This window comes from Schistocerca piceifrons, chromosome 3 (assembly GCF_021461385.2).
Source record: "Schistocerca piceifrons isolate TAMUIC-IGC-003096 chromosome 3, iqSchPice1.1, whole genome shotgun sequence".
Taxonomy (NCBI): domain Eukaryota; kingdom Metazoa; phylum Arthropoda; class Insecta; order Orthoptera; family Acrididae; genus Schistocerca; species Schistocerca piceifrons.
Genome location: NC_060140.1, coordinates 291,048,529 through 292,201,961, shown reverse-complemented (window position 1 = coordinate 292,201,961; position 1,153,433 = coordinate 291,048,529). Strand labels below are relative to the sequence as shown.

General features: G+C 41.3%; 4 protein-coding genes, 1 long non-coding RNA gene and 2 other non-coding genes across 20 annotated transcripts; 3 read left to right on the top strand and 4 right to left on the bottom strand.

The window, feature by feature from the left end:
• The first annotated feature begins 3,471 nt into the window (after nt 1-3,471).
• Nucleotides 3,472-136,665, top strand: LOC124789558 (arf-GAP with dual PH domain-containing protein 1-like). The gene is made up of 8 exons (XM_047256962.1): nt 3,472-3,604; nt 16,548-16,773; nt 43,114-43,303; nt 55,951-56,181; nt 63,344-63,478; nt 97,395-97,617; nt 107,053-107,113; nt 136,050-136,665. Exons 1-8 carry the CDS (start codon nt 3,523-3,525, stop codon nt 136,138-136,140), a joined length of 1,239 nt encoding a protein of 412 aa, XP_047112918.1. The 5' UTR covers nt 3,472-3,522; the 3' UTR covers nt 136,141-136,665.
• Nucleotides 22,361-22,435, top strand: Trnas-cga. The gene has a single exon. It is a non-coding gene; the product is annotated as a tRNA-Ser (tRNA).
• Nucleotides 136,666-140,117: 3,452 nt separating the features above from the next.
• LOC124789556 (N-acetyltransferase 9) lies at nt 140,118-227,344 on the bottom strand. Of its 6 annotated transcripts, XM_047256958.1 has the most exons (7): nt 226,819-226,882; nt 190,759-190,882; nt 187,329-187,438; nt 178,329-178,385; nt 164,143-164,283; nt 140,570-140,664; nt 140,118-140,456 (listed from the first exon to the last, which is right to left on the bottom strand). In XM_047256958.1, the coding sequence occupies exons 3-7, from the start codon at nt 187,423-187,425 to the stop codon at nt 140,346-140,348; spliced, it is 501 nt and encodes a 166-aa protein (XP_047112914.1). In that variant the 5' UTR covers nt 187,426-187,438; nt 190,759-190,882; nt 226,819-226,882; the 3' UTR covers nt 140,118-140,345. The 6 variants fall into 6 exon arrangements, with proteins under 6 accessions (XP_047112914.1, XP_047112912.1, XP_047112911.1 ...); XM_047256956.1 differs by lacking the exons at nt 190,759-190,882; nt 226,819-226,882 and adding an exon at nt 227,277-227,344; XM_047256955.1 differs by lacking the exon at nt 190,759-190,882 and having other exon boundaries at nt 226,819-226,999.
• On the bottom strand, nt 191,239-191,310 carry Trnat-agu. The gene has a single exon. It is a non-coding gene; the product is annotated as a tRNA-Thr (tRNA).
• A 39,684-nt stretch (nt 227,345-267,028) lies between the features above and the next one.
• On the bottom strand, nt 267,029-387,568 carry LOC124788108. Of its 4 annotated transcripts, none has more exons than XM_047255229.1 (8): nt 387,457-387,568; nt 355,611-356,352; nt 349,788-350,197; nt 324,366-324,428; nt 300,960-301,064; nt 288,240-288,341; nt 279,971-280,081; nt 267,029-267,447 (listed from the first exon to the last, which is right to left on the bottom strand). In XM_047255229.1, exons 2-8 carry the CDS (start codon nt 356,339-356,341, stop codon nt 267,245-267,247), a joined length of 1,725 nt encoding a protein of 574 aa, XP_047111185.1. In that variant the 5' UTR covers nt 356,342-356,352; nt 387,457-387,568; the 3' UTR covers nt 267,029-267,244. The 4 variants fall into 4 exon arrangements, with proteins under 4 accessions (XP_047111185.1, XP_047111184.1, XP_047111186.1 ...); XM_047255228.1 differs by lacking the exon at nt 387,457-387,568 and adding an exon at nt 387,288-387,325; XM_047255230.1 differs by lacking the exon at nt 387,457-387,568 and adding an exon at nt 387,149-387,281.
• Nucleotides 387,569-387,731: 163 nt separating this feature from the next.
• Nucleotides 387,732-1,025,287, top strand: LOC124788188 (DNA ligase 3). 6 transcript variants are annotated; one of them, XM_047255349.1, is made up of 24 exons: nt 387,732-387,811; nt 434,445-434,493; nt 647,380-647,706; nt 682,689-682,931; nt 746,410-746,516; nt 750,241-750,372; nt 752,976-753,055; nt 753,208-753,285; nt 758,977-759,163; nt 771,197-771,352; nt 771,476-771,607; nt 772,252-772,331; nt 772,433-772,520; nt 774,025-774,102; nt 791,926-792,049; nt 796,845-796,957; nt 811,176-811,286; nt 832,269-832,415; nt 834,028-834,162; nt 859,845-860,054; nt 937,113-937,201; nt 968,774-968,849; nt 997,792-997,929; nt 1,024,736-1,025,287. In XM_047255349.1, exons 3-23 carry the CDS (start codon nt 647,382-647,384, stop codon nt 997,897-997,899), a joined length of 2,799 nt encoding a protein of 932 aa, XP_047111305.1. In that variant the 5' UTR covers nt 387,732-387,811; nt 434,445-434,493; nt 647,380-647,381; the 3' UTR covers nt 997,900-997,929; nt 1,024,736-1,025,287. The 6 variants fall into 6 exon arrangements, with proteins under 6 accessions (XP_047111305.1, XP_047111308.1, XP_047111310.1 ...); XM_047255352.1 differs by having other exon boundaries at nt 997,792-997,933; XM_047255350.1 differs by lacking the exon at nt 387,732-387,811 and adding an exon at nt 388,818-388,835.
• Nucleotides 506,596-518,906, bottom strand: LOC124788189. The gene is made up of 4 exons (XR_007016067.1): nt 518,612-518,906; nt 507,143-507,147; nt 506,738-506,742; nt 506,596-506,606 (listed from the first exon to the last, which is right to left on the bottom strand). It is a non-coding gene; the product is annotated as an uncharacterized LOC124788189 (long non-coding RNA).
• Nucleotides 1,025,288-1,153,433: the final 128,146 nt, after the last annotated feature.

The window sequence follows — 1,153,433 nt, the reverse complement described above, 5'->3', positions numbered from 1 at the left end:
TTCTACTTCTGTTGCACATACTTCCATATGGTATTCCAGGCAAAATTTATGAATGTCTATGTTCTTAAATTTATGACAGTTCCTGATAAATGTGGCACCTCCTCCCTTCTCGATTGCTGTTCTACAAAACTGAGATGCTAACCTAAACCCTGTTCCACACCTAAACCTTGTAAAATCGCATTGTCAACTGACAATAATATTGATGGTACCAGTATGTGGTTTGTTTACCACTATTGGGAAAGTCATTGATTTAAATCAGGAACAGTATTGGCGCTAACATGCTACCTCTTCTGTATTAATGTATTTTGCTTCTGGTAACTGTTTTGATAAAAGCTTAGACATATATGAATTATGTGTCATCTCTACTCTTTGTACCCTCTCTGTTAGGTATGACTGGAACCAGTAATTAGCTACATCTCTTATTCCTAATGCTTCTAGCTTTTATAGTGGAGTCTTACAGTCAAAAGTGTCCAAAGCCCTAAAAAGATATAAAAATATGCATGTTGTTGTTGTTGTGGTCTTCAGTCCTGAGACTGGTTTGATGCAGCTCTCCATGCTACTCTATCCTGTGCAAGCTTCTTCATCTCCCAGTACCTACTGCAGCCTACATCCTTCTGAATCTGCTTAGTGTATTCATCTCTTGGTCTCCCTCTACGATTTTTACCCTCCACGCTGCCCTCCAATACTAAATTGGTGATCCCTTGATGCCTTAGAACATGTCCTACCAACCGATCCCTTCTTCTAGTCAAGTTGTGCCACAAGCACCTCGTCTCCCCAATTCTATTCAATACCTCCTCATTAGTAATGCGATCTACCCATCTAATCTTCAGCATTCATCTGTACCACAACATTTCGAAAGCTTCTATTCTCTTCTTGTCTAAACTATTTATCGTCCACGTTTCACTTCCATACATGGCTACACTCCATACAAATACTTTCAGAAACGAATTCCTGACATTTAGATCTATACTCGATGTTAACAAATTTTTCTTCTTCAGAAATGCTTTCCTTGCCATTGCCAGTCTATATTTTATATCCTCTCTACTTTGACCATCGTCAGTTATTTTGCTCCCCAAATAGCAAAACTCCTTTACTACTTTAAGTGTCTCATTTCCTAATCTAATTCCCTCAGCATCACCCGACTTAATTCGACTACATTCCGTTATCCTCGTTTTGCTTTTGTTGATGTTCATCTTATACCCTCCTTTCAAGACACTGTCCATTCTGTTCAGCTGCTCTTCCAAGTCCTTTGCTGTCTCTGACAGAATTACAATATCATTGGCGAACCTCAAAGTTTTTATTTCTTCTCCATGGATTTTAATACCTACTCCAAATTTTTCTTTTGTTTCCTTTACTGCTTGCTCAATAAACAGATTGAACATCGGGGAGAGGCTGCAACCCTGTCTCACTCCCTTCCCAACCACTGCTTCCCTTTCATACCCCTCGACTCTTATAACTGCCATCTGGTTTCTGTACAAATTGTAAATAGCCTTTTGCTCCCTGTATTTTACCCCTGCCACCTTCATAATTTAAAAGAGAGTATTCCAATCAACATTGTCAAAAGCTTTCTCTAAGTCTACAAATGCTAGAAACGTGGGTTTGCCTTTTCTTGATCTTTCTTCTAAGATAAGTCGTAGGGTCAGTATTGCCTCACGTGTTCCAACATTTCTACGGAATCCAAACTGATCTTCCCCGAGGTCGGCTTCTATCAGTTTTTCCATTCGTCTGTAAATAATTCGCATTAGTATTTTGCAGCTGTGACTTATTAAACTGATAGTTCGGTAATTTTCACATCTGTCAACACCTGCTTTCTTTGGGATTGGAATTATTATATTCTTCTTGAAGAAGAAGAGAAAAATATGCATGTGACACACTTATCTTTGTCAAGCGCATGTAGTATCACTTGTGTGTACTTACGAGAGTGCTCACTAGTTACATTTATGATACTTGTGTTTATGTTTACGCCTCAACACAAAATTAACTAGTGTATGGTATTTTTATTGATTGCATGTTCTGATGAAGGGTCGGTAAGTTTGTGAAATGTACTGTGTTACGTTTCCCAACAGTTTATTTTTCTTTATGATGTGTAGCAAGTGTGTCATTTGATGTGTTAAAATCTATCTTGTCAGTGATTATTTCAGAATTTTTTGGTCTGCTGGAGATTTAGCCAGTGGAAAAATAACTATGTCTGTTACGAATGACAACAGGTATTCAACCAAGCATGGCCCAAGATCCACCTACTATACTTTCATGAATCTTCTCTTCCCCATCCTGTTTACATGTAGGCCTAGGCTAGTGAAACTCCATCTATTGGTAGTTCTGACTGGTATCAGAGCAACATGTCAAATGCCACCAGTGCCATCTCTAACTGTGCATTAATCTGCCTCAGAGCTCCATTAAGGAATTGCTGATCCTGATACCAGAAAAGGTTGACAAAGTGTACATTGGCACCACAAGTCATCGACTCTATCTTATTCTCATCACCACCTGTCATGAGGCTCATCCTTGTCCAAACAGTTTCCAGCCCGCCCACTATCACTATATGGTCCTCTATGATAAAAAATCTCTATATAAAGACCCAAAGTCCTATATCACTTCATTTAGCCCTGAATTTGATTTGTAAATGCTGGTAGACTGGTATGCTGCTCGTAAGCTTTCCTGCAACTGAAGGCCTATACCTTGCTTATGGCTACTACCTAGCAGCAGCACTTTTTTCTTCCTAACACTTTTGCATATTCATGGGCTTCCTGATCTTAGTTGAAGTGTGTCACATACTTCCTACTCCTGATCCTACCTGAGGCTCTTCTCCACTGACCTCTGGTAGTTGTAGTGCCTGTTTTTGGTGTTGAAAATCATACTCTCATTTAATGTTCTCTTTCTCCCTGCCAGATCTCAATCACTCCCCTCCCCTCTACCCCACTGATCCTGATCAGTTCCTCCATTGCTTCCTTCAACTGCGCCTGAAAGTTACAAAATTTCCCTTCCTGCTAGTGAAAATGTTCCTGCCGCATACTGTGCAGTTCCAGAACGGAGCCTCTTCTGTTCTCCCCACAACATCACCCCCCCCCCCCCCCACCCAGTGAATACGTTTCCCACAATATTGGTAACAAAGCCCCCTACTTTAACAGCCATTTTAGAAAACAGTGGACATGAGAAGACGATAAACACCAGACCGATCGTACAGCTGACTAAAGCGGGTATCGTGCGCTAGATTTGCGGCTATTTCTAGTCTACAAGCTATGATTTGCCTGTACAGTTGTGATCTGCGCCCACAGATCTGATCAATTTTGCTCAAAGCTGCAAATTCAAGGTTTGTGTAATTGTCTGGTCTACAGATTTAATGTACGCAGCCAATTGTGGCGACACAATGTGGTTACAGGCTGGCCTGCACGCGAAATTTGTTGCGAAAGATGTTTCGAATCGACTCGTAAGCAAAGATGTTATGTTCGTGCAGAATTGTATGTTTCAATGGTAGTCGTTGACAGTGTTTAGTAAACAAACAGTAAACACGGAAAAGTGGTTATGGCGGATAGAAATGAGAAGTTGCTGCTAGAGCTACTGAAACGACCAGGAAATGGTGAATGCGTTGACTGTGGGAGTAAAGGTACGCACGTTTAGAGATGTATGAGTTGTTAGTGCTACGAGTTAAAAGCGGAAATGATAATGTACCATGTTAAGTTACGCGTAATAATTTTATAAACGTTTTGTAACCAGAAGTTTAAGTATTAAACGTTTCTTCATCCGTGCTGTGAACAGTCAGTGCAAATGAAAGGACACTCTTCTTTACTGGACGTGTACGACTATGCTTATAATCGTGTTTCATATTATGTTCTATATGTTCACGAAACTCCCGGGTGTGGTGAGTAATGCGTTTTTACTTGTCTTCATGCTATCACCAACTCCTGCTAATAGAAAAAAGGAAACTGATACTTCCGGTGCTTACGAAGTTTTATGAAACCAAGAAAATATCTAGTAGTAATTTGCATGTCACAACCCCCGTAATCAGGCTACCTGTGGAGTCTTCACTTTCCAGCATTTTCTGTAGTTCCTCAAGAATTGATTAGAAGATTTTGTCATTGTCCAAGTTATTGCTAGATTGTAACTGACGAATATAAAATTGTAGTTGCAGGAGCATGTGCTTAAACACTGCTGTTCCAGCAAGCTATCTTCATTACAGCACTTGGTCTTCTGTTCCTACTGAAGTCTGGTGCCCAAGCATTGGTACTAGGATATTTAAACATGTCTTTATAATGAGAGATGTGTCAAGCAGCTAAACCCTCACCAACAGACCTTATGTACTTACTGACTGTGACTGCAGAGCATTGTGGAAGGTGGTTGTAAAAAGTCACATTAAATTAGTGCAAGGAAACATCATGGGTTCCAAAATGCTACCAACAGTCCAGATAACATCATGACTGTACATACGGGGTTAAAAAGAATGGGGTATAATGGTTGAGCAGCTCCTGATAAGCCACACATTTCTGTAGCCAATGCTAAATGGTGCTTGAAGTGGACAGCGGATGACTTGAAATGAATGATTTGTAGTGACGAATCATGCTATGTAATAGGAAAGTCTGATAGAAGGGTTTGTGTTTGGCAAATGTATGCAGAATGTTGCATGCCAACATTATGTTATGGGGATGTTTTTTGTGGTTACAGTGTGGTCCTCTAATTGTGCTTAATAAAACGCTAAATGCAGAAAAATATGAACATATTTTAAAGCATTGTGAACTGTGTACAGCAGAGGAACAGTTCAGAGATGACAGTTGTTTGTATCAGCATGGCAACCCTGTCATAAAGCAGCATTGATGGGGCAGAGGTTTATGAACAATAACATTCCTGAAATGAAGTGGACTGCCCAGAACCCCAACCTGAACTCAGTGGAATACATTTTGAATGAGGTAGGATGTTGACTTCACTCCGTACCGTAGCATCCAGCATCACTACTTTCTCTGCTTTTAGTTCTTGAAGAAGAATAGGGTACCATTCCACTACCAACATTCTGACTCTTCACTAGTAGTTGCCGAGGTGCTCTTCATCATATGGGTCTAGTGTATATGTGAGGTTTGGCACTCAAGTAATAAATGATCCACTGCGGCTAGGTAACTTTGCGTATCAGCAATTTTCCCATATTGTGGAGAAATTACAGAAATAAATAAACCACTTGTAAATATATATGCACTAAGTATAATGATGACACAGTGTGTGAAGTCAGTAAAGCAGTAAAGAAACACTGAAGAACAAGAAGTTTACAGGTGTAGATGAAATATACATCTGCATGCTGGAAAATGGAGCAAGGAAGGAAGGCAATGCAGAAAGTATAGAAAACAGACAGTTTTCCTTCTCTAATCACTGTCAAAAGTAATAGAATCAGTTATAAAAGACAAATTAATGCACTTTTTAAATGAGTACAAACTTCTAGGTGCATTACAGTTAGTGTTATGAAGTGTTAGAGGTAGGGGCCTACAGAATAAACCATAGTAGAATTTTCAAAAGTGATAGTTGATGCTTGTGGGAAGGATAAGTATATCACAGGCATATTGTTAGATCTCTCTAAGGCTTTCAGTAGTGTTGACTATAAAATTGTATTAAATAACTGAGAATCATTAAACAGAAGAGATCTAGCTAAAGAAGTGTACCTAGCAGGTAGGATACAAAGAACAGACATAACACAGTCATCAAATAAGACTATGAACTTTTAGTGAAATACTTATAAAAAAGAAAATACATTATTATAGGAGCTCATCAGGTTGCATATTAGTTTCCTACAATGCCAGTATCAATTCTGAGGCTTAAACCTTAGCAGTATCTGAGTTCACACCTTCAAAATTCTGTATAGGCCTATGTGAAATTTTTGATTTGTGCCATTATAGTTCCAGTACAATGACCTGGTGCTCTTATTTTGGATTACACTTATGAACTTCTCTCTTGTTGCTATAGACTTGGCATTCGATGACTTGGTCTTGGTTTTGCTTATCATTTATCCTACTGATCTACATCCATGTCTGCACTCTGCAAAACACCCTGAGGTGAGTGGCAGAGAATACGTCCCATTCACATATGGAGCATGAGAAGTATGAGTGAATGCCTCTGCACATGCAGGAATTATTCTAATCTTATCCTCATGATTCCTCACGATGTGAGTGATATGTAGATGGTTTTAGTATATTTCTAGAGTCATTATTTGAAGCTAGTTGTTGAAACTTTAGTAGACTTTCTCTGGATGGTTTACGTCTATCTTAAAGAGTCTTCCAGTTCAGTTCCTTCAGTATGTCTGTGTCACATTCCCATGGATTAAACAAATCTGTGACCATTCATCGTGCCCATCTCTGTAGTCGATCAATACCCCTGTTAGTCCTATATTGTATGGGTCCCACACACTTGAGCAATATTCCAGAACTGGTCACCTGAGTGATTTGTAACCAATCTCCTTTATAGATTGATTGAACTTCCCTAGTATTCTACCAATAAACTGAAGTCTACCATTTGCTTTACCCACGACTGAGCCTATGTGATCATTCCATTTCATATCCCTACAAAGTGTTACACCCAGGTATTTGTACGGGTTGGGTGATTCCAACAGTGTCTCATTGAGGTTACAGTCAGAGGATACTACTTTTTTCATTTTGCGAAATGCAAAATTTTACATTTCTGAACATTTAGAGCAAGTTGCCAATCTATGTACCACAGTGAAATCTTATCAAGATCTGACTGAATATTTATGCAGCTTCATTATAGACAGCTACATTATCTGCAAAAAAAACCTGATTTTACTATTAATATTGTCTGCAAGATCACTAAAATACAACATGAACAGCAAGGGTCCCAACACACTTTCCTGGGGCACACCCAAAGTTAGTTAACTACTTCTGATAATGACTCTCCATCCAAGATAACACGCTGTTTCCTCCCTACCAAAAAGTCCTCAATTCAGTTACAAATTTAAATTGATATCCCATATGGTCATACTTTTGACAGTAAGTGTAGGCGTGGTACTGAGTCAAATGCTTTTTGGAAATCAAGAAATAGTACATCTGCCTGATTGCCTTGATCCAAAGCAAGTATGAGAAAAGCGCAAGTTGTGTTTCACAATGTCGGTGTTTTCAAAATCCATGCTGGTTGACATTGAGGAGGTCGGTATGTTTAAGGTACCTCATTTTGCTTGAGCTCAGAATGTGTTGTAAGATTCTACAACAAATTGATATCAAGGATAGTGGATGGTAGTTTTGTGGATCTAGCGGGTCGACAGAAGTATCCAATCCCACCCGTCGGCTTTGACCCGTGATGTAAGGGTGTTGTGGTGTGTGACGTGAAGACGGCACGGAGTTTGGTTTGTGAGTGTGGCGTGTTTGTAGATGTCGTCGTGTTGTGGTTTGTTGTGCCCTCTGGTGGTATGTTCAGGGCTTTCGCTTGTGTGGTGTAATGGGCTCAGTTTGGTCTTGCTCATTATACAGAATTGTTCGAGTGTTAGCTGTGTTTGTAGTGGATTTTGTTTCAGTGAGTTAACGATTTAGTGGTTTTGTGTGAAGGTTAATTTAGTGTTGTCCGCTGTAGGTCATGTGGTAATTTTAGTAAATTAATCGGTTGTTGTTTTTGTTCAGGAATGGATATGAAGGATAAAATTAATAGTGCGCATCTGCGGGAAATGATGGGAAACACTGCTTTGGAACTGATAAAGTTTTTACAGCTGTTTGGTTTAATTGCGGAGATCATGAAGTGCTCTATTTGTGGTGAAGAAATGAAGTTGGCTAAAGTTCCGGCATCTTGGACCAGAGACGGTTATATGTGGCGCTGTCGAAAGGATAACATTTGGCGTTCCATACGGTGTGGTTCCTGGTTCGAGAAGCCTAGGTTGGGCATGTGCGAGATTGCACTGGTGACTTATTATTTTTATTATAGAGCCCCACACAGTTTTTGCACGCATGAGACTGGTGTGAGTGAGAGGAGTGTGCTTGATTGGTTTTCTTTTTGCCGTGAAGTGTGTTCTGAGTTTATTAAGTACAGGGGTACGTTGGAGGGCATACGGTTGTTGTGGAGGTGGATGAGTCACAGTTTGGGAAAAGGAAGTATAGGAGGTGTAAGTCTGTGGTTGGTGTCTGGGTGTGGGGGGCTGTTGTTCCGGGGGGGGGGGGGGTGGGTGTTCTGAATGTGTTTTTAGGGTTGTGGAAGGGAGGTCTAAGGCGGAATTAGTGAGGTTAATTGAGGAGTACATAGAACCGTGGTCCATAGTAGTTTCAGATGCTTTTTCTTCATAGAGGGGGTTGGGTGAGAGGGGATTCAATCATTTAGTCATTAACCATAGCTTGGAGTTCAAAAATTATGAGACAGGGGCTTGCACAAATACAATAGAGGGGATGTTGGGGGCTGTTAAGTCAGTTCTTGGGAGGGGGAAGAGGTGCTCTTCCAACCTTCAGTCTCATTTAGATGAGTACTGTTGGCGGAAGTGTGTCCCTGAGGACTATTGTGTTTTTTCGGTTTTTTTTACGGGCTGTTAGTAAAATGTATAGGCCGAAAGTGGTTAGTTAGGGTGGTTTGGATGAGTGGGTGGGTGGCTGTGGCTCAGGGTGGGGTGGGTGGTTTATTTCGTGTTAGAGTGTTTGTGAGAGGGGGGGGGGGGGTAGGGAGTGTGTTGGTTTGTGTTTTAGTCGTGGAGGATCTATTTTGTTGAGTTGTAGTGTGTGATTGAGATATTTTTATGTTGCATTTGGTTTTTGTTTGTGGGTTTTTTATTTTGGGGTGAGGGGGGAGGTTGTTTTGGTTGGGGGGGGGGGTGAGGTGTGGGTGGGTTGGGTCTTTTGGTTGAGTATTTTTTCATTGTGTGTGTGTGTGTGTGTGTGTGTGTGTGTGTGTGTGTGTGTGTTTGTGGTGTCCAACCTAGTTTGTGGCACCGGAACTTTTTTGTGGTAAGTTTTTATTTTTTTGTTTTGTTTTTAGTGTATGTGTTGTGTGGTAGGAGTTGAGGGAAGTGTTTTATTGAAGTGTGTGGCTGTGAATGTTGGTATTGGTATTGGGAGATGTTTTTGAGCTATATAGGTCAAGGGAAGTGTTTGATCCTAATTTATGGGATCGGGAGTTGCTGTTGAGCTATATAGGTCAAGGGAGGTGTTCAATCTCAATTTATGGGATCGGGAGCTGCTGTTGAGCTATATAGGTCAGGGTAAGTGTTCGATCCCAGTGTGTGGCTGTGAATGCTGGTATTAGAATTGGGAGATGTTTTTGAGCTATATAGGTCAAGGGAAGTGTTTGATCCCAATTTATGGGATCGGGAGCTGCTGTTGAGCTATCTAGGTCAAGGGAACTGTCCGATTCCAGATGATATTGTGTTTTGTGATGCTGTTTTTTTTGTCATGTTGCGTGGTTTTGTATTGGGGTGGGTGTCTAAATTTGTTTATAATTAGTTTGCCTCCACCCAAAAACCCCCAATTTCCCACACTTGTCCCGTTAGTGTCATTAGGCATTTTGTGGAACGTGTGTGTGTTTGTTTTTCGATGTATTTTCGTCTTTATAATGTGTACGTAAGGACTTTATATGTGCCATATTGAAATCGTGGTTTATGGTCGTTTCCGCCATATTTGTGACGTCATGGATCAAAGCAGACAGGTGGGATCGGACGCTTCCGTATTTCCGATCTAGCCTTGTTGTAGACGGGTGTGACCAGTGGCATTTTCAAAGGACTGAGCACAGTTTTGTGTTCAAGCGATCTACAATAGATTGTAGTTAGAAGAGGGGATAACTCACCCACAAATTCAATGTAGAATCTGACAGGAATTCCATCAGGGCCTGGAGCTATAATGGCACACAATCGAAGGTTTCACATACGGAAAGTAAGGGGTGGCTTGAAGAGCTGCAGGAAAATTTAAAGCCACTTGCTTAGGGCAGTACTTGGCTAACACTTGCTGGCTTGTCTACCTGAGCTCTGCATTTTGTGCTACCATGATTTGATTATTTCAGCCTGTGACTTATGCAGCTTTGGTGCTCTTCACAGGTCACTAAATGCAAGTGTTTCTGTCATGAATTATAGAAAATTGGTGGCAAGGAACATCATCAGATAGTTTTCAGTTCAATAAACTTTACCAACAGCCGTATACTTCAAGATATTTTATTTTATTCCGAAAGCAACCAGTTTCCGCAATTCATTTTGCCATCTTCAGGTCCCTGCATAATAAGAGTATACCTGTAGTAATATAAGGGAATAAAAATCCAGTTTACAAGAAGTGACAGGTAATCATAATGCCGCTTAAGCTTAAAAATGATGTTACTACATGTATACTCTTTTATTATGCAGGAGCCTGAAGATGACAAAATGAATTGCCGAAACTGGTTACTTTTGAAATAAAATAAAATATCTTATAGTGTACAGCTGTTGGTAAAGTTTATTGAATTGAAAAGTACTTACCAGCCAATGTCCCCAGGCCATAATGGATCAACAGAGGTCATCATATAGTGTCAGTAACATTTCCCCATTCGCTGTCCTCAACAAATCAAAGAAACCATTTATTCGTGGCGTTTCATACTGTCTTGTATTGCAAGTGCGATTTCTGATCCAGTTTGTCAGTGTGCTATATTGCTTACTCCCAGTAGCCTTTTACACAATTGTTTCACAATTTACAGCCTCTTGCTGACTGAGTGAGGCAGCACTATGGTTAGCACACCAGACTCGCATTCAGGAGGATGGTGGTTCAAAGTCCCATGCAGCCATTCAGATGTAGATTTTTAGTGATTTTCCTGAATCAAATAAGGCAAAATCCAGGGCAGTTCCAGTGAAAGGACACAACCCATTTCTTTGTTCAGTTCGAGCTTGTGCTCCATCTCTAATGACCTTGTTGTCAACAGGGTGTTAAACTCAAATCTTCCTTCCTTCCTTCCTCTTGCTCATTCCTATTTGCAAGACTTACAGCCATTATAATTTCATGTGTGAATCTTGCAATGTGTCTTATGCACAATATATAATTTATGATTATATTGTCAGGTTGATACCAGTTAAACAAGTTAATGTGAAAGCAGCATCATCTTCAGGCCCATCACTTGATGAGGTCCTACAAATAAGCAAGCATTTGAAATAGATACTTACACTGCTGGTAGTTACCAACAGCAACTAACATATTTGGACTATATGATTTCAGTTTATTAGAGTTCCAAATCAGTGACCAAGTAACATCAGTGTGTGTGTGTGTGTGTGTGTGTGTGTGTGTGTGTGTGTGTGTGCAGTAACCCCATTTAAGTGATTTGGAAAAATTTTACACTAGTCGTACACAGTTGTTTGAACACACTCTTGTGAGGAAAAGATATTAAGGTGCATATTACTTTAAAACCTTAAGGTTAGCAGTGCATCTACCAAGTGTGCATGATCCCATGTGCAGTGCATGGAGGGGCTCAAACAGATCTACAAATATTGTAGGAAATGGAGGGTGTTGTTGTTGTGGTCATCAGTCCTGAGACTGGTTTGATGCAGCTCTCCATACTAATCTATCCTGTGCAAGCGCCTTCATCTCCCAGTACCTACTGCAACCTACATTCTTCTGAATCTGCTTAGTGTATTCATCTCTATGATTTTTACCCTCCATGCTGCCCTCCAATGCTAAATTTGTGATCCCTTCATGCCTCAGGACATGTCCTACCAACCGATCCCTTCTGCTAGTCAAGTTGTGCCACAAACTTCTCTTCTCCCCAATCCTATTCAATACCTCCTCATTAGTTACGCGATCTACCCACCTAATCTTCAACATTCTTCTGTAACACCACATTTCGAAAGCTTCTATTCTCTTCTTTTCCAAAATATTTATTGTCCATGTTTCACTTCCATACATGGCTACACTCCATACAAATACTTTCAGAAACGACTTCCTGACACTTAAAACTATACTCGATGTTAACAAGTTTCTCTTCTTCAGAAACGCTTTCCTTGCCATTGCCAGTCTACATTTTATATCCTCTCTACTTCGACCATCATCAGTTATTTTGCTCCCCAAATAGCAAAACTCCTTTACCACTTTAAGTGTTTCATTTCCTAATCTAATTCCCTCAGCATCACCCGACTTAATTTGACTACATTCCATTATCCTCATTTTGCTTTTGTTTATGTTCATCTTATATCCTCCTTTCAAGACACTGTCCATTCCGTTCAACTGCTCTTCCAAGTCCTTTGCTGTCTCTGACAGAATTACAATGTCATCAGCGAACCTCAAAGTTTTTATTTCTTCTCCATGGATTTTAATACCTATTCCGAATTTTTCTTTTGTTTCCTTTACTGCTTGCTCAATATACAGATTGAATATCATCGGGGAGAGGCTACAACCCTGTCTCACTCCCTCCCCAACCAATGCTTCCCTTTCATGTCCCTCAACTCTTGTAACTGCCATCTGGTTTCTGTACAAATTGTAAATAGCCTTTCGCTACCTGTATTTTAGCCCTGCCACCTTTAGAATTTGAAAGATAGTATTCCAGTCAACATTGTCAAAAGCTTTCTCTAAGTCTACAAATGCTAGAAACGTAGGTTTGCCTTTCCTTAATCTTTCTTCTAAGATAAGTCGTAAGGTCAGTATTGCCTCACGTGTTCCAACATTTCTACGGAATCCAAACTGATCTTCCCCGAGGTCGGCTTCTACCCGTTTTTTCATTCGTCTGTAAATAATTCGCATTAGTATTTTGCAGCTGTGACTTATTAAACTGATAGTTCGGTAATTTTCACATCTGTAAATACCTGCTTTCTTTGGGATTGGAATTATTATATTCTTCTTGAAGTCTGAGGGTATTTCGCCTGTCTCGTACATCTTGCTCACCAGATGGTAGAGTTTTGTCAGGACTGACTCTCCCAAGGCCGTCAGTAGTTCTAATGGAATGTTGTCTACTCCCGGGGCCTTGTTTCGATTCAGGTCGTTCAGTGCTCTGTCAAACTCTTCACGCAGTATCGTATCTCCCATTTCATCTTCATCTACATCCTCTTCCATTTCCATAATATTGTCCTCAAGTACATCACCCTTGTATAGACCCTCTGTATACTCCTTCCACCTTTCTGCTTTCCCCTCTTTGCTTAGAACTGGGTTTCCATCTGAGCTCTTGATATCCATGCAAGTGGCTCTCTTTTCTCCAAAGGTCTCTTTAATTTTCCTGTAGGCTGTATCTATCTTACCGCTAGTGAGATAAGCCTCTACATGCTTACATTTGTCCTCTAGCCATGCCTGCTTAGCCATTTTGCACTTCCTGTCAATCTCATTTTTGAGACGTTTGTATTCCTTTTTACCTGCTTCATTTACTGCATTTTTATATTTTCTCTTTTCATCAATTAAATTCAATATTTCTTCCGTTACCCAAGGATTTCTACTAGCCCTCGTCTCTTTACCTACTTGATCCTCTGCTGCCTTCACTACTTCATCCCTCAAAGCTACCCACTCTTCTTCTACTGTATTTCTTTCCCCCATTCCTGTGAATTGTTCCCTTATGATCTCCCTGAAACACTGTACAACCTCTGGTTCTTTCAGTTTATCCAGGTCCCATCTCCTGAAATTCCCACCTTTTTGCAGTTTCTTCAGTTTTAATCTACAGTTCATAACCAATAGATTGTGGTCAGAGTCCACATCTGCCCCTGGAAATGTCCTACAATTTAAAACCTGGTTCCTAAATCTCTTTCTTACCATTATATAATCTATCTGATGCCCTTTAGGTTATCACACCCATATTGGCTGGCTACTGGGTGACGTCAATAGTTACTATTGAAAAAACCTAACAGATCAGTCCACATATGTGATGATTTTAAAGTGTTGATGTACATATAATCTAATCTTTTATTGATCTTTATTCATTATCATAACCAGAGGAGGTGCTTGCAAAGTTATTTCAGGGCCAGTATTCTCCAAAATCAATTTTGCAGATGATGTATAAATACGGTCATTTGCTTCTGGGAGTAGCAATTTTGCTTGCTATATTCCAAAGGTATCTTAATCGTTTCATTCAGACATCCTTAATTGTACTAATTATTTAGATGATGATGATGTGGTACCGAGGCCTACATGGGAATAAGAATTGTTTGACCACTGGCTGAACATTGGTTAAACTATCAGTTTCACAAGTGCACTTACTACCTAGGACACATCTTACTTAAAAAATGGTTCATGCCCATGGTGAAACATGTAGCTGCCTTAGACAATCTGTCAGTTTTGAGGAACAGAAAAGACTTACAGTTGTTCCTCAGTAAACTAAACTATTATGGCCAATATATCATGCATCATCCATGTCAACAAGCATTCCTGTGACTAAAAAGAATGTACGCAGTCAGCACCACACCTGGAAACATTTCCAACCATTAAGTGCATCACTCTAGCAACTAGTGCACACAGCACAGCATCAGGGTCATGCTGTTGCATATAAATGCAAGTGGTACAGAACAATCAATCATGTTTTTATTAGAACATCTCAACAGATGCACAGTGTAATTAATTCCAGATTGAATAAGAGGCACTGCCAATCATTCACAGGAGTTAAAAAGTCACTTGTATCTCTATAATGCAAAGTTCCACTTAATCATGGAAAATAATCCACTGCTTATTCTGTTTGGTCCCCATGAAAAAGCTCCCCAGATGAGCAGCATAGGGCCACCAATGATGGGCCCTGTACATTAGCTATTACAATATTCATTACAGGTCCAACACACAGTGTGTAAGTGCAGACTTCCTATCCCTTCTACCAGTGGACCACAACAAAGAGTTCGACTTTTGTGAGGCTTAGTGCTTTACACATGATGGCAACTACACCAAACTGTAGACTAACTCTCAGTCATGAAAAATGAGGTAGGCTCAGCCACAAGGCAGGAACCAGTTATCTATAGGATAATGTCATTTATCCAACAAGTGTGTTCATAGCAGCTGCAACAAGGCACCACTCTACAGTACAAATATTATTTTACATCATCACTTCAATACTGTGGATGGTGTCATTCCACTGATGAAACAAGAAGAAGAAGAAGAATGCCATTACTCTGCTCCATATTCTCTCGTTTCTTCACACATGGCACTAGATGTCCAGAATGAAGGCACTAGCTTGTGAAAGAGGTCCAGAATCGACAAGACAGAAGGACATGCAGTCTGGTCCTGTCACACTGTGCCGAACACGACTGTGGCACATTGTTTCTCACCTTGGCATAAATTTGAGCAACCATGGGAGATATCATCTAGCTTTTGTCAGTTCTATTCAAAGAGCAGTGTGGTTACATATGGTTTACACACCCTCTAAGTTTTCATAAAAGGCATGCTTGTCCAGCAAACTCTGCAACAGCTGTAATCTGGGCACTGGTCTCAGTTTTTGCAATGGCCTCCAGGCTTATAGACAACAGTTCTGCCAACACAGTGTCACAGAACACATGACCATGCTCCCTTTCACCAAGCACTTAATTCAAAGATGGGGGGGGGGGGGGGGGGCATGGTAAATCACACTTAAGACTCAAAGTGGAACTCTGTACAAACCATGTCATCTGAGGATGCCATCACCAGCTTCCTTGATACCTATAGACATTGTGAGCCCACAGCTCGTACTGACAGGCACCTTACTGTCACGCAAGCCACCAAGTCTGGGCTGACACCACCAGCTGAGTTGTGGAGTGGCTTCAATAAATCGTTACCAATTTCTGCGGCCGCCATCTTTTCAAAGTTGTGGCAGGATGGGAGTGGCTGGTGTGTTATAGGATCCAGTTATGCCCATGACATCTATCACATACAGTGTCCCCACCTTGACCAATCAGCAACAAATGAACACAAGGTATCTGAGACATGTATAGTTTTGCCAGAGCATATAGGCCAACCCACCCCCACTGATTCCCACACCAATGCCTTTGCAGTGGTGGTGGTGCAACCCCAGACTCTAATGTGAGCCGCAGTGGGCCAAGAAAGGTATGATGGAGTGATAATGGGTGTCAAAAAAAATGTAACTCTGCCTACCATCCTGACTTTCCCAGCACCCATCCATCCATGTGTGGTCCCAAGCTACACACTGCAACCAGTGGATCACCCAGGGCCATCCTGCTCACCTGTACCAACACTAGCTGGTTCCATCTCTCACATTATCAGGCAGGAGGTGAAAGGTGAGGATATCAGCATCACTACTCCCCTCCCACACTGATGGTCCTTGTCATTTTCATCGCTATGTGCTGATTAAAAGGGTGAGGGATCTAGTATCCAATGATAGTATTGGAGATATAGGTCTTAATGGTATGAGGTTCCTATCCTTTGTCTTGTAGTGACTTCGAGTACTCACATGTTACTAGATATATTTTTTGTAAATAATTTAGGAGTACATTATTTACATTGTAAATTATTTAAATTCTGCTAGAACTTTCCTTGAAATAGGTCTTATTTTTGTTTATTGAGTTTCACTTGAGCTCCTATTTCATCTCTAACTCACGGAATTGTGATTTATGAAAGATGCCGCTGCACTTCATTCTAGCGAAGTTTTTAATCTCAAAAGCAGATGTAGATACAATAGTTTTAGCTAACACTGTTATTCAAACTATTTCCAGGAAAAATGAACAATTTTTAAGTGCTTACATTTTCTTGTTACAGGTCCAGAATGGGCGTCTTACAACATCGGAATATTTGTGTGTACTCGTTGTGCAGGAATTCACCGCAGTCTAGGAGCTCACATTTCAAAAATAAAACATTTAAAACTTGATAGGTGGGAAGACTGTCAAGTTGAAAGAATGAAGTCAGTGGGAAATATCACTGCCAAGGCAAAGTACGAAGAAAATGTACCTCCTTGTTATCGACGTCCAGTTGAAGGTGATCCACAGTGAGTTTATATGTGTAGCTTTATAGATGAACATACAACTAATAAATGGTTATTTATCACTAGCATGCTTGACTAACCAAATTACGTGGGCTGATTTGGTCTTACTCGCAATGATTAGTTACAGCTGTGTAATATTAGGCTACTGTGGCTCTAAAAACCCATTTCATCTTCATGGATAGTTTTCTTAGTGTTGGTTTGAAAGACTTCTAAGCACAGATGTTTGTGTTAAAATATAGCCTTCATTTCATACCACATTACAAAGTTAATGTCTTCTAATTTTGTCAACAGAAGAATAATGCATTAGACTATTGTCAGCAAATGGTTGAATTTTATGGCTACTGTTTATTTGAAGAAAATACAGCAACAAAAATATCAGATATCTAAATTAATACCAATGAGAGACGTTGCTCATTATATGTCAGTGAATGCTGTCGAAAAAAGTACCCCTGCCAATTTTATAGATGTTTGCTGCAATTTGGTTGTTGGTTTCTTAACTTAAAATTGCTACATTGAATATTTTGGTTTGTGAAATGTGGGATGTCTAACATGTAACTTCCTGGCTGCCTGTGTTTCACATAATCATGGGTTCAAGACCAAGCAGGTATTCAGCTCTCTGTATGCAGTTTATTTCTCACTGTCAGCCTCCTTCTTTTTGCCTCTTCTGCATGGGTTTAAACATTAGTCAACAGTTAGGTAATTATATAATGAAGTCCATATAAATATTCCATGAAATGTTCAGAAAGAGTAGTGGGCCAGTATTTTAAATTTTAAACCAGGCTCTCATAAATGCAATAAATGTAGTTGTCAAGAACCTTCACAGAATTGATTGAAACTGTGTTTTATCGTTGTGTCTTCTGTTTTCAGTCAGTTATTTGGTTTATGATTTGGATAACAATTTTAGCTTAAAAACCCAGCAAACTGACCACATATATCGTACATGACTTGAGTGGTTGGACAGTATTCTATAGTAATTGTTGTAACACCATGGTATGTGACTTTGTATGCTGCATTATGTTGTTTTGAACTGTAATGAGTAATGATACAATTCCTGGTCAAACAAAATTGCCATACCTAATTCCTCCATGAATAAGCAACTTAACTCATTTTTGTGAACTTTCAACAACACAGGGTAAATTTCTATTGTTGGCAGCATTACACAAAAGACTGGTGCTTATCCTTCCCATTTCTTGCAGATATGTTGCACTCATTCATGCTACCTTTCTCTGCTTCCTACTGTACATGTATAAAAGTGACAACTAATAAGATGTCCCTGATTATTTGTTGACCTAATAGGAGTTTCATGTTCCATCACCTCTCCTATAAATATTAAAATAATAGTTTTCTTATCATCATAATGAAAATTTTACATTGACTGAAATCAGTATCATACTTTTCGCTGCTGCATACATACACACTATATTCTGTGCCGAGGGCGGCTTTTGATATGGCTGTACTGCTCACCAAATGCTGGTGCCTGTGCTGAGAGATGGCATTCTGACCAATATGAAATAATTTTCATCTGATTTTTCAAAAACTGTTAGATGAAAAAAACTTGATTTTTCACATCTTACAGACTGACATAATCACTTCATAAAGAACTGAATTTCTTTTCATTAGCCATCATACGTACTACACTGCATCAAGGTGAAACATTGCACACAATTTTAAAGAGTTTGCTTTGTGTAAACTTTATGTACGGTTGATTTTAGCTCATACATTGCAAGTGAAATGTAGATAAGATATCGACATTTTATTTAAAATTGGGAACAGAATGATATCTCATTCCATTCTGCACGTGTGAGACACCTATTCACTTTCTTGTGCATCATGAACCTTGTGGTCATAACAGTCATATGTCATAAATAATTCAAAACATCAAAACGAGGTTTATTCCAAGTGACAGCATGCAATGAGGCTCATATGTTGTATGATAAATAATCAAAACATTTTTATTTACCAAGTTATGGAAGTAACCCATCTGAACCAGTGAGAGGTCAGCGGCTAGGGATTCATACTACAAATGTCCATTGCACTGTAGGAAAACCTAGGTGGTGCAATGTACATGTCCACAGCACATGGGGACCTTGATCTTGGAGGATTGGAACAATGGTCTCATCCCATACTTCTAGAGCATTCATTTACTTATTGTTAGCTGGTATTCAGCCCTGTTCCCTGTTTATGTATCAATATTTATTTAGGTTGAAAAGATGAGATCTGGTCCAGGTGCAACTCGTGGTTTCTGTACTGGGGAACATTTATCAATAGGAACTAACCTAGACCTCAGGCTACACTACAGATAAGTCTTGTCTCCACATCTAAGATTTCAGGAGAGTGGTGGGGGGCAATATCACACTCTACCCAAATGGTTACATATTGTATCTTCTTTCTGTTTTATAACCAACTACTAAATAATATCAAAAGCTAACTCCAAAATAAAATCTATAGATAGCTTATTATCCGCAATTTCAGATTTCCTGACAGTTTACCACAACAGAGAATACTAAAAGCCACATTTTGGAGAGATACTTAATGCAGTGTATGTTAGGTTCATTGCATGCTTATAGTTTTTGGTATTTTTGTGTCTAAACTTCAAATGTTTAATGTTTCATGCGCTCAAACTGTTTTTGTTCTTGATTCATGTTTACATTCAATCTGGGCACTCCAAGTTCCTTCACTTTCATCCTAATTGCATGCTCCAAAATTTTACCTGATAAATTGCACATTGAATTCATATTGTGTAGTTTTCAAATTTGTGGAATGCAGCTGGTATTCGCAAGAAACTAAAACTCACTAAATTCATGTATAATACCCCCACGAAAAGAAATTTGCTAATAATGCATGTTAGCCGCAGTCAGCAAGCAAGGAAACTAAAGTAATAGGACATATTTTGCACAATGGGTATTTTTCACTTGCTTTTTCTTCTATCATTCATGAAACTCCTGCTGGGTGGTGATACTTATGTTACCGTAGTCTAGTGCACTCTGGGTGAGACATTTGCACACTTACTCTAGCGGTGAATAGAAAAGCCAAAGACGGAAACAAAAAAGCTGTCTAAAACGCCATCAAAACAGTTACACTAAACATCAATTAAAGACATATCTAAGCATAATAAAGATATAACGAGACAATGATTCGATAGCAAACTTTCAGCAACTGTGTTCATTTCCTTTTGTTGTAAGCAGTGGAATGTGAAAATTGTGTGCAGATTGGTAGGACACCCTTAAGCAGAAACACCAGAGCCTTTGGTGGGAGAAATTGGGAACTGTATCATTATATGAAGGACAATCAGAGTCCACTAACAGTACTGCACAACTGACAATACTGCAAATTGCAGCTTAATGTCATCAGACAGGTGGAAATGCTGCATTACGTGAAGAGAATGGAAGGCTTACAGAATAAAAAGATGTATCAGGACAGAATGTGGGTGCTCAAGATATTACACCCATCTAGTATGAGAATTAAACTGTTAGTGATCTGTCTTAGTTGTGCAAAATCTATACTAATAATCTGTGTGTAAAACCATCATGGCTGTCTATTTGTCTTCTGTGACACCGTATATGCTTTAGTTCATCAAAACTGGATCACAGAAAAAAAGACATTTTGGTTTAAAATTTTACTATTAAACTTTCTTTGTCTGTGTGCCTGTCTGACATGCTAAACTCCAAAACTAATAGAAGTATGTCACACTTTGGGATATCTGATGTCATAAACACAGAGATATGTGAAAAACTGCTGCATCATGCATGACGTTTATTATTACTGGCTCACTGAACTAATTTCAATGAAATTTGGCAAGGAGACAGCTTGAACCCTGAGGAAGAACATAGGCTACTTTTGAATGTGTGTAGTACAAGATATGCATTGATTTGAAGAACATTGCAGAAATTAGGGAAACACATTTATTCTCGGAGAAAGGTTTACTCCTTGCTTCCAAACTATATCATAAAGTGAAAATGCTTTTTATGGTTGGTATGTGCTATGTGATATGATTCAAAGTAATGAATATGCTTATACCATCTTCAGTGTGTTTATTCCGTACTTCCACACTATTTGTTGCGTAATGTACACGTTGTATAATGTATAACTATGAAACTTCCTGGCAGATTAAAACTGTGTGCCCGACCGAGACTCGAACTCGGGACCTTTGCCTTTCGCGGGCAAGTGCTCTACCAACTGAGCTACCGAAGCACGACTCACGGCCGGTACTCACAGCTTTACTTCTGCCAGTACCTCGTCTCCTACCTTCCAAACTTTACAGAAGCTCTCCTGCGAACCTTGCAGAACTAGCACTCCTGAAAGAAAGGATATTGCGGAGACATGGCTTAGCCACAGCCTGGGGGAGGTACTGGCAGAAGTAAAGCTGTGAGTACCGGCAGTGAGTCGTGCTTCGGTAGCTCAGTTGGTAGAGCACTTGCCCGCGAAAGGCAAAGGTCCCGAGTTCGAGTCTCGGTCGGGCACACAGTTTTAATCTGCCAGGAAGTTTCATATCAGCGCACACTCCGCTGCAGAGTGAAAATCTCATTCTGGAAACATCCCCCAGGCTGTGGCTAAGCCATGTCTCCGCAATATCCTTTCTTTCAGGAGTGCTAGTTCTGCAAGGTTCGCAGGAGAGCTTCTGTAAAGTTTGGAAGGTAGGAGACGAGGTACTGGCAGAAGTAAAGTTGTGAGTACTGGCCGTGAGTCGTGCTTCGGTAGCTCAGTTGGTAGAGCACTTGCCCGCGAAAGGCAAAGGTCCCGAGTTCGAGTCTCGGTCGGGCACACAGTTTTAATCTGCCAGGAAGTTTCATATCAGCGCACACTCCGCTGCAGAGTGAAAATCTCATTCTGGAAACATCCCCCAGGCTGTGGCTAAGCCATGTCTCCGCAATATCCTTTCTTTCAGGAGTGCTAGTTCTGCAAGGTTCGCAGGAGAGCTTCTGTAAAGTTTGGAAGGTAGGAGACGAGGTACTGGCAGAAGTAAAGCTGTGAGTACCGGCCGTGAGTCGTGCTTCGGTAGCTCAGTTGGTAGAGCACTTGCCCGCGAAAGGCAAAGGTCCCGAGTTCGAGTCTCGGTCGGGCACACAGTTTTAATCTGCCAGGAAGTTTCATATCAGCGCACACTCCGCTGCAGAGTGAAAATCTCATTCTGGAAACATCCCCCAGGCTGTGGCTAAGCCATGTCTCCGCAATATCCTTTCTTTCAGGAGTGCTAGTTCTGCAAGGTTCGCAGGAGAGCTTCTGTAAAGTTTGGAAGGTAGGAGACGAGGTACTGGCAGAAGTAAAGCTGTGAGTACCGGCCGTGAGTCGTGCTTCGGTAGCTCAGTTGGTAGAGCACTTGCCCGCGAAAGGCAAAGGTCCCGAGTTCGAGTCTCAGTCGGGCACACAGTTTTAATCTGCCAGGAAGTTTCATATCAGCGCACATTCCGCTGCAGAGTGAAAATCTCGTTCTGGAAACATCCCCCAGGCTGTGGCTAAGCCATGTCTCCGCAATATCCTTTCTTTCAGGAGTGCTAGTTCTGCAAGGTTCGCAGGAGAGCTTCTGTAAAGTTTGGAAGGTAGGAGACGAGGTACTGGCAGAAGTAAAGCTGTGAGTACCGGCCGTGAGTCGTGCTTCGGTAGCTCAGTTGGTAGAGCACTTGCCCTCGAAAGGCAAAGGTCCCGAGTTCGAGTCTCGGTCGGGCACACAGTTTTAATCTGCCAGGAAGTTTCATATCAGCGCACACTCCGCTGCAGAGTGAAAATCTCATTCTGGAAACATCCCCCAGGCTGTGGCTAAGCCATGTCTCCGCAATATCCTTTCTTTCAGGAGTGCTAGTTCTGCAAGGTTCGCAGGAGAGCTTCTGTAAAGTTTGGAAGGTAGGAGACGAGGTACTGGCAGAAGTAAAGCTGTGAGTACCGGCCGTGAGTCGTGCTTCGGTAGCTCAGTTGGTAGAGCACTTGCCCGCGAAAGGCAAAGGTCCCGAGTTCGAGTCTCGGTCGGGCACACAGTTTTAATCTGCCAGGAAGTTTCATATCAGCGCACACTCCGCTGCAGAGTGAAAATCTCATTCTGGAAACATCCCCCAGGCTGTGGCTAAGCCATGTCTCCGCAATATCCTTTCTTTCAGGAGTGCTAGTTCTGCAAGGTTCGCAGGAGAGCTTCTGTAAAGTTTGGAAGGTAGGAGACGAGGTACTGGCAGAAGTAAAGCTGTGAGTACCGGCCGTGAGTCGTGCTTCGGTAGCTCAGTTGGTAGAGCACTTGCCCGCGAAAGGCAAAGGTCCCGAGTTCGAGTCTCGGTCGGGCACACAGTTTTAATCTGCCAGGAAGTTTCATAGCAGTGCACACTCCGCTGCAGAGTGAAAATCTCATTCTGGAATGTATAACTATTTTGCACACTATCCACTATTTTGGAATGAAAGAACTCAGTGGCTTGCAAGAAACTTTACACATAATTTCAAACCTTTGCAAAACTTTTTCACATTGACAACGCCCACAAAACAGTGAATAGAAAAAAAAAGTTTATCACTTACTATGTTATTGCTGTTCATGCAGTAAAACGGTTGTTTTTCCGTTATTGAACTGTATTGTTTGCCGTCGTTGTTCATTGCTTTTGCAGTTAATGTTCAACATAGCTAACGAAAGGTTTAAAGTTCCTTAATCAGAGGAGGTCACCAATTATGTAGGCGACTTGCCTACAACAAATAATTGCATAGCCGTCCGGTATAATGTGTTAACGAAAAAATATTTATTCGCAAAAACTCACAATGAGAAGAAACTAAAAAACAACAGAGAAGTAACAAAAACTAGGAGACTCTATAGTCTTACAGCAAAGATAAAAAACAACACATGACCAGAAAAAAACTCTCACGCATCACGCACTTTTGATATCGCTTTGCACCAGACATGAAAAATATCACTGCCACACAGCCTCCCCCCCCCCCCCCCTCCCCCTCCCCCTCCCCCAAGCGCGGAGCCCCAGGGATATCTTGATACTTGAATTTTATTCGACGTCCAGCTCTTGTGTGCGTCGGGTGTCTCGGGGGCGGTGATGTTGTTATTTGTGGTGGTGATTCACCTGTCTCGGACGATGTACTGAGCGGTGTTTCAGTATGCTCTGCATCCCTCATGTGTTGATGCACAGGCGTGGTGTCAGAGGTCGGAGAGAGTAAAACCCATACTGGCTTGACACGTTCAATCGATACCTTTGTCGGAACACCATTGTACATTATATTCACGGTATGCTTATTTCTACTCAGCACCTGAAATGGGCCCGTATATGGTGGTTGTAAAGGCGATTTGACTGAGTCTGTTCACAACATTACGTGAGAGCAATTGTATAAGTCTTTGTGTACAAACACCTTACGGTTGCCATGGCGAGAAGGTGGTGGGCAACGTATATTTGTGCAGTGACATTTTAGCTGCTGCACCCAGTGTGTGAATTTTAGCTGCTGCACCCAGTGTGTGAGGCCCTTTGATCCAGGTAGTGAGGTTGGTACTAAATAATCTGCAGGAATCCGTAGCGGCTCGCCGTAAACCATCTCGGCAAATGATGCACCAATATCGGGTTTGTGAGCTGTCCGCAGGCCTAACAAGACTAATGGTGATGCTTCCGTCCATCTCTCTTGATGACACAACAATGCTGCTTTGAGTGTTCTGTGCCACTGTTCGACCATACCATTACTGGCAGGGTGATAGGTAGTCGTGTGGTGGCGTCAGAAACCGCACATTTTGGATAGCTCGAGGAACAACGTAGATTCGAACTGATGTCCTTGGTCAGTTGTGACATGAAGGGGGCATCCAAAACAGGCAACCCACATACACAGAAACGTCTTCGCAGTAGTTTCGGCTGAAATATCACTATTGGAGTTGCTTCTGCCGATCTTGTGCACCTATCTATGGCCGTAAACAAATATCTGTAACCCTCTGACTGTGGGAGAGGTCCAACCAGGTCCACGTGAACGTGTGCGAATCTAGCAGAGGTACCTTGAAAATCTCCAATATCAGCTCGCACATGTCGTCTTACTTTGTTGACAAAGAATGCAGGAACACACTCAAAGGCGCGCAGCTCTTTTCATAGAAGGCGACACATAGCGGTCTGTCAGCAGCTTGATTGTAGCGTTGGCTCCTGGGTGCGATAGTGTGTGGACACTGTCGAATGCCATCTTGCGCAATATTTCTGAAATGAATGGTCTTGGTCTGCCTTGAGAAAAGTCGCACCACAGCTTCAGCTTAGAGTGAAGCCCGTATTACATGATGTGCCTAAACCAGACATCTATGCACCAGTACCCCTAATGTGCATACCTGTAGCTACAGACTGGTTCACTTCCGACCTATTATACCATCCATGCCGGATATACCTAGCGTGCATGCGCAGCAGCAGACTGTACGTGCGAAAAGAAAATAGATGTCTTATGTCCCGATGTCTTGTAAAGTCGTTCGTTCTACCACGCGCAACTCAAGGGTGACTGTATGATATCCTGTAGCGTTATACGTTCAAATTATTTGTGAACTCAAGGTTCCTATTTATAAAGAAATTGTTTTCTACCATTATGTATTAAGTAATAGTTTTTCTCTAATGTAGGTTAGTATTGTTCTGAATTAAAGACGCAACAGTTTTATATTGCGACACTTGACTGCACAGGTATATGTATATCGAAATTTACATTTATACATCATATTACACATGGAGGATCCACTTGTTTTTGGAGCTATTGCCCTGGCAGTGACAGTAAATCTTCGGATTAGGGCAAAGCGGTGACGAAAACGAAAAGTCAAACGTTGTTGGGATCGACTCTGGCTGACAAGGAGGGGGGAAGACAGGGAAATATATTCACTGTTAATGAAAGAACTGAGGCCCGAAGATCCGCAAGAATTTCGGAACTTCGTTAGGATGGACATGGCCTGTTTCGGGAAGCTGCTGTCTATGATAGAAGATGGAAACAGAAAGTGTGACACAGTCATGAGGGAGGCTATCTCACCTTCCAGAGAGTAAGAATTATATGGTTATGTTTTGTGATCATACCAACCTAGATCACTAATAAAATACCGGTGAACGCCCTGTTATGTTGCTGGCTGGTTGTAACATTACGTTTCCTGGCGAATGGGGAATCTTTTAAGAGTCTGGCTTTTAGCCACAGAATAGTACAGCCCACCATTTCAAAAGTTGTTGTGGATATATGCACTGCAATTTGCAACACATTAAATGACCAATACTTAGGTGACCTTGTGTTATTTTTCCAAGTTTGGACTATACTCAGAATTTTGCAGTCCTTGTCTATCGCACTGGGGCAAACTGCAAGGAGTTTCTCCCTTTCACTGCCAGTTTCTCTTTTCTGGCATGTTGAAATCAAGCAAGAGGTGCAATTAAATCAAACCTGAACTTTCGTAAACTAAGGCATTACGATACAAATCAAAAATCACCGTATAACATTATATGCTCCATTTCATTTCTAGAATACGAAGCTATCAATAGAAAAAAATAATTTAACAAACAGCTAATATATAAGAGTCTACTGCAAAAAAAGTTTCTTTTCTGCAGAAAACACTGTGGTACACCCTTCTGCACATGCGCGAATTATCGCTGCCTACTGCGCATGTGCAGATTGATGGCAGTTTAGAACTGCTCTCTATTCCTGTGTGCAGATAATGTGTGTGCTAATTTTCGTAGTTTCACCTGTTCTACCGCTAGATGGCTGTCGCGATAGACCAGTACTGTTCGCGATGGACCGTTGTGTAATACCAGCTTTAGGCACCAGAATTTGCTCGAACTTCAGACCTATAGACGAGTCGTTTAACAGCTGTCGTAGCTCTGCATCCTTGGTCTGTTCCACTGCAAGTTTATCATTGTCTGTAATTTCTGAAATCCCGTAAATATGTGAAAAACAGTCGGCCACTAAATTTTCTGCGCCTCTTAAATGACATATATCTGTCGTGAACTGACTTATGAACTCAATATAACGGATCTGTCTTGGTGAGCACTTATCACTGGTGTTTTTAAAAGCCGATGTTATGGGTTTGTGGTCTGTAAACACAGTCACTGGTCTAGCCTCTATTTGTGGGTGGAAGTATAGAATTGCTTCATAGATCACGAACAATTCTCTGTCATACGCGCTCCACTTCTGTTGTGCAGTCTGTAACTTTTTAGAGAAAAACCGTAGTGGTTGCCATTGCCCTTCTACACGCTGGTGCAGCGCTGTCCCTATTGCTGACTGGCTCGCGTCTACAACAATAGCTAGCTGTGCGTAGTGAACTGGATGAGCGAGCAACACTGCTTTGCTGAGGCTTGCTTGAATATCATTAAATGCTTTGTCCTTTTGTGCTTGATATTGCACTGTTGTCTGTCAGATTTAACAAATGTTTTCCTTGTAAGTCGACCGCCAACTCGAAATGTGCCAGAAAATCGGCACCCAAAATAGGTTCTGATATACCAGCTATCACAAAAGGACCAGGTAAACTGTTTGGAAAAACCCACATCATTCTTGCACACTTTACATCCATACGTGTTAATCACCGGAGTTATTCAATGCTTTCAAACGTGGCTGTATGTCTTTTGCGTTGTGCGGCGCGTGGCTGACAGGAAGCGAACTAATGTCTGACCTGGTATCCACCAAAAACCTTGTACCCGTAAGTACGTCTGATACATACAATCTTTTCGAAGCAGGAGGCATACGTGTTGACGATTGCTGTCGCTGACATGAAAACACTGCACTGTTTCTGTACATACCTTTTTGTCTGAGTAGGCGCACGGTGATGTACATCTTGTAGCATCTCTCCCAAAACGTTTATGGTACCAACACACCTTACGCTCGTCCTCTTGTTGATTTCGTGTTTCACGCCCAGCCCGGTCACTCTTGCGCTTAAAGATAACTTGTGGTTGCTGTAGCGTGCGTAGCTGCGTTCGTAAATCCTCTATTGCAGTTTTTAAATCTCTAATTTCGTTTGAACTTTTTGTTGTTTGTCGTGTTGCGACCGCGGCACAGTTTACTGTTATATCATCAGTTTGGTCTTGTTGGTAATGGTAGTTATCGTACGTGGCATCTGTCAACGTCATTGCGACTGTTGCAGTAGGCTCGTGCGTCTCATAGATTCTGTCTGCAGCGAGCAGCAGTTTGTCAACTGATCTTTCATCGTATATAGCTACTGTAGTTCTTGCTTGCGTTGGTAGCTATTGTTGCCATACGTGGAGTAACAGTCTATCAGAGACTGTCGAACTATCTACCAGGCTGTGTTAATGACGCCAGTATTCTGACAGGGTCCTGTCTCCCCGTTTCTCTTGGTACAGTACTTGTTTGACTCTGATGTCGACTGACTTCACACACCGAGAAATTAATTTTTCTTTCAGTCTACAGTATGCTCCTTCTGTAGGCGGGTTCACTATAATGTCAGATATCAAAGCCGAGGTCTGATGGTCCAAATTACTTATCACCAAGGTGAACTTCTCGTGATCACTGACTATTCTTTGTTGCAGAAATATATTTTCGATTACCGCAAACCGTGTGTGTGGTTGAGAAGGCATGAATGGGGGCGCTCGTAATTGCAACCGTTGAGTTGGTGAAGCGTTGAAACCAGCGGGTAGTTCCATTGCTGTTACTTGCTGTGGTTGTGCTGCAGTAGTCCCAGTTTCCGATGATGTTGCCTTGCTGGTGTGTGCCATGGTTGTTGAACCAATGTCATTCCTTTGGTCCGGTATATGCTTGAAGTTCATATCTTTCGAAATATGCAACTGTAAAGTTTCTATCTCATTCTGAAGCCTATGAATTTCTTCCGTTATTGAACCGTATTGTTTGCCGTCGCCGTTCACTGTTTTTGCAGTTAATGTTCAACGTAGCTAACGAAAGGTTTAAAGTTCCTTAATCGGAGGAGGTCACCAATTATGTAGGTGACTTGCCTACAACAAATAATTGCATAGCCGTCCGGTATAATGTGTTAACAAAAAAATATTTATTTGCAAAAACTCACAATGAGTAGAAACTAAAAAAACAACAGAGAAGTAACAAAAATTAGGAGACTCTATAGTCTTACAGCAAAGATAAAAAAACAACACATGACCAGAAAAAAACTCTCACGCACTTTTGATATCACTTTGCACCAGACATGAAAAATATCACTGCCACACTGTCACATCAGGCATCACATCATGACATTTACCTTTATTGCTTCTTTGTCACAAACTCTATTCACAACACTTTCAGATGAGAGTATGCACATATACTGCTGAATGTACTTACAAAACTATATTGTTGTATGACACATAGTTCAGGAGATATGAAGGAAGGAGGAGATGGGCAGGAGGAGATGGACAGTGTGTTGGATGGGTAGGGGGCAGGGGGTGGACAGAGATAAAGGGAGAAGGAGATGAACAGAGAGTGAGCACAGAAGATCATCTACACTAGACTCACTAATCTGGCCATTCTATGCACGTACAGGTGCCACATAAGCGAAAGTTTTGGATTACTGAGTGCATCTGAAGTTCATGTTAAAACCTTCGTTCAACTTATCTGAAATTTTGAGTTTCTCCTTGGGGTTCAGCATATGTGTTTGATAATTCATTGTTATGTGCCATTTTGATTTTGGATGTGAGTTAGATTACTGAGACACTGGTCTACTGAAGGCCAGATTAGCGAGAGTTTAGTGTAATAGAATTGAAATAAATACATACCAGGCCAATGCCGGGTACTTAGCTAGTTGTTAATAATCACTTCTTGCCAGTAGTTGGCAAGTTAAATCAAAATTTTATTGGTCAGGTAAATATGCAAAACTCTTGGAAGTTGCTTTTCCATATCAAGAGCCCTGGGGAGTGGCCGCATGGTTTGAGGCGCCATGTCACGGATTGCGCGGCCCCTCCCACCAGAGGTTTGGGTTCTCCCTCAGGCATGGGTCTGTGTGGTGTTCTTAGCATAAGTTAGTTAAAGTAGTGTGTAAGTGTAGGGACCGATGACCTCAGCAGTTTGGTCCCTTAGGTATTCACACACATTTGAACATTTTCCATGACAATATGCAACTGCAGGAAATACGAGGGCTATTCAGAAAGTAGGGAACGTTTCCGTCTGATGCAGCTAGGCGTGTAACGATTGCATATATTTTGGTGTGTGTTTGCTCGGCAGCTCAGTCAGCATCCATCCGTGACAGTGGGAATGTCTGTACGTGTCTGGTTTTTTTTCGATATTCGAATTTGAAATGTGTGGTGCAGTTGAAAATCCCACCAATTGTGAGGTGCGGTCTGTGATACAGTTTTTGTTGGCAAAAAACCTAAAACCTATAGAAATTTATCGTGAACCATGCAGAGTGTATGGAAACAATGTAAAGAGTGAATTTTCTGTCCTGAAATGGTGCTTTCAGTTTAAAAATGGTCGAACCAACATTCATGATGAAGGGAAAAGTGGACGCCCGAGCATTGTGATTGACGATCTTATCTCTAAAAGTTGATGAAACAATTCATAAAAACCATCACTTCACAATAACGGAGCTTTCACTTTCTTTTCCACAAGTTTCATGGACTTTGTTGTTTGAAATTGTCACTCAAAAGCTAGGTTGCCACAAATTTTGTGTACGATGGGTGCCCAAAATGCTTACAGAGCTCCATAAAGAACAGTGAATGGGGGAAACGTTGACATTTCTGGAGGCCTACCACAAGCATGGGGATTCATTACTGGATCGAATCATAACCGGTGACGAGGCTTGGGTGAAACACGTCAGTTGTGAGACAAAATTACAGTCCATGGAGTGGGGCACACAAAGTCCCCCCAAAAACCAAGAAAATGTTTGCAAACCTTTTCAGCAAGGAAGTTGATGGCAACAGTGTTTTGGGAAAGGCAAGATGTGCTTTTTATTGATTTTCTCGAACATGGAGCAACCATAAATTCTGCCCGGTACTGCACAGATTTAGAAGAGCGGTTCAAAACAAACACTGAGGAAAGCTGACATCCAAAATTTTGTTTTTGCACGACAATGCCCGACCTCACATGACAAACCACACTAAAGAACTCCTTAATTCATTCAAATGGGAAAATTTCCCTCATCCGCCCTACAGCCCCAATCTTGCACCAAGCTACTTCCACTTGTTTCCCAAGGTGAAGAACTGGCTTGCAACACAGCACTTTGATGATGATGATGATGATGATGCGGAACTCCAGGCAGACGTGACTCACTGGCTGAAGTCTCAGGCGGCAGAATTTTACGACGAAGGTATTTCAATTCTTGTCCACTGCTATGATAAGTGCCTCAATGTGTTTGGTAGCTATGTGGGAAAGTAGTATGTCAGTCGCTCTTTTAGATGTATATAATAAAATGTATTTATTGTACTTAGTTTTTTTTTTAATGTCAATACATTCCCTACTTTTTGAATAGCCCTCATATGCAAAGATAAAATTAAATTAACTATTACATCAGTAAAGAGTAAAGATCCTCTGAGTGTGGTGATATTTCATATAGGATTATGAAGATCAGTGCACCATATATCAGTTCTGTACTCTGTTGCCTATGCAGTATGTTTGTTGGATGAGGTCAGTTTCCTGACATATTGAAATGCTCATTTAGCGATATCACTTTTTGAAACGAGTGAAAGAGATAATGTAGACAATTACCAGCCAGTGTCTTTGCTACCAGTGTTTTCAAAGGTTTTTGAGAAAGCAATGTGTAGCAGGACAGTGGCACATTTCAGTACCCATTATTTGCTGTCAGATTCACAATTCGGCTTCAGGAAAAGAGTATCCACAGAAAGTGTGATTTATTCTTGTGCGTGTCATACGCCATCAGGGCTAAACAATCAGTTGAGGACAGTAGGTGTTTTCTTTGATTTAACAAAAGCATTTGATTTTATGTACCATATAATAATTTTCTGTAAGTCGGATCATAATGGGATTAGGGAAACAGATCAACAATGGTTCAAATTATATCTAGAAAGTAGGAAGCAGAAAGTTGTCTTCCGGTATAAAAAGTTTTAATCTGATTGGGGTCATGTAAAGTAGGGGCAAGCCACAGGATTCAGTTTTGGATCCAACATTTTTCTTCATTTACATCAATAATCTGACATTAAACGTGACAGTTGACTCAAAAATTTTACTTTTTACTGATGATGTGTTATGGCAAAACAGGAGGATAGTAATTAAAATGAGATAACTAATAGTATACTCAGTAACATCAGCATATGACTCTCAGAGAAAAGAGTAACACTTAACTGCAACAAAACACAATGTGTACAATTTCTGCTTTGGAACTCTTGTAAAACTGAACTATTATTGAAACTTCCTGGCAGATTAAAACTGTGTGCCAGACCGAGACTCAAACTCGGGACCTTTGCCTTTCACGGGCAAGTGCTCTACCAACTGAGCTACCCAAGCACGACTCACGCCCCATCCTCACAGCTTTACTTCCGCCAGTACCTCGTCTCCTAAAGTTTGGAAGGTAGGAGACAATGTACTGGTGGAAGTAAAGCTGTGAGGACGGGGCGTGAGTCGTGCTTGGGGAGCTCAGTTGGTAGAGCACTTGCCTGCGAAAGGCAAAGGTCCCGAGTTCGAGTCTCGGTCCGGCACACAGTTTTAATCTGCCAGGAAGTTTCATATCAGCGCACACTCTGCTGCAGAGTGAAAATATCATTCTGAACTATTATTGTTGCGAGGTGGTCAGGCAGTCGACAAATAACTATTTTAAATTATTAGGACTGAGAGGAGATGGCATGCTTTCTTGGAATATTAGCTTCAAGATCTTGTGCATAAACTGAATGCTGCTGTCTTGACTATAAGAATGATTTCCAATGTCTCTGCACAGAAATATGAAGGCCTGTTTATTTTGATTACTTTCAAGGTATTGTCTTGCATGATGACATATTTAGGGGCAAATCTGTGCACTCACCGAGAATATTCTTGTTTCAGAAGATGGTGGTCAAACTGGATGTGCATTGTAAGTTTGCAAACTTCGAGTAAGCCATTGTACAGATCTCTCAAAATTCTAACTCTGCCATCCGCGTAAATATATTCCATCATGGGTTTTGTTGCTGACAATATTGATTAGTTCAGAACAAACTACAACATTCATTCTGTTATCACTACATGGAAAAAAAATACACTCCTGGAAATTGAAATAAGAACACCGTGAATTCATTGTCCCAGGAAGGGGAAACTTTATTGACACATTCCTGGGGTCAGATACATCACATGATCACACTGACAGAACCACAGGCACATAGACACAGGCAACAGAGCATGCACAATGTCGGCACTAGTACAGTGTATATCCACCTTTCGCAGCAATGCAGGCTGCTATTCTCCCATGGAGACGATCGTAGAGATGCTGAATGTAGTCCTGTGGAACGGCTTGCCATGCCATTTCCACCTGGCGCCTCAGTTGGACCAGCGTTCGTGCTGGACGTGCAGACCGCGTGAGACGACGCTTCATCCAGTCCCAAACATGCTCAATGGGGGACAGATCCGGAGATCTTGCTGGCCAGGGTAGTTGACTTACACCTTCTAGAGCACGTTGGGTGGCACGGGATACATGCGGACGTGCATTGTCCTGTTGGAACAGCAAGTTCCCATGCCGGTCTAGGAATGGTAGAACGATGGGTTCAATGACGGTTTGGATGTACCGTGCACTATTCAGTGTCCCCTCGACGATCACCAGTGGTGTACGGCCAGTGTAGGAGATCGCTCCCCACACCATGATGCCTGGTGTTGGCCCTGTGTGCCTCGGTCATATGCAGTCCTGATTGTGGCGCTCACCTGCGCGGCGCCACACGCATACAACCATCATTGGCACCAAGGCAGAAGCGACTCTCATCGCTGAAGACGACACGTCTCCATTCGTCCCTCCATTCACGCCTGTCGCGACACCACTGGAGGCGGGCTGCATGATGTTGGGGCGTGAGCGGAAGACAGCCTAACGGTGTGCGGGACCGTAGCCCAGCTTCATAGAGACGGTTGCGAATGGTCCTCGCCGATACCCCAGGAGCAACAGTGTCCCTAATTTGCTGGGAAGTGGCGGTGCGGTCCCCTACGGCACTGCGTAGGATCCTACGGTCTTGGCGTGCGTCGCTGCGGTCCGGTCCCAGGTCGACGGGCACGTGCAACTTCCGCCGACCACTGGCGACAACATCGATGTACTGTGGAGACCTCACGCCCCACGTGTTGAGCAATTCGGCGGTACGTCCACCCGGCCTCCCGCATGCCCACTATACGCCCTCGCTCAAAGTCAGTCAATTGCACATACGGTTCACGTCCACGCTGTCGGGGTATGCTACCAATGTTAAAGACTGTGATGGAGCTCCGTATGCCACGGCAAACTGGCTGACACTGACGGCGGCGGTGCACAAATGCTGCGCAGCTAGCGCCAATCGACGGCCAACACCGCGGTTCCTGGTGTGTCCGCTGTGCCGTGCGTGTGATCATTGCTTGTACAGCCCTCTCGCAGTGTCCGGAGCAAGTATGGTGGGTCTGACACACCGGTGTCAATGTGTTCTTTTTTCCATTTCCAGGAGTGTAGTGTACACTTGGATAACACTTCCTTAGGCTTTGTGCAGGAAGGTGTGAACAATTCAGCAGGTTACCTTTTCAGTAGGCTTCCACTGAAACTGAGAAGATTAAGTCATAAACCTCTGGTATTCAATCTAAGATGAAATGTTTCCTTGTGGCACACTCCTGTTCTGTACAGGTGTTCCTCACAGTAATCGAGAACGTTCCTCAGTAATGCGTTATTTGTTCATATACTCTTACTATTTTTTGTGAACGATTGATTCTTTTGCTTATAAATTTTATAATCATCATCCTATGATCTATGTACTGACTCATTCTATGAGAAATTATCCTTGGCTCCCATGTCTGTACACAACCTGAATGGTAATTAAAATAATTCTGTAAACAAACAGCAAGAAACAAGGAAGGATGCTTGGCACTTATAAGCAGGTGGGAGAGCAGTTTCAAGTGTGGCACCAGCTCCTTGAGTTGTGTCAGAACAGTGCACTCTCTACTGTAAAGTGGAAAATAACTGTTGGTATTATCCTTAGTCTGTAGGTTAGACATTTCTCAGCGAGAAGTGCCTTACAGGGTATTATACAAGACCTTGCAGGGTATTATAAAAGAGGAGCATGCCTGGGTAGTTCATTACAAGCATCATTGCCTGTGAAAGGCAAGGTTCTGGGTACCAGTTCCGAACCAGCAAACAGCCCCTCCCCCCCCCCCCCCCCCCCCCCCCCAAAAAAAAGTCTGGAAATTTCAAAACTGTACACATCCTGCTGCAGAATGAAAGATTCATTCTGAAGATCCACAAACACCTAACAAAAGGTGGTCCCCAGGACAGGATAGATTCTCTGAAACCATCTATACCATGGTGCAGGTTGGAGTCCCAGGTATCACACCATGTGGCCATGCATCAAAGTGGGCTCTCGTTTGAGAGTAATCAACAAAACAACAATTTTACATATTGCTATAGAGCAGTGGTGTCCATCCATTTAGGTTATGTGGGCCACATTGGAACAATATGAGTATTTTTGGGCTGCACCATGTAATATACAGTGGAACCTTGCGTAGCAAGAATAATTCATTTGAGAATCTTACTCATAGTGTGAAATACACTCCTGGAAATGGAAAAAAGAACACATTGACACCGGTGTGTCAGACCCACCATACTTGCTCCGGACACTGCGAGAGAGCTGTACAAGCGATGATCACACGCACGGCACAGCGGACACATCAGGAACCGCGGTGTTGGCCGTCGAATCGCGCTAGCTGCGCAGCATTTGTGCACCGCCGCCGTCAGTTTCAGCCAGTTTGCCGTGGCATACGGAGCTCCATCGCAGTCTTTAACACTGGTAGCATGCCGCGACAGCGTGGACGTGAACCGTATGTGCAGTTGACGGACTTTGAGCGAGGGCGTATAGTGGGCATGCGGGAGGCCGGGTGGACGTACCGCCGAATTGCTCAACACGTGGGGCGTGAGGTCTCCACAGTACATCGATGTTGTCGCCAGTGGTCGGCGGAAGGTGCACGTGCCCGTCGACCTGGGACCGGACCGCAGCGACGCACGGATGCACGCCAAGACTGTAGGATCCTACGCAGTGCCGTAGGGGACCGCACCGCCACTTCCCAGCAAATTAGGGACACTGTTGCTCCTGGGGTATCGGCGAGGACCATTCGCAGCCGTCTCCATGAAGCTGGGCTACGGTCCCACACACCGTTAGGCCGTCTTCCGCTCACGCCCCAACATCGTGCAGCCCGCCTCCAGTGGTGTCGCGACAGGCGTGAATGGAGGGACGAATGGAGACGTGTCGTCTTCAGCGATGAGAGTCGCTTCTGCCTTGGTGCCAATGATGGTCGTATGCGTGTTTGGCGCCGTGCAGGTGAGCGCCACAATCAGGGCTGCATACGACCGAGGCACACAGGGCCAACACCCGGCATCATGGTGTGGGGAGCGATCTCCTACACTGGCCGTACACCACTGGTGATCGTCGAGGGGACACTGAATAGTGCACGGTACATCCAAACCGTCATCGAACCCATCGTTCTACCATTCCTAGACCGGAAAGGGAACTTGCTGTTCCAACAGGACAATGCACGTCCGCATGTATCCCGTGCCACCCAACGTGCTCTAGAAGGCGTAAGTCAACTACCCTGGCCAGCAAGATCTCCGGATCTGTCCCCCATTGAGCATGTTTGGGACTGGATGAAGCGTCGTCTCACGCGGTCTGCACGTCCAGCACGAACGCTGGTCCAACTGAGGCGCCAGGTGGAAATGGCATGGCAAGCCGTTCCACAGGACTACATCCAGCATCTCTACGATCGTCTCCATGGGAGAATAGCAGCCTGCATTGCTGCGAAAGGTGGATATACACTGTACTAGTGCCGACATTGTGCATGCTCTGTTGCCTGTGTCTATGTGCCTGTGGTTCTGTCAGTGTGATCATGTGATGTATCTGACCCCAGGAATGTGTCAATAAATTTTCCCCTTCCTGGGACAATGAATTCACGGTGTTCTTATTTCAATTTCCAGGAGTGTACTTGTTAAGTGAAACAATTTATCCCTTATAAATTAATGTAAAATACGATAATGTGTTCCATACAGAAAAAGTACTAAAAGTTTTATCTTATTCATGCCATTTATTCAAAGAAAATTATACTTACAGAATTATGTACTTTATTATTCATGATACATAAACTAATTCTTTTTTACTAGGGAGCTATCTACAGTCATTTGTTTCTGCCATCCTCTGTGCAATATCGCTTTCTGTGCTATTGACAATAATCGACTTCTTAGCTGATTTGCACCTCATATCTAGCATGGTAGCCAGTCCGTTGTGGTGAGGCCGCCATGTACCCTGTTGTTTGTAGCCCCCTGACCACACAGGGATCGCTCTGCTGATGCCTGCACCATTAACTCCCCACGTATGCCAAGGAGTAGATGCCCATCAACCTGGGGCATTGGGACTCCCGGCAATGGCCATCCTGCCAGGTGGCATGTGGTGTGGCTGGGTGGCGCCTGTGGGGAGGGGGCCCCTGCTTGGAGGGGGTGGCATCAGGATGGATGACAGGCCATGAAATGTACATCATCTCTTGCTGGTGGCCAAACACCAACAGTCTCTAAGCAGTCAAGGTCTAACTTGTATCATATTTCACATGGACCTTCTTTTGCAGTCTGACGATAAGCTGTGCACCAATTTAGAGGGACGAGGTGTCCATTTCATCCGGTACGTCCATTGGGGTCTGAGGGGTAATCAGGTGGCTACCGGGGCCTTCGTCTTGGCGTTTGAGGGTGACATATTACCCGAGTAGTGGTAGTGACTGCTTCCTGTCACTCCCCCGGCGTCATGCCCACTGACGCCTACCCAGATGGGCTTCAAACGAGGCAGACTGGGAAGCCTTCACCTCAGCTGTCACCACTGTATCTCCTCCACATGGTGTCATCGATGTTGTCATTGAGCAGGTCACTACAACGATTGTTTCTACAGCGGAAAACGTGGTCCCTCGTTCTTAAGGTGCCCTCGGCAAAAGACAGTCCCTCGGTGGTCGCCGGAAGTCGCTGAGGCAATTAAAGAGTGTCGGCGAGCTCTACCGCGACATAAGTGGCACCTTTCCCTAGAACACCTAATAGCCTTTAAGCGGCTCCATGCCTGCATTCACTAGCTTATAAAACAACAGAAACGGGAGAGGTACGTACGTGTTGACCATTGGGTGACATATGTCACCTACCCGAGTCTGGATGAAGATCAGACATCTTTTTTGGTACCAGACCCCTACTGGTGTCCCTGGCATTAACATCAATGGTGTGTTATATACTGATGCAAACGCAATTGCTGAGCACTATGCTCAAGCCTCTGCGTCGGAGAACTACTGCCCAACCTTTCACACCCTCAAACGGCGGATGGAAAGGAAAGTCCTCTCAATCACTATACACCACAGGTGAACTCTATAACGCCCTATTTGCAGAGTGGGAGCTCCTCAGCGCCCTTGCACATTGCCCCGACACAGCTCCTGGGCTGGACTGGATCCACAGTCAGATGATTAAACATCTCTCGTGTGACTACTAGCAACATCTCCTCGTCATCTTCAACCGGACTAGTGCGATGGCATCTTTCCATCACAATGGTGGGAGAGCACCATCATTCCGGTGCTCAAACCCGGTCAAAACCCACTTGATGTGGATAGCTAACAGCCCATCAGCCTCATCAACTTCCTTTGTAAGCTGCTGGAACGTATGTTGTGTTGGCAATTGGGTTGGGTCGTGGAGTCATGTGGCCTACTGGCTCCATGTCTGGGCAGCTTCCGCCTGGGTCACTCTTACCACTGACAATCTTGTGTCCTTGAGTGTGCCATCAGAACCGCCTTTTCCAGTTCCCAACATCTGGTTGCCGTTTTTTTTTTTTACGTAAAGCATACGACATGACTTGGCGACATATCCTTGCCACATTGTTTGAGAGGGTTCTCCAGGGTCCACTCCCGATTTTTATCCCAGACTTCCTCTCGTTGCATACTTTCCGTGTCCAAGTCAGTGCCTCCTATAGTCCCCCCCCATATTCTGGAGAATGGGGTTCCCCAGGGCTCCGTATTGAGTGTCTCTCTATTTTTAGTGGCTATTAACAGTCTAGCAGCAGCTGTGGCATTGTTGGTCTCACCTTCTCTGCATTTCGCACTACTCCTCCAGTACTGGTGTTGCTGAGCGGCCCCTACAGGGAGCCATTCACAAGGCACAGTCATGGGCTGTAGCACATGGCTTCCGGTTTCAAGCCGCGACATCATATGTCATGCATTTCTGTCAGCATCACATCGTTCATGTAGAACCAGAACTTTATCTTAACGACAGTCCTCTCACTGTAGTGGAGACATATCGATTCTTAGGACTGGTTTTCGACTACTGATTGACTTGGCTACCTCACCTTCATCAGAAGTGCTGGCAGTACCTCAAGGCCCTCCGCTGCCTGAGCAACATTAACTGGGATGCAGATCGCTCTATGCTGCTGCAATTCTACATAGCCCTTGTTCAATCCCGCCTTGACTATGGGAGTCTGGTTTACGGTTCAGTGGCACCCTCAGCGTTGCGTGTACTCGACCGAGTGCACCACTGTGGCGTTTGCCTAGCAACGGATGCTTTTAGAATGAGTCCGGTGACCAGTGTCCTGGTGGAGGCTGGAGTCCCTCCATTGAAGGTTAGGCTTTCACAACTGCTCACCAGTTACATTGCACACATTCGTAGTTCTCCTGTGCATCCTAATTACTATCTCCTTTTACCAATCACAGTGGTTCATTTCCCACATTGGTGGCCCAGGTCAGGGCTTACGATTGCGGTTTGTGTCCGATCTCTTCTGTTGGAAGTGGCATCCTTGCCTTTACCACCTATACTCAAGGTCAATTCATGTACACCTCCATGGTGTACATCTAGGGCCCAGATTATTCTGGACCTTTCGCATGGCCCTAAGGACTCCGTTAACCCAGCGGCTCTCCATTATTACTTCCTCTCGATTCTCAACATGCATTGGGACAATGAAGTGGTTTACACCGACGGCTTGACGACTGATGGTCACATAGGCTTTGTGTACATTCATGGTGCACATATTGAACAGCATTCCTTGCCAGATGGCTGCAGTGTTTTCACTGCAGAGCTGGCGGCCATATCTCGTGCTCTTGAGCACATCCACTCATGCCCTGGCGAGTCGTTCCTCCTGTGTACTGACCCCTTGAGCAGCCTACAAGCTATCAACCAGTGCTGCCCTTGCCATCCTTTGGTAGCGTCCATTCAGGAGTCCATCTATATCCTGGAACGGTCCCGTTGTTCAGTGGTGTTTGTGTGGACACCAGAACACGTTGGAATCCCAGGCAACGAACTTGCTTACAGGCTGACCAAACAGGCTACGCAGAAACCGCTTCTGGAGATGGGCATATCCGAAACTGACCTGCGTTCTGTCTTACGCCACATTTCGGCTTTGGGAGACGGAATGGCATAACATTACGCACAACAAACTGCAGGCCATTAAGGAGACTGCGAATGTGTGGAAGTCTTCCATACGGTCCTCTAGCAGGGAATGAGTTGTCTTCTGCCAGCTACGCATTGGCCATACATGGCTAACACATGGTTACCTTTTCCGTCGTGAGGACCCACCTCGGTGTTGCTGTGGCTCACAAATGACGGTCGTCCACCTCTTGCTGGACTGCCCGCTTTTGGGTGCTCTGCAGCAGACTTTTAACTATTACAGCACCGTACCTTCAGTGTTGGACGACAATGCTTCAACAGCAGCTTTAGTTTTATGTTTTATTCATGAGGGTGGGTTTTATCATTTGATCTGAGTTTTAGCGCATGTCCTTTGTCCCTCTGTCTCCTCCACCCTAGTGCTTTTAGGGTGGAGGTTTTAATGTGTTGCAGTGTGGCTGGCTTTTACTCCACCCTTGTGGAATTATTTTAATTGGAACGAGGGACCAATGACCTAGCAGGTTTGGTCCCTCCCACCCTCTTTTCAACCAACCAACCAACCATCCCATGCTCTTGGCCAAAGACACAATCTCATTGACTTCATGCTTCACAGATACTGACTCAAATGCCTCAGACTCACATTCAACAGCACACACTGGCCAAAGCATTGTGTTCATTCACTTTACCTTGTGTCGTTTCTCTTTCTTTTGTGTCCGTCAGTATATGTATTTTAATTATATTTGTCATCTTCTGAAAGCTGCTCCTTCTTGTTAATCTTACGAAAATATGACTGTGGACTTCCTCTCCTACATTTCAAATGTAGATTCAGGCAGCCGACTCCAAGGACACCAGTGCCTCTCAGGATGATATAAAACGCAAAGGAAATCCTCCCGACCTGGCTCCACTTCACTTCAATAAAAATACTTAATACTGTTATTAAGTCTTCTCTTATTCAGAATCACATGTAATACAAAACACTCGTAGCACGTCGTACTCTGAGCAGTACGATTTTAACCATCCTTCTACATACAAGGCAGTGAAACAAAATCATGTACAAAAAAGTGAATGATATATTTTTGTTCATTTGTCTGTGCCTTACTGTGCATTCATAATTAATGTCTTTGCCAATGCTTATGATGGGTCTTTGATTCTGTCATTATCGTTGTTTCATTTTTTAATAAATTTTAACTTTACCATATCCGGCGGTCTTTCACTATGTACCTACACAACGTGCAGTTGTGGTATGTGTGTGAGAATTCCAGCCTTTGTTGCTGATGCACAGCAGTCAACCTCCTGCAGAGGCCCATATGCAACAATGTTTGCTGAACGATCATTGAGGAGAAACTGTTGGTAGTTGCTCAGTTCATTTAGATGGTCTGCTGCATGTCTATTTGCCTGTACACATCTCCACTGCCCCTGTTCACCTCTGTTGTCTATGGCCTGTGATGCACCACAGTTGCCTTGGCACTGACTTTGGATAGTGCTATTTTGCCATGCATGGTATACTTTAACCATAGTGAAAGACAAACTGTTGGAAACCTAGCCATTACAGAAATGCTTCTACCCTTCTCCCTAAACACCGTGATCATGCCATTTTGGGTGTCAGATATATTGTTCAGTTTCCTCATTATGATGACAACTGCACTGCTTTCTGTGTCTCTCCAACTTGCTTTATTATATCCTCTACTGCTACTGCTGCCACCTGCCAGTTGTGAGAGGTTATTGCACGTTGATGTCGAACATAGTCGGTGGTCACATTAATGTGACTGGGTCGTGTATTATGGAGAGTGGTGGTGTGGTATAGCGATTAAGATACATTCCTGATGTGCAGAAGGTTCCCGTTCGAATATCATCAGATGGTTCTGATATTTTTTATTTGTAAATCTTTGTTGAAATGACTTTGATAATTTTTTTTAATTTCAATTAATTGGTTTAAATGGAATATTTAAAATTTGTAACTCTTTGTCGCAACATTTTAATCATTGTATTAACTTTCAATTTGCTTTCAGGTTTTCTTCCTACCATACTTTTCCTATTTGAGATAATTGTGAATGTGATTTTAATTACTCGTATTTGTTTATCATAATATATTTAAATGCTGATCTATTGGTTAAAAAATGAAAGATGAAATAAATTATTTATTTTAGCCAGTAGTGTCAAAAATTTATTTTTCATTACAAGGTGTACATTCTTTGGATAGTAATCATTGTACAAACGTTTAAAACATACATTGTTATACTATGGACAAAATAATGGAGATGTAGATTTAAACAAAACAAAGGATTACAAATAAAAAGAAATAAAAGCAAAATGAAGAACAGAAATAATGAATGCAATAACGCCAAAGAAAATATAAAAAGATAAAACAGAATAAATTAAATAAAAGTTAATACATAAAAATAAATAAAATCACATGAACAAAGATTCCAAATGAAGAAAGAATGATTGAAAGATATAAGCAACCGAAAAATATATATGATGGTTCAAATGAGAGGGTCAAGGATTAGAAATAAAAAATACAGTTAAACCAATTAATTCAATTAAAATAATGATCAAAAGCAATTCAATAAAGATTTAAAAATAGAAAAATTTCAAAGCATGTGATTAGAATCCACAGCCTCCTGCTTGGCGTGAATGTATGTTACCACTACAGTATGCCACCACCCTGCATAGCGATATTATTTTTAAGGCTCTAGAGCATTCATTTTCATTGATTATTCGCAAACATGACTTCATTTTGATGAATGGCTGCAGTGTACGATACCTGGGATCCTAACCAACACCACGGTATAGGTGCTTTCAAAAAGCTGATCTGCCCCTGCGGATCTCCCCTTGTAAGACAGTAGCGATATTTTTACATTTGTTACGCTGCAGGAGAAAAGTTTAAATTTAGACTTATAACAAAATCAACAAAATGTAGTTGATAGCGTACTGGTAGTACAAATTTCCTTTGATGAATGATAGCACAACAACTTACATTTGGTTTTAATTTTCAGAGTTCTTGTTGAACAATGGATACGTGCAAAATATGAGCGAGAGGAGTTCAGTCATCCTGGCCGACAAAAATATGTATCAGGTTATATGGAAGGATATTTGATGAAACGAGGGAAAGACGACAACCGTTATCATCCTAGAAAATTTATTCTTTCAGAAGCTGAGGATACACTCAGATATCATGTAAAAGAGGTAAACTGTGCATGTAATTTTGATGCATATGATTCAACCAAGTTGTAGCCCTCACATATTTACTAAATTGTGAAATACTTCAAAGGTTTTTTTTTCTGAGTATGAGTTGAATTTATAATTCAAAATGACATTAATTTGTGAATGGTAAAACTGTCTTTCATGCATAATCAGCAGTTTTGTGACTCAGTGCATACATGACTAAGATGTTAACAGATATCAAGTTACAGAAGAAAAATATTTACACAGAATTCATAATCAAAATATAATATCTCAACAGTTAATGGTGCAATATACAATATCTTTTCACTGACAGAGTGATGGTATGTGAAATGTTGCCAGTATTGTGATAGTATTGGAAGTAAGTACTTTCTTTGAATAATTCTGGATTTCAGATTGTTGTCACATTTATCATTTCATTAAGTATTCAATAATTTAAATTTGTCGAACAAAAACTGCTACAACCCACAGGTATTGGGCCTATTATTTGTTGCTCTTCATTAATCACTAGTAATACAGTCCATGCATCAATAAATGCGTATTGCTGACATTTAATGACTTCAACACACATGAGATGAGCTGTTCTAGTATTGATTCACAGACAGTTATTGAGAAATTCACAGACAGTAGAAAATTACAGCACATTGTAGTTCCCGATAGAGATGTATCTCTAATATTGAGAACTTCAGGACGGAATCAAATGAGTGATTGTGGATTAAATTAAGTTGTTTACTACAGGGAAAAATTAAGGAAGTCTTTCATATGTAGATTTATAAACAGGTTCAAACATTAAAAAAAAAAAAAATGCAAAAGAAACTTCGTGCATGCTGAAAGAATTTGAGTCACTCAAGAAGCACATGTTTACTAGAATTGAACCAACACAATTGTCAAAATGCTCGTCTATAGAAGAGTGTGTTTAATAAATGTTTTTGTATCTGACAAGTTGTAAGTTTCAAGGTAAAATGGGTTGGTTGCTCCATTTTACTCAGTGATTTACTTTATTACTTTATGATGAACATTAAAGACATGAATAGTTCGAGTAGCCTAGTCACAGTAGATTCTTGTTAAACTAAATTATTTCAAACTGGTAAGAAAGGTGAAGTTCCTTATATCCTCAGCAGAGAGTGATGTCAAAATTTTATAATGATACATAGACTCTTGTGCATTTGCACATATATGAAAGCATTCTTGTGGACTGTATTTGTTCCTGACAACGCTTTATTGATAAGTTATTGTAGCATTCAGTGTAAAATCTTGCAGCACCCACTTAGGATGATGCAAAGGGAATGAGTAACCCTTTTGCAGCGTGTTGGGCTGAATGGCCTGCCTGGCTAAATGGGGCAAACATGTTCTGTGCCTCAGCAGTGGGCAGCTGACTCAGGCTTACAACAGATGCAGGATATGGCCACTTTCCGCTTATCGCATGTTCCAGCATTGATAGAACCACTCTTAGATAATATTCTTTACAAAATAAGTCTCATACTGCATGGGCACAGTGGTTGCATATTTTGATATCCATGATGGAGAACTTTAAAACTCATCCAAGGCTTCTGTTATAATATTATCATGGGCTGAGAAAAAGTTGGTTTAGAAAAACAACAACTTATAAATATGTGATTGGATACTTCTGTAATTTGAAATGCACTACCTATATATGTGCCTGTAATGCATTTAAAATCTCATTAATATTGGAAAAATATATTTCAAGATATACAATTTTAAAGTGAACATTTCCTAGGGCAGACACCCAAAACTCTCACTGGCTTGTGCACCACATGGCACCAAGTGTTGCTGAGAAACTGCACTTGTTTTGCTGCAGTGTTCACCATTTGAAACATCTGATACATCAGTTCTATAGGATAAATCATGCCCTTTCACATTGTATAGGTTTGTATCATGTGTACTTCTTAGATTAGAAAAATCAAATTACTGTTACTTGGTCGTGTATGCTGCTTTTTGTTCCATACACCCCAAATGTTGCTAAGAAGCTGCAGATATTTTGCTGCACTGTACTCATTTTGTTTGCCCTTTCAAAATCTACTACACTAGTTCTGTGGGATACTTCATGCCCTTTCACATTATATTCATTTGTATTGTGTACTTCGTAGATTAGGAAATCAATTTACAGTTACTTGGCTGTGCATACCATTTTCTGTTCTGTGCAGCCCCAAGTATTGCTAAGAAAGTGCAATTATTTTGCTATACTCTACTCATTTTGTAACATCTGATATGCCAGTTCATTAGGATAATTCATGCCCTTTATATTATATATGTTTGTGTCATTTGTCTTGTAAACATTAGAATATCAAATTGTATTTATTAGATTGGTTCCTAAGCTGAAAGGGAAAAGGAGCAGGTGAAAGCTGTAGTGTTTTCCAACATTAGAAAGGAGAGCAGATAATGACGGCATTGGCAGGAATGTTGAAGCATGGACAACAGCGAGCCAGTATTCTGTTGTGCACATTTACCATCTCCCATGCCTAAGCATACGTGAATGGCCTAACCTGTCAGGCCTTCCCACCTGCTCAGTGTAAATGGATACCAGTAGCCATGTGGCCATACTACCTGCTGGGGATACATGTATGCCCATAGATGTGGAAGGATTAAACTAATGATCATTCTTTAAGTACTAAAATTAAGTTCAAGTTTTCTCTCTGTCAGCAAATACAATTTTTAAAAAATATATATATTTAAGGATGTTGTCTTCATGGTGTGCATAGGGTCTTGTTGCCATAGCATCGGTTCTCAGTGGATATGCATTCTGAACTGAGCATTGAAATTACTTGCTGAAGCTAACTTGGTATTTTTTTAAAAAAATATTTTTTATCTATGGTATTACCTACTAGGTCATTTAAAGTATATAGAATATATTCTCTACTCAAAGTTTTTGTCACAGGTGTAAAGTCTAAATGAATTGACATCCTGTACACAACACACGTAGAAGGCAAGGAAACCAGACTACAGTTTCAATGTTCCACGTCTTATGCTAAGAGAAGTATTAAATTAAATTATTTGGAACTGTTTGGACTGGTGTGAACAGCATCAGTAGGAGCACCTAGGTATTTTCTAACTCTAATTGAAGTTTATTGTAGAAAGTACACTTCATAAATGTGTAAAAAGATTACTCCAGAGCTTTATATTCTCAACGTACACTGAAGAGCCAAAGAAACTGGTACACCTGCCTCCGCAAGCACACGGAAGTGCTGCAACATGTTGTAGCGTGGACTTGATTAGTCTGAAGTAGTGCTCGAGGGAATTGACACCATGAACCCTGCAGGCCTGTCCATAAATATGTAAGACTATGACGGGGTGGAGATCTCATCTGAACAGCATATTGTAAGGCATCCCAAATATGCTCAATAATGTTCATGTCTGGGCAGTTTGGTGGCCAGCAGAAGTACTTAAACTCAGAAGAGTGTTTCTGGAGCCAATTTTTAGCAATTCTGGACATGTGGGTGTCGAATTTTCCTTCTGGAATTATCCAAGTCTGTCGGAATGCACAACGGACATGAATAGTTGCAGGTGATCAGACAGGATGTTTACGTATGTGTTACCTGTCAGGGTCGTATGTAGACATATCAGGGGTCCCATATAACTCCAACTGCACAGGCCCTACTCCATTACGCAGCCTCCACCAGCTTGAACAGCCCCCTGCTGACATGGAGGGTCCATGGATTCACGAGGCTGTCTCCTTACCCGTACAAGTCCTTCCACTCAGTTCAATTTGAAACGAGACTCGTCCAACCAGGCAACATGTTTCCTGCGATCAACAGTCCAATGTCAGTGTTGATGGACCCAGGCGAGGCATATAGCTTTGTGTCATACTGTCATCAAAAGTACAGGAGTAGGCCTTCGGCTCCAAAAGCCCACATCGATGATGTTTTGTTGAATGGTTCACACGCTGACACATGTTGATGGCTCAGCATTGAAACCCACAGCAATTTGTGGAAGGGTTGCACTTCTGTCATGTTGAATGATTCTCTTCAGTTGTCGTTGGTCCCGTTCTTGCAGGACCTTTTTCTGGCTGCAGCGATGTTAATGATTTGATATTTTACCTGATACCAGATATTCATAGTACACTTGTGAAATGGTCGTATGGGAAAATCCCCACTTCATCATTACTTCGGAGATGCTGTGCCCCATTGCTTGTGTGCTGACTACAACACCATGTTCAAACTCACTTAAAACTTGATTACCTGCCATTCTAGCAGCAGGAACTGATCTAACAACTGCGCCCGACACTTGTCGTCTTATATAGGCGTTGATGACCGCAATGCTGTATTCTTCCTGTTTACATATCTCTGTATTTGAATATGCACAGCTGTACCAGTTTCTTTTGCGCTTCAGTGTATGAGACTTATTGGAAATCAGTTTTATGCATCATATGATTTTTAAATGATAATTTAACAGATTTTCTTGGAAAAGGTAGAAATAAGCATCAGAAAAGTGTATCCAATAGTGTAGAACTAAAGGGAATATCTAAGTGTTATAGTAGTAGCATTCTTGAGAAGGCCCTTTCCCAGCCTTTGAAATTAACTTACAAAGATTAGCAGAGCTGTTGCATTTATAGTAATGTTTCTTCTTAACTAATCATCTGTGATGGATTTACACAAGTTATGAAGAAAGCAGAAAAACATTTCGCATTTCTTAATATCATGAAGCGAGCCATGGCCATTTTTTAAAATCAAAAAGTCACATATAGGATGATAAAGTCTTTGAGTGAATATCAGTTGAGTATCGATGCAAAACAATGGCACTTATATTTAAATCCACTTGCCAAAAAAAAAGTTATTTCCAGTGAGAGTAACAAAATAAAAGATGAGATGTTAAAGGAGCTGAATCAGAAGCAGAAAATGCAGGAACCTGTAGTAATATACAATACGTTTCCAAACTTGAGCTGACTTCCCTCCACCCTGTTGAGAGATGTACAATCACCTTAGCAGATCCATCCACTGTGAACAGCTTCGACAATACATACATTCAAGAAAACTGAGTGTTTTATTTATGGCACTGAATAGATCAGTGATTCAGAGCCACTGGTGCTGAAAGAAACGTTGAAGACAGATGATTCCAACAAATATCTGCTTGCCTTACAAGAAGAATGTGAAGGGTATTGAAAACACTGAATGTGGGAATGACCAGTGCTAAATGGATTTTCAGAACAAAGGAAGGTTTGGAAGGACTTATTTCATGCTGAAATCATGCGTGGTCAACAAATGGAAGAGTGATTTAATCTTTAAAGAAACTTTCACAGACTAGGTAAAATTTATTCTGGCATATTTTGAAGTTGATGCAATGTATGAGGCGCATCTCAAAAGTAAAGGCTAATTATATAGAACTGTATGTCTGCAATGGTCATGTTATACTTAATATTACATACAGATGACTATGCCTGAGCAACTCAAGTTCTTCATAATGTTGCAGTTTTCTATTTGTGTGACAATGGGTTAAATAGGTTCAGAAATAAACAATACAGTCACATGTGAATTGCAGTCAGTAAGATTTCTTAATGCAAGCAAGCATATTGCATCTGAAATTCACTGTGGGGTGTGGGTTTTCAGCAAGGGTGAAGAAAAGAATAAAACATTAGTGTACAAATATACACGAAGAGAAATGTGCACACCTATCATTCAGGTACATGTCACATTGGTGTTTTATGGGATTTCCACAAATATTTGTGACAACATTGCACCAAATTGTTACCAGGAAATTTAATTACCAGAAGCTGTGTATAAGATATGAACCAAGCAACATAGGTGCTCACAGAACACGTGTGTTTTTGAACTTCTGGTCATTTTTATCTGCAATAGCACTGTATGCTTCAGATATTGCACAAGTCAGTACTTTGAAATTACAATTTAGTAATTCCTTAAATAACCATCAGTTGAACATGTAATATAATTTTAGACCTGCTATACATTTTAGCTTGAAGATTCAAATAAATTGTACTGAGTTAGAAATTGAATGTGAACACACTGCTTTAGGTACCTCAGTGTTCAGTGATTAAGATAGAGAGACTTTTATTTCTCATTTTAACTGGTTTACTACTGATGAGATACCTGTTTCTTCACCCGTTCAGTCTAAACAGCATCATTTAAATTCATCAAAGTAAAGTCAAAAAAGTTCAGAAAAATGTGTTTCATGGAGTTGCAAACATACATAACTACTGAAGTGTTCTATAAATATTTTCAGAGTTGACAATGGGGCAAGCAGAGATCTTGAATACTCTTGATTTATAACAACAATGATGCCCACATATTGTGGCTTGACTGCCTGGACGTTTCACAATCTGTTGCACCCTCCCCCTCCCCCCCCCCCCCCCCCTCCCCCCTGTGCACTCACTCCAGTCTGTCAGAACTAGTCTACAGCCTTATACTGCGTACAGAAAACATTGTATAATATCAAACAATACTCATGATAATTAGCTATTAAAACTTTACAATTAATTGTGAATAAGTTAACTAACAGTGAAGTGGGTGCTGCGTACTTATCTTAAGGGGAAATAATTAACTTTTTACATTATAACACACCCCTGAATCACTTACCTGTATGCCGAATTTTTGAGGCTTGTAAATTATGAAAATTCTTGTAGTCTGAAATATGTTGATTGGTTTAATTCTACTTATAATCATGTAATCTGTGTTGCAATGCATGATGGGTATGGATGTAGCTGTAGGTCGTCAAACATGGACTGATAAGTGTAGATTGTGGGCTGGATTTCACTGGGACATATGCAGTGGGGAACTTGACAAGTCTCTTCCATGAAACTGTAAGCTCTTCAAGAAAGACAAAAGAATCTTTGAACAGGAGGCAAAGATTTGCACCCTTCAGGTTGAATTAGAACGTGTGAAATTTGAATGCAATAGGATAAAGGGAGAAAAGATTGTGGGCACTGGGTAATGGTAACATGCAATGGGTGAAACAGGAACAGCTCTGCCACTTCTTCATCTATATTTGAGATTACAGTATTGAATAAGTTTGACTTGTTACCTGAGGTAGGATGGGAAGAGCCTCATCCAGTTGTAGGTGACAGTAGGGTGCAGCAAACTACCAGCAAGGAAAGTTGATGTGGGTCAGTACCAAAAGAAAGTAGGAAGAAAAGTGTCATTCTGCCAGGTAGTACTCATGGGAGGGGTGTAGGCCAAATGGTATAGGACAAATCAGGAACAGAGCACGAGGTCGCAAGTATTGTCAAGTCAAGTGCTAGCCTGTATTTTACCACCTGTCACTTACTGTACCATCTTTCCACACCTCATTCCACAAAGAACATGGCCACGCAGACTTGCAACCTCAAATTCAGCACTGCAGTTGTAAAATCGCACAGTGTCATGGCAGCATCCCCATTTCCTTCTTCTCCAGCTGTGCAAAAAGCCATTAAATTTTCGCCTCACATGATGACATCACCTACTACACAACCAGCAGGCTGGAAAGGACAGGAGTAGTACTCGCGTGAAGATTTCCTATGTCCCTCCAGCCAACAAACACCTGAATCAACATTAGCCAACAGAGGCTCCAAGAAATCACACAAAGGCAAACGGTCTTCTCCTTTACCAACTTGGAGATCTTCTTCAACAGTATCTCTACATGATACCACCACCCAGCCAAGCGCTGTGTCGCTGGAGCACACTGACAACTACTTTTTTGCCCTGGAGTCTGCAGATCAATGGAGAATGCCAACCGCTCTGTAGATCTCATGGAGCAGGATCCTCCAGCCTCTGCACCCTGTTGCAGTGTGTGTTTGAAGGCTAGCACTTGGCAGCCACCGAGGTGACATCCCTTCTTTTTTTTTCCCCTCCTCCATCCCTTTCCTCGCCATGACTCTTCTCCAATGGAACATTTGCGGCCTTAGATCCAACAAGGAGGAATTATGGCTGCTTTTGGCATCACAGTGTCCACTTGTTCTCTGCCTCCAGGAAACAAAATTGCATTCTCACGACCACTTTGACCTCTCGCAGTTCTTTCCAGTCCATTTTGACATTCCCCCAGAAGACGGCATTCCTTCTCATAGGGAAGTCATGCTGCTCATCTGGGATGACATTCATAGTCCAACCATCTGCATGAACACCCGGTTGCAAGCTGTTGCAGTCCGCATTTTTCTTCCTCACTTTGCCTTTTCCCTTTGTAACATTTACATCCCTCTGTCATTCGGTGTCACCAAGGCATACTTCTTCCAGCTTATTGGTCAACTCCCTCACCCCCTTATTGCTGCTTGGTGACTTTAATGTGCTTTGGGGCTCTCCCAGAACCTATCAGAGAAATGTCCTCTTAGCTGACCTTCTCAGTCAACTCAACCTCATCTGCCTTAACTCTGGAGCACCTGCATTCCTTCAGACTCCACGCACACCTATTCCCATTTGGACCTTTCGTTCTGTATAGCCCAGCTTCTCACCCTCAATTTTATGAAAGCACAACATATTCAGTTCTGCGCATCTAAAGATGCTACACCAGTGATGTGTGTATCACATGGTGGGGAAATAATAAATAGGATAAAAACTTCATAAATTTTAGGTGTCCATCTTAATTAAAATTTAAACTGGAAAAAGCCAAATTTAGAACTCCAAAAACAACTTAGTTCAGTCACATTTGCACATTGAGCCATTGCAAATCTTGAGGAGAGAGAAATCAATAAGTTGGCATATTTCATTAAATAGTGTCATATGGAATAATGCTCTGGGGTAACTCATATTTAATCCCTTAACATAAAACACCAAGTTATTTAGTTTTTATTATTTTGACAGAAACTTAAAATCATGAGTATACTCGAGCATATTAAGAACAGACCTTCAAAGAAATAAAACCCCACTTACATCCATTTCAGCCCTGATAGTTAAGTGTTTGGCCAATAGAGAGCATCTGTTCCTGCATTTGTAGCCTGGCTATCGTGGTTTGTTTTGAGTTGGTTGCTACTATGTCATCTTTACTATGTGCAGCTGTGGATACTCGACAACAGAACACAACATTCAGCCTCTCTCCTGTATTATTGTTTGGGCAGTGCTTTCAAAGAAGGATGGCTATAGTGATCCTGAATTTGACATTGATTTAGTGGCTCAGAAAGTGAAGGAGGATGTGTTGTTACTTCATTAGAGACTGAAAGGGACAACAGTTTGTCAGTTGAGTGTCAAGCTCTCGGCAGTGGTATGAGATAAATACATCCACTATGCTCCAACCAGCTCCCCCAAGATTTATGGTCACAGGAAACCATACTGAAATATTAGACTTCATGGCTACACAGAAGCTAAAAAAGATTTCAGGTTTCAGGATATTGTAGTCAAAGTCCATTGCAGGTGTATACACGGGATTTTATTGTTCATAATCTTAAAAATTTTGTAACTTATTGTATTTAAAAGCTACCTTTGTGTATCTATATGTAATGTAATTAATTATAGGACTTTTTCATGAATAAAAAATATTAATTTTTGGAATGTAATTTGAAAAAAGTCAATATGTTAAAGGATTAAAGAAAAAAGTCTTCATTGCTCAAAAATGTGCTGTAAGAATAATACATGGTGCTCACTCACAATCATCTTTTAGACATCTGTTTAAAAACTTGGGCATTCTGACTACTGCTTCACAGTACATTTTTTTTCTCGTGATGTCTGTTGTAAACAATCCATTGCAGTTCAAAGGAACAATGATATACCAGAAGGAAAAATCACATTCATTACTCCACATTAAGGTTGACACAAAAAGAGGTGCACAATACTGCAACTAAAATTTTTAATCACATGCCCAGTGATATAAAATGTCTGAGAGGCAGTGATGTAAAATCTGAAAACAAACTGAAAAAGTGTCTCCTTGACAACTCCTCCTGTTCTGTAGAAGTACTTTTGTTATTGTAATGTATAAATGTTGGAGGGAGGAGGGTAGAGATTACTATTTTACATTGCACATTTAATACTAATAAAAACAAAATTACAAAGAGGATAGATTGCCACTCACCATGTAGCAGAGATGTTGAGTCACAGACAGGCACAACAAAAGGACTACTAAACCACAAACTTTCAGCTAGAAGACCTTATTCTGAAACACACACACACACACACACACACACACACACACACACACACACACACGACCATTGTCTCTGGCTGCTGATATTTTCCATTGTTTATTAATAACAATATAAAAAGCAATAAACTTAAAAATGTTCAGCATGTAGCCTTATTTACAAATTAATTTGCAATGTGAATGTAAAAATGTAAAATGACTCATTCCACATCATTATAATATTATGCTTATCCATTACGGATATTTTAGAACCGTGACTGTATATTGAATGTAAATAAGTTATACACAACTGCAACCAGTCACTTTTTTGAATAATAATGCTTTATTCCATAAACCGGTTTTCGAACTTGCCCTTATCTCGTGCTCTCATGTTATCGCCATTAAAATACTTGCCCTTATATCGACTTTAACACATGTAAAGAACAACAAATTACATCTCTGTACAAAGTAGCTTATGCCGTATCTTTCTGTCAAGATCTTTGTTACAAGCAACAGTTGTAAAGCGCATGCTGGATGCTGGTAATGTTTAAACTGATATAGTTCGTGTGAAAGTGTTCTGGACATCAAAATGGAGGCAGACAGATCCGAAAAAAGCCGCCTATACTGTCACAGTAAGTAAAAACTAAATTTACATCCATATCGACAGATAAGCTATAGTCATGGCGATACATTAAAGTGTGACCCATCTTTCTGCCATAGAACCAGCACCCAGCATTATGCTACTACCAGTAATGGTGTAACTTCCCGGATCCTCCCGAAACCATCTGAAGATGAATCTGAATAGGTTCAAAAACCGGTTTATGGAATAAAGCAGTATTATTCAAAAAAGTGACTGGTTGCAGTTGTGTATAACTTATTTACATTCATTATAATATATTGTGCAAATGATTCACGGAACATAACACGACTAACTAACTTAAGTAAATTCTCCCTAACATCTCAAGAACTGGCTTGCTTCACAGCTTAGTGATGTGTTGAAAAGTTCAGATATAGGCCATCACAGATGGCAAGAGTTCTGCAAGTTTGTGTAAAAATGTGTTCAGTAATACAGTGAGAGTGTGAAGAATAATGTGAAGAATGAGCAGAAAATATATGTGCATCGGCCTCATTCCTAGCGTACACTATATATAATTTAGGTATTGGTATTTAGCTGCTGTTGTTGTATTCTTTAAGAGAGGTTCAGAAAAAGCTAGACGAGACGATGATAAAAGATATATTTACAAGTGTCCCTTTGGGTTGGCAATTACACTTTTCCACATATTATTTTTGCAGCTTACGTACTTATTAACATTTTTTGAGACTCAAAGCACATAGCACAGAAAAATGGAATTATTAGCCTCATCATTGATGGGATGCTACATTCTAATCTTTCTTGAAATGGTCAGTCTGGTTGAATGCCCTGAGTTGTAACTCCAAAACTGAACTCTACAAATAATTAAAAAATGAAACATGTTTTTAAAGAAATCTAAATGAAAACCAGACCCAACTGCTTTCAAAATGGTTCTATTGCATAGGCATCATATATGTAAGAGACTGCAGATGAGGACTTCCATGGAAGAAAATCAAGCGGGGACAAACATTCCATTGCAAGAAGTTATTTTGTGTCTCATGTTCAAATAGCAGCCAGACCAGGTCTCACATGTAGGGTCTGTAGATAAAGTAATGAGATTTTCTCCTGGCAAAAGAATACTAAAAAGATTTTCTCCTGGCAAAAGAATACTAAAAAGTTCAAAAACTGGGTTATTCACCCCCTCCAATTATCGTAAATGTTAGTACATCTATAAATCCTCCGTTACAGTGGCTGGTAAGTTCTCCTCCTTGGCTCTGAATATATTTAAATTACTAACTTTAATGACATGAATATAATAGAGGGAAACATTCCACGTGGGAAAAATATATCTAAAAACAAAGATGATGAGACTTACCAAACAAAAGCGCTGGCAGGTCGATAGACACACAAACAAACACAAACATGCACACAAAATTCAAGCTTTCGCAACAAACGGTTGCTTCATCAGGAAAGAGGGAAGGAGAGGGAAAGACGAAAGGATGTGGGTTTTAAGGGAGAGGGTAAGGAGTCATTCCAATCCCAGGAGCGGAAAGACTTACCTTAGGGGGAAAAAAGGACAGGTATACACTCACAAACACACACATATCCATCCGCACATACACAGATGCAAGCAGACATTTTGAAAATGTCTGCTTGTGTCTGTGTATGTGCGGATGGATATACGTGTGTGTTTGTGAGTGTATACCTGTCCTTTTTTCCCCCTAAGGTAAGTCTTTCCGCTCCCGGGATTGGAATGACTCCTTACCCTCTCCCTTAAAACCCACATCCTTTCGTCTTTCCCTCTCCTTCCCTCTTTCCTGATGAAGCAACCGTTTGTTGCGAAAGCTTGAATTTTGTGTGCATGTTTGTGTTTGTTTGTGTGTCTATCGACCTGCCAGCGCTTTTGTTTGGTAAGCCTCATCATCTTTGTTTTTAGATATAACTTTAATGACATGTTGAGTTAGGATAATTTTGATCTGATGGTGGCATTTCACATGCAGTTATTTTTTGTGTAGTATTTTGTATGTATATCACAGAATATTTCTATTATTTAAGAATAATAAGCTGAAACTGTGTCATTTGTGACTTTCAGAAGAAGGACCCAAAAGCAATAATAAGACTGTCGGAACTAAATGTAGCATTCTCACCAGAAAAAATAGAACATGCCAATTCTCTTCAGTTAACCTATCTTAAAGAAGGAACTACTAGACATATTTATGTGTACCATGACAGCTCACAAGTAATAGTTGATTGGTACATGGCAATACGATGTGCCAAACTGCACAGGCTGCAAGTTGCGTATCCTGCAGCTAGTGAATCAGAGGTAAGCTGTACATAAGCTAAGTAAGAAAGTAAGTCAGCATTATCACTGTTCCATATGGACATTGATATCAACTTATGAGCATATTTTTAGCTTCTCCAAGTTCTTAAAAGTAATCCGTGTGGCTTCAGCACTTGAAAAAATTAATAATTTAAGGACTAAAGGAATAATTCAGCAGGTGCTGAGCATATTCATTATAATATTAGTTTTGTTTTATTCATGACTATCATTGTAAAAGCATTGATGAAATATTTTTCTTGTAAGTATTCTGAGTGCTAACTAAGACTTGGACACATGTTATAGGTTATGTTTTTGTGTAGCATACTCTATAAAAGATATCTAAAAACAAAGATGATGTGACTTACCAAACGAAAGCACTGGCACATCAATAGACACACAAACAAACACAAACATACACACAAAATTCAAGCTTTTGCAACAAACTGTTGCCTCATCAGGAAAGAGGGAAGGAGAGGGAAAGACGAAAGGATGTGGGTTTTAAGGGAGAGGGTAAGGAGTCATTCCAATCCCGGGAGCGGAAAGACTTACCTTAGGGGGAAAAAAGGACGGGTATACACTCACTCACACACACACACACACACACACACACACACACACACACACACACATCCATCCACACATATACAGACACAAGCAGACATATTTAAAGACAAAGAGTTTGGGCAGAGATGTCAGTCGAGGCGGAAGTGCAGAGGCAAAGATATTGTTGAATGACAGGTGAGGTATGAGTGGCGGCAACTTGAAATTAGCGGAGATTGAGGCCTGGTGGATAACGGGAAGAGAAGATATATTGAAGAGCAAGTTCCCATCTCCGGAGTTCGGATAGGTTGGTGTTAGTGGGAAGTATCCAGATAACCCGGACGGTGTAACACTGTGCCAAGATGTGCTGGCCATGCACCAAGGCATGTTTAACCACAGGGTGATCCTCATTACCAACAAACACTGTCTGCCTGTGTCCATTCATGCGAATGGACAGTTTGTTGCTGGTCATTCCCACATAGAATGCGTCACAGTGTAGGCAGGTCAGTTGGTAAATCACGTGGGTGCTTTCACATGTGGCTCTGCCTTTGATCGTGTACACCTTCCGGGTTACAGGACTGGATACTCTATAAAAGCATATCCTGTGTTGTGAGATCAAGGGACACATCTGTTCTGTCGTTTTAATGAACTGATTGTTCGTATGAGTTTTAGAGAACACATGTGTTCTTAGAATTTTGGTTTTTGAAGCTTGATTGCAAATTCCTTTGACATTTTTTGAAAGGTGATGTTATTTCCACCAAGACTATATTTGTATAGAAGAGTATGTCTCTAACTCATGGTTGGTCAGTTTGATTATTTAGTTATTTTCAAGTAAACAGGTCCATGAATACATATGATATAAATTCCTAACAACAACCAGGGAGTACAATATTGCAAGATATCACAGAATCAGTAAACATGTAAGTGGAAGTCCTGCAAAACAGCACAGCACATGTTCTCACTCATTCTGATGAACAGTTAAATGATGAAAGGAAACTGTGTATAAAATGTGTTATGTGCAGGAAGTGGACATTTCTATTTTTTTCTTTGAGAATTTTTTGAATAAAAGTGAGCTAAATGTAGATAAAGTGCCAAAAAGAGCCAGAATATTGACTGATCCACTGTGGAATATCGTAAGCAAATAATACACGAAATTTGGAAGTTCCTTCTTGTGCAGTATGTTTACAATATATAAGTGAATGCTAGTACAAAATTTTAACTACTGAGTTAAGATAATTATCACCATTGGTCTCAGAGAATTAAGGGTCTACTTATCAGTAAGCATTTTTGTTGGCCTTGGCATGGGAAATTTATCCACAGCAGATGAATGAAACGCAAAGAACAGATGGTGGAAATTCTGTGAACAATAGATGACTATTCTCTGTATGACATACAAGACTGCAAACCAGTGAAAGAAATACAGGATGCACTTGAAAGATTCCCATGCACATTTGGATTTGTGGGAGGGAATACCTGTGTTAAAGGAATAAATGAATGTAGAAAAGAAAACAGGTGAATCAGTGTAGCTTATCTTGTGAGACGCAACACACTGCTGTTCAAGTTCCGGGGTCCTGGTGTAGAATTATCTGGTAAGCATGCAACTGTGCATGCCTTACCTACTGAATACAAAATTTTTACAAGAAGTATTTGATGTGATGAGATGGATTTCTCTTCAGAAATTCAAAAACCTTTTGCCAGTTTACTAACACAAAATTAAAAATGAAGTGAGAGCAGTAAAATATTCGAATTATATGACACTGTTATGACGTGACTAAACTACAATCATCTGATTATAACTGTGGGTTCTTTGAGTGCTTCGGGAGATGGTTGATTGGAACAATCACGGGCTTGCGTGCGTGTGTGTGCATAGACTTTATCTGTTTGTGCTGTTTTTATTTGTAAAGTTTCTTTAATGCAATACATAGTGTGCCCTTGCAGAGTGTAGTGTATTCATTTAAGACATGTTTTCCTTCTGCGATTGCCTTCTGTATATGGAAGTTTTCCTCAAAGGTCAGTTTGCTGTATTGGCTGTGGCTGGGTTTTAGTATTTTTAAGTCTGTTTCTATTGTGGTTGGGTAGTGGTTGTTAGCTATAAGGTGGTCGGCAAATGTGCTATGAGTGCTGTTGCTTTTTAAAGCTCTGAGATGTTCCGAGTATCTTGTTTTGAAGTGTCTGCATGTTTGCCCTATGTATACTGACTGGCCGGTGTTGCATGTGAGTTCATATATTCCTGGTCTGTTACATTTTTCATTGGGTGTTTCTTGTGTTCTGATCTTTTTCTATGTTGTGTTCTCCATCCTGTATCCTATTTGGAATCCCTGTTTCTTTAGTATGTTGCCTATTTTGTGAACAATCTTGTTATTGTAGGTGAGTATGTGCCATTTCGTTTGTGTGTGTGTGTGTGTGTGTGTGTGTGTGTGTGTGTGTGTGTGTTCTTACTCTGTTGTGTCTTGTGTGTGGTCATTGTTTGTGTTTTGTGTTGTTCTGTGCTGGGTGAGGATTTGTGTGTGTGTGGTGTGTTCATTTTTGTACTGTTTGCATACTTTTTGATTTAACTTGTCTACCATATGGGTAGTATAACCATTTTCTACTGCTATTTGTTTTATTGTGTTTAGTTCTTGTGTGTAGTTCTGTTTGTTCATGGGTGTTCTGTTTAATCTGTGGAGCATGAATCTGAAGTTTGCATGCTTAGTGTCAATGGGTGGTTTGATAGGTTGTGAATGGTGGTGCTTGTGGTTGTCAGTTTCCTGAATATTGTGAAGTTGTGTGTGGTGTTTGCTTTTTGTATGGTGAGATCTAGAAAGTGTAGTGTGTGTGTTAGTTTCTGTTTCTAATGTGAAATTAATTTTTGGGTGTAAGTTATTTATTTCATTGTGTAGTTGTTCTGTGTGTGTATGTGGTTCATGAATCAGGCATATTATGTCATTGACATAATGGTACCAGTATATAACTTTGTAGTTCTTTGGTTTTATTATGTGTCTGAAGATCATGTTCTCCAGGTTGTTCATGAATATGTTAGCTAGGAGGCCACTGATTGGTGATCCCATTGGCAGTCCTTCGTGTTGAGAATAAAATTCTTTGTTGAATACAAAATAATTTTGTGATGTTATGGTCTTGAGTATGTTTGTTATTTCATTGATTTGTGTGTCTGGTATGTTTCCTTGTTTTAAACTTTGTGTGATGATGTTCATTGTTTCATTTATTGGAATGCAAGTGTACATTGATGTGACGTCGAATGATATGAGGGTTGCTGTGTCTGGTATGTGTATGTTCTTGATTCTGTCTATTAACTCCTTTGAGTTTTCCAGATTCCTGTTGTTATCAGACGTGTACAGTTTTTTCAGTAGAGTGTGTGTGTTTGTTGGGCTAGGTGGTAGGATTGAGCATTTCGGTAGTTAATGATGGGTCTTAATGTGATATCATCTTTGTGAACCTTTATTAGGGCATTTTGGGTGGGTGCTTTTGGATTTTTCTGTGTCATCCTCTTTACCTGGCCTTTTGAAAATGCATTATTCATGTTTTTCAGTGTCTGTTGAATGTTTTTCTGGTATCTTTCTGTTGGGTCACTGATCAGTTTTTTGATGTTGTTGTCTTTGAGAAAATCTAGTGTTTTCTCTATGTATTCCTTTTCATCCTTAATTAAAGTAATGTTGCCTTTGTCTGCTCTTGTTACTATGGCATTGTTCCGTTTTAATTTTTGCTTAAGTTTGCTGGCTGTGATTTCCTATGATGTTTTATGATTAGAAATAATTGTGGATTTGTGTGTTCTGATTATCTGTGTTACTTCTGCAGCTACTAATTCTCTTGTCAAGTTTGCATTAAAATTAGGTGTGTTCAGTCTTTCTTGTTCCTGTGTAATGTGTTCTGACTCCTTTATGAGCTTTTCTATTGTTTTGTGTGATATGTTTGTGTTAATGTTGTGTTTTGGCCCTTTTTCTAGTAGGCTCTTTTTCTTGTTGGGTAAGATTTATGTCAGTTAGGTTAATGATTCTTTCATGGAACTTATGTTGTTGGTTGAGATTGTTTTTAGTAGGTGTGTTTGTGCTGTTGATTATTCTGTTGAGTTTTCTGTTTTGTTTCTCTCATTTTTCTTGCATTACTTTCTGAATATATGCTTTTTCTCTCTCTGTTTTTTTTCCTCAAAGTGAGCTGGTATTGTACATTTGTTGGCCGAATCTAAATATGTTTGGTAAATTTCACTGTTGAGCAACCGCTTTTTAGTATATAATTCCCTAATTTCTTGCTTTAGCCACAAAATCTCCACTTTCTTTGGTGCAGATGACATGCTATTCACAGAGTTTTTGATATAATCTGGAATTACATTATTAGCTAGGCAATTTTTATTAAACTGTATATTGATAGTTGTCTTCTAAAGCTTCATTAAGGTGTTGTAGAGCTTGCTACCAAACCTTAAAATACTCTGTAATGCATGCTTCAACCCCCCCCCCCCCCCCCCCCGAGCAGATCATTGCACAGTTTCTGGAAGGGGGGGGGGGGGAGGTAACAACACCAAATTACTTGCAAAATAGAGGCCCAACAACAGCAAATAATAATGAGAATTCCTGTAAATGGTTGCCATGGAAGAGAATCAAAAATTGATCATCTGAGATTATTTAGATGTTGTGCACGAGATTATTGAGATGTGCATGTGCAAAAATGAAAAAATTTGATCTGAAAGAACAACTTTACGTAACGGTTGGATATTCAGAAATTATGAAAGCCTACATTCTATGGCGTCCAGAACAAGGAACATGATGATTGCCAGAGATGTATTGGATGAAAATGTCATACATGAAAAATTGAACAAACATATTAAAAAATGACCACAACCATCACGAGTGATGGATCATTACAGAATTTAGAAGTTACGGAAACAGAAGCAGCACCTGATGTTGAACAGTGTGAAGATTTGGAAACATGCCTTTGTTCCAAATACATCGATGTAGAAAAGAAATCTGAAAGGGAGAACAATAACTCAACAACAGATGATAATGACTGAACTATAAAACCTCCACTAAAACCTATATCCACATAAAACCAACCAATGAGAAACAGTATCTACGCTTTGACAGCTTCCATTCTTTCCACTGAAATGCCCTCGTCCTCATAGTGTAGACAGAAAAGTATGTGTTCCATCACTGAATCCCTTAGTATCTATACCAACCGCTTCACCTAGGCTTTTCTATCCTGCAACTATCCCACAAATCTTATTTGCAAATAGTCTTCTAGGTAGTATCCTCCTCTCACCCTCTGGCTTATACAGTTCCTGCTTAAAAAAAAACTCAGCAGCACCACCTGATCACCCTTGATTGCCTCAATACTTTACTCTGCCGAGACTATGACTTTCTCAAGTCAAGCCCTGAAATGAGATCCTCTCTCCCTGATATTCTTCTCACACCTTTCACTGTAACCTTCAGTCGTTCTCCTAACATCCCAGTCAAACATTTCTCCTAACATCCCAGTCAAACATTATGGCATTTCCAAACCATTACTCCTATCCCAAGGTTCCCACCCTGCAATCATCCCCACTGTAAAACTTGCCCTATGCACCCCACCCACCACCACCCATTCCAGCCCGACCACTGGTAAATCCTAAAATATCAAAGGCAAAGCAACATACAAAATAACACGTTGTTTATCGACTAAATTGTATCCACAGCACAGTGTCTTATGTAAGCGTGACCGCCACTAAACTGGCAGAGTGCATGAATGGGCATAGAACAACTCAGTACCATTTGCTTAACACACACTACAAATGGCTCAAGGGACATGAGTGCTTGCTATTTCATATAGGCTATTTTGATTCTTCGAGCCAATACTACTTTCCCTGAACTTCATAAATTGGAATTTCCTTTCCAACATGTCCTTGTGTCCCAACACTCTACTGACCTTCATCTCTGTTTGCAAATCACTGTTATCGTGGTGAGTGCTTATCAGTGTCAGACACTAAACACCAATTGTACATTTATGTAAACAGATGACATTTTTATCAAAATCTCCAGAATAATAATCATCTCACAGCAGTTTGAACACATTCTGAATGTCACAAGTGTCAAAACCTTATGGATCCTTAGTGGGGAAATAGTGCACCTCTTACATATTTGTCACATAAACGAGAGTTTCTTTTTACTTCTTCTAAACACTAAGGAACTTGTTCCAAAACCTAGGTAGTGTGTCTATTTTCACTTTTATATGTGTCTCCCTTCTAAAGGTACGTGCTGGTCAGGAATTCCATCTCATAATTTACTAGTTTTCTCAATTTAATTTCCTTTAATACAAAACATGACTTATTTTTTGAGGTTTCTCACATTAAAGAAAGGATCTTGTCGGAATTGTTATATTTTGTCCAGGTGTAATAGAGTACAAGGAACATTATTTTAATTTGAACAACCTGGAAATCCGACCAGATGCAAAACAAAACAGTTATTACTTTTCTGTTCAGCAGCTGTACACAGTAGATGTAATCACTGTAAACTTTTGGTCTTATAACAAAAGTAAATGTTGTAATCTTGCTATAATTAGGTGTCACCTAACTTTGAAGATGGGACATTAAAATGCTTGTATAGAATAGTCAGAGCCACATTAATAGTTAACAATAATCTAAATTATTGTGTATTATTTCAAGCTGGTAGATCATCTAACCAAGGACTTTGCAAGAGAAGGTTGGCTGTGGAAAACTGGTCCAAGAAGTTCAGATTCATACAAAAAACGTTGGTTTACTTTGGACAACAGAAAACTTATGTATCATGAAGACCCTATGGTATGTATAGCTTATTGTATGTTACATGTAAATCAGGTTTATTATATGTAATACTTGAAACAATTTTTCTGTGATTGTCATGTTTCTATTATTGTACGAAAAACAAGGAAATGTGTACAGAAGAAGCTAGAACACAGTAAATCGTCATTGATTTAGAAACTTTTGCGCTATTAGTTTGCTTACATACAGTTTGCATACTTTAAATTTACATTAAAAGTTATATTCTATTGTGATTAACTTAATTAACAGATACTGCTCCTAAGGAAGTGCAGACTTCTTCATGTAAGCAGAAATAATTAACTTTTTACATTACATACACTGGAAGCTCTAACCTGTAGGCCTAATCTCTGCAGCTTGTAAATAATGAAAATTCATATAGTGTAAAGTGCGGTAAGTGATTTTCTTCTATTGTTAACCATGTAATGAGTGTGGCAATGCATAACGAGTGTGGATGTTGCTGAGTACAGCCAGCCAGAAGTGTAGATTGTGGGCTGGATTTTCAGTGGGATGACTTTAGTGGAGAATTGAATGGGGAATGTAATGAAGCTCTCCCATGGAACTGCCAGGTTTTGGAAGGAGGATGAGACAGACACTGAACAGGGGGCCAAGATTTGTGCCCTTCAGGCTGAATTAGAACACACCAAATTTGAACTCAGTAGGTTGAAGATCATGGGAACTGGGTAAAGGTAACTAGCAGTGAATGAAAGGGAATTTGAGCTTACGGTATTGAATAATTTTGACTTGCTACCTAAGGTATAAGGGGAAGAGCCTCATCCAACTATAGGTCACAGTTGGATGCAGCAGAATTTTAGCAAAGGAACTTGGTGTAGATCAGTACCAAAAGAAAGTAGGAATAAAAGTGTCTTTCTGCTAGGTAGTAGCCATGGGAGGGGCGTTGGCTAGATGGTACAGGACAAATCAGGAACAGGGTAGCAGGTCACAAGTATTGTCAAACAAAGTGCTAGCCATAGCTAGATGACAGAAGACATAGGTAATTTTTCAAAGCTTGTGACGAAGAGGATCGGGTTATTGTAGTTGGTGGAGTGGGGAACAGCCTGACTGATGACAGGAATTACAGCGTTAGAGGTGACCTAAATGAAATAAAAATAATAGCTACACATACAAATGTGAGTTTTGTGGAGGTCCTATAGCACCATGACCAGCTGTGGGTTAACCCTGAGTTGAGTCGGCTGCTGCTAACTGAAAGGAAATATCATATGGATGCAGTGTCTGTTTCTACATTTGAGAGATGGGGATAGGCTAGACATGGCCTACACCCAAGTAGTAGTGGTAGTAGTAGTAGGAGGAGGAGGAGGAGGAGGAGGAGGAGGTTGTCTGAGCTTGTCGCAGAAAATGTACAGTGTGTCACCCTTACACAAAGCGATTACTGATGTCAGAGAGGTATCATTTTTTTTTACACTAAAATCAACATTCAGGCACCTTGCTTTGAAAGAAGTTAAAATAACAGAAGGGTTACACAAAACACACAAGGCTGCACAGAAAAGCAACGGTAGCTTATTTCATCTGAATATTAGAGGACTGAGTAATAAGTTAGAAGAGCTTCTTGTCTGTTTGGATAATTTAGAGATCTCTGAAAAGATAGACGTCTTGTGACTGAGCACCACATAACCATGTGGGTAGAGAAGGTAAATATAAAAGCTTACACTCACCATCTGACTCGTGTATGGCTATTATGGGAAAAGGAGGAATTGTTACATATATTAAGGCAGAACACAAATTCAAATGAAAAATATTTTACTCTAGAGTGTAACTGAATATGGGTCTTCCTTGGGAAATTTTGAACTGTTTGTGAGGAATCTTGATTCCTTACTACGCTGTCTATCAGACAGCACATTTTCTAAATGATTATGATAGGATAAATGATCTGGATACCGTATTTGGATCCTACAATTTGATCTCAGTAATTGACTTTCCAACACTGGTGGATAAAGACAGTAGGATGTTAATCGATGTTTTCTTTCATTAATGTCAAAGTAAGGAAATAACTGTATACCCAGTAACAAGAGCTCTCTCTGATCAAGATGTAAACTTAGGATAAATGAGATAGTGCCTCATAGATACCCCTCAGTGGCAGTTAGAATAATTAGTGACTCATAAAAAATATTTTTGAGAATAGTTTACAAGAGATGAACTGGGATGAAATTTATAACGAACCAAATACTGACATAATTTTTAATCTATTCCGTGATAAATTCATACCATTCTTTGAAAATAACTTTCCGCATAAGCTGATCAGAAAAATCATAAAGAGTCTTGTAAAAAACCATAGATCATTAGAGGGATTAAACTACCCTGTGACGGGAAAAGGGAATTGTATCTGTTGGCAATAACAAGTAAAGATCCTACAGTAGTTGTGCACTACAGAAACTACTCAAATTTACAAATAAAACTTATTAAAAGATCAAGGAACATGTAAACTACATCAGAAGTCAGTAATTTTGATTCCAGACTTTATAGAATGTAGTGAAATGAGAGGTAGAACAACCAGCCAAAGGACAGAATAACGTCACTACTGACTGAAGTAGAACTGCTATAAAAGTAGAGCCAGAGGTAGCAAATGCACTTAATAATCATTTCTTATATGTAATAGAAAATGTAGTGACAAAAAGTTCAAGAGAAAACAGCAGTATCTTGGAAAAAAAAACCCTCATAAAATTCTGTTATATGAACATATCACCAACCTCTGCCTCTGAAACTAAGAAATAATATATTCCCTCAAAAATATAAGCTCATATGGATTGTTCCCAACAAGTACTAAAGATTTGTTGTGATTTACTAAGCTGTCTTATCTGAAATACGAGTATGTAATGCATCACTTACTTAAGGCATTTCTCTAGATAAATTGAAATATGCCATTGTAAAATACTTCTATAAGGAAGGTGATAGTAGATATCTCAATAATTACCAAACTGTTTCCTACACATTCATCATTTCATAACAGTCTCTGTAGCTCAGTTACGATAAATTTTGAATAACTTATATTTTAGCAACAATGAAACTGTTCTTTTTTATTCCCCGTAGTCATCACAATAAAGTGAAACATCATTTGAATGTTAAAAAACTTTTATTACCCCAGGCACACATGACAAAAAAAATTAATGCTTTCAGGCATGTCACAGTAATTACTCGTTTTGTTTAGCCAGAACTGAGGTGAAGTAGGAAATGTTTGTTCTTTTTGTGCTGCATATTGAGAATTCTTAAAGCAGTTCATAAAATGCGCAGATGCAAACCCATAATGCACAAATGACTGAAATTTAAGAATACAATTCTCCTGATGAACCTCAGGTGACAAGGAACTACTGGAAATTATATTGTCCATCAATATGTATAAAAATACATTCCACAGTCAAAAAAATTCTTTATTGAGAGTCACATTGGCTGTTTGAGGTGTAAACTGAATTACATCAACAGCCTTTTTGTAACCCTTCTGAAAGAGAGAGAGATTGTTACGTCCAGGTCAAGAGTCCAACAAAAGCAATTAATTAATTTCTGAAACTGGTTGGAAACTGTTACAAATGGAATGTTAAAAATTATTCTTTTGTATTTTCCCAGCTTTCGATTGCTCGATTAAAGGATTTTTGCCACCAAAACACACTCCCCCCCCTCCCCCCCCCTCTCTCTCTCTCTCTCTCTCTCTCTCTCTCTCTCTCTCTCTCTCTCTCTCTCTCTCTCTCTCTCCCCCCCCCCCTCTCCCCCCTCCTCCCCTCCCTCCCCCCCCCCCCTCCCCCCTCCAAATGATGTACCATGAGGTCCCTGAAGAAAGATATGAAGTTGGAGAAACAGCAATACACTCATACTTATTACTGTCATTGTTGTATATGAATGTGCCATTCCATCAGTCACAACAGACTCTGCCTTTTTTCACGTCAAAGTGACAGTGTGGTTTTCTTGCAGTTCTTTCAGTGTTAGACATAGCAGATGTGGGGATAACAGCAAGCTTTGTCTTCACATCAACCATGACTTAATGGCATCTCCTTTACACTTCTATTTGAAATAAACTTCATTGTTGTGTGACTTCCTATGATTTCTTGAATCCGTGTAACCAGATTGAAGAACATTTTGAATCAGTAGTGTTCATCTGAGCTGTGATTCATAATACCCAACCTCATAGATATCTGCCAGTAATGGTCCATTATCTCTCATGAGTGATTCTACATGGTTCCTACCACAAGAAAACTCCTCTGAAGAATGTTGTTCATATTATTTATTCAAATTTGGGGGTATGTGTTGGCTATTAATGGCAGATAATGGGACTTTGTGGTCACTCTGTGCAGCAGATAGATAGTTTTTCTTTAACAATTTTGACAGTAAGATTTTATGAACCAAACCTGGCATTGCACACTGCTTTAACATTAAGCATTAAACACAATAATATTAATTCAGTTTAATCTCCATTGTTAAAATGTACAATACTGCAAAAGCAAATGATATTTATTATGGATATTAAATGAGTTGCAGATTCGAGTGTACAGTAACTGTGAACAGGTGCTTCAGAGAAACTATCAATGAAATTAAAATTAACTCTACAAATTACAGTTGTGCTGAGTCATGGTATTTGTTTACCCATGGCTGTCAATCAAGGATATGCGCCCATCATGTGCAGTGTGCCAGAGCACGGTGGCGGTGTACCTTTCTCCAGCCGCCTGAGGAGCTAAAAATTTGGCAATTTTCAACATTTTTTTTAAAGCTTGCAGTGCATCCTACTTGTTAGTCACTAAAATTTTGACAGGGTATTTCTTTCAGTGTATTCATCCTCTATAAAACACTTCAGGGCATATTAGAAAAGTTATTAAAAAGTCAATGTACATGCACATATCTCAGAAATCAGTAATTCCAACAACAGACTTAAGGCTATATGGCATGTAGTGAAAAGAGACACATGGCGAGCAGCCACAGAACAGGATAACATCACTAATGAACTGATTGGAAAGGCTATATGATGAGTCATGGGTAGCAAATATATTTAATAATCATTTCTTGAATGTGGTAGAGAGTATAGGGACAAACAATTGAAGAAAAAATTACAGCAGTATGTTGAGAAAGCAAACCTCCTAACATACAGTGTATGAATGTGTCAACCATTTTCATTCTGAAACTAAGAAAATTATATATTTTCTCAAAAATAAAAGCTCGTCTGGTTTTGATGGTGTTTCCAATAGAGTATTAAAGATTTTTTCCCATATAATAAGCCTGGTCTTATCTGAAACATGCATTGCATCCCTAACTCAAGGCATTTTTGCAGAGAGATTGAAACATGTTGTCAAATACGTATTTAAGAAAGGTAACGGGGGAGATTTCAGTAACTACTGACCTGTTTCACTGCTGACATCATTTTCCACAATTCTGGAGAACATGATGTATTCTGGAATATTATCTCATCTGAGCAACAATAATATCCTCAGCAAATCACAATCTGGTATTCAGAAGAGTTGATCTACTGAGAATTCCTTTTGCATGCTCCCTCACCAAATTTTACAAGCATTAAATAACAAAATGGTGTCAGTTGGTATTCTGTGACCTATCTAAGGCATTTGATTGTGCAACCCACAATATCTTAGATAAACTGAGGTATTACGGAACTGATGGAATAGCCAACCAGTGGATAGTGTTATATCAGATTTAAACAACACAGAAAGTTGGAATTGGGAAAGATTCCTCTCACTGGGGCGAAATCACATACGGAGATATCCAAGGCTCAACTGTTGGTCCAATACTGTTCCTCATATATGTACAATGATCTTCCATCCAATATATGGCAAACAGAATTAATTATTTTTGTGGGTGGCACTAGCATTTTAATCAATGCAAGCATACATACAGCAACACAAGAAATGGTAAACAGCATTTAAAAAGTGTCATTGACTGGTTTTCTGCAAATGGTCTCACTCTTAGTTTTAAGAAGACATAATGTATTCACTTCTACCACAGCTAGAGGTACTACACCAGTGATAAGTGTATCACACAGTGGGGAAACAATAAATAGCGTGGAAACTTTAAAAAAAATTAGGTGTCTAAAATGATGAGAATTTCACCTGGAAAAAGCGCATTTTAGAACTCCTAAGACTACTTAAATCAGCCACATTTGTGTTTTGAACCATTGCAAAGCTTGAGGAGACAAAAACCTGTAAGTTGACACATTTTGCATGTTTTCATTCAATAATTTCATATGGAATAATGTTCTGAGGTAACTCATCATTATGAAAGAAGGTATTCATTGCTCAAAAACGTGCTGTAAGAATAATATGTGGTGCTTACCCAACATCATCTTGTAGATATCTATTTAAGGAATTGGACATTCTGACTACTGCTTCATCTATTGGTGAGTAGACAACTGCGGAAGAACCCAGGTGCATTAGTGATATTTATGCCGAATCCTGCACATGCAAAATGTGCTGGCATCTTTTGGTACATGCGTCAGGTGATGACGTGTGGGACAACTGAGTTGTGTGTGCTGCCCTTAGTGGTGGAAATGAGAGATGATATAATTGAGTACTGAACAACCTCCATTGATTCCACTGTGACTGGATAATTTTGATTATGGAATTCCAATTTTTATCCAGTTGAAAGCTGTTGTCACGATTTATAAGATTGTAAGCAAAATGTATTTCTACAGATTCTTTGATTACTGAATCGCAAAAACTGGAAAATAGAGCTAAAATTTTTGCTCTGTTATATTCCATTGAGCATCCCATGGAAATACAATGTTCTACTATTGCTCATTTTAACAGTTGCGAAAGACAGGTGTATCTTTCATATTCTGTGCAATGCTCCTGGAGAGCTCGTGTTATCTGGCATATATTTGCAGCACCATTTTCAAGGGAATTTTGTAAATACCCACTTTTCTCAGTTGTAGATTGTCTGTAATGGATCCAAACAGGACCAAGCTCTTTGCTGGTGGGTGGAAGAAAATCTTTATTTTATTTTTCCTAAGCAATGTGTCTATTTTAGAAGACACATTCTCAGCATTTGGAAGGATACTCTAAGATTAGATCATCTCTAATTTCCACCATTGAGGGCAGCACACACAACTCAGCTGTCCCACACAAACTCAGCTGTCCGACACATGTCATGAGCGCAGCTGGCTCTTCAGTAGTCGTCTACTCACCTAAAGATTGCTGGATGTCTCTGGGCCGAAATATCGTGGCAGAAGGTCGACAGGATGTGGCTGCACACCCGAAAATTATTAGAAGAAAAAATGATGTACATAATTACAACACCAGAAGGTAAAATGACATTTACAACTCCACATTAAGTTTACTTAGTGATATAAAAGTCTGACAGATAGCAAAGTAAAGTTTGAAAACACACTGAAAAAGTTTCTTCTTGGCAACTCTTTCTGTTATGTAGCAGAATTCCTATTATTGTAATGTGTAAAATGCGAATGGTGTGAATTATTAACTCACATCTGTAAAAAAGAAGAAAGAAAGAAAGTTATAAGTGTTTAGCATGTTGCCATACACTTGTACACAGAAGAGCCAAAACATTATGACCACCTGCTTAATAACTTGTTTGCCCGTCTTTGGAACGAAATACATCACTGATTCTGTGTTCACGGATCCAACAGTTCATTGATAGGTTTGTGAAGGTATGTGGCATTGGAAGTCATATAGTTAACTTAAATAGCAGACCACTGACTTTCAAACGTGGTGATAGCGCCCGATAGTGACCAACATGGGTTCCATAGGAGTTAAGTCAGACGAATTTGGTCACCAAGACATCTTTATGAGTTTACTGTAATGCTCCTCAAATTACTGTAGCATGATTGTGGCTCTGAGATACTGACATTGATGCTGCTGGTAGATGACATCGCTTCAGGGAAGGTATCAAGGATGAAGGTATGAAGGTGGTTCGCTGCCGTCAGCCACTCCGATGAGCCTACGTGCATGGTGTATTGCAAGTTCTGAGCCACCATTTGCCTTGATGATGGCATTTGTGGAGACTACCATCAAACTACTGTAGCAAAAATGTGATTCACCTGAAGAGCCGACATGTTTCCATTGATCAATGGTCAAATCCTGGTGGTCCCATGCCCACAGCAATTTTAATTGACGATGTGATTGGGTCAACATATGAACACTTAAGGGTGATCTGTTTTGAAACTCCATGTTCAACAATGTACAATGAACAGTGTGCTCTGAAACAATTGTGCGTCCACCAGCATTGTGCTCTTTCGGCAGAGATGCCACAGATCACCATCTATCCTATTTTACAGAGTAGGCAAGCCTCAGAACCCCACATACAGTGAAGAGTCATGGATGTCCAACCATTTAGCACCTGGTGGTAGTTTCACTGCCCTTCTACCTCCTTCCATAGAGGCTCATGACAATAGCTTGTAGACATTCAACCAGCTTTGCCATTTGTGAGATACTTGTTCACAGGCTTTTTGTAATAATAATCTGTTCTTTGACGAAGTCACCTATATCAGTGGATTTCCCCATTTGCAGCCCATGTCTTTGCTAGGGTGATTCCCATCCATCTCTGCTGAATCTACATACTTTTCGTAGTGTGTCCTATGCCTGCAGCATCATCAGTCAGCATCCTGCCTCTCAGTGGGTAGTGGTCATAACATTTTGGCTGGTCAGTGTATTTACAAATTAATTTGTGATTTGATTGTAAAATGACTCGTTGCACAGTGTTATGATTTAGCATGCAGAGTGATCTTTTGAACACGAAACTAACCAACATAGGTATCACTATTCTTTTCCTGGACTCCTATTCAGGAGGATAGCAGTTGAAATACTGATACAGTTTTCTGATTTCCCTAAATTGCCTAGAGTAATTGCTAGGATGGTTCCTTTGAAAGGCATGGCCATTTCTTTCTGTGCCCTTTTCCAATCTGAACTTGTGCTCTATTTCTAAGACCTCATTGTTGAAGAGATGTTATATGCTAATCTTCCTTCTTTCTTCCTAGGTTTGATGCCCCATTGGTGCATTGTGACAGACTCTTTTCTTCTGTGACCAATGGTCTCTTTGCCTTTAATTGTGCCCACATTCCTCTGAGCTGAAAATACTCTGTCTTGGTTAATAATGAGTCCCAATGAGTTGAGATATGGACAAGTGTATCTTAGTCTCTCATTAATTCATGCTGTCTCTCGTAGTTGCCATCAGCCAGCTACCTAGTCTGGTGTGACAAATATGTCCATTGCATCTGTTTTTAATTATGTAACATGTCTGAACAGTGTATGGGCCCAGAGGATGGAAGACAAATTTACTGTTTCATGAAAAGTCTACTGACTTGAATGACATGCAACAAACATAAGTCTGGAAAATCAGTCTAGCAGAGAACTCCTATATATTCTAGCTGCTCACAATATTTTGTGTGTGCTGGTCAAATGCACAGTGGAACTGATTTTGAGAATCCCTATTTGAACATAGGATAGATAGAGATGTAAGCTCTGCTGACTAGCTTTCAGAATCAGACATAGCTTGTGTTCTATGGACAAGTGTCATAATACATTGTTGTGTTGAGATGGGTGACAATAGTTATGAGCTCATAAATACAGTTAACTATTTGCTACTTTGTTATACACACTCTAACCCAAAGGACGATAAACTTTTCCTTGAAACATGACCTCCATACAAGGAAGTTCTCCAGTTATTTCCCACTTCCATAGTAAAATAAATGCTAAGATGGAGACTGGATGATTTATAAATAAATGAAGTGTTGCAATCTCAGTGCAGCTTGTCTGGACATTGTATGGTGTCCCACACAGACATGGAATCCTTAACACTCTGTATTTTCATAGCCTGAGGTTGTCTTTTATAAATGTCCGTCAGAGGATGGAAGACACACTACAAAGAAATTACCTGCATATCTCCAGTATTGTCGGACTGACACATTTCTTACACAACTCACTACTTGGTTCTCTGACATCAGTGTTAGTTCGTACTATTGTCTTTTCCTAGTGCTATTTAAATATTATTTTTGTGTATAATTTTTCAGGCCAGCTTTCAGCCTATCACTAACAAGTTTAAAAGTAAACAGTACAGTGTCATAATCAAAATAAAAGTGAATGATTCATTGACATGTATTCCTTCTGTAATATTCCAGTCTAGGGGTCTGTAAACTTTAAGACTGTCAAGAAAAGTTTTATTGATATGGAATCTCCTTTTCTGCCTTGTCATAAAATTCTGATGAAGTTTAGTGGAAGCTGTAGTGTTGACATGTATGTTCTTCAGTGTGCTAATATAGGCTGGGTCATTGTCTTGTTTCCCTAGTGCTGTTGCTACAGAAACTGAATCAGTAATTTTCTCAAAATGTATGAATCCTAGAAAAAGTAATGATTTAAATTCATTGCTTTCTCACGACTTGTAGATTATTATCCATCAAGCTATATCCATCTCTAAACTTAATTTTTTGTGTTTGGTTAAAATCCAAAGTCTTTTGTATATGGTTGGTGATAATATTAGTGAGTAAGTAGGAGATTGTCATCTCTGACTTGTTACTTGTGAAGTAGAATAATTAAAACAGTGTTGCTGTTGTGGGTAATTTTCTTCCTCTACAAACATTCAGTAATTAAATTTGAAAATTCATTTTGTATGATTTACTTTTTCTCTATTTATAACCATTTCTATTGAAAAACTATCGTCTCTTGATGACTTGCGTTTCTAATTGCTTTGTCACACTATCAATAATTAACCATCTTTGTTTCTGATATGTCTCACACGTTAGAAAATATTTTTTTGACGTATTGTAATTCTTGAACAATTTCTTTTACTTGGTTGCTTTTACCACTAGCTTCCGAGCTCCTGCTCTTTTTCTAATAAGAATACACATTCTCACACATACACAGCCACACACACGCCTAAATGTACATGCTCATGGTAGCAGTGGTTGCATGTGTGAATGTGTATACTCATATCAAAACAAGAGCAAGGGCTCAAATTTTATAGTTAACTGTTTCCTATTATGTGTTTGCGCACCACGCACCTGTCCTCTATAGGTAAATGGTTGCCTTTGCCTTTTTTTCGTATTTTTTTCATCCAGGAATTTCCATTATTATTTTACCTATTGTTTAACGTTGTTTCTCATGAAAAACTTTTGTTATATGAGGGCGGTTCAGAAAGTAACCTCCGATTGGTCACAGTGCGGGTTGTGGGGGGGGAGTAGCAACACCATCTGTGCGTTCACGCACTCAACAGGTCAGTCGGCATCAAGCCGTGGTCGAGTGAATGTCGTACCTGCGCTAGTTTAGTTTTTGTGGCAGTTTGAAATGTTTGCTGCAATAGAAAACCCCGCCAAATGTGAAGTGCGTGCTGTCATAAGGTTTTTTACAGCCAAAGGATATTCTGCAGCAGCTATTCATCGTGAGCTTTGTGCCGTGTACGGACCAAGAGTTATGAGTGAAGGAGTTGTCCGTGAATGGGTACGTTTATTTAAAAGTGGACGAGAAAACGTTCGTGATGAAGAGAGGAGTGGTAGACCATCATTGGTGACTGACGAACTCGTTCAGACAGTTGATGCAAAAGTTCGTGAAAATCGACGTTTCTCAATGTTGGAGTTGTCTACTGGTTTTCCACAGATTTCTAAGACTCTCTTGTACGAGATAGTGACAGCAAGATTGGGTTACCGTAAGTTCTGTGCACGATGGGTGCCCAAAATTCTTACTGACCACCACAAAACTCAAAGAATGGCCTCTGCATTAGACTTTCTGTCACATTATGAGGACGAAGGAGAACCATTGTTAAACAGAATCGTGACCGGTGACGAAACCTGGATTAAGTATGTGAACCCTGAGACAAAAGAACAATCAAAGATGTGGGCACATTCAAATTCGCCTACCAAACCAAGAAAAGCCTCGCAAGATTTTTCTGCCAGAAAACTGATGGCAACGGTGTTTTGGGATGCCAAAGGAGTGTTGTTAGTTGAATTCATGGAACGTGGTATGACCATTAATCAAGACGTGTACTGTGAAACAATAAAAAAGTTACGACGGGCTATACAGAACAAACGCCGTGGTATGCTGACTTCCGGTATCGTTTTTTTGCACGATAACGCCCGTCCTCACTCTGCTCGCAGAGCAATGGCCCTTCTTGAGTCCTTCAAGTGGGACGTTATCAACCATCCACCTTACAGCCCAGACCTGGCGCCAAGTGATTATCACCTCTTCATGCATTTGAAGAAATGGCTCGAGTCACAGCGGTTTGATGATGACGAAGAGCTCAAAGATGCGGTCACAGGCTGGCTCCAGGCACAAGCGGGTGATTTTTATGCAGAAGGAATTTCAAAGCTTGTGAAGAGATACGATAAGTGCCTCAATCGCTATGGAGACTATGTAGAAAAATAGTGCAAAGATGTAGTTGTAAGATGTATATATTAAAATATTTTTATTTAACTTGGTGTATTTTTTTAAATCAACCGGAGGTTACTTTCTGAACGGCCCTCGTATAAGGTTGGTGCATAAGCTCATAGTGTTTTTCCATAAGTTTAATAAACACGACAGGTACACATAACGGAGACGTAAGTCACCGATAATATATTATCAGACCTCCATATAATGAATTTCATGGGACCATGAAAATTAAGTTGTTGTACCACGGTTAGTGTTATTATGAGGCTTTGTTGTCGTGACTCAGTGCAAGGAGCTATGTTTTCGTGGCTGAGAAGTACTTTTCTGATGAAGAATAACATTAAAAGACAAATAATGAAACACATTTTGTTCACTTCGTGTACAGAAAATTTCACATATTTTCCTTTGTTTATTTTTTGCTTAAAGATTCTCTAGTGAATATTGTCTTTATCTCCTCTAATGAAATCAGTTGCTGCACTGAAACACTGGGGACTGAAGATGCTACTTGCTGAATGGTTTCCAACTGACCTATTAGCGCCATCAGAGAAGGGGATTCGCACTTATCACATGACTGTCATCATCAGTTTCTTCAACAGGCAAATTACCCTTTAACTCCTCGATAATAGATTCGTCGATATATGCTTTAAACACCAATGCCTCATCATCCACTGACAAGTATTCAACTACTGAAGCATCTTTGGTTTAACCAGTAACTGCTGAACAAATCTCCAGATCACTTTGAATATCATCTTGCATCATTTTATCCACCACAACATTCTCACCAACATCTTCAGTTTCAGAAATTCTTGCATTTTTCCAGCAGTTTACGATCACATTCAGCTGTACACTGTTCCAGGAAGTAGCAATCATGTCACAAGCCTGCTTCACATTGAAACTGTAGGGATTGCTCATCTTTCTTTCAGTGTTTGTGATCACATTTTGAACTAAACGTGAATGGTATTTTGTTGTCAAGTTCTTAATTATCTCCATATCTAGTGGCTGAAGATTCGAAGTACGGTTCGGGGGTAACATAGTTCAACATTCTTCAGTGCTGGCATGTTTTTATGCGCACTACAATTATCAACAAGCAATGAAATTTCCTTATTCTTCATTGACATCTCTTTATCAAGCAAAAGCAGCCATTCACTAAAAAAAGTTGACGTTTTCCATGCTTTTTGATTTGCCATGTAATTGACTGCAATAAAAGAAATCACATTTACAATACAACTGTAGCAAAACATTACAGCCGAAGCTGTAGTGTACTGAAATTACTTATAAATTAAAGGAGGGTGAAATAAAATGTATGTACCCTCTTACCTGGTAAATTTCTTACATTTTGAAGCACCATGGGTTTGCTGATCATCCAGTCACCAGTGGTGTCAATTTGTGTGTCCCTGATGTGTTGCTGCAGAGAACAGCAGTTAGCTGCACTTTAGGTTGCTTACCTCATTTACACTTTTCTCCTCTAAAGGCACCAGTTGATAAAACAATTCCGGCTCATCCGTGATGTACAAGTTTTCAGGACTGTATTTTTCTAACAGTTTACTCACGGTGTTTTTTCTCCAAAATTCTGCATCACCTAAAGGTACTGATTTTTCTTCTCCTGAAATCACTTTAAAAATGATCCCACACATATCCTTAAATCTTTGCAACCATCCGTTACTTGCCTTCAAATTAGAATCGCCAAGCAACTTAGTGAAATCTAAGGCTTTTTGACATATCGACAGACCATTAATTGGTACATTCTGCACACACATCTCATTAAACCACCACAGTGTTGCACTGTCCACATCATCATCAGCAGCATTCTTTTTCTTGAAGGGTTAAATTTGCCAGCTGCAAAACTTTCTTCAATTTCTTTTTGTTTTTAAGGAATGTAGCTGATGTTGATTGTATAAGTCCATATTTCGTCGCCATGTCCACTTGTTTCATTCTGTTATCAATGTCTTTGAAAGTTTGTGAGTTCCAGCCATTGGCCAAATCTTAGTGAAGTCTAAAGCGTTTATATCAACTAAAAACATTTACAGATTGCAAAAATCACAGAGATAAGCTGCATATGAGCCCAACGAAACACTTCTGTCTGCTACTGAAGCTCAACAGTGGACAAACTAAACACTCGTTCAAACAAAGGAGCTCTTTGACATTTGCCGCTCAGCACAGCTCGCCCGTGTTAGAATAAATACAGTACTGTAGTATGCAGTGAAGCTTCTGGAAATAAAGCGCTGGAAGTCTAGTAGCGAAATAAACAATACCTATCGCTATAGTGAGCTTCTTAGAAGTAGGAAATAGTAAATTCCTTGAAAATTTGTCTTCATTATAACACGGTATTACTAAATTTCCTTCATCAATGTAATGAGGGGGTAATTAACATAGTACATAAGGAAATCAGCTGGGACCATATAAAGTTATCACTGTACCCAGCTTTATAGTTGCATTGGTAATTTTTATATGGAGGTTTGACTTCACTGTGTACTACAGTCTGCCAGCACTGGAATAACTTTTTGATTCCACAACCAAAGATAATTTTTCTATTCCACAGCCATAAAAGTCATGTGGTTTTGAGGTGGAGAATTCCTCAAGCCATGTTCAGAGTGCTTTTTCACTCAGAAAGGAAGTTCCTTGAATAGAGAGTGGAAAAGCTGAAAATGTGAGGGCACAAATCAGGTGATGGCTGCAGGAGGACTTCCCAACCCAACACCTGTGTAGTATTTCTTGTCAGTCTAGCAGAAAGCGAGCCGGTGTTATCATTCAAACAGTCTTCTTGGTCACTATTCTTGGATTTTGTCTGCAAGACTTCTCAGTTTTTGACAATAAATGTCAGTAGTGATGGTTACAGCTTGAAAAAACAATTCGTAGTACCTCACATCTTCACTGTTCCACCAGATGCATAAAATTACCTTTTGTGGATGTGTGCAGGTCTTTGTATGGAGAGTTGCTGCTTTATTTGGGCTCAGTCATTCTTTTCTTTTCTATATGTTAGCAGAAAAACATCTCTCATCACCAGTAATGACACGGGATAGAAATGGTCGGAGCTGTTCATAAGCCAATTGATGATGAGCAAGCAGAGATGCACATAAGGCCATCCACTGATTTTTATGATATTGGCTTAGAGCCTGGGTACCCATACACTCAATTTTTGAACCTTTCACATTGTATGCAAATGTCACATGATGAGGTGGGATGATCACAGTTAATCACATTTGCAAGTTCTCAAGCGCAATAGCATGGATCATTGTGGATTAATGTGTTTGAACAGTCTTCATCAAACCCCAAAGGTCTTCTTGAATGTTCACTAATGTCAAAATGATCCTCATTAAAATGAGAAAACTATTTTCTTGCTGTGCTCTAGCCAGTTGCGTTGTCCCCATACATAGCACAAATGTTCCTTGCTGCATCCACGGCTGTCACCTCTCTGTTGAAATCAAACAAAAGACTATGTTGGAAATGTTCCGCTCACTATCTACAGATTACAAAATGACAATATATAAACTGTCATAGCAACAGTGAACTGCAAATAAAAAATGACAACCAATAAATAAACTCAGCAACTGGAATACCAACTTGCAAAACAAAAACGCTACAAACTTATGTGCCAACCTAATACTTCTGACTTCATCCTCATGACATTTCTGAATAGAGTCATGTAATTCAGCATATTCTGCTGAATTCCTGCAATGGCTGGATTGAGATTATCACCTTTCCTCTGATCTTTGTGTTTAAAGAGATATCAATATGGAACATTTACACAATCTCAAACTTCCAAAATTAATAGTTGAATGTTGTAGAGCCAAGGAAACAAAAAATTTGAAAATAGTGCTCAAAGAAATCACCATGAAATTCTGGGCACAACAGAGCCTAAATTACTTTACATATTTATGTAGTGTATATAGACATAAAACGGAATAAGGTGATCACTCTTATCAAATTGTGTAGGACCACCTTTGGCATTCTAAACAGCCTGCATTCCTTTGAAATCAGTATATTTAAATCCACAGTGGTGCTCAGTAGGATTTTATTCACATTCTCGTTGTTCTGATTGTGATGGTGGTGGTGATGGTAGGAGGATAATGAGCATTTGCTTTTTCAATTCAAGCCACAACAGGTTAATAACATTCAAATCTTGTGACCCTCTTGTTAAGTTCAGCCACATATGGCACACAGGTTACTTTCCTGACTCATATAGGAAAGCGATTTCACTATCTTGACACTAGGGAGGAGCCATTAATACATAAAATAAGGAGAAAGGCAACCACTCATATATAGTGTATGAGTGCGTGGAGCACAGATACATACACTCCTGGAAATGGAAAAAAGAACACATTGACACCGGTGTGTCAGACCCACCATACTTGCTCCGGACACTGCGAGAGGGCTGTACAAGCAATGATCACACGCACGGCACAGCGGACACACCAGGAACCGCGGTGTTGGCCGTCAAATGGCGCTAGCTGCGCAGCATTTGTGCACCGCCGCCGTCAGTGTCAGCCAGTTTGCCGTGGCATACGGAGCTCCATCGCAGTCTTTAACACTGGTAGCATGCCGCGACAGCGTGGACGTGAACCGTATGTGCAGTTGACGGACTTTGAGCGAGGGCGTATAGTGGGCATGCGGGAGGCCGGGTGGACGTACCGCCGAATTGCTCAACACGTGGGGCGTGAGGTCTCCACAGTACATCGATGTTGTCGCCAGTGGTCGGCGGAAGGTGCACGTGCCCGTCGACCTGGGACCGGACCGCAGCGACGCACGGATGCACGCCAAGACCGTAGGATCCTACGCAGTGCCGTAGGGGACCGCACCGCCACTTCCCAGCAAATTAGGGACACTGTTGCTCCTGGGGTATCGGCGAGGACCATTCGCAATCGTCTCCATGAAGCTGGGCTACGGTCCCGCACACCGTTAGGCCGTCTTCCGCTCACGCCCCAACATCGTGCAGCCCGGCTCCAGTGGTGTCGCGACAGGCGTGAATGGAGAGACGAATGGAGACGTGTCGTCTTCAGCGATGAGAGTCGCTTCTGCCTTGGTGCCAATGATGGTCGTATGCGTGTTTGGCGCCGTGCAGGTGAGCGCCACAATCAGGACTGCGTACGACCGAGGCACACAGGGCCAGCACCCGGCATCATGGTGTGGGGAGCGATCTCCTACACTGGCCGTACACCACTGGTGATCGTCGAGGGGACATTGAATAGTGCACGGTACATCCAAACCGTCATCGAACCCATCGTTCTACCATTCCTAGACCGGCAAGGGAACTTGCTGTTCCAACAGGACAATGCACGTCCGCATGTATCCCGTGCCACCCAACGTGCTCTAGAAGGTGTAAGTCAACTACCCTGGCCAGCAAGATCTCCGGATCTGTCCCCCATTGAACATGTTTGGGACTGGATGAAGCGTCGTCTCACGCGGTCTGCACGTCCAGCATGAACGCTGGTCCAACTGAGGCGCCAGGTGGAAATGGCATGGCAAGCCGTTCCACAGGACTACATCCAGCATCTCTACGATCGTCTCCATGGGAGAATAGCAGCCTGCATTGCTGCGAAAGGTGGATATACACTGTACTAGTGCCGACATTGTGCATGCTCTGTTGCCTGTGTCTATGTGCCTGTGGTTCTGTCAGTGTGATCATGTGATGTATCTGACCCCAGGAATGTGTCAATAAAGTTTCCCCTTCCTGGGACAATGAATTCACGGTGTTCTTATTTCAATTTCCAGGAGTGTATAACAGAAAATGGCATTCGTACTAGCTTCTGAGCAATACCTCTTTTTCTAGAAATATTACACACATTATGTGAATGTGTTTACTATTCCTAGAAAAAGAGCCACTACTTGAAAGTTAATGTGAATGCTGTTTTCTGTTATGTATTTTTGTGCTCCACACATCGATCCACTGTAGGCAAGTGGTTGCCTTTCCTTTACTTTACTTATTGCTCCATCCAGGAATTTTCATTATTGTTATAAATTGGCTTTTATGAGTTTATTTCTGTAAGTTCTCAGACCTGGCCGGCTTAGATGCTTTGAGTTGCTGGGGATGGGGGCTATGTGACAAGTTTTTTCCTTCAAGAGCAACACCTCATAGACTTCTTTTCTGACCTTGACTAGGCCGGTATAGTAGTTGGAGATATAATATCCTTGGAAAATCGTCATATGTGATAAGGAGACCAAATCACTGCTCTTTATTTATGAAAGTTTTGAAAAATCCAGTGTGCATGTATTTCTATTTATGGAGGCATATTAGCGGTTCACCTATATTTAAAGTGTATTACTCTGTTCCTCAAGTTTTCAATGGCCCAGCATCTGATGCTGAAATCCCTCATGGCACTTAGTATCTTAAAGTGTGTCTATTACAAGTCTTGAGGAATAGACAGTGTGTCTGCCCAGATTCTGCAAAGCATTCAGGTGGACCTAGCTGAATTACAGGTATCAGGTAAGTGGATCAGCAAGGTCTATGTGGCTGAAGATAATTAATGATATACTGTGGGAGGTTAGGCTGGTTGAAGAAGCCTATGGAGTTTTCTCTAAAGGCAGACTTTGGACTGAGGCTAATAAATTACCAGTAATAACGATGTGGAAACAGCCCTTTATGGTGTGATAGACCTCCAGATTCTTGTTTGATCCACAATCACTAGCATTACAGATGGTCCGTCACCCTACTAGTCAAGTGGTATTTATATATAGCCTGAGACCCACAAAGCAAATTGGATTGCTGCTCGCCACATAGAGGAGGCATTTAGGGGATGACACATCTGTCTGCCTCTCGTTGCCTCCTCTGTGTAGTGAGTACCACTCTATCCTTTCCATACTGTTGTTCTATCTTGGATTTTTCATTGTTTGACAAAGCATATTAGGTTGTGTTTTATTCAAGACTTTATCGATTTTGCTATTGGCCAGGATTTCAGGAATGACTGACATCCCCAAGATTTACTGTAAAACTGTTGAGTACAATGGGAAATGTACACAAGATTATGTTCCCCAAATCTTATTTGATATAATCTTAGTTAGCATTGAAATAACTTGTCATAACCCAGTCAACAAAGACCAAAAAAGTCGATTAAGAGGGGGGGGGGGGGGATGGTGTATTTGCAAATTTTTGCACATTGCTAGGAGGGAGTGCCTAGAACAATATAGTAAAAATCCTGACCAGCGGGTTGTGAGCATTGGAGTGGGGGTGGGTTTGAAGGTGGCTTCTAGTGAAAGTTTTTCCCAGTACAAAATTAAATTTCCTACACAAAAGGTCCTATTAATTTTTTCTCTGGGTGTAATAGTTTTCACATTCAGGGGATGGAAAAATTGCGATTTACTAAAATATTATTCTAAAAGTGTAAAATTAATGTTTATCTTTATATGAAGTGTGTTACAAACAAATATTAAATGTGTGTACCATGTTTAAGTGCAGTAGAGCTGTATTAAGGGATAAATTGTGTTCTGGGGGTGTAACAAAGTGGAGGGCGGAGATGTGTGGGAAAGAAGAGTGAGGGAGGTAGGTTACTGGATTACAGTGATGCGATTCCCTCTTTCATAAATGTGCAAATGGATGGTGGAAATGGTGATTCTCACTCTATCTAACCCACTACACCACACAACATGTCTTATGAATCAGTGGTGACACAGTACACAGACATGCCCAGGGAGTGTTTATTTTGCACAAAATGCATTAACACTGTCTGTAAATCAGATGTTGCTAACAGCTCCAAGGCAGGTAACAAATGTGGACAGAATCACGTAAATTTCTGCATACTGTTCTAACTACTAAAGGAGAAATTGATTCTTAGTTATCCCGTACTGCAGCTGTTGTGTTCTTCCGGGAAGGCAGCTTCCCCCACCATGAGTGACGCTCACGTTTCAGTTCACAGGCTGACTATACATCCCCAGCATTTCCCGTCCAATTCTCTTATGTGAGTTGATTAAATCACTGAGCTCGTATTTATATAGTGGAGTTATTGTCAGTTTATTGAGTGAGTACTTATTTGCTGTTGTTAAGTGACCTGTTACATGAAATACATTCCTTTGTGTTTAATTTCTAAGTGAGATGTTGTCAGTGACCTATGTTGTGCTGGTGGGAAAGGGATTGGATTGGTAAATATGACACCTCGCTGCTCTCTCTCGTTAACAGCTTATTGTATAGCTGTGTAATTGTGTTTTAGTCACCTGGTGGTGACCAAAAAGTTACTACACTTCTCTCACCATTAATTCTGTTACTGGAAAACTGCACAAATCTTTTCCATTCAAGAATTTCTGGTGCTTATAGACTGGACCCACTTACACACATCTGCAGTATATCTTCCGAGATGGGCGTGGATATTTTTGATGGATTGGGACTGTTGATGTTCAAGTCTAGAACAGTATCTGCAGCAAGATATTGCTTGACTTTTGTTGAAGTATATGAAGTTCTATATTACCTAGGTGACCTACTTCTGTTACAGATGGACACAATTTAAGTCTCTGGGCTTCCTCAGATGTAGGGAGCGCTGAGGCAGGCATGAGGCATTTGATACCCCTCATGTTGTGAAAAGAATTCCAGAGAGTGACAGTAGATATGCAAGAAAGCAACATTGTCGAATACATATAGACAGCATGTTACACTTGGAAAAGACTCTTCAGTGTGGTGGGCAGCTGACAGCTCCAGCAGTTTAGCTTTTTTGCATAATAGCTCTCTTAACAACTCCAAATAATTGCCCACTTAAAATTCTCACTTAAAGAAACTGTACTATAAAACATGCATTCAGAGAAGTTATTTTGTTTACTCACATAAGAGAAATGGACAGGAAATACTGGGGAAGTATAATCTGTTTGTAAACTGAAAAACAAGCACCACTCATGGCAGAGAAAGTTTTATTTCTTGGAAAGGGATTGGCTTGGTAAGATGGAAAGATAATATGGAAAAGATAATAATAAAAATAAAATATGGAAAGATAATATTTTCTCTTCACACACTTGTGGCATTTTCTGAGATATTTTGGTTTTGGTTTGCATGCTAAGTCCATGATGCTTCATAAATCTGTAGCACCAACCAACTCCACCCTCAAAGTCTGTTAAGCTGCTGCACCGGATGACTAAGAATAAAATTCACCTCTGGCAGTTACCGTGTTTTATGGACTATAAGACACTACAAGCTATAAGACACACCTAATTTTTAAGCAGCTAAAAAAATTACCGTTTTTATTATTAGACTGCCAAGCTGGACTAAAAAAAAGTTCTTAGTTTATAAAACCAAACTGCCCTTTAAAATCGTCATCTGAACTTCTTCTTCTTCTTCTTCTTCTTCTTCCTCCTCTTTGTTGTCATCTTTGTCCTCTTCACATATAAGTTGGTCTTCATTGCCATCGAGAGAATTACTTATGTCACACTTCTTGAAATATTTAACAATACTGTCTTCTCTCACTCTAGACCACAACTGTTTTATCCTCTGGTGAAACAGTCATCATTTTAAAGCTCCCTTCAGTGTGAATTCACATAGGGTTTCATCCATCATCCTTTTGTTCCATTCCTCTCTCATATACACTTTAAATGGTTTATTTATTGGACAGCAAGAGGTTGCAATTGTGAAGTATGTCTTTCCTGAATAACAGCAAGCTCTGTGTTTTCCTTTCTCAATTTCCCTTTTAAAAAAAGTTTCAAATGACTACTAAACTGATCTAGCACAAGAAGAGAACTTTTCTTCAGTAAAGCACATCTTTATCTCTCCGACATTCTGTTAATCAATAACTTATTAGCAGCCACTTCGATCCAACCCTTATCAAGTATGTGAACAACAACACCTGGCAGTGTTTTGCTCCTGAAAATCATCATTGGTTTACGTTTAATACTGTCAGCACAACCTGAAAGGACAATAGTGTAGTGCATTTTTTCATGTCCGCTTGTTTTTATGATTACAATTTCAACACCTTTCGTGGCAGCAGTTCTGTTACTCAGCACATCAAATGTCATAGAATTTGCATCAATATTCACTTTTTGGCTTAGTTCTACACTGGTCTTCTTTCAGTGTTAAATAATAAAGCGACGGAAAGATAATATTTTCTCTTCACACTCTTGTGGCATTTTCTGAGATATTTTGGTTTTGGTTTCCATGCTAAGTCCATGATGATGCTTTATTAATCTGTAGCACCAACCAGCTCCACCCTTAAAGTCTGTTAAGTTCCACAGTAATGCTAGCTTATGAGCGTTTATTTGAACCATAAATTCCAGTGCCATTTTGACAGTGTCTCTGAATAAATTTCAGTATGTCATCTTCTAGTTTAGGCCATTTTGCATTCAGTCCTCTATTTGCACATTTAGTCGTCCTCATTTTTTTTTTTTTTCAGTTCTGCTGTACTAGCCTACCAATCATGAATGATTTTTTTCTGTTGGTGGAAGTCCGAAATGCTGCTCAGTTGCTCTGTTTCCATGTTCTTCTGCATATGCTATTACTTTTAATTTAAAGCCTGCATCATAGGAATAGTTTTTATTTTTTTCCATTATGAAACTAGCTGAAATGCTGCTCAGCTGCTCTGTTTCCATGTTCTTCTGCATATGCTATTACTTTTAATTTAAAGCCTGCATCATAGGAATAGTTTTTATTTTTTTCCATTATGAAACTAGCTGCTAACAAAAATATTGTAGCATTACCGAGAACACAAATCACTTTCAAGTTCAGTGGCACCACAGACTGAAATGGTGCATCATAGGCTAGACAGTGTTCTGGGTTTGTGGTGGTTGGGTGAGAGGGAGGCAGTGTTAGGAAGCTTGTGAATCCTTGCAACTCATGTTCATCACATCAGTGAGCTGCTGCTGTCAGTTGAGTCCAGTGTTGCCAGATAGTGGTAGGTTTCCTGCAGCATCGAATATATGGCCATTTTTAAGACTGGCAGGAACTGCAAATCAAACACTGGACATTTTTATATTAATTTTGAGTATAAGACGCACCTTAATTTTGGAGGTAATTTTTCAAAGAAATAAAGTATTCTTATAGTCTGTAAAATACAGTAGACCAGAGTACACAGATTTACATAGATTCTATCTGTATGTGTTATCTGCCTTGGCATTATTAGTTACCGTTGCATTCCATGTAGTGTAACACATTTTGTGCAAAATAAAACTCGCCTGGCATGTTCTGTGGACTGTGCTGCAAGTGATTAATAAGGTGCACTGGAAGTGCCATATGAACTTTTGAAACACCATTTAGTTGGTTCTTAGTAGTAGTAGTAGTAGTGGGCTAGACAGTGAGAATGATCAGTTACATCTCCAGTTTGCAGATCTATGAAAGAGGGAATTGCATCAACGTAATGTGGCAACCTACCTTCCCTCATGCTTCTGCTCTACGTATCTCTGCCCTCCACTCTGTAACATTCTTGGATCATAATTTATCCAATTTATCCAATAATATGGCTCTACTGCACTTAGACATGATATTTATTTAATATTTGTTTTTAACCCACTTCATTTGAAGATAAACATTAATTTTATACTGTTAGAACAATATTTTTAATAGTCTGCAATTTTTCCATCTCTAGACTGTGGAAGCTATTAGTCGTAGAGAAAAAATGAGTAAGACCTTTGTTTAAGGAAATTTAATGAAGTTGAATTTTATACTGGGAAACAGTTTTGCTAGAAGCTGTGGTTTTTTAGTTATTGGAGAAAAACATGAAAAAGATACGTTTAAACACATCCTCACCCCAAAGCTCATACCCACCAGTCAGGATTTTTAGTATTTTGTTCGTGATTCTCTCTCATAGCACTCTGCAAGGATTTGTGACTACATGATTTTTCCCCCTAGATTTCTTTCATTGACTGGTCTATCAAAGTTGACAACAATGACCATTTTGTGGTTTGTCCTATTGTGCCCTCAGGAACTACTTATCAAATGAATTCAGTGTCTGGTTTTTTTTTGTCATCAGTCTACTGACTGGTTTGATGCGGCCCGCCACGAATTCCTTTACTGTGCTAACCTCTTCATCTCAGAGTAGCACTTGCAACCTACATCCTCAATTATTTGCTTGACGTATTCCAACCTCTGTCTTCCTCTACAGTTTTTGCCCTCTACAGCTCCCTCTAGTACCATGGAAGTCATTCCCTCATGTCTTAGCAGATGTCCTATCATCCTGTCCCTTCTCCTTATCAGTGTTTTCCACATATTCCTTTCCTCTCCGATTCTGCATAGAACCTCCTCATTCCTTACCCTATCAGTCCACCTAATTTTCAACATTCGTCTATAGCACCACATCTCAAATGCTTCGATTCTCTTCTGTTCCGGTTTTCCCACAGTCCATGTTTCACTACCATACAATGCTGTACTCCAGACGTACATCCTCAGAAATTTCTTCCTCGAATTAAGGCCGGTATTTGATATTAGTAGACTTCTCTTGGCCAGAAATGCCTTTTTTGCCATAGCGAGTCTGCTTTTGATGTCCTCCTTGCTCCGCCCGTCATTCGTTATTTTACTGTCTAGGTAGTAGAATTCCTTAACTTCGTGACCATCAATCCGGATGTTAAGTTTCTCGCTGTTCTCAGTTCTACGACTTCTCATTACCTTCATCTTTCTCCGATTTACTCACAAACCATACTGTGTACTCATTAGACTGTTCATTCCGTTCAGCAGATCATTTAATTCTTCTTCACTTTCACTCAGGATAGCAATGTCATCAGACATCAGTGTCTGTTACGCAGAAGTATATGTGGTTTTAAAGCCACTATAACTTCAGAGATGTTTTGGAACTAGAAATTCCACATTCACTCAACTTCTTGAATGTCCTACAAGCCATCTAGTGCATGTAACTGACAAAGAAACAAATCAATATTTTGCAGAACTCTGTATCCTCCACCTTCTGAAACTGTAAACACAAGTTGGTGAGTGAGTGGAGCAGCAAAGGAGGCTATTAAGATACATATTCTGTCAGAATACATTGTTTTCATACATGCAGTAGCCTTGTTGTAGAGCTACAGGGCCTGTTGTTATTAGTCAAATTTTGGAAGTGAGGAACAGGAAACTACAGCAATGAAAACAACTATCTTGCTGTGGAAGAGTTCTATGTGCTACAGACACAAACTGCAGTACTGGTAACTTGCCTCTGGATTGGGCACTGCTTGTGACAAATGAATGCTTTTTCTGGCTCCATTTGTGAGTGTAGTTTGATACGGTACAACAATCTCTGTGTTGTCTTTTTAAAGAGTACAGGGAGGGTGCCAGATATGAGACACACTTTTGTAAACCCATTTTAAACACCTAGAAGTAAATGCAGTTATATTTTGTATCATGGTAATAATAGCTTGCATTATTTAATTTTACCATACATTTATCATATTCACAATAATAAACACTCTTCCAATGTAATTATTAAATCTTCACAAACTATGCATTTCATAGAAATAAGGTGGTGGTAATAATTTTTCTTACTACTATATAATGAAATATTCATACAGTTTTTACAGGCTCATTGGTTTCTGTTGTTCTTCACTCATTTCACACTACTCACATTTATTTTTATGACATTGCTGGTATACAAAATTGTCTTCTGTGACACTGCAATCTTCATGAGCCTAGTGATACAATTTCGTGCACTGTGCCCGTTTTTCCCTGCGTTGTTGCCAAAAAATCGCCCTGTATAGAATAGACACTACGCGTCATCACCACTGCTGTCTGAATCACCACTCTCATCAAGATGACTCTGGATGCTGAGTCACTAGATGATTCTTCTGCTTTAAGTCAGTGTTTAGATGATGTCCAGCCTTCTCCCTGAATAACCTTTTGGCTGCTTTATTGTTAGCTGCAGCTGTTGATTTCTTATTTTTATGTTCTTATAATTGCTTCACACAAGATGATGATGTTATTAACTCAGGGGAGCACAAGTGTGATGTTAGACCTATTTGAATGGCCGGATCACAGGTGGCTTTGTGATCTGTGAAGAAGTCTGTGGAGTGGAGTGCTTGACCAGCATCACAATCACTAATTTTATTTTTGGTTTTGGCATCTCCTTCTTGATGAGGGTTAGCATGGTGATTAATTGAAAATTCATGCTGTCTAAAAGATGCTTCTGTTGCACAGGATGAGACTTATTTTTGTGAAGGCATTCGCAGACGCTTTCATTGTAGACATAGTCCTCAAAAGATATCAGCTTCTATTATTTTATTTGTTAGATTGTTTTTTTATAAGTACTGTGTACTGATTGCTTTGAATTTGGAGAAACATTGATTAACTTATGAACAAAATACTGCCCTAACAGAAAGGTCCACAAAACAAGTCAATTTCAATCATAGGACCAGTCAGAGTAATCCCCATTTATGGTAATTTAATAAAATTAAAATAAACACAGTTGTCAATATTTTACTATAAAATGGTAAAATACTGTTATCTTATGGTATTATTGTATCAGTTATATATAACAAACTGCAAGAGATCGAGTTCCCCCAATATGTCACAGGTATCTTAATATGCAACACTATCGCATATGGTAACAATGTTTGTTAGAAAATGAACCTAACTGTCAATAATTATAAGTAATTCCATCAGAAATAACAGCAAAAGGGAGTACAGTAATGTCCACTCACTTTTAAGCAGAAATATTTTCTTAGCACCAGTGTCACAAAAACCTCCAAACACTATACATTTTACAACAGCTTCTATGTACTCTGTCTCAGCAACGGTGTCCTATAGTCTTAGACGTGCTTGAGATGTTTAAGAAACTCTTTTTCAGAGTTTAGCACCTACTATGAGCACAGTCGAGGAGCCTTGCATTAGGAAACTATCGTACAATAAGCGCCTTTCCTGTACACCCAGTTTCTACTAATAAGACAGTCTGTCATTCGGGTAGGATTACTGTTTATGTTTTGGGCAGTAACACATGGTGAGCCAAGTGCTTACTAAATATTTGTTCATCTTCTGAGCTTTTACGTCTACATCTGCATCAGCATGATTATTTTGCAAATCACAATTGAGTGCCTGGCAGAGAATTCATCGAATTACCTTCTTCAAGCTATTTCTTATCATTCCTCTCTTGAACTGTATGTGGGAAAAAATGAACGCATCTTTTTGTGCAAGTTATAATTTCTCTTATTTTATTATGTTAATCATTTCTCCCAGTGTAGGTGGGTACCAACAAAATATTTTCATGCTGAGGAGAAATTTGGTAATTGACATTTCTTGAGAAGATGCTGCCACAATAGAAAATGTCTTTCCATGATTACCACCCCAATTCGCATATCATAGCCATGGCACTCTCTTCCTTATTTTGTGATAATATAAAACTAACTGCCCTTCTTTGAATTTTTTCGATATCTTCTTTCAGTTCTGTCTGATGTGGATCCCACATTGTACAGTAAAACTCCACAAGAGGGTGGACAAGTATAGTGTAAGCAGTCTCTTCAGTAGACCTGTTGCATTTTCTAAGCGTTCTTCCCGTAAAGCACAGTCTTTGGTTTGCTTTCACCATAACTTTATCTACATGATGATTCCAATTTCAGTTATTTGTAATTGTAATCCCTAAGTATTTAGTTGAATTTACAGCCTTCAGATTTGTGTGATTTGTTGTATATCCAAAATTTAGCAGATCCTTTTTGGTACTTACATGGGTGATGTCACACTTTTCATTATTTAAAGTCAATTTCCACTTTTTACACCATGTACATATCTTGTCTAAATAATTTTGCAATTGGTTTTGATCATCTGATGGCTTTATGAGACAGTAAATGACTGCATCATATGCAAACAATCAAAGAGGGCTGCTCAGACTGTCTCCTGAATCATTTATTTAGATCAGAAACAGCAGAGGGCCTGTAACACTATTTTGGGAAATGAGCAGATATTCTTCTTCTTTACTTCTTTTTTCTTCTGTTTTACTTGATAACTTCCTGTCATTCTGTTATCTGTTATTGTGAATTATGATCTTTCTACAGAAAAATCATGAATCCAGTTGCACAATTGAGACAATACCCTATAGGCAAGCAATTCGAACACACACAGTATTTGGTGAGAATACTTAGTGTGGTCATCAAAGTAATTTTCAATAAGCTTCCAGTATCAGTTTATGTATTAAGATATGTTTATAGGATATAATAGAGGGAAACATTCCACGTGGGAAAAATATATCTAAAAACAAAGATAATGTGACTTACCAAACGAAAGCGCTGGCAGGTCGATAGACACACAAACAAACACAAACATACACACAAAATTCAAGCTTTCGCAACCAACGGTTGCTTCATCAGGAAAGAGGGAAGGAGAGGGAAAGACAAAAGGTTGTGGGTTTTAAGGGGGAGGGTAAGGAGTCATTCCAATCCCGGGAGCCGAAAGACTTGCCTTAGGGGGAAAAAAGGACAGGTATACACTCGCACACACACTCACACATACACACTGTGTATGTGCGGTTGGATATGGGTGTGTGTGCGAGTGTATACCTGTCCTTTTTCCCCCCTAATGTAAGTCTTTCCGCTCCTGGGATTGGAATGACTTCTTACCCGCTCCCTTAAAACCCACAACCTTTCGTCTTTCCCTCTCCTTTCCTCTTTCCTGATGAAGCAACCGTTGGTTGCGAAAGCTTGAATTTTGTGTGTATGTTTGTGTTTGTTTGTTTGTGTGTCTATCGACCTGCCAGCACTTTCGTTTGGTAAGTCACATCATCTTTGTTTTTAGATATGTTTATAGGCTTTGATTTATTTTAATTTACTATGACTATTCTGCAGAAACATGACTATCCAAATACAAATTACTGAAGCTTTTAATTATAAGTGGTGTTTTGGCTTCCAATTATCCAAAGTTTTGATTTTGGGATTTAGTGACCCGTTACTGTTTATCTAAAGGTTATATACAGTGTGCTATAAGGAGTGGTCAGTACTCAGGTACATGATAGGAACAATCATTCGACTGAGCGAGGTGGCGCAGTGGTTAGACACTGGACTTGATTCGGGAGGATGACGGTTCAATCCCGCGTCCGGCCATCCTGATTCAGGTTTTCCGTGATATCCCTAAATCGTTCCAGGCAAATGCCGGGATGGTTCCTTTGAAAGGGCACTGCCGACTTCCTTCCCCGTCTTTCCCTAATCCAATGAGACCGATGACCTTGCTATCTGGTCACCTTCCCCAAAACAACCCAACCCAACAATCATTCAAAGTAAAAAAGTCTTGTAAACATGAGCTCTAAAATGCATATCTTAATAGCTGCAAGGTGTGATCAAAAAGTAATGGAAATTTTTGTTTTTCTTAAATAATCTTTATTTATTCATCATCATCATCATCATCATCATCATCATCATCATCTTCAAGATCCACTTTGTCCCTTTCATAGTATACCCTATTAGATGTACTACACTTGTGCCTGCACTTTTTCCAATCTCAGGAGAACTTCTGGAACTCACATTTGATTATGGTGTTCATTTCCTTCATCAGTTCTGTTTTTATCTCATCAGTGGTGGCAAAACTATGTCCTTTCATAGTTCTCTTCAGCCTTGGAAATAGAAAGAAGTTGCAGGGGTCCATGTCCGGCAAATGTGGTGGCGGCAACATAAAGGTTTTGCTTTTTCCAAAAAGTAATCAATAACAACTGAGGTGTGAGCGCGAGCATTATTGTGTAGCAATTCCCATGAGTGGTTTTGCACAATTCTGGTATTTTCTTCAGATTGCTTCACACAAATGACGTTTGGCTTCCAGGCAGTTTTCCTTATTGACTGTACAACCATAAGGCAGGAACTCGTGATCAACTATCCATGCCCAAAACATTTGAAAAAATTGTTTTGCATAAGTCAAAGGATATTCCGATATCATCAGTAATCTCTCTGATGGTGATTCGGTGTTCCCCAGAACAGTTTACTTATTCCACACTGTCGTAAGCAATTGATGTTCTACGATGTCCATGGCTGTCATCATCTCTGTCTTCTCGACCCTCTTTTAAAAGTTTACACCACTTGTAAACTCACATCTTATTCATAGTAGATTCACCAGATGCCACAGTCAACATTTCGAATGTGGTGCTGCACTTTATTCCCTTTCTCAAGCAAAATTACATGCAAATTCTTTGATCCATCTTTTTCGAAAGTAAAAATTCACTGAGAACTCAAAAAATATCTATAACCTTTTTGGCTGTCAGCAGTAAACTAAATACTTAAAAAAACTGAAAATTCAAACATTAATCAGGAATGTGTACCAACTGGATTTTTTTTTTTTTTTTTTTTTTTTTTTTTTTTTTTTTTTTTTTTTTTTTTTAAAAAGAATCGGATCTTCAATGACCACAAGATTAAAAAAAGTCCTGTTACTTTTTTATCACACTTGGTATGCGCAATTCACCTTTGATGCTGTGGAACAAATCTCATCTGCTGCAAGCTCTTCGCTCTCCACCGTGTTTTGAGAGGTGGTAATATGGCATATAGAAGAGTATGTGGTAGGGAAGAGGTGGCAAGGGAGCAAGAGATTTCAGATCCTGAAGGACAGCACATACACTGGCATTAAGAAGGAAGCACTGGATCGTATGAAGTGGAGATGCAAAGAACCTGCTAATATAGCAGAAAACTGATGATGATGATGAGTATGGACCGAAACAAGAAGAAAATGTCCAGTAAACAGGGCTTTATTGTGTGTACCTTAAGGACTATGAGCACTTGTTCATCTTTGTTATTGTGAGACACGTCTCTTCTACTGAATAAGTGATCATATCTCTTAATGTATGCATTTTAGAGCTCATGTTCTGCAGACAACTTTTTCTTGTTTCAGTCCATACTACTGTCTCCCAAAATATGGAAAGCGAAGAGATCTGTTTCACAGTATCAAAGATGAGGAAGTGTTCATAGCTCTTAAGGTATGCATTTTAGAGCCCATGCTTACTAACTCTTTTGCTTTGAATGACTGTTTCTTTTCATATCCCTATTCCTCCTGTAGAATACAAGTAAAGTTCAATCTGCTGTTAAACTTTTACATGAGTTGATATGGTTGTTATATTGATGTTAAAGGATTCATTATCATTGTCATTTCTGCACAATTGTACATAAATCCCTTAGTGACACTTGGTTCCTCATTGTGTGTTAATGGTGCTAGTAGATGCTTTCTACAATGGTAAGCATTCACGTCTGCATTTACAAGCAACGGCATCATTCTAGTTCATGCTTGTTTTAGTTTTAGGCAAGTATTCAAAGAGAGCACTACCAAATTAGGACATCCCAGCTTTAAAACAGAAATATGTATTGGTTTCACCATAATCACTACATTTTTCTGATAATGGTAATGTCTGCAGTTGCTAGTAAGCATGGCGTTTCAACTCGAACTCTTGGTAACATAGCTCATGAAACAGCTGACCTTCCCAAGAACAGCTAATCGTGTCTGGTTTCAACAGCAGTGTAGTAGATTTATGTGGATTTTACACCGTATAATTATAGGCAAAATTATTGGAAAATGGAGGTGGGTTATGTAGGTGGAAAACATGAAAAGGTACAGCAGTTACAATAATAAAACGTTACTAGCACATGATGTAGCAGCTATTCCCTTTTTGTGAAGAATTCAAAGATTTGGAGGAGAAAGGGGTTACAACTTTGATCAACTATATAGTGATGATGAGATGGGCTTACATTTTAAAATGTTACCCTTCGAAACATTACTTTCACAAAAAGACAGGAGTGCTGTAGGTGCTTAAAAGAATAAAGAGCAGTTGACTTTAATAGCATGTGATAAATCTGTTACACCAACAGCACTGGAAAAAATTGATCCTGAAAATACCCAGTCTACTACAAAAATATTCAAAGCACATGGAGTACATAGAGCTCCTTCATGATTTGTTTCGGGAGGACGACGGTTCAATCCCATCTCCGGCCATCCTGATTTAGGTTTTCCGTGATTTCCCTAAATCGTTTCAGGCAAATGCCGGGATGGTTCCTTTGAAAGGGCACGGCCGATTTCCTTCCCGATCCTTCCCTAACCCGAGCTTGCGCTCCATCTCTAATGACCTTGTTGTCGACGGGACGTTAAACACTAACCACCACCACCACCACCATGATTTGTTTCACAATGAGTTTGTCATAAGAGTTGAAAAATATTTCACACCTAAGTGCCAATGAAAGCTCTTTCTTTTTTGGACAGTGCCTTTTCTCACCCAGTGGAAACTCAGTGGAAAAATGGAAAATATTTGTGAAGTTGCTACCACTCAGTGTTAAAAGCCTAATCCAGTATGTGAGACAATAAAATATGTGATTTTATCATAGACTGTTCCTTCAAAAAGTGCCTCTGAATCACAGTGATGATGCATCTGTGCAAGAACATATACCTCCAGTATCAAGAATGCTATTGACTGCTTGGAGTACAGTTTGAGAAAATTCCATAAAATTATGGAGTAACTTGTGCAGAATATTGATGATGATCCTGAGGATCTGGCAGCAGGTGGATAACCCATTTTCAAATGTAGCAAACTATATTCCCAAACTTTAAAATGCTGCTCACAAAGATGCCAACACCTGGACTCAGGTACAAAAATCCTGCTTAATGATGAGCTGGTAGAGACAGCCAAGAAAACTGTTGATGGCAAAACCCTGGAAGACAAAGAGTCTTGATCATGATGAAAGTCTGCAGAGGAACTTATTTCTTCAACAAAAGGTTTTGAAGCACTTGAAACTCCTTTGTAATTAGGAGAGCAGCATCTTCAGCCTTCATTTGTGTAATAGTCAAAAACTATTAAATGAAATGGTTTTGCAGCTCACCTGTCACGCTCTACTCCCCCCCCCCCCCCCCCCCACACACACACACACACAAATAATATATCACCAAGTTTTTAACTCAAAATGATTTTGTAATTTAAATCATCAAGGTTTTTAATCTACAATAATTATGTTTTTTAATACTTTGAAGACAGCTACTCAGTAGAATTTTGGGCTAAAAAAAACAGCCATTTGTGCCATTATTTAAAGTGTTACTGGCATGTATGTAATTTATATTTATTAAAAAGTAATACATAGTAAAAAAAGAATACACTTCAACAGTTATTTTTCGTGTTTACTTTAGTTCTTCGGTAGGTTACAAATTTTAAAATAATGATGACAGAAAGTATAATTACCCTTCTGGGAAAAAAATAAATATCACAAGTTGAGTTACTATGAAATTTCTTCCTCTTGAGCTTCCAAAATTTCTTTCTTACTCAATGAATGTGATATATTTGTAACAAAATTACAGCTGACTGCAAAAGCTAACAAGTTCATACATGAAATTATGTTAGTGCAATCACATATTGGCCCAACCATTTGTGACAGCAGCTGTTCAAGTTCACTGATGTTTCTTTTGAAATAATTCTAGAAATTGACAACAGAGGGCAGCACCTGTCAAGGGCAGGTAGCAAGATGTCCATACATTATAAGTTCAGTTTTCAAGCAATAGGTGGCTTGTGTCCAGAAAATCGTGACCTGAGTGGGTGTGGTCTTTCAGACACAGCATTGTGTCCAAGTTATGTTCGGGTGTGGCCACCAAAGTGTTACTCTTGCTTATAATGTTGTATGTCTGTGTGTATGCATCAGTAGTTCATTATATAATTTAACAACTTATCTTTAAAACTATTTTTACTTGTTTGCAGCAGCTATTTATAGTGCTGCCTGAATCATTTGACTTTCTTTAGTAGATATTAAGATTTTTTAAACAGTTATTTGGAAATAAAAAAAAAATGTAATCTGTTGAATTCTAGGATGCACATCCAAAAGGTGAGATATTCCTTGGGCATATGTTAGATGGCTATAGTGTGAGAGTAGGTGTTCCACCAGGTGCAAAGGACCTGAAATTTTCGTTCACCTTACGGACACCAGAAAGAGCATATCATCTGTCTGCAGAAACTGAGGATGACAGAGATGAATGGATACAAGTTATAACGAAGGTCTTGGAAAGGCACATGACTCCTCAAGATAGCTCAGGTATGCAATAATAGTTTAATTTAAATTTAATTGGCAAAATAATTTGTTCAATGCTGAAGTATTACAGCATGCACAGTCTTCAGTGTGACTTTTTAAAGTAAAATCCAAAATGCTTAATACTTTGTGTGATGCCTGCTTTATTTCATTGTTGATTGTCCTTGGTGTCGACGTACTGTGTTGCTATACTGGCTGAAAAATGGGGGGGGGATAGTAAGTTCAACATTGACTACTTAAAATGATGTAGCCAACAGGTGCACATTTGCATTTCACAGTTCTTTACTTTCACTGTTCCCAACCCCCAATAATACACAGTTATTTGGCCAGCACACTATTGTTTAACTTCCGATAAGCCTCATTAATAGTTTGCAGGCAAACATCCACATACTGCTACAATAGCTTACTGTTGAACATCTACGAGCAATAAAAGCCTAACCACACATTACTCAGTTCTTCAAGAATAAAAAGGTACTATGGAACAGACACTGTCATTGTTTTAACACACAGCCTAATTGTGTTACACTTATTCCACAGTTAAGTGGATGCCTTGTTGTTGATCAAACCATTACAGGTTTCTCGTCTGAAATTCGGCCATGGACTGACAGTCTCGGGACCAAAAATTGGGCCCTTATATATATATCCTCACAGTAATAGGCACTGAAACTACACATTGTTTGATGTTAAAGTTACAGAAATTACAATTAAAACTTAACTCATTAAATTAACTGAGTACATCAAAAAATTGCATCTTATTAACAGTTTCTTCTACTACAAGAGTTAGGATGAATGATTTGTTTAAATGATGAAATTAACAGATATCGTTACGCAAAAAACACTTTTGACAAAACTGTTAATTACTTTGGAATTAATTAAGAGCTGGTGTTCTTAACATGTTTTTGAATCGAGCCAAATAGATCCTTCTAGAATACTATTGGTGGTTCTTCCACATGTTTATAATTATTACAGAATTTATATTTGTTTATGAGTCAACAATAGAATTTAAGTTACAAAACAATTACTGATTTCACCCTGTAACAAAAGATACTAACTACGAATAGTCAAAATAAATTAGAAAATCAGTTACATACAAAATTAGACCTGGTGTTACATTCTTTAAAACTGAGGGCCATCTTTCTCTTTTATGAAAATGCAGATTATACTCACATATGTTAATGGTAATTAGTTAAAAAAGAAAAAATGAATTTTAAGGAGGTAGATGGCAAAACAAGAAGGGAAGTAAAAAATATCCCAGCTTGCTTTGTCACATTGGAGAATATTGATAGCATTTGAGAGTATTGATAGCATTTAAATTTCATGGACTGATATATTTCAGCCTACATGTGAATGACATATTGTAAGAAGAATGAGTTAGAGGTATTTATTTAAGTAGTGCCTAAATTTGGGACATACAGTGTGCTACTGCCTGCACTCACATTTTGATGGATATTTTTGTATAGAATGATGATAATTTTGATTTATTTGTGGAAGCTGTGGACAGCTGTTTTTAGTAGCTCAAAATTCATGGCTGCTTTGTCATAATTATTTTCTTTAATAATATATCATTGTTCATCAACAAGTCTGATTTGTAGAAGAGAGTATGATGCAGACTGACTGACAGGGTTAAGATATATGGGTATGAAGTGTAGTTTATAAGACCATCGTCTGAAGAGCATAGTAAGGCACAGTGGGTCACTAGTTATTTCTGCTATGAAGTAGTACTATTTCAGTACTCTGTTCCTGTCTGACTCAGTTATTTTGTTTCTATTTATTAATAGTTCAGTATTTTTCTCCCATGAATAATTTGTCTCAGTTGTCTGTCCATTCTTAGGTCTCCTGTCAGTATATTTTAGCTATCTTTGCGTTTACTATTTCCTGTACCAATATACTGTCTTTTCCCCATATTTTTAATAGTCTTTATCATCATCTGTGTAGCACTCTATATTTCATTGTTCTGTTGTCTATCCCCCCCCCCATGCAAACTATATTTCTTTCAGGATTTTTCTTGTCGTTGTCCACTGTTTTGCTGGATTGCTATCATTATTTAGCCACTTATGGATTGGGATTTCTATTACATATCATATTTTGCATTTTCAGAACTTAACTCTTGCTCTTCGAAAACTATTTGTCATTTGGCATCTCCCTATGGGTGTAGTAGTGAAAGTGAATATCTAAAAATGCGTTCCCACAAGCCACTTTCACACTTACAAATGGAGCAATCTTCTACCTTAACCTACCTTGTCCTCAATTTGTTTGGGGGTTATCCAGAACTGAAAGATAAAAAGCACAGGAAATATTCCTGGAAAACTACTATTTTCATATTAACTGGTGTGTGTTAAGAACATATTACACACACATTTTTTCCATGTAATCACCCCAGCTATTCTTACATTTTGTGAGCTTGGATGTGAGCTTTTCCTTTCAGCACTTATCATACTGATAATAGAGAAAACACGAGTGCTGCCTTCGCTAATAATACATCATAGTTACAAAATCTTGCAGTCCTTTTGGGAAGTGGATTTTACATTACAATGTTATACATTGAGCAAACAGTAACAGAAACCAAGGCAACATTTCAAAAAGAAATTAAAATTATTTTCTTTCATTTTTATTACACTCAAATCTTTTCTTTTTGCTGTTTCGTACACATATTTGATCAGCCTCTTATCATGCAGACAAACTTCCATACTTATAAGAGGCAGTCAAATGAAAATGAGACAAATGGAAGAAAATTAAGTAAATGGTTTATTATTTAAAAAATAATCACAATATCTGTTAATACATTTATCCCACTGTGAGACAAGATGGTTGATGCCTTCACGGAAAAATTTTGCTGCTACCTATGGAACAATGATTGAACTCAGGCATGCACCTCTTCGTCCGAAGCAAATCAGTTGCCACAAATGTCTTTCTTTAGGGCTCCAAAAATAGATCACTTGGGGAGAGAGCAGGACCATATGGGGGATGTGGGACCACCCCACATGTTGCCGAGGTTCTTAGAGTACAGCTCTTTCCGAAGAATTTTTCATGCTATTGCTAACCTACATTTTATCTCTCTCTACTTCACCTATCCTCAGTTATTTTGCTACTCAGATACCAAAACTTGCGTACTACTTTTAGTATGTGATTCCCTTCAGCACTGACTGATTTAATTCGACTACATTCCATTACATTTAATTTACATTTGTTGTTATTAATCTTATAACATCTTTTCAAGCCACAATTCATTCTTTTCAACTGATCTTTTGCTGTCTGTGACAGAATTACAGTGTCATCATCAAACCTCAAAGGTTATACCACAGTCTAACATAACAGTCGCGACACTTACTGCTGTAAAAGTTGTTGCCGTTTGACAGATGGAGCGACACTAGCTCTCCAAGCGGCAGGTAAGGTGAACGTCAGACGCGTCGTAAGCATAATGTTTGTTTGCATCCATTTCCTACGTAATTTCCGAATTATTCGAGCTATTTTCTTGCCTCCAAGAGTTTGTTTAGCATCAGAAGGCATATATGTTTCTATTAATGATTCTAAAATAAGCGCAAGTATGGACAAAAACCATGAATAGAGTGGCAAGCTACAACACATTCGTGAAGAAACACTTGTGACACTGGACAGAATTGCAGCTTACCATGTTGATGTCAAAAGAATATAAACACACAGATTCACATGTAAGAAGCACAGACATGTACCTCTACATGCAAAAGCGATCGACAGCTCGTTTATCGTTCTGTAGGCCTACTGTGTGTGTCATTGCCGCCTGTTGCCACGAGTACGACCTTAATCTTTATATTATTCTAAGTGGGTCAAGCAACTGCCAAATAGTGGCAGAAATATGCTGAAAACATTATAATGAGCTGATTACATTACATTTCACGAAAAACCAAATATTTGAATAATTTTCAAACAATGTGTCTGTAGGCACTTTCCTTGTCCCGTAATAGTTTCGCTCGATCTGCACAATCTGACACTTCACACGCTTTTGTAAGACACGAACAGCTGCACTTAATCTAACCACTTTATCGTCAAAGCACGTCTGTGGTAACGATTCGCACGAATCTTGCACTGATACATGGAGAGCTGAACTGGCTGCTTCTGTGACATACGATTGTTCTACAGCTTTAGATTGACTGTCGAATCTTTGTGGCAGTTTCCTCTTCATCGTCAGTAGAAGTGGCTTATTTGGGATGTCAAACACTGTGGGTACTGCATTCCACACGAGTTTGTTATTGTCTGCGTTCATGAACTGGTTTTCTTCGAAATGTAGCGGACAAAACCTAATATTATTATACAGGTAAACTGGGTGTTTCTTCATAAGGTCTTCTCGTCTGCTATTAACTAGCCATTTTCTGCTCCTAAAACGAAACATTTATCATTTATACACATACAGTTTGCAAGTGAATCCTGACGATACAATTTAGTAACATGATGGTATATACCTCTCAGGATCCTTAGGAAACCTAAAAAGACACAGCTGTGGTGTCTTCTTCCTGTTGTTGCTGCAATTTATTGCGCTACAAACGCTCTCGATGGTAAAAATCATTGTATAAATCAAAATAAACAATCACTATTTGCTTTCACGATCGCGCCGAACTCACAGTTCAACCTACCAGCCGCTTGGGGCGCTGCTGGTGCTGTAAGCAACAAAATCGAGGCGAAGTGTCGCGACTGTTATGTTAGACTGTGGTTATACTACTTCTCCTTGAATTTTAATTCCTTTTTCAAATTTCCCCTTGGTTTCTGTTACTGCTTGCTCGATGTACAACATTCTAATGCAATATTCACTTCCTAAAAGGATTGCAAGATCTTGTAACTATGATACAAACAGAAAAATGTCTCTTGCTTCTTTGAATTCCAGCATTTAATTTAATGATGTTCGTCATAGGGTAACAAGAACTGGTTCTTCAGCTTAATTTGTTTGAGACATCCACTTAAAAGAATTTACATTTTTATTTTGATGTATTTCCAATACAATTCACCCTTCAGTGCTTTAACATTATTTGATCCAATAAGTAAAGTAAGAGTAAAATAATACACCCATTTAAAGATTTGTTTATATATTATTTGTATTTTGGTGATATTTATATAGTTCAAGAGTGTGATCAGAAGCATACATAGTTAATAATGAAAATACTAGCTTACGGAGTTATGTGGGATGAAGTGCATAAAGTGATTCAATGTGCCTGGAGATAACTGCGTGTCAATAGAAATAATAAAGGTAAAGTTGTCCTCCTCCTAGTGCTTAACTTGCTTAACAAGACATGTTCGTATTGGAAGTGGTATGGCATAGCCCTTGTCCAACCTTTGTACTGAATTACCCAAACTCTTGAGAGAGGGAACTGCTGTTTCATGTTAACTCCCAGGGCAACCATCTTTCACATGTACAAGTCACTGCTAGAGTTGTAAGAAGTGATAAGTGATTGAAAATAATTGGAACCAACTGAGGATTGAACCCGGACTTCCAGATTTGTAGCCAGACACTTACTCATTGAGCCACACAGAAATAAAAGCTGTAGTAAATGTAATCAAAATTAAACTTAAAAAGTTATTCACAGAATGTTTTTGAAGGAAGACAATCCCTCAAAACTGGCACAATGGTGTATTTATTCTTCTTCGCAAAAAGAGACAGACAATATATAAGACAACTATACACCTTTGGACCTAAAATTACTGCCAACAATTGAGAGAGAGAGAGAGAGAGAGAGAGAGAGAGAGAGAGAGAGAGAGGGGGGGGGGGGGGGGGGGGGGGGGGGAGAGAACCCTTCCTGGTGTTAAAAGTGGATACAACACAGTGGATATAAATGAAGTTGTGGAATGGAGCAATTTGTGTGAATTACCTCTCAACACGGGTTGTGTAAATTCCAGAAAAGTTTTTAACACATAAGAAAGAAAATTGTACAAATTAACAATTACCCTGTACAGCCAGATTATCAGTTTTTATAATAGAATACTTCACGACAACTACAGGAAGAGGAGCAGAAGAAATAAAGAAAATTAAAAATAGCTTGCGTTGATGTCTATAAATGAAACATAATTTTGAAAACTAATTTTCTAATATGCCTGTTATGGAAAGCTTACAGTCTGTATAGAAAAATCGTTCAAAAGCTAGAGACAGACATTTTGGAATTTACAAGGATTGACAGGAAAACAAATAAATGGATTGGAGCTCAGAAATAACTAGGCAAAATAAATAAATTATGACTGTTATCAAATTATAATGCTGAATGACAGAATATTTAATTAGGCAATTGATGGTAGATGGACCAGGGTAGTTCTTTACTGTATACCAAGACACAAGAAAAGACCAAATGGTAGGTGGATAGATGATATTAGGTAAGTAGTAGCAAGATGATTCCACAAGACTGAAGATCATAGGGCATACAGAAGTCTTAAGGAGACATTTATTCAGCAGTGGATGTCAAATGAGAGATGGTGGACATCATCATCTGTTTAATACATGGACAAACATTAGCTGTACAATTTTCTGCATGCTCAACATGTTTAAACTGAATTCTATGTATCATACTTGGTGCATTATATAATATTTGATGTTAGAAAAATAACAATATTTTTTCGAACCTTCAGAGATACAAGCATCATTCGTGGTGTTGTCATCTGCATAGTCATCAGGTGTTGTTCTCCCTGCGGTGATACAAAATGACTCAAGTGATCATGCAAGCCACAGGACATAGCAGGCAGCAGTAGCCTTGTGTGAGATGTGTTGCCATCAGCCTTGTATAAGACAACCTCCAAATATATAACATATTTACGCAAGACTGGAAAGAGATGTGGGTCTGCTTCTAGTGTTAAAAACAATGTGATATGTGAGCTACATTTGGTATGCAGCATTGTATGACCTAAAATGCACCAGACGTAAATTAGCCAGTGACTACATTTTTTATTGCATTCTTTTCAAAATTTATACTGTGGTTTACTTAATTTTGAAGTATCACAGTAACTGTGAGCATTACTGAAAAGAAAACCAGTTCACTATCAAGCTTTGATATCAAACTATAAGATACAAAAAAAAACTATTTGTATTTTTATTTTTTCAAAAATAGTTTTCTTAAAACCAAATATTGGAGATCATATTAAAGATTTCCCAAGAAACTAACTCCAGAGATGGATTTGCTTCCTTTACATAAAACTACTTTTTTTATCACTTTAAGTTTCCCCTGCTATGCACTGTGTACAATACGGTTGCATGGAGCAACCTGCAGTCTGTGGTTTGCTGATGTTATACCGCTGTCATCCCAGTGTGAACCAGTTAAGTCACTTCAGTTACATTTCTACATGCTCCACCAATGTAAGTTGCTTTTGTGTTGTATCGCGAGTTACATCGCATATTGCTGCAGTGGTAATTACACCTAACACTTGCTGAAGATCCTTTCCAGCATATAAGGCTGTATAACTCAAGTGTCATGCCATATTTGCATGCTATGAGAAATATCAAAAGTCAAGAGAGTTATGTTTCTTTGTAAGTAATAAAAAAAAGTGGCATTACTTGTTTTGGAAATGAATTTTCTTGTATTACTGACTACTGAATGACTTCAATGCAGCAGCCCATCCTTCTGTACTGTTCTGTTGAAACTGTTGTGCAATTAGAGAAAAACATGAAATATTGAAGAAGTGTGTCTTCAGAATTGTATCTGCAATTCCCTATGTAACTGATTTGTCGTAAAAGAGTACTTATACATAAAATAAGAATATGAATTTCTGGTGGAAGCACTGACAAAATTGTAAGAATGCTAATACACACATCAAAAAAGTTTTGCATCACCCTGGTTCCCAGAACTCCTGAAGATAGATGTTGACTGTAGATATTGTATCACAGACACAGTCCCTTTGACTGTTCAAAGATGTCACTAAACCCACCCAAAGATGTAAACAACCATGCATGAGCAGTGTCTATTAGATGGAGGGGTTCTACCAACCGATCAGTTCCAATTATTCCAAGAGGAAGGAGGGACGTGGTCCATGTTGGCTGTAGTTCAACCATGCCTAGACGGTCAATACCACAGTTCAATCGCATCTGCATTGTTACTTTGTACCAGGAAGTGCTCTCAACAAGGTAAATGTCCAGGCATCTCGGAGTGAACCAAAGCGATGTTGTTCGGACATGGAGGAGATACAGAGAGACAGGAACTGTCGATGACATGCCTCGCTCAGGCCACCAAAGGGCTACTACTGCAGTGGATGACCACTACCTACAGATTATGGCTCGGAGGAACCCTGACACAACGTCACCATCTTGAATAATGATTTTCGTGCAGCCACAGGATGTCGTATTACGACTCAAACTGTGTGCAATAGGCTGCATGATGCACAATTTCACTCCCGACGTCCATGGCAAAGTCCATCTTTGCAACCATGACACCATGCAGCACAGTACATATGGGCCCAACAATATACTGAATGGACCGCTCAGGGTTGGCATCACATTCTCTTCACTGATGAGGTTCGCATATGCCTTCAACCAGACAATCGTTGGAGACATGGTTGGGGGCAACCCATTCAGGCTGTACACCTTAGACACACTGTCCAGTGAGTGCAGCAAGGTGGAGGTTCCCTGCTGTCCTGAGGTGGCATTATGTGGACCGATGTGGTCATGGAAGGCACCGTAATGGCTGTATGATACTTGAATGCCATCCTCCGACTGATAGTGCAACCATATCGGCAGCATATTGGTGAGGCATTCATCTTCAAGGATGACAATTCATGCCCCCATCGTGCACATCTCGTGAATGACTTCCTTCAGAATAATGAAATTGTTCGTCTAAGAGTGGCCAGCATGTTCTCCAGACATGAACCCTATCAAACATGCCTGCAATGGATTGAAAAGGGCTTTTTAATGATGATGTGACCTACCAACCACTCTGAGGGATGTATGCTGAATCACCATTGAAGAGTGGGACAATCTGGACCAACAGTGCCTTGATGAACTTGTGGATCATATGCCACGATGAATACAATGCATGAGGACATGCTGCTGGGTATTAGAGGTACCGGTGTGTACAGCAATATCGACCACCACCTCTGAAGGTCTCACAGTATCATGGTACAACATGCAACATGTGGTTTTCATGTACAATAAAAAGGGCGGAAATGATGTTTATGTTGATCTCTATTCCAGTTTTCTGTACAGGTTCCGAAACTCTTGGAACCAAGGTGATGCAAAACTTTTTTTGATGTGTGTAGATAGATACTGGTTAACACTGCAAATCATTGCAAACTTACTCAGGACCTGTGTTTCAGTCAAATTACCAGTACCAATCAAATTACCAGTACCATGGGTTTCAGTATATTAAGAGCATGTTCCTACTGCAGAATTTTGAAGTTAATTATCATAATTCCATTACAGGTCACATCACATGTAAAAGTAATAAATAATCAAATACCTGTATGTAGAATATAATTAAAAACAGGCTGTATTGCAATTTCTAGTGGCATCACGTCTCATCCGTAAACGGGCATCTGGAGCTGGAGTACACATTTTTTCAAGCAGGTGAGACATCCATTGTCACTTAATTATTAATTATTTATTTATTTATTTCAGAATTAGTTTCTTAACTTGCTTATTTCTGACTTGACCATAAGTGGATTAGTGTTTGAGTATTGCAGATGCCCACTTGGTGTGAAGTAAAAATAGTGAATAGGATTGTTAAGTCTGTTATATTCATCCCGACCAACATTTCAGGCAAACCTGTTTTTCATCTTTCATCAACCAACCATTACATAATACTGTGTCATACTAACCCAAACTTGAAATCCAAGATTAACCTGTACTCACAGAATGTCGGAAATAAAATAAATTATCAAGACAACAGACACAAGCCTTAGGTTATGGTACTCACAATAAAGTAGTAACAGCAAAAACTTATGTATCATACAATTTCTGAGATAAACTTGTATACCTTGACAGTCAATAGCTTCTTTTTGGCGGGGAGAGGGGGGGGGGGGGGGGCTCAGAAGTCTTGTGAGTTCAGTTGTGAGTCACTTTTTATTTAATCATGTCAGAAACCCGCACTATAGCTTACAAGTTATACAAAATGTTCCAAAACACGGTACTATAAGTATTACAATTAAAATTAAATGTGTCTTGACCAGTATGCAGCAACTTCGCATCCTTCCTTGGTGGCATCAATGACATTCTGTGGCATGCATGACATTGGATATAGGCCTCAGACAAGATGATGACTCATTGTCTGGTCTTCAACACATTCACATGCTGTGGAGTCGCATGCAAATCCCCACTTTTTCAGGTTGTCTTCATTCTTCCAACTCCAGAACGCAGCCTGTTGAGGGTGTTCCATATTGACCAGCTTTCTTTGTGACCTGATGGGAGGCTTTCGGTCAGGATTATCCACCCTGCAAGGTGGCTGGATCTGGAACACCATGAGTTGACTCTGATGTTCAAAGGTGGTTCAGTGAGGCTTTCAGTTGAATGGAGAAAGCTTTTCCTTGATTTGAGTCTTGGTACTGGTGTCTGATACCCATGTAGTGTGTGGGTCTTCAGATTCAATTCCTTAGACTTTTCCAGTGTGGATGCACATTCACTACGGGTATTTGGAGGTGGGATGCCGGCTAGACAGTAAACTATGGTAAGTTGAAAAATGACATCATAATATTTACAAATGACTCAGTAAAGCAGAAATGAATTTTTAGAACAGTGTGTGACAAAATAAATTAATTAATATACTTTTACTGTTGTCATCTGTTATGTAGTGATCATTATCATTTTATAATCAGGACGCCTATATTGACTTCCCAATTTGTGTCCTGTAGACATCTGTATATTCACAGAGGTCCCTGTCACCATTGGTTACTGTTGTTCACTAGCCAATTGTAAAGGCACAGACAAGAATTCTGATTTGTGGTCTACCAGCAGTTACTGACTGCTCATTCACGGGGAGTGGTCAGGGTGGTGTTAGTGAAAACAGTGATGAAAAGGACTACATAAACACAATAGTGAAGCTGAGGTTGGCCCTTTTCCTGGCTCTCCATCATGGCTAACAAATTTGAGCAGAGTAAAATTGCAGACGGCCATTAGTGGCTCTTAAAAAGCACTTCTAAAAATTTTTGATAACTTTTCATGGGCTGCACCCCCCCCCCCCCCCCCCAACTCTCCCCCATTCCACATACGAATGTTCTGTGTGGGTTTTGGACTCTATAGGATAAAGAAAAAGGGCACCCCCAAGCCTTCAAAATAAGAACAACCTGTCGTGTCCTGAGAGGGAGTTAAAAAGACATGAAAATGCGACAAGGAAACTTACCTTGTTCGAAGACTTCGATGAGGAACTACTTATGGGCCACCTATTGCAGCCCCAATCTTGGCTGAAAGTAGACTGTTGAATAACATGTTTTATAGGACGGGCAACCACAGCCAAACTTCGATATTTTTTTCATAGAAAAATCTGCACTGGCTGTATGAATGATTTTTATTAAATCTGTGACCGGTTTCGCACCACTTATCGGTGCATCCTCAGGCAATATACGCTATTTATAACATAGTAATGTTGAAGATTGCCCTGTAGCCGCTCCCCACCATTCACGTCCAGTATACCGTCATCTGGTGAAAGTGTTAGTTAAAATTTAAAAATCTTTTTTAATAATTTTAACTACCATTTTCACCAGATGATGGTATATTGGTTGTGAATGGTGGGGAGTGGCTACAGGGCAATGTTCAACGTTACTATGTTATAAATAGCATATATTGCCTGGGGATGCACCGATAAGTGGTGCAAAACCGGTCGCAGATTTAATAAAAATCATTCATACAGCCAGTGCGCTTTTTTTTTTTTTTTTTTTTTTTTTTTCCCCCCCCCTCGTGAAAAAAATAATAATAATAATAAGGGGGGAGGGGGGGGGGGGTAGAGAGAGAGAGAGAGAGAGAGAGAGAGAGACTGTTGAGTGGTGTAGAGCATGGAACTCAGTATGATTTGGTCGGAAACTGCATGTAAATCATATACTGGTAGGAAGGAATACATTCCCTGGCAGGAGCCCCCCCCCCCCCCCCCACCACATTCCGTATGTACATGTTACTGCTTACAAGTATGCAGAAGTGCTCATATTAGATTGTACTACTCTTGTCTTCAAAGTACAAGTCATACTGTGGCAAAGGCTAGTGAATCTTTCCAAGTACTGCCTGTTCCAAATAATACAAGTCCAGACCTTGACCCTGAGCAACACAGAGGTAGTGTCCCAGACGACTATCAATCTGCTCTCCTCTCCAGTCGGTAGTTGGCTTATTTATAAGAAGCCATTGGACACTGCACCACCCTTCTGGAGTGTTCCATGATGATTGTGTCGATTGCGATTGTCATGCGGTTGTCGCATGACATCTGCCGTACTTTTCCATCATATACTTGTCCGTGCTGGCGCCTATCCATTCAAGAATCAAATTGCTTATCTGGCTGCCAGCCTTGCAATGCTCAAAGTTCACTTCTTGTTACCTGACCAAACATTGGATAGCGGCATCTAAGTCGTCTTCACAAATATTTCACTTCTTCTCACCAAGAAATGATTTCCCAACTTTGTTACTAACTTAAACTGAATACTTTACTATTGAATATTTTATACTTCGTGACACCTCCGTTTCCCATGGGAAAAATTTGTAAGCTCGGACCTCTGAGGTAACAAAATTTTCACCTAGTACTGTATGCCAGTGGACCTTGCCAGCTTTTATTTTCAACATTATGTTCCACATTGTAAAGTTTACAGGTTCTTTATTTTGCAACAACTTCTTTGAGAGCATCCAGTTTATAAACAGGATTATACATTGGTTGTAGTGTAAGGTACATTCAACAAAACTCTGCTATTAGAGTTCATTGACCTCATTCGTTTTGTTGCTTTGTGTGAGTACACTCCTCTTACTCACCTTAGGTTGGCTTATAGGTCACACTTTTCATTTCACCACATCAGTATTCAAAGCATTACATATTTATACATGGACTGACACTAATATAACTCACCTAAAGACCTCGATACATTGCATTTATAGCTAAGAAGTTGGTGGTAATTTATCTCTTGTTAGACTGTAGTGCTAGCGACTCCAACACAGGCATATTTGCCTCCATCTTTGTGGTGAGTTGTGGCATCTGATTACATGCCTTTCTCAACAGTCAGAGAGAGGAGTGTGCTGTACGGACCTCAAGTCGTACTCTCCTACATCTTCCTCCTCTCCAAGTTGTTCAGACTGGTGTTAGGGAGTGTACCTCACACTGTCCTTAGGGTTACTTAACGTCACACAGACTCTGACACAACAGTTCCCCCCCACTTCACAAAGCTGTTTTCCACACCTTCTACAACACTTACAATAAACACACAAACTACGTGTTATAACTACTAGACAGATCGGTGCCAAACCATTGTATCATCACATGGAATATACTCTCCTTGAACATCCCCTGAAGGTCTCTCATTGTTGGTATTCTATTTCATCTTGTAAGGCATCTATATTATGACATGCTTCTTTTAGATCATCTAAATGCCTAACTATGTGTTCTAATGGTAAGAGTATGTGAATTTGAGTCAAGTTTTGTTTTTCTTCCTCTATTACACAACATACTATATACACAGGGCGAGTCAGGAGGAAAGATACATGCTTTTATGAATGATACTACTGGTGATTCTGAACAAATAACTTCGAATAAACATATGCCCTTTTCTTAACCGTCTCTGGGTAAACCAATGAAAGCAGCTAGGAATGGGAAACGTGCAGGTGATGGAAAATGAAGATACTGTTATGTTGCGGTTTGTTTGATTGTGTACATTTCCTCACAGAAGATGTTCAAACAGCCCACCTTCAATTTCAGTGCATGTTGCTTCTGTTGTAGACAGGGGTTGTGTCATCGAGCTCAGTTTTGCATTCCTTTATCTGGGCACAAGCATGTAAAATACGAGCAAGAAGTTCCTCTCTTGTGACCACTCTGCACTTGTAGACATAGTTTTTCAGCCACCCCCACAAACAGTAATCCAATGGGGTAAGATGGGTGACCTCGGTGGCTAAGCAGTGACTCCATGGTGACCGATCCAATGACCAGGATACGTTGTGTAGGAGCTCGATCATGCTAAAATACATATGAGCTCATGTTGCCAAAGGGATATCGTCCACATATTCTGGTAACACATTTTGAAGAAACTCAAGATACCATGTCTCAGTAAGATGGTTATCTAAAACAACTAGACCGATGAGTTGGTCATGACTGAGAAACATCATTGAAAATTCATTTCCACAGTAGCGTGCACGTTTTCATTTGCCCATACATGAGAGTTCCATGTGTTGTTGATTGCGTTGCGGGTAAACGTTGACTCATTAATGAACAGAATACGTGGAATCAATCAATCATTGGCAATGATCCATTGACAGAATTGTTGCCTTGTGGCACCTTCTCTATCATGCCAATGAAACTGTGCCAACGAAAGGGCTACAGACCATGCTCGTGTAATCACTTGTGTTTGTGGGACACCAAGCTGGGCAGCAATTCTTCTAGAGCTAGTAGTAGGGTTGCGTTCCACTGCTTGAAGAATGTTCTCAACTTCATTAAAAGTTTGTTGTATGGGACATTCAGAGACAACATTTACACTGGGTAGCGTACCATTCTCACGCAATCCGTGAAACACCCTACTATCTGGCACTCTAAAATTCGGCAATCATTGTTGATATTCTCACACAGCAGCTCTGGAATTCCCATTGGACAAACAGTATGTCAGCATACTCTGCATGTATGAAGATCTGTTTTATTTTCACTACACAAAACTATATTCACTGTTCACGTAACAACACTGTAGTACTGTGCACTATGACAAGCACTGTTGGACTGAGACTTCAGGTAATCAACTGCACCATGCGCAAGTGAACTGCGTAGTGACAAAGTTAGTAAGGATGACATCACATGTTTCCCATTCCTAGTTGTTTTCATTGGTTTACCTGGAAATGGTATTAAGGGCATATGTTTATTTAGGAGTTTTTTGTTTCGAATCATCACTAGTATCACCCCCTCAAAGTATGTACCTTTCCTCCTGACTCCCCCTATATGTGGTAACTTAGGAACTATGTCTATCTTAGTGATATCTGTACGAATGATATGGTCGACCTGCAGGTAATCTGTGCACCATATCCCTTATATTTACTGACAAAACTTGCCAGTGCACGATATTGTTAAGCCTTCATCTTTTGGGGCTACGTACAACCATTCGTTGTCTTGTATCTTCATCCAGATACATCAGGAATTTCTCTTACTGGTTGTAACATATGAGTTTCACATCACTTGTGATTGTAAGTGGACATTAGGATGAAATTTTGTTTACATATCTGGTTTTTTAAAGTGACCTTCTACAGCATAGCTGGTCACTGGACAGTTGCATGTACAGTTGTTTCACATCATCTATAATTAGGAATTCCTTTTCTTGTCCTAAGTAAGAAAACAATTTCTTTGTCTGATACTCTGTTGGTAGTGGCCATACCTTAGTGCAGGGGCGGGCAGGAATCCTGCACGTGTGCAGTGCACTTGCACGCATGCAGTTAACAGGTGTTCTGCGTGCACACAGGGGCAAGCTGGCCACCCACTTATCTCCCCTCCCCACTATACCTTCTGTCCGCTCCTTCCTGTGCAATGCATTTTGTTTCCTAGCTTGCTTTATTGAATTAAGGAATAAGGTTAGTAGGAGTGCTTGAAAGATATCGTGGTTTGAAAGAGTACCTATTACCTACGATACGTTTTATTTAATTATCACAGGTGGAGTGGAACAAAATTTCTACATACAGACAAACGCAAACAGTTACTCAAATTTTCATCTCTGATGTTTGCTCTTAACCGACACTTACTAATTCAGCAAATGGTTTTCCAGCTCTCAGTATATTAAGTGCAATCTTATAACTGTACGTACCACTGGGTTATTATTGTTGTCATCCTGAAAACTGAAAACAGTGTTCCATAAAATGTTAAATCAGTTAGATGAGAGACATGGGGAAAGAAAGTCGCAGATCTCTCATGACAACAGCAACTACAACAGATTCATCTAGTATTGTCAGATCGCTCTTCTTAAGCTCAGTCAATTTCCCCATCTGCTCAGAGTCTGACAGTAAATTGTACTCGTCCTTCTGAAAATTGTTATAATGGCCTTCAATACCAAACTTCCGCTGACCAGCGAGAATACTGCCACATATTAAACATTTCGAATTTTTACATTTTTGCACGAAGAAAAAATGATTCTCCCATTACTTTTTGAAAGATAGCAAATCTCCACTTCTCTGTTTCCTTGTTTCACTCTGCATTTTCCGGTTCTTGAACTACAACGTTCACTACGTAGTGGTCGCTACGCATCAACGTCCGCAGCTTAGCCTGGCACTACACTGCCGCAACCTGCCGGCTGTCGTCACTGCCCCAGTCGACGATTGCACGCGAGCAGCACACGTGCAGTGCTGTGCGCTTATGAGCTGCGTGCAACGTTTGCCCGCCCCTGCCTTAGTGCATAGACATTACTGTCAACTAGTGGTTAAACGTATTGCCGGCTAAAAATATGTCTAAATTTATTGCGTGTGGTTCTAACAGGTATGGTTCTAAGAGACCTTCAGCAAGTTCACAATGGTAGAAACTAACAAGTCATATTTTTGTTCCAATTTATTAAACATGGCCATCATTTACACTAACTGTTCCATGATAGTTATTAGAATCAGGGCCGGTTGTACCTTCTTGCTGGTACTGTTTTCGCAATCTTCCATGTGTTTGCTTAACTTTCTGATCCCATCAGCAATAATGTGAGCATTCTTGGTTATTGTATTCAGCATTTGATTTATCACCGTTGGTGATGCCCTTACTATTGCCACTTGCTCTTTGGATAACTGCAATGGCTCCCTCTCTTGCTCCTCTAATACACCTATTTTAGCTTTAAAGAACACCACATCATCTTCATCTAATGTACCAAATAGTACCTTGCTTGTCTCAACAATAAAGTTCAGTATTCCTCGTGCCTGCCTAACTGCTCAATTAACCCTTTTGCCCCCGTAATTTTACCCACATGCCATTTTACCATTTTCTGAAGATTCTCACACCTTCCAGCACTCACACTTGCCTGAAGCAAGTTACTCACGCAATGAGCTACTGATCTATTGGTTAATACTTGTATTTGCTCAGATTTTTCATGCTATTTTTGTAGATTAAAATAACTCACAATTCCCCAAGTTGTACTTTGCAAACTAATTGTACCATGCTTGTTGTAATGTATCCCTGGTGTCAACTTAAACTGTTGCACTCATATGTCCAGCGGCAGTGTGTCTCATTTCGTGAGGCTGGGCAGCAATATACTCCTCATAATGGTTGTCACACACAGTGCCTTCACTCCTGGCATCTGTAATGGAAAAGGCATTCCCAACCTCCCAATTCCATTCGCGCAGATTGCGTTTGCTGAACACTAATTCACCCTGACATACATTACACTTCATATTGCTAATCTAACCATGAATATCTTCTGGATACTTTTGTAACTGTCCCAAGGACTCAAAAAAACCTTTGGGTGATTTGCATTCACTTTCACACATTTATTTCCTTTCAGTCTAATTATTACTTTTTGTCCCTGTACATCAACCATAGTGAACGGTTCTCGCCATTGACTGTCCAGCTTCTTACTGTATCCTCTATGTACACTCTCATCATACAATAACATGATCATGCTTTCTAAATTCCTTTGGGTTTTGAGTTTTGCGTTAATTTACCTTACTTCTCTCCTTGTTTGACTGTGTTGCCATGCGGGCATCCTGATGCAACATCTGTATTCATTTTTGGATCTTGGTCACGTTATCATCATAGTTATAAACTACATTTGCAAGTTTTTTCTGTAACCATAAGGGTAAGTTGCTTCTTCTCCTGAAAAACAATTTGAACGGAGTGCACCCTGTGGTACTGTGCAGGGTCATGTTGTACACAAATGTCCCAAAGGGACCCATTGGTCCCAATTGTCATGCCCTCGGCTAATATAGAGCTGTAACATTTCAGTTAGTGTAAGATTTGTGCACTCTAGTGCGCTGTTTGACTGTGTACGGTAAGCAGTTGTCTGCATTTTGTCTATTCTCAACAGTTTACAGACCTCCTTCATAGAGTCGCTTGTGAAATTACTGCCCATGTTGCTGAGCAGGTCCGTAGGGATTCCAAAATTCAGAATCACATTTTCTACTAACTTACATGTGACCGTGTCAGTCAATTAGCCTGGTGAAGGCAAACTTTGTGAGTGAATCCTGGATTGTGTTCATGGTAGTGGACCTCCATTATCAGTATCACATCTTTCAAGTATGAGTTTCGAGGTCGGAGTTAATTCTAACGATTAATTCATCTTCGCCTGGGTTATTTTTATTTTATTTTATTTTTTTCTGACAACTCTCGCATGATTTTATAAATTTCTCTGTATCTGCCTCCATTCCAGGTCATGTACAATACTGTTTCAGCTGCTCATAAGTTCTCCCCATCCTCTGGTGTCCACCTATAGGGGATATATGCATTAACACTGTCAATTTGTTCGCAGGACTCATCACCTTCTCTGTGCTTATTTCTGGCATGTCAGTCATATCTCTCCTGTCCGGTGCTTCAATGGCCGCTACTGTGGCCGCTATCACTGCTCCAGCTAACTTGGCTTGTGTCTCTACTGATGCGGCCTTGTCTTGCTTATCTCGATGCTCGGCCTTTCTCTTCAGCAGGCTCTTCAGTACTCTGTTCCACCTGTGAATCCCTATCAAGTATGCTTTGGGTATGGGAAAGTGTATTGTCTACTCGATTCTGCTTACCCTCTTTGTACAGTATCTGATAGTCGTATTACTCTAACTTTAGATGGAACTTCGTCAGCCTAGACTACGGATCAGAAATACTGCCCAACCACACCAGTGGTTTATGGTCCATAATTATCTTGAACTTCCTCTCTAATAGGTATGGCCGAAAATTATTTGATGGCCCATACTATACAGACGTATTCAAATTATTATACTAAAGACTTTTTCCCAAAACTTTACATCTATTACACATTTACATCCACATACAGATTATATTTGTACATTCAATACTTTGTATGCATGCCTTTGTTTTTAATCAACATTTTCATCCTGTTTAGCACAGTTATTGTTAACTTTTCACATGACATTTAAATATCATTGTCATGGTACCAGATTTCCTCTAGTTTCTCTGTGAGATCTTGTTTGGTGGTTATTGTAAATTTCTTTATCCTCTGTTTTGCAACAGCCCGTAAATTTTCAGTTGAGTTCATATCAGGGCTATTCTCTGACCAGGCCAATACTTTCAGTTGTTTTTCTTCCAAGTAGCTGGAAACAGTTTTGGCTTTGTGGCAAGTTGCTCCAACATGCATAAGAATGCCATCTTTTATTGGGAAACCACTCATTTATTGGGGGGAAAAGTTCCTTTCCAAGGATTTCTTTATATTGTTCTTGCCTCATTGCCCCTTCAATAATGTGTAATCTGCCAGGACTTTCATGGACATCTACTCCAGACCATAACGGAATTGTGATGCTTCACACATTGCTGCACACACTCAGCTTTGAACTGTTCTCCAGGTCTGCGATGAACATACTGCATGCATTTTCCATCACAGTGAATACAGACTCATATCTGAAGCATGCCTGAAGCATGTGTACAAAATTGCATGTTAGAAAAGTTGGTAATAGTAACATAGGAAACCTCAACAGTCCCAACATTCAAATGTGCATTTCTTACATATCAATAAAACATCACAATTTCAAGCCAATGCCCCTCACTTAAGAGATAAGACACACTTAATTTACCATATCATTGCACATACCTTAGCCCAGTCCTCTCTTGTGTACACCTGAAGTTGTTAAGTCCACTGCAATCTTTTGGTTTTCATGGTAGGTGTGATTTTCTGTTTTTTCCTTGGTCGGCATGCGTTTAAACCACATTCAAACAGTCTCCTCCTCAGCGTCACAGGTGAAACTTCAACAGCCAAACCTTTCAGCTGATGGCTCACGTCTGAAGAAGTAAGTTTACAGTTCATTGTTGCCATGTTTGTAAGTCTTCTCATTGTTGGAGGACCCATTTTTCTTTTACGTCCACGTTTTGCTTTCCTGTTTGACTCGTGTTCACCACCTTTCTGCACTGAAAGTTTGATTCTGCTGACATTTTCTTGTGATATTCTCATCCTGTCAGCAATTTCTTGCTGTGTATAACGACTTTCAGCAAGAAGTGCTACTGCAGCCGAAACTTTCCAAGGTGAAACATCTTTTGTCTTCCCCATAACCTCATTTTCGTTGGAAACTCCATGATTTTTTCTTATAGCTAAAAACATGCAAGTTCACAAGCTATATAATGTCTTGTTAATGTAGCAAGAAGTTGATAGAATAAATAACAAGCTGAAGCACACCACAGAAACATAAAACATTACTGTAAACACAGTTTCAAAGCATATACACAGACAAATGTTACCAACTGTGAAAAATTCAGGGATCTGTGAGTTGCTTGGAAGGGAAATTTTGTGGCATCAATCAAACCTTTCAAACAAATCAATTATTACACTTTTCTCTCCTCTGTTTACACCAGAAAACTTAATAGCATCAAAAATAATCATTTAGTCTAATAATTTTAACATGTCTGTAGCTAGCAACTCATGCTCTACAGTACTATCATTTTGTTCTGCTTTGTTAAGCGTCCTGAATATATTCACGATCAGCAAGTCTTTTTCCATTGGCCTGTGGCAGATATATGCACCTAGCAAGCAACCACTTGTATCAGTCCTGATCTAAAAGTCTTTATTGAAATCTGGACACTTAGGATCGGAAGGCTAATTACCTTCTCTTTCAGCTGCTGGAACACTTCCTCCTGGGATCTGCCCCATTGATACAAAACTCCTTTCTTCAACAGTTGATCATGAACCGTCAGTAGTACAATATCATTCCTTTGTTGTCTTTGGTCACAGATATTTTTCTTTTGCTTCCACCTTGGTAAGATTGGATTTTAAGCGTTCTGCCATTAGTATGTGTCCCAGAAACTTTACAGAGCAATTCATATTTATCAACTTGTAAATTTAAGTTTCCATTCCACAGGCAGTCAAATGCCTCTTCGAGGTGGTCATTGTACTCATCTAGCAATGAGCCAACTACTACGATATCATCAAGATACAGGAATACTTTGTTTCCTTGCCATGCCTGTCAGTAAGGTATTAATTATATGCTGAAACATGGATGGAGCTGCCTTCGGGCCCGTCACCATTTTATTATATTCATAATGTCTCATTGTTGTGCTGAATGCTGTCTTCCCTCTGTCCTTCTGGTCTATTAGTATTTGAAAGTAGCCTTTTGTGAGTTCTGGTGTCATAAGTTCTTTGCCTTCCCTAGGCTATCGAGTATCTAATCTATTCTGGGCAATGGATAAACCATATTTAATGACATTTCCGGTAGTCTGCTATCACTTGCTATTTTTGTTTCCCACTTGCATCTGGTTTCTTTGGTAAGACGATGAGAGGGAAATTCCATGCACTAGTGCTGGGAGAGATTATGCCATGGCCAACATTCCCTTTATCTTTTGTTGCAGTGCTTCCTTCTGTGTTTGTGGGATCCGGCAGGACCTCTAGATTATTATTGTGCCTTCCGCCTCTGGTACCAATGGAATTTTATGCCTTGCCAGTGTAGTGTGAGTGAGCACATCTCCCGATAAATGGAATACATCGTTATAAGCTCGAGCAGAGCTCCTCTAGTGTTACTCATTCTTTATGATTCAGATGTGTGGTATGCATATTTTCGCTTAATAAACTCGGGGATGATTTTATTCTCCTTTCCCTTTCTGGCAGTGTACATCGGACATTGTAATTGCTCGGCGCTGGGACTCACTCCGTAAATACCTTGGGGTATCAGCAACCTGACATCCTGTTATCTGGTGTTCAATGTACTTGTAATCTACATTCTGTCTCAAACTGTCACTAGGGCTTTGGGTATATATACCCTGGTCTAATCTCCTGTCTCGAAATAACCACTTCGGTGTCTAGCCTACTCGACACTCAGACTTTTAAAATCTTTTCTTCCAGTGACCCGATAACTACTTTGGCTTCACCATGGTTATTATGTGGCCAGTTAATCTTCAGCCTCCATTTGAATAACTTCTTGTTGCTTCCCGGACTTTTAGGCTATTGACAGCTATCCGTTCCTTGTTCACTTGAGGCAGCAGGTGATTTTAACTTATGTGTTTGTCCAGCGGTTTGAGTCACACATTTGCCCTTACGCCAGGCTGTGTGGCTATCACCTTTGGTCTTGTGTTTTCTCTGTGACTTGCCACTTCTTTTCATGATGCCACCGTACCGTGGTTACTACCATATTTTGTTGCTAACACATAACTCTCTCATTCTGCCTCTTGGTTTCTATTATTTTGTACCATGATTTGACTGATAGTTGCGTCTTCTGTAGCTTCTCTCAATTCAATCGATTTGCCCTGTACCCACATTTCTCTGCTTGCATAATCCAACACGACCTTGTTCTTTTGCAGGAACTCTCTTCCCAATAATCTGTCAAAAGGTAAATCAATTCGAGCATCCACAGCCTTTAATTGTATGACACATTTGGGCCCCATTCTAGTTTGCAGCCGTACTGACACTTGCCTTTCTGTTCAGATTGCTTGGTTTGCAATACTCTTTATTGTTACTGCCTTCCTGGAGTCCCATTTCACATGTTTGTGAGGTTTATGTGAGTGCCGCTATCAAATAATAACTTCATTTCTATGCCGTTTACATCTACGCTTTGTGACCATACAAAGTCATTCTTTCCACAGCAGTCATCAGTTCTTATTATCTCTGACATATCGTAATGGGACTGTTGCATTATGCTCATTTCTCATTTCCCAGTGTGTTTTTCCTTCATATATTGGTGCACCTACTTTCTTGGCATTTGAGAGAGTAGTGTCCAGGCCAGTGATGTGTGAAGTGTCTCTCTCACAGGTTTTGCCTTGATGCACAGTGGAGTGTGCCCAGTAAAATTGCACAGCTTGCATCGTATGGGTGCAGGACACTAGGATCATGAAACTTTTCCCTTGAGCACGCCCTGACATCTATCTCTTTAATGGGTAGCCATATACGCTTGGATCCATGGGGAACCTCCCTCACAGTGTTTGCCCTCCATATGGTATATTTCTGCCTACAGTCTCATGCTATATGTCCTCTTCCACTGCAACTGAAACATTTGGTTGCTATCTTTCGCTCTGGCTGGAGCATGTACGCCACATGGTGCTTCTATTTCTCGGACATATTGCACATTCCTCGGAAACAGCTAAATCAGTGGAGTCCAGTAAAGTTAACTTCTTCCCCTGAACTCATAGTATAATGTTTATTTTACTGTCATATAATCCTTCAATAAAGACCACTCTTCACAGTTTCCCAATTAATGCATTAGTACCTACCATCTCCTCATCTTCCATGACTTGTTTTATGGTTTCTCTGAAATGGAATTGTATGGTGTCCACACAAGAGCCCCTTTGAACCACACTTTCTTCTTTCCTTTGCCAACTATAGAACATCTGATGCATGAAAAAAATGAAGAGTGTGTTTGTTCTCATAATTCTCTAATAATATTACCCCCACTTCGGGCCATTTCTCCGAATGATCTCATATTAATAACTTACTGTGAGCAGAGCCCATTATCCATTTAATGATATATTTTGAAAATACTGTCTTAGCTTTAGATTCTACTAATTTATAGGCACTGTCACAGTTTATCAACAAATTCTGATAACTGTTGTCACTCTCCATCATGTTTAGTGGTCTCACTGTAATTCAAGTATAGCCTATACCTGTCGGGGACTGATGAACTTTGGGATCATTTTCTGATGCCATTAGAACTAAGCTTGTCAATCATTGTTATGAGGTGAACTCAGAACTCACATTGACAGCGCGATGTGTTTTCTCTTGCTAGGGTGAACCTCCTGCTCACGGCCTGGTACCATGATGGCGTGGTGCTACACCCCCTTGATGCTGCGATGGTGCAATGCAATGCCTGTCTGCCTATTCCTGCACACCAAGCTGCCTATTCCACCACTGAATTTAAATTTGACCCCACACCTGGCACCACTTTTAACACCTGAGATGGAATTAGAAAGACATGTGCAAAGTGCGACAGGGGAACTTACCTCGTTCTAGACTGTGGACCACCTACTGTTGTCCCGACCTTGGCTGAAATTAGACTGTTGAGTGGCATAGAGCACAGAACTCTGTAGGATTTGGATGTAAATCATATCTGGTAGAAAGGAATACATTCCCTGCCACATTCCCTACATGCAAACCACTTATAAGTATGCAGAAGTGTTCATATTAGGCCGTACTACTCTTGTCTTCAAAGTACAAGTTGTACCGTGGTGGAGGCTAGTGAATTTTTCTAAGTACTGCCTATTCCAAATAATAAAAAGTTCAGCCCTTGACCCTTAGTGACACAGAGCTATTGTCGTGGACAACTGCTGTTCTGCTCTCCCTTCCAGGCTGTGGTTGGCCTATTTATAAGGAGCCATTGCATGCTGGACCACCCTTCTGGAGTGTTCCATGATGATTGTGTCGATTGCGATCGTCATGCGTTTGCTGCATGATGTCTGCTGTACTTTTCTGTGGTATCCTTGTCAACACTGGTGCCTGTGCTGTTGAAGGCTCGAGTTGCTTATCTCACTGCTAGCCTCATGATGCTCCAGTGTCCGCTTCTTGTTAGCTGGTTAAACACTGGCTATCAGCATCTAACTCATCACACAAATATTTCACTTCCTCTCACCAATAAATGGTTTCCCAACTTGGTTACTAACTTAAGCTGAATACTTTACTGTTGAATATTTTACCCTTCGCAACAATCCAGCAAAAAAAAAAATCAAACCACAAAGTTCACAAAATATTATTATGTGATATATTCATTCATTGCCTAATGTAAACAGGTTGTTTACGTCACTTTCTTTAAATAACTGCATTCTCATTTCACAGATCTCATAGGTCAGTTTAGGTGACAGGTCAGAGAGGTAGAGAGAGGACAGAGTGAGATGAGTCCTGACATTTCTTTTTGCAACCCAACCTGGACCACCCCAGTAGCTTTTAACTTTCGAAGAAAGGTAGCAGTGATAGCAAGTACATTGTCTTCTTCTTCAGTTTGTTAATATTGCTCAAGTATTACTCAAAAATAAACTGCTGTATATAAGTCATTAATTGTATGAAAGGAAAATGAAGGTACTCAATACCTAGCTTTCAGAAGTAACAGTTCCTTCATCAGGAAGAAGAGAGAGACAATAATTTGCTTTTACACTTTGTGGATATGTGAACTAGTGTACATTAATTTGATAATCCCTACTAACAAGGAAGATAGCCAGTAACTGGTCAGTTAATGACTGAAAGGAGGGTAGTATTTCATGAAATGAACACCATTTATTTAAGAAAAAGAGTGTCTGAACTAGAGGCAGAGGCAACTGTGAAGAGGCTAGAGTGGAGTGATTATGAAATCAACAGTTCAAAACATTATGTACTCATATACTTATAATACCTATTTTACAGGCAAAAAATGTTTATGAACCTCTTGCTGCAAGGTGTTTTCAGTCCTATTAAAAACATTAGTTTTTAGACAAAAGTCTCAAATACAAGCATTTTAGAGGTAAGTATATTTTGAGTGAAAACATTTTCGAAAAATACTCTCTGTATGTTATCTCCGGGCATCAGATATACAAAGTGTTTTTGAGGAAAAAGATGTACTTTAGAAACACAGGTCAGTTATCCCAATCTTGGGGGACAAAAATGCAAAGCACTTGATATGTAATCAATGTTATTAAATCCTGTTCTGGAATTTAGCACAGAATCCTCAGTTTTATTCGAGATAGTTTGAGAGAACAGATATCTAAACAGGATTATACTGAAGTTTCAATATCAAGTAGGATCTTTCCTCTCAAAGTGCCACATTGTGGTATTGCTTTCTGCTTCCTGGGGACTGTCGATCATGCAATGTGGAAGCACTTTATTGCTTGAAAATATTTACGTACTGTGATGAATTTGATCTATGATCAAAAGAAGATAATGCAGATTGTGATATTTTTATTTTCCTCACCAATTTGTGTCAAAGCGTTATCATATCTCCTTTCTGAAGCCAAAGAATTACATTTAGATTTTTCAGTCTTTATATATAGAAATTCAGCCTCTGTATGTTTGAGGTCACAAAACTCCAAAAGTAATCAATTGACTAACTGACTGCAAGGTTATATTCAAATAAGTGTGTGTTTTATAAAGAAATTTTTAATATAAATAACAACAAAAATAACCAATTATCGATAATATAATGTAAATGGATAGATACAAAAAATGTACTCACCATGCAGCAGCAGGGGAACACACATGAAAGGATTTAACTTTTACAGCTTTTGGAGCCAGCGGCTCCTTCTGGCAGAAGAGTTGAAGGGCAAGAAAGAGAGGTCAAGAAAAAGGACTGGAAAGTGTTACGGAAAGGGTACTGTTTAGAAAAGTCACCCAGAATACCAGGTCAGGGGAGACTTACCAGATGGAATGAGAAGGTAAGATCAATTGTTGGGGACCACACCAGACGAGATTTGGAAAGCTGGAGCTTAAAGGTGGAAGACAGGGTAATATACAAGACAGAGATTACTACTAAAATATCATGCATGACTTAAGAGCATTGTATGTAACTGAGGTGGGAGGGGGGATGGCTAAAAAATAAAGTCAGAAAATGAAATATGTAGAAAACTGAAATGGATTGAAGAAAGGAGTAGTTATTGTGAGTAAATGCTGAGACACAAGGAATTAGCATAAATTAAGGCCAGGTGGGCGGCGAGAACCTAGGACATGTTGTAGTGCTAGTTCCCACCTGCAGAGTTTTGAGAAACTGGTGTGCGGAGGAAGAATCCAGATGGCGCATGCGGTGAAACAGGCACCGAGGTCATGTTTGTCATGATGTACAGCACATTCTGCTACAGGATATTGTGTGTTGCCTGTATGCACCCTTTGCCTATGCCCTTTCTGACTGAGAACTGGGTGGCAGTCATGCTGATGTAAAAGGCCGAACAGTGTTTACGTAACAGCTGGTATATGATGTGTCATTTCACAGGTGGCTCTCCCTTTGTTAGTATATGTTTTGCCAATTACAGGACTGGAATAGGAGGTGGTAGGAGGGTGCATAGGGCAAGTCTTACAGTGGAGACGGTCAAAGGGTAGGGAGATAGGTGTTGATGGAGCATTGGGTCTGACAAGAATATTGTGGAGATTGTGAGGGCGATGAAAAGCTATTCTAGGCGTGGTGGGCAAAAATCTCAGACAGAATACATCTCATTTTAGGGTATGATTTTAGGAAATTATGGCCTTGTCGAAGTAGCTCATAGATGTATTCAAGATCAGTATAATACTGGGTGAGAAGTGGTGTGCTGTGTAGTTGTTTTTTGGAGGGATCAGCAGTACCAGCATTGGATGTGATGGCCTGGGAAATCTGCTTTTGAACTATACCGTTGGGATAATTATGTCCAGTGAATGCTGAAGTGAGAGTGGTGGTTTATTGCTGTAAAGAGTCTGCATCCAAACAAATACGTTTGCCTCTAATGCCAAGGCTGTATGGGAGGGAACGTTTGACATGGAAAGGATGGCAACTGTCAAAATGTACAGGTAAGCGCTGTTGTTTGTTAGTAGAGTTGATGTGGATGAAAGTGTGATGCTGGCCTTTAGTGAGGATGAGACCAACATCAAGGAAAGTGGCATGGGATTCGAAACAGGACCATGTGAAATTTAATTGGGAGAAGGTATTTACAGATTCCAGGATTTTTAACAGGTGAGCCTCACCATGAGTCCATACCTGCATAGATGGCATCAATAAATCTAAACCAAACCAGGGGCTGAAGATTTATGGCTCCCAGGAAAGCCCTCTCCAAGTGACCCATGAAAATGTTGCCATAGGAAGGAGCCATCCTGGTTGCCGTGGGTGTACCCCTTGTCTGTTTGTATGTCTGTCCCTCAAAAGTGAAGTAATTGTTGGTATGTATAAAGTCGATCAAGATGAGCAAGAAGGATGTCATATGCTTGGAATCAGGTAGGTGTTGACTAAGGAAATGTTGAGCTGCAGACAGACCATGTACATGGGGGATGTTGGCATAGAGGGAGATGGCATCTGTGGTGACAAACAAGGTGTGTGGTGGGAGTGAGACAGGCACGGATTTCAGATGATCTAGGAAATGGTAGGTTTCTTTAATATAGGAGGGAAGTCTTTGTACTGTGGGTTGCAGGTGTTAAACAACTAAGGTAGATATATGTGTTCAGTGGGTGCTTTTAAACCAGCAACTATAGGACGACGACGATAATTAGGTTTGTGGATCTTATGAAGAAGATAAAAGGTGTGGGGTGCGTGGTTTGGGCGGCATAAGAAGTTCTTTGGATTGAGGTGTAAATCCATGTGAGGGGCCTGAGGTTTTTAGGAGGGACTGCGGGTCAGCTTTGTTGGTCAAATACCACAGTGGTCGATCCTTTTGCTGGGAGTACAATGGTGGAGTCATCAGCTTTTAGGGAATGTAGAGCCTGGAGGTCTGCAGAGGACAGGTTAGAGCCATGTTGTATGAACCTGAGGAAGGGTTGTGAAGCAATGCTGGATGTGAGGAATTCTTGGAAGGAATGATTTTGAGGTAGTGGTGGTGGATCAAATTGGGATCGTGGTCAGAACTGTTTGAGGAAGGGTTCAATGTCAGGTTTGCTGTTGGAAAGGTTTTGGTATTGGGTTGCAAAGTGACATTTCCAATGGCTATTACTTGTTAAGGAAAGTAGGTCCTTCACCAAAGCAGCATAATCAAATGCAGGTTTAGGGCTGAAAGTGAGGCTCAGATAATTCAGGAGGGAAGAGTGCTTTAGATGAGAGGTTAAGGACACTGGACTGTTGTGACTGGTTCTTGGGATTATGGGTTATTCTTGGTCTGGGAGGCAGTGGTGAAGGCTGTGGGATGTTAAGGAGGTTGGCCAAGCTCAGTTTGTAGGAGCGGAGTGGTGGTTGATGGTGTGGCTGTTTAGGGAGCTGCAGAGGGATTGGAAGGGAAACACCACTGTTCAGGTGGTTTAGGAGAAGGTGGGACAGCTTTTTGAGGTGACGTCTAGCATGTTGTTGCAGTTTGATGTTGGCTTGGTGGATGATACCATTCAAGGAAATATGAGGGGCAGATAACTACAGGATTTTGTAGAAGAATGGAAGTTTGGTAGAGTGGAAATTTGCTGGTGAGGCATATAGGTCGCAGATTAGCTGGGTAAGAGCAAAAGATTGCTGTATTTGAAACTGTAAAAGAACCTGGTGTACGGCAGGGTTGCATCCAGAAATGGGGACTTTCAATGTTAGGCCTTTTGAAGTAACTCCAAGGGACAAGCAGGTTTCAAGAAAAAGAATGTGGGACTTTAATTTTAATAGCGCAAAAGCATATTTTCGAAACGAACGGTTGTAATATGTGATGGATTCATCATTGCAAGAGAGGACGGTTTGGAGTGTTAAAAATGGTGGGACTGGCAAAAATGAGATGCAGAGGATGGAAAAATATAGAAAAATGGAAGAAAAGCTGAGAAAAAATTTGGAAAAATCAGAAAAATTTGCACGAAAATCTTGAGAACAGAAAATGGTTAACAAGAGGCAATGAGTGGGCGAGAACTTCTCGCCACAAGAGTGGTCTATATGATCCAAAAAAACTGATTGGAAATAAAAAAAAAGATAGGTAATGACATGAAAGGAGACGAAATTTGAAAAAACTGGCCAGATAATGTAAACATGCCGTCTTTGCGGGTATGGACACATGGTGAGGCTGACCTGTGTAAAACTCCTGGAATCTCTAAATACCTTCTCCCAATTAAATTTCCCATGCTCCTATTTTGAATCCCACGCCACTTTCCTTGATGTTGATCTCAGCCTCACCAAAGGCCAGCTACACACTTCGGTCCACATCACACCTGCTAACAAACAACAGTACTTACCTGTACATTTTGACAGTTGCCATCCTTTCCATGTCAAACGTTCCCTCCCATACAGTCTTGGCATTCGAGGCAAACATATTTGTTTGGATGCAGACTCTCTAAAGCAATACACCAAGACTCTCACTTCAGCCTTCACTGAACATAATTATCCCAACAGCCTAGTTCAAAGCAGATTTCCCAGGCCATCACATCCAATCCTGGTACTGCTGATCCCCTGGTATTGAATGTATCAATGAGCTATTTCTACAAGGCCATGACTTCTTAAAATCATGCCCCAGCTGTTATGTTAACACTGTTCGGCCATTTACATCAGCGTGATTGCCACCCAGTTATCAGTCAGAATGAAAGGGCGTAGGCAGAGGGTGTATACAAGCAACACACAATATCCTGTAGCAGAACATGCTGTACATCATGACAGACATGACCTCGGTGCCTGTTTCACCGCATGCACCATCTGGATTCTTCCTCCGCACACCAGTTTCTCAGAACTCTGCAGGTAGGAACTAGCACTACAACATGTCCTAGATTCTCGCCCCACACCTGGCCTTAATTTATGCTAATTCCTTGTGTCTCAGCATTTACTCACAGTAACTACTCCTTTCTTCACTCCATTTTAGTTTTCTACATATTTCATTTTCTGACTTTATTTTTTAGCGATCCCCGCTCCAACCTCAGATACATACAATGCACTTACCTTTTCACTCTTAACTTGTGCATGATGTTTTAGTAGTGATCCTGTCTTGTATATTACCCGTCTTCCACCTTTAAGCTCTCAGGTTTCAAATCTCGGCTGGTGCAGTCCCCAACAATCAGTGTTACCTTCTCATCTCATTCAGTAAGTCTCCCCTGACCTGGTGTTCTATGTGACTTTTTTAAATGATACCCCTTTCCCTAAAACTTCTCAGTCCTCTTCCTTGACCCCTCTTCCTTGCCCTTCAACTCTTTTGCTAGAAGAAGAGCCACTGGTTCCAAAAGCTTGTAAAAGTTAAATCCGTGTGTGTGTGTGTGTGTGTGTGTGTGTGTGTGTGTGTGTGTGTGTTTTGCCCTGCTGCCACTTGGTGTACAGATATTTTATCTATCCATTTACATTATAATTTTTAACCTATGTAATGTATGAAGGGGAAATATTAATACCAAAAATTACGGAAAGTTCTTGAGCAATTTATTTCAGGTTTTTACATAATACTTTAATGTTCATTTGGACAGACATAGGCTATATGTTTTAATATATGTAACATATAAATGTACATTTGTTATGAACAATGGGGAAACACTGTTGCCAAAAATCTCAAAACATTCTTGACAGATTTCCTTGAAATTTTACACAAATGAACATTCAGATAGACTTTTTTTAGTATATATGTAAAATCTCAAAAAGTACTCAATTGATTTACTTCAAATTTTTACGCATTACTGTAATAAATGTTTGGACACATGTAGGCTACATATTTTCAATATTTATGTAACATGTAGTAGAATCAGAATTTGCAATAACAGCAAACAAGTCTGAATGTCAGAGAGAGAAGGGGTGGGGAATGGGGGGGGGGGGGGGGGTTGATGGAGAGGGGGAGGGGCTGAGCAGAAGATGAGAGGGGGAGTATGATGTGGACAGGGACATGGAGGGAGACAGAGATTAGAATGTACATCCACTTCCCACAAATATTTAGCAATTTCCCATTTAACCCGACTGAGCCACAGCCATGTCTGGCCCGGGACAGCTAGTACTTTATAAATATCAAGTTGTCAGTTGTAATATCTGCCTGCCACCTTGGTCATCATTGATTCCAATTAGGCTTCTGAATGAAAAATGAAAGTGCTCAAGGCATTGCATTGTGATGTGGAACTACGAAACAAAAATATTAACACCATGAAGCAGAAATAATTAAATTCTTGAAATTAGTGATAATGATATTGAACAGTTTATTTCTAATAAAAAAGTATTTTTTGCCCAATTTGGTTTGAACGTCATCTACTTGACGACAAATGCTTTATGATGCAATGGAAATTAAAGATTTTGTCAGGGTTCTACATCTAGTTAATAAACTGCCAGTTGTAAATGTTCTGACTGAGGCAGGTATTAAATTCGTGGAAAATTAGAATGAATTATTTAAAAAAAAAAAAAGAAGGAAAAGAGGCATTATGTTCTTCAGAATGTATATGCATATCTCCATAAGTTTTCAAGGCAAAGAAAGAAACTATGAAATTATAGGAAAATTTAAAAGGAAATTTTGTTTTTGTGTCATATTTGCCTCTCAGACTTTTTACATGGTACCAGAATGAAATTTCACTCTGCAGTAGAGTGTGCAGCAATTTGAAACCTTCTGGTAGATTTAAACTGTGCCAGAATGGAACCCGAGCGTGGGAATTGTTGTGTTTTGCAGGAAGATGCTCTATCGACTAAACTATCTGAACTTGACTCACTGACGAACCTCACCACTAAGCCAAATCTCCACAGTAACCTTTCTAAAGGAACAAGAAGAAAGGAATATTGAGTTTAATCTCCTGTCAACGTCAAGGTCATTAGGAAAAGAGCACACACTCAGATTGTGTCAGGGATGGGGAAGGAAATTGGCTGTGCCCTTTGAAAGAAACCATCCCAGCATTCTTTTGGAGTGATTTAGGGAAATCATGGAAAACCTAAATCTGGATGGCCCGATGCAGGTTTGAACAGTTGTCATCCCAAATGTGAGTCCACTGTGCTAGCCACTGCGCCACCTTGCTCAGCAATATCCTTTCTTCCACGGGTGCTAGCCCCACAAGATATGCAGAAGAACTTCCACGAAGTTTGGATTGTAGAAGATGAGGTAATGACAGAAGTAAATCCGCCAGGGCAGGTTTTGAGTCATGCTTCAATAGCTTGGTCAGCAGAACACTTGATCAGCAATGGAAAAGTACCAGGTTTGACACCTAGTCCGGCACACAGTTTTAGTCTGCCAGTATGTTTCAAATCAGCGTACACTCTGCTGCAGAATGAAATTTCATTCTGGAAACAAACACCTTGGCTGTGGCTAAACCATATCTCTGCACTAGTCTTTCTTCCAGAAGTGCTATTCCCACGAGGTTTGCAGGATAACCTTTGTGAAATTTGGAAGGTAGGATATGTACTGGTGGAAATAAAGATGTAAGGGTAGGTCGTGAGTAATTTTTGGATAGCTCAGTCTGTGAGCACTTGCTAGCGAAAGCAAATATTCCTGGTTTGAATCCCAGTCTTGCACACAGTGTTAATCTGTCAGGAAGTTTTTGTGTATAGAAATTTTACAGATTGTAATTCTTAAAGTTAATACAGCAATATTGATAATTAATGTGAAAGTTATAAAATTATCAGCTAATCAGCTACTTCTGAAGCATATTTTTTGACATAAGAAAACAATGAGTTTTTATGCAATATTTTTGTTTTTTCCAAATTAATAGGCCGAGCTACACCCCTTTCCCAATTGTGCCTAGATTACATGCTTTATTTTTTTTATTAAATGGGACCAAAGTGGGAGCTGGGAGGGGCAGGGGAGGGGGAATAAGGGCAACGGCAACCCTTAGGGTCATTACTGATTGGCCATTTTTGAACCTTCTCATGGGACTTCAGTTTCTACTTGGGATCTGAAAGGGTGTGGTCAGTGTATAAAACTATTTGCTGACATTTTATCCTCATGTGTGGGAGACATCTTCTGAGATAAGCCTAGCATCTATGAAGATGTATCCTGCGGATGAGAACAAAAGTCAGTAAATAGTTTTATTCATCTGCCACAGCCAATCAGTCCAAAGGTTTTAATTGATGTTAACACCAGCCCTGTAAGCCTTCATAGTACTACTACTTGTAGAATAATTTCAGTGCTCAGTCAAATTCTTCACACAGCATCATACTTCTCATCTCATCGTCATTTGCTTCCTGTACCCTTTTTATAATACTGCCTTCAAGATTTTTCTCTTGTAGAGAACTCCTGTGCATTCCTTCCACATAGCTGCCAACTATTACGGATTGTCCATAATTATTATTGATTTACCACCTTCATTTCAGAGTTACAGACAGGTACACTAAAAAGTTTTGGAAATGAACATTATCGATTTCATGTTCTAAAAAGAATGGGAAAAGATACTGTTTGTATTCTGCTTGTTATATGCAACTGAAATGTTTTATGGATTGTAATGATTTCATTGCGGAGACATACAAGTCTTATGTGACAGCCATCTAATGGTGGAACTAAGATAATTGGTAGACATATCATCCGCGTGCAAAGTTGTAACCACCTGTGAATGGACGCATGCGTACCAGGTAGCGTTGATGTGCACACGCCCCTTTGAGTTTCGGACGGTATTTCCAGTATTTCTGTATAGAGCGCATGTGCGGAAACAGGCCAGGATTATACCGCACGCATTAGACTGATTGATACCTTCACTAATCGTTACGTAGTGTTTGATGGTAATATTCATCCATTTAGAATTTGAAAACACTTCAGCAACTGTTAATAGTGTCCGTAAAGGAAAGCCTGACAAAAATGACAATTCAAACTTAAACAGTGCGAAAGATATCTTAAGTGCAAATGTGAAAAAGACTGTACTGAATTTAGACAGTAATAATGTGGAACACCAAAGTGTCAGTACAGTAGATGGCAGCATAATGAAAAAATGGAAAAGTGGAAAACTGGACAGACATTTTGGAAACAGTATAGTGAAGAATGGCCATGTTTGGTAAAATCAGACCAACATGTGTTTTGTACAGTGTGTTCATGACACATTTCTATAAAGCATGCTGGTCTTGATGATTGCTGTCATCATGTTATGTCTGAAGTATGTGTAGACCTAACAAAACTGAAGTCTTCAAATGGGCCATTGTTATCATTTGGAATAAAACATGATGAGGAAGACTCTGTCATGAATGTGGAAATGCTGTTTAAGTTCATTTAATGTTGAACATGAACTGCCGGTTTCTTGAGCAGATTATATTTCACAGTTGTTCAAAAAAATGTTTCTTGATTCTCAGATTGCTAAAAAAAAATACATTTGTGGAAGAACTAAAACAACAGAGGTTATAAATTCTTTGTCATTTGGTAAACAGTACAATGTAACAGAATACTTAAAACCCCTTTTCTCTTGCAACTGATAGTAGCATAGACATTAGAGATGTGAAACTATATCTAGCTGGCATTACTTACTTTGATATTAAGCAGGAAAAGGTGTGCACCACAACACTATTCCTTGCTGGAATCAAGTTTAAATATTAGCAAAGAAATTTTTAATATCTTGAGTGGCGAACTGCTAAGAAAAGGAATTCCCTAGAAAAATTGCATTTCAGTTGCATATGATAATGCAAGTACAGTAGTGGAACATATGAAAGCTCCACCACACACAAGAATTCAGTCTTGTTCCTGCCATCTACTTCATTTAGGTGGATGAGAAAGTGTGAAAAGCCTATAACATTATGATACTGAAGAACTGGTACTAGACATTTGTACTTTCTCCAGAAGAGTTCAAAAAGAAAGTCTGCTTTTAAACTTTGTCAAAATATGTATGGCACTAAACCCCATAAAGTACTTATGTATGTTTATACAAGATGGCTCTCTCTGCTCCAGTCAATAGAAAGATAATTGAACAGTGGGAAACTGTTGTAAAATTTCAATGTGAGAAAGCTTAACAAAACATAAACAATGTTCACTTATCTAGAGTGTGCCCTGTTCTAAATGATCCAGTAACTAAGCTGTATCTCCTTTTCTTGTGTAATATTGTTTTGTTATTTACCAAAGTGAATGTAGTCCTTCAGAAAGAAGAGTCAATAAACCACAGACTTCATAGCATCCTAAATAACTTATTTACAGATTTGATTGTGAGCTTTGTACCTGCATCTCGTAGTTTGCTGGAATTGAAATTTCAAAAAACAAATATCACAAAGGGGATGAAGATATTGTCATTGGTGTAGATACTAGAAGCTATATTCGTCACAGCAAGCTTGAAAAATCTGTAGTTACAAAATTTTCTGAAGCTGTCAGAAAATTTTTCATCAACTCACGTATTCTGTCAAAGAAATATTTCCACTACACGATGACTTCTTAAAAAAAAAAAAAAAAAAAAAAAAGTACCAGTTTGATGAGTTTGGAATGGTGGAAGAAGAGAGAGCTGATAGTACTTCGTACGATGCATCAGGCATTGAAAAGCATCAATCCCTGAGCAGGCTTATGCTTGTGTTACTGATTATTGCTTGTAGTAATGCTGCCTGTGAGAGAGTTTTTAGTACTGTATTTCGATCTAGTATGAATACGAGAACCTTGAGTGCTTTGATCATCAGTAAATGAACCATTTATCTTCAGGAAGGACATATTACCAAAATAATTTTACAAAGGATCATATTCAGGCTGTGAAGAATACGACAAGATTATCAGTCAGGAGAAAGTATAGTCAGTCACCAGTGAGGAGTCTGTATTATACAAGTAGCAGGTCCAGCAAGAAGAGACAGTGGATGAGAAAGACTTGTCAATATTTTTATATAAAACACTGAAGATGTAAATTGATAATTTTGTTTGCATATTTTACTTTCTTTTTAATTAATAATTTTGAGAGATGTACATGTATTGATTTTGCGGTATTTGTAAATTACAGAAATGTTTCTAAAGCAGCTTCACATTTACTAAACTGAGTTTTAGCTTTTCCCGTTTAACCTGATTTTTTTTTCATTTACAGTTGCTTTACTCACTGGAAAATCATTTTTATTTAGAGCCAAAAGTGTATGAAGTACAGTGTTTAAAGGCTCAAAACAGAATTCTTACTTTAAAAATTTTCCAATTAAATTTAAATGAAAGGGCGCAGCCAATTTCCTTTCCCATCCTTGACACAATCTGAGCTTGGGCTCCGTCTCTTAAGAACCTCAATGTCAATGGGACATTAAACTCTAAGCAGCCCCCCCACCCACCAAAAAAAAAAAAGGGAGAGCCCACAAACCCACTTCTATATTTGCCATGCAATTACTGACAGCTACATCTCATGGTTGGCAGCTATGCTTCCATCTTTTTGCCTCCTCCTCCTCCTCCTCCTGCTCCTGCTCCTTATGTGTAGCAACAGCTTGCCATCGGAGGTTGTAATATCCATAAGGGTACTTCTCCTTTCTCCAAACTTATTTTCAGTTTTCCTGTAGATGGCATCTGCATTTAGATGGCATTCGCATTTGGGTTTCTCTTCTAGCCATTCCTGCTTTCTTACTTTTTACTCTTCATAATTCTAATTTTTTAGCCCCTGTATTACTTTTTACCTGCCTCGTTTGCCTCTGTGTTATTTTCAGTTACATTCATTAAACTTATTTTCAACATAATGAATAAATTAATGCTTCTATTCATCATAATATAAGTATGAAAAAGTAGTATTTATTCTGCTGATGTGTTCTACCAAAAACTCTGATGAATTTACTTTTTGCTACAGTTTGTCTCGGATGATGCACACAGTCAGCTTGCTAAATTAATATATGTGGTTTGGCTACTAATATTTCATATTCTTAATAAAAACTTAATGTAAAAGAGCCACTGAAACCTTCATGGTCTTTTAACAGATCATTTTTGATCATATTTTTTAATAGAATATCTATAATTAACATACCTACACATTCACACACTGTCCTGCCTGTGAACTTGATCTGTTTCATTGGATACTCAGTGCATTACTGTATTTACGGTCAATCAGTATAGTCAAAAATACATTGCGAAAACCAGTCATCACTGAAACTGCTGTGCTGCGTGTTTATCAGACAGTTATGAATCCTTGAATTACAATATTAAATAGTGGTATTTTATCATTCTCAACTTGATGCCTCGTCATTCTCCATCTCTAACTTCATTAACCCACTCCCAGAGCAGTCTGCACTAGCTTTCTTGAGACCAACCACATAGGTTTTTCCTGATTACTTGTTTGTGTAATATGCAAAATCAGATATTTGCTGTAATGAAGGAAATTCCAGGTTGGAAACAATAAACAGAAATGGTGAATGGCAACCGCTCCTCCATAATTGACTGATGCGTATAGTGTAAATAAGATCACAAAATTACATAATATCACAGCAAATTTTTTATTCGTGTTGTTACAGTATGTAATGCTGCTACAGAATCTTCTTGAAGATGAACATGTGCACATGAATTTTTAAGTGATGACCATTCAGCAAACATTTTCTTTTGTTCTGGAGTATGTCTGTAGTATACTTGTAAGATGCATCTTGATGGCTGAGTTCATTTAACAACCCTTTCCCAACCATTTAAGTTGTTTCTGACCATCTTATGATTTAAGAGAACTTGTAATAAGCATGGACAGGGTGATGTTTTATGCTATGCCATGCACATTGTCATAGCTGTTTTCATTCTCTTACTCAGTTTTTCCTGCTTTAAGCAGATTATACTGCATGTAAACTTAAAAGGTATTTTGCATGATAGTAAACAGAACCATTAATTTCTGTGCTAATAAAATGTTATTCTCATATGCAAGCTTCTGGCAACTTGGATTTCTCACAGCATTCGTTTGTGGCTTTGTTTGTGCAGATCAAGGCCGGAATCGCACAATTCACCAAAGTCAACACCAGGACGAGACACTCCTCTGAGCCATCACAGTACATCAGCTGATGGACAGTGAGGCCTGTCATGACAATAGTAATAACAGAACACCACCATCTCATAAAATTATACAGTGTTTTTAATTACATAATTTTAATTGAATGTACTGCTGCAGTATGATGTCACTCTTAGGCAATAAGTATTCTGTTCCATTCTTTAACAGAGAGAATTGTGATATAATTGCAGTGTAAGGATTTTACCTGATGAGTGATGGTATTCAGAATATATAGTATTAATAAGCAGTGGTCACACTTTTAGGTGCCTTGAAATATTTTGCTTGAAATAATTTTTAAAAGATCATTTGGCACAGTTACACTTCTTATTAGATTTATGTTTTATGCCATTTTCACTGCCACTTTGTAGAAATAAATGAAGATTTTTTAGGAAATCAAACTTTAGTACCTATGCAAAAGGTTGTTGAAACAGTTTATATTCATGTAGGAAACAAAATACTGTTGTTTTAAAGTAACACATCTCTCGAGTCTTGAAGATGAAAATTTGGTCAGTTTTAGTTGCTAACTGTACATTTTTTATACCTTAAACAACTGACAATTTTGTATTTATTGTAGGGAGGATTTGTGTATCTCTCTCTCTCTCTCTGCGTGTGTGTGTGTGTGTGTGTGTGTGTGTGTGAGAGAGAGAGAGAGAGAGAGAGAGAGAGAGAGAGAGAGAGAGAGAGAGAGAGAGAGGGAGGGAGGAGGGGGGGGAGTGTCGGGGCCCCCCTTTTTTTTTTCCTCAAGCAGGATTTGCTTATCTGTCCAACCATTACTCAAGATGTGATGCAGCTGCATTCATATTTCAGATGATAACTAAGTATGACTCATTAATTGTGCTACAATAGTATTTGGGCATTTCTCATTTTCCAGTTCCTGTTTTAGATGCCAATTTACCGCAATAGAAGTACTTATGTACTTCAGTCAACATTGCTCTCTATTTGCCTTATTCGGAAGTAAAATCATCCATGATTCTACACTTCAAACAATGTTGTAGTTCATTTTCACATTATATTTGTAACTAAATATTAATAAAATATTGTTATGTCTTCAGTGAAACTTAGGTCTTGGATTTATGCCTCCAGATTTTCTTTGGTTGCATTTTCAGTCTGCATTTTTCCATTACATCAAAAGTCATGTGTGCAACATTCATAATAACAGAAACCGATATCATAAATGTGTTACTGTTAACAGAATATTCAATTCATACAATATTTAGCAAACATTCATTTTCAAAACTTACCAATAAATTTGATACATTGCTGTGAATCCCACAATATTGTTGCTGTTTTGAATTAAAGTAAATGCACCCAGAGCAACTTTGTACTTCATTACTGTTGATGCCTTTATTGGATTTGACATGGTTAACAACATATGTTGAAGTCTGTGGGTTTATGCCTGTGAATCTGAAACATCAGATCACAAAAGGTACCAGTTGGCCAGAGCTGCAAAGCCAGTTAATGACTGTGTTACAATGTTCAGTTTTGGCCAAGATTCACATTTTTGGATTAAGTCATGGGCTCTGAGTGGTTATGTATCTGTTATACAGGGGGAACCAAAATTTGCAAACTTGGATCCCACACTGCAATTCCTTGCAGTCCAACAGTGCAAAAATGTCTCAAGCAGGATTTTGTCCTGTACATCTTTTCAGAAAGAAAAAAAGGTGTTAATGAAAGACAGGTTGGCATGAATGACAAGTATCTTCATTCAATACTGCAAAGCTGTATCTCCCAGTTAGTGCAGTGGGCAGAGTTTTGCATTACAATATTCCAGTCTGAGAGGTCAATTCTGAACTAAGTTCTTTTTCTTATTTTCTAATTTTGATCTGTCCAATAACGCTGTGGAATACTATGTTTATTAAATGATATATATATCCTACAACTAGTTTTTTAATGTGCAACATAATACTATTGGTCAAACATTTGAGAAATATTCATACTCAATTAAAGAAATTACTTATTATAGGACAGAAATTCTATTTCAGTATTAAATAAATGCACTTGTTTTGTATAAGATTTGCTGTAATTGCTGCATGATAATTAAGACGCCAAGTACCACATCATGCTGTCTAAAATTAGAACATAAAAAGATTTACACCTAAACCCAGAAATGAAATCTTGAACTTGGGTATTATAATGTAGTAACTGGGCAGCCTATTCACATAGTATTGAATGAATATACTTTTCATAGATGTGATTGCAGTGTTGCCAAATTTCCATTCTTTGACATCCATTTTCTACTGAAAATATGGGTGGGATGAAATTTTGTTAGATGCCTTTTTGTACTGTTAGAATGCAAGGAATTGTCCTGTAGTATCCAATTGCACAAATTTTGGTTCACCTTGTATATTGTGCACTGATAGTGAATGTGTTACACACACACACACACACACACACACACACACACACACACACACACGGACACAGACACGGACACAGACACAGACACACATGTATCAGAAGCCAAAGACTGTAGTTTCATTTGTTTCTGATTTCTTGTTAAGTAGGGTTACCGATGTAAGCATATATTGCTTAGCTGCTTGAACATATCTATTTGATGTAATTTCATTCTGTAAATTAAACAAAACAGCTTCATCATCATACTACTACTACTACTACTACTAATAATAATAATAATAATAATAATAATAACAAAAATAATAATAGTAATAGGCGTCATCGTCGTCAGGTGTGCTTTCTGTATCCTTGCTCTGAATTGTGTGTTTTGTTGTTCAAACAGAAAGAGGGGAAAAAAAACAGCGTGAACATACAAGTTCTTCATTGACAATATTCTATCCTGGATTTTCCATTGGCTTTTCCTTCCATAAGCTTGAATCATTCTCATTGTGGAGAAGAATACATCTTCTCTTAAGAATCCTTTAACCTTGGGCTTAAGTTCATTTTATAAATACATGTATACCAGCTACATATGTAAAATTTATTACAGACGAAGATAATGTTCCTTATAACATTGTCTTACACTTGAATTATAAAGTAGATGCTTACTATCTATCCAATAATGCAACATATGAGTTAAATTCATTGACTTCTTGAGAGATGGTTGGACACTAAAACCAAGTACGCAAGTACCATGTTTCAAATTTAGTGTGCAGTTCATTACATTATTTTTTGCTGTTATTAATTATATTTGCTTTTTATGTACTGTTGTAGAACTAAGTATCATTGTACCTGTGAAATATTGACATTAGTAACACTTCTACCAATGAAGATTCTTGCTGTAATGTTCAGTGCCTATAAAAATCACACCATTTTAATTACTTATGAGTAAAAAAGTTAATTGATCAGGATTCTTGGTTCCTCTCCATACATTTTCAAGAACAACTATTATTTCATTTTTGCTGTTGTAATGAATAGCCCTAGACAAAGAATAGTTACCCAGTTCTTGCCAGTGTACTATAAATAGAGATTTTTGACATCAAAATAATATATTGGTGCAATATAATACTATTTTGTAGGTCTAAGTATCAGATACTGTACAATTAATTAATTTTAATGTGGCTGTTGAGTTTAAGGTGTTAATTAAGAATATCTCAGAGTGGTGTGTGTGTGTGTGTGTGTGTGAGAGAGAGAGAGAGAGAGAGAGAGAGAGAGAGAGAGAGAGAGAGAGAGAGAGAGAGAGAGAGGGGGGGGGGGGGGGAGAGAGGGGGAGAGAGAGAGAGAGGAGATGCAATGAAATGCAACAAAGGCCTATCAATTTGTATATGTGCTATTCTGAAAGAGTGGATTTAACATACATTATTGTGCTCTTGTAAACCACCAGGACTATATTTTGTTTTTAAATGAATTTATTACAGTTACCTTGTACATAAGTCATATAATTTTAATTTCAAAAGCCCTTGTATTTTTTTAGAGAGTCTGGAAAAAATTAGTACTGTTTGTATGTGTAACAAGTATTTTTTGTGAAAAGTATATATTACTCTGTGTCATGAGTGTTGTCCACATTCCTCTAAGAGCTGAACAAATCATGAAATATATTTTTGTCATTTATTTCTATTACATACTTTATATAGTTTACATTAAAATACTTTTGTTATCTTATACAGTATACAATAAAATATTTAAAAAAAAAGTTTGTCCTTCAGTGATGCAAATGTAACTCTCAGCTGTGATTCCCATTTCTTAATTGTAAATCAACAATTTTGAGACAACACTGCAGTTTTAACCTGTTCTCAGTCACTATCCACATGCAACTATTGGGACAAAGATAGATACTAATCTTTCACTTGTTCTGAGCCTTGTGTTTGTTCCAGGAGCCAGGTCTTCCAGCCATTGTCAACTATCCTTTCCATGGTAACTTCTTGAAAGATGTTACTTTCACTAACCTGAAACCAAGCAGCTTTATAAAAAAAAGTGTCCATTACATCATCGGCAGTACAACACTGTTGTTTTTCGAAGCAGAAGATTACATTGTAGAATTTTCAGTTTTGTTACTTACTTTATTAAATCCCATCTTGGAGAACATGGATATGCTTTTAACATTGTCCAGACCAATTTTGGCTTGGAACTTTTTAATTCCAAGGACTTCACACCCTGAAAAGGGTAATCATGTATGAATATTTCACTTATATTACTTGTTAACTAAAGGCCACAGTACTTTACAAAACATGTTCCTATTTGAGAATATAAGCCATTGTCTCCTTCTAATCTGTAAAACAGTCAACCAAGTCAGCTCTGACCTGGGGCGAGGGGGGACAGGGGCCTCATATTTTAACATTAAATAAAAACCATTTTTGTCTGTCAAGAAAGATATTGCTGAAGGGCCATGATAATGATCAAACTTGCTTGTAAAATTTGCTCTTTTTTTCCTACAGGCTTGTCAAAGAAGCAGGCAGCTATACCAACCAAATTGTTAAATGTAACTTCACTTTTGAAGTAGCTGTCATGCTCACACATTAGGAAGTATTCTGACGCTATTAGTGGGAACAGATACCAATGCAGGTAAGGCATTCCTCACATTAATTTAAGCAATGTGTGTATAAAGAAGTATAAAATGGAAATGATTGTATGGCATTGTTGGCCGGGAGGCCCCATTTGAGGGAGTTCGGCCGCCGTATTGCAAGTCCTTTTCAGGTGACGCCACGTCGGCGACTTGTGAGTTGATGATGAAGGACACACAACACCAGTCTCCTGCTGGGAATTGATACCGGGCCCCCTGCGTGGTAGGCGGTAATGCTACTGCTATGCTATGGAGGTGGACTATAAAGAAGTAAAAGAAAACAAAATGCTGGTTCAGGAAGTGGTTGAAACTGAGAGATAAATATGCTCATGAAAATCTAATGAAGGAAATATTACACTCAGAACCTGATGATTACATCAACTTTCTCCAAAGAAACAGTCAAACTATTAAAAACTTGTTAGAATTACTTCGCACTCACATTGAAAACGAAGTGACAGTTATGTAAAAATCTGCTGTCTTCGCCGGATTCCTCTAATGGAAGTTCATTAAAATTCCACAACACAGGATTTTAAATAGTTAATAAGGAGACCAGTCACCAAAAAGCAGAGTTATTGTGTCATTGAGAGGCTTGAGAGGCACCCACAAAAGTGAAAAGTTTATGCGCACACACCCACACATCCAAATACATAGTTGGTAGTTGAGGTTGTGTTGGGTGGGGGGTGGGTAGGGTGGAGGGAGAAAGAGCAAGAAGCAGGAACAGTCAGGTATACAGCATAGGAATGGGTGAGGGAGGGGTGGCAGATGCAGAGGCTAGGCATGTGACACACAGGTGCTGGATGCAGTGACATGTAGTGCTGATGAAGATGGTGTGAGGTGACAGTACAGAGGAATAGGAAACTGTTGAGTAGAGAGAGAGAGTGGAGACATTGGGTTAGCAGAGGCTGAGGCTACATTTGTGGGAGTGAAGGATGTGCTGCAAGGATAACTCCCAATCAGAAAAGCTGATAGTGGAGGGAATAACCCAGATGGCACAGGTTATAAAGCAGCCATTGAACTCGAGCATGTTATGCTCAACATAATGTTGTGCCACTAGTTGGACAATTTTGTTCTTGACCACAGTTTGTCGGTGGCCATTCATTCTGGTGGACAGCTGATCAGAGGTCATGCACACACAAAATGTTGTGCAGTGATTGCAATACAGCTGGTATATAAGACAGCTCGCTTGACAGGTGGTGCTGCATCTGATGGTATAGGATAAGCCCATGACAGGACTGGAGTAGGATATGGTGAGTGGAAAGACTGAGCAAGTCTTGCAACTGGGACTTCCGCAGGGATAAGACTCCTGTGGCAAGGTTTTGTGAATGGGAGCGGTATAGGGATGGGACAGATACATCATTTTTGGAAGAACTGGAGAGCTCTGTTTTTATTTTATTGCACTCTTGCTTGTATGCTGTGCATAGAATATTGATTGTCTTTTTGGTATCTTTCTTCATAACGTAACGGCTGGGAAAGATGCAACACCTCTATTTTTCGGTAATTGCCAGTGCTCTTTCATTTTCCATGATTGTGGAAACTCACGATAAAGAAAGAAAAATTCTAACAAAATCAATGTTCGCCACCTTGTAAAATTGGCTGTCAGTCCAAATCTCTCTCAAACATGGTGTGGGTTTGCAAATCTATCAAACAAAACAACACCCTGACAAAATAATCATGTACAGGGGGCATTAACAGTTGAAGTTAGTTTTATCAAACAATTCACAACTTTAATTACATTCTAAGAGCAGCTCACATTTGGATGAATTATTGTTTATAATGTCATATCAAAGATCAGCAGAAGAAACTGCTAACCCATAAGGGCATATTTTGAGATGCCATGTATTACATGTTTGGTTAAATTAAAAAACAATAATGTAATTTCTGTAAGACAAAAACACATTATGTAGCAGACAGCAATACATGTGGAAGTACTTCTGTTGAAAACACATCAGATAGTGTGATCAAAGTAATCCCTACCAAATTTAATGGTAACATTTCCTTTCCCTGTCACCCTCAGTTGTCAGGTTCAGTGAAAAATTTTAATTTTGTTTTGAAGTTCTGCAAAAGCTTTTACCACGCACGATACGTTTCAGACACTAAATATTGTAATATAAAGTACTAATGGAATCTTGAGTCATGCTGCAGTACTGTCACAATGTAACTGCACAGGTTAGGTGTGTGTGGATGGGCTAGTATGTACAGTGTGCATACTCTCTGAAGAGGATTTGTCCAAAAGATAGCCAAGTTCTCTCTCTAGTTTAAGTGTCTTTCGTTTCAACACTCAACCCGTCTGTACTATTTGATGATATGTTACCCTTACTACCTAAATTATTTGCATTTCAGATAGTGATAACAGCTAAATCACACAGCAGAAGGAACAGATTGAAGAAAGATAAATGATTTGTTGATGTGCTGAGTTTTCCAGCACATTCTGAAATTTACTGCAACAAGGATTAATACTAACTTAAAGAGTACAGTTGTTTTTGTGATACATTTTATAGGTTACATTTTGCTGGGAACAAACACAGCTTGTATGCTGTCTCCATAAAACAGTCACCAAAATTATTTAAAAAAATTATTCGGAAACACGCATTGTGAATGTTGCTATCAGGCTTCAAATTACAGCAGCATGTTAAACTTTATCACAAGAAGATTCAGTTCTCCAGTAACAACACCAAAGTCTCCAAAATATTGAATCGATTCATCAAATTGAGTACGGAAAATCAATGTACAAGGGATATTCATAATGTTTTTTATCATCACTGGAAAAAAGTTACATAATGAATTTTTTGTTCGCAGATACATGTCTGCAGTCCTATTATACTTAGAAATCGCCATGCCACAGTACTATAAAGAGCTATCAGAGGAGGAAGGGGAACAAAGCTACAATAACAGGGTGTATATAACCCGGGAATTTTTCATTGTTTTAGTTTGATTTTTGTAATTTTGACTGGTAAGAACCAATATTCTAACAATGTATATTACTGTATCCCGGTACTGCAGTAATAAAACATGAATGACAGGAAAAAAAAGAAGCTGCAAAGGAAGTGTGCTGTATACAATAAGAAAACATAGTGCTCTTACAAGTGCCTGCCATCAGCAAAATGTGTCACAGGCTTTAGGAAGACTGCAGTGCTTCAGAACAACAAATTGCCTCTGATGAACGTGATGCCACCACTGTTTACATTAAGCCTAGTTTACAAGAAGACATTGGGTTGCGCCACTCATTGCGTGGAATGAGTAAGCACACAAATGGTTTCCTATTTGACTGTAGACATGGCAAAACCAGTATATACTTCAGTTTCATCGTTTTGCGAGTTCCTGAGTCGTGTCTGAAATGAAAGTTTTGGCAGCTGCACGTCACATGAGTTGTGAGTTAAAGCTTGTTGCGTGGAATTGTTGCATAAGAAAAAAATAAGAAACGTGTTTCGATTTGTGACTCGATGAAGAAAAGATGTCAGCTCAGTTGCTCAGCATCCTTGCTGAAATACGAAGGCGGTTCAGAAAGTAACCTCCGATTGGTCACAGTGTGGGTTGTGGGGGGAGTAGCGACGCCATCTGTGCGTTCACGCACTCAACAGGTCAGTCGGCATCAAGCCGTGGTCGAGTGAACGTCGTACCTGCGCTAGTTTAGTTTTTGTGGCAGTTTGAAATGTGTGCTGCAATAGAAAACCCCGCCAAATGTGAAGTGCGTGCTGTCATAAGGTTTTTTACAGCCAAAGGATATTCTGCAGCAGCTATTCATCGTGAGCTTTTTGCCGTGTACGGACCAAGAGTTATGAGTGAAGGAGTTGTCCGTGAATGGGTACGTTTATTTAAAAGTGGACGAGAAAACGTTCATGATGAAGAGAGGAGTGGTAGACCATCATTGGTGACTGACGAACTCGTTCAGACAGTTGATGCAAAAGTTTGTGAAAATCGACGTTTCTCAATGTCGGAGTTGTCTACTGGTTTTCCACAGATTTCTAAGACTCTCTTGTACGAGATAGTGACAGCAAGATTGGGTTACCGTAAGTTCTGTGCACGATGGGTGCCCAAAATTCTTACCGACCACCACAAAACTCAAAGAATGGCCTCTGCATTAGACTTTCTGTCACGTTATGAGGACGAAGGAGAACCATTGTTAAACAGAATCGTGACCGGTGACGAAACCTGGATTAAGTACGTGAACCCTGAGACAAAAGAACAATCAAAGATGTGGGCACATTCAAATTCGCCTACCAAACCAAGAAAAGCCTCGCAAGATTTTTCTGCCAGAAAACTGATGGCAACGGTGTTTTGGAATGCCAAAGGGGTGTTGTTGGTTGAATTCATGGAACGTGGTACGACCATTAATCAAGACGTGTACTGTGAAACAATAAAAAAGTTACGACGGGCTATACAGAACAAACGCCGTGGTATGCTGACTTCCGGTATCGTTTTTTTGCACGATAACGCCCGTCCTCACTCTGCTCGCAGAACAACGGCCCTTCTTGAGTCCTTCAAGTAGGACGTTATCAACCATCCACCTTACAGCCCAGACCTGGCGCCAAGCGATTATCACCTCTTCATGCATTTGAAGAAATGGCTCGAGTCACAGCGGTTTGATGATGACGAAGAGCTCAAAGATGCGGTCACAGGCTGGCTCCAGGCACAAGCGGGTGATTTTTATGCAGAAGGAATTTCAAAGCTTGTGAAGAGATACGATAAGTGCCTCAATCGCTATGGAGACTATGTAGAAAAATAGTGCAAAGATGTAGTTGTAAGATGTATGTATTAAAATATTTTTATTTAACTTGGTGTATTTTTTTAAATCAACCGGAGGTTACTTTCTGAACGGCCCTCGTAATTTGTAATGGAAGACCCAAGAAGTTTTTTAAATTATCTTAAAATGTCACCAGAATTGTTAACATTTCTTCTAAATAGAGTTAATTATGTGATAAGGAATAAAAATATTGTAATGCATGAAGCACTGTTACCAGGACTGAAATTATATATCACATCGCATGGATTACAGTCGAGAACATCCGGCATGCTATAAGATGCGGTTTTAGTTGGTGCTGACACTTTTTCATTAACACCAATAATTATTAACAGTAATGATTATTAACATTAACAGCAGTACTTATTCGAAGCAGGCTGCATTAAGTAAAGAATGGTTTGCAAACTACTCTCTTGAAGATAGATCTGTACAGTGGCAGTATTTCAAAATTCAAACATATGTGAATGGGGAGCAGGGAGCACTGTGCGATGTTTTAAATAGATGAATATTGAATTAAGAATGTAGCTTCTTGATTTGTGTGGCCCCTTCTCTCCTGTCAACAATATTCCTTAAAAAAAAAACTCAGCCAACTCAAACAATGGGATTTTAGTCTTGTAGACAAGAGTATTTCTACAGTTAGAATTATATTTGCTTGTATTTTTCTTAATTCAGTTGTATATGTGCTCCTAATTCAATAAATTGCCGTGCAGCTCAGATATTGTCAAACTATCTATGTTCTGATCGTACGTGAAGGTCTCAGGAGCAGCAATATGTTGCTTATTTTTGTAATCAGCATCACTGAAATCCCACAAACACCTATGCGAAGTATAGATATCCAAAAATCGAACATTATTCTCCATTCCCCACTTCTTATTTCAGTTTGTCTACACTCTAATAACACACACAACCTCAAAACCCATGCAACTAGTGCCGCCAAAGTTAGAACATGGCAAAACTGTTTAGTTTCATCAACGAGTTGCCCGGCGCGCATGCAAAGTGGCTGGTAGTGCAATTGCCTGCGACCTAGACCTAGACCTAGATCTTCTAAGGTCAACAGTCCCCTAGAACTTAGAACTACTTAAACCTAACTAACCTAAGGACATCACAGATCGAAACACATTTCTTATTTTTTTTTCTTATGCAGCGATTCCACTCAACAAGCTTTAACTTCATCACAACTCATGCCAAAACTTTAATTTCAGACACGACTTAGGAAACCATGAAACTGGAGTATACACTGGTTTCGCCGTGTCTACAGTCAAATATGAAAACATTTGCGTGCAACTCATTCCACGTGAGTGGCACAACCCAATGTCGTTGTGTAAACTAGGCTATAGATTTGTTTGAGCAGTTGCGAGCGGGCTCATGCGCACGCGCAGTTAAGTCGCTTATGAGTAGTACCTTCTCCCACTTCTGGCAGCAGCAGCAGCAAGCAGCCAGATGCTATCCAGAAAAATTATACTGGTGCGCCCAAACTTCCTGATTCACGCATGCGCAATAGGCCCGGACCTAGGTGGCAGGGACAAATGGGGGTATCTGCCCCGGGCGGCAAGTTCAAGGGAGGGAGGGGGGGGGGGAGGGGGATGGCGGCGGAAAATTGATATTCTTGAGGAAAAAAAATCTTTTTTTACAAAGCACCTAGCAAGCAGCGCACTGTGGTCTATCGATTATTCATATGATTTTGAAACGCATCCGTGTCGCTTTTTGAACACATGCATAGTGTACATGATGGCTGCCAGGTCATTCCCGTCGCATCTAGAAATAAACTTTCCAGCAGCAAAACGGGACAGGGCTATACGAGCTGATCGGAATAAAGCCGAAGGGATGAATGCCAATCGCTGTTTGTTTATGTGTTTGACTGGGTTTGCGAATGATCAGTGTTCTTATAATTACTAGTGAAATCCATAGATTCAGACTATCAAAATGGAAATAAACGAATAACAGTTAAGTAAGATTACATGTTATCTTCTTGGTGCATCCAAGAAAATGAAATTTTGACAAAGTATTTGACCAGACCACTACCCTAGTAATGGCCAGTTGTACAGTCCCGGCTAGCACACACGTAAGATCTATTCTGGGAGTAGCACGGGAAACGCGTTCTATGAACATGTAATAATGCCTAACCGGAGAAGAAACGTGGAAAAGCTAAACTGGTGATTGTGGCAGGATTAGTGAAGTTAACCGGAGAATAAGTTTTGACACTGGCAGGAATAGTTACAGAATTAGTGATGACAAGATTGATTGTTAGAACAAGGGAGGAGAAGAAACGGGGACATCACACAAATTATGGAAGAATACGATGATTCCAAATTTATATAAAAATTTCGTACCACTAATTTTCGATCTCATGCTTGAGACGCTGCAGCCTATGAATGAAATGTGAAACTATTTCCTGACGTAAAGTGTATTGCTTGTAGTAGGCCTTGGCATTGGATATTGTTATTTCGTGAATTATATGACCATTTGTTCCAAAACAGTCTCGTTTATTTGGTATGTATTACAATTGCTGTAATGAGAAAATATATGTAATCAACTCAAGAAACCACGTCAGTCTTGGGTACTATTTGTATTAACAGTTTTTTCAGTATTAGACAATGAGATTTCGTTTTTTCGTGTAGCGTAACATTTGACGAACTTTGGTGAGGTAATAGATTCTTTCGCAGAAAGGAAAGCACATCATGTCAAGTTGTAGCAAGCGGAGAGAAAAAAAATGCTAGGACTTAAAGGATTCAAGAAATGTGTACTGCCTTGCTTGTCTCTTGTCTTTACTGCTTTTATGTAACCTACATTTAATTTTATGTCACACAAAAGAGAACGTTATTAGCTAATAGGCAATAAAGAGTGCAAATTTTCTGAAGATTTCTTGTTATCCAATTTACAAATAATCCCATCCAGTATTAATTGCGAGGTTTTGTTTCATGGGAGCAGGAGAAGCACCGCAGGACATTTTAATTTCCACTGTCCTGAATATAGTTTGATGGCATCCATTACAAAATATAAATGGCTGGATTCTACAGAGCGAAATACAGTAATGTGGGACAGAATAATGCTGTGTGAAGAGGTGTGGCACTGCACTTTTGCACACTTACAACCAAATAACATGGATTTCATTTCCTCGAAGACATATGTGTTATGTATGAGATTCTTCAGAATGATGTGCACTACAAAATGAACATTTTTTGAAAAGTCGATTAAATATTTGGCATCCTACCTCAAATGCAGGTGGGATGGGGGCGCCATTACCTAGTATTGCCGTGATTTGGAAATATCGTAGATCCTGGACTGATACGCAGAGCAGTCTGAGTTGTTGTTGTTGTTGTTGTTGTTGTTGTTGTTGTGAGGTGGATAGTCTCCACATGGCCTGTGTATACCTTTAGTGACTTTGCTGTTTCCTCTTAGTTTATTGCTGTCATGTCAAATGAAAACAACACTGATTTCTGTAGCCGGGAGCCATCAAGTGAATTAAAAAATATTCACATAATTACGGATGGCTAAAACAAGTTATTAGTTTCAGATTTTATTTTATTTCCACCTTTCTGACAGTTGAGCATTATCGCCTTGCAGAACAATGGAGCTATTTTTTTCGGTTTGCTAAAGAAACTTGGCTGTTATTAATTTTTTCCACTGAGGGCAGTCAGTTTATTTGAAACAAAGTACTTAATTCCACACTATCGGCTAGTTTCAACTGTTCGCTGCATTTCAAGTGCACGATTCATCTTCTAGCATGTATGACATTATGCCATAATAAAGAACCAAACATGTGGCAATCAGTACTGGTAACTCCAAGAAAATTTACATCCGAATCTGGACATACGAATGTTCACTTTAAGCCGAATTACACATTTTAGTATCGTTCACGAAATTCCAATAATCCTCTGATGTCTTGTTTCTTTTATGATATGCGAGATCTTTTAATGTTTTACACGTACGAACATACGGGCTTCCTGCATCATCGTAGCTGCACAAGCGCAGTGACGTCTATTATCTGGCCCTCTGGCAACTGCTAAAAGGAACCTATTTCTAAAAGGTCGTGGGAAAATATTGGGCACGGTAGTTTGAAAAGCGTGTTACTTTAAAAGTAAATTTCCTTTTCGCGAGAATGTACGATGAATTTCTTAAATTACATAGCGTTTGACTCTCAAAATCAATTATTATTTTAGGATGACCATTAGAAGAATTTCAAGCAAGATATTAATCATTTATGTCATTATTAAAAATGTTACTGGTACATTTGTGTGATGTATTTTAAAGTGAAACAGCGCAAAAAAGATCAACATTATATGTGAAAGCTTAGATTCTGTTGCAGCTTGTTAATCTTCAAGGCCAATATTATAAGCGAAAGCTTTGCTTTTCTTGTAGCAATACTATGTTATGTTAAACCATTAACTTTTCCTACTTGTGTGGTCGTGCTACTTAACAGTGAAGTTGCATTTGGCTGTCTACATCAAGTGTCCTGTGCTCTGAATATCCACCATCATTGGCTGGCAAGATCACGTGAAATGAGCTATGGCTGGCTTACAGAAGCACATCGAAATCACGATTTTAATGCTTCCGAAAGTAACATGTGATGTTTGGTGAAATTCAAATTTATACTTCCTTAATACGAAAATATGCAGCATACTTGTTGCTGCACGTCACAGATCTTCCCAAAACATGTTTTTTTTCCCCTAAGTTTCATTTTGTAAAGTGCCGGGAGATTCTACGCCAGTGTATAAAACCATAACAATGCAATGAATTGATAAATATTACAGTTTCAGGGAAAAGTAAACTGTCACTTAACATGGAAAAAATGTATTTTCACCTGAGAGAACATGTAATTTTAACTGGGAAATCCAGGAATTTTTTTCCTTGTCCGCATATATATGTCCTGAATAAATTCATCGTGCATTGGAGGAGGTGTACTGCAACTATTTACTCTCAAATGATGCAGTAGCTAGATGGTGGAGACAGTTCTAGTGTGGTCAACCAAGTCTGAATGACAAAGAACAAAATGTCGGACCATTCATGCATCAGTTTTCAACAAGTGCACAACTTTTTGAACACAACAAAGACTGCTGCCTGCCTGGTTTCATAACTACTCATGACCATTCGGAAAGCTTGCAGACTTGAGGTAAAAAAAGGAAGACTGAAGCAGTTGTGTCAGTCCGATCCAGATGGCTTCTTTAACAACCTAATCACCATTGTGCTGGGTGTTTCACTGTGACCTGAGAGAAAGGTGCAGAATAAGATGTGGAAACATGGATTCACCACCACTGAAAAAGGTGAACTCCCACCAACCATCACTGGGCAAGGTGACATTGAGTATTTTTGGCCCTGCCATGGTATAATACTAATCGATTATATTCATAGCTGACAAACCATCATACAAGTATCCTACCAAAATGTCCTCAGTTTACAAAACACTACAGGGACAAAGTGTGATGGGAAACTGTCCAAGGATGGTGTTGCCCCACTACAAGACCTCAGCCCATTCGACACAAAACACAAACATGCTCCTTCTTTCAGCTATCAAATTTTGCCTCATCCCCCCATATTCTCCTGAAGTGCCCAGTGATGTCTTCTTCTTCTTTCCTTGACTGAAGAAACCATTGTGTGGTGGCAGGTATTTCCTGAACAGGCATATGCAGACTCCTAAAAATCAAGGTCTCCTCCAAGTCATACATCAGTCATCAATGTGTAGCCCTGAAAAGTGAATATGTCATAAAGAACTTATAAGATCATGAAGTTTCATGGTCACAGGTCAACTTCTTTGATGTGATCACCAAAATTTTGGAATTTTGTCTACCCCCTTGTATTTGTGGTATAGAGGTCCATTCATGATCAAAAGAGTGTGTGTGTGTTTAATATTTTAAGTGTACTTGTGTATTGTTTGTTTCAGGTAATTTTCTTTTCTCATTTTTGGGAAATGATCCAAATGGGATCACATATTCAAAGAGTTCAGCAGAAAAGGGCCTAGCACCTTTAAATTGTGATATTTATTTTTTGTGCTTACTGGAGTACTGTTGTTGTTAAAATACAATAACTTTATCTCTATCGTACAGCTAAAAACTTTACAAGTGATCCTTTTCACCATCCAGATAACTTGTCTGAGACCATTAATTTCACTGAACTGTGAACTGTGTTTTGTCACTTACAATGTGGGTGCACTTGAATCAATAGTTTCATGAGCAATATTAATGACAAATGCATAAACTGAAAGACAGTTATGAACACACAATAAAATGTAACATGAAAGGGGAAATAAAGACAATCAGCACATGCCATTCCTTCAGTTCTGTGGAGCAACATCCAATAAAATAGAACACATTTTAAACAAAGTTTTTCTATTTTGGACTGCCTGAGAAAATCCTTGAGATGATGTGCTGATGAGTGAAGGACAGTCACGGTCTCGAGAGTTGTGATAATGACCTTGTGGGACAGTCTATTCAGTTTCACAACATTCCACCAAGTGCCAACAGGACATTGAGTACAGAAACATGTAAAACTCAGTGGATGCTAAGCACTGCCATATGAACAGATGCAAAATCTTTGGTAAAATTTTCTGTTTTTGTGTCAATTTAATGATACAATATCTGCTAAAAATAAAAAATAAATCTGTTCACATTGCCAAGGAACAATTTTTGTCACTACACATTAGTGCATTACTATTTTATAACCTTGAACTGCAGTTCTGAAATGGAATGACCATGAGTTTCAAACTGCTATTTCACCAATTCCATTCTTTACATTTGCCCTCAAACAATTATCTTTTGTTCAAAAAAGTAAGAAAATGCCTATGGAAGGAAATTCATATTGCATTAAATGTCCTGTTTTGCAGAAATTATAAAACCATAATTTTTATAGGTTCAAGGAAGTTAGAAAACTAAGCACAAAGTGTACAGTGCTGAAAGAAGCAAATGCAGAGAAATACATTATATAGTGTGCTTCACAAAGATTCATCTGAACATGTGAGACACTATTTTTATCCACGATGAAGATATAAACTTGGAGTAAATTTTAATGTGTTCATTGAAACTACATGTTTACCTTTGTGCCAGTTGTAAGTTGATGGTTTATGTTATTGGTGGTAGAGACATTGCTGGTGCAGATAGTTTGCTTACTCGTTACCCAGTGTGTGCTGAGTCAAGACTACAGTGCTGCACCTACTACAACATAAGAGGTGTATGGATCTCTCATTGTACCAGTGAGCTCCGAGGATGCCTGACCTCACTCCATGTTCACAAAATTGTGGGACATGATTGACAATCATTTGGATGTTTGTTGTGCATCTGTTGGAGGGCACATTGAACGTACATCAAAGGTTAACAAAAATTTCGACCCTAAACCTTATTGTGAAAAGTTCCCCACCGTTTCATGAGCATGCATGTAAAACATATATCCTTGTAATATCAGATGGTTCTTTCAAAAATGAAAAATTGTTAGCCTAGGTGGAAGTTTGGTTTCCCTCGTTCTATCTTCATTCATGTAGAAAGTATAATCTAGTAAAATCAGATTATTATTTTTGAAGAATTCTGTATTTTAGTTGGGGGAGAAAAATCATACTTTACAATAAACAACTAATAAGATAACCGATAGTGCTTATTACTAACCACAGTAATGTCCATTCCTTATATGTCTTGGGAAATTCATATAATTTGGGTGGTTTTATCACTGTCTATGGATGGTTACGATATCTATCCCTACATTTGTACTCCGCAAACCACTTTATGGTGTGTGATGGATGGTGCTTTGTGTACCACTGCCCCCTGTGGGCTAAAATCTCTATTTTTCTTTCTTGGACTTTTGCGAGATACTTGCAACAGGAAGCAATATATTAGCTGACTTTTCTAGGAAAGTACACTCTTGGAATTTTAATAGTGAACCTCACCATGATGCAGAACGCCTCGCTTGTAACGTCTCCCACTGCAGGAGGCTGCGCATCCTCATGACACTTTTGCTCTTATTAAATGTATCTGTAATGAAACATGATGCTCTTTGGATATTCTCTACTTCTTTTATCTATCCCATCAGGTACAGATCCCAGACTGATGAGCAATATTCAAGTGTTGGTCAAACAAGGGTTTTGTAAGCTACCTCCTTTGTGGATGGACTAACTTCCTGAGGAATCTGTGTGGATCTGACTTACCTGTAATTAGTTTTATATGTGGTCATTCCACTTCACTCCTCTGTATGTACACCATGCAATATTCAAATATTGGTCAAACAAGGATCTTCCTTTCTACTTTAATCAGCTCTCTACATATACTCTACCGTCTGGTGAGCAAGATGTACGAGACAGGCGAAATACCCTCAGTCTTCAAGAAGAATATAATAATTCCAATCCCAAAGAAAGCAGGTGTTGACAGATGTGAAAATTACCGAACTATCAGTTTAATAAGTCATAGCTGCAAAATACCAACGCGAATTCTTTACAGACAAATAGAAAAACTGGTAGAAGCTGACCTTGTGGAAGATCAGTTTGGATTCCATAGAAATGTTGGAACACGTGAGGCAATACTGACCCTACGACTTATCTTAGAAGAAAGATTAAGGAAAGGCAAACCTACGTTTCTAGCTTTTGACAATGTTGATTGGAAAACTCTCTTTCAAATTCTGAAGGTGGCAGGGGTAAAATACATGGAGCGAAAGGCTATTTACAATTTGTACAGAAACCAGATGGCAGTTACAAGAGTCGAGGGGTATGAAAGGGAAGCAGTGGTTGGGAAAGGAGTGAGGCAGGGTTGTAGCCTATCCCTGATGTTATTCAATCTATATATTGAGCAAGCAATAAAGGAAACAAAAGAAAAGTTCGGAGTAGGTATTAAAATCTATGGAGAAGAAATAAAAACTTTGTGGTTCGCTGATGACATTGTAATTCTGTCAGAGACAGCAAGGGACTTGGAAGAGCAGTTGAACGGAATGGACAGTGTCTTGAAAGGAGGGTATAAGATGAACATCAACAAAAGCAAAATGAGGATAATGGAATGTAGTCAAATTAAGTCGGGTGATGCTGAGGGAATTAGATTAGGAAATGAGACACTTAAAGTAGTAAAGGAGTTTTGCTATTTGGGAAGCAAAATAACTGATGATGGTTGAAGTAGAGAGGATATAAAATGTAGACTGGCAATGGCAAGGAAAGCATTTCTGAAGAAGAAAAATTTGTTAACATTGAGTATAGATTTAAATGTCAGGAAGTCTTTTCTGAAAGTATTTGTATGGAGTGTAGCCATGTATGGAAGTGAAACGTGGACGATAAATAGTTTAGGCAAGAAGAGAATAGAAGCTTTCGAAATGTGGTGCTACAGAAGAATGCTGAAGATTAGATGGGTAGATCACATAACTAATGAGGAGGTATTGAATAGAATTAGGGAGAAGGGGAGCTTGTGGCACAACTTGACTAGAAGGGATCGGTTGGTAGGACATGTTCTGAGACATCGAGGGATCACCAATTTAGTATTGGAGGGCAGTGTTGAGGGTAAAAATTGTAGAGGGAGACCAAGAGATCAATACACTAAGCAGATTCAGAAGGATGTAGGCTGCAGTAGGTACTGGGAGGTGAAGAAGCTTGCACAGGATGGAGTAGCATGGAGAGCTGCATCAAACCAGTCTCAGGACTGAAGACCACAACAACATATACTCCTAGATATTTAATGAATGGGAATGCTGCCAATGATTGTTCTGCAATCTTATAATCTTACAATAATGGGTCTTTTATGCACGATACATTACATTTGTTTATGTTAATGGCCAACTGCCAACTCCTGCACCAAACATTGATTCTCTAGTGTCTTCCTGCATTTCACTACACTTTTGTAGCACTATGACTTCTCTACATACAGAGTGATTCAAAAAGAAAGAAAAAAGTCCATTTTTTTGTTAAAGACAAACAATGAAAGACAGAAACACATGTCACTGGATAGAGGAAGGCCCAGAGTTTTATGTTTGCACAGACACTAATACCATGCACTCAACACATGTACTTCATTTCATTCCACACCCAAATCAACAGGTCCCAGTTTATTGAATCAACAGCTTCAACAATTTGATGTTTCAGCACTTGAAGAGTAGCTGCTATAGATGGGACAAAGACTGTCTTTTATTTACCCCAACAGAACAAAATCGCGAGGTGTGAAGTCTGGTGACCTGGCATTTTGCAGCCTATCCAGGTACGACATTCCTGTCACAGTTTTCTCCACAAAAGGGAAAGTCTATAAACTTTGTGAACAGAAATGGCAGAAAATGCATTCAATTTCTGTGAGTCTCGATGACAATGCCAGGATTTTGTGACACCCATATTCTTACGATATGTAGGTTTACTTTACATTTGTCCATGGGTCATTTGGAAAAAGTGTCTTCCTATTTCCTGCAGAATTGAAATGCATAATTTGCATCTTCTGTTATGGTCATGGATGCAATTGCTGCAGTAACTGCAACTATCAAGGAGTCATATGTAGGTGTTGTTTCAGAACACAACACACTGTTGTCTGAGGAAGTTGAAGCTCCTGGCCTGCCTGTCTTGTGGCCTTCTGAGGACTCTGTGTGAATGCATCTCAGATACACTCAACATTTTCATCAGACATGAGTGGCTGACCAATGCTCCTCTCTTTGCATATGCAACCAACTTACAAGAATTTTGTATGCCAGTCATAAATCTGTTTGTGCAGAGGCGGCTTCTTGCTGAATTGATGGCAGAATGCATGTTGCGTTTGAGCAATGGAATGACTTTGTGCAAAAATCCAACACACAAAAATGATTTTCTCTTGTGGTGTAGTCACCATGTAGCTACAAACAAACAGCAGCACAGCTGTGTCAAAACTTTGTATTTCCCTCTATCCAGTGACATGAGCAATGTGTTTGTATCTTTTATAGTTTATCTGTAATAAACAACTGAAATGTTCTTTCATGCATCACCATCAAAAATCCTTCTGGAATTCTAACATTATCAACTAGGTCATTTATACATATTGTGAAAAGTAGCAGTCCTATAATATGTTTGAAGGTGTCTCTGCTACTGACATGCTCTTTCCCCTCTCCCTCCCTCACTATACTGTCCCGTGTACTGAATGGATGGTTTCAGATACTGAGGTTGTCAGCCATCCTAAAGCATTACACATTAGTGGGGGGGGGGAAGACCTTGAAGCAGTGGTCCAATACAGATCAATACAGATGAATATGTTATACATGTTGTATAATGTATACAATCATAATCATAAGATCATGCAGGAGTGGATGGATCATCTTGAGTAACAATTTCAGTATCTTGTCACTATCTCCAGGTACAATGCAGTGTTGAAATTGTGCATAGAAATGGTCACAGAACTGTCATCATCTTGAGAGACATTGTTCCTGCTACTTCTACTTATCATCACAACTGGTTGATGAATGTTGCTAGTAATGCAGATCATACCACATGTCATCCTGTCATTCCCCTCAACCTGCTAAATGGGGAACAGGACTACTGATTGTGCTGACCATTGGAGCTACAGGACATCTATGGAAGATTGTTGGGTAGTATGAGAAGTGTGTGAATGAACATTGTTCTGCTAGAAGACACCTCCCAGACATTTTAGAAATTGCTACAGAATGGACTGGGTGATCATGTTGCATTCAGCACTGTTCAGTGTTTCACAAACAAACATCAGGTGGGGATGGTCACTGTAGACTTTACCTCCCCACAACACACTGCTCAGAGTTGAAACTGTATATTTCTTTAACACTCCAGTAGCTATTATTCTCTAGGTAACAGTGCATTTGAAAATAACTTTCAATAGGCAGATTCGGCTCTCATGAAAAAACAAAAACTTGCTACAGTCATCTCTTAAATCATATAGTAATGAAAGCTTTAGCAGTGGCAGCTGACCACAGTACTCAGTTTGAGTAAATAATTTTTGTTTACTGATTGTATTACCTATCTGTGAGTGGAAAAACAAATCAGCTTAGGGACTTGCATCAGGAAGTTGAGCCAATCACAATTATTATTACAGTGGAAACACACATCCCATGTATGTTGTCTCTGTGCATTAGTGTCAACCGCTCATTTCTTTTATTCTTTGCTTGTTTATGGAAACTAAGCTCTTGTGTATGAATTTTATAGCATAGATTCATGTTGTCATAAGTGCTACTTGTACCAATAGGTGAAGTTATGAATTGTGAATACTTGTGGAAGGTGGCTACTGGTCACAAATAAAAATTTGTTTCACAGGGCCAGTTGCTGTGAATTAGGGAAGTGGTAGAGTGGCAGGATAGTGTCCTATGGTTACAAATTTCATGTTGCCTGTGGTGTTAACATATCAATTTGGTAAAGTGGTACATTACATAATGTCTACTTGACTGATTAATGATGGTTGTGACAGTTACAAGTATTTTTCTTAGCTAAATACTTTCAAATCACAAACTGTTCGGAAGTTTTGTTATTGTTTGTGCATATGAACTGGTATGGATGGATGCCACATGTCTTCAAGGTGAGATGATGATAGTAGTTTTACTGTGACACTGTTTCCTGCTGCAGCATCCCAGCTTGGAGTAACGGAGTGGGGGTTTGAGCAGCACCACTGACAATCTAGCTGACATCATCTTTCAGGTTCATAAAGAACTATTTTTAACTAGTGCCAAACAGAATGGATATAATGACATAGTGAATAAATAAACACGAATAGTATATGAAGTGATATTGTAACATAAGAAGCAATGTAATATATAGTAGAAAGCTGAAAACATCAAAGTTTACAGAATTCATCATGTTGCTGCAGCAGTGATGAAGTCCATATTGATTAAAACTACAAAGTTTATGTTAACATTATTTCAGGATGCAGAAGTTCACAACATAAGGGTAACATCACTCATAGTCTGAAATTAAGCATTTCTCACACAAAAGCAAACCAGAGAATACTACATGCCACTGCTGTCCATGTAATACTTTGACTTCTCACCACATGATGGCAGTAAGTTGATCATGCTTGGTATATAGAACTGTCATGCACACAAATGCACATGAATGGGTTTGATGCACTGCCAGATGGTGATACGATACTGACTTGGAGCCAGTGGTCATTGCCTATTTCGCTCTAGGAAAGCAGCTTAATCTTTAACTATGTAATGGCCTATTTTCGTGAAAGAATTCAATGTGCACTCTTTATGTAGTTTGGGAGGAATCTTCTGCCAAATACATGAGGCCATCTATGGAACAATCAGAAGTACGGACTGCATTTAATTGCAAATAATAGCTCAACAACAACATCAGTTACCTTGGAACTGACACTGTCCTCAGTTCTTTCTGGAGACTAGCAGAGGTAGTGAAGACAGCTGCTTATCTCACTCATACACCTAAGCACAGCTGATAATTTGCAGCATTCTTCCGAGAACTAAATGATGCTCTGTGGCCAGGTAACAAGTGTAGGACCTAAACAAGACGCTTTGTTTTGTGACAAGCAGGGCTGGAGACTCACGGACATGCATTACCCAGTTGCCAATTGAAGAGTTATCCCAAGTAAGTCAAAAAAGCTTTTGATATCTCAAGTAGAATTCGAAATCTGAGAAACCAATTGTTAAAACTGAGTGGATAACAAATGTAGAGTGTGAGTATACTAAAATATCAGTTGTTAATGCTAAAGGTTTTACAGCAAACACTCAGAACTATGCCTAGCTTCTTTGCAGGAAACAATCTCACTCACATAACACTAACATACAAGAGTTGATTGAAATACAGAGAAGAAAGCAGGGAAATTTCCAACAATATGTGGAGCATACATAATGAAAGATAGATTAGACTTCCTAAGAGATACAGTGTTTACAGCAACAAACAAAAACATTAGGACTAACAAGGTCCAAAATGATGCCAACTATGAACTCGTATGGACAAGAGTAACCAAAGGGTGGAATCACGTTATTAGTCATATGTTTCTACTTATCACCAGATTAAGTCACAGAGTTACTTAAAGACAGCCCAAAATTCACAGTATAGAAAACACCCTGTATATATATTAATGTTACAGGATAAATTTAATATACTGGGAAGACTGACTGTATTGTATGCATAATCTTGCAAAGTACTGCTTAACACACAAGATAACTGCCTTGAAAAACTAGTCCAGCAATCTGCATACAACATAAATATTTTAGAACTCCTACTTACAAATAGGCCTGATCTTTCTGAACCATTGAAGAGTAAGGGATTAGCTACAAATAATCCTTATATTGTAAAGAATGTAAGTCATTTTTTTTAATATAAATACTGTAAGAGAATAAATACACAGATTTACAATCCAGTATCACTAATTCTCATTGGTTGCTGGAAGGAAAGAAACCTATGTCAAAGAATCAGCAAGTATTCAGGTAAAATTGTTTGTGTGAAACACAGGCTGCTGTTTTCACACATGAAATATTAGCTGCACGTGAAAAAATTGATGCCGTTTGAAATATAGAAAGATGGAAACTAACACAAAACCACAATGTCAGCAGGTAGACAAGACATGATCACATACATGATTTGCTCAAAGAATTTTAAGAAACTATATCCATTATGTTATAATGGACAGTGAACGTTCAACAAAACCAAAATTGACATTGGGTGTGCCCCAGAAAAGTGTAGTAGGACTGCTCGCTAGTATTTGCAGTTTGTGATTAATCAGGTGTACCTACCAGAATTTTTAGACTGTCAGCTGATGATGAAGTTATAAAAATTAAAGTAAAATAGCTGTCTGATCATAAGAAAATGTAGAATGGCTTTAATGGTATGTCCACTTGGTATGTTGAATGAGCATAACTAGGGGTCACGTTACGAGATGGTATTTGCTGGTAGATTCTGGGAACAATGAGCGTTCCATCTCTATAATCAACAACATACAAGACATCTGGGTGAACAGATGAATTCAAATACTGCTAGGATCAGTAAATAACAATACAGCCTATACAAAAGTGTAAGAGATGCTCAGGGTAATTACACGAAAATCTTTGGGGGGGGGGGGGGGGGGGGGGGGGGGTAGGAGGCTGATGTTCTTACAAAACACTCTTGAGGAGTAAATTTAGAGAAACAGTGTTCATGGAAGACAGTGCAACAATTGCATCTCTTACATAAGAATAACGATAATAAGATAAGAGCCTATAGGGTGTGTATTGAGGCATATAGACAATTATTTGACAGGTGTAACATGTATGCATGATAACCTGTGTACTGTGAGATCAACAATGCTCAAAATAACAGACCATGTCTTCAAGAACTGAAATTCTGCTGTTACTGGTTTAACAGTTTCATCCTCAGTATGTGGTTCTTGTTTAATTCATAATACGTTGCTCTGAATTTTTGCCTTTATTATGAAAAGGATAGATTACTACTCACCATATAGTGGAGATGTTGACTCGCAAACAAGCAAAACAAAAGACTGCTAAGCAGGTACGCTTTCTATCAAAAAGGCTTCTTCTGAACTAGATAACATACACACCACTGTCTCTGGGTGCCAAAGCCAGACAGAGCAACAGTCCACGATACGAGAAGCTATCTGCATGAGGGGGGGGGGGGGGGGGGGGGTTGGGACAGGAAGGGGGAAGTATACAAAGTAGGGGTGGGGAACGGTAAAGTGAAGAGTGAAGTGCTGGCTGTGGGAGCATACAGGGCTGAGATGGGAAGATGACAGGGCAGCTAAGAACAGTCGGGAGGTTAAGAGGTTAGAAAGACCGAGGGGGGATGGGGGGTGGGGTAGGAAAGAAGACTGGCTGCAGTGGTGGAATAGAAGACTGTGTAGTGCTAGAATGAGAACAGGGGACAGGATAAGTGGGTGAAGGACAGTGACTAACGAAGGTTCAGGCCAGTAGGGTTACAGGAATGTAGGATAGATTGCAGGGAGAGTTCCCAAAGTGTAACTCAGAAAAGCTGGTGTTGGTGAAGCAGTCATTGAAATGAAGAATTTTATGTTTGCCAGCCTGCTCGGCAAGTGGGTAGTCTAGCTGTTTCTTGGCACAGTTTGTAGTTTGTCGGTGGTCATTCATGCAGGCAGGCAGGCAGCTCGTTGGTTGTCATGCCCAGGCAGGTCATGTGACTCGTTTCACAGGTAGCCCTGCCTTTGGTGGGATGGGTGATGCTTATGACTGGACTGGAGTTGTTGGTGCTGGGAGGCTATATCAGATAGGTCTTGCATCTGGGTCTATTATAGGGATATGAGCCATGAGGCAAGTTGTTGGAGCAAGTGTTGAGTAGGGGTGAACAAAGGGTGGGTGGAGGAATACCACTGTGTGGCCAGCTATACCCTCACCCACAATTACTTCTCCTTTGAAGGCATCATCTACAAACAAATATGTGGTAAATCAATGGACACCCACATAGTACCATCCTATGCCAACCTACTCACGGGGCATCTAGAGAAATCATTTTTAACCACACAGAATCCCAAATGCCTCACCTGGTTCGGATTCACTGATGACATCTTTACGATCTGGATCAAGGGTGAAGACACACTGTCCAGACTCTTCCACAACCGCACCACTTGCCTCCCCCCCCCCCCCCCCATTATTCACTTCACCTGATCCTCCTCAATTCAACAAGTCAACTTTCTAGATGGTGACCTCAACCTCAAAGATGGCTACATCAGTACCTCTGTCCATATGAAATCTAGCAACCACTAGCAATACACCCACTTCGACAACTGCCTACCATTCCATACCAAGAAGTCCCTTCCATACAGCCTAGCTACCTGTGGCCATCGCATCTAAGGGAATGAGCAGTTCCTTTTGAAATATACAAAGGGTCTCACTGAGGCTTTCACAGGCTGTAATTACCCTCCCAACCCTGTAAAAAACAGATCTCCCATGCCTTATCTCTCCAGTTACACACTACTTCCCAAAGTCTCACCACGCAGCCACAGAGGAAAATTCCCCTCATGACTCAATACCATCCAGAACTGGAGCAGTTGAATCACATTCTCTGCCAGGGTTTTCACAACCTTTCATCGTGCCCTGAAATGAGAAATGTCTTACCCACAATCCTCCCAACCCCTTCTGCAGTGGTATTCTGCCACCCACTGAACTTACACAGTATCCTCATCTATCCCTAGTCAACCCCCTGCCCTCAAGCCCTTGTCTCATGTCTCATATCCTTGCAATAGACCTAGAAGCAAGACCTGTCCCATACAGCTGCCCACTACCACCTACTCCCATCCATTCACGAGCATCACCCATCCCATCAAAGGCAGGGCTACCTGTAAAACCAGTCATGTGATCTACAAGCTAAGCTGCAACAATTGGGCTGTGTTCTATGTGGGCATGACAGTCAACAAGGTGTCCATCCAACATGAATGGCCACCGACAAACTGTAGTCAAGAAACAGCTGGACCAAACTGTTGCTGAGCACACGGTCCAACACAATGATCTTCATTTCAATGACTGCTTCACAGCCTGTGCTACCTGGACCCCCTCCCACCAATGCCAATTTTTCTGCATTGCACATGTGGGGACTCTCCTGCAATTGATCCTACAGTCCTGTAACCCAACTTGCCTCAACTTTTGTTTGTCATTGCACTTCACCCACCTGTCCTGTTCCCTGTACCCAATCTAGCAGTACACATTACACAGCTTTTCTATTCCACCAATGCACACAGTCTTTTTATTTCTCTCCTTTTCTACACCCTGCCCCCCTCCCCCCTACCCAGGAGTCTGCCAGAGACAGTGTGTGTGAGTTGCACTTGCATGAATGAGTGTGGGTTTTTTGTTTATTTCAGAGGAAGGTCTTTCAGCTGAAAACTTACTTGTTTAGCAGTCTTTTGTTTTGCTTGTCTGTGAGTCAGCATCTCCACTATTTGGTGAGTAGCAAGCTATCCTTTTCATAATACTGTCATTATTCCATTCTGCATTTTCCTTTGTTTTTTATTGCCTGTAATGCTTTACATCAGTGACCTGTCTAAGTATATGGTTTAGAGGTATACATTTTTACTATCCACTAGAAAGGAAAGAGGTAAAACATCATGTGCAGACACAAAGCCTTTTGAAGATATAGATGAATTGTTTAAATACTGTGCCACATCAATGTAGTTCTTCACTTCAAAACTGAGAGCTCATCAGTATTATATGCCAAGTGAATATAATTTTGTGAATGTCTCACTAACTGCTAAGAATAGGGGATTTGTAAATGTGATCATGCATATTTATTAATGATACTGGCACCAAAATGGCAGATTCTTCATGGATGGACTCTGAACTTGCAATCAAGTGATTTCCTGTTTATAACTTTTTATTATTCATTTTTTAGTTTTATCAGTTCCTGTCACATTTTATTCACAATGAATTCATATTCCCACCCAACATCATATTATTTTCAGTAATATTAATAGTAATAATAGCAATGCTTAACATGTGAAGTAAAATAGCATACCGTAACACAGCATCAATAAAGTTGCTTCCCAGCCATATTTCTTGCCTCTGGCTTTTTCTTCAGCAATCATTATTTCAATTTCTGCTGACTGACTGTCTTCAGGTTCTTGAAGAAACAGATTTGTATCTCCTACCATGGAACCTAAGTGAGAACAAAGTTAAATTATTTAAAACTAGCACTGTAAATAGCTTTATTTACATGAGCATATAAAATATACATTCAAGTATTTAGAACTTTTTACAAATATCACACATATTTTATAATTCATGTTGAAGCACATGAATTAATATGTATTAAGCGTCAGAGCTGACAATGGGCAAATATAAAAGAGTGATATTCCAAGAAAAAGTATGAGACTAATTGGTTTCACTACCATCTTAGCATGCATCTCCTCAACCCTTCTTTATCTGACAAGCCATACCAGTCAGGCTTTCAGCTCAGAAAAGTGAAGATGATGGTTCTAATGCATCAAGTGTTATATACTGCAAACCCTCCCCCTCTGCCCATTTGGGTACAATGCACAGCCAAAGCGTTGAGCTTTCATGTTAATTTCTGCACTTTGTCATTTTGTGGTGTGAATTATTTCATCCTTTTCAAAAATTCATATCTTTGTTCACTATCAATGTTGAAATTTTTACAGTATTATACTCAGTCCCACCTGAGATAACCAACCCCAAACTTTTCAAAAAATGAAAATTTTCATATTTCAAAAATTCATGAAAAATTAAGGAAACATTTGTAAGTGTTCTTGCTCTATATGGGGCTAGTAGTGTATGATATCTAACTATAGGGAAAAAAAGGTCTGCATTTGGTATTTCAATCAAGATGGATTGACCCGGTAGGTTCGTACTGAAAACACCAAGTCTTGTTACCCTTGATTTTTTTCCGGAAAAGAATTGTCTGCATTTGGCATTTTAATCAAGTACTGGAAGGTATCTATGCTTTGTTGTTTTTTAAAACATTCTGAAGAATGTCTTGAACAGTTTATTTAGAGAGGTTTGTGACACAACATGGTTATACTATTGTCATACATCTACTACTTAACACTGCTTGCTCGCAACTGACTCGTCAAATGCATAACTGTTGATAGCCCAAGCTGCCATCGTAGTTACTGCCCTCACATTGCTTATACTTCATAAAATCAATTTATCACCTTTTTGGACAGAAGCTCAGTCACCTTCAGTCTTCTGTAAGTCACGAATGTGATGGCCATTGAACGAAATGTAGAGAAATCGATGAAGGATGGAAGTTTCTCATTATTTACGAAGTTGAAAGTTTAAGATTAGGCAGTGAAATTAGTCAGCGAAAACTTTTCACACCTTGCAAATTCATAAAGTACAAGGTTTTTCAGTTTCAATATTTTTTTGACCGGGGCCCAGAAAGTTTATTAAATTTCTTAAAGCATTTATTAATGAGTCCATCAACAGCTGCAGTATTTGTATTAGGTGATTAGATTCAAACCTTACAAGTTCCTTTTCAAAGTCTGGCCTACTGAGGCTACATTGATAGTGCCTTATCCTTAATAATAAACATCAAAGTGGCAACACATGCTTTTCAAATGTTTGAGAATGAATGTCACAATGGACAAGTGCCTCTTACCAAGTCAAAATCAAACTAGTTTGCTCCTACTAGACACATGATGTGTATAATTATATTATAAATTTTAAAATCGTAGGCAAAACTCAATTTTTCTCTCATTCAGTCAAATCAAATAGTTATCATATAACATGCAACACACAATAAAAGACTGTGACATATGTGACTTGTCGATTTTATTTTTATTTGCTGGTATAGAAATTTGACCTGCTGCCTAGATAGCGTACTGTAGCAGATCATTTAACATTTGTTTCTGCATTAAAATTTTAGCTGATAATACATCATCTAGGCATAAAGGAGACAGCTCATTGAATGGTAGAACCACTGAGTCATGAAGAGGCACACAGAAAACAATAAAAGCTTTTGCTAGCATTTGAAAAAAGCCTTTAATGAGCTATAGCACACATAAATTCCCTCCCCTCCACCCCCCCCCCCCCCCACACACACACACACACACACACACACACACACACACACACACACACACACACACACACGCGCGCGCTAGGAAGCTAGGAAAAGTTTTCATTCTTTTTTGTGTGCCTCTTGATTACTCAATGCTTCTACTATTCAGTGAGTTGTCTTCTTGATGGATAGGTTATGCAGTATCACCGAGAACTTTAATGGAATGACAAATGTTAAGTTAAAAGCGTATCTGAAAACTAGCAAAGAGTTCATTCTTTTTTGTATGCCTGCTGACAACTCTACAGTTTTATTATTCAGTGAGCTGTTTCCTTGGCTCCTACATTGTTACACTTGCCTGAGCTTTCCAACCATATTTATAACTGATGGTACACATATTCAAGGCTCAAATACCATGAGGATCCTATTCAGGTATGTCATGTTAATGTGTTAGAGTAAAGCAGTAACATTTATCATGATCATGTATTTGTATGCTATACCTAAGTTAATATTAAATGGTGAGTTTTAGCTAATATGAATGATTATTAAAATAATAATATACTAAATTTTACATTGCTTGAATGTTCTGTGTTCTTGGTAGAATATTTTATACATTATGAATGAAACACACCCAACACTGGCATAATATTCTACAATATTAATGTTTTGTTACACAAACCTGTTTTCAGTTATTATGCTATCATCACATACAAAGATGTGTATGTGGTGCAGTGAAATTTTGTTGAATCAAAGATTTTAAACTAGTGCATCTACAGAATATCTCCATTTCCAGAGATAAAAACTGTTAATTTTAGAATTAGGAATAAAACGAAAGGGATTGTTTCAGTGTAAATGCAATGGAAGATTATTTAACTAAGATAAAAGATGTGACACATTAACTAATGAACTATAGACAAACTACAACTGTTGCACACAAGAAAAAAACTGAACAATAAACTTTGGTGATGTATTCCAAAGATTTGGCTAAACAAAATAATCTTGTCTTTTATAGGTCGTAACTTACAAACAGGTAAGATATAAAAGAGATATTATATAACAGTGGTATTAAGCAACTGAGAGAAGCAGCTGTGATTACACAAAGTAATTTTTTTTTAACATGACGAGAGAAATTATTGTAACTGGAATAAAGGCAAATAGGGTATGTGAGTAAGAGTGGTAATATACAACATGGCCTGGATGGGATTATGAGTAGATTCTGCAGTTAGAAGTGGCAAGTAAGGGAACTATGTCTGGTCATTGATACTAAGCTTGGGTTGACAGATGTGTGTTTATTAATTTCCATTATTTCCATTATTCATATTCCTTCCTTTATGTATGTGATGTAATGCTTCATGCTTCACCTTGTAACTATGGCCTTCTTTAAGCAGGTAGCACCCTTTTCTAAGTTTCCAAATTCTGTAGTGTTCCTTTAAGTGGGTACTTATTGCCCTGCAAGGCTGATCTATATAGAATCTGCTACAGTTACATGTTATTTTATATATTCCTTTATTTTCCAAAGCTGGAGTGCTGTCTTTAACTTGAGCAAAAAGTGCCCAACAATGTTGTGCACATAAAATGTTGTTTTTATGTTCCTGGAGTTAAACTTTCTGACTACGTGCAGTGAGATTTTTCTGAAGGATGGAACTGTGCACCATTTATTTCATTCTTGAAGTGGTGGGTCAAGGACAGTGTAAATAAGAGCATGCACCTGTTGTTTCTGCTTTTTGTGCATTATGGAGGATGGCCATGTTTTGACACTATTTTTTTATATTCCATTTCGTTTTATTTGGAGGTTGCCTTCACTCATGGGGATGGATCATTGAGTGAAAGGCAGCAAGAGTATGAGTCACTGGATGTTGAGAATTGACCAGGATTACTGTATCTGTGGTGGTAAGTTTCCTATAAGTCTTGAAAGCAGGAATACAGTCTATGGTTAGATCTAAATAAACTCTAATGTGAATTTGATACTGCTGTGTTTCAAAAATTCCTCAAGCAACTATATTCGAAACACAACATTAACATTTTTCATCTCTGGAATTGGAGATACTCTGTAGATGTACTGATTTAAAATCTTTTGATTCAACAAAATTTAACTGCATTACAGGTGTAAAAGCCAAAAATTGGTTCATGTAACAAATAATAAATATTGTAGAATATTACATCAGTGTTGTATGTGTTCCATTCATAACACTAAATTTTAGGTTCTCTTGGGCCCTGGGGCTTTGAGTTTAAGCAATGTAGCTGATTATAAATGTTAATGGAGAAGTTACACTGACAGAAAAATCACACCACAATGAAATAATTAACAAGGAGTAACGAAATTTTGGGAACACATTTGTGTAGGTAAGTGATTAATGTCGCAAGGTCAATTGTAAGAGCAACAAAGTCATTGCAAATGTGAAATACCGGTACATTAATAAGCAGTGTAACTGCCAGAATGTTGAATGCAAGCATGCTAATGTGCGTGCATTGTGTCATACAGGTGCTGGATGTCAGTTTGTGGGATGGTGTTCCATGCCTATTGCACTTCGTCAGTCAATACATGGGCAGTAATGCTGGTTGTGGATGGCACTGGAGTTGTCGTCCGATGATGTCCCATACGTGCTTGATTGGAGACAGATCTGATGAACGAGCAGTCCAAGACAACATGTTGATATTCTGCAGAGCAAGATTATCAACATATGTAGACAACTCCTGACTCCCACAACAGATGCGGTGCCCATGGATGCCAGAGCTGTCATGGATGGGACTTTTTGATGTGTAATAGGTGACAATTGTCAAAATTGAGATACTACTGGTAGATGGTACATTGGATATGAACAGAAATTTATTTGGAGCTGTTGAAGAGATAGAAATTAACATCCAGGAAAGCAGCTAGGTAATAATGAGTAGGTTCATGTGAAGCAGATCCGAGGTTTGTATGAAAGAGCATAAGTTGTCTTTTGGTTCAAATGGTTCTGAGCACTATGGGACTTAACATCTTAGGTCATCAGTCCCCTAGAACTTAGAACTACTTAAACCTAACTAACCTAAGGACATCACACACATCCATGCCCGAGGCAGGATTCGAACCTGCGACTGTAGCAGTCCTGCGGTTCCGGACTGCAGCGCCTAGAACCGCACGGCCACTGCGGCCGGCAGTTGTCTTTTCATCAGGATGATGATGATATCATCAATGGATCTGAACCAGATGAGAGAGTTAACGTGTTAAGGCAGACAGGAGAGTGTCCCATTAACAAGGTGACACAGGAAAGTACTATCCATATATCCATAGTAGCTTCACAGATTTTATTCTAGATTTGGTGTTCGGAGATGATAATTATGAGTGAGAATGTAGATGGCCAAAGAGATTAGGAAGGAAGTTGTGGTTTTAGAGCCACTGCAATTTACAAAAGATAACGAATTTGATATGTTCTTTTCGACTGGAAGTTGGCGACTTTGTTGCTCTCTCTGAGCACGAGAACAGATATCATGACTTTATCCAGTTGCTTATTGATGAGATTGCTAACAGCCGATTTGTATTCTCCTAAGGGTACTTATTGGAAAGGTCCTGAAACTTGAACTTCTGTCCCATCAAGCATTAGTCTTGCCCCAAAAAGTGCCATCAATCCACTTCTCAGTGTGTGGGGCAACAGCAGCTGTTAACACTATATGCACCAAAAGAAGTTTCTTGTCCTTCATCTGGCAGGTGCAACACATCCTCTCTCAAACTAGTGTGATGCTAGTGCATCATTTGGTGCTAATTTAGTGATTCAGGGCAGTGAATGCTGGAATGAAGTTTTTGTCATGAGAGCTCAGTAAGAGAAAAGTGCTCAGTAAATGCCTTCTCTTGTGCTGGAATTTTTCAGCATGACAAAATGGCTTATAAATCTCCTTCCCATAGAAGAAAACAATTTGTGACTGAAGTCTTTTTTGGCAGACATCTAGAAGGAAAAAAATCATCTGACATCTAGCCAGATGTGTGTGTCAAAGTGGCATGATATTTTGATGTTACACCAAGCTACCATCATCAAATGATATGATATGTACAGAGGTGCTAACTGTGCTGTCCATTCCATGTTTGTGTGTCTTTTTCCTCTCCCCTCCCACCCCATTCCTGGCCAGTGACATGGTGCAATAGTTGCCATTTGTCACCTGTAGCAGCAGATGATGGGCTGTGTAGGCCGGAAACCAGCACCACAACATCCTCACCAGCCATTTCCACCAGAGGGAGAATGGCCACCATTTACGGACACTAGGCACGCCAAACCATCACTCAACCAGTCCCTTAATTCTACTCCGATGAGGCAACATCCCCGGCCATGCTCTCAGCAGCTAGCATGTGCAATGCCATGTGGCCCACATCATGGTCTGCCACATTTCACCGGGGTTTGCGTGAACCACAGAATTGTCATCCTGCGCTCATCGTCGTCATCCTCTCACAGTCCATTTAATAAGAGGAGTGCTATGGCATTTTTTTCATGCTGCCTTCCCAATCTGCATCTTCTCGAGACAGTTATACCAATTACAGGAATACAAAGCCTGTTGTCCAATGCCCCATTTGTCCTACCGGTATCAGCAATTGGAATACTGCGTGCAATGTAGTGCAACTGGTGCAGTGAAGTGCAGTGTGAGCCAGGGCTACCAGGCAGATTTATTACTATCCTATCCCTGGCCGTTTTGGCACTCCTTTGCAGCCAAGCGTGCCACTGAAGCAGTTTTCTCGCACCACCGGATGACCCCGAACAAAGGTTGCAAGTCACCCATGGTTTGCCCGGTCCAGACCCTCCTTGATTAAGACATATTACTCCATTTTGAATGTTACTGTAAGTCATTAGCTTTTGGGTTAACATGTTAGAACCAGCCCGTGCAGCTATACTAGCATAGCCTGTCTTGTATTGCCGTTTTCGTAACTAACAAACCACTTAGGCATGTGCACCTCTTAGGTGTATAGAAGGGGACATAAATTGTTCTGGCACTACCTTCTCAAACTGCAAGGACCAAGACAATGAGTAGACCATCAGTGAAGCGTGGGATTCTGCATTGAAATTGTTATTTACTTTATGCCAGTGTTCTTCTGACTGGAGGTTATCATGTGACATGGAACCTAGTGGAGCATTTGCAGACACACACCCGTGATGGAAGGCTACTGTTGTGTACTTCATTATGCATCACCACCTGAAGATATCCTCTTCATTAGACATTAAAATAATGTACCACTTTGATACACTGATCCTGTGTCATTCCCGAGAAGTTTTCTTTTAAGACATCCACAAAGATATACTTCAATCTTATTTGTGGTTTGCAGCTGTGAAAAATGATATAATGCCCTTTGTTGGAAAGCTCTGTAAATGGAAGTGGGACACAGTTGACAATCAGAGAGGACATCACAACAAAGGAGGCATAGACTTGTTCCAGAACAATAAGCATTCAGGTTAAGCATGAGTTCACATGAAAATGTTAAAAGTTGAGAATCTTATAGAAATCTGAATCTGAATTCCTATCACTTTAGGCTCTTAGGATGTGTAAGAGTGAGCCATGATCATTCTCATTCCTGCACACATGTATCTTTCTGTTGTTTTCTTTGTGTGTGCAAGGATGATATAATCAATAATGGTGTTAAAATATATTAGCATGAAACATGAACAAAGTTACAACTTTTCTAAAATTGTAATTGGTGTGTTTTCCTATTGGTAATCCACCTTCCCCCCCCCCCCCCCCCCCCTCCCATCTACTTTGCACTTCCTTTGGACTTGCATTAAGATCTCTCAAATTTGACAACAAAGTAAATCAATTGTTGAATGCAAGGTGCAGGAACCTCATTGGATCTTTCGGAGCTAGAAGATTGCTTATTAGATATAGGTCAGATGCATTTAAAAACACTGGAAGGATGACTAAAGCTGACACAAAAAATTTCCCTCTGCTTAAAACAATTACATATGTATGTGGCGTCCATTCTTTCCAGTATGTCCAAAGGAACAGACACCATTTTTGATCCAGCAGCCATTATGAATTAAGACACAACGGAATTACAGACACCAAATATATGTATAATTAAGGTGAGATGACCATGATCTCTTCAGTGCAGATGTACACCAGTCTCAAACACACAGAAATTGGTGAAATGCTGCAAGTAATGAGAATAAAGGGAAGGGGGCACTACATTAGTAATGTGAGGACAAGTTGAGAATGTTGGTCTGATGAGAGACATGCTACAGTAGTTTGTGCAGTTGCAATGGCCATTGTGTCTGGATGGCTTAGTGATCAGAGCATCCGAAGGGTTCAAATCCCAGTCTGGCACAAATTTTCAACTTTCCCCACTTATTCCAATCAATGTCCACTCATAGCCAATGTCTGTAATTCCTTTGTATCTCAAAGTACTGACCTCATAGCGCTGCACACCTATTCAGTCTTCAAAGTGCAGGTGTGATATTTTGATGAAGTGGCCATAGCAAATTGGAACAGAACAATATTCACATCTGATTAAAAGTCACTTTCAAGCAGTCCAATATCAAACCTCAAATCAATTACATTTTCAAATGATGGTATTGGTATGTCAATGCCATAACTTGCCTTTTGCCAAGAGTATTATAAAATAGGCTTGTTCTTTGGAACAGAAAGTTGATTGTACATCACAGAGTGAAGTCTGATAATGAAATGATGATTGTTTTACTTTACTTATGGTTTTTCACATTTCATAAAAACATTTTCACATTTCATAAAAACAACATCCTTCTCTTATAGAGCTTACCAATATCTTGAGCATAATATCCTTTATCAGAAAACCTTCATTTAACAGAGTGTGATTTTTATGGGCTGACCAGAAATCAAATAGCAATAGACTCTTCGCATCATGTCGAACAAGGACTGTAGTCAGAAAACTGTTCTTGTGCTCTTTTGTCATTTGTTCACTTTTGCTCGCCTCCACACGAACATTTTGTGGACATGTTGTTTCAAGTTTCTTTGAAACCAACTGTTGCACCTTCTTACTAGTACTGTGATCTTATTGTACATCTTTACATATGATGAATGTAGTAATATGCCTGGCAAGCTTCCAGTTTGTTGATAAAAGTAACAAAGTTGTGAAATTGTCCAGGGCAACCATTTTACGAATTTCTAGTGCCCACATTCACTGATTCCAATAGTGAATTGCAGATCCAATGCTCTTGCCCAATCAGATTGTGACATTGCATATTCTTTTAAAGTTTTTTATTGTATCAGCCTGTTTCCCTTGAAGTGAGCTCGCTCTCACCTTTCGCTAGTCACAAGATCTAATATTACCTTGCAACCTGATTTACTTTGAATGCGCTTGTAGTTTCTCATACATTTGCTTTAGGAGTTGAAGCCATGATTGCAATAGTATTCATAAATGTTCTCGAGTATGTTGTCATTAATACATTTTAATAAACTTGCCCTTGAGATTTTGGATGGAGCCGGTTCATACTCACTCCCACATTGAAGGTACCCGTTGCTCTGGAGATAAAGTCTTGTATTGCTGGCTGAGCCAACTTCAGGTATGGACTCTTCCTGTCTTCCAAAATTATTATATTTATCTAGCATATCACCTTGCATTTCCACATCATCCTCATTGTATTTGTGAATTATTATGCATATTTATAGCTTTAAGTCCTCGATGCTGATTATGTTTCCATAATCAGCATGTTCCAACTTTGCCTTTACCTTTTTGACAACATTCATGGCATTAATTTACCTTATGATACTGATGTACACACTTTACACCCCACAACCAAACACTCCAAACGATGGCTTCCTGCTGCAGCTACACAATTCACACAACAAGAGTAAGTACTTATTAGTGCAGGTGCAATGGGCCACCGTCGGATGGCACTAGCAGATGAATGGCTCATGCCACTGCTTGTGGGGTGACCGATTTATATTTCAAGCACATTTTTGTACAGTTCTGAGTGTTCAAGGTCATATACTTCTCTTTTGAGTACAAAATACTATTAATACCAAAGACAAAAATGATGATTTAAGTTTCTGCTTACCTTAGAGGCATTTGTCTGTTGAATAACACAACATAAAAATGCATCACTATATGCTACTAATTTAGAAAGAACTGCATTTAAATGTGGCAACATTCCAGAATCCGCATCCAAGCAGTCATTTCAAAATGTTGTAACACTATCACACATATTTTCCCAATAATAAATATGAGGCATGATTTGCATAGGAAAGATTCTACTATAGTGGCTTGTTTCATTCAGGTTGTTTAGGGTAGAATTATATCTTCATAATCCACACTTGAAGTTACTCAAAAGACATCCTGTTTCTAGAACCTATACAATATTTCATGATCAAGAGTCTTCTCCATACTAACTGCTAAAAGCGACACTGTGATAACAGTTCGCTTATGCAGAGCAACTGGGGTAGCTTCTTGCCTGAAGTAGTTAGAATATTGTTCTTCCAAACAGACTGTATTCAGACATTTGAAAAGAATTTCTTCTGATTGGAAATTCATTTACTATATCATGGCTTCACCAGATGATGTGTTTTTTTGTTACATACTGCCTATATTTTTACTCCCATATGGTAGAGGGAAAATTATACAGGACTAGAATGTGTGACCTTCTCCCAGATGAGATGTTGTATTATAAAATTATTCCACAACTGTCTGTACTATAATGTATAGTGATGTGATGAGAATACCAGTTGCTGTACTTCTAACCACCTGTATGTCCACCCCCACTCCCCCTTTTCTTCATCCAAAAATACTCCTCAAACTCTCTCATACTTCCGTGGCTTGGCAAGGAAGAGGGTGGTGCGAGAGAAATTAACAGGATGTATAGTAAACTATTTCCAATTTTTTAAAATTATTCATTAAGACTTCAACATAACTGTCAAAAGGCCACTAATTTATCTCCCAATGTTTTGAAAGTTTCTCTTACCACATGAGATGAATGGTCCCCATGGTTAGCATTATTGGCTACGCTGCAGACAGGCCAAGTTTAATTCCCAGATTTTTATGAGGCTGAAGTGTTTGGAATGGGGTACACTTGGGCTTGTAAAGCTAAATGAAGAGCTCCTTTAAAAAATAAGCAAGCCCTAGTAACATCAAATTGAAAGGCCAGTATCAGTCTGGAAATCATGTTAATTTATTTACTTTTACTTGAAGTGAATGCCAGGAAAGTCCCTTACGGCAGGCTGTCTGTTTTTGCGTCCCCATCCTGTACAGATCGATAATGATCTTGACACCAATGGGATCTTAAGCACTAACCAAACAACCTTCCTTCCATCAGTCCCAGTGCTCTGGGTTTGAATCTTCAGCTCTTATAAGGTAGCCAATTTAGCCATGTACTTCATTTTAATGTGTACATATGACCAACTGGACACATAATATCCATATTGTCCACTGAGCACCTATTTTCGTAGTTTAATTTTACAGGTGGTTTTTGTGGTAGATGTAACTAGATCGGGAAGTGGCCACTTAAAATGGAGATGGGTGCCAAATTTCAATTGAGCAGTGTGTGCAATGACAGTTAAGCAAAAGAAAGGATTTAAAAGCAAAGAATGACCTTGTTGTTGAGCTGAAGAGGATCACTCGACCTCACTTCAAAATGCAAATTTTTCCTCTTAGGAAACAGTTGGGAAGTCCTTGACTCACAAGGCAGATGTCTACAGAGTCACAAAGAGCATTGTGGACTTCAAAAATCCCCAAAGATATGACATGGCCAAGGAGCTGTTCAATGGATTGTCAAATGTTGTATGAAGTATATATTGGAAGATATAATGAACAAAATTAGATCAGACAGTATATGAATAACAACAGGAATGTCTTGTTAAAAGATGATGAGGGAGTAGAGATGGAGTGGCTTGTCTTGTTAATGAGCAAAGCCACACCACTTTTGTCCTCTCACCACCAATAACCTTTCCTATATAATGCACAAAATGCATCTCTTTTATGTAAATGCATCATGATTTTTTCGTATTAGGAATGTTGTCCATCCCACTGCACTGCTATTTAGAAGTGAGGATTTATTTACTCTCTTTACTCTCTGTGAGCTGAATTTCACTCTTCAGAATTGTGAGAAGAAGAGTGACATTTTGCCTCTTCCATACAAATATCTACCAATCCACATTTGTCTTAACCATCAATGAGATGAGAGTATTGTACACTCAAGTGGTTTGACATAGCTGCTTTATGCTTGCATCTATTTTCTTCTAGTAAGTTTCACTTTATGTTAAGAAAATGTTATCTATTGAATGGGATGCTATTGTGCAGTTTTCCTTAGATACTACAGCAGTGTCAATTTGACTATCTGCTGCTTTCATTGACAGTGCGAGACTGAATCTTTGTTGCAGTGTTAGCTTCAGATACAGGCTTTCCCACAGCTGTAGTAGAGGAATATGCAAAACTTGGAAGCTGAAATGCCTTGAACACTTTTTTAGCTTCACTGTATGCAATTTTCTTGATTACAACTATTGAACTCAATACAAAAGGTATATTTTCTTCACACAAGATGATTACCTAAACAGTTAACACACTAAAATGTGGTTAGGTATTGCAATTCTGATTATCAACATCTATCACAAATAGGTTCATCTATACACATAACAGACTGAGCGAGGTGGCACAATGGTTAGCACACTGGACTCACATTCGAGAGGATGATGGTTCAAACCCGCCTCCGGCCATCCTGGTTTAGCTTTTCTGTGATTTCCCTAAATCACTTCAGAAAAATGCCAGGATGGTTCCTTTGAAAAGGCATGGCTAACTTCCTTTCCCATCCTTTCCTAATCTGATAGGACTGATGACCTTGCTTTATGGTCCCCTCCCCCAAATCAAACAACCAACCAACATATAACAGTGGTTTGCCCAACAAACGTGTTTTGATGCGTCGCATATTGTTTGGTGTGGACAGCCAGGCCTTCATAGACTCCTTAATATAGGTGTGTGTAATGTTAATACAAATGTCATTGATTTCTCTAACACACAACTTCTTTTTTCACAATGTTCTTTATTTCAGTTATCCCTGTACCTTCTGAATGTTCATGTAATTCTTTTAAGTCAACATCACAGCACATCACAACAGTAAATAAGATTACTGTATAGTTTAGAGAAGATGAGATAGTCTCCCAGCTTATGCGAGCTTAGATGGTTTGCTGTTTGTCATGCCATAGAATTTGTAATCAGAAAGGAGACATTTCACTACCTATAACACTTTTCAAGGTACCTGTTATTCCTTCTAATCTGTTTTCAGTACTAAACAGAAAAACTTTTTCTCATAATAACAGTAAATTGTATCTGACACAGTTCTTGGATTTAATTTGATTTGACAGCTGATCAGGGAGATTCCCTTCTCAACTGTCTTTGTTAGTATATCTTAGCAGTCCACTCAAAGCAGTAGTAGTGTTGAAAAGTTCTCAATGTTTTTCACAAAGCTCCCATGAGAAGCTTGGTAAACAACAGACCGCTCACATGTCTGAGAGTGTTTACTACACCTGAGACTTGACATGCTGTGTGATATTAACTATTTTGTCTCTACAATCATTCACCACTTCAGTGCACCATACCCAGTGAGACTGAGGTTGGTTTCATAATAATTTCTCCATTCTAGGCTACTGTGTCAAAACATTTTGGATCAGTCAAAGCAAAATTAATAAAGGGAGATTTGAAGTCAAGCCAATGGCCTAATCACAAGGGCAGTTAGGTTTTGTGTATATTCAGGATAAGGCAGAAAGTGGGTTGCAGAGGAAAAGGTATTATGAATTTCCAGGAGTGGTTAATGGATTGATGTACTAAGCACTGTAGTGGATTCACAATAATTCTGGCAGGTGCTTAGAGTTCTGCATTGGTCAGTAAATACAGGGCTGTGAGATTGTACTCTGTATGTTGTGCTGCAGATACTTGATGGAAATCCTCAATTACATAATTTATTTATTTTTTACGATGTCTTATAACAGATCTAATAATTCTGGAATATAAATAAATATTTTAAATAATCTGTAGCCTATCAACAGCCTTACAGAAAACAAACAGTATGTTTTGAGTTTGCATGGCACCCTGCATCAAATTTCTTTTCTAGGTGTTGAATTCTTGTACTTGGTTATTGGATTAAAAAAAAGCAAAGCTTGTGGCTGTCTTTCAGAGTACTGTCTCCTTTCCATAATCTAAAATTGTTAGAATACTTAAAAATCATATTTGATTGTGAAAATGCCACAGCAACTCTTTTTGTAGGTGTACTTACCAATTTCATTGCCACTTCTTTTGAATTCTTGTTTTTCAATTATGATGAATGTGCATTCTAGAATAAAATAAAAGAAACAGTATATGAGAACTTGCATTTCATGTGCTCTCTGTAACATTATGTTAAGTATATCATTCTGTTGACATGAAGGCAAAGTTTACTCGAAAATAATAATGCCGGGAGATTTGTGTGTAAAAGTGGGTTATTTACGTAATTCGTTCAGAGGTACTGAAACTATTGGATATGAGGTGGAGGAGCAGAGGGTGGTTTAATTATAGAAGTAGAGATGCAGTCAACAAGAGAAAAGTGGCCAAGTATTATGGCCAACAAAGCAACAAGATGAAAGAACAAGGTTGGGATACTTTGAAACAGCTAAAGAAGCAAGAAAACTCCTCCGCACAGAAAAGCAAGAGTGTATAAAGTAAACATCAAGATAACACTGGCAGAAAAAGATCGAACAGTAGGCCTTACAAGATACTTTTCCATGATTCTCAAATTTTTCAAGAAAGGATATAATGCAAGAATTGGTGTGACCTGCACTCCAGCTGTAGGTCAAGTGTGTCTAGTGCCCAGATAGGTTGGTTGCAGGTCCTCAACTAGGCTCCTCACTAGCACTGAGCCAAAGCCAGTTTTCATCAGAAAGCACAACAGACCTCCAATTTGCCCTCCAGTGAGCTGTCACTTGGCACCACTGAATTCACAAATGGCCATAGTTTGGGATTGGTGCAATGCACACTACAGGGTCTCTGGCTCAGAGCTGTCCTTGACATAACTGAGACTGAAGTCTAGTGAGTTCTGTTTGCGAGAGTGTGTGTGTGCATACGTGTGTCTATTGTTGACAAAGGCCATTGGCCAAAAGCTTTAAGTGTGAAAATCTTTTTGTTGTGCCTATCTGCGACTCAGCATCTCCGCTGTATGGTGAGTAGCAACTTTCCTTCTCATAATATTATAACAGTTCATTGTGTCACTGTTGTGCCAACTGTTGCTCAAATTGCTGCTGCAGATACAGTATGATGCACTAGAGCCAGTCGCCAAACATGACAGTTTTTCCCCTCCTGATAGTGCCATGTGGGCATCTGGAGCCTCGTCTTTCTGCAACCATACATTCTCATGACAACCACTGCCAGCAATCATGCACAGTGGCTACATTCCTGCCACGTCTTCCTGCAATATCACAGAGGGAACATCCAGCTTATCACATCCCTATTACATGACGTCATTCGATTTCAGTGAGGTGTTGATAATGGCATCTTTTACATCATAAATCATTCTTGACTAACATCAAGTCACCATGTCCAATCTCAAAAGTAACTAACACCCATGACCTTTACAGTGTGTATTTCAAACAAATCTGATGTGCATTCCTTTAGTGGTGCCACTAGTGCCACCTATATGCGACTGCCCCAAAATCTGAAAAGAAATAATCTTTCAGATGTAGAAACATGGGTACTAACTTTCATTCGTGTCACACACCTCCTTCTTGTTGTTGCAATTTTTTTTTCCACCAGCGTGTTATAGCTGACAAATTGTAGAAATAGTGGCTTATGAAATATTCTTTTATTTTGTTTTTAAATGCCCATACACTTTTTCACCAGAAAATAAAACTTCATTCTGAACTTTAGAGTTGCATAGCCATATGACAATTATTTCTACTTTTAGTATTGGTGTCACGAATTTGCAAGTTTATCCTACCTCCACTCTTGTTATTAACTACAGTGGGAATATATGCATTGACATGCAAGGGTAAGAATCCCCGAGTCTGTGAAGATGGTCCTGCAACATGTTTGGTTATCAACTTTACACAATACTTTTACTGCTCACTTGTTTAGAGTACATACTTTTTTCACCTTGGCTGCAACAGCCCTGAAGCTCATGCCATACAACAGAACTGAGGGAAAGTATTCCAGAAATACTGTCTGCATGATGACACAGAGAGAAAGATATTTGAGTGCAGAGCAAGCAGGAACAAGTGTTGTGGTTTACTTATCTACAGTCTAGTACTACCTCAGTTAGTTATCCATGTGGACACCCAGAACTATCATACATGAAGCATCATCCAGTGTATGCCCATTAATCTCTACTTCTGATACCTGTAAATGATTTTTATTTGTTTGGAATTGCATAATATTAGTTTCAGAAAGATTAAGGTGAAGCTATTGGCTGGGAACCAGTTGTAACCATGTTCCATTATTCTCCTGGCTACATCTGGTATGGGTGTGTTTGGCCCTATATCAATACATTTGTATCATCACTAAATGTTACAGTTCTCAAAGAGTGTTCCAATGGCCTGGGTAAATCATTTATTCAGGCAACAAATAAGAGTGGGCCAAGATCTGAAACATGTGCTACACCATATTTAATGTTTTTCAACTCTGAAACTTAATCTTATTCCTGTTGTATCATTTGAATAATGTGGCCCACCATTTTCTGTTGTTAAGATATGACTCATTCCATGCAAGGGGAAACATCATGCAAAGCAGGGCTCACCTCAAATGGTGGTCAATGTGGGATCACTGAATTGGTGATCTGGCTATCATTAGGTAATAACTGCTTTAACCTTTGGCATGACGAGATCAGGGGTTGGGGGTGGGGGCATAGGAATTACAATTTATCACCAAATTATGCCTGTTGCATTTGTCATTTCTATGATTTCACATGGCTGAATACTAAGGACTCATTCTGGTTTTTAAAACTCCAGGAAAGGTTAGATTGCAATGTTTTCAAAATAAATTATACTATTATATCAATAATTTCTCATATCATAGCAACACACAAAGTAAATGTTTATTTGTGAAACTTAAATTGGTGAAAGCTCAAAGAATATTACAACAAATACTCAAATTCCTCTCAACAGATTGCACACCAACTTCTACAATATCTGGATAATCAGTTGAGGGATGACTTGGACTGCCTGACTGCATTGATACAACACTGTCACTGTGCAACTTTTTAATATCAACATGACACTTGTGCAAATAACTACTTGTGTTCTCTCATCCAGATTTAATTGCCTACAGAAGTGTTGTAGGGTGAGGTCATTGTTACTTTTTCATATCTCTACTATATTTCATTACTTCATCATAATAAAAAGATACTTATTTATACATTTACCCTCTTATCTCACTAGTTTCTAAATATTTGTTTACACTATTCTGTCTGTCTGTTCCAGCATCAACTTAAATGACTCATTTCAACAGCTATCAAGTGACCACTAATTGCAAGTGATAACTGACTTAGCAACAGAAACAAGTCAGTGATTCAGGCTCCACTTCATCAGTAGTCATTACTGAATTCTTTGTTGAGTCATATAAATTAGGTTTGTAGCAGATTCTCTATAACAAAATTATAGATACTACAGTAGAGCATCAGTTATCTGAACTAACTGGAAGACATGGGTTATCAGAAAATTGGTTTATTTAGAAAAGTGAACTGCATACCTCTATTTACCAGTTTACCAATAAAAACTAAATATATTTATAATAATATGGATCTCTTTTATTATTACAAAGGCAAGTACAGTAGAAACATATGTATTACAGCCTAGTAAACAAAAAAACAAAAAAATTACATAGGATATACGAATTTGGGTATACAGTACATATGTAAAGAATTAACACTTTAAAAATCCTTAATTTTGATTCACACACTTTTTTCATGACAGGTTTCTGATACTGGTTGCTTTTATCTAGAGCTCCAAATCACTGGAAGGTAGTGTCTAAACACATAAATGCTTCAGAAGTGGGCAGTACATATTCACTTTTTCTTCCAGACCACTAGATGATGAGATGGTGGCAGTGTCAGCTCTATATGCGATGAGATTTACAATCTTCCTATCCTGTATGACTTGGTACCCTGGATCTGCATCGTCGATAGTCATCCATTCTGGAATTTTTTCTTCATCACCACATTCATGGCAGACATACCAGTCCTTATTTCCTTTTCAATTAGACTTTGAGAACTTTCCATTGTACCCTAAATTTTATTCCAAGATTTTTTTTAAAAATCTGTTCCTTTACACTATCCCATGCTGTTTTGATCTTTAAAATCAATATTTATATGATTTCTTAACACACTTTTGTCTCTGCCTTCTTCTTGTTCAAACAATAACGTTTCTGTAACACAGTTTGAAACACTCAATAACAGCTTGATCCATGGGCAGTAATAAAGAGGCTACGTTAGGTTGAAGAAACATCACTTTTATGAACTTGACATTTTCATTTAAGATATCACTTGATGAATGAGTTATTGCACTTTTAAGGAGCAGTGATGTTTTCTCCCTTTTGCTATTCTTTAACTGATGAGCTTTTACAGAGGGTGCAAAAACTTCCATAAACCATTCCATGAAAATCATATCATCCATCCAGGCACTCTTTTATGAGAGGTAAGCTATAATCATCACAGATATTTTAACATGCTTGAAACAACAGTTTTTTACTCTTACCAGTGATGAGCATAGGCAATTGGTGGCTACCAGTAGTATTAGACACAAGCTAAAGCAGTAATACGATCTCTGCTTATTTTAGGACCAGGTACTGCCAATCACAAAGTGAACCGTACTGCCAATCACAAAGTGAACCCAGATTTTTCTTGGCAAAGCATTCCAATTGAGTCCAGTTTTATCGGCATTATAAACGTTTTTCAGAGCATAATCTTTGTCCCTAAGTATGTCCCTTAGTTTTACTGTCTGCTGAAGAATCAACAGACAGTTTTTCTCCTTGTATTTGAAGCTCAAGAATGCCATGCCTTGACTATAAGTGTGCTTGGTTTAAATTTGATGGCCCACCAAGATTTTTATTAAATTGAATTGCCTTTTCGCACATAATGGGACCTTCATATAAATCTGTGTTCGTTGCAAGCTCCATAGTTTTATGACATGTTGATACATTGATAGAATCAACTTTAGATATAAAATTTGTGATCCTCATCTTTTGCTTTTAATATCCATAACTGTCAACTTACCACCTTGCACTCATAAGAGAATTTAATTGCAGATTCACCTTACTCAAACCTTTTATTTATCTCTTACTTAACTGTCGAAGAAAGGACAACATATTTAAATTTATGCATTTTACATCACAAATTTACTTTACATGGCTAAGTTGACACAAGTGATCGTAACAGAGTGCAAATGGTTACTAATGTCAGCAACTCAGCAATGGTGCAGGGTAAGGGGGGGGAGGGGGTGCACCATGACCTTTGAGGAGGGGTGGGGGGTGGGGGGATGGCCTAAGTGAATAACAGTTCGGTTAAGCAGGCAATTAGCTGAATGACTTTTGGATAACCTATGCTCTACAGTATTGCAAAATATCTGAATGATTATGTAGAACTCTACAAAAGTTTTGTCCCATTTCACCTCAAATTACAGTATTGAATATTTCTTGAATGTTGTAACTTCATAATGGACTGACTTACTAGAATATGAATGAGCACTTTCTTGTTGCATTTTTCATGTTTTGGTATATCTGTAGAGCAAAGGGGATAATGAATGGTATCCAAATGCAACACAAATGCAACACAATAACATATGAGATTAGCAACCAACTGCACCTTTGTTTTCAAGAAATAACATTTTTCAGTATAAATCTACATGTACTCCATTCCACATCATGTCACTCAGCTATCAATAATAAAGGGTGGTGACTACAATGAAAAAAGCGAGATGTCGTACTTACAAAGGAGGTACCCAGAATTTCAGAATTTCTTGTAATCCACGAGAGAGTTGAAAACAGTAATAATTTCAAAGTGGCATTTTAGCCTGATGGTTAAGTTATTTGGTTGTTGTGTTGAAGGCTGTGGTTTCAAATACCATTGGATGCAATCCACTTTCTTTCTTGAAAAGGCTGCAATCATTATTTTAATTCAATTAATTGGTTTAAATATGTATATTTTTTCACTTCCAATCCTTTGTTGTTTCATTTTAATCATTACCTAAAAATTTTAATTTTCTCTCATTTTTTCTTCCTTTTATTTATTTATTGTTTCTTATTTGAATGTTTAATTATTGAAACACCTGACAAAGAACAGGGAAGTGCAAATTGGAAATGTTCTGAAACACATTCAAAACCTGAGGCAGCTCCACTTTTAAACTGCAGTCATCTTCTGGCAAGTTTCTTATAACCTGTATTTTTATTTCTTCCTACCATAAATGCTTGTATCAATTTTCTTTATGAACAACATACCAGCAGTTGGTTCAGTATAGATTTATGTAGGCCAAGGTGTGAAACACCCATCCATGGCATCCTACTCCTTCATGACAGTGTGCAGCCACACACTGCTGCAGCTCCAAGACACAAAATGGAACAATTACATAGTACCAAATGACATGGCAAAATATTTAGTACTCTGGACTCACATTCTGGAGGACAACTGTTCAAATTTGTGTCCAACCATCCAGACGTAGGTGTGCTGTGATTTCCCTGTATCATTCCAGGCAAATGTCAAAATGATTCTTTGAAACGTCATAGCCAATTTCTTTCCCCATCCTCGAAATTATCCAAGCTTTTGCTCCGTCTATAAGATCGTCATTGTCAATGGGACATTAAAACATAACCTGCTGAGCAGTTACATTGTCCAGAAGATCATCCTCCTTTCATTTCACTCTTGTCATAAGGTAACTATCTATTTACTAGATTTAGATGGGAGTACATTTTTGGGTGAGAGAGAAGCACACATTTTTATGTACAATAATAAGAAGTGTTGATACAGATGGAGGTTAAATAGATTAACAGTTTATCTCAGCGACGAGTTATTAAACATTTATCATTTACATTCTGTCATTGGCGCATTTTTTGAATGTAGCTTGTACAGATTAACGATTACTTAAGACAGTGAACACATGAAGATGGACTATTGAGTTTGTGCTGTGTTTTTTCTAATTTTCACATGTTTATTTTTCTCTTTATTACCACTCATGTTCCATAAAATCTTCACTTCCCACTTTTTCCTCTTCAGTGACTCATGAAGTAAACTATGGTTCTGAAACTTTGTGGATCAGTGTCACATTCTTGTGACAAGTATGGATCACGGCATAAATATGTGATAGCAATACGATGAGTATAGTGGATATAGAAGTGTCCTATGATGCATGGAGTATAACATCTGAATTAATACTTTGTCACATGGGGGCTTGGTATTGACTGGCAGCATTACTTATTTCTTCTGACCAATTTTGCCTTCTTAGCTAGGAAAGAGAATTACAATTATTCAGCAGAATGTGGGATGTAGTTTATTCGTCTCACAACATAAAGTTACAAATCAAAGAGTTTTGTACTGGAGACACATCAAATTACTTTAAAGAAAATAAGGTTATAATAATTAAACAATGGAAAATCCAGGATGGAATGTAACAATACCAGAGAAGGAAAGTTGCTACTCACCATATAACAGAGATGCTGTCATGATAGGCACAACAAAAATTAATTGTGTGAATCTTTTTGTTGTGTCTATCGTGACTCAGTATCTCCGCTATACGGTAAATTATAATAATTAACATATTTAAGCAATAATTTCTGAATTTTTAGACATGAACAATTTAACAAGAACATTTATAACACTTACGGTCATTTTGCAGCTTACAACACAATTTATACAATATATTAACAATTTATTATACTGTATATAATATTTATTGTTTCTTTTATTTTCAAATTGCCAAACTGTCCTGCATAAATTCTTCAAGTGAATAATATCATTTTTCCACTAATGTATTAAATAAGAATCTTTTAGTGAGCCAAACTCCATATTTAACAGATTTGTGTTATTTAATTTATTGTAAATCCTGTTTACAATGGTGTTTGAGCCTAAACTTTTAAATTATGTGAGGGAAGTTTGTACTGTGTCTGTGACAAGTACTGTAATTGTGGTTGAAATGAAAATTGTCAAGTGAGTTTTGATTTTTATATATGAAAATAAATTTTTTTTAGATGTACAGAGAAGGAATGGTTAGCATTTTTAATTTTTTAAATAATGGGTGACATGGTCAAATAATATATAATGTCTGATGGACAACAAAGTTAAATTTGAAAACAAACTGTAAAAATGTCTTCTTGTCAACTCTGTCTATTCTATATAATAATTTATATTTTTGTAACCTGTAAAAGGCAGTATGTGTAACTAACCCATACCTGCACTAAAAAAAAATTTTTTTTAATCTTGTAACTGGTCAGCAAGTAACCATATATACAAATGAATGTGTAATATCAGTGTAAAATGTTCTATTCTACATCCTTAGAATTAATCATATAAACAGTCAACTACCACACTAGCTAGGTCTGGCAGCTAGAAAGAGCCCTCCATCAGTCCAGTGGAAACCAGGAACTGAGGGGAGTAAGTTTATGCAGTATGCTTGATTTTGCTTTTCTTCCATGGCATGGTGAAACAGAGAAATGTTTTGAGCCATAAAATTCTTGGTTAGAGCATACAGCTCTGTCTCAAGAGAGTGGCAGAGCCTCACTTGCCACCAGGTGATAACTTTTTAATTTGTGAGATATCTGTCATGGTGCTGTGCCCTATGAGCAGGGGCTCTTCCTATGGGCATCACCCAGTGAGAGTAATGGTGACATGGCTTGATGGCTATTGCCCGGAGTCCTGGTGCCCACATACTCCTCAGAATATGTGGGGAGATAACAGCTCAGGCATCAATGGGTGACCCCTGCGTTGTAAGGGTGTAACCATATGGGTATTTACCATGCTGGATACTGTGCGTAATTTCCTGCACGTCCCACACTTCTGTAAAAAAACATATGAAAAGGGTGGAGGTCAAACCCAGATATGGGGACCGAACATGAGTTAAGTGAAGTAAGTGACGTAAAATAAATAAAGTGGGAAAGGTCATAATTCACACCTGAGAAAAGGTACAGTCAGAGAGTAAGATTGCAGCACTTGCCTTCCATGATAAAGTTCATTCACTACACATCTACTCCCCTAAACTAAAAAAATAAACAATCAATAATTTCAGTATGTGACTTGTCTGTTTAAGATCCCAGAAACTGAAGTTCTTACTGTTGGCATCATGAAGCCAGCTTTGTTGCATTGAATATTCTTCTTCGAGTGTTAATGGTTCAGAGGCAGTGAGATGCTGAAGCTCTTCAGATTGCATCCATCCATGATATCTAAAAATAAAATATAGGAAAAATATTAGGAAATTTAATGTTGTTACATATAATTCCAAAGCTTTCAACAATTTAATGCCATGGACATAGATATAAGTTCTCACTAAAACTTTGTCATTCTTGATACTATAGACTCTACATCCCATGAAATATGAGATCAAGAAATGGCATTTCTGCTCAGTTCAAGACAATGCAAAAGGAGATGAAACATACAAAAGTGACAGACACAAAAGAGTTCAATTTTGTTTCATTTAGATACATGACATAATCCAATTAGGCTCTTACGAAAGGACTGCAATAGTGCTGGATATTCACAAGTAACACTTCACCTGTGGAACATGTTACAGTCCAGTCTGTTATGTATTTAAGAGCAGCGAAGACATTCCATATATTGTTACATCTTAAACAACATTGGCAAAAAGCTTTGAATATGAATTTAGAGAGAGAGAGAGAGAGAGAGAGAGAGAGAGAGAGAGAGAGAGAGAGAGAGAGAGAGAGAGTTCCTTCTCAGTGCTAAATGTCAAAATGGCATGTTATAGCTCTAAATATTGTTCCTCAGGCATTAATAAGAAAAGAAGTTACTGTGTCGAAAGCATAAATCCTCTTGATAAAATTTTAAAACTCCAAGAAGACTGAATGACTGGACAATGCTTATATTCAACAAGCAAAATTCCAATTACTATCATACACAAATGTAAAAAACTATCCTAGTTTCAGAACTGTTAGATCCTTCCTTGGGGATGAAAGTACAATATGTTGGGGAAGATTGGAAAGCTGGAGGTAACTATGACCACAGTTTGAGAGGAACTCCCATGTCAGGATTAGGGGAGACAAAAGTGATGGGAAGGTGTCAGGAAGAGTAGGAGGTCAATGATAGTTTATTGGTAAACACAGTGCCATCTTCAGCCCAGAGATACCAGAAGAGCAATGAGAAGTAAAAATGGATTAAGAGGGAGAAAAGTGAGAAATGAAATGAATACTGCAATTAAGAATTACAAGGAGAGCATAAAAGGAAATGAAAAATGATAAAGAAATAAAAAATAATAAAGTGAATAATTGATTAAATAAACACACACATAAATTTAAAAAAAATAGTGGGATGGACTGTTCTACATGGCATTACCAAATTATTTAATTCATAACCTCTAGATTCCTACAACATGAATTAAGAGAGCTGAGTGCATGCTACACCACATGGGCCATTTGGATCTTCCCTCCCAGTACTAGTTTCCCTTAACTATGGAGATGGGATTTTACTCTCCAGCATGTCCTCGTATCCTTCAATCTTTCTGGACTTAAACCTTCATTAACAACCCACTTCCTTTTTTTTAGTATTTCTTTATTTATTTAATCCCTTATTTACTATATTTCTTCCATATTTTCATCTTCTCCCTTTCTTTTTGGGTTTTCCCCATCACTGCCCTGTTTGTTCTTAAATGGACTATTCTTTACATTTCTCTGCCTCTAAACCCATCCTTGCTACTAACGTACTGTTTTATGTGGAGCTCCTAGATTCAACTTTTGTAAACCAATTTCCTAATTCTGCTTTTGGTTGGACATTTAAACACTTCAATATTGAGTCTGGAAATGTGATTCTAGGTGCCAGATTTCCTCTCCCACAATCAGTATTCATGCCAATAAAAATGCTTTGATTTTAAAAATGTTGGTTAAAACAAAGCAATTTTATTTGGAGAGAAAGCTGTACCCACCTATTCCTTTAATGCCAAAGGCTCTCCTACACAATCAATGAATAGTGAGAAAACATTTGCTAATTCTATGTGCAGAAATATGAATATGTCCAAAAGCTAGGGCTGTCTTTTCTACTTTTACATGTGTCCCTTGGCAGTAATTGGAATTTGGCTCCTGAAAGTAAATATTTGCAGTTTTGGTTCCTTACAGTTTTAAAACAGTTAATGTGTAATATGATGGTTATCCAGACAACAAACATGGTAAACTTGTACAAGAGACAAAAAGCCAAGAAAAAAGTTATAAATTCTCGTAAATGTGAAATTAGAAATTATCATAGGTAAACGGTGATTAAAGAAATAATGGGTAAAAGAATTCTGACAGTGGTACTGTTGGAATGAAATGAGCTGAAGTTTTCTGGATTGTAATAGTGAAAAACAATCAGCAACTAGCAATCTTTAAGTTCCTGGCTGCTGATTACCTACAGGTATGTATCGTCATGGAGTTTTCCAAGCCATTTCAATGTCGATAACATTTACTTAAAACATACATACTCTGGAAGTCATTGTGAAGTGCGTGGCAGAGGGTACTTCTGATTGTGCCATATATTAGGATTTCTTCTCATTCTATTTGTCTATGGAGCACAGAGGAACAACTCTTTAACTAACTCTGTAATTAGTGTAAACTTGTATCCACGGGCCCTATGTGAGTGATATATAGGGGACTGTGGTATATTCCTAGATTCTTCAGTTAATACTGGTTCTTGTAACTTTGAAAGTAAAGTTTCATGAGACAAGTAGTATCTTATCTTCAAGCATCTGCCAATTCAGGTTTCCACTTTCCAATGAATCAAACAAACTTATGACCTTCTGTGCTGCCTTTTCTCGACATATTCAATACCCTCAGTTAGTTCCATTTGGAATGGCCAACTACTTTACTCACAATTGAGCTTGTGTGATCATTCCTCTTCATATCACCACAAATTGTTACACCAGGTATTTGTCTGAGTTGATTAATTCCATCTGTGGTTCAATGATATTGTAGTCATCTGACACTTCTTTATGTATTTTGTGAATGTACAATTATATGTTTCTTTAGATTTTACAGCAATTAGCAGTGTATATCTCAAGAGTTTTCAGGTTCCACAATGGACACAACCAATACACCATTTCGCACACACTGTAGACTGTTTAGTAGGCTGAAATGACATTTATTCAGAAATTCTGAAGTACACATTAACAAAGACAAGCATCTGTTACAAGCTTCATTAATAATCAACTGTCATTAAAGAACCACACTGTATTTGTGATTATTTAGGATAAATTTAATATGTGTAAATCTACAGGAAAGTTGCTATTCTGGAAAAAAAAAAGTTGTTGCTTCCTCAGTTATATGAAACGGCTCCCATTTATCTTCTAGCATTAGGTTAATACCTGTATAATAACACTGATGTGGGCACACGTGGAAGAGTCCCTTTGCAGAGCTATGAACAGGTTTAAACAAAAATACATTTCAAGCTAAAGTCCTATGCTACCTTGTCACCACTGTGAGTTCAGCAATTTCTCTGATGGTATATTTCTGGTTTCTAGATAAGTTAGCAAATCCATTTTGCACGCAATATTTCAACAACTGACCTAGTTACTTCCTTCAGGTCCTCTGAATAGTGGTCTTACATATGCTCTCTGTCAATCTTGAAACCACATTATCTAGGCAATAAGCACATTTTGACCAGTACTTGGGGTCTAAAGGCGAACAAAACTGTGGACAAAACAGAATTGTAAACCCAGTTAAAAACCTTAAAATATGCTATTAAGAAGTCACGTTAAACATAACTGTGAAAGCATAGGAATACCACTGACTGCTTTTTTCAGAATGTTTCCTGTAATGAAACTTAAACCTACTATCAGCTGTTAATACTGGCATAATGAATTGTTTTCTTATTGTTTGTAACAGTAAATTTGTTACATACAAAAGGGTGGACTTATTGTACAATTAAGAATGATAGTGAAGAAGAATTATTTTAATCAAATGAAACAACATGATTCCAGAGACCTTTTCAAGTCTCACACATTTATGATGTATATAAGCAAACTGAAGCTATGAATAAAAGTTTGTACTAAGGCTGGGATTTGAACCCAGGTCTTCTACTCACTAGGCAGGTGCACTAACCACTATGCCACCCTGGCACAGAGACCTTTGCACAACTGCACAGATTACCCTAGGATGTCTTGCCTCCTCCCCTGCTGCAGTTTTGTTAGACTTTAAGGGGAATACCAGCTAGGCTGAGGTGCGACTGGGAATTTGAATGGTGGAAGGAGGCAATCTAGCATAGTTCATGCAGTTGTGCAAAGCCATTGTGTCAGGGTGGCGTAATGGTTAGTGCATGTGCCTTCTGAGTAGGGGACCCGGATTCAAATCACAGCCTTGGCACAGATTTTCATTTGTTGCTTAAGTCTGCATGTACACATCATAAGAATTATTTTTACATATAAAGTGTAATATGGAAATTGAGTTGTGTGTTAAGAACATAATCATCTTACATGTGGTCATTGTTACCTGCTGAATGAGGGAATAAGGGCACCCACAGTTTAACGCGCACTCTGAACCAAGGTGCAACTTGTCATGTTTCACGTTAACAGATTATTCCCAGAGTTGAAAAAAGGAATAAATGACAAAAAAATCCTAAGACCAACTGAGGATCGAACAATACACTTTTTGATTGGTTGTTTTGCACTTACTCCCTGACAAGGGAACATTCCCAAGGGTCAGTAAATGATCTTGATAAAACTTGGCTGTGTCTATAGGTGGCAAAATAGTTCAACATGTCTTTTTTTGTGTTCAGTTTCACTTTTATGGACTGAAACACACCCTGAAAAGTAATTTGGCATTTTAGGTTTACAGGGAATTTCTTTGAAACAGTGATACATAACCAAGGTTTTTCATATACAAGTTGATATGTAATTAAAGTTCTTGAAACCTGTTTAATCAACTTTTCTAATAATTTGAAATTTTGCAAAATACCCCACCACCATTAATTAATTTTGAAAAATGAAAACTTTTGTTACAACAGAAATTAAAGAAGCTTTGAAGCCACATACATCCCTATATAATAAAGCTGGATCCAGAAATGCCTTTTTGGAAAATAAGCTGTACACAATCAGCTATGAGAGTACTTTCAACATCTAACCATTCACTACTATTCTATTTATTTTACTTATACCAGATTTATGTTTAATTGTTATTCTACATTTTACATTCATGATTTTTTGCCATTTCACATACATGTATTTTGCAATTGAAAATAATAGCTAGTTCATTATTATGAAAGAATATAATTACACAGATCTGTAAGCAAATATTTAACAACATAACTTTTTTTTACACAATACACATAAAATGACTGAAATATCTTCACACAATATACACAGTGGAGAAGACAATACATAAAGAAAATTCAGCAGGATTTCAAAATCTCATAGGTGATTCTCTTAATATCCTAATTTGTATCACGCATATATCAGTGCATTGGTATGTCTTGGCAAAGAATTGATTATGTATTATTGACTGCAGCTTAATTTTATCGTGTCCCAAGTGGAGATTGACATCATAATCATTCAACAGAACTAGATCTGAAAATCTTCTCGAAAAGTTCTTCCAACATCCAAAGCCGTAAACATGTATATGTTCCATGTCTCTGCCTGTGCCATCGAGCCCTCTGAGATCACCGGATGCCTCTTATTATTGGGTAAAATGCTCACCATCCTTTTTTCCATAGTGAGCACCTGCCTTTTAATAGTTTTAAGAGAAACGAATGGTGGATTTGGATCGAGAATCTCATTTTGAAGCCCCAAATGTACTTGTAACAGTAAACAAACATCTGAGCAGTCGAAAGATATTTGAAAGATGTTTTCTTTTCCAGTGAGGGAGAAATATCCATATTATTGTTAGATTCTTGAGGTGGTCAATGTGAAAGAACCATTTAGAGCAACATATCTGAGGACACGCAACATGTTCGCCTGGTGATCCCAAAGGGTTGAAAGCACAGGTACAGCCGTGGAACATACACACAGCTTTCAGTGTTGGAAGAACTTTGCAAGTAGACTTTCAGACCTAGTTTTGCTGAATCATTATATGTCAGTCTCCACTTGAGAAACAATATAATCAAGCTGTCGTCTTTAGTGCGTAACCAATTCCCTTTGCCAAGGCTCACCAATGTACTGAAATATGCATGATACAAAACAGGATATTTAGAAGATCACCAGTGACAATTAGAACTCCCGCTGAATTTCATTTTATATTATCTTCTCCGTAGTGTATATTATATGTGCATGACGTAAAAAAAAAAGTTCCATTTTAAGCATTTCTTCACAGATTATCATTATTGTAATTATTTTCTATTGTAATATTGAGTTACTTATTATTTTCAACTAACAACATGCAGGTATGTGGAACGGTAAACCAAAAAACAAGAAAACCATGAATGTATGAGGGTAATCCCAAAAGTAAGGTCTCCTATTTTTTTGTAAGTACATAGACCTGTTTATTTCTACAATGGTCTACATCAGTTTACAGCTTGAACATTTAGCTATTTTTCAGCATAATAACCATTTCTGTCGATGCATTTTTGTAGATGTTGTGGCAGTTTTTGTATGTCCATGTCATACCAGCTTGCCTCCATGCTGTTCAGAAAGTTATGAACCTCTTCTTTCACCTCCTCATCAGAGCTGAATCGCTTTCTGGCCAAATGTTCTTTTAACCTAGGGAACAGGTGATAGTCACTGAGCACCAAGGCAGGACTATAGGGTGGGTAGGTGATTATGTTCCACTGAAACTGTTGCAGGAGAGTTTTTTCAGAGTCTGACAGTACCTCTCAGCGTTAATTGTGGTCCCAACGACTCAGCTCCGATGACCAGGTGAAAGAAGAGGTTCATAACTTTCTGAACAGCATGGCGGCGAGCTGGTATGACATGGGTATACAAAAACTGCCACAACGTCTACAAAAATGCATCGACAGAAATGGTTATTATGTTGAAAAATAGCTATATGTTCAAGCTGTAAACTGATGTAAACCATTGTAGAAATAAACAGGTCTAATCCCCCCATGAATCATGGACCTTGCCATTGGTGGGGTTGCTTGTGCGCCTCAGCAATACAGATAGCCATACCATAGGTGCAACCACAATGGAGGGGTATCTGTTGGAGGCCAGACAAATATTTGGTTCCTGAAGAGGGGCAGCAACCTTTTCAGTAGTTGCAGGGGATGACTGACTGATCTGGCCTTGTAACATCACCAAAACAGTCTTGCTGTGTGGTACTGCAAGCAGCTGGAAGCAAAGGGAAACTCCAGCCATAATTTTTACCAATGGCTAGCAGCTTAACTATATGGCTAAATGATGATGGCCTTCACTTGAGTAACATATTCTGGAGGTAAAATAATCCCCATTTGGACCTCTGTGGAGGTACTACTCAGGAGGATGTCATCATCAGGAGACATAAAACTGGCATTCTAGGAATCGGAGTGTGGAATGTTAAATCCCTTAATCGGTTAAGGGAGACAAAAATTTAATAGTGATGGGGAACTCGGATTTGATAGTAGGAAAAGAGGAAGGAAAAATATTAGGTGAGTATGGACTGGAGGGGGGTGGGGGTGGGGGTGGGGGTGGGGGGTGGGGGGGGGGGGACAGAATGAAAAGGGAAGCTGCCTGATAGGGTTTTGCACAGAGCATAATTTAATCATTGCTAAAACTTGGTTTAAGAATCATAAGAGTAGGTTGTATACATGGGAGAGACCTGGAGACATCGGAAGGTTCCAGATTGATTATATAATTGTAAAACAGAAGTTTAGAAACCAGTTTTTAAACTGAAGAACATTTCAGGGGCAGATGTGGATTCTGACCACAATCTATGGTCATGAACTGTAGATTAAAATTGAAGAAACTGGAAAAAAAGTAGAAAATTAAAGATATGGGAACTGGATAAGAGGAAAAAACCAGAGGTTGTGGAGATTTTCAGAGGGAGCATTAGACAATGGTTGACTAGAACAGGGGAAAGGAACACAGTAGGAAATGAATGGGTAGCTTTAACAGATGAAATGGTGAAGGCAGCAGAGGAACAAATAGGTAAAAAGACAAGACATAGTAGGAATCCTTGGCTGATACAAGAGATATTGAATTTAATTGATGAAAGGAGAAAATATAAAAATGCAGCAAATGAAGGAGGCTAAAGGGAATACAAACATTTAAAAAATGAGACTGACGGGAAGTGCAAACTGGCTCAGCACAAATGGGTGGAGGACAAATGTAAGGATTTAGAAACATACTTCATTAGGGGGAAGACAGATACCACCTTGAGGAAAATTAAAGAGGCCTTTAGGGAAAAGAGGAGTAGCTGTATGAATATTAAGAGCTCAGTTGGGAAACCAGTCCTAAGCAAAGAAGGAAAAGGTAGAAGGTGAGCAGAGGGTCTATACAAGTGAGATAAACTTGAAGGCAATATTGTAGAAAAGGGAGTGGATGTAGATGAAGATGAGATGGGAGATATGATATTGCGAAAATAATTTGACAGAGCACTGAAAGACCTACTTCTAATCAAGGCCTCAAGAGTAGATAACATTCCATCAGAACTACTGCTAGCTTTGGCACAGCCAGCCATGACAAAACTGTCCTGTCTGGTGAACAAGGTGTATGAGACAGGTGAAATATGCTCAGACTTCAAGAAGAATGTAATTATTGCAATTCCAAAAAAAGCAGTTGCTTACAAGTGTAAAAATTATTGATCTATCAGCTTAATAAATAATGGCTGCAAAATACTGACACAAATTCTTTACAGAAGAATGGAAAAACTGGTAGAAAACAACCTCGGGGAAGATCAGTTTGGATTCAGGAGAAATGTAGGAACACACAAGGCAATAATGACCCTCGCACTTATATTAGAAGACAGGTTTAGAAAAGACAAACCTACATTTATAGCATTTGTAGACTTGGAGAAAACTTTTGACAATGTTGACTTGAATACTCTCTTTGAAATTCTGAAGGTGGCAGGGGTAAAAAAGAGGGAGTGAAAGGCTATATACAACTTGTACAGAAACCAGATGGGAGTAATGAGTTGAGAGGCATGAAAGGGAAGCAGTGGTTGAGAAGGGAGTGAGATAGGGTTGTAGCCTATCCCCGACATAATGTTGTAATTCTGTCAGAGACAGCAAAGGACTTGGAAGAGCAGTTGAATGGACTAGACGTTGTCTTGAAAGGAGGAGATAAGATGAACATCAACAAAAGCAAAACAAGGATAATGGAATGTAGTCGAATTATATCAGGTGACACTGAGGGAATTAGATTAGGAAACAAGGCATTTAAAGTAGTAGATGAGTTTTGCTATTGGGGCAGCAAAATAACTGATGATGGTCGAAGCCGAGAGGATATAAAAAATTGACTGGAAATGGCAAGAACAGCATTTCAGAAGAAGACAAATTTGTTAACATCGAATATAGATTACATGTTAGGAAGTCTTCTCTGAAAGTTGCCAAATATGGAAGTGAAACATGGACAATAAACAGTTTAGACAGAAAGAGAACAGAAGCTTTCGAAATGTGGTGCTACAGAAGAATGTCAAAGATTAGTTGAGTAGATCATGTAGCTAATCAGGAGGTACTGGATAGAATTGGGGAGACAAGAAATATGTGGCTAACTTGACCAAAAGAGGGAATCGGTTGATAGGACACATTCTGAAACATCAAGGGATCTCCAATTTAGTATTGGAGGGAAGTGTGTGGGGTAACACAAGAGATGAATACAGTAAGCAGATTCAGAAGGATGTCTGTTGCAACAGTTATTCAGAGATGAAGAGGTTGATACAAGATAGAGACGCATGGAGAGCTGCATCAAACCAGTCTTCGCACTGAAGACCACAACAACACAAGAAAAAAAAATAATTAGAATAGTAATAAATGTTTAGATAATTTCATTAGGTATGCTGAAAACACTGACAGCACATTGTATACAACTTTTTTTCCAAAAATGGTTTTTTTCAGGATTCAGCTTCAGTACATTGGGATGTATGTGTCTTGAAAGTTTCTTTCATTTACGTTGTAACAAAAGTTTTCATTTTTCAAAATTGATTGACAGAGTATTTTGCAAAATTTCAAATTATTAAAAAAGTTGATTATGGTTTTCAAGAACATTAATTACATTTGAAGTTTTATATGAAAGATATTTTTTACATATGATCATTTTGAAGCTATTCCCTCTAAACCTAAAATTCCAAATTATCTCTCAGGGTGTTTTACCCTTTAAAAGTGAAACTGGATACAAACAAAAACATTACAGATTGCACTATTTTGTTGCCTCTAACCCCCCCTCCCCCTCGCAAAGTTTGATCCACATTTATTGATATTTGAGAATGTTCCTCTCTGTGTAAAAATTAAAAAAATTAAAATATTGTGTCATAAGAGTGGATGTGTGGAGGCACAGAACTAACTGCCATAAGGGCACTTTGTGTCAGTATGTACACTAATTATCAGGAATTACAGCCGAATGGCATAATAAGTTTATGTTCACATATTACACTAACATCTGGGATAAATGGACTTCAAAATATTTTGTTATCTGATGTTATCCTTGATCATGACCAATACTTGTTAGACTGCCATCTTCAATGAAGGCGAAACGGGTTTGAAGAGATAAAATTCAAGCAGCATACAAAATATAATAGAATAGGTAAAAATTCTACTCACATAGGGGCAGAAAGAGTAAAACATAAAAGATGTGGAAACACATCTACTTTTGGACACAAAGTTGTTGTAGATGGAGCAAGAAAAATATCAGATATACAGATGTTGACAACAAACATGCCATATGACTTCTGTAACTCTTCCTCTCAGTATTCAGTGTATGCAACAAGCCATTCTTTCTTGCACACATTTTGTCTCAGTTATCATTATTTTTATCCCATGATGAGATGGATCCACCTGTAGTGAAGTGGGTCCTTCTCACCCTGGGGCCTGATTGACTTGCCCTTCCCTTTTAACCTTCCCTAAGCAATACACCTCTCCTCCCTGAGGAAAGAGCTATCCATTCTGAAAGCGGTAACAGTGTAATTACTTCTATATGTGTGTATCAGCACTGCTGACATTTCTCCTGAATGTAAGCACTGGACAGAAATTTGTATCGTAACTTTATAATTTTCTTGAGAGAATTTTCCTAAATTTGGATATTCAGATAATCCGTAAAAAGAGTGGCCAGAGAGATATGTATTTAATTTTTTTTTTAATTGTTTGGGATTCCCAATTTCTTGTTTCATGTTGGATGAGAGTTTGTTGAATATCTCCCTAGCAAAGTACATATGACAGCACAAAAATAGACAGCTCTTCAAAATTCTAAGTTTGGCCACCTGCATGACGTCACAAAACTGTATAATGCGAGGAAGTATTGTCTCCTCCTCAAGCTGTTATAGTCCAGTATCTGCTCATGATGATGATGATGATGATGATGATTTGTTTTGGGGCACTCAACTAAGTGGTCATCAGTGCTCGTACAAAGTCCCAATTTTTTCACAGTCCAAGTGTATTTACTCATGGTATAGTAGTAAACGTCATGCATTGTAGATGTATATTTGTGAGTTCGAGTTCCCTCATTTTCTTCTTCTTTCTTTTCCTTTTTTTTCCAATTGCATTTCAGTGGTCTACTAAAGGTACCAGTCTGATGGAAACTCAAAGATAATTTGCTTCACTTTCCAACCCACCAGTTATACCAACACCTTCCATGAAACAACTTATGGCCATGTTGAGCTCGAAACAATTTATGCTAGAGTGCTTCCTTGTACTACAGCTGCCACCAGCAACTTGCCACCCATCATCATATACTTGACGCTTGCTGCTCGACCAGGAGAACATGCAGTGCATCTTGGGCACATTTCTGCTGTTAACTAACAAATATAATTTTTTTTCTTATTGTAGTTTGATTTTCTGCACAAAGCAACTTTTATAAACCCAGTGAACAGCGAGTAATTACACAACATATGTAGGTTACTATGGGTCTTTTTATCAACTGTCATTTTCTTATTTGAAATTCTAGTATCTGTATCACAGTTATGAAATGGATTTTGCATACTTGACTGTCACAAACATTGTTCGAGCATTATAAAATAGTATTGTAAGAAGAAAAAGGTCTAACATTTGTGATATATTTTTCACTTTAGGTTTAACAGATGGGTGAAGGCAGCAGATGCAGCTTGAAACATTTGTGCCATGTGGGGCAAGTGCTTTATTGGACAAACCATGACAGAAAAGGATTTTCCTGTTTCAATACATTGTTTTGGTATGAATGATTTTCCACATTCAAGAATTCTCAATAACAGATGTATGTGATTAACTGTAACTGTTTAACCTACGACGTTTGCACTCAATATGCAAGGTTCAGGAGTTTCGGTATAGGAGCACTGCAGGCACAAAACTCAGAGAGGTGATTATATTACTGCATTTTTGTTTGAACATCATAATTTTGCTTGTTTAGCATTATTAGCAACAAATGCCAGCTTTGACGGATGCACTCCTGGAGAGGAGTTCGTAGTGCACAACACCCTTTTTGTGCCACCAGATGCAAAATATTGTATGTTCACACTTCCCTTTGATTGAGGAGCTGTATCTTCTTAGGGCTCAGCGATTAATTTCTTCTTAAGAAGCTAATGTAAAGACATCATAACTCTTCAAGAGTAACAATACTGCATAGGAATGCTCAAGGAGCAAACTGATGATATTCAAACAAAAATTGAGACTTCTTGAATGTGGAAAATTATACAATCCAGAACAATCTATCTTGAAACAAGAAAATCCTTTTCTGCCATGATTTTTCAGGTAGCACTTGTCTCACAGATGATACAAGCTGTCTTCACCCCTCTATTAAACAAAAAGTGAACAATATGTCACAAATGCTACACATTTTCCCATCTGCAACTCTATTTTATAATGTTTAACCAACGTTTGTAAATCAAGTATGCAAAATGCAATTCATAACTGCAAGACAAATGCTACAACTTCAATCCATGGGTGTTGTGTAATTGCGTGGTGTTCACTTGGTTTATCAAATTTACTTTGTGTGGAAAATCAAATTACAATAAGAAACAATTTTATTCTTACCAACATGAGAGCAGAAACGTTCACAAGATGTGCTGAACCCCATTCACCTGGTTGTATGGTGGCTGGTGGCAGGTGACCAGTTACCTGTGACTGCTGTAGTACAAGGAAACATTCTATTAATGTAAACTGTTCTGATCTTCACACAGTCTCATGTCATTTCATGGAAGGTGTTGCTATTACTAGTGGGTTAGAAAGTGAAGCAAATTATGTTTGAGATTTCATCAGAATGTTACCTTCAGCGTTAAAAAAATTAAAGGAATGAGTGGACTTGGACTTGCTATTTTGCATCTATACTGTGTGACGTTTACCACTAGACCAGAAGTAGGTACAGGCAACAGCTCGAGCAGAGGTCAACACTTCCTCCAAACACTTCCCCATCCTACAATGTTGCTAGTTAGTGCAAATGGCTGGATTTAGAATTTGAGGGGTGGTCAATTATTGTGATGCCAAGTGTACATAATTCCATTCAACAAGAAGGCAAAGTCTACACGAAAATTCTTTTTGTGTCTTGGATTATTACTAGTTAAATCACAAATCATCTGAAACTAATTTCTATTACCAGCAAAAAAAAAAAAAAAAAAAAAAAAAAAAAAAAAAAAAAAAAAAAAAAAACCACTAGGGAGTAAACATACTGGAAAATGAGGGTAAGAATTCCGAGATCTATAAAAAGGCTTCCGCAAGATGTACAGATATCTGCTTTTTTTACTTACTTTAGGCACAGTGCCGCAGAAGATACTTTCACAAGAAAATAGGGAGTGAAAATACATAAGCCAGCACTCTTGTTTTACGTGAGAGACGCACAATGAGAGATGCTTCTACGAGCGTAACATACTGAAATGATTGTGTTGTTTAGTTGATCCATGTGTGGACTACATTTTAACTTGATATCCAAAAGGAGCCCAAGAAAGTTTACACGGTGTGTTTCATTTAGTGTGTCACCATTAATGTATAATTAATGTGCTAATAGGTCATTCTGCTCATTTGAAGCTGCATAGGATGAGTCTTTGTTAGGTTAGATTAAATGTTAGCTGCAAATCACCTTTTAATGTAACTGGAAGATCATTTGTGTAGGTAAATAACAAGGGCGGGCCCAATACTTTGTGGCACTCCCCGTTACATAACAAGACTCTTTGCTTCCTGTTTTGAAAGTAAGACTCCATCAATGCAAGAGGAATGCCGTTAATGCTATAACATTTTGGTTTACTATCCTGTGAAACTCAGCCTGCCCTTTCTTGCACAATATCCTGAGAGCCATGGCAGATTTCATATTCATAGATTTCCTTAAAGCATTTGACATGGTGCCCCACTGCAGACTGTTAACAAAGGTAAGAGCATACGGAATATGTTCCCAGATATGAGGGCGGCTTGAAGACTTGTTAATAGAACCGATATCTGATGGACTGGATGAGCAGTGATCTGTGGTTGTTTGCTGATGACACTGCGGTGTACGCAAGGGTGTCATCATTGAGTGACTGTAGGAGGATATAAGATGGCTTAGACAAAATTTCTAGTTGGTGTGATGAATGGCAGCTTGCTCTAAACATAGAAGAATGTCATGAGAATGGAAAACATTCCTGTAATGTTCGAATATAGCACTAGTAGGGTGCTGCTTGACACAGTCACCTCAATTAAATATCTGGGCGTAACAATGCAAAATGATATGAAATGGAACGAGCACTTAAAGACAGTAGAATGGAAGACAAGTAGTCAGCTTTGGTTTATTGGTAGAGTACTAGTAAACTGTAGTTCATCTGTGAAGGAGACCTTGTGTAGAACACTAGTGAAACCTATTCTTGAGTGCTCCTTGAGTGTTTGGGATCTCCAACAGATTGTATTAAAGGAAGACATCAAAGTAGTTCAGAGGCAGACTGCTAGATTTGTTACCAGTAGTATACAAGTATTACAGAACTGCTTCATGAACTCAAATAGGTATCTCTGGAGGGAAGATGGTGTGTTTTTAGTGAAATACTATTGAAAAAATTTAGAGAAACCGGCATTTTAAGTTGACTTCATAACAATCCTACTACCACCAGTGTGTCTTTCGTATAAGGAGCACATAGGTAAGATAAAAAGAAATTAGGGCTCGTGTAGAGGCGTATAGACAAGTGTTTTTCCCTCACTCTATTTGTGAATGGAACAAGAAAGGAAATGACAAGTAGTGGTAGGAGTATCCTCTGCCATGCACCACACGGTGGCTTGCAGAATATGTATGTAGATGTAAGTAAAATTTTGTAATCCACACAAGCAAAGACTTTGGCTAGGTCACAAAATATTCCCAAAGGTGGATTTTTCTTGTTTGTAATGTACTGTATTGCTTTCTCTATGAATACTCCTTTACAAACTCCAACTTGAAGGTAGTTAACAAGTTCTACTCCTTTAAATGAGTCAGTATCTTACAATTAGCAACTTTATTAAACACTTTTTAAAAAGACTGGAAGAAATATGTGTGTGTTTGGAGCTTACAGATTATTAGCCCCCTTCCACATATTAAATGAAACGAATGTGGGGAAAATGACAAAAATAGGAAAATGACAATCATTCAATCACCCCCACATCTCTTGCATTGATCTGTACAATCACTCTACCTCACACTCCTTAAGACAATGGAGAAATGATGAAAGGTGCTACACATGGGATTAAAACAGAAGTAAAACCACAGAATAGCTGAAAGAAAAGCTGGTTGAACACTTACAAAAAAACTTGGTGAGCCAGTCACCCTGTTAAAAAAATAACAACATTGCCCTAAAATTTTAGGAAACAAGTTGGACAAATCATAGAAGCTTAAAACACTCGCCACATTTGTTTGAACGTTACTTAAAATAGAGCACAGACCTGTCAGAAAATCTGCTGCTGCCCTCTGTTCGGAAAATAAAATCACTCTTAATAAAAGTGGTATACAGTAATTTACACACCACCAGCATCACACATTGGAGAGACCTCTCACCTGAGCAAGAAGCCATGTGTCATAGGGCAGTGGCCTATGCATGGACATATAAGGAGGGGTGCTTCCTGTCAGTGTGGCTAGGAGGTGGTATGCCATGGCCCTGTTGTGGGCTTTACTAGATGGAGCTTACTGTCTGGCACTTCCAGCCACTGATCCTCCCATCGACATGAGACTACATCTTAAAAGCGAGATGATAGGATGCAGGTGGATGGAAATCTGAAATAACTGAGTATCACAACACTCCTCCTTAGCTGCTATATCTGCCCTTTCATTCCTAACAATACCCAAAAGCCCTGGTACCCAGCAGAAAGAAACCTCCTTCCTCAGCCGTTGAAGTTGGAGGAGGGTGTCCTGGATACTATGGACTACTTTATCTTTCGGGTATAAGTGTTCTTGAGAGTGAAGTGTACTTCAAATGGTTCAAATGGCTCTGAGCACTATGGGACTTAACATCTGAGGTCATCAGTCCCCTAGACTTAGAACTACTTAAACCTAACTAACCTAAGGACATCACACACATCCATGCCTGAGGCAAGATTTGAACCTGCGACCATAGCGGTCACGCAGTTCCAGACTGAAGCACCTAGAACCGCTTGGCCACAGTGGCCAGCTGAAGGGTACTCAGAGAATTGGGACAAAGAATTTAGCACTCGAAGAATGTATCATCTGCTCCAGTGCCTACAACATCCCGTATAATTCTGTGTTGAAGACAGTAAAGTCTTGAGGCAGTTGGATCTTGAAGACACAATCTGGGAAAACAATAGAGCAACCAAAAGGGGCTCCCTGTTTATATCCATCTGTGAAGACAGCTACATAGTTGTGGTGCTCATTTTAAATGTCAGGAAAATCACAGTAAAAACAGAAACAGGAGTGCAATCTCTCCTGCACTACAGTAAAGCTAAAATTACTCTGGGCCTCTGTAGTAAACAGGATAGCAGTTGGTTAAAACTCCATATTTGAGCCTGTATGTGCCCCACAATAAGGGACTCCAGCACACACTTCGGACAAATCCCAAATGGCCTCGTTGCCTGTGGATGATTCATAAAGATGCGTTCCATAGATGGATGAGCAACAGTATGGTATGGTGGGAAAGTGAGAGTAGTGGGAAGCTGACACATCTGACACACCATGAAAAGCTGCTGCCGCATGGTAAGTGGTGGTTCACCAAGCCTCAGCACAAATACTGGATATGGGGGTGGTCCTGTAAGTATTGTGGCCAACCTGATTCCCTCATGGTGCACAGTGTCAATGATCTTCACGTATGAAGGCCTCACTGACCTGTACACTGAGCACCCATAGTCCAGCCTGGAATGAATGAAAGCCCTATAAAATTGGAACAGACACATCCTATCTGCTCTCCAAGACCTTTGGCTAAGACACTTCAAAAAATTCAGGGCCTTGTGGGCCCTTGCCTTCAGGTCCTTCAGATATGGTAACAAAGACAGTTTGGATCCAAAAATGAGGCTGAAAAACCACACAGTCTTTAAAAAGGAGAATGGTGTTCCACTTACGGACGTCGAGTACACTAAAAATATGACACGAATGATTAAAATGGAAACACACACACACACACACACACACACACACACACACACACACACACACACACACACACACACACAGAGAGAGAGAGAGAGAGAGAGAGAGAGAAACTGTCACTTCATCCGCAAATAAGGAGCATTGTGCAGAACTCTTTACTGTAGATGTGATACTGTTTTTGGCTATGGCAAAGAGGGTAACACTTAAAACACTGCCCTGAGAAACTCTATTCTCTTGCTTGAAACTATTCGGCAGCGAATCACCAAGTTGGTACCGAAAAAAGCACTTAGAGACGAAGCACCGAACAAAAATGGGGAGACGCCCACGCAAGCCCCACTGGTGGAGCTGCCCTAGAATACTGGGTCACCAAGTAATATTGTATGTCTTACCAATGTCAAAAAATATACCCATACAATGCTGTTGACACAGGAAAGCCTGGTGAACAGCTGCCTCTGGCAGGGTTAGGTTGTCGAAACTGGATTGAAATCCCCTTAGTACCCGACATGAGCAACTTAGGAGCTGCCTGGTCTCTAACATCCAGACCAGACAATGGTTAACCATTCATTCCTAGGTATTTCCTATGCAGCTTGTTAAATGACACTCTGGTATCAACTAGGACATATTCAGTCCTTTTCCAGTTTGAGAAGAGGTATCAAAATTGCCTCCCTCCATGAGTTGGGATAACTGCCTCACTGCCACATCAAATTAAAATATCATAAGAGGAATTACTTTGATGCTGGTTGCAAGTTCCACAGCACACTGTATCAGATTTGGTTAGGACCGGTTGCAGTATCACGAGCTGCACACAGTGTCGAATCCAGCTCCCATATGGAGAAAGAGCAATTATAGGTCTCTGAATTGTTAGACCTGAAGTCCATATCACCCCTTCCCATAGTGATATGGTAATGACAGAGTACTGAATCCTGACTAGAAGCAGCAGAAGTCAGTGCAAAATGCTCTGCCATTGTCTGTGCAATGTCTCCAGGTGTTGCTTGGAGACATCCTTGATTCGATAATGCTGCTATAGGTAACCAACTGCCTTCATCAGAAATCCTCCTGAGGGTTTCCCATATTACATTAGAACAAGCGGAATGGTTGACAGAGTCCAGGAACACTTGCCATGACCTTTTCTTGCACCCCTTAATGACGCATCAAGCCTTTGCTCTCGTTAATTGAAAGGCTGCGAGGTTTTCCGCCACTGAGCAGCTCTTAAACTGCCATAGAGATGCGCGTCTGACCTGAATGGCACTCATCAGTCCACTAAGGGACAGGTGGCCTCCAAGAATGATGAGACAACTTTGGGATGAAGACATCAGCAGCATGGAGGATTACTTGTGGGGTGAGGTCCACCCATTTCTGCATGCCGTCACAGCACTCAGCCACAGCCAGCTGGCTGAAAAGTGTCCAGCTGGCTCCGCTAATCATCCATCATGGTTGTGTCCTTTCAGGGAGAGTTTCATCCAGCAGGTCAATAAGGTGTGGGAAGGGGTCACTGGAATGAAGGTTGTGAGTGACTTCCTACTGAACAGTCTGCAAGATCTGAAGAACACAAAAAGAGGTTGATGGCTGAGATGACCCAGCAGCAGCTCAGAAATGAGTGGAATTGCGTCTGTTGAGAATGTATAGCTCGTGGCACACTATGAAGCTCTCCAAACCCCATCCCCAACAGCAAGTAGAGGTCTAATTCCACAATATATGATGAGCACTGAAGTCTCCCAGTAGGAGAAATGGTTAGGGGAGTTGTTCTGTTGTTCTACGAGACCCATTAGAGCCTACCTCATGTGGAGGTAAATACAGTGAGCAAACTGTGATCATTTGACATACTTGAACTGCATCTGAAACCACTTGCAAATCAGTAGCTAAGGGGAGATCAGAGAAGTGGTGCACTTTATTGACAAACAGAGCGACCCTTTCCTTAGTTTTTTCCTGTCAGGTCATCTTTGCAATAGAGTGTATGTTCCTGTAGAATGGGGGCATCAGATGCTTTGAAATGCATTTCCTGCAAACACAAGGTAGCAGTTTCAGTTCCTCCACATGTTCTGAAACCATTAAGGCCAGGTTCTCATTGAAACGAGCAAAAAATAGGTGAAGTTTGGAATTTTTTTATTTGAGACAATGAAAAGACTTACAAAGGATCTATTCAGGTATTAAGATTGATCATATTTTGAACTTTACTTTAGATTTTCAATAAAAAAAAAAAAGAAAAAAGGCGCATGTTGTTATGGAGTGAACAAGGTCCTGCGAGTATGAAGTACACAAACTGCATGCAGTGTAGCCCCCCTGGAGCTATCTGAAACCAGGAATGAATAACTTCAGTCAATACTACATTAAATTTAACGACATGGTGCTAAGTCGAGCTTTGAGGTCCATTTTTGAGGATTTGTTTCTCTCTTTGTGGCTTTACAAAAAAATAGTTAATATTAACAAATTTCATGACTATAGGTCTAACCTCCTAAGAAAAGTGTTTACTTCTCACAGGTCAAAGGTAGAAGTTAATAGGTTGAACTGCTTTTATTTTATGCTGCATTCAGTTCTGACAAATTGTTTCTCGAGAAAAATCTGTTTAAAGTTTAGGGAAAACTTTTATTTGTATTATTGGTTCAACTTGCATAAAAAACTACTACTTATATACCTTTGACATTGCTGAACACAAATCTGAAGTTTGGTTTCCAAAATTCAAAATGGCTGATCCAATATGGAGGACCAAAAATTATGTTTTGACAAAAAAAAGTGTTTTCATTATTTACGTTTAGTCTGCAATTTCAGGACTGTATATCACCCCTTCCTCTAACTCGAATTGTTCCTGGAGAGCAATTTGCTTGTTCTTAGTGAGAAAAGCCGATCTGGCTGAGCTGGATATGCTGCATTCGCCAGCCTGCACACGTTTTTCGTCAGCTTTTTCGACAAATATGCTTGCTTGCATACTGCGATATAAACCATTCTGTGAACGTGCTTCACGGAATGACATGTTTTCTACCTGAGCTGGGCGTCTCTGGCTGAGAGCATGCCACATAGGCCATGACATTGCTTTGAACAACAGGCTACAGAAACTTTTTGTAATGCATGGACTAATAAATCTTTTCGTCCCAACATTTAGACAAGTACACCTTTCAAAAAATGCAATAAAAATCGAATTTCCAACTATTTGGAATAAGTACCTGGCCTTAATGTTTCACTGTAGGATGGGAGCCATCTATCTCAGGGGAAATACTTTCATTCTAACTTTTTGCCCGCAATGGGTGGAGGCTCTGTCTTGGGGAGAGGTGACTGCCCCAGTCCAACATCTAGGTCTTCACCTCTAAAGAGCAATCAAGAAAGACGTTATAGAGGATGATGCCAGCTTTGTTGGACTGTTTACTTGCCTACTCTGTCAGTGGCAGATGCTTCGCCTTTGACTTTATGCCCTGCGTAGACTTCAGAACCACAACCGCACAGTAGTTGTTGCAGCATTTGACGGTGTACCAGACTTAATCTTAGGAGGGGTAGGGAGCTCTGCAACATTGCCTTTTCTGAAATTCTGATGTGTGTGTGTGTGTGTGTGTGGGGGGGGGGGGGGGGGGGGGGGGGTAGGAGTACAGGTGTCAAAATAATTGCAGCAGCACAACTGCACTGACAAATTCAGGTAATAGTGCAAACACTAGCAACCGCTGTTTGCACCATCAGCTTTCTGCACTGGCTGTTTAAGAACTGAAGCAAAGGAGGTTGTGAAAGTTGGGGGCAGCATAGCTTTATACATCTTTTTAGCCTCACCATATGGGATGTACGTTGTAATCTCAGGCTCTTGTATCTTCTGTTCTTCCAGATATATGCTGGAGTCCCAATCACAGACAGGGCGAGCCCCAGAGTAATTCACACAGCTCAAAAGAGATGAACAAGCGACTCGGTCATGGTTGGCCATACCACATTTGCAACAAGTGGCTTCTCCTTGACACCAAAGAAAAATATGCTCAATGTGCTGGCATTTGAAACAGTGCATGTGCCTGGGACAGAAGGTCACACACTTAGGTGAAGGAAACCTCTCTAAATGTGCTCAGGAAGTTTTGTGCTTTTAAACATCAGGATCAAGGAGTCGGATTTTACAAGATCCCCCATCCACCCTCTTCATGATGTTTTGCACTTTGACTACCCTGTCTGCAGCCCACTCATCTTTCAGTTTCTCCTTAGGAATGTACACCACATCCCTGCATGTAACGATACCTTTGCTGTAATTCGAGGTGCTGTGTAGTTTGTTTCGATGGTATATTACCCAAAGCATTGAGCTTTCTGGAAGTTCTTAACTATTTGGGAACCAGAAGTTTCTTCCAATAGTGTCCCCATTACACTATTGCTTAAGTGATTTTCAAGTGCTAGCAATACCAAAAAAATGTTCAAATGTGTGTGAAATCTTATGGGACTTAACTGCTACAGTCATCAGTCCCTAAGCTTACACACTACTTAACCTAAATTATCCTAAGGACAAACACATACACCCATGCCTGAGGGAGGACTCGAACCTCTGCCGGGACCAGCCGCACGGTCCATGACTGCAGCGCCTTAGACTGCTCGGCTAATTCCACGTGACCCAGCAATAACGTCTATGCCTTTCTGAATATAGAAAGTGAAACTCTCAAAGCTGCACTCTTTCCTTTCCACTGTTAAAAACATATTCTAATTTCCAGCATGCATTCTGTTACTATAAACAAAACTTTTGGAGGGAATTCTTTTGAATCAGGACTGGCTACATGAGACCTGTTGTTGGATTGGGTGTTAGTACCCATCAGCAGTCCACCCTTTCTGCCCATAAGCCATATACAACTTCAATCCTTATACAACTGAGTGTCGCATGTTTCCCAGAGGTTGTCTGCTGACTGTTCCACCTCAACAGCTATGCATCTCATTGGTGCACAGCATCTGTATGTGGTTGTTTATGGTTAGATGCAGTGTTTGTTGGCACTGTGAGGAAGTAATCATTGAATTTATTGGCCAAAGATTTTGAAAGTGTCACCGTTTCTGCCAGAGCTATGTTACAGGAACTCTGATTCACCTGGGTCACTATTTTTGATAGTTTCTTGTTTTATAATGTTCCTAATAGTTTTTGCCATATTCTTAGATTTTCTTGTTTTATTTTAGTTGTTTTGCTTTTTTTAAATACAGCCTGGGGGATTTAACATACTGATGGTAATGGAGTTTCGAAACTTGACTGCAGGTTGTTCTCTTCCTAATACAATATACTTTAATCACAGGAGTTATCCACCCCTTATACTCACTTTCAATTTTGTCCTTATTTGTCTTAAGAGAAAACAAGACATGAATTGTTTTAAAATGATGATTAAGAAAGAGTCACAATTTGATTAACACTGTCTGCTTTATAAACTTCTCCCAGCATTATTCTCAAATTTCTTCCTAAACACTGTTATCAGAAAATTGTTTTTGATTGTACAATACAATACTTTTAAACCAGATTTTCACCCAAAGAAGTAGCCACTGCCCAACTGTGGCCAAAATCAAAGTAAATCACTTGGTGGCATAACGTGTCCCCCTCCTCCCTCCTCAACTGTTCACCACACTTCTCCTTAGTGTGATTCATTCCTCTATTAACTTGCACACTCACTGTTATCTTTGATATCATTCCCTTCCTCTATTTCACACTGATTTCTCCCTCTTTAATTCACACCTCCTTTTTCATCATGTAGTATAGTCACTTTGTTACGTGTTCCACAGATTATTTGAATAATTATTTACTGAAATGATGTGGAACAAGTCACTTTACAGGATATGTATACATGATTTGTGTTTACTGGTAGCCAGTTTCTAAGTATAAATTCATCAATGGAATAAAAGCTGTCTAGGAAAAATGATTTTCAATTAGATTTACAACTTGCTTCACTACCTGTCAGACATTTTATTTTATTGGACAAATGATAAAAAAATTGTATTGCTGCACACTGAACTCCTCTCTGAGCCATTGAATGCTTTAACAATGGGTAATAAAGGTCAATTTCACGTCTAGTGTTTCAGGTATGTACATCACTGTTATTCTCCAATTGCAATGATTATATATGGCAAACTTCATAAGCAAAAATACGTACTGTGATGCCGCAGTTATAGTGTCTAGATCCTTTAAGAGGTGCCTACATGACATTTGTGGGTGAACACCACATATGATTCTTACTGCTCACTTTCGTCTAATCAATACTTTCTTTACCCCATAAAATTATTCCGTTTGACATTACTGAGAGGAAATATGCTAAATATGTCAGGAGGTTGATACGTTTCTTTCCAAGATTCACAATTATACGATGAGCAAAGTAGATGAACTTAATTGTTTGAAAAGCTCAATAATATGCTCCTTCCAGTTCAAGTATTCATCAATGTGTACACCCACAAATTTGGAGCAGTCTATCCTACTTACTGACACTTGCTCATGTGCTACATCAATTGCTGGCATGACCATTTGTTGTACAGAATTGAATGTAGTATTTTTCAGATTTCAGGGAGAGTCTATTTTGAGAGAAACACTTAATAATTCTATGGAAAAATCATCTACTAACTCTTTGTAGCTTTCTCTCTACTGGGATTTAGTATGACACTGGTATCATCTGCAGAAAGTATAGAAGTTCAGCTGCCTACAATAGAATAAGCTCCATGGTGCCTTAGACTTATACTGATCCCTTGCTCCTCCCTCACTTGGATCTCTCTTCACCACACCACTGTTCTCTCTCCCTTTTACTCCTCACCTATTCATAATTGTTTGCTAACTTTGAAGAGAGACATTGTTAGAAAGATTAGCCTAAGATCAATCTTCTTTATGTGCCTGTCTACCACTCAAAACCTCAACCATACAGTGAGTCTTTATTTGCCCACTTTCCTTTGTTTAGCTCATGATCTTCACCAATAGATTTTCATCTTTCATATTTATACAGAATTTACTATATTTTGTAGTTCACATATATGATCCATAACCACATTTGATACGAGCATAATGACTTACAAAAGTAATGTCAGCTGAGTACACAGTATTTAACATGCCTCACTTCACTACACACGATCATAGTACTGCATCAGAACCATCTGCTTGTTCTACTTTCACAAATATACAGGCAGCAGTAAATGCCATTTTAAATTAGGCAATGGAATAATATTAACAACAGGGAGTCTGATTTCACTGAAGCAATAAAATTGTGATCCTTCAACAAAGAGAGCTACTGGTTCATTCCAGAACAATCCACTGATGATGAAATTTTACATAGTACCATTATGACTGCAGTGTGTATTTGGTAGTGAAGCATATAAAAGAGAGTTTTTAAGTAAGTGGTATTTCATTAAAGAAAAAGATACATTTCTGAGTGACGCATGTGTTCTAAAATATAATTTGAGGTCGCATTCTGATAAAACTTGCCTGAGAAAAAAGTAACTCTTTCGATAGTACTGTAAGTGAAAAAAGTAGAAATTAAACTGTAGTTAACACTCTTAATAAACATGGAGAGCAGCAGATGTGTATGATGTGGGACCTAACCCTTATGAGGCTGAAACAAGCACAGCAAATTAGGAAAGTAAACAAGGCTTAAAATGAAAATGGAGTACAAACTAGTGGTGTCACAACCAGAAGCACAAAGTTGTAAGGGTAGTACTATTATCCATGTAGCCACAAGTAGCTACTACAAGACAATAACTGTTGAGTGAGTGATGACAAGCTCAGAGAGTTTAATAACTGGGGCAAATGATTGCCCAAGACGATTTGATAAAAATGTATTGCCACAAGATGAAGTTTCAAGAACTAGCTTTAAATGATGACTCTGGAAATATACTACAAGCCCTCTCGTGTAGCTGCTGTACGGATCATGAGGACAAGGTTGGATTAAGCACAACATGCTTGGAGACATTTAAACAATTGTTTTTCCTGTGCCCCATATGTGAATGGACTGGAAAAAAAAAAACCCTAATAATTGGTACAATGGGACATACCCTCTTCCATGCACTTCACAGTGGTTTACAAAATATAGCTGTAGATAGGAAGACTTAGTCTTGTATGAGTAGACTATTCATTGATAGACAAAACAGTGCAGAAGTAAAAATTTATTGTCTTGTAACAATTTTGTATGAACCAAACATGAGCTTACTGTACTCATAAATTTTGCATACAATAATGTTAATTTCTTTCTCATCCTATGCTGTTTTGTGTCTCTATTTACTTGAGATTTTGAGTACTTTTTCCTTAGTTAACAAACAGTCCTGTGTCCTTCAATAGTTTCCTCTCTTTGCCAGATGACAAACCTTTGCATGAAAAGTTAATTCTGTGTCACATTATCTCATACTTACATCTTTTGACAGGAAGACATTACTTCAATTTTTATTTGAGTGTAGTTTCATTTTGGAAACCCTTTTCTTTAGAGACAATAAATATATAGTAAGGCTTCTCTTTTTCAAATGATTTATAACTGATCAAATAACATGTAGCTCCAAAATTACCTAGACTATATGTTATAATTGGATTGATGAAAAATCTACTTACCAAGTGATGGCAGGAGAAAACACATATAAGAAGTACTGAGGTCTTAAAGTTTGCAAGCTTTTGGAGCAAGAGGCTCCTCCTACTGGCAGAAGGGTTGAAGGGGAAGGAGGAGGGGTAACAGAAAAGGACTGGTGAGGTTTAGGAAAAGAAAGGACTGTGAGTTTTAAGAAAAAGGGTAGAGTTCAGCCAAATTACCTAGCACCTTGGCTCAGGCAAGACCTACCAACAGGGTGAGAAGGAAAGACTGATTGTTGGGAACTGCACAGGATGTAATTCGAAACTCTGAGAGCTTAAGATGGGGTAATACACAAGACAGAGATTACTGCCTAAACATCAAGCACAAGTTAATAAAAACAAAACAGTAAGTGCACTGTATGTGATAGAGCTGGAAAACGGTGGGGGTAGAGTGAAAATTCGACATGTCAGAGACTGTAAGATGTAGAAAACTATGAGGGAGTGAAGAAAGAAAGTTACTCAGTTATGGTAAAGAATTGCTGAGACTGAAGAAATTAATGTAAATTAATGCCAGGTGGGTGGCGAGAACCAAGGACCAGCAGAGTGCAGTTTTCAACATTCAGTCTCTCCTTCTCATCCCATCCAGTTAAGTTTCCCTTGACATATGGTTCTGGGCAACATTTCCGAACACTACCTTTTTTCTAAACCTCACCCGTCCTTTTCCTTTATCCTTCTTCCTTCCCCTTCAACCCTTCTGCCAGAGAAAGGAGCCACTGGCTCCAAAAGCTTGCAAACTTAATTAATATGGGTGTTCTCCTGCCACCACTTCGTGAGCAAATCTGATTCCACAGGTGATCAAATTTTAAAAGCATACAAATCTGGCAGCACAAATCATTGGTACCTCACTATTATGCAGCTGTGGAGGATATTTTATAATCAAATGCAGTTGAATTCCACATCCCAAATTGTATTCTCATACACTGGGGTCTGTGAAACTTCTAGTTTAAATCTATGAAATGGTGGAAAAACTATTACCTGTACACAAAAAGGAAAAGAGAGTTCAACATCTGCATGAAATAATACTTCTTCAAATGTTTCAAATGGCTCTGAGCACTATGGGACTTAACATCTGAGATCATCAGTCCACTAGAACGTAGAACTACTTAAACCTAACTAGCCTAAGGACATCACACACATCCACACCCGAGCCAGGATTCGAACCTGCAACCATAACAGTCGCGCCGTTCCAGACTGAAGCGCCTAGAACCGCTCGGCCACCGCGGCTGGCAATACTTCTTCCAAACTGGAAATACTACAGAGTAATGTGAAGTAAGACATATAGCTCATCACTGAAACACTTTCAATATTTTCCTGTGCTATTATTTGATTACTGAAGAACTTTCTTATCTACAGACTTGCTGGAGAGATGCTACACTGTGAGCATTATCCTGTTTGGATGGGATTCAGAATGGAATGATAACTTCCTAAACAATACTGGACACCACAAAAGAGTTTTCTTGTTTCCAGCATACACACAAAGCAACTTTTGAACATCTTTCCCACTGCACTGCAATGTCCCTCGTCCATTAAACTTATTAATCAGAAATCCTGTAGGAGTTCTGAAGATATTTGTGCATTCACACTGAAATAAATATATCTTTTTTCAGAAATGTATATATCTGTACTGTACTGTAATGTACTGTACGGTAAAATGATGATGGCGTCCTCTTGGGTAAAATATTCCGGAGGTAAAATAGTCCCCCATTCGGATCTCCAGGCGGGGACTACTCAAGAGGATGTCGTTATCAGGAGAAAGAAAACTGGCATTCTATGGATCGGAGCATGGAATGTCAGATCCCTTAATCGGGCAGGTAGGTTAGAAAATTTAAAAAGGGAAATGGATAGGTTAAACTTAAATATAGTGGGAATTAGTGAAGTTCGGTGGCAGGGGGAACAAGACTTAGAGAAAGCTTTTGACAATGTTGACTGGAATACTCTCTTTCAAATTCTAAAGGTGGCAGGGGTAAAATACAGGGAGCGAAAGGCTATTTACAATTTGTACAGAAACCAGTTGGCAGTTACAAGAGTCGAGGGGCATGAAAGGGAAGCAGTGGTTGGGAAGGGAGTGAGACAGGGTTGTAGCCTCTCCCCGATGTTATTCAATCTGTATATTGAGCAAGCAGTAAAGGAAACAAAAGAAAAATTTGGAGTAGGTATTAAAATCCATGGAGAAGAAATAAAAACTTTGAGGTTCGCTGATGACATTGTAATTCTGTCAGAGACAGCAAAGGATTGGAAGAGCAGTTGAATGGAATGGACAGTGTCTTGAAAGGAGGATATAAGATGAACATCAACAAAAGCAAAACGAGGATAATGGAATGTAGTCAAATTAAGTCGGGTGATGCTGAGGGAATTAGATTAGGAAATGAGACACTTAAAGTAGTAAAGGAGTTTTGCTATTTGGGGAGCAAAATAACTTGTGATGGTCGAAGTAGAGAGGATATAAAATGTAGACTGGCAATGGCAAGGAAAGCGTTTCTGAAGAAGAGAAATTTGTTAACATCGAGTATAGATTTAAGTATCAGGAAGTCTTTTCTGAAAGTATTTGTATGGAGTGTAGCCATGTATGGAAGTGAAACATGGACAATAAATAGTTTGGACAAGAAGAGAATAGAAGCTTTCGAAATGTGGTGCTACAGAGGAATGTTGAAGATTAGGTGAGTAGATCACGTAACTAATGAGGAGTTATTGAATAGGATTGGGGAGAAGAGAAGTTTGTGGCACAACTTGACTAGAAGGAGGGATCGGTTGGTAGGACATGTCCTGAGGCATCAAGGGATCACAAATTTAGCATTGGAGGGCAGCGTGGAGAGTAAAAATCGTAGAGGGAGACCAAGAGATGAATACACTAAGCAGATTCAGAAGGATGTAGGTTGCAGTAGGTACTGGGAGATGAACGAGCTTGCACAGGATAGAGTAGCATGGAGAGCTGCATCAAACCAGTCTCAGGACTGAAGACCACAACAACAACATATATCTGAATGGTGGCTTCTGTCAAACATGTCCGGCAGAACACACACCACTCAGATACATACAGCTACAAAACACTTATCTTCTGCAATGAAGTAACAGTACATTCAGATTGTCACACTCAGTACTATTATGAGTGACATTCCACTGCTTTATAATGGTGACATGATGAATGAAGTTGACAAAATCTAATACTGGGAACAAGTTCAATACAGCTACTTTTATGATCACAAAATTGTTTGCCATATGCACTTTACACTGTTTACTTTCCATAGTTTCTTTGAAATCACACAGGGTTGCATTTTGCACAAAGAGTATCTTTTATTCAAAAGTGTGCCCCTTCTATTATATATGGTGGTAATTCACTCATGCCATGTTGCCCACAGTTGGAGACTATAACACAGTACATTATAACTTTGTTGTTGACCTAATCAAAATAAGGAAGTATTTAGTTAAAGACTGCATACATGGTATGATGATGATTTTCACTTATGGACCGTCTGACAGCAACTGAATAAAACACAATTTTAGTGCCATACGCGTTTCGCCTTTATTTTCTGCAAGGCATCATCAGTGGCAGGTTGCGTAGACAGTTTCTTACATTGCATTAAAACAAGCGTTCAGTGCATAGTGCTGTGGAATGCAGAAAAAACAGCAAATTGGCGCTCATAGGAAGAAGAACAAGACCAAAAATGCAACAGGAGCGTAATATGTAAGAAACTGTCTACGCAACCTGCCACTGATGATGCCTTGCAGAAAATAAAGGCGAAACGCGTATGGCACTAAAATTGTGTTTTATTCAGTTGCTGTCAGACGGTCCATAAGTGAAAATCATCAACATACCGTAGTATTACGCGCAACTGAGGAGGACAGGACCAAAAAATTGAAGATGTCAATACTGCATACATGATTTATTTCTGTATAAAGCCGCATATTATAGTCATCCCCCCCATGAACCATGGACCTTGCCGTTGGTGGGGAGGCTTGCGTGCCTCAGCGATACAGATAGCCGTACCGTAGGTGCAACCACAACGGAGGGGTATCTGTTGAGAGGCCAGACAAACGTGTGGTTCCTGAAGAGGGGCAGCAGCCTTTTCAGTAGTTGCAAGGGCAACAGTCTGGATGATTGACTGATCTGGCCTTGTAACAATAACCAAAACGGCCTTGCTGTGCTGGTACTGCGAACGGCTGAAAGCAAGGGGAAACTACAGCCGTAATTTTTCCCGAGGGCATGCAGCTTTACTGTATGATTACATGATGATGGCGTCCTCTTGGGTAAAATATTCCGGAGGTAAAATAGTCCCCCATTCGGATCTCCGGGTGGGGACTACTCAAGAGGATGTCGTTATCAGGAGAAAGAAAACTGGCGTTCTACGGATCGGAGCGTGGAATGTCAGATCCCTTAATCGGGCAGGTAGGTTAGAAAATTTGAAAAGGGAAATGGATAGGTTGAAGTTAGATATAGTGGGAATTAGTGAAGTTCGGTGGCAGGAGGAACAAGACTTCTGGTCAGGTGACTACAGGGTTATAAACACAAAATCAAATAGGGGTAATGCAGGAGTAGGTTTAATAATGAATAGGAAAATAGGAATGCGGGTAAGCTACTACAAACAGTATAGTGAACGCATTATTGTGGCCAAGATAGATACGAAGCCCACGCCTACTACAGTAGTACAAGTTTATATGCCAACTAGCTCTGCAGATGACGAAGAAATTGAAGAAATGTATGATGAAACAAAAGAAATTATTCAGATTGTGAAGAGAGACGAAAATTTAATAATCTTGGGTGACTGGAATTCGAGTGTAGGAAAAGGGAGAGAAGGAAACGTAGTAGGTGAATATGGATTGGGGGACAGAAATGAAAGAGGAAGCCACCTGGTCGAATTTTGCACAGAGCACAACATAATCATAACTAACACTTGGTTTAAGAATCATGAAAGAAGGTTGTATACATGGAAGAACCCTGGAGATACTAAAAGGTATCAGATAGATTATATAATGGTAAGACAGAGATTTAGGAACCAGGTTTTAAATTGTAAGACATTTCCAGGGGCAGATGTGGACTCTGACCACAATCTATTGGTTATGACCTGTAGATTAAAACTGAAGAAACTGCAAAAAGGTGGGAATTTAAGGAGATGGGACCTGGATAAACTAAAAGAACCAGAGGTTGTACAGAGATTCAGGGAGAGCATAAGGGAGCAATTGACAGGAATGGGGGAAATAAATACAGTAGAAGAAGAATGGGTAGCTTTGAGGGATGAAGTAGTGAAGGCAGCAGAGGATCAAGTAGGTAAAAAGACTAGGGCTAGTAGAAATCCTTGGGTAACAGAAGAAATATTGAATTTAATTGATGAAAGGAGAAAATATAAAAATGCAGTAAGTGAAACAGGCAAAAAGGAATACAAACGTCTCAAAAATGAGATCGACAGGAAGTGCAAAATGGCTAAGCAGGGATGGCTAGAGGACAAATGTAAGGATGTAGAGGCCTATCTCACTAGGGTAAGATAGATACCGCCTACAGGAAAATTAAAGAGGCCTTTGGAGATAAGAGAACGACTTGTATGAATATCAAGAGCTCAGATGGAAACCCAGTTCTAAGCAAAGAAGGGAAAGCAGAAAGTGGAAGGAGTCTATAGAGGGTCTATACAAGGGCGATGTACTTGAGGACAATATTATGGAAATGGAAGAGGATGTAGATGAAGATGAAATGGGAGATATGATACTGCGTGAAGAGTTTGACAGAGCACTGAAAGACCTGAGTCGAAACAAGGCTCCCGGAGTAGACAATATTCCATTGGAACTACTGACGGCTCTGGGAGAGCCAGTCCTGACAAAACTCTACCATCTGGTGAGCAAGATGTATGAAACAGGCGAAATACCCTCAGACTTCAAGAAGAATATAATAATTCCAATCCCAAAGAAAGCAGGTGTTGACAGATGTGAAAATTACCGAACTATCAGCTTAATAAGTCGCAGCTGCAAAATACTAACACGAATTCTTTACAGACGAATGGAAAAACTAGTAGAAGCCAACCTCGGGGAAGATCAGTTTGGATTCCGTAGAAACACTGGAACACGTGAGGCAATACTGACCTTACGACTTATCTTAGAAGAAAGATTAAGGAAAGGCAAACCTACGTTTCTAGCATTTGTAGACTTAGAGAAAGCTTTTGACAATGTTGACTGGAATACTCTCTTTCAAATTCTAAAGGTGGCAGGGGTAAAATACAGGGAGCGAAAGGCTATTTACAATTTGTACAGAAACCAGATGGCAGTTATAAGAGTCGAGGGACATGAAAGGGAAGCAGTGGTTGGGAAGGGAGTAAGACAGGGTTGTAGCCTCTCCCCGATGTTGTTCAATCTGTATATTGAGCAAGCAGTAAAGGAAACAAAAGAAAAATTCGGAGTAGGTATTAAAATTCATGGAGAAGAAATAAAAACTTTGAGGTTCGCCGATGACATTGTAATTCTGTCAGAGACAGCAAAGGACTTGGAAGAGCAGTTGAATGGAATGGACAGTGTCTTGAAAGGAGGATATAAGATGAACATCAACAAAAGCAAAACAAGGATAATGGAATGTAGTCTAATTAAGTCGGGTGATGCTGAGGGAATTAGATTAGGAAATGAGGCACTTAAAGTAGTAAAGGAGTTTTGCTATTTGGGGAGCAAAATAACTGATGATGGTCGAAGTAGAGAGGATATAAAATGTAGGCTGGCAATGGCAAGGAAAGCGTTTCTGAAGAAGAGAAATTTGTTAACATCGAGTATAGATTTAAGTGTCAGGAAGTCATTTCTGAAAGTATTCGTATGGAGTGTAGCCATGTATGGAAGTGAAACATGGACGATAGATAGTTTGGACAAGAAGAGAATAGAAGCTTTCGAAATGTGGTGCTACAGAAGAATGCTGAAGATTAGATGGGTAGATCACATAACTAATGAGGAAGTATTGAATAGGATTGGGGAGAAGAGAAGTTTGTGGCACAACTTGACCAGAAGAAGGGATCGGTTGGTAGGACATGTTCTGAGGCATGAAGGGATCACCAATTTAGTATTGGAGGGCAGCGTGGAGGGTAAAAATCGTAGAGGGAGACCAAGAGATGAATACACTAAGCAGATTCAGAAGGATGCAAAATTATGGGATGGGTTGTGCAGAAAGTGTCGCCGCTTCTTTCGCAAAGCTGATCACAGGTGATGCTCCAAAAAGGAACAGTAATCCTATGCACTGATGGTCTTCTGTGGAAGAACGTAATGCGTCAGGATAACACCATCACAGTCGTACACAAGAATCACCATAACTTTAGACCGCTCCATCCGCACCATCAACAGAACAGGCTCCACTTACGGTATACTACGCCTTCCACATCACTGGCAACGGGTACTACAAAACGCTGGTGATTACTTTGAAGGATAGTAACAGGTGCAAACATGTAACACTTTTGTATCGGTTGTGAATAAATAGTTGCCAGTATTTAATTTCCAACCCTCATATTATGGCGCATACAGATGCTTATATACGTCTTTCCCTCACCCTACTTGTGAGTGGAACAGGAAAGAAAATGACTAGTAATGATGGAAAGTACCCCCTGCCACGCACCGTATGATGGCTTCCAGAGTATGTATGTGTACAGATGCACTACACACAATGACAACATAAGTTTTATACCTTATGTAGACATGTGAGCCTTGATACAATACATACAATTGATCAAATTATGTGATAGTGGGTAGCACCCTCCTCCATCCTGATGTTGGACATGACATGGCTGGACTCTTCAGAAGCATCCCGATCCATGACTGCTCAGTCCATCCATATTCCATGGAGCTTAGGTCCAATGCATGAATATCTTACCTAATGGCATCAAGATAAGCTCCATAGGATAGGGGTCTGTTCAGCACACTGCATCTTTCGGAGCCATTGAAAGTTTTAGGAATAAGTACTGAAGAGTTTTGTAATTTTTTTTTTAAATTGTGCACACACATTACTATTCTTTTTAGTTCATGATAAATCATTTATGAAGACCTTTATCATCAAATAGATGTGCTGTGAATTCAGGGACAGAATGCAAAATGCTTTACTCTCAGTACTCACTTTTGCGCAATAAACATTTCCTTTATTTCTTTCTAGTGACCATTCTTTGTTCAGTCACTTTGGGTCACATAAAAAATTAAAAAAACTAAAGATTGTGGTCACACAAAATCTGACAAAAATAAAATAAATAAAAATTTAACAAGCCTGGTCATTAATGGCATGTGTGATGCATCAACTGTTCATAATTCAGCTTAGAACTTTATTAACTATGTGAGATTTAGGTTTTGAGAACTGCTTGTACAACTTCTATTCACTCAAATATTTATGGAATGACTTTTCAATATATTCTATTGCTTCCCCACCTGAACATTTTGATTTTTTTTTTCTCCGACAGTTAAAAAATAATGATTAAAAATTTGTAAACTGACAGTCATCTACTTTAAATATTCGATTACGTAAATACCTATGGATCAAAGGAGACCACTCATGGAAAAGTGTTGAGCTGTTGATAAGGATACACAAAAGAAAGAAAACGTGCTGACTTTCGGAGTTATCCTTTGGCGAGCTGGTGGGGACTATGCCCCTATGTGGTGCCAACTGGTCTCCTTTAATGCAAAGGTTGCAAAGGGACACACTACATGAAATTTCCTGAAACAAATATTTGACTTCCACAGGTGGGGGAAACATGTTCTTATTTGCTGTTCACCAGAATTTCTAGTGGGTAATGTTGAAACCCACATTATGTTTAAATTTTTCTTGGAGAAGTCCTTTTTCTCTGCAGGTATACCGAAGCACGAATAAATTCTGGATGGTATTACCATGAAACAAGACATATTGTTTTCATAATGAGTACCTACAACAGCTGTCTGGTACAGCTGTCCTTGGGGTTTTCCCCAAATCATTCCTGCCAACTTCCTCATTTCCTGTCTATAAGAGTAACCTAAAATTATTTAACATATTTACATTGTTATTCAGTAGATTTAACTATTGTTCACTTTATGGGAAATACGGAAGCGTCCGATCCCGCCCGTCTGCTTTGACCCATGACGTCACAAATATGGCGGAAACAACCATAAACCACGATTCCAATATGGCGCGTATAAAGTCGTTATGAACACATTATAAAGACAAAAATACACAGAAAAACAAACATACGCACGTTACACAAAAAGCCTAATGACACTAACGGGAGAAGTGCAAAAATTGGCGGGGTTTTGGGTGGGGACAAACTAAATACAAACAAATTTAGACACCCATCTCCATACAAAACCACGCAAAATGACAAAAAAAAATGACGTTACAAAACTCCCTAAATTCCAATAAACACAATATCATCTGGAATCGGACACTTCCCTTGACCTATACAGCTCAACAGCAGCTCCCGATCCCATAAATTAGGACCAAACACTTCCCTTGACCTATATAGCTCAAAAACATCTCCCGATACCATAACAACATTCACAGCCACATATTGCAATAAAACACTTCCCTCGACCCCAACACACAACACATACAATAAAAACAAAAAAATAAAAACTTACCACAAAAAAGTTCCGGCGCCACAAACTAGGTTGGCCACCACAATCTCTCTCTCTCTCTCTCTCTCTCTCTCTCTCTCTCTCTCTCTCACACACACACAAACCAACGTAAAAATACTCAACCAAAAGAAAGACCCGACTCACCCACACCTCACCCCCCCCCCCAACCAATCCAACCTCCCCTCTCACCCCAAAATAAAATAACCACTAACAAAAACCAAATGCAACATAAAAAAATTTCAATCACACACTACAACTCAACAAAAACTTCAACAAAATAGATCCTCCACAACTAAAACACAAACCAACATACTCTCCCCCCCCCCCCTCCTCACAAACACACTAACACAAAATAAACCACCCACCCACCCAAACCACCCTAACTAACCACTTTTGGCCTATACATTTTACTAACAGCCCTTAAAAAAAAAACGAAAAACACAATAGCCCTCAGGGACACTCTTCTGACAACAGTACTCATCTAAATGAGACTGAAGGTTGGAAGAGCACTTCTTCCCCCTCCAAAGAACTGACTTAACAGCCCCCAACATCCCCTCTATTGCATTTGTGCAAGCCCCTGTCTCATAATTTTTGAACTGCAAGCTATGGTTAACGACTAAATGATTGAATCCCATCCCACCCAACCCCCTCTATGAAGAAAATGCATCTGAAACTACTATGGACCACAGTTCTATGTAGTCCTCAATTAACCCCACTAATTCCGCCTTAGACCTCCCTTCCACAACCCTAAAAACACATTCAGAACACCCCCCCCCCCCCCCCGACACCCAGACACCAACCACAGACTTACACCTCTCATACTTCCTTTTACCAAACTGCGACTCGTCCACCTCCACAACAACCGTATGCCCCCCAACGTACCCCTGTACTTAATAAACTCAGAGCACACTTCACGGCAAAAAGAAAACCAATCAAACACACTCCTCTTTCTCACACCAGTCTCATGCGTGCAAAAACTGTGTGGGGATCTATAACAAAAATAATAAGTCACCAGGACAATCTCACGCATGCCCAACTTAGACTTCTCGAACCAGAAACCACACCGTATGGAATGCCAAATGTCATCCCTTCAACAGCACCACATATAACCGTAGCTGGTCCGAGATGCCGGAACTTTAGCCAACTTCATTTCTTTCCCACAAATAGAGCTCTTCACGATCTCGGCAATTAAACCAAAAAGCTGTAAAAACTTTAAAAGTTCCAAAGCTGTGTTTCCCATCATTTCCCGCAGACACAGGCTATTAATTTTATCCTTCATATCCATTCCTGAACAAAAACAACAACTGATTAATTTACTAAAATTACCAACCTACAGCGAACAACACTAAATTAACCTTCACACAAAACCACTAAATCGTTAACTCACTGAAACGAATTCCACTACAAACACAGCCAACACTCGAACAATTCTGTATAATGAGCAAGACCAAACTGAGCTCATTACACCATACAAACGAAAGCCTTAAAAATAACACCAGAGGGCACAAGAAACCACAACACAACAACATCAAAAACACGCCACACTCACAAACCAAACGTCACGGGTCAAAGCCTATGCATGGGATCGGACACTTCTGTCGGCCCGCTTTATGTTATGAACTGCTCCATAACTAAATGCTGCATATAGCACACATTTTCTTGTCTCACTGTCAACTTTCTCTATTTAAATGCAGCAAGATTATCAAACAATGACTAAAATCTGAAGCACTTGTTTTAAAATATTTTAAACCATAAACTGGCACTAAATAAGGAAACTAATCCGAAGTGTCACAAGTCTGTTGTGAAGACAGTCCCCGGGCAACTCTGTTGAAGATTATATCTGCAAAATAATCATATTATTTTATCTTTTCCCCTTGTGCTAGTTTTGAGCTTAATAAAGTAACGGCTCTTTGCATTAACTCCCCCCCCCCCCCCAATCAATCTGTATCGCCTCATATAGTGTAACACATTTAGACAGATAAAAAAATCTACTCACCTAGCAACAGCAGCAGAAAACGCAACATAAAATGTTAAGGAAATATGATAGTTTTTCAAGCCTGTTTCCTTCTTCTAGCAAAAGGATTGAAGGGGAAGTAATAAGGATGAAGGAAAAGGACTGGCAAGGTTTAGGAAAACGAGAGAGTTACAGCAAATTCACCCAGAAACACAGGTCAGGGGACAGGAAGTATTTCCTTTTCATCCTCTACTTTCCAATGGGGAGTTAAAAATTTCATAACAAACTTCCAAAATAATAATAATAATAATAATAATAATAATAATAATAAAATACTGAGATCAAAATCTTTAGAAAAGCTTTAACATCATGTTTACAGCATCACCACTTATACTCCACTGAATAGTATTTAAATGTTTGACATGTTATTTCAGTGTATGAAGTACATTCTTTGTAATTTTAAATATATATGCCTAGAAATCATTTTCGCCTGCATGCATCTAACATCTGACTTGTCTAATGTCTTTTGAATAAACTGCTCTTGTAGACAACAGGGCCGATAAATATACAATACAGCACAATACTTGGGGGATTAGTTAAAACACAGTACCTCACCAACATAGCCTATCGACGATGTGGTTAACAAGGCAGAGATGTCCCATGAAACAACTACTGGAGGACATACCTAACAAGAAAATATTTGCAAAGTACAAGCCAACAAAGTACCAGGAGTTTCAAAGCAATAGGAGTTTTTGAAAGGTTAATTAAAACCTTCAAACATATTAAAATCTTTAAAATGTCACATCCCAGAGGTTCCCATTAGGAACATTAATGTAATTATGATAAGGAAGAATGTAGACAAAAAGAAAAAGAGTGTCATGATACATTTGTTGCCATCACCAACTCACAACCCCACTTTGAGGGCCTTCAAAAACTAAGTTAATGCATGTTGTCCATTAAGACCACTGATAACAATAAGAGGTGCAATGTCAGAAGAATATATGTCAGGCGCAAGGTCAGAAGAGTACATGCCCTTGGTTTCCTGCAAAGACAGTTCTGCTACAGTGCAAATAACAGGTATCCAGACAATCAAGGAACTGGTTCACAGTAATCCCAGATTTTTCCAATGATGAGGACATTCACACAACAGTTCTGAAATGGCTCCATGCCCAAGGAGCAGATTTCTATCATCAAGGAACTAAGCAACTGGTAGAGCATTAGACCATTGTTCACAGAGGCTTGGTGACTATGTTTAAAAGTAGTGTCTCCTGCATCTGCCACTTTGAAGTGTGGCACAGCATTCAATAAAAGTTACTTGGCCTGCCATAATAATGTGTCTCACTCTTTGAAGATCCCTTGTATCAACTTCCAACATAACCAGTGCCATGGATTACATTGCTGATCATTCTGTCACAACAAACTTCGTTTGACAAAACTAGCTTTTTGTCATGTCACATTCACTGGCTTCACCAGCTGACAACCAAACAGTAAAAACTTCCACCCTAACCTCTACCTCTGGTACACCAGAGTTACAGATCTAGTATACAACAGATTCTAAAACATAGTTCCCATTTTCACTATACCTATATAGGTATACACAATCTAAGCCCCAATTATAATACTTAGTTCAGTTTAAGTGTACTCATCTAACATAGCAAACAATCCTATCTCTGAAATTTTGTGGATGTTAATGACATAGTGATATGTAGCGTAGCCCAAGATTAAATTTTTGTAGTTCAAAACATGTCAATATTTCTGTACAATTAAGTATTACATGTCTCAGTGTAGAACACAGGAACGTTATATTATGAACTAGAGTAATTTAATGGTACTTCCGGTCAATAAACAAATAAAAGAAAATAACCGATGAAAATTTACAGTCGAAAATGTATTTCAAGCAAAATAAGTTATTGCCACAGAAACTGCATGAACTTCGGGATCGATTATTTAATTTTTTAATGTGTTTAGAAGGCTGTTTGGAACCAAACATTGTGTACTCATCATTCATTAAACAATACGAACACTGAAAATTATCTACCGTAGGCTACGGTATTATCAAACCTCTGTAAATCTATACAATTACTTTGGTACATGTTCTGCCCTGTATGGCACTAAAATAACATTTTTCCCAATAATTTTTGTATTAGCATTTATCTTCATTATTCGTAAGCGGATAATTCCGTGGCACAACTCAATAACATATTTGGATACTAAGTCCTTGTTTTCTGTTTGGACAATTTGATGGTTGGATACAATTCGTATACATTTTTCAAAGCTCTTGGTAAACAAGACCTAACTATGCACGAGCCACAACCAAGGATGTTAGAACCTGTTTCTAATGTTGCCACCTACGATTTTGGTTTTACCCTAATTTCCTTTGGAATTATCTCTATAATACCGTAAAAAGATCTAGAAAATATCTACATTTAGAGCCTACAATAATAGTAAAGAACAACGTATCATTTCAAGTACTTAATAACATAAAATACCTACAGTACACAGTCAAAACATTCATAGATTTACAAAATAAAAAAGCAATACATTGATATTAAACTTTTTCGAGGCATTTAGCATGACACTTTGTGTTCTGGTGCCTTAAACAAGTCCAGCCAGCCGGTATGTTTAAATGTATCCACGAAGTGGTCGGTTCGTGACGTCATCAAACGATTGTAGTGATGGGCTAAACTGCGATTTTCCGATATCAGTGATTTCTGTGAATGCTACTTTTCAGTATCTGTTATTCTTAACTGTGATTTGTTGCGACTTGTCACGGAAATCGCAGTTGGACTCAATAGTGTATCGCAGAGATGGGCGTAGTACGAACTTTGACCCACAGATGGCACTGTTAACGGCGCTTTTTATTTGCTACTTGCGACTCTTACAAGGGGAGGCCGCCAATTGTGAAATTCAGATTCGATTCATACTGCGCATAATAAAAGCTCATGGCCAGAGGTGTAATGTGGCAAAGCACCAAGATGCACTTCTCAACCGTTGTCGAGAAAATCGACAGTTAAAAGAAACCGTTGCGGTGAAATACTCTCTACAATTAAAGAACTTCCGCAGCCTCATAGCGCAGCAGTAAGCACTGGAGTTCGTAATCCAAAGGTCGCCGGATCGAATCTCGCGCCGTGCAATATTTTTTTTATTATTAGTTTTTTGCAATTCAAATATATATATATATAAACTATTAATGAATTGCTTGTGAAGGCGGATCGCTCTCCAATTGTACCGCCTCCATTTTTCCGTTTGTTTAACAGGGTGTACCAAAGCTGTCCCGTCCGCACTGATTTTCGACGATGTTATAAGTTGCGCTAGGGAACGCATCTACCTTCTTTCGAAGTTAGCAGGCAACTACGCTGTTATGGGGCGGTTCGTTTCGGCCCATTCAACATCTGTCCTTCAAGTGTAACGAGCGAGTAACGGAGTTTATATTTCATACCTGGCACTGCAAGTTTGTGTTCGTGGGGTTTCTATTCTAATTCGAACGTTTGACTTACGCTATACGTATTCGTTTCTACGTCTTCCGTTAACTATACGTGGTTAACATTATGAGGACAATTAATAACATTTGTGAAATACAACTTTGTTTGCGGAAAACATGATGATGTTCGAAGTCGCCAGTTTTTCCACGACAAACGACTTTCAACAACTTATTATATGCATAATTGTTGCAACTGATTGCCGGGAATTATATATATATATATATTTCAAAAAACAAATACTAAAAAGAAAGTTGCATGGAGCGAGATTCGATCCGGCGACCTTCAGATTACGAACCCGAGCGCTTACCGCTGCACCACCATGCTGTAGAACACTACTAATCGTAGAGAGTATTTCACTGCAACAGTTTCTTTTAACTGTCGATTTTCTCGACAACAGCTGAGAAGTGCATCTTGGTGCTTTGCCACATTACACCTCTGGCCATGAGCTTTTATTATGCGCAGTATGAATCGAATCTGAATTTCACAATTGGCGGCCTCCCCTTGTTAGTTGCGACTTGTCATGGAAATCGCAGTTGGACTCCATAGCGTACCGCAGAGATGGTCGTAGTACGAACTTTGGCCAACAGATGCCACTGTTAACGGCGCTTTTTATGTGCTACTTGCGACTCTTAGTTGCGACACAGTCTAATATAACAGTCGCGACACTCACTGCTGTAAAAGTTGTTGCCGTTTGACAGATGGAGCGACACTAGCGCTCAGAGCGGCAGGTAAGGTGAACGTCAGACGCGTCGTAAGCATAATGTTTGTTTGCATCCATTTCCTACGTAATTTCCGAAATATTCGAGTTAGTTTCTTGCCTCCAAGAGTTTGTGTAGTACCAGAAGGCATATATGTTTCTAAAAATGATTCTAAAATAAGCGCAAGTATGGACAAAAACCATGAATAGAGTGGCAAGTTACAACACATTCGTGAAGAAACACTTGTGACATTGTACAGAATTGCAGCTTACCACGTTGATATCAAAAGAATATAAACACACAGATTCACATGTAAGAAGCACAGACATGTACCTCTACATGCAAAAGCTATGGACAGCTCGTTTATCGTTCTGTAGGTCTACTGTGTTTGTCAGTGTCACTTGTTTCCACGACCTTCATCTTTATATTATTCTAAGTGGGACAAGCAACTGACAAATAGTGGGAGAAATATGCTGAAAACATAATGACCTGATTACATTACATTTCACAAAAAACCAAATATTTGAATAATTTTCAAACAATCTGTCTGTAGGCACTTTCCTTGTCCCATAATAGTTTCGCTCGAAGTCTAGCGATCTGCACATTCTGACACTTCACACGCTTTTGTAAGACACGAACAGCTGCACTTAACCTAACCACTTCATCATCAAAGCAGGTCTTGTGTTGATGATTCTCACGAATCTGGCACTAATAAATGGAGAGTTGAACTAGCTGCTTCTGTGTCATAGGACTATTTTACAGCTTTTGATTGACTGTCGAATCTTTGTGGCAGTTTCTTCTTCATCGTCAGTTGAGGTGGCTTATTTGGAACGTCAAACAGTGCGGATACTGCATTCCACACGAGTTTGTTATTGTCTGCGTTCATGACCTGGTTTTGTTCGAAATGTAGCGAACAAAACCTAATATTATTATACAAGTAAACTGGGTCTTTCTTCATAAGGTCTTCTCGTCTGCTATTAACTAGCCATTTTTTTCCTCCTAAAACGAAACATTCATGATTTATACACATACATTTGCAAATGAATCGTGACGATACAGTTTAGTAACATGATGGTATATACCTCTCAGGATCCTTAGGAAACCTAAAAAAGACAGCTGTGGTGTCTTCTTCCTATTGCTGCTGCAATTTATTGCGCTACAAACGCTCCCGATGGTAAAAGCCATTGTATAAATCAAAATAAACAATCACTATTCGCTTTCACGATCGCGCCGAACTCACAGTTCAACCTACCGGCCGCTTGGAGCACTGCTGGCGCTGAAGGCAACAAAATCGAGGCGAAGTGTCGCGACTGTTATGTTAGACTGTGGTTGCGACTTGTCACTGAAATCGCAAAAAGCAGTGCTAAATTCGACCAATAGATGGCTCACGTCTTTGAATGTGAAATACTACTTGCGACTGCTAACTGTGACTAAAATCGCAGTTAGATTCTATAAAGTTGCTACTGTGATATCTGTGACTTCTCAGTCACTGTGATTTCTAACATATACGCGATTTCCTGCCCACCACTTGACTAAACGATTGCCTGAAGAAAGTGGAATTGCTCCCACGTATGTTGGAGAAACTAATTTGGTGGTTCCCTAGTACGAGTGCAAGATCTTCTACTGCTGATTTACTCGTCTTGCCCAGACGACAGTTGTTCTTGTGTTCCTTGCGGGGGTGTTAATGCTTATTTCTGCAGCCGAAACAATCTTGGAAAATGTTGGCCTGCCCACATGTTGCCAAGGTTGTTTGAGTCCGCTGAAGAAGTTGCACTGGCCTGCCTTTACACATCCTCCATACAGTCTCGATCTCTCGCCATGCGATGTACATATTCTTGGAGCAGTGAAGAAATACATTCGTGACCATCGGTTTGCTTAAGACGAAGAGCTGCGTGCATGGGTAGAATCATGTTTCCGTACTCTGTAGGAAACCACATCATTTTTTGATGAAGGTATTGACAATCTTGTCACACAGTGGGCTAAGCGTATTAGCAGTTCTGGCGATTACTTTTGAAATAATAAACAGTTTACTTAATGTACTTTTTTCAATGTCTCGTTTTTATATGACTGTCCCTTATATTGTGAATGAAGAGCAAACTACGAAGAATATCTGGTTAAAGATAAGAGAGGACTTTATAGCAAGACTCTTACTAAGTTAAATAAATACATAAAAATCTACTTATGTACTTTGTAAACCAATGTGAAGTGCATGGCAGAGAGTGCTGCAGCCCAGGGAACATGAACCTATTGTGCCCTGCTTTGCAAGTAAGGTGGGAACCACTAGTTGGCCAATCCTCTTAGACAAAGTACTTCTAGGTTATTTAGTATTATTTTCTAATTAGCAGTTACTGACTTCATTCTCTGTGGTAGGAAGTAACATCATTGTATTTAGTGCAACATTATTTACAGATGTTATATTTGTTTGGGGGAATTTTTGCTGTAGCTTCTCTGCAATACCTGAAAACTGTTCGTCAACTAGTTTGCTAAGTGCTGTCGATCATTTATTTCTTTATCCCCCTCCCTTAGCAGTATGTTATTCTGCATTTGTTTGCCTCTCCTCGTTTCCTTTTTTATAACTTCCCAGACCGCTTTGCTTTTATTCTTTGGATTATATATTATTTTGTCATTAAATGACTTTTTTGCAGCAATCAGCACATTCCTATAGATCTTTTTGTACCTATAATAGAAATTTAAGAATTATGGATCGTTGCGAATCTTTTTCATGGAACCGAGGTGTTTAAGTGTTTGGGAGGACTTCTTAATACCTGCTGTTATCCATCTGTTTTTGCAGGATGTTGATACAGACATGCATACTTTTGGAAACGCCTTTCCAAAGTTCAATTTGTACAATGTGGAGAATTTAGAGAATTTCATATTCACATTGGTTTCCTTATACACTTCATCCCAGCTTTGTTTTTCTGGTTCCTTTGAAAAATCTGTTATTTTGATTTCTGATAGATGTCGTTTGCAGGCTTGTAGTTTAGGGAACGATTCGATGCCCGACTTTACTGTTGTTATTTGACAGAGATGGTCTGATAGTCCGAGATCCTTTACAGCTTCATCACATTTTTCCCTGTGCGTATTTGTGGCCACACGGTCCGTTACTGATGAAGACATTGTGGTAACCCTTGATGCACTATTGACCAATAGGGATGTGCCAAACCGCGAGACCGCTACGGTCGCAGGTTCGAATCCTGCCTCGGGCATGGATGTGTGTGATGTCCTTAGGTTAGTTAGGTTTAACTAGTTCTAAGTTCTAGAGGACTAATGACCTCAGAAGTTGAGTCCCATAGTGCTCAGAGCCATTTTTGATGTGCCAAAACTTTGAAAGATGTTTATGAAGCTGCTGCTGGATTCATTTATTATGTTAGTGTTGATGTTAATGTCCCCACACAGAATTATGTTGACCTTGCACGTGAGACTTTATCTAGAACTTCTGTTTATTTATTGAAAAAAGTGTCCACACTACCACTGGGAGATCTATACATACACAAAATGATCAGTTTCTTGGTGGTATCAAGCCATGTTAATTCAATAGCTGATATTTCAAAGTGTTTGTCTTCACTTACAGTATTGAGATAATGTCTTGATTTGAACTGTGTTCCTTTTTTTATATAAATGCATGATCCTCCAACTGTTGAAGTAGTTCTGTAGTAAGAGTTTGCCTTTTCATACAATGATAATACTATATGTTGGATTTCTGAGTCTCTACACCAGTGCTCAGTAATACAAACTACTGTGCAGTTCAAAGATTGGAGCTAAACTTCTAATAGTTGTATTTTATTTTTTATTGATTGCATGTTTTGATGGAGGATTGAGAAGTCTGTGAAATGCCTCATGTTACTCTTTCCAGCGGCTAGTTTTTCTTTGTGACATCTGGTATATGTGATATTTGAGGTGTTAAAATCTGTCTTGTGAGTGATTATTTCAGTATTTTTTAAAGACATATTCTTTAAGCAGAGGAACCTGTTGTCTGCATTTATCCTAAAAAAGACCTACTTTTCCTACCTATGTCAACAGGTATTTGACCATGTATGGCCCGAGATCCACTCCCTATACTTTCATGAATCAACTGTACCAGTCTTCCCTTCCCAGTCCTATTTAGGTGTCTAGTGAAACCTCATCTGTTGATAGTCCCGGCGGGCACCAGTGAAACATGAGCAAAGTTGGCTGTCCTCAGAGCCATCCCTAACCCTGCATTGATTGGTCTCACAGCTCCATCAAGATGTAGTCGATCATGACACCGGAACAGCTCAACAAAGTGTACGTTGGTGCCATGAGTCAGGGAAGCTATCTTGTCCAGGTTACCACCTATGTCATATGCCCCATCCCTCTCCAAACTGTTTCCTGCCCCACCCACTATCACTATATGGTCCTCTTCTGTAAAGCCTGTACATAAAGACCCTAGGTCCTCTATTACATGACTTAGCCCTGCATTTGGCTTGAAGATACTGGTGGCCTTGTACGCTGCCCCCAAACTTTCCTGTAGCTGAGGGCCTACACCTAGCCCATGGCTACTACCTAGCAGCAGCACTTTCTTCTTCCTAAGACTTTGTACATTCCTAGGCTTCTTGGCCTTGGTTGAAGTGTGCTGCACATTTCCTGCTCCTCGTTCTACCTGAAGCTCTTCTCCACTTAACGCTGGAAGTGGTAGATATCTGTTTTTGGTTTTGATGATAAAACTGTCAGATCACGTTCTCTTTCTTCCTATCCTCCTACCAGCTGCCAGTTCCCAACCACCCTCTTCCCTTCTACCTCCCTTGCTTCCTCCAACAGTGCCTGAAGGGCACAGATTTTCCTTTCCTGTTCCCCAATCAAAATGTTCCTACTGCATACTCTGCAGTTCCAGGAGAAAGCCTCTTCTGTTCAGCCAGCACTCTCCCCACTGCTGTGAGTACAATACTGAAGTAACAGATACAGGATTTTATGACCATATGGCTTTAAAAATAAGGAATGAGAACAATAAGAAATGCACAGTCATTGAAAAATATGTACAAAGAATGCAAACAGCATAAGGGTATTTAATAGCATGCTAAAAAGGCTGCAGTGGGGCGTAGAATGAACTGATGATGCAGAAAAAAAGTTTGACAGTTTTCTCGCTGATTATAAATAATGCTACGATGTAGTGTTCCTCCTAAAAAGAATTAAAGTCAGTGAGAGGACGAACACATGGGTAAAACAAGGGATTAAAAAAATCAGCAATCACCCTTAGAAACCTAATTAAACATGCCAAAATAAATACAAGAATAAAACCATACTATAGAAAATATAGAAGGGTCTATAAGAAAGTTTTACAGGCAGCAGAAAGGCTAAACAATGATTCATACATTAACGAGGGAAGCAATAAATCAAAGTCGTTTGGAAGATTATAAAGAATAGCACAGGAAAATGTAAAACCAAGATCCATAATTTCAAAATTAAAAGTGAGGGAAAAGTGATAAAAGATGCTCAAAAGATAGCCATTATATTCAATAAAAATTATGTGTGAGCATAGCACCGAACCTAATTAAAAGTCTGTGCAATTCGAACAACAAAAACATAAAAGGACCGACTTGTGAAAAGATAATGTTTCAGTACCCAGTAACTGAATGTGAAGTTACAAATGCTACTAATAAACTAAAAAATAAAATGTATAATGGTATTGACAGAATTCCAGACAAGGTAATCAAACATAGTTCTACCAGCATAAATTCTCACCTAACTGAAATTATTAATATTTCTTTCAGGACAGGGGTGTTCCCATCAAAACTAAAACTCTCCATAAAAAAGCCACTTCACAAAAAGAATAGTGCAGCTGACATAAATAATTATAGGCCAGTGACATTATTGTAAGGTTTCTCTAAAGTGATTGAAATAGTAATGTATGAAAGGCTAGCTGACTTCCTGAATAAAAATTAAATACTGACTAATGCTCAAAATGGGTTTAGAAAGAACAGATACACAGAAACGGCAGTCTTCCAATTGATGAAAATCGTCCTAAATGCCTTAAACGAAAACGAATTAAGCTGTGGGATATTCTTAGATTCATCTAAAGCGTTTGATCTAATCAGCCATAACTTTTTGCTTATGAAACTAGAATTGTATTGGGTCTAGGGACTTGCCATCAAGTGGTTCAAGTCTTATCTCTCTGATAGACAACAGAAAGTACAAATATGTCATGTTGCAAAGAGTATCTATCAGATTAAAAAAAAACTAGCTATGAAGTGTCCCAGGATAGCGTGTTGGGCCCTCTGTTGTTCTTGGAGTACATAAACGATATTCCAAACCATCTGACAGTTGCAGAGGACACTAGCATTTTTGTACACGTATACGAAGTGCGGCTAGAAAAAAACCGGACTGATGCTGGAAAAAACATTTATTTACAATTATTTACAATTTCATGTTATCTCCTTCAATGTACTCTCCTCCTCGGTCTCTACACCGCTCCATACGAATTTTCCACTGTTCATAGCAATGCTGCAGATCATTTTCGGTAAGTCCATACATTACTTCCGTCGCTTTTTCTTTTACTGCTTCAACAGTCTCAAATCTAGTTCCTTTCAAAGCTGACTTGACTTTAGGGAAAAGAAAAAAGTCACAGGGGGCCAAATCAGGTGAGTAGGGTGGATGATCTAAGATGGGAATGTTGTGTTTTGCCAAAAACGTCTTCACTGACAACGCACTGTGAGCTGGGGCTTTGTCTTGGTGAAGGATCCATGACTTTTTTCTCCACAAATCGTTCCGTTTTCTCCGTACTCGCTCACGTAGGGTAGCCAGGACGCTAATGTAGTAATGCTGATTCACTGTTTGTCCCTCTGGTACCCAATCAATGTACACAATCCCTTTGATGTCAAAAAAAAACAATCATCATTGCCTTGAATTTCGATTTTGACATTCGTGCTTTTTTTTGTCGTGGAGAACCAGGAGTTTTCCAATGCATCGATTGGCGTTTAGTTTCGGTATCGTAAGTAAAAAACCACGATTCATCGCAAGTAATAACATTTTGTAAGAAGGTGGGATCACTTTCAATGTTTTCCAGGATGTCAGAACAAATCATTCTTCGGCGTTCCTTCTGTTCAATTGTGAGACACTTTGGAACCATTTTTGAACACACTTTGTTCATGTTGAAACTTTCATGAAGAATCTGCCTAACACTTTCCTTGTCAACTCCTGTTAACTCAGACACTGCTCTTGTTGTTAAACGGCGATCTTGTCGAACAAGTTTACCGATTTTTTCAATGTTTGCATCAGTTTTTGCTGACAATGGTCTGCCAGTGCGAGTGTCATCACTGGTGTCTTCTCGGCCATCTTTAAATCGCTTAAACCACTCAAACACTTGTGTTCGCGATGAACAATCATCGCCGCACATTTGTTGTAACATTACAAACGTTTCACTTGCAGATTTTCCTAGTTTGAAACAAAATTTGATGTTAACACACTGTTCTTTCTGTACACTCAACATTTTCCGACGCACAGACAAAACGTCAACTACTTAAAACAGACGCCACGGGCAGACTGAGTGCAGGAGGCAGATGAAACTCGAGCAGTAGGCGGAGCGAGAGTCACGTGACAGGCCACGCGACTTTCAGCCTTATTGCATTCGTTTTATTGTTTCACCAGTACTAGTCCGGTTTTTTTCTAGCCACACCTCGTACATGAGGATAATCTACAGCAGAGTATTTCTAGGCGAATAAATGAGACAGGAAAACGGTTTAGCGATGATGCTTTGATCATAAATAAGGATAAAACGGTATTTATGAATTTCAGTAATATTAAACGTAAAGTTAGAAGAAGAGTATAAGCTGAGTTAGGGAACTATGTTGATGCACAAGCTCCATACACAAAATTCCTAGGTATATGGGTGGGTGAGCAATTGAGATGGGAAAAGCACTTAGAAGCTTTTAGTAAAAAACTAAGTAAATGCTGGTATGTGCTAAGAATGCTTCAGGAATGTTGCAACACTGAATCATTGCTGTGTCCCTGTTTTTGCTTAGACAGTGTGTGATCTTCTGGGGAAATACAGGTATAGCAAAGCAAGCTTTCAAACTACAAAAAAGGGCTGTTAGAATAATGAAAGGGGCGCCCTGCAGAGTGTCATGCAGGGAAATATTTAAAGACTTTAAAATAATGACTCTTCCTAGCTTATACATCTATGAATGTGAATGCTTTCTGCAAACTCACCAGGAATTTTAAAAATTAAATAATCAGGTTCATAACCATGAAACAAGGAACAAAGACTATTTTCAGAGACACCCACAAAGGAGTGCTCTACCAAAAAAGTGTAAACTACCAGCTCTAAATACTTTTTAGTGTATTGCCTTCTACAATAACGAAAATTAAAGAATTTCATAAATTCAAGGTAGATCTTAAACAATTTTTACTACCACATAGTTTTTATAGCATTGAAGAATATCTGAATATGGAAAAGTGATATTATTTATATATACTGATATAAAACATTTGTATTTATTATTCAAGTTTTTGAAACAAATTAAATATAAGAATAAAGAGATTGAACTGAATTGAATTGAACTCAAGCTATCACAGATGTCAATAATTACTGGCCAGTATCCTTGCTCAGAGCATTTTGAAAAATTGTAGAGAAAGTAATATACTCCTCAGCAGTTAGTCATCTCAGCAGTAATGGGATACTCAGTAAATCACAGTTTGGATTTCAAAACTGCTATTCAACTGAGACAGCAATATACAACTTCACTGCCCACATAATGGAGTCTGTAAATAGTAAAATGTCACTAACAAGAATTTTCTGTGACTTATCAAAGCATTTGATTGTGTGAACCATGACGTTATGAAACAGAAATTACAATTCTATGCTATAAATGGAACAGCATATGAGTGGTTTAAGTCATACCTATAGAATAGGAAGCAGAAAGTTTCTTTATATGGTTTAAGGAAGTTTCCCACTTCATCTAACTGGGGTGAAAATACATTAGATGTTCCACAGGGTTCGATCAAGGGTCGCCTTCTGTTCTTGATATATGTGAATGACCTCCCATCTTATCTGAAAGAAGAAGCTAAACTGACATTGTTTACTGATGATACAAGCACATTATTAATCCAGTAATAGAAACTCCAATTGAAAATGATACAAATAATATCTTTGGAAAAGTTATTGATTGGTTTTCTGTGAATGGGCTGGTTCTGAACTTTGAAAAAAATAAATCCAATTTTCTACTGCAGGGAGTACAGTTCCTTCATTAAAATTAACACATCAGCAGAAGTCTGTAGCCAGGCTAGAGCACACTAAGCTTTTGGGTGTACATCTATAGTTGAGAATCTTAATTGGAAAATTCACATTTTGGATCTCCTAAAGCGACTAGGCTCAGGAACTTTAGCAATCAGAACAATTGCTAATTTTGAGGATATAGAAATTAGCAAGCTAACATACTTTGCATACTTTCTGTCTCTGATGTAATACAGAATATAATTTTGGGGAAACTCAACACTTAGGCAAAAAGAATTCACTGCTCAAAGGAAAGTAGTTAGAATACTGAGTGGGGCTCGTAGTCACACATCTTGTAGGCATCTCTTTAAAAGGTTAGGAATTCTTACAACAGCCTCACAGAACATTTTCTCTGTAATGAAATTTGCTCTCAACAAAATGGATGAGTTTAAAAACAACAGTGACATTCATGATTATAATACCAGAAGAAAGAAAGACTTAACACTATCCTCTACTTAATGTATCTTTGGCACAGAAAGGGGTAAAATATGCGGCTGTAAAACTTTTCGATAAATTACCGGATGAAATAAAATGCCTGAAAGACAGCAATGTCAATTTCTAAAAAAATTGAAATCATATGTCCTTGACACCTCCTTCTATACCATGGATGAATTCTTGAATAGTAATAAATAAATCTATAGGTATAATATATGCATTTTGTTCCATTTAAGGGAATGGGTTGGATAATAAAAATTTTAAGCTTAAAAAAAACAAAAAAACTTCATTCATACCTGCATTTTTTATGCACTTGACACATGCTAAATCATAATGGTTACTGTGAGATTGATCAATGGAACATGTAACTAACCAGCTAACTCTCATTGAAGAATGGGAACGGATATCACAGGGTGACCTCTGCAGCCTTATGCGAAGCATGTCACATAGGATTCAGGTGATGATTAACGCTCATGGAGGACACACATCTTATTGAAGTTCTCAAGTCAAATAAAAATATGGGATGAATTATTGCTTCTAATTTTTTCTTGACACCCTTTGGATATTTTAGTTCTTGTTATGTAAATTAACGAGAATTTAATGATGTATTGTGGTGTACTTAATTTGTGAAAGATAAATGTATAATTTGATAACACTCCCAGTCCTCAATTATTGGACATTGCAGTATGGCAGGTGCCGAAAGTGATGTTCCCCTAATTCTTTTGAGCTGTGTATAGGGTTAGAATAGTAGAAAATCCTCTTGGCTTAGTAAGTTTTGAAACCAATAAAATATTCCTAAAACACAAGCAGCACTCACAATATCTCACACACCAAGCACAGTGATGTTCTCCTCAACAGGAATTGTAGTCAGGAAGACAATACAGACATTTAAAAGAAGGGCTTTGGCAGGCATAGATGAGGTTTCAGCCTTGGTTCTGAAGATGAGCATAGACAGCATACAAGCTCCATCAACCAACATAGTAATTGAGCCCTTAAGTTTAAATATTTTTCTGGAGTAGTGCCCTTACTAATGGAAGGTAATGTGGAAAATATTGAAAACTACAGCCCAGTTTCACTTTGTCTGCATTCTTGAAAATAACTGAACCATGAACCACAGACTAATCCAGGGGCGAGCAAACGTTGCACTAGGCTCATGAGCGCACAGCGCTGCACATGTGCTTTTCGTGAAATCGTCGACTGGGGATGAGGCGACAGCCAGCAGGTTGCGGCAGTGTAGTACCAGGCTAAGCTGCGGACGTTGATGCGAAGCAACCACTATGTACAGAACATTGTGTTTCAAGAACCGGAAAATGCAGAGTGAATCAAGGAAACGGAGAAGTGAAGATTTGCTATCTTTTAAAAAGGAAAAAAACGTGACGATTCGAAATGTTTAATATGTGGCAGTATTCTCGCTGGTCATCAGAGGTTTAGTATTGAACGCCATTATAATAAATTTCACATGGACGAGTACAATTTATTGTCGGATTCTGAGTGGATGGGGAAATTGACTGAGCTTAAGAAGTGTGATCTGACGATACTAGATGAATCTGACGTAAGTTGCTGTTGTCACAAGAGATCTGCGACTTTCTTTTGTCATGTCTCTCATCCAACTGATTTAACATTTTATGGAGCACTGTTTTCAATTTTTCAGGACGACAACAATGATAGCCCAGTGGCACGTGCAAGTTAAAAGATTGTGCTCAATATAGCGAGAGCTGGAAAACCATTTGCTGAAGGTGAGTTTGTAAACGAGTGCATCAATGACGCTGATGATTTACTTTGCCCACTGAAGGCAAATCAGTTTCGACCTATCACTCTTTCTCAGCGGACTGTAAGTCGTCGTATAAGTGCCATGGCAGGTGATGTTTACAGTCAATTAAGGAGTGCAGTGCAGGAGTTTATTGCATTTTCCATCGTACTTGATGAGTCCACAGATATTTCAGACACCACGCAATTAGTGATTTATGTTCGTGGCGTAGACACTGCCCTGCACATAACAGAGGATTTTTCAGATATGATACCTTTAAAAAGCACGACCACCGCTGTGGACATCCTAAAAGACGTTGAAGAACATGTCGATTCAGCTGGCTTAAACTGGGAACGTTTGGTGTCGGTGACAACAGACGGAGCACCTGCAATGAAAGGGGAACAAATGGGATTTGTTGGATCACTAAGAAGAAAGCTACAGTGTACAGAAGAATCATATTACAGCATCTACTGCAATTTGCACGAAGAAGTACTCTGTGTAAAAGCAGCAAAACTGGGGACATCATGCAAGTGGTTATGCCGGCAGTTAATTATTTGTCATCCCACGGGCTTAACATAGACAGTTTCACACATATTTAGTTGAAATTGGGTAAGAGTACAGTGACATGCCATACCACAGTGAAGTTCGCTGGCTTAGCCTCAGTAATGTGCTCAAAAGATTTTTTGAGCTGAGAATGCCAATTAAATCAGTTTTTAAAGGAAGAAGGAAGGTACGACCCCAAGTTAGAAGATCCATAGAGGGTTGCCGACCTTGCATTTTTAGTGGACATTACTGGACACATAAATGCATTGAACACAAGTTTGCAAGGAGAAAATCAGCTAATTTGTGAAATGGTTGAAAAGGTGCAAACTTTCACTAACAAGCTTGAGCTGTGAGAACGACAGCTCTTGTCAGGGAACACAGTGCATTTCCCTACTCTCTCTACCGTGCGAGAACAGAATTGCAGATAATATGTTTCCGCGCTTAGTTCAATAAAAGAGGAATTTCTCAAGCGATTTGGGGATATATCATATATTTATCTCAATTTGCAAATGTAATTAATAGATCTACAGTGTAATTCTCGTCTGAGAGACAAATTTCTTTTGGCACGATGTGTAATAGACTTTTATGACGTCTTTCCACAGCAAGAGTTTCCTCATCTCCTTCGTGAAGCTGCGAAGATAACATGAATGTTTGGCTTGACATACGTTTATGAGAGATTTTTTTTCTGTTATGAAAATTAATAAGTCTCAGTTAAAAACAAACATCAGTGATGAAAATTTACGTAACTGTTTGTGTTTGTCTGTCTAGAAATTTTGTTCCAGATATTAAACGTATTGTAAACGCCACCTGTGATAACTAAATAAAACGTATCGTAGGTAATAGGTACCCTTTCAAACCATGATTTCTTTCAAGCACTCCTACTAACCTTATTCCTTCATTCAATAAAGCAAGCTAGGAAACAAAATGCATTACAGAGGAAGCGCCGGAGAGTCGGTATGGTTGGGAGGGGAGAGAAGTGGGTGGCCTGCTTGCCCCTGTGTGCACGCAGAACACCTGTTAACTGAACACGGGCAAGTGCACCACACACATGCAGGGTTCCTGCGTGCCCCTGGACTAATCAGTTACTGGAATAAAGTCAACCTTTTTAATAAATCACAGTTTGGTTTCAGAAGTGAGAGAAGTACAGTATTGGCCTTTACTGAGGTAACAAAAGTGTTTCTTGAGGTTACTTACAAGAATGACTGTAATGCATACATATTCTTAGACTTGCCCAAGGCACTGCCGACCATAAAATACACTCCTGGAAATGGAAAAAAGAACACATTGACACCGGTGTGTCAGACCCAAAATACTCGCTCCGGACACTGCGAGAGGGCTGTACAAGCAATGATCACACGCACGGCACAGCAGACACACCAGGAACCGCGGTGTTGGCCGTCGAATGGCGCTAGCTGCGCAGCATTTGTGCACCGCCGCCGTCAGTGTCAGCCAGTTTGCCGTGGCATACGGAGCTCCATCGCAGTCTTTAACACTGGTAGCATGCCGCGACAGCATGGACGTGAACCGTATGTGCAGTTGACGGACTTTGAGCGAGGGCGTATAGTGGGCATGCGGGAGGCCGGGTGGACGTACCGCCGAATTGCTCAACACGTGGGGCGTGAGGTCTCCACAGTACATTGATGTTGTCGCCAGTGGTCGGCGGAAGGTGCACGTGCCCGTCGACCTGGGACTGGACCGCAGCGACGCACAGATGCACGCCAAGACCGTAGGATCCTACGCAGTGCCGTAGGGGACCGCACCGCCACTTCCCAGCAAATTAGGGAAACTGTTGCTCCTGGGGTATCGGCGAGGACCATTCGCAACTGTCTCCATGAAGCTGGGCTACGGTCCCGCACACCGTTAGGCCGTCTTCCGCTCACGCCCCAACATCGTGCAGCCCGCCTCCAGTGGTGTCGCGACAGGCGTGAATGGAGGGACGAATGGAGACGTGTCGTCTTCAGCGATGAGAGTCGCTTCTGCCTTGGTGCCAATGATGGTCGTATGCGTGTTTGGCGTCGTGCAGGTGAGCGCCACAATCAGGACTGCATACGACCGAGGCTCACAGGGCCAACACCCGGCATCATGGTGTGGGGAGCGATCTCCTACACTGGCCGTACACCACTGGTGATCGTCGACGGGACACTGAATAGTGCACGGTACATCCAAACCGTCATCGAACCCATAGTTCTACCATTCCTAGACTGGCAAGGGAACTTGCTGTTCCAACAGGACAATGCACGTCCGCATGTATCCCGTGCCACCCAACGTGCTCTGGAAGGTGTAAGTCAACTACCCTGGCCAGCAAGATCTCCGGATCTGTCCCCCATTGAGCATGTTTGGGACTGGATGAAGCGTCGTCTCACGCGGTCTGCACGTCCAGCACGAACGCTGGTCCAACTGAGGCGCCAGGTGGAAATGGCATGGCAAGCCGTTCCACAGGACTACATCCAGCATCTCTACGATCGTCTCCATGGGAGAATAGCAGCCTGCATTGCTGTGAAAGGTGGATATACACTGTACTAGTGCCGACATTGTGCATGCTGTGTTGCCTGTGTCTATGTGCCTGTGATTCTGTCAGTGTGATCATGTGATGTATCTGACCCCAGCAATGTGTCAATAAAGTTTCCCCTTCCTGGGACAATGAATTCACGGTGTTCTTATTTCAATTTCCGGGAGTGTAATACTTAACAACGTAGAAGTACTTGGTGTAAGAGGAATGGCCAACTAGTGGTTCCAGTATTATCTGCAAAGCAGAGTACAATAGGTAGTAACAGTTCACTCATTTGCTGAGGATAAATTTTTTGGAACAACAGTTGTCTCCCAAGAAACATAAACATAGATGTTCCTCAAGCTAATGGATTGGGTCCAATTCTGTTCTTAATATATGTCGATTACTTTCTGGACAGTATAAGGCACGGAGAAAAAGTTCTAACAACAACATCATCATCATTATCACTGAAAAAGTTCTGGAACTTCCATTAGAGAAAGCAAATGAAAAAAACAAAGAATGTTTATGATTGGGCTATAAGTAACAAATTAATGCCAAATAAGAGTATTATGTGGTTCAGCATACAGAGGGATACAATTCTGTCATATTATCTATCGATTGTGTAACAAAAACGAGGTTCTTAAGGACGAATATTGTCAATTAACATGAAATTAACACAGAAAGATGGTAGCAGAAAGAATGTTATCAGTATATTTTGACCCTAAGGTTATATCATCGGTTTGTGACTGCTAACATCAGTATGTAACTGCCAAGGTCCTGTAGCGATATATTATTCCCACATACACTCATTTATTAGCTATGGGATTTTTTTCTGTGGATAGAAGGCACAACACATAGACCCAATTTTGAAACTGCACAGAAAGGCCATAAGAATAATAACTAGAAGTAGTAGTGTAGAGAACTTTTTGCAGAACTGGGTATCCTTAATACACCAAGAGAGTGCTTCTACCAAATTGTTGTGTATAAAAGGGCGAACATAGTTTTATACATAATCAAGGAACAAGAGGCAGATTGTACTAACATTTAACCAGGAAAAAAAATCAAGACAGTATTTTTTTCTAGGAATAAAACTGTACAGTAAACTGGCCAAGGATGTGTAAAAGATTACTAAAATACATCTGTTAAAAATAGCAGCACAACACCCTGTCACATTACAATACTTGATCACAATGCAAAGCTTTTACAAGAAAATCAAGTGCCAATATCTATAGTACATAAGTGCAATGAAATGAATTCACAAGCTGTCACCCCACCATTAGGCTATCCAAGCATTCTTCACGCCCAGTTCTAGATTTCCATATTGTGAGCCATGTGTCTATAACCTGCACTTATAGATCTAATATTCATATTTCTGTACAGGAAACAACACAGCAGTGCAATATTGTGTTTATCTGCTTATACTAGGCAAGCAACTTACCATTAAAATGTCTCCTCTGTTCAGGAATGTACATAATGGGTGTATGAGTGCAGGTCGTAGACAAAGGGATGGCAACATGCAGAAGTTTGGGTCTGGCCATGAACTGTACTTAGATAGCCTAATGGCTAGGCAAGTGGGAAATCTAGGTTCAAGTCCCAGTCCGACACCAATTTTCATTGTTGTCATTCTGTTATACAGCTGATGGTTGTTCATATTTGTAGGTGCTAATACATTTGATGTATTTCATAATAGCTGTGGTTGCCATAGTACTTGTTTCTTTGAACTTGCATGCAGGTGCGAAGGAACACTGAATCATACTTCTGAACAACACTACGACATCACATGATAATAATGTGTTGTTGTTATCCTCAGCTATACACCACACTCATCACGAGGGTATGCTGACTTAGTTTTTGAGACAGACTCAGAGGAGGACATGACGACATTCATGGTGCGTAGTTACATGTCTACAGGCCTGGAGTCAGTTTTTAAAACAGATTGGAGTTAGTGCAATAGGCACAACTGTGCTGTTGGTGGTCCAAGGTCATCAACGTGGATGTCCTTACCTGTGCAGCAGTCAAGTGCAAAACTATGTTTTAACCTGTAAGTCATCTGGAGCAAATTTTCTGTTAACTTTAGAACTCTGTACAGTAGAGAGTAACCGAAATAAAATAGTGCAGTTGTTAAAATACTGGTCTCATATTCAGGAGGATGGGGTTTGCTCTGTATCACTTCAGACAAATAATGAGATACCTCCATCATAAGTGCCTCCGGCAACCAAGTGTCCTTTTCTTATTAAAGCATAGTTACATATTCTGTGTTAATGTATATTTTGAGTAATTTATTTTCACTGTGTTATGTGACAAATCTTATATCAGTGAGGTGATTACTGAATGAATAAATAAATAAATAAACAAATGGTACCACATGTTATGGTATCTTCCCCTTCCAATCACATAAGCAGCAGGAAGAATGAATGTTTAAATGCCTCTGTGTGTGCTGTCATTAGTCTGATTTTGTCTTCAAGGTCCATACAGGAGTGATATGAGTGTCATTCATTATTGATTTACACTTCATGTTTTCCCACCATTTACGATGCAACATTTGACTCATTACAATTATGTATTAAGTATGCAGTACTTTTGTATAATTTTAGGTGTGGCACAACAATCATTAGAAGTGTAATCACTGTACAGAACAGACCAGTTTCCCAACTGCTGGTATTATGTGAGTGGACAATATGGATTGTGATCATCAAGGATAGCACTGGATGACATGGGTTCTGTGGAAGAAGAGTATAAATATTGTGGATATTCTCAGGTGAGTGGTGGCTGTGTGGAGAGTGCGCGCCATCATGAAAAGTGCTCTTGCAATATGAGAATGCTACTGTCCCCATATAAGTCAGAAAATCTTGGCTGTCATCACTGAAATGGGGTTCCAGGTACCACCACACACACTGTATTCCCCTGAGGTGGTTCTTTTAATTTCTTGATGCCCTCCTCAAACCGCTTTTGCTGGAGTGCAGTCATAACACAATGGCAGTTCACAGTTCCTGGAAGTCTCAGAAATGAAGTCTGAGCAGAGGTTTTTTCATAGTCACCAGCAGATGGTATAAGAAGGGCCAAGTCAGGAGAATACAGCGGTTGTAGCAGTACCTGGAACCACATTTCAGGGATGACAGTCATGATTTTCCGACTTGTATGGGGATGAGCACTGCTGTGTTGCAAGAGCGCTTTTCGTGATGTGGCACAATCTCCACACACTCCCACCAAACGCTTGTATATATCCACAGTGTCTACACCCTCCTTCCACCAAAACCAAGCCATCTAGGCCATCCAGCACATTCCATGTTGTCTGCTTATGTAACAGTATCAGTTGTGAAATTGGGCTGTACCATGCAGGGATTACAACTGCAGCGATTGTCCTGCCACCTATGGTTAGGCCAAAGAACTACATACTTGCAGCTGTAATAGTGAGTCTAATGGTTCATCATGTATGATGGGAAAAAATGAAGCGTAAATCAATATGGAATACACCGCATACATAGGGACCTGAGCTGCCTCTCTAGATTCTTCACTAATACTGTTCTCAATATTTTGTAAATAGGTCTTTCCAGAATAATTTGTGTCTGTCTTTAAGTATCTGCTGCGTCATGATTTTTTAACATTTCTGTAATTCTCTCCTAGGAGTCAGACTTTTGACTATTCACACTTCACTTCTTAGTACTCATTCAATATCCCTTGTTACTTCTATTTAGTGTAGATCTCACACACTTGATCAATATTCAAAAATGGGTTGCATGAGTGATTTGTAAGCAGTCTCCTGAGCAGATTGACAGCATTTTCCCAAGGATGTAACAATGAGCCTGCCACCTGCTTACATACAAATGAGCCTATGAAATCACTCTACTTCATATCCTCAGAACTGTTACATCTTTTACGTGTATGAACTGACTGACTGTATTTGTCAGTCTCTGATGTAGTAAAATATACTACATTTTTTCGATTTATGTAGCCAGAGCAAGTTTTCAGTTTTTGCACCTCTCTGAAATTTTGTCAAGATCTGAATGATATTTCTGCAGCTTATTTTCAGGTACGGCTACATTTATACAGAATCATCCAAAAGTATCCTTACAATTCTGATCCTGTGTATTTTAGAAATGGGGATAGGTAGGGGTTGTATGTAGCGTAATGATCATGTACATCTTCAGTTTTAGTAGCCGCTTAACACAGATTCAACATGTGCACCATCTCCAGGAGGCAGGATTTCTAAGTGATATTTCAGTTCCTCTTAAGTGTTGGTTTACCTTCCTGGACATATAAAAGCAAGGAGCAAGCTTCAGCACATTTGATTCTATGAGGAAGCAGTTGTACCCAGCGACTGTATTTATTTCAAGTAGTACGGAGTAGAGAAATCAGTAACAAATAATGTTTACTTCATATCCAATTTGGTCACTGTGTATCCATCTTCAGTGCTAACTGATGTTGAAAAATAAACATCACAAAATAAACATCATTAAACGTAAGTTAAAATGTTAAAACCACTTATACATGCACATAGTCCCAACTGGGCTATTCATATCCAAAGCTGAGTTCACACTGAGGCCACTGTTTACAATTATAGCACAGTTTCCTTCAGTGTATGTCTTAACAATCTATAGTGCCCTCTTTACATGTGTGATGTGTTGACAACATGTATTAACTTTGGTTTACAATTTGTATGTAATCGTTATACTTTTTAAAACAAAAGCAAATAAGGTGGTTGTAACTGAAAACAATGAATAATATTTTATAATTATTCATGATGGTAATTGTGTGAACTTGGATGCCCAGAACTCATTCTCTTCACAGCACTTCTGGATTCTTTTACCTTGTTTAACGTTCTCCGATGGTCAGATGTGATGATGGACTTGGTGGTCAGATCTGGTCTCCGTCAATGATTCGACATGCTGTGGCAATTGTGGAGTATTGCCTCTTTTAGCAATAACTAACATTGTAAAAGAAACTTTACACATGTGAACATTACGCCACACCTTTCCACCTATCCTCATTCCTGAAATATATGTGATCAATGTTGTAAATATCATTTTGGAACACCTTGTGTATAGGTACACCATATGCAAAAGACGTGATATTGCTAGTAATATTGTATTCAAGGTCAATAATACACAAAGAACAATCAATAAGAGTGCCAAGAAACTTCCCTGGGGCCTGCCTTAAATTACTTCTACACCTGTCTATTACTTCTATTACTGTTTGTTCAAATTAACACGCTGCATCCTGATTAAAATGGAATTCTCAACTCAATCATTAAGTTTAGTTTCACACAACATATAATCATATTTCTGTTAATACACTAGACTCTCGCTAATGCAGCCATTCCTTGCATTTGTGTGTGCTGTATTTGTGGAAGTAATGGATTACAGTATGTCTGAAATAAAGTTTAAGTACATAGAGGCTATACTTCCTGAAGATTCATTTTCATGCAAAATTTAATTCTTGAGGGTGCACATATATAGTAGTATAACTCACTATGAAACATGTCCTGAACTCGTAGTTGTTGCAATAATCATACACGATAGTGGCATGGCCATCACACAGCAGTTTTACAAGCATTACATTGGGACTTCATCTATTGGGCTTCTCCATGATGATGTATGTAGTTACAGCAACAGCACTGTGGGAAATCTTCATACTCTCCATGTCCTCTTCTTCATCACTTGCATCATTACTTTCCTGCATGCTTTTGATGACTTCGTGATCTGTTTATGTTTGGTCTCCTACCAGCATAATCTCCATCAATTTCTCCTCCTCCTGGGTGCTTACGGAAGATGTCAATGTACAAAGGGTCAGCAGTTGATGATTCTGAATCACCATTTTTCAGTATTGGCTCCAACTCGGTGCAAATGGATGGCCACACTTTTTTTCAGCTCTTCATCATGACAGTGTTCTCCCCTTTCGCATGCTCCTGAAGTCTGGAAAACATCATTGAGTTGATAGCTATCCACACCTTCGACATAGCCTTGTTTAAATCATTATCACATCTGTTAAGCAATGAGACAAGAATTGCATGTCGATTATGACATTTAATTGTTTCTGAAGTTCCTTGGACTGAAGCAGGGCTGTCACAGTGGATGGAAGAAAGGGTCATTGTATAGCAACAGACTTGAGAGTTTCATCAAATGAATCACTAGAGCATTGTCATTTATAAGGATAACTTTTTCTTCTTCAGTTCTTCTCTCACAGCTGGTACAAATGTTTCATGGTACCACTCAGAAAATATTCCTCTGTCCATCCCTGCTTTCTTCTGAGCTCAGTTCTGCATTGGTAGCGTATTTCTGCCACTGTGTTGAAAACAGTATGGATTTTGTGGTTTCCTATCACCATGATCAGTAGTTTACTACTCTCATGTGCATTACAACACACCATTAATGTTAAGCAGAGTTTCTATTGATTGTATCAACTGTCTTCTTTCTCGTTCTTGGTAACTAATACTTTGGAATGAAACATATTGTAGGAGAGGCCTATTTCATCAGCATTGTACAAGGCATCAGCAGTCAAATCTTTTTCTTCATTATCGTCCATATCTTCTTTAGAGTCTCTTCTTTAACTATCTTCTTCAGTATCCGAGCGAATTCCTCAATGACTGTCAACTGCTTGACGTAATGTCTTGTTTTGCAGTTTAATAGCCAACCCTTGCTTGTTGCATACAATCTATTGCCAATATGTTATTTGCTAAATGCAACTAGTTTTTCATTTATTATTGGAGCACCATCTGAAATTGCTTTTTGCGAATGATCTTTATACAGCTATGTCCATTTCTTCACTCCTTCACATAAATTGCCATTTTCTCAACTTGATCTCCATTTGGATTGCGCATTACCAAATAATTTTTTCTTTCTCTTTGATGTCATAACGAGTTTCCTTTAAGAAGCAATGATACTGAACTGTAAAGAATGCCACCATTTCAAATATGTATAGCATTGCTTAACATGGTAATTCACTAACAAAACCATTGCACATTATAATTCATTGTTGTATGCATCATTTCTGCTTCAGTGACTAGAGGATGGATGAAGACTGTATGGCTGAAGGGTCGAATCACAGAGGGCTGGATTAATGAGTTCTGTGTAAACATTGGTGTGGTATCAATTGAATACTTTCCAGGTGTAGACGAATTTCCTTGATTCATAGCTTTCAAGATGTCATGTGAGAGAAGTGGGAGTTGGGTTTGACATAATGTACATTTTCATAAGCCATGCGAAATGTGTGAAATGCGATTTATTAGTCTCGTTACATATAGTGGGCAGATCATTAGATCTGCTGATTTACAGAATATCTTTTTACATTGTATATAGCAGAATTTTTACTTAAGCTGGTCTAACAGACCCTGTTAAGATATTCATCTATGGAGTAGAAGGAGTTGTCTGTTAAAAAGTCTTTCTAACTCTCTGTAATCTGTGCTTTATCTGAAACGAAGTTTTTAATGGTTGCTGACTTGTTGGCAGTTTATTGAAAATGTATGTTCCTGAATATTGGACCCCTTTCTGGGCCAAGGAAAGTGATTTTAGGTCTTTATGTAGATTATTGTTCTTATTCCTAGTACTGATATTATGTATTGAGTTACTGGCTGAAAATACTTGAAACAAATTTAATTAAGGAATATATATACTAGGAAGCAGTGGTTAGGATACGAAGTTCCTTGGACAGGTTTCTATATGACCTTTCGAATTTATGCAACAAATGATGTTTATTAGACACTTTTACATGCTACAAACATTTGCTCGGTTTGACGAGTTACCCCAGAATATGATCCTTTATGACATAATAGAATGAAAGTATATAAACTTTTTTATATTTATGTCTTCTACATCTGACAGCATTCTCACGGCCAACACAGACTTGTTTAGGTGCTTCAGTAATTCTGTGGTATGCTTTTCCCAACTGAATTTATTATTGAGTTGTAATCCCAGAAATCTAACACTGTCAACATCTTCGATCTGCATGTCTTCATATGTTATACACATGCTGTAGCTGGAGAAATCGAGCAGTTTTCCAAATTTAAAATAAAACTTGGATTAGTGTTTCACACTTTCCCCAATAGGACTATCTTGTACAGGAGTGAACAAATCTACACATTACGTATATTTTTATGTTGTATTACTAGGCTGCACACTTATCCTACAAGAGGAACTGCACAAGAAATTAAGCTTCGAATTTAACTTACAGTATTCAGTTTACATATTACTTCATATTTAAAAACGTAGTGCTGTGGCGAAGTTCCTTGTACGTTCTGTTGCAGCTGCTAGGATAATATGTCTAATAGAGACTGTTAACCTAAACACAAATAATACGAAGCAATAATAATCGTTCAAACATCAACTGAAATGTACCTGCAGTTAATTAGCTAAGGTTATGTCACGATTCACACGACATTCCTGCCATTTCGTAGATGGATTCCACCTATGCCGTTATTTAACTGTAGCCCTGTCAGAGTATCGGTAGTGGTGAGCAAGAAATCGCGTAAGTGTTAGAAGTCACAGATATCACAATAACAATTTTACAGAATCTGGCTGCGATTTCACTCACAACTAGGAGTTGCAGGTACCCGTCAACTTTCTTCACCGTGTGCCATCTGTTGAACGAATTTCGTACTTCTTTCTGTGAAACTTTCGTCTACCTGCGATTTCAGCGACAAGTCGCAAGTAGCAACTGAAAAACGCAGTTAACATTCAACGTCTAGATTTCTGTGACAAATCGCAGCTAGAAGTTGGTAAAAAGCGCAGTTAACGTTAAATGCCGTATGCCATTTGTTGTCCTACGTCCGTATTTCGTTCCAAGGGCCTTGTGTCTCGCCATATTGATGTATTACATGCATATGGCCGAAGAAATGAACCAAGAAGCTAATTTACTCTGAGAAAAATTTTATACTCGGTTAAGAATTGGCGCAGTCAAGAAACGTGAAGACCAAATAAAGGTTGTGTTACTAGACAGACCTGTAGCACAGCCTTCATCAACTAAAACTGCAGGGTAATTTCAAAAACAGGAATGTATAAGGCTCCAATGAGTATTTTGATGAGTATTACACACACATATATAACACATAAACTACTAAAAATGTAGTCTAGTGTCTGTTATGTAAGTTTTACCAAATGTCTAAACACTGTACTCAAAGGATGGATATTTTTCCCGACAGTACATTAGGTAGTGAAGCTTTTGTCTGCATTTTCAAATACTGGATTATTGATACTATTCCCAATGTCAACTTGCAACTGTAAGATCAGTTCTTTCCACTGTTTTCTTTTGCACATCACCACCTTAAAACATGCAACCTTCCATCCTAACCAAGACCTTGGGTTACACTACAAGTTACTCTGTCATCACAACCAACATTCAAGGCAGGAGAGGTGGACGGATAAGAATCCCACTCTAGCAAATTTTTATCACTAAATACACGGCAGAAAATTTTGGGGTATGGGATGAAAGGTCAGAATAGAATTTTCATGATTCACTCACAGTGTGGTTCACATTAATTAATCACCCATTCAAATCACATAATGACTTCAATGACACGCTGTACCAATACCTATTTTGTGAACTTATGTTATCGATTGTGGCTCTTATACAATGTGAATTGTTCAAGGGTCGTTTTGAATTTTCACGATTCTCTCTTATAGAGGTGGATGGGTACATAGAGCGGTCAGTAATCGAAATGGGAACTACGTCTGGAAACTTCCACACTGCTACTTATTACTAGCAATATAATTCACATCATACAACCCCTAATACTTCTGGGAATGAAAGCAGTTGAATGGGGGGAGGTTTCACACTTTGCATAACCGAAGCCCTTACATTTATTCAATAACTTAGACACTAACCTTACTTCTGACGAAAACGGTGTAAACACCCGATGTGGGAATTTTTCCAGTTCTGTTGTCACCGATATTTTGAATTATTGCTATATCGAGTGACTGACCCTGTGATTCAGAAACTCGTGAACGTAACAACGTGGTTAGAATCCATATTCTAAACACGAACGTCTATGGTACTGAGTACTATTTGTGTTACGATTCTCAACATCACACTATCAATATTTTCTCACTTGTTCCATTAATATAAAACTAAAGAAAAAGGAAGAACATACGTAAAATATACTTGACACTGACTGTTTTGTTGAGACGAAATTTTGTCTGTGGACAAGCGTTCTTTCGTACATCATGAAACAACTAAGGAAGAATCGTTGGAAATATTAATAATACCATTTCAGGTAACTTTTGTCAGTTGGGATGCTGAAAAGTTACATTAGGCCCTCACAAATAATCTCTCGGTTGCATTGACACAGTTCACTTCTTACTTGCGCCTAATGACAGTGTAACATCTATGCCGATAAATCGCTTAAAGCGCAGAAGTCACAGAAATCGCGCAAGTCGCAGAAATAGCGGGAGGATACAAGTTATGATTCGTTAATTGCGATTCTTAACTGCGACAATTCGCAGTTAAGAATTGCAATTACCAAAAAGTCAACATTTACAGAAATCACTGATATCGAAAAATCGCAGTTTAGCCCATCCTTACTCTGAGGTAATAGCCGTATTCCAAGGGGTTTACAATTTTTATGACAAATGAATTTCTATTAGTTTCAATTATTACATTATAAATGAATAGAGAAATAAACATAATAAATAGTACTAGATTATGTAATTAATAATAGAAATTTAAAGTGTGCAAATAATTCGTAATTTTAAACTTTTTTTTTAAAGTTAGCTGTACATTCTGAGCTAATACATATCGATTGTAACAACGAAAACAAAGTAATTCCTTTTCATAAACTTGAGCTTGAAATAAGGCATATTGTGTATACAATTATAAGAAACTTTTCAGAAAAGCAGCTTAGATAATATTGACCTGTCTAAAATTCGAAAAATATTTCTGGTATAGAATATTACTGTTGAGGGAAAGTAATGCTACAGGAGGATGTCCCTTTACAAGTTCTTATTTTCGGTCGCCACTTTTGATTTATCATTCCCTTCGGAAATTATCAGTGCCTCTTGCTTTCCATGATTCTACAGCCGCCTGCAAGAATATTGCTGAAAGTCAATGAACCTAATCTCTTCACCTGTAGCCCATCCTTTTTCCAGACATGTTCAGATTAAAAAAGTGAGTCAATGAATATTGCTCTCAGCAATACTCCACCAACAGCAATTTTTGAACTTGTAGAAACAGGTTTAAAGCAAATCGTTTCGAGTTTCACTACTTATTTCTTCCTCACTGCTGTCAAACAGAATCTGTCACAACATGAATTACAACACCTAAGTGCTCGCCATTTTTTTTCATTTTCGCTTTGAGTTACACTTCGTTCCGTATTCAGGATGTTTTGAAAATGTCTAGTCATCTGCCGCGATCGGATTCCGAGCCGAACATCGATTTCATAGCCTGGCACTGTAACATTTTTCAGTATTGAATCGCCATCATAATGGAATTCACTACTTTCAATCGGCTTTTCTGCGATACTTCGACGTTCGCCCTCTTTGTACGTCACTTTTTTCCATTTATATTTATTTACAAATATTCCAGTGAATAGGTTCTGTATGTTATCGACCACATTTCGCGCAAGTGTGTTTTTAAAAGTTTGTGGCGACTACCGCACATGTCGATCGCAGCCGACGGGTAAAATTCGCGTCAACCACAGAGATTATTCTCCACAGTTCGCACCGGTGTCACAGAGAAGAGAGCCGTCGACTGTGATTCTAATACATACCTTTTTACGCTTTGTTGTTGATTCTCTTTTATTTATTCTCTTACTTGACAACCTGTTATATGTGAAAGAAATAAAAAAGAAACTTGAGTTGAGACTCCGTTAGTTTCAGATTTCTAACTGGGTTTGCGTGGGTACACACCTACTTACGTAACAAGTTTTATTCCCTACTTGCCAAAGGTTTTTCACACACGCCGGATTGTTGCACTTAATTCCATCCGATGGATTCCACGTACATAGGACTACTTTTCTTATATTAGTTTATCATTTTCTTTCTTTGTAGTCATCAATTCGGTTTTGAATTCCTCAGTTTATTTTTGTTGCAACTTGATAATTTTGTTGCCTGAATCTTGTATTTCCGTTTCACACGCACAGAGCTGAGTCTTGTATTAATCTATAATTTTCTTTCTTTATAGTCACTATTTGGGTTTTTAGTGACAATGCTATTTTGTAACAATGTTATAATTTCCTTTTTTGAGTCCAGTGTACTTAGGAAATGAGCATTTCGACACGTAAACGTGGCATGTCGACGGAATATCGTCATAATGAATTTGAGGTCAAGTTCCGCGCACTTTTCATATAACCACAAGTTGTACTTGACACATAAAATTCCTTTCATCACTTGCTTTTCACATTCTGTACACGAGTAACTTTATTTGTTGCCTTTTTGACGAGAGCTAAGTGTTTACCTTCATGTGGCGCCATCTTGAAAATTTTTGATGGTGCGGAGCATAATGTTTGAGCTTAGATGATGTTCGCGGATCCTACAATAGACAGATGAGAATGATGGGTGCTAGTTTTGTAGATCACTTCCATTACCCTTCTTGTAGACAGTTTTATTTTCCACCAGTTATGTATTAATTTCCAGTTACTGGGCAGAGTTTTTTTTCTCACGGTAGCTGTGGTATATTACGGTTGAAATGGAAACAAATCAGCAGCAAATTCTTTAGAGAATCAAGTAGGGGTCCCATTGGGTCATGGAGCCATGTTTAGTTTTAATTGCCTAAATACCCCTGAGGCTGATTTCTGTAGCATCTCTCTTCACAGCGGTTCAAGAAATTAACTGAAGCACTACATCCGTGTCGTCTTTAGGAAAGGAATATTTGAAAATCGAGTTGAATAATTCTGCTTTTGTTTTGGCACCCTCAGTTTCAGTTCCTGTGTCGTCCACGAGTGTCTGGACTCAAACTTTGGTTCTATTGATAGTCTTCCTATATTATCAAAATTTCTATTGTTTTTGGGAGACATCTTTTGATAAGATTGGGCTTCAGTTGTTATTAAAGCATCACACATTACTCTCTTGACAGCCAAAGACATTTCATTCAGTTTCTACATATGGTTCTGTCCTTTTGTAGTTTCTTTACACCTGGCTGTATAAATGGAGTGCCTGTCCCATCATGAACTGCTTCAGGTACATATCTATTCAGTGCATTTTTTAAAACTTCAGCCACCGTTCTTCTGTGTGTTTCCTGCCCAGAAGTAAATGTTTAAGATTTGTCTTCGGCATTTGACAAGACTGTCTCTTTATCTGACGTACTTTGTACTTGGTTAGCTACTTTTTGTACTTAATTAATCATTGTTGTTGCAGTTGTCTCTTGGTCACTCATACTAGTGGACATCCTCAAAGAGATCAAATGTGTCTGTTGCCATTAGGTCTATTATATTCCCACCATGAGTGAGCTCCTAAATACACAAGATGTCTTGTCATGCTCGCCACTATACGTATCCCAACTGATTTTTGGATGCTTATAAAATCTCTGCCAATTATTGGTGAACTGAGCGGTACTGTTATATCTGGGGACAAATCTAGTGGTCAGTAGAAAGACCCAGTTACAAGTTCATCTTCTTCCTCAGTATTGAGTATTGCCCAAACAATTTCTCATGCATTTTTAATGTCTGTCTGGATGGATTTAAGTTTATGCGGACGTCTTCAAACTCTTAGTTATGAGTGATTTGACAGTTGGTTGTAAGGGTTTTTCGTCATTAACTTTATTGGGACCATTTCTTTCACTTTTACCCTGATACCTTGGGGTCTCCTACAGCTGTTTTCTGAAGTGGATGGAAAGTCACCCAAACTGAAGAACTGTGAGAGCACTACACACACACACCCAGTCATGTAAGTAGCAGGCTGTGATGAACAATGTGATCCAGACCCATACGGAGGGACACTAGTACAGTTCTCAGCCATATGGTCTCTGGTTCAAGCCTTCTACTCATCTGAGACCCAGGGAGGCCCATTCAGTTATGGGTATGATGCATTGTTGAAACTCTGTGAGCAAGGGTGGTTTACTCACCTCTCTCTGCCAGTCACTGCAAGGTTCCTTTTATGGCATAAGGCCCCAGACAACAGGCATTATTTGCTCCAATGTGTACCACAACCTGCAACCGTTTGCACTCTATAACTCCAATGGCTGCCAGAATAGCCTCTTCAACATGTTGAATGAAGTGTCCAGGCATTTGCATATAGGGCACAAGGTGACCCCTCCCATCAAATGTCGCCATTTCCCCGACTGCCTCCACTATTCCCCTTACATTTGAACTGATTACGGTTAACAGACCCCCACCGTTTTGTGTTTGCGCTTATTGCCCCGGTATACAACAGATTTCCCCACAAGTGAAGTGTGTCTCACTGACTCAGTTTCAGTGGAAATCTGGAACTTGAACTTGTTAGGTAGCAGGGTGGCTGTATCATCCTGAGTTCTTCCTAGGCCCAGTCTCACCTGTACAAGTCTCCTAGGCCTATCATAGGAAAGCTACTCACATTCAAGCAAATGACTGGTGATAGATCATGTACTTTCTGTAGCAGCATCCATCAGAAAAATGGTATACCTTTGAAATATCTGGTACACGACACTCAGCATTTCAGACAGCACGCACATTCCAAAAGAAAAACCTGGGATAAAATTTACACATTTCTTGAAGATAGCTTGGTTCACCAAGCATTTTTCGGAGTTATGCTCACTAGAAATGCTTGTAAAATATATAGAAAATGATGTTAATGTATGACACATCAACAATGTTAACTACTGTTGAAGTGGGAAACTAAATGGAACTAGTTATAACCATAATAATATGCACAAAAAACAATATTGCAAAACAGAGGTTGAATTCATAACAGCTAAGTTTACTAACTTAGATGAAATAGGTAATTATATGAACCAAATGGTAATATCGTATGATTACATATAACGTAGTACTGTCGTAAGTGGGAACTGATTTTCTAATAAGATGTTATTGTCTAAGTTTACAGAATACACAACTATAGCTGACAATTTACTACAGAATGTTTACACGCGAAAGTTAGAAGCATCTGAAAATTCTCAAAAATATGCCTTTTTTGCATAAATGCACAATGAAATAAGGTAATGATTGTTTTTTAATGTGTATACTGCTGCAAAAATTTTCCGAAAAGCACAAATTAAATTTACAATTTACAATATAGTATGGATGACGCACAGCACCTGCATATGACCAAAAGTATACACTGTATCATGTAAGAAGCAACCCTTGACACATTCAATGAAAGATTATCTGAAAGTATCAGTAACAGTAAAATACTGAAGTCTATAATTTTGAATTGGACCTATCGAGCACATGTTGTTTCACAGAAAGAAATAAATGGAAGCTGACTTACATACTTACATACATACATACATAACCATGTGAAATGCGCATATTTTTTACTTACCTGAATTTGTGGCACATTCTACACTAGTGCGTACCAAAGATGAATCTTGGTGTGTTAGTTGGATAAAATCTTAACAGGTTTCTTGCCACATAAGATTGCAGTGAGTGTGTGACATTTTGGAAAGGCTGTCCTCTCTTGGAAATCAAATAAGGGAAACTCCAGGTAGGAATATCAACAATGTAGGAAAAGACAGATTGCTACTTACCGTAAAGAAGACACATAATGTTGCAGACAGGCACAACTAAAACTATTTAAATAAAGCTTTCAGTCATAGCAATCATCACTAAAAGAGAGACACACACCGTTCACACACACACAAGCCAAGAACACCTCACACACACACGACTGCCAACTCCAGGATATTGGCGGTCGTAAGTGCTTGACGTGTGCTTGCTTGGTGGTGTGAATGGTGTGTGTTGGTCTTTCAATTATGAAGGCTGTGGTCGAAAGCTTTATGTATGTGGCTTTTAATTGTGCCTGTCTGCAACTTGCCAAGCCTTCTTTACTGCAAGTAGCTATCTATCCTCCCTTTGCATCTTTTGGCAAGGTGCCAGCATGTCAGTCTCTCTCCTCATATAGGTATTGACAGTGAGCATTTAAATCTCACAATTGGCCTTTTCACAACAGTTAAGCAGTGGCCTGACCAATTATTTACGTAGATGTCAAAGTGCATCCACTGTCCACTGTTACTCTATGAGATGAAGGCTGCTGCCTCTTCTGCTTATTGCCCCAAAAGCTCATTGCCAAGCTACGCTGACGGCTAAACCCTTATCCCAATTAATGAGATTTCTCGATGCTCGTGTCTCTATTGTTTCGTTAATAATGCTGTGCCAGAAATCATTAACTGAGCCGATGATGGACATCTTCAAAATTGAAAATGTGCTTTTCCATTAAGCTGTGCTCAGTGTAATGAATTTGGCAGGGGGAATACTGGAATAATGGCAAAAATACAACAAAAATAATTATTGTAAGGTCATTTGATTAAACAGAGAATTTGAAAAGTTCGTTGTTATACTTCTGTTCCAATGATATCAAGAACGTGTGATCATGGGGTTGTCTTTGTTACTGTCTGCAGCTCGTGGTCTAGTGGCTAGTATTGCTGCCTCTGGATTACGGGGTCCCGGGTTCGATTCCTGGCCATGTTGGGGATTTTTCACTATTTGGGGACTGGGCATTTGTGTTCTCCACATCATTTTATCATCATTCATGACACTGGCGAGTATGGACTGTGTAAAGATTGGATCTTTGTACAGACACTGATAACTGCGCAGTTGACCACCCCAAAAATCAAATATCATCATCATCATCATCTTTGTTACTAATCTCACTGGCCTCACCCTTAAAAGAAATCTTTGAGACAAATGCGTATGTTTATTGCTAGAACAGTTTCCAAACATTACACTTTAGTAATTAGTTCTGCAGTGACATATAAAGTTTAGTTCATTGCTTGTACATACCTTAGTTTGGTGTAACTCGGAGTAATCTGCATCCTACCGCTGATGCTGAAGTCGCCGTCCAGTCCATTTCATCTGCAAACTGGATCTAGTTACATGAATTCCATGGAGTAATCCAATTACCAAGTCATTTTACAGTGGTTTATTAATCACAAGCTGCACAGCTTGTTCTTGGTGGGAGCCCATCCCGCAAAACAGGCTACAGTCACAAAAGCAATGTAGTACAACAATTATTTTATTACATTGATGTGCGACGCAGTGGTCACGTCTGTGAACTGTTTCCAACTGAGCCTCCTCTGAGCCTTCTGCTCCCCCTATTTATATGTTCTTAACAATAAAGTTAACTTAACTATAGTGCAAATTTATAAAATTAGCAATTAAAAGTTCCAAGTTATTACGAATGACTACACACAAAACCTTCCGTATTTTACGCCCAATCTGGAGTATACAATATAAAAGATTTTTACACAAGACACATATCACATTATACAAAATAATGAAGAACAACAATGCCAACCTAATTTTTCTTAATTATGGCTTAATTAGTGAATGCAAAATTGGGCCAGTATGTATTGGATGAACATGACATACGAGTAAACAAATGAAATAATAAATTTTATGAAATTTAATGTATTATATGAAGTCACTTATTTTGTGCAGGTATACTAGATACAATTTGAATTAAGAAACTTTCAATAAATTGCCTCTTCAGATAGTATTTCATTAGGGTACCGAAAAAGGAATGTAAAACGAGGGGTTCTTTTATTTCATCAGCCAGTGCAGATTTATTTTCCTGCTTGAGTTGTACATTGCATATTTGTTCCCTGCAACACAGTGTCACATGCTGCTGCATTTGTCCATTGTAAGACTTTCCACATTTGCACATGATGTGATAGACTTCAAGTGCATAAAGTCTGAAGTCACCTTCCACACTGCCCAGAAAGTTCCTTATTTTTGTAGGTGACAGAAATATGGGGCTGATACATTGCTCAGACAAAGGTTAACCTATTTTTGTGGAGGCTGTACCAGTGTATGGCAGAAACGCAAATTTCTGTTCTCTTTCATGGTTTTCTCCTTCTCTGCTCTTATCATTGCACCTGTGTGCCCCAGTGCCTTCTTGATTTCATCACTTCTACAGCCACTGGAAGCAAAAGTCTTTTTCAGGGCAGTCCAGCTCCATTAGTAAGATGCTTTCATCACATATTGTCTTTGCTCTGTGGACCAGCATCATCAGGCAGGAGTTTCGCTGTCCTGCATATTGGCAGCTAGTTATTGTAAGATATAGGCCCATTGCTACTGCCGATTATGGGTTTAAAAAGACTAAACATCTAAGATTATCAGTCTCCTGTTCACACGCCAAGACGGAGCAAGTGTATCCCATTTTCCTGTGCCTTGAGTAAATTCTGTGTGCAAGTGTTCTAAAATTTTATGTAGCATGTAACTCAGGTAGGATGTGGGTACCAGCCTGGTATTCACCTAGTGGGATGTTTGAAACCACCTAAAAACCATATACAGGCTGTCTGGAGATTCAGACTGGGGCTGGCATATCTCCCTGACCTGGAAGCAGATGCTTCAACGTCAGACTCACACTGAATTCTTAGGTGGTAAGCAGGCCTTGATTTTATTGCAGTGATAAGCAATGAAAACCTTCATAGACATTATAGTGGCAGTTTATCTCAGTCAAAATAATGAAAACCGTTTGATCTCCCTCAAAGCATATCTTTCACTTGGTGCGACTAACTACTATGGAGAACACAATGTGAAGGAACTCTCAAAGGAAAAATATCAAAGTCCTCATTAATCTTTTGCAACATGTCACTAAAACCAAGCACTATGATAGTCTGTTTATAACATAATTGACACTGTTCTTTCCCCATGGGCCTGTTTCAAACCTGGGTTTTATTTAATTTATCATCTCTTATTTCACCATCATCTTGCACAGCTTCCTGCTACTGGCAGGGCCTGCTTCAAATATAAGCATCTCTGTCTTCTCTGGTTCTCCACCACATCTCTGTTGATTCTCTGGCCCAGTCTTCTCCTCTCTTCTGGGTGTTTTCTTCCAGTCGTTTTAGACAATTGTCACTTTGCATTCCCCTTCATCTTCTACCCTCCACCTTAATTTCATTCATCTTCTTAGGCATCCTCGTTGTATTTACCTAATGTAAACACCTCTGGTTAGTCTTATTTACGTACTTAATGCAAACATCTCTGGGTAGTCTGTCTGAAGATAAATAGGGAGACTACATGATCAACAATAATCATCAAATTTGTCTCTATCTTCCTCATGCCATTAAATGTAATGGCTATGAAGATATCTTCTTAATTAATGTCCTCTTTAGTCACCAGAAATATATTTAGGAACTAAACAAACTGAAAACTTGACTTCACAAAGAGGATACACACAGTATTTGGAAACATGCAACATTTAAAATCAGTCAGGAAAATCAAAAACAAAATAAAAGAGTGCCTTATTAGTCACAGTTTCTACAGTATCGTGCCTCTTATTTGGCACTTTTTAATTTTTTTAAAATAATATTTCTTGAGCTACTCCCGAGTTCGGTTTCATTTCATGTGAAAATGAGCAATGTGTAATTTGGACTCAGTTGAACAGTGCGAAAGGGTATTCAGTTTATTTACCATTGACCACACACAGCTAGGTTTGAACATTAAATGTACAACTAAGAATAATTTTTACAGTGAAGTTTTTACAATTTAGTTCCGTATTTTTTTTAAATATCCTTAAGTAGTAATGTCGATCATATTTTCAAATACTTTGGCTATGTAGTAAAATAGGTGTTTGAGTAACAAGTCATAAATATTAACTTTGTAAATATTACAGGGAAATGTCCAAGCAGGTATTGGAAGTTTATTAAGAAATTTTAAGCATGTTATTTTGTTTGAGTTTGCAGTCTTAGTGAGTCTATGTCTCAGTATATCAAGATTCAGTTTGTGTCTGGTATTGTGGGGTATATGATCTCTCTGGGTTGAACGCATTTAAACTGCTTTTGACATAAGGCAGTGCTTTGTATAAGTATATATTAACAACAGTTAATATGTGGAGTTTGACAAAGAGTGGATGGCAGTGCCCTTAGATGTAAGTTTGCTCATTGCTCTGATTACTTTTTTGACTTCTCAAAATTTCACTGGCAGATGGACTGTCCCTTTAGCAGTATGCCATAGTAAATGTGTGACAGAAATAGGCCAAAATATGAACCCTTCGGATACTCAACAGTTACTGCCTCAGTCAGTTTCCAGGTGAGATAGCTTTCTCTTGCTATTGCTTTGCAGACATGGCTAATATGTTCCCCCCAGTTAAATTTCAAATCAATGTCAAAGCCTAACAGCTTTACTGATTTACTTTCCGCAGCTGTAGCCAGACCCAGAATTAGTTCCTGTGTTTTATCACGATTGCTTAGGAGTTCACTGGAAGAAAACCAATTCATTGCTAGTTGTAATTTTTCCTGTGTTGCCAGATGCAGTCCTGTCATGTCATGGTGGGTACTGAGCAGTGTTGTGCCATCTGCATAACACACTATGGAATCTGCTCCTCCATTGTTACACCGACCGTTAACTGTTACAATGGACAGAAAGGGACCTAGGACTGAGCCCTGAGATGCTCCAGTTCAAACTTCCTTCAAAGAAAAGCAACTGTTTCTGACTGATACAAACTGCCTTCTGTTGCTTAAATATGATTGTGATTATATCTAAAGATGAATTGCGTATGCCATAATACACCAGTTCTGCAGGTAGGGTGTTAAACAGTATACAGTCAAAGGCTTTGCAGAGACTAGATTCTTAGATGCAGTTAACATCTGATCACAGGTGCTGACAACCACGCAGTTGAGTGCCCCACAAACCAATCATCATCATCATCCACGCAGTTGAGTGCCCCACAAACCAATCATCATCATCATCATCATCTGATTAACAACTTCAGTGACAGCTGTTGTGGTAATTTTTGTCCTCTTGGGATCCAAACTATGTGTTGAAGAGGAAATCATGTTTCTTGAAACAGCTATTTAGCTGGTTGTACATTAGATGTTGAAAAACTTCAGAGAAAATTGGGACATTAGAAATTGGTCAGTAGTTTTGGGGCAGATTCTTTCTCCCTTTTTTAAAACTGGTATCACTTTAGAAATCTTGAGCACTCCAGGGAAAAGTCCATATTCTAAACACACATTGAAAAGGGCGGAAAGAGGCTAACAGTTAAGATACATTATTTTTTACTTAAATAGTTGGAGAACCAGTAACAGTCCATTCTTTTGGAGTTTGAGAATCTTGACACAGCTTTTATAATATCCTTGAGGGTGATAACATTCCAGTAGAAGGCATACCCCTCAAGTGGCTCAGCACCAAGATGATCTAAAGCACTGGTGCCATTTTGATTAATTTCTCTTTCAGCACAGGTTATAAAATAATCATACTACTTCTTGGTCCAGTGCCGCATACTGGGTGTGGTTCGGGACTTTCTGTCACTGATGATTTGCCCATGGACCTTCAAAATAATAAAATCCAGAAAGAAAGATAATCATAAACTTAGAAAAATATTATTTCAGCAAGACAAATTCATTCACTAACCAATGTATGCAGCTAGTTTAGCTCTGTTCTCTTAGCTGAATGCATTCTCATGCCACAGACTGCACTAGTTGGGCGACACGATGGGTCCATGACCCCCAAGAAAGGTAGAGTGTGGGGAGAGTGAGCTGAGCTGTTTATTTTCATGACCCAAGCTGGACTACATGAACAGCCTTTTATTTTTGTATGTAGGCAGCAGTCACAGCAAGGGCAGTGACTTTGTCTTCACCTTGTTTAAGGGAGAAAGTTTGTTTACTTGGTTATTAATCCAATGAAACAACGGGAAACAAACTGTCACCTTGCAAATAAACAAAGGTTTTGTTTTACAATCTGCAGATGTGTAAATTAAGTCTGTCTCAAAGTGCCACACTTGTTCTTTGGGAAGAGATGATTTGTTAGGAAAAAAGTACATATTGCAACACATGAGTTGACAGATTGCATACCAAAATTAAAGTATTAATAATAACACTGGAGGCAGCTAGCAAGATATGCTGTGACATCATTGCATAATCAGAGGGAGACCATTGGGAATTCATAGGTGGAAAGAAACAGGTTTCATTTAAAAAAAACCACCTTGATGAAACTTTTGACAATGCACAGGCAAATGCTTTAAATACCATTACTTTTGAATAATATAAACAGTTTTAATTAACTAATGGTTAAAAGGATGGCCAGGGTACCCGCACAGAATCGATCTCCAGCTATCTGAGAAAGAAAGAAGAGTTTCTGAATAAGCAGAAGCTATTGGGAAGAAACGGGAGTGAATCGAGTAGGAAACTTAACAATTTGGTAGGCAAATTAATTTATTAATTTACAATATAAAAACAGTTGAAATAATTTTTTTTCTCTGACCAGCTTGCCAAGTATGTGACACCAAGTTGAAGTGGTATTGAACCAGAGGTACATGAATTTCAGGACTTGCCAGGAACACTGTCTGCTAATACTGTCTCAAAAATTCCTTTGCACAAGTAAAACGAGAAGAACCACACTATAATTGATGGTCTGGCTCAAGATATCGAAGATTTTGCTATCAATAGGTATTCTATTGCAAAATTTCTGAGAGAAAAAGACTACTAAAATCAAGAAACAATTTAAGGATAAGAAATTGATGGCTGATAGCGTTTATTGGGATGGTAAATTACTATTACCATTAACAAGTAACAATACAGTAGAAAGACTTTGTGTGATTCTTTCAACTAGTGGTACTCAGCAACTTCTTGAGTGTCTGCTTTGTGATCATGGATTGGGAAAGAGCAGGTTTTAGTCTTATGGTAAAACAAAAATTTTTAACACAACAGCATCAAATATGGATAGTTGTAGAGAGGCATGTGTTTTGGTTAAAAACTTTTTAAATAAAGACCTCTTGTACTTCCCCTGCAGGCATCACATGCATGAAATTACTCTCAGAAATATTTTTGAGGAAAAGATGACTTACAGTAATATAGGTCCAACTATAACAATCTTTAAAAATTTTCAAAATGTGTGTCCCAGAATTGTTAATAAATTTCAAACTGGCATTCATTGTAAAAAAAAGTCAATGAAATCTTGGATTGAGTAGAAGAAATTTGTAATATTTTTATTATCCGTGTTTATGTCAAAACACAGTTCTCTGGCCCTTCTGCAGCCAAAGCAGCATATATGGAGTTTATTTATGGTACCAGTCTCCAGAACCTGTTGCATTTACATTCTTATCTTAATTTGTTTTCTGATCCAAAATTTAAAATGGTCAATACAATGAACCATCAGATGCAAACATCATACGAAAATATTAAAAACGTTCCTAAATCAGTCAAATCCAAGACATCAGCAACACTGGGATCAAATGTTTTGTTTCTAATAAAATGAGACTGTTCTCTACCAGATTTGACTTGTGTGATGAGTTTCTTAAGACTGGTCCTTCATAGTGGCATGAAAATAACTTTATCAACTCTCTACACCTAGTCAGTAAGCTGAAAGCTGTAAATGATGTGGCAGCATGAAGTGCAAAGCTCATGGAGGATTACAATAAATTATTTTTAAAAAAAATGTTCAGTTTTTCCAATTTGGTGGCCAGCTGTCAAACATAATGGGATAATGGGCATAGAGAAAAAGTCTGTTTGATGGAGACAGTGAGTGATCAAAGTGCCCCAAGAAAAACTGAAGAATTCTGTCTTATGGTGGGATGTTTTTCAAATGAACCTGCCTCATTAGATGACTGACCAGCACATTCATTATAAATAGACTCCAAATACAATTTTAGTATTTGAATAAAGAAATGAAACACACAAATTGCAAAAATCAAGTGTTTATTAATAACAACATATGTGCAATAATTATATAAAGTGAAATGTAGATAAGTTTATTACAATTAGATCTCTCAGTGTATGAATTTTGAGGATGTGATTCTATTATACAATCATTAAAACACTTTCTATGCAATTTATTATTTGATGATTATGTACAGAAAATGGCTTATGGCTTGAAAGGAAGGAAAAAAACTAGTTTTTATCTGGAACTAGTATTGAATGGTCTAATATCAACAACACGATAATTCATTTTCTTTCCTTTCAAATGAGGTTCCAGAGAGAAGTTAGCTGCATCCTTCAAACACCAGTTTTGTCTATTGCCACCCTTTATAAGGTGTTTGAAGGAATCCCAAACTCTTTTTTGAAAATCTTCATTCCTGATGAACTCCTGAGGTTGGCAGCCTGAAAGTTGGGGCAGAAAGATCAGGATCTTTAGTACTAACAATTACAGGTATCATAAACAAATAAATGTCCATTGCCAGGCCACAATATTATCTGCAGCTTACCATTTAAATAAAATACATTCTATTATAATATGAATGCCCTCCCTACATACTTTGCATACAATCATTAATTTAAATCCAATTCCAAAAGTAATTGTAGCTACTGTTCTGTTACAAAAATTATAAAAAAGAAGTAAAACACAAATTGCTTTTTTAGGGCTACAGAAATTCCACACACATAAAAAGGGCTGATGAAGTGTGCATTGTTTGAGTGTGTTTAAGCACACAGTTTATTATATGATTAGGCCAAAAGTTAACATCATCAAGCGATTCAATATTCCTTGCAAATATGTATCTGTGAACCAGACTTAGTGGATCTGCTATTTTGAAGGAACACATTTGATTTGCATTCCATGCTGCTTCACCTGCAACACTTTCACCTTCTGAAATATCATCTATTATCTCGTCTATGTCTAGAATATGAGCTGTAATAATGTTATCAACCAAACTGAGTTTTAAAAGTGGACATCAATGGAATTCTTTGCAAGCTATCAGCCAGACTTCATCAAAGATCATTAACACGGACATTTGCCCCTCCATATGTCTACAGCAAAAACTATATCCACTCAGCCATGTAAACTAGCATGACATCAGTAAACCCCTGATTCTTTTAACAATCAAACTGTCACGTATAAAATAGCTACAGACATCTGATTACTTTACAAGTGAGTTATTGTGTTACATGTGTGACATTAAGCATGAAAAAGTTTGGAGAAGGTTTGAAATTATGTATGAAGTTCACTGGAAGACACTAAGTGCTCTCATTCTCAAATAATAGATGAATATAGCCTCAGTAATTGATGTGCCATGAGCTACACTGCCTCAAGACAAATAAACAGTTTCTAACTGTAATACTTGTCATACTACATTTAACTTTTAATATAAGATTATACCTCTTAATTAGAGATTATGACAGCATTTTACATTTTTAACTTCGATCAGTGATTATATGAAACACGGAAAATTAAATTTTTGTTCCCCCTGGAAGCTATTAGATAGTCTACCTGCAACTGTGGACCACAAACGATGAACCATGAATTGGATTAGCCATTTAGTAATATAGCTATCCTCAAAAATTCCAAGGGACTGACATACACATTTTGTTACTTGCCCTTCTAGGAACACTTGACAATGATTTAATGTTCCACATCCCAAACAGCTGAAGTAAAACTCAGATTATCCCGGAGATTCAGCAACTTCACAGAATCTGTTGTAGAAACTGTTATAAAACAATTTTGTCACATTCAGAATTCCTTGATCCACGAACTGAATTTTGCTGGTTGTGATGAGAACAAGGCAAGCAAGTTTAACATTTTGCAGAGATGCATCTTTCCGGTGGGCAGGAAAGTTGTCTGCAAGAAACACAATCCTGCAGTTTTCTTTCATATTGTGATGAAATGCCTTCAACAACGTGACAAATTGTAGTCTGGGCTTCCAGGCTAGATGATGATTCATGAGCTTGCTTAGCAGTTTCATACATTTTTGAAGCAACTGAAATGACATGAAACTTCAATTTCTCTATATTCTCAGCATTAGCACAAGCTAGTACTGTTGTTCTGTCTTTTTTGTGATTCCCAGCACGTAGAGTGTAAGTTTCCAACACCAGCTTACAATATAGTCCAAATTTGCCTGCATTAAATATGGCACGACTTTCATTCTATTCCCTGTTGCCTACTGTGATGCCATTTTTCCAGGCTTTAACATAATCTTTGTTCATGCATTTGGCCACACCACTGATAGGTAAATAATTACAGTGTGTCACTTAAGCAAGGTGAGCCACCCCATAGACACAGTAAAATTCACTGTTTTCACCTTACTCACAATTTTTAAAGCCTTGGCTTAAATTACTGGTCCACATAGAGTAATTGACACAACCCTTGTTGTGTGAATTGAATTAAAATGTTTTCCAACTCAGCACGTCTCTCAGCTTTTATCTTCTGGCACTTACTTCCTTACCAAACAATTTGTTAAAGGTTCTCTCGTTTTCTAATAACACCTCTCAATGTCAAAGATGGTCGCCCGAGATGCTGGAGTTGTGTGCATGAGGTGTGCTTGCTTGTGTGTATGAATGGTGTGTGTGTCTTTTTTGCTGATGAAAGCCGTGGACAAAAGCTTTATGTAAGTGTCTTTTAATTATGTCTGTCTGCAACTTAATGTGCCTTCTTTATGGTAAGTAGTAATCTGTGTTTTCCTACACTGTTGAGAATAAGTACATCAGAGGAACCAATGACTGAGGAGAGACTCAAGCCTCATGAAACAGTCCAATTTTACTCAGCCCAAAATATTATTTTGGTTGTATTAGATTACAGAATGGATTTCATTTGATATTGCAATATAAAAAGCAGGAAGACTCAGAAAGGAAAAAAAAGAGGGGGGTAGGGCAGGAGGAGAAGTGGTTGAACATCTTTCTGTGGATAAAAAAGTCAAAATGAAGAGAGACATGAAGGTAGAAAGAGGGAAAAGGAGTACAAAATTATGAAGCATTGAAGTAGAAAGTAAAAGTAGTGTGGAAGAAATTGCATGTTCCAAGCAACACTTAACTTTTAAGGAGAGTTATAGTTAAAATAAAATGACTTCATGAATGAAAGTTTGCAGTGGTAGAAGGCAATACTGCCTGCATGCAGGCACCATGCTTGACAACATTCTACATGTTTCAACAGACGAGGCAACATGCAGGCATTCAGGACCTGAGGAAAAACTGTGATGCACCAAGTTTCAGCATACTAGTTGGGGCCACAAAACAAACTCCTGTGACAGAAATCAGATCACTTCACTTCCATTTGCAAAATAATACAGATGAAAGGTCATGACACACAGGATCCATTTCAGGGAAGATGGAATTTGTTACAACACCCGAAAATGATGCAATTTTATTTATATACATCACATCTACATCTAATTGTTTCACAGATGTCATAGAATAGGTGATGTTGATCCACTGGAGGTGTACTTGAGAAGGAAAGCCGTGCTAATTAGGGCAGTGGCCAAGTGATAGAAGATGTATGTTCTGAGCCTGGAGAGATTCTGTGTGCTCGGATTCAAATGGCACTCTGGGTAACATTTCTTACTCTTTGTTGGGAGCATAGTCTTTACATCAAACACAACAAACTTTATTATGAGCAATGAAAAAAAAGGGGGGGCAGCAATGTATACTTGATGACACGTGTTTCATCCACAACGCAGACTGTATAATTATATATTCTCTTTGAGGGTATGTGACAATGAAATGTGACCATATTATTGCTGGAATATCACCCCAGCCCCCACCCAGAAAAAACCCACATCCTGAGCTCCCCTCCCCCCCTCTCCCCCCGCCCTCGCTCCCCCTCCCCCTCTCCCTCCCTCCCTCTCTCTCTCTCTCTCTCTCTCTCTCTCTCTCTCTGTGTGTGTGTGTGTGTGTGTGTGTGTGTGTGTGTGTGTGTGTGTGTGTGTGTGTGTGTGTGTGTGTGTGTGTTTTTGCTAAAGGCTCACTTATTTTGTTCCTGTAATTGTAATCATCGCAGTGTGTTGGATGATATTCATCACATAAGTAGGGAAAGCAGAGAAATCTTCATCATCAAGCACACTGGGTGCTTGATGTAACAACCCAGAACATAGCTACAGTGCAGAGCCATAACTAGGGCTCAGTCATCAATGACCTGCCTACTCAGCAGCAGCAAGACATTTACACATGGAATACTGTGCGCCAATGGCCTGGGATGTGGACTGACCTCTAGGAAACTTACGCAATTTGATCTACTGCCATGTGACGACAGATGGACCTTGATCATGCTGGTCCAGAATTAGACACTGGGTGATGCTGCGACCTGCGGCAAAGTCAGGAGACATCACTGGTTGCCTTGTATCTGTAGCAGAGCCTCATTCAGAACCCTGGCCACCACTGCTGACTCAGTGCCCAGCATGCCAGCAACACTAGGCCAGATGGCTGCCTCCCTGACAGCGTGTGGATGCCGCATTCCACGTGCTGTGTCCACCTTGCCTGCCACTACAAGTGGAAATATTATAAGCTGATACCAAACTGTACCAGATATGATGGTGCACCTGAATGACTGTTCAGTTCTATAGTGATTCAAATGGGACAGCACCATAGATGAATAGTAGTGCAGGCTCTTGATTTTTGCTTGTTGGATGCATTCCCTTGGGTATATTTGTTATCTTGTATTCTTATACTCATGTAGTCTTGCCTTCCACTAAGTTGAGTTTAGACTCAGATGATGTTGTTGTTGTGGTCTTCAGTCCTGAGACTGGTTTGATGCAGCTCTACATGCTACTCTATCCTGTGCAAGCTTCTTCATCTCCCAGTACCTAATGCAGCCTACATCCTTCTGAATCTGCTTAGTGTATTCATCTCTTGGTCTCCCTCTATGATTTTTACCCTCCACGCTGCCATCCAGTACCAAAATTGGTGATCCGTTGATGCCTGACAACATGTCCTACCAACCGATCCCTTCTTCTAGTCAAGTTAAGCCACAAACTCCTCTTCTCCCCAATTCTATTCAATACCTCCTCATTAGTTATGTGATCTACCCATCTAATCTTCAGCATTCTTCTGTAGCACCACATTTCAAAAGCTTCTATTCTCTTCTTGTCTAAACTATTTATCGTCCATGTTTCACTTCCATACATGTCTACACTCCATACAAATACTTTCAGAAATGACTTGCTGACACTTAAATCAATACTCGATGTTAACAAATTTCTCTTCTTCAGAAACGCTTTCCTTGCCATTGCCAGTCTACATTTTATATCTTCTCTACTTCGACCATCATCAGTTATTTTGCTCCCCAAATAGCAAAACTCCTTTACTACTTTAAGTGCCTCATTTCCTAATCTAATTCCCTCAGCATCACCCAACTTAATTTGACTACATTCCATTATCCTCGTTTTGCTTTTGTTGATGTTAATCTTATATCCTCCTTTCAAGACACTGTCCATTCCGTTCAACTGCTGTTCCAAATCCTTTGCTGTCTCTGACAGAATTACAATGTCATCAGTGAACCTCAAAGTTTTTATTTCTTCTCCATGGATTTTAACACCTACTCCGAATTTTTCTTTTGTTTCCTTTACTGCTTGCTCAATATACAGATTGAATAACATCGGGGAGAGGCTACAACCCTGTCTCACTCCCTTCCCAACCACTGCTTCCCTTTCATGCCCCTCGACTCTTGTAACTGCCAACTGGTTTCTGTACAAATTGTAAATAGCCTTTCGCTCCCTGTATTTTACCCCTGCCACCTTTAGAATTTGAGAGTATTCCAGTCAACATTGTCAAAAGCTTTCTCTAAGTCTTGTTCCTCCTGCCACCGAACTTCACTAATTCCCACTATATTTAAGTTTAACCTATCCATTTCCCTTTTTAAATTTTCTAACCTACCTGCCCGATTAAGAGATCTGACATTCCACGCTCTGATCCGTAGAACGCCAGTTTTCTCTCTCCTGATAACGGCGTCCTTTTGAGTAGCCCTGCCCGGATATCTGAATGGGGGACTATTTTAACTCCGGAATATTTTACCCAAGAGGCTGCCATCATCATTTAATCATACAGTAAAGCTGCATGCCCTCAGGAAAAATTACGGCTGTAGTTTCCCATTGCTTTCAGCCGTTCGCAGTACCACAACAGCAAGGCTGTTTTGGTTAGTGTTACAAGACCAGATCAGTCAATCATCCAGACTGTTGCCCCTGCAACTACTGAAAAGGCTGCTGCCCCCCTTCAGGAACCACACGTTTGTCTGGCCTCTCCACAGATACCCCTCCGTTGTGATTGCACCTTTGGTACGGCTATCTGTATTGTTGAGGTACGCAAGCCTCCCCACCAACGGCAAGGTCCATGGTTCATGGGGGGTGGGGTGGGGGGTTGGACTCAGATGTATTTCTTAAAGGCCAAAGGGCTCGCACTCAATGTAATGCAGTCCCATGCATCAAGTCACACAATGCAACTTGTTGGGCGTGTCAATGGGTAGGGCATTACGTTGGCATTTGCCAGGAGTGCATCTAACTTAGACATGGGAAACCAAGGATTCTAAGAGGACTTAGGAATAGGCCAAAATAGCCATAAGTTTCTCTTGTAAATAGGAATTTTGTAAGTACTGTAAATAGTAAAGTTTAGGTAACAGATTAGAAATGCTTTTAGACTGAACTTATATGTGAATAGTTATTGGGACATTGCACATTTAGTAGTAAAGGTAAATGTAACCAGTGGTAGTTCAGCACTGACATGGTCTGCACAACGGAATCAGATGGTTTCCTGTCTTCGTATTACGTGACTCTGACTCAAAGCAGCAATATGCTGAGACACCACATGGATACAAGATGAGCCATTGGTCCTGGCACCACCAATTAAACTGCTCCATGTCTGTGAGGACACTGTGCACATAAATGCAGAGAATTAGGCTTAGATATCTGTAGTGTTTTAACACTACAGAACGTATTGAGTACTAGAGAAAGTTTTGTATGTTTTTGAAAGGTGTATTATGGGCATAGGAGTGTAACTGCAAAATGACCTGCCTACCCAGCAAAAGCCAGATAATTCCCTGCAGTCGATATGGTGGTCATAGCCTCCATCACAGAGCTGGCAATGTCCTAGCCAGCAATGTCCTAGTGATGTGATGGCTGGCAGTGTCACCATGGAGATGAACCCTATAGTTTAGTCTGTGGCACCTGTGGTTGTGCCATTACTCTACTGATAACATTTAGACACAATGGTTGTAGAGTCATTCAAAGAGAGCCTAAACTCAATAACACTGATACACCCCAGTCATACGATAGATTTAAATGGTGACTTTAACCTGGCCAGTATTGACTGGCAAAACAGTGCACAATGTACACTGTATGGCAACTGACTCAAATAACTGGTTCTACAACTGATATGCGAAAGAAATATTTTAGCTGTCCTAGTTATTAAAAGACGTGATTTTCTCAAGAATAATGAAAGAGGGATTAGTGACTGTGACGCTATTACAGGAAGCTGATCATGAAATTTGGGAGTGCATTTGTGTTAGGTCAAACTGACTGTCACTCTCAACTTATTTGAAGGATGAAATGAGAAAATTTAGTTCAGATCTGTCATAAGTAGAACAATTGTGACCAAAGCTGAAAGATGTCATCAACTGTAGTCTGGACAAGTACTTTCCAAGTGAAGGAATAAAAGATGGTCAAGAGACACCCAGGTTTAGTAGTACTATTTGGAGAACATTGTAAAAACAGAATTGTTTCTCCCTTATACAAAACAGGCTGCCAGGAAAAAGTTAATAACAATTTTTTGCATCTCTGTAAAGTCAATGGATATGCCCAAACCTTCCATTCAATCTCTCATGTATTTGTCTGACGTCAGCAGACAAAAATTCTCAAGAAACTACAATGTGACAAAGTGTGTGTGTGTGTGTGTGTGGAGGGGGGGGGGGATAGAAAAGTTCTCTGTATCACAGGCCTTAATCTCAATGTAATGTTCTGAGAACCCACATTCAGATATAAGTCAATAAATCTATCTCTCACATAACGAACTTTTCACATGATATAACTACAACATCAAAATTGGAGGAATTTGGGCAAATACATAAAGATACCAATTGTGGTATCGGCCAAAGAGTGAGGTGCGAAATCGAGGTTGGTAACTCACAATGCAACCACAAGAGAAGATATTTGTTGCAAACCGCACCAATGAATGAGCACACCAGTGTATCAATGCCCAGAAATGTTTTGCTACGCCGTCACAACCACTTTTACTTAAGGCCTAGAACAGTACCACTCAGCCCAATCCAACATCAACTAAGACAACATGGTTGACAGCTGTAAACATAAATACATTTTCTATATATAAAGTATACAGACAACCATATGCATATTTAATGTAAAAAACCTTGATCAGGTTTCGATACACCAATGGTATCTTCGTCAGAAGGAAGTCACATAAATTACATGATATTAAAATTGTAAACATACATGATGAGCTAAGGAGATCAAATCAAATAGGCTGCAAATAGGCTGCAACAGATACAGCTACTAATGTCTGCTCTTTTAACAAGCTGTACCTATTGCAACAATTTTCACTGTTTCCTTGGAGGACTTCGTCATATTTTCTACTGTTTAACTTGAGCTCCTTCACTCATCATGTACATTTACAATTTTAACATGTTGTATCTGCTCCTGCTATTTTTCAACATTTCCTGGAAAGATTAATGGCAAAGGTCACTTCTTGTACAAACTATTGGATGATATTGTTGTCGTGAGGTCATACGTCAACATTTGGCAAATTTAGACTACTTGTTGCAAGTTTTTTCCGTGGTTGGTTTAACGTGCAACAAGGAAAAGTGCTCTTTCTTCCATAAACATCTTGACTGATTAGGACACATAATAAATGCACATGGAATTCATCCTACTACTTCGCACATCAAAGATCTGCTGGCATCCCATAACATTAAGGATCTCCAAGCTGCAATGTGGAAGCTTATCTTTGACATCAAATTCATTGCCAACACTGCACAAATTGCTGCTGCACTGAACCAAACGTGCCAGAAAAATGTTCCTTGGTGTTCTTTCAAGAACTTCAGAAATTAAAGCATGTGTTATTAAGCCATCATTGTTTGATGCATCTTCTTACAGAACTGGAGCTGTGCTTTCCCATACAATTGGTTCTCGCGGTAGGTCTATCTCTTTTGCTTCAAAAAACTCGGTGCAGAGTAGTTACAGTCAGCTTGAAAAAGAGGCATTCGCCATTATCCTGGTGTTACCAATATGCGCCAAAATTTGTACTGGCAGAAGTTATATTTGATTACAGATTATCAGCCTTTAATGGCCTTGTTCAATCCTGTTCCATCACAGACAGCACAAAAATTGCAATGTTGGGCTTTAATATTGTCTAATTATCAGTATGAGTTTTAGTACAAGCACCAACATTTGAATGCTCACTTGTTTTGGTTACTGGTCAGTAGTGACACAGCATTTGATTGATATGAAGAATCAGGTTTTCAAATTTGTACCCAGTATTCTGAAACTCTTCAAAATTTTTCTCTCAATTTTTGGTGTATAGCCACAGCAACTGCTGCTGACCAGCTCTTCAGGTTGTTCTGTAAAATGTGTGCCACTGGTGGCTGCATGGTTTGAAATAATTTCCCCACCCAATGGTGCATTGCTATTTTTCCCATTGTTACATGCTATGCACAGTCAGGTGTTCAATTTTTGCATATGGGGAATGCTGATGGATGTGTTCGTAATTCCTCACTCCCTCAGTGGGAAGTTTTTCCTTTATTGGATCAACATCATTGGGGCATAGTTTGCACAAAGCAACGCTAAACATCACTGTACTTGGCAAGCCATAGATGCTCGGATTGAACAAATGACCTCTCCTTGCAATATTTGTGGAGACCATCTATCAGCAATATTTGTGGAGAACATCTATCAGCAATATTTGTGGAGAACATCTATCAGCTCTGCCCCAATGCTGTTTTGAATTGCCATGCCTGTCCAGACCATGGCAATGCATGCAAATTGAGTTCATAGGTCTGTTCTGGAACATGCGATGGTTGCTGGTGGTAGATGGATATATTAAATTTCCTTTCGTTGTCCTCATGACATCCACCACTACTGCGAGCACAGTATCAGCTTTGTTTTCTATTTTTTTTGTCTTGAAGGTCTTCCTAAGGGCATCGTCTCAGACAATGCACCACAATTCATGTCGTCTTCCAGTATGCTATCTGTGTGATCACTGTATTAAGCAGAATTTTACATGAAAGCTATTGTTAAGTGTACTCTTGAGTGAGAGGCTTGTATTTTGTGTGTATCAAGAGCTACATTAATGTTCAGAGACAGTTGTAAATACTCATGTCATTCCTGTGGAAGTGGATTGTACAGTTGAGTAATTCTTCTTATCAGTGTTATTATTAAGTGAAATAATATTTTGTGTGTTGTAGTGCCCATACGTTCTTCTCCTGGAGCAAAACAAAGAGCCCACCATTGTACTGATGAGTGTATTTTCGTCCAGTACAACACCAACAATTTTTCTTTGTGTGTTTCTGCTCTGGATGGAACAAGAATGGGGGAAATGTTTCTGATACATCATTTGCCCAGTGCTGCAAACCATACATTGGCTTGTGGAGCACGATAACTGACTATTAACTTACAAGGTAAAATTCACAAATGAAAAATTACAACCGATTATAAAAGTTTTACAGCAAATGATCATGGTAATAGAAATGTATTAAATATAAATCACCATTTTCTTAAGCCTGTGATTTTTTAAAGGAATATAATGAAAGTGAGAGGGATGGTACAGTGATCAGAGAGGAGGAAGTACATAGCAAAGAATGTTGGTTTGAAGGGCACTTATGGTTGTAAAGGAGGAAAAACATACTTACTGTATTTACCCGAGTATAAGACAACCATGATTACAAGATACACACTCTTTTTCAAGAGGTGTTTTGAGAAAACATTATTTTTAAAATGTTCTTATTAATCAAAATTATGAACTGTTTTACTGACATAAAAGAATCTGCCAAAAACTTAACGTTATACCTATTCTAAATTTATGTCATTTATTGATTGCCTACATTTTGATAATATAAGGAGAAATAAAATAAACAAAAAAAGTCACTTACTTAATTTGCAGACCATTTTCTTCTCTACATTTTTCACTTACTAACCCTATCATTATTTTTAATCACCAGGATTCTCGTAGCACAGCTGTGAAATTTGTATCTTTGTTGTCACAAATACTTGACTGTTTCTTCTAAATACGTTGTGATTTCTGAGGTTTTGGCTACTGTGGGACCTGAGATCAGAGCTGTTTCTTTTCAAATACATTTGGATTTCCCTCCTATATTGACATGGGAATAGTTTCTTGCTTCCAAACATATTGTCTGCCCACTGCTCTCATTGGCTGCACAGTAACAGCAACTGATGTAAACCCTTTCGTTCCTGACATATGTTACAGTGAGCATCGACAACATTGCAGTACGAAACACATAAGTATGCCATTGGCCCCCCTCTGGACTTCTACCGCCTCCTGCAGAAATGAATACTCTTGTTGAGTATGCGTCCAATTTTGAAGTCAGTTCAATTCAACTACAATTGGACTCAAGCAAACTGCAGTTTAAACTTAGTTCATGTTCCTAAAAAGCCAAAGTATGCAACACAGATTCCCCTGGTTGGCAACATGACATAATTTGCTGCCCGCTCACTACTCCCCTCCCAGCACACATCTAGTTCTCAGCCAAGCTGGTATCACAGTTCCCCCTCCAACCCTTCCATAGTGCTGTGCAGGAGCAACTGCGAAATACTGACTGCAATATCTTCTAGGGTGCAAACATACTAACAACAACAAGAACAACAAATACAAATAAAAGATCGCAACCACAATTCAATCTAATTCTTGAACTTACGTTCATTCCGCCTTCTACAGATGTCTGTTAGTACTATCTCCATGGCAGATCTCGCTGCTGTAATTTATTCTTGTGACAATAATTGCAGTCTGTTTAATATAATTTATTTCATTTGTTATACATTTCATTCTCAATAAGTTTTCTTTCTTGTTTTACCTGAATGTCAGCATCATGTTCTAAAGCTGATTACATTTTTATCTGGTACTCTAAAACATGAACATGACCGAATTTCTCATTTGAACCCACTCAGTAAATCATTACAGTCTCGCATGATCAAATAAAATATTGATCTGGATTTAGAATCAAGTAATGTTATAACATTTCTGCTTTTGGATGTTATCTTTAGCTTTTCCTGCAAACCTGTTCAAACACACCAAGTGTGTGTAAGATGATAGAATTTGGTGCTATGTCCACCAGTGTTTAAGCATGGTAATAAATAGTTGTAGTGACTAGTACATAGTTTCTTGCATATCCCTTGCACTATTGCTGTGTGGGTTAAATGTCACGTCAGGAAATCTAGGGCTTGTTCGAAGGTATCATTTGCCAATCCTGCCCTTCTGAATTCTTCAAAATAAACCTGCATGAGACCAAAGCTTTATCTCTAAATGTAAGACAGCTCTACAGACTCTATTAAACATTGTAAAAATGCTGCAATAGTTTAATCTTTGATTATAAGATGACCCATATCTTTTGAATGAAGAACTGGGTAAAAGCCTTGTCTTATAATCAGGTAAATAGGGAAAGTATACATAGAAAACAAACAGTTCTTATTTATCTTTTATTGCTTATGGCATCTTACTATACCAACATTCCAGCATCGACAGAACCTCTCATAGTTCTTCAGTGTCCTTAATGGAACTAATGATCATTCTGATGCTAAAATAACTGTAATTTACTGTCTACTGATAAAAATCTGTGTCACACATGCTGTGAGTTGTTGCCAAACTATCCCAGAAGTTTGTTCCACAAAGGATAAATAATGAAATAAGCATACAACAAATAATGGGAAAATCAATGCAGACTCAGTGCTACTAGCTCCAAAATACTTACCAAATAGTTTTGTTGCCTGATCACCAGCAAGAGCTACTTTCATCGTCTCTTGGGTCTCATCATATATTTCAAGCTCAACATAGAACATTAACTTCAGAGATTTCTGAGAATCTGAAACAGTATTTATCAAATATACACATACCCTAGAAATAATATTTTCCAATATTTAAAACACATTTTTCTTGTGCTGCATTATTTTTACAGGCGGAAACATTTACATTAGCTCATTTTCGGAAAGTGGTTTTGGTAATACATATGTTGTAGAACTACAGTACCAGAATCACTATAAAATGAGTACCGGAAAAATCCACAGGATACTTGCATCATCATCTTAGTTCTTGTCACAAACTAAATGTAACTTTAAATATGAACAGTGTAGGAGAAAAGGCAGACACTCCTACTTACCGTAAAGAAGACACGCCAAGTTGAGACAGGAACAATTAACAGACACTCACATATAGATTTTTGCCAGAGCCTTCATCAGTAAAAAGAGAGGTGCACGCATGCACGCACACACACACACACACACACACACACACACACACACACAAGCAAGTGCATCTCACCTCACGCAGATCGACTGCCAATCCCACCATCTCAGGCTGGAATGCAGCATCACATGGGATGCAAGCAGCAATCTGGGTGGGGTGAGGAAGGGGAATGGAAATGAATAGTAGTGCAAGGGGTATCGGCAGAGACAAACGCTGTTTGGCGGAGTGTTCAAGGACTAGATTGTCGACAGACGTAGCGTTGGGAGGTTGTGGGGGCAGGGAGGTGGGGGGGAAAAAAAGGAACAAAAAAGGAGAGGAGTGGGGAAACATGGGTGGCTGCATTGGCAGAGGGCTGCAAATAAACAGGGTGGGAGATCAGAATTGGGGGGTGGGGGGGAGTGATGGGGCAGAGGGTGGAAACTGTCGGGTGGCGGGTGTCGGAACAGTGTGTTACATTAGGTTGAAACTGGGATAGTTACAGGAGTGGAGAATGTGTTTTAAGGATAACTTCCAGCTATGCAGTTCAGAAAAGCTGGTGGCGGAAGGGAGGATCCAAATGGCTTGGGTAGTGGAGCAGCCATTGAAATCATGTGTATCAACGATTGTCCGTGCACAACACTGACTTCGTGATGGCGTGAATTGTTGATGCATCTTCTATTGCCCCAGATTACTTCCTCCGACAGTTATAATTACATTTATTCCTACTGATCTCACTTCACCCTCATCCTGACATATTTGGGCGTTTTGTTGTCCACACCTGGTCCTGCCACATGAACTTTTGATCCTCGATATAACGCATCCTCCACCACCTGTCTTCGATTAATGCAACATACACACTCTCCCATACTTCATTGTACATTATTACCCATGTTTCTGCGTGTTTTTAACATATTTGTGTGTCATGTCACACGGTTTCAAATATTTTTTATGGATCAGTGCATACTTTTGCGTATCTGTTGGGGGTTTCTGTGTCTTTACATATTTTATATGCATCTTTTCGCTTATCCAGCTCCTTTCATATCACCTATTTTGCCCTTTTCTGCGTCATTCCTATTTCCATTACATCATTTCTGCCACAATGGACTCTTGCTCCATCTTTCTGCACCAGTTCAGAAGAGTATCCCTCTCCCTAGCTAAAGCTCAGTCCAACATCCTGTTTCTCAAATACTGCCTAAACCATGGAATCTCCCCAAACGGCCTAACTGTAAAAACTACTTTCTCTGGATACCACCCCCATTTCAGTATCACCTACATATTTTCAAATTCCGACAATCCCTTGCCCTCGCAAACCTGTTGCTGCAAAAACACATCTCCATGGCACAGGCATCCCACAACCACCGCCTCTGCTCGCTCCACAAGATACTATTACTCTGCAATCCCTACACCATACATCACAACTCTGACATTGAATCCCTTGCTCTCTAGCACCTAGGGGAGCATTCCAGACACCACTTCTGTAAGTTATCCAACCCGCTGGCAGCCTATTGCTGCCTCGGGGCACCACAATCCAACCCGTATCATATCCACATTGTTTCACCTCATCTGTCCCACATAGCAGCTAAACCCTGCCTAGCCGACCTTTTCAACTTGCCACATCCTCCAAAACTCCCTACCAACCCTCCACCAAATCCATATCCAGGGCCAAAACATTCCCATAACAGAGTTGTTAACCTCTCCACCAAAACCCTCAGCTCCACAGAAGTTTCAGTCATATACAAAGGCATTATCTTTAGCCCTACACCCAAATTTAACCATGCTAGACTTGTCGAAGACCTACTCTCCTTCTACCGATGGCCACAGTGGAACCACTTCTTTGCCACCAATCCCTCCAACCAAAACCACCCTAATTCCAACACTGAACCCTGCATCTTCCAGTTCATATCACCATCCAACCATGATCCTACTCCTGTTCCACCTAACCACCCACCTTTCCTGGAATTCCTTACCTCCAACTTGGCCTCACCATCCTTCCCCAGAACATCAACATTTTAGTAGAAGAAAGAACAGCCACACACAACCTTAAAACAAATCCTGACTTAATCATCTTGCCTAAAGACTATGGTTCTACCACTGTTGCTATGAATCACAGTGACTATCTCTCAGAATGCCTCTGTCAATTATCTGACTCCTCCGCCTATAAACTCTGCCAGAGTGATCCCATCCCAAAAGTCCAACACAAACTCCAGTTCCTGCTTAAAGTCATAGGCCCTTCCCAGAATATTTCCTCTGAATCCATTTCCCTCCTCACCCCTATAACAACCCAACCACCCATCTTCTAGATGCCCCCAAAAATACACAAATCCAACAATCCTGGACACACCACTGTGGCTGGTTATTGTGCCCCCACTGGAAGAATTTTGGCCCTCACTTGCCAACAGCCCTAACCAACTGCCCGTAATGTAGCCTCCCACATCAAAGACACCAACCAGTTCCTTCACCAATTCTCCATCATCCCCACCCCTTTACCTTCTGAATCCCTACTCATTACTGTTGATACCACCCTCCTATAAACCAACGTCCCTGATGCCCATGGTCTTACCACTATTGAAACTACTGTTACCAACATCCTTCAGTCTCCTAACCTTATCCTAACCCACAACTACTGCTCCTTTGAAGGGAAGGGTATACAAACAAAACCATGGCACAAACACGGGCATCTGCATAGCAGGCTCCTATACAAACCTTTTTATGGGCCATCCCACAACACCAAATCCCTAGTCTGGTTCAAGTTCACAGATCATATCCTCATGTTTTGGACCCAGGGCCAAGACACCGAATCTTCAATCCTTCACAACCACACCACCTGCTCTCCCGTCTGCTTCACATGCTCCTCCTCATCCCAGTGTGCAACCTTCTTAGATGTTGATCTCCACCTCTCTCGTGGTTCCATCTGCACCTGTGTCCACATTAAACCCACCAACAGTACCCATATTCAGTCATCTCTTTCACACCAAAAAAATTGCTCCCTTACAGGCTTGCTACCTGGGGACGGCATATCTGCAGTGACGAACTCCCTTGCTCAGTATGCTGTGGGTCTCACCAAGGCCTTCACAGGCAGGCACTATACCCCAGACCTAGTCTGCAAACAAATCTTCCCCTCACCCCAATCCTCCCACCACTCCCAAAAACCAGCCACAAAGGAGTGTCCCCTTCATCACGCAATACCACCCCAGACTGGAACAACTGAACCACATACTTCACCAGCACTTTGATTACCTATTATCGTACCCTGAAATGAGGGGCATCCTACCCAAGATACTTCCCACCCCTCCCTAAAGTGGTGATGCCCACCCTACCTCCACAACATCCTAGTCCATCCCTATGCCACTCCCAATCCCAAACCCTTACCACAAGGATCGTGTCCCTGTGGAAGTTCCAGATGCAAAACTTGCCCAATCTACCAACCCAGCACTTCCTATTTCAATCCTGTCACAGGTTTATCCTACCCCATCAAGGACTGGGCCACCTGTGAAAGCAATCATCTCATTTACCAGCTCTCCTTCAAATATTGCACAGCTTTTTATATTGGTATGACTGCCAACTCACAATCCACCAGGATGAATGGGCACTGCCAAACTGTGGCATGGACCAGCATGCAGCTGAACATAACACACTTGATTTCAAATGCTGTGAATCACACAATTTAAATCACTTCCCTCATTCCCTGCAGCATCTGGCAGTTAATTTCCTCTTACTGCCATGTGGTCTGGTTCCCAGCACAACAACCTTCCCCATTACTGTAATAGGAAAACGACATTGCCTGTAATCTAGCCTCCTACATCAAAGACACTGACCACTTTCTTCACTGACTCTTGACCATCCCCATCCCTTTACCTCCTGGATCCCTAGTTGTCACTGCTGATGCCACCTTCCTACATGCCAACATCCCTTATGCCCAAGGTCTTACTGCTACTGAACAGTACTTTTCCCAACATCCTTGACACTCCAAACCCACTACCTCATTCCTCATACACCTTAGTAACTTTACTCTAACCCACAACTATTTCTCATTTGGAGGGAAGTTATATAAACAAATCTGCGATGCAGCCATTGGCACACTCATGGCACCATCCTCCCGAAACACCAAACCTCTAGTCTGGTTCAGGTTCATTGAGAATATCTTCATGATCTGGACCCAGGGCCAAGACACCCTACCTCGAATTCCTTCATGACCTCAACACCTCCTCTCCAATCTGTTTCACGTGGTCCTCCTCAACCCAGTGTCCCACCTTCCTAGATGTTGACCTACTTCTTCACTATTATGGCTCCATCTGCACCTCTGACCACATTAAACTCACCAACCACTGACAGTACCTGCATTTTGACAGCTGTAATCCCTTTCACACCAGAAAATCCCTCCCACACAGCCTGGCCATCTGGGGGTGGCCTATCTGCAGTGACAAAAACTTCCTTACTCAGTATGCTGAGGTCTCATCAAGGCCTTCAGAGACAGGCAGTATCCTTCACAAACCTAGTCCACGAAAAGATCTCCAGTGTCATTTCCTCTCATGCCCCCAATCCTCAAATCACCATGAACCAGCTACAAAGGTGCATTCGCTTTGTCCCAGTGCCACCCCGGACTGGAACAACTGAACCACATCCTTTGCCAGGGCTTTTATTATCTGCCATTGTACCCTGAAGTGAGGGACATCCTACCCAAGATACTGCCCACACCTCTTGAAGTGGTGTTCCATTGCCCACCCAACCTCCACAACATCCTAGTCCATCCATATGCTACTCCCAATCCCAAACCCTTCCCCACAAGGATCATATCCTAGTGGAAGGCCCAAGTGCAAAACCTACCCAATCCACCCACCCAGCTCGTCCTATTGCAGGGTTTATCCTACTCCATCAGGGACTGGGCCACCTGTGAAAGTAGCCATGTCATTTACCAGCTCTGCTGCAATCATTGAACAACTTTTTATATTGGTATGATTACCAACCAGCTGTCAACCAGGATGAAGAGCAAAGTAGACCACCCTGTGGCAGAATATGCAGCTGAACATAACATGTCTGATTTCAATGGCTGCTTCACTATCTGAGGCATCTGGATCCTTCCCTCCACCACCAGCTTTTCTGAACTGCATAGATGGAAGATGGAAGTTATCCTTACAACACATTCTCCACTCCTGTAACTATCCCAGCCTCAACCTAAGGTAACACACTGTTCCCTCACCCTCCACCCAACAGTTTCCACCCTCTCTCTCCCATCATCATCCTCCCCCTCCCCCCCCCCCCCAATTCTGATCTCCCACCCTGTTTATATGCAGCCCTCTGGCAATGCAGCCACCCGTTTCCCCACTCCTCTCCTTTTTTCCCCCCACCTTCCAGCCTCACAAACTCCTGACGCTGCACCTGTTGGCAGTCTAGTCCTTGCACACTGCACCAAACAACATTCTTCTCTCCCCCCACCCACACACTACTACACCTTCCCCTTCACCTTCACCTTCCTCTTAACCTTCCCCACCCCCTCCAGATTTCTGCTTGCATCTCATGTGATATTACATTCTGGCCTGAGATGCTGGAGGTAGTGGTGGTGGTTGTTGTCGTTGTTTTTGTGTGTGTGTGTGTGTGTGTGTGTGTGTGTGTGTGTGTGTGTGTGTGTGTGTGTTTTACAGACGAAGACTGTGGCTCAAAGCTATATATGAGTGTCTTTTAATTGGGCCTGTCTGCAACTTGACGTGTCTTTTTTACAGTAAATAGCAATCTGTCCTTTCCTACATTGGTGCTATCTGTACTTGGAGTTTCCACTGTTTGACTTTAAATATCAAATTGACTTAAAGGCCTCAAAATTAGTGTGGTATGATGTATAATCCAAAGATATACACTCCTGGAAATGGAAAAAAGAACACACTGACACCGGTGTGTCAGACCCACCATACTTGCTCCGGACACTGCGAGAGGGCTGTACAAGCAGTGATCACACGCACGGCACAGCGGACACACCAGGAACCGCGGTGTTGGCCGTCTAATGGCGCTAGCTGCGCAGCATTTGTGCACCGCCGCCGTCAGTGTCAGCCAGTTTGCCGTGGCATACGGAGCTCCATCGCAGTCTTTAACACTGGTAGCATGCCGCGACAGCGTGGACGTGAACCGTATGTGCAGTTGACGGACTTTGAGCGAGGGCGTATAGTGGGCATGCGGGAGGCCGGGTGGACGTACCGCCGAATTGCTCAACACGTGGGGCGTGAGGTCTCCACAGTACATCGATGTTGTCGCCAGTGGTCGGCGGAAGGTGCACGTGCCCGTCGACCTGGGACCGGACCGCAGCGACGCACGGATGCACGCCAAGACCGTAGGATCCTACGCAGTGCCGTAGGGGACCGCACCGCCACTTCCCAGCAAATTAGGGACACTGTTGCTCCTGGGGTATCGGCGAGGACCATTCGCAACCGTCTCCATGAAGCTGGGCTACGGTCCCGCACACCGTTAGGCCGTCTTCCGCTCACGCCCCAACATCGTGCAGCCCGCCTCCAGTGGTGTCGCGACAGGCGTGAATGGAGGGACGAATGGAGACGTGTCGTCTTCAGTGATGAGAGTCGTTTCTGCCTTGGTGCCAATGATGGTCGTATGCGTGTTTGGCGCCGTGCAGGTGAGCGCCACAATCAGGACTGCATACGACCGAGGCACACAGGGCCAACACCCGGCATCATGGTGTGGGGAGCGATCTCCTACACTGGCCGTACACCACTGGTGATCGTCAAGGGGACACTGAATAGTGCACGGTACATCCAAACCGTCATCGAACCCATCGTTCTACCATTCCTAGACCGGCAAGGGAACTTGCTGTTCCAACAGGACAATGCACGTCCGCATGTATCCCGTGCCACCCAACGTGCTCTAGAAGGTGTAAGTCAACTACCCTGGCCAGCAAGATCTCCGGATCTGTCCCCCATTGAGCATGTTTGGGACTGGATGAAACGTCGTCTCACGCGGTCTGCACGTCCAGCACGAACGCTGGTCCAACTGAGGCGCCAGGTGGAAATGGCATGGCAAGCCGTTCCACAGGACTACATCCAGCATCTCTACGATCATCTCCATGGGAGAATAGCAGCCTGCATTGCTGCGAAAGGTGGATATACACTGTATTAGTGCCGACATTGTGCATGCTCTGTTGCCTGTGTCTATGTGCCTGTGGTTCTGTCAGTGTGATCATGTGATGTATCTGACCCCAGGAATGTGTCAATAAAGTTTCCCCTTCCTGGGACAATGAATTCACGGTGTTCTTATTTCAGTTTCCAGGAGTGTATTTACTGATAAGACAGCAAAACACGACTACTTGGTATTACCAACAGCAGTTGAAGAAGGTGTTTGTTGTGCCACATTGCACTGGTTACACAGCTGTGTCACACAGCAACCATACTTTGTCCCTGCTGCAAATACTTCATGCTTTAGTTTTTCATCACTGTTTTTTTTTTTTTTTTTTTTTTTTTTTTTTTTTTTTTTTGACTGGACACACAAGATTATATTTTAGACTTGATTATTTTGTGCAGTGAGAACCACATTACTGTTTCCTGCTGACATTGAGTATAGTATGAAACACTATGTCCAGCCTGATTCAATCTACACATCACAAAAATGAAACTGAAAATATCTTTAGAAACATCAAACAAACAAACAGTTCTTAGTAGTGACATCCAGTATCTTTATAAAGATGAATCAAAAACAGAAAATCCACTTTCTTAAAGGAAGAAATTATTACTGTAAGTCTGTTAATCTATAACAATGTATTAATAGATTACTTTTATACTGAGTGACACACAACCAGAAATACTCACCTACTACACGCCTTGAACACAAGTGATTGGATTCATTCTCATCATGACAGTATTTTTTATGACAATCAACACAGAATTTTATCACCAAATTTGTTGGAGGCCCTGTAAAAAAAATAATAGGACTACATATCCTTCTTCTAATTTTCTTCCTTACCCCCCCCCCCCCCCCTCTATCACACACACACACACACACACACACACACACACACACACACACACACACACACACACACACACACAGAGAGAGAGAGAGAGAGAGAGAGAGAGAGAGAGAGAGAGAGAGAGAGAGAGAGAGTATATGTAAAAGATTGAAGCCAAAATATTTCTCAATTGAAGGTGACCGGTGAGATAGACGTGTTGAAACCTGTATTTTTTAGATTCTTGTGGCTGGCTGACCACTTGTGTAAAGGGACAACTACACCATTTTGAAACTCGTGCTACATTTGTTCAATCTTTGTTTAAAGTCTGAGGTAACTGTAGGATTATCAAACAGCAAATAAGGAACTAAAATATGGGATACCACAATTGGTATTCACAAGCACTGCATACTGGTTGGGCCTCTCACTGACGGAGAAATAATACGTGAATTATTATTAATGAATCATGGGGCAATGTCTACTCAAAATTTAATTATGTGATTATGATGTAGAGTACAGCTTATTGTAGTAGTACTCAGAGTCTCATCGATGCACAGCACATCTTCGCAAATATTATAACAACAGTATGTAAGGGTATGGCACAGTGAATTACACAATTTACACCACTTTCCTCATTGCCTGCCGCATCTAGTGGTTAATTTCCTCTGATTGCCATGTGGCCTGGTTCCCAGCACAACAACCTTCTCACATTGTTGTAATAGGAAAAAGACATTGGCCATAATCTAGCCTCCTACATCAAAGACACCAACCACTTTCTTTACCGACTCTGCCCCATCCCCACCTATTTACCTCCTGGATCCCTAGTCATCACTGTTAATGCCACCTCCCTATACACCAACATCCCTTATGGCCAAGGTCTTGCTGATACTGAACACTACCTTTCCCAACGTCCTTCACACTCCAAACCCACTATCTCATTCCTCATACACCTTACTAACTTTACCCTAAACCCACAACTACTTCTCATTTGAAGTGCAGTCATGGGCAACCTCATGGCACCCTCCTATGCCAACCTTTTTATGGGCCACCTAGAGGAGTCTTTCCTTGCCTCTCAAAACACCAAACTTCTAGTCTGATTCAGGTTCATTGATGACATGTTCACGATCTGGACCCAGGTCTAAAACACCCTGTCTTCATTCCTTCATGACATGAACACCTTCTCTCTCATCTTCTTCATGCGGTCCTCCTCAACCCACTGTCCCACTCTGCTAGATGTTGACCACCTCCTCCTCCTCCTCTATGATGGCTCTATCTGCACCTCTGTCCACATTAAACCCACCAACCACCAACAGTACCTGCATTTGGCAGCTGTAATCCCTTTCATGCCAAAAAATCCCTCCCATACAGCCTGGCCACCTGGGGACAGTGTATCTGCAGTGACAAAAACTCCTTTACCCAGTATGCTGAGGTCTCACTAAGGCCTTCACAGACAGGCACTTCCCTTTGAACCTCATCTACAAACATATCTCCTGTGTCATTTCCCCTCACACCCCCAATCCTCTAACCACCCCAAAGAACCAGCCACAAAGGTACATTCTCCTTGTCATCCAGTGCCACCCTGGACTGGAAGAACTGAACCACATTCTTTGCAAGGGCTTTTACTACGTATCATTGTACCTTGAAATGAGGGACATCCTACCCAAGATACTGTCAACACCTCAAAGTGGTGTTCGATTGCCCACCCAACCTCCACAACATCCTAGTCCATCCCTATGCCACTCCCAACCCCAAACCCTTCTCACAAGGATCATATCACCATGGAAGGCCCAGGAGCAAAACTGGCCTAATCCACCCACCCAGCATTTACTATTCCAGTCCATTCATGGGGTTTCTCCTAGTCCATGAGGGGCCGGGCCACCTGTGAAAGTAGCCATGTCATGTACCAACTCTGCTGCAATCATAAGACAATTTTTTTATATTGGTATGGTTACCAACCAGGATGAAGAGCAAAGTAGATGACCCTGTGGTAGAAAATGCAGATGAACATGACATGTCTGATTTCAATGGCTGCTTCATTAACCAAAGCATCTGGAGCCTTTCCTCCACCACCAGCTTATCTGAGCTGCGCAATGGAAGTTATCCTTACAACACATTCTCTGCTCCTGTAACTAACCAGGCTTCAACCCATGGTAACATACTGTCCATCCCCACACCCTCCACCAAACAGATTCAACCACCTCTGACCTATCATCTCCTCCCCATTCTCATCTCACGCGCTGTTTGTTTGCCACCCTCTGCCAACGCATCTGCCCATCTTCCCCTGCTCCTCTCCTTCTTTGCTTATTTTTTCCCTACCTCCCTGCGGCACAACTCCCAGATGGTGTGCCTGCTGGCATTTTTGTCCCTGCACACTCCACCAGACAGTGTTCGTTTCTCTCCCCACCCGCACACTACTATCCTTTCTCCTTCCCCGCCACCTCCAGGTTGCTGCTTGCATCCCGCATGATAGTTGCATTCTGACACGAGATGCTGGAGTCAGTGGTCGAATGGCATTTGTCTCTCTTTTACTGATGAGAGCTGTGGCTGAAAGCTATATGTGAGTGTCTTTAAATTGAGCCTGTCTGCAACTTAACATGTCTTCTTTATGGTAAGAAGCAATCTGTCTTTTCCTACATTGTTGTTATTCTAGCAGGAGTTTCCATTGTTTGATTTTGCCAACCTTTCTTCCATCCTACAACACTGTGATCTTTTCCTTTGTTATTCTTCTCTACAGCATTACTTTTCTCAGTGTCCATTCTTTCAATTCTTTCCTGTGTTTATTGACTGCCTTCCAAACTACATCACTTCTGAGCCACACTGTATCAACGATTGTCCGCACAAAACACAGACTTCATGACTATGCTGATTGTTAAAGCATCTGATGCCCCAGATTGTTTCCTCCGATAGTTGTAGTTATATTTATAACTACTGATCCCATCCTGACAGACTGTAGCATTTTGTTTTACCATATCTGCCCGTGCCACATGGACTGTTGATCCTTGAGCTAACCCATCCCCCTCCATCTCTCTTCACTTACTGCAAAACACACACACACACACACACACACACACACACACACACACACACACACACACACACTCTCTCTCTCTCTCTCCCCCCCCCCCCCCCCCCAATAACTCATCCTTTCTTTTCTCCCACATTTCTATAAGTTTTTAACATAGTTGTGTGTATTTTTAAATGGTTTTACACATTTTTACATGTCTGTGCATGTTTTTGTGTGTCTTTACATATTTTTTTACGTACCTTTATGCATCTTTTTGCTTATCCAGCTCCTCTCACAACCATCAACACCTATTTTGCCCATTTCTATGTCATTCCCATTTCCTTTACACCATTACTGCCACAATGGGCTCTTGGTCCATCTTTTTGCACCAGTTCACTTGCTAAAACCCAGTCCCACATCCTGATTCTCAAATGCTGCCAAAACCATGGAATCCCCCCAAACAGCCTAACAACTGTAAAGATTCCTTTCTTTGGATCCCACCTCTCTTTTCACAATGACCTACACCTTTTCTGATTCCGCCAATCCCTAGCCATCACAAACCTGGTATTGCAAAAACATATCCATGGCACAGGCATCCCAGAACCACCTCTGCTCCCTCAGCGAGATATCACTACTCTGCAATCCCTACTCCATACACCACATATCTGAAACTGAATCCTTTGCTCTTTGCTCTCCAACACCTGGAGGAGCATTCCAGACACCACCACCTTATTTTATCCAATCTGCTGACATCCTACTGCCACCTTGGGGCATGACTATGCAACCCCCACCAAACCCACAGTGTTCCTACTCTTCCACCCCTCATAGCAGCTAAGCCATGCCTAGCTGACCTTTTCAACTTGCCACACACCCCCAAACTCCCTACTGACTCTGCACCAAATCCAGAGCCAAAACATTCCCGTAACACTGCTGTTAACCTTCCCACCAAAACCCTCAGCTCCACAGAAGTTTCAGTCCTCTCCAAAGGCCTCACCTTTAGCCCTACACCCAAATTTAACCATGCCGGACTTGTAAAAGAGCTACTCTCCTTCAACTGATGCCTTCTTTGCTACCATCCCTCCCACCAAAGCCACCCTAATTCCAACACCGAACCCTGCCTCTTCCAGTTCATATCACCATCCAACCATGGTCCTACTCCTGTCCCACATAACCACCCACCCTTCCTGGAATTCCTTACCTCCAACTTAGCTTCATCCTTCTCCAGGTCCCTTCCTCAGAACATAAACCTTTCAGTAGATGAAAGAACAGCCAAACAAAACCTTAAAACAAATCCTGACCTAATTATTCTACCTGCAGGCAAAGGTTCCACCACTGTTATGAATTGCAGTGATTACCTGGCAGAATGCCTCCAATAGTTATCTGATTCCTCCATCCATAAACTCTACCAGAGTGATCCTATCCCAGAAGTCCAACAAAACCTCCAATCCCTGCTTAAAGCCTTAGGCTCCCCTGAATCCATTTCCCTCCTCACCCCATGACACCCTGCACACCCATCTTCTACATGCTCCCCAAAATCCACAAATCCAACAATCCTGGGCACCCCATTTTGGCTGGTTATTTTTACCCCACTGAAAGAACTTTGCCCCCCCCCCCCCCCAACCAATTACCCGTAATCTAGTCTCCCATATCAAAGACACCAACCATGTCCATCACTGGCTTTTCAACAACCCCACCTCTTTACCTCCTGGATCACTACTTGTCACTTTTGACACCACATTCCTATACACCAACATCCCTAATACCCATTGTCTTATCACTATTGAACACTATCTTTCCCAACATGCTTCAGACTCCAAACTCACTACCTCAGTCCTCATACACCTTACTAACTTTATCGTAACCTACAAGCTACTGCTCCTTTGAAGGGAAACTGCATGGCACCTTCCTATGCCAACCTCTTTACGGGTCACCTAGAGGAGACCTTCCTAGTCTCCCAAATCACCAAAGCCCCAAAGCCCTAGTCTGGTTCAGGTTTATTGAAGATATCTTCATGATCTGGACTCAGAGCTAAGACACCATATCTTCGTTCCTTCACAACCTCAACACCTTCTCTCCTGTCCGCTCCCTCCCTATGTCCTATCATCTCCTCTCCATTCTCATCTCACACCCTGTTTACTTGCCACCCTCTGCCAACGCAATCGCCTGGCTTTCCCTGTTTCTCCCCTCTCTTGCTTCTTCTTTCTCCACGACCCTGCCCCACAAGCTCCTGATGCTGCACCTGTTGGCATTCTAGTCCCTGTACACCACCAGACATCATTCATCTCTCTGCTCACCCACACACTACTATTCCTTCCCCTTTCCTGCCTCCTCTAGATTGCTGCTTGCATCTCATGTAACAGTTGCATTCCAGTCTGAGATTCTGGAGTTTGAGGTCATGTGTGCATGAGGTAAAATTTGGAAATTTGTGTTAAGTTCCTATGGGACCAAACTGTTGAGGTCATCTGTCCCCTAGGCTTACACACTACTTAATCTAACTGAAACTAACTTACACTAAGGACAACAAACACACCCATGCCCAAGGGAGTGCTTGAACCTCTGATGGGGGGAAGCTGCGCAAACTGTGGCAAGGCACCTCAGACTGCGCGGCTACCCCATGCAGCTGTGCATGAGGTGTGCTTGTTTGTGTGTATGAATGGTGTGTGTGTGTCTCTTTTAACTGTGCCTGTATGCAACCTAATGTGTCTTCTTTACGGTAAGTAGCAATCTTTTTCCTACACTGTTGATGTTCTGAGTGCGTTGGACTGACTTGTCAGTTTGGTCCAGTTGCTAACTGGTCTGCACAATGTTCGGAGTACACAAAGAATTTTTACCTCTGACTGCATCTGATGTGCACCAGTGATCAAGTTTACCATCAAACACTATAGTAACTCACCAGGCATATTCTGATGCTGGGACTACAGACAGAGAAACAACAAAGGCGCAACCAACATTATTCCTCTCTTTGGATCCATCAGTGATGACTACCTTATAATTAAGGTATCTTCTTAAACTATCAAAGCAATTTCTCTTAAAAATGTAGTCTGTGCAACAGATTGGAAATTTCTTCCAGTCTTGTAACAGAACATTCATGTCTGCCAACCTCAGTTTTGTCAGCTGCTGCTTTAGTCACTCTCTGAATGGTCGCATGGCTCATGCTCTCCACATGGTTACTGGTGATGGTAGTGAAGGTAAGTGATATCAGGGTGTGCTCAAAACTTGCTGCTGTCTCTGCACTAAGAACAATTGTTGCTTCGGCAACTCAGCTGGTTAAAGGGCTGATATATAGGTTCTAGTAGCTAAAGAAATGTTCTCTTGGTGGAACAAGTCAAGTATTTTAAGGTAAGATGATCGTGCAGATCCACAGACAATGCAACTACCATCTAAGAAAATGAACAAAGCTCTTACAATATGGAACAGACATGTTCTGTCTGTCCTCCAGTTTCCCTGTTTCAGACACTTTGAAATATTCATGGGTTTGAAGCAACTTAATTTCTTATCCTCCAAGCAGGGTAAGTGATCAAAGTTTTTCATCTAATATACGACCCAGAAGTATTACTGTCTCCTTAAAACTGTCTCTTAGTTGAAACTGTGGTCAGAATGAAACAATACGACTAATAAAACAAATGCATAGTTATGATGAAGCTAATGGTATATTTGAGCATACGACATCATGCACTACAAATTCACAGTTATGATGAAAGTAATGAATAATATACCTCAGCATACAACATCATGGACTTCAGTTCCTGTACTAAAATGTCTCATGAGATTAATGTGGTTAAAAGAAAACCATAAAAGTTTTGACGTGAATGAAAATAAAAAAAAAAAAAAAAAATAATATCGCTATCATCTCCCCCCCCCCCTCTCTCTCTTTCAAAAGAAACACACACACACACACACACACACACACACACACACACACACACGCACGGAGGGAGGGGGGAGGGAGGGGGGGAGGGAGGGGGGAGGGAGAGCAAGAGAGAGCACCACTTTGCAGTACATTAAAACCTCCAAACCAAGTGTTTCGGCCGTAGTCTGAACAAGTCACAACATTTTAAAAATAGTTAATATACAAAGTGAATCAGGAGGAAAGGTACATGGTATGATAGGTGATACTACTGGCGATCCTGAACAAAAAACTTCTAATAAACATATACCCTTTTCTTAACCGCCTCCATGTACACCAATGAAAACAGCTACGAACGAGAAAGGTGCAGGTGATGGTAAATTAAGATACTGTCATGTTATGGTTTGTTTAATTGTGTACGTTTCCTCACAGATGATATTCAAACAGTCCACCGTCAACTTCAATGCATATTGCTGCTCTTGTAGACAGGTGTTGTGTCACCAATCAGAGCTCAGTTTTGCATTCCTTCACTTGGGCACAAGTATGTAAAATATGTGCGAGAAGTTCCTCTCGTGTCCACTCTGGACTTGTAGATGTTGCTCTTCAGCCACCCCCACAAACAGTAATCCAATAGGGTAATATTGGGTGACCTTGGTGGTCAAGCAATGACTCCACGGCGGCCGATCCAATGATCAGGATACCTTGTGTTGATATACCATGTCACTGGCTGTACAGAATGTGTAGGAGTTCCAGCATGCTAAAGTACATACGAGCTCATGTTGCCAAAGGGATATCCTCCACACAGTCTGCTAACACATTTCGAAGAAACTCAAGATACCATGTCCCAGTAACACGGTTATCTAAAACAACTGGACCGATGAGTTGGTCATCAATAATACCGCACCACACGTTGACTGAGAAACGTTGTTGAAAATTCGTCTCCACAGTAGTGTGCATATTTTCATTTTCCCATACATTAGAGTTGCGTGTGTTGTTGATTCTGTTGCAGGTAAATGTTGACTCATCAATGAACACAATACATGGAATTATCGCTCACTGGCAATGATCCACCGACAGAATTGTTGCTGGACGACAGCATCTCCTTCATGCAGATGTTGTACACACTGCCGATGAAAGGGATAAAGACCGTGCTCGTGTACTGTGCATATCACTCAAGTTTGTGGAATACCAAGGTGCGCAGCAACTCTTCTAGAGCTAGAAGTAGGGCTGAGTTCCACTACTTGAAGAATGGAGTCAACTTCATTAAGAGTTTGTTGTATGGGACACTCGGAGACAATATTTACACTGGGAAGGGTGTCACACTCATACAATCCATGAAACACCCTGCTATCTGGCACTCTGTGATTTGGAAATCGTTATTGGTATTCCTGCACAGCAGCTCTGGCATTCCCATTGGACAAACTATAGACAAATACTGTGTCAGCATACTCTGCAGGTGTGAAGATCTGTGGCATTTTCACTACACAAAACTGTATTTGTTGTTCATGTAACAACACTGTAGTGCTGTGCACTGTTGGACTGAGATTTGAGGGAAACAACTGCACCATGTGCAAGTGAATGGTGTATTGACACCGTTAATAAGGATGACACTACATGTTTCCCGTTCCTAGTTGTTTTCATTGGTTTACCCGGAAATGGTTAAGAAAATGGCATATGTTTCTTAGGAGTTTTTTTGTTCAGAATCATCAGTAGTATCACCCCCCCCCCCCCCCCCCAAAGCATGTACATTTCCTCCTGACTCACCCTGTATAGTGCAGATTCCCACTTAAATTTACTGTTGCCCTCGCCTCAAGATATAAAATGCAGTCTATTAAAATAAAATATACTGATAACAACCCCAGCTGGCTGTAAAATGTCCAGTTTGTCCTGCTGAGTACCCATTTTGTCCAGCTTTCTCTTGTGTAGCACTATGTTTGGTGGACATATCAAGATTGGAAAGTTGTCACTGTAGTGTAAATCATCATCCAATTCCTGCTGAGCAGGCCATAAGTGCTGAAGAGTATAAGGACAGACTGATGGCAGAGAACAACTGTGTGATAGTGCTGAAGTGCACACACTGCTAACAAGTGGCTCCCCGCAACTAAAGACTGATATAGGTGGTAGGAATGCATCATAGAAAAATTAATGGCTTGGCAAAAAGAGGACAGGAGAGTTATGCATAAAGCTAGCAAGAGTCTCTTGGCCAACTAGATAATGAGGTGGCAGAGAAATGTGACACACAGTAACTCTATGCTGCATACACACTGTAAAAGCAACTGTTTGTAGGCTGCTGTTGATAGAGGGAAGGAATGCCACTGGACTTATTACGCAAACCTGTGAAGAAATGCACTGCACTTTTTTGGACCTTTTCTATTTCATTTATCAGTTTTATCTGTAATGGATCCCACATTTATAAGAGATACTCAAATATCAGTCAAAAGAAGGTTTTGTATGCTGCTCCTTCATGAACAACCTACACTTTCTGAGGATTCTTCCATAGCCTACACTTCCTAAGGACACTTCTGTCTGGCATCTGCCTTTCCTATGACTATTTTTATGTGGCCATTTCACTTTAAATTGCTCCACATGCATGCTCCAAAACATTTAATCAATTTTATCTCTTCCAGCAACTGTTCAGTAATTCTATTATCATACAATAATGGGATTTCCACCTAGTTCTGTAAAATATATTACATTTGAGTATACTGAGGGTTAATTGCCAATCCCTGCACCAAGTGCCAATCCACTGCAGGTCCTTTTGCATTTTGTTACAATTTTCTAGTGTTATGACTTCTCTATATACAACAGCAACACCTATGTACAGTCTTCTGGAGCTTCTGGCATTATCCAACAGGTCCTTGGGATCTTTTGCAACAGTATGCCTGAATAAAATCCTCTCTGTTTTCAAACTGCATCAGTTTGAATAAAGTTTTATTCTATCTGTCAGTCTGGCATTTATTTATATTGTGAACAGCATTGACCTTAAAACACTCAATTGGGGTACACCCAAACTTGTTTTTATGTTGAAAGATTTCTCTCCATTGGACTTGACATACTGTGGTCCCATTGCTAGGAACTCTGCAATCCAGTCACAAAGCTGGTCTGAAGTTCTATGCACTCATATTTCATTCTTTAGGCAACAGTGTGTAACCGTTTCAAATGCTTTCCAGAAGACGAGGAACATGGCATCAACCTGACCACCAATATCGGCCACCTTCTGGGTCTTGTGGATGGACAGAGTGAACTGGTTTCACACAATCATTGTTAGAGGAATCCATGGTGATTCCTACTGTACAAACTTTTGATGTCCAGAAAGGTCGTAATGTATCAGCATAAAACATTTTCAAAAATCTACAATAGATGTCAGCAATAAAGTCCTATAGTTTTGAAAATTGTACCAACCTGCACATTTTTCGCATCAATTGCAACCTTTGTTCCTGCAATAACCTACAGTAAACAGCTGTTAGAAGAGATGCAAGTTCTCTTTTGCATTCACTATGTAGAACTGTACGGGTGTCCCATCAGCTCCAGTCACTGTAGTGATCAGAGAATTTCTGTGTAAATTCTAGAACCACTTAGCCTTCTACCATCTCGAACACATGATATTGTGGATATGAGTGTGAGATGGCAGAATCCTACCTACTGCGTGTCACATGTTTGTGTGTGCAGGTTTAAAATCAGTTGTGGAAAGAAAGTAGACGTGGTGGACGAACGGCACCAACAAACACCTGTCGGGCAATCCATAGATGTTTTAGTGTGTGTGTGTGTGTGTAAGGAAGAACCATGGAGCTTATATGCAGCTCTGTGCTTATTGGGTCATTGACTTTTTTTATTAAAACAAAGACTGTTGAAAAAGAACTCTTGACGTAAGCTTGCTATAGGCAAGACTCATTTTCTGATTCATATTAAGAAAATTTATGGTCTCTAAGCCAACTTTCTTTTAACTGTAACTCAATTTGGCCATACGAGAGACTTTCAGGAAGTTACATATTTATGTGGAAAGTGAGAGTTTTATTGAGTGTGGAGATCAAATACATCGTTAACGGACGAAAAGTAAAGTTTGTATGTCTACCTATTTCATAAGTAGACTGAGTCTAAATATTCCTGTACCTAGCGTTCTTTGACGGGGGAGAAATCTAAAGAGTTTCCAGCAGGCAGCTAGCCAGGAAAGAAGAGTGGCTGCAAGTTCCAAGTAAGTCACCTCGTAAAGATGTGGAAAGGTGGTTTGGGGGAAATAAACTGATACAAACCAGATTAACACTCACACTTTAAGTTGTTTGAATGTTAGATCACCTTACCTTTATTAAGTGATTTTCAATCATGCGGTCACTTATTTCAGTATCTCTCATTTTGACATTTGTGTACTGATTTAAAGGAGGAATCTCAGTTCAATCTTCACCAGTGAAACAATTTTGCAAAGATAATCTAATATTTTGGCCTTTTCTCAGTTATCCTCCTTTTCAATACAATTAGTCACAGAGTGTCTGGCCTGATGGCTTTACTGATTTAACATAAGGTTACAACTTCTTAGGACTTTGTCAGCTTGATAGAATTGTACCATAAAATTCACTTTACACTTCATTTGTTGCCCTCCATGGCTACTTTGGGCTTCATTTAGTTAGGGATGAATTTACAGTGCTGAGGGTAAGTTTGTCTTTTAGGTTTACTTGTTGGGTAGTGGTGAAAATTGCCTTTATGGCAACTCCCCACCACTGCAAGTGTGTTTGCATATTCAGGTGTTTCTGGCAGCTGCAGCTGATAAAGTCTGAACTGAAAAATCCTTTTTTGAAATGATGTTCTGGCTACAGAAGCAAATGACATTAAAAAGCTTGGTAGTTTCTGAACAATGCTTGACAGTTTGTGAACAACGTAACTTGAAAAATAGGGCTTTCACCTTGTGACTTTGATCTCATTGATTTTTTGCTCCTGAATGATGTAATACCATACAAATTGAGTGTCATCACTCAGGACATCTCTTTGTAGTCTTTGTTAACACTTTGTTGTTCATTCATCTGTCATGTGAACAGTCCCATCATTGGCTAAAAACCACCTTCCTGATTCCAACACTTTTGAGGAAATGCAGAATGGCTGATGGGATACAGAATACAGGTCGTAAGGTTCTCCTTAGGAAACACTGTTTTTCAACCTCCACAGTATCACCAGTCTGTCCATCTCTCAACCAAGAGACAGGCTTTCTTCTTATGCAGTCTTAAGATGTGTGTAATGACAACCTGGCAGCTTTGTGGATATCTTGTTTATATGAAGGAGAGACTTCAAGGATGTATAACATGTCATGTTACACATTAACAGTTAGAAGCAACCACTTCTGTCTATTTCTGTAAAGTATAACAACAACAAATTATGACTAGCACTAATCTACTCAAACTGATAACCCCCTCCCTCCTCCAATAATGAACATGACATGAAGGTAACTTTTTAAAACTACAAACCAAATGATTTCTTCAGGTGTGCAGCTGATAAAAGATACCAGTACTGGATGATGATGTGCACACTGCACATAGATATGTTACTGATTTTTTAGTATCTTCTTTATATCACAATGTGTATCAAATGAAAAATATTTCACATCTGTGCAGCAATCTAGCACTGTAATGGTCAACATCAAAGTGCAACTTTATACTTCTGTGGAAACTGACCGGCAATACAAAATTTGTACACAATAACTGCATGTTATCTGTAATATTTTTGTTGAGCCTTGTGCAAATACAAACCTGATATGGGCGGGTGAATTCCCTTCACCCACGCCTTGACAACATACCGTGTAGCAACTTCCAACAATTCTCCTAAGTCTGAAGGCTTGCCTCTTGGAAAATATTCTATGACAAGAAAAGAATAGTAAATTAGTGAGAATCTAACATCTGGAAAACACTGCACAGAATTTCATCTATGGGGAGAACAGAACAGATCAGAACAATGATAGCAATGAGGGAGACAATTGAGGAAGCAATACATATTCACATACAGTTGACAGCTCACATTTATGACAAGGCACTGCTAAATAATGCTTTCCAAAATACTAACTAAGGAATAGGAATAATTTCAAATTATGATTATTGGAGTTGATAGTTTCCTGTCAAAGAAAAATACAATCTAATACTGAACTAGCAAAGTTTAATTCTATTCCTGGAATTAGCTTTGTGAAACACACATCATTCAATATCCAAATGTTTCCTTTTTTTCATTATGAAAGTGCTAGTCACTTGTCCATTATTCAAAATGGTTCAAATGGCTCTGAGCACTATGGGACTTAACATCTGAGGTCATCAGTCCCCTAGAACTTAGAACTACTTAAACCTAACTAACCTAAGGACATCACACACATCCATGCCCGAGGCAGGATTTGAACCTGCGACCGTAGCAGTCGCGCGGTTCCGGACTGCGCGCCTAGAACCGCTAGACCACCGTGGCTGGCTGTCCATTATTGGTAAAACATGAAGAACCTCTCTCTATTTCAATAGTGAGTGATAAATATGCAGGTCATTTGCTGTAAATTTACACATTGTTATCAGTCAGTGTTCAGAAACAGTGTCAAACAATGGCTGAGGCTTCAGTACTTGAGACAGTAGTGTGTGTGTGTGTGTGTGTGTGTGTGTGTGTGTGTGTGTGTGTGTGTGTGTGCGCGCGCACACCCAGTAGTGAATGTAGACTTTCCCACAGCATATTAACAGATCAAATTCTTGTTGGGTCTTCAGCTGGATCGAACTGTCATCTGCACACAACATTTCCATGGTCCACCTGTAAGGCAATGCACAAACGCTCAATTGTTGCTGCTGCCCCTTCGTGCACGAAGAGTTGCAGTGCCTCCAGTGGTGAATATTGTTAAGAATCGTTAAAAATCATTACTCATAGCTGGCTGATTCAAATCCAGTTGTTTCTCCGTATCTAATAACTCAGGATTCCAAGTTTTACTTAACAGGTATCCATTGTTATGGATAATGATATTATCTGTTAATGATTCCAACATATTCTTTTAAAATACAATCCTAGTAACATGCAGTGTTTGCTACCACTTGTGTCTCATTGTATAGCATCCTATGTCCATCTGTAAGACAGTGCTCAGTCACTGCAGATTTGTCAGGTTGTAATAATAGCTTATGGTGATGATGCAACACATCTGTCATTGACGGTACTAATAGTTTGGTCATTGTATATTTTACCACTCACACATGGTATTTTGTAAATGCCAAGCTTCCTCAAACCTGAATCATCCATAACAGAGCCAAGAAGTGCTCTACTCTTAGCTGGCAGATGGAATACATGTGTGACTTCATGTTGCTTCAAACCCTACCTATCTTGGCAGACATGCTCCCAGAATGTTGAAGGAAAGCCGCAGAACTAAAACTGCCTTCAGCTCAAATCTGTCTGACCACGTAGCTGTTATGATAAAACACGCCCTTAAGATGTTGCAGCTCTTGTGGTAAATTCTCAGCATCCGAGATGCATATGCTCTTTTGACCAAGACCTGAAGGACTCCTGTACGTTGAAATGGTGGATGACAGCTGGTAGCATGTAGATACCTATCAGTATGTGTTGGTTTCCAATTAACTCTGCGTCCAAAAGTTATCATTTTTTTTTATAAATTAGTACAATCTATTCCATATGGCCAGACAAGAAACATATTGTCAACATACCTAAAAAAACAAGCAGCCTTCAGAAAAGAAGTTTTCAGGGCCACGTCCTCAAAGTCCTCCATAAAAATATTAGTGACTATGGGGATAAAGAACTCCCCATACCCACGCCGTCAATCTGTTCAGAATATTTATCATTGAATAAAAAATAGGTGGACATCAGTATACGACAGCAAAGCATCATTTCCACATCTAGTTTCCTATTAATTAAAATCAATGACTCTTCAAGAGGGACCTGACAAGAAAGAGAGACCACATCAAAACTAACAAGTAAATCAGAGGAATCAAGATGACGAGACTTTAAATACTGAATAAAATCCATGGAATTGGAAATATGGTGTTCACATTTACCCACATGAGGGGGCTGAGGACCGATGCTAAATATTTTGCAAAGTTGTAAGTTGGTGCACCCAAATTACTAAAATTGATATCGGGAGACAATACTTGTCAACAGACTGTGATAAATATAACAAGCAAAGAACTGGATGATGTCACGGTTTCAGTATTACTAAAATTGATACTGGGAAATGACACTTGTCGATGGACTGTGATAAATCTGACAAGTAAAGAACTGTATAATATCACAGTTCCAGTATTGGGAAAAGGTTTAAATTTTGCACCCAGATCTAGCAGTATTTCCACCATGGAATTCATTTCTTCCATTGAGCAAGCAGTGTCATATCTTCTGGAAGAATGGACGAAAGAGATAAGACAAAACATTTCTCACCTCTTGTGTCAGGCTCAGCCTCCACAGAGTAACATTTCCTCAGCTTTACGGGCAGCTATTTAGTCTATTAGAGAGGACTCTTAATTATTAATTTTACCAGCACACAAAGGTAATACTACCATTCTAATCTCCAGGACAATTATGTGAATAAGATGTACGATTTACTTAAGGATCCATCGTACCATAAATTACATAAGGATCACACAAGGATCGCATAAGAGGGATGATGACTTTACTTCTGAAGAAGAGCTCATGAACTGAATACATTATTAAAAAAAAAAACTTTGTCCTGGTACAGCTGTTCCACCCGCATTATACGGACTGCCAAAAGTCCATAAAGGTGAGGTCCTATTACACCTGACTGTTATTAATTAGGGTACAGCGACTTACAACTTGGCCAAACACTTAGCATCGGTCCTCAGCCCTCATGTGGGTAAAATGAGGACACCTATTTCCAATTCCATGGATTTCATTTGGGGTTTAAGGCTGCTTAGTCTTGGTCCCTCCGATTTATTTGTCAATTCTGATGTAGTGTCTCTTTCCTTTTTTAATTTGGGTACCTCTTGAAGAGTCACTGATTTTAATGAATGAAAAACTAGATGTGGAAATGACAAAAGTCTGCCATCATGTGCTGACAGCCACCTAATTTTTATTCAATGACAAATATTTTGAATAGACTGACGATATGGCTATGGGGAGTTTATCGTTTATACTCACTAATCTTTTTATGGAGGACTTTGAGAATATGGGTCTGAAAACATCTTTTTTGAAGCCTACTTGTTTTTTTACGTTTGTTGACAATATGTTTCCTGTTCGGCCACGTGAAATAGATTCTTTGAACCAGCTATTGGCCCATTTTAATTGTCTTCATCCTAAAATCAGATTCACAATGGAGACTGAAAAGGAGGGAAGTTACCCTTTTTTGGATGAACTGATTTATAAAAAAGATGATGGAAGTCTTGGACACAGAGTTTATATGAAACCGACACATACTGATAGGTATCTACATGCTACCAGTTGCAATCCACCATTTCGACATACAGGAATCCTACGGGCCTTGGTCAAGAGAGCATTTGCTATCTTGGATGCTGAAAACTTACCACAGGAGCTGCATCTTACGGACGTGCTTAATCATAACAGCTATACAGACAGACAGATTCGACAAGTGAGTTTGGACCATTACCTAAACCAGCTGAAGACACTTTTAGTTCTGTGGCTTTCCTAACATATGCTGGGAACTTCCATATGCTAGGCACGGGTTTGAAACAGCAGGAAATCAGATGTGTATTGCGTCTGCCAGCTATGAGTAGAGAACTTCTTGGCTCTTACAAGAATGATTTAGATTTGAGGGAGTCTGGCATTTACAGAATACCATGTGAGTGCAGAAAATATACACTGGCCAAACTAGTTCAATGACAGGTGTGTCGATCATCATCGCCATACGTGATTATTACAAACTGACAAATCTGTGGTGGCTGAGCACTGTCTTACAGAGGGACATAGGGTGCTATACAATGAGACACGAGTAGTTGCAAACACAGAGTTTATATGAAACCGACACATACTGATAGGTATCCACATGCTACCAGTTGTAATCCACCATTTCAACATACACGATTGTGTTTTAAGAGAATCTGTTGGAATCAGACTAACAGGTAATATCATTAACCGTGATAATGGATACCCACTAGTAAAACTTGTAATCCTGTTTTATCAGATATAAAGAAACAACTGCTTGAATAATAATTTTTAACGATTAACAATATTTTTTCACCAGTATTCACCACTAGAGGTGCTGCAACTCTTCTTGTGCCAGGGGGCAGCAGCAACGATTGAGCACTTGCGCATTACCTTGGTGCGTACAATTTCGTATTTTTGCTGTATATAAAGGTTCCGTCATTCATAGTCTGAATCAGTTATTGGTGAGAGCAGCTTATCTTTTCTTACTTGATGATGGCAGCCAGGTGGACTGTGGAAATGTTGTATGCAGCTGACAGTTTGATCTGGGTGAAGACATGACAAGAATTTGATCCAGTAGTCAACCTTTAAATGTGCTTGTCTACTGTTCGATGCCTCCTCTACATGGTGAGTAGCAGCCAATCCTAATTTATATTGGAAATGTTTGAAACAGTGTGTTATAAGATCTTTAAAAAATTGAACCAAACAGCATATGCACACACATGCTTGTTCACTTGCGTGTTCTAGTAATTAGCACATTCACCATCCTGGGGCTGAACCAGAAACCATGTCAAAGCTATTTCTCTGATTTTACAGAAGAGAATTCATGTTACAAATTTTTCTTTTGCTGGTTATAATACATCTCACCTTTGAACAGAACGCTTGACATTTGGGGTTTTACTGGCAGATTCTTCAGCATTAACATTGACATTGTAACCGATGACAAAATATTTTTCCATCAAATTACCCTGAGATAAATTATGAACCATATCAACTGATCTTATCTGACACCACCATAAAGAGGACAAGATATATGAGAATGAATTATGTTTCTTCACAGTAAAAAGCAAACTTTGTCACATTTAATGAAGTTAGCGTAGTAATCAAAGATAGGTAAGAAGAACTACACTTTTCTTTCAAGACACTGTAGGAGAAACAGTCAACAGCAGCCATATAAAGAACATTGTTGTCTCATGACAGCACATCTGTTAACAGAGTATCCAGTTCTCAAGATTTCTAGAGGAATTGAAAATACACACACATTTCTGTATCTACCTTCAATGTAGAGTTAGTCATTTCACTGTAGTGACAGAAAGCACCTATTGGGACACTGAGTCTCCAGCAACACATAACAACTGAAAGAAAAGTAGTTTGGAAAGATAAGAAGTTTGAGTTATCAAACAAGTGGGAATTGGCATTACTTTTTCAAAACATGTTTAAAGTGACCTTCATACATACATAAGTTTATAAATAGCAATACTGTTTGATCTGAGGTTAATGATATTACGAAAAAGCAGATGTATGTGGCTCTTACATTTTTTCCTTTTTAAAAAATCATATTTTGTTCAACAAATACAGGGGACCATTTTTCAGTGTTTCTCATTGTGGAAAGGCATGCAATAATATAGCCAGGTTAATTTTTAATAACTATTCATACACACAGCAAACAGAACTGTCGATTCATGTGTGTAAGTTGTTGCTTGTATCAGCAAGTCATTCAGTAGGCCCTAAATCAAACAATCTTTAGACTGATTTCACATATGACGTGACAAAGATTGTTGATGAGATATTTAGACTGAGCACAAGCTCAGAGTGGGAACCAAATGGATCACACTTGCCAGTGTCCTTTCCAAGGGAATCACTCAGCTACAAGGGTCGGTCAGATAGTAATGCTTCCTATGAGGGGTGCTCAAAAGAAAAAGCACAGTGGACATAACTGAAAGCTTTATTCAAAAGTAATCACTAGAGGCCTCAGCACAAATATCCCACTGTTTCATGAGACTAAGGATTCCCTGTTCCCAGACTTCCTGTGTCTGTGATGGGAGCCAGTCCTCCACTGTGTCCCTCAATTTGTCATTTAAGTTGAAGCACTTCCCTTAGCTATTTTTTTTTTTTTTTTGAGCAGACCTCACACATGAAAGACACAGGGCAACATGTCCAGGATGTACGGCAGATGCTCAAGTTGCTCCCACTTGAAGTTCACTATTACACTTTGTGTGACCTTGGAGACATTTGGATGCACATTACTGTGGAACAGACTCCCTCCCTCTGTGAGCAGCCCAGGCTGTCTGCTCTTGATGGGACTTGCTTAGGCTATGGAGTAAATGCCATGGAGGAATTCAATGAGTATCAGACATTGGACATTAAAAAAAGACAGTGAGTAGTGCCTTGCCTGCTGAGGGCACAAATTTGAATTTTTTAGGGGGAAATGTCAACACATGTTTTCATTGCCTAGGTGTCTCAGTACATTATCCCAAAGTGGCATATGCAAAATTCAAGCAGTTCGGTTGTTCACATTTCGTATCTTTTCATTTGAACACTCCTTTTTAATTTGTCAAGAATTCTACATGCAGTTACACAGGTCGAAAACCACAACATTGATGGTTAATTTATGATATGAATGGATGGTGACTGTATTTTCAGACACGTCCAAAAGAACAGACACCACACATTCAAATAACTAATTTACCTGATTTCCACAATCTTCAGTGCGGAGGCACACTTATGTTTGATCTCCAGTGGGAATCTAAAATATATCAGCCTGGAGGACATCGACGGAGACTGCGGATAGGTGGCGCTAGGTGGGAGTGTGGCTCAGCTGGGGATTGTGCTGAGATAGTCCGTGCATTTGCAATAAACATTGTCTGGGTGGCACATTGGTTAATGCAACTACCTATCATGCAGGAGATCCCAGATTCAAGTCCTGGTCCGGCACACATTTTCACTCATCGTCGCTGATTCTGCATAAGGTCCTGAAGCAGCTACTACCATTAGTTCCTCCCCTTTCCTTTTCTTTCTCCCCCTGCCACGATCAATTTACGTAATATGTATCACAGCTGTATATTATGCGTGGTCTGTTCTTTTGGATATATCTGAAAGAACAAGACAGCATTCATATAACTGATTCACCTTGATGGGCAACAAATCCACAACCTTCAGTGTGGATGCACTTTTACATTTGACCTCCAGCGGGAATCTAAAATTAGTGAGCACATAGAACATTAGCAGTGATTGCAGACGGGGGGCATTAGATGGAACTGTGAGTCAGCTGGGCAATGTGCTGAGATAGTTTGTGCATTTGTGATAAACAATGTGTTCGGGTGGTGGAACAGTTATCGCAACTGCCTGGTGGAACAGTTATCGCAACTGCCTCATAAGCAGGAGATGCTAGGTTTGAGCCCTGGTCTGGCACACATTTTCACTTGTTGCTGCTGAGTTGTGTAAAGTCCTAATGCAGCTGATATCATTAGTTCCTTCCTTTTCTTCTCCCTCCACCTTCAGTTTACATAAAACTAATTTATGATTTTTCAGTATAATCTCTGTCCAGTTTCACAGTTTTGGTCCATCTTTTAATAAGTGCATGTATCCAAGTGGGGTAAAATGCATGGTCCTGCTTCTGAAGCCATTTACACATATGACATCTTCATGCCCTCCTCATCTTCAGTGTGTGTGCCACATTGAGCTTCTCTGAGCAGCTTGAGCAGATGGACAATGGATGGTGCCGGGTCAGTGCTGTATGAGGGAGGAGGCAAGACTTCATTGAATGTTGTATGGAGTCAATGTAGTCACTAACCTGCTGCTTCGCATTTAGCCAGCCAATGGTGCTTGCCCTTCAGCTTTGTTACAGTGATGAACCCATCGTCTAACAATGCTGATAACCTCTGTTGCATCACCATTCATATTTTCCAGTCTTTTATGAATTCAAATGGCCGTTTCACATTTTGCATTCAAGAATTCATCTCAGAACGTCATGCATACAAACTTTAAAGTTGGCCATTTTGCAAGTGACTGCAGTGCTGGCATCAGCTGACACAGGAAGTTACTCCTGCAGAAGATTAGAGAAGAAGCTTTGCAGAATAGTACTAAATTCCAGTGTTGCACTTAACAACTTTATTTAAGCAGGAAAAAATAGGATACATTATTTTTTGAGTGACTCTTGCATGTGAATTAAGCAATTTGTGTAAACCACACAAAACCTAAATATGGATGGCTACACAAGGAACCACCGTCCTCCAACATGAGAGTCCAGTGTCTTACAACTGATTAAGAGATGAAACCTAATCAATTGTTGAATTTACTTATCTTTCCATTTCTGTGCATGAACATCTAAACTATCTTCATACAAAACTCTACAGCTTTAATAGCCTTGTCATTGCATGAAAACAGGTCTTCAACTGTGCAAGCAAACTCCATCCTTGGAGTACATGAGCAAATATTTAAATACTTGTGTTTCTCCACATTCACACTGATCATCTTCAGAGCAGCTCCACTTAATGATGTTTACTTTATATTTTGGGAGTCCTGTCCTTAGTCTACTCAGTGCCCTCTATCAACTATACTGCAGGTGTTGCCCTAGTGTGATTTCCTCTTTGGGGTGCAGTTTGTATTGAGCAGTGTCCAACCACAAAGGTATGCCAAGGGTCTCAGGTCAGCCTTCTGGAGACAGGAGGAGGCACTGTCTGTTGGGTAAAACTCTTCCTTGACTTAAGGTACATGAATGATCTGATGGACATTGTGAGCAGTAACTGTGGCTGTTTGTTGATGATGCTATAGTATATGGTAAGGTGTCACTGTTGAGTGACTGTTGGAGGGACAAGATGACCTAGACAAAATTGCTAGTTGTGATAAATGTCAGCTAGCTCTGACTGTAGGAAAATGTAAGTTACTGCAGATGAGTAAAAAACAACAATCTCAAATAATGTTCAAATATAGCATTAGTAGTGTATTACTTGAGATAGTCAAGTCGATTAAATATATTGGCGTAACAATGCAAAGCACTATGAAGTGGAATGAGCATATAAGGATTGTAATGGGGAAGGCGAATGGCTGACTTCAGCTTATTGGAATAGTCTCAGGAAAGTGTGGTTCACCTATAAATGAGACTGCATATAGACCACTAGCGCGACCAGTCATGAGTACTGCTTAAGTGTTTGGGGTCCCTAATAGCTCAACTGAAGGAAGACAACACAGTTCAGAAGTCGGCTCCTAGGTTTGTTGGTGGTAGATTTGATCAATATGCAAGTATTACAGAGATGCTTCAGAACTCAAATGGAAATCCCTGGAGGGAAGGTGCTATTGAGAAAATTTGAAGCTGACTGCAGAATGATCCTACATTCACCAACATACATTTCATCTAAGACCACGAAGATATGATAAATTAGGGCTCATACAGAGGCATCTAGACACTCATTTTTCCCTCGCTCTATTTCCGAGTGGAACAGGAAGAGAAACGACAATCAGTGGTACAACATACCCACTACTGTGCAGCTTGCAGACTATGTATGTAGATGTCGAGTAGAAGATGAGCTGGAACTGTCTTGTGGTTATACTTGAAGTATTATGCGTCAATTTGTTGATTTTTCTTCTTTATTTCGCTGGCTACTTTGCAGCTGATATGTGGTGGTGTTACAGCTGCAAGTGGGTAAATTTTGTGGGCAGGTATAGGCCTCAGACATCTGGTGACAATCCTTACAGTTTTGTTCAAAGCGAGTGTCTATTTGTTTGGAATGTCAAGACACGTCCCATCCTGGTGCTGCATATTCTCCAGCTGCAAAACAGAGGTCCATTGCTGATGATCTAAGAGCTTCAGGCTGCTCTCCCCATCTTGATCCTGTTAGTTTACGTATAATATTGGTTCCTGCACATATTTTTCCCTTAAGCTCAGTGCCGCATTTTTTAAAGGGCAGCATACGGTCTAGCCTGACTCCCATGTATTTTGGGTTGGTGCAATGGTTTAATGTAATCCATCCCCATTATATTTCCAGCTGTCTTGTGACATTCTAATGCAGGTGAAATGCACATACCTGAGGTTTTCCAGGATTAGATTACAGTTGATTTTCCTCACAGTAGTTCTGAAGGTTTCAAAAGTCTGCGTCAGTTTTCTTTCAACCTCTTAAAATGTTCTTCCTTGAACTGTGGTGGTGGTGTCACCTGCATACACGAATCTTTTTATTTCCGACTGGTATGCTGGTCATTTGTGTACCATAAATATTGTACAGTATAGGGTAAAGAATGCTCCCTTGTGATATTCCATTCTTTTGGTATCTCAATCTACTATTTTTTCTTGGAGGGTTACATAGACTCTTTGATTTGCAGCATATCTCTTAACATGTAAGTCAGTCAGATGTCCTGAGTTACTTCACACACTTTCGTGAGGGGTCGTTGGTTGTTTACTGTATTGTACACAGTGAAGAGGTCAACAAAGACAGCAGCAGTCATTAATTCTTTTTCAAAACTGTCTTCAATGTGTTGAGGCAGAATTAGTATTTAACTACAACATGATTTTCCTTGTCTGAAACCAGCTTGTTCAAGGATAAGCTTTGTGTCGATTTTGGTTGGTATTCTTGAGAGAATCGTTGTTTCAAATAGCTTATTTTTCAAATAGATTATTTAGGTGGAAGGTTATGGAAACAGGATGGAATTTTTTTGGTTCAGTTGGCTCTTTGCCAGGCTTTAGTAAAGCTATTATTTTTTCCTCCACAGTCTGGGAGTCTGAAATGTTTCCAAACACCTGTTCATCATCCTCATAAAACAATCATTGGTTTTTGGACCAAACTGTTTTATTTGTTCAGTTCATATGTTATCAGAGCATGCTGCTTTATTTTCTTTCAGTTCTCACAATGCTTGTCAGGTCTTCAGGTGAAAAATGGGTTTTTCTAGAGATTCACTCTCTCCTTCTATGCTTTACTTGAGATTCAATCTAGTCGCCCCCTTTGTTGTCTTTTCATTCCGTAGCAGTTGATGAGCCATCTGGTTTGGACTGATGTTTGTGCTCTATGGTGATCCTGTAGGATCAATGCTATGATTTTTTTATCAGTTTCCACACTCTTAAGTCATTCTGTTTCATGTCCGGATCAGGCAGTAATTTAGCCCATCTTTTCCTTCTTTTCTCAGCTATGTTTTGGAGTAGTTGTTCGCCTGCTTCAACCGTATCTGCTGAGAAAGGGTCTGCATTGTACTTGCTACGACAGCCATTCACGACGTCTTGAGAGCCTGAGTCAAGATCAGATATAAATTAAGATCCTACATCCATGTGGAATATGCCTCCTTGATATTTTCTTTACAAGTCTGACAAATTCTTTGTAGTTTTTTTGGTCTGCCTCTATGTTTTCAACTATGAGATCCAATTCTTCTCTGAATACCTTCCATTTCACTTTCTTGAAGTTAAAATGACATTTGAAGGGTACATTTTCTTACTTGGACAAATCCATAAACTGTCCAAGATATGGGTCAATGTTTCATACTTGGGACAGGTTTTCCTACTCTTCCTGTAACATGGCGCACAATGTTCTCACTAATGAAAATATTGTCATGATTAATCTCTCTCTGCTATCTGCCACTATTAACTGATGAACCATTGAAGTGGGAAATGCTAAATGAAAGACTCTTGGTATGACCTTCCGAAAATCACAAAGAATTCAATTATTCATTGGTACTTTTGGTTTCCAGTCACCTTGGAAAGCATATACACATAACATTAGTACAAGATGTACACACATTAGTATGGCTGACATTATGTCAATACAAAAAGAATTGAGACTGCTTGTATTTTTAAGGAATTGTTTGTTGTGACTTATTATTTTGTAACTGTTTTTGTCTTAATCTGTGTGACCAACTTCATCAAAACCTTTCAACTCTGTACCAGTGTTCAGATGCTTTCACACTTCTAAATTACTGTCTTCCTTTTTCCTAATTACCGTAGACAGACAGTTTCCAATCAAGTTATTCCCGTCATTTTTCATTGCATGGTACTGAGTTGGCAGCAAGCATAGTTCTTGGATCTTCTCTCTTTCACATAGAAAAAGAAAAGTTTTTTTAAAAAAATTCTCTCGGCATTGCAGTATCAAACAAACGGAAGGACCACCTAAAAACCTCCCTAGTCTCAGACAGAATAATTTCCTTGCAAATCTGAAAAAAAAAAAAAAAAAAAAAAAAAAAAAAAAAAAAAAAAAAAAAAAAAAAAAAAAAAAATTCTGATAGAAAAAGGATTCCATAGTGGGTGGAGTATATGTGAAACAATAAGTTGAAGTTACATAAAATGAGGGAAAGGCAACTACTCACTTGTGATAATGTATGGTGCACAGAAACACACAACAGAAAACAATTCAACTAGCTTTCAAGCTCTTGCTCCTTTATTCTAGTAAAAGACCACACAATCACACACATGAAACCACACAGACCCAAACATAACTCCCACGGTAGCTGAACTTACATTTTGAAACTCTGTAGTAGCTGTATTATCAGAGATACCTATAGAAAAAGATACCTACATAGAGATACTTGTGTACATTGTGTCTTGTGTATTGTATGTGTGTTTCACAACATTTTGTGTTATACAGTGTGTCCCAGGAGGAAAAGTCAATATTCAGGGCCATGACAGGAATGATCTGTTGTGGGTGAACTTAGGATATAATATCATAGCAAGAACACAACACTTTTAGGAATAGAGATCTTCTTCCTCTAATATCTAAAAGATGACTTATAGCAACAACAAAAATCCGTAGAGTAAAATAATGGAAAAGAAACTCTTAGGAGCAAAGAAATACACACAACACAAAACCAAGCACCACCATAGGAAAGGAGAGGCGTAGAGAGGAAACACACTGTTATGATTTATTTACTTTAACACTTCCCCCTAAATCAAACTGTGGTGCACTGAACAACTTTTAAATAAAAAACAAGAACTCAAAACACATTAGTTATGAAGTCATATCTTGGTACACATTGCTTTAAATTTGTTTGATTTTAAAGGCTTTGTAGACATGTCACCAAGTTGATTTTCAGACCATATTCTACACTGATATCCCCGTTTTGATTGAGTTCCCGCACAAAATAGCACTGTACTTTGATGTGCTTAGAGCATTTGTGGAACACTGTGTTTTTCAATAATTTAATGGTACTTGCATTGTCAATTAACAAATGGGCATTTCTTAACAGCAGTATGTTGAGCCAAACTAATTCTCAATCGAACGCAAATTCTCAATAAGAAGCTTTGTCGTCTGCTCAGATTTAGGAACATGATACCCGGCCAACCTGTAAAACTGATATTCGGGTCCTAACATTTTGAAAATACGATGGTGGAGCAATGAAAGGGCAAAGTTGCATTTGAATTAATTTTGTTCAGTTCACGCACAAATAATGGAAAATGTTCGCAAGTAGCGACACGTGTTTTGTTATAGACGTGGCATCATCTTTTGATGTTTCAAAGAAACAATCGAACAACGTATATAGTCACTGCAATGAAGAAAGTTCATATACTGACATAAGGGTATCTCAAATTTCTTTTGAATCTTCTTTGTTACATGAATAGCAGGTTTCTCATCAAGCACTGTTCCAATGATACAAGCTGCCCAAGCATTGTCCCGTTGCCAGTGCTGATACACATCGGATGGTTCATCTTCTTCCACTAATGATGGACACTGATGTGCACCATCTATAATCGAATAAAGAGAATGTTTCTTTAAACAAAGTTGAATCTGTCATATCCATGTTCCCCATTGATCTTCACTTGACAATTTGTGAATGTTTGTACGACTACTATCATCACTCAACTGGAGCGCTGTGTCTGCCATTCCAAAAGTTTTGCAGTCTCATAAATATCCTAGCAAATGAAAAAATAGTCTGATGAACAAATACTATAATTCTCAGAACCTGAAGTGTTCAAATCTGGGCCATAGCCTGTTGTGGGTGAAGTTACGATATAATTTTACTGCAAGAACATAACACTTTTAGGAATAGTGATCTTCTTCCTTTAATATCTAAAAGATGGCTTATAGCAACCCAAAGTTTGGTACAGATTTATTGATGATAGCTTCATGATCTGGTCTCACGGTGAAGAACAACTCCAGAATTTCCTCTCCAACCTCAACTCCTTTGGTTCCATCAGATTCACCTGGTCCTACTCCAAATCCCATGCCACTTTCCTCGACGTTGACTTCAATCTGTCCAATGGCCAGCTTCACACATCTGTCCACATCAAACCCACCAACAAGCAACAGTACCTCCATTATGACAGCTGCCACCCATTCCATATCAAACGGTCCCTTCCCTACAGCTTAGGCCTTCGTGGCAAACAAATCATCTCCAGTCCTGAATCCCTGAACCATTAGACCAACAACCCGAAAACAGCTTTTGTATCCTGCAACTACCCTCCCGACCTGGTACAGAAGCAAATAACCAGAGCCACTTCCTCATCCCCTCAAACCCAGAACCTCCCACAGAAGAACCCCAAAAGTGCCCCACTTGTGACAGGATACTTTCCGGGACTGGATCAGACTCTGAATGTGGCTCTCCAGCAGGGATACGACTTCCTCAAATCCTGCCCTGAAATGAGATCCTCCCCACTCCAAAAACAGTGTCTTTCCACCATCTATCTAGCCTTCGTAGCCTCTTGGTTCATCCCTATGAAATCCCCAAACTACTTTCCCTACCCTCTGGCTCCTACCCTTGTAACCGCCCCCGGTGTAAAACCTGTCCCATGCATCCTCCCACCACCACCTACTCCAGTCCTGTAACCTGGAAGGTGTACATGGTCAAAGGCAGAGCCACGTGTGAATGCACCCACGTGATTTACCAACTGACCTGCCTACACTGTGAAGCCTTCTATGAGGGAATGACCAGCAACAAACTGTCCATTCGCATGAACGGACACAGGCAGACAGTGTTTGTTGGTAATGAGGATCACCCTGTGGCTAAACATGCCTTGGTGCACAGCCAGCACATCTTGGTACACTGTTACACCGTCCGGGTTATCTGGATACTTCCCACTGACACCAACCTATCAGAACTCCGGAGATGGGAACTTGCCCTTTAATATATCCTCTCTTCCTGTTACCCACCAGGCCTCAACCTCCGCTAATTTCAAGTTGCCGCCCCTCATACATCACTTGTCACTCAGCGACATCTTTGCTTCTGTACTTCCACCTCGACTGACATCTCTGCCCAAACTCTTTGCCTTTACGTATGTCTGCTTGTGTTTGTGTATGTGCGGATGGATATGTGTGTGCGTGTGAATGTATACCTGTCCCTTTTCCCCCCTAAGGTAAGCTTGAAATTTGTGTGTGTGTGTGTGTGTGTGTGTGTGTGTGTGTGTGTGTGTGTGTGTGTGTGTGTGTGATTTTTATTGTGTCTATCTACTAGTGCTTTCTCGTTTGGTAAGTCACGGCATCTTTGTTTTTTTAATATATTTTTCCCATGTGGAATGTTAACAAAGATGATGTAACTTACCAAACGAAAGCGTTGGTATGTTGATAGAGACACAAACAAACACACACACAAAATTCAAGCTTTCGCAACCCACGGTTGCTTCATCAGGAAAGAGGGAAGGAGAGGGAAAGATGAAAGGATGTGGGTTTTAAGGGAGAGGGTAAGGAGTCATTCCAATCCTGGGAGCGGAAAGACTTACCTTAGGGGGGAAAAAGGACGGGTATACACTCGCGCACACACACACATATCCATCCGCACATACACAGACACAAGCAGACATTTCTAAAGGCAAAGAGTTTGGGCAGAGATGTCAGTCGAGGCGGAAGTACAGAGGCAAAGACGTTGTTGAATGACAGGTGAGGTATGAGTGGCGGCAACTTGAAATTAGCGGAGGTTGAGGCCTGGTGGGTAACGGGAAGAGAGGATATATTGAAGGGCAAGTTCCCATCTCCGGAGTTCTGATAGGTTGTAATATCTGACATATTTAAAAATGTTAGTATTATTTATGCAATCTAATGCTAATTATTAAATTTATTTCTGTTCATTTATAAAATAATGTTATATCTTGGTGATAATTCTTCTTTTGTCAAGAAAGTATGTAAACTCTTTTGATTTGTAAACCCTTTGGAATATTATGAGTACTGCAGAATGTAAGTAGTGGTGGGCATTCCTCTGATGGAGATAGACGTAGTTTTATAATTGGCATTAACATTTATAATCAACATTAACAATGTATTTTCAGGGTGTTTTAGAAGTGGAAATTGTAAAGACAGTGTGACATTGAACAACGTGACAAAGAATGAAATTCAAGAGTAAAACAGGCAAATCTTCACATATCATTCAGATCAACAGGAACCTGAAAAATCAAAATTTCAGCCTCAAGAGTGTACCACTACACGTGAGAACTGCAGCCAACAAGAGAAAATGAAGATAAGTAAAAAGTTTTTCTTTTTGTATATCTGAGGCTTCTCGAAGCTTTCGAAACTTTATGGCGATGTGTGGGAGGGTAAGAATACAAGTGTGAGTGTCAGCTGGGACCTGTTGACTGATGATGACGATGATGATCTGCATTATGTGGGTGCTCGACATCACGGTCATCAGCGCCCTGACGTAAAATCAACAGGAAATCTCATGGGTGGGGATGAAGGCAGAGCAGAGCAGTTTATAACATACTAAAGTCTGCCACCCTTCCCCACCAGTTTAGGAATGTGAGTGTTGACTGATAATGAAGTTTTGTCTGTTGCAGAAGAAGAAAGGACAATCATTTGTGTATTTGCAGTTTATATAAAATTCCAGTTACTTTAAGAAAGAAGACCGAGAGCTGTCCAACAAAGTCGTATCAACAGTGATGAGATACTATCAACAACCATGGACCAGATGAACTGAAAGATGACTTTACAACTATGATGAAGGACATCAATAAGAAAAATTAGATAAGCACAAACTATTTTTGCTGCTAGAAAAATGAATGGAGAGTAACAAGTGTAGTGGTGAAGAAGTGAAAGCTGTAGGACCCAACTCAGACATATTTGAAACAAGTGAAAGTGTAGGCAGCAAAGAAACAGTTAAAACTGATGTTATGAAATTGATTTTGGCAAAATTGAGTGCAGTTAATGATCAACTAACAGAAATTAAAACAAATAACAATAGCAAATTTCATGCAGTTAATGAGCAGTTAACTGAACAATTTACTTCACTACAAGGACAATTAAATGACCTAAAAACTAATGGACAGGGTATAACACCGAATAGACCCAACTTAGTAATCAGGCTTCGGAACTAAAAAATGAGTTGTCTGAGGGATTAAAAAGTGTGAATGAAAAAGATAATGTATTAGAAAATAAATTAACTGTTTTGGAAAATGAGTTCGTTGCACAATTTGGACAACAAATGAAGAATGTTGATGACGTCAGAGTTGAACAGAAAGCTGTTGCAAAAAGATGGAACAGAGCTTTAGTAGTTTAGATCAAAAAATTTTGAATGCTGAAAACAGTATGCTAACTAATGTAAATGTTTTAGATCAAAAAATTTCAGCAGTTCAGGAAAACTGTATTCACAACAATCTGTATTCAAATAATGATGTTGAGTGGTCCAACATTCCAATCAAAAGTTTTCCATCAGACAATTTACATCCAGTGGATTTTCTACACCACTGTAGAGATAGTTTTGTGTCAGGCATTAGTGATGACCAAAAGATTAAGTTTGTTAAAAGACATCTTGAAGGCAAAGTTCTGTCTTGGGTAAATATAAATTTAAGTCAGTGGGAGATATATCACAGTTTTGAAAAAAGTTTTTTAAATAAATTTTGGTTGGAAGCTGAACAAGGGAGAATTAAAAGTGAATTTCTGAAAGGTCCAAATTATAAGAATAGGGATGGTACACTGAAAGAGTTTTGTAAGAATCAGCTCAAGAAATTAGAACGCCTTGACAGGCCATTTGACGAAATGACATTGATTGATGCACTAAAAAGGAGATGATCAGAGACGTTGCAGTGGGATTTAGTAAACAAAGCTGATGATTGCCTTGAACAATTTTTATGATATGTTGACAGGCTGGATAGGGCAGTAGAAAGGAGCATGAACCATAATAATCGAAATGATAGAGATCACATTGGTAATAACTACAGAAACAGAGATAATGGTAATTTCTATCAGGGTCAACATGGTAAAAGAGACAGAAATTTTGAACATCAGCAGAATAGGAACATGGTCAGTTTAATAGCAGAAATAATCATAGAGGCAACTATTCGGGAAACAGCAGTCTGCCTAAATGAAGGTCCACAGTTTTGGGGTGAGAAAACACAAGTAGTTCAGGACCCCCAATTTACACTTACAATTAGACAATAACAATGGTGTTAATAATGTGGCACAGGTATCTGAAATTGGACAGAAGGAAAATCAGATTTCTCATTTATGTTTTGATCAAAAGTTTTGGAATACTATGTTTAATTATAGTAATGCAGATACTAATTACAAACCAGAATGTGAGAGTAATGAGAGTTTTGATGTAGTGTGTACTAATGATTTTTTCTCTTGGTCAGAAAACAGTATCATTGGGATATGTAAAACAGGTGATGATTGTATTGGATCTAAATTAGGTGGTATTTTTGATGTAGATGTGAATGAGAGCTGTGAAATGACTGAGGTTGGTAAGTGTGAGACTGGTAGCTTATTGCAAATGAATCTAAGTGAGGAGTGTGACTTTGATGGTGATGAGACTTGTGTTGTTAATGATGTTATTGATGAAGTAATTTTGGAAGAGTATGGTGATGGTGGTGATTATCATGTATTTGTAGAGTTTAAGAATAATGAAGTTTCAGAGTTATTTGTGAATACAGGTAAGGTAAGTGGAGTATGTGATGATGTCAATGACACTCATGGAATACCAGTCGAGTCAAAGCAGTTTTTCATTAATGTCATGGGGAGTAACGATCAAAAAAGTAGAGGTGAGTTATCTGTAAACCTAGAGAATAAAAGTGAAAACTTTTTGAAATTTGTTTCAGACTAGATTGAGGATAACACAGATAAATGTGCATTCTGGAATCAGTTAGCTGTGGTTAGTCAAAATTTGTATCAAAATTGGTGGAATGAAGTGAAAGGAGATCTAAATAGAAAACATAATTTTGACAGTAATATATTTTGTGCCCCTTCTGTAATAAGTGATGCTTGTTGTGCTATGGAATCAGTTTGTTCAGTCTTTACCTGACAACATGAGTAACCAAAGTAATTCTATGATACCAGTAAAGTTGATAATACCCTGCAAGAACAATATGGATGTAGCATTTGATGAAATTGAAAGTGATCTTTTACAAGAGATGTCTAATAACAGAGATGATGATTCGGACTTTGGATGTCCTTACATTAAGATTAAGATTGATCAGTGGGATGGGAACTGTTTGTTTGATACAGATAGCAATCTATGATATTGTAAGCTTTTCCATAATAGTTTATCAAATATCTTGCCAAGAACATTCAAAAGACAAATCAGTCAGTAGGATTTGGGTATTGTTGGATTCTTATCTTGCCCTTTACTTGTTATTACAATTTCAGTGTTCTTCCATGGTGCAGGCACTCTTCCTTACAAGAGACACTCATTGTACAGTCTGTACAAGTAACTATTTATTACTTCGGCAAGGATCCCATCTGGTCCTGGAGATTATTTCTTTTTCATTCTTAAAATTATTTGCCTAATTTCTTCTTGCATGATGGGGTCCACAGGTTTATTGATTCTATAGTTTTCCCATAACGTTTTTCATAACTTACACTGATCATCTGCCTCACCTCCTCCTCCATCATCAGGAAGTAGTGTTTCCACTAGCAGGTGACTATTCACAACTTTCTGTTACCGTACCATCATTCCTTTTGAGTGTGGCTGTTGGCATCTGGAGCGGAGTCAATGTTCTGACTCATTCTAAAGATATTCCACTGGGATTAGTTTGGGACTCTGGGCAGTCCAATCAATTTCAGGAATGTTTTTGTCCATAAACCGATGCCTCATAAATCCTGCTTTATGACAGGGTGTACAGTCATGTTCATTCAATCAATCATTTCCTCTGAACTGCTCCTCTATTGCATACAGTACACAATGCGGTAAAATGTATTCATATCCTTCCACATTGAACATTTTCTGAAGCACAATAAGGGGACCAGCCTCTAACTGTGAAAAACAGCCCCACAATATAATACCACTTCCTCTATATTGTACTGTTGACACTGCACACGGTGGCATGTAATGTTCTCTAGGCACTCACCAAACCCAAATGCTTCCATTTGATTGTCACATGGTATAGCACAGTTCATCACTCCAAAATTACTCATTTCCAGTCATCCATTGTCCAGTGGCATTGATGTTTACAAAAATGTCAAGTGTCATGTAGCACTGACTACAGAAATGTGTTATTTGTGAGAAATTGCTTTACCATTGTACTTGATTCTTCTTAATGCCATATGAACAGTCATTGTGCTAATTTAACTGCTTTAGCAGTTTGGAACTCATAAATAATTCCCTCTGCTGATTTTTGTAGTGACTTTCTACAATAATTGACAGGTCCTGTCCATCAGTACATGAGGTGTGCCTGGTTTTGGTTTGGCTATGATTCTTCCTTCGCATTTCCACTACAAAGTTATATCAACAACAGTCACGGATGAAATGTCTCGATGGGTTTGTTACTCAGATAATATCCAATGACTAGTTCACATTTTAAGGGGCTCTGGAAAGGCTCAAAATCATGAAAAGTTCAATTTTTACTTTTTTGCGTTTTCTGAATCTGCAGACTATTACCTTTTAATAGATATATAATTTATTCAATTCCGAAGACTACAACTATTTTTAAATTGTTTTTGAAATGTGTCCTACATGGGCGTGACCCACTGTGGCGCTGTTAAACTGCTGTCAAATGGTGTTATTATTAACGTCCGTGTTCATCAGGTACATTTTAGTGATGTGAGATAAAGTATGTGTTGTGGCTAACCTGTGATGATTCAATATATATCGCTGGTGTGATTGTCGATTGTTTCATGTTTATTTACTCTGTCGTTATCTCGAAAATATTCGTAATTAATTCTGTTTCTTTAGTCTCTGTTTTGTTGAAGTATAATAATGAATAAAAGTAAAGTTATTAGAAATCCTCTGAAGGCTTTTAAGAAAAGGAGAAATGTTGGAAAGCCAAAGGTATGTGTTATTACTGTAAACAATAAAGACGATAACCAAGTGAGTGAACCTAACCTCTCAAGTACACCTGCCCATAGCAGTCAAAGTGGGAAAGAAAATACTTCACAGAAGAAGCTTGGTTCAATGAGTGAAAACTATGAATGTTTTATGGGTGAATAGGATGTGAATGAAATATTTGATATGTCGGTTCTCAAAGGAATTTTTTCAAACTGTGTAAGATGTATTCATTGTAGTGAAGTTGGTCTGGAACTCTCCATAATAAAGCACGTAGGACTTGCTAGTGAAATACAACTGAAATGTGATAAGTGTTCATACATGACCACCTTTTGGAACAGTGTTGCAGTAACTGCAACTGAAGAAAATGGTAGCAAAATCTACGAACACAACAACGAGCGATGCTTGCTTTAGACAAGGGACGCCTTCGGGCTGCAGACAGGGCTGTAAAGAGTCTAGAAACACAAGCAAGAGTAAACAGGAGGAGGAACAAGAGGAAGTTGGAGGAGGAGTTTGCAGAGGATGAAGATAATCCATCCTATGGACCTGGAATGCACTAAAAAGTTAATCCAATCTTTGTCGCTCGATTCCCAAAACTTTTATTTTCTCATACTAATTACATGTTTTCTAAGGATCTTCCAAACATATTTGTTTCAAACTTTCAGTAAATGTTACACAGTACCTTCTGCATAATTTAACACAGCCTATTTCCAAAAAACTGTATATTTTTGAACATATAAATAAAAATTGCAAAAAAATGTTGTGAATTTTTATTACAATTGAAAAAAATCATCTTTAATAACTGAACTAAAATTTTGTAAAATCCATGTGTTAAGTTGTAGCCCATATTCCAATAAATAATCTGTAAAAAGTTCAACTTCCTACCTCAAATACTTTGTGAGGAAAGATGTAATTTATAAGTGTTATTTTAACATTGCAAGTATAGGGCGTTCCGGAGCCCCTTAAGTCACTGAGCTCTCCTGAGCGACCCATTCTGCTGTTACTGTTTCTCTATTCACAACATAGTACTCCCCACCTCATTTCATACTTCTGGGTCTACCTTTGATGACATCTAGAAGCCCATTCCACATAACGTAAGGGTGTCCAGATGCTTTTCATCAGATAGAGTATGTAATAGTAGACTTTCAAAATGACTATTGGTTCCTTTCCTCTTTTGTATTTGACAGTGATTCAGATTCCAAATACAGCCCAAATATTGGTACAGACATGCAGTCATATATCCTTGGGTTAGATAGCTATCAAGTTAACTCACAGACCCATGCCATATGATCATCCAGAGCTCAACCTTGTCTCTTTATGTTTCTTGATTTAGAATATTCTCTGCGCAGATTTATCACATTTTGTAACAACCTCCACTGTGTTCTCGAAATTGCTTCTGGTAAGCCATTCACTATGTGACCTCTGTTGTTACTGACCACATACAACTGCCTGTTTGTTCCCCTGGTTTCCATGTCACTACTTGTACATGTGATCAAGAGCTTTGAATCTCCCTACATCTGAGTAGGATAGAAAAGCTTTGGTCCACGAGAAAGCAGGATTGCTGCCACTTCAAACACAACAATTTATATTCATATACCCAGTTTAGTGTAGGTATCCGGGGCAATGAAGTCTTCAAGAAAACAAGCACAAGTATTCATATGAATTATGTAAGCAGCAAATACTTTAACTGCATTGGTTGTCCAGTGTAGTGGAAGATGGTGCAAAATTCAACATCTGTTAATCCACCTGCTTATCCTGTTTGACAAGTTACTAACAAATTTTCAGCTGTTATTATTATTTCCATGCGCACACTACAGTACAAAAATCATATTTCACACACGCTAAGCCCCTTTTAGTTGGTCTAAGAATGTTTTCTACCACTGCTTGGTGGCTCTGAGCACTATGGGACTTAGCCACTGCTTGGTGAACCACTTGTTGCTCGCTAGCATTGTTCAGTACTTGTCTAATAATCCAGCAACCCCCTATTCATCTACATCACAGAGTTGTTTAATTTTCACTGAGTGCACTTATCCTGCACACTTTCTCAAGTTAGGATGCCTCCTCCATTCCCCAGCCTCCCTTCCTCCTCTCACTCATTTCCCAACCTCTAGGCCCCGTTTCATTCTATTGTAATGCTGATTGTTTTTAAGGAACATATGTGTATAAAAAGGGGGGGGGACAACGTAAGCATCATCTCCAAAAAAATTATCAATTACCTGACTGAGCTTCTGACCAGACTGACAGGGTCTGAGCTGATCCACCACCATCCTCATTTTGTCCTGTAACAGAAAAAAATGAAGCTGCTATAATATAATAATACTTGCTGTAACATCAAGTGATCAGTTAAAAAAAAAAGACACAAATATTGCCAAGTCTGTGCGAATGTTTGTATGCTAAAGTTGGAATAAGAATGTATGTTGGAAATCTAAAAATGAATGTCTAATACTTTTATTGTGGGACTATGCACCACAGACAGTGAACTGTGGGTAACTAGTGGTATGTTATTTTTTTGGATAGATGTCAATTTAACATGTATAGTCATAAGCTTCATCATCATGGATTATAGGAGAGAGATGTCATTTCTCACTCTATGTTCGGAGCTACACAGCATACTTAACACATTTCATTTGCACATAGCAAGGTAAGAGATGCAATAATGCATAAAATAATTACAGTGTGTTATTATCGACAGCAAACTGTTTTCTTCCAATTATTCAAATGTCATCTGATTGACATATAATCCTCCAATGGCCACTGAAGTCCCTAAGTTCATTTCAGTTGAACTAGTTCTTTACTTGCAATTGGCCACATACTGAATCATTCCACATCATCGTCAGGCTCACAATTATGATAAAAAAAAACAACAACAAACTAATTAACTGACAACAGAACAGGCTTCATCATTAAAAAACTATTTCTTCCCCCCCCCCCCCCCCCCAATAGGATTCTTATAAAAAATTAGTTTTATGTATTCCACGAAGTTTCGGGTTTGCAGATGGATAATGTCAACTTCCCATCATGATATTTCAGCTGACAACCATTCAGCCATCTTCAGGTGAATGCTTTGCACTGGAGATTGCTAGATCACATCACTATCTTTATATAAAAAACAGACCTGGAGACGCATGCACAAAGGCAGCCGCTGCATGAGTGACCTATGTGGACATGCACATCCTCTCCGAATATTGGCCCATCTATGGCACACAGACATGTGCATAGTGGTGATAGTACATGCACATTCTCTGTCAGAATGTGCACTCATGGAGCCAACATTCAGATGTCAAAATTTCAATATTAACAAAATTAACTATTACGTGATGTGTCGTTGGTCATAAAATGTTTTGTTTCTGAAGAAATTAAAGCAATCACTGGGTCTCACACCTTAGCCAGGTGAAAGCCACCATCACGATTAATAAGATCTTGCAATAAATGTATTTCCACAAATTCCTTAATAACAGAATCCCAGAAGGATCTTGTTGAGGTCAAGATTTCCTTGGACCGTCCTGTGGAGATACAATGCTCACCTATGGCTGACTTACTGGGTCATGAAAGATGCACTGAACATCACTGACACACATGCCTTCCACAGCCAAGTAAGTCAGCCATAGCTGAGCAGTGTATCTCCACAGGACAGGTTCATGGCTTATTTTTCCACAGAAATCTTGGTCTCAATTAAATTCTTCTGGGATTCAATTATTTAGGAATTGGTGGAAACACGTTTAGCACAAGACCTTATTAATAGTGATAGTGGCTTTATACTGGCTAAGCCATGAGACCTGGTGATTTCTTTAATTTCTTAGTAACAAAACATTTTATGATCAATGACATGTTTAGCGATAGTTGATTTTATTAATTTTGGCATCTGAATTTCAACTCCACGAGTGTGCATTCTACAAGAGAGTGTCACCATTACGCATGTGTCTATGTGCCACAGATGGGGTAATATATGAAGATGGCACGAAACTTGACAGAGGCTGCTCATGTAGTGGCTGCCTTGATACATGCATCTCTGCACCAATTTTTGGTACAAAGTTAGCAAAGAGATCTAGCAATCTCCAGTGCAAAACACTCACCTGAAGATGGCTGAATAGTTGTCAGCTGAAATATTGTGGTAAGAAGTCGATGTTACCAAGCTTCAAAATCTGAAACTTCGTCGAATACTCTTTACGCAGGAAAATTTCACGAATCACAAAGTTTTATTTATCACAATGAAAAAATCAAGATGCAGCCATAAAACTTGGTGATGGTAGTGGTTCATCCCTGCATACTCATATTTCAAAGCAACAATATTCCCACTGAAGAGTGACTTGGCCAAGACCCGGATTGTAAAAGTCTGCATTTTGGCTGTCCAGGAAATGTTTCACCTTGAAAATCATATTATCATTCTGGAAATGTCTGCCACACAGTGGATTCTTATTTCTTTGTCCAAGGAAAGAAGATGAAGTCACTGGGTGCTGCATCAGCAGAACATGGATTGGCGTAGAGGGGAGATGAAGCAACATTTTATAGCCCAAAGAATCAGCATATGTGACTGTACCCTGAGCAGAATGAGCTAGGGCTCTGTCTCAGAGCAAAAGCAGCCCCATGGACAGCTTGGCTTGCCATGATGCTTCATCTTAACAGCCACCCATAACCTCATCAAGTGATTCAGACAGTATGCATCTGTAGTGGTTTGCCTCTTATAAGCCTAATCTGCCAATACCTCACCATGGCAGTCCCAGAAACACTCAGCATCATCTTGCCCAATAACAGTAGGGTCTTTGTCTTTCTTGGTGGGGTCAAATCCATGATTCCACTGCTTACTTTGTTCCTTTGTCTTGGTGTCACAGTGAAACACCCAGCACTCATCCGTGGTGCTTAGGCACCTTGATTGAGACTGATACATCTTCAACATTCTTGCTCCTGACTCAGTTCAGTGTGCTTTTTGAATGGGTAAGAGTAGTTGCAGAACCTAAGAGGTGGCAAACTTTGTCAGGTGCAAAATGTGTGCAACATGTTTAAAATTGATCTAGGACTGATTGTCATTTTTTATGATATTGTCTCAACAGTGATACACTGGTCTTTGAGTACCAGAACCTCCACTTCTTTTGTAATTCACAGTTCTTCACAGAGAGATGGTATGCCCCTTCGTTCATCATCATTCAGATTTGTCTGACCATACTGGAAGTGCTGCTTTTTTTTTTTGGCTCCTCTAAACCTGTGCAATGATACTGTGGTGCAGGGATTTCAATATGTACCAGAACTGTAAAAATAATAACAATCTGGAAAAGGTGGATTGCTATGCACGATACAGAGGAGGTGTTGAGTCACATGCAGGCACAGTGACAAAGACTGCTAAACATTTACGCTTTTTGGAGAAAAGTACTACTTCTAAATAGAAAAATACACATACATTCACACAAGCACAACTCACACACACATGGTCACTGTGTCTGCCCACTGGACCTCAATTGCAGTGAATTTGTCTGGTGTGGTTTTGGGGGTAAGGAGGAAGCATGGGCTGGGGAAGGGGAGGCATAGCAGGGTGGGGGTGGATGCTGTGCTGCCTGTGGGAGAGTGCAGGGATGTGGTGGGGACAGGATAGGACTACTAGATGCAGAGCTGGGAGGCTGTTCTGGAGGAGGAGGGGGGGGGGGGGGAGGGGAGACAAGCAGCACTGTAGTGGGAGCAGGGAGGTGGATACTTACATGAGGGACAGAGACTAGGAAAAGTTGGGGCCAAGGGGACTGTGGGAACAAAGGCTATGTTGTAGGGAGAGTTTCCACCTGCATAATTCAAAAAAGCTGGTGTTGGCAGGAAGAATCCAGATGGTGTTGGCTGTCAAGCTGTCATCAAAGTGAAGCACTTTGTGCTGTGCAGCATGTTCAGCAACTGGGTGGACCTATCCCCTTCCTTGCTTCCAATCCACCACATGTCTTCTATCCAAGTAACACACCTACTTGTCTTCCCCTTCTCTACTTTTCACCCCCCCCTGCTCTCCCCAAGCACAGACTCCCAACACTGCACTTAGCAGCCCTATTCTGTCCCCATCATGTCCCTCTATGCTTCCACAGGCAGCACACCATTTTCCCGAGGGAAACATTCCACATGGGAAAAATATATCTAAAAACAAAGATGATGTGACTTACCAAACTAAAGTGCTGGCACGTCGATAGACACACAAATATACACACAAAATATTAGCTTTCACAACCAATGGTTGCTTCGTCAGGAAAGAGGGAAGGAGAGGGAAAGACGAAAGGATGTGGGTTTTAAAGGAGAGGGTAAGGAGTCATTCCAATCCCGGGAGCGGAAAGACTTACCTTAGGGGGGGAAAAGGACGGGTATACACTCGCGCGCGCGCACACACACACACACACACACACACACACACACACATATCCATCCACACATATACAGACACAAGCAGACATATTAAAAGGCAAAGAGTTTCACTTAATGGGGTCATTGTGGGGGTGTTGTGAGGTTGACATGGTATTAGAAGGTGGAAAGTGTAACATGAGGCTGAAATGAAAATGAAAATAAAAATATATGGGGAGAGATAAAGGTGAACTAGAAAGTAACTGGAGATCTGTTGTGAAAAAAAGGCGAAAAAGTGTTGGTTAAAGCTGGGCTATGTTGATCCTGTGGTGAACTTGGGTTGGTAGACAACGATGTGCACAAAGGATAGGTGGTTGTGTTGCCGCCAAAACACGTTAAAGGATGGAGAAATTCGGGAAAATTTCGAAAAAACTGCGTGTAAATGTATTAAAAGGAGTGGTTTTGTGGTGGCAGATTATGAAAATGAGGCTAACAATTGTCTGGCGCAGAAATAATGACGTTAAAACCTGTGGGAAGCGGCTAAAAATTATCAGTGATGTGGGAAAAACGGAAATGGATATAAAGTGAAAGTTATCAGAACTAGCCGAAATGGTTGTTAAATAGATGAAAGGAACTGTTCGTGAACCAGAAACGGTGGATTTTATGGCAGCGGTAGTGTTGAAAGCGTTTTTTTTTTTTTTTTTTATGGTTTGGAAGTGGGTGACATATTATTGAGTATATATAGGCGGGATGAAATTGTATAGTAGACTACGGTAAAAAGGAGAAGGTGAATACAAAGTGAAACTACTGGCAAAAACAGAAAGAGAAAATAAGACGACAGAAAAGATTTCGAAATGCAACAGTGACAATAACAAACGTAATTGTTGGGTTCAGATTAATGATATGAATATAATAGAGGGAAACATTCCACGTGGGAAAAATATATCTAAAAACAAAGATGATGTGACTTACCAAACGAAAGCGCTGGCACGTCGATAGACACACAAACACAAATATACACACAAAATTCTAGCTTTCGCAACCAACAGTTGCTTCATCAGGAAAGAGAGAAGGAGAGGGAAAGATGAAAGGATGTGGGTTTTAAAGGAGAGGGTAAGGAGTCATTCCAATCCCGGGAGCGGAAAGACTTACCTTAGGGGGAAAAAAGGACGGGTATACACTCATGCACGCACGCACGCAGACACACACACACACACACACACACACACACACACACACACACACACACACACATCCATCCACACATATACAGACACAAGCAGACACATTAAAAGGCAAAGAGTTTCGTCTTTCCCTCTCCTTCCCTCTTTCCTGATGAAGCACCTGTTGGTTGTGAAAGCTTGAATTTTGTGTGTGTGTGTGTGTGTGTGTGTGTGTGTGTGTGTGTGTGTGTGTGTGTTTGTGTTTGTTTGTGTGTCTATCAACAAGCCAACATCCTTTCGTCTTTCCCTCTCCTTCCCTCTTCCCTGACGAAGCAACCGTTCGTTGCGAAAGCTAGAATTTTGTGTGTATATTTGTGTTTGTTTGTGTGTCTATCGACGTGCCAGCGCTTTCGTTTGGTAAGTCACATCATCTTTGTTTTTAGATATATTTTTCCCACGTGGAATGTTTCCCTCTATTATATATAAAAACAAAGATGCTGTGACTTACCAAACGGGAAAGCGCTGGCAGATAGACACAATAAAAACACGCACAAACACACACACAAATTTCAAGCTTTTGCAACCCAAGGTTGCTTCATCAGGAAAGAGGGAAGGAGAGTGAAAGAGGGAAGGATGTGGGTTTTAAGGGAGAGGGTAAGGAGTCATTCCAGTCCCAGGATTGGAAGGACTCCTTAGGTTTGAGGAAATATAAGACATGTTATTTGATCTTAAGTGAGCCAAAGTGCAGCGTATTTCACTCTGGGGAATTCAAATTTGTATTTTTTGTAATGGAAGCCATCAAATCCATATTCAGAACAGTGGACATTAAAATGTTCTGTGGTGTCTCTCTAGCTCCCTGTTGGCTGGTTTGACATCCTACCTCCCTTGGAAAGAAAAAAGCCTAACAATTAATACAGGGTGGGATTATTTGCGAGTGGGAGAATAAGAACTCTTCAGGAAATTTGCACTCTTCATTGCCTATTAGCTAAAAACTTTCTCTTTTGTGCGACATAAAATTAAGTATAGGAAACCTAAATCCAGTAAAGACAAAAGACAAGCAAGACAGTCTGGTACACATTTCTTCAATCCTTAGGTCCCAGCATTTATTCCCTGTAATCTTACTAAAGCTTTACACGGCATGCTTTTCTTTCTGTGAAAGAATCTATTACCTCACCAAAGTTCATCCAATGTTATGCTACATGAAAAATTAAAATCTCCTTGTCTAATACTGGAAAAGCTGTTAATATGTATAGCACCCAAGACTGGTGTGGTTTCTCAATTTGATTACACCTACTTTGTCACTGTCTGCTAGATAAAATGAAATAGACCTTTCTAATATTGCAGCAATTGTAACACATGCCGAATAAGCGAGACTGTTTTGGCACAAATGTCCATTTTTATGTACGTCTTTTACATAAATAACATGACAGAATATAATTCAAGAAGTACCAATATCAAATGTCTATAGGCCTACTACAAGAAAAAAGTTTTATGTTAGGAAATAGTTTTGCATTTGATTCTTATTCTCCAGTTTCTCAAGCATGACATCGAAAAGTAGTGGTACAAAATTTTTGTATAAGTTCGGAATCTCCATATTCTTCCATATAATTTGTGTGATGTGCCCATTTTCTTTTCCTTCCTCATTCTAACAATCAATCTTGTCATCACTAATACTGTAACCATTCCTGCCATTGTCAAAACTCATTCTCCGGTTAACTTCACTAACACTATCACAATCACCAGTTCAGTTATCCTATGTTTATTCTCCGATTAGGCATTATTAGATGTTCCTACAACGCATTTTCCACACTATTACGAAAATAGAACTTTAGCAGCTGCTAACTGGGGATGGTACAACTGGCCCTTAGTGGTGTAGCAACCTGGCAAAAATTTTGTCAAAAATTTCATATTCTTGGATACACCAACAAGATAATATGTGCTCTTCCTTACCTGTTACTCCTGTTAGTAATTTATTTTCATTGTCGTAATGTGAATCTATGGATGTCACTAATAATTATAGCAATGTTGAACATTCGCACACCCACTTAACCACAAACTGCGATTGGCATTCACCCATTCGGGTTTATTTGGCTCAGCTCGTATAGCCCTATCCCATTTTGTCTGCAGGAAATTTTTTTATTTTAGCATGCGCCGGGGATTCCCCAAGCAGAGACAGCATGAACACTATGCACACATTCAAAAATCAACTTATGATTCATTCAGACATCAATGTGTAGTGTGTTCAAAAACCAACAGGGATGAGTTTCAAAATCAAATTAATAATCGATAGACCAATGTTCGCGAGATGCTAGGTGCTCTGGTTAAAATGGCTCTAAGCACTATGGGACTTAACATCTGAGGTCATTAGTCACCTAGACTTAGAACTAATTACATCTAACTAACCTAAGGACATAACACATATCCATGCCCAAGGCAGGATTCAAACCTGCGACCGTAGCAACAGCGTGGTTCCCGCTGAAGCGCCTAAAACTGCTCGGCCAGTGGCTGGCTAGTCGCTCTGTGAAACAAGGTTTTTCTCTCCAAGAATATGAATTTGGCACCCCTGAAATCGCTTCCTGGGTCGGATACCCTGGTTTGACATCCCCCCCCCCCAGATCCGGGCCTGCTTCAACCAATTTCCACAGATGCTCACAACAGAAGCATATGACAAGCACCAACCATGATGTTTTCCGAGATGATTTTTTGCTGGTGGCAGATGATAACAATTTGCTCTTTGTCAAAGTTGCTTATGTCAGGGGATTTCCTCATTTGCAGCCTCTATCATTGCTAACATGATTCACAATTTGTCTCTGCTCTGTTTATATGCTTTCTTTACCATTCAGTCTAGTGGTGGGCATGGTCATAATATTTGTGTCATCAGTGTATTTAAACACAACAGAAGAAAGAATGCATTGCTGCTAATCTTATACAAGTCATGACTATGGTGAAGTAACTAATGTATAATTTAGAAAGATGTACTTCTAATCGAGTCCTCTAGTGGGAAATAAATGGCTGCTAGTCATTCCTACAGATATCTGCTGAAATTTTCTAAGACTCTTCCATTACTCTTTTCCAGCCACTCATGTGGCATTAAGGAATTTTTTCAAAAGTTTCAATGGAAGTGATAAGAGAATTTATTCTTTGAGACAATTCTCTAGTATTGAGCACTTTGTGACACAATGTTAAATACACGAGAGAACAAATACCAGCCCTCTGGGGCTTCCAAGTCCTTACAATCAACTATCTCAGATAATTGATTCCTACTAGTGTGAGAGTCAGGAGATTAATCATCGCACAGATTATTTACTCTACATAAAAGGTATACCACTAAGAAGACTGAACTGGCTCTATTCTAGTGAATAAAATCGTTACTGTTCGCTGGCAACAGAATAAAAGACTTGGGGTTCATTGGCTTATATAAGGAATAAGACAACAAGGAAACTTCATTGCAAAAAGGAATGACATTGTGTTATCTGAAGCACCATACTGCCACAAATTTACCAGAACAATGTAAGAGAGTGCAACAATTGATATTTAGTCAACTGTGCTGTAGCATAACTATTGCTGACCCCAAAACCCTCAATAATAACTGTATTCACCGTGAAGAATATCTTGTCTTAGAACAAAGATATAACAACAGTAATAAATAAAATTATAAACAGCCGACCAGTTGCAATGGATAAAGAAATCTTTACCCAGGTTTCAACAAATTTAAATTTGTCTTCTTCAGAAGGTGGCCTAAGGACAATGAACATCATAGCTTACATTAAAAGGTATGAAACTTGTCACGGTTATCCTACACAGACAAGTCAAAGGGCGTAGACTAGATCTGTGGGAAGAGTTACAAATTTTTAAAAATCTAGAGCTCAAAGACGGTAATATACTGAACGACCAGTTGAATCTTGCTTGTAGACAATTTTTCGAAGGCTTTAAACCTGTACTGTTTATGGTATAACATTAATGCTGGTAACCTCAGTGGTCTATTTTCTCAGGAAGCTATGATGCACTTTCAAATCTTTAAGCTCACTACCCTTTATGTAATGTGGTTTTCTCACGATGTATGGCTGCCACTACATCGGCCCTTATGTGATTTTCTCTGGCTCTAAAACGTTGGCTCCCTGAGAATGTGTATTAACTGGATTGTGGACCAGGGTTCGTAATTTTGTCTTAAGAGCCATTATTGTTAATTTTAAAGTTCTGACATATATACGGTGTGTGCGCTTCACTAATATTGTAATGTAATTTTTTATATTCTGGCTGTATATGCCACTGTACGTAACTCTCAGCGTAAGCGCCACCTGCCTTTTTGATGTATAACTACATTAATGCTACCAAGGCTCCCATACTGTTATAAGGGGAGTGTTAAACGCTTTCCTTCTCTTTAACGTTACTTTATCTAAAGACGCTATTAATACTGATAATTTACACGTTGCTTTTGTACGCCAATCGGCACATGGTTCGCGCCATGAGTGCCACCTGCCCTGGCCGCAGTGTAACTACGCTGGCCGATTACACTCAGTCGCTTGTGAGCTCTGCAACATCCATGTACTAATTTACATATACATGACAAACCCTATTTTTAGGGCTATATTTTAATTTGGACAAATGGATCTATGCAGAAATTTGTAAAAACGGCGATGATACATCAGTCCATACTAATGTAAAATTGTAAGTACCAGGCGTCCTTCTCATATTTTTGTAATACAAGAGCTCTCTAATATGTGTTAAAATCTATTCTTGACTTAAGTTTCATACCTTTTAATGTAAGCTATGATGTTCATTGTCCTTAGGCCACCGTCTGAAGAAGACAAATTTAAATTTGTTGAAACCTAGGTAAAGATTTCTTTATCCATTGCAACTGGTCGGCTGTTTATAATTTTATTACGTGGAACCGTTGCTGTTGTGCAGCTATGTTTAAAAAAAGACAGTAATAAATGATGGAACAAATGTTCTTCATTTTGTGATTCTTATAAGAGGTTATCTAAAATTGTGAAAAAAAACACAGTTCAAATAACTTGCAAATGGGATTATTTGCAAAGCTTCTTGGATTAAATTATTTATTGTTTCACCCACTGATCAGCTGACTATTGATTCAAATGTGTAATGGTAGGAATAAGTTAAAGCACATCTCTAACTGTCAATACCCCCACTGCCTTGTCTATCTCTGTAACGAGATATATGACAAAGGGGAATGGCCTGATGACTTTCTTGCAATTGGTCATGATACCAACTGAGAAAAAGAGAAATGCCAAAAAATGTGAAGAGTGTAGGACTAGTGGCCTAATTTCTCAAGCAGCTAAAGAATTACTGAGAGCGCTGAAGGCTATATGGCTAGCTGGACAGATGGATTGGGGACAAATAGTTCGGATTTAGAGGAGGAAAAGGAAGAGAAGATGCTATTGGTTTGATAAGAATCATAGGCGAAAGATATATGGAGAATGGTAGAGAAATTTATGCTGTTTTTATTGATTTGGTTGGTTGGTTTAAAAAAGGGGGAAAGGGACCAAACTGCTACGTCATTAATCCCTTGTTCCGAATAAAACAATGCCACAAGGGTGAGAATAAACAAGCAACACCGACGGCACAAAATGGAGAGAAAGAAAAAACCACAAGAACGACTGAAGGGCAACAAACACTTAAATGGAAAAAAGGGAAGAAAACCACAGAAATGCAAGAAACAGGTAGAAGAGATTAAAACAACAAAACAGATTAGCATGGCTGGCTGATCATGAGTATAAAAAGAAGCCAGCCACTCTGCAACACATTAAAACCGCCATCCTAAAAGCACTAGGGTGGAGGACACAGAAGGACAAAGAGCACATCTAAAATTTGGATCACATGACAAAACCCATCCTCACGAATAAAATGTAAAACTAAATCAGCCAATGAGGCGTTGTCAGATAAAATTAGCGACAACGAGTCTGGTAACTGAAGATTACATCACAGGTCAGTCAAAGCGGGATAGTGCACAAGAATATGGGCCACTGTCAACCGGGCGCCACATCGACACTGAGGCAGGTCTTCACAGCACAGGAGGTAGCCGTAGCCACGGGTCGCCCAAGCATGGCCAATGCAGAGCCAGTAAAGAACCACAGAGACCCTGCAAGAGGCGCGCATGGAGGACTGCCACACATTCGTAGTCTCCTTAATGGCATGCAGTTTATTGTGCATACTAAGACTATGCCATTCCATCTCCCAAGCCGAAATACCTGGTGACGTAAAAACGAATGCAGGTCAGTTATTGGAATGCTGATCTCCAAAAGCGGTTTCCGTGCAGCGTGTTTGGCCAGGAGATGGTAATTCGGATGAGCAGGAGAACTGTGAATGTGTGCAACATAGCTGGCAAGCAGTTGTGCACGTCCGACCTGCAATAGAGGGACTCCAGCTTCCGCAAGGATGCTGGTCACAGGGCTCGTCCTAAAAGCTCCCATCGCTAGTCGAATGCCACAGAGGTGCACTGGGTCAAGTAAATGCAATGCTGAGGGTGCCACCGAGCCATAAACCAGACTCCCATAGTCAAGGTGGGATTGAACAAGGGTTCTATATTGTTGCAGCAGTTTAGAGCGATCTGCACCCCAGTTGGTGTTGCTCAGGCAGCAGAGGGCATAGAAGTGCTGCCAGCATTTCCACTTAAGCTGACGAAGGTGAGGAAGCCAAGTCAACTGGACATCAAAAACCAGTCCTAAAAACTGATACATCGCCACTACAGTGAGGGGATTGTCAGTAAGCTAAAGTTCTGGTTCTGGATGGACGGTACGACGCCAACAGAAGTGCATAACACACGACTTTGCGGCCAAAAACTGAAAGCCGTGGGCTAGAGGCCATTACTTCGCCTTGTGGATGGCTCCCTGTAGGCAACGTTCAGCAACACCTGTACTGGTGGAGCAGTGCAAAATGCAGAAGTCATCTGCATACAGAGAGGGTGAGATGGACGGCCCTACAGCTGCTGCTAGACCATTCATGGCCACTAAAAATTGAGATACACTCAATACAGAACCATGCGGGACCCCATTCTCCTGTATATGGGGGAACTATGGGAGACACCAACTTGGACATGGAAAGTACAAAGCGACAGGAAATTCTGTATAAAAATCGGGAATGGGCCTCATAGACCCCACTCGTATAATGTGGCAAGGATATGATGTCGCCAGGTGGTCTCATACGCATTTAGTAAATCATAAGAGATGGCAACAAGGTGTTGGTGTCTGATAAAGGCTTTTCGGATGGCAGCCTCGAGGGACACAAGGTAATCAGTGGTACAGTGACCCAAGCAGAAGTTGCCCTGGCACAGAGCCAGTAGGCCATCTGATTCCAGGAACCCAACTGCCGAGACACCATACTTTCCAGTAGCTTAGAAAGAATGTTGGTGAGGCTGATGGGCTGATAGCTTGTAGTCAGACAATCATCTGACTGTGGAACTGATCGGGCCCAGGAGCTGTGTCTGGGCAATGTACAAGGGCACCGAGGAACTCCCACTTTGTAAATGAGGCATTATAGTTTTCACTGTGGTGTGTCGTGAACGAGAGGACCTTTCCCTCCATCTGCCGTCTGAGAGTGCGAAAGGCTGGGGGGGTAATTCTCCGATGCAGAGGTGCGAGCATAGTGCTCAGCAAAGTGCCTGGCAGTCGCGTTTGCATCGGTAGATAACACGCCATGTATGTTAACACCAGGAACACCTGTTTGGGTCTGATACCCAAAAGCTCGTTTGATCTTTGCCCAGACTTGGGAACGTGATGTATGTCACCCAATGGTGGAGTCGACACATACCTCTCCCAACACTCCCGTTTCTGTCTGTTGATAAGCTGGCGAATGTGGGCACAGAGCCGTTTAAAGGCTATGAGGTGCTCCAGGGAAGGGTGCCGCTTATGCCACTGTAGAGCTCGCTGACACTTCTTAATTGCCTCAGCAACTTCTGGCGACCATCAAGGGACTGTCTTTTGCTGGGGCATCCTAAAGAACAAGGGCTCACATTTTCCGTTGCAGAAATGATCATTATAGTTACCTGCTCAACCACAACATTGATGTTAATATGTGGGGGTGATTCAACAGTGATAGCAGAGGTGAAGGCTTCCCAGTGTGCCTTGTTTAAAGCCCATATGGTTAGGCGTCTGTGGTCCTGATGCTGGGGCAGTGACAGGAAGATGGGAAAGTGGACACTACCACACAGGTCGTCATGTGCTCACCAATGGATAGATAGGAGAAGGCCAGGACTCCAAACTGAGAGATCAATGGCCGAATATGTGCCTTGTGCCACACTGAAATGTGTGGCGGCCCCAGTATTTAAGAGGCACAGGTCGAGTTGTGACAGTACATTTTCGACAACTCTGCCTCGGCCAGTAAGACCTGTGCCACCCCACAAGGCGCTACGAGCACTAAAATCTCCCAAAAGTTGGAAAGGTTTAGGGAGTTGATCGATCAGTGGAGCCAATGCATTCAGGGGTACTGCATCATCTGGAGGAAGATATACGTTGCAGACAGTTATTTCCAGCGTCTTCCTTATCCTGACAGCCACAGCTTCAAGAGGGGTTTGTAGGGGCACGGGTTCACTGCATACTGAGTTCTGGACATAGACGCAAACTCCACCTAGCACTCTATTATAGTTGCTACGGTTCCTGTAATATTCCTTATAGCTTCTAAGGGCAATGTGGAAAGCAGATGTAAAGCTTAACAGTTATTGTAGCTCAGCCAGGTGGTGGAAAAAAAACACAGTTCCAGTGGAGGATGACTTTATTGTGAGGATGGGAAGGCATAAAGCACGCAAGGAGGCAGGTTATGCCTGAGGGTCACCTGCTACCTCCGACTGAGTATTTGTAGCCATTTCTATGGTGGATGAGGCATCAGTGAGATCCAGGTCCGCAGGGGATGCTAAGATGTCCACTGCATCCTCAGATGAGGAATTGATAGGGAGTGGTGGTATTGGGGCCACCAGAGGGTCCTGTTTCCTCGCAGACTTTTTCTTAGTTTGCTTGCGCTCTTGCTTCTCTTTAGGGGATTGCTGGAAAGATTTTTCCAAAGCAGCTTCAGGTATGGAGGAAGACCGTGAAGCTCTTCGTCCAGCAGCTTTTGGCTTCTTTATCCACTGGTGAGTGTCCGCCATGGCATTAGTGGAGATCTTGGGAGAGAGGGCCCAAGGGACCCCTTCCACACGAGAGGAGCCGGAGGAGGCTGTTGCTTCTCTGGCAGGGGGGAGGGGACCAGTGATCTCTGTGTTTGGGAGGAGGGGGGGGGGGGGCGCTTGCACATGAAGTAGGTGCTTTGGAGCAATGGAGGAAGATTTTCCCCCTACCACCAAGGGGGCGGATGTATTCTGGTGGCCCGGAGGGCCCACTGTTCGTGGCACAGAGTGAGGAACCACTGGCACCTGGAACGGCGATGGTGACGTAGCTGCAGTGTATGTCGACGTCAACCAAACTGGGTTTAATCTTTCGAATTTACATTTAGCCTCTGTATAAGTCAACTGGTCCAGGGTCTTGTACTCCATGATTTTCCGTTCCTTTTGAAGTACTGGGGAGTCTGGTGAGCACGGGGAGTGGTGCACTCCACAGGTGATGCAAGTGGGAGGTGGAGTATCAGGGCTCAGTGGACCTCCGCAGTCTCGACATGTGGCGTTAGAACTGCAGCAGGAAGACATGTGCCCAAACTTTCAGCATTTAAAGCACCGCATAGGAGGAGGGACGTATGATTTCACGTCACAGCGGTAAGCCGTCACCTCGACTTTTTCAGGCAATGAATCGCCCTCAAAGGCCAAGATGAAGGCACCGGTAGCAACCCTGTTGTCTTTGGGTCCCTTGTAAATGTGCAAGATGAAATTAACACCATGACTTTCTAAATTAGCGCAGAGCTCATCGTCAGACTGCACTAGGTGGTCACGATGGAAAATAATTGCCTGGACCATGATGAGGCTTTTATGGGGAGTGATGCGAAACAGGAATATCACCCAGCTTGTAACAGGTGAATAGTGCTCGGGATTGGGCAGGGGATGCTGCCTGAATCAAGACTGCACTGTTTCGCATCTTGGGCAGCGCTGCCACTTCTCCAAATTTATCCTCAGGGTGTTCAACGAAAAATTGAGACTTCAAAGGTAGAAAAGAGTCTCCATTGGTTCTGCTACAGATTAAAAAATGAGGTGAATGTGGCTCTCTCCGTTCTGTAGCTCTACATTCCTCCCATGGTGTAGTGAGGTAGGGAAACAATTTAGGGTCATACTTGTTGGCATTATATTCTATCTTGTCTTTCTTAGAGACTGCTGGTGCCATACGGTCACCAGCAGGAGATGACTTAGTCTGCTTCATTGCAGGTCATCCACCCTTATACCACCCACTCCTATCAGGGGCTCTCCCCACGGGCACCACACAGCCATAGCAAAGGCCAACTGGCGTGATGGCCGTTGCCGGGAGTCTTGATGCCCCAGGAAGACAGGCATGTACTCCTTGGCATACTTGGGGAGTTTACAGCTCAGGAATCAGCAGTGCAATCCCTGTGTTGTCAGGGGGCTACCACCAAATGGGTACATGACAGCCCCACCACAATGGACTGGCTACCGTGCTGGATAGTGGGTGCAGAGAAACCCAATATTGTCATGGGGGTGAAAGAGGACAGGAGACAATGGGAGAAGATGACATACCCCAGAAAGTGTCCTCGCCCAAACAGTTGAATTGCAGGTGGAGATGGAAAGCCATGACGAGAGATTCAGGAGAATGAATCTAAGGGCACTTGTGCACCACATAAGGAATCCTTCCCCATATGGCCCTCACTTCTGTGGAATTTTGAAAGTGGCAGATCAAACTACAGAATGGGACCTGAACTTGGCTAAAAAGTGAGAGACTTCTTTTAGTTGCCTCTTACAACAGGCAAGAATACCTCGGGCCTATTCTAACCCTTGGACCCGCAGAGGGATATTGATTTGGGAAAAGCTTTCAACAGAGTACAATGGAAAAAGCTGATTGATATTTTGAAGAGAAAAGGAGCAGATGGGAAAGAGAGAGGATTGATACAGAATCTATAGTTACAACAGACAGCAAGAATAAGGATTGGAAATTAAATGTCTGAAGCAAGTAGCATTCGAAAGTGTGTTAGGCAATGTTGTTGCCTCTCTCCTTTATTGTGCAAGTTATATCTAGAAGAGATTATTGCAACAGGTTTAGATGGAAAAAGAGGAGTGTGTACTGGTAGAAAGAGAACAGAATGTATACAATTTGCTGGTGATATGGTATTAGTGGTAGAAAGTGAACAAACTGTAAATAAAATTCTTAAAGATCTGAATGATGCTTGCGTGGAATATAGGATGAGAATCACTATTGCAAAAACAGAGAGTATGGTGATCAGCATAGGAAGAAGACTGAAATATATCAAGATAGGACAAGTTGTTATTAGCCAAGTAAGAGCATGTAAATATCTTGGAAGTATGATTACTGAAAACTTGGAGATTCCATCAGGAAGTAAGAACTCAACTGCTACAGCTAAAAAGGCATTCAATAGAATGTTGTTGTTGTTGTGGTCTTCAGTCCTGAGACTGGTTCGATGCAGCTCTCCATGCTACTCTATCCTGTGCAAGCTTTTTCATCTCCCAGTACCTACTGCAACCTACATCCTTCTGAATCTGCTTAGTGTATTCATCTCTTGGTCTCCCTCTACGATTTTTACCCTCCACGCAGCCCTCCAATACTAAATTGGTGATCCCTTCATGCCTCAGAACATGTCCTACCAACCGATCCCTTCTTCTGGTCAAGTTGTGCCACAAACTTCTCTTCTCTCCAATCCTATTCAATACTTCCTCATTAGTTAAGTGATCTACCCATCTAATCTTCAGCATTCTTCTGTAGCACCACATTTCGAAAGCTTCTATTCTCTTCTTGTCCAAACTATTTATCGTCCATGTTTCACTTCCATACATGGCTACACTCCATACGAATACTTTCAGAAATGACTTCCTGACACTTAAATCAATACTCGATGTTAACAAATTTCTCTTCTTCAGAAACGCTTTCCTTGCCATTGCCAGCCTACATTTTATATCCTCTCTACTTCGACCATCATCAGTTATTTTGCTCCCCAAATAGCAAAACTCATTTACTACTTTAAGTGCCTCATTTCCTAATCTAATTCCCTCAGCATCACCCGACTTAATTAGACTACATTCCATTATCCTTGTTTTGCTTTTGTTGATGTTCATCTTATATCCTCCTTTCAAGACACTGTCCATTCCATTCAACTGCTCTTCCAAGTCCTTTGCTGTCTCTGACAGAATTACAATGTCATCGGCGAACCTCAAAGTTTTTATTTCTTCTCCATGAATTTTAATACCTACTCCGAATTTTTCTTTTGTTTCCTTTACTGCTTGCTCAATATACAGATTGAACAACATCGGGGAGAGGATATAACCCTGTCTCACTCCCTTCCCAACCACTGCTTCCCTTTCATGTCCCTCGACTCTTATAACTGCTATCTGGTTTCTGTACAAATTGTAAATAGCCTTTCGCTCCCTGTATTTTACCCCTGCCACCTTTAGAATTTGAAAGAGAGTATTCCAGTCAACATTGTCAAAAGCTTTCTCTAAGTCTACAAATGCTAGAAACGTAGGTTTGCCTTTCCTTAATCTTTCTTCTAAGATAAGTCGTAAGGTCAGTATTGCCTCACGTGTTCCAGTGTTTCTACGGAATCCAAACTGATCTTCCCCGAGGTTGGCTTCTACTAGTTTTTCCATTCGTCTGTAAAGACGACGTGTTAGTATTTTGCAGCTGTGACTTATTAAGCTGATAGTTCGGTAATTTTCACATCTGTCAACACCTGCTTTCTTTGGGATTGGAATTATTATATTCTTCTTGAAGTCTGAGGGTATTTCGCCTGTTTCATACATCTTGCTCACCAGATGGTAGAGTTTTGTCAGGACTGGCTCTCCCACGGCCGTCAGTAGTTCCAATGGAATATTGTCTACTCCGGGGGCCTTGTTTCGACTCAGGTCTTTCAGTGCTCTGTCAAACTCTTCACGCAGTATCAAATCTCCCATTTCATCTTCATCTACATCCTCTTCCATTTCCATAATATTGTCCTCAAGTACATCGCCCTCGTATAGACCCTCTATATACTCCTTCCACCTTTCTGCTTTCCCTTCTTTGCTTGGAACTGGGTTTCCATCTGAGCTCTTGATATTCATACAAGTCGTTCTCTTATCTCCAAAGGTCTCTTTAATTTTCCTGTAGGCGGTATCTATCTTACCCCTAATGAGATAGGCCTCTACATCCTTACATTTGTCCTCTAGCCATCCCTGCTTAGCCATTTTACACTTCCTGTCGATCTCATTTTTGAGACGTTTGTATTCCTTTTTGCCTGTTTCACTTACTGCATTTTTATATTTTCTCCTTTCATCAATTAAATTCAATATTTCTTCTGTTACCCAAGGATTTCTACTAGCCCTCGTCTTTTTACCTACTTGATCCTCTGCTGCCTTCACTACTTCATCCCTCAAAGCTACCCATTCTTCTTCTACTGTATTTATTTCCCCCATTCCTGTCAATTGCTCCCTTATGCTCTCCCTGAATCTCTGGTTCTTTTAGTTTATCCAGGTCCCATCTCCTTAAATTCCCACCTTTTTGCAGTTTCTTCAGTTTTAATCTACAGGTCATAGCCAATAGATTGTGGTCAGAGTCCACATCTGCCCCTGGAAATGTCTTACAATTTAAAACCTGGTTCCTAAATCTCTGTCTTACCATTATATAATCTATCTGATACCTTTTAGTATCTCCAGGGTTCTTCCATGTATACAACCTTCTTTCATGATTCTTAAACCAAGTGTTAGTTATGATTATGTTGTGCTCTGTGCAAAATTCGACCAGGTGGCTTCCTCTTTCATTTCTGTCCCCCAATCCATATTCACCTACTATGTTTCCTTCTCTCCCATTTCCTACACTCGAATTCCAGTCACCCATGACTATTAAGTTTTCGTCTCCCTTCACAATCTGAATAATTTCTTTTATTTCATCATACATTTCTTCAATTTCTTCGTCATCTGCAGAGCTAGTTGGCATATAAACTTGTACTACTGTAGTAGGCGTGGGCTTCGTATCTATCTTGGCCACAATAATGCGTTCACTATACTGTTTGTAGTAGCTTACCCGCATTCCTATTTTCCTATTCATTATTAAACCTACTCCTGCATTACCCCTATTTGATTTTGTGTTTATAATCCTGTAGTCACCTGACCAGAAGTCTTGTTCCTCCTGCCACCGAACTTCACTAATTCCCACTATATCTAACTTCAACCTATCCATTTCCCTTTTTAAATTTTCTAACCTACCTGCCCGATTAAGGGATCTGACATTCCACGCTCCGATCCGTAGAACGCCAGTTTTCTTTCTCCTAATAACGACATCCTCTTGAGTAGTCCCCGCCCGGAGATCCGAATGGGGGACTATTTTACCTCCGGAATATTTTACCCAAGAGGACGCCATCATCATGTAATCATACAGTAAAGCTGCACGCCCTCGGGAAAAATTACGGCTGTAGTTTCCCCTTGCTTTCAGCCGTTCGCAGTACCAGCACAGCAAGGCCGTTTTGGTTATTGTTACAAGGCCAGATCAGTCAATCATCCAGACTGTTGCCCTTGCAACTACTGAAAAGGCTGCTGCCCCTCTTCAGGAACCACACGTTTGTCTGGCCTCTCAACAGATACCCCTTCGTTGTGGTTGCACCTACGGTACGGCTATCTGTATCGCTGAGGCACGCAAGCCTCCCCACCAACGGCAAGGTCCATGGTTCATGGGGGGGGATTCAATAGAAAGTGGAGATTATTATGTGGCAAACTAGACAAAAGTCTGAGGAGAAGACTTGGAAAGGATTTTGTCTGGAGTGTAGCACTCTATGAAGCAGAAACGTGGACACTGAGACAAGACGGTGAGAAAAGGTTAGAAGCACTTGAGATGTGGATGTGGAGGAGAACGGAGATGATAAGCTGGATTGAAAGAGTATGTAATGAAAGAGTGTTGGAAAGTGTTGGTGAGAGGAGAAGATTGCTGTAGGTTATAAGAGAAATGAATAAGAACTGGATGGGTCATACCAGGAGATGGGAGTGCCTGCTAACAGACACTTTGGAAGGTGGAGTTCATGGGATGAAATTGAGAGGAAGGAGGAGATACAAGATGAAAGATGACATAAATAAGTGGAAATTATCTGGACCTGAAGAGTGTGGCAGAAGACAGACCACATGAAAAGCTGCCTTTGGCCAGGACAGTGATGACAATGACTGTATCGTGTGGTTTCATTTGGAAGTAAAGTCTGGAGCTAGAGCTTCAATGTGAAAGACTTTGATTTGTGACAAACAGTTTATGGTTACATACCGGCGTTTGGACATGAATATGGAAACACGAGAAACACAACACTTCACCTAGCCTAATTCATGTTAGGAAAATTGTTTGCACTCCTAAAAGCTTCCAGTCATCTCCAAACGGACAAATACAGGTCCTGTATGATTTTCAAATAGTGGCAACTTTACATACCAATGATGGAGATAGACGGTGATCACACACAATTCACCCCATACTAAACCACAAAGGCTCAATAATATTGTGGTCTGGTGACTGTGGTGGCCAGGGGAGATGCAAGAACTCATCCTCATACTCACAAAACCAATTCCAGATGGTGAAAGCTGCGTAAACAGGGGACCTGTTATCATGGAACACAACATCACCACTGGGAAACAAACATTGTACCATGGGATGGACATGGTCAGCCAAAATTGTCATGTTGTCCTCAGCAGTGATGTGGCCTCACAGAGTAACCACGGCACCCACGGAGTAACACAATATGGAAGCCCAAACCATCACTTAACCACCCTGGTGCACTCTTGTGACATAATCTTGTCCAGAAGTTGGAAACAGTGTGAAATAACTCATCTGTCCAAATGACATTTTTCCATTGCCCCACAGCCCTGGTTTTATTGCTTTGGCACCTTGTTTTCCAGTAACAGGGATTTGCATAACTGACGAGTGGGTCTGGAATTCCAGCTCACCCTGAAATTCACTACTTCTGGTGCTCCCTCATTGTTGTTTTGATGCTGAAAGAGTTCGCGAATGTGACATCCAGTTCTCCAGTGATTTTTCTGTTGTCCTCTATTTTTCGTTTAAGTCATATTCTGTGATGGCCTATCACGATCACCTAACACACTTTTGTCCACATTGTGACTTAGCACATGATATTTTCCTTCTGTTCTTGGGTGTGGTATAAATCTTCGATATGGTGCCTCTTGAAACACCATGCAGTTCGGTTACCTTGGGTACGGAAGCACCCCATCAAACAAGCCCAAATTCGAATTCACTTACCTCTGACAGAACCACACATAACATCGTTCTGACTATGACTGACACTTGCAATGTATTGAGGACATCACACAGGTGCTGTTCATGGTGAAATAAAACAGCACAACCTGCAGGCTTGGCTAGCATCTGCACTTGTGTTCAAGTGTCCATTTCTCACGGTGTTTCCATATTTTTGTCCATCCCTATACTGTTATTGCCTGTTGAGTTCCTTTACTAATTAATGGCTAAACAAAACACATTCATTAACCACAATTAATTTTTCCATTTTTGCATCTTCGTTAATCATGTAATACTTTGTTTTCTTTGAACACTGCTCCACAGTTGCATCCGCAACTCTCAGATTTTAGTTTATTTTTCATAGTAAGGTTAAAACTGCATAACAGTGTCAAAATAAACTAAAAATAGGCTGCTTTGCAACTTTACTCAATGATGGATTAGAAAGCAGACGACGATATTTTTGACGACTCTATTCCACATGCAGCTGACAACTTTTGATTTATTTTCCACGCTAGTGTATAACTTCAAGTTTAATATGAAAAATAAACCAAAAACTGACAGATGCATGTGGTATTCACTCATAAAAGATGTCACTGCTTTCTCGTCTACAATTGAGTAAACCTGTACAGGAGTAATAGGCAAGAATAGAAATCCAGAAGAGGAGTAATCAAATCAGGGCAGATATGATGAAATAAGAATGTTACACAAGGGGGCTCATGACAAGGATGAAACTTTCTGAAACACTCCTCAGACCTGTAGCTCAACTGCCATCATCAAGATGCAGTGAACTTTTTTTTTTATTTTTATTTTTTATTTTTTTTTAAACTGTGGTGTTCTTTTCCGACAAGCAATGCTATGTTAAGATGTTAAGGGAACTTACTTTGGTCTTGCTGTACTGCTTGGGTTTTCTGCCTATTTGATTTCTTGAGAATTGGCAATTTAGTAATTTTTTCATTTTAATAGATAGTAAAATACCTATTCCCTGACTACGGAGACTCCTATTTTTTAATCATGTAGTAATTATTTTGCTTTGCTTAGTCTGACTGGAATTACTGACATTCCCATAGAGCAAACAGGACTCCTATTTTGTGAAAAAATATTGTGCCAACAATTAAACTGATTTATTCAAGTAAAAATTAAAATAGTTTTGCTTCAGAAGATGAGGTGAATGAGTTTCTGGACAATTTCAATTTAGCCACAGAACTTAAAGAGTCATGGAATCTTGAAATGCATAAAAACCAGAATATTAAGACTTATCCATTTAAAGATAATTAAGATGGATTTAATCACCAGCTGGGATGACACGCAAAACTTGCCAATGTTACGTGTCCAAGATGTCAAGTAATTAGGAAATCTCTCACTGGATAAAAAGTTTGGATGCACTGCGATACCTGTTTCACAAAACTGTTTCCAGAATGATGGAGACAACTGAGCTAGCCAAGAAATTAAAGCTTGTGTTAAACTCAGCAGTGCTCTGTCTAAGGAAATAATGAACCAAAAAGCTGTTTTATGCTTGCATTGCCCTTAGAAAGCTCCCGCATTGTGTTGATCTCCAGGCAGAACTACTGGACTTTACACATTCTCCCTCAATACTGTCCTATGGTCTAAGCTCCTGGGACAAAGAAGCTAAGGTCAAAAAAGAAACTATTTACAAAAGCATGCAGTAAGAACATTGTTTGAAGTTGAAAATCAAAACATCTTGTATACGTCTGTGGTTAATAACAAGTGTGAAATTAGGGTGAATTGTGCAATTCAAAAGCATAACATCATAAGTAAAATAATTTCCATATGGAATGTGGATCCTTATCTATGGTTCAGAACAGAGTTTCATACTCTGGTGCCCAAATCTATAAAATGTTAATGGCAGGAAATTGAAAATTCCCAGATATTAAAAACTGAATAAAAGAATACCACATTAGCAACACCTTTTACAGTTCATCAGGATATCAGAACTTGGGGAAGCAAATTCCATATACCTTGTAACACCTATTTTTGACCTATTTTGTATATGTATCAATAGTTCTACGTCATTTTGTAGTGTTGCTTATGTGGAGTGTTGTATTTATTATTGAAATTCTTTGACTCTGTATACATATTTCAATTATGCGAACTTTTTGAACGACAATGTTTAAACTGTGCTTGTGGATTTAAATAACTACTGGAATGATTGTTACATAATGTACTATAAATGACTTGGTCCATAGCTAGGGAATGTAAGGTTGAATTTAAAATATGTGGGGAAGCCCCGCACCTACAGAAGTAGCCTGGCGGAGTGGAAAAGGTGAGGTTGGCACGCAAGTGGCAACTTGTCCTTTGTGCTGGGTAAGAGTTTGACCTGAGCAAAGCTGTGGTTAACATCTCATTAGCAGTAGTGGATTATTGTGGCTCATATTCTTGGAGTTTTGAGGCCAGAGGAGTTTAAGAGCAGTATTTATGGGCCTCGGATGCTGCATCTGGTGATAACATTATCATGGCATGGGTATTGGCCATATAAAAATATAATTCCAATGCCAAGAAGATCTGTAACAGGGAGAGGCCAACAGTACTGCCATGACTGTATCACCATGAATGTTAACAGCCTTGGCAAATTACACCACCAGTATCACCAGCCTTCTATTAAATTGTTTATATTTGGCACTCTGTAAATGGACCAGGTATTTGTGAAATTTGGTTGATTTTAATAATAATCATGGTGCTACTAAAAACTCTATCTTACACCCCCAATTATCCCAAATTGCAAATCTGGACAGTAATCCTACCCTACTGAATTTAATTCTGAGTGTCCTAATTTATTATGGAAAGACTTCTTCAGCAGTTGTAAAAATAGCTACGATTGCTTTCTAATGTGTGGAGTTGTAGGGTTTAAAGTTCAGTTTTATAGTTTAAGAAATACTCCACCGCCAGTGCATTTTTAAATCAATCTGCAGTCATTTTCTTAAATAATTTGCCTTATTTGAAAAACTTTCTGAAAATAGTAAAGTTGATCTGAAGTAAAAAAGATGATTAATTGTTGCATTTATGCACTTCGATCAGAATTATAAAGTTTTATCAATGTTCACTTTGCGAGAAAGTGTTTGAATTTAAATTTAATGTTGTTTTGGCATTTGCACAGCCAAATAATTTTAAGTATGTTAAAAGATTGCTTATCAAAGCACATTTGTTATTTAAAGATTTATAGGTAATGCCTCATACATTCCAAAAACTCATGAATTCCGTTCTGGTGGGGCTGTAGGAGGAACCTAGCAGGAGCCTTACATTGAAGAAGGATGTGATTGTGAAAATCCAGGCAGTGTTCTTGTATTTCTAGTTTTCCACTTCTTTAACAATTGTATTATGTTGTATCTGCTACATATTATGGTGAGACCTACCCCCTTGGGAGTAATAAATAACTGGGTATTGAAGCATAGGTAGATCCATAGATTACATTGTTAATCTAACTGCACTCTGATCAAGTCCTCTAGAATTTTGCATTCCAGTCTTAACATTCACATTTTACATTTCTCATGACCATATGTGGAAAGTAAAATGAAGATTTAGTCGCAAACCTTGTGATAGATCCAATATTCCTGAACTGTAGTTGTTTCTTGTGCACTCTGGCACAGCAGCATTTGGCCTTTCTTAACAGTATAAGCTCTAGGACTAACCTTCACCTCCTCGTGTCAATTGGTAAACAGAAATACCACATAGCTGTACAGGCAAAAGAAAATCCTTATCATTTCACAAAGCCCAAAGCCAACAGAGTGTATGTTCTACATTTTCTTAAGGGGAAAGGGGTGGAGGGAGAGCACACAGACTAGTTTCAGAATGCGTAGGAAGCTTTTCCTGTAGGGCTACTTTCAGCAGTGAAAGAGAGTTTCACATTACTTACTTCCTCTATTTTGTTGTTCCACAAATTCTGGTGATTCACGTATCACGGAGTCTTGACGACTGAAACGGAATCCTGTAAAATTAGGCCGGTAAAGCTGGAAACCAGTTTTACTTGTAGAAGGCATCTTTTTTCCAACTGGAGGTAAAACATAGTTTGGCAACCCCTGTCGATCAGATACAAGTATTTGCCTTCGTACCCCAATATCTTCAGGACAGCTATGACTGATAACAGTAAGAGAATGCCCAACTGGAGGAACATCATGGTTATTTGATATGATCACATCTTCAAGTTCTTCACCTTCTGCCACACACTGCCCTGTTTTTTGAGAAGCACATATCTTACTCAGACTGAAGTTTTCATCATTATGTGGCCTTTGGGAAGTTATGGAACTTCTTGGTTCTCTGGAAGTCCTGGAATTTATAAGAGAATAAAAAATTTAACACTAAAAGAAATCAAGTAAGTAGCAAGAACAAGTACATAGAAAGAAAAGATAATATCTTGAAATGCATATATTCATTATTAACTTCTTATGTCACTATCAGAACAAAACCATTTTCATTAACACTGACCAATAATTTGAAACATGGGCATGAGTGCAGAAGAGAGAGAGAGAGAGAGAGAGAGAGAGAGAGAGAGAGAGAGAGAGAGGCGTTAAAGTCTTAAAGATAGTAACTTTTAGTGGGATGAAAAATGAAATTATATCTGCACACTACTGAATGTTCTGGAAGTTATAAGATAATGTTAAAAAAATGGCGGCTTTGAAGTTCTATCTTTGTTTCATGTTATATCACTTTACGAATAAAATCAGACAGCTCTAAGTGGGTGTATGAACTTAAAACACTTACACATCTTGGTTCTATAATGTACTCTGGGTCTATAGTCCGATACAGGAACAATGGCAGTTCATGCAGACCAAAATAAGGATGGGGATAGCATTGTTGTTGGTTCCAAGAGACATACATGTACTTTGCACTTGATAAAAGAATGTACTTGTATACCGCGAATAATGCCTCTCGCTTGCTTGTGTAGAATTTGTCGTTCAGCACCATCATCAGCAATGAAAACTCACAAAAAGAAATAAAAATTCACTAAATAACTCACTATGACCACATATAATGCTCGTATACATACATTCACAGCAGAGCACTCAGAACACTACTGAATTTTCACTGCCTGTTGGAGAATGTGTGATGTAAGCATGCAGAACAATTCTGAACTCTCTCACCATCATTACAGACTCCAACTATGGCAGACAATTGTACTACTTCTTTACAATTGGTGAATTTGAGAGAATTTATAGCCATATTGATTGTTTTTTTCTATGCATACAAAATTTATAAGAATGTTTTGAAGGAAAATTAGCCGAGAAATCTGTTATGTTCGGGAAGATTAAAAAGAAAAGGCAGGTTCCTCTGGGCTCAGAATTAGATAGACCCACCTGTAGTGAGGATCAGGGTTCACGAAGATGAAGCAGAAGGCATCAGAGAAAGTAGGTCACAGATGGTATATTGGTAAATGTTGTACCAACTTCATCCTGGGGATGATGATAACACAGTGAGAAGTAAACACAGATTAAGGGGAAGAGAGACGAACAGTTCAATTAAGAATTAGGACAGTAGAAAGGGTTATGTAACAATTAAAAATACAATAATGAAAATGAAAATAATAATAATAATAATACCCCGTGGAGGCCCGGGAAAAGAATAGGCCTCCGGTATGTTCTGCCAGTCGTAAAAGGCGACAAAAAGAACAAACCACTAATAGGGCTAACCCCCCTTTTGGTGTGACTAGTTGGTTCAGGACAGAACTAATGAAGCCTCGGACAAGCGCTGTCATGGTCGGGGACAACGCTTGAACCCTATGCCCGTCCACAATGGTAACGACACTGCTAGCCACACGGAAAATGATTTAAATGCAAATAGAGGTGTTTTGCAGGATATGCTTCCTGCAACCACACTAGAAGGAAAACAAAGACAGAGGATGAGATGGTCAGATGAAGTTAACCGACACCTCATGTTCTGTTATTACCAAGCAACAAACTTAGGAACCAACACAACTGGATACAGATCACAAGTATACACAACATTTATTACCAGATACCCAGAATTAAAATTTTTAACAGAACAATGACTAGCTGATCAGATCTGTGTAATAATCAAAAATAACAGGATACCCCAGTCAGAATTAGAAAACATCAAAAACAAGTACAACAAATACTGGAACAAAATAATGTGCAATCAGAAGAAGAAGAAGAAAATACAGTAATGAATTCAAACATCCCAGAGCAAACAAACAGAGAACAACATGCATCAATTAAACAATCAGAGGAAAACAAAATCTTAAGACAGCCATCAGAACAAGCACAAATAGAACGCGAAATGACACACATGTTAGATATAGAAGAAAAATTTCAGCTGACATATATAGAATACAAAGACACAAATACAGACATTAGACCATTCTTGCATAGACCCCCAAATAACCCACAAGCTGAAACAACAGCAACAACTATCAACACAATCATACACAACAAAATAAATGAAAATCCGCCTATGGAAGAGACACAAGTAATGTCTGCTTGTGACTGTATATGTGCAGATGGATGTGTGTGTGTGTGTGTGTGTGTGTGTGTGTGTGTGTGTGTGTGTGTGTGCGCGCGAGTGTATACCTGTCCTTTTTTCCCCCTAAGGTAAGTCTTTCCGCTCCCGGGATTGGAATGACTCCTTACCCTCTCCCTTAAAACCCACATCCTTTCGTCTTTCCCTCTCCTTCCCTCTTTCCTGAAGAAGCAACCGTTGGTTGCGAAAGCTTGAATTTTGTGTGTGTGTTTGCGTTTGTTTGTGTGTCTATCAACATGCCAACGCTTTCGTTTGATAAGTTACATCATCTTTGTTTTTAGATATAAATTATGGATATAATATGACTGGAACATACCAACACAAAATCACACATTTGCTATACATGGATGATCTAAAACTACTGGCAGCAACACATCAACAACTCAACCAATTACTAAAGATAACAGAAGTATTCAGCAATGATATAAATATGGCTTTCGGAACAGACAACTGTAAGAAAAAGAGCATAGTTAAGGAAAACACACTAAACAAGAATATTACTTATTGGATAACCACAGCGACTGCATAGAAGTGATGGAAAAAAACAGATGCCTATAAATATCTAGGATACAGGCAAAAAATATGAATAGATAATACAAATATTAAAGAAAAACTAAAAGATAAATGTAGACAAACACTAAAAAAAAATACTGAAAACAGAATTGACAACAAGAAACAAGACAAAAGCTATAAATACTTATGCTATACCAATACTGACCTATTCATTTGGAGTAGTGAAATGGAGTATCACAGACCTAGAAGCACTCAATACACTTACAAGATCACAATGCCACAAATACATCACATACATTCTGCAACAGAAAGATTCACATTGAGCAGACAGGAAGGAGGAAGGGGATTTATCGACATAAAAAACCTACATTATGAACAGGTAGACAATTTAAGAAAATTCTTTATAGAACGAGCAGAAACTAGCAAAATACACAAAGCAATCACTCATATAAATACATCGGCTACACCATTGCAATTTCATAACCATTTCTACAACCCTTTAGATCACATAACATCAACAGATACAAAGTAAGTAAATTGGAAAAAGAAAACACTACATGGCAAGCACCCGTATCATCTAACACAGCCACACATCGATCAAGACGGATCCAACACATGGCTAAGGAAAGGCAATATATACAGTGAGATGGAAGGATTCATAATTGCAATACAGGATCAAACAATAAACACCAGATATTACAGCAAGCATATTATTAAAGATCCCAATACCACAACAGATAAATGCAGACTTTGCAAACAACAAATAGAAACAGTAGATCACATCACAAGCGGATGTACAACACTAGCAAATACAGAATACACCAGAAGACATGACAATGTAGCAAAAATAATACATAAACAACTTGCCATACAACATAAACTAATAAAATAACACGTTCCCACATACAAGTATGCACCACAAAATGTACTGGAGAATGATGAATACAAATTATACTGGAACAGAACCATTATAACAGATAAAACAACACCACATAACAAACCTGACATCATACTCACCAATAAAAAAAAGAAATTAACACAACTAATCGAAATATCCATACCCAACACAACAAATATACAGAAGAAAACAGGAGAAAAAATTGAAAAATACATCCAACTGCCTGACGAAGTCAAGGACATGTGGCATCAGTATAAAGTTGACATTATACCAATTATACTAACAACTACAGGAGTCATACCACACAATATACACCAGTACATCAACGCAATACAGCTACATCCAAACGTATACATACAACTACGGAAATCTGTAATTATTGATACAGGTTCAATTACCCGAAAGTTCCTAAATGCAATGTAACATATACTGTACAGTTAAAAGGAAGTCACGCTTGATCAAGGTCCGCGTCACTTTCCATTTTTAACCAGACATAACGTCTGAGAAAGGAAAGAAATAATAATAATAATAATAATAATAATAATAATAATGTAATAATAATAATGAAAAAAAGAGAGGGAGGGGAGTGTTAAAAGGAGATTATGTCCAGGAGGGTGTCAGGTTGCAACGATGTGTCAGAGGGCAAGTTCCCATCTCCACAGTTCACGGAAATTATTATCAAGTGGAAGAACCCAAATAGCCCATGTGGTGTAGCAAGCACTGAAGTCACTCAGATCTTGCTGTATAGCACATTTAGCAACTGGGTAATGGCATCCTCAAAGTGGACTGGTCTCAATCTTCCCCGGAACTCTGGGGATGGAAGCTTACCCTACAACACTTCCCTGCATTCAGGCATACTCCTGGTCTTAAGATTTGTTAACACATCCCCCCTCCCCTCTCCCACTCATATAATGTTCACCGTGTCCTCCTCATATAGTATCGGAGCTGGAGCTGGCACAATGCTTACTATTGTACCATCTCTGATATACTCCCTTTGATCCCCCACACCCTTTCATCTTCATTTACACTCACCTTCACTTCAGGTGAGTCTCTCTCATTCTGAGATTCGAGTGACCTGCCCTTCCTTTTTTCATACTGATAAATACAATTTACAGTAACTGGAACTTAGTAATATCTTATTGCCATCTTTCTTAAATTTACTTTGTGGACCATGTTTTGAACTTAATTAAAATGTATTATTATTTATATATTTAAGCAAAAACACAACAAGCTACAACTAGTACAAGTTAATGTGAAACATACATACTCATTTTGAAAGACAGACAACAGTATAACTAAAAACCACTATTTTCTTCTGCACACCTTCTGAAATGTGAATATTCTTATGTATCCTATCATAAGAACTTAGGCACATCTTACCACTATGTGACAATAGAGTCACACTGAAAAGTGTGTGTGTGTGTGTGTGTGTGTGTGTGTGTGTGTGAGAGAGAGAGAGAGAGAGAGAGAGAGAGAGTTTTAGCACGACTACAGTTAACAAGGAGTCCAAACCACTTGCCATTTTTCACACAGATAGTGCGTTATTGGATGTGAAAGAAATAATAAGTGAGGGAAAAAAAGGTCCTAGGACCAACTGGAGATACAACATTGGACTTCTGGACTTTGAGTCTGGCACTTACACCATGAGTCACCAACATCAACATTAAGCTACATTAATTCACAGTTTCTTATTTTCTTGAGGGGAATTTGCCATATACAAATCAATATCAGACTGCTGCTTCATTGTAATCAAAAAGGTAAGAAATAATTAGAAAACTAATCAGTTTTACTAACCCAACAAAAATTTCAGTTTCTGAGCTGTCAGCATGACCACTGTTACTTCTTTCTGCACATGCAGTACAGGCAGGCAGTTCTAATTCAGTCCCTTTATCTGACACCTGTGATGTAATGTTCACTATCCGTAGCAGTTGTCTCATTGACTTCTCTGAATCACTGTCATTTATGTATGCACTTGGAGCATCTGTTTCAACTAGTTCAATTGCTGTATTTGGAGGGCTCTCTGGTTCTTGTGAGGAGACATTAACTTCTTTTGAAGACTCAGCTGCCTTCTTCGAAAAGTCTGTTTCGAGATGTTGCAAGGCTTTATTTGAAGAACACGCTCTTTCTTCTGAGGAGACATTTGCTTCTCTTAGAGTGTCACCTGAACCTGTCTTCTCTGAGGATTCACCTGTTATTTCTGGATGACTGGATTCTGAGGAGACATTTGCTTCTCTTAGAGTGTCACCTGCCTTTGCCTTCTCTGAGAAGTCACCTGTTATTTCTGGATGATTATTTTCTTCCAAAAACCCTTGTCCAGTCGCCAGGGGGTCTTTTTCTTTTATTAGACAGCTGTTCCCTGCCTGTGGCAACTGCCCATCATTTTCTCCTAGTTCGCTTTCTCTATGAAGATTTCCATCTTGAACACAGGTTTCCTTCTGTATTAATTCTGCATCCTTTTCTGGCACAGAAACACCCAAGCCACTGTCAGCAATAGCCTTTCGACGTCTCTTCTTTTTGGGTGCCATTGAGATAATACCTGTAACAATATCAAACAATATGAAAAGGATAGATTGCTACTCATCATATGGAGGAGGCATTGAGCCATAGACAGGCACAGTGAAAAAGATTGCTACACATTTAAGGTTTTGGACAAAAAAGCCCTTGTTCTAAAATAACGCAAACACACACACACACACACACACACATACACACACAGACACAAGCGTGCGGCCACTGTCTACAAGGGCTCGACTGGCATTTACATAATATATTACGTACTTACTTACTTACCTACAATCTTTTCTTCAAAATTGACTTAAAAGTTTATAATTAATAAATTTAATGTTGATGACCTCAAATAGTAATGAAATTGCACAAGTAAATTTCAAAATAAATCCAACACTTTAAAAATAATTAAGTTATTGGAAAAATAGTGATGTTAATATTATTCGTGTTATTAAATCTATATGAAATGTGAAATAATAAATTTGAATTTTTTGTATAGTATAACAAATTTATGATGTGTATCTTGCGATCCTTTCCTTAACTATATCAACAAGTACCATACTGAATGAAAGATGAGCCACTGATCAGTTCCGTTACAACACAAAACTAAAAATTGGGAAACATTGAATTCAAACAGAAATTAAAAACTCATTGTCTACAAATTGTCAGATTATGTACAGTATTTAAAAAACTTTAGCTCAATTTATGTTTCTTTGATTGGAAACATCTTTCTAAATACTCATCTGACCACAAAAGATCTCTGTGTAAAGCTAATGTCTTCTGGTGACACTCTATTCCTACATACACTCAATTCTTAGTGATGGAATTCTTTTCTAGGGATTATACGTAAAAAAAATATGGAGTCAGTTTTTAAACCGCAGAAAAGGGCTGTAGCAATAATAATCAGAAGTAGTACTCCGGCACTGTAAAGAACTGTTTGAAAAATTGTGTATCCTTACTGTACAAAATGAGTACTGTATTCACCAAATAAGTTTGGTACCCAACATAAAGGTAACAGGAAGCGAACCCCCTACCACAGAAAGCAGTTGCTGTATTAAGGTGCCATGCTTGCACACAGCATCTGTCTTGCCACAGTGCAAAGTAGACTACAATGAAAATAAGGTACACACAAATACCAGCTTAGGTGTTATGATCATTAAGGTGAGGTGTGGCAAACTATGTTAAAGGTATGAACTCTTCTGTAAAACTAACTCAGCGGACAACGACTGACTAACCTAATAGTAAGTCTGGTCTGGCTCTGGTGTTGGTGAAGTTCTAACTCTGTTACTAATACAGCTGCAACACTCAACATATCCTGCAATATGGTGCATGACTGCAGCAACATGACAACTATCAGATGACTGTTGGGTGACTGATGGCAACTGATGATTGATGGCAACTGTACGCAATCGGTGACTGGCCAACTCATGTTACATCCACGGTTGGTGGATGAATCTCAATTTGCGAACTATTTGTCTGTCAGGCAGAATCAGGATGTAGGCCCCGTTATCAGTGCCCTCTATGGCGTCAAAGCTTAACTTAGGTGTATGGATGGGATTATCTGCATGAGTTACAGCAGAAGCATAATATGGTTCCCTGTTACGCATACCCTCTGTGGCGATTAACCACAACTATGCAACACCACATGACTGACCCTGCCATGTGGCGCTCTCTGTGTATATAGCTGTGTACCATATCTGTTGGTAGACACAAAAGCAAGCATTTCAGGGAAAACATTACGTAATATTTCACGAACAGGTCTATTCAAAATCATGGAACAAGAGCCTGTTAAGACAGACTTCTTGCACTTATCGAGGAAAAAACAAACAAAAAACTCAAAGCAGTATTTTCTTCCACAGAATAAAACTGTAAAATAAAATGCCAAATCAGGTGAAAAAATTACTAAAAGAAATCTCTTAACAGGCAGCAGCTACAATATTCTTCATAAGTAGTGCATACTACACAATTAAAAATTACTTAGAAGACTCAGAGTATGGATTAATAATAAAAGGGGCCAACTACAACACCCTGTCACATTACAGTACATGAACACAATGTAATGCTCCTGGAAGAAAATCATGTGGCAAGCTCTATAGCACACGTCAGTAATATCTTATCATTCTCAACCTCTCTCTCATCAAGGGGGGATGCTAAATCTGTTTTTCAAGTGGACTGAGGGGAGGATATGAAGATGTTCACAGCACTGTATGTTTACAGACCTTGTGTCAGTTTTCTGAAGGGGCATACCAGCAGGTTCATGGTTTAAGAATCATCAGTGGGCACCCTAAATGTGCACAGCAACAAAGAGAAAAACTGTGTTTTTTTCTTTTTTTTAACATTAGAAGTAGTTGTTGTGGTGTTTAGTCCAAAGACTGGTTCATGCAGTTTTCCACACTACTCTATCCTGTGCAAGCCTCTTCATCTCTGAATAACCGTGGTAAACCAAAATCATTTGAACCTACTTACTGTACTTGTCTTTTGGTCTCCCTCTGTCATTTTTACCCTTCAAACTGCCCTCCAATACTAAACTGATGATTCCTTGATGTCTCAGAATGTATTCTATCAGCTGTCTCTTCCTTTAGTCAAGTTATTCCACAATTTTTTTTCTTCCCAATACTGTTCAGTACCTCCTCAGAAGTTAAGCGATTTCTCCATCTAATCTTCAGCATTCATCTATAGCTCTACATTTCAAATGCTTCTATTCTCTGAACAGTGTATCATCGACATTTCATTTCTGTACAAGGCTACACTCCATATAAATGCCTTCAGAAAAAGACTCCAGCACTTAAATTTATTTTTGATGTTAACAAATTTCTCTTCTTCACAAATGCTTTTCTTGTCATTGTTATTCAACATTTTATACCCTCTGTACTTCCATTATCATACATTATTTTGCTATCCAAATAGAAAACTTCATCTACCACACTTTACGGACTGTAAGATGCACTTTTTTCTTCAAAAAGTTCTGCAAAATTCAGGTGCATCTTATAATCAACATTAATATAAAAATGTCCAGTTTTAAAAATGGCCATATATTTGATGCTGCGAAAAACCCATCTCTATCTGGCAACAGTGGATTCAACTGGCAGCAGAACTGTACTGATGCAATGAACATGAGTTCAGGGGATTCACAGGTTGCTAACACTGACTACCTCCTGCCCTGCCATCACAAACCCAGAAAACAATCTAGCCTATGATGCATCACTGCAGCCTGTGGTGCCAGTGAACTTAAACTGAAAGTGATTTGTGTTACTGGTACCAGTACAATATTTTTGTTAGTAGCTAGTTCTGTAATGAAAAAATAATGAAAGTTATTCATACGATGCGGGCTATAAATTGAAAGTAACAGCACATACAGAACAACAAGGAAACAGAGCAACTGAGTGGCATTTTGACCCTCCACCAACACAAAAAATCATTTGTAATTGCTGGGCTAGTAAAGAAGAACTGAGAAAAGTGAGGAAGACTAAATGTGCAAATACAGGACTGAATGCCAAATAGCAGAAACTGGAAGATGATAATTTTAGAAATCAGTTCGGTTTTATAAATGAAGATTTTTTAAAAATTGGCTTTGCAATCTAATATTAAAAATAATAAAAATGTTATTTTTTTTTAAAGAACTGTTTAAAAATTCAGGTGCATCTTTTAATATGTACAATACGGTACTACTTTTAGTATATCATTTCCTAATCTAATTTTGTCAGCATTTTCTGATTCAATTAGACTACATTCCATTACCCTTGTTTTGCTTTAGGTAATGTGCACTTTATATCCTCCTTTCAACATGCTCTTTATTCCTTTAAACTGGACTTCCAAGTCCTTTGCTGCTTCTGGCAGAATTGCAATCTCCTATGCAAACTGTGAAGTTTGTATTTCTTCTCCTTGAACAGTAATTACTACTTCTAATTTTTCTCTGGTTCCCTTTACTGGCTGCTCAATGTACAGATTGAATAACATCAGGGATAGGTTACAACCCTGTCTCACTCCCTTCTCAACCACAATTTCAATTTCACTTTCATGCCCTTCAACTCTTCTAATACCTGTCTGGTTTCTGTACAATTTGTAAATAACCTTTTCGTCCCTTTATTTTACCTCCGCTACCTTTACATATTTTAAGATTGTATTCCATTCAATATTGTCAAAAACTTTCTTCAAATCTACAAATGCTATAAATGTAGGTTTGCTTTCCTTGGCCTATCTTCTAAGATAAGCCATAGAGTCACTATTGCCTTGTGTGTTCCAATATTTCTCAGGAACCCAAATTGACCTTCCCTGAGGTCGGCTTTTACCATTTTTTCCATTCTATTGTAAATAATTCATGTCAGTATTTAGCAACAATTATTTATTAAACTGATAGTTCGAGCACCCCCTGATCTAGGGGTAGTGTCTGTGACTAGTAATCGAAAAGTCCTCGGTGGCGGCTTCTAACCTCACTACTACTTAAATTCTGAATAAAAATCATCAGCAATTGTGGCTAAAGACTTCTGGCATAAGAAGTCACCCTCATTCTGAAATGGCCTTGTCAAAGAGGGCATAGGAGCAGACAGAGGTTAAGGGTACTTTTTGTACTTAGGGTGCAAAACTGTCCCTAAGGGCAGAAGAATCGGCAATGATCAATGACATGAGGATGCAGAAGGCAATGGAAACCACTGCATTAAAACACACAACATATATCCACAGGACATGTGGCCTATAACTGAAAAAGTATCATGAGAATGCCAGAAGTTTGACCATGGTAGAGAAGCTAAAAAATCTGGAAAGGGAAATACTAAGGCTCAATCTAGATATAGTGGATGTCATCATAGTGAAATGGAAAGAAGACAGGGATTTCTGTGTAATACTAGCAGCTGCAGAAAATGGTATATTGGGAGAAGGATTAATTATGAATAGGATGGTGGGACAGAGAGTGTGTGACTGTGAAGTTCATGATAGGAGTTTTCTCATTGGAATCGACAGCAAACCAGTATTGACAACGATAGTACATGTATACATGCCAATGTGGTAAGCAGAAGATGAAGAGATAGAGAAAGTATATGAGGATAATGAACAAGTAATTCAATACATAAAGAGAGTTGAAAATCTAATAGCCATGGGAAATTGGAATGCAACTGTAGGGAAAGGAGTAGAAAAAAGGAATACAAGAGAATATGAGCTCGGTAATAGGAATGAGAAAGGAGAAAAACTAACTGAGTTCTGCAATAAATTTCAGCTAGTAATAGCAAATTCTCTCTTCAAGAACCACAAGAGGAGAAAGACTTATCCTTAGAAAAGGGTGGGAAATATGGATAGATTCCAGTCAGATTACATTGAGGTCAGGCAGAAATTCCAAAATAAGATACTGGATTGTAAGGTGTACACAGGTGCAGATATAGACACAGACCTCAATTTAGTAATGACGAAAAGTAGGCTGAAGTTTAAGAGACTAGTCAGGAAGAACCAATGCACAAGCAAGTGGGATAGAGAGATACTGAGGAATGAAGAAATATGCCTGAAGTTCTCAGAGGCTACAAATACTCCAATAATGAATAACTCAGTAGGCAGTTCAGTTGAAGAGGAATGGACATCTCAATAGGGCAAACACAGGAGTTGGCAAGAAAAACTTAGGTACAAGAAAGGTAATTGTGAAGAAACCATGAGTAACAGAAGAAATACTTCAGCTGAGCGATGAAAGAGGGAAGTACAAAAATGTGGAGGGAAATTCAGCAACACAAAAATATGAGTTACTTAGGAATGAAATGATTAGGAAATGCAGGGAAGCTAAGGCGAAATGGCTGTATGAAAAATGTGAAAAAATAAAAAAAGAAACGATTGTCAGAAGGATTGGCTCAGCATATAGAAATGTGAAAATAACCTTCAATAAAATTAAAAGCAGGGCCATAACATTAAGAGTGCAATGGGAATTCCAGTGTTAAATGCAGAGGAGAGAGTTGATACGTGGAAAGAGTACACTGAAGGCCTCTATCTGGGGAAGAACTTGTCTGATGATATGGTAGAAGAGAAACAGGAGTCAATAAGGTATGCAGTATTAGAATCAGAATTTAAGAGGGCTTCGAATGACTTTAGATCAAAAAAGGCAGAAGGACCAGATAACATTCCATCAAATCATGGGGGAAGTGGGAACAAAATGACTATTCACACTGTCGTATAGAATTTATGAGACTGGCGACATACCACCAGACTTTTGGAAGAAACATCATCCACACAATTCTGAAGATAGTGAGAATCATTGCACAATCAGCTTAACAGCTCATGCATCCAAGTTGCTGACAAGAATAATATACAGAAGAATGGAAAAAGATGTTGGGAATGATAATGGAAGCAAGACTGAGGAAAAATCAAGCCATGTTCATATGATTTGTTGACCTGGAAAATATGTTCAATGATGTAAAATGGTACAAGATGTTCAAATGTCTGAGAAAAATAAAGGTAAGCTTATAAGGTACCCTTTATTTACAGATAAGAACACATTTCCAGTTTTGCTATTTCACATACACTGCAATATGTATGGAGTAAGGAGCAAGGGGTAGGTTCCCACACTGGCTAGCAGAGATGGTTGGCAATCTGGCACTTTCAGAGCCAGCGGGATGAGGTGCCAATGCAGAAATCGCTCATGATGTCAGCAAAGAGATACATTGGGAATGTACATTTATTTTGGTGCAAATCAAGTGATTGTTATTAATATTTGCTAAAAAAATGTTGTTGATAGGATGCCTTTCGATCTAGTCATGCGGTAGACCATGCTCTCATACTGTTAATAGTTAGCTTATAATCAGTGTGAACAAGTCCATTTTACGGTTTTCGTAAATAAATGTACCATAATGGTACCCTGTGTAAAAATTATTTGCACAAAAAACCTATTCCTGTTTCACTGCATAAAACATGAACAGTAGTATTGCACTTTTAGAATATGATGGCACTGCTACGGCTTTGCAAGTGGACATAAAGCTAAGAGTGTACCTCCACATTACAGGTAGGAAAAATTCCTACATGGCGGCTCACTAAGTCAGTTCAAGGATGGACTGGCTTAATTACTGCAAAACTCAGGTGGGAAAGTGTGGCCAGTTATACTGTTCACCCGTTATACCACCATCTATCAACTCACAGGCCAATCACACACATTTCTTGAGGTTTAGGAAGAGAAGAGAGCTCAAGCACTTGAATTGTGGTACACAGAAGAATGTTGAAAATTAGGTGGACTGATAACGTAAGGAATGAGGAGGTTCTCCACAGAGTCAATGAGGAAAGGACTACGGGAAACGGTAACAAGGAGGAGGAACAGGATGACAGGGCATATGTTAAGACAAAATGAAATAACTTCCAGGGTACTAGGGGAGCTGCAGAGGGTAAAAACTGTGAGGAAGATATACACTCCTGGAAATTGAAATAAGAACACCGTGAATTCATTGTCCCAGAAAGAGGAAACTTTATTGACACATTCCTGGGGTCAGATACATCACATGATCACACTGACAGAACCACAGGCACATAGACACAGGCAACAGAGCATGCACAATGTCGGCACTAGTACAGTGTATATCCATCTTTCGCAGCAATGCAGGCTGCTATTCTCCCATGGAGACGATCGTAGAGATGCTGGATGTAGTCCTGTGGAACGGCTTGCCATGCCATTTCCACCTGGCGCCTCAGTTGGACCAGCGTTCGTGCTGGACGTGCAGACCGCGTGAGACGACGCTTCATCCAGTCCCAAACATGCTCAATGGGGGACAGATCCGGAGATCTTGCTGGCCAGGGTAGTTGACTTGCACCTTCTAGAGCACGTTGGGTGGCACGGGATGCATGCGGACGTGCATTGTCCTGTTGGAACAGCAAGTTCCCTTGCCGGTCTAGGAATGGTAGAACGATGGGTTCGATGACGGTTTGGATGTACCGTGCACTTTTCAGTGTCCCCTCGACGATCACCAGTGGTGTATGGCCAGTGTAGGAGATCGCTCCCCACACCATGATGCCGGGTGTTGGCCCTGTGTGCCTCGGTCGTATGCAGTCCTGATTGTGGCGCTCACCTGCACGGCGCCAAACACGCATACGACCATCATTGGCACCAAGGCAGAAGCGACTCTCATCGCTGAAGATGACACGTCTCCATTCGTCCCTCCATTCACGCCTGTCGCGACACCACTGGAGGCGGGCTGCACGATGTTGGGGCGTGAGCGGAAGACGGCCTAACGGTGTGCGGGACTGTAGCCCAGCTTCATGGAGACAGTTGCGAATGGTCCTCGCCTATACCCCAGGAGCAACAGTGTCCCTAATTTGCTGGGAAGTGGCGGTGCGGTCCCCTACGGCACTGCGTAGGATCCTACGGTCTTGGCGTGCATCCGTGCGTCGCTGCGGTCCGGTCCCAGGTCGACGGGCACGTGCACCTTCCGCCGACCACTGGCGACAACATCGATGTACTGTGGAGACCTCATGCCCCACGTGTTGAGCAATTCGGCGGTACGTCCACCCGGCCTCCCGCATGCCCACTATACGCCCTCGCTCAAAGTCCGTCAACTGCACATACGGTTCACGTCCACGCTGTCGCGGCATGCTACCAGTGTTAAAGACTGCGATGGAGCTCCGTATGCCACGGCAAACTGGCTGACACTGACGGCGGCGGAGCACAAATGCTGCGCAGCTAGCGCCATTCGACGGCCAATACCGCGGTTCCTGGTGTGTCCGCTGTGCCGTGCGTGTGATCATTGCTTGTACAGCCCTCTCGCAGTGTCCGGAGCAAGTATGGTGGGTCTGACACACCGGTGTCAATGTGTTCTTTTTTCCATTTCCAGGAGTGTAGATAGGAATACATTCAGCAAATAATTGAGGATGGCAATTGCTACTCTGTGATGAAAAAGTTGGCACAGGAGAGGAATTCATGGTAGGCTGCATCAAATCAGCCAGAAGACCAATAACTAAAAAAAAAATCGGTGGTATTCACACCTGTCAGCACCTGCGTTCTTTGGAATTGGAATTGTTACATTCTTCTTGAAGTCTGAGGGTATTTCCCCTACATATCTTGCACGCCAAGTGGAATAGTTTGGTCATGGCTGCCTTCCTAAGGATATCAGAGGTTCTGAGGGAATGTCGTCTATTCCAGAAGCCTTGTTTCAGTTTGGGTCTTTCAGTGCTCTGTCAAATTCTTCCTGCAATGTATCTTCCACGTTATTTTCATCTACTTCCTCTTCCCTTTCTATAATACTGCCTTCAAGTTCCTTTTCCTTATACAGCCCTCCTCCTATGAATTCCTCTCACCTATCCTTTCTTTGCTTAGTACTGGTTTTCATTCTGAGCTCTTTATATTCTTACAGCTGCTTCTCTTTCTACAGAGGCATCTTTACTCTTCCTGTAGGCAGTATCTTTATTTTGCCAAGTTATACTTGCTTCTATAGATGTACTTTCATCCTCTATCCAGTCTTGCTTAGCCATTTTGCACTTCCTATCAATCTCAATGTTTAGACATTTATATTCTCTTTTTCCTGCATCATTTGCTGCATTTTTATATTTTCACCTTTTACGATTTACATTCAATATCTCCTGTGATTATCCAGGGAGTTCTACTATAGTTATCTGGTGCAAATCGAAGAATTCTGCACAACACTGAGCAGCCAAATGAAGCAGTGAGGTTGTTAAGCCTCTGACGTCGTATTTCGGAGAATAGAGTTTGCTCTGTCTGGCCACGCCAGTTTATGCTTTCCGTGGTTTTCCTACATAACTTTAAGCAAACACCAGGATGATTTCCTCATCAAGGCAACAATTGACCACCCATCCTATATTCATAAAAGCATACTTATACACTGAAGTACCGTAGAAATTGGTATAGGCACGCATATTCAAATAAACAGATATGTAAACAGGCAGAATACCGCACTGCAGTCGGCAATGCCTATATGACAACAAGTGTCTGGCTCAGTTGTTAAATTGGTTACTACTGTTACAATGGCAGGTTATCAAGATATAAGTGAGTCTGAACATGGTGTTATAGTCAGCACACGAGCGATGGAACACAGCATCTCCGAGGTAGCGATGACGTGGGGAATTACCCATTCTACCACTTCACAAGGGTACTGTGAATATCAGGAGCCCGGTAAAACATCAAATCTCAGACATCACTGTGGCCAGAAAAAGGACGGGACCAACCATGACTGAAGCGAATCATTCAACGTGACAGAAGGGCAACCCATCCGCAAATGGCTGAAGATTTCAATGCCAGGCCATCATCGATATGGGCTTTTAGAGCCGGAGGCCCACTCGTGAAATCCTTGATGACTGCGTGACACGAAGCTTTACGCCTCGCCTGGGCCCGCCCGACATTGGACTGTTGATGACTGGAAACATGTTGCTGGTCCGACGAGTCTCGTTTTAAATTGTATTGAGTGGATGGACGTGTATGGGTATGGAGACAACATCATGAATCCATGGAACCTGCATGTCAGCAGGGCACTGTTCAAGCTGGTGAAGGCTCTGCAATGGTGTGGGACGTGTGCATTTGGAGTGAAATGGGAACACTGATATAACTAGATATGAGTCTGACAGCTGACATGTACGTAAGCATCCTGTCTTATCAACTGCATCCATTCATGTCCATTGCGGATTCTAATGGACTTGGGCAATTATAGCAGGAAAATGCAACACTGCACACGTCCTGAATTGCTACAGAATGGCTCCAGGAACACTCTTCCCCAACATGAACATTATTGAGCATATCTGGGATGCCTTGCAATGTGCTGTTCATAAGAGATCTCCACCCTGTCACACACTTATGGATTTATGCACAGCCCTGCACGATTCATGCTGTCAGTTCCCTCCAGCACTACATCAGATATTAGTTGAGTCTATGCCACATCATGTTGCGGCACTTCCACATGCTCGTGAGGCAGGTGTACCACTTTCTTTGGTTCTTCAGTGGATGATCTGTGTGTATGTGCATTTTTGAACTATTTGGTTTCATTGTACGAGGGTCAGTCAAAAAGTAATGCCTCCTATTTTTTTTTCTACGTTTAATTGTCAGGAAATTTAAATGCAATTACATAGGTTGAAAACCACAACATTGAGGATCATTTTGTCATTTTTCAATGTAATCTCCGCCCATCTCTACAGTTTTGGTCCATCTTTGAACAAGGGCATGTATCCCAGCACGGTAAAAATCACAGCTCTGCTTCCTAAGCCATTGACGCACGGATGTTTTGACGGCCTCCTCATCTTCAAAATGAATCCCACGATGAGCTTCTTTTAGTGGCCCGAACAGATGGAAGTCTGATGGTGCCAGGTCAGGGCTGTATGGGGGATGAGGCAAAACTTCCCATCCAATTTTGACAATCTCGTCAGAGGTGTGACGACTGGTGTGTGGTCTTGCATTGTCATGCAAAAGAAGAACATCTGCCATTGATTTTGTTGGGCGAACTCGCTGAAGACGTGCTTTAAGTTTGTTGAGGGTTGTGACGTATTGAACAGAATTTATTGTGCATCCCTGCTCCAAAAAATCAACCAGAATCACACCCTCTGTATCCCAGAAAACTGTTGCCATAACTTTCCCTGCCGATCGCACAGTTTTGAATTTTTTCTTCCTCGGCGAGCTTGTGTGACGCCACTCCATTGACTGCCTCTTTGATTCGGGTTCAAAAAAATGCACCCATGTTTCGTCCCCGGTCACAATTTTTTTCAGAAACTCATCTCCCTCCAAACGGAAGCGCTGCAAGTGTTGGGAGGCTATTGTTTTCCTTGCCTCTTTATTCTGATCGGTTAACATTCTTGGAACCCACCGTGCACAAACTTTTGAGTACCCCAATTGTTTAATAATCGTGATCACACTGCCTTTACTAAGAGAAATAATGCGACACACTTCATCTGCAGTCACCTGACGGTCACCACGAATGATGTCATCAACTTGCTGAATGTTGTGTGGAGTCACTGCACTCACCGGCCTGCCGCTCCGCTTTTCGTCAGTCAACGGTGTTTGCCCTTCAGCTTCCTTACAACGACGAACCCATCGTCTAACAGTGCTGACATCCACTGTCACAACACCATACACCTTCTTCAGTCTTTCATGAATGCGTATGGGCGTTTCACCTTCTGCATTCAAGAATTCAATCACACAACGCTGTCTCAAACGAACATCGATGTCGGCCATCTTACAAACTTCTGCTGTGCTGCCACCTGTTGACACAGAAAGTTACTACTGCAGTGGATTGCAGAAGAAGGTTTGAGGAATGGCGCCAAATTCAAATTTTTCACTTAACTTAATTTCTTTAAGTAGAAAAAAAATGTGAGGCATTACTTTTTGACCGACCCTCGTATTACAATGACAAATCCTATGTCATTGTACAATGATCCCTGGCTGAGTGAATAAATATCTGAGTAATGGAGTTAAAAGTAAATCTGCAAACTTGTAGCAGATCAGTAAGAGCGCTCTGTAATGTCAATCATGAACAAGACAGTGTGTCTTTGTCCAGTGTTCCGCCTATAAACATGCTTTTGAGGGTCATTTCAAACTTAGGTAGTCTGAGCACATTACAGCAAGAAGTGTTCACAACAAAGGTAGTTCCCACCAAATTGGTGTACACTACAGTGAAGTCATTCAAACATTTAACCACTTTTGTGACAGGCAAACTTTATAGGATCAGCCTTGCAGTGGGTGCCCATGGTTAGCAACACTAACTGAAGACATTACCTACAAATTATGACTCACAGGTACCCAAGTAGAATGCAGCGAAAATGTGTACTGCCTGCTAGGAGACAATTAGGATAGCTGTGTTACTCCAGACAATTTGCAACCAACTCAACATGTTCAATACGGCTTCTAGGCATCCATTACGAATAACAGTATGAAACCTCCAGCACTATGGTGTGTGAGAGAACAGCTAAATGGAACCTGGATCAGTATCAGGTTATTTTCATAGATGAGTGCAGGACTTATTTGCATCTGACCACCATCAAAGGTTGTGGAGGCAACCAAAAACCAATGTCTGTTGTGGACATGCAGCTCCACACGTTCCATACGGAGGTGGATCAGTCACGTTTTGGGACAGTATGTTTAATGCCTCCTGATCATTATTGAGAGTAATTCAAAGGTCAATGACAGCATTGGTAATAAATGGTATACTATGATAATTCATAACCACATCCATGCCTATATTCCTCACTTAATACTGGTTCTTAAAGCTCTGTAACTAAGCTATTTGGGGTAGCTGGCATGTATCTTCAAGTGTCTACTACTTCAGGTTTATCCCCTGTTAGCTCTATTTGGTATGGGTTCCACACTCATGAGTAATACTGCACGATGTGATGTGTGAGTGTTCTTTAAGCGATCTTCTTTGTAGACTTATTGCATTTTCCCAGTATCCCAGCTATCAATTGGAGTATCTGACCTGTTTCACCTATAACTGAACCTATGTGAACAATTCATTTCCTTTTTTACAAAGTTTTAAATGTAGGTAATTGTATGAGTTGACTGATTCCAACTGTAAGTCACTGGTATTGTTATCAGAGGGTATTATGCTTCCGGGTTTTGTGAAGAGCATAACTTTACATTTCTGAAGCTAATCTTTGTACCACTTTGAAATCTTATTAAGGTCTGACTGAGTATCTATGAAGCTTTCCTTTTCAGATAGTACTCCAATAATGATAACTGTATCATTGGCAAAAAGTCTGACGTTACCATGCATATTATCTGCAGAGTCATTAATATACACCATGAGTTACAAGTTTCCCGATTCACTTTCATATGGCACATCTGTAGATACATCAGGTGATGATTCTTAATACAATGTAACTTGCTGTGTCTTCCCTGTGTTCCTGCAGAACGCTTCACAGACGTATGCATGAACAGTACCATCAAATCAGAGAACTTGAAAGAGGGTGCATTATTGGCTCACGAGTTTTCTTCAATACCCCACGACATTGTACTTTCAGTAATAACTGTTGGTGTGCTACTGAATCAAATGCTTTTTGGAAGTCAACAAATACTGCAACTATTTGTTTGTCTTGATCCAGGGTTTTTCAGGTGGTCATGTGAGAACAAGCCAAGTTGGATTTCACATGAGCAATGTTTTTGCAATTGGTGGTGGTTGGCGTGCAGGAGGTCACTGGGTTTGAACTGCCTCTTTACGTCAACTCTGAATATGTTCTAAGAGACAACATCTAAAGGATGTCAATGATATCAGACAGTAGTTTTATGGACTTCCAAAAAGCATTCAGCATAGGTGCCCCACTGCACTTTGTTAAAGCAGGTATGAGAATATGGAATAGGTTCACAGATATGTGAGTGGTTCGAAGACATCTTAAGTTATGAAATTCAGTATGTTGGCCTTGAAGGTCAGTGCTCATCACAGACAAGGGCATCGTCAGGAGTGTCCCAGGGAAGTGTGATAGAACCACTATCATTCTCTATATACGCTCATGTTCAGGAAAAACAGAATGCCTTGAATAACTAGAGGTAGGACATTCATATTCACACAACATGTACATTTGTGTTTCTGCAGAAATGATTAGCACTTGAACTGTGTCGGTCCGCAGGTTCAGAGTTGACGTCAATATCCCAGTTCAATGCCACCTACCAGTAAAATGTGCCTGTGGCTCTCGTTGTCACTATAAACTGAAGGTAATGGATCAGTGTGACTTGAGCAGACATGCAGAACGCTTCACAGATGTATGCGCGAACAGTACTGTCAAATCAGTGAACTTGAAAGAGGGTGCATTATTGGCATGAGAGAATGTGATGCTTCCATCCGGGAAATTGGTGCTCATGTGGGACGAAGTGTTTCAGCAGTGCAACTGATGTTGCAGAATGGTTCATGGAAGGTCTTAGAACAAGGCGAGATGGGTCAGGTCACATCAAACAGACCACTCCCTGAGTAAACTTACACCTCATATGAATGCCATTAGAGGACAGATCAGTGTCGTCCTCCGCTCTGGTGCAGTAGTGGAACAGTGTAGCACATTGTACACTATCAGGCATGCCAGTCCATCAACATTTATTACAGCATGGGTTATGTGCATGTCATCCATTTCTCTGCCAACTTTTGATGAATGTGCAGAAACAAGCTAGATGACAATGAAGTATGGAACGACATCACTGTAGCCAGGAATGACATCAGATAGTGTTTTCAGATGAAGCCAGGATCTGTTTGAAAATTATGGAGGCAGTTTGGTTCACCACTGACTGGGGGTGGGGGGCGAGCTGCATCACAGTGACTGCATTTACACAAGACATACAATGCCAACTCAGGGCTTTATAGTGTGAGGTGCTATTGGGTACAACCACAAATCACAGTTGGTGTGTGTTCTGGGCACTGTGACCAGTGTGACCTATGTGAATGACATGTAGCCATATCCTTACTGCAAAACACCCCATATGTCATTTTGCAGCAAGACAATGCATCGTCACATGTTACAAGAACATGGGCTTTATTGGTGTCACAGGATGTCAGCCTTTTGTCCTGGGCCACCAGATCACCAGACTTGACATCAATCAAAATTGTGTGGGATATGGTGAAACGGAAGGTGCAGTGCTGTGACTCAGTGCCAACCACCTCAGATGAACTTTGGAACCTGGTGAATGAAGCATAGACTACTATAATACAGGACACCATTTGCGCCTTATATGCGCCAATGCCATTACGCATGGAACAAGTTATCAGGGCATGCTGAACTGAGGTGACTGAAATGCTAATTATTTCTGCAGAACACACTAGTGTACATGTCCTGTGAATATGAGTGTCCTATCTCTAGTAGTTTGAGGTGTTCTGTGTTTTTTTTAACATGAATGAACACAAATGATTTTGCAGCAAAACGGGCATAAATGTTAATTAAAAGTAACACCAGAACTATGGAGCACATCAAAAGCATAACTGTGAGTAACTGACACATGTTGCTTACACAGGAAATTTGGTAGAGTGACAGAACCTCATACCAAAGTCCCAGGTTCAAACGCCAATGACAACAAATTTTTACTGTATTATATGTCAAAGTGTTAAATGGGACAACATGTTTATGGCATGTAAAAGGGCTGTTTGGAGTTTACAGCAATGTTCTTTCAAAGTGGAAACATATTGAGTACATTTGTAGTTGCACAGAATATATAATCATAACAGAAAAATAAAGAAACAACTGCATCACACTTGCGGAAGTAATAATAATAAACAAAATAATAAGATCAGTAATAAGTACATAACATTCAACTAACGAAAGGAAAGCAGATTGCCAAAAGAACACTGCTACAAATTCTGTAATATCCTTTTACATGTCAGGAATTTGTTCTCCAATATACTAGTGTCACGCATAAACAGTTAAAAAAATTGTCATCAATGGGATTTGAACACAGGACCTATGGTATGATAACCATATGCTCTACCTTCTCACCCACATGAGATCTACTATATAATCACTCACAGATAGGTTTTTCCTGTGCTCCGTAGCTCTGGTGATACTTTAAATTACCATTTACACAAGTTCTACTGAACAATAGCACACAGCATGAACTAAATCGGTGTTTTAGTTCATACTATATTGACATACAACATTTGGTACCGATCTGAGTGTCTGACATCTGAAGGTTTGTGTGTGAGCCAAAAATTCTTATAGAATCCAACAGCATTACAATCTGGTTCTGGAGCCTTGTTCAGCTTTAGTGATTTCAATTATTTCTCAACAGTGCTGGCACTGATATCTAGAGTACTCACCTTTAAAGTCATGTTAGAATTAAATTGGAGCAGCACTGGATTTTCCTTTGTAAAGGAGCATGTTAAAGCAGAGTTCAGCATTTCGGCTTTTGCTTCCCTATCTGCAATTTTAGTCCCTGTGTTATTCATTAGTGTACACACATTAACTTCAGTTCGAACAATAGCCTTTACATAGGCCAGAATTTCTTTAGGTTTTATGAGAGATCTATTGATCATAACACACTAATGAAGGTAATCATTGTAAGCTTCTTGCACTGCTCTTTTCATCACGAAACACATTTCATTCAGCATCTTCTACCTATATTCCCAAGCTTCCTACTTTATTTTATGCCTACTATGCAGAAGTTGCTTTTCTTCAGATGTTTCTTTATGGACACTGTATACTATTCCCATTTAGAACTGTTCTGCTAGGTACATACCTACACAGTGATTGGACAACTATTCTTCTAAACTTGAGACACATTTCTTCTGTGTCTTCCAGTCTAGAACTGAATATTTTAAGTTCGTTTTATCTAATTTACTGGTAATGTAGATTTTTATACTTGTTTTAGTTGCACTTTGTGCTTTGATAAGCACCGTTGCTAGAAATATGCATCATGAGATGTCACCAATTACAAGGAACACATCCACAAAAAGGTCAGGTCTATTTGATGCCTATTGATATATTTCCATAGTGAGTGGGTTTCTGAACTATGTATTCAGTATTCATATGATGTTTAGCTGTGCCATCACATCAGTCAAAATACCTTTAGACTTTCCTTTCTGATAATGGAAGCTAATCTTTCTTATTTAACAGGCTATTTACACTTAAGTGAAAAATATCAAAATGTATTTTTACAGCATGCCTTGATTGTCATGTTCTGTAAAAATTTCAGAACATTTTATTATGGTGAACGAGAAATTTACAAGGGACTAAATCACTTTAAAGGTGGATGTGTACCTGTTGCGATGTAGATCGTTCAGGTAGGCCATCTATGTCAAAAAAAGACAGGACCATTGAGACACCTGCATAAATGATTTGTAGTGCGAGAACTGATGTTAGTACTGGGGTTCAGTACATATAGATAAAACAGAAGTCAAATAGGATACAGTTACAGGAAGAAATAACATCATCAAGCAACTTACAGTCTATGTGGGTTTCAGGAAGACACAACAGTTAGTAAGTAACCACCTACGGAGTTACTAAAGGAAATATCACCAATGTGATATCTTCAGTTGAAGGTGCCTGATGAGAACCTACAGTGAGAGTAGATTGTAGGATTGCGAGTCGGTGTCCACTGAGAGACGGATTCTACTAAGATGACTGGCTAAACTATTTTTGGTTGTCCTCTTCTTGAGTGTTCATGTGCAGTATGGGATGCGTATCAGTGATGAAAAAGTCGAAAGAAGGGGAACTCGTTCTATATTGTTGTGAAATAGGAGAGAAAGTGTCACAAATATGGAAAGTGAGATGGTGTGGTAATCACGAAAACAAAGGCGTTTTCCATTGCCGCAAGATTACAATTGCTAACTTCCTCCTCTGAATTCCAAATCATTTTATTGATTTCCATCTACACAGGGAGAAATGACTATTGTGAGAAAATAAGAGAAGTCAGAGCTTGCATGGAAAGAGTTAAGTGTTCATATCTCCCATGTGCTACCTGAGAGTGGAATGGCTGTAAGTGGTTGTATGAACCATCTGCCAAACACATATGTGTGAAATGCAGAGTAACCATGTAAACTACACGTTTAGAAATTCTTCTATGGGGTAGAAAGAGTTGTCAAGTAAATATACGATTTTGATCTGTGCTTGAAATCATCTATTAAATTTTCTATACAAGTGGATACAGAATCAAAGATTTTTATGGTTGAATACCTCATATCTTCCTGTGCTGCAATAGGGCTGAGTGACGGACAGTGTAGATCATTCCTCCTCCTAGTATTATATTTACTTATGTTACTGTAGTTTTCAAACTATGTGATTGATTGATGACAGCAAAAATTTATAAGGGAATAAATGTATTGTGAGGCTGTTGTCAATATACTGAACTGTTTCAAGAGCTATCTACAAGAGGTTATGGAGTGGACATCACATACGTCCTTATTACAGGCTTCTGTGCAATAAAAACAATTTTCCTCAATGAGTTACAGCAAAATGCCTTAAGATATTAGTGAATGAAAACAGGACAAAAAAGGCAACTTTCTGACATTTTCATCTCCAAGGTATCTACACCTACATCTAATTCTGCATAACAATGATATGCATGGCAAAGGGTACATTACATTGTAGGAGTTATTTGTGTCTCTTCCTGTCCCAGTCAAATACTGAGTGCAGGAAAAATGCCTCTGTGTGTGGTGTAATTAATCTAATCTTGTCCTCATTATCCCTGTGTGAGCAGTACGTGGGGGTCTGTAGCATATTCCCAGAATCACCATTTAAAACTGGTTCTTGAAACTTTGTAATTAGGCTTTCTTGGGATAGTTTACATTTATCTTCAAGAGTCTGCCAGTTCAGTTCCTTCGGCATCTCTGTGACACTTTCCCACAAGCCAAACAAACACTTGACCATTTGTGCTGCCATTCTCTGTATACATTCAATATCCTCTGTTAGTCCTATTTGGTATGGGATCCACACACTTGAGCAATATTCTAGAACCAGTCACATGAGTGGTTTGTAAGCAATTTCCTTTGTAGACGGATTGCATTTTCCCTCTATTCTACCAATAGACCATAGTCTACCACCTGCTTCACCCACAACTGAGCCTATGTGACCATTCCATTTCATATGCCTACACAATGTTACACCCAAATATGTCGGAACCTAGTAATTCTATAGGTAAGGGATCTGATGCAAGGAGCAGACAAGAGGTGAACACTTCAGACCGTAACTTTGAGGAAACTGTGAGCAGACGGTTGGATGAATCAGACGACAGTGACTGTGATGATATTCCTGAAGAAGCTGAACCCATTGTGAGTGAGCATTTACTTTGTCACAACAAAGTGCAACAGAAAATTACTCTGATGAAAGTAGTGATCCATGTGACGAGCAACGGAGTAGCAATTACTTCTATGGCAAGAATCGTTACAAATGGCCCAAAGCACCTCCGAGCTGAGCTGTTAGAACTCCTCGCCATAACATCATCATGAAATTTCCTTACACCACATTGACTACAGGAGATCCAAAAGACCCATTTTCATTATGGCACATCTATTTTGATGATGAAGTTCTCAATCACATCCTACTATGGAGAAATGCTAAAATAGATTGCGTCAGGCAGGTGTACTCTGACAAAAGCAAAGCTGAACTTCAGAACCTGGATTTGGATAAACTTCTGGCTTTTTTTAGGACTTCCAATATATTCTTCTGTTTTTAAATCCAACCAAGAAAATGTAAATTATATATTTGTAACTGATGGTTCAGTCAGGAAACTTTCAAATGTGTCATGTCTAGGAACCAGTTCCTAATGCTGCTGAATTGCTTACGGTTTGATGACTTTTGAACTAGAAAAGAGAGTCTCAAAGCTGACAAAATTAGAAAAATTATGGAACATTCTCAAAAATATTTCAATTTAGGCACATGTGCTACTGTAGATGAGCAACTAATTTCTTTCGATGGTAAATGCTCATTTGTGGTCTACATGCCAAAAAAGCCTGCTAAATACGGTTTAAAAATAATGTCCTTGTGTGATGCCAGGACCAGTTACTTTTATAATGGGTATATGTACACTGGAAAAGGCTCTGATGGTGATACTTTGCCGGACAATGACAAGAAACTGATGATACCAATGCAGTCTCTATTGTGATTGTGTAATCCAAACTATGGCAGTAATTGCTACATTATTGCTGACAACTGGTTCAGCTCAATACAGGCTGTAGCAGAGCTAAGGAAAAGAGGATTGACTTTTGTTGGAACTCCAAAAAAGAATAAGAGAGAGATTCCACAAGCCTTCCAATGAAATAAGCATAGGTCAGTTGGTTCGTCTTTGCACGGTTTTACGCAAGGCACCACTCTATTGTCGCATATGCCACAGACAAAGCAGGGTTCTTCTTGTCTCTTCCATGCATCATAGCCCTGCTGAGGATCTGACTTCTCAGAAACCAGAAATAATATCATACTACAATGCCACTAAAGGAGGTGTTGAACTGGCCAAAAAGTGCTCCATATACTCCTGCAGTCGAAGAACTCGACATTAGCCGATGTGTTTATTCTACTGTTTATTGGACCTCAGCACAGTAAATGCATATGTTCTTCAGAAGAGTGGATCAGATGAAGCTCCTGTTGACAGAGGTATCTTCCTAAAAGAGCTGGCCCATAGTCTTGTGCTGAAACATATGCTAAAGCGAGATTAGAACCCACGACTTCTGCAGGAGTTACAACCAATGATCCGCTAGATTTTAGGCCCCGACGCTCCAACAGAAGAAGCAGGGGAAGCAGAATTAGGTCCTAGGAATAGGAAAACGTGCAGAATCTGCCCAGCCAGCAAGAAAAGGAAGACTTCATATGTTTGCTACATCTGCAAGAGACCTATGTGCATGCAGTGCTGTTCCCAGGTGTGCAAGCACTGTTGTGAAAAATTGTGATTTTGAGGGCTCTGATTTTTCATTGGGTATTTTTTCAGGTTAAAAACGTTACATTTTTTGTTCCAATGGTTCTTCAAGAAGAAATACAAAATCTATCCAAGCATTAATTTTGTTATTAGCTTATGAAAAACATATAAATGTATTATTTTATGAGATGCGCAGTAAAAATATCTGAATGCCAGTTTATCAATAATTATTTAATGTTAATGTTTTGCATTTTCATGTTTATTTACATTGTATTAAAGACTCTGCCATATGCAAAACAGAGAATTTCAAAGAGATTCAAATTGTTAACATTACACCCATCTAGAATTAAGAGGTCAGATTGACCGTACCATAGTGTTAGTGTCCCATGTTTGCCACTATGTTAGTTAAAGGTCAGGAACCCCACCCGTGATGGAAATACAGGCTGGAGAAAAATTGTGTCACGAAAGTTTAACCCTGGATAACTGATGCCAGTAGGAACCAAAATTACTAATGTTAATGCACAATTCTTAAACTATGGAAACTTGGCGTCATGCACTCCGATTGACCGTGGGATTGCTCCGTTGCTGGATGCTCTGGACAACGCATGACCGTGAATGCTTTACCTGCTGGAGATTGCAATGTATCCAAGGCGGCCTGCACACTTGGTGGTAGTGCACCAGCCTTTCACTCTCAGGGCCTGGTGGCAAATCCACTGGGGCCCCTACACATCCATTGTAGTTTCATGATAAGATGTACCAGGAACAAACCCATCAACAGCTGTTAGTTCATGTTCAGAAAGTCTTTCACAAATTTTGTCAGTCCTGAAAAAGGCCATTTTTGTGGCTAGAACATTGTTTCCTTTACGCATGTGCTTGAACTGGTAATCCTCTTATGCAACATAAGCTTGGTAACGTCGAACAGTGTTTTGCCGAACTCTTTCAAAGATTCTTGGCATTGCCTTGATGTGATTGGTGGCATGTTAAATGCGATCCTTAATTCCTCTTCATTTCTCAGTGGTTCGCATCCGGGTGGGTGAACTAGAACCCTGAAGAATCCCCACAGGAAAACGTCCGGTGGCGTGAGGTCTGGTGATCGTGGTGGCCATGTCCTATGAGCACCTCTGCCGATCACCCAGCCATCAAAGAGTTCATTTAAATATCCACGCACAGCATGACTGTTATGCACGGGCACCTCATCATGCTGCAACCACATGGGTAGCTGTATGTCCAGGGGAACATCTTCCAGCAGGCTGGGTAGAATTTCTTGCAAAAAGTGGATTTAATTTGCCCAGTAAGTCGAGGAGGTAGACAGACCGGCCCAATCAGATGACCACCCACAACGCCTGCCCAAACATTGAGCGAAAATCATTCCTTGTGTCCATGGACGTATATGATGTGAGGATGTCCCCTTACCCAGTAATGAACGTTTCGACTGTTGTAAAGACTATCCTGATGGAAGGAGCACCTGTTGGTAAACAACACAATGGTGGGGAAGTCGGGATCTCATACAACACGTTGCAGAAACCACAGGCAAAACCCTAGCCTGTGTTCATAGTCCGCCACAGGATTTAGGTCTTGCACAGGGTGGAAACTAAATGGATGTTGGCCATCATCCCTCAAAACCACCCAACTAAATGATAAGTGACCTCCATGTCATGTCCAACCACTCAAGAACTTGTCATAGGTGCTTCCTCGAAGCACTCGAGAACAGTCTCTTCAAATGCAGCATCCTGTCATGTTCAACGTCTTCCAGCATCACCATGATATTTCCCTAATGAGCCTGTTTCGCCAAGTCACTGGCGAATTGCTGTAAATGTTAGCAGGTGTGGGTGGTCTCTCGCTGGGTAACGTTCCTCTTACAACTGTCGAGCTTTGTGTTCATTACTGTCAGCTAGTCCATAAACAAAAACCATATCTCGTTGTTCTTCAAACAAATACTGTGCCACCATGCTTACTGTATGACTAAATCACAGGTGACGTGTGTGCTCCAAAGCGAAGCTGACGTGCAAATGCTTCTGACGTGACAATATTATGAGAAGGAAAGTTGCTACTCACCAAGAGTTGTATGTGTGTGTGAGTTGTGTTTGTGAGAGTGTTTGCATGTGTGTATGTGTGTGTATTGTTGACAAAGGCCATTGGCAGAAAGCTTTAAGTGTGAAAATCTTTTTGTTGAGCCTATCTGTTACTCAGCATCTCTGCTATATGGTGAGTAGCAACCTTCCTTCTCATAATATTATTACATTCCATCCTGGATTTTCCATTGTTTGCTTCTGATGTGAGAGTGGAGACAAACAGCAAGATCTATTCGAAATGTGTGCATATCACAACGGGGCAGTGATGGGGCGAGGGACATTTGTATGTGTGAACCGACAACCATAGCGCTGCCTGTCAATCGACAAATGGAAACAGGGCAATCCCACGGCCAATCGGAGTGCATGGCACCAAGTTTCCATAGTTTAAAAATGGTGCGTTGTTGACCTACACAACATTAATAATTTTGGTTTCTACTGGCATCAGCTATCCAGGGTTAAAATTTCGTGACACAATTTTCTCCACCCTGTATATTGGATCTAACAGCAAAAACAGACCTGATGTCTTTGGGGATGTCCACATTGAAACTGGTATTTGTGACCAGGACACAGTTGTGGTAACAATGATTAACAAACTACAAAGGACAACTAAAACAAGCAGAAAGGTATGTATGTTCAGTAAACTAGATTTAAAAAAATCAGTAGGATCATATCTCAATGAGGAGCTTGAAACGTTCAGCACAGGGCAGGAGAATGTAGAGGAACTTTGCCTCGTTTAAAAGAATAGTTGACCATGCGCTGGAGGGATATGTACCCAGTAGAACAGTTTATAAAGGAAAGGACCGTCCGTGGTATACAATCATTGTAAAGAAACTTTTAAAGAAACATAGATCACTGTGTAATAGATGTAAAACATAGCTTAGGGCTACAGAAGGAGAGATGCTGAATAAAATGTGTTTGGCTGTCAAGAGAGCACTGCATGATGCCTTCAATGTATACCGTATCACAATATTGTCAAGTGACCTTTCACAGAACCCAACGAAATTCTGGTTCTGTGTACTGTGGAGGAGGAGGAGGATATTGGTGTTTAACGTCCCGTTGACAATGAGGTCATTAGAGACAAAGCACAAGCTTGGATTAGGGAAGGATGGGGAAGCGAGTCGGCCGTGCCCTTTGAAAGGAACCATCCCGGCATTTGCCTGGAGTGATCTAGGGAAATCACGGAAAACCTAAATCAGGATGGCCGGATGCGGGATCTGTGTACTGTAAAGTCTGTTAGTGGCACCAAAGTTAGTGTCTAGTCCCCAGCGAATGAGACACGAACTGAACTTGAGGGTAGCAGAGCAAAAACTGAAATGCTTAACTCTGTTTTCAAATGTTCCTTTACAGGGGAAAACCCTGGAGAACTGCCCCAATTTAATCCTTGTGCCACTGAAAATATGAATGAAATAAGTATTAGTGCCAGTGGTGTTTATAAACAGCTGAAATTGTTAAAACTGAGCACAGCTCCAGGACCTGGTAGAATCGCTGTCAGATTCTATACTGAATTTGCTGCCAAGTTCACACCTTGTCCACCTATAATCTATCATAGCTGTAGCAGTAGTAGTAGTAGTAGTAGTAGTTGTTGTTGTTGTTGTTGATGTCTTCAGTCCAGAGACTCCTTTGATGGAGATCTTCATGCTACTTTGTCCGTGCAAGCCTCTTCATCTCCGAGTAACTAATGCAACCTACATACTCCTGAATTTGCTTATTTTATTCACTCCTTGGTCTCCCTCTATGATTTTTACCTTCCACACTTCCCTCCAATACTAAATTGGTGATCCCTTGATGCCTCAGAACATGTCCTACCAACCGATCCCTTCTTCTAGTCAAGTTGTGCCACAAACTCCTCTTCTCCCCAATTCTATTCAATACCTCCTCATTAGTTATGTGATCTACCCATCTAATCTTCTATAGCACCAGATTTCGAAAGCTTCTATTCTCTTCTTGTCTAAACTATTTATCGTCCACGTTTCACTTCCATACATGGCTACACTCAATACAAATACTTTCAGAAACGACTTCCTGACATTTAAATCTATACTCATTGTTAACAAATTTTTCTTCTTCAGAAACGCTTTCCTTTCCATTGCCAGTCTACATTTTATATACTCTCTACTTCAACCATCATTACTTATTTTGCTCAAAAATAGCAAAACTCCTTTACTACTTTAAGTGTCTCATTTCCTAATCTAATTCCCTCAGCATCACCCGACTTAATTCGACTACATTCCATTATCCTCATTTTGCTTTTGTTGATGTTCATCTTATATCCTCCTTTCAAGACATTGTCCATTCCGTTCAACTGCTCTTCCAAGTCCTTTACTGTCTCTGACAGAATTACAATGTCATCGGCAAACCTCAAACTTTTTATTTCTTCTCCATGGATTTTAATACCTACTCCAAACTTTTCTTTTGTTTCCTTTATTGCTTGCTCAATATACAGATTGAATAACATCAGGGATATGCTACAACCCTGTCTCACTCCCTTCCCTACCACTGCTTCCCTTTCATGTCCCTCGACTCTTGTAACTGCCATCTGGTTTCTGTACAAATTGTAAATAGCCTTTCGCTCCCTGTATTTTACCCCTGCCACCTTCAGAATTTGAAAGAGAGTATTCCAATCAACACTGTCAAAAGCTTTCTCTAAGTCTACAAATGCTAGAAATGTAGGTTTGTCGTTCCTTAATCTTTCTTCTAAGATAAGTTGTAGGGTCAGTATTGCCTCATGTGTTCCAACATTTCTATGGAATCCAAACTGATCTTCCCCAAGGTCGGCTTCAATCAGTTTTTCCATTCGTCTGTAAAGAATTCGCGTTAGTATTTTGCAGCTGTGGCTTATTAGACTGATAGTTCGGTAATTTTCACATCTGTCAACACCAGCTTTCTTTGGAATTGGAATTATTTTGTTCTTCTTGAAGTCTGAGGGTATTTCGCCTGTCTCATTCATCTTGCTCACCAGATGGTAGAGTTTTGTCAGGACTGGCTCTCCCAAGGCTGTCAGTAGTTCTAATGGAATGTTGTCTACTCCGGGGGCCTTGTTTCGACTCAGGTCTTTCAGTGCTCTATCAAACTCTTCACACAGTATCATATCTCCCATTTCATCTTCATCTGCATCCGCTTCCATAATATTGTCCTCAAGTACATCACCCGTATATAGACCCTCTATATACCTCCTTTGCTTAGAACTGGGTTTCCATCAAAGCTCTTGATATTCATGCAAGTGGTTCTCCTTTCTCCAGGGGTCTCTTTAATTTTCCTGTAGGCAATATCTATCTTACCCCTAGTGAGATAAGCCTCTACATCCTTACATTTGTCGTCTAGCCATCCCTGCTTAGCCATTTTGCACTGCCTGTCGATATCATTTTTGAGACGTTTGTATTCCTTTTTGCCTGCTTCATTTACTGCATTTTTATATTTTCTCCTTTCATCAATTAAATTCAATATTTCTTCTGTTACCCAAGGGTTTCTACTAGCCCTCGTCTTTTTACCTATTTGATCCTCTGCTGCCTTCACTATTTCATCCCTCAAAGCTACCCATTCTTCTTCTACTGTATTTCTTTGCCCCGTTCCTGTCAATTGTTCCCTTATGCTCTCCCCGAAACTCTGTACAACCTCTGGTTCTTTCAGTTTATCCAGGTCCCATCTCCTTAAATTCCCACCTTTTTGCAGTTTTAATGTGCAGTTCATAAACAATAGATTGTGGTCAGAGTCCACATCTGCCCCTGGAAATGTCTTACAATTTAAAACCTGGTTCCTAAATCTCTGTCTTACCATTATATAATCTATCTGATACCTTTTAGTACCTCCAGGGTTCTTCCATGTATACAACCTTCTTTCATGATTCTTAAATCAAGTGTTAGCTATGATTAAGTTATGCTCTGCCCAAAATTCTACCAGGCGGCTTCCTCTTTCATTTCTTAGCCTCAATCCATGTTCACCTACTATGTTTCCTTCTCTCCCTTTTCCTACTGACGAATTCCAGTCACCCATGACTATTAAATTTTCGTCTCCCTCCACTACCTGAATAATTTCTTTTATCTCATCATACATTTCATCAATTTCTTCGTCATCTGCAGAGCTAGTTGGCATACAAACTTGTACTACTGTAGTAGGCATGGGCTTCATGTCTATCTTGGCCACAATAATGTGTTCACTATGCTGTTTGTAGTAGCTTACCCGCACTCCTATTTTTTTATTCATTATTAAACCTACTCCTGCATTACCCCTATTTGATTTTGTATTTATAGCCCTGTATTCACCTGACCAGAAGTCTTGTTCCTCCTGCCACCAAACTTCACTAATTCCCACTATATCTAACTTTAACCTATCCATTTCCCTTCTTAAATTTTCTAACCTACGTGCCCGATTAAGGGATCTGACATTCCACGTTCCGATCCGTAGAATGCCAGTTTTCTTTCTCCTGATAACAACGTCCTCCTGAGTAGTCCCCGCCCGGACATCCAAATGGGGGACTATTTTACCTCCGGAATATTTTACCCAAGAGGACGCCATCATCATTTAATCATACAGTAAAGCTGCATGCCCTTCGGAAAAATTACGTTTGTAGTTTCCCCTTGCTTTCAGCCGTTCGCAGTACCAGAACAGCGAGGCCATTTTGGTTAGTGTTACAAGGCCAGATCAGTCAGTCATCCAGACTGTTGCCCCTGCAACTACTGAAAAGGCTGCTGCCCCTCTTCAGGAACCACATGTTTGTCTGGCCTCTCAATAGATACCCCTCCATTGTGGTGGCACCTACGGTACGGCTATCTGTATCGTTGAGGCACGCAAGCCTCCCCATTAACCTTAAGCATTCTTCTGTAGCAGTACATTTCGAAAGCTTCTATTCTCTTCTTGTGTGAACTGTTTATCGTCAATGTTTCACTTCAACGTGGCTATACTCCATAAAAATACTTTCAGAAAGGACTTACTGACACTTAAATCTATACTCAATGTTAACAAATTTCTCTTCTACAGAAACACTTTCCTTGCCATAGTCACACTACATTTTATATCCTTTCTACTTTTACCATCATCAGTTATTTTGCTTCCCAAATAGCAAAACTCATTCACTACTTTAAATGTCTCATTTGCTAATCTAATTCCACCAGCATCACATGATCTAATCTGAATAAATTCCATTATCCTTGTTTTGCTTTTGTTGCTGTTCATCTAATATCCTCCTTTCAAGACACTGTCCATTCCGTTCAACCGCTCTTCCAGTTCCTTTGCTGCCTCTGACAGAATTACAATGCCGTCAGCAAACCTCAAAGTTTTTATTTCTTCTGCATGGATTTTAATTCTTACTCCATATTTGTCTTTTGTTTCCCTTACTGCTTGCTCATTATACAGATTGAATAATATCGGGGATAGGCTACAACCCTGTCTCACTCCCTTCTCACAACCACTGCTTCCCTCTTGTGCTGCTTGGCTGTTATACCTGCCATCTGATTTCTGCACAAATTGTAAATAGCCTTTCACTCCCTATATTTTACACCTGCCACCTTCAGAATTTGAAAGAGAGTATTCCAGTCAACATTGTCAAAAGCTTTCTCTAAGTCTACAAATGCTAGAAACGTAGGTTTGCCTTTCCTTAATCTTTCTTCTAAGATAAGTCGTAGGGTCAGTATCGCCTCATGTGTTCCAACATTTCTACAGAATCCAAACTGATCTTCCCCGAGGTTGGCTTCTACCAGTTTTTCCATTCGTCTGTAAAGAAGCGTTAGTATTTTGCAGCTGTGACTTATTAAACTGATAGTTCGGTAATTTTCACACCTGTCAGCAACTGCTTTCTTTAGGATTGGAATTATTATATTCTTCTTGAAGTCTGAGGATATTTCGCCTGTCTCATACATCTTGCTCACCAGATGGTGGAGTTTTGTCATGGCTGGCTCTCCCACAGTTATCAGCAGCTTTAATGGAATGTTGTCTACTCCTGGGGCCTTGTTTCGACTTAGGTCTTTCAGCACTTAGTCAAATTCTTCATGCAATATTACATTTCCCATTTCATCTTCATCTATGTCCTCTTCCATTTCCATAATATTGCCCTTGTATAGACCCTCTAAATACTCCTTTCACCTTCCTACTTTCTCTTCTTTGCTTGGGACTGGTTTTCCATCTGAGTTCTTGATATTTCCTCCAAAGGTCTCTTCAGTATTCCTGTAGGCAGTATATCCCTCCCCTAGTGATATATGCTTCTATAACCTTACATTTGTCCTCTTAGCCCTCCCCGCTTAGCGATTTAGCACTTCCTTTCGATCTCATTTTTAAGACATTTGTTTTCCTTTTCACCTACTTCATTTACTGCATTTTTATATTTTCTCCTTTCATCAATTAAATTCAATGTCTCTTCTGTTATCCTAGGGTTTCTATTAGTCCTCATATTTTTACCTACTTGATTTCCTTTGGTTTGGATCAAATCACTATCATAGTTACCTCGAACAAAAACCTGTGCCCAGTTCTTGGAGAAAGGCACAGGTCACACTGTCCTTGACATCAATTTGTTGTAGAGTCTTAGAACATATTTTGAGCTCAAATATAAAGAGGTATCTTGAACAAAATCACCTTTTCAATGCCAACCAGTATGCATTTCAAAACCTTGATCATGTGAAACACAACTCGCACTTTTCTCACAAGGCAAACTGAAAGCTTTGGATCAAGGCAACCAGGTAGATGCAATATTTCTTGATTTACAAAAAGCATTTGACTCGGTACCACACCTATGCTTATTGTCAAAAGTATGATCACATAGGGTGCCAAGTGAACTTTGTGACGGGATTAAGGACTTTTTGGTAGGGAGGACACAGCGTGTTATTTTGGATGGAGAGTCATCGTCAGATGTAGAATAACTTTGGGTGTATCCCAAGGACCTGTGTTGGGACCCTTGCCGTTCATGTTGTATATTAATGACCTTGCAGACTATATCAATAGTAACCTCAAACTTTTTGCAGATTATGCAGCTATCTATAATGAAGTACTATTTGAAAGAATCTGCATAAATATTCCGTCGGATATTAATAAGATTTCACTGTGGTGCAGAGACTGGCAACTTGCTTTAAATGTTCAGAAATGTAAAATTTTGCACTTCACAGAATGAAAGGACGTAGGCTAGTACCCTATGACTGAACATCAATAATTACTGATGGTATCAGCCACCTCATACAAATGCCTGGGTGTAACACCCTGTAGGAATACGAAATGTAATAATCACATATATACAGTTGAGGCAAGGCAAGTAGAAGACTCTGGTTTGTTGGCAGAATACTGGGGAAGTGCAAGCAGTCTACAAGGGAGATGGCTTACAAATCACTTGTGCGACCGTTTCTAGAATACTGATCAAGTGTGTGGGATCCATACCACTTAAGACTAATGGGGGGATATTGAACGGATACAGAGAAGGCAACACAAATTGTCAAAGATTCTTTTAATCCATGTGAGTGTGTCACAGAGGAGCTGAATTGGAAGATTCTTGAAGATAGACATAATCTACACAGAGAACGTCTGTTAAAGTGTCAACAACCGGCTTTAAACGATTACTCTAGGAATACACTACAATCACCTACGTATCTCTCACACAGGAATCGTGAGGGTACTATTGGAGAAATTACTGCACGCACAGAGGCATTCAACGGTCGTTCTTCCTGTACTCCATACGTGAATGGAACAGGATGAAACCCTAGTAACTGGTACAATTGGACGTACCCTCTGCCATGCACCAGTCGGTGGTTTGAATTGGATAGATGTAGACCAATTACTCATCGATCTAAAAGGTTAAAAAATGTAGCACAAACAACTAGGTTTTAGTTGAAGAGTTTATGTAGACAGCAACACTATTAAAGAATACAGCAAAAGTTGACGAAATAGCAAATACCTTTGTTTCATGTCATTCCCTCTTTCACGGTTCCAAACTCGCGCTAAACAGTGTGCATTTTACTTCACTGAAAGTCGCCTATCTCTCAGTCAAAGAAATTCAGAGCAGTATTGCAAAAAAAAAAAAAAAAAAGGTGTTTGAAGATAGGAAATTATTTTTCTTGATAATAAGATTCTTTTTACACCGTTGGCTATATTGCAATAGCTTTTAGCAGTAATGGATATTTAGAAGCAGATATAAATTGTTTTACGGGTTTACGGGAGCGTAGCTGTTATGCGCACCGAAACTGTCATTTGTCTTGCGGTGGGCGCTGTGTGTTTACAATACATATACTGAGCAATTTGAATTCGCACAGGTTGGAACTAAAAGCAATTTTCTCCCACTTGAAGTTTTGGAATATTGTCATAGTCCTTTATATTGTAGAAAGAAAACATTAATTTTGCCGTAACGTGTAATGAAGTAAATTATCATTCAAAGCTAATGCAAAATATATGAAGTCATTAGTTACTTAGGTCGTTAGAAAACGACACTGCTAAAATTCATAACCTCCAATCTTACGATATAAGGATACACAAAACCGCTATAGTAAATGAAATTTTTGTCGTATCACGCAATATTCCATGGTTTTAATAAAGTTCGGGGCATAATTAACAACTGCTTATAGACTCAAAACGTAGATCAATGTCACCAATTATACGATCTCACGCGAAATTTTAACCCCAAAGTTGGCAGATTAATATCTTAGAAGTGAAGGATATTTATTGAAACGTAAATTCACAGTTATGAATTAAGTTGTATTGCGTGGCAACTTATTTCGAGTTATTAATGTGATTTACAAATAGGGCCTAAATTTTTATATTGCCTTTCAAAACATAATCTACTGTTTACAACGCGGTATAAATAAAACATCACGTACAACAAAGTAAAAAAGCGACATTTACTGCCACATTGATCAGGTGATGCCCTTTATTTTCTAGATTGCATCGATATCATTAAAGAAAATAATTACTGCATGTATAAATAGAGGGTGATTTTCATTTGACTTTACGAAGAACACTGCTATTTGTCTTATGGTTGACATAACTTTTCAATCCTTGACCTAGATATTCAGAGAATTTTTTGATGTAGTTGCTGATTAGGTTTTTTTTTTTTTTTGAGATTCATAATTTCTTACGTAGGCTAGGTGAGAGCATGCTGATTGCCTTTACAACAAAATATTTAACTGCATTCTGAACGCTAGATAAGTAGGCAAAGCCTACTTGAAAATTATTTTTGTGTCTTGTATTATGACTGTGTAAACCACAATTCAGATGAAATTCATTTTATCATAAGCACCGTAAAACTTCAGCTCTAAGAAGAAAGTGAAGCTGAAAATGAGTGTAAGAATTCCAATATCCTTAAAGAAGCCTCAGCAACATGTATGTGTATCTTTGTTCCACAATATTCTTACTGCTTGCTTCAGCTGAATAAGTGTTTTATTTATGGATATGACACCAAAAGAAAATTCTGTATGACAGCAAGCAGTGAAAACATGCAAAATAAGTTCACATACTCATCTTCAGGTCAATGCAATGAGAGATACTTCCAAGAGCAAAAGATATCCAGCTGTAAGCTGCTTTGGTAGTTTATCTTTGTGCTGACTCCTTTTGAACTTGTCATTCATGCAGAATTTTATACCATGTGTCTCATTTATTGTATGATCATTAATGTCTTGTGCTATCAGTCAGTCTGTCTCATCATGTACTGAGATTTACTATCATTTTCTCATTTTTTCAATTCATCATAGAAGTCTTCTATCCTCTCAATGGTTTGAGCACCCTTTGGCGCAAAACTTTCAGTGATTCTCGTGGAACACATTTTGTTTATTTTAAGAGCAAGTCTTGATATTCTCACCCAGATTCCTTTAGTATCTGTAATGAGTAACCTCCCACTTGGTTCTGTAAAAAATGAACTCCCACATTTAAAAGAGCTTCAAACATCTGATTATTTTACAAATGAATAAATGTGTTAAATACTTGATGTTAAACTGGTTTTCTGTACAACCTGGTGTTTCTGACATCATATCTCCTGAACTGTGTGTTGTACATTGATTTAATTTTACAGGTAGTTTGTGTGGTGTCTGTAAAATATGATGTGAAAAGAGTTAGTAGTAGAGAAGGAATAAATTAAAAGTCATTTCTTATACAGAAATTTTACTGCATGAACACCGAAAATGTGATTAACTTTTTCCTTTTAATTATTTTGTGGGGATGTAATTAAAATGAAGTCATATGGCATGATTGGCTGGGAGACACTGAAGGGCAATTTCAGCTACCTGAGTTTCCTGGGACTTACATGCTGCAACAACTCCTCCTGTCCCCTCTGCTATGAAGGCAAAGGGAAAGTTATCATCACACAACATATACCCACATGGTCACTCTTCCAAATACTGGCCACTGCTGGTGTTGCTTAACTTCAGTGACGGGAACCATTGTAGCCACTATGTCACAACTATTGGTGGGAGGTTTTATTGAGAATGACAGAATTGGAGTAAAGTTTATTGGATGTCGCTAAATGCTCTCATTCTCAAATTTTGGTTGAATATAGTCTTTTGCATACCACGAGTTACACTGCCTCAAGACACATACACATTTTCTAACTTTCATACCTGACATACTGCATTAAACTTCTAACTTGACTGTACCTGTTAATCTAATCTACATCCATACTATGCAAACCACTGTGAAGTGCATGGCAGATGGTACTTCCCACTGTACCAATTGTTAGGGCTTTTTCCTGTTCCATTCACATGTGGAAAGAATGACTGTTTAAATGCATCCATGCATGCTGTAATTAATCCACTGTAGTTTTAACAACCCCTATGGAAGCCATCTATAGGGAGTTGCTGTAAATTCCCAGATTAATCATTTAAAACTGTTTCTTGAAACTTAGTACATAGGCTTTCACTGTATAATTTGCATCTATTGTCAAGTGTCTGCCAGTTCAGCTTCTTCGGCATCTCTGTGACACTCTCCCATGGGTCAAGTAAACCTTCTCTGTACACATTCAGTAATCTCTGTTAGTCTAATTTGGTACAGGTCCCACACACTTGAGCAATATTCTAGGATGGATCACACAAGTGATTTGTAAGCAATTTTCTTTGTAGACTGGTTGCCTGTCCCTAATATCCTATCGGTAAATTGAAGTATGTCACCTGTTTTATCTGTGACTGTACGTATATGAGTATTCCATTTCATGTGTCTACGAAGTGTTACATCCGTGTATCTGTATGAGTTGACATTTTCTCATTCTAGGAAGCACAGAATTTTACAGCTCTGAATATTTAAAGCAAGTTGCCAATATTTGCACCACTTTGAAATTTTTATCAAGATTTGCCAGAATATTTGTGCAGATTTTCTCAGATAGTTCTTTATTATAGATATCTGCAGCTATGAAAGCCAAGTTGCTGTTCAAATTGTCTGCAAGGTCATTAATATACAACACGAATGACAAAATAACAATGATACCAACACACTTCCCTGAGGCACACCTAGAATTACTTCTACATTCTTTGTTAACTCTCCATCTGAGATAACATGGTGTTTCCTCCTTACCAAGAAATCCTCAATCAGGCTCCAACTCTCAGCTAATATACATCTACAAACAAGCAGGTTAAGCGTTTAACTTTTTGTGTGTTTTCGTCATACTATATTTATTAAATTTTGTGCATGTTTTTCTGTTTAAGACTTTAATCTCTCGTTTTTGTTAGTTGTTCACTCTGCAGTGCAATAGTTGCTTACTGAACAGTCAGCTACATAGCTCATTAATGCATTAGCATCCATTGGGGACACATCAGGAGGGTAGCAAGTTGCATATTTAGGATTCTGTTTGCTTTACTCCTGTGGTTAGTCTTGCTAAGATGGTTAGGATGTGGGCATACTGTGTGAAGATGCAGGAGGAACTGGCTGCAGTTCATGAACAGCTTGAATGCGCTTTTGGCAATGGACAGTCACCTACAGGGAGTAGCGGTGTTGGAGAATCTGGCACATTGCATGGGACAGCTCAGGTGTCACTTGTTTTGCCTATGGGCTCTACTTCCAAGACACCTCTTAGTGCATGCGGCACAGTGGATCTGCCTCCACAAGAGTGAGTGGCGGGTGGTAATGCATTTGCATTGCTGGAGGCAGAGAACCAATGTGGAAACTGGCTGCTTGGCCTTGCCCATTTCTCCTGTGAGTGGACAGGGAGTCGCTCCTTCAGTAGGGTCCAAGCAGGCCCACGGCGGGAGCTCCAATGTTAGGCACATTATGGAGGCCCTTTGGCAGATAACATTCAGGGATGGAAAGAAAGCCAATGTGCACTCAGTATGTCTGCCAGGGACCTCATCCGAGATGTGGAGGCAGCCTTGCCTGTGGCTTTCGAGTGTGCAGGGTACAGTCATCTGCAAGTTGTGGGTCATGTTGGCACCAGTGACGCGTTTTACATGGGCCCTGAGGCTATCCTTAGTTTGTACAGGTGGCTGGCGAAGGAGGTGAAGACTGCTGGCCTTGCGCATGGGGTGCAAGCAGAGCTAACAATTTGCAGCATTGTTTCCAGAGCTGATCGGGGTCCTTTGGTTTGGATCAAAGCCTTTGTTGACTTCATGACAGTCTTGGTTGCAGATTTCTAACCCTGCATTATTGTGTGGGGATTTGTAGGACTCCTCTTGCTAGGTCAGGGGGACACTACACAAGGGAAGCAGCCGCTTGGGTAGCAGGATTCTGGTGGAGTGCACATGAGGGTTGTTTGTACTAGATGGTAGTTTGAGGTGCTCCGATGAACAATTGTCAGCCAATACACAGCAAGGGAAGTCAGATGACATTCAGAATAAAGACACTTTGACTGTCAAAATTTTATCAGTAAACTGTCGAAGCATTTGTAATAAAGTTTGAGAATTTATTTCCCTCCAGGAAAGTTCTCACTCTAAAATTATTTCTTGGGATTGAGAGCTGGCTGAAACCTGAGATGTATAGCGAGTCATGGAATGTATATCAGAAAGACAGATTAAAGGCAGTAGGAGGGGGAGTGATCACTGCAGCTAACAAAAATATTGTCTCTATTGAGCTCGATGTTGAGTGTGACAATGAAGATGTTGAGTCACATATAACAGGTCTAGGTGAAACAAAGTCGATTGTTGGATGTTTTTACTGGCCATCCAATTCTGCTGTGACTGTTATAAAGTCATTCAAAGAAAGTCTATTGTCAGCAGCATGTAAACACCCAGATCATGCAATACTAGTTGGAGGCAACTGTAACCTGCCATGTATAGACCGGGATGTCTATGGATTCATTGCGGGGGTACAGACGGACAGACAGTCACGTGAAATACTTTTGAATACTTTTTCTGAAAACTGTTATCAGCAGCTAGCTCGGCAGCCCACATGTATTGGAAATATCTTAGACCTTGTAACTGCAGATAGACTTGATCTTATTGATGATTGCAGTGTAGAAATGGGGCTTAGTGATCATGATGACATTATAACAACTGTGATTACGAATGTTGATAAATCAGTCAAGGAAGCTAGGAAAGTGTTTCTGTTACGTAGAGCAATAAGTAGTTGTTAGCATCTCTGTTAGACACTGAACTGGCATCGCTTAGTTCCAGTAAGGTGGATGCAGAGGAATTACGGGCAAAGTTTAAACTGATTGTAAATCATGGTCTGGAGTGTTATGTGCCTAGTAAGTGGATGAAGGATGGAAAAGATCCACCATGGTTCAGTAATGAAATTTGGAAGATGCTGAGGAAGCAGAGGCTCTTACAATCTTGGTTCAAAAGAGAACATGCAAATGATGACAAGCGAAGGTTGGTAGAGATTCGTGTGTCTGTGAAAAGGTCTATGCATGAAACATGCAACAACTACCATCATCATGCCGCAGCAAAAGATCTGGCAGGGAACCTGAGAAAATTTTGGTCCTATGCAAAATCTCTAAGCAGGTCTAAGACTCCCATTCAAGCCCTTATTGAACAGTCTCATCTCGCAGTTGAAGATAGCAAAATGATTAAATTTCATGGTCAAGAAATCATTTGCACAAGCGACTTGTGCAAACATAGTGTCATTTGACCATTGGACAGACTCCCGTATGGTCATCATAGTAACAGGCATCCTGGCTTAGAGAAACAGTTGAAAGATTTGAAAGCAAATAAATCACCAGGTCCGGATGGAATCCCAATTTGGTTTTACAAAGAGTACCCTATGGCATTCGCCCCTTACCTAGCTTGCATTTATTGTGAATCTCTCACTCAATACAAACTCCCAAGTGAACAAAAAAAGTGCAGGTGCCTCCAATATACAAGAAAGGTAAAAGAACAGACCGACCATATTACACAACAATATCCCGTACTTCAGTTTTGCTGCAGAATCCTTATATTGTCAGTTTAAATGTATTAAACTTTGTTGAGACTGAGAAGCTAGTGCCCATGAATCAGCTAGGTTTTAGAAAGCATCACTTGTGCAAAACTCTGCTTTCCCTTTTCTCACGTGATATATAGTGTGAACTATGGATGAAGGGCAACAGGCAGATTCCATATCCCGAGATTTACGGAAAGCATTTGACACGGTGACCCATTAAAGGCTGTTAACAAGCATGTGGAATAATTTCACATATACGTGACTGGCTTGAAGATATCTTGTTCTCGACGGTGAATGTTCATCAGAGACAAAAATATCATCAGGAGTGCCCTGTGGAAGTGTGATAGGATCGCTCTTGTTCTTTATATTCATAAATGCTTTGGTTGACAGGGTGGGCAGTGACCTGCGGTTGGTAGCTGATGATACTGTGGTGTATGGTAGGGTGTCAAAGTCGAGCAACTGTAGAAAGTAACAAAACGACTTAGACAAAATTTCTAGTTGTTGTGATTAGAGGCAACTATCTCTAAATGTGGAAAAATGTGGGTTAAAGCGGATGAATAGGAAGAACAAACCTGTAATGTCCAGATATAGCATTACTAGTGCCCTACTCAACACAGTCAAGTCATTAAGTATCTGGATGTAACATTGCAAAGCAATGTGAAATGGAATGAACATGTGTAAACTGTGGTAGGGAAGGTGCACGGTCAGCTTTTATTGTGAGAATTTGGAAAAGAGTGGTTCACCTGTAAAGTAGACCACATGTACGACAATGGTGCAACCTATTTTTGAGTAGTGTTCATGTTTTTAGCATCTGTACTAGGTCAGATTGAAGGAAGACACTGAAGCAATTCAGAGGTCTGCTAGCTTTGTTACCAGTAGGTTCAAACAACACGTAAGTGTTATAGAGGTGCTTTGGGAACTCAAATGGGGATCCGTAGAGGGAAGGCTGTGTTCTGTTCACAAAACGCTATTGAGAAAATTTAGAGAACTGGCATTTGAAGCTGACTGCCAGGCGATTCTACTGCCATCAACATACACTGTGCATAGAGACCACAAAGGTAAGATATGAGAAATTACGGCTCATGTTGAGGCACGAAGACAGCTGTTTTTCCCTCACTCTGTTTGCAAGAGGAACAGGAAAGGAAATGACTAGTAGGGTGCAGGGTAGCCTCCGCCACACTCCGTACAGCGACTTGCGGAGTACCTGTGTGGATGTAGATGCAAATGTAGAAACAATCAAAAATTTTGCTTGATACCCCATATGATCATACTCTTCTGGTACTGAGTGAAATGCTTTTTGGAAATTGAGAAATACTATGCATCTACCATACGGCTTTGGTCCATAGCTTGTAGGATGTCATGTGAGAAAAGTGTGAACTAGATTTCACATGATCAGTTGTTTTCGAATCCTTGATGTTTAGCATGGAGGAGGTCAGTTTGTTCAAGATACTGTGTTACATTTGAGCTCAAAATAAATTCTAAGATTCAGCAACAAAAAGATGTCGAGGATATTGGATGGTAGTTTTGTAGATCACTTTTTATAGAGGAGTCTAACCTGTGCTTTCTTCCATCTATTGTGCCTAGATTTTAATTTGAGGGATCTGTGGTAGATTTTGTTTACAAGAGGTGCTAACTTAGCCACAAATTTGGCATGGAATGTGATAGGGATTTATTGTGCCCTGGAGCTTTGTTCAGTTTTAGCAATTTCAGCTATTTTTCAACAGCACTGATACTAACATCCATATCATTCACCTTTTCAGTGGTGTTAAAATGAAATTAAGATAATACTCCTGGATTTTCCTTTGTAAAGGAACATTTAAAAATGGAATTCAGCATTTCTACTTTTGCTTTGTTATCCACACTTTCAGTTCCTACCTCATCCATGAGTGTCTTGACGCTAACTTTGGTATCATCATCAGTACGTATATAATGTTACATATTTTTTTTGAGAGGTCCTTCAACAATAATCTGCTATTGTAGTCTTCAAAGGTGTCATGCAATGCAATGCCCTCTTCACAGCCAAATGTACATCATTAAGCATCTCCCATCTATGCCTAGTTTTATACCTACCACACTCCCCCTGCAGGTCCAGGGGTTAGAATAGGCCTGAGGTATTCCTGCCTGTTGTAAGAGGCTACTAAAAGAAGTCTCACCCTTTTCGGCCCTATGAGTTCAGGTCCCATTCTATGGTTTGACCTGCCACTTTCAAAATTCTACAGAAGTGCGGGCCATATGGGGAAGGACGCCTTATGTGGTGCACATGTTATCCATAGTGCCCTTAGATTCGACCACCTGAATCTCTTGTCATGGCTTTGCATCTCCACCTGTGATTCAACTATTTGAGTGAGGACACTTTATGAGGTATGTCATCTTCTTCTGTTGTCTCCTGTCTTCTTTTGCCCCCATAACAATATTAGATTTCTCTGCGCCCAATATCCAGCACAATAGACAGTCGGTTGTGGTGGGGCTGTCATGTACCCATTTGGTGGTAGCCCCCTGACAACACAGGGATTGCACTGCTGATGCCTGAGCTGTAAACTCCCCATGTATGCCAAGGAGTAGATGCCTGTCTTCCTGGGGCATCAGGACTCCCGGCAATGGCCATAATGCCAGTTGGCCTTTGGTGTGGCTGGGTGGCACCCAAGGGGAGAGCCCCTGATCAGAGTGGGTGGCATCAGGTTGGATGACCTGTAATGAAGCTGACTAACTCATCTCTTACTGGTGACCGTACGGTACCATTTGTCTCTAAGAAGGGCAAGATCGAATACAATGCTGACAGGTACGACCCTGAATTGTTTAATTGTTTCCCTCCCTCACTACACCACGGGAGGAACGTAGGGCTACAGAATGGAGAGAGCCATACTCACCTCAATTTTTAGTCTGTGACAGAACTAATGAGTACTCCTTTCTACCTACAAAGCCTCAGTTTTTTGTTGAACACCTTGAGGATAAGTTTGGAGAAGTGACAGCACTGTCCCAGATGGGAAATGGCGCAGTCTTGATTCAGACAGCATGCCCAGCCCAGTCCCAAGTGTTACTCACCTGTGACAAGCTGGGTGATATTCCTGTTTCCGTCACTCCCTATAAAAGCCTCAACATGGTCTAGGGGATCATTTTCCGCTGCGATCTCCTCTTTCAGTCTGACAATGAGCTCCACGCCGATTTAGAACAGCTGGGTGTTCATTTCATTTACAGGGGACGCAAAGACAACAGGGTTGCTACTGGTGCCTTATCTTGGCCTTTGAGGGTGATTCATTGCCTGAGAAGGTCAAGGTGATGGTTTACCTCTGTGACGTTAAACCATACGTCCCTCCCCCTATGCGGTGCTTTAAGTGCTGGAAGTTTGGGCACATGGCTTCACACTGCACTTCCAGCGCCACATGTCAAGACTGCGGACGTCCACTGCACCCTGATATTCCATGTGCACCACTTCCCACTTGCATCAACGGTGGAGAGCACCACTCCCCCTGCTTGCCAGACTGCCCCGTATTCCAAAAGGAGTGGAAAATCATGGAGTACAGGACCCTGTACCTGTTGAATTACATAGAGGCTAAACATAAATTTGAAATAGTACACCCCATTCGGTTGATGTTGACACATGTACAGCTACGTCACCATCACCGTCCCAAGTGCCGGTGGTTCCTGACTCTGTGCCACGAACAGTGGCCCCTCCGGGCCACCAGAATACATCTGCCCCCTTAGTGGTAGGGGGAAAATCTTCCTCCATTGCTCCAAAGCACCTACTTTTGGTGCAAGCCTACCCCAGACGCAGGGGACATCAGTCCCCTCTTCCCTGCTGGAGAAGCAACAGCCTACTCCAGCTCCTCTCATCCGGAAGGGGTTCCTTGGGGCCCGCTCTCCCAAGGTTTCCACTAATGCCACAGTGGGCACAGTTGATAAAGAAGCCAACAGCTGCTGGACGAAGAGTTTCACGGTCTTCCTCTGTGCCTGGAGCTGCTCTGGAGAAATCTTCCCAGCAAGCTGCTAAAGAGAAGCAAGAGAGCAAGCAAACTAAGAAGAAGTCTGCTAAGAAACATGACCCTCTGGTGGCCCCAGCACCAGCACTCTCCATCAATTCTGCATCTGAGGATGCGGTGGAGATTTTAGCGTCCCCTGCAGACCTGGATTTCACTGATGACTCATCCGCCATAGAAATGGCTACAAATACTCTATCGCTGGCAGCAGCTGACCCTGAGGCATAACCTGCCTCCTTGTGTGCTTCGTGCCTTTCCAGCCTCACGATAATGTCATCTGCCCGTGGAATTGCGGCGGTTCTTTCCACAACCTGGCTGAGCTACAGCAACTGTTAAGCTTTAGCTTTCTGGATTGCCCTTCAGGAAACCTGGTTCCTCGAAATGCAGACTCCTGCCCTCCACGGCTATAGGGGATATTATAATAACCGCAATGACTATAATACAATGTCAGGTGGAGTTTGTGTCTATGTCCTTTCCTACTTTTGGAAGATTTTAACGCTCATAACCCATTGTGGGGAGGCACCGTGATTACTGGCCGAGACAGAGATGTCGAAAATTTACTGTCACAACTTGACCTCTGCCTCTTAAATACAGGTGCCTCCAATCATTTCAGTGTGGCACATGTAACATATTTGGCCATTGATCTTTCGGTTTGCAGTCCTGGCCTTCTCCCACCTATCCACTGGATACCACATGATGACTTGTGTGGTAGTGACCACTTCCCCATCTTCCTGTCACTGCCCTGGTGTCAGGCCCACGCACGCCTGCCCAGATGGGCTTCAAACAAGGCAGACTGGGAAGCCTTCACCTCTGCTATCACCATTGAATCTCCCCCACATGGTAACAATGATTTGGTGGTTGAGGCGATAACTACAACGATTGTTTCTGCGGCAGAAAACGTGATCTTTCGTTCTTTAGGGTGCCCCCAGTGAAAGACATTCCCTTGGTGGTTGCCGGAAGTTGCTGTGGCAATTAAGGAGTGTAGGCAAGCTCTACAGCGGCATAAGTGGCCCCTTTCCCTGGAGCACCTCATAGACTTTAAACAGCTCCGTGCCCAAAATTCGCCAGCTTATCAAACGACGGAAACAGGAGTGTTGGGAGAGATACATATCAACCATTGGGTGCCATACATCACCTTTCCAAATCTGAGCAACAATCAAATGAGTTTTAGGGTACCACACCCCAACAGATGTTTCTAGTGTTAACATAAATGACGTGTTATCTACCGATGCAAACGCTATTGCAAGCACTTTGCTGAGCACTGTGCTCACACCTCTGCATCGGAGAATTACCTCCCCCCCCCCCACCCCCCAACCTTTTGCACTCTCAGACGGCGCATGGAAGGGAAAGTCCTCGCATTCACTACATGCCACAGTAAACCCTATAATGCCCTATCTACAGAGTGGGAGATCTCAGTGCCTTTGCACATTGCCCCGACACAGTTCCTGAGCCTGATCGGTTCCACAGGCAGATGATTAAACATCTCCTTGTGATCTTCAACCGGATCTGGAGAGATGGCATCTTTCCATTCACTAGCGGGAGAGCACCATCATTCCAGTGCTCGAACCCAGTAAAAGCCCGCTTGATGTGGATAGCTATTGGCCCATCAGCCTCACCAACGTTCTTTGTAAGCTGCTGGAATGTATGGTGTGTCAGCGGTTGGGTTGGGTCGGGTCCTGGAGTCACGTGGCCTACATGCTCCGTGCCAGGGCGGTTACTGTCTGGGTCGCTCTACCATTGATAACCTTGTGTCCCTTAAGTCTGCCATCCGAACAGCCTTTACCAGGCGCTAACACCTTGTTGCCATCTCTTATGATTTACGAAAGGTGTGTGAGACCACCTGGCGACATCATATCATTGCCACATTATATGAGTGGGGTCTATGAGGCCCATTCCCAATTTTTATACAGAATTTCCTGTCGCTTTGTACTTTCCGTGTCCAAGTTGGTGCCTCCCATAGTTCCCCCAAATCCAGGAGAATGGGGTCCCGCATGGTTCTGTATTGAGTGTATCTCTATTTTTAGTGGCCATTAACGGTCTAGCAGCAGCTGTAGGGCTGTCCGTCTCACCATCTATGTATGCAGAAGACTTCTGCAATTTGTACTGCCCCACCAATACAGGTGTTGCTGAGCGGTGCCTACCAGAACTTTACCTTACTGACAATCCCCTCACTGTAGTGGAGATGTATCGATTTTTAGGACTGGTTTTCAATGTCCGATTGACTTGGCTTCCTCACCTTCGTCAGCTTAAGCGGAAGTCTGGCAGTACCTCTATGCCCTCCACTGCCTGAGCAACACCAACTGGGGTGCAGATCGCTCTACGCTGCTGCAGCTCTTCAGAGCCCTCTTTCAATCCTGCCTTGACTATGGGAGTCTGGTTTATTGTTCAGCGACACCCTTAGCGTTGCATTTATTCGACCCAGTGCACCACTGTGGCATTTGAATAGTGATGGGAGCTTTTAGGATGAATCTGGTGACCAGCGCACTGGCTGAGGCTGGAGTCCCTTCATTGCAAGTTAGGCATGCACAACTGTTTGCCAGGTATGTTGCACACGTTTGTAGTTCCCCTGTGCATCCGAATTACTGTCTCCTTTTCCCACCCATGGCTGTTTATCTCCTGTATTGCCTGCTTATGGCAGGGCTCACAATTGCAGTTCGCGTCCAATCCCTTCTATCTGAACTGGAGTCCTTGCCTTTACCACCTATACTCGAGGTCCATCTGCGTACACTTCCACGGTGTACACCTAGCCCGCGGCTTCGCGTGGACCTTTCACATGGCCCAAAGGACTCAGTTCACCCCACAGCTCTCCGCTGTCACTTTCTCTCGATTCTTGATGTGTACCAAGGCCATGAAATGGTTTACACCAATGGTTTGATGGCTGCTGGTCACGTTGGCTTCGCATATGTCCATGGAGGAATACTGAACAGCATTCCTTGACCAATGGCTGCAGTGTTTTCACTGCAGAGCTGGTAGCTATATCTTGTGTTCTTGAGCACATCCATTCATGCCCTGGGAGTCATTTCTCCTGTGTACTGACTCCTTGAGCAGCCTACAAGCTATTGACTAGTGCTACCCTCATCATCCTTTGGTAGAGGCCATCCAGGAGTCCATCTTTGCCTTGGAATGGTCCGGTCGTTCAGTGGTGTTTGTTTGGATCCCAGGACACGTCAGAATCCCAGCCATTGAACTTGCTGACAGGCTGGCTAAACAGGCTACATGGAAACCACTTATGGAGATCGGCATTCCAATAACTGACCTGTGTTCATTTTGACACCACCAGAATGTTGTGTTTTACAATGACACTTTGAAATCGGCATCTTAATTATCCAGATTGATACACTGAGGAGATTTTATGGAATTCGATGCTTTTGTACTTTTGTGATAATGCATTATGTAGTTGCCTGTTATAATTGTGTGGTTTAGTATGACTGTTTGTATTTTAAAATATTGTAGTGTATGTACAGTACTTTCACAACCTTTGGCATCAGGATATTAATTTAACCCTGCACTTGGAACTTCTAAGAGTTTTCTAATAATTATACACTCAATCACTGCAAATGGAAGGAGAAACCTAGTTTTTTAGAGTCTATGTTTTCAAAATGTTGCCATGTATGTTTTGCATCGTGTGGCCATCTAACCAGTTATTCTGCACTTGGGAAGGGGTGGGGGAGGAGGGGGGTGCAGTCGTTCAGATATTGGATTTATGTAACAAAAGAGCAGGGTCATGGCAAAATTTTTTCCATATCTACACTCATGCTCATAAATTAAGGATAATTGCAGAATGTGGTGCCACACAACATGGCACTACAGAAAACTGGCACTAATAACGTAGGCACATAGGGAACACACACGGCACAGATATGTAAGTCCAAAGTATTGGTGATAAGTTAGAAAACCGTCCCAAAACACATGTGCTACAAAACGCCACTGTTTCCTGCACATGTACCCTGATATCAATATGGGATATGATAACCATGCACATGTACACAGGCCGCAAAATGGGTTGGCATACTCTGGATCAAGTGGTCGAGCAGCTGCCGGGTTATAGCCTCCCATTCTTGCACCAGTGCCTGTCGGAGCTCCTGAAGTGTCGTAAGGGTTTGAAGACGTGCAGCTATACATTGACCGAGAGCATCCCAGACATGCTCAATGGGGTTTAGGTCTGGAGAACAGACAGGCCACTCCATTTGCCTGATATCTTCTGTTTCAAGGTACTCCTCCACAATGATAGCTCAGTGGGGCCGTGCATTATCATCCATCAGGAGGAAGGTTGGACCCACTACATACCTGAAAAGGCGGACATACTGGTGCAAAATGACATTTCGATGCACCTGACCTGTTACAGTTCCTCTGTCAAAGACATGCAGGGGTGTACGTGCACCAATCATAATCCAACCCCACACCATCAAACCACGTCCTCCACACAGGTCCCTTTGAAGGACATTAAGGGGTTGGTATCTGGTTCCTGGTTCACGCCAGATGAAAATCCGGCGAGAATCAGTGTTCAGACTGTACCTGGACTCGTCCGTGAACATAACCCATTGTTCCAATGACCATGTACTGTGTTCTTGACACCAGGCTTTACAGGCTCTCCTGTGACCAGGGGTCAGTGGAATGCACCTTGCAGGTTTCCGGGCAAAAAAACTGTCTGTTCAGTCTGCTGTAGACTGTGTGTCTGGAGACAACTGTTCCAGTGGCTGCGGTAAGATCCTGAGCAAGGCTGCCTGCAGTACTTCGTGGCTGTCTGTGGGCACTGATGGTGACTTATCGGTCTTCTTGTGGTGTACCTGGACTCGTCCGTGAACATAACCCATTGTTCCAATGACCATGTACTGTGTTCTTGACACCAGGCTTTACAGGCTCTCCTGTGACCAGGAGTCAGTGGAATGCACCTTGCAGGTTTCCGGGCAAAAAAACTGTCTGTTCAGTCTGCTGTAGACTGTGTGTCTGGAGACAACTGTTCCAGTGGCTGCGGTAAGATCCTGAGCAAGGCTGCCTGCAGTACTTCGTGGCTGTCTGTGGGCACTGATGGTGACTTATCGGTCTTCTTGTGGTGTTGTACACTGTGAACATCCTGTACTGTAGTGCCTGGACACGTTTCCTGTCTGCTTTGTGGCACACAGAGGGCCCGTGCTACGACCTGCTGTGTTTGACCAGCCTCCAGTCGCCCTAGTATTCTGCCCCTCATAGCGTCATCAATGTTGTGTCTAGACAAGACAGCCTAGACACAATGAGAGGAAGCCGAAAGGCACGCGCTTAAACTCACGCAGGCTGGCGTGAGGTCTGAAACAGGATATGTAATGAATGCTATAAAGAAAAGTACGTAGCTTCTGGAATACTTAACTTTAATCCACATTTGTAGAACATCGCTCTTGATGATACATGCTTCACACTATTAATTATTAAAGCTATGGCGCCTTGCTAGGTCGTAGCAAATGTAGCTGAAGGCTATGCTAACTATCGTCTCGGCAAATGAGAGCGTATTTGTCAGTGAACCGTTCCTTGCGAAGTCGGCTGTACAACTGGGGCGAGTCCTAGTACGTCTCTCTAGACCTGACGTGTGGTGGCGCTCGGTCTGCTATCACTGACAGTGGCGACACGCGGGTCCGCCGTATACTAACGGACCGTGGCCGATTTAAAGGCTACCACCTAGCAAGTGTGGTGTCTGGCGGTGACACCACAATCAATATGCGTTCTTTGAGCCATTTTCAACACACAGTCATCATTAGCACATCTGAAAAAGTCTGCACACTTCCTCGATGCACCGTACTCGGACATGCACCAACACACCTCTGTGTTTGTGGACTGCTGCCAGTGCCACCGTGCAACGACCACAGGTCAAATGCACTGCATGGTCATACCCCGAGGTGATTTAAACCTGCAAACCACCCAACAGAGCATTGTTTCACCATGTATCAGCATTATCTTTGATTTACGAGCATGAGTGTAGAACAAATTGAGTCTGTTATCTTTCTCTTAACCCAATCTTGAGGAGACATTTAATCTCCTCCCCTTTCCCCTTCATGCTGCCCTGTGCAACTGTATTTTGATTGCACATATGAATAATGTATTTTTATAATTGTGCTCCTCCACTGACATTTTCTGTTTCACTGTGATTTATTTTGTTAAAAAGTATTCTAGTCAGGAACGCTGTGTTTGACTTGGTCTAACCAAACTAAATTAGATTTCGTATTGGATACAAAATAATAATAATAAAAAAAATGGTTCAAATGGCTCTGAGCACTGTGGGACTTAACATTTGAGGTCAGCAGTCCCTTAGAACTTAGAACTACTTAAATCTAACTAACCTAAGGACATCACACACATCCATGCCCGAGGCAGGATTCAAACCTGCGACCGTAGCAGTCTCATGGTTCCAGACTGAAGCGCCTAGAACCGCTCGGCCACTGCGGCCGGCGGGATACAAAAGCCTTACAGTTAATGACAGGATGCATCCCTACCCTGGAACTTAACAAGTACCCTTGCCATCTTTCATCAAGTGAGAGAATGAGCTTTGTTACTAGAAAAACACTTGTTGGAACCTTTCCATTTTGATGTCAAAATTTCACTTACTTTTCACCTTAGAGCAGTATATGTGCACTCCGCTTACAGATCATAGTTGAGACTTGTTAGGTTACTTTTGCATACAGATATGAATAATTCTATTTTAAGAATTTTAAGCAGAATGGTCACTTTTATATATATAATATCTGTACTTTTAACATCTAGTAACTGAGCTTTATTTTTATGAAGCTATTCATATATTGTGTCTCTTACTGGGATACTGACAATGATGTCCCCCCCCCCCCCCCACTCTCTCTCCCTCCCTCTCCCTCTCTCTCCCTCTCTCTCCCTCCCCCTCTCTCTCTCTCTCTCTCTCTCTATTAGGAGAGGTTGGAGAGGAAAGATGTGTGACAATTGAGAGAAGGTAAGGTGTAAACAAGGAGGAGGTTTGGGGAGAGGGTAGAATAATTAGAAGTATGATACAGGACAAGACAGGTGGCTTTGAGCAACAGTAGCAAAATGAGGACTCTGAATGTGAAGGTGACAAAATTGAAATAAAGAAGGCGACAGGGGGGGGGGGGGGGGATGGAGAAAAAGTGAGTACAGTGTTTGGACAGGAGATGAATAGTACAGAAATTGGTAGGAGGTGGGAAGCCTCACATCTTCTCACTCCTGTCTGCTTGAGCAGTCATTTATAAACTGTCAGTATTGCCATGGCTGTGAGTGGACACATTTGGAATTGGTGTATTGAGTGTATTTTAACTAGAAATGTAGTGGTACCTCAAAAGCTACTCCATCAGCTACTCCATCAGTGGTGAAACTGAAGTCCCAACTGCCACTCGGAGCAGCTACTCTGTAGCATCAGAAAGCTGAATGCTGACTAGCAGTAGCACCCAAAGTTTGGTCAATGTTTCTCTTGTTCATCTGGAGACTTCCAGTCCCCATTACAGCAGCGACTGGGCACCTTCCTCCTCTCCCAGAGACTCTCCTGATGGTATCCCATGCAGCCACACTTTCAGCAGAACAATTAACAGTGATCAGGAACTGCTGTTTCTAATAATGTGGTGACATTGTGCCCCCATTACATGAAAGGCTATGAGATTCTCTGCAGTTGACCTGCACTTGAACCTATGCAGAGCTGTCTGCCTGGTCCTGGCTGTAAAGTGGCATTTGTCATTCTCTCAAGGGACAGGCTGCCTTTTCAGCTGGAAAGGATGCTTCAGAAGCATGGGGGATCCTTTTGGTAATATCATCTGTTCATTTCTTGGATACCGTCGTGGCACTTAAACACAGCGAGTTGTCTGTAGAGTATCCAGTCTGCCCTACTGAGGATCCATCTTGGTGGCTTTCCTTTGGGCACCACTGTGTCTGGGGAATCCAGATCAAGAAGTGATCACTTGAGTGCAGGTCATTGACCATTTCCCTTTGAGCCGTGTGTGCAAGGGCTAGAGAGCGAACTGAGAGAATAACAGTAATAGACCCTATTGCAGTGCTGAAGTGAGTGTTCCTCCCCATGTTCAACAGACATGAATATGAGGACGTGAGAAGGCTGTCAATTGTTCTGCACCTGGGACTAGGGTGGGGAGGGGGGCTGAGGCAGCTGATTAAGGAGGTCACAGAGAGCCTCGTCGTGTAGCTCCTCATGTAGGGGCAAGTAGAAGGAACACGTAGTCATTTGCACTGGTACAGCAACTGCTTGTGATGAGTAATACAACTGACCTTTTCCATGTGGGATCTGGATTTTGGATTATCTGCGATTTGTGACATGCACTGTAACTTTATATTTGTTGACCCTTTTCCATGTGGGATCTGGATTTTGCAGTATCTGTGATTTGTGAAATGCACTGTAAGTTTATATTTGTTGATGAACTACAGTTTCAAATACTGAAATTTATTCCTGAAATTCAGCTTAACTGTAATAGGTACAGGTATATTGCCTGAAGTGATGTATGAAAATTTGTTCCAGACCAGGACTTGAATCCAGATTTTCCACTTATGGCAAGTGGTCGCCTTACATTCAGGCTATCTAAGCATGCTCCCTGAACTGACCCAAACTTTCATATGCCACACACACATACGGTATCTATGTCTTCTCATATATTATTTATTAATTCATGTACCCCACACATGCACATCTTGCGAATCCTGTGCTGGTTTTTAGGATCAAGACAATGAGAAGTTGTAGGCTAGAAATAAGGTGAAAACAGGCCTGTGACAAAAATGACCATGATAGTTTATGATTTCTAGTTGTCTTGACTCTACAATCTGCACAGGAATTACAAGATGTGTGAGTGTGGGTACATAAATTAATAATCCATGATGAGAAACAGATAGGTGTGTGGCATATGGAAGTTTGGGTCAGTCAGCAGCACTTGTGGTATGCAGGGAATCCTAGTTCAAGTTTTGATCCGGCACACATTTTCTTATGGTGCTTAGGTAGTACATCACTACCTATTGCAGCTAAGTTGAATTTCAGGAATAAATTTCAGCGTCACTAAAAGGTAGTTTAAAGTACGTTACAGCATCTTACAGGACACAGCAAGAAGTCCTCATCATCCTTTTTAACCTCATTTGGGCATCCTGACACTTTTCCAAATCATGGTGAGGGGCAATTTTAATTCTAGTTTTAAATCCTGGGAAGGACTGTAGAAACACAAATCGTTATTGTAGTGTTTCCATCACTAGTCATCTGGAACTTAGAATCCAGACAGCTCCATAGTCAGTTTAAGTGTGGGTTCAGGAGATACCCCTCCACCTTTGGTAACCTGGCCCTCCTGGCAGTGGCTGTACAAAATGCTTTCCTGCACTGGCATCACCTAATGGGTATATTTTAAAATGTCATAGCCACAATCCATGGTGAACAGACTGAACTTTTCTGCTCCAGTTTTACAGGACCTTTGTGTGATCTTGGGTTGATTGCCAGAACACAGTATATGTGTCTGCATGACCCTCTAATTTAAAAATGTTGGATGTGGTCACCGAGGCCTTTAGAACCAGCCACATACCGAGCCTACATGCTGAGGCTGGTGAGAAATCACTTCACATGAGGGGATAAATTCTAACGGTGCCACATGCGTATGAATCAATATGCGTGCCAAACACACCCACATACCATACTATTACTGGTCAATGAATGTAAAGGCTTTTACATAATCAACACCAATCAATGAGTCCCTTTGGGATTCCCACGAAGGATTATCTTTTAGAGATGGGTGTGACTGGTTTAAAGTTTTACACCAAGGTTGAAGCAGATCTCCACCTTGACTCCTACAGAGGTCCAACATTATTTTAGACCTGACAGATTATGGGACAGATTACGCTTCAGATTTTATGTTTCAGTCTCTGTTTTTAACATTTTAGATAAGCATTACTGTTTTAGAGTTATATTCACTGATGGTCCTAAACAAGGGGACTCCCTTGGATATTCAGTAGTGTCCCCCAACTGTGAACTGTGTTTTCAGGATTTGCCTTCTCCGTGAATACACTGTATTTATAGCAGAGCTCCTTGTGATCCTGAAGGCACTCGAGAATATGAGGCATCTACAGGGCAACCAGTTTCTCATCTGCTTCGATTCCCTAAGTGTCCTGCAATGATTGTAGTACATGTGTCCAGCAGAGAAAATGGTCCAGCTATGCTTCAGTGACAGGGAAAGCAGGTACTGGGGACATGAACAAGCATATTGAGCCACTGAGCCACCAAGGAGGCCTGCAGGGAACACAATGTGACATTCCCCTGAAGGCTATCATTTCATTCTTGCCTCAGAGATCCATGCAGTTGTGGGGGGGGGGGGGAGGGGGAGGAATGGCCAATGGTGAAGGACACTAAGCTATGGTTGGTGAGACCAACTAAACAGCCATGGCATTCCTTATGCTGATTACTCAGATGGGATGACGTGACCCTGACCTGCCTCCGTATTCAGCACTGTCCACTAATGTGGCTTCCTACTCCACTGATAGGATCTCCCAGTCTGTGGTAACTGCTGTGTGTAAATCACTGAGTGTGTTTTATGTTGTGGTGAGAGGGCAGAAATGAATTTCAGTGGTGATCTTGCCTTCCACTTTAACTGATGATGGGACAAGTGTTGTAAAATTTTGTGGTGTCTGTATTCCAGCCACAGCTATCAGCTGTATTATTTTTTTATGTTACTACATGGTTCTATGTGCCTCTCATCAATCTGCTCCTGGTGAGTAGTTATACATATATTCTGTCAAATGACTGTGTAGTGTATTGTGCACATCACAAAACTAAAGAATGTATTATGTTATGATTAGAATATCAGTGGAACTGACTGTCATATAAATGTGTGGGTGTAATGCCTTGTAGGGTTGGGAAATGCAATGATCACATAGGCTCTGCTGTTGGTAAAGCAGGTGGTAGACTTCAGTTTGTTGGTAGGATACTGGGGAAGTGCAGTCAGTCTACAAAGAAGATTGCTTACAGGTCACTCGTGTGACCCATTCTAGAATACTGCTCAAATGTGTGTGGAACGTGCATCAAATAGAACTAACAGGGGATATTGAATGTATACAGAGTAGGGCAGCACAAATGGTCACAAGTTTGTTTGGTCCTTGTGAGAATGTCACGGGATGTCAAAGAAACTGAACTGGCAGACTTTTGAAGATAGAAGTAAACTGTCCCGAGAGATCCTGCTTACAGTGTTTCAAGAACTGACTTTATATCATGAGCCTAGGAATATACTATAACCCCCTGTGTAGTATCACTCACATAAGTATTGTGAGGACAAGTTTGACTAATTACAGCAAGCACAGAGGGATTCAAACAATCATTTCTCCCACCCTCCATACATGAATGGAATGGGAAGAAACCCTAATAACCTGTACAATAGGATGTATCCTCTGCCATGCGCAGCTTGATGGTTTGCAGAATATGAGTGTAGGAGTAGATGTAGTGTATGGTGGGCAGGGGGGGGGGGGGGGCAGGGTACTTTATATATTTGCTAGTCACTCCCAGTCCTTTCCTGCTAACAAATGGAGTGAGGAAAAAAATGAGTGCCTGCGTGTCTCTGAATGAGTGACCCCTAATCTCTTTTATTTATCCTTATACAGGATAAATGTAGGTGGAAGCAGATCTCTTCTGCAGTCTGTTGCAAATGCTGGTTCTCTGCACTTTTTCTGTAGCATTTTATGAAAAGATCATCATCTTCCTCCAAGAATTCCTATCGAAGCACTTGAAGTATATCAGTAACACTCGTGTACTGATCAAACCAACCCCTAAGAAATCTAGCAGCACTCTATGAATTACTTCTAGGTCTTCTGCTAATCCAGTTTGGTGGAAATTCCAAACATTTGAGTTGTACTTGATAATAGGCTGCTTAATGTTCTCTGGATGATCTACTTTCCCTCAACTCTCCAATACACCATAGTTAGTCATTTGCCTTCATCACTACTGACCTTATGATTTTGTGGAATTTCATGTCATTTTGCATTGTTATGCCTAGATATATTGTATAATTGAGGTGACTGAGTCAAACAGCATACCATAATACAGTATTTGAGTAATATTGTGAGGAAGTTTCTTCTGTCCACCCACATTAACTTAAATTTATGCACATTTAAAGCAAGCTGCTATTCATCACACTAGATAGAAATTTTATCCAAGTCATACTGAATCCCATTACACACATGCTGTCCCATTCATCACATCAGCAACAGTTTACAGTCTCAGACTGCTTGTTTATGTACATGAGGAATAGGAGCAGTGCTAATTGTCTTTGGGGCACTCCTGGCATTACTTCTGTCTGTGATGAACACTGTCATCCTGGACAATGTACTGGTTCTATTGCTCTAAAGGTCATAATGTCACCCACAGATCTGCTAATAGTCAATAGTATGGAGCAGTGTAGAATGCTTTCCAAATAGTTAGGACTAAAGAATATGTTGAGCTGCATCCACAGTTCACAGGATATTGTGTGTGAAATAAAAGACATGCTTTTCACATGAGCTATGCTTTGTAAATCCAGGCTAATTTATGGACGGAACCTTCTCCTCTGTCTAGGAATCTTATGATATTTGATCTTAACATGTGCTCAAGAATCCTACAGGAGACTGATATTAAGGATATTGGTCTATAATTTTGCATTTTCTTATTTTTACTTATTACTTATTTTTAAGCAGTGATGTCTGTAGTGTTAGGAAGGACCCATCATCGAATCCTGTGGGAAAATCCAAAGAAGGTTAGGAGTTACAAAAGATTACAAGTGCAAACCAACTGCACATGTCTGGACTCCACAGTAATGTCTATATATTTGTTTGGGACTTACAAACAGGGAGTTTCTTGAACAGTCAGACCATTTCAGTGAGACTGTCAGAGAACAGATTTTGCCTGGTAAAAACCATTATACTGTATCAAGATCAGTGAATGCTTTCACATTTGCACTAACGCAAGTTTATTTCAGTAGTGTCTACTCCTGAGCTGAGTGATCAGCATGTCTGACTGCCAGGCCAGGACCGGGTAGAAAATTTTCTCTGCTTGGGACTGATTTTCATATTGACTTCATCATTCCATCATCATTCACATGTGAATCACCTGATGTGACATCAACTGAAAGACTTGCAACTCAGTGGCTGAACTTACAGGTGGGGACTCCCGGCCGTCAGTGCCACGTGATCATTCATTTTAATACCACCATAGAAGCTCCGGATGAGCAAATACAGACGCAAACAATCGTACGTCTAGAGAAGCACAGTCATCATAGTCTAAAGAGAAAACTGTGTAGAAACAGTCCACAGAAAATGTGTCAGCTGCAAAAGTTTGGTTACCAGAGTTACCAGTAAACAACCACTGTACAGCCTGAGACAAAACAAGTCCGCATCTATTCTCTGATAGCTGGTGCAGCGAGAAGGTGGTTTGGCAGTTTATCACTGACATATGAGGTGAATATCTACAAAGTGTATGCCATAATATGTCTTTTGGCAATCAGTGCCAACAAGTACTGGAGCATAATTTTATTATGACAGCAAATAATGTAAGAAAACATTGCCAACCTCTAATTAAAAGCTGTAACATACAGATGCTCTCATGACACTTAGTTTCCATGAAAAATACTGACTTTTGATAGTAATGAATTATTTAGGAATAAAGGAGGTGATTAACCGAAAGGCAGAAGCACTGTGATTCTGATAGGTGCACAAACAAAAGATACAGAACTTGCCTAACTTTTGGAATGCACCTTCTGTGGGGAAAACACACACACGCGCGCACACACACACACACACACACACACACACACACACACACACACACGTCTCCCTACATTGTGCGTGCGCACCCACCCACCCACACACACACACACACACACACACACACACACACACACACACACACACCTGTCTCCCTACATTGTGTGGAGTTGACTTTTGATAATAAACAGTCTACTGTTCTGTAGCTTACATCCCCTATTTGCATAAATGTTAAGCATACGTAGCATAAGCCTCATACTTTGCTGTTGGTGAAGTTGTCATTTTGCAGCAATTGGATCTCTTTGTAAGTTCAAAAATCTAACTGGCCTGTACAGATCAGTGCGTGTGTAAAGCCACATTTACTAGCTGGTATATTTCACTAGTTTAGTGCATGCCCCCCCCCCCTCCCCCCCCCCCCCCCCCTCTCTCTCTCTCTCTCTCTCTCTCTCTCTCTCTCTCTCTCTCTGATGGTTGATGAACCCCATTGTGATCACTGCACACCACGAGATAAGAAAAAGTTTACAAGTGGGTTGGAGACAAATGTGGAATCACTCTAGTGACGATCTGGGCCACAGGTTCCACTAACATAAGTGTCTTTGACACAGAGCAGATTGTTAAGAATAGGCATCAGTCTGTGACAGTTCTGATGCCAGAGTAAAGTGCTTGCTCTTGCACAAGAGTTTTGGTGCACACCATTCAACACATGTAGTTGAAGACAGGGCTCCACAGCAGATGACTCCTCCGTTTTCCATATTACCCCATGACACTGTCAGTTACAGTAATGGGCATGGGACCATCAAGATTGGACTTTAATTAGTGGAAACGTGTCACTTGGTCGGATGAATCATGTTTCTTGCTACATAAGACCAATGATCATTTCCTGATAGTTGTCATTCAGTGAAATGTCTGCTGGAAACATGTACCACACTACAGCCACAATCCGGTGGGGACAGTATTTTTCTGTGTGTGTGTGTGTGTGTGTGTGTGTGTGTGTCTTGGTCACCAATTTTGCTTGACCTGAACCCATGGAACTCACATGGGATGCTATCGTACCAGCTTCACACCCATAAACCATCATCCCCTATTTTATGTAATCTTTTATGCAATGTGCATACAAATCTGGTGCCACATACCTTCGGAAATGAACCACCCAGGACTCGCCAAACTCATGCCCTGCAGAATTGCTGCTGTATTGTATATCAAAGTTGTATCGTCATACTATTAAGCAAATGGTGGTAGTGCTTTAGCTCCTCTCTCTCTCTCTCTCTCTCTCTCTCTCTCTCTCTCTCTCTCTCTCTCTCTCTCTCTCTCCCTCCCTCTCCCCCCCCCCCCCCTTGTGAGTGTGTGGGTGTACTTGATACAATGTGAAGCAAGCCAACTTGATAAGTCACAAACATACATAATTATATACAGAGCTGAGGAAGTAGTACTATTGAATGTCTTTGTAATTAAAGTAAAATGTTTTTGACATAGTTTTTTCAGTCCTTAGGCTGCATGTTATAGTTTTGTGATGTAAATGTCTGCAGTGCTAGTATATTTGAAGAATACATGGTAAGTACTGTCATCATACATTGATAACAGAATGGTCACATTAGTTGTCAATGAATGCCCAAGCTTTACAATGTCATGTAAGAGAATCTGCCATAATTTCAAATCGCCTAAGACACCTTGCACTCTCTGTATTCCACAAGAGCAGAAAGATGTCTCCACACTGATGTAGCCTATGCAGATTTCTTTTAAATGCCCATCGTTAAATTGTAGTCTAGATATTAAAGAAGCAAGGTGCTTAGAGATTGAACGTAGGTGGGTTTTGGTGGAATGGGAAACCACATTCTGCAGGTCATGTCTTTGTATCTTGATGTCTGGTTCCACTCTCTTAAGCAGGTCTCTATCGTGCCCCTAAATAACAAGTGTTTGTAATCTGTAAGGCTGCTCGGGATTCCAGGCCAAATTATGTCCACCACTATAGCAGCCTTCTCTGACTGTATGGCAAAGAAGCACACAATCAGAAATCAGACTGTGATTTCACTGATTTGGAGTTAACATATTTGTGTACTTTCACGTCAATTAGTGTTTCAATGCTTATAATGTATGAGGCTGTAGTTATCCATGAGCTAAAAGGTAGTGCTTTTGGTATGACCATGAATTTCACAGCTATGATGCTTACCTCTTCGTAATATCAATAAATTAGTCTAAGGGGAACTTGAAATGTTGAACATGCTTCCATTATTTAGAACTGTGTTAGAATGAAACTGACTTGGCAAAGCAAAAGACACTAGCAGCAAGACAGATGATAAATTTAAATTATTGGCCACAAAATTCAATGAATTCTTCATATAAGTAGCTGAAAACACAGGGACAAATAGTGGACCATCAAAAGCAGATACACTAGATCTAGTTGCACAGCCGCTGCATACTTCATCACGACACCAAATTTGCCAAAGCAACTCTTAGAGAAATTGCAAAACTATTACATGAAAAGTAGCAACCCTCGTGGTTATGAAGGTATTTTAGCCAAGGTAAGAAAAATCTTGTACATGCGTGGTAGCACCCTCCCCCTCGCATACACCCCTCTCCTCCCCTCCCAATTTTAACATTTTGTATATTAACAGATTTGAGCAAGTGTGTGTGTGTGTGTGTGTGTGTGTGTGTGTGTGTGTGTGTGTGTGTGTGTGTGTGTGTGTTGTGTGTGGTCCTGATGACATTGAGGAATGATCAGGGGAAGAATTGTCCAATAGACAGGGAGAAATTTGTATCTGACTGTAATGCTGCAAAATGGGAGTACGATTGGGTTGTATTCAGAGTCCACTGTTTTTCTTGTTACATATCGGTGACCTGTCACTGATGTCATAATCAAAAAATATACACTGGTGTCCAAAATTAAAGTAACAAATGGAAATTTTACAAGCTTGCATTTAGTTTGACACTAAACAGTGCAAACAGGTGATAGTAAAGAATGCACAACATAAACAACTTCAACAGGCATAACAGTAGACAAAAATGTTCTTCATTTTTTCCACAACTGGTTAATGTGCTCATTATGGGGTGTTACCACATCTGGCTGCAGTACACGCCTGATAACGATGTGGTATGCTGTGATTGATGTCATCAGTCTCATGTTGCAATAATGCCCATTCTTCCTGCAGAGCTGCTCCCAAGTCTTGGAAAATGGTTGGTGGATGCTGACTTGATGCAAACTGTCTCCATAGTGCATCCCAGACATGCTCTATGGAATTTAATTCAGGAGAGTGTGGAGGATATGCCATGCATGCAGTATCTTCTGTTTCCGAGAAAACATTAACCACCCGTGCTCCATGAGGTTGAGCATTATCGTCCATCAGTACGAAGTCTGGGCCCACACCACCTGTGACAAGCACACATAAGGGCCCAAAATCTTGTTGTGATACCTGACAACAATTAAAACTTGCCGATTCACCCGTACAACTTTACAAACAAGCGTTTGAGTGGTCAGCATAATCCCTGCCCACACCATTAAGAATCCTCCTTGATATCAGTCTCTTTCCATAATGTTTGGGTCCTAAAATCATTTTCCATGTTCCCTCCAGACGTGAATGTTGAGAATCACTCTCCAGACCAAATTGGGACTCACCTGCAAAAAGAACATTGGCCCACTGTTCAACCTTCCAGCTGGCATGTCGATGACTCCCTTCTGTGAAGATGCATCAGAGGTACACATACATAAGGTCACTGACAATAAAGAGTACTCTGCCAAAGTCTTCTGTGCAGTGTTTGTTTCAATACATGATGTCCCATGGGTGCTGCGAGGTCGGATGCCAGTTACCGTGCACTACTAAAGCGGGTACCATCATGCCCTTATGGCCAAATAACTGTCGTCTCTTTTTGGTTTCACACATGGTCAGCCCTACCCTATTCTTTGGCATACTGTTTCAGTCTCTATACATTGTCACCATACATGAGAAACAACATAATGCTTCACATTAAGCCTTCGGGCCACATCAATTTGCACCTGTCCTGCATCCATTCATCTTATGGCCCTCCACTGCAGACAGTCTGGTAGGCATCTTCTTTGTTCTGTACTGCACTGTTGGTGACAGTATACACAGTGAATGTGGATGAGGGACTTACCCAGCAAACAACTACTCTGTTTGATACGTGCCCTGACAGCACTGTTGCCGTGGTTGTCCATTGACTGGAATGCCATCTTCTGTGCGGAATAGGATTGTACGCACATCTGTTGACATTTTGCATGATTATGCTGTGAATTAGCCACAAGACTGGGAAATAGCTGTTTGTTTCTTTAATTTTGGACTCCAGTGTATGATTTCAGGAGTCACCAGTGTTGTAAATGATATTGGAGAAAAATCCTCTTTGGTTGGGATAGATTTATAATTTCCTGGAAGTGTTTTGAGTATCTAAGTCCACCTCTACTGATGGAGGAAGAGGTCTAATAACCCAGAATAGTGCAGTTAAGAATTGTACACTTGAATTTTAAATGACTGATTGAAGCTTGTTTGATTTGATTTAAGCTGTTTTTGGCAGATAATACATAGATACAAAAGTAACTGTTGTAGATGAGATGGTGGCTCATGAGATTCAACCAACAATGCACTGGTTGGGTTGGTTACTGGGTAACAGCAACACATTGCTCACAGAGAGCAGGTTGTCCCCCAAATAAAGAAGAATAGGAAGAAAAGTAGGTGTTGATTGCAATTTCTGGCAAAAGAACTCTCATAAACATAAGATTTTACTAGATGAAGCTGACTGAATAGTCTGTGTACTTGAGCATTTTAATTTCTAAGGGCTGAAGATAGGTGAAAAGATTTGTTGAATCTGTCTCTTGCAGGATCTTGTGCAAAGAGCACTTATGTCAATTATAAGTCTAAACCTCATTGTCACTGATTCTGAAACATACAGCCTACTTGATTTGTTCATTGTAATATGTCCTATTGTATCATATTTTGGTGCAACGCTATGCATTCACAATGAATATTCTTAGTCCAGAAGATGGCTAATGGAGTGCTCTAGGAGTTGATTTATTCAAAGGAATTGCAGGATTCACTGATAAAAACTAGAGAAAAATACTTAGGTAACACTTCTTTAAACTGTTACACATTTTTAGGCTCCGTTTACAATTGGTTTCCAGAATAACTGGAAAATGTGAGTGATACACATAATCTTTTCAAATGTTATTTGAAAGTATAATTTGGGGCAGACTTATTTTATTCTGTCCAGATGTTTCAGATACTAATTTAGATTCTTTCTGTTTGAAGTGTTACTTCACTTGTATATTCTCTTGTAAATCTGTAGTTTTAATTTTTCCCCTAATCGTCATTCTGTGGATTATATATACAGTGAATCATTCTGTAATGGATTAGCATTGGCTTAAAAGGCCTGTTTACTTACTCACTACTACTACTACTACTACTACTACTACTAATAATAATAATAATAATAATTCTCATTTGTTCTTATCCTGAGAGAGAGAGAGAGAGAGAGAGAGAGATTGGGGGGGGGGGGGTTAGCGATTCAAACCATTCAGGGCATTGTTACATAATATTTTTTACTGATAATGGAGTATTACTGTGATGGAAATTTTACAGAGAATAGTTAAAATTCTGTGCACAGATGCTAAGGAGTGCTGAGACTAGAGACAAACAAAAATTTAGTCAGTCGGTCAGTAATTTTTGGGCAGCATAACAACTAGTGCAATGCTAGTGATTCCAGGTGCAAGGATTGGTTCTGCACAAAGTTTTAATTTGTCACAAAAATGATACAGACGTCATACAGGGCTCATTCTTGTGCTTCAAAAGTAAGGAAAAATTGCACTATCCATGTGCTCGGTAAACTTGGCTCTGGTAAAGGAGGTGGCCTGAAGCTTCACTTCAGGTCTCACTTCCTACCAACTCTATCCTACCGGTCCTGATACTGGCAGAAGACCTGTCTATTCCCACCAATCTAAATTCTTAGGTGTGCATGCTGATCAGTACTTGAATTGAAAGTCACATACTGTAGATCCTTTAAAAGACTTGGGTTCAGCAACAGTTTCTCTGAGTGCGATTGCTGGATTTGGTGATTAAAATATCTGGAAGTTTGCATCCTTTACATTCTTCCATTCAGTAATGTCACACAGAGTAGTTTTCTTGTGTGATTTCACACGAATGTTAGACGTGAAATATTCAACACACCCTACCCTGCTGTAAAATAATACAACTACTGTCCATACTAGAATCTCATGGAGACATCTGGTAAAAAATTAGTCATGTTAAAAAGACACAATACATTACTCTCTATTAAAGTTTGTTTTGAAGAACCAATCACTAATTCAAAATAATAGTAGCATTCATAAATATAACTCTAAGGACAAAAATGGCTTTCAGTAACTTAACCTTACTCTTGAACAGAGAGGAGCAAAGTATAGAGTCAAAAAATATTTGACCATCTCCATTGTGAATTACAGGCACTACAGCCAATGAAAACAGTTAATCCAGAATTGGTATGCCAATCAGCCAAAATCACCCAGAAGATTGAGGTGATCATCACACCAACGCAACAGGTTGAAGATACCAGTTTGGTAAAACACCATGTCTTGCTGTGTGAAGTAGTCTGTAACTGCCTGCTGCACATCGTCATCTGACAGGAATCATTGGCCCATCAAGGCCTTTTTTAAGGGGCAAAAGGCATGATAGTCACGTGGCGTAGGATCAGGACCATAGGGTGGGTGCTCAAGTGACTCTTACTTGAGTTGGTGTAAGTTCTGCATTACGACATTTGCGATTTGGGGTCATGCATTATCATGAAGCAGAATCACCCTTTGGTAACTTGGCACACCATTCCACAATGATTGTTTTTGACAGACATGCTGTTCCATACACATTCTTCCTTCTCTGATGGATGTCTACCAAAGTTTGTCCTTTGGTAACCAAGGAAAGATTAACAGCATGTTGGTCCTGTTTGGATGCATTTGGTATTAATGTTGCCATAGTTCAAATTTCCACACTTACAGCATTTATGCTGGAAAGACGTGAATGCCACACTAATCTCTTACCTGCAAGTCAGTGTCTATATACCTGCGTAGGAGTCACGCTACATTGTATACATGCTGCAGCAGTGCCCACAAATGGAAACTTTTTGATTGTTTTAGTATCATTTCTGGTTGATAACTCTTCCCATCTTGTAGCTGTAAATGTACTTCTGAATTTATAAAATCTGTGTACAGTTGGGTTACATTTATTAAATTTTATGTGACAGAATTAGTGAGCAGTACATATCTTCAGGAGAAATGTTAGTACTACTGACAGTTGTTGTTGTTGTTGTGGTCTTCAGTCCTGGGACTGGTTTGATGCAGCTCTCCATGCTACTCTATCCTGTGCAAGCTTTTTCATCTCCCAGTACCTACTGCAACCTACATCCTTCTGAATCTGCTTAGTGTATTCATCTCTTGGTCTCCCTCTACGATTTTTACCCTCCACGCTGCCCTCCAATACTAAATTGGTGATCCCTTGATGCCTCAGAACATGTCCTACCAACCGATCCCTTCTTCTGGTCAAGTTGTGCCACAAACTTCTCTTCTCCCCAATCCTATTCAATACTTCCTCATTAGTTATGTGATCTACCCATCTAATCTTCAGCATTCTTCTATAGCACCACATTTCGAAAGCTTCTATTCTCTTCTTGTCCAAACTATTTATCGTCCATGTTTCACTTCCATACATGGCTACACTCCATACGAATACTTTCAGAAATGACTTCCTGACACTTAAATCTATACTGGATGTTAACAAATTTCTCTTCTTCAGGAACGCTTTCCTTGCCATTGCCAGCCTACATTTTATATCCTCTCTACTTCGATCATCATCAGTTATTTTGCTCCCCAAATAGCAAAACTCCTTAACTACTTTAAGTTCCTCATTTCCTAATCTAATTCCCTCAGCATCACCCGACTTAATTAGACTACATTCCATTATCCTTGTTTTGCTTTTGTTGACGTTCATCTTATATCCTCCTTTCAAGACACTGTCCATTCCATTCAACTGCTCTTCCAAGTCCTTTGCTGTCTCTGACAGAATTACAATGTCATCAGCGAACCTCAAAGTTTTTATTTCTTCTCCATGAATTTTAATACCTACTCCGAATTTTTCTTTTGTTTCCTTTACTGCTTGCTCAATATACAGATTGAACAACATCGGGGAGAGGCTACAACCCTGTCTTACTCCCTTCCCAACCACTGCTTCCCTTTCATGTCCCTCGACTCTTATAACTGCCATCTGGTTTCTGTACAAATTGTAAATAGCCTTTCGCTCCCTGTATTTTACCCCTGCCACCTTTAGAATTTGAAAGAGAGTATTCCAGTCAACATTGTCAAAAGCTTTCTCTAAGTCTACAAATGCTAGAAACGTAGGTTTGCCTTTCCTTAATCTTTCTTCTAAGATAAGTCGTAAGGTCAGTATTGCCTCACGTGTTCCAGTGTTTCTACGGAATCCAAACTGATCTTCCCCGAGGTTGGCTTCTACTAGTTTTTCCATTCGTCTGTAAAGAATTCGTGTTAGTATTTTGCAGCTGTGACTTATTAAGCTGATAGTTCGGTAATTTTCACATCTGTCAACACCTGCTTTCTTTGGGATTGGAATTATTATATTCTTCTTGAAGTCTGAGGGTATTTCGCCTGTTTCATACATCTTGCTCACCAGCTGGTAGAGTTTTGTCAGGACTGGCTCTCCCACGGCCGTCAGTAGTTCCAATGGAATATTGTCTACTCCGGGGGCCTTGTTTCGACTCAGGTCTTTCAGTGCTCTGTCAAACTCTTCACGCAGTATCGTATCTCCCATTTCATCTTCATCTACATCCTCTTCCATTTCCATAATATTGGCCTCAAGTACATCGCCCTTGTATAGACCCTCTATATACTCCTTCCACCTTTCTGCTTTCCCTTCTTTGCTTAGAACTGGGTTTCCATCCGAGCTCTTGATATTCATACAAGTCGTTCTCTTATCTCCAAAGGTCTCTTTAATTTTCCTGTAGGCAGTATCTATCTTACCCCTAGTGAGATACGCCTCTACATCCTTACATTTGTCCTCTAGCCATCCCTGCTTAGCCATTTTGCACTTCCTGTCGATCTCATTTTTGAGACGTTTGTATTCCTTTTTGCCTGTTTCACTTACTGCATTTTTATATTTTCTCCTTTCATCAATTAAATTCAATATTTCTTCTGTTACCCAAGGATTTCTACTAGCCCTCGTCTTTTTACCTACTTGATCCTCTGCTGCCTTCACTACTTCATCCCTCAAAGCTACCCATTCTTCTTCTACTGTATTTATTTCCCCCATTCCTGTCAATTGCTCCCTTATGCTCTCCCTGAATCTCTGTACAACCTCTGGTTCTTTTAGTTTATCCAGGTCCCATCTCCTTAAATTCCCACCTTTTTGCAGTTTCTTCAGTTTTAATCTACAGGTCATAACCAATAGATTGTGGTCAGAGTCCACATCTGCCCCTGGAAATGTCTTACAATTTAAAACCTGGTTCCTAAATCTCTGTCTTGCCATTATATAATCTATCTGATACCTTTTAGTATCTCCAGGGTTCTTCCATGTATACAACCTTCTTTCATGATTCTTAAACCAAGTGTTAGTTATGATTATGTTGTGCTCTGTGCAAAATTCTACCAGGCGGCTTCCTCTTTCATTTCTGTCCCCCAATCCATATTCACCTACTATGTTTCCTTCTCTCCCTTTTCCTACACTCGAATTCCAGTCACCCATGACTATTAAATTTTCGTCTCCCTTCACAATCTGAATAATTTCTTTTATTTCATCATACATTTCTTCAATTTCTTCGTCATCTGCAGAGCTAGTTGGCATATAAACTTGTACTACTGTAGTAGGTGTGGGCTACTGACAGACACACATAAAAGTCTGTCCTCATTCTCACAATAGGTGAGTATCTCTCAACTCGTGGTCTGAGTGATCTACCTTTCCTTTTTATCATTCCTGATTCTATCCCTCTCTTCTCACCTAGGAAGAAACTATTGGTTCTGAAAGTTAGCATAGTGTGGGTACTTTTACATGTGTCTGGTGGTGGTACTCACCTTTTTTCCTAAAAGTACTGGCCTACAGTTCTGTCTTATAATTTTATAGATTTTTGGAAAGAACTTTCCTTTTGACACAATTACTGAATTTGATCTATATTAAGAGTAAAGTAAAAATTGCATTTTATAAATGGTCGACATGCAGCCATTTTTCACTTAGTGAGTAGACAACATTTGTAAACCTACAGACATGTTTTACATCTCTGAGAAAAAGATGATCTGTAGAACATGTAAATAACTAAACTGAACTAAATAAATTTCATGCAAGTGTGAAAATCTGTAGAAAGACAATCGTCTTTGTCTCCAGCCCCAACTGGTGTGCTATGGTCCAATGTTATTTATTTGGCTACGCCTGTTCACAGTACCATGCCTCAAGGAACTTATTTCCCCTACATTTAGCCGTTTTTGTGACACATTCAATTAAAGCCCCCACCTACACCACCCTACCCTACTGAGTCTCCAGCGATGTGGTGTTATTTCATTAAGTTAGAAGCCAAATATGAGGCCAGAAATACCCAGAGTCAGTATTTCCCTAAACCTCACTGAGCGAGGTAGTGTAGTGTTAGTACTATTACCTTTAGAGAAACAAGGCTCAAATCACCTTATGGCGAAACTGATTTAGCATGTTCATGGTTCATCTAAATCACTTAAGGCAAATTCTGGTGCGGATCCAATGAAAAGGACAGTCAATTTTGCCCTCCTCCTCTGACCCCTTCATCCCCTCCCCACCCCTCCTCTGGTCTAGTTTGAGCTTGTCCTCTGTCTCCAATGACCTAGACATTGATGGGACGTTAGATCCCAGTCTCCCTTCATTTCCCTGTAAATTTCTTCAAGCAATTGTTGATATGTATCTAAGTCCACGTCCTTCCAAAATAATTCTCCACATGAGCTGAACTCCGCGTCTCGAAATCTCAATATCAACAAGAAATTAAATATTAACCTTCTTTTCTTTCTTGCAGTTTTGAGCACCTGTAGAAAGTATTAAATTTAAAAGAGTGATACTGGTCTTTGACACATTTTTGAAGGGGGTATCTGTTCCATGGTGACAGTGGGAACTTGGTTTTGAAAGAGGAGATGTTTGTAATTCAAAAGCAGTAGCACAAGAAAACTTTGATTTTTTACTGCATATGAGATATGTAGAGATTGTCTGGATCAAAAATATTTTTGACTGTGGGATATACAGGTGTAACGTATTTAAGCAGAAAGCTATGGAGCATGCAGTATATTGACTGTTTACGAGACTTGCTAACAGAACTGTTAACCCAAAACTGCATGACAGTCTGGAGTTTGGTACACCTGTGATCGTCTAGAATCATGGAGGAAAGGACGCTCTGCTGCAGGAAGAAAATGGTCGAACTAGTCTTCACAAAGCCCAGAATTCTGGCCACTGTTCCTTTTCACAGTGACTGCTGAGTAAAATGTAACACATAATTTGACTCAAGTCACTGTTAGTTTGCCTCTGTAGCATTCAAATCAAAAGCAGACCCCTCTCCTAATGTACCACAATAATGCATCTGCCCTCACATCAGTGTGAATGTCACCTAATCTACTCTTTTCAGTTTTTGGAAATTGTTTTGGTAAATTCTATTTGACCTAACTGCTGAGGTCATCGGTCCCTAAGCTTACACTCTGCTTAATGTAACTTAAACTAACTTACGCTAAGGACAACACAAACACCCATGCCCGAAGGATGACTCGAACCTCCGACGGAAGTAGTCGCGCGAACCGTGACAAGGCGCCGGAGACCGCGCGCTTCTTTTCAGTTTGTCTAGTGCTAGAGCGAAGAGTAGCACTTTTGTTCAGAAGAAGAGATCGCAATTTCCTAAATATGTCCTGTGAACGTGCCCCCAAAAAATGAACCCATTTTAAATGTGGGCCTAGAGAATGAAAATGCACAAAAGTGTTCATACGTAGTATTAAGAATAAAATACTGCGTGTACTTTTTGGAGAACTTTATTATTATTGATTCAGCTTAAGCAACTGTTGTTATGGCCCTTGTATTCAACGAACGCGAGTTACTCAACATCAAAATGGTTCAAATGGCTCTGAGCACCATGGGACTTAACATCTATGGTCATCAGTCCCCTAGAACTTAGAACTACTTAAACCTAACTAACCTAAGGACATCACACAACACCCAGTCATCACGAGGCAGAGAAAATCCCTGACCCCGCCGGGAACCCGGCCACGGGAAGCAAGAACGCTACCGCACGACCACGAGCTGCGGACATACACTCAACATCATATTCATTATTCAGAGAAATTTCCTGCTGCAGCCGGTCATCGTTCACTTCAATGCACAATACCTTGACAAGCCACGTATGTTACCCTCAGGTGACCCGTCAAAGACTGTTGAATATTTCCTCTGTCCTGAAGTTTATTAGTGCATAGTGTGTATTCCGCACATGGATTAAGGTTGAGGTAACTGGCCGACCACAGTACCTGCCTGGCAGCATCATCGCTGGTGGAATTGTGGAGCTCAGCTATCCCCAGGGTTGGCGCTCACTGCAGTCATCGGCTAACTCTCATCTTCATTTGGAGAAAATGGTGGAAATGATGGGGTTCCATGAATTATTCAACTGGGAGCCGCTATCATGGATCATCAGATTCTCCATCATGTGTAGTTTCACGATTCTCTTATAATGGAGTGCCAAAACATATTGTTGTGCCCAAAATTACTATTTTATCATACTCCATTGAACGTCTAATGGAAATGCAATGCTTAGCAATAGAAACCTTGTTTGCTGGCTAATGGCGATTGTAGTGTTGATGTTTGATGCAGAGTTCTTCCATGGTGCGAGTCATCTGACCTATGTAAGCCGTACCACATTTGCAAGATATTTTATAAATTCCAGCCTTCCGCAATAGTAAATCGTCCTTCACTAATTTCAGAATGTCTAAAATTTTACATCGTGGATGGAAAATCACTTCAGCCAGAAATTTAGGGAGGATTCCGCTGTCTTGAACAAAATATCGCCAACAAATGGAGGAAGACTGAGGGATTTTGCCGGCGTACTCTCCTCTTCATCCTCTTCGTATTTTTTACCTCAACTAATAGTTCTCTGTTACTCTGTCGGATGGAATATCCATTTTCTCTGAACATTGTTATAGATGGACGAACTCTTTAGGCAAAGTATCTGGATCTGAGACTGTGTGAGCTCTGTGTGCAAGTTTTTTAAACGCACTCACAGTCTGTGAAAGTTGACGACAACTCGACGATTGTAGATAAATGTCGGTGTGAGTGGGCTTACGATAAACTGAAAGCCCCCAAAGAGCCATCAGTTGTCTGTCTAACAAAAAAGTCCAGGAAAGGCAGACAAACGTCATTCTCTGTTTCCGTAGAGATTTGAGAGTTACACAAGTGTAGCTGAGGAAATGTAAAAAATCCATTATTTTATCTTTTCCATGAGACCATACTGTGGAAGTATCGTCCACATACCTATAAAATACAATTTATGATGATGGATGAAGTGATCGCTAGAGCAAAGTCTACTAATACCAGTACTGCTGGCCCCTGTTTTGATCACAACTAAGGTAGAATCCTCCTAGACGTCGGTCAGGGGCCTGAAGATGGCGTGGTAAAATTCCGAAACTGATTGCCAAATAAAATAAGATTGGAAACCAGACGGCTGAAAGGTCTTTAACTTGACATCGTGTATCGAACAGCCGAGTCCCGGAACCATCTCTAAAAGATGGACATACAGAGATATGTTTAAAAATTTGAGAAGTATTTGAGTCACGCAGTTCGTTTAAGAACGACAGTAGCAACGGCTTGTCGCAGCTTTGATAACGTCGCAATTTACACAATAAACATTGAAGCGTACACTCACAGTTATTATTATTTCACGAAGCACTACAATTGCGAACACTGGTCTGCAAACTGTGGCATACAACGGGTAAATGAGGAATGTTCTTTCTTTCAGTAGTCTTTCGGGAAGTCGGCCTTTCTGTTGCTTGTCTTATTTAGTAGAGTGTCTTTCCTTTCCTGTCCTGCTTTACTCAACTTAGTGTTGTTTGTCCTTTCTATGTGTGGACTCACAAACCGTGATGGGTTTGTTGTTAGGAGCACCTATGTTTAGGCCGTGAATCTCCGCCGCCATCTGGCTGGAACGTAACTGGTCGGATCGTAAACACATCCCTCAAGTAAGCAATGAAAAGTATCATGTGTTAAATGTTGTTGTAAGTTATCAAGACTCTTAGTTTTCGTTCTACTTTATTCTCCGAAAGTTAGCTATGAAATTTGGAAATTGATGTATGAAAAAATACAAATGCTTCTACAAAAATTTGGGTCGGCACCTATTTAGTTAAGGATGAATGACTTGGTGTGTGAACTGTAATTAGCTTTCCTATCTTTACAAGCCCTACGTGGGCAGTAAGTAGACGTTAACAGGACAGTCTTAGATTTATCGCTTTATATTGGCAATTGGCAGTGGATTTTTCACCACGTAATCGACGCTTTACTTAGAAGTTTGCCAAGAGTTTACGATAGTCTCCGTTGTCATCGGCCAGCCTTCGCAACTAGCCAAGGGGCGTGCAAGCAAGTCGTATGCAAAACCGTGCCTCGTGGTGCTGAAGTAATGCTGGCATAATACTTGGCAATACAACCGTCTGCCGTAGCTGCGGGCTGGGTTCCCGCATGCTTTGGCATAACGCTGCGCTTGCTCATCCACCTACGTGACAGGAGCCCGCCTCCTGTCGTACCATAGCTGCCCAGAGTGACTATAAATTCTACCCGCTCATCTCTAAGCAACCAGTGTTCCTGGACTTCAAGACTCCAGCCAACGCCGTGAAAGTCTCCTCACCAGCCGACGGACCAATGTGGGGCTGAGCAGCTTCAACCTAACCAAGCGGCGTCATCAGTTAGGTGAAGCCGCTAGTCCACGAGTCGCCAGCTAGACCGGATGGTTGTGGGTCTCGATCCGGTGACACTGACTGGAGGCCACTTCCAGGTTATCATTGACACACTGACGGTCCTGGGTTCAACGCAGGGGTTCTGCATGTCTGACTAGCAGTTTTGGGCTGCCAGCAGTCCAGCAGAAGCTTGTCGACTGCCGCGCTGATGCTATCCTTGCGTCAGCAAGGCCCCAACACTAGCCAGTGCTGTTTCACTGTGGCAGGCTCCAGCTGCTACTGCATAGACACAGGCACTACATCTACATCTACGTGACTACTCTGAAAATCACACTTAAGTGCCTGGCAGAGGGTTCATCGAACCACCTTCACATTAATGCTCTATTATTCCGCTCCAGAAAAGCGCGTGGAAAAAGAGAACACCTATATCATCGTGCGAGCTCTGATTCCCCTTATTTTATTATGCTGATCGTTGCTTCCTATGTAGGTCGGCGTCAACAAAATATTTTCGCAGTCGGAAGAGAAAGTTGGTGATTGAAATTTCATGAGAAGATCCCACCGCAACGAAAACGTCTTTGTCTTAATGATTTCCATCCCAAATCCTGTATCATGCCCGTGACACTCTCTTCCCTATTTCTCGACGATACATAACGTGCTGCCCTTGTTTGTCTCCGTTAATCCTTTCTGATAAGGATCCCACATTGCACAGCAGTACTACAAAAGAAAAAATGGTTCAAATGGCTCTGAGCACTGGGACTTAACTACTTTGGTCGTCAGTCCCCTAGAACTTAGAACTACTTAAACCTAACTAACCTAAGGACATCACACACATCCATGCCCGAGGCAGGATTCGAACCTGCGACCGTAGCAGTCGCGCGGTTCCGGACTGCGCGCCTAGAACCGCTAGACCACCGCGGCCGGCCTACTACAAAAGAGGACAACAAGCGTAGTATAGGCGGTCTCTTTAGTAGATCTGTTGTATCTTCTACGTGTTCTGCCAATAAAACGCAGTCTTTGGTTCGGCTTACCCACAATATTTTCTGTGTGTTTTTTCCACTTTAAGTTCGTTGTAATTCCTAGTTATTTAGTTGAATTTATGGCTTTTAGATTTGATTGATTTATCATATAATCGAAGTTTAACGGATTGATTTTAGAACTCATGTGGAGTATTTCACCTTTTCATTATTTAGGGTAAACGGAAATGAGCGTTTGGCGTCATTGGCTGGGGGGCCCTTTACGGGGCAGGTCCGGCCGCCTTGGTTATTTAGGATCGAAGACGATGAACGACAGCATCATCTGCAAACAACCTAAGACGGCTGCTCAGATTGTCTCCTCAATCGTTTACAAAGATATACAACAGCAAAGGGCCTCTAACAGCACTTTGGGGAACGTCAGAAATCACTTGTGTTTTACTTGATGACTTTCCGTCAATTACTACGAACTGCGACCTATCTGAAAGGGAATTACGAGTACAGTCGCATAACTGACACGATATTCCATAAACCCGCAATTTGATTACAAGCTGCTTAAGAGGCACGGTGCGAAAAGACTTCTGGAAAAACGGAACAAATTTGAAATTCTTATCGATAGCGCTCAACACTTCCTATGAGTAAAGAGCTAGTTATGTTTCACGAGAAATATTTTTTCTAAATCCATGTTGACTTTGTATCAACAGACCGTTCTCTTCGAGGTACTTCATAATATTCGAACTCTATATATATTCCAAAATCCTGCTGAATATCGACGTTAATGATATGAGCCTGCAGTTTAGTGGATTACCCCTATTGCCTTTCTTGAATATTGGCGTGGACTTGAGAACTTTCCAGTCTTTGGGTACGGATCTTTCGTCGAACGAGCAGCTGCAGGTGATTGCCAAGTATGGAGCTATTGCATCAGCATACCTTGTAAGGAACCTAAGTGATAAACTTATTCTAAATAGTGTATTTTGGTACTGAATTAGCTTTCCTGACTCTGCGATCGCCGCTGTATTAGTAGAATGCAATCCACAGTTTCCGCACACACCAATCTGGGACAGAAGCAGCTTTCCTGGCTAGTTCTGGTGTCAGTGTTGACTGTCGTTCTGCCACGTAGGCTGCTGCTTTGCGGTGTCTGATGCGGCTTGGCAGACCTGACACCATGCCATCTTGTTAAGCTCTTTCGAGAGTTGCAGTCCCTCCTTTACTTGTGTTCAGTGCGTAACTTGTTATAAGCGTATTATCCTCCGGATGTAAACTAAAACTGCACTCCACTAGTACGTATATTCCCTTACGATGCTATCATTACTAAAGGATATTCGATCATGCACAATCGATTTGTAAATGGTAGGCAGGGCTAAACATCCTGCAAAATAAACTGAATGCTTTCTCAGAAAACTATTTAGAACAGCGTTCGGAATCTCACCCATTACGGAAATACATTCTAAGACAAAAAAAGGCGCTTCATGAAGCAATTGTTAGATCATTCATTAAAAAAAAAAAGCTGCATAAATTGATCAAGTCAGTTATGTGTTGGTCGACCTCTGGCACTTAAGCAACTTGTTATTCGGCTTGACATTGATTGGTAGCGTTGTTGGGTGTCCTTCTGAAGGATATCGTGCAAAATTCTGCCCACTTGCCGCGTTAGATCGTCAAAGTCTCGGCTTAAATTTAATTTAGTCTCTTGGACAGAATGGTTTTCCTGTGTGCCAACCAGCATGGATTCCTGAAAGATACATCTTGCGGAACCGACCTCTCATTTTTCTCACATTGCACCCTGAAAATTATGTATCAAGACAGACAGGTAGATGCAATAGTCCTCGTCTTCGAAAAATCATTTCACCTAGATCCACGCCAGTGTGTACTAGCGAAAGTGGGATAATATGGAGCATCAAACAAAGTTTGTGACGTAATAATGATTTTTGATGGGGAGGACACAGCATGTTATATTGGACGTGCCCCAAGGAAATGCGTAGTGACCTTGCTGTTCATGTAGCGTATTAATGACTTTGCAAACAATATTAACAGAGTTTTCTCAGAAGATGCAGTTATCTGTAATGAAGTACTGCCCGAAAATACTGCACAAATATGCAGTCGGATCTGACTTCGTTCCATTGGTAGGACATTGGGAAAATGCAATCAGTCTAAAATGGAGATTGCCTGTAAATCACTTGCGCAACGTCTCCTAGAATGCGGCACGTTTGTGGTGCCAGTATGAAATGGGACTGGCAGGGGATGTAGAATGTAGATTATGCTATTTACAATGCACAGAGAGCAGCAGTCATATGAGAATGCAATGGGAAGAACCCCTTATACGTGGCACAATGGGACGTACCCTCTGCCACGCACTTCATAGTGGTTTATTGAGTATGAATGTAGATGTAGGTGAATACGAAGCCTGCCGTTCCTTTTACACATGACAGAACTTGTGAGGTTATTCTAATTCATTACATGGAAAGTTTTGGATTCCATTCGTGAGCCGATAATACACTCATCAAAGGGAGCTGCACTTTCTTCCCCAGCCGCAGCAGCAGGCACATCGGGTATATACGTATTAACATGTTGCCGAAAAGTGGGCGATGAGGAAGGAAGACATGAAGCGGAAGACGCAGAATAGTATATACATAAATAAATAAAATGGGCAGAGTGACAAACGAAGAGCCGCTGAGGAGAGCGAGAGAAGAAAGTGAATTACTGGTTGTAATTTTTACGTTGGAAAATAAACTAGATCTAAGTGTGTAGTTAGTGTGTATGACTAAATTTTAAAAACCATTTTAGAAGGATATATGTAGAGGAAGAGAAGGCAAGGACGGGAGAACTCAGATCCTGGATTTACCTAATGGGTGTAAGGACAACAACCTGAAGAAAGAAATGCCAACAGCAAGAAGTGGAGCAAAAAACTGATATTCATGGCGATGATGGTGGTGGTGGTGGTGGTGGTGGTCACGATCACGAACGTGATCACGATGATTCACACGTATTTGGCAAAAGCAACATTCAAGTTACAGTGGGCTCTTCTCATTTCGATTTTCCGTAGTTAATTTGTCTCACTTCAGGAAAATGGTGACTTGGTTCCTTGGCCAGAGTTGTATCCAATTCTTAACCAACCGATCATGCTCCAACTTAGATGGTAGATTGTTCTCTTCCTCAATAACAGTTCGTGCTTGTTGTGTCTGTGCTAACGAAACCAAATAGAGCAACAGTATAGCGAATTTAAAAATATGTATATGTACCTAAAAAAACTTCTTGTTCTGCAAATTTTTAAAAGAAAAGGACATGGTTTTTATTTCCATTGTATCATTTGGCTGCAGCATACTTGAGTATCATCTCCGAACTGTGTCCCTGCAAGAGTGTAGATAATATGAAAGTATATAGCCATATGACGAATGAGTTTGCTCTCTGTTGCATATTGTCAGATTATCTTTACGTAGGATAACTAAAAAGTAAGTTAATTGGGTACAGCTTTTCTCTTAGTCTAGTCTTAGATAATTCTTATAATAATTATATTACGTTGAAAATTTCGTGATTTTTACCCACAAGAATCTAGTTAGGTTTACGTCTCCACGAGACAGGAACGAGTTCCTCGTAGTGTTTCCTCACTTTCATTCCTGTTCCTAGATGCAGTTCTCAGCTACGATGAGTCGATAAGGATCCTATCTTTGTACTGACAATTTTCATTCTTGGTACGTTAAAAATTACCTTCATTGTAAGCTTTAGCCAGGTACAGTCTCATGAAGTCTCTTACATGCAAACTGCTGTGGAATATCTATCGTTATCATGTAAGTCTTTTTTGTTTTTACTCATTACGATCCTTCACTTGTCTCTTGATTATGGTTCAGCTTCTGTTCCAGTGGGAAAAATACTTCCTACTTCTGCTCTTTCTCCTTACCTCTTTGTTCCTTATTTACTTCTTTCTCTCCCCACCATCATTCCTGTTGTTGTAGATACCAAGATAGACCAACAGCTTTATTCCAATTCCAACTTCAACAAAATACCCATCCTAACCGAGTTTGGAATAAAACAAGGAGTAAGTTTAACCGAGTTTGAGAATAAAACAAGAAGTTAATTTGTTGCTGGCCACCAGAGGACGGATCCCCACCATGTATGAAACACATTTACAATAACATGAGTCGTGCTTGATTTTCTTCGTCTCTGTTACCTTCTTCTTATTGTGAAATGGTCTAACGTTAGCATGATTCTCGTGCATCGTTTAAAAAGATTTTCGCAAACCAGACTCGCATGCTGCCCTGCCAGACAGAGACACACGTATTAATCCAGTACGTCTCAAGAACGCCAGAACATGCGATAGATATTGACTAGTAGCAAGTGTACCTGGATCTATTCGTCGTGAAATCTAAAATTTGCCCGTCATTCGCAGGACTAACATGATTTGCCGCTGCCCCCTCCCCCCCCCCCCCCCCCCCCCCACACACACACACACACCCATCCCTACTTTCTGCTGGTACTACCGGCGGAGTTCTGTTACCAGAAGATAAAAATGTAAGTTATCTTTGTTTTCTAATAGCATTTACGTGACCATGAATCCATACATTCAAGTAGCGTGTGACAGTACTCACTTGTAACCGTACTGCTGCTTCTCCTCGGATGTGACCAGAGCGGTGCTACAACTGCGGCTGAGCCTACAGCTGTGTGGTAAAACATCGGTTTATGGTTAAGATATCCATGAATGCAAAAACTGGAACTAAATCGTTTACGAGGGCATGCTGTTAAGTAAAGTCTCCGAATTTTTATGTGAAAATTCTTTAAAGATTTTTAACCAAAACAAACGTTATTAACATTCTACATCTTTATTCTTTATGTCTATATATTTATTCTTCAACGTAATCACCCTGGCGACGGACACATTCTCCCAACGAGAGATCGGTTTGTAGATGCCTTCACTGTAGAATGTTTGACTTTATCGATGAAGCCAGAACCCCACTTCTGCTTGCACGCCTCATGGCCATCAAAGTGAAGTTCTTGAAGGTGTTCTCTAAGTTCTGGAAACAGGTGAAAATCGAATGGGGCCAAGTCGGGACTGTGTGGAGGAAGATCGATGACAGTGAACCCAAGGCATCGGACTGCTGCCAGATGTCGCAGTGGTCGTGTGTGATCTGGCACTATCATGCTGAAGGAGTGGTTACTGTATGTGTGGACGAACTCTTCGAATTCAAAACTCGATTACAGCACGCTGTTTCTCAAAGATCGACATAATTACATTACACACTGCCATGTTACACACTACAATTAGCAGCCCTCTAGAGTAAAGATGTTGACGGTTAATAACGTCTGTTTTATTTAAAAAGCTTCAAGAGCTTTCACATAAAATTTCAGAGGCATTACTCTTCAGCGTGCCCGTGTAAAAATTTTGACAGGCTTTCAAACTGGTGTAAAAGTTAATCAAATGGTTTGACTCAAGAGAGTACCCAGGTCCTGAACCAGGAGAAAGTGGGGAAACTCATGTTAGTTTCAAAGTGAATGCAGGAATAGTTTTGAGATTTAACAGCAAATGCTTCTGGGTACACATGCTGTATTACATGTTCTTGCTTTCTTCACACTTGTACTGGACTGATACGTCTGCGTGCCTGATGGAGTAGGATTCGAGTTCAACTTGCAAAGTCTTTTCTTCTTCTTTTTCTTCTTCTTCTTCTTCTTCTTCTTCTTCTTCTTCTTCTTCCACTCCTCCTCTCTCGACCTCTGTACTATCTATCTTTACTCTCTCTGCCACTTCCCTCCCTACTGCTTCCCTCTCCATTCCTTCCCTCTTCACCTTTTTTCACACCAACTCTTCCCACTTCACCTCTTCCCACTCCACCCCTTTACGCACTCAGTCCACCCCTTCCACTCTTACTTCAGTCCTTCCCCCTCCCATTCTGCCCATTCCCCTCACATCACCCCTTTTCCTCTCACTAAACCTCTCCCTTCCCTTTCCACCTCTCTCCCATTTCAATCCACCCCTTCCCCAGTTGACATCACCCCTTCCACTCCACCAGTTCCCCATAAGCTCTCCGCACTTCTCCCCCTCTCTCTAAACCTCGTTGCTCTTCTGATTCCAATTCCGTACCCATCTTTTCTTCACTACTTCTCACTCTCCAACTGCACTACTTCCTATTCCGACTGTGCACTTGTTCCTTCCTCTCCACCCTTCCCCCTATCATATCCCTTCCCCCTATCATATCCCTTCCCCCTATCATATCCCTTCCCCCTATCATATCCCTTCCCTCTCCCATTCTGCCCATTTCTCCTCCCACACAATCCCTTCCCCCTTGGATTCCCTTGGAATCCACCCTTTCCCCATTTCAGTCCAACCCTTCCTTCTTCCATTCCACCACTTCCCTCATCCACTTCTTTCACTTTACTCATTTACTCTCTTCCACTCTTCCCTTTCTCCTCCCACTACACTTCTTACACTCCCCCACCCCCTGTAATTCTTGCTTGCATTCATATACCCCTACTGTTCTATTCCTTCAGGTTTCCATCCACTTCTCCATCTCCTACTCCTTCCTTTCACACTATATTGCGGCCATTTTCTTTCTCACCCACCCCTTCCCTTTCCTGCTACATATCTTCCCCTCCCATGTCACTCTTTCTCTTTCCATCTTCATCGTCATCATTCCACTCTATCACTTCCCCTTCCCTTTCCATCCCTTCTACCCACTCATTCTACCCTGTCCCCTTCCTATTCCACCCCTTCTGCCTCGTTCTCTCCTCCTGCATTCCCTTATTTCACCTTCACCCTCTCTCACCCTACCCCTGTAAATTATTGCATGTGCCTTATGTCTCTCCTGTATTGTTGTACATGCTCCTAATCTCCCTCCCTCCCTTCCTCCCTCCCTCCCTCCCTCCCTTCCTCTCTCTCTCTCTCTCTCTCTCTCTCTCTCTCTCTCTCTCTCTCTCCCTCCCCCCCTCCCTCCCTCCCTCCCTCTCTCCCCCTCCCTCCCATCTGTATCTTCACTTCTTCCTCTGTATTGCTACCTTCCTCATCTCTCCATGTTGATAACGTCTTCTCTTTTCACTTGTCCTGTTGGAATTGACAATTTATCTTCCTTTTCAGGTGACTGCAACAGCAGAGAAATTCGACAGAACATAATCAGTGGAAAACAGTAAGTGTAATAATGATTACGCTCTTTATTTTTGAATTTTGGTTATGTCTGAAACTTATTTTTGCTTTTTTTATGTTGTCTTGATTTGTTGTTACTGTGCTTGCAAAGCTGCTTGATTTTAGCTGTGTCTGATATGCTGTCATATTTAAACAATGGGGACACGGAGCAGTATCCTTTCATTTTGTGTGATGTTCGTCTACATAGCATCAGCGCAGTGGATGCTTACCTAGATTATTTCCGTTTTGGTTCAGGAAGTGCTGCTACAACCCGTTACACAGAGTCAGTGTGTCTACAGTGTGGTATCAGAAAATGGCATTAGCTAAGGATATGAGAGAATTTAGTCCACTAAGGAATTCAGAGAAACTTGATATGTCATAGTGTAACTTGTACATGACTAGCTGAATTCTCTCTGTAATCAGAGAGCTCCTAGCAATCACTAGTTTCAAAAAGTCTAAATCTGTAACTTAATGTTTCTTCACTACTTTCTGGATTTCCTTCAGACACATGGAACACTGAAATGTAATAAAATACAGGCACTTAAACGCAACTTGAAATATGGAATCTAGATGTATTTCTTGTTTTAGACCAGGCACACCACTGTAGAGAGCACTTATTAAACTTCAGACAATCACAACCAGGGTAAATAGAAATTGATGCGACTTTCATGTCTAAGTATTGTTTATTTGTACTAATAAACGTATTCCAACGCCCATGTCTTGAAATGCAGTTAAATGTGTTGTGTTTACGCCAATCATAACATCTCCAAATTTGTGCCAACTCAGGGTGATCAGGGAGAATGTAAAATAATAGTCAACGATCTGTAAATGTTAGTATCTGAATAATGGGCAACTGAATATCCCAAATTTTGCGTCAGTGAAGCTGTCGTATTTGTACGATAAGCGTATGGAGCAGCATTCTTTCATTCTGTGTAATGTTCGTCTTCATTACATCAATACAATGGGTACTTACCTTGATTTTACTGTATTGGTTCAGGAAGTGCTGCTATGATCCGTTACACAGTCAGTGTGTCTGCAGTAAGGTATCCAAAAATGCCCTTAGCTGAGGATATGACAGACCTTTAGCACACTAAGGAAATATGAGAAATGCTTCATACATTGAATTGAACAGAATTCGCAAACTGCGACAAGTACCATTCGAGAGCTAGTAAAAAGAAACATTTTCACGAATGCTAGACATTTATTATACATCCATAGCCAGCACAAGTATGGGAATATCTTTTAAGCAGAAGGTACAGCAAAACAAATGTTAGCGAATAAAAAACAATAATTAACGAACCAATAATTTATTACAATATGTAGTGTTAAATTCATGCAAAGATACAATACTTTAGACAGACATAAATACCTCTGTAGTTAATTGTTCGGCTCTTCCAGTTTACACAACATTGTCTACAAAGGATCATCTAGGTATTTTATTGTCATTGTTGTAAACTGTATGGGGGACTTTCAGACCCGAATGTGGGAGTGAACTTTCAGTGACGATCTCTTGACTCTGCTACTGCCAAGGGCCCCGGTGCTGTAACTTGAGTTCGACGTTTGCAACGGTGGAGCGTATTTTTCGTTTGGCGTTGTCTTACCGCTACTATGCTTTGAGGCAGATCTGTTTCACATAATATATGGACCTTCACGAAAATCATATGTAGAGAGAATGCTTTGCTGCACAGATATGAAAGTTCACCTATGTACCAGAAATACCGGTGAGCATACACTATGGTTACCAGTAGCTCTGTGCTGTAGGTGAACATTATCCATTATGAAGGATCCTTCCGCCTTTCATCTCAATGTGTGTAAGAAATTGGAGCTAAACATCGTCCCACGGAGGCGAGTTCACAGCGGTTTGCATGCTGTTCACCCCACCGTGCTTCCAAGGTACCGAGCGAATGAACAGCGAGAAGTAATCACGGCACAATTGACTACATATTAATACTGCATTGCATTCAGTTAAGATTAGTTCGAGGTTAGCGGGTAAGAAACGATAATACTAAGAAAAATGGCGTAGTACTGCAGTTCGTCCAGCGGATCGTACATGCGCGCGTAAGTACATTTCGGTCGACAGTCAGAAGCTAGAGCAACAGAATAGCTGTAAGCGGCTCAGATTCATTGCGTCTGCCTAGAGAATCGGGTTAGAGCAGCGAAAAGGTGCGAACGGCGGCTGCGAAGGCGGAGGCGCGATGCGGAGTGGAGGCGTCGTCGTCGCCATCGGCGTCGGCGTCGTGGCGCGGCGTGGCGTGGCGTCGCTCAGTGCGCGGTCCTCGCGCCCTTCTGCTGGTTCCGCTTCCGGCCCATGTGGCAAATCTTGAAGTGGCACAGCGTCGGCATCATCCCCTGCACTGTCGGGACAGACGGAAAATGCTCGTGTCATACACAGTAATACAAGCTCACGAGAGAAAATATTGAGTCTCTGGTAATCCCCGAAGGGAAGTGGGACTGCAGCCGGACACGTAGTACTAGAATAACGACAACAGACCCAGCTGCTATATTTGAAACTATCGTCGTTCATTCTTTTTAAAACATGCTACCAGTTTCGACACCACGTAGTATCATCTTCAGGCCACGAACGTAACCTACCATCCACAACGGCTTTTCATGTGCAGTGAACAGAATTGTATACAGTGGGCCAAATTAACTGGATTCCGTACCTTCTGTGGCAACAACAAGCCCAGCATGGTCAGACGACATGTTGTCTGACCATGTAAGACAAAATACAGGGTGTACATAAAGTCTGGGAACACTTCCAGTTATTTATTGCTCAAGGATCAGACACTGTACAGATATCATACATATGTCATTTTGAAGAGAAACCCTGAAATTTTTTTTCATGTATTCAGCCACGGCGTATTTTGGTAACTCGCCGAGCGCTAGTCGCAAACATGGCGAGTTCAGGTGCGGAGCGAGTTTTCTGTGTGTTGGAGTTCATGAAATTGCCTCCACGATCACCAGATCGCACTCCGTGTGACTTTTTTCTGTGGGGACACATTAAAGATCTGGTGTATGTACCGCCTCTACCACGTGATGTAGCAGAGCTCCTGGAGAAAATATGGGAAGCGACTGCCAGAGTCTACGATGCCATGCTGGGATGGGTACGGCAAGAATTCGATTACCGTATTGACATCTGCCGGGTCACTCATGGTTCGCATATCGAATGTTGGAGAAAAAAAAAAACCTTTCAGACTTTCTCTTCAAAATGTAATATGTATGACATCTGTGCAATGTATAGTTATCGTGCAATAAATAATTGGAAGTGTTCCCGGACTTTATGTACACACTGTATTAGTCACTCCTCTTAAAAGGGCACACTGTTCACTTTGGAGTGAACGCTGGGTTAGAGATTTTTACCTGTTGGTGAAGTTGTCTTCAACCACTGACGTAAGCCGTGGTAGGGAAGTGACGTAGATGTGCCAGTCGGTCGCATGGAATCAACGCAATGAGATGACTTGGCGTGGAGCCATGGCAGAAAGCAGCCGACGTGTTGGGAAGTGTCATGACAACAGTGAGAACGAAGTTACCCGATTTCCTGCGGTATCGGTGTGAACTGTCCAACGCGTCTGCAATGAATGATTCACCGCATGCAGCTGTGTAACACAACTTAAGAACAGTAGTAAGAAATCCTAACCGAAAGGAACCGGAGACGAGTGTCACGTTCAGTGTCAGTCAATCATTTTCATAATTGATAGGAGTTGATACTGTCCGTGATTGTAGGTCCATCTCAACGAGCGAATATTGCCGTGAGACCTCCATACGAGCCAACTCGTAGATTGCCATTGCTCAGAGCAGCATCTAAAGCGGCTCATCTCCAATGGACCGAACAACACAGAAAGTGGACATAGACGACTGGTGGCGAATAATGTCCTCAGACGAGTCGCGATTCTGCGTCTGTTCAAGTGATGCAAAACGTGGAGTGCACCAACAGCTGAGAGAGGCGTTTAACCTGCGTTGTGTGAAGGGTATACAGGCTAATTCTTATTGACGTTTAAAAACCCCCGAAGCGGTGTAGAGTCGAGACAAGTAATTTAATATAAAATACATTGGGCTACAAAAGTTGGGAAATACCCATAAAGTGGACGACAGATGTTGAACACGTAACGTCACCAGATGACGTACTTAGCCGTACGGGCAGCGATTGGGCTTGTCAGTCCTATCCTTGCCGGTAGGGGGTAGTGCTACACATTGTTTCACTAGGCTACAGTGTTTTAGAACACCTTTCGTAAATGTAATCTGTTGTAAACGTAGAAGCTACAACATTGTTGTCCTCCTTGTAACCAAGCAAAAGCTGTTCCTATTTCGTGTTTCTTTCCTTTGTTTTTCCTGTTTTTCGTTTTCATACGAGGTCTGTTCAAAAAATTCCGGAACATTCCTAATTTCGCGCCAGTGATGTGTTGGAGCGTAATGCGGTTGGGATCTCTGCACACGCCTGTATTCAATCTGTAACTGCCGGAAGTTTCATTGTTGTATGTCAGTTATTGTTCAGTGCTGTATTGAATGGAACGTTGTGCCGCACTGTTTGCGAATTTAGAAGTGGCAGAGTTAGAGGAGCAACGCGTCTGCATTATATTTTGCGTGAAACTCAAGAAAACCTTAATGGAGATACACCAAATGATGCAGAAAGCCTACAGTAATGAGAGTTGAAGCCTTACTCGGTATTATGAATGGGAAGTTAAAGATGACCCTCGTTCAGGATTCCCTTCGACGTCTGCCGACGACTCTCATGTCAGGAATGTTAACGAAATTGTGTGTGCCAATCAAAGACTGACTGCCCGAGAGATTGCAGAAGAATGTAACGTATCAGTTGGATTATGTCATGAAATCTTGATATAGCATATTGGAATGAATCACGTTGTCGCCAAGTTCGTCCCACGGCTCATGAGGCAAGACCAGAAAGACCTTCGCCTCGCAACTGTGTCGAGCTTTTGAACCGCGTAAATGAGAACGATATGTTCCTTACGAGAATCATAAGCGGTGATGAGACTTGGGTCTACGGTTCTGATGTTGAGGCCAAGGTTCTGTCTTCACTATGGGTCGGGGAAGTTTCTCCAAGATAAAAAAAAACCTCGTCAGGTCAGATGTCAAAGTCACGTTGATAGTTTTCTTTGGCTTTGAAGGATTAACATGAATTCGTGCCACAGGGACAGACTGTTAATCGATGGTACTATCGGGACGTTTTGCGACGCCTGCAGGAAATGTGAAAAGGAAACGGCATGAAGTGTGGCGCGACAATTCATGGCTGTTGCATCACTCATCCCTGTCCGTGCGTGAGTATTGCACAAACAACGAAATTATGTGCTACCTGATCCTCCGTACTTTCCAGACCTGGCCCATCGGGACTTTTTTTCATTTCCAAAGTTGAAAAACCCATTGAAAGGACGAATATTTGCAACAATAGACGAAATAAAAGAAAATCCGCAGACGGCGCTTCGCGCGATCCAACTAGAGGCTTACCAAGACTGCTTCCGGAAGTGGAAACGGCATTGGGAGCGGAGTACCAGTTGTGGAAGAGAGTATTTCGAAGGAGACCATGCACAATAAGTAAAAGGTTATGTTATGTGAACCGGGGACCTAGAAACGACGGAGAGGCTCCGTCCCCGCCGCAGCCCGCAGTGTTCCACAACCCACGACGACTACCGCAGTCCACTTCACCCCTCCGCCGCCCCACACTGAACCCAGGGTTATTGTGCGGTTCGGCCCCCGGTGGACCCCCCAGGGAACATCTCACACCAGACGAGTGTAACCCCTATGTTTGCGTGGTAGGGTAATGGCGGTGTACGCGTACGTGGAGAACTCGTTTGCGTAGCAATCGCCGAGGCGGAATAAGGGGAACCAGCCCGCATTTGCCGTGGCAGATGGAAAACCGCCTAAAAACCATTCACAGACTGGCCGGCTCACCGGACCTCGACACAAATCCGCAGGGCGTATTCGTGCCGGGGACCAGGCGCTCCTTCCCGCCCGGAAAGCAGTGCGTTAGACCGCACGGCCAACCGGGCGGGCAAGTAAAAGGTAAGCGTATAAAAAAATCGTGGATGAAGTTCCGGAATTTTTGAACAGGCCTCATACTTTATTTAGTAAAGAATTCATAGGTCATTTACTGCTAGCAATGCAATTTGAAAGCTTATACTTATTTACGTGTGAGGTGATACGGTAAATATTTGTTCACTATACTTTGCAATTACCAGTGGAGACCGCGAGACTGGTCAATAAAATAATAAATATTACTTTAATGTAAAAACGCAATTGTCTAACATAAAAAAATACTGTCTGCCAGAGGCAAGAGTCGAACCCTGAGCCCCACGCGCTAAAGTAGCGCACATAGGCCTGCATCCACACCAAGTACTTGACTTGGGCGGGGATGATCAGGTGCGACAGACCGATAGGCTCCACCGCTGCGCGTACGGCGAGGTACGTCATCTGGTAACGTCACATGTCCAGTATTTGTCATCCCCTTTTGGCATATTTCGCGACATTTGCGGCCCCATGTGTCCTATACTAAATTACCTGTCCTAACACCATCTACGTAGCTTCAAGGGTTTTTAAACCTTAATAAGAATCACCCTGTAGTTTAGGGTGGAGGTATTTCTGTGATGTTCTGGCGTTGTTTTTCGTACCATGAGCTGAGTCTACTGGTTCATGTTACCTTGAACATGAACCAGGATGTTCATTTCAGCATTCTCATTGATAAAGTGTCGCCCTTTCTGCTACATCTTCACGATGAGCATACTATGGAAATTACCGTCTTCCAAGAAGACAGCAGGCGTTCTCACAGTTCCGCAGACATATGTTTCAGGTTTGACGAACTCTCAAGCACTCTATCGTAATTCGACTGGCCCGCTAAATTACCCGATCTCAGTCCCGTAGTAAATGTGTGGGAGTATTTAGAACATCGAGTGAAACCGAGCAATCAACCCCCACGAAATTAGGTAGCACTGAGGGATCTACTTATCGCTGAAAATACAGTTGTACATATAAAGTTCAAAGTGAGTGAAAATGTGCGGAATGGATGTGTCAGTATGGTGCAGCACAAACGAAGTCGATAGAAAGTGCAATTACCTCAACCAGATATACAACATGTCGGCCGGCCGGTGTGGCCGAGCGGTTCTAGCCGCTTCAGTCTGGAACCGCGCGACCGCTACGGTCGCAGGTTCGAATCCTGCCTCGGGCATGGATGTGTGTGATGTCCTTAGGTTAGTTAGGTTTTAGTAGTTCAAAGTTCTAGGGGACTGATGACCTCAGCTGTTAAGTCCCCCAGTGCTCAGAGCCATTTGAACCATTTTTTTTACAGCATGTCCACTGTGCAGTGATGCTATTAATGGTGGTGTCTATTAGCCCCATACGATGCGGATGTTATTCTTACTAAATGACAGGCATCGAGCGTATGAAGGGGGGAGGAATGCAGCCAGCAGCAACACTCATCCTGAGCTCTTCCCTGTTATTGTCTGTGACATTCAAACCGACAGATCGAGATGGTAACACCATACGCGGAAGTCTTTCCTATTGAATGTATTTGTCGCCGTGACGAGCTCATTGTGGCCGAGCGTTTTCACTTTGTCGAAAAATTTATCACCAACTGTACCGGTATAACGACTTCTGTAAACGTCATGATGTAGCATCTTCACGTTTTCACAGCTCAGTGAACCAACCGCAGAAACCCTGTCTCTTCCTGAAATTTCGCCTCTGTGTCTTTCGGCCATCTTCCGAGACAGATGACAGACTGAAGCTGCAGTAATCGCGGCGTTATTATAACCTGCGGAAACATCACGTGAAGAAACATGGTTTCTGCAGTTGGACGTTCGAAATCTAATGGATCGTGAATGACGTCATCTGCGCATACTATTCTCCCAGTTAATAATGTTGGCTCTCGAAGTCACGGCAGCGATTTCTCCTTCAAATAGTTTTCCTTTTTGGTAATCCCATAAAGAAAAAAAAGTCTTAACAGTGCTAGGAATCGAACATTTGGTCTTCTGCGTGGTTAACCATTCAATTATTAACACGTATTGTTCTTGTTTAATACCAGTGTATTGTTCTCGTCTGATATCAGTCAATATGGTTGAAACACCTCCCATCCTGCGTTTATGACCGAGGTTTTCGAGAGGTTTCCCTTGGTTGAAAGGCAAATTCCCGGACTAAAAACTCCCTCCTAAGAATTCCCAATTGGGATTCCCTCTCCCCTTAGCAGCTTGCTTGGTTTTTGGGTCAGTAGTTTCTGATTCCACATGTGTCTATACTCGGAGTAGTCCGCTCATCTAGCAGATAAAATGGGTGTTAAAAATAAGAAAAAAAACCCGACATTTCTTGCAGGAAACCGGTTGGAGTATTTCTCCAACACGAGGTCGCGATTCGACTGATAACTCGAAAAGATGGTATCGGTGAAATATGCCGAGACTGCATTCTCATAAAAAAATGACGGCTCCTGAACGAATGCCTTTATATACTAGTGTTGGCAGCTGTGCACTTTCTTCACTAAGGTGGTACTCACAGTTCCTCTTGTCATCGGGAGTGTGCGGGCCGCCGTACGGGAGCGGGTGTTCGCCGTCTCCCTCGGGGTCGTCTGCGACATCTCCCGGCTCCAGCAGCGGCCCGGCGTCGTGGTCGGCCTGCGCGTGCTGGTCACGCTCCTGCATCATGCGTAGTAGTAGCATGCGCAGCAGCCGCGTCTGCTCCTCCTGTGGAACACAAACAAACACACACATTCACTACGAGGCGTCCATCTGACTGCCAAGATGCGAACTGCTAGCCATAAGTTACCGAAATTCGAACTTTGCGCGTGAACTGCGTATAAATACCCTGTAGTACAGCTACTTGCCTCCACGTACATACCCATTAAAAGTCTGACAAGTGGTTGCGAGCTGAGTGGTTTCGTTAATGAACATACACTCATGCTCATAAATTAAGGATAATGCTGGTACATGGTGAAACAACGCTCTGGTGGGCGGTTTGCAGGTTTAAATCACCTCGGGGTATGACCATGCGGTGCATTGGACCTGCGGTCGTCGCACGGTGGCGCTGGCAGCAGTCCACATACGCAGAGGTGTGTTGGTGCATGTCAGATTACGGTGCAGCGAGTAAGTGTGCAGACGTTTTCAGACGTGCTAATGGTGACTGTGTGTTGAAAATGGCTCAAAGAACACATATTGAAGACGTTATGAGGGATAGAATACCAGGGCGACTGGAGGCTGGTCAAACACAGCAGGTCGTAGCACGGGCCCTCCGTGTGCCACAAAGTGTGATCTCAAGATCATGGCAACGATTCCAGCAGAAAGGAAACGTGTCCAGGCGCTACAGTACGGGACGTCCACAGTGTACAACACCACAAGAAGACCGATATCTCACCATCAGTGCCCGCAGACGGACACGGAGTACTGCAGGTAGCCTTTCTCGGCACCTTACCACAACCACTGGAACAGTTGTCCCCAGACACACAGTCTGCAGACGACTGAACAGACATGGTTTATTCACCCAGAGACCTGCAAGGTGCATTCCACTGACCCCTGGTCACAGGAGAGCCCGTAAAGCTTGGTGTCAAGAACACATGGTCATTGGAACAGTGGTCCCAGGATATGTGCACGGACGAGTCTAGGTACAGTCTGAACAGTGATTCTCGCCGGGTTTTCATCTGGCGTGAACCAGGAACCAGATACCAACCCCTTAATGTCCGCCGGCCGTGGTGGCCAAGCGGTTAAAGGCGCCACAGTCTGGAGCCGCGCGGCCGCTACGGTCGCAGGTTCGGATCCTGCCTCGGGCATGGATGTGTGTTATGTCCTTAGGTTAGTTAGGTTTAAGTAGTTCTAAGTTCTAGGGGACTGATGACCTTAGAAGTTAAGTCCCATAGTGCTCAGAGCCATTTGAACCTTAATGTCCTTGAAAGGGACCTGTATGGTGGTCGTGGTTTGATGGTGTGGGGTGGGATTATGATTGGTGCACATACACCCCTGCATGTCTTTGACAGAGGAACTGTAAAAGGTCAGGTGTATCGGGATGTCATTTTGCACCAGTATGTCCGCCTTTTCAGGGGTGCAGTAGGTCCCACCTTCCTCTTGATGCATGATAATGCATGCCCCTACCGAGCTGTCATAGTGGAGGAGTACCTTGAAACAGAAGATATCAGGGGAATGGAGTGGCTTGCCTGTTCTTCAGACCTAAACCACATCGAGCACGTCTGGGATACTCTCGGTCGACGTATCGCTGCACGTCTTCAAATCCCTGGGATACTTCAGGAGCTCCAACAGGCACTGGTGCAATAATGGGAGGCTATACCCCAGCAGCTGCTCTACCACCTGATCCAGAGTATGCCAACCCGTTGTGTGGCCTGTGTACCTGTGCATGGTGATCATATCCCATATTGATATTGGGGCACATGTGCAGGAAGCAGTGGCGTTTTGTAGCACATGTGTTTCGGGGCGGTTTACTCAGCTTATCACCGTAGACTTACAGATCTGTGTGGTGTGTGTTCCCTATGTGCCTATGCTAATAGCGCCAGTTTTGTGTAGTGCCACGTTGTGTGGCACCACATTCTGCAATTATCCTTAATTAATGGGCATGAGTGTATTTCCATTCTCATGTTTCCGCAACTTTGCGATAGCTGGCCTGAAAAAGTAGTATGTCTGTATGAAGTTTAAAACAACATTTGGGAAAATCGCTGCAGAAACACGCCAAATTTTGGAGCAAGCTTTTTGAGGCATTTTTAGGTCAGACACAGACTTACGACTGGTTCCCCGCTTCAAATTCGTGCGAACTGAAGATGACCGTTCCTGTCGTTCGTGTCCTAGAACCAAACTAGAAAATAATCAGAAAGCGAGGGTACTGATTCAGCAAGATCGTTTACAGGCCATGCAAATCCTTTGCGACACCCTGGAAATAATTTACGATACATGTCAACGTATTCTGTGAGAAGAATTGATCACGAGAAGGCCTGCGACGAAGTTTGTGCCACGTCTTTTTCAAGATGATCAGAAGCAATATCACATGGAAGTCAGCAGGGAACTTAAGCAATTGCTTCAATACGATCCGAACTTACTTTCAAAGATTATCACCGTCGATGAAAGATGGGTTTATGACTATGAACCTGAAAGATCGTACAAGATGGCACTTTTCTCCATCTGCCGTACCCACGACACTCACCTCCAAGTAACTTCTTCATGTTCCTCAAGATGAAAGTCAATTTGAAGGGGTGAATAATTAATACACAGAAGGAGATTCAAGAGGAACCATAGAGTGTACCAAAACCCTAACTTCAAGGATGCATTTAAAAAGTGGCAGGAATGTCGGAATTCACGTACTCACTCCAAGGGGGACTTGTTTGAAGCTAATGGTACAGAATGAGATCTAGTTGAAATATAAGAATTTTAACTAATGTATTTCGGGAACTTTCAAACACTACCTTGTAACTTGCGTAGCAAACAGTAGATAATGTCGAAGGTGAATCTTCCTGACAGATTAAAACTGCTTGTCGGAGCGAAATTATTCCTTAAATCTTGTCTTATTGCGGCCTATGCTCCTACTGACCAAGCTACCCAGGCCCAACTCTCTACCAACGCTGACGGCGCACACTCCGCTACAGAGTGAAAGTTGTATTCCGGAAACAACTCTTGCACTGGCTAAGCTGTTTCTCCGCGATATCCTTTGTCAGAAGTGCTAGTCACGCAAGGTATGCAAGAGATGTACTGTGACGTTTGCAACGAAGGAGGGAGGCGTTAGTCAGTCGTGCTGGGATATCAGCCGGTAAGAGCATTGTCCGTGAAAGGCACTGTTCCAGGCTCGATTACCAAACTGGCACACAGTTTTAATCTGCGAGTAAGTTTGAAGGCAGTGCGCACTTCGCTGGTGACTGAAAGTTTCGTTCCGGAATGCCGGACATGTCTCTATGTACCACAGAATTCTGATAATTCTTGTTTTGTGTCTAACTGAAACTTGAATATCAACTGTGCAATGACGGTTGGTTACATCACTAATACACGCTTTGGATACCCATCTCCTTTAGTTCGTTCGTTCATTTGTTACAGAGACCTCACCATGTACCGAAATTTCAATGGAAAATACTCTGGGAAACTACACTGGTGCGCAAAATTTAAGGATGCAAGTAACTTTTGCATGCTGTGTCGCTGCCAGGTAATATAGCTGTATGAAACTAGGATCACAGACAGAACGAAAGAACTACTACATCACAGTACATAAGGTAGCCGAAACAAAATATCCATTGAGAAGAACACGGGAAACTGAAGAAATTGGCCCAGGTCATTACACGAAAAACACCCACAATACATGAAAGAATCACCTTACACTTGAACTACGCCCTCCACATACGATCAGTTAAACACTGTACTGGGCCGTCATTGCACTCGAAGCTTCGCATAATTTTAAAAACAGGCAAATCTCGACTTGTCGGGCCACACGAACGCGTAGAGTCAACTGTTATTCACTTCCTGTGTTGTTTGTTCCACTGAAGAGGTCCGCAAGTAGTGGCGTTCTGTGAGTTACCCCCCACCCTTCCCCCATATTTCTATTGCTTGCAGTTCTCTTTGCATTGTTCGCTCGGAAACTGATTGAAATGTTCCTACATTCACTGACAGCAGCTATTCGTGTCGAGTATGAAACCGATCTGTGCTTGACAAGGCGTGATACTTGTCTCTGGCTCCTTTCAGGATATTTTTACGACTACAGTTCTTATTATTACGTGGGTGCGAGTGGTACAGAATTCCTTTTAGACACTTTGGCAGTCTGTATTGATACAGAACAAGTCGGGCAACTTCATTCATGGTGTGGTTATGGCGTGTCCAAACACGATACTTCGTGAAACTTCCTGGCAGATTAAAACTGTGTGTCAGACCGAGACTCGAACTTGGGACCTTTGCTTTTCGCGTGCAAGTGCTCTAATCTGCCAGAAAGTTTTATATCAGCGCACACTCCGCTGCAGAATGGAAATTTCGCTCTGGAAACATCCCCCAGGCTGTGGCTAAGCCATGTCTCCGCAGTATCCTTTCTTCCAGGAGCGCAAGTTCTGCAAGGTTCGCAGGAGAGCTTCTGTGAAGTTTGGGAGGTAGGAGGCGAGGTACTGGCGGAATTATAGCTGTGGGGACGGGTCGTGAGTCGTGCTTGGGTGGTTCAGTCGGTAGAGCACTTGCCCGCGAAAGGCAAAGGTCCTGAGTTCGAGTCTCGGTCTGACAACAGTTTTAATCTGCCAGGGAAGTTTCATATCAGCACACACTCCGCTGCAGAGTGGAAGTTTCATTCTGGTTCACGATACTTCCGTTTCTGCCACACTGTCACGACTCACGACGCGCCACTTTACTGTGGTTGTTCCATCCAGTCTACTGGCACATACACACCGCTTCACTGTCATGACTTATTGTACGGGCGGAGGGTCACACGACCCCTTCGTAGATGTTGTACATCATCTGCAGTGCTCGAAAGCGAGAAATATGCTCTTTTAAAGGGGTGAGTAATACTATGTCCAGTGAGCTCATTTCTACTTGGGGAACCCTTTGCTTCTCTTCCAGCTTTTGAGATTAGGCTGAAAGGAATTGATTTTTTTCCCTGTGCTGGATCTCAAACCGACTGCCCTAACCATTCGGTCAAGAAATGAGTTTTGCGTCTCTATAAATAGCGCACGAGGCACTGTACAGTGCATGGCTGAAGGTAAATCGTACCAGTACTATCAATTTTCTTTCCTATTCCGTTGGTATATTGAGTGAGGCAAAAATGACACTCAGTTTGCATGTGTGTATATCTTAATGTCCCTTTTTTCGTGTTTCCTTCGCGAGGTAGTCGCCCAGTGTTTTTCGATTACAGCTTCTCTAAATGTACTCAACAATGTTTCACGAGAACTACACTGTCTGATCGAAAGTCCATCACCTATTAGTGGACAGTAATTTGGGGTGTCTCTATCTTTTGCCCTTATGGCAGCTTGAATTCTGCTGACGACGCTTTCAATGTAGTCTCTGAATGTCTGGAGAAATGGCAGCCCGTTCTCCGTCAAGAGCCGAAACCAGAGAAGGCGGTAATGTTCGACGCTGGGGTCCACTCAAAAGTGTTCGTTTGGGTTCAGGGCGGTGCTCTAGAGAGACCAGTCCATTTCAGGAATGTTTTTATTCACGAACCACTGACTCACAGATGACGCTTTATTGCAGAGTGCATTGTTACCCTGATACAAACAGTCATCATCTCCGTACTGTTACTCTGCTGTATGTAGTACACAATTCTGCAAAAAAGTGTTCATATCCTTCCGCATTTACCGTTTTCTTAAGCGCAATAAGAGGAGCCCACCCTAACCGCGAAAAACAGCCCCATATCGTAACACCACCTCCTCCATACTTCACTGTAGGCGCTACACATTATGGCGGGTAAAGATCCCCAGGCATTCGCCAAACGCAAACACTTCCGTCGGATTGTCATAGGGTATAGCTTGGTTCGTCACTCTAAATCACTCGTTTCCAGTCATCCACTGTCCAGTGACATTGCTCTTTACACCACCTCAAGCGTTGCGCAGCAACGACTACAGAAATGTCTTTATTATGAGGACCTGCTCGATCATTATAGCCAATTCTTTTTAATCTTCCTATGCACAGTCATTGTGATAGATGGACTGCTGGGAGCAGTTTGAAACTAACATGTAATTCCTTCTACTGATTTTATGCGATTTTTTTTACAAATACCCTCCGCAATGCTCGACAGTCCCCGTCCGTAAGTACAGTGAGGTCTACCTGCTCTTGGTTAGAATGGTTGAAATTTCCGTTACGGATTTGTTACTAGGTTGCATCCAATTACTAGTTCACTTTCGAAGTCACTGACTTGTCCTGGCTGAGCCATTTCGCTGACACCGCTTCTCTGCTAACAACACAATACTTCCCGCCTGCTTTTATACTCTCCTGACATGTAGTGATCAGTTCCGCATTACATGGGTCTGTCCGGATACCTTTGATCATATCGTGTACGTCCTTTCTATTGCAAGGATTCCGATTTCAGTTACCTTAACATTTCGTTTCCGCTTTCGTATCGGTATACCGAATTGTTACGGCCCTCGCAACTAGTATTTGAATTAGTCCGATATCTGTTGTCAAGCCTAATTGATAAAGACTCCAAACACGGGAATAATACTATAGAATTGGCCACAGAAGCGACTTGTATCCGGTTTCTTTTACAGACGCACTGCATTTTCCAGAATCCGTACAACGAATCTAAGTCTTCCATCGCCTTACGTGATTGTTCCAGTTCATTTGGCTTCTTAGTACAGCAGGGCATTGATAGCTCTGCATGCTCGGGGATCTGCTAATGCCGTATTATCAAATATTCCGAATTATCGTGGTTACTTTTTTTAAAAAAAAAGACCTTGTCTTAAAAAAAGGGTATAAACAAAACCTATTGTTTTAATGTGCAAAAACAAGTAACAGTGTTTTGTTACACATAATAGTAGTGGTTAGATTACAGTATAAAAAATTAAAAGTATTTATTGCTATTCTGTAAAAACGAAATTGAAGTAAAAGCCGAATACTGTACTTTTCTGTTACATCAGATTAAGGCATATGTGTCACATTTTTAGTGGTCTGGGCTTTTGATATTTGCCAATCACAAACAAAGGGAGTGTATGATTACCTGAAGCATTTCCACATACTCAGACAGTCATTCTGCCTTTATTCTATTTAAAACACTTTGCGGTGGACTCCACAGCTTCCACTGGTGTTCAATTGGGCAAACAGCGCCATAACAGGCCAATCGTATCAGCGCTACAAATTTGTTGTGGGGAAAACTTACGCTCATCACCAAGTTTTTGAAACATTATTTCGTACTCGTTTGCAGCAGTCTTATCAGCAGATTTTATTGCAACATACACTGCTAGTTTGCGGATGCTAAAAATAGGGGAAATTTCTGATTCGTGCCGGATTATCGTGATCTTACTGTATTACGTTTAAATGCTTATAAATTGTGGAATCCTTAAGATGTACAGCAGTAATCTTTTAGTCGGATGCTATCGGGTTCTTTCTCTTTGTTATAAGCATTACCTTACACTTATCCACAGTTAAAGGGAGCTGCCATTCCTTAGCACAAGTGGAAATATTGTGGAAGTCTCTCAGCAATTCCTTACGGCCGTTGAACGGCGACGCTTTTCTGTACATAACTGCATAGTCAGCGAAAAGTTTTAAAGTGCTGCTGATCCTACTTGATGAATCGTTGAAATATACTGAAAACATTAGAGGTCTCATTATGCTTCCGTGATTCACACATGAAGTTACTTTCGTCTCAGTAGATTATTCACTGTCCAGTATGACGTACTGGGTTCTAATAGTCAAATACCAGTAAACCGCTCTCTGATTCTTTAATGAATCTAGCTCCCATGTATAAAACGTCATATCTCCTGAAGTATGTGTCGTACAGTGATATAACTGTGCAGGTACAGTCAGTGGTATGTGTGAGTACTCTCTGAAAAAAGTGTTGCGAATAGATGTGGTAGTAAAGAAGTAATAAATTAAAACTACATCCCCGATGCTACATTTTACTGTGTGAGCAACGAAAATGTAATAAACGATGAACTTTTTCCCTTTCACCATTTTGTTGGATTTGCCAGTGAGAGAAAGTTTCGTAAAGGCTTCAAAGTATGCGTAAACTTCGTTGCAGATCGCTATGTGCTCTAATTGTGAAAGCTGAGTGAATATAGTTTGGGTAATTTACGCGCTGCGAGTTGCACCGCCTCAAGACATACTCGTGTACACGGATTCCATCTATAATATTTGACATATTGTGTTAAACCCTGAACACAAGATTATAGCTCTTAATGAGTATATTATGACGGCACTTTAAATTTTTAAATCCGGTCAATAATTGTGTGAAATATTGAATATCACACTTTTGTTGCCCCTTGGGACCCGTTAGATATGCAACCTGGAACTAATCTTGTAGTAATACGCAGTGAGGCAGCTAAGACAGGCAACTCCAGATAAATTCAGGATGCATAATTATATTGAGGTGCGGTTTTCGCCAGGTTATAGCGTTCATTATGGAAAATTTCCAGACGTTCGCAATTAATTTTATCGTTTATAGTCTCGAAATTACGACATCGACTTCGTTTCTTTCTAATGGAACTGTATACGTTTTCTGTGACATTTGAAAGAAACTTCTAAGAGACCATCAACGATGTGGCATATATGGGACTTGATCAAACAGTACGAAGATTACAGCGCCGCGAACCACTGTCCCGTCTTCAGAAGAAAAGGTTCCACAAACGTCTGCCTATTATACACAATGTTAGCAAGCACGTAGCTGGGGTACAGTTCTTGTGTTTACCTCTGCCCTTGAAGCCTATCTATCTCCTGTTATGCTGTTGTAGCAATCGGGTAACTTGCTCGTAAAGGTATTGAGACGAAAAAGTGCTTCGGTTGTATGTTGAAAAGTATCCAGACCGCGCCGAGCACTCACCATCTGTCTTTGCAGACGTAATAAAAATAATTTGGAAGTGTGGAAAATAAAGTACCCCATGGAAAAGAAAATAATTAAAGAAACGAAACTAACATTTTAACACCAGTAACAGAATGCAACTGTCACTAAGAGGCATCTCGGAAGTACGAGAGGGATAAACCAACGAGTGTTCTGCGAACACTACATTCCATTGCATTTCATCCTCTTCCAAGTTTCGCTGCATCAACAGTTTCGTGGCAATGACTTCCAAAATTACTAACAGTCCTCCGAATGTTATCTAAGAAAAGCACAAAGTGATGCGGCATGCCTAGGCAAAATTTTGTTTATGGAAGAAGCATCGTTTTCAAACCATGGGCAAGTCAATCTTCACAGTGTGCACTAATCTTCAGTTGAAAATCCACGCTGACTTGAAGACGCTCTTGTCTATCACCGTTTGGTGCGTGTTTTTCAAGACAGGAATCATTGGTCCCTGTTTTATTGATGAGAATCTAAAGAGACTCAAGTATCTCGAGTTCCTAAGGTATGCTGTTGCCGCAGTTGTTGGAAGACATCCCATTGGATGTAAGACAATCATTTTGGTATCAAGATGACGGATGTACCCCCCACTCCACAAATGTAATAACAGATCCTCGTAAAAAACATTTTCAAAGCACTAGAACGCAAAATCGTGTGCACTCTCGCCAAATTTACTTTTATTGGTGGTGAAAATTAAAACAAGAAACCTGTTAGGGAACACAGACGACTCCGAAGACATGAAACGCCTTGCAACACGGACCTGTGCTGCCATAAACTTGAGATGAAATTCAACGTGCGCTGTTGTTACTCCAGAACCACTGTATAGCCTGTTGCAATGTTCCAGGTCAAGTTTTTGAGCACGATATGACAGCTTTAATAATAAGCACGCGAACCGAACCTGAGTTATGTGTTGCTTACATTTTTTATAACACGGCAGACATTTGTGGAACCTCTTTTTCTGCCGGCGGGACAGTGATTTGCGACGCTGTTATCTTGACACTGTTTGATCCCCTACGTGTTATGTCGCTGAAGTTTTTCGTAGAAGCTTGCTTCAGATGCCACAGAAAACAGCATATAATTCCATTAGAAAAAAAGACAAATAATTCGGCGACTTTAAACTAGGGATGGGAAAAACTGACCTGTTAAAACCGATACCGGTATTTTAGTTCTGAGTAACCGGCATTTTTCGGTATTTATTTGGTCTCGCTTATAACAGGTGTTTTTTTTAACAAATACCCGAGTAAAAAATCGAAATATCAATTAGTCATAGCGGCAGTACTAAGATTTTTCGTTTTTAAATAAACCTTTTTTAAAAAGGGGTGATTTTTATTCGTAAAATTTGCACTGGTTTGAAATATTACATTATTATAGAAAATGGGAAGAGCGATTAGTGCTTTCTTAATAACATTGCCGACAGAAACGGGCAACGAACGAATGGTATAAGAATTAGTGCAACATTGCTGAGACAATAATGTTCCTGTTGCCGTGACGTGGCTTAAGGCACGCGTATACGAGCAGTGTGCAAGACTTTCCCCCACATGGTCTATACGGTAATTTCTCTCTGTCGTCGCTGGACATCCGTCGTATTGCAGAATGGGACTAACCCTAGTCTGGAAATATTTTTTACGAGGTGATGTAGCAGTGAAGTACAATGCGTCATTCGCTTTAAAAGATTGAAGATTTGTCTGCCATTTCTATGAAATACTAAAAGAAGAAGGAAATTTGGCAACAGTAATAAATGAAAAACTTAACAACAGTTTATTCATAGTGTACAAAAAAAAATAGAAAGCAGCGAATCTGCTGCATGTTTCTACACAATATCCCTTTATCTGCTTGTAGCGCTTGAAAACGAACAGATTAGCAAGAAAAACAGAATTCTTCAACCTCATTTTTCACGCTTGAACACAAACTATTAGTAATGTCCAAATAGTGGTATGATCCCAGATTGAAACACTGTTTCTGAGCAGAGATTCAAAAATTAGAATCAAAGAATACGCCTGGTTTTTTGTAGTACTCAACCACTTATCACTTTTCGAGAAAAGCAGAGAACCGTGGACGGACTAAGTATTCTTTTATTTTTTTTAATTTAATATTTTTATTCTACGTATCCTGAAACTGCGAGAGAGTGAGTGTCATAATGTTTCAACAGTTGTTCGATTTCTACGTTTATTACAGGAAGTAATAGGAAAGAAAAACTAAAATTTGGTAATTTTGAACGTTTGTAACAGTCGGGTTTCTGACGTGAAAAAAACGATGTTACCGAACACCGGTTGTTTCAGTGATAACCGCCAAATAAAAATTGTTCGTCAGGAAATTCATCATGCTGTGCGCTATAACTGGGCGAAAATCTCACCGCGATGTATTTTTTCCATTGTCGATATACAAGGTGAATCACCAAAAAATTGAACCGCAAAATTGTGCAAATGGAAAGCGCTCCTGATGTGCAATTTCCGCAGATTGGATTGGTAGGCAGGGGTTCTTATTGTTAGCCAATAAACAGATTGTGATAATACTTAGAAAATGTATTTTTTTGCAAACACACGTTTTTTTTTTAAATGGAACAATTCCGATTGGCATTAAGAAACTAAAAGTAAGGAAATTAGAAAGTCAGTTGTGTTTGTTGTAGGATTCTTGTGCCAGTCGTTTATGAGATATCGTATTTTAAAAACTTCCTATCCCGACAATACCTGTGGTAGCACATACTAGAGAACAACCCAAGTGCATGCACCTGTTATGTGGATTCTGACCAGTAACGAGAGAATTAACCACTACAGGTTGCGTTCAAAATAACCACCGGCTGCGGCAGTACACGCTTCCAGTCTGGCATGGAACGACTGCTGCACACGTCCTAGCATTTCAGTGGAGATGTCCGAGCAGGCTGCAGTAATTCGTCGTTGCATATCATCGGATGTTGTTGGTATGACCCAGTAGACCGAGTCTTTCAGCTTTCTCCACATAAAAAACTCTACAGGAGTCAAATCGGGGAACGGGCCGGCCAAGGTATAGGTTCTCTGCGTCCAATCCAACAATTTGGAAACAATTCGTGAAGACTTACTGTAGTTCTACGTGCACTATGGGCTGGGCAACCACCATGTTGGTAGCAAATTTTCCTCCTAGTCTCCAGGGGAACGTCCTCCAGCGTCCTAGAAGACAGTCGTTTAGGAATGTGGTGGTTTCACTATCCCACACCACACGTTTACACTCGGTGGGTGCTGACTTTCCACATAACGAAGCCAGCAGCGATTGTCAACAGACAAATGGTGCATGTTTCGGCGGTTTACGTGGCCGTGACTGGTAAACGCGGTTTCACCACTAAACAAGATACATGTGTAGTATCCTGTCTTAATGCCTATATACGGAAGTTAACACGATTCTCATAATCATTTCCATGCAGCTCTTGTCCATGCGTAGGACACTTGCCTGACTCATGCCACTTCCTTGTTCGATTGCGCGGGAGCGGATCAACTGCAACAGCAGCAAGGCCATTAATTTCCCCATCTTCTGTCGTCATTTGTTTCCTTCTGTCACGTCGTGTAGGTGCTACTATACAACTTTCACGTAACTGGTTGAAGAGGTTGATAAATAATTGCCGAGATGGTTGACGTCTGTTGAGTCATCTTACCACACGCACCGCGCAAGAACGAACTGCATTTTTCCTACTCTCTCCATGCACCATGAGCATGTCGCCTTTTTCTCCGTTGGTGAGTCCTATCGTCCACTCACGACCTACTGCTTGGACTGGTCACATACTAACTGATTAGCGAGTCGCAAAGCACTCGAGGGACAAACAAGGACACTGTAAGCAAACATAACAACATCGTACCTAGCAACTACGCAGGTTGAATGGCACAAACAATTGTCGGTGCGGGAACTTCTTAAAATACCATGTCTAGTAAACGACTCGCACTAGAATCCTGCAGCAAACATCTCTGACATTCTAATTTACGCTACTTTCATTTTGTTAATCTCAATAGGCATTGCTCCATTTAAAAAATTATGTTAGCACAAAACTTCACTTTCAAAGTATTATTACAATCTGTTGATTGGCTAACAATACGAGTCCCTGACTACCGATCCACTCTTGAAAACCGCACGACAATAGCACTTCCCCTTTCAGCAATATTTGCGGTGCAACTTTCAGAATACTGGTCTTGTGTTTGGGGTGGCCCGTCTTATCTGCCTCACCCAGTATACAGGGTGCGGCGCTTAGATCCGGACAAATTTCAGTTTAAATTTCCCGCCATATCGTAGTTCGTCGGAGGTCGCGATTGGCGTTCTTCAAAGCCATAGGCATCTAGTAAACAGTCAGAACCTCAAAATGCCCGGGATGTTACGGACAAAGGCGGAGTACGCCCGAAGCGGCGCGATTAATGAAAGTCTACGCGCTGAGCGTTCGCCCAGTGAAATACACTCCTGGAAATTGAAATAAGAACACCGTGAATTCATTGTCCCAGGAAGGGGAAACTTTATTGACACATTCCTGGGGTCAGATACAGCACATGATCACACTGACAGAACCACAGGCACATAGACACAGGCAACAGAGCATGCACAATGTCGGCACTAGTACAGTGTATATCCACCTTTCGCAGCAATGCAGGCTGCTATTCTCCCATGGAGACGATCGTAGAGATGCTGGATGTAGTCCTGTGGAACGGCTTGCCATGCCATTTCCACCTGGCGCCTCAGTTGGACCAGCGTTCGTGCTGGACGTGCAGACCGCGTGAGACGACGCTTCATCCAGTCCCAAACATGCTCAATGGGGGACAGATCCGGAGATCTTGCTGGCCAGGGTAGTTGACTTACACCTTCTAGAGCACGTTGGGTGGCACGGGATACATGCGGACGTGCATTGTCCTGTTGGAACAGCAAGTTCCCTTGCCGGTCTAGGAATGGTAGAACGATGGGTTCGATGACGGTTTGGATGTACCGTGCACTATTCAGTGTCCCCTCGACGATCACCGGTGGTGTACGGCCAGTGTAGGAGATCGCTCCCCACACCATGATGCCGGGTGTTGGCCCTGTGTGCCTCGGTCGTATGCAGTCCTGATTGTGGCGCTCACCTGCACGGCGCCAAACACGCATACGACCATCATTGGCACCAAGGCAGAAGCGACTCTCATCGCTGAAGACGACATGTCTCCATTCGTCCCTCCATTCACGCCTGTCGCGACACCACTGGAGGCGGGCTGCACGATGTTGGGGCGTGAGCGGAAGACGGCCTAACGGTGTGCGGGACCGTAGCCCAGCTTCATGGAGACGGTTGCAAATGGTCCTCGCCGATACCCCAGGAGCAACATTGTCCCTAATTTGCTGGGAAGTGGCGGTGCGGTCCCCTACGGCACTGCGTAGGATCCTACGGTCTTGGCGTGCATCCGTGCGTCGCTGCGGTCCGGTCCCAGGTCGACGGGCACGTGCACCTTCCGCCGACCGCTGGCGACAACATTGATGTACTGTGGAGACCTCACGCCCCACGTGTTGAGCAATTCGGCGGTACGTCCACCCGGCCTCCCGCATGCCCACTATACGCCCTCGCTCAAAGTCCGTCAACTGCACATACGGTTCACGTCCACGCTGTCGCGGCATGCTACCAGTGTTAAAGACTGCGATGGAGCTCCGTATGCCACGGCAAACTGGCTGACACTGACGGCGGCGGTGCACAAATGCTGCGCAGCTAGCGCCATTCGACGGCCACCACCGCGGTTCCTGGTGTGTCCGCTGTGCCGTGCGTGTGATCATTGCTTGTACAGCCCTCTCGCAGTGTCCGGAGCAAGTATGGTGGGTCTGACACACCGGTGTCAATGTGTTCTTTTTTCCATTTCCAGGAGTGTAGTTCGATTCTTTGAGTACCCGAGATCAACTCTTTACGATATTGTGGCCAAGTATAATGCTTGGAAGAAGTCTGGGGTTCGCGTCCTAGGTATTGTGTTCAGTAACCGCCACATTTATTTTAAAAGGGACAAACTGTCACAAAAGAAGTTTATCTGCGAGTGTTGACGAATGACGTGAAACCGTGGATGGTAACTGTGGCTTTGGGGAGACAATATGTCTTTCAATAGGACGTTGCACCGGCTCATATGAGCCATTTAGTCCAAAACTGGCTCTCGGATAACGTTGCTTGTTCTGGTCAAAGGAGTTCTGGCCCCGAGTAGCCCAGATTTGAACCCCGTCGACTACTATGTTTGGAGCGTAGTCGAAAGAGTTACCAATAAGACGAGGCACTCTGATTTGGCATCTCTGCGCACCGCTATCGAAGCAGCATTCGCGAAAATAGACAGTGCTGTTTTAAAAAGTGCGTGCGATCGCTTCAGGACAAAATTGGAGATGGCTATTTCGGCTGAAGGGGGTTACATCGAGTAATGTCACTCTTGAAAGGTACCACTACTTACAGTGTGACAATTGTTGATCTATATGAAATAAAATCGTCGTAACTTCTGAACGGTTTCCGTTAGGACGCTCAAACTGCACGGTTAACCGCGGGGCATGATAGAAATTCATGTGGACTTTGTATGGTTTGGTTTAGCGACGAAGCTCACTTTCATTTGGATGGGTTCGTCAATAAGCAAAATTGGCGCATTTGGGGGATTGAGAATCCGCATTTCGCGATCGAGAAGTCTCCTCAAGAGGTGACTGAGTGGTGTGGAATGTCCAGTCACGGAATAATCTGTGCGATATTCCTTGATGAACGGTGACTGCTAAACGGTAGGTGAAGGTTTTGGTAGGTGATTTCATCCGCATTATCCAAAGTGACCCTGATTTCGACAACATGTGGTTCACGCAAGACGGAGCTCGACCCCATCGAATCAGGAAAATTATGTGCTGCAGGAGCACTTTTGGGACCGCATTCCGGATCTGGGGTACCCAGAAGCCACTGGCTTGGGCCTCGATTGGCCGCCATATTCCCCGGATTTGAACACATGCGAATCCTTTTTGTGTGGCTATGTTAAGGTCATCCATAGCTGAGCTGAAAACAGCCATTCAGGAGGTCATCGACAGCATCGATTTTCCGACACTTCAGCGGGTTATGCAGAATTTCGCTATTCGTCTGCGTCACACCATCACCAATGATAGCAGGCATGTCGAACAGGTCATAACCTAAATTCTAATATCTGTAGTGACGCTTACATGTTGGACAGAGTCTGTGCACTCCGTAGTTTGTAACTAATTTACGTTTCTTTTCATGTAGTTCTGTAATTGTCGCCCTATACAGGGTGGTCCATTGATTGTGATCGGGCCAAATATCTCACGAAATAAGCATCAAACGAAAAAACTACAAAGAACGAAACTCGTCTAGCTTGAAGGGGGAAACCAGATGGCACTATGGTTGGCCCGCTAGATGGCGCTGCCATAGGTAAAACTTATATCAACTGCGTTTTTCAAATAGGAACCCCCATTTTTATTACATAATCGTGTAGTATGTAAAGAAATATGAATGATTTAGTTGGACCACTTTTTTCGCTTTGTGGTAGGCGGCGCTGTAATAGTCAGGAACGCATAAGTACGTGGTATGACGTAACATTCCGCCTGTGTGGACGGTATTTGCTTCGTGATACATTACTCGTGTTAAAATGGACCGTTTACCAATTGCGGAAAAGGTCGATATCGTGTTGATGTATGGCTGTTGTGATCAAAATGCCCAACGGGCGCGTGGTATGTATGTTGCTCGGTATCCTGGACGACATCATGCAAGTGTCCGGACCGTTCGCCGGATAGTTACGTTATTTAAGGAAACAGGAAGTGTTCAGTCACATGTGAAACGTCAACCACGACCTGCAACAAATGATGATGCCCAAGTAGATGTTTTAGCTGCTGTCGCGGCTAATCAGCATATCAGTAGCAGACAAATTGCGCGAGAATCGGGAATCTCAAAAACGTCGGTGTTGAGAATGCTACATCAACATCGATTGCACCTGTACCATATTTCTATGCACCAGGAACTGCATGGCGACGACTTTAAACGTCGTGTACAGTTGTGCCACTGGGCACAAGAGAAATTACGGGACGATGACAGATTTATGGCACGTGTTCTATTTAGCGATGAAGCGTCATTCACAAACAGCGGTAACGTAAAGCGGCACAATATGCACTATTGGGCAACGGAAAATGCACGATGGCTGCGACAAGTGGAACATCAGCTACCTTTGGGGGTGCATGTATGGTGCGGGATTATGGGAGGAAGGATAATTGGCCCCCATTTTATCGATGGCAATCTAAATGGTGCAGTGCATGGTGATTTCCTACGTAATGTTCTACCGATGTTGCTACAAGATGTTGCATGACAGAATGGCGATGTACTTCCAACATGATGGACGTCCGGCTTGCGTGCGGTTGAAGCGGTATTGAATAGCATGTTTCATGACAGGTGGATTGGTCGTCGAAGCACCATACCATGGCCCGCACGTTAACCGGATCTGACGTCTTTCTGTGGGTAAAGTTGAAGTATATTTGCTATCGTGATCGTCCGACAACGCCTGACAACATGCGTCAGCGAATTGTCAATGCATGTCCGAACATTGCGGCAGGCGAACTACTCGCGGTTGAGACGAATGTCGTTACACGTATTGCCAAATGCATTGAGGTTGACGGACATAATTTTGAGCATTTATTGCGTTAATGTGTTATTTACAGGTAATCACGCTGTAACAGCATGCGTTCTCAGAAATGATAAGTTCACAAAGGTTCATGTATTACATTGGAACAACCGAAATAAAATATTCAAACCTACCTACGTTCTGTATTTTAATGTACAAAAACCTACCTATTACCAACTGTTCGTGTAAAATTGTGAGCCATATGTTTCTGACTATTACAGCGCCATCTATTACAAAGCGAAAAAAGTGGTCCAACTAAAACATTCATATATCTTTACGTACTACACGAATATGTAATAAAAAATTTGGGGTTCGTTTAAAAAAAAACGCAGTTGATATCCGTTTGACCTATGGCAGCGCCATCTAGCGGGCCAACCATAGCGCTATCAGGTTTCCCCCTTCAAGCTAGACAAATTTCGTTCTTTGTAGTTTTTTCGTTTGACACTTATTTCGGCAGATATTTGGTCCGGTCACGATCAGTCGACTACCCTGTATATGTAAAAGGATTTTAATATTGATTTTTCTTTTAGTAAATTTGCTCTTTAAAAAAACGTTTCATTTGTCCGGATTTGAGCGCCGCGCCCTGTAGATTCACTTTAGCTGTGAGGTTGCGGAACTAGCGTTGCTTGTGCGGTCGCGACTGGGGCGGCCCCGCGACTGACCTGGCTGAGCCCCTGGGGCGGCGGCTCGTCGTCCGGCCAGTTGGCGCCGGCGACGGCGTCGTACTCTGCCTCGGCGGCGGCAGCGGCCGCAGCGAACCTGGCGGCGTCGCGCGGCAGCGGCAGCAGCATGGCGCGCGCCGCCACGGGCGCCGGGCCCGGGCCGGCCAGCCACAGCGCGGCCGCCAGCAGCAGCGCCGCGCTGCCCAGCGCGCTCCTCCTCCTCATCCTGCTCGCTCCTGCACACGCAAGCACGGCAGAGCCGTCGTCAGAGCGACCCTCCTCTCGCTGGAACACAACTGCGGGCTGGAAAAACATGCTAAAAAAAAACAAAACTGGCGACGAGCGAGTAGGACTCGCGCACTGAAGGTTCCCTACAAACTTAATTATCAACACACATCAAAAAAACATTAAGCAACACCTCGGTTACGAGAGTTCCGGAACCTGTACAGAAAATTTGAATAGAGATCAACATAAACATTTCCACTCTTTTTATTGCCCATGACAACCACATATTGCATGTTGTACCACCTACAGCGAGACCTAAAGACGTGGTGGTCCAGACTGCTGTACACACCAGTACCTCTAATACCCAGTAGCACGTCCTCTTGCATTGATGAATGCCTGTATTCGTCGTGGCATACTATCCACAAGTTCATCAAGGCACTGTTGGTCCAGATTGTCCCACTCCTCAGCGGCGATTCAGCGTAGATCCCTGAGAGTGGTTGATGGGTCACGTCATCCATAAACAGCCCTTTTCAATCTATCTCAAGCATGTTCGATAGGGTTCATGTCTGGAGAACATGCAGGCAATTCTAGTCGAGCGATGTCGTTATCCTGAAGGAAGTCATTCACAAGATGCGCACGATGGGGGCACGAATTGTCGTCCTTGAAGACGAATGCCTCGCCAGTATGCTGCCGATATGGTTGTACTGTCGGTCGGAGGATGGCATTCACATATCGTACAGCCGTTACGGGGCCTTCCGTGACCACCAGCGGCGTACGTCGGCCGCACATAATGCCACCCCAAAACAGCAGGAAACCTCCACCTTGCTGCACTCGCTGGACAGTGTGTCTAAGGCGTTCAGCTTCACCGAGTTGCCTCCAAACACGTCTCTGACGATTGTCTGGTTGAAGACATATCCGACACTCATCGGTGAAGAGAACATGATGCCAATCCTTAACTCTTAATTAAAGGAGCTACAACACACGTTTCGTGCCAACGGCTATCATGACAACATCATAAGAAAGGTAGCTAAAACCAAAGGGAGCAGAACACGAGAAGAAGGCAAAGAAGAAATGCTTCCACTGGTACACTCACCATATGTAAAAGGCGTCAGGCCCCCAGGAGCCCAGCATTCATTTGCCGGGTACGAGCTTGGCGACCCTGGGGTTCCTGAGCTGGGGACTGGTAAGCGTCACCAGTCCCCTATCACTGTAAGCTCTGGGCATGCTTCAGCGACCACCGTGTGGCGCGGAGATGGAACGTTGTGTGTCTCAGGGAATGGGGATCTTGGCTTTACCGCCTGGTTCGCGAGGATGGAATGAACTTCTATAAAAAAAAACCTCAATCTCAAGGTGTGCTGCGCGCTGATGAGGTGCATGGCTGTTGAGGTGGAACAGTCGTCAGTGGGCAACCTCTGGGGAACCTGCCGCACCTCAGTTGTATAAGGCTTACCTGGGCACGCGGGGCTCTGCCTAGGTGGACTTCTAGTTCCCTAGCTGCTCATGCGACCGAGATGGAACCCTCGAACTTTTATTCTTCTCCTCCCAGCGGAAAGGGTGGGCTGCTGGTAGGTTCCCACACCCAGTCCAACAAGAGGGCTCGTGTAGCCAGTCCTCCTGATTCAGTTACTTGTAACAGAATGCAAACTGCTTCGCAGAATGTGTTTCTTATAGTTAAACGAAAAGAGGGGAGTTTTGATAAAGTTTCACCATTTTGTATACAGAAAGGCTTAGAAGGCATTGCTGGCACCTTAAAATCTGTAAAGCGCTTGCGAAATGGAACCTTGTTGGTTGAAACAACAACAAATCAAGAACCTTCAGAAAGCACAATTCCTTGGGGAGTTTGCGATAGAGACTGAGTTTCACAACACCTTGAACTACAGCAAAGGTGTTGTGACTTGCAGGGATCTCGTTGACACTCCCCAAGACGAACTGAAAGCTCAGTGGTCTCAGGAAGGAATTGTCGGCGTGCAACACGTTATGAAATGGGTGGATGGCGCTCTCGTGAAGTCCGACTCGTTTGTTCTTACTTTTATCAGCACCAAATTGCTGGAGCATGTGGAGCCAGGTTTCCTACGTCTCAGTGTACGGCCGTATTACCCCAACCCCATGCGGTGTTTTAAATGCCAACACTTTGGGCACACTACTCTCGGCTGTAGAGGGGCAGCCACTTGTGGGAAATGTGGTAAAGCTGCCCATGAGGGAGTTGGTTGCTCCTCTCCTCCCTAGTGTGTCAACTGCTCTGAGGATCACCCTGTATGGAGTAGGGACTGCCGAGTTTTCCTTGAGGAATGGAAGATTCAGGAACTTAAAACTACAAAATGCATCCCATATGGTGAAGCGAAGAAAATATACAAGTCCATGCAGCCGCCCACGTTCGCTGCCCACTTTTCTTCCGTTCTGAAACAGCAAGTCCTGAAAACTGATGCCGCTAGACAAATGGAGGTTGTTACTGTCAGCACTAGCACTTGCGTTTGTCAATGCATGTGTGCTGCTGCATTTCCTGTGAAGCCTGCTGCTCTGCCCCAGACTTTTGACCAGCCTGTGGTGGCTGACATCTTGGACCTTCCAGCCCCTCCCCAGGTCAAGTCTTGTGCACTGCCCAGTCCTGCTACACCCCCTACTGCTTCTGAGGTTGTGACTCCAATGCCACCTCAGACCAAAAAATCTAAGCCAAAGCCAAAGGGAGCGACTCGCCCGCTGAAGGAGACTGAAGGTATACAGTCTTCTGATGTTGATGTCATTCTCTCTGACATCTCTCCCCAAAACTGAGCCTCCACCTGTTGTGGGCTCCCCTCCCCAACAGGAAGTCAGGATGAAGGTCCTCCCACCCTGATAGATGGCTCCCATTATATAGTGGAACATGAATGGATTCCAGACACATGTGGAGGAACTGAAACTCCTAGCACAGCAACGCCCCCTGTGCTTGTGTTTACAGGGAACACATTTAAAACCATCTGATGCTCCTGTAGTAAGGGGCTATACGTTATATCGCAAGGATGACCTGACTGGGGAAAGGGCCAAAGGTGGGGTTGTCATGTTTGTCAATAATGGCCACCACTCCTCTGCTCTCCCCCTGGATACTGACCTGCAAGCAGTTGCAGTTGAAATTCATTCACGTTGGAGGCTTACCATTTGCTCCCTTTATTTACCTCCTCTGGATACAATGAACTTAGAGACTCTCACAGATCTTGCCGAGCAAATCCCCTGCCCATTTCTCCTCCTGGGTGACTTCAATGCCCATCATGTTCTGAGGGGCTCAACTTCTACTTGCGGTCAGGGTTGGGTTTTGGAGAGCATCTTGACATCTCAAGTGTTGTGCGTCCTCAACACTGGTACTCCGACTCATTTCTCTGCTACTACTGGGTCATTCTCAGCCATTGACCTATCTTTCTGCTCTCCAACCCTCACTGACTCTGTTCACTGGGAGGTCATTGGCGACTTTCATTCCAGAGATCACTTCCCCATCCGCATTCATCTCTTGGATGGTGTATTGTTGGAACAGAAGCCGCCAACATGGATGGTTGGCAGGGCTAACTGGCCACTGTACAGTCGGTTGGTTGTCTTTGAATGCCGAACAGCATACAGGAAGGGGGCAATCACATCACACTTGTGATCCATCATGCTGCTGATCTGTCCATACCAAAGTATTTTGGCCCTCTTTAGAGGCGTCTTGTACCTTGGTGGACAGAAGAGTGCTATTCAGCCAGCCGGGACAGGTGTGCGGCTCTTCGACGATTTAAATGCGGCCCAACAGCGGTCAATCTTATCGCCTTTCGAATCGCGAGAGCCAGGGCACGCCGTGTCATTAAGGAGAGCAAGAAAAGGTCTTGGCAGGAGTTCCTGGATTCCATCAACCGTTCCAATTAAGTATGGGAAGCCATCTGGAGGATTTCCACTAAACGCAGCCGTTTACCAATAGCTGCAGTCCTAAACCAGGGGTGCCTCCAAACGACACCCAGAGACATTGCTCAGACGCTGGCAGAGCATTTTGCACAAAGTACTGCCACTGCAAACCAGGGTCCAGCGTTTCGTCGCTTCCGTGCGACTGTCGAAAGAGCAAACTTGGACTTTCGGTCGAACAGTTCTGAGGCCTACAACTCCCCTTTCTCCATGTGAGAAATCGAATCGGCACGGCACGTACTGAGACTTCTGACACTGCATCAGGTCACGACCGCATCCGGTACTCCATGCTTCGACATCTGCCAGCGGCGTCAAAGGAAATCCTCCTCGGATGTTTTAATCTCGTCTGGCAGACAGGAGTGTTCCCCACCTCGTGGACTGAGGCAATACTCATCCCTCTCCTCAAACCAGGAAAGGACCGCACATGTCCCAGTAGTTATCGGAGTATCGCCTTGACGTGCTGTGTCGGAAAGACCCTGGAATGGATGGTTAACCGTCGTCTGGTCTGGCTGTTAGAGACCAGGCAGCTCCTTAGCCGCTCTCAGTGTGGATTCCCAAAATTTCGGTCCACGGTCGACAACCTGACCCTCCTCGAGGCGGCTATTCTGCAGGCTTTCCTCCGTCAGCATCACTGTATCGGTATCTTCTTTGATATCGGTAAGTCATATGATACTACTTGGAGACACTGTATTCTTGCACAACTGCATTAATGGGGCTTTCGTGGCCTCCTCCCCATTTTCATTCTGTCTTTCCTGTCTCAGCGGTTTTTTCGGACCCGAGTTGGTAACACACTGTCTGATCGCTTTGAGCAAGAGAGCGGTGTTCCCCAGGGCAATGTTTTAAGCGTTACCCTCTTTGCCGTAACCATCAACAGTATAACGTCTACAGTGAGGAGTCCAATACAGTGCTACTTATTTGTGGACGACTTTGCTGGTTCCTATTCCTCCTCCAGTGTTGCAACTGTGAGCCGTCAGTTGCAGCTAACAGTGTGGCTGTTAGAGCAGTGGGCTGCAAAGACGGGTTTTCGGTTTTCTGCCGATAAGTGTGTTTGTGTTCATTTTAATCGTTCTCTTCAATTTTCCTGCCTTGCATATGGGGGATACTGTCCTACATTTTAGAGACACAGTGCGGTTTCTGGGCCTAATTTTTGTCTCCAGGTTGTCATGGCTGCCACACCTACGAGCCTTGAAAGCCAGAACCGTGAAGGCACTAAACATCCTCAAGTGCCTGAGCCACAGGCCTTGGGGAGCGGACAGGGCGCGTCTCCTCCAGTTTTGTCGGGCTTTTGTGCGTTCACGGCTGAACTACGGGTGCACAGTGTATGGGTCAGCGAGACAGTCTTATTTGCGGATCCTTGACGCTGTCCACCATGCAGGGATTCGACTGGCCACAGGTGCTTATCGGACCAGTCCCATACCTAGCCTCTGTGCTGAGGCTGGTGAACCGCCACTTTCCATCCGGCGGCAGCTCCTGCTGGTGCGACAGGCTTGTAAATTTCTTGCAGCTCCAACCTCGCCTGCTCACCATATTGTTGCTTATCCACCTCTGGACCGCCTTTTTTCCCACCGTCCGCGGGCTACGTTGCCATTTGAGATCCGTGTGCAACTTGTGCTAGAGTCCCTCGGTGTGGAGTCTGTACGACCACAAATCCAGGGTTTTAACCGCCTGCCACCCTGGTTTCTGGAGAGGCTCAGAGTGATTTTAGATTTGGTGCAGTACAAGAGAGATTGCACTCCTGCCGCCGTTTTTAATGCAACATTTTCTGCCATTTTTTCTGAGCACCACGAGTATGTAACTGTTTCTACGGATGGATCGAAACAAGGGAATTCCGTTGGTTTCTCTGTTGTTTTTCCGGATCGTGTCCTCAAGGTTCGACTGCCTCAGACTTTTACTGTGTTTGATGCAGAATTACCTGCGATCTTGCGGGCACTGGAGCAGATGAGCCATCTTCCTGTCCTAAATTCCTTGCCTGTTCCGATTTACTAAGTGTCCTTCACTCATTGCAACGTTTGTATCCAGCAGATAAAATAGTCTAGGCCATCCAGGATGCCCTCCTCCAACTACAGCGACTGGTGAAGGTGGTTGCTTTCTGCTGGGTTCCGGGGCACGTCGGCATTTCTGGGAACGAAAGGGCAGATCTCGCAGCCAAGGAGGCCTGTCTCGATCCGCAGGTATTTCAGTGTGCCATCCCCCTGCACGCATCCACCTCGCTGTTGAGCTCAAGAGTCATGCGTCGGTAGGAGGATGATTGGCTGGAAATGACTGACAATAAGCTCCGTTTGGTCAAGCCCACAACGCGTGTGTGGTGTACTTCCTTCCAGCCCCGTAGACGAGACGAGGTTCTCCTCACTCGGCTTCGGATAGGCCACAGTACTTATGACGCATGGCTTCCTGCTCCGGCGAAAGGACCCTCCAATGTGCGGTGATTGTGGCGTCCAGGTCACTGTGCGACACGTTTTATTGGATTGCGTTTTATTTTCTGACCAGCGGGCTGCAGGTGCCTTGCCAGCGGATCTGCCACCTCTTTTTAGGAAACATTTGGACGAATGTGGTTAAAGTTTGAAAGTTCTGTGGCTTGTCAAATGTTTTTACAAAGATTTTAGGGAGAGGGTCTTAATTTGCTCACTGTGTGACAAGATCGCCCATATTTTATGTAATTGGCCAGCCAGTGACACTTTCCTGTGGCATTCTTGCTGCTACGTTTTCGCTTTCCTTACGTTTTACTTTCTTATGTAGCATTTTCCTTCTTTTCCTGCTTTCTTTGCGTATGTGCTTCGTTTTTATTTTATCTGTCCCCATTCGTTCCTTTTAATGTGTGTCAGGGCGCTGATGACCTCGAAGTTGAGCGCCCATAAGCCCCAACACACCCACACACAAAAGGCGTCAGTGAAAGGCTAGGCAATGTCCTCCGCCGACGAGGTTTCAAACCGATTTTTCGAAGCAGTCGCGGGATCCACGAAATGACAGGTTTCAGCAAGGATGTAGTCAACAATCTTAACACTGCAGGTGTTTACGAACTACGGTGTGAATGCGGAGTTGCCTACATAGGAGAAACAGGGAGACCTGTCAGTTTACGAGTAGCAGAACACGAACGCTATGTACGATTACAACAACATAATAAAGCGGCGATAGCGGAACACCACCGTGACTGTGGGCAACCTATCAGGTTCCAGGAAGCCCGAGTACTGGCGAAAGAATTGTGGATGCGAGAACGCAAAATACGGGAGGCGATCGAAATTATTAAGCAGCCTGACAACATCAACAGAGAAGATGGCTACAAACTTCCGGCGTTCTGGCTGCCGGCCATCCCAGTCCAACGGGCCGCGAACGGTCGCGGGGCGGAAGCTGCACGGGACATGGACGTATCTGCACAAACAGCTGTAGAGCAACTGTCAGTCCACTTCCGCGCGCACCAGGAGGAAAACTTGCCGACCAGAAGCCGAACGCTGATTGGCGGACAGCTACCAATCGTTGACGACATGGACATCCACGAATAGCATCTTTCCTTTCATCTACCCTTACATCATGACTAGCCAATCATATTAGAGGGCCAATTAAAAGTTTTACAACAGTAACGTCAGACATCGATAGTCTGTAATAAATAGAAGCACCAATCCCCATGCAAAACCAGTCGTGCCCTGAGGAAGGCCGTTGCAGTTCGGTCGAAACGTCGGTTTTAGTTTATTATTGTTGTTAGTTTTTAGCCATGAAGCGGCATAATACCCAGAAGAATTTAGTCACTATATCAATCATATAGTATGTTTATGTAAGTGTATGTTGATTCGCCGTAAGTTATTTATTTTAACATGCTACATTTCTTAATGTGATATGTGTTGCATTGTGTACAAAAGTTTATTAATTTACTGGTTTTGTACTGAGCATTATTTACGTCAGGAGTGTACAGGCCGGCTAGAACCGCGGGTCGCCAACCCCTCACGGTAACTACTGTACATCCTAAGGGCCACAAAAAAGTTCACATCATTTGTTTCACAATTATTTATTTAATTTAAATTTTATACTTTTCCTATTATTATTATTATTATCATCATCATTATCAACCGATAATTTTGAAATAAATGGTTTCGGGTTCACAGAAATACATAAAACCTTGCTCGCTAAAAGTTAAACGCGCTAAAGAGTAGGCTGACAAAGCTTGTCAGTTGTGTACTGCAGAATACACGAACAACTGACGACTAAACATCTGACGACTAAATAACGTCGTTCCATGCAGCCCTGCGTCCAACTCTTGTTGCAGCGATTGCATTGATGCGCAAGTGCGAAAGTTTAAAAATAACGTGTCGTGAGAATTTGTTCCGAATTGGGATATCTCTGCCCCAGTCGCAGCTGAATTGGTGTGAATGAAAAGAATTCAGTTCTACAAGGACTAGCCGTCTCTTTTCCGGGAGGGAATGAGAGATGCGAAAGTGACCTCTATATAAACGAAATGAATGAACAGAATGTACGTGTCATTGTGCGGAAAATGGGGAGGATCGCCTTGTCGCCATATTTAGCGCTTGCAGATGTCTGCAACACACCCACTGTTTGTAGGATACTGCGTATTAAAGCCAACATTGGGGCACTCCGTTCCGAATGGATAATGATGACTTAAACAATAATAATTATCAATACCAATTGCTTTTAATGCAAAGAAACGAATACCGTAAAATCGACGTTGACCTGAAACTTCCAACCACATGTACATTATTATTCTACAGTTACACTAAACTGTTTAACAGAGGGCTCGTAGAACTTCATTCAGACCATTTCTCTGCTATTACATTCTCGAATAGCACGTGGGAAAAATAAAATTGTAAATCTTCCTCTGCGAGCTGTGACTAATATCATATCTGTGACACACACTCCCCTATTGCGCGATGATAGAAAACGAGTTGGTCTCGGTTGAATTTTTTCGATGTCCTCAGTCAGTCCTATCTAATAAGGATTTAGTACCGCGCAGCAACGCTGCAGAAGAGTACGGACAAACGCAGTGTAGGCAATCTCTTTAATAGAGTTCTTGCATCTTCTGTGTGTTCTGCCAATAAAACGCAGTCTTTGTTTCGCCATCTCCACATTTACTATGTTAGGGTTCCAATTTAAGTTGTTGGTAATTTTAATCCCTCGGTATTTAGTTGAAGCAAATTTGTGTGATTTATCGTGTAATCGAAATTATACGAAATTTTTTAGCACGCACGTGGAGGAGCGCCCTGTAGATCTTGTTCTTCTTCAGCGTCTGTCATAATGTGTAGCAGGTTGCGCATTTTTCGCTTTCTCTCCCTACTGGGTATGATGATGTGCTTGGTCAGATCTTCATCTACCTATATTCTCCTTCTATCCTTAGGTCTATTTGGGGGGGGGGGGGAGGGAGGGAGATATGCGGCCACCGTTAGCTCGATCCCTGAATAAGTCATACGCCACCGACTTTCAACGAAAACCGGCGTTTTGCTATTGTTTCTTCATGTGATAGAAGTACGTGTCTGTACCAGCTCATCTTCTGAATTTTAGGTGCCATTCAGTAAGGGCTCGATGAAATTATTTTGAAAGCCGTTTTGATCTTCCGATGACTTTACAAGACGGTAAATGATGGTATCACTTGCAAACAATCTAAGAGGGTGCTCAGACTGTCTCCTAAGTCGTTTATTCAGGGTGTCTCAGGCGGAATGGTCAGTATTCAGGGATAATATAGCAACGATCATTCAAAACATAAATTCTAGTGAACACGGGCTCTAAAATGCATACCTTAAGAGCTATGAGGACTTCTTCATTTCGAAATCTCTTCTATTAAATTCTTCATTTGTGTGGCCGCATTGCCTGTAATTGCTTTACAATTTGTGAGGATATTTTTGATCTGTCATTACAGCGACAAGAAATGCTGGTTTTTCTTACCAGACGCGTTTCGCTTTATTGAAGTAAAGCATCATCAGTGGTCTGTAATTAAAGACATCTACAGTGTGATTTGTTTTGGAGATCGAAAAACAGTTCGTTAACAAATTGTTGGTAGCCGTAAAACCAAGTATAAAATACCGTATGTAAAAACCAACAATTTGTTAACGAACTGTTTTTTGATCCAGAAAATAAATCAAATTGTAAATATCTTTAATTTAAGACTATTGATGATGCTTTACTTCAATAAAGCGAAATGCGTCCGGTGAGAAAAACACACATTTTTGTAGCTGTAACGACAGAACAAAAATACCCTCAGACATCTCTTCTAATGCAAGCTCTTTTGCTTTTCATATTTTGAGAGACGCTTGTACGGACCAAAATAAGGAAAAAAATGTCCAATAAACGTGGGCTCTAAAGTGCATAGCTTAAGAACCATGAGTACTTGTTCACCTTCGCTACTGTGAACCACATGTCCTCTACTGAACAAGTGCTCATAGCTCTTAAGGTACGCGTTTTAGAATCCATGTTTACTAGACAATTCTTTCATGTTTTGGTCGAAACTACCTCCTCCCAAAATATGGAAAGCAAGGAGCTGGCAGTAAGAGAGATTTGTTTTACTGTATCGAAAATGAAGTGCTCGTAGCTCTTAAGGTGTGCATTTTAGAACCCACGTTTACTGGACATTTTTCTTTCGAATGATTGTTCCTTTATATCCCTGAATATTGACAATTTTTCCTTGGACACCGTGTGTGGATTAGGAACAGCAGAGGGCCTGTAAGACTGACTGCTGTCTCATTCGATGGCTTTCCCTTAGGTACTACTACGAGCTGTGACCTTTCTGACAGGAAATCACGAATTCAGTCCCACAACTGAAACGATACTACATAGGAACGCAATTTGATTAGAAGCAGTTTGTGAGGAACGATATCGAAATCTGGAAAATTAGAAATATTGAATTAATTTATGATCCGCTGCTGATATCACTCAATACTTAGTCCAAATAAGAAGCCAGTTGCGACTCACAAGAACGATATTTTTTGAATCCGTGCTTGTTATTTCTAAATGTATGTTTTTCTTTGAGGGTTTTATAAAGTCTGACACAGTATATATTGGAAAATTTTACGGATATCAGCAGAGACACCCGCGGATACCCACATCGGCGCAGGCTTCTGTCCACAAAGTCAGTATTACTGCAGGCATGTCAGCGTCCGCACAGACCTGTACCGATAGGTCAGTGCGGCTGCGTCCGAAGTCCAGCGGCAGGTCGGCGCCCACGCCTTTGCGAGGTACGCGCGGCGCCAGCGGAGACGGCTAATTGTGAGTGCGGCGGGGGCGAGGGTCCTCAATGAGGCGCCCCCGAGCTGCGACTCCTCCCTAATTGCGCACCGCCCCCAGCGCTCGCCGCTGTCGTCAGCCGCGCGTACGGCACACCTTGCCACGTAGAGGCCGGCCGACCCCCGCCGGCGGGTGGGCTACATTTCCGGGCCGTTTCTCAGACGCCGTTCCGAGGTGCTCTGCTGGACGTAATGAGGTCGTGAACCCACTACCAAGGACATATTATTATTACTACCATTATTATTATTATTATTTGCGAATAAGTCTATTAGACTGTCCAAACTACTTGAGATGGGCAGTAGCTCTGCTTTATGCCAACATTTATTTAATTCACGTCCTGTGGGGCTCCTTTCCCTCTTCAGACCACATTGTTCTTGTGGTATCACATGTCGATACCACCCTACTGGCGTTTCACAGTTGGAAACATAACTGCAAGTTTCCGTTAGACGCCAATATCGGCCGCGCGGGTTCTGGTAGACCCAATGGTGCACGCCCGCTGAGCCGCGCCTCCAGTGGCTCTGTACCGCGAGTGCTCTCTGCAGTTGCAACATTGGATGGCCAGTGGCAGTCACTCGCCCCACTTGCACATAGCTTCTTTTCTGTGATACCATTATTCGTGCCTAGTACAGCGAGCCTCATCTTTGTTGCTATTGTGTAAGGTGGACTGTAATTCCTGCTGCATTATTTGTGCTGAGTCTTCCTATGCTTGGAATAATACAAAATAAGTAAACATTTTGTTTGTTTTTCGCTAATAACTTCTGATCCTGGCCAGCATTCCTACAACAACAGTTGCTGCACCATTCTGTAGTCCATGTCTCCTTATTGTTGTGTACAAATTCGTACCCGATAGTTCTAGTCTTCTTCTTTGATTTTTCCTCTTGGTCACCTTGCCATGTGAATTTTGCACTTGAAGATATTGCAGTTTCAGACGTGTTCTGCCATAGTTCACAGATCAATGTCGATCTTACCAGTCTGTTTCATCATGTCCTTTTGGGATATACTATCAAAGAATCCATTTTTTTCCATAAACCTATCTTGGTTCATTCTTTTTAAATGTCCTTTGGATATTAACCTACATTTTTAATCGTCCTATGGACACTAGTGTATTGTTTGATGTCGCATTTGCCTCTGACTCGATTTTATTCGTCTTTAAGTTTTGAGCCAAGAATTTTTCTTACATTTTTGGGTTCTTTTTTTATTTTGTTTTCAGTCATGTTTTCCTATTCAGAATTAGCGTTTCTGATCCATAGTTGCATTCTAGTTTAATTGTAATTAATGGTGTAATGTCTTAATTTTATGTGCTTGGAGATACATCTCTTGTTGTAGATATTTTGGGTAATTATGTACTCAGTTTACATTTTCTGACACCTAATTTCGTTTCCTATTGTTCGATTCCACCTACCTAAATTGTGTCACAGAGATATTTAAATTGTGGAACTCGTTCAATAATGCCGCATTTCTTCTGCCCAGTGTGCCTGGAAACCAACTGCCCACTGTCTCGGCTGAGTGCACTTCGAGGCTCTTCGTCCGCCTGCAACGCTCGCTATGAGCAACGGTCCACCTGCAGTTCGAATCTTCGTTCAACCTATTGGATGAGCGCTTGAACAGTTACCTTGTGTACGACTGTAACTTTCGTAGTTCGTGCACCTTGTGTGTTTGTGTGCATGTAGTTTCGGTATGGAAGTATCAACGACCGTCCGCGGTAAGCCATACAGTGTCTGCAAAGGTTAATAGAGAATCGAAGTAGTGCGTGCTTCGATTTGACGCTGTTCCAAACAGGAATCAACTTATTGCCGAGAAATGTTTAAGACCAAAGGTTGGAAGGCGTTTCGTTCAAAAGAGCATCACGTTGCAGTTCCGGATAACACTTGCTAAGTACACCAGTAAACACCCGATTCTTTAAAGAATCGAACTCCCATGGCTTCAAATGTTTGATTAATTTTCAATTGTGCTAATGTGTTAAATATTTCATGTTAAGCATACAAGCGAGAAAAAAAGTTTAGTGAAGCTTTGAAATAATTTCTTGGAAGTCGCTGAGTGCTGTCATTATGAAGCAGTGGATGAATATAGTCTCTGTTTTTAAGGACTAGCAGTTTTTCACGTACACCAGTGTTTATGACGTCATATCTCGTGAACTGTGTATCATACAGTGATAAAGATTTGCAAATGGTTCAAATGGCTCTCAGCACTATGGGACTTAACATCTGAGGTCTTCAGTCCCCTAGACTTAGAACTATTTAAACCTAACTAACCTAAGGACATCACATACATCTATGCCCGAGGCAATATTCGAACCTGCGACCGTAGCATCAGCGTGGTTCCGGACTGAAGCGCCTAGAACCGCTCGGTCACAGCGGCCGGCTAAAGATTTGCAGGTACATTATATGTGGTACTGTCTGCGAACTTCGTTGCGAAAAGAGTCGCTATTAAGGAAGTAATAAATTAAAAGGTAATGTCTGATGGTGAAGTTTTATTGCATGGACAGTGAAAACATAATAAGCGATAAACTGTTTTTCCTTTCATCATTTTGTGGGGGCTCTTAGCGAGAAAAAGGTGTGGTAAAGGTTTGAAACTATGTGTAAAGTTTGTTGGAAGTTGCTAAGTGCTCTCATTCTCAAGTCCGCAGTTCGTGGTCTAGGGGCTAGCGTTCTTGCCTCTGGATCACGGGGTCCCGGGTTCGATATCCGACCGGGTTGGGGATTTTGTCTGCCCGGGGACTGGGTGTTGGTGTTGTCCTCATCATTTCATCATCATTTGTGAGAGTGACTAGATTGGATTGTGAAAAATAAATGGACAGTGTAAAAATTGGGACTTTCTGTGGACGCTGATGACCGCGCAGTTGAGCGCCCCACAAACAAACATCATCATCATCATCATCATTATCATCATCTCATTCTCAGATACTGGATGAATATAGTTCAGGTACGTGCGCGCTGTCAGTAACACCCCCTCAAGACAAAGACACAGTTTCTAGCTGTAAAACTTTTATTACTATATTAGACTTGTAACATAGGATTATACCTCTTAGTGAGTGTATTAGAGGAATTTGAATTTTTAAATTCGATCAATAATTACTCGAAATATTGAAAATAGGATTTTTGTTGGCCCTGGAAGTCGTTAGGCAACATGCAATGGGTAAGAGGTTCCGGGGTACTCGCTTAGTAATATACAGGGTGTTTCACATGCCATGTTACGCACTTTTAGAGGTTGGTGAGGGGACTTAACATATCAAGTTTTACATAGGAACCCATGTCCGGAAACGTCATCCAACGACGCTACACAGCGTCAGAGTTGAAGGCGTCGGTGCCTGTAAATCTATGCGTATACTAGGCGATTCCGTGCTGCCGTTACAAACTTTCATGGCTGATGGAGAAGCATAAATGTAGCAATTTGAGGTAAGATCCCTGATTGGGAAACGAATGACACAGTCCATGACTGCAGCGTCTTAGATCTCTCGGCTAATCCCGCGCGGCACTGAATACATTTACCGGATCTGTTGTCGCTACGGATGTAGGCTATGCAACTTTCAGAGGTGGTAGTGTGGACCAAAACAAGAAAAAATGTCCAGTAAACATGGACTCTAAAATGGGAACCTTAAGTTCTATGAGCATTTGTTTCATACTAGCGGAGATAAACAAGTGATCATAGCTCCTCAGATATGGTTTTAGAGCCCATGTTTGCCAGACATTTTTTTTCTTTTCTTGGTCTATACTACAACCTCTGAAAGTTGCATAGCGACAACAGTACCGGTGCACGTATTCCACTGTCAGAGGTATCAGAATGATTTTTGCTAGTAACTTTCGACTCGTTTTATTTCCGAACGACGGGCTGATACCTCAAATTGATACAATTATCCGTCTCCATCACTGTTGGGATTTTGTAACGTCATCGCGGAATCACACTGTATATACGAGGGTCACTCCAAAAGAAAAGCACACTATTTTTTTTTTAAATCCATCTTTTATTCTACATCTACATCTACATCTACATTGATACTCCGCAAGCCACCCAACGGTGTGTGGCGGAGGGCACTTTACGTACATGTTTGAAAGTTTTACAGTGTGTAGATACATCCTTTAGGAGCAATATTTTCATTTTTCCACATAATTTCCATCCCTCTCAACTGTCTTAAGCCATCTTGGAACCAGCGCCTGTGTACCCGCACGGTAAAATTCTGGACCAACCTGTTGGAGCCACTGTTTGGTAGCGTGCACAAGGGAGTCATCATCTTCAAACCTTGTTCCACGAAGAGAGTCTTTCAGTTTCCCAAAGAGGTGATAGTCACATGGAGCCAAGACTGTAAGGCGGGTGTTTCAGTGTTGTCCATCCGAGTATTGTGATCGCTTCCATGGTTTTTGACTGACATGTGGCCGTGCATTGTCGTGCAACAGCAAAACATCCTGCTTTTGCCGATGTGGTCGAACACGACTCAGTCGAGCTTTAAGTTCCTTCAGTGTCGTCTCATATGCACCAGAATTTATGGTGTTTCCACTTGGCATGATGTCCACAAGCAAGAGTCCTTCGGAATCGAAAAACACCGTAGCCATAACTTTTCCAGCAGGTGTGGTTTTGAATTTTTTTTTCTGGGGTGAATTTGCATGATGCCACTCCATTGATTGCCTCTTCATCTCTGGTGAAAAATGATGGAGCCATGTTTCATCACCTGTCACATTTCTTCCAAGAAATTAATATCCACCATTCTTGTACTGTCCCAAAAGTTCCGCTGCATACCGTTTTTCTTGTTTCTTTGTGAGCCACTGTCAACATCCTGGGAACCCACCTGGCACAAACCTTTTTTAACGCCAACACTTTCAGTATTCTGCAAACACTTCCTTCCTCTGTCCCAACATAGCGTGACAATTCTTCCACTGTGATGCGTCTGTCAGCAGTCACCAATTCGTTAACTCTCTGCACATTGTCTGGAGTGTGTGCAGTACGAGGCCTGCTGCTGCGAGGACAATCCTCAATATTGCCGTGCCCGCTTTCATCACGTAACCTTCTTGCCCACCGACTAACTGTTCTGCGATCGACAGCAGCATCTCCATACATCTTTTTCAACCTCTTGTGGATGTTTCCCACTGTCTCGTTTTCCCAGCGCAGGAATTCTATGACAGCGCGTTGCTTCTGACGGACGTCAAGTGTAGCAGCCATCTTGAAGACATGCTGTGACGGTGCCACTCACGGGAACAGGTTGAACTAAGTTTGAAAACAAGCGGGAAGGATGTATGTACACACTGTAAAACTTTCATACATGCAGAATGAAAACTGTATTTTTACAAAAATAGTGTGCATTTCTTTTGGAGTGAACCTCGTGCAAACATTTATCGGCGCCGGCGCCTATAACTTTGACTCTCGGTAGGGTCGTTGGATGACGTTTCCAGACATGGGTTCGCGTGTAAAACTCGATCTACTAAGTCCCCGCTACAACCTCTAGAAACGTGTAACATGAAGTGTGAAACACCCCGTAGGAATCAAACGTGGAAGAGACACTAGAGGAATTGCCGAAATGTTTCCCTTGGCTCTACTATCTGCCGGTAAATTTTGGAGTCCGGCCTTGGGGATTAGTGGACCTCTACTCGACCTTTTCTGGGTGCAAATTTCAGTGGGCGCATTTGAGAGAACACGCTCTTTGGCTTGTACCCAATGTCCTGCTTGTAGTCTGAGGTCTGAATGGTACGTAGTTCTATGGAGTTCTGATGATTCAGCGTCCAGTAACTGTCGTCGATCTTCGTTTCATAACCAAATGGAGGGACGTGAAGGAACGTGAAACGTATGCAAGTCTCGGTCTGTGAGCAGGTGCAGCCAGCTGCTCTCCGAGGCGAGCGCAGCAACTGGATCTCGTTCCGGTCAGTAGCAACGCTGTCTTTTGTCCGTTCCCGCCTCGTCTCTGACGCACAGGTCGTGTTCCCGCAATTCTGCCGGCGGACAGCTTAGTGTGATGCAGGGCGGCGAGCGCAGCTGATCGTGGCCGGTGGGCGCGATAACATCGGGTGTTTCAAGTCGGCGACCGGCCGATTTCTCTGTGGTAAGCGAGGCGGCGCACGTGCGGGCCAGCCCCAGCTGCGTATGCGAATGCCTCGCAGGCGCTGCGCGCGTGCAGGCAGGCACCGGGGAGCGGCGCTGTTACGCTCGTGTTTGTGGTCCATTTCGCTAGCGCGCTCCTGAATTTAGATCCTCCGTTCAGGGCCGCATTCAAGCGCGGGATATCTATCCTACAGCCAAGGGACCCGCGGCACGAAACTTCAAAACACAAAATTAAGTCTTAGTTTCAGTACTGTTACATAATTGTTTTGTATGGACTTTTTCGTCCGAGTTGTTCAGTGGCCTCTCATGCGAATTTAGGGGGGGGGGGGTGTAGTAGGACGTCAAACGGGCCGACTTGGAGACGGAGAGGCACCACAGGACATTTTAATTTCCACTTTCTATACTTTTACAAATAAATTCATAAAAATTTGTCAGCATGACCAGGAAGGATTCAGAATTCACACTCATAGCAGTGGAATTTCGAAAACATAACGAAGTAATTTTTTTTTACATGTGAAAATTCATCATTTTTTTCACTTACTAATGGCAGCATTTATTGCTATATGTACACTTTTCTTCACAAGTAAGAGAGATGGCTCGATGAATTTTGCACAGCATACAAACCATACTTACAGGTGTATGAAACTCTAGAATTTTCCAAATCTATTAAAAACTGTGCTTAAAATTGAGGTAATTAATTACACAACTTGTGTTTTTTTTCTAAACATGAAGTTTAAAATACAACAGATCATTCGTTTTTTCATAAATTAACTTAATTCTAGAGTTTCATACACCTGTAAGTATGGTATGTATGCTGTGCAAAATTCATCGAAGAATCTCTCTAACGTATGAAGAAAAGTGTACCTATAGCAACAAAAGCAGCCATTAGTAAGTGAAAAAATGATGAAATTTCACACGTAAAGAAAAATTATTTTGTTATGTTCTCGAACTTCCACTGCAATGAGTGTGAACCTTGAATCCTTCCTGGTGATGCTGACAAAGTTTTATGAATTTATTCGTAAAAGTATACACACTGGAAATTAAAATGTCTTGTGATGCCTCTCCTGCCCCAAGTCGGCCCGTTTGTCGTCCTACCCCCTTTAAGTCAGATTTTACCTATTAAATCTCACACTCCCTGTTGTGGCGTAACAAGCTAGTTACGCCACACTGAGAAGGGAGCCGAAAGGCACGCGTACACACACACCGACTGGCGTCAAGTCTGGAACAGGATACGTTATGACTGCTATAAAGAAAATACGTAGCTTTGGAATATACTTAACTTTTAATCTTTGTTGGTTTACAACGTTCTTCTTGAGACATTTATAAGATAACTCTCAAACTAGGTAAGGCTAATGGCGCCTTGCTAGGTCGTAGCCATGGACTTAGCAGAAGGCTATTCTAACTGTCACTCGGCAAATGAGAGGAAGGCTTCGTCCGTATTGTCGCTAGCAATGTCGTCCGTACAACTGGGGCGAGTGCTCGTCCGTATCTCGAGACCTGCCTTGTGGTGGCGCTCGGTCTGCGATCACACAGTGGCGACACGCGGGTCCGACATGTACTAAATGGACCGCGGCCGATTTAAGCTACCACCTAGCAAGTGTGGTGTCTGGCGGTGACACCACACTCCCTTTGCGTCAAATTTCCGATGGCGCTCGGTCAAACGTGTGGTTCCTCGGCCATCTTGTAATGTTGCGTTCTATCGAAAGTAAAACAGGCGTAGACGTCGCAGTTAATGTCTCTACACCTCTGGAATAAGATGTGAATGGAGAACAGAGCCTTTGATTTTAAGGCTCATGCTTTGAGAAAGTACTGAGTATGAAATATATATATATATATATATATATATATATATATATATATATATATATATAAAATGTGCTTGGTTGATACTTTCCTTTTGTTATCTTGCATTCGCTAACAAACATTTTCTCTTGTAGTTGGAATATTTTAAGCAGATGCTGGTAGAGACCACACCTCAGATTCAGCCTAGAGGTGCGAAGAGCCTGAATACGGCCCTGCGTCTTAAATTACGGGTAGATAATGAAAGGGTAGTTCCCTCCATAGTACTGTAATTGGATACTAATATTTCGTACACAATTTCTTATAAGGGGTGTTTGTTTTAATTTGAGACAACTAAATATCTCGACGCCATTTTTTTTTACTGCACAATCACATTTGAAACACTCAAGTAACGTTTGAACATCAATATCAACGGTTAGAATCCATCGTAATTGAAACGTAGAATAAAATGGCTCGGTTCTTAATTGTAAAAACGGACTCACTTGATATTTGTAAACAAATAAAGAAAGAAAAGAAGATACAAAATTGACCCTGCCCTGCCGGCCTCTGTGGCCGAGCGGTTCTAGGCGCTTCAGTCCGGAACTGCGCTGCTGCTACGGTCGCAGGTTCCTGCCACGGCCATGGATGTGTGATGTCCTTAGCTTAGTTAGGTTTAAGTAGTTCTAAGTCAAGGGGACTGATGACCTCAGATGTTAAGTCCCATAGTGCTTAGTGTCATTTGAACCATTTCTGAGCTTGCCCACGCGGAGCGGGTAGCTAGGATGTGGCCAATTGGAGCACAGACAAATGTGCCCTTTACTAAATTAACTTTACACCTACTACATTTTTTCGTACAATGCGTCTTTTCCGAGATATTTAGTTGTGTCAAGGCAAAACAAACACCGCGTATACTCGATTGTTGAGTTCTGGTGATGTCGTTTTATGTCAAAGAAAGAAAGTAAAGAACAAAATCCAGCGTTTGTTTCAGCGTGCATTTTTTATGTAATAACAGAAACGCAACATACTGTAAGTTTAGTTCTGCTATTAAAAAAAGTGCTTTTTCTAAGAGGCACCGTTGGTAAGTAATTAGTGCAAAATACGTGTTTGCCTATCTCTTTCCTAACGTTTATCCCTCAATACCGGAGCCGTTGTTTTTTATGGTTTCGCAAGCTCATTTAATTTTCAACTTTTTGGCCGTATGCCTTTCCTGTCGCCATAGCCATCAGGCAATTTAAAAGAGGGGATATCGTGTGCGCCATCTGTCTGCCTATCGCGTAAACATCTTTCCGTGCGTTTGTGTATTTAACTGTCTTTGCATCATACATTCTGAGGCAGAAATGGAGTGCCACCATAGCATTTGCCTAGCTGAGCGAGGAAAACAGCCTGAAACCAACTCAGGCTGGCTGGTGCAGCAGGTCAGCGGTAGTTAATTATGAATTCTATCCTCGTGCCGCAAACCAGTGCGCTGCGCGCTACCAACATCTGAGTTAATGTTCTCAGTATTTTCTGCCGCCAATCGCTATGCCCTTTATTTGTGTACTTAGTGCATTTATCGCAGTGCCTTACAATGTTGTTTACACTTGCGTTGAGTTTGGACTCTCTCTTTTCCTCATCTCTTAATGTCTCCATTTTCCTGTCTTTTGTCGTACTGTAGCAGCAAAATTTGATTTTACTTGTAGTCCATCTGGAAACATGTGTTGTTGTGTGTTGATTTGGACAACTTTCTTCAACTCCTGTTTGTTGCCGTAAGTGGTGAAACAAAAATGGCAGGCCGCCCGAAGTGCTAGCTTATAAACCATTCGTTCATAGAGGGTTGCCTTTTAACGTTATGGTCAGTACATGTAATTGATAGGTGAAGGAAGAGGAGGAGCAGATGAGGTCTCTTTCCACTGAAAAGCATCAAAGTTTTGTCCGAACGCGGCATGAGTTCACCATTTTACGGCAGAGAAAAAATAAGCTCTGTGTACTTAGGAAATGAAGAAATGATTTTGTTACGTGGCCTGCACATGTTATTACATGTGTATTATATTTAAAAAATCCGGACGGTATTACAGGATGGTTATGGAGACCAACAGCATATTTAGAAATCGTTTTACATCGATTTTGAAATAGCCACTCCGTCATTTCTCTGTAGAGCATGATTTAAATTTGGACACTTTGACTCGGGATTTTATCATGTTTGAAATTTCTAAATAAGTATAAAAATCTTTGAAAAATGAACTTATTTCAAAGTAGAAGCCAGTGTATGACACAGTTTTTAACAGTTTTGTTGTCAGACACAATCATTTTCAATTTTTTTGCAACTGACATGTTTCGATCGCCATTAGTGATCATTGTGACAACACGTACCTTTCCATTAAGTTTGCCATAGCAAACTGCTTCATGTATTAGGTTTTGAAGCTGACTGGCTGCGGCAGAAACCGATCAGTTTTGAAAACTTAAAAGCGGTAGTTGTATTTGGAGGTGCTGGGTTCAAATCCTCGCGTCACTGCCTTAATGTGCTTTCCTATGATTTCATTATCGAATCAGATTAATACCGACAAGTTCCGCACCCGCCTCTCTGAAGCAGAAGAATAAGATCCGAAACGTGGCAGTTTAAATCTTTAACCTTCGTAACTTTCTTTGTTTTGGACCATGGATGTCTTGGTCACCTACGTAGAAGAACAAGAAGAGGGAATGCATATTTGTGCAGTAAAAGTTCGTAATGATCGACGGTTACAAACAGTTGCAAGTGTCAAAGGCCGGGCCGAGATTGATACACCAGTTCCTGTCACTGAAGTTTTAAGCATTGTTGGGTGTGGACAGTGCTTGGATAGGTGATCGTCCGGGTGAGCTGCATACTGTTGAGAAATTTCCATTTGCCTTTACGGTAGAGGAGCAGGAGGTGTGGTGCCGCTAATCCCTAGTTACCAGTCTTTGTTCCATTGCCCTTGGATTAAATTCCAGACATCCTCAGAGTGTTTCATGAAGTAAGGGCATATGGCACTCTTGATGGTGATCCGTCCGTCGGATGGGAACGTTAAGCTCAGTGGCCCCCTTGGTGCTATTTGAGAGGAGTAGCCTATGTGCTGGCACCCGGCTTCGCCATATCTCCCTTCTCTCATCATCTCCAACATGAACATGACACTACATTACACACACCCATATCAATCACCCACACTTACATTCACTGCTATCATACTTAGCGAAGGAAAGGTGCCTATGGGGTGCCAAGGATAGGGAAAGCCTTTCAGATTAGGCAGCTGGACCTGCCCTTTATGAGGTTTCACAACCAGTCATGCCATACGACTTTACTTTTACTTTACTGTTTCTTTCAAGTGTATACTATGTATATACTAAGAGATAATAACTTTCACATATGTCTGAAATATGACAATCTAAATTTTTATAAATACATAATAGATTTAATGCACGTAAAAGCCAAAAGTTAACTCGTTTGTTGCATGGTAACCTAATATATGGTAAAAGATAAAAGCAGGTAACCAATTTCAAATGTGCTGAAAGCTGTGTGCATACAATTTGATCACAAAGGCTTCATGTGAAAAGTGATACATCTCATCACAGCTGCAACACAACTTAATACACCATGACCCATAATGCACGATATTATATCGAAAGTACCAACGATTTAAAGTATATGTTTTCATTTATATTTTCTCATTTTCAGAACTGATGTTGGCTGCAAAGCCGAAGCTGGTAACCAGTTTTAATAAAGTAGCATGTGAGCTAGACACTGACTTACGTAATTAAAAAAAATCGCAAACCAAATTCAAATCCTCCCCATGATGCAGACGACATATCAATTCAGTATCATCATTAAGGATAGAACCTGAAGGAATGAATTAAAATTTATGCCACGGCTGGGCCTTGAACCCAGGTCTCCTGCTTACTTTTTTTTCTTTTTTTCTTACTAGGCAGATGTGCTAACCGTTACATCACTGTAGCATTGCGGCTGCCGGAGATTCATGGATTACCCTAGGGCAGTGCCCTCCCTAACATAAAACTTCAATTCATACCTTCGGCCCATTTTCTGTGACGATTAAAAAGGGGAAAATTGGCTAAAGGTACGAATTGAATTTTTGCTTTAGGGAGGGAATTGGACTACGTTAGGCCGTGCAGCTGTGGTAGGCACAATGCTATGGTGCTATAATGGTTAGTACATCTGCCTAGTAAGCAGAAGACATGGGTTCAAATCCCGGCCATAAGACATATATTAATTCATTGCTTCAGCTTCTGTCCTTCTCGAAGATAAAGTTGAGACTTTTATGTCTTCATGAAATTCCATCATATCAATAATTCACTATCAGTTTTAACTGGTGGATGCTGACTAGTGGGACGTATACTCAGAACCGTGTGTCGTAAAATCTCGTAACTACGTTGCCGTTAATTGTGAAAAAATATGCATTGCACCCCACTCCAACTTCCCCCCCCCGCCCCCCCTCCCCGCTCGCCCTCCTGCTGCAGCCGAAAATCTAAGAAGCGCCTCGGTAATAATTTTCCTGGAAACGGCTCTTCACCACAGCCTACAACGATGATGAGGTCGGCATGTGTAGCTTTTCAGCAAGTGTATGGGCAAGGTATTAGAGGTATGAGACTAGCACCTCCACTCGCAAGAAAATGCGCTGGCGCGAGCTGCGCTCGATGCCACCCGACTGACGAGCACCCACCGCCAATCGTCGGCCGTCGTCACCCCTGGCCGCTTCTGCAGAGGTCGACCCTGCTGCTCTTTGTGCTCCTTAATTACTGCCCCCTTCCCCCCCTCCAACTTCCGATATAGATAGCTGCCGTATTTATTGTCTAGCCGGCGGCCCGGTGTGATGGAGTCGATTGCTGGCGAGGAGCACCCACGGTTCGGGCGGGCGCCGGGCGCCGCCGCCTGAGTGGTCCTTATCTGCAAAACGCCGGCTTGCGGTCGCCTGCGCTATCCACGGCCACTGGAGCCCGTCCCCCATTGGCTACGAATAATCGTCGCTCCTCTTCGCTGCCCTGACTGCGTTGTTAATTTTTTCGTTTCTTCTCTCGTGTTTTCATCCCATTTTTTATTTCTAGCTGGAAGAGTTGTTACGCTCCGTCAACTAGAGAGATTAGTTTTGGGAGAGGGGGCTATCTATTGAACTGGTGCATAAGTTCGTAGCGTTTATCAATAAGATTAATAAACAGAACAGATACATACATGTAACAGAGACTTTAGTCATCAGTAATACGTTGTCCTTCACTATTTACAACAGCCTGCCAATGATGCGGTAACTTTTCGATTACGCGACTGTACAGAACACGTGGTTTTGAGGCGAAGAACTCGTCGGGTCACGTTCGGAACGTATTTTCATCCGGAAAGATCGTTCCAGTGCGATAGAGAGCGGAAAAGGTGAAAATCTGAGGGCGCAAGATCGGGCGAATAAGGTGGCTGCGGAATGACTTCCCTGCCCAGCTCATGTATAGTGTTTTTTGTCAGTCTAGCAGAATGCGGGCGGGCGTTATCGTGGAGTAGTATCACTATACGCAGTCTCTCTTGTCGTTCAGCCGGCCGAAGTGGCCGTGCGGTTCTAGGCGCTGCAGTCTGGAACCGTGAGACCGCTACGGTCGCAGGTTCGAATCCTGCCTCGGGCATGGATGTGTGTGATGTCCTTAGGTTCGTTAGGTTTAACTAGTTCTAAGTTCTAGGGGACTAATGACCTCAGAAGCTGAGTACTATAGTGCTCAGAGCCATTTGAACCATTTTTCTCTTGTCGTTGTTCTTGGACTACGTCAGCAAGATGTCTCAGTTGTTGACAATAAATGTTAACAGTGATGATTACACCGCAGGGAAACAAATCTTAATACACCTCACCGTCGCTGTTCCACCAAATCCGTAACATTGTCATTTCTGGAGGCGCGCAACGGGTAGTTGCTCCTTTTTTTGGGTTCAGCCATTACTTTCTTTTCCTTATGTTACCATAAAGACAACATTTCTCCTCACCATTAACGATACAGGATAGAAATGGTCGATGTTGTTCACGAGCCAATCGATGACGACCAAGCACACATACACATACGACCACCCGATGATTTTTGTGATTTTGGCTTAGAGCATGCGATACCCATACAAGTGATTTTTGAACCTTCCCCATAGCATAGAAATGTCACACAAAGGTGGAATGATTACAGTTCAACAAATTTGCCAGTTCTCGAGTAAACTGACGTGGATCATTGTGGTTTAATGCGTTTAAACGATCTTCGTCAAACTCCGAAGATCTTCCTGAACGTGGAGAGATATTAATGTCAAAACCATCCTCCTTAAAACGGAAAAACCATTTTCTTACCGTACTACGCGACTGGCCATTAAAATTCCTACACCACGAAGATGACGTGCTACAGACGCGAAATCTAACCTACACGAAGAAGATGCTGTGATATGCAAATGATTAGCTTTTCAGAGCATTCACACAAGTTTGGCGCCGGTGGCGACACCTACAACGTGTTGACATGAGGAAAGTTTCCAACCGATTTCTCATACACAAACAGCAGTTGACCGGCGTTGCCTGGTGAAACGTTGTTGCGAGGCCCCGTGTAAGGAGGAGAAATGCGTACCATCACGTTTCCGACTTTGATGAAGGTCGGGTTGTAGCCTATCGCGATTGTGTTTTATCGTATCGCGACATTGCTGCTCGCGTTGGTCGAGATCCAATGACTGTTAACAGAATATGGACTCGGTGGGTTCAGGAGGGTAATACGGAACGCCGCGCTGGATCCCAACGGCCTCGTATCACTAGCAGTCGAGATGACAGGCATCTTATCCGCATGGCTGTAAAGGACCTTGCAGCCACGTCTCGATCCCCGAGTCAAAGATGGGGAGGTTTGCAAGACAACAACCATCTGCACGAACAGTTCGACGACGTTTGCAGCAGCATGGACTATCATCTCGGAGACCATGGCTGCGGTTACCCTTGACGCTGCGTCACACACAGGAGCGCCTGCGATGGTGTACTCAACGACGAACCTGGGTGCACGAATGGCAAAACAACATTTTTTCGGATGAATACAGGTTCTGTTTACAGCATCATGATGGTCGCATGCGTCTTTGGCGACATCGCGGTGACCGCACATTGGAGGCGTGTATTCGTCATCGCCATACTGGCGTATCGCCCGGCGTGGTGGTATGAGGTGCCATTGGTTACGCGTCTCGGTCACCTCTTGTTCGCATTGACGGCACTTTGAACAGTGGACGTGGCTGTGCCCTTCATTCGATCCCTGCGAAGCCCTACATTTCAGCGGGATAATGCATGACCGCATGTTGCAGGTCCTGTACGGGCCTTTCTGGATACAGAAAATGTTCGACTGCTGCCCTGGCCAGCACATTCTCCAGATCTCTCACCAATTGAAAACGTCTGGTCAGTGGTGGCCGAGCAACTGGCTCGTCACAATACGCCAGTCACTACTCCTAATGAACTGTGGTATCATGTTGAAGCTGCATGGGCATCTGTACCTATACACGCCATCCAAGCTCTGTTTGGCTCAATGCCCAGGCGTATCAAGGCCGTTATTACGGCCAGAGGTGGTTGTTCTGGGTACTGATTTCTCAGGATCTATGCACCCAAATTTCGTGAAAGTGTAATCACATGTCAGTTCTAGTATAATATATTTGTCCAATGAATACCCGTTTATCATCTGCATTTCTTCTTGATGTAGCAGTTTTAATGGCCAATAGTGTATATCCATTTACATTATTCCTATACACGGCGCAGGTGTTTCTGTCTGCATCCGCTGCTGTAACCCCTCTGCTGGACTCAGACAGAAGAATATGTCGAAAATGTTGCGATTTCTCCGCTTGGTACTCCATTTTCTAGCGTCCACAACTCCACTATCTCCAAATGACGATATGTAAACTCAAATAGCAACAGTGAAGTACAAATAAAAAATGACACTCGATAAATAAACCTGTAGCAACCGGAAACACAACATGCAAGACAAAAACGCTCCGAACTTACGCACCAGCCGAATACATTTACACCCTGGAAACCACTGTGAAGTGCATAGCAGAGGGCACCTTACACTGCGGTCACAGGTACCGTCATCGCGTAACTCCGCCGACGACTGATATAGGCCGAAGACGACCATACTTTTCAAATCAGTGCAGCAGTACGTGCGCGATCTTAGTGCGCCGATCTGAACGCCCGTACAAACTGACTTCCGACGACCATCGGTGGACCTCCAATCAGTTTGATTTCTTCAGCACAGTCGGGCGACGTTCCCACACACAGGGCATGGATTGTGAGTAATATTTAAGTTTAATACGGAATTTATGGCTTCTTGAGGATGAGAAAATATTACAACAGGGATATGTCTCGGAATCTAGTGTGAAATCGCTACTTTATTGGAAGCCGTAAGTTTTGAACAACTTAAAATTTTAATAATAATGAGATATTGGACGTTACCTTACAATGTCTTATGCATACTGTATGGCTATGAAGCCATTTCAGCCTCATGGATATACTTAATAGAGCGTGTCATCTGATCTGCAAGACAGACAAAATCTGTATTTTAGGCTTATAGTGTAACATTAAATAATCCTGTATTCAAGTGAGAAAGGTGATGTGTGTCCATTTTGATGCTGGAAGTTGCTGTAGTGTGTCTTCTGTGGATTGTGGAAGGTGGCATTAGCTGTTTACGAATAATCATAACTCCTTGCTGGCGCTTTCAGCCAAGCGGGTGATGATTCTGTTATATGAAGTGGTTTGCAAATGCGGTGTATATTTTTTTCACTTAACAGTGGTTTAAGTGTTCAGATTATCTTATTCTAAAATTCGTGTTTGCCTTTCACACATATAGACCAGTGGCCTTGCTGCTTCCCGTGAGATTACCGAAAGTAAGCGCTCTCGGGCTTGGCTAGCGCATGGATGGGTGACCGTCCGGGTCTGCTGACCGCTGTTAGAAATCGTGGTGCACTCAGTCCTTGAGAGGCACTACTTGACTGACAAGTATGGGCCCTGGTCACGAAAACTGACAACGGCGGGGAGAGCGGTGTGCTAACCATATCCGCATCCACTGGCGCCTATCGGCTGAAGATGATACGTCGATCGGTCGGTGCCATCCTTCCGAGGCATGTTCGGACGGAATTGAGTCACACGTTTCCCGAATGGCAGCCATTGAAGTTTAACTGATATACGTCTATTTTACTAAATTTTATTTGAAGTTGAGCAGAATGTTTGTAATCTTGCTTTTGAGTGTCGTCGCGAATCCTCATGAATAGGTAATGGAATATTTCTCTCTTCATTTCATCTACATCTACATGGATATTCTGCAAATCACATTTAAGTGCCTGGCAGAGGGTTCATCAAACCATCTTCACAATTCTCTATTATTCCAATCTCGTATAGCGCGCGGAAAGTACGAACATCTATATCTTTCCGTACGAGCTCTGACTTCCTTTATTTTATCTTGGTGATCGTTTCTCCCTTTGTAGGTCGGTGTCAACAAAATATTTTCGCATTCGGAGGAGAAAGTTGGTGATTCGAATTTCGTGAAAAGATTCCGTCGCAATGAAAAACGCCTTTCTTTTAATGACGTCCAGCCCAAATACTGTATCATTTCAGTGACACTCTCTCCCTTATTTCGCTATAATACAAAACGTGCTGCCTTTCTTTGAACTTTTTCGATGTACTCCGTCGATCTCATCTGGTAAGGATCCCACACCGAGCAGCAGTATTCTAGACTAGGATGGACAAGCGTAGTGTAGACAGTCTCCTTAGATCTGTTACATTTTCTAAGTGTCCTGCCAATAAAACGCAGTCTTTGATTAGCCTTCCCTACCACATTTTCTATTTGTTCCTTCCAATTTAAGTTGTTCATAATTGTAATCCCTAGATATTTAGTTGAATTTAAGGCCTTTAGATTTGACTGATTTGTCGTGTAACCGAAGTTTAATGGATTCCTTTTAGCACTCATGTGGATTACCTCACACTTTTCGTTATTTAGGGTCAATTCCGAATTTTCGCACCATACAAATATCGTTTCTAAATCGTTTTGCAATTTGTTTTGCTCTTCTGATGACTTTGTTAGTCGATAAACGATAGCGTGATCTGCAAATAACCTAATACAGCTGCTCAGATTATTCCCCAAATTTCCTATATAGATAAGGAATAGCAAAGGCCTATAACACGACTTTGGGGAACGCCAGAAGTGACTTCTGTTTTACTTGATGACTTTCCGTCAGTTACTACGAACTGTAACCTCTCTGACAGGAAATCACGAATCCAGTCACACAACTGAGACGATATTCCATAAGCAAGCAATTTCACTATAAGCCGCTTGTGTGGTATAGTGTCAAAAACCTTCCGGAAATCCAGAAATACGGAATCAATCTGAAATCCCTTGTCAATAGCACTCAACACTTCATGAGAGTAAAGAGCAAGTTGTGTTTCACAAGAACGATGTTTTCTAAATCCTTGTTGACTGTGTCAATAGACGGTTTTCTTCGAAGTAATTCATAATGTTCTAACACAATATACGTTCCAAAATCCTGCTGCATATCGACGTTAATGACATGGGCCTGTAATTTAGTGGATTACTCCTACTACCTTTCTTCAATACTGGTGTGACCTGTGCAACTTTCCAGTCCTTAGGTACGGATCTTTTGTCGAGCGAACGGTTGTACATGACTATTAAGTATGGAGCTATTGCATACTCTGAAAGGAACCTTATTGGTATACAGTCCGGACCAGAAGACTTGCTTTTATTAAGTGATTTAAGTTGCTTCACTAATCCGAGGATATTTACTTCTACGTTACTCATGTTGGCAGCTGTTCTTGATACGAATTGTGGAATATTTTCTTCATCTTCTTTTGTGAAGGCATTACTGGAGGCTGTGTTTAGTAACTCTGCTTTGGCAGCCCAGTCTTTGATAGTATTTCCATTGCTACCGCGCAGAGAAAGCATTTATTGTATCTTGCTGTAAACATACTTCACATACGACCGTAATCTCTTTGGATTTTCTACCAGGTTTCGAGCCAAAGTTTCGTTGTGGAAACTATTATAACATCGATCATTGAAGTCCGCGCTAAATTTCGATCTTCTGTAAAAGATCGCCAATCTTGGGGATTTTGCGTCTGTTTAAATTTGGCATGGTTGTTTCGTTGTTTCTGCAACAGTGTTCTGACCATTGTGTGTGCCAAGGAGGATCAGCTCCGTCGTTTGCTAATTTATTTGGTATAAATCTCTCAATTGCCGCCGATACTATTTCATATATCACAAAACTTGTTTAGTTATTCTGACCAAGCTATCGGCCGATGTTGTCGGGCGACTTTTGGCGAAGGCGTCAGGCGACCATTTTGTCTGTGCCATTTTAAACGCAGCCTTATTACCGCTTACCATATCTTCCTCTCGTTGCATTCGCGTATGGAGGGCGGGGACAATGATTGCTCAATGCTTCTGTGCGTGTTGTAATTAATTTCATCTTGTCTTCGCGTTCCATACGAGTGAACTACGTGGGTAGCTGTAGTATATGGCTAGATTGCTCAGTTACTGTTGGTTCTACTTTGAAACTAAAGTTTCGCCGGATGAACGCCAACCATCTTCAAGGGTATGCCAGTTCAGTGCTTTCAGCATCTCCTTGACACTCTCCTGCATGTCAAACCAACTTTTGATCATTCGTGCTCGCCTTCTTCGTAAACGTCCAGTAAATTCTGTTCGGAATAGATATCACAAAGTAAACCAAAAATAATGCGAAGTAGCAGAAATGAGAACAACGACAAATTCATCATCAGAATTTGTGAGCAGGAAGTAGATGAAGTTAAGGAATTCTGCTACCTAGGCAGAAAAAAAAACCTTGACGGACGTAATAAGGAGGACATAAAAAGCAGACTAGGACTGCCAAAACGAGTGTTCCTGTCCAAGGGAAGTCACTAGTATGAAATATAGTTTTTAATTTGAGTAAGAAATTTCTCAGAATGTGCGTTTGGAGCACAGTGTTGTATGTCAGTGAGACATGGACTGTGCAAAAACTGGAACAGAAGTGAGGTGTTTCTCCGAAAAATCGGCAAGGAAAGGAATATATGGAAAACACAGACAAGAAGAAAGGGCAGGATGGTAGGACATCTGTTCAGACATCAGGGAGTAACTTCCAAGGTACCAGATGGAGCGGTAGAGGGTAAAAGCTGTAGAGGAAGACAGAGACTGGAATACATCCGGAAAATAACTGAGGACTTCGACTGCAAGTACATCTCTGAGGTGGAAAGGTCGGCACAAGAGAGGAATTCGTGACGGGCCGCATAAAACCAGTCAGAAGACTGGTGAGTCAGTAACAAAATACAAACGTGCACAAAATAAAATGCAACTTTAAATCTGAGCTGAAATAATTTCTTCTGCACAGCTCCGTGTATCCAACAGACCAATATGTCATCAAACACTAGCTGCATGCGCAATATAGTACGTAAATGTGTTTACTTTGTCGTTAAGTTTGTGTTTGCTTTTTGTACGAATAGTTCCAAAGACGTATACTTTTCTTTGCATTAAATTTAAACCACTGTGTTATTTAGTAACTGTAAATGACCCAGGTGGAAGCCATGCATACAAAACAAATAATCTTATAAAGAGCCTCTAACCTGAATCGTTCTGCATCATTTCAACACAAATATAGCAAAAGATCTGTGAGGCATATAATGTACGTGACGCCTTTGACTCTTCACAGTTGGCAGCAGTTGGTAGCGCTCTACGATCTTTTGTCTCTGATGTTCATAGCAAAAATTCACTCGGCCAGAGAGGAAAACCTGATATCTAATGTTGTTTGTCTCTCATGTGTGCTAGCAAAACCCCGTGGTGGAGTACTCGAAAACCGGATAAGCATCGGTTCTCTGGGTGGATCGTGGTAAGTATGGATATTTTACGGAACCCTCTATAGCGTTACTTTTATACACGAATTATAACTGGCTGGTTGAATTCAAAATGTCGGAGGAAGAGAAGGCATACCGCCTCAAATGCCTAGTAAAGCACTTTGGTTTCATGACAGCTTTATTTTCATTGTGTGTAATAAACACTGTTACATGTTTTCGCCGTACAAATATGTTGGTATAATTTCTGTGTAAATGAAAATCTGTGACAGTCTTTGTCTTTCGCCGTTTAGTTTCGGGTGATGTCCGTACAACAAGTGGTTGATTTTTCTTTTGTTTTTTAATTCCAATTACTGCAGCTTTCTCGCGGAGGGCGGCAGTGACAAATAATGGTGTGCTTAAGAGGGGCCCGCTTGGACTGCCATGCCTCTGTGCGCCTCTGCGCTCGCGCCCTCTTCGTAGCGGCGCACGCTCGTGCAAGCATTCGCAACCGAACAGGTGACAACCGCGTTTCATATACCCGGTCAGAAGCGGCTAGAACTTCACAAATATTCCGCGACTGTAAGAGTAATTAGGTGCGCCTCCCGCCGGTGATATTAGCGCGAAACGAATTGCGGCTGCGTGTTTATCTGCAGTTGCAAATATTGATTCTTTCTACATCTAATGTTTGGCTTTTGCCTCTTGCTATTTGAATACTGGTGCCGGAAGACTGGTCGTTTAGAGCAACGAAATGGATCGCACAGTTCAGATTGCTCTTCCTCATATTTCTTAGATTTGGACGACCGCGTTAAAAATAACGGTAAGTATTTTCGATGACAGTGTCGTGACATTTTCCCAGTAGCTGTTGAGTAGACGTCACTGTTTTCGTTTTTTGTGGCATGAGTTTGGGGGCCTAGTGAAGTTCGTAATATTCTCGTTCTACTTTGCTGCTTTGGCAAATTACACCACTGACCGCATTTTTTTGAAGGCGCGTTAACCTATCGATATTGAACATCTGCATTGACATATGAAGTAATGATCTGCTGAGTGTCGTCACACGTGCGCAAACAGAAATAGAGCAATGTTTTTTTTCCATTTTACTTTTATTGTTTTTGGAATGCAGACTGCTGTGACAAACTGATTTGTAGGGCAGCGCAAGGGTCTCGGCTCCCGCTCGATCGAATTACTTTAATAGTTGAAATACTCGTAATTGCATGATTTCTTAGTCACCACAGGTTGCTTAGTGCTGAGGAATAACTGCCTCTTGTCGAATCTGAGAGGTTATATCGTGTGTTGATGTATCTTGGTTCTCTGTATATATCTGGTGCAATCTGATAGATTCCCAGCTAATGGGTCCCAAGCAGTTCGACAGAAGTCACATAGATTTTTTTTTAAAATGAGCGTCCATAATATTAATAAAAGATTGGAGTGCATTGATAGCACGCTACTCATGTTATGCGATAGCGGGGTTCAGTAAAGAGGTCGGTGGAAGAAATTGCTAACAAAGCAAAGCGTAATTTAAAGTTTTTGCTTACTGTATATTGGTTTAATTCCAGGACAAGAACATAAACAAAGTAAGATAAAATAATTATTTGCTAGACAGTTCTTTTTAGTGCTAGAAAGTGCTCTACTTATTACCAGTATGCGGCGCGTTAGAAACAGATAACGTGAGCAGACTAGGCCTTGTTAGCAATTTCTTCCGCCGATCCTTTTCAGTTCTGCCTTCAGACATCGATTTGCATTTTACGCGGTTTTCGTAAATCACTGCAAGCAATAGGCTATTGGTTCCCAGCATAATTCCAATTCGGCGCTTGTCTCTGAGGAGGTCAAAAGAGGCTTAAATTCTTTTGTATTCCGTACTGTGATGTGACGCATCTACGATTTCTGGCTTTGTCCGAACGATGAATCCTTCGTGCGATAACGTTTTACTAACAAGTTCCCCATACGTGGGATATTTCTTTGTGCGAATGGAAATTGATATTTAAAGTATAGAAATAAACAAAGAAGTTGCTAATTTTGTGAAACTTGTACAGCCATGAAAGGCATAACGATACTATTGTATTAGTGCTAGATGCGTAGCTACGGAATGAACTGACGACCGTAGTCTGTGGTGTAAGATTTTGAATCATACTGCATTTATTTACGTAAATAAAATGGTTATTTGCGTCTTTTGGAGGTCTTTTAAGGACTTAGTTTCTAATTAACACAGTTTGAGTAGTAACGCGACGTCCTGTGGCTGCACGAAAAGCTTTATTCAACTTGGTGTCGTTGCTGTCAGGTTTCCTCCGAGCCATAATACGTAGGTAGCGGTCATCCACTGCAGTAGTAGCCCTTGGGTGGCCTGAGTGAGGTATGTCGTCTCTCTGTATCTCCTCCATGTCCGATCAACAGCGCTTTGGTATACTCAGATACGCCTGGACGCTTCCCGTGTTGAGAGCCGTTCCTGGCACATGGCAATAATGCGGACGCGATCGAACCGCGGTATTGACCATCTAGGCATGGTTAAACTACAGACAACACGAGCCGTGAATGACTGGAAGCGACCTGCTGTCGGACTCCCTCCGTTTAATAAGCGCTCCTCATACATGGTTGTTTACATCTTTGGGCGGGTTTAGTGACATGTCTGAACAGTCAAAGGGACTGTTGTCTGTGACACTATATCCACAGTCAACATCTATCTTCAGGAATTCTTGGGACCGGACTGAAGCTAAACTTTTTTTGATGTTTGTATATTACCCTGCTACATGAACTGAAGACATGATCTGGGGGACAGCGCCCTTGTATTGAAACCTGAGAAACAGAGGAGGTAGTGTGTACGTTCCGTTCAGTACCCTTGAAACTGAAGCATTACCATACGCATCACCTCTCTTGGCTACTTTTACAGCTTGCTTACGAAAATGTTAATTTCGTTGTTGGTCTTTTTGCGTAGTTTTCAACACTGTGGGCAGAGAATGCTGAGAAATTTCCCGAAGCAACGAGGAACGTGTAGTTGCTTTTCAGATCTACGTTGCAGTGTAGAGCAATGATCTTAGCAATAGGCTCTGGGTCCTGTCTAATAATGTAGTAGCCAATGCACAAGTAAAAACATCGCATCCGACATCTGAAAACGATATATACACTCGTCAGGTAAATACTGAGCAAGGGTAATAAATGAGTCCCTCTTACCAGTTGCTCACTATCAAAACTTCGTGTCTTAATGCCTCCTGGAAGATTTGATTAAGAATTCATCCTACCAAGAGTTCGAAGAACTGATGATTGACCCCTGAGAATTCTGACACAATAATGTTTGACTTCTAGCTTACCTCAACCTTCCTTTACAAACCATGCACGATGTATTTGAAGGACGCCTTAGCACTTGCTAATCAGCTGTTCATCTTCTGTGTGTACTCATCTTACCTTATATGCTGTCCTGATGGAGATGAGATTGCGGCAGGTACACAAGAATCGCTTGCACGGAGCGATTGGAATTCGAGCGGATATGGCGCAGAGGGCGCGTAACATCACAGCGGCATTCTGCCAATGTATGACGTGACTGCTGTGTTAACATGTAGAGAACAGAAACACATTGGGCGTTTGCCGCCCATGAAATATTCATGGCTTCTCGGTTACTGACATTTTAAAGTTCACTCTTGCTCAATGTCTGCCACGCAGAATCTACAGATTGTCATTCTGCGATGGTTTATTTCGCAGATAGCTGGTAGGATTAGGTGAAAGTTGTGATGAATGAAAAACATCATTTGCATCACTACTTTTATTATTGACTGGTTTCTATGACTAGTATATCTTAAAGACCTAATTGCGGAAAGGAAGAATGAGACGCAGCGATATAAAAACTACACTAGAGTAACGCTGTAAATTATACCGCCAGTGGCACTATAAGTAACAAAATACCATGAACTTATCCATACATAGTGCGGCAAGGTGCAGATTGTCAGTAAGAATGTAATATAAAACTACGTTACAAAAATATGTAGCATGTAATGACGAAGCTTTCGTAGCCAGTATGTTTCAGCGCAACTCAGTATTGGCCCGAATGGTTTGGGTGATAAATCCCTGCTTCGATGCTGATATTTGGCCATTGTGTTCCGGAGCCTGAAAGCTGGTGTGTTACTCGTAAAGTACGTGGTTGTCTTCAAGCAGGTTCTCAAAGACTGCGAGATGTTGAGGTGAAAAGCGCTTGGTACAAGGAAACTGAAGACACCATATTTGCGCCGTCTGGATAGTGGGATGAATTCGAAGTGACGAGACTAGAGGGAGCTTCGGTAGTGGATTATAGTAGTTGCAACAAAACTACCACTGTTATGAAGACGTAGGAGTATCTAAAGAGCAAAAATAGTGATCAACAGGCGGGATTCATTGTTCTGTACATAAAGAACAACTTCGTGCTAAGTGTTCAGGCATAGAGCACATGAAGAAATTGGTGGTACGAATAGTAAAATTTCGGAAGTCGCATGCATTATTCCATTGTCAGTAGCAAAAGTCTTAAATGGAACTGTACGAAGAATGAGACGTCATATATTATTGCAAAGTAAGTTGGTTAAGGCGCATGACTGGAACGATTTGTCGATTTAAAAGTCGCTGTTGCTGAATTCACGAAGCAAAAAGGAGTGCAGAAACGAAAATTAGAATATTCGGAATGGAACGGAGGCTTCGCATTTTAAATGAACTTGACTGTACACTGCCCACAGTAAGACATTGCAAGGTAACTTCTTCCTGATTTGACGAGGGTGCAGTTAAAAAGAAAATCACGTTACAGAAGGGACACATTCTGACAGTCCAGTTCCCTAAGCTCACCTGGCGTTGAAGAAAACTTGAGGTTTGAAGAATTCATTGTGGCCTTGAATGAATTAGGATAGTTTTATAGAGGTTTGGAGGATACTGTCTTGCATACGTTTTAGAGCTGTTTTCGAGACCATTTGCCGTTTCAGTTGACAGCGCCCCTGTGCATGTGCAGATGTAACTGACTGATCTGCAGGGTAATTTAAATGACAAATCTTTTTACGTTAAAAGTGTCCAGGACTCCTACATTGCTTCCCTCAGGTAGAATTTCAAGTCTCCATAATAGGGTTGCAAAAGTGCGAAAATGTGACAGTTTGAGAGCGAAACTTGAAACGTCCGTTTGTAATGTGATGGATATTACGCAACTGACAGTAGTCTGAAACACAACTGTTAGAATGGGAATGACATGTGAACGTGTATTCTGCGTTTGCGGTCAGAGATGCGAACGAAACAACTGTACTTCTGTGGTGGAATTCTGTAATGGTACGGAAGAAAATCATTTAACTTTTAATCAAAATGCGATCTGTAACACCTAGATATTTTTTCTAAATTATCACTTGCGAATGTTACATGAATGTGTGCGTAGGAAAGAATATGACAAACGACACACATTTGAAATTTAAATGTCAATTTTATATCGTCATCATCGGTTTCGCTTTTATATGTTTATCAAAATCTCGTTTATGAGTGTCGTTAGTATATCAAGACGACAGAGGTGTATGTACTACTTTCTCTGCAGCACAGGCGGACGGGGGAAGGAAGGAAGGATCATTTCGATACAACAATCTTTTAAATTATCCATGGAACATGTAACTGACCAACACGAGAATTTAACTATCGCGCTAACCACAGATGAGCAACAAGTTGCTCCGTCCTACGTATGTCTCGCACAATGAAGACGACGGCGGCGACAAAATCAGAAATTACAGCTCATGCGGTGTATCATCGACATTCTTGTCACGAACCATTTACGAACTGAACCGGGAAGTAGTAAGGGTTAGTGGTACCAGAAGTGCTCTGCGTCACTCAGGTCAGGTGCCTTGTGGATGAAGGCGCCCATTTTTTCAGAACACCTCAGTGGTAAGCGGGTTTTTGACGGGGAATTGATAAAGATGCGAGATCTATGAATACGCTCGGGAACCTGTAATTTTTGTGGGCTTAGAGATCAGTTGAGAGGAAATACGGGCGTTGCTGTCAACAGTTGGGAATTTTTTAAGCAGACACTCCACGGGGGAATATCGCCGCCATTGGACGTACTCCGCCAGCGACTTTGCCCGGAGCTGTCTCTACCGAGCACTGGGGCTGGCGTGAGTGCTGCGCGGTGCTGCCTACCTGGACGCCTGCAAAGCCGCTCATACGAGCCTCGACCGGCGTTCAATAATGGATCCTCTCGTTACAGTCGTCGATTACCTCTGGGGCGTCGGGGACAGACGCGGTGGGTGTGGCTAAAGCGAGTGCCTATGCATTGCTCTCCCCGGAACACTGTACAGCGCTGTCGTGACCGTCTAAAGTTCTCTGGCGTTAGCGTGCAACTGTTGGGCACTCAATGTGACCAGGCGTTTTGGAACTCAGGCTTGGTTGTGGGATGAAGACCATCGTGAATTGGATGCACAGGAATCTTGTAAGAACAACAACATGCAAACCGTATTCCTGTTCCATTAACGAGGGACGGTCATGAAGCTTTATCACCTCGAAAAAATAGTTACAAAACTAAAGAACTGAAATAAGATCTGAGTGCCGACATCTCGAATTTGAGGAAAGCGAGTTTTAATTATACATTACTAGGTAATCAATGATCATAATTGCACTATTAATGTGTTTCGTTTGAAGAGAAATTACAAACACTGTTGAGATAGTATGAAAAACTCACTGAAAAAGGAAATGCAATGAAAACTGCTAAGTGCCGTAGTTCATCACTCAGCAGAAAGATAGTAAAAGTTCGTTCTGCCTTTGTGAAACTGTATGTGGTCATCATTTCAATCAAATCTTTCTTCTTCACAGATGCGGCTTGTAACATGCTGGACAGGTAGTTGCATTTTCTTGATGTGCTGTAATCTTACACCTTTTCTCAAATTATGGATACCTTCCACGGCCTTCAAGTCTCAACAACATGAGGCTTATGTTTGTCCAACCATACTCGCTGCATTTCGATTATGTTTAGATATGCTGTGTTTATATTAAAACCTGCTGCGTTCTTGAAATCTAAGAAGTCAGGTGCATTTACGTTACTGACAGCTTTGTTTTGATTGCTGTATCGTGTCCTTTACATCTTTTAGAACAATACAGTTCGTAACTCAAGAATAAACATTGTCTAATTATGGTGTTGATTACCGATCAGTAATGAGACTTACCTCCTGTGTTGGATGAGCTTTTGCCGGAATAGTTTTATTACCTGAACTTAGGTATCTGTTCTCTCCATTTTTCAGCTTTTCCCTCATTCTTGTCACAGCATTTCCTCCACTACTTCGTTTGTTTCCGCTGAAACTCTAACAAACATCTGCTGACTCCTCCATTTTATCTAACACCAAGGAGTAAGCGCGCTTATCATAGAGCCTTTCACATGTCAACAGCAATGGCTTTTAAACCGCATACCATCTGTTGATTGCATTTGGTACTACATTTTCATTCTTGGCAGTTTGAGTCTTTTATACGTTGTTGGGGTTGGCATGTAGATCTCATTTCACACAAAACCTAAAAATTTCTCATTATGGCACTTATAATATATTTTTTTTATTTCAAGTCTTCAGTTTGTGTTTGTGCGTTCATGCCTGCAGTCCTGGTACAAGTTGAAATCACTTTCAACGGTACCATGCCATGTTGCTGGAGAAGCCAAAACAAAATGGTGCAGCCCACTGATAAATTGCAGTAGTTGTTTCATCCATTTTGAACGTACTTGCTATATTTGAGGCTTGGGCTCCCTCTACATTTTCGATCCCCCCACCCCCCTCACTTCCTTCCAATACGAAATTTGCGAGTCCTTGATGTTTCAGGTGGTATCCTGTCAGCCGCAACCCTTCTTATAATCAAGTACTAGCGTAAATTTTTTCCCCCAGTTTCGATTTAGTAGCTCATTAGCTATTGGACCTACTAATCTGATTGTCAACATTCCTCTGTAGCACCATATTTCAAAAGCTTCTGTGCTCTCTTCTGCCTGAACTGCTTATCTTTCCACGTCCGTAAAAGCATCGTGCGGTAGTTTTCGACAGCAGCTAAAATGTTGCATCCTTGTCAGACCACTCGAGATGCTATCCCGAATCACCTGGATTGGCCTGACACGGTTGCTACTTTGTCGCTGCTGCCGCACTGCCACACGATTCTCCAGTTTGTCAGTAAGCTGAACCATTTTGTTTTGGCTCCTCAAGCGTTGCGCTACGATACTGCGGCATGGGGATTTCAGTGTGTATTGGGGCTGCAGACATTTACCAGCGAGCAAACAAATTATTTACCTAACTTTATTTTTTGAAGAAGATAATTAAAACTTCGCCTACTCCTTGTACATGAGGTTGTAATGACACCCGCTTTTTCCCCTTGTGAGCGGGGAGTTTGAAAAACATTTAAGCGAAGATGAAGAAATTGTCGAGCAGGCATCGCCTGGTACTGATAGAGGAGTATGACTGACATGGAAAAATTAAGTCGTTAAAGTTCCAACGCACTCGGCTGCCACTTATACTATAAAACCCCTTACATCGTAATTCCCTTAGCGGAAAACCTGCTTTCCTTTTTATCACCGTTTTCGGTTTTTCAGTAGTTTGGATTTAATGAAGTTCGCAATAGCGTCATTCTACTTCGATCAATGATGCCACCGAAGGTAATATTCTTTTTTAAATTTTTTTAGTTGCGTTGAGTCTATAGACATTGAGCATCGCTGTTGACATGCGAATTGTGAGATGAGTCACGTCACACATGCGCACACAGAGATAGAACATTAATTTATTTATTTTACTTGTCTTGCTTTTAGAATATAGCTTGTTGTGACAAACTGATCTGTGGGGCAGTGCGAGAAGTGGGTCCCTGCAGGATTCGAACTACTTTCATAGATACCGTAAAATACGTGTAATTGCGTTTGACTTCATAGTCATCGCAGTTGCGAAATGCTGATGAAGCTGAGAGGTTGTATCATATTCTTCACCTGTTCATGGTTTTGTATGTGCGTGTGCGCAGATCGACAGATTCAAAGATTATTTTTAAAACAATGAGCCTCTATAATGTTTTATCGTGTGTCTCGCATCGAATAGGTGCCCCCCACCTCTCGTCTGAAACATGGTAATAACTCGAAAATAACGAAGGTCCTGATTAGTCACTTCGGTACAGACCTTGGTTTTTTGTGCTTACTGTTTTTTACTTAGTGTTTTCCTGGAGTTTTATCACTATTACCAAAATTTGTCTTCCGCCTCCTACACTGCAAGGCATGAAGAACCAATTCCGAATGAAAAAGAAATTTTTAAAATAATTCTTAATGTTTTCGAGTGTTTAATGAAAAATTCTTTTATACTATCTAAAAATGTGAACGGGTGATTAATTTTGATTGATAGCTGCACTAAGTTGTAAATAGAAATGTTGTGTGTCTGGACTATTGTACCTTCTACTTCTAGAGAATGTTGAGAGGTGCTACTGCACTTTACACACTTTTACTACTTTCGCATTGTTGTAACCAAGGATTTTACTCGCAGTGATGGGTTATGCAGCTACGAGAACGACAGGGAGAAAACATGATTCTCAACTTGAGGTCATTTAATTACTACTAACCGCCTACTTACGGAAGGAATGAGGAGGAAGGTCCCACTAGGGCCTTAGGGAATGGAGCACCGGTATCAATTAATGAGTCTGTGATGGGATACTTCATGAATTGACGAAGATAGTCTTTCGGAATACAAACTAAAATCTAATCTACGTAAACGAGTTTTGATTTTAAGACTAGAGCTGCATTTTAGATTTAACGATTTTTTGAAGTTCTTCGCTTTTCCGTTTCGTCACTGCAATTCCGACCTAAACTCAAGTACAGGCAGTCACTTTACTTGCGTGTGATTCAAATTTTGATAAAAGCTGTCAAATCTGTGGCTGCTGCTCTCGTGCTATAATTTCAGCAAATATATTCGGACAGAAAGCAGTAATACGTCGTTGCATATCATAGGGTGCAGTTGGTATGTCCTTGTAGACAGCATCTTTCAGCTCTCCCTACAGAAAAAGTCTACACGCGTTGAATCGGGGTAACGGGCCAGTTAAGGTACAGGTCCTCTGCATCCAATCCAACGATTTGGAAACAATTCGTAAAGACATGTAATAGTACTTCGTGCACTATGGGCTGGACAGCCGTTATGTTGGTACCACAGGTTCCTCCTTTTCTGCAGAGAAACGTCTTCTAGCATCCGTGGAAGATGGTTTGTCTGGAGGTTGCGATATTTGTGCGCGTTCGGTGTTGTGTGTCTGCAAAACGCACATACGAACTGACTGTTTACTATCCAATACCTCACATGTACACTCCGTGAACGCCGACGTTCTAAATGACGAAGCCAACGGGGACTATCAACAGACCGATAGTGCATGTATCGGTGATTTACCTGGCAATGATTGGTAAACGTGGCTTCAGTACTTAACAAGATACATGACTGACTAGCAAGTCGCAATGCACTCGAGAAACACACAAGCACACTGAAGCAATCATATCATACCTAGCAATTACTCAGGTTGAATGGCACAAACAAGTGTCGGTGTGGAAACATACCAAATTGGAAGCGTATGTTGCCGCTACCGGTGGTCGTTCTGAACACGAACTGTGATGGTTAGTTCACTTTACTGGTCAGAATCCACGTAACTATTGTATGCGTTTGTGTTGTTCTTTAGTGTGTACTACCACAGATATTATACAAGCGTCGGTGTGCGAACTTTTCAAAATACGATAGCTCGTAAACGACTCGCACTAGAATCTTTCAACAAACAGCATTGACAGTCTAATTTTCCTTAATTTTAGTTTGTTAGTGTCAGTAGGCATCGTTACATTTAAAATGTGTATGTTTGTACAAAAAATACTTTCTAAGTATCAATGCAATATGTTGATTGGCTAACGATACGAACCCCTGACTATTAATCCATTCTGTGAAAACCGCTCACCAATATTCACGGTGCAAGTTTTAGATGATTCATTTGTATACTCCGCAAGCCACTGTGCGGTCCATGGCAAAGGGTGCATCGTGTCGATATTATCGTTTTTCATTCCAATTCCATTCGCGTTGCTTCTGCTCTTCCCCAGTCGTGGAGAAGGCAAAGCGACGAACGAGTTGACCAGATTGTAACACTATTCTACAGTAAAGTAGGGCTACGCGAGGAATCGCGTTCCACGCGTGCTAGTTTTCCCGTCCTATATTGCCTGCACAAAACAGTCTATGCAAATGTCAGGATGGTTCGCTGCACGCAGCCACGGCCGTGTCCTTGCCCCGTCTGTATCAAGTATGAAGACAGGCTCCGTGTGTGGTGACCTTACTGATGAGAGATTGCTGAACCATGCCTGCAGAAACACACGAGTAAATAAAAAAAGCGTTATAAGGCCGGGAAATGACATGGCTCACAAACGGGGCGGATCTTTCACATTTGATGAAATAATATGAACAACTATCTGCAATGTTTTTCACGGACGTTTAACTTATTTTCGTTTTTGTTATTCGTTGATCTAGTCAGAGACTCTATCGCAAGTATTCTGTACTATACACGGTGGTCGGAAAGTCCCGTTACAGACTTCTAGGACTTGTAGAGGGGAGTGAGTACATCGTATTTTGAATCGGAACCCATGTCCTGAAACGTCATCCAACGGCACTACAGAGCGTTAGTTATAGGCGCGGGCGTCTGTAAATGTATGTATTCACGGGGTGATTGCGTGATGATGGAGAACGATAAATGCATTAATTTGAAGTAAGGATCCCTATACCGGAAACGAACGAGTCGAAAGTTACAAACGAAAACCGTTCTGATACTTCTGACAGATGAATACATGTACCGGTTCTTCTGTTGCGAAGAGTGTAGGGTTGGGAACTTGGGAACTTTCAGTGGTGGGGGTCCCCGTGCGGGTCCGGGGTAAGAATAGGCCCGAGGTATTCCTGCCTGTCGTAAGAGGCGACTAAAAGGAGTTTCAACCGTTTCGGCCTTCCATGTGATGGTCCCCCTTGGGGTTTGACCTCCATTTTTCAAAATTCTACAGAAGTACGAGCCTTTTGGGGAAGGACACCTTACGTGGTGTACTACTGGTCCTAAGTGCACTAAGACCTTGGCACTCAGCATTGTACTGGCGTTGTAACCATACCCACTATTCCTCAAATTGGGCCTAAACGCCTGATGGGTTGTACAAGTTACGCCCATAGTGCGTCCCCTTCTGCACCAACGATCATGATGGACTTTCCATGGCACCAGAAATCCAGCACGGTAGCCAGCCCGTTGTGGTGGGGTCGTCATGTACCCTCTAGGTTGTAGCCCCCTGACAACACAGGGATCGTACTGCCGATACCTGAGCTGCACCCTCCCCACGTCGGCCAAGGAGTAGATGCCCATCTCCATGGGGCATCAGGACTCCCGGCAACGGTCATCCTGCCAGGTGGCCCTTGCTGAGGCTGGGTGGCGCCCGTGGGGAGAGCCCCTGGTCGGAGTGGGTGGTATCGGGGCGGACGTTTCGCAGATGAAACGTCAACACGTATCAGGTCGCTCTGCGGCCGAGTCTTTCAAAAGAAAAGGTACCGTTTCTAGTTCTGGTTCTCCTGCCCTTTCCCCCTTGGCCACTCCCTGGGAGGAGGGACAGGCCTGCCGGCTTGGGGCGAAGTACTTCCCCCGCTATTTGGTCTGTTCTCGAACCGATGGGGGGGACGTTCACCACCTCCAAGCCCATGTTCTTTGTTCAGCACATTGAGGACATCTTCAGGGAAATCGAGGCTCTCAGCAAGATGCGTTCAGGGTCCGTTCTTATCAAGATCTCCTCCGCCACACAGTCGGCGGCGCTCCAGGCGTGCGACCGCCTAGGGGACATCCCAGTGTCCATTGTCCTGCATCTGGCACTAAATAGGACACAGGGGGTTATTTTTCATCGTGACCTCCTGCTACAATCTGATGAGGAGCTCAGGGCCAACCTGGAGCGCCGAGGCGTGCATTTCGTTCGGCGAGTCCAGCGCGGCCCCAAAGACCGTCGCATCGACACCGGGGCCTTTATCCTCGCCTTCGAGGGGGACGTTCTCCCAGAGAAGGTAAAGGTGATGTGCTACCGGTGCGACGTGCGACCTTACGTCCCGCCTCCTATGCGCTGTTTTCGGTGTTTGCGCTTTGGGCACATGTCGTCACGGTGTGAGGCTGAGCCCGTTTGTGGCGATTGTGGACGTCCTCTTCGTGAGGAACATACATGCACCCCACCACCTCGGTGCATTAATTGTCCTGGCATCCACTCGCCTAGATCCTCAGACTGCCCCGCCTATCAGAAGGAGAAGAAGATACAAGAACTCAAAACTTTGGATCGACTCTCTTATTCTGAGGCCAGGAAGAAGTATGACCGCCTCCATCCCGTGCCATTGACCACTTCGTTTGCCTCAGTTGTGTCCACTCCTTCCGCGGTATCCTCACCCCTATCCTGTCCCCCCCCTCCGCCTCCTCCACCCATCGCAGGCTCTGCCTCCGCCTCCCAAATCCCTCCCTTCCAAATCCTCCTCCCCCGTGGCCCCCGCCCCCTCTGCCCCAGGGGCCACCCTTCCTCCTCCTCCTCCTCTCCCCCCGCCACCTGAGAAGCGTTCCTCTTCTCAGGCGTCCATCGGGGAAACGTTCCGGACCCCAGCTTCCGAGGTCCGGCGTTCCAAAACGGACCCCGCGCGTGAGGAACTTCTTCGGGTCCAGCCCACCATCCCTGTGCCTCCTCGGCCTTCCAAGAAGGCCTCCAAGAAGTAGTCTCTCTCCCCCTCTCCACCCCGTCGCGTTTCGTCTGATGCTCCATCCGTGAGTCGCTGCTCCCGGCCGTCCTCAGTTTCGCCGGGACGCTCTGCTGCCAGGCGCTCAGCTGGCCTCTCGTCGGCAAATGATGCTGCCCCTCCTACACAACCAGGGACAGCGGCCGCAGCTGGCGACGACTCGATGGAACCGGATCCGCCTCCCGCCGGTTGTAGCGTTGTTCCCTCGCAACCTGGCCCTCCGCGGCCGTCGAGGTGACCAGCTCTTCCCCCGTCTCGTTCCCCCAACTTTTTGACTAGCGATGGCCTTGTTACATTGGAACATAAGAGGTATTCAATCTAATCGGGAGGAATTACAACTGCTCCTCCGCCTGCACTGTCCGCTCGTCCTTGGTCTCCAGGAAACCAAGTTGCGCCCGACTGACCGTATTGCCTTTACCCACTATACCTTGGAGCGGTATGACCTCACCCCTGTGGATGGTATCCCAGCTCATGGTGGGGTCATGTTGCTCGTTTGGGACGATGTCTATTACCGTTCCATCCCATTGACCACCCCATTCCAAGCAATAGCTGTCCGTATTACTCTTTCTGCTTTTACTTTTTCAGTTTGTACCATCTACACTCCACCGTCATCTGCTGTTAGTCGGGCTGACATGATGCACCTGATCGTTCAGCTTCCCCCGCCGTTTTTATTGTTTGGCGACTTCAATGCTCATCATCCCCTTTGGGGCTCTCCTGCATCCTGTCAAAGAGGGTCACTCTTGGCGGATGTCTTCAACCATCTCAATCTTGTCTGCCTCAATACCGGCGCCCCGACTTTCCTCTCGGACTCTACTCATACCTACTCCCACTTGGTCCTCTCAATCTGTTCTACCACTCTTGCCCGTCGGTTCGAGTGGTATGTCCTTTCTGACACCTATTCGAGCGACCACTTCCCCTGTGTCGTTCGTCTCCTGCACCACACCCCATCCCCACGTCCTTCGAGCTGGAACATACCGAAAGCTGACTGGGGCCTTTACTCCTCCCTGGCGACCTTTTCGGACCACGATTTTCTCAGTTGTGACAGTCAGGTCGAATACCTCACGGCTGTTATCATCAATGCTGCCGAACGTTCCATTCCTCGTACTACCTCTTCTTCACGTCGCGTTTCCGTCCCCTGGTGGAACGAGGCTTGTAGGGACGCTATCCGTGCTCGACGACGTGCTTTACGCACCTTTCGCCGCCATCCTACGTTGGCGAATTGTATTGGATACAAACGACTCCGAGCGCAATGCCGTAGAGTCATCAAAGACAGCAAAAAAGCTTGTTGGGCCTCTTTCACCAGCTCCTTTAACAGTTTTACTCCCTCTTCCGTCGTTTGGGGTGGCCTGCGCCGGCTGTCGGGCATTAAGGCCCACTCCTCAGTACCTGGCCTGACCTCAGGTAATGAGGTCCTTGTTGATCCTGTGGATGTCTCCAACGCCTTTGGCCGCTTTTTCGCGGAGGTTTCAAGCTCCGCCCATTATCATCCTGCCTTCCTTCCCAGGAAAGAGGCAGAAGAGGCTCGGCGACCTTCCTTCCACTCGCTGAATCTGGAAACTTATAATGCCCCCTTTACTATGCGGGAACTCGAACGTGCGTTTGCACTGTCCCGGTCCTCTGCTCCAGGGCCAGATGCCATTCACGTTCAGATGCTGGCACACCTTTCTCCGGCGGGCAAAAGCTTCCTTCTTCGTACCTACAATCGCGTCTGGACCGAAGGTCAGGTCCCCATGGATTGGCGTGACGCCGTCGTAGTTCCTATACCCAAACCCGGGAAGGATAGACACCTTCCTTCTAGTTACCGCCCTATTTCTCTTACAAGCTGTGTCTGTAAGGTGATGGAGCTCATGGTTAATGCTCGGTTAGTCTGGATTCTTGAATCTCGATGGCTACTTACTAATGTCCAATGCGGCTTTCGTCGCCGCCGCTCCGCTGTTGACCACCTTGTGACCTTGTCGACATTCATCATGAACAACTTTTTGCGAAGGCGCCAAACGGTAGCCGTGTTCTTCGACTTGGAGAAGGCTTATGATACCTGTTGGAGAGGAGGTATCCTCCGCACTATGCACAGGTGGGGCCTACGCGGTCGCCTGCCCCTTTTTATTGATTCCTTTTTAACGGATCGAAAGTTTAGGGTACGTGTGGGTTCCGTATTGTCCGACGTCTTCCTCCAGGAGAACGGAGTGCCTCAGGGCTCCGTCTTGAGCGTAGCCCTTTTTGCCATCGCGATCAATCCAATTATGGATTGCATTCCACCTAATGTCTCAGGCTCTCTCTTTGTCGATGACTTCGCGATCTACTGCAGTGCCCAGAGAACATGCCTCCTGGAGCGCTGCCTTCAGCGTTGTCTAGACAGCCTCTACTCATGGAGCGTGGCAAATGGCTTCCGGTTCTCTGAAGAGAAGACGGTTTGTACCAACTTTTGGCGATATAAGGCGTTCCTTCCGCCATCCTTACATCTCGGTCCCGTTGTTCTCCCATTCGTGGAAACAACTAAGTTTCTAGGGCTCACGTTGGACAGGAAACTGTGTTGGTCTCCACATGTCTCTTATTTGGTGGCCCGTTGTACACGTTCCCTTAATGTCCTCAGAGTTCTTAGCGGTTCATCTTGGGGAGCGGATCGCACTGTCCTGCTTCGCTTGTATCGGTCCATAGTCCGATTGAAGCTGGATTATGGGAGCTTCGTCTACTCGTCCGCTCGGCCATCCCTCTTACGCCGGCTCAACTCCATCCACCATCGGGGCATACGTCTTGCGACCGGAGCCTTCTACACTAGTCCTGTCGAGAGTCTTTATGCTGAAGCTGCCGAATTACCATTGACCTACCGGCGCGACGTACTGCTGTGTCGGTATGCCTGCCGGCTGTTGTCTATGCCCAACCACCCCTCTTACCAGTCCTTCTTCGCCGAGTCTCTCGACCGTCAGTACGGGTTGTATGTGTCTGCCCTGCTGCCCCCCGGAGTCCGCTTCCGTCGCCTGCTTCGACAATTGGATTTTGCCCTTCCTACCACCTTCAGAGAGGGCGAGAGCCAGACACCACCATGGCTCCAGGCTCCGGTTCATATTTATCTCGACCTCAGCTCACTCCCGAAGGATGGTACTCCGGCTGCAGTGTATTGCTCACGGTTTGTCGAACTTCGTGCTCGACTTGCCGGTCACACCTTTATTTACACCGATGGCTCCAAAACTGACGATGGTGTTGGCTGTGCCTTTGTCGTCGGGGCCGCCACCTTTAAATACCGGCTCCTCGACCAATGTTCCAGCTTTACGGCCGAGCTTTTTGCTCTCCATCAGGCCGTTCAGTATGCCCGCCGCCACCGCCATTCATCGTATGTACTCTGCTCTCACTCACTCAGTGCTCTTCAGAGCCTTGGAGCTCCCTATCCAGTCCATCCCTTGATTCAACGGATACAGCAGTCCCTCCATTCTTTCGCTGATAATGGTTCTCCTGTCAGCTTTCTGTGGGTTCCCGGACATGTCGGAGTGCCTGGGAATGAGGCTGCTGATGCTGCAGCCAAGGCTGCAGTCCTCCTGCCTCGGCCAGCCTCCCATTGTGTCCCGTCATCTGACGTTCGTGGGGATGTATGTAAGAGGCTTGTGTCGTTGTGGTGGGATGCTTGGTCATCCCTCCAAGTAAACAAGCTCCGGGCAGTAAAACCGCTCCCAACTGCTTGGACAACATCCTCCGGAGCAACTCGGCGAGAGGAGGTCCTTCTGACCAGGTTGCGGATTGGGCATTGCCGGTTTAGCCACCGCTACCTGCTCTCCGGTGACCCAGCCCCACAGTGCCCTTGTGGTCAGGCATTAACAGTGCGCCATGTTTTATTGTCGTGTCCCCGTTTTAGTCAATTTCGTGTTGTCCTGTCCCTGCCATCTACTTTACCAGATGTTTTAGCTGATGACGCTCGAGCAGCTGCTCGTATTCTGCGTTTTATAACTTTGACTGGATTGTCCAAAGACATCTAACCTTTTTACTTATTTTATTTGCATCTTTGTCAGGTCCTTCTGGTGTCCCCCCATCCCCTTGAGTTTTACTAGAGTCCATGTGCTCTAACAACAGTGACTGGGCGCTAATGACCTCAGTAGTTGAGCGCCCTTAAACCCCACCAAAAAAAAAATCAGTGGTGGTAATGTGGACAAAAACGAGAAAAAATGTCCAATAAACGTGGGCTCTAAAGTGCGTACGTTACCAACTATGAACACTTGCTCAGTAGAGGAAATGTGTTTCACATTAGCGAAGATGAACGAATGGTCATAGCTCCTTCTCTGTACACAAGTGACATCTGCGAAAAGCTTCGTGGAACTTCCAACGTTATCCACTATTTTTTTGTATATGTTTTGTTAACAGTAATGGCTCTATGACACGCTCTTAGGGCACGACCGAATCTGCTTTTACATCTGAAGACTTGTCTCCCTTAAGAGCAGGCTGGCGGGCGATAATAAAGACTCAGTCGAACGCGTGTTTTTTAAGCCACTTCTTTCGTGGATGAATTGTATTTCGTCAGAGTTGTTCCAGTGAATCGTATCCTAACTTCTGCTTTTAGTACAGGTTTTCAGAGGTCGTTCTACTTTGTGACGATACTCCCAAATATTCTACGGTTTTTATTGTTTCTAGAAACTTACCGCCAGTATTGCTATCGACCAATACTGGATGTTTCCGCCTGTTTGTGTTCAGTACGTTATTTTAAGTTGACGATCAACTGCTAATCCTTGCACCAAGCGTCGTCTGCAGGACTTTGCTAACATTTTGTAGCATTGCGTCTTCTCTACATACAACAGCATCATCTGTGAACGGTCTGAGTTTCGTACGTTATACGCCTGATAATTTATATATATCGTTAACAGTAACACATCTATAATACTCCCATGGGATTCACCCGAAGTTACTTTAAAGTTCCACGACGCAGATAAATTGCACGTACTTATGAAACTTACTGGCAGAGTAAATGTCTCGAATGTGCACTTGATTTCAAGAGTCTTGCCTTTCACGGATAATGAGAGAAGCCTTCGGGAAATACTCCTTCTGTAATATTAATGAGCCAGATGTGAAATGGAACTGATAATGAATATAACAGATGTTATGCAGAAGCTCATTCTATCGCTTTCGTAATGCTAGAATGTCAGCTGAGAGTTCTTAATTGGAACACAATTAACATTTGTAAAAGTTGTGCACTCTTGTTTATTACACTGAACTTCTGATCTAGAAAGACATCCAATATGGCTGACGTCATGTCTGCACTCTGAGAGTTCATCTCGGGAGTCATCTAGACGGCCGGCGATAAGTTTTCTGTAAGAGTATTGACCTGATTCTGCCGCCATCCGAAGACAGTGTTATAATGTCACACAGTTTTTGTTCAGTCTGTCGTAGATATTTTTTTGTTATTTCACAGCTGGGAATTCTGTTATGTAACAGTAGAATTCGATTTTTGTGATAAAACACTATTGATTCAGGCTGGAAGGACAGTGTTTCCAATGCCGAAACATCGCCTTTGTTCTTAAAAGAGTAAGAGATCATAGCATTATTAGGAATTTACTCAGTAGTGTCTGAAATATGTTATGGTTTCGTTTGGTGCAATGTTTGCAGCATTTGCAATCTCGTTAGTAGCGCGGTTATTGTTTGATGATCTAGATTGTTCCACTGAGGTAACAACCCAAGCTCCACTGCCAAACACGACGAGAAAAATGTATAACCTCTTGATTCGTAGCCGTACTGTCGCGAAGCACGAGCGTCGGTTTCGGGTTCACTCTGCACAACGTTATCAGTGCTTGGTTTGCAGGTTGACTAGTGATGTCCTTCGTGAGGTCGCACGTCGTTTATGACAAAGTCCGACTAGGTATTCTCGGAAGTTTCTGGGTCACTGGACATTCCACGTTGAGTGGAGTATTAGGCAGTAAGCGGTGCGTGTTTTAACATGCCATTTTTTATTATGAGATTTCCAATTTGGTTATTGCACTTCACTGTAATAACACTTGACTATTCGTCAAGCGTGTTGAACGATATTTTTCAAAACCTGAGAAGGTTAGGCTGTGTCGTTGATATTACTGCCGTTAAACGGCCCGCTTCCGAAAGGGGAAGGCGCACAGGGCCCGGTTCGAATCCGCCCTGCCAATTGACGATGAGAGCTTGGATGTGGTTTCCTATTGTAACAATACGAGTCAAGATAGATGTAACGGAACTTGAATAGCGTATTTGCCTCTATTGGTTACGGTAGAGAGCTTGATCTTTCGGTCCTGTCTGTATATTTATATATAATATTGCATGAATAAAGGCTGGGCGAATGTAAAGCTATCGTTAAAAACGCACGCCGCACGATTTGTTACGATTTGGGCGGTCATAATAATAATAATAATAAATAATAATAATAATAATAATAATAATAATATGCTTTTGAATACAATTAAAATATAACGCCGATACCTGTTTAGTGTTATTGGAAATAATATGTAGTATATTAATGAGTAAGGTAGCCGATCCTATAAGAAGAGGTAAAATTGGGCATATTGAGGTGTTTTGCTTAAGAAGAGGTAAAATTGGGCATGTTGAGGTGTTTTGCTTTATATCGACGAAGCCGATGATACGGCGTCATTTTTTGTTTACTCTTAGAAATAAACAAGTAAAGAAGTGCTAATTGTGCGCAGTGAAAAAATGTAGGGGCGAGTTTTAAATAACTACAGTATATAATCAGAGTAACAAAAGGACATTTAGTTACACGAAATCGTGGATAGCGAAGTGTGGTCATGAAATTGAGTACACCTACAGGGCGGTCAATTCCGGGATAAATCTATGCGCATCTCACGAGGGACGCGGTATTGAGACCGGTTTTTTTTTTTTTTAATTATATCGCGGAGAGCGGGCTCCAATTTATGAAAAGGAGAAAAACTGTATCATTGATTGTTGGTGTCGAGCAACCAAAACTGTTCATCAAAGGGTTTCGATGGAACTTGGGAGTTAGGATTCAGGCACTCGCATATACTCCACATCAGTGTCTGAATGAGTGGTGAATGCGAAATAGAACTGTGAACAAAGTTACGTTAAATAAAACAGAAGAAACAAGACAGTTTGGTCGTATCTGTTACTATTCCATGAACTGTAACATTTCTTATCGTTGTACGAAGCCTTTATAGACGATCGTTATGACAATTTGCTTCGAAGGGATCTCGTTACGAGTTAAGTTTAGGGGACCTGGTCAAGAGGGGGTAGTTCGTAGATCCTAACTACTGCAGCTATTCTGGAATCAGGTGCTACCGTGACCGTTGTGTGTTGTCAATGACTTAAGGTTACCATATCTCATGCTCTAAGATCGACGCGCCTTTCCACTTGGTATAACGGTACCTCACGACAACAACGACAACGCCGACGACGTAGGAAGATACGGTAGACTACATCCCACTAAGTGAATATTGGCTCGTACCCACGTCTCGCCTCTGCTATACGCTACATGAACGTTTAGAACCTTTCCTAGCCATCACACACAGAATTTAATCTAGACACAGACCGTTGGGGTGCACTGATTCCGTCCTGGGGAATGAATAGGAGACGGATGACCTTAGAAGTTTACTCTTCTTAAGCCCGTAATTAGCGGCAGTTTGTTGCAACTGAGACGCCATCCGCCGGGGTGGCCCGGACGAGTGTATACGGTTGGACGTGAATTTGTGGCTGCATTAACGGAGGAGGAAAAGACCTACAGTTACTTCCAGTAGGATGGAGCAGCTGCCCATACAGTCGTCGAACCGTGGAGCTCATTTACACAATCTTCACGCCTGAAAGTTGTTAGCTGAGGTCAATCCGGTCGCGGCCCTAGCTGGCTGGCTACCCAGGTCATCTGTCAGTGTGCGATTGCTTTGTTTGGGGAGCCCTCAAATCTAAGGTGTATCCCACCAACCCTCATAGTCTTAAAGAACTGCAGAAGAACATTTCGGATGAGATTGCAGCAATTCCAGCAGGCCAGATTCGATCCGTCTTCAGCAACTTGCTGGCCAGAGCCCATTTCATTACCTTGTTTCAAGCCAGGATGATCCGGAAAACTAGGCGCTCAGTCTGGAACCGCGCGACCACTACGATCTCAGGTTCGAATCCTGCCTCGGGCATGGATGTGTGTGATGTCTTTAGGGTAGTTAGGTTTAAGTAGTTCTAAGGTCTAGGGGACTGATGACCTCAGAAGTTAAGTTCCATAGTGCTCAGTCATTTTTTCATCCGGAAAGGAAAACTCTGACTACATCAGACACACATCTTGTACAGTCCGAGGTAATCCTCAGGGGTACCTCTGCCATACTACAAAATAGTCGCTTCAGGGCACAATAACATTCCGGAGAATGACTTTCGCGTTGACAGATCAGTTTTACAGTAGACTTTGAGGCGTTCTGAGACAGTCCCGCTGGCAGATAGTTTTCCAGTCGGTCGCAGAGGGGTTAGTGCGACCATTCATACTTCGAATAATTGGTGAAATGTCGTATGTGATGTGAATAACAGGGCTTGTTTGGCGTTTCTTATGAACATCTGACAGTCTTCTTAATGTACATTTATTGTGGTTTGATGTTGGGTGCCGCCCTCCGTCTCCTTTCTTTTGGTGATCTCGACACGTTCTTGTGCTGATCTCGACAATTACACGTAACCGTTAGAACGAGGATCCTCGATCTCTATTTCAAATTTTAATTTTTATTGGTCCCTTGCAGTGTTATATATAGATGCAGTAGTGGATACCGAATTGACTTGCACCTGCTTTTTGACGTTCGTTTTCTATAATTTTATTACTTCCGTATTATTCGTATTACCAATTTTTTAATTCGTATTTGATATGGTAACGTAACTTTCAACAATTTCTAGGAACAAAATATTCACTCTCAAGCTTTAGACGTACATTTTTAGGAGCTTTATGTTCAGTTTCATGCCAGGGCTTAATAGCAGTAAGGATTTTTCTTCAAACAAGCCTTCTGGGGCAATCTACGTCTTGTATCTTCCTTATTTTGGCCATATTTTTTTAAAATAATTTCGCTATTCTCCATTCTACTGCTCATCGCCACATTCGTTTTGATTTTGTGCACCATAAAACATTGACTAATGCTACGGAAATGAAGTGCATAACATAGTTAGAACAACGCACATTTTTTTAGCCGATGATTGCGCTAATGTGATCGTAAATTAATATCATAAAATAGCATATATGAGGTCCTATTTAAAACGTAACTTGACTACCCCCACTATAGTGTAATTTGTAGATGATGCCTGACGGTCAGAGTTGTCTGAAAGTAAAAGTAATAATTTTGGTAATCTGTTTCGTCCTTCAGTTGTACTTCCCTCTACAAGTTTTGCTGCTTAAAATTCGCTTCATTACTAAATTAATTAGTCGTTTATGCCTTGGGATGTTGTATCAACTACACCTTTAGTCCAGTTGTGCTATAAATTTACTTCTTCCTCGATTCCATTCATTACTTCTGCATTTTTTATGGGATCTATCCATCAAACAGAAAAAGATAAAGTATCACTGTTTAACATTTCAGAAGCTTATATTACGTTGTCGGTATCGTTGATGGTTCGTTTGACTTCCATATAAGGCTACATTAGAAAGAAATCCTTCTGGAACATACTCGACGAATCTTAAATTTATGTTCGATGTTACCTACTCTTCTTCATGAAAGCTTTTCCTGGTATCGGTAATCGTATTGCATTGCATATCTGCACTCCTACGAATTCGTGATTGTGTTGCGCAAATAGTAAAAATTCCTGGCAGATTAAAACTGTGTGCCGGACCGAGACTCGAACTCGGGACCTTTGTCTTTCGCGGGCAAGTGCTCCACCAACTGAGCTACCCAAGCACGACTCACGCCCCGTCCTTTCTTTGTATCTTATTTCGTAATGAAATTCCCGCAGGCATTACTTGACTTGATTCGATTAGGCATTTAACTTTACTGTTCATTTTGTAACAGTTTATCAAAACATAACACATTCGGTACGACTGATCTCCCAAGTCTCTTAACGTCTGTGAAAGAATTGAAACGCCATCGCAGACCTTACAGATTATACTTCATCCTGGTCTTTAATTCCTTTCACGAATTTATTTTTGATCTCCGCCGAAGGCCTTGCCTCGTTGAACCCACCGGTTCCTGTGAGATAACCGAAGTTAAAGAACGCGGTTGTTGCCGTACTTATGTGGGTAACCGCCCGGGTTTGTCAGGCGCTGTTGGCTGCTTTTCGGCAAAGGGGAGGAGGGTTTCTGATCACCAGACTGTGCGCCAATGTCCTGGATTAATGGATTAAATTCCAGATATCTTCTCAGTGTCTCTTGGAGCGGAGGCCACGCGACAATGTTGTTGATGATGATCCGTTACACACACACACACACACACACACACACACACACACACACATATTCTCTCTCTCTCTCTCTCTCTCTCTCTCTCTCTCTCTCTCTCCAGTCATCAAGACGTATCAGGTGTACTTAACACAAGACTTACACTTCACGGAGGAATGACAGTTTGCGCGAAGAATAGACAAAATCTTTGCAATTAAGCGGCTGAACCTGCCCTCCTTGTCTTCCGGCCAATGATGCCAGACGGGTTTCCTTTTCCGCTTGTTCAATGCATTTGTTGAAAAACCTGAGGGGATAGGCTACAACTCAATCCCTTTCCCACTACTCTCTATTTCATGTACTAGGAGCATTAAATAAGTAATGCAACACAGTTTCGGTTTAAAAAAAAAAAAGGTGGAATTTGTAATGGGACTTCACCTCTTATAGTTTCAAGAAATTCTCATAGATGGCAGAATTGTACGTAGCCTTAAAAATAGGGTCTATAACGGAAGCGCGTTCTTTTGGCGGAAAAGCAGAGCATCGCATACTTTCGTAGGCACTTGCAGAATGTATACGGGGACCTGGCAGTGAACAAAAGCTCAGTGAGTCGTTGGGCGAGGCGTTTGTCATCATCGCAACGAGATCGCGCTAACCTGTCCAATTACCCGCGTGCCGGCCGGCGGCACAGAGCTGTGACTCCTGCGGTGTTGGAACGTGCGGACACTCTCATTCGAGGTGCTCGGCGGATCACAAACACTTCGCTGCTCAACGAGAGGCGCTGTTGGCAGTGAGACGCACCAGTCCACCAGCTGGGGTACTCAGAGGTGTGTGATAGCTGGGTTCCTCGCTGCCTAATAGAAGACCACAAAGAGCAACGAAGGACCATCTGTGGTCTTCTGGGAATCTGAAGCGGCTATTCTATTTGATGTTCTCCCTCATGGTGCAACAATCGACTCTGAAGTGCATTGTGCTACCCTCAGGAAACTGGAGAAACGACTTCAGTGTTTTAGTCACCACAAAAATGGAAACTAACTTCATGTTCTCCATGAGAAAGCAATGCCTCACCCGAATCTGTGCACCCGAGAGGGGCTCACAGAACTTCATTGGACTGTTCTTCCTCATCCACCCTACAGCCCGGATCTCGTACTTTCTAACTCGCATCTTTTTTGCCCAATGAAGGAAGTACTCCGCCCGAAGCAGTTCGTGGGTGATGGGAAGGGGAAAAATGTGATTTTTTTTTTCCCTTATAGAACGCCTCTCATACTTATTGAAAAACATGGGGATAGGCTGTAACCCTTTCCCACTCCTTCCCACTACTGTCTCCCTTTGATGTCCTGCGGCTCTTTTAACTGTAGCCTGTTCTTACTACGAAAACCTAAATGACGTGTAGCTAACCTGGAACGCTCTGTATGTAGTCGCTAATTATTTGTCTTGATTTAGGATACTTAGGAAAAAATAGCCAATCTACATTGGTGATCACAGTTGACTTGATTTCATCACCTGCTAGGAACTCGTAGATTGACTCACCTCGTTCGTGGGAGATTGGTCGGATCCCGTTTGCCTTAAGCGTAGAGTGCAGCTGGTATGCTTCGGATTCGGCAGCATAGCACCCGCGGCGGGTGACGCGTTCTCCTGTTGTGCAGCGGTCGCTGGACTCGGACTCTGCTACTGTACTAGCGCCAGCGCCTCTCTACACACACTGACCAGGAGGCGCGGCCATCGAAGAGTCCAGCTGAATGGCGAACTGAGGGGCAGGCGTGGGGCCGACGCGAAACACGCGGGCCGTGTTGTGAAACGCGCCCTTCGACCCCAGCCCCCTCTTCTGTACGCTGTGCCCGCGAGAATGTGGGCGGCGTTCGCCAGTTACGGCCTGCGCGTCTGCAACATTTATCGCGTCGCTTTGACCACCGAGAAAGTAGGGGAAAAATCAGATCGTTTCTTGGTACTTCTCGTAGTTCCACACACCAATGCGAGAAAAGTGTTTCATAAACACTACGTCTGAGTTTTGTCACACTTGCCTAAAAGGTGAATTCTAGTTACCATTCTTACGATAGTACATCATGGGAGCAATCATCTGATTCCGGAAATACTGTATAACAATGAGGTCACTGACCCACTTAAAAATGCATAGAAACTGGACCACACTGAACCAAAAATTAGTATCTCACCAGGAGACATCACACTAAAAGCCCCTTTCTTGCTTTGGTAATTGTCTCAGTTCGTCGAGTAAGTCTGAGCATGGTTTGTTCAGGTATGCCATATCTATATACAAGGGACATTCAAAAAGGAAAAAGCCGGAGTCTGGAATGCTCAAACCAGTGACAGGAGGGTAATATTGTGGGGTGTGTAACGAGGTGTGGTTCGGACCAAAGCGTGGAAATTCACAGCCCGTCGCTAGAGGGCACGCGTGCACATCACGTGAATATACGGAACTAGCTGCAGCGTGCATCAATCGTCCACACGAGTGCAGGAAAGGTTAAGCTGACCTTCTTCTCTGACTAACAAGGGAACCTCCCCATCGCACCCCCCTCAGATTTAGTTATAAGTTGTCACAGTGGATAGGCCTTGAAAAACTGAACACAAATCAATCGAGAAAACAGGAAGAAGTTGTGTGTAACTATGAAAAAAATAAGTAAAATATACAAACTGAGTAGTCCATGTGCAAGATAGGCAACATCAAGGACAGCGGAAGCTCAGGTGCGTAGTGGTCCCGTGGTTAGCGTGACCAGCTGCGAAACGACAGGTCCTTGGTTCAAGTCTTCCCTCGAGTGAAAAGTTTTATTTTCAGACAATTATTATCTGTCCGTCCGTCCGTCTGATGCGAGGTAATTGCGCCGTAGCATGGGGTCGCTACACCTAAACAAACATCGGAACACACGACGTCAGTCGACTACAGCGCACGAAAGAGAGTATTCCTGCTGACGAGGCTCCTTGGCTGGCAGTTGACTGTTCGCTACTTTCGAAGAGACTGCATTAAATACGTGAGATGTATTCCGTGGGCAATATGAATCCAGCAAATATAGCTCACGACTTCAATAACAAGGTCAATGAATATTTTCCGAACCCATACTACGGCGCAGTTACCTCGCATCGGACGGACGGACAGATAATAATTGTCTGAAAATAAAAAATTAAACTTTTCACTCGTGGGAAGACTTGAACCAAGGACCTCTCGTTCCGCAACTGCTGACGCTAACCACAGGACCAAAGCGCTCCTGAGCTCATACGTCCTTGATGTTGCCTATCTTGCACATGGACTAATCAGTTTGTATATTTTGCTTATTTTTTTCATAGTTACACACAATTTCTTCCTGGTGTCTCGATTGATCTGTGTTCAGTTTTTCAAGGCCTATCCACTGTGCCAACTTATAACTAAATCTGAGGGGGGTGCGATGAGGAGGTGTCCTTGTAAGATTCACTTCTGATTCACTTCCTGCAGCACGGGACAACAGTGAATCCCAGCGTCACTCGCAAACATTGACCACCCTTTGCCAAGCGCTCAAGTCAAAACTATCAGGCGATCTCCCCCTTGGGGTCATTCTGCTCCACGACAATGCAAAGCCTCATAAGGCCAACACAGTTGCGGCACTCGTGCAGAAATTCAAATAGGTGGTTCTCGGCCACCTTCCATACAGTCCGGACCCCTCTTCCTGTGATTACAACACTTTTGGCCCCCTTGAAAAGGCTCTGAGGGGCAAACGATTCACCTCGGACGACGACGTCCAGCTGTACGTGCGGAACTGGTTAACATCGCAGCCCAGGAATTTTATGAGACAGCCATTCACCGCCTTGTCACAGTGGGACAAGTGTGTCAACAGCCAGGTTCAATACTTCTAACATACAGGTAGTGGTTTCTGTAATTATGCCTCCGGCTTGTTTCGTTTTGAACACCCCTTATAATACCACTCATTGATAGTTAGATCCTGCAGACCAGTAGTCTTTTGCCTTTTTTGCTTAAGAGCCATTTTAGGGCGACACTTCAGGACGCATAGGAAGGGGAGAGGGGTGTAAAGTGGCCGCTCAAAGAGGAATTCAATTTCCACCAAATCATGGTTACTGATACCTCACCATTTATACGTTTTGAATCTACATACTGTAAGGTATCATAACAAGTATTTTTCACTGAAAAAGAAAATGTATTGGAACTAGAAGCAATTTCTGAAGGTTTACGTACTGACCAATTTTCTGTACTTAGGCGAGCACTGTGGCCAATGCAATAGCAACAGGTACCTACGTTTATTTCTGTGATTTCCGGGCACATTTTCTAGGCATATTTAAGCCCCACTATCTGAAGGAATACAAAGCGCTTGTCGCAAGCCGTTTTCAGTCGGACTTCCGTATTAGGACAAATATAGCAGAACAGTGAAGGTTTTAAATAACGTAACTATCTACATAAATACTCAGCTAGCCACCAAGCGGTGTGTGGCGGAGGGCACTACTCGCGCCAAAGTCATTTCCCCCCCCCCCTCCCACCTCCCTCTCCTGTACCACTCGCGGATCGCGCGAGGGAAAAACGAATGTCTGAACGCCTCATTACGAGCTCTAATTTCCCGTATCTTTGAATGGTGTTCATTGCGCGATTTGAAAATTGGTGGTAATAATATGTGCTCTACATCCTCGGCGAAGATCGGATTTCGGAATTTACCGATCAGCCTCTTCCGTTTAGCGCGTTGTCTATCTGCAAGTGTGTCCCACTTCAAACTTTCTATGAGATTTGTAACGCTCTCGCGATGGCTAAATGTACTAGTTACGAATCTTGCCGCTCTTCTTTGGAACTTCTCAACCTCTTGAATCAGACCCAACTGGTAAGGGTCCCATACAGACGAACAATACTCTTAAGATTTGACGAACTAACGTATTGTAAGCAATTTCCTTTGTTGAAGGACTGCATCGCTTCAGGATTCTACCAATAAACCGCAATCTAGAGTTCGCCTTACCCGTTACTTGTGTAATCTGATCATTCTATTTGAAATCATTTCGTATAGTGACATCCAGATACTTGACGGATGTTACCGCTTCCAAAGACTGGGCATTTATTTTGTACTCCTACATTAATGGGGTTTTTCGCTTTGTTACACGCAGTAGGTTACACTTACTAATATTCAAAGGTAACTGCCAATCATTACACCACGCATTTATTTTCTCCAAATCCTCATTGATTTGTTCACAACTTTCGTGTGATACTACTTTCCTGTAGACTACAACATCATCGGCAAACAGTCTAATGCCGCTGTCAATACCATCAACCAGATCGTTCATGTAAATCGTAAAAAGCAGCGGATCTATTACGCTGCCCTGGGGCGCACTTGATGTTACGCATGTTTCTGTTGTCTCCCAATTCAGGACGACATACTGCTCCCTGTCTGTTTAAAAACTTTTTATCCAACCCTATATGTCATCGGATAGCCCGTAAGCGCGCACGTTTTGGAGCAAGCGACAGTGGGGAACTGAGTCAAGTGCCTTTCGAAAGTCGAGGAATATATCCTCATCTTGGGAGCCGGTATCTAGAGCCGGTTGTATATCATGCACAAAGAGGGCCAGCTGTGTCTCGTTTGACCGCTGTTTCCTAAAACCGTGCTGGTTTCTGCAGATGAGTTTCTCAGAGTCTAGAAAGGTCATTGTGTCGGAACACAAAATATGTTCCATGATTCTACAACAAATCGATAACAATGAAATTGGCCGGTAATTATGTGCATCCGATTTTCTACCCTTTTTATAGAGTACTGTGACCTGGGCCTTCTTCCAGTCCCGTGGAACTTTCCGCTGTTCCAAAGATCTATTATAGATGATGGATAAGAATGGTGCTATATTTGTAGTATAGTCAACATAAAATCTTAGGTGGATACCGTCTGGACCAGATGCTTTCCGGGCGTTTAAGGATATTAACTGTCTTACAATTCCATATACACTAAACATTATGTCAGCCTTCTTTGTGTTTCTTCCATAGTTGAAAGGGGGAATGGTGCTGCAGTCCTCTACCGTAAACGAGTTTTTGAAAGCTAGGTTTACAATTTCGGCCTTATGTTTATCATCCGTTACATTACCCCTACTGCCAGCAAGAGAATGTATTGATTTATTTGTAACGTTCATAGATTTTACGTACAACCAAAATTTTTTGGCTTCATTTTTAGAATCTGCAGATAAAATATTGCTTTCAAAATCCTTAAAAGAATCTCTCATTGACCTTCTGAGAGCTGCTTTCATTTCGCATAATTTCTGTTTATCACCGGGGGAGTGACTACGTTTAAAACAACTGTGCAAAATCCTCTGCTGTCTCAGCAACTTCCTAATATGTTTGTTTAACCCAAAGGGATCCTTTCCCTCCCCTATATTTTTGCTAGGCACGTATTTCTCCAGCACGTGTTGGACAATACCTTTAAATTCCGACCAAAGATGCTCAATATCTTTGTGTCCCACAGTGGATGCTTGGAGCTGACTATGAAGATATTCATTAATGACACTTTTATTTGCTTTCCCAAACAAGAAAACTCTACGCTGTTTTATTTTTCCTCTCTCCATCTTCGACTGACATAGAAACCAGGACAACATTATGGTCGCTAATACCTTCAAGTTTAATTTCCTCGAGAAGATCAGATCTGTTTGTCGCCAAGATATCTAATATGTTCCCATCTCGAGTTGGTTTTCTAACCAATTGCTCAAGGTCGTATGTTGAGAGCGCTTCTAGAATAACTTCACAAGAGTCTTTGCTTCTGCCCCCTGTCATAAACGTGTAATTTTCCCAGACAAAGTCTCCACCTATAACTAACGGATAATTTGGATATTTATTTCGTATGTACTCAAGACTTTCCCTGAAACGTTCTGTGACGTTTGTTGCGGGTGGTGGTGGTGGTCTAACTTAATTCAGAATTGCCTTTAGTGGTGGACGATAGCTTTGTATATAAAATGGTGTATAACTCTGTTTTATTCGTTGTATTATGCGTGTTTTTGTGGAAGTCGCTAACTCTTATTGGGTGCTAACATCTTCGCCCCTTTTTCCGACATGTAGTGTGTTGTCACTTCTTTCGATCGGACGCTAAGTCAGCATTAGTGAACCACAGAAAAAACCATTAAACTGAAATAAATAACAGGGAACTGTATTTATGGGCATTACTCAAAGTATATGTGAGAGTACAAGGGTAATATAAATGAGTTACCTCACATCAGACGACCCAGAAACAATGTTATCACCGATGAAATCTTCTCGGGTTATCAGCCGAGTCGTGGCGTCGTCTTGTCGCAACGTTTCAATGAGTTTCGTACCCATCATCTTCTGGCAAAGTGTCGGGATGCTTCGCCAGATGATGATGGGTAAGAAACTCATCGAAACGTTGCGACAAGACGACGCCACCACAAGGTTGATAACCCGAGAAGAATTAATCAGTGGAATACGCCGAGAAAGACTGAAATCGCTTAAATATTTTCACTAAAAAAATAACGTAACAAGCTTCCTCGGTCAGTCTTATTGACTACAAACCAGATGTGTATTACTTGTGTGACCACTTCTGGGCAAGCAGCAGCACGTTTGAGGAGAAAGACTATGCAGTGGTCACTTTTCCCGTCCTGACAACTGTACCACACCTTCCTCTATCGATCTTACTATTAAATGGTAACTTGCAAAATGAGTGTTACGTTAATTTATAACAGTACTTGCATTATAACTACTGCATATCTTTAGTAAATGTTTTGCAAGTAATTTTTTTAGAAGTTTGTGATAAGATCTTATGGGACCAAATCGTTCAGGTCATCAGTCCCTAATCTTACATAATACTTAATTTAACTTAAACTAACTTAAGCGAAGCACAATACACACCCATGCGCGACGGAGGACTCGAACCTCCGACGGGGGGAACCGCGCGGACCTGACAAGGCGCGTAGCCTCGCGCAAGTCATTTTTCTTCTTCTAATTCCGTTGTATTAAAACAGACTTGATTTGATTTCGTATTACTTACTACAAATATGGACCAAATTTAAAGGTGGCCGCTCCTATAAAGCGCATTGACGAACCCATGTTACTTCCGTTTCACATTCATACCATAGTACCTAATCGGTGCTAGTTGCGCACGCTCGTGACTTGCCAACACTGCAAGACGAACAATAAAATACTCCCCTTCTCACTTCTCTGAACCCCGCAGTGGCTTCGCTACATAGCACTCTCCCCCTGACGTAAGTGGCAAACTTTACTTAGCTCCCGGCCGAGTTCACCCACTTCAATTAAATTTAAGCGCAAATTAAAACATTACTGTTTCCGTAATTAGTTTTGTTTGTTAATGAAGCTCTTAACGTCAGTTGTAGTTTCTGGATTCAACTATTAGATGATAGAAGCATATTATTATAAAATGTAGCTGAGAAGCGCAAGCCGCACGGACACTTGTCTCGGGCAGCAGTTTGACGACCAACGCTGTAGACCTATTGTATTGCGGAGATATTGCTTGCTACGTTCCCTCCTCTGTTCTAAATAGTCACCAAAAATTATTTTGGAGCGCTTGGGCGTCTGTTAATCTAGGAACGTGTGCGTGCAGCCCTGTGAACTTACCTGAAGACAGCCTCGAAAATAGAAGCGTCTGCAGTATACTATTCGAGAAGAAGAAGAAGAAGAAGAAGAAGAAGGAGCTACTCTCGGTCAACGTTAAAGTTGAAATAAACATCCTTGTAATGTCCATCTTAATAAACCGACTCCCGAAACATCACAGAACCGCCTCTGGGCTGAACTAAAACGTGCACACACGGCGTATTAAAAGTCTCATTCGGCTGTCGGTGCACTCGAAGCTTTGCATAATCTCAAAAAGACAACTCGCGAATAGTCGGACCATAGCACACGTCTCCAGTCACATATTGTCCAGTCTCTATATTGCTTGGCTCATCGAAGATACGCATTAAGTGCCGCAGTCAACAATAGACTTTTGCGAAGTACCTGACTCCACATGCCCATGGCGTGCAGTTCCCTTCGCAATGATTGCTCGGAAACGGTTTGAAGTGGGCCTGAAATCACAGACAGCAGGAATTCCTACCAGGTATGAAATCAGCCGTCACTGAGAAGGCGTGACGCTCTTCTTCTGTCCCTGTCGGTTAGCATATTTTTGCGACCACTGTTCTTACGACGTCCTATGTGGGTGCGAGCGCACGCAGTTTCTTGTAGACATGTTGGCAGTCCGCGTTGATACACCAAATGGGATAACTTCATTCACCATGTTGTCATCGGCACATATAAGTACGATAGCTGTTTTTTGCCATTCTGTCACGTCTCCACGTGCGCTGATTCCATAAAACGGACTGACACATATACGCAACGAAAGACTAGCAGATACTGAACACCGTAACGCACTCTGCTGGTGTCAGTGTAAGACGTCACTCGTGTAGCAGGCGAAGATTATTGTTGATTATTCTTGATTATAGCTATGTTCGGTTTCCAATGACACTAGTTGGTTTTGCCGATTAGCTAATGTTCATCGCGACTGTAAAAAGATGAAAGTACTATGGACCCATTCAAACACGAAAAATCCTTGAGTTAAATGTTTAGCTCAAAACCCGTCCTCGGACACCATATTCCCTAGATGTATGAGTGGGTCTGTCTGGAAGGTGATAAAATTTTTTAGATAGGTAACATAGCGGGCAGGCTGAAAGTGTTCTCAAGCGGCTGATTGGTGGATAGGTCAAATTATGAAACTGTGAGGAGTTTGAGGTGCTTTCTCGGAGACCAAAACCATCGTATTTAACACAGTTGTCCTCGACGAGCGTTCATCGTAGACAAGGGAGGGTACCGTCCCGACTGCCCTAGGAAAGTGTGATAGGAACGCTCTATCCGGAGGATAGAGTAAGCAGTAGTCGGCGGGTGTGGTGTATGGGAAGGTATCGTCGTTCAGTGATTTTACGACGACACAGGACAGAATTTCCAACTGGTCTGATGAATGACAGCTAACTTTAAATGTAGAAAAATGTAAGTCTGTGCAGACAAGTAAGTAAAACAAACTCATAATGTACTAGAACAGCATTAGTAGTGTGGTTCCTAACAGTACTGTCGATTAAGTATCTACTCTTAACATTGCAAAGCAATACGAAATGGAATGAGCATGTAACGATTGTAGTAAGGAAGGCGAATGATAGACTTCGGTTTATTGGGAGAGTTTTAGGAATGTGTGGTTCATGTGTAACAGGGACCGCGTTAGGGCACTCGTCCGAGCCACTGTTGAGTACTGTTAAGAGCGTTTGGGATCCTCACCAGGTCTGATTAAAGAAAGACATCGAAGCAATTCAGAGGCGGGCTGCTAGGTTTGTTACCGGTAGGTCCGAAAAACATGCAAATGTTACGGAGATGGTTCGGAAAGTCAAAAGGGAATCACTGGAGTGAAGGTGACGTTCTTTTCGAAGAGCACTATTGAGTAAATTCAGAGAACCGGAATTTTAGGCTGACCGCAGAAAGATTCCACTACAGTTCGCGTAAGGAGCGTAAAGAAAAGATTAGAGAGATTGGACTCCCGCCTGTTTGCGAGTGGAACAGAAGAGGCAGTGACTAGTAGTGGTCCCGGCTACCCTCCGCCACGCACCGTATGGTGACTTGCGGAGTACGTGTGTACATGTCGAACGTTTTTGGGACAGCCTAGTTCATGATTTTTCGCTGTGGGAGAAACTGCAGGAAGTCATTCTATATGCACGTAGATTCCTTTCTGTTACTGCCCAGCCCCAAATTGTGTAGCTATGGTGTGTTCTGCTTGATAAGTTACTCTAGAGGCGAATAAGTGCTCATCAAATTGCGAGTCAGCAGTGTATTACGCGGTCAATATCCCAAGCAGCGGATAAAGCTACGAATGCCGCGATGTGTACGTGTAGCGTTGTGGTTTTTTGTGGGCAACAGTAGAGTCGTAGGTTGTGAGCCGAGTTCCACTCAGACCCGGAAAAAACACAGCGCAGTCGCCCCTTCCCCTGACGCGCGCCCCCGTTAAGATGGAGCGGCGCAGCACATCGAAAATTTCCACGGCCCGTGAGCCGGCCGGCGGCGGTTCGGTGCGGAGTACTTATGATAAGCGTCCGTCCGCAGATAGCTTGGCGACGTATGCAGCTGGCGGCCGGATGGGGGGCCGGCCGCCTGTCTGCCCTTCGAGACACACACACTTGCCAATGGTGCCCGCGGGTCGCGTCCAGCCGCGCCACGCCGCCGGTTCGAATTCGGTCAGTCGCCCGGCCGTCTGGACGCTTTATCTGTGGCGGCGAGTCGTGGCGCGAGGTCACGGCGGCGTGGGGATTTTGTCTGTGTCAGCGCCGACGGTGTTTATATCGAGGCAACTCCATCTTCCGGACGCTATTAAATCATTCGGCCGTCTCCGTCGGATGCCACGTTCCTCTCAAGTTGATCGGCCGCCGTCGAATACTGTACAAAACAGCTGACGCAGCAGTAGAACCGCGTTTGGGAGAAGTCTGTAAGTTCAACGTTGTCTCAATATGAAAGTCATTAGGGACGGAACACTTGTTTGGATTGGACACTCACGGGAAAAACAATCCTTTTAAAATAACTATTAGTTGTCAACTTCAATGAAACCACGGATGCGTATCAGGGAATTGGAGGAGTCGTCGGAAGAGTGCTGAACCACAAGAGCGTATGTTTACGTAGTGCATGTTCGATTAAATTAAAAACACATAACTTAAATTCTAGCGGAACATAAGGAGCTACCTGTTACCAGCGTGGTGTGCATTTGAAAACTCAACAGATAAGGTGATGACGGTAATCCTTTCTGAATTTAGGATTTCCACTACTCTTACGACTTGCTATGTGGATGCGAATGGACGCAGTTTCTTGTAGACATGTTGGCAGTCCGCGTTGATGCACCAACAAATCGGATAACTTCATTCACCATGTTGTCATCGGCGCGTCTAAGTAAGATAGCTGTTTTTTGCCATTCTTCACGTCTCCACGTGCGCGTGCGCTGATTCCATACAACGGACTGGCACATATACGCAACAAAAGACGAGCAGATACTGATGTCGCAAATAACAGCGTTACGCACTATCTTCCGGCGACCCCTTCAATTTGTATTCCGATTGAGGCGTGGCTTGGAGGGTAATTGCCAGATTACGGGCTGGAAGGTGTGAGGTTGGATTCCTGACGAGTTCTTGTCACTAGTCACTTCTGGTTTATTAATGTGAAAAATGTCAAGCTGCATCGTATTTCGGTGTCCACGCCGAACTGTAACTTCCCTTATAACTTACTGATCGAAGGCTTCTTACGTAACAGAACCCAGTATGTTGTCCTGGACGGCGATTGCCCATCAGAGACAAGCGTACACTGGGAATTTCTCTCCTCTACTTAACCCCTCGGTGTCGATGCGCTGCTATATTCTAAAGTCCATCTTCGCCTTTAGAATCCCACAGATAAATACATATCCAAGCATCGTAATTGCCTAGAAAACTAATAAGAACCATCCATCCGTCAGTATGTACATCCACTGTTCGATAAAAGCCTCACATAGGCTTTCGCATGCTTAACGGTTTTTAGGGCCATGCTCCTGTATGTTCTCTAATTGTACTTGTTCAATTCTGATTAAGGCTTTGCCTCGGTATTTCCTTAGCGCGCTCTCTCTCTCTCTCTCTCGCCCCCTCCCTCCCTCCCTCCCTCCCTCCCTCCCCCTCCTCCCTCTCCCTTTCTTCTTCGCCTCTGCCACGATTTCCCAACATACATACCTCCATTGCTCCTATGAACAACACTCACATTTAATGAAAAAGCAAACCGAAAAAGTGTCACATTCATACTATTACTAAGTCAAAAATAGTGCTACATATTGTTGTGTAAACTTTCCTCCTCACATACTTCAGAAGTTTAGTTTTGGAAACTCTGCTATTTACCAGAAGGACTCTAGTCATTTTTACTTTTTCTTTTCGTGCCCATGTAGCTGTTGTTCTGTTATCCTTAATAAAAACCTCGCCCACTGTTCCATGACTTCATTGTTAATTTTCTTTCCAGTATCTTGATTATACATTATTTAGCCTTGCTGTGATTAGTTTCCGCGGCTACTCTCGAATAGCTTCTAATGAATTCCATTAAGAGGCTTCCCTTCTTTTTCCAGATGAGAAATAGGGAAACTTCTTGAAGGCCTGCGAATGGTTTTGGTGGCTGTACTACTATATGCAGTTTAGTGATTGAGGTAGTATTAATCTATATGTTCTTCAGTATGCTAAAATAGGTTAAAAGAGTGCCATTTTTCTTCAAGGCTAGTCAGTATAAATTAGTTGAAGCGTAGTTAAAAGATTTCTAGAAATATGTGAATCCCAGTCAATGTGTTAATTCATATTTGTCGTTCAGTTTCGAAGATGCTCTATGGGATCGGTATTCTCTTCTAAGGTCAGCTTTGTTCCTTTGCCTGATTAAAATACAATGTGTTTTCTATGTGGTTGCTGATGACGTTAGTAAATAGCTTGTTCATTACGGAGAAAATTCTGATAGGTCTATAAATTTGTGTTGTCTTGGCTGTCAAGGAGAATATTATTATTCTCGGAAAATTCTACAAAGATTCCAGGTTATCTGAAGTTTCCCGCTGCAGATTTGATTTTTAGTTTTTATTCTGCCTTCGAGTTACCTTCGAAAAAATTCCTCATTATCACCTTGTTGTAAGATTAGATCTCATTTGTTTCCGTGAATCTTGGTAGACGCCATCAGCCTACCCGTAAGATTTTGAGCAAGTTAGTCTGTGCACTGTTGCTTAGTACACTGTATAAATGGCATTTGACATGACTGTTGTATATGAGAACAGCTGTTAAGGATTATGGAACCGACCCTCCCTCCCTCCCACCCTATGGCAGCAAGCACATTATTTCCAGAAAATTTTGCATTGGATTCTCTGTGAACGGCAGGTCCGTTGAACTGGAGGACGCCACAACGCAATATTTACGAAATGTTATGATAAATCGAACACGCCCTTAGGTGATTTATTGGCATTAGTGAAAAATTAAGACACTATTTTATTGCGTGGAAATTCAGCCGTAGGGGAACGCACCGGCTTTAACAGAAACCAAGTGAACATTTGAGTAAATATAAATTATTTTTGGTGTTTGCAGATATCATGTAACTGCAAGAACAAACAGCTGTGATCCATAAGCAGCAGAATCAAATAAGTGCCATCTTTTAATGCATATTGCTCTTAGTTATTCTGTGGCCACTTCTCATACAAAGGCTGCATTTAAAGCTTTCTGCAAAGCACTGTTGTATCTATGACTGACAATGGGTTAACCATGCCAGTAACTGATAAGTGTGGTTAGTTTGTTCGTGACGCTGGCTGGATGAAAATGGATTATTCTGGAGCGTTGGGCGCTGCTGTAGTCTCTCTCCAGAATAACCACCCTGCTCTTTGTGTGGCGAACATTGTTTTTATGTGGGTCATTGAAAAAACTACAGGGATATTTCTGACCTTCATCCCTGCTGGAACTGTTGTCGCTTTCTTTACTGTGCGTGCTGTGGGTTACTGTGCAAGTGTCTGGGCCCGTAAGTTGCTATGCTAACACCAGAATAAACTGAATGGGAGTATTGAGAAACCTCACATGTCCGTTTTTGATCAAATCGAGTTACTTATGATTTTGTACTTTAAACATATAGCCCGATCATGATGTACAGAAATCCCGTATGTTCTGGAATTTTTTGTATTATGCAGCCATTGTATCACCTAAACCGAAGAGGAACCACCATATGTACAAAGATAAGGACTTCCTCAATATTTCATGTCAACACCGTTTTTAGCAGAGAATAATTGATATGTGCATATAGAAGACAAGAAAATGGATGACCTAAGACGATTTGTATTAGTCCTACGAAAAGAAGAAATCATCCAGAACCTCTACACGGACACATACAGTTGGCAAACATGTGTCAAACAATTAACCATCTGTGGAATAAACTGCAAAGAGAATGGGAAATAGGCATAAGTTGTTTGATCGTTGTCCATATTAGCAATAAAATGAGTTAAGTAATGATTTATGCCTATTTTTTACGAAATATTGAGAAAGCTCACGTGTTCACGCAATAAATTTTAACCCAATGTCAAAAAAGTCTCAATTTTTACAGCATTTTGGCGTTCTTCTCTCTGCATTCCTTTTAACGTAAAATAAGAAAACCAAGATTTCAGCATAATTTTGGATCTTAATTTTATCTATTTCTGTCGGTGTTTCTTCCGTGACGGTATTACTTTCGTAAAACAAAGAACCGCCTTCAGTCATAGTCGTGATTTTATTTCAACACATGATGCATTTCGAGCCCTAGGGGCTCATCGTCAGGTGCTTTGACAGTCTACATAGGTTATTTTTCCAGATATAGGTTCATTCTGGTCCTGTTGAGATGACAATGATACATTAAAAAAACGGGAACATTGTGACATTTCTTTTTCTGACTCTCCCTAGTTAAATTTGTATACTTGGAAAACTGTACCTGTCGCTTCTTACCCTAATACTTGCATGCCGTGTTTGCGTTATTATATCATCCATAATAATCCCTAGAGTGATTAAGAGCGTTTACCATGTAAAAATCAACCCAAAATGTTCCAAGCACATCCCGAAGCGTATGCTGCATTCAGAATAAATCAAGCATTAGCAGGTGCGTCACGGGTACGCTGCCCCTTACCTTCCCTGGCTTTGATAAGCAATTGTAAAAATTAGAAAACAAGTCGCCAGGTTCAGATGGAATCCCAATTAGGTTTTACGGAGATACTATTCGGCATTAGCTCCTTACTTCAGCTTGTATTCATTGTAAATATCTCGCTGAACACAAATTTCCAAGCAACTGGGTAGAAGCTCAGGTGTCTCCTATATACAAGAAGGGTAAAAGAACGGGCCCGAAAAATTATAGGAAAATTTACTTAACATCGGTTTATTGTAGAATTCTTGAGCATATTCTGAGTTCGAATGTAATAAATTTCGTTGAAACAGAAAAGCTTCTGTCCACAAATCAGCACGAATTTAGAAATCATCAGTTCTACGAAACTCAGCTTGCCCTTTCCTCGCATGATGTCCCGTGATCCGTGGATAAAGGTCTATAGGAAAATTCCATATTCATAGATTTCTGGGAATCGTTTGCACAGTGCCCATCTGCAGACAGTTAACAGAGGTCCTAGTATACGGAATTGATCGAAGGCTTCTTACGTAACAGAACCCAGTATGTTGCCCTGGACGGCGATTGCCCATCAGAGACAAGCGTACATTGGGAATTTCTCCAGGGACGTGTGGTAGGATCGCTCTTGTTATTTAGATACATAAAACGATCGAAAGGCCCGGTTGAGCAGCAATCTACAACTTTTAGCCTTTGACGCTGTAGAATATCGAAAAGTGTCTCTTTCGGTAATTTTAGGAGGATGTAGGAGGACTTAAAAAGAATTTATAACTGGTGTAATGAAAGGCTCTAAATGTAGAAAAAGTCAAGTTAACGCAGATGAGTGCGAAAACAGTCCCGTAATGTTCGAATACAGTATTAGCGGTGTACTCGCGCGACAGTCATGTCAATTAAATGTCTAGACGTAACGTTGCAAAGCGATATGAGATGGATCGAACACTTAAGTCGATAGTAGGATAAGTGACTGGGCGACTTCAGTTTATGGAAGAGTTACAGGAAAGTGAAGCCTATCTATAAAGGAGATGGCGTATAGAACACCGGTTCGACTCACTGTTGAGTACTGTTCCAGTGTATGGGATATGCACCAAGTCGGATTAAACGAAAACATCGAAAAAAGAAAAAAAACAATCAGAAACATGCTGCTAGGTCGGGTACCAATAAGTTCGATCAACACGCGAGTATTAGAGATACTTCGTGAACTCAAGTGGGAATCCCTGGAGGGAGGACTTCATTTTCTCCACGAAACACCATTGAGAAAATTTAGAGAATCTGCATTTGACGTTGACTGTTGAACGATTGTACTGCCATCAACGTACATTTCACGCAAAGACCGTGAAGGCAAGATAAGAAAAATTAGGGCTCCTAGGGAGTCGTTTAGGTAGTTTATTTTTCCTGGTTGCATTTGCGAGTGGAGGAGGAAAGCCAACCTATAGCCCACCATGGACAATAGGTTGGCACGCGGAGTATATACGTAGATGTACACTGAGGATAGCCAAATGCGCATAAATCGGTGCGGTAGTGTAGCGTACATGCGGTATAAATGGACGATGCACTGGCTGAGTTGTCATTTGTACTCAGGTGATTCATGCGAAAAGGTTTCCGACGTGATGGGAATTAACAGTCTAAGCTAAACGCATGGGACATTCCATTTGGGAAATAGTTAGGAAATTCAGTATACCGAGATTTACAGTGTCAAGAATGTGCCGAGATGACCAAATTTGTCATTACCTCTCACTACGGACAATACAGTGGTCGACTGTCTTCACTTAGCGAACGAGAGCAGCGGCATTTGTGTAGTTTGCCAGTGCTAACAGACAACAGTGCGTTGAAAAAACTGCTGAAAGCAATGTGGGACATACGATGAACGTATCCGTTTGGACAGTGCGGCGAAATGTGGCGTTAATTGACTATGCCGGCAGACGACTGACGCGAGTGCTTTTGCTCAAAATACATCGTCTGCAGCGCCTCTCCTGGACGCGTGAGCAAGTCGGTTGGACCGCAGACGACTGGAAAACCGTGGCCTGGTCAGACGAGTGCCGATTTCAGTTGGTAAGAGCAGATGGTACGGTTAGTGTGTGGCGCAGACCTCACTAAGACATGTACCCAAGTTGTCAACAGGAAACTGTGCAAGCTGTTGGTGGCTCCATAATGATGTGGGTTGTGCATACGTGGATAGACTGGGTCCTCTGGTCCAACTGAACTGATCATTGAATGGAAATGCTTATTCATGGACCTCACTTTCCAAACAACGATGAAATTTTTGTGGATGACAATGTAACATGTCACTGGGCCACGGTTGTTCGCAATTTGTTTGAAGAACATTCTGGACAGTTAGTGCGGCTGGTTTAGCCATCCAGAGTGCCCGACATGAATCCCATCGAACATTTGAGTATAATCAAGAGGTCAGTTTACCCATCAGGGTAACCGAGAGCGCTAATGCGTTGCTTCCTGGACTCGGGTAGACGCGCCGGCCCCGGATCGAATCCGCCCGGCGGACTGACGACGAGAGCCGGTGTACCGGCCAGCCTGGATGTGGTTTTTAGGCGGTTTTCCACATCCCGCTAGGTGAATACCGGGCTGGTTCCCACGTTCCGCCTCAGTTACACAGCTCGCAGACATCTGCACCCATTCACACTATTTCATGGATTCCACTAGACACAGACAGTTGGGGTACACTAATTCCGTCCTTGGGGGTACAGGGTAGTGGCAGAAAGGGCATCCAGCAACCCCTTAACATTAACATGCCAAATCCGATCAACCATGGCCGACACTGCGTAACCGCGGGACAAGGCGCAAGCGATAGAATCAAGAGGTCAGTTTTGCACAAAAACCTGCGTTGGTAACACTCCGCAATTATGGACTGCCATAGAGGCAGCATGGCTTAGTATTTCTGCAGGGGACTTTCAACGGCGTGTATCCTTGCCACGTCGAGTTTCTGCTGCACTACGCCGGGTAAAAGGTGGTCCTACGGATTATTTGGAGGTATCCCACGACTTTTGTAACTTCAGTGTAGATACGTATAACATTGCGGATCGCCCAGCCAGCGCCGTTTGTACCTTCACACCACTGCATTTGACGAAGAGTGACTGCTACAGATTTCAGAGTTTCATATTAGTGGAGGTCCCAGACCAAAAATAAATAAGAAGTGATAACTCTTTCTCCGGCAACGAAAATTAGAAGACAACGAGAAAGGAAATCTAACTGAAAACTTCTTTCCAAACATCAAAAGAAGACTCGGTTTCCATTATTTGAATACCCTCCAATTGGTTGCCCCTCTTTCTAACGGGTGTGACAGTTTCACCAAATCCGAAGAAAGGAAACAGAATAATGTCCGTATGGATCGGGCACTCGAGGAATGCCCACTTCATGCAAACACAAAGTGCAGAGCGGGAGCTAGTGACTCAGTTTGAATCAACCTGGCTCATCATAGACGACATTACTGAATCAGTGTCAGGAAGGTTTCGTTGGCTCATCGCAGTTCTTGTTAACCTATGCCACTTGTACTGGAACAGTAGCACCGCTGAGTTACTTTTCTATATGTCCGACGAATCGAGAGAGATCAGGATGACGAGATTCGTCATACAGCGACGGTTGATATCGGACCTAGCATAGTGCCTTAGGAGTAGTGGTATGTCACGTGCAACCAGGGAACCCGGGATAAGGAGCAGACTGCTACCCGAACAAACCGACGAATTCAACAAAATATTTCAAGGAAAAAAATCTTAAATAATGAGTCGTAATCTGTGCTTTACACACCAGTGGTCATTTCGCGAGACGTATCGTGGGAGGAAGTAATATGTTGCCCGAACCTTCCTTGACTCTCTTCGCACCCTCTTCCCCCCCCCCCCCCCCCCTATTTTCTTGTAGCATCTGCAACTGGAGTTCGTTGAGCATCTCTATAATGTTCTTGCGCAGACGAGACAGTCCTGTGACGAAAGGCGCCGACCTTTGCTGAATATTCTGTCTACTATGAATCAAAGCTGGTTAAGGTCCCAGACTGCTAAGTATTATTTAATAATCCACAGTAGAAATGTTTTGTAAATCACTTCTTTCGTGGATGAATTACATTTAGTCAAGATTTTCCCATTGACTCTCAGCTTGGCATCTGCTTCGTACAATCAGATTTATGTGATCATTCCATTTGAGGTCTTTCCAGACGGTTACTACTAGGTATTTTACGATAGTTCTGTTTTCAGTGATTAGTCGCCAATGGATTAATCGACCTCTAGTGGATCACCTCAATTATTTATGCGGAATATATATTTACGTTCAGAGGCACTTGCCAGACAAGGCACAAGTTATCGGTCCTCAGCACGTCTTTCTGTATTTCGCTCCGTTCTTCTGCGGTTGCTACATGTCAATAGACGACCGAATTCTCTCTAAAAATATCCTCATTAATCAACTTGATTCACTAATCATATATATATATATATATATATATATATATATATATATATATATAGTAAACCGTAACGCCCTTATAACAATGGCTTGAGGTCCTCCCAAAAATACCTTTACGTCTGACGGTTTCGTGCCTAAGCACAGAATGTTGAGTTCTGTTTGCTGCGACGTCCTGTATGTTGTCACAAATCTGGTCCGATACACAGAACCTCGTATTATTTTCACGAAACTGTAGTGCGATTCGTGTCAAATGTCTTTCTGAACAAGCAAAAACAAAAAGGTCGTGTTTGGCTACGGCGCTTTGGATCTCGTGGACGAACAGAGCGAAGTGAGTTTCATAAGATCTCCGTTTGCTGAATTCATGTTGGTGTTCTTAGAGGTTTGACAAAAGAAATTTCGCAATAGATGTCACCGACCTGTTGACCTATCATTATGTGCGTTGTAGAAATACTAATATCAAAGACTGCTTAGTAAAATAAAGAAAGCACGACAGAATATAACTGAGTTTTTTGTTTGTTAAAGAAACGGTGTTACTTTTAAGACTCTGATTTTTGAGAGAGAAAGAGAGAGAGAGAGAGAGAGAGAGAGAGAGAGAAAGCAAGCAAGCAAGCAAGCAAGCAAGCATTGGCACAACTTCGAACGCGCATGGCACTTTCTTTCGCAATGAACGGTTTTAGCGCTGATGAGGCTTTGCTGTATTATACCGGTCTTAAAGGCGCACGAGATCAGTATAATACGGCAGTCGGCGCCTTTCGCAGAGTGGAAACGGCATAGCTCTCGAGGGGCTTTACGTAACGACCGCCCCCAATTGTTTCTTAAACCTGGAGTTCGCCGTGGTCGACAGGGGCTAGGTGGTTACAAGGGTCTATATTTAATTGAATTTTTTCTTCTAAGGAGAAGCCCTGCAGCTTACAGGGCCATAACGAAGCTGTGGAAGTAAAACGGACTTTGCTGCTCGAAGTTACGGAGTTGTCGCTACCCGTTGATTGCGAAGGAGTAGAGGTATGTTCTAGAAGGCCAGAAGATTCCGTTGTTCAGAGCGCCGTCGCAATGCTGCATAGTACATTTGTTTAATGATGCAAAAGTAGCCTCATTGTGTGCTAGAAATAACACCGTGCCCTAAGGGTCTTGTTAAATGCCTTGTAGAGATCATTTCCCACAGTAGAGTTGTATGGTTGTGTAACTTCTTAAAACATATAATTTCGAAGGCAAGGGGGAGATTCGCGGGTTTTCAGAGATGGCCTTGATATTGATATTTTTTATCGGCACATAAATGCACACTCACAAAAGCGTCTGTTCCAACGGTGCAATCCTTCAGTTTATACAACGTTTTGAAACGGTCGGTGCATCCAACCTAGTCATTCTACTTAGAGTGAGCATAAAATGTGTGTATTGAAAGATGGAAAGAAAGTATTTCAGATGGGGCGGCAATACTATAACGAGCAGTCTGTCACCCTTAAATTTGTTGTAACCGATAGATGTTTTACTAACGTAAAACGAGAGGTCTTTAAAAAGTAAGTTACACGTTATTTTGACAGGTCCAGTAACTTCTATAGAATGATGTGCTACACTTTAAAGTGACTTAGACACATGGACACTACGTTTTAGTATAGTCGCAATGTCTCTGTACCAATCGTTCGATTCCTCGACTGTAGACATTCGCTCCTTGCTCACGGAGTCATTCGACAACCGCTACGTGAATACGGGGGGCATTGGTTAAATTGTTGCTACCATTTCCTTTGGTCCATATACCGGAAGACTTTCTCAGTGAAGCTGTGTGCAATTTAAACGTTTTTCCCACAAGATTCGTACTGCCCCGCGTATTTCAACTTTAGAGGAAGTTTCCAGTTCTCGCGGCATTTCATTCGCAGACTGATGCACCTTTTAACCGTACCACAGGAGAACTCTGTGCGCAGAGAACACATACTCTCTTCTGACAATGCGCTACTTTTGTTATGGAATGGTATAAGGCTGACATTGGCAACTCACTTTTTGAAGCCCACTCATATAGAAGCGATACCGATAAAATTAAAAAAAGAAGTGGTCTTTTGTGTCTTTTCTTCAAATGAGTAAGCTCGACTTCTCTGTCGTCATGAAATTCCTTGTTGTGGACTGTTTTTTGCCAAAAAAATCATCGAATATCGTTGAAGCTGTCTGCTCTTTCTTTTGTATAGTTGAGAAATAGCCCATAGAATTCATCCGTGGATGTACTTCTTTGAAGAATGTCCTGGAGGATGTCGCAGAACTGCAACCACAGTATAGCACAGTATAGCATTGACCGATCGGGTACATTAAGGTGTGTGGAATATATTTAATAAAAATCCTTTCCAATTGCCAGTAATATACTCAATTTGTTTCACGACCGGTTTCGAAATTTAAAAGCTTCATCTTCAGGTTCCACCAAGTAATTACGGGAACATAAATGTGTGGCGATCGGGCCAGTCAGGGAGGACCACATCCACATCAAACAAACGCATGGGTCCGTAGGACCGGCAACCGCCTGGACGGCTCGACACGGAAGTGACTAATCCTAATTATGTTCCCATAATTATTTGGGGGCACCTGAAGATGAAGCTTTAAGTCTCGTAACCGGTCGTGGAATAAATTAAGAAATTTACTGGCAACTGAAGCGGATTTTTATCCTGTAAATATGTTCTTCGGTTGCAGATGTTCACCTGATCAAATATTTTGTCTGCGAAATAGCTGGCTCCCATATTACGTGAAAGAGTACAGTAGTCCAGGATGAATCTTACATTCTGCATGGGTCTGGGTGCTGTTTCGAAGCTTGCTACTAGATTAAAACTGTGTTTCGGGCCGTCACTCGAAACAGGAACCTTGCCTTCGGTGGCACTCCTCGTATCTACTGAGCGTGCAGACACGACTCAGAATTCTTCCTCAGGCTGTAAATTCTGCCAGAGCAACTCTCCTTATGGCAGAGTCGAAACTGTGAGTCGTGGCTGGATAGCTCAGTCGATAAGAGTATTTTTGTGGAAGGTAATGTCGCGGGCTCGAGTCCCGGTCCCACTGATAGTTTTAATCTGCCATGATGATTGAGTGCAGGATATTTTACACTAGGACTTCACAATGAGGCTTTTTTCAACATGTCTGTCATACTTGTTGAAGGTAAAAACGAATTTCTGTGCAACTGATTCTGTGCGCAGATTTGTTAGTGTGGATAAATACAGTAGCTTGGGGCCAGAAGCGAAACGGCAATCAAACCAGAGGACTGAGGCTGTTTCGGATTCTAAAGACGGTCCAATGTCAAAATAGGCGGTGTTGACATGATGCGTGTAACATCTGGATCCCCGATGTTATTCAATCTGTAGATTGAGCAAGCAGTACAGGAAACAAAAGAAAAAGTTGGAGTAGGAATTAAAATCCATGGAGAAGAAATAAAAACTTTGAGGCTTGCCGATGACATTGTAATTCTGTCAGAGACAGCAAAGGACCTGGAAGAGCAGTTGAACGGAATGGACAGTGTCTTGAAAGGAGGGTATAAGATGAACATCAACAGAAGCAAAACGAGGATAATGGAATGTAGTCAAATTAAATCGGGTGATGCTGAGGGAATTAGATTAGGAAATGAGACACTTAAGGTAGTAAAGGAGTTTTGCTGTTTAGGGAGTAACTGATGATGGTAGTAGTAGAGAGGATATAAAATGTATACTGGCAATGGCAAGGAAAGCGTTTCTGAAGAAGAGAAATTTGTTAACATCGAGTATAGATTTGTCAGGAAGTAGTTTCTGAAAGTATTTGTATGGAGCGTAACCATATGTGGAAGTGAAACATTGACGATAAATAGTTTAGACAAGAAGAGAATACAAGCTTTCGAAATGTGGTGCTACAGAAGAGAGCTGAAGAAGCTACAGAAGAGAGCTGAAGATCAGATGGGTAGATCACGTAACTAATGCGGAGGTACAGAATAGAATTGTGGAGATGAACTTGTGGGACAACTTGACTAGAAGGGATCGGTTGGTAGGACATGTTCTGAGACAGCAAGGGATCACCAATTTTGTATTGGAGGGAATCGTGGAGAGTACAAATCGTAGAGGTAGACAAAGAAATGAATACACTAAGCAGGTTCAGAAGGATGTAAGTTGCAGTAGGTACTTGGAGATGAAGCAGCTTGCACAGTATAAAGTAGCATGGAGAGCTGCATCAAACCAGTCTCTGGACTGAAGACAACAACAACACCTGGATGCTCATCAGTAGATATACCAATTTGTAACAACTGTTTTCTTTTACTGTAGATTGTAATCTTCTCATTACTGTGAGCTGAAGAAACTGACTCTGAATCTACCACAGTATATGATGCTAAATAATTGAGTCTATTGAGACAGCTGCTTTCGTAAATAACAATTAAACGTCTTGACTATTGACCTACATAGAAGTTTGTTTTTTTCTCCTAAAATTGCATAAATTTATGCAACAGAAGCAAATTAATTACGATATTTCTCTCTATGTACTTCTTGCATCAAAACATTTGTATTCGTGAGACATTTAAATAAAATTTTTAAATTTTTTATTTATTTAGATAGGACAAGTACATGGGTAAATCTTCGTCCATTGAAAGCAGTATTTCTATTATACAAGAGTTGTTCACGCTTATTGGCAGCGTAATGAGTGACGTGATGAGGATAGAAACGTTGCTTTGTTTCGCAAATGTTATGAAATCAATGGTTTTATCTTTCTGTTTGCTGAATCAGCAGAGGATTTTCTGGCTTAGGGTAGCTTGATGTCCGTTGCATCATCTTCTATCTGTGTTTAAGGCAAATCCTTCATTCCCCCCCCCCCCCCCCACCCCCCACCCCACCCTTCCCCCTATCAGAGGTCGCAATGGAAACACTAGGCCTTAAATGGATTTCGGCGCAGAACAGAAAGACTGTCTCTCTTATCACATCGTGAAGGTCTTATAGAAACATTGTTGGTAGAATTTTCAGGAAAACAGTTACCTTTGTAACGATTTTCTGAACTACTGACTGCTACTTTGGAAGGCATTTCCGTCTAGATCTCGGCGTTGCTTGAGTGAATTGTAAGCAAGACACACTGAGCGAGCGCATCACCCCTCCGGTTTCTGTCGCCACCTGTTGCATCGTTCACTTGTTGCCTGTAAGCGAGACAGAGGCACTCTTCGATATCGAAGTATTCACAAACGGTTAACTCTTCACGTGTATCCAAAGGTGTTTTCTCGAATGCACATGAAAAGCCCCTCTCAATGACATGCACCAGTCTTATTGACGTGATAAGTCACTGGCTATCTTACGCCACTTACATAGCATTGGTCTATAGTGTAAGAAGTCTAAAACTAAATAGCCAGACTGGTTTCCGACTGTGGTTCTACCTATCCCATGTTGTAATAGGCCATAACTTTATTCTGATTTCCATGCTTACTTTTGTCTTACAGAGGGAATGGTAAGTATACAAGTTTTAAAATAAAATGTTTGGAAGTAAGTATAAATGAAGGAAAATATTTCAAGATGTGGGTCTAAGGGTTATGTTGTTGCGGTATTCCTAAATAATAAAAACACATCTATGATTAGTAGTTAGCTCAAAACTCGGGTATTATATTATGCGGCTTATTATGTCATCTACAGAAGGGTCACGATAACAGCGCTATAAGTTACTCTGCGATAGCGCGCCCGGTTAGCCGTGCGATTTAAAGCACAGCTTTCCCGGTGGGAAGGGGTGCCGGTCCCCGGCACGAATCCGCCCGGCGGACTTGTGTCGAGGTCCGGTGTGCCGGTCAGCCTGTGGATGGTTTTTAAGGCGGTTTTCCATCTGCCTCTGCGAATGCGGGCTGGTTCTCCTTATTCCGCCTCAGTTACACTATGTCGGCGATTGCTGGGCAAACACTTCCTTCACGTACGCGTACACTGTAATTACTGTATCATGCAAACTTTGGGGTTATAGTCGTCTGGTGAGACGTTCCCGGGGGGTCCAGGGGGGGCCGAACGGCACAATAACCCTGGGTTGGGTGTGGGGCGGCGGTGGGGTGAGTGGACTGCTATAGCCTGTGGTGGGGTTGTGAACGGCTGAGCGTTACGGCGGGTACGAAGTCTCTCCGTCGTTTCTAGGTCCCCAGTTAAATACAATAAAATACAATGCAATACAATACAATACTCTGCGATGCACGTGAAGTGTAGGTATCTTTGGCCCCGTGCCGCTCATATTTTTAGTTGCATTCTGTTTCAGGAATGCGTTATGTTACTACTTTGAATTTACGTTGACTAAGTAGAAGTATGTGAATACGTATGTGATCATTTTGTACACGATTTCCCATTGGTCCTAAGTTTGTTTCTTGTTCTTAACCATGTATTTGCATTTTCAAGACCCAGTCTGTTTCAATCCAGTTGAGGCGGCAGACAGCAAGGTCTCTCTGGCAATTCCTGACGAAGACCAGTTACCCAGTCATCGAAGTGTTCAACAAATTAAAGCTATTCAAATTTTATACGGGATAAGCCGCACGGGCGACGTCTAACATGTTTTACACTGCATACGTTCTGATAGTAATTCCTGTTTTGGGTCACATTTCGTTACTAGTTAAGATTACAGACGTGGCCCATTTATAAGATGGATGAAAGAACTCTTCTTAGAATCACAGATTGCAAAAAAGTATCAAAACCGAAGACTAGTTGTGCAAATGTCACTTCTGTGAAACAATGCTCGATCAGTCGAAGTACATTATCTTTCGAAAAGAAGATACAAATAAATAGATTACGCCTCATTAGTTTACGGTTTCGTAATGTTCCCTGATAACCGTAATACGACCACCAGGACTACCTTCTCAAATGCTTACTTCAGTTGTATTTTTGGTGGAGAGAATCCAGTATCCCGTAAGTTACACTGGACGACGAATATCCAACAGAAGCGAGAGTAACATCGTGAGAACCCCAAGAAAACGTGATGGCACTATTAATGCTTTGTGTTCGTAAACAGTTATGAAATGCTCGGTAACAGCGGCAGATCATTCTCTGACGTTTCTGTTGCCCTCACGAGAATATCCTAGTTAAATGAAGGTGAGGTACTGTAGAACGTATCAGTAGTTACACTGATTTACTGAATGGCATAGCTCTTGAAATGCGGGTAAGACAATAGTCGAGAATAATAAAAAAAATCTTCAGATGTGAGATTAGAGGCAAATGTATAAATATTAAGGTTAATAGTACTAATCGATATGGAATGGAGGGAACATGCGAAATCAGTATTAGGGAAAGGGACAAGCTGCCTGTCAAGTGGATACAAATCAATGGATCAGTCGCGAACGTAATTATACAACACAGTACTGAAAGTGAATTACCAATTTGTCCGAAAGTCATAGATTTTTGAGAAACATTTTGATTCCAAAATGAAACTACATGGTTCCAGAGACCTTTCCAGGTCTCAAACATCAGTGATGTATACAAGCAGATTGATGTGGCAAATGAATACGTGGACCCAGTTCGTGATTCGAACCTCGGTCCCCTGCTCATTGAGTAGATGCGCGAACGACTACGCCTCCCTGGCACAGTGGCTTTGCACAACTGCACGGACTACCCTAGCATGCCGCCTCCTTCAATCCAAATTCCTGTTCACTCCTCAACTCACTTGGTATTCCTCATAAACTCAGTCATGAGCAGGAGATCCGGGTTCGAATCCCGGTCTTGGTACAAATTTTCAGTCGTCGCTTCAGTCTGCGCGCGCGCGCGCGCGCGCGCGCACACACACACACACACACACACACACACACACACACACACACACACACACACACCTAATAAAGTGAGTTCCGGGACCTGCACATTGCTCGTGAAAACCACACGTTGCATGTTGTACCAGCATACAGCGAGACCTTCGGAGGTGGTGGTCCAAATTGCTGTACACACCGGTATCTCTAATACCCAGTAGCAAGTCCTCTTATATTGGTGCATGTCTGTATTCGTCGTGTCATACTATCCACAAGTTCATCAAGGCACTGTCGGTCCACATTGTCCCACGGCGATTCGGCGTAGATCCCTCAGAGTGGGTGATGGGTCACGTCATCCATAACAGCCCTATTCAATCTATTCCAGGTATGTTAGATAGGGTTCATGTATGGGGAACATGCTGGTCATTCTAGTCGAGCGATGTCGTTATCCTGAAGGAAGTCATTCAGAAGATTTGCACCATGGGGGCACGAATTGTCGTCCATGAAAACGAATGCCTCGCCAATATGCTGCCGATATGGTTACACTACCGGTCGGAGGATGGCATTCACGTATCGTACAGCCGTTACGGCGCCTTCCATGACAGCCATGCCGTACGTCGGCCGCACATAATGCCACCCCAAAACAGCAGGGAACCTCCACCTTGCTGCTCTCGCTAACAGTGTGTCTAAGGCGTTCAGCCTGACCGGATTGCCTCCAAACATGTCTCCGACGATTCTCTGGTTGAAGGCATATACGACACTCATCGGTGAAGAGAACTTGATGCCAATTCTGAACGGCCCATTCATCTGCATGGTGTCGTGGTTGCAAAGATGGACCTCACCATGGACGTCGGGAGTGAAGTTGCGCATCGTGAAGCCTATTGCGCACAGTTTGAGTCTTAATACGAAAAGCTTTATTCAACATGGTGTCGTTGCTGTCAGGTTTCCTCCGAGCCATAATCCGTAGGTAGCGGTCATCCACTGCAGTAGTAGCCCTTGGGCGGCCTGAGCGATTCCTGTCTGTCTGTACCTCCTACATGTCCGAACAACATCGCTTTGGTTCAATCTGAGACGTTTGGACACTTCCCTGTTGAGAGCCCTTCCTGGCACAAAGTAACAATACGGACGCGATCAAACCGCGGTATTGACCATCTAGGCATGGTTGAACTACAGACAACACGAGCCGTGTACCTCCTTCCTGGTGGAATGACTGGAACTGATCGGCTGTCGGATCCCCTCCGTCTAATAGGCGCTGCTCATGCATTGTTGTTTACGCGTTTGGGCGGGTTTAGTGACATCTGCGAACAGTTAAAGAGACTGTGTCTGTGATGCAATATCCACAGTCAACGTCTATTTTCCCGAGTTCTGGGAACCGGGGTGATGCAAAAGTTTTTTTGATGTGTGTACATTTCGATTCTCTTGCAACGAAATCTCTAATAGAAGTCCTTGAGAAATGGACAGTGATTAAAGTTACTATGCTGAAGAATATAACTTCACTAGGCAGAGTACTAGCTATCACCTTTAAAAAAATTAAAAAAATGCACTTGGAGCTTTGGAGCGCTGTATATGTTGCTCATCTGTTACCAGGCTGTCATGTGACTTTCTTCCCTTCGCATTCCTGCATGGCTCAGTGCAGTAAATATTGCTTAACTGCATCTGTGTTTAGGTTCACGTTTCTACGTGTTCGATGCATCGGGGCCTGTGTAGACGTTGAAAACAGATTTCTGGAATTCACTAATGGAAGAAACAAATTTTAGGTATGAGTCCGCAATCATTATTTTACTCATAAAACTGTCTAGATAGCTGGATTAAAGTCTTTATTACATTTCAGCAGTAGCCTCCATCAGATAGCAACGCCGCTCCGACTAGATATAGATTTTAATTGTGATACTGAACATTGTTCCGCAGATTCAAAGTTTTTTGATATCTGATGGTGACATGGCGAATCGTCGTAATAAACAGATATTTTGTTTAGTGATCTTAGACGGTCTTATTCCTATAAAATTCTGAAATGGTCCAAGTTGCTTTTTCGCGATACTATATTTCTCTCTCTCTCTCTCTCTCTCTCTCTCTCTCTCTCTCTCTCTCTCTCTCTCTCTGTGTGTGTGTGTGTGTGTGTGTGTGTGTGTGTGTGTGTGTGTGTGTGTGTGTGTGTGTCATTATTTTTTTTTAGTCGTCGGACTCCTGACCTTAGCAGCCCACCTAATTTTTCGACATTCGTCTGTAGCACCACATCTCAGATGCTTCGATTCTCTTCTGTTCCGGTTTTCCCACAGTCCATGTCTCAGTACCACACAATGCTGTGCTCCAGCTGTACATTTTCGGAAATTTCTTCCTCAGGCTAAGGCCTTTGTTTGATAGTAGCAGACTTCTGTTGGCCAGGAATGCCCTTTCACCAATTCTAGTTTACTTTGATGTCACCCTTGCTTCGTCCGTTATTGGAGTGTGTTATGATCAATATCTGCTTTTTCCATACCGTGGTCAGATCAGGTTTCTCGTACGCCGGTTAGAAGTTAAGACGTAAAAATCTAACGTTTTTTCTTCGCTCCTGAATTTTTACATCTCGTGACGTGCTCTATTTTGATAGTAATATCTAGCGTCAATGTTTACAATAGGCTTATATTTTGTCGCATCTGACTGGGTAGTAACTAAAGGATTTATTCTTTTATGGTGGGTCGGGACTAGATTTTATTGTAGATAAATGTCATTCGAGAAAAAATCAAAGACTGCAGTCGATTCCATATCCTGAGGAGGAAAACACGGCAAATGCCAAAAAGCCGATTTTCCAGAAACTTCGCTCTGTGGTCTAAATAAGAGAACACCTTTCTCGGATTATCCGTAGATACTCGACTGGTCCTGAGAAAAGGTTGTCATAGTTTTCGAGGTACTTTACGTGGCTTTTAGCATGCGATTATCTCAGCCGAAATGGTGGTGAAACGGCTAACGTCGCGAACTATCCAGTTCTGCGCTCCGTGTTTGAAACCCTGTTGCTCTTTTTTTTAAATTTTCTTTATTTTGTTTTTTCATTTATTAACCGATGTCCGTAGAAGATTACTACGCGAATGTTTTCCAATGTATATTGAAATAACATTGTCCTTATTCGTCTACTACTTGTATTTCTTATGAATGTCATTAATTTGTTGTTAATTCAGAATTATTTGAAATTTTTTTGGTGAAATTCCCGTAGCGTATCTTGATTCATAATCAATCGCAAGCTCCAGTTTTGGGAAAAGTGGTCCGTTATACGTGATTTACCGCGGCATTATTGCCAATGTGTGAAATCTTCAACAACGTTAACGACCCTTCTTTTCCGAATGAGATTCATACGAAGTAGTTTCGCTGCGATGAACGTGCCTTCACGCGCTGCCCATTGTGTTCGGAATTTCTGTGTTCTCGAATGTTTCTACGATCGGTTATCATCCAAGGGAACGCGCTACATCTTCCTGAAGAATAAAAAATAAGAATTGATACAGGGATGGAATATAAGAATATCAGAATTTAAAAAGACCGTGACGTCTGAAAATATCACACACACATATGTTACGTAATTAATGTGATACATACTGTGAAACACAGCTCTAATTTTACAGTTAATATAACGCCCTTGTATCCCCTAATTTTGGATGAAAAATTAGTGTAGCAACCCTCTAAGAACATAAGTAGATAAATGAAAAATACACAGATAAAATAAAATGTATAAAAAATTCAGTTTTCGAAGATGGGGTGCAAAACTGAGATACCGCAAAGCTAGCCACTGTGACACAATTTAGGCTGAAATTATGACGCCCTTAATGACATTTTGTCAGACTAATACGTCTAGTTTACTGTGTGTGTGTGCACATGATGAAGGTTGTTGATGTGGGAAAATGACTGTTCTGAATTATTATTCATGAATGTAACAGCTAATGCGATTTTATGATTCAAAAGGTTTGACATGTAACTTCCATGAGCTAATTTTTCTTTGACCGAAACCGGTAGCAAATTAATACATTGTATTAATGAAGACAAGTGACGTGAGTTTCCTGAAACATAATCCACTGCTGACAATTGCCGGGAGGAAACTAATAGACTGCAAACTCACCATTATTTTGTGTGAATCGTTAGAGTATCTGCGCGAAGCGAAGACACTTGCTCCCTTATTTTGAGACTGAACGATGTTTCTGGAAGTAAGGGTTAGCTGGCCGTTGTGGCCGAGCGGTTCTAGGCGCTTCAGTCCGGAACTGCGCTGCTGCTACGCTCGCAGGTTCGAATCCTGCCTCGGGCATGGATGTGTGTGATGTCCTTAGGTTAGTTAGGTTTAAGTAGTTCTAAGTTCTAGGGGACTGATGACCTCAGAAGTTAAGTCTCATAGTGCTTGGAGCCATTTGTTTGAAATAAGGGCTGTGGCACCTATCGTGTTCTCCTCGTAAATAGTTTACAGTCGTTGACGAGTGACATGGACGGCTTTGCACTAAGTATCTAGGGCCGAACGTCTTGCCTGTAGTGTCAGTAATAGATAGTATGCAGAAACCTCTCTTGTGAATCAGCATTATCTGTTAGTGAAAACAGTATCACATCCACTATAGAAGTTCCTCGTATTAGCGTGCACACACAGATACTAAACTCCCTGGCAGAGGTTTTCTAATATTTATAGATTGAGGTAGAACTTAAGACTGCTTGGTCATTATAACCCAATTCATTAATATATAACATGACCTATTATGGCCGTATCCAGGATAATCCGCTGCCTTCAGCGTGGGTATCAATACTCAACTCCGTTGCAAAACTAGACAGATACCGGTGTAGGCTGCACTGAAGTGCTGCATCGATGCTGTATGAAATTCTAGGAACACTTCTGTTCTTGGGTCTTTGGGATTTCTTAAGTCTTCGGGATTTCGTGTACGAAGAGTGCAAGTTGTTTTTTTTTCCTAACAGTTTTTACAGGTACGTGATAATTGGCATGAAAAATACCATTGTCGATATGACATTAACATTCTAATAATCCTTCTCTGATTAGTGGTATATAACATCGCAGTGCACATCTTTACATGCTTTGTTGCAAAAAAGTCTCTGGTGACTTAAGGTTCTGTAATATTACAAAGGACACTTGTACAGGCAATGTTCCGTTACATTGCTCGCTGCGGACCAATAACGCGTTCTTCTCGTTTTCCCGACCGCTCCGCGCGCGTTATTTTCCCCCTTCATTGCTGAGGAGAGTCTGAAGCAGGTGGCATAGCAGAAACCAACTTCACAAAGGAGAACCTCTGCCTTAACGCAGTCGTTGTCTCGTATATGCATGAAAAACACGTATCGGAACACTAACATTCCTGGCTGAATTGTTTCTGTGAATTATTTGGTCAGCTGAAGAAAAATACGAGTATAATACATAATATAGCTGCATCCTCTGTAACGTGGAGTATCCTTCTGTGTTTGCATTTTGTTCTTTGCAGGATGTGCAGTTTCAAATATTATAATACTCGAAGGAAATGTTTTGGTGTCACTATTCTTTTTTACATTTGGGTTCGCAGCCACATAACTTCTTCAAAGAAGTCCTTTTCCTACGAGGGTTTTTAAACTTCACGTATATATCTTACATAATTTGTGATAAAGGACTTCTTCCCCTGTAAGCATTAGCAAGCAACCTGATTGTAAGAACAATAACTAAACTTACAGGCGGTTCGAACAAATAACAAAATACATGGCTAAATAAATGCAAGTAAATAACGTAATTTTTGGTTTGGTGTGAGTAACCAATGAACTCCCACCCCAGATTCTATAAATAATCTTACTCCCATGTAAAAAACAGCTTCAAACGTCTTATTACTTTACAAATGAGTTAATATTATAAGAGACATTAAGCCTGTAAGCGGGAAAAGGTTTAGAAAAACTAGTTTTTCACGCATCAGTGTTCATGACATCACGTTTCCTGAACTATGTGTCGTACAATTATATAGTAATTTTGCAGGTACATTCAGTGGTATATGTAGGTGCGAAATGTGTTGCGAATGGAGCTAGTAGTAAAGAAGCAACAGGCCCGCAATTAAAACTTCATGCTTCGTGCTGAAGGTTTACTGCACGAACACTGAAAATGTAGTAGCCAATAACTTCTTTTCCTTTCATCATTTTGTCGGAAAGGGGAGGAGGGGGGTGATGTCAGCGAGAATAAATTTCATAGAGATTTGATATTATGTGTGAAGTTTGTTGGAAGCGTCTAAGTTCTGTATGAATATAGTCTGGGTAAGTTCCGCGACTTGAGTAACGCTGCTTCATGACGTATCCACAATTTCTAACTGTAATACTTAATATATTGTTTAACCTTCAGCATGTGACTATACCTATTAATAAGTGGATTTTAAACTTTTAAATTCGATCCATTAGTACGGTGTATGAATTACTGAAAATTAAGTTTTTGTTGCCCTCGGAACCTGTTAGATAGGCAGCCTGAAAGTGGATCCTTGCAGCGAGTTAGTCGTTTACTAATATCAGTCGGCACGTGAGATGACTCCTGGAACAGTATCATCCCCCCTCTCCCCCGCCGCCCCCCCCCCCCCCCTCTCACAAGGAGGATTGTCGACACTTCTCCGCATGAGTCCAGATTAGTATAATTTTACCATCTTGGTCGATTCGCAAGCCGTATGTTGGAAGTATAGTTTGATTCTTGGTTCTGCTTGGAAGGAGGTCTCTCGGAATTTTCTAAGGCACTCCGCGATGGATAGGCCTTCATTGTAATATCTCTCCAGTTGCTGTTAGTTACGATTCAGCTAGTGAGTCTGAGTATGTCTTCTAGGTTTCTGTGAACGTTCCACGTTAAACTACTCTACGCAGATATTCCTGGATGCTTCCCAGTTGTCAGATCCCAGTGACTGAACGCCGAACGCCTAATCAAACGGAGTCGCAACCTTTCCTCTTTTTAAATATGCCTGGAGGTAGGAGCAGATCTCTGTTGTATGCGCTGATAATTTGCAAGTCTCTCTGCACTTTGCAAGTTTCTAATCATGTTCCGTCCCAGTAAAACTGTCACCAGACTGCATGAGTGTTGCTCGTGTTTGTGTTGTTACAGGCCTGGTGGGATATAGAAAGGGACGTGAACAGTGTCAGATGTTGGGTGATCACTGTGAATGACACGGAGATGCAGTGTACTCTGAGACAGCGTTATCAGCACCTGACAGTACGAAAGGGCCCATTGCGAGTCTCCATTTGACCGGCTGATCGAATCGTACAACTCCAGATTCGTGGGGAATTCAGAAGTGGCACTGACCCCATGTTGGACTGCCTGGGAACCTGATGACAGGCATATTCGTCGTAAAGGTTCCTGTCGATCACGTCTAATTTTCATGAAGGATCACTGTACTGTGCCCTAGGCACGTCCAAACCCCTGCATACTCTTTCATACCAAACCAATGGTCAAAGACCTGCTGCAGCCGGAATAGGGGATTACCATCGCATGCGTAGGGTGCACAACAATGACTGCATCTGGAGTGGTGTCGTGACGGGGAAGGGTGGACTGCTCATGAATGGCGTCGCATTTTGTTCAGCATTGGAACGAAGTTCTGAATTACCGCGGATGAACGTTCGTTGGCGAATAAGAGGATCACCTGGGGAGGGGTGGGTCCCATCGTTCCAAGTACTCCTGGCGTCATAGTGTGGGGGCCATCAGGTATGACTTCAGGTCTTGACTGGTAGTGACAGAGGAACTCTGACGGCACAATGGTACGACACCGACATACTGCGTCTTCGTGTGGTACCTCTCATGTAGCAGTGTCGTGGAGCACTTCTTCAACGGGACAATGCACTTGCCCACATGGTATCTGTCTCTGTGAACTGTCTGCGTAATTTTGACATACCCTTGTGGCCAGAAGGATCCTCGGGTTTGTCCCGATAGAAGATGCGTGGGACCAGCACCTGTGTCAACTCCTTCCCAGTGCCAGTACTCAGTATGTAAGGGGCCAGTAGGACAGTTTTGCACTAGCTGGTCTCAGGAGAGGATACAACGTATTCATGACATCCTTATCAGCCGAATTAGTGCTTGCAGGTAGTCCAGAGAGCGGTACGACATACTTGGGCTCATACTGCCAAATTCCTCGTAAATCTCGTTTGATTTTGTAATCACTTTAGTAACTTCACATTTCCTTTCAGATTGTGATGTTTGATTTCCTCTTCATTCTTTATTGAGGAAGGGGAGATGTTGCTTTTACTTCTGACGATGCCTGTTCGCTAAGTACGACGCACTAAGGAGACGGCCTACACTGCGCTTGTCCGGCCTCTTTACTGCTGCTCGGTGTGGGATCCTTACCAAATGAGACTGACGGAGTACATCGAAAAAGTTCAAAGAAAGGAAGCACGTTTCGTATTATCGCGAAATATGGGGAAAGTGTCACAGAAATGATACAGGATTTGGGCTGGAGATCATTAAAAGAAAGAAGTTTTTCGTTGCGACGGAATCTTCTCACGAAATTCCAATCACCAACTTTCTCCTCCGAATGCGAAAATATTTTGTTGACACCGACTTACATAGGGAGGAACGATCACCACGATAAAATAAGGGAAATCAGAGCTCGTACAGAAAGATATAGGTGTTTATTCTTTCCGCTTGCTATACGAGATTGGAATAATAGAGAATTGTGAAGGTGGTTCGATGAACCCTCTGCCAGGCACTTAAATGTGATTTGCAGAGTTGTGTTTTCGTGGACGTTTTCTAAAAAATATCGTATCTGATAGAAAAATTCCGAATGAACTGTTTTTCGAAGACGACGGCGCGGATTTACAAGTTGTGTTGAAGGATTTACGAAAGTTGAGGCACAAGGCATTAGCCGTAGCTGCACGATCTACTGCCTTCTGGATCACGTCAGTGAAGAGAGCTAGCTGCGTTTCATATGATCGCTTCTTGTGGAAATCATGTTCAGTCCTAAAGAATAATTATTAGGTCTTCAGAATGGACATTATACGCGTTTGCAAAATATAATCCATAAGTTGTTTGCTAGGTGCTTGCTTATAGCAAACACTCCGTTGTATTATTAATTGCATTATTTGTAATTTTATATCCACTGTGCAAATCCATGGTACAAGACGTATGCTTTAGCAACTAATTATTTAGTTAAAACCTCACTTTCTTAAAATGTTTTGGCAGTTCTGTCAGACGTCGGCGTGAATAGTGGTTCTGTCGTCACAAAGGCATACTCAGTTCTAATGGTGTGGCGAAAGCTGTATGTGTAGAAAGTGGCGGTTGGAAAACCTCAAAAGAAAACCTCGCCGTCGCCCTTCTGTCTTCTGTGGGTATCTTAACAATTGGACTGGAAAATGTGTTTTAGAGATGTTTCTTTCTGCTGCAATGACGCCAATAGAAGTCATCAAAAGGCAGGCACTTCACGAGTACTGTGTGAAAATTTTGAGTAACAGGTAGCACATGATTTCTTTTCACGCGCATATCAAATTACCAAAAAAAAGGCATCTTCTAAGGCGGAAAGGCAAGGTTTATCCATAGTTAACGTTTCCCAGTTGCTGTTACGGTATTTACTGATGCCATGAATAAGTTTCTTTTCGGCAGCTTTTACTTTCATCTCAGACACTGAGGTTCTTCACTGGTGAAGGACGATTCGCTCCTTATCCCCCACCACTCTACTAGAGTTCTACCACGTTCCTCTTTCTCTCCCTTTTCCTCGTGCCCGTTGCTGTCGGTGCGCCTGCCCCCCCCCCCCCCCCCTTCCAATGTGAGTCTACCTGGCTGTAACTTCTTTGTTCTGCATTTCATGAACGAATGTAAAATACTTTCACTTTTTCCTGGTATAACTGTTCCCATTACTCATGTCACAGTCCTTTGTAAGTCGTCTCACCCATATTTCGTGTAAGACTTTGTATAATGTGTGTATCATAATGAACAAAATGTACGAGGGACGTTGAATTAGAGATGCAATACATTTTTAACAGCCAATTTCGGTTAAAAAAAAATGCAAAATTTGTTGTACGACATAGCGGAATATTCCTGCTTCAGTCCCTGTAGTTCAATGAAGTTCCGTCAGGTAGCGGCAGTATACTTAGCCATCAAAAAGGCATCTGCAGTGGAGGTGCGTTCCAAGCAGAACTGTCATTGAGTCTCTTTGGCGGAAAACCAGAGATATTCATAGGCGCTTGCAGGACATCTACGGAGACCAGGTGGTGAACAAAAGCACGGTGAATCGATGCGTGAGACGTCTATCATCGCAAAAAGGTCGCGCAAACCTGTCCAATCTCCCGCTTGCTGGCCGGCCGCGCACACCTTCAGGAAACTGAAGAAATGATAACAGCGTGTTCGTCGCCACAAAAATACAAACGAATTTCCCACTCTCCATGACAACGCAAGGCCTTACAGAAGTTTGCATTCCTGAGAGGAGCTCACAAAACTTTCTCATCCACCCTACAGCCGGGATCTCCCACCTTCCGACTTCCATCTGTTGGGTCCAATGAAGACTGCACTCCGCGGGAAGCAGTACGTGGATGATGGGGAGGTCATTGATGGAGAAAGACGTTGGCTGTGACGTCGACCGGTAGAGTGGTGCCATGCGGGCATACAGGCCCTCCCAGTAAAGTAGCGTAAGGCTGTCGCAATGAACGGAGATTATGTTGAAAAACAGTGTTTTGTAGTCATAAGAGTGAGAAATAATATAGTGTATTGGAATCCTGAATAAAACCTACCTTCTTTCAGAAAAAATTGTTGCATTACTTATTGAACGCTCCTCGTAAGGTATTCTGAATGCGTGGTCTCACGGAAGGGAGGACGTCCTGGCTCTAATCTTGTCAGAATAAATTAATAAAATAAATTCTGTGAAGAAAACGGATAGTATCGCTTTAGTCCCATAAGATGAATCCAGTGAGATCTTTGCTTCTACTACGTCTATATCCCAATCATTAGAGATCTTTTACCTCGTCGAAATCTCATTCATTTGAGATAGTAGCTATTCGAGATGAGCTAAACCGAAAACATTTACTCGAGATTTTCTCTAAATTGTTTTAGAAACTGCGAGAAAGTGCTGCTGGCAATATTAGGACTGTGGAATGAAATGGTGGTTCCGAATACTATTTCAGGGAGTACCATTTTGCCGTTATGTTCTTCGACGAGTTGCTGTGAGTAAAATGTGCGTAGACCAGTGTTGTTGGGTTACAGTGGTAAGACACTTTCACAGAATGTCGTAATATGCACGCAATATCATTGATCGTCAATTTACAGCTTAAACGTCACTTCAGCGTTATACTGATTTATATACTCGTAGCATTGATCAGTTTTAATGTAAGTACTTGTAAATTAAAAACCATGTCGCCGTATATGTCATTTGGATCTATATTTGATGGCTGATAATATAGGCGTGCATCAAGTGCTTGTTTGTTTCGCAGACCGCTCGTGAGTCATATACAATGTACTGGGTACCAGTACAACTGACTGACTTGCCTCGTAGCATTTCATTGGGGACAGAACTGTAGAGGCAATGCACATTTTTTTTGCATGTATAAACCTCTGATTCTATCTCGCCCTGTTTTACACTGGTTGCATATGAAGATCTGACCTTTTAAATATAGCAGGCATGCGAACTGGTTTACTTGCTTGCGATTACTCGTTCAGATCGCAATAAGCCCTGGTGATTGTGTGTGCCATTTGATATCATCCCGTAACCGGTATTCGAAAAATAACGTTTTGAGGTAGAAGCGCGTATCCATTTAATGAGTATTTTGATAAATGCTTTTTTAGAAAACAAAGGGCCGAGCATCTTTGTGAAGTTCTGGCAGCATTATTTGCTTAATATACGGTATGGACCAAAGCACGTCAAACTGAAATTGCAAGGTGGCCACTAGGATCAATACTAAATACAAACTACTGACTTCAGATATTAAAATATTGTTCATGTTAGTTCAAGTAAGTAGTCGACTGTATTTCCCCAACATAAATAGTGCGAGAACTATTACTGTATCTCATACATTTTCTGTCATTTGACAGAGTAAATATTGGGACTGTTTCGTTACGTGTTTCGAATAGGGTGGTGCGTATATCCGTGACTACGAGGGTTACTCTTTAAGACAGTGGAGTTTCTCGCTTCGAAATACATGTATAAAACATTTTTGGTTTGCTTGTCTCGCTATTTTCTGTTCGATATGCTGTAGTGCATACTGTACAAAATGTGAAAGCTTATTGATGAAGTCAGTGGAGGATATCGTCGAAAGCTCAAGATATTAACCCGATTTGGCGCGCTAAATAAACCGAGAGTGTTTTATACGAGAATTTCACTTAGCTGCCACAGTCCAGAAAATTTCACTTGTGGAACTTTAATATGCTGTATTGGTCCTTTTGACCACTGATTACGTAATTAATGTCGAATGATGATGAGTGGGTTTCCTGTTTCGAATTGCTGAAGTCTTTAAAATATCTGATCGTGATGAAATTTTCTTCATGCTGTTTCTGCCTGGTGGTTGTGTGTAGTTGACCAGTGTTGAAAATCGTTGACACGGGCGTGTGACAAGAGAAACTGACATAAAAACTATTGTAGCGTAAAGAACAAAATTCTTGCTTTCATCTAGTAAAGGCATAAGAATCCTAATAAAATGTTCATAGAGATGTTTTGGTAATAGTTCTGGAGATGCAACGAAAGTATTACGCATGTAAGGGAAGGTTTTCATGCGAAGAAATAAGTGTTGATGTACTTGATTGCAAGAGAGAATTCTTCAAAATCGGATGGATTTGCTGATGTTTTTGTACGGTAGTTTCTTTGCATACCACAGTGTCGTAACTTGCTATGTTCTGGGCATGGTGAAGCGAGTTACTGAATTGCGCTCAAATGAGAGCTAAGCAAGAGGGCATTGTGAGCGGTGTATTGCTTCTAGGGACGTTTTACAACCAATTCGTTACGATATTTGGTATCGACAACAACATCTAAAGTAATATCGACACGAAAGTATGGACTTCTTTTTTATGTATTAAGCCATTGTTTGACACGGACTTATTTACGCAGAGTACAAGGCTAAATATGAAATTCACGCTGTGTGTCCATGAACTAACTCCAGTATAAAATCAAATACGAACATATGCAGTAAACGAAAAGAATCCACACACGTAAGTAGGCCTTGTCGTAAAAATAATGCTAAACACATCCGCCCCTTTACTATAAACAAAACTGTTTCTCTGGTGAAAAGTCATGTCTACTTGAACCAGTCTTTTTCTCATACGCTGCTTAGAAATATAACTTTCCTCTGAGTTAGCCAGATAGCTAATACTCATGTCGGGTGACTAGTTCGAGTTTTGGAGAAAACTTTCGAAATTTAGTGTAGTTGCCATGTTAACTAACGTATTCTTGCCTGTTTGTGTAATCCAAGGCAGTGGGTACATCCTTGACATTTCTGACACACCTGGCTCAAATCTTATATGTTCATTATATACTACACATGGTACGCAGCTTTTAATACATCACTTGTTTCCAGTCTTTTCATACAATTTAATTCACATGAAACTAGTAGCAAAAAGTTATTCTCACCTCAATCATTCGATACCTTAGATTCCAATATTAGGATATTTATTAAGATACTACGAAATTACCTAGCCCTAATTCCACCATCGTAGTTAAAGGCCATGTTGATTGCGATTAATACAGAAACCGTGAAAAATTACGCATTGTGTAGTCCCTGTAATAAAACAGAATTGATATTCCTAACGTATGCTATAAAGGGCCCAAAACATACCGAGGCAAGGGCGTCTGTCACGGTCCGCGCGGCTTCCCCCGTCGGAGGTTCGAATCCTTCCTCGGGAATGGGTGTGTGTCGTTCTTAGCGTAAGTTAGTTAGATTAAGTAGTGCGTAAGCATAGGGATCGATGACCTCAACAGTTTGGTCCCATAAGACCTTACCACAAATTTCCAGGGAGTCTGGATATCTACGACTTTTGATACAGAAACACAGCTCGTGAGATCTAAAGACTTAATCGAAATACTCAGGATTTACGTTTTTGCGGGCCCACGTTGTGATACAAGTCGTGTAATCACATTGAAAAATAATATGAATCCAAGTGCGCTGCTTCAATTGAATTTCTGTATCGCAGTAGGCCTATTTCGGCTATAATAAAGTATTTGTATGGAGTGTGGCCATGTATGGAAGTGAAACATGGACGATAAATAGTTTAGACAAGAAGAGAATAGAAGCTTTCGAAATATGGTTCTACAGAAGAATTCTGAAAATTAGATGGGTAGATCACATAACTGATGAGGAGGTATTGAATAGAATTGGGGAGAAGAGGAGTTTGTGGCACAACTTGACTAGAAGAAGGGATCGGTTGGTAGGACATGTTTTGAGGCATCGAGGGATCACCAATTTAGTATTGGAGGGCAGTGTGGAGGGTAAAAATCGTAGAGGGAGACCAATAGATGAATACACTAAGGAGATTCAGAAGGATGTAGGCTGCAGTAGGTACTGGGAGATGAAGAAGCTTGCACAGGATAGAGTAGCATGGAGAGCTGCATCAAACCAGTCTCAGGACTGAAGACCACAACAACAACATCAAGCTATATACGAATAATACCTAGAATTTTATCATTATTTGCTTAACACTCTTTATTTCCATGTTATGGCTATATGGTTTGTGTGTGTGTGTGTGTGTGTGTGTGTGTGTGTGTGTGTGTGTGTGTGAGAGCGCGCGTACATAAATATTTACGTCTAGTTATTCTTGACTTTAATTTCACATCAGTGGATACTGTCACTTACTAACCTGTCACAAATTCGGTAAAATAAAACAGTGATAGACAGTAATTTACAGTACCCACCTATATGAAACGGAAGTCAAGAATAACTAGGCGTAAGTACCAATTTATAAACACACTATGTAGCCATAACACGTAAATACAAAAAATTAAACAAATAATGAAATTCTATGTATTATTCGCGGATAGCTTCACAATGGCAATTACAGCCGAAATAGGCCTATTGCAATGAAGATACTAAATTGAAGCAGCAGACTTGGATTCATATTTATAAAGTCATTACAAGAAATACCAAGGCCATGCGTGTAACTCTCGTCCGTGACAGTGATGTGAAGAGATGGAATGTTGGGCAATAAACTGACAAAGGATGGAGATTTTCGTACACACGACTAACGGCCTTTGATTGTCTCATATTTTTCTTATTTTAGGATAAGTACACAAGGACCACCACTTCCTCAGCTTTTTTAAATTTCATTTTGACGCTGTACTCGGGAGAGTATTCAGAAGTGCTGCTTTCACCAGTATTGCGAGGCACTTATACATGATGAGCTCCATAAAATGCAGATGAGCACTGTGGATTATCTGTTTAGCGAGTCTGCTTGTTTCTTAAGCTAGGATTTAATGTAACGACAGTGCATTCTTCAATAATTAAAAATGTTGTTTCTGTGCGGAGAGAGAGAACTGATGGCAGACTGAATCATTGCGTCAGATCGTGAGGTGTGGTTTCACAGCTCATCGGGTCCCTAAAGGCATGAAGAGAAGCTTTTGAAATGCGTTGCTATAGAAGAATGTTGAAGATTATGTTCTATGTACTGACTTGGCAGAAAATCCTAAGAAATTTTGGTCTTATGTCAAAGCGGTAGGTGGATCAAAACAAAATGTCGAGACACTCTGTGACCAAAATGGTACTGAAACAGAGGATGACAGACTAAAGGCCGAAATACTAAATGTCTCTTTCCAAAGCTGTTTCACAGAGGAAGACTGCGCTGTAGTTCCTTCTCCCATTTTGTCGCACAGATGACGAAATCGTAGATATCGAAATAGACGACAGAGGGATAGAGAAACAATTAAAATAGCTCAAAAGAGGAAAGGCCGCTGGACCTGATGGGATACCAGTTCCATTTTACACAGAGTACGCGAAGGAACGCGCCTCGCTTCTTGCAGCGGTGTACCGTAGGTCCCTAGAAGAGCGTAGCGTTCCAAAGGATTGGAAAAGGGCACTGGTCATCCCCGTTTTCAAGAAGGGACGTCGAACAGATGTGCAGAACTATAGACCTATATCTCTATCGTCGATCAGTTGTAGAATGTAGGAACACGTATTATGTTCGAGTATAATGACTTTACTGGGGACTAGAAATCTTCTCTGTAGGAATCAGCATGGGTTTCGAAAAAGACGATCGTGTGAAACCCAGCTCACGCTATTCGTCCACGAGACTCAAAGGGCCATAGACACGGGTTCCCAGGTAGATGTCGTGTTTCTTGACTTCCACAAGGCGTTCGATACAGTTCCCCACAGTCGTTTAATGAACAAAGTAAGAGCATATGGACTATCAGACCAATTGTGTGATTGGATTGAAGAGTTCCTATATAACAACGCAGCATGTCATTCTCAATGGAGAGAAGTCTTCCGAAGTAAGAGTGATTTCAGGTGTGCCGCAGGAGAGTGTCGTAGGACCGTTGCTATTCACAATATACACAAATGACCTTGTGGATGACATCGGAAGTTCACTGAGGGCTTTTGCGGATGTTGCTGTACTATATCGAGAGGTTGTAACAATGGAAAATTGTACTGAAATGCAGGCTGATCTGCAACGAATTGACGCATGGTGCAGGGAATGGCAATTGAATCTCAATGTAGACAAGTGCAATGCGCTGCGAATACATAGAAAGAAAGATCCTTTATCATTTAGCTACAATATAGCAGGTCAGCAACTGGAAGCAGTAAATTCCGTGAATTATCTGGGAGTATGTATTAGGAGTGATTTAAAATGGAATGATCATATAAAGCTGATCGTCGGTAAAGCGCATGCCAGACTGAGATTCATTGGAAGAATCCTAAGGAAATGCAATCCGAAAACAAAGGAAGTAGGTTACAGTACACTTGTTCGCCCACAGCTTGAATATTGCTCACCACTGTGGGATCCATACTAGATAGGGTTGATAGAAGAGATACAGAAGATCCAACGGAGAGCAGCGCGCTTCGTTATAGGAACATTTAGTAATCGGGAAAGCGTTACGGAGATGATAGATAAACTCCAGTGGAAGACTCTGCAGGAGAGACGCTCAGTAGCTCGGTACAGACTTTTGTTGAAGTTTCGAGAACATACCTGGACCGAGGAGTCAAGCAGTATATTGCTCCCTCCTACGTATATCTCGCGAAGTGACCACGAGGATAAAATCAGAGAGATTAGAGCCCACACAGAGGCATACCGACAATCTTTCTTTCCACGAACAATACGAGACTGGAATAGAAGGGAGAACCGATAGAGGTACTCAAAGTACCCTCCGCCACACAGGTGGCTTGTGGAGTATGGATGTGGATGTATATGTGGGCAGATCGAATAACTAATAAGAAAGTTCTGAGTCTTGAAGGGAAAAAGAAATGTATAATACGATTTAAAGAAAGGTTTGGTTGATAAACAGTGTCCTGAGGAATCACGGAATCAATTTGGTAATGGAGTGAAATGTGAGGGTAAGAACTGTAAATGGAGACCAATGCTAGAATACAGTAAAAAAAGGTCTAATAAATGTAGGTGGCAATAGTTACGCAGAGTTGCCTACTCAGGATAGGCAAGCGTGAAGAGCCGCGTCGTACCAATCTTTGGACTGAAGACCACGACGACAGAATGCACGCCACATGCCGCGATGACCAACGCTCAATAATAGACCCGAGTAGACTCGAATTATATTGTTTTCCATAGGTTTAATGTATCGCGTGTGTACGACTCGTGGGAGTGCAGTCAGTATTTGAAATATTACTTGAGTGTTATTAGTAAAATTAAATGTTCAAACGTTCGAAGTGTGTGAATTCCTAAGGGACCAAACTTCTGAGGTCATCTGTCCCTATACCTACACACTACTTAAACTAATACGCTAAGAACACACACACACACACACACACACACACACACACACACACACACACACACACACACACACACACCAACCAAGGGAGACTCGAACCTTCGGCGGGAGGGGCCGCGCAATCCGTGACATGGCGCTTCTAACCACGCGACCACTCCACGCGGCTTAGATGTTCTTAATCGAAGAAAGATCGGGGCATGTGACTAATGTTTCAAGTGCTCCATTTTTGAGGCTCCTAGACTGATGGGAAAAATCACAACACAGAGAGATAACTGACGTAGAATAATGAAATTTCAGAAATACATTGGTTTAGGTAAAGCATTCAGTGATTAGCGTTGCAAGTTTAGAGGTTAATGTAAGTGCGAGAAAAACCACTTCAAATGTAACATTTTGCTACATTAATTATCGGTGTAACCGCCAGAATGTTGAACGAAAGAATGCAAACGTGCATGCATTGTATCGTAGAGATGCCGGATTGCAGCTTACGGGATGGAGTTCCATGCCTCTTGCACTTGGCCGGTCGATTCAGAGGCGATTAATGCTGGTTGTGGATGACGCTGGAGTTGTTGTCCGATAATATCCCATATGTGCTCGATTGGAGAAACATCTGGTGGAGGAGCATGCGAAGACATGTCGAGTATGTTGGGTTGCAACAGCGGTATGTGGGCGAGCGTTATCCTGTTGGAATGCTGTCCATGAACGGCAGCACAACAGGTCGAATCAGCAGATTGACGTGCAAATTTGCGGTCAGATTGCACGGGACGACGACGAGAATGCTGCTGCTGTCATACGAAATGGCACCCCAGACAATAACTCTAGGTATAGCTGAGTGTGTCTAGGCAGCAGATAGCTTGGTTACGGGCGCTCACTGGGCCGCCTTTTAAACACAGCCACCACTGGCCCTGAGGCAGAACTGGCTTTCATCGGAAAACACAACAGACCTCCACTCCGCCCTCCAGTGGGCTTTTGCTCGACGTCACTGAAGTCGAAACGGCGGTGGTTGTGAACAGTGGAATGTACGCTGCAGGGTGTCTGAGTCGGTGCTTGCCTTGAAGTAACCACGTCACAGTTTCTCGTGTATGTGTTGTACCAACTGCTGTTGAAATTGCTGCTGCAGACGCAGTACGATGCGCCACGCCAATACGCCGAGCAGGACGGTCTTCCCTCTCGGTAGTGACACGTGGCCGTCTTGAGCCTGGTGTTTTTGCGGCCGTACATTTTCCTGCCCACCGCTGCTAGTAATCATGTACAGTGGCTACATTCCTGCGAAGTCTTTTTGCAGTGTCGCCGAAAGAACATCCAGCATCTCGTAGGACTATTACACGACCTCTTTCAAATTCAATTAGATGTTGATAATGGCATCTTGTTGTATTAAAAGCATTCTTAACTAACAGCAACTCACGACGTCCTGTCTCAAAGATGACTAACGCTCACCAACGGTACAGCGCTTATTTAAAGCAAACCTGGTTTACAAAAAAAAAAAAAAAAAAAAAAAAAGGCTCTGAGCACTATGGGACTTGACATCTGATCAATCCCCTGGAACTTAGACCTACTTAAACCTAACTAACCTAAGGACATCACACACATCCATGCCCGAGGCAGGATCCGAACCTGCGACCGTAGCAGTCGCGCAGTTCCAGACTGAAGCGCCTAGAACATGATTTGCAACCTCATAGTGACGCTACTAGCGCCACTCATATGCGATTGGCGCGAACTTTCAATAGAAGTCATCTTTAAGATTTAGAAACTTACTTACACACTTCCATGTATCTCACGCAACTCATCTTTGGTGTTGACATTTTTTCCCGGCTGTATATTTACTAAGATTTACTTCCATGTTTCGGTTAAATTGTGTAAGACAGTGGAGACTAGTTTGCTTCATTTTTCCTCAAGTTCTACCGCCATATTACTTCCATTGACCCAATTTCGAACAATACTATTTTGATGCAATAAGATCAGGACTATAAAGGTTTTTTTTTAAAAAAGTGAAGTTAACAGAAGACACGGTCAATGGCGGATTATTGTTTTCAACGTCCTTGCTCTCGTAATAGCGCCATAGCTGCTGCGCACGTCGCATATGTACCACCGGAGCCTCCCATAAACCTGATATCGGCGGAGAGTGTGTGCATATACTGCAGTTTCCTTTTACTGCTCCCAAGAGAATCGTGAAGTTAAGATGGATTACTACATGCAGAAGTAGTCTCTCTTCCTGAGCTTTATCGGTGAGCGGAAAGGAAAATCAGAATTTAGTTCAGAGGAGAGTACCCTTGTGATCTGCAAGGTATAGATGTAAGTGCGGATGTGAAAGTATTTGATTGCAGTTGCCTGTTGTACTGCTACCTAATGGGTGTCGATGGATATTACAACCTGTTACGTATAATATGACGAAGCTGTGACTCACTTGATTGACCGTATTTCAGTGAAACGTGAGTAGAGTTAAAAGTAGCTTTTAAGTTAGAAACAATAGGATGACAATTTAATGTGCTGTAACGTTATGTGCCGGATATCCTGAGGTTCTTCTTGGTAACCGACAGTCTAAATCCGCGTAGAAATCCATTTATCTACATAGTCTGAACCACTAGTGAAAACATACTCATTCGGCTTAAGTTTCTTCATTGATTCAGACTTAAAGAACGTGAAAAGACAACCATTTAACGGGAGACTAATACAGGCGAATGTTTTTTCGTGTAGGAACCGAAGATACAGAGAAAAGTAATGTAAGGCGGTAGTGGGGTGAAACCGGGTACTGTGTTTCTGATGTCACTATTTGGTGGAGAGATACAGAGTTACACTTCTCAAGTCAGGAAGAGTGAGACCATATTGGTGTGCTATTGCTAATCATTTCACCGCGTGTATGAAAGTAAGTTTGTTTCTCAGTATCAAATAACCACGGTTGTATAGTTCTTAAACTGCGATTATGTCATAGCCATTACAGTTACAAAAACTCTATTTAGTCAGTAGTGTTACATGATTAGTGTGTGTTTATACATTAATAAACAATATCAATTAGATTCAACAATGGCGTGCTTGTGTTTCATTTTTGTAACGTTTGCACACGGTGTTTGCCTCATGTAGTATTGCGCTACAAACTTTTTTCGTCTTTTTTTTTTAAGACAATTAGACAATCATGTGGCGAAGAGAGCATGGAAGGGCCAATAGACGAAGTGTTATCGGGTAAAATGGGTTACTTGAAAGTTGGCTCTGAGCACTATGGGACTTAACTTCTAAGGTCATCAGTCCCCTAGAACTTCGAACTACTTAAACCTAACTAACCTAAGGACATCACACACATCCATGCCCGAGGCAGGATTCGAACCTGCGACCGTAGCAGTCGCGACTTGAAAGTTGCAAGAACCTTGAATGTTCCACGAAGTACCGTTTCAGAAGAACAGGGAAGAGATTTAATGGACCATATATCAATGCTAGTGAAAAGGCTTTTTGGTTTAACTTTGAAAGATATCCGAAGATTAGCATACGATCTTGCAACCAAAAAAATTTGGAGCATAAATTAAACGATGAAACGAAGACGGCTGGAACGGACTGGTTCTACTGTTCTCTAAACAGACGTAAGGACAAACATTCTTTTAAGATTTCCAGAAAATAGTTAAATGTCAAGAGTCTTGCATTTCAATAAAGTAAGTTAACAATTTGTTTGATTTCTTAGAATATGTGTATGAGAAGCATAAATTTCGTCCTTGCGATGTATGCAATGTCGATTAAACGGGAATAACCACTGTTCCTAAAAGGCCTTTGGAAGCTGTTGCTATACGAGGGGAAAGTATAGCTTCAATCACTGGTCTCGGCTGAGCATGGTACTTTAGTTACCACTGAAATGTGAGCGCAGTCGGCAACTTTATGAAAACGCCTTGGTCATTGATGAAGCACCATCAGGTACCTTTGCTCAGCATCATCCTTCTGGATGGCTGCAAACTTATTGTGTACTGGTTTCAAAAGTGTATTTCGTTTTCTAAACCATCTGCAAATAAACCAGTTATCTTGATTTCGGACGGGCATATGTGACACACGAAGAGCCTCGACATGATCAGCTTGGCGAGAGAAAACAATATTACTTCGTTGTGGTTGCCATTACTTTGTTCCCACAGAATGCAGCAACACATCCTGGAAGGTCTGTGACCGTTCATCAGGTACCCGTCGTATGGTTCTGCTTTCCTCAGAGCAGCAGGAATGTAAACTGCGGTGAATGGGTTCAGGAAAGTAGGAATTTATCCACTCAACAGAAATATTTTTCCAGATCACTTGCGTGCCCTTTCTGTGACCAAAGATAGACGTGGTCCGTCAGAGATAGCTACTGTTCCAGAAGAGAGTATATCTGTAGAGGAAAACCTCGCTCTAGAAGAGAACCCACCTTCACAGGCAAATTTCATTCCATGCTGCAGCAGAAAATCTTCCACCGCAAACAAAGAATAAACCTGAAACTCTAGTTTTTGGAAACCAGGAATGTTGAATCGTTTATGAATGAGCCCTGCTGCTCTAAAAGTTTGGAACCCCAAGTTTTTGGGAGTGACACTGTGGCTACACTGTCGGTGTTTGTTATATTGCCACCAGGTCGAGTTGCAAACAAGAAAACGGCAAATGGTAATAGAAGGGGATAAACTATCATTTTATCATCACCATGTAAAACTGAATTGGAATGTCATATAAAGGAAAAAGTATTCAATGCTGAAAATGCCTTTGCTGGCCCACGAAAGCTACATTGGAGCAGGTGATGAGAAATGTTACTTTAAATATGAATTTTTTGAATAATAGTGTTAGTTAAATTATATTTTAATAAACATTTCTGCCGCTTTTCCACTGAAAATATTTTATCTGTATTCCCGAAAAGTTAGTATATATACCCAATTTTACCCTACCAGTGGGATAAAACAGGATGATTTGACTTGTTCTATAAAAGAAACTCTCATTAAAAAAGTATCGAAGCTATGAGTTTTCAATTAATATATTCTACCCAGTTAAACAATGATTATTTTTACTAAATCTGACAGTCTCTAGGTTAAGTAGTTTAGCTCCAAAGAGCCTTGTAGTATCACCTATCCGAGCTTCCTCTCTTTCTCCTAACCGCTAAATTAATCTCTTGTGATTAAATTGTTTGACAATTATAGACAATTCAGTAATCATTTTTTTTCATGCCCATTCGTATTTGACTTGGAAGATGATATGACCTAGGACGACTAATTGCTATTATACGTTCAGTCCGCAGCTCGCTTATTCGGAGAATTTGGCTTCACCACTCCTTCTTCTTCTTCTTCTTCTTCTTCTCGGAACTTTGAATTACTTAGTGAGGACAAAGTTTTCACCACACAGAAAGAGACGAAAATCATTATTAACGCAGAGGACATTCTTTTAAGCTCTTGTCTGGTACGCTGTCCGTTAGTGCTTTACCAAAATACTGCCTAATTATGTTGATAAACGGTAGTTTTTCTGCTTGAAAGGATTAAGTGAAAAAGATTTTATTTTATTTCAAAATGAAACGTTCACTCTGCAACTGAATGAAATTCTTTTAACTTCATCTCTTGTTAAAATTGTTTTCCTGATCAGGACTTCAATCAGGAAACTTGCTTTTCGCGGACAGTGCTCTAACTGTATAACCTATCCGTGTACAACTTGCGACCTTAGTTCGTAGAATTAGTACTCTGTGACTCGCTCTCCTACTTTCTGAACTTTACAGAATCACTCCAGCCTAGATGGCTGGGCTAAATGGCTAGTAGAAAAGGTATTAGGTTTAGATGGTATTCAGTCTGAGAAGACGTATCGTTAGCCGTGCCTAGACAGCTCATCCCTAAAAGCACTGGTCGCGAAATGTAAGGTTCCGGGTTGATGTCCTCGTCATGTACTCAGCTTCAATCCGCAAGGGATTTTGGCTTTAGTTCAGCAGTCCAAAGGCTTATAGGCAAATGTGAAGAGTGCAACATACACTGCATGTGGAACGGTTGCTGTAAGACGTAAATCTGTCAGTGCTTCATATGAGGCACTGATATAACTTCGCAGAAACTAATCGAAATCTTTAGTTTATCCTGCAAGAGATACAAACACATCAGAGATGAGAGGAAAATGGATGTCGACGAACTAAATACGCCCAGTTACTATAATTTTTTCATTGTGCTAACTGCTGAAAACAGGGAAATATGTTAAGACAATGTGTTCGATGCATAATCGACCATGCTCCGAATTTGCAAAGGAAGGGTTTTCTTAGTGCGTTTTGAAGCGGAACTACTTCGAAAATGTATCGAATAGCGAGCGCGAATGTATTGCATACAGGCAGATTACCCAATTTTTTAATTAGCAACCTGTTGCTGCCCATCCTACATAGACGACCAGATATTCTAGCACTAAGATCTGCTGGCGGCATGTGCCACATCATTGCATTTTTACGAATATTGATTTATATTTTATGACCCTCTAGTTCCCATGCCGTTGTTCGCACTTGGTGCCTATTTGTTTCGTCACAATGCTACTTGACATTTGACACCAGTTTTCGCAAGAGTGTTCAGCGTCTTACATCATCCACTTTTAAATGTTGTTCTTGGGTAATTCAGTGATAACGCTCAGTTTGTCAGCAGGTCTCTACGTATAAATTGTGAAGTATTACTCGCCGGTGTGAAATTAACGTACAGAAACAGCGCGTCTTTGGGCAGAATACGTATCTTGTGCTTATTTGTATGAACTGCAGTGTTCCAAGATCAACGACAAAGCTGCACTAAAAATGTAACTCCAGTAGCTTAGTTTGCGAAGCACACCCAAATCCATAGCTTTTGGTAACCATGAATGAAGTGTAGTAGAGGTGACCAAAATACCGTACAACAAAAGGTAATTTAGGCAATGCAGTGTCTCTCCAGACCGATAGACACACTACATACTACTGATGCCAGCCGATCAAGTTTCAGGATGTATAGTAGAGTTAAAAAATGCTTTATTCTTGGTTACAAATTAGCAGGAAAGATTATTCGGCTTGTAGCTATAAAACCTAGTGTACATACTACGTATCTAACAAAAACTTTTTGTTCGTTTGTGAGGTAACGTAGCATCCGGAAAACATTTCTGACGTAACCACCACTGCTCTGAACACTTGGGCTGCTGAAATAGGAAGAACGTGTAGACCATATTAGTTGTTTTTGGGAAAGTTTCCTCTGCTTTTCTTCCACATGGATGTGTTCTAAAGGAAAGAACTTCACTTGTTTCTGTCTTGAAACATGTTCCCTTACTAATTCACTTGAATCCTATGACAAGTGTGATAGTCGCAAAAACCGAGTGATACAGCACAGTGGTCGAGGCCCTGAACTGAACTGAACTGAACTGGCAGACGCCAGGAGTGGGTTCAAAACCCCGTCAGCCTGTCCAGATTTAGGTTTTCCGTGGCATCCTTAAATTGGTTGTGGTGAATAATGGGATGGGTGCTTTCAAACCACGCGGACGATTTACTTCCACATCGTTGTGGTACTTGTGTTAGAGCTCCGTCTCCTATGAGCCCGTCATCGATGGGATACTGCAGTCAAATCTTTAGTCAGTAGCAACTACTCCTACGATGCCTAAACCTCGATGTTACTGGAAAACACAGACCAAGTAAGTGGCAAGAAGAGGGCGGGGGAGAGGGGAGCAGTTCGAAAACCGATGTGCTTGCTTTACTGGGCTCGTGATTCTTTGAGAGGTACGACGACACAATCCAAAAAAAAGACTGGAATAAAATGCGATTATTAGCAATAAAAAATTTCACAATTGACAATAAAATTTTACGCGAAAATATAGCTGTTTTTTATACCTACATCTCTGCTCACCACACGGAGGCTACATCATGCAATACTGCCAAACCCCTCCGTATGATCAACATACGTACTCTCACTGTTATTACGCGAGATATGTGGGGGTCATAGGAAGTAATATTTTGCATTATAGGTAAAATATTTGCAGTGTTTTGAGATAGTTTCTTCTACGGCCTGTGAAAAATAACTGTATTTCCGTTGAATAGATGTGAAATAACTTATATATAGCAGAAAATTTTACTGCTTCAGATAGTTAGAACTCTTTGAATACTGTGATACATGAATTAAATAGAATTCTCTTCATTTTTGACACACTGTCTTTTTTATGACACAATCATAACCGGTTCCGGCCCACAGTGGCAATCTTCAGATGCTGGTCAGACAGCGCCTGAACGTTTCTTTGCCAAATTCCGCTCGTAGCCTCTTAAGACAGGCATTAAGGGACAAAACCGGTTATGGTTGTCATTAAAAGTGATTTGTGCCAGAAATAAATAAAACTTCATAACGACTGTCGCCGATCTTCTTAAACGGAATGTCGGTTTTTATATGAATTAAAGATTCTTGGTCCAAAGTTAACCTATGAAACGTGACACTTAAAACCTTTCGATAACTCCCTCCGCGGTGACTTTCCGTTATTCGAAGCAACGCGTTCAAGTAGAGTTGTTCAGGGGCTTAAGAATAATAACTGAACGACGAGAATGTCATACACAGCTGTTCAGCGGAAACATGCTTATTTGCTACACAGACATCAGAAACGAATATGTGAAAATACTGCAGATATTTTACGTAGAAAGCAACGTATTACCTCCTCCACATAAATCTTGGGAAATAATCTTGATAGCAAAATTGGAGATCATACGGAGGGATCTGACAGTAGTGCATGAAGTACCTTCTACCACACACTGTAATGTGGTCTGGCGAGTAGAGATGGAAATTTAAATAACAGCTGGATCTTACGTAAAATTATAGACAAAATGTAAAATTTTTAATGTTAATAATCTCATTTTTCTTCCAGTCCTCGTGACAAAATTAGTGCAGTTTAATAAACAAGAAACACTGAAAGGCGGATGCGTTTGCAATGAATTGAGCAAAAGCAGCCTCGGTAAAGAGAGGAAGGAGGACAAAAGTAAAAAAAAATGTTATATAGTTGCTACCATGGACGCAGAAAGCGACTGCGATTGTAAACTCTTTCTAATGAGATGTCGACAGTGGTCGGACTAGTTGTACAATCTTGATGATAAATTCTATGTTAATATTTTATGGCCCACCGCAAAAACAACCTCTTAATTTAAAGATTAATGGAGAATGAAGAACTGACGTTAGCTAATCATAGGTATTCTAGCAAACGTTGTGCCATTCCTGAGAGATCAATATACCAGCTCAGATGCTGGAAATCGTCTCGCAGCTCGTACGTAGCGTCCCTTATTAGGTTTCTAGCAACATTTAGAAGTAACTTAAAGGCTGCAGTGCGGCTACGATTGATGTTATTCCATCCGATGTTAGTAATCAGATTTTGTCATACCTGTTTGTTTATTAAATTGGATGTCTGTATTAGAGGCTCACTGGCATAAAATATAAAACAACCAGAATTGAAAGAAAACAGAGTAACAGTACATGGAAATATCAACTTCCCAAGTTATAACTACACACAAAATAGTAATAACAATGTACAGTTTAGAATTTACTTAATTGTACAAATTTTAATAATGGACCAGGAAAGAGGATGATGTCAGTCATCCGCTAATGATAGGATAAATCCTGGTTTCATTTGTATTGATTTGGCGAAACAGTGGAAAACATACATCAGGCATACTGTAAGTGATGAAAAATCAGTATCGTCGTCACACTAAAAAATTTAGTACTCAGTGCGTTTTAATGTCTAACGTTGCAGGCGAATAGGTCTAATACATGAAAAATGTTATCGGTAATTTCATCATTTCAGTGAATTACACATTCTTAAACACAATCAAATTGACCAAAAGTGATTCCTAGAGGAGAAGGGAGTAATTTTCCAGGAGAAAAGCTGTCAACCACGGGATTAAATCCTGCAGATTGTTACCCAGAGCCTTGTACTCTTAAGGAATGCATTGGAAATGCATGCTGTAGGATGATACAATTATTTGGGTCACTAATTAGCATCCATGTCCGTTTTTGAAAGCCAGTATAAAAACCATTCACCGTTCCTTACTAGCAGTGGGATATTAAAAGATGTGCTAGTATCTGCGGCCACTGAAAATCATCTCAAATTCAACTATTAGTTAAATGGTATCTGAATAAAAAAAGTCGCGTCAGTTCTATACTATTCACCAACATTATTATATTCTTACAAATACAGAAATGGTGCGTTTACTATTCTATTCACGCCCATGCAGTCAGAGTAGAAATGAGTTGTTCGTTTATCGATTTTGAGGATAAAAAAAAATTATCTCCGACAAGCATCAGCCAAACAAGACTCAGTTGACTTACCTAATAGACTGAAAGAGCAAAAAATATACTAAAAAACTTAAGCGAAACTCGGGAAATAGCTTCCCGTCCAATTCTCCCCGGGGTGGTGATTTCACAACAAGCGGACAGATTTACTGGATTTCAGTAGTAGAATCCTTATCTTGTAAAATATAGCGTACACGAGGCTCGTAAATTGAAAATACTATGGTGCTGAGTTTTGAGGTGAAACATTTCATCTGCCTAGAGTGAGTCACCAAAAATACTATTCTATGCGTGCAATAGCGCCTATCCAATAGCCCCATCCGTCAATGGGACACCGAACCCAAAAAAAGAAAACGCTTTGTTTGTAGGAAAGAGGGTTCTTGAAGGCTTCGTGCTGTATGTATGTGAATAATACCCCTATTGTACGCGGTACACCAGGTTGGAGGTTAGAAAGGAAAAAGATGGCCAGGTACGCGAAGGACCCGTACGCTCAGGGTTCTGTACAAACTTAATTATGTAGAGAGAGACAGTTTATGCATTCCAGGAATCGAGGATTTCGACGATTTTTGCCAGTTATCGACATGGATATCGACAATATGTCAGTACCAGGGACTGCAAAGGCTTTCGAGAACGGTTCAAGTTCTCAATTGGATAACAAATGCCAAAAGAAATATTTATTTCGTGTGATATAATTATAAATTAACAATTTTCATATTTTTTTCGTTTACTTGTTCTGTGAAACCTTGTTTCTTGCAATATTTCACGATTCTGCGTCAGCTGCAAGCATCCTAAAAGCTTTGATTAGTGATTTTTGCGAGTAGCAAAGTATGTGACATAAATGGCCGTACCTTTCGGTTGCATTGACTTAGAAGCTAATGTTTCTTATAGCGCCGAGACCATAGACCTCAGTTTGTGACATAAAATTCAACTCGATACATCATCCTGTTCCAGGGTTCCGTTTTTTAACGACTGCGGTGCGGAACCCTAAAGTCATCTTACTGCTGCCCTTTAGTTAAGTTCGACAAAGCCGTACGCGGCGTGCCTCTCTCTGTCGTTATGGTCGATATTAATGGGACCAGTGAGTCGAGTACCTCAAGACAGCCGAGGACCGCAGAGAGCAGCGGACGCGCTACCAGTGCGGCGGTGGCTGCGGAAGCGGGCGAGCGCGCTCTAGTACTGACCGTGTGTGTGCGGTACGGTGCCGGAGGCTGCTTCCCGGTGGCGACGGCCGTCGGCGTGCTTCTGCTTCTGCTCGGTGAGCGGGGCGCGCGTGCCTTGTGCTATGTGCTGCGTGCGAGAGGGGGGACACGGAGAGCGTGTGCAGCCTGTGGGAGCGCCGCGACGCCCGCGCCGCGCCGTTTTATAGGCGCCGACGGCGGCGGCGCCCGCCCCCGCACCTGCGCACCACCTTGCGTCGTCGGGGGCGGCTGGGCGGGGCCGAGGGGTAAAACAATGAAAAAAGCCACCGTATAGGCTTATCGTCTCCTTCCTCGATGGCAGGCGCTAATCCGAAATCGACACGTTTCGTACGCAGTTGGCGATAAACGCTAATGCCACTGTGTGCCGTGTCCGGCAGCCGTTGTTAGCGTCGTGTCAGATTTGAGGACGGTGCGCAAAGTGGATGGTGCTACGGCGGAGCATCTGTTACTGCTGTAGATAAGGCATGAATTAAATCTTCGATGTTACGTCGCGCTGTCAGTTCCCTCTTCACGGCTGTCAGTGCTACCAGTACGCAGATTCTAGTATGCTCTGTTTTACTTCCACGCACACGCACGCTTGCGCTTGTGAAAGGGAAGACAGACAGACAGAATGGAAGAAACGGAGACAGGCAGGAACACCGACGGAAAGGGAGAAAGTGTACTTACTTAGCTGCCACAGACTCAGTATACATCGATACCTCGGAATATACGTTGTTTTACTACTACTGCTACTCCTCCTCTTGCTATGACACACCTGGGTGTGTGTTTAGCGTCTGGATATCGTCAGTAACTAGTAGTAGTAGTAGTAGTAGTAGTAGTAGTAGATTTTATCTTCAGTCAGAAGACTGGTTTTATGCAGCTCTCCACGCTGTTCAGTCCTCTGCAAGCCTTATCTCCGAATAACTACCGCAGTCTACATCCTTCTGAATCTGCTCACCGTATTCATCTCTTAGTCCTCCTCCAAGATCCTTACTATCTCCCCCACATCTCCCTCCTCCATACTAAATTAGTGATCCCTTGATGTCTCAAAATGTGTCCTATTAACCGGTCCCTTCTTTTAGTCAAGTTCTCACAAATTTCTTGTCGCTCCAATTATGTTCAGTACCTCCTCATTAGTTAAACTTTCTCCCCATATAATTTTCAGGATTCTTCTGTAGCACCACATTTCAAAAGCTCTATTCTCTTCTTGTGTGAACTGTTTATCGTCAGAGTTTCACTTCCATATGTGGCTATACTCCAGATTCACACTTAAATCTATATTCGATGTTAACGAATTTCTCTTCTTCCGAAATGCTATTCTTGCCATTGCCAGGCTACATTTTATATCCTTTCTGCGTCTGTCATTTGTTATTTTGCTGTCCAAATAGCAAAACTCATCTACTACCTTAAGTGTCTCGTTTCTTAATCTAGTACCCTTAGCATCACCTGATTTAATTCGGCTACATTCAGTTATCCTTATTTGCTTTTGTTGATGGTCATCTTATATGCTCCTTTCAAGACACTGTCCATTCTACTAAACTGCTCTTCTAACAAGAGAACCTCCCCATCGCACCCCCCTCAGATTTAGTTATAAGTTGGCACAGTGGATAGGCCTTGAAAAACTAAACACAGATTAATCGAGAAAACAGAAAGAAGTTGTGTGGAACTATGAAAAAATAAGCAAAATATTCAAACTGAGTAGTCAACATTATCAAAAACTTTCCTTAAGTCTACGAATGCTATTAACGTACGTGTGTCTTCCCTTAATCTATCTTCTAAGATAGACGGAGGGTCAATATTGCCTCGCGTTTTCCTACAGTTCTCCAAATTTATTTTGCTCGAGGTTTCCTTCTACCAGTTTTTCCATTCCTCTGTGAAGAATTTGTGTAAGTATTTTGCAACCAGGACTTACTAAACTGGTAGTTTGGTTAACTTCCACACCTGTCAGCACCTGTTTTCTTTGGATTAGGTATAAATCACATTTTCGTGTTCAGTGAATGTGTCACTACGTATAAAGTACATTGTCGTCTATGGAGGGAACCGAAGTGACAAGAATGCAGCATCTGAGCGCATGTTGTTTATTTTTTGGGAATAAGCCCATTAAGACTACGCGAAGCACTTAAGATATTATTAGCCTTCCTTTGTGCCCACATTTCTCTTTTGTTTTTACTTCTAGTGGGCTTCCTTTCTCTCTTAAGACCTCGCTGTTGCAGTCTTCTTTGGTTTTTCCTCTTGGTCAACGTGCCAATAGTGACTTTTGGACCTGTGGTTTTCGTGCTTTTCGGCGTTTTCTGATGTAATTCCTGCCAATTTAAAATCAGTTTTCATCTCGCCAGTCGGTTTCATCGTGTCTGTTTCAGCTTTACTGCTGTTGCGAAAGAATCCGACAATTTTTTCCTGAAATATGTGCGGGCTCATTCTTTTAATGTGTCCATAGACTTTTAACTTGCATTTTTAACGTTGCTATTTATATTTGCGCACTGTTTGATTTTCTATTTGTCTCTAAGTTTTGGGCGTAGAATTTTTCTTACGACTTTGCGTTCTTTTTCTCAAGATTTCCAAAGTCTGTCTTCCTTTGGAATATTAGTATTTCTGATCCATAGAGGTATTCCGGGTTAACTGCTGTATTCTAATGTTTTAATTTTTTGTGCTCGGAGATGTTCATATCTTGTAGTAGACATTTTGGGTAACTCGCGCATTTTCAGTCTTTCGGAGTCTAATTTCGTTTCCTTTTGTTTCGGTTCCATTTTCCTGAATGGTTCCTCAGTGATATAAAACTGCGGAACTTGTTAAATTTTGCCGTATTTAGCCTCCATGAATTTTGGTGCTTGTTCGTAGTAGTCATGTATTCTGTCTTATCAGAAGTATATGGAGGCCGGTTTTATTTGCATTTCCTCGTCGTGTGGCATGCTTTTCTAGATGACACCGTATCACAGTGGCTTGCGTATCAGTTGTGTTAGTTACATATTCCATAGTTCATTTTAACGATTCTTTTATCGAAATGAAACGAAACGAGTTAATTTACAGGATATGTCTATATGATTAGGGTTAACATTAATACACACATTATTAATTTTACTCCTACTCATGCAACTACACTTAATTATTTTTTTTTACTGGCTACCAGTTTTTAAGTAGAAATTCGCCAATGGAATAGAAGCTGTCCTTGAGAAATGATTTTAAATTAGATTTAAAACTTGCTTCGCTACCTGTCAGACGTTTTATGTTAGTTGAACAGTTGTCAAAAATTTCTGTTGCTAGATATTGAACTTTTTCTGAGCGACTGACAGCTTAAACCGTGCGTAATAAAGGTCATTTGTCCCCCCCCCCCCCTCTTGTGTTGTAGGTGTTTACATCACTGTTCTTATCAAATTCTAATGCGTAGCTCCTTGAAGGGGTACCTACATGACGTCCGTGGGTGAACACCAGATAATATTCTTACTACTCGCTTTTGTGCCATCAAAACTCTCTAAGTGATGAGTTAGCCCATAAAATTATTCCTTATGACATTACTGAGTGGAAATATGCAAAATATGTCAGGAGGTTGATACATTTGTTTCCAAGATGAGCAATTACACGAAGAGGAAAAGTAGATGTACTGACCTGTTAGAGAAGCTCAATAATATGCTTCTTCTAGTTCAAGTTTTCATCAAGATGCATTCTACCCTACTTACTGTCTCCTGCTCATGTGCTGCATCAGTCGTTGGTATGACTATTTGTTGTAAAAAAAATTGTATATAATGTATTTTTCAAAATTTGTGGAGAGTCCATTTTTCGAAAACCACTTAATAATTCTTTGGAAAATATCATTTACAAATACTCCTGTTACTTTCTCTTTAATGGGATAAATTATAACGAGAGTATCGTCTGCAAAAAGTACCAATTTTGAATGTGAAGTGGAAGGTTATTCACATACATAAAGAATGGAAGTAAACCCAAAAGTGAACCTGTGGCACTCCTCCTGATTTTTATTTTCCTACTAACTAAAATTTTCTACCTTTTCGATAATGTCTGAATTATTCAGCACAACCTTTTGCGTTCTGTTTCTTGAGTAAGATTCAAACCAAATGTGTGTAAAGCCATCAGTTCCATAAAACTTCAGTTTTTCGAGTTGAGTAACATGATACACACAATCAAGTGTTCTGGAAAGATCACAAAAGATAACAAGTGGCCATATGATGTTATTATTTAAGGCTTATACTGTTTGATAAGTGAATGTATAAACTGCATTCTCAGTCCAGGAACCTTTCTTGTATCCAGACTGTGATGCGCTATGTAAATTATTTGCCCTTAATTGCGCGTCTTGATCATATTACTTTCTCGAATATTTTGGAAAAAGACGCCAGTACGGAAACTGGACGATAATTGAGTCTGTATTGTCACCTTCCTTACGAAATGTTTAACAGTTGGATATTACCTGTCTGGAAAAATGTCCATTGCAAGTAATGCATTTGCATATGTCACTAAGGACATTACTTACTAAACTGGAACAACTTTTCAGAAATCTGTCTCAAATTCCATCAACCTCACATGAGCTGTTGCTTTTTAGAATTTTTATAACTCCATTAATTTCACTAAAGGATGATGGTGCAACTTCTGATTGCTTAAAGTTTTGTGGAATGGCATTTTTTATGTATTCTTTTGCTTCTTCAACTGAACCATTTAATTCTAATTTGCTGCTACGTTTAGAAAGTGATCATTGAAAGTACTTGCAGCTTTGAATTATCAGTCACAAATTTGTCGTTAATTTTATGTGGCTTGTACACTGATTGGCTGTTGTCTCCCAGTTGACAAAGTCCCATATATTTTAATCTCGTACAGTGTAACTGGTTAGTGTAAACGAATGTGATAAGCGCTTGAAGAATATAATCTCGTGTTTGTTAAGTTGCTGGTTGTCAGAGAGACTGGAGACGGCATATAGTCTACACCCTTTCTCTGATAGTAGCAAAAGGGCTACCCAGTTTTACATCCCCGTCCAACGAACGTATAACCTGCAACAGTGTGGGTCAGTTACAGGTAAAGGAAGTGGCCGGTTGCGATTCAACGCTAGCAGAGTGAGAAACTGCAGTTTCTCCATAAAAAGATGCTGAAAACAACTCTCCTACGGCCCATACTTCAATACTGCATAACTGTGCGAGACCCAAATCAGGTCAGTTTAATAAGGGACCGACAGAAAGGCGGTGCGGAATGGTTCTAGGATTTTTTGGCTGGCGGTAGAATTCAACGGAAATACTGGAGGATCTTAACTGACACACTCTGAAGACGCCGTACATCCAGCGAGAAGTTTTTTTTTAATAAATAGTCATCTGACTGGTTTGACGCGGCCCGCCACGGATTCCTCTCCTGTGCCAACCTCTTCATCTCAGAGTAGCACTTACAACCTACGTCCTCAATTATTTGCTGGATGTATTCCAATCTCCGTTATTCTTCTACAGTTTTTACCCACTACAGCTACCTATAGTACTATGGAAGCTATTCCGTTATGTCTTAACAAATGTCCTATCATCCTGTCCCTTCTTCTTGTCTGTGTTTACCGTATATTCATTCCCTCGCTGTTTCTGCGGAGATCCTCTTCATTCCTTACCTTATCAGTCCACCTAATTTTCCACATTTTTCTGTAGCACCACATATCACTTGTTCAGATTCTTTTCCGGTTTTCGCACAGTCCATGCTCCGCTACCATACAGTGCTGTGCTTCAAACGTATAGTCTCAGAAACTTCTTCCTCATATTAAGGCCTATGTTTGATACTAGTAGATTTCTTTTGACCAGGAATGCCCTTTTGCCAGTGATAGTCTGCTTTCGATGTCCTCCTTGCTCCATCCGTCATAGATTATTTTGTTGCCTAGGTAGCAGAATTCCTTAACTTCGTCTATTTCCGGACCATCAGTTTTAATGTTGAGTTTCTCGCTATTTTCATTTCTGCTACTTCTCATAAGGTGACTGTGCGGTAATTCTCGCACATGTCGACTCTTGCAATCTTCGGAATTGTGGGATGATATTTTACCGAAAGTCAGATGGTATATTCCTAGACTCATACATTCTATAAACCAAAGTGAAGAGTCGTTTTGTGTCCACTTCCCCCAACGGTTTTAGAAATTCCGATGGAATTTTATCCATCCCTACTGCCTTATTCGATCTTGAGGCATTCAAAGCTTCTTCAAATTCTTATTCTAATTCTGAATCCCCTATCTCTTCTATCTCGACTCCTGTTTCTTCGTATCCCACGTCATCAGACAAGTCTTAAATATACTCGTTCAACTGCAGAGAACTGTTGTATTAGCGCCGTCAGTCATCTGCCACGCACAGCAAAGTTTTGATAACAGGGGCCACCATCGATATTCATTGTTTCTAACGGGATAGAGATCGCTAGTGCAGTAAAGCATTCACCAGTTCAATTCTGGACAACAACCATCGATGGGAAGATATGTGATAGAGAACCACCTTCTCATAACGGGGCCCAGAAGCCACCGTACCTCAAGCGAATCCTTCACAGCTAGTTATTGGTCACAGACAGTGAAAGGGCGCAATAAATTCGCCGCTGCAAGCATAGAAAAATTTCACGGGCTCATGAATTATTGTACACGTTCTTACATATCAATGGCAGTTGTGAGGAATTACGTGAGATGGATCTACGGATAAAGGACGGCAGACCTTTGCCAGAAAAGCTTGCTCGCCACTCTCATCAAGAAAAAGGGTGGAAGACGGTTAATCCTGCTACCAGAAAGTTCACAACATACCTGAGAGACGGAAACATAGTACATGTGGACTGAAAACCATGTGAAAGTAAAGGCACTTGATGCGATCTCAGATCCGCAAACCACTCTGAAGCGCATAATAGAGGGTACTTCCCATTGTACCAATTGTTAGGGATTCTTCCTGTTCTAGCGCGGAACGAATGATCGCTTAAACACCTCTGTGCGTGCTGTAATTGGACAAATCTTGTCTTCGCGATTCCTGTCAGAGCGTTACTAGGGGTTGTAATATCCTCCTTGATTAATAACTTAAAACTGCTTCTGGAATTTTCTAAATAGGCTTTCACAGGACATATTGCGAATATGGCTGAATTTTGGTTACACTAAGCATTGATGACAATGAAAATGTGCCTATTCCTTGAGGTATGCGTGCATGCCTGAAGGACATCGCAGAGCACATTAGAACAAAACATGAACTACAATTAAGTATTTCACAGAACAGTTTTCGTATATCTTAAGAATGTCTGGCAGTTCAGTCGTTTCCGTATCTCCGTTGCATTCTCTCTTATACCAGACAAACGTTTGACCATTCGTACTGCACTACTTCATATACGTTCAGTATGCTGTGTTAATTGACATGTCCGTAGTCAATTAATATATATATATAATGTGTGTGTATTGAACCGGGGCTCTAGAAACGATGGAAAGGGAAGAGGGACGGAGAGGCTTCGTCCCGCCGTAGCCCTCAGTGGTTCACAACCCCACTACAGGCCACAGCAGTCCACCCACCCCACCTCCGTCCCACACCGAACCCAGGGTTACTGTGCGGTTCGGCCCACGGTGGATCCCCCGGGAAAGTCTCGTTCCAGTCGAGTGTAGCCCCACTACGTGGTAAAGTAATTATGGTGTACGCGTACGTGGAGAAAGTGTTTGCGCAGCAATCATCGACATAGTGCAGCTGAGGCGGAATAAGGGGAACTAGCCCACATTCGCCGAGACAGATAGAAAACCGCCTAAAAACCATCCACAGGCTGGCCGGCACACCAGACCTCGACACTAATCCGCCTGGCGGATTGGTGCTGGGGACCGGCACGCCTTCCCGTTCGGGATCTATATATGTAGTACATCATATAAATGAGATCTGCAATGGTATCTTAAGCATTTCAGATAAGAGAAACTCATTACCATTTATGACCGTCTGCAGGCTCTCTTGGATTTTCGTTGTGACGGTCAGCGACGTACGGAACATTTACCTTACAGTGCTCTAACTTCATCTTTAATGAAGTCTGGAACACCAACACTAAATTGAGTCTGCACCATCTCAAGCACAGACGGAGCAGAGTACAACAAGAAATAACATGTAACGATGTTAAGTAAAGAATTCAGAGAAATATTTACCTTAATGTATCTAATTGAGCTTAAATATTTCTCCACAGAAAAATGGCATTAAACGCACGCCAGTGAGCGCATATGTACATGTTGAAATGTTACTTTGTCCTACTGAAAAATGCGATCAACGTGGAGTGATTATAAGAATAGTTGTGCTCGCGTCCTAGCTCTAATGGTGATGTAGCCAGACAGACAGAAGGGAGACATAATCCGTGTTCTCTTATTTATAAAAATTTATTAAATCTATTTGAGCGCTATCTTTTAATATTGTAATGGAGCTGCCCCAACGAGGGAATTTAACTATCGCCTATGTCGACGATCTATTAAGAACTGAAGGCGGAATTTTTAAATGCGAAGAATAACTCTTCATTCACAATGAAAACTTAATATATTGTCGATAGCCATGTGCACAGAGAACGACATAACTGCAAGCTGTGAAACGATTGTTCGTAATTACTGATGTATTGTTGTAATCATAATTTGAGTTATTTAACTCGGATGTAGGAATGTTGAAAGATTCAAAATGGTATCTGTTTACAAAAATAGGACTACTACTTAAATTCTGTAATTACATCAGGTACTAATTACCTGTATCCGAGATTTATGTAACAGTGCGTTTCTGTTTTGTATAGTAAACAAATAAGTTAGGCTTAGCCTTACTGCCGTATCATGATTGGCGTTTTTCAAACTAGCTGTCAACCAAGCGGTAATTTTTGTCATATTTCTGTATGCCATTGAGATTTGGCGTCTGCTCAGAGGTTACGTCAAACTTCTGAATAGCTTACTCATGTAATGTTCCCCGTCCAATTCTAAAAGTGAAATGGCAACATTGTCTTCTAAATATCAGATTTCTGCAACACTGTAGAAGACTTGGAATACTTCCTGATGGAAGGCTAGTTAAGATGGCGTGGACACGTAGTTTGTCCAGAGACTGCTAAAGCTGTGTTTTGTTCGCATTTTTAGAGGGATGAGCTTAAAATTATTGGCCAATGCCTGCGCTACCAGGACATTTCAAATGAGACCTAGCGTCCTGAGGTGTCTCTGTCGACGCCTGAGAGCAACGCTTCACAGAGGTAAGAGTGGCGATCCAACGTAAAAGATCAAGTATTTGAAATGATGTTGCCACCGTCCACAAAAGTACGTCCGCAGCCAGCTTATGTTTACACAGTTGACAGCAAGCAGTTGATCTGCATGACCTCCAACAGCGTCTGCAGGGCCAAACTTGACTATCCCAGTAACATCCGCGCCACTCCAGAAGATGAGCCGGAGCGTCTAGGGAAGATAACTTCACGCGCCGCGAGGAAGCGCGATGATTCGTCCCGTCCCGCGTCCCGAACGCCATTCGACCGAATTTACAAGCTGGCTACATGGTCGTAATTTTGCGATCACTCGCTGAAATTTTAGCGAAAACACGAACTTTCTCGCGTTGTGCAAATGTTGAGCTCGTTACTTTGTTTCTCTAAGTAACTGGATGGAAGAGAAATATGGAATTATTATTTTCATGTGTAACAGTCGCAGCATCACGTCCGATGGAATACAGCACATTGAAAAACCATTTTAGAAGATTTGTTTTACTTTACATAAGGCAACTTGCTTACCGAACATGCGCCTCCTCTACGAGCCTCTTCCATTCGTTTCTGTCGACTGCCTTGGTTGTCCATTTGGAGTTGTTCGTCCTTATTAAGCCACCCCTAATGTTTCTAGAACGAATTTTCACTTTAGAGCAGTGTGTACGCTTGGTTGAAACTTTCTGGCAGATTAAAACTGTGTGCAACACCAGGACTTGAACCCTGAAACTTTCCTTTCTCCCAGGAGCTCTGGTCCCGTAAAGTACACGGGAGAACATCACAGACGTTCAGAAAGTAGGAGAGAGGTAATGGTGGAAGTGAAGCTGTGAGGGCGGGCTGTGAGCTGTGGCCGGATGCTCAGCTGTTAGACGGGTAGAACGTTTGCTCCTGGTGGGCGAAGGTTCAGAGTTCGAATCCCGGTCCGGCAAAAATTTTGATCTGGCAGTAAGTTCCTCATCTTGGATGTTGTCTCGCTATCTGATTCTGGGTCCTCCTCCTCCTCCTCACATTCAAACTATTGTTACTGATATGTCTATTTTTAGGTAGCCTATTCTGCGACGTTTTTGTCAGATGACTAGCCCCCAGTCAACCTTCTCATCTTTAGCACTTCGACGATGTTATTTTCATCGATAAAACTTTAATATTTTCCTCTCGCATGTTAAAAACTTATCGTCTTCATCTCTTTATATCAAAGATTTACGTCCACATATTACTGTTAAAATGGTGGACATAGGCGAATTTTGAATGTTCGAAGATACCATATGAAGTACGTGCAGACGGTTCATCCCACATAGGAGCAACACACTGACATCACTTCATAGTTCGTTGTGTAAGAGACTTTAGAAATTATATTTATTTGCTCATTGTTTCTCAAATACACTGTATAGATATCACCTTGAGACCTAAAATAGGCTGTACAATATTACATGTTTGTATATGATAATGTGTACAGTGCTTATTACTGCGTGCTACATATTCACCATCAATGGCCTATGCTTCCTAACGGAAGATTCAAGTAGCATCAAGCAAAAATTTTTTTTGGTGACTCAGGAGCTCAATGCTAGAGTCCCCTTGGTGCACACAGGTGGGACAAATGTATGCCACATCAAAAGATAGGTTCGCCGGAGCCGCTTGTCTACACGCTCGTTTTGCAGCTAAGTTGTTCAGCCAGGCGCCATCATGGAACTTGCTGCCGTCCTTTGATGAGTTTCCTCCTTCTGCTACGGTCTTCGGCGAGCTCCTCCCATTTCAGCGGTAAATGTTAAATGCGTTCCTACCACTCTTGACACCATGTTTAAAGCGCAGAGCAGGTCTTCCAGGGGGTCTCTTGGCATGCGATATCTCACTGAGCAGTGTACGGCGAGGAAGACTGGAGTGGTCCATACGATGTAAGTGTCCTAGCCACTGCAAGCGACGTTCCTTTAGAGTGGCAGTGATACTCGCATCATTCATGTCCATCTCATTTACCACATGGTCCCTCCATGTTGCGCCTAGATCGTTTCGTAAACACCGCAGATGGAAGGTGTTGAGCTCACGTTCTTGTTTGATGTACGACGTCCAGCTTTCAGCGCCATACAAGAGGGTGCTCAGCACGCATGCTTGATAGAGGAGAATTTTTTTGGTCAGCGTAACGTATTTGCTGTTCGCCGCTTTGCCAATTCTTGCCTTTACTTCGTCGTAAGAGAAAGATCTTCTGACACCAGCGAACCGAGATAGCAGTGTTCGTCGACTTCATTTAACAAGGAGCCATGTAATCTTAAGGCAGGCATATCTGTGTATTCTTGCGCCATAATCACAGTCTGCTTTTCATTCACAGACATGAAGAACAACGTCTTGTGCTGTGAATGCCGAATCATCAGCGAATAAACAGTTATTTACAAATAAGTCCTGAAGATAGCGGTTGGATCTGAGTAAGGAGATGTTGTGAAGTTTCCCGTCAGCCCTGGTATGCAGATGGATGTCCAGGTTCGTTTCACGGAAAGCAACTTTTGAGAAGTAACGAGAAGAATATACCAAACAAAGTGGGCGCAAGTACACACCTTTACCGAACTCCTCTTTGCACAAGAAAGGAACCTGATGTGCTTTCTGAAAATAAAACAGCATCGTGAAAAGTACTAATCATCTTTTAGAAAACACCCTATCTTCACTAGTAAAGTATACAGCCCTCGCGGCTGACTGTGTCAAGTGCCTTATTAAGGTTGATAAAAGCAAGTCTACTAGTATCAAACATAAGCTTTAATGTGAGGAAAAAATTTCTGGGTCAGGGCGTTTATAGCAAAGCGTTATATTGTAGTGAAACATAGACTGTGGAAAAAACCGGAACAGAAGAGAATCGAAGCATTTGAGATGTGGTGCTACAGACGAATGTTGAAAATTAGGTGGACTGATAAGGTAAAGAACGAGGAGGTTCTGCGCAGAATCGAAGAGGAAAGGAATATGTGGAAAACACTGACAAGGAGAAGGGTCAGGATGATAGGACATATGTCAAGGCATCAGGGAGTGACTTCCATGGTACTAGAGGACAAAAACTGTGGAAATTGGAATACGTCCAGCAAATAAATGAGGACCTATTCTGAGATGGAGATAGGCACAGGAGAGGAATTCGTGGCTGACCGCATCAAAGCAGTCATAAAACTAGTGACTCAAAAAAGGGAACGAACAATGGCTTCTTCTGCTCGTGCCATTTTTACTGAATCGGAGTGTGAAGGTCATGTCAGCTGTAGATCACTAGCGTACCAACTCCCATTGAAACTTAGGGTACACATGCTCGGCGAATTTCTCCATTCTACCCAGCACCACATGGGCAGACACGTTTCCAACTATACTCAGCAATGGAATTGCGCGGCAGCAGTTGTAATCATCGCGATCGCATTGAGCTTTGTATAGAGTGACAATATTGGCATCGTGCATATTCTACGGCAAAGTGCCATCAGCCCAACATTTCAGTAAAAGGTTGTAGAGCTCTGGGAGACACGGAGTCAGTTTGAAAAGATCTGTGAGGGTGTTGTCTTTTCCAGAGCATTTCCCGCATTTAAGCCGCGCACAGCTGTCTGAGCCGCCTGCTTAGTAGGCACGGCATCTAGCGCGTGTCAGGTTGGCAACTGAGAAATTTATTGCTTTTGCGATGATGTTGGCCGAATGTGACTTGAGATTGGAATAGTGTTCCACCCATCGTTGCAGTAGTTGAGTTCAGTTTCTGATGTCTGTTCCATCGATCTCCTTCATTCGGACCTATGTTTGCAGCACACTCCTTTACTCTTACGCAAGTATGTGTTAATGCTGTGCTCTGAACAATTGCCTTCCCTTTGCTTGGATCCTTGCGGGTGGCGTTGCAAGAGTCTGAGTGCCAGTTGATAGCTGCCTTAGGCTTAGAAGCAAGGAGCGGTTGTGAGACATCAGTATTCTCGAGGAACCAGTCTGGGATTTTACGGTGCTAAATGGAGTGTCGGCCGTAACGGTAAGAAATGACTTTTTCAGCCAGTCTCCATGCTTCAAAACAGCTGCAGCAGTGTTTCTACTGTAAAAACAGATTCCACAATTCACTGCACCAAGTCAGAAACTATATTTTTGAAATCATTTGCACCAATGCGTCGAACAATCTTGCACTACGTTTACTTCGGTCATTGCCGACCTCGACTGGCTTTTTCCGTCTTTGGGGGACACTGACAGGCAAATTAACGCAACCTCACGTCACGAATCTGTCATGGACTCGTCTCAGACTTTCCTAAATACCACGTGTGCATTTTGGTCGAACGAAAATGCGCCATGTCGACTCGATAGTAACCGCTACCTTGGGATCCCGCCTCTTGAATAGCTACTCGCCATGACATGATCTGCAAGATGAGGTCATAAAGTTTTAATCATCACCTCGACAGAATAAAGCTATTAATTGAATTTTTTACTTGACTGCAGTCCTCGTACACATTGAAATCCCTGCTCTACGGTACCACAACACGCCACTAAAGAGACGAAACACGGTGCAGCCCAGAGGTAAAGTGGAGATGGGCTGTGCTATTGTCTTTCTTCTCTTTTAGCGGCGTGCTACGGTACAATGGAGCAGGGATTTCATTGTGTACCAAGAGTGCAATCAAGTTCACAAAAAATTCAATTAATAGCTTTACTTTAGTTTACAGGGCAACGTCATTGTGAGGCTGTATTCCTTCCCCATGTGCGTCTTTCCAGAGCTATAGCCAGATCAGACTTCATTTTTAGGGTTCCGTACCACAGTCAATAAAAACGGAAGTCTCGTTGGATCACTTTGTCGTCTGCCTGTCTGACTGTTCAGAATACTTTTTCTCAGGAACGGGTGGACGTACCAAGTTCAAATGAGTTAAATTACAATGAAATGAACACCCTTAGCTGCTTACAGGCGTTGACATACGTCAACGGGGGCAGATGAAAATGTGTGCCCCGACCTGCACTCGAACCCGGGATCTCATGCTTACATGGCAGACGCTCTATCCATCTGAGCCACCGAGGACACAGAGGATAGTGCAGAGATTTATCTCTGGCACGCCTCTCGCGAAACCCACATTCTCAGCGTATTGTCCCGCACTACATTCGTAGTGCCCTCGCCCATTATACTCATTACTCGCGGCACGTTGCCGATTCCCGTAAGAGTTCAGGCACTGTTTGTGCATTCACACAGAAGAAGAAGAAGAAGAAGAAGAAGATGGTCAAGTGGCCGGTGAGCCTTAACTATATATATATATATATATATATATATAAAGATGGTATCTGTTCTTTCGGGCATATATATATTCAAATGAGTTAAATACTAAGGTCTATAGCCATTTGGCGGTGTAATAAATGGAAGTGAAGCCAAAGGAAAAGACCATTTGTAATATATTTTGATACTCCCAAATTCACTTATCAAAACCTACAGGTTACTTCCTGTTGACCTAGAAGCAAGGTTTCTCACCACAACCTAAGGGAAAATTGTTACACTGTAGATACATCGCACGAAAAAGTAACTCTTTTGTTATCCGACTCCAAGCGTGAAATTAAAACATACTCGGAAGTCTTGGACTCACGGGGACAGATATCTTGCCATTGTCAATGTCGACAGCAGGCAAAAATCGTACAGATCAGCGTTTCCTGGAATGGATGAACTGTGTGTTTAGGTAATTAAGTTTGTACGGAACCCTCAGTGCCAGAGTCCTACTCGCACATGGTCAATTTTTATGGATGACGATGCCAGACCACATCGAACAACGCAGGTTGCGGACTTCTTGGAACGAGAAAAATTCGACAAATGGGGTGGCCTGCACGTTTCTTGGACTTAAATCGCCTCGAGCACGTGCGGGATGCTTTCGGGAAACGTATTGCAGCACGTCCACATGGACAAACGATCATCCAGTAGTTGTCAAGCGCGCAGGTGGAGGAATGGAAAGCCCTGCCACAAGAACACCTTACCGACCTTGTGGCCAGCTTGATAGTACGTTGTAGAGCATGCATTGGCGCCCGTGCTGATCATACACTCTATTAAGAACCAGCCTATTGTAATGCTCAGGGGGCCATCATAAATCGCGCTGACTTCATTGTAATATTGTATGTGAATAAGTGTCATTTCTGTTTGTCTCTTTGTATGTTTCTTTATTACCTTCTGTACTATATTGTAGAAGTTCTTCCTATGTATGGTTCAAGTTCCATTGAGCTATGTTACTTGGCAGTGACCTATTATGCGAAAGATACTTTCGTCCTTAAGCTTTGCACACATGTATGCCCTTTTATTTATCGGAGTACTCTGGATATAATTAAAGTGCGGTTAACTTGGAGCTGTGTCAGATATAATCCTGTCGTCATTGATTGACTGGGCGCCATTACGGTACAAAAAGGATTTTGAGGGAACTCGTGGTACTTGGATTTGTTGTTTTACTTCTTTCGAAACCGAACTGTGTATGAAAAACGTTACTCTTATCAAAAACATTACTCTTATCAGAAAGCCGTAGCTCAAACGATATGTGACGCCTTAGGCCTCAATTGTACGTTCAAAATATCCTATTGTAACACTCCATATGGCTCAAGACCGGGGCACTGCTGCGAGAGGGTGAAAGCGGGCGCGCGGACAGCTGGCGGAGATACTTCTCTGCTGCTGCGGGGGTGTGTATAAGCCGTGCAGCTGGTTGGCTTAGCCGCGCTCCGTAATGAAAAGAAGTGAACGAGAGAGAGAGAGAGAGAGAGAGAGAGAGAGAGAAAGAGAGAGAGAGAGAGAGAGGGGGGGTTAGGGGCCACGTGGAATTGCGCTCAACTCACACCATGAGTATTAATTCCTGGCACGCGCGTGGCCAAATGTTTCATTCTGTGATTTCAAATATGAACAGCTCCATAAACGATTTGTTTGCCTTGATATCAGCAAAGTACTGAACTACTTAGTTTGTGTGCTCTGAACAGTTTGTCATCAAGCAAGACTGAATGTTCACTGCTCCGAGGCATCTGGACATTTATGGCACTTAATTTTTCTGTAGCACACAATCATGTTAGCTTTTATGACGTTGACTTCAACCGACTGCCAAACATTTCTTTTGAGTTGTGGGGGTATGATTTAGACCTATATTTGAATACAGACTCTAGGACCTGTGCTTCCTTCAAATCAACTTAGCACTTACTGAAGCGATAGAGAGACTTTACTTACTACGGAAGATTGGGCCATGTGTCACGCACCAACACGAGGCGAGACGGCCCGTAGTTAAGGCACAAGACTGGGTCCTTCTGGAGCGCGTTTCAAAACCACATTTGCTCATCGTAATTTTTCGTCATTTCTGTTAATCACGGGGGCGGAAGCGGGACAAAATCCTTCCGCCAGCCTTCTCAGAGGTAATGCTTCATATTCAGTATATGGACGAAAGGAACTGTAACTTACGGTTCCCCTTGTAACTGTCTTGAAAGAAGTGTGAAGTCCGAGAGGGGTAATTTTTGTTGCCATGCTTTCTCCGGACAGTGCTTGAATAAACAATTGGAAACATGAATAAAAAAGAATTTACGAAACACACAACTGACGAATTATGAGCATACAGTGGACGTTGAATTACGAAACTGAATTTACTAGAGAATTGACGAAACAAAAGTAAAATCGTTTTGAGAGTTTTGTGAGGGGAAAGTTAATTGCGTTAACTCTTAGACACAAGGCGAAGATAAAGTCAGAAACGCTGATAATTTATTTTTTACTTAGTTAAGCAGCCAGTTTCTAAGAACTTCACGTTGTTCGTCTTTAAGAAGCAGCACTGAAATCATACTGGCATGTATGACAAATAGTGAATAGGCGTAGAATCCCAGACGCTTGCTGTCAAAAAGCCGGGGGGGGGGGGGGGGGGAGGGAGAGGGAGAGGGAGTGAGTGAGTTGACAATGAAAAATGACTATCATTCCAAAACGAATTTTCGTGATACCGCTGTGGCAGAACTAAATTAAGGATCTTGAGTGAAACACAGACGTTTATAAGCTGCAGTGTACTCGCTGCAGAGCTTGTGGCCATATCTCGTGCACTTCAGTACATCCGTTCTTGTTCTGGTGAGTCGTTTCTTCTCTGTTCTGACTCCCCGAGCAGCTTCCAAGCTACCCCACTGCTACCCTCGCCATCCTATGGTAGCGAACATCTAGGAGTCCATCTCTGCCCTGGAACAGTCCAGTCGTTCAGTGGTGTTTGTGTTGACCCCAGGACACGTCGGAATACCAGGCAACGAACTTTCTGACAGGCTGTGGCCAAACAGGGTACGCGGAAACCGCTCGTAGATATGGGCATCTCCGAAACTGACCTGAGCTGTCTTAACGCCGCAAAGTTTCTCGGCTTTGGGAGACGGAGTGGTATAACAGTGTTCACAACAAACTGCGTGACATTAAGGAGACTGAGAATGTGCAGAAGTCTTTCCTGCAGGCTTTTCGCAGGGAATCAGTTGTCATTCGTCGACTCCGCATTCGCCATACGTGGCTTACACATGGTTACCTTCTCCGTCGCGGTGATCATACAGGCTAGGAAAACAGTGGTACCTACACCACGTGTAGTCAGACGGTGCTCTCCTAAATAATGGTATACGCAATTAGTTGCATTTGAGGTCAATACATTAAGGTTTCAAACTTTCCTCTGACGTAACGGCTTCTATAGACAGTCATCAATACGTAAGAACTGGTATCTAATCTCCCCAAACACACACACACACACACACACACACACACACACACACACGTATATGTGGGGGCACATTACCTCATTAGGCCACCAGTAGCGCTTAGCTCGCACGCCGATCTTGATGTAAGTCACATGAGACTCATCCAGAAACGCTATACCTTGCCTTTCAATATACCACCGGCGGCATTCATATTCTCATTACACACTCAGGCTTCGGTTTTTTTGGGCGACTGCAGCCGACGCAGTGGGCAAGCATGCCACCAGTGTAGCCCGCAGCAGACGGTAATGAACGACCATTCTGCGCAGATCCACACCCGGTGCACTGCTTCACCGTCGAGTCAGCGACTTCAGAATATGTTGCGCCTTAAAGATTATTGAAAGAGAAGATGAAGTAGATGGAGATAGAGATGGTGTGATACAGCGAAAATAAATTGACAGATCACTGAAAGGCCTAAGTTGAAACAAGACACATGGAGTAGACGACATTCGCACATAATTATTGGGACTCTTCAGGGAAAATACTGAGAACTCTATTCCATCAGGTATGCAAGACATAAGAGGCACGAGAAATACCGCCATACTTCAAGAGGAATGTGATAGTCCTAGTTCCAAAAAAAGGCAGTTGCTGAAGGTGCGATTGCTGTCAAACCATCAGTTTAATAAGTCATGGGTACTGAATTCTCACACGAATTACCTACGGAAGGATGAAAAAATAGTCGAATGTAACCTCTGGAAAGATATCTACATCTATACTCCGCAAGCCACCTTCTGGTATGTGGCGTAGGGTATTCTGTGAAACACTGTCACATCCCCCTTTTGCTATTCCAGTAGTGATTGGTTCACGGGAAGAAAGACTGCTGGTCAACTCTCTCTAATTTTACGTTCATGATGATGTTCCTGCAAGATGAACGTAGGACGAAGCAATATCTTAGTTGGCTCTTCTCAGAACGTACACTTTTGAAACTTCTAGAGGTAAACCTTACCGTGATGCGGAACGCCTCTTGCAGCTTCTGCCACTGGAGTTGGCTGCGCGTCTCCGTGACGCATTCACTCTTTTTAAATGAACCTGTAACGAAACGTGCTTCTCTTCTTTGGAACGTCTCTATTTCGTACGTATCTCAGAATGGCAAGCAGTATTAATGTATAGGTCCAACGAGGGTTTTGTAAGCTACCTCATTCATGGGGCGAACTATATTTCCAGCTAACTCTTCCTTTGAACCTGTCTGACATCTGCGTTACCCGCGATTAATTTTTTGTGGTCGTATCACTTCAGATCATTACGTACACATACTCCTAGATATTTTATTGATGTGACTGCTTCCATGGATGTACTGAAATCGTGCAGTCATACAATAATGGGTCTTCTTGCTTATTTACACGCAGCACATTTGTTCATGTTGAGTGTCAGTTGGTAGTTTCTGCACCAAGCGTCTATTCTCTGCGCGTCTTATTGCATTTCGCTACAATTTCGTAACATTGCAACTTCTGTTACATCATCATCTGCAGAAAACTTCACAAAATTTCCGACGTTATCCACAAGGTCGTTTATATGTACATTGAAAAGTAATGGTCCAGCTACGTTCCCTTGCGGTACGCTCAAGTTACTTTTAAGTCTCAAGATTAATCTCCGTTGTGAATATTATGCTGTATGTCTCTTCAATCCAGTGAGAGTAGAGTTATTCTGATGCTCTGCACACTCACAGTTTGTTAGGCGACGGTATGGAACTGTATCGAACACCTTCCGGAACCCTGTGGATACGCCATCAAACTGGGCTCCGGTATATACTGGTTTCTGTATCTAGCGAGACGAATAGAGGGAGCTGGGTTTCACACGATCGTCATTTCTCGAAACCCATGTTGATTCGTACAAAGAATATTTTCGGTCTCCAGAAATGTTAGAATACGTGAGCATAAAATAAGTTCCAAAATTCAACAACATACTGACATCAGAGATATACGCCTGTAGTTTGTGCCTCTGTTCGACGACCGTTTTGAAAACGGGAATAACCTGCGATTTTTCCAATCATTAGGAACATCGTATTGACGTTCGTGCGACAATCTAGAGGATCTCCAGCAATGAACAGTTTAGAAAAAAGACGTTTAGTATTTCGGCCGTGTTTGTCACCCTGCATTATGATGCCATTATGGTCAAAGTGTATCTGGACAGGGGGCTTCCATCAATTTACTGGTGTAACATAAACCCAAAGCTTAGGATTTTCTGCCAGTTGGAGTTCCGGAGAAATTTAGGAACACGCCAGACAGTACTGACCACAAGAATCATCGTAGAAAATAGACTAGAGAAATTCTTAATGTAGTTTGGATAAAATAAAGGTAGCGAAAGGTTATCTAAGACTTGTACAGAAAGCAGACCGCGGTTCTGCACTAATGAACCAAAACACTGACCACTGCCAACAACGAAACTGAATGCCGCCAGGTGGTGTTGAAAGATGAATGATGAATAATTTATGCGAGGATATGGGCCGAAATGCGGGACATCCACTTGATGTTGAAAGACGGTGAGACAACGAGATGGCGACAAGGTTTCGGACGACCACGTCTCGTCAAAGAACGTAGAGGTCGGAGGTTTTCCCGCTCTGTAAATTAGGTTAGGCGGCGTCCTGTGAAAGATCTGCCTAAAGAGTACAATGCTGGCGCAGGCACGAGTGTTACGGAGCACACCGTTCAACACACTTAGTTGAAAATGGGGCTTCGCAGGAGACTCTTCGTACGTGTTCCGACGCTAACCGCACTACATAACCAATTAGGATAGCAGTGGGTATGAGATCATCGAGACTGGACCGTGGTTCAATGGAAATGCGTCGCCCGGTTGGATGAATCAAAGTTTCTTGTAACGCCAGGTCGATGGTAGTGTCCGGATACAATGGCTGCTCGAAACGTGCACCGCGCCGTGGACGCACCCTGGTGGAGGCAGTGATACGGTGCGGAGGACATTCAACTGGCCTTCCACTGGACTTCTGGTGGTACACCTTCCAGTAAGATAACCGCCCGTTACAGAAGGCCAGAATCATACTACAGTGGTCTGAGAAGCATCGTAGAGAACTGGCAGTGACGTCTTTCCCATCATTTTCGCCTAGGACACAAATATTTTGCATGAGAACCGAAATTGTTCGTACTCAGTTCTCATGGACTCTCCGACTAACTGTGCGGGAATGATAACTTCATTTGGGTAAGTGGCACCAGGAAAAAGTCGCGGTTTGACTGCTGATGCTGTATCATTGGATTTTAGTAATTTATGTGAGTGAAATGTGATTTTCTGAATACTCTTGTATTTTTAAGCTAACCAGAATTTTTTGGAAGAAAAACAATTGTTGGCATTTGCCAGGGAGCACGCGGTATTCACGCTGGACGAGTCCGTGAGAGCGCTCCCGTTGCCTCTGGACGTGCCAGAGGCTCTCGGCGGAAATGCGGACGCGCTGAAGTGAAGTGCGTCTGTCGGAGGACGAGAAATGTAATCCGCCGCGGCGCGCTATCGATTGTCGGCCGCGCCGCCTTATGCTAATCTTGACGGGCGCTGTTGATGCACAAGGGAAGCGCATTACTGCGTGCCGGCCGACACTTTGTCCGCACGACGCCCACTCGCCGCTCCGACCGACCCTCAGACCGTCCGACTCTGTTGCTCCACCACAGCCCACACCCCAAGGCTCCCACTGGCCACCCGCACTCCACTGTCTGGCGTCGGCTCTGCGTCTACGTCGCACAGTGTGCCGCGGCAGTAGAAACAGACTACCTGCATCATTCCCCCTTCCTACTTCACACGCGACAGATTCACGTGGAGAATGGCTGTGTACCTCTGCTGATGAAACAAAATTTCTCCAATTTTAGCGTCGTTGTCATTACGCGAGATGTATGTAAAAGGAAATACCGTATTTTGCGGACCACTCTACGGAATACAAGCCGCACCTTCATTTTTAAGCAAATTTAAAAGAGACTTTACCATTTTTATTATTAGATTGCAAAGCCAGAATAAAAAATTCGTAGTTTGGTTTTATAAACTGTTTTAAAAATCTCTGAAAATCGTCACCTGAACTTTCTTCTTCTTTTCTTCCTCTTCTTTTCTTCTTCCACTTCTTTTCTTCCCCTTCCTCTTCTTCTTTTCTTCTTCTTCTTTTCTTCCCCTTCCTCTTCTTCTTTTCTTCCCCTTCCTCTTCTTCTTTTCTTCCCCTTCCTCTTCTTCTTTTCTTCCCCTTCCTCTTCTTCTTTTCTTCCCCTTCCTCTTCTTCTTTTCTTCCCCTTCCTCTTCTTCTTTTCTTCCCCTTCCTCCTCCTCCCCCTCCTCCTCCTCCTCCTATATAAGATGGTCTTCACTGCCATTTAGGTCATTACTTATGCCGCACTTCTTGAAAGATTCAACAATGTCTTCTCTCACTGTAGAACACAACTTTTTTATCCACTGAACTCTTGCTTGAGTGTAGGTTGTTTTGTAGCTACCTTCAGTCTGAATTCACGTTGGGTTTCATTCATTTGTCCCATTCCTCTCTCATATAAACTTTAAATGGTTTGCTTATCGATACATAGAGTTTGCAATTGTGAGGAAAGTTCTCCCGGCGTAATAGCAAGCTGTGTGTTTCCCTGTCTCGGTTTCTTTTTCACAGAATTTTTCAAATGCCGACTAAACTGATGTAGCACAAGAAGAGAACTCTTCTTCAGTAAATCACCTTTCGTTCTCTCCCACTCTCTGTTAGTCCATAATTTCATACCAGCGAACCCTTGTCAAGTACGTGAACAACACCTGGCGGTATTTCATGAGGTTTTGGCATTGTTCCTTGATTGAAAATGACTATTGAGTTTAGTACCGTTAGCATAACCTGAAAGGATAACAGTGTAGTGCATTGTTTCATGTCCATTTGTTTTTATATTTACAATTTTAGCACCTGTCATGGCACAACAGTTGTTCCTCGGCACATCAGATGTCAGAGTAGTTTTGTCCATATTCGCTATTTGACTTATTTCCGCACTGGTTGAATACTCCTGTGGCATTTTTGTGGTATTTTCTGAGATATTTTGGTTTTGGTTCACACGCTATGTCCATGACGCTTCATAAACTTGTAGCACCAGCCCACTCCAACCTTAGAGGTTGTTTAGTTCCATTGTATCACTAGCTTACTAGGGTGTATTTGAACCATTTTTGTCTCATTTGTAATGTCATTTTGATGGTATTCTTGAATCCATTTCATATGCCATCTTCTAGTTTTGGCCATTCTACATCCAGTCCTCTAATTACACATTTAGTCTTTCTCATTGTTTCAGTTCTTCTTTACTAGCCCGCCACTGCCAATGGTTTTTTTCTGTTGGAGGAGGAACTGCCGATTAACTGCTCTGTTTCTGTTTTCTTCTACGTATGCTATTACGCTCAATTTATAGCCCGCATCATATGAATAGCTTTTATTTTTTCCATTACGAAACTAGCTACTAACAAAAACACTATACTGTTACCGATAACGTAAATCTCTTTTAGGTTCACTGGTACCGTAGACTGCAATGACGCATCATAGGCTGAACACTATAGTTGTTAATAGTAGTAGCAGCAGCAGCAGCGTAGTTGATGATGAAAATTTTCATTTACCTTTAACAAATGTTCAATTCGCTGTTCATCGGATGCACTACGTACGTACGTACACACACACACACACACACACACACACACACACACACACACACACACACACACACAGAGAGAGAGAGAGAGAGAGAGAGAGAGAGAGAGAGAGAGAGAGAGAGAGAGAGAGAGAGAGAATGTTAATGACATGCCCAGTAATTTTTTTTCTGTCTTCCATTTCTTTTAATCATCTCTCTTCCCTTTAAAACTTCCAGTTTGTTTTTTCTTTCCGTCCAACCTGTTCTTGTCATTTTTCCCCATATTCACATTTCAGCAGCTTTAAGTGGATTCCTTTCCGATTTACCCACTGCCCAACTTTTATTTCCATTGAGCATCTATTTTCCTCTGTGATCTTACTACCGACATGATAAAATTTTTACTTGGTCAGATCTGACTCGTGATTTTTTATGTTGGTTTTCAAGAACATAATAAAGATGTGTAACCAGTTACGCCGCTATGAGTATTATCTTTTTTATTTGAGCTTTAGGCCTATTTCAGCTATACAGCTATCATCAGGTTATGTGTAATAGAGCACCTTATAAATTTTGGTACATTTTTGAGTTACTTATGAATAAGACGATTTCACATACGTTTTCAAATCCTGATTTCAATGTAGTATCGTTGTTTCTGTTGCTGTCTTTTTGTTACTGATTATATTTTACTTTGATGTAGCAAAAATCAGTTTTGTGGTATGCTCTGACTTTCGTTTAGTAGTGGGCAGAAATATATCTGTCTGTAGTTATTTAATGACAACAGTTGGAGCAGATGATTAACCAGTGCTACATCAACATAAATCAGTAACAAATATATAGCAAAGCAAACAGTGATACTGCGTGGAAGTCAGGACCTATAACAAACAAAATCGTATTCTTCATAAGTAACTCACATTTACTACAAGAAATGTACCCAAATTCATAAAATGTTCTATTATAAATAACCTAATGATGGCTGTATAGCTGAAATAGGGCTATAGTTCAAATAGAAAAAGATAATACTCATAGCAGCGTAATTGGTTACAGAACTTTATTATGTTCTTTTATGACATTTATTACGCAGCAGGCCCAGAATTACAAATTTTACACTGGTTTCAATAGTCTACTACCACTACTACTACTACTACTACTACTATAGTTTTCTGTTCGTTCACTTTTAATTTCCGTTGTTTACCTGAGAGTACTAGTAGCATTCTATTAATTTATTTTTCGTGATCGGAATAGCTTCCTGAACAAAAACATTCAATAAATACGGAGATAGGCGACATCCTTGGATAACTTTTCGAACTCTGGTCTCTTCCTCTACCTTAACTCTACTTTTTAACACGTTTTTGTTCGGTGGGTTCCTTGTGTGTCTGTTTCGCGATTGATTTGTAACTAACTTCCCGATGAACTAGAGACTTGAAATTTTAAATATAGCTCAGAACTGCATAACTGTGTGTGTGTGTGTGTGTGTGTGTGTGTGGGGGGGGGGGGGGGGGGAAGTGAAAACGGTGCAACAAAGAAGCATAACGCAAAACCCGCTTGATCCAATTGGGGTTCCTGCGTGATAGCGGTGCTTAGCAGGTTGCGTCACAGCACCGACAGGCGCAACGTGCGTAGATTACTTGCTGCAGAGTGAGTCTGCGACAACCCGTTCGATTTACAGGTTCGCCTCTGTTACGCCTGGATTGCCAAGGTAGGCAAATGCTTAACTAGAAGACAAAAATTACCCCTGGAGCAATTCCAACCAAATTTTATTACGTTTTTATTAACTCGCTCTCATCTATCCGTTAGGTACAGATTTTGCAGTTGATTGTAGACTAGGCTCCCAATGAGCTAGAGACTTTAAACATACCTCAACCGGAATGACAATGCAATATTAACTAGCTTTCTTGTCTGGTTGTTGGCGGAGGTTACTACGTGTACAACTTCCATTTCCCCACTTTCCCTGTTCAACTTGCGATTGTTTCGTGGTAAGTCTCCGTGTGAGCTCGAATCTCTCTCTAATTTATAAATCCGCGGTCTTTTTGTGAGATATATGTGGATGACCCAGATGACGAGAAACCGAAATAATCCTGAAATACACCTCACGTCTCTGTTGTAATCTCATCAAGATGTTTGAAATCGACTGGTAAATTTCACACTCACAAGACTAAAAGACGGAAAATAGCTGCTTAAATAAAACTAAATGTTTCATGTAACACGTATTTATACTTGATTAAAGAGTATAAAATAATTTCAACTAGCCCCATACAAATTTCTAACCCCATAGACAGGTCCGAATATTTGTGATTGAGAATTTTCAGTTGCCTTGAAAACACTTAAGATTTATAACGAAAAACTTGGGAAAATGCAATGCATACATGAGTCACGAATAATTCACCTCTTAACTATTATCTGTTGTATGTGCCCCACATTTTTCGCTATAAATCTTAAAAGCTTTTTCATAGCTGTTAAAAATTCAGAATAACACTTTCAGAAATCTCTGCATGGTACTAGGAGAAATTATTTTACCCATTTTAGTCTGATATAAAAACGTGCTGTGTTAAAAATTTATTCAAATAATTACTCAGACCAGGCGACATCGGAGTGAGAGGTGGAATAGAGCAGTAGAACAATACGCCCCTTTTACTGTAGGAGGTTGTAACTCATGGGCACATGATGAATGGGATAATTCCTTCGTGTTGCGTCCGTTTTATGTCTTAGTGTATTTACATAGGTATTTTGTGTGTTATTTCGGGAAAATGGACCAAAGAAATCCGTCCGATTTCAGTTAACAATTTCAGCCTGCTCATCGTATTTATAATGTGGACGAAGTCGTTGACAGTTCAGACCAAGAACAGCAAACCATTTCCACGTTCCAGTGCATGTGTAAGTTGAAATTCACCAAAAGTTTCTACTTATTTTATTGAGAGCATAAAGACATATGAAATAGGCTGAGTCTGTTTGACACACCCTGTATGTCTAGAGTTGAATTGCAACATGGGCTCTTGGAATCTGAGTGTGTCTCAGTGCTGTTTGTTTAGCATTTCTGTGTCATTCTCATGCTGACTGAACAAGCTCGTGGCGAAACGTGCATCTCTTCCTTGAAACTTTTCCACCTTTTCCGTTAAAGGAATTAGGGAAGGATAGCACACCGCCGAACAGTACTCAACCATTCGTTGATCTGGTAGACAGATGTATCCCACATTTACTACTTTAAGAGTAGGTTCGGCACAATTATTCACCTCTCTTAGATAATGTAGGTTCCAAATAGGAGTGAAGTTAAGTGTTGAACCTTGGGATCATCATTCGCAAGTAGGTAATTACAGATGCACACATTTACACAACCAACATCGTGATTCCAGTCACATAATTGTTGTAGCCTAGTGTACGTTTAGTAATAGAGTAAATGTTATAATAATAAATTTTATGGAGTTGTAAAATACAGATGCAACTCTTTCATATTAAAATGACCAACAGAGAAAACTTCTATGGTTTAAGTTGAGAAGCGAAGATTAAAGGAGTTGACAAGTGTTAGTCGTCGTTTTGGTGACATCTTTGGAATCAGTTGTGTACTCGAAAATCGGGTTACAACCCGAAACTGCGTTCGTACAAAAATAAAGTTCGCTTAAACAAGGGAATAACAGTTCAAGAAGACATTTTTCCATTTCATTGTTTAATAATTAAAAGAGCAAAGATTGAATGTGCTAATGTACAAGACATAACTATTGATCTTTTTGTACATGTTACGGAGTTGAACACAGTACTAGACTTACGTACAGAATACATACTTGTATGGTTTATGCAGTCATTCATACAAAGGAAATTTTCGTAATGATACAAACTTTTACGAATTTTGGAGACGGGCATATCTATTAATTTCAGATAGGGACCTCTGATACCGGAACGAGAGGGTCGCAAGCTATAAATGAAATTGAGAAAATAGCAAAATAACCTTCGTAAGCTGACGATAATAAAAAAGGGCTCATTTTGTAGTAATTGTATTTACTGTACAGCTTGCGTAATATGCCACATTTACGACACCTGTTTAAAGTGATATTCTTTAGCTTCTATTTAGGCTTGAGATCGTCACGTGAAGTTGTCATACCCCTTTGAAGAACAATGGAGTTTATGAATATTGTCACAAGCAGAGAAAATTGTTGCCGGGAGATCCTCTTCAGTGTCGAGCAGGTGTCTCGTACGGAACACCATTCTAAACACCCAGAAAAATAACGTGGGCTCGAATTAGAATCAACTCGCTGGCCACGAAACGGAACCTCCTCTTCCTATCAACCGTTAGGTAACTTCTGATGCGGAGGTTCACGAGCAAGATGTGTGAAGTCAACTAGAGCTAAATCGTGGTGGAACCACAAACGTCCATGAAGATAATGTAGGCTATCTTCCAGGAGCATGGATAGCATTTGTCTCACAAGGCAACCATACACCCTAAAAGTCACCATTTCGCAAATCTTTCGCATGGTTGCTGTACGTCTTAGACGTAAAGAATGCTGCTCTAGTACGATGCTCTTTTGAAGAGTTTTCAGAAATATTCAGTGTTCAATGTGTGTTGGTGGGTGGTGGTTGATGGTTGGTGGTGCATTGGTAACGAAATATTATAACAAATCATAATGAATAGTATGTTTATTTATTGGTACGTTCATCCGCGTAGCGAAAACTACGTTGTTCTGATTTCCGTGCAATACAAGCATGAATTTATCGATGAACAAATGTTAATTTCACCATAGTACTTTGTTATACCTCATCACGAATGCACCCCAACAATTATTATTCTTATTCCTTTCTGAAGAAACAAAGTTCCTATAGCGATACAAGTATTTGGTGGAAGATAAAAAACATGGAGGAAAAAGGAAATGGTATGATTCGAACACTGTAAACTGGTACAGTCTTACTCACCAATACGCATGTGCGATAAGTCATTGTATAAGGAAAATTAATTATAAAGTGACTCAAGACTGAGTGCGCATACAAGGTCCTCGGTAACATTTTCCTCACAAAAACTGTTAAAGAAGTATCTTCTTTGGAGCCAGTGACTCTAAGATAATTCCAATTACTTTAACGCCTTACCCATAATGAAGCGGAGACTTAACTAAGTGTTTTGACTTAAAGCCATCAACAATGACGGATTATCGGCGAGGTCGTTCCGGATGGACGCTACGTTGAAGGAAAGTAACGCATGAATCGAAGTTGCATCGCAGCGTAGCGCCCAAGTGCCCCCTTACTGGGAGTCCGCGTGTATCAATGACCTATTGCGTCGTCTCTTTCCTTCGTGAATTCTCAACAGACGTAGTAACCTCATGAGTCAAGCAACCTTGATATAAACAAGTGTCTGTGCGAATGTGTGTCGGGAGATTTACACGTAGAATGAAAGGCAGAAAACAAAATTATCGAGTGGAGTCTCATTTCTGTTGACTGGTTAAATGTAAGTACTGCGAGAGTAAAATAAGAACAGGAAGTGAGAGCCGGCCGCGGTGGTCTAGCAGTTCTAGGCGCTCAGTCCGGAACCGCGCGACTGCTACGGTCGCAGGTTCGAATCCTGCCTCGGGCATGGATGTGTGTGATGTCCTTAGGTTAGTTAGGTTTAAGTAGTTCTAAGTTCTAGGGGACTGATGACCACAGATTTTAAGTCCCATAGTGCTCAGAGCCATTTTGAACAGGAAGTTAGAAACAGAAGGAAAAAAAGGCATAGAATGCTAATGGTAAGCAGTGTAGGGTTTTCAAAAGTAAGCTTGCGATGTCTGAAAAGCAAAGTTTACAGTCGGCCTGCATTTACCAATTTGGACTATTGGGCTTGAGACATGGGCTTTTAATACGAAAAACAATCAAAAACAGTGTGTTGCTGAACGTGTAATGGGAAGGGTACATGTTAGGAATTACTTAGAGAGACACGGAAATAAATAAATATCAGGGAACATACTGAATTGGAAAACGTAATTATTCTCCTAGTCGAAATGAAATTCACGTGAGCGATACACGTAGCCAGGTGAATGGGCGTTACGTGCCCCAACAAAGTTCTTTGCGGAGTTGTAAGAGATGATGGTGTTGGTGCATGGAAAATTCTAGAGGTGGCCTTTATCCAGTGTTGGATTATATGACGACGACACCGGGTGTTCCAGGAGGATAAGTTAATTTTCAAGTCGACAGTGTGGCCGGCGTCTATTAAGAAAATTCTCATGAAAACATTGTTTCAGATGCTAGGCTTGAAGCTGCTTTAACGTGGTTGGTGTAGATATGCTACGCGGTTATTTTTGTATCCAAAACCAGCACTCTAGTATCGATTTCCTGACACAATTGACGTCTCGTATTTTCTCTATACTAGTTATGACACACAGATTTACACTCGAAGTGTCAAAATTCATAAGATAAAGTAGACAAAAGTCCTCCAGCAATCTACGTTTAGCCGGCCGCAGTGGCCGTGCGGTTCTAGGCGCTGCAGTCTGGAACCGCGAGACGCTACGGTCGCAGGTTCGAATCCTGCCTCGGGCATGGATGTGTGTGATGTCCTTAGGTTGGTTAGGTTTAACTAGTTCTGAGTTCTAGGGGACTAATGACCTCAGAAGTTGAGTCCCATAGTGCTCAGAGCCATTTGAACCAATCTACGTTTAGCGTCAGTGCGTAGATGGCCTCCCAGATACAGCCAACTCCACGGGACGGAGAATAAATTATAAACCAGTGTCAACACTTGGAGCTATCAGTGTAGTTTGTGCGAAATGATAATGCATTTGCACCGGAGATATTCGGAATAGTTACTACATAGACAAGACTTAATATACTCTATCTTACTGTCTTACGGCTGCTCGGCAACAGCTACAGAATATTCCCGCCGTTTACCGTGTGATTTCATTGTTTCTGCCACAAAGGGGATTTACTGAATGCAGTCTAACATCTGTCTGCTCATAGGTATGCACGAGTAGAAGCTTCACTAGGATAAATGTTTCATATGGCAAACTACTTATAGGAGAAGACTCTGGATCTCTCAAAGCTTGACAGGGTTTCTTTCAGCCAGGACAAGAAACTGCGTAATCATTATCTTCATTTAATAATCATTGCTTTTATACGTGATATTGTGCGAACAACCAGGCATAAATATTATGTCACCTAAAAGCGTATTATCAGGACCACATGCTTTGGTTCATGTAAGTCGTTGTTCTGCAAGCTGGAGAATTATACATAGACATAGAACTATGTTGGTCCATTTTGAGTTTTATGATTAACAATATGAGCAGCATCCATTCAGAAAACATATGGCCTTGTAACAATTGTTGTTGGACTTTTAGTGGCGGGGACTTTTAGTGGCGGGGACTTTTAGTGGCGGGGACTTTTAGTGGCGGGGACTTTTAGTGGCGGGGACTTTTAGTGGCGGGGACTTTTAGTGGCGGGGACTTTTAGTGGCGGGGACTTTTAGTGGCGGGGACTTTTAGTGGCGGGGACTTTTAGTGGCGGGGACTTTTAGTGGCGGGGACTTTTAGTGGCGGGGACTTTTAGTGGCGGGGACTTTTAGTGGCGGGGACTTTTAGTGGCGGGGACTTTTAGTGGCGGGGACTTTTAGTGGCGGGGACTTTTAGTGGCGGGGACTTTTAGTGGCGGGGACTTTTAGTGGCGGGGACTTTTAGTGGCGGGGACTTTTAGTGGCGGGGACTTTTAGTGGCGGGGACTTTTAGTGGCGGGGACTTTTAGTGGCGGGGACTTTTAGTGGCGGGGACTTTTAGTGGCGGGGACTTTTAGTGGCGGGGACTTTTAGTGGCGGGGACTTTTAGTGGCGGGGACTTTTAGTGGCGGGGACTTTTAGTGGCGGGGACTTTTAGTGGCGGGGACTTTTAGTGGGATTTAAAACACTAATAGAAGACTTTATCCTGAAACACTTCTGTTCTGTGCAGGAATAATTAAGATATACCGGGTGATCAAAAAATCAGTATAAATTTGAAAACTGTACGTATCTATCTACATTATTCCGTGATTTATTCAAATTGACACACATGCTTGGAATGACAAAAAGTTCAAAAAATGTTTGACAGATGGCACTCCATCTGATCAGAATAGCAATAATTAGCATAATAAAGACAAAGCAAAGATGATGTTCCTTACAGGAAATGCTCAATATGTCCACCATCATTCCTCATCAATAGCTGTAGTCGAGGAATAATGTTGTGAACAGCACTGTAAAGCATGTCCGGAGTTATGGTGAGGCATTGGCGTCGGATGCTGTCTTTCAGCATCCCTAGAGATGTCGGTCGATCACAATACTCTTGCGACTTCAGGTAACCCCAAAGCCAATAATCGCACGGACTAAGGTCTGGAAGCTTGGGAGGCCAAGCATGAGGAAAGTGGCGGCTGAGCAAATGATCATCACCAAACGACGCGCACAAGAGATCTTTCACGTGTCTAGCAATATGGGGTGGAGCGCCATCCTGCATAAACATTGTACTTTCCTGCTGGTGTTTATCAGCCAGGCTGGGGATGATGTGATTCTGTAACATATCGGCATACCTCACCCGTCACAGTAGCAATTTTGCTGTCCGGTGCTATCTGTCGGACATTTTGAGAAACTTTTTTCTCTTTATTTTTTTTATAAAACCCCATGTCATTCCAAGCATGTGTGTCAGTTTTTACCTCTCTATCTACATTATTCCGTGGTTTATTAAGTTTTCAAATGTATACTGACTTTTTGATCACCCAGTACTTAGCTGTAATACAGGAACTGAGGATGCAAAAATGAAAGTAGTAGAATGGTGGACTATAGTGTGCTTTAGGTCAGCTTGAGTATGTTATGGTAACTTTAATTCACTAAAATGAATTTAAACAGAGCAAGAACTGTAAGTACAGCGATGATTCAGGCCTGTTTGCCTGACGTAGCTATCTCGTATTTCGGCTGTTTTCTCAGGTAATTCCAGGCGAATGGTGCGATGATTTCTACTTATGACCTATGAAAGACAGCTTCCTAACTAGTTGCTCGCGTTTGATATTCCTAAAGTGAAACAATTTCTTAAGGTGCGTGTTTTTCGTCTCTGACATTGCAGTGGCCTTAATAATGCAACATAGAATTATTTCGAATATGCTGCGTGAAAATGTTATGACATGTTGTATGACCTTTGACATTTCACGGATCAGATCATTTTAAAATATAGTAACATTTATGAAAATGACTTGTTCACAAAGAGATCTATTTCATGCTGCTAAAAAAAAAGGATGTCTGTAATTAAATTCCACAAAGGGTGTCAGCGTTGTACCCAAGTAATAACCTTCTCAAGAAGTATGTGCCAACTCATTGAAACCGCCAAGAAAAAAGTTGGTTGTTATATTGATGAAAGGAATGTTTGATTTTGTGTCGTAGACAGTACGATCATTAGAGACGGAACGCTTGTCAGCTGAACTAGGAGGGTGAAGAAAATCGATCGAGTCAGGTTTGAAAGAAGCAACTAAGCGTTGGTCAAAAGTGATTTAGGAAAACTGTGGAAAAATTTTATTCTGGATGGTATGACCGAAATTGAGCCCCACCCGTCGTGAACGCGAGTCCTGTGTTAATCGCCCTCCATGTGATTGATGTTTATAGTTGTTAGCTCTATTTTGTGACCAATTTGTAGAAAAATCTTGATTTCCACTCGCGTTTCGTTGACGCCTGTAAACGCGGCTCTAGGTTGGTAAGTATTGTTGACCTGCTTTCTGTAGTGTCCGTTCGGTTGAACCATTGTCCAGAAATCTACTGCAGTTTTGGGCCTAAGATTGGACCACATTGGGCTGCTAAGACTGCCATTAGTGGCATTATATCCCCAAGCAACATGCAGAAAAATGGCTCTGAGCACTATGAGACTTAACTTCTGAGGTCATCAGTCCCCTAGAACTTAGAACTACTTAAACCTAACTAAGGACATCACACACATCCATGCCCGAGGCAGGATTTGAACCTGCGACCGTAGCGATCGCGCGGCTCCAGACCGACGCGCCTAGAACCGCTCGGCCACACCGGCCGGCAACATGCAAAAGCGGGAGACAGTGACGGTACGTATTTTTCAGCTGTGTGACTGTAAACTGGTCTCGTCCACACAGGCAGGTTTATGAAACCTTGACGTACTATCAAGTGGAGCCAATAGTAGCGTCTGTCACAGTCAACTTTTACTCTTTTTCCGTGATGATAACCGGTTTAGTTTTGTTGTAGAACATCTTCGGTTGCAGAGCAGTCCGTTTGAGGCGCAGTAAAACAGACTGATGATTTTTCCTTTGTGGGGGACTACAATTATATAGAATTTTTTGCAAGAAATGTCCGCCATTTGACTGTTAATTGTTCGTATATTGTACGCAGTCATGACTGCGTCTTTGTAGCCATTCTGAAGTGCATGCTGAGATGTTAAAATATGTCTGATATGTCTGTGACGTGTCATCGTCGAAAAAATATATTTATGGTGTTCCATATCCATCTATATTGTATATATTGGAGGTGTACTCGTACCTTGTAATACGACAAGTGGTCTGTAAGACTAGAAACATGTATCTTCGACGGTGACATTTCACACATATATTTCAACATTTCAGCATGCACTTGACAATGGCTAGAAAGCCGAAATCATGATTGTGTACAATAAATGAACAATAAAGTCAAATGGCGAAAATTTCTTTAAAAAACAAAGTAAAGCAGACTGGTTTCCTCGTAGCTGTAGACTGCAATAATACACGTTCTAAGAGCTATGTTTGACTGTTGTACGTGAAGACATTACCTTCCATATAAGCATCACATTCTAAATTCCTCGTCACAAGTGCTGTATTTCCTGATGAGCTCTCTAGAATATTTTACTAACAGGTATTACGATATATAGTTAACGAGTGGTTGTTTCCCATTACCCGTCTTTGTCAGGATGAGTCAAAGAGGAAAGACAAACTTTGGCGTATCTTCTAATGGAAACGTCGTACTTAAGAGCCGGGAAGGGAAGCAGCAGTCGACATTACTCGGCAGAAGTAAGGAGCAACACACGTTGCGTCAGATTTCAGCAGTTGTTACGAGCTCTGTGCTCACATGTTTTGCCATTCTGAATTTTGCTTTTTGTACTTTAATGCTGTGTTTTCCATGTGGCCACTGATGGCGAAACAGTTTCTCGGTTGGGCAAGCACGGAAGTAAGGATCAGAATGAAGTCTTTACATTAAATTACGAATAATGTTACGACGTTTGCTCTTTCTACTTATTCTTTTACCATTGTGTCGCCTTGTGTTGAGGAAATACTTTCTTGCCCGTATATGGTATGTTTTAACTTCATACACGAAACGGAATACTTTTTTGCTTTCTTTGCCTCCAGAAATTCAATTTGAGTTCTTTGTCTCAGATTCTTATAGTGGTATCCACATTTAGGCGACGATTTCATGCTGTTACGTCAGAAAGGCAGTAACCTTAAACATATTGCGAAAATCTGATGAATAAATGTTTATTGGACACATTTGATTTTTTAAATTCATGCCCTCAGATATGCAGCATATAGTTGATTTCTTTGTATATAGGATGTTAGAACGAGGATGAAACATTCTATGAGTAATGAAGGGAAATCTAATTCGTATTTGGAGTTTTCTTATTTGTATGTTCGTCATTGCCTTGCTTCATTGCAAACTGTAGAAGTGGATGTTTCTCCAGAATAGTCGCTGCCGTGTGATTCCGGTACCTTTCATGACTAACTCTCATATCAGTTTACGTTTAGGTACCGAAAGGGGACATGAAAGAGAGAAGAGGAAGCAGGCTACGCACTTGTTGGATTTGTGGGTTCAGCTCTTTTTTTTTTCGTTAACTTGCATTTTCGCGAATGAGTCCATGCGACCCGTGTGCTCCCCGTGTATCGGTTTTCCAGTTACCAACAGACAACAATTTTGCATGTGGGTAGTCCCAAAATTCAGTTCGTATTGTTTTCATCAACTGCTGTAAAAGTGGTTGTCTCGAAAATCCGGGTAAAGGCGTTGCAAGGGTGATTGTGCTGAGAATTGTTAAGAAAAAAATCGATACATTTTCCAGTTAATTAGCATTGAAGATAGCCAATCAAGCGGTTGTGCGCGAAAATTCAACCGTCTCGCCAGATACGATTGATGTTCTCATAGCGTATATGATAGTGCAGGAGACTGCTCCCACGTCCAGTTTTGTATTGTTCTCTAGTGGGAAACCAAACGAACACGTTTGGCGACACGATCTCTGGCGGGCCGCTTGAATTTGCGCGCTCTATGGCCTGATTGACTAATTTCAGTGCTAATTAACCCGGAAACCGCCCATTGTATCGAATTTTTTCCTTAACTATGTTTTTCAGCACGATGTAATCTGCAACACCCTTACAAGCTTTCCAGGCCGTTTCTGACCACTCTGTATTCTGACTGGCAACATGTCTTCCAAAATTTTGATTTCAGACCAGACCAGAGCTGCAGAACACGTGAAATTCTAGAAAATGAAAAAATGAAATTTATTATAAGGAGCTGTGTTTTACACTTCTTCCCTGTTTAGTAGTCGGTATAAAAAGTATTGGCCTACAGCTGTTCTAGTATGTATTTATACTGAATCCCAAAGTTTCATGACTGTCTACGTCACGTGTGCACAACATATGGACCACGGGCCTCTTGCGACCCGTTACGTCTCTCGCTGTTGCCTGAGGGAGACTCTTCCAGGAATGGACAGTTCCATATTTTGTGATATAACTGATTTTTTAGATAAATCTATTATGATAAATCTAGATATCACTTAAAAATTCTTTAACTTGTCAGCAATGGCAGTCTCTGCGACAGCTAGGTTACAATAGGTTTAAATTATTAAACTAATTAGTAACGGAAGTGCTTGCGAGAAAATGACAGTTCTGTGCTTGGGTCCAGTGCCGCTTCCATTAAACAGCGATCGGAACAAAAATTCACTATTAATGCGGTCCACTGAACAGGCGATGCGCGCACCTGCGAAGTGGCACACGGATGGACATAGGGTGGGGGAAGCTGCATGATCGGCTGCTATCCTACGCGGACAGAGTCGAGAGTATAAGCTAGTTACTTCATGTACATACAAGCAATACAAGCAAACACTGCATCTGACTGCTGCGCTTTAAAGTGACGCGTGAACTGTTGCCAGTTCTTAGAGGTTGTTGCAAGGGGAAAAACTGGCAACATACTGTACTACTGTGTCTGTGTCCTGTGGTCAGGTCGCCTCACAATATTTAAATTAAATTTCTGACGAATATTTATATCTTAGCATTAGAATTGAGTCGTACATAAGCCTATGTATTAGACTTTGAAAGACTTGAAGCTGACAGATGTAATTTCTCACATTAAAGCTTTGTTTCAGTTTATCTTTTTATACTGTTTTCATAAGTAATAGTTTGTCATGCCAGTATGCTACTAAGACAATCATTCCTCATTGTCATTAAATGTGCCTTTTAATGAAAAAAGTTTAGTAAATAATGTATTTATTCAAGAGCTCAAAGATAATGTTGTGTAGTTCCACTAAGTTTAATATTTTTGGTTGCTGCTTACGTCACGCAGTCCGTATGTCACAATTCAGCGAACATATATAATAAAATAATTGGAATAATGACTAATTGTTATTAGTTTTAAAGGTTATATTCAGCACAATTGACCAAGAAGTCTACTGTGGCCCCGGCTTTAGATTCTGGTTTCGGTTTGGCCCCAGACTACTTTTGAGTTCTGCAGCCCTGGTCTACTCAATGAATTTCGGTATGAGCCTAATTAATCACAACAACATAATTCACCCCTGCAATAAATTATGTTTGATACATTACAGAGTTCTTTTTGCTTCTTTTCTTTCTTGCCTCGAATTTCAGATTGGTTAGTGTTAGAAATTCCAGAAGAAAGGAGATATCTCGTAAAGAAAAACTTTATGAAACATATAAATTTCTTTGTATAACAAGTATACCGTAATCTATTCTTCCTTCAAATGACTCGTCTTGAAACACAGTATATTAACATCCCTTAAAAGAACTGGTTTCACCAACTTTTGACAAACTAGTGAGTACTAACATTCTCTGTACATCAGATTAGGTGTGCCCGTCGGCTGCAAAACTGCGTTCTCTGGCATAGAAAAAGGTCTGCTTTAAATGAGAAAGACGATACTGCGTTGTCACGATTCTCGTCAAATCCGGATGAATGAAATAAAATCACATTTGCATGGATATACTGAAACATAAATATTGTTAATACATGAAAATATTACAGTATGGAGATTTACCTGTTGTCGCTCAGGCGCAAAAGACAGCATGTCACCAGAACTAATTTGTGACACTGAAAATCCATCAACCGCACACCATAACTGCATCGGCTTCTATCGGTAGCCTAGCATTACCGCAAAGTGGTAGCGGTTCATTTTAACGTCTAAATTTCGTAAGTGCTTGATACAGGAAGCTTTGCAGTCTAAGTAGAGGTGCTACTAAAGAGCTGTGTGTTCGAGCCCCGACTTGGCCATTTACATCTTTTACGCAGTGAAGATGCGCTTACTTCATTTGCTTTTTTAAAAAAAAAATTCTCTCCGCGCTATTTATTTTTCTTTCTCGGATGAAATGCAGGGAGCTTTTATTTTCTTGAACTGCAGAATATAGAGCATTGTCCAGCAAACTAGGCATTTATATGGGGATCGCGATTGTGTCACTAACGGCAATGTCTTTGGAAACGTCACTATTATACATAATCAACGAAATGAAGGGACAAACATTTTGCCCTGTACGCGAACAATACCTGTGTTTCCAGAATGAGATTTTCACTCTGCAGCGGAGTGTGGGCTGATATGAAACTTCCTGGCAGATTAAAACTGTGTGCCGGACCGAGACTCGAACTCGGGACCTTTGCTTTTCGTGGGCAAGTACTCTACCATCAGAGCTGTGTTACTCAAAACGATTAATCTTCACTATACATTTTAAATGACCTAGTGCACGTGGAAGCTCCATAGGGCTGTACGCGGATGATCTGTTGTATATAGAGAAGTCGCAAGGCCAGAAAATTATAGTGGAATACTGGAAGACCTGCGGAGGATCAACGGTAGGTGCCGGGGTTGGCAGTTAACCCTTTAACATAAACAAGTGCAGCATAAGGCGCACAAGTAGGCGAAAAGACCCTTTATTGTATGGTTACTTGATTGCTGAACAAGGACTGGATGCAGTCACATCCATTAATTATCTAGGAGTACACATACGGGCCGATGAAGTGGAACCTACACACAAATTTAATCGCAAGAAAGGCAGATGCCACAAACAATCCTCAGGACGTGCAACGAACTCACGAATAAGACGGCTTATTAAACGCTCGTGTGAGCCGCCCCCTCCTCCTTTTAAGCCCGCAGCTCGTGGTCTCGCGGTCGCGTTCTCGCTTCTCGAGCACGTGGTCCCGGGTTCGATTCCCTGTGGGTCAGGCATTTTCACCTGCCTCGGGATGACCGGGTGTTTATGTTGTCCTCATCATTTCATCATTCCTGGAAGTGACGAGATTGGACTGAGCGAAGGTTGGGAATTTGTACGGGCGCTGATAGCCGCGCAGTTGAGCGCCCCACAAACCAAAATATCATCCTCCTCCTTTTCTCTCGCGAAAGGACTAAGGAGAGCGAAGGGACTAAGGAGAGGAAGTCCCCAGCGGTGCTTTCGACTTTTTTAGCCATGTATACGTTTGTGTTGGCTAAGATCCCAGATATCGCACTCTGCAGCCCTCATTTGCGAATAATTGACCGAAAATCAGTTTCATAATTTTGCGCGACTCTCAGTAGATTTGCGTTATGTGGACCAGGTTATTGCATTCATTATATCCATACCTCATTCTGCTTGAATTTCGGTTTACGTATAAACCGTTCTTTCGTTTAAATCTTCATCTGAATTTAGGCTATGTTTTTAATGTTTGTTTGAAGAATACCACGCAAATAACTTGGACATCTTGTAAAGAAAAATACATTTTTCGCAATATTGCACTGTCGATATAAATAGATTAGTTTATCTTTTGTTTTTGAGCTGATAGATTGGAATTATCAAATAATTTAATATTATAGAAGATAAATGTTATCAAATGGACATTCTCAAAAATTCTGAATGAAAAGAGATTGATTCAAATAAAAAATGAAACGAATGAAATAGTTCATACATTAATTAAAATTGTTACAAAGGAACAGAAATAAAAATTACATTTATATCATTTAATTGAATAAAAAATTACCAAAACCATGGCGATGAAGATTTAGGAATAAAAATTAAATTAACTTGCCAAGATTCGAACCCATAACCTCCTGCATGTGAAGCCCTTACCCTAACCATTACATCATACAACCAGTCAATTACAGCTCGTTTAATGCTATTGCATATCGCGCAAAACTCCGGAAGTTTTTCGTCAGTTACGAGCAAACGAGGGATCACGAAGTTAAATGGCTGCAGGGTATGATACTTAGGATCTTATTCTGTATCACCGTATATTTGATTTCAGAAAGCCGATCCCACCGCGGGGAAGTCTCCTTGTAAGTAGTTAACATCAGAGAGGTTAAAGATCACACAGAGAAATGCGAACAATCTCTTTCTAGAGCACCGTTAGCAACTGGAACAGAAAAGAGGAGAAAGTTACACTGGCGCACAAAGCACACTCCTCTATACACCATCAGTTGCGTTGCAGAGTGTAGACGTAGGTGTGAAGACAATGACGTGCGCTCGCAGAAGAGAACGTTATTTCCTCAATCCACGACTCTTGACAGCTCGCGTGAAGAGTTAAAGTACTTGTCGCCGATAAAGACACACTGCCTAAAAAAAAAAAAAAAAAAAAAAAAATTAGGCGCCCATAAGACATCATAGGATGACATTGTAACTTTGTTCACGCGCGCACCGTCGGTGAGTGTGTAAATGATTGGATTTGCACTTTTGTTTGATGGAACGGCCACCAGAGTGCATTAGTGTTGTTGATGTTACCAAGCCTGGTAGTGTTTATAAGGGGCGTCAACAGCGTCAGATATTGAGTGGTCACTGGGACTGACACCGCGATGCTACGCACACGTATGAGATAGTGTTACTAGGACGTAACAAATTTGAAAGTGGTCTCATTGAGGGTCTCCATGTGGGATATGACAGTGGTCCATCGGAACGCGAACGCTGGCATACTTGTCGTTCAAGGTTCCGGTTGACAATGTCTAACCACCCCAAGGGAGGATCGCCGTACTGTGCCCCAAGCATATCCTAACCCATCCATATCTGCACGTGCCATACTAGCACAAGCGATGGACGCCCTGCATCATTCTGTCATCCCACACCACTGGCTGGAGACGAGCAACAGCCGGACTAGGACTACCGTCGACACAACACGTACGGCTGCGTTTGGAGTGGTGTCGTGATCTTGAAACATGAACTGTAGAAGAACGACGTTGCAACTGTGTTTATCGATGAATCGCGGTTCTGCACTATCCCAGAAGACCATCGCTGGCGAGTAAAGGAGCGACTTCAGGTCACAGCTGCTATTAACTGAGGGAAATCTGACGGCACAACGGCACGTCATGGACATTCTGCGTCCGTGTGTGTTACGTGTTATGCGACAGTATCGTGGTGTCATTTTTCAACAAGGTATAAATTGTTCATCCACGCGCGGCAATTGTTTCTGCGAACAGTCTGCGAGGTGATGAGGTATTCTCGCGACCAAATCTCCAGTTCTGCCCGCGATGAACTGTGTGGGGGCTACCTCCGTCTCAGTGGCAGTACCCAGGATATAGGGGACCAGTTACAACCGTTATGGGCCAGCTTGCCTCAGGAAAGGGTACAATGGCTTCGTGATACTCTTTACAACCGAATCAGAGCATACGTCGAGTACAGAGGGGATGCAACGTGACACTAAGTAGGCTCATGCTGCCAAGTTCTTTACAAATTTGACACGATTTTGTAAACGCTGAAATAATATCACATACCCGATTGCAGGCTTTCTCGGCATGTTTCAGGTATGAAATCTTCTCGGGTTATGAGCCGAGTGGCGTCGTCTTCTAGTCGCAATGCCTGAAGATGATGGATACGCAATCCATTGAAACGTTGCTACTAGAAGACGATGCCACTCGGCTGATAACACGTGAAGATTTCATAACATCACATACCGTCTCAACACGGAAAGTTTCATTTCGTTTCCTCCTCCTCTTTTCAGTAGTTCATTTTTTTTTTTTCGCGCGCAATGGATTTCAGACGCGCTCTGCAGATGCTGATTGGTAGATGGGTGGGAAGTGTCACTCGTCGACGTCGACTTAAAAGCGCCGCCCAGGTGCCGGCGTGCCGTCTCCGTACTTGGCCAAACAAACCACCTACTCAACAGCTCGCCAGACAGCCGCCGAGTTGGCACGGCTGCCCTCTGCACAGTATTTCCGGACCGCTGAATCTACAATAGTAGTTTCCATTGGCTGTGCACGCGTCACGTTTTCCACGTCTCCGCCTGCCGTGTGCACGCCGTAGTTCAGAGCAAGCGGATATACGGAAAGAAATGTTCGCACGCTAGTAGATTGTGAGGTTCCCAGTGTCTCCTCAGCGCGTCCCGGTACTGCTCTGAGGAACAACATGTCGATATTTTTGTTGACTTTGTGAATGAAGTGGGCAATCACACATGTGTGAGTGGTAGTCATAAAAATTTAATAGTCTGCTCGCAATAAGGTGCTTTCTTTGTTTGTTTTGCCGGTCTAGCTACGCAGTCCTGGTACACTACGTATTGAAGTCACCGCGCCGTAGTACGCCGCAAGAAGAGCCAAAACAAAACGAACCAACCTACCTTCTTCACTGTATCAGTGCGCTGCTACATACTATTTTGGCTCCTATAACGGTGAGCTATGGTTCTATGGGGTGGGATTTAAAAATTTTACCGGCTCTGCAGTCATGTATCTGCAAAGAAACAAAAACTTAGGTACTGATCCGAGGCATTCTGCCGCAGGATGGTTGGTAGTTCTGCAGCTGTTCAGTGTTGAGGAAATTTAATAATTTTCTTTTATTTTGTCCGTCCCAGTCGCATCAATATACAATTTTTGCAGCAGTTGTTACCGGTTTCGTGCTGACACGACCATTCCCAAACCACACACTTCATTGTGACCCGTAACTTATACAATATAGTGTCAAAATGCGCGAATAGCTACTGGTTGTGTTAATCAGGTGCAACAGTAGATACATAGGCTCTTATTAGTGGGAGTACTTTTTACCTACAGTTTGACTTCCAGTTCAGAAGTTACTCGTGCCTTTCGGCACCATATCGTATGACTAGTTACGGTTAATAACGAGGTGTGCGGTTTGAGAAGAGCGTGTCAGCCCGAAACCGGTAATAACAGCAGCTGAAATTGTATATTTATGCAAATGAGACGGGCAAAATAAAGAAATCATCAAATTTCCTCAAAAACGTGCATAACTTGATTTTTTCGTGGTGGTGATTAAACGCCAATATTCTCTCGTACTTCGTGTTTGGTGATGCTACGCACTTTTTCGAGAAACAATTTAAAAAATCTGAACCATTTTTAAAATGTAGTTACAAGATAGAGGTTTGATTAGGTACGTGGCTTCTATAAGTGGTGTCATGTACCGTACGTGGTCCGACAGATCCCAAGCTTCCTCATGCTTTCCAAGGAGCAATTTCACCGTTGGTCACGCATTTATTTGCGCATAGACGGGCGTCCTTAATTCTCCGTAGAAAATTAACGATCTGGTGATGCTTCAGTAGGCTGTCGAAAGAGAGATCAAGAAATGACGGAATCTGAGCTGTAGGCAGGGTGTTACAACGGAGCCGTTCCAATACGGGTGGCTGTAGGCATTTTTCGAACCTATCCTGAAACAACACTTTTCCGACAATAAGCCTGTACATTTGATACGAATTGATGACTTAGGATTGTTGCAAGCATTTATTGTACCCTGTACGGTTTCTTGCACTGCTCTTCTCAAGGTAATATTCCAGTACATGTCCTGTTGAGACACTAAAGATAGTGAACGCCAGCCATCCCGAAGAAGCCAGTGCTTCCAGTTTCTTTTTGGCAGCCGATCCCGATGGTCTCCACGGTATACCCTGGCTTCTCCGTTCTGGCTCATGGTGATGAACCAACATTTAATCTCCCGTTACTGTTCTGCTTAAGAATATTCGACTTCGTTGTAGCGGCCGAATGAGTGCTGGCAGCACTCATCACGTTTGCACTCTACGGTAAGCTCTGCTGACGGTTACTCAACGGTTCAGTCAAACTATTTTAAAAAAGCACACACGTACGTACTCACGTACTAAAACGATGTGATACTGTAAACACAACACCGAATGTAAGAAAACATCCAAATACGACATTACCACAAACCTATACATGCATTATAGAGAAAGTCCACATAATCATTTACCAAAGGTTACTTCACGGATTTAAAGACCACCAAATGCCAGACACACAAACTGGTAGAGGTAATAGTTTATGATTACCATTTATTACTCAACAGCAAATTATTACAGGAAATATGTTTCTTACTTCATACATGGTTTGTCATCCTTATCACTTTGCCTCAAAAAACTAATTGCACTCGTCTGTCAGAGTGGGTCTCTCTTTTTTTTTTTTTTTTTTTTACTCAAATCACAATAAATTAAAATTACTCATTAGGTAAATTATGTTGAGCCTCTATAAACTGATTTACGAGCGTAACTGACCTTTCAGCGTTAGTATTGTCTGAGAACCTGATCGAAGGTGAACCAATATCTATAATACCGAGACACAGAGGAGATTGTGTCTCCTGCGCGGACATCATGATTAAACTAAGCGAAAGTGAGAGATAATCTTAAGCTAAACACTTTGAACAAAAGGAAGAGCTCCAAAATGTTAGCATCACCGGGAGCCTTCTTGAAATAAACATAGCTTACATAATGTAGTACCGAACGACAGCGGCTTTATCATCAAATTATCTGGAGGATTAGGTGACACTGTAAGTCGGACACTATTCTTCTGCTTTCGTGATATTAATGAAAATATCATAGAATGGTGGCACGTAGTAAATTCTTCGAAAGGCTCTCGTTTTAAATCTTCACAGTCGTTCCAAAATGTTAGTTTGAGAAGTCAATGTCGATAGTCAGGTTTATGGCGTCGTAGTTTCTCGTTGTGCATCATAACGTTACAGTGTTCCTTAATACAGTGGTCAGTCTCTAACTTATATAATGCGACAAAAGGTGAGCTAGATTGCACAGATTACTAGTAGACTATTTCTGGATTATTACTACGCTTCTAATTTTCGACCGTGAACTGTGACCTCACGGTGTTAAAAGTATCGTGAAGATGAACCAGGTCTATGACGATGGATGGACGAGCAGATTCCTGCGGAGGTGGTGTCGCGCTTACCTGCAGGGCAAAGACAACTGAGTTCTAGCGGAAGCTTACCGAAAACTACTCGCAGAAATGTTTCGAGTAGTGGAACGAATGAACAAAGAAGGGTGTAGTCTCAAGTATGTTCTACGTCCACTGCTAACGACATGTGGGAAGTATACATTTTCGGCATCAGTCTCGTTGCTTTTTGAGTCATATGTACACACCATTTTTCAGCAGAACTTATGCCAACGGGTCCTGCGTTTTGCCGTCGTGGTTTAAAACCGCCACCAGACTGTCAGTCCGCTGTCATGACCGTTGCCTGAAGGTATATTTACAAAGGCCAAAAAATTAAATTTTGCTAACAGTATAGTCCTGTAATGTTGTATGGAAAAAATGCGTACACACCTTTTCCAGCCACATGTGCGACAACATTGCCGCCACTGTTGCCTGGCGATGTTTGGATTAATATATTTCCGAGCCAGGAGTATTTACGCGAACAACACTATGGTGCGAAATGGACGAAAGCGAGGTAGTGTGATTTAGTACAGGTCTCATGCATTTGCATTCCAAAAGAAAAGAAAAGTTACCGAAAAAAAGAATCTGGCTTTGTGGATGTGTTCTATCAAGTAAGCGAAACTTTCACTCGTGGACTGATACTGGACACACAGCTTACGTTTTCCGGAACGCCGAAACATAATTTTGAGTATGTATTTTAAAAATAGCTCGTGCGAGATTTGGTAAGACGAGTACCAATATGAATCCCTTTATACCAGTTAGAACCGGATTAGCTTTTCAGTTTTCGATTCACGTAATGAAGCTTCAAGGAAGTATATGCATCTTAAGAACCTATACATAGTAAAATTATGGCCTGATACTGCAAATCTACTGCGACGGTAACAACGGAAACCCCTTTTTTCAGTTTAGTTGATTGTGCATATTATTTCGTGTTGTATACCAGACGTACGTATCACATCTATGGAATTTATGTTTGTCTCGTTTGCCCATTTATACAGTTCTGTAGACAAGAGTGTCTTTACGATCGCCCACTAAATTTCGAACTGAAGGCAAAAATTGTTTCATGTGACTTGTGCCTGCAGCGCTCGACCAACACGAAATATCCTCCGCACTTGGTGGACAGCACCAGAAACATCTTGGCAGTATGCTGGTGACTGCCAGTAACAACTTTCTGCATTAACGACATTGAGCGGTCATATCACAGCATTGCCATGTATTGCAGCGACATCGCAGCACTATTGACGGCAATACGGTTGCGGGCACAGACGGCCCTAAAGTATGCCTCGAGTAAACACACTTTAGAGCACCTCTCTCCCTCCCACTGCTGTCGTAATTCGCCATGGCGTCAAGCTTGTTGGTGGAAAAGTGTGATTAAAAGAGGGGTCAGGATTATTCGACTTAAAGAGTCGACTACACACTGAGTTAAACTTTTCCTATAGACCGATGAATATGTCTCCACGAAGACTCGCACATTTAATAAGAGGGGCGCTCAATAAGTAATGTCACACTTTTTTTCTCGGCCAGTTTACGTTGAAAAATGCGGAATTTTTATGGGACATCGTGGAATATTCCCGTTTCAGCCCCTGCGGTTCCGGTAGGTGGCGGCGCTATACGAATCCTTCAAAATGACGTCTGTAACCGAAGTCAGTTCCAAGGAGAGAGCTGTCATTGACTTTGTTTCGGCAAAAAACCAGACCATCGCAGATGTTCATAGACTCTCGCAGAATGTCTAAGGTGACCTCGAAGTGAACAAAAGCACGGTTAGTCGTAGGGCGAAGCGTGTGTCGTCATTGCAACAAGGTCGCACAAACCTGTCCGATCTCCTGCGTGCCGCCGGCCACACACGACTGTGACTCCAAATGCTGCAACATGACACACTCATTCAAGTTGATAGACAGTTCCCAAAAAATAAAAAAACGCCTCGCTGCAGAACTGGACGTCTCTGTTGGTCGTGCTTGACACACTCGTCCACCAATCAAAGGTGTGTGCTCGCTGGTTTCCTCGCCGACTAACAACACACATTAAACGGCAACGAAGGACCATCTGTGCGGAATTACTTGTGCATTACGAGGCTGATCGTGACAATTTTTTGTCGAGCATCGTCAAAGGCGGTGAAACATACGTTCATCACTTAGAACCGGATTCAAAACGGAAATCTGTGGATTTGCGCCACACCACGTCCCCTCTAATGTAGTAGTTCAGAGCCGCACCCTCTGCCGATAAGGTCGTGGCGACGGTCTTCTGGGACTCTGAAGGGGTTATCCAGTTGGATGTCACCTGTCATGGTGCAAGGATCAACTCGGAATTGTAGTGTGCTACCATCAGGAAATTGACTTCAGCGTGTTCGCCGCCACAAAAATGCAAACGATCCTCCTCTTCTCCATCGCAATAAAAGACCCCACGAGGATCTCACTAAACTTCATCGAACTGTTTTTCCTCATCCACTCTACAGCCCGGATCTCGCACCTCCCGACGTCCATCCGTTTGGCCCGATGAGAGAAGCATTGTGCCTGGCCAAGCAAGCTGTTGGCTCGGACATCGACCAGTAGAGTGGTCACATGCGGGTATCAAGGGCCTCCCAATAATGTGGCGTAAGATCGTCGCATTGAACAGAGATTGCGTTCAGAAAATAGGTTTTGTAGCCAAAAGAATAGGGAGTGATATGGTATTGGAATCTTGAGTAAAACAAACGTGCTTTCAGAAAAAAATTGTTTCATTACTTATTGAACACACCTCGTAAATTATAAAACTCTGAAATGAGTGGCAGAAATGCTGTTACTGTAGAGAATTAATTTGTAAAGAACCGGCAGCCAAACTCGGTAAATCAGCAAAAAAAAAAAAAAAAAAAAAAAGCCACACACAAGAAATCACGGAGCATAAAGGAATAAGGAAATTAAACATGACAAACTGCGGGGAAGCGAGAGAGATTGGCTATTGAGGGGGCACGGTAGTAGAATGTCGAAGATTACCTTAGTAGCGGTATAGACGTGTCTGTGGTCCGAATACGTTCGTAATTACGATTTGCCATTGTAATTTCAAGTATCGAACTGTAATGACTAGCGAACGAGAAGATTGTAACCAGCTTCGACAAAACAGACATTCTCTCCTGAACGTCTGATGCCTTAGGTACTCAGATATGTTACTGCAACATGGCGCCTAAACTGTAAGTCATTGTGACTTGAAGGCTGACTGTACTAACCGCAGGAGACGGTCGTTGTCAGTAGGAGATCAACCAGCACACTTGAGACCGACCCCCCCCCCCCAAAAAAAAACCAACAAAAAAGTGATCGCTTATGACGCAAAAGGTGTGGTTATGTAATTTTTGATGGTTTAGCAGCATGTTTTACCTGCACACACATCAGTAACTGGACAATAGTACAGGGATGCCCTGAAGTCCATGTGAGGCACAAAGACAACACATCCTTGAAACAGGCTGCACCACGGTAATGCACAGCGGCGTATTGCAGGTGGTGTTACTGAATATCTTGCAAAAATCGATGTGAACTTTATCGCTCACCCTCCTAATAGTCCGGATTTAGCCCCGTGTAACAGTTTTCTATTCCCTAACCTGAAGAAATACTTTTGTGAGGCGTTTTCCACCAGATCGTTCTTTATTGAACTGCCTCGTATTTACTATATCGCGTCTGCCGTCGGATCATACATAAAATTAATAAAAAATTCAGGAACTCATAAGTAAAATCAAAGTTGTATGTTATCGGTGGCCTCGAAGTCTTCCTGTGCTTCAATTACCATGAGTAATTACTACAGTCCGCCACTCCTGAAGTATGTGGCATCACAAGCTGACGAACTTTATTATTATTGTAATAATATAGAATTTGTTTAATGTCAGGGATATCGAAATTCCTCTGTTTCTGAAAACTGGATGGTAGGTAGGAGGGCAGATAACACTGGTCCTGTAGCCCTGCGCCTGCTATACGGACGTTTGAGTCACAGCTCCCGTACAAGATAAGTAATTTAAGTAGTAATAAACTGTTTCTAACACTTTAAACTAATTTATTACGTTAATTATAGTGCTCTTCAAGCGTACCATTAAAAGTTTTTGTCTTACTCGCATTTTCACAGGAATCACGTAAAGTTCGTTTTGTTTACATATCGCGGACAGGCCGAACTTTTGAGCTTTCAGATTAAACTTCATACCGCAATTTTAAGTGCATTTACTGATAGTTTAGCGTGCTAAATACGTTTGCTGCCCCTTTATATCTGTAGAGTATCGTCATCTCTTAAGTAATTTCCAGTAATAAACTTCTGAACCATTGTTTACATTGTCGCGAGTAGGCCTAATTTTTCGTACACGTATTTTCATTGTTTTCCGGTAACTTAATTGTCTTTCTGTCACTAAAATCGATTTGTACCATGAGTGTAAAGTGCCTGACGTGCCGTAGAATCGTTAGCTCCGGGGTCTGGTGTGATGGATGTAGTAACTTTTTTTCATTGGGGCGATTGTAGTGGCGTGGGAATTGGGAAAATGAGACTCATCAGTGGTTCTGTAGGCTATGCAGTAGAGATAGAAAGATTGTGGAACAGGAGGGGAAAATTGCTGCCCTTCAGGCTGAGTCAGATGAGGCTAGGCGAGAACTGGGCAGGTTAAGGGGGGAGAAGGTTATACAGGGGTGGGAAGTGGCAATAGGCATAAGGAACAGGTTAAGAAATTCTTATGACAGCTTTGTTATTAATGTACAAAATAGGTTTGACCTGTTGCCTCAGTCAAAAACTGATGAACCTCTCACAGAAGTAGATGTAGACAGGGCTCAACAAGCTTTCAGCAGCAAATTGAATAAGAATGTAGGGAAGTCGGCAAAGACAAAGTCTTGTTGCTAGGTAGTTCGCATGCTAGGGGTGTGGGCCAACTTCTGCAAGATGAATTAGGGTCAGAATACCAGGTCACAAGTTTTTTCAAACCTAGTGCTGGACTGGGGCAGGCTACAGAGGATTTAGGTTCACTATGTAGAGGCTTTACTAAGGAAGATACCGTGGTTATTGTGGGTGGGCTGGGCAACAGTATCGACAGAGATCCGGGGTACAGCATAGATTGTGACCTGGCAAAGATTGCATCAGCATCGAGTCATACCAGTGTTGGGTTTGTGTCTGTTCTGGAGCGTCACGACCAGCCTCATTTTAGCTCTTCTGTCAGGAGAGTTAATTTGGAGTTGGAACGACTACTTGGATCTGGTGCGGGTTCACACATTGGTGTGGTTCCTGTTGATTCACTCTGTAGGTGGGACTATACTAGAGATGGCCTACACTTCAACAAGAATGGGAAGGGTAAACTGGCTGGGCTGATAGCAGGAAATTTAAAGGGGGGAGGAACTACATCCCATGGTGGAAACTCTTTTTTAGTGTAAGATCAGTGTCCAGTGGGAAACTCAGCCAGGCAAGTACTAAAGATGTTAAAAAAGTTCAAGATACGCACAAAAGTAAAGTGAAAAATAATGTTAGTATATTTCATCAAAATATTGGGGGATTGAAGAATAAAATTGATGAGCTTCTGCTTTGTTTAGAAGATATAGAAACTCTGAATGTAATAGATGTACTATGCCTGTCTGAGCATCACATTGTCACTGAGCATCACATTGTCACATTGTCATTGCAAAAGGTTAGCATCAATGGGTACAAATTAGCTGCACATGAAAGCAGAGATAATATGATGAGAGGAGGAGTTGCCATATATGTCAAAAGCTCCCACAGTGTACAAAATTTAGAAGCTAAAAAATTTTATGTACAGCAACATATGGAAGCATGTGCCACTGAACTAAAACTAAATGATGGCACTTTCATAATTGTAACAGTGTGTAGGTCCCCCTCAGGGAATTTCCAGCTATTTCTAGAAAACTTGGATGCTTTGTTGTGCTATCTGTTAGACAGGGGGAAGCAAATTATCATTTGTGGGGATTTCAATGTTGTTTTCCTGAAAGAGTGTAATAGGAAGAATCACCTTGTAGTATTACTCAGTTCTTTCAATTTGAGATCCATCATTGATTTTCCTACTCGGATAACAAAGAACAGCAGTACATTGATAGATAACTTTTTTATAGACCAAGATAAGTTTAAGGACATAAATGCTTATCCTGTTGAGAATGGTCTTTCAGATCATGGTGCACAGCTAGTTACAGTACATGACATAGCTCCATGCAGTGTATCAAATCAGAATTTCAAAGCAGTGCGTTCAATTAACAATATAAATATTACAGACTTTACGGAAAGCCTAAAGCAGCTAGACTGGGATGAAGTGTATATGGAACCCAATGCAAACTTGAAATATAACTTATTTCATGATACATTTTTAAGGGTATTTGAAAATTGTTTTCCCAAGAAAATAGTTGAACATAATTCCAAGAAAACATATAAAAAACCTTGGCTAACTAAAGGAATAAGAATATCTTGCAACTGTAAAAGAGAACTGTATCTAACAGCAAGAGGGAGTACTGACCCCAAAATTGTTCAATATTATAAAACCTATTGTGCGGTACTAAGAAAAGTTATTAAAAAGTCCAGAAGCATGTGTATCATGTCTGAGATCAGTAACTCTGATAATAAAATTAAAGCAATTTGGAATATTATTGAAAGGGAAACAGCGCAACCAAGAGCACAGGAAGACTTTAGTGCCATAAAACTGAATGACAAGTGTACTAACAAACAATCAGAAATTGAAAATATTTTCAATAATCATTTTTTAAATGTTGTGGAGAAAATAGGATCTAGATCTTCACTAGAAGAGGCAAGGCTTCTAATAGAAGAGGCCATACCTGTGCAGTTTGAAACATCTGTAATTCCACCACCCTCTCTCTCTGAAATCAGTAAAATAATAAACTCACTGAAAAGTAAAAGCTCTTACGGAATTGATGGCATTTCCAGCAAGATACTTAAAGATTGTTCCCCACAGCTAATTAGGATTCTCAGCCACGTATGTAATAGCTCTCTGGAGTAGGGTGTTTTCCCCGATAGACTGGAATATGCAATTGTAAAACCATTGCATAAAAAGGGGGATACGTCAGATGTCAACAACTATCGCCCAATCTCTCTTCTGACAGCTCTATCACAAATTTTTGAGAAAGTAATGTATTCAAGAGTAGCCTCCCATATTTGTAAAAATAAAGTACTAACAAAATGTCAGTTTGGTTTTCAGAAAGGCTTTTCAACAGAAAATGCTATATACGCTTTCACTGATCAAATATTAAATGCTCTGAATAACCGGACATCACCCATTGGTATTTTTTTGTGATCTCTCAAAGGCCTTTGATTGTGTAAATCATGGAATTCTTTTAGATAAGCTCAATCATTATGGTTTGAGGGGGGGCAGTGCACAAATGGTTTAATTCATACTTAACTGGAAGAATGCAGAAAGTTGAAATAAGTGGTACATGTAATGTTAAAACAACAGCTGATTCCTCAAACTTGGGGGCTATCAAGTGCGGGGTCCCACAGGGTTCGGTCCTAGGTCCTTTACTGTTCTTGATATACATTGACTTACCATTCCACAATGATGAACATGCAAAGTTAGTTCTTTTTGCTGATGATACAAGTATAGTAATAACATCCAAAAATCCCAGAACTGAGTGATGTAATTGTAAATGATGTTTTTCACAAAATTATTAAGTGGTTCTCAGCAAACGGACTCTTTAAATTTTGATAAAACACAGTATATACAGTTCCGCCAGTAAATGGCACAACTCCAGTAATAAATATAGACTTTGAACAGAAGTCTTTAGCTAAGGTAGAATTTTCAAAATTTTTAGGTGTGTCCACTGATGAGAGGTTAAAGTGGAAGCAATACATTGATGGTCTGCTGAAACGTCAGAGCTCAGCTACGTATGCTATTAGGGTTATTGCAAATTTTGGTGATAAGAATCTCAGTAAATTAGCTTACTATGCCTACTTTCATTCACTGCTTTCGTATGGCATCATATTCTGGGGTAATTCATCGTTGAGTAGAAAAGTATTCATTGCTCAAAAACGTGTAATCAGAATAATTGCTGGAGCCCACCCACGGTCATCCTGCAGACATCCATTTAAGGATCTAGGGATCCTCACAGTATATATATTCACTTACGAAATTTGTTGTTAATAATCCAACCCAGTTCAAAAGTAATAGCAGTGTGCATAGCTATAACACCAGGAGAAAGGATGATCTTCACTACGCTAGGTTAAATCTGATTTTGGCACAGAAAGGGGTAAATTATGCTGCCACAAAAGTCTTTGGTCACCTACCAAACAGCGTCAAAAGCCTGACAGATAATCAACCAACATTTAAAAATAAATTAAAAGAATTTCTAGATGACAACTCCTACTCATTGGCTGAATTTTTAGATATAAATTAAGGGGTGGGGAGGGGGGGGGGGAACTTAAACATTAGTGTCATGCAATATTTTGTGTAATGTAGTATCTTGTACAGACATCTTTTATTAACCTGACACATTCCACATCATTACGAAGTGTCGTATTCATGATCTGTGGAACACGTATTAATCTAATCTAATCTACTGATAATTTCAGCAGACACTCCTACGAGCTCTTGACTTATATCCTCGTCCCGTAAATGATAGTTTGCTTCAGAAAATCAGTTGCCTGAGAGCTATGTTCTCTGTATTTCATTTGCCACCAGATACTCGATCTCATCTTCTCTGTAAGCCTATTGTTGGAATTATCTTCTGTGGCACCAAAAGACCACATCCACTTATCATAAACACGTTTAATGAGCGAATCTAAATTTGAGCTACTGAAGTTCTTAACGAGCTCCTTACAGGGTACTTCTGCTGCAACCGGTACTAATTAGGGAGAATGCTCTGGTCGGCTGAAAATTGTGTATACCAGAAGAGCTGTCGGTTACGGCAGCAAATAACTAACAAGTACTGTCCTACGCCGCTGTGTGTAAGGCTCGCATAGAAGATCAACGGCTTAAGAGCTAAAAGTTTTCAGTTACGTTCATTAGTCGCAGATTTTCGTATAGCAGTGGTGAGTTTTCATTTGCGTCTTATTGATACGTTTGATTGTTTCTGGCTGTCAGTAGTAATAAAAAACGAGAAGAAACAGAACTGGAAAGAAGTCTTGGAGGAATTAAAACGTATCTCTCTTTTTCGACTCCAAGGACGCGAGTAATAGAATAACAGAGATTGTGGGGAAAATACTGATAGAGAGGATTGAAACGGTAGAAAACGGAAGATGTGTGTGTGTGTGTGTGTGTGTGTGTGTGTGTGTGTGTAAACGTACTGAGTGGTTATAATTAAAGTACAGCTACTCGTGGAGGTCCGGTATTGGGCTGTAATTATCGTACAGCAGTGAAACGTGGAAGATATACTAATACATTAAAGCGAAATCGATTTACGCAGGAAAAAATTAGTTCCAATTTTGGCAAATCTGGCGCTATACTTTGATCGTATGACGATATAACATCCACTCTGCCATTTGACAAGTGAGTGAACAGTACGGGTAACGTGAAGCCACCGTGTGCTTTTAGCGAAACTGTTTAATGCGAATGGCTGTATGGCTAGGCGCAAATTGGAGACGCGTATAGCGCGTGTGGCGCGACGCAGCGCAGCGCGTGTTTTTGTAACATCACAGGTTCAAATGGGACCGCGCAAATTGCGACGCGACGCGCTTGCCTCGCTAGCACCGTGGGAAATTTGAGGCGGGGGAGCCGAAAAGTAGCCCGGCGATATGCTCACATCGGAACGGCGCATATCAGCAGTGGTAGTATTGCCAATACGATAAATTTTGCCTCACTGTGTACTGAATTTTATTGCCTTTTGGTAGTGTTTCGTTTTTCACCATTTAAACTCTCGAGCTTTCTTCGTTAGCACGTTATACTTTTCTGTTATTTATATCTGCATAGTTTTGTTTTGTTTTTCTTCTGTCAAGAAAAATGTATACTTCAGTAACTGATGAGCCATTGGCCGCTGGAATTGCACCATATGCCTCCGCGATGTTTTCAGATCGCAAGAAGGGACAGAGGGTTGAATAAGGAAGCAAGGAATATTATAAAATCATGTGATTAAGAATCAAGGCAGGGAAGTAAGGCAAGGTTATCTTCTCGCTGCCTAGTAAACTAGCGTATCTGTACGATGTATTACAAAAATTTAGAAAGGGATAATCTCCACAGGTGTGATCTCTTTGTGCTTGTGGTAAAAAGAGTCCAAGATCTGAAGTATAGAAGTTTCACTGTGATTACTCTGATATGGATGTAATAATGTAATACGACACACTGTACTACATGCATGTGAACATATTTCCACTGCAAACTAGAAACAGTCGAAAAGCAGTCACAAATAACAATGTTTTAATTGGTTCGTCTTGATGAGAAAAAGCATTTCAATTGTTGCATGGACATTATCAGCATTAGTAAACTAATTATACAACAACAGGCTACACAAATGAAGAAAATGGTCGGTATTATTACGAAAGTAGGAATATCCTAAAATAGTGTTATGATTAAATATATTTAATTTGTTGAAATGTGCTGCTGACAAAGGCAGATCTACTTTCATGGCAATGTTTTTCAAACTCCATCTCACAAGCACACGTGGCTAGCTTGTGCATTCCTGTCGGGCGCATTATCCTTCGCTGCTGACAATACACTGACCATTGTGTTGTGCGACAGATCAATTGTATATTTTTTTCAATAACTATTTTATTCGCGATCACGCATTATCAGTTTGGCAAGCCGTAGGTGAGTAACCAGTATCTGGTATGTGCCTATCATTCCGCCTGAAGCAACGCTCGTCATTATTTTAATACTGCTCAGATCACAAGAAGGAATAAAATCCTTTGGTAAATTTCCATTCCAGTCGTTCAGTGTTAAAAATACGATGGGTTACGGGGATTCCACCAAAATTCCAACAGAATTGCCAATCTGTTTTTGTGTGAGTTGTTAACCTTTTCTCATCCGAAGAAGCATCACCATTTATGAGTAAAGGCGACATTTCTCTTGGTGACTGGTTTAATTGTACTTCCTTTGTCACAATGTAATTTGCCCAACTCATCTCACAGCAGCTATTGAGACAGAATTCCGAAACGGAGGGCCTCATTAAACAAGTAATTGGCAATCACAGAGTTCAATAGCTTACGAAAAACCTCATAGTATCGGTCTGCGAATTACGGTGTACGCGTCGCCAAATGCGCTGACCCGCGCGACCCGTGCGGCACGTGCGTGTCGCGCTGTAGTGTCTTGTCATGTCACACGTGCTATACGCTTCTCAATTTGCGCCTAGCCTATAGCAAGCAGTCTGATAGGTCTGAGGAGTAGCTCGATGTCATTAAATGATTTAAAGGTGAGAATGGAATTCGAAAACATGAGTGAGCTTGGTGTGGCACCTGGAAGAGGAAGTTATTGACGCGATAGCTGTAACTGACCATGCAACACGTGTCTTGGCTGGTACTAGTGTTAGGCCGGTATTACACTATGAAATTTCTTTGTCCAAAATCTTTGTCAAAGATATTTGATAGTGTAATAGGGACTTTGTCAAATGTCGTCCAATATTTGATCAAATCTAGGGCCTCGCTGTATATTTGATCAAAGAAACCGCTTGTCTTCTGTTCACTGCAATGTGAGATGTTACCACATGGAGCGCTAGCATCGCTGCAGCGTTCTGTCGTCTGTATTGTTTTTATAACCATTGCCGGTAAATGCAATTGGTGTGTGCCGACAACTACAAAATTAATAGAGATGTCTGAAGCTGATGGGGCGCGTTACAACGTGAGGCACTCTGAATACAAAAATAGATTAAGAAGATTGGAGACGTAACCTGACCTGACCTAACCTAACCTAACCTAACCTAACCTAACATAACCCTCTCCAGTAGCAAAGAATCGGAGTGTTATAGTGAGCCTGTCTTCTGAAGATGTAGCAGTTCTTAAGTGAATATTGTGCTTTGTGATATGAGGATACACTTCATTGAGCACATACAGAAATGTATGCTCATCCATTCTTAAGTAATTGATGTACGACTTGACGTCTTCCACTGTAAGCTCACGTAACAAGTTTTGTTGAATGCTTTTATCGTGTCGTCGTAAAACCCACGGCTTCACTCAGATTAGATTAGTTTTTCGTTCCATAGATCCGTGCTGAGGAGATCCTCGTGGATGTGGAACATGTTGATTTTTTTAAAGCTGAAATAACAATACTAATAGTATGAATAAATGCAATACATCATTTGTTTCTATTAAAAATTTCGCCAATGGAGTAGGAGTTGGCCAGTAGTAAGTCTTTCAGGTTCCTTTTAAACTGATCTTTATTTCTAACTAAATTTTTTATGTTCCCTGGCAAATTATTGAAGATGAGTGTTCCTGAGTAGTGGACCCCTTTTTGAACTAAAGTAAGTGCTTTTAAGTCCTTGTGCAGATCATTTTTGTTCCTGGTATTGTATGTATGAACTGAGTTGTTTGTTGGAAAAAGAGATATATTATTTACGACAAATTTCATTAAGAAGTAAATATACTGAGTGGCAGTAGTTAGTATACCCAGTTCTTTGAAGAGGTTTCTGCAGGAGGTCCGTGAATTTACTCCACAAATCATACGTATTACACGCTTTTGGACCTTGAAAACTTTTGTTTGACTTCAAGTTTTACCCCAAAATATTATCCCATATGACATTATGGAATGAAAGTACGCAAGCTTTTTAATTTTTATGTTGCCTATGTCTGCTAACACTCGAATTGCAAATACAGATTTGTTAAGGCCTTTCTGCAGTTCTGGGTGTGCTCCTCCCAATTTAATTTACTATCAAGTTGTAATCCCAGGACTTTTAAGACTGTCAACCTCGTATGTATGGTTCCATTTTTTTTCCCCCACTTCTTTTCCGCATGTGCACACAATGCAATTGGAGTACGTAGAACTGCTGCGGTTAATAACAAGTTGTTGTCAGCCATCTTGAACTTTGACGAAAAATTTGATGACAGTGTAATACCCCTTGGAGCGCTACGTCAAAGATCTTTGTCAAATATATTGGACGGAATATTGGATCACATCTTTGATCAAATCTTTGACAAAGAAATTTGATAGTGTAATACCGGCCTTAGGCTAGGCGCAAATTGAGAAGCGTATAGCACGTGTGACGTGACACGACACTACAGAGCGACATGCACGTGCCGCGCGGGTGCAGCGCATATTGCGACGCGTACACGATACTTCGCACGCGCCGGCTGGCGACGCTCTGCGCTGACTGAACCGAAGCGCGCGCAACCTCTTATCTTCCTCAAACGACTTTACAGAAACTATTCTCTGAAAATATATGATTTTTGCCGTACTTGTAGCGTTTATATGTCAGCTTCGTGACGAAGTGCCCATCACCTCGCTAATGACCATTCTTATTGTGATGTACACATTTTAGTGAGACACTAGGCAAAACTCAAAAAGTTTGCAACGAAAATTAGGGGTCGCTATGATTTTGCGTTTGGTGCGTGTTACACCATATGTTGCTGCGTATGAAATTTAGCTAAGATGCTGAATTTTTGTTTAGACTTGGGAGGAGATCTCTCTCTGCCTCCGATCTCGAGGAAATGGATCCCATATGGCGCGCTCACTTCCGACCTCACGCCCGCGAAAATAAAATACTCGCAACATCTCTCGCATCTCCTAAACCGCTCGAGACATCGAAACGAAAGTTTGGCGAATGATAGCACACAATGAGGAGAGTATTTTGCCAATTATAAAACACACGGAACTTCCTTATCTATGGCGATATATCACTACTTATACTTTTCTTATTTATTTCACTCCAGTGACTGTAATTTTTTTAAGAGTTATCGACAGGTAGCGAAACAAGAACTTCCTAGTATGAAAATAAACATGAAATTTCTTCTTTTATGTTACTGCAAACCGCAAACCGATACTACGGGGTTTTTCGTAAGCTATTGAGCTCTGTAATTGCCAATTACTTGTTTAATGAGGCCCTACGTTTCGGAATTCTGTCTCAATAGCTGCTGTGAGATGAGTGACAAAGGATGTACAATTAAACCAGTCACCAAGAGAAACGTGGCCTTTACTCATAAATGGTGATGCTTCTTCGAATGAGAAAAGGTTAACAACTCACACAAAAACAGATTGGCAATTCTGTTGGAATTTTGGTGGAATCCCCGTAACCCATCGTATTTTTAACACTAAGCGACGGGAATGGAAACTTACCAAAGGATTTTATTCCTTCTTGTGATCTGAGCAGTATTAAAATAATGACGAGCGTTGCTTCAGGCGGAATGATAGGCACATACCAGACACTGTTTACTCACCTGGGGCTTGGCAAACCGACAATGCGTGATCGCGAATAAAATAGTTGTTATTGAGAAAAATATACAATTGATCTGTCGCACAACACAATGGTCAGTGTATTGTCAGCAGCTAAGGATAATGCGCGCGACAGGAATGCACAAGCTAGCCATGTGTGCCTTGTGAGATGGAGTTCGAAAAACATTGCCATGAAAGTAGATCTGCCTTTGTCAGCAGCACATTTCAACAAATTAAATATATCTAATCATAACACTCTTTTAGAATATTCCTACTTTCGTAATAATACCGACGATTTTCTTCATTTGTGTAGCCTGTTGTTGTATAATTAATTTATTAATGCTGATAATGTCCATGCAACAATTGAAATGCTTTTTCTCATCAAGACGAACCAATTAAAACATTGTTATTTGTGACTGCTTTTCGACTGTTTCTAGTTTGCAGTGGAAATATGTTGTTCACATGCATGTAGTACAGTGTGTCGTATTACATTATTACATCCATATCAGAGTAATCACAGTGAAACTTCTATACTCCAGATCTTGGACGCTTTTTACCAGATGCACAAAGGGATCACACCTGTGGAGATTATCCCTTTCTAAATTTTTGTAACAGATCGTACAGATACGCTAGCTTACTAGGCAGCAAGAAGATAACCTTGTTTTACTTTCCTGCCTTGATTCTTAATCACATGATTTTATAATATTCCTTGCTTCCTTATTCAGTACCCTCTGTCCCTTCTTGCGATCTGAAAACATAGCGGAGGCAATATGGTGCAATTCCAGTGGCCAATGGCTCATTAGTTACTGAAGTATACATTTTTCTTGACAGAAGAAAAACAAAACAAAACTATGCAGATATAAATAACAGAAAAGTATAACGTGCTAACGAAGAAAGCTCGAGCGTTTAAATGGCGAAAAACGAAATACTGCCCAAAAGCAATAAAATTCAGTACACAGTAAGGCAAAATTTATCGTATGGGCAATATTACAACTGCTCATATGCGCCGTTCCGATGTGAGCCTATGGCCGTGCTACTTTTCCGCTCCCCGCCTCAAATTTCCCACGGTGCTAGCGAGGCAAGCGCGACGCGTCGCAATTTGCGCGGTCCCATTTGAACCTGTGATGTTATAAAAACACGCGCTGCGCTGCGTCGCGCCACACGGGCTATACGCGTCTCAATTTGCGCCTAGCCTTAGTGCTCGTGTGGTGTCACGAGAATTGTTCTTGTCGTGGTCAGCAATACGGAGAGCCATACGGTGCAGCATCTGAAACCTCATGATCAGCAGCAACGTTCTGAGTTTGGTAGTCAGTTTCTGGCACGGATCGAAGTTGATGACGCGTGGCCGGACAGTATTTTTTGGAGTGACGTACATTTTACACTACAGAGTGCAGTGAATACACAGAACTTCGGCGTGTCTGGAGTACTGTTAAAGAGCGTATTGCGCAGGAAGAGCTGTTACACTCACCGTATGTGGCTGTGTTGTGTGGATTCACAAGCACCTTTATTCTCGGTCCATTCTTATTTGAAGAGAATACGTCCAGTGGGCCTGGCATGTATACCGTGGCGTCTGCACGTGAGTCAGTCGTCCTTGTACAGCTCGTTATTCCTGTATTGGAAGAGCGTAACTGTGTGGAATCCACTGTTTTCATGCAAGATAGGTTAACACCTCTTGTCGCTCGCCCAATGAAAGATCTGCTTAATGCAATCTTCCACGAACATGTGATTCCCAGAGGTTTTCCAGATGCATGGCCTGGAAGATCCACTGATGCGAATCCATGTGACTTCCGGTTCTGGGGATATCTGAAAGAACATGTTTAACATGGACACGTCCGATCTCTAACTGAACTGAAGGCTAGTATACAGGAACGTTGCTCAGATTCCACCGGAACTGCTGCGAGCAACTGTTGTTCTCGTCGTTCGTAGGTGCAGCATCTCAACATGTCCGGTGCTTATTTACAACAAAAGATGACAGAGTACAATGACGTTGCAGGCACACGTGTTTCGAAGTGTTGACGCAGCGTCATCGTCAGCTACCAATTAACCAGGCTATCGGCCAGTAATCGGTGGCGCAGGTTCGATCGGGGTCGGGCTCAGCTTGGGCGGCACGTTAGTGCGCAGTTCGAACGGTACTTGTGTGGAACATCGGTCCTCAGACGGTAATTTTCGTTACCGTTGGCTTTCCTTCAGTCAGTTGATACTATGCAATTTTCAATATGAATGAAAATACACGCAACACTGGTATAATGTTCTACAATATAATTTCACAAACCGGTTTTCGGCTATTAAGCGATCACCAGGTACAAAGATCAATATGTAGTGCATTGACAAAGATAATTATAAAATAGATGCAGTGCATTTCTCACTTGTTTGATCTTTTTTGCCCACGTTGGTAGCTTAGTGGCTAACGTGGCGGCCTCTCACTTTTGCCTCCCATGATCGAAGCCGGGTTATTTTTTTTATTTTATATTTTCGTTCATCTACCCATGTCCGCAGAAGGTTGCTACACGAATTTATCTTAGCGAGTTAGGAGGTACTAGAGCATTATATCAATTTTGAATTTACAACTGTGTTTAACAGTAAGTCTCACACATTCGTTATATAACGTGTGTGTGTGTGTGTTATATATATATATATATATATAGATTCTTATATTTTATGTTAATTTTTGAGGATGATTTGGTGCATTCCCTCGGATGATACCCATCGTAGAAACATTCAAAACGTAGAAATTCCGAATCGCCCAAAGGCACAGTGACATTTCTTCGCATGAATTTCACTCTGGAAATAAACGACGCTTTGACGAGTTGTCAATAATTTCGCGGCAGACCACGCAGAACAGATCTCTCTTCCCGAAAACTGGCGCTCGCAGTTGGTTGTGAATCAAGATACGGTACAGGAATTTCACCGAAAAAAGTTTCAAATACTTTTCCATTCATTTACTTTTTTACTTCATTTAGCAGTGATACAATTGGTAGACCAGTAAGAAGAACGTTATTTCAGTATACATTGGAAGACATTCGTGTAGTAATCTTCTACGTACACGGGTAGATAAAAGCAAAAATAATAATCAGGTTTCGAACATGGGGCGCAAAACTGTGAAGCCGCGATGCTAGGCACTGTGCCATAGCTTTGGTTGAAACATATGCTCGTAAAAGGCAGATAACTTGAGGTACACACACTTATTTTTGAGCCCTCTTCCAACAAGCGAAGTTTCTGGGAAACAGAGTTATGACACTAGCCGTGTTCTCCTCGTTAGTCAGCATTGCTCTCACTGTCAGTACATTTGATTTATAGCTGGGAAATTCCGGACTTTTCAGTGGATCAATATTCCCCCAGCTCGATTTACCTCTAGGGTTAGGGAAAGGAAAAGTACAAAAAAAGGTTGAAATTCACTCGATGAGTTCGTTGTATTTGTTGGAATAGTGTTCTCGACTTATCAGATTCACAAATGCTGAACTAAATTTCTTATCACAAGCAAGACGAACAAACAATTTGTGGAACAGCCTTCTCGACTTAAACAGCTCAGTGCTGTCAGACTTGCAGTTTGCCAAACAATTCTCTCCATAGAGAGCTAAAAATAATTTATTTTTTTTTACGGGGTCCCAAATAATTTCGTTAAAAGTTAATGGTTGCTGAGTGTAATTTTATCCAAATAAAATAATTAAATCACTAGAATCAGTTACGTTATTAAAAATATTCATTATGGTTCTGGGTTGTGGGCATCAAACGTAGTCAGCTCTCGAAACAATCTAGGCACTGCACTGCACTTCAGTCAGTCAGTTCATTTACGAGATAAATGAACTAAATTTCCGTTGCGGGGTTTGCACCTGCCGCCAACAAGAAGCTAAGACATTCCGTAGCGTTATCAGGAGTGTAGCGCTCAGAGGGACAGATAGTTTATGTGTAAAAATAAAGATGACTCACTTTACAAGCTAACAGCCTTCTCTAATTAAATCCACGCAAGTGATTTAGTCTCTTAATACATATGAAAGGCTGTCAACTGCAAGCACGAGTAACATTCATGTGCAGTAGTGGAGAGGAACGCGTTGATCAAATGTCTTACCGTTGTGATGCTGGTAGTTTATCTGGTCTCGTTGGGCGCCGCAGCGGTGTCTCCATATATCGGTTTCCGGTTTCGCGTATACCTTGCTTTATATTCTCATATAAAACATCAAACATGTAGACTTAAAGTTAAATGAAGCACTACTCCACCATTTTCACCTTTAGCAGCGTATATTCTGTTACAAACAGCACCCACAACATACAGTTTTGACCACGAATTACATAGAAAGATCAAAATCCATGGAGTCTCTGACAAACTCATGAAATAATTATTTCCTTCTCAGATCATCAAATTTTAGTGCTTTACAACGAATTAACGGGTGCAAATATGAGTAAATAAACATAAATATCAATAAACAGATTTAAATATTAATCCTAGAACACTAAAGGGGAAACATGTTACATTGTTACTAAAGCATCGTAAATTTTACTACTACATGCTTTTTTCAAAGGAAATCCTAATTTATAGTTCATGCACAAGCTAATTACACTTACAATGTGTCCATGGTATGTCACATACAAAATAAGTACAAAATGTTCTGTCTCACACCCTATATTGACAATACCAGATTGGCGGGAACCGCGAATTGGTATCGGCTGGAATCGTAAATTTTATCAGAGTTTAGTAATCTAGGATTAAATCACGTGCGCGAGTGAATGCTGTTATTTACGCCATTATGTTAACTCATAATGTAACCCTCATAGACGAAGTACAAGACGTTAGGTTTGTAATTAATAAAGAGAAAACGATGTACATACAACTAAAAAAGGCAGGAGATTGGAAGGGTGACAAGCGCAATGGAGGATATGAAGCTAAAGATGTTGAGTTTATTAAAGTACCTGGGAACTGTAGTAAACTGGAATGAAAGTGTGGAGCATAAACTTCGAGTAAGGATAAAAGCTGCCGAGAGATACACGTATATCTCACAGAAAATGTACAGTAGTAAGTTGCTGTCAGGGAAAAGAAAATAATTAAGAGTGTGTGTAACAGTGATCTGGCGCGTACTGTTATATACCTCAGATAATTGGACAACGAGTCAGAGAAAAATTGGAAACTGATGATATTTGAAAATAGTCGAATTTCGCATCAGTAGAAAAAGTTGCGAATTACGTGTCGAGTTAGAACAAAGATTCCGGACGCGTGGATTGTCGCAGATCCAGTAGAAATTAGTCGGGCAGCTACAGTGCCAGGACAAAATGCGAGTTGTTGTAAGCGACAAAAAGGTTGTTAGAACAAGTCTAGATGTGCAAAGCCTACTAAGACGACTAAAAGGTAGATGGTAATATGGGGCAATGAAGGACATAGATCTTCTGCAGAACAACATGCCATGTAGGTTAGAGGTAAATGATGAAGGCTGAAGAGATCAATCTGAATGTGTGGCAAGTACTTATTAGCAGGTTAGTGATATTGGCTTACGGAAATGCGCAGAAAAAAGGCTTATGATGCAGTAGTAAAGTATATTGAAAAGATTCTCACATTTTTCCGCTATGTTAGCTTTTTTGGTTGAGTAATTGTAAGATGCCGTTGTGCGGTACTATGAAACAGGTAATTACGGGCAACAGGGCAAAAGCCATGACAAAAATTACCCAACGAGACAGGAAACAAAGCCAAGCAAGCGTAACGAAAGTATGAGCTTTTAGCGTGTTTGATCTCTTAGGAGGTTAAATGTGGCCGCGTCGTCCGGTAATACGATGAATATCTTGATTCTTCCTGCTGCATTTCCTCGACTAGACTCCATGACGTTCTCGTTTGAAATATCAGTTAAATATGTAAACTGCACCCAGCTGCATACTTACGATAGCATTAAAATATTGAAACCATTCCTTACTGCAGGTCGGAGTGGCCGAGCGGTTCTAGGCGCTTCAGTCTGGAACCGCGCGACCGCTACGGTCGCAGGTTCGAATCCTGCCTCGGGCATGGATGTGTGTGATGTCCTTCTGTTAGTTAGGTTTAAGTAGTTCTAAGTTCTAGGGGACTGATGACCTCAGCTGTTCAGTCCCATAGTGCTCAGAGCCATTTTTGAACCATTCCTTACTCAAGACACAATGAGTGTTAGTGTGTTTCGGCAGGTATAAGTTACTGACTAGGGAAGTGGATGCTCGGAATAACATCTCCTTTTGCTGTAAGCTTTCAGAAAAGAAACAGCAAATGCAGCTGCGCAGATACTTTCTACGTAGCTGTCCGTGGTACAAAGATCTAACTTACCAAATAAAATATAGCGGCTGTCGAATTTAAAAGCAGATGGCTGGCGATGTATGGACCGCAGCAAGAAAACCCTGAAAATAAAGCATATTTGTTAGTTCTATTCTAAATATGCAACTGCTGAAAATAACACTTTCTTTAAAAGTATTTTGTTCAGAAAAAAATACATCAAAGCAGTTACAGGTTTTTATAGCAATTGTAATGGCTGCAAATCGTGAAAATTAGCAGACATAAGATACTTTGAAAAGGACATGTTATGGCCTGGCACCTGGGATCAAGTATCTCGTACTCATGCGTATACAGTGAGCATCTACGGAATGTGACTGCAGGTCGGCGAAACCACGAGAAGGCGAAAGGTCATTAACGTCCATACTTCAATGTAGAAGGTAGGTTTCGACGGCTCGCGTAGCCTGTAAAGCAGGATGGGCGGCGATCTACGGGAGATCTGATGAGTGTACAATGACGTTGCATGCACGCGTGTTTCGGAGCACACCGTCCAGTGCACGTTGTTGAAAATGCGGCTTCGCCGCAGACTTCCCTCCAGTGTTGACGCAGCGTCATCGTCAGTTACCAACTAACCAGGCTATCGGCCAGTAATCGTTAGCGCAGGTTCTATCCGGGTCGGGCTCAGCTTGTCCGGCACGTTAGTGCGCTGCTCGAACGATACTTGCGTGGAACATCGGGCCTCAGACGGTAATTTTCGTTATCGTTGGATTTCCTTCAGTCAGTTGATATTATGCAATTTTCATTATGAATGAAAACACACGCAACACTGGTGTAATGTTCTACAATATTTATTATTTCACAAACCGGTTTTCGGCTGTTAAGCGATCACTAGGTACAAAGATAAATATGTGGTGCAGTAACATTTTGTAGGACCAAAGATTTTAAATTAGTTCATCTGCAGTGTATCTCCATCTCCAGAGATAAGATTTTAACGTTAGATTTAGGAATAAAGCGAGAGGAATTATTTCAGTCTAAATGCGATGTAAGATTATTTTACTAAGATGAAACACGGAACATTAACTAATGAACTATATACTAATTAAAACATTGTTCACAGAATAAAATAAATTGAACAGTAAACTTCTGTGACATGTTCCAAAGGTGTGTGTGAGCAAAATGATCTTGCCTTTAATAGATCCTAAATTACAGACAGATGCAATTTCTTTACTATGTTGTATAAAGGCCAAGAAGATTGCATGTGACGTATAAAACATTACGAAGAAAGGTGAAAACGAATTTTACTGCTACGGTATATCTAGAAGCCATGTTATAGTGTGTGGCGGATAGGATTTAATGTGTCCGTATCATCCTACCTCATTATTATGCCATTCAGAAATGATATACGTGAAAGGCTACCGCTGCGCCTCCACATAAGCTTTAGTTTATCTTATCATATTGGTAATTACGCAAGATGCGAGAGAAAATATCATTTTTAGTCTGTTTTCAATGTACTCTGTTGGAAGTTTGATTAAAGTTTCGCGCGGTACCAATTCCGAGCCGTGCTGGTCACGTTGTTCAGGGTCGAGCAGTCTGGTAGGGTTCTTTTCATCATCTAACTTGTTAGGCGACACCCACCACCTCAGAGGCAACGATCACACATACTCAGAACATTGACACAATGATCTGTGAAGGAAATTGTCGTGGGGCTTCAGGTGTCGCGTAACTGACTTTTTCATTTTTTTCTTTTTTTTTCTTTTTTAAATTCGTGGTAAGGTCTTATGGACCAAACTGCTGAGGTCATCGGTCCCTAAGACTGCACACTACTTAATCTAACGCAAAGTAACTTAAGCTATTGACAAAACACACACCCATGCCCGCTGGAGGACTCGATCCTCCGACGGGGGAGCCACGCGGACCGTGACAAGGTCCGTCAGACCGCACGGTCACCCCGCGCGGCGCATAACTGTTGGCACCATTTTCATAGATCCATATCATTGATGAAAAGTTCCTATAAATGCGAGATCAGTCACCTACAGTTAAAGAAACAGACGGTATGATTTCGATTGTCTAATTGGGCTGTGGATTCGATTTTTATGCGCAATATTTCGACAACTACCTGATCGTTTTGGTACGACGAGTTATGATGTAGCCTATAAACACACGAAAGATAAAGACTCGTGCTAAGAAGACGGCTGTATCCTGTTTCAGCCCCTTAGGGTTGGAATTTAGAAAAGTCCCGTCTTAAACGACGCTTACAGTATCAGGTCCACACCTTCCCTAAAGTTTGCAGTTTGGGCTGGGCGATGTTGAGTCAGTCAGGACAGTGCCTTTTATTTATACAGATAATAGGTAGCTTCATTAATAAGACTTTTTGAAATATTCATTTTAAGACTGATTATTTATTTTGTAGATAGTATTATATGTTGTATGTAGGTAAATTCTGATTGGCTGCTACGTTCTATTTATTAACTTCCATTTGGCGAACAAATCTGTTTGTTAATGGTTATAGTGCGTTATTTTTTAAATTGAAAGACTTATTTTTGCATGGCCTGGAATCTCATCTGTAGAGTTTTCTCTCCTATCCAATAAGTGAACGAGAAGAAATTTTCCTACCGTGACACACAAACATGTGGGACACACTAACCGTGGTTTTGCGAAAGTTCACATCTGCAAACAACAAATTTCTCCCGATTCTTCGCTAGATCGGGAGACGATTTTCTTACTTAGGCTGTTTGAAAGCTATGTCGATTTCCCCACTGGATTTCTCCTCCATAGGCTGTGGCTCCTAACGTGGGCTCTAAAGCAGTGAATTCTGTAGGGCATTTCGGAAATCTACTACGATGTTACAGTAAAGCCTCAATACTTGGGATGCCACGTCATTTATTAATTCAAACAAAAATGAGTAAAATGTGTTTTCACAATCGTCGTTCTCTGAGTGTCAACCTCAAATAATTAACCACAGTAACTTTCACCGTGTCTGGTTATAGCCTTTCGAGTACCATGATGTTCACAAAACCATACACGGTATCTGTTCCCATGTTCCTTCCATTCTAATCGTCGCACTAGTTAGCATAAAAATTAGTTATTTTCTTAAGTGAGAATTGGCGCTCGAGATTTGTGTTGACAATCTTCATGGCAGTACTCGACTGGCTACAAATGTTTCCTGAGGCAAATTTAAACTTTCAGCTCACTTTTAATTAATTGAAATAACCTCTCGTATAGCTGACATGTTGTCTGCAAGAAAGTTTGTCTTAGACTGGGCTGTCCAACTCTTTCCCGCCTGCCCGAGCAAGGCGCATTTTTGTGATTGGTCAATTAAGTCAGCCAAGCACTTCCAACATTACATTAATTCTCTTATTAATCTTTGCACTCAATTTGGAAAAGCTGAAATTGTAGTTACATGTACGTCCGTGTGGATAAAATCCTCAGCATTGTCAGAATAGTTTGTTAAGCCTTTAGACATTAAATATTAATACAACAGGCTAATCATATTGGGCGGGAAGAGGGGAAGGAGAGAGGGTGGGTGGGTGGAAGGAAATGGACGTAGGAATTGGAAGTGAGAAGGCGGCCAGAGACACACACACACACACACACACTCTCTCTCTCTCTCTCTCTCTCTCTCTCTCTCTCTCTCTGTGTGTGTGTGTGTGTGTGTGTGTGTGAGAGAGAGAGAGAGAGAGAGAGAGGGAGGGAGAGGGGGGGGAGGGAAGGCGGATATGCACAAGGAGGGAGGGGGGGAGAGGAGTTTGAGATTAGGACGCATATCCAACTCCCATATACACTCCTGGAAATGGAAAAAAGAACACATTGACACCGGTGTGTCAGACCCACCATACTTGCTCCGGACACTGCGAGAGGGCTGTACAAGCAATGATCACACGCACGGCACAGCGGACACACCAGGAACCGCGGTGTTGGCCGTCGAATGGCGCTAGCTGCGCAGCATTTGTGCACCGCCGCCGTCACTGTCAGCCAGTTTGCCGTGGCATACGGAGCTCCGTCGCAGTCTTTAACACTGGTAGCATGCCGCGACAGCGTGGACGTGAACCGTATGTGCAGTTGACGGACTTTGAGCGAGGGCGTATAGTGGGCATGCGGGAGGCCGGGTGGACGTACCGCCGAATTGCTCAACACGTGGGGCGTGAGGTCTCCACAGTACATCGATGTTGTCGCCAGTGGTCGGCGGAAGGTGCACGTGCCCGTCGACCTGGGACCGGACCGCAGCGACGCACGGATGCACGCCAAGACCGTAGGATCCTACGCAGTGCCGTAGGGGACCGCACCGCCACTTCCCAGCAAATTAGGGACACTGTTGCTCCTGGGGTATCGGCGAGGACCATTCGCAACCGTCTCCATGAAGCTGGGCTATGGTCCCGCACACCGTTAGGCCGTCTTCCGCTCACGCCCCAACATCGTGCAGCCCGCCTCCAGTGGTGTCGCGACAGGCGTGAATGGAGGGACGAATGGAGACGTGTCGTCTTCAGCGATGAGAGTCGCTTCTGCCTTGGTGCCAATGATGGTCGTATGCGTGTTTGGCGCCGTGCAGGTGAGCGCCACAATCAGGACTGCATACGACCGAGGCACACAGGGCCAACACCCGGCATCATGGTGCGGGGAGCGATCTCCTACACTGGCCGTACACCACTGGTGATCGTCGAGGGGACACTGAATAGTGCACGGTACATCCAAACCGTCATCGAACCCATCGTTCTACCATTCCTAGACCGGCAAGGGAACTTGCTGTTCCAACAGGACAATGCACGTCCGCATGTATCCCGTGCCACCCAACGTGCTCTAGAAGGTGTAAGTCAACTACCCTGGCCAGCAAGATCTCCGGATCTGTCCCCCATTGAGCATGTTTGGGACTGGATGAAGCGTCGTCTCACGCGGTCTGCACGTCCAGCACGAACGCTGGTCCAACTGAGGCGCCAGGTGGAAATGGCATGGCAAGCCGTTCCACAGGACTACATCCAGCATCTCTACGGTCGTCTCCATGGGAGAATAGCAGCCTGCATTGCTGCGAAAGGTGGATGTACACTGTACTAGTGCCGACATTGTGCATGCTCTGTTGCCTGTGTCTATGTGCCTGTGGTTCTGTCAGTGTGATCATGTGATGTATCTGACTCCAGGAATGTGTCAATAAAGTTTCCCCTTCCTGGGACAATGAATTCACGGTGTTCTTATTTCAATTTCCAGGAGTGTATATTAGAAACGTGCCCTTTCTCTTTTCTTTATTTTCCGTTTAATAAGACTTAGCCACGGCCACGCTTGACTGGGAGGGGGGAGGGGGATGATGATGATGATGGATGATGATGATGATGATGATGATGATGATGATCTTTCGACTTTCCTCCTGTTACTTGTGACTCGCTACCTACAGGCTTGCATAGCTTCAGCAGTGTAAGCAATTAGATACGATGTAATAAATTACGGCCCACAGCTTTGTTATAAAAAAAAAACTAGTTATTCATAACGACGTCTATAAATTGTTTCAAATACCTTGATTTGAATTACACTTTTTTGCGTCATCAGTAAAATTTTATACAATTAACAACACACCTTGATTGCTGCGTTATAGGCTTTTAATTAAAAATTGCTCTAAAATGCTGCTGTTACTGGTTAGTTTTCACAAAATTTCCCGTTGTAGGTTCCATACCACAGGTTCAGCCTATGGATCCATAGATCCTGAACACGCCCTTGGTCAGTTGATGTCTACTGGGAAAAAGCTTGTTACTACATTCCACGCGGACTGACACTAGCAGTAAAGCGATAGTTGGTCCTCTGAGGCTTCGTTTGGCCTTTTAGAGAGCTCTGCAGGCAGTAACGCTTTCTGAAGATCCTCTTTCCGCGCAGCCGCCTGAACCCGCACGGCCGGCTGTCGTCGCGCTGTCGTTCTTTTATTGATGGCAGGTGCCGGCGGGCCGGGGACCTCGTTAATAGATTCTGCCCTCGCTGGACGTGGGTGCCGCGCCGCGATACCATCTGTACATAAAGCGACGGCCGCTGTTAATGGATTCCCATGCTCGGCGCCCTCCTCCCGAGGAAAACAGTGCCGCCCCCGGGCCGGCGTTGATGCGTGGTAACTCCCACGCGCAGCCGTTTCTCCGTTTCACGATTTCCTGTTTGCGATCTGCTAACGCGTCTGTCGCCGGCGCCCGCCGCTGCACGCGGAGGGGACTCGCCTGGCTAAAAGAATACTCTGACGGCACATGACTGACTCGCCAAGTAAACAGATAGTGGCAGCCACTTACGTCGATATCGGAAGAGAATTTTTCTTTGTGTATTGTTTTCGAGAGTTTGCCTGCGTGTATATGCGTAAATTAAATTCTCAGACACACATGTGCGACGTAAACAGAGGCGTCATTCATGTTCAACCACGAACATATTACGTAAATGTAAATATTCGATATAAGTGTTGATCTATAACAAATGTTGCGAAATAAAACCTCTAATATGATATTGGAAATGAATTGTGAATTTTATTTCGAAAGACTTACTTTGAAGAATGTATTAACCCAACCAACTGAAACAAGAGGATTTAATCTGAGAGACTGAGATTTTTTGCCTACAGGAAATATCACAATGTGTAAGATTTTGAAAACTACTACTTACGAAAAACGAAAATTTGTGTTAAACGACGTGATCTTTGTGAAGTCAGAATATTTTTACCGGGAGTTACAGTGGAAGATTACGTCGTAGTAGCCTAAAATATCAGAATCTTGGTCGGTTATCTGTAGAGCATTTCTTGTGGCTTGCGTGGAGGTTAAACATAAATATATTATTGCTGCTGAACCTCTCGGTTTTGTTATGTTTTACCCGACTTTTTAAAAGGATTGCGATTACACCTCTTTTGTATCACACGGATAGGCAGTCCCATGACGTTCTCTCGAAATAAGTCGCCAATTTTTCTTGCGTACTTGGGGGCAGTGCTTCTACAAAATAACTCGTGCTTCCCATCAGTCGCCCTATAACGTATTGCATAGCCCTGTTAACGACTTTTGGATACCCCTTTACATAACCTCATTCGTCCCTCGCCTTGCAGTGCGAAGGGAGGACACGATGACGACTAGTTGCGTTGTCGAGAGATTCAATGAGAGACATAAAAAGGGCAGCATTACCGGGACGACGTCATCAACGGTGTCGGGAAGACATCAAAACTTAATTATATCTGAAGGTGTCCCAACTGGCTTTTGCAGGTGGTGCCCTAATTACGTTCAGAGATTCTAATTGTTGACCACGACTTGTAACTACTAGAGAAAACTGCCGTAGACTACCGCAGATTATCATAAGTAAGCGTAAACTACTATAGTTTCCTTAGTAACCTTGGTTAGTTAAGATCGTAACCGCATTACCAGCGGGTTAGGTGCGTTGCATACCTGTGGGGCGTTACCTCATTCCGATCTCATCGCTTGAGTATGCGGTCACTGTCTTACTATGTTCTGCTAGAAATCGGAACTGGTGTACAGTCTAGAAACTAAATGAGGATATGCAAAGGACTTCGTAATCTATGAAACATTTTTGTTCTACATGGTTATCCTCCTGTCCGTTGCTAAAGAATAAACAATATTTACAGCGAAACTGAAATCATCAATGTTTAATTCACGTTTTATTCGAGGATTATTGATTTGTAACTTGAAACAGATGTCTGTTGTGGTAAAAATAGAAAAAAAATACAGATTTATCATATAGCAGTAGAACACAATTTCCTCAAAATATCTAAAAAATGTGATACAAAATATATCATTATTTTTAATACTTCGTCGAGCTTATATAGAACATGTTCCTATTATTCATTAACAGCTTTCGGACTTTAAGAATCTTTTGCATTTATTGTGATGAACTTCCTAAATGTACAAAATAACAATAAGAAGTATATTTATATATTTATGTTTGTACATAGAAACTGTACTTGCGTCACAAGTAATTGCTTTGGTTACATAAAAGCACAGAGCTTACGTGGTCAACAAATTTTTATAACTTAAAAAATACAATTTATATTTTTTAGAGATATAAAATACACAACGGACTAACAGAGGACGATGTACGGTTCTAATTATGTGTAAAACAAACACACAAACGAAGAGAGAAAAAACGAAAATTTCTCTGATTTCCTGTCGCACATCCATTTTTTTCTTTTCCTGCCAATTCTGCCAGTACTACCGGCAATCCTACTACGTCGTTTATGTACTGTACCAGGGCTACCGGACGGCGGTTTTGGTACAGCGCAGCTCTACTAACTGCGATCCGAATTTTCCACGTCTGTGAAGAACCGCTCTGCCCCTGGATTTCACAGTTGTCGGATGTGACGAACTTCTGTGCAGGAATTCCTGGTCTTGAACTTTCACTTCATTGGAAGTAGTTTATCCTGAAAGCTAATCAAACGGCATTCCCCGTTTCTCTGAGGGGTCTACTTAGAGCTGTTCTGTTTTACTCTTGCAGAAATGTCTGACGAAAGCATGGGCGGAGAGGGCGGCGATGCGCCGCAGATGGAGGACAAGAAGTTCTTCGTGGACCGCGCCAAATCGGGGCGCGCCACGTGCCGCAAGTGTAAGCAGAAGCTGGAGGCGGGCGGTCTGCGCATCGCCAAGGCCGGCCACAACCCGTTCGGGCCGGGCCTCATGAAGCTGTGGCACCACGTGCCCTGCATGTTCGAGGTGTTCGCCAAGCAGCGCGCCTCCACCGCCCGCATCAACTCGCCCGACGACGTCGCCGGCTGGAGCGACCTCGACGAGGACGACCGCAACCACATCCTGTCTTTCCTGCCAGGTTAGTCACTGTCCGCCCTCTTCCACTATCATCTCCCCCCCCCCTCCCCCCGGGGGCATGTCACACCTCCACCCTCTTCACATATACACAAACCAGTGACTCACTTGTTAATTTTTCACGCGCTACTGATATTCGTTATGTGGTCATACACTCAAGAACAATAGAATTACTCACTTCTCTTGAGTAGAATGTGGCACCCCGTTTCGTCGTGATGGCGGCACTGACACAATGTCACCGTATTGATTACAAGAGAGACTGAAAGCATTTGGGCGACATCATAATGACCCCACCCCCTCTCCCAACACACATACACCAACAGAAACCGATGCACATGATTGGACAGAATGATAGTACACTCCGCAACAAAATTAAAGGATCACTTTTTCGAAACCCCGTAATTTTTTCCCACTGCGATGCATAAGCTCGAAATTCGGCTAAAGATGCCTACAACCTTGGTCTGTAATGGTGCAAGAGAGTGTCGCCCCGCAATTTCACCCTCGGGCTCGGCGGCGCTTCAAACAGCAAAGTGTCAACACATGCGAAAAAAAGCCACAGCTCAGAAGTTCGTGTGTGCTGACAGGTTGGTTAATGATGTCATAAAGGCAGAAAAATTCAGTAAATTTATCCTTAACGCTGCCGTTGACGTGTCGCTCTATGGGAGGGATGTCACACTCCTTATCCACATTTCACCCCTTCTTTTAACTCCTCTGCGATGGAAGTCAGAACCGCAACGCCCAGCGTTGAAATCACACGGTTTTCTTATGTGCGGCGAAGGAAAATATTTCAGACACACCGCCCTCAGAAACGATTCGAGAACGCCAAAGGGGGTGACATAAAGGGCGTGACTGAAACCATTCCTTCCTTTGGGTCATTGATTCCCACACATTTTGTTGTGGAAAATGGAATTTCGTTGTAACCCTACTGTATGGACATTGCGCTGGTGGCACCGAAGATGTAGTCGAACGTGGTGATCTTAGAGGGACACTCTGCCATTTTATTCACGCATCATGTGTCAATGCCAAACTTTTTCGTCATCAGGCCACAACTCGGCGCCCAAAAGGAGGGATGAAAAGCACAAAATCACTTTTCTGCTTCGGCTCACGTAAAATTTGGTCGAATGATTTTCAACCGTCCCTAGTGGCTCCACCCTGTATGGCACAGAAATACTTTTTGCTGCATTCCAATGCGGGGAGATAAAGTTCAGTGTGGTTGCAGCCCTGCGGTGTCTTCAGAGTGTGGTAGAAACGTTCAGGTGGTGGCAACAGTGGCCAAATTTCTCAAGAACGTGGACCCGTTGCTCACTGCACCGCGAACTGTCGTTTTAGAGCGCAAAATGTATGGGAATCAACGTGTCGAGCGAAGGGGTGGTTTCGTTGACTGCATTTACGCAACCCTCTAAGACATTTCGTATCGAATCTGAGCGGTGGTGTCTCCGAAATGTTTTCCTCAGCCACCTATACGAAAACCGCAAGGTTTGAACCCTGGGTGTCACAGTTATGACCTTCATCGAATAGGCGTCAAGGAAGGGATGAAATGAGGGTAAGAGGGGATAATATGAGGGTAAGAGTGGGTGTGAGGACCTTCCCATCGTATGGCGCGTCCACGGTGGCACTGGGCAGAATTGTGGCAAAATTTCCAGGCAACGTAACATTATTAACCCACCAGACAAAAAATGGTTCAAATGGCTCTGAGCATTATGGGACTCAACTTCTGAGGTCATCAGTCCTCTAGAACTTAGAACTACTTAAACCTAACTAACCTAAGGACATCACACACATCCATGCCCGAGGCAAGATTCGAACCTGCGACTGTAGCGGTCGCGCGGTTCCAGATTGTTGCGCCTACAACCGCTCGGCCTCAGCGACCGGCCCCCACCTGACAGATCACATGAACTTCTGTGCTCTGGCCTTTTTTTTTCGCATGTGTCGACATCTTGCTGTCTGAAGCGTCGCCGCCGAGGCGGAGAGTGATGTCGTAGGGCGCCAGTCTTTCGCACCATTATAGAGTAAGGTTGCGGCCACTTTCGAGCGAAATTTCAAATTTATGCATCGCGGTGGAAGACAATTACGTGATTTCAAAAAAAGTGATCCTTCGATTCTGTTACCCAGTGGACATTACTGCGTGACTCGACACTGAGCGACGATGACAGACGTTTCAGAGGCACCATTTCATGCCATCCGTCGACAGCCTTTTCTAAATCCACGAGTACGGAACATGCATGTTCATCTGCGTTCTTTATTTGCGAGAAATAGGAATTTGCTAGAAATAGGAGCTGCGTTTCACAGTAAGCTGTTTCTTACATAATTTTCGAGAAAATTTTTTATTCCCATAGGACGGTCATCGTGTTCGAACTCAGAATATATTTTAGTATCATACAACAGACTGAATTTACTGATGCGCTGGGGTATTTTGTTGGAAAACTCCACGAAACATACCTTTCTACACTGAGAGATAATGCCCCTTTTCCAGTGACCTTATGTTGATAGGACACTAATTATCTCTTGTTGTTATTCACTGACCAAATCTGGGTGGTGGATTAACAACCTGCTACATAGTTTTCCACCGTTTTCATTACCTTCGGTCACATTGTCCTCCTGAATTTTCTCCTTGCTGCACTTGTTGAAACCATTGTTTGTTTAAATGTTGATTAACGTATTGTTGGAAAATGACTTTATCACGTTTAAATTACTGTGAAAGTGGCGGATTATTGGCAGCTCTTGGGGGAACCTGTCTGTGTAGATAGTACACAACGGTGTAGCAATACGGAGCGCGATCAGTGTAGTGCCGAATACCTGCAGGTGGTTATGAATCAGCCGTCATTTTGTGGACACGAAAAGGGGCCTTATCTTGCACTTCTCAGTAGAAGGTTCTGAAACACACACTTTCAACTGCCACGAGGTAGCTGGAACCACATAGTAATATTGTCGCCATATTTACCAAAACGAATTTTGCTACGTACCAAAGGGGACAGCAGATGTGAACATGTGGCTGCTAATAAACTGAGGGAAGATCAAATACGCCATGTCAGTATGAAACAAGACAAGATTCCAATGTTCGCCGATGGTATGGTAAGTTGTCTTCACATCTCCTATTGGAGGTGGGATGCTCTTCTCTGCTTCAGACTTCAGAAGGACCTACAGTTGAATGTGGACTTGGTATATTTTTTTTTCTTCAAGTGCAGAACACTACCTAGATGCAAGAAGCATAACAGAAAATATCCTAACGTTGATTGAGAACTGAACCCTGATATTTGGATATGCAACCTGACATCCACTTAGTCACAGTCACAAATAGTTTTTCAAATCAGTGGAGACATTGTGATACCTGGACGCTTGGTTTGCCACACACATTCAGACTGACTTGGATTTAAAGACGGCTCTATAGAGAGAACAGACTTTTTTCCCATTTGGAAAGTACACTGAGATTCCGAGCCCAGGGTAACTCAAAGTTTGCAGTATTACCATTTTCTTTAGGATGTATGAGAAAAGTGATTTTTTATCTACCAAAGTCATTATTTTTGTGATACAACGGTATTGTCGCCTTCAAAGTGGTTCCCTGTGACAGCTATACACGAATGGAGTCGTTGTTCGCAGTCTTGGTAGCAGCGCTGAAAGGCTTCAACTGGTAGGATCTTTAACATGTCGGTCACATTTTTTTAATGTCCTCCAGAGTCCTAAAATAGCGACCAAAAGAAATTCTTCAGTTTCAGGAAATAAAAAAGTTGCGAGGACTCAGATCAGGAACAACAGGAATGTCTCTTCAGGTCAAAAATTCCGTGATGGAAATGGCCGTGTGACATGAGGCGTTGTCATGATGCAGCATCCACTTGTCTGTACTGTCCGGTCTCTCTCGAGTAGGTTCGAATCCTGCCTTGGGCATGGATGTGTGTGATGTCCTTAGGTTAGTTAAGTTTAAGTAGTTCTAAGTTCTAGGGGACTGATGACCTCAGATGTTAAGTCCCATAGTGCTCAGAGCTATTTGAACAATTTTTTTACATCATTTGGTTCACAGTTTGCCCTGGAGGAACACATTCGACTTTTTCGTAGGTTTTGAAGTTGAATTTCTCCCAGAGCAAGGCTCATCTTCAGCGTGTTCTCGGCCTTCCGAAAATTGTCGGTGAAAAACTTGTGCTCCTGATCAGAAAAGATCCGCATAGACCTGTTTAAATTTTTCGAAAGTCACATTCGCCTTCAAAGTAGTTTTAACACAATACTTGATGGCATAACGTTGGTCTAAATTCCGCTGTTCCATTTTCGTAACGTACAACAAAAACACAACTTCATCCATGGCGATCCCAAAAATCACATGATGGCAGTGCGGAGCTGAAATTTGGACTGAAGAATGTGAACACACAGGTCTACACAAGTGGGACGACACAGCGTTGCAGATAGCTCGCAATGTTGTCATTCTTATTACTTTACACACCCATTGTATATACTCTATGACTTCGAAACAGTGATTGCTAGAGGAAGATGGTTAAAAAGAAACTTGACATTTTTCAAAAGCGGAGTAATGATGAGTGTATGTAGACCCTTTAAAGGCAGAACGAGGTGGGGCCAATGTACGAACAAAGAAGCATATGTGATATTATGGATGGTTATCCGAATGAAAACATCATAAGAAGGAAACTGATAAGTCTGTCTGAGCGTGTGGTGAGGCTCCTGAAGGAGTAATTTGCAGAGTTGTGCTATAGGAAAAATCAGAGAAAAGTGCATGTAGTGGACCAAGACTGCGTTGTTGAGGTGAGATGGAAAATGTCTTACCCTTCTGCATACCTCAAGGAGACTGGAAAACAGTCGAAGGAGAGGAAAGCAACGCATTTAGGTTCCTCACGGTCTAATAGCCAGAGATCACTGGATGATAACAGTGAACACGTAGTTATGTCCTTCATCAAATAAGCATTCAAGAAAGTTTCACATCAAGAAAGTCCCACACTGACGAATTCAGCAGCACTGGCATACCACTTCATTCTTCTTTAGAATGTACAGTTACAAGAGTGTTCAGATTCCATTTTAATGTTTAATCGGGTAATGCAATGCTGACAACTTCATCTACAACTCCATTAAGTGGGTTTAATAAAAAAAATCGGTTCACTTTATCGTAGATCGAATGGAAGCTACTAGCTGAGATGCACAGTTTCTAGCTTAACAGTGCTACCAGTCATCCTCGACGGACATAACAGGATTTGGGGTAGACATCATTAAAACAAAGGCGTTTCTCGTTGCGGCGGGATCTTCTCGCGAAATTTCAATCAAAACTTCCTCCTCCAAATGCGAAAATATTTTGTTGACGCTGACCTATATAGGGAGAAACGGTCATTACAATAAGGCAAATCAGAACTCACACGGAAAGATATGGGTGTTCGTTCTTTCCGCGCGCTTTTTGAGACTGGAATAAAAGAAAATTATTGTGAAGGTGGCTCGATAAACCCCTCTGCCAGGCACTTGAGTGTGATTGCAGAGTATCTATGTAGATGTAGGCCAGTGAGTGTCCGCTTCTCTTTGAGTTACTAATACGTTTTTAGAGCAAAAAAAAAATGAAATGGGGTAGTTAAATAAACTTTAATGAAATATGCGAGGTCAAAAACTGATGTCAGTGTATGCGGGACGACGCTAGCGCAATATTTGGAAATAAACATGAGCCACGTTTTCCATGATTGCCCTGAATCACTTCAGGCGAACCTCAAGTTGGCTCCTTTGAAAAGACAATGGCCAATTTCTTGGCCCTTTCTGGGCCAGCCTTCGTTAATCCAAAGTGGCAAAAGCCAAGCATAAAGAAATAACCTTAAAGACCAACCAGCGTGAGTTGTTAGCTGCATCTCCATGCATACTGTGCAAACCACTGTGACATATATGGCTCAGGGTACTTAGCGTGGTTCGACATGTTAGGGCCCATTCCCATTCCAGTCACGCATAGAACTCCGGAAGAATGATTGCTTAAATGGCTCTATGCTCACTGTAATTAGTCTAATTTTGCTCACACGATCCTTAAGAGAGCGATACGTAGTGGGATGAGGAATCTCTCTACACTCTGAAATTGTTACTGGTTCTTAAAATTCTGTAGGTAGAATTTCGTGAAATGGTTGGTGTCGGTCTTCAAAGTGTGCCAATTCAAGTTTCTCAACGTTTCCGTGATGGTCTCCAGTGACGGAATAAAAAGCCTGTGACCGTTTTCGCCGTTATTTTAAATTTGCATAGACATACATACTGGGTAAGCCGCCATATGGTGCGTGGTGACGGGTACTCTGTACCACAACTAGTCGTTTCCTTTCCCCTTCCACTCGCAAATCTAGCGAGGGAAAACGACTGTTTACATGTATCCATATCAGCCTAATCTGTCTGATGATATCTTCGTGCTCCTAATGCGAAATACACGTTGGCGGCAGTAGAATAGTTCTGTAGTCAGCCACAAATACCGGTCCTCTAAATTTTCTCGGTATTTCTCCTCGAAAAGAACGTCGCCTTCCCTCCAGCGATTCCCATTTGAGTTCCCGAAGTATTTCCGTGATAGTTGCGTGTTGTTTGAACCTACCAGTAACAAACATGACAGCCTGCGTCTGAATTGCTTTGATGTCTTCATTTACTTCGACCTGGCGCGTATCCCATACACTCAGAGTACTCAACAGTTACTCGGACTAGTGTTCTATATGCGGTCTTCGTTGCAGATGAACCACACTTTCCTAAAATTCTCTCAGTAAACCGAAGTCGGCCATTCGCCTTCCTTATTACAATTCTTATATGTTCATTTCATATTGCTTTGCAACGTTACGCCTAGGTATTTAATCGAGGTGATTGTCAGGCAGCACACTACTAATGCTGTACTCTGACTCCTTTGTATTCGTTCAATATCTCTTGTTAGCCTATTTGGTATGGGGGTCCATAACTTGTGAACAGTGTTTAAAGACAAATCTCACAATGGATTTGAAAGCGATCTGTTTTTTAGACAGACTTCATTTTCCTAGTATGCTGACAAAGAACCGAAATCTGTCATCGGTCTTGCCTACGACTGAGCCTATGAATCGTTCCATTTAATATCCATACAGATTGTTGCACCTAGGTATTTTTACGAATCAGTTGAGTCCAATGGTGACTCATTCTTACTGTAGTCATAGCATATTTCTGTTCTGCGTTTTGTAAAGCCCACAGTTTTACATTTCTCAGCATTTAAAACAAGTTTCCATCCTTGCATCAGTTTGAAATCTTTTTAAGATCTTACCTGATATTTATGCAGCTTTTTTTTAGATAGTATTTCATTATAGGTAACTAAATCATCTGTGAAAAGCCTGAGGTTAGTATTGATGCTACCTGCCACGTCGTTCGTTAATTGACAATAAGAAAAACATGGGTCGCAACACACTTCCCTGTCGATGCCTCTCCATCCGCGATAACATGCTGCATCCTCCCATCCAATCAGTCACAAATTTTGTCTTATACCCCGAATCAGTGCTAGCTGACATGCAGCTGGCGATTCTGTTCGTGATCCCTCACCATGTTTGAGCCTAGAATATCACTGCACACTGTTCTGCGTTCTGTGAACAGCAGACGCTGGTTATATCTCGCCACCTTACTTAGCTTGTGTGGCAATTCTACAGCAGGTCGTGTTGCTTTTGGTAGTCGTGCAGTTCCTTCACATATGTCCGACTGAACCCTTTGTACCACGTCCGTCTGGACAGCGTTTTCCCTCGCAGCAGCGAATCAATAGTCACGAGCTGACGTTCCGGCAATTAGGAAAGCCAACGCGTCGTGGAATGACTCCTCTGCCGTCCGAAATTACCTCTAGGGATTACTTGCTAATGGGTATGGGGCTGATTCTTAATTGTAAACGGCACCATTTTTTATTCCGGTTTTATTTCTGTTCCTCTTTCCCACCATCAGTTGTTGCTCTCTCTCTGAGTTTACTTTCTGGTTGATAGACGCGCTCGTCTGGTACGACTGTGCGTGTTTCATTCATCGCGCGCAGATTCCTGGAACCGTGGAGGCTGCCGCTATGTAAAGTCCAACGTTCATCCACCTTCAAGTAAATATTTAATATGTAAATTTGTTGTTCATATAGGTATTAAAGGAATTCACGCAGTGCTACCAATTTTGAAAACAGTTTTCATTGTCGTGATGTAGTTCACTACTGGTGAGGGAGGGGCAGATGGAAATATTGCGCGGTCCATCTTCATTCGAATTACGAATGAAATCGTGCTTGCACCTGAAACTAGACAAAGTATTGGATTGCAATAAATAGAAAAAGGGAGGAAGGTTGTAATTCAGCTTACTCTGAAACTTACTTAGAGAGCGGAGTAATACGAAGATATCCTAAAGCTTATAGTAGGGGGTTAAATGCGGTCAATAGATTAATGGTGGGATGTGCTAAAGCGAATCATTGATACACTAGTATAGTCAGGTACCAGCCTGTTTCGTATCAGAAACCTATTTGAAGTATGCTTTGCAAATTATTGATACACTTCGTGAGACCGTGGGCCCTGAATGCAGTCAGATATTAGCTAGTACCCCTTAACTCCAACCCCACACCACCAACATTAGCGCCTAACTGAACTTTAAATAAAAAAGAATTTTCTGTGCACACTTTCATTTTTAAAATGACGGAAGATAAATGATGTTTAGTTTTTGTAGCTGTTTCATTAAACCCTTAAGCAATGAGTGAAAGAGACAGTAATTAGTACTGCTTATTTCTAACAACCTTCTTTATGGACTGATAAAGTAATTCTCGGTGGATCGTGACCGCTGCCTACTGTTCCTTCTCAGATGGGAGAGGTAAGTATCCACACTGAGACTAGATGCTTATTACAAAACACGCTTCCCCCTACAGCACTCATCTCACTAGCAGCACTTGATTCGTCCACACTCTGCACCCACATTTAAAATAAACCATGTTAAGATGTGTGCACTACATTTGGACCTGCTCTTTGTAAATTACTTGATTATTGGACTCCTTACTTCTGAACTGGCAGAAATTGGAAGACTCCAGGTTGCCAGTGGTTTGTGTCTGATCACTGCGAATAATAATCAAAATACTCTGTACCCCACAGCATTGTAGTAGCCATCACGTAGTTACTGCTATGGTGTGCTGTCTGCCAGTTCGTTTATTGTTGCAAAGTGAATAATGGAGAATTTTCTGGTCTACTGCTGGAACTACCTAAAAATCTGAGAAGACATTTTTATGAGAGATTAAAGCATATGTCATGTATATGCCACAATTCTACTATCGTCGATGCATGGTACAAATCATGAGTGTAGTCGGTGGCCTGTGTAAGGGAAATGTTGTTCATGAATTCAGTCATTCCACAAGATCCATCACATTGTGTAACGTGTTAACGCTAGAATTTGGGAAAAAAGAGTAATTATTGGTAACGTGAGTAATCGGTATTACGGTCTAACGAAATAGTGGTAATAATAGTGATATTTGAAAGAAAATGTGGTTTCGTTACCAAAATACACTTGAACCCTTTTGTTTTTACCCCCCAGAAAATTACATTTTGCCTCTCGGGAGGTAATTACCCTGTTTGGTAATCACAGGTTTACTGCAACCGCTGCGTCAGAATTTTTGAGGACGAATGCTGTGCATTCCTTTTATCACTCGCAAGGTGTTACTTTCCAGCAAGGGAACAAAAAACCATATGATGCTCAGAATCGCAGTCTTTCCAGCAGTGCATGCACACTTGACGAGGCCAAAATGTGGACATGCTATTTTATTGCGGGGCATCTGCCCTGCAATTCTCCAATAGCAAAAACCATTATATTCACATTATCCAGATCCTTGCCACTAGCTGCGTTTTAATCACTTCAAGATGACCGTCAGTATTGCCTGTGCTCACTTACATTGTTTCAAGCTATTGTTTAGTTCTTGCCAAATAAAACATTTATTAAAAGTCTTTTGATTCGTTAATCTTCAGATATCTGTCGTGTACAAATGCAGAGTTCGACAGATAACTGAGCTTGATGGATGACAGAACACAAACTCATCTTAAAATAATTTTTTATTTCGCTTTAGTCGTTTGAACTGTGTTACTTCCCTTGTTACTGAAACTGCCATTTTTGGTAGGGTGTCAAGTTGTTGAGGTATGTCAGTTTTTTACTACTTTGTGCGCATTATTCGTGTAAAGCTGAAAATATCTCTGGAACAAATAGGTACTAAATATGTTGCCTTAGTTGTGTTGCTGATAGTAAGAAGAAACTTCCTGTGAAATGATCACGGTGACAGCTGACAAGAAGTTTAACGTCGAGGCTGGTTTAAGCGGCGCTTAATATGCCTCCTACGAAGGGTTCATCACTAACGGACGCGACGGGAAATGGAAAGTGTCTCCGGCAACGTGCTTGTAATCGCTCCATGCCGAAAATAGCCTACTCGTTTGTTAGCAGTGCGCTGTCTGCTCTTGTAATTCTAATGTCCAGCTAGTGTTTGCATTACAAAAATGCGACAGCTGTCCGCTGTTCGTCTTAAGATGTAGCTTGTAAATTGTAACGTTTTTTTCGTCGGTTTGTCACCTCATGTGAACCATTTGTTGGTTCGCCGCCATCTTCTGTATGGTGACAGTAATGTTAACTCCAGAGGCGACGAGGAATAACCTGGTAGGCGTACGTGCATGGAGCCGTTGTTACAGTAACTGCCTACACTAAGCTACACAGCGTTGGTTTCCGAACTACCGGTACGTAGTTAGGACTCCCGGTATCTGACAATACAGTATCCGTACTTCCGTGGAAATATTGTTATTTCGTAGATAAAACAGACTGGATTCCAGTAATCTTACCCCTGTGGCATTAACTTCCCTTGACAGAGAGGAGCGTAGTCGAACTTAGGGCACACCGTTCATTCTTATTTTCGTGGTAATGCCTGACAGTTTTGTGGAGAGAGAAATACTATGGAAATAGGTACGAGTATTTGGTAGTTACCATTTCGGTTGCCTAAACGACTACTGCCGACCCCAAGGAAGTCAGGGTTAGATATTTCCTGACTATTTTAAATTCTTATCTAGACAGTCAACAAATTGTACTTGAGTGGGAAAAAAGTTGCTAAAAAATTGAACCGGTGTGGTCTTATCAATACCGTGTTTTATGTCTACTTGCAGATTATTAATAATTTTTGTACTAGACTACAGAGACCCTTTTGAAATTCTAATAGTAAAACAGGTTACTTTTTTTTCCACCGTGTGCAAATTCTAGGGGTCGATGGCTGAGAGGATACGGCACAAAAAAGGTCTAATGAACTTATTTACGGAAATGCATGGTTTCCACGCTAGAAACCACTTATTGAATCATACATTGTTACAGAGACTGTGGTCTAATACGCGCTGTACCATGCAGCCACAGTTAAAGTATCTGCTGAAAATGGTTTCCATGTGCCTCAACGCATACGTGTACGCGTCATAGCATGTTCTGTCTCACACTTCCTCATCGGCCAGGCTGCATCCGAACAGTGCCAAAGGCAGCATGAATACGCTACTCCAGTATCTCCACATCTGGAATGGGCTCTGCAAACACATACTTTTGAGATGGTCCCATAACCAGAAATCTCACGGGTTCTGATTCAGTGAACAAGCAGGCCATGCAACTGGACGCCCTCGTCCGATCCATCGACCAGGGAACATAGACTGAGATGCGTCCGGACGTTACCGGCGAAGTTGACTGGAGCACCAACATGTAGCAGTCACAACTCTTCGATAATCAATGGCACTTCTTCGAGTAGGGGAGGCAAATCACTCGCAAGAAATGCCGATAGTTCCGGCCTGTTTGGCGACATGGAAGGAAGACTTTGCCCAAAATACGGTCGCCAATTATCCCGGCCCACACATTCCGGCTGTAACGATGCTGATGATTCGCTGTCCCCATACTACGGGGGTTCTGCATACTATAGATGACTGTTACGAAAGTTGAAGATACCACTCCGCGTAAAAGTGGCCTCGCCTGTTGATAGAATAGATTACACAAATCCCGGAATCGTGGTTGCCTGGTGAAGAAACCAGTGACAAAACTGCTCCCGATATGGAAAGTCTGTCACTAATCAGTCCTACACTTGCTGTAAGGGATAAGGGTAGTAACAGTTGTGATGGAGAATGTTCCACACGGTCGTCTGTCTGATCCTGTACTGATAGGCCAACTGCTTGGTACTGACGGGGCCGATCACCTTCCACAGTGTTAGCCATATTTTCCTCCAAGTCTTGTGTTTGAACATTTCGGGTACTTCCTTCATGATTTTCTGCTTGCTGAAACAACCCTGTCTCAGAGAAACGCCGGAAGAATAATGCAAACATTCAACACTGTGGTGGTTATTGCCGTTTGCCTTTCCGTAAGTAAACACCATGTCAGCAAGCTCTCGATTCGAATACGGAACCATGGTGTACAACTCTGTATCACATCCACTACAAGATAAGTTAGCAAGAGAAGTGAATCGGACACAACACTACCAGTTACTATGCCGGGAGAGTGTGATAGGGCATGACCTATGAGGAACAGGAGCAAACCATGCACACTGTAATTGTGGCTGCATGGTGCAGGGAATATTAGACCATAGTCTCCTAGTCTCTGTAACAAAGTATGACTGAATAATTGGTCTCAAGCATGGAAATCATGTATTTCTGGACATACGTTCATCAGACCTTTTTTGTTTCGTATCCTCTCAGCGATCAATCCCTAGAGTTTGTACACAGTGGAAAAATCACCCTGCATAATTTTCTTGTGTTCAGATTCTGAATTTTCTCGTTTTTTAACTATAAATATTGTTAAACAGCGTATGCACTGGGATATGTATGCGAAGCATTTTACGGACCTTCTATACGATGTTAGATGCGCAACTCTCTGAAATCATTAAAGCGTAGCTTTCACAATGTAAATATATATTAGAACTGAAATGTGTTCCACGAATAAATTCTCTAGTAATACAGGGCAGCGAGCGAAAGATATTTATGCAAAGGACATGCACATTTCTACCAATTACTAATAAATACAGTTACGATTAAGCTGATAGACTGAACACTGAAAGGTTGTATGTACATAGTGAAGATTTCCGAATGTCCTCGTGGAACATTCATTTGCAACATACCAAAATGGTAATGCTTTTACGTACTGATAGTTGTTTTCCGCCATTTTACTGTGAAAAACTCCACATAATCTATGCGGTGTCGGAGTGAGTAATGCCCGGTGGCCCGAAAATAGCATTTTGTCATTTCACTGAAGTTGTGCTACGAGAACCACCATGTAGATCACATCACATTACGTTCGCAACGATGTTATCAAATACGATATCTGGCCTTTTGTTCTTTGTCAGTCACAGTGTAGACAGTGGCAGTTGTTAGTCACCGCTTAAAAAGACAAAACCTCGAAAAATAATTTTTACTGTGGTAATTTGCATTACAGTATATGTGCTTACTATTTGGTTATTCATCGAGCACTATTAGGCAGTAAAACAGACATGAAGTGTAGAATTACATTACCTTGAAAACAGAGGCAGTGCGGCCACACGAGGGTCGTATAGTGTTTTCAAAAGGCCCAAAAAGAGATCCATAGAACAAGAGAATTGTTTTGATATGAAAGAGCGCTTGCACGGACAATTGTTTGGGGCTTTCCGCAGAGAAAATGGGATGTGAGAAAAAGCCTCGGTTGAGTAAATCTCGCGGCCTTGTTTCTATACCATAATTTTGTGTGACTGTGAAAAGACTTGAATTTAGAAAGGTACTGCTGTCTTTCTTTTTTAGTTGATATCGATATTCTGGACGCTATTTGTTGACAGTATTGACGTTTATTACCAACTTTGACTAGAGCATAGATCCTATTCTCTTTGACTGTAGATCTGTTGATCTTCATATGTTTTTTAAGCTTTGACAGTATTGTCTTCAACAGTTAGTAATATACGTATCTTTAAGCCTGAACCTACGTGTTAACCACTAAGTGTCGTTTAGTATATTCTATTGAATTTTTATGGTTCATAGTGTTTGAAGATACACTTCCCCGTGGTCTAGGGGTAGCGTCTTTGATTCATAATCAAAACGTCTTCGGTCCCGGGTTCGATCCCCGCCACTGCCTAAGTTTTGATAAATAATCAGCATTGGCGGCCGAAGACTTCCGGCGTAAGAAGTCAGCCTCATTCTGCCAACGGCCTTGTCAAAGAGGGCGGAGGAGCGGATAGAGGTTCAGGGCACTCTCTTGTCTTAGGGGTGGGAAATTGCCCCTAAAGGCAGAAGAATCAGCAATGATCAACGACAGGATGCAGAAGGCAATGGAAACCACTGCATTAAAGACACGTAACGTGTATCCACAGGACATGTGGCCTGTAATTGAAGAAGTGTCATGATGATCTCTCCATTGGCAAAAGATTCCGGAATAGTCCCCCATTTGGATCTCCGGGAGGGGACTGCCAAGGGGGAGGTTACCATGAGAAAAAGATTGAATAATCAACGAAAGGATAACGTTCTACGAGTCGGGGCGTGGACTGTCAGAAGCTTGAACGTGGTAGGGAAACTAGAAAATCTGAAAAGGGAAATGCAAAGGCTCAATCCAGACATAGTGAAGTGAAGTGAAGTGGAAGGAAGACAAGGATTTTTGGTCAGATGAGTATCGGGTAATATCAACAGCAGCAGAGAATGGTATAACAGGTGTAGGATTCGTTATGAATAGGAAGGTAGGGCAGAGGGTGTGTTACTGTGAACAGTTCATTGACCGGGTTGTTTTAATCAGAATCGACAGTAGACCAACACCGACAACGATAGTTCAGGTATACATGCCGACGTCGCAAGCTCAAGATGAACAGATATAGGAAGTGTATGAGGATATTGAAAGGGTAATGCAGTATGTAAAGGGGGACGAAAATCTAATAGTCATGGGCGACTGGAATGCAGTTGTAGGGGAAGGAGTAGAAGAAAAGGTTACAGGAGAATATGGGCTTGGGACAAGGAATGAAAGAGGAGAAAGACTAATTGAGTTCTGTAACAAGTTTCAGCTAGTAATAGCGAATACCTTGTTCAAGAATCACAAGAGGAGGAGGTATACTTGGAAAAGGCCGGGAGATACGGGAAGATTTCAATTAGATTACATCATGGTCGGACAGAGATTCCGAAATCAGATACTGGATTGTAAGGCGTACCCAGGAGCAGATATAGACTCAGATCACAATATAGTAGTGATGAAGAGTAGGTTGAAGTTCAAGACATTAGTCAGAAAGAATCAATACGCAAAGAAGTGGGATACGGAAGTACTACGGAATGACGAGATACGTTTGAAGTTCTCTAACGCTATAGATACAGCAATAAGGAATAGCGCAGTAGGCAGTACAGTTGAAGAGGAATGGACATCTCTAAAACGGGCCATCACAGAAGTTGGGAAGGAAATCATAGGTACAAAGAAGGTAGCTGCGAAGAAACCATGGGTAACAGAAGAAATACTTGAGTTGATTGATGAAAGGAGGAAGTACAAACATGTTCCAGGAAAATCAGGAATACAGAAATAGAAGTCGCTGAGGAATGAAATATATAGGAAGTACAGGGAAGCTAAGACGAAATGGCTGCAGGAAAAATGTGAAGACATCGAAAAAGATATGATTGTCGGAAGGACAGACTCAGCATACAGGAAAGTCAAAACAACCTTCGGTGACATTAAAAGCAACGGTGGTAACATTAAGAGTGCAACGGGAATTCCACTGTTAAATGCAGTGGAGAGAGCAGATAGGTGGAAAGAATACATTGAAAGCCTCTATGAGGGTGAAGATTTGTCTGATGTGATAGAAGAAGAAACAGGAGTCGATTTAGAAGAGATAGGGGATCCAGCATTAGAATCGGAATTTAAAAGAGCTTTGGAGGACTTACGGTCAAATAAGGCAGAAAGGATAGATAACATTCCATCAGAATTTCTAAAATCATTGGGGGAAGTGGCAACAAAATGACTATTCACGTTGGTGTGTAGAATATATGAGTCTGGCGACATACCATCTGACTTTCGGAAAAGCATCATCCATACAATTCCGAAGACGGCAAGAGCTGACAAGTGCGAGAATTATCGCACAATCAGCTTAACAGCTCATGCATCGAAGCTGCTTACAAGAATAATATACAGAAGAATGGAAAAGAAAATTGAGAATGCGCTAGGTGACGATCAGTTTGGCTTCAGGAAAAGTAAAGGGACGAGAGGCAATTCTGACGTTACGGCTAATAATGGAAGCAAAGCTAAAGAAAAATCAAGACACTTTCATAGGATTTGTCGACCTGGAAAAAGCGTTCGACAATATAAAATGGTGCAAGCTGTTCGAGATTCTGAAAAAAGTAGGGGTAAGCTATAGGGAGAGACGGGTCATATACAATATGTACAACAACCAAGAGGGAATAATAAGAGTAGACGATCAAGAACGAAGTGCTCGTATTAAGAAGGGTGTAAGACAAGGCTGTAGCCTTTCGCCCCTACTCTTCAATCTGTACATCGAGGAAGCAATGATGGAAATAAAAGAAAGGTTCAGGAGTGGAATTAAAATACAAGGTGAAAGGATATCAATGATACGATTCGCTGATGACATTGCTATCCTGAGTGAAAGTGAAGAAGAATTAAATGATCTGCTGAACGGAATGAACAGTCTAATGAGTACACAGTATGGTTTGAGAGTAAATCGGAGAAAGACGAAGGTAATGAGAAGTAGTAGAAATGAGAACAGCGAGAAACTTAACATCAGGATTGATGGTCACGAAGTCAATGAAGTTAAGGAATTCTGCTACCTAGGCAGTAAAATAACCAATGACGGACGGAGCAAGGAGGACATCAAAAGCAGACTCGCTATGGCAAAAAAAGGCATTTCTGGCCAAGAGAAGTCTACTAATATCAAATAATGGCCTTAATTTGAGGAAGAAATTTCTGAGGATGTACGTCTGGAGTACAGCATTGTATGGTAGTGAAACATGGACTGTGGGAAAACCGGAACAGAAGAGAATCGAAGCATTTGAGATGTGGTGCTATAGACGAATGTTGAAAATTAGGAGGCTCTGTGGCTCAGATGGATAGAGCGTCTGCCTTGTAAGCAGGAGATCCCAGGTTTGAGTCCCGATCGGGGCACACATTTTCAACTGTCCCCGTTGACTTACATCAACGCCTGTATGCAACTAGGCGTATTCATCTGGATGTAATTTCAAAGCTCTACTTGTACATCTAGCGGCTCAAAATGCTTTTCTTCTAATAGACAGTAATGACACTAGCAAAGAAAACACACATTATCTTCTACTGTTGTTTCGTGCAATTTTCACTATATGTACAGTCTTAGACAATAAAACTGACCGCCGGCGGCCCGCCACAGAGACTAAGTCCGAGTCATTCACTTAAGGTGGCCAATAAAACTGACCACCCCTGACAAGTCCGGCTATATGTACAATCTGGCAACACTGTAAGATGCGGAAGTGTTAGGAGGAAGTGTTGTCTACTTCCGAGACGTTGTCGGACTATGTGAACTCGTGGTCTAGTGGCAAGCGTCGCGCGCTCTAAACTTATAGTCGCCTGTTCGCATCCAAATGTATTTTTATTTTTTTTTTTTACCACAGTCGGTCTAAAGTTATGAGTCTGACTGAACATCGAAGATAATTCGCTTAACATTCTACCCACCAGCAATAACAAGTATTCCAGAAACAATTCCGCAGGACAGCTCGTGGCTGCGTCGCGATCATAGCAGCTTACGCTCGGGCGTTTCCTCGCGCTGCAGCGGCTACCGGCCACCGGCCAGACGCCACCCGCCGCCTGAAATCCGGCGCCGCCCGTGTGAACGCGGCGCCACGCTGTCAGTGTATGTATCAACTGTCATTTTCGAATTTGAAGTTCTAGTTATCATGTTGCAGTTAAGCATTGGATTTTGCATACTTGAAAATCGTGAACTACAGTTAAGCATTGTAAAATTGAGTCGCACGTGGAAATAGATGTAACGTCTGCAACACAACGTTTACTTTTGGTATAACAGAGGGGTGAATGCAGAGGAGGCAGCTAGAAACATTTGAACTGTGTGTGGAGCGAGTGCTTTTGGGAAAAATACGCCAGAAAAAGATATTCTTGTTTCAACAAAGATCGTTCTGACATGAATGATTTTCCACATTAAGGAAGTCTCGACTACTGATATATGTGATAGATTACCATCCTACCATCATGCGACATTTGCATTCAACAGGCAAAGTTCAGAAGTCTGGTGTAGGAGTACTGCATGGTCTAATTCGAAACAACAAAAATCAACGGGGCGACTATTATTGAACGTCATCAGGCCGCTCATTGAGCATTCGTATGCAGTACTGTTACTGGTGACGTGTTATGATGCCTTTATCGTTAACTTCCTAAGAAGAAATGAAAGGCTGAGCCCCTCCGAAAGACAAACTCGAGCAAAGAGTAGTGTGAACATAATATTTTACATCTGATAGCTCCAAAAGTGTGTTTTGGGCTACGAATTCTGCCCCAAGGGCTGTGTGCAACACAGCTGGAATTTGTTGCCAACAACTGAGACACTTTTCGGTCTCAACGTAAGAAAATCGAGCAACACAACTACATCACATGTGCTACTGCATGATAACGCACTTCTTGATTTGAGAAACAAAACTATCCAGGAGATTGAAATTAAAGTCGTCTCTCAGGCACTTGTATTGATAGAGAAGTCCTCTCTCAAGCACTTGTCCCTCTCGTCATATATTCGTAAAGTTTTACCTTTCCCGCTCTTGATCGATCAACCGTCAACGCAATTCATTTCTAGACGAAAATACTCTTAAAACTACTCTGGTATAATGATATCGTTAGAACCAGTAGGTTTCTACTGGCGTAGAATTTGTAAACAACTTTAACATTGTCAGATCGTTTTAAATATCGTGAAAGAAAATTCTTTTGCTGATTAATTTCTCTTTGATGATTACTGTTGCGTTTAGTAAACTAATGGAAAATCCAATTAAAATATTCACTGTACTAATACAAATTAAATTCAGCTTACTACAGAAACATCACGACGGCAGACTATCTTAATAAAGCGTTAAGTATCTGTAAGACGATTGAGCCTATTTTAACACGAATTAGTAGGACATTACCGACTTTTGACTTCGAAAAGATCTGTATTTACTTCATTTCCTGTATCATTTGCAATTATTATGAAAATGTGGCATTTCATAGATATAATTATGTATTCACAACAACAAAAAATATGTCATCATTATGAATTTGGCAGTACCGTAAGGATTTCGCTCTGACACTAAGGGTTACTGAAAGTAGCAAGGCGCGTTGTCTTAAGATTCCCTTATTGCGTTTGTATCTGCCTGCTTGTAGCTCCGCTACAAAGGAATTAAAAATCTGGCTTTCAGCGAATCTCGAAAGGCGAACGAAAGCAGCTTGCACCTGGTAGCCAAACATGTTTCTTGGGAACAGGCTACTTCCTAAAGTGGGAAGACATTCTTTTGTGGTTGAATTGTTGGTAAATGTCAGTCAGGCGTGTGCCGTTGGTCTAAGCGTTTCGGTGTGTTGAATTTGTACCAATGATTTTTCTACAGGTTTTTTCTGCCCCAAATAGAGAGTTGAAGTCTCCCATTAGTATGTTCACGTCATCTTGGTGAATTTTGCTCATAGCATTTTCGATTGTGTTCAATTTTTCGACATTTTCGGTGTTTTCCTTATTTTCGATGTTGGTGGGGGCATGTGCATTTATGAGTGCATATTTTTTATAGGGGCTCTGAATGAGCATAGTCATAACTAGATTGTTGATGGGTGTGATTTCTTCGACAGAGTTGTTGATAGATCTGTGTTCGAGAAATGCAATGCCGAAGATTGGTGCGCCTTTCGCTACCTTTTTTGTATTTTGCTCTTGAAGATGCCATGGTTTCCGTAATGCAAGTTTTAATTGTCAATTAATCGTGGTTCTTGAAGAGCAAGGATGAGAATTTTTTGGCGGACGATTTCTTTTGCGAGATTATTTAGGTTTTTTGTTTTGATCAATGTATCCATGTTTAGTTTCAAATGAATGTTTTCTGCTTGTAGGCAAATTTACCAGAGATCTTCGATATTGTCTGCCGTGCTAACCTGGACTCCCCAGAGTGCGGAAATCCAACTGCCGCCTATCGGTGGCCAGGTTGTGTACCACCTGGGGTAAAGTTACCTTTGCTTGCATAGTTCATGTTTTCTTGTGTTTCATTGGTTTGGCCTGGGTGATACCAGGACCGGACAGGACCAGAGGGTGTTGAAGCCTTTGGAAGCAAATATTTTCAGCCAAGCTCATTGAGCTAACAGACGGTGACCGGAGTAGCGGTGATTTTCACTCAGATGTGTCTGGATTTTGGGTTCAACGGATTGAGTAGCCGTCCAGGATTGAGTTAGTATTTGGTTCACCCCAAGTATTTGATTTCCTCGGTACCACCCATATGGGGGAGGGTTTCCTCTATCGGCCACATGGGATTTTTATTATTATTACCATTGTCATTATGTCATCAGCAAATCTGATATGGAGTATCTTCCCACCACTGAAATAGATGTGTATTGTTCGATTCAATATTTCCATCAGATAAATATGGGTTATAATTACGTTACTTTGCTTCTAGTCGACATATTTCTCACTTTTTCTTAGACAGTTGCTAGCTGTTACTCCATCACCGGAATTTATGTGCACAGCATTGTTGCAATACAGACGTTCAAATTATCCGATTTCTGTAATTTCATTTCGATACAAGATCGTCTCAATCGGATTCAGCCAGTCAGTCTTAATTTGGATATCCGACTACGACTCTCATCATATGATAGACTGGGTGAACCACATTCTTAATCGGACTGTTGAATCCAGATCACTTATCTATGACAGGACTTGAATTCTTAAACACTGTGGAAAATAATAATCCAATGTGCTTATTACAAATATGTTATTTAAATATAAATATATGCCCTAACGAGATAACAGTTTATTTACAGGAGCAGAGACCCATCCATCATAGCAGAGCAGTGCGAGATTGGTTTCAGGGCCAAGAGAGGATAAAGCTGTTGCCGTTTGTTCCACGATCACCGAACATCAACCAGATAGAGAATATGTGGGCAGAGGTAACAAGGTCATTGCCATGTGTCCCTACAAATGCAAGCGACCTTTGGACGAATATAGAAAACGTATGGTGGGAAGTAAACCATCACGCTAAACTGTCGACGACTTAATGAAATCAATTCCCCTACGCCCTCGAGAAATCTTACATAATGATCGTGGGTGGGTTGGTTACTGAAAGTATGCTCGTCCACAAAACCCACGTGGACAATTATCTGACAATCGGTCAAGCTTTGCTTTGTCGCAGCTCTTTAGCATACAGCAAGTCCATTTACTTTCAGTCCCCTCCTTACAATTCTTGCAATGCAATGTAATTGAAAAATCCCATCCACTCGACGCCATCTGTGGAACTGACTGGTGCATGTGTTGTTCAACACACAGTAGTTGTCACCCTCACTGGAATCAATGACTGTTTGAGGGTGTGTGTGTGTGTGTGTGTGTGTGTGTGTGTGTGTGTGTGTGTGTGTGTGTGTGTGTTAACGCACAATCTGAATCAATACTATTAACATTAGAGAGACAACCAACAATAAATATTGCATCAAGTATGACTAAAGTATTTTAATGCGATGGGAAGTTACAAACTGAATTTTTACCCATCCCACGTCCTGCGTATTACGTTAAGTAAGATGTATTAACTCCATAGTATCGTTAGCAGAGACAGTGCGCTCTTGTTGTCGAGGCTCGTGACAAGTGCAGCGATTAGGAGTGCCCAATGCCGCCGCGATTTGTTTATGTTGGCTGAGCGTGGACTCTGCAGCAGACGCTTCGCCCTAAACAGAAAGAAATCACCTTTGCTCTGATTGCAGTGAGCGGATATCACTGCCTGCGTGTTCTTATAGTAACCAACGTGAGACTCTACTTACAGGTGCCATGGAGCAATTGCAACGGGTATCATGTCATTAGTCATCAGAATATTAACCAGTGATGAAATGTCCACTCTATTTGAATCCCAAGAAAATAGGAACCTTCTCACAACGGAATGTGAGGTGATATCAAAATATATCCAACATACCAAAATTAATTGGAGGGCTTTCATGTATGCAGTAATAGCACACAAAGAAATATTATGTCTTGGAAGCGTATATTTCATTTCCTCTTCTCATATTAACGCCCTTGTTTTAATATGAAGTGAGAAAATAAACACGAAAAACTAAAGTTCTGAGAAGCATATAAGTCATTTCCTCTTCTCATATCACAACTTTTGTTTTAGTATGAAGTAAAAAAATGAACAGTTTAGAGTTCTGAAGCATAATATGACACCAGATTCTTATCGTAGGCGCTACCGGAAACGCCAAAAGCAGGGAGTGTCCATTCTTTTGTCCAACAGTCTGTTTCCTTTCATGTATTACTCCCGCTAGGAGATTCTTATTTAAGGACTTGTGGGCATCAAGTTCTTCAGCAGAACAAGCCTTATGTTATAGTGCTAAATACGGTATGGAAAAAATGCAACAAAGACGAGTTCCGCTAAAGCAGTGAGGATATTTGCACATGTGTGTGTTCAGCAATGACTGCCAGCTGCCACAACACTTCACAGAATTATTGCGGCAGGCAACTCAACTATGCGTGCACTTCAGACTTCATTCAGTGAGACGTCAGGAGATGGATGAAAACGTCAAATTAACGTCGCTTTTCGAGTCGTATTCAATCCAGATTGAGGTGTTGTTATGGTAGTTGAGCATTCTAGCAATTACACTTTTATGATTCCCATATGAGTATTTCGAAAGCCAAAAGAACCCGTTAGTGTGAAACTATCGGGAACTGCATTAATATCAAACTGCCAGAACTTGAGACAATGCGTGGACTCTTCTCTTCGCTGGGTGACCTATTACTGTTATTTAGCATTCTCTCCGTCCTAGTCGTAATGCAAATGGAACTTCAGAGGCGCTTTCCGCTATTCTTGACAAACATCAGCAACCTGTAATCACTGAGAGTCACAACTGCGTGATGATAATGGTTCAGGTTGTCAGTAGTTGTGGTGGTGTTACGCTGTCAAACTGCTTACAGTAACGTTAATGGTGGCGTACTTAATCTAGCGCTGACTACCTACTTAAGTAAAGATAGTGTTGTGGCGTCATCGATTGTCTTTATTTGGCCTCAGCTTGAGTACATAGTACTCCAATCGCGGGCTCCTAATACAGTATGACTGCAGAGACACATGGCAATGACCTTGTTACCTCTGCCCACATATTCTCTATCTGGTTGATGTTCGGTGATCGTGGAACAAACGGCAACAGCTTTATCCTCTCTTGGCCCTGAAACCAATCTCGCACTGCTCTGCTATGATGGATGGGTCTCTGCTCCTGTAAATAAACTGTTATCTCGTTAGGGCATATATTTATATTTAAATAACATATTTGTAATAAGCACATTGGATTATTATTTTCCACAGTGTTTAAGAATTCAAGTCCTGTCATAGATAAGTGATCTGGATTCAACAGTCCGATTAAGAATGTGGTTCACCCAGTCTATCATATGATGAGAGTCGTAGTCGGATATCCAAATTAAGACTGACTGGCTGAATCCGATTGAGACGATCTTGTATCGAAATGAAATTACAGAAATCGGATAATTTGAACGTCTGTATTGCAACAATGCTGTGCACATAAATTCCGGTGATGGAGTAACAGCTAGCAACTGTCTAAGAAAAAGTGAGAAATATGTCGACTAGAAGCAAAGTAACGTAATTATAACCCATATTTATCTGATGGAAATATTGAATCGAACAATACACATCTATTTCAGTGGTGGGAAGATACTCCATATCAGATTTGCTGATGACATAATGACAATGGTAATAATAATAAAAATCCCATGTGGCCGATAGAGGAAACCCTCCCCCATATGGGTGGTACCGAGGAAATCAAATACTTGGGGTGAACCAAATACTAACTCAATCCTGGACGGCTACTCAATCCGTTGAACCCAAAATCCAGACACATCTGAGTGAAAATCACCGCTACTCCGGTCACCGTCTGTTAGCTCAATGAGCTTGGCTGAAAATATTTGCTTCCAAAGGCTTCAACACCCTCTGGTCCTGTCCGGTCCTGGTATCACCCAGGCCAAACCAATGAAACACAAGAAAACATGAACTATGCAAGCAAAGGTAACTTTACCCCAGGTGGTACACAACCTGGCCACCGATAGGCGGCAGTTGGATTTCCGCACTCTGGGGAGTCCAGGTTAGCACGGCAGACAATATCGAAGATCTCTGGTAAATTTGCCTACAAGCAGAAAACATTCATTTGAAACTAAACATGGATACATTGATCAAAACAAGAAACCTAAATAATCTCACAAAAGAAATCGTCCGCCAAAAAATTCTCATCCTTGCTCTTCAAGAACCACGATTAATTGACAATTAAAACTTGCATTACGGAAACCATGGCATCTTCAAGAGCAAAATACAAAAAAGGTAGCGAAAGGCGCACCAATCTTCGGCATTGCATTTCTCGAACACAGATCTATCAACAACTCTGTCGAAGAAATCACACCCATCAACAATCTAGTTATGACTATGCTCATTCAGAGCCCCTATAAAAAATATGCACTCATAAATGCACATGCCCCCACCAACATCGAAAATAAGGAAAACACCGAAAATGTCGAAAAATTGAACACAATCGAAAATGCTATGAGCAAAATTCACCAAGATGACGTGAACATACTAATGGGAGACTTCAACTCTCTATTTGGGGCAGAAAAAACCTGTAGAAAAATCATTGGTACAAATTCAACACACCGAAACGCTTAGACCAACGGCACACGCCTGACTGACATTTACCAACAATTCAACCACAAAAGAATGTCTTCCCACTTTAGGAAGTAGCCTGTTCCCAAGAAACATGTTTGGCTACCAGGTGCAAGCTGCTTTCGTTCGCCTTTCGAGATTCGCTGAAAGCCAGATTTTTAATTCCTTTGTAGCGGAGCTACAAGCAGGCAGATACAAACGCAATAAGGGAATCTTAAGACAACGCGCCTTGCTACTTTCAGTAACCCTTAGTGTCAGAGCGAAATCCTTACGGTACTGCCAAATTCATAATGATGACATATTTTTTGTTGTTGTGAATACATAATTATATCTATGAAATGCCACATTTTCATAATAATTGCAAATGATACAGGAAATGAAGTAAATACAGATCTTTTCGAAGTCAAAAGTCGGTAATGTCCTACTAATTCGTGTTAAAATAGGCTCAATCGTCTTACAGATACTTAACGCTTTATTAAGATAGTCTGCCGTCGTGATGTTTCTGTAGTAAGCTGAATTTAATTTGTATTAGTACAGTGAATATTTTAATTGGATTTTCCATTAGTTTACTAAACGCAACAGTAATCATCAAAGAGAAATTAATCAGCAAAAGAATTTTCTTTCACGATATTTAAAACGATCTGACAATGTTAAAGTTGTTTACAAATTCTACGCCAGTAGAAACCTACTGGTTCTAACGATATCATTATACCAGAGTAGTTTTAAGAGTATTTTCGTCTAGAAATGAATTGCGTTGACGGTTGATCGATCAAGAGCGGGAAAGGTAAAACTTTACGAATATATGACGAGAGGGACAAGTGCTTGAGAGAGGACTTCTCTATCAATACAAGTGCCTGAGAGACGACTTTAATTTCAATCTCCTGGATAGTTTTGTTTCTCAAATCAAGAAGTGCGTTATCATGCAGTAGCACATGTGATGTAGTTGTGTTGCTCGATTTTCTTACGTTGAGACCGAAAAGTGTCTCAGTTGTTGGCAACAAATTCCAGCTGTGTTGCACACAGCCCTTGGGGCAGAATTCGTAGCCCAAAACACACTTTTGGAGCTATCAGATGTAAAATATTATGTTCACACTACTCTTTGCTCGAGTTTGTCTTTCGGAGGGGCTCAGCCTTTCATTTCTTCTTAGGAAGTTAACGATAAAGGCATCATAACACGTCACCAGTAACAGTACTGCATACGAATGCTCAATGAGCGGCCTGATGACGTTCAATAATAGTCGCCCCGTTGATTTTTGTTGTTTCGAATTAGACCATGCAGTACTCCTACACCAGACTTCTGAACTTTGCCTGTTGAATGCAAATGTCGCATGATGGTAGGATGGTAATCTATCACATATATCAGTAGTCGAGACTTCCTTAATGTGGAAAATCATTCATGTCAGAACGATCTTTGTTGAAACAAGAATATCTTTTTCTGGCGTATTTTTCCCAAAAGCACTCGCTCCACACACAGTTCAAATGTTTCTAGCTGCCTCCTCTGCATTCACCCCTCTGTTATACCAAAAGTAAACGTTGTGTTGCAGACGTTACATCTATTTCCACGTGCGACTCAATTTTACAATGCTTAACTGTAGTTCACGATTTTCAAGTATGCAAAATCCAATGCTTAACTGCAACATGATAACTAGAACTTCAAATTCGAAAATGACAGTTGATACATACACTGACAGCGTGGCGCCGCGTTCACACGGGCGGCGCCGGATTTCAGGCGGCGGGTGGCGTCTGGCCGGTGGCCGGTAGCCGCTGCAGCGCGAGGAAACGCCCGAGCGTAAGCTGCTATGATCGCGACGCAGCCACGAGCTGTCCTGCGGAATTGTTTCTGGAATACTTGTTATTGCTGGTGGGTAGAATGTTAAGCGAATTATCTTCGATGTTCAGTCAGACTCATAACTTTAGACCGACTGTGGTAAAAAAAAAAAAAATAAAAATACATTTGGATGCGAACAGGCGACTATAAGTTTAGAGCGCGCGACGCTTGCCACTAGACCACGAGTTCACATAGTCCGACAACGTCTCGGAAGTAGACAACACTTCCTCCTAACACTTCCGCATCTTACAGTGTTGCCAGATTGTACATATAGCCGGACTTGTCAGGGGTGGTCAGTTTTATTGGCCACCTTAAGTGAATGACTCAGACTTAGTCTCTGTGGCGGCCGGCCGGCGGTCAGTTTTATTGTCTAAGACTGTACCTCTGAATATTCATCAATTCGTTTAGCTGCAGTTTTAACACATTGACAGTACAAATTTCTTAGCATCGCCAAGAAAAGTATTCCGACTTGATCAGTTAAAACCAAATAGGAATGATTTTAAGATATGCAGACTTTCGTTTTACGACCCATCAATTTAATTATCTGTAAAAACGCGATCTTTGTTCAAATTAATATTTGAAGGTTAACGATTCTAAAGATAAGTTGCTTAAGACACAATACCGTGCAACAGTCAGTTATGACCAGCTGATTCAAAAGAGTCATAAACGAGGTACTGCTTGGCAAACAGCTGAACATTTACTAGCAAAAAAAACCATAAAATAAAAAATGAAAATATCGTATCGCATTATTTGACCGGGAGATAACATCTGAGATTGTTCAGCTGCCAGTTGTGTGTGTGTGTGTGTGTGTGTGTGTGTGTGTGTGTGTGTGTGTGTGTGACGCCATACTTGATAGTCGATGAAGACGAGATGAAATGATTGTGATAGGTGGGTCATTAGCTGTCTTTTGAAGTTTGAAAGGAGTTTAATTTCGATAACATTTTGAGGAAGGTCGTTCCAGTCAGGATCTTGACACAGAAAATTAATTAGAGAACATGGCAGTGACTTGTAACGGTACAGAGGGGATTCTGCTTTATTGAAAAGAGTATTTCTGCTGCGCTGTTCACATAGTAGCGCAAGGCCTGAAGATAAATAGGAGGGAGTGCAATGATTGACAAGACGATAGAGCAACCACGGGGCACGATAACGTCTACGCTTATCGGCACTTAGCCGTGGTAGTTGTTCGTGGGCAGGAGTGATATGGTCGAAATATCGTACTACACAAATTTATCACACACAACCATTCATCCGAGTTCCAGTTGGCGTGAGCAGTCGTGCAGTAGTCCTTGGGGAATAGCATCGCCACAATCAAGAATATGGAATATTAGTGACTCTGCCAGTTTCTTGTTATGCTCGAGAGGAAGTACCTTTTTATATTTCAATAGTGGATAAAGTGATACAGAAAACTTCTTACAGATTGCAGTTGTGTGTTCAATCCAGCCTAAGAGATTGTCCTGAATTATTCCCAACTTCTTTGCAGGAGAAGTTATTTATGTGCTGTTTAGGATTAAGGGTGGAAGAGATTCTCTGAACTGAGAGATAACCAGTTTTTCGCGAACGATCAAGATTGCTTTCGTTTTAGATGTGTAAAGTTTCAAACCTATAGTCTGCGCCCGCTCTGATAAAGCAAGTCAGTCGGCATTTACGTACTTGATCGCTGTGTAAAGGTTTTTGGGCTTACTCTTAAATACCTAACTGAAGGTCGTTGGTGTATAAACGATATCTGCAATAGGAGATAATAGTCGACACATCATTAAAGTATGATGTAATGAGAAAAGTATAGGGCTCAATACTGATCCTTGTGCTACCGATGATATTACATTTCTCCATTGTGGCTTCTTTGCTGCGATCATAACACAATACTACCGGGATGTAAGATTTGAATGGAACGATTGTACAGCACCTGAAAACAAATTTAGGTATTTGAGTTTAACAAGTACTATTTCGAAGTCGAAAGTGTCGAAAAATTTGTTGAAATCCAAGGAGCACGTAATAGTCTTGTCTACAGCATGGTTCAGTCAGTTAGTTTTACAAGAGCCGCCGTCGCGCTGCAATTTTTCCAGAAACCAGATTGGTGTTCATCCAGAACGTTATTTTATGCTAAGTAATTGGCAATCTGGTCATGTATTATGTATTTTAAAGCCTTAGAAAATGCTGGTAGAATGCAAATGCATGTGTAGTCAGAGGCTTCTTTGACAGTTTCGTTTTTGGGTAGTGACATTCTGAGCATTTGCTTCCAGGCTATTGCGAAGGAGCTGGAGGTTAAAGAATGGTTAAAAATGTTCTTTATTACGGACAGTAGTGGATCGACAAGGAAGTTGATCATTTCGTTATAATATTGTCGTGTCCTTTAACTGCCGAACGCATGTGCGCAATTTACTTCCTGACTGTTACTATCATCCCATGGTGGAAGACTGGTACACATTTTCTTCAGCACCGCAATCCAAATTTCATTCAATATTAGTTCGCTGAGGTGAAAAGAGCGTTGAGAGCACCGCTTAGAAATCATAGGGATGCTCAAGCGCCGGGGAAATTGAAAATTTTCCTGCCACTCATTAAGCACGTGACTGACCGCATAGGAAAAATCTCGAAATAGCGGAATATCACGGTTATCTACACACCCACACGGAAGATATTATATCACCTACAGTAGGCCAAGGATGCTCGCCAACCGCTGGAAAAAGCTGGAGTTTGTAGGATTCCGTGTACGTGAATACTACAAAAAGAACTGTCAAAAAAACTGCTCGAAGAGCACAAGGGCAATTGCAGAAGAGGGTAGATTGACAGATCAGCTGTTTGCGGAACATACTTTACAGCCAGGAGGTCACCACATTCTTTTTGATAGGTCTCAAGTAATGGCGGCCACAAGCGCGTACTACGAAAGGCTTTACAGACAGACAATAAAAATTGTGAAACACCCCAGGAATTTCAATAGGAAGGAGGAAGGCGTGAAACTGAATGAAATTTGGATTCTGGTGCTGAAGATAATGTGTACCAGTCTTCCACCATGGTGCGGTAGTAACACCGGACGACGGCAGTTGACAACGGCCAGTTCGCTCCCGTATTCAAAACACGTGACGTTACGCCACTGCGCGGAAGCGAAATTTTGCTGTAGTCATTAACGAGCCAGGGTGTGAATCGGACATTCAACGAAGCTGCGATCCCCCTTGAAAATGCCCTCCGCAGATTGGTATGATACGTCGGGTTTTTAAGTGAAATCCATTCGACCACGGCATAATAGCCCGGAATATTTTATTAACTGTGACTATTATTACACTGCAACTATTTCACATTTAGTAATAAAATTTAGATGCAACGTAAAGATCTCGCAATGGATTCAGTATAGCATGTACAATTGTCAGCATATATATTTACCACCTGGAGTAAAACACACTTGCAATGAAATCGTCCTCTACAGATGAAGTTATTTACTATAAATATTCCCCTGATGACGCAGTGCTCTTGATGGGAACGCAAATGATATTAACAACGCACTTGATATGCTCGATAAACAGGATAAAAATATAAAATTTATTGTTAAATATGAAAACAATGGTAGCGTCAGTTCCTAGACTTGAACATTAGTAAAAAAAAACACACACACTTCCAAAGTCGACAGAAAAACAGTAACAGACATAACCATAGAAACCCAATCTTTTCACCCCACAACACACAAACGTGCTGCATACAGAGCACTAGTTAATAGAGACAATAAAATACCACTGTATAAATATGTGAAGCATGACGAACTCAGCATTATCAAATAAATAGTTCCAACAAGTGACTTTGATGGTACAAGTATTGACAACATCGTACAAAATAGAAAAAAAATAAAACTGCTACACTGAAAAAAAGGAAAGCCACTACTTGCACACCGTTCACAAGATTCACAATCTCTGTTACAAATTAGCAAATATGTTCAGACTGCACAGTATTTCGTTCAAAAGGCACAACAAACTAAAACACTCTCCCACACACAACATAAAAACAGAGTCAGATAAACACAATCAGGCAATTACAAAATAAATGGGTGTATTACACGCAAAGCCATCTATGCACGGCCTGTTCAAGAAAATTTTTGCACACAAGCGACTTATCATTTGCTGCCCTACTTTGCCCTCTTTTATCCTTGTACACGTTCAGTGTCAGTTTTTGCTACTAATTCATATATGCACTGAATACAAATGTTTCACTAGAACGCCGTTTATAACAACCCTCTCAGCTTGGTGCCCTAAGCAGCCGCTGATAATTGTGATTCGTCCTGTGTAGCAAACTTAAAGTTCTGGCGTGTTTGTGATCGTCAACTTTGCGCCCAAAGCGGCGAGAAGTGTCACTTGGACTTAAACCATACCTGCATGTAAGTAGTCAAGACTGGGAGAGATTTTCAAAAATTATACAACTGTCACACAAATGTCTACCACACAGAAAATTACTCTAAATCATCAATAGCCACCCACGACACTGGCCACCGATTCCAGGATATCGCGAATGATGTTCACATATTACATAAAATGGACAAGGGATGCTAAAAGGACTTACATGAATAAATCGAAATCTTCATTCATGGCACAATACAGGGTAACAAGTTGCTAAATAAGCTAGAACATTTTAATGTAAATTTATTCAAAAATTCACTATGTGGAGTGGTCATTTCATTAATATAAACCACTAAATCACACTACATACTATGTGTCATGGTATATATATTCTTATTTTGGTGTTTGTTATTTTAGCAACCAAAGTAATTTTTTATCTTAGCTGTTACAAAACTTTGAAATGTGAACAACGGAAGCTTGGAGTGTTAAGTGATGGTAGTGTGTTCATTCTCGTACTCTGTGTGTCATATTCAGTAAAGACCTCAAAGAGATGGTATAAACATACAACTCACTTAAGGTAAAAATTGAAATAAAGTAATATTTCTGTAGAGGGGCAAATTGCGGTGCATAGCTTCTCTGGCACACCCAGCGAATACACATCATCACACTGCAGAAGAATCTAGAATTAAAAATTACCGCATGTATAATTGTATAGCACCTGATGACGGCAGCATGCTGTCGAAATGTGAGTCGCCATAAATACTGGTAAAATGCGTCTGAAGTAGAAAAATTATTTTATAAATTTTATATTACATTCGCTGACATCAAAAACACCATAAAATGTGGATAAATTTAAGTTCACTATTATTAAGTTATTTTTGTAAATAAAGTGTAGCCATTTGAATGATAAATGGTAATGGCAAGAACCAATGAACTGTTTTAGAAACATATCAGTTTAGCGTCTAGTAGCTGTTATAAAACCTATTTTAGCGAGCAGTTGTTACCTCGTCATTATTTCGCCCGTCAAACGTCCTAGACCACACCCACTATGTACCGACGAAATATAAAATTTTGGAAAGGATGTATACTGTCCATGGTCATTGACTATATTCATTTATTTTTTATGAGAACCACAAAAACGTTTAACAATGCCGTAACCGGTTTCGACCAGCCAGTGGGCGTTATGAGCCTAAGGCACATACTGCAAGCGGTGACGCAACATTTCCATTGCACTGTGTTGACAACGCATTGAGAAACGTCGGCACTTGCGGCATGTTCCTTCAATCTGATGATGGCCACTTGCTGGTTACGGCGTTGATAATTGCCTTTATGCTTGTGTTAAAAATAAAGAGCATAAATAAAACATGCCAGGATTTTGTTCAATTTGCTTCGCTGCCTGGCAGTGTTGCAGCTCTCTTGTATTTTCAGTTTGTGGATATCCAACCTATTGCATGGATGAGGGACTACAGCTGATGATATACAGGGTGTTACAGAAAGGTACGGCCAAACTTTCAGGAAACATTCCTCACACACAAAGAAAGAAAATATGTTATGTGGACATGTGTCCGGAAACGCTCACTTTCCATGTTAGAGCTCATTTATTACTTCTCTTCAAATCACATTAATCATGGAATGGAAACACACAGCACCAGAACGTACTAGCGTGACATCAAACACTTTGTTACAGGAAATGTTCAAAATGTCCTCCGTTAGCGAGGATACATGCATCCACCCTCCGTCGCATGGAATACCTGATGAGCTGATGCAGCCCTGGAGAATGGCGTATTGTATCACAGCCGTCCACAATACGAGCACGAAGAGTCTCTACATTTGGTACCGGGGTTGCGTAGACAAGAGCTTTCAAATGCCCCATAAATGAGTCAAGAGGGTTGAGGTCAGGAGAGCGTGGAGGCCATGGAATCGGTCCGCCTCCACCAATCCATCGGTCACCGAATCTGTTGTTGAGAAGCGTACGAACACTTCGACTGAAATGTGCAGGAGCTCCATCGTGCATGAACCACATGTTGTGTCGTACTTGTAAAGGCACATGTTCTAGCAGCACAGGTAGAGTATCCCGTATGAAATCATGGCGGTGAATCGAGGAAGTACAGCACATACTGACGAAACTAAAATGAGCTCTAACATGGAAATTAAGCGTTTTCGGATACATGTCCACATAACATCTTTTCTTTATTTGTGTGTGAGGAATGTTTCGTGAAAGTTTGGCCGCACCTTTTTGTAACACCCTGTATATGAGAAAAAGTCCACCACCGCTGTATCATGAGAATGTCTATATTCTCTCAAACGACTAGTTTCGGCGGCACATTACTGCCATCCTCAGGCCCCACCACTGATAAAATTGTATTAGATTTCCTTGGCGCTTTCGTTATGGAGTCCTCGGTGCTAGCGCACGTGGATTAGCTTCTCTCAGGAGTGTCTACTCGACACCGTGTTGTCTCCACCGTGTGGTATTGGCGACATCACGGTGTAGAGACTCTGAGGAAAGCCAGCTCACGTGTACTAGTAATAAGGACTCCACAATAAATGCGCCAAGGAAATCCGTACTGAAGCGCCAAAGAAACTCGTATAGGCATGCGTATTCAAATACAGAGATACGTAAACAGGCAGAATACGGCGCTGCGGTTGGCAGTGCCTATACAGACAAGTATCTGATGCAGTTGTTACATCGGTTACTGCCGCTACAATGACAGGTTATCTAGATTTAAGTGATTTTGTACGTGATGTTATATTCGGCGCCCGAGCGATGGAACACAGCATCTCCAAGGTGGCGATGAGGTGGGGATTTTCCCGTATGGCCACTTCACGAGAGTACCGTGAATATCAGGAATCCGGTAAAACATCAAATCTCCGACATCGTTGTGGCTGGAAAAAGATCCTGCAAGAACGAGACCGACGACTGAAGACAATCGTTCAAAGTGACAGAAATGCAACCATTTCGCAACTTGCTGCAGATTTCAATGCTGGGCCATCAACAAGTGTCAGCGTGCGAACCATTCAACGAAACATCATATGGGCTTCCGGAGCCGGAAGTCCACTCGCGTATCCTTGATGAGTGCACGACACAACGCTTCACGCTACGCCTGGGCCCGTCAACACCGAAATTGTACTGTTGATGACTGGAAACATGTTGACTGGTTGCACGAGTCTCGTTTCAAATTGTATCGAGGGGATGGACGAGTACGGTTATGGAGACAACCTCATGAAACCAGGGACCCTGTATGTCAGCAGGAGACTGTTCAAGCTGGTGCTGGCTCTATAATGGTGTGGGGCGTGTGCATTTGTAGTGACATGGTACCCCTGATACATCGAGAAACGACTGTGACAGGTGACACGTATGTAAGCATGCTGTCTGATCACGTGCATCCATTCATTTCCATTGTGCATTCAGACAGAACTGGGGAATTCCAGCAGGACAGTGCGACATCCCACACGTCCAGAATTGCTACAGTATGTCTCCAGGAACGTTCTTCTGAGTTTAAACGCTAATGCTGGCCTCCTAACTCCCCAGACATGAACATTATCGAGCATATCTGGGATGCGGTGTAACGTGCTGTTCAGAAGAGATCTCTTCCATCTCGTACTCTTACAGATTTATGAACGGCGCTGCAGGATTCATGATGTCAGTTCCCTCCAGCAGTACTTCAGACATTATTAGAGTTCACGCCACGTCGTGTTGGGGCACTTCCGCGTGTTCACGGGGGCCCCCCCACGATATTAGGCTGGTGTACCAGTTTCTTTGGCTCTTCAGTGTAACACTCTTCTGGCAGTGGTGAGGCCTGAGGATGGCGGTAATGTGCCGCCGAAACTGGTCGTGTGAGACAATACACACATTCTCAAGATAACAGCTGTGGTGGTACTTTTACTCATATGTCTCTGGTATTTTATTTGTAAAAACCGCTATCCAGGTTTAGGCTTTCCCTGGGTATGCAGAACTTCTCAAAGAAAATTTTGCAACGGTTCCTTTGAAAAGTAGACGGCCGACTACCTTTCCTATCCATCTCAAATCTGAGCTTGTGTTCCGTCTCTAGTGGCCCTAGTGTTGCACCTGTTCGGTCGCGCGTGTTTACAGAGGGCGCTGCTGCCGCCGCAGCCTCAGCGAGCAGCCAGAAGGGCAAGGCGGCGCCCGCGCCTGCTGCCGCCCCGTCGGCGCCCGCCTCCAGCGCGGGGAGCAAGCCGTCTGCGGAGGACCGCGCCCACAAAGACAACTCCTTCCGGGAGTTCCGACGCCTTTGCGCGGAGGTCGCCAACCTGCCGGCCTACGGCGACAAGACGGCCGCCGTGCGCAAGATGTTCACCTCGGGCACCAGCGGCGGTGAGTCCCTCGCTCCCCTGTCTCTGCTCAGCCTGCTTGCGAGCGAACTGAACGCGGCACTTGTCCCATCCGTTCCAGTTGCTTTTTCAGAACTTCATTAAGTTCATACGTTTCGAGCACAGCATTGTATAGTAGTGAACCGTGGACTGTGGAGAAACCGGAACGATAGGGAATCAAAGCATTTGAGATGTGGTGCTACAGACGAATGTTGTAAGTTAGGTGGACTGATAAGGTACGGAATGAGGTTTTGCGCAGAATCGGAAAGGAATACGTGTAAAACACTGACAAGGAGAAGGAACAGAATGATAGGAAATCTGCCAAAACATCGGGGAAATGCTTCCACTGTACTAGAGGGGGCTGTAGAGGGCAAAAACTGTAGAGGAAGACAGAGATTGGAATACATCCAGCACATATTTGAGGAGGTAGATTGCAAGTGCTACTCTGAGATGAAGAGGTTGGCACACGAGAGGAATTCGTGGCGGGCCGCATCAAACCAGCCAGAAGATTTAGGACTAAAAAAAAAGTTCATATGAGCGGTTTCGGTTTTCATATTATTCCATTATCAAGTGCATCTGAAACTGAAAGATATTATTCTCATCTTCTGGCGAAGATGAACTGCACCAGAAAATATGAGAATGATACTTATCGAAAAGTCGCGGATTTTCGACGCAGCTACCCGGATGGAAGCCCGAGATGATTTCATCAGCAGTATACACCAGGAAAGGCTACATTCACATTTGAAAGATATTAATACATAAAATGATGGGCATATAGATATTTTAGGATTTGAGAGACAATTCTTGTATTACATTCGAGCATAAGTTCGTAGCGGTTTTGTTTTTCATGTTAGTACTCAGGTTACTACAGGTTTATTTATCGATTGTCGTTTTTTATTTGCAGAGTGTTGAAAGCGGAACATTTCCGACATCATCTTCTGTTTCAGTTCAGTAGAGCGAGGATAGCAGCTAAGGCAGCCAGAAACATTTGCGCCGTGTGTGGGGATAATGACACTGGACAGAGCACGGGAGGGAAATGGTTTTCTCGATTAAGGAGGATCGTTTTGACCTTAGTGACTCTCCATGTTCGGGAAGACCTTCGGGGTTTGAAGATCGTTTAAACGCATTAATCCACAATGATCCACGTCGGTGTACTCGAGAGTTCGCAGCTGTGGTTAACTGTTGGCAATCCACCATCGGGCGGTATTTGCATGGAACGTGGAAGGTTCAAAAATCTGGTGTATGGGTACCGCATGCTCTAAGCCAAAAGCACAAAAATCAGTGGGTGGCAGCATGTGCATCTCTGTTTGCTCTTCATCAACTGGCTCGTGAACAACACCGACCATTCCTGCCCTGTATCTTTACTGGTGAAGAGAAATGGTGTCTGTATTCTAACATAAGAAAGAGAAAGGAATGGTTGAGCCCAAACAAGCAACAAATCCCTGTACAAAGACCTACGTCTTTAGTTGTTAGTTTCACAGTACTAGTTCTACTTACCTAAATATCTACGAGTATAAAGAAGAGTGTCTGTCTGTAAGTCATAAAAAATCTACAGTTTTATTTCGATCTTAATGAAATTTTGCACTCTTTACCTTCAAGACAAGAGGAAGAGATCACTGTCCACATAATATTTCGTAATCTGAATTGAAGTGAGTGAGTGTGAGTGTGAGTGTGAGTGTGTGTGTGTGATATATATATATATATATATATATATATATATATATATATCACAATAGCGATACATCAACACGATATCGACCTTTTCCGCAATAGGTAAACGGTCCATTTTAACACAGGTAATGTATCACGAAGCAAATACCGTCCGCACTGGCGGAATGTTACGTGATACCACGTACTTATACGTTTGTGACTATTACAGCGGCATCTATCACAAAGCGACAAAAGTGGTCCAACTAAAACATTCATTTTTCTCTACGTACTACACGAATATGTAATAAAAAATGGGGGTTCCTATTTTTAAAAAACGCAGTTGATATCCGTTTGACCTATGGCGGCGCCATCTAGCGGGCCAACCATAGCACCATCTGGTTTCCCCCTTCAAGCTAGACAAGTTTCGTTCTTTGTAGTTTCTTCGTTTGACGCTTATTTCGTGAGATATTTGGCCCGGTCACGATCAATGGACCAATGCACTCGCATAAGCGACGGGTACTCTAGATTTGCTATGAAACGACTTGCAATACCACGCAGAAAGAATTTAAATATTTAGTTGGCGATGAGAGAGCAAAAACTTACAACGATCGACAGTTTGGATTCATTATCTGTACATCAAAAGCACTGTGTGCTAAATTTGCAGGCATGCAGCACGTGAAGACATTGCTGGTACGAATAGTAAAATTTAAGTTGCACACAGTGTCTCAGTCGCAGAGGTTTCCAATGGAACTAAACGAAGAGTACGGAGATTTTATGTATTGCAGGAAAATACGTTGGTTAATTCAAGGGTAGAATTTTTCGATCTAAAACTCGCTAGTGTGGAATTTATGAACGAAAAAGGAGTGCAGGAACGAAAATTAGAACGCCCGGAATGGACTGCAGACCTCGCATTTTAAGTGGACTTGACTGCACACTGCCCACTGTAAGGCACACTGCAAGGTGTTCTTCATTTATTAGTGTAAACTCTTAGATAGCAGACCTCTCCCTAGTCCTGAATCTGTAGAAGTCGGTAAACGTCGGGAGGCTTCGGTAGGCACGCAGTTTCGACTGCTGCCAACATGACGTAGCTGACTGTGTTGTACAAGGTAGCCATTGTCGTCTGCTTCGTTATTGTTTTGCGCTGTACTGTTCTGCGTGTTTTTCTTGTGCAGTTGTGCTAAACATTATCAAAATGAGTGAAGAGGCAGTTGCTGGCCCATCTCGGGAGTCGCCAACAACCCCTACCGGTAGGCCTACGGTTAGAAGGAAACCAGTATTACGTAGCGATGTTCGCAAAATTATATTGCGTGTGATTGAATAAATACGAAAAACAACCTGCTATTCATGGGTCGTAAATTTTATTTCTATTTCAGACTGTTTCCTTTCCTTGCGATAAGCGTACTTCATTGCTGCAGTTGAGATATTTATTAAACACTAGCTATACGCCCGTCCTTCGCAACGGAAGAAATCTCGGAAAGTTGTTGACCGATTGATTTAAAATTTTGGCACAACGTTTCTTAGGAATACGCCCGTGGTTTTATATACTTTCTTTAACACGTTTGCGAAACGTGTTGCGAATAGTGTTAGTAGTGAAGAAATAATACAACAAAACGTCATGCCTGACGCGGCACTTTTTCGCGCATCTCGGTATTTACCACGTCATATCTCCTGAATGATATGTCGTAAAGAAACATAAATTAGCCGGCGCATTTACTGATACATGTGGATACTGTATGTGAAATATGTTGCGATTAGAGTTAATAGTAACGAAATAATACATTAAAACGTCATGCCTACTGCGGCAGATTTACGGTATGTACTGGGAAAATGTAGTATGGGACAACCTTTTTTCCTTTCATTATTTTGTGGGGGTGTCAGCGAGAAAAATTTTGGTAAAGGTTTGAAATTTTTATATATAGTGATTGACAGTTATGTTATTCTATATGACCTGTTTAAGAACATTTAAATTTTATAATTAATAGTTCAACATTGCGGGGACTGAAATAAAATGAAAAAAAAAATGCTAGCAGTGGGAAACGAACCCGGGTCCACTGCACGACAAGCCTTTACCTAATTAATTGCACTACGCAAGTTACAGTGCCTAACTGTTGAATCATTGTCCATTACTCGTTTGGGCGTTCGGAGAACAACTCACCAAAGTTTCATTACAATCGGATGAATGGTTTGTGAGAGCATAGTAGACAAACATACATACAGGGTGTTTCAAAAATGACCGGTATATTTGAAACGGCAATAAAAACTAAACGAGCAGCGGTAAAAATACACCGTTTGTTGCAATATGCTTGGGACAACAGTACATTTTCAGGCGGACAAACTTTCGAAATTACAGTAGTTACAATTTTCAACAACAGATGGCGCTGCAAGTGATGTGAAAGATATAGAAGACAACGCAGTCTGTGGGTGCGCCATTCTGTACGTCGTCTTTCTGCTGTAAGCGTGTGCTGTTCACAACGTGCAAGTGTTCTGTAGACAACATGGTTTATTCCTTAGAACAGAGGATTTTTCTGGTGTTGGAATTCCACCGCCTAGAACACAGTGTTGTTGCAACAAGGCGAAGCATTCAACGGAGGTTTAATGTAACCAAAGGACCGAAAAGCGATACAATAAAGGATCTGTTTGAAAAACTTCAACGGACTGGGAACGTGACGGATGAACGTGCTGGAAATGTAGGGCGACCGCGTACGGCAACCACAGGGGGCAACGCGCAGCTAGTGCAGCAGGTGATCCAACAGCGGCCTCGGGTTTCCGTTCGCCGTGTTGCAGCTGCGGTCCAAATGACGCCAACGTCCACGTATCGTCTCATGCGCCAGAGTTTACACCTCTATCAATACAAAATTCAAACGCGGCAACCCCTCAGCGCCGCTACCATTGCTGCACGAGAGACATTCGCTAGCGATATAGTGCACAGGATTGATGACGGCGATATGCATGTGGGCAGCATTTGGTTTACTGACGAAGCTTATTTTTACCTGGACGGCTTCGTCAATAAACAGAACTGGCGCATATGGGGAACTGAAAAGCCCCATGTTGCAGTCCCATCGTCCCTGCATCCTCAAAAAGTACTGGTCTGGGCCGCCATTTCTTCCAAAGGAATCATTGGCCCATTTTTCAGATCCGAAACGATTACTGCATCACGCTATCTGGACATTCTTCGTGAATTTGTGGCGGTACAAACTGCCTTAGACGACACTGCGAACACCTCGTGGTTTATGCAAGATGGTGCGCGGCCACATCGCACGGCCGACGTCTTTAATTTCCTGAATGAATATTTCGATGATCGTGTGATTGCTTTGGGCTATCCGAAACATACAGGAGGCGGCGTGGATTGGCCTCCCTATTCGTCAGACATGAACCCCTGTGACTTCTTTCTGTGGGGACACTTGAAAGACCAGGTGTACCGCCAGAATCCAGAAACAATTGAACAGCTGAAGCAGTACATCTCATCTGCATGTGAAGCCATTCCGCCAGACACGTTGTCAAAGGTTTCGGGTAATTTCATTCAGAGACTACGCCATATTATTGCTACGCATGGTGGATATGTGGAAAATATCGTACTATAGTTTCCCAGACCGCAGCGCCATCTGTTGTTGAAAATTGTAACTACTGTAATTTCGAAAGTTTGTCTGCCTGAAAATGTACTGTTGTCCGAAGCATATTGCAACAAACGGTGTATTTCTATCGCTGCTCGTTTAGTTTTTATTGCCGTTTCAAATATACCGGTCATTTTTGAAACACCCTGTACATTCATTTATATATATATATAGATTTTAATGGACATGACGATTTCAGTTTCGTTTACGAACAACATTTAAAGCGAGTTTTACTTCCAAGCCTTTCGTCTGCTTTCGTGTAAGCATGACGCGCAATTTGTAGTGCCAGCACTGCAACTGGTAGGCGTGCCTTGTCCCCCCCAACGGCTCCTCTCCCCTCGCCACCAATGCTTGCTTCCTCCTCTCCCCGCACTCCCCTCACAACCCAACCGTCTTATAGTTAACACACTGTAGTTTCCACGTCTCCATAACGAGGTTGCAAAGATGCTACGATATTTTTATGAACATATATATCCGAAAGAGGATTTTTCTTTTATGAAACTAAATAATTTACGTTTTCGTGGCAACCTGAGCGTGAAAATGTGTGAAATTATCTGCGCCTGTCGTATGCCGACAGTTTATGCCAGATAAAAAATATATTTATTCGATGCGCCAAAAATAATTCAGTAATACTAAAAATTTGTTTCGCTTTTGATCTATGTTGTTGAGAAATGTGAAGAATAAAATCAGGTTGTACATAGTGCAGTTGCATTGCCATGTAAATGCAGCACGTTAGCAATTTCCCTCTCATGCTGAGACAGGGCGGCGTGGCGGTGGGGGAAATACTATGCCAGCGCGGCTGAGTGCTATAGCACTCGTGCCAGGGCAAGGCCCGTGAGCTGAATTCCTAGCCTCCCCTCATATAGACCGATCTGTAGGATGCAACAGTAATGGAAGATGGGGAAAACTAGCTCTCAACCATTTTCCTTTAGTTGCTTCTGGGAAAATAACTATTATTAATATAAGAAATCACGTATACAAAACCAGGTTGATTTTATTCGGTATTCCAATACAACATATTCTTTCCCACTGTTTTGGCTAGGAAACCCTAGTTTTAAGCATAATGTCCGTTCAATGCAACGGCCTTACACCACCTTACTGGGAGAGCCTGTATGCCTGCATTGTAACACACGGCTGGTCGATGTCAGAGCAAACGTCTTACTGCATCAATAACCTCCCCATCATCCCCGTATTGCTTCCCGCATAGTGTAATCTTAATTAGACCCGTCCGCCCCGATAGCTGAGTGGTCGGCGTGACGGATTGCCGTCCTACGAGCACGGGTTCGATTCCTCGCTGGATCGGAGATTTTCTCCGTTCAGGGACTGGGTGTTGTTTTCATCATTATTTCATCCCCATCCGGCGCGCAGGTCGCCCAATGTGGCGTCGAATGTAATAAGACCGGCAACAAGGCGGCCGGACCTGCCCCGCAAGGGGCCTCCCGGCCAATGACGCCAAACGCTCATTTCCATTTCCATTAGACCCAACTCGTTGCTCTTTATGATGTTCTGGTAGATGGCGACGAACCCATTGGGCGCACACCTTTGAGTATCCCAACTGGTGGACGAGTGGGTCAGCACTTCGAATACACACATCCAGTTTTGCAGCGCGGTGTCTGGTTGTGATTCGTCGATCACCTCAAATGAGTGTGTCCACACGTTCTAACATTGCACGATTCACTTCTGTGTGCGGCCGGCTGGCACACGGGAGACAGGACAAGTTTGAGCGACCTTGGTGCGGTGATGACAGACGCTTCGCCCACCGACTGCCCTGCTTTTGTTCACTGCCAGGTCTCCGCAGACGTTCAGCAAACGCCTATGAACATTTGATGCTCTGTTATCTGACGAAAGAAACTCAATGGCAGCTCTCTACTTGGAACGCACCTCAGTTACAGACGCCATTTTGAAGGCTACGTTTAGCGCCGCCACATATCGGAACTTCATGGGCGGAAGCGGGAATATTCCACGATGTCCCACAACAAATTTCGCATATTTTCAACCGAAATTGGTCGGAAAGAAAGTGTTGCGTTACTTATTGAATGCCTGTCGAAAAACACAGTTCATTCTCTGCAATTTAATTGCGCAAATCTCTGAGGAACCAAAAGAAAATTCCCTATTGTTTATAACTTGGTGCTGTAGGAAGATAATAAAAAGCTGATGTCACAGCGTATGTTGTCTGACACATTTGTCACGTGATTGTGCTAAGCCCGTAGTAGCTGCATTGTAACCACACCCACTTTGACTGAGAAAACCAAGAGCGTTCGCCCGGGTGACGTACTGCCCCTGTCATCGGAATTTTCCGCTCGCGGAAGCTAGCACAACAAACACGCGCATCGAGGGACGAGTCGGCGGTCTTTGTCTGTTAACAGACCTCGTGGTAACGTCCCGTTCTGCAGTCTTCAGTACTTCGCGCCAATATTGCTGGTCTCCGATGCAAGAAGCGTCAAGTTTTCTTCTCTTTATCAACATGTGTAAGTGAACATACCTTGCACTCATTGACGAAGAATTATAATTTATGTAGACACGAAAGAAAATACTATAAATAGAAATGACCATATCTTTCCTACGGAGAGAAGGAAGACGGGCATACTACTTTAAAGGAAATTGTGCTCTTGGGGTAAGTTGTTAACGGGTGTGTTGGTCGATCGGCTGGTCGATTATTCGTAAACAGAAAATTTCACCGTGAATTTAAACATAGCAGATTAATAAAACACAATTAAAAGATAAAAGTGAAATACACTCCTGGAAATTGAAATAAGAACACCGTGAATTCATTGTCCCAGGAAGGGGAAACTTTATTGACACATTCCTGGGGTCAGATACATCACATGATCACACTGACAGAACCACAGGCACATAGACACAGGCAACAGAGCATGCACAATGTCGGCACTAGTACAGTGTATATCCACCTTTCGCAGCAATGCAGGCTGCTATTCTCCCATGGAGACGATCGTAGAGATGCTGGATGTAGTCATGTGGAACGGCTTGCCATGCCATTTCCACCTGGCGCCTCAGTTGGACCAGCGTTCGTGCTGGACGTGCAGACCGCGTGAGACGACGCTTCATCCAGTCCCAAACATGCTCAATGGGGGACAGATCCGGAGATCTTGCTGGCCAGGGTAGTTGACTTACACCTTCTAGAGCACGTTGGGTGGCACGGGATACATGCGGACGTGCATTGTCCTGTTGGAACAGCAAGTTCCCTTGCCGGTCTAGGAATGGTAGAACGATGGGTTCGATGACGGTTTGGATGTACCGTGCACTATTCAGTGTCCCCTCGACGATCACCAGTGGTGTACGGCCAGTGTAGGAGATCGCTCCCCGCACCATGATGCCGGGTGTTGGCCCTGTGTGCCTCGGTCGTATGCAGTCCTGATTGTGGCGCTCACCTGCACGGCGCCAAACACGCATACGACCATCATTGGCACCAAGGCAGAAGCGACTCTCATCGCTGAAGACGACACGTCTCCATTCGTCCCTCCATTCACGCCTGTCGCGACACCACTGGAGGCGGGCTGCACGATGTTGGGACGTGAGCGGAAGACGGCCTAACGGTGTGCGGGACCATAGCCCAGCTTCATGGAGACGGTTGCGAATGGTCCTCGCCGATACCCCAGGAGCAACAGTGTCCCTAATTTGCTGGGAAGTGGCGGTGCGGTCCCCTACGGTACTGCGTAGGATCCTACGGTCTTGGCGTGCATCCGTGCGTCGCTGCGGTCCGGTCCCAGGTCGACGGGCACGTGCACCTTCCGCCGACCACTGGCGACAACATCGATGTACTGTGGAGACCTCACGCCCCACGTGTTGAGCAATTCGGCGGTACGTCCACCCGGCCTCCCGCATGCCCACTATACGCCCTCGCTCAAAGTCCGTCAACTGCACATACGGTTCACGTCCACGCTGTCGCGGCATGCTACCAGTGTTAAAGACTGCGACGGAGCTCCGTATGCCACGGCAAACTGGCTGACACTGACGGCGGCGGTGCACAAATGCTGCGCAGCTAGCGCCATTCGACGGCCAACACCGCGGTTCCTGGTGTGTCCGCTGTGCCGTGCGTGTGATCATTGCTTGTACAGCCCTCTCGCAGTGTCCGGAGCAAGTATGGTGGGTCTGACACACCGGTGTCAATGTGTTCTTTTTTCCATTTCCAGGAGTGTATTTAAGAGATCATACTCGGAGACTTCAATTACTTACAAAACGTCCTCCCCCCCCCCCCCACACACACACTCAAACACAAATACGCTTACTCTTACAGGTAACATGACATTCGTGACGATACCCCTGTGTCCATGACCTGATATGGATAAAGCTAATCATCTTTCGCTTTTCTGATCTCAACCTCTCAAATACAGCTCAGGTCTTTAGACAGAGAAAAACCATGAAGAATATACTAATGGTTTTTTTTCTGTCTAAAGACCTGAGCCAGCATCCCTTCATATTGTATTTCAGAGGTTGAGATCAGAAAAGCGAAAGATGATTAGCTTTATCCGTATCAGGTCATGGGCATACGACTTCCCGTAAACACTTCGATCATTCTGTGCTCCAAAGCTGTATAGCGTAAAAGTTAATCAAAATAACTGTATTTCTGGTACCTTTATTAACATAAAATCGGTTACGCTGTAAATGACCAACTTCAGCTGACACCGAAATTTCACTAACAGTCTTCGTAATTCAGAAAACAGCAGAAATATATGGCAATTTCATGGCTTAAAAAGTCTGATCGCCATACATAACGCTAAGAGGCACATTGTGGAACACGAGTAGCACACTAAACGCTTCGCTGACCGCTTGGAACTAGGACGGCCATCAGCCAGTTCATGTAGAGAACATACAGCGGCTGGACAAAAAGAAATGGAAACATCAAAAACGCAACGCACTGCAATAGATAATACCGCGTAGGAAACCCGTTGACATTCCAAACAGCTTCTAGTCGTCTCGGAATGGATAGAGATAGGTCTTGTATTGTTTTCAAGGGATTTTACATCATTTTTCCTGCAAAATAGTGGCAACCTCAGGTACATATGCTTCTCTTCAAAGCAGACAACAAGGGCTCAATAATATTGAGTCCTGGTGACTGGTGGCCAGGAGAGATGCAACAAACCATCCTCTTGCTCATAAAACCAATGCTGGACGTACGAGCTGTTTGAACGGGTGTCCTATCGTCTTGGAACACAGCATCACCATTGGGGAAGTCCGCAGCTTGTGTTCTAGTGGCTAGCGTTGCTGCCTGTGGATCATGGGGTCCCGGATTCGATTCCCGGCCGGGTTGAGGATTTTCTCTGCCCGGGAACTGCGTGTTTTGTCCTCATCATTTCATCATCATTATTTGTGACAGCGACTGGATTGGATTGTGAATAAAAAATACACACTGTAAAAATTGGGACTTTGTACAGGCGCTGATGACCGCACAGTTGAGCGCTCCACAAACCAACCACCACCACCACCATCATTGGGAAACGAAGATGCCATGGAATGGACTTGATCAACGAAAATGGTCACATAATTCTTGACAATAACACGGCATTGTAGAGGCAGCTTCAGCCTGGTGCACATAGCCTACCATGATACGGCTGCCCAAATCTTCACCGAACCCCCACCGTGTTTCACTCTTTGGAGGAAAACTCGGCCAGCAGTTGGAAACAGTGAAACAAGAACCATCCGACCACGTGACTGTTCCATTGCTCCATAGTCCATATTTTACGGCTTCGGCACCACGTTTACCTATTTCGCCCATTTGCATGAGTAGTCTTGGTATTGCAGCTCGCCTTGCAGTTACCACCTTCAAGAGATTCCTTTGTGCTTCTTGGTGCTGACAGGGTTCGCAAGTCGGATATTTGGTTCTGCAATGTCTTTTTCAGCTATCGTACTCTTATTTTTCCGAAAAACCTCCTCAGTGACCATCTGTCACTCTCGCTCAACATACACTTTCAACGGAGTTTTGACTTAGCGGATAATGTTTCACCGCTTTCCCAGTATGTGGTATACATCTTTGATGTGGTGCCTCTTGAAACACCCATCACTCCAGCTTCCAGACACCCACCATACGAACAATTTGCCTTAGTTTGAATTCATTTAGCTCCGACATAATGGACTCAGAAGTGCGCAGAACATTGTTCTGATCACAGCTGGGGCTTGCGAAGTACGTAGGACATTGCACAAGTGCTGTTCGTAGTCAGATGCAGCACTGAAACCTGCAGACTTGGCTAGCAACTGATTTTGTGTCCAAGCAACATTTCTCTCAATGTTTCCCTGTTTTTGTCCAAACCATGCTTGTGACTGTTTACTTTCGGTATAGCAGCGCAGACGTTCGGGGGACTACTACTCGGGACAGTGGTTTGCGGTACTTGCTACTACTTAATCAAGTTCCACACACATTATGTCGAATTAGTACCCTTCGGAAGCTCTTACTAGTGCCACATACCAAGGTATATACACTACTGGCCATTAAAATTGCTACACCAGGAAGAAATGCAGATGATAAACGGGTATTCATTGGACAAATATATTTTACTAGAACTAACATGTGATTACATTTTCACGCAATTTGGGTGCATAGATCCTGAGAAATCAGTACCCAGAACAACCACCTCTGGCCGTAATGACGGCCTTGATACGCCTGGGCATTGAGTCAAACAAAGCTTGGATGGCATGTACAGGTACAGCTGCCCATGCAGCTTCAACATGATACCACAGTTCATTAGGAGTAGTGACTGGCATATCGTGACGAGCCAGTTGCTTGGCCACCATTGACCAGACGTTTTCAATTGGTGAGAGATCTGGAGAATGTGCTGGCCAGGGCAGCAGTCGAACATTTTCTGTATCCAGAAAGGCCCGTACACGACCTGCTACATGCGGTCGTGCATTATCCTGCTGAAATGTAGGATTTCGGAGGGTTCGAATGAAGGGTAGAGCCACAGGTCGTAACACATCTGAAATGTAACGTCCACTGTTCAAAGTGCCGTCAATGCGAACAAGAGGTGACAGAGACGTGTAACCAATGGCACCCTATACCATCACGTCGGGTGATACGCCAGTATGACGATGACGAATACACGCTTCACCGCGATTTCGCCAAACACGGATGCGACCATCATGATGCTGTAAACAGAACCTGGATTCATCCGAAAAGTGACGTTTTGCCATTCGTGCACCCAGGTTCGTCGTTGATTACACCATCGCAGGCGATCCTGTCTGTAATGCAGCGTCAAGGGTAACCGTATCCACGGTGTCCGAGCTGATAGTCCATGCTGCTGCAAACGTCATCGAACTGTTCGTGCAGATAGTTGTTGTCTTGCAAACGTCCCCATCTGTTGACTCAGGGATCGAGACGTGGCTGCACGATCCGTTTCAACCATGCGGATAAGATGCCTGTCATCTCGACTGCTAGTGATACGAGGCCGTTGGGATCCAGCACGGCGTTCCGTGTTACCCTCCTGAACCCACCGATTCCATATTCTGCTAACAGTCCTTGGATCTCGACCAACGCGAGCAGCAATGTCGCGATACGATAAACCGCAATCGCGATAGGCTACAATCCGACCTTTATCAAAGTCGGAAACATGATGGTACGCATTTCTCCTCTTTACACGTGGCATCAGAACAACGTTTCACCAGGCAACGCCAGTCAACTACTGTTTGTGTATCAGAAATCGATTGGAAACTTTCCTCATGTCAACACGTTGTAGGTGTCGGCACCGGCGCCAACCTCGTGTGAATGCTCTGAAAAGCTAATCATTTGCATGTCACATCATCATCTTCCTGTCGGTTAAATTTCTCGTCTGTAGCACGTCATCTTCGTGATGTAGCAATTTTAATGACCAGTAGTGTGGTTCAGTTGGTGTTAATTTGACAGCTGTCAACGTTAAAAATTACTTGCGTACATCAGGAAATTGGACACGTTTAGACACCGTTATCAGTTCCGTATGGCCATGACAAAAGAATCTTCGCCATGTTACTAATTAGTCAAGATCACAGCTGTGTAAGTATCCCTTAGAGTTATTTTCCATAACCAACCTTATCTGACTTTCGATTAGTGCTATTACTTTGACGAAGTTTAGTTGAAATGTCCTGCAGGGTATTTTTATTCCTCGAGTTTTAAACGGCGCAGCATGTTGTGGTTCCAGTGACCGAAAAGTATCCACTGACCTAGGACAGCCTTGGCCCCGCGGCATCAGTACAGTACGCACAGTGGCAAAACTCTCGTGCCTGCGTATGTTCACCTACTTGCACCTGAAGACGTTGTCTTCAGGCACAATCCCGCATCATTGTTAGCAACGATGTGCGTGTGGTGCTGCCTTCTGACACGGTCCCCGATAAAATGTCGCTTGGGAAAGCTGTATCTCCTATTGCGTAAGTGCGTGCCCTAATTTGCTTATCACTCTTTATCAGTTCGTGCCAAGTGCGTAGCTGAGAGCAAAATATTGTCTCACTCGTAACGACTTAATCACGAAGGGTCGCGGCTGCTGTATGCGGTCCTGCTATACGGCGGCATTCTGCTGAGCTCTCTGACGTCATGTGCGCCTCGCTGTCTCTCACGAGACGGGTCTTATTCTTTTTGACTGTTCTCCTTGCGCACCCGAGGAGTCCCGTTCAGGCCGCGATAATACTTGCGATTACGCCGACTCGGGATTTCCGCGGACTTTGCCAGTCATACTGTTGTTAGTAAATCTCTCTGAGACAATTCCATCTGAAATTGTTTAATTCTGCATCACCGTATATTCACATTTCCACCTCCATTCTCTGACTGTGTACGGCGGAGAGTACCGCTTTCGCTTCTCACGTTACCTGTTCAGTTCGCGAGTGGTATGCAGTAACGACGACTGTAATTTCTCTGATTGTCTTCATTGTTATTATTTCCCGAGATATGCAGGGCGAGACGCGTGATACATAACACCCGTTTTATTTCATGGCTGGTTCATGACATAGATACGAGATTTTCGATAAAAAAAAGCACGCAAAGGAGCACGGCATTTCGGAGTATGTTTATAAATCTTAACTCTTGCATAAACGAAGATACAGAAGCAAGCGTGTTTGTTTTTAATGCCATTACAAAGCTCTTGAAAAGACCAGTGCAGTGATATAAAGCATGTGAATTTGAACTGCAAATTTTCGCAAAAAGACCTGACAATACTAATATTGGAAAGCAACACAGGCGGAAACTGCTACTACGGTGCAAATACCCACCATGTGGAGTTCTCCTGCCAAATTGCAGAGTAAGATACATTGGTAATTACAAACTGGCACGTGTTTATATTACAGCAGAGGTGTCAGATTATACATCTGCTCACACATCGCTAACATCTCGCGTAAAAAAAAAAAGTCGTCATATACGAAAAATAAATTTGAGAATAAAATTATTTCCCGAAACGCTTCGTTAAAAAAATGAAGAAAAATTTGACAAACAGCGTCTTATGCTTGTTAAGAACAAAGAAAAACATTTTTTACTGTCAGTCTTTCACCAACCATTTTTAGGTATAAAATAAAATTATTATATTCATTAACAAGACCTTAGCTGTGCTGAGAACGAAGCACGCCATTTCCAATTATTTAGGTACAGAGTGGACAGCTGAAAGTTGTACGCTGTCAACTGACAAACTTCAGCTTTCATACTTTGAGGAACTAAACCCTGCAGACAAAATACCGAAGTGTGAAAAAGAAGAAGAAGAAGAAAACTTTGTGTCGTCATACTTCCTTTGCCAAATTTCACGAGGGGTGCCGTGCAAGCCGCTAAGTAACGATCCTCTTGCATTATTGTAGTGCCGTACAACTATAACACAGTAACTTTCAGTCCGCAGCTTGTGGTATAGTGGCAAGCGTTGCTGCCTCTAGATCACGGGGTCCCGGGTTCGATTCCCGGCCGGGTTAGATATTTTCTCTGCCCGGAGACTGGGTGTTTGTGTTGTCCTCATCATTCCATCATCATTTATGACTGTGGCTAGATTGGACAGCGTAAAAAAAATTGGAATGTGGAAAAATTGCGACTTTTTCAGGGCGCTGATGACAGCGCAGTTGAGCGCCCCCACAAACCAAACATCAAACTGTAACTTGCAGCGGTCTTACACTGTTCCCGAGTCAGCTAGCGAAGTGTTTTGCACCACTGAAGTCATCAGTATGTTGTCAGGTGACACTTGTTTGCTTCAGCTGCTCCGGATCTGGTAACACCATGTTTCTAACCAACAATAGTGATCTGATTTCACTGCAGGCCTGAAGCACCTGAAGCATCAGTTAGCGTTTGAAAATATTCGTTGCTTTTCTGTAGACTCTCATGGTTTAGATGCTTCGTGATTACATTTCACCACTAGGTCACATTGTTGGTGGTCGTACCTAAAATTTACCCAACATATCACGGTTGTAACGCTTACGTCAGTGCCACCGATTGTCACAATTATTTCATCCGTACCAGATGTCGTTGAGGCGCGCTGGTGCCAAGGCATTTGTGTTAAAGTAGCCTTTTTCGAATACTAATACAAGAAGAAAATTTCAGCAACAGTATTCTATAGAGTGGCTTCTTGAAGTTCCTGATCACCATATTTTATATTACTCTTGGTTGAATATCAAATCTTTTACGGGATGTCATGGAGTGAAATCTTGTGCCTTCCTCGCCGGCCTCGTATTGCTACTCGAGGGTAGTTTGGCTACGTGCGGGCCCTCGGTTGCATCTGCTCCCTGCATTTAATTTCCATGATGAACTCTAACCACAGACACATTCCGAAAAAACTGTAAAATAAGTCTTCAGTTATTAACAACGTATTGACATACTAGATACGCTAAACTGGGGACGGGGAGCGAGACTACTGGATTCATGAATAAGACTTTAGCTGTGCTGAGTATGAAACCAGTTTACACACACACACACACACACACACACACACACACACACACACACACACACACACACGCACACGCGACGTCCTAACGTAGGGTTCGAATTAGTGGTAATATACGCTGGCATCTTTCGTCGTCTATAGCATAGGGTTGAGGAAGAGAAAGGCGGTTCTAGGCGCTTCAGTCTGGAACAGCGCGACCGCTACGGTCGCAGGTTCGAATCCTGCCTCGGGCATGGATGTGTGCGATGTCCTTAGTTCAGTTAGGTTTAAGTAGTTCTAAGTTCTAGGGGACTGATGACCTCAGATGTTAAGTCCCATAGTGCTCAGAGCCATTTGAACCATTTTTTTGAAGAAGAGAAAGGGTGACAGCAGAATGGTGTTCACTTCAGTAACGTCGTTAATATCTTAGCATTGCCTCTTTGCATTCGATGTCTCATGCCCACTTGATTATGTACAAATCATTAGAGAGATACTCGACAATAGTCGCGGTAATTTCTTCTAGGTGCTTTTCTCTACAGATGTGCTCTTCTTTTCCGAACCCTTCCAAGCTTCCAATTTATGTTCCCTACTTCTTGTTTCATGTATTTACTCAGTTTCATAGGGCTTCATAACCACTAGATATTTAAAGGTTGTGACAGGTTAGAGATATTTACGAACTATATTTTGATGGGATACTATCAGGATTTCCTGCGTAAGGGCATTGACTTGAATCAATTATCAATAAAAGAGAGCTGCCATTCATTAAGCCAGGAGGAAATATCTCACGGATCTGCAATTTCGTTCGATCAACAAATCAGTATAGTGTCCTGTAAATATAGTCAGTGAACACTCTGAGAATGCTGCCATTTTGATAAATCATTTGGTGTATTGATAACATTAGCGATTAATTATTATACCATGAGGCACATCTGATGTTACTATTACATTAGCTGAGCATTCGCTGTCCAGTATAACACACTGGGTTCTAAGAGTGAAAAATTCTTGAAAAAAGCCACATATTTCTGAAGATACTCATTATGATCATATCTTGATTATCAGGCGGCCACGTGATACAGTTTCTACCGCCTCAACTAACATAATTGCTTTTCACATGAATACTTAACTTCACGCGAGTCATTTGCAGTGCAGTGACCTGAATGCCTTTAACTGACAGGAGACAGATTGTCGTGCTCACACAGCAGACCGAGTTGATTGAAGTATTTTGTTCTCTGAAAAAACAATGGGAGGGACGTTTTTCAGGTAGTTCTTGTAGGATGTTGTATGGGTGATTCTGTGCGTGTGTGCAATTCTCTGTACACCCCTAGCGGATATCCTCACCTTGTAATTTCGTTTTGCGTTTGCTGTTGAATAAATTCGTCGTTGAATACATCAGCGTACAAATTTACACCAACTTTCTCATAAAGTAGTTCATTCTTGCCTATGTTATATTCATTTGGTTAGATAATGCCTCCTTTGCAGTTTAAGGCATCGCTTTTCATCCAAAAGACATTTCTACTTGCCTGAAAGTGGCGTAAGAAAACCGGGAGATGGTAATTGGTATTTCAAACACGATGCTGCTTGTATCACATTCTTAACAAGGTTTCAGCTAAGTAGAACGCTTCTGTTTTGTCGAACCTCGTCGGTGGCCTAGTTCTTCTTGAAGGGCGTTGCATATTGTACAGTTATTTTTCTGATACAGCTGTGCATGAACGCATTTTGTTTCTTTGCAACCTTGTCCAGGCACCTGTTTTTTTGTTAGTCACCTGCACTCGAGAATCGATGATGATAGTAACCCATACGAACTCGGCGTGAAGTTTCGAGTCGGCAGTAAATTGTCAATATAATGTGTTGTGCAAACAGATTCCTCGTTTTACAAGCCATTAATGTAATGACAGACGTATCGCCGAAGAAGTGAGTTGCGTTTCTCGTTTGGTGGAACAAAATTCCAAAAATGGCGAAGTCTTTCTGCTTATCCTCCCTTTCCCCCTCTCTGCGTTTCTTAATATCACACTACGCGTGCACACTAAGACGATTCCTTCCCCATCGCCACGCCTGATCTCTACTTGTAGCTCAGCAAGTGTTCCGTCGTCAGAGACCCGGTGCCGATAGGACTTCAAAATAAAAGCGACGTGGGAGGGACATTGGTGAATTCTCCATCAAAATACTTAGGTTTTGATTTTTTAATATGTAAAGTACTAAATATTGCACTTCTGGAAATACTGACACTATATATGCTGTTAAAGACCCCATTTAACAGCTTACTTGAAATGAGGTTGGTGCCGAAAGCTTGGTCATTTCTCATGAACTTGACAAGCTTCTCTGTGGCTTCTGACATTGACGTCAATCTGCACGTCTTTAGTAAATTCTCTTTTGTTTGTTTATAGAAGCTGTCACGCGCCAGCTGCTCTACACAGATTACGTTGATACACAAAGATACAGTCATGCATGGTTCCCGGAAAGGGAAAGGAAGGGAAACAAAAATTTCGAACACAAAGACGGCTGTCGGCTTACACAGAGCAACTCGACTGGCCACAAACAGTATGCTTATTGCCACATGTGATTGTCATACAGCTCGTCAATGACAGGACTATGCGTTTGACAGATCGCTACCGCCTCCATTTTATGGTAACAGAGACAGTTGTTGTATGAGTTTTCATCCTTGGGAACGTTTCATTAAAGTCTCCAATGTATTCGTAATTTTTTAAAGAAGTCCTTAGTGCAATTCACGCCTGTACAAGGACTCCAGTTGTGCTGAAGAGCCACCTCGTTGTTGGTGAAAGTTGGTCTCCCCCCCCCTTCCCCCCCCCCCCTCTCTCTCTCTCTCTCTCTCTCTCTCTCTCTCTCTCTCTCTCTCTCTCTCTCTCTCTCACACACACACACACACACACACACACACACACACACACACACACACACACACACACTCTCAATCATTGTGTATTTCCACCCTGACTCGTGTCAGGATTTTGCCTTGCTCAAAAATGTAAATATATATTGCACATTAAACGTAAACATTAGCTGAACGCCGTACTGCAGCCTATACACTACCCTCAGACTCCTCCTGAAATTCTTCATGTCCATATACATACGTGAGCGGTATGTATATGGACGTGGTCTTTTGGGCAAGGTACTGTTAGTTTTTAAATATTTTAGCGAAGACAAACAGACAAACGTTTATGATGTGCTGACTTTTATCCACTTGACACCTTGTGGCCGGCCAGTATGACCGTGCGGTTCTAGGCGCTTCAGGATGGAAGCGCGCGACCGCTACGGTCGCTGGTTCGAATCCTGCCTCGGGCATGGATGTGAGTGATGTCCTTAGGTTAGTTCGGTATAAGTAGTTCTAAGTTGTAGGGGACTGGTGACCTCAGATGTTAAGTCCCATAGTGCTCAGAGCCATTTGAACCATTTTTTGACAACTTGTGCGTGAAGCTCAGGGCAAAATGAACAAGTATTTCTAAAAAAAAAAAAAAAAAAAATGTTTAGGAACTGAAGATGACAGCTAAGACTGTTCAAACCAGTTGTCTTCAATTATTAATATTTTGTGCGATCTGAATGGTTTTTAACAAACATAATCCAAAGAGCTCAACACTTAGTAAAATTGTATAAATTGTTAGCAAAGGATAGACTAGCTTGACGAGCTGCATCCTACCAGTCTTCCGACTGACGGCGGCGACGAAGACAACATTGCTTCATAATCGTTACGCAGAAGTAAAGCACACTTTTTGGTACTAATGATGACCTCCCTACTCAAAAGCATCCCGACCATGAAAGACGGAAGCGGCGGTGCGTTGCCATTGCTGAGGTGCTTGGCAGCCCCCCAGCTGTTAGGAGCTCTTGCCGGAGCTCGTTTGCGCGCGACATACCGCCCTCTGTCAGCACTCGCAGACCGTCGTTTGTTTGCTTGTCTGCCGGTCCGCCTTGCCGCTGTCCCGCGACCTTCCAAGACGCTCACCACGTGTTCCAGCCGATACTTCTGTACTTTATTTCTGCAGGACGTGGGTCTGGTTCAGTAATATAGAACGTCAGAAACGTTTATAGCGACGTTGTCAGATTTCTGAAACACGAGGCTAAGTAATCGGAAATTTAGAGATTTTTCTGTAGTACTAGGATCGGAAATTAGGCCCTTCTTGGTCAAGAGTGGAATATGTATAGGGTGAGTCGCGTAAGACGTAACACCCCCATTATTCCGGGGGGCGATTGCACGTATCGACAAGCGGTGTTCGGCGAATCATAGTCGGCTACGGGGCACATACTTTGGTACATGCACAATAATCACAATTTTTATATTGACAGAGATAATGAGGCAAGTACATGTTTTTTAAATGGGGCGCTATACTTTCTTTTACCATCATTCGAACGCTCTGGAAACGACGCGTATAGTGATGTAACACATGTTGCTAATAAGATTCAAACTTCGCTTAAAAGACGCTGGGAAATATTGTACGATTGAAGGTGGAGGCGGTCGGAAGCGGCTGCAGACTGTAAACACGCCTCGCGCGACCCGCAGGCCCAGTTGCCGTGCTGTATGTATACAGCATGCACGGCCTACGCTACGCAGGTAAATCCTCATCCGCCCTCTTTTAAGCAAAGTTTGAATCACAATAGCAACATGCGTTATATCACTATACGCGTCTTTTCCAGAGCATTCGAATGATGGTAAAAAAGTATAGCGTCCCATTTAAAAAACACGTACTTGCCTCATTATCTCGGTCAATATAAACGTTGTGATTATTGTGCATGTATCTACATATGTGCCCCATAGTCCGCTATGATTCGCCGAAAACCGCATGCCGATACGTGCAATCGCCCCCGGAATAAAGGGGGTGTTACGTCTTACGCGACTCGCCCTATATATTGCGATTCAGTCAATACCAGAACCGACCGGAGTGGCCAAGCGGTTCTAGGCGCTACAGTCAGGAACTGCGCGACCGCTACGGTCGCAGGTTCGAATCCTGCCTCGGGCATGGATGTGTGTGATGTCCTTAGGTTAGTTAGGTTTAAGTAGTTCTAAGTTCTAGGGGACTGATGACCTCAGATGTTACGTCCCATGGTGCTCCGAGCCATTTGAACCATTTGAATCAATAACCGACATTGGAATAAAAGCTAAAGATAGGATCATACGACATAAATAGCCGCGTTCACGCTTTGTAATCAGTTAAAACTCTCATGTATCTAGGACAGATCCCATAAATGTAACAGTAGGGAAGACAGACGGATGTCGGGCTTTGATTTATCGGAAGATCAAACCCACGTAAGAGGTTGTTTACAAAACACTATCGACCAGTTCCTAAGTATTGTTCGTTGGACTGGAACACGTAGGAAGATATATATATAAGAGAGAGAGAGAGAGAGAGAGAGAGAGAGAATCAAAGAAGAGCCACAAAATTAAAATTGACGGGCCCCTTCACTGAGCGCGTGGCTTGAGTTCTTCAGTGGAAAATACTACAAGAAAGATGTTGTGCATTACGGAAAGTTGTATAGTCAAAGTTATGAGAACGCACAATTCAGTACAAGTTCTCTATAACTTCTACAACAAATCTTGCATCACGTAAAAGTTTGAGTTATTCAGTGGGAGCAGACTGACTCAATGCGCCGTTGGACTAACGGAAAAAACCACCACCCTCATACGTAAGTCGAAAATGTGAGTTGCGATTCCTCCCCCTCCCCCCCCCCCTCTCTCTCTCTCTCTCTCTCTCTCTCTCTCTCTCTCTCTCTCTCTCTCTCTCTCTCCCCCAAGCAATTTCAGAATTTTAAGACTTAAAAGTTCACGAATTTTTTTATGCCAATTTAGTGTACTGAATAGGATCTTAGCCTTGACATTAGTAGCTTAGCAAGCTTTTGAATAAGCAAGTTTGTTACATAGATCAACAGTGAACTGCTGCTGCTCTTATGATATCAGTTTTTGCTGCACTCGGTAGGAGACCCTCACTGTGTTTCTTATTAATTCGTGAAGAATTCTCTCTAATTGCAGACCACGGGTTTTTTAGGCCACGCTACATAAATTTCCTCTCTGTAGCTGTGTCTTCTCTAGTTTTTCGAAACCAGTTATAAGATTTAAAACTATGGTGTCTTCCTTTAGCAACGCCACTCATTTCGACAAATTTCCCAAACGTAGTGATAAAAGTGAGGTCAACGACTGACTTGAATTACAACGAAAAAATTAATAAATTACCAGTAATTGCATGCCCAAAGAGCTAGTAAAGCAAGTTACAAAATACATTAGCTTCACAGCAAACGAAAGGACATAGCTTTTTCTGGCGCTATGCACTGCGCGGTAGTCTACCTGCTAGGGGAGCGTGCAAGTGTGGAAAGATTAGTTGTATATCAGCGCTAATGGTAATAAGAATACAGAAAATTATTTATCGCCTAGAATCATTTTGATGCCATTTATCTACTAGCCCTGAAAAAAAATAGCAATTCATGGTGACGTCCGGGTGCTAAAAGAAACATTACGTGAAATGGTTTTGTCACCCTCTTAGTACTAAACAGCTGCGATGTCCGCACTACCCTTTGATTTATGGTATCGCAGTTTTTCTTAGTTGAAATATAACTGGGAGAATTTAAACGTGTTTATAGACTAGTTTGCTGATAGTGTCCTGTTTCGTGCCTCGATGCGGTGCGGAAAATCGTCCTTAGGCCCTGTAGATCATCTGAAAGCGAAAAAATGGTAACGTCGTTCTGTGTATCGGGTACAATGGTCGTCATACATGGCGCTAATACAAGAAACGTTCAGTTCGTAGTGTGTGCTAGCTGGTAGTTAACTTCCCTGACAGAATATCAGTGGTATTACTGGAAGAGTGAAGTAGGTAACAAGATAGCTCACCCGATCACTTATGATTCTGTTCTGATTGCCTCTTAGCCTTATAAGTGTATTTTTGCGTTTTTTCTCTTTCCTCTGATTCAAGAATCGCTAGCGATACCGATCAATTTATGGGGAAGATACCAGCTGTAGTCTTTCGTAAAATAAAAGTAAATTTCCTGGATACTCGTGGAAGGGTGTTTTTTTTTTTTTAAGAATACCTAGCTGTTGGACTGCATATTACTGTATTTTTTTCTGCTCAATCTAGATTTCTGTTTTTACGCGATTATCGAGTAAAATGTTCTTTGACCATTAACACGTCATATCTGGTAATGTCAGTCCCAACCATGCATGTCGTGTCAATGGTCTAAGAATATTGTACTCGGCAACGGCCTAAAACCGAAATCTAGAGTGTACAGAAGAAAAATATAGTAATATACAGTCAAATTGTGGTGTATTTTTTCAAAAAATGCTATATAAATTTGCGTTAGCACTATCAAACTTTTTATTTATAGAAGTATTTTAAATACGGCTTAAAAATTTAGAAGGGAATACCAGTACTTGGAACAACAGCAAATGATTTTGTCGTGTCGCACCGTTCATAAGACAGGAACAGTACCAATGATTTATGCTATAAATATTGTCTACCACGGAAATGAAACTTGCTAAGTGGATTCACTTACAGGTTTTGTGATAAGCTCCATTTTTCTTAAGCTTTTGCAGCCCTAATGGCTGTTACAAATCGATTGTTTTAGCGTGGTGATATTCGGCGAGATTCTTTGCTAACAGCCGCTGTGCATGAGGATCATTGTAACAGATGCACATTACCGTGTTATTATTTTTTTACACATCCAAATGATCCACATGACAGAATTACTATTTTCCACGCTGCGTCGAGGCCACAGAACTAGAGTCCAGCAGTAAACTAGACTATACTTCAACTAAGAAAAATTCCTACGATACGGTGAATCAGTGGGCAATGCGAACATTACATTTATTGAGTACTGAGGGTAATAACAGCATTTGATTTAATGTTTTCGAGAAACCACGGGACAGACGATGCGAATTCGAGCGACAGCGTTAAGATAATTAGTGGATAGTGTCTTAATGTAGACCTGTATTATCTTTTCTATGATTTGACGAAATTTTGGAAAATGATGTGCTGACCTTCTAGATCATAGAGGACATCAGTTGGGTGCTATTGGAGCTGCTTCTGAGGCTTCGACAACAGAAACTAAAATATAGCGCCGTTTAAACTATGTAATAGTTTACCAAGCTGTAACACACCACGACTTGTTAGGAAAGATATAATAAGGAAACGACTATATCGGAAGGATCTGTCATTCATGTAGGAATATTTGGACAGATAATGTGTTCTGGGTGTTGCACATAGTTCATAGGTACCACCAGTTCAGTAACAAGGTATTTCCTCCAGAGAGCTTTATATATCCAGAGAGTAGCGGAAAGGTGGACCAGAGTTTCAGGACGCCAACTCACACTTGGAAGAAGGAAATGTCACATGGAAAGGTTTGTTTTATTGTTAGAATTCACTTTCTACAACTCTATGCAATGCGTTAATCATGGGAAATAAAAACAGGAACAGAACAATGCCGGCTTGCCACATGAAATTCTTTCTTAGATTACATGTTGAAAATGTCCCCCGTTAGTCCTGAAACATGAAGCAACCCACCGTCGCACTGAATCTCGGATGATCCGGTGTACCCCTGGAGTATTGCGTATCGTTTCGTAGGTTCCACAATATGGGCACAAGAACTTCCTGCTTCTGTCGCCGGGGTTCGATACACAAGAGTTCTCAGACAACTGCCACAAACAAAAGACTAGAGGGTTTATTCCGGAGAACGTGGTGGCCAAGTAATATATTCGTCTTATCCTTCCGCCACAAACTCGTTTACTTGGAAGTGGAACTCGTTAACACTGAAATGAGGAGCAGCTCCATTGTCTATGAAATAATGTTTCATCGCACTGATAGAGGCACTCTTTCAACACCATAGATATTCTCTCAGAATTTTTTCTAAATTCGTCCTTCCAGTCTCTGAGGAAAAACGTGAAGTCATGGCAGTCACCATCTTAACCAGATGGCATCAGGTGGATGTTTGAACACTTCATGTAAGAATGAGTTCCTATGTGGTAAGTTCGTTCCTGTGTTTATCAGTGATAAATCTGCTATGAAGAGCGGCAAAAATTATTTCTAACTTCCAAATAATGCGTCTACAGACTCAAGTCCATAAAATATATTTTATTATTTTGTATGTGAGAAATGTGTCCTGAAAGTTTGACCTTACCTATTGTTACACCCTCTAGCTGCCAGGATGGCAGCGAAGGTCCGCCGTGACCGCGATGTTATAGCATTGTGAGTAGGAAGTGAAATTCAGAGGATTACGGCAGTGCGTAATTTTAACCGAGAACATTTTAATATTTATTGGAGCTGTCAGTTTTGTCCGCAGCTCGTGGTCGTGCGGTAGCGTTCTCGCTTCCCGCGCCCAGGTTTCCGGGTTCGATTCCCGGCGGGGTCAGGGATTTTCTCTGCCTCGTGATGACTGGGTATTGTGTGATGTCCTTCGGTTAGTTAGGTTTAAGTAGTTCTAAGTCTAGGGGACTGATGACCTCAGATGCTAAGTCCCATAGTGCTTAGAGCCATTTGAAACTTTTTTTTTCGTACTTAGTGACCCAGAAACTAGGTTTTTTAAAAATGCGCAGTGAAGTTTCACATCTATAGCGTAATACAAAGTGATCTGATATACCGTTTTCTCCGCATCTGTTTGACTGTATTCTGCTGATTTTATGCAGACAGAGGGGGCGCTATCTGTTTACCATCATGAAATGAACCATGCCGCTACTTAGGTTGATATACTGTGTTTATTCCTTTTGCGAATGTTTGAAAACAGTTCGCTAACATAATGGCCACTGACGTGATTGTCCAATTCCCTTTAAAGGACTGTTCCTCCAGTTCTTCTATTGTATCTTATTCGTGGTCCCCAGTGATCTACGTCTACTCATCGTTTATTTCTTCTGCAAACAATATGCAGATTTGTACTTCAGCATTGTAAAAGCAAGGCAGATCCCTAAAATTAGTGACAGTGCTTACAATACAGAATACTGTCGAACGCTGCGCGAAATGCACTTCTCGTGTGTTTGAGGAAGGTGGGATACAGTGACCACTGAAAGAGAAGTTGTATTTCCATGAAGCCATGGTTATTGATAGAAGATTGCTGCATACGTATTTTGAATTTATGTATTTTAAGGTATCACACTACATACAAGTAAAAAATATGTATATAGAAATAAAAGCACCTATGTAGATTTTTCTGAAGCCTTACGTGGGACCTCTTTTCACACACTAAGGGATCAAATGACCAATGCAGGCATACATACTCCGAAAGTGCACAGTAACCCTCTTTCGGCTGAACTAACGCCACCAGCTTGGTGTCTTGCTTGAGGTGCAAATACCTCTCTGTTGTTGGACTGAATCGTCAACGGTTTTGTCTATGTAAGTGCGATGAGCTGCATGAAATTGTTTTTCTTGTCCTGTTTTAAGGATGTCAAAAACCTCGTCGTCTTTGACATTGTTAAAAGCTCCTTCAGCAATTGAGAAGGCTTCTCAAGACTAATGTTAGGGTGCTGTCTTTGCCTGCCTTCTCCACCTCTTGTTAAAACGATGCGATACTTTGTTCCGCATTGCCAATTGGAATACTAATTTCTGTAGATCGCTGACTGTAAATCTATGAAATCGCATTTCTATTTCAAAAACATAATCAAGTATTTTTTGTTCTTTATTGAACACATTCGATAAACTTTCTCTGATCTTTTTACCACTTTCTCCTCCTATATTTCTTCCTAGATCTCTTCTTCTCAGCATATTACGTGTAACATGAAATGGCTTTGCTGTTGCAGCAGAAGGCGTCTTATCCACCTTTGCCGCCTAAGTCGTATTTTCTACTGCGTCAGAATTCTACGTTTCTTCCTCTGCTTTCTGAACATATTTTCTAGGTATCTTCTTGCCCTAATGTCTGAAACAACACCAGGTGGCTGATGCAGACAGTATTAGACCAGATATGAGAGATAAAAGAACAGAGACGCTTTTAAGACTAGATTACTAAACCCTCTTAAAAGTTATGATTGCAGTTGCCGTCTGTTCGCGGTTACCGCCAATCTAGACACAGGAGCGACACGTGCTCTTGAGTACCTTCATGGCAACATTGCTGTTAACAGTGGCTGAATTACTTATAGCCTGACTCCAGCGGTTCGCTGATATTCGTGCTCTTGTCGTATTTTTATTGATGGTGTACTTGCTTTCTAATAGCCGGCATATTTGTTTTATCGCTTAGCACCATAAGTGAAATATCAAGCATCCACAGTTAGAAGAGTGTTAGTTTATATCACACTACCCCCTTTCAGTGCTAACCTCGTCTTTTGCTACTGAAATAAGCGCAATATGGATTGTGCTGAGTTTGATTTTGACGTTAACATAGTGCACGATTTGCTTGAAGACACCGATAAAGATACGGACAATGGCGAATTTAATGAAGACAACAAAAACCTTAAGGGAGAAATATAGGCTCATGTTGTCCTTCGAGCAACTGAAGAGTGGCGACGACATTTTGTAACCACTGCTCAAGAACACAGAGATAGAACTTGCTTAGATGGTAACAATAGTGTTTAAAGCAGAAGACTCTGCTCACGTTGTGAGTAAAATACTGTTGGAGTTAAACTAATTGGAATAATTTGTAACTAGTACGTAACAAAATTTGACTTGAGCAGTAAAATTGTCATTACAGGGTATAAAACGGGACGTTTTGTACTTATTGTGTATGTAACTTACCATTGGATATCTAATAATTGTAATTAACTTGTGCATAACATGTAAATTATGACTTCCTTTGAATAAAATTTGGAGTAGAAAAATTTACGATGGTTTGGTAGAAATGTAACAGATTCCCCCCTTTAGCGTTGTAGGGTGAAGCAACATTAATTAAAAATCGTCACAAAAGGATAGATTGATTGATGGTAGCTTTGTGTGTATAAGGATGTAAGTCATTATGTGATACCACGTATGATACCTGGAAGCAGCTAAGTCTTACTTGGATAAACAGATTAAAAATAAACTGTTTACGATCGGAGCGGCAACTTCCCGCATTAATGTTTCACAGATGAAATTATCAGACCGGAAGAAACTCCATTTGTATGCCGAAAGTCGTTGTTTAGTAGTTGATATTGTAAAAAAGTATCTCTCTACGTTCAAGCGAGCTAATAATGCATTTAACCTACCTCAGACGACTGAAAATCAGAAAAGTTTTTTGCTAAGAAATAAGGGCACGAGCTTCCTCTGTCAAACTCACTGACAGCAGCGGTGGTGATGTCTGTTAAAATTAACTTGAACTTTTCTCGACGGGGAGCAAGTGTCCATGGCGAAAAAATACGGAATAGCCCTTTACCCCACCTTCCCCTAAAACACCGCAATCTCCTCTTCACCATTAATCTCTGCCGCCGATTGAACCAGTGGCAGCAAGTCAGTCCTGAGAAAGTTGGTTGGGCAGCGACCTACCTCGGGTAGCCTTCTCGGAGAGTGCTGTAGTCGGCGGTGTCGGCGTCGGCGGACACGACGGTGGCTGTCTCGTCGGCGGCTTCAGCGGGAGTGTAGAGTGCGTGGGGCGCGCGTCAGCGAGGCGCGGCCGCGGCCGACCCCAGCCAGTCCAGCGGCCTGGGCGGCCCGGCCAGCCAGCCCGTCTGTCGCCTCCAGTGACCTTCCTTATCGCGCAACACACGCTGCCCGCACCCAGCCAGCCGGCGGTCGCCGACGCCCACAGGAAGCTGACGACGCTCGCTGGGGTGGTCCTCTGCCCCTGCTCTGTCATCTCCTAAACAAAGTGCTCTGCATCAACGACAGCATGCAGCTCTGGAGCTGCTTTCAGTGCTCCTTTGTCTTAGGGTCAACGAAAGGCAGAGAATGGACGAATGAGCTTTTACGAGGTATTCTCGGAAGTTTTTAATAATCACCTCGGAAAACTCTTGCTGCGAGAGTGAAACATGGCGGTAGACTGGTGCTATGAAAAATAAGTCGTGGACTATGTTTACAGAATCACTGTATTTATTCAGAATAGTCTCCCCCTGAATTAATGCGTTGCTGAAATCGTTTTAAAAGTGTTTTGATGAAAACCTGGAGTCCTTTTTAGAATTACATGTAGTAATTCAGTAAGATTTTCCCGGATGTCCTGAAGCGTCATAAGTGTCCTTTCATTGCCAACTTAAATTTGGGAAATTGCCAAATCCGGCGAATACGGCTTCAAGGACTACGATTCGTTTGCTGGCCAAAAACTCACGCACTATCTGGGTTTTTTCGTGGGCTGGGACTTCGTTTTGGAGGAGCGATCAGGAATTTGCTTCTTGGTATTCAGATAGAATTCGACGAATTCTCGCCCACGAACTATGGATGACTCCTAAGGTTTGATGCTACCTTGCCGCTCCACCGCAATTTTCCGACGAGTGTCAGAAACGTACTGTTGTATTCGCGGGTATTACACCTGCTGCAGCGATGCTTGTGCTTTGACCTTCTGCACGGCTGTTGTTGAAATTTCAAGGATCGTAACGCCGCAGCTCGCCGCGAGGTAGCATGGTAGTCTGGAATTTCACACAAGCAGTGCTAACAGAACTTGGCACAGGGTGCAGTTCAGATCTTGTTCCGTACATATTCACCCTCCAGAGCGGATCTGTTTTATTCCAACGACGGATGACTTGACCTTGCTTGTGTGCGTTTTGTCTCTCTAGGAGACGTTCCACTTCGAAAATTAGGTCATTACTTTGGGAATTCCTGCACGCAATACTTTCTTCATCCGAGGAACAGAGAGAAGTTAGCCCGTCAAGGGGCTTGCCACTCTTGGGCGGACTCGTGCTTGGCTACCACAAGGCCCCGGCCCTTCCAGCATCTTCTCCCTTCCATGCTGCATGTTTGGGATGTTTATGGAAAGGTGTTCTGCATACTCACTAACTAATATCAGTTAGGTCTCCCAACTATTTTTCCTTTCTTTTTTCTTTCTCGTTCCTCTTATCCCATCCTTCCTCTGCTTCGGCGTTTGAGGTTTCTCTTTCTCTTCTTCCTCCCTGTGCGCTCCTGAAGGCCAGCCCACGTGTCTGGCGAGTAACAGATGCCCGGGTAACGCATAATTCCTGCCCCAGGTTGACAAGGGGGGGGGGGGGGCGGGGTTTCGCACGTAACCCCCTGGTGTGGGCCAGGCCCAGGCAAGGGTGATTGCCTGAGCTGCTACCTTCCCAAATTGCCAATTGGTCCCTCTTTAAGGTGTTCGAGAGGTGTGAACAGTCACCTAAGGCGGGTGTGCCTCACTTCTGAGAGGGGGGGGGGGGCATTTGTAAGGGGTGTGGCAGCCCCTCCCAGCTGCACCACGGTTGCTCATGGTTTTACATAATGCAGATGGTCAGTCCTTTGCAACGGTAAATCCGTTTATTATTCAGAAAGATGTTGATGCAATTGCTGGCCCTGTGAAATCCTGCTCTCGTTTGCGGAATGGCACTTTGCTTTTGGAGACGACTTCTGATTCTGAAGCACAACTATTGCTTGAAGCTTTGCTCCTCCATGGCTATCCTGTTCATGTTGGGGCCTATCGCACACTGCGTTCTTTGCATGGTGTTATTTACACTAGGCTCTCGATGGTCTGACCAAGGCAGAAATCTAAGTGTACTTCTCTGATCAGGGTGTCATTGTTGTCCATCGGGTGATGAAAAATGTAGATGCATCCTTAGTGCCGACATGCACTTCTTTTGGCATTTGCTTCCATCCAAGATCAAAGCAGCTATGAAGTTATCACAGTCCGTCTGTACATTCCGAACCCTATACGCTGCCACCAGTGTCATTGTTACAACTCACACTCTAATTTTCTGTCGACACCTGGCCAAGTATGTAACCTGTGATAAGGATGCTCACGAGGGTGATTGTCCACCTCCTTGTCACCACTGCATCAGTTGCATGGGCGACCATGCAGGCTCCTCCCGAGTTTGTCCCATGTGTCTCGATCAGCGGGCCATCCAGGAGATCTGGGTGAAGGAAAAGATGCCTTTCCCTGTTGCTTGCAAGTTGTTGGCAAGTCAGAAACTCTGTTATACCATCCGGCACCTATACATATCGCGCCACGAACGACATGGCAGTACAGACATGCGATCTCAAATTCAGCATACAATTGTAAGATCGCCCAGTGTCCCGGTAGCATCCCCATCTCCTCCTCCATCTGTGTGACAAGTCACCAGACTTTCGCCTCACGGGCTGAAGTCACCTGCTACCACCAGCTGGTCGGAAAGGACAGGAGGAACACTCCCGTAACAACTTCGTACGTACCTCCAGCAAACAAACATCTGAATCATCATCTGCCACCCGCAAAGGCTGCAAGAAATCAAACGGAGGCAAAAAAGTCTTCTCCTTCGCAGACTCGGAGATCCTCTTCAGTGGTGTCGCCACGTGATAGCCTCAACGGGCCTACCTCCATGTCGTCGGTGCGCACCGCCAACCGTTTTTCTGCCTTGAACTCCACAGAATGACAGAGGAGAATGCTGACGCCTCTGTAGGTCTTACGGAGCAGGATCCTCCACCCTATGCCCCCAGAAGCAGAGAGTCTTCAAAGGCTGGCACTTGGCAGCTCCGATATGACACCCCTTCATTCTTTTCCTCCTCCCCTTTCCTCAACATGGCTCTCCTCCAATGGAACGTTCTAGGCCTTAGATCCAAAAAAGAGAAATTGCGGCTGCTCCTGGAATCACAGCGTCTACTTCTTCTCTGCCTCTAGGAAACAAAATTGCGTCCACAAGACCACTTGGACCCCTCACATTTCTTTCCAGTCCCATTTCACCTTCCCCCTGAGGATGGGATTCCATCTTGTGGTGGAATCATGCTGCTCATCTGGGATGACGTTCATAGTCAAACCATTTCCCTGACTACGCGACTTCAGGCTGTTGCAGTCTGCATTTTCCTTCCTCACTTCACCATTTAACTTTGTACCGTATACATTTCTCTGTCGTTTCTTGTCATCGGGGTAGACTTCTGCCAGCTTATTGGGCAACTCTCTCATCTCTTTCTGCTGTTTAGTGACTTCAATGCGCACCATCCCGTTTGGCGTTCTCCCAGAACCTGTCCAAGAAGAGCCCTCTTGGCTGACCACCTCAGTCAACAACTTCATCTGCCTTAGCTCGGTACTTTGATTCCACGCACACCTATTCCAATTTGGACCTCTCCTTCTGCACTGCCCACCTTGCTCATCGTCTTGAGTGGTCCATTCTCTCTGACACATACTCAAACAGCCATTTCCCATGCGTCATCAGTTTCCTGACTCCTACCCTGCCTATGTTAACACCTAAATGGCAGCTTTCTAAGGCCGACTGGAGGCTTTACTTCTCCCTGACTACCTTCGACGAACAATATTTCCCCAGTTGTGATGACCAGGTAGACTACCTTACCAATGTTACCCTTACTGGTGCAGAATATTCCATTTCTATCGCTTCATCTGTACCTTACTGTGTCCCGGTCGTATGGTGGCTTGATGCATGCCACGACGCAATTCGCGTGCGGAGACGTGCTCTCCACGTTTTTACCTATCATCCTACGACGGCAAACAGTTGCATGCGCAGTATCATCGCGTTCTTCGGGATTGCAAAAAAGCCAGCTGGATTTCATTTACTATTTATTTTAACAGTTTCACTCCCTCTTGCGTCATGTGGTCTAACCTCCAATGGCTCTCTGAGGCCAGGGTCCATTCCCCAATTTCCAGCCTGACCGTAGCAGAAGATGTCATAGTGGACACCATTACTATCTCAAACAGCTTGGGGCACTATTTTTCGGAGATTTCAAGCTCCAACCCCTTTCACCTTGCCTTCCTTCATTGGAAACGAGTCGAGAAGGCTCGGGCGATACCCTTCTTGTCTCAGAATTGTGAGTGCTACAATGCCGCCTTTACTATAAGGGGGCTAGATCATGCTCTCGTTTCAACCCGATCCTCTGCCCCAGGGCAAGACGATGTTCACATTCACATGTTGCAGAATCTTTCTCTTGCGGGCAAGCACTTTCTCCTTCTTACAAACAATCGTATCTGGGCAGAGGACACGTTTCCCAGACGCTGGCGTGAAGCCACTGTCATACCCATACCTAAGCCCAGTAAGGACAAACACCTTCCTTGTAGCTACCGCCCAATTTCTCTCATCAACTGAGTGTGCAAGGTGATGGATCGTATGATTCACGGCCGGCTGGTATGGTGGCTCGAGTCTCGCAATTTTGCTAACCACTGCACAGTGTGGATTTCGAGCGCGCCGTTCTGCAGTTGACCATCTCGTTACTTTGTCAACCCATGTCATGAATGGTTTTTTGCAGAAAAACCGGACACTGCACGTGTCTTTCGATTTCGAGAAAGCCTACGACAACTGCTGGAGGACTGGCATCCTCCGTACTCTGTACACATGAGGCTTCCGAGGCCGCATGCCCCGTTCCCTTCAGGAATTTTTAAAAGAGCGAGTTTTCAACGTACGTGAGAGTTCTGCCTTGTCGGACACCTTTATTCAGGAAAACGGTAGGCCTCAGGGTTCAGTACTGAGCGTCATCCTCTTTGCTATCGCCATTAACCCTATTATGACTGTTTCCTGCTGGATATCTCCGCCTTCCTTTTCGTTGGCGATTTTGCGATCTATTGCAGTTTCTCCACGCACTTGTTTCCTTGAGCGGCATCTTCAGCATTGTCTCGATGGCCTTTACTCGTGGAGCATTGATAATGGCTTTCGCCTTTCCGCTGACAAACCCGTTTGTATGAATTTCTGGCGGCGCAATTGGTTCCGTCCACCGTCTTTACATCATGGACTTGTTGTTCTTCCGTCCGTGGAAACTACGAAATTCTTGGGGCTCGTGGTCGATAGGAAACTTTATTGGTCCTCCCACGTGTCTTACCTGGCCGTCTGCTGTATACAGTCCCTCATTGTCCTACGAGTCCTCAGTGGTACTTCTGGGGTGTGGATCGGACCTTCCTCCTCTACTTATGCTAGTCCCTTGTCCGTTCGAAATTAGACAATGGGCACTTCGTTTATGCATCTGCGCGTCTGTCCATATTATGCCGTCTGTATTGAGACATCATGACATCCGTTTATCCACTGGTGCTTTTGTACTAGCCTGCCGAACTTCTGCTGTCATACCTCCGTGACTGTCTCCTGAGCAAATATGCATGCTGTTTGTCTCCCATACCTGGCGACGCATCCTATGCCTCCTCCTTCGATGACTCGTTTGATCACCAATGTAGAGCGCATCCCTCTTCTCTGTTACCTCCTGGAGTTCGCTTTCGGTTATGCTCTGGCGGCTTGACTTACGCTAACTGCCACTGTTCAGTGGGTGTGAACCATTCACCACCTCGGCCTTCATTCCCTTCCCAAGGCCACTACTTCAGACTGGCTCTATCGCCGTAAGTTTTTCGACCTTCGCACGGAACTTCGCGATAGTGCCTTTGGATGTGTCTCGGACTGTGGTGTCGCGTGTGCCTTCATCATTGGTACGGTCCCTATTCGGTATCTGTTTTTGAAACACTGCTCAGTATTTAAAGGGGAGTTCTGCGCCCTGTATCAAGCCACGCCGTAATTCCAGCTGTAATATCTCTTCATATTCGATGAATTATTCTGATACAATTCTACCCTTGAATGACGTTTACTAATTTACTATCTTCATACTCGCAGTATACATGCGCAAAATAGTTTCATACAATAGCTATGCCTTGAGCGCATAATTATTCTTTGTAGTACTCTCTCTGGTGGTTGTTAAAAGCAAGCTTCCGAGATTGTCTTCGTGCCGATTAGCCTGAGCTTGGTTTGAAGAATTGTAATCTGAATATTGCGATTTATGACAAAAGATAACTGAGACGAAATTGTACGATTAAAAGGGAAATACACATATATATTGCTCCTTCATACAAAATGTGTGTATTTGACATTTGAGACTTAATGATATTCATCGATACATTGCGTAGTTGTTAATCAGAAGGGAACTTCCGGAAGACTGGATACGAACCTGCATTTAATAATCCAAGAGCTCCATCACTTCTTCGGAAGGTTAAACTTCATCAAAGCCAAATATCCGCTTGATCTGAGGTTTCCCGACTGATTATACAACGCTCCCAAAAATGCGAGGCATTTTATTTGTACAGATCAGCAGACTGCCGCAAAGCACGAGTCTGCAGAGAAGAAGAATCATCGCCTGATTTCATTCTAACAAGTAAAATTTCTGAATCATTTTGAGTGACTGAGCTATGACTGTGTTTCCTATTATGGATGATTGATGGCTCGAACGAATTGAGAACTACATAATTACATAGATAGGAGGAAAAATTACACAGCGACAAAGGGTTTTAGATTGTGTCATTTGCTCCAATTCTCTGTGCCCTTCAGAGCCTCTGTGTGCTGTACACCGTCCATCCATTAGTAGAATGGGTCCAGAAATGATTTCACTTGCTTACTCCTGGTGGAGCCACTGTGTTGTTTATGTGGGACCCTGGTAAACGCTGGTCTGACGGGCAGCGAGACACCTGATGCTGATGCCAAGGCTGCAGTCCTTGAAACTCGATCTGCTAGTTCTTCCATTCCCTCAGATGATCTCTTTTTTGCCGTCTGTCGCCAGATGGTGTCACTTTGGCATCACCAATGGTCATCCCTTCATGGGAACCAACTCTGGGGAATTAAACTTCTCCCAGCGGCTTGGCCGACCTCCCCGCGGCGAGAGGGCCGCGAGGAGATCATTTTAGCTAGGTTGTGTATTGGGCACTGTCGTTTTAGCACTTGCCATTTAAGTGGTGATTCCACGTCACTTTGTGCTAAATGTCGTCAACCTTTGACAGTTCGTCACTGTCTAGAAAGAAACGGCGTTAATATTATAACGCAGTACATAGCCAGACACAAGCAAGAGGGTTGCCATGCGCCACCGCCTCCGGCAGACATCTATGATCTGAAGATGATCTTATAATAAGATCGAAATCGGTTACCACATTAAAAAAATTATGCGATCAAGACTGCTGCCAGTTTATTTATAATAATTATAGATCGCTGTTTCCTATAATAAGAAGTATGTTCTTTAAAATGTTAGACGTTAGTATTGCTGAAGATTTCTCGCGTTGACAATTTCGCGGCAAACCTCGCATAACGGATAACTTTACCAAACACTGGCACTTGAAATTGATTATGAATTAAGAAACACTACCGGACTTTCCCCGAAAACATTTTAAAGTAATTTTGTCATTTATTTATTGTTCTTTCAGTTCATTGACTGGACATACAACTAGTAGACAAAAGCGAACATTATTATTTCAGTATGCATTCGAAAACATTCGTGTAGTAATCTTCTACGGACATGGTTACATAATTGAAGAACTAAAATAAAAGTAACTATCGGGCTTCGAACACGGGGCCTGAAAATGTGAAGCTCCGATGCTAATCACTTCGCCACTGCGTGGGCTGAAATACTTCAACGCTAGAAAGCTCATAAAGTACCTCGAAAATACCTCGAAAACTTTGACCGTCGTTTTCTCGGTAGCGGTCGCTAATTTACAGATAAGCCGAGACACGTGTTCGCTTATTTTGATCCCTCTCCCACTGAGCGAAGTTTCTGAGACATCAGGTTTTGGCGCTTGCGTGTTCTCGTTAGTTCCAATCTTCAGAATAATAGTTCGGTCACTTGGTTGCTCATACTCACGCCACCTGTTAGCTATCTTTCTATTCATAATGATGCCAACAGCTGTTAAAGTATCTCTCTGATATCTTGAACGTCAACAAGTGTTAAGAACCGACATAAGATCACCCTAGTGCAAAGTAGTTAATGAGACAATACCGGTAGAAAAATATCACAATATTAAATCGTCGGAAACTGACAAAGATAGTCCAAGATAGAGAACGTCATACAGGAATAGCGTAAAAAGAATGCTTGATTTGCGGAACAACAATACAGCACATCTCACTAACATCGGTGCAACAGCCAGACGAAAACTATTATCCTATAACAAAGAAATATACCTGGCTATATTTGTTAGAAGATACTGTGGATTACTGAACTAGTCTCCAGGAAGAGTGATTACATTCGGGCTATAGAGTAAACATCGTGACCCAGGTACAGCTACTAATTAAAGACGCTAAATAATCTCACTACTGACGCAATGAAAGCATGAGGTGGAAAAAATAAAAAGAGGAGAGAAATAAGAATGCTGCTATTGCAGCTTCCGTCTGTTTTGCTGCTGGTGGCTTCTTCCAATGAATTTGGTGTATTTTGCCCCTGCTAATGGATACAGTATGCTGTATGGCAAAACAAGCAAGCATATGAATGGATGACATACACTGTGATCAAAAGTATCCGGACACGTTGCTGAAAATGACGTAAAGGTTCGTGGCGCCCTCCATCGCTAGTGCTGGAATTCAGTATGGTGTTGGCCCACCCCCTAGCCTTGGTGACAGCTTCCACTCTCACAGGCGTACGTTCAATCAGGTGCTGGAAGGTTTCTTGGGAATGGCAACCCATTCTTCACGGAGTGCTGCACCGAGGAGAGGTATCGATGTCGGGCGGTGAGGCCTGGCACGAAGTCGGTGTTCCAAAACAACCCAAATATGTTCTATAGGATTCAGGTTAGGACTCTGTGTAGGCCAGTCCACTACAGGGATGTTATTGTCTTGTAACCACTTCGCCACAGGCCGTGCGTTATGAACAGGTGCTCGATCGTGTTGAAAGATGCAATCGCCATCCACGAACTGCTCTTCAACAGTGGGAAGCAAGAAGGTGCTTAAAATATCAATGTGCTGTGACAGTGCCACGCGAAACAAGGGGTGCAAGCCTCCTCCATGAAAAACGCGACCACACCGTAACACCACCGCCTCCGAATTTTACTGTTGCCACTACATACGCTAGCAGATAACGTTCACCGGGCATTCGCTATACCGACACTCTGCCATCGGATCGCCACACAACGTTTTTCCACTATTCAATCGTCCAATGTTTACGCTCCTTACACCAAGCGAGGCGTGATGGGTGGTTTATGAGCAGCCGCTCGACCATGAAATCCAAGTTTCCTCACCTCCCGCCTAACTGTCATAGTAATTACAGTGGATCCTGATGCACTTTTGAATTCCTGTGTTATGGTCTGGATAGATGTATGCCTATTACACATTACGACCCTCTTCAACTGTCGGCGGTCTCTGTCAGTCAACAGACGAGGTCGGCCTGTACGCTTTTTTGCTGTACGTGTCCCTTCACGTGTCCACTTCACTATCACATCGGAAACTGTGGACCTAGGGATGTTTAGGAATGTGGAAATCTCGCGTACAGACGTATGACACAAGTGACACCTGACCACGTTCGAAGTTCGTGAGTTCCGCGGAGCACCCCATTCTGCTCTCTCACGATGTCTAATGGCTACTGATATGGAGTCTCTGGCAGTAGGTGACACCACAATGCACCTAATATGAAAAACGTATGTTTTTGGGGGTGTCCGGGAGACTTTCGATCACATAGTGTAGCTGTGACTAGTCTTTCCTAAGTTAATCTGTTTTATTGCACTGAAATTGGAACGAGGGCAAATGACCATGTTCTTTAAGATTACATTCTGAAACGAGTAAAAGCAGACAAGATTACTAAGGAGACAACTGATGACACAAACGCAGTAGGGCAGTGAAGTAGCCAAGACGAAAATTCTAATGGGCACTTCGTACAAGTGCTGACTTCAATTGGGGCAAATGGCAGCAGTAAAATGTCACTGTCTGAATAGTGACATCTTTATCAGTGGTTTTCGAATAACGTACATGGTGAAATGTGCTGTTATTCCGTGAGTATACAGTTAGTTTTAAGGTACTGGATTTTATTTTGAAGAAAAAAACATGCGTTGATGCTATTATTGTCATGTAACCAGAAATCTTGGTCCTATTTTCATCTCAGTAATCGATACCAAGCCTACTTTAAGCCGGCTCATATAAGTTTTTAGATTCTCGTTCCCTGTCCAGACCTACAACATTCCACACACCAATTCGTCCTCTTGATAGTTTTCGCGAGAGCAGTCCTTGCTTCCGAAATTTTTCTTGTGGATTCATTTCGTGTCTTTAATGCAATGGTTTCAATTTGCCTTCTGCATCCTTACTGCTGAAACTTTCACTTTTAGGAGCAATTTACCACCCCAAGGGCATGACGGTGTGCTGAATCTCTCATCTTCGCGGCACTGTTTTTGAAGAGCCCATAAGAAGGCTAGAGTGAATCCTTACACCTGAAGTCTTCAGGCCCCATAACTAATAATTTTCATAAAATTTTAGTGACACCTGAGATTAAACCGAGGATCCATAATCTTTGAATTAGTAGTCAAAGATGCTAACACCCCTGATCGCGGGCTGGCCGCCTAAGCGAGTGTTACACGCCCGTTGCTACACGATAAACAGCATGACGCAAATTTTTAAATTCAAAATCATGCAGATGATAAAGGATTCGAAACTTCGTTTTTTTGATGCAACACATGTAAAGTATTGCTTATAAAGAGGCGGTAACGGTCTTGATTGTTTGGCTGTAAGTTTGCCTATCAGGAACTGGAAAGCTCAAAAACCATAAAATAACAGGTAGTATGCGTTCGGAGCGACCTAAAGTAGAACGACTACATAAAACTACGTTGTTTCAGGAAAAATGAATACCAGGGTGACATGTAATGGAAGAATCCTAAGGAAATGTAACTAATCCACAAAGGAGTTAGCTTACAAAACTCTCGTTCGACCGATTCAGGAGTCTTGTTAATCAGGCTGAGACAATTACCAAACATAAAGGTATATAGGAGATCCAAAGAAGTGCTGTTCCTTTCGTCACGGGTTCATTTGACCAGTTTCTGCGTGACTCTTGCACTCTTGTTAAACTCATGTCATCTCCTAAGAGGGAGCTTTACTGTAAAAATTCTGAAAGCAAGCGTTCCAAGAATAGTAAGGTTTATATTATTCTTTGACAAGTGTTGCCTGCTTAACTCCTAAACTGACGTGCTAGTTTATGGGAAGTTAGATTTGAAAATGGATTGCTTGTTGTCTGAATAAACTTTTTTATACAAGACTATCAAATAAAAGCATGTATTAACATATTACTTCCTCACACACGGAGCACGACCTGAAAAATCACAAGTTCGACATCATGCGGTGGCTTACCGACATCAATTCTTCCCGCACACTACTCGCAGATGGTTGAAATGGAGGGAAAGGACTGTGGGAACGAAAGTATTTACCGCCACATAGTGTAAGGTAGCTTGCAGAGTGTAGATTTAGTTATAGCTGTATATCGTCTGCCAATAGCAAGATCATTATAGGTTCACCACCATCTTTGCATTGACAGTGTCGTCTGTTGATTCAACTTTATAATTACCCCTATAACCATGGTCTTGTAATTTACAGGATTTGAACATAGCTGTTGCTTTAAACATATATTTAAGTATTTTTTAAATTGATCAATGAATTTTACCCGTGACCTTCTTCCACGTTTAATCCCGTCTAGTCAGTCTTAATTAGGCCCTGAACTGACAGAGTATCATATGCGAGAATAGTCCATCGAGTTGGAAAAAAAGGGTACTTCAGAGATGATTACGTGACAGCAGATACTTCAGCATCATGCGTTCACCTTAACTCGGGCTGGAATCATGATTTTATGGTAGGCTCTTTGGAAGGGAAGAAACATGAAGTAAGAATCCCGATACTTTCTTCGACTAAATCAAGAAAGAAGCTTAATAGACGAAATGAGGAGTGCCCCTTGCCGCTAAATTGGAGTTTGCTGTGTAAATTGCAAGGGAGCCCGCGGCCATGTTGAAGCAATTATCTCACAGTATACACAAGTCGAAATTGCCAGGTGACAGTAAATAATTAAACAGCAAAAACTAGCTGGAAATTTTCACAGCATTAGTCTACCATCTAGTACTTGCTGAACATTGTCCGAAACAGTGTACAATCAATATTTGTTTCATAGTTCTCACTTTTGTGCTGCAGTTGATCAAATGTCAGAATTTGGCTTACGTGTCATATCAAACCGAGCGAGGTAGCTCACTGGTTAGGCCGCTGGACACGTATTTGAAAGGAATGAGATAAAAACACCCGTCCGTTCATTCTGATCGAGGTTTGGAGCAGTTTCCTTGAGCTACGTGAGGCGAATTGCAGGAAGGTGGCTTTAATGAAGCCACGCCTTATCTTTTTTTTCTCTTGTTAGCACAGCATCTATAGTTCCTCTTCCTGATGACCTCGACGGCAATTGGATTCTAAACTCTGTTTCTCTTCCTTTCTTCGTGATGGAGAAAAAGGCATTTAATGCAAGATTAGTAAAGGAATAATTTTTGTTTACATCGAGGAACGGTCGAAGCCATCTGTCTACAAACTTTGTGACCATGATGACACTGAAACATAAGTTTACACAGAAATGGCGGAAATACAGAACGTCAATTCCCGAAACTGTAACACAGAGGCAGATCGCGCTGTAGTTTCTGTTGTAAATCATCGCACGAGCGACAAAATGACAGACATCGAAATAAGTGTCCAAGGGATAGAAAAACATCTGACATCGTTCAACACAGCCAATGATTGGCAAAAAAATACACAGGTCAGTCCCATTTTCCATTTTTAAGAAGTGTTGTCGAACAGATGCACAAAACTATAGGCCTACATCCTCTGACGCCGGACTGTTGTAGAATTTTGAAACATGTTTTATGCTCGCGTATTATGACATTTCTGGATACCGAAAAGCTCCTCTGTAGGGACTAACAAGAGTTCCGAAAACAACAATCGTGTGGAACACAGCTCGCTATGTGCGTCCACGAGACCCAGAAAGCAGGAGATATAGGCGCCCAGGTAGATGCCGTATTCCTTCCGGAGTGGCCGTGCGGTTCTAGGCGCTACAGTCTGGAGCCGAGCGACCGCTACGGTCGCGGGTTCGAATCCTGCCTCGGGCATGGATGTGTGTGATGTCCTTAGGTTAGTTAGGTTTAATTAGTTCTAAGTTCTAGGCGACTGAAGACCTCAGAAGTCGCATAGTGCTCAGAGCCATTTGAACCATTTTTTGCCGTATTTCTTGACTTCCGGAAAGCATTCAACACAGACCTGCACTTCGCTAATTAACAAAATTCGAACGTACGGAAGGTCGTACCAACTTTTCAGTTGGATTGAAGAGTTTCTAGCAAAAAGAACACTGCATGTCATTCTGAACGGAAAGAAGTCTTCGGACATAAAAGTAGCTTGTGGCGTGCCATAGGGGCGTTATTATGTGGTCACACGATTTTAGTAAAGTCACTGGAAGCATTTCCTTTCATAAAATATCGAGGAGTATGCGCATGGGAAGAGACTGAGATTCATTGGAAGAACTCTCAGGAAATGTAGTCCATCAACAAATGAAGTAGGTTACGAAACGCTCTTTCCACCAATACTTAAAAATTACTCGTCAGTTTGGGATCCGGACCGTATATAATTAATAGAGGAAAATAGAGAATATCCAAAGAAGAGCAGCATCTGTCGTTACAGGTTCGTGTAGAAAGCGAGAAAGCGTTACGGTATGCTCAGCCATCTCCACTGGCAGACGCAGCAAGAGAGGCATTCTACATCACGCTGTGGTTTGCTGTTGAACGTTCCGAGAGTGTAAGTTCCTAGAAAAGTCAACGAATATATTGCTTCCTTCTACGTACAGCTCCGTGAAAGACTGTCGAGACAAAATTAGAGAGACCCGAGCCCTCATGGAGGCTTCCCAGCACTCGTTCTTTCCGCGAACCATACAGAAAAAAGGGGAAGCGACACTGGTACTCAAAGTACCCTCCACCATACACCGTAAAGTCACTTAAGATTGTAGATGTAGCAATAGATGTAGATGTGCCTTACATCACTGACAGTGCCGTGAATTTACACTGTAATGGGAAGAAGAAAAATACACCGCGAAGGAATATCCGAATGGGACGGAAATCGGTAGATGTGTGATGTACACGTGCAGAAACATATGATTACGGTTTCAGAAAAGTTGGATGGTTTATGAGAGAGAGAGAGAGAGAGAGAGAGAGAGAGAGAGAGCGCTAGCTAGCTTCACGAACTGAGCAAGTCGAAAATGCGTTGGTCCACCTCTGACCCTTATACAAACAGTTATTCGGCTTTACACTGATCGCTAGATTTGGTGGATGTCCTCCTGAGGGATATCGTGACACACTGTGTCCAGTTGGCGCGGTAGATCGACAACATCCCGAGAGGTTTGGATGACGCAGTTGTGGCGTGCTGAGGTATTCGTGGCTTGATCATGTGTTGTGCTATTTCAGCAAGATCACCAATAAAACCAATTATCCATAACCAACGTAACAATTCGTTTCATCTCAACATTACTTTTCCCGGCTAGTAATCGTCGCTTTGCTAAAGAAATCTCCACCTGAGATTTGTGTAGCAATGTTGTATGTATAGTAGTGTAAATGGCACTAAATTGCAGATCGTTTATCAAATTTAATATTACTGTTCTATGAGGTGCAAGCACTTCCTTTAGCAAGATGAACAGTTTGTCACAGAATACTACACGCGCACAACACTGACGTATTTTTCCTGTTAAAATATTTCACGAAAGTAGTACGAAATAATCAGGCTTCATACATCAGCAGATAAGAATTTATATAACGTAACGTGCTATCTGCACTGTATTTAAAGATTCAACCTAAACTGAATTTGTCTTTTCAAAGTAGGTTCTGGGCCACCAATCCACAATTATTATAGTAATTATTTATAACCAACATTTGTGTCTGATAAAATTTCTATTCAAAACTGACGCTGCAGTATTTTACTAAGATGGCGGCTGACATGAGACAATCACTTATCAATTGTCGCTTCAGATCCTATTTTACCACAAACAAATAATATATATTAAATCATTTTGCTTTAGCCTCATTATGCGTTAACATTTGAAAATATTATCAATGAAAATTGCTTATTACTTTTCTACCATTTACTAATAAACTGCGCTGTAAATCACTAACGCTAATGGCTGCGCTCCTTAGTGTTGTTGTTGTTGTTGTGGTCTTCAAAAAATGGTTCAAATGGCTCTGAGCACTATGGGACTCAACTGCTGTGGTCATAAGTCCTCTAGAACTTAGAACTACTTAAACCTAACTAACCTAAGGACATCACACACATCCATGCCCGAGGCAGGATTCGAACCTGCGACCGTAGCGGTCGTGCGGTTCCAGACTGTAGCGTCTTTAACCGCTCGGCCACTCCGGCCGGCCGTTGTGGTCTTCAGTCCTGAGACTGGTTTGATGCAGCTGTCCATGCTACTCTATTCTGTGCAAGCTTCATCACCTCCCAGTACCTACTGCAACCTACATCCTTCTGTATCTGTTTAGTGTATTCATCTATTGGTCTCCCTCTACGATTTTTACCCTCCACGCTGCCCTCCAATACTAAATTGGTGATCCCTTGATGCCTCAACACATGTCCTACCAACCGATCCCTTCTTCCAGTCAAGTTGTGCCACAAGCTCCTCTTCTCCCCAATTCTATTCAATACCTCCTCATTAGTTATGTGATCTACCCATCTAATCTTTAGCATTCTTCTGTAGCACCACATGTCGAAAGCTTCTATTCTCTTCTTGTCTACGCTATTTATCGTCCACGTTTCACTTCCATACATGGCTACACTCCATACAAATACTTTCAGAAACGACTTCCTGACACTTAAATCTATACTCGATGTTAACAAATTTTTCTTCTTCAGAAACGCTTTCCTTGCCATTGCCAGTCTACATTTTATATCCTCCCTACTTCGACCATCATCAGTTATTTTGCTCCCCAAATAGCAAAACTTCTTTACTACTTTAAGTGTCTCGTTTCCTAATCTAATTCCCTCAGCATCACCCGACTTAATTTGACTACATTCCATTATCCTCGTTTTGCTTTTGTTGATGTACATTTTATATCCTCCTTTCAAGATACTGTCCATTCCGTTGCGCTCCTTAGTAGCTGAGCGTAAATATTAACACTTATATAGGATGAGAATCACAATGGATTAAACTCTGAAATAAATAAAAATCATTTCACAACCAAAGTAATTCTCTTTTGCAAATATTAATTAACAACACATTACAGTTTCTTACAGACCTCAGTGTTACATCAATCGCGTCCAGTCAGTTCAGTGGTTCGAAGAAGCAGTCTCCTTGATCTACAATTATCACAGATAACCAAAGATGATTTGCGTTGTCTATTTTCCATGAACATTGCCTGAGATATTATTGACACAGAAAATTAAATTATTACACAAATAATAATGATTTTTTATTATTTTTTAGTGTCTATGAAGTCCTTTTGATTAATAACACGATTATGTTCGATCAAATTCCACACACAATTTTGTGGTGAAAATTATTCTGAGGAAAAGATAGTCGTGGATGTTACACTGGCCATAATGCTGCAAAGAGTGTCAGATGGGTTAGAGACCCGGCGACCTTGCTAGGCAAGGTAGGGTTTGGCAAGCACGAAGAGAAACGGTAGACATTCTCGCCGTGTGCGGGCTGGCATTCTCTTGCTGAAATGTAAGCCCATGATAGTTTGACGTAAAGGGCACCAAAACAGGGCGTAGAATATCGGGCTGTAAAGCGTGCGACAGTCAGTTTGGTATCCTACCGCTCTCAGTGGCGTCTGGAAACACGTGCTTGGCCTGTAATCGTATTGACTGGAGAGAACTTTCTTCAGTGATAAGTCCCGCTTCGAATTGTATACCGATGTATTTGTGGACATTGCTTAATAATGTACGTTGTGAGAGGAAATCTGATGTCAATACCTCAAGGCAGTAAGTACCTAAAAGATAAAAAACCTTTCGGGTTCGTAAAGGTTTCGTCACAGATTACTAAATTTCCGTCATTTCCGCCAGCAGCATCTAGCTTCACTTGGTCAACAGCATAATGTTCTTGTAACACCGCCATCTGATGAAGAGCCTGCAGTGGCTGGAAAACATGCTCGTGGTTGAATAAATTGTAAAAAAGCGACTGGTTGCATATTTATTACCAGGTAAATCGCCAAGTGAAGACAAGTCTGGAGATGGCCCGGACAACGGTGGAGTGCCCACCTGTAATCACTTGTCTGTCCGCACATGTACATCACATATACCGATTTCCGTCCCATTCGGATAATTTCTTCGTGGTGCTTCGTTTTTTTCCTTCCTAGAACATATATTAGGGAACGTTGTTAGCAAAAGTCTCCAAGTCCTCGACCACTTGACAGCAAATTTTTACAGGATACTAATAAACATTCATATGAATGTATGCTGTATATGTTTTAACCAACAATTTTCAGATTTCCTGTGAAAACAGCTGCGAGAAAGAAAATGCTGTGCTTAGCTGTGATGTATGTGCGCTTTTGTTTTCTCTCTTGTATTCAGTTCTAGCTACGATGGTAGGGCATTGAAACCATTAGAAAAATTTTCTGTCATACATATTCATTGTCACTGCATATATTTTTAATCAAATTTATACACAACAATGTGCTGATTTTCTTCCTCAGTCTGTTCTCACAGAAAAGTTTTATTTATGGCTTATCCGCTTATGATTAGAATAGTACTACGGAATCTCAATTGGCAGCAACAGTAAACAAGGCTGGACAACAGATAGGCGGAAGGAGGAGATGGACAGAGAGTGGGGAGGGGGAGGGGGAGGAGGAGATTACCACACTATTCAATTCCTATACATATTTAGCAATTGCGAAGCAGTGCAGGATTCGCTAATGTAAGATAAAAACGACAACAGCAGTTTCACTGGCAGTGGAATAATTAGTGTAACGCTGTTCACAGTAAGAGACATAATCAGTCATTTGAAATGGACTGCTGCATTAAAGCCTCCAGCAGATTTCTCCACGGATTGCAGTCATCATCTACGTTGTTGTTGCAGCTCGTAATGTCGTGTACCCACCTTAAATTATGCCTAATAATGTTATGGCCTTTATGATTTTCAAAAAATAAAAATGCAGATAGGCTGTTCCAGCTGGGATGTAGGTCGTTAGTTGGCTGTGGGAACTGGAGATACACACAGGTTGAACAAAACATCATGACCACTGTCAGGGCCGGTTCAAGAACATTTTGACATACAAGCGACTTACTATTTGGCACCCCCCCCCCCCCCCTTTTTCCCATACACTTTCTCTCGTGTTGGTTTTCGCAACTAATTGTCGTAAGCACTGTATACGAATCTCGCACATAACTGCCTAAGGCGCCTTTCAACAGCTGTTACTAATCGTGGTACATCCTGTACAGATATAGTTGGGGCGCCCCCTTCAGTTTCGAGCCCCCGAGCGACGGCTTGGGTCCTCTTGTTCTGTAAACAAGGCTCTGACATTGTAAATTGCAAATATATGCCCAAATTTGTATTTGCAATACCGAATATTTTTATTGTAAACATATATTTTGCAATAATTATTTCTCTGTAACACTTATTTTGTAATCTTACTCTAAAATGTATTTTTTGTAGTGGGACCAAAGTTACTGTTTTTGTAATCTCTATCTCTAAAATGTATTTTTTGTAGTGGGACCTAAGTTACTGCTTACTGTTTTTGTTTTGTTTTAGGTATTACCATAAATTCTGGCCAAAAGCTTGTAAAATTGACACGTTCCATGTCCTGTAATAGTGTCACAACATGGATCACCGGAACAAGAGATAAATAAATAAATAAATAAAAATCCACCGTGCGTGGCGTTACGGGCACGTGACGCAGAAAGGAAAGTATACAATCGGAGCAGAGACGAATCGGAAATCATTATAACGACGATACGCGCTGCAAATGGAAAAATCTATTGACATTGGCGACTTCGACGAATGGCAGATGGTTGCGGGCTACCGTCTGTGAACGAGTATCATGGAAGAAGCGAAGGTGGTCGGCTCTTGGCGTGCTACCGTCGTGATCATCTACGTAAAGTGGATGAAAGGCGATGAAATAACGAGTTGGCGACAAGGTGTTGGACGTACACATCTCATCAAAGAACATAGACGTGGGAGGCTTTCCTGCTCTGTAAAGTGGGATAGCCGGTGATCTGTGGCAGGTCTGGCAGTAAAGTAGCGTACAGTGCTGGCGCAGGCACGGGTGTTACGGAGCACACCGTTCAGACGACCCCTTCGTGTGCCCATATTGGTCCAACGACACAGTCATTTACGATTACAGTGGGCACAGGTTCACAGAGACCGGGCCGTGGGTCAGTGCCAACGTGTAGCTTTCTCGGATGAATCGCGTTTCTTCTTACACTAGGTTGTCCGTATACGCAGTCATCCATGCGAAACGCTGCTCCGACTGATCTGTGACGAAACGCACCTTTTTCTTTCGATCTTCTGTATTACTTTTATTAATACTACCTAGTAAGGATCCCATACAGATGAAAAATACTTCAGTCACTCGTATGGATATTTTATATCGAATGCATATTATGTGTATTACTTCCTCCGTGAAAGAAATTAAATTTCTTTAACCTTTTCGTGAGCCGTGGGAAACATGCTTCCCACCACAATGAACCGGCTCCTAGTCCCGTGGGATTCACAGTTCCCACCTCTGTACGGTGCTACCACCTAGTGAACAGTGTAGGGTACTACTTCCAATCGGAAGTTCCCGCCGTTTTTGCTGTACCTTCGCGCAGAGGCATTGTATAGCTTTGTTTTGCTCTGTAGAGGAGCCTTTCACTGCTGTTTACGTGATATGTTGTGATTTTTCCCTCAAAGCTATAGTATAAGGTAAATACTTTTGATTTACCCAAATTTATGAAGGAAAACGTAAAACTGGAACGAGGAGAATTCCAGTTTGAAACAAAAGGAGCCATTTCTGCAGTAAAATGGATGGATAACCGTCCAGTCACTTTCCTGTCCTCTATTAATGGCCCACGCGAAACAGCCACAGTGAAAAGGAAAAACAAGGATGGTACTAGTACAGAGATTTCTTGTCCTGAATTTGTGGCAGAATAGAACAAAGTAATGGGTGGTGTCGATAAATTTGATCAATTACGAGAAAGGTATGCTATTGGCAGACGTTCTGAAAAATGTTGGCACAAAATATTTTATTTCCTGGTGGACGTTGCTGCAGTGAACAGTTTTATCCTGTGGAAAATAAGTAAAAGAGAAAGTGGACAGCATGATCAGCAGGATCCATCTAGCTAGACAATTGATCGCTGGCTTCTCATCCCAAAAAAGGCGTGGACAAAAACCTGTCTTTGTGCCAAAAAGGGGTAAAGTGCCTGAAGATTTTCGTCATGTGGCTGTAGGGGAGCATCAACCCATTTTAGGAGAAAGCTACTGGACGTGCCGTCATTGTAGTACCAAAGCTGCAGAAAAGAGCACTAGCTGTGTTTGTACATATTGTCAAATACCACATTGCATAGACCCATGTTTCAGAAAATTTCATGGCAAGTAATTGTGAACAATCATTGTGACAAGAGAAGTAAATTTATCAAATAAATATCACATATATTGAAAAAAGTTGTTTTTGTCATTTAACTCCAAGGAAGGGCAGTGGGAAGAATACTTCCCACCTCGTTGTGTGACCTCACTTTCACAGTTGGAGCAAATTTTATATTCTGTATGATAAATATACCTATCTGTTAACTACTATCTGCTCTCCATTCATTAAAAAAACTGCTCAATATTTTTTTCCACGAAAGGGTTAAGATTCTAACGCTAAATTCCAGCCTGCTGTCTGCTTTTCATACAATTAGTGATTTGGTTTAGTTCTATTTTACCTTGCCGTTTTTGCGTACACCTAGATATTTTGCTGCTGTTCTTACTGCCAATTAATAATTGGCACCCAGTGCTGTACAGTCGCAATAAAGTTATGAGATGTTCAACTGACTCTTTCATTAGAACATGTAACGGATTTGGAGGTGACACCCCTCCTCAGACATCCCAAACTTCAACTCCTCCCTAATCAACCAGGCGTACAGCCTCGACAACTCAAAGTGTCGAATAACATATGACTGCGACACAAGCCGTCTTGAAGCAGAGCGTATTAGGGAGGAGTTGAAGTTTGAGATGTCTGAAGAGGTGTAACCTCGAAACGCGTAACATGTTGTAATAAGAGTCAATTGAACATCTCATGGCTCAGTTTCAAGTAGTGTGGTTCACGACATAAGTTCATGGCTTGTAGAAAATAAACTAACGCTAAATCACAGTAAGATTCAGTTTTTACAGTTTTTAACACACAATTCAATAAAACCTAACGTCTTAATTTTACAGAATTGACATATGATTAGTGAACTGTCGTGAAAAGCCCGCATTCAAGATCTTGTTCAAATACTTAATGCTGCCATTTTTACTATTCAAACGTTATCTGAAGTAAGTGATTGTTCGACACGAAAATTAGGCTACTTTGCATATTTCAGTACCTTATGTCATAACGTATTATATTTTGGGGTAACTCTTGCCATTCTAAAAGGATATTTTTGGCCCAGAAACTTCACAAACCTCTTTTCGACCCCTGTTCACTAGTTTGGGTATTTTGACATTGGCCTCTCAATATATATGTTCTTTACTGTCATTTCTTATTAACAATATCAGCGTATTCCCAAGAATAAGCAACATTCACTCAGTTAATACAAGGCAGAAATCAAACCTGCATTTGAATTGGACTTCCTTATCTCTTGTGCAGAAAGGAGTTCAGTATACAGCTGCATCAGTGTTCAATAAGCTACCACAAGAATTCAAAAATATTAGCAGTAATCCACGCTCTTTCAAATCAAAACCGAAGAGTTTCTTCATGGGTCACTCCTCCTACACTGTTGAGATCCTTGAAAAATTAAGCTGCTTCTTGTGTTCTATTGTTGATTGCATTTACTTAAACTTATGGCTCGATTTTTTTTTTTTTTTTTTTTTTTTTTTTTTTTTTTTTTTTTGTTCATAAACATTTTATTTCGACCATCCTTCAGAGATTGAAAAGGGTTGGGTCTGTCGGTTATTAGATCATCAGTACTGTTGTCCTCACTAATTCACTTCCAGAAAAGGTGTTCAGAACGATCTCACATTAACTCTGACTTTGGTCCATGGTTGAAATGTGTGAGCCTTCCATCGTATAGATGGAAAGTTAAATCTGTGTACATTAAAATTGTGGTGCACAGGGGCTAAAATCCAGACCTTTGCCTTTTGCATGAAGTGCAAAGTAATCCTGGAAGCTTCTGAGAAGGCTGGGAAGTAGGAAGGAGAAACTTGCAGATGATAACTGTGAGGCAGGCAATGAGTTTAATGTTAAGCATAAAGTTCCCTAATGCAGGCCCTGAGCTGCCACACAGTTTTATTCTGTTAGAAAATTTCAAAAGTAAAAGGAAGTCCTAATGAAGTTTTCTTTTATTTCATCTGAAATTCCACAATTTTGTTGCTACTGCATTCTTTTTATATAACTGTTTTTTCATTTTATAGGTTTGTTTTCATGTGCATAAAAATAGAAAAAAATTGACTCATACAAATGCTGTTACCTTGATCGGACTCACACTAGATGAAATCCAGTCATTGCAGCTGGCCTGCACTTACATTTGATGGAAGTGAGGCTTCCAGAGTTTAGATTTTTCTTAATTTCAATTCAGACAAGAAGTTCCTTAAATAAGGACGTAGTCATATAATTTCTTCCTCCATCCTACAACTGAACTACTGTTTTATTTCTAATAATACTGCAGTCAGCAAGATGTCAGACTGTCAGGTTCTTAAAGTCATTATTTAAGCTCGGAGGATCTTTTATCAGATACCATGTTCAGAGCTTTTGGACTGATGTGATTGGTGTTATTTAAATAAAAATGTTTTATGTGCATCTAGGAAATAGATGACCCCCATATGAAAATATTTTTACATAATCTTGATTCTGCACATAAAGCCATATGAGAAAATGTTGACTATACAAATAACCATGTATGAAAACCACAGTTTTGTTGTGTAGAATGTAACTGGCTGATTCCTGTCAGTGGTTAAGTAATATAAGAAGCACATTATTAAAACTGTAATGTGCAAATGACAGCATAAATGCCAAAAGATGATACAATTTTTGTCCTATTTCATGTAATTAATTTGCTGGTTGGAAAGTTATCTTAGATCTTGTGGCATCAAATGTGTAATGGTTCTACAACAGTGGTGAACAGGCTAAAATTCATTGAAATAACTGACAAATAAACTGAAGACAATTTTAAGTTGTATCTTATGTCATATTAACTTGTACTCAAAGAGTATTAGTTAGTTATTTTGGTAAAAAGAAAAAGGAATTCTGTCTGGTTATAACAGCATTTCCATCATGGTTATCTTACATGAGATTGCATTCATGTCCTAAAGCTGTTACAGCATGAATGAAACTGATGCTGTGACCATTTTGTGATGCGTCATTACGTCTGACCCAGTGAAAAAAGGCTGTGACCTGGCTTCTGATAAGGTCTCTGTTTCCATAATACATCAAGGGCCACAAGTGCTTTCAATTAATGAGGGCTCTAACCTCAGGGACAAAGTTTGTTCTCAGACTGTATCCTAATTGGCAGCCAGTCACTTTATAATTGGGAGAAATTTCAATTTCTAGCCTTGAGATGATCTCTAGGTAAAACTGAAAAGTCCAGGATGGAAAAACAATAATACGGAAATGATGCTAGATTGCTACTCACCACATAAAGGAGATGTAGAGTTCCAGACAGGCACAATGACAAGAATAATTCAGCTTGTAAGCACAGTTCTTAATCAGAAGTAGAATTCTCACTTTTTCACACAAAAAGATACATGGGTAATGTATCTAATGTCTCTGGCCACTAGGGCCCAACTCCCAAGTAATACTGAGAATTTCCCAATGGAACTGTTGCAAATACACTTCTCAGTTTTGCTGTCATATCATATTGTGTAAACCCACAATATTTCATCGATGCAATTACTAGGCATCTTCAGGTGGGGGTAGTAGTTGCTGTCACTGCTGCAAGATGCGATTGATGAAGATCATGCATTGGCATTGAAGTTTATCAAGCCAGGAGCAGACAATACATGTGTGTGGGAAGACGCTAGCAGTTGGAGGAAAGGGTGCTCCTAGTGCCCCCTACTGGGAGCCACAGAAAGGCCTTCGATGGGTTTGCTGTGGGGAATAACAGTGCTGCCAGTTGCTTCTGTGGTTAAAAGCTGAATTAAATCTCAGCAGTGCATTGTGTCAAATCATAAATTAGAAGTTCTTTTTTCCCCTGCTTTGATTTAATGGCTGCTAGTACTGGGTTCCAGGTGAAGCTTACTTGAAAACCAGTACCCCTGTTGATGAGATTGTCCACCATACAGATATATATTGACGCCTTAACAACCCAGTCCCAGAAAGATAACACTGGGGATAAAATTTCCATCTTTTCATAAAACATGCAATGCCCCCTCCAGGCAGTGTTTTGCTACTGCTGATTTATCAGGTTGCACAAGGCATATAAGATGATGGTGGTGTTCTTGCGTGGTTCAGCTCATGTACCCAATATAAGACTTTCCACATTGGCATGGAATCTTATACACACCACATTTCCTAGGGTCAAAGTTGTCTTTTACTGAGCACAATAAATTCCACAATTTTGTTGGTGGCTGAAAAACACACTTGATGTCGGGCCTTTTGAGGATTCTTTCTACTCTTGAAGACATACTGCAAAAATAGGACTAGAAAGACTGCAAGTATTTGAAAGAGAAAACCACTCATTTATTGGATCCATTATGGATGGGCAACAAATATCTAGGGAAAAATGATGAACTACAAATGCTGTACAAATATCATGCCATTATGGAATCAATAAAGATGATAAAGCTTCACTATATGGGTTAGGTTGAGATGCATGGGAATACAGCTTTTCACATAAATATTCCAGTGACCTGGTAGAACATTGATGAGAAAAGCCCAGAACAATATGGAAGGAGAACATCTTAAACTACATGTAAAAGCTGAGTAGAGTCTTAAGTTGGATGGACAGATGAAGCACAAGACAGAACCTAGTGGAAGAGGATGACTGAGCAGGTTTTTAAAGTCTGTGACAAATCTGAAGTAAATATGAGATTAAATTGATGACATGGATAATTATTATAAATGTATTTTTAAGAAAACAAATATCAAAACGAGAGCCAAAAAGAAATGGCCTTTTCTTCTTAAAGGCTCCTTGCAGGTAACTAAATCAGTCATTCTCAGATCAATTACTTGTGTTTTCTTTATTGCCTCTAATTGTGATTGCCTGTCTGGGTTTCATCTTAAAGAAATTTATTCATTTTACAAATTAATTGTACTGGTGAAAAAGCACAAGATGAAAATAATCTACAAATGGCAAAAAATAAGAGAGATACTCAGTGCACTGATTTTCCAACAAACCCACTACAATTTGAAATCATAGATGCTCTGGCTTTGCTTTGAATGCTTTTGTTGATGTTTTAAACAAGAGATGAATCTTGGATATTGCCCTCCTTGGGAAAAAAAGTTAAAAAATCCAAATTTTTAAAGAGTAAAACAAAAGTAATGAAGAAAGTGAAAAAGATTTTTTTTGTCATGGGGTAGAGGCAATGGAAGCTGTCACATATAGAATGGGTAGAGATGCAACAGGTGTAAGTAGCTACTAAAAATAAACATTGGTAGAATACTACACACACGGTTGCTAACAGTTATTATATTTGACTGAGAGGGACATAAATACATCGTTGTTGTTGTTGTTGTTGTTGTTGTTGTTGTTGGTGGTGGTGGTGGTGGTGGTGGTGGTGGTGAGAGTGGAAAGCAAAGTGAACAGATCATTACTGCAACTCTCAGTTCATTGAGGGCCAGCCACCACTCAGATTACAATACTGTGTCAGAATGTAATGGATCTAATTTGTGTGTTACCTTAGTACACTAATTAGATTACATGCAAACATTTCATATTGGGCAAAGAACAACACAATCATAATATCAAAAACATAAACAAAGTAGTGATCTAAACCTAGTGGATGATGTTGTATGTAAATGGTTACAAAGTATGAACACATCAAACCTATAAACCATAGTCAATTGACAGGAAAATTGAAATTGTTGTATTCTGTTTTAATTAAATTATAGTGAAAACACACTACACCATGTGTCACATTTTTATTTATCAGTGAAAATACACCAAGAAATCTTCAGAATATTATAAGGACTGCTATTATCTCCCTGTATAAGCAAAGTATTTATCAGAGTTAAGTGACATCAAAGCATAATGTGAGCTTATCCAAATGAAAAATAGTCAAAAGACAAAATACAAAATTATTATAAATTTTAACTGAAAGCTCTGTTAAAATGTATGTAGAAAGCATGGTGGGAACACCGTACTTAATTTTTCTGCTGTGTAATTAATGAAATTGTCAAAATCATTGTCTATCCCACATACCTGATGTAATTCCAAAGGTTATCATTGCTTTCTGGCTAATTTGTATGTGTGAAACAAATGGCAATGCTTAACCTTTTTCTGTACATATGTCAAATTGACTTACCGAAATACTTGTCATTTGTAATTACTGAAAACTGTAAAAACAACAATGAGGTAATTGTGTGAAAATGTATGGAAGGATGTGGTTTAGTGAGTTCAGAATTAACAGTTGAACTGTTATTTATGATGGACCACCTGCATCACTGTGAGTAATAAAATGTCTTAAGACATGTGAAAGTGTACCTTTTATTTAAAGTCATATAGTACACTGATGGTATCCTGTTCCAGATCACCAGGACATTGAATAAGAAATTGAGTATCTGTTTTCTGCATCCATCTGAAGAACGATCATTTGAAGCAGGAAACATCATGTGGCCATAGATCCCACTCTGGATGGTTTCAGAGATAGGACACATTTAACATACATTGTCATTTATTTTCTGTATTACTCAATACCCTCTGAGGTTTACATGTGTACACATGTACAATCATTAATAAACATTATAACATGTATTTTACAAAGTACTGATTAAGAAATACATATTTTTGATGCATTCATATCTAAACATTCTCATGCACATCACATTACAGCTATTGTACAGGTAACAATAAATGCTGGAATATACCACCGTCGACTTTGCTGCAGCTGTGCACTCTTGGGAGAACTTGGTGCATTGCTTGTCTGAAGGCATTTGTAGTTTTTCTGATGAGGACACCACATCCATGATGCAACCAAACAGTTCGTCTTGTTTATTCACCTTTCGTTTGACCTCCTATTTCATCCAACCCCAGAAACAAAAATGTGATGCCGTAACGTCTAGTGATGTTGGTGGCCAGTTAACTGTACTACCGTGACCAATACAGTAATTAGAGTAAATGTGGTTAAGATATTCCCTCCCACGTGTGGTAAAATGTGGGGATTCTCCATGACTTTGGAAGTACATTTGCAATTCATATGGCAAAAGAAACATCCTCAAAGTGTTCAACAAACATATTTTTCAAAGAATTCACGTAATTCTGTCATTCATTTGCTCTTCTAAAATGACTGGACCTGTCAACATGTTACTGATAATGCCTCACTAAATATTGATATGTTTGTGGGACATTGACACATGCAGAAAGTCATCAGTTGCTGATAGTAGTACTATGCTGCATGATTTCAACAATGTGTTTCTGTTCCTCCACAGGTTGTTGAACTAAATGTTCAGAAGAAAAATGGGAACTTGGGAGAATACCTCTCACACAGTGTACTTGCAACTATGATCAGAAATTCAATTTGTTGGAAAGCCCTGATGGTATACTTAAAAAGCAGCAGGAGCGTTACTATCACAGAAGCTGTAAACATACACTATATCTACATATTCTTCATTAGTGTAAATGTGTGGCAATTTAGCCAGGTTGTGTACACATACAGTTAACTGATGCTTACCTCTGATAACACTATCAGTCCCTTGGAGCACACAGTGGACAACTGTGTTTTCACCAAGCAAAGAGGTTGAAGCAGCACAGTAGGTTGAGCTAGAATAAAATGTCAGAGGCTGTGTGGGTAAGATGTATATGAGTATGCCACTAGGCCAAAAACAAATATATGTTAAATGTGTTTTATCTTTGACAACATTCGGAATAGGGCACATACCCACATAAAGTTTTTTGCTTCAAATGAGTGTTCCTGTCGCATCCCTGAGTAATGACCATTCCTTCTGCAACATCCTGTATGCAATACAATTTTACCAGAAGTCAGTCCATTTAAAGGTAGTGTAAAAATACACACACACAACACTTCAAGCCCCTTTTGGGTGATAATGTCACCATGGCAGATGAAGATGCAGGGAGGTGGTGCACTGAGCTTACACCAGATTTGGAGGGCCAGATTCTGCAGGATATTAAGATGAATCTTAGTACAAGCTCCAGCAACTGACCCATCAACATGGTGTAAGCCGAAGTGAAATTATGTGTATCCTGCATGACAACTGCTACAATCACAATCACCTGCAATGAGTGCAAGGATTGTATATCACCATGATTATGGGTTTTCTGTCATCATTCCTCTTTACTGACAAAGCAACCTTTACCAGAACTGGCATAATCAATCTGCATAATCATCATCTGTGAGCTACAGACAATCCTCCAGGAATGGTTGAGGCATCTCATCAGCATCATTGTGTGAAGAGTGTTCCTTTGCGACCACATACTTGGACCAGTTATTCCACAACACTGCAGTGGAGAAACATGCCTGGACTTCCTGCGGAATACTCTATTTGGGCTGCTTGAGAACATGCCTTTGGTAATATGACAGATTATATGGTTTCTGCATGGTGGAACACCACTCCATTTCTGCATTACTATAACTGACACCTCAACAAAATCTTCCCCAGATGTTGGATTGGATGTAGGGGCCCTGTAGCATGACCTGTTAGATAACTGGATGTAAACACCCTTGATTTTTTTCACTGGGGACATCTGAAAGATGTTGCTTATACTGAGCCAGTTCCTGATTCACAGGACCTTCAACAGTGTGTTCATGACACCTGTAAAGCTGGTCAGAGAAAGATTGGAACATGAGAAAGAGTGTGACAATCCATAATGTGACATGTGAACATACACATTGCAACCCATGGAGGCCACTTTGAAAATCTGTTGTAACATGGATGCAATGCAGCTCTATTCTGTGTTCTGGAATGATTTGTTGTCAGTGCATGCACACCGTCTGCTTCTGGGCACATTTTCATAGGACCTCTTTTCCACCATTTCAAGTCAGGAAGATGCCACTGCAGTTTGTCACTGTTACTAATGTTCATCCTGTATATGTGGCTTATTGGAAATGAAAATATTTTCTTTCATATCTAGGGGCAAGGGATGGCTGCAGATCTTAGGGCATTGTGAAGAGTAGGGTAATATTTAAGAATCAACAGACATTAACTTTAAAATGTGCAATCTGGCAAAATGTATTGTACAGTTTTTTAAGAGGCTAACAGTACTACTACCTGTGTATTGACTGTCATTGTATCTTCAATTCCTTACACAACAGGTGGAATAGATTAACTCAGTAGTATACAATAGCTATTTGATCTGAGAGACACTATGTTCTTGTCAAGAAGCAACTTAGAAGTGGAGATATTCAATCTTCCAACAGACTGTGACAGCTGTGAGTCTATAGATAATATTAGCTGGTCAAAGTGCCTGGTCATTATGTTGATAAAGACTGTAAGTGAATTTGTTGGGTAAAGCCTCCCTTCAGTGCCCCATAAAACTGACATCACAAGAAGCCAGGGTGTGCATCTGCTTATATGTAGCATCTGGTAACATGCTGTAAACATTCTAAAAATAATCACTGTGTTATTGCACCTGGACTTTCTTTGTTTATTAGTGGATTGTTATTTTCTGGTTTACATTGATTTTGGCATTTGTTCTGAATGTGAACTGATTCACAAGATGTTTGATAGTCTTACTTGCTCATGACAAGCTGGTGTGAACCTGGCTTGGTGTTGGTCACAGACTAGCTTAAAGCATTTGTACTAGGGGAATTTGTTATAGAACTTATGGAGCTGGCCCCCAAGCGTACTTCCATCCATCCATTACTTATGTTGTAAGATCAGTAATTGTGTTTACATGACACTAGAAGTTTCTTTTCCATTGTGCAAATACTATGGAAATGAGCAGCATACCACAGTAACAGGTATTTCGTGTCTTGTTTTTATAGACGTGGGGGATAGAGTCTTACATTTTCTTATTTACATTCTTCATTTATAATTCACAACAATCAAGCAGTTTCAGATTCATTATGAATAGCTGGAAGAAAATGTGACTTCATTCATTAAACAGTGGCATAACTTCTGTCTTTTTTCTTTTTTTTTCTTTTCTTTTTTTTTTTAAATGAATTGAGCTACTGTGCAGTATGTCACACAGATGATCTAATAACTCTGCTTGTTGTGACCCCAAGAAAGACCTCTGGCCACTCTGCTCTCTTAGGTTATCCACCTCACTGTGAACAGTAAACAGCCAGACTGTGCTCTTGCTTGTCACACAAGCTCAAGTTATTGACATAGAAAATAAGGATATATTGTGGTACATTCTTTCTTACTTGTTATGTTTTGTGAAATCCTCTTAAAAGTATGATAAAACTATTGTCTAATACATAGTAAAGTATAGAGCGATTTCAGGTATGGAAGTTACAGTTAGGTCATTTATACAATACATATCAGATGTGGAGAAATAGGGTATTGATTATTTATCACTGAATAAATTTTGTTGTTGTTGTTGTTGTTGTTGTTGGTGGTGGTGGTGGTGGTGGTGGTGGTGGTGGTGGTGGTGGTGGTGGTTTTCAGGTCTTCGACCACTGATACACTTATTTCATGTTGTAGATTTTCTCTTTTTAAATTACTTTGTCAGTTATCCCTCCTTTTAGATTTGTGTGAGATAATCATTTGCTCATTGTGAATTCAAAATTTTTGTAAGTTCTGTGGCCAGATGCCACTCTTGCTGCCAAAAAGCCACTTAAGCAAAGATAGGATCTTTCTGCAAATAATGTCATTTGTGCTGTATTTTCGCATTTTCATTGTTTGTGCTGAGGTTCTGAGACAAAACTGAAGAGTCACTCTGTCATTTGGCTAGGAGGAGCAGGAAACCACTTGTTTGCTTGATAGTGCACTGGACAAATAGTTATTAGTTATATATATTTAATTCACAGCTGGGTCACCTATCTTTATCATAAGCTAGCACTCCATACATCTCTTGCACCTTAGTTAACAATCTCAAGATGTTATAAACAGAGTAATGTTTCTCAGTGATGCACAAATGCTCAAACAGTTCACAGAAAGTAGTGCAAGTATTTTATAAACAAATATTACATGATTTCATTGAATTACCAGTAATTACTCCTCTAAATGCGTGCTGATGGGCATGAAGTATAAAACTGACATTTTGGGAAGGGTCTAGGCTCTAAGAAACTAGACAAGTCTGTGCTTGTTTCTGTGTAACTTGTTAGTCAGATTCAGGTGAGGGTTGCTTTTTCTTATTTTGTTTAATTTATTTATAAACTGATTAAACATAAATGTCATTATATTTAAACATGCACTGATGGAAAGTAGCTCATTTAGAACTCATAGATTTAGCAGCTAGTAAAATTAATCTTTTCATACAGACGAAGTGATCACTTTGTTGAAGATAATACCTCTGCATGAAGTTTTTCACTATAGAATAAAAATAATAGCTTTTTTATATGTGGTGTCTGTTCTTTCAGGCATGTCTGAAAGAACAGGTAGCATTTTGATCCAGCAGATAGCAGCCAAAGGAATTACAGACATTGGCTGCAAGTGGTCATTGATTGAAATCAATGGTGCAAGTTGAAAACTTGTGCAGGACTGAGGTTCAGACATAGGTATCTTGCTAACTACGCAGATGTTCTGATCACTAAGCTGTCTGGACACAGTGGTCATTGCAGCTCCATGGACTACCCCAGCATGGATGGCTTAGTAGTCAGAGTGTCTGCCTACTAAAGTAGGAAACCCATGTTTGAATCCCACTGTAGCACAAATTTTCAACTTTCCTCATTGATTTCAATCAGTGCTTTCTGAAAGCCAATGTCTGTAATTCCTTTGTGTCTTAATGGTACTTTTTCTACTTTTTGATATTTGTGTACATTGCAGTTAAACAGCAGTAGCATAAATCAGAACAATGGAAATCTTTTTTAATTTATTGATATGGATAAGGTAACACTGTTTTCAAAACAAAGATTGATTTGAATGCTGCAATGATTTAGTAGAAATGGAGGGGAAATGCCCTTGCCTTTCTTCAGCATTTGCACTGATACAACCACCCAGTTATAGTTGGACTTAAAGTTTAATGTGAACTATGAACCACAGTGCACCTTGGCACCTTTCAGTGCATTCAACAATAATTTGGTGTTGTATAAGATGTGCAGTGGAGTTTGATAAGGTGTGCATTTATTTGCTTTTGATTTATTTTGAACCCTTAATGTTTTGTTTGATAATTCTCCCATAAAACTGTGGTGTGCTTGATTGATGTTGAACTGCTCAAGCCTATAATGCCACAGACTCCTTTATTTTTCTACTCAAGGGAATACCTACATGATAGTACATAATTTCGTCAACTGCAGATAATTTTTTAAAATCCTTTTTGTATTCATTTGAGCAAAAAACATTGTCCTTTTAAATATATTGTGTATCTGAAACATTAAATTCAGATTCCACACTCTTTGCAGCTGTGTAGAATCTACACAGTTAGCTGTAACAGGCTTTTGATATGTTACTACTGAAGATCTCTAAATTTCCAGAACAGAAGCTATTATTTTCAATGTTTGGATACATGTACAATGTGCAAATAAAAGTATAGCTTTCAGTTTGCAGCTGAATCCAAAACAATATATGAAAGAGCTTGTAAATGGAGGTGGATGACTGATGTAATCAAAGGATATTCCATAAGACACAGTAACTACAATGTTCATAGCAGCACCTATATTTCTATGTCGTCTCTATTATTAAGTTAATATCTGTTAAAATTCAGCATAACCTATTATCAGATTACTGGCCCATGATTGCACCTCATGTTCTTAATTCCACATCTGCTATTCTATCTTTTTTCTCTGCATTGCTTGTTCTGCCAGTAATGCAGATGGTTTATATAATGAAGTACTTTCACTTCTTGGAAAAAGTATTTGACTATAGGTCATTTGACACTGTTTGTTTGTATCTTTTTATGAATGAATTTTAATAATTTGAGAATAAAATTGTATCAAAAATCTTAAGTCCATAGATTTCCAAAGCAGTTATCATGATGTTTTTTTTTAATGCTGATCCTAAATAATCTTCAGATTCTAATGTAGCACTACTGTTTGACCTTTTAAGATGCATGCTTCAATGAATTCTCTTATGATTGTAGTATAGTGAATAGATTTGGGCAGCCCATGGGATGCAGTGAGAAATTTTCAACACAAATGGCAGATGATACATCTCAAGGGACATTTTTGAAGTGACTTTGCAAATGATGAAAATAAATTGGAAAAATGAGAACCAAACAAAAATGAGAAAAGATGTATTTTAAATCATGTCATACAGTTAGTATTTTGAATGTTTGAGTTTCGTGATTAGAAAGGGGACCATCTCTGGAAGTGAAAATCCTATACAGGACAATAGAATGCAAAAGAGAAAGCAACTAGTTACTGATATCATGATAACATTGTTCCTACACATGCTATCAAGCTTGTTTGTATTATGGAATGTGTAGTGTGCCACTTTGTAAGAATGTTACACATAATCTCATAATTGTTCATTTTCTGTCAGAAAAATATTAGTAAGATTTTATATTAAAGATGAAAACTCAATTATTTTTAAGGCATGCTGTCATTTGTATCATAATATTAAAGAGCCACACATTTTCCTTGATTTCACAGAAGCTGACAGTTATAATTTATTGGTACTTGATGATGTGGGTGAGCTCTTTCTGTCAGTTCACCAGAGATTTATGGCATTATTGATACAGAAAGTGTTTTAAATCTGACAGTTGCAAGGAGCATATATCATCTTGTAGAAGATAAAGTCTTTAACACTTATCTCAGGGCAAAAAACACACATACATACATTTTGCATGGTGATGTCATAACACAAAACAAAAAAGTCGTTGGCTAAGAGATTTTGCAACACATGTTCTTGCTTTTTGAGTCATAGGAACAGTTTTGGTAATGCAACATAGACACATGGCAATCTTTCCTCCCTCTCCATCCCCCCCCCTCCCACCTCCCCCTCCGACCCCCCCCCCCCCCTTCCCCCATCACCTTAATATTGCTTTCAAATAACAACATTAGCTTTTTTATGTTGTGATTGATAATTTTTTAATTTTTATTGGCTTCATTATGAATAATTTGTTTTTCATATTCTATGGTAATATTTTATTGTGTTCCAACAGCTCACATTACTGTAGGAGGTCAGTGAATTCTCAGGTTTATTCTTTGCAGTGTCACTATCTTCTCAGCACTCCCTTTCTCTAATGACCTTGGATGTTCATAGGACATTAAACTTTACCCCTTGTTGCCACCATCTGTTTCTTCTGCTTGTCTTTATCTTCTTTTGTTTCCCTTGGCTGTGTAACCTGCTATAGCTGAAAAATGACTTAATGACAGCTGCTCTGAGCTTGCATGCATTCATTCATTCATTCATTCATTTGTTGCTATTTATTTATTGAATCATATTGTTTATTAGCAAAAATGTTCTTTCTTTGCAGAAAGCTTCAAAGGTGATCTCCTACTATGGGTTCGCCTGCTCCTGCCTGGTGCTGTGAAGAGAGTTTACAATATCCAAAGCAAGCAGATTGTGAAACTGTTTAGCAGAGTTAGTACTTTACTTTCTGATCAATTACATAACACGATTATATTTAAATACATTGTGATTTTGTATATCCATGTGCCACCACTCAACAAAACAAAATAAGACATCAGTCTGAATACGCTTTATGTAATTCAAGTGTATTCATTTCTTAATTACTTCAACATGTAATATGAAGATTGTTTGTTCAGGTACCTGTTACTTCAGTCACTTTATTTTAGATACTGAACATATCTGTTTAAGACATTATGTGTGTAATGATAGTTTAAATTACAATGTAAGGTGGTGGGGGGGGGGGGGGGGGGGGGGCATGGAGGGTGAAAATGCTTTATTTGGAAGAAAATGTTTTACATGTTAAATATTTTTGCCTGGGTTAAAAATTGGTTTTCATCTTAAAGGATACTGCCAAACCAAGCTGAATGGGTACCAGGCCAAGATTACCATTGTTGGTCAGATTACTTTGTAATAGTTTGATGCAAGAAATATTTGACAGACCAACCATCATCATTGCAGTTGTATGCAATTCATTATTTTTGTCTAGTGGAAGCAAACTAGAGAATTGAAAATATATAGTGTGTGTGCTGTTGGCATTGATACTGAGATCAGTATGATCTCAAATGTTTCTGTAAAATGTCTGCAAGCACTTCTTCCATTTATTGTACTCAATTGTCATTGAAATTGAACTGTTCTGTCCTGATAAGTCAGTGTGCTAAGATGTCTTCACTTAAAAGTCAACATTAACTTTAGATGTAGTGCCAACATATATTCTAAGCTTAGTTTTTGAAGGCACAGAAAACAGCATGGCTAATTTTTCTCTTTCTCAGGTGTGTTTTTCTAAACCCTTATTTCTTCAGCAGCCAACAGATATGACAGGTCAATGTCCTTTAAAGTTTATGGGTCTCCCCTTTTCTTGGAAAGATCTATGGCAAGAATAAATTACTTAGAAATGCAAAATGGCTTCATTTTAATGTAAGACAGCATTCCACAACACTTTGACAAATTGATTTCTGATGTTACCTGCACACCATTATTTCAGGACACTGGTCTGAAAGCTGTGAGGTGTAAGATCATGCTCATTGTCAGTAGCCTTATGAGTGACCAAACATTACTCCATGTGGTTTTTATCTTTGGGGCTATATACGATTATGGGATTGCCTCATTTACATCTTATACTCTTGAAGATTTGCTCCAAAAATTTTTTGAGGCTGGGAGTTCAATAACTAGGGGATGACGTAGGAAGGAAAAAACTACCATTTCTTATATTTGCCTATATAGTGCCCACATTGAATGTATAAAATCTTGACATTTTGTCAGTTTTCTGAGGATTTCAAATGAGCTGTTAGTGAACTAAATGAGTTTTTGATGAGGTATTTGTATAAAGTGGAAAAAAAGTAGTCATGAAGCAGAAAGATTGTTAGTACAGGACATGTAAGAGTATATAAAGAAATGTGTCAAAATGGAATTTTGTCACTGATTAGATTAGAGTAATTATTCATTCCACAGACCCACAAGCTCATAATTATCCTACATGGTATCATGAGAGTTATTCAGCATGAGAAACTAGTGTTTAGGGAAGGTCATTTTATATATGCACATAGGAACTGATGTGGCATGGAAGCTATAGTGAACCTTTCTGGTATTATATTCCTTTAGAATCTACTGAAACTGTGCAATTTACATAATTCATAGCAGCCTTTGTAGCTATCAAATGTTTCTGAGCTATTGTTCATATCTTAAAAGATCATCAAAACATTTTATGTATTGTACTTCTTAGCTGTGTAACTGTTCTTACATGTGCAACCAACTCTTTTCTCTCTTCTACCATTGAAAAATACATAACAGACAACCACTTACAGCAAAATGCATAAACACCACTCATGAAGTTTTATCACCCTGAAGAAAATACAGTTAGGTAACAATACTTTGTTTGAAGTTAGAATGTCTGCAGGCATGGTGCACCCTGAAATATCTGCACCACAGACAATAGCACACTGCTAGAGAAACAAAAGTAATAATTTCCTTCATTTTAAGGGAAACGCCTTTGTCAGTTAATGCTGAGTTGGTGGAATCATACAAAAACAATGCCCCATAATGTGACACCATGGATAGGTGACACAGAAGATTCCAGTGTGGTCAGGTAAGCTGGAATGACAGAGAGTCAGACGTCTCTCTGCAAAGAATTGGGAATGTCAAGAGAAAAGGAGGACTTTGTGCATAAAGACCAACATATTACAATTAAGGCAATAGTATAAAAATTGAAAATCAGTCAAGGATCAGTTTTCAACATCGTGCATGACCTTTTGAACATCACAAAGCAAGTCACCTGCCGGTTTTTGTGACCCCTGAAACTTGTTTAAAATGGCTGCTGAACTGAGGCAATAGTGGCAATGTTACAGCTGCCTCATGCCAATCCAAATGACTTCCTTAGCCACCTCATCATCACAGAAGAGTGCTGAGTGCATCATTGTGACCCCAAGATAAAGGAGCATTCTTTTTTTTGGGCAGAGTGAGTGAGTGAGTGAGTGAGTGAGTGAGTGTGTGTGTGTGTGTGTGTGTGTGTGTGTGTGTGTGTGTGTGTGTGTGTGTGTTTTGTGTTGGGGGGGGGGGTTGTCACATCATAGTGGTTAGTGGTAACAGATTATGCTTCTAGAGAAAGGGCGGGGGGGGGGGGGGGGGGGAGGGGGGGAGACAAGAGCAATGAGCAATCTTTCAAAGGAGCATACCAATGAAATGTCCTGCTGAGCTTACATGAGCTGTAAACATAATGCGTCCAGAGAAATTGTCCACAGGGGTGTTTTTCTTCACAACAGTGCCTCAGCTTCTTTAGTAAAAGACACACAATCACACTTCTTGCTCTCTTAGGCCATCAAATTTTGCCTCTCTCCTGTATTCTCCTGAAATGGCACCCAGTGACTTCTACGTGATTTCTACCTTTATGTGACTGGCATTTTAAGAATGACGATGTGGTGATTTTTGAAGTCAAACAATTCTGAATGGCTAGAAAGAGATTTATACAATTGTGTTCTTTACCAAGTCATCCATTATTGGGGAAATGTCACTTTTACCAGTGGATATGTAGGGAAAGGCAAACATTGTCACCAAGTTTCACAGTTACAATTTGATTTTTCTGAGGTGATAATTAAAACTTTGACTGTTCCCCGTATTTACACTACAAAAAGCTGATAAAGCATTCAACTTGTGGAAGATTATATCTTGGTACCTTCACAACCTTGATACGAAGAAAAAGGCACCTCTCCTGACTGTGTACAAGTCTCACTGAAGTCTTTGCTCGGAATTACAAAGTGTTGTCTGATAATTCTCTGGGTTCAAACCATTTTGAATCGGTAGCCCACTGCCAAGATGGGGGTCTGTGATATGAAATGGCCAATAGCATATGCTTGGGATACATCACAGAAAATCACAATTATTATAACATCTTGAGTTAAAACTGTATCTTCAGTCCAGTGGTTTATATATCCTTTCTGCAAACTCTGAATTTCCTGTTATTGTTAAGATTATCACAGTCCAACCAGATTATGATTTATTTGGTTGTAACTATTTTGTCTGTGTCAGAATAGTTTCTAATTTTTTAGTGACAAACCAGAACAATTTCTTAACAAATCTGAAAATATGTTTTGCGACATTTACTTACACATTATGATTAAACTATAGAATTAATACAAAAATTTTGCATACATGTTGTATTCACTGTTTCAAATCTTTTTTCAAGATTCTGCATGCTGACCAAGATGAAATGTTGGAAGACTTAGAACAAGGAGATGTGGCTGAAACAGTTCGCATCTTCTTTGAACGCAGCACCCACCTGCAACCTACGAAAAAGAGTACATTATCTTTATATGATGTAAGCACAGATATAGGTTTTAGTACAGCAAAGACTTCACAGTATTTTGAAGTAATATATTTAACAAATGGTACCTATGTGCAGTTGTATTCATGACTGCTTCTCTAAAGCAGAAGTTAAAATGATATGACTGAAACACATTAAAGAGAGCAGAAAGATGCTTTGACAGTTATGTTTCCAAAACTAAGATGTTGATACAATTTATAAATTTATAGTGCACAGCTGTAGGGGGAAATAAAACTGACATGTAATGATCTAAAATATAAAATGTAATGATGGCATTATATATCACACCAGTATTCTGTTTAATCTTGACCAGTTAATATTTGGTTTCTTCACATCTGCTGATTTACTTACTTGCAGCAAGTTACATTAATGTGCAATCTCTCAACTTCATACATGTGGTCTATCCTCTTGTTTTATAGTTGAACTCACGATAATTTATGAAAATTCTTGCTGTTTCTGTGCTTTCTCTGTTGTTGAATAACATTAAAAATGTTACATGTGAAGAAACAGTTTTGAGCATAATGTTTCTTAAACATTCATTTTATGTTCTGTAAAATACCCCCTGCAAAATGTGCAGGCAATAAATTCATACAAAGCAATGGAGATAATTGAATGAGTAAAACTTGGGAAAAATCTGTATTAATTCATAATTTTGTGATTAATGACATAAAGTTGGCAGTGATAGATTCAAAACACTCACCATTCAGCAATAACTGCAGAAAAAAAAATTTAGTAAGAAGGGGTGCTGCCCAACTAAATAAATGCAGCATCAACTGCTGTACTACAGTAAGACACTAGCTTGTTGTACTGATCCTACAGTCAAAGGTCACACCTCATAACTGTAGAGTTAACCAAGGAGTAAATACAAGAGAGAAGAAATCCAAGCAACAGAACTCGGGAAACATGGAAGAATATTGGAAGACTGAGTATTATAAGGGACAGTAAAATGAAATTGAAACGGACAGAAAAAAGTAAGTATAAACTGTTTATTATTTCGAAAGTAATCTCCATAACTGTTATTAGAGTAACTATGACAAAATGGTCTGTGCCTTCATGGAAAAATGGTTGTGGCTGCTTATAGAACCATGATTGTATCCAGTCATGCACCTCTTCATTTGAAGCAAATCAGCAGCCACAAAGGTCTTTCTTCAGGGCCCCAAAAATGTGGAAACGACACAGAGAGAGCTTGGGGGTTAGGTAGGATGTGGAAAGGCTCGCAAGGAAAATTAATGCAGTATACTCAAAACACATCCTCCATATGGTTCCAATCTCTCCTCATCCAATTTCCACATTTTTTGAGCCATGGATGACAGTTCTGGCCATTGATTTACTTTGTATTATGTGGTGCACACTTGCATACAATCATGGTTACCTGGAAAACTGCAAACATTTTTAAGTGAGGGCACTGGCCATCGTGTCTCACAGTGAGATAAGTAGCAGTTACGGCAATTACTTGTGAAATAATAAACAGTTTACTTACTTTTTTCCCATTTGTCTCATTTTCCTTTGACAGCCCCCTACAAAAGAGAACAACATTTAAAATATTACAAATCTGGATATAAAATACTGTGTATTTTCATAAATAGTTAAGATGTGATTATTATTTGTTAACTATTAATTTAGGTATTATTTCTTGCAACAAAGCAATTAAATTGTTAAAGAAAATGCAAGTGAGTTTTCAAAAGAAATGAACAAATCTCCTATAACTTACAACAAGCTGTTCAGCATACAAAAGGTGAAACCATTGTCATCCTGAAGGCTGATTTGAACACCACAGTGCTAGGTATGGTCCAATTGCAGGTGGTATGCCTATCCTTTGAAATGACCTAACCAGCCTGTTATAGGGGGACCTACAGTTCAATGTGGACTCTGAACCATACTGCAACATGTCATTTTTCAGATTAACAAATATTGCCAGAGTTGAAAGAAATGATAGATATTAGATAAAAATCCTAAGACTTACTGGGATCAAACCCAAGAGCTTTGGATCTGTAGTCGAACACTTCACCACTAACAAAGCCACCCTCTGTGTAACATATTTGCCATAATTTGTTAGACATTGATCTTAGCATAACACTGTCACACACACAGCCTCCCATGTGTCAACAACAAAGACTAAAAGAAGGAGATGGTTGCTGTTTGCATCTCACAGTAGCTGTCTGTACATCTTTCCAGAAAACACTTATGCCGAAATGGTGAATGAAAATTCCTAGATTAAATGTGAGAGCAGAACAGGAGAAAAGTAAAAATATTTCTTGGAGTTGGTGTGCATTGGACTGTGTATCATTGTTGATTGTTGTGAAAGAAAAAAAGAATTTTATGAAGTAATGCAGCATCAGTCTACATCAATTGCCTTAGATTGCGGAACACATCATGTTGACGGTAGAAGAGACAGTACGTGTTCTCAAAAAACCTTGCCCGTGTAGATCTGGTCTTAATGTGATTTCTCATTTCTGCCAATGCCTTGATTGATGTATGTTTGTTTTGTACTGTGACACAGAATCAGATTTCTTTTAACATATTAAACTTTTTTTGAATGTTAAGAGTTTGTGTAATTTAATTTTCATTCCTAACATTGAATCATATTGCGTTCATAGGTTGATGAATTTTTGGAGAAGCTTTCTACTATGACAAAAGAGGATGAACAAGCCCATCACTTCAAACAAATAGCAAAAAGGTAATGTGTATAAACTGCATTTGATGTAGCCACAAAAAAAAAAAAAAAAAAGTTTCCATGTATGCAAAGTGTTTGTTCCTGTGGCAACAGTATTATAATGACTCTGATAAATTATTATTTTATCTGATAAGGAGAACTGTTTTTTTTTTCAGATGTACATCAAATGACTTGAAAATGATCATTCGACTAGTGAAGCATGACCTGAGAATCAATGCTGGTCCCAAACATATGTAAGTTGTCCATTTTATCAGCTGCTATTATAGTAACATTCAAGTGTGTTAGCCTACACACATGTAGTCTACTGTGTGTGATACTTCCATCCATTCACAAAAGCGAATGTTTAAACCATTATGCCATACCAAGAATTTTTTTATTTGATTTGATTTTTATTGATTCCAGAAATCCTGTTGTGTGGTATTACTCACAGATATGGGACACAGTTTCAATGTGTATAAATATTATAATTAACTTATAAGGAAAAAAAACCATTACATCAGTAGAATAAATCAGCTGAAAACTTGTGGTGGCATTTGACGTGATTTTGATTCACTCATGAAAGAAAATCAAGTTATATGTGCAAAATAAAAACAGTCTCATATTTTACTCTGTCTAATATAAGTTAATTTTTATTCTTTCTTTTCATTTTTTTTACGTAAATATTGCTTCATTATTTCTATATGTACCATAAGTAGTCTATTTAAAATCAGTCAATTGTTTCACATAAATATTGCTTCTTTAGTTGCCTATCATAAGTGCTCATTTATATTCATATTGTCAGTCAAACGGGAATTAACATTCTCCATTAACAGGAATCTCCTTAAAACCACCTTTCTATATCTGTTATTTTCATCCTCGTCACTACCACTACTACTACTATTATCTTTATCGTAACCACTACTGCCACTTTCCATCTTTCTTTTCGCTCCCTTCTCCGATACCACCAGCCTGTCTTTCACCTTTAGCCCACAGACGCTTGAGTCAGTCACGACCTTGGACACACCTGTAAATATGTCTTCCCCCGCGAAATCCAGCTTTTGTCCCTCTTCCGGCCAGCAGGTAGACGGAGCGCGCTCGGTCCTACAGGCGGCCACAATGGGACGGACTGGTTCCAGCGGCGGGCTCTTTGTGGCCCACGCGAACGCTCAGTCGCTAACGGCTCACTTCGACGAGTTCTGTGACCTGTTCTGCCAATCGCTGTTCCATATTATCCTCGTCTCTGAAACTTGGTTGAAACCAAACATTTCTTCCGACGCTATCCGAATCACTGGTTACTCTCTCCTAAGGGCAGATCGTGAAACACGACGCGGGGGTGGTGTGGGTGCCTATATTCGCTCTGATCTGAGACCTACTATACTATGCACATCGGATGCAAAGGGCGAAGGAGAAGCAGAGTTCTTGTTTTTCGAAATAAATACATCATATCAGAAACTGCTAATTGGAGTAATCTATAAACCTCCAAACGTCGGTGCTATGTCCTCCTTTCAGTCTGCCCTGTCCTCGCTCGTGACACTGTATGAACACATAATCATTATGGGCGACACAAACATCGACTTACAGTTAAAATCTCCCTCTGCAGAAAAACTTAGGAGACTGTTCCACTCCAATGATATGAGTTTAGCACCGCTGGACCCAACTCATCACACGCCACACAGCCATACACTCATAGATATAATAGCAACAAAGCGACCAGATAAAATAATTCGCGCCAATCAGACATCCGCTTCAGGACTCTCTGCTCATGACGTGATTTTCTTAAATTACTCAGTACATACTACCAAAGAAAAATCTCACCTGGTAACCTACAGAAACCTAAAAAATGTTAACCATGACGCTCTTCAAAAGGATTGCTCAGACATCCCTTGGCATGATATAAGCAATGAACCGACTTTAGACGGAAAAATTCGGGAATTATGTCGCAAAATTATTGCACTGTATGATAAACATGCTCCTCAACGCACTGTCAAGGTAAAGAGAGCTCCTGCTCCGTGGCTCACCACTGCATTACGCCAGTTAATGAATGAACGTGATGCTGCACATAGGGCCTTCAAGTGTAACCCAACTCCCGAGGCGTACGAAGCTTATAGGAAACTCTGAAATAGAACCAAGCAAAGCGTGAGGAATGCCAAAATCAGACATGCCCGCTCTGTCGTATGCGGCATATCAAAACCTGCTGCACTGTGGAATAAGCTGCGCAGTTTCGGTATAGGGAAGCGAAGATCTGACGCTGTTTATCAAGCGTCTACAGAAGAATTAAACGATTTCTTCTCAACAGCCGTAAACTGCCATGCAGCGACAAATTACCAGCCCCAAGATATCAATCTCTCGAGAGACAAGTTTTTCCTAAAACATGTCACTGCCGGCACAGTACACAAGGCAATTATGAGAATCTCTTCCGAGGCAGTAGGAAATGATGGAGTGAGCATTGGCATGATTAAGAACGTCGTAAACACTATTACTCCAGTTATCACAGACATCTTCAACCTGTCTCTTGTCAGTAGTACATATCCTACTGAGTGGAAGCAAAGCTTAATTCAACCTATACCCAAGACTGACAACCCTAAGTCGCCAGGTGACTACAGGCCGATCAGCATACTTCCTGCAATATCTAAAGCCCTAGAACACATCGTCCATGAACAGCTGACGGATTACCTCAAAACTCATAACATCCACGACAAATATCAGTCAGGTTTTCGAAAGCACCATAGTACAGCAACTGCATTAATCAAAGTAACTGATGACATTAAACATGCTATGGACAGATGTGAAGCTACCATCCTAACACTGCTTGACTTTAGCAAGGCTTTTGAATCTGTTGACTTTGATATATTACTAATTAAAATGAAGCAGCTGAATTTCTCAAACAGCGCAATACACTGGTTCGACAGCTACCTCAAAAACAGAAGTCAACAAGTCATTTGTGGGTCGGAAAAGTCATCATGGAAAAACGTGCGCTCTGGAGTTCCCCAAGGCTCCGTCCTTGGTCCATTACTCTTCTCACTGTACATTAATGATATTTCTTCAGTGATTCACTCCTGCAACTACCATCTATATGCCGACGACATCCAACTGTACATAAGTGCAAGCCCCAAGAACATTGCTGACGCAGTAGCGAGTATGAACGCAGATCTTTGCTCTGTTTCTCGATGGGCACAGAACCTAGGTCTGAAACTAAACCCCAAGAAATCCCAGGTCATACTTATATCTCATCCAAAGTTAATCAGTCGGTACTTTCGCGAAACAGTCCCTCAAATACTCCTCAATGGTACCCAACTACCATACCAAAAAACAGTAAAAGACCTTGGAATAATCTTGGATGAACACCTAAACTGGGAAGAACAAACAGTCACAGCTTGCCGGAAATTGCTCTCCTCCCTACATGCAATTCAAAAATTTTGAAAAATATTTCCAACACATGTTAAACAAAAATTAGTCCAAACACTAGTCTTGCCTAATCTTTACTACTGTGATGTAGTTCAACATGGCACAAATAATGAAAATTCGAGATGCCTCGAGCTAGTGATGAATGCTTGTGTTAGATACGTATGCAACATACGGTTGTATGATCATATCAGTCCTTCATACTCCCAACTAGGTTGGATACGCCCACATAAGGCACGCGATCTCCATACGATGTGCTTACTTCATCGATTTCTTAGCCACTGGTGCCCCCAATACTTATCTTCTCACATTAAACACCTATCATCATTCCACAACCGCAATACCAGATTGGATACGTCTAGCATGTTGGCTGTACCCTTACATAACACAAAATCTTTCTCCGTGTCATTCTCCATCTCAGCCATACGACTATGGAACGCGCTCCCCTGTGATCTGCGTCTTATCCAAAACCACTCAACATTCAAGAGGGAACTTAAGACTTACATATTAGGGACGGTATAGCCACCATTGTTGTGCCCCTCTCATCTTTTTCTTTCTCCTCTCCATCATAGCTTCGAATTTTACCATTCTATTTCTCTTCCTCTAACCTATCTACCTCTTCTATATCTCTTTCACCCCATTCCATCGTCTTATGTCTCTGCTTGATGAGAATAACTCGCAAGCTGCAAGAATATAATGAGAAAATTCCCAACTAGCAATAGGACTGACACTCATATAAGAAAAATATGTTTACTTTCATATACATAGTCATTATTATTATTATTATTATTATTATTATTATTATTATTATTATTATTATTATTATTTTTATTATTCTTGATTGTTATAATTATTTTTTGATTGTTATAATTATCATTGTACTACTTTTATAATCTTTATTTTTTTTCTTTAACATTAATACTGTATAACATGTTATATGTCCTAATTTTCTGTAGACACTGAAATTTGTTGAATCTGAGTATGCCTGGTTAGGTGTAAGAGAGGGCCTGAAGGCCCTAATCTTGCCAGGTAAAATAAATGCATAAATAAATAAATAAATCGGCTATGAACGTGTGGTACATAGGAAAATGTTTAACTTTCTTACTTGAGGCTGGCATTCATAATTTCTTCTTCTGTATAGAAGCAGTTCTTCTGAAGCAACATATTTACATTTGCTCAAAATCCATCTCCATTTGACTTAGCGTTTTCGAGTAGCTTGTTGTGTAGAACAACTCCTAGGTGCCATATACTTCAGAGTCCCTTGCATAGCTCTTAACTAATCGTAGACATGTCTTTGGAATGACAGGTCTGATGATGGTGGATATTTTCATTTATTTATTTATTCATAAAAATATGTCAATTTTCATGAATAAAATGCACTTTTTTATTCATGTAAGTACAGAGCACTGGCAGGATAATAAGCTCCAGAAAGAGATGTTTAGTGGTGGAGGGGGGTGGCTTTCATCTCATGATCCTGACTATTATATTCTGCGTAGTAAGTATCTCTGTGATTGCGATGCCTCAAAATAGGATGCAATGTGAGAGTACAGAATATACAAGTGCAAAGTATGCTTGTTTTAGTATTTTGATATCACAAACTTCACTCAGGGCATTAATTGTATATAACTCAGATTACTCAGTCTATTTATTATCTTGTTAATAAATCTAGATCTCACTATAGTGTATGATCCATTCAACTCTGAAGAATTTATTTTTACTTACTTAACCTTGTCTGATTAGGGTCATTAACCCTTCTTTTATATAAGAACAGGATTTCACACAGACAGTATCTCTTTTACATCCTAGTTACCTATGAATTAACAGTTTTAGCATGACAAATGGTATTAAAATGATTAGTGTGTCTGTAGTGACAATGTGAGTAAATAATACTGACTATGAACTAATGAAAATATTACAAAAAGGATAGATTCATGCTCAATGTGTAGTTGAGGTGCTGAGTCACAGAGAGGCACACACACACACACACACACACACACACACACACACACACACACACACACACACACACACGGGTGTGGGCTCGCTGGCTGTAGGCCCAGAGACCTAATAATCATTCCCCCCCCTTTCCCCACCCCTTCCCCCACCCCTTCCTCATCCCTCCCTTCTGATGTAGTAACTCGCTTAACAAGAAGGTCTTAAAACGAAGTGTAGGCTGATTTGAAACTTCCTGACAGATTTAAACTAAGTGATGGAGAATAGCCCATGATATCTCTTCATCCAGAAGTGCTAGTCCTGCAAGGTATGCATAGGAATTTTTGGAATGTAAGAGATGAGGTAGTGGCCAAAGTAAGGCTGTGAAGGTGGGTTGTGAATCGTGCTTGGATAGTTGAGTCAGTAGAGCACTTGCTCGTCAAAGGCAAAGATCCCATAGTTAAAGTCCCAGTGTGGCATGTAGTTTTAATATGCCAGGAAGTTTCAACAATACCTTAAACTTTCAGCAGAGGCTAAATTAATGAGAAGCAAATTCTGCTCAAGAAAGCTACATATCTTTAGAATTTAAATTAATGTGGTGTTACTTTCAGCCTTGATGCAGTTCATGCTGATGCCTATCAGGCATTCCAGATGTCACGTGACATCTCTTCTGTTATTGCACGTGCCACGGGTAAGAATTTTCTGCAAGGGAAAGGCGAATCTGGGAAGAAACAAGGAACTGCACCTGGTGGCATGAGTATTGGTGTTGCTTTGATGACACCTGTCTTGCCAATGCTGGTGTGTATCAATAAAATTAGTATTAAGTTAAAAATAGAAGATTAGAAAAATTATTAGCGTTGGTAATTTTGCTTTGTAGGCAGATTCAAATGAAATTTACTAAATATTTTGAAAGACATAGCTTTATCTTAATCCATTCTAAACCAGCCACTGTTGCACTGGATGGGGCAGTTGGAATGCTATTTTTAACACATTTTAAAAATTACTTTGTAACTGTGAATGCAATGAATGTCTGTGATATTTCATTTGGAATGATGGAACTTGGTTTATATAATCTGAAAATCTTATTACAAAATGTTAGCTGTAGCAGGTATGTGAAAAGTTTTACTGAGTCCCTTTTTATTGCAAAGAAAATCTTGTCTGCACTGTTCTTGCACATAATTGATGTGCGTGTGATATGTTTTGACAAATTGAGGCATGCAAAGAGCTACATCATGGTTTGGATTCAATGAATATATTTCTTTTTGGCATTTTTCCCTTCTTGATCTTGCTATATGCTGATAGAAAATTGTGAGCCAGAAATAAGAAAGTGACACAGTTCTTAAAATAACTAACTAAAATTTAGCTTTAACTTTGTGAAGTTCATGAGCCATTAGCACCAGCTGAAGACAATGGTGTCATGTATTTAAGGAATATGGCATGAATATACCACAGCTCAAGCAGGCAGGAAAAACTTGTGACTGTAAAAATGGTGGCAGTAATTGCTTCAGAGGTAGTCCTCCTCCGTGGAGCTCAGAGACATCAAAACAACTTCGTAAAAAATTGTTACAGCGAAACTAAAGCATTAGAAAGTATATGTGCAAATAAGCACTAGAAATATTGGCAGATGTCTGCAGAAACCATAAGAAATTTGTTTATGCAATTTTGCTTAATAAAACTGGATGCAAAATTGATTTTTCATCAAATAAAGGTTTCTTATCGCAGTGTGGTGTTTAAACAGCAACCCATGTTGAGGGGAAGAGGGGTGGAGAAGTTGGGAGAGGAAAGAGAAGAGGCATAGTGTAAAGGAATGGGAGGATGGTGGGGTACCATAGCAGTGGTTGACGATAGGAGGGGGGAGGGGGAGCTTTGGCTAGGAAGAATGTGGTGTGGGAGGAGAACAAGAAAGAGGTACTATGTGTAGGGTGAAGGGACAACCCAAAAAAGAGAAAAAATGTGTTAGGGCTGTACGGGAAAGGAAAGCAGATCTGTGAATAAACTTTCATTGCTTACTCCAAGTGCATAATGAGCTCAAAATATGTGTTGAAAATCCATATAACTTATTTCCAATTCAGTAGAACAGATTTTGTGAGGAGAGGATGCTAAGAATAGTGATGAAATAAGCAATGACAACTCTGCTATGGACATAAAGCATTTGATCAAAGATGACTTTAGAAGCTTTAAAAATATTGATAGAGAGAATATTGTTTTGCTGAATAATTAAATAAACTTTTTTCCTTGTTTAAGGCTGTGTTGTGTTATACAGGTTGGGCAAAATAAAACTGGCCTGGGAAATATGTGTAAGACTGACGGGAATTGACCCTTGTTAATGAACAGAAAATGTTGAAAACCATGATATTGATGCACCAGTTTGGTTGTTGTCACATTTGTGCACATAGATATCTCCCACACATCCTCTCCTGAATACTTCCCTTTGTCATTGCATTTAAGTGATGGAGAGATGCAAACATGTTTAATGACCAGTTGAATGTAACACAAAGTGGTGCTCGTGATAAAACTGCACTTGTTTATTTTTGCTTGTTAAGGGCAATTCAGACAGAGGTGATACGATAAGCGATATGATACACGATGTGACTTGCGATATGATGCAGAAGCTACCTGCATCAATAGAGTGCATAGAAACATAGTTGAAGCAATGTAACTGGTTCACACTGGGATGACAGCAATATGACACCTTTGTCTTATCACCGAGCATAATATGAGGTGCTGATTGCTACACACAACTAGGTTCATATGATACATGGTGAGGAAAATTTCAAGTCATTTGATTTGGCTAAAAAAAGTATCTGTAGTTAATTTCTCAGGAAACATACTTTTTTCGTAACAAATTGAAAACCACTGTTTTGGGATTTGCACATTCTTCACTATCCATCTTCTCTCATTTGATTTTGAGGAAAGTATTTAGTAAAAAATTGATTTTTCCTTGTCTTATAATCTGAAATCACAGCTTTTTAATGAACTGGTTTTCTTTTTGTTACTGCCTATAGCTATTATGATGCTTAACAAATAAGAAAACTCCCGGGCATATTTTGAAAAGTTTCCAGTTAATAACATAGTTACTGTCCAGTTTGTTAGGTGGGTTTTAGGTCATAGATTGCTGCATACTAAATGTAATAATAGTAATAGTAGTAGTAATAATAATAATAATAATAATAATAATAATAATAATAATAATAATAATAATAATAATAATAATAATAATAATAATGATGATAATAATAAACCACGTGGAGGCCCGGGAAAAGAATAGGCCTCCGGTATGTTCTGCCAGTCGTAAAAGGCGACGAAAAGAACAAACCACTAATAGGGCTAACCCCCCTTTTAGTGTGATTAGTTGCTTCAGGACAGAACTAAAGAAGCCTCGGACAAGCGCCGTCATGGTCGGGGATGACGCTTGAACCCTACGCCTGCCCATAATGGTAACGACACTGCTAGCCAACTGGAAAATGATTTAAATCCAAATAGAGGTGTTTTGCAGGATATTCTTCCTGCAACCACCCTAGAAGGAAAACAAAGACAGAGGATGAGATGGTCAGATGAAGTTAATCGACACCTCATGTTCTGTTATTATGAAACAACAAACCTAGGAACCAACACAACTGGATACAGATCACAAGAATACACAACATTTATTACCAGATACCCAGAATTAAAATTTTTAACAGAACGACGACTAGCTGATCAGATCCGTGTAATAATCAAAAATAACAGGATACCCCAGTCAGAATTAGAAAACATCAAAAACAAGTACAACAAATACTGGAACAAAATAACGTGCAATCAGAAGAAGAAGAAGAAGAAGAAGAAGAAGAAGAAGAAGAAGAAGAAGAAGAAGAAAATACAGTAATGGACTCAAACATCCCAGAGCAAACAAACAAAGAACAATACGCATCAGTTAAACAATCAGAGGAAAACGAAATCTTAAGACAGCCACCAGAACAAGCACAAATAGAACACGAAGTGACACACATGTTAGATATAGAAGAAAAATTTCAGCTGACATATATAGAATACAAAGACACAAATACAGACATTAGACCATTCTTGCAAAGACCGCCAAATAACCCACAAGTCGAAACAACAATAAAAACTATCAACACAATCATTCACAACAAAATAAATGAAAACACAACTATGGAAGAGTTACAACTACTGGTTTATGTAGGAGCACTCACTACACTAAATACACACACTAGGCAGAGATCAGAACCAACTAACACACAGAAGAAACCCACAAAACCAGCAAGGCAACACAGGCTACAGATCAGAATAGAAAAACTGAGAAAAGACATCGGGCAGCTAACACAATTTATAAGAAATGAAATGTCAGAAAAAACAACAAGAAGTGATAGAGCAATTAGATGAAAAGAAGCAGAAATCACAAGCATTGGACAAACAACTTAGAAGATACAAAAAAAGTGAAAATAGAAGGAAACAAAACCAAACATTCAACACAAACCAAAAGAAATTTTACCAGACAATAGATAACACACACATTAAAATAGACAATCCACCAAACATAACAGGCATGGAACACTTCTGGAGCAACATATGGTCAAACCTGGTACAACATAACAGGCAGGCACGGTGGATACAAGTAGAAACAGACACATACAAGATGACACCACAAATGCCTGAAGTGATAATTTTGCAACATGAAGTCACCCAAGCAATTAATTCTACTCACAATTGGAAAGCCCCTGGAAAAGATAAAATAGCAAATTTCTGGCTAAAGAAGTTCACCTCAAGACATTCACATCTAACTAAATTATTTAAGTTACATTGCAGACCCATACACATTCCCTGATACACTTACACATGGAATAACTTATCTGAAACCTAAAGATCAAGCAGACACAGCAAACCCAGCTATATATCGCCCCATAACATGCCTACCAACAATATACAAAATATTAACTTCAGTCATTACACAGAAATTAATGACGCATACAACACAGAACAAAATTATAAATGAAGAACAAAAAGGCTGCTGCAAAGGAGCACGAGGATGTAAAGAGCAACTGATAATAGATGCAGAGGTGACATATCAAGCTAAAACTAAACAAAGGTCGCTACACTACGCATACATTGATTACCAAAAAGCTTTTGATAGTGTACCCCACTTATGGTTACTACAAATATTGGAAATATATAAAGTAGATCCTAAATTGATACAGTTCCTAAACATAGTAATGAAAGACTGGAAAACCACACTTAATATCCAAACAAATTCAAATAATATCACATCACAGCCAATACAGATTAAGTGTGGAATATACCAAGGTGACTCATTAAGTCCTTTCTGGTTCTGCCTTGCTCTGAAGCCACTATCCAACATGCTAAATAATACAAATTATGGATACAATATTACTGGAACATACCCACACAAAATCACACATTTGCTATACATGGATGATCTAAAACTACTGGCAGCAACAACTCAACCAATTACTAAAGATAACAGAAGTATTCAGCAATGATATAAATATGGCTTTTGGAACAGACAAATGTAAGAAAAATAGCATAGTCAAGGGAAAACACATTAAACAGGAATATTACATATTGGATAACCACAGCGACTGCATAGAAGCGATGGAAAAAACAGATGCCTATAAATATCTGGGATACAGACAAAAATAGGAATAGATAATACAAATATTAAAGAAGAACTAAAACAAAAATACAGACAAAGACTAACAAAAATACTGAAAACAGAATTGACAGCAAGAAACAAGACAAAAGCTGTAAATACTTATGCTATACCAATATTGACCTGCTCATTTGGAATAGTGAAATGGAGTAACACAGACCAGACCTAGCACTTTTCATACAGATATAATACTCGTCTAGGGAATAAAAAGGGTTTTCAATTAGAATTCTTTTTAGCTGATCTTTTAATTTGTTAGTAGGAAGGGTTGTGAGACTTTTCGGTAGAGCATTGGCTAGCTTCAGCCCAGCATAAGTGCATTTTTTTTTCGTATAAAGCTGTTCTGTGGCTATTTACATGGTATCTGAACTTGTAGCTGACATACCAAAATTTTTTTTAATGGTGGAAGGAAAGTGATACCTCTTTCCATTCTTGTAAGAAAATATGATATATACTGAAGGCTGTCCATAAAGATATTGGCACCTCACACGATGCTGTTGCCACCCACTATGGTCTCCTATGTAGAATGTGGAACTTCTCCATGTTTCTCTTTTTTGTATGCTGCCAAACCTGAAAATGAAAAGCTTCATGAAATGAAAACTCAATGGAACTGATGATGCTGACTGGATGTTTTCTCAGTTATGCTCACTGCTTTTGGGAAACTGGTGTAAAGGAGACCAGAAGCTAAATTACTGTTACTTCTGAATGAACAGCTGGATGAAGCCATGGAGACAGGATAAGGCGCAATAACATCCTCTCCAGAATACTTCAACATTATAACTGAAACAGAAATGTGATTTGTTCTGTCTTGTTGCTTGTTGTTTGGTGAGTCATGTCACACACTGTATCATATATTGTAGCTTTCCAGCAGGATCCCAATTGTCACACGAATAAGTGTTGTATCACAGTGTCCTTTATTGCACTGTGTTGTATAGCATATTGTATCATCCCTGTGTGAACCATACCATATGAAAAGCATAATTTGTGGAAAATGTGTGTGGAACTATTTGTGCAAGCATTTAAGACTAGAAGTATTTTGGCAAAACCCCAGCAAACTCATAAGTGTAACATGTAGTGGTAAAATAGCACAAAATGAGCTCTGCAGCTAATAAATTTCTGTCATCTTCCACGATGTTTATTAGCAAGAGTCAATCTCATCTCTGTCTTCTTGTAAATATTATCAGGTCTGGTTTCATTTTGTCCACCCTGTACTATTATCTGCTTAGTATGATATTAGACTGTGCATTTGAGAGTGCACATGTGCAGACATAACACACTGGTCTTGAAATTTTTTTTTTCCACAACAAAGATAAAGTAAACAATGTTGCATAATACATTTTACTTCACCATTGTTAAGTAATGTCACACTGTTTATCTAGTGTTGGGCAGATGCTACAGATATAATGTAAAGAAATATCATTTATCACCATTACAGTATCTGAAGCTGTTTTGAAGCCATTGTAGGAGACTTCAGTAGCTAAGGCATTTAAAGTAAAATCGGAGAACAATTAACCTAAATGTCATGTGACTGGTGGACCATTTTCTGCCTTCACACATATAATCCGACAAAAAAAATATGAGACTAATGCTGGAAATTAGTGTTCCTACCAGGTGGTCATCTTCAAAATTAGACTCATTTAAATTCCCACACATCCGCATTGGTTCCTTCCCCTCCTCAAAACATTTCTGTATTTTTGGTCCATAATGAAAAGCAGTAAAAGCAGTTTGGTTTCTAAGGTTTATGTTATTATCTGTATAGCCCAACAATGTGTGAAAATTTATTGCAATATAAGTGGACATGCTCCATAGACTGAACCCATTGCCCTTGTACCTTCAACTCACTACCTTCTTTATTCCTATTTATTTAGTGTGGCAATAGGGGCTCATGTGGCACATTAGCCTTGGCACTCTAAATAGATGGACAAGACACTTGGACAATGCTAAACCTCAGCAGAGCTTTGCCAGCAGCAATTGCAGCTCATTCCCGAAATGCTTTTTACACCCAAACATCCAGAAGTCAGACTCTCAGATTGGTACCAAATGTTTTGTGATGATAGTCAACCAAAACATTTAGTTCAAGCTGTGTGCTGTCAGCCAGTAGAACATGCGTAAATGGTAGTTAAAAGTAACACTAGAACTATGGAGTATGGGAAAAGCGTATCCGAGAGCTACTAACATGGAGATCTCTGGTAGGTGTGTTGGTAGTGTGTCAGATGCTCATACTACAGTTCTCGAGTTCAAAACCCACCGATGTCAAATTTTTTTTTAACAGTTTAAGTTTTAAGTTGTTATATGAGAGAACCCCCTCATGAGCCATGGACCTTGCTGTTGGTGGGGAGTCTTGCGTGCCTCAGTGATACAGGTAGCTATACTGTAGGTGCAACCACAACGGAGGGGTATCTATTGAGAGACCAGACAAACGTGTGATTCCTGAAGAGGGGCAGCAGCCTTTTCAGTAGTTGCAGGGGAAACAGTCTGGATGATTGACTGATGTGGCCTTGTAACACCAACCAAAACGGCCTTGCTGTACTGGTACTGCAAATGGCTGAAAGCAAGGGAAACTACAGCCGTCATTTTTCCCGAGGCATTCAGCTTTACTGTATGGTTAAATGATGATGGCATCCTCTTGGGTAGAATATTCCGGAGGTAAAATAGTCCCCCATTTGGATCTCCAGGCGGGAATTACCCAGGAGGACGTTGTTATCAGGAGAAAGAAAACTGGTGTTCTACAGATCGGAGCGTGGAATGTCAGATCCCTTAATCGGGCAGGTAAGTTACAAAATTTAAAAAGCGAAATGGATTGGTTAAAGTTAGATACAGCAGGAATTAGTGAAGTTCGGTGGTACGGGGAACAAGACTTCTGGTCATAAATACTTCTGGTTATAAATAAAAAATCAAATAGGGGTAATGCAGAAGTAGGTTTAATAATGAATAGGAAAATAGGAATGCGGGTAAGCTACTACAAACAACATAGTGAATGCATTATCGTGGCCAAGATAGATATGAAGCCCACGCCTACACAGTAGTACAAGTTTGTATGCCAACTGGCTCCTCAGATGAAGAAGAGATTGATGAAGTGTATGATGAGATAAAAGAAATTATTCAGATAGTGAAGGGAGATGAAAATTTAATAGTCATTGGTGACTGGAATTCGATAGGGGAAAAGGAAGAGAAGGAAACGTAGTAGGTGAAAATGGAATGGGAGTTAGGATTGAAAGAGGAAGCCGCCTGGTAGAATTTTGCACAGAGCAAAACTTAGTCATAGCTAACACTTGGTTCAAGAATAATAAAAGAAGGTTGTATACATGGCAGAAGCCTGGAGATACTGGAAGGTCTCAGATAGATTATATAACGGTAAGACAGATTCAGGAACCAGGTTTTAAATTGTAAGACATTTCCAGGGGCAGATGTGGACTCTGACCACAATCTATTGGTTATGACCTGTAGATTAAAACTGAAGAAACTGCAAAAAGGTGGGAATTTGAGGAGATGGGACCTGGATAAACTGAAAGAACCAGAGGTTGTAGAGTGTTTCAGGGAGAGCATTAGGAAACGATTGACAAGAATGGGGGAAAGAAATACAGTAGAAGAAGAATGGGTAGCTTTGAGAGATGAAATAGTGAAGATAGCAGAGGATCAAGTAGGTAAAAAGACGAAGGCTAATAGAAATCCTTGGGTAACAGAAGAGATATTGTATTTAATTGATGAAAGGAGAAAATAAATGAAGCAGGCAAAAAGGAATACAAAAGTCTCAAAAATGAGATGGACAGGAAGTGCAAAATGGCTAAGCAGGGATGGCTAGAGGACAAATGTAAGGATGTAGAGGTGGGTATCACTAGGGGTAAGATAGATACTGCCTACAGGAAAATTAGAGAGACCTTTGGAGATAGGAGAAACACTTGCATGAATATCAAGAACTCAGATGGAAACGCAGTTCTAAGCAAAAAAGAGAAAGCAGAATGGTGGAAGGAGTATATGAGGATCTATACAAGGGTGATGTTCTTGAGGACAGTATTATAGAAATGAAAGAGAATGTAGACGAAGATGAAATGGGAGATATGATACTGCATGAAGAGTTTGACAGAGCACTGAAAGACCTAAGTCGAAACAAGGCCCCGGGAGTAGACAACATTCCATTAGAACTACTGACAGCCTTGGGAGAGCCAGGCCTAAGAAAAATCTACCATCTAGTGAGCAAGATGTATGAGACAGGCGAAATACCCTCAGACTTCAAGAACAATATAATAATTCCAATCCCAAAGAAAGCAGGTGTTGACAGATGTAAAAATTACCGAATTATCAGTTTAATAAGCCACAGCTGCAAAATACTACCACAAATTCTTTACAGACGAATGGAAAAACTGCTAGAAACTGACCTCAGGGAAGATCAGTTTGGATTCCGTAGAAATGAGGCAATACCAACCCTATGACTTATCTTAGAAAATAGATTGAGGAAAGGCAAACCTACATTTCTAGCATTTGTAGACTTAGAGAAAGCTTTTGACGATGTTGAATGGAATACTCTCAAATTCTAAAGGTGGCAGGGGTAAAATACAAGGAGCGAAAGGCTATTTACAACTTGTACAGAAACCAGATGGCAGTTGTAAGAGTTAAGGGGCATGAAAAGGAAGTAGTGGTTGGGAGGGGAGTGAGACAGCTTTGTAGCCTATTCCTGATGTTATTCAGTCTGTATATTGAGCAAGCAGTAAAGGTAACAAAAGAAAAATTCAGAGTAGGAATTAAAATCCATGGAGAAGAAAAAAACTTTGAGGTTCGCCGATGACATTGTAGTTCTGTTAGACACAGCAAAGGACCTGGAAGAGCAACTGAACAGAATGGACAGTGTCTTGAAAGGTGGATATAAGATGAACATCAACAAAAACAAAACGAGGATAATGGAATGTTGTCGAATTAAATCGGGTGATGCTGCGGGAATTAGATTAGGAAATGACACTTAAAAGTAGTAAATGAGTTTTGCTATTTGGGGAGCAAAATAACTGATGATGGTTGAAGTAGAAAAGATATAACATGTAGACTGCCAATGGCAAGGAAAGCATTTCTGAAGAAGAGAAATTTGTTAACATTGAGTATTGATTTAAGTGTCAGGAAGTCATTTCTGAAAGTATTTGTATGGCGTGTAGCCATGTATGGAAGTGAAACGTGGACAATAAATAGTTTAGACAAGAAGAGAATAGAAGCATTCGAAATGTGGTGCACAGAAGAATGCTGAAGATTAGGTGGATAGATCACATAACTAATGAGGAGGTATTGAATAGGATTGGGGAGAAGAGAAGTTTGTGGCACAACTTGACTAGAAGAAGGGATCAGTTGGTAGGACATATTCTGTATTGGAGGGCAGCGTGGAGGGTAAAAATCATAGAGGGAGACCAAGAGATGAATACACTGAACAGATTCGGAAGGATGTAGGTTGCAGTAGGTACTGGGAGATGAAGAAGCTTGCACAGGATAGTGTAGCATGAAGAGCTGCATCAAACCAGTCTCTGGACTGAAGACAACAACAACAACAACAACAACATGAGAGAACACTTTTCTGACATTTAAAAGGACATTTCACAGTTTGTAGCACTGTTCTTTTGGATGTCTGGTTTTGCTTCATTAGTTGAAAGTAGCAAATCTACAGAGTACATTTTATACATAGATGTGGTATTATCTTAGATGTGGTATTATCTGTACAAATGTATGCTGTAGGTTTGTTATTTCCAAGTAGTGAAGCGAAAGCAGACTGCCAAAAGAACAATGCTACAAACTCCAAAACATGCTTCTAGATGTCAGAAAAAATGTTCTCCCATGTAACAATTTCACACATGAACTGTTAAAAAAAATTCACCATCAGTAGGTTCCAATCTCAGGACCTTTAGTATGATGATTTGATGCTCTACCAACTCGCTTACCAATGATCTTCATGTCCAGAGTTCATAGGTACCCTTCTCCTGTACTCTGTCATTCAGGTGTTAGTTTTAATTACCATTTGCACATCTTCTACCAGACAACAGCACACAACATGAACTAGAGCAGTGTTTTGGTTGATACTCCATTGGCAGGCAATGTTCGGTACCGATCTGAGTGTCTGAGATCTGGTGGTTTGTGTGTTAATCGCAACAGCTGAAATCAGCATGGTCAGTTTGTCTAATTAATGCACATCCCAACTATTCTTAGTCGCCTATGACCTATGAAGAAATTTTAACTAAAAAAAAAAGCATCTTAAGGAGTTGAGAAGAGACTGGAACAAAGGAAAAAGAATGTAAAAAAAGTCACGTAGGGATCCTTTAACATATGCTTTTTTTTACTCTTGTTAATTTTTGGCTCTTGAAGAACCACCTTTTTTACAGGGGAAATACCTGCTTGAAAATAAACAGTGTCTGCGAGTGACCAACAGTCACACCTTTAAGTGCTGAGTGGTGAACATGTGCGTTAGAAGTGGAAGTGACTACCTGCTAAGTTTTTAAAATGTTCATTCATGTAGATGTACACAAATCCGTGGTGAAGCAACTTTAATATTGTATGTAATGTGGTGATTTGAGGAAAAGGTTGTAGCACGTAGCCTGGGGGGTGTAACAAGATGGTATTTTTCAGATTAAAATAATTGCAAAACTATGTATTTCCACAGAAATTTTATGATTAAGTGCAGGAGTAGTAAATTTATGTGGTGAATGCAAGTAGGATTGAGGTGGGGAAGGGATTGAGATGTGGAGGGATGAGATAGTGTAGGGTAGGGGAGGGATGGGGTGGGGATGTGTACCCTAATGTGTCAGGTTTGTGTGCAGCACATTTTCTCATCTGAACACAGCAGCCAGTCAGTGTAATCGAATTTCACTTTCACTTGAATACAGGACCCAATGGGAAACATGTCACAAATACACAAAGTTGTTACACTTGGAGAAACTGAATAGTCATTTTATGTTCCTGTAATGTAACTGTTTAGTGTAAGTTTGGTCCTCATGTTCAACTGCTGTTACCAGATTTAAAAAACAACTACACAAACAAACTATAGTTGTTTGGCCAACATAGCTTTGATATTGTGGAAGTTGTAGTCAATACCTGATAAAATTTGTCACTATATCAAGTGACTGAAAAACACTCTAATGATTGTTTCCATTTGTGAAAATGGCTCATAATACAAGTGTATGTACTTTCTGTTTTGTTAGGCTGAGGCATGTAAATCCGTTGAACAAGCAATGAAAAAATGTCCTAATGGGATGTTCTCTGAAATAAAGTATGATGGTGAAAGGGTTCAAGTTCACAAAAGAGGTGATGATTTCAAGTATTTCTCTAGAAGCTTGAAGCCTGTGATGCCCCATAAGGTATGTGAAAATGTCATGAATTTATAAATAGTTTGTTATTCATATAAATTTGTAGTTAACTTTTATACCAAGGCTGTACCCATTTTGATGTTTAATTCAGTACATACCTTCTGATTCCCCAAGGTTTCCCATTTTAAAGACTACATACCAGAAGCATTTCCTCATGGCAAAGATGTGATACTTGATAGTGAAATCTTGATGATAGATACACAAACTGGGAAGCCATTACCATTTGGTACTCTTGGTAGACAAAAGGTAAGTATATTTTTGTTTTGGAATCTTGTGAACCATGTTGTAGCAATTCTAAATGCAAAGTGAAGAAGAATAACTGCAGTAAATTGTGAGATCATTGATGGATGTGGATTGCAAATGTGAAACTGATTATAGTCATTTAAACTTCAGTGATCAGACCTCTCTGAGAACATAAGATGCATGCATAAAATAAAAGCACATTGTATCTTTTAATAATATCCCATACTATCTCTGTTAAAAAGTTGCTAAAGTTGATCTTATTAGCCTAGTCAAGTCACTCATGGATTTGATAAATATAATCAATAAGCTGCAAATAATGATATATTGATTTGTGGATTGTTACTTCTTGCTGTCAAAATATTTCTCTCTTTCTCGTGCAGTAAATTTTTTGTGTTGGTTTGTCATTTAGAACAAACTGCATAACAACATAACAACATTCACTAAAAAAATAAATTGACTTTGTTTGTTTTCTGGTTATTTCTAAATGAACAAGGTGGTCAGAAACTCTTTCAGAGTTGCCTTTTAATGTGTGCAGAATGAAATAAATTTAATATGTAAACAGTCAAATTATATTTTTTAAATTAGAAGGCAGATGATAATACATGAGCTTAATATTTTGATTCGAGCTTTCATTTTAATTTTTTCAGAAAGAGGGGCTGAAATCTGCCAATGTATGCCTGTTTGTATTTGATTGCATTTACTACAATGGTGAAATTCTACTGTCAAAGTAAGTCTGTTTTAAGTCACAATGCTTGTTACTCTGTCACATAAAAACAGAAAGTAAATGAATTGGAAATTCACTAACTGGTCTTGTTTCATAACTTTCAGACCGATCAAAGAAAGAAGAAAGATTCTGCACAGTGTGATGACACAGATACCAAACAGAATTATGTTCTCGGAGGCAGAGGAAGTTCATGTAAGTTGCAACATGCTTAAATGCTTGTGGACCGTATGACATAACATAATAATTAAAGTGTTTTGTCATAAGGTACTTTTTTCATCATATGTTGTTCAATGAGGCATATTTCCTTTGAACTTAATATTTGTTTTAAACAATAGCCATCAAATTCAAAGACAAGCTAGCTCATTACCCTCTTAAAATTTTTTCTTAGAATCCAAATGTTGCGTAAAGCATCAACTGGCAATATACACCTATATACATAGTCTTTTGAGGGATGTCAAATGTTGGTGTATCAGCAGTTTTCATTGTTGTGTTATCTACTCTATTATATTTGTATCCAAAACAGCTGTAAACAGATGTGTTACACAACTGGCAGACAGCTGTTACTGCAAAAGAGCTGGAAGTGAACCTAATTGAGATTTCAAAAGATTGTTGAGAACATCAAACATTTTCAGTAATGACTGATAAATTTTGTTGAGGCTGCGATCCATACCTTTTTATTTTACTTCACAGTATGATTATTTTCCAGGAAAATATGAAAGACGTGAGAGAAGCGAGAATGTAGTGTCTCTCTTTTCTGCCACAATCTGTTTGGAAATATGGCTACAAAGTCTTTCGCAACGTATTTCTTGAATAAAAGTCTCTCGGTGTACATGCCGCGTCAATTCAGGATAAAACTCCAAGCTTTCGACCACTACCTCCACGGTCGTCATCAGGGCTAAAACTGACTGTCAGAAACTAGCGGGGCTCTGACTTTTATATGCAAAGGATGGCTTCCGATTGCCTGGAATACATCATAGCAACAGCGATATGGCGCGTAGTGAAGTGGTGCCCTCTATTTTCATAGATGTAGTTTCTATCCCGCGTTGCTTGCAGCGCCATCCCTTGAATCAGGAGGTAAAGTGCGGGAAGTTTTCCTCTGCAATTTTTCTTTATCCAGTGCACTCTTCCAGGTGTATCTAAGTGCATAACTGTTGTCTCTGTTAAAGTTATTATCGCTAAGTCTAATTTTGACTGCTTCGCGGATCACAGAGTCCCAGTAATTCGATGCGTGGGCTGTTACTCTTGTTTCTTCAAATAAAATCTTATGCTTGTTAAGCAGGCTATGCTCAGCCACCGCTGATTTTTCCAAATACCTGTATTTCAGGTGGTGCTGGTGCTCGATGCAATGGTCGGCAGCGGTTCTTACCGACTGGCCCACGTTTGGAAATACATATCAATAAGGTTGTGAGGGGAGAGGGAGGGGGAAGGGTGTGAGAGATCAGGCATCAAGAGACAGATGTATTACTTGTGATATGAAGTCAAGGTATGACAATTGTGACATAAAATGAGGTTTCACTAAAAGCACTTGCAAAAAGAAAAAACCAGTTACCCAATCATATGTTCACACATAAAGGCACATCATCATGTGCATATGTGAATTATTGTAACCTTACGGAGCTCAAGCAATAACTCTTTCCATAATGTTAAGGGCAGAATTTGAACTTTAAGTTATGAGGTAATTATTCTTTGTTTGCAGCAACCAAAGCAACTCGAAGTAATGATTGAGAAGGTGTTTAAATTGGGTCTGGAAGGGCTGGTCCTCAAGGATCTGATGGTAAGCTGCATTTATTTGTACAATCTTTAGTGTTATTAATTTATATTTATTCATTTTAATATTTTTCAAAGTAAATAAAATGCATTAGTTAAAAAATAATGACAGGAATGTCAAAAATAACATTAATGCTTATGATGCAAAACATAAACTATTGTATTGTTTCTCTGCTGTGGTCTCATTAGCTTATTCTATTTTGTAACTTTAATGCAACTCCTTAAAAGAGAGGCCTACATACATCAGATTTTGAGTGTGAAATCAGATAATTATTGGCAGATAAAAGGATGAAGGAAGAATGTCCGACTGCTGACAAGTTCCTTGGAAGTGGAGCACATGTTCAGGTTAGGGAAGGATAGGGACAGAATTTGATCACTATCCCAGTATTTACCACAAGTGATTTATGGAAACCATGGAAAGCCTAATTCTTCTTAACAGCTGGAGAGGGATGTGAACAGCTATCCTCTTGGATGCGAGCCCAGTGTTTTTCCACTAAGCCACTGTACTTTGTGAAATAATGAGAAGTGTACTTGCTTCATGCATTAGAGTATGGTGTGTGGAACATGCCATCAGTGATAGAAACAAGCTTGGTACATATGGTGTCAGACATATGATGAAGTGACTTAAGTCACACTAAATGGATATGATAGGTGATTGTTTACTTAAAAATCTCAGATGGGTAACTTGACCCTATACCTGACCACTTGACACTGTAGAGTAGATCGAAATGAATATCTGGCAACTACCTGATATCTGGTATATCTGCCTAGTTTTAATATCCAGCCAGATACCATCTCGGCCTTGTTTTCTTAGATTGGATGAAACTTCACATTCTTTTTGTTAGTTGATCACCATCCATCCTCATGATATGACCATAAAATAACAATCGTCTCTTCTTAATGGATGCTGTGATAGGTTCTGTCTTGCTGTACAAGTCCTCATTTGCTCTCATTTGCCATTGTCCATCAACCCATCTATTACCTAGGATTTTCCTTAATATCTTACGCTCTTGCTTTCCAGCCGCTCATCTTGACCTTGTTTATTCATGATCAAAGTTTCAGACTTGTAAAAGCCCTCAGGTTTTACAACTGTGTTATAATGTTGGTACTTGGCCCTTTTACTCATAGACTTTTTGTTATAGGTATTCTTTGGCAGTTTGTATGCCTGGTCTAACTTCCTCATCCTGACATTAATTGCTTCTTCTTCTAATCCATTCACCTGGATGACTTCACCAAGATAACTGAAACTCTTAACACGTCCGATTCTTTTCCAGTTCGGTGATCATTCATTCAGGTCCATCATAGTGTCTGCCATATATTTTGGTTTTTGAATAGAGATCTCGAGTCCAACTTTTTCAGCAATTTCTGACAGCCTATTGATCTAGTTGACTGCTGACTCTATATTGTTAGCAAAAATGGCCAGATCATCTGCAAACGTCAAGCAGTCAATGTACACCCCTTTGTTCTTATGACCAAGTCTGAACTGCTCTTCATTTGTTTCTTCTTGGGCTAACAACCTTCTCCACTCTCGAATGACCTTTTCCAAGATGCAGTTGAAAAGGAGTGGGGATAGTCAATCTCCTTGTCTTACACCTGTTTTGATTGTAAAAGGTTCTGAAATATCACCCATAACTTTTATTTTTGACACTGTGTTAGTGAGAGTTCGTTTGATCAGCTTTCTTGATGTATCATCTGTCCCAAACTCTTCCAAAATATTTATTAATGCCTCTCGGTTGATGGAGTCATATGCCTTCTGAAAATCAACAAACATGACCACGTAGTTATTTCCTCCAGTTTTTTTGTACCTGCTGATGTTCTTTAAGTTAAAAATCTGTTCTGGGCAAGAACGGCCCTTTTGATAACCGGCTTGATATTCCCCAATCAGTTGGTCAAGATGACCTTCTATTCTGTTCTGTATTGCTTTGGAGAGAAATTTTATATGAGATGCCCCTATAGTTATTGACATTCTTTTTATCGCCTTTTTGTGTAGAGGATGGATTAAAGCTGACTGCCATTTAGTTGGTATCATCCCAGTTCTCCAGATCTCTGCAAAAAGTTGGACTAGTATATCTAGAGTTTCACTATTTTCCAGCTTCAGTAGTTCCGCCACTATTGAATCCTCTCCAGCTGCCTTATTATTCTTAAGGTTGTTGATGATCCCTTTGAGCTCCTCTTTACCAGGTGGAGATGAGTTGGGTAGTTTATGGATCAGGGCACATACAGGGAATCCCTCTTTCAGTTCATCACAATTAAGTAGGTTTTCAAAATAACGAGACATGATCGTGCAGTTTCCTTTGTTAGTCAGGCCGACCTTTCCATTTTTGTCTCTAAAACAGACTAGGGGCTTGGTATCCTTTCAAATTCAACTTGAACATCTGATAGAAGTCCCTGGCATTGTTTTTTCAGAAATCCTGATTGATCTGTTCTAACTGCTGTTTCTCATACAATCGTTTACCCCCCCAGGGGGTCCACAACTCTTTTGTGGATACATGCGTGGCGAGCACGAGGCCCCGAGCCATTGCAGCCTTCTTTCTCTCCCGGGCTGCATTTCCTTTCCCTTCCCCTCCTTTCCCCTCCATACTCCTTTCCCCTCGCCCTCTCCTCTCCCTCTATTGGTGTCCTTGCTTATGTTGGCCCCCGCTATCCTCCTGGTTCTGTTGGTTTTACACTCCGGCTTTGTTGCGTAATCATCTCCTCCTTTTGGCATTCCTTGGTCCCCCTCTGAGGTTTGACCTCCATTACAAAATTTCTCCTCCATAGTGTTAGCCATTTGGGGAAGAGCACCTTACCTAGTGTCTCCGACGTGCGCCCTCCTAGTACATTCCACCTTTTCTTTCACGTCGTTGTCTGATGCTAGGGTGCATAGCCAGCACGGTAGCCAGCCCGTGTGGTGGGGTCGCTAGTACCCTTTTGGTTGAGCCCCCTGAACACACAGGGATCACACTTCTGATACCTGAGCTGTGACCTCCTCATGCATGCCTTGGAGTGGTTGCTCGTCATCCTGGAGCATCGGAACTCCCGGCAATGGCCGCCGTGCCAGACGGCCCTTGCTGTGGCTGGGTGGCGCCCGTGAGGAGAGCCCCTGATCGGAGTGGGTGGTATCAGGGCGGACGCTATGCAGATGAAACGCATACGGGTCCAAAACTCTGGCCGTTCTTCTGCGGCCGTCTCTGTGTGGAACTGATTCCTCACGTGCTGCTTCTCTTGCCCCTTCGGCCTTCCCTTCCATGGCTACCCCCTGGGAAGAGGGTCAGGCCCGTCGTCTGGGGGCAAAACCTTTCCCCCGTTATCTAGTTTGCTCCAGGACTGATGGATATACTTTCACCAGTGTCAAACCTTTATTCTTTGTGGAACACATTGAAGACAAGTTTGGCGAAGTGGACTCCCTGAGCAAGATGCGGTAGGGTTCGTTGCTGATAAAAACAGCTTCAGCTGCCCAATCTGCGGCCCTTCGTGCCTGTACCCATCTTGGCACAATTCCTGTGTCCATTACCCCTCACCAGTCTCTAAATATGGTACAAAGTGTGATATTTCACAGGGACCTCATCCTTCAAACTGATGAGGAACTTCGGGACAATCTCGGACGGCGGGGTGTTCACTTTGTTCGGCGTGTTTAGAAGGGTCCTAAAGATAATCGTATTGATACTGGTGCCTTTATCCTGGCCTTTGAAGGGGATACCCTTCCTGAGAAAGTTAAGATTATGGTCTATCACTGTGATGTGAAGCCGTACATCCCACCTCCTATGAGGTGTTTTAAGTGTTTGCGTTTTGGCCACGTCTTCTTGCTGTTCCCAGGACCCTCTCTGTGGTGACTGTGGACATCCACTCCATGAGGGGAGTCCCTGTGTTCCCCCTCCTGTATGTGTAAATTGTCATGGTAGTCATTCTCGATGTTCACCAGATTGCCCAGTATATAAGAAAGAAAAAATGATACAGGAGTATAAGTCCCTCGATCGTTTAATCTACACAGAGGCCCATAAGAAATATGCATGACTGCACCCTGGGTCCATGACGTCTAGTTACGCCTTGGTTACATCTTCACCCCTTACTCCCCCTTCCTTACCCCCATCTCGGAACCCTCTCCTCCCCCCCTCCCCTGCGGCTCCCACACCTTCTCCTATGGGCGCTGCTCCCCCTCCCCAGCCGGAGAAGTGTCCCACTCCTTCGGTGTCTGCCGGCCAACGGCGCCTCTCCCGGGATGACCCTTCCTGGCACCTTCCAGGTCAAAGGTCTGCTGCCGCGCGGCGACCGCGAGAGCCGCGGTCTGTCGGCCCCCAGGTCGCCCGGTCTCTTTCTGTTCCTGATCTTGCTGCAGCTGGCTCCTTTATGCCACACAGCCCTCCTCGATCTCAGCCTGAAAAGAAGAAGAAACATAAGTCCTGGGACAAAGAGCCTCTGGTGTCACCGGAGGTCCCTTCCCCGACTTCACAACCGGATTCTGACCTGTCGTTCATGGATATCACCCCCTCCTTGTCGGTGACGGGTGGGGGACCCGGCGGTATGACTGGATTTAGCGTGTTCAGCCCTCATTTAAACCATTGTTCTGTGGTTCTCCAATGGAATTGTAATGGATACTATCGTCACCTTCCGGAATTGAAATCCCTTCTTTCGTCCTACTCTGCAGCTTGTGTGGTTCTCCAGGAATCTCATTTTACTGATGCTCACTCACCGACCCTCCGTGGGTTCCATGTTTACTGTCGAAATCGGGTTGGACCCTTGCGGTCTTCTGGTGGCGTTTGTACGTTGGTCCGTACAGACATTGCTAGCACATGGATTCCTCTCCAAACTACATTGGAAGCGGTTGCTGTTAGGGTCCACTTAGACTCTGCAGTCACAGTTTGCAATCTTTATCTTCCTCCTGACAAGATTCTTACACCTGCTGCCTTAACCACTCTTCTTCAGCAACTTCTTCCTCCCTTCCTCCTCCTTGGGGATTTTATGCTCATCATCCTTTGTGGGGCAGTGCCTTTCCCTCTAGACGAGGTCTTCTTATAGACCAATTTATTGCAGACCACGACCTGTGCCTTCTTAATGATGGCTCCCCTACTCATTTCAGTGCCGGTCATGGTACCTTTTCTGCCATTGATCTTTCTCTTTCTTCTCCCTCTCTCCTCCCTTCATTACACTGGTTGCCACACAACGACCTTTGTGATAGTGACCATTTCCCATTGATTATCACGCTCCCTTCCCGCTCCCCGATGGACAGGTTACCTCGTTGGTCTTTCCACCGCGCCGATTGGCCTCTATACACTGCACAGGTTGAGTTTTCTCCCTCTTTGTTGGGTTGTATTGATGACGTCCTACGTGACGTGTCTGATGGGATTGTTCGCACTGCTAACCTTGCTGTCCCGCGCTCATCTGGACCATTTCGTCGCCGGCAAGTCCCGTGGTGGAGTACGGCCATTGCCATTGCCATCCATGATCGCCGTCGAGCCTTGCAACACTTTAAGAGGCACCCATCTGTAGCCAGCCTTACTACCTTTAAACGCCTTCGCTCTAAAGCCCGTTATTTAATCAAACGGAGCAAGCGGATATGTTGGGAACGATTCATTTCTTCCCTTGGTTCCACTGTCCCTCTGTCATGGGTATGGGCTACACTTCGCTCTCTCCAAGGTTGCCATCGGCAGTCCACCCTCCCAGGCCTTCACCTCCCAGATGGCATTTGTACAGACCCATTAGTTTTTGCAGAACATCTTGTGACCCATTTTGCAGTGGCATCTGCGTCAGGCTCCTATCCAGCTGCCTTCCTTCATCAAAAACAGCAGGCTGAAGCTTCCACCTGATGTTTCAGCACTTGTGAGTCAGAATCTTACAACGAACCTTTTACTGAATGGGAATTTCTTTCTGCTCTAACTTCTTCTCATGATATGGCCCCTGGCCCAGATTCCATTCATAACCAAAAACATCTCAGTGCTCCACAACAGCAACATCTTCTTCGGGTGTTTAACCGTATCTGGCTCCAGGGTGACTTCCCTTCTCAGTGGAGGGATAGCATTGTGGTTCGTGTCCTTAAGCCTGGTAAGAACCCCCTATCTGTTGACCGCTATCGGCCAATTAGTTTGACGAATGTTGTTTGTAAGTTACTTGAACAGATGGTAGCCCGTCGGCTCAATTGGGTCCTCGAATCTCGGGATCTCTTGTCCCCTTACCAGTGTGGCTTTCGAGAGGGACGATCTCCAATCGATCATTTACTTCGCTTGGAATCCGCAGTTCGGCAGGCTTTTTCCCAGCGCCGCCATTTGGTTGCAGTGTTTTTTGACCTTCGCAAGGCCTATGACACGGCCTGGCGCCATCACATCTTACTAACCCTTCGTCAGTGGGGTCTTCGGGGCCCACTCCCGATTTTTATCCGCCAGTTCCTGATCCATCAGTCATTCAGAGTTCGAGTTGGTACTGCTTTTAGTTCTCCACGGACCCAGGAGACGGGCATCCCACAGGGTTCTGTCTTGAGTGTCCTTATTTTCCTCATTGCTATCGATGGACTTGTGGCCTCTGTCGGTCCCTTGGTCGCCCCTGCCCTGTATGTGGATGATTTCTGCATTTGGGTTAGTTCCTCCTCGATGGCATCTGCAGAACGGCAGCTCCAGGTGGCTATACAGCGTGCCTCTGCATGGACCATCTCACACGGGTTTCAATTCTCTCCTTTAAAATCGCGGGTGGTCCACTTCTGTCGCCGTACTATGATCCACCCTGATCCAGAGCTCTATCTCGCTGCACAACGATTGCCTGTGGTTCCACAGTTTCGTTTCCTGGGTCTTCTTTTCGACAACAAGCTCACTTGGCTGCCCCATATCAGACACCTGAAGGTAGGATGTTTCCGTAAACTCAATGTCCTTCGCTTCCTTGCCCACTCCTCTTGGGGTGTGGACCGTTCCCTCCTCCTCCGTCTTTATCGTGCTCTAGTTCTGTCTCGCTTGGACTGTGGTTGTCAAGTTTATGGTTCAGCTGCTCCTTCCACACTGCACGTGCTGGATCCAGTCCACCATCGTGGTATCCGTTTGGCCACCAGTGCCTTCCCTACTAGCCCTGTTGATAGTCTCCTGGTTGAAGCTGGAATCCCCCCCCCCCCCCCTTTCTGTTCGGCGGTCCCAGCTTCTGGTGTCTTGTGCCCTCACTATCTGTTCTTCTCCCACTCATCCTTCCTATTCTATCCTGTTCCCAGACCATGGACGTCGCCCACCCGACTCCCGCCCTTGGGCGGGTTTACCGGTTGGGCTGCGCCTTGCTTCTCTTTGCCGTGATTTTCAGCTTCCTTCTTTGTCCTGTCTTCCTCGCTCCCTCCCCTCCACCCCTCCTTGGTTAGTTCCTCGGCCTCGAATTCGGATGGATCTCCGCCGAGGTCCGAAAGATTCCATCCCCCCGGTGGTGTTCTGTTCCTTTTTCCGCCAAATTTTATGGGAGTTTTGGGATGCTGTTGTTTTTTGCACTGATGGCTCTAAATCTGCTGATCATGTTGGGTATGCCTTCACGTCCTCTGTTGGAATGGAAAGTCATCTGCTGTCACCTACATGTGGGGCGTTTACTGCGGAATTGATGGCAATTTCCCAGGCTCTTACCTTTATTAAACAGTCCCAACACAACCGCGTTTTGTTATGTATGGACTCAATGAGTGGCCTTCTTGCTATTGACCGGTGTTTTTCTCGCCATCCCTTGGTCTCTGCCATCCATGACAATCTCGCTGATATTCACCGTGCTGCTTGTTCCATTGACTTCCTTTGGGTCCCTGGCCATGTGGGTATCCCGGGTAATGAGCTCGCTGATCGTTTGGCTGGGGGAGCAGTTACTTACCCCCTGTTTTCTGTAACCCCTCCTGCAGCAGATTTACGGCTTCACATCAAATCCCACTTCGCACAGTCATGGGCCAATTCTTGGGAGGCTACTCCCCTGTCTAATAAACTTCGTGCAATTAAGGTGACACCAGGCCCATGGCGTTCTTCCTTTCGCCTCTCCCAAAAGGACTCGACCACACTGTGTCGTCTCCGTATTGGCCATACCAGGCTGACCCATGGTTTTCTTTTGCGTGATGAGCCACCCCCGCTATGTGGTTGTGGAGCCTTCCAGTCAGTGGCCCACCTTTTGGTTGAATGCCCCCTTCTTTTGGCTCTGCATGCTAAGTACAGACTCCCCTAAACTTTACCTTTGATGTTGGCTGACGATTCCCGGATGGTCTCTCTGGTTCTCGGTTTCCTCAGGGAGAGTGGTTTTTATTCTCAGTTTTAAGGTTTTTAAGCTCTCTCTGGTGTTGGGGCAGGGCGGTGAGTGTTTGGGTGTCTCCCACTGTAGGCAGATTTCAGAGATTCCCGATTCACCTCCCTGACCGGAATCCTCTTTTCTTCCCCTTTTATTCTGTTTTTACCCCCTTTTTTTAAGGCTTGGTTAGTCTTTTTATTCCCATACGTACTTTCTGCTTTATAGCAGTTGTACCTTTTAAGTCACAGGTGGTCTTGCCTATACTGCTTCAGCATAGTGTTGGGTTCGTTCTCTTGCCGACTTCCCTCATTTTGTTTTTTTTACCGATGACAACGTGACTGCCCTTTTACATTTTTCCCTTTTTCCATTTTATTGTTCTGACTTTTCTGAGATGTCCCATTAGCAGAATGGAGTATATTTGAAACAAGGGACTGATGACCTTGCTGTTTGGTCCCTTAAACCTCAACCAACCAACCAACCAACAATCGTTTAGCCCTTCATAAAGTTTTGGCTGCATGTTTTCGAACTTCATGGAATATATCAAAATCTTCAGGTCTCTTGGTTGGGTTCCATATTTTCCAGGCATTTGTTCTTTGGGCCACCATCTCATCACAAACCTCATTCCACCATCTATGCTTTCTCTTTTTAGCTGTCAGGATTGCAGTATTAGCTGCTTGTTAGATCTTGGAGGCAATGTCCATCTATTTATGAGATTCAAATGTCGGTTGCTGGTGGTATTGTTCCAATACATTTTGATTGATTTTGAGTTTCGCGATGTCATATTTATGAATTTTATTTCTGGTTTTCATAGACTTACTGAGGGGGATGAAATTCATTTTGATCTTGAAGAGGTAATGATCAAAGTCAAACTGGGCACCTCTCTGTACTTTAACATTCACTGTTTGTTATTCCTTTTAACAAAAAAATAAATTAGTACTCATACAGAAATATAGGTAAATTGTGGCAAATAAACATGCTCTTTTTCTGCTTGGTAATAAGAAATTTCACTTTCTTGAAAAATAAGGTCAGCGTAACAGAAAGGTCTTTCTCTGTATACATTGCTGTAAGGAGCTGAAAGATAAATTCTGACAAACTGTGTCAAATTCACATGCTGTGTCACATTAACTGACAACCAAATATAAGGATTGCAATTATGGTCAGTTCAAATTGCCTTCAAATTATAGTCAGTATGTCTTGAATGTTGCACTGTCATTATTTTCATTTGACACCTTGCTAAAACTACCCCAGAACATGTAGTGAGCTTTGCAAGTCACAACTGATTCAGTCTTATCTCCCCAATTTCTTTTATCAGGCATTGGACCTGAACTACTACATACGGAGGATTCTTCATAAAATTTCATTGGGATCTTCTGCCAAGCTCTTCCAGCTTCAACCACCATGAAATAGTATGCCTGGGATGTTGGGCCTACAAAGGTTGCAGTCAAGTGTATTCAGATCTTTATTTGAGAAGCTAAAATGAATTTATAATTCAATTTTCAATGAGGCTCTGTTGTGTAGTAAGTCAGATGTTCTTCATGTTCTCTCAGCCTTCCCTAAATACTTATTTAATGATGCAATACGTGGTATTACTTTCGATGACCAAGAGAGACTAGAACTTACTTTTGGTTTTTCTTTGAAGGACTTTGTGAGCTGAATGCACTGCTCCATCAAACATCACTGATCAGATGTTAGATTAGTAACCACATTTTGGTCACTCATATACAGTGGTGTGTCCCATTTTTGTCCCAACAGGTGCTCTACCTAAAAGAAAAGAGGAATTGCACATTGTTCTGATACCTCACAGCAGCTGATGTTCTGGTAAATATAACTCCTTTTGAATCTCCCAGCAGAGCTCAAATGACTGAAATATGTTGTGAGATGTATATCAGTAGTGATCATTCCTGTTCCTTCAATGATTCAGTTGCAACCCTCTCAAGTGAATGGATGAAACTCAGTGAGTTAAGCATCTTTCACAATGTTAGCATCACTTTCATGAATGAGTAAATGTAATTTGCTTTGGTCAAAATCTTGGTGATCCATGATGATATTAAGGCCCCTTGCCATGCTTCCTCCAATGTGAGAGCTAAGGATACATTTCATAGCAAAACTCTATGTTCTGACTGGAATTAAAGAGCCAACCAATGAGCTGTGAAACTCAGGAAGCAGTTATGCAAACAGGCCCATATATCAGACATTACATAAACCATGAGAACACCTGCAGTATCTCTCTTCATTTTTTTCAAAAATTCTATCATAGATGGCAGGAACAATTTTGTGGAAAATGTGTGTTTGGTTTAGTATTTTATAGCAGGGTAAAGATTTTTCTGCAAGTCCTGTAAATCTTCTCCTCCCTTTGAAGGATAATGGTTCATTGTCTAGTGAAATAATTTATGCTATTAAATGACGATATTTCTTGTCTTTTGCAGTGTTCATACACACAAGCAATTTTCTTTCAAACTGTTCTCAGATAGTCAGTCGCTTATGTCAGTGTTAATGATTATCTTTTTCCAGGTTTGGCTAATGATGATGTATAGACACAGCAGCAGCTGTACCTATATTAATTACTGAGAATATATCTGAGTATTTCATTTTCAAATGATTTTTTTATAGCTGAAATACCTGTTAGACAAAAAAATATTTCATTGGATAATTTCTGTTAGTTTCAATGTTTTTTATAGGTACATTTCACAAATACATTTGCACAACCCAAACAAATTTAATTCAACTGTTTATATATAAAAAACAAAGATGCTGTGACTTACCAAACAAGAAAGTGCTGGTAGATAGACACAATCAAAAACACACACACAAATTTCAAACTTTTGCAACCCAAGGTTGCTTCATCAGGAAAGAGGGAAGGAGAGGGAAAGATGAAAGGATGTGGGTTTTAAGGGAGAGGGTAAGGAGTCATTCCAATCCCGGGAACGGAAAGACTTACCTTAGGGGGGAAAAAGGACAGGTATACACTAGCACGCACACACACATATCCATCCACAAATATCCATCCACAAATATACAGACACAGGCAGACGTATGTAAATGCAAAGAGGTTGGGCAGAGATGTCAGTCGAGGCAGAAGTACAGAGGCAAAGATGATGATGAATGACAGGCGATGTACGAGGGGCGGCACCTCGAAATCAGCGGAGGTTGAGGCCTGGTGGGTAACAGGAGGAGAGAATATATTGAAGGGCAAGTTCCCATCTCTGGAGTTCTGACAGGTTGGTGTCAGTGGGAAGTATCCAGATAACCCGGATGGTGTAACACTGTGCCAAGATGTGCTGGCCATGCACCAAGGCGTGTTTAGCCACAGGGTGATCCTCATTACCAACAAACACTGTCTGCCTGTGTCCATTCATGCGAATGGACAGTTTGTTGCTGGTCATTCCCACATAGAAGGCTTCACAGTGTAGGCATGTCAGTTGGTAAATCACGTGGATGCTTTCACACGTGGCTCTGCCTTTGATTGTGTACACCTTCCAGGTTACACGACTGGAGTAGGTGGTGGTGGGACAGGTTTTACACCGGTGGCGGTTACAAGGGTAGGAGCCAGAGGGTAGGGAAGGTGGTTTGGGGATTTCATTTTATATATATTTTTCCCACATGGAATGTTTCCTCTATTATATTCATATAATTAATTTGAACCCAACAATTACATTTGTTATTGTCACTGTTGCATTTTGAAATCTTTTGTCATCTTACTTTCTCTTTTTGTTTGTGCAAGTAGTTTCACTTTGTATTCACCTTCCCTTTTTACCATAAGCTACCATACAATTTTATCCTGCCTGTATATACTCAATAATATGTAACTTACTTCCAGACCATAACCAAAAAATTTTTTACCGCTTTCAACACTACCGCTGCTTTAAAATCCACTGTTCCCAGTTTACAAACATTTCTCGTGTAATCTCGTGAATACTGTCTCACAGCTTCAGTTCCTTTCACCTATTTAACAACAATTTCGGCTAATTCTAACAACTTTTGCTTTACTTCCATTCCTGTTTTTCCCACATAACCAATCATTCTTTAGCAGCTTCCCACAGGTTTTAACGTTATTATTTCTTCATCAGACAATTGTTAGCCTCATTTTCATAATCTGCTACCACATAACCAGTCCTTTTAATACATTTACCCGCAGTTTTTTCAAAATTTTCCCAAATTTCTCCACTCTTTAACGTATTTTGGAGGCAAAACAACTACTTAACCTAGGTGCACATTGTTGTTTACCAACCTCAGTTCACCACAGGATCAACATAGCTCAGCTTTAACCAACACTTTTTCGACTTTTTTCACACCAGAACTCCAGTTGCTTTATAGTTCACCTTTATCTCTCCCCATATATTTTTATTTTCATTTTAGCTTCATGTTACACTTTCCACCTTCTAATACCACGTCAGCCTCACAACATCCCCACGACGTCTCCATTAAGTTTTATTTACAGTCCCTCCACAAACATGCCTTCGCCCTAGCCAGATTATGCTCCCATATTTTATTTACTCAGGCTTGTCTGACACTTGGCATTACCCCCAAAGGGCTCACACTTAAAGTTCCCATCTCTGGCTGTAACCCTTCTTTTCATCAGTCCCTATACCAGTTCCAAACCGAACAATCCATAGCCCTCACCTGCCTGATCCTTCACCTACACATCAACTTGGCCAATGAACACACCCGTCAACTCCTATCCCTAATCAAAGTCCTCAATCTTTCCTCTCCCACTTCCACACCGGCTGTTCAGAGCATCCTCCTACAGGCCAATCGCAAATTAGAACAGCATGCCACCCTCCACCTCAAAAAACTATCCAATCTCCTGGTTTCCCACATCTGGAAAGGCAACTCACTCACCCTCCACAACCTTTCCAACAAACCTCAACCTCCTCTCATTACACACAGACCCAGTCTCTCCCATCTACTCAATCTCCCACTTCCAGCTCCACTCCCTCCAAAACCTCAAAATTCCAATCAACACAATCTGGAACCACAGCACCCTAATTCAGTAGTTAACCTTTCCTCCAAACCTCTCTCCCAATCTGAAACCTCTGTCCTATCCAAAGGCCTCACCTTCAGCCCTACTCCCAGATTCAACCAAACAGCCCTTGTCAAAGATTTACTGTCCTACACCCGTACTCTCTGCTGGAAATATCACTTTGCCATGAAGAAACATAATCCTAATCCTACTCCTAATTATCCAACTCCCCAAGACACTATCCAAATTGAACCCTGCCTGGAACAGTTCCGTCCTCCGTCGCAGCGGGATACACCTCCTCTTCCTCAAAATCACCCTCTCCAAACCTTCCAGGAAGTTCTGACTTCCAGCCTTGCATCTCAATCCTTCTTAAAAAACCTTAATCCTACTCCTAACATCACCACTGCTGAAGCCCAGGCTATCCGTGATCTGAAGGCTGACCGATCCATCGTCATTCTTCCGGCGGACAAGGGTTCCACGACCGTGGTACTTGATCGTCGGGAGTATGTGGCTGAGGGACTGCGTCAGCTTTCAGACAACACCACATACAAAGTTTGCCACGGTAACCCCATTCCCGATGTCCAGGCGGAGCTTCAAGGAATCCCCAGAACCTTAGGCCCCCTGCAAAACCTTTCACCTGACTCCATCAACCTCCTGACCCCACCGACACCCCGCACCCCTACGTTGTACCTTCTTCCTAAAATCCACAAACCCAGTCATCCTGGCCGCCCCATTGTAGCTGGTTACCAAGCCCCCACAGAATGTATCTCTGCCTACGTAGATCAACACCTTCAACCCACTACATGCAGTCTTCCATCCTTCATCAAAGACACCAACCACTTTCTCGAATGCCTGGAATCTTTACCCAATCTGTTACCCCCGGAAACCATCCTTGTAACCATTAATGCCACTTCCTCATACACAAATATCCCCTACGTGCAGGGCCTTTCTGTGATGAAGCACTTACTTTCACGCCGATCACCTGCTACCCTACCTAAAACCTCTTTCCTCATTACCTTAGCCAGCTTCATCCTAAATCACAACTTCTTCACTTTTGAAGGCCAGACATACCAACAATTAAAGGGAACTGCTATGGGTACCAGGATGGCCCCCTCGTACGCCAACCTATTTATGGGTCGCTTAGAGGAAGCCTTCTTGGTTACCCAGGCCTGCCAACCCGAAGTTTGGTACAGATTTATTGATAACATCTTCATGATCTGGACTCACAGTGAAGAACTACTCCAGAATTTCCTCTCCAACCTCAAATCTTTTGGTTCCATCAGGTTCACCTGGTCATACTCCAAATCCCATGCCACTATCCTCGACGTTGACCTCCATCTGTCCAATGGCCAACTTCATACATCCGTCCACATCAAACCCACCAACAACAGTACCTCCATTATGACAGCTGCCACCCATTCCATATCAAACGGTCCCTTCCCTACAGCTTAGGTCTTCGTGGCAAATGAATCTGCTCCAGTCCTGAATCCCTGAACCATTACACCAATAACCTGAAAACATCTTTCGCATTCCGCAACTACCCTCCCGACCTGGTACAGAAGCAAATAATGAGAGCCACTTCCGCATCCCCTCAAACCCAGAACCTCCCACAGAAAACCCCAAAAGTTCCCCACTTCTGACAGAGTACTTTCCGGGACTGGATCAGATTCTGAATGTGGCTGTCCAGCAGGGATACAACTTCCTCAAATCTTGCCGTGAAATGAGATCCATCCCTCATGAAATCCTCCCCACTCCACCAAGAGTGTCTTTCTGCTGTCCACCTAACCTTCATAACCTCTTGGTCATCCCTATGAAATCCCCAAACCACCTTCCCTTCCCTCTGGCTCCTACCCTTGTAACTGCTCCCCCCCCCCCCCCGGTGTAAAACCTGTCCCATGCACCCTCCCACCACCACCTACTCCAGTCCTGTAACCCGGAAGGTGTACACGATCAAAGGCAGAGCCACGTGTGAAAGCACCCACGTGATTTACCAACTGACCTGCCTGCACTGTGGAGCCTTCTATGTGGGAATGACCAGCAACTAACTGTCCATTCGCATGAACGGACACAGGCAGACAGTGATTGTTGGTAATGAAGATCACCCTGTGCCTTAACATGCCTTGGTGCACGGCCAGCACATCTTGGCACAGTGTTACACCGTCCGGGTTGTCTGGATACTTCCCACTGACACCAACCTATCAGAACTTTGGAGATGGGAACTTGCCCTTCAATATATTCTCTCTTCCCGTTACCCACCAGTCCTCAGCCTCCCCTAATTTCAAGGTGCCGCCCCTCGTACATCACTTGTCATTCAACATCATCTTTGCCTCTGTACTTCCGCATCGACTGACATCTCTCCCCTACCTCTTTACATTTACACATGTCTGCCTGTGTCTGTATATGTGCAGACGGATATGTGTGTGTGCTCCCGGGATTGGAATGACTCCTTACCCTCTTCCTTAAAACCCACATCCTTTCATCTTTCCCTTTCCTTCCCTCTTTCCTGATGAAGCAACCTTGGGTTGCGAAAGCTTGACATTTGTGTGTGTGTTTTTTATTGTGTCTATCTACCAGCACTTTCTCGTTTGGTAAGTCACAGCATCTTTTTTTTATATATATATTTTTCCCACGTGGAATGTTTCCTTCTATTATATTCATATAATTAAACTGTTTGCTTGATAAATTGGTATCTACTTAACAATAGTAATCATCACATCAATAATCAAACGTCTTGTTGATCAGTGTGATAAAAAATTCAAAATAAGAGTTCAGCTAAGGCTTTGGCACAAATCTACTTTTCTCTCTTCTGTGCCATTAGAAATTTGATCTCAGCATGACAAACAAACAGGAGACTTATTATTGTCACTGTTTCTATAAAAATAGTCTCAAATGACATTTCTCATAATTTATCTTGCGATTAACAAATTACTTTCAATAATAATGTCAAACAACAACAATGACAAGTGAAAGTGATTGACATTTGCAACAAATCAAAAAGTAAAGTCAGTCAGTCAGTCAGTGTCATTTACTTGCTTCACTCATGAACGACAGCACCCAAATTTACCCATATCAACCCAGTCACCAGCACTTTATCTTCACAAGCTTGATCAGCTCTACCCATTACAACATGCTTCATGGCAGTGTTTGGATGAACATTCAGTTCCCAGATACCTGACTACCCATCTTATAGGATGGCCGAACATCCATTATCTGGTACCCAGAAAAATCACTTTCATCTCTAGTGTGTGGCCTCTATACATAAAATAAATCTAGAACTTGGAAAGGAGCAGCAGCCCAGTTTTGACCACAAAGTGAAGGTTCATTTAATAAAAAATGTGAAACTCACATCACGGGAGATTTTTCCCATGAATATCTAAGAAGGGACACATTGAACAACACATAACCGATTGTTTGGATTGAAAAGTATGTCTAAGCCACAGCAACATAACACTCACAGTTCACCAGTGGTAACAAAAACATGTCATTTTAAACATAAAAATAGTAACAATGCATTTTGCAGACAAATAAAAACAAAGTACATCTCAAGACAGTTCAATTACAGCATTGATGTTGGGATTTATTAATTAAGACTTGTGGTTGATTTCTGTTGACAGTCGAAGGGCAAATAAATAAATAAATAAATAAATAAATAAATAAATAAACCACTGAGGATGCTACATCTGTGAAACATGTTTGGGGATTAAAAAGTTTTCTTGCAGGAAGGCAGACCTTCTTCAGTTCGTGCTTTTGTGCAAGCAAGGAACAGAGCTTAAAATTCCATTATGGCACAAGTAATGCTTGAATGTAGGATGCTATAATAATAACAGTTTTATCCCTTGCCAGTCTTCACTTCCTTTATTCCGTCACCTGATACAACCCCTTGCCCTCATTCAGACTGCAGTGCCAGTACAATGTAGTCAGTTAGGACAAAGAAGCTAGGCAGGTGAGAATTTGGAGGAAGCCTTTACTGAATTTAATTTCTTCTAAGATCATGATATTATTGTATTACTCATTTTATTACTTCAGTCACCCATTTTTAGAGAGAGCATGTAACATTGTTGGAGTTCCTCTATTTTACGACATGATATTGGAATGTAATACTTGTCAGTTGCTGATGATCTCAAATTGTTTAATGTTATTCTTCTCTTGCCAGCTGGTAAGGTGTAACTTCAAAGTATGTTAGTTCATTTACGTATGTTCACCAGCCTTAGCCTATGGCTTCTGTATTATAAAAATGAGGGGATACAGCAGAAAGACATTCTCTTTGCAACTGTTTCCTTTCTCTGCATGAATTACTTGTCCTTTATCTGTTGTTGGAAAACCAAACTAATGCTTGCCATGGTATCTTCTCTCAAATTACACTCAAAGTCTGAAGTGTCTGGGAGCTATTAAAAGCAACACCCACAACCACACTATTTATGTGTTAATCTCTTTGCATTTATTTTGTCATGTCTTCCATCCATTTCTATCTGTTAGTTATTTCCTGTCCATTTGTGTGTTCTTTCTGTTGGAGCCATAGTCTGCTGTCATTGCAGATAAAAGTCTGCAGTTCTTCAGATTACCTTACTTCAGTCCGAAAATGTAAGCTTGTGTGTTTGTTTTCATTTCGTGCCCTCAACCAATTTACAAGAAATTACTTTGCAGTTACACAGTTTTCACTTTTTAATTTATTGGTTACAGAGCCCTTATGAGCCTGGCAAGCGTCATTGGTTGAAAGTAAAAAAGGACTACTTGTTTGGTGGAGCCATGGCAGATGCTGCTGATCTCGTGGTGCTGGGTGCCTGGTTTGGAACAGGACAAAAAGGTATAATAGTGTTGCAGACTGCAGTCAGATGGTTTTACTGGAGATCAACAAAGAATTGATTTACGTCTTTAACAGTAAGCTAATGGTGAATTTAAATTTCCTGAGCATGTACATATGTTGAGAGTTTCGTATTGTAAGAACTAACATTTCTGGCCTTAGCATAGCTTTAACTTTTTTCCCCAATGCTCCTTATCAGCTGAATTGAATACAGATTCCAGCTATTTGAGTTTTATTCAAGAGTAGGTAATGTGAGAGTGTATATTTGGCAGTGTTTACAGATGAGCTGTATATTCACAGAATTTTCTGAAAAATTAGCCTTTCATTAACTTTTCTCAAAATTGAGTTTGTAAGTGTGTGTGACTTCATGTAACTTTGTGTTGTTGCTCCTAGATATTTAATTTGTGTGAATGAATATGTAGGCATGTTTCTAATAGTATAATGAATGGGTACGGGAGTGTTCTTTTAGCATGTGTCCACATTTGAGGGAAGTTGCCATTTAATGTCTTAGATGGAAATTTTGTCTGTGTTGTTGTGAATATTCTTAACTCAACCTACAGTGCATAGTCATCACATTTTTCCAAATGAGAAGGCTGATGATACAGTAACAACATGGAGACAATTATAGAAGCATTCAAGGATATCTTAAATGTTTTTATAATTCACAATATTAATCAGATATGAAGAAAGTTAACAATTAAAATTATGGCATTTTGGAAGTAAGTCCAGGTAGTGCAAAACTATCTGAACTATCTGAGGTATGAAGAAAAGAAAGGCTCCAGAAGATGACAATGTTGCAGGTGGAGGAAAAGTAATGGTACTGTGATGGACTCAAAGTAGAGGTGGGAAACTATAGCCATTACATTTCCTAGTGAATGCAAAATTATTTATGGACTCATTGGCAAGGAAGATAATCCTCAAACATGGAACAATGCTGTAATTGTTGTGCTTCACAAGGAGGAGAGGGAAAAACTTGAAGACTTTCAGCTTCCTCATCCTTCATAAGTACAAGAGGTACATTAAAATTATTACTAAGTTCATGGAAAAAATACTGGAATTTTAATCAGGAAAAGGAACAAATTGCCTTTAGAAGGACATTTAATCAAGTTTTGAATGGAATTCTATAACAGAACAATATGTATGTAACCACTTTACTTGGGATTCTTGGGGTCTGAGAGTGTTTTTGCTTCAGTTTCAACTAAATATGTATTAACAGTTCAGTTGGGTAAGGAGTCTGACAAGGAGATTCCATATCACCAAAACTATTCATATCCACCACAAAGCAATCTTTCATACCTGTGAAATGGGAAAAACGAAGGCTTCCCCTCATCTTCACAGCTCTCAGCTGGAGACCTATGTTACTGGGATATGAGTGACTTTCACTTCTTTTTTTAATGTTCCCTCAAACTATCCCTCTTTTCTCACCAAAGTTCACTGAATACAAAAGACAGAGCCATATGTTCCTGTGTTTGGTGGTGGTATCCATGGCTCAAAACCTTTCTAACAGAAATGGTGTTTTGTAAAGGAATGAAAATAGCTACTGATCCAATCCCCAAGAGTGCAATGATTGGTGTGAAAGTGCAGTGTAAAATCTCTGCAGTAATCCTCAGAATGTTACTTATTTTCTTTGGTGATCACTGTTATTGAATGAATGACTGGGCCTGAGTACACATGGTGAGGTTGTGCAGTGATAACACAGTGAGCTCATACTTCAGAGGAGTGAGGTTCAAATTCCAATTGAGATATCCCAGTTTATATTTTATGCAGTTTCCATAAATGGTCTGAGGTTAATGTTAAGAAGGTTCCTTTACTTAGCTGAAGATGATAGGAAAAAAGAGAGCAATTGCAAAGTAATATAGTACTTTGTAATGAACAAATGCTCTTTAATTAAAAATAGTTGTAATATAGTCCACAGCTCGTGGTCTTGCGGTAGCGGTCTTGGTTCCCATGCACGGGGTCCCAGGTTCGATTCCCAGCGAGGTCAGGGATTTTCTCTGCCTCATGATGACTGGGTGTTGTGTGTTCATCATCATCATTTCATCATCATTGACTCGCAAGTCGCTGAAGTGGCGTCAACTAAAAAGGACTTGCAATATGGCGGCCGAACTTCCCCGCATGGGGCCTTCCAGCCAACAATGCCATACAATCATTTCAGTTGTAATATAATACAAAATTAAGAAGTCACAATTCAGCATGGCTTGATACTATTTTAATTTGTCTTACCCAAAGCAGTGGCCAAACAACATGAGGTGATAAACTGTCAGTGATTACTAACTGAATACAATCAGCTATTTATTTATTTGCATTTCAATAGACATTCCAGTTTCAGAAAATTTATGTTACTTTTCAAGTGCTTCAATAAAATAAAGTAGGTAAAATACTTAACATTCCAAGAGTTTCATCTAGTGACAGTATGTTCACAGTATTAAAAGAATCTGAACTGAATGTCTGGGGAAAAATGACCAGACAACCTAAGTAAGATGTGGTTATTTCTGCCAGACATGCATAACACACACTTGTTCAGTCACCATCATGGAGTTTTCTTGGCTGAAAATTAGATTCTTAAGTAATTCCTGTTTGACATACGCTTGCCAAATGGTGTTTGTCTTCTTAAACTGTACATATTTGTAGTATTTGTATCCATTGACATAAATGACTGCTTCATGAGTTGCACATCTTCCTTTTTCAACAACTTCTCTCCATGTTAATGCTCAGCAAATGTGTGCATATTTGCTGATAAAAATGCAGTCTGAAACTACCGATCATTCGTGAACTCACAAAATCCTGTGTCTTTATGTCAGAACAACAATACACCATATCTGATGAGTCTTTGTCATCCCTATGATGTGTATTCTGAAAATTGAACCATTGAAAATATTTTGTAGTAACAGTACTGACTTTTGTACTCAGTCTTCAAGTGTTTTTATTGAGGTAGCTTACAGAATTAGTAGATGTGTCATTTTATAGGTAACAACCTCAAGTTTGATTCATGTAGAGCATCAGTAACCCATTCCACTACCAGGAGTGGCAGCATAGTGCACAAATTGACTACTTCCACTGTTGTAGAGAATGCTTGTTGTGCGTTCTGGTTTCAGTAAAAAAATTCTGGAATAACTGTTCAATGTAAATTTCACACCTTATATGCTAAAGAACTTACACATAGGCCTAAAGTTTAGACTTGACACAATAATGTTGTGAAACATGAAATTGAAAGTGTGCAGCTGGAAAGAGCTTTGTGAAAACTGTCACTAGCATTGTGTATCTGGATATGCTTGAAAACGTTTTAATTCCACAGGTCAATAAAGATGATCGAGATGGGATGGTTTACTACAAGCAAGATGGTTCACCACCTCATTTGCTCATGAAAGTTGGAGATTTCCATGATAACTGCATTCCAGGTCAGTGGATTTGCCATGAAGGGCCAATTGCATGGCCACCTCACTACCCAGACTTAACAGCACTGGATTTCTTTCTCTGAGGTTTCATTGAAGACTGTGTGTGGGTTCCTTCCCCACCAAACAATTTAGCCTATCTGAAAAATTGAATCTATGCTGCCATTGCACAAGTTGCACCTGATTTGCTGCACTGAGTGTGGGAAGTTACTGGTTGGATGTTTTCCATATCACAAATGGCAGTTACAACAAACCAAAATGACACTTGACACTTTTATATGACACTTGAGGTTGTTTGCTACAAAATAACAAATCTACCCATTCTGTAAATTTTCTCAATAAATTTCTGTATTATTCCAAAGTTTTAAAGTCCCCCCCCCCCCCCCCCCCCCTGTGTAATGGCAACTTTAGTTAATTTACTGATGTGCCTACTATAATGAACACAGTTTGTTTCTGAATGTGTGTGGCTCATTAACTCATTTCAACAAAGGTTTTGTTTAGTAAGTGTTTAAAGTGTCAAGGAGATGCTCATCCAAATCCAGTGGAAAGTGCTACAAGAGTGTTGTTGTGCATCACAGTGTGCTTTACTGTTATAATTCCAAAAGCATACATATCTAGAGCAGTCATCCTGTGTATATATGTCTCAGAAAGATTATGAGGACAATATTAGAGAGTTTTGAGATCACATGGAGGTTTACTAGCAGTCATAATTCTCACATGCCAGTCGTGAATGGGATCAGAAAAGGTGACATGCCAATGGTACATAGTGTTCTGTGCCACGCAGCACACAGTGGCTTACAAAGTACAGCTGTAGCTGTAGGAAATGTGTGTAAATAGTATTAGACTCTCATAACTTGCATGTGTGTTAATCAAACTCCACTACATTAATAGGAGCTGTAATTGTTAAAATCAGAAAAGTGTAATCTGACAAGAAATTGTAAGTACCACAAATATACATAAAATGGCAATCATTAATAATGAGACACTTTTACCCACTTTTTTTTCACACTGAATTTTAAAAGGTTTTTCAGAATCTGCAGTGTCATAGCCCCAAATATCGAACACTATCCATGACCTTGTACCCTAACTAGAAAATGATCTCCATTTGGTCAGTGCATTCATATACTTTTGGTCCTAAACTTTTTGTAAAGTACTTGCACTTCTAATAAATGTATGCATGCAGGTATTCAGCTGTCCACATTTTGAAAACAAAATTTATTACACAATTTCTCACACAACTTGTTGCACAGTCTGATATCAATATTTTGAACTAAGTCTTCTTCTGAAGGTTAAGTACCAGTATGCACACAAGCTGGAACTGTCAGTATCATGAGAACCTTGGTGTATTTTGTTGACAAATGGGAGAAACGTCTCTGAAAAATAACATCTTTTTTTTCTTTTTGCAGGGGGGATGATGTCAGTATTTCTGATGGGATGCTATGATACATACCATGATAAATGGTGTACTGTCACCAAAGTACACACAGGTCATGACGACAAGACTCTTGAGAGATTACAGGTAATCAGCTGATGGATTTCCTTTTCATTAGTCTGTATGGTCTTTCATTTAGAGCCAGACATGAGAAACTCGAGCCCATATTGTCCTCCCATACCCATATCACAATCAGTAGATTGTAAAACAAGGCTGTCACTTTCTAGGATAAACTTCTGACTCTTGGTACTGGGTACTGTGTTTGATCAATTATTACTGAAAAGGCTAAGACAAGGTTTGAACTTCCACTCTGGAAACACATTCTCATCTTACAGAATGGGAGTTGCTCTTCTTGTACTTAGCAGGTTATTTATAAATCATTTACATTCATTCAGATACATTTTTGAATATTAACCAGCCATCAAAAGCAAATGTGTTATCAGAAGGTGATAGCCACATCAGGTAACAAAATAAAGACAACATGGCAGTTCCTTTTCTGACGGTCAGTTGTACATTAAGTGATACGAAGAAGTATGGGTAGGACTGCTGATGAAGATTTGACAACATCACAGTATTTCCACATTTGTGCATAAGATGTTCATGTGAAAGTGCATCCTTCCATCTTGGAATGATTATATATTAAGACATTTTTTTTTTTTTTAAGGGTGTCTACACAGAATCAAAGGCAACTGGGGTAACAAACAGAATAAATCACAGTAATTACTTTATTACTGTATAATAACCCATTGAAGATGGATTCCCTTATACCAAAATAATCAGCAAATGTTCCTAAATAATCCATGAAACTTTCCTGGAGTTTTGGTTCCCCCCTATATTTAAAATTTGAAGACAAGCAGATGGAAGAGGTCCCTAGTGTTAAACTGTAGAGAATAAAATCTGATAGTAAATTAAGTTGAAGAGGCACACAATGGAATTACTGAAACAACAACCAAAATGTTTGTTTGTAATGTAAATGTCTTCCACCTTAGGTGCCGTAAAAAAGAAAAAAAAGGAAAAAAAAAAACCTGGTGCACTTTGTTTGCCTTCATTCCACAATTTTATGTGGTAGCCAGTTTCAGGGTAACACATTAAGCTAAGCTAAGGTTTTTCCAGTCCACAAGTGTGTTATGAAATTTGTGATGTAAATTCAAGACCATATTGCAGGAGCCTCTTCAGAGAACTATGTGTACTAAATATAACTCGTTATGAACAAGTAGTCATTCACTTTGGCCCAGAAAGTCCTCCATTATTCAGGAATACTAATTTTCAATACCTTGCCAGCAGCCATAAAAAGTTTAGCTATAAATACAATGTAACAGGAGCCTACAGGATTTATTGAAGGCCAACTCTTCCTACTACAATGGCGAATTTTGCAGCAGAACACAGATATACTTATTAATAACTCTCACATTGTGTGAATGCAGACTTGAGCAATGCTTCAGTGCAGTAGAGCTATCTGTGTGAGTGAGCCGTGGAAACTGATTTTGTTATTGACAATGGTTGGCTACGAACAGTCCTCACATTGTCTTATGCATTTTAGTGTTCATGAGCACCCCATGAATGAACCATGGACTTCACCAAGGTAGGGTGCTTGCATATCTAAATGATGTTGATAACTGTACCGTAGGTGCAACCACAACTAGAGGGTTATCTGTAGAGAGGCCAGAATAACTTGTGGTTCTTGAACAGGGTCATCAGCATTTTCAGTAGTTACAGGCCAACAGTCTGGCTGGATGACTGATCTGGCCTTGTAATGTTAGAAAACATGGCCTTGCTGTGCTGCTATTGTGATGGGCAGAAAGTAAAGGTGCGAAACTATAGCCATTACTTTTCCTGGGGCATGCACCTCTGCTTCATGGTTAAATAATTGTGGTATCCTCTTCGGTAACACATTTCAGAGGGAAAAAAGCCTGCCATTTGGATCTCCAAGTAGGGACTACTCATGAGGATATCATCAACAGGAAAACAAAAATGGTGATTCTATCAGTGGGAATGTGGGAAAAGAGAAACTGATATGTTGAAGTTAGATAAAGTGGGAATTAGTGAAGTGCAGTGGCAAGAAGAACCAGATTTTTGGTCTGGTGAGTGTGGAGTTACATATAAAATGTCAAATAGAAGTTATGCATGAGTCACTCTAATAATGAATATGAAAATAGGAATGTGGTTAAATTGCCATGAATAGCAAATGGAATGTGTCGCTTTAGCCAAGACAGACATGTAGCCAATATCCACTTCGGTAATATAAATTAATATGCCAACTAACTCCACAGATAGTAAAGAGACTGAAATGGTATAGTACCCCTAGTGCAGAACTGAGTATGTTGTGTCTTTTTGAAAACTGAATGTGAGACTAATTGCAGGAAACAACTTGATAATACTTTTAAGAACATTGTTTACTATGGCCACTTGCTGGACACACACACACACACACACACACACACACACACACACACACACACACACACGAGACAGTCTCCGGCTGAGGACACAGCAGCAAGAGACTGTGGTCGTGTGTGCGTGTATGGGGCGAGAGAGAGAGAGAGAGAGAGAGAGAGAGAGAGAGAGAGAGAGAGAGAGAGAGAGAGGCTACATCTATATCTACATGACTACTCTGCAATTCACATTTAAGTGCTTGGCAGAGGGTTCATCGAACCACAATCATACTATCTCTCATACTATCTCTCTACCATTCCACTCCCGAACAGCGTGCGGGAAAAGCGAACTCCTAAACCTTTCTGTTCGAACTCTGATTTCTCTTATTTTATTTTGATGATCATTCCTACCTATGTAGGTTGGGCTCAACAAAATATTTTCGCATTCGGAAGAGAAAGTTGGTGACTGAAATTTCGTAAATAGATCTCGCTGCGACGAAAAAGTATTTGATTTAATGACTTCCATCCCAACTTGCATATCATATCTGCCACACTCTCTCCCCTATTACGTGATAATACAAAACAAGCTGCCCTTTTTTGCACCCTGTCGATGTCCTTCGTCAGTCCCACCTGGTAAGGATCCCACGCCGGGCAGCAATATTCTAACAGAGGACGAACGAGTGTAGTGTAAGCTGTGTCTTTAGTGGACTTGTTGCATCTTCTAAGTGTCCTGCCAATGAAACGCAACCTTTGGCTCACCTTCCCCACAATATTGTCTATGTGGTCTTTCCAACTGAAGTTCGTAATTTTAACACCCAGTTACTTAGTTGAATTGACAGCCTTGAGAATTGTACTATTTATCAAGTAATCAAATTCCAACAGATTTCTTTTGGAACTCATGTGGATCACCTCACACTTTTCGTTATTTAGCGTCAACTGCCACCTGCCACACCATAGAGCAATCTTTTCTAAATTGCCTTGCAACTGATACTGGTCTTCGGTTGAGCTTACTAGATGGTAAATTACAGCATCATCTGCGAACAACCTAAGAGAACTGCTCAGATTGTCACCCAGGTCATTTATATAGATCAGGAACAGCAGAGGTCCCAGGACGCTTCCCTGGGGAACACCTGATATCACTTCAGTTTTACTCGATGATTTGCCGTCTATTACTACGAACTGCGACCTTCCTGACAGGAAATCACAAATCCGGTCGCACAACTGAGACGATAACCCCCATAGGCCCGCAGCTTGATTAGAAGTCGCTTGTGAGGAACGATGTCAAAAGCTTTCCGGAAATCCAGAAATACGGAATCAACCTGAGATCCCCTGTCGATAGCGGCCATTACTTGTGTGTGTGTGTGTGTGTGTGTGTGTGTGTGTGTGTGTGTGTGTGTGTGTTTTTAATAATACTGTTACAGTCCATCCTGGATTTTCTATTGTTGAACACAGTCAAATGCCTTAGGTAGGTCACAGAAAATACCAAGTGCTATTTTGTAATTTAATGTTTGTAAAATTCGGTGAGACGATGCAGATGGTGTTCTCAGTTTAGCAACTCTTCTGAAATCCGAATTGTGGTTTACTGAGGGTGTTATTGATTTTCAGGTGGGATACTGTTCTACAATAATCACCTTCCAAAACTTTTGGAAAATGTCAGAAATGTAATGGGTCAGTTGTTATTGACTTCTCTGCTATCGCCTTTCTTATAAAGGGGTGTAAGAAGGGCACATTTCAATCTCTCTGGAAAAATGCGCTGAGACAGTGATGCATTACCTGTTTCAGAAAACACGCTGCTTATTATGTGGAAACAAGTCTTTAGTACTCTGTTTGAAATACTATCAAATCCAGATCACCTTTTATTTTTGAGAGAACATATAAAGTTCTTAATTTTAGAAGGAGAATCGAATGAGACATCCATATGATTGAATTTTATGTCAACTGCTTTTTCAACATGTTGCTTTGGTTTTTCCCTTGAATTGTTTGCCCCTGTAATTTCTACTACATTTAAGAAATGGTTGTTAAAGATGAATGCTACCTGTGACTGATCTTTTGTAGCCCTTCCATATAAGTCAATATAGTGTGATTTTCTCATGTTCTGTGGCCTGTTGTCCTGCCTCTTCTTTTACTACAATCCATATAGACTTAAATCTGTTGTCAGAATTGCTGATATCTGACATAATGTGCATGTTCCTTGATTTATCATAACTCTTCTTAGTAATTTTGAGCAGTTTTTGTGGTTTGCAACTACTACAGGGCCTTAGTTTATCCTTAAAAATAAGTTTCATTTTCCTTTTCCTTTCACAAGATGGTTTAATCCCTTTAGTTATCTATGGCCTTTTGCATTGATATTTAATGTCCTTTCTGTTTAGCTTCTGCAAATTTCTATTTTCAACTAATGATATGAATTTATCACGGAATAGTTTAAATTTTATTTCAGTATTTGGTTTGTTACAAATTTCATTCCAGATCATCTCTTGTAAACTATTCTTAGAAATGTTTGTCCTGGAGTCATTAATTATTATAACTAATTTCCACTGAGAAGTGTCTATACCGTAAGGCACTATGTTGTTGTTTTATCCTGGCTGACTGTGCATCATAATCAAAGAGCATTTTTATTACTAGGTATACAGTTTATATTTTCTTGCTTTCAGCTTCATTAAGGAAAACATTGTCAGTTAGGATCCTACTGTCTTTATCCACTTATGTTGGAATTTTTATTACTGAGGTTAAATTTTAGGATCCAAATAATATTTCTATATACTTTTTCCTATCAGAATCTTTCAGAAAATCTATACTGAAATCACCACAAACTGCTTGCTGTGTTTGATAGATAGCAGAGTAAGGAATCCATATGCCTCACAAACAGTTCAAAATTTCCCAGTGAGGACCTGTATTCAGCTACAATTAAAAGTGAACTATTTTTACTATTAATATGTACAGACCACTACAAATTCTATATTCTGATCTAAAAATGGTTCCCTTCTGACATCAGTAACTACAGGAATCTTGCTTTGTGTGGTGGATACCATTATAAATTTCTGCAGATATTTAAGGGAGGTGAAAATTTGTTATGGACTGAAATAAAGCAGTATGGAGGGGAGGCAGGGGGGGGGGGAAGGGGGGCGGGGAAGAGAGTGAGAGTGAGAGTGAGAGTGAGAGTGAGAGTGAGAGTGAGAGTGAGAGTGAGAGTGAGAGTGAGAGTGAGAGTGAGAGTGAGAGTGAGAGTGAGAGAGAGAGTGAGAGTGAGAGAGAGAGAGAGAGAGAGAGAGAGAGAGAGAAGGCAGCATGGGGTTAAATCTGCAAAAAGGCAAAGTGCAGTAGAAATTCTCAGAAAACAGAAATGATATTAAATTTATATGACAGAAGGAGAAAATATAAAAATGCAAGAAATGAAACAGGTGAAAGGGAGTACGAAAAATGATTCACAGAAAGTGCAAAATGACTAAGCAGGAATGGGTGCAAGACAAATGTAAGGCTGTGGAAGCGGCTTTAACTATGGGAAATGTGGATGCTGCCTACATAAAAACTGAAGACCTCTTTTGGGGAAAGCGAAGCAGCTGCATACCAAGATCTCAGATGGTATGCCAGTAGTTAAAAGCAAAAGCTGAATGGTGGAAGGAATACATTGAATGGCTGTATGAAAGAAATAAAGTTGATAGCAACATTATAGAAAAGGAAGAGGAAGTGTGAGATGTGTCTGTGTGAGACGATTTTGTCAGAGCAGTGAAAGTCCTACGTCAAAACATGGCCTCTGGAATAGGTGAGATTCCCTAAGAATAATGGAGGTCTTCGGGAGAATCAGCTGTGACATGATAGGCTGAAGAAGGAAAATCTACATTCGTAGCTTATCTAGAGCAAAAGAGAGCTTTTGGTTATGTGTATTGTGATACACTCTTTGAAACTCTGAAGGAAGCAGGGATAAAATACAGGATGCAAAGGTTATTTACAACTGCTACAGAAACCAGACTGCAGTTGTGAACTGAAGAACAGGAAAGGAAGCACTGTTTGAGAAGAAAGTGAGGTATGGTTGTAACCTATTCCTTATGTTGTATGCTGAGCAAGCAGTAAAGGAGAGACAAGGGAAATTTGGAAAGGATATTAAAGTTCAGGGAAAAGAAATAAAAACTTTGAGGTTTGTGAATAACACTGTAATTCTGTCAGAGACAGCAAAGGACTTGGTAAGAGCAGTTGAATGGAATTGGTAGTGTCTTGAAAAGAGGTTGTAATATCAAAACAAGTGAAACAATAGTAATGGAATGTAATCTTATTAAATAATACAGTGCTGAGAGAATTAGATTTGGAAATGAGACACTAAAAGTAGTAGACAAGCTTTGCTATCTGAGCAACAAAATAACTGATCATAGCTGAAGTATAGAGGATATAAAATGCTGATTGGCTATAGCAAGGTAAGAATTTCTGAGAAAGAGTAGCTTGGTAGCATTGAATATAAATTTGCATTAGGAAATCTGTTTTTGAGATTTTTTATGGAGTATAGTCCTATACATAAATGAAACATGAACTAGACAGACAGAAGCGAGGTTCGGTAGTAGATCGAGAAATGCAAGATCGCCAAAGAACAGGAACACTTTTAATGCCTGGATCCAGAACTTATGTAAGTGAACCAACTCAGGCAAAACATCCAGGACCTGGATGTGTTACACAAGTCAACAAACCTGCAGGTTTTTAAGGCCAAGCACAATGAAGCCAAGAAAATCTTTAAGAAAGAGCTTTCAAATCTAAGAAAACAGATATACAGCAGTGAAATAGCTCAGTCAGACAATATAGCCAAGACCTCATGGAGAATTGTAAATCAATTTCGCAAAGCCATGCCGAAGCCAGAAACTGAAATTGTAAATAAAAGACACGAAGGAAACACAATTAAAGATCCTAATAAAGTCTGCAATGTTTTCAATAAATACTTTATATCTGCAGCTGTTAGTCCAGTTAATAACACAATTGTGAGTAGTGAGGTAAAGCTCTGCCACTTTGAAGAGCCACCTTTTGAATTCAAACAAGTAAGTGAAAAAGAAATAGGCAGGATAATAAATAACCTAAAGAATAAGTACTCATGCGGATGGGATGGTTTGAGTAGTATCGTGATTAAAAAATGTAATAAGGAATTAGATAAAATAATCACCCACCTGGTAAACTGCAGTATTAGAGAACATACATTTCCAAATGTATTCAAATGGAGCACAGTTAACCAGTGCATAGAAAAGGATCCAAGGAAGAGGTTTCAAATTTCAGGCCCATATCATTAATACCTGTCTTAAGCAAAGTATTTGAAATTGTGCTGCTGACACAACTTAGTGACTATTTCTTGAAAAATATGTTCCTAACAGACACACAACATGGATTCCGAAAAGATCATAGTACTATCACAGCAATTACGGAATTTCTTCACAAAACATATGGTGCCCTTGATCAAGGAATGCAAACAGCTGGCATATTTCTAGACCTCACTAAAGCCTTTGAGTCGGCAAACCATGAGTTAATTTTAAGTAATCTTGAGTCATACAATGTAAATGCTGCATCCATGCAATTGCTGGCTACATATTTATTTAACCGCAAGCAGTGCACAAAGCTGACTTACAAAATCAATAATCAAATCATTAATTTCCAGTCCAAATATGAGACAGTCACGCAAGGTGTACCCCAGGGCTCAATTTTGGGCCCTTTCCTTTTCCTAGTGTACATAAATGATATAGATCAACCTTTCAACTCCCAATTGGTAACCTATGCAGACGATACCTCACTGTTATTTCTTGGTAAACAAAATGATGAGTTAACGTTGGTAGCAACTGAGGGCCTACGTCAAATAACTACTTATTTCCAAGATCGAGGTTTGAAAGTTAATATCAGTAAATCTCAGTTATTCCCATTTAAACTTACAAACTCTCACCAAACCTCTATCAGTAACATAGGTGGAATTGAAGTAGTGGACACAGAAGGCTGCAGATTTCTAGGTATTCACCTAGATGAAAATCTAAGATGGGTAAACCATATCAAATTTTTATGCAATAAAATCAGCAGTTCATTACATCTAATTAGCCAGTTATCAAAAGTAGTCCCACATCAGATATTAAAAACAATTATTATGGAACCATTTTTGCACAGATTAATTACGGGATAGAGATATGGGGTTGTGCTGCCGACATACATATGAACAGAATATTAACCCTACAGAAAAGGGCAATCAGAATTATCCATGGATTAGGGTATAGAGATTCATGCAGGGAAATCTTTGTTCATCATAAATACCTCACAGTCTACTCACTGTATCTTTACAAATTAATTATATTTTTTGTGAAACATCAAAACAAAGCAACAAAGTGCTCTGATATGCATGCCTATAATACAAGAAATAAAGACTGCTACTACAGACAAAGAACAAAATTAAAAACAACAGACCATAGTCCATGCATTAGTGGTCATATATGGTACAACAGATTACCGAGCTCTATAAGGTGCCACAAAGGGAACTTATTCAAAGTGAAACTGAAATATTTCTTGATTGACAAGTGTTTATATTCTTTAAGTGAATATTAATATTAAACTAAAATAAATTATTGTGTGTGTGTATATAAAATAGAGGGAAACATTCCACGTAGGAAAAATATATCTAAAAACAAAGATGATGTGACTTACCAAACAAAAGTGCTGACAGGTCGACAGACACACAAACATACACACGAAATTCAAGCTTTCGCAACAAACTGTTGCCTCATCAGGAAAGAGGGAAGGAGAGGAAAAGACGAAAAGATGTGGGTTTTAAGGGAGAGGGTAAGGAGTCATTCCAATCCTGGGAGCGGAAAGACTTACCTTAGGGAGAAAAAAGGACAGGTATACACTCGCGCAAGCGCGCGCGTGCACACACATATCCATCCGCACATACACAGATACACGCAGACATTTGTAAAGGCAAAGAGTTTGGGCAGAGATGTCAGTCGGGCGGAAGTAAAGAGGCAAAGATGTTGTTGAAAGACAGGTGAGGTATGAGCGGCGGCAAATTGAAATTAGCAGAGATTGAGGCCTGGTGGATAACGAGAAGAGAGGATATACTGAAGGGCAAGTTCCCATCTCCGGAGTTCTGACGGGTTGGTGTTAGTGGGTAGTATCCAGATAAACCGGACGGTGTAACACTGTGCCAAGATGTGCTGGCCGTGCACCAAGGCATGTTTAGCCACAGGGTGATCCTCATTACCAACAAACACTGTCTGCCTGTGTCCATTCATGCGAATGGACAGTTGGTTGCTGGTCATTCCCACATAGAATGCGTCACAGTGTAGGCAGGTCAGTTGGTAAATCACGTGGGTGCTTTCACACGTGGCACTGCCTTTGATCGTGTACACCTTCCGGGTTACAGTACTGGAGTAGGTGGTGGTGGGAGGGTGCATGGGACAGGTTTTACATCGGAGGCGGTTACAAGGGTAGGAGCCAGAGGGTAGGGAAGGTGGTTTGGTGATTTCATAGGGATGAACTAAGAGGTTACGAAGGTTAGGTGGACGATGGAAAGACACTCTTGGTGGAGTGGGGAGGATTTCATGAAGGATGGATCTCATTTCAGGGCAGGATTTGAGGAAGTTGTATCCTTGCTGGAGAGCCACATTCAGAGTCTGATCCAGTCCCAGAAAGTATCCTGTCACAAGTGGGGCACTTTTGGGGTTCTTCTGTGCGAGGTTCTGGGTTTGAGGAGATGGGGAAGTGGCTCTGGTTATTTGCTTCTGTACCAAGTCGGGAGGGTAGTTGCTGGATGCCAGAGCTGTTTTCAGGTTGTTGGTGTAATGGTTCAGGGATTCCGGACTGGAGCAGATTCATTTGCCACGAAGACCTAGGCTGTAGGGAAGGGACCGTTTGATGTGGAATGGGTGGCAGCTGTCACAATGGAGGTACTGTTGCTTGTTGGTGGGTTTGATGTGGACGGATGTGTGAAGCTGGCCATTGGACAGGTGGAGGTCAACATCAAGGAAAGTGGCATGGGATTTTGATTAGGACCAGGTGAATCTGATGGAACCAAAGGAGTTGAGGTTGGAGAGGAAATTCTGGAGTTGTTCTTCACTGTGAGTCCAGATCATAGAGATGTCATCAATAAATCTGTACCAAACTTCGGGTTGGCAGGCCTGGGTAACCAAGAAGGCTTCCTCTAAGCGACTCATGAATAGGTTGGCATACGAGGGGGCCATCCTGGTGCCCATGGCTGTTCCCTTTAATTGTTGGCATGTCTGGCCTTCGAAAGTGAAGAATTTGTGTGTCAGGATAAAGCTGGCTAAGGTAATGAGGAAAGAGGTTTTTGGTAGGGTGGCAGGTGATCGGCGTGAAAGGAAGTGCTCCATCGCAGCGAGGCCCTGGACGTGTGGAATATTTGTGTATAAGGAAGTGGCATCAATGGTTACAAGGATGGTTTCCGGGGGTAACAGACTGGGTAGGGATTCCAGGTGTTCGAGAAAGTGGTTGGTGTCTTTGATGAAGGATGGGAGACTGCATGTGATGGGTTGAAGGTGTTGATCTACGTAGGCAGAGATACGTTCTGTGGGGGCTTGGTAACCAGCTACAATGGGACGACCGGGATGATTGGGTTTGTAAATTTTAGGAAGAAGGTACAAGGTAGGGGTGCGGTGTGTTTGTGGGGTCAGGAGGTTGATGGAGTCAGGTGAAAGGTTTTGTAGGGGGCCTAAGGTTCTGAGGATTCCTTGAAGCTCCGCCTGGACATCAGGAATGGGATTACCTTGGCAAACTTTGTATGTAGTGTTATCTGAAAGCTGACGCAGTACCTCAGCCACATACTCCCGACGATCAAGTACCACGGTTGTGGAACCCTTGTCCACCGGAAGAATGACGATGGATCGGTCAGCCTTCAGATCACGGATAGCCTGGGCTTCAGCAGTGGTGATGTTGGGAGTAGGATTAAGATTTTTTAAGGAGGATTGAGAGGCAAGGCTGGAAGTCAGAACTCCCTGGAAGGTTTGGAGAGGGTGATTTTGAGGAAGAGGAGGTGTATCCCGCTGCGACGGAGGACGGAACTGTTCCAGGCAGGGTTCAATTTGGATAGTGTCTTGGGGAGTTGGATAATTAGGAGTAGGATTAGGATCATTTTTCTTCATGGCAAAGTGATATTTCCAGCAGAGAGTACGGGTGTAGGACAGTAAATCTTTGACAAGGGCTGTTTGGTTGAATCTGGGAGTAGGGCTGAAGGTGAGGCCTTTGGATAGGACAGAGGTTTCGGATTGGGAGAGAGGTTTGGAGGAAAGGTTAACTACTGAATTAGGGTGTTGTGGTTCCAGATTGTGTTGATTGTAATTTTGAGGGTTTGGGGGGAGTGGAGCTGGAAGTGGGAGATTGAGTAGATGGGACAGACTGGGTCTGTGTGCAGTGAGAGGAGGTTGAGGTTTGCTGGAAAGGTTGTGAAGGGTGAGTGAGTTGCCTTTCTGGAGGTGGGAAACCAGGAGATTGGATAGTTTTTTGAGGTGGAGGTGGCATGCTGTTCTAATTTGTGATTGGCCTGTAGGAGTATGCTCTGAACAGCCGGTGTGGATGTGGGAGAGGAAAGATTGAGGACTTTCATTAAGGATAGGAGTTGATGGGTGTGTTAATTGGCTGAGTTGATGTGTAGGTGAAGGATTAGGTGGGTGAGGGCAATGGATTGTTCAGTTTGGAACTGGTATAGGGACTGATGGAAAGAAGGATTACAGCCAGAGATGGGAACTTTAAGTGTGAGGCCTTTGGGCGTAATGCCAAATGTCAGACAAGCCTGGGAAAATAAAATATGGGAGTATAATCTGGCTAGGGCGAAGGCATGTTGCAGAGGGAATGCAAATAAAACTTAATGGGGTCGTTGTGAGGGTGACATGGTATTAGAAGGTGGAAAGTGTAACATGAGGCTGAAATGAAAATGAAAATAAAAATGTATGGCGAGAGATAAGGTTAACTAGAAAGCAACTGGAGATCTGGTCTGAAAAAAGGCGAAAAGGTGTTGGTTATAGATGGGCTATGTTGATCCTGTGGTGAACTTGGGTTGGTAGACAACGATGTGCACAAAGGTTATGTGGTTGTGTTGCCGCCAAAACACGTTAAAGGGTGGAGCAATTCGGGAAAATTTAGACAAAACTGTGTGTAAATGTAATGGTTTTGTGGTGGAAGATAGTGAAAAAGGCTAACAATTGTCTGACGAAGAAATAATGACGTTAAAACCTGTGGGAAGTGGCTAAAAAAGATCAGTGACGTGGGAAAAACGGAAATGGAAAAAAAAGCGAAAGTTATTGGAACTGGCCGAAATGACTGTTTAATAGCTGAAAGGAACTGTTTGTGAACTGGAAACGGTGGATTTTGTAGCAGCAGTTGTTGAAAGTGGAAAAAAAATTTTTTTTTGGTTATGGTTTGGAAGTGGCTTACATATTATATATAAATGTCTGCTTGTGTCTGTATATGTGTGGATGGATATGTGTGTGTGTGTGTGTGTGTGTGTGTGTGTGTGTGTGTGTGTGTGTGTGTGTGTGTGTGTGTGTATATATATACCCGTCCTTTTTTCCCCCTAAGGTAAGTCTTTCCGCTCCCGGGATTGGAATGACTCCTCACCCTCTCCCTTAAAACCCACATCCTTTCGTCTTTCCCTCTCCTTCCCTCTTTCCTGATGAGGCATCAGTTTGTTGCGAAAGCTTGAATTTTGTGTGTATGTTTGTGTTTGTTTGTGTGTCTATCGACCTGCCAGTGTTTTTGTTCGGTAAGTCACCTCATCTTGGTTTATATATTCCACGTGGGAAAAAATATCTAAAAACAAAGAAGATGTGACTTACCAAACGAAAGCGCTGGCATGTTGATAGACACACAAACAAACATAAACATACACACAAAATTCTAGCTTTCGCAACCATCGGCTGCTTCGTCTGGAAAGAGGGAAGGAGAGGGAAAGACAAAAGGATGTGGGTTGTAAGGGAGAGGGTAAGGAGTCATTCCAATCCCAGGAGTGGAAAGACTTACCTTAGGGGGAAAAAAGGACAGGTATACACTCTCTCGCGCTCGCGCGTGCGCACACACACACACACATCCATCCGCACATACACAGACAAGAAGCAGACAGAAAATGTCTGCTTGTGTCTGTGTATGTGCGGATGGATATGTGTGTGTATGCGAGTGTATACCTGTCCTTTTTTCCCCCTAAGGTAAGCCTTTCCGCTCCCGGGATTGGAATGACTCCTTACCCTCTCCCTTAAAACCCACATCTTTTCATCTTTCCCTCTCCTTCCCTCTTTCCTAACGAAGCAGCCGATGGTTGCGAAAGCTAGAATTTTGTGTGTATGTTTATGTTTGTTTGTGTGTCTATCAACCTGCCAGTGCTTTCATTTGGTAAGTCACATCTTCTTTGTTTTTTATATATATACACAGTTGTGTAAAATCTGAATATTTGTAATAGGTACGATGTAACACCCAATATTGTGCTTTATTAGGTACAATGGTACATTTGTATCATGTATATGTGATCACATATGTATATATGACTGTACTAAACTTGTAAAATAATGCTATGACGTTTGCAAAAGGCACCAGTTGATGTCTCCAAGCAAAAAAATACAATAAATAAATAAAAATAAAATAAATGATAAGGAGCTCATACAAGATAATAGAAGCTTCTGCATGTGGTGCTACAGAAAATATTGAAGATCAGATGGGTAGATCAAGTAACTGATGAGGAGATACAGAATCAAGTTGGAGAAAAAGTAATTTATGGCATAACTTAAATAAAAGAAGGGATCCACTGACAGGACACATCCTGAGGCATCAAGGCTTTATCAGTTTGTTACTAGAGGGAATTTGGGGTGGTGAGGCCCCCCCTCCCCCCCTTGTATTAATTGTAAAGAAAGATGTGGGGATGTATACAGTATGTTTTGTTCCTTTTTGTCCTGATAATCATTTCTTCTAATTATTTCATATAATCGCAGGATGAACTGGGGCCACAGGTGACAAAGATCAGCAGAGAGGCCTCTCGTGTGCCCAGTTGGCTAAATTGCACGAAGACAATGATTCCAGACTTTGTTGCCAAGGATCCTAAGGTAAGTTTCTGTGGACTTAGTTTTCACTTTGTTAATTTGTTAATTATCTCAAAAGGAAAATTCACCATGAGGAAATTTTAAAATCTCATGGAGCAGAACATGTGGTCATTAATTAATTTAAGAAGACAAAATTCAAAGTATATCTGGCACACACATTGAGAAGTAGAAAAAATCTGTGTAACTGTCAGAACTGTTTACTTCTGCCTCAGGAAGAAAAGGAGATAGGATGTGCAAGGCTGGAAACAAGGTATGTGTCACATACACCAGGGACTGAAAAGGACTCACATGTAGACCTTGTGATGACAAACAGACTAGTGATGCACATTCCATACATTTCACACGTGTACAGTCTGTGAAGGACTGAAATTCACTAGGGAAAATAAAAATGATGATGATATACAACTTTTTTATGTCTACTCAACAAGCCACTTTTTGCTATATTTAGTGTAGGGTAGGCTTTTTTTTTACTACTATAATCTCCCCACCCCAAATTGCCCCATACTGGATGCAATGTAAGCACATTCAGTTTCAATAGTAAATCCCTGCAGTCACATCTACGTAAAACACATACATAAATCATAAACCCCTGTGAAGTACCGGGCAAAAAGTGTCTATCATTGTATGACTATTTCCATCACACACTACACCTCTTGTAGTTTCTGTTATTGGAATACTTGTCTATGATGTTCTTGTGCTTAGTAAATGAATCAAAGATTAAACATGCTGTTCTTCATTCTTCTATCTGCCCCCCCATTAATCCTGCCTGATAACGGTCTTGGGCTGGCGAAGTAAATAAAGATCTTACAAGTTGCTGCTTTCATGGGTGAATTACATTTCCTTAGGTTCTTCCAGTGAATCTGCTGTCCAATTTTCCTACAGTTAATTTTATGTTTTTGTTCAATCTTAGTTTATTCTGTGCAGATACTCCTACATATTTTAAAGTTGTTTATGTTTATAGTGATGATAAATAGTGTAATAGAATAGTAATGGCTCTTCAGGCTCATTTATGCACAGTACCTTACTGTTAGTCCCTGCACCAAGCATTTTGCTTAAATAGTGTGACATTGTGATGTTCTAACCACCACCATGACCACCACCACCACCATCACCATTTGTGAACCCTCCACAGAACTTATGACGGTATCCGCCATATCACCACCTGGGAGTTGCTGTTTGTTGTCCTCTGGATCTCATGTGTAAAAAAGCAAGCAGAATTTCAAAAGGTGGTTGTTTGCAGAATGCACACTGATTCCTACAGAGGCAACTTCCATTCTCCAGTAGGATCTCAATACACTTGCATGAAAGTGTTTCATATCTTGAACAGATTTAAGGCAATGGTGCGGGCCTATTCTTGTGTGTCTCTCTTGGATAATATACCTTGTAAACGGAAATAACCTGCATCCATTTCCCAGTCGCTTGGAATGCCTCAGTGCTCCAGTGACCTATGATAGTGGTATAATAAAGGAGAGGAAGTAATTCCACAGACTCTGTATAAAATTATACAATTATCTCATCAGATCTAGTTGCTTTTCCTTTGTAGAATAATTTTAGTTGATTTTTTGTTCCATTATCACTTACCTGAAAGTTATTTCAGCACTCGTGCAGTGATTGAAGGGATGACCATATTATGATCTACCACAGTGAAACAATTTTAGAAGATTGAATTTAGTATTTTGGTCTTAACAAGAAGCTGTTCTTCATGTAACACTTGGTTTACAGTCATGGAACCATCATCAATGCACCTTTCTATATGATGTTGTTGTTGTTGTTGTTGTTGTTGTTGTTGTGGTCTTCAGTCCTGAGACTGGTTTGATGCAGCTCTCCATGCTACTGTATCCTGTGCAAGCTCCTTAATCTCTCAGTACCTACTGCAACCTACATCCTTCTGAACCTGCTTAGTGTATTCATCTCTTGGTCTCCCTCTATGATTTTTACCCTCCACGCTGCCCTCCAATGCTAAATTTGTGATCCCTTGATGCCTCAGGACATGTCCTACCAACCGATTCCTTCTTCTAGTCAAGTTGTGCCACAAACTTCTCTTCTCCCCAATCCTATTCAATACCTCCTCATTAGTTACATGATCTACCCACCTAATCTTCAACATTATTCTGTAACACCACATTTCAGAAACTTCTATTCTCTTCTTGTCTAAAGTATTTATCGTCTATGTTTCACTTCCATACATGGCTACACTCCATACAAATACTATAAGAAATGACTTCCAGACACTTAAATCAATACTCAATGTTAACAAATTTCTCTTCTTCAGAAACGCTTTCCTTGCCATTGCCAGTCTGCATTTTATATCCTCTCTACTTCGACCATCATCAGTTATTTTACTCCCTAAACAGCAAAACTCCTTTACTACCTTAAGTGTCTCATTTCCTAATCTAATTCCCTCAGCATCACCTGACTTAATTCTACTACATTCCATTATCCTCGTTTTGCTTTTGTTAATGTTCATCTTATACCCTCCTTTCAAGACACTGTCCATTCTGTTCAACTGCTCTTCCAAGTCCTTTGCTGTCTCTGACAGAATTACAATGTCATTGGCGAACCTCAAAGTTTTTATTTCTTCTCCCTGGATTTTAATACCCACTCCAAAATATTCTTCTGTTTCCTTTACTGCTTGCTCAATATACAGATTGAATAACATTGGGGAGAGGCTACAGCCCTGTCTCACTCCCTTTCCAACCATTGCTTCCCTTTCAAGCCCCTCGACTCTTACAACTGCCATCTGGTTTCTGTACAAATTGTAAATAGCCATTCGCTCCCTGTATTTTACCCCAGCCACCTTCAGAATTTGGAAGAGAGTATTCCATTCAACATTGTCAAAAGCTTTCTCTAAGTCTACAAATGCTAGAAACGTAGGTTTGCCTTTCCTTAATCTTTCTTCTAAGATAAGTCGTAAGGTCAGTATTGCCTCACGTGTTCCAGTGTTTCTACGGAATCCAAACTGATCTTCCCCGAGGTTGGCTTCTACTAGTTTTTCCATTCGTCTGTAAAGAATTCTTGTTAGTATTTTGCATCTGTGACTTATTAAGCTGATAGTTCGGTAATTTTCACATCTGTCAACACCTGCTTTCTTTGGGATTGGAATTATTATATTCTTCTTGAAGTCTGAGGGTATTTCGCATGTCTCATTCATCTTGCTCACCAGATGGTAGAGTTTTGTCAGGACTGGCTCTCCCAAGGCCGTCAGTAGTTCTAATGGAATGTTGTCTACTCCCGGGGCCTTGTTTCGACTCAGGTCTTTCAGTGCTCTGTCAAACTCTTCACGCAGTATCATATCTCCCATTTCATCTTCATCTACATCCTCTTCCATTTCCACAATATTGTCCTCAAGTACATCGCCCTTGTATAGACCCTCTATAGACTCCTTCTACCTTTCTGCTTTCCCTTCTTTGCTTAGAACTGGGTTTCCATCTGAGCTCTTGATATTCATACAAGTGGTTCTCTTTTCTCCAAAATTCTCCTTAATTTTCCTGTAGGCTGTATCTTTCCTAGTGAGATAAGCCTCTACATCCTTAAATTTGTCCTCTAGCCATTCCTGCTTAGCCATTTTGCACTTCCTGTCGATCTCATTTTTGAGACGTTTGTATTCCTTTTTGCCTGCTTCATTTACTGCGTTTTTATATTTTCTCCTTTCATCAATTAAATTCAATATTTCTTCTGTTACCCAAGGATTTCTACTAGCCCTCGTCTTTTTACCTACTTTATCCTCTTCTACCTTTACTACTTCATCCCTCAGAGCTACCCATTCGTCTTCTACTGTATTTCTTTCCCCCATTCCTGTCAATTGTTCCCTTATGCTGTCCCTGAAACTCTTTCTATATACTTTTGTCATTTTTTATCTTTTATTTATTAGGATTTGGCCATGGAATTTTGTAATTTGATCATGTATATTTTAGTTAAGTGTAAGTAGAACTAGCAGTATGTATCTGCATTTTTTAATCCACTGTAAAAAAATTTTTTAAATTACTCATGATCACTGAAGTATAGATTAATTAATTAATGTATTACATCTAAGTACAATAATGGAAAGTCATAGGCGCATTACAAATAAAAGGTGTAGTGCTGGTAACAACTTCCCATATATGTGGTGAGTACTACTTTTATTCTTTCCTTTATTAGTAAAAATAGGTATTTTACTTTCAAATTTCATGGAACATCTCCGGTATGCCTTGCTGCACTAACACTCCTGGAAGGAAGGTTATTTCAGAGCAATGTCTTACCTAGAGCCCATGGATTGTTTCCAGAATGAATCATTCACTCTGTGGTTTTGAAACTTTTTAACAAATCAAAACCATGTGGAGAGAACAACTCAAGGTAGGACCTTGCCATTTGTGTGCAATGTTCTTATTAAGTAAGGTATCTAGGAATGACTCATAAGTCCCCTCACAAACTGAGTCCTTTCTATGTGTTTCAATTAATTTCCAAACTCTATATGGATAGATGCATTCTGGAAACACCCCATAGGCTATGGCAAAACTAGTTTAATATAATATCCTTTTTTGTGGTATGCTGGTTCAGCAAGGTATCCAGAACAACTTCGGTGGACTTCAATAAGTAAGGTTAAGATACTGGGATAATTGAAGCCATGAGAATGAATTGCAAGTTGTGCCCAGCTTGTTTCTCAGCCCACAAACCATTCATAACTGGATCAGGGAAGGAGGAAGTGACAGTGTTGCACACCAGAAAATGGCTGCAGATGTAAATGTAATTGTATTCTAAAATAACAGTGCAAATTTGTCGTACCGCCTCCTTTCCTGACCCAGTCATGAATGGTTTGTGTGAAAAATGATTATTCGTAAGCGTCTGTATGAGATGAATATATAAGTAGGAGGAAGCAATCTTTGTTGACTCTTCTAGAAATGTACACACTTTGAATTTTAACACTAAACCACACCACGACTCAGAATGCTGCTCTTGCAACCTCAGCCACTGGAGTTGGCTGAGCATCTCTGTAAAGCTTTTTGCATTTATTAAATGAACCTGTAACAAAATGAGCTGCTCTTCGTATGATCTTCTCTATTTCCTCTTATCAACCCTATCTGGTATGACTCCCAGACTGATAAGCAATATTGAAGTATCTGGGAAAAAAGTCTGTCTCTTGCCTGTCTCATGGATTACTACTGTATAATTAAAATAAATAATGTAAGAGAATATTAAATTGTCTTGTAAGTTGTTATTATGTTTGATGAATATTATCCTATGAACTGGGAAAGGAGGTAGTTCTAAATGTTGACCATGTTTTTTTGAGAGAAGCAGCTTTTAACACTCTGGCTAGGCAACATACTACAAAAAGTTCTGTATGTTTGTAAAACAACTAGGATAACAGTGCTATTTTTAAGGCATGCGGAGTACTGGGGCTAAGAGAGATTTAGGTCAAGGGGATAGTGAGAATGAAGCATTCATTGTAGGGATACTTCTCAACAGGACAAATTAGAAGTGTGATGTCACATTACTGACTCCATCAAAGGTACAGTGACCTGCTAAAGCAGCAACATCATGTACTAACTTCATAACGACCAGTACACAGGACTCAATATGGGTGTGACCGTGAACAAAGTATCCACTTGGCTCCACAGGAGAGCTCATAACTGTTTTGTGAATACATGCAAGGGGAACTTGGTGCACCATGCTGTTGCAATACTATTTCCTTTCTTGTGTAGCAGTTACATGCTCTGAATGTATCTTGTCTCAGGCTTACTTCCCAGGAGAGATTATCTTTTGACAACCTAGCTCACTTAAAAGATTTTGATTAGAGCCTTTCCCATTATGTTCCACCTGTTTTACAGAATATGCAGGCCATGCAGGGGAGGTTTGTCAATGCTCAGCTTGGTTGCTAGTCCATATGGGGGTCATCAGATACATATAATGTGGTAGCCCTTGGGATTCACCATACTGATGCCTGAGTTGTCACCACCTTGCGTATGTGAAGGAGTAGATGGCTGTCCATTTAGGGGTAGCAGGTAGTGGGACTCAAGGCACTGGCCTGAAAGCCAAGTGGCCTTCACCATGGCTGGGTGGCGCCCAGGGGAAGAGCTCTCATTCATAGTAGCCAGCATCATAGCAGATATTTGTCATTATGAAGTGGCCAGATTTATTAGCCGATAACTGTGAGGCTCTTGCAGTCTCTTCATACAGACCACAATTCAGTACACTTCATTAGGACTCTTATGAACTTCCCCTTCTTGGCAATGTCATGAGAGGAAAATGAGACTGAGCAACTTGAACACACATTCTCCCCTCTGTTCCTGGTTTGTACAAATGGAGGATGTTTTCTCTCAACTAAACTGATGTTCTTTGTGGACAATATGGAAAACATGTGTGGTGAACTCTCTTTCCGTAGTAAATTATGAAGTGGTTCTATCTTAATTAAGACAGCAAATACTATCCAGTTCCGACTGTTATTATCATTTAAATGACTTGGTGATATACTTGTTGCCATAAAATCCCATAAGCACTTAACATGGTACAGGGATTAATTTTTCACCAGGACTTAATGCTGCAGATGAATAAAAAACTATGTGAATCCTTCATGAGGTGCGGCATCCACTTCATGCATTGTGTACATTGAGACCTGCCAGACAAGAAGATAGAAGCCATCTCATTCATCCTCACTATTATGGGGATTTGCTCCCAAAGAAGACCAAAATGTTTGACTGTTGCAATGTGAAGCTGTACTTCCAACCCTAAAGTGGTGCTTTAAGTGTCAATGCTTTGGGCATGTCTTCCTGGTTCACATGTGACTTTATTTGTGGAGACTGGTCAGCCACTTAATGAAAATTCATCATGTGTTATACCAGTCGTCTGTATCAATTATGACCACCCTCTCTGATTCCTGTAGTGTGTGACCCTAATTGAGAAATGTGAAACCCAAAAATGTAGGTCACAGATTGTCTTTCATTTTCTGAACATCAGAAAAATATGATTGTTCATGTCAAGGCTCAATGATATAGACATTAACTATTGCTGTGGGCAGGTCAGTGGCAGTATCTGGTATATTTACTCCCTCAACATCAACCTCTGGTAGTGGTGCGCAAAACTTTGCCGTAGTGGTGATGGGCTCTTCCCGCTTGTGGCTTCTGAAGCATATGGCTATAAAGGCAGCATGTCCCTCAGGTGTTGACCAATGGCAGCACTCCCTTCTAGAAAGTTTGTTGCCAGGAAGCTATAGATCAGAAACCTGACACTAACCAGTAGCTGAAGGAGCCACAGATTACACTGAACAACAAATCTGAAGTGAAAGTGTGTGAATTGCATGATTTTGAATTAGTTATGTTTATTTGAGTATAAAATGATACAAAATCATCATCTTCATAAACATTTAGCTCTAGTTTTTTTTTTTTTAATTGTATTTTCCTTTGAGCATAAAATGATACATAATCATCATCTTCATAAATATGTAGCTCTAGTTTTTTATTTTTTATTTTTTTAAAGTAATCTACAGTTTTGTATGAATAACTCACTAACTAAAAATGCATTCATGTTCCAAGATTCAGTGTAACAAATTTTAAGTGAATAATTACTTGAATTATGTTGTGTATTATGCATTGATAAATTTCAGTGCCATTCTGGAAGTACAAAAGTAAAATTTAAGGAAAAATGAAGATAATATTACATGAATGAAAATACTGTGTAAGTCTAATTTGTACTAGAAGTGTGTAAAGCACAAAAGAAAATATATAAATCAACTGGTCACAAATGTGTATGAAGGATTACAAATGTTAAATGTCCATACGTACAGTGTATACAATTACATATTTTGTTCAGAGATAAATTCAGATGATGACCGTTTTCGCTTGGCTTGACATTTATACACATAATCGGGAACATCCCTTATGACAGTCCAGCAGTAATCTGCTAAAATGGTAGGGCTCCACTTTCTGGCATACCTCTTCTCAAATGTGGTAATATCTTGATGAAATCACTCCCATGTTCATCACTTATTGCATCACAATCTTTAGGGAAGAAGTCAAGATGACTATGTAAGAAATGCATTTTCAATGACATGTTGCAACCAAGTTTTTCATAAGATGACAACATGTTATCTACAATCTCCTAGTAATTTATTGCTCATTTGTTCCTTAAGAACTGTAAACAGACTGTCTTAAAACATTCACATGCATGCTTCTCATCACCTTGTGTGACTCCATCAAAAGTATGGTCTCCAAGAAGCTCTCGAACCTGTGGGCCTACAGAGGTGCTCTCCTTTACTTTGGCATCACTTAAGTAAGGGAGTGTTTGCCTTAAGTACTTAAACACGTCACCATCCTTGTTCATTCCCTTAACAAAGTTTTTCATGAGACCCAACTTGATGCGCAAGGGTGGGAGCAGAATCTTTTTAGGATCTACTAGAGCTTCACTCTTAATATTCCTTATACCTGGTTGAAGAGATTTTCTGGTCAGCCGTTCATGTATACTGTAATGCGATGAATGAGCTCAGCTATCCTATTCACAGACAGTATTTAGTATACCCTGACTGCATGCCTAATAGCAGTGCAACCACTTTCAAGTCACCACAAATCTGCCATCGAGAGGACAATTTTTGTGGATCATCTCAGTTGATGATATATTTGGAAGAAACTTTGGATCTTGTGATGTACATGGTTCAGGACATTCAGAATCCCCATCAGAAGCAATCTCGTACTCTGTCAGTGGTTCAGGTATTGGCAGTCCTCCCCCATGTAGAACTGGACATATGGCAGAGGGAATGTTAGGATAGATCACTGTCCACTTCTTCTTCTTCTTCTTCTTCTTCTTCTTCTTCTTCTTCTTAGATATTCCCTTTTTGATAGGAGGAACCATACAAAAATAGCAGTCACTGATGATGTGGTTAGTTGGCTCACACCAGATCATGGGCACTACAGAGGGCATTGAACATCCTTTCCCATGCATCCAATTCCTGAGGTTTCTGGCACAAGTGTTTCAGATCACATGTGGAGCCCAGGGTTTATCCTGGTCACCTATTTTGCACCCAAAATAGCAACTGTAAGCTTTTTTAATCAATGGAGTTATTTGCTGTTTTTGTGAAGCAAATGTCACTTCTACACACACACACACACACACACACACACACACACACACACACACACACGGCAAAATGTGCCAGCACTGTTAACACAAACTCTTGGCATTTCTGTTCACTTCAATAGAAAGTCAACTTAAACAACTGGTAGTTAATCTGGAAACAAATGTGCAGAAATTATGACATGCATTAATAAAGTCACTGAAGTTGAAGAGGAGGGAGACAAAAAATCACCAAAATTGGTATCAAAATGTTTATATCCAAAATATTGCACACAAGTAAGACCAGGGACAATAATATAATCTATTGTTACTATTTATTATGACTTTGACAAACCATTATAATATTTGATTTTAAACTTAACATAAAAATCCGTATCTAATTATCATACCATAATAGAAGTGTAAAATGAAAACTAGAACTAAATTTGTGATATTCATGATCAGCACATTAGAACTGATAGGAATTGACTATTTTCAATCGATTTAAACTTTCATTGTTGCACAGTGTTACGGATTCCAGGACTGCCTGCTCTTCTTCCATTCATATGTCCTCAGCCTATAAGCTCTCACAAGACTCTAAACAGCTAAAAGTTGTAGAGGAAAAAAGAATAAATCTTGGGAGAAGGGTATTCCAGTCACCTCAGAGGGACCAGATCCACCCATGCCATTGGACTCTCAACATTCATTGAAATTTACGACACTCAGTGATGGCAGACAGTGATCGTGTGGTATGACTTGTCCTCCTGGTGTCCTTCATATCTAACCATAACTTCATTATTGTGATAATTCAATGTAATTGCTGTGGCTATTAGTATCAACTGCCAGAACTACAACAACAAATTTCCTCTTCTTCTGTGATCTTCACTGGTGACCATTCTTCAACCCTTCAATATTACCATGTATTCTGCCTGAACTACACTGGTCCCAAGACAGCGTCTGGATGGGTCAGTAGATTGGTTTGCACAAATGTAATCAGTGAAAGGTTTCCTCTCCATCCCATGTTGGAAGCAATAGCAGCCTGAATGCAAATGACCCCAGTTATTACCATCTGAAACATTTACTTAGCTCTACATATCATTTACTTACCTTGAAATGACCACCTTAATCCACCCCCCCCCCCCCCCCAATTTTCTCCTACTTTATAGTTTCAGTAGCACCATTCCTGTGCAGAAGTACCACCACTTCATCTGGTAGGGGCCCTTGGATTAATAAACTTCTTTCCGATTGCAATCTGTGCCTCCTCAATGATGGTACCCCTACCCCCTCGAATGCTGCCTGTGGCACTTTTTCAGCTGTCCGCATTGTTTTCTCTTCACTCAATCTTGAAGCTGTGCTATAATGTCACTGCATGACAATTGTTATGACCATGATCACTTTCTGGTGATTGTCACTTTCTTGGTCCACAGCTTGTGGTCTAGTGGCTAGCATTGCTGCCTCTGAATCACGAGGTCCTGGGTTCAATTCATGGCCAGGTTGAGGATTTTCTCTGCCCAGGGATTGTGTGTTTGTGTCATCATCATTATTTTTGACAGTGGCTAGACTGGATTGTGTGAAAAAAAGTGACTGTGTAAAAATTAGGACTTTGTATGGATGCTGATGACCATGCAGTTGAGCACCCCGCAAACCAAACATTGTCATCGTCACTTTTTTGTCATTGCCTGATTGACCATTTATCATGTTGCACTCTTTGAAGAATCAAGTGATAGTTGTTTACCTCTGCCATCATCTTTGCCCCTCACCATCAGATTGCACTGATGAGTTTGTGGAAGACTTCCACAGTGTGATCATTGCACCACTGGAATTGCTGTTCCCCATTTTACGGATCACCTCTTTCACTGGCTGATGCCATGGTTAACTAAAGACATCGAAGCAGCTGTTCAGGATCATTGAAGGGCCCTGAAACATCTCTAGCGACATCCTTCACAGACCAGAGGCTCTTTGCTAACATTCCATGATCTAATTAAATGCAGTAAGAAGGAATGCGGAATATCTTCCTTCAGAACATATGCCTCTTCACTTCAGATGTGGGCCAGGCTCCATAGACTACTGGGCTGTCTAAGATCAGTAACTGCCCTGAGCCCCTCTTTCATCGTGGTATATCTACCAATGCATTGGTTCTCAGCAAACACTTTGCAACCAAATTTGTGTCCTGTTCTTACCTGGATTCCTTCTGAATGCATAAATGAGTTACATAATGAACCATTCACTTACATAATGAACCAGCATATGAGGCAACCCCCTGATGAGCCAACATCTGAATGTTTCTCAAAGAATCCGTCGTCCCCCCCCAGTAGCTGAGTGGTCAGCGTGACAGACTGTCAATCCTAAGGGCCCGGGTTTGATTCCCGGCTGGGTCGGAGATTTTATCCGCTCAGGGACTGGATGTTGTGATGTCCTAATCATCATTATTTCATCCCCATCGACGCACAGGTCGCCGAAGTGGCGTCAAATCGAAAGACCTGCACCAGGCGAACGGTCTACCCGATGGGAGGCTCTAGCCACACGACATTTCATTTCATTTCATTTCATTTCATTTCAAAGAATCCATCTATACAGTTTCTTCAACTGTGTTTGGCTGGAAGTGTGTGTGTGTTCTTTTTTCCTTTCTTTCTTTTTTTTCCCAGTGGTGAGATAACAGCTAGAAGTGATTAGTTTCTCTAGCATGCTCTGCAAACAGTTTGAATGGAGATTGCCTGATGATTGTTTTGGGTTCTTGAATCATGAGTCCTTTTGTTCCCCCATCAGTGTGGTTTCCATGAGGAATGATCCACAACTGACCACAGGAACAGCAATATGATAGGCCTTTCCTAAACACAAACACCACACTGCAATCTTTCTTGATATGTACAAGACATACGATGCTGCTTGGCATTATCACATTTTACGTACCATGCATGACTGGGGCATTGGAGGCGCTCTATCAATTTTTGTTTCAGTTTTTATCCCAAGAGGCTAAGGCAGTTACATTACTCAGCTCCTGATGAGTCCACAAGAACAGCATCACCCAGAAATGGAAGAAGGATGCCAATTAGACCTTTGGTCATCCCTGCACTGTGTGTCAGTGACTTTTGCTTTTGGAAATCTGTAGCCTTCGCTGAATGCCAGCTCTAAGGTGCCATCCAGAGAGCTTCAACTTGAACTGTTTGCCATGGCTTCCAATTATCTCCCACAAAGTGGGAGTTGTGCGTTTCCACCATCAACCCATGGTCCATCCTGACCCAGAACTCTATTTGGGTATGCAGCACTTGGTCATGTTTGTACAGTCACAATTTTTGGAACTCCTCTTTGTTACTACATGATTTGGTTGACACAAATTCATCAAACAAAGTCTAGCTGCATGTGAAAGTTCAACACTTTCTACACCCTTGCCCACACCTCATTGGTTGTGGATTTTGTATACTGGGACCTGCATTCATCCCAGTTGGACTATGGTTGCTAGGTTTATGGCTTGACAATGCCTTCAGCCATGAAATTGTTGGAACCAGTCCATCATTGTGGAGATCAACTGGCCGTTGGCACCTTCTGTTCTATTCTCATAGACATCTCCTTTCCAAAATGTGGATCTTTCCTCTTCAGTTTCAGTGGTACTAAGTCATACTCACTTACACAGTCACCATTTGACAATTTCCCAGTCATCCAACCTATCAAATCCTTTTTGCATACAAGGGGCATCAATCCCCTAATTACCAGTTGGAATGCACCTTGAGGCCCTCTGCCAAAAACTCTGCCTAACCTTAGAATGTCCCCTCCTTCGTGCCCTTGATTAGTATCCAGCATGAATTTGGACCAATCTATTGCAAGGACAGACCCGAAGACACTTCAGAATATGTTCCTCTCTGTTCTTCAGGAGTATAAGGGTGCTACCCTCATTTATGCTGATGGCTTTAAAACAGTGGCTAGGATGGGCCAAACCTAGCCACTGTTTTAGAGCCATCAGCATAAATGAGGGTAGCGCGAGTGTATACCTGTCCGTTTTTCCCCCTAAGGTAAGTGAAGATTGTTTTTAGTCTTTTTAAAAAAAAAATCTCACGGGATAGATAATGATGGTTCTCGGGTAGGAAGATCTTTATTGTCTATAATACAACATACATTCACCATTGATCTTTATTTTACAATTTCCATTACCAATCTTGCACCACAAAAATATATACTCATCGGCATTCAATTTCTTCTTCCTTCGGCTGCTCAAAGTAAATGGCATACTAGGAACAACTGTACCATAAGGTTGTTTAGCCAAAAGTCCTGTTGTCTCTGCTATACTCCATGTCTTCCATGTTAAAATATTTCCATCTGGAAAGGCTTCAAGGCCACCATGATCTGCATGGTTGCCCCATACGACAGCAAGCGTAAGCCATGTACTACCTCCGAAAACTGCTTGTACATCATGTGTAAAGTTCAAATGGAGTCCACGAAAGACATTCGGACCTCCAATCAACTATTGTTTATTGAACTGTCCAGCCAAATCAGTGTCAATTGCGCGCGAGTGTATACCTGTCCTTTTTTCCCCCTAAGGTAAGTCTTTCCGCTCCCGGGATTGGAATGACTCCAAACGAAAGCGCTGGCAGGTCGATAGACACACAAACAAACACAAACATACACACAAAATTCAAGCTTTCGCAATCAACGGTTGCTTCATCAGGAAAGATGTCCAGGCGGAGCGTCAAGGAATCCTCAGAACCTTAGGCCCCCTACAAAACCTTTCACCTGACTCCATCAACCTCCTGACCCCACCGACACCCCGCACCCCTACCTTCTACCTTCTTCCTAAAATTCACAAACCCAATCATCCCGGCCGCCCCATTGTAGCTGGTTACCAAGCCCCCACAGAACGTATCTCTGCCTACGTAGATCAACATCATCAACCCATTACATGCAGTCTCCCATCCTTCATCAAAGACACCAACTACTTTCTCAAACGCCTGGAATCCTTACCCAATCCGTTACCCCCGGAAACCATCCTTGTAACCATTGATGCCACTTCCTTATACATAAATATCCCGCACGTCCAGGGCCTTGCTGCGATGGAGCACTTCCTTTCACGCCGATCACCTACCACCCTACCTAAAATCTTTTTCCTCATTACCTTAGCCAGCTTCATCCTGACCCACAACTTCTTCACTTTTGAAGGCCAGACATACCAACAATTAAAGGGAACAGCCATTGGTGCCAGGATGGCCCCCTCGTACGCCAACCTATTCATGGGTTGCTTAGAGGAAGCCTCCTTGGTTACCCAAGCCTGCCAACCCAAAGTTTGGTACAGATTTATTGATGACATCTTCATGATCTGGACTCACAGTGAAGAACAACTCCAGAATTTCCTCTCCAACCTCAAATCCTTTGGTTCCATCAGATTCACCTGGTCCTAATCAAAATCCCATGCCACTTTCCTTGATGTTGACCTCCACCTGTCCAATGGCCAGCTTCACACGTCCGTCCACATCAAACCCACCAACAAGCAACAGTACCTCCATTATGACAGCTGCCACCCATTCCACATCAAACGGTCCCTTCCCTACAGCCTAGGTCTTCGTGGCAAACAAATCTGCTCCAGTCCGAAATTCCTGAACCATTACACCAACAACCTGACAACAGCTTTCGCATCCCGCAACTACCCCTCCCGACCTGGTACAGAAGCAAATAACCAGAGCCACTTCCTCATCCTCTCAAACCCAGGACCTCCCACAGAAGAAACACAAAGTTGGTAAATCACGTGGGTGCTTTCACACGTGGCTCTGCCTTTGATTGTGTACACCTTCCGGGTTACAGGACTGGAATAGGTGGTGGTGGGAGGGTGCATGGGACAGGTTTTACACCGGGGGCGGTTACAGGGGTAGGAGCCAGAGGGTAGGGAAGGTGGTTTGGGGATTTCATAGGGATGAACTAAGAGGTTGCGAAGGTTAGGTGGACGGCGGAAAGACATTCTTGGTGGAGTGGGGAGGATTTCATGAAGGATGGATCTCATTTCAGTGCAGGATTTGAGGAAGTCGTATCCCTGCTGGAGAGCCACATTCAGAATCTGATCCAGTCCCGGAAAGTATCCTGTCACAAGTGGGGCACTTTTGGGGTTCTTCTGTGGAAGGTTCCGGGTTTGAGGAGATGAGGATGTGGCTCTGGTTATTTGCTTCTGTACCAGGTCGGGAGGGTAGTTACGGGATGCAAAACCTGTTTTCAGGTTGTTGGTGTAATGGTTCAAGGATTCCGGACTGGAGCAGATTCGTTTGCCACGAAGACCTAGGCTGTAGGGAAGGGACCGTTTGATGTGGAATGGGTGGCAGCTGTCATAATGGAGGTACTGTTGCTTGTTGGTGGGTTTAATGTGGACGGACGTGTGAAGCTGGCCATTGGACAGGTGGAGGTCAACGTCAAGGAAAGTGGCATGGGATTTGGAGTAGGACCAGGTGAATCTGATGGAACCAAAGGAGTTAAGGTTGGAGAGGAAATTCTGGAGTTCTTCTTCACTGTGAGTCCAGATCACGAAAATGTCATCAATAAATCTGTACCAAACTTCAGGTTGGCAGGCCTGGGTAACCAGGAAGCCTTCCTCTAAGCGACCCATGAATAGGTTGGCATACGAGGGGGCCATCCTGGTACCCATGGCTGTTCCCTTTAATTGTTGGTATGTCTGGCCTTCAAAAGTGAAGAAGTTGTGGGTCAGGATGAAGCTGGCTAAGGTAATGAGGAAAGAGGTTTTAGGTAGGGCGGCAGGTGATCGGCGTGAAAGGAAGTGCTCCATCGCAGCGAGGCCCTGGACATGCGGAATATTTGTGTATAAGGAAGTGGCATCAATGGTTACAAGGATGGTTTCCGGGGGTAACAGACTGGGTAGGGATTCCAGGTGTTCGAGAAAGTGGTTGGTGTCTTTGATGAAGGATGGGAGGCTGCATGTAATGGGTTGAAGGTGTTGATCTACGTAGGCAGAGATGCGTTCGGTGGGGGCTTGGTAACCAGCTACAATGGGACGGCCGGGATGATTGGGTTTGTGAATTTTGGGAAGAAGGTAGAAGGTAGGGGTGCGGGGTGTTGGTGGGGTCAGGAGGTTGATGGAGTCAGGTGAAAGGTTTTGTAGGGGGCCTAAGGTTCTGAGGATTCCTTGAAGCTCCACCTGGACATCAGGAATGGGATTGCCTTGGCAAACTTTGTAAGTAGTGTTGTCTGAAAGCTGACGCAGTCCCTCAGCCACATACTCCCGACGATCAAGTACCACAGTTGTGGAACCCTTGTCCGCCGGAAGAATGACGATGGATCGGTCAGCCTTCAGATCACGGATAGCCTGGGCTTCAGCAGTGGTGATGTTGGGAGTAGGATTAAGGTTTTTTAAGAAGGATTGAGAGGCAAGGCTGGAAGTCAGAAATTCCTGGAAGGTTAGGAGAGGGTGATTTTGAGGAAGAGGAGGTGGGTCCCGCTGTGACGGAGGACGGAACTGTTCCAGGCATGGTTCAATTTGGATAGTGTCTTGGGGAGTTGGATCATTAGGAGTAGGATTAGGATCATTTTTCTTCGTGGCAAAGTGATATTTCCAGCAGAGAGTACGGGTGTAGGACAGTAAATCTTTGACGAGGGCTGTTTGGTTAAATCTGGGAGTGGGGCTGAAGGTGAGGCCTTTGGATAGGACAGAGGTTTCGGATTGGGAGAGAGGTTTGGAGGAAAGGTTAACTACTGAATTAGGGTGCTGTGGTTCCAGATTGTGTTGATTGGAATTTTGAGGTTTTGGAGGGAGTGGAGCTGGAAGTGGGAGATTAAGTAGATGGGAGAGACTGGGTTTGTGTGCAATGAGAGGAGGTTGAGGTTTGCTGGAAAGGTTGTGAAGGGTGAGTGAGTTGCCTTTCCGGAGGTGGGAAACCAGGAGAGTGGATAGTTTTTTAAGGTGGAGGGTGGCATGCTGTTCTAATTTGCGGTTGGCCTGTAGGAGGATGCTCTGAACAACAGGTGTGGATGTGGGAGAGGAAAGATTGAGGATTTTTATAAAGGATAGGAGTTGATGGGCGTGTTGATTGGCTGAGTGGATGTGTAGGTGAAGGATTAGGTGGGTGAGGGCAATGGATTGTTTGGTTTGGAACTGGTATAGGGACTGATGGAAAGAAAGGTTGCAGCCAGAGATGGGAACTTTAAGTGTGAGGCCTTTGGGGGTGATGCCAAATGTCAGACAAGCCTGAGAAAATAAAATATGGGAGTGTAATCTGGCTAGGGTGAAGGCATGTTTGTGGAGGGAATGTAAATAAAACTTAATGGGGTCGTTGTGAAGGTGTTGTGAGGGTGACATGGTACTAGAAGGTGGAAAGTGGAACACGAGGCTGAAATGAAAATGAAAATAAATATGAAAAAATATATGGGGAGAGATAAAGGTAAAATTAGAAAGCAAATGGAGATCTGGTGTGAAAAAAGGCGAAAAAGGGTTGGTTAGGGCTGGGCTATGTTGATCCTGTGGTGAACTTGTGTAGGTAGATAATGATGTGTATAAAGGTTAGGTGGTTGTGTTGCCGCCAAAACACGTTAAAGGGTGGAGAAATTCGGGAAAATTTCGAAAAAACTACGTGAGGATGTATTAAAAGGAGTGGTTTGGTGGTGGCAGATTATGGAAATGAAGCTAACAATTGTTTGATGAAGAAATAATGACGTTAAAACCTGTGGGAAGCGGCTAAAAATGATCGGTGATGTGAGAAAAACGGAAATGGAAATAAAGCAAAAGTTATTAAAACTGCCGAAAGGGTTGTTTAATAGCTAAAAGGAACTGTTTGTGGACTGGAAACGGTGTCCTTTTTTCCCCCTAAGGTAAGTCTTTCCTCTCCCGGGATTGGAATGACTCCTTACCCTCTCCCTTAAAACCCATATCCGTTTGTCTTTCCTTCTCCTTCCCTCTTTCCTGACGAGGCAACCATTGGTTGCGAAAGCTAGAATTTTGTGTGTATGTTTGTGTTTGTTTGTGTGTCTATCGACCTGCCAGCGCTTTTGTTTGGTAAGTTTCATCATCTTTCTTTTTATATATATATATATATATATATATATATAATATATGTGTGTGTGTGTGTGTGTGTGTGTGTGTGTGTGTGTTCTTTTTGCTGGTGCAGATTTGCAGACACAGATAAGACCTCTCCTCACTCAAACGTGGATCATCATCTCGTGGGCTACTGATCCCTCTAATAAATTTCACACTACCCAGCAAACTTACTACTGTAGGGTACTCCTGTTTCCATTCTTCCTGGAAGGAATCCACTGTCCTGTGTCACCTCCATATTGGTCATGACAAATTAACACACAGTGGTGTTCTACATAACAAGCCACCTTATGTTACGGTTGTGAAACCTTACACCCTGTAGCTCACATCCCTGTGGAATGCCCTCTTTTTCTGGCTCTCCAGGCTGAACATAGTCATTTGAATTCTTTGTCTGTAATATTAGCAGACAACACACAGACATTGAACTAGTTCTACATTTTCTCCATGAAAGTGTTTTTTATTCTCAGATACAATGTTTCAAACTACTTTCAGGACAGGGGCAGGGCGACTGGGGCTGGGTGCCTCCTGCTACTGGCTGGGTCTGGGGTCTCTTGATCCTCCCTCTTTTTTTGATACCTCTTTTACTTACTTTTAACTGTGGTTAGCCAATTTGTTATGCCACATTTTGTTTTTGATTTTAGGGGTAGCTGCTAATCCCCTCTTTACACTTTGCCTATAGCAGATTAGAAGTGGGACAGTTGCAGTGGGAGGATTCGGATGGCTCAGGTAGTGAAGCAGCCATTGAAATCAGACAAGTTATGTTCAGCTGCACATTGTACCACAGGGTGATCTACTTTGCTCTTGGCCACAGTTTTGCAGTGGCTATTAATCCTGGCAGACCACTGGTTGGTAGTCAAATCAATATAAAAAGCTGTGCACTGATTGCAGCAGAACTAGTGTATGGCATGGCTGCTTTCACAGGTGGCCCAGCCTTGATGGTGTAGGATAATCATGCGACAGAAGTCCTGGGTGGCTGGATTGGACTGAGTCTTCCACAGAGATGTGATCCCTGTGGCGAGGGGTTGGGATTGGGAGTGGTGTAGAGATGGAGTAGGTTGTTGTGGAGGTTGAGTGGGTCTTGGAATGCCACTTTAGAAGGGGTGCGAAGGATCTTGGGTTGCACATTTTAGGGCATGATGATAGGTAATCAAAGCCCTAATGGAGGATGTGGTTTAGTTGCCCCAGTCCTGGGTGCTATTGGATGACAAAGGGGGCACTCCTTTGTAGCTGGTTCTTGGCAGAGGTAGAGAGGCTTGGGAAGTGTATAGAGCAATGGCATGGGAGATTTGTTTCCAGACTAGGTCTGTGAGAACATTGGTGAGACCTTCAACATACTAGGCAAGGGAGCTCTTGTCAATGCAGATATGCTGTCCACGGGTGGCTAGGCTGTACAGGACAATCTTCATTTGGGACACAGAACTGTATTACTGAGACTAAAGAATTAGGTGCAGTTTTTTAAAGTGAGGTATTTAACATTTTTGTTGACGAAAACTTGTGTCTTACAGAAAAACGCATTTCTGTAAGCAATGTATATTTGAAAGTTTATAAAAACGCATGTAAATTCTAAGCAACTCTCAATAGGTAATGCTTCATATTGTTTTCATTATTGTACTGCTGTTCTGGTATTGTAAAAAAAAAAAAAAAAAAAAAAAAAAAAAATATTCTTCATTTGTGTGGCCTTAGTGTCCGTAGTTGCATTATAATTCTTGAGAGTATTTTTGTTCTGTGTTGCAACTACAAAAATGAGTGATTTTATTCACCAGACGGGTTTTGCTGTGTTGAAGTAAAGCATCGACAGTGGTCTGTAATTAAGTTATTTACATTTTGATTTACTTTTAGATTGAAAAACAGTTCATTAAGAATAAGTTGATTTGTACTTACAGTGATTTTCAGTTGTTTTCTTCCTTACATCAGGAAATGCTGTCTGCTAGCACACTGCTGTTTTTCTGCCTTAGACACTGATAATTTTGGTTTGATGTTTAGATGTTCTGCAGCACAATGCATTTATTATTTTTTTCACAAAACACTTTTATGCACACCACGTATTCTGTTTGTTTTTGTACTTCAAGTATATGTTGTGGTTTGTGTTTTGTAGTGTTGCTAACATCACCTTTCCGCTACTTTGTCTTTAACCTACAACCTTCTTTTTTTAAAAAATAGATTATTGTATGTGCGTAATTCTGTTTAATTATATTTTTCTGTATTTATGTACTGTGTAAGAGTAGAGAAGGAACAGTGATGGAGGGATTTTTATTTATTTATTTATTTTTAGCCATGATAAGTGGACATAAGTATATAGCAGTGTGATAGAGTGTGAGTTAGAAGAGAGGGTGAGGAGTGAGAAATGAAAAACTGTGTGTGTGTGTGTGTGTGTGTGTGTGTGGGGGGGGGGGGGGGGGGGTGTAAAGGATGGAAAAGGCTTTTTTCTTGTTCATGTAATTTCATCAATTATTCTATATATAGGCTGCTTTCCAATATTTATTTGGTCATTGAGCAACTGTTTTTGTTTTAATGCTTTTTGTATGTGGAAATTTCTTGGAAAGGGATGAGGTGTCTGTCTTTACTGATTTTTATGATATTCATATCATTTTCAATATTGCTTGGTCTATGATGATCTTGTTTTAGATGATCCTCAAATGTTGAATGATTGTACCATATTTAAATGCTCTGGTGTGTTCTTTATATCTTGTGTTGAATGTCCTGCCAATCATTCCAATGTATATCTTGTCACAATCTTTGCAACTGAGCTACAACTTTGTAATGAAAGGGTGACATTATGATGAATCTTGTGCCATTAAAATCATAAATGAAATGGAAAATAGCAAATGTATAATTTTTTAGATACAGGTATTTGTTTTACCATTTAGAATATGATAAAATTAACAGGTGAAGGAATTTTTATTTGTCATTATGCATATATGTCTTGTTCTTACTTTAATGTTGATTCTTCACAGAGTATGCCAGTGTGGGAGATAACAGGAGCAGAATTTACACGCCATGATGTACATACAGCAGATGGTATTTCTATTCGTTTTCCCCGTGTTACTCGAATACGCAGTGATAAAGATTGGAAGACAGCCACCTCCTTAGCAGAGTTAAAGGTAATGTATTTAACAAACAAGAGCAAAAAAACAGAAATGTATGTTTCTTTAGAGTTGATACTACATGTAGTATATACTAAAACACTACATTTCCACCAAAATTTTCAGCTACATTTTGCTTGCTCTCTGTCCCTTCAGAGTGATTGCTTGATATTGTGTGAGAGAACTTGAAAGTGAGAGAGACTGGAGTGTGCTTGATTAGTTGCCATTTACCAGCTAGACTTTTCTGGGGATGTGTGGTGGCAACAGGCAGCTTGGCCTTTGTGAGAATGATAGCTTGCAGGCATAGTGAACATTGCTGCAGTCCTAGGTCACATAAAATTGCATTTTAAAATACATTGTGGTTGTAACCAGTAATAGATATATTCTGTTGATACTAGGCTTTTTAGTTTTGAGATGTGTGGACAGAGTTAGATCAAATAAAAACTACTCATAAAGTAACATGTGATGCTTAGTTTTAACTGAAAAAGGTGAATTTCTTATACAAACAAAGTGACAGATTAAGTGGAATTGTGCATCAGTTTGAAAGGGCTGTCCCAAATTAGTCTAGTGGAATCTACAGTTGAATGATATTTATTAGCAGAAAATTGTGTAATATGAAGTATAATGGTTAGCCTACAGTGACCGAGAGGTACTGTAGCATGGTGGTAGTTGAAAGACATCACACTGTGTCAACTCATGAGATGGGGCAAGCTGGGTAAGGAAGATGTAACAAACAAATGTTTACACTAATCATTACGAAAACCATTTTAAGTTACTCAGGAAGAACATTTATTTGTTGATGACCAGGTTTGGACTGCTTTCCATTATCAAATCAGGTATAAATGTAAGTCCTGTGTAACACCATTCATATACATGAAAAATTGATCATGAAATCAATACAGGTTATAGTGAATAATGTGGCCTCCACATGTGCTTGTCATAAACTATCAGAGCTAACTGTCGGAGGTTTTACACTGATAATTAGCAATGAGCACATGTGGAAGCCACATTATATACTATCATATGTACTGATTATATGGCCACTTTTCCACTTGTATGACTAGTTTAATGCAAGTCTTATATTTATGGCTGATTTGTTAATGGACAAGCAGTCCAAAACGTGCCATCAGTAAGTAAGTGTTCTTCCTGTGCAACTTAAGACAGATTCCAGAATGGTTATTGTAGTCATACAATAAGTTACAGATCCATTCCATTCCCAGTATGTTGTAGATACAGAAATGTTTACACCTTGTTTGGTATTTGCCATTGGAGATAGACAGTGAGAAAGCCAAATAGCCACAATTCTTATGCATCATATACAGTATGGCTTCAAAGATGTTTTCACTGAATGGTCTGTTGTTTAACATGATACTTTTTACAACATTTTGCTGTGATTTGGGATTAAAAAAACCTAACTGAAAGTGGATGAAAATGCGTAGTAACTGCACTCAATGAGTTTTGTTATATCGGGAAACAACTGTGTGCTGTAACTTTCCTGCCTAACATCCTGAACCTCATGTTGCAGTCCACTCCTATGTGTGTGTGTGTGTGTGTGTGTGTGTGTGTGTGTGTGTGTGTGTGTGTGTGTGTGTACACACACATCAAATTAAAGCTGTGTTATTATTCACAGGAACTTTATAAGAAATCAAAGGACAATGCAGATTTTTCATTGATACAGAGCTCTCCAAAAAGTAGTCCAGATGTGTCGAAACACCAAAGATTAACAAGATCGCGTTCACCCACACCTGTGAAGGACACAAGGAAGGTATGTTTGAGTATTAAAAAGTAAATTAAGAAGCTAGGATAAGTGATAAACATAGAAGTGAGTGAGTGAAGTGTCGTAAATATGTGAGAACAGGAATGAGATTACAGTAATATAAGAAACTGCAAGTTCTAATGGCTGGTAAGAGGCATTTATATGTTGGGAGATTAATTCCACTTTGGGGAGCCCAGTTGTATAACAGAAGTCATAATGGGCCTGAATTAAATATGTATTGTTATAGGGTAAAATGTGGTGTGGTCATAATTATATTTATGTTCAGAGGGGGGAAAAATTAGCAATACATGGACCATGTACATGAGAGGTAGTATTTTATAAGGGTATGCTGGAAAGTAATGCCTCTGAGCTTTTTATTTGAATAATTTTCAAGTTATTTTTTTAAAAATAAAGTAAACATTATTAACATTCTATGCCTTATTCTTCATATCTACCGTAGATATTTGCAGTCCTCTGCCACTAGAGGGCTATGAATTTTAGTGTTCAACATGGCAGTGTGTAACTTAACTTCATAGGTGCTGAGAAACTGTGTGCTGTAGTTAAGTATCAACTGCAAAATGTTTGCCCACACGTGGAGCACCCTGTCCTTCAGCATGACAACACCAGATCACAACCAGGAGCTAAAACATCTGCCGCAACCCAATGCCTTGGGTTCACTGTGGTTGATAATTCATCATATAATCGTGACTTGTTCTCTTTGATTTTCATCGGTTTCCAAAACTCAAAAACCCCTTCAAGGACTTCACTTTGATAGTGATGAAGCAGTGCAAGCAGAGGTGAGACTGTGGCTCTGTCAACAAAGTCAAACATTCTACGGTGACAATGTCAACAAACTGGTCTCTTTTTGGGAGAAATGTGTTTGTCACCATGGTGACTGTGTTGAGAAATAAATATACAGACATCAAGAATAAAGATGTAGAATGTTAATAACATTTATTTAATTTAAAAACTTTAAGACCCCTCACATAAAAAATTTGGAGGCATTACTTTTCAATGTGCCCTCATGTTAGGATGAGGCGTAAACAGTGGCAATGTCTACAGTTAAAGCTCACTGATCGTACATTCAGGAAATAAATTGTGGTCCTGGATTAGAAAAGATAATTTTTGTATGTATGGCTGTTGTTTTTAATAAAGCATAATGAACATACTTTTGTGATACAACATAAAGGTAAGGAGGAGGATGGCCATGAGTAGCCAACACTGCTGTACTTCATAAACTACAAACCCGGTTGAGGTCATTTTTATGTCCCATTATTTCCTATAGTAAAAAAAAGCAAACAATGTTTGAACTATAGTGAGAGCAGAAGATTGTTAACATGGTGAGAGTTATTAAATTTTGGTATGTCCTAAGGTTAAGACCCATAGCTAATCCAAAGATTTCTGTCTAGGAGTGGAGGAAAACTTTACTGCACTTTTGAGATTTGCATATGACCAGTTGCAAGCATTTGTTCTGGAGAACAGGAGCAGACTGTGTGTATTGAGTAGAATGGATATAAGAGAAAATTGGAAAATTTATTAGGACAGAGAATAGGAAAATGGTGGGGAAAGGATGAAGGATGAAGGATGAAGATGATACTTAAAAAAATTTTACACCTCACTTTGGGTTGTGTACATGAAGCTACGACAGATTGCTCATTGACTCTTTCACATTTGAGTGTGTACTTCCTGTGGTAGTAAATTTCAGCTGCCCAGTTGTTCATAGACTATTTCTCAGACTAACCACTATTTTTAGAGTTCATGAAATCTACAGGGTGTTAGGTTGCAACTTCGACTGTTGAACTTGATCAAATGGACCTGACTGCACCACAATGTCATTACAGCCAATGTAAAAGTACTATTACAGCATCTGCATGTTTTGGACAGGTTTGGTGTATGTGATACATTCCATCTGTTCCTGCAGCTCGAAGCCCAAAGAGTTAATTTCTGGTGACTAGATGAAGCAGCTGAAACACCATGTCAGATAAATGTCTTGAGGTAGACCTTGTCACTGTAATGCATGCATGGAATGGAACTCTAATATGCTGTATACATGACCACACATATCATTGATAACACTTCTTCCAGTGGGGGATCATTGATAACACTTCTTCCAGTGGGGGGTGCAGTATTTCCACAGTATGCGTAAACATGTATCTTCGGTGAGGCATTATGGCAGGCTGCTGAGTCCCATGAAATGGTCATAAATAAGTCTTCTACATTAGAACTTTTCCTTTAAACTCTCTGGATTTAAGCATACAATTTGTCCTCATTCTTCAAAATTGCCCTCTGTGTCAGGTCTATTCAGCTCCATTCTTATTACTATTGCTGATTCAATCATCTACACCACTGTCACTCACAAAGTTGGCTTCCTCTCGCTCACAACCGTATTACTTCACCTCATTCCTTATAATTCTGACCACTTTAAATTAGACTTTTGTGATCAAAATTTATAGCAAGACATGGGCCTTTCTATTTCTTAAAATATCTGGTTCCATGATATCGTTGTTGTTGTTGTGGTCTTCAGTCCTGAGACTGGTTTGATTCAGCTCTCCATGCTACTCTATCCTGTGCAAGCTTTTTCATCTCCCAGTACCTACTGCAACCTACATCCTTCTGAATCTGCTTAGTGTATTCATCTCTTGGTCTCCCTCTACGATTTTTACCTTCCACGCTGCCCTCCAATACTAAATTGGTGATCCCTTGATGCCTCAGAACATGTCCTACCAACCGATCCCTTCTTCTGGTCAAGTTGTGCCACAAACTTCTCTTCTCCCCAATCCTATTCAATACTTCCTCATTAGTTATGTGATCTACCCATCTAATCTTCAGCATTCTTCTGTAGCACCACATTTCGAAAGCTTCTATTCTCTTCTTGTCCAAACTATTTATCGTCCATGTTTCACTTCCATACATGGCTACACTCCATACGAATACTTTCAGAAATGACTTCCTGACACTTAAATCAATACTGGATGTTAACAAATTTTTCTTCTTCAGAAACGCTTTCCTTGCCATTGCCAGCCAACATTTTATATCCTCTCTACTTCGACCATCATCAGTTATTTTGCTCCCCAAATAGCAAAACTCCTTTACTACTTTAAGTGCCTCATTTCCTAATCTAATTCCCTCAGCATCACCCGACTTAATTAGACTACATTCCATTATCCTTGTTTTGCTTTTGTTGATGTTCATCTTATATCCTCCTTTCAAGACACTGTCCATTCCATTCAACTGCTCTTCCAAGTCCTTTGCTGTCTCTGACAGAATTACAATGTCATCGGCGAACCTCAAAGTTTTTATTTCTTCTCCATGAATTTTAATACCTACTCCTAATTTTTCTTTTGTTTCCTTTCCATGATATCAGTTTCAGATAAAAGGGATCTTTGTTGTTTTATCTCTTGGTTCACATAAATTACCTATCACAGTTTTTTACCTGCTGTACTAATGTTGGCAGGTCTTGGTTGCTTATTAATTTTTACCCTGAAGTAATATGAATAACAGATTTTTTTATCACCAGGAAAGATAGTACATTATTTGCTTATCCTAGAAAACCGTTGACAAATGATTATATGTTACCTTAAACTTACATCTTTTAAGACATTCCCATTTGTTGTCACCCTTCTGGACATTTGCTTCCTGAATAGTTGTTATTGATATAGTTCTTGTTCTTCCATGATAATTGCTTCTTCCTAATGCTTTAATGAAATAACTTGTGTACTTGGCAAACTTGACATTTTGTGTGATAGTCGAGATGCGTTTAGACCTGTGTGTCTTGCAGCTTATCACTGTGTGGCTCTAGCTTGGCCCACACAGAAATAGAGGCATCCACTCTGAATACAGATGTGAATGGAATCACTCACACAGATATGTTGAGGGAGAACATGCAACTTATATGCACATCTGTACTTGTGTGTGAGACATGGTGACTAGTGGAAGGCACACATGTAAATGCTCCTTTATGTTACAGGTCTTGCATGTCTCTGCCATTATCTATGGACAGACTAACATATGTGATTGTTATTAAGTTATAACTTGTGTGTACAAATGTGTAGTTAGAATTTATAAAAAAAACATATTAGGTTTATTAGATGTTCTACTTTAAATATACGTATTTTCGTATTGCTTGTGTTAATCTGAATCCACAGGTGAAATTACAAGTTAATAGTAGTTAACACAGAAGAAATTGAAAAGGAGTTTTGGTTTACAAGTACATGCTCTGGTAAGCAAACAAGTGATCTTTCTTTTCAAATATCTTTTGCAGCCCATTTAAACCTAAAGAAACACACAAAAACACAGCAAAATTTTGCATACACAATGGGGTACAAAGTGATACAAACTGAAACATGAAGAGATAGAAAGTCCATCATCACATTCACTGGAATCTTGCTCTTGGACTGGGTTCTTGATTTACCTGCAGATACAAGCTGCAAAATAATATGATAAATGAGTAATCTGAGTTGTCATCAAATATTTCATGCTGATCATCTGCAGACACATCAAGGACTTCTTAAATCATTTGTTTGAGATATCTCTTCTCTTCACTGCACATTTTGAACACAGAATCAACACAAAAGCACATGAAATAGAGAACTTGAACATCAACTAATGCCTGCAAAACAAGAGACGATAACACAAGTTTCTAAGAATGACTAATTTTTCCAGTGATATTTCTACTACCGTCTAGCAAAAACTATGAAACCTGCAGACCTGACAGACATTTGCAGGAGCCACAAATAAATGTCTGACACCATGGAAAATCATCACAACTGCTGTGATGTAATATTACATGTGCCACACATTCCCATTTCCCACAGGCACTGTAATATTACGTCAGCCGCACACTATGTGTTAAAGAAAATCCAAATGATGCCATTATAAAAGCACATATTTTGTTTGATAAGTAAAACTTCTATAGCCAGTTCTGTGGAAAACAGATTAGTCACCTACCATTTGTAGAACATCTATTAGCAGGCAGTCAAATGAAAATGAGATGGATGGGGAAAATAATAAGTAAACTGTTTATTATTTCAAAAGGTACTGCAATAACTGTTAATATGATTATCCCAATGTGAGACAATGTGGTCAGTGCCTTCATGGAAAAGTGTCTGCAGTTGCCTATGGAATCATGGTTGTATCTAGGCATGCACCACTTAGTGTGATGCAAATGGACAACTGTGAATGCCTCTTCAGGGCTTCAAAAATGTGGAAGTCACATGGGGAGAGATCATAATTGTATGATGGCTGGGCCTGCATGATGCCAAAGTTGTCACAACACCACTGCAGAAATTTCACTGGGAAGCCCTTCCTTATCCTCCACACAGTCCTGTTCTCTCCCCATGTGATTTTCCATATTTTTGAAGCCCGGAAGATAGGCGTTTTTGACCATTGATTTGCTTCAGATGAAGAGGTACATGCATGGATACAATCAGTGTTCCACACTCAACTCCAACTCATTTGACTGCCCCTTACTCACAGATGCATCCACAAATCAGCAGAGATAGACAAAATAATGGTAAGGCTTCACTATACCAATCACTTTTGAAAGGGGATTCTTTGTAGTTGATTGGATAAATGTCACAATCTAAACACTGCTCATGAGCATGACACATGAAGGTGACTTTTAATTACATGCTGTAACTCTTGAAGTGTGTTCCATTGGCTACAATAAAGAAAATTGATTAATTAATTACCATCACAAGGATAAGAACATATCAATAAATAAAAATGCAAATTGGTTTATATAATAATAATAAATTTCAGAATAATTACTTTTATCTTTATTAGCAGTCCTCTTATTAGCCACGATCTTCATTGTGATGCTACAGTATGACGAACAGTGCAGTATGTTAGTTAGATCAGTAACACTTGTGACTGCTTCCAGTTGCTTGTTTTCATGCTCATTTGATATATCAGGACTAACATCATGTGTGTACATCTGCGGTTTATTAGAACAATCTCATGTTTACACTAATTGCAAGACAGATATCCCCCAGCCCCCTACCTCCCCCCACTCCCCCCCCCTTGCCTCCCCCCCCCCCCCCCCCCCCCCCACACACACACACACAAGGATCACACATACAAAATTAATCAAGGATTATCTGTAGCCTTCCATATAGTGTATATTATTGTTATAATCTTAAGGAATGTTACAGTTAATGACTGTGCATGTCGTACTGGTGTATCTCTTCATCCACATTGTAGCCAACGTTATGGCTTGCAGCACTCCCAAGAATACTTTGAATAAATGGCTTGCAGTAGTAACTTGCTTCTTCACATATTTCAAGCTGTGAGCTATTTTAAATGCTATTTTAACATTACTTGTTTTATGATTATTTGTCATCTGCAAATGGCTGCCATAACATGAGATTAATACCATTTTGAAATTTTCTTTGACTCTTACATTTTATTTCCTTCCTCAGTTTTTTAAACCAGGCTCCACTGACAACTGTTCACTTTAGCTGCCTGTTCAATTATGTTGACCGTCTCATTCATTGGCACCTTGTGTGCTGTATCCACAAAATTTCTGAATGTGTTGTCTTTTTGAATGTTTATGTGACACACTTTACAATTTATTTGACTGCTAGTCTCTTGGATTTCTGTAAACATTAAATGCATGTGTTCCACCCCATTTTCTAATATGTAAGTCGAGGAACTGCATTCTATCATTACTTCAATATTCCACTGTTAAACCATATTATTATTTTAGCTATTAAGTTAACTATGTTAATTTCCATAGTTCATGCCCTCATTCACCAACAGAAATGTGTGTCCACATAATGTTTATAACATAAAATCTTATCTACCAATAGCTAGTTCTCCCTTTCTTCCCCATAATTTTCACATCCAAATAATTAACAAAAACATTTGCCAACATTCTGAAAAAGCAAGAGCTCATAGCCTTCACATTTTCATGCATTTAGAATGTAGCTCAATGAATTCAACTGTTGTGCGCATTGTCAACATTTTGTGGTTAGGTTTGTTGAATAACTTCAAATCATTCATTAATCGGTAAGTTTGTGTGTACATTTCTAATCTCAAGGGGTGCACTGCACAATATGCCTGCAACGGATCTTCATTTTGCTTCATTTTTAGTGCTGTATTATTATTATTATTATTATTATTATTATTATTATTATTATTATTATTATTATTATTATTCTTAATCAAGTAGCTCTCAGTGGAAAAAATTCCTTTTTGAAGGACCTGACTAAGTGTGTTAATAATTTTGTGATGACAGTTATTTGAATTATTAAATAGGCATAATTGGTCACCTTATTTCATGTAATTTGAACTGGGATGGTAAGCTGTGGAGTTGCAGGATTCATTACTACAGATCCTCTCTTTTTCTGCTTCTGTCAGAAGGAAAGAAGTGGTTCTGAAAAGTGGGGTAATGAGTTAGGCCAATAGTTAACTGGAAGAACAGACCAGCATATAGGAGTTGGACAAAAATATGTAAAGACTGCAAGAAATGCATGCTTGAAAATAGATGCAGAAGCTAGCCAAACCTGCGAGTCGCACTGTTGTATTTGACCACAAACATCACCTATGCAATCTCCTCAACATGTTGCAAGCATCACTCATGTCCAAAGCAGTGTTGTATGTAGTTGTGATTGCATTATGTCAGAACTAAGGGAATTTGAACATGGGCAAATTTTTTGTACTCATATAGTGGGTGCTTCCGTAAGCAAGGTAGATGGAATGTTTGGTGTTTTAAGGTGCACCATACCAAAGATTTACACTTCACACAGAGAAAGCGGAAAAACTTCATCCACTAAATCACAAAATGAATGAAAGTACATGTTACATTATCATGACGGATGTTCATTGAAGAGTATTGTGACAAAAAATAAGAGGACCATGCTGTAGCAGTCACTGCAGAACTGAATTTTGCACTGGTGAACCCTGTCTGCATCAAAACAACATGAAGGGAGCTCCATAAGAAGGAAGTTGCAGGGGAAACTGGAATTACGATACCACTTTTCAGTAATACAAATGCTCATAGCATAACAGGAAGATATGGTGCCAAAGCTATAAAACCTGGACTGTGGAGTTACAGGAGAAAGTAATGTGGCTAAACAAGTCATGTTTCACATGGTTTGCAACTTTTGGCCAAGTTGACATCCTAGGAGTGAGACACGATGGGGGTTAGGTGATTTTGGCAGCCATATTGTTGTATTCCATGCACCCCATGGTTACTCTTGCAAGGTCACATTACTGCCAAGGATTGTAGCCCCCTCTGGCTGACCAGGTCCATCCTACTGTATGATGTTTGTTACCCAATGGTGGTACTGTATTGCAAGAAGACAGGTCCCCTGTTCACACAGGTCTTATCATCCAGGACTGGTTTTGTGAACACAAGGGTAAGTTACTGTACCTCTCATGACCATCACAGTCACTAGATCTCAGTCTGGAGAGCAGAGTGCATGATCGCTATCTCCTTCATAATTGTTACCTGAAGTTGATGCTATTTTGCAGGAAGAAAACCTATAGAACCTCTGTTTATCCATTCTGAGATTATTGGGAGCTGTTTTGAATGCCAGTGTCTTCCCTACAGTGTGTTACGTTAGGTAATGTGTAATGATTTAGTGTTTCCATATTTTTGGCCACCATCTGTATGAATTACTAACTTGCTTACTCAGATCATTAAGAAATGAAATCAAAAGGAAATCTGTTGCAGATACATCATGCTTTGCATTCTGTAAATTAAGAATCTATGTACGTGAAGCTAGAGGTGGACTGTAATTCACTGGTAGGATATTGGAAAAATGCAATCCATTTTGTAAGGAAGGTACTTACACAATCCATCCTAGAGTATGTCTCAAGTGTGTGGTACCCACACCAAATTGGAGTAACAAGGGATATTGAATGTATGCAGAGAAGGACAGCTTGAATGGTCACAAATTTGTTTAACTTAGAGGAGAGCACCACAGAAATCCTGGAAAAATTGAACTGGAAAATGCTTGAAGATAGATGCCAATCATCCCTGACGTTTCATCCAAAGCTACATTGGACATCATTGGAGGTGCTCCTGGTTGTGCTCAGTCTGTCCAGCTGATGAGTCAGACATGGAATAATGGCCTAAGTACCATGGAAAGTGGGCTTGGTCTGGATTTCACTTGATAGCAGAGATAAACCTTGTCAAGGATAAAATATAACTATTGATCATAGTACATCAAAGATAAACACTTACGATTGATTCTGTAGCGCCACTGTCCGTATATCACCGAGTTTCATAGCGTCTTCTTTTCTGTTAAAATTATCTCCATGTTTATAAATTTCAATGGCTTCTGTATATAGCCATGGATAATAGTTCGTCACAGTACACAAAACTTCAGTTTCCGAAAATTTCACTATGTGATTACCTGACTGAAGAGCATGTTCTGCCATGGCTGACTTGTCTGTCTGCCCTAGGCGGCAAAGACTTTTATCTTCCTTCAACCGTGTATTCACACTTCTCTTTGTACACTACTGGCCATTAAAATTGCTACACCATGAAGATGACGCACTACAGATGCAAAATTTAATAGACAGGAAGAAGATGCTGTGATATGCAAATGATAAGCTTTTCAGAGCATTCACACAAGGTTGGCGCCAGTGTCGACACCTACAACGTGCTGACATGAGGAAAGTTTCCAACCGATTTCTCATACATAAACAGCATTTGACCGGCGTTGCATGGTGAAACATTGTTGTGATGCCTCGTGTAAGGAGGAGAAATGTGTACCATCACGTTTCCGACTTTGATAAAGGTCGGGTTGTGGCCTATCGCGATTGCAGTTTATCGTATAGTGACATTGCTGCTCACGTTGGTCGAGATCCAATGACTGTTAGCAGAATATGGAATCGGTGGGTTCAGGAGGGCAATACGGAATGCTGTGCTGGATCTCAAGGTCCTCATATCACTAACAGTTGAGACGACAGGCATCTTATCCACGTGGCTGTAATGGATCCTGCAGCCACGTCTCGATCCCTGAGTCAACAGATGGGGACATTTGCAAGACAACAACCATCTGCATGAACAGTTTGACGACATTTGCAACATCATGGACTATCAGCTCGGAGACCAGGGCTGCAGTTACCCTTGATGCTGCATCACAGACATGAGTGCCTGCGATGGTGTACTCGACGACAAACTTGGGTGCATGAATGGCAAAACGTCATTTTTTCAGATGAATCCAGGTTCTGTTTACAGCATCATGATGGTTGCATCTGTGTTTGGCGACATTGTGGTGAACGCACATTGGAAGCGTGTATTCGTCATCACCGTACTGGCGTATCACCTGGCGTGATGGTATGCGGTGCCATTGGTTACACATCTTGGTCACCTCTTGTTCGTGCTGATGGCACTTTGAACTGTGGATGTTACATTTCAGATGTGTTCTGGCCCGTAGCTCTACCCTTCATTTGATCCCAGCAAAACCCTATATTTCAGCATTTGTAGACTTAGAGAAAGCTTTTGACAATGTTGACTGGAATACTCTCTTTCAAATTCTAAAGGTGGCAGGGGTAAAATACAGGGAGCGAAAGGCTATTTACAACTTGTACAGAAACCAGATGGCAGTTATAAGAGTTGAGGGACATGAAAGGGAAGCAGTGGTTGGGAAGGGAGTAAGACAGGATTGTAGCCTCTCCCTGATGTTATTCAATCTCTATATTGAGCAAGCAGTAAAGGAAACAAAAGAAAAATTTGGAGTAGGTATTAAAATCCATGGAGAAGAAATAAAAACTTTGAGGTTCGCCGATGACATTGTAATTCTGTCAGAGACAGCAAAGGACTTGGAAGAGCAGTTGAACGGAATGGACGGTGCCTTGAAGGGAGGATATAAGATGAACATCAACAAAAGCAAAACGAGGATAATGGAATGTAGTCAAATTAAGTCGAGTGATGCTGAGCGAATTAGATTAGAAAATGAGGCACTTAAAGTAGTAAAGGAGTTTTGCTATTTGGGGAGCAAAATAACTGATGATGGTCAAAGTAGAGAAGATATAAAATGTAGACTGGCAATGGCAAGGAAAGCGTTTCAAAAGAAGAGAAATTTGTTAACATCAAGTATAGATTTAAGTGTCAGGAAGTTATTTCTGAAAGTATTTGTATGGAGTGTAGCGATGTATGGAAGTGAAACATGGACGGTAAATAGTTTGGACAAGAAGAGAATAGAAGCTTTTGAAATGTGGTGCTACAGAAGAATGCTGAAGATTAGATGGGTAGATCACATAACTAATGAGGAAGTATTGAATAGGATTGGGGAGAAGAGAAGTTTGTGGCACAACTTGACCAGAAGAAGGGATTGGTTGGTAGGACATGTTCTGAGGCATCAAGGGATCACCAATTTAGTATTGGAGGGCAGCGTGGAGGGTAAAAATCGTAGGGGGAGACCAAGAGATGAATACACTAAGCAGATTCAGAAGGATGTAGGTTGCAGTAGGTACTGGGAGATGAAGAAGCTTGCACAGGATAGAGTAGCATGGAGAGCTGCATCAAACCAGTCTCAGGACTGAAGACCACAACAACAATGCACGACCACATGTTGCAGGTCCTGTACAAGCCTTTCTGGATACAGGAAATGTTCAGCTGCTGCCCTGGCCAGCATATTCTCCAGATCTCTCAACGATTGAAAACGTCTGGCCGAGCAACTGGTTCATCATAATACGCCAGTCACTACTCTTGATGAACTGTGGTATCGCGTTGAAGCTGCATGGGCAGCTGTACCTGTACATGCCATCCAAGCTCTGTTTGACACCCAGGCATATCAAGGCCATTATTGTGGTCAGAGGTGGTTGTTCTGGGTACTGATTTCTCAGGATCTACGCACCGAAATTGCGTGAAAATGTAATAATGTGTCAGTTCTAGTATAATATATTTGTCCAATGAATACCCATTTATCATTTGCATTTCTTCTTGGTGTAGCAATTTTAATGGTCAGTAGTGTAGATCCTACCACATGTACGTGGAATTCTGTATACACCACTTGCTGACAGAGGGGGGGGGGGGGGGGGGGGGGGGCCGTTTATCCTTCCCGGAACGAAGTGCTTGGCCTATTTTTCTTAGTTGGTCTGAAAATCTGTCGAATGTTACGTTTCCTTAAAATCTTACTGAATCATCCTTAGGTCTCCTGTTATTCGGTCACAAAACTCTATTTCCTTACTAGAGTACCCATTCTTCTCAAAAAACTGTTTTAGATGTTTTAACTCGGCATCCAGGTATTCCAGTGCACAAATCCATTTAGCTCTGTCCTCTAGACTTTTAATTACACCTCTTTTCTTGTGTGGATGATGATCATAATCCTTATGCTAGTATCTGTCGGTATGTGTAACCTTCCAAAAGACTGCTGCTATCAGTCTGTTTCATAACAAAGACATCCCAGAAGGGTATTGAATTGTCTTTCTCCATTTTTGGTAAACTGGATTTTAGGATTTATACTATTTAAATAACAAATAAGCTTTAGAGGAATTCTTTTGTTATTTAAATAGTATAAATCCTAAAATCCAGTTTACCATGGAAATGGAGAAGGACAATACAATATCCTTCTTGGATGATTTTGTTATGATACAGACTGATGGCAGCTTGAAACATAAAGTCTTTTGGAGGGTTACACATACCAACAGACACTTGCATAAGCATTCCAATCATCATCCACAACAGAAAAGAGGTGTAATTAAAAGTCTAGTGGACAGAGCTAAAAGGATTTGTACCCAGAATATCTGGACACTGAGTTAAAAAATCTAGAACAGGCTTTTGAGAAGAAGGGGTACTCTAGTAAGGAAATAAATAGAGATTTGTAACCAAATAACAGGAGGCCTAAGGACGATAGGACACAGCGATGGAAGAACACGGGTTCTCTACCCTTCATCAAAAAAGTAACGGATCACATCGGTAAGATTTTAAGGAAACATAACGTTCGACCGATTTTCAGACCAACTAAGAAAATAGGTCAAGCATTTTGTTCCGTTAAGGATAAACGTCCCCCTCTGTCTGCAAGTGGTGTATACAAGATTCCGTGTACATGTAGTAGGGTATACCTTGGAACTACAAAGAGAAATGTGAATGCACGGTTGAAGGAACATAAGTCTTTGCCGACTAGGGCAAACAGACAAGTCAGCCACGGCAGAACATGCTCTTCAGTCGGGTGATCACATAGTGAAATTTTCGGAAACTGAAGTTTTATGTACTATGACGAACTATTATCCATGGCTATATAGAGAAGCCATTGAAATTTATAAAAATGGGGATAATTTTAACAGAGAAGAAGCAGCTATGAAACTCAGTGATATATGCACAGCGACACTGCAGAATTGAAGAGAAGTTTTTATCTTCAACGTTCTATGGTCGATAGTTATATTTTACCCTTGATAAGGTTTATATCTGCTATCCCGTGAAATCCAGACCACGCCCAGTTTTCATGGTATTTAGGCCATTCTCTGACGTCTGACTCATCAGTCGGCAAGACTCAGTACAACCAGGAGCACCCCGGAAGATGTCCAACGTAGCTTTGGATGAAACGTGAGGGACAGAAGAGTTCTATGGACCATGGCCATACAGCCTGGAAGAATTCTTGGCAGTGGAAACATCTGGTCATGAAAGTCTTCATTGTATGAACCAGTATGTATCACACTTGTACAGATGGCAAAGGCAAGATTAGACTAATTATAGTGTGTGTATATACATTTAAGCTATCATTCTTCCTCCATTCGAAATGCAAATGGAACTGAAGGAAATATTAATATGTGGTACAATGGAAAATACCATCTGCCATGCACATCACAGTGGTTTTATAAAGTATGGATGTATATATGTATGGATAATAAAGAGTTGACATTGACATAGCTGTTGAACTGTTCAAACAAATTGGCTAAATCACAGATGGCTGATACTGCAGAAACTGCTGAATATATTAAGCTGGTACAGTTTATTCTGAAATAAAACTGTTTTATTCATTAGTAAATTCCCCATTCAAGAATGTGTTGGCTATGGACTCCATCATTTCTGGAATGTTATCTGGCATTTACATAAATAATTTGGAGGTGAAAATAAAAAAAAAAAATCCCAACAGCTAATGGACAACATTATAAACATTGCATGCTCTATGAATAGAGATGAAAGTGACGTAAATAAAACGGGTGAAGTGAATCTCACTGTTTCAGTTTTAGGGGAAGACAGAACCTCCACTTATTTGCCAGAGGTATCCTGTATCGTTCTTGGTTTTTTCTGGCCTGTGCAGAACACCTAGACCCATCATTGAAACTGTACTCGCAGTCAAGTGAATGGGTAGTGACTGATTGGTGTACATTTCTTAATTTTAATTACTTCTAGATTACTTCATATGCATATATTTATGGTTGTGTATTTGGCTCATTTAGTCAAGCATTGTGGAGAAGGAATTACTCAGTTTTCATGAAGAGAGATATAGATAACTCAGTACATTTTCTATGTTGGGTGTAGGAAGAGAGGTGAGGTTTTACAGTCTCCAAAGTTAACATAATTTGCTTGACTTCCAACAAAGATTATTGTAAAGATGAACACAGCAACACAGATGCAAATAGCAAACCACGTGCATTTGAAAGAAGCTGAACAATAATGTAGCCAGATTGACTTGTTGCTACCTCAGAGCTTTTGAAGATGAATTCAAAGGTATTAATAACAAAACCAAGATGACATGGGAGAACAAGAAGGATGAGAACTGAGCTGAGGCCACTGAATCAGTAACATCGGTAAATTGTGATGAATCTCATTCAGAAGTTTAGATCACATAAAAAATATTGTCTAGGTCAGCCTCCTCCTTATTCTCCTCCACCCTCCCCCACCTGCCATTGTCCCATTCCATGCAATGCTAAATAAAATAAAAAAAACAATAATTTTTTGGTATATTCAGTGATCTTGCCAAAACTTCTGATTGTATTGACCATGAAATTCTACTTTTTAAAATAAAAATATTTTGGTATTAATGACATCCCTCTTGCGTAGTTACTGCTACCTTCATAAAACAAAGCTCATCATTTCATAGGCAGACTGTGTCACAAGAAATAAACTAACCTCAGAAAGGGAATGCGGGGACTGTAATATGTGGAACCTTACGAGGATTAGTTCTGGGTGGCAGGTGGACAAAGAAATCGAGCTTGAGTGGTCATAGGTTTGTGTGACCTGCAGGAAAGAGTCACGATATTAGTGAAAGAAAGCTTGAAGTGGCAGGCAAAGAAGACTCACCAATTCAGGAAGTGAATCTGCAACAAAAACAGTACAGGACTCAGAGCCAGCTAGCACATAAAACAAACACCTTCCACAAAGAAGTAAACAATAAAACATAGACCAAAACAGATTTATGAAAGCATAGAGAATGTTATGCAACTCACTAGACTGGAAGAGCCAAGAGTGCTTACTACAGTGTTAAGACATCTAGTAAGGTATAAGCATCCAGAAGGGGAATACATTACTTTTCCTGTACCTGATTTTGTGGATAGAATCCACATCACAGTGAACAATCTGCAAACAGAAGTGGAAAAACTGGAGAAGTTAGTGAATCATGTTTCTGTCAGGAGAAATTAATGATTCTCTTTTGATACTTTGTACAAGCACTTTGTGATGATGCATTGTCATATAGCATTTGATTGCTGGCGAGTAGGCCAAGACTGTCGAATATATACCTGTCACCTCTAATGGAGATCAAGACAAGACAGCTTAATGCCACGAGAAGTGTCAGCGTATTGCATGAGGCTAGAGGAGTGGCAGAGAAGTTGCAGTTAGATGTATTGTGCCTACAAGAACCATATATGAAGGCAGGAAAGCTCCCCATTATGCAACTGCCCAGGTACTCACACAAGGGCAGCATCCTAGGGCAACAATAATAGTACTTAACAAGGCCATAACAGTGACAAAAATATCACAATACTGCTCAGAACACACAATCTGTGTGGAAATGTTAACCAGAAAGGAGAGTTTCCATATATTTTAAATTTAGTGATGAGATTGACAAGTATTAAAGAATATTAGTCACCTAGGACAAATTAAGCCTCTTGCATACTCCACTGGTTCAAATGGAAAGTCAGTATTGTGGTATAGCCACCTGACTGATGACCATGGAGGACAACTAGAAGAGGCCATTATGGAATTCAACCTCAGCTATTAAATGCATCTCACAAGCTGCTAACCTATGTAGGAAGGGTCAGAGCAACATCAAATATTGACGACACTTTAGAAAACATGGCAGTGGTGCACCATGTGAAAGACTAGATGGTTGCAAGTGGAATGACATTGAGTAATCACAATATCATACACTATACCATACACTATACCATCACTGGAAGGGAAATCCAACATGACCCAAAAAATATGCACATAAGGCTTGCATTCATCTGTTGGTCGTTTTTGGAATAACCGTGCTGGGAGGCAGCCCAACAGGTAGTACAAAGAGTATGAATCGGCATGAAATTTATGTAATGAGGGATAATTACTACTTGCAGTACTGGAATTAAAGCATGGATTGTCTTTGAAACTAAATTGGTGCCATCAATAATCTTCCTCGTAGCATAAGAAAAATACAATGCAATGTTCAAATACTGAAGTCACAAAAATGAATTTATTTATTTATTTAGATAGTTTACGCCCACATTGTAGCACTAAAATCGAACATAATACAACAGAGTCTACAATGATTAAGTTTAGGTCTTAGTAGTCAGCAATTTCTTCGTTTCCCAAAATTTCTTCATTCACTGTGATCTGGCTGCTCGTTCTTATGCTAATGTCAGCAATGGGTATTTATTCTTCAGAAGCAGATTCTCTTCTCTGTGTTGAGTTTGGTGTGTGGTGGTGATAAATTCATCCAGATCACTAGGTACTTCTTTAAACCAGATGTTTTTGGTTTTACTGTTCCAGAAATAGTCAAAAAGTTGCTTCAGGATTCTAGTATTTGGTAGGTGAGATATGTGGTCAAAAAATGCAATCCTTCTTTTCTGCATTGTATCCATAATGGATTCACTTTCTTTGTACACTACTGAATTGGGCAAAAGTCTCCACTGCCCATTAACTTGATGATTTTTACTAATGATTGTTCAGAGTATTCGTCTATAAACTATCTGCTATTTGTCAGTTGTTGCTTGAGTATTTAGTTTGAATAGTGTTTCACTTGCGTATGTTGCTTCTGGTTTAACAACAGAGGAGTAATGTCGAAATTTAGCCTTTATTGAGAGAGATCATTTTTTGTAGGTTGGCCTTGTGGCTCTCTGCACTTGCTGTAGTTTTAATGTTCTACAATCTATTGATGCTCTTTCATTAACATTCCAGGTAATAATCTCACCAAAATATTTAAACTTTTTTACTACTTTAATTTTTTGATAATTGTGGAGTATGATATAGGATGTGTCAACTGGGAAGCTGGGCATCATTTATGTTTTCTCAAACGAAATTTGCAATCCAACCTTTGCCGCTAAAAATTCTAGTTGTTCTATCTGAACCTTTGCTTCATCAATATTGTTTGCCAACAGTGCCAAATCATCTGCAAATGCAAGGCAGTTAAGTCAAATCTTTCTTCTAATCTTAACAGATGGTGGGCTTATCTTGTTCCATTCATGCGTGGTTTACTCCAGCACATAACTGAACAATAATGGAGACAATCCATCACCTTGTCGAAGGCCAGTATGAATCTCAAAAGGTTCAGAGAATTTATTTCTGAACCTTACTCTAGCTCTGGTATTTCGAAGGGTGACTGCGATGAGGTTGAAAAGTTTCTGATGTAAACCAAATTCCTTAAGAATTGACAATAAAGATTCATGATGGATACTATCATAGGCCTTTTTAAAATCAACAAAATTGGTCAGTAGCTTCTTGTTCCTGACCCTTTTATGTTTCATTATCCATTTGAGACTAATAATTTGATGAGGACAGCTTTGTCCATGCCGAAAGCCTCCTTAATATTCACTTAGTTCACCATCAAGCTGTTCATGGATTCTGAAATTCAGAACCTTTGAAAAATTTTATAAGTAATCATTTTTTGTATAGTGGCTGGACTATTGCAACATTCCATTCATCTGGTAATTTCTCAGTATTCCAAATATTAGTAAGATATTTGTGTAAGTTCAGAATTATTTGCACATTTGCCTATTTCCAAAGCCCTGCCACTAGTTAGTTCTCACCTGCTGCTTTATAATTCCGAAGTGAGTTAATCACTGCTTGTACTTCATCTGGATGTGGTGGTATAACTCTTTCTAAACGCGTTTTGTTTCTTGGATAGGGGTCAAATTCCAAATGATGTTCAGGTTCCGCACTAGTTAGTAACTGTTTGAAATATTTTGCCAATATCACTGAATTGTCATAATCGTCATGTGCTACCTTTGCATTTGCATCCTTCATCATAAGAGTAGGTGAAGTGTGTTTCAGCTGGTACTCTTTGAATGTCTGATAGTAATCTCTTGTGGTGATTGAAAGCATCCTCAATAGCTTTTAGTGAGTACTTATGAAATTACCTTTTGACCCTTCTAATTTCTTGGCAGTTGATCATCTATCATTTATCAATTCCTCCCTGGAGCTTTCAGTTCTCTTTTGTTGGTCATTTAACCAGCCTTATGCCTGTGTTGAATTGCTACATCACATTCCTCATTCCACCAAGGGTTTCTTGCGTTTCCGTACAGGAGCTACATCTTCAGCCAAGACTTTTAATTGAGTGACAGTTGCTTCTAGATTGTCACTTAAAGATATTCTTGATCTCTTGTAATATATCTGATTATTAATAATATAACTAGTGTCATATGATCTCTTTGTATCCAACTTTTGGCATGGTCTGAATCAACATCGATGCCTTGTGGAATTTCTGATCCATGGCCACATGATCTATCTGGTACTCTCCTAGCTTGACATTAGGGAATTTCCATGTCATTAACTTATGTGGTGTTCTCTTAAACTTTGTTGTCTTCAAAACCAATCCATTTGTAGTGCAAAATTCAATTAACTGTTCACTGTTCTTGTTTGTAAGTTTATGTGCTGGCTATCACCCGACCACACCTCAAAATTGCTTCTCTTTCCCTTTCTTCATATTACAGTCTCCAAGCATAATTTTAATGATAGTTTGTGGTATGGTCCTTACTAGCTGATGGACTTTATCCCAGAATTTTTCTGTTCCATCCTTGTCAGTTCTATTTTCAACATTAGTTGGAGCATGAATATTTATCAGTGTGTATCTTTTGTTTTCCACCTTAATTGTGAACAATGCCATCCTTGAGGAATTGTATGAAAAATTCTCAATGGAGTCCAATATTCTATTATGTACCAAGAAACCCACACTGAATAGGGGAACATTTTCTATTACCTTTTCTCCTGGTGGTCCCTTATAAAGTTGATATCCTCCTGATTCGATTGAGTCCTGGTCAGTATTGCGTAACTCTTGAAGGACTGTGATAACTGTGTTCTGTTGATCTAAGACAGCAGTTAAATGTTTCAATTTACCAACATTCCTTAAGGAATTAATATTTACTGTTGCAAAATATGAAAATCTTCCTAGTTTGTTAAATTTTAGCACCATCTCATGTGGAATATGTTGCATATTTGTTTGTTCATTCAGTGCCTCACTAGGCCCTCTGACTTGTCTTTGTCCTCTGTGTGATGCCCCACTGTATCCAAATGGTGTCTTTGCCTGGATAATCTCGTAATGACTGTCCAAACTGGTGGATTCTTTCAATAGAAGACTCGTCATATATGTTTGTCTGATCAATGATCAAGTGTGTGACCAAGGTCAGGGCTTACAATTCCATATGTGATTTGGAAAGGTGGTGGGTGAATTATGGATGGTAAAAAACGAGATTGATGGGATGTGTGTTTGGTCCACGAGAGCTATTTCGTTTTGCTCAAGTCTACTCCTATTTGCCACCTGGGGCATGCCACATAGGGGTACACCTCTCCTCCTATTATGACATTGTAACAGGTTGGTGGACAAAAATGAATAATGTATATAGGATAATTTTTCTTACTCTGTCTGTGGAGATTTTTAGTGTGTCTGATTTTGCAGCAAACTTGGTGCTTGACAAAAAGTCAATTGCTTGATTATTACACATATTTATTTAATAGAAGTCACTATTAGGTTGCACTGTTATCATAATTTACCTCTAATTTTCCATGGTTGCCAGTCATGCAGTCCATCCATTAAATCTTGATGATTAGCACATATATATTTTAAGACGTCTTGCAGGATGGAAGAAACTACTGCCTTTTCTTATGATTGCAGGCAGAAGTCATGCTTATGAATGAATCTTTTGGCATAATAAATAAAAATATTCTTGCAGTTATGATGATTTTTTAATATTTATATTTTCTTGCATTTTTATATACACATAGCATTTACTACACACATTGTTGACACGTGAGTAAAAATTAAAGTACCTTTTTATGTGAGATCTTAAACATAAGTAGTACTCTCAAGTGGAAAGAAGAAGAAGAAGAAGGGGGGGGGGGGGAGGATGAATATTCTCTGGACATTGCTCTTCTGTTACAAAGATAATTTTAAAAAGCCTATTTTTGCTGTCTTCTGTGGCAATGTACAAATTTATTACTAATGAGAAAAGGAAAACATTCATGCAAATTAATAATGAGGGAAAATAAAAAGGTATGATACTGGGAGCTAGTTGTTTAGGTATTACACAGGCCCAAATATAAGATCAAGTACACTAATGGGGAAGAACTAAGAAGAATGTTTCAGTTCCAGGAACTCCATGGCTGGGTGATAATGTAGATGTTAAAGTGCAAGAACTGACAGTGGCTATACATAGAGAAATGGAGACATCGATATGTATCAACAGAGGTCATTCTAAAGGTTTACCTTTCAACTGGAGCGAAGTGCTGCAGAAATTAGGATGTGAAACAAGAAGAGCCAGAAAACTATACCAGTGCAGCATGACTTGAGAAGAAAGAGTCCAAAGGTTGCATAGATACAAGTATTTTAAACAAGGTTTTAAGGAAGAGTTGTGGAAAACAAAAATGGGACGATGGAATCAATACATGGAGGCTAACTCAGAAACTTATCCCTGGGGTGTATATATAAAATAGTTTGTGAGAAAATATGATCACCAAGAGTCTTATCCACTCTTAGAACAAATGATGGGATGGTAACAAAGTTGGGAATAGTCAGCTGCCCTGCTAATGAAAACACTACTTCCAGATGACAGAGAAGAAGACAAGACAAATGATCAGTGTAGGTTATGGGACATGTTATGGAAAGAGTATAGGAACAACAAAACTGTGTACCCCTTTGCATAAGAGGAAATTTGGCATATAATTTTAAGACTGAAAAAGAAAAAAATCTCTAGGACTGAACAGGATCTCTGCCAAAGTAAAACAAGCCTCATGTGACCAATTAACAGTTACTTGTGTGATCTGTGCAATGAGTGTCTCTTGCCAGGAAGGATCCCTGCACCATGCTTAGTAAAGGGCAAGATAAAGATCCAATGATACACAAATCCTACAGACCAATTTGTCTTTTGAATGTTCTCGGCAAGATATTTGGAAAACTACTATGCAAAAGACTACAAGTTCACAGACCGCTAGAAGGGATGTTCCCCCACCGGTATGGATTTAGAAGAGGCAAGTCAATTGAAAATACAATTAACAAGGTGATTTTGCTAGTGACAGATACTCATTCTACATAAGCGATGATGATTGATATTGCTGGTGCTTTCAATAACCTTTGGTGGTCGCCTTTATTTGGTTCCCTTAGGGATTTTGAGTGTTCAGAAGCACTGTATAATTGCCTGAGAGATTACTGCCAAGGGAGACATGCTTTTTTAACATGCCTGGGAAAGAAAAAATGAAGAAAATAACAAAAGGCTGTCTGCAGGGATTAGTGTGTGGTCCAGATTTCTGGAATGTAGCACTGTAGCCCATACTACAGAAGTTACATGACAGCAGTAACATAAGCAGTTTGGTGGCATTTGCAGATGACTTGCTGTTGATTGCAAGTGATGACTCCAGAAGAATGTGGAAGACAAATGTAATGCGGTCCTCCACAAACTTGAGGGCTGGTGTCGAAGTGTTAAATTATCACCAGCACCCCCCAAAACAATGTACCTCCTGCTGAAAGGGAACATAATAAGGAACCCTAAAATAAATTTAAATGATATAATAATTAGAAGTAGTGTAGTAATAAGATATCTAGGGGTATTTCTTGACAAAAATTGTAACTTTGCACATCATGTAGAGGAAGCAAGCAGGAAAGGTACCAACATAATGAATAAAGTTACAACCATTGCAAATAGGAAATTTTGGCTTCCCTTGAAGACAATTACAGTACACCCCCAATCTATATTAGCATAAGTTGTAAGATATGGTGTGAGTGTATGAGCTCATAGACTGCAGCTAGTGAAGCCAGTCTCAATAAGAGAAGAGTTTACTGAGGCGTGCTACTAAGATTAATGGGGGCCTCCAGTACTGGCCCGAATGATGCTTTGTTAGTAGTCCCAGGAATATGCCCCCTGGACTTGGAAATTAGGAAAAGGGGAATCTTTTACTGGTTAAAGAAGGGCAATCAAATGGAAGTATGAAGGGTGTTTGGAACTGAGGCCAGTTCGAAAAAGGCAATAAAAGATTGCATATTACACCTGTGGCAAAATGAATGGGACATTTCAGGTACTGGCGGAAGAACATACGAATTTCTCCCTGACATCAGGGAGAGATTAAAGATGATATTTCTTAACCCATCAAGTGGATTGATACATTTACCTGACTGGCCATGGCCCTTATGCTATGTATCCATACAAAATCAGAAGACAGATGAATGACAGCTGCGCCTGTGGCAGTGTGGGCACACCAGAACGCACATTCTGGTACTGTGCATTCTATGAAGATGCTGTGGGTAATGGATGTCAGGTATTAAGAATGTTGGAACCCAAAGCACACTAAGGCGTGAGTAGATGTGGTGCATCTTGAATAATATTACAGCTGCAGTATCCAGGAAGGCTAAGGAGGACTTCACAAGGCATTCAGCCGTAAGTCATCATGCTTCTGTCCAGGCTAGACAAAAAACTCTGCAGATGGAGAGATGGCAACTGAGGTTGGTGACCTCAGAGTGAAAGACTGTCCCAAGAATCTATATTATGTTTGTGCAAGCGATCATCGAAGTGTGGACTTTAAGAAGTAATTGTGGTGGATGGAATGACTCACAATGGTGGAAATGCTGCTGATGTGCTCCAAGTAATGCAGCAGACCTTGGCTGTTGACCACGGTACCATGAGGGTGGATCCAGTAGCACAAACAATGACTTAAAAGTTAAATGCACCAAAATAAATGAAGAAACAAAGAACAAATTCTAGTGTTTGTAGTCGATTAGCAGTGGGGTAGTAGGTTAAGGGTTTTAATGTAGTTTTTGTACTAGAAGAAGAAGAAGAAGAAGTTGTTGTTTTTTTCTTTTTAATCTTTTTCTTTTTTTTTAAAGTATAAGAAATGAATAAATAACTTATAACTATTCACGGAAATGTGATTCGTATGGCCTAGTTTAGCTTTTTAGATAATAGGCTATAAATATAAAGAATAAATAAATTCAAAAATATACTATAGCCCCTCTTTATCACTTGATTAATTTCAGTGTGCATGGGGCATATGCACTGTTATTTTTTCCCATGTTCCATTGAGCAAAAAGAAAGACAAATATGATGAACAGTGGAAAGTATCCTCTGTCATGCAGTTACCAATAATTTCAAGAGTATAGATGTAGATGTAGATGTAGAGGCATTCCAGACCCCTTAGGATTCTCCTATTTTGTGGTAATGCACTAGATGGAAGGAAGGAACCAACCTATATGATGGAAAGGTTCCCATACCCAATCTCATTTGCTGACATTCAACCCAATTTGTATATTCAGGGAAAATGCATATTATGCCCACTAAATATTGGAAGGACTGACAGATGTTGATCATTTGCTGCCACATAATTTAAGTGCTGAGTTCTCTAGTAATTTTCTAGTGCACCAGTGAAAGTACATTAACTTTCTGTGCCACCACAAACATTGAGTGATTCCATGTTGCTGTACAGGCATTACTTGGGGGTGCTTTACAGAAACCAAATGGAACAGTTATTAGAAGGTTATTCTCAGAAAGGTGGTTAAATATTCTGTTGTAAACCCACTTCTCAAAAATATGTTGAAAACACAGGAAAGGGAGAGCATCAGTAATTCTTTTTTGTGAGTGGAAGCAATTTTTTACAGTCCAATCAATATGTAATTTTATGTCAGTCATGTACAAATAAAAAGAAATAGGTCACACTATTTCTGAACACACAGTGGCCTCATTTTTTCCCAGTGTGTCTTGGTTGAGAAATGGCACAGTATATTTCTCTGCCTCCACAGTGGGGCTCCAGGACACTAAACTCATCTTTGGATTTCCGTTTGTTCATATGCAGCAATGGGCAATGAAAGTTGCTTAATAAATATACCTATGAACAGTATCCATTTAGCCCACTAAATCAGGCCTGTTCACCACTCTGCTCGTGCAAGCTGGCTTGTGCTCATGCCACAGCAGTGAGAAACTGGCCAACTCACAGTGACTACTGGCAGGGGAAGAGGAGAGGGAGGGGGGGGGGGGGTTAGACATGACTCACATTACGATGGTGAATTAATGCCTTCTACGATAAATTTATTTTTGTGTATTATTACATTAAAGAGAAATAACAGTGAAATGAAACTTACATTTCTTTCAATTGATGAAGAAATGAACATGGGACCAGATAAATTGAAGACATGACATTTCTTATGACCGATGAAGATTTATGATGAATGGAATTTTCAGACAAGTTTCAATTGCCATCAATTTGTACTTCTTGACTACATTATTCACATCTTAAATGTAAAAACACTGGATGTCAATGGATACTAATTATTTTGCTTTTTGCTGAAGCGTCAATGTCTTGTTCTACTGTCTGAGCACTGCATATGTGAAGGTGAGCTTTTAAGCTGAAGTCTTCATTGTGGAAAAAAGTTGCTCATGCAAGTATGTAGGTCCAAACATAGACCTAGTCATAGCTGAAAACTTGTACAGTCATGGATGGAAATTATGTTTAGGAAGATTTTGACATGTATCTCAAGACTTATTGTATTATGAAACTTATCATCAACTGCCTGTTACACTGTAGGTCTATAAGTTCTAACTATAGCTAAATAGACATGTTGTAAAGTCATGTTTGTGTCCCTTACTTTCACTTTGAAGTTTGTAACGTGGCCATCATGCTGTGTTTCATTGATTTAAAATGTGCTACTCTCCACTTTAAGCACTGAGCTGTAACTATATATGCTTGCATCTACTGCTGTGGTGAACATAACACATTGCTCTGAAGAAAGTACACACTTCACTATTTTCTTATGCTAAATAACACCATTTTACCAAAAGCACTCATTTCCCAGGTTGCGAGAGAGCATCCGTTCTTCCCTAGGTACCCTCTGTACAGGCCTGCCCTAAATGGACCTCTTCATGTGTCTACGAATCAAAATTTATCATACATCTCATATTTCAATACACATATTAGTGTGTGCAAGTTTAAGTAACTCTAAAGGAGCTACACACTGTTATAAATTATGATTTGCATAAACGTTATCAGTGTGTTGGATCAAAAACATGAACCAATGAAATGTATGATACAAACACTCCCTCATTATTGATACAAATGTCAATGGCCACAGGTCTAATGGATTTTTTATTGAATCATGTAATTGTCAAGATTTGTGTTCATCCAGGAATCTAAGAAGACAAATAACAAACAAGAGGAAATTGTGGACCAAGAAATGAAGGAGGAAGTGAGTGAAGAAAACAGTAGTGCAAGGAAGAGATCACTCAGTCCTAACAAGAGAGGTGAAAACTCTGGCTCTGGACATAAAAGAAAATTTGGCAGTAACCAGTCCTCTCCATCTGAGGAGGAACCACAAGATAGCAGTACACCCAAGAAGGTAGGTAATTAGTTCTGGTCTCTCTCTTTCATTCGTGTGTGCGTACAACATCGTACACGTGCACATGTGCACGTGCCCACACACACACACACACACACACACACACACACACACACACACACAGTACTTTTTATGCTGCACCTTCTACATTAGAATTTATTGGAGACATTTTTTTATTATAACCTTTATTTTTTAAAACCAAAGATGTATGGGGAAAGTGGTACAACAAGCAAAACAACTTAGACTGCTCTTTTTTTCTTATTTTGTTGTGTAGTGCTTGTGCTGAACACACACAGTATCTGCAGCAATATGATCATTGCCATCTCCTTTAGGTATCATTGTTTTGAACTGTATTTCATTGAAATTACCTATGAGTAAATTTGGTATTCTTCTTTTTTATTAGGAAACCTAATTGTACATGACGTGTGATGAGCACTGTCATAGTCATACGATAGCTCAAACGTGTTTTCTATGTGGATAGTAGATGAAAATTTCATATGTTATAATTCTTTGTGGGAACTCATCAAGCCAAACTCAAGTTTTATCAGAATCCAGAATGTAGGAGAAAACCAGTCCAACTTTCACTTAAACTGTTCATTATTTTCACAGTTACAAACTTCAACAATGATCAAAAACGAAGAAATTAAAGAACAGTCTATGGCAACTCATGTCTTCTCCATGAAGAGTTTCTACATCCACACACAGAAACTACTGTACTATATTTGTCTTTTCTGGTGTGTCACTTGTCTTGTCGATAGGAAGACCTTTAACCCCACTCTCTGATCCCACATTTTGACATCTTGACAATCATCCAACTTGGATAATGCGTAACCACTTGATCAGGTTTGCATAAATCCAGCACATGTTAATGTTGTCCTTGGACCCTCGTGGTTATCATCTTCTCGGCACACATCAGCATTCAGAACTCTGCAAGTTTCTTGGCCTTCAGCTTTAATTTTGGTCCAATTTGTTTTCATTTTATTGTCACTAGATCACTTTGTACTTTTGAAGGCCTTTTTCGTATATCAATTGAAGGTAGCATTTTTGTGTGCGTGCGTGTGTGTGCGCTTGCACGCGTGTGTCCTACTGATACATAATTTAAACAATGGATCCTTCAAATAGGAATATCGACAATGTAGGAAAAGACAGATTTCTGCTTCTGTAAAGAAGTCACATTAAGTTGCAGACAGACACAATTAAGGACACTTACGTAAAACTATCAGCCACAGCCTTCATCAGTAAAAACACACACACACACACACACACACACACACACACACACACACACACACACACACACACACCCCCCTTGCTAGCTTGTGTGTATGAATGGTGTGTATCTCTCTTTTACTGATGAAGGCTGTGGCTGAAAGCTTTATGTAAGTGTCCTTAATTGTGCCTGTCTGCAACTTAAAGTGTCTTCTTTATGGAAGCAACAATCAGTTTTTCCCTACATTGTTGATATGTAATTTAGCATCTTCCCTCTGTTCATTGCATCTTTCTTCAAATGAATTAATAATTTCTTCTGCTAATAATTTTTTAACACAAAGATCAGTTTGTCTGTGCATCTTAACTTCTGTCAGAAGTTGAAATGGTGTTTTTCAACACTTCTACATCTACATCTACATTGATACTCCGCAAGCCACCCAACGGTGTGTGGCGGAGGGCACTTTACGTGCCACTGTCATTACCTCCCTTTCCTGTTCCAGTCGCGTATGGTTCGCGGGAAGAACGACTGTCTGAAAGCCTCCGTGCGCGCTCTAATCTCTCTAATTTTACATTCGTGATCTCCTCGGGAAGTATAAGTAGGGGGAAGCAATATATTCGATACCTCATCCAGAAACGCACCCTCTCGAAACCTGGCGAGCAAGCTGCACCGCGATGCAGAGCGCCTCTCTTGCAGAGTCTGCCACTTGAGTTTGCTAAACATCTCCGTAACGCTATCACGGTTACCAAATAACCCAGTGACGAAACTTCTGTGGTATGTTGACTTAAGGGCATATTGACCTCACATATTGTTTTCCACCATTTGGTAGGGTTGTCAGTAGTAAGCTTAGCAATGATGGTAGCCAAAGTAAAACTGATTTTCTGAATCTGTCAGTTGGCTTTAGGGGTTCTTTCTTTCAGAAGCAAAGAAAGTCCCTCTATCACTAATTTCTTGGGCTGGATTTCTGAAAGTAGTTTTGTGAAATTCCATCTTGCTAATTGTGTCGGCTGATTTTGTGGTCTTCACAGCATACAGCCAGCTAAACTTAGCAAATGCATCAACAATACTTAGAATGTAGTAGCAACCCATGAGAGTTGATTTAACTGTTCCACTATGATCAACAAAAGTATATAGTGGTTCACTCTCTTTGAATAAGGACGAATAAAACTTTCTTTCCTGATTTCTTATTCACAATTAAATGTTTTACACAACTGAAGATCACTCTTCTCACATTGTTGGTAAAATCTGATGTATAATAATCCTGTTTTACTTCCTGTTTAGTTCACTTCTCCTTCCTTGTGTATGAGCTTGATGATTTCACATTGTATAATGTGTGGAACAGCTAACATCTCTCTTCCATCACTGAACTTGAAAAGAATTCCATCTCTCACTCAAAAGTTTGTGTTAGGTCATTCTTTGAGAATGTTCTTGTTTGCTGGCCAACCATCTTCCTTCTCTTGAGCTTTGCTGATTCTAGCTATTAATCTGTATGCAAAACCAAACAATATATGTACACAGCAGCTGAATGTCTCATCCTCAATCTTTACTGGTATTATAACATCATCCACATTGAGAAATACTATGTTCTCTCAAATGAATGCCAAAAAACAGTGACTATAAAGTGCTGGAAAACTGCAGGTGACTTTTATAACTGAAGTGGAAGTTTCTTAAACTGGAACTGCCCTGCTGTGTCACAGACAAAGTATACCTTTTTTGGCTTTGCTCTTAAACATCAAAATGGGGGAAAAAAAAAAATCCGTTATTGAGGTCTAGTGTGTGAAAACCACAGTAACTTATACAGGGCAATCATCACTATTTTTCACCTTTACAACTACAACTGTGTTGGCATATTCAGATGAAATTGATCCTAACATTTAACATAACGAAAAGGACAGTTGTCACTCACCTTATAGTGCAGATGCTGAGTCACAGATAGGCACAACAAAAGACTTTCAGGAAATGAGCTTTTGGCCAGCAAGGCCTCTGTTGAAATAAGACAGAACACACACACACACACACACACACACACACACACACACACACACAAAGTGCAGCTCAAACAATAGTCTTCATAGTGCCTCTAGAAACTGCCTAAATATCTGTCCCAATTTTCACATCATCAATCACAATAGTAGCTGTAAAATAAACTTGTGGGAGACAGTTTTCCTCAAGTGCTATCAAGATCACATTTCTATCTTGTGAACTTGAAGCACCCACAGTCTTCTAAACATCATAAATTACATTGGCTGCCACAGTTGTCACAGTCACTTGACCTGTGGCTGGTGCCTTTACATTTGAAACACTTTGTTTGGATCCCAAGCCTCACATTGTGTTCTTGTTACTTGAGTCTCCAGTTGCTGTAACTTTTATTTCTTTTTGACAAAGACTTTGCTGCTCTCTCATAATGCCCCATAGTTGCTTAAATTCACATTTACAGCTCCATCTTTTATCCTATCAGTCACACACTGGAATAGTGAAGCAGTATCAATATCATCACAGCTAGCAATCTATTTCATTGCAAGGAAATATTCCTGAAGAGACTCTTCTCCTCATGTCATCTTCCATCAGTGCAGCAGTTTGTGGATCTCTACAGCACTTGCCTTCACATTATATCATTTGTGCAAAGCTATCTTCAGTGCAGTTCATGATGCAAGACCCTTCTTACACCACGTAAAAAATGTAGCCATACCTTAAAGAATTTTATTTTTGCCCAAATAGGCACTTCCAGTAGGTTCCAACCCATTAAAAACACAGTTTCCTGAAGCCCAAGATCCTCTTTTTAACAGAATATCTGTTACTGCTGCTAAATGACTTAACAGCACCCTTAATGCTGTGAAATGACAGAAAATTTACATTGATCCTGTGAATGTGGTGAGAACTGTATTCCACTTTTTTCATCTGTTTCTGAACTGGAAAATCTTTTCATCTTCTTCTCCTGTAAATTCTTAACATTTCTCATTTGGATAGCATCTTCTTCTTCACTGCCACTACCATAATCTTCACATTCTGTGTTATCGTCAACTTTCAATGCAAGTTTGTCAATTTAAGATAAATAACTAGAAATTCTGGTAGTAATTTAATTTTTTGTCCCACTGTCTATACAGAGAACATTGCAGATTATAGAAATTCTGCTTATGAAAATGGTGCTTCAATAAATGACTTCTTAGCTTAAAGTTCACCTATTACTGATTGAAAAATAAATAAAACACATACTGGTGTGCAAAACTCGAGAATGAAAGTGACTTTCAACATGATATGTCACTGCCAAGTAACACAGTTCTATCAAACTTGACCATACACAAAAAGAACTGCTACAGTCTAATACAGAAGGTAGCTGAAAGAAATAACAGTGAGATGAGCAGAAATGACACTTTCATTCAAAGACAATAATTACACTGAAGTCACTGTGATTATTATGGTCCCCTGGACATTATAGAAGACAGGACATGATTCACAATAGGATATGTGATAACTGTGTTAGGGATGCATGTTTGCAATGCGCTCCTGTGGTGGCCACAACGTTCGTAAGTAGTTCTTGTGGTAGCGATTTCCACGCATCCATCACTATGATTGATGACTGCTGGTGCACATGGAAATTGTACAATACATCTCCCTGATATCTTCCACACCTCTCTGATGGGATTTAAGTTGGGGGAAGGGGGGGGGGTCAATGGGCAGGCCAGTCCATTCACTGAATATACTCTCTGTCCAAGAGCTTCCCCACCTGTGTTGTTTGATGTGGTCACATGTTGTCACCCATAAAATTGAAGTCAGGGTGGAATACATCCTTGAAAGATGCATATGCAAGGAGTACAGTGTCATGATGACACCGAATGGTGATTGTACTATGTTCAAAGATTTGGAGGTCAGTTTGCACATAGTACATTATGCCTCCCCACATTGTAACATGTCAATCATATAGATCACCAAAATGAAAATTATTTTAATTCATCTATGACAGGAAGGAAATTATTAGTTTTTACATTTTTGTTGAGGTCATTTCAACATACGTTGGTTCAAAAGAATAATGAGGTCATCAAAATATATTTGTTTTGGCTGTATTTTACTGTCATGCTCAGTGCAGTAAGTTGATTTAGCAGCTTTCACCTCACATTGTTCAAAGCCCTCATTTTTTGTATCTATGAAGTTTGTTACACTTGTTGATGCTGAGGCATTTGTGCTCATGACCAATCTAGGGACCCGCTGAGTTTCACTAGTTTTGCTTACTTGTCTCAAGATATCCCAAGTTACTGTGTAGAGCCCTGGTTCAATCTCTGACATTTTGTAGTGCAAACTTAGAGCAGTAACATATGATTTTTCTGACTCCTTTTTCTTCTGAAATTTCAAAAAGTGCATTTTTGCACATTTTTTAAATTTCTTTATAGCCTCACGGGACGTTTTTTTGTAGCATCAGCTTTGCATGCCCAACATGTATTTATCTGCTTTGACATAACGTGTTATAACATGTTTCCCAGTGCCTTCTTTTTTGAAGAAATCAGATAGAATTTCATACCTGTTAGTTGAAGCTGTAAAGAAGTAAGTAAATAAATAAATAAATAAATAAATAAACACACTTATTCCAAACATTCAAATAATCTTACTGCAGTTGACTGATACCTGCACAACAAAACTGATTGAATGTACAGCACAATGTACATGTACTGACTAAATTATTTTCTGTCAATACAAACACTCAAAGGCCATTACATTTTCCACTCATTGGAAAAGTGGCAGTTCTTAATGTCTATGCCGTTATGTTGCAAAACTTGTTGAAGCCTTAAATTTTATCATTAATTTTCCTACCCTGATAAGACATGAATATTAAAAAATCTTTCAGTAGGTGAAAATTAAACTAATCTGATCAATGTGACTTTCATCTGGAGTTCAGTCTGATGACACAGAGTTGTGTTTTAACTACTTGATTGGAGAGATCGTTTCATTGAAAATTCATTTACCGATTGTTGCAAAACTTCCTTACCAATCATCAATGAAAGATAGCTTGTATGACCACTTTCACAGTTTGCATGGTTTTTCATGCGACTGCTTAAGCCGTCATACTCTGAACTCCAGTCTCAAGTTGTTATAGAAAAATTCATTTGAGTAACCCATTCAATATAATTACATCTCTACCTTTTATTATTATATGAGGACCTGCACTACACTATTAAAACAAATACTTGTTTTATTTTAAACGGTTGTGGTGTGATTCCCTAACCTGTAGCCTAGATAGCCTGCACCTAAATGTGGCTCCAGCTAGTTTCCCATAATTCTATGATTATATTGCTTCTAGCCTTTGTTGTCATGTCTCTAAAATTCATCCACTCCATTTTCTTCTTGTTTACCAACATGCAATTACTGCATCTCTAAACCATCTTTTTGCTTCTCCTATTGCCGCAGAGACCTCCTGCTGTAAATCAGCTTCTTTGTGTCCTTCAATAATAATGCTGTTATGATCTGCTACAATACTGGCTCTACTGTTGACAAGTACATTATTAACCATTTACAGAAATGTACCGATTGGAAAGAAACATTAACAGCAATACATCTAGTATGAAGAGGTAATGATATAAATAAATTTAAAGGTAAAATGGAACAAAGACTACAGTGCTTACTATCTCTTAGTAAGAGATATTATTGTATATCTACCTAATGTGCCAATCTGAATCTATCTTGATTCTGAAACAGTGCATGTAAATACCAAACATGTACAGTATAAATATCCACAGCTACTATTTTTCTATTTATTTTTGTATTTATTATTTAGCTAGTAAATTATTTTGCCAACTAAGCTTGATGTAGACCACACATATATTCACCAACAGTAATAAGACATTAACACCCCCCATTTAGATGTCATTGTTTTAAAAACTGTACCTTGAAGGTTTCTACAAAAAAAATTGAATTGTTTCTTCTCATAAGCAGATATTATTATATGCAATGAAATATGTTGAGCACTGTCATAGTTACAAAGAATTTACATGCAGATTCTATGTAAAGTCACAGTGTTGCTGAACACTCCCAAGGGCCGGTGCATAGTAAGAATACTGGCATGTGTGTTGTCTGTTTGATTCTGAAATGAAAACAAAAGTGATGTAGAGCTTATTAAATTTGAGTCAGTTTGAGAGAGTTGTAACAGATTACGGGCTACAGAAATTTGGTTTATTATGTAGTGAGCCGTGGACCTTGCCGTTGGTGGGGAGGCTTGCATGCCTCAATGATACAGATAGCCGTACCGTAGGTGCAACCACAACGGAGGGGTATCTATTGAGAGGCCAGGCAAACATGTGGTTCCTGAAGAGGGGCAGCAGCGTTTTCAGTATTTGCAGGGGCAACAGTCTGGATGATTGACTGATCTGGCCTTGTAACACTAACCAAAATGGCCTTGCTGTTCTGGTACTGCAAACGGCTGAAAGCAAGGGGAAACTACAGCCGTAATTTTTCCTGAGGGCATGCAGCTTTACTGTATTATTAAATGATGATGGCGTCCTCTTGGGTAAAATATTCTGGAGGTAAAATAGTCCCCCATTCGGATCTCCAGGCGGCGACTACTCAGGAGGACGTCGTTATCAGGAGAAAGAAAACTGGCGTTTTACGGATCGGAGCGTGGAATGTCAGATCCCTTAATCGGGCAGGTAGGTCAGAAAATTTAAAAAGGGAAATGGATAGGTTAAAGTTAGATATAATGGGTATTAGTGAAGTTCGGTGGCAGGAGGAACAAGACTTTTGGTCAGGTGAATACAGGGTTATAAATACAAAATCAAATACGTGTAATGCAGGAGTAAGTTTAATAATGAATAAAAAAAATTGGAGTATGGGTAAGCTACTACAAACAGCATAGTGAATGCATTATTGTGGCCAAGATATACACGAAGCCCACACCTACTACAGTAGTACAAGTTTATAAGCCAACTAGCTCTGCAGATGACGAAGAAATTGATGAAATGTATGATGAGATAAAAGAAATTATTCAGGTAGTGAAGGGAGACGAAAATTTAATAGTCATGGGTTACTGGAATTCGAGAGTAGGGAAAGGGAGAGAAGAAAACGTAGTAGGTGAATATGGATTGGGGCTAAGAAATGAGAGGAAGCCGCCTGGTAGAATTTTGCGCAGAGCATAACTGAATCATAGCTAACACTTGGTACAAGAATCATGAAAGAAGGTTGTATACATGGAAGAACCCTGGAGATACTAGAAGGTATCAGATTATATAATGGTAAGACAGAGATGTAGGAACCAGGTTTTAAGTTGTAAGACATTTCCAGGGGCAGATGGGGACTCTGACCACAATCTATTGGTTATGAACTGTAGATTAAAACTGAAGAAACTGCAAAAAGGTGGGAATTTAAGGAGATGGGACCTGGATAATCTGACTAAACCAGAGGTTGTACAGAGTTTCAGGGAGAGCATAAGGGAACAATTGACATGACTGGGGGAAAGAAATACAGTAGAGGAAGAATGGGTAGCTTTGAGGGATGAAATAGTGAAGGCAGCAGAGGATCAAATAGGTAAAAGGACGAGGGCTAGTAGAAACCCTTGGGTAACAGAAGAAATATTGAATTTAACTGATGAAAGGAGAAAATATAAAAATGCAGTAAATGAAACAGGCGAAAAGGAATACAAACATCTCAAAAATGAGATCAACAGGAAGGGCAAAATGGCTAAGCAGGGATGGCTAGAGGACAAAATGTAAGGATGTAGAGGCTTATCACACAAGGGGTAGGATAGATACTGCCTACAGGAAAATTAGAGACCTTTGGAGAAAGGAGAACCACTTGCATGAATATCAAGAGCTTTGATGGAAAAAAAAGCAAAGAAGGGAAAGCAGAAAGGTGGAAGGAGTATATAGAGGGTCTATACAATGGCGATGTACTTGAGGACAATATTATGGAAATGGAAGAGGATGTAGATGAAGATGAAATGGGAGATATGATACTGCGTGAAGAATTTGACAGAGCACTGAAAGACCTGAGTCGAAACAAGGCCACCGGAGTAGACAACATTCCATTAGAACTACTGACAGCCTTGGGAGAGCCAGTCCTGACAAAACTCTACCATCTGGTGAGCAAGATGAATGAGACAGGCAAAATACCCTCAGACTTCAAGAAGAACAAAATAATTCCAATTCCAAAGAAAGCAGGTGTTGACAGATGTGAAAATTACCGAACTATCAGTTTAATAAGTCACAGCTGCAAAATACTAACACGAATTCTTTACAGACTAATGGAAAAACTGATAGAAACCGACCTCGGGGAAGATCAGTTTGGATTCCATAGAAATGTTGGAACACGTGAGGCAATACTGACCCTATGACTTATCTTAGAAAAAAGATTAAGGAAAGGCAAACCTACATTTCTAGCATTTGTAGACTTAGAGAAAGCTTTTGACAATGTTGATTGGCATACTCTCTTCCAAATTCTGAAGGTGGCATGGGTAAAATACAGGGAGTGAAAGGCTATTTACAATTTGTACAGAAACCAGATGGCAGTTACAAGAGTTTAGGGGCATGAAAGGGAAGCAGTGGTTGGGAAGGGAGTAAGACAGGGTTGTAGCCTCTCCCCGATGTTATTCAATCTGTATAATGAGCAAGCAATAAAGGAAACAAAAGAAAATTTCGGAGTATGTATTAAAATCCATGGAGAAGAAATAAAAACTTTGAGGTTCGCTGATGACATTGTAATTCTGTCAGAGACAGCAAAGGACTTGGAAGAGCTGTTGAACGGAATGGACAGTGTCTTGAAATGAGGGTATAAGATGAACATTAACAAAAGCAAAATGAGGATGATGGAATGTAGTCGAATTAAGTCAGGTGATGCTGAGGAAATTAGATTAGGAAATGAGACACTTAAAGTAGTAAAGGAGTTTTGCTATTTGGGGAGCAAAATAACTGATGATGATCGAAGTAGAGAGGATATAAAATGTAGACTGGTAATGGCAAGGAAAGTGTTTCTGAAGATGAAAAATTTGTTAACATTGAGTATAGATTTAAATGTCAGGAAGTCGTTTCTGAAAGTATTTGTATGGAGTGTAGCCATGTATGGAAGTGAAACGTGGACAATAAATAGTTTAGACAAGAAGAGAATAGAAGCTTTCGAAATGTGGTGCTACAGAGGAATGCTGAAGATTAGATGGGTAGATCACATAACTAATGAGGAGGTATTGAGTAGAACTGGGGAGAAGAGGTGCTTGTGGCACAACTTGACTAGAAGAAGGGATCGGTTGGGAGGACATGTTCTGAGACATCGAGGGATCACCAAGTTAGTATTGGAGGGCAGCGCGGAGGGTAAAAATCGTAGAGGGAGACCAAGAGATGAATACACTAAGCAGATTCAGAAGGATGTAGGCTGCAGTAGGTACTGGGAGATGAAGAAGCTTGCACAGGATAGAGTAGCATGGAGAGCTGCATCAAACCAGTCTCACGACTGAGGACCACAACAACAGCAGCATTGTTGGATGATATGATCAGTTATTATGAAATAACAACTGAGGTGATCATCATCATCATGATGATGTTATTATTATTATTATTATTATTATTATTACCCAGTGTCCAGTCCCTGGCTGGGTCTGTATGGAGCATAAACCTCTCTATCCTTTCCTATTTTTCTGCTCTGTACCAATCTCCTCCTCACATTCTTTCACTCCGAAGATCCACCTGTTTTCCATCTTCTTCTAGTTCTCTTTCTCACCATCTCATTCCTCACTCTATCCATTCTAATGAACCCTGTCCTACATTTTTGAAATCTCATCTCACAGGCCTATATGCTGCTCACCTGTTTGTTCTTCTTTGCCCACATTTCTGATACAGATATGAGTATGAAGTATAATGTGCTTGGTATAACATTTGCTTACTTTTTGGTGCTACAATCTTGTTCTTTACCAAGATTCTTACACTCTGCAGGAATCCATAGGCTTGCCTTCCCCTTTCTATAATCTCATCATCACTTTTTCTTCTGTCTTTTATTAAACTCTTCAGGTATTTGAAACTGTCCACTTTCTCTCACTTGCCATCTAATACTTAAATCCATTGCTATTCCCATCTGTTTCCTCATTGTGTCCATCACTTCACACTTATTTGCATTAAATTTCAATCCATATTGCCCCACCACTTCCACCATACATTTACACTTTCTTGTACCTCTGCTTCTCCGTACCCCCATACCATTAAATCATCTCCAAACATCAGTGATTTTATATTTTTATTTTCTATTCATGCTTCCACTTATTCCATTGTCTCATCCATAATGGTCATGAAAAGTAGTGGAGGTTGTGCACTCCCTAGCTCATTTTTCTGTTCAAACCATTCTGTCTTCTCTCCTCCAACTTTTCTACAACTCACACTGCCTTGGTATAGTCCCTTTATTCTTTCCAATCAGCCTTCCAATTCTCCAGATCTCACTTCAGATTTGTAAGATATTTTTACATTTCTTAGACAAACCACATTAGTTCACAAAAGATATGCAGAGGTCTGATTTGATGTGACAATTGTGTTGTGTAGACATCGACCAGTTCTTCTAAGAAATTCATCAATGGGGTAGGCGAAGTTGGCAATCAATACATTTATTACTGAATAATGGACACTTTTCTGGACCAACACAAGTGACTTTAAATTGTTATGTAGGTTATTATTATTTTTAATACTAATTTTATGGAGTGAGTTGCTGGTTTGAAAGAGATGCTTCATTGATGACAAATTTCATTTAGGAATAAACATTTTGGGAGGCAGTAATTGGTATTCAGTTCCTTGAACAGATCTCTGCACGATCTTTAATTCACACCACAAATAATTCATATTACACACTTTTATACATAAAAAAACTGTAGCTGAACTAGGTATGTTACACCAAAATATTATCCCATATTATAAAGTGAAAGTAAGCAAAATATGCTCATTTTTCTAAAAACTATCATTATGTATCATCTGCATTGCCAATAAAGATTTGTTTAGGTGTTTCAGGAGTTCTGTGGAAAGGTCCACAAAACTATATTTGTCATAAAGTTGTAACCCCCAAGAATTTAGCACTTTCAACCTGTACTATTTGTTTGTGAGTATATGTTGGGTAGCAATCTCTTACAAATTCTGAATTGCATGTAGCTTGTCCTTTTGAAATTAAGTGGCAAAGCTTAGTTAGAAACCTTTTATTAATTTCCATGACAAAGTCATTAATATATCTTTCTGAAATGGAACTTCATTTGCTATTAATTTCCATGTTTGTATTATCAAAATAATAATAATAATAATAATAATAATAATAATAATATCACACCTTATAATGTTAGTGATGAAGGATTGCGAATATAGGCTTACACAAGAAAATATAAGAGCCCTATGAGAACTTGTAGGACAGTACATGAAAATAGTCAATAGTTGGATGATGACTGATAATTTAATATGGGCATGTTGCCTGCTGAAGCCACCTTGCTTCCTTATAGGCAGATGAATTTGTACAGTTTTGCAGAAGTTCCTTTAGTGTCATATAATATTCTAAAATAATGAACAAGGTATTGTGATTTACACTGTCGAAGGTCTCTGACAGATCACAGAATATAACAGTAGCCTTTAATTTACAGTGTAATGAATTAGGTCCATTCTCACTGTAGGTCTAAATAGCCTTTTCTCAATAATGGAGCTCCTCAGAAATTCAAATAGTGACTTTGAAATTATATTATTTGAAACTGTTTGTATATTAGCATTTCTAAAATTTTCGAGAATGCTGGCAAAATTGAAATTCAAGGAAGTTTAATGGTATTTCCTTATCTTCTTTTTGATGGGCCTGTTAGCGAAGATAGGTGGCTGCCACGAGGATGACCTGGGTTTGATTCCTGATACAGTTTGAATTTTTGATTGGTAGGACGACTTGTGCAGGGTGGACGCAGCATTGTGAGGGCAATTGAGGAGTTACTTGCCCTTGGGTCCTCATGGCCTAGGTGAGGAGTTCAGTCTTCCTTGGTCTAGTGGTAAAGCACATGCCTGGAAACAGAGGTTGTGGCATTGAATCCTGGTCGGACCATGGACTTCACCTCTCAATGATTCGGAGAGCCATGAGGAGTTGAGGAGTTACTTGATGCAGCAGTAGTGACTCCATGGTCCAGAAAGCCTGCCAAACAGCCAGGAGAGTGATTTGCTGACCATATGCCCCTCTATACCACATATGCATGATACCACAAGATGGAGGATGACAAAATGGCCTGTAAGCATCCCTTGGGTCCTCATGGCCTAGGTGAGGAGTTCAGTTTTCCTTGGTCTAGTGGTAAAGCACATGCCTGGAAACAGAGGTTGTGGCATTGAATCCTGGTCGGACCATGGACTTCACCTCTCAATGATTCGGAGAGCCATGAGGAGTTACTTGATGCAGCAGTAGTGACTCCATGGTCCAGAAAGCCTGCCAAACAGCCAGGAGAGTGATTTGCTGACCATATGCCCCTCTATACCACATATGCATGATACCACAAGATGGAGGATGACAAAATGGCCTGTAAGCATCCCTTGGGTCCTCATGGCCTAGGTGAGGAGTTCAGTCTTCCTTGGTCTAGTGGTAAAGCACATGCCTGGAAACAGAGGTTGTGGCATTGAATCCTGGTTGGACCATGGACTTCACCTCTCAATGATTCGGAGAGCCATCAGGAACAATACTAGGTTCAGATACCACATTAAACTGTAGGTCCCTTTCACTGATCGGACAATTAGAGTACATTTGGTACATGAAAGTTGCCAAAGTGGTGCCCAGTTGGCTCAAGACACTCCAGTAGATTAGTATTTCTTGATTTCTGAAAAGCATATGACTCTGCAGCACATCCACACTTATTATCAAAAGTAGAATTATATGGGGTACCAAGAGAAATTTGCGATTGGAATGAGGATTTTTTTGAAGGAGGGTGGAGAGTCAAAAAGTGTAGAAGTAACTTAGTGCATGCCCCAGGGAAGTATGTTGGGAACTTGCTATTCATGATGTATATTAAGGACCTGTCAGACAATGTTAATAGTAACCTCAAACTTTACACAAATGATGTAGTCATCAGTAACAAAATACTGTTAGGAAGAAGCTGCACCAATATTCAGTCACAACTTTATAAGATTTCAAAGTGATGCATAGAATGATGCCACAGGATAGTGGATGAATGGAAATGAGTGATGTACCGTGCTATACCATGGGGCAATCAGATGGAGGGTGAGCGGGCAAATGCCTGTAGTAAGTTACCTACCATCATGTGTAGTTCCAACAGTGAAATATGGGAGCATTTTATGTGGTTAGGGTGTGGTCCCATTATTGTGCTTAAGAAAACACTAAAACCAGATGCATATGAACATATTTTACAGCACTGCATACTGTGTACAGTATAGGAAGAGTTTGGAGACTGGTTGTTTTTATCAGCATGACAAGGGACCCTGACACAAAGCAGCATCTGTAAGGCAGTGGTTTGCGAAAAATAACATTCCTTGATAAGGGGAAGGGCATCATCATTCGTAAATTTTTAATCTATCTGTTTCAGATTGACTTCAGCTGCTGAGTACCAGTCTCCAGTGCATTATATCCAAGTCATGATGACTTGGATGTAATGTACTGAAGATAGCTACACTGTCGCTGAAATCTATCTGCAATAAACAGACTGAAAATTTACAACTGATGATGCCCTTACTTTCATTGTGGATGTAATTAATACAGTCATGGAATATGCTGTTCCTGATAGAAACATTTCTGAAATTGACTGATCTGTCCAGGGTCCAAACTTGAACCCAATGGAATACCTTTTGTATGGGCTAGAACAGCATCTTCACTCTAGATCCTGTGTCAAACATTGTTACTTTGTCTGTTTTTGGCTTGTGAGGAAGAATGAGCTGCCATTCCTCAACACAGTCATTCAGATACCTCATTGAAAGTGTCCCCAGAAGAGCTCAAGGAGTCATAAAGGCATAGATTGGACACATCCCATATTACGGTTCACTATGAGGTGTCTGGGTGCTTTTGATCAAATAGTGTATTGCCTAAGGTGGGTGAGTGGTGGAATATCAATGTGAGAGGATAATGGGGAGGATATTTCTCATTTTAGGACATGACGTGAGGTAGTTGAAATCCTGGTGGAGAACATGATGCCATTACTCCAGTCATGGGTGGTACTGAGTCATGAGAGGGGTGCTCCTTTGTGTCTGGACAGTAGGTATATGGAGGATGGTAAGTGATGGAGTGACAGGGGGAAGAGGGGGGAGGGTTAATTTTAATCTGCAAATGCCTCAGTGAGACCCTTGGGATATTTTGTTTGTTACTACAGGTGTGACAGCCATGGATGGCTGGGCTGTATGGAAGGGTCTTCTTATTGTAGAATGGATGGCAGCTGTCAAAGTGGACATATTATTGGTGGTCGGTAGGCCTGAAGTGAATGGAGGTACTGAGCTAGTCATCCTTCAAGGAAGGTAGCTGGTTGGGCTGAAGAGGACCAGATGAAGAGAATTATGAAATTGTTGAGATTCTGCGGGAGTGTGGACAGGGCACCCTCACCCTCTGCCCAGGCCATGGAGATGTCATTGATGATTCTGAAACAAGTGAGAGGTTTGAGATTCTGGGAGCCTACAAAGGATTCTTCTAGATGTCCAAAGGACATAGGATGGTGCCATGTGGATGCCCATTACTGTTGCAAGACTTTAATGGTAGGTTATGTCTTGAAAGGAGAAGTAATTGTGGATGAGGATATAGAGCCTCATGGTGACCAGGATGGAGTGGAGGTTGTAGGATTGGAGTCAGTTGGGCATTGGGAAAGGTAGCATTCAGTAATGACAAGGTCATAGGCATTTGGCTGGTTACTGTATAGGGAAGGTGGCAGCAGCAGTTATAAGCCGGGCACTGTGTGGTAAACAATCAGTAACGGTGGAGAGTTAGTGGAGGAAATGGTTAGTGTCTTTTGTATGGGAGAGTAGGCTGTATGTAATAATCTGACAGTAATGATATACAAGGTCTGAGAGTTTCACACGCAACTGTCTCCAAATGTACAACCTCCTTCCTGGTTGACACGAGCAACTGTGTCCTCACTCACAATTACTTTTCCTTTTCAGCACATCACCTGCAGACAAATCTGTTGACAATAGTGGGAACCAACATGGCATCAACCAATGCGGATCTATTCATATGCCATCTAGAGGAATCCTTCCTAGCCACCCAGAATCCCAAACCACTCATCTGGTTCAGATTCACTTCATCTTCATGATCTGGGCTGAAGTTGAGGACACCCTATCCACATTGCTTCAGAACCTCAAGTACTTCTTTCTTATTTGCTTTACGTTGTCCTCGGCCCAACAAGCCACCTTCCTCAGAGCCAACCTCTACCTAAAGGATGGCTCCATCAGTACCTCTGTCCATATGAAACCCACTAGCTACCAACAGTATTTCCACTTGGACAGTCGCCACCAACTCCATGTCGAGAAGCCCTTTGCATACATCCTGGCCACCTGTGGTCATCACGTCTTTAGCAGTGAGCAGTCTCTCTCCGTATATGCTAAGGATCTCACAGACCAAAATTACCCTTCCCACCTTGGCCAGAAACAGATCTCCCAGTCACCTACCATTTCTCACATACTCTCTGACAGGTCACAAAGGAGCATCCACTCCCACTCCCCCCCCCCCCCCACCTCCACCCCCTCTTGTGACCCATGACTGGAGCAACTGAGTCACCTTCTGTACCAGTGATTTGACTACCTCTTGTCATCCCCTGAAATATCCTCTCCACCATCCTCCCTATCCCTCCCACAGTAGTATTCCACCACTTGCCTGCCATGTGAAATAAAATATCCTTACCTGTCCCTATTCCTCCCCTGCTCCCAGCCCATTGCCCCATGCCTCATATTCCTGCAATAGACCTAGATGCAAGATCTATCACATACATCCTCCCACTACCCATATACTCCAGTCCCTTCACAGGCATCTCCTACATCACCAAAGGCAGGGTCACGTGTGAAATCAGCCATGTTATCTACCAACATAATTGCAACCACTGTATGGCTATCTATATGGGCATGCCGTCTGTCCACATGAATGGCCACTAAAAAATGTGACCAAAAAACAACTGGACCAAAGAGTTGCTGAACATGATGACTAACATGATGTACTCGTCTGTTTTAATGACTGCTTCACAAGATGTACTCAACTTTTTAACAACAGCTTCACAGCATGTGCCATTTGCATTCTTCCCACCAACACCAATTTTCTGAGTTGCACAGGTGGGAACACTCTCTGCAACATATCCTTCATTCTGGCCTCCAACTGGTTCTACCCCCTTCCCTGCCTTCACTTCTGCCAAACACATGCCTTCTGTCTGCCAGTGTACCTACATGGCCCTTACCCTTCTCTACTTTTCTCCTCTCCCATTTGCTTCCACTTCTCACCTTCCCCTCCCCCTACTCCCCTCCAACTCCTTCACTTCACCAGCACTGCTCTTGGTACTGCACCTAGCAGCCCACTGTCCTGTCCCAGCCATGTCCCTGCATGCTCTCGGGCGGGACTAGCATTTTGCTGCTCACACATATCCTGCTATCCCTTTCTCTTCCTGCTCCATTACCCCATGCCTTATCTGTACTATCATGACCCACCAGAGTGAAGAGTGTTTCAAATATGTCATTACAGTACAATAATCCTCATGGAATTTGCTGTAAATAGTGTATTGCGGTTCAGAGGAGTAATACTTTCAGTGATTACAATACTATAAGAAAAAACTTACCACTGAGTTGGGTGACGCAGTAGTTAGTACACTGGAGTTGCATTTGGGAGGTCAACAGTTCAAACCTGTATCCAGCCATCCAGATTTAGGTTTTCCATGATTTCCCTAAATTGCTCCAGGCAAATTCTGGGATGGTTTCTATGAAAAGGCATGACCAATTTCGTTCTTGTGCTCCATCTCTAATGGCCTCAATGTTGATGGGATGTTAAACCCACCTTATTTCTTGCCTTTGAAAAACTTACCTTTGTTAAAACTGACTTTAGCTCAAAAGGAGGGAAAATAAAGTACCGGCGAAACTCTTGCCTGATGATACACAAGGTAGTGTGTAACGATTCATGTTGAATGTTACTTAAGTTTCTTCTGCCTGGTCGATTGATGAATGAATGTGAAATTTTTATGCTTCACAAAATTTATTCACGTTAATTGACATCTGAACTGCACACTTGTCATGTAGACTTCTCTGATCTCTTTGACTTCCAAAAGTAACTTCAAAACTGATCTGTCACAGCATTGCTTTATAGAGAGTTTTAACAATATCTTCCAAAATAAAGCATTATTATTTTTTTACAATTTTGATTTTACAATTAAAATTTACAAAACTTAAAGAAACTGACGTTACAGCCAAATAAGGTATAAAATACAATATTGAATGACAGTCTTTTATAGTAATATCTTTAGTTTTCCATAAGAAAATCATTCCGAACTTTAATTACAATAGTGTCTCTCATATTATCTTAGTTACGTAATTAATTACAGTTTCGGTTTGGTTACTAATATTCAGTGGCAGTACAGAGCTTGTGCGTTACCTGATTACATACATAAAACGCACAAATAAGGCCACAAATTCTGGAAATAGGAAAACTGTGAGATGCACACAATTGGAGAGTTAATTAGAAATGTAATTACAAAGAATATTAATTACAGAGGAAGACATAAAAATAAATAACAAATGAAAGTATATCGCTTGGTAATAACTTTTAAGCCGTTTCTAAAATAGTGAGGTCTTCTGTTACTGGATTTTTAGATTACCATTTTGTTCATTAGAAGCAAATTATTTTTCATGGTAACAGCTCTGCAGTATCTATTTATTTATTTCTGAGGACTTATTACTTCAACTTCTTGATTAGTTACTTAATTTAGTATATGTACATAATTTTATCAATGACAACAATCCCATGATAATTATGACACCACACACCCTTCCAGAAAATTCCACATGCCTTTGCAACGTATATCAAGGTTTTTTTATCAAATAGGACAGAATGATACATACAAAGACACACATACAAGGCCTTCGGAAGCACTGAATTGTCAGATATCTACCTTGATGCATATAAAAAAAAGGTGGTATCAGACATTTCATACGAATTTTGTAGAAGGCTGTATCGTTATAAGTGGACCGGTGAGGAAATTAAATCCGAAAGCAAACTGAAAAGTTACTTCTGTCAAAATCCTTCCATTGAACTGTAGAATTCTTATTTAGAAATTCTGAGCTCATCTATTGGAAAGTAATAAATATTTTTAAGGGCATAAGAAAGCATGTGCAAACAGTCTACGTTTGGCCATATTTAAATGTAGATAAATGTAATAGGTTGTAATTTTGGTGTATTATGGAAATGAAATGCGCAGCTAGCTAACTAACTCTGAAAACATCTGAAAATTAGAGAAACTTTAAATTTGAATATCTGTCTGCCCTGTACCAGTTGTTCATTTGTTGGTGGCTGCCTAAAGTATTATTTTAGTAAACCTATTTCCATTTCTCTCTCTTATCATTCGCGCTGAGTGACATCTATTTTATGCAGATAAATTAGGGAACCTTCCATTATTTAAAAGGCCAGTTTCTTTAATTATCTTTTTCAAACATTATTTGTCCTTATGGGCTGCAGTTACTTTGCTTAATGTGTCGTTGATAATAAGTCTCTGTAGATATACACAACCTGTAGTTATTTCAGTCCTACAGAGAGTTTTTAAATGTCTCCTAAAAGAAACATACAATTTATTCACAGGAAAATAAGACCCATGGTTTAGAGAAATTTAACAAATATGATACTGATACAACTATGCCAGAAATTATGCTGTCGAAGTCTTCTTCATTGCAACCTCCTCATGATCTCTGGGCTTTTGCTACATTTCTGTCATGGGAACTGAATGGTATTGATGATAGAGTACTTCTTGCTCAGGCTAAGAGAAGTATAGTAGATACTGTCACAAGGTTTCGAGTTGAGCAAGAAATTCTGTGCAAGGCCCAAACGTCTAGAAATCATGAAACTGAGGAAAGTAGTATAAAAGAAGATGCGAAACCTGTAGAGGACACTGTGAGTGCAGAAATGGAAACAAAGATGGAAATTCATTCTCCACAAACTCCAGAGGATAAAGAAACAAAATCTAATGAAGAAAGTGAAGAAAGGAAGGACAAAATGGATGATGTTCAGTCAGATAATGAGGAGGAGGAAGAGGAGGAGGATGAGGAGGAGAAGGAGGAGGAGGAGGAGAAGAAGAAGAAAGCAGATTGGGAAAAGGACAGTGATTGGGAGAGTTGTTGTGATGAAGACAAAAAAGGCCTGGCTGATCAAAGTCGCACAAGCAATAATGTGGAACTTGCAGATCCTAACAGTGATGTAAGTTTGCAGAAAGATGAAAAGAGTGTGTGTAGTGAATGAGAGGACTGTTGATGTGTTACTTTACACAGCTGCACAGGATCAATATGTGGCCAGAAGGAGAGGTAGCATTTGGAATGCTAGTAGCCAATGCACATTTTAAATGTGTTTCATATTTTCAGGCAATGTTTTCTGTCTTCAGAATTGTTGAGAAATAGAGTAGAAGGAATGATGCATTTATGGAATGGAAATGCTCTGATTACAACAATTTAAGATATTTTCATGTAGTTGAATTACATGCAAAACAATTGATTTATTTCACCAGAGCTGGCGTTTTTTAAATAATGATTTTGACACCACTTTCAAAATAATCATTATTGCATGCTTAATGGCGACTGCTTCATCTATCATTCCATTATTATACTTTTTCATTGTTGTATTGCAGAAAAATGCTTTGACATCACCTGAAGTGACTGTGTGCACTTCAGTGTGCACAGTGTCTGTCTTATAAGAATCTTTCTTATACATGTCTCAAAACCAACAACGAAATTTTTGTTTCTTTTCTTTTCTATTTCCTTTTTCTTTTGATTTCTGAATGTAACTAGAGCAATATTTCAAAAGAAGTAATTCAGTATTTTTGTTTAGATACCTTTATTTTATGTTCTTATAAATGAGAAAAGAATGTGTTTATTCCTGTAATGATTGTGATATGCTTGAAGATATTCTGTATCTTTAACAGACGCATTAGGTTTTGTGTAATCAAATTTGTGATTTATTGGTAAAAAATTCTATAATGAGCGCATATCTTAATATGTAATAAGTCAAAAGGTTGTTCTTATGTGCAGAGCAACTTTGTTCACCAAGATAGATCTGACAATTTCTGCTTAGCTATGGAATACCTGTTGATAAATCAGGTGTTATTATTAGCTATCTCTGTGTGTAGTGTATGACAGTTGCTGCATGGAATGCAGATTTTAATATAATGGCTGTCATTTCCAAAATGGAAGAAAATTGTGTTCTCTGTTTATTATACTGCTGTGTAATACTTTTCTTAAAGCTTCATATTGTGTTAAGAGTGCCTAGAGGAATAATATTTCCTCATATGCCTTTTGATATTTGTCTTTTTTTTTGTGAAATGTTAAATTGACCTCAGGCATAAAAAAAATTATCCCAATTGCTGCACTAAAAATAGATCTGAAGATGACCATCTCCTGACACTGCATTTTCATTATAATCAAAACATCTAAAACAATGTTTCACATAATTAGATTGGAGCATAAGGGTGAGGGGGGAATTGTTTTGTGTAACTCAACTGAAAGTGATTAGACTATTTATGAGACACTTGCAACTGCTGCTGTTGGTAATTGTAGTACCACAATTTTTAAATTAAATAAGATTGATAAAGGGTAGCATATTTATTGTCATCTTGATAAAGAAGTTGTTAATCCAGTTAAACAAAAATTCTTTCTTTTTCCCATTTACTATGATTTCTCTTTTGAAGACATTAAAAACCTAGATGGTTCCACCTCAGGTTTGCTGTTGTTTACTTCATGTGCATCAGGCTGGAGGATTCTTTTTCTCTCTCAGATGTGTGAACTCTAAAAAACTCAAATTGTTAGCTATACCTGTTGCTATTTTTGTTCTTTTGTGATGTCAGTGGTACTGTTTATACACAGCATAATTAATTCATTTAGAATTTGAGCATAGTGCCAAAATTTAGAGTGATTATGATTTCTCTGATATTTGTTTATAATTGTATTTAGTGTAAATTTGTTTAATTTACTCAAAACTGATATTCTCACTATGGAACTCCCTTGAAAGAATATAAGTCTGAAATTTAAAGATTAACAGGTATGGCAAAGAGTTGACACAACTGTTTTGCTGTTTTTGGTTTGTTGGTCACTTATTAGTTACTGTTTGCTACTATTCTAAGAAAATGAAGGTTAAACTATGAGCCATTTTTGTACCTGATTATTGATGTTCTTGAAATGTTGCTGCTCAAAATAATTTATCTACTGATTATTTGTGAGAAAGAAGAAATATTTAATTTGGTTATTGAGTTGTACAAAATATATTTCTTCATTCTCCAAATTTACAACAATGTTGACACAGTTTCACAAATTCTTATGCAAATTTCTTGTAAATTTGTAATCTGAAAAAAAAAAAAAAATAAAATAGTGAGTGAATTTGGGATCTACCTGTAATGTTTCATAATATTTTTAGATCATCTGAAGCAAAGAAACTGAGTGACAAGTCACACAACAGTCATTATAGACAAGCGAATTACTGTTAGAAGTTGAGTATATTTCAATATTTCACCCAGAAAAAAGAATAACAGAGTTAGGCAACTTTTAATACCTTTTACAGAAATAGGCAGGGATTTATTTCTGAAGGTATTGCATGTGGAGAGAATAAAATTCAATGAAATATGAGAGGTGAGAAGGCCTAAGCAGAATAAATTAAAATGTAGGAAAATATTCTGTTCTATATACTGCATACTCTACATTCATATTCTACCATGCATGGCAGAGGAACTTATCACTGTGCCCCTTACGAAGGCCCTTCAAATTTCATTCATGTATGGAGCACTGCTTAAATGCTTCCATCTGCACTGTAATTAATCTAATTTTGCATCCACATCACAAGTGTGATACATACACTGATGGAAAAAAAATCGCAACACCAAGGAGGAGTAGAGGGACACAAGCAAAGTTGGTAGGCGTGTTTCTACATCTGAAAGATAATGATCACACCAATTGCATAAGAGTGGTGCTACTAGCACCATTATGAGGATGGATATCAAGTTTGCTTTAAATACACATTGTAACGGTTGAGACTGAATGTGGTGGGTTGATGTTAGTCAAGAATGGCTTTAAGGTGAGAAAGACACCATTATCAGCACCTCACTGAGTTTGAATGAGGTCGGTTAACAGGACTATGAGAATATGGATGTTCCTTCTGAAATATTGCAGGAAGACTAGGAAGAAATGTATCCTCTGTACATAATTCCTGGCAGAGGTGATCATGAGAATGTATGGCCACAAGAAGACTGAGCCCCGGACAGCCACGTGGCACTATCGAGAGGGAATAGCGTCGTGTTCAGTGTGTGCCTCTGCTGTATTGTACTGCATCTGCAGCAGCAATTTGCACAACAGTTGGCACCACAGTGACACATTGCACTGTTACAAACTGGTTACTTCAAGGACAGGTCTGAGGCACATGCCCTCTATCGTGCATTCCATCGACCCCAAGTTGCCGCCATTTGCAACTTTTGTGTTGTCAAGTGAGAGCTCATTGGAGGGCGAGGTGGAGGGTCTGTTGTGTTTTTTTGATGAAACCTGGTTCTGCCTTGGTGCCAGTGATGGCTGTGTGTTGGTCAGGATGAGGACAATTGAGGGCCTCCTGCATGTTAGACACACTGGAATCTACATATGGAGTTATGGTCTGGGGTGCAATTTTGTATGACAGCAGGAGCTCTCTCATGGTTATCCTATGCACCCTGATTCCAGATTTGTATGACAGTCTGGTGATTTGACCTGTTGTGCTGTCATTCATTAACAGCATTGCAGGGGATGTTTCCCAACAGGATAACACACCCCACGTGCTCTACAGTGTGTTGACATTTTGTTCTGGCCTTCTTGATAACCAGACATGTCTTCAGTCAAGCAGATGTGGGACTTCATTAGACAACTCCAGCTTGTTTCACAACCAGCATTAACTGTACCTGTACTGACCAATCAAGTGCAACAGGCATGGAACTCCATCCCACAAACTGACATCTAGCATCTGTACAGTACAATCCATGCATGTTTGAATGTTTGCATTCAACGTTCTGGCAGTTAGACCAGTTACCAATGTACCAGTATTTCACATTTGCAATAGCTTATCTTTTGCTTACATTAACCTGTGCTTATGTAATGTTAATCACTTAAATGTATTACATAGACAAGTGTATTCCTAAATTTTTATTACTGTACATTAATTATTTTTGGTGTTGCTAATTTTTTACGTCATTGTATATGGAGCTATAGTATATTCCTAGAATCCTCACTTAATATTGAATTTTTAAACTTCGAGATTACACTTTTGCTACATCGTTGGCATCTGTCTTATAGAGTCTCAAAGTTCAGGGTTCTCAGTATCACTGTGACCCCTCTCTTATGGGCCCAACAAATGTGTGACTACGTGTGCTGCCTTTTTTTGCACATATTGTGTCATGCAAGTATTTAGTAACCAATGTTGTTTATTTCCACAATGAAGTTCCACTGCACATCAGTGTGTGCACTGATTTGAAACTTGGCAGATGAAAATTGTCAGATCGAAACTCAAACCTGGAACTTCCACCATTCCACAATAGCTAGTCTTGCAAGGTATGCAGGAGGATTTCTGTGAAGTTTAGAAGGTAGGAGAAGATGTACTGGTGGAATTAAATGTGTGAGTAGTGCTTGGGTAACTGAGTCACTAGAGCACTTACAGCAAAAAGCCAAGGTCTCAGGCTCAAGTGCTGCTCTAGCACATAATTTCAGTCTGCCAGTGAGTGTAAATCTCTCTTTGAATTCTACCTATCAATAAATCAGCAACTGGTGCCTGCTTTACCAACAGTTCATTTCCCTGCAATACCATGGTATTTCTGTGAGCTGGTAGATTCCAGTTGTGACTCATTGATATCGTAGTCTTGTCTCAGGATACTATGTTTTTTGTAAAGATCACAAATGTACATTTCTGAACATTTAAAGTAAGTTGCCAGTCTGCACACCACTTTGAAATATTATCACAATTTGACTAAATATTTGTGCAGCTTTTGAAACAGTGCTTTGTTACAAGTAAATGCATTATGGATACTTCAATGTTTTGTGTCTCATGATACCTGTTCAAAGATACTGCTGTGTCATAGGCCAAATCAGTTAGCAGCTTCCATCATGTGATAATGTGTGCTGCACTGTCTCTGTTTGAAATTACTCTTTGAGTTGTGTTGACAAAAATGAACTATGTACACAAGCCTCATTTTCATGTTCATGATATATAACCATCTTGTGAACATGTATACTTTTACCTCCATTATAAATGTGGCTGTGAGTATGATACACTTTTGAGAAAAAGGATACCCTTTTGAGAAAAAGCTTCCTGATATAAGAAGAAAAGACAAACTATAGCCATGAGAGTGATGTATATTTCTACAGCATCTGTCAGAGATGAACATTTTCAGTTCTACAGTTCCAAAGTTAGACACATCTTGTGATTTCCAAGACCATGAATCTGTTCAGTGTAATCAAATTTTTGTGTGCTGGTGTGCCTAATCGAATTTTTTTGTCCCCTTCAGTTTTATTTCAAAATGTATTTCTTTTGGCAGGTCTATCTAATGCACACATCACAAAGAACTGTCGAACAGCCTCACAAGTAACAAAAAGAAACACACAAATAATATACTTTTATGAGCCAAATGCAGTTAGCAACCATGTAACTCATTCACAACAGAATGGAACAACATGTTTTGCTTTCTTATGTGACCTAATCATTTGTGAAACTCCAGCTACGTGGTGACACTTACATTACTGCATTCTATAGTGCACTTTGGTAAGTTATTTGTGAATGTAGCATGCCTTTACTACAGTGGATGGAATTGCCAGTGACAAAACAAAAAAAAGTATCCCTTAGATATAAAAACATTAATATGAAACATCGATAAGTGGCACATCAAAGGATACTATATAGATTCAGAGGCAAGGGTTAGTGTGTGAAGCTTCAGCCACTCCGTTCATTGCTCTTCCTTGTAAGTAGTGGAATGTAAAAAGCAGAGGGGGAGCTTGTTGCATTATAGAAATGGTTGTTGGACTCCGTTATTAAATGGATAGAAATATTGCCTGTAATATTCAATGTTCTTTAAATAAAAGCACGCGCTCCCCAAGGAGTGAGTTTGACCGATTTTGTGAAGTTTTTTAAGCTGATGTTCCTTACCAACTTTGTATGGAACTTTCCTTTGTTCATGGCTATTGAAGCTTTTATGCAATGTATTTATTTATGTATGCTACAGATGGAATAATATGACTAGAATATGGACACCGGAGGAAATGTGCATTTTAATAGGCTAACGTGGGAATTTTACACGTGCCCATTTTCTTAAACTGTGTGGTTGGGGACCCAAATACAGCCAACTGAGCAAGGTGGCGCAGTGACTAGCACATTGGACTCACATTCAGGAGACAATTGTTCAAACCTACATAATAGGCTGAATCATTCGTCATGTTTTCCCCAACTCTGAGGACTCAGAAATGTTTTAATTGTGTGTGGTTAATCTGTGCATGCAACTTTCTATAATATTTCTTATAAAATATTTGATATTGCATATATGAAATGTAATGAACAGCAATTAATGTGTATAGAAATATTTAGAATGCCCTTCTCACATGACAGAAAAATTGAAATGTAATATTACGCAGCTATGAAATGTAGGCTTGAAACTTGTGTGGTAGTTTGGAAATATTAAATGTATGAATTGACACAGGAAGCATGATCAGTTGTATGAATTTTTTAACTCGGTACCAATGTCTTCAAATAAGGGTGTTCTGCAGTAACAACCTGTGACTATTTGTTAGTTTTTATCCAGTAAAGTGGCGTTTGCTTTTTAATCATATGTAGGTACTTAAAGAAATGTGGCCTTTTTATTCTACAGAGGGGGGAAAAGTAGAGTTTCATGTCAATTAAAACGAATTTTTGTTACTAGTTTCATTTGTTGCTTACTGAGTTGTGCTCAAAACTGCATTCTTTGGAGGTTATGTTACTTGTCCAGGTTCCCTCACAATGATCAATCCAGTATAAAAATATCTTAATTGTTACTCATCCTATCGTACCTATATAAGAAATGGGGTTAAGTACTGTTCAGTTTGTGTACATATGTTTGTGATAAGGAGGTATAAATACATCACATTAAAAAGTTTTATAGCACATCCCATGTGATGCGGACATTCTCTCTCATGCAGTTGGATTTCCTGTCTGCGTCTACATCACCATTAGTTGCTTCATGCCATGGGAGGATGGGTGTGACTCATGTAGCGGAATCTTCTAGAAGCCCATAGAGCTGCACTACTTGAAAGCCATCCTCCCAAACCTCTGCTATATGAAAATAAAGGGCATTTCAGGGTACAGCCTCAGTTAAGGCTACTATGTGAAAAACTTTACTCATTATCAACTGCTCTAGGAAAGTTGACTGCCTATATTTATACAGGGTGGTCCATTGATCGTTACCGGGCCACATACCTCACGAAATAAGCGTCAAACGAAGAAACTACAAAGAATGAAACTTGTCGAGCTTGAAGGGGGAAACCAGATGGCGCTATAGTTGGCGCGCTAGATGGCGCTGCCATAGGTCAAATGGATATCTACTTCGTTTTTTTAAATAGGAACCCCCATTTTTTATTACATATTCGTCTAGTACATAAAGAAATATGAATGTATTAGTTGGACCACTTTTTTCGCTTTGTGATAGATGGTGCTGTAATAGTCACAAACATATGGCTCACAATTTTAGATGAAGAGTTGGTAACAGGTAGGTTTTTAAATTAAAATACAGAAAGTAGTACGTCTGAACATTTTATTTCGGTTGTTCCAATGTGATACTTGTACCTTTGTGAACTTAACATCTCTGAGAATGCATGCTGTTACAGCATGATTACCTGTAAATACCACATTAATGCAATTAATGCAATAAATGCTCAAAATGATCAACATCAACCTCAACGCATTTGGCAATACGTGTAACAACATTCCTCTCAACAGTGAGTAGTTCGCCTTCCGTAATGTTCGCACATGCATTGACAATGCGCTGACGCATGTTGTCAGGCATTGTCGGTGGATTGTGATAGCAAATATCCTTCAGCTTTCCCCACAGAAAGAAATCCGGGGACATCAGATCCAGTGAACGTGCGAGCCATGGTATGGTGCTTAGACGACCAATCCACCTGTCATGAAGTATGCTATTCAATACCACTTCAACCGCACGCGAGCTATGTGCTGGACATCCATCATGTTGAAAGTACATTACCATTCTGTCATGCAGTGAAATATCTTGTAGTAACATTGGTAGAACATTACGTAGGAAATCAGCATTCCTTGCACCATTTAGATTGCCATCGATAAAATGGGAGCCAATTATCCTTCCTCCCATAATGCCACACCATACATTAATTCGCCAAGGTCGCTGATGTTCCACTTGTCGCAGCCATCGTGGATTTTCCGTTGCCTAATAATAATGAATAAAAAAATAGGAGTGCGGGTTAGCTACTACAAACAGCATAGTGAACGCATTATTGTGGCCAAGATGGACACAAAGCCCATGCCTACTACAGTAGTACAAGTTTATATGCCAACTAGCTCTGCAGATGATGAAGAAATTGATGAAATGTATGACGAGATAAAAGAAATTATTCAGGTAGTGAAGGGAGACGAAAATTTAATAGTCATGGGTGACTGGAATTCGTCAGTAGGAAAAGGGAGAGAAGGAAACATAGTAGGTGAATATGGATTGGGGGGAAGAAATGAAAGAGGAAGCCGCCTTGTAGAATTTTGCACAGAGCATAACTTAATCATAGCTAACACTTGGTTCAAGAATCATAAAAGAAGGTTGTATACCTGGAAGAATCCTGGAGATACTAAAAGGTATCAGATAGATTATATAATGGTAAGACAGAGATTTAGGAACCAGGTTTTAAATTGTAAGACATTTCCAGGGGCAGATGTGGATTCTGACCACAATCTATTGGTTATGAACTGCAGATTGAAACTGAAGAAACTGCAAAAAGGTGGGAATTTAAGGAGATGGGACCTGGATAAACTGAAAGAACCAGAGGTCGTAGAGAGTTTCAGGGAGAGCATAAGGGAACAATTGACAGGAATGGGGGAAAGAAATACAGTAGAAGAAGAATGGGTAGCTCTGAGGGATGAAGTAGTGAAGGCAGCAGAGGATCAAGTAGGTAAAAAGACGAGGGCTAATAGAAATCCTTGGGTAACAGAAGAAATATTGAATTTAATTGACGAAAGGAGAAAATATAAAAATGCAGTAAATGAAGCAGGCAAAAGGGAATACAAACGTCTCAAAAATGAGATCGACAGAAAGTGCAAAATGGCTAAGCAGGGATGGCTAGAGGACAAATGTAAGGATGTAGAGGCTTGTCTCACTAGGGGTAAGATAGATACTGCCTACAGGAAAATTAAAGGGACCTTTGGAGAGAAGAGAACCACTTGTATGAATATCAAGAGCTCAGATGGCAACCCAGTTCTAAGCAAAGAAGGGAAGGCAGAAAGGTGGAAGGAGTATATAGAGGGTTTATACAAGGGCGATGTACTTGAAGAACAGTATTATGGAAATGGAAGAGGATGTAGATGAAGATGAAATGGGAGATAAGATACTGCGTGAAGAGTTTGACAGAGCACTGAAAGACCTGAGTCGAAACAAGGCCCCGGGAGTAGACAACATTCCATTAGAACTACTGATGGCCTTGGGAGAGCCAGTCATGACAAAACTCTACCATCTGGTGAGCAAGATGTATGAGACAGGCGAAATACCCACAGACTTCAAGAAGAATATAATAATTCCAATACCAAAGAAAGCAGGTGTTGACAGATGTGAAAATTACCGAACTATCAGTTTAATAAGTCACAGCTGCAAAATACTAACGCGAATTCTTTACAGACGAATGGAAAAACTGGTAGAAGCGGACCTCGGGGAAGATCAGTTTGGATTCCGTAGAAATGTTGGAACACGTGAGGCAATACTAACCTTACGACTTATCTTAGAAGAAAGATTAAGAAAAGGCAAACCTACATTTCTAGCATTTGTAGACTTAGAGAAAGCTTTTGACAACGTTAACTGGAATACTCTCTTTCAAATTCTGAAGGTGGCAGGGGTAAAATACAGGGAGCGAAAGGCTATTTACAATTTGTACAGAAACCAGATGGCAGTTATAAGAGTCGAGGGGCATGAAAGGGAAGCAGTGGTTGGGAAAGGAGTGAGACAGGGTTGTAGCCTCTCCCCGATGTTATTCAATCTGTATATTGAGCAAGCAGTAAAGGAAACAGAAGAAAAGTTCGGAGTAGGTATTAAAATTCATGGAGAAGAAGTAAAAACTTTGAGGTTCGCCGATGACATTGTAATTCTGTCAGAGACAGCAAAGGACTTGGAAGAGCAGTTGAACGGAATGGACAGTGTCTTGAAAGGAGGATATAAGATGAACATCAACAAAAGCAAAACGAGGATAATGGAATGTAGTCAAATTAAATCGGGTGATGCGGAGGGGATTAGATTAGGAAAGGAGACACTTGAAGTAGTAAAGGAGTTTTGCTATTTAGGGAGTAAAATAACTGATGAAGGTCGAAGTAGAGAGGATATAAAATGTAGACTGGCAATGGCAAGGAAATCGTTTCTGAAGAAGAGAAATTTGTTAACATCGAGTATAGATTTAAGTGTCAGGAAGTCGTTTCTGAAAGTATTTGTATGGAGTGTAGCCATGTATGGAAGTGAAACATGGACGATAACTAGTTTGGACAAGAAGAGAATAGAAGCTTTCGAAATGTGGTGCTACAGAAGAATGCTGAAGGTAAGGTGGGTAGATCACGTAACTAATGAGGAGGTATTGAATAGGATTGGGGAGAAGAGAAGTTTGTGGCACAACTTGACTAGAAGAAGGGATCGGTTGGTAGGACATGTTTTGAGGCATCAAGGGATCACAAATTTAGCATTGGAGGGCAGCGTGGAGGGTAAAAATCGTAGAGGGACACCAAGAGATGAATACACTTAGCAGATTCAGAAGGATGTAGGTTGCAGTAGGTACTGGGAGATGAAGAAGCTTGCACAGGATAGAGTAGCATGGAGAGCTGCATCAAACCAGTCTCAGGACTGAAGACCACAACAACAACAACAATAATGTTTATTATGCCAGTTTATGTTACCGATGTTGGTGAATGACGCTTCATTGCTAAATAGAATGCGTGCAAAAAATTTGTCGTTGTCCCATAATTTCTCTTGTGCCCAGTGGCAGAACTGTACACGACGTTCAAAGTCGTCGCCATGCAATGCCTGATGCATAGAAATGTGGTACAGGTGCAATCGATGTTGATGTAGCATTCTCAACACCGACGTTTTTGAGATTCCCGATTCTCGCGCAATTTGTCTGCTACTGATGGGCGGATTAGCCGCGACAGCAGCTAAAACACCCACTTGGGCATAATCATTTGTTGCAGGTCGTTGTTGACGTTTCACATGTGGCTGAAAACTTCCTGTTTCATTAAATAACGTAACTATCCAACGAACGGTCCGGACACTTGGATGATGTCGTCCAGGATACTGAGCAGCACACACAGCACATGCCCATTGGGCATCTTGATCACAATAGCCATCCATTTACATTTACATTTATACTCCGCAAGCCACCCAACGGTGTGAGGCGGAAGGCACTTTATATGCTACTGTCATTACCTCCCTTTTCTGTTCCAGTCGCGTATGGTTCGCGGGAAGAACGACTGTCTGAAAACCTCCGTGCTCGTTCGAATCTCCCTAATTTTACATTCGTGATCTCCTCGGGAGGTATAAGTAGGGGGAAGCAATATATTCGATACCTCATCCAGAAACGCACCCTCTCGAAAACTGGCGAGCAAGCTACACCGCGATGCAGAGCGCCTCTCTTGCAGAGTCTGCCACTTGAGTTTGCTAAACATCTCCGTAACGCTATCACGGTTATCAAATAACCCTGTGACGAAACGCGCCGCTCTTCTTTGGATCTTCTCTATCTCCTACGTCAACCCGATCTGGTACGGATCTCACACTGATGAGCAATAAATGGCTCTGAGCACTATGGGACTTAACATCTGTGGTCATCAGTCCCCTAGAACTACTTAAACCTAACGAACCTAAGGACATCACACACATCCATGCCCGAGGCAGGATTCGAACCTCCGACTGTAGCAGTCGCGCGGTTCCGGACTGAAGCGCCTAGAACTGCTCGGCCACCGCGGCCGGCGATGAGCAATACTTAAGTATAGGTCGAACGAGTGTTTTGTAAGCCACCTCCTTTGTTGATGGACTACATTTTCTAAGGACTCTCCCAATGAATCTCAACCTGGTACCCGCCTTACCAACAATTAATTTTATATGATCATTCCACTTCAAATCGTTCCGCACGCATACTCCCAGATATTTTACAGAGGTAACTGCTACCAGTGTTTGTTCCGCTATCATGTATTCGCAATGCAGTACATTCGTCTATGTTAAGGGTCAGTTGCCACTCCCTGCACCAAGTGCCTATCCGCTGCAGATCTTCCTGCATTTCGCTACAATTTTCTAATGCTGCAACTTCTCTGCATACTACAGCATCATCCGCGAAAAGCCGCATGGAACTGCCGACACTATCTACTAGGTCATTTATATATATTGTGAAAAGCAATGGTCCCATAACACTCCCCTGTGGCATGGCAGAGGTTACTTTAACGTCTGTAGACGTCTCTCCATTGATAACAACATGCTGTGTTCTGTTTGCTAAAAACTCTTCAATCCAGCCACACAGCTAGTCTGATATTACGTAGGCTCTTACTTTATTAGGCGACAGTGCAGAACTGTATCGAACGCCTTCCGGAAGTCAAGGAAAATAGCATCCACCTGGGAGCCTGTATCTAATATTTTCTGGGTCTCATGAACAAATAAAGCGAGTTGGGTCTCACGATCGCTGTTTCCGGAATCCATGTTGATTCCTACAGAGTAGATTCTGGGTTTCTAGCTGTGTAGAATCGAATTGGTATCCCGTCAGGTACAGTAGAATTTCCTCTGTTGAGTGATTCCAGTTGCTTTTCTATTCCTTGGACACTTATTTCGATGTCAACCATTTTTTTCGTTTGTGCGAGGAGTTAGAGAAGGAACTGTAGTGCGGTCTTCCTCTGTGAAACAGCTTTGGAAAAAGGTGTGTAGTATTTCAGCTTTACGCGTGTCATCCTGTGTTTCAATGCCATCATCATCCCGGAGTGTCTGGATATGCTGTTTCGAGCCACTTACTCATTTAACGTAAGACCAGAACTTCCTAGGATTTTCTGCCAAGTCTGTATATAGAATTTTCTTTCGAATTCACTGAACGCTTCACGCATAGCCCTCCCTACGCTAACTTTGACATCGTTTAGCTTCTCTTTGACTGAGAGGTTTTGGCTGCGTTTAAACTTGGAGTGAAGCTGTCTTTGCTTTTGCAGTAGTTTCTTAACTTTGTTGTTGAACCACGGTGGGTTTTTCCTGTCCCTCATAGTTTTACTCGGCACGTACCTGTCTAAAACGCTTTTTACGATTGCCTTGAACTGTTTCCATAAACACTCAACATTGTCATTGTCGGAACAGAAATTTTCGCTTTGATCTGTTAGGTAGTCTGAAATCTGCCTTCTATTACTCTTGCTAAACAGATAAACCTTCCTCCCTTTTTTTTATATTCCTATTAACTTCCATATTCAGGGATGCTGCAACGGCCTTATGATCACTGATTCCCGGTTCTGCACTTACAGAGTCGAAAAGTTCGGGTCTGTTTGTTATCGGTAGGTCCAAGATGTTATCTCCACGAGTCGGTTCTCTGTTTAATTGCTTGAGGTAATTTTCGGATAGTGCACTCAGTATAAAGTCACTCGATGCTCTGTCCCTACCACCCATCCTAAACATCTGAGTGCCCCCGTCTATATCTGTAAATTGAAATCTCCACCTAAGACTATAACATGCTGAGAAAATTTATGTAAAATGTATTCCAAATTTTCTCTCAGTTGTTCTGCCACTAATGCTGCTGAGTCGGGAGGTCGCTAAAAGAACCCAACTATTAACCTAGCTCGGTTGTTGAGTGTAACCTCCACCCGTAATAATTCACAGGAACTATCCACTTCTACTTCACTACAGGATAAACTACTACTAACAGCAACAAACACGCCACCTTCGGTTGCAGGCAATCTGTCCTTTCTAAACACCGTCTGTGCCTTTGTAAAAATTTCGGCAGAATTTATCTCTGGCTTCAGCCAGCTTTCTGTACCTATAACGATTTCAGCTTCGGGGCTTTCTATCAGCGCTTGAAGTTCCGGTACTTTACCAATGCAGCTTCGACAGTTTACAATTACAATACCGATTGCTGCTTGGTCCCCGCATGTCCTGACTTTGCCCCGCACCCTTTGAGGCTGTTGCACTTTTTGTACTTTCCCAAGGCCATCTAACCTAAAAAAAACCGCCCAGTCCACGCCACGCAACCCCTGCTACCCGTGTAGCCGCTTGCTGCGTGTAGTGGACTCCTGACCTATCCAGCGGAACCCGAAACCCCACCACCCTATGGCGCAAGTCGAGGAATCTGCAGCCCACACGGTCGCAGAACCGTCTCAGCCTCTGATTCAGACCCTCCACTCGGCTCTGTACCAAAGGTCCGCAGTCAGTCCTGTCGACGATGCTGCAGATGGTGAGCTCTGCTTTCATCCCGCTAGCGAGACTGGCAGTCTTCACCAAATCAGATAGCCGCCGGAAGCCAGAGAGGATTTTCTCCGATCCATAGCGACACACATCATTGGTGCCGACATGAGCGACCACCTGCAGATGGGTGCACCCTGTACCCTTCATGGCATCCGGAAGGACCCTTTCCACATCTGGAATGACTCCCCCCCGGTATGCAAACGGAGTGCCCATTGGTTTTCTTCCCCTCTCTTGCTGCCATATCCCTAAGAGGGGCCCCATTACGCGCCTGACGTTGGAGCTCCCAACTACCAGTAAGCCCACCCTCTGCGACCGCCCGGATCTTGCAGACTGAGGGGCAACCTCTGGAACAGGACAAGCAGCCATGTCCGGCCGAAGATCATTATCAGCCTGAGACAGAGCCTGAAACCGGTTCGTCAGACAAACTGGAGAGGCCTTCCGGTCAGCCCTCCGGAATGTCTTTCGCCCCCTGCCACACCTCGAGACGACCTCCCACTCTACTACAGGCGAGGGATCAGCCTCAATGTGGGCAGTATCCCGGGCAGCCACAGTCGTAGTCCGATCGGGGGATGCGTGGGACGAGCTGGCCGTCCCCTACAAACCCCCATCCGGACCCCCACAGTGATGCCCATTGGCAACAGCCTCAAGCTGTGTGTCCGAAGCCAACACTGCCTGAAGCTGGGAGCGAAGGGATGCCAACTCAGCCTGCATCCGAACACAGCAGTTGCAGTCCCTATCCATGCTAAAAACTATTGTGCAAAGAACGTCTGAAATAATCTACAGAGAGCACAAACAGTTCGACACAAAATTTAAACAGTTATTGAAATACAAGATTGCTTAGTAGATGCAGTAATGCTGCTACTTGCGCACTGCTGACACACTGCTCGGCGGTGGAAGGAGACTACGCGATTTTACACTATTCAGGTACTAAAACGCGATGCTAAACTCTCAAATACTATAATACGCTCGAACTTTATGAATTAAACAATGCAAGTACCAAAAACACGCAAAGAAATTAAGAATTAAACTATGTAATAAATAAGTGAGCTAGGGGTATACGACTTGCTGCTGGCAGCTGCTTATGCAACGGCGGCAGAGAGCACACTCACAATATCGACGATATTGACCTTTTCCATAATTGGTAAACGGTCCATTTAACACGGGTAATGTATCACGAAGCAAATACCGTCCGCACTGGCGGAATGTTACGTGATACCACGTACTTATACGTTTGTGACTATTACAGCGCTATCTATCACAAAGCGAAAAAAGTGGTCAAACTAAAAGATTCATATTTCTTTTTGTACTACACGAATATGTAATAAAAATTGGGGGTTCCTATTTTTAAAAAAACGCAGTTGATATCCGTTTGACCTATGGCAGCGCCATCTAGCGGGCCAACGATAGCGCCATCTGGTTTCCCCCTTCAAGCTAGACGGATTTCGTGCTTTGTAGTTTTTTCGTTTGATGCTTATTTCGTGAGATATTTGGCCCAGTCACTATCAATGGACCACCCTGTATATACGCGGTGAGGTCGTCCATGCCCAGGGGCAAGGGGGATGGCACACTCGCCCGCTGAATGGATCACAGGGAGAGCAAAAAATACATAGTAGTCAGGTGGTTTTCTTCCAAGAAAAGATATGAAAGTAGGTTTAATGCTGGTTTTTACCAAATTCGGAACTAGAACTTTTTATTGTTACTTACAAGTCGCCATCCCTAGCGCAAGATGTTAAAAATACTCCTTACCAGGCGAGCTGGTACAGTGGTTAACACTCTGGAGTCGTATTCAAGAGAACGATGGTTCAAATCCCCATACGGCCATCTAGATTTAGCTTTTTAGTGATTTCCCTAAATCAGCTTAGGCAAATGCCGGGGTGGTTCTGTTGGAAAGGTACAGCTGCTTTCCTTCCCCATCCTTCCGTAAGTCGAGCTTCTGCTCTCTCTCTCTCTCTCTCTCTCTCTCTCTCTCTCTCTCTCTCTATATATATATATATATATATATATATATATATATATATATATATATATATAATGACCTCACTGTCGATGCGATGTGAAACTATAATCTCCCTCCACTCTCTGAAAATACACCATACCCAGAGCCATGCCCCCCTCCCCTTTACAAACAACCGTACGGATGCCCTTGATGTGGAAATTTAAACGTTTTCTGATAATTAAAATTCTGTAATACTTCATTGCAAAACATTTTTTAATGTATCTTTTGCGGCAGCTCCACCTCGGACCCTTTAACTACAATGTCCAATGTGTGTATTATGGTTTTTCGGTAGTTTGAGTTAAATTCTATGTAGGTGTAATTGCATTAATGTAAAAGTGTCATGAAATATTGGGAGACGAGTGGTTTTTACCGAAAAGTGAGTGATCCATTGCATACGACGGTGTGAGTGATTCCTGAAGCCTGCTCGCTGCTTTCTGTTCGCGGCATTGTGCTGGGATTTCCCTGCTTTTTGAAAGCTGGGCGACCGTATGTCGCGTAATGAGCTACCGCGCTTTAACGAGTAGGTGGGGCGGGCAGCCTCCCATCCGATCCGATTACCTGGCTACACGATCAAAGAAAGAAACAAAAGAAAGAAAGAAAGGCTCCCTCCTGCGGCAGACGACGGTGCTCTTCCTGGTCTCTTGACGGGACGAGAAAGCAGATGGCTCCTGTGTAGCGGTTTTCGGTTATATCGCTTTTTCGAACATCAGTTTAACCTGACCGTTACAATCGCTCAAATTAACCAGTTTCTTAAATAACCGGTATTCAGTTTTGTATTTCCATTAATTCCAGTAATAAACGTAGAAATCGAACAAAGATTGAAAAATTTGGACTCTGTTTCAAGAGAGACAGTCGAAATATTAAATTAAATAGGCAAATAAAAGAAAACGCAGTTCGTCCATAGTGAGCTGCTTATCTTGAAAAGTGATGGTTGGTTGAATGCTACTCGTGTTCCCCAATCGATTCTAATTTTTTGAAACTCAGCTCAAAAATCAATTTGTAATCAGGGATCATACCACTATTTGGGTATTACGAATAATAACTGCTAAAGGGTGAAAACTGAGATTGAATAACTCTGTTTTTCGCTTTGTCATTTTTCTAGGGCTACAAACAGATAAAGTTATGTTATGTAGACACGGGCAGCAGATAAACTAATTTCTATTTTTATTATGTACTGTGAATGAATCCTTAAGTTTTTAATTTGTTACTGTTACCATAGTTTCCTTCCTCTTTTACTACTTCAGAGAAATGGCAGACAAGTCTTTAATCTCTTAAAGCAAATGAAGCATGGTACTTCATTGCTGCATCACTTCGTAAAAATATTTGCAGACTGAAACTTCCTGGCAGATTAAAACTGTGTGCCGGACCGAGACTCGAACTCGGTACCTTTGCCTTTCACGGGCAAGCTGTGAGGACTGGTCATGAGTCGTACTTGGGTAGCTCAGTGGTAGAGCACTTGCCCGCGAAAGGCAAAGGTCCCGAGTTCGAGTCTCGGTCCGGCACACAGTTTTAATCTGCCAGGAAGTTTCATATCAGCTCACACTCAGCTGCAGAGTGAAAATCTCATTCTGGATTTGCAGACTATAGTTAATGCCACTCTGCAATACAACAGATGTCTGACGATGCCTGCGAGAAACTACCGTATAGACAACTCTTGTACACTTAACACAAGACACACGGCAACATGAAAATTGTCATCTCAGCAATGCTGGTCCATTTTTTATGCTTTGTGTTTGTAGCTCGTGTCCCTCGGCGTGGTTATTAAAATGGTACTGATCGCATTTTCCATTTTCTATATAATGCAGTATTTCAAACCAATACAACCAAAATTGTTCCTTTTTACAAAAAGGTTTATTTAAAAACGAAAAATTTAGCACTGCTCCTATGGCTAATTGATATTTCGTTTTTCTTTACTCGTTTGTTAATAGAACATGAAATACCTGTTATAATAACAAATACCGAAAAATTCCTAAAACACCGTCATCGATTTTAACCGATGGGGTTTTCCCATTCCTACTCGCAGGCCGCATATGGTTGGAATCAAGTATTCATGTGACTCTGCGGTTCTCAGCAGTATTTTATAATAATACTATGCTCATAGCAACTAAGAGCCGAAACGAGATACGTCCACTGACGGTGTGACCTGCTTAAGAGGATAGTTTTCCTGCTAGGAACAAACAAAAATACTTACAAACAGTAATAGTGTAAAGCGGGGGCGAGGGGGGGGGGGGTGCTACTGCGGGGGTAGAGGATGTGAGGAGGGGGTATGTTTTATCGTTTGTCGTCCAGTATTGACAATTCCCGGCCTTAGGCAACTCATACCGATCAACAGCTATGGTGTAAATTTTGACAAGGCAGTAACGTGCATTCATGAATGCACATTACAGATATGATGATTTTCAAATGTAGTACGTATTTGCAGCAAGGAATATGAAATTAAATTAAAGCTGTTATAATAAACCACAATGAGTGGAAGAAAAATAACATTCAAGATGTTTAGTAAACATTTGCGATCCTGTCTCACATTGCATAATGCATTTAAATATAAGTAAAGTTACTGTATTATCCGCTCACAGAAACAACACAATACTTTATCAGGCAGTTACAGCGTTAGAACGTTGGGATCGCTGAGGGCGACAGCAGCCCGCAACGGAGAAGTCTACATCAAGTTTTCCGAATGGTGCCAACTTTTAACGATCACTATTTGGGGGGCGGCTGCTTTATGGCGCCCTTACTCATAACATACTAATTTACGTTGGTTATCAATTACTGTTAAGCTCGGTAAATATGCAGCCCGAGGTTCCGTCCCTCAATGACAGTAGTGAGCAAAAGTGTCTGACGACCACTGCCCTACACGGTCGAGGTTATTGCGCAAAATTTCCGGATGCGCAGTAATATTGAACGTGTAGCGGTGAAATTCGGAGGTTACGCGGTAATACTGAGCACATAAAAAAAAGCTTTATAATATGTTGCGCTGCCTGGGAATATTTTGCCGTCTGTACAGTATTGACAGTATCATTGCGTGCTACAGTCCTTGGATAAATGTCGTCGTCGTCGTTGTGTTCAAAATGAGTTCAAAACAGGACGAAAGAGCGTTCGTATCAGAGTTCATGGAAATGTACGAGTATAAATCATTGCCGGCACTGTGGGATGTTGGAGCAGATGAGAAAAAGACTAAAACGTTGACAATAAACTGTATAACTTGTTACTTACAAAACACAGGGAACACAACCCTACAGCCAGAAAAGACAAATTGTTGAAAAAGCGTAATGCAAAGTTGTGAATAAAAGTATATATAGATATTTGTGTATATGTGTTACTTACCAGAACAAAATTCTTTGGTGTACGTATTATTGCACGAAACGATTCCACAACTCTGTTTCAAATACTTTAAGGTGAAACGCCTCTCGTAAATTTGAAATCGTAAAATGAACTGCCAGTAGCAAGGTATAGTAGTGCAATAACAAATAAGCGCTGACTTAGTGGAGTTGCGTACCTCATTGTAGTATTTTGTTTCTTTTCTATCGTAGGCGTAGGGGTCGTCCGTAGAAATAAAGGTACGGCCAAACTTCCAGGAAACATTCCTCACACACAAATAAAGAAAAGATGTTATGTGGACATGTGTCCGGAAACGCTTAATTTCCATGTTAGAGCTCATTTTAGTTTCGTTCTTCCACCTACGCTCAATGGAGCACGTTATCATGATTTCATACGGGATACTCTACCTGTGCTGCTAGAACATGTGCCTTTACAAGTACGACACAACATGTGGTTCATGCACGATGGAGCTCCTGCACATTTCAGCCGAAGTGTTCGTACGCTTCTCAACAACAGATTCGGTGACTGATGGATTGGTAGAGGCGGACCATTTCCATGGCCTCCATGCTCTCCTGACCTCAATCTTGGCTTTCATTTATGGGGGCATTTGAAAGCTCTTGTCTACGCAACCCCGGTACCAAATGTAGAGACTCTTCGTGCTCGTATTGTGGACGGCTGTGATACAATACGCCATTCTCCAGGGCTGCATCAGCGCATCAGGGATTCTATGCGACGGAGGGTGCATGTATCCTCGCTAACGGAGGACATTTTGAACATTTCCTGTGACAAAGTGTTTGAAGTCACACTGGTACGTTCTGTTGCTGTGTGTTTCCATTCCATGATTAATGTGATTTGAAGAGAAGTAATAAAATGAGCTCTAACATGGAAAGTAAGCGTTTCCGGACACATGTCCACATAACATATTTTCTTTCTTTGTGTGTGAGGAATGTTTCTTGAAAGTTTGGCCGTACCTTTTTGTAACACCATATATATATATATATATATATATATATATATATATATATATATATGTGGTGTACATAAAGTACGGGAACACTTTCAATTATTATTGCAGAAGAACCGAACATTGTACAGATATCATACGTATGTCATTTTGAAGAGAAACCCTGGACTTTTTTTTTTTCCTCCTCAAGTATACCGTGACAAATTGGAGCTAGTGCAGGATACGGAGCTGTCGCATTGATGGATCGGCTGTGCTACGGAAGGGGACATCGGTTTCATGAAATGGCCTTCCCGATCACCAGATCTCACTCCGAGTGACTCTTTTCTGTGGGGACACATTAAAGATATGGTGTATGTATCGCCTCTACCACGTGATGTAGCACAACTGTGGGAGAGAATACTGGAAGCGGCTGCCACAGTCGACCATGGCATGCTGGGACGGGTATGGCAAGAATTCGATTACCGTATTGACGTCTGCCGGGTCACTCATGGCTAGTATATCCAATGATTGAAAAAAAAAAAAAAACCTTCAGAGTTTCTCTTCAAAATACGATATGTATGACATCTGTACAATGTTTCATTCTTGTGTCCGCAGCTGTTGGTGGTGCGGTAGCGTTCTCGCTTCCCGCGCCCGGATTCCCGGGTTCGATTCCCGGCGGGGTCAGGGATTTTCTCTGCCTCGTGATGACTGGGTGTTGTGTGATGTCCTTAGGCTAGTTAGGTTTAAGTAGTTCTAAGTTCTAGGGGACTGATGATCATAGATGTTAAGTCCCATAGTGCCCAGAGCCATTTGAGCCATTTTTCATTTTTGTGCAGTAAATAAATGAGAATTCCCGAAGTTTAAGTTATAGTCAGAACTCAATTCTCTCAACACATTTTCGTGAGTGACATTTGACGGTCCTTGAAACAATTTTTCATTCATCTCCTTTTTTTTCTGCTTGCAATGAAGTAGAGCAGTTATTACAGCAGCAACATTCAGAACAATAATAGTATTGACCATCTAGAGGACCCAGTAACGGCAGGCGTCCGTATGTACCATGTTTACACTTTCAAAATTTGATACTAATATTGCGCGGTATAAATTCCATCTCTGGAGCCAATCTTCAATATTTACGCAATATTATTGCCCGATATTATTCATAGACTAGGGGCCGCATAACACTAACGTAAAATTTGCATGCAGGACGCAGGTGCCAGGGTCGATCGATAAATGTATAAATGTTTTACAGGCTGTCCACAAATTATTCTTAAGGCTTTAAGACTAAATTAAATAATAAATCGTTTTCAGCACGATACAAGATAACTCTCATTAAGGTTTGTTTCTTCATTCGTAAATGTCAGTTTCCCTCCCTCTCATAACGCTGTAGGAACTCCGCACCGACATGTTCAAATGCACTTCGAACGTGGATCTTGAAGTCCTATAGGTATGCCACCTTAGTTCGATATGCATTAGCCTTTATAAAATCCCATAGGAAGAAGTCTAGTGGCGCGAGCTCAGGTGTTCGTGTTGACTACCGAATCAGACCACTCATCTCTGTCTGAAAATTTTTGGTTCATAAGTTGACAGATATTTAGGGACCAGTGAAGCGGTGCCTCATCCATCTGGAATATAACGCCAACCCACAGTTTTTATGATTATGTGCACAGGAAACTCTTGTCCATGTCCAAATAAACATCACTGTTGATGGCAAACTCGGTGAAACGGAATGGACCCATGACGCAAATGTACATTATACTGCGTCGCACCTTGGCATTGCGACTGTCTCCTTTTTACGTGCATGAGGCCATTCTGATACCCCCGCACGAGGGTTCAGTTTGCCCGCTGGATAAAAAGTTGACTGATCGGAAAAACAAAGTTCTTTCAGAAAGTAATTGTTTGTGTCAGTCTTGGCTAGCATATCCACTGCAAACTGTTCGCTCTGAATTTATCTATCGGCTTTCCAACTTGAAGAAATATAAAGACGGAAACTCTTCTTCAAGACTCTGTGCACGGTCGCTCTTGACATTACCGACACTCGTGGCCACCGTGCACACTGAGTTTGTCGGACTCCCTGCAAACGCCTGCCGTACCTCGACCACACTGGCGTCTGGAAAACAAGGGTGACCCTCCCCCCTGTTTGTGGATAGCATTACGTGCTTCCGTAAATGACGTATGCCAAGACCGAATATTTAGTCGGGACATTGGTTTCTTTCATACTGTGTCAGAAAGTTTCATTGCACTTGAGTATCGGACTTTGTCGTTATAAACTGGGATACTCACTAAGCTTTATCCTGCGGCTCCCATAGTTTTCGTCAAATCTGCAGGACCTGGAAAAGAAAAGAAAAAAGCTTTGAGTCGTCATGTCACACGCTGGAAATCAGCATTAGCATAGTTTTAAAGTCTAAAACCGTTAACATTATTTATGAGCACACTGTACTTCTACGAAACAATCATTGCTTTCGCAGAAATTGGCTGTGTCGTTTTTTGGAGATAATCCACTATCAATGACTGTACAACAGATTTTATTGTACATATACTAGATTACTTAAAAGTCCGTTAATGTTCCAAAATTCACTAATTCATGGAAAAATGTATGTAGAGAGGTGAAAGTTGACACACATGCGTGAAATGATATGGGGTTTTATGAAACCAAAAACGAGTGCAAAAACTAGCCAACAAATGGCGCTGGACAGCAACACGTCAGTGGCGCCGCATGGGAATTGTGTATGAAAAGGACTGTAGTTAGAGAGGAGGGGGTCATATCATCCCTATTCTGGCTGATAAACACCTGCTGGAAGGTACGACTTTTATACAGGATGGGGCTCTACCTCGTAATGCTACACGTGTGAACGATCTCTGACGCACATCGTTTGGTGAGGGTCACGTGCTTAGCCGCCACTTCAGACATGCTTGGCCTCCCAGGTCCCAAGACGTAAATCCGTGTGATTACTGGTTAGGGGGTTACCTGGAGCAGCAAGTCCGCCGCGACTCATTACGGATGCTAAAAGACGGTATACGACGGTAATTTCTCGCCATACCTACTGATACGCTGTACAGTGCTGTTCGCAGTATTGTCCTTCGACAACAGTTACTGTTGATCAGTGACGGCCGACATGTCGAATAGTTGTTATAAAGAACACCGTCTTTGCCAAAAAAAATAATAAATAAATAAATAAATTATGCTATAATTATTGCTTATGTATCATATGAAGCGCCATCCGTTAGTCATTTGCAATTTTTGGTTTCAATAAAATTCCGTGAAATTTCAAGTATTTGTGTCAATTCTTCTCTCTCTACCTAAATTATTCCGTGAAGTACTGAATTTCCAAATGTTTACGGAGCTTTGGGCCACCCTATAGATAGCGTATATTTTTAATGTTATGACCAGTTTCAATCCAATCGAACCATCTTGAGATACGATTATATCGGCTAAAAGAGTAATACATCAATTTCTTTAACTCATATGTATGCTACAGTTGTGGGGAAACACAGTATTGTAGTACGTTTCGCTTTGTTAATGCGAACACGCGAGGCAACTGCTAGTAGGTGGATAGATGGAGTGAGTGCTGCAAGTCGAACTCGTGTATCACGTCTGGTATAATTGTTAATAATACTTCCAAACGTAATATTTACTGTTCTTGAGAATAAAATAAAATGTAAACAGGGGCCAAGAAAAAGAAATTGGCAGGTTACACTTGGTTTGACGTAACGAAAACCGATCATAAAATTAGAACAGTATGCAATCTAGATGGACAATAAAATTGGTGGTGCAGCTATTGTTGTTGTTGACAGGTGTGATCCTCGACACGGTTTAGTGTGAACTTTAAAACATTATGCAACGCTCAGTTATTTGTCAGTAACTATTATAAACAGTGCGTGCCATATGCTTTACAGGAATAGAATCAGGCACGTGTCGTGCATCTGATAAATAATTTTGTTTCAAAACAGCGGTCCAGGAACAACTAGTAACCTAACTCAGACATTGTGTTAGTGCTGTTGCTCAATGATTATTATGTGTTTCTTCATAACCACTTGATATATCGAGTTCTATTATTGAGAACTATGTGGAAGCGAAACGATGACTGACTGAAATTAAGTTGGCAGTTAAGATACGAAATGTGGTATTAAAAAGAATGTGTGAGGAAAGAAGTCTGTGGCGGACCCTTGCGAGCTGCGAGCTGAAGGGGCAGGTTAAGGAGATGTATAAGGCATTCAGCAATAGTTAACTTGGGAGAGAGGAGAAATTGTAACGCGAGGCCGGCCGCGGTGGTCTAGTGGTTCTAGGCGCGCAGTCGGGAACCGCGGGACTGCTACGGTCGCAGGTTCGAATCCTGCCTCGGGCATGGATGTGTGTGATGTCCTTAGGTTAGTTAGGTTTAATTAGTTCTAAGTTCTAGGCGACTAATGACCTCAGAAGTTAAGTCGCATAGTGCTCAGAGCCATTTGAACCATTTTTTTTTTTTGTAACGCGAGACAAACACTTTAGAATGGGCAAAACAAATAATACAGGATTTTAGGTATGATATTTACGAGAGCAGGATTGGTAACGATGGAGGACAGCGTTGTATCAGTATAAAGTGTGAGACAAATGCATGTCTGCATCTGCCTCACGAATCGTCGAACATGCAGAGTGCAATCACTGCTGGAAGGACACTAGGTAACAGACAGTACCACACGATCTGGGAACGTTTTTGCAGTATTCTCTTTGACCACTAATTAATATGAAAATTACTTGCGACTGATTTGGTTTCGGATCCATCATTTTGTGTGTTCATGTGTATTTGATAATCTGTTCCCCAGGCCTTAGGCTGTTTAAATGTTTGTGGAGCCACTTCGTTCGGCGTGTTCGCTTTGTGAATTCTCCACAACACGTCCTTCAGCAGATGTGGGAATGGCGGCACGCAGTGTGACTCCAGAGAGCGTTGGCGGTCTGTTATCATCACATTGAGTTACTTCCAGTTTGGGTTCCTGCTGTGTGTGCTGAAGTCGTCACTTACTGTCTATTATAGCAGTTGGTCGTACTAAAGTAGCTCGAAAATGTGTAACGTACGAATATTCAGTGACCATTGCAAATTTTTGCCCGACCGGAACTCAAAACCCTTCAGTACGTATTCCTTACCTTGCATACGCTACCCTCAAAAAATACTTTGGCTGATCAAGCTCTAGAAAACGGCTTATGGAACAGCGTAATTAATGAAATAATTGAAATAAAAATTGGTAACAACATTCTTAATTGAGGCGGCGGCTCAACGCATCTTAGGATCCAGCGAGCGCATCCAACGTGGAGTCAACTTGTGATGCCCATACATGGCGATACGTCGGGCGCCAGTGATGTCACTGCCGGCAAATAGGGTATATAAATAGTAACAGCAGGCCTTAAGCAGAGATTAGATTAGTACTTGTTCCATAGATCATGAATACGACACTTCTCAATGATGTGGAACGTTTCCAGAATGAGATTTTCACTCTGTAGCGGAGTGTGCGGTGATATGAAACTTCCTGGCAGATTAAAACTGTGTGCCCGACCGAGACTCGAACTCGGGACCTTTGCCTTTCGCGGGCAAGTGGTAGAGCACTTGCCCGCGAAAGGCAAAGGTCCCGAGTTCGAGTCTCAGTCGAGCACACAGTTTTAATGGCCAAGGAGTACTTTGTCGAAAGCTCGTGCCATTTTAACCACATGACGCGGCTGGTATCCCGAGAAAATTTTATTCGACAAACTGATACTGTCAAAAATTGGGATAATATGTGATGAAAACTTAAAACTTACTGGTCTGAGAAGGCAGGCTATGACACGTAAATCACCAAGTGGGAATGTGGCTCAGCGATTGGTGTACCTGGCAGTGGACAGTGAATCTACAACAGAAACAAAAGTGACATCGAGTGCATCCCAAGGAAATGCAGGACGACTGCTAATATACTTAAGATGTGCCGTCAGAAGAATTTAATTTTGATTTAATATCTGGGAATAACACTAAGAAGTGTGGCTCTGTGCCTGAGTACCAGACTGCAAATCTGAAGGTGTACGGTACGACATATCGTCGATCGCAGGACTTTTCTGTCACTTCTCTCTTCTTTTTCCTCTGTAAATAATTTGTTAATGTGAAAAATGCCAAGTTACTATGTGATACGTAGTCCACGCCTTACTGTAGCACAGAGGTGTCCAACCTTTTAGCTTACTGAGGTATGTTGAAAGAAGAAGATTATTTTTGGTCTGCACGTAGATACTTAACAACAATAATAATAACCGCTGAAAATAAAAGCGGGATGGACCAATGAGAACAGCATCGTATGTCGAGAATTTCAGACTGAAAATATTCAGTAAATCATAACTTTTCAAGAACAGAATTGTACATTTATTTTTTAACCGATCGTATTATAGATGCTCACATCATGGGACACACTGATACTTACTCTGGGCCATATGGGGTCTGTTGGCCGTGGGTTAGACACCCCTGCTGTAGGCCCCTCCTATAGCTGTCTGCGTAAGTCATTTGAGAGGTCGCACGAAGTCAGAGGCTTAACTCCTCGAATAAAAGGATGTACGGCAAAGCACAGAGGTGCTGAAATGAGCTTTGGAGTTACGACAGCTTTACTTGGTATTTAAGAGGGACATGAACTGGAAATAACTCGTAAAACTAATAATAAATTAGACCTAGAGAAGACTTAGATCGCGTGAAGATTCTAGAAAAATGCGTGGCATCTGTAAAGAAAACTACAAACTAGATACAAAGGCGACATGTTCTATAAATCTGTACAGTGTTTGGAGTTTTTATCAAGTAGGGGTGAGACAGATATGGATCTCATCCAGAGAAGTGATATTACAATCGAAACATCCCGGTACAGCTTGCACGAAAGATTAGAGCAAATACCCAAGAGTATGCAGACAGAAAGATGGCGATGCTGTGTGATCCGGTATTCAAGAAGACTGTATGTCGTCATACACCGTATCAGGATGTGCTACTTTCCACACACGAACTACTGATGTAATGCTTAACCCATACAACAGGTGCACACTACTTCATAGTTCCGAAGATAAAATTAACAAAGTCATAGGTTCTAATTTGATGTCGATCGTCGGGGGCTTGAGATTTTGATAACTAATAATAGTTGTAATGTTCGTTTTTTGCAAATTGCTTCATCACAGCCTTGGTTATTCGTTGATGCAGAAACTTAGTTATTCACGTTGTGCAAGTTCGGCGTGGGTGAGGAGCTCGACGTAGTTTTCTACCTTTGGTCCGTCAAAATTCAGTTTGGAAATAGTCTGTAACCAACTCACGAAATATAAATGCAACTAAGCTGCGCAACATTTATAAGAAATACTTTTGGCTCGAAGAGAAATATCATAGTTCTTTCTTTCATACGACGGTACTTTGCATTAATACTGCATCTGTCGTAATTTATAACGTCCAGCAACGTTAGTATTGCTGATTCCTTAAGTTTCGCTTTAGTCTCAAAGATATATCTGTATTATTATTTTAGTACTATTACTTGAATGGTTTCTTTACCATTAAATTCGTATTTCCCCCTTCCAAAGTGGAAATAAGGTCAATCCTGCAATGAAAAATTTCCCAAGTAATACTTTCACCAAAATATCGTGAAATAAAGTGATCTCGAACTCAGTAGCGTAATTCCAGTAGTTCAGAATCTTGGTATTCCGTATTAGTTCTTGCGCTATATATGTTAAATGACAAAAAAGCTTCACTCGATGTGGAAGAACTTTTTTCTTGATCAGTAATTCATGAAATAGGCATGAAAGTATGATTTAAAATCTTCAAAACACTTTCGTTCATTTTTTGAATCTTTATTACATACACACTGGTTCTATAGAAACGTCTGAAACATTAACGAAATGTAATTTTATGGTGTGTATATATAGTCATACAAAGTATACGGACTCTTTAATTTTTTTCATTAACGTTACAAAACTTATATTTACTTGCTGTCCACGTATTCTGAGCCGGAGGATTATTGCTGGTACAGTCTAAAAACGAATGTACATCGAACCTGAGACGATTCTGCCGTCTACATCGTACATATCGCTTAGGGACCTTGAGAGAAAGATATTAGAGATTAGGATCCCTTTTCTTCGCCTCAGTTGTTTGGGACGAAGTGGGCAAGTGTTGTACTAAAAGTCGAAAGGCCCAGGGCTCAAGCTCAGTCGGTAGAATGTTTTTTTTTTCTTTCTTTTCTTCTTCTTCTTCTTCTTCTTCTTCTTCTTCTTTTATCACTCTCGCTTCTGTCACATGTGGCAATAATTTGTATCAAAAATGCTAAATTGTACCGTAGTTCTCAGTCCATGTTAAACTTTAGAACCGTGTACAACAAGCTGCGTCAGTTCGAAGAAAGGTAACCTCCAAAATAGCCTGGTTAGTAAAACATTGTGGTTTCCAAACCAACCTTCAGTCTGATTCCAGTTTTAGTTAGTTTCTTAATTAAACAGGACAGGGAATTGTTAATATTTGTACAAACTGCCCTGCGCCAAGCTCTGCTCAGTAACTTACACATGCTGTAAATTGGTTAATCTAAATTTGCTGTCAGTTAAAAAGTGTCGTAACGGGACTTGAACTCAGGCCCTTCGCCATTCACAGACAAGTGATCTACCGACTGAGCTTCCTAAGGACGACTGGGAAAAAGTAGTAGTAGTTCCACAAGATTGCGTCAGAAGTTCTGTGAAGTTTGGAAGGTAGGAGAAGCGATACTAGTGTAAGTAAAGCTGTGCGGGCAGGTCGTGCGTCGTGTATCGTGCTTGGATAGCTCAGTCTTTAGAACACTTGCCCACGACAGAGGAAGGCTCCATGTTTGAGTCCCGTTTGGGTCAGGAAGTCTGAAGCACACACTCCGCTGCAGAGTGAAAATGCACTCTGGAAATTGTTTCATTTTATATACTAGCCCGAAATTAGGAGATTCCTCGAAACAAGTTAATGGGGAATCACATGTACAATATAGGGTGTACAGAGATTTCTGAGGGGAATAAATTCTCCAAAATGTACTAAGTTGAAATTTGTAGCCCCATGCAATAAAACAAATTAAACTGGGGTGCAGATACAGAGACATACATTCAAAAGACTCGTTACCACACAGTACAGCTTTACGGAGACAGCTGCCCCGCTTAATGTTGATTACTGAACAGCGTCTGGTGTCATGAAATTGTTTTAAAGTTTGTAGTGGAACGGAAGCGTATTTACACAGTGTGTCATGATGCAAAATCCAAAACAAAATATAAAAGTTACATTCACGTTTATTGCTAATCTTGATGTTAACGCAGAAATCAATTTTTTTAGGTGGAAGGCTATCAGGTAGCTGAATAGGAACTTGGGAAGTCCCACTACTGTTAGGTGAACCACCGATATCACTAAACGGCTAAAACATTCTTCAGTTTCCAGTTACTGGTTGCCTATCTAACTGCTTCCAGGGCAACAAAAATTTGATTTTCAGTATTTCATGTAATTGTTGACCGAATTTAAAAATTTTAAATGTTATCATCTATTCACAAAGAGGTTTGATGTTACGTTAAAGGCGTAACATAGTAACTCATTACAGTCAGAAACCGTGTACATATCTTGAAACAGCGTAACTAACAGCGCGCAAATTACCCATATAGTATTAATCCAGTATTTGACAATGAGAACACAAAGCGACTCCGAGCAAAATTTACACACGATTTCAGACCTTTACAAAATGTTTTCGCTGACTCCCCACCCCCACCCACAAATTAATAAAAGCAAAAAATTAGTTTGGCGTTATTTCAGTTTCACATGAGAAAACTATCAAAATTTTACTGACCCTTAAAGGGTGTTTTCATATGAGTGCAATGCCCTGTTGTAGCAAGGATAATAAAGCAATCAGTGGAAAGAAATGCTCCTATCGGAGCACAAAAAGGCGAATATGCCCCTCTTTATTAAAAGACTGTAACTGAAAAATGGGGTACCAGCTCCTCTTTCTGCCTTTCTCAGCACCTTTAAAATTTTGGCAAATGTATTGTGATACGAAAATATTTGCGTTTTTATGCTGAGAGGGGAGCAGACAGTGGCAGCGGAAAGTGGGAAGATTGGTAATACATACTGGAAGGTAGAAGACAGTGGTTGTGGTGCAGAAAAAAATGGTTCAAAAGTCTCTGTGCACTATGGAACTTAACATCTATGGTCATCAGTCCCCTAGAACTTAGAACTACTTAAACCTAAGTAACCTAAGGACATCACACAACACCCAGTCATCACGAGGCAGAGAAAATCCCTGACCCCGCCGGGAATCGAACCCGGGAACCCGGGCGCGGGGAGGAAAAAAAAAAAAAAGATGAGGACACGATGGCAGTTTCGGAGACAGAGAGGCACGCAATCGCAGAGGAAAATAATAGACAGCTAGAGAACAGTGCTAGGAAAAGGCTGAATAAGACAATGCCAGTGAGAGACTAATAAAGAAGGAGAAAGTGGATGTGGGTGAGAGCAATTGATTATGAGACACTGAGTCTATGACAATGACAGCGGGGAAGAGAGAGGTAGTTACAATGAGAAGAAACAGCAGCAGAGGGAAGTAATGAATGAGGTAGTAGCAGTGAGAGAGAGCAAGTGGGAGACAGTGACACAGTAGTAGTTGGACATAAGGAGGGAGACTGTGGCTGTGAGACAGGAAACAGTCACAGTTAGGTAGACACAACGAGATAATGACAGTGCGTTGGCCTAATTAAGAGAGAAAATGGTGAGCAGGGAGTGGATGGGTATGAGCGACTTACAGCGATACACTAGAGGGCGTGAGCGAGTCCGTTAGCGGAGCTTGCGGTGGTGAGAGGTGAGTTGCATGTTAGAAAGATCGCGAATATGTTCTCATGCTAATTTTTTGGCGAACATTTTCAAAGATGCTGAGGAAGGTAGAATGAGCTGGTACCCCACTTTTCGATCAGAGTCGTTTAATAAAGACGAGCACATTTGCCTTTTTTCTGTGCTACGATAGGATCGTTTTTCCGCTGGTGAAGTACTGCTTCTTGTCAGATAAAATTTGTGACAGCTAGCTTCCAATCTTCGAGGAAGACTGTGTGCGGAGTTGGCTGCTGTTTACGTAGAACTTGGTTCAAATGGCTCGGAGCACTATGCGACTTCTGAGGTCATCAGTCGCCTAGAACTTAGAACTAATTAAACCTAACTAACCTAAGGACATCACACACATCCATGCCCGAGGCAGGATTCGAACCTGCGACCGTAGCGGTCGCTCGGCTCCAGACTGTAGCGCCCAGAACCGCACGGCCACTCCGGCCGGCCGTAGAACTTGCTTTGTGCCCTTGTAAGTGCGGCGCCTGCTTTGAGATGTGATGCCAGCTTGCTGTGTTACGTGGAGCCACCTCGGAGTGAATGAGAGGCCGCGTACGCTGGCGATTAGAAGCTGACAAGAGTTTTGCGTGTGCAGGTTGATGGCCTGCTGGCCTGTTATTAATGCTCGCAGTGACCGTTGGCTGAACGGGGACTTCTGAACGCAGCCAATTGTAGGAGACGCGAGTGCAGTCCTGGTATTAAGCGGTTTGAAACTTCAAAGTAAGACCTGCTAGCTTCAGAAATAGACATTGATCGTTATACACTTAATGAAACTCAGTGTGAAAAATTCGTTTGGTGTTCCAGCTGCAGTTATCACACTAATCAAGCATCTCAAATCAGCAGTTTTGCTCTTAGAAGCTTATCTCATAGTACTGACCTTAACGCAACTGTACTGGCATATTCTGCATATTTTCATTCCCTTTTGTCTAATGGAATTTCCTTGTCGCACAGCACCTAAAGTGAATAAAGCGCTTGTTCAGCAGAATCGAGGAGTAAGAATGTTGTGTGAAGTACGAGGGTCGTTCGGTGAGTAAGGAAACACACTTTTTTTTCTCGAAGCAGGTTGGTTTTATTCATGATTCCAATAAACCGTATTATTCCCCACTCGTCTAGCTACAATACCCTATTTTTCAACATAATCTGCGTTCAATGCAACGGCCTTACGCTACGTTACTGGGAAGACCTGTATGCCCACATAGTACCACTCTACTGGTCGAGTCGGAACCAACGTCCTGCTGCATCAGTATCCTCCCGATCAGCCACGTAGGCCTACTGTTTCCCGCGGAGTGCATTCTTCATTGGGCCGAGCAGATGGAAGTCGGAAGGTGTGATATTCTGGCCACACGGTGGGTGAGGAGGAACAGCCCAACAAAGTTTTGTGAGCTTCTGTCGCGTGTGCAAGGTAGTGTGGGGCCTCGTGTTGTAATGGAGAATGAGAAGTTCGTTTGCATTTTTATGGCGACGGACATGCTGAAGTCGTTTCTCCAATTTCCTGATGGTAGTACAACACACTTCAGAGTCCCAGAAGACCGTCGCTGTGACTTAACCGGCAGAGGGTGCGGCTTAAGACTTTCTCTTCGCAGCAGATATGGTACGGTGCACACTCCACGGATAGCCGTATTGTTTCCAGTTGAAAGTGATGAACCAATGTTTCATTGCCTGTGAGGATGTTCGGCGAAAAATTGTTACGATTAGCCTCGTAACGCGCAAGTAATTCCGTACAGAGGGTTCTTCGTTTCACTTTATTTCACTCGTTTTTGGCGGCGAGGAACCAAGTGGGCACACACCACTGAGTATCCTAATGGGTGGATGAGTGTGTCAGCACTACCAACAGAGACGTCCACTTGATCACTGAGGTTCGTGACTGTGTTCCTCGAATGAGTAATGGTCACAGCTGTGTGCGGCTGGCCAGCGCGCGGGAGATCATATAGGCTAAAGCGGTCGTGTTACGACGATGAGAGACGCCTCGTCCAACGACTCACCGTGCTTTTTGTTCACTGCCATGTCTCCGAAGGCATTGTGGAAGCACCAATGAATATCTGTGATGCTCTGGTTTTCCGCCAAAACAAACTCAATGACAGCTCTCTGCCAACCAGTGATCTCTATACTACCTGGATGTTGAACTTCAGCTGATCGTGCCAGCCGTAGATTCTCGTATTTAGTTTCTTGCCAAACTACAACATGGCTGCTAGGAAATGTTACTAGAACATGAAAAGAAAATACTTTTCGATTCCTCTCCCACATCACCCTATAACATCACGTGTTGACATGAAGTTCGAAACAAGATATCAGTCTGCAAAGCTTTGTCACGTACAGACTGATGGAAATTTGTTTGCCAAACTACAACGTGGCGGATGACGCAAAGCACTTAAGTCTGCAGACACACGGTAGCTCTATACTCAGAGGCCAGACTTCTACATCCAGGTTGTATAGAGATCACTGCTGCCAACAGACGCCATTTTGGAGGCTACGATAGCGCCACCACCTATTGGAACTTCATGAAACTACAGCGGTTGACTTGAGAATATTGCACTATGTCCCACAACAAATTCCGCATTTTTGTCAATCGAAATTTGCCGAAAAATGTGTGTCATTACGTACTGAATGCCCCTCGTATCTTCTTGCTCAGTGCACCAAAAGTAAATAAAGTTTTTATTCAGCAGAAGCCAGGAGGAAGAATACTGTGTAAATTAGATGAACACAAGGCTTTTGGGATTCTTATACTCACTTGCTAATTCTTTAACGATTTTTTTTGCTCATAATAAAAATGAATTTCAGCGAAACTGTGAACTCCAGGCGTGCACTAGTGAAGTTCGTTGAGATCCTTGTTGTTGATTTCTACTTCTGGAACACTTTGCAATCCTCACTTGTAGCTACTATTAGTAATTAAAATGCATTAAACTCTATCATCGTATTTTACCATTGTCACTTACGCATTTACGTGTTTTTTTAATTAACACATATTCATTGTCTATGTTGTTGTATGTATTTGAGGTTATTTTGATAACATAAGCAGTAAGCAGTGGCGATAGTTCTAAATCAGATCGGAAGAAAGTGGGCTGCAGTTGCACTCTCTTGCAATTGGCTGCATGAACTATTAGAGGAAAATCATTTGATGTAGTGCTTAACTGTAGACCTCAAAAAAGAACTACAAAAAGTCTCCGAGAGCACATGTTTATCTTTTGCGGTTGATTCGCAGTCACCCTTTTTCTGCTTTGGAGGTGCTGAAACGGGCGACATCTAAAGACAAAAATCATCGTAGTTGGTCAACCGTAAAAGAAATGCATATGTTCTCGCGGACTGTTTAGATCTTTTTGAGCTCTACAATCTGGTACTACGTAAGCTGACGTAGCTCTTATGTAATATGTAGCATTTATCAAGAGAGCGCGTTGCCGGAAAACATTTGTACTTAATTTAGCTGACGAAATTTAAACGGCTTAACAGGCTGTGATGGAACATACGTAAGAACCACCCCGATTAAACCAGCTTTCAGATTAGGAAAAAAAAAACTGCGTTAAAATTGGACCTTTCATTTGGGAGCTATAATGCCCGAGACAGATACACATTTTCAAAACAATGTCCCTCTGTTTTTTCATCATCCCCCCCCCCACCAAACCCAGGGGATATATATATATCCCCTGGGTGGGCGGAGGGCAACTTTTAAATCTTAAATGGAAACCCCCATTTTTATTGCAGATTCGGATTCTCCATAAAAAGTAATCATTTTTTTAAACCATTGAAAAATGGCGCTGAAATTGAGAAAAATTAAAATTGGGGAAGAAGTCCGATTTATTTAGAATGATCCGAGAAGGAGGAATCAAATCTATACAAAATATGCACCAATCCTTTCATTACGTCAAATTAAGCTTTTTTTTTCTCTCCGAAATGTATCCTACCCGCCACAGTTTTTGATAGAGGGAGGCGGAATGGTATTAAAATCTCGTTAGGGAACTCACCCGACTGTGGCGCTACCATGGCCAAACTGCCAACTATGTCTCAGTATAAAAGTCAGTGCAATGCGTTCAGATGTCACTTCACTTTCAGATTGTGAACCGTAAACATCAACTGACGAAAATAAAATATTCTTTAGGGAAACATGGCTCACCATCCTCCTACAAAAATTGTTGATATGAATTTAATTTTAGGTGAATGCCATAACAATTACGCTGCAGCTACGCAATTGTACGCGGATCGTTTCACAAACAGACGACATCCAAGCGAAAACATTATTCTAAATTGCACTCAACGAGCTCGCAATGGATACATGCACCGTCCACCTCGTCATCGCGAATACAGTGAAAATGACGCTCGTACCCTTACCGTTCTCGCCTGTGTTCAACTGGATCCCGAAATGAGTAGCCGTGCGATACAGAGACAAACTGGAATACCGAAATCAATTGTTTTGAGGATTTTGAAGGCACATAAATATCATGCGTATCATATCACACTGACACAGGCATTAACGCCGAAAGATATACAAATACGCGTGCATTTCTGCCAATGGGCCTTGGAAATGATAAGAGGTGACAATGATTTTTTTAGATACGTTATGTTCACCAGTGAAGCCACATTCAAAAACAATGGTGAATTAAATCGTCATAATTGCCACGTGTAAAAATCACATATGTAACTATTAACAGATTTAGTAAATAAATTAAAATGTAGTGTAATGACATTTGTTCATCTATGAGTATATACTAATAGAAAACATAGTCATTCGAGCAATAAGCTATTACTGGGAACAACAGGTGTGACAAAATTCAGTAAGGTACGCATTACCAAAAATAATTAATTTTTATGAATATTTTCTCGAAAGAAAGTGATTAGAGATGAAGAGTCAGTTACAATTAATTTATCAAAAGGCTTTTTCAAGAAAGCGGCGCAGCAGCGATCACTTTCTGACTTTACGGTCGGACATCGCCTAATCCTTCTCCGGCTGTCGCCATAGGTTGCTTCTGACGTCGTTAGCTAATCACCTCAATTCTCGTCGCCCGTTATTTCCACCACAATTAATTTATATTTCCAGCTGCGTGAATCTCTGTATGTCTGAATGTTGCGTAGTTTTTCTTACAACTCGACAGCTACTACTTGACTGCGAGAGGGCGGCTGCTCCTTAATCGCGCTCTCAAGCATGAACTACTAGGCATGTCCAGAAATTAAGAGCACTTGTTTAAAAATCGAAAAGGCAATATACTCATGAAACATTTACAAATCCGCGAATGTACGTCAAGCATTTTTTTTCGACGTAGTCGCCTCCGTTTTCAATGCTCAATTGTGAGCCGAGGAGTAAGCCTGTTTGGCTAAATATTTGACAGCAGCCTGCACCTTATCGTTGGTATGAAACATTTTTTCAACTATAAACAACTTCAGGAAAGTGAAAACTTAAAAATCTGAAGGTGCCAAATCTGAGTAATGAGCCGGGTTGTGGACAATGTCCCAACCGAATGAATGCAAGAGTTGCTTTGTACCGTTGGCTGTGTGGGGACGCGCATTGTTGCCAAGAACACTCCCTTCGTCAGCATTGGCCTTCTTATGTTCCTTGATGCTCTCCGTAGTTTTTCAGGTTTTCGCAGTCTCATGCAGCAGTTATGTTTCCCATTGGGACAAAAATTCGATGAGAAGAATGCCTTTACGGTTCCAAAAGACAGGGGCCGTGATTTTTCTGCCCGAAACAACTGTTTTGAATTTTTTCGCTGATGCTGATGAGGGATATCATCAGTGCACTGACTGTTATTTCGCCTCAAGGCCGTAGAGGGGACACTCATGTTTTGTCGCCATTCAAAACACAGTCAAGGAATTGTTCACCTTCCCGTTCGAAGCACTGGAGAAATTCCTTTGAAGATGCGATCGTGTTGAATTTTTGTTGATCTGTGAACTGTTTTGGTACCGACTTTGCATATAATTTTCGAAAACCAAGTGTTTCACTGCAGAAGAGATCTGGTAATTTCTGGAAACATCGCGTTCTTCTCGTCCAAAGTCAATCCACGGTCCCCACGAATCATTTCTTCAATATCGTTCACCGACTCCTCAGACACGGTTGAGAGACGCCTCCTCTGTGTTCATCGTGAACGTTCGTTTTGCCTGCTTTAAACTCACGACACCATTGTACACATTAGTACGATTCATTAAACCGTCCTAGTAAACAGTTTGGATTTCGGTACAAATGTGCATCGGCGCATCTCCTTTCGCAAGAAGAAGCCACCTTTCAGCTGGCAGAATTCAGAATTGAGACACTCATTTCAACACTGCAGTACATTTAAGAGTTTTCAGCCGACTGAGAGAAACGAGAGTGCATTCTACTGCCAAAACCTTGTCCATGAACGCAGTAGTGCCAACTTTGACCGGAAAAAAACCTATGAACTCTTACGTCTTGGGCATGGCTCGTTTGGTCATTTTAACGTCTGTAATAGACGGAGTGACTCTTTTGCCATGACCGATGTCATCTTATGCTGCCCGCAGATCTATATCCCGCTTTCGAAAACCACGCGCCAGATTTTCACATTCTCTCGCTCGCTACGCGCAAACTATTAGTCCTACAGGAAAAAAATGAGCTGGACGTTTTTACAGGAAATATAATGCAATTAAATTTTGCACCGGGGTGCGTTTTCGCTGGGGGCGAGGGTTTTAGAGTTATTCAAGATAAACGTACAAAAATGAGTCTTAACCCTCACCGGTCACGATTTCTAGTATGTTGTTCGGGCACTCTCTCGTACCACTCTACAAAATTTCCGTCTGTACGAACAGTTCCCGATATTCGACCTCTTTTGGCCTCTATCGATTGGGCCCTTACGCCACAAGCATAGTCTGGTGCCGGCCGCTGTGGCCGAGCGGTTCTAGGTGCTTCAGTCCGGAACCGCGCTGTTGCTACGGTCGCAGATTCGAATCCTGCCTCGGGCATGGATGTGTGTGATGTCCTTAGGTTAGTTAGGTTCAAATGGATCTGAGCACTATGGGACGTAACTTCTGAGGTAATCAGTCCCCTAGAACTTAGAACTACTTAAACCTAACTAACCTAAGGACATCACACACATCCGTACTCGACGTAGGATTTGAACCTGCGACCGTAGCGGTCGTGCGGTCCCAGACTGTAGCGCCTAGAACCGCCCGGCCACCCCGGCCAGCCGGTTAGTTAGGTTTAAGTAGTTCTAACTCTAGGGGACTGATGACCTCAGATGTTAAGTCCCATAGTGCTGGAACCATTTGAACCATAGTCTGGTACTTCGTGAACATTTTAAATTCAAACTTGCCGTAAGAACAATGAACGAAAGACGACTTTTGCAAACGTTACATTAAAACTAATTACGTTGACAATTCTATCCAAAATTCTACAAGCGCTTTAGTTTCGTAGTCAGAAGGCCTGACTACTATAACTATGTATTGCTTACTTTATGCTGTTAAAATTCGCAAAATTGTTATGTAAAATTTACACAAACGTCGATTTTACAATTTGTAAGTACTCGATTAAGCAGGCGGCGTAATAAGGCCTGTCGGTGAAGACTTAAGAAGCGTTGAATGTGTGCGAAATAATTCGTGCAGTCGCAAATATTTTTACAGTGGAGAGAATGCCATGAACAACATACTACAAATCCTGACGAGTGTGGTAGCGGGGTTGCATTTGAAGATCACTTTTGTACGTATCTCTTGAATAACCAGAAAACTGCGAAAACATATCATAGTACAAAATTTAATTGCATTAAATTTCCCTTAAAAAGTGTTGTTTATTTTTTCTGTAGGACCAACCTTAAGAGCATAGTGAGCGAGAGAATATGAAATTCTCGCGCGTTGTTTGTGAAGGCCAGCTGTAATGCTACGGGTTGCACGACACTACAGCTGTAGGGGCAGCTGACTCACCCAGTGTATCTCTGTCGCTGATGCAAATTACATCAGTTCATATAAAATATCTTTTCACCGTCTTACAGTTATTACAGCAATAATTATAGAGAGATTTACTTATCGGAACAGTGAAATAAAATCGAAATAGCTTCAAGTATCAGGAATGTGGTGCAGTATAACTACAACGTTCCTTGCAGACCCTAACACAGAGGGACGTAGGACGAACGAACAGCTCACATTCTAGCGTGAGCATGCTTCGCGAGACTTGAAGCGCTCAGTCTGGCCGACGTAAATGGACAATGCGGGTGACCCCGTGGCAGCGCGCTGTGGGGGTTTATTTGGCGCGTCCGTCCGAGGATTGTGAAGCGTCCGCCGCAGCTGCGAAGCCGTACATAATGTACGTTGGCACCGCGGCAGCCTCAGATTTCGGTGCCTCCCTGGTAGCTGCCTGTTTGGACAACGTTTGCGCTTTGTGTACACTCTGCGTCTGCGTTTCGCTTTGTCCTGTCTCGCGGCGCCAGCGTTTGGCAGTTGCTAAATATTTAGCGCTGGGCAACGCGTCACTAACTGTTCAAAGCTGTCTCACTTTTTGTTGGATTTTTCTGTGTTCGTCATTACAGCGTCCTTTACAAACATTTTCATGCTGTCACATCGCTCTGTCTTTTACGTACAGTTTTACTTACTCCCACAGCATTGTTTGCCTTTTTTTTTTTTTTAATTGACCGCCGTTGTAGGGATTTTAACGCGTGGGCGTGAATTTGTATCGTCAGCTTTTTAAATGTTCCGCGGAGTATTTTTGTTTTATGTGACTCGTCCTTCCAAGTCAGAATCCCGTATTATTCCCAAAAATTACAAAGAGAAAAACTGATTTCTTGTTTCACAATTATTCACTTTATGATTGTAATTATTGTTTGACTAGCCATTCCAGAGTGGTTTATTTTTATGTAGCTTCATATCTGTTTAACATTTCGCGGGTGTTCACTGAGTGAAATTGGGAGAACAGTAGGGCGATCTAATTAAAGTCAGTGCAAATAAACACCACCAGTCATATTTAAGATGTGTTTATTACGCCTGGAAATCGGTTTCGTTCTACTGAACATTATCAGGTGACACTGTAAACTCACCAACAGTCCTGAGTCAGAATTGCACCGATATGACTATGCGAATCGTGATACAAGCATTTCATAAACAAATCTTCTCGTACCACGAGGCAAATGATTTTTTAAGAAAGAAGCTTTCATGAATGTAACGGAAATCAAGCAGAATGAGCAATAGAACTAACGATTGCAATAAGATGGATTAAAATATAAAACAATGAAAAGGAAAAAAGTAAATAAAAAATTGCTTGGGCAAACACTCCAAATAAAAGAAAAGAATAAAAGGAAGAAAACAATTAGTTACGAAAACTGTTGAATTTTCAGTGTAGGAAAAAGTTCCCAAATGAAAAAGGAGTTAAAGGAAGGAAAAATTGAGAGAAAATAAAAGTTAATGTCATGACTAAAATGATACAGCGAAGGATTAGAAATGAAAGAATAGATTTAAACTAATAGATTTAAACTAATTAAATGAATAAAAATAATGATCATAGTCATTTCGATAAAGGTGTAAAAGAAGTAGATGGCAACTAATAGAACCCGAACCAAAACATTCAGCTTACCAGCCAAGCACCTAACACACTACTACGGCACCGTTTTGAAACACAAGAAATGCTTTGTTGTCGGTTACTCGCAGACGGAGACCGACCAGGGTGAATGGCTGCAGAATGTGATTGGCTCAAATGGCTCTGAGCACTATGGGACTCAACAGCTGAGGTCATCAGTCCCCTAGAACTTAGAACTACTTAAACCTAACTAACCTAAGGACATCACACACATCCATGCCCGAGACAGGATTCGAACCTGCTACCGTAGCGGTCGCGCGGTTCCAGACTGAAGCGCCTAGAACCGCTCGGCCACTCCGGCCGGCCAGAATGTGATGCCTTGGACCCTAACGTAGACGATCGCATAGGTGGTTTCAAAAGTCGATCCCACCCCTGGGGACATTACCTTATGAGTCGACTTTCAGCAGTACTAGTAAACAGAAAATAGAAGTGCGGGACCTGCACTCATTTCGCATCATCCTGTGAAAGGACCCGAGCGACAATCTTGTACTAGGAAGTACTAATGTGACTTTGTACATCGTAGATACATGTATATAAGGAGAAGGGACAGTGGACATAATATAAACAAAGACGTCTTGAGCATGTCAACAGCTCTTGCTACCAAATGCAACAGAAAATAAAATTATACAGTGGAGCTTAAAGGTATCGAAGATGACGATTTATTTTTTTCGTAAAGAAACTTCAGTCCTTGGTTTCATTTCCACCGACCTCTTTTTGAGATCCAAGGACGCTGCGCACTTCTTTTTATTTATAATCTAGAGGTAGAGCTGGTCACGGAGCGTTTTTTCCAGAGAGAGATTTAGCGCCATTTCACTCGGAACTTCGCGGTTGCTCCGGTTGTATAGGGAGCGAGAGAATTTCAAACAGCCGGCTTTTCTGGTCTCGAGGTAGCTTCGCTTCGTCGAAAACCACAGAAAGGGGTGAGGTATTTTTACATACTTTTGATACACTAGAGATATTGATAACCTGTTTTTACTTTGACAAATAGCTAAGTACAGCTTCATCGAAGTGCAAAAGCATGTTTTCATAACCTTATTAACCGTAGCCATCTAGGTTTAAACTTCTTTTTCTTTTTTCTCAAATGAAACTACGCTGTTTTTTGGTTCAGAAATAGTAATTCTAGGTGATTTTTAAGACTCTTTGTGTATTTTCCGTATGTTAGGACATTGTCGCCTTATTTTCCATTACCAAAAATCATTATAAACTCAGAAACATTTAGAAATTACTGAGGCAACGTCACTAAATATTTTACGAGCCGTACAACAAAAATAATCTTAGTCGTATGGCCCAATATGTTTGATGTACACGGAGTTTTATTTCACACTATCTCATTCATGTCTTCAGAAGGTCAGTCGGCAATTTATCGAGTATCTCCTATCTCTTCGAGCCGTTTTATTGTTGAGATAAGCACAAGCGGCTTGTAGTGAAATTGCGTGCCTATGGAATATCGTCTCAGTTATGTGAATGAATTTGTGATTTCCCGTCAGGGAGGTCACAGTTCGTAGTAATTGACGGAAAGTCATCGATTAAAACAAAAGTGGTTTGTGGCGTTCCCCAAGGTGGTGTTCTATGCCCTTTGCTATTCCTTATCTATATAAACGATTTGGGAGACAATCTGAGCAGCCGTCTTCGGTTGTTTGCAGATGTCGCTGTCGTTTATCGACTAATAAAGTCATCAGAAGATCAAAACAAACTGCAAAACGATTTAGAAATGATATCTGAATGGTGCGAAAAGTGGCAGTTGACCCTAAATAACGAAAAGTGTGAGGTCATCCTCATGAGTGCTAAAAGGAACTCGTTAAACTTCGGTTACACGATAAATCAGTCTAATCTAAAAGCCGTAAATTCAACTAAATACCTAGGTATTACAATTACGAACAACTTAAATTGGAGGGAACACATAGAAAATGTTGTGGGGAAGGCTAACGAAAGACTGCGTTTTATTGAGAGGACACTTAAAAATGTAACAGACCTGCTAAGGAGATTGCCTACACTACACTTGTCTGTCCTGTTTTAGAATACTGTTGCGCGGTGTGGGATCCTTACCAGATAGGACAGACGGAGTACATCGAAAAAGTTCAAAGAAAGGCAGCACGTTTTGTATTATCGCGAAATATGGGAGAGAGTGTCACAGAAATGATACAGGATTTGAGCTGTTCATCTTTAAAAGAAAGGCGTTTCTCGTTGCGACGGAATCTTCTCTCGAAATTCCAATCACCAACTTTCTCCTCCGAATGCGAAAATATTTTGTTGACACCGACCTACATAGGGAGGAACGATCACCACGATAAAATAAGGGAAATCAGAGCTCGTACGGAAAGATATAGGTGTTCATTCTTTCCGCGCGCTATACGTTTTTTATCCCGCCTGGGAGGCGGCGCGTGGGTAAGGAACAGGAACAGGAAAAGGTACTAATCTCTCGGTACTGCAAATACGGTTTAAGCACCTGTACTAGTGGATAAAGATATGCAAACATATTACATAACTTGCAAGGTGGTGCGAAGTTGAAGCGAAGTGTCCTGGCTGTCCGCACCTGATGAAATGGGCTGAAGCAGTCGCGGAGCTCGTTGAGCTGCACAGCACCAGCTAGAGGGCGCTGCCGTCGGTGTCTCGTGGTAGTGCCACCCTTTGAAACTATGTGGCATCGTTACTATCGATATCACAATACGAGATTGGAATAATAGAGAATTGTGAAGGTGGTTCGATGAACCCTTTGCCAGGCACTTAAATGTGATTTGCAGAGTATCCGTGTAGATGTAGATAGAATACTTTGGATCTCCGTTTTGAGGTATCTTAAAAATATATTTTTCAGTTACAGGTATATTAATAATCTCAGTTAAAGCCCATATGCAAGAATAATCCCCGAATCTAGTGTAAACTTTGAAGTACGTGCTAACTGCATGACACGTTAAGTACACTGACGTGACAACAGGTCATGGGATAGCGATATGCGCATATACAGATGGCGGTAGTTTCGCGTACACGTAAAAAGGCAGTGCGTTGGCAGAGCTGTCAATTTGTCCTCAGGTGATTCATGTGAAAAGGTTTCCGACGCGAGTTTGGACGCCGGACGGGAATTAACAGACTTTGAACGCGGAATGGTAGTAGAAGCTAGATGCATTGGATATTCTATTTCGAAAACCGTTAGGGAATTCAATAATGCCAAATTCACAGTGTCAAGAGGGTGCCGAGAATACCACATTTCAGACATTACCTCTCACGAAGAACAGCGCAGTGGGCCACGATCATGACTCAACGACTGAAAGCAGCGGTTTTCCCGTAGAGTTGTCAATGCTAACAGACGAGCAACACTGCTTGAAATAATGGCAGAAATCTGTGTGGGGCGTATAACGAACGTATTTGTTAGGACAGTGCGGCGAAATTTGGCGTTAATAGGCTACGGGAGCCGACGACCGCCGCGAGTGCACTTCCTAACAGCACGACATCGCCTGCAGCGCCTCTCGTGGGCTCGTGACCGTATCGGTTGCACCGTAGACGACTGGAAAACCGTGGCCTGGTCAGATGAGTCCCGATTCCAGTTGGTAAGAGCTGAAGTCAATGAAGTTAAGGAATTCTGCTACCTAGGCAGTAAAATAACCAATGGCGGACGGAGCAAGGAGGACATCAAAAGCAGACTCACTATGGCAAAAAAGGCATTTCTGGCCAAGAGAAGTCTACTAATATCAAATACCGGCCTTAATTTGAGGAAGAAATTTCTGAGGATGTACGTCTGGAGTACAGCGTTGTATGGTAGTGAAACATGGACTGTGGGAAAACCGGAACAGAAGAGAATCGAAGCATTTGAGATGTGGTGCTATAGACGAATGTTGAAAATTAGGTGGACTGATAAGGTAAGGAATGAGGAGGTTCTACGCAGAATCGGAGAGGAAAGGAATATGTGGAAAGCACTGATAAGGAGAAGGGAGAGGATGATAGGACATCTGCTAAGACATGAGGGAATGACTTCCGTGGTACTAGAGGGAGCTGTAGAGGGCAAAAACTGTAGAGGAAGACAGAGATTGGAATACGTCAAGCAAATAATTGAGGACGTAGGTTGCAAGTGCTACTCTGAGATGAAGAGGTTAGCACAGGAAAGGAATTCGTGGCGGGCCGCATCAAACCAGTCAGTAAACTGATGACAAAAAAAAAAAAGAGCTGATAGTGTGTTCGAGTGTGGCGCAGACCCCACGAATTTATGGACCCAATTTGTGAACAAGGTACTGCTCAAGCTGGCGGTGGCTCCACAATGGTGTCGACTCTAATTGATATGGAATGGACTGGGTCCTCTGGTCCAACCGAACCGAACACGGACTGGAAATAGTTGTTCGGCTTCTTGTAAACAATTTGCAGTCATTTTGGACTTGTCGTTCCCAAACAACGGTGGAATTTTTATGGATGACAACTCACCATGTCATCGGGTCACAATCGTTCGCGGTCGGTTCGAAGAACATTCTGGACAATGCAAGTGAATGATTTGCCTACCAAGATCGCTCGATATGAATCCCTTGGATCATTTATCAGACGTAATGGAGAGGTCAGTTCGTGCAGAGAATCCTCCATAGGCAACACTCGCAATCATGGACGGCTGTAGAGGCGGCATGACTCAATATTTCTGCAGGGGACTACCACTGACTTATTGAGCGCGGCGGCGCTTGCTAACTGAATGTAACCAAAGCGTAACAGCTAACACGGTACACGCTTCGCAGAACTAGTTACAGGTTGCATATCTAGCGGTTTCTAGGAGCAAAAAAAATTTCATTTTCATTGTTACGTATAGTTATCAGCGGAACTTAAAAATTTAAAATGCTTTTAGAATCCACTCATTAACAGGTAAGTTTTACATTAAAGCTTTAACAGAGTAAGGCAGGTATTACTGTGAATATGTCTTGAGGCATTGGAGCTCACTGTGCGCAAATTACCCATAGTATATTCATCTGGTAGTTGAGAATATCATCACTTGGTGTCCTCCAAAAAACTTAAGGCATAATTTCAAACTTTTTCGAAATTTTTTCTGCTTTCACATCCTACAAAGTAATGAAAGGGAAAAAATTATCATTTACTGTACTTTAGCTTTTCATGCAGCATTATGCATGACGTTTTAATTTATTACTACTCTGCTACTAACTCTATTCACAACATATTTTACAAACATTATCCACATATTTCATTGAATGTACCTGATATCTTTGTAAGACTCCAAAGTCCATAACATATGACGTCAAGAATATTGAAATACGAGAGGAACTAACTTTTCTTAAAGTGGAGTTCGATTTTTTAATCAGTAGTGGATGGGGGGGTTACTTGCTTTAATAATAGTTTTCTTTCGACAAGTTTCTGTTTCTTTCAGTAGCTCTGCCCCCGCCCCTGTTACCCTCTTCTTACTGCCCCGTCAATAGCAGTACTCAGTTTTATTCCGCGTCCGGCCACGGTGGCCGAGCAGTTCTAGGTACTTCAGTCTGGAACTGCACGACTGCTCCGGTCGCAGGTTCGAATCCTGCCTCGGTCATGGATGTGTGTGATGTCCTTAGGTTAGTTAGGTTTAAGTAGTTCTAAGTTCTAGGGGACTGATGACCTCAGATGTTAAGTTCCATAGTAATTACAGCGATTTGAACCTTTTTTTTTTTTTAATTCCGCGTTTGCCAGTTACTGGTTGTCTACAACGCATTCAACAATTAATCCATGAAGAATTTCCCAGAAGTGTGGGTTGTTTCAGCTTTTCCTACCTTCATTGTATCGTTTTCTGTCTCCAATTTACGGTACAACGTTGAGAAACGCGTCTTAAGTCCAAGTTTCTCGAAAACAAAAGTTGTTAGCTGCCACTATGCTAGATTTCCATTTTTGAGCTCTCCTGGCACACCACTGAAAATAAGGATATTAATTTTTTATTGGCCTTTTTTTATACACAATTCAATCAGTTATTAGAGTACTGCGGTGTGTACACTAGCAAAGACTTCTTGTTCTACACTGAAATGAATCTTGACATATGACATAATATTTTACGCAGTACTTAGAGTTTCGTCTCTCTGTGTACCTGAGTGATCAGCATGGCTGAATACCACGCAGGGATGCGGGCTAGATTCTGTGTACTGCCTTAGTTTTTTTCTAGGTGAGAGGACAGTGTTATGAGGCCTTCTGAGAAGCTACTCGACCGATTACTACTGGTGTTGAGGTCGAGAAACCGGACGACGACGGGACGAGCTGTGTGCTGTGATTACATGGCCCTCCATACCGCCTCAGATGACAGCATTGGCAGAGGATGACACGGCGGTCGGTCGGACCCGATTGGTCTGCCTAGGACCAGAACGCGGAACATAAAAGTGTCACGTATGACGCGACGCTATGTCCGTCGTAACGCGGAAACGAAAGCCGAGGAGGCAGGCTCCGATCTCCGCATACTGTGCGCCCCTTCGCTCGGACTCTGGCTAGTGGGCTTTCGGTTTTAACTAGACGAATTGGGTGCGGCCTCACAAGGAAATAGAGAAAAATCGTTGTGTCATTTAGCACTTCAGACGTTTGTTAGCAACTTCTGCTAACAGAGCTGTGTGTAAACTGAAACTGAAATCTTACAAAGTGACTTTAGTTCATAGACTAACCAATTGCGGTACCGATGCGTGACGTCAGTACTGCAACTAGCTACTGCAGTTTTTGATAGGGATGGACAAATTTTTAAAAATAGTGATGTATATCGTATCGATGTTTCTATGAGACGTCGTCATTACCGCGACAAAAATATTGATATTTCGATATATCGGCCGGCACTTTCAGTAATTACATGATTTAAAAAAAAAATGATCGAAGTCACAGAAATGATACACCAACACTTAAAAATTGAGAAATACTTTGTCATATCCGACATTAACCAGTAAGAGACAATGTGTTACGGTGTAAAGTCCAGCACCGGCACGTCAGTCGGGAACGACAGAGGAAAGATGCCTATGAAAAGACGTCAGCCAATCGCACTGGCCGAACCCTCTCCAGGACGACAACGCAGACTTAACATCTCAGGTCATCAGTCCCCTAGAACTTAGAACTACTTAAACCTAACTAACCTAAGGACGTCACACACATCCATGCCCAAGGCAGGCTTCGAACCTGCGACCGTAGCGGCCGCGCGGTTCCAGACTGAAGCGCCTAGAACCGCTCGTCCACACCGGCCGGCCAACGCGTTAGCAGTGGCCCCTATGTGAAGAGGACACAAACGCCGCGACCGACTGGTGACGCCGCAGTCGAATGGCAGCTTCAAGATTAGGCACTTGTACAGCAGTGTGGACTCTAGTTACTTCGCTTGTAGCTATGTAGCACAGACTTGTGTTTGTCTATACTGAAGAAGATTGATTATTTCGTATGTCGCCCTTTGCTTGCGACACTTCTGTGTAATTGTCAACGTTAAGTATTGTCATTTATTTTTTTGTACTAAAACTCATTAATACGATTTGTTTGAATTGTTTGCCTAGCGAACCGAGTACGGAGCTTTCCTAGACACCACAGAATATACTATGAAATTACTTATTTCCAAAAGCTAACTAATGAAAAGAAAAATGATCACCGATAGACCTGTAAGACTGTTTCGTTATCTGAGACAACCAAATTTACTAAGAAAGCCACTCTTTCGGACGAAACAGAATAGCCTTGGAATATACAGTGATTATGAGCAATTTATGAGAAATAGGTGTGAAATGACGACTAGACAACAGAGACCATTTTCCCTTAAATACCAGTGCAATGATGCGCGTTACTTGTGCCGAGTGAACGTTACTTTTATAGTGCGTTTATCTTTTCTTGATCCATGCAATCAGGGGTTGAGAGAATCCCACAGTTGGGAGCTAGGAGTAATAATTTCCACCATTCGCATACAGTACTTTCACAAAATTTGTGTATTTTGCACGCTGGACGTGTCATTTGCAATGATAGGACTTACACACGAAAGCAACAAACTTTAATGAATATGCAGTATAGATAGATTCATGTTCAAATATGGTGCTCATTTGCAGTACTGCAATTAAATTAACTCCACTGTAAGGCACTTAGCCGGCCACGGTGGCCAAGCGGTTCTAGGCGCTTCAGTCCGGAACCGCGCGACTGCTGCGTTCGCAGGTTTGAATCCTGCTCGGGCATGGATGTGTGTGATGTCCTTAGGTTAGTTAGGTATAAGTAGTTCTAAGTTCTATGGGACTGATATAAGTCCCATAGTGCTGAGAGCCATGTGAACTATTTTGTAAAGCTCTTACTGTCAGATTGCAAAGATTAGTAGTAGTTGGAATGGGCAAGAAATCTGCTGATAAGAATTACAGTGCCTATGAATCAAGAAAAGATAGACAATAAAAATATCACGTTCGATATTTAATATTGTATATCAGAGTTCGACAATATATATCGATGTTATTTCGAAGTAATATCGATATTTGATGGAGAGGACGATCTGAAATTTTCTTTCTTTGTGTTGGAGCATGGCTGTTTTTATCAGCGTACGTGAAGCTGCAGAAAAATGGACGTCAGAGATGTGAAAATCCTCGCTTTTGAAATACGTAAAAACGAGAGTGTGCTGTGCAATTTGGGTAACACAAATTGTTGGACCGATTTTTCCCACATAAGACATAATTTCTGACCAGCACGTGACCAGTATTGAACAATGTGAAAACACGGGATTAGGCAAGTGGAACGTGCTGGAAGTTTATTGAATGTTTCGAGGAACTTAAAAAAAAAAAAAAACAATTATCTGACAATAGCAGCCGAAACAAGAATCAATCAATGCTGCACAGTTGTACCTTGTTGTATTTGTTAATTCTTACTAAAAAGATTAGTTCTCGAAAATATTGTCTACGCAAGTAAATTCTCTTTTCAGATTTATGTAGAACACCAGTTGATAAAAATTACATCTTCAAAAAATAAAAACTTCGTATGCCGTTAACTGCCTTACCAGGTCTTTACTGATCACACTGACGTTTAAGCAACTACGCTCTAAACACGTTAGTCTTGCAATAAGGCAGAAAATTTATAAAGCTTTTCTTGTGATTGTTGTTGTTGTTGTTGTTGTTGTTGTGGTCTTCAGTCCTGAGACTGGTTTGATGCAGCTCTCCATGCTACTCTATCCTATGCAAGCTTCTTCATCTCCCAGTACCTACTGCAACCTACATCCTTCTGAATCTGCTTAGTGTATTCATCTCTTGGTCTCCCTCTACGATTTTTACCCTCCACGCTGCCCTCCAATGCTAAATTTGTGATCCCTTGATGCCTCAGAACATGTCCTACCAACCGATCCCTTCTTCTAGTCAAGTTGTGCCACAAACTTCTCTTCTCCCTAATCCTATTCAATACCTCCTCATTAGTTACGTGATTTACCCACCTTATCTTCAGCATTCTTCTGTAGCACCACATTTCAAAAGCTTCTATTCTCTTCTTGTCTATACTAGTTATCGTCCATGTTTCACTTCCATACAAGGCTACACTCCATACAAATACTTTCAGAAACGACTTCCTGACACTTAAATTTGTACTCGATGTTAACAAATTTCTCTTCTTCAGAAACGATTTCCTTGCCATTGCCAGTCTACATTTTATATCCTCTCTACTACTACCATCATCAGTTATTTTACTCCCTAAACAGCAAAACTCCTTTACTACCTTAAGTATCTCATTTCCTAATCTAATTCCCTCAGCATCACCCGATTTAATTTGACTACATTCCATTATCCTCGTTTTGCTTTTGTTGATGTTCATCTTATATCCTCCTTTCAAGACACTGTCCATTCCGTTCAACTGCTCATCCAAGTCCTTTGCTGTCTCTGACAGAATTACAATGTCATCGGCGAACCTCAAAGTTTTTACTTCTTCTCCATGAATTTTAATACCTACTCCGAATTTTTCTTTTGTTTCCTTTACTGCTTGCTCAATATAGAGATTGAATAACATCGGGGAGAGGCTACAACCCTGTCTCACTCCTTTCCCAACCACTGCTTCCCTTTCATGCCCCTCGACTCATATAACTGCCATCTGGTTTCTGTACAAATTGTAAATAGCCTTTCGCTCCCTGTATTTTACCCCTGCCACCTTTAGAATGTGAAAGAGAGTATTCCAGTCAACATTGTCAAAAGCTTTCTCTGAGTCTACAAATGCTAGAAACGTAGGTTTTCCTTTTCTTAATCTTTCTTCTAAGATAAGTCGTAAGGTTAGTATTGCCTCACGTGTTCCAACATTTCAACGGAATCCAAACTGATCATCCCCGAGGTCCACTTCTACCAATTTTTCCATTCCTCTGTAAAGAATTCGCGTTAGTATTTTGCAGCTGTGACTTATTAAACTGATAGTTCGGTAATTTTCACATCTGTCAACACCTGCTTTCTTGTGATTAGCAATCGTATATACCCATTTAATAAGTATATAAAATGTACACTCAACATTTAACTTTAACCTAATACACACGTCACCTCGGTTCCGAGACCTCCGGAACCTGTACAGGAAGTTGGAATAGAGATCAACATAAACATCATTTCCGCCCTTTTTATTGCTCATAAAAACCATACTTTGCATGTTGTACCACTATACAGCGAGACCATCAGAGGTGGTGGTCCAGATTGCTGTACACACTGGTACCTGTAATACCCAGTAACACGTCCTCTTGCATTGATGCATGCCTGTATTCGTCGTGGCGTACTATCCACAAGTTCATCAAGGCAGTGTTGGTCCAGATTGTCCCACTCCTCAACGGCGATTCGGCTTGGATCCCTCAGTGTGGTTGGTGGGTCACGTCGTCCGTAAACAACCCTTTTGAATCTATCCAGGCATGTTCGATAGGGTTCATGTCTGGAGAACATGCTGGCCACTGTAATCGAGCGATGTAGTTATCCTGAAGGAGGTCATTCACAAGATGTGCACGATGGGGGCGCGAATTGTCGTCCATGAAGACGAATGCCTCGCCAATATGCAACCGATATGATTGCACTGTCGGTCGGAGGATGGCATTTACGTATCGTACAGCCGTTACGGCGTCTTCCATGACCACCAGCGGCGTACGTCGGCCACCCCAAAACAGCAGGGAACCTCCACCTTGATGCACTCGCTGGACAGTGTGTGTAAGGCGTTCAGCCTGTCCGGGTTGCCTCCAAACACGTCTCCGACGATTATCTGGTTGAAGGCCTATGGGACACTCATCGGTGAAGAGAACGTGATGCAATCCTGAGCGGTCCATTCAGCATGTTGTTGGGCCCATGTATACCGCGCTGGACGGTGTCGTGCTTGCAAAGATGGACCTCGCCATGGACGTCGGGAGCGAAGTTGCTCATCATGCAGCCTATGCGCACAGTTTGAATCGTAACAAGACGTCCTGTGGCTGCACGAAAAGCATTATTCAACATGGTGGCGATGCTGTCAGGGTTCCTCCGAGCTATAATCCGTAGGTAGCGGTCATCCACTGCACTAGCAGCTCTTCTGTGGCCTGCTGAGGCACGCCATCGACAGTTCCTGTCTCACTGTATCTCCTACATGTCCGAACAACATCGCTTTGGTTCACTCCGAGACGTGTGGACACTTCCTTTGTCGAGAGCCCTTCCCGGCACAAAGGAACCATGCGGACGCGGTAGAACCGCGGTAGTTACCGTATAGGCACGGTCGAACTACAGACAACACGACCCGTATACCTCCTTGCTCGTGGAATGACTGGAACTGATCGGCTGTTGTACGCCTTCCGTCTAACAGGCGCTGCTCATGAATGGTTGGGCAGGTTTAGTGACATCTCTGAACAGTCAGAGGGAATGTGTCTTTGATACAATATCCACAGTCAACGTATATCTTCAGAAGTACTGGGAACCGGAATGATGAAAAACTTTTTTTAATGTCTGTAATTAAAAGCAGTTCAATTCTTAAGCAGTACCCACACATCTGACTGGTCTATTTCTGAAAACTTCAGACGTTAGTCTTTCTCCCCGAATGAATAAGACAGCCAAATTGAACATAGTGTATCAAATTACAGTAGGGCAGTGAGATTTTACCTGTATTGAGCAGAACTGTAACACACGTTAATTATGTTCACGATTTCCCAGATTCACGTTGCGGTTGTCTTAGCACGTAGTCGAATATCAGCTGCACGTTCGCCTGTCCTCGCTGATGCCTTGCCATTCCACGCACGGTGATACAGAATAGTCGAGCAGCAACTGACGGATATAGGTCCCGTCCCCGCGCTGGCCGCCTCACCACCAGCTGCAGGGTCCACTGCTTTCCTTGCTGCGTGTGTCAGCGGCCAGCGCTAGAGTACTGCTCAGATCGGTGTGTCCTCTCTTGACCACAGCTACTCGCAGACAGCCACACCAAGCTCGTGCTCTCCACTCTGTCCGCAGCCCCAGTCTTCAACACCGCTCTCCAACTGCTCCACCTCTGCAGCAGTCGGATATCGATTATATAGGCCAGCTGCTTAGCATGTTCTCAGAAAAACAGACGAAAAACTAGAGCTCGACTGGGATCTAGAATGTTTGCTACTTCGACACGTCTCACATGTACTGCAACCAGTTTTCACCGAATTAACAAGTAACGAAAAAACCCATGATCATTTCATGCATTGCAAAGCACGACCATCGCTAGTGCGGCCGTGCGAGTATTAATTGGATAGCTCCTGTCATCGGGAAACACCTAATATTGTCATAGACACATTAGAAATAAGTTCAGCCGTGATTCATTACAAAAAGAACATTTCAGTATCAGTCTGTCCATCAGGTACAGATTTCAATAGCCGGTTGCAGTACTCACGTCGAGTAACAGTGTATTTGTCAGTCGACGAACTACCGTTACTCTGTAAGATTTATGTTCCAGATTGTGCCGATGTTATTGACGCAAGAATTTGATGCTGATGTACTGTGGTTTGCTGTGCTACCGATTTTGCTACCGTAACTGGTTGGATTATGGAACTGCTACAGAAATAAGTTAGTGCAATGTAACCCAACGCTGGTTTATTGCAACACGTAAAAGTATATGTTGAGTTTAGCTTAGAGATGTATACGAATCTATCCTAGCTGAGAACAAATTCCCATAACAAAACATTCCCTTCCAGAATGAAACACCCGTCCAGACTTAACCCATTACCGACATCTTTGTACTGAGGGCTGCAGCAGTTTCTATCCTCGTGGGCTGTTTGCTGTAGGCAGTTGATTCCAAACTGGTGGCTAAGTGCGAACTTCGGACTGCGTGGGTGATGTATTGTGGTTCCTGCTGAAGATGACCTCTATTGCTGCTGGCGAAGAACGAGGTGACGAATCTCACGATGTACTCTTGCTACCCAGCGAGGATTTATCACTTTTAGGCTCGCCTGGATGTAGGCTATTGCGCTACCTTACTGTGACGGAAGGGTGGGCTAACCGGCAGGGGTAGTCGCGTGGGGGACAACTGAAGTGCTCAGTGGTCCAACGGCGTTTTCCGACTTCCTTCTAAGGCCGCTCCTAACCCGCTTCGTTTGACTGAAGCCAATATACCGCCGTCTAGAGACCGAAAAAAGGGTCACAGTGTATGCGACGATCGGAGCCTCCATCCACGGCTTTGGTTCCCATGCAACGACGCACGGCGCACGCAAAGTACGTGAAACGCCCTATATTTTCAGTGTAGTACATTAATTCATGTTTTTAATTTTTTATCAGAGTGAGAGAGCACATGGTTGCCGAATTAAAGTTTAATGACTTAGTGGTAAAGACTATTCCGCATTACATAATCGTCCTCTGTCCCTGGTCACTACAAACATACCTAAATATTGCTTTTAAGATTTTAAAATTAACTTTGGTTTTTATTTCTATGCTATACAGGTACCTAATTTGGGTCGAATGTAACAGTATCTGTTGTTACACGTAGCACATATTCCTGTTTAATGTACGTTCAATTTACATTCAACGTGCATTAAACAGGAATATGTGTTGAGTTTTAAGTGAGTTTCTAAATAGCACACACATAGTCAAGGCACATTTAAAACACACACCCATGCTCGAAGGTAGACCCACAGTATAGATCTTGATTTCAACCACTGTTTTGCATTAGTCGTATTGTAACTGGTCGGGTTCTTGCAATGGTATCGTTTCCCGCTGTGGCTGCATCATCGTTTTTATCAGAAGTGTTTAGCTACAGGGTGATCAAAAAGTCAGTATAAATTTGAAAACTGAATAAATCACGGAATAATGTAGATAGAGAGGTACAAATTGACACACATGCTTGGAATAACATGGGGTTTTATTAGAACCAAAAAAATTCAAAAGTTAAAAAAATGTCTGGCAGATGGCGCTTCATCTGATCAGAATAGCAATAATTAGCATAACAAAGTAAGACAAAGCAAAGATGATCTTCTTTACAGGAAATGCTCAATATATCCACCATAATTCCTCAAAAATAGCTGTAGTCGAGGAATAATGTTGTGAACAGCACTGTAAAACATGTCCGGAGATATGGTGAGGCATTGGCGTCGGATGTTGTCTTTCAGCATCCGTAGACATGTCGGTCGGTCACGATACGCTTGCGACTTCAGGTAACCCCAAAGCCAATAATCGCACGGACTGAGGTCTGGGGACCTGGGAGGTCAAGCATGACGAAAGTGGCGGCTGAGCGGCTGAGCACGCGATCATCACCAAACGACGCGCGCAAGAGATCTTTCACGCGTCTAGCAATATGGGGTGGTTCTAATAAAACCCAATGTTATTCCAAGCATGTGTATCAAGTTTTACCTCTCTATCTACATTATTCCGTGGTTTATTAAGTTTTCAAATTTATACTGACTTTTTGATCACCCGGTACATAAAATTACGAAGGGTTCTCGTGGAATACAGTTTGGTTTATTTTGCATAAACTGCTAAATCTCTACACATCGTTGGTGTCACGGAATGAACTTTCATTGTCTAAGCTATCAGTACACAAGGTGCAAAGTCCTATTATGTATCTAAAAACTGTACAAAAACAAGCTCGAATCTCAATAAATGAAATTGTTATTTGTCATGGTAATTTTAGCAAATACTGTCGAGTTCAACATCAACTGCCTGAACGAAACTAAAAAAATAATTTTAAGAAACTGGACGATCGACTCATATTCTTTCAACGAAGAAAAAAGTTTCAAAATCGTCTAATTGTCTCTTATATAAAGCAACAATCCTCTGAAGTCATAAATGCAAAAAGATTAGCTACAACTTTGTTAAGAGTGGTGATACCGATACCGATAATTTTTGTAACTCTGTCATAGTAATGATCAACTTCATCGCTTTCATGTAAAGCTAAGAAGTTTACCATCAGTTTTACTTTACTATAGACCGACAATATTTTGAATAATATAATTTAGGGTATTTGGCCGCATCATTATAAGCTCCTGAAGCAACTAAAATGCCGAAGTTTCGATTGACTTGTTGCGGTGAGGACATTTAACTGTTCAACTGCACCAATATCCAAAATTATTTTGTTCAGAATGACACCGTCTTTGAAAGCCTACGAACTTACGTTCTGTGGTGCAATGGTTCGCAACCATACAGCCAGCGCTGGCCTATTACAAAGTGTGATTTAGTCTAAGCTCACCTGTCATCTGTCTTGTGTTGCAGCCGCTGCCTGATGTGTTCGCTGGCGTCCGTCTGGTTCTTCCTCCTGCCACCACCGACGAGGAGGCGCTGCTGCGCCGCTACTTTGTCGGGTATCCTTTTATTGCGACAAAATGTGAGTGGTAATCGAGTTTGGTGGTCACGTCGTGTAATACCCAATGACTATGGCTGTTAGATATTGTTGAGTGAAACGACTGCTTAGTTTTGATATCACGGAGTCCACATTTCTTTCACAATACTTTACGTTTTTCTCAGACTTAAAGTTTAACATCAGTTACACAAGATCGTATCTTGTATATAAATATCATTATTATTATTATTATTATTATTATTATTATTATTATTATTGCACCTGTTGACAGAATTAAATTCATTTTATTACCAGTATTTACTTCAACGAGAGCAAATGTAAGGTGGATAAGTTGAACTGGCATTAGCTAACGGATACAACACTCAACAATTCGACAACTACCATAGTATAGTTTGTTTCAGAATAAAAGTAACGCCCAAATGAAGAAACACCAATAGCTAAGATTTGATGATGTGCCTAATTGTAAGCTTTTGACATTGTGCTAGAGCTGCATGATTATTAGGTGCTAGCTGTACGCTATGGTCAACATAAGTTCGTATCTTCACGCTGGAATAACTGGCTTCTTTTAGAGAATGTATAATATGAGGAGCATTCAATAAGTAATGAAACACATTTTTTTTATTTTGTGTTGTAATGCATCATATTATTCTCCACTCTTTTGGCCACAAAGCCCTATTTGTCAGCACAATCTCCGACCAATGCGGCCGTCTCACGCCACATGGTACCACTCTACTGGTCGATATCGGAGCCAGTGAGTTGCTGCATCATCCGCATACTTCGTCTCGCGAAATGCATCCTGCATTGAGCCAAACAGATGGAAGTTGGAAGGTGTGAGATTCGGGCTGTGGAATGCAAGAGGAAGAACTATCCAATGAAGTTATCTGAGTTCCTCTCGGGTGGTCAGACTTGTGTGAGGCCTTGAGTTGTTGAGACGTCCAGTTGTGCAGCACGGCGTTTGATTGTAATCCGTCGATCACCTCGAATGAGTGTGTGCGCACGTTCCAACTCTGCTGGAATCACAGCTGTGTGCGGCCGGCTGGCATGCGGGAGATCGAACAGTTTTGCGCGACTTTGTTGCGATGATGACATATGTTTCGCTCAAAGACTCATCGTGCTTTTGTTCACTGCCCGGTCTACGTAGATATTCTACAAGCGCCTATGAGTATCCGAAAAAAAACATCCCTCAATGACAGCTCTCTGCTTGGAACATACACTATGTGATCAAAAGTATCCGGACACCCCCAAGAACATACGTTTTTCATATTTGATGTCACGTACTGCCAGGTACTCCATATCAGATACCCCACTAGTCATTAGACATCGTGAGAGAGCAGAATGGGGCGCTCCGCGGAACTCACGGACTTCGAACGTGGTCAGGTGATTGGGCGTCACTTATGTCATACGTTTGTACGCGAGATTTCCACACTCCTAAACATCCCTAGGTCCACTGTTTCCGATGTGATAGTGATGTGGATATGTGAAGGGACACGTACAGCACAAAAGCCTGATCTGTTGACTGACAGAGACCGCCGACAGTTGAAGAGGGTCGTAATGTGTAATGGGCACACATCTATCCAGACCTTCACACAGGAATTCCAATCTGCTTCAGGATCCACTGCAAGTATTATGACAGTTACGCGGGAGGTGAGAAAACTTGGATTTCACGGTCGAGCGGCTGCTCATAAGCCACACATCACGGCGGTAAATGCCAAACGACGCCTCGCTCGGTGTAAGGAGCGTAAACATTGTACGACTGAACAGCGGAAAAAGGTTGTATGGAGTGACGATTCACGGTATACAATGTGGCGATCTGACGGCAGGGTGTGGGTAGGGCGAAATTCCCGGTGAACCTCATCTGCCGCCGTGTGTAGTGGCAACAGTAAAATTCGGAGGCGGTGCTGCTATGGTGTGGTCGTGTTTTTCATGGAGGGGGATTGCATCCCTTGTTGTTTTGCGTGGCACTATCACAGCACAGGCCTACACTGATATCTTAAGCACGTTCTTGCTTCCCACTGTTGAAGAGCAATTCGGGGATGGCGATTGCATCTTTCGACACGACCGAGCATTTGTTCGTAATGCACGGTCTGTGGCGGAGTGGTTACACGACAATGACATCCCTGTAATGGACTGGCCTGCACAGAGTTCTCACCTGAATCCTACAGAACACCTTAGGGATGTTTTGGAACTCCGACTTCGTGCCAGGCCGTACCGACCGACATCGATAGTTCTCAGTGCAGCGCTCCGTGAAGAATGGGCTGCAATTCCCCAAGAAATCTGCCAGCACCTGATTCAACGTATGTATGCGAGAGTGGAAGCTGTCATCAAGGCTAAGGGAGGGCCAAGACCATATTGAATTCCAGCCGTACCGATGGAGGGCGCCACGAACTTGTAAGTCATTTTCAGCCAGGTGTCCAGACACTTTTGATCACATAGTGCACCTCCGCTACATAGGCCATTTTGAAGGCTACTAATAGCGCCGCCACCTGTCGGAACTTTATAAAACTATATGGGCTGAAGCGGGAATATTTCACAATGTTCCACAACTACCGAAACTGGCAGAGAAAAAAGTGTTACATTACTTATTGAGCATCCTTCGTAGCTCTGTCGTTACACAGGGTATAAAGAGAACGCTGGTAATAAGTTTAGAGCAGGGTAGGGAACTACAAATCGAGCAAAATGTATCAACTAACCACAGGTCGGAAATGCACCTTTGTGCAGCTGCAAGCATAAAGCTGCTGCCTATCACCCAACCGCACACAAAAGTGTGCACACATAACGTAATGTGCCCAGCTATTACCTGTTAGGCTAAAGAGGGCAGTTATTGGTTGAAGTAGATCAAATAAATTGTTGAACCTGAATAGTTAATGCCAGGTAAACTTTAAAATCATATCAGTGGATAAGATTTTTTCTGTGATGTTTACTGAGTAAATAAAGCGCAGCTATTAAATCAACTACACTTAGAATTGTTTGACTGCCATAAGCTACTGTAGACTACTGTAGTTTTCATAGTAGCTTTGGTCAGTAAAGGTCATTCCCACATTACCTGTGCGTTAGGTATGTTGCATACCTGTCGGGCGTTACTCCATAATGATCACTTGCATGCAATCAGTGTCTTTCCCCCAAAAGACCGGAAGCGGTGAACAATCTAGAAACTTTTCGAGGATTTATAAATGGCTGGGTAACCTATGGAACAATTTTGCTCTGCATGGTTATCCTCCTGTCTGTTACTTACAAATGAACAGTTTTTACAGCAAAATTGAAATTGTGATTGTGTAATTTAGGTTTCATTTGAAAATTGTTTAGTTGTAACGTGGAACAGAGGGATGTTGTAGTAAAACTAAAGACAACAATAGAAATTTGTCATACAGTACCAAAATACACAATTCCCTCAACAAAAAGGTATAATAAAAGAACTGAAAAACAAAAATTTTCAAACATAGCTTCACTACTTCATCGAACTTACATAAAACATGTTTCTCTTATTCATAAACAACTTCGTATTTATCATTAATAATAGAAATGTTACGTTTGTGCACGTAAACTGTTGCTGCATGAAAAGTAATTGCTTTGGTTACATAAAAATCCAGAAGTTAAGAGGTAACCTTACTGTAAGGTTATAAAGTACACAATGAACTAAACTGAATGATATGTGGTAAGGATATAAAATAGACATTGGACTAATACTGAATGATGTATGGTAACAAACAAAAAATGGAGAGATGACGTCAGCTCCCAGTTTCTCTCTTACACGTTCATTTATGTTTCTTACCCCACTAATGCTATCAATGCTACCGCTGATCCTACCATTTTTTAGTCATTTATGTATGGTACCAAAACTACCAACTGTAGTATTAGTAGAAGACAACTCTAGCTACACTAGAAGAACAGCAATTCAATTAATTTTTTAAGGCAATAAAATGCACTACAGAAACAGCACTGCGCTGAAGTTTTCGACGTGTGGGGGTGTACTGTAAACTCCACTGTTTTTAATAATGAAACGTGTAGGCCAGTTTTTTAAATTTTTTCTAATGTACAGAAAGTTACAGTGAATATCACAACAAACATACAATATCAGTAACTGTATACTAAGACGCTCATGAAAAGTAAAACAGAAATTACTTTTTCATCTATCTTTGTTTCCTTAAGTATTTTTCTTCTTCCTACACTCATCCCGCATCTTCATGGGATGGCATGTTAATTTGTATGTGGCAATGTTAGTAGCAGGTGACTGGATTCATTTCCTGTCGCCACCCACTTCCCTCCAAGACAGAGTTGTGTTCTGTCATCTGTCTACAACTAGTGTTAGTCCATGTGAAAGTGTGAGAGAGTTTTTGAAATATTTGCGAATTATGTAAATAATGCGGGATGAGGGTACCAGCCCAGCTTTCACATTGTGGGAAGTGGGAAACCGCCTAAACATCCAATCCAGGCTGGCCTGGCACACGGGTCCTCGCCATTAATTCGCCCGGCGGTTTTTTTCCTAGGCCGTCGCGCTTCTTTGAATCCTTGGAGCTGCGTGTAACGCGCGCAGCTACTGCATATGGGCGGGTTCTTTTGCTTTCTTAAATATCTATTCCTGCGGTAAATGCTTGACATTTCTAGCATCGCTACAAACTTGACATAAAGTCGCGTTTATTACAGCTAAGTTGTGTTGATTTCTGGTAAGATTGGCAATAGCTCCACAATGGCGCGTTTCCTACCTTCGGTTATCTGGGAAACTTTGCTCGATTCGGTGTACGTCGTGATGGCGGTTATCGCTGAAACAAATGGTCGTCGGTTATATCATTTATTTTTCTCCAATTTAACCTCATTGTTAAACCGCTCAAAATAACTGATTTTCGGTTTTTTATTCCTGATATTTCCTGTACTTAGAAATCGAACAAAAAATGAAAAATTTCTACTCTCTCAGTTTCGAGATACATAGAATCAAATTATTAAATTAAGCAGCAAATAAAACTTAGCCCATCCACTGCCTGCTGCTATTCTCGAGAAGTAGTAAGTGGTTGAATAGTATTTAAAAATTATCATTATTCTCGTATTGATTCTAAATTTCTAAAACTGTGCTCTAAAATCATGTTGTAATCGGGAATCATACCATTGTTTCTGCAGCACGAATAGTCAGTCGTAAAAGGTAAACACTGTAGTTTGAAGAACTCTGTTTTTGGTACTAATTTGTCCGTTTTCAAGTGATACAAGGGGATAATAGCATATTACGTAGACACAGGCGGCAGATCAGCTACGTTGTATTGTGTGCCATGAATAAAATGTTGCTAAGTCTTTTATTACTGTTACCATAATTTCCTTCCTCTTTTATTGTTACATATAACTGGCAGACAGAACTTCAATTTTTTAAAGCAAATAAAGAATTGTACTTCATTGCTACGTCACTTGGTAAAAATATTTCCAGGTTGGGGTTGGTATCATTGTACAATATATTGGATGTCCGGCGACTACAGCGAGAAACTGCCGTGTGGACCAGGTGGGGGCAAGTCATACACTGCACGTACACGCGTGCCTTACGCCACGACACACGGCAACAGGGACGTTATTGCCTCAGCAGTCCTGCACCAATTCGGACGCCTGTGTTTGGTGCTCGTTTCTGTCGGTGTTGTTATTAAAATAGTACTGATCACTTTCCAAATTATTTTAACGCAATATTTTAAACCAATGCACTTTTCACGAGTAAAAATTACTCAGTTTTTAAAAAATGTTTATTTAAAAACGAAAAATTTTAGCGCTACTGCTATGGCTAACTGATCTCATTTTTTATTTAGTTATTAGTAAAAAATAAAAAAAACCTGTTATAACCGAGACCGAATAAATACCGAAAAATAAAGGTTATTCAGAACTGAAATACTGGTATCAGTTGGTTGTAACAGATCGGTTTTCCCATCCCTAGCTTCCTATGCCGAACTCTGACTTCTTTATGAGGTTTCTTTCTGCAATCTCTATATCACAACTAGCTATACCCGGCGAATTTCGTTCCGCTTCTGAAAATCTTTATATGTTATTGCTGACCCAGCAAACGTTTTCCCATATAAATTATCTCTAGTCTATGAGAATAATGTATACGTGTAACACAATGTATACGTGTAACACGATAGCTGTTGTTGGCGGGAGCTCGTGACAGAAACAATAATAATGACCGAAAACTGTGTAGGGAGTGAGAAAAGGCTTAGGGGGAAGTCCGACAGTATCGGCCATTATTAGTTCTAGCGTTTCTGCGGTAGATCGCGCGTATTTAACAATTGCAGCCGATACACGGCTCGTCCTTGAACATACAAATATAGCGGCAATTTCGTGTCGAAACGTGTTCGCCAGCATTATGAATAAGGCCAAGCGCACAAGCATCGATTTTTATCGTACGTAAAAGTATTGCACGATTAAATTCTTTTAGAGGAACAAAGGAGTGCATAGGAACTTCTTGGTCCACTAAAAGAATTTGATCGTGCGATAAAAATCGATGCGTGTGCGCTAGGCCTAAATGTCGGTTTGGCGAATGACGCGTGCTACCTAGTTAAACTTCTCGGTCTAGTTACGTCGATTCAAAGAGGGATATTCGAATCATTGCTTTTGGTACGTTTTCTGCCATTAACTATCTATTGAATCGTGAAAGCCTATCATCGGTAGACACCTGGCGGGGATAACTGATAAAATGATAATTTATCAGTCATCGACCTGGGTTGAACATTATTAAATTATTAAAATCGCTATTAAAAATAGGGGCTGGTTGTGGAAGGGTGAAAATTTAGGGTTGTGTGTATTTTTTAATGTCACATCATAAAAAAATAAAAAATTCTGTCCAAAAAATAAGAAAATTTTTTTTGGGGCGGATCATCCTTATCACTTAGAGGTATGAAAAAAGATTACGACCGATTCTCAGACGTGCCGAATATACATGTAAAATTTCATCAAAATCGATTGAGCCGTTGATCAAGTGATAATTGATGAGTTACCGACCGGGGTTGAAAATTATTAAATTTGGTTGGTGGTAGAAGGTTGAAAATTTAGGGTTGCGTGTATTTTTTTTTATGCCAAATCGTAAAAAAATAAAAATAAAAAGTTCTGTCCAAAAAAATAAGAATTTTTTTGGGGTGGACCACCTTTATCACTTAGGGGTATGAAAAATAGATTACGACCGATTCTCAGACCTACCGAATATACATGTAAAATTTCATCAGAATCGATCGAGCCGTTTCGGAGGAGTACGGCAACTAACACTGTGACACGAGAATTTTATATTTAAGGCTTAGCACCCACACATGGAGTATTGCAAAATACATTTGTTGCAGAGTAAATACCGCTCTTAGCGACTGCAGTTAATTACCTTTCTACTGTCTTCATAGTTCGTAAATTGCTCAGCACGCTGTTTCCTGTCCTCTGTAGAGGCTTCCCCTGCCGAAAGCGCTTTCCATTGAATATTCCGCACCAGTTCCTTTGTTCGTTTACCGCAAAATCCGGCCGTGAGACGCAGCGCAGCTTAATTGGAAGGTTTCCTTTTCTTAAATAAATTGTCTGTGCCGTAAATCGGGAGCGAATTTGAAGCTACGAGCCCCGCGTGGCCGTTTCTCTTCCGCGGACCACTCGCTTGGCCCAGCCGCATGATTAACGCTGCAGATCTTCTTCGCAGTCCTGGAGGGGCTGTCGCGGAGGCATCCGGACGCTGCAGTAAAATGATGTCATTCCTGGCGTAATATCTTCCAGCGTCTTTTGTGGGAAGTATCTCCAGTGTTAATAACGGCATTTGAAGAAGCGCATGTCCAGCAGTTTCATTTTGAGCGTTGGTTTCAGTTTTCATGGTCCCAATTGTTACATTTACTTTTCTACTTCCACTAAGATTATAGTCCACGACGTCTATGGTTTCTCATTATGCGATTCTATATACGAACAAAGCGCCCCTCCTTCAGATCTCATCCCACTTGTCCTTGCGGTTCGTCCTGGTTTCACCAAAATTCTTGAGACTATTCTCACCCAACGATTCCATCAACACACAGCAACACATTCACATATTTCCAACATCCAATGCGTTCTCCTTTCTAACGACTTAATAGACGACTGATTCCTTCTTTCCAAAGTATCTCTCATCAGCTAAGTAAACTATTTTCCACGCTTTTTGTTTCTCTACACATCGAAAAAGCCTCTGGCAAGGTGTGACAATCTGGTGTAATCTTCAAACTCAAAACTGTTTAGAATTTGAAAATAAATTGATACACAATCAGATGCAGTAGGTATGTGAAATTGTATCACAAGCGCCATACCAGACATGTTTCTTAGTACGTTTCTTTAATTCAAACTGGGCAGTCCTAAATAAAATTATCTATTACCATATGTTGATGACACACTGCTACTAGTAGATGAAGATGAGGAAGACAACAAATGATCCATCAGCAACTAAACAACATGAAGCCTAACATAAAATTCACAATGGTTACATAGAAAAACAAATCGATAAACTTTTTGAACCTAAAAATGAGCAACGAAAACAGTCACCACCAATAGAAAATGTATAGAAAGCTACCACGAGTGACATTATCATCAATATAAAAATTTCCCACCCAAATCCGCATAAATATGGATGTTTCAAATCAGTGAGTAACAGAATTTTAAATTTACCTCGCGTTAATAATACGATACAAAATGAAATAAAAACCCTGCAGTTACATAGTGCAACGAAATAACTTCAACCCCAAAATAGTGCTAAAATTATATGAACAGTAGGGTCCACACAAAACGAAAAACAGAAGCCATACGTAAAGAGATAACATTAACAAGGGAAGAAAAAAACTTCCTACCCATGTTACAGCATTATACATAAGTCAAATATCGGAAAGGATGAACAATTTGTGTGAGAAAACAAAAATAACATTTAGTAGGAATAAAAACTTGAAGACAAAATTATGAGCAACAAAAAATATCTCCACTTTTTCAAATCCAGGCGTCTAGGAACTTACTTGTGACGACTGCAATAAATTTTATATCGGGCAAACAGGTGGAAATTTCCGAATCAAATTTAAAGAACGTATACGAAATCGCAAAAGCAACCAGTCTACATTTTACTTGCATTTAAAAAATGCCGTAAAATTTTTACACGACGTACATAAGGGACACTCAATGAACATTTTGGAAATTTACATTTCCTCACAAAAATACGTGCAAGACATCCTCAAAAAAGAAAAAAGATTTTAAACATAAAAAGTACCACAAAAATTTTACTGGCGTTATTAAAGAAATACGGTAAATTATCGCGATAAACACAAAACAATAGAACACTTAAGATACAAGTAAAAACTAACCACAAAAATATTATCTCTGAAAAATTAAACGTAATCAGTGAATTTCCGCGAAATGGAAATTCCACTGTAAACATATAGTATCACTGGAGTCGAAGCTGTCAGACAAGCTGTCAAAAATAGTTTTATATGATTACACAAATACAAAGTAAACATATAAATAACATGATGCAGTATAAAAAAAATGGTAACAGACATTTACGCTCCCAGGACCACGACATACCACCTAAGACGTAAGCGTAAGATGCCATATGTAGACATTAACATAGACGTAAGAAACAATATTATACCTGTTATACCATCTTCGCAGGTACACTTGATACTGGCAAATCGCCGAAACGAGTTCGTCGTGTAACTTTTATCACTGCGAATAAACAAATAAACAGTATAGCAAAAAGCTTTTAATTAAAATAAAATGTCTTAATAACTCAATAAAATACTTGGGACTAATCTTGATGGAAAACTAAGCTGAAATGCACACTTCCTGACCAGCCACCACAAAACGCATAAGTGACTAAAACTACTTAGAAGCCTTTTCTGGGACCTACATCCTTTTACCTTCATCAGCATCCATAAATGGTTCATTCTTTCCATACAAACATATTCTAATGTCGCCTGGATCTCTGCCCCATCCCGTTCCCCTCTAAATTTTATAGATCTTTTAAAATAGTAGAAACGCATGCACCCATCTTGCCCTTCCCATCTATCGTCCTGTAAAAACTCATCCATTTCCTACACCTCTTTTTCCTTGTGCGCAGGCAAATCCAGTACATCAAAGGAAAACCCCGCTCACAGATCCCAATATCCTACCTGATAACTAAACCTAAGCTGTGCCACTACACTCATATCCCACTCTCCATGCACCGCCATGGCTTAGCACATTGGACTCGCATTCGGGAGGGCGACGGTTCAAATCTGCGCCCGACGATCCTGATTCAGTTTTTCCGTGATTTCCCATAATCGCTCCAGGCAAATGCTGATACGATTGCTTTGAAATATTGCGGCCGATTTCCTTGCCCATCCATGAAACATTACGAGTTCTGTTCCATCTCTAATGACGTTGATGCCAACGGGATGTTAAACCTAATCTACCTTCCTTTCTTCCTCCACGCTCCACGCTCTCCCTCCGGAACTTCAACGAGCTTCCACTTCCTAACCATCAAATTACTACTGATATATACACTCCTGGAAATGGAAAAAAGAACACATTGACACAGGTGTGTCAGACCCACCATACTTGCTCCGGACACTGCGAGAGGGCTGTACAAGCAATGAACACACGCACGGCACAGCGGACACACCAGGAACCGCGGTGTTGGCCGTCGAATGGCGCTAGCTGCGCAGCATTTGTGCACCGCCGCCGTCAGTGTCAGCCAGTTTGCCGTGGCATACGGAGCTCCATCGCAGTCTTTAACACTGGTAGCATGCCGCGACAGCGTGGACGTGAACCGTATGTGCAGTTGACGGACTTTGAGCGAGGGCGTATAGTGGGCATGCGGGAGGCCGGGTGGACGTACCGCCGAATTGCTCAACACGTGGGGCGTGAGGTCTCCACAGTACATCGATGTTGTCGCCAGTGGTCGGCGGAAGGTGCACGTGCCCGTCGACCTGGGACCGGACCGCAGCGACGCACAGATGCACGCCAAGACCGTAGGATCCTACGCAGTGCCGTAGGGGACCGCACCGCCACTTCCCAGCAAATTAGGGACACTGTTGCTCCTGGGGTATCGGCGAGGACCATTCGCAACCGTCTCCATGAAGCTGGGCTACGGTCCCGCACACCGTTAGGCCGTCTTCCGCTCACGCCCCAACATCGTGCAGCCCGCCTCCAGTGGTGTCGCGACAGGCGTGAATGGAGGGACGAATGGAGACGTGTCGTCTTCAGCGATGAGAGTCGCTTCTGCCTTGGTGCCAATGATGGTCGTATGCGTGTTTGGCGCCGTGCAGGTGAGCGCCACAATCAGGACTGCATACGACCGAGGCACACAGGGCCAACACCCGGCATCATGGTGTGGGGAGCGATCTCCTACACTGGCCGTACACCACTGGTGATCGTCGAGGGGACACTGAATAGTGCACGGTACATCCAAACCGTCATCGAACCCATCGTTCTACCATTCCTAGACCGGCAAGGGAACTTGCTGTTCCAACAGGACAATGCACGTCCGCATGTATCCCGTGCCACCCAACGTACTCTAGAAGGTGTAAGTCAACTACCCTGGCCAGCAAGATCTCCGGATCTGTCCCCCATTGAGCATGTTTGGGACTGGATGAAGCGTCGTCTCACGCGGTCTGCACGTCCAGCACGAACGCTGGTCCAACTGAGGCGCCAGGTGGAAATGGCATGGCAAGCCGTTCCACAGGACTACATCCAGTATCTCTACGATCGTCTCCATGGGAGAATAGCAGCCTGCATTGCTGCGAAAGGTGGATATACACTGTACTAGTGCCGACATTGTGCATGCTCTATTGCCTGTGTCTATGTGCCTGTGGTTCTGTCAGTGTGATCATGTGATGTATCTGACCCCAGGAATGTGTCAATAAAGTTTCCCCTTCCTGGGACAATGAATTCACGGTGTTCTTATTTCAATTTCCGGGAGTGTATTTTACCTACCAGCCATAGCCTACAACGCTCTATCCCACAGTTATACGTATGTTTCCCATCGTTTTTCTGTAGTAAAAATGCACGCGTTCAGTATATTAGCTACGCCACATGCAGTTCTTCATTGTCCAATTACTCTAAACGATTTTACATCTTTTAATACGAACTTAACTGTTTTCCGTACATTACTGGCACAATCATTACGAAATCGGAGCGCTGTCATCGTCACCCCTTTATATTATTAACTACCAGTAAATGATTGGTCTGAATTGAGAATATGTGAAACTGTCGTGTACGTATAGTATTTTAACACGAAATAATCTCTTGATTCTCTTATACAGTACAACTTTGTGAAAGAAGTAACAGTTTGGCAGACGTCGGTTGTATCCGCTACCGTGGCGCTCCCTTGTGGGAAATCGAAATAAGAATAAGGAAGAAAAAATATTTTTGATGTATTTCGCAATCATACAGGGAGTGAATATTACGTAATCAGTGAGTGATCTGCTTCTTGTTAACGCTTGCCCTGGGATTCTCCGTGCTGTAATTATCTTTGAGTCACTGTCGTCTGATTTCTACTCCCTATTCGTTAACAGTTAACGCCCCTGCCGACTGTATCGCGAGAGATGGTGCGTTACTTTCGGTGACTGCTGGCTGTTAGCGCCTGTCTCGGGTGACTTCATTAGGACGACAGTAACTAGACGCAGTGATTACCTGGACGCCTTCGATCCACCTGTTGCAGCGGCTTGTTAACGTCCTAGCACCGGTAGCGTTGGGGCGCCAGGTGTCCTTTCCTTTGTGTGCGCTTTCGGCGTTATTTTTCATAATTTTAATGAACCATGCGGAGCTAGTTAGATCTCATTAGGAAACAGAACTACCGGAGTTTTGTGTCTCTGTTATCAGGAGGGGACACGATTGTCTCAGGGTGAGAAACGACGAGCACGTGAACACCGTCTCCTTTGATCTGTACGGCTTAACGAATAGCTACTGCAGATTGACATAAGACCTTCGGACATCAGAAGACTGATCTTCCTCAGACGCACTTTACACCTGATTTGGAACTGAATCTCCTTCCGATACCAAGGTCACTTGATGCATACAACCTAATTTATGTCTACGTCTGGGAACAAAAACTGCGGACAGCGTAATATTTCGTATAAGTATTTAGACGTGGAAAAGAATAGGATAAATAATACGAAACTTGGTCATTAGTGTTTATTTCTCACTAGTTGTCCCCGGCATGTGTTGCAGTGTCTTTTCTTTTTTATAAGTGGGTACACATATGCAAATTAGACACATTTATATGTACAAAATAAATGAAAAACAATTATTTTTGTGCATTAAATGAAATTTGAAAAAGCTTATTCTAGTGATTTTGGATATGCAGTATTTTTGTCTTTCCGTCTTCTACAGATACAAATAAATTCTTCAGCTGTCCCACTCGTGAGCGTGAGACATATGACAATGTGTTATATGAGGCGTCTCTTCTAAGAGTTGCCAAGAGCATTTTCTCTGGTGTTTCAGCAGATATTTGCAATTTCGTTTCTGCATTGTGTATCTAGAATCAGTCCAGACAAATAGCGCTCATCACGTCTTTCATGCGACGTCCAGTGTCGGGGGAAAGCGTTGGTTTGTTACCTGTTACAAACAAAATAATTTTTAAAGTGGAGTTTTACATGCCCATTCGACAGAGCGGTTCCAGATTAGCCTGGGTCGATATTCGCTGTGTCGGTACGTATTACCGGGGCAGTAAAACTCGAAGAATCACCAGCGACAACACTATCCTGGTCCGCGCTGACTGCTACCGCCAAGCATCCAGCGCTAGTGACTCGCTGTATTCTTGTTTTACTGTCCCTGTAAATACATATCGATAAAATGAATATCGAACTAGTCTACTTTGGAAGGCTCTGTCCAATGAGCATATAAGATGGAAACAAAGCGACGTTCCTGTTGACACTGGGCGTCTCTGAAAGACGTGACGAGCAGTATTTATTTGGGCTGACTCCAGTTACACAATGCAGAAACGAAATTGCAAATATCTGCCGAAACACCAGAGAGAATGGGCTTGATATCTGTAAGGGCAGACACTCTGGATCCTCATGGAAAAAATCCTGACACCAAGAGGGAGTTGAGCGGTATAAGCAGAAGTTGGTAGGTGTCTTTCAACATCTGAAAGATGATGTCTATTCAAATTTCGCACCTGTCGCTAATAGCGCCACTATGAGGATGCAAATTAGGTTTGCTTTAAATACACGCTATAACGGGCTTGAGCGTTAGTTACCTTTGAGACTGGACGTGGTAAGTTGATTTTTGTCAAGAATTCCTTTAAGGCGAGAAAGACGCCACTATTAGCACGTGACTAAGTTTGAGCGACGTCGTGTAATAGGGCTATACAGAGGAAAGACCAGGCAGTCATGTAGCCACTGTTGATGGCTGTAGACAGCAGTGGTCGCTACAATGTATGGTCGCAAGAAGACCGGGCTCTGGACGGTCACGTGATACTCCCGACCGGGAGAACCACCGTGCTCGGTGTATGGCTCTGGTGCATCGTATTGCATCTGAAGCAGCTACACACTCCAAAACAAGTTTTGCATCACCTCAGTTCGGAGAGTTCCGGGACCTTTACAAAAAACTGGAATAAAGATCAACATAAACATCATTTCCGCCCTTTTTATTGCTCATATAAAGCACACATTGTATGTTGTACCACCACACTGCGAAACCTTCAGAGGTGGCGGTCAAGATTGCTGTACACACCAGTACCTCTAATGCCCAGTAGAACACCCTCTTGAATTAATGCATGCCTATGTTCGTCGTGGCATACTATCCACAAGTGCATCAAGGTACTGTTGGTCCAGATTGTCCCACTCCTCAACGGCAATTCGGCGTAGATCCCTCAGAGTGGTTGGTGGGTCACGTCGTCCATAAACAGCCTCTACCCAGTCTATCCCAGGCACGTTCGATAGGGTTCATGTCTGGAGAACATGCTGGCCACTCTAGTCGAGCGATGTCGTTATCCTGAAGGAATTCATTCACAATGTGTGCACGATGGGGAGCGCGAATTTTCGTCCATGAAGACGAATGCCTCGCCAATATGCTGTCGATATGATTGCACTATCGGTCAGAGGATGGCATTCATGTATCGTACAGCCGTTACGGCGCCGTCCATGACCACCAGCGTCGTACATCGGCCTCACATAATGCCACCCCAAACCAGCAGGGAACCTCCATCTTGCTGCACTCGCTGGACAGTGTGTCTAAGGCGTTCAGCCTGACCCAGTTGCCTCCAAACACGTCTCCGGCGATTGTCTGGTTGAAGGCCTATGCGACGCTCATCGGTGAAGAGAACGTGATGGCAGTCCTAAGCGGTCCATTCGGCATGTTGTTGGGCCCATCTGTACCGCGCTGCATGGTGTCGTGGTTGCAAAGGTGGACCTCGCCATGGAAGTCGGGAATGAAGTTGCGCATCATGCAGCCTATTGCGCACAGTTTGAGTCGTAACACGATGTCCTGTGGCTGCACGAAAAGCGTTATTCAACATGGTGGCGTTGTTGTCAGCGTTCCTCCGAGGCATAATTCGTAGGGAGCGGTCATCCACTGCAGTAGTAGCCCTTCTGTGGCCTGAGCGGGACATGTCATCGACAGTTTCTGTCCCTCCCTCTGTATCTCCTCCATGTCCGAACAACATCGCTTTGGTTCACTCCGAGACACCTGGACACTTCCTTTGTTGAGAGCGCTTCCTGGCACAAAGTAATACTGCGAACGCGATCGAACCGCGGTATTGACTGTCTAGGCAAGGTTAAACTACAGACAACACGTCCCGCCGGCCGGTGTGGCCGAGGGGGTCTAGGCGTGTCAGTTTGGAAGCGCGAGACCGCTACGGTCGCAGGTTCGAGTCCTGCCTCGGACATGGATGTGTGTGATGTCCTTAGGTTAGTTAGGTTTAAGTAGTTTTAAGTTCTAGGGGACTGATGACCTCAGAAGTTAATTCCCATAGTGCTCAGAGCCATTTGAACAACACGTCCCTTCGTTTGATAGGCGCTGCTCATGCATGCTTGTATACATCTTTGGGGGGATTTAGTGACATGTCTGAACAGTCAAAGGGATTGTGTCTGTGATACAATATCCACTGTCAACGTCTATGTTCAGGGGTTCTGGGAAACGCGGTGATGCGAAACTGTTTTTTATGTGTGTATTATAGCAGTAGTTGGTGTCAAAGTGACACAGGTTAACTGTTACAAATCGGTTACTTCAATGACAACTCCAAAAGACTCCCTGTACCGTGCATGCCACCGATATCAAACTACCGCCGTTTACGACTACAGTGGAGACAGGGGAGAGTACATTGGAGGGAGGGGTGGAGGTCTGTTGGTTTATGACGAAAACTAGTTCTTCCTCGGTGCCTGTGATAACCGTGTATTGGTTAGGAAGAGTCCAATTGAAGGCTCGCAACCAACCAGTCTGCATGCCAGACACACCGGACCTACACCTGGACTTGTGGTCTGGGTGTGATTTCGTATGACAGCAGGTGCACTCTCGTGGTTATTCCACGCATCTCGACTGCAAAACTGTACGTCAGTCTGGTTATTCGACGTGTTATGCTGCCATTCATGAACAGCATTCTAGCGGGAGTTTTCCAACAGGATAACGCTCCCGCACATACCGCTGTTGTTATGCAACATGCCCTACGACATGTCGCCTTGGCCTGCCCTATCACCAGATCTGTCTCCAATGGAGCATATATCAGACTACAAATACAGCGTTATCCACTACAAACGTTAACCGTCCGTTTACTGACCGACCAAGTGCAATAGGCATGGAACTTCATCCCACAAACTGGCATCCGGTACCTGTACAACAACAATGCATACAGATTTGCATGCTTCCATTCAACAGTCTGGCGGTTACACTAGTTACTAATGTACCAGCATTTCAAGTTTGCCTTGCCTTTTCTCGTGCTTTCATTAACCTGTGATCTTGAAATGTTTATCACTTGAATATGTAGCCTAGAGAGATGTACACTACTGGCTATTAAAATTGCTACACCAAGAAGAAATGCAGATTATAAACGGGTATTCGTTGGACAAATATATTATACTAGAACTGACACGTGATTACATTTTCACGCAATTTGGGTGCATAGATCCTGAGAAATCAGTACCCAGAACAACCACCTCTGGCCGTAATAACGGTCTTGATACGCCTGGGCATTGAGTCAAACAGAGCTTGGATGACGTGTACAGGCACAACTGCCCAGGCAGCTTCAACACGATACCACAGTTCATCAAGAGTAGTGACTGGCGTATTGTGACGAGCCAGTTGCTCGGCCACTATTGACCAGACGTTTTCAGTTGGTGAGAGATCTGGAGAATGTGCTGGCCAGGGCAGCAGTCGAACATTTTCTGTATCCAGAAAGGTCCATACAGGACCTGCAACATGCCGTCGTGCATTATCCTGCAGTCGCAGGGATCGAATGAAGGGTAGAGCCACGGGTCGTAACACATCTGAAATGTAACGTCCACTGTCCAAAGTGCCGTCAATGCGAACAAGAGTGGCACCCCATACCATCACGCCGGGTGATACGCCAGTATGGCGATGACGAATACACACTTCCAATGTGCGTTCACCGCGATGTCGCCAAAAACGGATACGACAATCATGATGCTGTAAACAGAACCTGGATTCATCCGAAAAAACGACGTTTTGCCATTCGTGCACCCAGGTTCGTCGCTGAGTACACCATCGCAGGCGCTCCTGTTTGTGATGCAGCGTCAAGGGTAATCGTAGCCACGGTCTCCGAGCTGATAGTGCTGCTGCAAACGTCGTCGAACTGTTCGTGCAGATGGTTGTTGTCTTGCAAACGTCCCCATCTCTTGAGTCAGGGATCGAGACGTGGCTGCACGATCCGTTACAGCCATGCGGATAAGATGCCTGTCATCTCGACTGCTAGTGATACGAGGCCGTTGGTATCCAGCACGGCGTTCCGCATTACCCTCCTTAACCCACCGATTCCATATTCTGCTAACAGTCACTGGATCTTGACCAACGCAATCAGCAATGTCGCGATACCATATACCGCAATCGCGATAGGCTACAATCCGACCTTTATCGAAGTCGAAAACGTGATGGTACGCATTTCTCCTCCTTACACGAGGCATCACAACACTGTTTCACTAGGCAACGCCGGCCAACTGCTGTTTGTGTATGAGAAATCGGTTGGAAACTTTCCTCATGTCAGCACGTTGTAGGTGTCGCCAACGGCGCCAACCTTGTGTGAATGCTCTGAAAAGATAATCATTTGCATATCACAGCATCTTCTTCCTGTCGGATAAATTTCGCGTCTGTAGCATGTCATCTTCGTGGTGTAGCAATTTCAATGGCCAGCAGTGTATTTCCGAAATTTCATTGCTCTACACTAATTATTTTTTGGTATTATGACCTTTCTTTGCGCGTTGTGTGTGTGTGTGTGTGTGTGTGTGTGTGTGTGTGTGTGTACGTATGTAACCACTTTTAATCCCTACATGCAAAAAGAAAAAAAGAAAAAAACATCCCGGAAAACTGTGGAAGGAAGTTTCATTACTGTACGACCACCTAACCACACAGACATCGCCGCACGTAACTGCTTTGGAATATGAAATTTCGTTCCTTCCTCGAACTATGAGCTATTAACTTATTGCATGGGGAGGCTTCCTCCACGGGCAATTTCAAGACGAACGGAAGGTGATAGTTTTGTCAGAGCCCAAGTAAAAAGTCTTTTGCTGTTGTTGTTGTTATAGTTGTTCGTGGTGGTGCTGGCGCTGGTACGGGCTTAAGTCGAACTGGTTTGATTTGCAGAGCAGTGGTGCAGGTATTGGCGAGCAGGTCTTTTCGCTGGCCAGCGCAGCTTCTGTAGCCCTTTCCAGTGCCCTTTCAGGCCTTGCCTTGGGACCTCCGCCGACAGCAGACCGCATCGCGCTCCCCGGCGCGCCGGCAGTGGCCTTCCGCCCTGGCGGTCCTCCACTTCGCCGAGGGCCCTCGAGGCTGCACTCGCCTCTGGCGGGCCCTTAGCTGCCCCCGCCTCGCACTCTGCGCGCTGCGCGCTAAACGCCGGGCCCTGCCCTTTGTACCAGCCTGTCTCCCAGCCAACACCACAGCGCGGGGTAGCGTTTCGTATGACTGTAAAGGAAAAAGACAGTCTTCCTTATATGTGCGACTAACCTGTTCCTACATCGATGCCTTGCGACTCATCTTACGGTACGTATCTTACCGTATCTGTCACTATTTCGCCCTCCCTTATTCCACTCACGAATGGTGCACGGAAGAACGACTGACGCTAAACCTTCGTATGCGCACTAATCTGATTTTCACGTTGTGATCATTTCGCAAGCCGCATATGGGACGAAGTACGATGGAGTCTTTTTTGAGTCATCAAGTTTCCTACTGGTTTGATGAGGTCCTCCACGAATTCCTCTTCATCTCAGAACAGCATTTGCAACCTACGTCCTCAATTATTTGCTGGATGTATCTCAATCCCTGTCTTCCCATACACCTTATGGCTCCCTCTAGAACAGTGTACGGTATTCCATGATGTCTTGACATATGTTCTACCATCCTGTCCCTTCTGCATGTCAGTGTTTTCTATATATTCCTTTCCTCAGCGATTCTGCGGAGTATCTCTTCATTCCTTACCTTAACAGTCCACCTGATTTTCAACATTCATCTGTAGCACCACATCTCAGATGGTTCGGTTTTCTTCTGTTCCGTTTTTCCCACAGTGCATGTTTCACTACCATACGATGCTGTGCCCCAAACGTTTATTCAAATATTTTTTTTTCAAATTAAGGCCTATGTTTGATACTAGTAGACTACTCTTGGCCAGGAATACCCCTTTTGCCAGTGCTAGTCTGCTTCCTATGTCCTGCTTGCCCCGTCAGTCATTGTGTATTTTGCTGGCTAGGTTGCAGAATTCCTTAACTTCATCTACTTCGGTTTCACCAAACCTGACATTAACTTTCTCGCTGTTCTCATTTCTGCTACTTCGTACTACTTTCGCCTTTCTTTAATTTACTATCTGTCCATTTACTTTACTCATTAGACTATTTGTTCCATTCAGCAGATCCTGTAATTTTTCATCACTTTCACGGGAGATAGCTATGTCATCAGCGAATCTTATCGTTGATGTCCTTCCACCTTGAATATTAAATCCACTCTCGAACCGTTCTTTTATTGCCGTAATTGCTTATTCGATGTGCAGATTGAACAGTAATGGTGAAAGACTACATCCGTGTCTTACTCCCTTTTTAATTCTTGCACTTCGTTCTAGGTCTTCCACTCTTATTGGTTCCTCTTGTCTCTTGTACATATTGTATTTTACCCGTCTATAGCTTACCTCCGTATTTCTAAGAATTTCGAACATCTTGCACCGTTTGATATTGTCCAACGCTTTTTCCAGGTCGACAAATCCTGTGAACGTGTCTGTATTTTTCTTGTCTTGCTTCCATTATCAAACGCAACGTCAGAACTACCTTTCTGGTGCCTGTGCCTTTATCTTTCCTAAAACCGTCTAATACATCCTCAGTTTGTTTTTTGTTTTTGTATATATTATTCCCCCCCCCCCCCCCCCCCCCATGAACCATGGACCTTGCCGTTGGTGGGGAGGCTTGCGTGCCTCAGCGATACAGATGGCCGTACCGTAGGTGCAACCACAACGGAGGGGTATCTGTTGAGAAGCCAGACAAACATGTGGTTCCTGAAGAGGGGCAGCAGCCTTTTCAGTAGTTGCAGGGGCAATAGCCTGGATGATTGACTGATCTGGCCTTGGAACATTAACCAAAACGGCCTTGCTGTGCTGGTACTGCGAACGGCTGAAAGCAAGGGGAAACTACAGCCATAATTTTTCCCGAGGACATGCAGCTTTACTGTATGATTAAATGATGATGGCGTCCTCTTGGGTAAAATATTCCGCAGGTAAAATAGTCCCCCATTCGGATCTCCGGGCGGGGACTACTCAAGAGGACGTCGTTATCAGGAGAAAGAAAACTGGCATTCTACGGATCGGAGCGTGGAATGTCAGATCCCTTAATCGGGCAGGTAGGTTAGAAAATTTAAAAACGGAAATGGATAGGTTAAAGTTAGATATAGTGGGAATCAGTGAAGTTCGGTGGCAGGAGGAACAAGACTTTTGGTCAGGTGATTACAGGGTTATAAATACAAAATCAAATAGGGGTAATGCAGGAGTAGGTTTAACAATGAAGAAAAAAATAGGAGTGCAGGTTAGCTACTACAAACAGCATAGTGAACGCATTATTGTAGCCAAGATATACACAAAGCCCATGCCTACTACAGCAGTACAAGTTTATATGCCAACTACCTCTGCACATGATGAAGAAATTGATGAAATGTATGATGAGATAAAAGAAATTATTCAGGTAGTGAAGGGAGACGAAAATTTAATAGTCATGGGTGACTGGAATTCGTCAGTAGGAAAAGAGAGAGAAGGAAACATAGTAGGTGAATATGGATAAGGGGGAAGAAATGAAAGAGAAGGCCGCCTGGTAGAATTTTGCACAGAGCATAACTTAATCATAGCTAACACTTGGTTCAAGAATCATAAAAGAAGGTTGTATACCTGGAAGAATCCTGGAGATACTAAAAGGTATGAGATAGATTATATAATGGTAAGACAGAGATTTAGGAACCAGGTTTTAAATTGTAAGACATTTCCAGGGGCAGATGTGGATTCTGACCACAATCTATTGGTTATGAACTGCAGATTGAAACTGAAGAAACTGCAAAAAGGTGGGAATTTAAGGAGATGGGACCTGGATAAACTGAAAGAACCAGAGGTTGTAGAGAGTTTCAGGGAGAGCATATGGGAACAATTGACAGGAATGGGGCCAAGAAATACAGTAGAAGAAGAATGGGTAGCTCTGAGGGATGAAGTAGTGAAGGCAGCAGAGGATCAAGTAGGTAAAAAGACGAGGGCTAATAAAAATCCTTGGGTAACAGAAGAAATATTGAATTTAATTGATGGAAGGAGAAAATATAAAAATGCAGTAAATGAATCAGGCAAAAAGGAATACAAACGTCTCAAAAATGAGATCGACAGGAAGTGAAAATGGCTAAGCAGGGATGGTTAGAGGACAAATGTAAGGATGTAGAGGCTTGTCTCACTAGGGGTAAGATAGATACTGCCTACAGGAAAATTAAAGAGACGTTTGGAGAGAAGAGAACCACTTGTATGATTATCAAGAGCTCAGATGGCAACCCAGTTCTAAGCAAAGAAGGGAAGGCAGAAAGGTGGAAGGAGTATATAGTGGGTTTATACAAGGGCGATGTACTTGAGGACAATATTATGGAAATGGATGAGGATGTAGATGAAAATGAAATGGGAGATAAGATACTGCGTGAAGAGTTTGAAAGAGCACTGAAAGACGAGTCGAAACAAAGCCCCGGGAGTAGACAACATTCCATTAGAACTACTGATGGCCTTGGGAGAGCCAGTCATGACAAAACTCTACCATCTGGTGAGCAAGATGTATGAGACAGGAGAAATACCCACAGACTTCAAGAAGAATATAATAATTCCAATCCCAAAGAAAGCAGGTGTTGACAGATGTGAAAATTACCGAACTATCAGTTTAATAAGTCACAGCTGCAAAATACTAACGCGAATTCTTTACAGACGAATGGAAAAACTGATAGAAGCGGACCTCGGGGAAGATCAGTTTGGATTCCGTAGAAATGTTGGAACACGTGAGGCAATACTAACCTTACGACTTATCTTAGAAGAAAGATTAAGAACAGGCAAACCTACGTTTCTGGCATATGTAGACTTAGAGAAAGCTTTTGACAACGTTAACTGGAATACTCTCTTTCAAATTCTGAAGGTGGCAGGGGTAAAATACAGGGAGCGAAAGGCTATTTACAATTTGTACAGAAACCAGATGGCAGTTATAAGAGTCGAGGGACATGAAAGGGAAGCAGTGGTTGGGAAAGGAGTGAGACAGGGTTGTAGCCTCTCCCCGCTGTTATTCAATCTGTATATTGAGCAAGCAGTAAAGGAAACAAAAGAAAAATTCGGAGTAGGTATTAAAATTCATGGAGAAGAAGTAAAAACATTGAGGTTCGCCGATAACATTGTAATTCTGTCCGAGAGAGCAAAGGACTTGGAAGGGCAGTTGAACGGAATGGACGGTGACTTGAAAGGAGGATATAAGATGAACATCAACAAAAGCAAAACGAGGATAATGGAATGTAGTCAAATTAAATCGGGTGATGCTGAAGGGATTAGATTAGGAAATGAGACACTTAAAGTAGTAAATGAGTTTTGCTATTTAGGGAGCAAAATAACTGATGATGGTCGAAGTAGAGAGGATATAAAATGTAGACTGGCAATGGCAAGGAAATCGTTTCTGAAGAAGAGAAATTTGTTAACATCGAGTATAGATTTAAGTGTCAGGAAGTCGTTTCTGAAAGTATTTGTAAGGAGTGTAGCCATGTATGGAAGTGAAACATGGACGATAACCAGTTTGGACAAGACGAGAATAGAAGCTTTCGAAATGTGGTGCTACAGAAGAATGCTGAAGATAAGGTGGGTAGATCACGTAACTAATGAGGAGGCATTGAATAGGATTGGGGAGATGAGAAGTTTGTGGCACAACGTGACTAGAAGAAGGGATCGGTTGGTAGGACATGTTTTGAGGCATCAAGGGATCACAAATTTAGCATTGGAGGGCAGCGTGGAGGGTAAAAATCGTAGAGGGAGACCAAGAGATGAATACACTAAGCAGATTCAGAAGGATGTAGGTTGCAGTAGGTACTGGGAGATGAAGAAGCTTGCACAGGATAGAGCAGCATGGAGAGCTGCATCAAACCAGTCTCAGGTCTGAAGACAACAACAACATCAACAACATATATTATTCATGTCAGGAGTCTTGATTGTTGTTGTTGTTGCTGCTGGTGTGGTCTTCAGTCCTGAGACTAGTTTGATGCAGCTCTCCATGCTACTCTATCCTGTGGAAGCTTCTTCATCTCCCAGTACCTGCTGCAGCCTACATCCTTCTGAATCTGCTTAGAGTATTCATCTCATGGTCTCCCTCTACGATTTTTACCCTCCGCGCTGCCCTCCAATACTAAATTGGTGATCCCTCGATGTCTCAGAACGTGTCCCACCAACCGATCCCCTCTTCTAGTCAAGTTGTGCCACAAGCTCCTCTTCTCCCCAATTCTACTCAATACCTCCTCGTTAGTTACGTGATCTACCCATCTAATCTTCAGCATTCTTCTGTAGCACCACATTTCGAAAGCTTCTATTCTCATCTTGTCTAAACTATTTATTGTCCACGTTTCACTTCCATACATGGCTACACTGCATACAAATACTTTCAGAAACGACTTCCTGACATTCAAATCTATACTCGATGTTAACAAATTTTTCTTCTTCAGAAACGCTTTCCTTGCCATTGCCAGTCTATATTTTATATCCTCTGTACTTCGATCATCATCAGATATTTTGCTCCCCAAATAGCAAAACTCCTTTACTACTTTAAGTGTCTCGTTTCCTAATCTAATTCCCTCAGCGTCACCCGACTTAATTCGACTACATTCCATTACCCTCGTTTTTCTTTTGTTGATGTTCATCTTATATCCTCCTTTCAAGAAACTGTCCATTCCGTTCAACTGCTCTTCCAAGTCGTTTGCTGTCTCTGACAGAATTACAATGTCATCGGCGAACCTCAAAGTTTTTATTTCTTCTCCATGGATTTTAATACCTACTCCGAACTTTTCTTTTGTTTCCTTTATTGCTTGCTCAATATACAGATTGAATAACATCGGGGATAGGCTACAACCCTGTCTCGCTCCCTTCCCAACCACTGCTTCCCTTTCATACCCCTCGACTCTTCAGCCGAAGTGGCCGCGCGATTAAAGGCGCCGCAGTCTGGAACCGCAAGACCGCTACGGTCGCAGGTTCGAATCCAGCCTCGGGCATGGATGTTTGTGATGTCCTTAGGTTAGTTAGGTTTAACTAGTTCTAAGTTCTAGGGGACTAATGACCTCAGCAGTTGAGTCCCATAGTGCTCAGAGCCAGCCCTCGACTATTATAACTGCCATCTGGTTTCTGTACAAATTGTAAATAGCCTTACACTCCCTGTGTTTTACCCCTGCCACCTTCCGAATTTGAAAGAGAGTATTCCAATCGACGTTGTCAAAAGCTTTCTCCCAGTCTACAAACGCTAGAAACGTAGGTTTGCCTTTCCTTAATCTTCCTTCTAAGATAAGTCGTAGGGTCAGTATTGCCTCACGTGTTCCAACAATTCTACGGAATCCAAACTGATCTTCCCCGAGGTCGGCTTCTGTCAGTTTTTCCATTCGTCTGTAAAGAATTCGCGTTAGTGTTTTGCAGCTGTGGTTTATTAAACTGATAGTTCGGTAATTTTCACATCTGTCAACACCTGCTTTCTTTGGGATTGGAATTATTATATTCTTCTTGAAGTCTGAGGGTATTTCGCCTGTCTCATACATCTTGCTCACCAGATGGTAGAGTTTTGTCAGGACTGGCTCTCCCAAGGCTATCAGTAGTTCTGATGGAATGTTGTCTACTCCGGGGGCCTTGTTTCGACTCAGGTCTTTCAGTGCTCTGTCAAACTCTTCACGCAGTATCATATCTCCCATTTCATCTTCATCTACCTCGTCTTCCATTTCCATAATATTGTCCTCAAGTACATCGCCCTTGTATAGACCCTCTATATACTCCTTCCACCTTTCTGCTTTCCCTTCTTTGCTTAGAACGGGGTTGCCATCTGAGCTCTTGATATTCATACAAGTGGTTCTCTTATCTCCAAAGGTCTCTTTAATTTTCCTGTAGGCAGTATCTATCTTACCCCTAGTGAGACAAGCCTCTACATCCTTACATTTGTCCTCTAGCCATCCGCGCTTAGCCATTTTGCACTTCCTGTCGATCTCATTTTTGAGACGTTTGTATTCCTTTTTACCTGCTTCATTTACTGCATTTTTATATTTTCTCCTTTCATCAATTAAATTCAATATTTCTTCTGTTACCCAAGGGTTTCTACTAGCCCTCGTCTTTTTAACTATTTGATCCTCAGGTGCCTTCACTATTTCATTCCTCAAAGCTACCCATTCTTCTTCTACTGTATTTCTTTCCCCCAGTCATGTCAATTGTTTCTTTATGCTCTTCCTGAAACTCTGTGCCACCTCTGGTTCTTTCAGTTTATCCAGGTCCCATCTCCTCAAATTCCCACCTTTTTGCAGTTTCTTCAGTTTTAATCTACAGTTCATAACCAATAGATTGTTGTCAGAGTCCACATCTGCCCCTGGATATGTCTTACAATTTAAAACCTGGTTCCTACATCTCTGTCTTACCATTATATAATCTATCTGATACCTTTTAGTATCTCCAGGGTTCTTCCATGTATACAACCTTCTTTCATGATTCTTGAACGAAGTGTTGGCTATGATTAAGTTATGTTCTGCGCAAAATTCTACCAGGCGGCTTCCTCTTTCATTTCTTAGACCCTATCCATATTCACCTACTATGTTTCCTTCTCTCTCTTTTCCTACTGACGAATTCCAGTAACCTATGACTATTAAATTTTCGTCTCCCTTCACTACCTGAATAATTTCTTTTATCTCATCATACATTTCATCAATTTCTTCGTCATCTGCAGAGGTAGTTGGCATATAAACTTGTACTACTGTAGTAGGCGTGGGCTTTGTGTCTATCTTGGCCACAACAATGCGTTCACTATGCTATTTGTAGTAGCTTACCCGTACTCCTATTTTTTTATTCATTATTAAACCTACACCTGCATTACCCCTATTTGATTTTGTATTTATAACCCTGTATTCACCTGACCAGAAGTCTTGTTCCTCCAGCCACCGAATTTCACTAATTCCCACTATAACTAACTTCAACTTATCGATTTCCGTTTTTAAATTTTCTAAGCTACCTGCCCGATTAAGGGATCTGACATTCCACGTTCCGATCCGTAGAACGCCAGTTTTCTTTCTCCTGATAACGACGTCCTCTTGAGTAGTCCCCGCCCGGTGATCCGAATGGGGAACTATTTTACCTGCGGAATAGTTTACCCAAGAGGACGCCATCATCATTTAATCAAACAGTAAAGCTGCATGTCCTCGGGAAAAATTACGGCTGTAGTTTCCCCTTGCTTTCAGCCGTTCGCAGTACCAGAACAGCAAGGCCATTTTGTTTAGTGTTACAGGGCCAGATCAGTCAATCATCCATACTGTTGCCCCTGCAACTACTGAAAAGGCTGCTGTCCCTCTTCAGGAACCACACGTTTGTCTGGCCTCTCAACAGATACCCCTCCGTTGTGGTTGCACCTACGGTACGGCTATCTGTATTTATTCATGTCAGGAGTCTTGATTATCCGAACCAATTAGGGGACATGGATGTTCGGAAAAACGGTTTATTCGAAAAACTGAACTGTTTGCCTTTATTTACCAATTTACTATTTAAAACTACATATATTTATAACAACATGAATCTCTTTTATTGTTACAGAGGCTAGTACAGTATGAACACATGTAGTACAGCATAGGAAACAAAAAGGCATTTTTCGTGTACAGTACATAAACATGGAATTAACGCTTTAAGAAAACTTTAATTTTGGTCTGTCTAAGCAAGCCCATCCACTTACGAGCAGCTAAGTGATTCACATTTTTGATGACAGCTATCTGCTACTGGTCACTCGCATCTTGAATTTCGGACAATCGCAAGGCCGTTTCTAAACAAGCAAAAGTTCAGAAGCAGCCGATAGATCTTCATTTTCTTTTTCTGGGCTGCTAGTTGATGAGATGCTTTGGGCGTCATCTTCACCAGGGACAAGGTTTACAATTTCGCAATCCTACATGATTTGTTGCCCTGGATCTGAGTCGCCGACACTCTTCCAATCTTGATCGTCTTTTTCCTGACATGCATGACAATCGAATTTTTTTAGCACACTGGGCATTTCGGACATATCATTCTGTCCGTCATTTTCAATTTGACCTGGGGAGTTTTGCTCTGGATCCAAAATTTTATTCCAGGCTTTTTTTCAAATTCTGTTCCTTTACAATGTCCCATGCTCTTCCGATCATGTAGGACGCATCTTTCAAATCAATAATTTTATGATTTGTTAACAGAGTTTGTTCACCTTCTTCAACTTACGTGACAGATCATCTCTGTAACACCGTTCGATAGTCTCAATAAAGCGTTGATCTATGGGCAGTAATAAGGAGGTTACTTAGATCCGTACCACATTAAAGCGTGTGAGTAAGATATATCTATAAGTTAATAACATACACTGAGGCGACAAATGTCATGCGATACCTCGTAATATCGTGTGAGCCTCCTTTTGCCCGACGTAGTGCAGCAACTCGACATAGCATCGACTCAACAAGTCACCAGAAGTCTCGTGCAGAAATATTGAGCCATGCTGCCTCTGATTTCGAAAGTGGTGCCGGTGCAGGATGGTTTGCACGAACTGACCTCTCGATTGTGTTTCCCCGTGACATGACATCCGTGTTTGGGAACATGGAATCCATGAATGGCTGCAAATGGTCTCCAAATAGCCGAAGATAACCATTTCCAGTCAATGATCGGTTCAGTCGGACCAGAATACCCAGTGAGCTCCATGAAAACACATCCCGCAAACTGGAGCCACCGACAGCTTTCACAGTGCCTTGTTGACAACTTGCGTTCATGGCTTGCATGGGTCTGCACCGCACTCGAATCCTACCTTCATCTCTTACCAATTGGAATCGGGAAACATCTGACCAGGTCGCAGTTTTCCAGTCGTCTAAGGTCGAACCAATATGGTCACGAGCCCAGGAGAGGCACTGCAGGTGACGTCGTTCTTTTAGCAAAAGCGCCGCGTCGAACGTCTGATGCCTCAGCCCGTTAACGCCAAATTTCGCCGCACTGTCCTAAGGGATTCGTTCGTTGTACGTCCTACATTGATTTCTGCGGTTATTTCACGCAGTGTTGCTTGTCTGTTAACACCGATAGCTCTATGCTAACGCTGCAAACACTGTCGGCCACTGCGTTGTCCGTGGCGAGAGGTAATGTCTGAAATTCGACGTTCTCGGCACACTATTGACACTGTGGATCTCGGAGTGTTGAACGCCCTAGTGATTTACGAAATGGGATGTCCCATTCGTCTAGCTCCAACTACCATTCCGCGTTCACCGTCCGTTAATTCCTGTCGTGCGAATCACGTCGGAAACCTTTTCACGTGAATCATCTGAGTACAAACGACAGCTCTGACGACGCACTGCCCTTTCATTCCTCTTGTGTATGAGATACTATCGTCATCTGTGTATGTGAATATCGGTATCCCATGACTTTTGTCACCTCAGTATAGGTATCTATGTGATATTGCTCATATGCTCGTGTGTTATTAGAAACTGGCACGTGACATGTGCTTCTTGTGGTGTCACCGCCAGACACCACACTTGCTAGGTGGTAGCCTTTAAATCGGCCACGGTCCGGTAGTATACGTCGGACCCGCGTGTCGCCACTGTCAGTGATTGCAGACCGAGCGCCGCCACACGGCAGGTCTAGAGAGACTTCCTAGTACTCGCCCCAGTTGTACAGCCGACTTTGCTAGCGATGGTTCACTGACAAATTACGCTCCCATTTGCTGAGACGATAGTTAGCATAGCCTTCATGCTACGTCATTTGCTACGACCTAGCAAGGCGCCATTATCATTTGCTATTTATCTTGTGATGCATGTACCGTCAGACCGATGTTTACCAATTATGGATTAAAGTTAAGTATTCCAGAAGCTACGTACTTTTTTACTAGACTCAACTCCTTTAACTGTTCCAGACCTCACGCCAGCCTGCGTGAGCTTAAACGCGTGCCTTTCGGCTTCCTCTCATAGTGGCTTGGCTGTCTTGCCAAGTCACAACACTTCTGTTGCGAATGAATGTTAACTTCACCCTCAAGTTAAACTATACGAATGGGTTCGACATGTTTTACAGTTTTTTCGTGGAATTTGGTACAGAGCATGCTGACGCTGAAGTGTGACGTGGACTAACAAATCTCATATAAACTTTTTCCGTCGAAAATAACAGCTTCGAGAAGTAATCCCTGTTACAGTAGCATGACCTGGAAACTTAGTCGCAATATTCTCCAAATTTTCTCCGAAGCGCCCTCCCCCTGCAGCTCCTAACGCAGATTTTCTATAAAATTCGATTACCACGATACATCACCCACATTGGATGCATACTTTCAGCCATATTATTTCACATTCGGATTCACTAGACAGTATAGGGTTTTTGGCGACAGTAAATCCGCCGCTACCATTGGCGTCGAGCTTATTCTTGCGAGATATATTCCAATCTGAACGTAGTATTTCGCTTCTTGCTTCAGAAAATTTTCTGCTACAAGTAGTTTTAAAATGCGAAATGTGACATTGTGATTAAGTGGCTTAGTTGTTTCTAACGTGGGCACACAAGCCTGGAAGATTAGTTCAGAAGTGGCTACCCATCATCTCTCAACCATGAATTGCGAACTGTCAATTAAGTTTTATTATAACGAAACAGAATGTTACATGTGAGCACTGTAACTTACTATAAGCAAGTGAAGACTTCAGTGAGTGAGAGTAAATAACATATTTAGGTAATGAAATGAGCGTTATGCTTGTATATGTCAGTGTTGTTTCGACGCATTTTGGTGTAAAGAAATTATTTTCAATTTAAAGGCAGTTCTTTTTTCCGCACGAAAACAGTTCTAACACTAAATAAATGCGCTCCGTTCCCATTATATGTATGTCTAGTCTTCCATTTCTCCTTCAACGCCTCTTTCTGTGATGTTTTCGCGTATGTGCTTTACTTGCATTATTATTTTGTTGCAGCGTCTGTCTATTCACAGTACTGTTACTTATCTTACACCTTCCATTAATTTTGCACTTCTATTCTGAGTAATTTTTCACTTGCATTATCGGGTATGTCGGTTGCTGCAAAATTCACTGCCTCAGGATCGATATAATTCTCTGAGCACCTTGTCGTTAGACAGAACTAATTAGAGTACAGAATAATCTTTTTTCAACTTCTGATACCGGTCTGCACTCCACGAGGTGTTATCGCTAGTAGACATTTTTTTCATCTTTATGTTTTGCCTACCAAGGAAGAATGGGTTATACGTCCCATCGACAACAAGATCATCAAAGACGGAACAAAGGATGTGATAGTAACTTGAACATGCCCTCTTCATGACCACCATTCCGGTATTCGCGTTAATCGATTTAGAGAAACCATAAAAAACGTAATTACAAATGCCCAGAAGGGGATTTTAACCCCGCTCTTCCCGAATGAGAATGTGCTAACCATTCCGCCACCTCACCTTATCTCTCGTTTACTCTTAAAATAACCATTCTCTTCAATTACTTTTTTATTTTATTGGGGTAGAAGTATTTTTATAAGCCAAGCAAATGCCTTTATGTTCAAGAAGTGCATTCCTCTTTCCTAAAATGCGGTGTACGTATTCTGTACACTAGGTAACTGCTCGACTATAATCTACAGATCAGCAACGTTTAGTCGTTTCCTGATGCTTGTACGGTCTGAGATGGAATTAAATGTATTTTCAGTGCATGGCAGAGATCGAAGGTGCTTAACAACTCTGTCACAAGTGCTGTTTGTGCTTGTGTTTTGTATTTTTCCTGACCTAGATTTTAGATATGGTGGAACTGTGGTCACTTCTGTAGATGACAGCACGCATGTGTTGCATCCTAAAGGCACTGCCAAGCGGCCGGTGAGTACGCAACGTGCACTGATTCTATTGTAGTATTGTACCATATATACAGGGTGTTTCACTAAATGTGTTTGCCTCTGTAAGTTACGAAGTAATAGGCGACGAAAATATTTACTGCGGTATGTCACTATAAGAAACGTTACACTGCCTGCGGAGATATGAATATAGTTTATTGTGTTATTATCCAAAGAGTTACAGCAAAATTATACAATTTTTAAATGGAACAATAGTTGTGTCTATCATGCATCTGTTTATACATCAATTTAAATTACGTTCCTATCACCTTTAGTTTGGGAGCTACAACTCTTCAAAGTTTCAGGGGCAGATACCACAAACGCTGCGCATAACGCAATGCGCCTTCTAAATGTGGTGCGGCCGAGTTGTAACGTCGCCGGTGTCGCGGTGCGAGAAGCTTCCTCGATGCGCTGTTAGAATGCCGCACACGGCCGTATACCCGACAGTTCGAGCCACACAAACAAATGGGGCTCAATATACCACAGTTACTGGCATCTGATGAAGATTGCATACACGAACAACGAGTACGATGACATGTTGCTGATGCTCGGCGAGTGCCGACACGATGCCACTGAAGCGGCCATGGCGTACGCCGTGAGATATCCTAGGCGAAGAGAACAGGCAGCTTTGTAATGCGCCGCAGTAACAGACGAAGAACTGCAAGAAGTGAGAAGACGGAGGTGTTTGTTTTAGCTGCAGTACACCATGATCCTCATGTCAGCTTACGAGCCGTTACTGTAGTCGCCGGTGTCAGTCTCACATCTGTGTGGCGTATAGTACACGGCCAAAGGTTTCACCCGTACTGCCTGTCACTGACCCAGCAGCTGCATGGGAACAATTTCCGTGCGAGAGCTACATTCTGTGAATGGGCCATGCGTAATTTCACGCTGGAGCCTTTACAAGGTGTTATGTTCTCTGATGAGTCCACGTTCACAAATTATGGTGCAGTGAATCGCCATAACGTGCACTACTGAGCCGCAAACAATCCTCGGTGGGTCCGACCTGCCGACCGTCAACGTAGGTGCTCTATTAATGTATGGTGTGGAATCCTTGGGGATGAAATCATCGGTCCACACTGCTTCCCAGGTACACTGACAGGTGAGTTATATCGCGCGTTTATAGTCGACAGTTTGGGTGGTCTCCTTGAAACATGTGTGTCTACATACGAAAATCCATATGTGGATTCAGCACAGTGGTCACACAGCCCATTCAGCGCGTGCTGTTGTGGAAGAACTAAACAACAGGTTTGCAGGAAGGTGGTTGGGGCGCCATGGTCCTCATTCACTGCCCGCAAGGTCGCCCGATTTAACACCATTACATTCATTTTTGTTGGGATATCTAAAGGACCGTGTTTATGTCTCTGAGTCCACATCACCAGATGATCTGAAACGGCGCATCGAGGACGCATGTTGCTCCGTGACACCGGCGATGTTACATCTCGTCCGCAGATCCTTTAGAAGGCGCATTGCATTGTGCATTCAGGAACATGGACACACATATGAACATCTCATTTAAATCAACTCCCCACCGCCAGAACATCCATCACCCACCACACAGCCATGTATTATGTACAGCGTGTGGTATCAGCCCCTGAAACTTTAAAGGGTTGTAGCTCCCAGACTAGAAGTGATAGGAATGTAATTTAAATTGATCCATACACAGTTGGTGTTACTGATTCCAGTGCATGATAGAAACAACTATTGTTCTATTTAAGAAATTGTATCTTTTTGCTGTAACTCTTTGGATAATGCCACTATGAACTAAGTTCATAGCTCCACAGACAGTGTAACGTTTCTTATAGTGACCTTCCACAATAAATATTTCCGTCGCCTGTTACTTCGTAACTAAAGAGGCAAACGCATTTAGTGAAACACCCTGTATATTAACTGCATGTTTTAATATTAGTGTATTAAGAAAATGTTGATAACTTCGATAAAGCTTGGCCAAAGTCACTTATTTTAGAATTTTGTTCTTGAGTTAACATACATCAGTCATTTACAAAACATTCAGTCTGTTTGTTTCCTTCAACTTAATGATGATAATATGAAAGCATTTGGCATAGGCTGCCCTGCATTACAGTTATGTTATGTGGGAACAGAATCAGCTTGGGTAATCGACATACCTTGCAGTGCAGACTACATCTCAGAGGCAAGAAATAGTGTTTCCAGTCCAGTGGTATGGGCCACCTTACACAACAGATGTGTTGTGTTGGAGGAGTATCGGTGTACCTTATCGATCTGCTTTGCAGGGCAACCTACATGTCAGGGACAAAAGAAAGCATTACAGTGTAGTGGAAGTGGCCTTCAGGGTTTAGATGTGTGTATAGGCTTGGCAGGGGGATGGTTGACATAGAGGGGAGGCAGGAGGGTGTGGATTGGGATAGAGAAGGGAGGAAGAGATGGACAAGGAGAGGGAGAGGACGAGATGTGCAGAGAGATGGGCGTTGGACACAAAAAAGGGGATATGGGGAGATGGTTAGGGGAAGATGGCAAGGCAGACTGTGATGGACAGAGAAAAGGGGTTTTGGAGGAGATGGCCAGACAGAGGGGCAGAGGGGAGGCAGGGAGGACTCACACACACACACACACACACACACACACACACACACACACACAGAGAGAGAGAGAGAGAGAGAGAGAGAGAGAGAGAGAGAGAGAGAGAGAGAGAGAGGGGGGGGGGGGGGAGGGAGGGAGGGAGGGAGGTGGGGATGTGATATAGAGAGAGGACAACAGTGAGCTGGTAGAGAGGGATGTGGAGAGTACAACAGAAAGAGGGATGGAGGAGATTGTCAGAGAGAGAAGGAGGAAAGGGAGATGGAGGAGGCAGGGGGAAGGTACAGAGGGCTAGTGAGTGAGTGGAAAACAAAGATGGGGCGGAGGAGATGGACAGAGGAGGGGGTAGTGTTGTAAGGGGAGGAATGCGTTTTTGGCAAGAGGGAGGAGGAGATGGACAAAGAGAGAAAGAAGAAAGGGAGAACAGAGGGAGTGGGGAGGAGGAAATGGACATATACAGGTGCGAGGACAAGGTAGGGAGAGAGATGGGAGTAGGAAGAGGTGTACACAAGGGGGGGGGGGGGGAGGAGATGTTTGTCGAAAGCGTTCGTGAGTGCAGCCATGGGGAAAAGGCTAGTCGAATATATGAAGTTGCATATGAAATCGTTATTCAAATAGGCCATTATTAATTTTGAGTGCAATCTACTGACAATGTGATACATAGCTGAAAGTGGGTTACTGTTGAGTAAGGACATTGCAAGTCAAATTATGACAATCATCATTAGCAGATGACTTGTAGAGTTTCGAAATCTATATTATTGTGTAGAGTAGAAATTGCAGAAATTGTGACTGCTGCCTCTATCGCTAGGAGAAAGTATTCTTGTAACCCATACATTATGATATTTTTAGTTACAACTTTTTTTAGTGTAAAATTATTGCCTGTGCCCGGAAGTGGAGAATCAGTTTGACTCCTTATTCTGGAACATTGTGTCAGTCGTTACCGATTTAGATGTTGCCTAACCGTCCCACATCTATAGATGAGTTGAAACATTTTTTCTTTCACACATCAACATATGTGATCTTTCCACTGGTGTTGGATTTACATGAAAGGTATAAAAGAGTGCAAGATCACAACTCGAAACGAGATTAGTCCTGGAAAACGTAAAGACTTGCACCAACTTTGAGGCTGGCCTGTGTGGCCGAGCGGTTCTAGGCGCTTCAGTCTGGAACCGCACGACCGCTACGGTCGCAGGTTCGAATCCTGCCTCGGGCATGATGTCCTTAGGTTACTTAGGTTTAAGTAGCTCTAAGTTCTAGAGGACTGATGACCTCCAATGTTAAGTCCCATAGTGCTCAGAGCCATTTTTTTGAACCAACTTTGAATTTGCTGTGATAAATGGCAGCTATTATTACACGTGGATATCTGCAAGATAATACCCATAACGAAGAGAAAGATTCGACAATTTCGGATTAGAGGTTTAGTGGTAGGCATCTGGAGCACTTCACATGCAACTATTAGGGGCGATGATCCTAAAGCGGAGGTAATGATTACGTGTGTTATGTTTGGATGAAGTCCCCTTGTTGCTGACTTTTGAAATGCTAATTTTATCATTGTAATCGTACCAACTGAAATGGTTCCAACCAACTTAAGGGGAAATATAACAGATCCTTCTTTCATTCAGTGGTTTTTTATGGCGTAGAATGTTGGGCAGCAACGAAAAAACATGTAAAAATGCTGCTTGGAGACGAAAATGTTCAGTCGTTACGCGGATGTAACAAGGGTGAATCACGATAAAATGAACATGTAAAGGAACGAATGAGCGTGACAAAATTAAAATGTACAAATGTGTGTGAATTCCTAAGGGATCAAACTGCTGAGGTCATCGGTCCCTAGGCTTACACAATACTTAAACTAACTTATGCTAAGAACAACAACAACACACACACACACACACACACACACACACACACACATTCCCGAGGGAGGACTCGAACCGAACCTCCGGCGGGAGGGGCCGCGCAGTCCGTGCCATGGCGCCTCGAACCGCAAGGCCACTCCGCGCGGTGAGAGTGATAAGAATCATCACCAAATTAAGAACAACACACCTCAGTTGTTATGGGGACATCACCAGAAGTCACGGAATTCGCTGCCTCAAACCCCTGGTAGCGCTTGCTCTGCAGGAAGTTGCGACGGCAAACGATCAAACCAGAGACTTCGCATAAATGCATGAAATTCGAATGTAACGCTGATGAAGTGAGATTCAGACTACACTTAAGGCAGTGATTTTTATTAACTATTTCTGTTATTGAGCAGTTTGTACCCTGAATGTCATGAAAATCTTGTTTTTATAGAAGTTTTGTTTGTTATCGTTCTGAAACAACCATAACTGCAGCACAGCTATAGACAGGGTGGTTGAGCTAGCTCTACCTAGGAATTTTATGAAGGCTGCAACACCTTCGAATACCACATGTGAGATTTTCATTTTCTCTCACTTGCTATATGCAACTATTAGTGGTACAGAAAAAAACTGATCAGGACCTATTGTAAAAAATTTAATATAGTTGAATTTTATACTGGGATACGTTTTCGTTAGAGGCCAAAGTTCTCGAATTATTCAAGAAAAATTTACAAAAGTGACCATCAAACGCGTTTTTGTTGAATAACTCCAGCGAAAACGTACACCATTACAAAATTTAACTACATTCAGTTTCATTCTAAAAGGTCCTGTTCATTTTCTCCGTAGTACCAATAGTTTGTGCTTAGCAAGTGAGAGTATGTGAAATTTCGCGCGTGGTTTTTGAAGGCGCTGTGCGTTGCATAAAACCGATCGGTGCAGCCAGTTGAATCCCCCCATATATGATGTTGCTGGCCTCGAACACATAGCAGTTAACAGGAACGTAGTTTTCTGAAGATGGATGAAATTATTCGTGTTTGTAAATTATTACAACAGATTTTTAATTTTTTTCCTTTAATGGTGAGTAAGGGAATTACAACGTGACAGATTATGACCAAAGTAGAATGGATATAAAATGCACACTCACAGTAGTAAGAAAAGCGATTCTCAAAACAAGAAAGGTGTTATCTAATATAAATGTAAGTGCTTGAAAGTCTTCTGTGAGAGTGTTTGTCTAGAGTTTAGCCTTGTACGGAAGTGGACGATAAACAGTTCAGGCAGGAATGGAATAGAAGCTGTTGAAATATGGCGCTACAGGAGAACATTGAAAATTAAATTAATAGATGAAGAAGAATATACGATGGGCGTTCAGTAACTAATGCAGAATATTTTTTTCTCGGCCAATTTCCGTAAAAGAAAAAAAGGTTCAAATGGCTCTGAGCACTATGGGACTCAACTGCCGACCGAAGTGGCCGAGCGGTTCTAGGCGCTACAGTCTGGAATTGCGCTGCTGCTACGGTCGCAGGTTCGAATCCTGCCTCGGGCATGGATGTGTGTGATGTCCTTAGGTTAGTTAGGTTTAACTAGTTCTAAGTTCTAGGGGACTAATGACCTCAGAAGTTAAGTCCCATAGTGCTCCGAGCCATTTGAACCATTTTTGAACTCAACTTCTGAGGTTATCAGTCCTCTAGAACTTAGAACTAGTTAAACCTAACTAACCTAAGGACATCAAACACATCCATGCCCGAGACAGGATTCGAACCTGCGACTGTAGCGATCGCGCGGTTCCAGACTGTAGCACCTAGAACCGCTCGGCCACTCCAGCCGGCCGTAAAAAAACCGAATGTGTTATGGGACATCGTGAGATATTCCCACATCAGCCCATATAGTTTCATGAATTTCTGATAAGTGGTGGCGCTATACGTAGCCTTAAGAATGGTGTCTGGAACGGAGGTGTGTTCCAGGCTGAGAGCTGTCATTGATTTGTTTTGGCATTCATAGGCGCCTGTGGAATGTCTATGGAGACCTGCCAGTGAACAAAAGCACGATGAGTCGGTGTGCGAAGTGTGTGTACTTGCAATATTCGCAACAAGGTCGAGCAAACCTGTCCGATCTCCCACGTGTCGGTCGGACGCACACAACTGAGACTCTTGCAATGTTCGAACGTTCGTACACTCTCATTCGACGTGATCGACGGATCATAATCAAATACCTCACCGTTTAGTTGGACGTCTCTGTTGGTAGTGCTGCGCACTGGAGAGGAGCTCAAAAAACTTTGCTGGACCGTTCTTTCACACCCACCCCACTAGAGCCAGCATCTCGCGCCTTCCAACTTCCATCTGTTTTGCACAATGAGGATGCACTCCACAGGCAACAATACGTGGATCACGGGGAGGTTATTGATGCAGCAAGACGGTGGCTCCGAAGTTGACTAGTGGAGTGGTACCAACGGGGCATAAGGCCCTCCAAGTAAGGTGGCTTAAGCCCCTCACGTTGAACGTATATAATATTAAAAAACAGCGTTTCGTAGCCAAAAGAGTGAGAAATAATATGGCACATTGGAATCCTCAATAAAACCAACCTGCTTTCCGGAAAAAGTTTTGCATTATTTATTAAACGCCCCTCGCCCCTCATAATTGTGGGAAAAAGAAGTTTATTGTAGAACTTGACTAAAGGGAGGGATTAGCTTACGTGACACAGCCTAGGGCTTCAAGGAACCATCAGTATGGTAATGGCGGGAAATGTAGGGGTGAACATTGTAGAGGGAGACGAAGACTTGATTGCTGTAAGGTTTAAATTGGTGTAGGTTGCTGGGTTATGCAGAGGTGAAGAGGCTTGTAGAAGACAGACTAGCGCGAAGCACTACGCCAAACCAGACTTAGGACAGAAGGCGACACAAGTAACAACAATCACCATCTTCATTTTTTACTACTCGTTCACGTTTTCGAATGTTCTGTCATAATGCCTCCAAACACTTCAACTTTTTCGAAAACACGTTGTAATCCACTGGTTTTTGTTAATTAAAACAGATTGCAGATGTGACATTGCACAGTGTGTGGTCGGGGCGCGTCGTGTGTAGACTTGATGTAACCGAAGCACAGTTGACGTGCTACATGGAACGTGGCTCAGCATGTACGGCGACATAACAACAACACGCGACATAATCAGTGAGAATCACGTCCAGCTGTGTTTCGTGCCCTTTTTCCTTTTTTAGTTCATCATATTGGTTGCTGGCTGGCTCCTGCTAATCTCCGCTATTCGGCCGGACAGAATTTGAAATACAAATTAAGCAGTTTTTGTGCGTCACTTGTTATATTAAAATTATGAGGCGAAAAACCGTTAAATATAATGCCTCATATTCTAGCGAGCGTTGCTGTTCTAAGCCATGACTAAGCTGGGCTGTTCAGATTAATTCACACACGTCGGGCCATCTGCGATTGTGCTGTTAATGTGGTCCTTTGTTCGTGGTCATCGTTAGAGTAACAATTGTCATGATGATGTCAGTCTGTACGGAATAAGCTTCTAGCAGTGGAGATGTGATTTTAGATCATGGGTGGGTTTTGTAGTTCAGGAGAACTAAACAGGAAAAGTTACGTGACATGGGGGAAACAGGACAATTTGAAACATCGAAAAATCGGATGAAGCTGGGGACAAAGCAAAGCAGACATATATGCTTCGTCGTGTACGGCTATAGAATTATAGATTGTAGCTAATAGATGAAAAATACTATCGATATTCAACTTGCATAAACCGAGTTAAAATTCTCGAGCTTTAGACAGCTGTACTGCCATCGTTGTCATAGTTGAACCACTGGCTTCAGGAAACAGATATCCTCTTCATATGTGCTAATTACACATGAAGAGGATACGTAGCAATTCCAAAAGTTAGTAGTTTCAACTCCTGGAGACGATGGCGGTGAGGCCGGCCGAGGTGGCCGAGCGGTTCTAGGCGCTACAGTCTGGAACCGCGCGACCGCTACGGTCGGAAGTTTAAATCCTGCCTCGGTCATGGATGTGTGTGATGTCCTTAGGTTAGTTAGGTTTAATTAGTTCTAAGTTCTAGGGGACTGATGACCTTAGAAGTTAAGTCCCATAGGGCTCAGAGCCATTTGAACCATTTGATGGCGGTGAAAGGTGTCGCAATCTCAAGAATTTTAATTAGGTTTACATGGCTTGCAAACCAAGAATATTTTCTTGAGTCATGCCGCTGCTAAAAATTCAGGGGTACAGTAGCGGTTGGTTTCCTGCGACACTGAAGGGAACCTATTTGTAGCTTACGCTGTCACATATATTGGTAATATCATGTAAAGCAGACGTATTGTGGCAATCATTTGGTGCTCGAAAAGGTGGATTACCTCCAAAGTTTTCCGGACGTTTTGAAAATTGGTATTTCTATTGATTTTTAAGTGCTGATTTCGCATTTTCACTTAGCCATCTCTTATCTTTGCAGCTCGTGTCAGCGTATTTTAAAGATGACACCCCCAAAGCAGTTTTTTGACAATGTCTCCTTTCTGCATCGTTTTACGGTGAAAACAGTTATGTAATAAATAGACTAGAGAAAATTTCCTTTCATTTATGTGGTAAACTTTTTTTTACCGTAGCTTTAAAGTGACGTGCCGCAGGTAGAAAAGGACACCACACCTCGGCATTGGGGATCCCCCTTCTACGGAACATCTAGTGACAGAGCTCAAACATTGTGCGTGAATCGTCAGTACGAGTCTATCGTTCTATAATATCGTTCGCATTTTTAAACACATAGATTGTAAAGAAATGAATTGTTTTATATCTCAAAATCCATTTAATGGAAATGAGGCAACTGAATTGAAGGGAAAAAGAATTGGAGACATCTCGTATGGCAAGTGTTCGAAAGAAAGGACAACAAGTGCAAACTCTTGGAGGGACAGAGATCGATAATAGTTCACAATGTGTGTCGAAAACGCTACAGTAATGAGAGATTAATCTCTACATGAGATGAACAAATAGAGAAAGTGTATGAGGATAATGAAAGGGTAATGCAGTATGTAAAGGGGGACGAAAATCTAATAGTCATGGGCGACTGGAATGCAGTTGTAGGGGAAGGAGTAGAAGAAAAGGTTACAGGAGAATATGGGCTTGGGACAAGGAATGAAAGAGGAGAAAGGCTAATTGAGTTCTCTAACAAGTTTCAGCTAGTAATAGCGAATACCCTGTTCAAGAATCACAAGGGGAGGAGGTATACTTGGAAAAGGCCGGGAGATACGGGAAGATTTAAATTAGATTACATCATGGTCAGACAGAGATTCCGAAATGAGATACTGGATTGTAAGGCGTACCCAGGAGCAGATATAGACTCAGATCACAGTATAGTAGTGATGAAGAGTAGGCTGAAGTTCAAGACATTAATCAGGAAGAATCAATACGCAAAGAAGTGGGATACGGAAGTACTAAGGAATGACGAGATACATTTGAAGTTCTCTAACGCTATAGATACAGCAATAAGGAATAGCGCAGTAGGCAGTACAGTTGAAGAGGAATGGACATCTCTAAAAAGAGCCATCACAGAAGTTGGGAAGGAAAACATAGGTACAAAGAAGGTAGCTGCGAAGAAACCATGGGTAACAGAAGAAATACTTCAGTTGATTGATGAAAGGAGGAAGTACAAACATGTTCCGGGAAAATCAGGAATACAGAAATACAAGTCGCTGAGGAATGAAATAAATAGGAAGTGTAGGGAAGCTAAGACGAAATGGCTGCGGGAAAAATGTGAAGACATCGAAAAAGATATGATTGTCGGAAGGACAGACTCAGCATACAGGAAAGTCAAAACAAACTTTGGTGACATTAAAAGCAACCGTGGTAACATTAAGAGTGCAACGGGAATCCCACTGTTAAATGCAGAGGAGAGAGCAGATAGGTGGAAAGAATACATTGAAAGCCACTATGAGGGTGAAGATTTGTCTGACGTGATAGAAGAAGAAACAGGGGTCGATTTAGAAGAGATAGGGGATCCAGTATTAGAATCGGAATTTAAAAGAGCTTTGGAGGACTTACGGTCAAATAAGGCAGAAGGGATAGATAACATTCCATCAGAATTTCTAAAATCATTGGGGGAAGTGGCAGCAAAACGACTATTCACTTTGGTGTGCAGAATATATGAGTCTGGCGATATACCATCTCACTTTCGGAAAAGCGTCATCAACACAATTCCGAAGACGGTAAGAGCTGACAAGTGCGAGAATTATCGCACAATCAGCTTAACAGCTCATGCGTCGAAGCTGCTTACAAGAAAGAATATACAGAAGAATGGAAAAGAAAGTTGAGAATGCGCTAGGTGACGATCAGTTTGGCTTTAGGAAAAGTAAAGGGACGAGAGAGGCAATTCTGACGTTACGGCTAATAATGGAAGCAAGGCTAAAGAAAAATCAAGACACTTTCATAGGATTTGTCGACCTGGAAAAAGCGTTCGACAATATAAAATGGTGCAAGCTGTTCGAGATTCTGAAAAAAGTATTGGTAAGCTGTAGGGAGAGACGGGTCATATACAATATGTACAACAACCAGGAGGGAATAATAAGAGTGGACGATCAAGAACGAAGTGCTCGTATTAAGAAGGGTGTAAGACAAGGCTGTAGCCTTCCGCCCCTACTCTTCAATCTGTACATCGAGGAAGCAATGATGGAAATAAAAGAAAGGTTCAGGAGTGGAATTAAAATACAAGGTGAAAGGATATCAATGATACGATTCGCTGATGACATTGCTATCCTGAGTGAAAGTGAAGAAGAATTGAATGATCTGCTGAACGGAATGAACAGTCTAATGAGTAGACAGTATGGTTTGAGAGTAAATCGGAGAAAAACGAAGGTAGTGAGAAGTAGTAGAAATGAGAACAGCGAGAAACTTAACATCAGGATTGATGGTCACGAAGTCAATGAAGTTAAGGAATTCTGCTACCTAGGCAGTAAAATAACCAATGACGGACGGAGCAAGGAGGACATCAAAAGCAGACTCACTATGGCAAAAAAGGCATTTCTGGCCAAGAGAAGTCTACTAACATCAAATACCGGCCTTAATTTGAGGAAGAAATTTCTGAGGATGTACGTCTGGAGTACAGCATTGTATGGTAGTGAAACATGGACTGTGGGAAAACCGAAACAGGAGAGAATCGAAGCATTTGAGATGTGGTGCTATAGACGAATGTTGAAAATTAGGTGAACTGATAAGATAAGGAATGAGGAGGTTCTACGCAGAATCGGAGAGGAAAGGAATATGTGGAAAACACTGATAAGGAGAAGGGACAGGACGATAGGACATCTGCTAAGACATGAGGGAATGACTTCCATGGTACTAGAGGGAGCTGTAGAGGGAAAAAACTGTAGAGGAAGACAGAGATTGGAATACGGCAAGCAAATAATTGAGGACGTAGGTTGCAAGTGCTACTCTGAGATGAAGAGGTTAGCACAGGAAAGGAATTCGTGGCGGGCCGCATCAAACCAGTCAGTAGACTGATGACAAAAAAAATCTACATTTTTCCGTAGAGGAAGCGATGTTGCACCTTCTCATTCACAACAGATCCACTGACCCAGCATTCTCATTCAAGAGATCACTGAGATAACAGTAGCGAAACAAGAACAGGCGCACTTGTGCGATCGTACTGCTGCCTATATATTTTGCGTAAATTATCGATGAAACGCAGCATTTCAGAACATTCTAGAGTTCGTAATGATGACTGAGGTCGAACGATTGCTGAGTGTCTCGAGCATGGTTTGGTCGCGGTCGATGCACAGTATAACTCGGGCATGAAAAAATTGTACTGCCGAATGGACAAATTAACAGAAGAGGTCCATATTCAAACGAAATCGATACTGCAGTGTTACTGCTTATCTCGAGCATAATGCTCTGGATGAAATGATGCCAAAACTGAAAACGATTACCACCACAAATAAAAACTGTGACAGTGCTCAAGAAATATGGTGATGACAATTTGATTGCCTTCGCTGCCAATAAGGCTCCTGTTGTTTGTTTCCGAAAAACAGGGTATGAGTCGTTGATGGAAGCCTGATATAACCAAAAAATCGACAAGAAGACGGAAGAACGTCGGCATATTGTAAAGACAACTGCAGCAATCAGTCTAGAGGACATTCGCTCCGAAGTCTACGGGTCAAAATATTATCCTCAGACAGATATTTTCTTTTTAAGAAACTGAGTCAGATATACCTGAAACTTTATGCTTTTTCCTGGATGATTTGATGTTGTAGCACAAACATGCATGTCTTGATAAATGGAACAAAAGGAGTATTGCTCTCATATATTGCGTAATTGCCGCATTAAGATCGAAATCTTTGGTGTCACCAATGCAAGTTCGAGTAGCATTATTTTTATTTCAAAGGTGTGGCTCTCGGCGATTAATAGATACATTATTATCTCTCGGATTTTGCTCCTTGTACACCGAAGCGATGCTTTTTTGAAGTTTATGCTACAATATGCTCATCTGCGGATATCACAAAGTAAAAATACGAAATGAGCACGTCGAAATCAATAAAAATACCAATTTTTAAAACTCTGGGAAAAAATTTCCCGATAGAACTACCAAATGACTTAACTGCGTTGAGAGTATTGGATCGCCACGACAGACAGTTTTATATGGACAGTCCCATCAGTTGTTCGCATTTTTCAGGCGTTCGATTTCGTGCTTTAACACTTTTGGGACATTGTTTAAATTGACGGCTAGTGACACGGTTGCTACATGGGAAACTACCTCTTTTTTAAATATAGTTAACTTAAACAAAAGATACAGTGATTCAACCCAAGAACAGTCGCATGCCGCATCCGTATGGAATGCAATACCACCCGCCTTTCTGAAACTTATGTGAAACTACATAGACTTTTTCTCTTTATTAAGGGGAGCGAAATACACTGGATTTCATGTTTCCGCAACATTTCTCATGTGGAGCAGATGATTATAACAGTCCGGGAGAGATGCACGACACATCAGCGACACGTGCAACTAGAATAAATAAGGAGATCGCCTGTCGCAGAGCAGTGCCTCGAGTTATTATACGACGACACCACTATTGCTGCGGGACAGCTTAGTTAAGTAGTCTGTCGAAAGGAAGATGTCGCTAAAACCAAATAAACAGCAGGGGAGAGAGAGGCAGGTGGTTTCCAATTAAAACAGTACTTGGGATCCAGAATCAATTTTATTAAGATATCAGTAGTGAAGCATGTCGCTCTATATCCTAAGCTGAAGGCTTGATGAATATGCTACAACCCCCTACATATCGCTCCCATAGGGACCGTGAGAATATGAATAAATAATTACAGGACGTACAGAGGCATTTAAACATTCATTCTGCGCTCCATACAAGAATGGAAGGGGAAGAATCCTTAGTAACTGGTATAATGTGAAATACTCTGTGCCATGCACTTCCCAGTGCTTTACAGAGTATGGATGTGGATTTGGAAGCAACTGTCGGTGAGCAGATCTAGTGTAGGCCTAAGTGTTCCTGGATTGCGCAAGTGTCTCAGCATACTCCCTTCCCACACACGTTATCGTCTCTACAGAGCTCTGGACTACTTCACCAGATATTATCTATGACATATTTTGCATGTTCTGTGTCTACCCCTACTATCTTTACCCTCTAGTGCTCCATCCAGATCAGACTCTTACATGGACTTCATTCATTCCGTTCTTTTTATTACTTCATTTTTCATTTGATCAGTATATGTAAATTCTACCGTTCTTCCATATCACATCATCTCAAATGCGTCCCGCTGCTCACTCAAGAGTTTTTGTGGTCCACGTTCACTGCTGTGTTCCAGATGTAGGGTTACTCACTCCTGTGTGGTTCCCACTGTTGTTGTTAAGCAAGACATTATTCTTGTTTATAATAAGTTTCATTACTTTTGTCTCTGGATTTTTTCTTTTTAAATGGGCCATACTATCCTGTCTCCGCCTTTCTGCTGGTATGCTAAGTCTTCCTTACATTTGTCTGTAAGAGCTATGTCGTTTGCGCTGATACCCGGGGAACGTTCGTTTTTGTTGATAGCTATCTATCGAGTACGTGAAGTAGAAGGTAACAGTTCGGAAAGGAAAGAGGAAGTAAATGAAGATGGGATGGAGGATATGATACCTCGAAGAGAATTTGAGAGGCGAAGGAAGACCTAAGTTGAGACAAAGCCTTGATATAGTCGATAATCCCTCAGAATTATTGAAATCCGTGGAATGGGCAGCCATGACAAAACTATTCCGTCTGGTGCGCCAGATACATGAGACAGGCGAAATAACCTGACTTCAAGACGAACGTAATTATTTCAGTACCAAAGAAGGCAGGTGCTAACAGGTGTGAATATTACCGAACTGTCAGTTGGACGAGTCATGGTTCCCAAATACTGACACGAATTATTTTCAGAAGAATGGGAAAACTGGTAGAGGCACCTCGGAGAACATCGGTTTGTGTTCGATGAAATGTAGGAATACGTTAGGCAGTAGTGTGTGACCCTACAACTTATCTTAGAAGACAGGTTAAAGAAAGAATAATCTACATTTATAGAACTTGTAGATTTAGAGAAAGTTTGTGACAGTGTTGACTGGACTAGTCTCTTCGAAGTTCTGAAAATAGTAGGGATAAACTACAGAAACCAGACTGCTTTTATAAGAGTTGTAGAACATGAAAGAGAGGCACTGATTGAGAAGAGATTGAGGTAAGGTTGTACCCCATCCCCGATGTTATTCAATCTATGCATTGAGTAAGAAGTAAAGGAAACCAAGGAGAAATGTGAGGAAGAAATTAAAGTTCAGGAACAGAAATAATAATTTTCAGTTTTGCCGACGACATTGAAATTCTTTTGGAAACAATAAAGGACTTGGAAGTATAGTAAAACAGAACGCATAGCGTTTTGTAAAGAGATTGTTAGATGAACGTCAAGAAAAGTGGAACTAGAGTCATGGCATGTGCTTGAATTAAATCAGGCGATGCTGAGGGAAATGCAAAGTCTCATGGTGCATTTTTAGTAATTTTTTTTAACAACTAAGTACAGCAGTTGTGCATGACTTACAATTTTTTTATTTTTTCAATGTAATATTTAAACATAATATTTGACCATGAAAACCTCTTAAATTGCGGCGTGTATCCCTTATGCTATGGTTGATATGCCGCATGTCGCAAAACTGCACCGTTTTTTAAGTGAACACACACACACACACACACACACACACACACACACACACACACACACACATACATACATACATACATACATTTTTGGTTATGGTTATAAACATGTTGTGGAGTGAAGAAAAAACGATGAATTGTTAATAGTACTTTTTTAGTGATATCTTATTTATGTGTCTAAGTAGTTCACTGGTTTAAATAACTACTTTACTTATTGTTTAAGTTAAAAATATCATTTTATTTACAAATTAGGTATACGTATTTTGTATCCGGCGAATAGGTTTTAACTTGCTGACCAATATATATATATGTGGGGTATTGAATATATTGTGCATTGATCTTCATGAGACTGTAAGACCACCCTAAAAATGCATCGAAGTCATTTGAACTACAAGACAAACAAAACGGAAAAGTTTTTGTTTGTTTAAAACTATTGTTTGATTTGTGGGACATGTGTCACTAACGAAAAAATGTGTGGCATACGTACCGGATTTTCTTGCGGCTTGTGTACCGATCTGTAGGGGAGAGACACCACAACCTTATACATTCGTGACCTCAATAGCGAAGGTGGCTGCTCCAGGCTCAAAACACGCCCAGTGGAACTTACATTTGGAAATATTTGACTGTTCAGCATACACTGAGAACTAATGGTGACGCCGAAAAAGGTTTTGAAGGGATGTTCATAGACCTACCTCAGTTATTCCCCCAAAGCTTGTGTAAAAGTTACTCGCTCAAAACGCAGACACTTTTATTACGGCCTGACGTCCACTGAGCACCTGCAGTTTCGGTATTTGCCGAAATTATGAGGGTGTGCTCAGTCTAACTATGCGGCGCGTCTCCCGGATTTACCCTTATTTTTCTCATATTGAGAAATGGCGCAACGTTCATTGTTGATGGTGGCGGGTATTCTTCCTACTGCATCTGATACGCATGTAAAAAGAATACAATGGTTTCAGAATAAATTTGGATCCTGAAGTTTTTACCATTTACGAGCGGTTGTAATATAGCAGCACCATCAGTTCAGTGCGGCCTGTATCTAACACAAGCGAGAGCAGCAGATCAAAGTTCAAAGACGATGACCAGATCATAAGTAATTTGTACATGCTCGGAATGATCGCAAGTCACTGTTAAATGATCCGCAAATAATCTCAGGGATGCGCTTTACTTATAGCTGCAATTGCCGAAAGCGAATGGCATCAGGCACATATCGTTTCTTTACCAAGATGTGCTAAGTTCGCGGCTCCACCTAGCTTTTCTGAAACAAGTATCACAAAAACCGTAAGTCACACACAAATTAATAATTTCTGGGAGAACATTTACTTATAAATGAAAACAAGAATGTAACCCGATTTTACATATTTAATTATAAATCAAATCTGTAACTACTACAGAGACACTTACACAAAATACGTCTGCACATTTCGATGGAGATGGAGACAAGGAAAGAAGTGAGCTTCAGTTTTCTTCGTTTCAGCCACAGGCTTATTTCTCTGAATTTGTTGGTCTGAATTTAAGTTCGTACACGTTTCGTTAGGCAACTTGAAATATTTCTATAATAACAGAGCGCACTTTTGCGAGAGAAAAATATATTGAAATAATTTTATATCTAAATATAGATGACATTCTTCAACTAATGTTTCAAGGTACTGTACCGAATAGGGAAAAAAGACATTTATGGCGCACCTTAAGGGGGGTAGGACGTCAAACGGGCCGACTTGGAGCAAGAGTGTCACCACAGGACATTTTAATTTCTACTGTCTATACTTTTACAAATAAATTCATAAAACTTTGTCTCCATGACCAGGAAGGATTGAAGCCTCACACTGATCGCAGTGGAAGTTCAAAAACGTAGCAAAATACCTTTTTTTACATGTGAAATTTCATCATTTTTTCACTTATTACTGGCTGCATTTGTTGCTATAGGTACACTTTTCTTCCTAAGAAAGAGAGATTCTTCGATGAATTTTTCATAGCATACAAACAGTAGTTACAGGTGTATGAAACTCTAGAATTTTCCAAATCTATTAAAAAACTGTGGAAAAATTGAGGTAATTATCTATAAAACTTGATTTTTTTCTAAACATGAAGTTTAAAATGTAACAGTTCATTCATTTTTTCATAAATTAAATAACTGCTAGAGTTTCATACACCTGTAACTATGGTTTGTATGCTGTGCAAAAGTGATCGAAGAATCTCTCTTACTTAGGAAGAAAAGTGTACCTATAGCAACAAATACAGCCAGTAATAAGTGAAAAAACTATGAAATTACACATGTGAAAAAAGGTATTTTGCTACGTTTTTGAACTTCCACTGCGATCAATGTGAGGCCTCAATCCTTCCTGGTCATGAAGTTAAAGTTTTATGAATTTATTTGTAAAAGTATAGACAGTGGAAATTAAAATGTCCTGTGGTGCCTCTCCTGCTCCAAGTCGGGCCGTTTGACGTCCTACCCTCCATAAACAAAAAGGAAAGATCTGTTGATAGGACCTATCCTGAGGCCTCAAAGAATAATGAAATTGGTAATTGAGTGAAGTGTGTGTCTTGGTGTGAGGGAGGCGGGGAAGGTAGTAAAAATTGTAGAAAGAGCCCATGGTTCGAATACAGTAACTAGGTTCCGAAGAGAAGAGTACTGCACAGGATAGATCAACATGGAGAGCTGCACCAGAGCAACCTTCGGTCTGAAGACACCAGCAATAACATGTGTCGAGAATAGCTTACTGAGTCCTGGATCCATTGAGAGCAGTCGTTTCCGTGTGCCCAGGTAAAAAAGCCGTGAAAGGTAGTCTGGTGCCTTCAACGGCGAATCCCCGCTTTGATTGTGTCGTCTGTGTCACGCACAGAGGCGGCGTGTGCCCATGTCATTTCCGATAACGTGTCCAGCGCCGTGAACCTTGGCAGTTGGCCGTGTGACAGGCGACGCGACAAACATCGGCTGCTCCCCCTCCCCACCACTCCTTCCCAATTGCAACCCCTACCGCCGCCCTCTTCGTGTCAGAAGGGTGGCGGCAGCGGGGGTGGGCGCCTCGCGCCGACGCTTCTGACCGACGCCTGCCGGCGAGCCGTTTACCTGCCTGCCGGTTTTGCACCAAAGGTTTCTCCGAAACAGATTTTTTAAACACACAAACAGAAAAGAAGGGTAATTTTGAAATTACTGGCGGGTAATGTCTGGTCATACTATTATCATAGTTACGGGAATTGTCACATTTTATCCTCTGTGGACGCTACGAAGACGAGAATTTTATGCTAAAGTCGTTAGAAAGGTCTCGGCTTGTGAAAATATTATGGGATTTTATAATTTTTAATTTGGCTTGAGCGACAGTCATGGTAAATTTTTTGAATGATGCTATCGCCATTTGACTATAATAATTTTTATTTTATTGTTATACGATCCAGATTCCGGCCTCAGACCATTTTCAAATATAAAAACTGGAATAAAGGATAGAAGTAGAAATAACAAAAATAAGAATCAGGGCAACCATGAAAAAATAATGTATAAGTACCATGATTCTTTGCCTTACTTATATCTCAAAACACATCAGACTGATATGAAATCAAGTCCTTGTCGAAAAACTGTATCTGGTCATATAAGCTAGATCGGTCAGTAGTAAAAATGAGAAAATCTCTAAAACGCCTAATTGCAGAATTTCATTTCTGGATCCTGTAGCACAGCCGTTATATGAAACTGTTAACCAATAAACAAGCACGCGCCACACTATTGTGTCTGAACAACAATTGACGTCGACATAAATGAAACTATCTTCCAAAGATCGCCAGAGAGACATTACAGTCTGCATAATGCAATCTGTGGTCTCTTAGAAAACAAGGAGGGATCAAGATAGCCGCACTCTTTATTTTGCGTGATCGTAATTACATTATCTTTGCATACACTGGTACAAAACAGTGTCATATAATATAAACACTGCTATGTAGCAATGTATGCAAAGCTAAGGTAATTATCACGCAAAATAAACAGTTCAGCTACCTTGTTGTCTAACACACCACAGATAGATACGCTTTCCGAACATTTAAAGGTGTGTTGCTAGTTGATGGTCTACCAGAACGGTCGTCGCCATCATTCGATGTTGACCTGCTCTTGAAACGCGTTTATCAGTCTTGAGTCTTTGTGTAATCTACAGCGTTGTCTCCAAAAGCACGCTTTAACATTTGGTGCAGCTGTTTTCCCACGTTTAAAACAAAACTCCGTACGGACACACAAAACCGCAAACTCACGGAAACACAACGATGGAGCCGGCCAGTGTGGTCGAGCGGTTCTAGGCGCTTCAGGCTGGAACCGCGCGACCGCTACGGTCGCAAGTTCGAATCCTGCCTCGGGCATGGATGTGTGTGATGTACTTATGTCCTTAGGTTAGTTAGCTTTAAGTAGTTCTAAGTTCTAGGGGACTAATGACCTCAGATGCTAAGTCCCATAGTGCTCATAGCCATTTGAACCATTTTTGACCCACTACGATGGAAATATGCTCATCAACAACTTATCAGACCACTCAGCAGGCAGCCAATTCCCAAATAAATGCAAGAAGACTGTATGGAAAGACACGCCGGTTTTTCAGTGTAGTCATAATCGTATCCACCGTAAATTCAAATTTCGGAAACTTTTGTATATCATTCCGCGTGTTCAGTTTTCATTTGGGTATTTTCAATGGATTTTGGTTAAGGATTTACGTCTAGGGATACGACAAAATAATGTGAACATTTGTAAAAAGAGACAGTAACTTTAATAGCAAGCTGTTGGCTCTCCTTTTGAAGGAATGGCTCTGATCCCAATGATTCGACTTTTCTCAGATTCTGAAAGATAGTGATGAGTTGCACGTACACGTACTCTGGGCATGCTGAGTTGCGATCTACCCCTAAGAAGTTCCAGTAACATTGGCCACATTCAATAGCCATAATGTACTCACACCATTCTTCTTGTGCAGGAATGATTATTTTCTGTTATGAAAATACTGAAAAGATGCTCGCATTAAGATGAACGCATATTCAATACATTCCACATCCAAGGAAATTCTCGAACACCAATTTTGTAGCGTTAGATCTTGTTGTTCGTGGTGCAACACTTTCAGTCAGTGTAACTGCAGAGTTGAGCGCTTTCTCTTCAAAGTCCTCAACCAGGCGTGAGAGAAGGCTGTCCACTGTGTCCTTAGGTCTGTCTTCTGTCTTCCTTTGTTAATATACAGTGTGATTCAGGTGCCCCTACCGCTGTCGTTTTATGCAACCTGGCCTTCAAAACCCACGCTCGAGATTATCATATTCTCTCTCTCGCTACGTGTAGACTGTTAGTCCTACAGAAAAAATGGATAGGACTTTTTTGTAGGAAAATACGTATAATTAAATTTTCGCTGGAGGTCACTGCTTTCGAGTTCATCAAGAAAAATATATAAAAGTGACCTTCAAGCGCACTTCAACCCCACCCTCACCCCTCACAAGTCAAGATTTGTAGTATGTTGTTCGTGGCACTCCCTACAAGTGTACAAAAATCTCCGACAACACGAAGTATTTCCGACTGTCGACCTTTTTTGGTCTACTGATTGGCCTAATACGCCACCGGCATAATCGGCTATTTGATTAAGGTTATTGATTTAAACATGCCCGTGATGATAATGAAAGAACAACGACTTTTGTAAACATTACAATAAAACTAAATGCGCTGTCAATTCGACCCGAACTCTTCCTTTCCTCTGCCCTCTTGTACATATTGTATTTAACTCGTCTTTCCCTATAGCTTATCTCTATATTTCTCACAATTTCGAACATATTCCTCCATTTCACTTTGTCGAATACCTTTCCCAGGTTGATAAATCCTATGAACGTGTCTTGATTTTTCTTTAGCCTTGCTGCCGTTATCAACTGCAATCTCAGTACTGCCTCTCTTGTGCCTTTACCTTTCCTAAAGCCAAAGTGATAGTCATCCAATACATCCTCAATTTTTTTCATTATTCTGTATATTATTTTTGTCGCATCGTGGAGCATGAGCTGTTAGGCTGACTGTGTGATAATTCTCACACTTGTCAGTTCTTGCTTGCTATCATCAGAATTTTGTTGATGATGTTTCTCTGAACGCTTGATGGTATATCGCCAGTATCATGCATTTTACATCCTAACGTGAATAATCGTTTTATTGCCACTTCCCCAAATGATTTTAGAAATTCTGCTGGAATGTCATCTAACCCTTCTGCCTTATTTGAACTAAAGGCTTCCAAAGTTGTTTTAAATTCTGATACTAGTAGTGTAGCCCCTATCTTTTCTGTTTCCTGTTTCTTCTTCTATCATATCAGATAAGTATCCCCCTATATAGGCCTTCAATGTACTCTTTCCATCTATCCTCTCTCTCCTGTACATTTAGCAGTGGAATTGCCATCGCACTTCATCGATCAACTGAAGTATTTCTTCTGTTACCATCTTTATACCTTTGGTTTCCTTTCCAACTACCGGTCACGAAAACTGAAAACGGCCGGTAGAGCGGTGTGCTGACCACATGCCCCTCCGTATCCTCATCCGGTGACGCTTCAGGGCACAGGATGATACGGTGGTAGATCTGTCCCGTTGGGTCTTCACGGGTTGTGTTTGTTTTTTGTTTTTTTTTCTTTTAATCTTCTGTGATTGCCCTTTTTAGAAATGTCCATTCTTCTTCAACTGAACTACTTACTGAGCTGTTCCTTATAGCAATATCTATAGCCTTAGAGAAGTTCAAGCTTACCTCTTCATTCCTTAGTACTTCCATATCCTACATCTTTGCTTATTGATTCTTCGTGACTAGTCTATTAAACTTCAGTCTATTCTTCATCACTACTAAATTGTGATATGAGTCTATATCTATTCCTGGGTACTTCTTACAATCCATTATCTGATTTCGGAATCTCTGCCTGACCATGATGTAATCTGACATCTTCCCATGTACCCTAGCCTTTGCAAGTATACCTTCTCCTCTCGGGATTCTTGAATAAAGTATTCGCTATTACTATCTGAAATTTATTGCAGAACTCATTTAGTCGTTCTCCTCTCTCATTCCTAGTACGAAGCCCATATTCTCCTGTAATCCTATCTTCTGCTCCTTCCCCTAAAATCGTATTCCAGCCCCCCCATGACTGTTAGAATTTCATCTACCTTTACCGAGAGAGGTGGAGCAGTGGTTAGCACACTGGACTCGCATTCGGGAGGACGACGGTTCAATCTCGCGTCCGGCCGTCCTGAATAGGTTTTCCGTGATTTCCCTAAATGGGTTCAGGCAAGTGCCGGGATGGTTCCTTTGAAAGGGCACGGCCGACTTCCTTCCCCATCCTTCTCTAATCCGATGAGACCGATGACCTCGCTGGTCCTCCACCAAATCAACCCAACCATCTACCTTTACGTACTGAATTACTCGTTCAATATCCTCATATACAGATTTAGTTATAAGTTGCCACAGTGGATAGACCTTGAAAAACTGAACACAGATCAATCGAGAAAACAGGAAGAAGTTGTGTGGAACTATGAAAAAATAAGCAAAATATACAAACTGAGTAGTCCATGCACAAGATATACAACATCAAGGATAGAAAGGACTCAGCAGCGCCGTGGTACCGTGGGTAGCGTGAGCAGCTGTGAAACGAGAGGTCCTTGGTTCAAGTCTTCCTTCGAGCGAAAAATTTAATTTTTTATTTTCAGACAATTATCAAAGTTCAGGTACTCACACATAATCAACTTCGCTCTCCAAAATTTCAGGACATGTTCAGATTTGCTTGGACATATGCAGGATTTGACGGTCTACACACGGAAAATTTTGAAAACGTTAAAAACATATGTTTTGACAGAGCACAGGGAAAAGTGTGCGACTGTGAGACTTTTGGATTCATTTGTTGCAGTTTATGTGACAAACTCTTATGTTTTCACCACTTTTTCGGGCGTAATTATCACATCCACAAGAAAACCTAAATCGGGCAACGTAGAAGAATCTTTTTACCCATTCGCCAAGTGTACAAGTTAGGTGGGTCGACAACATATTCCTGTCATGTGAAGCACATGCCGTCACCAGTGTCGTATAGAATATATCAAACGTGTTTTCCTGTAGAAGAATCGCTTGACCTATGACCTTGCGATCAAATGTTTTCGGTTCCCACTGGAGAGGCACGTCCTATCGTGTACTAATCGCACGGTTTTGCGGTGCGGTCGCAAAACACAGTAATTAAACTTATTACAGTGAACAGAGACGTCAATGAACGAATGGACAGATCATAACTTTGCGAAAATAAAGAAAAATTTTTCGCTCGAGGGCAGACTTGAACCAAGGACCTCTCGTTCCGCATGTGCTCACGCTAACCACGGGACCACGGCGCTCCTGAGCTCAGTTTGTTCTTGATGTTGCCTATCTTCGCGTGGACTACTCAGTTTGTATATTTTGCTTATTTTTTTATAGTTCCACACAACTTCTTCCTGTTTTATCGATTGATCTGTGTTCAGTTTTTCAAGGCTTATCCACTGTGCCCGCTTATATCTAAATCTGAGGGGGGTGCGATGGGGAGGTTCCCTTGTGAGCACTATGGGACTTAACATCTGAGGTCATCAGTCCCCTAGAACTTAGAACTACTGAAACCTAACTAACCTAAGGGCATCACACACATCCATGCCCGAGGCAGGATTCGAACCTGCGACCGTAGCAATGGCGCGGTTCCAGACTGAAGCGCCTAGAACCGCACGGCCACCGCGGCCGGCGCAGCACGAGAGGTCGAATAACCAGATTGACGCACAAATTTGCAGTCAGCTTGCGTGGGATAACCGCCAGAGTGTTCCTGCTGTCGTACGAAATGGCGCCCCAGACCTCAACTCCAGTGTGTCTAGCACGCAGACAGGTTGATTGCAGTCCTTTTACTGGCCTCCTTCTAACCAACTCACGGCCATCAGTGGCACCGGGGCAGAAACAGCTTTCATCAGAAAACACAATAGACCTCCACCGTGCCGTCCAGTGAGCTGTGGGTGGACACCACTGAAGTAGCAAATGGCGATGGATGGTGTTAGTGGAATATACGCTACAGGACGTCTGTCTCGGAGCTGTCCTTGAAGTAACCGATTTGTAACAGTTCGTTGTGCCACTGGGGCGCCAACTGCTGTTCAAATTGCTGCTGCAGATGCAGTAGCATGCGCCAGAGCCCCACGCCGAACACGATGGTCTTCCCTCTCGGCAGTGCCGCGTGGCCGGCCGGAGTCCGGTCTTCTTGCGACCGCACATTCTCATGACTATCACTGCCAGCAATCATGTACTGTGGGTACGCCCCTTCCAAGTCTTTCTACAGTGTGGCAGAAGGAGTACGATAGTCTTTGTTTTCAGTTTTACACATCGCCGCTTGGAGCCCGGTCTTCTTTTGACTGCACTTTCTCATGATCACCGCTGCCAGCAGTCTCGTAGCCATATCACACGACGTCATTCAAACTCCAGCATTCATGTACAGGCCACGACGTTTGGAACGCGGATTTACTGCAAACTTCGTACACTCGTGGTACTCCATTAGGACAACAAAATGTGTAAGCGGTAGCACGTACTTCTCAAGCGTTATTGAGAAAATCGCAAGAGAATTTCGGTCGTCAAATATATACCTGTGTTATACCCGTGAGTGACTATTTTTACCAGGAAGCGCCGGCAGCCGAGTGGTTAGCGTTCAAGCCCCGTAATCGCCGGGTCGCTGTATCGAGTCCCGCTCGTCAGTTATTTTTTATTTCTAACACAGTCATTTTCTTTACCATTTATATTACAATTGATGTAATGGGAAAAATACGTGTAGTCGGATGAACTCTTATTAAATTTACAGTGTTATTTGGCAGTCTGCAAAGTTTTTTCTAACACAGTCATTTTCTTTACTATTTATATTACAATTGATGTAATGGGGAAAACACGTGTAATCGGATGGACTCTTATTAAATTTACAATGTTATTTGGCAGTCTAAAAAGTACGCGCTACCGCTTACACATTTTGTTGTCCTAATGGAGTACCACGAGTGTACGAAGTTTGCAGTAAATCCGCGTTCCATACGTCGTGGCCTCCCATTGTCAGTGATATGTTGATAATGGCATCTTTGTCGCCTTAAAGGCACTCTGACTGACATCAACTCACATGTCCAATCTCAGACCCTCACGTCCGTTATAGTGTGTATTTAAAGCAAACCTGATTTGTATCTTCGTAGTGGCGCTATTAGCGCCACTCGTAAGCGACTGGCGCGAAATATGAGTAGACATCATCTTTCGAATGTAGAAACGCGCCTCCCAACAGCTTGCTCTTGATGCTTTTTCCGTTAGTGTAGGTCTGTTCAGCAAACTGGCTATTAAATAACTACTGGAAGATAGCACACCCTTAAATAATTATGTTATTTCGGACTTAAAGTTGCTGCCAATAAGCACGGGGATTGATGACCGTAAAAAAATTACGTAATATTCTATACGTCGGGACAAGTTCAAGTATCAGAGATGTGAAAATTACTTCCATCATCAAGATTCTAAATTGCTAACGGAGCAGAGTTCGTAATGATCCTGGCTACAGATGTCAGTACGGAAAGAACGGCATACAACAGGTGAAGAAGACGTAGAATGCTGGCTGGTTGCTCGCTTAAAAACAGTGGGTATCGGGAGAAGGAGTCGCGTCGGCGCCGGCTGGCGAGCGACCACCTGCCGGGGCGGCGCGGCGCGGCTCGCTGACGCGGGTAATTACGGCGTTTTATCGCCGCTGACAGCGGCGCGCGGCCGGTCAAATACACGCTCACGGCTAATTATCGCGTCTGCCACTGCGCGAGCGCGTGCCTCGGTGTAAACTGGTGCGTGTACGTGGCGCGAAACACGGCGCTTCTCTCTCGCACTGCCCAGCCTTCCTGCGCCTCTTCTGGAATGAAAGCATGTGCTATTGCTGGAAACCGTGGACTCTGTGTACACAGCAGAACAAACTGTCTCCAGCAGGCGGCAAGTTAATTCACAAACGCACGGTTGTATTTATTTTTCCTCTCTTGTGGGAATCTGGAAATATCATCTTCAGACTTACAGTTTGGCTTCAAGAAAGATGCAGCATCAGAAAGTGTGACTTATTTTTTGTGTAGGAGCCACTTGCAGAGGTTGTTAATGAGCTGAGGATACTATTTATCTTCTTTGATTTAACAAAAGCATTTGACTGTCGCAAATTCTGAGGACCATGCTACACTCTAGGAGACTGACAATAACCTGCCGCAGTGCTTTTATTAGTCGGATTGAAGCATCCCTTTATTGTGGATTTTTCATTATGCACTGCTTCAACTTTGTAGCCATTTTTAAGTTACTCAAATATGTAGCAGATGTAACACACTTAAAATGTACATACGAAACTATCATCCATTGGTCGTTTAGTCAGATGTAGTAAAATGTTTTGTTTACCCTTTATATCATGCCTACAACTTTCTAATTCTATTCTGTTTTATTTTATTGCGTACTAGACCATACTGCTACATTTTAATGATGTATGACTACATGAAAGTTTTGAATGAGATCCAAATATGTATTACTTTTGTAAGCTGGTGTTCTATAGCTGCAATATGTTCCATGAAAGATGTGTTTATGTAGCTGTGCTATCAGCTGTTGCTAATAACTTCATGAAGTTGCTACTAGTTTTGGGCTATAGCTCTGGCACCTCGTAAAAAAAAAGAGCCTTATACCAAAAGTAAATGGTGTGCTTCATTACCACAATATGTTGTTACTTGTCAAAAAACTGATTATATCATTTTTATTTCTAGTGCATTCTGCATAATTGTCTTAATATTAATCTAAATAGGCAATCATCAGTGTTGCCATTACCTGACATGACATAATAAACAATATGCACATATGATGCTTTTATTCTGGTTAATGGCCCCTCAGGTGAAGGTAAATGACACAAGCAGTTTCAGTTACATTACAATTCTGGAACATTCATTGATAACATAAATAATGCAGACAATCATAATTGATCCGTAAGAGGGTCTTTTGCAATAGACATAATAACAAAATATGAAAAATATCTTTAAGCAAATGTATTAGATGATTATAGTGATCAGTGGAAAAAAAAGGAATTTTTTCAATCCATTTCTGAGCTACCTCTTATATAAGTTAGAGAGGCGTATTTAACAGAATTTTTTAGATTTTACAAACGTATAAATAGGGACTACAATAGGGAGAATTTTATATTATACCTAAAACAGCAGAATACTTATATGCAAAACACATGTAATATGAAGCCCAACAGCCGGCCGCGGTGGTCTCGCGGTTAAGGCGCTCAGTCCGGAACCGCGCGACTGCTACGGTCGCAGGTTCGAATCCTGCCTTGGGCATGGATGTGTGTGATGTCCTTAGGTTAGTTAGGTTTAAGTAGTTCTAAGTTCTAGGGGACTGATGACCACAGATGTTAAGTCCCATAGTACTCAGAGCCATTTGAACCATTTTTTAATTTGAAAGTAGAGAAAGTGTCATCGAACATTGAAGCGTTCATGAAAGTTGAAGTTGTATTCAAATTTTGTCGCCGATTTTTGTTACTATAATTCAACACACCACTTTAACCAATGCAAGGAAATGTGTGCTTTTCTGGATGTTTCGCTTTGAACAACCTTCGAACAGAGGGAAAAAAAATTGGAGTCATGAATCAGAAACAATTTAAATTTTATTCTTTAGAGAAATTCCTCCTAGCAGTTTCTTGCATTGTGACGTAATACCAATGTACGTAATAACAATGACGTATGAACAATGTGCTCACGTTAGAATACAGCAACGTATTCACATGATATGCTTCTGTTCGTTAGATAGTTGGCGCACCAGCTGTCGATTCATCAAGAACTGTACAAAACAATTTGTAAACCAAAAATATTTCATTTGAATACTTCCTTCCTTCATGTGGCACCTAGCTCAAGGTAAACACTTGACAATAGCTTAAAAAAAGGTGAAACTAATTTCGCAACGAATAACGGGTCTGAATAAATACAGCCTAAGTGGAAAACGGCGCCTTCGTTTAATAAATCAATGGCTGCATTGCCCACTATTAAAAATGACACAATATTTGTCGCATCCTTCACAAACTGCACTAATGATGACAAATCTTTATTACTAGTGTTTTATTCCTTTTCTGTACCTTTTTATAAATTCTTTTAATTATTATTATTATTATTGTATTTTTCGTTTGTAATATTAGATACTAAACAATTTAAGGAGTAAATAAATAAAAAATGACTTAAATGCACATAACCGAAATGATGATCTTGTATCTCGTATTCTGAAAAAAATGAACTTGTCCTAAGGAGTTCAGTTGCTACTTCCACGAATAATCGTATGCCTTTCGTTTACAATGGCACATGTAATTTTGTTTGAAAATAATTCACATCCTATATATGTGGCACTAACCGATTTCCGTCTCCATTTTCCACAGACTGGACGGAGTGATGCAAAGCACGTACGAAAATTGTGGCTGTGGCATTCTATCCGTTTTCAACGACTGCAGCCTATATCGCCATATAAGGTTGTCTGGGTTAAGTAGCGACGTCTCAGAGAGTTCATTTGTCGCTGGGTAAGTAAGTAAAATTCTTGAAACGTACTGTGTGTCGCTAAGAGTTGCCGTACATCACCCTGATATTAGCTGCGTACACATTGCGTCATAATTATCGAAATGTCATCTGTCAGACGGAAAGCATGGTATGAGTTCGATTGACGCAAGGTAGAGGGGATCCATACGTTAGGTAATTTTCTGAGAAAATTTCACGTAACATATGCGCGCCCAAGTTCATGCTGAAGACACTGTGGAAAATTAGCAAAGTACTAAACCCAATAATTCCACTGGTGGGCCTATTAAATTAACCGATGGGAACTGTTGAACTATAAAGTTCAGTGCATGAAACAATCTTGTGAAATCTTTGTCAATTAATAAAGATAACTTCCGTTGCAGCTCAGATAAGTTAGTTTGTAACAGTACCGTCCGTCGTTGATTGCCAGAATCGAGACCTTTACGCCACTTGGAGTGGTGCCAACAACGCCATCGCTGCTCTGTGGAGCTACGGAGGAAGACTTTGTGTAGTGACAAGTCTGGTGCAACCTAGGGGTACTCGGAAGGGCATATGTGGACCAGACCACGCAAATACCTGTATCTTCCTGTAGATGTCGTTGTGAAGAAATTTTATGAAGGTGGTTTCATGGTTTGGCATCGGGTAGTTAGTGTTGGTCGACAGAAGAATGAGCGCAGCTGTTCAGGCAAACGTTTTACGCAATCTGGGATGGCAGTCTGTTTTTTATTCATTACTGGAGTATACGCTGAGAGGAGCACCGTGGCAAGTTAAAACTTTATGCTCAATCGGGACTCGAAACTGGGTCCCTACCTTTCGCGGGCAGTGTTGGGTTGGGTTGTTTGGGGGAGGAGACCACACAGCGAGGTCATCGGGCTCATCGGATTAGGGAAGGATGGGGAAGGTAGTCGGCCGTGCCGTCAGGGCATTTGACTGGAGGGATTTAGGTAAATCACGGAAAACCTAAATCACGATGGCCGGACGCGGGATTGAACCGTCGTCCTCCCTAAAGCGGGCAGTGTGTTACCGTTTATACCATCAGGGTACGCCAGTAGGTGGAAACTTTGGAGGAGACCTAGTGGTAGTAAGAGCTAATCCGAGATGTGTGATCGGACAGCGCATTTGCCAACCGCTCGTATTAGGACGGACGCTGGTAAGTTATCCGGCCCGGCGCACCGTTTAAATTTAAACTTGTCACATACGTGTACCTCAGTCAGTAACGTACGTACCAAACAATGATAGCAGATTAAAAGCGATCCTTTTCTGTGTCACCATGACAGTGCCTCGGTCCACAATAAGAGTACCATTACATCTTGGTTATAGAAAATAAAGTGATTTTTCCGGAGGTGCGTGCTTAAAGGGTCCGTTACAGGGTCTGATACGAGGGTCGTCCACAAAGTAAGTTCCGTTTCTATTTCTATCCGCAGTAGCGCTACGATCGCAGTTACGAGCAGGCGCGGCAGTTACTCAGGCTCAAGCAGAAGCCATGTACGCCATTTTCAGATCGCTGCTGCCGACGTGTGCTTTGTAGTGCTTATTTATAATGTCAGCCGTAATTGAAAATGCCGCCGCGTGTGAAACCAGATCTTTGATTCGTTTCCTAAATGCAAAGAAAATTAAACCAAAGGAAAGTCATCGGCAAATATGCGAGGTTTACGGCCAAAATGCTTTGAGTGATTCAATGGTTAGAAGATGGGTCAGACTGTTCAAGGAAGGACGTGATCAAGTGTACGATGAAGAACGAAGTGGACACCCGTCTGTGGTTACTGATGAAATGGTTCACACAATTGAAGACAAGATCAAGCACAACCGTAAGTTTACACCTAGTGCCGTTGCCATGGAAGTTCTGCAGATCTCACGATCACTAATTCATGAAATTGTTACTCAAAAACCAAAATTTCGGAAACTTTGCTCACGTTGGGTACCCAAAATTCTTACTGAACAACACAAAAAAACAACGGATTGGAAGTGCACTTCAGTTTTTGACACGCTGCAGTGAAAAAGGCGATGGTTTTCTTCCTCCGATAGTCACGGGGGATGAAACTTGGGTATCATAGGGCACCCCTGAAAGAAAACGGCAATCAATGGATTGGAGGCACACTTCATCCCCAACTAAGGTTAAGCCTAAGCAAATCTTGACATCTCGAAAAGTCATGTGCACCGTCTTTTGGACAGAAAGGCATTTTTCTGATTGATTTCTTACCACGAGGCCAAAAAATCAATGCACATGCTTACTGCGAAACCATTAAGAAATTGCGCCGCGCAAAACAGAACAAGCGCCGAGGATTACTGTCGAAAGATGTTTTTTTTTCTACAATAATGCCCGACCTCACACGGCGAATGTGACCAAATAACTCTTACGGGAACTTCACTAGGACACGTTTGATCATCCTCCATACAGCCCGGACCTCGCTGCTAGCGACTTTCATCTCTTCTTACGCCTAAAATCTGTCCTTGGTGGTCAACACTTCAACGATGATGACGAGCTGAAAGAACATGTTACCACATGGTTGAATACACAGGCAGCAACCTTCCATGACGAAGGCTTACAAAAACTTGTGCCACGCTATGACATGTGTTTACAAAATTTTTTAAGCTACGGAGAAAAGTAGTTTAACAGTTGTAGATTTTTGTACTATAAATATTTTTTCTATATCTGTACACGTTTGGTTTATTAACCCAACGGAACTTACTTTGTGGACGACCCTCGTATTTGCACCGACTTGTTTGTACAACCGGTGTTAGCACAGGCAAGTCGTCGTGGGAATGAATCAGAGACTGAAAAAAATTGTCTGTTTTATTTTCTTATGTCCGTCCTGTTTGAAGTGTGGTGGCGCTTGAGATGACTCATACCAGATGTGCAAACCAGATGAAGCGCTTTACTTCTTCACAAATGGCACGACATGTTTCCAGCATGACGTGGCGCAACGATGACATTGATATCACAGATGAAAATGTGAGATCAGCATAGCATCTGTTTGTTGCCAAGTGTCTCACTGTTACTATAAGTCTTTAATAAGCAATACCAATTTTCTCATTTCTCCTTCTACACAAATTATATACACACTTCAACAACATAAAGAATGTCTCTTTGTCCCAGGTAGTTAAATCAGCCCTCTTTCTCAAATTTTTGCCTCTTCGAAGGGCCGTATTTATCTTGAAATAGTGCGAAACACATCTCAAACGATTCCTGATGATGCTTAGTGATTAGTATTGAACATTACACTTAGTCAGATACTAAAACTTTTGTCGCAGTCAAACTTTCTTCCTCTCTTCACGTAACTTTTGTCGCAGTCAAACTTTCTTCCTCTCTTCACGTCAAGCGTTTACCACAGAAGTTTTTTTCCCTTTATCAGCGTCGCTCTTTTGCTGCACGTACTTGAAATAGTAACCTTCCGGTCTTGTGTAACGAGGAATGTATCTGTGACGAGTAAACACAAGTCACCGACTGTTCGTCAACATACCAGCATGAATATTAATAAATGCTACTAGTTGGTCTTATGGAACAAGTGTGCACACGGGAAAGTTCTGCTAAACTAACGGCGAGGACACAACCTATTTAGAATGTATGAATTTCGTCTTTAGTCACAAAAAGGCTATTTAAATTATTGAGAACGATGTCTAGAACACTGAGGATACATATTCATGTGCCCTGAGACGTACAGCTTCTAAATGTGTCTTTTTATATAATTTCCTGAATTGCGGCTATAACGATGTTAAACGGTGTACAGACAGTGAATATTACGATAGGAATAGTTATTTTTGTGGATAGGGCCGTTTGTTACTAATGCAGCAACTTAACATAGTCCAATTATACAGAGAACTGTATAATCGTATGTAATAAAATGACAACACTTAGTACGCGACATTCTATAAAATTATTAGTTAACAAACCAAAGATACGTACAAGTTTGTGTTCAGAGACGTAACCTTAAAGCTACTAGCTGCATGTGAATGTTCTAAGTCATTTATCATTGCTGACATAACCAAGAGATTATCCCTTATTTCGCTTATTTAAAATAATAGAATTTGAGCTATGTCTTATTAAAATTATCATGATCATTATAAACATAGTTTTTTTAACTCATTCCTTAATCAGTTAGGATGAGTCGAAATTTCTGCTACAAATTTTATGGTTTGTAGTGTGTATTGCACTCATTAGGTAATGTTTTGATTGTGGATCCGCATATGCTGGATGCATCAACTAAAGGAAACTCAAATGAAGTTTATAACCCCACCATATTTTCTAGAGTGAATACCCACCACTAGTGTGCGTCTGCCAATGATACTGTGCACCATCAAACGTGGGGCATGGGCCGTCTATGGTCATTTCCGCTAAACACTCCAAAAAAATATGACGATTGAGGTAACGCAGTTGTTGGGCTTCTCTAGTGCAGGATTTAGTTCCTATAGGATTGTACGTATACGGCTACCTAAAATAAGTCACCCTATCCAGTTCTGCACGACGGAATTGTAACTGTAGCTGAATTAAACGCTGGGTGAAATTTTATTTTCCTTGTAGCTATGCACCTAGTGGGCTGGTGCAGTCATTAAGGAACCAAACTATCATTCGGAACGATCATAAGGCTAATTCTTCTATGGTTCCTTTGCAAAGGACAATGCTGATTTCCATTTGCATATTCGTCCTTTTACAGCTATTGCTCTGTCGCTAAAGATTTCATCATCGACGGGTGGCACCAAATGAGGTTCATCGCTGTGTTTTATTTTTAAGCGTGTAACGAGTTGAAACACTGACAGTCCTTAACTTTTCATGTGGCCCTTTCCGCATTTCAATACCAAAGTTACACAGTTCAGCGCGTCTGTTACGAGCGTTTTACGTCGTAACTCGTATATTCTTCAGTAGGTTAACCACCAACACGAAGAAAATAAATGAAGTCTACTGAGAACTCTGCACACATACTAGGGAAATACGTGTCTGCATACACATCAGGCTCCTACTTTGTAGACTGCTTGACCAAATAAAGGCTCGTGGGGCCTTTAACGTTTATTTTATTCCCGTGCGGTCTTTCGTAATTTATTTGTCGTTCACGAATGGCCATTTAGATGCGTATGCAGCCCCATTTTCCCTGCATCGTCTGATTTCCCAACTGTGGTATTTGCACACATACATGTTGTAGTAATGTAACCATATCGTTATGATTTTTAACAGTTTTTCACAACAGAGCAGCTATTCAGACCTAAGTGTTCCCCGTGGTGTATTTCATAATGCTTAACAGTTCGCCAGTAAACGATTTTAATTGCACAGAGGAATGGCCACGTGTAGTAGCACAGCATAATTTGCAGCACAGCAAATCACTAGCTCCAGGGACTGCTCAGAGACATTGGGAGAGGGTGCTCTATTCGCAACGGGGTGAGGTGGGGTCCTAGTGCCACACACGAATGCCAGGTGGTGATACATCGCACTGATGAATGTATATGACATCCCTCCTGAGGGAATTGTCGAATTGGAGCGCTAAACTGTAAAAATCCCGAGCTGGTTGCAAGGCCCTGCCCGTAATACTCAATTGGGGAGAGATCCGGCGACATGGCTGACCAAGATAGGGTTTGACAAGCACGAAAAGAAGCAGTAGAAACCCTCGCCGTGTGCAAGCGGTCATTATCTTGCTGAAATATAAGACCAGGATGGCTGGCCATGAAGCGAAACAAAATGGAGCGTTCCGCTGTGCTGTAAGAATGCTGCGGATGACAACCGAAGGGCTCCTGCTATAGAATGAATTGGCACCCCATAACATCACTCCTGGTGATGAGGCGTATGGCAAATGACAGACAGATTGGTATTCCACCGCTGCCTGGGGCGTCTCCAGACACGTTTTCGTTGCTCATCGGAGCTCATTTCAAAACGGGACTCATCATTGAAGACAATTCTACACCAGTCAATGAGAGCCCAGCTGATGACATCTCTAGAGACGCCCGGTGCAGTGGTATGATACCAACCTGACTGTCACCACCATACAGCCCGACGACCAGGAGTGATGGTCTGGGGTGTCATTTCTTTTCATACCAGGACACTGCACCCTCACAGCACAGCGGTATGTCGACGATATTGTTCGTCAAGTTTTCTGGCCCTTAACGGCAAGCCATCCTGGGATTACATTTCAACAAGATAATGCCTGCCCGCACACGGCGAGAGTTTCAATTGCTTGTCTTTGTGCTTTCCGAACCGTACTTGGTCCACCAAGGTCGCCGGATCTCTCGCCAATTGCGAACGTTTGGAGCGTTATGGGCAGGACCTCGAAACAGGTTGAGAGTTCGACGAACTAACACGCGACCGGCCGTTCTAGGCGCTTCAGTCTGGAACCGCGCGACCGCTACGGTCGCAGGTTCGAATCCTGCCTCGGGCACGGATGTGTATGATGTCCTTAGGTTATTTAGGTTTAAGTAGTTCTAAGTTCTAGGGGACTGATGACCTCAGATGTTAAGTCCCATAGTGCTCAGAGCCATTTGAACCATTTTTGAACTAACACGCCAGCTGGACGGAATTTGGCACATCCCTCAGCAGAACAGACAATCAATGCCAAGCCGAATAACTGCTTGCATAAGGGCCAGAAGTTGACCAACGCGTTATTGACTTGCTCAATTTATGAAGCCCTTTCTCTTGAATAGATCATGCAATTTTTCTGAAACTATAAATATTTGTTTGTTTGTACATGCACATCACATCTTTCGATTTCGGACCCATTCGGATAATTTCTTCGTGGTGCGTCGTTTTTTATCTTAGAGTATATTTGTGTTCGCGTTGCCGAAGGAGAAAAATAGGTGCCTGTGATTCGCTTGTCTGTGTGCACATATACATCACATCTACCGATATCTGACCGACTCGGATAATTCCTTCGTTGTGCGTCGTTTTTCTTGTCTTAATGTGTATTATAACGATTTAAAACTCGGCATTAATTTCATAAAGAAGTACTGCCGCGTTTCCTTTCCATGTCTCATCTGTTTTTCATTTGATGTGCGTGATAAAGGCATACTGTGTAGACAGTATAAACTATATGTACTGAGACTGTATAATCCTGGAAGCGTAGTCCCATTTATTAAATACTGTAAAAATGTCTCACCCCCACATTGCGTAGCCAAATCCTGGACTCGAATCAATACACCACGTCCTTACGGCCAGTCTGAACGAATGTTCGGCGAATTCCTGTAGGAATTTAGGCAAACACGCACCAGTTACGGTTTTCGCGGATCTGTAGAAACGTTTCGGACGTTTCTCCTGAAATACGTGGAATGCTTTTCTCTTGTGTTTCTGCGAGTATTTTCATTGTAAATTCTGTGATATCAAGTGGAGCTAAATTCCTCCCCCTGCCTCACAAAAGAAGTCTGTTTATGCTGTGAACCAAGTGAGACCCAGTTTAAACGAAAAAATGTCATTTTCGGTCTCATTGCAAAAAAAGTTTTTGAAAGAACGATTGTGTGTATCCAATCACTGTTGTATCGACTTTCAGTCAGTTTGAGATGTTATTCAGTTCAGAAATATCTGTTGACGACAGCAAAAAATGAAATGCAATCAGTATTGTTGCTGTTTACACAATCGCAGCTTGTAACAGCCTTCCTCTGTCGCTGCTTTAAGTTCGGCAGTAAGTATCCTTGAACTGAATGTCACGCAAAACTAATCTTAGTCCTTTCTCTGGATTGGATTCGCTAAATTACGCTTTAAACGAAACTTCGTATGCAATAAGAACAATAACGATATTTCTCGTCAAAAATGGGCGACTCACAAGCCACCCTATGAGCAGTCGTTTGTTTTTTTCCTTTTTGTTCCTCCCCCATAAACACATTACAAAAATAAACTGCAATAACATCGGAAAGAAAAGCAAAACGGCATGTAACGATTACTAGGAGAGACACCGATGTAACACATGTCAAATGGAAAGGGATGACGTGTTCTATAGTAAGGTGTCAGTTAGCCAACTGTACCCACACCTGTTGTGGCCGTGCGGTTCTAAGCGCTTCAGTTTGGAACCGCGTGACCGCTACGGTCGCAGGTTCGAATCCCGCCTCGGGCGTGGATGTGTGTGATGCCCCTAGGTTAATTAGGTTTAAGTAGTTCTAAGTTCTAGGGGACTGATGACCTCAGAAGTTAAGTCCCATAGTGCTCAGAGCCATTTTTGAACCCACACCTGTCAGTTCTAATCCTGCTGCATCTTGTTACATCTCTCGGAAGATTTAGCCTATATGCAGATGAATGTGGTGCAATGATTAAGGCAGTTCTGTCATATTCCGTAGAAATTCAGCTTTTCTGTTGTTTCCTAAACCACTAAGCAAAAGTCATAATGGTTCATTTCTAGTTTCTTGTCGACTATTTCAAGCTTGTTCGTTGTACAAATTACTTATTCACACTAAGTTCTGTTACACTAGATCAAAAAATGACTTTTTGTGACGACTCATTTCTGTCACAATCTTATTACCTCGGGTGGAACTTGTAAAATATGTTGGTATGTTGTCATTTTAAAATCACATTTTTCTCCGAAATGTCAGTGACACGTCATCCAAGGCTTCTGGTTGTAGTTCTCACTGGCTGAAAAATCAGGCACATGAGCCTATGATACGTTAATCGAACGGGAACTTGTGTACTGGCCAATGTAAATTGTCAATGTGGGTTGCCTACCACTCAGGGAAAGTATGTAGGAAATCTCAACATTAGCGCGAGCTTAATGTTTTGAACATGGCTGTGATCAGCAACCGTCATTAATTACAATGTCACACAAATTTCCAGCCAACCGGTTGCAAATAGAATTTAAAATTCTTTAACTAATTTTCAACGCCAACTAGGGGTGCCTTCTTCAGAAGAAACTGTTACCATACATGTGGTTAAAAGGAAATTTGAGCGACAGCGCTCTAGTCAAAATATGAAAACCACAATTAAAACATTTCCACCTGAATACATAACAGATATAATCAAAATTTTAAAACAATATGTAAATATGCCACTAAGGGCACTACAATGGTACAGGAAACGAGTAAGTAACAGCGACTATACTATGTCGCTCAAATTTCCTTTTAACCACATGTAAGGTAAGAGTTTCTTCTGAAGAAAGCGCCCCTAGTTCGCGTTGAAAACTAGTTAAGGAATTTTAAATTCTATTTGCAACCGGTTGGCTGGAAATTTGCGACATTGTAATTAGCGTGAGCATTAAAAACGTGACTCACTCTCTCTCTCTTTTTGTCAACAAGGAAATGGGCAGTTTTAGAACGTACGATGTAAGTTGTCATTGTGGGTTGCGCACCATACAGGAAAGGTATGTAGGAAATGCCAATATTAGCTCCAGAGTTAAAAGCGTGACATACGTTGGTTCTCTCTGTCAACACGGAAACGTGTCTTTTCAGAGCATATGCTCATATCTAAAACTTTTTATGCGAGCTCCCTTCCATGACGTCTGTAAATGTGTAAATTCCACATATTTGGTGACTGTACAGAGGACTGTGGAAATTTCTCTTTCTCTGTGTTTCTCTGCGACAGCATATATGGTATCGGCCAGTGACAAGGAGAGAGAAGACACATGCGGCACGAGTTTTCGGTGTATCTAAAAAGTCAAATGTGTGGATGATGCAGAAAGGAATCGAAAAGTTACTATATCTGCTCACCAGTATCCAGGCCCATATTAGTGGACAATAATACTCGATGTGTCCACCCTTCGTCACTCGAATTGTTTGTATACGACCGCTTGCAGTACGTCTTTTAAAAAAGGTCTTCGAGTGGAATTTTTCCTGTAGCAGAATTAAACGCCGGATGTAATTTTATTTTACTTGTAGCAATTGACCTAGCTAGCTGGTGCACTAATAAAAGAATTAGATTAGCAAATGGCTCTGAGCACTATGGGACTCAACTGCTGAGGTCATTAGTCCCCTAGAACTTAGAACTAGTTAAACCTAACTAACCTAAGGACATCACAAACATCCATGCCCGAGGCAGGATTCGAACCTGCGACCGTAGCGGTCTTGCGGTTCCAGACTGCAGCGCCTTTAACCGCACGGCCACTTCGGCCGGCTTAGATTAGCATTCGGTACTTCAGGGGCGCTGCTGGGGATACTTTCAGTGAGCTGTCTAAATGACTGTGGAGGAATTGCAGCCCGTTGGAATTGCAGCGCGTTCTTCCTGAAGAGCCGAAATGAAGGAAAGTAGTGATGTTGGACACTTTCGTGTGGAGCGAAGTTGACGGCTCACTCACCTCAAAGGTGTTCCATTGCGTTCAGAATGAGACTCTCAGCTAACCCGTCCGTTTCAGAAATGTTATTATTCATATAAATTTGTCGCATCGAGTGTAGATTTAAGTGTCAGGAAGCCTTTCTAAAAGTATTTGTATGGAGTGTAGCCATGTATGGATTTGAAACGTGAACGATAAATTGTTTAGACAAGAAGAGAATAGAAGCTTTCGAAATGTGGTGCTGCAGAACAATGTTGAGGATTAGGTGGGCAGATCATGTGACTAATGAGGAGGTACTGAATAGAATTTTGGAAAAGAGGAATTTGTGGCACAACTTGTCTAGAAGAAGGGATCGGTTGGTAGGACATGTGCTGAGGCATCAAGGGATCACGAATTTAGTATCGGAGGGCTGCGTGGAGGGTAAAAATCGTAGAGAGAGACCAAGACTTGAATACACTAAGCAGATTCAAAAGGATGTAGGGTGCAGTAGTTACTTGGAAATGAAGAAGCTTGAGCCGGCCGGTGTGGCCATGAGGTTCTAGGCGCTTCAGTCTGGAACCGCGCGACCGCTACGGTCGCAGGTTCGAATCCTGCCTCGGGCATGGTTGTGTGTGATGTCCTTAGGTTAGTTAGGTTTAAGTAGTTCTAAGTTCTAGGGGACTGATGCCTCAGAAGTTAAGTCCCATATTGCTCAGAGCCATTTGAACCATTTTTTTTTTTTTGAAGAAGCTTGCACAGGACAGCGTAGCATGGAGAGCTGCAGCAAACCAGTCTCTGGACTGAAGACAACAACAACAACAACAACAAAAAAAACAACATCGTTGCTTCACAGATTCTGCTTTATGACAGGATGCGTTGTCATGATGATACAATCAATCATCGTCCTCGATATGTTCCTCTACTGTATACAGTGCACAGTGCTGGTATCTCTAGGGTCTAGCATGATTAATCATTCCAAATTACTCGCTTCCTGTCATCGACTGTCCAGTGACATCGCTCTGGACACTATCTCAAGCGTCGCTCAGCACTGACAACGGAAATGTGTGACATGTGAGAAGGTGTTTGACCGTTAACTCCGTACGCGCAGTCACTGTACTGGCTGAATTGGTGGCAGCACTTGGGCACTCACAAGTGCTTCCTTCCGCTGGTTTCACGCGATTTTTCGTTGCGGCGGAATTTTCTCACGAAATTTCAATCACCAATTTTCTCCTCCACATGCGAAAATATTTTGTTGATGCCGACCTACATAGGGAGAAACAATCATTGTAATAAAATAAGGGAAATCAGAGCTCGCACAGAAACATATAGGTGTTCGTTTTTTCCGTGCGCTCTTCGAGATTGGAATAATACAGAATTATTGTGAAGCCGGTTCGACGAACCCTCTGACAGACACTTAAGTGCCGATGTAAGTGTGGATGGTCTTTACCCGCCATGACATAAGGTCTGCCCGGTATTGGTTCAGCTATGGTTGTTATTTCGCATTTCTGCATCACAATTACACCACCTGCAGTCGACTTGGGTAACCTTAAAGGTAAAGAAATCTCAGTGACGGATTTGTTGATCAGCAGACGTACAATGGCTAGTCCACGTTCGAAGTCAGCTCTCCTGGCCGACCCATTCAGCAGTTATCGTATGTCTCCTAACAACACCATATTCCCCGCTTCCTTTTATACTAACGGTACAGCTCTGTGATATCAAGTGGTCAACTCCGCATTACGCGCGGGCGTTAAAATGGTTCAAATGGCTCTGAGCACTATGTGACTTAACTTCTGAGGTCATCAGTCCCCTAGAACTTAGAACTACTTAAACCTAGCTAACCCAAGGATATCACACACATCCATGCCCGAGGCAGGATTCGAACCTGCGACCGTAGCGGTCTCGCGGTTCCAGACTGTAGCGCCTAGAACCGCTCGGCCACTCCTGCCGGCACACGCGGGTGTCCGGATAGTTTTGATGAAATAGTATATGTATCATTTCCCACGCAAATCTATGTTTACAGAGTGTTGCTACTTTTCTGTAACTCGAAAACAAGTCAGAGTATGTAACTACGAAAGTAATGTGTAAAATTATCATATTAGAAAGTTTTGCTGCGGTGCATGAAAAGTTTCATCATTAAACCCCCATGCGCAAGAAGGTCATAACTTTCGAAACACCTCTGGATTTGTTGGTAACGCCACCTGGTGAGTGAACGTGGCCGGCCGGGGTGGCCAAGCGGTTAAAGGCGCTACAGTCTGGAACCGCGTGACCGCTACGGTCGCAGGTTCGAATCCTGCCTCGGACATGGATGTGTGTGATGTCCTTAGGTTAGTTAGGTTTAAGTAGTTCTAAGTTGTAGGGGACTGATGACCTTAGAAATTAAGTCCCATAGTGCTCAGAGCCATTTGAACCATTTTTTTTTTTTTTTTTTTTAGTGAACGTGGCAACCTTTTCCTTTTACGTATTCGACATGTATTGTCAACAGACAGAGTTGTTCTCCACCAAAACTACGGTCCGGTAGTTTTGGTACAGTGCATAAATAACGTAGCAAATGGTAGGTTTACCGGTAATACCGGTAGAATTGGTTGGGAAAGGAACAAATGAATGTGTGGGAGAGGAACTAGGAGCCGATGAATTTTTTTGTTTTTTGTTTGTTTTGTACATAAATAGAACAACACATAGTTCAGTGTTAGTCCATTGTGCATTTTACATGCTTACAAAATATAAACTATATTTTATAAGTAATAAAAAGTAGCTGCTCGCGTAACTCCTACGCTTTTATGCAAACAAGGCAATTACTTCTGGTACAAGTACAGTTTACATGCACAAACACAAAAAAAATCTGTACAGCTGTTGCTGTTTTTTTGTACTCGACAGAACTTTCTTCATCGTGATCAAAGGCAGGTATTTCTTGTTATTATTGATTAGTGCAAAAGTTGTTTAGCAACGATGTTTTTATGTAAGCTTGACAAAGTATTGAAGCGATGTTTAATTTTTTTAGTCACTTGCGTTTACTAGTGCTATATGATAAACCAGTATATTTTTTATTTTTATGGCAACATCCCTATGCTTCGCGTTAGAAATCAACCACACAGGGGAATTACTGTGTAGAACAAAATTGTTCTGTAGATTACATGCCTCTTTATATATCCTTACTATGTTTCTATGCAAACAAAGCGATGGAAGGAGGTAAGGCATGATAGGTACGCAACACACCTAGCGCACAAAAAAATGTTTAGATGTGCGTGAAATCTTATGGGACTTAACTGCTAAGGTCATCAGTCCCTAAGCTTACACACTACTTAACCTAAATTATCCTAAGGACAAACACACACACCCATGCCCGAGGGAGGATTCGAACCTCCGCCTGGACCAGCCGCACTGTCCATGACTGCAGCGCCTTAGACCGCTCTTTCTTATCGCTGTATTTGGTCGTTTCGGACGTCAAATGATATCCGTTCAAGTTCTTTTGTTGATATTTCCACTCAGTTTTTTATTACAGAGGCCAACCAGCTGTCTGACCGAACACGCTGAGCTACCGTGCCAGCTCGGATATGTAGACAGATATGTACTGGAAAAGGTGTTACAGGTCTGTTACTGTGCATTTTATCAATATTAGTTCTGATTAATATGGTAATGGTGAAAACATACTTTTCTAAGCAGAAAAAATCTGGTGAATTTATCAAGAACTTCATTGAGGAAATATTTGACTTAAGAGTAAATCCCCAGCACCTTAATAAGATTTCATTGTCAGTGACAGCGCCGCTAATATATGCAAGCCATTAAAATTGTTTCAGCATTATGTATGGGTTATACCTGTTTTGAACACAACCCTGCAGTATATTTTCGTTTACGCGTATATGAGAAATAAAGTTTTTGTAGTTGACTTCATGATTCATGTTGCCAAACACACTGTATACTGGTACTTTGTGAATAAAACTGGTGATATGAATTCAATACAGAGGAGACTGAAACAATAAATAGAGACTAGGTGGAACAGCTTGCTTAGGATGCTACTATGTGCTTGTAGGCAGTATCTGCATGTAGGCAGCACTATAAAACCATGGAGGTACTAGCCGAGAAGGGTGCCTCTGTGAAATGTACTGTTTACGGCAACGACCCTGTAAATAAACTCGTGACTGTTCAGGGCCATTCAAAGATGCCACAGAAGCGCTCGAAGGCGAGAAGTGTCCTACAGTTCATTTTCTCGTGTTACTGGTCTACAAACTGAAAAGTCATTGTAACGCAGTGCCTGAAGATATAGATGTACCGGTACGTTTACATTACGATAGACCCAGTTTTATTGTTTAATACACGCTGTGTGTCTAGTAAATGAAAATTATACTTAATTTGCAAAACTCTAGTGTCAATGTCGTTGGTACAACTGTCGTATTACCGTCTATTCAACGCAGATACTACGAGCGCTGAACGAGCGTTGTCTCCGTCTCACAGAGGAGTAAACCGAAATTGGGACGTTGTACACTACAGAAACATTTCAATGGCTGATCTTCTGATTATTAAAAATAGCGTCCTTCTCTGATAGATAAGGGACTGTCAGTCAAATTTGTTATGAAGTATCAGTTGTAGATAAACTAGAACGAAATTATAACATGGCAGAGATATCTCAGTTATCTAGTTTCTTACCCTGTTTTCTATGATATCTGTAACTACCGGGTATTTATAATTAAAGTGCAGCTATTCAGGGAGGTCCAGTGTGGGCTGTAATTACCATATGGCAGCGAAACTTGGGAAATATGTTAATACGTTAATGTGAAATCGGTGTAGGCTGTAAAACAGATTAGTTCCAGTTGTGGCCACCACGTGCATCTGGCGCTGTCACTGTTTGTACGATGGTATGACATCCACGCTGTCATTTGAGAAGTCATAACGTGAGTGAACAGTATGGCTACCGAGAAGAGAGCGCATGCTCTGTTAGTTCAACTGGTTTAGGTAAATGGCAGCAAGTACAGTGCCATTGAGAAAGTACCGCCGACTGGAAAGTCTGAGAAGAGGCCCAATGTCATTAAATGGTTTAAAGATGATGCTCATAAAATTCGAAAACACTGTTTAGTTTTGTGTGGCACGTGGGAGAGGAACGCGTCCTGTGCTGGTGGAAATTATTGATGAGATTGCTACAACTGACCATGAACCACATGCCGCGGGTTGTTCTAGTGCTCGTGCATTGTCACGAGATTTTTCCATCCCATGGTCAACTGCACAGAAAGTTTTGTGATCACTTTACGCAGGTACGCGTACAATATCCAGATAGTGCAGCAACTGAAACTTCATGATCCGGGCGTAGCAACGTTCTTAGTGGGCACAGTGAATACACAGAACGGCCGAATTTGAGGTACTGTTACACCGCGTGCTGTGTACGAAGAGCCATTGCACGTGTCGTATATACCTGTACGGTGTGGATTCGCAAGCACCTTCATTCTCAGTAAGTTCTTCTTTGAAGAGGTTACATCCAGAGGGCCTGTCAGGTGTACCGTGACGTCTGCACGTTACCGAGACGACCTTGTACAGCGTGTGACTCTTACTTCGGAAGAGCGCAACTGTTTGGAAAGCACCTTTTTCATGCAAGATTGGGTAATACCTCATGTTGTTCGGGCAGTGAAACATCTGTTTAATGTAACCATCTACGAACGTGCTATCTCCAGAGGTTTTCCGGATGCATGGCCTGCAAGATGACCAGATCTGAATCCATATGACTTTTGGCTCTGGCGATATCTATTAGAATGTGACAAGTTCAGTCTCTACCTGATCTGAAGCCACTGTACCGGAAAAAGTTGCTCAGATTCCACCAGAACTGCTGCGAGCAGCTGTTTATCGCATTGTTTTGTGGATGCAGCATCGCGTCGACGTGTCCGGTGCCCAAATTTAACAAATTGTGTAAGCGGCGGTTTATAATAAAATCAATATCATGTCGTCCTCATTGTTTGCCCTTTTCTAGCCACGTACCCTTCCTTTTTCAACACATACGGAAACATTTCTATGCGTATTTCTGCATTCAAAAATGGTTCAAACGGCTCTAAGCACTATGGGACTTAACTGCTGTGGTCATCAGTCCCCTCGAACTTAGAACTACTTAAACCTAACTAACCTAAGGACATCACACACATCCATGCCCGAGGCAGGATTCGAACCTGCGACCGTAGCGGTCGCACGGTTCCAGACTGTAGCGCCTAGAACCGCTCGGCCACTCCGGCCGGCCTTTCTGCATTCACAGCAGCAGATTTCCACCTGGTGGCCAAAATTGGAACAAATTTTTTCAGCGTAAATCGATTCCGCTTTAACGTATTACAGTAACTTTCAAGTTTCGCCACGTTGCGATAGTTACGACCCACACTGGACCTCTGTGAGTAGCTGCCGTTTAATTACGACCACCCGGTATTTATCTACAGGGTTGCCGAGAGGAGCCGCACTCACAATCCAAAAAAATGAAGTGTCTGGTTTCGGAGTGACTAGACTGTGGGGCCCCATCATACTCAATCTAGTCCGACGACGATCCGCTTGTGAGGTGGAAGGGAAGCAGTAGTCTCTTTCTCAGTCTATCTAACCTACGATGTTGTGTGTTCCAGCCTCATATGTAACTAGCGAAAGAAATTCCAGTCAGCATGGAACCTTATCTTGTACATGCGAAAAGGACTTGTTTCGAAAGAGCAGCTGAAATTTGGACAATTCACAGTAATTACAACGCTAACACAGAATAATTTGAAGACAACTTTGTCCTGTTAGATTTCTAATTTATTATGTGGTAAAACTGATATATGTAAATTTGAATCAATGAAGAACATCTTGTTATAAAAAAATGTAAATTTTTATTCCGAGACCTAACACCATTACAAAATTTGAGAGTTACACTGTTTACAAATTTTCTTTATTGTATAAAACGAGCTATTTCCTCTTTTAGATCTTAATGATGTCACCATTAGGCGCAACCATGGAGCAACATACCCCTACAGTGTAAATTGCTGTCGCCATTAGGCGCTATAATGGAGCAATATGCCTCTACAGGATAAACTGAAGTGAGTGTAGTTCCATCAGCTGGAGCGAATATGACAGAAGCGACGCCAGTCCGCAGACAGACACACACGGTGTCACTGAAGTAGCGCGCCAGGCCGGGCGGTCCCTGGTCTCTCATGGCGCGGCGCCTCGGTCGACCACAGCCTGACCCACCGAGCATTCACACTCGTGCACGCCAGCGTTTTATGACTGAGTTTTTGAAATTCCCCGTAGCACACAAAAAAGTTCCTCAAAATGATACTATTTCAGCAACCTTTCCCCAAATACCTTAACCTACCTATTCTTTTAAACTATTATTAGTTGGTGTTGGCGTCTTGAAGATGGTATTTTGTGTTCAGAGCTGTAAAATTGTATTTATCACAAAATTTACATAAACAAAAAGTTTCAATTTGTAATTAGAAACAATAGCCTCATCATAAATAAAAAATAAAAAAAAACATGCTGGACGGGCGCCCCATTTGCTTTCTTCATTGTTCTATTCGTCCACGAGACTCAGAGGGCCATAGACATGCCGTGTTTCTTGACTTCCGCAAGGCGTTCGATACAGTTCTCCACAGCCGTTTAATGAACAAAGTAAGAGCTATGGACTATCAGACCATTTGTGTGATTGGATTGAAGAGTTCCTAGATAGCATAACACAGGATCTCATTCTCAATGGAGAGAAGTCTTCCGAAGTAAGAGTGATTTCAGGTGTGCCGCAGGGGAGTGTCGTAGGACCGTTGCTATTCACAATACACATAAATGACCTTGTTGATAACATCGGAAGTTCACTGAGGCTTTTTGCGGATGATGCTTTGGTATATCGAGAGGTTGTAACAATGGAAAATTGTAGTGAAATACAAGAGGATCTGCAGCGAATTGACGCATGGTGCAGGGAATGGCAATTGAATCTCAATGTAGACAAGTGTAATGTGCTGCGAATACATAGAAAGAAAGATCCCTTATCATTTAGCTACAACTGGAAGCAGTTAATTCCATAAATTATCTGGGAGTACGCATTAGGAGTGATTTAAAATGGAATGTTCATATAAAGTTGATCGTCGGTAAAGCAAATGCCAGACTGAAATTCATTGAAAGAATCCTAAGGAAATGCAATCCGAAAACAAAGGAAGTAGGTTACAGTACACTTGTTCGCCCACTGCTTGAAAGTTGCTCACCAGTGTAGGACCCGTACCAGATACGGTTGACAGAAGAGATAGAGAAGATCCAACGGAGAGCAGCGCGCTTCGTTACAAGATCATTTAGTAATCGCGAAAGCGTTACGGAGATGATAGATAAACTCCAGTGGAAGACTCTGCAGGAGAGACGCTCAGTAAGTCAGTACGGGCTTTTGTTGAAGTTTCGAGAACATACCTTCACCGAGGAGTCAAGCAGTATATTGCTTCCTCCTACGTATATCTCGCAAAGAGACCATGAGGATAAAATCAGAGAGATTATAGCCCACACGGAGGCATACTGACAATCTTTCTTTCCACGAACAATACGAGACTGGATTAGAAGGGGGAACCGATAGAGGTACTCAAAGTACCCTCCGCCACACCCCGTCAGGTGGTTTTCGGAGTATGGATGTAGATGTAGTTGTTTCACTGGCTCACCACCTATATCTCACTTCACAACTCAACACCTCTGTTCACTACACTACTGCTCCTCCGAACATGCCTCGGAAGGCCCAACGGTAACGACCGGCCCCCGAGTCATCCTCAGCCGATACGTATCACTAGATGCGGATATGGAGGGGCATGTGGCCAATATGCTGCTCTCCCGGCTGCTGTCAGTTTTCGTGACCAGAGCCACTACTTCTCAATCAAGTAGCTCCTTAATTGGCCTCCGATGGTCTGGGTGCATTCTAGTCGCCAACAGCGCTCGGCAGATCCTAACGGTGATCCACCCAAGTGATAGCTAACCCGTCAGCGCCTAACTTCGGTGACCTGACGGGAACCGGTTTACCACTGCGGTAAGACGGTTGGCTCCACTACGCTGCCGTGAACTCATGAAATTGTGTGTTTTACTTACACCTCGTGACTGCTCATAATGGCCCATCTCTCATTACCTAACATATAATTTCAACAAACTGTACCAATTCCGAAGTGTTTTCGAGAGAACCTCAGTGTTTGAAACAGCATATACTCATACGACATACGCTGTAATATAAAACCTTTCAAAGGCAGGCCTCAACTAAAACGACGAAATACCATATGGCGTCTTCTCAGAACTCGATACGACCACAAAGTCAATAGACATCCCAAACGGTCGAAACGTAGCATGTGCACATCATTGTGATGTCACGGAGCGTTACTATCGCGGAGAGCCTAACATCTTCCACAAAAGGAATGCTGTATCGTTTGATTTGAAGAGAGGGAGTGATATCGACTGAATATCTAGAAATTAAATATGTGTGTTTGAACTAAAACGTCAGAGATGACATTAGTGGTAAGGCTAGTCTGATAAAATACTTCCCAATTCCCCGGAATCGAAATTTCTTTCCCAAATTTTCCCCAGGCTTTCCATTTCCGCAAAAGTTCTCCAATAACTGCGAAAAAAAATCAATCTGGAGTAGCTGGGGCACACAATTCCCTAGCGCAGTGCGCTCTAGTGACGAGCGTGCAAAATGCCCTTTTGCAGACCTCTTATTGTGATCACGAAACAGGAAGTCTTCCACGTGGGTATTTGTTCCGACACCTGTATGCGGCTGCACTTTATGTCACAGGTGGTGTTCGAAGCTAGTTTCTACGAACAGAAAATATTGACGTTAATTATTGACTAAACCGTTACCCAAACAAAAAGAAAACTAAGAGAAATTGTCGTCTGCAAATTATCTATACTTCTTGCAGGCGACATTGCCATTCACATTGAAAACTCACCCAATATAGCTGCGTGTTGTTCTTGTTGTGGTCTTCAGTCCAAAGACTGCTTTGATGCAGCTCTCCATGCTACTCTATCCTGTGCAAGCCTCTTCATCTCCGAGTAACTGCTGCAACCTCCATCCTTCTGACTCTGCTTACTGTATTTATCTCTTGGTCTCCCTCTACGATTTTTACCCCCATGCTTCCCTCCGGTACTAAATTGGTTATCCCTGATGCCTCAGAATGTGTCCTACCAACTAATCCCTTCTTTTAGTCAAGCTGTACCATTTCTCTTCTCCCCAATTCTATTCTGTACCTCCTCATTAGTTACATGATCTTCCCATCTAGGCTTCAGCATTCTTCTGTTGCATCACATTTCAAAAGCTTCTATTCTCTTTTTTGTTTAAATTGTTTGTCGTCTCTTTTCAATTCCACACATGGCTACACTCCAAACAAATCCTTCCAGAAAGGGCTTCCTGACACTCAAATCTGTACTCGAAGTTAACAAATTTCTTTTCTTCAGAAATGATTTTCTTGCCATTGCCAGTCTATATTTTATATCCTCCGTACTTCGACAGTCGACAGTTGTTTTTCTTCCCAAATAGCAAAACTCATCTACTACTTTTAGTGTCTCATTTCTTAATGTAATTCCCTCAGCATCACCTGATTTGTTCGACTACACACCATTATCCTCCTTTTGCTTTTGTTGGTGTTCAGCGTGTCATTTTGCGCCTCAAAACCAAGAGCTTTGGAACCTAAATTTCTCGCCGAGTGCAGTGCAATGGTTTCGCTCATACCTGACGTCTAGCCAGCAATGCGTCATGTATGACACCTTCTTTGGTGTGACGTCATAAGCGAGTGACTGCGTGTGAGATCGCTCTTTAAGTTTTTATATATTTTTAGGTTTCAGATACATATTTTAACGGTTTTTGTGATAACATTTACTATATAAGTGACGTATTAGTGGTTTCTTCATTCACCTCTGCCTTTCTTGTGTTGTGACCTGATATTTGTGTGTGTTTCGTATCGAGCAACGTAACCTCTTACCTGTGTTTACATTCCGCGCTGACCAGTTGCAGCTGTAGCGGCGCATCGAAAGTTAAGTACTAATTAATTGTTTGTGTATAGTGGTTTATTTAGGAACTTTAGTAGTCTTCAACCGGCGTTCTTGGTGTTTTCTGGTGAAATAATTTCAGAAGAACCTTTTGGGAACTGTTTTCAGCTTCGTTACTGTGTCATTAGACGTTTGATTCTCTTTCTGCATTAGTGTTTTGTTATATTCACATTTGTTGTTTATTAATACTGTTAATAATAGTAGTTACTTCCCTTGTAGAGTAAGTTTGTGATTATTGTAGTCAGGTTTTTAACATCTTCTTATTGTAGTAGCGGAACTTAGAAAAAGTAAAATTTTACCATGAGTGAGAAGTGTGGGCTTTGCCGTAGGTTCGTGAGTAGTGGATTGCGGTGTGAGACTTGTTCGAAGTATTTTCACTGGGGGGAATGCAGTGGGGAAGCCAGTGGGCATTCTGGTGAGATCCTCTCCTGGAACTGCAGGTTATGTAGCAAGAGTAAGTTGATAGAAGAGCAGGAGCGTAAGATCTGTGCCATTCAGGTGCAGTTGAAAAACGCACAGGAGGAGCTAGATAGGATGAGGAGGGAGAAGGAGGTTGGGGAATGGGAGCTGGCTGTTGGCAAGAGATTTGCTAGGAGAAGAAGATTTTCAGATAGTTTTACTATTGGTGTTTGCAATAGATATGACCAACTGTCAGAGTCTAGTGGAGAGTAATCTCTAGTAGCTGTAGATGTAGGAAGTATGCAGCAGACCTCAGTAGTTACGGTGGCTAGAACAGTTGCAAAGTCGAAGAGGAAGAAGAAGGTTCTGCTGTTAGGTAGTTCTCATGGCAGAGGTGTAGGCCAGCAGTTGCAGGAAGTGCTGGGGAATTAGTACCAGGTCACCAGCACTGTGAAGCCTAATGCAGGATTGGCTCATGTGACTCTTAACATAGGGGGGTTATGTAGGGATTTTACTAAAGAGGATCAGGTAGTGATTGTAGGTGGGGCTGGTAATAGTATTGATAGGGATGGGGACTATAACATAGACGGTGATCTGGAAAAGATAGCCACTCAGACTGGCAACACGAATGTGCATTTCGTGGAACTGTTTCAGCGTCACCGATCGGCCTCATCTTAATACAGCCGTCAGGCGTAATAACATGAGACTTGGGGGTGCGCTGATGACAGAAAGCATGGGTCACATTTCAGTGGTGTCGGTGGAGTCTATCAGCAGGACGGGTTTCACTAGACATGGCCTGCACCTCAACAGGTATGGGAAGGGGAGGTTGGGAAAGCTTATAGGTGACAGCATAGATGGGGTTGGTGAGATCACTCATTGGAAAATTCCAGCAGTAGTGGGTGTTAGAGCTGCTCCTTTTTTAGATTGAAGTCAGCTGATAGGTATTCCTGCTTAAGGGAAGTCTCTCTAACAAAGGAACCTCTTTTGACAAAGCTTAGGTATCCGAGTAATGAGGGAATTAGTATATTTCATCAAAATATACAAGGTATTAGAGATAAAGATAGTGAACTGCTTATAGATGTTGACTCTGACATTATTGGTATATCTGAACACTTCTTAAATAAGGAGACAATTCAGAGGCTTCCTTTACCAGGATACAGGTTGGCTGGCAGCTTTTCGAGGAGCTCTTTGCGGTGTGGGGGAGTAGCCATGTATGTGAAAACGGCATCCCATTTGAGTCAATTGTCGTTTCAAAGTACTGCACTGAAAAGGTGTTTGAATGTTGTGCAGGTGTGGTTAAATTTAACGGAGCTAAACTTCTAACTGTTGTTATTTATAGATCTTCAGACTCCGATTTCACAGCATTTTTGCTAAAGCTAGAGGAGGTTCTTGGTTCAGGAAATACAAAAAGTTAGTTATATGTGGTGACTTCAATATTAATTGTATAAGTGATTGTGCAAGGAAGAGGATGCTGGTAGACCTCTTTAATTCATATAATCTTATGCAAACCGTATTCTTTCCAACGAGAGTGCAAGGGAACAATAGAACAACCATAGACAACATTTTTGTTCATTCCTCATTACTAGAAGGGCATTCTGTTAGCAAAAAGGTGAATGGCCTTTCAGATCATGATGCACAAAATTTTAACTCTAAAAGATTTTTGTGCTGCAACACGTGTTAAATATAGTCATCAGCTGTTTAGGAAAGCTGATCCAGTTGCTGTAGAGACCTTTGTAAACCTTATCAAGGAACAAGAGTGGCAAGATGTTTATAGCGCTGATACAGTAGACGATAAATATAATGCTTTTCTCAAGACTTTTCTCATGCTCTTTGAAAGTTGCTTTACGTTAGAACGTTCAAAACAGGGTACTAGCACAAACAGGCAGTCTGGGTGGCTGACTAGAGGGATAAGAATATCTTGTAGAACAAAGTGGCAATTATATCAAAACGTTAGAAAGTCAAAATCTAAATGCAGCAGCCCATTACAAACAGTATTGTAGGGTGCTTAAAAATGTTATTAGGAAGGCAAAAAGTATGCGGTATGCAGATAGAATAGCTAAGTCTAAGGATAAAATTAAAACCATATGGTCAGTCGTAAAGGAAGTGGCTGGTCTGCAGAGACAGGTCGAGGATATAGAATCAGTGCGTAGGGGAATGTCCGTGTTACTGATAAGTCGCATATATGTACAGTATTTAATAATCACTTTCTGAATATAGCAGGTGAACTAAATAGAACCCTAGTCCCAACAGGGAATCATATAGCGCTCATAGAAAAAAGGGTTCCGAGACTGTTACCTGAAATGCTCCTCCATGATACTGACAAGAGGGAGATTGAGTTAATAATTGAATCACAAAAGACCAAGAACTCTCATGGAGATGACGGGGTATCTAGCAGAATACTGAAGTATTGTTCTATGTATGTTAGCCCAGTACTTAGCCATATCTGTAACTTTTCCTTTAGGAGTGGTCGTTTTCCTGACCGATTAAAGTACTCGGTAGTGAAGCCACTTTATAAAAGGGGAGACATTGATAATGTTGACAGTGTTAGACCTATTTCTATGCCATTGGTGTTTGCTAAAGTTATCGAGAAGGTTGTGTATACAAGGTTACTGGAGCATTTAAATTCACATAATTTGCTGTCAAATGTTCAGTTTGGTCTTAGAAATGGTTTAACAACTGAAAATGCTATATTCTCTTTTCTCTGTGAGGTTTTGGACAGATTAAATAAAAGGTTGCGAACGCTAGGTGTTTTCTTTGGTTTAAGGAAGGCTTTGTGTTGACCACAAAATATTACTGCAGAAGTTGAACCATTATGGAGTAAGGGGAGTAGCTTACAATTAGTTCGCTTCTTACTTTAAGAACAGAAAGCAGAAGGTAATTCTCCGCAATATTGAGAGTGGTAGTGATGTTCAGTCCCAATGGGGCGTTCCCCAAGGGTCGGTGCTGGGGCCACTGCTGTTTGTTATTTATATAAATGATATGCCTTCTAGTATTACAGGTGATTTAAAAATATTTCTGTTTGCTGATGACACCAGCTTGATAGTGGAGGGTCTTGTGTGTAACATTGAAACAGTAACAAATAATTTAGTTCATGAAATAAGCTCGTGGCTTGTGGAAAATAATTTGATGCTAAATCACAGTAAGACTCTGTTTTTACAGTTTCTAACTCACAATTCAACAAGAACCGATATTTTGATCAGACAGAATGGGCATATTATAAGCGAGACGGAACAGTTCAAGTTCCTAGGCGTTCGGATAGACAGTAAGCTGTTGTGGAAAGCCCATGTCCAGGCTCTTGTTCAGAAACTAAATGCTGCTTTATTTACCATTAGAACAGTATATGTGGTGTAAGTTTGAGAACCTCTTGTCGACCCCTGTTCAATAGTCTGGGAATTCTGACATTGCCCTCACAGTATATATTTTCTTTAATGTCGTTTGTTGTTAGCAGTATTAGCCTATTCCCAAGAATTAGCAGCTTTCACTCAGTTAATACCAGGCAGAAATCAAATCTGCATGTGGAATGCACTTCCTTGACTCTTGTGCAGAAAGGAGTGCAGTATTCTGCTACATCCATTTTCAATAAGCTACCACAAGAACTCAAAAATCTCAGCAGTATCCCAAACTCTTTTAAGTCTAAACTGAAGAGTTTCCTCGTGGCTCACTGCTTCTATTCTGTCGAGGAGCTCCTGGAAGAGCTAAAAAATTAAGCAAATTCCAGTGTTACATTGTTGATTTTCTTTATTTAAACTTACGACTTGTCACCTGAATGTGTTTTTTTATATTGCACTTTATCTGTTTCTAATATCATGTTATAATTTCATGTATTGACTCGTTCCATGACCATGGAGACTTCTACTTAATTTGGTCCCACGGAACAATAAATAAAAAAAATAAAAAAGTCACATTGGGGGCGGGTAACATCAGGTGTCACCGAGGGTTCAGTATTAGGTCTTATACTCTTTTCATTGTACGTAAAAGATGTGTCATCAGTTTTGTCCTGGTGCAAATACAACATGTACACCGATGACTACCAGTTGTATCTAAGTGAAAAACAAGTAAACTAGATGACAGCTGTCGAGAATCTCAATATCGACCTGTATGCACTATCAAAATGGGCACAGAATATAGGGAGAATCCCTACCATCTCTAAAGCTAAATGGGATAAATATCAATTTCTACCATCCAGCAAAGAGTGTAGGAGTAATAACAGGTGGAAATATAAATTGGACTGAGCACTTAACTACAATGTGCAAGTACACATCAGTGTCTCTCTATGCCTTACAAAACTATAAAGAGCTATTCCCTATTGACCTGAAAAAAACTTGTACAAAAACCTGTACTTCCAATTATTGATTACAGCGATGTTGTCCTACAAGATCTTTCCCAGGAAAGCTCACGTGGAACTGGTTATGAACACCTGTGTTCGTGATACTTGTGATGTTCTACTCTTTGGGGACAAATGCAGAGATTTTCATTACCTCTGTCTTCTCTACTGTATTATCAACCAACACTGTCCCTCATAACTCTTCTCGACCTTAACGTTGTCATCTGGACAACAAGGCAGAGACACCCGTTCCAATTGGAGCAAAATTCTTTCTGTCCCAATTTATCGTTCCGCCACTTCATGGAAGTCCTCCCCAGTAGTAATAAGCCAACTCTGGATTAACTTCTCCCATTACATCAGAGAACTGAACAGCATCTCCAGGTTCAGAAGACAGTTAATGACGTATCTACTGAGGAAAAAATAAGAATTGTTATTTATGTCACTGTTATTGTCATTGTTATTATGATTTTTATTATTATTATTATCACTATTGTTACGACTGTTAGTGGCAGCAGTTGCCGTTGTACAAGTACTACCAGTATTAGGTTTGTTAGTTCATAGTCAGCATAATTTACTCACGTTGGCACTTCAGATACTCGAATCATTTTAATACCATTTATCACATTAAAATTGTTATTTCTATGAAAACTATGATGTAAAAAAAGTACCGTATGTTTGAAACCCTGGTCTGTTGTGCGAGGGCCCGATGGTCCTAATCAGAACAGGTTAAATAAATAAGAAAATGAGAAAACCCTCGATGATTCTAAGGTATCACCGAAAAAACAGTTTATACCATGTTGCTCAGGGCAGATCGTATCATTACGCCAAAATTCTGTCAATTACTAATCTACAATATGAAAGAAAAACAAGTTCGTGCATAATTTTTTTAATTATGTTGTCCTGATATGAATAGATGAATATATGATGAGATAAATTCTATCTGATTGAATTTGCTGTTTTATTCTGTTTCAGTTACAACGGGTATAGTCTGGAATCTCAACAGTGGATAGCGACATCGCATCTGTATATCAGAACGAGTTCTCTGCCATGTACATCCGGCGGCAAATTTCCTGAATAAAGAGGAAATATTTTGCATTTTCGTACCTGAGTGTACGAGGGCGAAAACCAGCATTATGCGACTCCTACAATTATCAGGGTAAAACTTGGTGTGGAAACTTGCAGTTGCTTATCGTACAATACATTATGCACGACCGTTTTGGGAATCTGGCTAATGGGGAAGGCTTAGTTAGGAAGAGTCCTTGCAAAATGTAGTACATTAAATATTTAACTACAAGGCAGTATGATGCTGAACTCGTGTATTTCGTAATTTTGTCCTGTATCATACCTGGGAGTGCAGAAGTATATATTAGTCTTGTGAACATATGCAAATATTTTATCAACAGTGTACGAAATTGTTGTTAATTATTCGGGAGTTTCTTGCTTGTTTGTCGGGAATAGTGAAATATTCAATTCATGGTATTTGTGAACTGTCAGCAACAAGAAAATAAAAGAAAAATAATTAATGTTATCACATTTTGCGTTTTTTTGTTCATAACCTTTATACATATCCCAGTCTAAGAACGTCAAAATTTTGGAAAGAACATTAAATACATTGAGTCTCTTAAATAGTGAGCCTCTCAATCCTGAATAACGAATCTGAAAGAGACGCCTTTAATCTTGATCCAAGCACAGGAAAAGAAGATTGCATACTTGTAAAATTAGCGAACCCATCCTATGTCACCACCCACTTAGCGATGCATGGTAACCTGCCGCTTTTCGGGACACCGTGAGGAGAACCTGACGCGCACGGAACCCGCCTCGCGGGTTAATGATAGGGCTGGTGTTTTTCGACTGATTTTTCTCATCCCACTATGTAAATACCGGGTTGGTTCTCACGTTCCGCCCTGAGATACTTCTAGGCAAACATTTAGAAAAGAATCTCACACTTGCAAATGATATACACTCTAGACGCAGCCAGATGGGATTCGCAGGTACCGTCCTGGGGGATCAATAAAAGACTGATGACGGTAGATGTCTAGTTTTCTTAAAACCGCCATCATCATTCTTCGTGTTACACGCGTTATTCTTCAGATCTATTATAAATCATGTAATTGCAGTCACTTAAAAGTTAATCATACACCGCGTTTCTCCAGTATAGAACACTCTGGCTTCCTGTTGGAGATCTCGAGGACTCTACTCGTCCTTCTCCTCGTAACCTTGCCCTATATACCACCACACGCACCCTACAGAATGCCTCTGGTTACAGTAGCACCGAATAAGCTCTTCCGTTGATACACAGACTTCAGTTTACATTACAAAATCGTTGCAGTTGGAAATAGAGTGGTATATATTTTTACAGCTTGCAGAAATCAACATTCGCCGTATCTTGAATCATTACTAAATTGTATTCAGTGAAATCTGGAAATAAATTTTCATCCTTTGTGAACTGTTTGTACACACGTTTCAGCTGGTGTCACGAGTCGAAGTATGCCAAATACCCAGGTGTTGGGGATTGATGCTTAAAAGCCCCTACAGACAGCACGATTTATCGGACGAGTATGAAGGGTGAGGCCTCAGTTCGACTTCACACGTTGCTGTCACATCTGTGGCGCCTTGTTTCTTCACTGTGTGCACTGGAACGAGATATAAAGATCTTGTTTACTGGCTAATTGCCGTCTTTAGCAACTGTAATAAAAGTGTTATTACGACCAGGCGCGTTTCGCTTTATTTTTATGCAACTTCAAAAAACAAAACAAAAAAATGGCTCTGAGCACTATGCGACTCAACTTCTGAGGTCATCAGTCGCCTAGAACTTAGAACTAATTAAACCTAACTAACCTAAGGACGTCACACACATCCATGCCCGAGGCAGGATTCAAACCTGCGACCGTAGCGGTCACACGGTTCCAGACTGAAGCGCCTTTAACCGCACGGCCACACCGGCCGGCTTATGCAACTTCAGTAGTCACTGTGACAATATGACATTTTTCTCTTACAACTCTGTTTGCTTTGATGATTAACAGATTTAATATTTTACTTACTACTATAAACAGTATCTATTCTTTTCGTTGCGTTTTTTTTGTTTATTACATTCTTCTTCGTCTTTCACGTACTGAGTATTTGCATTTTCACACAGAGCTTTCACTGCACTTGACACATTCACAGTTCTGTGTTGGGAACTATCACTGTCCTCTCACCATTTTGCGTGTTATGTTTTGCTATTGCGGGAGGCGTTCGTCTTTGTTTTTTAATAAGACTTTTTATTACAGTCACTAAAGACAGCAATTAACTTATAAAATGTTCAGATGTGTGTGAAATCTATGGGACTTAACTGCTAAGGTCATCAGTCCCTCAGCTTACACACTATTTAACCTAAATTATCCTAAGGACAAACACACACACATACCCATGCCCGAGGGAGGACTCGAATCTCCGCCGGGATCAGCCATACAGTCCACGACTGCAGCGCCTCAGACCGCTCGGCTAATCTTGTACGACAATTAACTTATACAAATTGTATATGTGCCACTAGGGAAAAAAGAGGCCAAAAACAAAGAAGACAATATGTGTAAAAAAAGCTTGTGTTGATGACGATGATGATGTAATATCGCGTTCAAGTTTTTTTTTACCACGTACTGAAAATGTCGCAAGTTGGTTAACGTTGTCCTTTCATTTTCAACATAAGCTTGAACTGAATTTGCTTTATTGTGTCATTGCGAACAAATTATCGTTAGATGCATGCTTTGAAACGAGAAATTCTCATGTCAGTTGTGTATACCGTATGAGTAGCGTTACTAGCTTTGATAACGTATGTTTTCGCATCGTCAGTCTTGAATAAGAGCTCCACGGAGCTCTTGCCTCGTCAAATTTATGTTCAGTTAGTTTGTATTCAGAATACAAATTTGACGTAGTAAAAACTCCTTGAAACATTTATTCAACGGCTACCAGATGTCTGGAATCTCAGACGTGCCTAAAATTTTAACTTTCTTTGCGCTGTCTGGGATGAACTCAAGAAAAATCTCAAATTTTGTACATTGTGTGGGAAAGGAGGTACTTATAATGACAAGACTTTGGATTTAATGGGTCTTCGATCCATGTTCATTTGCTACAGCAACTTTCCACCTATAACAGCGAAGTGTGTACTCAAAAACATGAAACCTTAACTAAAATCGAGTACATTTTAAATAATTTTGTGTCTTCGGCTATACTTCGCAAGAATGGCGAACCAGGTTTCCCACTGACACATTATGCGATCCTCCAAGTAACGATAAACATATTATTTAGGCACGTATAGGTATGCACATATTCACATTTTTCCCTTTCCTTTTCCAAATCCGATAAAGTCACTGCAGGTTTATTTTCTGGTGCCTCATTTTGAATGTAACTGAGTTGATGCTGGGGTTTAACTTTCGTATTCTTTCTAGCATTCAACCACTGCAAAAACTGCATTCTTATCATCAGCGTCATCCATATGCGTGTTAACTACTTTGAGAGAAGGAAGAATTGATTGGAAAATGACAATGAATAGTGTCAATGCATGTGCAACAGAAATATGACGAGTTACTTCAGTCTGCCGCCGAGTGAGAAGGGGCGATGAGAAGGGCTGGTTTCCAATTCCCTGCTTCCTAGCGCACAGATCATGGGCATTCTTGTCAGATACAGGAATGGCGATCATCGCTGAAACAACTGGTTTTCGGTTACATCGGCCTTTTTCTGCGTCAGTTTAACCTCATTGTTAAAACCTCTCGAAATAACCGGCTTATGAAATAATTTATTTCCGGTTATTTTTATTCCTGTTATTTTCTGCAATAAAAGTAGAAATCGAACAAAGAATGAACAATTGTGACACACTCAGTTTCAAAATACATAGACTCAAAATATTAATATAAAGAGGCAAATAATGGAAAACATATTCTATCCACCGTTCGTTCACTGCTTTTCTCGAAAATTGGTAATTGATTGAGTACTACAAAAAATTACAAGTAGTCTCCTATTGGTTCCAAATTTTTGAAACTATCCCCGATGATAATGCCACTATTTGGACATACGATTAGTCAGTGCTAAAGAGTGAAAATTGTGGTTTTCGTGTTAATTCGACGGTTTTTAAGGGCTAGAAGCAGAATAAGGCATATTATGTAGATACAAACAGCAGATCAGCTATTTTCTGTTTTTATTGTGTACTATTAATAAATTATTAAGTTATTGATTTATTCCCGTTACCGTAATTTCCGTCCTGTTTTATTATTTCACTGAAATGGCGTTGTTCAAATAAGTTACGGGAATAAGGCATATTATGTAGATACAAACAGCAGATCAGCTATTTTCTGTTTTTATTGTGTACTATTAATAAATTATTAAGTTATTGATTTATTCCCGTTACCGTAATTTCCGTCCTGTTTTATTATTTCGCTGAAGTGGCGTTGTTCAAATAAGTTACGGGAATGCGGCGGGGTTACGTCGCCGACAACCACCGATATTTCGATAGGAGCACACCGTGCCATTTTCAAGGCATAAAAATGGTAGGGTAACGGCGGTTGTCGACGACATCACCCCGCTGCATTCCCGTAATTTATTTGAACATTATATACGCCGGGAGAAACTCAGGTCTAAATTGAAGCGTTCTGCTTCATTGCAACATCATTTCGTAAAAATGTTTCCGCACTAAGGTTGATGCCATTTTGCAATAAAACTTATGTGCGGCAACGACAGCGAGGAACTACCGTATATAGTATAGACGGGGTGGGAGAATGTTTTGCACACCTCACATACACGCGTACCTTAAGCCAAGAAACAAGGCAACAGGAACATTCGTAACAGGTACCAAAGACATACCGAAAAATACCGTTTGTTCCGAACTAAAATACCGGTATCGGTTTTAAACGGTCGGTTTTTCCCACCCTTAGTGACATACTGACACTACACACACACACACACACACACACACACACACACACACACACACACACACACACACACACACACACACACATAGAGAGAGAGAGAGAGAAAGACTAGTACCCGTTTTCCTATGTACCCTGCTGACGTTTTGACGTACGATGGATACCTAGGATTTTAACAGCAACAATTTTAACACTGCTACAGATAGATTATGTAATGGCAAAACAGAGATTTCGAAATCAGACTGTAAACTGCAAAACATATCCAATTGCAGATGTAGACTCTGTCTATAATTGATTGATCATGAACGCAGATTAAAACTGAAGACATTGTAGAGAGGTAAGATATAGAGAAGGTACCTTATAAAGTGGAAAAAAAACAAGGCTTGTTGAGTGTCATAGGAGGCATTAGGCAACTATTGACTGAAAAAGGAGAAAGAAATCCGAAAGAAGACGAACCGAATATCTATGAGAGATAAAATATTGAAAGAAGCAAAAGGTCAAATAGAGAAACAGACATGGCCTAGCAGAAATCCTTGGAGAACACATGATACATTGAATTTAGCTGAGGAAAGGAGACAATATAAAAATACTGCGAATGGAGTAGGGAAAAGGCAGATGACAGATAAAAGGGTGTAGAAGCATTCATGACTATAGAAAAGCTAGATACTGCCCACAGGAAAATTAAAAGATACCTGTGGAGAAAGAGAAGCAATTGTATGAACATCAAAGAGTTCAGATGCCAAACCAGTATTAAGAGAGAAAAAAAAAGAAGAGGAAAGTGCAAAGACATAAGTAATATACAGGGTGTTTCACAGTTTCTGTTACACGCTTCTAAAGGTACAATTCCTATTATGGGCTTCTAGAGGCTGTAGGCGAGGAAACCAGAAATGTACCATTTGGATATGAAATAACTTTGAAAATTTGATCAGTTAAAAATCTCGCACTTCACAGTAGGCAGACAAACTGAAAAAGGACCTCATCAACAGTCCTGGTCGCAATTATGACCTGAAATACCACTTTTTCCCGACTTGACGGCAGCGAGAAACTGGTAGACTGGTACGACTGCCACTAGGAGGGTTGGCTGTGATGCTCCATGGATGCGCCGCACTCACGTTTTTGAAGAAGACGTTCGTCGTCACGTAAACAGAAACGGAAGACGAGTAGAGTCCAAGCAAAATACCACCGGCCGGAGTGGCCGAGCGGTTCTAGGCGCTACAGTCTGGAACCGCCTGACCGCTACGGTCGCAGGTACGAATCCTGCCTCGGGCATGGATGTGTGCGATGTCCTTAGGTTAGTTAGGTTGAAGTAGTTCTAAGTTCTAGGAGACTGATGACCTCAGAAGTTAAGTCCCATAGTGCTCAAACCCATTTGAACCATTTTTTAGCCAAGCAAAATACCGTAGCCAGTAGATGCGCAGATAGATTGCGAGAAACTTTGGAAACTGTGATTTATTAAATGAGGAACTAAGGTTAAAAACAAAGGTTTAATGTCTTCAGTTATGGTGTTCCAAAAACCACAATGTTTCTCATTTCAACAGCTATCGATGGCTCTTAAAACCTACGTTCTTTCATCGAAAAAGTGTGTAGTTAGTGGATTAATATAGTATGTAATGTCTTGAAAAATAATCATGTGGCAGTATACTCTCCTCTTTGCGTGCTATCATTTGCCGAAATTTCCTTTTGTTATCTGAAACCGTTTATGAAGTATGAGGAACGTCGTGCATTTTGCTTAAGAATATAAAATAAACGTTATTTCGTATTATTTCGTTTGCCGGTTTTATTTCGTTTGTTGGATGACATTATTTGCACTTGCTGTATTGTCTGAGTGAATGAGTGCGTGGATGCGGCATGTGTGTAAAGCATGAGTTGTCGGTGTTGTTAAAAGCTAACTGTGAGCGAATGTGACAATCAGATTGCACAGCCTTCCCGTGAGCCGCACACATGCGGGAAATGATGACTGTGAAGTAGCCTGTACTTTACTTTAGTGACGTTGTGTTCCTTCAGAAGAGTAAAGATGGGCTTGCTTTCATTTGTTTTGTATTTGGAATTTATTAATTTGGCTCTTTGTGTAAATTGATTTCGGAACTGGCATTGGCCAAAAGGGAGAAGTCAAGGGAATGAGTTGAAATAGGACGCTGACTGGCTACCGTTTTGCTCGGTCAATTAGAGAAAATATCTTTCGAGCACTTTGGTACTGAGAGAAGATTTCACGCTTTCGTCTTTAGATTAATTCGTAAATGGTTGTGAGTAGTCGTGGATGACAATTACATAAATTTCGAAACGTTTAGTGAGAATTGAGCCTTTCTGTGTGGAAAGACTAGTGTAGACTGTGATTGTTTTCGTACTTTCATTTCTGGAACTATTTTTTAGGGCGGAATTGGTAGCAAAATTTGTGTATTCAAAGTAATAACACAGAATGAATATTTTACTCCAGATTTTTTTCTTAAATTAGTAGTTACAGCTAGACCTAATAACAGGAGCGCTCTTTGCAGTGACGAGACAATTAGTTCCATGCGCCCTGTTGACACGTGTAATCAGCTACGTGTCTCAGCTGAGCAACGTTATACGCTATTTCAGGGCAGGCCGTGCTCCTGCTGAGATTACCAAGATGAGTTGTTGATGAAACAGTAAGCGACCTGATCTTTCATAATTGGCCCGGACGAGTGATACGATTGGACATGAGTGTATGCATAAAACCACACCTCGTGATGTGTACGCCTGCCATGTGATAAACATAGGTCCAGAGAGTAGTGCGGGTTGTGTCAGTGTCAGTGGAGCAGAACAGAGGGGACGATGGCATTCTCAGTGAAGCAGCGGGTATTGGTGACAACAAAGTTGTGGAAGCGGTGTCATCAGCTGTTTGCTGAGAAGTTTAATGGTGTCAAAGTGCCAGCAAAGAGTGGCGTACAACGCTTAGTTCGAAAATGACGTCAGACAAGGTCCGTTTAGAACGAGTCAAAAAACATTGCGAAACGCTCCCCGCACACCAGAAAATGTGTCTGCTGTTCACCAGAAAATGCTTCAACGTTTTAGGAAATAAACCCGACGCCTGTCGCAAGAGACCGGCACATCACGCCGATCATGCGGACGAATACTCCACCTAGGTCTGCACATGCATCTTTACCGAGCGTCTGCTGTTGATGCATTACAACTAGGAGATGCTCCTCAGCGCCTGAGGAGCATCTGAGATAATCAATGAATGGCGTGGACGTCGATCTGTTTTTTTTATGTCTGATGAAGCCTGGTTTCACATGATTAATTATATCAACTCACAGAATCATAGGTTCTAGGCAGCGGAGAATCCGTATATCTTCCACGAAATATCATTGCTTGATCATTGCATGATCATTTTAATTAAATGGCTGCTGGTGAGTCTTCTGGGAGCACCTCCTGTGTCCAGCGCAGCTCTGGATGAAACGTCAGGAACCGAAAACTTTCTTGAACCATGGACATACAACCTGGAAAACTAACCGGGAACCATGACGTCCGGTCGTGAAAGCCTTCATTCTTTAATGAAATGTCTTACAGCGATTACGGCGAAGTACCGGGCCAACCCTCACCAACATTATTATCTATTATTAATCTAAACGCTCTGTAATTCTGAATATCAAGGATGTGATTTCATAGTACACCTTTAATAAAGCATGTTTATGCTGGCAAGACATTTTTAAGTACATATTTCATAAGCAGAATTTATTAGGATGTGTGAAACAAACTCTGCCATTGTTTTGGTTAAGAAATAATTTATTTTGAAGTTGTTGCAACAACAGCAGCAGAAGCCGGCTTATGTTTGTTTGATTCTTTTCATTTTGAAAATATTCTGTTCATCATCATGTGCAATCGAAAATGTGGCATTGCAAATTTTACTCTGAACTTCGTAACTAAACTTTGTCTCTTCGATGAAAGGATGTTTTTCCTTTAAGTTTGAAGCAATGGTGCATTTGCGTGTACGCACAACGGCTTAGCTCACTCAGAGAACAACACACTACATTAACTGCCAACGCTAGACTAAGCAAACTTCGTCTGTCTTCATTTTCACAGAACTTGGTAACAATGACAACAATAAGTGAGATAAGCCCCGATCCAGCATTTCCACGTCACGAGAAGGCAAAAATAGTTCGGTTTTTAATTCAGGAAGTCGATGTCAATAAGACACGAGATCGATTCGCGTCCCAGCAAAAATTCTAAGGACGCGGGCACAAAATAAAATAAAGCAGGGACTGTCCCGCTTTTTACAGGACGAACGGCAGTTTTATGTTAGGTCCCTTCTACTATTTATAACAATTATTTTATCTGATTCAAGTTTTTTACCTTGATTTTCTGTATAAAGCAAAACACAATATATTTGGAAGGGGGAGGGGGAACTATCGTTATTCGTGTGAAGCAATAATTAACACCATGTTGTTTAATCGTACTGTAAACGTCTGTAATGTTGCTTAGCTTCAATACAAGTAGCAGAACTAAGCTACTGAACTTCTTGACAAGTAACAGTTACGTTAAATATCAGTTTTCATTTTTGTTCAAATCTCTTAAGACCAGTGCGGGAATATAAATCGTCAAACGACAAAACATTGGCAATCAGTGGACGAATTTTGATGATCGCTCTCCATAAAATTACCGTAATAACGTTGTCTGATTAGCTCAAATGGTTCAAATGGCTCTGAGCACTATGGGACTTAACTGCTGAGGTCATCAGTCCCCTAGAACTTAGAACTACTTAAACCTAACTAACCTAAGGACATCACACACATCCATGCCCGAGGCAGGATTCGAACCTGCAACCGCAGCAGTCGCGCGGTTCCAGACTGTAGTGCCTAGAACCGCTCGGCCACTCCGGCCGGCTGTCTGATTAGCTAACTTATCCACTATTTAACTATTTCTGTATAAAGTTATATAATTTGCAGCTAATTGATCCCATTTAACTACCACAAACTTGAATTCTAGGCACAAACTGCGTATTCAACGAACAGTTCAAAAGTAACACCCTCAGCGAACACTGCCGATTTCTAAAAGTACCGGCATGCTTCTTCCCCCCTTTTCCGGAGTACGCCAACAAAATTTTGCTTAAAACCGCTCTACCCAAGCATTGCCCGCTCTTTATTTGTCGGCAGAATGAAAAGTTCTTCCTTTCTCAGCGCAGACTTACTTAAGGACCTCAATATTTCCATACAGCACATGAATTCAACTTAAATGTTTTACTAGTCTTATCAGTGTGGAAGACATGGAATTCTTAAAAGTAACACGACTGAAATCAAATTACAGCACAAGTTGCACTTTTATGAGGGCTGTTCGGAAAGTAAGGAACGATAGGTCACGAAATGGAAACCTCAGTGAAAATCAAAACCGTTTTATTTGCAACGGTTAGCTACACCTTCCAGCTACTTCTCTACACAGCCGCCGCTCAAATTTAGATATCTGTCGTAGCGTTGTACCAACTTTTCAATTCCCTCGTTATAGAAGACAGCCGCCAGGGCTTTTCGACAATTTTCTACTCTGGACTGCAGATAATTGTCTGTGTCAAAATATTGTCTTCATAGCCAGCGGTTCATTTGAGCACAGATGAACCTCAGAGGAAGCCGATTACGGCCTGTATTGCTTGGTTTCCCATCGAAAACGCTGCAGGAGTGTCTTCATTGCCCCTGCAGAGTGCGGCCGAGAATTTCCGTGTATATCGAACCGCATGACAGTTATGTTATGTGGATTGCATAGCTTCAGGCGAAATCTTTTGCCAGGCCCTCATGCTTGGTGGGAGACGCTAATTTTTTAGCCATCTTTACGTTCTCACTGTGAGCTCAGAACTGAAAAGGGCGACATGATGTGATCGACGGGCGTACTACACACAGTGCCCAACGCACTATATTTTCCATTTCGTGACAGATAGTTCCTTACTTTCCGAATAACCCTAGTATTTTGATCACCATGACCTGTTTCGGTCACCAAGGCCGTATTCGACTCTAGTGGGAATTCACAGACAATACGCAAAAGATACTAGAATAAGAACCTCGTGAAAATCGGACTGGTGGCGGAAACCGGTCGTGGTGATTGAAAATGCATATACAGTTGCTAATTTTGTTTGACGCCTAACAAAAAGGTGAAGCGAAACCGAAATGAAATGTCACGGGTTGAGATGGCATGTGCTGTTATTTCAATGATTAAAACATCGAGTCAGATTTACAAAGAACTTGGCTGTGTGAGTGCACGTAACAGTATGTAGCTCTGCCCAATGTGTCCTGAACACATGTACTGATTCGGTTGGTTAGGGCGTCATAAAGCCGTTGTTTACTCTCCTGAGGTCTTTCATATTCTGGATATTGGCAATGGGGCAGAGCTGATGGCCAAGCTGGTTCCATGCTCGTTCTATTGGGGACACAACTGTGTTTCTTTCTATCCACGGGAGTAACTCAACATCACACAGCCAATTCATAGAGACACGAGCTTTGTGTGGACGAGCATAGTCCTGTTAACAAATGGCACCACAGGAGTTTTGCTTGAGAGGACGCAGCATGTCAGTGACATACAGTTGTGTCGTCCAAGTACTCTCAGTCACTACCTAGCGTGAACTGAAGTCATACCCGGTGGTTTGCAACATTATGACGCCAGAAGTAACACCACTGTGCCTCCGCAACACACTGGAAGAACGAGGTCTGTCCCGAAGTCGCTGCCATATTCGCCGATGATCATCATAGCTGCTAGTGCATAATCGCGACTCATCGCTGAATACAACGCAACCCCATTCATCATCATTCCAGGATTCCTGGTCACGGCAGCACTCCAAACGCAGCTGTTTTAGTGTGGTGTTGCCGGGAGCCTACACATGGTGTGGCAATTCCCTAGTCCGGCTGTCTGCTTGTCTCTGAACAACTGTACAGGATGACACGGAATGCTGCACAGAGTCCGTTACTTGTTCTCGGATGGATATCATAGGCGTGGAGGGGTTATTATGTGCTTGGTGCACAATACGGCGATCCTTCGCGTTGTGGTGGTCAGACGAGGTCGACCAGTACCTGCTGCCACTTTCCCATGCGGTCCAATATCGGGCCACTGTCACATGGGAATAAATCTAGATATTGTATAACTCTACCAACTGGCCGAATGAAACTGATAATGATGCCGCTTTCAAATCATATACTCTGAACTCTGCCTCAGATGAGAACGTGCTATTCCCATAAACTTTATAATGATTACTGAGTATCTGACGCTGTTCATGCCTCTTACATACTCAGTCAGGCCTGGTAACAACACTAAACATGAACGATAATAATGCGCTCTCGTGGCCGTTGTATCTGTCATAGTGAACTGCAACTGTTTCATTTACATGCTCATTATTTGTAAATGCACAAAAAGTTGATATCTATGTGTTAGGATGACGTGAGAGGTGATAGGAGCTCGTATCTACGAGTCTCCATACTGCAACATGAGACATCCACAAAACAGTGTCTGCACTGACCTTCACCGACCACTTCGATAAACTGCAATTCTCCGTCGGGTGCATGTTGTTGTGAGAGCACCAGATGCTGCGTATGCCACAATGGATTCAGGGATGCATTATCAATCTTTTCGCATCCTCTGGTAAGAACATCAGACAAAAAAAGAAAAAATAGAAGACAGTAGGACAATACCGTATAACACCGCCTCTAACCTTCTTAATGGCCTTTAATTCAGCGAGGAGTAGTCAAACGATTTTTTCGTAAGTCCTACATAAGCAAAGCATTTCAATGATGACAAGATCCCGTAACGCTGTCAATAGTCATGAATGTTGATTGCTATGTGCCAAAGGCCTTGCTGCAGTGGTAACACTGGTTCCCGTCAGATCACCGAAGTTAAGCACTGACGGGCTTGGTTAACACTTGAATGGGTGACCGTCCAATCAGCCGAGCGTTGTTGGCAAGCGGGGTGCACTCAGCCCTTGTGAGGCCCGTTGAGGAACTATTTGATTGGGAAGCAGCGGCTCCGGCCATGAAAACTGACAACAGTCGGGAGACGGTGTGCTGACCACATGCCCTTCCATATCCGCATCCAGTGACGCCTTTGGGCTGAGAATGACACAGCATTCAGTCGGTACCATTGGGTCTTCAAGACCTGTTCGGACGGAGTTTTAGTGTAGCTGATTGCTACAATTCACTCGCTGTTCCAAATGCTACCAGACATTTCCTGTGCGATTAAGATTTTGTGATTCACCTAAGCAGTGTAGAAGCTATATGGCTCCCGAATGTTTCTCAAATCATAAACATATGTGTCCAGCCCTGTGAACAAAACTGTAGTCATCTTGGAAGATGGGTGTCCTCAAAGTACAAGAATGTAGAAGCGACAGTAGTAGTAATTTTATTCATCTGCAGACCTCTTTTACAAGGGTATTGGACATTACACTTTAAGAACAACAAAAATAAAGTGATTCGCATTTACAGACGCTTAAGGACTTGCAGGTCTAGTATTAAAAGGATGGGACAGATAGTCGACCATGGCCTTGACGTAGGAACCATCCGGCATTTGCCTCTAATAATTGAGGGATACCAGTGAAAACGTAAATCAGGATGGCTGAAAGAAGACGGGAGTCTCCAGCCTTCCTAATACAAGGCCATACTTTTTTAAAACAGTGCTACCTCAATTAGTTTGTCGATAGTATGGAATGCTGTTTTACAAGTAAATTATTTAAAAATGAAAAAGGCTGATGCTACACTGTTCATTCATTTCTCACTCTCATGCCTTGCGCACACCACATACATTGATTCACAGCACTACATACACTATTATCTGAAGTTATGACTATTTTATGCACTGCAACTTCCCATTAGCTAATGTGAGACACGCAGGCAGCCGCGCTATTTAACGAGTGAGATGTTGAGCTCAGCCGCACGGGATTAGCCGTGCGGTCTTGGGCGCTGCAGTCATGGACTTTGCGGCCGGCCCCGGTGGAGGTTCAGTCCTCCCTCGGGCACGGGTGTGTTTGTTTGTCCTTAGGATAATTTAGGTTAAGTACTGTGTAAGCTTAGGGATTGATGACCTTAGGAGTTAAGTACCATAAGATTTCACACACTTTTTTTTGTTGAGCTCAAAAGAGGATAAGGTATTAGTATTACACACTGCGTAGCTATGGGCGTACCTTGATACAGAAAAAGAAGAAAAAAGGAAAAATATAGAGTGAAAGTGTTATGAGGAAAGTCAGATGTTTTATTATCGTAATTATGATTTATTCTTGTTACATTTTTAGCAAACACCTACTAGTACAACCTAAGTAATTCCTGTGTAAAATGAATGGCATAACAGATATTTTAACTTCCTCTTTAAAACGGTTCATTTTAATAACTTCTTTGATCTCCTCTTGTAATTTACTGTACAGTTTTTGAAGCGTCCGGCCTTTCGGTACTTTCACAATAAGTCAGTGATTACACTTACAAATCAGTATATTGATACCATCAGATTATGTTCACAACCATATGTTCTGTGACCTGTTAGCATTCAAAACAAATTAGAAAAGTCTTTCTTGAAAATAGAAGAATAATTTCTTTGACAACTTAAAGTTCTTGGAAACGACATAAGTAAAGCTTTCCGTGAGACCATCTTCTGAAAAGTTCTCTTGCAAACGAAAATGATTATCTTCTCAGACATCAACAGTAGGCAGACAGAATCCGATCTCACGAGCAGTACAAGCACTTCCAGCATCAGAGTCCAAGGTCGTAGCACCGGTCGCGTGGTGGAGTGATCCCGAGTGGCAAAGGCGACGTCGAGTCCAGGCGACGGCGTGTATCTCTGCTTCTGCTGACGAAGAAGGAAATCCTTGTTGCTCGCCGGGCAGTGGCAGTTACACCCGTGTGGCGAATGACTACTAGATGGCTATTGGTCTAGCGATGTGGGCTCTGATCGCCACAGGAAAATGGCGCGATGGATGCACCAAAAGGTCTGTAGATGTGGCAGCCTCTACTGCTCTTGTGTGCGCCCTGCTTCTTACAGGCCAGGCGAAGTTCGCCCGCCTTCGGTTGGTGCGCCTGCAGAGCTGGAGCGATGACCCGCATAGCTCGCTACGTTGCGGGTTGGCAGCGTTACAGGAGACCCCGGAAACACGCTGGTTTTATTCCTAGCCAGATCTTGCATGGTCATGAACAGAGTTGTTGTGCAGTTTACAATTAATTGATTGGTAAACACACTGACGGAAAAAATATCGCAATACCAAGGAGTTGTGCGACATAAACGGCATTTGGTAGGATCTTTCTACATCTGAAATTTCGCGTCAGTATGAGGATGCATATCAGGTTTGCTTTAAATACACACTGTAACGGTCGTGAGTGTTAGTATCCTTTGACATTGGACATGGTAAGTTGTCGTTACTCGAGAGTTTATTTAAGGTGACAAAGACGCCGTTATCAACACCTCACTGAGTTTGAACGAGGTCGTGTGACAGGGCTACGAGAAACCAGATGTTCCTTTGTGATATTGCAGAAATGCAAAAAAAAAATGGTTCAAATGGCTCTGAGCACTATGGGACTCAACTGCTGTGGTCATCAGTCCCCTAGAACTTAGAACTACTTAAACCTACCTAACCTAAGGACATCACACACATCCATGCCCGAGGCAGGATTCGAACCTGCGACCGTAGCAGCAGCGCGGCTCCGGACTGGAGCGCCTAGAACCGCACGGCCACCGCGGTCGGCCTGCAGAAATACAAGGCAGGAATTTAGCCACTGTAATATGACTGCTGGCAGCAGTGGTCACGAGCGTGTACGGTCGCAAGGTGACTCCCTGTAGCCCGCATTCCAATGGCTTTAAACCTCCGCCATTTGTGGCTTCAATGGTGTCAAGTGAGTGCTCGTTGGAGGGCAGGGTGGAGTTCTATTGTGTTTTCTGATGAAAGTTGGTTCTGCCTCAGTGCCAGTGATGGCTGTGCGTTGGTGAAAAGGCTCGCATTCGGGACGACGATGGTTCAAACACGCGTTCGGCCATCCAGACTTAGGTTTTTCGTGATTTTCTTAAATCGCTCCAGGAAAATGCCAGGATGGCTCTTTTGAAATGTCACTACCGCTTTCCTTCCTCTTTCTGCCCTAATCCGAGCATCTGCTCCATCTCCAATGACCTCAGCGCCGTCAGGAAGTTTTACCCTATCTTCATTTCTTCCTTCCTGTTGGTTAGGAGGAGGCCAACACACTGGACCTACACCGGAGCTATGTTCTGAGGTGCGATTTCGTATGACAGCAGGAGCAGTCTCGTCGTTATCTCACGCACGACTGCTAATCTGCATGTCAATTTGTTGATTTGACCTATTGTGCTACCATTCATGAACAGCTTTCCAGATGGTGTTTTCCAACAGAGTAACGCTCGCCTACATACCACTGTTTTAACACATTGCCTTGGCCTGCTCGATCACCAGATCTGTCCCCAATCGATCACACGTGGGACATCATCGGACGACAATTCCGGCGTCATCTATAAACTGCATAAACCGTCCCTGGACTGACCTACCAAGTGCAGCAGGCATGGAACTCCATCCCCCAAATAGACATCCTTCACGTGTGCAACACAACGCAAGCACGTTTGTATGCTTGCATTCAACATCCTGGCGGTTACACCGGTTATTAAAGTAACAGCATTCCATATTTGCAATGGATTATCTCGCGCTTACATTAACCTGTGATCTTGCCATGTTAATCACTTAAATATATTACCTAGACAAAGGTATTCCCGAAATTTGGTTACTGTACATTAATTATTTTTTGGTGTTGCGATTCTTTCTCGTCAGTGTATATTTACACAATGCAGTTAATATCCCTATTGTTTTGAACAGATCTTTACAATGAGCCTGATTACTGTTTTTGGTTGTTATGCTTATGACACTTTCTGCAGTCTTAAAATTGTCTTCAGGTTCAAATGACTCTGAGCACTATGGGACTTAACATCTGAGATCACCAGTCCCCTAGAATTTAGAACTACTTAAACCTAACCTAAGGACATCACACACATCCATGCCCGAGGCAGGATTCGAACCTGCGACCGTAGCTGTCTCGCGGTTCCAGACTGTAGCGCCTAGAACCGCTCTGCCACCCCGGACGGCTGCCTTCAGGTTTTGTGCATTTGACCCAGAAAAATATGCCATATCTAAGAACTGAGTCTATGTATGAATAGTATGTATCTAAAAGACACTGGATGTTACATACTGATGACAACACTCTAAGGGTAGATCATGCTGATGATGTTTGCAATTATCTTCAAATGAGAATCAATAATCGTTCCTAGAAATTTTGCGTTTGTGAAACAGTCTACAAAGGTGCCATCTACATTTAATTTAACAGAGTAATTTTCGCTCTTCAAACTTAAATTTATGACATTTGTTTTGTTTAGTTCATTGTCCCTTTACTGGTTATTGACGAACTTTCTTAATGGTGTCATTTACTTTCTCTGCAAGGAGTTCTCGTTTTCTCAGTGACTGTAATATTGCTGCCATTGATCTACCGGCTGTCTCTTCTAAGAGCCGTCAGGTGCATTTTCTCTAGAGTTTCGGCAGATATTTGCAATTTCGTTTTTGCTTTGTGTAGATGGAGTCAGCCCAAACAATTCCTGCTCGCCATGTCTCTCATGAGATGTTCAGTATCACAGAAAGCGTCAGTTTGTTTCCCATTACAAAGATTTTTTTTTGAACAGGTATTTTACGTGTCCATTATACAGAACGCTCCCAAATTAATCTAGTCCGATATTCGTTTTACCCGTTATGTATGGTTTTAAAATTCTACCCTCAGGAACTTCTGTATAAGTGTAGTTTGTCTCTGGTGTTTTGCTAAAAACGTAGGCTTATCTATGGTATTTGTCATCTCTACTCTTTGTATCTTTGTACTGTATCTGCTGGGTGGGATCGGAACCAGTAATTAGCTACCCCTCTTGTTCCTGATGCTTCTAGAACATATAGTAGACTCTTATGCACAACAGTATAAAAGCCTTAGAGAAACCTAAAGTTACACACTCATCTTTGTCGAGGGCATCAGTATCACTTTCGTAATTTTACTGTGGCTGATTCTGTACTTATTTATTGAAGTAACTCATTAATGTGTCTTTCATAATTAATTCTATAATTTTTGTGAACGATGACAAGAGGAAAATGGACCATTAATTTTCCATAACTTCTTCATTGTCTTTCTTAAGCGGAATTACAACTCTTGCCTGTTTCCCTAATGCGAAGGATTAGGGAACTTGTACACGCTCTATGCATTGGTTCAGTAAACGCTTTGGTACTTTGTCTAAACCGACTGACATTTTATTTTTTATTTTTTGTGCAGTTTCACTGACTTCATGCTCTGTGGTTGGTAACAACATCATTGTACTTTGTATGTATTTACAGGTGTTGTATTTGTTTTTGAATAATTTGGAAAATGCTCGTTCACATAGTTTTCTAGGTGGTATGGTTCATTTATTACGTTATCCCACTTCCTTATCGGTATGTTATTATGCCTTTGTCTCTCACTGTTTCCTTTTTTATGAGATGCCTGACTGCTTTGATTTTATTCTCTGCACAGTATATTATTTTGTCATTAAATGCCTCATTTGTAGCAATCAGCTCCTTCCTGGTATGAATTTTTTGCATCTCCACCATATTTCAGTGTTGATGCCTGCGCACAGTCAACTTACGGTATTGGAAAACACTGGAGCAAGTACAAGTTATTGTAAAATTCACGCTTTCACCACATTTGGCATCCTATTAATTTACCGCTTTCCGTGCAAGATAAAGTAACTGGACAAAACAGTTAATTTAGCGAAGAGATTAGCGTAGCTGTCGATGAAAAAAGAGTGTGCTATAACAAAGACGGAGCAATAGGAATCGAAGACCAAGACAGAAGTGCTCGGACTAAAAATGGTTTTTTTCTCATTACTGTTCGACTTGGACACCTAAAAAGCAGTTACGAAACGAAAAGAAAGGTTAACGAGTGGGATCAAAATTCAGGATGAAAGTTATCAATTGTAAGTTACGCTATAGTGATTACATTGCTATCCTCAGCAGAAGCAAGGGAGAAAGTGTAATGAGCACATAATGTGGATTGAGAATAAAGCAAAGAATGTGGAAAGGAATGACATATATCAGAAAATAAATAGTAGTAGATTTACCATCACAATTGAGGTGTATTTAGTAGATGGAGTGAAAGAATTGTACTACCTTAGAACCAAAGCAAAGCGTGATGGACCAAGATGGATGAAGCAGACTTGCAAGGAAGCAGAGGGAATTTCTCACTGAGATAATTCTGATGGTCTCTAAAACAGTCACTGATATGAGGAAGAAATTTCTGAGAATGTAATTCTGTAACGCTGCATTGTGTAGCAGTGAAACATGGACTTGAGGAACCGGGACAAGGAGGGTATCGATGCGATTGTGATTTAGTGTTACGGAAGGATGATGTAGATTAGAAGGACCGGTAAGATAAGAAGGGAGGTGGTCCTCCGCACTATACTATCGTCGAGGAAGCTTTACTGTGGACATCAAAGAATACCTTCCACGGTACTAGAGGAAGCCGTAGAGGCAAAAACTGCAGAAGAAATTCCGAGATATGTACATTAATTGATTCCATTCAAAATTAACTAATAATTTACTACCTCTCCTTCCAGAGTCGCTACCATTCCGAGATATGTACATTAATTGATTCTATTCAAAATTAACTAATAATTTACTACCTCTCCTTCCAGAGTCGCTACCATTTCCTACGTCTCCTCATCTTTGTGACTGCTCAGTCAGCTGTCAAGGGGCAATCAGTTATGCATATTTTATACAAGAACAATTTGTTAGCTAATTTCTCCGGTTCATCGACAAATTCGAACTCTGAACTCCAGCCAGTGAGATTTTATGCCTTTTTCGTAAAGAGACCACTTCCACTCCTTGAGAGAAGTCTTTTACTTGTTTTTCTAATATTAATCACGCTGGTCAGATGATACGTGGACCCATCAATTTTTAAAGCTGTTGAGAGTTGTTTCCGCTTTGTGCTCATCAAATAAAACAACCGTTTCAGTGATGTTATTATCATCTTTGAGGATGCAGTCTTAGGACGTGCAAGGTCACCTTCAGTCGTTAGCAGCTACTGTAAGGTGACGGTAGGAATGTAATATGCTGAACGTCTATGTGTACTCACCTCGATATTTGCAGCAGACGGTCTTTTTGTGGTTTTGCTGACGTTTTGCCAGCTCGAGTGACTAGTATTGTCGAAGGTCCACCCATCATTGCTGTTCAGGAAAATCGTTAAACGACCGTCGACCAAAGCTCCAGAGTTGGACGCAGTACGTCAAGAAGTGGCCACGGAAGTGTCAATAATTTTATGTATGCTGAACATTTATGTGGAGACATTTCAGACCGACCTCGCTTTTGAATTTCAAAGTGAGTGCAGCAATGTTCTTCAGATTGCATTTGATTTCCTTGAAAGAGATTTCACTGCCCTAATCAGCTCCAAAAGGGTGTCAGCTGACTTTTTGGTTTTTTATTTTTTTACATACTACATATACATATGGCATACCTAGGGGTTCAGAAAGTAAGTTACACTTATAGTGCGACGTGAAGACGAAGGTGCAACAAGAGTGACACATTGTGGGAAGAATGTACACTAAAGCGCCAAAGAAACTCGTATAGGCACGAGTATTCAAATACAGAGATAAATAAACAGGCAGAATACGGTGCTCCAATCGGCAACGCCCATATGAGACAACAAGCGTCTGGCGCAATTGTTAGGTCGGTTACTGCTGCTACAATGGCATGTTTTCTAGAGTTAAGTGAGTCTGAACCTGGTGTTATAATCGGCGCACAAGCGATGGGACAAGCATCTCCGAGGTAGCGATGAAGTAGAGATTTTCCCGTGTGACCATTTCAGGAGTGTATCGCGAATATCAGGAATCCAGTAAAACATCAAATCTCCGACGTCGCTGCGGCCTGAAAAAGATCCTGCAAGAACGGGACCAACGGTGGCTGAAGAAAAGTCGTTCAACGTGACAGAAGTGCAACGCTTCCGCAATTTTCTGCAGATTTCATTGCTGGGCCATCAGCAAGTGTCAAGGTGTGAAGCATTCAAAGAAACATCATCGATATTGGCTTTCGGAGCCGAAGGCCCACTCGTGTACCCTTGATGACTGCACGACACAAAGCTTTACGCCTGGCCTGCCCCAGTCAACACCGAAATTGATGACTGGAAGCATGCTGCCTGCTCTGACGAGTCTCGTTTCAAATTGTATCAAGTCAATGGACGTGTACGGGAATCAAGACAACCGCATGAATCCATGGACCCTGCATGTCAGCAGGGAACTGTTCAAGCTGGTGTGAGGTGTGTGCAGTTGGAGTGATATGGGACCCCTGATATGTCTAGATACAACTGCGACAGATGACACGTACGTCTTATCACCTGCATCCATTCATGCCCATTGTGTTTTTCGACGGATTTGGGCAATTCCAGCAGGACAATGCGATACCCCACACGCTTAAATTGCTACAGTGTGGCTCTAGGAACACTCTTCTGAGTTTAAACAATTCCGCTGGCCGCCAAATTCCCTAGAAATGAACATTACTGATCATATCTTGGTGCCTTGCAACGTGCTGTTGAGAAGAGCTCTCCACCCCGTCGTACTCTTACGGATTTATGGACAGCCCTGCAGGATTCAGAGTGTCAATCCCCTCCAGCACTACTTCAGACATCAGTCGAACCATGACACGTCGCGCTCGCGGGGGCCCTACACGATATTAGGCAGGTGTACGAGTTTCTTTTGCTCTTCAGTGTAAAAGCTCCGGGTTTCCTGCACACACAGTTCTGCTGCGGTATGGTGTGCGGTGGCGGTGAAATGGCGTGGCTGCGTAGGCCTACTCCAAAACTGGAGTACGCAGGCCAGTACGATTATTGTGGGTTAAACGTTTAAACTGCATACGCCGTGAAATTCTGCCTGTATATGGACCAAATGCAAGTCCCCTTCAGCCGTAGTAAAATGGTGCCAACAATTTGACCAATTTCACACAGACGATGCTGCTGCAGATCGGGATTTACAGATCTTGCGCCATGCGATTTCCACTTTTCCGGCAAGCTCAAGGAACATCTGGAAAGTGGGGGGGGGGGAGGGGGGGAGGGGGGCGGAGGATATTCACACACCGGTTCTCGAATGCTCCGTGGCTAAGGAACGAACTTCTGTCGCCGAGGAATCGAGCGATTGGTAGAACGTCCTGATCTTCGGTTACAGGAACTTGTTGACTATGTTAACAAACTGTGTCATGTATCTGTTTTACTCTGAGGTGTACAGCAGCATTCAGTACAGTCATCTGGCCTTCCATAATAATGTGTAACTTATTTTCTGAAGTCCCCTTGTATATCTGAATATCTTTTACTAGGTTAAACAAGAGCACTTATTCTTTGTAACAGTAAATTTTACATCTCTAAATCAAGCTTGTGCAATCGACACACAATAAAGCGAGCATTTGACATACATTTTGTTATCTTTCCCTAGTTTAAGCGGATGCTGTTTTCTAAATGTGCGCTTTTTTAGTAGATAACACATTTGATGCAGGGATGTAATCTTTATTGCAAGGGCGGTTGTGACACATGTTTTTCAGTGGATCGACGTATCAACGATTGACTCTTCCTTACTTTACGCCTCAGTGTCTGAAATTTACTTCAGCACAGCAATAACTTTTAAGAATTTTTAACGTCTTTCTATATCCCCTTTTCTCTCTCAGTTTACGGGAGCATCCAACATTCTGGCATAAATATTATGAAGGACAACAATATTTCAAAATGCGCAACTCAGTGACTGTCACTTATTCTTACTCTATCTAAAAATATAAAATTTATTACAAAATGAGGTAAATTTGGACTGCACCTCGGTTATAATGCAAATACTTCATTCGATAAGCGTTTTGTCACATCAGCTCTTTTATACCAATTGGAACTAACTGGGAATTTTGAACTTGTGCAAAGAAGGACAATAGAAATGTTCATATGTTTGTTTGACCTACGGGAGAGCTTCACGGTGATGGTAAAAATCTGGCAGACGCATGAAGACAGATGCCAACTTAATACTTTAAGAATCAGTCTCAAATGGGGTAATTCAGGAATGTAGAATGACCCATAAGTACCACGTATGTAAGGATCGCTAAGACACGGTTAGACTACTAGTGCGCACAGATGCATCTAACTAGTCCTTATTCCTGTGATTCATACCTGAAAGGGTCGGAAAGGCACCCTAATAAATGGTACAACAAGAAGTACTCAGTCAGGCACAACACACTGGTTTGCAGAGTATCGATGTAGAGATGCTGTCTATGTCTGAAACACTCTGAAATTACATCACAATGGTAACGGTCTGTTAGAATTTTGTTTTAACGACGTTTATTCTTTTTCTGTCTCTTTTACAGCATCGACCGATTCTCTGACACCAACGATATGCTAAGAGAGAGGAAGAAAACGTTATTTCATAGTATCTGTAGTATCTCAGCGAACATTTGACAGATGGTGTATTAAATAATCGATTCTTGTTACTAAACAACAATTTTCGTCATTTATTACGGCTGGTGCATTGCGAAGCGAAAAAGTAATCCGTGGTTAACGTGAAAGATAAATGAGTGTTTCTAACACCGAAGCATCCTTTAAATATTCCTTCACATATCATTTTTCCAATCTCTGCAAGTTAAGGTAATATGTTAGCGGAGGAAGTAGGAGGCAGAAAATTATGGAAATTGGCAATAAGTCTCCTCAGAAACAGCAAATTTTGACGATTTGAGGTGTTCGTCACGTTTGGCCATATTCGCTGAAGAGTGGTTTTTTCCCACACGGTTACGGTTACCGGCTCATCGCTCATCAGATGATTATTGGGTTAGGTAGCTACCGAGAAGCAATTAAATCCTTAAACACAAATCTCTATTTTACAGAACTTTAATGAAGCTTAATTGAATAAATTGTTGGCGTTTGTGAGAAGAAGAATAAGGTAACTGAATTTCTTAAAAGAATCATGTAAGTTAGGGGCATAAAATGCACATAGGAAGAAAGTGAGATGCGTTTTTGTTACTTTCGTATCCTCTATCTTAACTGTATTAGTCTACACGAGCACACATTAATTTTACCGATAGACCCTACATATCGTGTCGCATAACATAAAGAGACAGACGACAGTGAGTAAAAATCTCTCCATGTTAACTTATTGTCGATAAGTCTAATCCAGAGAGGAAGAATGAATCGTTCTAGTAGTTTCCTACGAAAACCGCTGAAGTCAGAGTTATATACTAATTTCAGCATTGTTCCAAACTTCACGGTATTATCGTCATACTCAAATGGTTCACGATGAGCTGAACTATTTTTTTTTACGTAGAATGCAACCGCTCTAACTCGGTTTGATATTTCATTTGCTTCATCACAAAACAGAAGGAAAGGTTTCTCGTTGCATAGTTCTTCATCTTGCTCTCGTAGCATTTTTCTCAGTGGAAGTGCTTTGACACTGGCTTCATAGGAGTTGTATATGCCAGTGTTGTTATAGAGGGTGATTCAGCTGCCCCTATCGACGTCGTTTTATACAACCCGCATTTCTATGTCTGGTGTTAAAAAAATAACCCGCAAAATTTTCTTATTCTCTCGCTCGTTAGGCGCAAACTATTAGTCCAACAGTAAAATGAACATGAAATTTAATGTAGTTAAATATTATGCTGGGATAAGTTTTCGCCAGAAAAAAAGAAAAAAAACCGTAAAAACGTGACCTTCAAACGCATCCCCACTTCCACACTCAGCCCTCACCGCTCAGGATTTCTAGTATGTTGTTCATAGCACTCCCACCTTCCATTATACAAAAATTAGCGACTGCCCGAACTATTTTCCACATTAGACCGCTTTTGGTCTTCATTCACTGATTTTATTATGCACCCGGCGTAATCAAGCCCTTAAAAATTGTAAAAATGATGTTTTTTTTGTAAATTTTATCTAACAATTTTGTGAATTTTAATAGCTTAATTAAACAATTACATAGTTGTAGTCGTCAGGCCTTCTGACTACGAAACTATTGTGCATGTAAGTGTTATGTTTGGTTCGAATTGTTACCGTAGTTAGATTTATCGTAACCTTTACAGAAGTAGTTTCCCTTTAATTATCTTTACGGGCAAGTTTACAATCAACAGGGACCAAAAGAGGTCGAATATCGGGAATAGTTCGTCTACTCGGAAATTTCTGTAGAGTGGCAGGACTGTGTGCCACTAACAACATACTAGAAATCCTGACTAGTGAGGAATGAGTGTCAGTGTTAAGTGCGTCTGAAGGTCACTTTTGTACGTTTTTCTTTATTAACTCGAAATTCATGACTTCCAGTGAAAACGTTTCCCAATACAAAATTAACATACATAAAATATTCTAAAAAAGGTCCTGTTCATTTTGTACTGTACAGGTTTATAACAGCAGAGAAGAAAACTGCAACCAGAAACTTTTAATAATGCTGGTTATTCACGGAAATAGCACCGTTACTACTTTCGAACCGACAGGTTCATCATCATACGGCTGTTCACGTGCAGATGCATATTTTTTTTATATTAATTTTCTATTTTATTCTCCCTTTCTGTGAAAATACGTTCTGGTGGTGTTGCCGTCGGAAAACCCGAGACGTTACGCTATATTGCTAACTGCTAGTGTCCATGCAGTAGTGAAGGCTACAAGTGTAAGCTTTATATGTAACTTATTGTTTATGAAATACTGAATATTCTTTTTCTCCTCGTGTAACGTGCCCTTACGATATTGTATTCAATTTCTGAGCAATACTAATTGTTGGTTGTTTTCGTGAAACAAAACTTTAATCTTAGTGAAATTCTGAATTTGAAATAATGAAAATGAATCCAATTAAGTTCCAAAAGAAACCAATTACTAACTCAGTTAAAACTATTTAACTGAAAGTCAATACTGAAGTGATATGGAAGTTACGTAACATGAAATGCAATGTTTGATTTCAAATATCCACAAAATAACATACTGCTCAACTAGTAAGAAAATAACTGTTTAAGATTACCTTCACTGTTCACCGTGAATTAATCTGGTTACTCAACTCAACACCTGAAAATTCTGACTGAGTACTGTTTGTTCACAAGAATGCAAAGTGAGATTCACCCTGAAAGGAAAGTAGCTTACCTCTTGCCCACCATGCTATTTTGGTCTGCGGTACTGACATTCTTGAAAACAAACTAAAATCAACAAATGCAGCAGCCAAAGAAAAATAATCAGCTCACTACTAAATTTTTCTTTGCTTGTCAGAAACAATCTGTGGCTGTGTGTGACGTAAGATGCAGTGCACGACAAAAGATTCAAAACTTTACTAAAAACGATGGAGAATGGGGTTACTTTAAAGAACAGCGCTCTTGAAAAATTAAACTGATTACTGTAAAAAAAAAAAAGCTCTACAAAAAAAAAAAAAAAAAAAAACGATTACGGAATTCGCTCACTACAAAAATTACAGATATTTACACCAAATTAATACTACTGATGAATATTATTAGTTATCTAAGGGACAAATATTTCCTTCAGTCGATAGTTCTGACAAATAAACAAACCGTTCTTGTGCGTGCATTGAATACCTTGAAATATTCGTCCAAAACCTTCTACATCCCTATAGCCAAGAAAATATCTTTACAAACAGATTTCCCTCCCCACAATAAAGTATTCCAGACAATTTCTCCCAGTTTCACAAATACCTCAGCTTCTTCTCTAAAACTCAACTGCTCGTTAGTATGCCTCTAATAAGAATACCCTAGCACTGTACAACTGACTGGCGATCAAGTGCACCACAGTGAGTCAAGGATATTATCCAGTACTTGGGCAGTGAGCTCATGTATATCTTAGTACAGTAAAGGTTAAATATCTACAATGGCGGAAAACATGTAAAAACCTTACAAATGAAACCTTTTGTGATACGCACGTAATTTAAAGTACCACACACAACAAAAAGTTTTGCCACATGGACAGATGTGTAGAAAAATCTGCCTATGATAATAGTATTTTTAATAAAATTTACTTATAGTACTACATGAACAAATTCACATGTACATTATGCGAGTGTATTTACAGAACTGCGTTTTCACAGGTTTACGTTTATAAGAGAATGTAGTGCACAGATTACGCAAAAGAAAAATTCATCTCAAACCTGTTTGGCTACTGAAAGGGCGGGTTAGTAAACATTGCAGACATACAAAAACAACGTAGACAGGGACCAGTGCATCACCAATAATAATTTCAGCAAGGTCGTGATGTGGGCCGGCAAGATAGTGAATAGTCGTTTCAAGATGTCATAGCTGCGTATTAGTGTTATTATTGATGGTCCAAGGGAATCTCGTAAGAAGAGCAGGCACTGCTGATTGCATGGCGACTGCAAAACAAATTAGGGCCTCCGGTGCACTCAAAATGTCAGCTTGAACCATTAGGAACTGTCAACTGGAAGTTGGGCTATGAAGAAGGCCACCATTCACCTAGATTCCTTTTAGTGTGCAACTCAGCCTTAGAAACACAGCGACAGGCGCGACTAGAGTGATGAATGGAGCAAATTGTGTGTCGTGAGAGTAATGTTGACCAGCAGAGTGGCAAATACCATAACATACCAGAATGTCATGTGCAGGACCAACTCCAGGACTTTTGATGTGGTTATCCATATCCTGTAGCGACTGTATATATCTGATATTTGTTTAAGAGCTGACAGGACACGTACAGAACATCGTCCAGTGCATTCTGTTGCCATTCATACATACAACTTGAGGCAAATATTTTTCCAGCAAGACAATATCCGTGCACGGGGACGTCGCTCTACCCAATCCTTTCTCCCGGATGTGGGCCAACCTTCACGACCAGCATTTCGGTTCAGCACTCTCCCCTGTAGCGCATGCATGGCGCGTTATGAGCATGTATGGTGGGTTACGAATTACTGTGTGGTGTGGTCTATTGGCAAACTGCCTGAACTAACTGTTCCAGCAAATATGGGAATTTCGGGGATGACCGTAGCTCAAGACAATATTCAAAACTTCTAAGGTCGTTTCTGTGCCGACCATGGGTCTCTATTCCAACACGAGACGACTATACAGAGTGAATCACCTAAAACTTACACCCGAAATATTGCGGAAATGGAAATTACTATTGATGCGCGGTTTTCACAGCATGGATTGATAGTCATACGCTCGTATTGTTAGCCAGTCAACAGACTGTAATAATACCTAGAAAGTGTTTTTGTGTAAACTTACACTTTTCTAAATGGAACGATGCCTTTTGACATTAACAAACTAAAAGTAGGGTAAATTGGAATGTCAAAGGTGTTTGTTGCAGGATTCTAGTGCGAGTCGTTTACGAGATATCGTATTCTGAAAAGTTTTCACACGGACATTTGTTTGTGCCATTAAAGCTGCATAGCTGCTAGGTACAATGTTGTTATGTTCTCTTACAGCGTGCTTGCATGTTCCTTGAGTATACTGCGACTTTCTAGTCAGTTAGTGTGAGACAGTCCTAGCAGTAGGTCGTGCATGGACAATGGAATTTACCAATGCAAAAAAGCTGACATACTCATGGTGTTTGGAGAGAATGGGAAGAATGCAGTACGTTCTTGTACAGTGTATGTGGCAAGATATCCTAATAGACTTCAACTAATCCGGCAATTATCAATCTTTTCAACCACTTACGTGAAAGTGGTAGTGTAACACCTAGATAACGTAACAGAAGAAGACAAGGGACGATAATATTCTTGCTGCTGTTGCAGTTGACCGGCACGTTAGCTCCCGCGCAGTCGCACGGGAAAGCGGCATGAGTCAGGAGGTGTCCTACATATTCTCCCTCGATAAAGGTTCCATCCCTGCCATATCTCCTCTGTCCATCAAGAGCTGCATGCAAGCGATTATGTGAATCGTATTAACTTCTATACATGCGGATTAAGATAGGATACTCCAGATGTATCATACATATATCTTGTTTAGTGATGACGCCACAATTATGAATCATGTCCAGGTAAACCGCCGAAACATGCACTATTTGTCTGTTGACAGTTCCCCGTTGGCATCGTCAGATGGGACGTCAGCGTCCATGGAGTGTAAAAGTGAGGTGGGGATAGTGAACCAACAGCTCATTGGCCCGTTTTTCATATATGGAACACTGAACACGTGCAAGTATCGCAGCCTCCTAACAGGAGCATATTCCACGGATGTTAGAAGACGTTCCTCTGCAGTCTAGGAGGAACCTGTGGTACCAACATGGTGGCTGTCCAGCCCATAGTTCACGAAATGATACAGCATGTCTTCACGAATTGTTTCCAAATTGTTGGATTGGACTCAGAGGACCTGTACCTTGACCGGCGCATTCCGCGGATTTGACGCCTGTGCTCTTTTTTCTGTGGTAAAAGCTAAAATACATACAAACTACGCCTGATGATATGCAATGACGTATTACTGCATCCTGCTCGGACAGCTCCGCTGAAATGCTAGCACATGCGCAGCAATCTTTCCATATCAGCCTGAAACCTGTACTGCCTCTGGTGGTGGTCATTTTGAATACAAGCTGCGATGGTCAGTAGTCTCGGTACTGAGCGGAATCCAAGTAAGTAGTGTATACACTTGCACTGCCATTTAGTGTGTGCTGCCACAGGTATTGTCCAAGTGTTGGAATGCGAACTTTTCAAAATACGATACCTCTTAAACGTCTCGCACTAGAATCCTGCAACAAACAAAACTGACATTCTGATTTATCCTACTTTTGCTTTGTTAATGTCAATAGGCATTTTTACATTTAAACATTTTATGTTTGCACAAAAACACCCTTTCTATGTATTACTGCTATCTGTTTATTGGCTAACAATACGAGCCCCTCGTTACCAATACATTCTGTGAAAAAAGCACATCAGTAGCACCTTCCTTGCTGTGCAAGTTTCAGATGATTCACCCTCTATAACGTGTTTATTCAAGGAGAGCTGTGATTCTGATCGGATAAAATGTACAACCTGCACACTGCGAATAAAAATTCATTTATGTGCCCCCTTTGGTTCAATTATCAATTATCTTGAAGCTCTCTGAGGCTGTAGGTATTGCGATAATGAATAGCCCAGTAGGCAGCTCAGTTGAAGGGGAGTGGACATCTTTGAAAAGGGTATTCACAGAAGTTGTAGAGAGAAATGTAGGTAAAAGGAATGTAACTGCGAAGAAAACATTAAATACTTCATTTGATCAATGAAGGAAGGAAGTATAAAGGTGTTAGAGAAATTTAGGAAGGCAGAAATACAAATCACTTAGAAATGAATAAATAGGAAGTGCAGGGAAGGTAAGGCGAAATGGCTACATGAAAAATGAGAAGAAATCAAAAAGAAATGCTTGTCGGAAGGCTGACTTAATAAATACAAAAGTCAAAACAACAATCGGTGAAATTAAAAGCAAAGACGGCAATATTAAGGGTGCAATGGGAATTCCACAGTTAAACGCACAGGAGAGAGCGGGTAGGTGGAAAGGGCACACTGAGGGCTTTTTTGATGTGGAGCATTTATCTGGTGATGTGACACAAGAAGAAGAAGAAGAGAGTCCATAGGAAAGTGACAGGAGATCCAGTATTAGAAACAGACTCTAGAAGGGCTGCAAGAGACATAAAATCAAATAACGCAGAAGGGATTGATAACATCCCATCGGAATTTCTAAAGTAGTTGTCGGAAGTGGTAACAAAACAATTATTCACGATGGTGTGTAGAATGTATGAGGCTAGCGATATACCAGCAAACTTTTCCTAGACTGCAAGAGCCAACAAGTGGATAAATACCGCACATTTGGCTTAACAGCTCATTCATCCAAGTAGCTGACAAGAATGGTGTACAGAAGGATGAAAAAGAAAATTGAGCAGTTGTTACATTATGAGCGGTTTGGTTATAGGAAAATGAAAGGCGCTTGAGGGGCCGTTCTGACGTTGCGGTTAATAATGGAAGCAAAGACTGAAGAAAAACTGTAGGATTTGTTGACCTGGAAAAAGCTATCGACAGTGTCAAATGGTGCAATATGTTCAAAATCCTTAGAAAAATGGTGGTAAGATATTAAGAAAGACGGGGTCTAAGACGGCGATGTAGTCTTCCCCCCCCCCCCCCCCCCCCCCACCAACGCTTTCTCTTCAATCTATACGTCGAAGAAGCAGTGAGGAAAATAAAAGAAAGGTTCAAGAGAGGGTTTAATTTCAAGGTGAAAGGATGTAAACGTTAAGATTCGCTGATAACTTTGCTATCTTCAGTGAAAGAGAAGAAGAACTGCATGATTTGCTCAGTGGAATGAACAGTCTAATGAGTGCAGAATATGAATTTAGAATAAGTAGAAGAAAGACTAAACTAATGAGAAGTAGCAGAAATGAGAACAGCGAGGAAGTTGATATAAGGATTGATGGTCACGAAATAGATGAAGTTACGGAAATCTGCTACCTAGGCAGCAAAATAACCAATGACGGACGGAGGATGGAGGACATTAAAAGCATACTTCCCCTGGAAAAAAGGCATTCCTGGCGAAGAGAAGTGTAATGGCATCAAATATAGGCCTTAATATGAGGAATAAATTTCTGAGAATGCGTGTTGGAGCACAGCATTGCATGGTAGTGAAACATTGGCTGTGGAAAAACCAAAACAGAAGAGAATAGAAGCATTTCAGATGTGGTACTACGAAAGAAAGTTGAAAATTAGGTGGACTAATAAGGTAAGTAATGAGGAGGTTCTCCGTAGAATCGTCGAAAAAGGAATATATGCAAAATACTGAAAAGATGAAGGGACAGGATGATAGGGCATATACAAGGTGCATTGAAGTTCTAAGGCCTCCGATTTTTTTTCTAATTAACTACTCACCCGAAATCGATGAAACTGGCGTTACTTCTCGACGTAATCGCCCTGCAGAAGTACACATTTTTCACAACGCTGACGCCATGATTCCATGGCAGCGGCGAAGGCTTCTTTAGGAGTCTATTTTGACCACTGGAAAATCGCTGAGGCAATAGCAGCACAGCTGGTGAATGTGCGGCCACGGAGAGTGTCTTTCATTGTTGGAAAAAGCCAAAAGTCACTAGGAGCCAGGTCAGGTGAGTAGGGAGCATGAGGAATCACTTCAAAGTTGTTATCACGAAAAAACAGTTGCGCAACGTTAGCTCGATGTGTGGGTGCGTTGTCTTGGTGAAACAGCACACGCGGAGCCATTCCTGGACGTTTTTGTTGCAGTGCAGGAAGGAATTTGTTCTTCAAAACATTTTCGTAGGATGCACCTGTTACCGTAGTGCCCTTTGGAACGCAATGGGTAAGGATTACGCCCTCGCTGTCCCAGAACATGGACACCATCATTTTTTCAGCACTGGCGGTTACCCGAAATTTTTTTGGTGGCGGTGAATCTGTGTGCTTCCATTGAGCTGACTGGCGCTTTGTTTCTGGATTGAAAAATGGCATCCACGTCTCATCCATTGTCACAAACGATGAAAAGAAACTCCCATTCATGCTGTCATTCCGTATCAACATTGCTTGGCAACATGCCACATGGGCAGCCATGTGGTCGTCCGTCAGCATTCGTGGCACCCACCTGGATGACACTTTTCGCATTTTCAGGTCGTCATGCAGGATTGTGCGCACAGAACCCACAGAAATGTCAACTCTGGAGGCGATCTGTTCAACAGTCATTCGGCGATCCCCCAAAACAATTCTCTCCACTTTCTCGATCATGTCGTCAGACCGGCTTGTACGAGCCCGAGGTTGTTTTGGTTTGTTGTCACACGATGTTCTGCCTTCATTAAACTGTCACACCCACGAATGCACTTTCGACACATTCATAACTCCATCACCACATGTCTCCTTCAACTGTCGATGAATTTCAGTTGGTTTCACACCACGCAAATTCAGAAAACGAATGATTGCACGCTGTTCAAGTAAGGAAAACGTCGCCATTTTAAGTATTTAAAACAGTTCTCATTCTCGCCGCTGGCGGTAAAATTCCATCTGCTGTACGGTGCTGCCATCTCTGGGATGTATTGACAATGACCGCGACCTCATTTTAAAACAATGCGCATGTTTCTATCTCTTTCCAGTCCGGAGAAAAAAGTCGGAGCCCTTAGTACTTGAATGCACCTTGTATTAAGATATCAGGGAGTTGCTTACATGGTATTAGAGGGATCTATAGAAGGTAAACGTCTATAGAGGAAAGCCGACATTGAGATACATCCAACAAATAATTGAGAACATAGGTTGCAAATGCTACTCTGAGGTGAAGCGGTTGGCACCGGGAAAGAGTCTCAGTATACTGAAAGGAACGTTGATTGCAAAAAAGAAAAAAAATGTTTCAAATGGCTCTGAGCACTATGGGACTTAACATCTGTGGTCATCAGTCCCCTAGAACTTAGAATTACTTAAACCTAACTAACCTAAGGACATCATACACATCCATGCCCGAGGCAGGATTCGAACCTACGACCGTAGCGGTCACGCGGTTCCAGACTGAGGCGCCTAGAACCGCACGGCCACATCGGCCGGCCGTTGATTGCATGTACACCACTGAACGTAAGTGCAAAATCATATCATTGTACGTCACAAGTTCAGGAGATATGACGTCATAAGCACTAAGCACAAAGTCAGACGCTGCATAGTACGGGCATGGATGCATAGCTATAAATAAATATTCGGGTAACGCCAATTTTTTTCATTAGTAATTAATAAACGAAAATAAGGGTTATGGCCCACAGCCAGGGGTTAATCCCTCCACCTTTTATTACAAAGCCAATCAGAAAACAATCCGATTATGTTGGCGCAGTTTAATGCTATTACTGTAACCGGATAGTAGTATCTATCATTTCTGTCTCACTCCACGTTATGTTGTCATGCGTTAGCTACTGTATCTTTGCTCAACTGGGATGTGACATGTGGGAATAAAACTATGGTTCCATTAACCAAAAATGTTACAATATACGTACGTAAAATACATTCTTTGTCTTACTGTAAAGCTAACGTTCTTCAGTAGCAGGATGATTTGTCGCGCAGAAATTGGTGACAGACAGCACCTGTTTATCTGTCTGGAAAAAGTGTAAGGCTCTATGGGTTTGTCCTCATAATTGCAGCGTACACATTCATTTCATATTAAAGCAAGCCTTATGCATTGCTTTCATGATTGTTCGAGATTTTGCGTCTGCAAACTTGAAGCTATTGATAGAGTTTATTCCACTCTGTATGAATCCAGACTCTTCCGTAACTGAGATGTTACCTGTACACTGCCAGTGGCAGAACTATAAAGTGGCATGACTGTCTTGTGCCTGCAAGCTTTCGTGTGCTATAAGTAATATGAGTGAAGCAAATGCTCGTGCATAACCGACCTCACAAGAGCATAGTTTCTGCCTTATAACTCGTACTTCACTTTACGCGATCAGGTCCAAAGACCGCTCTCAGCTGATACGGCTCAACAAGGAGGACACAATCAACAGACTGTAGTTGAAGGACTGGGTAGCAAGATGTACATCGTTTATTTCTTTTAAATAATATCCTGAAAAAATTTATTGCCCCAGTATAGTTCACAAAATATTACAAATATACATGTTACTTTCTTTTGACAATAAACCGTTTACTAATTACAAAAATTATTTTTTTCTATTAAAATAAAACAGTGCAACATTAGGGAAAGTTCATTACGTAGAGAATCCAGAATTAGCATTATGTTCCAAAAATTACAAAAGTACTTTACTAGCTTCAGGCATTACATCTTTTCTTATTAAAAGAGTGCAACATATGTAAACATTATGCTTCAACTATTTCAGGCAAAACAATTTGCTCAGAGAGGTTCTTTAGAACAAAATCAATAAATTATGAAGAACCAGCCCGGTGTTTGATCAGGGGGCAAGCCCGCAGACTCACACTACAGCCCGAGGTAGATCTCGGCACACGATCCGCAGCGACGAGGTGGGAAGTCAACGCTGGCTCAACTACAACATACATAAAACCTCTCTTAAACAAAACAACGATAAAACAACAATTCGTTGTCCCACGTAACAAGACACTGTACTCAAGACTAGGGCAGAAGAAGATAAGAGAAATTAAACAACATTAAAACACAATCATTAATCTCAAAAAATTTCATATTCAAGTTAATCAAACGTGCCAAACGTTGCAAAGTGCCTTTCCAGGGTGCAACGCACGGGTCACCGGTTACCTCCGTGAATAAATGCTCGACTAGAAAATTTAAGTTAACCACGCCAGCAAGTAACAAGAACGTCAATATGTCCGAAAGATTACTCAGGCAACTATTAACTAAAACTCGACAAGAACTGCAAATTACTAATGCTTCCGCTCAACAGTTGTGTCTACTGCCAAGTGGAGCTCCCTTCTTGATAAACAAAAGCTGAACAGTTGAAGTATAAAACTACACATACAGGCTACAAGACCCTTTAAAAGAAATTAAAGACCAATAACACCAAAAAAACTCAACCTTAAATGATGTCCTTTCGGTACCTTTTTAGTTCTTTTTAATTCAAGTGGAATTAGCCTTAATAGATCCAGTAATTTGACTACGAGGGAGAAGGTTGAGCACACTTGACGCAAGTTAGGAAATAGACGTTACCAATACAGGACTGCAAAACAGATGGGAGAGAGTTGAGCACCAAGCAGTCAATCACTAAGAACCACCGGTCGGAACGAGTGTCACAGAAATGTCAAAGAACGCTCACCATTAAAGCAGGTGGCGAAAAATCCCAAGCTTTATCTTCGACCAAGTGTGACAAGCAAGCCGGGAAAATATCCAGTCAAACTACTCATCAAACGGTCCGGCCGGAATATACTAGTAACGGCTGACCCTTCCCAATAACTGCCGCAGAGCTGTATACTTTCAGCGCCGAGACATGAGCCCTGCTGCTGGAACATGCGCACTCCGGAAAAGCGAGCCGCGCTGACTCAAAGCAAGTCCGCTCCAAGACTCCCCCTCCCCCCCACCCCCCACCCCCACCCAACCCTCGAATCAACTTTCTCCACAGCTCCTCTGTCAGAGAGCGCCACCACCCCAGATACCTAAAGATGGTGTTCGAGTTTCCCGTGTACGAGGTATTGATCACGCCACACAGCTCAGCAGAGCTTCTTATCCATTGGATTCAATTTCCTGCTTTCTGCCGCCAATCACTATCTATGCCGATCTGTAAGAAGTCCTCACTGATTCCACATTTCCACCTTTTCTTTGGTCTACCTAGAGGTCTTCTTTCGCCGGTAGTAAAATTCATGAGATTATAAGGCTATCAATGTTCATTCATCTGAGTAAAATGGGCATATAAGCTGTTTGATTCTCAACAGGTCTCGAATATTCGGGCTGTTGTAGATCTTAATTTATGCCTTTAGCATTTCCATTTCTTCGCACACCCGTTTCAGGATAGTCTTCTATGCGTCTCAACGCTCACTCCTCCATATTTGCCCACAGCGTGGACTTGTACGGAAGTGAAACGCGGTCGATAAACAGATACTGAATCGTATCGTGGAAAAAAGAATTGATGGCACATCTTGACTAAAAGAACGAACTGATCTAGTGGAAAGATACTGAGGCATCAAGGAATCGTCAGTGTGATGGTGGAGGAAATCTTTGGGCGTACAAGTTGTAGAGTGAGACTGCGGCTTCAGTACGATAAGCATGTTCAAACGGACGTAGTCTGAAATAGTTATGCAGTTGTTACGCAGCAAAATAATCTTATTGAACATGCTTAAATTTTTAAAAAGCTCTGCCAGGTGATCTCAGAACAGAGTAAGTTAGCGGCGGGCCGGTGTGCTCAGAACACTGCAGACTGAAATGCAAGCCTTGCTGTGCTACATGAAAAGGCATTGTGAGGTAACGTCCACGTAACTTCACCACCCGAGCACCGCTACGAAATCAAACGCAGGCAGAAAGCGTCGAGCTTGGTGATCCAGAATAATTGTAGAACGCTAGAGCGCGGGTCCGATGGATCCGATAAATGAGGGCAAATGCGTTCACACACTCGGAGCCACGTCACAGGCGCAGGCTCTGCCCTATAAATAGCGTGGCTTACGGAGATCAGGTGTAACCTCCCCCTCACTTATAGATCTTAATGACAATGAAAAATTAAACCGCGTGCACCTAATGGAAATTTGGGAAAAGCAATCGTCACCGAAGTTAATTTGTCGGTAAAGAGGGAGGAAAGGGTTACATCTAAATGAAAGGAAAAATGCAAATGAAATTGGTGGAAATTAATTTTGAGAAAAGGGTAAGATTAATAGAGAAAGTAAATGTGCGGTCGTTACGTTAACAATTAATTGGCGTTAATTAGAATTTACGGTCGCCAGTCCTATGGACAACTACCATAATAACTGACTTAATTTAGCAAAAGAATTAATAAAACCGGAAAATTGAAAGTTAGTTTAGCGACTGAAATTAATAGTGAACTTTGTTTCTGAAGCACTACGAAATTCAATAAAATAAGGTTAGTCTTGGGCTACCTCAACAATCATTTCAAAAGCTACTTGAATCTACGCAATTTAGAAATAAGAGATTTAACTTTGAAGTTGAATTAAATAATTCTGAACAATTAACAATAGTAAAATTTAGTACGTACCAAGCTGAGCTGCATTCACAGGTAAGCTAAAATATGGTAACAAAACTCGCACTCTTAATTTCTGCTTGTGTAATCTAAATATTGTAGCCAGCGATAAATACTTTAACTGAGCTTTGAAATTAAGGCAGTGAAATGGAATGACATTACTTTAATGCTGGCGTATGAATTTCAACGACACTCGGGTTCATTCCAGAAAAGGTAATGCAATTGGGACAATGAGCAACAAATGTTCATGCTAAGTTGCTGTATTTTTGTGATGCAACAGTTTGAAACGCTGAGGTCTGCCATACAATTCTAAAACTTTACGTGCTTATAGTCTTCCTTGTTGGTTTATTGAAGGTTTGCAGTCGTCGATCGGGGAGGTGGCGACAGTCACTCATCGTCGGCCGTCGCTGTTGCAGAAGCTGGATGTTGGCGCGCCTTCTTCTCGACACGGTCACCAGGCGAAACGGGCTCTTGATGTGCGCCAGCTAATGCTTCCCGTCCACGACATAGCAAGTCGAGCGCAATTACATGCTGCCAAACCCCGAAAGCGCGGCAACTCGCGGGAGCGTCACACAACACAACTACTCCACCGCCCTACTCCAGCCAGACTCTCTCTGCCCGCTCTCCATGCGGCAGAGTTAACACTACCAAAGATCCTAAACACTTTGGTTCTCCACACGACCTATCGATGTAATGGTTCGATAGCATAGTTTTCCCTAGGCCAGACTCAGTGTAAAAATACAAATAATATTTACAAAACAAAACAATTATACATCGACACACACACACACACACACACACACACACACACATATATATATATATATATATATATATATATATATATATAGTAAAACAATTTCGATATATAAAGACACAGAAATGTCATATCTTCAGGTAACAAAATAAGGAAATAAATTTATAGTACAATAGATGGAAATAAGAGGATATGCATTTCCGGCGTTACACAGGGACACATTATGTCGTGCTGCCACTCTGTCTGTGTCACTAGAAATAGAGAGAATGACAGTGTATTGAGTTTCAGCGAAGCCACGACAAGTTGATGGATGAAGGCCAGTGTGCTACCTGCTTGATAACTTCAATGCTGAAATGCAGCCAACCCGGTGCACACGTCAGCTCAGCCGTGGTGTGCCTTTGCTGCCTACTTGGTCATCACGGATGAGAAGATTACGGCGCTCCAGCCCTCCTCCATTAAAGGTCATCGTGGATGATCCGTAAGCTGTAATTGTCTCACCAACCAGGCGTGGTGCGTCCGCACAGCGTCCTGGCCAACTCGTTGCCATCTTCGTCGATTGGTGGTGGATGACCAGGGCCTAATCTTTACTACAACTGACATCCTCGAGCACAGTTGACGGTCTACACCTAATTACTTTTGACGGATTGTCTTTGAGAGTGCTGGGGTGGTAGCGTACTAGGTCATCACAGAGCGTCTGGTTGTGCAATGCCTTCCTCGCCGTTACCAGCACAGCACGCAGCTATGGCAGTGACCTGCGGAAGCAATGTCACGATTAGCTGACGAGGCGTCAGCACTTCTTTGCGGCATGCGCGTTTGCGCCCGACCAGAGACTGCATATCTGAACACACTTGTAACTCTGTATATTTTGCGCCATAAATAAATGTTATTAGAGGTACCACTGTGTCACTGTAGGCCCGAAGCATGAACTGGACCAGTCACCCTCACTCTGGGCTCGATCTCATATTCACAATGCGACCCCAGATCACAGGATGGACTAAAGTGGTGATCTACATCAAACCACTCTTGAAACTGATAACAACAACAACTCCATCACAACAGTAATTAATCATGTAATATGCAACCATGGAAACATTCGATACAAAAACACAGTAATGCAACAACCCTATACGAAGCACATACCACAGTGTGGTTACCGTTGCTGTTGGAAGTCTTCACTGACAAAAGTTTCCATGCTCCTGAGTATGACTACTGACGTACAACTAACTGTAGTAAAAAATAGTACTGAATGCAAACTCTAAGGCGAAGAGTAAAATGGGTCTTACTGCTGTCAACATCAAGTACTGGGAGTGAATGGAACAATCTTATTTTCAAACAAGACACACAGTGCATACAGTCGACATTTGCCCTGTCGTGCAGTATTTTCTGTTCAGTATCCATCAAAGACAAATGAGATAAGAAATCAAACGAAATGAAATTATTCTGTAACGAACCACCGAAAACGACTGGTTCCTCATGCCGGAGACCCGTTGGAATTCGGGGTTCATATACAGTGTGAAGAAAATAATCCGCACTTGGCTGTCGGCACGCGATTCCTCACCCCCCCCCCTCTCCCCCCCACCCCCCCACCCCCCCATTCAAGACATAAGTACAACTAGCAAAACCTAGTCCCGTCAATAGGTTTAATGGAAATTCGTTTTAAGAAAAGACGCTGTAACTTCGTGCAGCGTGGCCAAGAACAGACTATGAACTTTGCACTCTGCTGGAGCTGTCCTGTAAGGTCTGCCGGAATGGTAGCTCAGCGTGTTCGGTCAGCGGGCTTGTTGCCCTCTGTAATAAAAAAACTAACTAAAGGAATCAACGATCAACTTGAACGGATGTCATGTCACGTCCGCCTAGCCCAAATGCAATGAACAATACTGGAAAACAAATAGCTTCGTCAGACGAAGCGGTACCGTGGGGAAAGGATATGTAGACTCGCCGATGTTTCAATCAGGTTTTGGCCAAAGTTTCTTTTTGCACTTGAAGCATCAAGTTGTATCCATTTTACACATTACCAATGTGGTTTCTCCTGTATTTCTTTCTGTTATTGTTATCTTTATTTAAACATTAAGACGTAGTATGCACTCCTTAGAGACGTAAACGACCACTTTGTTTCGTCCCTGTTTATGTCAGTGGCTGCTTAGACACACTGCACAAAAGTTTGAAACATGTGATTTGGTCATCTATTTTATTCCACAACCATTTCAAACGAGTCATGCTAATTTCCAGTAAATTAGCATATTACACAAATGTTCTCGCATTTACTTTGAACAAAATTCGTTTATGTAACTGAAGATACATGTTTCGACGATGACTTATAATACTTGTAATACTTGACAATGACCTAACGCCGAAATCTAGATTGTGAAATAAAACCTGTTGTACAGTCAAAACTTTCAGAAATCAAACAAAGCCAACAGAAAATAATGGTGGATATAGTAAAATGGGCTGTATCCAACGTGGTACAAAAACACAGTAGGTATGCTACACCAGATTGCACTTTATGCTACACACAATAATTCCATTCAGTACGTTTGACGTGCAGGCTTATCTTCAGAATTAGTCCGTACATGTATGACTAACTTCCACTTTAGAGAAGATGTTCAAAGCGACCACCTTGCATTTACAAGCACTTAATACTTCGGTGGATCCTACGCAACGCACCTGCATCTGCTCGTACCATTCACGAAGAGGCATGCACGCTAGCTATTACGTCATGTACACCCATATGTGGTATACTATAAACTTGTCCTTTAAGTGTCTCCACAAATGAAAATCTGATGAGTTAAGGTCCGAGGAACCTGGAGACCAGAACATTGGACCTCTAGAACCAACCCATTTCCCTGGAAACGCTTCATTTAAACAGTTAGGCACATTCGTTCCAGTATGTGGCGGTACACCATCAAACTGAAACCATTGCTGTTGCCAAACACCAAGTGGAGCGTTTTGTAATGCGCCAGGTAAAGCACTGCAAAGAAACATACGATAAAGGAGGGCATTCAACTTGTCCAGAAATAGATAGGGGCCCAAAAGCACTCCTCTCGAGATTTCAGCCCCCAGGTTTATGCCTGAAAGTTACGTTGATGGGTGACATGTGGGTTGTGTTCCGATCAAAAATGGCTGTTATGGAGATTGAAAATACCTTCAGGAGTGAAGCTAAATTCGTCATTTCTTATCAAGATATTTATGAAATGACCGTTATCTTCTACTTGGTGCAAAAGCCATACACAAAACTGTACTCCTCGGATGCAGTCTTCTGGCCGCTGGCGTTGAGTTAACGTATAATGATATGGATGCAGTTCTTCTTTTAGAACACTTCAACAACAAGTCTTTGAGACTGCCTTGCTATATCACGGATACTTTTACGAGGCGATTGGTGATTAGTTTCAAGACTCACATCTTCTGTCTGTGTAGCACATCAGGTCCTTCGACGACCTCTCTCTATTACTCGTGGACGAAGATTATCGGTTTCCCGCTTCAGGTGACGAAACACATTTTTGTCGGGATGGGTCTTTGAGGGCACCGTGCTGCATTTGCACGATCAGCAGCAGCAGCTTCGTTGTAGGATGTGCCCAGCGCGAAAAACATATCGCCATGTTTATCATTTGTCTACTCCATCGGGAAGCCACCCTACATGAACTTGACGGGACTAGTCACGTGAATGCGGTTTGATAGATCGCACTGTCATGTGATGGGCTACTGTCATGTGTCAAAGTGATGTCCTGCTTATAAACGACAAGAACTAGGGAACGGACGTCTACAAAATACTTAAGAAACCTGACGAGTATTCGAATCACAGCTTTGTTGTGAATGTGACATTGATGTCGCAGCCGTCTACTCAGTGAACTACGAAGGCTGGTTCTGCGTGGTATACTTTCCTCTGTGAATTCTGATGCGCTGCACGATGTGGAACTCTTACCAGCTCCTCGTTTTCATACGTTTGTCTTCAAAATGCACCCAGTCTGACTTTATTAGATAAACTTGTCTTCAATCTGGATGAGGAATCACACGCCGACCTCCAATTGCGGAATTTTTTCTTCGCCCTGCATATGGCAGTTCCATTTATCTTGCCCACCCCAAATAACTTTGTCCAGAAGTAAAATGCAAAATGCATCGAGCAAACGTCGCTTCTTCCAGGGGAACTTAAACCATCACGACATCTTTATTTAGGAAGATAAGAACTGCAATACATCTTTTCTAAATAGCACCCTCTATTCGGTAGTCCAATTCCTCTCCTAAAAACTTGGTGAGAAATGTATCACAGAGTACAATTCACGGAAACATGACGTTGTTAGAACTCTAAAAGCCAACTGACTTCGACTCTCCTGTACTAACACACAGAGTAATTAACCGAGATAATGTAACTGGCCCTCATTCTGGAGTCTAAACAAGTGAAAACTCAAGGAAGATGCACACCGGTCGTACAGTCAGCGATCTGCAGTTGAAGGTTTTTGCGAGTACAATGGACACCAACAAAGAGAAAGTAGAGATGACAGTCACTGATATACGCTTTAAGTTAACGGAACAATAATGACCAGCGTTCTTTTGCTTTGTACTTCCATTTTTTGACTGTCAACTCCAGCAAACGCGTAAGTTACGAAACAATAATACTGGTCTAAGCCTCCCCGGCAGTCGAACAACATTTTTCTGATGTATTTTTCATTTGCTTTCGTCGGTATCGTTTTGTTACACACTAATATATTAAGAAAAGCAACAGACCGAGAACAAATCACTTGGAATGTTAAGTGGTCATTACCGTCATCAAGTATTAAGAGCAGACACACGTGAACCATTTCCCCTACACCGGCAATGCAAATTTTCATGGTATTTAGGCACAATTTGTGAACAAACTATTGAAGAAAGAACCTTGAAACTTGGAAAGGACATTTCCAGTAATCATTGGTTTAATCTAGTTCAGATTCAGGCACACTGAATTTGTAGAGTTCTGTTGCATTTGTTAAAAAACTGTAATACATTTTTTTAAGAAATGGATCTTTTAGCGTGAATCAAAAGACATTCCCTTAGAAAGCCAAATGTGAATTTATTTGTTCATTTGTTGCCTTAGAACAGCTGCAGAAAATTTCATGTTTCTGTGACACAATTCTGGAAATAATGGTACCTATGGGACAAAAAACCCTAGTTTTGAGAAAACTTGATTTACAGTTTTATTTGTGTATTATTTACAAATTTTTATTTCAGTTTCTACAATTAATATTTTCCTGCGCCATGTTGAGCATCAATAGAATAGTGGATATCTTCTTTTATTCTTTGCCCTTCTTTGTTTTCTCATGTCCTTTGTGAAATTGAGTGCAGCTATACCTGCTTTACGAATTCTTGAAAAATCGATATTTCGTAACGCCAGTCTTGTGTTTACATCTGCATTGACTCCTAGACTCTCCAGTACTTCAGTTTTTCTTGATATCATCATTAAAACATAAAACAGTATGTAATACAGCAAATCTTCAAGTTTCATTGAGTACAAACACCGTTCCTGGCAAACTATTCCAAATTACATAGTTCAAACCTTCGTTGAGAGATTGAGTTTTACCATGGTGGTGGTTGTTGGGATGTTTAAGGGGAACTAAACAGCGAAGGTCATCAGTCCCCCGAGTTTTACCATGTAAGCACTTCTTGAGTACATCTTTGTTAGCAAGGGCCACAAAAACAGGTTTAATGTGTCCATAACTGCTAATGGTAAAGAGTGTTTATGCTCATAATTTTCCCCCAAACTTTCAGGATCACTTTGGCAAGGGCTGTGTTGTGGGTCTTCATCATCACTTGATAACTTTTTTTGTCTTCAGTCTTCTGATTGGTTTGATGCGGCTCGCCACGAATTCCTTTCCTGTGTCAACCTCTTCATCTCAGAGTAGCACTTGCACCCTACGTGCTTAATTATTTGCTAGACGTATTCCAATCTCTGTCTTCCTCTACAGTTTTTACCCTCTACAGCTACCTCTTGTACCATGGAAGTTACTCCCTGATGTCTTAACAGATGTCCTACTATCCCGTCCCTTCCTCTTGTCAGGTTTTCCATATATTCCTTTTCTCTCCTATTCTGCGCGGAACCTACTCACTCCTTACCTTATCAGTCCACCTAATTTTCAACATTAGTCCGCAGTACTGCATGTCAAGTACTTCGATTCTCTTCAGTTCCGGTTTTCCCAGAGTCCATGTTTCTCTGTCATGCAATGCTGTGCTCCAAACGTACATTTTCACAAATTTCTTCCTCAAATTAAGGCGTAAGTTTGATATTATCAGACTAGTTTTGGCCAGGAATGCCTTTGCTGCTAGTGCTAGTCTGGTTTTTATGTGCTCGTTGTTCCATTCACATGATTTATTTTGCTGCTAAGGTGGTAGGATTCCTTAACGTCATCTACTTCATGACCATCAGTCCTGATGTTAAGTTTCTCGCTGTTCTCATTTCTGCTAATTCTCATTACTTTAATCTTTCTTCGATTTAACCTCTCCTTAGTCTGCACTGACTAGTCTGTTCATTCCATCCAGCACATTTTGTAGTTCTTCACTTTCAGTGAGGATAGCAATGTCATAAGCATGTCTTATCATTGATATCTTTCCACCTTGAATTTTATTTCCACTCTTGAACCTTTATTTTATTTGCATCTTTGCTTCTTTGGTGTATGGATTGAACAGTAGGGGCGAAAGACTACATCCCCTTCTTACATCCTTTTTAATCCGAGCACTTCGTTCTTGGTCTTCCGCTATTATTGTTCCATTTTGGTCCCTGTTGATATTGTATATTACCCGTCTTTCCTTATAGGTTATCCCTATTTTCCTCAGAATTTCGAACATATTGCACCATTTCACATCGTTATCTTAAGGGAAAAAATTGCCTATACAGCTCTTCTCATACTTTCTAAATTGCTGCGGAAGCAAAGGGCACCTCACAGCAAACATAAACAGAGCCAGAGCCTTGCAGACAAACAAAAATTATGCGAAGCGAAATGTGGTGTCAGGAAGGCTATGCGAGAGGGGTTCAATGAATTCGAAGGTAAATTTCTATGTACTGACTTGGCAGAAAATCCTAAGAAATTCTGGTCTTATGTCAAAGCGGTAGGTGGATCAAAACAAAATGTCCACACACTCTGTGACCAAAATGGTACTGAAACAGAGGATGACAGACTAAAGACCGAAATACTAAATGTCTTTTTCCAAAGCTGTTTCACGGAGAAAGACTGCACTGAGGTTCCTTCTCTAGATTGCGGCACGGATGACAAAATGACAGATATCGAAATAGATGACAGAGGGATAGAAAAACAATTAAAATCACTCAAAAGAGGAAAGGCTGCTGGACCTGATGGATATACCAGTCCGATTTTGCACGGAATTCGCGAAGGAAATTGCCCCCCTTCTTGCAGCGGTGTATCGTAGGTCTCTAGAAGAGCGTAGCGTTCCAGAGGATTGGAAAAGGGCACAGGTTATCTCCGTTTTCTAGAAGGGACGTCGAACAGATGTGCAGAACTATAGACCTGTATCTCTAACGTCGATCAGTTGAATAATTTTGGAACACGTATTATGTTCGAGTATAATGACTTTTCTGGAGACTAGAAATCTACTCTGCAGCAATCAGCATGGGTTTCGAAAAAGACGATCGTGTGAACCATAGACACGGGTTCCCAGGTAGATGCTGTGTTTCTTGACTTCCGCAAGGCGTTTGATACAGTTTCCCACAGTCGTTTAATGGACAAAGTAAGAGCATATGGACTATCAGACCAATTGTGTGATTGGATTGAAGAGTTCGTAGATAACAGAACGCAGCATGTCATTCTCAATGGAGAGAAGTCTTCCGAAGTAAGAGTGATTTCAGATGTGCTGCAGGGGAGTGTCGTAGGACCGTTGCTATTCACGATATATATAAATGACCTTGTGGATAACATCAGAAGTTCACTGAAGCTTTTTGTGGATGATGCTGTAGTATATCGAGAGTTGTAACAATGGAAAATTGTACTGAAATGCAGAAGGATCTGCAGCGAATTGACGCATGGTGCAGGGAATGGCAATTGAATCTCAATGTAGACAAGTGTAATGTGCTGCGAATACATAGAAAGAAAGATCCTTTATCATTTAGCTACAATATAGCAGGTCAGCACCTGGAAGCAGCTAACTCCATAAATTATCTGGGAGTAGGCATTAGGAGTATCTAAAATGGAATGACCATATAAAGTTAATCGTCGGTAAAGCCGATGCCAGACTGAGATTCATTGGAATAACACTAAGGAAATGCAATCGGAAAACAAAGGAAGTAGGCTACAGTGCACTTGTTCGCCCACTGCTTGAATACTGCTCGCTGGTGTGGGATCCGTACCAGATAGGGTTGATCGATGAGATAGAGAATATCCAACGGAAAGCAGCGCACTTCGTTAGTAATCGAGAAAGCGTTACGGACATGATAGATAAATTCCAGTGGAAGACTCTGCAAGAGAGACGCTCAGTAGCTCGGTACGGGCTTTTGTTGAAGTTTCGAGAACATACCTTCACCAAGGGGTCAAGCAGTATATTGCTCCCTCGTACGTATATCTCGCGAAGAGACCACGAGGATAAAATCAGAGAGATTAGAGCCCAAACAGAGTCACACCGACAATCTTTATTTCCACGAACAATACGAGACTGGAATAGAAGGGAGAACCGATAAAGGTACTCAAAGTACCCTCCGCCACACACCGTCAGGTGGCAAGTGGAGTATGGATGTAGATGTAGATTACAGTTCATTCTTATGGCTAAACTATAGTAGGAATATATAAATTTTTCGTGTCTTGTCAAAGGAAGTTTTGAGATGTTCTTCAGATATGTAGCGTTCAGATATTGTGCAATTGCGAAGCCTCAGCTGCTTGAGCGAGGCTGGGTGCTCGGCACAGCGAGATAGCCACCTTGCCGATCGCGGTGTGGAGGTGCCTTGCTTTCGGCAGTTCGGCCGCGTGTCGCGCGCTAAACACCCGCTTCCAATTACAGAGGCATGCACATGCATGAGCCGCAATTTCCTCCGCTGTCCTTCGCGCGGCGCAATTAATGGGACAGCTTCCGTGCTCGCTGCGCTCCTCCATCGGCCTGTGTCAGATACGCGGCGAAGGAGGCGCTCGGCGCTGGAATGTCGCCACACACAGCTTTAATCAGCCACCGAGTAACCGACTGTTGTTTATTACTGCGGTTTTACTCTTGATTGCCTCCTCTGTAGTCAGTCATTACGTTTAGCTGTTGCGACGCCGCTGCTGAAATGGAGTGTAATTTGATGACAATTGTGCCTCGGTCTACCTTCCAACAAAATTACAAGGAGCCGTGTATCACAACTGAATAATTAATGCGCAGTTATCTTCGAAACTCCCTTCACGAAACTGGTATCTGCAAATTTCGGAGTTTGCAGCCGAATCAAAGTACTTTTTTCGGTGATAAAGTCTTCTAGGTTTTTTTTTTATTTTGGCCATGGGGAAACAGGACTATTGGGAATTTGTTATTTGTTATTTGGGAATTTCGAATCGCTTATTATTCGCGCGCAGTTTTCGGTCAGAGTAGCTGTGTCGCTGAAAGATGTGCTTGTTTTTGACATCGCTGCTTGGCTGTGAGGGGCACAGGAGTTCTGTCGCGAGAGAGTAGTGAGACAGTCGCCGAGCGTGTAGATGTAAAGTTAAGTCCATCCGTGTTTAAGTAAAATGGTTTGTGATTGATTATTGTGAAACAGAGGAGAAAGCTTCGATTAGTGATTTAGAATGAAATGAAGTAAAAGGATATTAAAAAAAGTATAAAGAGGAAAGAAGGTGATGGTTTTTATTTAGTGGCACTTCAGTCGCGCGTAGTTAGGATCCATTGTTGAATGAGACATCCATCTCAGGGAACTTCAGATTTTTCCTTAAAGATTGTGTAATTTTGACTGCAAGGTATTTCTTATGTTTGTCAATTATTTGTCAAACATTTGTGAGAGAAGAAGTTTGATATCAATGTTACCCTCTCGTCAGTGTTAATGAGTGTTGTAACAAACAATTAATACTATATCAGATACTTTTAAAACAGTCTGTTAAAGGAATATTTTACCTAACAGCGTTGTCCATACCCTCGACCAAAGTTATTTTTATTTAATGAGTATCCCACTCAATGATGTGTATAGAATAATTTACTTGTAGCCTAGAGCACCGCACTAAGCTCTGTGCAACTATAATTAGCAATTTGCAGCTTGCCCACAGAGAGCAGCAAGCACTGTGTTTCAAAGCAGTTACACTATGAGGTAAGATGTTTTCATTTCACGATCAGTTTGCTACGATAATTATCAGCGCACAGGGACCATTTCATAAATAGCATTACAAGAACATCTTTAACGCACAGGGACCGCTTTGTTTAATTAAAGAGTCAAGTTCAGGATTTAATCAGTCTGCACATTTTTAGAAAGATTATTAAACAGGACCAAATTCATGTTGTATTCTCACAGGCAGATGTATTTGGTTTATTTCGCAGTTGGAAATACACAAAGTCACCCAAAGTTGTACAACAGCAAAGTTACGCTAAACCAGTTAAGTCAAAAGCAAAAGAAAATAATTTATTAAGGGAAGCTTTCAATGGTTCGACCGCTATTGCGGTTCTCACCCTCTGGTGTGTCAAAAACAGACCATCACTGAGGTGACAAAAGTCATGGGATACCTCCTACCATCGTGTAGGATCTCCTTTTGCCCGGCGTAGTGCATGTAGTCAAGAATTCGTTGGAAGTCCCCTGCAGAAATAATGAGCCATGCTGGCTCTATAGCCGTCCATAATTGCCGGTGCACGACTTTGTGCACGAAATGACCTCTCGATTACGTCCCATAGATATTCCGTGGGACTCAAGTTGGGTTATCTGAGGGGCCAAATCATTGGCTAAAATTATTCAGAATGTTCTTCGAACCAATCGCGAACAGTTGTGGCCCGATGACATGGCGCATTGCCAACTATAAGATGAAGTCCACGAATGGCTGAAAATGGCGTCCAAATAGTCGAACACAACCATTTGCAGTCAAATGATCGGTTTAGTTGGACCACAGCCCATTCCCTGTAGGGACAGCCCACACAATTTTGGAGCGGCCACCAACTTGCACAGTGCCCTTGTCAACGACTTGGAGCCACGGCTTCGTGGGGTCTGCGCCACACTCGAAACCTACCATCAGTTCTTAGCAGCTGAAATAAGAACTCGGTTTTCCAGCCGTCTTGGGTGCAACCGATATGGTCACGAGCCCAGGAGTGGCGCTGCAGACGATGTCGCGCTTTCTGATGTAAAGAAATATTATTATTGGTTGGTTGGTTTGGTTGTTTGGGGAAGGAGATCAGACAGCGAGGTCATCGGTCTCATCGGATTAGGGAAGGACGGGGAGGAAGTCGGCCGTGCCCTTTCAAAGGAACCATCCCGGCATTTGCCTGGAGCGATTTAGGGAAATCACGGAAAACCTAAATCAGGATGGCCGGACGCGGGATTGAACCGTCGTCCTCCCGAATGCGAGTCCAGTGTGCTAGCCACTGCGCCACCTCGCTCGGTTATTATTATTATTAGGCATCAGATAGAGAAGGGGAAACAACATATACTTGCGTGGCTCCCTTTCCCGTTCAGAAAGTGCCGCGTACCATTGTGGAACAGTAAGGCTTTGTGCGAGCGATGTGCTGTTGGAGGAGTAAAGTATGCTAAGAAATTCCCGGACGTCACTCGCACTGAAAATGTAACTAAGGGCCACTTTAATACTGAGTTTGAAGAATATTACAGGGGGAGGGGGGGTATATAAGTAGTATGTTAACGTCGGCCTCGACTGTTCTGTCCGGACCGAGCGAGGTGGCGCAGTGGTTAGCACACTGGACTCGCATTCGGGAGGACGCCGGTTCAATACCGCGTCCAGCCATCCTGATTTAGGTTTTCCGTGATTTCCCTAAATCGCTATAGGCAAATGCCGGGATGGTTCCTTTGAAAGGGCACGGCCGACTTCCTTCCCCGACCTTCGCTAATCCGATGAGACCGATGACCTCGCTGTTTGGTCTCTTCCCCCAAACAACCCAAACAATGTTCTGTCCGCAGAATGACACGTCCGACACAGTTGGCTGTGTAAAAAAAAAAAAAACTTGTCTCTTTCGTAGAGTTTTTTTATGTGCGAATTGCACGGAATTTGCTTATCGCTTAAATTTACACTAATAAACTTTCATGTTGCACATGAACATAAAACACTTTGACGTTCTTCGCTGTGGGTTGTGGATGGTAGTTTGTGGTCTTGTCTCACCGCATCTTGACATGGTTTCGTGGGCAAGACAAAGACGTTGTGAAGATAGAGTCTCATTATGTTAAATGTTCGTCCATGTAGCTAAATGTCCGTGACTTGTGTTCGTTTTGGTGCATTTCTTCATGAAACAATAAAGAAAACCTGAGTTAGATTCTGCTTAACACTAAGCTTATATCACTGATAGGGTAAAGGATAAGGATGTGAACATCAGATTTACAAAGCTAGCGTAAGTACTCGCTCACTTCATTTATACACTGTTCAGTAATATCTTATTTCCGCTCCGAAATGACTATACAACTATTCGTGTTTAGTGTACACTCGGTACTTGACATAAGTTCTTAGTTTGGATGCATTTATTGTTATACAGGTCTCTATATTTGGGGAAAAGTCCATGTACACATTTTGAACTGCCGCTGGGCACGCGGCCCTTAAAGTCAATCAGCTATCATTCATTGTCAGAGGCGACGCATGTCATTGTTGCCGTAACTTGCCTAGCCGTTCGCAAGCAGTACAGGCTTGGCGGTTGTCGTCGGTACGCACGGGTTAGCTAAGCTGCCTTCGAAGTATTGTCTTTTCGTTGATAACTCATTACTTGACTGCATCGCGAGTGTGTTCGATGCATCTGCGTTGCTCACTATAGGGCGAACTTCACTTTATGGTCCTTGGAACATTGCTGTGGTTCTTCGTCTGCAAGCTGCAAGACTCGCCTGCAGGTAAGGACATTTAAAATTTTCAGCATGCACGCTGGAGTGAAAATTCGTAGCACTGGTTATAAATCTCACTGCCTAACGTGTCTTGTGATGTTTTGTGTTAATTGGTGATTATCCACTTGAACTTAGTCACCTCCGATTCACATGAGTAACACACGTTTATATTTTTGTCACTCGTTGATTCACATGAGAAGTACACATGTCCATGTTTTGTTCGTTTCAATTTACGAAGAAAAATTGCTACTAGTCACAATGTTTGCGTAATCACTAGTATGTACAGTTCATTTACTAGTCAGTTTCTTTGGTGTCGGTATAGCCATTCGGTTTCGCCTTCAGAGTAATTTTAATTTTCAATTCTGTCTCAAAGATACTCTTTAAAATTAATATGGTTTTTACAGATTGCTGTTACTTTCTTGTTTATGATTTTTAAACTATTTACTTCCATTGATTGTGCATTAGAGAGAATTGTATGCCAACAGATAGATTGCCTACTTGCAACAGCGAGAACGTGACTTTATCCAGCTGGAGCTGTCACGGCATTCGGATTTTCAATTTCGTGTGTTCCAGTCGATAAAAGTAATAAAGAAGGCAAATGACCGATAACTGACTATTCACGGTAAAATCCTATCATAAAATATCAAAATATGCGATCGCGGAACGAAAGTCATTGAAAGGATTAAAAGAAATTTGTAAGATACATGGAGTCGCGAAGTGTCAAAATCCTTTGCATCCAGTGTGTGTTTGCATTCCGTATACATGTCCTCCATTCAACTACTGATGCTCACTGTTGTCTACATAGTTCCGCGTAGTCAGTGCGTACACAACTTTCCCACCAGAGCGCGCCCCGCTAAGCACAACAGCGCAGGCGCAGCGCTCGTCCGTCTCCGCACTACGAGATGGCGCTGCCATAGAAACAGACCAAATTCTGCTTCTGCCGATCCGCGTATTAATATGTAACGTAGCCAATGAGATTGCTGCTTACATAGAACCTTTTTCTCCTCGTGGATCACACTCGCACAGTGATACCTGAATGTGCGAGGTATTATAACGAGTGTACAGACCTCTGATTAGTCAGTCTGCATTTGTCTGCACCAGTCTGTACCAGTGTGCATTAGTCTGTACCATTCTGTACGAGTTCTACATTTGACTGTACCAGTCTATAGTCAAGTTTCAGTCTGCGCCTAATAAGATTGCCATATTCCTGTACATAGCCATGAAGATAAATGTATAGACACTTTTGCCAAGTATCAGAGATATATGTGATAATAAGATTAACATACCAATACCAAAGGAACTTCAGATTGACAATTGTAAATAGCATCCAGAACCAAGTTAAGTAATTTTTATGCTTGTTATTATTTTAATAAATGTGTGTGAAAATTAATCTAGTTCTGTTTAAAGTTGGTCACCATCAATCTGCTACTCTAAGAGTGCAAGTGGCATTTCTATCGTCTGACCTAATGGCAGAAGATAAACACACCACAATAAGACCACGAGACATATTGCTGACACTCGCCTACTTCGTTAGAGCGACAAGTCAAATAATCTGATGGTGTGTGAACGGAAGGTCTTACAGTATGCACACCACACTCACTTAGGTTGGGATAGGTAGGAATTCATGGATATATATACATACATGTGTGAGCTCGGAGCCAGACGCCCTGTAGCATGTGTTCCACCGACCCCAAACCACCGCCACTTGCGACTTCAGTGGTTTTAAGCGGTAGCTCACTGGAGGGCAAAGTGGGGGACTACTGTGTTGTCTGGTGGCCTTGTGTTGATTAGGAGGAGGCCAGAACCTGTCTTTGTTATTGACACACTGGACCTGTACCTCAAGTTATGGTCTGGGGTGCGATTTCGTATGACAGCAGGAGCCCACTCACTCTGACTGAAAATTTGTATGCCAATCTGCTGATTCGACCTGTTATGCTGCCATTCATGAACAGTATTCCAGGGAGTGTTTTCCAGCTGGATAATGCTTCCCTACATTCCGCTGTGTTAACCCAACGAGCTCTGACTCTAATACTGGATCCACTCTCTCTTCCATATCGACTCCAATTTCCTCTTCTGTCATGTCATCACCCAATTTCTGCCCCTCATACAGGCCTTCAATGCACTTTATTCACCTATCCGCCCTCTCTTCTGCACTTAACAGTGAAATTCCCATTGTCATCTTAATGTTGCCACCCTTGCTTTTAAATTCACCGAAGATTGTTTTGATTTTCAAATACGCCGAGTCATTCCTTCAGACGACCATTTCATTTCGATTTCCTTGCAGTTTTCCTTCAGCCATTTCACCTTCCTTACACTTCCTATTTATTTCATTCCCAGTCGACTTATTCTGTTCCATTCCTTTCTTTTCCCCGATACTCTTGTACTTTCTTCTTACATCGATCAGTTTAAGTATTTCTTGTGGTACTCAAGGTTTCTTCGCAGTTACTTCCCTTGTACCTGTACCCATCTGTCCAGCTTCTGTGATTGCCCTTTTTAGAGATGTCAGTTCTTCAACTGAATTGACTATTGTAATATTCATAACGCAGAATCTACTACTACAGAGAGCTTCTAGGTGCTTCAGTCTGGAACCGCGCGACCACTACGGTCGCAGGTTCGAATCCTGCCTCGGGCATAGATGTGTGTGATGTCCTTAGGTTAGTTAGGTTTAAGTAGTTCTAAGTTCTAGGAGACTGATGACCTCAAATGTTAAGTCTATAGTGCTCAGAGCCATTTGAACCATATATTATGATCTGAATTCTAGGTATGACTTACAGTCTAGTACCTGAAACTGGAATCGCTCTCAGACCATGTTGTAATCATCATCATCACCACCACCACCATCATGATATTCAGTTTTGGTTTAGACTCCATCTCCTGTTCCAATTTCAAAGACACTGCAACTTATTTTTCCATATCTTCTTAGAACGCCCAACAATTTTTTTCCCGTTGAGGTGTTTGTTTGCACGTTTATTAATTGGTGTACTCGCTCGAGATGCTTTGAATGTGTTCATCCTATTTCTATCTGTACTCCTCTGCTTTCAGGTGTGTGCTTTTGACGCCCAGTTCATTTCTAATTTTACTATTCGTTTTTCGATCTATGTTTTTGTAACCAGCTGGTGACCTTATGGGATCTCATCCCTGCTGCTTCAATTCTAGCCCTTTAGAGCTGGTACTGCCGTCACGTTATATAATTTTAATATGTCTGTTTCTCAACATTTCGTTTTTAGGGGAAGGTGACATATAATAACTATCAACTGATTAAATTTTTGCAATTTGAATTCTTGATCATTGGATGTAGTATACATAACATCTCAGGTATTTGTTCTAGCGATTTTGTTATTTTGCTCGTAAATACTCCTTATCGTGGATGGCCATTACCTTAATCTTATCTCTACAGATTCTTATACTACAAACATTTGCTGCCTCGTGCAGCAACCAAATTACTCTCTGTAATTGATCTTCTGTGTCCGCTAAGATTATTTGATCATCTGCAAACAAGAATGTATTTATAACTTCATTATTAAGCTTATAATGGTGCACTACTTTATTTCGCCACGTTCTTGCGACGTCGTCTATGTGTATATTAAATTATGTGGGTGATAAAGGACACCGGTGTCTCTCTTTTTGAGAGATCGTTCTCGCAAAATAACTTCCCTTTTGTATATTATGTAGTCCAACAGGAATCTACCCGCGTCTTCAGGCGTTTTCAAAGTATGCAGCCTCTTGTGATTTTTTAACAGCGTACTTCCTAGCTGAACTTTATTGCAGAACTCAGTTAGACTTCCTTCTCTCTTGATCCTGCCCCCAAGTCCATATATTCCAGTCACTGTCTTTTGTAGTCTTTAACCTACTACAACGTTGCAATCACCTATACTACTAAATTTTTTATATCTTCCTTTAAATATTGAACTAAACGTTCAAAATCGTCATGTAATTGCCGTATTTCTTCATCTTCTGCTTGTGAGGTAGGCACATATAACTGAACAGTTGTTGTTGGCTTTGGTGTGCTGTCGATTGTGATAAGAATAATCCTAGTCAAAATATCCACGGGTGTGCTGCCGGTCTATAGTGTCCAACGGGCACAATATTTCGGCGATCATACATGTCGCCATCATCAGGTGAACTGACGGACTGAGCTCCTGTGAACGTGCCGGCACGGAGATCCGTACGCTATGGCTGCTCAGAGGGAACTGGGTTCGGTCGCGGCGGCGGCCGATTTAAATACCCTCCGCCCGCGGCGCGCTCCCTCCGCCGTCCGCGCCCCGCGCCACGGTCGCGCGGTGGAACAGATTGCGACGGCGTCTGAGATGACGTCGGAGTGATGGCTCTGTCCGCCGTGATCGTCACAACTATACGTTTGCTCGATTTACTCTTGATTAACCCGATCGCTGGTTCCCAAGCCTTGCTAAGATTATAGCCACAGTCACGGTTTATGAGGTCGTCATTGGTGCGAATTTCGATGGCCTCTCTAACAACGCTGTCCCAGTATCTCGACGTCTGTACCAGAATCCTCGTGCGGTCATATTCCATGGCGTGATTTTCCGACAAACAATGTTCAGCGACCGCCGACTTGCTCGAATACATCAGTCGAGTGTGCCTCTGGTGTTCACGGTATCGATCCTCGACGGTACGCATCGTCTGACCAATATACGACTTGCCACATTGACACGGAATCTGGTCCACGCCGACCTTCCTCAAACCGAGGTCATCTTTGGCGCTCCCCACCAGTGCACGAGTTTTATTTGGAGGACAAAACACAGTTCCGACCCGGTGTTTCTTCAGAATGCGAGCGATTTTCCCCGAGAGTGCGCCTGTGTATGGAATAAATGCAGTGCCTACCTCCTCCCTCGTGACTTCATCCATCTCAAGAGGTTGTGCTGCAGTGGTTGGGCGGAGAGCACGTTGAATCTGCCACTCTGAGTACCCATTTTTTCGAAATACAGTTCTCAGATGTTCCAATTCCTGGGGTAGACTCTCTGCGTCAGAGATAGTGCGCGCCCTATGTACTAGAGTTTTAAGTACCCCATTCCTCTGTGAAGGGTGGTGGCAGCTGTCTGCGTGCAAATACAGATCAGTGTGCGTAGTCTTCCGATACACCCCATGACCTAGGGTGCCGTCAGCCCTTCTCTTGACCAAGACGTCAAGGAAAGGTAATATACCCTCCGTTTCAGTCTCCATAGTGAATTTGATGTTGGGGTGTATGGAGTTTAGATGTGTAAGGAAGTCAAGGAGTTTATCCATACCATGTGGCCAGATGACGAACGTGTCGTCCACGTAACGGAAAAAGCAAGTAGGTTTCCATACGGATGACGACAGGGCTTCCTCCTCGAAGTTCTCCATTTGCAAATTCGCTACCACCGGTGAGAGTGGGCTACCCATGGCGACTCCGTTTGTTCGTAGTATTCTCCATTAAAAAGAAAATACGTGTAAGTCAAGACATGCCTAAAAAGTTCAGTGGTCTTCTCGTCAAACTTCTGACTAATCAATTCTAGTGACTCTCGCAGGGGTACCCTCGTAAACAAGGAAACGACGTCAAAACTCACCATGATATCTGACTCATCCAACCTGAAGCTGTCAAGGCGTTTAACAAAATCCACGGAATTACGGATGTGATGAGGGCATTTACCCACATAAGGACTTAATATTCCCGTCAGGTATTTGGCCAACAAATATGTAGGTGCCCTGATGTTGCTAACAATGGGGCGTAATGGTATCCCCTCTTCGTGAACCTTCGGGAGTCCATATAGTCTAGGCGGTACCGGACCTTGGGGTAACAATTTCTTAGCGTCACCCTCCGGTAAATCTGCGTCCTTGAGAAGCGCCCTCGTCTTTTTCTCCACCTTCTTTGTAGGGTCAACGCTGATCTTCCGGTAGGAATCGTCATTTAGCAGGCTCTGCATCTTATCAGTGTAGTCCTTATGGAGACAACAACTGTAGCATCGCCTTTGTCAGCCGGTAAGACAACAATTTCAGAGCGCTCCCTCAGATCACGAATGGCCGCCCTCTCTTTACTGCTGATATTTGACTTCATCGGCTTGGATTTCGTCAACGCACGACAAGTTTCACGACGTATTTCCTCGGCTGATTCTGGCGGAAGTCGAGCTGCAACCAGTTCAACAGCATTAACAATTTCTGCGACTGGAGTGAACTTGGGGGTGGGAGCGAAGTTGAGACCTTTCTGCAAAACCGAGACTGCATCATCACTCAACACCATGCCACTCAAATTGATGACCGTCTTGCACGGAACCTGCAGAGATGGTTTGTCAAGGAGACGTGAGAACTTAGCTGTTTGACGTCCCGTAGCCTTCTTATGGGCGGAATCAGCTGACACCCAGGTGACACCGTCAATCCAATCCCAGGAACAAGAAGTAAACTTACTAGCCAGTTGCAAATGTAGTTTGAGTAATTCCTGTGAGATAAACTCAAGGCTCCGGCGGGTGAATTGCACTCTCTCACATACCAATGCGAGGCTGGCTCGTTTCTTGATTCTCTTAGCTGCTGCAGAATCGATGTGATGCATAACCTTAGCAAAATTTGGAACAACATTCTCGGAACGACATCTCTTTAGAAAGGCAAGAGTACTTAGCAAACGACATCTACGGTGGCGCAACTTTTCAAATTTCTTCATGCTGCGATACATCTCCTCCCCGTAAAGGTGTATGATGTGATTCACAAGAATAATCCTGTCACTGAACTGTCCATAATGACACGTTTCCTGCCGTGCCTTCCTATTCATGACGAATGCGACTCCTGTTACATCATTTTTTGTTGCCGTTGATATTACCCCATACTCGCCTCATCTGACATCCTTATCTTGTTTCAATTTCAATTCACGAATCCGCACTTTATCTAGTGTTACGACTTCTGCACCACTTGTTAGCAGCAAACACAGTGGCTGCGCCAAACACTGAGACGGCGTGGAGTTTTACAATTATTTATTGAACTTTCTTTAGAATTTCTCCCCCGTCGTCGCTGCCCAGCCCTGCGGATATCTCCACCTGGCTGCTGCTGTGTAGATTCTCCGACAATGCGCACCACGCGCGCCGCTGATCGCACTCGGGAGCCTCATGCCACCAGTTCTCCGCTGAAGCCAGGATGCCCTGTGGTTGAGATGAACTCGTCGCTGTGTGGCGCCCCTGTACGTCGCACCCACGGAGCCGCGTCGCCGTGACGTCAGCTGCCGACGCCTGCTGCACTGGCGGCTGGGAAGTCGCGATGTCCGCAAAGTCCTGTCATGGACGGACCACGCGCCGTGGGGTCGGGTTGCCGTGAAGTCCGGGCGTCAGTCCCCGGCCGGGCCTGCTGGAAGTTCTCGCTGTAGTTAGTCAGCCATGGTGCAGACCGAACTCGGGCCAACCTCCAGAGCTGCCGTTGACATCTGGCGGCGAACGGATGACCCCTGCAAGCTGGAACAGACTTCCGGAATCGCCACCTACGAAAATTGAACAATCGGACAAGGATCACGTCCGTCCTCAGATCCGAACTGCTTCCTAATGGCTTCTGTCTGTTGCTGCCTGCGCTCCACTATTTATATCCGGCCGGAGTATGTTTTTTACCCTTGGTGGTAGCTTTTTGTTATTACTCCTGCTGTATATTGCAGCGTAACTTAGCGTGCTGGCCTCACTTCCCCTTACTCAGCACTCTGCAGGCTTTGCTCGGCGCTCGGTCTTTGTGCGACTTTGCATCAGCGTGATGGTAGACTGCTGCTGTCAGCAAGGCTATCTGTACCTGCCTACTTCGCAACGCCTCAGTCGCCAGCGTGCCTCTGTTTTGCCATTCTCCACTGCGTGACGCAACGCTTACTACATGTGGCCGCAACACTGCCTCCTCCTACAAATTAAATTCGTCCTCGAATTTACCCTACACGTTAACTCTAATTCTATTTTATATTCTACTTCTTCCCTATACACATCCAGGTTGTTCTGACTCATGCCCTACTGGTAATCCGTTCTGCAGGAATCTCATGGAGCGGTCTTGCATTAACATGCTGAATCCTCCGTTTTAATAAGACATATACCACACCGATAAATACAATCAACACGTTAATAGTACTTGTTGAAATACCAATGGTCACTACGCTATGTTTCCACTTGGTATCGTACTCCTCCACATGCGTTAATAATTGCTGCATTGAAATTTGACCTTTCTCCGAATCTACTAGTTTATCTATCGTTTGCAATAGTGTAGCATCCAAGGTGTTGTTAATATACGTCAAATTTTCTCCTGGAACGATGCTGAATGATGCATCTGGCCAGTACAACGTCAGATGAGTATCTGTAACCTTGGTGACTCCTGTGACTGTCGCTGGTAAGCTGAAACGATCGCCTACTATTTCACAATTTGTCCCATTGATTAGCAAACCACTGTCCCATAATTCCATCTCCGTGGTTGCTGTCCAATTCCCATTGTCATAACACTGGGCTGATATCCTCCCCGTAGCGAATACTGAATACAACCAGTGCCTCCCGACTTGCTGAAAATGTGGCGTAGGCTTCACTATTATTCTCCGACACTCCGAAGCTTCTGCTTCTGCCCTAAATAACTGGATCACGCACGACCCCTTGCCAGTGAAAACAGCCCGTGATGGACAAATGGAAACTGACTCCGTTAGACATCTGCTCAACTCTAAACTCGACGTAGTAGCATGAGTATCTCCCTGCTTAGAAATTAATAAAACCTCCTGTGTCCTGAACTGTATGCCCTTCCCCATGCGCTCCCATCTGACCGGATAAGGTGTAACAGTGATACTGTCTCCCCACACTAGTTACTGGAAATCTAATCTCTATATACATCTTAACTAGATCCGTTGTTACCTTAATCTTAGACAAATGATAAAAAAGTGACATACTCGCTTCAATTATCGGCACTACATGCTTTACTCCCTCTGGAAACTCTCCCTCTGCCTGCTTCAGACTCTGTCTGAATTCTTCTGGTGACATCAACGTCACTGACCTGCCCGTGCAATGCGTGATGTACTGCCTCTTGCAATTCATCCATCCTCACTCGTGCATCACCAATGCTGTTAACCAGTTCAAGCAGCAATTTAGCCATTTCCAACTTCCTTTCCACTATATTCAATCGCGTTTGTACCTGTTCCAGATCCGTATTCAATAATTTCTGTATTTGTTCTAAATATGCTCGCAACCCTGTAGCCATCCCACACACCACGCATGTCACATTCAACAACTTTTAATGTTTTTTGTGGGATCTGAAATTTAAAAACCTCTCTCACACCGGCCTGATTTAGCTTCACTGATCAGGATAGTAAAAAAAACATGCGTATATTAAGGGAATTTTCATTCACAAAGCAAGCCTTTCACATTCACACAGTTCAATACTGATTAAATTGAGCTTAACTTAAATTCCATAAGGCAGTGAAGCAATTTCGAAGTCTCGGTGCGACGAAAATTGTCAGTCGATCTCCTGAAAACGTTTGTAATAATTATTAACTTTCGGTGATCACATGGGGAAGACTGGAGATCTGCTGGTGAGACCGTGTTAGCCTATTTATTGAAAGTAACAAGCTGGATATCTTGAGCATACAAAACGGCAGGTTCGTCCAGTGTAAATCAGACGTTCCCCACTGATCCCGTGCAACACAGCGTAGTAAGCAGACACTGTCAATAATAATCAGTTAAATAATACGCGAACACACTTACTTTAGATGCAACCGTTTCCACACTCGATGCCACCTCCTGTAGCTGCCGCATCTCGTTCCTTACCTGCAGGATGTTGAGTGCCAGCCGAAGCGTCCACTTGTGACTCGTGAGGACCACATCCGGTTGTTTCCCGAACAACACCCCACTTCGCAACGGCACATCCTGTACCTGGCCAGCTTTGTCAGCTGCCAGAGGACTACGCCCCATACTATCCACTTGTACCCCATCCCGCGTCACCTACAGAATGGAGAGAGAAGGAAGAAACTCCCATCACTACCCCTTAATACCAATAAAATAACCCTAGTCCATGCACAAAAATAATATACACATGATAATTACTGCTAACTACACATCCCTCGAACGCAAATTATACTTAATATCCAGTTTACTGTCTGCTTCTGGCGCTTCTTTTCACTTTCTGCCAGAGGGAGAAGTACATGTACACGGATCTACTACCCCCTGGAACGGCTTAACTCTACTAACGTGAACCACCGTTGTCTTGGTAGGCAGTTGTAATTTTACATTGACAGATGATGTCATTTCCACTACCTGGTACGGTCCCTGTAAATTGTTTGTGAACTTCTTGGTTCTCCCTTTTGGAATATACGGATTAGCTAGTAGCACCAATTGGCCTACTCTGTACTGTGGCAACTTCCTCGTTGTACCTCCCATCCGTTCTTGTCGTTCCAACGCTTTCGTGTTAGCTCGTCTAACTCTCTGCCATACTTCCTTAAGGGTTTTCGCAAATTGCCTTACATGCTCGCCTTCCGCTCCCAGCCTTGGACGAAGCAGGTCAAAAGGTGATGGCATCCTTCCTACGGCGACAATCTTGTCGACGTATGTTCCTTACTGTTATATGCACTGGTTAAGAATTGCAAGTACACATCCCAGTCAGTGTGTTGACTATTTACATAGTGACTCAACATCTTAGCGATCGTGCGATGCACTCTCTCCGCTCATCCGTTTGCTTGCGGATGGAATGGACTAGTCCGTAGTTTCTTTACCTTCAGTAACTTACACAGTTGCTTCATCAGATCAGACGTGAAATTAGTACCTTTATCTGAGATTAAGGACTAAGGTATCCCATACCTGAGTAACCAATTATTAACTAAAGCTTGTGCCACCGTACTTGCTTTCTGATCTGGTAATGCGACCATGACTAAATACCTAGAAAAGTGGTCAATCACTGTTAACACATACTTATTCCCTGCTGCACTCCTATTACATGGGCCTAATACATCAATTCCGATTTGTTGGAAAGGTCTGTCTGCCTCTGGTAATCTTTGAAGCTGTGGCTCAAGTCCGTACGCTGTGCGCATGGCACACAATCCCTTGACGTCGTGTCCTCCACCAAAACTTCTCCGCTATCCGCCTATCCGTAGCTCTTCTTCCGCCATGTACTGAAAGAGAATGGTCTTGCGCCTGTTGCAAAACTTCAGATCTTAACGCTGCTGGTACGACGACGCGCGGGTCGCATTTCGTCGACCTGCAAAGTAACCCGTCCTGTACTAGGAACTGCGGTTGCTTTCTGAACACTTGGAAATTACTATCCACGGCTCGTGCCCTTTTCCACTCATCCTCAGTCACCCCTGTTACTTGTAATGCTGCCACTTTCCTGCTCAATGCGTCAGCATTGGCATGTTTCACACCTGGCTTGTGTATCACCTCATAATCGAACTCACTGAGTTTCAGCGCCCATCTCACTAGCCGACTCGCTGGGTCTTTCAGACCTAATAACCATTTCAGAGTTGAATGATCCGTCACAACCTTAAAGCTTCTACCATACAGATAACATCGAAAGTACGAAATCCCGTATATTACCGCTAACACTTCCTTCTCCGTCGTGGAGTAATTTTGTTCCACCTTGTTAAGTTGACGAGACGCGAACACAATCGGATGTTCTTTGCCATCAATTTCTTGCCCAAGTACAACCCCAAGAGCGTGATTAGACGCGTCACATTGTAGTATAAACTCGTTCCAAAAGTCTGGAAACTTCAAAACTGGATCTGATGTCAGTATCCGTTTCAACTCTTGAAGTGCTTTCTCGCACTCTGACGTCCACTGGAAGGTAACATCTTTTCTTAGCAACTTAGTAAGTGGCCTTGCTATTTCTGCGAACCCCTGCACGAATTTTCGATAATAGCGCGCAAGACCAATATACGATTTCAGTTGTTTAACCGTTTGCGGAACCGGAAAATCTCGTACTGCAGAAGTGAGACGAGGATCTGTCCGTACCCCGTCCTGAATGATAACATGCCCGAGATAATTTACTTGTGCTTGCGCAAAATGGCATTTGTCCAAACTTAATGTTAGCCGTGCAGCCTCCAATCTTTTAAACACCTCCTCTAACCGTTCCACGTGCTGCTCTATATCTCTTGAAAAAACTGTAATGTCATCCAGATACACCATGCATTTTTTCGGTTTCAACCCGCGAAGGACTCCATCCAACAACCTCTGAAATGTTTCTGGAGCGTTTTTTAGTCCAAACGGCATTCTTTTATACTCGAAATGCCCACAATGCGGCGTAAATGCTATTTTTGGCCTGTCCTCCGGACGTACTTCAATCTGGTGATAACCGCTTCGCAAATCCATAGTGGAGAAAAATTTACACTGCCCTAGGTTGTCTAACATTTCTGTGATATTCGGAATCGGATATACGTCCGCTACTGTCCGTTCATTCAAATGTCTGTGATCGCAACAAAAGCGAAATTTTTTCGACCCGTCTGGTGTCTTCTTCGGAACTAAGACCACGCTACTAGACCAAGGACTATTACTGTGCTAGATTATCCCATCTTCCAGTTGTTGCTGTATTAATTGCTCTGCTACTGGTTGTAATTGTGCCGGTAGTCTGTATGGCTTACGATACACCGGAGGGTGATTCCCTGTCGGAATACGATGCTATGCTATCGATGTAGCAGGTAACGTACCCTGTGCTTCAAACAATGCTTTATAATTTAGTAATAATGCTTCCATATCCGAACGATCATTTCCTATCAAATGATTTACCTTGTCACGACGTGCAGACTTTCTGACAGTTTGCTTTACATCATAGTCTAGCCGCAAACTACCGATGTCCTCTTCATCCATTAACTCTACTGTGGCTATTACTAATCCATTCGGCAGATGGACATCATCCCGCCCAAAGTTATCTAAACTCACCGGAACCATAAACTGCCCGTTTATGTCCGTTACCCATGATACACTCCTACGAATAAAGCAATGCTTTTCGTCTAAAACCTCATTACTTGGTAGTGGCACTACCAAGAATAACCCCTGCTGTGGCACGTCGACATCCACCGATGCCCAGATCAACTTTCCTGTACCTGTTCGTACTTTGTCACACGAAATCACCTTTAATGCACTTGTACGCAGTTTAGTTGGTATCACCTTAGCTATCGGTGCACCTTGCGACTCTGAAACATTTGCAACGGCTGTACCCATTGAGAACAAGTTCCCATCGAGTTCCAGCGTATGTTGCGAAAGGTCAATTTTGGCGTGATGTTTAATCAGAAAGTCCAACGCAAGTATCACTGTCCCACAGTTGACAACACCTCCATTTGCTCCCGGAACCACACGTTCCCTACCTTAAACTTGAGCTGTGCTGTCCCTAGTGCATCTAATTTTTTATCACCTACTGCGCCCAATCTGCATCTCGGAGCTTCCAATCCTTTGTTGCCCACGAGGTCCACACTGACAACTGACACATGCGCTCCAGTATCCACTAAAACTCTTCACCACATATCTTTTATCCAAACCATCAAACTACAATCCGCCTCTTCGTGCACTCTCTGAGTACCTCTTTTTACTGGGAATGCCTCCCGACGGCAGGAACATTCCCTTTTTCGTTTAACAGTTTTTCACCTGCTGTATCATTAACCCGTTTCTTGGCTTTACACTGCCGTGCCTTATGCCCTATTTTGTGACAATTGAAACACTGCGGTTCCCGACATTGTCCCTTAAAATGACCTTGCTTCCCACAGCGGTAACACTCTTTGGAAGACGAAAAAATTTTCTTGTCATTGCGACTTCTAGTGGCGCTATCCACTTCCTGCAAATGTGTAGCTATGCGCAATGCTGCTGCTAAGTCACTTGGATTTTCCATCCGTATCCGGCGTGAAAAATCCGGCGAGACCCCTCGCAAAAATGCGTCTAAAGCTCTATTCTCTGCTTCTTTCAATAGAACTTCATTTGCACCCGCATCTTGCGTTAACTCATATGTGTGCACATTCGTTCTCCTAATTCTGTCTGAAAATTCTTCTACCGTTTCACCGAGTTTTTGCATCATCCTCCCCAATTTTTCTCTAAAAAATCTGGCACTGTTTTGTTTCCTAAACCTTTGCAATAATCCCTCAGCCAACTCTGTGAACGTAGTAGCATCCTTTAACACTTTGTGGTATGTCTTTGCGTCAGCTACTAACCGTAACCTCGCCATTTGCAAACACATTTCATCCGACCAGCCACACAGTCTAGCCGTTCTACGTACATCATCATCATCATCATCATCATCATTTAAGACTGATTATGCCTTTCAGCGTTCAGTCTGGAGCATAGCCCCCCTTATACAGTTCCTCCATGATCCCCTATTCAGTGCTAACATTGGTGCCTCTTCTGATGTTAAACCTATTACTTCAAAATCATTCTTAACCGAATCCATGTACCTTCTCCTCGGTCTGCCCCGACTCCTCTTACCCTCTACTGCTGAATCCATGAGTCTCTTGGGTAACCTTGCTTCTCCCATGCGTGTAACATGACCCCACCATCTAAGCCTGTTCGGCCTGACTGCTACATCTATAGAGTTCATTCCCAGTTTTTCTTTGATTTCCTCATTGTGGACACCCTCCTGCCATTGTTCCCATCTACTAGTACCTGCAATCATCCTAGCTACTTTCATATCCGTAACATCAACCTTTTTGATAAGGTAACCTGAATCCACCCAGCTTTCGCTCCCATACAACAAAGTTGGTCGAAAGATTGAACGGTGCACAGATAACTTAGTCTTGGTACTGACTTCCTTCTTGCAGAAGAGAGTAGATCGTAGCTGAGCGCTCACTGCATTAGCTTTGCTACACCTCCCATCCAGTTCCTTCACTATGTTGCCATCCTGTGAGAATATGCATCCTAAGTACTTGAAACCGTCCACCTGTTCTAACTTTGTTCCTCCTATTTGGCACTCAATCCGTTTATATTTCTTTCCCACTGACATTACTTTCGTTTTGGAGATGCTAATCTTCATACCATAGTCCTCACATTTCTGATCTAGCTCTGAAATATTACTTTGCAAACTTTCAATCGAATCTGCCATCACAACTAACTCATCCGCATATGCAAGACTGCTTATTTTGTGTTCACATATCTTAATCTCACCCAGCCAGTCTATTGTTTTCAACATATGATCCATAAATAATATGAACAACAGTGGAGACAGGTTGCAGCCTTGTCTTACCCCTGAAACGTCTCTGAACCATGAACTCAATTTACCGTCAACTCTAACTGCTGCCTGACTATCCATGTAAAGACCTTTAATTGCTTGCAAAAGTTTGCCTCCTATTCCATAATCTTGTAGAACAGACAATAACTTCCTCCTAGGAACCCGGTCATATGCCTTTTCTAGATCTATAAAGCATAGATACAATTCCCTGTTCCACTCATAACACTTCTCCATTATTTGCCGTAAGCTAAAGATCTGGTCCTGACAGCCTCTAAGAGGCCTAAACCCACACTGATTTTCATCCAATTGGTCCTCAACTAATACTCGCACTTTCCTTTCAACAATACCTGAGAAGATTTTACCCACAAAGCTGATTAAAGAGATACCTCTGTAGTTGTTACAATCTTTTCTGTTTCCATGTTTAAAGATTGGTGTGATTACTGCTTTTGTCCAGTCTGATGGAACCTGTCCCGACTCCCAGGCCATTTCAATTATCCTGTGTAGCCATTTAAGACCTGATATTCCACTGTATTTGATGAGTTCCGACTTAATTTCATCCACCGCAGCCGCTTTATTGCACTGCAATCTATTGACCATTTTTTCCACTTCCTCAAATGTGATCCTATTTCCATCATCATTCCTATCCCATTCTATCTTGAAATCTGAAACATTACTGATCGCATTTTCACCTACATTGAGCAACTCTTCAAAATATTCCCTCCATCTGCCCAAGGCATCCACAGGATTCACCAGCAGTTTTCCTGACCTGTCCAAAATACTTGTCATTTCCTTCTTACCTCCCTTTCGAAGACTGCTAATTACACTCCAGAATGGTTTTCCAGCAGCTTGACCCATAGTCTCCAACCTGTTTCCAAAGTCTTCCCACGATTTCTTCTTGGATGCTGCAATTATCTGTTTGGCTTTGTTTCTTTCTTCAACATAACTTTCTCTGTCTACCTGGGTTCTGGTATGTAGCCATTTTTGATACGCCTTCTTTTTCCTTTTACAGGCTGCCTTGACTGTATCATTCCACCAAGCTGTTTGCTTCATCCTACTTTTACATACTACTGTTCCAAGACATTCTTTAGCCATTTCTAGTACTGTGTCCCTGTACCTTGTCCATTCCTTTTCCAATGACTGTAATTGACTACTCTCAACTAACTGGTACCTTTCTGAGATCGCTGTTATGTACTTGTGCCTGATTTCCTTATCCTGAAGTTTCTCCACTCTTATCCTCCTACATATGGACCTGACCTCCTGCACTTTCGGCCTCACAATCCCAATTTCACTGCAGATTAAATAATGATCAGTGTCATCAAAGAATCCCCTGAGTACACGTGTGTCCATCACAGCCTTCCTGAATTCCTGATCTGTTATTATATAGTCAATGATAGATCTGGTTCACCTGCCTTCCCAAGTATACCGGTGAATGTTGTTATGTTTAAAAACGAGTTTGTGATTACTAAGCCCATACTGGCACAGAAATCCAAGAGTTGTTTCCCGTTCCTGTTGGCCTCCATATCCTCTCCAAATTTACCCATAACCTTTTCATACCCTTCTGTTCGATTTCCAATCCTGGCGTTAAAATCACCCGTGAGCAGAACACTGTCCTTGTCCTTTACTCTAACAACTACATCACTGAGTGCCTCATAAAAACTATCCATCTTATCTTGATCTGTCCCTTCACAATGCGAATATACTGATACAATCCTAATTTTCTTGCTAGACACTGTCAAATCTATCCACATCAGTCGTTCGTTTACATATCTTATTGCAACTACGCTGGGTTCCATTTCTTTCCTGATGTAAAGCCCTACACCCCATTGTGCTATTCCTGCTTTGACTCCTGACAGGTAGACCTTGTATTCTCCCACTACCTCTTCTTTCTCACCCCTTACCCGAATGTCACTAACAGCTAAAACGTCCAGCCCCATCTTACTTGCAGCCTCTGCCAGCTCTACCTTCTTCCCAGATATTATTAATAGCTCCCAATCTCATTACCATTTGTTTGCCAAGTCGTATCTTAGGAGTCCCTGGTTTGTCAGTTAGAGGTGGGACTCCGTCACCTCCAAAGGTCCGAGGCATTTTGCTCTGATTGTTGCCAGCATCATATTTAAAGTACCAGGGAAGCAGGTTGCTAGCCTTACTTGCCCCGAGACCCATTGGGTTTTACCCCTAACGGCTGAGGGACTAACCGGTGGATTTGGTAGTCTTTGCCGTATGAGCACAAAGGTGACCACGACTCAGAATATGTCCGAGATGCCCAGCCTTATTCCAAAGTAACTGGTATCCCGACTGTCGGGACCACTTACTTGGCCACTCATACGTTGCCAGTGGTTCATGAACTAGGACATGACTACAGGAACCCACACCATGAACGTATATCACCAATGAAAACATTCACATCCTCTGATGTTTTACCAAAGAAGGAAGGTATCAAATTAGCTGCTGAACAATCTGCCACACCGGAAAAGATAGTACCCTTGCATACTACACAATCGCTTCCCGAGCCTGAGTTAGTATTTTGCAATAATTGTTGCTCCATCCTCTGCATGTGCTGCTTTTGCAACTTATTTTCTTCGATCAGTTTCTTAACTTGCTCTGTCAATGAGACTACGGCGTCACTTGTCCCGGTGGCACGTGTCTCTGACATTTTCCGTGTGGTATACCTCACCTCACAAAAATAAAATTGTATTACCCAGAAGTAAGTTAATTCCTAGCATGTCTAATGGCAAGCCATCTAGACTTACCACATTGCCCCGTTACATGACCATAGAAGCCACACACATCACAAGTGCTTGGTACAAATTTATCGCAAGGAGCGACGTGACCTGTTAATCCACACACTACAAATTTAGATGGCACTAAGTTAACGTGACTATCATTCCTACGAAACTGCGATAAGTCTACAGGGCTGCTAGGCCTTTCAGATGACGCTCTCACATCCATTAACGTTAGCCTTGACATGTCTAGCTACACAGAAAACATAGAGAGAAGGCAGCTGCTGGACTCACAGTATTCGGTGTTTCTCGGTTGCTCCACACGGTGCTAGTCAAAGTCGTTGCGTGGGTGCGCCTGACACCACTTGTTACAACTTCTGCACCACTTGTTAGCAGCAAACACAGTGGCTGCGCCAAACACTGAGACGGCGTGGAGTTTTACAATTATTTATTGAACTTTCTTTACAATTTCTCCCTCGTCGTCGCTGCCCAGCCCTGCGGATCCCTCCGCCTGGCTGCTGCTGTGTGGATTCTCCGACAATGCGCGCCACGCGCGCCGCTGATCGCACTCAGGAGCCTCAGGCCACCAGTGCTCCGCTGAAGCCAGGATGCCCTGTGGTTGAGATGAACTCGTCGCTGCGTGGCGCCCCAGTACGGCGCGCCCACGGAGCCGCGTCGCCGTAAGGTCAGCTGCCGACGCCTGCTGCACCGGCGGCTGGGAAGCCGTCAGTCGCGATGTCCGCTAGTTTCCGTCATGGACGGACCACGCGCCGTGGGGCCGGGTTGCCGTGAAGTCCGGCATCAGTCCCCGAGGCGCCTGTGATCAAGACTGCGCTGCGGCTGGTCCTGCTGGAAGTTCTCGCTGTAGTTAGTCAGCCATGGCGCCGACCGAACTCGGTCCGATCTCCAGAGCTAAAGCTGACATCTGGCGGCGAACGGATGACTCCTGCGAGCTGGAACAGACTTCTGGAATCGTCACCTACGAAGATTGAATATTCGGACACAGACACAGACCACGTCCGTCCTCAGATCCTAACTGCTTCCTAATGGCTTCTGTCTGTTGCTGCCTGCGCTCGACTGTTTATATCTGGCCAGAGGACGTTTTTTACCCTCGGTGGTAGCTTTTTGTCATTACTACCGCAGTATATTGCAGCCTCACTTCAACTTACTCAGCACTCTCCAGGCTTCGCTCGGCGCTCGATCTGTGTGCATCCTTGCGTCAGCCTGATGGTAGACTGCTGCTGTCAGCACGGCTATCTGTGCCTGCCTACTTCGCAATGCCTCGGTCGCCAGCGTGCCTCTGTTTTGCCATTCTCCACTGCGTGACGCAATGCTTACTACATGTGGCCGCAACACTAGATTGATCCTTTGCATTCCCTTTTCCAGATTTACTAACTTCCCTACAACATACAGACATTTGACATTCCACGCTCTGAGTCGTTGAATGTTACCTATTCGTTAGTTATTCAATCTTTTTCTCGTGCTCATCCACCCTTTGGCAGTGCTGTCCCGCAGATCAGAATGGGGGACTATTCTGGAATCTTTTGCGAATGGAGAGCTCATCATGACACTTTTTTAATTACAGGCCACAGGTTTTGTGAATACACACTATATGACTGCAGTGTAGCGGTTTTCATTGCCTTCTGCATCCTTATACCTTTCGTCATTGCTGATTCTTCCTCCTTTTAGAGGCAGCTTCCTGTCACAGGGGCAAGAAGGTACCCCAAAGATCTGTATGCACCTCCACCCTCTCTGAAAAGGCTGTAGGCAGACAGAGGGTGACTCCTTATGCAGGAAGTACTCGGCCACCATTGCTGATGAGTTTTATTCAAAATATAAGAAGTGAAATGATTTGATTACTAGTCGAATAAGCTACCCCTAGACTACGGTGATCTCGCTTACTCGACTGATAAATGCTCTGTTTCTCGATAGTCTATAAGTTTACCTTCCATAACTCACTGTTATAAATCAAAATTGTTGGCGAACACTGATTGAAAATTTTCCTTTCACATATTATAGAAGAAATATATTTTATCGGAAGTACTTCAGAATTTTTTTACTTTTGTGCTTATTTCTTTACTTGTTCAGCCTGTCTGTTTCTGCCTGCACTAAATGTAAAAACTAGCCCTGATCTAATACTTTATTGTTAGTCTGTAGTATTTTCTTTTTGATGTGTCGGTTATACATTATATTACTCCTGTTGTAACTGAAAATGAGAACTACTTTCTGACTTACTCTACTAAGTATGCCGTCTCTTGTAGTACTTCAGCTGTTCTGAAGGAAAGCAGCACATTGTCCTAAGGAAAACGTAGGTGTTCAAATACGTATTATTTCTTCGTTCTTCCAGTTTAAATGTCGGAAAACTTCCTTTGGGACAGTTATAGCGATACGGAGTCTCACTACATGACTTACTTTCCAATTTCGTTTTTCACGCTTGCTGATTATGCGTAATGGAAATAATTTCGAACTAAATTGTAGCTACCCTAAGCACGACATCATCAAATAATGCAGTCATATTGATGCCTTCTGTCAATCACAATATATACATTTTCATAGCCAATATTGATGAAACTGGGAACTACATTAACTGACCATCAAACTAACAGTCAAAATCCCAGGTATTTGTAGCCGTTTTGCGTAGCCCTTCTGGTCAACAAATAAAGAAGGAATGGAACACGATACACACACACACACACACACACATACACACACACACACACACACAGACGCACACACACACACACACACACGGAGAGAGTGAGTGAGAGAGAGAGAGAGAGAGAGAGAGAGAGAGGGAGAGAGAGAGAGAGAGAGAGAGAGAGAGAGAAAGAACGAGAGAGATAGGTTTCATTAGAGGGATGTGTCGGGGAAAAAGTCTAGAAGGCAACGTAATTAGGACAACAAATAGTGGGTTAAATGTATACAGCGGTAATCAATAAATAAAGTAAATCCTTTGTTGAGAGCTGACACTACGATGTTTAGCGAACCATGTGCCAGACAAAGTAACAATCTTCACAGACCGTCTTGTGGTGGAGAGAATGTAGCCTGCGACTTTCCCAATAGCCCAACCATTTCCTATCCATGCACGAATGGCGCGTGGGATGAGCGAATGTTGGTAGACTCAAACATACCCGACTGTCTCGTCATGATCACTCCGTGAGGCGTAACTGATAGCAAGTAATACGTTGCCTTACTCTTCTTTAAACGTACAATCTCTGAATTATAGCAGTAAGACGCCAGTGATAGACAAGGATTCTTTCATAATGTCTGCCACAGGAGCTAGATATGCATATCCGTGACGGCCTATCGCTTACTGTTTAAACACGAGAGGGAGGGGGCAGCAGACGACTATACAAGTTGATGGGTAGAATCTATGAGTCTGGAGACATACAACCAGACTGACCGAAAAGAATCATTCAGAAAATTCCGAAGATGGCGAGAGAGAAAAATGCGAGAACTAACGTACAATTAGCTAGCAGCTCATACTTTCATGTTGCTGACAATTATAATAGAGAGAATTGAGGATCTATTATTTTAGACGATCAGGATGGATTTCGGAAGGGTTGTGGTACGAGAGGAGCAGTTCTGACATTGGGATTGATAATGGAAGCAAGACTTAAGAATAATGAAGACACGTACATAGGATTTGTGAAACTGGAGAAAATGTTTGGGAATGTAAAAAGCGGCAAGGTATTCGAAAGTCTGAGAAAAATGTGAGTAATCTGTAGGGAAGAATGGATAATGAACTACACACTTCAAAAACAGTTTTGCATCACCTCGGTTCCGAGAGTTCCGGAACTTGTTCAGAAAATTGGAATAGAGATCAACATAAACATCATTTCCGCCCTTTTCATTGCTCATGAAAACCACACATTGCACTTTGTACTACCATACAGCGAGACCTTCAGAGGTGGTGGTCCAGACTGCTGTGCACATCGGTACCTCTAATACGCAATAGCACGTCCTCTTGCATTGTTGCATGCCTGCATTCGTCGTGGCATATTATCCACAAGTTCATCAAGGCACTGTTGGTCCAGATTATCCCACTCCTCAATGGCGATTCTGCGTAGATCCCTCAGAGCGGTTGGTGGGTCACGACGTCCATAAACAGCCCTTTTCAGTCTATCCCAGGCATGTGCGATAGGGTTCATGTCTGGAGAACATGCTGGTCACTCTAGTCGAGCGATGTCGTTATCCTGAAGGAAGTCATTCACAAGATGTGCACGATGGGGGCGCGACTTGTCGTCCATGAAGACGCATGCCTGACCAATATGCTGCCGATATGCTTGCACTATCGGTCAGAGGATGGCATTCACGTATCGTACAGCCGTTACGGCACCTTCCATAATAACCAGCGGCGTACGTCGGCCCCACGTAATGCCACCCCAAAACAGCAGGGGACCTCCACCTTGTTGCACTCACTGGACAGTGTGTCTAAGGCGTTCAGCCTGACCGGGTTGCCTCGAAACACGTCACGGACGATTGTCTTGTTGAAGGCATATGCGACACTCATCGGTGAAGAGAACATGATGCTAATCCTGAGCGGTCCATTCGGCATGTTGTTGGGCCCATCTGCACCGTTCTGCATGGTGTCGTGGTTGCAAAGATGGATCTCGCCATGCACGGGGGGAGCGAAGTTGAGCATCATGCAGCCTATTGCGCACAGTTAGAGTCGTAACATGACGACCTGTGGCTGCACGAAAAGCATTATTCAACATGGTAGCGTTGCTGTCAGGGTTCCTGCGAGCCATAATCCGTAGTCACTGCAGTAGTAGCCTTTGGGCGGCCTGAGAGAGGCATTTCATCGACAGTTCCTGTCGCTTTGTATCTCCTCCATATCCGAACAACATCGCTTTGGTTCACTCCGCGACGCCTGAACATTTCCCTTGTTGAGAGCCTTCCCTGACATAAAGTAACAAAACGGACGCGATTGAACCGCGATATTGACCGTGTAGGCATGGTTGAACTACAGACAACACGAGCCATGTACCACCTTCCTGGTGGAATGACAAGTGACTGGCTGTCGGATCCCCTCCGTCTAATAGGCGCTGCTCATGCATGGTTGTTTACATCGTTGGGCGGGTTTAGTGACATCTCTTAACAGTCAAATAGACTGTGTCTGTGAAACAATATCCACAGTCAACGTCTATCTTCAGGAGTTCTGGGAACAGGGGTGATGCAAAACATTTTTGATGTGTGTTTTTATACAAGAACCAAGAGTGAACACTAAGCTATTAATAATGGTGTTGAGACCGGGGTGTAGTCTTTCGCCACTCCGTTCAATCTATACGTCGAAGAGGCAATGACGAAAATAATAGAAATTCAGAAGCAGAATTAATAGTCACCGTGAGTGGATATCAGTGATAAGTTTCACTAATGACATTGCTATCATTAGTGGAAGATGAATTACAGGCTGCATGTGCGGCTTTGGAACAAAATACATAACTCTTTCTGTTTCTCAGTGATCCGACAGTTTTTTGGTAAGTTTGTGGATATGTGCAGTAGATGTCTACGCACAGGTCATGTAATACCCGTAGGTAACGGGCCGCTGACTTGCGTACGCGGTGATGGCGCCAGTCAGCGGCCCAGATGGGTACCATAGGACTCATATCAGGTGAATTTGGTCGCCGAGACATGAACTATAATGCTCCTCAAACCGCTGTAGCACGGTTCTGGTTCCGATACACGGACAATATACTGCTGAAAGGTGATATCGCCTTCGGGGAAGACATCAAGCATTAAGGGATGCAGGTTGTTTGCAGCTGTCAGCGTGTCTTTGATTACTACCATGCAAGCGCAGGAGAATGTCTCTCATAGCATAACACTGCTCCCACTGGCCTGTGTCCGTAGCGTGCTGCACGTTTCGAGCCGCCGTTCAACTCGATGACCGTATTTTTGGAGACGACCATTACCATAGCGTAGTAAAAATGTGATTCATCCGAAGAGCCAACACGTTTCCATCGCTCGACGGCCGAATCCCGATGGTCCCGTGCCCACTGCAATCGTAACTGACGATATCTTTGGGTTAACGTGAGAACACATGGGGGTGGTCTACTGCGGAACTCCTTGATCTCCAACGAAAGATGAACGCTGTGCTCCGAAACACTTCCGCGTGCACCGACACTGTGATTTTTCGGCAGAGATACCATAGATAATCATCTAGTCTAAAGCAGACAAGCCTCCGAACCCCACGTTCTGTGAAGAGTCGTGGACATCCAACCATTTAGTGCCTAATGGTAATTTCACTGTACTCCTGTCTCTTTCCATGGATGCTCACAACAAGTAGCAAGCGAACATTCGACGAATTTCGTCGTTTTCGAGATACTCGTTCACAGGCTATGCGTAATAGTAATCCGTCATTCGTCAAAGTCGCTCATCTCAATGGATTTCCCCATTTGCAGCCCATATCTTCTCTAGGGTGATCCACTTTCCCTATCTGTTCCGCTTCCATACTTTTGTTACCATGTCACGTGTCCACAACGCCACCAGACGGCATCCAACGTCGCCTTGGGCAGTAGTCATAATGTTTCGGCTGTTCAGTGTATTCAGTGCTCATGTGTAGGACATCGCACTTTTTTATTGTTACAGCTCAATAGTCACTTTTTACGACATGCAAATATCTTGTCTAAATCATTTCGCAATTCGTTTTGGTCTTATTAAGATCTTAGTTGACGGTAAATGGCAGCATCATCTGCAAACAATCTAAGAGGGCTGCTCGTATTGTCTCTTAATTCGTTGATATAGATGAAGAAAAGCAGAGGGCCCATAACACTTCTTTGAGGAACCCTAGGTATCACTTACGGTTTACTGGATGACCTGTCGTGAATTATTACGAACTGTTACGTTTCTGACAGAAAAATACCAAATCCAATCGCACAAAAGAGACACGCAGTTACATTTGAAGCAATTTGGGACGAATGGTGTCAGAAACCTTCTGGAAATTGTGGTGTGTGTGCGTTTTAAGGGCGCTAAACAACGAGGTTATTAGCACCCATCTAGAAATATGGAAACAGCTTGAGTTCTCCTATCGACAGCACTAATTATTTCGTTTGAATAACGAGGCAGTTGTGTTTGACAAGAACAATATTTTTTGAATCCGCGTTGGTTATATGACAATAGATCGTTTTCTTCGAGGTATTTCATAATGTTGGAACACAGTACATGTTAGAAAATCCTACGAGAGGATGTGAGAAATTACAATGAAAATTTGATGAGAGAAATCATTAAAAACAACACAAGTATGAAGAAATCGATACAAAAACTTATTCTGGGACACTGTTGCGTTTCAATATAAATAATCATAGCTATACAGAAGACACTCACAAAATTATTTGTAGAATATTTGCGAATGAAGGCAGTTCTGTCAAACTAAAGTAGCGCTCTGATTTTCTATTGCGTTTGTAAGGAAGGGGACAGAGAGAAAACAGCTTCAGATCTAGCTGTATCCTCTCTGGTAACGTGCAAAATGCAGTTTAATCAGGCAAAGGAATCGGCAGGCATTAGCAATGAAAGCTGCACAATAGACTCTGTACAAGGCTTGTGAACGAATTTTGAACGGGACAATGAGTACGAGTCACCACTTCCTCTGGGATTAATATGTTTGCAGAAAGCTTTTGACGCAGTTTCCTCAAAACATGTTCTAGCAGCCCTTAAGAAACAAGAAACGCATTAAACCTATGTCGATATTTATAACAATATATGGATAAATATTACAGCTTCAATTAGACTGCTTCAGAATAGCGAGAGGTTCAGAATTGAAGGAGTAGTAAGACAAGATGATTAGGTATCAACAACTATTGTGAACAGTGCAAGAGGAAATTTTCAGATCTTTAAAGTGGAAAAATTGACAAGGAATTCGTGTCAATGGAATACATCAGATAGATATTCGTTCCTTCATTGTTTCACCTTTGCTTTGACATTGACAAATTCTAGCGTAACTAGCTATTAGTGTAAGAAGGACCTTGGGTGTTGCCAGCATTAGCAGGCGGCGAATCGTGCTGGGGAACGCACTTCAATTAATGCGAATGGTAATCAGAGGGTAGATATTGTGGCAGAAACTCGACCTGTGTAATGCGACAGTTTCTCGGCTTTAATTACCGTCGTAAGGAAAGCAGGGTCTTCTAATAAGAAAGCCGATACTGTGCCTTCCCCTGCTATTAGCACGACAGTAGTCTGCAGTGGTTCATTGCAATTCCACGAATAAGTCTGGATTCAGTTACTAAGCATTTTAAAGTAAGGTAATTTTGAGCCCTCAATCATCGGCAGAGTGGCAATGAAATTATTAGTCACTAAATATCTTGGATTGCGTTATAAAATTGAAATTATTTACGAAATAAAAACAACAATCTAGATTCTTACGGCATATGTGTGGAAATCCCTTAGTAGAATACCTAATTATTGAAGTAATCGTAAAATACCTTATTACAGAAGTTTCGTTAATGTCTACCAGTTATAATCATTATTGCATTTATATGTCGATGAATATTTTATTTACAATTTAAGACTGTACTAGGCTTCTATTTCATATGATATTAACGACTGACAACAGATAATAAAACCAAATTTTCTCACAATTCATTGCCAGAATCAAGAATAACGTGTACAACAACAACTGGAGAACTCCAGGATTTAACAAGATTTACACTATGTGGTCAAAAGTATCCTGACAAACATCAGTGGATATTAATGTAGGCTGTGTCGGCCATCGCCTTTATGACGGTTTGAACTCTGCAGTGGACGCTTCCATCAGGGTGTCTGAATGTACAGGGTGCGGCGCGGGTTTCAGTGCAATCAAAAGTGGGAGACTTAATTTTTTTTTAAAAAAAAAAGATTAGATTAGTAGCGATCATGCAATGGTCAAGAGAGGAGCGCTGGCTCGCCGTTGCGGCCTACTTTTCAATGGACGTTCGGTCATCAGAACTCAGCTTGCATTCAGGAAACAGTTCAACATCGCGCCTGAATGTCGTGTTCCTGATGGGAAATCAGTTGTTACATGGGTAGACACCCTTATGGATACTGGAAGTGTACAGAAAAAGAAATGGGGATCTACAAGAATCACCGGAACATCTGAAAACATCGAGACGGTAAGGACGTCTGTTTTGAATTCCCCCACGCGATCTGCAGGCAAACATGCAGCTGCCCTTGCAATTTCTGAGCGCACAGTGAGACGAATTCTTCATCAAGAGTTGAAATTTCATCCGTATAAACTGTCAGTGGTGCACGAACTTCATCCACGTGACTATTTATCAACGAAAAAATGCATGTGAAGTATTGATCGATGAGCTGCCTCATGACGTCTTAGTGTTCTTCCTCAACGAGGCACATTCTAATTTGTCTGGCTGCGTGAATAAACAAAATGTGCGGTATTGGAGTGGCACGCACCCCCGAGAACTTCATGAGCAGCCCATTCATACAGAATGTGAGACAGGTGCGCACTATCTAAAGCTGGCATTATTCGCCCATGGTTTTTCGAAGAGAACGATAAGGCTGTGACGGTCATTTCTGAGCGTTATGTTCAGATAATTGAACCGTTCTTTCAGAATTTGAAGAAATGGATGTGGGTGATGTCTGGTTCCAACAAGATGGCGCCACAGTTCACACGGCACGAACGTCGATGACCATCTTGCTCGAACACTTCCCCGATTGTCTCATCCCTTCGAGGGGCGATCTCCAGCGGCCAGCACGCTCGCCAGATTTAGCGCCACGCGACTTTTTCTTATGGGAATATCTCAAATCCTTGGTGTATACCAATTGTCCGCAGACTCTGGCTGAGCTACGGAACAATATTCGTGTTGCTATTGCCATCATCGACAGAGACATGGTGGTAAACGTGGACAGAAACTTCCGATTTCGACTCTCCAAATGCATTGATTCAATTAACAGAACGAAGGCCACCTTCAAGATATCATTTTCAAAACTTAATGGAACAAATGGTTCAAATGGCTCTAAGCACTATGGGACTTAACATCTGAGGTCATCAGTCCCCTAGACGTAGAACTACTTAAACCTAACTAACCTAAGGACATCACACACATCCATGCCCGAGGCAGGATTCGAAAATGCGACCATGTCAGCAGCGCGGTTCCGGACTGAAGCGCCTAGAACCGCCAGGCCATAGCGGCCGGCAACTAAATACATGTATCTAATACTTCTTTATTTACGATTTTTTAAAATAATTCTCTCGCCGGACCCTGTACATCTACATCTACATCTACATCTATCTACATACATACTCCACAATCCACCATACGGTGCGTGGTGGAAGGTACCTCTTCCCTCCTCTTCTCCTCTCCATGTTACACTCCCAAACAGAACGAGGGAAAAATGACTGCCTATATGCCTCTGTACGAGCCCTAATCTCTCTTATCTTATCTTTGTGGACTTTCCGCGAAATGTAAGTTGGCAGCAGTAAAATTGTACTGCAGTCAGCCTCAAATGCTGGTTCTTTAAATTTCCTCAGTAGCGATTCACGGCAAGAACGCCTCCTTTCCTCTAGAGACTCCCACCCGAGTACCTGAAGCATTTCCGTAACACTCGCGTGATGATTAAACCTACCAGTAACAAATCTAGCAGCCCGCATCTGAATTGCTTCTATGTCCTCCCTCAATCCGACCTGTTAGGGATCCCAAACGCTCGAGCAGTACTCAAGAAGAGGTCGTATTAGTGTTTTACAAGCGGTGTCCTTTACAGATGAACCACATCTTCCCAAAATTCTACCAATGAACCGAAGACGACTATCCGCCTTCCCCACAACTGCCATTACATGTTTGTCCCACTGCATATCACTGTGCAATGTTACTCCCAAATATTTAGTGTTGGGGGTTGTTTAGGTTCAAAATGGTTAAAATGGCTCTGAGCACTATGGGACTTAACATCTGTGGTCACCAGTCCCCTAGAACTTAGAACTACTTAAGCCTAACTAATCTAAGGACATCATACACATCCATGCCCGAGGCAGGATTCGAACCTGCGACCGTAGCAGTCGCGGTTGTTTGGGGAAGGAGACCAGACAGCGAGGTCATCGGTCTCATCGGATTAGGGAAGGACGGGGAAGGAAGTCGGCAGTGCCCTTTCAAAGGAACCATCCCGGCATTTGCCTGGAATGATTTAGGGAAATCACGGAAAACCTAAATCAGGATGGCCGGACGGGATTGAGCCGTCGTCCTCCCGAATGCGAGTCCAGTGTCTAACCACTGCGCTTCCTGGCTCGGTGTAAATATTTAATCGACGTGACTGTGTCAAGGGCTACACTACTAATGGAGTATTCAAACATTACAGAATTCTTTTTCCTATTCATCTGCATTAATTTACATTTATCTATATTTAGAGTTAGCTGCCATTCTTTACGCCAATCACAAATCCTGTCCAAGTCATCTTGTATCCTCCTACAGTCACTCAATGACGACACCTTCCCGTACACCACAGCATCATCAGCAAACAGCCGCACATTGCTATCCATCCTATCCAAAAGATCACTATGTAGATAGGAAACAACAGCGGACCTACCACACGTGGAGGAAATGCTGCCCATTTTTCATCAAGAAGCGAAACCTGAAATTCGGTGATACTGATTGCTGGGTCTGGAGCGAAGTTGACGTTCTGATTCATTCCGAAGGAGTTCCATTGGGTTCAGGTTGAGCCTCTGGACAGGCCAAATGAGTTACATTAGGCTTAGGCCATGCTCTGAGCAGGCCAGTCCATTTCAGGAATGTTATTGTCCACAGACCATTGCCTCACAGTGCTGCTTTGTGCTAGGGAGCATTGTCATGCTAATACAATGAACCGTCGTCTCCAAACTCTTCCTCTACCGCACGCAGTACACATTTCTGCAATATGTGTTCGTATCCTCCCGCAGTTAGCGTTTTCTAAAGCGCAATAAGGGGACCACACCCTATTCACGAAGAACACGCCTAATCTGTACTTTACTGCCGGCACTACACATGATGGCGCGTAATGTTCTCCGGGAATTCAGCGGACGCAACCCTTACATTGGATTACCACAGAGTATAGCCTGATCCGTCACTCCAAATGACTCGTTTCCAGCCATCCACTCTCCATCAGCGTAGCTCTTTACATCGCCTCAAGCGTCGCTTTGTGGCTTTTAAATCCCTACGCATAGCCACTGTGATAGCTGGATTGCTGGTAGCATTTTGGAATTCACCACCGATTCCTTCCGATGACTGCATATGATTATTTACAATCATTCTCTGCAATGCTCGACGGTCTCCGTCAATCATTACAAGAGACCGATCTGGTCTTGGTTAAGATGTACTTGTTCCTTCGCATTTCCGCTTCACAATCAGATTACCATAATTGAATTGGATGGCTTCAGAAGGATTTAAATATCCCTGATGCCCTTGTTATTCAGTGACACCTAATGGCTACAGCGTCCGTATTTAGGTGCGAAGGGCTGTGATTTGTCCACTTGACAGCTTTGTTGACACGTTCACACTGTAACAGTAAAAGAGGTTAGGGCCAGCTGCATGTTCTGTGTTCCCACGCGATGTGCTTAACGTGTAGTACATCTTCCGTGGAAATTGCATTGACTTGTTAGTTATTTAGTTGGTTACAATACAAAGTTAAGGATTAATATTTCTGTTATTTACCACATTCCCTTAAATGGCACAAAATGCATATACTATATTTATAGTTTTATTTATTACTATTCAAGAATTCATCTATGATATAGAAGCAGTTGTCAAGGAGATATGATTTCAATTTATTTTTGAAGCTATTACTGCTGTCTGTCAGCCATGTATTTCATCTGGTAATTTGTCGAAAATTTTTATATCAGCATGTTTTATCCCTTTCTGTGCCAAAATATAGGTTGAGTAAAGGATAGTGTAAGCCTTTCTTTTTTCTGGTACCATAATCATGAATGTCACTGTTGTTTTTAAACTGGTCCATGTTGTTGAGAACAAATTTCATGTGAGGCTGTTGTAAGAATTCCCAATATTTTAAAAAGGTGCCTACAAGATGCGTGACTATGAACGCCGCACATTATTCTAACCACTTTCTTTTGAGCAATGAATAATTTTTGTCTAAATGTTGAGTTACCCCAAAATATTATTCCGTATGACATCAGAGAGTGAAAGTATGCAAAGTATGTTAGCTTACTAATTTCTATACTCTCAAAATTGACGATTATTTTGATTGCAAAAGTTGCTGAACCTAGTCGCTTGAGAAGATCCAAAATATGAATTTTCCAATTAAGATTCTCATGTATATGTACTCCCAAAAACTTAGTATGCTCTACCCTGTCTACTGACCTCTGTTGATGTGTTATATTTATTGAAGGAACTGTACTTTTTGCAGCAGAAAATTGGATGTACTGTGTTTTTTCAAAGTTTAGAGCAAGCCCATTTGCAGAAAACCAATTAATGACTTTTCCAAAGACCTTATTTGTATTATTTTCAACTGGAGTTTCTTTTACCGGATTAATAATGATGCTCGTATCATCAGCAAACAGTGTCAGTTCAGCTTCCTGTTTCAAATAGGAAGAGAGGTCGTTCACATATATCAAGAACAGAAGGGGACCAGTGATTGAACCATTGGAACACCTAATGTAATTTCATCCCAGTTAGGTGAATGGCAAACTTATTTAAATCACTTCACCCGTATAAGGAAACTTTTTGCTTCCTGTTCTGTAGGTACGACTTAAACCACTCATATGCTATTCCATTTATACCATAGAACTGTAATTTCTGTAACATAATGTCGTGGTTCACACAATCAAATGCTTTGGACAAGTCACAAAACAATCCTCTTGGTGACATTTTACTATTTAAAGACTCTATTACGTGGACAGTGGAACTATATATTGCTGTTTCAGTGAAACAGCATTTTTGAAATCCGAACTGTTTCTTGTAGTGAGCGTAAAATAGAAACAAATACCTACTTGTGGTGCTACACAACTTGGTGCCCGTAAAGGGCGACAAGACATTCGAAAACAAACTTGCGTCTAACTTACCGAAATTTTTACTCTCCTGGCCAAGAATGAAGACAGGAATAATATAAATTTTGCGCAAATTCGTAAACCGACAGCAAAAGCTTGCGATATTTCGGAATCAAATGTATGTCGGATTAATAGTGGCAGAGTCTCCAGATGTGAACGCGTGTTTTGATTCTCCAAGAAAGAAATACAAATGAGAATGGAAATCTACGGAATTTGATGATTTTTGAGCAAAAATTTTGTGTGTAGAACCGTACTTCGTTACGATGACTAAGAAGGGTCCCCGGCTAAAGAAACAGAGCGTGATCTCAGTGAAAAAATCGATTATTCTGTGTTAAATACCTCCATTCCTCGTCTTCTCTGCTCACTTAGTGTTCGACTCAGAAAATGTAAAGATAACGAAAATTTTTAGTAGAATACAGAGACATTGCATCAGTAAGATGGAAGTTCTCGCTTTCAATGTTCTTTTTGCTTGTTAAGGCCAGTAGCTTGTAGTACACTTTACACTTTCACAAAACCATACGAAAAAATATATTTTGCTCGACTTTAACTGAAACAGTGGCTTGTTGACAGCCAGCTGAATACTACAGTGAGCATAATGTCCAGCGCAGTCACATCTATTTTAGTTCATTGGATTCCATGCTAACCTGTATAATCCCTCCTGATTTGTGCAGGTCTACTGCTCTTGTGAGTGAATTATACAAGGTCTCAAGGGATACTAGTTTACCCGTGCATGGTGACCTGCCATTTTTGAATCTTAAAAGGCTAAAATCGGGGCCCCCAAGCTTGCGTGATGCTGCTGATATGGATTCCAAGGATTTTAAACCTTTTTATGAATGTAAAGGTCAGTGGGAAGCAGTAACAGATGTGCGCCTGTATAACATCTTTACAGGTAGTAGACATCCACGTGGATCCCACCTATCACGTAAGACCTGGACTGCCTTGAACGGAATTAGAAAGGGCCATAGCCGGTGTAGAGGTGCTCTCCGCAAGTGGAAAATTTTGTACATTGGGTTAAAGGACTGGATGTCCAGTTGTGAACCACAAACATTATTAAGTAATAAGTCCGAGAAACTATTAGTCTCTGTTTTTGGGCTGGATGATGGAATACTTTCCAAAGAAAATTTTTGTCAGTCGTTGAGTTGTTACAAAAAGAATAAAATCTAACATTACAAGAAATTTTCAAGAAAAAGAATTTTTAATTTAACTTGTGAAATAAACAACAGACGCTTTAACATATTTGAACTGAAAAAAATTATTAACATCATGAGTGTTTTTAGAAGCATATGATACATATTTTTTCGTGGATAGATAAACGTACTCCAAGATAAGAAATAAAATATCTCAAGAAGTGTGAAAGTGTTTCGTCTGTTTGACGAAAATGTCATCACTGATGAATTTGCGATCTGTTGGACGTCGTGGATGCTTACAGCGAGGAAGTTGTCAAGAAAACCATAATAATTGTAACATCTCACCGTCAACGCCATTTATTTACGAGAGACTTGTGTAGCTCGTGGAAGGTACAGCAACAGCAATAACTGCTCTTGCAGCAGCAATTGCAACACCAGTTCCGGCAGGAAACTGTGTTCCTCCATCAGGAAAGTCAGCTTTTGCTCGATGAACTCCAGGCTCAGGAAACCCACCCCAACCAAGCTATGGTCGCTCTCAGGCAAAGAGTCACCAACCATGTTTCCGCAGTTTAGCGACACCAAAGAGAATTGGGACGTACACTATGTGATCAAAGTATCCGGACACGTGAAAATGGCTTACAAGTTCGTGGCGCCCTCCATCGGTAATGCTGGAATTCAGTATGATGTTGGCCCACCCTTAGCCTTGATGACCGCTTCCACTCTCGCAGGCAAACTTTTAATCTGGCGCTGGAATGTTTCTTGGGGAATGCCAGCCCATTCTTCACGGAGTGCTGCACTGAGGAGAGGTATCGATGTCGATCCGTGAGGCCTGGCACGAATTCGGCGTTCCAAAATATCCCAAAGGTGTTCTATAGGATTCAGGTCAGCACTCTGTGGAGCCCAGTCCATTATAGGGATGTGTTTGTCATGTAACCACTCCGCCACAGGCCGTCATTATGAACAGGTGCTCGATCGTGTTGAAAGATGCAATCGCCATCCCCGAATTGCTCAACACTGGGAAGTTAGAAGGTGCTTAAAACATCCATGTACGCCTGTGCTGTAATAGTGTCACGCAAAAGAACAAGCAGTGGAAGCTCCCACCATGAGAAACACGACCGCACCATATCACCACTCCCTCCGAATTTTACTGTTGGCACTACACTCCCTGGCAGACGACGTACACCGGGCATTCGCCACATTGTGTACCGTGATTCGTCACTCCACACAACGTTTTTCGACTGTTCAGTCGACCAACGTTTACGCTCCTTACACCAATCGAAGCGTCGTTTGGCATTTACCGGCGCGCTGTGTAGCTTATGAGCAGCCTCTCGACCATGAAATCAAGGTTTTCTCACCTCCCGCCTAATTGCCATAGTACTTTCAGTGGATCCTGATGCAGTTTGGAATTCCCGTGTGATTGCCTGGATGGATATGAGCCTATTACACATTACGACCCTCAACTGTCGACGGTCTCTGTCAGTCAACAGATGAGGTCTGCCTGTACATTTTTGTGCTGTACGTATACCTTTACGTTTCCACTTCACTATCACATCGGAAACAGTGTACGTAGGGATGTTTAGGAATGGCTCTGAGCACTATGGGGCTCAACTGCTGAGGTCATAAGTCTCCTAGAACTTAGAACTAGTTAAACCTAACTAACCTAAGGACATCACAAACATCAATGCCCGATGCAGGATTCGAACCTGCGACCGTAGCGGTCTTGCGGTTCCAGACTGCAGCGCCTTTAACCGCACGGCCACTTCGGCCGGCGATGTTTAGGAGTGTGGAAATTTCACTTACAGACGCATGACACAAGTGACACCCAATCACCTGACCACGTTCGAAGTCCGTGAGTTTTGTGGAGTGTCCCATTCTGCTCTCTCCCGATGTCTAATGACTACTGAGGTCACTGATATGAGTACCTGGCAGTAGGTGGCAGCACAATGCACCTAATATGAAAAACGTATGTTTTTGGTGGTGTCCGGATACTTTTGATCACATAGTGTACATGGCTCCATGTCTAGCGTTGCAGCGGCAACCGCAGCGCTCGCAAATTATAGCGGTGACGTCTAGCGGCTGTCATCGAGGTCCACGCCTTCCGGAGGGCTTTCAGACTCGCCGGACCGGGATACCAAAAGCAGGAAATGGACAGAGAGGGCACGGTGGGGGAGGTGGCGAAAGAGAGAAGGTACAGAGAGACGAACAGAGAGAGGGGAAAGAGACAGTGTGGTGAGGAGATGGACAGAGAGTGAGAGAGGAAGAGATGGAGGGAGAGAGGGGGGAGAAGAAATGTGTTCTGAGGGCATCCTCGGCCCCTGTCGGCGGATGGGTGGTTTGGTGAAGGCAACTAGCATCGCATGTTTGATGCAGGCTAAGCTGTCTATTTGTACCATCGTAGCCAGGGATGATCGCGGTCCTCCGGTTTGGAACCGAGTAGAAGGTCCAAACCAGAGGCTCAGACGACTCTGCGACGGTATCGGACGATAATCTCTCGACCTCCGCTATCGGGTGCAGGATTGTCTCCTTAATAGCTCAGGCGTGCACTACACACAGGAAGTGACTACGAGGGTAAAGAGTACTTGTGGCGTGCACATTGGCCTTTTTTAGGTTTTTGAAACCCTCCCCTGGGATCAAAGACGATTTGCCTGATAAATTAGCCACAATGTCCTCAGAAAATGTTCAGCTTCGCAGATCAGAGATAGAAAAGGTTAATAAGATTCTTGTTAACTGCAGGAGCATCCGTGGAAAGATCCCAGAATTAGTATCGCTTGTTGGAGGTTATAATGCAGAGATAGTATTTGGGAGAGAAAGCTGCTTGAAACCGGATGTTGATGACAACGAAATCCTAAGTTCAGATTAGAATGTTTATCGTAAGGATTGGTTAGTCGCCAATGCTGGCCGCGTGTTTATTGCAGCAAAGAATTCGGTAAAATCTAGCGAGGTTATCATGGATTCCGATTGTGAATTAATCTGGGTGAAGTTAAGTATCAAAGATCGGTCAAAAATGGTAATCGGGTGCTTTTATAGACCGCCTGTGTCAGGAGGTGTAGTGGTAGACCACTTCAGACAGAACGTGCAGAGTATCGTTTATAATTTGCCGTTGTAACAGAGGGTGATTTCAACTTGCCAGGTTTACGTTGGAAGTGTCCTGCTATCAAAACTGGTGCCAGAGACAGGGATTCGGGTGACATTGTTCTGCATGTCTTGTCCAAAAGTTACTTTGAGCAGGTATTTAGAGAACCAACTCGTGAGGATAACGTCTTAGACCTAATAACTGAACTTATCAAATCAGTTAACGTAGAGGAAGGTATCAGTGATCATAAGGCTTTGATAGCATCTATGACAGCGGGTCTTACAAAGAATTTTAAGAGAGACAGGAAGATATTTTTGCTTAGTGATAGGATATAAATTTCGGAGTATCTGAGTAGTCAGCATAAAACATTCGTTGATGACGAAGATGTGGAGAACAAATGGAAAAAAATTCAAAGGCATCGTGAAATATTCCCGAGACAAGTATGTTCCGAGCAAAGTCTTAAGGGCTGGGAAAGACCCACCATCGTTTAATAGCCGTGTTAGTAAACTGCTACGTAAACAAACAGAACTTCATCTCAGATTCAAGAGAAGTAAAGACCTAGCTGACAAACAAAAGATGAACGAGGCGAAAATGAGCGTAAGGAGAAAAATGACAGAAGCGCTCAATGAGCCTGAAAGTAAAATTTTGTCAATCGATCTGAATAAAAACCCTAAGAGGTATTGGTCTTATGTAAAATCAGTAAGTGGGTCAAAATCATGTGTCCATTCACTTAGTGACCATAGTGGCACCAAAACGGAAGATAGAGAGAAGGCCGAAATACTGAATTCCATCTTTCGAAATTGTTTCATCGCAGAAGATCACTTCTTTCAACCGTCGTACGAACGTCGGAAAGGTAGATACTGAGATAACCGATCGCGGAATAGAAAAACAGTGGTGGAACGGTGATAGGACCAGATGAGATACCTATAAGGTTCTACAAAGATTATGCGAAAAAACTTGCTCCTCTTCTAGCAGTAATTTATCGTAGGTCGCTTGAGCAACAAAGAGTAGCTGGCGACTGGAAGAAAGCTCAGGTCATTCCAGTTTTTAAGAAAGGCCGTAAGACAAATGCATACAGTATCGTCAATCTGTTGTGGAATCATGGAACATGTTTTATGCTCAAGGATTATGACTTTTTGGAGAATGAAAATCTCCTCTATAAAAATCAACATGGATTCCGCAAAAATAACTCCTGAGAAACTCAGCTCGCTCAGTTCCTCCATGAGATCCGCAGCGCCGTAGACAACGCCGCTCAGATTGATGTCGTGTTCCTTGACTTCAGGAAGTCATTTGACACCGTTCCCCATTGCCTCTTAGTGAAAAAAAAACCCGAGCTTATCGAGTACCGGAGCAGATGTGCGACTGGATCCAAGACTTCCTTGCAGACAGAAGTCAACACGTCGCTCTTAACGAAACAAAATCAATTTCCGGAGGACCCTAAGGAACTGTAATAGGACCATAACTGTTTACCATATATATATATAAATGACCTAGTAGAAAACGTCGGATGCTCTTTAAGGCTGTTCGCAGATGATGCGGTTGTCTATAACAAAGTAGCAAGGCAAGGAGACAGTAAGAATTTGCAGAACGACCTGCAGAGAACTGATGAATGGTGCAGGCTCTGGCAGTTGACCCTGAATGTAAATAAACGTAGTATTTTGCGCATACATTGGAAAGGAAATCTACTACTGCATAGCTACACCATTGATGACAAACAGCTGGAGACAGAGTCTGCCGTAAAATACCTAGGCGTAGCTATCCAGAGCGACCTTAAGTGCAATGACCACATAAAACAGATAGTCGGAGAAGCAGATACCAGACTTAGATTCATCGGAGGAATCTTAAGGAAATGTAACTCATCCACGAAAGAAGTGGCTGATAAGACGCTTGTTCGACCGATTGTTGTTCATCTGTCTGGGATCCTTCCAACGAAGAGTGGCGCGTTTCGTCACGGGAGCGTTTAGCCGGCGGGAGAGCGTTACGAAGATGTTCAACAAACTCAACTAGATGACGTTGCAAGAGGGGCGTCGCGCATCACGGAGAGATTTAGTATTGAAATTCCGAGACAGCACTTTCCGGGAAGAGGCGGTCAACTTATTACTTCCCCCCACATAAGTCTCGAGTTATGACCACGAGGAGAAAACTCGAGAAATTAGAGGCAATACAGACGCTTACCGACAACTTTTCTTTCCACGCATTATTTTCGAGTGGGACAAGGTTGGAGGACTCAAGTAGTGATACAAAAGCACCCCCCGCCACACAACGTTAGGTGGCTTGCGGAGTGTGATGTACACGTAAATGTAGATGTGCAATATGTGTGACATTCGCGTACAAGGGCGAAGTCGCAGTTATAAAACTACTGTTTGAATAAAAATCAAGTGAAAAATTTATTTCGCTTACTCCTTCATCTTTAGTACACTAAAAAAATTAACGAGAATGATCTAATATTGGTTGGTACGTACAATACTATGCAATTTCAGATATTTTCAGGTGAAATGACACTGAAATAAAGCTGAAACTTAACACGTCTATCTTATAATCGGAACAACATGTTTAAAATCCACTGAAAAACACACGCAAAGGACTAAGAAGCATAAAATAATTATTAAAGTAGAAATAAAATTTTAATATACCACGTTTCTACTTAGGACTAAGAAGTACAAATTTTTTCCCCAACTCCCATACAGATTCCTAACCCCATATAGATAGTCCTGAAAATCTGTGACTGTGAATTCAATAGCTATGAAAATAATTGGAAGATTTAAAACGAAAAACGTGGGGTGCATGCTTTAGATAATAATAAGGAGATGAACAGTTCCTGGACCAGTTATATATTGCACGTGACTCGCGTTTTTCGTTTTCAATATTACAAGTATTTTCATAGCTACTCAAAATTCACACTCATAAATATTCAGGACTATCACTATAGCCGTAGGAATCAGTATGGGGCTAGGTGAAATTATTTTACACTTGTTCAAAAAGATACCAGGCTTGCAGCTGGTCATGGTCAAGTTGAGCCGAACGAGGACTGACGAAGACGTGCTAAAAAAAAAAAAAAAAAAAAAAAAACAGGTTCAAATGGCTCTGAGCACTATGGGACTTAGCTGCTGTGGTCATCAGTCCCCTAGAACTTAGAACTACTTAAACCTAACTAACCTAAGGACATCACAAACACCATTGCCCGAGGCAGGATTCGAACCTGCGACCGCTGCCGTCGCGCGGTTCCAGACTGTAGCGCCTAGAACCGCTTGGCCACTCCGGCCGGCGAAGAAGTTTTTTTTTTCCTTTATTGTAATTTTAATACCTGTGCAGCAGGTAGGCTGGCAGCAGCTTTCTACGCTGCTCTTCAGCCTTCGAGTCGACGAGGATAAAACAGAAAGAAGACACATGATAGACATATTGACGGGCAAAAACAGTAGACATAGAATACAAAAACATGGAGCCATTCACACTCGACGAAAAATGCACTGAAACACGTTGGCAAGGCGCACAAACACTGATGATCTCGACGGCACAGGTGAACGTTGGAGCGTGACGGCAAACACTAAACACAAACACGATAGCACACATACGAGAAATGGATGGCGATGATCTCTGGCGCGCAAATGTCCACGTAGCATGTGTGAGTCCAGGGACCTGCCGAGAGGGAAAGAAGGGGCGGGGGGAGGGAGAGGGATGAGCAAAGATGCCAATGGCAGAGGAGATGGTAGGAGGGGTAGAGGAAAGGGGGTGAGGGAAGCCCAGGGGAGGAGAGGGGAGAAAGGGAACAGAGAGGGAAGGGGGAGAGAAGGGAGAGAGGTTGCCCATAGGAACAAACACAGGAAGAGGGAGGTAGGATCAAAGTTGGTAGGAGGGGTAGATGGAGGGGAGGAGGGCATCATCAGGGAGGGGGAGCTGGTGGATAGGGTATGGAGAGTGGAGAGATGGAGAGCAGGTGGGACATGGAAGTACAGTTGTGGCAGCGGACGGGGGTGGGAGAGGAAGGGAGAGACCAGCGGGTGAGGAGGATCGAGTTTACGGGAAGTGTAGAGGATCCGTATCCATTCGAGGAAAAGGAGGAGGTGGGGGAACGGAATGAGGTTGTACAGGATCTGCATGGGGAAGGGGAGACAGATGCGATAGGTGAGGCGAAGAGCATGGTGTTCCAGGATCTGAAGGGATTTGTAAAAGTTAGGGGGAGCGGAGATCCAGGCAGGGTGGGCGCAGCAAAGGATTGGGCGAATGAGGGATTTATAGGTATGGAGGATAGCGGAGGGGTCCAGACCCCAAGTACAGCTGGAAAGGAGCTTGAGGAGACAGAGGCGGGAGTGTGCCTTGGCTTGGATTGTCTGGAGGTGGGGGGTCCAGGAGAGGCGACGGTCGAGGGTGACACCAAGGTACTTAAGGATGGGGGTGAGGGCGATAGGACGGCCATAGATGGTGATGTAGAAATCGAGGAGGCGGAAGGAAGGGGTGGTTTTGCCTACAATGGTCGCCTGGGTTTTGGAAGGATTGACCTTAAGCAACCACTGATTGCACCAAGCACTGAACCGGTCAAGATGTGATTGGAGAAGGTGTTGGGAGCGCTGCAGGATGGGGGCAAGGGCAAGGAAGGCGGTATCATCAGCGTACTGGAGAAGGTGGATGGGGGGTGAAGGCGGCGGCATGTCCGCCGTATACAAGAGGTACAGAAGTGGGGAGAGGACGGAATCCTGGGGCACACTGGCGGAAGGGAAAAAGGTGTAGGAATCCGTGTTGTGGATAGTGACGTAGGAAGGACGTTGGGAAAGAAAGGAGCCGATCAGACGGACGTAGTTGATAGGAAGGGCGAAGGTTTGGAGCTTGAACAGGAGACCGGAATGCCACACGCGGTCATAGGTTCGTTCAAGGTCAAGGGAGAGGAAGATATCGGAACGACGGGAATTAAGTTGTTCGGAGAGGAGATGAGTGAGGCGAAGGAGAAGGTCATCGGAAGAGAAAGACGACCGAAAGCCACACTGGGTAACGGGAAGGAGGCGGTGCTGGCGGAGATGCTGGTGGATGCGGCGGGTGAGGATGGATTCCAGCGAAGACGTTCTCTGATCCGTCTTATATAGTGCTTATACAGTGCTTATAAGTGCTTAAACAGTACTGCCGTGCATGCGTTGCAGTTGCGGAGACAGAAGGCGCACACTGCCCAGCGACAGCGCCCTCGCTGGTGCAACTTTCTAGTCCGATTTAAAACTGTGGCATATTAAAAAAAATGGTTCAAATGGCTCTGAGCACTATGGGACTTAATATCTGTGGTCATCAGTCCCCTAGAACTTAGAACTACTTAAAGCTAACTAACCTAAGGACATCACACACATCCATGCCCGAGGCAGGATTCGAACCTGCGACCGTAGCAGTCGCGCGTATCCGGACTGAGCGCCTAGAACCACGAGACCACCGCGGCCGGCGGCATATTAAAAAAATTGGACAGTTGCGAGCAGGACTCGCCCTCTGAGGCTTTGGTACAAATTTAGTTATGTATACAGGCAGTTGATGCATTCCAGGAATCGAGAATCTCGACATTTTTGATGAGCAAGTTTGCGAGTATCAACATATCTGACATAAATGGCCGTATAAGTTGGTTATATTGACTTAGAAGTTAACGCTTATTATATCGCCAAGGAACCATAGTCCTTAATATGTGACATACATTTCAGCTTGATACGTCTACTCGTTCCTGAGAAAAAGGAATCTGAATAGACGAACGGACAGACAGACAGTCCGATAACAAATGAGAAATTTTTTCATCTAAGGTAATTAAAAATATTAATTTTTTTCCGTTTTGCTAAATTTTGTGATTCTAGGCCAATGGGAAGTGTCCTACAGCTTTTGATGAGTGAGTTTGCGAGTATCACAATGTGTGACATAACTGGCTGTATCTGTTGGTATGATTTAGAAGCTAACGCTTATTATAACGCCAAGGAACCATAGACCTTAATATGTGACATAAATTTCAGTTTCATACGTATTCCCGTTCCTGAGAAAAAGTGATCTTTACAGACTGACAGAGAGGCAGTATCATAATAAACGACAAAAAAATTTTTTTTTACCTGTGGTGCCATTACAGATTTACAGTTTTCGGAGTCTTTGCATTTTGCCAAAGATCTTGAGTCTAGGCCAACGCGAAGTACCCTAAGGTGAGCGAGTTTGCGAATAACAAGATATGTGACATAAGCGGCCGTATCTTTTGGTTGCATTGGCTTATAAGCTTACTGCAATTACACTGCCAAGGGCCTATAGGCAAATTATGGACAAACTATTCCAGAGAAAAAGGGTCTTAACAGGCGGACAGACAAGTGGACAGAACGATAAAAAATGACAAAAAAGTTTTTTCGTGTCATATAATTGCAAATTAAAAATTTCCAGATTTGCTCCTATGATCGTAGTGTGGAAACTTGCTTCCTGACAAATTCTACGTTCACGGGAAGCACCCCATAGCTTTTAAAAACTGAGTTTTCGAGTATGAAAATATGTAACATAAATGGCCTCATCTTTAAAGTGCCTTAGAAGTATATAATTTCTACACTCCCCAGGTACCACACTCCTTAATATGTGAAACAGGTAAGAACCTGATACATCTACCCGTTCATGAGAAAAATGATTACTAGAGTCGGACACACAAACAGATGGGCAACAAAGCGGCGATCCTGTAAAGTTTCCGTTTATTCAGATTGTAGAATGGAACCCTAATAATTAATTTAAATAATTATTTCACTATACTGTGAATGGCCAGTGGAAGGAAGACCTGGTAACTCCCTAGCTGGTTCACTCGTTCAAAACTTTCAATTGGTGTACGCTTTCGCAAGAATCTTCCAGATACGTCTTTGTCAGTGCGGGCGGTCCTGGCGTCGTCAAATCCAAAACAAAACTCTTACCAGAATTTCTTCGCCAACCGTCGCACAATAATATGGGATCCTGATCTCGTGTGAAGTGACTGAAAAAAATGTTACATCTGTAACTAGATACATAGAAAATTCTATTTTGCATCAGAATCTTCCAAGATTTACGTTTTGCGTTTTCCAATTACAGTGACAACATAAAAAAAAATACGTCGGGGAAGGAGATTCAGAGAAACATACACGCATACATCACATGCATTACCCATTTAAACACACAACGCTCTTTAAAATGGGAATAAATTCGCGACGTGCTGCGCATGAAAAAGCATTACTGGTGCCGCACTTTATTATTTGAGTTATTATTGACACAGCTTCCGGATTTCAAAACATATCGTTTGTGACGAATGAAATTAAGCATCATTTTGTTTCACATGTGAGTAAATATGATTAACAATTGAGGATTACCCGATTTTACGCTATATCCAGAGGAACAGCTGTGTGTTCCGAGCGACTGTTGCACCACGGCTTCGGCTGTTACAGAACATTTCAGAATTTTTTCGGTGTGTAAGTCTGCAGCTCACAGATATCATCTAGAATTTTGTGTTATTATCCAGTGGCTGGTGACTCACTGCCTACTCGCAGTACTTAATGCAATTACACACGAGCTTCCCCAGATATAATTTTGAGATCACAGACCACATCGTGGCAGTCGTAAACGCTGCAAAGCTGTGACGATGCACACTGCACCGCATTGCGGGTGGAGAAGAGAGATAATGCAAATGAGTACTTGTTCAACATCCAAATGACAGGCTTTAAAATTACGTTACGATCATATTACTGTTAGCGGCTACTTTTTTCATCTGCCTCTTTTTTTGGGTTAAATAAAAAACAAAACCTGCAAATGTTCCATATCTTTCTACTGCTAATTCAAACAAATGTTTGCTTGACCCAAGAGCCCTAAATTTTATGACGTGGCTTGTCATTTTGTGTTTGTACAATAAACCTTGAAAATGTTTACTGCATGAGACAAATGAGTGAGTTTTTTAGCCAAAGCAAAGTTTGATAGAGCTACTCTTAACATATAAGAACACACGTGATTATAAAAACCAACTATGAATATATATAAACGTCCCCATCCATATATTTGAGGTGTCAGTTTAACATTATTATGAAAATCTGCTCATATCCACAAATGTCTTTAGTCACATCTCACTTTTTCTGGGTGTTTCTGCATTACACATCCTATGAAATGTATTTCTATTAGTATTTACGCATAATTGTCATCCGAGGGATATTGATTTTAAATAAATCCTCCAAACGAAGATGCTTTCTGTGGAAACACAAAGTGACTAGTTACAGATATAAATGTATTTCAGTCGATTCCCCCAAGTTAAAATGAGAAAACGCCGGCCGGAGTGGCCGAGCGGTTCTGGGCGCTACAGTCTGGAACCGCGCGACCGCTACGGTCGCAGGTTCGAATCCTGCCTCGGGCATGGATGTGTGTGATGTCTTTAGGTTAGTTAGGTTTAAGTAGTTCTAAGTTCTAGGGGACTTATGACCACAGCAGTTGAGTCCCATAGTGCTCAGAGCCATCTTTAAGATGAGAAAACACATTTTTCCGGACGTTGCTGAAATCTTTCGTGTGAAAACATCGCAGCTGTAGGATTGTCGCCTACAAGCGCTTAGTAATAGCCACTAGATAGTACTGTTAGATGTAACATTACCATGGACTTAAAATTTGTTAGTAACATAACAATGTCTCAGATATTGGCGAAATAGTAACTTTATAGTTACAGTTTAACAGTGTTATGAAAAAAATTGATATTTGACACATAAATTTTCATTGAATGATTTTTTACAGTTACGGTAAAGGGCTAACTCTACAATAATGTCTCGAATCTGTTCTTTCAACTATTGTCAGTCACTTTCAGAAAAGATTATTGAAAAGATATTTGCAGAATTTCGTTGAGGTACATCGTCCTATCTATCTCCACAATCTGCAAACCAATGTGAAGTGCACGTTACAAGGTACTTCCCATTGCAGTAGCAATTCGGGCTTCTTCCCCTTTGATTCACGTATGTAGCGCGCGAAGAATGACTGCCTAAATGCGTCTGTACATGCTGTAATTAATGTGTTGCACGGGAGCGATATTCAGGCGGCCGGAAACATGCAGACACGGGGACTTTCTGAGGCGTGAAATTGGGTAAGAATGTGCAGCGGGTTAACGGCTGCAAATAGTACTGTTAAAGTTACACACTGCTACCTGGCTTTAGTAGAAGGAAGGAAGAATAGGTTTAACATCCCGTCGACATCGAGGCCATTAGAGACGGAGCAGAAGCTCGGAATGTGGGTTGTGTCAGGGATGGGGAAGGAAATTGGACGTGACCTTTCAAAGGAACCATCCCGGCATCTGTCTGTAGCGATTATGGGAAATCAGAGGAAAACCTAAATCTGGATGGCCGGACGCGGGCTTGAACCGTCGACCTCCAGAATGCGAGTCCAGTGTGCTAACCTCTGCGCCATTTTGCTCGTTTTGGGTTTGGTGTTCGCTCCCTCTTGATTAATACGGATACGTACGGGTGTGCTATCAAATTACTTGAGAGGTCGCTTCCGCACGACGAGTACAGATACATACGTCTGTGCTGGTCAATCGTTGCACGGATTGCACTTCTATAATTAATTTTTTACATATTTGAAACGAACCTTGTCATCAGGTTTGAGGACAAACTCCAGTCACAATCGGGTATGGTAACCACTGACATCAATTAATATCTTAATTAATAATTTTTTATTTACTCATTTCGCAGCAACAAAAAATTCTACACATATAAGTCTAAAAATAAAAAATAGAACATTTTCTATCATACGAACTAACAATTAATGCAATGGTTTCTCCCATTTCTTTTTTTTTTTAAACATCATGGATATACATGACAAATCCGTTAATCACACGATAGCGAGCTCGCAAGTCACTTCTGTGTGTAGGTAATATAATACTGCCGGCCGCCGTGGCCGACCGGTTCTTGGCGCTTCATTCCGGTACCGCGCGACTGCTACGGTCGCAGGTTCGAATCCTGCCTAGGTCATGGACGTGTGTGATGTCCATAGGTTAGTTAGGTTTAAGTAGTTTTACGTTCTAGGGGACTGATGACCTCAGATGTTAAGTCCCTTAGTGCTCAGAGCCATTTGAATCTTTTTGAAAACAATACTACTTGCAGCCTCTACCGCGCTACATGTTGTTACGTAATCTTACTCCTTCCCCAAGCACAGATCCAAAGTGCTCGTGGTTACTTTGCTTCTGAAGTTTCTAGTGTAACAATAATTGTGGAAGTTGCTGAAACGACAAAGGGTAGACGTGCTCATTACAGCGGTTATCCGTATCGAAAAGTTAGGAAATTTAAAGAAGGTGTTTTACTTGGGTGTGCTTACGCGAAAAGTCTGATCATTGCAAAGGGAAGAGGCGTTCGAAGAATGGAGAGTTTTCGAAGATCTCTGAGTATCACCTGATGAAACAGCTATGGAGGTGAAGAAGCAAATGGAGACGCCGGCTCAAAAAGATATACGAGGATGAAATGGGGACTCTTCATCGTAAAGATTATGATTTTGTTGCGATAAGGCGTCACTCAGAAAACATAAAGAGGACCTCGCCTTCTCAGCGGAGTTACGTGCAGGAGAACCAAGAAAAGCCCAAGAAACTTTATAAATCGATCCATACGAAGATTTCTTAAAGTGATTGACGGCAATTGTTGTTTTCTAGAAGAGGACAGGAAATCATTTTTAGTGGAAGCAACGGAAAAGATAGCTTGAAGACGTCTTGTCATTTTTATGGATGGAACATTGCACCTAGCAGTTTGCACAAATCCACACCACACGTCTAGTCTCAGACGCCCGAATGATGACACAAACATAATTCCTGTTACATTTGCCCTGCTCCCTAACAAGAAGAAACAAATCAGTGTTCGCCTGTTCCGTCTGATGAAACATCCAGTTATCAGTGGTATCCAAGAAAAGCGAATGATGATTTTGGGGTAGCAGCGATATCGACCTTTCGTGGAGGTCGCTCCTCAAGTGAAACAAGTGGATGTTTATGGAGAAAAATCCAGGCTCTCGATCTAATTGACGAGTACCGTCAGAAAGAAGATTTAAGACTTCTCGTCAACTTGCGTGCAGCACTGACACTTGTGAAACCGCAGGGAGTAAGTAGTGGCTGGGTTGAGATTCATGTGCAAGCTCCTGATAACGAAAAACCCTCAATTTTTTGACTGTTTTATGGGTACCTGGCTCCAGAACGGGAATTATCCCATCGCAATGCGGAATTTCTACAGAAAAAGGTACCGCAAGACGGTATCTGTTGAAGGATGGCACAACAAAATAAAAATATATTACAGGAAACACTCAACCTAGAATCAGCTGTTTGGTGGAAAGGTGCATGTACGTGATGTTTGAAGTGAGTCTTGAAGGAAAGAAGAGGAAGACGAAAAACTTAAAGCTGATGACATGATCGAGAAAACTGTAAAAAATTATGAAGAGACTGGCGACGTTAGTTTCTACCTGAAAGCCACTTCGCACATTCAGAAACTGGACTACTCAAAATTACTACATTAAAACACAATGAAAGCCACCGAGTTCTTGCAGATTATTTGGTTAAACAGACCTCGCATATTATTTGATTTACATTATTAATTATATTTAAGAAACATTGTCAACATTAATTTCAAGTTAAATTAATAAATAAAGTGTAATGCATCTCTAGCATTAAAATGATGAAGCCTACGTAAAAAACAATGTGAATTATTCGTCGCTGAAACACGTAATTTTCCAGAGCAAGTAAAGAGTTTTAAAAATGAATATGATACAGTATTTACAAAAAGTGTGTTCCTATTTACCTTAAATGTAGCCTATTCTTGAAGACATCTGTACTTAACCATTTTATAAAATTTACTTTTATATTTTTCGACGTTCATGATAATGATTTATATGGTTGTGTACAGTTTATTGGCCTCTGCTTAACTTTACTTATGCTTATAGTTGTGCCTCACGGTAATTTTTCTGAAACTGTACTCGTATCTGCCATTTTAGATAAGTCGTGAGAATCCTCAGCATCACGAAATTGCACCAAGAAAGGCATGTTGGAGTATAACAGGAAGAAAGGATTAGTAAGCATGAAATCATCGTAGCGACTTTGATATCGAAGTTAATAAACCAATCAAGAGGGCCAGGGGAATATTTCTGCTACAAAAGTATACAGACAGTTGTTAGCATCCCACTTAGACAATGAACTGACATCATTTATTTCCAGTACGATGGACGTAGAGGAATTATGGGCAAATTTTAAACGGATTGTGAATCAGGTCCTGGAGAAGTACGTGCCGTGTAAGCGGATTAATGACAGAAAAGACCCACCGTGATTTAACAACGAAATTCGAAAACTGCTGAGGAAGCGAAGGCTGTTGCAATCCCGTTTCAAATGAAAAGGTGCAAATAACGACAGAAATTCGTACATCTGTAAGGAGACCGATGCGCGAAGCTTAACAACTACTACTAACTTCATATCTTAGCAATAGGTCATCCCGAGAACCCGAGAAAATTTTGGTTCTATGTAAAATCGCTAAATGGGTCTAGGTCTTAGATTCAGTCACTCGTTGACCGATGTGGTGTGGCAGTAGAAGATAGAAAAAGTAAGGCCGAAGTTTTAAATTTCGCATTTAAGAAATCATTCACTTAGGAGAATCGTACAAACATATCGTCGTTTGACAACTGAACTGACTTCCGTATGGAGGACTTAATAACAAGCATCACTGGTGTAGAGAAACAGCTGAAAGGGTTGAAAATAAATAAATCGTCAGGTCCATATGGAATCCTGATTCAATAGTACAAAGAATACCCTAAGGGACTGGTGTGTTACATAGCTTGCATTAATCGTGATTCTCTCGCTCAACGCAAAAGCCCCCGTTACTGGAAAAATGCGAAGGAGACTCATTTCTATAAGAAGGTTAAAAGAACGGACCCCAAAAATTACAGACCAACATCTTTAACATCGATTTGCTGCAGAATCCTAGAACATATACTCAGTTAGAATAATAATAAATTTCCTTGAGAGGATAAAGTTTCTGTCCACAAATCAGCACGGTTTTAGAAAGCATAGCTCCTGCGAAACTCAGCGTGCCCTTTCTCACGTAATATCCAGCGAACCATGGATGAAGGGAAACAATCGGATTCCATATTTCTAGATTTCCGTAAAGCATTTGACATCGTGCCATACTGCCGAGGACGGCACGAGCGTACGTAATAGTTTCCCAGGTATGTGAATGGCTCGAAGACTTCTTAAGCAACAGAACTCAGTGTATTATCCTCGGCGGCGAGTGTCCATCAGAGTCGCGGGTATGATCAGGAGCGGAAGGACCGCTGTCATTTTCTGTATACGAGAATGATCTGGCGGACAAGGTAAGCAATAGTCTGCGGTTGTTTTTCTGATGATGCTGTGGTGCACGGTAAGGTGCCGAAGTTGAGTGACCATAGGAGGACACAAGATGACTAAGACAATATTTCTGTTTTGTGTGATGAATGGCAGCAAGCTCAAAAAGTAGAAAAATGTAAGTTAATGCAGATGAGTAGGAGAAACAAATCCATGATAGTCGAACACAGTGTTAGTCGTGTACTGGGTGGCACAGTCTCGTCGATTTAATATCTATGCGTAACGTTGTAGAGCAGTAAGAAATGGAATGAGCGTGTAATGACTGTAGCAGGGTAGGTGGATGGTCGACTTTGGTTTATTGAATTTTAGGAAAATGTGGTTCATCTGTAAAGGAGACCGCATATAGAACACTAGTGCGACCTGTTCTTGAGTTCTGTTCTAGTGTTTAGGATCCGTCTCAGGTCGCATCAAAGGAAGACAAGGAAGCAGTTCAGAAGCGGGTTGCTACACTACTTCTTTACGTTCTTTTCGAGGAGCAGTATTGAAAAAATTTAGAGAACCGGCATTTGAGGCTGATCGCAGAACGATTCAACTGCCGCCAATGCCCATTTAGCCTAAGGACCACGAAGATAAGATCAGAGACTTTGGGAATTGTACAGAGGCATACGGACAGTCGTTTTCCCCTTGCATTATGCGCGAGTGGAATAGGAAAGGTAATGACTTGTAACGGTACAGGCTACGCTGCGTCACACACCATGCGGTGACTTCGAAGTAAGTATGTTGATGTAATGTGGTTACTAAACGATTCTCTGTGACACTACTTTATATAATGAAACACAGTTTTAGTTATCAGAATTCAATCACAGCAGTATCCCACGATGCAGATGCGTGAAACTGCTTGCACTTCGAACAGCACATCGTATTTATGCGTTAACTGGTAGTCTGTAAAATGCACGTCAGTCTCAAGAAATTATCACAAATGATTAAGGAATCTCGATATCAAGCTGTAGTAATCTACTTCTACATCTACATCCGTACTCCTCTAACCACCTGACGGTGTGTGGCGGAGGGTACTTTGAGTACCTCTATCGGTTCTCCCTTCTATTCCAGTCTCGTATTGTTCGTGGAAAGAAAGATTGTCGGTATGCCTCTGTGTGGGCTCTAATCTCTCTGATTTTATCCTCATGGTCTCTTCGCGAGACATACGTAGGAGGAAGCAATATACTGCTTGACTCGTCGGTGAAGGTATGTTCTCGAAACTTCAACAAAAGCCCGTACCAAGCTACTGAGCGTCTCTCTTGCAGAGTCTTCCACTGGAATTTATCTATCATGTCCGTAACGCTTTCGCGTTTACTAACGAAGCGTGCTGCTTTCCCTTGGATGTTCTCTATCTCATCGACCAACCCTATCTGGTACGCATCCCACACCAGTGAGCAGTATTCACGCAGTGGGCGAACAAGTGTACTGTAACCTACTTCCTTTGTTTTCTGATTGCATTTCCTTAGGATTATTCCAATGAATCTCAGTCTGGCATCGGCTTTACCGACGATTAATTTTATATGGTCATTCCATTTTAGATACACCTAATGCCTACTCCCAGATAATTTATGGAATTAACTGCTTCCAGTTTCTGACCTGTTACATTGTAGCTAAATGATAAAGGATCTTTCTTTCTATGTATTCGCAGCACATTAAACTTGTCTACACTGAGATTCAATTGCCGTTCCCTGCACCATGCGTCAGTTCGTTGCAGATACGCCTGCATTTCAGTATAATTTCCCATTGTTACAACCTCTCGATATACTAGAACATCATCCACAAAAAGCCTCAGTGAACTTCCGATGTTATCCACAAGGTCATTTATGCATATTGTGAATAGCAACGGTCCTACGACACTCCCCCGCGGCACACCTGAAATCACTCTTACTTCGGAAGACTTCTCTCCATCGAGAATGACATGCTGCGTTCTGTTATCTAGTAACTCTTCAATCCAATCACACAATTGGTCTGATAGTCCATATGCTCTTACTTTGTTCATTAAACGGCTGTGCCGAACAAAATCTAAATCTACGCAGATTTAAGGCTTTTGTCCCTCTTTGTTAATACCGGGTGCGGCCGGAACAATGACCTGTTTTAAGTTGGATAATATTGTTGAACATGGCCGTTAGCAAATCTCCGGCAAACCCTACTGTCGGCATACCTCCACGTCTGCATTTGTTCTGCACATGGCACGCAGGGGTTGTAGTATGTTCGTACAGTCGCCATTAAAGCCAATTCTTGATTCTTCGTGAGTAGGCTTTCTCTGGATAGTTTGCGTCTATCTTCAAGTTACTGACAGTTCAGTTTCTACAGTGTCTCTGTAACATCTTCTCAGGGATCAGGCAAGCCTGTAACCATTCCTGCTGCCCCTCCCTGTGTACGTTCAACATCCACTATTAGTCCTTTTTGGTGCAGGTCGCACACACTTGAGCAATATTGTACGATGGATCCCACGAGTGATTTGTAAATGGTTTACTTAGTGCGCTAGTGTTCTGTTAATAAACCGATATCTGGCACCTGTTTTATCTACGACTGAACCTATATGATCCTTCCATTTCATGTCCCTACAATACCCAGTTATTTGTACGAGTTGACCGATTCTAGCTGTGTTCGTCGGCACTGTAGTCATACGATACTACGTTATTTCGTTTTATGGAGTCCACAGTTTTATATTTCTTTAAATTTCAAGCAGGGTGCCACTCTTTGCACCACTTGGGAATCAAGATCTGTCTGAAACTTGCGGCGCTTCTTCAGACGGTATATCATTATGGATAACTGCGTATCAGCGAGAAGTCAGAGGTTACTATTAATATTGTCTGCGTAGTCACTATTTCGTATTGCCACCTGGAATGTTAGGACCATGTGTCCAAGGTACATTGACGATGCCCAAGAGGTTGATTTCATCCGTAAGACTGCCGTAATTGACAGAGAGCTCCATCGTTTGAATGCAGACATCGCGGGACTGCAGGAGACGCGGCTTCCAGGCGCGGGCTCAGGGAGGATAATTACACATTCTTCTGGCAGGGGAAGTCTCAAGACGAGCCAAGACTTCATGGCGTAGGATTTGCTGTTAAAACACCCTCCTGGACTGTACTGTGCCACCATCCGGTGGAACAGAGCGAATTATTGATTTGAAAATATGCTCCTCAAGTGGCACTGTCAACATCCTAAATGTGTATGCTCCTACCTTATTATCCAGCATGGAAGAGAAGGATCTGTTTTATGACTTACTCAGTGACAGAATAGCCAAGGTACCTAGCAATGAGACAGTGTATATTCTAGGGGACTTTAATGCTAGAGTTGGATCAGATAACGACATATGGCCGAATTGCATGGGACATCATGGGGTGGGAAAAATGAATGAAAATAGCCAGAGACTGCTTGAAATTTGCTGCTTTTATGGACTCTGTATCACAAACACATATTTCCAGCTTAAGTATCAGCACAAGGTGTCTTGGAGACACCCAAGCTCTCATCACTGGCATCAACTTGATTTAGTCATAGCTAGGCGTACTGGTCTAAAAAATGTGCTACTGACATGAAGTTATCATAGTGCTGCTTGCAACACAGACCACGCCCTAGTGGCGTGCACATTGAGGCTCATTCCTAAGAAATGTCACCACGCTAAACCGAGAGGTCATCCCCGTATCAACACAGATCATGTTCATGACACACAAAGAAAGCAGGATTTTGCCAGTAATTTTGAAAGTGCTTTCCCAGGAAACGTGCAAGCAGAAAGGAATGTTGATAAGAAATAGGCAAAACTCTCGGGTGCAATCTACAACTCAGCAGTAGTGGCCTATGGAATAAAAGGAAAAAGAAATAAGGACTGGTACGAGGAAAATTTGGAAGAAATGGAACCAGTCACGGAGGCTAAACGGAAAGCCCTGCTTGCTTACAAAAGAAACCCAAATGAAAGAACTCGAGATGACCTACGAAAAGCAAAGAACAGGGCACAGCAAACATCCAGGAGATGCGCAAATAACTATTGGCTGAATTTATGTGCAGGTATACAGAAAGCGGCCGACTCTGGGAATGCTAAGGCAATGTACGATGGTATTAAGAAAGCAATTGGACCAACTGTCAGAAAAACAGCTCCTCTGAAGTCCAAGACGGGTGAAGTCATTACTGATGAAGGCAAACAAATGGAACGCTGGTTTGAACACCACCTCGAGTTGTATGCAGCCGAGAATGAAGTTAGCAAGGATGCATGTGACGCCATCAAACAAATGCCAGTTATGGAAGAACTAGATGCAATGCCTACTATGGAAGAACTTAGTAGAGAAATAGATTCTCTTGCTAACGGAAAGACCTCAGGTGAAGATGGGATCCCTGCAGAGGTCATTAAGTATAACAAGTCTGTCCTTCTCAAACATTTATATTCACTTATCACAACCAGTTGGGAAGAAGGTTATGTCCCGATGAGTATGCGGAATTCGAGGATAGTTACTCTATATAAACAGGAAGGGAACAGAAGTGACTGTAACAATTACCGAGGCATTTCATTACTAAGTGTAGCCGGGAAAGCTTATGCAAGAGTCATCCTAATGCGATTACAGATCTTAGCTTCCAGAATCTACCCAGAATCTCAGTGTGGCTTCAGGCCCGGCCGATCAACCGTAGATGTGATCTTCCCCTTGAGACAGCTACAAGAGAAATGTCGTGAGCAGCAGAGGTCACTTTATATTGCTTTCATTGACCTTGTTAAAGCGTTTGATTTAGTGAGCAGAAATGGGCTTTTCAAACTGTTGCAGAAGATTGGATGCCCACCTAAACTACTACAGATAATTGTCTCTTTCCATGAGAAAACACAAGCAACAATTTGCTTCAACGGTAAAACATCAGAAGCATTCCCTGTTAATAGCGGTGTGAAACAGGGGTGTGTGTTAGCTCCTACATTATTTGGGATTTTCTTTTCCCTTCTGCTCAGATTTGCCTTTGAAGACTGTGAAGAGGGAGTGTATCTACATACGAGGTCTGATGGAAATCTTTTCAACATTTCTCGCCTCAAAGCCAAGACCAAAGTAAATACAGTTGTTATCCGTGAGTTGTTGTATGCGGACGATGCAGCTCTTGGAGCGAACACAGAAGATGAGCTGCAGTATATAATCAACAAATTATCAAATGCCTGTGAAAAGTTTGATCTACTCATCAGTCTTCAAAAGACTAAGATCATGGCGCAGAACACTACCAACCTTCCATCCGTTAGCACTGATGGCAATCTTCTCCAGATAGTTGATGACTTTAACTACTTGGGATCCACAATATGTAGCAACTTGTCCATGGACACTGAACTTACTAACAGAATCGCAAAGGCATCATCTGTCATGGCTAGATTGAAAAACAGAGTATGGAACAACGCACTGCTTACCACAAAAACTAAATTAAAAGTCTACAACGCTTGTGTTATAAGCACCCTTCTCTATAGCTGTGAGACATGGACAACCCTTTCTAGGTATGAATCTCGACTCAACAGCTTCCATCTCCGCTGTCTCCGGAAGATCCTTCAGATCTCTTGGAGAGATAGAGTACCCAACACCGAAGTCTTTCATCGTGCAAGCACAACCAGCATCTTTGCACTCCTGAGTCATCGACGTCTAAGATGGTTGGGACATGTCAGGCGCATGGATCCTGAACGGATACCGAAACAGCTGCTGTACGGCGAACTTCAGGAAGGTGTGAGGCTAGTGGGACGACCGCATCTTCGTTTCAAGGATGTCTGCAAGAGAGACCTGACCAAGACCAGAATCAATCCAAGTCGCTGGGAAAGCATTGCAGATGACCGTGTCAAGTGGCGAGTAACTGTGCGCAACGGCGTCAAGCTTTCAGAGGACGAACGCACACAGGAACAAATCAGGAAGAGGACAAAGCGAAGAGACGGAGCGGCTTCTGTTCGAGGTCCCTCAAATTTCACGTGTCCAAACTGCAGTAGGGACTACCACTCTCGAGTGGGACTTTTTAGCCACAGCAGACGCTGCAGACTCTAAACCAAGCATGCGACACCATCATCCCTCAAGGATGGACGGATGCCATTATTATAGTCATTAACATACAACACGAACAGCAAGGGTGCCAAATCACATTTCTGGACACATCCGAAGATATTTGTACATCTGTCGACGACTCTCCAGCCAAGATATCACGTAACATCCTTCCTATCAAGAAATCCGCAATGCTGGAACAAATTTAGCTGGGTACCACATACAATGGTGCTTTTGATAAAAGTCGTAGGTGTGGCACTGTGCTGTTGTTTTGGCAGAAAACATCGATGCTGTGTGCAGCCGGACTGATGCGACTTACAGTCTGATTGAGGCATAAATTGCCATGTTGCAGAACGTTCGGTAATACGTGGTCATTTAGTTGGAAAACAGATCTGCTGCGGATGGGTTCCGCACTGCATGACAGAAACTCCAAAATAATCGCGTGTCAGCCGGCGTGAGGAAATGCTCAAAAAATTTGACCGAGTAAATGCAAAATCCGTCTAAAACATAGTGACAAGAGAAGAAATGTGGATATAGTCCTACGAGCAGAAATAAGCAGCCATCAGCTGTCTGGTTGTTTCATAATGAACCGGAAAACAAAAGTGATTCGTGTTCGAAGCACCTCCAATAAACTGATCGGTGTTTTTTCGGCTGGACTGATGTATCAAAGGGCAGTTAATACTGAGATGTATGCAACAATTTGCGAAACGTCATCGATTAAATCAGCAAAACAAAGGAGAACGACGCACTGTTCATCACGAAAATTCCGGCTGTCACAAAGCGGGTCAAACAAAGGTCTTCTGAAATTTTCCCGGCGTATTTCTTCTTCTAATAATTTCCGGGTATGCAGCCGGATCCGGCTGCATACCCGGAAATTATTAGAAGAACAAACAAAGGTCACCTGAGGGAGACAGCATCAAATTAATGTCACATTGTTCTTTTTAAAGGTGCTGAGGAATGTAGATCGAGGCAGATGAAACCTGATTTTCATCAGTTTTCTAAACAGAGGTGTATCCGCCTTTTTTCTACTCCGATAGGAGCATTTTTCCAGAGGTTCTCAGCATTTCCCTGATACAACAGGGCATGTCACCCATATAAAAAGAACTTTATGTGTCAGTAGAATTTTGATATTTTACTTATGTGAAATAATTCAAAACTATTTTTACACTTCAGATCGGATTTTACGTGCACAAAAATTTTACAGGTATTTCAGTACTATAACATGGGGTTCCCAGACAATTTGAAGACATTTTACAGCATATTTTTCCGTGATACGTCACATTATAAACAACGTTTTCTGCTCACACCGGACTTCACGCGCATATTTTACGTGTTCATTTAGAGTAGGTTTGAATCTCGGTATCTCGAAAACGGATAAAGATATCACGGAAATTGTTAGAGATCGGTATCTTATAAAGATGACACTACTGAATAAATGATTAGAGAATACCCCGTTATAATTCGTGAAATCTACTGCGGTTAGGTATTCAGAAGTCCGCCACTGACGGCGAAAAATGGCGAAACAGATTTTTCCGGGTTTTCTCAGGAACCATGCGTGAACTAAATGGCGCCTCTGTAAGCCCCTTAAGATGCATCGTAGACCGCATTTAATGCATCTGATTTGCTCCATTTGCCCTCCATTTGCCCAACCTGGAGAAAGTGTTTGATATTCAAACTTCGACCGTTCAAAATGGTTCAAATGGCACTGAGCACTATGGGACTTAACATCTGAGGTCATCAGTCCCCTAGAACTTAGAACTATTTAAACCTACCTAACCTAAGAACATCACACACATCCATGCCCGAGGCAGGATTCGAACCTGCGACCGTAGCGGTCGCGCGGTTCTAAGCTGAAGCGCCTAGAACCGCTCGGCCACAGCGGCCGGCTAAACTTCGACCGTGTTCTGTAGGACAGTTACAGTAAGACTGCTGCTGGGTATAAAAATGGTGCTTAGCGCAAGGGCTATCCAAACCACTTGATCCCTGACAGAAATCGAGGCATAAGCCCCGGAATAATCCCCTTTTTTGTGTGGCGTTTTGGAACGTACCGTTTGCGCGTGGTGTCGGTGGGTACCGATTTGAAGGAGAAAACATCAAATTAATGTCTCAGTGTCATTATTAACCTGATTTATCGCCTAACGACTTATTTTTGTTTACTTAATACAGGCAAAAGAATGCGTGCACGGTTTGTGGTTACCTCAAGAAGCTGTTGAATCATCCCAAAACATCGTTTTTGAGGTACCATTATTAGAGTGAAGAAAACTACTTTCAAGATTTTTTTCGGTGTAACGAACAATAAGAAAAGACCGTTAGAAACAAGCAAAGACCGGTCAGATGGCGTCACCTCTCGCCGACCACATTCCACTAGTAAACAGAAACAGTTTAGTGGGGAAGAATCCGAAGAAAGAAAGAGAACACGCGATTGACACTGATCATATTAGTAGAGGCAACCCACACACTAACTGAAGTCGATCCAAAATCAGAAGTCATGGAAAAATAACAGCGCGTAAGGCTGTGTGGCGGCGATGTGCTCGAAAGAACTGGAAGTGATCGAGCAGAAACAGTCTCAGGCTTTAATTCGCAGGATCCAATCGCAGCCTAACTCAGCGACTTCTCCTAATCAAGGGAAACAAAACCTTAAATGGATGACACAGAGCCCAAGATACGTTATAAGGTCGCCACGGAAAATTAAAAAACACGTTAGCGGCGCAAACCCCCTCTGTACTGAGGACTCCGATGTCTTCCTGAAATCAACTTCGCAATTAGTCAACTAGAATAGTTTTAAAATGATGTTATTTGAGAAAACATTATTGCAAAACTTCAGTGACAGCGGGATCTGTAATTTACTAACTGTTGATTTTCTTGTTTATATATTCATTCTCTTCTTTATTGGAGTAGTTATTCATTCCCTTATTGCAGTAGTTATACGTTGTGGGGCTAGGTGGTTTCTGGTGCAGATGGTATATTCCAAATGCGACTGGGCTCCCCCTGCCCTCTCTGCCCTCCCCCATCCCGCTATGATGTCACACCCCCCCTCCACCCCCAGGAATGCAGGAAATTTTGGTGGTAAATAGGTCAATTGGACTACCTGCACTAACACATATCCCCTACCCCTCCTCTCACTCCTATGATGGCACCTACTCCTGCCCCTCCTGTGACGTCACCTTTGGGAATGGAGGGAAATGGTCAGTCTCAGTCCAGCTGCTGGAGAGGAAGGTTAGGATAGTGCACTTTCTTTAATTTTGGTGGGAAACAGTAATTCTGCACTATAGAGCAATGCACAGTATTTAATTAATTAATTTATTTATAGCTCAACTGGGCTACCTCCAGTAACCTAACTTGGAGATTTGTTTGTTCATCTCGTCATGCAGGGACTGACTGAACTAGTTCACACTACACCCTTTAGGGGGCGCTGTTCCCCTCCTCCACCCCTCCCCTACCCAACTTCCCCCTCCCGCAATCCGCCTCTCCTCCTCCTCTTTAGTCTGTGTTGAGTTGCCAGATAGTCTTTTCTTTGTGCGATATGTACAACGAAAGAGATGTTGGCTCAGACAAGGAGGAGTTCAATAGTTATATTAGTTGTAATCATGCAGCTGCGGTCTGCATCAACTGCTCACTGCACCATGCTTGGAAATCGCAGATATTGGATGAATGTAAGAAAATGTTTCATCAAATAATGTAGATGCAGTGGGATGAATTGAAGCTACATTTCAGAATTCATGCCGATAGATGCTTGTTATGGAACTATAGAACTTTCATGAAAATTCCGTTCAGTCTTCCAAAATGGAAGAGGTGAAATGGTCGTCTGGTCTGGTTTAGTCATCTTGTTCAGACGTATACAACTGAGGAGATGCTGGTGATGAGCACTGAGGAGTTTAATAGGTGTACTACATGCAAGCACACAGCTTCCAACATGAGGATTGGAAAGGAAAGGAAAGATAATGGATGAGCGTAAGAAGAATATTTTTCTGCAAATAATGTTGAAGCACAGTGATGGGTTGAAGACGTATTTTCAACCTGTGCTGATGGCTGTCTGTGCTGGAACTGTCTGCCCTTTTTGAAAGTCCCTGTCAATATGTCTAAGAGACGAATGTGGGTTCTTCATCAGCAGTCTCCGACTGATTGAAAAAGTTCACAATACTGCCACAGAGGCTGCTTGAAGTGGGATTTGCTCTTTCTCAGGGGGTCAATAGGAATGCAGCAGTGCCCCCCTCCTCACCTGAATATTAGAGTTTGCCACAAGGAAAGCACGAATGCTACCTTCAGTTATGTGATCATGCCAGCAGGGGGTGATATAAGGCAAATAGGGCGGTCCACCACTCTCAGTGAAGTAGTACTAGCCATGAAGTGTCAACAGCTGCCACGATCCTCATCCACCTTCATCTTGCAAAAGAAGTGGAAGAGTAAGTACTCATCACATGTCGTTTGCTACTATCATTGCATGTAGCAGTTATCTGTTCAACTCTATATCTTTGTAGATGCTTGTTGTTTCTTCTACTTCATTGTTCTGTGGACTCCTGCATGTCCAGAGAAGAAGCGGCCTTCAGCTTGTCAGGACATGCATCCACTGACTTGTCGGAACCTGCAGCGACCTCCAGAGCGTCCATAGTGGCGGCAGCAGTAGCCACCAGCTTACCAGCATCTGCAGCAGCGTGGGATTCTGTAGTACACCTGGCCAGGATGTTGGTACAGGACAACGAGTTGCTGTTATCCATGCCACTTATCTATTTGTGAAATGAAGACACCTGGCCAGCCCCTGAGTATCTGAAGAAGTGTGCTACTGGTCTTTCTCCACATGGTGCAAGTCAGTACTCCTCTCTGACACATGTGCTATCTTAGAATATTCCGGTGCTACTGCAAGGACATGGTGTAGATTTGATGGATGAGAAACTTCCAATTCCTCCCAGCGGTCTAATTCTATTCAGTTCAGGTTATAACAACCAGAAGCATTAGTGGATGGGGACTGGCGTGTTGTGCTAGAGACTGAAAATGCACTGAGAGGGTACATGGTGATTGGCGTGTTGTGATAGAAACTTTAATGGATTGAGAGGTGTTAAAGCAAGCTTTTCGGAGTCTGAGTAGGATGAGCTGTGGAATGCATAGCCCTACGTTAATCAACAGATGACTGCAGAATATGACCTGTCCTGCCCTCCCCTGTAGATTTACTGTGGCAACCTGATGATCTCAGTAACATCACTGTACGATGGCACGGCTCTCAAGCTGAGATAGGGTGGTCGGTCCATTTATTTACTGCACTCCACCATTACTAACTTGTTTGGTCTAGAGATGGAAAGACCGAATCAATGATTGCCCTATGTTCAATATGCATCTAAAGACATTGTAGACTGTCTCTGAGTGAATAGTGTGCTCGCTGCCGGCCACTGTGGCCGAGCTATTCTAGGCGCTTCAGTCCGGAACCGCACTGCTGCTGCGGTCGCAGGTTCGAATCCTCCCTCGGGCACGGATGTGTGTGATGGCCTTAGGTTAGGTTTAAGTAGTTCTAAGTCTAGGGGACTGATGACTCAGATGTTAAGTTCCATAGTGCTTAGAGCCAATTGAGTCTTTTTTTATTGTGTATGCTAAAGACTGATAACAGTGCATCAATATTGTAGCGAAAGAAACTAAAGGACAACCGATAAGTTTGAGAGAAATTCAAGCTGAATCTCATGTGTACAAGAAAACTTTATTTGGTAAATTGTGCACAGTAGTGAAGGTGAAGAAAGAACCTGTTGAATTTTTTTCAGATGTATGGCATCCAATGTTTGATTATTGAATAATAAATACAATATGTATATTACTCGCGTTTTATTTTCCTATATATCTCATAAAAATTATAATACCGTCACTGTTGTCTTGAATTTCAGTACAACTGCACCAGCAGCAAGCTGTGTGAATCATCAATCACACCAACTTCTACATTCGTTGTGGAACTGTTTGATAGGCAAAATTTTCTGGAGTATATGTACGATGTATCTTAGTTGATGACATAAATTCTTTTCTATAAAAGCCCATTGCACGCCAATACCTGATGTAGTCGGCATCATGACAGGGGGTGAAGCAGCAGAACTTCGTTGCAAGCGACTGGTCCTATGTGGAAGAAGAAGACCAGAAGAACAAAAAGAATGGGATACTCCTCGCTTGTGGTATATGAGCGATAATTGTAGGTCCATACAGTTGCGACAAGACAAATGTGCTCATGTCACTGTTAACAGACTCTGATGGAGTCCGGTTTAAGTACGTATGTGTATTCTCAAAAACTCTATTTCAACCGAAAAGACGCTACAGGGTGTTGATGGTGTAACATGCACGACATTCAGTCAAAGCAATGAAATCCCTCCGCTAGACGAAGTAAGACCAAACACGGTGTTCGTATTTGATGATGTTGCTGTGGAAAATCCGGATCAAATTCTATGATATTTCTGTTTTGGTCGTCGTACAGGTGTTGATGTATTTTATTTGAGACATACGTATTCCAGAACCCCAAAACAGTTGGTTAGGAATAATGCAAACCTCATTACAGACTTCAAACATGACATCTTGAATTTTAGACAACTTAAACTTAAAACACATTTACCAAGCGAATGTAGGGACCGATATGCCATTCAATGAATTTGTAAAACTATGTGGAGATTGTTGGAATCACACACAGTACAGGTTTACTGTTATAGATAAAAAAAGAAAACTGAGTAATGGAAGATACAGGCAAAATTTCCAAGAATTCCTGTATAGGTGGCCTGGCAAGAGAGATGAGTACTTCAGCATACACTGCACTATGGACAAATGTCTGGCTCCCAACCCGAGAGAATGAGTGCACATAGACAGAACATTCGCTTGTACATGGATGCGAAAATTCAGACTATCGTGCATACAGTTGGCGGTACGCGCAGGGAGATAGAGACGTATTACCGGAGTCTTCTGAGAATGATCAGCGCATTAAATGTTCGGTATTTTCCATTAAACTATCCAGTTGAACACGCATTTGTCCATGATGTGTTGTGAGTAAAGTAGTGTGAGGGACTGATAGTGTAGCAGAGTCAAGCATTGATTATCTGTGGTTGTCCATGCCCTGGCTAAAACGCCACACATCTGTGTTAATGAAGAACATACAGATATGACGTATGTTTACAGCTTCTGCGACGGTGGTGCTCCTGCTGCTGCCGAAGAATACCATCGGTTCTGTCCGACACATCGAATTCTAATTGTAGATTGTTTATCAGAGTTTTCAGCACACTGCGTGAAACAGGTATTCTTCCAAGCTCCCATTTTTTCTTCTGAACTTGTAGTTCGACAGCCTGTGCTTGAGTGGAATCAACAGCACACGTGATAATCATCGATGATAGCGGGAAAATCCATACGCTAGCGCGGATGTTCGTTTTTCGATCAGTGTCTGTTGTGGTATGATCGGTAACATATTGATAGGTCCAGTCATTTTTTGGAAAACAGGTAAATTGAACACCTCGAGGCCGTTCCTTTGGCCAGGCGGACTTCAATGCATTTCAGCATGACAGAGCCCCTCCACATTTTACCCGACGTGTGAGGGAACATCACAACCCTTCTTGCCTAATCGCTGGGTTGGTCGTGCTGGAACTATTAACTGGCCACCAAGCTCGCTAGGACTTAGGCCGTTAGATTTTTGTTTATGGTTGTGGGTGAAGTCTGAGACGTACAAACGAAAGGCGAATGCGTAAGATGAACACTTGGTAGCATCACGGACGCTACTGCCCTTATTAGGAACATGCTGAGGCACTCAGACTATCAGCACGACATGTTCTCCTAAGAGTGTGTAAATGCTTTAAAGTTGATGGCGATGTAGTCGAACATTTATTATGAACATTACAGTAGCTGTAATGTGAGGCGTACAATAGTACTTAGATGTGAATGTGTTAAAAATGCGTATTTTTCAATTGACACTTTGTGCAACGCTTGTTGTGATGTTTGTTATAGCACATGTGTACATTATAAACCTCACAATATGTTGAATAATAGAGAAGTAACGATGTTCATCAAATGTGTTCTATTTCGTAAACCATACGGAAAGAAGCATACGCTCATATGAAGTTTCTTGCTTCAAATAATCGTTCCTGTCATATCCCTGAATACTGGACAACCTGCACATTCATAACTGCAGCTTAGATAACTATCTTAGAAACTATTTTTATTATTGGGGCTTTCAGTAAATCGGACTGGACTTGTCTCAGTGAAGTTTCACTGCACTTTAACGGAAACAGTGTACTTAGTGAGCGAAAACGCACATAGGAGACAGCGAAAATAAGGTATACCACAAAATACATTTACATAAAGAAACCAAATGTTGAGTGAAGCCAACCACAAGTTCAAATGGTTCAAATGGCTCTGAGCACTATGGGACTTAACATCTGAGGTCGTCAGTCCCCCAGAACTTAGAACTACTTAAATCTAACTAACCTAAGGACATCACACACATCCATGCCCGAGGCAAGATTCGAAACTGCGACCGTAGCAGTCGTGCGGTTCCGGACTGAAGCGCCTAGAACCGATCGACCACCGAAGCCAGCCAACCACAAGTGAAAGGAAACGAGAGAGAAGAATCCGTTGAGGTGTTCTGGTCTAGTCTTCAATTGATTGTTGCATGCACAGATAACAAAAGAGATGGATAAGAGAAGGGGATGCAAGAAAGTACAAATTGGAATATATCATTTACTTTCTTTAAAGAGCTAGAAAACAATTTCTGGAATGCAAAGCATAACCAGATGAAGATATTGAGTCAGATCATGTATTGGTAATGAAATAAAATACAAGAGAGTAAGACAGATTAAAAAAAGAACAAATTATACGTAAAAGTGTTCGAAGTACTAATCGCCGGATGAACAGGTGAGATTAGTTGAGTAGAAGAGGAGAAGCAGGTAATGAAGTGAAAAATAATTAAATCGAATAGCCCATAGTAGGTATAGCAGAAGAAATACTAAAAATGCAATGACTATTTACAGAAATGAAGTAGCTAAATGATGAATGACAAAAACAGAAGATAGGAAACCAGCAGTTTAGAACACTTAGAATTAAAATCACACAAAATCCTAAGATACAAACATAGCGGATGAAAAGAATAGAAAAGAAACCAATAAAGTACGATCGTAAGAGAAATTGCAGCTGTGTACAGGAAAATTGGTAAACATTTCGAGGGAGAGTCACTATAACGATGAATGAGAGACAAACACAATTAGAATGCCTTATACACAAAAGACAACTCTACTTTAGCAGAATGCAATAAGGAAATGAGAAGATCGTTATGGAAAAAATGGGTGTATGCACGTATCACACATAGTACACATTCATACACACACACAGAACAGAAGTTTTTGAATTTTGTCCGGTGGAATATTGTTCCAATCGCCAGTTCTGACAAACGGTTATTAGGAGGATTTCCTTGTTGTAAGGTAAACGCCGGTGTTGGTAATTGCTCCCATCTATTTTCAACTGCAAATACCTCAGAATACTTACCAATTAGCCTAATATGTGAATGGAAAGAACCGAAGTTTTACAATGGACAGGATCTCGAAAAGCCCTCTGTACACCCTCGAACAGAGAATGAAAAATACAAAAAATAGGTGATCTGATGTTACATGCAGGGTTTGAAAAAACACTGACTTATTTAAACTCAAGTGAGCAGGAGTGTCTGTGAGGCTTTTGGAGCTGTTTAAACCGACGGGAGGAGTAGGAAGTAATTACGTTTTCTGTTAATCACATTCTATGAAATGGGAGACTTAACCTGAAATTTCCAGAAAAATTATTATCACCTAAAGAAAGTAGACAACTGTAATTAATGTTAAAACTATCAAAATGGCTCTGAGCGCTATGGGACTTAACATCTGTGGTCATCAGTCTCCTAGAACATAGAACTACTTAAACCTAACTAACCTAAGGACATCACACACATGCATGCCCGAGGCAGGATTCGAGCCTGCGACAGTAGCGGTCACGCGGTTCCAGACTGAAGCGCCTAGAACCGCACGGCCACACCGGCCGGCTAAAACTATCTGATGATAAATATAACATCTGATGCAACACGTTTCGGACTATAATAATGCTCAGAAGGCAGAAAGACGATGTGAAGAAGTAGTGTACGGTGATGAAGTTGGATACAGAGAACGTAAAGTTACGGTAGATTAATTCTAAGGTTACCCTGAATAGTGGAAGGAAGAATAGATTAAAATTACGATATCTTCATGATATCATTTGAAGTTATGATAAGATATGAGTAATTCTGAGAAGAATGACGATAAAATATAGATGGCAAACACAAATGAAAAATTTGGCAAATCGGTCGTGACAAATTTAGGTTAAGAAGGGTAAAGACAACATATCTCAAGCCTTGTAATTTGCATGTCCACTGAGTAATGATGACAGTGAAAGAAACGGACAAATATCGATGCACAGCACAGCATTTGGACTAAATTTAAACAAAGAAATGACAGGAGTGATGGTAGGTAGTGTTTCGCTACATATGAAAACAATTTATTAGAATGCCGTGTTTGATATGCTTGCAAATGTGAATTGGCATAAGAGAGGAACACGTGGCGACAGTATAAATCCAATAAGAAGTCTGATAATTAAAAATAATACAAAGTAAGAAACTGTAGATCAGTGGTTGTACAGCAGATCTCTTGTTGCATTATTTACTGTATTTTCTAGCTGGATGTTGAGGAACGAGACTACAGGAAAATAAAAATTTACACATATCTTTGTTTCAGTGGTGGTGTTTCCAACCTGCTTCAACATTTCTATTAATTGAATCCGCCTTGTTGGTATAATCAATCTACAGTCAAGTATCTGTGAACTACGAGTATAATTGTGAAATATAATGTTTTTCCAACTCATGCTTGTAAGCTTGTGTAACATATTCCAGTAGTGGAGAATTCTACTACAATCTACTATAGAATAATAACATTGCTTGGAAATGTACTATGGTGCTATCAAAGCTTACACTTAATAATGGGCGAATATTGCTGATGTGTTTACCACAAGTGTAGTTGGCGTTGTGAAACGTGGTTTTAGTGAGTTATACCGGAATTGTGCTGTACTAAAGCATCGACTGTACACCGACCAGCGCAGAGCCGCGAAACGGCATCAAGAAAGCGCTGACCCGACAGAAAAAGCGGGCAGCGCCACACCCCCAGGAAGACAGAGCTCAGCGCCCCCTGCCAATGCTGAGGTAAACAGCTGCCCATAGCCGGTCGGCTCCAGTTCGGTCGCAGATTTCGAGTACATCAATAGTGACTAATAGGACGACGATACTTACCCTATGTTCTCACGACTAGTAATAGTGTGTAAAGCACAGGAAGGACAGCAAGCCACCTCAAAACAGATGTTATGTTTCTTTTCTTTTTAAATGTAAAGTTCTTCATTAAATTGAAAGTGTTATGTACAGATCCCTCCCCCCATGAACCATGGACCTTGCCGTTGGTGGGGAGGCTTGCGTGCCTCAGCGATACAGATGGCCGTACCGTAGGTGCAACCACAACGGAGGGGTATCTGTTGAGAGGCCAGACAAACATGTGGTTCCTGAAGAGGGGCAGCAGCCTTTTCAGTAGTTGCAGGGGCAACAGTCTGGATGATTGACTGATCTGGCCTTGTAACATTAACCAAAACGGCCTTGCTGTGCTGGTACTGCGAACGGCTGAAAGCAAGGGGAAACTACAGCCGTAAATTTTCCCGAGGACATGCAGCTTTACTGTATGATTAAATGATGATGGCGTCCTCTTGGGTAAAATATTCCGGACGTAAAATAGTCCCCCATTCGAATCTCCGGGCGGAGACTACTGAAGAGGACGTCGTTATCGGGAGAAAGAAAACTGGCGTTCTACGGATCGGAGCGTGGAATGTCAGATCCCTTAATCGGGCAGGTAGGTTAGAAAATTTAAAAAGGGAAATGGATAGGTTAAAGTTAGATATAGTGGGAATTAGTGAAGTTCGGTGGCAGGAGGAACAAGACTTTTGGTCAGGTGATTACAGGGTTATAAATACAAAATCAAATAGGGGTAATGCAGGAGTAGGTTTAATAATGAATAAAAAAAAATAGGAGTACAGGTAAGCTACTACAAACAGCATAGTCAACGCATTATTGTGGCCAAGATAGACACAAAGCCTATGCCTACTACAGTAGTACAAGTTTATATGCCAGCTAGCTTTGCAGATGATGAAGAAATTGATGAAATGTAAGACGAGATAAAAGAAATTATTCAGGTAGTGAAGGGAGACGAAAATTTAATAGTCATGGGTGACTGGAATTCGTCAGTAGGAAAAGGGAGAGAAGGAAACATAGTAGGTGAATATGGATTTGGGGGAAGAAATGAAAGAGGAAGCCGCCTTGTAGAATTTTGCATAGAGCATAACTTAATCATAGCTAACACTTGGTTCAAGAATCATAAAAGAAGGTTGTGTACCTGGAAGAATCCTGGAGATACTAAAAGGTATCAGATAGATTGTATAATGGTAAGACAGAGATTTAGGAACCAGGTTTTAAATTGTAAGACATTTCCAGGGGCAGATGTGGATTCTGACCACAACCTACTGGTTATGAACTGCAGATTGAAACTGAAGAGCCGGCCGCGGTGGTCTCGCGGTTCTAGGCGCGCAGTCCGGAACCGCGCGACTGCTACGGTCGCAGGTTCGAATCCTGCCTCGGGCATGGATGTGTGTGATGTCCTTAGGTTAGTTAGGTTTAAGTAGTTCTAAGTTCTAGGGGACTGATGACCACAGCTGTTAAGTCCCATAGTGCTCAGAACCATTTGAACCATTTTGAAACTGAAGAAACTGCAAAAAGGTGGGAATTTAAGGAGATGGGACCTGGATAAACTGAAAGAACCAGAGGTTGTACAGAGTTTCAGGGAGAGCATAAGGGAACAATTGACAGGAATGGGAGAAAGAAATACAGTAGAAGAAGAATGGGTAGATCTGAGGGATGAAGTAGTGAAGGCAGCAGAGGATCAAGTAGGTAAAAAGACGAGGGCTAATAGAAATCTTTGGGTAACAGAAGAAATATTCAATTCAATTGATGAAAGGAGAAAATATAAAAATGCCGTAAATGAAGCAGGCAAAAAGGAATACAAACGTCTCAAAAATGAGATCGACATGAAGTGCAAAATGGCTAAGCAGGGATGGCTAGAGGACAAATGTAAGGATGTAGAGGCTTGTCTCACTAGGGGTAAGATAGATACTGCCTACAGGAAAATTAAAGAGACCTTTGGAGATAAGAGAACCACGTGTATGAATATCAAGAGCTCAGATGGCAACCCCGTTCTAAGCAAAGAAGGGAAGGCAGAAAGGTGGAAGGAGTATATAGAGGGTTTATACAAGGGCGATGTACTTGAGGACAATATTATGGAAATGGAAGAGGATGTAGATGAAGATGAAATGGGAGATAAGATACTGCGTGAAGAGTTTGACAGAGCACTGAAAGACCTGAGTCGAAACAAGGCCCCGGGAGTAGACAACATTCCATTAGAACTACTGATGGCCTTGGGAGAGCCAGTCATGACAAAGCAAGATGTATGAGACAGGCGAAATACCCACAGACTTCAAGAAGAATATAATAATTACAATCCCAAAGAAAGCAGGTGTTGACAGATGTGAAAATTACCGAACTATCAGTTTAATAAGTCACAGCTGCAAAATACTAACGCGAATTCTTTACAGACGAATGGAAAAACTGGTAGAAGCGGACCTCGGGGAAGATCAGTTTGGATTCCGTAGAAATGTTGGAACACGTGAGGCAATACTAACCTTACGACTTATCTTAGAAGAAAGATTAAGGAAAGGCAAACCTACGTTTCTAGCATTTGTAGACTTAGAGAAAGCTTTTGACAACGTTAACTGGAATACTCTCTTTCAAATTCGGAAGGTGGCAGGGGTAAAATACAGGGAGCGAAAGGCTATTTACAATTTGTACAGAAATCAGATGGCAGTTATAAGAGTCGAGGGGCATGAAAGGGAAGCAGTGGTTGGGAAAGGAGTGAGATAGGGTTGTAGCCTCTCCCCGATGTTATTCAATCTGTATATTGAGCAAGCAGTAAAGGAATTGTAATTCTGTCAGAGACAGCAAAGGACTTGGAAGGGCAGTTGAACGGAATGGACAGTGTCTTGAAAGGAGGATATAAGACAAACATCAACAAAAGCAAAACGAGGATAATGGAATGTAGTCAAATTAAATCGGGTGATGCTGAGGGGATTAGATTAGGAAATGAGACACTTAAAGTAATGAAGGAGTTTTGCTATTTAGGGAGTAAAATAACTGATGATGGTCGAAGTAGAGAGGATATAAAATGTAGACTGGCAATGGCAAGGAAATCGTTTCTGAAGAAGAGAAATTTGTTAACATCGAGTATAGATTTAAGTGTCAGGAAGTCGTTTCTGAAAGTATTTGTATGGAGTGTAGCCATGTATGGAAGTGAAACATGGACGATAACCAGTTTGGACAAGAAGAGAATAGAAGCTTTCGAAATGTGGTGCTACAGAAGAATGTTGAAGATAAGGTGGGTAGATCACGTAACTAATGAGGAGGTATTGAATAGGATTGGGGAGAAGAGAAGTTTGTGGCACAACTTGACTAGAAGAAGGGATCGGTTGGTAGAACATGTTGTGAGGCATCAAGGGATCACAAATTTAGCATTGGAGGGCAGCGTGGAGGGTAAAAATCGTAGAGGGAGACCAAGAGATGAATACACTAAGCAGATTCAGAAGGATGTAGGTTGCAGTAGGTACTGGGAGATGAAGAAGCTTGCACAGGATAGAGTAGCATGGAGAGCTGCATCAAACCAGTCTCAGGACTGAAGACCACAACAACAACATGTACAGATCATTTTGGATTCCGTCCACCAGCCATCGCAAATTCTCTCGTTCCTTGTTTGTGTCGGTGCTGACAGCCCACAGTAGCCGATACAACAATAACTATTTCTTTATTGTTGTTGTTGTACTGATCTTCAGTCCTGAGACTTGTTTGATGCAGCTCTCCATGCTACTCTATCCTGTGCAAGCTTCTCCATCTCCCAGTACCTACTGCAGCCGACATCCTTCTGAATCTGCTTAGTGTATTCATCTCGTGTTCTCCCTTTACGATTTTTACCCTACACGCTGCCCTCCAATGCTAAATTTGTGATCCCTTGATGTCTCAGATCATGTCCCACAAACCGGTCCCTTCTTTTTGTCAAGTTGTGCCACAAACTCCTCTTCTCCCCAATTCTATTAAGTACCTCCATATTAGTTACGTGATCTACCCATCTAATCTTCAGCATTCTAGTGTAGCACCACATTTCGAAAGCTTCTATTCTCTTCTTGTCTAACGTATAGTCCATGTTTCACTTCCATACATGGCTACACTCCATACGTATACATTCAGAAACGACTTCCTGACACTTAAATCAATACTCGATGTTAACAAATTTCTCTTCTTCAGAAACGATTTCCTTGCCATTGCCAGTCTACATTTGATATCCTCTCTACTTCGACCATCATCAGTTATTTTACTCCCCAAATAGCAAAACTCCTTTGCTACTTCAAGTGTCTCATTTCCTAATCTAATTCCCTCAGCATCACCCGTCTTAATTCGACTACATTCAATTATCCTCGTTTTGCTTTTGTTGATGTTCATCTTATACCCTCCTTTCTTTATTACATTGTTTAAATCGAATACACTTTTAGCTTAAAAATGATGATGTCCTCTTTTAGACAAAGTTTACAACAGTGAACTTTTTTACAAAGTTCCACGTCGCGACAACGCGACTCACTGCTATATCCTGAAAGGACCAATACAAATATAATTGTGAGTCCTTGTCGTGTAACACAAAATTCCTTACCAGATGTAACAGCATTTACTGGTCTCTCGAAACTTCGATCTTCCACGCTCATGACGCCATCAAACAAGCCTGCTTCTCACCTCATTGAAACGAGGTGGCTTTTTCGTCCTTGCGCCTTTCATGTGTAAATTTTTCTTATTTTTAAAAAAAAAAGTCCATACACCTCCAATTCAGCGTCTGTTGGGTGATGTTAAATTAGGATAACGTTCAGCAGACTAACCTCCTAAACAAACTTCTATGTTAACTACCTGTTTTGTAGCATCTACTGCAGATACCTTCGTTAGGAGCTCTATAAGCCTTTTGCGGATCTTTATCTCGTGAACTGTATCTTTCAACAGTAACACCGCGATTTTGAAATACTCTACAATTACAAAAATACATTTCATCGCTGCTTAATGGTAGTAATTGAAACTTCGAGTGTAGAAACTGTGGGGGACTTCGAATGCGACGTACGGAACGATATGGTCGATTACAGCGTGTTTACGGCTATTAGTTTTTAGTGGCCATTACACCTACTGCGTTCCTACCTTTGTGGACTGTGACAGCAACCCTAGTTTGCTTGGCAAGCTCTGCATTTCGAATTTGAAAAACATGTGCCTACAGTATAGCCAAGATACGCTTTTCTATTAAGACTGAAAAATGGAAACTACTCGAATTGTTGAATTCCTAAATTGAAACAGATGGTTTAATTTGGCATAAAATATGAAAAACTATGGAAAAAAGGTTTAGATGATACGGATATATTTAGGACCGCTGTAGGAACAAAAATATTTTTAATTTGCAATGACATGACTATTGTGTGGCTCAACGGGTCGGTAGTTATGTGTCAAAATCCAACTGTTTTAAGATTCGATCCCAGGTATGTTTTATAAGTCTGTCTTGCCCTTAGTTTAATGTTTGCTTAACAGAAAATTTTAAATTGGAGGTTCAGTTGTAGATTTACATAAAACTAACTAGATGCCCCAGTTCTCAGTTTTATCCGGAGCAAGGCAGGGGAACACAGACATACAGACTAAGTAAGATACTGTAGTTCTCAATTTTTTTATCTCTTTCTGGCTCGATGGCACAACGGGTAATTTAGAATTCAAATCAAGAGGTCTGGGTTACAGTCTCCGGTCGGTCGTAGATCTTATCTATCATTTATCGCGTTTTACTCCTCTGGCAGCGAGAAAGAGTTGCTTGTGGCGTGCTGGTGCTTTCGGTTCGTGTGTTTTACCCATGAATAACGAGTTAGAGAAAATTAGTTGTAACATGGAAAAAAAGCTTTTCCGGATCCATGTTCATATAACATAATTTCTGAGTCTACGGGCGAGAAATGTGTCCTGCAATGTGTGTCGTACATTTTTGTTGCACTCTACATAACGCTATAGCGCGTGCAGATGTATGTATACATTTCCGTTGCTGGATGGGCGTGCGTGGTACAGAACAGAAAATCTATTGGTACGAAGTAATGTCCGGCATACATTGTACAGTGGTTTGCAAAGTATATATGCAGATGCAGCTGCAGAATTAAATCAGTTGACGGAATGAGATTAGGAAGTGAGACAATAAACGTAGTGGATGTATTTTGCTGTTTGGGTAACAGAAAAACGGACGATGGTCGAAGAAGAGAGGATGCAAGCTGGCAACAGAAAGACACTCGTTTTATAAAAAGAGAATTATTTTAATACTTAATATTAAAGTGGCAGGAGGTATTTTCTGAATGCATTTGTCTGTTGTGTAGCGTAGTACGCAAGTAAAACATGGACTACGAGCACTGTACTTGTAACGAGGGAACTGGGGGAAGTGTGGAGAGTAAAATGGTAGAGACGGTCCAAGTTCTAACTGTAGTAAGCAGATTTAAGAGGATGTAGGTTGCAGTGATCATGCAGAGATGAAAAGGCGTGCACTAGCAAGGCGATTGTGGAGAGCTGGACCAACGATGTTTTCAGGTGATACATTAACGAATTTTAAAACATCTACAAATAAAGACACTCATTCTTTGTAAGTGATGTGTGCCATACAAGACTGAAATGCAACACTGGAAGGCATATGAGAAGATTATTCAGATGACTGTCCCATTTTAGCTGCGTGGGGTAGGAAACGTACTCGCAGCTGCGAATATAGAGAACCATTAGCTGTAGAATGGAATGATGACAGTGAAAATTTGTTCTGGGCCGGGACTTGAACCAGGATTTTCCGCTGATGGCGAGCAGTCGTTCTTATCATGAGGCTATCGGAGCACGACTGTCACCCGAGCAGAAACTTCCGTGTGCCTACAACCTGGAGTCATACATTCCTTGAAGGCTGATGATGAACACCACTGGCTTGAATCGCGTAGCTAATAGTTTAAAGACAAAAGATTCATTATTTTTAATTACGTACATATATTCCGTTTTACCTAATTGTTTATTTCATACGCCAGCAAGGTCAAGTACATGGATAGCTCTGCAATGCAACTTTGAGTGCAGATGCGACAGAGGAAGGTACAGCGCATAGCATCGAAGATGGAAGAGTTGAAATACATTAAAGGTGAAGGTAGCAGATGTAAAATACAGGGAAGTTACTTGTATGGAAACCAGATGGCATTCTCGTGCAGAGGAGACGTTGCAATTAAAAGTAGCTTGCCGGTTTCGACGGATAAATACGATATTGCAGAGTTTGTGTTGTCCAGAAGTATCATGCAACGTTACTTCGGACATGTATGCATGACTTGTCTTGGCCAGGAATTGTCTTTATGCCAGTGCTAGTCTACTTTTTATGTCCTGCTTGCTCCGTCTGTAATGGGTTATTTAGCTGTCTAGGGAGTAGAATTCTTTTACTTCATGCACTTCTTGATCACCAATTATTATGTTAAGTTTCTTGCTGTTTGCACTTCTGCTACTTCTCATTAATTTAATCTTTCTTCGATTTACTCTCTATCCTTATTCTGTGTTAATTAACTGTTCATTCCATTTAACAGATTCTGTAATTGTCATCACTTTCACTGAGGATAGTTAAATCACAAGTGAGTCTTAACATTGATAGCCTTTCACCATAAATTCTGATTCCACCTTTCTTTTGTTTCCTTCATTGCACGTATAGATTGAACAGCAGGGCGCATGACTGCATCCCTGTCCAACGCTCTTTTTAACCCACGCACTTCGTTCTTGATCTTCCACTCTTGTTGTTCCCTCTTGGTTCTTGTACATTGTCCATCTTTCCCTATAACTTACCCCCATTTTTCTCAGGATTTACCGTTTTACATTGTCGAACCTGTTTTACAGATCGTCAAATCCTATGAACATATTTTGGTTTTCCTTCAGTTTTTCTTCCATTATTAATCGTAACGTCAGCACCGGCTCTGATGCCTTTACCTTTCATAAAACCAAACTGATTGCCTTCTCACGGTTCCTCGATTTTCTTTTTCATTCTTCTGTATGGTAAATGTGGCGTCGGAAATCTTGTCGGGCCATAGATAACTATTCTATAGACAGCAATGGTATCTTCAGAATGGATAAATTGTGTAAGGGAAGTTGTTCTTTAAAAAACATGTTTATGAATAAGAAAAGTGACATGCGGTGCGTTTGTCTAAAGATGGACCTTCTGGTAGCAGCGTAGAAATACACATCCCTCTAGAGGACCATTGAATTCGGCACCGTATATATTTTCTGTCTGATATGTGATTTTCGTATTAGAACATAACGGTCAGTCTTCATTAGTTTTAAACGTAGACTGACTGTATATAACCTGGGCTAACACAAAAATAAGTTAAGTTCTGTTAGTTAAAATTTGGCGCCAAAACGGGAGACCATTACTAGTTCAATACCGTATCTTTAGTAGATAAGAATAACTATTAATCGTTTCTTGCACGTGAATTTAATTTTGTTTCGTAACCAAATATGTTTCACCTAATTAATTTAGATGTGTTCTTGTCATTGTGGGCTTCAGTCTGAAGAATGGTTTAACACGCTACTCCGTCCTGTGAGAACCTCTTCACCAGCGAATATCCACCGCAATGTACATCAATTTGGGACTGTTTACTGTATTCGTCTCTTGGTGTCCCTCTGCACTTTTTTACTCTCCATGCTTCCCAATACTAAACTGATGGCTCAAAATATGTCCTATCAACTGATTTCTTCTTTTAGTCAAGCTCTGCCATAATCTTTTCTCCCCAGTTCTATTCACTGCCCCTTATTAGTTCTTCGGTAGCACCAAATTTCACAAGCTTATATTGCTTCCTTGTCTGAACTGTTTATCGTCCACGTTTCACTTCCACAGAAAGCTACTCCAGACAAGTAGCTTCTGAAAACACTTCCCAACGCTTAAATCTATATTCGACGTTAACAAACTTCTCTTCTTCAGAAACTCTTTTCTTCCTGTGTCAGACCTATGTCATCAGTTATTTTACACCCAAATAAAAACCTCCTCCGCTATTTATAGTGCCTCTTTTTCTAAACTAATTTCCTCAGCATCGCCTGATTTAGTTCCACGACATTCCATTACCACTGTTTTGATTTCGTTGATGTTCATGTTATATCGTCCTTTCAAGACTTTGTCCACTCCATTCAGTAGTTCCGCCAAGTCCTTTGCGTTTCTGACAGAATTACAATGTCTCTGGCAAACCTCAAAGTTTTTATTTATTTTCCCTGAACTTTAATTCCTCCTCCAGCTTTTTGTTTCCTTTACTTCTTGCTAAATGTACAGACTGAATAACATCGGTGATAAGCTACAACTCTGTCTCTCACCCTTCTCAGCCAATGGTTCCCTTTCGTTCGCCTCAACTCTTATAACTGCCATATGATTTCTATACAAGTAATAGATAACCTTTCGTTCCCTGTATTTAACCCCTGATACCTTCACGTTTAATGTATTTCAACACTTCCATCTTCGATGCTATATGCTGCATCTTTCTCTGACGGGCCTGGACTCAAAATCATGAAACTTCCGTGCATAAAGGTTTCCATTGCAGAGCTATTCATGTACTTGACTTTGCTGGCAGTAAAAAATAAACAATTAGGTAAAACGGGATGTATGTACGTACCGCAATCTGTCATAAAATTTAAGAATAATTAATCTTTTGTCGTTAAACTATTAGCGACGCGATTCAGGCCACTGGTGCTCATCATCGGGCTTCAAGAAATACTGAAATATTATTTACGCTACTAATACTGTTAACTACATTATAGCTGATTCGCTGAGTTGGCGCGGACTTCACTAGCTCCACAACGTACGCCTCCTGCATGTACGTCCGTTCAAGTATTCTACATTAATAGCTGAAAGCTGATTTAAACACTCGTTTATTATTAAACCAGTTCACGTTCATAAAATGTTTCCTTATAATCACAATATGGTATTTAAATAATAGTAATCGTCATCGTCGCCGCAAATTTTTTGATGCGTTTTCACAGAATACCATCCGTCATTATCCTATCTACGAGGAATACAGTTTTCATACGTTATGTACTGATCGTAATGTTAATATGCGAAATAGTCGAGAAATTCTATATCTGGTTTTCACGTACGACACGCCTCTACACGAACTTCAGGTTTTTTAAGCCACACCCAGCATGTCACGTTATTTATTAGAAGTAGATGCTACAGTCTCGTTGAATTGCTCCAAAGTAGACGTTTTACATCAGACTACCTAATAAATATTTCGACTGCCGCCCGGTGCACGGCACCGTTAATCTTTGTAACAGATTAAAAAAAAATTGGATGCTCTGTGTGTCATGCGACAACCAGTCTACAACGCGTTTTGAGGCAGAATGCTTGTTCGCGACAGCCTACACAGCCGTGTCCATAAATTTAGTGAAATAACAACGGCTCCGCCACGAAACACATGGCCATCGCTTGGGAAAGACATCCACTTCTCTTCGTCTGCAGTTAGGCCGTAGGCAGGTCTCCGAAAGGCGATTGCTGCCAAATGAAACGAAAACATCAGCAGAGAGAAAAGCCGTTAAGCATTTTCTGTCGGATTTCGTGACTCCCCTCGCCGCGGTCGACCAGGTACACGCTTTTCGCATCGCTTCTGTAATGCCCCGTATACTCCAGATGTACTAAGTCCTTATGTTACCACGAAACGACCTGCAAGTAGCGATGAAATACGTGATGAATTAGCTGGCATTCTTAACGTGCAGAAACCACACTTCTTCCAGCATGAACAGTACATTATGAAACTAGAAAAGTACATTTAATATGAAGATGCGTCATAAAAGCCACTGTATTTAATATTATGCCACATTTATTCTTCATTCGACTCTATTGTAAGAATGTAAGCCTTACTGTGTTTTTCTAACAATTGATCATTTATTGATATCGAGAAGATTTTAATGTCGTAGAATCCGTATTATTGGTATAGTTTGTATCCTATCAAAGATAAACGAAAGATCTTGGAACGCTAGCACATCATGTGCACAACACTATGTTTTGATATGCTCTCAGTATATAAGTGATTTTCTCGCAGTCAAATAATTTATCATTTCTAAATAAGGTCTGATCACCTCTATGATGTTGAATTTCCAATAACAACGTTGAATTAGTTTGATTGATTTTGAGTGATTTTCTCG

Bases quoted from the DNA above. Each gene is read 5' to 3' on its own strand.
- LOC124789556 (XM_047256955.1), bottom strand. From the start codon at position 226,895: ATGAAGATAAATGCTAATACAAAAATTATTGGGAAAAATGTTATTTTA. The intron at 187,439-226,818 runs GTAATTGTATAG...TTTTATTTTTAG, and splicing joins AGGGCAGAACATGTACCAAA to ATATCATGGATGGATGCAAT. The intron at 140,457-140,569 runs GTAAGTAACAAA...GCTTGGTTTCAG, and splicing joins CCAAGATGGGATTTAATAAA to GTTAGTGAAAGTAACATCTT.
- LOC124788108 (XM_047255228.1), bottom strand. The intron at 301,065-324,365 runs GTAATTGATAAT...TTCTTGTCATAG, and splicing joins CTGGTCAGAAGCTCAGTCAG to AATATTTTCCAAGAGGCAAG. The intron at 280,082-288,239 runs GTGAGTATTTCT...ATACTGTTTCAG, and splicing joins GTGTTCAAGGCGTGTAGTAG to ATTCTCAGAAATCTCTGAAG.
- LOC124788188 (XM_047255349.1), top strand. From the start codon at position 647,382: ATGTCTGACGAAAGCATGGGCGGAGAGGGCGGCGATGCGCCGCAGATG. The intron at 682,932-746,409 runs GTGAGTCCCTCG...CTTTCTTTGCAG, and splicing joins CACCTCGGGCACCAGCGGCG to AAAGCTTCAAAGGTGATCTC. The intron at 774,103-791,925 runs GTAAGCTGCATT...TATTGGTTACAG, and splicing joins TGGTCCTCAAGGATCTGATG to AGCCCTTATGAGCCTGGCAA.
- LOC124789558 (XM_047256962.1), top strand. From the start codon at position 3,523: ATGGCGGATAGAAATGAGAAGTTGCTGCTAGAGCTACTGAAACGACCA. The intron at 3,605-16,547 runs GTACGCACGTTT...TTCTTGTTACAG, and splicing joins CGTTGACTGTGGGAGTAAAG to GTCCAGAATGGGCGTCTTAC. The intron at 43,304-55,950 runs GTAAACTGTGCA...TGTGACTTTCAG, and splicing joins TCAGATATCATGTAAAAGAG to AAGAAGGACCCAAAAGCAAT.